Source organism: Schistocerca nitens, chromosome 3 (assembly GCF_023898315.1).
Source record: "Schistocerca nitens isolate TAMUIC-IGC-003100 chromosome 3, iqSchNite1.1, whole genome shotgun sequence".
Classification (NCBI taxonomy): domain Eukaryota; kingdom Metazoa; phylum Arthropoda; class Insecta; order Orthoptera; family Acrididae; genus Schistocerca; species Schistocerca nitens.
The window spans coordinates 696396744-697550176 of NC_064616.1; the positions used below are offsets into that span (position 1 = coordinate 696396744).

At 43.1% G+C, this 1153433-nt stretch overlaps 1 protein-coding gene and 1 pseudogene across 1 annotated transcript; one reads left to right on the forward strand and one right to left on the reverse strand.

Moving 5' to 3' along the window:
- The first annotated feature begins 19026 nt into the window (after positions 1–19026).
- On the forward strand, positions 19027–858785 carry LOC126249395 (potassium voltage-gated channel protein Shal). The gene is made up of 4 exons (XM_049951047.1): positions 19027–20156; positions 449097–449259; positions 625288–625476; positions 858567–858785. The coding sequence occupies exons 1-4, from the start codon at positions 19042–19044 to the stop codon at positions 858783–858785; spliced, it is 1686 nt and encodes a 561-aa protein (XP_049807004.1). The 5' UTR covers positions 19027–19041.
- Positions 300399–300516, reverse strand: LOC126250570 (5S ribosomal RNA; annotated as a pseudogene).
- Positions 858786–1153433: the final 294648 nt, after the last annotated feature.

A 1153433-nucleotide genomic window follows, 5' to 3' on the forward strand; every position in this document is an offset into this window, starting at 1 on the left:
TTCAACTATTATCCTGGGTGGATTATGTGTTTCCACTTCTCGCCATATGAAGATATATCCAGAATCACTACTCAGACAATCTTCTCTCATCGGACAGAAGCACGCGGCCCATTCATCGTTGGTTCAGTTAGTATCCTCATGGCACCATGGCAAACGGTAATGTGCTAGTGTCAACGGAAGACAACATATTGGTCGCCGGGTAGAGAGACTACCCACACGCAGTCGCCGTGCTACTGTGGAGCGTGAGATTGCATGCTTTGAAATTCTGTTAAATGTGGTTGCACCCGCTGTTTGACGTGGGTCCGTTCTTACCAGCTGCACCATGTAGCGGCAATCTGCTGCACTAGTTGACTTTTGTTGATTACCTCCTTACGTTCGGGCAGCAATGCCAGTGGTTCGAAAGGCTCCTTTGCACGTGAAACAATGCTGTGAGCAATACCAAACTCCTGGGCTACGATTGACACGCATCGTCCTTCTTTCACAAGGGGAGGCCACGACGTTTGGAAAGCGGATTTACTGAAAACTTCGTACCATCGTAGTACTCCATGAGGACAACAAAATGTGTAAGCAGTAGCGGGTACTTCTCGAGCATTATTGAGAAAATCGTAAGGTAATTTCGGTCGTCAAATATATACCTGTGCGCGGCCGTTTTTACCATGAAGCGGTGGCAGCCGAGTGGTTAGCGTTCAAGCCCCCTAATCACTGGATCGATGGATCGAGTCCCTCTCGTTAGTTTTTTTTAAATTTCTAACACAGTAATTTTCTTTACTATTTACATTACAATTGATATAATGGGAAAAATACGTGTTATCGGATGAACTTTTATTAAATTTACAGTGTTATTTGGCAGCCTACAAATTTTTATTACCACAAGTAATGTAATATTCGTAACTGTCGACCAGTAAACCACCAAACGCATAAAGTGATACTGAAAATGTATGCTTGTCCGTGATTTGAGAAATCCCTTATACCTGGAAGGAGCCCTAAACGACTTGTTACCTCCAAGTTACCTGACGCAGTTGTTAGATCGGTTACTGCTGCTACAATGGCAGGTTACCAAGATTTAAGTGAGTTTGAACATGGTGTTAGAGTCGACGGGACACAGCATCGCAGGGGTAGCGATGAACTGGGGATTTTGCAGTACCACCATTTCACGAGTGTACCGTGAATATCAGGAATCCGATAAAATATCAAATGTCCGACATCGCTGCGGCCGGAAAAAGATCGTGCAAGAACGGAACCAACGACGACTGAAGAGAATCGTTCAACCTGACAGAAGGGAAACTCTTCCGCAAATTGCTACAGATTTCAATGCTGGGCCATCAACAAGTGGCAGCATGCGAACCATTCCACGAAATATCATCGACATGGGCTTTCGGAGCCGAAGGCCCACTCGTGTACTCTTGACGACTGCACAACACAAAGCTTTACTCCTTGCCTGGGCGCGTCAACACCGACATTGGACTGTTGATGACTGGAAACGTGTTGCCTGGTCGGACAACCTCATGAATCCATGGATCCTGAATGTCAGCAGGGGACTGTTATAGCTGCTGGAGGCTCGGTAATGGTGTGGGGCGTGTCAGTTGGAGGGATACGTCTTGATGGGACTGTGACATGTGTCACGTACGTAATCATCCTGTCTGATCACCTGCATTCATTGTGCATTCCGACGGACTTGGGCAATTCCATCAGGACAATGCGACATCCCACACGTCATTAATTGCTACAGAGTGGCTCCAGGAACATTTTTCTGAGTTTAAACACTTCCTCTGGCCAGCAAACTCCCCAGACATGAACATTATTGAGCATATCTGGGATGCCTTCCAACGTGCTGTTCAGAAGAGATCTCCACCCCCTCGTACTTGGATTTATGGGCAGCCCTGCAGGATTCATGATGTCAGTTGCCTCCACACTACTTCAGACATTAGTCGAGTCTACGTCGTGTTGCGGCACTTCTGCGTGCTCGTGGGGGCCCTACACGATATTAGGCAGGTGTACCAGTTTCTTTGGCTCTTCAGTGTGTATATGTATATATATATGATATTCAGAATTAATTGCCTGGCAGAGGGTTAGTGGAAATATCTTTAAGCTATTTCTCTACCGTTCGACTCTTGGACAGCGCGAGTGGAAAACGAACACTTCAATTTTTCCGTTAACGCTCTTTTTTCTCTTATTTTATCATGATGGTCATTTCTTCCTGTGTAGATGAGCGCCAGCTAAATATTTTTACACTGTGAGGAAAAAGTTGATGAATGAAATTGCATGAGAATATCCTGTCACAAGGGAAACCACGTTGTTCAACTAGGGTATCATACCCGTGGCATTCTCTCGCCTATTTCGCGATAATGCAAAACCAGTTGCTCTTCTTTGAACTTTTTCGATGTCGTCCGTCAGTCCTATCAGAGGAGGGTCCCACACCACACAGCAATACTCCAGGACAAGGGGGACAAGCGTAGTCTGAGCAGTCTCTTTAGCAGATCTGTGAATTTTCTGCTAATAAATCGCAGTCTTTGGTTTGGTTCCTGGGTAACGTTATCTGTGTGATGGTTCCAATTTAAGTTATTCATAACTGTAGTCCCTAAGTATGTAGTTGAATTTACAGCTTTGAGATTTGTGTGATTTATCGTGTAACCGAAAGTTTCCTTATTTAGACTCAACTGCTACTTTCAACATTTTGCAATTGGTTTTGATCGTCTGATGATTTTACAAGACGGTAAATGCCAATATCGCCTGAAAACAATGTAAGAGGGCTGTTCAGGTTGTTACTAAATCGTTTATATAGAGCAGGAACGGCAGACGGCCTGTAACATCTCCTTGAGCAAAGACAAATATTACTTGTGTTTTACTCGATGACTTCCCGTCAGTTATTACGAATTTTGACCATTCTGGCAGGAAATTACGAATCCAGTCTCAAAACTGAGAAGGTAGTCCACAGTTAGAAGTCGCTTGTGGGGAATGGTATCAAAAGCCTTCTGGAAATCTAAAAATATGGAATCAATTTATACTACTTTTATTATCTCATTTCCAAGTCTAATTCCCTCAGCATCACCTGATTTAATTCAACTAAATTCCATTACCCTTGTTTTGCTTTTGTTAAAGTCCATCTTATATGCTCGTTTCAAGACGTTGTCCATTCCATTCAGCTGCTCTTCCAAGTTCTTTACAGTTTATGACAGAAGTACATTGTCATCGGCAGACCTGGAAGTTTTTATTTCTTCTCCCTGAACTTTAACTGCTTCCCCAAATTTTTCTTTGGTTTCTTTTACTGCTTGTTCAACGCACAACTTAAATAACATCGGGGATAGGCTACAACCCTGTCTTACTTGCTTCTCAACCGCTGCTTCCCTTTCATACCCCTTGCCCCTTATAACTGCTGTCTGGTTTCTGTAGTAGTAACTTCTCGCTCCCTGTATTTTATCCATGTTACCTTAAGACTTTCAAAGAGTATATTCCATTCTACAATGTGAGAAGAGTCTACAAATGCTAAGAACGTAGGTTTGCCTTTCCTTAATCTATCTTCTTAGGTAAGTCGTAGGCTCAGTATTGCCTCAAGTGTTCCTACATATCTCTGGAATCCAGACTGAACTCCCCCGACGTAGGCATCCATCAGTTTTTCCATTCTTCTGTATTTTCCAACCATGACTTATTAAACTGATAATTCGGTAATATTCACACCAGTCACCACCTACTTTCTTTTGAATTGGAATTATTACATTCTTCTTCAATTATGAGGATATTTCGCTTGTCTAAAACATCTTACACACCAGATGGAACAGTTTTGTCATGTACTTCTTATACGTTTCAGCTTTCTCTTCTTTGCTTCGAAAAAATTTCCCATCTCAGCTCCTGATAAAACTGCTTCTATTTTCTCCAAAGGCTTCTTTAATTTTTCTATAGGCGGTATCTATCGCTCCAATACGGTTATGTATGCTACTAAATCTCTACATTTGCCCTCTAGCCATTCCTGCTTAACCATTTTGCACTTTTTGTCAATCTCATTTTCAGAAGTTTATATTCCCTTTTACCTGTTTCATTTACTGCATTTTTATATTTTCTCTTTCCATCAGTTAACTTCTGTTGTATTTTTATCTATTTGATACTCTGCTGCCTTCACTATTTCATGCCTAAAAGCCACTCATTCGTCTTCTACTGTATTTCTTTCCCCTGATCCTGTCGGTCGTTCCCTAATGCTCGCCCTGAAGCTCTCAACAATCTCTGTTTTTTGTGTCAACTTGTGCAGGTCTCATCTCCTTAATTTATCGCATGTTTGTAATTTCTTCAATTTTAGTCTACCGTTCATAACCAAGAAATTGTGGTCAGCGTCCAGATCTGCCCCTGGAAATGTCTTACAGTTTAACATCTGGTTTCGAAATCTCTGTCTAACCATTATTTAATCAGTCGGAAATCCTCCGGTGACTCCACATACACAATGTTCTTTCACGATTCTTAAACGAAGTGTTAGCGATGATTAAACTATGCTCTGTCAAATATTCTACAGGGTGGCTTCTTGTTTCATTCCCCCCCTCCCTTCCAGTCCATATTCATTTACTATTTTTTTTCTTCTCTTCCTTTTCCTACTATCGAATTCCAGTCTCCCATCACAATTAATTTTTCTTCTCACTTAACTATCTAAATAATTTGTTTTATCTCATCAAACGTTTTTCAGCTTCTTCATCACCTTCGGATCTAGCTGGTATATAGACTTTTACCACTGTGGTGGGTGCTGGTTTCGTGTCTATCTTGGCTATGATAATGCATTCACTGTCATTTTCATAGTTGCTTACACGCATTCCTATTTTCTTATTCATTATTAGATCTACTCCGGCTTTACTCCCATCCGATTTTGTATTTATAATCTTGTACTCACCTGACCAGAGGTACTGTTCCCGGTGCCACCGAACATTAATACCCATTGCATCTAACTTCAAACTATCCATTGCCGTTTTTAAATTTTCTAACTTACTTGCCCGGTTAAGAGATCTCTAACATTTCACTCTCCGAGACGCAGAATGCAAGTTTTGTTTTTCCTGATGACGGTATCCTCCTAAGTAATCCCCCCCTCGGGGATTCGAATGGGGGATTGTTTTACCTCCGGAAAGAGAATGCCGTCATCATTTAATCATGCAGTAGAGTTGAATGTCCTCGGGAAAAATTACGGCTATAGCTTCCCCTTGCTTTCAGCCGTTCGCTGGACCAGCACAGCAAGGGTATGTTGGTTGATGTTACAAGGATAGGTCAGCCATTCATCGAGATTGTTGCCCCTGCAACTACTGAAAAGGCTACTGCCCCTCTTCAGGAACCACAACTTTGTCTGTCCTTTCAAAAGACACCCCTCCGGTGCGGTTGCACCCACGGTGTGGCTATATGTATCGTTGAGGACGCTAGCCACCTCACTGTGGCAAAGTCGATGGTCCATGGAGGCGGGGATGTCTTCTATCGTTAATGCAATTACAGGTCTAAAGCGTGGGTATGTGATCAGAATTGAACTGCATTAACTATGCCTGCTATTGTTGATGAAATTCACTTATGAACGCGTTCACATGATTTAGGATCGTAAGGCGTGTTTTTACTACGACAGTACGCAACGGATAACAGAGGAATGTGAACATGAATGGGAAACTTGATGTTACAGATAATGGCACAGATCTTATGCAAGGGGATTTTTTGCTGCAACATCGTTCTCGGATATTATTTACAGCTTTCCCTGAGGAGGTATTAGTAACAAGAGGGCATCGTTCACTAGGGGTAGGAACGGACATTTTAACGCATTGAAACTCAGAGGAAGTGTGCTAAATTTTAACCTCAATTTTCTTAACACAGTTTTGAAAATGGCTGGATTACATTGCATTCATACTCTAGATGCAAGTTGGCTCTTACGCGTTTTGATTATCAATATTCACGGGCCATCCACACACGAAACAAGAAATAAAACACTGATTTAATTAGACGTCCGTGATTTTGGACAGCGCCCTTGACGTATAAGAGACGGTAGAATATTCGAAGAAATAAGGGAACATTAAAATAAAATTAGTAAATGTGCAGCTATCGTAAATCCATCAGAGAGAATATGTTCCCATTTCATGGGTTGCCATGAAGAGTTTTTAAACAAATGAAGGCAAAATATATAGGGTTGTGAGTATACATACAGCGTGAAGTGTCGCGTACTATTCACTTAATTAATAGTTTTAACTGCTTATTGAAGGAATAGGAAAACGTGCATCTCTCTTCACAAAATTTTTACATCTACGAGAGCAGTGCAAATATTTATAATTAAGTTTGGTTAACGGTGTTTCCATTTAGGAGAGGGTAAATACTTAGTGATTCAGCTTTAGAAGAAAATGAGAGTTATGGATTCATGATCCCACTTTGTGTCCACGAAGAAGAAAAATTATCTTTTGCGTTCAGAAGATTCACAATATAAATCTTAAAAATTGACCGAACGTGTTATTAAATAATACTGAAGGCACACGCTATTGAAATTTACTGGGAAGTCAGTTCGGATCCCACTAATACCACGAGGAAAATCGTTGAACGAAGAAACAAGTTTTTAACATTGTATAATTCAAACAAAATGAGCCTGAGATAAGAACTAATATTTTGAACGATTGTGATAAAAATTAATATTATCGATTGCATAGAACTTGAGAAAACGGGACCTAACTGAAATACACAAGCCCCATGCGACTTCCAAACACAAAAACGTCTGCTTCTACTGATCAGATAGTTCACACAATAATTTAACGTTCAAAAATGTTCAAATGTGTGTGAAATCTTATGAGACTTAACTGCTAAGATCATCAGTACCTAAGCTTACACACTACTTAACCTAAATTATCATAAGGACAGACACGCACACCCATGCCCGAGGGAGGACTCGAGCCGCCGCTGGGACCCAAGAATTTAACACTGGAATAAAGCATATGTATGAACTATAGAAACCTATGTATAAACTACGAATGTAGATTGGGAATACTTTTAAACAGACATGGAAAAACCGTTCTACTAGCTATCCTACCGATAGTTCAAATCAGAACGAAATGCCCTCACGGAAATCTCTTTGCGAAAGACTGAAAAATACGCAGTAAATTCTCGCTAACATTATACACCTGAAAGAAAAACATCAAACGTCATGATACCTTCAGATTCTGATACCTTCATGCGGAAACTACACAGAACGGTCTTAAAAACACAACTGCGCACACTCGCAACCGTAGCAAACTGCACAGTGAGTCAAGACGTGAGCGCCCGCCAAGTCACTAGGGGACGTTAGTGGTGGGGCAGCAAACACATTCCTAAAGGGGCGCGCCCACGAGCATCGGATAGCAGCGATCCGTCACATCCGATATCGCCTGCAATCGGTGGCTCGCCTCGACATCCCACACAAGACCGATTTGCCAAGCAATTTCAATCGCTATTACGGACGCCACAATGTCGCGAAGTTCTGCTATGGAAAACGAACTTCTCTGTTTAACAGCAGTTGTAGTTTATCTCGGAATCCCTACGAATACTTGAAAAAAAGGGGGTTAAATAAATGAAAATAACATTTTATTAAACTTGTTTTGAAACGCTTTAGTTGAGAACTGTAGGTTATCTTACAAAATATACCATATTTTTCACGGACGCCTAGTGTACTAACACACTTCAGCCCTCAATTTCTTTTTTATTAATTAGTCCTATAGTTTAACTGCAATTAATTCCACAATTTATTTGCAATGTAGATATGTCTGTGCAAATGTTGTCAATAGTAGCACTACTGATTATCGTAACTCACGTTATATTCTGAAACGCTAAAGAAAATGGTACAGGCTGCGCATTCAAATACAGAGATATGTAAACAGGCAGATTACGGCGCTGCGGTCGGCAACGTCTATATAAGACAACAAGTGTCTGACGCAGTTGTTAGATCGGTTACTGCTGCTACAGTGGCAAGTTATCATGATTTAAGTGAGTTTGAAAGTGGTGTTATAGTCGGTGCACGAGCGATGGGACACAGCATCTCTGAGGTAGTGATGAAGTGGGGATTTTCCCGTACGACTATATCACGAGTGTTACGTGAATATCAGGAATCCGGTAAAACATCAAATCTCTGACATCGCTGCGGCCGGAGAAAGATCCTGCAAGAACGGAACCAACGACGACTGAAGAGAATCGATCAACGTGACGGAAGTGCGACCCTTCCGCAAATTGCTGCAGATTTCAATGCTGGGCCATCAACAAGTGGCAGCATGCGAACCATTCAACGAAACATCATCGATATGAGCTTTCGGAGCCGAAGGCCCACTTGTGTACCTTGATGACTGCACGACACAAAGCTTTACGCCTCGCCTGGGCCCGACAACACTGACAATATACTGTTGATGTCCGGAAACATGTTGCCTAATAGGACGAGTCTCGTTTAGAATTGAATCTAGCGGGCGGGTATGGAGACAGCCTCATGAATCTATGTACACTGTGTGTCAGTAGGGGACTGTTCAAGCTGGTGTTGGGCGTGTGCAGTTGGAGTGATATGGGACCCCTGATACGTCCAGATACGACTGTGACGGGTGACACTTACGTAAGCATCGCGTCTGATCACCTGCATCCATTTATGTCCATTGTGCATTCCGACGGACTTGCGAAATTCCTGCAGGACAATGCTACAGAGTGGTTCCAGGAACACTCTTATGCGTTTAAACACTTCCGCAGGCTACCAAACTCCTCAGACATGAACATTATTGAGCATATCTGGGATGCCTTGCAACGTAATGTTCAGAAGAGATCTCCACCCCCTCGTACTCTTACGGATTTATGGTGTCAGTTCCCTCCAGCACTACTTCAGACAGTAGTCGAGTCCATGCCACGTCGTGTTGCGACACTTCTGCTTGCGCGCGGGGCCCTACAAGATATTAGGCAGGTGTACCAGTTTTTTTGGCTCTGCAGTGTAAATCGCATGAGGGGAATATATATTACGTATATGAAATGACAAGGCTGTGTAACAGATCCGCCCTGAACATTTAAATTAAAATGCCCTCTTAATATTACAAAAGTAAGTATGTCATTCTGTTTAGAATTTAAAAACTATAATAATGCTTGTAATCATTTCAAGTCAAAATTATCAGATGGTGCTCACTGCATCGCGATTACTACTATGAACATCGATTCTATTTCTATAGTACAAGCGACAAAACGCTAATCCCTGCAAAATCAGAGGGTGTATTTTATATTGTCTGTAATATAAATGGCCTCTTCACTTCTTAGAGAAGTCTGCGGTCAACGACTAACTATAAATCGTAACCTAAAGTCGCGTGGACAAAGCGAAACGAAACAAAACTGTAAAACTACGCTTAATAAATCGAGATATGTCACACATCGCTGCTCACCAGCCAGGCAGCCATACTGCCCGTGTGTGGGGCCCGTAACATTCTACGGCCAACATGACAGCCTAAACACAAAAACTCTCCTTAGCGTTACCAATGTACGCAGAAGACCCTCTTACCGAGCGAGGTGGCACATTGGATTCTCATTCGGGAAGACGACGGTTGAAACCCGCGGCCACCCAGATTTAGGTTGTCCGTGATTTTCCTAAATCGCTCCAGGCGCTCGGCCGCTTTCCTTCCCTATCCTTGACACAATCCGACCTTGCGCTCTGTCTCTAATGACCTCGATGTCGACGGGATGTTGAACCCACTCTTCCTTCCTTCCACGAACCTTTCTGTTTTACCTCATGACCATCTCAATTTGGCAGAACTATTATACTGTACTACATGTATAGTTGCCCGTGAAAATTTCAAAACAATATTCAACCACTCAATCCTGTATCATTACTGCCACATACAGGAGGGGTACAACCACTAAAATAGTATCATTTTAGATAGGCAGGAATGCTCCTCTCTCTTAGAAAGGCACGTTCCTTTCAAGAAGATAAGAGTTGTGGCCTCAACTGCAGACAATGTCTACAGTGAGAACTCTATTTTATGAAATGGTTTCCGGCCGTGGTGGCCGAGCGGTTCTAGGCGCTTCAGTCCAGAACCGCGCGACTGCTACGGTCGCAGGTTCGAATCCTGCCTCGGGAATGGATGTGTGTGATGTCCTTAGGTTAGGTAGGTTTAAGTAGTTCTAAGTCTAGGGGACTGATGACCTCAAATGTTAAGTCCCATACTGCTCAGAGCCATTTGAACCATTTTTATGAAACGGTTCTAACGGAGCCATTTCAGTATCCACTGATTTGAGGCCTTATATCTTCTGTTGTGTACTCAACCTCTAATAGAATGCGAGACCAAAAAACTTCATTGACTTTTAAAATTTTAGAATAGGGTCCCGCAGTTTTAGAACGAAGTTTTAAAATTTATTCATTCTTTCCATTCAACCAGTCACCTAATTTGTAACTGATACGTAGTCATACTGAAGCTTGAGAAGGGATGGAATATGGTCAGTTCATACACAAACAACGAACAGCAGACAATAGTCTTGAATCCGGCTGTAATACTACAGATTGCTGTAGTAAACATACAGTGATGAGCCATAATATTATGATCATCTGCTTATAGCCCGTTGCCCATCATCTTTGGAATGCAGTATAGCAATTATTTTGCGTGGCATGGACTCGACAAGTACTTGGTACGTACTCGGAGTTGTTTGGTCCAGATGTCTACGCATGCGTCACACAATTCCCATAAATTACGGGCCGATGGTATGTGGGCGTGGAGACCGTCACCAGTAGTGTCTCACATGTGTTCCGTCGCGTTCTGATCGTGCGCTTTTGGTGGCCAGGACATCAGTGTAAGTTCAGTATCATGCTCCTCGAACCACTCTAGCACGGTTCTAACCTTGTGACACAGAAAGTTATCCTGATGATAGATACCATCGTAGTTGGGGAAGATCTCAAGAATGGGGCGATGCAGGTGGTCCGCATTAACGTTCAAGTAGTCTTCTGGGGTGATGGTGCCTAACATTACTACCACAGGTACTATGGAAGCCCAGGTGAATGTTCTTCATGAGCGCTACCGGCCCGCGTCCGCGGCACGGTGTATGTTTCGAGCAGACGTTCACCTGGATGACGGCGCATCGAGGCACAGCCATCGTCCTGGTGTAGTAATAAATTAGATTCATCTGACCATGCGACACGTTTCCATTGATCGACTAAGCAATCTCGATGATCCCATGTCCCATGCAATCGTAACTGACGGAAAAGTTGGTCTCCCGCCGTGGAGCCTCTAGTTCAACAATGTGCGTTGAACTTTGTACTCCGGAACACCCGTGTATGGGCCAGCATTCTACTCTCTATGCAGATCTGTGACAGATCGTCATCTACCCTGTTTAACAGAGCGGCCAAGCCTCTGTGATGAGGCGTGGATGTCCAACACTTTGTCCCCCGCTCGTGTTATCACCGTCCTTCAGCTACTTTCCCTAGATGCTCCCGACAGCAACACGTGAAAAGCCGACCAACTGCACCATTTCCCAGATCCTCGTTCCCAGACTACAGGTCATAACAATCTACTCCATTTACACACTGTCCTTACAGCGTCACGTAAGGTGGCATTCAGTCTCGCGATAGACAGATGCTTGCGGTCATTAGTGGAGTCACACTTAAAACAGGCTCCTGAGGAGAATCATTCTCTTTTCAGATTCACTTTGACAGCATATCAGCAATACTATATCTTAGAAACCATCAAGACAACGAGGGCAGTATGAAGACACGTAGATTCCCATAGAAACACTTTTAGTGCTACTGATCGACGATACTGTGCTTTCAAATGGAGTAACAGACATTTTCGAGATCGAAAAATTACATGTAAAGTGTTATCTTCGCCGCAGGGAGTGGCGTCGTGGTTTGAGGCGCCATATCACGGATTGCGCGGCCCCTCCCGCCAGAGGTTCGAGTTCTCCCTCGGGCATGGGTGTGTGTGCTGTTCTTAGCATAAGTTAGTTTAAATAAGTTCAAATAGTGTGTAAGTCTAGGGACCGATGCCCTCAGCAGTTTGGTCCATTAGGAAGTCACACACATTTGAACATATGGTTGCCTTCGTTAGAGCAATAGTATTAATGGACGCTGTAGAGTGTTGATCGATATCTGCTGACCCCCACTGGAAGTCATTAACGAGATTTCTGTATTGCTGGATTCAGGTCATATGGTAGTGGACTCTAAATACTATCCAGCGTAGTGAGGGGAATTTATAGCAAATATTGGCCAATGCATGAGTCGTTCCTGTCCAAAGAAGGGAAACAGCGTTGCCTCCTTTCACGCGCCTGGAAGACCTCTACTCAGCTGTGTATTGCCAGAAACAGCTAGGAAATTTCTTTTGCCATCATTATGAAGCTACATAACATGTTACACTATATCGATCTTTACCTGACGAAATCTTAATGGCTTTAGACAACACAGATTAGAAGGAACTTTAATCCTCTCCATTATTTGTATATGGAGCCAGAATGCTAGATCCAGATTTTCAATGGCAATGATCGAAGTGAAATGGTCGCCATGCTCGAGATGGTTCCTCCAGATGTTGTCTGGAGAGACACTTGCTTCGGTATAGCAGGTATGGTTGCAGATTCCTCCTACATATAACCCACAAACTTATAGTGGTGGTGGAACATTTAATCGAGTACAGAAGCCCTTCTACATCTACATCTACATCCATACTCCGCAAGCCACCTGACGGTGTGTGGCGGAGGGTACCCTGAGTACCTCTATCGGTTCTCCCTTCTATTCCAGTCTCGTATCGTTCGTGGAAAGAAGGATTGTCGGTATGCTTCTGTGTGGGCTCTAATATCTCTGATTTTATCCTCATGGTCTCTTCGCGAGATATACGCAGAAGGGAGCAATATACTGCTTGACTCTTCGGTGAAGGTATGTTCTCGAAACTTTAACAAAAGCCCGTACCGAGCTACTGAGCGTCTCTCCCGCAGAGTCTTCCACTGGAGTTTATCTTTCATCTCCGTAACGCTTTCGCGGTTACTAAATGATCCTGTAACGAAGCTCGCTGCTCTCCGTTGGATCTTCTCTATCTCTTCTATCGACCCTATCTGGTACGGATCCCACATTGCTGAGCAGTATTCAAGCGTACTGTAACCTACTTCCTTTGTTTTCGGATTGCATTTCCTTAGGATTCTTCCAATGAATCTCAGTCTGGTATCTGCTTTACCGACGATCAACTTTATATGACCATTCCATTTTAAATCACTCCTAATGCGTACTCCCAGATAATTTATGGAATTAACTGCTTCCAGTTGCTGACCTGCTATTTTGTAGCTAAATGATAAGGGATCTTTCTTTCTATGTATTCGCAGCACATTACACTTGTCTACATTGAGATTCAATTGCCATTCCCTGCACCATGCGTCAATTCGCTGCAGATCCTCCTGCATTTCAGTACAATTTTCCATTGGTACAACCTCTCGATACACCACAGCATCATCTGCAAAAAGCCTCAGTGAACTTCCGATGTCATCCACAAGGTCATTTATGTATATTGTGACGTATCCTCTTCTTGCTCTCATTCTTGTTGCCTTAGTCCTTGAGCCGAAGGCCGGCCGGTGTGGCCGAGCGGTTCTAGGCGCTTCAGTCTGGAGCCGCGCGACCGCCACGGTCGCAGGTTCGGATCCTGCCTCGGGCATGGATGTGTGTGATGTCCTTAGGTTAGTTAGGTTTAAGTAGTTGTAAGTTCTAGGCGACTTATGACTTTAGATGTTAAGTCTCATAGTGCTCAGAGCCTTGAGCCGGAGAGAACACGATGTTCTCAACAGACGGTTAACTTTTGAATCATCGCAGAATCTCACGGAATATATCAATTACTGAACTACACCCGTCATTCCATCGACTGGACGCGCTGCATTTGAAGTCGACCTCAAGATTTTAGAATACGTGTATCAGTTACATGGTTGATCAATTTTGTGACATGGTCGCTATTCCGAAACTACTAGTTAGTTGTAGACAGTATAATTTGCTCTGTGGAGCATTCATAGCGGTGCGTACCTTTCCCGGACGGCTCTATCTGAGATATGGACAAAGATGATAAAGTTGTCACTTGAGTGAAAGTCATCGATGAATTCTCACACAACAACTTCTACAAGAATAGGAGAGCATATTGTGTGGTCGTTACTTGATAAATGCAAGGAAGGATGATTAGACTATAGCGTCCCTCCGATAACGCTGTCATTAGAGACAGAACGCAAGCTCGGACTACGAAAGGATGTGAAAGAAAATCGTCTGTGACCTTTTCAAAGGAACCGACCCGGCGTTTTTCTGAAGCGATTTGAGGAAATAATGGAAAATCTAAATCTGGATGGGTGGACGGATATATGAAAAGTCTGCCTCGAAGAAAGTATATTTCGGAGATACAGCTTCTGTGAAGTTGGGCAGGTAGAAGATGAGGTACTGGCGGACATGCAGCTGTGAGGAGGGGTCGTGAGTCGTGCTGGCTCCTCAGTTTGTCAGTTTGTAGAGAACCTGCCCGAGAGATACAAAGGTCCCGAGTTCGAGTCTCGGTTCGGCACACAGTTTTGATCTGTCAGGAAGTTTCAGTTCAGTTCATCGCCAGCACGGGAGCGCAGCGTTTATCGACTAATAAAGTCATCAGAAAATCAAAACAAACTGCAAAACGATTTAGAAAAAATATCTGAATGGTGCGAAAAGTGGCAGTTGACCCTAAATAACGAAAAGTGTGAGGTCATCCACATGAGTACTAAAAGGAACTCGTTAAACTTCGGTTACACGATAAATTAGTCTAATCTAAAAGTCGTAAATTCAACTAAATACCTAGGTATTACAATTACGAACAACTTAAATTGGAAATAACATACAGAAAATGTTGTGGGGAAGGCTAACCGAAGGCTGCGTTTTATTGGCAGGACACTTAGAAAATGTAATAGACCTACTAAGGAGACTGCCTACACTACGCTTGTCCGTCCTCTTTTAGAATACTGCTGCACGGTGTGGGATCCTTACCAGGTAGGACTAACGGAGTACATCGAAAAAGTTCAAAGAAAGACAGCATGTTTTGTATTATCGCGAAATATGGGAGAGAGTGTCACAGAAATGATACAGGATTTGGGCTGGAAATCATTAAAAGAAAGGCGTTTTTCGTTGCGACGGAATCTTCTCACGAAATTCCAATCACCAACTTTCTCCTCCGAATGTGAAAATATTTTGTTGACACCGACCTACATAGGGCGGAACGATCAACACGATAAAATAATGCCCGCATCTCGTGGTCGTGCGGTAGCGTCCTCGCTTCCCACACCCGGGTTCCCTGGTTCGATTCCCGGCGGGGTCAGGGATTTTCTCTGCCTCGTGATGGCTGGGTGTTGTGTGATGTCCTTAGGTTAGTTAGGTTTAAGTAGTTCTAAGTTCTAGGGGACTGATGACCATAGATGTTAAGTCCCATAGTGCTCAGAGCCATTTGATAAAATAATGGAAATCAGAGCTCGTACGGAAAGATATAGGTGTTCATTCTTTCCGCGCGCTATCCGAGATTGGAATAATAGAGAACTGTGAAGGTGGTTCGATGAACCCTCTGCCAGGCACTTAAATGTGATTTTCAGAGTATCCATGTAGATGTAGATGTAGATGTAGATGTAGATATCAGGTCAGAGGGCTGGCTGCCATATGTAATAAAAATACTGAGTGAAGTATTCCACGATGAACTTGCAGGGGTGTCATGTGACGTCAGCCCAGACCAAATGGCGAGAACATTGACGGAAAAAAAGCTTTATATAGCAGTGGTCCATGAAAGGCAAAGATCCCGAGTTCGAGCCTTGGTCCGGCGTACAGATTTAATGTGCCAGGATGTTTCGAAGCCGGCCGGGGTGGCCGAGCGGTTCTAGGCGCTACAGTCTGGAACCGCGCGACCGCTACGGTCGCAAGTTCGAATCCCGCCTCGGGCATGGATGTGTGTGATGTCATTAGGTTTGTTAGGTTTCAGTAGTTCTAGTGGACTGATGACCTCAGCAGTTAAGTCCCATAGTGCTCAGAGCCATCTGAAGTTTCGAATATTATACTATTACACTGAATATGTATTTTCACAGCACTTTTTGAATAAGTATTATGACTGAGACATGGGTGGGTTTGTGGGTGTCATTCTTATAGACTCTTACTACATCTGTAGTACCGCCTCCATTCAGGTCATACCTCCAGCGCAGGCATTAATCTGTCAGTAAGTTTTTTTAAAATGTGTCTCAAGTAGACACAAGACAAGGGTCTCCCTTCTGCTAATAGTTTCCGCTCATATACATGTGTATTTGAGCCATTTATCAGTAATCATCCCGCTCTACAATGAAAGGTTCTCTCAAGCAGACCTCAACGTGCCTCACTCAGTTGTCATCGACTGAGGTGGCAAAAGTTTAATACTCCGCATGTTGTTATTCTGCTTTCCTGTCATTCCGTCGATACTATTCCGCTTTCTCTTTTCTTTCGATGGTGATAATTTACGTATAGCCACAATCTTTTTGGTTGTCTTGGTGTGAGATATATTGAATCTACACTGAGCACAGGAGCTGTTTTGGAATTTACTACCGTCTAATTTATGACCTTACTTCTGCAGTTCCCCTTGCATGAGTATTTGTATGTATTTGCAGCCACGGCCCATGTGTGCAATGGTCCACTTTTCTGCACAATGCTTCTCTTGAGTGCAACATTGTAAAGCGTTGCTAATTATAGAGGGTGAGGGTGTGAGCAAGAAATCTCTTCTCTTCCAGGAAGACATTATTACCCGAGCTCTTCACACTGAAGTCAGGGGCAGAGAGTTTCATTTCATCTTTATGAGTGCCCATTCCGCGTTCTCGCATACCGACTGTTCATTTCTTCCGATAGTGGTGTGCAAAATTACTGGCACTTCTAGATGTACATGATTGCTTTGCAGTTCACAGTCATTTAGTAGTCGGTTTATAGACATTTCAGATTGTATCTCTATCGCACCACTTTAAAATAGCACGTGGGAAAATCAACGCCTGAATCATTTCGTTCCGAGCTGTGATTTCTCTTTCTTTTACCTATGTAGGTAGATCACAATACTTTGGCCTTCGGAGGAGGAAGCTGATGATTTTATGTGATGCCTCGTGTAAGGAGGAGAAATGCGTACCATCACGTTTCCGACTTTGATAAAGGTCGGATTGTAGCCTATCGCGATTGCGGTTTATCATATCACGACATTGCTGCTTGCGTTGGTCGAGGTCCAATGACTGTTAGCAGAATATGGAATCGGTGGGTTTAGGAGGGTAATACGGAACGCCGTGCTGGATCCCAACGGCCTCGTATCACTAGCAGTCGAGATGACGGGCATCTTATCCGCAAGGCTGTAATGGATCGTGCAGCCACGTCTCGATCCCTGAGTCAACAGATGGGGACGTTTGCAAGACAACAACCATCTGCACGAACAGTTCGACAACGTTTACAGCAGCATGGACTATCAGCTCGGAGACCATGGCTGCGGTTAGCCTTTGACGCTGCATCACAGACAGGAGCGCCTGCGATGGTGTACTCAACGTAGTTTTTTCGGATGAATCCAGGTTCTGTTCACAGCATCATGATGGTCGCATCCGTGTTTGGCGACATCACGGTGAACGCACGTTGGAAGCGTGTATTCGTCATCGCCATACTGGCGTATCACCCGGCGTGATGGTATGGGGTGCCATTGGTTACTCGTCTCGATCACCTCTTGTTCACACTGACGGCACTTTGAACAGTGGACGTTACATTTCAGATGTGTTACGGCACGTGGCTCTATCCTGCATTCGATCCCTGCGAAACCCTACATTTCAGCAGGATAATGCACGACCTCATGTTGCAGGCCCTGTACGGGCCTTTCTGGATGCAGAAAATGTTCGACTGCTGCCCTGGCCAGCACATTCTCCAGATCTCTCACCAATTGAAAACGTCTGGTCAATGGTGGCCGAGCAACTGGCTCGTCACAATATGCCAGTCACTACTCTTGATGAACTGTGGTATCGTGTTGAAGCTGCATGGGCAGCTGTACCCGTACACCCCATCCAAGCTCTGTTTGACTCAATGCCCAGGCGTATCAAGGCTGTTATTACGGCCAGAGGTGGTTGTTCTGGGTACTGGTTACTGAGGATCTATGCACCCAAATAGCGTGAAAATGTAATCACATGTCAGTTCTAGTATAATATATTTGTCCAATGAATACCCGTTTATCATCTGCAATTCTTGTAGGTGTAGCAATTTTAATGGCCAGTAGTCTATTAACGACGAATGCCTTTGTTTTAATGATCATCAGCCCATCTCGGTTATTATATCCGTGGCGCGCTGTGTCTCATTTTACGTTACTATAGGAAGACCTGCCAGTCTCTCAACTTTTCGATATCCTCCGCCAATACTATCTGGTAAGGATCCCATGCACCACAACAATTTTCGACACATCGCTCGGAGTCTGGTATAATTGTGGGTACTAAATACACGTAAATACATATTTTATATAGTCTGTCAAAAGCTATGACTCGAATATCGGAAAAACTGCTGTGCATATTTTTTTTAGGTACTGTTTAGTCGTCTGTCACTCCTTCGTCCAACAATGCTTTTCGATTGATTGAGTTTTCACTTTTTTCTTTGTTTTCGATCGCTCGGCACTGTTCTTAAAGTACTTTTCACGAATGCTATTATAAATAATTAGCAGTTGTTACGCGAACGAAATGCGTCCACCCATTAACAAACGCGATGCCAGTAGTTCTATGGCGGGGCGAGACTTTTCTCCCAGGAGTTCTCGGTGGTAAATTCAAAATAGAAGGAAAATAAGGAGAAGGGGGTTAAAGGTGCCGGGAAGCAGCGTCGGAGAGCTCGAGAAGGATACGAAACTGGATCGGAAAAATGAGGATATCGCATTTGGCGTGCGAACGATCCGTAGGTCGGGCACGAAGTGAAAGGCGGCGCGGGCTAAAGATCTGGCGGCGCCGTCGCGGTGGGCGGCGCGTGCGCAGCTGCGTCGCATCGACCGCGCGCCGGCGTGGCGGCAAAGCCGGAGCGCGAGTCTCGGCAGCGGGTAGTGCAGGGCCTGGCTGGGGCGACGCCAGCATGCGGGCCGCGCGCGGGCTGTAGACATAGCGCCGCACAGCATGGCCTCGGTGGCCGCGTGGCTGCCGTTCGCGCGCGCCGCGGCCATCGGCTGGGTGCCGATCGCCACCCACCCGCTGCCGCCGCCGCCCGTGCCCAAGGACCGCCGCAAGGCCGACGACGAGAAGCTGCTCATCAACGTGAGCGGCCGTCGCTTCGAGACTTGGCGCAACACGCTCGAGAAGTATCCCGACACGCTGCTCGGCTCCAATGAGCGCGAGTTCTTCTACGACGAAGAGACCAAGGAATACTTCTTCGACCGAGACCCAGACATTTTCCGGCACATCCTCAACTACTACCGCACGGGAAAGCTTCACTACCCCAAGCACGAGTGCCTCACAAGCTACGACGAAGAGCTGGCCTTCTTCGGCATCCTTCCCGACGTCATCGGCGACTGCTGCTACGAGGACTACCGGGACCGCAAGCGCGAGAATGCCGAGCGGCTTATGGACGACAAGCTGTCGGAGAACGGCGACCAGAACCTGCAGCAGCTCACCAACATCCGGCAGAAGATGTGGCGCGCCTTCGAGAACCCGCACACGTCGACGGCGGCGCTCGTCTTCTACTACGTCACCGGCTTCTTCATCGCCGTGTCGGTGATGGCCAACGTCGTGGAGACGGTACCTTGCGGTCTCCGGCCTGGGCGCGCGGGCACGCTGCCCTGCGGAGAGCGCTACAAAATCGTCTTCTTCTGCTTGGACACGGCGTGCGTCATGATCTTCACGGCCGAGTACCTGCTGCGCTTGTTCGCCGCCCCGGACCGCTGCAAATTCGTTCGCTCTGTGATGAGCATCATCGACGTGGTGGCTATCCTGCCCTACTACATCGGACTGGGCATTACTGACAACGACGACGTGTCGGGCGCCTTCGTGACGCTGCGCGTCTTCCGCGTCTTCCGTATATTCAAGTTCTCCCGGCACTCTCAGGGACTGCGCATCCTCGGCTACACGCTCAAGTCCTGCGCCTCCGAGTTAGGCTTCCTCGTCTTCTCGCTCGCCATGGCCATCATCATCTTCGCCACCGTCATGTTCTACGCGGAGAAGAACGTCGACGACACCAATTTCACTTCGATTCCCGCTGCGTTCTGGTACACCATCGTCACGATGACGACACTTGGGTTAGTATATTTCTGTTTTTTCTTCTCTTTTCTTTTTCTTCTTACCTACTACGTGCCTTGTAGACAAGTTGTGGCCAATCCTCTGCTGTACAGAAAGTTCCAGGGGCTCACCGAAGTGCTTAAGTCTAGCTATATCTGTAAAGAATTTCAAAGTTAAACTTGTATTTCCACCGAATTTGCTTTGCACCTACTTAAAAATTCGTACTTGCACATAGACCTCTTTTGCCGCCAAGTGTCACGACATAGAATCTCGATCCTCTTTCTTATGGAGTTCCTTCTCGGCACGTCAAACAGTTCGCACGCAGATTGCACGTGGAAGGAGAGCTTACATTCCCCGGTACTTGATATTGAAACTCAACTGCGTAGTCTTTGAACGCTTAATTTCCTTTGACAGTGAAGTGCTTAATTAGTCGACTACGTTTCTTTGTGTTCACAATACGCGAACATTAGAAGAACAGAGTGAATAGAATCTAAGGAAATTAAAAATTAGATCCAGTCCAGCTTAGAGCGTCGAATTATAGTCAAAATCAGTTAAAATGTCAATATCCTCTCATACTGATTATCGTCTTTCCTGTGTCATTGAAAAAAATGGTTGTTACCTGTGAGTCCTTTTTTTTCATGATTTGGAGATTTGAACTTTCTTCTGCATTTTACTTCCTGCTTCCATAACTTTTACATCGCAGAACCAAGAATGTGTCGTTAACAACATATTCCTGTAGTCACTGTACGTCGGATACTTCGAGTTAATGAAGGAAATCAATCTCGGCACTATTTAATGAGTTTATTCTTCTGGGATACTACATAATATCTTAATTTTGCACGAGAATCTGGCGTATCAATAAGCTTGTCGACAAATGTTGGCAATTCTTCAGATTACACACGATTATTACAGTAATGCGAACCACCACTTTGGCTTTGGCGATCATCGTGCAATTTGGTAGGACTTATGACGGCTTCGAAGCGTGGAGAGACTTACGTCGCTGTGGAGTGTCACGTTTTCAAGGATTCATTAATGTTGAACATCGGCAGCTGTTTAACTGTGAGAGAGAGCGCCGTTGTTGTACATGAGCGTTTGGTACAACTCCGTAGTTGCGGTGTGGGCGCTGAGCACTGCTACCGGCAGTATAACGACCCCCACACTCACGGTCTAAAATTGCAGCCAGTCTCAATGCATATATATGAGTATTTTCACAGTCTTTTCAAGAAACACCAGTTTCTCGACACTTCAGCGATTGCGTTAACAATAGTTATTCGCATTGTATTGTTCACATTAGTTGGAAATGATCTTTTCAAGGGTGGTAATTGTCAGCTGAAAGTTTACTACTAAAACAGTAACTTAATTCGAGATTTTGAACCAGCAATAGTTTAATGAGTCATTAACTCAACACCCCGCTTAAAATCGTTTTAATCAACTCCATAAAAACTGAAAAATACAATTAATTATAGGAATTCCTTAGGTTGCCACTTGCCGTTTTTTATCACCGTATTCTTGATAATGTAAGTAACCCCTGCACGAAATATAACACCATACTTCTCTAAAAGTTTTCAGTTCATTCATATATCAATCATTGATGCAGAACACCGTTTTGATGATGGGAGAGATTTATAGTACACATAGTGCACCGCTTTTTCACCCTAAATTACATGAAGCTTACGTCCCTTACTCGACAGGGTATTGCAGCTTTGGGACATTGACCTGAAAATCATTTCACGGAAATTTCCAGTGTGAAATTTGCTGCGCCGTTGTTATATAAGTACTGGTCACAAGCCAGATGATTAGTAATTCTACAGTAAAATTCTTATCCCATAGCCAAATTTCACGCAATGTAGCGAACCGAAAGATATGCCCAGCCCCTTTGCGTTACCTGAGAGATGCCGATCGTAGGGCCAATAATATGGAATTTCATTGATTTGACAGGCTGAGAGTGCAAGTGTTCTGCGGATGCGTGATAAGAAATAGACAAATCTTAAATGCTTCCATCAAAACATACATATTAATCAAATCATCAGTGAGATTTTATAAATGGAGGTCTGTATTTAGACATAAAATATTAGGGTTGTCCATAAGCACATAATCATTAGTCTGTAAAAGTAAAATTTCTCGCGATTCGTAGAAGCAGTTCATATTTCGTTACAATAACATGAGACGGGAGACAAACGCTCGTCAAACCTTAAAGGAGAGTTAACACTTGTGAGTAGCTTTATCACGAGGGAATGATTTTTCAACAGAGTAATCGAATTGGATATACTTCGAATTGGATGTACTTTTGTGTCGTTCTACATGCTAGTTTTCTCAAAAATTTTTGAACACGAACTGAACTATGAAAATGAAGATAGGTTAACAAAAATGGGATATAGAAGGAAAACATGATGTATATTGTTCGAGTGTTATATAAAAAAAATACTTTGTTTCTGATCTTATGTGTGAGTTTTACTCACGCAGGCTCTCCCAGTCCACGTTATCGTTTCAGAAACCAATACTAAAATATGCGGTTAACCTCAGTGATCCAAACTATTAAATGATTTCGGAAATCTACTCCCACGCCACTAAGGTAGAAACGTGATTAAAGGGAACAAAATGACGTACTTTTGCACCCCTACGGTCTATCAAACTTTTTCATTGGTTGCATGGAGGAAATTAGTCACCAGATAAATTCTGAACTTCTTTTTCCTCATTTTTCCTCCACTAAAATTACGGTATTACTGCACACAATCTAAGCGTAAAGAAACAAAATCTCAACCACCATAGTTTTCTTGCTCGTATTTCTAAACCGAAAATCTGATACTGCATATGATTTTTAAATAAAATATTAACTGCAGATCTATCTGGCAAAATTTATCCTATTTCATTTGACTTGTGTGTACCTCTGCATGATTCTCTATTCGTTTTCTTTAATTATTCCAATTACATTCACACTTATTGTCGGTAACCTTTATGAAATTGGTCACGTAGGGTTACTTTAATTAGAAAGTATTGACGAAGTTCATGATGTAACTAAAGGTTTTCCAAACGGGTTAAGATTACAGACATGTGTTGTCGCTACATTCATTTTACAAGTTACAGAAATATATGGCAAATACACTACCTCCTTCTTATTAGACACAAGATATGACAGAGTAAAAGTCTTCGATTACAAATATTGTAGCTCAGGAATAAGAATGTAAAGGAGAGTAGTTGACACAACTGGATGGTTCAGTTCTGTGTCGATTGGTAAATATGCTTAAACACAGCTGAACAAAGAGCGATTCACAAAGTATAGTTCTTACGAAGGGCGAACAAATTGTATGTTTGCCTTGCAATATACTCGTTCTACTTTGTCTAACTATTAAAAATTTAACAGAAACTGTGGAGATCAATGGAACTTTCGTACTATCATTGTTTAAATTGAAACGGGCTTCTGTATATTATTTACCCATTTCCACAGGTGAGGTCATTAAATAACGGAAATGAAATGCAGGAACTATAATTACCCCGTTCAAAACCTGATGGTGGGAGCAATTTGCGTCTTCCGATAGAGGAAGAAAGGTAGCAGCACAATCTCTAATTACAAAAGGTAGCAGCACAATCTCTAATTACAAAAGGGTACTCCATTATGTTCAGTTACGTTCCGAAATTATCTGCTGCATCTTACGAATCGACAACAAAAGACTGTTAATGATGTGCAATGAGAACGGTTAACTACATGACACTTTTTTTGTCAAAGTTATGTGGAAAAGCTAGATTTAGTCTTTCTCTTCCATTCCTTTAATAGTCCATTGTAAATATATCGAATACAAACTTGTGCTGGATCAGAAACCTTGATACTGAATTTAACGTTTAACGTTCCAACATCTATGCCGATGCCCTCAGGTCATATAAAACATGATATTAAAATCTGTGAAAATGATTCATAAATTGCGTTCCTTGCCCATCATTGCATCATCTACCGATAGTAATGCGGATCTGGCAAATCACTTCCATTAACGTCCTACTATCAATACGTAACTACGCATTTCCCGTCTATATAGTTACCATTATACACGCGAGAAAAGGCAGGATAACTACCAAAGTTCAGTAATAGTTAAGCCGCTGTCTTTTTTTCAAACTAAGTCAAACTTAATTGAATCATCTCTAGAAAATTATTTTATAATCGTGGGACTTACAATGTAGTTCAAATACGGGTGTGAGTTGTAAACTACGACCTCTGGAAAAGGGCAAATCAACAACAGGTCCTGAATTAATGTTCCATCAACCAAGCCGATGCCGTCATATTCGATAAAACATGATATTACAGTCAGTGGTAGCTGGTCCATAACTTGTGTTCCTTGCCCATCCTTTAAATGTTGAAACAGGTACCTCCTCATTGCATGACCCTTCTTTATGAGGGGTGGTAGGGATATTGTAGGAATGTTCACTGTATGTGTGATGTTTTTACAGACGTACACGATTTTCTGAATGTCAGTTTGTTTAGTATGTATCTAACCAAATTATCTGTTGTATAACGGAGACTGGGATGTGAGTGGGAAAGACACATTTTGTCTGTTGTTTCAGACTTTGCTTGAATTTAGAGCTCACTCCACTCAACACGACACAGCTAGTATCTTTCTTCCTAACTTCTTATGATTCTTCCTCACGATCATGGATGTCGAGCTGTGGAAGAACCAACTTTTTGTACGAGTTCATGCTGACGTAGAAACTGATGTCGTTCAATAGCTTAAATTCGTGACCACGTAGTATAAAAGAATGTGATAAATGTCCATAGAGATTCCATGTATAGTGCCAAAGTTCATTTGGTGGACACCTGAGGCGGCAAAGTCTTCCAACAGTTCCGGGAACACACTAGCTACGAATAAATGGAATCTAAATGTAGCCACAATGTACAGTATGATATATGTATTTTATCTGAGGGTCAGTCAGTTTCAATAAATGTGTTCGAACGTGGCATCCAATATTCATAATTCGTTAGATTCGATTGGACCTACAGGAGCCAATATCGAGTATCAGCAATGCAATTGCCAACTGAAATGTCAAGTATGCACCAAACTAAAGACGTAAGGATTTCTCTAATAGGGACTAACGAATCATTTATTGTGTGGACTAATTATCAGTCACTGTTCTTGTTAACTCTTGCACACAGTGTATGTGCTATTGTTGGTGACAGAAAGGTCTTTCGAGAGGCGGTAGAATTCGGTTGGAATAGTCGCGCTGGTACCCAGAAAACACAGTTTACCTTCAGTCTTAGTGAACTTAGACGAAGTTCTGTCTCGAACATTAAGCACTGCTGTATTTGCGAAAAACGTCCTACATACAGTTAGTCAATTGGAAATTAACAATAGTACGTATTCAGAAAATATTTTAAACATTGTATGGTGAAAAATAGGCTGCTAGCTTGGCGTATTTTCAAATGTAAAACCCATGGCCAAACAGAATTTACAATATCTGTCTTCTACAAGTGCCAGTAATGACGGCAAGGTCATCCAGCGCCCCCTATCTATCGCTCTCGTAGGGACAACGAATGGAAATTGCCGTCTGCCACACACTCGCAGTGATTTGAAGAGTATAAATGTAGATGTAGATAAAGCCTGAAGTTTTAATTTGACCTGGATACGTCAGTTACACAGAATTCTCATGGTGATGTACCAATTTCGTGCAAAGTATTTCGTTTGTACATTGAGGTCAGTGATATGTGAAGCATTGTGAATCAAACCATTTCTCTCGTATGTAACTAATAGCTATGCAGAACTAATATTTCATAGTCTTGTCACTGCTTCTGCACAAGTCTTGGCACATCTCTGTTATTTTTTGTTTACATATGTACTTAGTTTTTAACCAAGTTGTGTAATTTCATTAACATTTCTTTCTTTTTATGTTTATTTTTCATGTTATTTAATCCTCGGTTGTGTAATTTCAATAACATTTCTTTTGTTTTATGATCATTTTTGAAAGTTACTTAATCCTCGTTATTTACTTATTGTACTTCAGGAGCTGGCTCTGATCCAATATTTTCTCGTGTTGTCACTCCGTATTGCTTACAGCTACTAGCAAATTTTATTTCACATGTTTGTATTCTGCTCCTAACATTCGATCATACTATGCTTATTCTAATATTTCACCATTCCAGCGCTATGGAGACAGATTCGGAGAATGCCGGAAATATTGTCTGTGAGGCAGATAGTTCTGCTTTCGGCTGCTGCGGCTCCAAGGGTCGCAGCAAACGCGTCACAAAAGGATGGTGGGCGGTCCGCTACAGGAAATAAATACCATACCCGGTCGGTGGGTCGGCATACGCTACGCAAATTCACGACTACAAATGTTACCTCACTTTCCTGGCACTGGCTTTGATTTGGATCCCTGTTGACCCGTGTGTAGCTTCAACGGTACTGATGTGAGCTCACGTTACTCGTTCGCTCGCTACTGCATTTTCAACCATGCCTCGTCCCCGGAAGCGCCTAAATTTTTTTTCCGGGCTACGACAAAAATCTTGTTTCCTGTGTAAAATATTGTATAGAGGCACCGAATTTTGATAAAGTCAAATACTACACGACTACAAATGTTACCTCACTTTTCTGGCACTGGCTTTGATTTGGATCCCTGTTGACCCGTGTGTAGCTTCAACGGTACTGATGTGAGCTCACGTTACTCGTTCGCTCGTTACTGCATTTTCAACCATGCCTCGTCTTTGGTTTCCACGCGTGGTCCCCGGAAGCGTCTAAATTTTTTTTCCGGGCTACGACAAAAATCTTGTTTCCTGTGTAAAATATTGTATAGAGGCACCGAATTTTGATAAAGTCAAATACTACACGTTCTCGCTGTCACTCTATTTTAGGTATGAGATAATTTTGAAAAGAACAGGTATGTTTGACGTGTTTAGCGAAGGGCACGTACGTCACTGCTTTATATTTTCAAACCTCAGGTATCAAATTAGGAGCGTCGCCTGACCACCGCGCTTATGTACATCGAGAAAAGGGGCTTCTGTTTCTAAGCTCGGAGTCGTACCAGCTTATATCTGGATAATTTGCTTCAGTGTGCGGAGATTACATTATTTCTTTGTGAGTCTGTTATTTATACCTGTCGGAAAAAGAATGGAATAAAATATTTGGTTTGTAAATAAATATGATCACGGTATAGTTACGAAAACCTTTGTTTTTATGTTGCTTATGCCTGCGAGAAACTATTCTAACCGACGTAAATACGAATAAATTTAGCTGTGATGAAAAGGTAAGGGGCGATCAAAAAGTTTACGTTTGAAGGCAGAGCAGTCCAGAACCAGTATGCCAATCAGATGGAATCACCCTCAGCACTGAGGCAATCATCCCACCGACGCATCAAATTGAAGATACACGTTTGTTGAAACACCGTGTCCTGCTGCGTGAAGAAGTTCGTAACTCCCTGCTGCACATCATCGCCCGACAGGAATCATCAACCCCTCAACGCCTTTTTTAAGGGAACGAAGGGGTGATAATCGCATGGGGAGAGATTAGGGCTGTAGGGTGGGCGCTCGAGTGTCTCCCCCTTGAGCTGGTGTAACTTCTGAGATATATGGGGACGTGTGTTATCATGAAGCACGTCCACAACTGTGGCTTTGGACAGACGTTCTGCCCCATACGCATTCTTCATTAAGCAGCCAAGAAAAGAATAACAGCACGTTTGTCCTATTTGGACGCATTTGGTAATAACGTCGCCATAGTTCACGTTTCTTCATTTACCGCTCGCGCGTCAGAAAAACACAAATGCCACATTAATCCTTTGACTACATGTCGGTGCTTACACACCGGAATCGGAGACGCTCTAAGTTGCGATTGCGCTGCAGCAACGCCCTGAAACGGAAACCTTTTGGTCGCCACTTCTAAGTTGTGGGCTGTTTGTAATCGATATGGCTGGCAAACATTTAACTTATTTCCTACACTCTGTCTAATCAATAAGGAAAGACTGGCGATAGAAGCAGAAGTTCTAGCAACGAACTGAGAAGAAATTCCAAATGCATTTATTTGCTCTGGGGACAGGGCGTCGGTTCGGAAGTTCGGAATCGTACTCGAGTACCAGCTTCTCGCTGTACAATTTGCATCAATAAGAGAGGATTACTTTCTTCCCTTTCGAATTTGTTCTTTACACCTGTCTGACAAAGTTTTGCTTTGTAAATAAATGTAAATAAAATTCATCCTGATGTTGCATCTGCCTGCAAAGAAGTATTGAACACGACACATGTACGAGTACATTTAGCTGTGATAAAAATATGTTGTGAGCTATTTGTAATCGCTATGGCTGGTAAATTTCTAGCCCATTTTCTACACACTGTCTCAATACTAAGCCACGACTGGCCATATAAGCAGAAGTTCTAGGAACGAGATGAGAAGAAATGCGTAACGCGGAGGCAGGCTTTGATGTTTGGAAGGCACGGTTGAGCTGGCTTGTGGTTTATAACTGTCCGCGTGCTGACTGTGGCAGAGACTTTGATCGGTGGCACGAGGACGCCACCAGCCGCCGGCGTCGCCTTTCAAGGCCCGCTTTTTGTCACAGCCTTTGGTGTTCCATGTACTTCTTCTGAAAGAGCTACAGTTAGATCGATTCTGACATTTCTTCTCCTTCTATAGAAAGAAAATTTTTCAAGTCACCAACGCGATCTCTTTCTCTGCGAAATCTGATGACTGATACTATAAAAGAAGCATCCTCCCGCATCATTTCTGTTACTAGGCTCTCAGTATACAGAATATAAATTACATGGATTTCCAAACTACTGACAATGAGATATTAAACTACGTACTATTAATAATCATCTTAAAAACAACGAGGCTAATAGTGATAACTGTTGCAGTATTAACAGTATTATAATACTCATTATTTTTCAGGTAAAATTTATTAAGATATTAAAAACTAAAAAAGTAACAAAGTTTACCTGTGACTGAATTTGGACTTTTCTGTAAGTCTTGGCAGGAACGTAAATTGAGTAAATAAGTCGACATAAGAGCAAGGGCTGAGCGATAACACGGTCAGATGAAGAGAAGGAAGAAAAGCAAGATGAGCGGAGTAAGTAACAACGAAAGAAACGAGACGAGGAGGAAAACAGCTATTGCGTTATAAAAGAGTTTTTGTTCAGCTTCTTATAGTTTAATACTATAAATTTATTCGCTGTTGCGAATATGGACAATCATCAATCGTATAATGGAACGACGACAATGAAAATTTGTGCCGGACCGAGACTCGAACCACACTGCTTGCAATAAGCGGGAAATCTGGGTTCGAGTCCCGGTCCGGCACAAATTTTCATTGTCTTCATTTCATTATACATCTGATGGTTGTCCGTGCTCGCAACTGGGAATACATTTCACGTATTTCACAATGTCTGTAGTCGCTACAGTGTCTCTCCGTTCGGACATGCATGCATGTCCGAAGGAACTTTGCATCGTAATTCAGACTAACACAGGCACAGCAATATCATATCAAAAAATGTTCAAATGTGTGTGAAATCTTATTGGACTTAACTGATAAGGTCATCAGTCCCTAAACTTACACACTACTTAACTTAAATTATCCTAAGGACAAACACACACACCCATGCCCGAGGGAGGGCTCGAACCTCCACCGGGACCAGCCGCACAGTCCACGACTGCAACGCCCTAGACCGCTCGGCTAATCCCGCGTGGCGATATCGTATCGTCGTGGAGCATATGTCGCTTGAAAGGAACGTTTAATATTAAAATCCCTTACCAGATGATATACACCTTACAGCAATACTGCTATAACAACATATACGTCTATACTCCGAAAGCCACTTTACGGTATGTGACGGAGGGTATGTACGACTGTCACTTTTCACTTTCGTGCTCCAATCACAAGAAACGACTGTAGCTAAGCCAATGTAAGAGCTCTGATATCTCTAATTTTACTTTCGTGGTGGCTTAGCGGGGGATACGGGAAATCAAAGCCTTGGTCGACACTTTTACGAACGTACGCTCTAAGAATTTTAACAGTAAACCACACCGTAATGTACAACGCCATTCTTGTAAAGTCTGCCACTTGAGTTGAGTCCTGTCTAATGTCAGTACTGCATTTTAGAAATTGTACCTGTCGACTTGTATGTATACGAGTGCAGAAGGAAATTCGGTTGCCATTGAAACAATTTCTGAAATTCAGTATATACAGAATATTAATTAAAAGCAATATTTAGAAAGAAATCTTGTTCCAATCTTGCAGGACGACCAAAATTCAACAGTATTGTCGTAAGTTCACCTCGAAATATAACTCAGCAGGTTCGTTTGATTTAATTCTGCTGTCATGCAAGGATAACTATACAATACCTCTCTCGCAGCAGCAGCGATCTTCGTCAGATTATTGTCTCGACACGTTAGCAAATAGAGATCAGTTCGACAATGGATTACGGCAGTGAAGTAGAAATAATAATAAATTGTAAATCGAGAAGAGTTTATTTTATAAATACCTTTATATCTCTTTTTATTTATAATTGTAGCGTTGTGTTTTGAGTAAATATAGATATACACAAAGCTCAAGACCTGAGTCAAAAACTTAAAAAAATACTGAGTCGACAATCCAATCGTTTCTTCGCACAATAAAAGCAATCATAGGAGAATCAAGAATTCGTACCGCCGTCTATCTCACCCCAACCGTAAGAGGAATGACAAATGATAGAATAACTCCTAAAGCAAGCTCTGGGACATGGAAACGCATCAGCGATATAATTTTTTAGTCGCAATGACCAGAAATCATATGCAGAGATATAAAAATCAGTTAACAAAGAAAGAAATAATTTATCAATAAAAAATTCGATAAATTAAAGCAAAATTGAAATACCACATTGACAATGAAAGTGAGATGAAAGGTTGTGAAATGTCCGAGCTATACAGAGGATGTTGCAGTGTTTCCCAACCAAATCGCTGAAATATAGCCTTCGTCGGATCGGCAGCGTGGGGGTGGTCGTTATAGTACAACAGGATTATTCCGTCTGACAGCATTCCGACAGCCCAACGGCAAACGGCAAAGCCAACAATATAAACATTCCATATCTCCCCCACCACGGAAATCCAAAGCAGTTCACACAAGTTATGGTAAGGGCATCATGACGTTTTTCTTCGACTGCAGAGGCTCTCTGCTCCTCGAGCGTGGAACCACAATCAATGCGCAGCGCTATGAAGACACTTTGCAGAAACTGCAAAGCAAGTCAAAACCCTCAGAAATGCTCTCGGACGGTATCATGCTATTGTACGATAACGCCTGTCCCCACGCTGTTTCAACGATTTGGTTGGGAAACACTGCAGCATCCTCCGTACAGCCTGGATTTTCGCATCTTTGGCGACATGAAGAAAGACATAATTGGACGTCGGTTTCTGTCGGACGAACAAAGTGAAAGAGTGGATGGGGTTGTGGATCCGTCAGCGGCCGACTGCGTTCTGCGAAACAGGCATTGATCGTCTCGTCTCCCAGTGGGATAAACGCCTTAACGCATGTGGTGATTATTTTTGAATGGAACTATTCCATGGTTCCGTGTGGGGGTGTTCGGTTAGCGTTTGACTGCCCCTTATAATATGTGGTCCCATCTTCCTCAATGATGTTAGTGTTTCTGCCAGTACAGTGGTTTGTAATCCCTTCGTACCAACGACTGAGAAGTTAGAATAAAATGCAACAACGGGTCGGTGCTCGATATCACTATCTCGCCAAATATTGTGCCCAGTTGCGCGGAGGTGAAACTCTAAGTTCTACCAAGTGTATGAAAAAATATCCAACAGCGCGATAGCCTTAAAAGATATACGATTGCAGATGGATGCTTGCATACGAGGCGGTCACCGTTGGGAGAACAACAATGAATTATTGATCACTGGAAGTATACTATTTGTGGGCCATAGATGATACCTGATGGCTGTAACAGCACAGTTCTTGGCAGCCAATGAGAGTGCTATTTGGATTTTACCCCAACAAAAAAACGTTTTTAATGCCTGTAGCTTATTTTCTTGCCATCACAGAGTATAAACAGGCTCGCATGTTGATTATAGTCTCGGTATTATCTGAATTGTCCGCCCCTGGTAGCTGAGTGGTCAGCGCGACGGAATGTCATACCTCACGGCCCGGGTTCGGTTCCCGGCTTGGTCGGAGATTTTCTCCGCTCAGGGACTGGGTGTTGTGTTGTCCTTATCATCATTTCTTCCTCATTGGCACTCAAGTCGCCGCAGTGGCGTCAACTCGAAAGGCTTGCACCAGGCGAACGGTCTACCCGCCGGGAGGCCCTAGCCACACGGCACTTCCATTATCTGAATTCATCGCTCAAGAACAGCACGGATCGATGCCATTGTATTAACTTTTATCAAGATATTGCCTAGACGAGACAGCGTTATGATTATTACAAATCGCAAATAATTTCATTGTTTTTGGCTCGTTATAGTCAACTTGTAATGTGGTTCTTTGTGAATATACAGTCAAAAATTTTGTGATTTTGCCATACATTGCACAACAGATTGCTAGTACGTCGTGACGTCTAAGATGTTTCATTCCACAAAGTGAACTTGCCTCGTGATCAACGCATCGACATTTTATACATGCTGATTATGGATAAGCAGGGGTGGGGTGGTGGTAGGGTGTTTGAAGTGTGGGCGTTGGGTGGAGGTCTGTATTGCCACACGACTGCCAGTGCCCTCTGTTTAAGTTTTTTCACATAGTATGGCCACTCCGAATAATCCATATTACCAGCTTAATAGAGTTATGCAATTTAACCATTCCTACAAATTAAAATTACACTACACAGGGGCTCGTCCTGTCCCGGTTTATTGAGAGGATAGAGTCTCTCAACATTTCAATAGAATTCTCCGTCTTCCATCATTTCAATTTGAAGCGAAAAAATGGTTCAAATGGCTCTGAGCACTATGCGACTTAACTTCTGAGGCCATCAGTCGCCTAGAACTTCGAACTAATTAAACCTAACTAACCTAAGGACATCACACACATCCATGCCCGAGGCAGGATTCGAACCTGCGATTGCAGCGGTCGCTCGGCTCCAGACTGTAGCGCCTAGAACCGCACTGCCACTCCGGCCGGCTCAATTTGAAGCGATGGGACATTATACACATATGTGGCTCGAGTTGACTGCCTTCTTTGTTTCAGCCACACGTTTTTGAAACATTTGCATATAACTAGCTCCATGTGTGTGTGTGTGTGTGTGTGTGTGTGTGTGTGTGTGTGTGTTTGTTCGCTCCAGTGAATTATAAATGTGAAGAAGAGTATAAGGGCTCCAAATCAGATGTTATGTCTTTTGAACCCGTGGGAAAGGGGCCTCTAAACTCATAATATAGGGTACATTAACAAAGTGGCCAGGTGTTTAGGTCGGAGGCATTCTTATTATGTAATCTAGGAGGATGAAACGTGTATTGGATGGAAAGATGTTTATTTTAAATCAATACGAATACAATTTATTTAGGTGTAGGGGCCAGGAATAATGTGGTCCGATTTTAGGCAGTAAAAAAAACGTGAAGAACAATCCTATACATATTTTCGCCTTGTAATAACATTTTTATTATGTTCCCAATTAGTCTCAGTTCCTGTGTTCCCGGATGTATCGAGCTACGCCTGCTCGGAATAACTTAACAAGGTCTTTTTTCAATTGTTTGAGCAGGGAAGAGTGTGTAAAGACACTAAAGTACCACATGACAAATTCTTTTAGACCATTGATACGATTTTAATTTACTGGATATCCAATCGACTATGTCTTAAAAGCGCAAGTTGATTTTCAACGTCCTGATTACAAAGAATTTTTAGCGTCGGTGGCTGTTTATGTATCTGTCTCTCTGTGACTTCTTTCTCTGGCAATTAATTTTGTAAACCTATGCTCAAACCAGATGTTAGCTACTCCGACTAGGCAACGTTTTCATCCTGGTTCTTCAGAAGGAATTTTATTTCAGATTCTACTATAATATCATGATCAGGGGAACGGAAGGTAAATTATTGAATTTGCTTAAGGAAAGCAAATAATATTTAAACTGGAGGTGTTTCATAGAGACGAAGATACACTCCTGGAAATGGAAAAAAGAACACATTGACACCGGTGTGTCAGACCCACCATACTTGCTCCGGACACTGCGAGAGGGCTGTACAAGCAATGATCACACGCACGGCACAGCGGACACACCAGGAACCGCGGTGTTGGCCGTCGAATGGCGCTAGCTGCGCAGCATTTGTGCACCGCCGCCGTCAGTGTCAGCCAGTTTGCCGTGGCATACGGAGCTCCATCGCAGTCTTTAACACTGGTAGCATGCCGCGACAGCGTGGACGTGAACCGTATGTGCAGTTGACGGACTTTGAGCGAGGGCGTATAGTGGGCATGCGGGAGACCGGGTGGACGTACCGCCGAATTGCTCAACACGTGGGGCGTGAGGTCTCCACAGTACATCGATGTTGTCGCCAGTGGTCGGCGGAAGGTGCACGTGCCCGTCGACCTGGGACCGGACCGCAGCGACGCACGGATGCACGCCAAGACCGTAGGATCCTACGCAGTGCCGTAGGGGACCGCACCGCCACTTCCCAGCAAATTAGGGACACTGTTGCTCCTGGGGTATCGGCGAGGACCATTCGCAACCGTCTCCATGAAGCTGGGCTACGGTCCCGCACACCGTTAGGCCGTCTTCCGCTCACGCCCCAACATCGTGCAGCCCGCCTCCAGTGGTGTCGCGACAGGCGTGAATGGAGGGACGAATGGAGACGTGTCGTCTTCAGCGATGAGAGTCGCTTCTGCCTTGGTGCCAATGATGGTCGTATGCGTGTTTGGCGCCGTGCAGGTGAGCGCCACAATCAGGACTGCATACGACCGAGGCACACAGGGCCAACACCCGGCATCATGGTATGGGGAGCGATCTCCTACACTGGCCGTACACCACTGGTGATCGTCGAGGGGACACTGAATAGTGCACGGTACATCCAAACCGTCATCGAACCCATCGTTCTACCATTCCTAGACCGGCAAGGGAACTTGCTGTTCCAACAGGACAATGCACGTCCGCATGTATCCCGTGCCACCCAACGTGCTCTAGAAGGTGTAAGTCAACTACCCTGGCCAACAAGATCTCCGGATCTGTCCCCCATTGAGCATGTTTGGGACTGGATGAAGCGTCGTCTCACGCGGTCTGCACGTCCAGCACGAACGCTGGTCCAACTGAGGCGCCAGGTGGAAATGGCATGGCAAGCCGTTCCACAGGACTACATCCAGCATCTCTACGATCGTCTCCATGGGAGAATAGCAGCCTGCATTGCTGCGAAAGGTGGATATACACTGTACTAGTGCCGACATTGTGCATGCTCTGTTGCCTGTGTCTATGTGCCTGTGGTTCTGTCAGTGTGATCATGTGATGTATCTGACCCCAGGAATGTGTCAATAAAGTTTCCCCTTCCTGGGACAATGAATTCACGGTGTTCTTATTTCAATTTCCAGGAATGTATTTATTAACAAACTCGTCACTAAAAGACAAATTTAATCTATTAATTTTGTTGGCCAACTTGTTGTTTAAACATGCAAGTTTTAAAGAGAGTTCGCGAACTAACAGAATTAGTTGTGTGAAAATTAAGTACTTTGTAACACTGTGTCTAAAGGAATACTGACGGAAGCCATTTCTTATAGAAGTGTAAACTTTTCTGCTGAAATGAAATTAACGTCGTTAGTTAAATAGAGAGTTACCCAAATAGTGTTGTACGCTTTTAAACGTACACGTATATAGACCTGCCGAAAATAGTGGAGCATTTGCTAAATTCATTTGTGCAGGAACGGATTCATCTTCCAACTCTACTAAACTTAAAAGTGTGCCCAGTCTACTGTTCTACCTTTCTGACATATTTTGTACTAATCGTAATCTTTATTTACATGCGGCATTGTGCAAATTCTACTATTTCTCGTTTACAATAGTCCGCTGACTGAAACAATTTTAAAATGTTAACTGTAGCTGTGGTGACGTTTCACGAGCTATAACGATAAAACAGAAAAGTTCTTTTTTGGAAGGATAGTAACTACACCAGCTCAGTATTTCAATATTACGGTCAACCTAAATTGGCATGAGATAAATAAATAAATAAATAATAGATTCGGCTGCAGACGATTTCCTATTCACCAATGACAAAACGATCGCTGCAAACATGTGCGATCCGTGTATATAAATAAATAAACAAATGAATTACCTGCAACACCTGGTGAATCTAACACACATGGTACATACCATGTGGCACATAGCCGACAACAGCAATTAGTCCGCCTTAATTATACCAATTCTTCATTATTTCTTTCATCTCAAGTCCTTTATTCTGTGCGATGTGGTTTTCGTTAAAAGCATTATACAAGACACATTAAAGCGGGTATTCTTCCCTTAGCGTAATGAGCTGTTAGTGAGATACGAATCTTGCGTCTTTAAAGACTTCTCCATTATTTCTTTCACTTTATGTACTTTATTTTGTGTCATGTGGTTTTCTTTCAAACTATTATTCGTGACGTAAAATCGTAAACATTCTTTCTTTTGCGTAATGTCCCTTCGCTGAGACCGGTATCTCATTTATTTGAAGACCATGTGTCAGTGGTGAATGTATTATCGTTTTGATGAGAGAAAATTTGCGAGTACTGCATGCTTTTACTTTGGTGTATTTCTTCTGAAACATATTCTATAAAAAACTCTTCATTACTTGATAATCCTGATTTTTTTAAAAAAGCAAAGTCCTTCGCTATCATTTATAACAAAAACATAGTTTTGTTTAATTTAAAGTGTTTCAATTCAAATAGTTTGTTTAGTTTTAAATAGTAAAGCTTTTGAAATGTGTTGTCTGTAATTAACTTACGTTTGTAATAGTATGCTCCCTACAGGGTGACAGTTATTGAAATATGTGAAAAAAACGTAAATTAGTTACAAACTACTTCGTGCACACGGTTTATTTAACATTTAAACGTCACTACATATATTCAGATTTAGGTTATGACATGTTCGATATGCCTGCCATGATTGGCAATGATTTGGTGCAGACGAATAGCAAAATTTTGCATGACCCGCTGAAGTGTTGGAACATTGATGCTGTCGATGGCCTCCTGCATGGCCGTTTTCAGTTCAGCAATGGTTTTGGGGTTATTGTTGTACACCTTGTGTTTAATACAGCCCGACAAGAAGGAGTCGCATGTGTTCAGATCCGGAAAATATGGTGGCCAATCGAGACCGATGTCCGTGGCCTCAGGGTACCCCAGAGCAAGAATGCGGTCCCCAAGTGCTCCTCCAGGACACCAAACACTCTCCTGCTTCGATGGGGTCGAGCATGAACTACATCCTGTCGAAATCAGGGTCACTTTGGATAATGGGGATGAAATCATCTTCCAAAGTCTTCACGTACGGTTCAGTAGTCAGTGTACCATCAAAGAACATCGCATTATTCCGTAACTGGACATCGCACACAACTCAGTCACCCGTTGAGGGTGAAATGACTTCTACATCGCGAAATGCGGATTCTCAGTCCCCCAGATGAGCTAATTTTGATTACTGATGAGCCCATCCAAATAAAAGTGGGCTTCGTCGCTAAATCAAACAATACAGCGCGTACTAATTTCCATCATGACCTGCGGCCAACCGTGCAATTTGAACGTCCTAACGAAAACCGTTGAGAAGTTATGATTTTATTTCATATAGTTCAATAACTGTCAGCCTGTAGATAGGGCATAGCGAGTATTCAGCACCTCGGCAAAGTTTTGCAATGAATCATCCTGTGTTTTGACGAAAGGTTGCGTGGTGAAATAACTAAGTTCGTCAAGGTGTCATGTATTCTTCCATTTTTAGCATTGTCCTTATTGATTAAACTATATTTCCAATTCATTGGTAAAATTTTTCTACAGAAAAGTTGCCTGGTAATAGGAAACACCTTCGCCGTGTCAGTAACATAAAATTTCGTAAAGTAGATGGCAAACCAATTTTGCGAAGAAGATACAAAAATCCAAGAGAAAGCTATATATTTAGGCTGTATATTAGCGAAGCTATATGGGTGACCTAGTATGATTAAACAAAGTTTATGAATCTAAAATTAGCAATATTCCAGAAAATGAGCTCAAAATAATATTTATTCTAATACTTGGAAAAGAAATTAGTTCCGACTTTTTAGATTGAACACTGACGACCGTAAATGGGAATTATGAAGGCTCAGACTTCAGTAAGGCTACATATACCGTCGTCACGATAAATGAACCATCGTCCCATCGACACAACTACAAATGTGCTTACTTCCACTCAGACATGCATGCATGTCTGAAGGACATTGCATAGTACACCATGAAACACAAAAATTATAAAACAGTATTACCGTACATGCCTAGATAGGCCGCGACAATAGTAAATAAATTCCTCCCTAAGCAGGAATCATAGCAACCGCGAGAGTTAGGACATGGACACAAGGTGAGACTGATCTATGGGTCAGTCCGCGACGAATGCCTGGATAGCCGAAAGGGTGAGTGTGCCTTCGGCATTGTAGCGGCATGGTCGCCTACGTTTACGTTTTTATGTTTGCTTTTAGGGTTGTTTCCGTGCTTCAGTTGTGTTCGCTCACTATATTTCCTTTACAAGAAGAATGGTCAACACTTGTAGTAAATCCAACCGAAGATCAATTTTTCAAGTGAATATGCATGTCCAAAAGCACATGACATCAAACAATTTCTCAGAGATGATGTGAAGTTCGACTATAGTGATCTTATTGGCATACACCTACTCATAGTGGGCAGTGTGGTGTATGTCAAGTTCATTAATGATGCAGCATGTGACAAGATTCTAAATGACACTAGGAAGGTCTCAAGTTCCATTATTTGGATGGCATGTCTATAGACCATGCGGTACTTGGACTGCGGACGATACGTGTTTTTAACTCCCGTTTGAGGTACCTTCAGAGATAATTATTTCTGCGCTTCATCCATACAGGAATGTGGCAAACCACATGGCTGAAAAGTTCAGCATGTTCACCATGTTCACAGCCCTCAATGGAATAAGGCAGGTGCGCATTCAACTGGCTAATCACGTGCCATCCTATTTATACACTGTCGGGTGCCGAGTCATCGTAATAAGTGATGGACAGTCGAAAATCTGCTTTGGCTGTGACCGAGGAGAACATGTTCGTTCGGAATGCATGCAGCAGAGGATCACGCAAATGCCTCCCGGGGATGCTCTTTTTTCGACTACACCACCTGTGTTTCCACTGACGTATGTCGAAGTTCTCCAGAATGACCCCAGCCCACTGTCAGCGCCGCCTCCCACTAATCAACCTTTGCCGACCGTGGCTGTACATCTGGGAGATGAAGAGGGAACGTCTTCTAGACCTGTGCCCTCTACTGCTCCGCCTATGCTGACAGGTGCTGTGGAAGTTCCAGCGGGAAGAATGGATGTCGACTCCATGGTTATGCCTTCATGCCTGCCCATCAGGAACTGCTGCCATCCTCGGATACTGAAGCACACATGCATAAACAACCATCGCCGAAGAGGCGAAAGAGGCTTCAGCTCACCCTGTCAGACAGATGCTGGCAACAACAGATGGGTGATACTGATCCTCTCTGCCTAGACCTTCTCCCACTGAGTGCTCCCATGGCAGAACATCATGCCCATTGCCGTTGGATACATAAAAATCCGCACACCCACCTAGCAACATGCCTACCCTCGACAGACAGCAATCGGGACATCGACATTCTTCCTCCGACGCCACACTGACGCCCTCGGGTGCTACAGAGTCTCTCCTGGACGCTCTGCGCCCATGCACTACTGCTTGGTCTCATGGTGTTGAAGGCGTACCAACGAACGTTGAAATACCTGCGACTGCTACTGGAGCAACCAAAGACCGTTAATGAACTGGGGGTTTGGACAGAATCACAATGTCTGTTGAAGTGACATGGACTCTGCTGGTTTTCTTGTTCAATGAGCGTCCCCCTCACTATGGCACCACAGCAGACTTATAGGACTGGCTTCATAAATGTCAACACAAACGGGACGCAGGTAAAACTTCACTTGCTCTACAAAATGTTGCTGGAGTCAGACATTGATATTGCCCTCGTACAGGAACTTCGTCTCGACAAGTTTCTGGCTTTTTATGGACACGATGTCTACGCTAAACAATGCACTGACACATGGGAATAAGTGCACGGTAACTGAAGTGGATACACGTATGCTACGAGCCATTCTGCGAGTCGCCACGATTGTGTCTATGTATCCCTAGATCTCACGACTGTGAGTATTGACGCTGAGTTGTGGCCTACGACCTTCTTTGCCCATATCGCGTACATGTGCAGTGTCTCTATCCAATGGAAGAGAGTGTAGTGCGGTTGAGACACATGGAAGCTGAATATTTTACACCTCCAGAATCAGGAGTGCAGGCAGTTAATAGAGGAGACGTGGACCACCTACGAAAGATGCCTTCCAACGTATGCTTCAGTGGCGGCCCGAATTTGCTAAGCCTGCTTTATATCACACAACGATAGAATATGCTCATGACAAGATGTATTAGCATCGAAATACGTTGAAATTTTATTTCGCTCTGCTCCAGGAGCTCTCTGCATCATCCTTTGATTGCGCCATCCCTCGACAGACAGGTTGACATGCACAGGGTAAAGGTGCAGATTATCTCGCTTACACCTCGAAGTCTTGAGGGGGCAATGATATGATGTCAAGATCAGGACCCTGGGAACCCCCGTCAATGCAGCACGTTGTTAGAAAGCAGCAACTGTGCTAGACAGGACTACGCGAAAGTGGACCAGGATGTTGTGGCTATGGATGAAGTCCTCTAGCCTTTTTTGATGTTCTTGATGGGCCTGCTGTGGAGATCCTTACAGCTGCAGTTACAAATGACGATTTCCACAATGCTCTCCATAAGGGAGCCCTCAATTAGGGCATTCCACGACATTATGGCCCCTCTTTGGATTGCTGTGTACCAGGAACTGATGTCCTCTCTCATTCCAATCCCTCTTACCTTTGTGGAAGGATTGATTCTGGTCCCAAATCAGTCCAGAGGACAGGGATTGAGCATTACTGGCGACTTTCTTTCTTTCGCTTACGCCATAGCCCCTCAGCGATTGCAGGGTCGGCGTGGTTACAACGGATTTGGCAATGTTAATTTTAGGGATGGCCGGATGCCCTTCCTGCCACCACCCTGTACCCCCCAGAACGGAATCAGTGTACCCCAACTGTCTGCGTCTAGTGGAAATCGTGAAATAATGCGTACATGTTTCAAATGTCTGCGACGTGTGTAACTGAGGCGGAACGTGGGGACCAGCCCGGTATTCACCTAGCAGGATGTGGAAAACCGCCTAAAAACCACATCCAGGCTGTCTGGTACACCGGCCCTTCTCGTTAATCCGCCTGGCGGATTCGATCCGGGGCCGGCGAGCCTACCCGAGTCCAGGAAGGCAGCGCGTTAGCGCTCTCGCCTACCCTGGCAGTGAGCATTACCGGCCACTGATCATGCTTAAATGTGATTTTAAGATTTGCACGGAGCTCGTCTCAAAGCGCCTCAAGCACGTCCTGCCTCAATTTATGTCTCAAACGTGTCTTGGCGGGAACAGTACCATACAGAGAGCACACAGTGAATATCATTATGTTATCGCCGTACTTCCGACCTGTCACTTTTGAGGTACCTTGATGTTGGTGGACTTCGACCATGCCTTTGATAGGGTGAGACATAGCTATCTTGTGGAAGCGATAAGACGAATCGTCTTCTCGTGTGACATCATATGTATCATCATGCGACTACTCCGAGGTGTCTCGTCATGGATACTGATCAGTGAAGTACTGCAGGCCTCATTATTATTTCGCAATCGGTCCAGCAGGGTTGTCCATTGACGATGACCCTTTTTGCCATTGCTCTTAAGCCACTATTATATGAATTGCTGAGCCAGTTAACTGAGCTCGCAATGAGAGGACATACGCTTATCTGGCAGGTGTACGTGGATGCCCTGGTCTTTTTTGATTGTTGTAGAGATGGGGTTTGAGTGGTGCTGGAATGGATCACTCGGTTTGGTACTGCTGCGGTCAGTCGTATGAATTTTATGAAATCTGGCGCTTTGAATATAAGCAGGGGTTGCCTGGCATGGAGTTTGGCTCTGTTGCGATCGATGGTCACGTAAAAATGTTTGGGAATTACCTTCAGGAGTGACATACGTAGAATGGCGGGAGCTGACTATAAACGCCTCCTTCAAGTGATCCGCACGAGCGTCCGTAGTAATCTGCTGCAAGCTCTGGACGTGGTACAGCGAATTGAATTTGTCCACACTCATCTGGCGTGAAGAACACAGAATTTGGTCCTATACCAGTGGTGAAAGCGGTGACGAACAGGTTGCTAACAGGATTTGACTATTTCGTGTGTGTGTCTTATCTTCACTGTTCATTCTGACACACTTACTCTACTCCCCCCCGCCGGGAGGAGGCCTTTGTCTGACTAGCACCCAGGTTAGAGCGGCTGCCCTCTATGTGTGCACGAAGGGTAAGTTGTGGATCCGCCATCAGACCGATTTGTCGGAAGCTCTGATTGATGAACTGGCGAGACATATTACAGTAGTTGATATTTCTACTTCCCTCTTGCAACTCAAGAACTTTTTCGTCGAATACAGTTATGTGCAAGCAGACTTTCCTCGTACTAGGACTCCTACGGCATGTGAGGTTTATCGCCCAATGATGAGAGGCCACACTCGGAACATGATGATGAGCCAGCATCCAGAGATCGCCTGGCCGTAATGTGGCGTTTCGTGCACCATATTTCCTCGCCATGGAAGCTCGTCTCACCTGGTATCTGGTTGTCAATGAGAAACACATCACGTAGCTCCAGCTGCAGCCCATTGATATGGCCGCTGATACGGAAAATATTTGCTTTACTTCTTTGTGCAGATCCACACATTGTGCCACAGTCGCTTCTGTTCTCGGATGAGACCTGTTTCCCCGCACAAAGACAAATGCAGTGAACTGGATAAAAGGACTGCCGGTTTAATATTGGTTTCACGGTAGCAGCAAGAGCGTCCTTGAATTTTGGGCGTTTATCCAAGGTCGTCATACGGCTTTAATGCACCATTCGAGATATCAGAAAGGAAGGAAGGAAGTTTAGGTTTAACGTCCCCGTCGACATCGAGGTCATTAGAGACGGAGCACAAGCTCGGACTGTGTAGAGGATGGGGAAGGAAATCGGCCGTGCCCTTTCAAAGGTACAATCCTGGTATTAGCCTGGAACGACTTAAGGAAATCACGGAAAACCTAAATCTAGATGGTCGGACGTGGGGTTGAACCGCCGTCTTCCCTAATGCGTGTCATTCGAGATATTGTCAATACTGTGCCAATTTTTTTGGAAGTGTTTTCATGCATTCTCCCGGAGATGAGAAGGTGAAGTCTTGTATGGTGTTGTTCCGGAACTTGAACCTTGTGACAGGACTATGGAATATTTATCGACGCAGTGTGCCAGAATCACGCCTGTTAGGACTCTGGGTCAACGTGAACCTACTCATCTCTCCTTGATGTGAGGTCACTGTCTTGTTTTTTTCGGCAGAAGGGCGTTCATATCTCAGTTATTGACTGTTTGTCAGTTTGTTAATGTTCCCAGTTCTTGAATGAACCTGTTGTGTTGATACCTTGATAACAGCTAACACTAAAACAAAAGAAAAAAAGAAGGAATTTATACCAATAATGCCACTGGAATAAATTCAGCAGTCTCAGTCATCTGTAGCGTGTTATTGTTTAAATATTAGAAAATGATATTTACTTTTTGTAAATCAAGTTATTAAGAATAAGCGGTTAACAAAAAAAAAAAAAGAAAAACAGCGGTTGAAGCTGGAATACCGGGTTCGGTTCGCAGTCCGGCACAAATTTTCATGTATCAGTAATAAATTGTGCGGCTTAAGCCTAATTGTATTCGCAATTGCAAATACCTTTCTTCTATTTAATACAGCTGTAGATAGTAAGAGTGACTGTTTCTTCAGACACTGCATAGTACATTGTGAAACACATACACTACAAAATATCAATACAAAATACATTTCGAAGAATGAACGTGTACCCGAAATAATACTCGTAAGACCACTTTTAGGATGCATACAGCGACACAATATTATACTGTTACGTACATATAATGTAACTTAAACATTTGTCGAACACCCAAAAGAAAGTGAAAAGTTATATTAATAGAAAACGGGATCGAGTGGACGCCGAATGACCAGTGCGAATTTTACTACAATGAGTACATAAATATGTCCAGTGAGGTACTACTTGAAAAATGCTGGTGAGCTGTGTATAAATTTGTGGTCGTAGGTGACAAGTCGAGAGCAAATGTGTGGCTTGTGCATATATTCACGCAGTTGACCGTGGACTGCTGTACATGATATGTTCGATGGCACGCCGCTCTCGCGAATGGTTCGCCTTGCAACACATCTGTTGGTGTGGAGGTTGCCAATAGGCTGCATAGTGGTACACCACTTTAAGTTATTCATTGTACCTTTTATTGTGTATTTATCTGTAATATTACTTTTATAATCTAGCAAGTTCTTAATTAAACATGCAACATTTGATATAGAACTACCAATAACTGTTTACAACGAGAGTAGCCTCAATTCTCATACTATACATGTAATAGTAAAAACTGGACGCAGGTCAGATTTGAGCTTCCCATCAGGTTGCACAGAGCCAGTCACATTACAGACTATACAATACTGCTTTTAAACTTAAATAACAAGCGTAACTGTGTCAGTGATGGGCTTATACGTTCTTGACACTCGGCACGAAGGATGTTGTAAGAGTCACAGGAAAGTACAGTACAATACCATCTGATGCTTAGGACTATATACCTTGAAATGGTACTTCATATTGGAATGTTGATGCCGTTACAGTAAAATCATTGAAGATCATTATGTTAGTCGATATCCTAGACTCAGAATTGCAGCGCCAGCCGTTCTTCTGAGTCCCACACTAGAATTTTTTTTTTGTTCAAAAATGGTTCAAATGGCTCTGAGCACTGTGGGACTTAGCATCTGAGGTAATCAGTCCCCTAGAACTTAGAACTACTTAAACCTAACTAAGCTAAGGACATCACACACATCCATGCCCGAGGCAGGATTCGAACTTGCGACCGTAGCGGTCGCGCGGTTTCAGAATGAAGCGCCTAGAACCGCTCGGCCACATCGGCCGGCTTTTTTTTGTGTAAGTATACAGCATGTGAGGAAATACGAAATTAATAGAATGAAGAGATCGTAGTTATTACTTACATGTTTTCGCTCAGCATAGTATATGATTTGACAAATTGGCTGTTGGCTTCTACCTCGGTGTCTTCGGCGGATGTTTGCTTCATGATTGTCCTGACATTTCGTCAGCACGAGTGTCTGGCATTGTCTAAGCTCACCCTCCACTGCAGTCGATCTTGCGACCGCAGATTATATGTACCTGGTGCTCCAACGACCAAGGACTTTTACGTGGGCATTCCCGCTGCGGTTCTCTCTTTGCTACCTGCAGGGGTCATTCTCTGCAGTACACCAATCCAGGCTTGAGGCTTTGTTCATTTTAATTGACGCTGTTCTCATATTTGTGTTTCTATACCTTTCCTCAACAAGCGGGTGCAATAGCTCTTCTCTACAGTAAGAACTTCCGTGCCGTCGAATTTCACTGTACGGTCGGTCTCACACAGCACGTGCTCCACCACGGCCAATTTCTCCACCTATCCCAACCTACAATGTCACTTATGTTCGGCGTAAAGACTGTTTATGAACTGACAAAAAAGATCAAAGGTGTGTCTCAGATCGGCAAAGGAGGAAAGGGACACACTTTCGATGTCGGGAATATACCGTATACCATGTGGAAAAAGTATGCGTTGGAATGACTCGATGATCAATCAACACCAGGATCACGGAAGATAAGCGGCATTGAAGATCGGGCAGGTAGAGAAATCGGTCGTGAGACAGTGCGTGCTTCGAGAGACCGACCACATAGTGCAACTCGCCGACACGGAAGTTCTTGCTCTAGAGGAGAGCTATTATACCCGCTTGTTTAGGGGAGCCATAGAAATACGCAAACATGACACTAGTGCCAACAAAAAATAAGAAAGCTTCAAGGTGAATGGATCTTGGATTCTCATGCGCAGCTGCTTCTAGTGAGGATTCATGTAGTTTACGAGTATGAAAAGGGACCGGTAACTGCAGTGCCCTGATTTTTAAGGTCTAAAATACCTGGAAATTTATTTCTAAAACGACCAGAAATGTGTAAAGTGAGTTGTGAAATTAACTATGATAATGATAAATTTTTTGGATATACGAAATTTGTTGCAACACCATCTTAGGGTTATCGCATGTATTACAGTCAGCAAGCAGAGGTTGTCGAAAGTGAGAGAATATCTGCTGTTGAACAACACGTGCTTGTAGTTAGAAAATCTTTCAACATTTGCTGAAACTTAATCGGGCACTTTGATATTTTCATTTACTTTCAAAAGTGAAACTAAAAAATTAGCACACATATATCGACATTTCACAAATGGACATTGCATTTGGTATAATATCGTAAAGAAATATTTGTATTTTCGTTTCAGTACCCACACCTGATACAAGTTAGCAACAGTAAGTGTTATGACATTGACAACAAGCAGATGAAAAGTTTATTTTTAACATGAGCGAATACAGCCCTGAGTAACACTGCTGCGTTTTGCCTAGAGGAACTTCCACTGTTCGTTCTATCCAACATTGCCGGCCGGAGTGGCCGTGCGGTTCTAGGCGCTACAGTCTGGAGCCGAGCGACCGCTACGGTCGCAGGTTTGAATCCTGCCGCGGGCATGGATGTGTGTGATGTCCTTAGGTTAGTTAGGTTTAATTAGTTCGAAGTTCTAGGCGACTGATGACCTCAGAAGTTAAGTCGCATAGTGCTCAGAGCCATTATCCAGTAGTAAAGTAATGAACTGTGTCATAAGTGGACGTTAAACATAAACTTGAAAAAAATTGAGTAAAATCTTAAAAAGACGCCATAAAAAATTACATACCGTACGATATCCATATGACGAAAAATGATAAATTAAATTCGCCAGAATATTAGAGATTTTAGTACTTGTGAAACATGCATAGCTCGTAAGTAACGAAAGACTGTATGCCAACAAACTTCGGGAATTACTAACAAGCTTTAGTAAAATGAAATGAAGTTGCTGATCGGCTCAGTGACGAAATTACTACATGTGCGCGCGGTTTATCGACGGCGGGAGCTCTGTGTCGGAAATGTTGCCTCCCTAGGGGACGAAAACGTCATACTCCCAGTTCCCATGTCACTAAGTGCGCACACTTCATAAACCTCAAGTTGCTATTGATGTAACAAACCAGTAGTACTACAAAACACATTCAACAAAAGCTTATTCCTTCAGAAATCAAATAATGGTCAACAACTCTCAGGCGATGATTTAAAATAGCATACTATCTTAATATTTTTTTCATTTGCTGAAGGGGTGTTCATTTGCACTGTGTGGCCGCTGATCGGTACTTGTCGGTGGAAGTAGAAAGTCGTCATCATTGGAACTACTGCCTACCTATGTGATTTAACAGAGGGTGGCTCTTATTAAGTAAGTGTTGTACAACAGCCTTCATTTAATTAATTTCGTCATCACTACCTGAAATTATTATCGCATTTGAGCATAAAATAATACACTGCCACGAATCTCCGTTGACCGGGGCTCGATGAACTTCCGATCGTGCCGTTTCCGACCCTGTTTTTTTTAGGGGCCCCAGGTACTGAGACACTTGCCACCAGGCAGTTTTACGCAGTAGCATTTCCGACCACAGCCATCCGCACTATTGAGACTTCCTTTGACGCGGCAACAGAGAGCTGTATCGTGATTACTGTTCGTTTCATTCGCAACAATTAAACTGTACTTTTTGGTTTCTGCCTAACCAAACCCTCTGAAATCGCGACATATTCGGGAAAAACAGCTAAATATTTGTGATAAGCAAGAATAAAAATGTCACAGCTGCGAGTGAAACGAGCAGTAGCTTCATATTTCGTTTTCTAAATCGGACTAACAATAAGAGAATAAAAAAAGACAGCTAAACATACCTATGTACTATGTGTATAGCCATTACTAAGCCTAGATAAACTGTGAAGGTATGTTCTTATTACAAAATGGTCGGAAAAGCCACGGCTAACACCAGCCAGTACTGCACCGTGGTCTTTCCGACCGTAGCTTCCCCACTCTTGCGGCTTCCTTTAACGGTTGGAAAAGCCACGGCTAAAATGTTCGTGGTAGGAAACACCACGTTGGTGACACGGATCGTAAAGTCTACGATCGGATAGTCTACGGGCTACGACATCGTTGATCGGTATGGTGCGAGAGTGCTGTCGGCGGGGAATGAAATCATCTCTCTGTATTTCGATAGTCAACAATGGTGCACGAATGTAGTTTACTTAGAATTTTTTGCATTGTAAGGTGTAAAATCATAGTGACTATACTGAAAAATGACCGATAATTGTAAGTTTTTAGTTGCTCATTAAGGAATGAAACGAAAAATGATATTCGGGAATTGGAAAAATATACTACTTGCGATGAAGTATCAAAAGAAAAGAGTGAGTCAAGCTCTATTATATTTATTGAAATTCCCAGTCGTTGTAATGCTGGGGAAAATACAGTCCTAGCCAGTAACTCCGCTGGCTTCACTTGTCGATGAAAACGTCAGTAGTCTTCTGCTCATTATTTCCAATGTCGTAAAAACAACGTCGAAAAAACGTAGACTGGTGATCCCGTAAAGTATAAAATTTCATTTAATCCATTGAAACCTGACAAAATTTGTAATTCAAGAACGATGTAGATGACATAAACAGAACATTTTTTTAATAAAATCTTTATTTGCAAATATTAATTATTATACGATTTTAACCCACTACCTTATATGATTAGTGGGTCCAGATGATGATACAATGATTACAATTGCAGCTAAATCCTAAGTTATATTTAAGTAATTAATTAGTAATGTGAGCTGCAGGATAATTGCAATGGGCAAAGCTGGTTGATTTTGATTTTATATGAATTACTTAATAAACCTAACTATTGACTAGTTACTAATGCCTACAGCGTTACATATTTGTCAGTCAAAATATAAACCTACTTATAGAGCCTTGCTCATTGAGCTAAACCCAGTGACCGTGACCCTGACACTGGGCAGGTCAAGACGTTAGTCGCTGCAGGTTTCTAGAAATAAGTACCTAAATCTGCGTCCTACAATTAATTCTATCCTAAAGTCAAGTTCGGTGCTTGTCCTTCATCGGTAGTGTTGCACCCCACTCCCCCTAGTCCCGAACGCGGCGGATTTCCAGACTGTAGAAGTCGGCCTGTCCACGCTCAGGCGGTATGGGAATAGGGTACCAGACTCAGTAGGTGTTAAATATTTCTCTAATTCTTGCTAATTCAGGTCTCGCAGATATTTCTTTGAAACTTTTTGTGATACCACGTTTGCCAATTTGTTGATGGTCTGAAAAGTGTCGTGTTGTCTAAGTAAGCTGTATGTGTTATGGTGTGCCAGTTGGACACGTAACATTGAAGCTACATCATTGAAAAGGGGGCACTCGTAAACAACATGGTCAGGAGTACCCTCCGGAACACCACCGTCACACGCGGATGTAGCCTTCTTCCCGAATCGACATAAATATGTCGGATAGGGTCCATGACCAGTGAGAAAGTGGAATAGTTCCCGGGTTCGCTCGAAGTATTTCATTCCCATCCGTTCCCTAATATCCGGAAGAAGATCAAAAGTTCTACGTCCGGCTTCTTCAGCTTCCCAGGATTCTTGCCATAACTGCTCTCCTCTTAATCTGATCTCAACCCTGTTCCCAGCCCTGATGCCTAAAATCTCTTCTGTTTTCTCTGTTCCCTTTCTTGGCCCAGTACTATGCGGCCTGTTCCCGAATTACAACATTTCATGTCCATGGTTGTTTCATTCTAAAGGAGTTAAAGGTGCGCTTTGTAAGTTGTGTGTGCTTTTCTGGCCATCAATAACGCACGGCAGTCATCACGGCCCATTTATAAGCCATCCATTCACCAATTTCAAAATGTTTCACGAATCTGCAAAAATGCCTGCGAATTCTAAATGAGCTAGCTTGCAGACGGGAAGGTGAGTCAGCCGTGGATCGACTCCATGGATTAACGGCCACGGCTGGTGCACCGGACAGCATGACTTTTAGGCGGTTTTCCAGGCGAGTTTACGCAGATGTTGGCCTGGTCCCATATCTCCTCATCAGAAAATATGACACACACATAATTAAATTCGATGGCACACGGAACATATTTTACTCAATCTGTAGACAAACGGCGCACGGAAAGGCATCTGGCAACAAAGTTAAATAAAATAAATTTGTCAAATCCTGAGTATCGCGGATCACATACTGAACGAGATTAATACTAAGAAGCAGGAGAAAAAGTTATAAAAAGGAAACTAAGATTGTAGAATAACCTGTCAATAAGAATCTTTCGAAATTAGTACTAGCTACTTGTGCTAAGTTGAAATCTTAGACGAGCGGTCTAAGGCGCTGCAGTCACGGACTGTGCGGATGGTCCCGGCGGAGGTTCGAGTCTCCCTCGGGCATGGGTGTGTGTGTTCGTCCTTAGGATAATTTAGGTTAAGTAGTGTGTGAGCTTAGGGACTGATGACCTTAGCAGTTAAGTCCCATAAGATTTCACAAACATCTGAACATTTTTGAAAACAGATGTTTCTTGCGTACTGTTTTGCGCATTACATGATTTACGTATAAGAGGAAAAAAGTTGAGACGCCATTTTTGATTTTTTTATTGCAGTTTAGGCTACAGTCAGGTGACGAAACATCGCGGGAAGATTTTTAAAGTACCTCTATAAATGCTACCTATATTTGTCACTGATCACAAAGTAATACACATTCTGAAACAAATTGTACGGTTTTATGTTAGACATTATTTTACAGGTTGTGCATGAGCAGGAACATGATGCACACTGAAGTGACAAAAGTCATGAGATACCTCCTAACATCGTGTTGGACCTCCTACTGTCCGGCGTAGTTCAGCAACTCGACGTGGCATGGACTCAACAAGTCTTTGGAAGTACTGTGCAGACATATCGAACCATACTGCCTCTATAGCCATCCATTATTGCGAAAGTGTTGCCGGTCCAGGATCTTGTGCACGAACTGACCTCTCGATTATGTCCCATGGGATTCGATGGGATTTATGTCCATATGGTCCATAAAAATTACTTCATTATTTGGGAACATGTCGTCCATGAATTGTTGCAAATTGTCTCCAAGTAGCCAAATATCCAGAAGACTCAGTTCATTCCATGTAAACACAGCCACCCCATTATGGAGCCACCATCAGCTTGCACAGTGTTTGTTTACAACTTGGTTTCAAGGCTTCGTGGGGTCTGTGATACACTCGAACCCTATCATCAGCTCTTACCAACCGAAATCAGGACTCTTCTGACCAGGCCATTATTTTCCAGTCGCCTATGGTCTACCAATATGGTCACTAGTCCAAGAGAGGCGCTGTAGGCGATGTCGTGCTGTTAGCAAAGGCACTCGCGTCGATGGTCTGCTGCCGCAGACCATTAACGCCAAGTTTCACCGCGGTGTCCTAACGGATACGTTCGTAGTAGGTTCCACATTGATTCCTGCGGTTATTCACGCAATGTTGTTTGTCTGTTAGCACGGATAACTGCACGTAAACGCCGCTGCTCTCGGTGGTTAAGTGAAGGCCGTCGGCCAGTGCGTTGTCCATGGTGAGAGATAATGCCTGAAATTTGGTATTTTCGGCACAGTCTTGACATTGTGGATCTCGGAATATCGAATTCCCTATAGGTTTCCGAAATGAAATGTTCAGTGCGTGTAGCTTCAACTTTTATTCCGTGTTCAGAGTCTGTTAGTTCCTGTTATGCGGCCATAAGCACATCGGAAACCTTTTCACATGAATCACATGAGTAAAAATGACAGCTCCGCCAGTGTACGGACCTTTTATTTTGTGTACGCGATATCACTGCATATCGCTGCCCCATGACTTCGTCACCTCAGTGTAGTTTCCATATAAACCGACCTGAAAGTTGATGTTGAAGTTTGTGATAGTGGCTCAAAAGCCAAAATGAGAGGAAATGTTATCTATACGAAATCTTTAATTGTAGGAAAATAATTAATTGGAAGAATAGGGCTTGCGACGGGACTAACACAAAATAATGTAAATGGCGGGAATATGCAAAATCTGGGATTTTAAAAGGAGGTTTTACTATAATTATACTGTTAGCTTATTTACATTTATAACACTGGCCAGGTACTAGAAGTACACTTTAGATACCAATACGACATAAAGTCCTCAGAATATCTAAATCACATGTTGAGAACTATTTTTTTCCCTCGCTGACATGAAAACCTTCGAGTGCCGCTAAATACTCCGAATCCTCACCTCTTCCAAGTGTAGAATAGTTGAGTTCGCTGGAATACGCGCATACGTTTGTGGTAAGGAGAACAAACAGGAACCCTGTCTCATCTCGACTGGCCCGCAAAATCAGCCGATGTTAATCTCATAGAAAGTGACTATTAAGAACAGGGGGTGAAGCGTAGGATTCAACAGTCCAACAATTTGGTAAATCTGTGGAATCTAATCATTTATGATCGGGTCCATCTGGGTAATGTATAACTGAAGAAATTTGTGCATCCTGTTCCTTGCCGAATTGACGAAAATTTGAAGGCGAGACGCAGAGTTACATTCTATTAGCGCACGTCGCCTGCGGACGTCCGGTGTGCTCAGTTATGACACTCGTGGCACATGAAGAGCGTAAATACTCTGGATAGCATCAGGCGGATCATCTACCTTCTAAACGAATCCAAGATCAAGATTGAACAGTAAACGAATGTGAAAACACACTTGACTTCTTAGCAACAAATAATTCTGAGCTAATAACGAGCATCAAAACGAATACAGGGGTTAGTGAACACAGGGTTGTAGCGATATTGCATACCCAAACACCCAAATCCACTAAAAATAAACTGAAAATATATCTATTCAAAAAAGCAGATAAAAATTCACTTGACGCCTTCCTGAAAGAGAATCTCCACTCTTTCCCAATTGACTTTGTAACTGAAGACCAGGTGTGGCTTGAATTAAAAAAAAAATATTATCAACAGCAAATGGGAGATTTATATCAAATACATTAAGAAACGACGGAGCTGATCCCCCATGGCACACAGAGCGGGTCAGAGCACTGTTGTAGAAACAACGAAAAAAGCATGCCAAATTTAAACGAAAGCAAGACATCCAAGATTGTCGATCTTTTACAGGAGCTACTGTATAAATTTAGTGCGGACTTCAGTGCGGGATGCTTATAATAGTTTCCACAACGAAACTTTGTCTCGAAACCTGGCAGCAAATCCAAAGAGATTCTGGTCGTATGTAACGTATGCTATCGACAAGAGACAGTCAATGCCTTCTCTGCACGATAGCAACGGGAATATTATCGATGACAATGCTGCTAAAGCAGAGCTACTTAACACACAGCCTTCCGAAGTTCATTCACCAAAGAAAAAGAAGTAAATATTCCAGAATTCTAATCAAGAACAGCCGCCAGCATAAGTAACTTAGACGTAGATATCCTTGAGGTAGTGAAGCAACTTAAATCACTTAGTCCAGATTGTATAGCAATTTTGTTCCTTTCAAAGTAGGCTGCATACTTAACAATCATATACAATCGCTCGCTCGACAAAAGATCCGTACCCAAAGACTGGAAAGTTGCATAGCTTATTCAAGAAAGACAGTAGGAGTAATCCACTAAATTACAGGCCCAGACCATTAACGTCGATAAGCAGCAGGATTCTGGAACATGTATTGTGTTCGAACATTATGACTTTCCTCGAATAGAACGGGATAGTGACATTTGGCCAACACGAATTTAGAAAACATCGTTCTTGTGTAACACAACTATCTCTTTACTCACACGAAGTGTTGGGTGCTGTCGACAAGGGATTTCAAATTAATTTTATATTTCTAGATTTTTCAGAAGGCTTTTGACACCGTACCTCACAAGCGGCATGTAATCAAATCGCGTGCGAATGGAATATCGTCTCAGTTATGCGACTGCATTCGTGATTTCCTACAGAGAGGTTACAGTTCGTAGTAACTGACGAAAAGCCATCGAGTAAAACAGAAGTGATTTCTAGATTTCCCCAAGGTAGTGTTTAGGCCCTTTACTGTTCCTGATCTATACACACGATTCGTCTTAGGTTGTTTGCAGATTATACTGTCATTTATAGTCTAGTAAATTCATCATAAGATCAAAACCAATTGCAAAATAATTTAGATAATATATCTGTATGGTGCGAAAATTGGCAATTGACTCTAAATAATGAAAAGTGTGAGGTCATCCACATGAGTGCTAAAAGAAATTCTTTAAATTTCGATTACACGATAAATCAATCAAATCTAAAGGTCGTAAATTTAGCTAAATACCTAGAAATTACAATTACCAACACCTTAGATTAAATATTGCGGGGTAGGCGAACCAGAGACTGCGTTTTGTTGGCAGAACAGTTAGAAGATGCATCAGGTCTACTAAAGAGACTGCCAACACTTCGCTTGTCCATTCTCTTTTGCAGTACTGCTGCGGGGTGTGGGGTCTTTACCAGATAGGATTAACGGAGTACGTCGAGAAAGTTCAAAGAAGAACGGCATGTTTTGTATTACCGAGAAATAGGGGAGAGAGTGTCACGGACATGATACAGGGTTTCTGGTGGAAATCTTTAACACAAAGACGTTTTTCGTTCGAGTGGGAGATCACTTTACGAAATTTCAATCACGAACTTTCTCCTCCGAATGCCAAAATGTTTTGTTTACACCTACCTATATAGGGAGAAACGATCATCATAATAAAATTATGGACACCAGAGCTCGTCCGGAAAGATTTAAGTGTTCGTTTTATCCGTGCGCTGTTCGACAGTGGATCAATAGAAAATTAGTGTGTAGGTGGTCCGATGAATCTTGTGCCAGGAATTTAAGTGTGATGAGTAACCATGTAGATGTAGATGTAGAAGCATATGAAGAACATCAGGCCCTTACTGCGATAGTCCCAGACACTAGGTGTTTATGAGGTGCACTAGCGAATTTATCTTGGATAGTTACGGGCAAATTGCAACCTCTGTCTCCCTAAGGAATAGTGGAGATAGTGCCACAGACATGATACGTGAATTGGAGTGGGAATCATTAGAACAAAGGCGTTTCTCGTTGCGACGGGATCTTTTCATAAAATGTCAATCACCAGTTTTCTCCTCCGATTGCGAAAACATTCTGTTAGCACCCACCTACACAGGGATAAATGTTTATCGCGATAAAATAAGAGAAATCAGGGCCCGTACAGAAAAATTTATGTGCTCATTTTTCCCGCGCGCCGTTCGAGAGTGGAACGGTAGAGACACAGCTTGAAGGTGGTTCATTGAACCCTCTGCCAGACACTTAATTGTGAATAGCAGAGTAATCACGTAGATGAAGAAATTTACGGAAGAAAAATCACGAATTATTACGATTGACACTGTCGTCAAAAATGGTATTCGGGAGAATCATCGTGAAATCTTTCCCTACAGATGAGCTTTTGTTTTGTAGGCCGCCCTCCCGAATCGTATACATTCACCGACAAGAAAGGGAAAAGCAAGGTACGGGCTTTACGTCCGTTTAAAGACAAGCACATGAGAGACAGAGCACAAGCTCGGATAGGACAAAGCTAGGGAAGTAGATCGGTTGTGTCTTTTCTGTTCTCGGTTGAGGGACGACAGAAAACTGAAATGTGGATGGCCGAGCGGGGATTTGAAACGTGCTCCATCCTCCCTCCCCCCTCCCCCCTTCCCCCCTCCCCCCAAAAAAACCGAGCCCAGAGCCGTAACAAGTGCACCAGCTCGCTCATTAATAAACTCACCTGCGAAAGGTGGAATCGTCTTTCAGCAGCACTAGGCTTAGCGATAGATTTTAAGAAAAATGTGTTCACTAGGTTATTATTCTAAACCGATTGAGCAGCATGCCAGAATCAATATCTATTGCATTCTCCAGTTTCTCGGATTTTTTTTCACCATTGTACCGTAAAGAGAGCCTTGAAGTCAGCGATTTCCTGCTACCAATTACACTAGATACTGTTCCTCACATTCAGTTATGCAGAAACCTCATTGTGCTGTAGGGTTTAAGAAGCAGAGCTTGTCAGCTTACTATACATGGGTCTACAAAGTGAACTAACAGGTTTTATTAATTTTCTAACTGCTTATTACTTCTACATACCTAATCATTTACGTATGCTAAGCTCAATGTAAGAAATGAAGAAAAAAATACAATGAATGTTTAGTACAAGTTCGATTTTCCAGCAGTCATCAACATTTCGGAAAATATTATACGTTATTAGGTTCTTAGTATCTCAACACAAATATAAATGTATTCAAGACACAGTAAAGGTTTATAAAGAGTTCCAGTATGGAGATGTTTGTTAATACATGCAACGAGAGTGTCCGTAGTATTTTAGACAATGAACTAAACGCTAAAGGAATTTTCTGTGACTTGTCAAAGGTGTTTCATTGTGTGACTCACAATATCCTCTTAAGCATATCATAGTGGATACAATGAAATGATGCAAATCATATGTTTCTAATATGAAAAAAGGGTGTCAATATCAAAGACCCATCATTTAAGTTTAAATCATTGTTAAATTTTAACTAATTTTGTTTGATGTCTCATAAGGTTATATCCTAGAGACATTTCCTATTCTTATGTACTTGGATGAGCTTTCACAAGTTCAGTTGTCAGATGCCAATTTTGTTTTGTTTTCAGAAGACATATATTTCGTGAAAAATAACAAGTGAGGTGAAGTTTTACAAATGGCTGCTACTGAAATTCTAACAAACGTTAATGAATGGTATGTAGTCAGTACATTGTCATGTAACTTTGAAAGGAATGGGTATATGCAGTTCATAGTTTATAAGAGATTTTCACTCAGTATGTACAGAAAATACGAGGACGTGGAAATAGAAGAGGTTGACAGCGTGAAACTCAGACAATCAGAACTTCATTGCGTATTCAGTTTGGAGGAACACACCACAACCTTGCTGAAATGCCTAAAAAGTCGAAATTTCAAAAATATACGAAATGAAAAAAAACCTGGTAAATCTTACGTATTTTCGTTCCATTGTATCAAATAGACTCATATTTTCAAATGACTCCTCGCGCCATCGAGGATTTAAGAATCCAAAAGTATGTAATACGAATTATTTTTAGTGTGAATTCACGAACATCTTTTGGAAATCATTTCAAAGAACTGCATATTTTATGCCCCATTTCTCATTATATTTCTCGATTAAAAATATTTTAAACAGTATAATATTTTTCTCAACCAATATAGTTCACAAATACAATATTATCTATAAGATAAATCTGCTTGAAGCTTATAGCCAATACGAATGAAAAAAGTACGTCCCTATTCAGGAACACATATTCTCAAAACGTTGTCGGCAAATATGAAACGTTTAGCTACAAATGCAGTACCAACAGCAGCTTGAAGACATTACCGGATGCCAGCACATTCTAGGACACGGAAGAATTTCTTAGCAACACTGATAGTAATTATAATATGAATGCTATATAATAATCGACTTGTGCACATTGAAGCTGTAGTGACATGATCAACAGTGAAATAATATGATGAAAAAGTTTTAATTTTTTTTACTTTCTCCATGTCTGTGAGCACCACGTCATTAGATGTATATTGTATGAATATGAAATAGTTTTGCTAAGTATGTATTTATTATTACTATTATATCTTACTTGACCCACATCTGTGAAGATCTACAGTGATATGTAGAACAAACTACATATATAACTTATTTTTTTTATCATTTGTTGCCCTCTTTCACTTTTGATATTTGAAAAAAGTGTAGAAGCTAACAGATACATAAAGAAAATAACAACATCAATCATGGAACATATAGAGCTGTACTGAAGAAAATGAGACTAATGTAATGGTACCGATGAATTTTTATAACGAATTTAAACAGAATGGTAAACTATATTAAAATAAATTGAAGATATAATTAATTAATACAGTGGAAGAAAAGGATATACTAAGACATACTGAACACATACCACACATATTGAAAACGTGGTAACATATTTTAAAAACAAATGAAAACTCTTATATAGAGAACAAACAAAGATTATCACTACAAATATTTTTTAGAGTCAAAACTTTTCTTCCACTGGTGGTGACATAAAAAAACGAAAAAAACCCTAACTTAATTTATGAACTGACATATAATAGGAAAATAAATATGAACTCGAACTTCTGGTTAGTTCTTTCGAATCTCACTGTCAATATCACTATACACACTTTCTCCTTACGGTGAATCTGACTGCAGCTGGATGAGTGAGAATTGGTAAACGGCGTGTAAGTTCAGCCGGACTTTACGTTGCTCGATTTGTGGATAGTAGGATGGGTCAATGTGGAGAGAAAACGTATCGTAGGAAAGCTATTTAATGAGATACCCACAAAAAAATTTGTATGTTCTGCTCGGTATTTCTTGAAAATTATGCCCTTCAAATAACTTCCGGGAATTCAGCCAGGTAACACTTTGAGCGACCGCCGACCAATGATTATGCTGATCGCGTGAGGAACCAAATGATTACTTCGCGTTTCTGAAACAGGAAGAGGAAAAGACACGTATGTTAAGCATAATATTCACGTTCCAACTACTGCAGTAGTTTATGCAACTGATACATACTCAACGCAGTGACATTTTCAGTTTTTTTATTAAACGGAGAATGAATTTCCATCACGTGCGTAGACGAAACACCAAGTTAACAGTTTTAGCATTGTTCCTTATACATGCGACTTTTTTTCTGAGAGAGATGAAGCTGTTGATATAATCTTTATGCAATCTAGACATACGACTACTCCATAATTCTGACGCGCGACAGCTGCGCGCAAGGTTTTCCGCTGTGTGTTTTACGTACCACACAATTTGCTTTTTGTAAATCAGAGTGTGCAACTTCAGCTGGTTAGATTGACATAGGACTTTGCCAAGCTTGCTTATAAAACAGACAGGTCGTTAAAACCTACGTGTGCTTGTAACCGAGCTAATTAATACAGCAAAAAGAAGTAAGATCCGTATTCACCTGAATGATGTTTGAGCTCCATTCGGGTACCTCTCATGTAGGTATTTAATTTTCCTTTAGTAACAGGCATTTCATATATTCACACTTAGGCGTTATGGATGACAAGTACTAACCAAATCATAAGACGTAATACCCATTTATACATACACTACTGGCCATTAAAATTGCTACACCAGGAGGAAATGCTGATGATAAACGGGTATTCATTGGACAAATATATTATACTAGAACTGACATGTGATTACATTTTCAAGCAATTTGGGTGCATAGATCCTGAGAAATCAGTACCCAGAACAACCACCTCTGGCCGTAAAAACGGCCTTGATCCGCCTGGGCATTGAGTCAAACAGAGCTTGGGTGGCGTGCACAGGTACAGCTGCCCATGCAGTTCATCAAGAGTAGTGACTGGCGTATTGTGACGAGCCAGTTGCTCGGCCACCATTGACCAGGATACGTGTTGGCGTAAAGATGTACACTACTGGCCATTAAAATTGCTACACCACGAAGATATGCTACAGACGCGAAATTTAACCGACAGGAAGAAGATGCTGTGATATTCAAATGATTAGCTTTCCAGAGCATTCACACAAGGTTGGCGCCGGTGGCGACACGTACAACGTGCTGACATGAGGAAAGTTTCCAACCGATTTCACTTACACAAACATCAGTTGACCGGCGTTGCCTGGTGAAACGTTGTTGTGATGCCTCGTGTAAGGAGGAGAAATGGGTACCATCACGTTCCCGACTTTGATAAACGTCGGATTGTAGCCTATTGTGATTACGGTTTATCGTATCGCGACATTGCTGCTCGCGTTGGTCGAGATCCAATGACTGTTAGCAGAATATGGAATCGTTGGGTTCAGGAGGGTAATATGGAATGCCATCCTGGATCCCAACGGCCTCGTATCACTAGCAGTTGAGGTGACAGGCATCTTATCCGCTTCTCTGCATCATGATGACTGAGTGTTGTGTGATGTCCTTAGGTTAGTTAGATTTAAGTAGTTCTAAGTTCTAGGGGACTGATGACCATAGATGTTAAATCCAATAGTGCTCAGAGCCATTTGAAGCCCATCTTATCCGCATGGCTGTAACGGATCGTGCAGCCACGTCTCGATTCCTGACTCAACAGATGGGGGCGATTGCAAGACAACAACCATCTGCACGAAAAGTTCGACGACGTTTGTAGCAGCATGGACTATCAGCTCGGAGACTGTGGCTGCGGTTAGCCATGACGCTGCATCACAGACAGGAGCGCCTGTGATGGTGTACTCAGCGACGAACCTTGGTGCACGAATGACTAAACGTCATTTTTTCGGATGAATCCAGGTTCTGTTTACAGCATCATGATGGTCGCATCCGTGTTTGGCGACATCGTGGTGAACGCACATTGGAAGCGTGTATTCGTCATCGCCATACTGGCGTATCACCCCCCGTGATGGTATGGGGTGCCATTGGTTACCCGTCTCGGTCACCTCTTGTTCGCATTGACGACACTTAGAACAGTGGACGTTATATTTCAGATGTGTTACGACCCGTGGCTCTACCCTTCATTCGATCCCTACAAATCCCTACATTTCAGCAGGATAATGCACGACCGCATGTTGCAGGTCCTGTACGCGCCTTTCTGGATACAGAAAATGTTCGAAGGCTGCCCTGGCCAGCACATTCTCCAGATCTCTCAACAATTGAAAACGTCTGGTCAATGGTGGCCGAGCAACTGGCTCGTCACAATACGCCAGTCACTATTCTTGATGAACTGTGGTATCGTGTTGAAGCTGCATGGGCAGCTGTGCATGTACACGCCATGCAAGCTCTATTTGACTCAATGCCCAGGCGTATGAAGGCCGTTACTACGGCCAGAGGTGGTTGTTCTGGGTACTGATTTCTCAGGATCTTTGCACCCAAATTGCGAGAAAATGTAATCACATGTCAGTTCTGGTATAATATATTTGTTCAATGAATACCCGTTTATCAGCTGTATTTCTTCTTGGTGTAGCAATTTCAATGGCCAGTAGTGTAGTAAACCGCACAGTGGTGCACAACACTTCCCTTTGTAGAACTTTCCAATAGAGTTGGTTGAGCATCTCCGTGACTGTTTCGGACTTACTAAACGAATACGTGACGAAACACTGCTCTTCTTTGGTTTTCTCCATTCCCTCTATCAGTCCTATCTTGTAAGGGTTCTAGGTTGGAGAGCAGTACTCGATCGGATGTCAATTTGAAAGTTAGCTTTTCGTTGGTGTACTACACATACTGAGTATTTTCCAATAAGCACTATCTGAAATCTGCCTTTTCTACGATTTGTTTGGTGTGGTAGTTCATCTTTAAAGCGCTACACACGCATACTCCCAGATAATTGATGGATGTGAGTGTTATCAGTGATTGTTCGGCAGTCTTGTAATCCATCAGTAACCGGTCTTTCAGCAGTTTTGCGTGCAATATGTTACATGCTTTTTTGAATTAGCATTAATTACAATGTAAATTGTTAATAAGTACATTGTACCCTGGCTTTTGCTCTCTGTCCAAAAAGTGGAGAGTCATCAGTGTAAGCCAGTACCATTATACAATATTCGTAAAGAATGTATTACCAATGGGAAACGCTTCATGTACATCATTTAGATTGTTTTCCGCAGAGTTGTTTCTAATTTCTACTAAATTTTTCGTTTTAGATTAGTTTACTGCTTGTTCTGTGGATCACGTTCACAATAATTCATTAAGGGGTGGAACGTGTCGATGTCTCATAGAGTTATGGTTTCAATCCGACACTGGACTCATTAGCTGAGCCCAGTGAGAAAGCGCGTTTCGTAGCATTGGCTGACGACTAAACCGAGAAATTACAACTCCGACCTGTGTTCCGATTTAATTCACACAGCACAGGTTTCTGCTCTGTGCGCCATAAATGAACTAAATCCGTGAAACCAGCATCGCTGCGGAATCACGTAAGCCCTGTCGTTGTCCCCATAATTCTAGTATTACAACACTGAGCTTCATACCCAGCAGATTTGGAACGATGTTTCAGAAAATGCATGTACTGTAACAAATTGTTATCAAAGTTGTATTTCATGTTCATTATGACATTAATGCTTTTCTGCGGTGGGTAGCTGTGTAAGATATGTAGATGATATCAGAGCACATTCCTTTCCAATGACAAATCCGAGATTATAAGTCCATCCACCCTGCGACATGAAGAAAATAATCGCAATATGTAATTTGAAGTGGGAATTATGGACTCGTTAGTATTGATTACTGATGATAAATCTGCTAATGTATGACGATAGTATAGTAGATGCATGTACAAATTAATTCTGCCTTCTTGTGTCACCGAAATGCTTTCGACATCGCCATACGACTGACTAGAGGAGTTTTTAACTGATAAATGTCAGTACGATACACTTGACGACAAATGCTCAGCAGCAAAAGTAACATTGAGTCCTCCACTAGATAATGGTAGAGCCGCTAACGTTTACAATAAACGTAAACAAATTATCGGATAGCTCAACAGCACTCTTTAATGGTCACTTATTAAGCGTTTTCCTGTAGAAAATCACTGTCGTTCGATGTCTGTAAGGTAGTGCAGAACACACTGAGTAGTATTTCCACTTGGCGTACCTAAACTCAGCTCTATTTAAATGTGGGTAAATACTCAACACGAAGAGAAAGACGTGGTGGTATTCGAACACATATTAGTACTAAATTCACAACGTCTGTCACATCGTTTGAATATACAGGGTACTATTACGAAGTGATTTGAAGAGGGGTGAATAAGTGAAATCAGTTTTAGAGGAATGAATGGAAAGACTTAGATTTGTTGGAAGAATTCTTGGAAAGTGCGCTGCATTTCTAAGGGAAACCGTATACAAGACGTGTTTTAGAATTTCGTGCAAGCACTTTGATTCCTGCCTACCTGCAAACATTGATTGAACACATAGACAAGCTGCTGTGATGGTAAAACATAGTGATGGGAATTACTCTACTTCGAGAGTCTCGAGAAAAACAGCAAAATTCTACTAAATCTCGTAAAGCGTCTCGACAAATACTAAACTGTGTTGCCCTCTTTTGATCGCGTATGCAAATTAAAATACTATTAGCGTAAGAATTATTCCTTAGGGGTGCAGCTGTCGGCTTAAGCTGCGTAGCGACTAGCTGCAGCTGTTACCATTCAAGCACAGTTGTTACGCGCCGTAATGAACAGTGTAGATGTTATTAAAAAAAATCAACGCCTTTTTTTGTTTTCCTTTGAATAAGCTGTATTTTCTCTTCCTTTTAGATAGTCTAGGCCTGTCTTTCCTATAAACACTGTATTCGAAATCTTAAAATACTAAATCAAGAATGGAAAAAATGAACAGAACAGCTTTTGCTATATGGCCGGTTAAAATGAAATAAAATAAATAATAAAAGAGCATTATATAATTTTTCTATATAAAAGAATTTATTTAGTTTGCTGTTTTCTCATATTTCCGTCTCCGAAGCTGAGTGGTCGGGCCAGATATTTGACATGCGGAGGACCGAGTTTGATACTCGGTACGGCCAAGAATTTTCCCTCGGTAGGACGAGTGGTACGGGGTTCACTCAGCGTCGTAATGCTTCAAATGGTTCAAATGGCTCTGAGCACTATGGGACTTAACATCTATGGTCATCAGTCCCCTAGAACTTAGAACTACTTAAACCTAACTAACCTAGGGACATCACACAACACCCAGCCATCACGAGGCAGAGAAAATCCCTGACCCCGCCGGGAATCGAACCCGGGAACCCGGGCGTGGGAAGCGAGAACGCTACCGCACGACCACGAGATGCGGGCGTCGTAATGCTAACTCAGGAGTTACTTGAATCAGAAATAGCGGCTCCACGGTCTTGAAAGTCTGAAAAACGGCTGGGAGAGCCGTATACTGAACACATGGCCCTCCATACCGCTTCCGCTCGACGCTAATTGGCCGAGGATGACAGGGCAACCGGTCGAAATCCTTTGGGCCTTCAAGGCCCGGACGGGGAGTTCGTTTACTCTTATAGCTTTAATTTACCATGTAGCACATAAAGAACTGGATCCCAAACACAACGGTAATTGTAACTATTAAGTACACAGGTGAATCAGAGCATTTATGGAGGTGCGTAATAAAGTGGACTGAAATTTGAAACCGTCATACCACTGAAGGAATAATGGTCAACATGTCACATTGGTACACTGACACCAAACGTGCGCAAGAGAGGAAAAAATGATCCTGGTCCGAATTACAAATAGCGGTACATACACCACTGGCCATTAAAATTGCTACACCAAGAAGAAATGCAGATGATAAACTGGTATTCATTTGACAAATATATTATACTAGAACTGACATGTGATTACATTTTCACGCAGTTTGGATGCATAGATCCTGAGAAACCAGTACCCAGAACAACCACCTCTGGCCATAATAACGGCCTTGATACGCCTGGGCATTGAGTCAAACAGAGCTTGAATGGCGTGTACAGGTACAGTGGCCCATGCAACTTCAACACGATACTACAGTTCATTGAGAGTAGTGACTCGCGTATTGTGACGATCCAGTTGCTCGGCCACCATTGACCAGACGTTTTCAATTGGTGAGAGATCTGGAGAATGTGCTGGTCAGGGCAGCCGTCGAACATTTTCTGTATCCTGGAAGGCCCGTACAGGACCTGCAACATGCGGTCGTGCATTATCCTACTGAAATGTAGGGTTTCGCAGGGATCGAATGAAGGGTAGAGCCACGGGTCGTAACACATCTGAAACGTAACGTACACTGTTTAAAGTTCCGTCAATGCGAACAAGAGGTGACCGAGACGTGTAACCAATGGCACCCCATACCATCACGGGGGGTGATACGCCAGTATGGCGATGACGAATACACGCTTCCAATGTGCGTTCACCGCGATGTCGCCAAACACGGATGCGACCATCATGACGTTGTAAACAGAACCTGGATTCATCCGAAAAAGTGACGTTTTGCCATTCGTGCACCCAGGTTTGTCGTTGAGTACACCATCACAGGCGCTCCTGTCTGTGATGCAGCTTCAAGGCTAACCGCAGCCACAGTCTCCGAGCTGATAGTCCGTGCTGCTGCAAACGTCGAACTTTTCGTGCAGATGGTTGTTGTCTTGCTAACGTCCCCATCTGTTGAGTCAGGAATCGAGACGTGGCTGCACGATCCGTTACAGCAATACGGATAAGATGCCTGTCATCTCGACTGGTATTGATACGAGGTCGTTGCCATCCAGCACGGCGTTCCGTATTACCCTCCTGAACCCACCGATTGCACGTTCTGCTAACAGTCATTGGATCTCGACCAACGCGAGCAGCAACGTCGCGATACGATAATCCGCAAACGCGATAGGCTACAATCCGACCTTTATCGAAGTCAGAAACGTGATGGTACGCATTTATCCTCCTTACACGAAGCATCACAGCAACGTTTCACCAGGCAACGCCGGTCAACTGCTGTTGGTGTATGAGAAATCGGTTGGAAACTTTCCTCATGTCAGCAGGTTGTAGGTGTCGCAACCGGCGCCAACCTCGTGTGAATGCTCTGAAAAGCTAATCATTTTCATATCACAGCATCTTCTTCCTGTCGGTTAAATTTCGCGTCTGTAGCACGTCACCTTCGTGGTGCAGCAATTTTAATGGCCAGTATTGTATAAATCGCCTCCGTCGCACTGGGAGGTGCTTTACTGATCCTAAATACATGTGAAAACAATTTCGTCATCCAGTAGGACTGTGGTACTAAGAATACGGCCACAAATACTACACTGTGTTTTCTGTACGGCATTCTGAAGACTGAGTTAAAATATTTTGGGATAAATTAGATTCGTACACTACAATAAATCATACTGCAAATAAAAGCTAAGACGATGCCACTTCTTGAAGCCTGGGGCAAAATATCGCCAGTGAAGGGCTGAAACTGATAGGATAAATTAATTAATGCAACGAAAAGTACCTATTCAGAATAAACAAGCCGTCTGTTAACATTGACGCTTAGTGTAACACAGACTAGATTACATGTTTTTTTTAATTTTTATGTGCCTGTATTTGTGAGTCACAGTTTCGAATTTTTCAGTCTTTTATGCGTGATTGTACCCAACTCACGCCTAACGTCAAATTACCTTCGCACCAGAACAGTTGTTTTCAACTGACCATCAGTATCCGGACATCCTATGTAATGCGGAATTGACGACTACATGTCAGTAAAGGCGGACCCGCCAGTATGGAAGGAGGCGGGGAAAATCGTCTTGTCAGCAGAGAGACAGTAACAGCAGAATGAGTCGGTCAGCAGAGCTCAGTGGCTTTGAACGTGACAATTTACTGGATGGCACCTGAGTAACAAATAGATCGGGGATATTTTTCTTTCCTTTTAAGCCTGCCCAAGTCGACTGTCTGTGATGTTAGTGTGAAGTGGAAACGTGAGGGCACAACCACAGCTAAGTCATGACCAAACAGACCTCATGTACTGACGCACAAGCACCGTCGAACACTGTAGAGGGTCGTTGTAAAAATTCGCATGAAATCAGCGGAAGGAATTACTCTTAAGTTCCAAAGTACTACCTGTTGTTCAGATATCAGAATTACTGTGAGTAGGGGCTCAAAAGGAATAGGGTACAATGCTCGAGCAGCTCCCCATAAAACACATACCTCAACAATCAATATTAAGCGACGCTTGAGGTGACGTAAAGAACGACGACACTGAGCACTGAATGACTGGAAAGCAGCGATTTAGAGCGATGAATCACGCTATCCTCTGAGGCGGGTTTTGACAATGCCTGGACAACGTTAGCTGGCGTCATACCGAGCGAGGTGGCGCAGTGGTTAGCACACTGGACTCGCATTCGGAAGGACGACGCTTTAATCGCGTATCCGGCCGTCCTGATTTAAGTTTTCCGTGATTTTCCTAGATCACTTCAGGCAAATGCCGGGATGGCTTCTTTCAAAAGGCACAACCAATTTCCTTTCCCATCCTTCCCTAATCCGAGCTTGTGCGTCTCTAATGACCTCGCTGTCGACGGGACGTTAAACACTAATGTCCTCCTCCTCCACCTGCCGCCATGTGTAGTGCCAACAGTGAAGTATGGAGGAAGTGGTCTCTGATTTTAATGCATGACCTTGGTTAGGATTTAGTACTCTTACTTCGCTTGAGACAACGGTAAATGCGTAAGGATTTGAACACACATTACAGGAATATATACTCCATATAGTAAAGGAACATTGCGGAGGCTTCTTCTGTGAGGCAATGATGTGTGGATAAATGGTTCAGATGGATCTGAGCACTATGGGACTTAACGTCTGAGGTCATCAGTCCCCTAGAACTTAGAACTACTTAAACCTAACTAACCTAAGGACATCACACTCATCCATGCCCGAGGCAGGATTCGAACCTGCGACCGTGGCGGTCGCGCGGTTCCAGACTATAGCGCCTAGAACCGCTCGGCCACCACGGGCGGCCGATGTGTGGATAATAACAATCCTAAAATGAACTGTCCTGCCTGGAGTAACGACCTAAACCGAATGGAGCATATTTTGAATGAATTAATATGTTGACTTCGCTCCAGACCTCAGGTTCGAACATTACTAAATTCTCCGGTTTCGGCTCTTGAGGAAGAATGGGCTGCCACTCCTCCAAAGACATTCATACATCTCACTGAATGTGTTCCCAGCAGAGATGAAGCCGTCATAAGGGCGATGGGTGAACATACCCCACATTAATGTCTACTCTTAGGTCCAGGGATGATTTTGACCAGATAGTTTTAGAACTTCACATAATGAACTATTAAAAGAAAGGAAAGAAAACCCCACGCATCGAAATAATTTTTTGCTGCCGCGCTGAGTGGCCGCACGGTTTAAGGCGCCATGTCACGGGTTGCGCGGCCCCTCCCGCCGGAGGTTCGAGTTCACCTTCGGGCATGGGTGTGTGTGTGTGTTTGTTTTTCTTAGCGGAAGTTAGTTTACGTAGTTTGTGCGTAAACTAACTTACGTAGTTTGTACTCAGCAGTTGGTCGCTTAGGGATTTACACACTATTGAACATTTGAACTTTTTCGCGCTTCTAAAATAGACTACTGCTTAGTTTCATTATTAGTTAACATCCTTCACCTGGCAGGTAGTTGAAAATAAACTTTTTGCCAGCAAGCAGATTTGTTGAGTGAACGATGTATGGATAACAGTTACCTCCGTGTTTAAATATTGGAAATTTGTGGTAATTTCCTATGGGACCAAACTGCTGAGGTCATCGGTCCCTAGGCTTACACACTACTTAATCTAAATGATTCAAATGGCTCTAAGCACTATGTGACTTAACATCTGAGGTCATCAGTCCCATAGACCTAGAACTACTAAAACCTAACTAACCTAAGGAAATCACACACATCCATGCCCGAGGCAGGATTGGAACCTGCGACCGTAGCAGCAGCGCGGTTCTGGACTGAAGCGTCTAGAACCGCTCGCCACATCGGCCGGCTGTACTTAATCTAACTTAGACTAACTTACGCGAAGTACAACACACACACCCATGTCCGAGCGAGGACTCGAATCTCCGACGGAAGAAGCCACCGGAACCGTGCAAGGCGCCCTAGACCGCACGTCTATCCAACGCGACGTTTCAATAGTGAACAGTACTACAAAGCCACGATAGAGGGTTCCAATAAAGTTATTGCTGTGTGATATCAGCCAGTGCAGAACGATACATTTTCTTGTAGTCGGTATTCCATTTTCAGTAACTATCAACGTATACTCATAATTTGATTAACACTTACATGAGTCTAAAATCATAAAAATATTACATGTTGCACGCCAAGATATATCTCAACGTTATTCCTTGAAAAAATTAATGAAACTATATTTCATTTCCGGGTTAGTAAAAACAATACAAAAAATTTAAATAACAATTGTTACGAAGTAGAAAACTGAAAATCGCTGTGCTATTGTTGTATGGATTGCTCCGCACAGCGAACCACTGCTTGGTCCTCTGATTAAGGTGTCATCACATGATAGAACTGGAGGGTTAGCGCACTGCTTTCCCGGCTGCTAAAAAAGACTTTCGATATTTGAGCCTCTTGCAGTTCAGATGTAATATTTCGTCCTGGTCCACCCAGAGAAGAAAATTCTAGGAAGCGCCGGAGATAGAAGCGTGGTCCTCCATGTGACAGTCACACAAAACCAATGTGGTCAATGTAACAATGAAAAGTAACCCGAATGTTATCAGCATATATTAGATGTTTTATGTGGCTAGGCACGACGTATGGGTACGGTGGGTGACATGGATTAGCAAAGGCCTCTGATTTCAATACGTAACATCTGAATATTGAGACATGCATACATTGTGATCAAACTCTTTCTGGGAATTCGTTCTGCAACAATGATATGTGTCAAACTTTTTCTTTTGACTTCTTCACGTAGAAAGCACCTGATTTATTCAGCTTGATTTTCGAGAAACTAATTCAGCGTTGACAAAGTCATATATAAACGATGGTGATATGTCACGGATAGTTCCTGTATCTTATTTATCTCCGGTAACAACTTCTATCAGAGCCAGATATCCTACGAAGTTTTTCATAAATCCCTTAGCATATCAGGTAGTATAGATCCCATAGCATATCAAGTAGTATTTTCAATCTTTATGGTACTGAGAAGCAGCCGAAGCAGTGCGACGTACTGATAAAAAATGGCTCTGTTTACACTGTATGACAGCGCTGGACGTTTACCTCCACTCGCTACCGTCAAGGCTGTTGAGCATCTCAAATCCGAGTCGATGCCACTTGTGTCTGTCGTAAGTAATATACCGGCATACAGTACTGAACACGAGTTCGCATGTGTTTGAGACATAATGTGCCACGTCTAGCAGAGATACAACAGAGGCTGCAACGTGAGTCAACGTGGATAAGTCGCTTGTAATCACTTGCCTTTATATGCAGAGTCGACGCGGATGAGCAGCACCCACGTAGAACTACTGATGTTCCAAGCAATAAGAGAAAAAAAGGAAATGGTCTCAAGTGTACCAGAGACATGTGGTACAAAAAGTTCGACTTGGCCTTATTTAGAATAATTGCAGGGAAACCGATTCTCCTCTACAAATAACTGTTTTACATATAGTCGAATGCTCACTGATTAACGGCATTTCATTACATTGTGCCTCAGGATTTTGTTCTTAAATGTTTCTGTTATCAGACGCAATTTCTGGAAATTTTTACGTAAACCGTGGATTCTGTAAACGTTTCGAGACTGTTTCTACTAATTTGTTTAGTCCTCCAGGTATTTCGATTTTGTATGGTCTTTCGTGAAAAGGTCCAGGGCGATTTGAACTGATTGTGATGCTGTGTTATTTGGCACACAAAGACAAGTCTCTTTCAATAAAAAATGTGGAAAATTCTAGAATAAATGGGACGAAAGTTATTCAGCTGCAAAAATTATTAACTTACACCCAATCTGCGAAGAAACGTCACAGATGAAACGCCGGAACCACGAATATTTTGAGTATGCATAGCAATTTAGACCCAGATACCGAGTTTATTTTCTCTGAAAATAGCTAAATAAGTCTTTCCTTCCGTGACATCGTTGTGAAAGAATAGTTCATTCTAAATGGCGTTGGTTGCCGAGCGGTTCTAGGCGCTTCAGTCTGGAACAGCGCGACCGCTACGGTCGCAGGTTCGAATCCTCCCTCGGGCATGGATGTGTGTGATGTCCTTAGGTTACTTAGGTTTAAGTAGTTCTAAGTTATAGGGAACTGATGACCTGAGATGTTAAGTCGCATAGTGCTCAGGGCCATTTGAACAAATCACCATTTTTGCATTTCACGATGAAGCTCACCTCAATAAATGCATTCGTTGCAGTAAATAGCAAGAAAGTGCGGAAAGCAGAGAATAATGTGTTGAAGGTCTTTACAGCCCAGCGATGCGGGAGTAAGGGGACTGATGTGGAATTCCTAACAGGCACACCGACCGAATTTTCGTCCCGCGGCACTCTGCGTTCACGTTTCTTGGTGCCCTGCAATTATTGCTTCTTTTCGGATTTAAAATGAGACTGCATGTTGATCTATTGCTTCGCAGGTGATAAAACGAAGCGTTTTGTGACGTAGTGGATCTAGAATATTCCGTCACAGTTTTGTCTGTATACGTAACTGTTCTATATCGAACCAATAATTTATTTATCATCATGCTCCGCCAACGAGTCTTGTGACCGCTGCTGCGGAAAGGTGACATTAGATTATACCACCTGCTACGATCTTACTAGCGTTATCTATCCACCTTACATAAGGTCATCTCTGTCTTTTCTTATTTCATGCAATCCAGTAAAGAACTTCATTGGTCTTAGTATCATTCTCGTCTATATGTCCACTTCATTTTCATGAAGTCCACTGTCCACTGTCATTTTCATGACAGCCGTAAGTATATATTTCACTTCAATTTGTACCTCCATCAATTGGTTTGCTTTTCTGTCGCTCCTAGGAATTTCCATCCTTTATCTCTAAATTTATCGCTGGTGAAACCTCGGTTATTGAAAGGTTTTAATATTAAAAGTTCACATTATGATGGTTGACTATCATTGCCAGTTGCATTGGAGGTGATCTCACGTCAGAATCTCTTCTTGTCCGACATGGGGGCCCCACGGCAACCAAATTTTTTGAAATTTTTTATGTTTATAGTACGTGAAGTTCAGAACTCAGGTATTAATCTCATAAAATAGTTCCATGCTAATCTCAAAAATTCTCGAGAAAATCGACGTTGAACTTTTCCGACCGTCATTTACCTCCTAAAGCAAGGTCGTTTTTTCTCGATAGGCTGCGTGGCGGTGTAGTAGAACACATACCTTCCACCTGTGGGTTTTTGTTCGATTTCCTGCTGACACAAATTTTTACACATTGGTGCATGTTCCACTAGCAATTCCGTGGAGTTTACACTACACAAAGACGGAAAAAATCAGTTACACTTGATATTGGAAAATGCTAGTTTGAGTCTCGTTTCGGGCATTATTTTTTTCGTTTCTTTCCCGATCCTTTCGAATATATACGTCATTTAAATGTAGCATTCACCAAATATATAATAATTACCCGGTATCTAATTGCTGTTTTTGTGAAAAATGCACGTCTTCTTACTTATGATAACATATTGCACACATAAATCGAGTTTTCATTGGAAATATGTAATTCGCACTAAGTAGTGGTCTGTGTCTCCATCTGCCCCTCTGCAGCTGCTAACTTCCCTAATATCTGATGCAAGCCTTTTGTCTATAAGTACGTGATCTATTTGGTTTCTTGTGCTTCCATCTGGTGATACCCATTTACATTTCTTAATATCTTTCATAAAACATTGTGGTAATTAAAAGAAAAAAAGATTCCAAAAACATCCTTTTTCGTCCTTATGTATTTTACACATCGTAGAAATGTTTATGAAACATGCATCTGTTCTTCAAAATTTTTGTCGATTTGAGAATGTTGCACACACATGGTAAGCCAACATTCTGCCACACAGCCACACGAGCTGTCAAGAAAAACTGACCTTGCTGTAGAATATTAAAGACAGCTGGAAAACTTCAAAGTCGATATTCTCAAGAGTTTTTGAGACTTTCATAGAAATATTCTGAGGAATTAAAATTTGAGTTCCGAACTTCCCTTACCATAAATATAAAAAATTTCGAAAGTCCGATTACCATGTGGTTCCCTAGTAAGTATCTTCTCGGTTCAAAATTTCTCACTATTACGGTGATTTACAAGGGAAGCTGTAGCACTGACACGTATATTCTTCGGTGTACTAGCATATGTTAAATTAGTGCCCTCTTTCGTAATCGATGTTAGCATAGATTTTATGATTATATACAATTCTAAAGTCAGCTTCTTTCCATTTCTTCCCTTTTTCCTGTCGTTTATGTTTTCGTATGGAGTCCATTGCTTCCGTCATTTGGCAAAACTTGTATCTATTATTCAACTTTATGCCCCAATGCTCTTCATTTCGCCACAGTCGTCAATTAACTTAAAGGAGGAAAGTCGTGTGTGCCATCTGTCGTGTAAACTTCGTTATGTGTATTGTCGTATTTTAACTCCTCGTGTATCATATTTTCTACAATTACATCTACATATATACTCTGCTAGCCACCAAGCGGTGTGTGGCGGAGGGCACAATTCGCGTCAAAGTCATATTTCCCCCCCCCCCCCCCCCCCCCTCTGTTCCACTCGCGGATCGCGCGAGGGAAAAACGACTGTCTGAACGTCTCAGTACGAGCTCTTCTTTCCCTTATCTTTGAATGGTAATCATTGCGCGATTTGAAAGTCGGTGCTCTACATCCTCGGTGAAGATCGGATTTCGGAATTTAGTGAACAGCCCCTTCCGTTTAGTGCGTCGTTTATCTGCAAGTGTGTCCCACTTTAAACTTTCTACGAGATCTGTAACGCTCTCGTGATGGCTAAATGTACCAGTCACGAATCTTGCCGCTCTTCTTTGGACCTTCTCAATCTCTTGAATCAGTCCCAACTGCTAAGGGTCCCATACAGACGAACAATACTCCAAGACTGGACGAACTAACGTATTGTAAGCAAGTTCCTTTGTTGAAGGACTGCGTCGCTTCAGGATTCTACCAATAAACCGCAATCTAGAGTTCGCCTTGCCCGTTACTTGCGTAATCTGATCATTCCATTTGAGATCATTTCGAATAGTCACACCCAGATACTTGACGGACGTTACCGCTTCCAAAGAATGGGTATTTATTTTGTACACGTACATTAATGGGGATTTTCGCCTTGTTATACGCAGTAGGTTACACTTACTAATATTGAGAGGCAACTGCCAGTCATTACACCATGCATTTATTTTCTGCAAATCCTCATTGATTTGTTCACAATTTTCGTGTGATACTACTTTCTGTAGACTACAGCATCATCGGCAAACAGTCTAAGGCCGCTGTCAATGCCATCAACCAGATCGTTTCTGAGGCGGGGGTCCACGACCAGTCTTGAATTTGTCTAAACGACCGTTGAAATCCTCCTAAAAAGAGCTGCCAGTCTGTCCTATGTACCAGACCTATTGTCGTCAACCCATTAGGAGGGCTCAATCTGTGTCTCGCCCACTTCCCTGTCAAGTTTTTAAAGTCAGTTTTTTCGTTTGTCTAACTGAAATCATTTTTTTTCTACGCTATTATTGACAGTTTTAGTGAATATTCTGTACTTTACGAACAGGAGGCAGGTAAATCTATAGAATATATGTTTTTTATGTCTCCTTTCATGTAGTCTAAAGGGCCACTTTGTGAACTTCATGCAGACGTCTGAACACTGCAAACCAGTTGGTTTTATTAAAACACTGAAAAAATTTCGTGTTAATCGCAAACGCATAACATAAAGAAGAGCAGAATATCACAAAATCAGGTGATGTATACAGGTGTGTACATTTGTCACATGTTACTTTCATCAGTTTCCAACACTGGAGGAAACATAAACAATATATGATGAACTTCCACATGTATGTACTGCGATCTGACATTGTAATGAATAATGGTCCAAACCGTGAGGATAGATTCAGTTTTAACAAAGCTCATGTGCCGCTTTTGTGACTGTCCTTGGCTCTATAGGGGCTTACGTTGCAAATATTGTATGACGTATACACTGTATTCTATTTCTACAAGCAGATAATCTCCATGTCAGCTTATTTGTAGGCGCGACCCACATTCAGAAGCAGCGCTCTGACGGAATGTATTTCTCCTCACTCGACGGTTTCCTATATGCGTCAGAAGATGACAACTTGTTCTTGGAGCCCACTGTACTCTCTGTGTATAATAAAAACTCTGGAGGTGGCGATAGCTTTTCAGCGCACAGACGAAACAAACTTTTGTCCACATCCCGCAATGCTGCCGGAAACGATCCGTGTTTACAGATAAGTTGGCGACAGAGCACGTACAAATGCCGTATTGCTAATGCGCCTTTCTGCTATTTTATCACGCAGTTGACGATTACGTCCGCTGATGGGAATTTCGTCGTGCTAGTCTTAAAATATATACGAGACTACCCACTTCTTTACTCTTGTAAAGATAAAACCTCTGTTCTACGAAAACGTAACAACTGCTTTCCTCTTGAAAGCATTTCATACCCAATGATTAGCGCATGACATACTGAGTTGCCGCAAAGTAATATTTTAATTTACGGTAATGGAATTTCAAAAGGAGATTAAGGAAGATTTGAGTTAAAAGTTCTGTCGACGCCTAGGTCATTAGAGATGGATTGCAGTGTCGGATTATGGAAGGATGGAGAAGGAAATCGGCTGTGTCTATTCCAAAAGAACGTTTTTGTTTCTGTGAGATACTTGGGGAAGTCAGAGAAAATTTAATCTGGATAACTGGACGAGGATTTTAGTCATCGTCGTCCCAAATGCGAGTCCACTGTTTTACCGCTGAGCGCCATCGCTCAGTGAAATTTCAAACAACGAATACTCGCCAGGAATATATGTGTAATAATTAAAACAGGTACCATTTTATGATATACCCGTCTCTTGATGAGATAAAAACACTTTAATACCAGTGATAGAAACTGAATCTTATGGACTGAATACACTCAGTAATGGCCTCTTGAAATTTGGTTCATTGGTGAACCCAAAGCCTGAAATAGTGGTTGGCTCTTAAAATTATAAACTATTACCACAGGAGCAAGTTCCCTATACTGTTCCTCTTTTGACAGAAAATTACGACTGACCGTGCTCATGTACGCTAATGGAGATCGAAATGCAATTCGTCTTCTGATGGGTTACGATTCGAAGTAACAGTTTTTCTCATTGAAATCGCTCCAGTGATATTATAATTGGAAAATAAAGCTGTGACCATGCAAATCAAAGACGGTCGCCAGCATAATTAGTTTTATTAATTTCAGGTAAATGTACATAACCAAAGTGAAATAGTCTCTCAATTAAACTTAACTTTACTTAGAAATCTGTTTAGTAAATTGCACACGAAGATCAGAGCATTCCCTAGCTTGTATGAGGACAATGACTAGCCATGATCAATATAGATAAATGTTTAAATATATTGGCAACAAACTACTTCACGCTAATGTGCATGGTCTGCTTCATAGTGTAAAACATGACGTTCATCACAATGTACCACTCAACAGATGCAAAATAGAAATAAATTGGGCATGAGGTGGCTCTAATACTTCACTACTAATAGACTGTAATTTTGATATAATTACCAAGATATTAAACTAAGTAACGTGGTCATTATTTGTTTTCATGTAATGCATAAAAATCTTTGCGTTGTACAGACCATGAGTAGTGTGTGGGGACCCTGAGTATGTTATGGCTTTAGTTTATAATTTTAAGAGCACAAAATTTTCCTAGAATAATTAATGGGCCTTTATAAACTCTTTCACTGTAGGCTTATTAAACTATAGACTCGACACAGAGGGATCTCAGGCTAGTACTACTAACAAGTCACAGCAACAACATACGCATAACCACAAATATAGAAATAAAAGCACTGTTGCAAACCTGTAATGTAGATTAGAAAGATTTGGGCCTTTGAAATATTATGTCCTTTACTTGGTTTTTGTAGCCAACTATTTTACGTTGCAAGATTTAAGTACTGTGCAATTATTTGAGTAATGGTTGAAATTTATCACTTCAGTTTAGCATTCTCAAACACTTATTCTTTTGATATACTTCAACGTACATATTTTAATAAGCACATGGAGCACTTCAGAGAAAAAACCAACAACAAAATTATTACTCCATTAAATTTCGCTAAGCTTTTAATGGTTCAAATGGCTCTGAGCACTATGGGACTTAACATCTCAGGTCATCAGTCCCCTAGGACTTAGAACTGCTTAAACCTAACTAACCTAAGGACATCACACACATCCATGCCCGAGGCAGGATTCGAACCTGCGACCGTAGCAGCCGCGCGGTAGCAAAGCTTTTAAACAATATTGTTTCTATAGTTCATCAGCTCTGAGAAATCTTGGAATATCTCAGTAACAGAAAAAGAACTCTATCAAGGTAAATGGTTAGGGTTAAACCAGTGTTCACGACAGCAAGTTAAAACTGGCTTATTGTTTGTAAGTCTGCAAAACTTCTGGTCCATGCATGGAAACGTAAAGTTAATGCCTACTTTGAATGAAGAGGGTGGCAGTGACACTCTTCTGTGACATCAGAACGAACCGTATTATGCAGTCTTGGCTTTTGATGTAATATGCTCCGTGAGATCGTTTTGGCGTTGGAATTTCCCGTTTCAGAGCAAACCATGATATAACAGCAAATAATAATCCACATTCGAGGCACATTTTTTCAACTTCTGCGGCAATCCTTGTCTCAGTCAGGATATGTCGTTGGATGTTGCCCACAGATTATCCCTGTCACAAAGACCTCTCAGGGTATTTCACGCCAAACCTCCTTTTACACTGCCACCTAAGCCTTTTCGTTGCGGAGGGACTTCCTTCCAGCTTTTATATTTCTTACAATCCCATAGTACCTAAGAATGAACCAGCCAGACGTACAATAGTATAGCACATTTATACTATGCAAGAACATAGATTTAAAAATCACATTTACAAAATTACAGGATAAGAATATTTATTTCCACGTCTTTGAAGTCAAAGAACATACACAGTATCCATAGGAAACAGAGAAGTTACGTGAAAGTGTTATAATCGATAACAGACGTAAGTATTACAGGCCATCTATTAGCGAGAGTTTAAGTGTGTCTCATGAATGCGGAAGTGTCACATAATGTAACCTCACGAGTCTTAAAATATGTATTTTTGTTGCCTACAAAGGTTTTGGGTTGTCGTGAATCACTAAAACCTATTTTATTTTCTCTACACTGGAGTATCTATTTCATAATTTTGTAACATAATTAAAACACAATTTCACAATACTCTCCCGTCTTCATTTTTTCATGAACTATTAAAAATTAATGGTTTGTAATACCAGAAGCACGCAATGAAAATTCACAGTTTTGTTACTCACGGATCCTTCATTGAACTACGCGAGGTTCTACAATGCATCGAGCAATGCTGGTTTACTTACGCCCATGTCAGTCCCCAAGCCCTGCAACACGTACTGAGGAGGGGTAAACGTGTGAGCTGGTGGTTTCTGGTCCCATATTGAAGAATTGGCTCCGGATGGCATGATTCGTCACCGGTTTTTGTTGTCCAGAATTGAACTGGCGTGAGATTTGCTACATCGTTGACTTCTTGACCATGTATCCACTGGTACAATCGATGACAGTCGGCAGAAACTCCTGTTAACAACATTTTGTTGTGTATGACAAATGTCTCTTGAGCCGTTTGTTGTGTATGACAAATGTCTCTTGAGCCGTTTGTTTCACCCGAATCGAAGTTACAGTGCAGTCGCATCAAGGGGCACGTGAAAATCCCAGTGACGGCGCTTCATCGGAGATACAGAGATGGACTGTCTCATTCATCTATCACTTCTGTTTTGTCCACGATAAAATGTGCTGATATCTCACATCGTGGCCATCGTTAGATTGTCACGCCGATAGTCAACTGAATGTATAACGATATGCCACTTTAGTGACCACGTCGAACTATTCCTTCCGCTATACCTATACGAGCACTCTTTCATCTACGTCACTCCGTCTGTGTCCCTTCATTTCGACCCGTAAAATGTAGGTGAACGTAGTTTTACTGGAGAGCAAGTGTGGGATTGGGAGGGTCATTCGTTATCTCAGAAGCCCTACAACTTTGAGGGTGATCGGCCTGCCTTGCCTCTCACTGAGATAAGAGTCTTCCTGCTTCAAAGTTAGACTGGATACAATAGTTTTTCGAATAACATTTTTAGTGTCTGAGCCAGATTCATTTTCTTCCGCTAGACAGACATGTCTCCGTAGGTAACGATAAAGAACTGTGTTGTTACGCAAAAATATGCGCTGTACCCTCACGTATAAAACGATAAGAAGTAGATATTGGCAGATCTTAAGATTTAGGAACAACCTCTGCGAGCTTGAGAGAAAAATCAATGGACGCGAAAAGCGAGCAGTGCGGACGGCTGGATATTTCTGTTCCTAATGTTTACGTTATTTTTACGTCAAGAAGTGCACCTACTTACGTTACGAGCAGAATTTCAACAGCTTGTTTTGTCGGTGTCAAAACATTTCGCGTCAAGCGTCTTTAGAAATTTCCATCAGGCTTTCAGCGGCTTCAGGATGTACGCCGAATGGCGGCGAAAGAGAAGTGGATGTGTTTCATATGAAGAAAACTTTGAAAAGATCGGTGAGAAACATTACGGAACTCGTATCCCGCACACTAAATATGAAACTGAAAAACGTCACTGACTGTGAAAACGAAAAACAATTTAATTTCTAATTTGTTGTTAGACGCTCAGTAAGTCGCTAGACAATTAGTGTGGGACAAAACCAAGAATACTTTTGGGAAGAAGATAGCTGCAGTTCGCAGTACTTGTTAGAAAGTGGCAGTATTGTTCCTCCAAGTAAATAATACGGATCTGGAATTTACGCAGTGACGTATCTACGAACGGAGAGTTTGAGTTGAACCACCCTACACCATGTTTTACTTTATATTTTTCATAATCGCTCATTTAGCCGGCCGGAATGGCCAAGCGGTTCTAGGCGTTTCAGTCTGGAACCGCGCGACCGCTACGGTCGCAGGTTCGAATCCTGCCTCGGGCATGGATGTGTGTGATGTCCTTAGGTTAGTTAGGTTTAAGTAGTTCTAAGTTCTAGGGGACTGATGACCTCAGAAGTTAAGTCCCATAGAGCTCAGAGCCATTTGGACAATTTTTTAATCGCTCATTTAAGCAAGTAAAGCGTTGAGAGTATCAATGAGGTACAGTGACACATTTGAAACGCATACACTGCACTTAAACATGGCTTCCATCAAAAATGGTCTGAAATCAGCCTTCTCCTAACTGTGTATATGACATGCTTGAAACATACAACTTAGTCTTCGTACTGCGATAAAGACATAAGTGAAGATGGATAAAGGTAAATCTTAGCAGCTATTAATTGTCGATTTCTGTGGGTGGAGCACCGAAATTAAAGCCCTATCCGAGGTGCAGATCACCTGCGATAGCAGTCTAAATCCAACCGTTAAAGAACAACATAAAAACCATTTGGAATTTAATAGAGTCTGCTGGAATAAAATCTGGTGATCACGTATTTTGCGCCACCTTTTTCTCTTTCTTCGTTCACGTAGGTATCAGTGAGAAAATTTTCATAATCACCCTGTGTCAAATCAGGTCTACCACCAGAGCATAGCAGCCATTTCATTCAGTGCGTTAGATTACCGATAAAGGTAACATTCCCTGAGTACAGCGACCACTATCACTCTCCAGTTGCTTGTTTATTCTCTCAGAGGTCATTCAATTATGGGTGAAACAGTTTTCACGATTTCTTGTTTAACTTAGATACCAAATATCACAATTTCATTTCCTTTAAAAGAACTGTAAATAATCGTTAAATTGTAACTTTTACTATCTTCATAGTGTTGGTTGAGTTTTCTTCACGGTATCTTCCGTGTTAGGAACTTGTGTGCTGCTGTGTTATGGTGAAATAATGCAGGAACTGGAGGGTGATTACAGGAAAAATATGACAACATGAAAATTATCGTAAAATGATATAAACAGGTTTACTAAAGTTTGGAAATATGCCGAGAAAAAACACTAATTCGAGAAAACGCAACGAAGCTGACACGAAACCTGTTGCTAACCATCGATGCTGTGATCCACTTGTATCATGTGTACATAGCAGGTATGGACATGCTTGAGAGCAGGAAGAAATATGTGCGAAGGTGGAATTGACAGTTGAGCTAACCACCTTGGACAAGTAGCACTGAGGCATCGTTCACCATACGAAATGAGGTGGAAGGCCTTTGTTACATGGAACACAGACATTTTTAAATATGTGTACATCTGTTGTTTCATGACTATGGTCACAATCTGTAACAATCCAGAACGTTGAGACAAATTACTGCCATTTCCCCGGAACTGATATTTTTCGTCACACACTTTGAACTTTACGATCTACTTTTGCTCTTTCACTTCGTTGGTGCGTGGGCGAAGCGACTATTCACGTCACAAGAAGAAGTGAGAGTCATGGGCACACCATACGTCCTGCAGAATCGACTTTAGGCCAACGGAAGACAAACTTTTTATATGAGTCTCGGTTCAGCTTGCAGCGGGACAGCTGACGTCTTCTCATTTGGCGAGGTGCCAGAGTCCCATCAAAAAACTATGAATGGAATGCCTGTAGACGGTGCAGTGTATGTGTGTGGCGGTATATCTTTAGACTGACGCGTCGTTTCACGTGGAACTGACTGTACAGGTGTGAAGAGACGAAGTTCTTTTCCAGTACAAGCCTCTGTGACCGAGCCCGAAAGAATTGAAAGCACCAACATTTTCGCTTCTGTTACAAGACAGGATGGAGGGGGCGGAACGGAGGTGACCTCGGTCGAGTAAGTATTCTTCGAAATGTTTGAGTTCAATTTTCTTGATTAACATCGATGATTGCGATGGAATCTGTGGGCATAATATTGCGCATATTACTTATGCTTCGGTGGAAGCCTGAACCCTTCAGCGCTTCCTGTTCCTCGAGGGTGTGTTTCACTACGAATGATGACAGCTTTGTCTGACCAACGTGGGAATGTCGCATAAATGCTATAAATCAATAAAAAAGTGGAATGACAGACTCTTCAAGATAAAAGCCAACTAACCCGCGAAATCCTATTTGCAAAGATTCAAAAATATGTATTAAGTGAGGCATGGAGGCATATACCACAGACTCCTTCGTACCACTACCGTACGGACTGAGAAGTCAAGATCAGACTCATTACTGAGAATACAGAGGTCTTTAAGCAGTCATTTGTCCCCCGCTGCATACGCGAACCGCACGGGAAGAGAGGCCAGCACATAGTATAATGGGAACTACCTTCTGCCATGCATTTGACAATTGTTTGCTGAGTATGGATGTAGGCCACAAACAAAACAATTTTCAGCATTATTTAATTATTTTTAGCACACTGAAGACATGATAAAATTTATATTTGGTACAAACTGACAGCATACGAACAGCTCGCATAAAATTTTGCAAATTTTAGTCATACGAGTTGCTACTAAAGTAGTTTCACCATCGAAAAAAGCCTTTCACACACATACATATTAATCGAAACATTGTATCGTGTGTGCACACTCATTATGGAGAAGTGGAAACTCTTTACGAGGAAAACAATCTAGAACACCTGGACAGTTTTCTCCTAAAAGAATTCCTTTTTTTAAACAGGACTTGCGTTGCAGATCGATCAGTTCCATCTGCACATGTTCAGGGGCACTTTCCACTGAAACGGCAAACAGTCTCGACAACAGATCGAAAATATAAGTATGATTGGCAGTGTCCTCTGATCGTTTAGAAAACGACCTCTGTAATCCTTTCAGCGGCAGAATGGATTCTTAGAACTTCGCGGTTTCCTTAAAGCCAGTGAGCTCGGGGAAATGGATGGTGCTTCTGACAGATGTTGCCCCTTTCAAAACAATATTTTCTTTTTTCATGGATCCCCTTCAAATCAGGAATACGATATTGTAGTGCCTGTGTTATTCCGAATTACGGCGCAATATTCCTTCCGACATGCACGCATGTCCGAACGAACAGGCACTGCGGCGACTACAGTCATTACGAAATACGCGAAATATATTCCCAGTTACGAATATGGGCAACCATCAGCTGTATAGAGGAATGATCTCAATGAAAATGTGTGCCGGTCCGGGACTCGAACCCGGATTTATCGCTTACTGCGAGCGGTCGCCTTGCCATTTGGTTATCCGAGAACGATTCATGGCCAGATTCAAACTTTCATATGTCGTCGTCCCTGCGTCAACAACCTGTAGTCGTACATCCGTTACGTATATTCCCGTACGAAGGAGACGTTTTACCTGAAGGTCGCTTGCCTTGTGTCGGCAGATAAATATGATATTGCATCGTAATTCCGAATAACACAGGTACTGCACTGTCTTATTTGTTTGCCGTCGCCCACTTATTGTATCAACCTCCCAAAAGCAAAGCACAGTCACGTGATATATGATACACACCCACGTGACGAAAGTCATGGGATAGCCATATGAACATATACAGATAGCGATAGCAGCGCGTACACAAGGTATAAAAGGACAGTTCACTGGCGGAGCCGTCATTTGTATACTCAGGTGATCCATGTGAAAAGGTTTCCGAAGTGATTATGGTAACATGATCGGAATTTTAACAGACTCTGAGCGCGGAATGATAGTCGGAGCTAGACGCATGGGACCTTTCATTTCGGAAATCGTTAGGGAACTTGATATCTGGCGTTAATGGGATATGGCAACAGACGACGGACGTGAGTGCCTTTGCTAAGATCATGACATCGCCTGCAGCGTCTCTCCTGGGCTCGTGACCAAATCGGTTGGACCCTAATCGACTGAAAAACCGTTGCCGTTGCCAGATGAATCTCGATTTCAGCTGGTAAGAAATGATGGTAGGGTTCGAGTGTGGCTCAGACCCCACGAAGCCATGGAACCAAGTTGTCAACAACGCACTGTGCTAGCTGGTGGAGGCTCCATAATGGTGTGGGCTGTTTTTACCTGACATGGAACCGATCATTGACTGGAAATGGTTATGTTCGGCTACTTGGACTTCATAACAATGGAATTCTTATGGGTGACAATGCGTCATATCACCAGTGTACAGATGTTGCCTATTAGTCTGAAGAATATTCTAGACAGTTCGAGTGAATTATTTGGCCTCCAGATCGCTCGACGCAATTCCATTCGAACATTTATGGGATGTAATCGAGAGGTCAGTTCGTCCACAAAATCCTGCACCGGCAAAACTTTTGCAGTTATGGACGGCAATAGAGGCTTCATGGCTCACTATTTCTGCTGGCGACTTCCAACGACTTGAGTCCATGCCACGTTTAGTTACTGCACTTCCCCAAGCAAAAGGAGGGTCGATACGATATTAGGAGGTATCTCATGACCTTTGTCACCGCAGTGTACGCTGCCTGCTCTGTACATGGGTGCATTTAGAAGACCATCACTCCAAGGATGGGCCGACACAATGTAAAAGGTGTATGGGATTTGAAGACACAGCGAACTATTGCCCTATGCCACCTTGGTGCGTCAAATGTGTAGGCAACCACTTGTCGGAGGACTGTGGTCCACCCGTCCCAGGAAAAACAAAGTGCGCCAACTACGATAAGGACCAATGTGCTTCATGGAGTGGATGTGAAAGGTATCAAGCGCTTCTAAAGAAATATAAGATCCTGGCTACAAAACAGAATCCATCGTGACCATAGTCCGAGCTGAATCCACTCCGACCAACACGACCAAATTGATCGCCCGAGCTGAATCTACTCCACTGGAAAGACAGGCTCCTACACCGACCACTGCCAGCGAACCTGTACCAGCACCAAGGACCGCCTGACGACGGATACCGATACCGAGAACTGCGACAGACGCCTTACGATGTACCCTTCAACGCTTCAGTTCAAGCTACGGGGGAGCTATCTGACCAGGCACCTTCTCTTGCTCGACAGATTCAAATTCAGAGGGTAAAGGTGAAGATTATTTCGATTACACAAGATGTCAGCAACCGTCTGTGGGAAACACCGGTCACTGCAGCACAATGTCAGCGAGAAACAGGGGTGTTAGTCAGTACTGTTGCATGCTCTTGACGCACCTCATGGTCGCCGATTGACCTCCCCCCCTCCCCCCTCCCCCTCTCCCCACCCCCCTAAAAAAATATTGCGACCGCGTTTGTGGACCGCAATCAACGGTTCTATACGGAAATGGGTCGGTACGCTACAGCAATGGATGAAGTCCTCCAGTCTTTGCCTGGACAGGGCTACTGTGGAGATCATTATGGCTGGGGCTATGACTGACGACTTCAGCGATGTTCTCTGTAAGGGAGCAATGAACAAAGCTCTGGGTCCAGATGGTTTCAGACTGGAGATTTATTGCGCCTTGAACTGTATTATGGCTCCTCGTTCGACTGCTGTGTGCCAAGAACTGACGTCCCACGACGCTCCACTCTCTCTCTCCTTTGGGAAAACACTAGTTATTCTGGTCCCCAAGCTATCTGGGGTCGGGGGGCTGAGCATCACCACCATTGGCCATGTTTCATTGTGATTCAAAGATTTTCACCCGGCTCCTTGTAGGACATCTCAGGTGTGCCTTGCCTAAAGTTATATCTCTGGATCAAACATGTCTAGGTGGGGACAGCAACATACAGAGAGCGTACAGTGATTGTAAGTACGTTATCGGCCTTGCAGTGGTCTGTCGCTCACCTTGACCATGCCTTTCATAGGATGAGCCATAGCTATCTTGTGGAAGTGATGTGACGGAGGGTTTCCCGCTGTGACATCATATATATCATCACACGACTTCTTCGAGGTGCCTCGTTGTGGATACTGATCAATGGACATGCAGCAGATGCTGTTATTATTTCATGATTGGTGCAGCAGAGATGTCCGTTCTTGACGATCCTTTTCGACACTGCTACTGAGCCACTATTATGTTGATTATGGAGCGGTTGAAATGGGCTCATGATGAAGGGACATACAATTATCTCTTGGGAGTACGTGGATGACATGGTCTTTTAGGCTGTGTCAAGGGATGAGGTGCATGTGATGCTGAGGCTCATCGCTAGATATTGAACTGCTGCGGGCATTCATATGAATTTGACCAAGTCTGGTGCTTTGAACATTGGAAAGGGGCTTCTGGAAGGGAGTGTGGCTCCGTTGCGTTAGATGTACAGGAACAAGTTTTTGGTAATTATCTTTATCTGCGACATAGGGAGAGAGTGGCCGCAGCTAATTATAAACGTCTCCTTCAAGTTATCCGCATTAGTGTCCGTGGTAATCTACAACGAGGATTGGTCATGGTACAACGGATTTATTTTTGTCAACACTCATCTGGCTTCCCGTATACAGCATTCGGACCACATCTTACAAGTGGCGAAGACGGTGGTGAACAGGTGCTGGCAAGATCTGGCTGTTTCGTGAGTGCGTGTCTCATCTTCAGGGTTCGTTATGACACACTTACTCTTCCCCTTTGGGAAGGAAGCCTTGGTCTGATCGGCGTCCTTGTTAGAGTGGCAGCACTCTAAATGTGCACGAGGATGAAAATGTGGACTCACCATCAGACCATTTTATCGGCGCCGGTCGATGTGGCCGAGCGGTTCTAGGCGTTACAGTCTGGAACCGCGCGACCGCTACGGTCGTAGGTTCGAATCCAGCCTCGGGCATGGGTGTGTGTGATGTCCTTAGGTTAGTTAGGTTTAAGTAGTTCTAAGTTCTCAGGGACTGATGACCTCAGAAGTTAAGTTCCATAGTGCTCAGAGCCATTTGAACCATTTTATCGGCAGCCCTGATTGATGAATTAGCTCTTGCTTCCAGAGTGTCAGTCGTTATAGCAGCGCATGTTTCTACTTCCCTCTCGCACCTCAAGAACTTTTTCATCGAATACATGCAGACTTGTCTTGTACCAGGTCTCGTACGGCACGTGGCGTTTATCTCCTACTGATGAGGGGGTCACACCCAGAACATGGTGGACAGCCGGCATCCTGAGATCACATGGCCTGTAGTGTGGCGTCTCACGCACCATGTTCTCCATGCCACGGAGGCTCGTGTGACCTGATGTATGGTTGTCGATGAGAAACACTTGGCGTGACTGCGGCTTCATGCAGTTACTATGGCAGATTCTCCTCTTTGCTCTCCGTGTCACACGCTTGACACGGATGAACATCGAATGGTATGTGGACCTTCTGCAGAGATGTGGCTGTTGATATGGAAAATACTTGATTTTCTTCTACGTGCTGCCCCACACGCTGTTTCACCTCAGGCGCATTTGTTGCGTGATGAGATCTTTATCCCCCACCCGAAGACAAATGCAGTGCACTGGATCAAAGGACTTTCAGTTAAATATTTGTTTCAAGACAGCAGCAAGAGCATTCTTGATTTTTGGTCGTTTCTCCAAGATCGTCATACTGGTTTAATGCGCCATTTGAGATATCGTCCGTGTTACGCCAATTTTTTGGGGAGTGTTTTCATGGATCCTACTGGATATGAGAAGGTGAATTCTTGTTTTGTGTTTACTTCGGAACTTGGCCCATACGATAGGACTATGAAATAGTTTTCGAGAAGACGCGCCCGAATCATGTCTGCTGTTACTTAGGGACCACTCTGAACCTTTTCATCTCTTGTTGGTATGCGGCCGCCATTTTGTTTTGATTCGCCAGAAATCTTACAAATAATGGCTCTGAGCACTATGGGACTTAACTTCTGAGGTCATCAGTCCCCCAGAACTTCTTAAACCTAACTAACCTAAGGACATCACACACATCCATGCCCGGGGCAAGATTCGAACCTGCGACTGTAGCCGTCGCGCGGTTCCAGACGGTAGCGCCTAGAGCCGCTCGGCTTGATCTTACACTTTTGCAACCAGGCATTCTACACTATTTGTCATCAATAACAACCTATGGCATGTGTAATGCACCTGTCTTCCTTTCTGGTTGCCTTCTAAGTGCCATTCTAATTTTTCTTTTTTGGAGGGCTGGATATTGTCTTTACATCTTCTTTGCTGTACTCTCTCTTGTGTTTTCGTGTGCTCCTTTTCTAGCATCTCATCTTGCGCCCCAAGGAAAAGCTTTACTTATTTTTCTTTCAATCAGATCGTCATTCCTTTATTATTACTATCATCTCTATTTGTTGTTTTTACTACAGTTACTTCATTTACTATCACTCAATAATAGCAACATGTGCCAATACTGATTGAAAATTACTGCTTAATATTCGCACAGTAACAAAGGTTTTTACGAGTTACAAATACATTGTGTCGTATACATCACACACGTGAAACTCGTGCTATAAAACAGTGGAAATTGCTATCTTAGCGTTACAAGGGGCTAATATTTCATTAATACTCTGTTGACAATAAAAATGGGGTCAGTTAAAGTGGGACATGCCGTGAATAAACGAATGAAAATTCATACTTACAGAACCTCTACATCGTTTTACTGTTCTTCAACTGCAGACATTGGAGGAACAATGACTGGCTTCAAAATTGACGACACAGAACGCTAAAACTTGCTGCGATAGGTAGTAAGACCTCGAGAAATCGAGCAAAGTATTGGTGCATGTATCTTTGGCGTTACTACGGCTCTGTACGCTGATGACAGTTACCAGTTCTATGCACCGACTACGCGACGCGCAAGCGAGCGGTTTGGAGCGCGCGCGCGGCTGTGGCAGCAGCCTCGGCCGCGCAGGGGTCGCCTGATCGCCGTCCAGGGGGGAGGGGCTGGCTCCGGCCGCGGGCCCCATCGGCCGCCCCATCTCCATGGAGCAGTTATAAGAGTCGAGGGACATGAAAGGGAAGCAGTGGTTGGGAAGGGAGTGAGACAGGGTTGTAGCTTCTCCCCGATGCTATTCAATCTGTATATTGAGCAAACAGTAAAGGAAAAAAAAAGAAAAGTTCGGAATAGGTATTAAAATCCGTGGAGAAGAAATAAAAACTTTGAAGTTCGCTTATGTAATTCTGTCAGAGACAGCAAAGGACTTGGAAGAGCAGTTGAACGGAATGGACAGTGTCTTGAAAGGAGGGTATAAGATGAACATCAACAAAAGCAAAATGAGGATAATGGAATGTAGTCGAATTAAATCCGGTGATGCCGAGGGAATTAGATTAGGAAATGAGACACTTAAAGTAGTAAAGGAGTTTTGCTATTTGGGGAGCAAAATAGCTGATGATGGTCGAAGTAGAGAGGATATAAAATGTAGACTGCCAATGGCACAGAAAGCGTTTCTGAAGAAGAGAAATTTGTTAACATCGAGTATTGATTTAAGTGTCAGGAAGTCGTTTCTGAAAGTATTTGTATGGAGTGTAGCCATGTATGGAAGTGGAACATGGACGATAAATAGTTTAGACAAGAAGAGAATAGAAGCTTTCGAAATGTGGTGCTACAGAAGAAAAGAATGCTGAAGATTAGATGGGTAGATCACATAACTAATGAGGAGGTATTGAATAAAATTGGGGAGAAGAGGAGTTTGTGACACAACTTGACTAGAAGAAGGGATCGGTTGGTAGGACATGTTCTGAGGCATCAAGGGATCACCAATTTGGTACTGGAGGGCAGCGTGGAGGGTAAAAATCGTAGAGGCAGACCAAGAGATAAATACACTAAGCAGATTCAGAAGGATGTAGGTTGCAGTAGGTACTGGGAGATGAAGAAGCTTGCACAGGATAGAGTAACATGGAGAGCTGCATCAAACCAGTCTCAGGACTGAAGACCACAACAACAACAACATCTCCATGGAGGACAGACATCGGACGACGACGACTCAGGCTACGGTCACGGCACGTTCTGGTACGACGCAAACGGACAAGGCCCGGGCACTGGTCGCGGCCCGTCAGCCCACGTCCTCCTAGACCGAGCTCCATATCGGGAACTAGTCAACATATCGCAGATTTAGAGCCTTCCAGCCCACTACGCGCCACCATTCAACGTCTGCACATAACCGAAGATGACGACTGGAGGCGCGACCAACGAGTGAAGAACCTCTCCGCCAGGCACGGCCTGACAACACTAGAAGTGGATAACACTGACTCATCGGAAGATGACAGCAGGCGCGGTCCGCACCCAGCGTTGGAAACCGACTCCGCACAGTTATCTGACAACGAAGGCGACGAGCAACTATTTCAAACGGTTCGCCGCAAATGGGCGTGCAAAAAGAGGAAAAATTCACAGTAACTTCATAATCCCAACAAGTGTCGACACTCTATTCCTACAGCAACACAATTTGATCCGCTTTCAGTAGAGCAGATGGAAGTGACGATGTAAACAGTTGCAGAGGAGCCTACAGTCGCTGCCCACTCTGTTCAACCACAGCCGCCGAAAGTGCCATCAGCAAAAGTAACATCAATAACGATTCAGTACTCGAACAAATAACTTTCCTTCAACGCAGAGGTCACGGAAGGACATATATAAGGGGGTAAACGATTAAATACCATTTTGAGACAATGGAGGTCAACGCAAGGCGCTCCGCCTCTCCCAACATGTGAAAATCCCTTTTTTCACTAACCAGAAGCCCACGGAAAAATCCCTAAAAGTGGTGTTCACCAGCGGAGATTGCAGCCAAAGAAATGGAAAAAGAACTACTAGCCAAAGTCTTGCCCCAAGTCTCAGTTCTCCAACTCAAGTATAGAGATAAGAAAACTACTCAGTTGAGGGCTCAGTACGTTTATTGTTTCTCCCTGATCGTGGGTCCAACAAGTGACTCGATCTATGACCCTCGCCATATAATGTATACTCGAATCAAGGTGGAAACATAACAAGCATGTGACGGACCCCACAATGCAAGCACTGCCTCAAATATTTTCGTATGGCTAATTACTGTGCGCTGCTTGCCAGATGCGTTTGGTGAGGTAGCAATCACTAATCACAGTCCTGTTCCAAGTTATGCACTCTGAAGTCAAAGCGCGCAAATTGTGACGGCGATCATCCGGCTACCTACCGAGCCTGTCCTATGTTTTAACAAACCCTCTGTACGAATTTAGCCCAGTGGCAGGCTATCTGGGCAAAGTTACAGCAAGGCACAGGAACTCCAGCACCACCAACAGTTGTCGACATTCAGACATTTCCTTCATTGCCAAAACAACATCCCCCTTCTTGGACGCCGGCCGGTGTGGCCAAGAGGTTACAGGCGCCTCAGCCTGGAACCGTGCGACCGCTACGGTCGCAGATTCGAATCCTGCCTCGGGCATGGCTGTGTGTGATGTCCTTAGGTTAATTAGGTTTAAGTAGTTCTAAGTTCTAGGGGACTGATAACCTCAGATGTTGAGTCCCATAGTGCTCAGAGCCATTTGAACCATTTGAGCCAGATGTGTCTCAGGAGACTGATCAAATTCCAGTTGATGGTACTGATCTCTCAGCACTTATCACGAGTGTCAAAGATTTCATTGCTTCTTTGCTGCAATGAGATATCTTCACGACCATAAAGGATACTGTACAAGAATTTAAGCATGCGCCAAACACCCTCATGAAACTCTTGGTCCTCTTCAAAGGAGCCTTGTCGCTGTTTACCTCTAGTAATGGCCTGTACTGTCGTTCGAACCAGAGTTCTCTCACTATGCGTTTTTAATGCGAATGGAAGTTTTCGTCAAAAATTCGAACGGGAAGAATTTAAACATCGGCATGGGATCGACATTTTCCAGGTAACTGAAATACATTTCCTTCCCACTCAGACGTTTCAACTAAGAAACATGGCAGGCTGAAGGACAGATCAGGGAAACGGCCGTTGGGGCAGGACAGATATTTTTATCAAAAATTGCCCATACACAAACCACTCTCTTACCGTTGGCGCCTCTGGAGGCCACTGAAATTACGGCTTCCACATCCTATGGCATCATTACCTTCTTCGCAGCTTATCTGAGTCCTCAGAGGTTCTTTGAATAGCATGGTCTGCAACTCATTATCAACCGATTCCCCATGGTATTGTTATGCGACGATTTGAACGCCAAACACTTCACTTGGCATTCTCGACGTATCAACCCATGTGGGATACGTCTTTACAACATGGACGAGCGTGTGGCTTCTGTAACCTTCGGATCAGAAGGCCCTTCGCACGTTCCAGCAAATCCTACCCAGAGCCTGTATGTCTTGGATATCGTAATGCTCAAGAACCTGCGACTAGACCTTGAATTACATCTGACCATCTTCATGTGCTCAGCGTACTGTCTGAGGCCCTGGCCTCCTTGCCAACACCACATTCTAACACTACATATTGGGACCAATTTGTGCGGATACTCATTAATAATGTTCACTCCACCGACGACGTGGCAACTACTGATAACATTGATGATGTCATCTAAAATTCTTTCCACCAGGCTACTTTTACAATGGTCCGTCGTCTCTCCCACCACACACACGATTTCACCGTGGTTGCAAGAACTGGAATACTTCAAGAACAGGAAACGACGGCGTTGGCAACGGTATAGGAATCCAGATGACCACAGGGACATGAAGAGTCTCACCAGAGAACTCCACCGTCGAGCAGCAGAACGTCGCGAGGAGGCGTGGGAAGATAAAATGGCCTCCAGAGGGGTGATCAATGGAGTCTGGTCATATGCCTTCGCTAACCACGGTCGGCGAACGTAAGCGCGCGCGCGCGCGCACACACACACACACACACACACACACACACACAAACAGACACACACACACGCACAGCAAATCGTGAATCGTATTCGACACTCAGAAAGCGAAGAGGCAAATGGAGAGAAAACTTTTTGATGGAGCCAATGAAAAGTTTCAGCTACCACATTATGTCATAGTCTGGATAAATTTGATCTCATCACTCAAAAATAAAGTTCTCATCGTGGAAAAACTAAGAAAATTCTCGCGGAGGGAAACTTGAATGGAACTATCGTTGTGAAAGAAAATAATTAAAGTAATAAGTTAACTGTAACTGTAACTGCAACAGACTCTAAAATTGTTACAGACACAAAAAAATGTAGGGAATAACAATTGGTCTTTCAAAATTGTACCGTTGAGTAACAGCTGAACCTACCAAAATCATGTTTTTCACCGTCATGTCTCAGGACTTGTCAATGTCGAGAATTTTACTGTCCAGGGAACGTGCGATATCGAAGCAAAGAATTTGCTTTCTCGTTTTGTATGAAGAGAAATTCTAGTTCGTATTGTTTTACTCCTTGGGTTCCATAACTTTCACACCCTGCAATATTCTACCCGTTTGGTATCCACTTCGGCTTTACACGTAGACGCTATCCCTGCTAGACACTCAAACGTATGACATACACTCCTGGAAATTGAAATAAGAACACCGTAAATTCATTGTCCCAGGAAGGGGAAACTTTACTGACACATTCCTGGGGTCAGATACATCACATGATCACACTGACAGAACCACAGGCACATAGACACAGGCAACAGAGCATGCACAATGTCGGCACTAGTACAGTGTATATCCACCTTTCGCAGCAATGCAGGCTGCTATTCTCCCATGGAGACGATCGTAGAGATGCTGGATGTAGTCCTGTGGAATGGCTTGCCATGCCATTTCCACCTGGCGCCTCAGTTGGACCAGCGTTCGTGCTGGACGTGCAGACCGCGTGAGACGACGCTTCATCCAGTCCCAAACATGCTCAATGGGGGACAGATCCGGAGATCTTGCTGGCCAGGGTAGTTGACTTACACCTTCTAGAGCACGTTGGGTGGCACGGGATACATGCGGACGTGCATTGTCCTGTTGGAACAGCAAGTTCCCTTGCCGGTCTAGGAATGGTAGAACGATGGGTTCGATGAGGATTTGGATGTACCGTGCACTATTCAGTGTCCCCTCGACGATCACCAGTGGTGTACGGCCAGTGTAGGAGATCGCTCCCCACACCATGATGCCGGGTGTTGGCCCTGTGTGCCTCGGTCGCATGCAGTCCCGATTGTGGCGCTCACCTGCACGGCGCCAAACACGCATACGACCATCATTGGCACCAAGGCAGAAGCGACTCTCATCGCTGAAGACGACACGTCTCCATTCGTCCCTCCATTCACGCCTGTCGCGACACCACTGGAGGCGGGCTGCACGATGTTGGGGCGTGAGCGGAAGACGGCCTAACGGTGTGCGGGACCGTAGCCCAGCTTCATGGAGACGGTTGCGAATGGTCCTCGCCGATACCCCAGGAGCAACAGTGTCCCTAATTTGCTGGGAAGTGGCGGTGCGGTCCCCTACGGCACTGCGTAGGATCCTACGGTCTTGGCGTGCATCCGTGCGTCGCTGCGGTCCGGTCCCAGGTTGACGGGCACGTGCACCTTCCGCCGACCACTGGCGACAACATCGATGTACTGTGGAGACCTCACGCCCCACGTGTTGAGCAATTCGGCGGTACGTCCGCCCGGCCTCCCGCATGCCCACTATACGCCCTCGCTCAAAGTCCGTCAACTGCACATACGGTTCACGTCCACGCTGTCGCGGCATGCTACCAGTGTTAAAGACTGCGATGGAGCTCCGTATGCCACGGCAAACTGGCTGACACTGACGGCGGCGGTGCACAAATGCTGCGCAGCTAGCGCCATTCGACGGCCAACACCGCGGTTCCTGGTGTGTCCGCTGTGCCGTGCGTGTGATCATTGCTTGTACAGCCCTCTCGCAGTGTCCGGAGCAAGTATGGTGGGTCTGACACACCGGTGTCAATGTGTTCTTTTTTCCATTTCCAGGAGTGTAGTTCCACTTTAATAAGAACTGCGACATTGCGAGTACGAGCAACGTACGCTATCTGATTAAAAATATCTCCACACCTATTAGTGGAGATTGATATGGGGTATATACACCCTTAGCCTTTATGACGGCTTGAACTCTGCTTGGGACACTTTCAAACAGTGTCTGAATGTCTGTAGAGGAATGGCAGCCCATTTGTTGTCGACGTTTTAAGTCTTCGCGAGCGTGTTCCATTGAGTTCAGGTCGGGACTATCGGCAGGCCAGTCCGCTGCTGAACTATTGTTGTCCACAAACCATTGCCTCACAAATCACATCTAACCACGATAAACGCACCCACACTGTAAGACCACCTCCCTTGCATTTCTGTGTTGCCACTACACATGATAGCAGGTAACACTCTCCAGATATTCACAAAACCCAAACCAAAACTCTTCAATCAGATTTCGACAGGGTACTGTGTGATTAATTACTACATATCAATAGTTTCCAGTCATCCAATGTACAGTGGTGACGCTCTTTACACAAACTCCAGCTTCGCTTAGTCTTGACTACATAACGGTGTTGCTAATGGGGAGTTGCCGACCATTGTACACTACTGGCCATTAAAATTGCTACGCCGGCTGGAGTGGCCGTGCGGTTCTAGGCGCTACAGTCTGCAACCGAGCGACCGCTACGGTCGCAGGCTCGAATCCTGCCCCGGGCATGGATGTGTGTGATGTCCGTAGGTTAGTTAGGTTTACTTACTTCTAAGTTCTAGGCGACTGATGACCTCAGAAGTTAAGTCGCATAGTGCTCAGAGCCATTTGAACCAAAAAATTGCTACACCAAGAAGAAATGCAGATGATAGACGGGTATTCATTGGACAGATATATTATACTAGAACTGACATGTGATTACATTTTCTCGCAATTTGGGTGCATAGATCCTGAGAAATCAGTATCAAGAACAACCACCTCTGGCTGTAATAACGGCCTTGATACGCCTGGGCATTGAGTCAAACAGAGCTTGGATGGCGTTTACAGGTACAGCTACCCATGCAGCTTCAACACGATACCACAGATCATCAAGAGTAGTGACTGGTGTATTGTGACGAGCCACTTGCTCGGCCACCATTGACCAGACGTTTTCAATTGGTGAGAGACTGGAGAATGTGCGGGCCAGGGCAGCAGTCGAACATTTTCTGTATCCAGAAAGGCGCGTACAGGACTTGCAACATGCGGTCGTGCATTATCCTGCTGAAATGTAGGGTTGCGCAGGGATCGAATGAAAGGTAGAGCCGTTGGTCGTAACACATCTGAAATGTAACGTCCACTTTTCAAAATGCCGTCAATGCCAACAAGAGGTGACCGAGACGTGTAACTAGTGGCACCCTATACCATCACACCGTGTGATACGCCAGTATGGCGATAACGAATACACGCTTCCGATGTGCGTTCACCGCGATGTCGCCATAAACGGATGCGATCGTCATGATACTGTAAACAGAACCTGGATTCATCCGAAAAAATAACGTTTTGCCATTAGTGCACCCAGGTTCGTCGTTGAGTACACCATCCCAGGCGCTCCTGTCTGTGATGCAGCGTCAACGGTAACCGCAGCCACGGTCTCCTAGCTGATAGTCCATGCTGCTGCAAACGTCGTCGAACTGTTCGTACAGATGGTTGTTGTCTTGCAAACGTCCCCATCTGTTGACTCAGGGATCGAGACGTGGCTGCACGATTCGTTACAGTCATGCGGATAAGATGCCTGTCATCTCGACTGCTAGTGATACGAGGCCGTTGGGATCCGGCACGGCGTTCCATATTACCCCTCTGATTCTATATTCTGCTAACAGTCATTGGATCCTGACCAACGCGAGCAGCAATGTCGCGATTCGATAAACCGCAATCGCGATAGGCTACAATCCGACCTTTGTCAAAGTCGGAAACGTGATGGTACACATTTTTCCTCCTTACACGAGGCATCACAACAACGTTTCACCAGGCAACGCTGGTCAACTGCTGTTTGTGTATGAGAAATAAGTTGGAAACTTTCCTCATGTCAGCACGTTGTAGGTGTCGCCACCGGCGCCAGCCTTGTGTGAATGCTCTGAAAAGCTAATCATTTGCATATCACAGCATCTTCTTCCTGTCGGTTAAATTTCGCGTCTGTAGCACATCATTTTCGTGGTGTAGCAATTTTAATGGCCAGTAGTGTACATACTTCTAATTCAGTCACTCTGTCGGAGGATACATTTGTGTGGATTTATAAACCAACTCCTCTGATAGAAGTTTCACTTACTAGACAAATTAAATTTAACTTTTAAGCTGGACAGAACTTTTATGTATAAGTAATGTTTCTGCGTTCCCTTTACAGAACTGGTTTATTGCACTCTGATTAAGGCCTTTTGATGCGTATTGTCGCACTGTTTTCGCCATTGTGTTGTATGTTAATAACCGAATGATTGATCTACTGTTGTCCACTTCATTTCTTTTGATGCCTGGTAACTCACTTAACTTTAAGAGGTATGTTTCGTTTAAATGTAATAGATGTTGAACAAAACATGAAATATGTGGCTACTGAATAGTTGTGGAGAAACAAGTAACGAGTTCAGTAATTATGGCTGACACGTTTTTCAGACGCGTCGAGTTAAGCTGTGTGACAGATAATCTCTACGAAGTGGGATCCGGAAGTTATAAACTGTTAGGAAATCGGAGCATGTCTCAACAAGAGACACATAACTCGTAGGCTACAGTTTATAATCATTATATATGAAACAGACGGTGGGAAAAGAAAGGGGCAGGATGGGTGGGAAACTTCTGACTTCCAGCCGCACAGAGCATTGTGGTAATCAATGGCGAAAATTGAAAATTTTTTCCGGAGGGGGACTCGAAGCCAGATTTACCTCTTCTCATGATCAGTTCCTTTAACTGCTTCGGTTGCCCGCTAACGGTCCCTAATCGACTCAAATTTCCAACTTACCGCATCGCGTCTCTCGTCCACTAACCCTCTAGTCACACATTATTGATGACGATAAATGTGCACCCACACTTAAACAACGTCAAAGAGCCGCCGCGCTCTTACAGAAATAATCAGAGTGTTGTCTGTTCTGTCTGATATGTCTGACTAACAGACACCGCTTAGAAATATACGGTTTATAATCGGTTACCAAGTCCAGTTCTCATAACCGGATTGTTGAACAATGGGCGTTTCTTCTTTCAAAATATTTGTGATATTATGACGACGATGATTTTAGTATGAATTGTAGCACATTCGCACTAGTGGATTACTGTGTATGTTTGTAAGCTCTGTTTATGTTTATACGTCCACGAATCATCGGTTACAAGTGTTTAGCGCTAAGAATATTCATTACCGCACTGATCGAGAGTCTGCTGTGGTGGAGACACTATACTTTGCTCAGAGGAAGGTTTCATATCCTCGTTCTGGGAATCCTTTCCCAGGCTTTCCTTTCATTCGTGCAAGAGACTGCCAGGAAGATCCTTCCAACAAGCCAATTGTACTCCTGCTGAGAAAATTACCTAGATGTCTATAAAATTTTCAACTCCAATCGTCCTTCTTATCCACTAAAGAATTTTGTACGTTGGAACTGGGAAATTGTAGAGGATACCATAGGCTCAGTAGCTACTATTTTAACGATTGGTGAGATGGTAGACGAACCGCCTATTTCTGTCTTTAGTCTGTAATTAGCACTCTTCTATTGGGAGCAGAGTAAATCATGAGAATATAAATTATTTGTGATCGTATTTCATTTTAAAAATTCAAATATTTTAACAGGCATTATTGCTGTATGGCAGAATCAATATTCAGCTCTAAGAAAAAAAAAATCAGATGCTAGTTGTACATTTCTTACGCGTCTGCTGCTCATGTAGTCAACAGGAAAGTTTATTTCCAATATCTAAGTATAAACCATGGACTTGATTACACCGGAAAAATCATTTAATATGTATCTACCCTTGTCCGTTTAGCGTAATCCTCCTGACTGTACACTTACATGTTCACAATTTTACAAACAAAATTTGATTTTCTAAATCTTTCATTACTGGCATTGATGTGTTGGTGAATGTGCCAACACCTTGTAGATAGAGGAGGCCGAAATGCACGCTATCTAACGCAGACGGGCGTGAATTCTGGAACAGGATAAGTAGTGAATTCTAATAAGAAAAGTATGCAGCTCCTCTAATACTTAACTTTTATTTATCCTTGTTGTGAATACAGCATTCTTGATGAGACATTTCATACGATAACTATCAAACTATGTAAGTCTAATGGCGCCTTGCTAAGTCGTAGCCATTAACGTAGCTGAAGGCTATTCTGTCTCTCGGCAAATGAGAGCAAAGGCTTCGTCCGTATAGGCGCTAGCAACGTCGTCGTACAACTGGGGCGAGTTCTCGTACGTCTCTCGAGACCTGCCGTGTGGTGGCGCTCGGTCTGCGATCACACAGTGGCGACACGCGGGTCCGACATGTACTAATGGACCGCGGCCGATTTAAGCTACCACCTAGCAAGTGTGGTGTCTGGCTGTGACACCACATTCCTCCCCCGCAAATCGGCGAACGGTCGTGTTATAAGGCTTCCGCCCGCCGTGGGGAGGACCCCATGTTGACGTATGCGATGAGGCGGGGAGCCTAACAACAGGCGAGGCTGTGCCACCCGCACCCGGCCATTTGGTCCGAGGGGAGCTAGGAAACGCCTGAAAACCTAGTCCAGGGTGCACGTCAACATGCGGTGTATGCGCCCGTAGAGAGACAGGAGGGGCCGAAGGGTCGACCTCCATGTGGTCGGGGCACCCGACGGGCGAAGACGACATCTGGTCCGGAGCGGGCAAGAGTTCCATGGTGGAGGACATCTGGTCACGGGAAGCGATCGGCGGCGCGTGACCCAGGGAGGCGCCAGGCAGTTGCAGCGACGCGTCCACTGCGGGCGGCGCCGGCGGGAGAACAGGCGGCGGCGGCGGCGCGTCGCCATGAGGCAAAATGGAAGGCAGCGTCGGTAACACCTGGGGATGAGGCGAGCCAGTAGATGGATCCCCAGAGCGCTGACCGGACGGCACCGTCGCTGAAAGCAGACGGGGAGCGGCAGAACCCAGGCGACGACAGAGGCGCAGCTGATTGAGATGCCGACGCACCTCACCAGAGGCCCCCAAAACCAAATACATCGCGCGGCCGAGGCAGCGAAGAATGCGCCCTGCAAGCCAACGCCGTGAACCGCGATAGTTGCGATAGAAAACAACGTCGCCAGGAGCAAAAGCAGTAGTCTGCCGCTGCACTGGAACCTGATGCGGCGGATGCAGCAAAGACATCAAGGTTCGATGAGGACGACCGTGGAGCAACTCAGCCAGCGAGCGACCATCACGGGGCTGAGAGCGATACGAAGACAAAAAGAGCAACAATGCGTCCTCCCTAGAATGCGACTCTTTCAACTTCAACATCTGTGACTTGAAAATCCGGACCAACCGTTCAGCGGCACCGTTTGACTGAGGCGAAAACGGCGCGGATGTCAGATGTTGTATACCATTGGCCTTGCAGAATGACTGAAATTCCGCGGACATGAATTGTGGGCCATTGTCGGAAACAATAGTCTGGGGAAGACCCTCAATGCAAAAAATAGCGGACAACGCTTGGATGGTGGCAGATGACGTCGTGGAAGACATCCGGACAACAAAAGGAAAATTACTGAATGAATCGACAACAACCAACCATCGAGCATTCCAGAATGGACCAGCAAAATCGATATGTAAGCGTTGCCAAGGGGAAGTGGCTTTCGGCCATGCAAAGAATTTCCGCGGCGGGGCGGATTGTTGTTCGGCACACGCCACGCAAGAAGAGCACATATTCGTAATCGCAGCATCGATTCCGAACCAAGTACAGTGCTGACGAGCAAGTTGTTTCGTTCGCACTATACCCCAATGTCCTTGGTGAAGAAGCCGTAAGACAGAGGACTGTAACGAACGTGGGACCACGACTCTGGATTGATCATTATCCGAACGCAACAACAAAACACCACGACCTACAAAAAGTCTCTCCCTGTGAGCAAAAAATCGGCGAACCAACGGATCCTTGATCCGTGACTTTGACAAGGGCCATTGCGTAGCAACAAAACGCAAAACAGTAGCAAGGACAGGGTCAGTAGCTGTGGCTGTAGCGACACGACGAAAATCAATCGGAAACGATTCAACCACGCCATCGGTTTCCGAATCAATGAACATACAAGCTGGTGATTCGAAATCGTTTAATGTTCTGGCGACCTCATCACGCAATGCGTGGGGAACATTGCGCGCTCTGAAAAATTTCGGTGGCGCGTTTTCTTTCAGTTCCAAATGTGCTTCATAGTTCTTAGCGCAACCAAGGCCCGGTGCAAAAATGTCTGCAAATTCCTCACATAGACTAGAAACACTGGCGGAAGGCACAGTCTGGTTCACTGATAGGACCTGATTTACGATAGACATGTTAAACAACTGAAATAAATCTAATCCAAACAAGTTCACTGCCGTAGAAGAACGAAGAACATAAAATGACACAAGTTTTGTTTGTCCCTTGTATGTGGCAAGAAGGCTGCACTGTCCTAACACAGGTATCTGCTGTCCTAAATAACTATTGAGCTGAACATTTGCGGCACGCAACGGAGGTTTGCCCAGGTGTTTGTACGTGTCTTTATTGAGCAATGAAACTGCAGCTCCAGTATCGAGCTGGAATGGTATCACTTTGCCTCCAAAGTCTAAGTCTACAAAAAGTTTATTGGCCTGCTGACGACAAGAGCGACTTTCACGTGCAATTTGAACTGATACAGGTACAGAAGCACTTGCGACTTTACGGGAGTTCCGGCGACGTCGACGCACACGTTTTGTGGGACGAACACAGTCACTGTTAGATAAAGTGGCACTGGACGGGGTGGAATTAACGACATGAATGTCCATGGGCGAAGGTCCACGAGCCTGATTGTCCCTGGTTCGATTCCGGCGTGAAGCAAAGGGCCTGGAATTGTTGTGATTGTCTGATCTTAGCTTTTTCTGGCAAACACTTTGAACATGTCCTTTCTTATGACAGTAAAAGCAAATAGCGTGGCGTGACGGGCAATTGTCACGCGAATGTCTAGGTGCACACCGCGGGCATGATTTGAGAACTGCATTGGCATGCTTACGCGGCACACGTGTTTGCGAGCTAGGCTGCAGCTGCGCTGCCATGCGCGAGGGCCGCTTAGCGTCCCGTGCAGCGCGCCCAGCGGGCCGGTCAATGCGACACACTGCTGGCGAAGTTTCAAATGATTCCTGAGCAAAGTCAAGTGTGTCTTGCCTATCCAATATGTCTATCACTTGTTGAAGGGAGGGATTAACGAGTTTCAAAATCTGTTCCCGTATGCGAACATCAGAAACGTTCTGTGCAATTGCATCACGCACCATAGTATCTGAATACGGAAGTCCACATTCACATTGAAAATCACAATCCCTAGTAAGTCCTTGCAAAGTTGCAACCCACTCCCTATTAGTGTGACCGGCCGTACGTTTGGTACGAAAGAACGTATACCTTTTTGCAACTACATTAACTGTTTCTTTGAAATAGGCATCTAAAGCAATTCCGTAGGCGGCTAGATGGAAGCCAAACTGTCGAGACCATTCTTGCCAGGTCTCGTGGGTTGAATCAAAATTACGGAAGGACAGCGCAACGGCGTGTTGTGGCTGCGGTAGCGATGAAGCGGCGGCGGCCGCATCGGTTTGCAGCGCACGTTGACCCTGGACGAGCTGTCCCAGGGCATCCAATAACGCCTGCGTCTGCTGATTCTGCAAGCGATAAAATTCGGACAGTACATCTGGCGAAGCCATGACACAAGTAAATGTAAGCAATCAGAAATAACACTTTTCCCTCGTCGCCAATGATGTGTTGGTGAATGTGCCAACACCTTGTAGATAGAGGAGGCCGAAATGCACGCTATCTAACGCAGACGGGCGTGAATTCTGGAACAGGATAAGTAGTGAATTCTAATAAGAAAAGTATGCAGCTCCTCTAATACTTAATTTTTATTTATCCTTGTTGTGAATACAGTATTCTTGATGAGACATTTCATACGATAACTATCAAACTATGTAAGGCTAATGGCGCCTTGCTAAGTCGTAGCCATTAACGTAGCTGAAGGCTATTCTGTCTCTCCGCAAATGAGAGCAAAGGCTTCGTCCGTATAGGCGCTAGCAACGTCGTCGTACAACTGGGGCGAGTTCTCGTACGTCTCTCGAGACCTGCCGTGTGGTGGCGCTCGGTCTGCGATCACACAGTGGCGACACGCGGGTCCGACATGTACTAATGGACCGCGGCCGATTTAAGCTACCACCTAGCAAGTGTGGTGTCTGGCTGTGACACCACAGGCATGATCACTGATTATGCTACGCACAATCTTAATCACAGTGTAAGTGAGTTTTTTGCTGCTTTTGTTAGTGACATCACTGTAAGTGTTTTGTATAATTTCTTTCACGGCTTGGTGTTCGATATCTTTTGAAAGGATTAGGCAATTCACTGAAAAACATCACAATATACACCTAATTGGATATTTTGATATATTGTCCCTTCTCCAGAAATGTATTAATCCTTACAGAATATATCATTTCGAATATTTAAGGTGTCTATGGACAGTCGAATTTCAGTAGCTGACTGGTACTGGTATAGACACATTCTTTACGTCATTAAGAATATTATTTCTATCCTCTTGAGCTTCCCGGCCGACATAAATAGTCTTTATGTAAGTAACTTCTTCAGACACACTCAAATATGCTTGGAAATTTCATTCTTCGATATCTTTCTTTGACGAGTGCACTCAACGTTCCACCTTCGATACTATTTCCACACAGATTTAAGAATTCACAGTGAGTAATTTGTTACTGTTCACGTGCTCAATTCTAAAAATCGGCCTTTCAAGATTCAATTGAACCAATTCCTTCTTTTTCCCTGACTGATTGCACGTTTCACTGCTGACGCTGTGAAATTCGTCGCCGAAAGGAAGGTGCGTGTAAAATGCCGTGCGGCGACACAGCCACAGCCACAGCCACAGGAAGAGACGGCGCATCCGAGCGGAAGGGCGCGTTCCCGTGGGGCGGAGGCGCCTCGCCTGCAGGCCACGCGGAAAAAATATATCGGCATCCTGCTCGCTAGCAAGATGAGAAATTCAATACATTATAATGTCACTTGAATAAAGTGGTTTCCCGCTCTATCGAGCACGTAATAAACGAGAGCGAGTGGACGCTTTCCTGCTTACCCGGATGGAAGGGAGAGGGTGGAGGTCGTGCGATCAAGTGAAAACAGAAACCGCTGCAACAGTGTAGGCTCTGACCTCGAATCCGTTGCATTCTCTAGGAAATGGTTAAATGGCCCATGATAATAATCCCGTCATAGATCATGCAGAGTAAGAAGAAAAGATGGGAGGTTAGAATTCAGCCTCTCGTCGGTTTCGAGATTACTAGATATGTATGTTTTTGGATAGGGTCCGCCTTTAGCAAAACACATTTTTTATTTTTTAACCCAAACATGTTTCACTGCAGTTGCAGCATCTTCAGTGGGCTTTTATTTTCCATCTGTTAAAGATAAAGAGTGTTTAAAACAAATGCTTAGAGAAGAGGAATGGAAATGAACAAATGAACAAATATCTGGAAAGATACATCATTAAAAAAAGAAAAAAAATCAGACGTTGTGAAAGTTTCACGACTATCGTAGCTGATAATATTGTTTTTGTGTGATTCCACAAACTTGATATATTTCGTAAATGAAAGCATTGTCTGTTGCAGACTACAATTTTATCTTTTATTTTTTTTGTGCTGTTGGCCTACTTCGACTAAGGCATCATTAGCGAACACCTACGAAGTACGTTACTTGTATAAGTATCTCAAAAACAAAATAAATGACGAAGTCGTAATTTCGCCATAAGAAAATCAGTTTCTCAGTCCACATACGGAGATAAACTTCAGTGTTTGCATGCTCTGTATCGAATGTGATGGAAAATACAGTAGAATGTGTGGGAGATCCACGTACAGTATAACTTGAGGGCCAAGTTAACAAACATGGCTTCAAATGGCTCTGAGCACTATGGGACTTAACATCTGAAGTCATCAGTCCCCTAGAACTTAGAACTACTTAAACCTAACTAGCCTAAGGACATCACACACACCCATAGCCGAGGCAGGATTCGAACCTGCGACCGTAGCGGTCGCGCGGCTCCAGACTGAAGCGCCTAGAGCCTCTCGGCCACACCGGCCGGCGATAAAGAGCGTTCTTTGCTATTTGTATACATGTAGCAATTAGTTTTTAAATCGTGATTACAGATATTTGAAAAAACACATAAATTATGAATTCATACCTTTTTACCACATGGTGTGGTTTTTCTGATACGTTATGTTTCTACAATGACCTTTTTTTTTTTGCACAGTTTGTCATCTGCAAAATCATACATATTATTAAAGAAAACACCGAAGGATAGAGCTTCATCCCCAAGAGATGACTAGATTTGGATCACTAGCATGGTTTGCACAAGAATGGAGAAATAAGACGTTGTTGCTACCTGTTTAAAAAATCAAAACTTGCTTCGAAACCAGGGATGTAGAGATATCGTGGGAAATGTAAATGAGGACAGCCGGAGGAGCTTTTGTCACAAGCAGGAATTCATTGTTCTGACAACTCCTCCGCCACGGTCGGTTTGCAGCATAAAATATGTGGTTGGCACTTTTGAAGTAAACTCGCAACTAACGCAATCAGAAATAAAATACCCTTTTGAGGTTATCTTCCCAACACGTCAAAGGCAGTAACAGAGGCCCACTAAGCTCTTATATTACTACTCTGTAAATAGCTCGCCCAATTGACGATCTGTAAACAGTAATAAAAATGACATTCCCAGATTATTTTTACCGATGTCGATGAATCATAATACTGAGTGAGCCACTTTGGATGAAATTCTTATCACATTGCATACTTTCACGAATGTAGAAAAACTCTTGTGGTATTTTAGGAGTCAATACACTAAAAGCTGTAACTTCTCAGGTAAATCGTCGTACATTGCGCTGGCTCGATGAGATGATGTGTCACCGTGGAACACAAAACCTCTGACGTGTTCAAATAACCCTTGCATCGTAGAGGTAACTTCAGTGGCAACATCCGGGAAAATACAGTAAAATCGTGTAAGTTTCCTACTTCTCGTTTAAACTCGGATTACATCAAATTATCATCCTGAAACATTTTCTGAATGAAGTAATATTTTCTGTATATACTTTAGACGCTGTCTAACAACACTCCTTTAAAAGAATAGAACAAGAGAAGGATGGGAGTAGTTTACCTTGTACAACGTAATAATAATCGGTATAAATAGACACTCGGCTTAATTCTATGAACGTAAAGTACTAAGTTGTGATAAGCACATGGCCTAACGTTAATAACGCGTAAGAAACTAAGATTGTAGGAATGAGCAAAGCTACGTGCAGTGAGCATACTTGGCCCAATCTGTTAACCTAGCATTCCTATCTATAAACCTGAAATTCTGACAAAGCAATGACATCATACATAAAGTGATGAAATGCCAGCTTTCTCTGCAATTCCACCCAATGACATACCTTCTGGTCTGTAAAAGCATGCGAAGGAATAGGCAAAGCTTTCTCCGAGCGTGTTAAAAAACTTAAAGGCTGACTGTAATAATGGTTCAGGGAAACTGGTATCATTGCTGGGGGCAGAAAGTCTACGGCATCATGTGAGGTAACTTAATGTTGACAGCAAAGTGTACATACAGCCGTAAAGATATTAGAATTTTAAATTAGTGCCAAAGAATCACGACTATCCATCAAAATCTTTCATTAAGAAAATGTAATTCCATTTGAAGCTTAATAACGGGCACCATGATAAAATCTTCTTGGGTTGACAACCGAGTCAATGCGTTGTTCTCCAGCAACGTTTCAGCACGTTTCTTATTTGACATCTTTTGGCGAAGTGTCGGGTTCACGTCTCGTCCGCATCTTTACAGCCGCTGGACCACGGGCTTCTCTGCACCCCCGGCGCCGGTCAGGCCAATCAGGCGCGAGCGGAATCGGCGCGGCGGCGCATGGGGGGTGGGGGGTGGGAGGGGGAGGGGTGGCGGAGGGGGGGGGGGGAGCCGCGGCCGCCGCTCCTGGCGTCTCGTATCGGTGCGGCCTGTTTATTCTATCCGCCGCCACCGACCTGCCTCCATCGGTGCGCTCTCGTCTTATTCTTGATAAGGTTGTGTTCCACGCGGTGCTGAGTTGGAAGCCACTATCCCGGTTGACCAGATTATCACTGACACGTATCTCCACTGCCTCTTTAATAATAGAGTCCCAGAAACCTTTCGCTGTACACAGTCTCTTGGTTTCTTCAAATTGAAACGTGTGTTCTTCACTGAGGCTGTGCTCCCTACCGCGGATTTTTCTTAATGTCCGAGGCAAACGCTTCTCACATGTTCAGAGATGCGTTATGTTATGCAACGCTGCGTCTGACCAATATATTGTTTGCCACTTTCACAGGAAGTGAAGGAAAATCCGGTATAGCTTTGCACAGATATGTTGGGCAGTGTCTCTAGTATGCCCGTCGATCGCGTCGCGTCGCTCTTTTCAGTTTTGAGTGAACAGTGAGAACGTAAAGATGCGTAGGGAATAGCGTCTTCCGCCAAGTATGAGGGCGTGGTTAGAGATTTTGCCTGTGTCATGCAACCCACATAACACAACTGTCGAGCAGTTCCTTCTTCATACCAATTCTCAGCCGCACACTGCAGGGGCAATGAAGACGCTCCTACAGCGTTTCCGATGAGAAGTGTTTTATAACTCACAATACAGTCCGTAATTGGCTCCCACTGAGTCTCATTTCTGCTCACAAGAACCGCTGGCTATGAAGACAAAATTTTTCCACATACAACGAGCTGCAGACCAGTGCAGATAACTGTTCGAAAACAGGCGGCTGCTTTCTATGACGAGGATATTGGAAAGTTGATATAACGCTACAACAACACTCGAAGGTGGAGCGGCGACTATGTAGAGAAGTAGGTAGAAGTTGTACCTAACTGTGTCAAATAAAACGTTTCGGATTTTCACTGTCGTTTCCATTTCGCGACCGATCGGAAATTACTTTCTTGACAACCCTCGTACTATCAGAAGATATGAGCAAAAAGAATCCCATACGATTAATAATGTATTGAAAAAACATTACTAAGAGAGGATATGATGAATTCAACTGCCCCAATATTGGGAAGGACTAATGTAAACGCGATTCTGTACCGTGCTTTGAAAATTACCAAACTCATCAAACAACAAGCGAGCAGTTTCAACGTAGATTAGTGCTCGTTGAAGATCTAGAATTTCTGTAAATACCATTACATCAAGTCTTTTAATACGGACTAGAAAATAGGAAAGCATTTATAGAACGAGATCTGTGAATGAAGTCAACGAACAACAGAAACTGACTTCAATTCTACTTACTATTTTACTCAACCAAAGTGTCGTTTGAACACAGCAACCCATGTCGACAGACAGCGTCCAACTAACAACCTCTTTGTGCGTCCAGAACTAAATGTTCTCTATAAACCACACGGCGTATGTGATGACAGAGAGTTATCAGAAGTAATTTGCACGAATGCCCAGTCTGATTTCAATGTCTTGCTCATTTAACATTATTTGCATGTTTTCTTCATAGAGTCTGGTTAGATCTGAGCCTCCAGCGGTAAAATACATTTTGTATTTTCGATTCCTTTCATACTAGTGACGTAACCCATCATTCGACTGAGTTGAGATATCTTAACTACTATCTTCTTCAAACATGTTCAAGGTTTAAAATCATTCGAGAGGTGTCAATAAAAGTTGAGCAGTGATAACATAGAGTCTGTACTTGTCATATTATATTAGATTTTCGCGTGTTTCAGCAAATAATGCCAGGCGATATTTCACCCTTCATTCTCTACTTCCCGAAGAGGAGAACCGCATTATTACGTCATTTCTGACCGCGAATGCAAATAACGCTACTTTTCTGGTGCGAATCATTCGTTACTGAACTGAGTGTAACAGTGGTTAAGACAAAGGAATCGTATTATTAAAGAACTGACATCAAATACTCATGCGAACAAACGTGACTTGGTTCTTCCACTGTTTCCTAAGTTTTTTCAGCACGTATTTAATCAATTTCTCAAACTCATTCCAGGAAGATGATGGCTAATTGCTTTGTCGATTCCGGTCATATAAGAAAGGATTACTTTTCTTATACCTTTATTCTAAATTTTAACCTTCGTTTCTTGAAGTGAATGGTTCTTGATTAATATGTTCCTTGAGTCACGATAGTAATTGATTCTCCTGTCACTCCAGCATAAGATGGTTACATATCAGAAACATCTAGTCACGCGATGGTTCGGATTTCATATTGAATTCTGCTTTTGCTGCTCCCGCCTGGGCGGACGCTGGATAAGTTACTTCACTGCTTGCAAGATCACACGTCTGCATCTCCTCCAGTAGTACTTGGGCTATAGTATTCAAATCACTGATGTGAAGGCTGCTTTGCTTAAGCAATACAAAGCGCTCAGTAATTAAATATGCAAATTGTGGAACTGCTATCTACTACCTGGGATGAGCGAATTACGTCTAGTTGATGGTTAATTCGTACGATGGGCTTAATGATGGTTGAAATGTAGTTAGTAAGCGTAGCGAAAATTCCAGCCACAGAAACACATGAAATCTCTCAATTGCAAGTCTATGGCCAGCGCTTTGCCGTAAGTCCAAGGTAAAAGCAGTTATATCTGAGCATGGGCTGTGATTAAACCAGGAATCCATTGCTGGACACCTGTAAACAGCCATCGTCACTTTCAGCCGAGAGATTGTTTAATGTATTTGTCCAGGTTAACAGTGGTTGACGAAGTACACAGCAAGTTCCAGCTTATGCAAACATATTTGTTTTAATTATATTCTCACAATAAATATATATTGCAGTAAATAAATAGTAACTATATTATACAGGATGAGTCTTTAATTATTGCTCCCTAGAACAACTCCGAAAATATGATAGGAGCTGAAAAGTTTGTGGGACAAAAAATTCATGGGACAACGGGGACCATAATATGACGTTGGCTTTTTATTGTTACGTGGGGTCGCGTCAGAGATATGAAGGTCAATTTTTTTTATTGATGGGATGCTTTAGTTTGGTACTTATTTTCTAATAGCGGCTATCGAGACGAATCCAATGATGTGTAACAGCAAGGTCTTTGAAGGTCAACGAACGTCACATAGGTGGCATAAACGTCCATTTACAGAAGGTGTTCGAAGTGGTGACCATGGGTACCAATGTAGTGCTGCAATCTCCTTATCATGGATTGAGTGGTATTCCTTATCACATCGGCACTTATCGAAGCACATACTCTGACAATTCTCTCTCGCATATCTTCAGGTGTAGTTGGAACGTCTTTGTAAACAATGATTTTTACGAATCCCCATAAGAAAAAAATCCAGAGGCATCAAGTCTGGCGAACGAGCCGGACACGATACATCTCCTCCGCGTCCAATCCAACGATTTGGGAATTGTCACTGCAACTCATTTCTAACCATCAGTGAAAAAAGTGCTGGACAGCCATCGTGATGATACCACATTCTGTTCCTTGTTCCTAAAGGTATTTCTTCCAATAACAGACATAATGTTTCTTGTAGGAATGTGATGTATTTCCTACCATTAAGATTTCCTTCGATGAAATAGGGGCCTATAATTCTGTCCTCCAGAATCCCACGTCATTCATTCACCGACCACGGCTTTTGGTGTGCAACTTGCAGCAGCCAACATGTATTTTCAGTTGCCCAATAATGCATGTTATGCAAATTAACATTTCCATGGTTCCTGAATGTAGCCTCGTCTGTAAATAAAATTAAATTAATAATGTGTCATCCCTCTGAATCTAAAGTTGAGCCCATCGGCAGAATTAAATGCGACGCATACAATCCAGTTAATTCTTTGTGGAGACTGATACGGTAAGGATGTTATTTATGGCGATGCAGAGCGCGAACAACACTACTCTGGCTGATGCCAGATTCCCTTGCGATTTGACGTGAACTAACACAAGGATCACGAACCACAGTGGCAAGAGCACCAGTTTCCGTTTCCTCGTTCGTAACTTTCCTTTGCCGGATATGTTTCCGATGCATTCAAGATCCAGTTCAAAAAAATGTTCAAATGTGTGTGAAATCTTATGGGACTTAACTGCTAAGGTCATCAGTCCCTAATCTTACACACAACTTAACCTAAATTATCCTAAGGACAAACGCACACACACCCATGCCCGAGGGAGGACTCGAACCTACGCCAGGACCAGCCGCACAGTCCATGACTGCAGCGCCAAGACCGCTCGGCTAATCCCGCGCGGCTAAAGATCCAGTTGTTCTCAGTTTATCACACACACATTTAAATGTACGATGTGTAGGGTGAGTACGTTGAGGATATCTTTCAGGTGCTCTCCTGCAGGAGAGCTTCTGTGAAATTTGGAAAGTAGGAGACGAGGTACTGGCGGAAGTAAAGCTGTGAGGACGGGGCGTGAGTCGTGCTTGGGTAGCTCAGATGGTAGAGCACTTGCCCGCGAAAGGCAAAGATCCCGAGTTTGAGTCTCGGTCCGGCACACAGTTTTAATCTGCCAGGAAGTTTCATATCAGTGCACACTCCGCTGCAGAGTGAAAATCTCATTCTGGAATCATGGAAGTGTGGGGTGTCGCATTGTCCTGCTGGAATTGCCAAACTCCGTCGGAATGCATAATGGACATGAATGCATTCAGGTGATCAGACGGGATGCTTACTTACGTATCACCTGTCAGAGTCGTATCAAGACGTATCAGGGGTCTTATATCACTCCAACTGCGCACGCCCCATACCATTACAAAGCCTCCACCAGCTTGAACAGTCGCCTGCTGACATGCGGGCTTCATGGATTCATGAGATTGTATCCATACCCGTACATGTCCATCCGCTCGATACAATGCTGAACGAGACTTGTCCGACCAGGCAACATGTTTCCAGTCATCAACAGTCCAATGTGGGTGTTGACGGGCCCAGGCAAGCGTAAAGCATCAAGGGTACACGAGTGGCTCCGAAAGCCCATATCGGTGATATTTCGTTGATTGGTTCACACGCTGACACTTGTTGATGGTCCAGCATTGAAATCTGCAGAAATCTGCGGGAGGGTTGCACTTTTGACACGTTTCACGATTCTCTTCGGTCGTCGTTGGTGTCGTTCTTGCAGGATCTTTTTCTGGGAGCAGTGATGTCGGATATTTGATGTTATACAGGATTCCTGATATTCACGGTACAGTCGTGAAATGGTCGTACGGGAAAATTCCCACTTCATCGCTACCTCAGAGATGCTGTGCCCCATCGCTCGTGCGTCGACTAGAACATCACGTTCAAACTCTCTTAAATCTTGATAACTTGCCATTGTAGCAGCAGTAACTGATCCAACAACTGCGCCAGACTCTTGTTGTCTTATATAGACGTTTCCGACCGCAGCACCGTATCCTGCCTATTTATATATCTCTGTATTTGAACACGCGTGCCTATACCGGTTTCTTTGCATATAAGTGTATATAAGTATAGTATATCAATTGGAAGGGGAAATTCCGTAGAGTATGAGCAATGAAAAAAAAAACAGAAAATTTCAAGATTTCAACTTCTCTGGAGGCCCTTAATAACGTTTCGGGTGATATGGGGTAGAGCGTAAAGTGTCATGGCAGTATCTTGCATGGGATACCTCGCTCGGCAGGTAAGATGCACTCGCTGCTGCGTGCTATTGAAAGCACTGCAGATTTATTCACTTTCATCGAGCTGCCTACCATTGTGCCGTACGTCACGATTGCGTCAATGGTCTGTTGTGTTTCCATCCCGAGCGAACCAATAGCAGCAGATCGTGGGCGTATATTCGACAATGGCTGGTGTGTTGTCGTAGAATGATTCCCATGAGCATAAATTTGAGTCCCAATGAGGGTTTCGAGCGCGGAGGCTTATAGCAGGATCGACAGCGGCATGGCTTTGTCGGATAGATAGCCGTATCGGAACTGGACTCGTTAAGCGACCATTGAAATGTATGTGGGAGCTGGCGCTGTCATATATGCCATCTATGACGTTGAGAAGGGGGGTGGGAGGTGGGGCATTAGATTCCCATCCGATCTACCACAGAGAATGGGAAACCGTGACGTACTTTATCATATGTGCTATCGAAGTCGATTGTGACCATATGTTCCCGACACGTTGCGGACAGTCATATCACATCGCAACATTCACCGGCTGCTGTGTGCATAGCCACCTGACCACCGGGGGTCGTCTGTTCCAGTGAAAAGGTGCTGGGAAGACGGGAACGACGGTGTGCCACCAAAATGCGGGTAAAGATTTTGTAGTCCTCACTAAGAAGGTTTAGCGGACGGTAATCATTGATCACCGCACCATGACGTAGCTTATGTATAGGAATGATGATAACTGAGACAAAGCTAGCAGGGAGAACATGGCCCAGCGTGAAAAGTTCTTTAAATGTACTGGTCCATCCTGGGGCCATTAACGTCCTGAAGGTACGATAGAACCCTAGGATTTGTTAATACCACCGTTGTCGATGGCAGCTTCCAACTCGTCCCGGGTGATCAGTTCTGTCAAATGGTTCAGATGGCTCTAAGCACTATGGGACTTAACATCTGAGGTCATCAGTTCCCTATACTTAGAACTACTTAAACCTAACTAACCTAAAGACATCACATACATCCATGCCCGAGGCAGGGTTTGAACCTGCACCGTAGCAACAGCACGGTTCCGGACTGTAGCGCCTGGAACCACTCGGCCACAGCGACAGGCTCCGTTCTGTCAATTGGGCATACTCTCCATCGGAGATGGTGTGAGTGATGTAAGACGAGACTTGACTAGTTGCTGTAGCGTCGGCAATCCCACCGCTCTGTATGTTCCGGTACTGCTCGTCGAAAGTGGTGACTATTTCAGATTGTTGGGTGACGGTATGTGCCTGCAACGTGACGAGATTGATTATGAGCCGTCGTCGTCCTCGTCGGTTGCGATATGATGCATGATAGATATCTTGTGGTCCTCTGAGTTCTGTAGACGCATTCTCACGGGGACTCCCTCTAGACGACGTCGGGCCGTCATTACCATACGTGCGTAATTCGATGACGCTCCCTCTGGATGGTCGGGAAGGTTCTGGTCCTTGAGTGTTTAGGTCTCGGAGGATGGCGTGTTAGTAGTTAGTTGTGTATCGGCGCCATGGCACCGTGTCCTTCCCGTATCCCACCGGGGTTTGCACTAAGGAGGGCTTGGCTCACCCTAACCGCACTCTGAAGTCGTTATGTAAGTGGAGAGTATGCCAGAATTCTTGCAGATGTATGCACAATGGTCAGAGAAAGCCAGCGGCCACAGTTCAGCATCTTGGAAATCAGATGCTAGTTCCTATCAAGTCGATTTTCCGAATTGCTTGTTTGATATGTGAAGCTACAGGCATTGAAAACCTTCTCTTTCCACGTGTCGCTCAGTCTGAGGTCTTGGACGATCATGTGGAGTTTTTGACAGATATTAAAGTGAGGCGTCTGATCTTTATGTTGCAAGACACAGTTAAAGTCGCCTCCAAATATGCAACTAGCATAACGCCATAAGAAGAACGGGTCAATGTCCTCAGAGTAGAATGTGGCTGTCTCCAGGCGGCGGATAAAACCGGATGGGGCGTAGATATTGATGATTTGCCTATCCCTAGTGAGGAAGGCACACCTCTCACGCCTCGCACCGTTGGGAGAATGGTGAGGAGATCTGTAATGGACATTCCTTCATGAACATATGCAGCCACGGCAGACTTGCAAGGTATATATTCCGCACCGTGAGGTAGAGCAGTCAGTTGTGTTTCCTGTAGGAGTCCAATGTCAACATCAGATGCAAATATAATATCTCGTAATAGAAATAACTTCGGGGGCGAACTGATGTGGTCGGTATTGATTGTTGAAATCTTATATGATTGGCGGCGCGGTAATGGGAGGCTCTATAACACTTTAGGTAGTCGAGGGCGATCAAGACGGACATAGGCCGTGTGGTCCAGCCCACGAGGTTGCAGCCTACGTATGGTTAGGTTATGGTCACTGACGCCGCTGCTATCGACCGGGTGTCAGGGTCAATTTCTACGTCGTCGTTCCACGCAGAAGTGTGGAGGCCTGGCGAGTCATCCGTTCGCTCCGACGGTATAGGGCGCGTGGCTGACGAAGAAACGTCCACAGGGACGGCGGTGTCCTCCGGTTCGACAATCCTTTGACTTGCTGTCGGGGCTAGTTGTGGCTGTCTTTTCATGCGAGTCGAGGTTACATTGATGTAGTCGACTTCAGTCGACACGTGGTCGTCGTCCAAGGGAACTGCAAGCGTGACGTCATTGGCAGGTTAGGCAACCCCTCTGCGACTGTGGCTTCAAAAATGGCTCTGAGCACTATGGGATTTAAGTTCTGAGGTCATCAGTCCCCTAGAACTTAGAACTACTTAAACTTAACTAGCCTAAGGACAACACACACATCCATGCCCGAGGCAGGATTCGAACCTGCGACCGTAGCAGTCGCGCGGTTCCAGACTGTAGCGCCTAGAACCGCTCGGCCACACCGGCCGGCGAGACTGTGCGACGTCTGCATTTACAGTGCCTGTATCGCGTCGTTCTGGCAGAAGGGCTGTCACCGCTACTATAGTTGATGTGAACTCCATCTTGTCGTGTGAGGGATGATCGGCTTTTTTTTTTTTGTGGGGTTTAAGGGCGCTCAAGATGATCGGCTTTCACTGGCGGTAGTACGGTTGGCGTCGACACGGCTGTTTGCTACTATGGAGGCTGTATATCGGTTGTACAGTTGGCGTCTGGTAAAGACGTCGATGTAGGATCTAGGCGGGTGGTGAGAAATTGCAAGGGCAACGAGAGCTGTTGCGTAGGGGACAGAAGGGACGTCGGTTGTGATGCAGGTGTCACGCCAGAGGTCGGCACTTGTGTGATCGAGCGTAAATGATGACCACGGGGCAGCCGCATATCTGGAGGTAGGATGGCACATGGCTAAGGAGGTCTATGTTTATCTGGCAGACGCCACTGAGGACCGGATATGTTCGAAATTGTTCCTACCGTTGAGGTACATTGCCGTGAAGAGTGCCAGATGGACGGAAGGCGTCCATGACGTCTGCTGTCTGGACTTTGAACGGCAGTTCAAAGAGTTGAATTGTCCACAAGCCTAATTCTGCGTGGTCAACCGTCACCGGTCCGATGTTAACGTCGGCATGGCAGAAACGGAGTCCTTACTGTATGTAAGGAGGATTTTACCTCACGTCGCGTCTTTGGTGTCTTTGACATACAGTACAGATAAGTGGATGACCACTATGTCGTTCCTCGAGATTTTGGCTACTTCACGAAGAAAGCGCGGAGCCTCGAGCGCCTTTTGGCTTGCGTAGTCACTGCAGAGTGTGAAACGGAGTGTAGATTAACGGAATCTGTTCGCCATCGATCTGAAGTACAAGACGGCGCGCAAGTAACGGCTGCAGAAGGTAAACAAAACCAGCACGCGCGCTCCGCAGGCGGAAATATGGGATGACCGCACAGCTCGGCTGCTAAAGCCAGAACTGCCTCGGATATCCGAGCACGCCATTCGTCCAGCCCAAATTCCCATATGCCGCATGTGGTGTGTCCACCGTCCATTATCCCATACATATCCGAAAGAACAGACACCACACACACCAATATTAAACTGGAAAACTGTGCAAGCAAACTTGCGCTCATTTTTCACTTGGTCTTATTTTTGACTGTGCTTTGTGAGAAACTACATTTCAGAACGAAATTGTGTTAAAAGTGGTTAGAGCACTGGTGCATACAATATCTGTCTTTCTAACTGGGTTGATATTTGGAAGTGAGTTGCTAAGCTGAAAATTTCCGTGTTTTCAAGAATTTCCAGTATTGCACGTGCGCGACTTGCTGGTCTCTATTGAAGATATTTACAGTGAGCCGAAGTTCGGCTAACTGAATAGTTGCTGATGATTTATTTGGCTCATGAAAGTGATGGGCTTCAAGGCTTACATTAAATCTCAGTTTGAAATTGCTGTCCTATGACTAATATAGTGAACATGAGAACGTTTTGACTACGCGATTCAAAACCTGGACAGAATAGAAAAGCAAAAGGTGCGCGTTCCGGCTTAAGCCCCGAGATATCTTGTGCAAATAACACTGGTGCATACTCAGCCAATGCTGCTGTGGAGCTCCAGTCACGAGTCGATATGATACGTGCCGTGACAGTTGCCAGTACTCAGCGAATCGTACAACGACACTTTTTTCAGATATTGTTTGTGTGGTCTGTTTAATATATGACAGCGATCATGCCCAGTTGTTATGATAAAAGAAGACGGGTAGCACTCCAGAAGGTATGTTTATGATATTTTTAATAAGTGTAACGAGGCATATCAGCTTTAAACTACTACCAATGTTATCCGAAATCGTTACGTGCAAAATTTCTTTCCGTTGCATCACTTTTATAGATGGCATTCTTATTACCTTAATAATATAGTTGACGTGACCAAATGTATTTCCATGCGCATATTTGCGCGTTTTTAGTGGACAGCCGTTTCTTTACTGTGCGGCCGTGCTACACTGTAGACAATTATTGTGCACTAACAGACAATATTCTGCAACAATGCCTGATGCTGACGTTAGTCCACATAGTTTTGATGCACATATATGCCATAATCGAAGCTGCTCCGTTGCCGATTGATCGCCTATCTCAAGCTGCGCAAGAAGCCCTGAATAAAGATATCCGGCGTCACAGAGATTGCATAACGTTTTCCATCGACTTCTGGCGTCTTCGAAAATAAATAGATGCCGCCTCAGGGAAAAGATATGCTTTTCGAAACTTCTTCCAGTAGAGAACCAAACAGAGACCCTTCTGATAGCGATAATGAAATTTTGGAAATTTATGGTAAGTTCTTATGGGACCAAACTGCTGAGGTCATCGGTTCGTAGGCTAACACACAACTTAATCTAACTTAAACTAACTTACGCTAAGAACAATACAAACAACCATGCCCGAGGGAGGATTCGAACCCCCGGCGCAGGGAGCTGCGCGCACCGTGGCAAGACGCCTAGACCGCGCGGCTACTCCGCGCGGCAGCGATAATGACACAAAGGATGGATGGGACTACAGTTTCGATTGAAAAATGTAAAATATAGAATAAAACATTTTACTGTGGCAATGTCGACTTCTGATTCGTTATCCATAACCTTAAAATATTTTATGTCCGAAGTTATTCTCGAATCTGCTAAATTTATGATTTTTGATTCGCCAAACTAGATCCACCATTTTGAAATTTGTAATTCCGACTTCGGATTCGTAATCAGCGACACCAAAAATCTAAAAAGAACATACTTTCGTAGGATTTTACATCCATTTTCCGATTATGTCCAGGTTTTGGAACGAGTTAGCGCAATGTGTGACGTGCGGGTCAAATGAACTTTATCGGTCAATGCACAGAATGTACTCGAAATTTTAGGAAGCATCTTAGTTCCAAACACTGGGACGGCAGAGTATGCTCCTGGAAATGTCGTGGACATCCTGAGTTTCGACGAGGTTAGCAGCTCATCAAGATTTTATTGCAGTAACAGGAATGTTTCATTACTCTTAAGCAGTTCCAGAATTGTTCATTGAAAGGAAAACGACATTTTTTTGCCAAACCATATTGGTTAAAATTAGAAAATCAGTATTATAGGTCGGATGTGTAATATTTTAAATTCCCTTGTCGTCTATAATCAGTAGGAGTCATAGGTCGTAATTCAATCCTAAACTCCGTCCGAACACTCATCGGAAGGTAAGGAGGTACCGACCGACCGCCCAGTCACCCACAGCTGACTGGCATCATCGGATGCGGATATGGGGTGGCGTGGAGTCAGCAACACGCTTTCCCGGCCGTTGTCAGTTTTGGTGTCCGCAGCTCGTGGTTGTGCTGTAGCGTTCTCGCTTCCCGCGCCCGGGTTCCCGGGTTCGATTCCCGGCGGGGTCAGGTATTTTATCTGCCTCGTGATGACTGGGTGTTGTGTGATGTCTTTAGGTTAGTTACGTTTAAGTAGTTCTAAGTTCTAGGGGACTGATGACCACAGATGTTAAATCCCATAGTGCTCAGAGCCATTTGAACCATTTTTTTCAGTTTTGGTGACGCGGAGCCGCTACTACACTGCCAAGCAGTTTCTCAGTTGGCATCATGAGGCTGAGTGCACTCCGGTGGGTCAACAGCGTATGGCGACCCAGATAGTCACCCATTCAAATGCCATCGCCTCCGACAGTACTTAACTTCGGTGACTGAGGGGAACCGGTGTATCCGCAATGCAAAGGCGTTGACGTCGTGTTAATAAAGTGAGAGATATTCATGCACGCGCACAAGCTTGCTTGCAATCATTTCATACAAATAAAATAGCAGAGCTGGTGGCTTGTATTAGTACGAAGTATCTTCTGTCAGTCTCTAAACAGTGACTCCTCGACTATAAGTATTAACGTAAAAAGATTAGTATGCGGGTTAATCTGATGTTTCGTGAATGATATGAATACAGAGTGTACTTGGAGAAATTGTCAGTATTCGGGATATGACAGGAACCATCATTAGAAGCAAACGTTTAGTAAACGTGCTCTAAAATGCATACCTTGAGAGTTATAAGCACTTGTTCGTCTTCGCTACTGTGGAACACATCTCTTCTATTGAATAAGGCCTGATAGCTTTCACGGTATGCAGTTTAGAACCTATGTTTACTAGACGTATTTTGCTTCGAACGAACGTTCTTATCCTATTCCTGAATAGCTACAATTCCTCCTGGGACAGTCTTTGTGTAAGTGAAATGATTTTTCGATTCTTTTTCAAATGGCTCTGAGCACTATGGGACTTAACATCTGTGGTCACCAGTCCCCTAGAACTTAGAACTACTTAAACCTAACTAACCTAAGGACATCACACACATCCATGCCCGAGGCAGGATTCGAACCTGCGACCGTAGCGGTCACGCGGTTCCAAACTGAAGCGCCTAGAACCACACGGCCACACCGGCCGGCAATTCTTTTTCATTTTCTCTTTAATTGCAATTCTATTTGACCCATTCAAAAAATAAAATTGTTCACACGCAACTAAATAAAAACTCTAACAAATATTGACATATTTGTTTTATTTATTTATTTATTATTTTTATTATTTATTTATTGCTGTTCAAGTTATATTATATTGTTGTTGTTGTGGCTGGCAAATGGCTCTGAGCACTATGGGACTTAACACCTATGGTCATCAGTCCCCTAGAACTTAGAACTACTTAAACCTAACTAACCTAAGGACATCACACAACACCCAGTCATCACGTGTTGTTGTGGTCTTCAGCCCAGAGGCTGGTTTGATGCATGCTACTCTATCCTGTGCAAGCTTCTTCATCTCTCCGTACTTACTGCAACATACATCCTTCTGAATCTGTTTAGTGTATTCATCTCTTGGTCTCCCTCTACGACTTTTTACCCTCCGCGCTGCCCTCCAGTGCTAAATTGGTGATCCCTTGATGCCTCAGAATATGTCCTACCAACCGATCCGTTCTTCTAATCAAGTTGTGAGATAAATTTCTCTTCTCCCCAATTCTATTCAATACCTCCTCATTAGTTATGTGATCTACCCATCTAATCTTCAGCATTCTTCTGTAGCACCACATTTCGAAAGCTTATATTCTCTTTTTGTCTAAACTATTTATCGTCCACGTTTCGCTTCCATACATGGCTACACTCCATAGAAATATTTTGAAAAGACTTCCTGACACTTAAATCTATACTCGATGTTAAAAAATTTCTCTTCTTCAGAAACGCTTTCCTTGCCATTGCCAGTCTACATTTTATATTCTCTCTACTTCGACCATCATCAGTTATTTTGCTCCCCAAATAGCAAAACTCAGTTACTACTTTAAGCATCTCATTTCCTAATGTAATACCCTCAGCATCACCCGATTTAATTCGACTACATTCCATTATCCTCGTTTTGCTTTTGTTGATGTTCATCTTATATCCTCCTTTCAAGACACTGTCCATCCCGTTCAGTTGCTCTTCCAGGTCCTTTGCTGCTTCTGAGAGAATTACAATGTCTTCGGCGAACCTCAAAGTTTTAATTTCTTCACCATGGATTTTAATTCCTACTCCGAATTTTAGTTTTGTTTCCTTTACTGCTTGCTCAATATACAGATTGAATAACATCGGGGATAGGCTACAACCCTGTCTCACTCCCTTCCCAACCACTGCTTCCCTTTCATGCCGCTCGACTCTTATAACTGCCATCTGGTTTCTGTACAAATTGTAAATAGTCTTTCGCTCCCTGTATTTTACCCCTGCCACCTTCAGAATTTGAAAGAGAGTATTCCAGTCAACATTGTCAAAAGCTTTCTCTAAGTCTACAAATGCTAGAAACGCAGGTTTTACTTTCCTTAATCTATTTTCTAAGATAAGTCTTAGGGTCAGTACTGCCTCACGTGTTCCAACATTTCTACTGAATCCAAACTGATCTTCCCCGAGGTCGGCTTCTACCAGTTTTTCCATTCGTCTGTAAAGAATTCGTATTAGTATTTTGCAGCCGTGGCTTATTAAACTGATAGTTCGGTAATTTTCACATCTGTCAACACCTGCTTTCTTTGGGATTGGAATTATTATATTCTTCTTGAAGTCTGAGGGTATTTCACCTGTCTCATACATATTGCTCACCAGATGGTAGAGTTAGTTTATAAAGTATCAAAATTTGATTTTCATTGTGACGGCGAAAATAATTATTTTCCTATGTATGTAGATCTTTACGATAATACCAAGAGATATGCTTCTATTTGTATTTATGGGACCTAAGGTTTACGAAGACGGGCGTCTTGTAGATTACGACTTTAGCTCCACAATACAATCAAGATTTACCCAGAGACTTTTGCCGATAGGTCGAGTTGCCACCAACTCGTGATACTGTGTTCTAACTACATGGAGAACTACCCACGAGATTAGGTGAAGTCGTACGTTATTTAATTTACCAACGCATAGTTCCTGGAAATTTGAGAAGGAGGAAAGAATGAGGTACAACATTCTCTCGACGAAGATGTCATCATGCTCTGACTACGGAACGATATGGAACAAAACTGATTGTTTTATTTTCAAAGCAACTACACCAACATTTCATTTAAGCTATGTGGGGGAATTGTGGCAAACGTAAATCTTAATTGCTGGGGGTGTATCTGAACCACTGTCCTTCTGAATACAAGTCTAGTGTGTTACCACTGTGCCGCATCTCTCGTTGGCAATACTGGAGTAGAGCTATCCATAATATGGGCTAACAATCTCAGATGTGATGGTATACGTTTTCAATTTCAACCATTGACGTCAGGAATGTCATAGCGAGCAATGTGGTCGCAGTGTTGAAGGTGTACGAGCCATAATGAGCGGGAGTGAGTTCAGAAATCGTGATTCAAGCGAGTGGCGAAGAAATTTCTTCAAGAATGTCACGATATTTTTCTTGCAGTCTTCTTCAGCTAGGGTAGTATTCATTCGAAAAACAGATTATTAAACTCCAGCTTTTTTCGCATCCAGAGAAATCAATCGTAACACGCCTCCACACACTCGGTAAGGTCACGCACATAAGCGCGTCACATTTGGACTAATTTAATTACTCGTATAAGGCCGGTCAATAACTCGCAGGAGGGATACATGTGACGCTCGACCTCGTTTTGTATCGGTGAACGTAGTGGAGAGAGTACGGAGGCGTGCGTTACGCTGCGTGCGTGAAGAGCGTTGAGCGTTGATCGTTGAGCGCTGAGCGGCGGGCAACGGTGGAGGGGGCGTGACGTCATCTGGCGCACTGTCGATCGCGCGGCGCCGCCTCGCATAATGGCATCTCGCTGCCGCAGTCCGCGGGCTCTGCCCCGCAAACAAGCCATCGCCGTCCAAATGACTCATTCTTCCCTGCGTGTCTGATTCAGAATCTGCTGAGAGTCGTAGAAAGGTGAGGGAAACGAGGATCGGTAAACATTTTTACGATACTTCGTCATATGTGGCAGGTGAATGAACCTCAAATGGTTTCATGTATTCTTCCGATTATGTTAGATGAACTTTTCCTTCTGTAGACCCATATTGAGGGGATTATCATGGATGCAGAACACGTCATAAAACTAGAATCATTATATATATTTAAAAAAAGTGTTAATTTCCATCCCAAGAAAAATAGTCCTGATGGATATTGAAGTCAAAAAGCTGAAATACACTTTCATTTATGTGGTAATAACAAAGTTGTTATAAAAAATTTAAATGTCCAGTGCTCTCTAAGTTACGTACGATAACTAACTGTTAGATTACTGTAGCCAAGCATAAAACACAGCCGGCCGGTGTGGCCGTGCGGTTCTAGGAGCTTCAGTCTGGAACCGCGTGACCGCTACGGTCGCAGGTTCGAATCCTGCCTCGGGCATGTGTGTGATGTCCTTAGGTTAGTTAGGTTTAAGTAGTTCTAAGTTCTAGGGGACTGATGACCACAGATGTTAAGTCCCATAGTGCTCAGAGCCATTTGAACCATTTTTTGAACCATAAAACACAATATCAGTTTACAACACGTACTGACATTGATCGCATTACTGCACTGTAGATGTGCAGAAGTCGGATTTTGCTTAGCATTCGTTTTATTTTATGTTAGTAATAATACATACATGAACTGGTTTTACTAATAAATTTGTCAGTAGAGTAGAAGGAGTCGACCACCAATAAATCCTGGAGGTTCCTCTTAAACTGAACAGTATTAGCACCTAAAATGCGTTTCCTTCACTAAACTACAGCTTTCTGGGCCAAAGTAAATCTTAATATACATTATGCGTATTTCTCGTGATTCCATGAACTGAGGTGTAGGTTTGAGCAAGAGATATAGTGCTTTCGAAAAATTTCATTGAAGAACAGATATACTGGAAAACAGTAGTTAATATCTCCAGTTTCATGAATAAATCTTGAAACGTTCCCTTAGCAAAATTAATGAATTACTGTGCTGATAAACCTCTTACGTTATTTGATTTTCAAACAGCTGAGCAAAACTGAACGTACTCAGACATTACTCTCTTTACTTATTCTGATCAACACTTAACTGACACACAATGTTTTTAGCGCAAAGCAATCTGACATATCCCTACAAAAGAATGGCCCCGACAAACAATAACCTATACCTTTAGTGAATCACTTACCTAACAAAAATCTTCGTTACTCGAACTACTGCAATGCAGCGAGCGCCAATACTGCCAGCTAAATAAAAGATTCTAACTACTGAAGGCACTAACTACTGATAGGCATAGTTAGCAAATGAAAGATTTCTATAGAGAACAAACAATGTATTTACCTTAATAGTGTTCAAAAGTCGTAATATATATATATATATATATATATATATATATATATATATATATCAGTTCATGACATCCAGTCTTACAAATTTACGCTCTCAAAACTCCGCCATCTCACTCCCCACATCCACCACTACCACTGCTGGCGGCTCACCTCAAACTGCGCAACGCTACGCGCTGTTCACATCCAACTGCCCAACACTACAATAGCAAATATTCCAACAATTCCAATCAGCCACAGACTGCACAAAGCACAGCCAGTGATTTTCATACAGAGCGCTACGTGGCGTTACCAATATAAAAACCTAAATAGCCTACTTACAACCTCTGCAGGACGCTCTTGAGAACCTATTACACGTTTTTGGACTCGGAAAATTTTAGCTTGGATCCATAAACCATCCCAACAAATGATCCCTACTGATATTATGCAACGATAGTAAAGCTAGCAATTTTATTTTTATATCTCACATGTCTTGCAAAATTCGCATTGCAACTAAAGATTTATTTGAGGCGCATCGGTAGGTCTCTTATATGCTCCTCCCAATTGAATTTATCAAGTTGTAATCCCAAGAATTTAACACTGTCACCCGGTTATATCTACATCTACATCTAAATCTACATCCATACTCCGCAAGCCACCTGACGGTGTGTGGCGGAGGGTACATTGAGTACCTCTATCGGTTCTCCCTTCTATTCCAGTCTCGTATTGTTCGTGGAAAGGAGGATTGTCGGTATACCTCTGTGTGGGCTCTAATCTCTCTGATTTTATCAACATGGTCTCTCGCGAGATATACGTAGGAGGGAGCAATATACTGCTTGACTCGTCGGTGAAGGTATGTTCTCGAAACTTCAACAAAAGCCCGTACCTAGCTACTGAGCGTCTCTCCTGCAGAGTCTTCCACTGGAGTTTATCTGTCTTCTCCGTAACGCTTTCGTGATTACTAAATAATCCTGTGACGAAGCGCGCTGCTCTCCGTTGGATCTTCTCTATCTCTTCTATCAACCCTATCTGGTACGGATCCCTCGCGGTTCTAGGCGCGCAGTCCGGAACCGTGGGACTGCTACGGTCGCAGGCTCGAATCCTGCCTCGGGCATGGATGTGTGTGATGTCCTTAGGTTAGTTAGGTTTAAGTAGTTCTAAGTTCTAGGGGACTGATAACCACAGCAGTTGAGTCCCATAGTGCTCAGAGCCATTTTTTGGTACGGATCCCACACTGCTATGCAGTATTCAAGCAGTGGGCGAAAAAGCGTACTGTAACCCACTTCCTTTGTTTTCGGATTGCATTTCCTTAGGATTCTTCCAATGAATCTCAGTCTGGCATCTGCTTTACTGACAATCAACTTTTTATGATCATTCCATTTTAAATCACTCCTAATTTATGGAATTAGCTGCTTCCAGTTGCTGACCTGCTATTTTGTAGCTAAATGATAAGGGATCTTCCTTCTATGTATTCGCAGCACATTACACTTGTCTACATTGAGATTCAATTGCCATTCCCTGCACCATGCGTCAATTCGCTGCAGACCATCCTGCATTTCAGTACAATTTTCCATTGTTACAACCTCTCGATATACCACATCATCATCCGCAAAGAGCCTCAGTAAACTTCCGATGTCATCCACAAGGTCATTTATGTATATTGTGAATAGCAACGGTCCTACGACACTCCCCTGTGGGACACCTGAAATCACTCTTACTCCGGAAGACTTCTCTCCATTGAGAATGACATGCTTCGTTCTGTTATCTAAGAACTCTTCAATCCCATCACATAATTGGTCTGATAGTCCATATGCTCTTACTTTGTTCATGAAACGACTGTGGGGAACTGTATCGAATGCCTTGCGGGGTCAAGAAACACGGCATCTACCTCGGAACCCGTGTCTATGGCCCTCTGAGTCTCGTGGACGAATAGCGCGAGCTGAGTTTCACACGATCGCCTTTTTCTAAACCCATGCTGATTCCTACAGAGTATATTTCTAGTCTCCATAAAAGTCATAATACGTGTTCCAAAATTCTACAACTGATCGACGTTAGAGATATAGGTCTATAGTTCTGCACATCTGTTCGACGTCCCTTCATGAAAACGGGGATGACCTGTGCCCTTTTCAAATCCTTTGGAACGCTACGCTCGTCTAGAGACCTACGGTACACCGCTGCAAAAAGGGGGGCAAGTTCCTTCGCGTACTCTGTGTAAAATCGAACTGGTATCCCATCAGGTCCAGCAGCCTTTCCTCTTTTGAGCGATTTTAATTGTTTCTCTATCCCTCTGTTGTCTATTTCGATATCTACCATTTTGTCATCTGTGCGACAATATAGAGAAGGAAGTGCAGTCTTCCTCTGTGAAACAGCTTTGGAAAAAGACATTTCGTATTTCGGCCTTTAGTTTGTCATCCTCTGTTTCAGTACCATTTTGGTCACAGAGTGTCTGGAGATTTTGTTTTGATCCACCTACCGCTTTGACATAAGACCAAAATTTCTTAGGATTTTCTGCCAAGTTAGTACATAGAACTTTACGTTCGAATTCATTGAACGCCTCTCGCATAGCCCTCCTCACACTACATTTCGCTTCGCGTAATTTTTGTTGTCTGCAAGGCTTTGGCTATGTTTCTGTTTGTGAAGTTCCCTTTGCTTCCACAGCAGTTTTCTAACTCGGTTGTTGTACCACGGTGGCTCTTTTCCATCTCTTACGATCTTGCTTGGCACATACTCATCTAACGCATATTCTACGATGGTTTTGAACTTTGTCCACTGATCCTCAACACTGTCTGTACTTGAGACAAATATATATGCTTGTCGTCCTATTTCGGGAGTATATTGGGGGGCGGGGGGGGGGGGGGGGGGACGACATCTCATATAAGTTCTGAACTGCATGTAGACTGTCTAATTCATCCTACATCTTATCCGACACTCTCTCTCTCTGTTTCTCTTATAAAAAATTCAGAGAGACTCGATGCCAATGTCGCGATAGTAATGTCTCAGGAGAAGGATATACTGCTACTACTATTACTACTACTATTAATGAGCTCCTTGAAGGCCTCTGGGATATTAGTTAGCCGGTGTGTCATCCTTTGCTATGCGTCGTCATGCGGATCCTGTACTGAGGGGCATGTTGCCAGCACACCGCTTTCCCTGCCTTTTCGCTGACTTCCCGACCCTCGGGACGCTACTTCGCAATCAAGTCGTTTCAGGACCAGGGTCCTTTACCTCAACACCAGGAATCGAAACCTGGCCCTACATATGGCAGCCATCTACGCTGATCAGTGAGCTATGGAAGCAGACACTTCTACTACTAACGCTAGTACTACTACTACTGCTAATAATAATAATAATAAGTTTTCGTTAAGTTTTTTCATCCCATCAACATTTTGGTGAAAAGAGACGAAATATGAAATGACGCTAAATCGTTAGAAACAAAACGTTTCGAACATAATTTGAATCTTCTTCTTTAGAATAAGAGTCCGCTTACTCGATGCATAAAGCTCCCTTTGAGAACACAAGTCCATTTACTCGGCATAAAAAGCAAGCTGATCCACTGTTGATAGAAACGTACTAATATCCGTCCTTAAAATACAAATATGCAGGTGCACTCCAACTTATTAACATTCATAGTACAGGAAGCAATCAGCAATTAACATCTATTTTTGACGCTTCTCATTTGCTTAAAATTGTTTTCTGGGTGGAGTCTTCGGACTACAACCTTGCCTATCTTGTGCAGCACTCTAACTGACTAACTTACCGGGCACAACTCACGAGCCGCTATCACAGCTACGATGGTATGTTGATAAGTACTGCCTCCGAATTTGTATGTAAAAAAGTTTGAAGATTTTTAAATAAAACAAACGTTATTAACATTCTACATCTTTATTTTTCGTACTGCACATTTATTTTTCAACATAGACACCCTAGTGACGAAGACCAGTTCCTTGATACTGTCACTGTAGGACGTTTGGCTTCGTTGATGGAGCCATGACGTCATCTCTGCTTGCACCGCTTCATCACTATCACAGTAAAGTCATCGAAGGCATTCCGTAAATCTTGGGAATATATGAAAATCGGTTGGGGCCAAGTTGGAATTGTATGAAGGTTGATCGATGACGGTGAACCCAAGGCGTTGGATAGTTGCAGATGTCTCGCAGCGCTCGTGTGTGGTCACTAGAGGCGGGCGAGGCCAATTCAGGATTTATTATTGTCCGTAAAACATAACTTTGCAGATTCTGCTTTATAATATTGTGCTCTATCGTGCTGATACAGCTATCATAGGGCATAGGGTGATTCATCACTCTATATCATTCGTTTTCAGTCATCCAAAGACCACTGCCGTCGCTCTTTACGCCACCTCAAGCGTCGCTTAGCACCGATCACAATGAAGTGTGGCTTATGAGGAACTGCTCGATCATTGTACCTCATTCTTTTTAACTCACTACGCACAGTCATTATGCTGGTTGCAACGGTGGTAGCACTTTGGAACTCGCGACTCATTCCTTCCGCCGATTTCATGCGATTTTTTACAGCCTCCCTCCGCAGTGCTCGAAGGTCCCTGTTCTTCAGTACATACGGTATACCTGGTCTTAGTTTACCTGTGGTTATTCTTTAGGGTTTTCGTTTTACAGTCACGTCCCCAATAGTGGACCTCGGCAGCTTTAGAAGAGTTGAAATATCCCTGATAGATTAGTTACTCAGGTGACACCCAATGACTAGTCCAAGTTCGAAGACATTGAACTCTCCTGACCGACCTATTCTGCTGTTACTGCTTGTCTACAGACAACACAATGTCTCGGTGCCTGATTTTATATGATGGAAGCATCACTGGGCTATACCCATCTTATTTCCATCAAGGCTTAATGATTAATGAAAGCCGGCCGCGGTGGTCTCGCGGTTCTAGGCGCGCAGTCCGGAACCGTGCGACTGCTACGGTCGCAGGTTCGAATCCTGCCTCGGACATGGATGTGTGTGATGTCCTTAGGTTAGTTAGGTTTAAGTAGTTCTAAGTTCTAGGGGACTAATGACCACAGCAGTTGAGTCCCATAGTGCTCAGAGCCATTTGAACCATTTGATTAATGAAAATGGCAGGTTTTATGTATTGGAATGACTATTTGCACCTATTATTGTTGTCCACAATCTGTTACAGCCTAAAGCGTCTGTTGACATAGGTCTTTTATTTGTAGAGTTGGGGTAAAGTGTACCGTTGACGCGCAAGTCGCCGAAGTGGCGTCAAATCGAAAGACTTGCACCCGGCGAATGGTCTACCCGACGGGAGGCCCTAGTCAAACGACATTTATTTACGTGTACCTAACTGACTGAATGAAATGGAGGGGCGAAGTCGAATCTTTTTCATAGTAGCTTTCAGACTCCTTTACGCATGTGAAGATTCTTGGTACGTCTAACATGGCCCTAATATGTGTGTTTGGCGTATATCTGTCGGCGCCTACAATGGTGGGAAGGATATTATTTTGTAATGACAGTGGTTTGCTTAGGTGTGTGCTCACTGCTGTAGACTATATCTCTGATCCATACAGGATCGTTAGCTCAATGATACTTCTGCACGACCTTAACATGGTTCCTGTCGATAGCACCCACCAGGTAGGAGTGGAAATGTAATGCTGAATCGTCCACTAGATGTCACGAGAGGTGGACTTGCCATTATAAAAGAAGGAAAGAACTATTGTGTTGCAAGTAGAGGAGCAATAACAGCGGAACTGGTCGGGAGAACCGAGTGACAAATCCATCAGGAACATTTCAGGCCCCCAAACGCTGCCCAGATCGACTATTCGCGATGTTTTTGTTAAGGGGAAACACTACTGAACAACTGCAGCTTTACCAAGACAAGGCAGCACTGACGGACAGGGACTGTCCAGCATTGTGGAGAGAAGTTGTAAAACAACCGCGTGAAATCAGCAGAAAGAATCACTCACGAGTTCCAAAGTGCTACAGGCAGTCCAGCTAGAGTAACGACTGTGCTCTGAGAGTTAAGAAGAATGGGGGTACAGTGGTTAAGAAGCTACTCATAAGCCACACATTTCTCTAGTCAATGCTAAGCGACGCTGTAGGTGGTGCAACGCCACTGGATAGTGGATTACTGGAAATGAGTTATTTGGAGTGATGAATCACGCGACACTCTGCGGCAATCAATGGAGGGTTTGGGTTTGTCGAATGCATAAATAACGTTACCTGCCATTATGTATAGTACCAAAAGTGAGGTACGGAGGAGTTGTGTTACGGTATGGGGGTGTGTGCCATGATTAGGGCGTGGTACCCCCATGGTGCTTAATGAAACGCTAAATGCGGAAGGATATGGACACATTTTACTGCATTGTGTACTGCGTACAGTAGAGGAACAGTGCCAGTTCGGAACGGTGTTTGTACCAGCATGACAATGGACCTTGTCATGAAGCAGCATCTGTGAAGCAATGCTTTACGAAGACTAACATCTGTGAAATGGCCTGGCCTGCCCAGGGTTCTGTCCTGAGCCCAATGGAAAACCTTTGGGCTGAGTTATCATCAGACCCAAACGCCCAGTAGCACAATCTTCTTTTGCTTCGGCTCTTCTTCATTTACAACTACATCTATATCTATGCTCTACAAACCACTGTGATATTCATGGCAGAGGTTTACGTCCCATTGTACCAGTTATTAAACTTTCTCCCGTTCCTTTCACGTACAGAACACGGGAAGAATGACTGTTCAAATGCCTCAGTGTGTGATGTAATTAACGTAATTTTGTCCTCACTATCCCTGAGAGAGCGATAGGCAGCGGGTTGTCGTATATTCCTTGGTCCAACATTTGAAGCCGGTTCTTACAACTTTGTAGGTAGTGGTTGTAAGTTTCAACGGGACCAAACTGCTGATGTTATCGTTCTCTAGGCTTACACACTACTTAATATAACTTCAACTAACTTACGCTACGGACAACACACACACACTCATGCCGGAGGGAGAACTCGAACGGGGACCCGAGCGAACCGTGGCAAGGCGTCCGAGACCGCGTGGCTATCCCGCGCGACAGAACTTTGTAAGTAGCCTTTCTCTAGAGGGGTTGCGTCTAACTTCAAGAATCTGCCAGTTCATTTTCTTCAGCTTCTCTGACACTCTTCCATGGGTGAAACAAACCTGTGACCATTCGTGCTGCCCTTCTCGTGATACGTTCAATATCCTCTGGTAGTTCTATCAGGTGAGGGTCCCACAAACTTGAGCAGTATTCTAGGATGGGCCGCATGAATGCTTTTTAAGCAATCTCCTTTGTAGAATGATTTGATTCCCCCAGTATTCTACCAATAAACCGAAGTCTGCCACTTGCTTTATCCGCGACTGAACCTATGTGAGCGTTCAATTTCGCGTCCCTACTAAGTGTTACACACAGGCATTTGTAGCTATGAACTGACTGATTGCAACTGTGACTCTTTGATATTATAGTCACAGGATACTACATTTTTTCGTATTGACAAATGCACATTTAAAGCAAGTTGACAATCTTTGCACCATTTTGAAGTCTTGTCAAAATCTGACTTAATATTTATGCAAATGAAGCTTGTTTCAGGTCGTACTTCATAACAGATAAAAACTGCATCATATGAGAAAAGTCAGAAGTTACTGTTAATATGGTCTGCAAGGTCATTAATAACAACAAGGGTACCAACACACACCATATCTGTCGATGACTCTCCTTCCAAGATAGCTTCCTGCGTCCCCCATACCAAAACATCCTCAGACCAGTAACAAAATTCGCTTGATAACCCATAGTACTGAGTCAAGTGCTTTTCGAAAATATGGAAATACTGTATCTGTTTGACTGCTTTAATCGAAAACTTTTAGTATGTAATGTGTGAAAAGTGCGAGTTCAGTTTTTACATGATAATGTTTTGGGAATCCATGCTGGTCATTCTGTTCGAGATACATGATTATGTTTGAGCACATACGCTACGGACAACACACACACACCCATGCCGGAGGGAGAACTCGAACGGGGACCCGAGCGAACCGTGGCAAGGCGTCCCAGACCGCGTGGCTATCCCGCGCGGCAGAACTTTGTAAGTAGCCTTTCTCTACAACAAATCGATGTCAAGTATATTCGTCGGTAGTTTTGGGGATCACTTTTAGTACCCTTCTTGTAGACAGGTGTGACTTGTGCTTTCATCCAACTTGTTGGGACGTTGTTTTGGTTGAGGGAGCTACGATAGATCATATTTTTACCGTGGAGCCATGTTCAGTTTAACGATTTCAGCCATTTCTCAACGCCACTGACACTGATACTTATTTTACTCATCTTTCCAGTGGTACGAGGATTTAATTGGAGCAATTCTCCTGGGTTTTTCTTTGTGAACAAACATTTTAAACAAAGTTAAGCATATCTGATTTTGCTTTGCTAGACTCATGAGGATGAATGGGTTGCTATTCCTTCACAGACATTGAGGAAGCTCATTGAAAGTGTTCCCAGGATAGTTCGAGCAGTCATAAAGACAAATGGTGGACACAGTCCATATTAATGTCCACTAATAGATGCGGGGATAGTGTAGATTACGGCACAAACTGATGCGCTGTGGAACGAACACGTAAAAATTTGACAAATGCAGTTCGTTACTGAAGAGTGTTAGAATAACTGGTATTTGAATTAAGAGATATCTTGCTAAACTTTTGGCTGATGTATACTGTCAGTACCAGAATCTCATGAAGAGTCGTCGTGATGGTAGGTCGGTAGGTGGGGCGCACTAGAAGAGGAGTGGCATTTCACTTCTAGAGCTTTGGGAATCGATATTTCAACAAACGTTTTAAACGAATCTCATGCTCCCAACATTCCTCCACGTAAGGAAACTATTTACAAGATAAGAAGGATGAGGATACTAGCAAAGGCATCCTCCCTCAGTTATGTTGAGACTGGGCAGTGACTCCAACAGAGACGAAGGAAACGGCTGCATGAATGTCACCATGAAGCACCGCTTCTTCCGTCTGGACTTGGGTTGATCGTTGTGGCAGTGAATGAGATCGAGCAGCAGACCACTAGTAAGTCATCTCTGAATGAACTAGTGGTCACCGGTGTAGTGGAGGTCGTTGCCCTGGGATGACGTGGTTAGCCACAGAGGTTCAGCGAGCCGCTGTCAGCAGGACCGCCTGGGCAGGGCCGCGCATAGGTAGCGTCACTTATTGATGTCGGCAGGACGGCAGTAGCTGGCAGGGAATGACAGCCACATCCAGGCTGCGTGCCCGCCTCTGGGCATGTAGTGGGAAAGACAGTGCTCAAATCGTAGCCCCCCCCCCCCCCCTAGCGTGATCGACCTCGAAGGCGCGAGGTGGTCCACAAGGACTGGTCCACAAGGACTGGAGTGCAGCGACAGTGTAGCAAGGCATCTACCAGTCTCGACTCGAATACTTGTTCCACCAGATAGACACTCTCAGTACGTGACTCTGAACTCTGGAGACCCCAATTAGTCTTCATACAATCCTGTGCTCAGGTGGATGCCTGTAGCTCTTGAAGTCTAAGTCCAGAGTGGGTGACTTGCTGCATGATCGTGTACTGCAGATAGTATTCTTTTTGAAGTTAGAGGCTGATGCTTGTGGGATATCTCGGCATCATATACACACCTGGACACTGTCTAAGAACATATGAGCGCACACACACACACACACAGAGAGAGAGAGAGAGAGAGAGGGGGGGGGGAGAGGGAGAGGGACAGAGAGAGTCTGATTCGAACAGTATTTGTGCTAACCACGCCAGTTAGCATTCCCCTATCGCCACCACTTTAGTCCAGAAAACAAAACAAGTTAGCTCGTTTGCTTGCCACCGTGAACCTATACTGACTTACCTTGGCCTATTGTTTATCGCCCGGTCAGCTTTCTTTGACACTCTGTGGTAGCTAAAAGGTGTCCCAACTTCGTTTTTCAAAAGCAATGGTGGGCGTATTTTGCAGCAGCGGCGTTCGGAATAAGTAGTCTCGCACTCTGGACATGTCCTTACTTCGTAGTGGAAGGTCGCCGTAATGACGGAATCTTGCCCCCTATGACGCAGTTTGGCTGTATCAGCAACATAGAGTTCACTGCTCTGTACTACGATGTGGCGCAGCAGTACATTCAGTATCGTCATACGGAAGAGGCAGGAGAATACCTGACAATGGTACTCCCGGCCATGTACTGAAGAGCAGTTTGCTGAGTATGATTAGAACTGCCATTGTAGATGGAGCGAAGCTCTGATAGGGCAAGGCTGGGAAACAGAGCAAGGTAGCGCATTGGTTAGCACACTGGATTCGCATTCGAGAGGACGACGGTTCATATTACCGTCCAGCCATACTGATTTAGGTTTTCCCTGATTTCCCTAAACCGCTCTACGCAGAGGTCGGGATGGTTCCTTTGAAGAGGCATGGCCGATTTTCTTCTCTCTCCTTGGAGTATTCCGAGCTTGTGCTACGTCTGAGCCGGCCGTAGTGGCCGAACGGTTCTAGGCGCTACAGTCTGGAACCGCACGACCGCTACGGTCGCAGGTTCGAATCCTGCCTCGGGCATGGATGTGTGTGATGTCGTTAGGTTAGTTAGGTTTAAGTTGTTCTAAGTTCTAGGGGACTGATGACCTCAGGAGTTCAGTCCCATAGTGCTCAGAGCCATTTGAACCATTTTGATATGTCTGAAGGACCTCGAAGTCGGCAGCACTTTAAACCCTAATCTTCCTTGTTTCGTTGAGGATGGGGAAGGAAATCGGTCGTTTTCCATTCAGAAGAACCATTTTAAATTAGGGAAACCAATGTTAACCTATATTGGCAATGTCGGAATTCTTGAAACGAAATCCAGTATTATAACAACAGCACCACCCTGCACGATAAAAAAAAATAGTGAAATAAAACTAAAAATAATGTTGGAAGCTACAGAGATTTCATTTGCAGGTATGGTCTAAATCAGTCTCTGTATTACAGGGGGCGAAAGTTGGTGTCACGCAGTCTACCCACGCTGGCTCTCACATTTTTGCTGTGGTGGTTTGATGTTACACAGTATCAGCACAAATAATATTCAATTGTACGTAATTCAAGGATAGGAATCGTAAATTTATTTCGTACTGACACACAAAAGTTCGACATACACTACGTTCATTCGAAAGGAAGAAATCATTCATTTTTTCCGGATTTCAAGCATCTTCCTTAACAAACTCTTTCTGCTGGTGCTACTCGTTGCAAAAGAGTTGCTGATATTCACATTTCAACAGTTATTGGGTAGCAGACGTCTTTCTACTGGATTATTCCTCATTCCATTCAAACACGGTCTCTCAGAGACAATTTCATCCGCTGCAAACACTTCACTTCAGTGCGTCGTGTTTGCTTTTACTGGTGTGCCAGATCCATATGGCACTTCAGTTTATAACCTGTCATCCTACTCATTAGACAATTTTTTAGTAACTTCAAGGGAATGTTCAATCTGATTCATAAACTTTACCTTCCAACAGCAGTAAAACTCAATTATCTACACACTGGGAGAGCTATTCTTCTAATAAGCGAACTTTGTTTCACAAATAAGCAGATGTAGAAGGCAGCAGAGGTCTTTGAAAGGCAGCAGTTCCGTGTAAACGTTTGTTTGACAACTGAAATAACTCGGCTGACACATCTCTTTGATGGTAAGCAGTGGGAGCTCCACTGTTTGTTGGCGTAAAAATGGCGAGACTTAAATTGTAGGGTAAATATTAGGTTTGCAGTAAATGTCAATTCTGGTGTGACAACCTAGCCGTGTTGACTTTAAGTGTCATCACACCCGGTGTCTGACTTACTCCGCCCCAACTGAACATTGTGTGGCATATTTTCAACACGTTCACTGGTATAAATTTCTTAGATGCCTGTCAACAGCAGCAGTACTGTAGAGCAACTGCCTATCAATACAGTGGTCAACCCAACATACCTGTGAGAAGTCTGGACAATGTTCCGAGCTACTCATACAGGCGACCATTATTGTTCTATCCCTCATGTGTCTGTACAAACGACATAGGACAAAAGCGTCCCAGTTTAGCTCGCACGCGCGCGTATGTGTGTGTTTGGCGTCACTCACAAAACGTCTAAGGATCGATCCATTGTGGGCGTAATTGAATGGTGTTAGACATGACCTCCTCGAAGGCACGTTGACTCCTAAAATTCTCTTTCTTATTATTTTCGTAAAGCACACTTCTATGGCGGCACTTAACAAAGAGGTAACTGTTTTGATGAGGGGTGGCGTAAGGAAAGTTCCACTGTGCCAGTATCAGGTCAACTTATGCAGGAGTGGCGGTGGTGATCCTGATAATTTGAGATAATTTTAATCTCCTAGATTATATCGCAAATGTTTCACCAATGTCTCATGGAGTGGCAGAATGTGACACTGTTGATGGTGGAGCGTTAAGTGGAAAGTGACACTAAGCTTGGGCGCCACCCTAGTGCTGCTCTAGAAGAATAGGCTACGTGCATGCACATATTTTCTTTTTTCTCTCTTGTCATCGTCAACAGCATAATCACTTTAACTATAAAGTGTACCTGACTGTAATAAGTGCGAGTAAACATCTGGTACGTCGGAAACGCAATCCGTCATAAAGATATCCTGTTCCAAGACTTGTAACAAGCAACAACTGCGTGGGAAAGCAAGAACACTCGAGCAAGGGATGATAGAAGCGGTGTGCTGTAATATTCTTTGGACGTGAAATGGAAGGGTTTATTCATGTACTTGCGCCACATGATCAATTAATTACGATTTACAACTGTATAGTGGGCTTACAGGGAAAAGTTAATATGTCAAAAATGCGAAAAATTAATTATTACTAGTAATAATTACAATGAAGTATGTTGTACCTATTGGGAAGATGAACTAAGTCTTAGCTTTTGTAGTTCAGTCACCATGAAACCATTACAAAACATTAAGTTAATTTCGCACATCTTGTTGTTAGTAAAAGAGAAATAAGCGCATTTAATACTTTTTGCCTGTACACATTAATGCACAGTTTTTTAGATATTTAAATTTGCTAAATAATTTTAGTCCGTAAGTGATTATATGGATGATCATTATAGGAGTTATCTGGAAATCAACGAACTGTTTACCCTTGGATAGTACACTTAGCATTAAAAAATGGATCGTATGTACGGAGATATATGTGAAAACGAACAAATCACGTACAGAAGGATTTTTGCCAAATATCAAAATTCCTCGTAATATGAGGATTTATTACTTCACTATCAACGCGATGCTCATCAGAAACGAAAAGAAGATTGAAATGCAGCCAAAACTGCTCAGAAGCAAGAAGATGCAAGAGGCAGTGGTATTACGTCTGTTACTTTCGAAAATACCATCTTTCGATGTGAGTTCTTGTTACTACTGCGGAAATAACTTTACTTACAATTTCACAGTCGGTAAGTCAACTATGCCAAATTGTGGTAATAATTATGCATGTAGTGAATTAAACAGCACGAAAGGTAGTTCAGAAATTCGTACTAGTTTGTTGAAATACCTCTCTTCTCTCCCTGAACATGTTACAGAGGTCTTTCTGGTTTCAGATACATGAAGGGGTCAAAACAGGGACCATCATATTCCAGTTTATCTATACTCTATACTCTTCGGATTGTAAAAGCAAGTCTTAAAAAAGTGACCGCACAGACATTGAGATGAATTCAGTGTACAGTGGAATTGAAAGTTCCAAGAATTTCGTCCCTTTGTATAGCATATAAGTTTTGCTGGCAATACTTCGAATTGCCCGATCAAAGTGGCTTCGAAATAAGTAAAACGATCCTTACACAGTGCAGGAATTGAACTATTCAATCTTCAGACTGGCGGCGATTAGTTTGTCCAATCCAATTTCTGCCAGCATACTCAAGCCTGTTGGGAATGAGCACAGCAGAGAAGAATAAGCTCCTAAAACTTTGTCGAGTCGTTATTGTTCCTGATGAACTATATGACTGGTACAACGAGCTGCCATCATCTGATTATTCAGTCAAGAAGATCCCAGAACGTCCTGTGGCGGACAGTGCAAGTGATGTTTCTGAAGATGACTGCTAGAAACCTAGTGGTGATATTTTTGATTTTTACGTGTATTCTCTAGTAAAAATCTTGGAATGAGTATAACTACTAAACAAGGTTTTCCATAAACGTGAACTTAAAATTTATTTATCTCAAAACTACTTGTTTTAGAGTTAATATATTTCACTTGTAAGCCCATGATATGTAGTAAGTGTAACATTCCTCTCCTGTTAAGAAAAAGGTAAGTATAAAGTGACATACTGCATGACAAATTAGTTGCACAATTCCCTGCCGTTGTACCCGGCACAGACGTGACACCTGGTGGCAGATAAGGACGTCAATGTCAAACTGCTTCACCAGGAATATACCCAGAACAGGACTGGTCCCTAGCACACTGCTTACGTACGAAAACAGGCATGAATTTGAATGAGTCCGGTGAAATTCCAATTTTTTTTCCCCAAATACAAGTAGAACAGCCCACTAAATTATCATGTTCGAGTATATAATGAACAGGAGTTGTTCTCTGAATACAACGTAGCCCTTCATCACTTAGCGTGGCCACAAATCTCACCAAAACGCTATCTTATTGAAAACTTGTGCGACTTCATCGCATGCCACATCCGGGCACATTTTGGGCCCATGTTTCCCGCCTCCATATCGACTTTACATCGAACGTTGTTCGTGATGTCAGAAGTGTGCTTTCTTCGTATTTTGACAAAGCTTCCCAGGATTGCTGTCATAGAACAATTAGACCAACATGGTACCTAGATGGTCGTCGTGATTCTGCAACTAAAAAGCATAGGCGTTTTCTGTACCAGAGCAGAAAGTACGTTTGATAGTGTTGCAAATTGATCTTACTGTTAATGTGCACCGCTGTCTTGCGACAATACACAACACTCTTCTGAAGCTCTTTATACATGAAATTTATGATTTCCTTCTATATGACTTGAGGGCTTGGAGTGGGAATCAGATATTTATCACTTTAAGGTTATTCGCATGTGCAGAAACGTACGGTTTTAGTGAAACAGGAAGTAGCACATGAAGCGGAATATTATCCATTCTTGTGTCGGTTGTGTGACAGGAAGGCGTCTGCTACCCAATAACTGTTGACATATGAATATCAGTAACTCTTTTGCAACGGGTAGCACCAGCAGAAAGAGTTTGTCAAGGAAGACACTTGAAATGCGGAAAAAATATTGTGTGATAGAAGGATAATAATTTACTATGATTCTGCTAGTCATGTTCGTAACTTATTGACTAATGGAAACTCCATAGCACCGTCACGGTTCACGGTACACGTTGATTCACGGTGCAGGTTGTACACGCCAATGGTAAGGTACAAGTACATCGAAAACCAGCACGTGTTGTTTCAACGAGACAATAAACGATCGAATCGGTCTTGAATAGTGTCATAAAGGCTTAATGCTCTCGCATTGTTGGGGTGCTAGTGTGCAATATTATTGTAGGTCATGAGATCTCATTTCTTTTGGTCCCATTAGGGACATTATCGACCGAAACGTATGCGCTTTGGACACAGAACTAAGCAGTCTTGGTGGTATTTGAGTGACGACGTAACGTTCGTAGGGTGGGATGGTTCCCAAACTTTTCGGTGTTCGGTGGAGTACATGGCAAGAGTCGCCTGATTGCGCCGCCTCCCACCTTTTGGTAGGTATTTCTAATCGGATTGATCACGAGTGTACGTCAGCACCATTCCTTGTACTTCACAAATTCCCTCTCTGTTTTTTGTGAACCCACTATAACAACTGAATAAAAAGTTCTCGGGTTTCCAGCCGCGGCAAGTGACTAAAATTACACGAGCTTTTGACTAAGCACTCCATGGCCATTGTCAAGTTGGCTGCTGGTACACCCCTTGCATACTCTAGCTGCTGGCTGTGACGTCACTGGTGCCCGAGCATCGTTATGTATGTTTACTCGTACGTTGTGTCGACGAGTAAGCTTCAGCTGCGCTATCACTGGATCCCACGCCGTGCTAAGCTTCAGGCCACCGTCTCTATTTAGGATGTTATCCGTGATTTTTATTTCAGTGGCTTCTTTAATTACACCATCCCAGAAGCCGTTAGTGCGAGCCACGACGGAGATTTCGTCAAATTTTATCCGGAGTTCGTTTTCTAAAGCATGCTCAGCTAAAGCAGATTTATCGGGGTTAGCGTAGGTGATAAAACTTCTCATGCCCCTTCCTGCGTTGTTCCACAGTGCGTACTTTGTCGGACGTAAGACTGGCCACACTCACATGGTATCTTGTAGACTCAAGGTACCCTGAAACATGCTGTGTCTTTAACTGGTCTCAGTAATTAACGGAGTTTTTCGGAGCCCTGAAGATCGATTTGATCTTGTGTCGTTTCAGCAGGCGGCTAATCTTGCCAACACGGAGCCACAGAACGGCAAAAATTCAAGTTTCTTTTACTGCTCCTCGTCGGTGGTCTTATTGTGAGTCTTGCTTGAGATCACTTAATTTATTTGCTGGACGTTATAGCCGCTGCTCCTGAAGACTTTGCTTAGGTGACTCAGTGGACCATTGATACAAATGCATGCGCGCAGCTGGACGAAGATACTTATCGGGAACTCCCACGCGAGCCAACATCTAGAATACTAAGAAAGACTTTTAAATTTCTCAGGCGCTCTTCCGTGGAAGACAATAAGGTGAAGAATCTTCTCTCATAGGCATCTAGACCATCAACTGCTTACGCTTTACCAAAGATCCACAGCGATGGGACGCCATTCCGTCTTATCGTATCCACCATTGGTTCACCAACATACAGGCTGACGAAGTGCTTGGCCAATCTTCTTGCTCTACACGTGGGACACTGAGAACATCGCATTAAAACCAGCAGATTTTTTAGTCGAATTACCCATCTTCGTCTTAGTGAGGGTGACATTATGGTCAGTTTTGATTAGGTGGTGTTCTTTACGAATTTGCCTGTCAATGACTGTTTGGAACTGGCATCCCAGTTCTTTGCAAGTGACATGGTCGAGCTAGGCAACACTCATACATCTTCTATTTTCTTTACAAGAGCCAGTATTACGATCGAATGGATGTCGTTGCAATGGGTAGCCCGTTAATATCGTATCATAGTCCGCTGAGGCGCCTCTATGAGATCTTCAGGAACAACGGCTATAGCGTCCATCAAATAAATTAAGTGATCTCAAACAAGACTCACAATAAGACCACCGCCGAGGAGCACGAAAAGAAACTTTCTTTCTTGCTGTACTGCACCTTCGTGTCGGGCAAGATGAGCCGCCTGCTGAAACGACACATGATCAAATCGTTCTTCAGGCCTCCGACGAAAATCCTTCAATTAGTAAGACCAGTTACAGATGCAAGAGGTCTCAGAACACCTTGGGTCTACAAGATACATTGCGAGTGTGGCCAGTCTCACGTCGGACAAAGTACGCACTGTAGAACAACGCAGGAAGGAGCATAAGAAGTCTTATCGCCTACGCTACTCCGAGAAAGCTGCTAAAATTTGGCGAAATATCCATCGTGGCTCACACTAACGGCTTCTGGGTTTGTGTAATTAAAGAAGCCACTGAAATAAAAATCACCCATAACACCGTAAATAGAGGTGGCCTGCAGCTCAGCACGGCGTGGGAACCAGCGATAGCGTGGTTGAAGCTGACACATCGAACGCCAAGTCAACATATTGCTGTATATAGCGATGCCCGGGCACCTGTGACGTCACAGCCGGCAGCTAGTGTATAGAAGGGGTGTACGAGCAGCCCACTGGCAGTCATACCAGTTGACAATGGCCAAAGAGTGTTTGGCCGAAAGCTCGTGTAATTTTATTCACGTGACGCCGCTGGAAACTCGAGTACTTTGTATTCAATGTTACCGCCGCAGCAGACTGCATTCTCACATCACTGTAATACCTGCTGTGATCCTAGATTTCCCAGGACCATACTTTATACGGTTTATGAAAATTATATTTCTTACTAGTTTATCCAGACGTATACTGAATTTAGAGGTGATATTAGCTCATCGTCGAAGTTTACAACAATCATTTAAACTCTCCCTGCACTGTGCAGTTGTTTTGTCATCAGTGTCTTATTATTTTGTTATTGTATCTGAGCAGTCTATTCAGAAAATTTATATGTTATACTCAACTGAATCGATCATTTCCAGAAGGCCCTTTCCCACATAAATTGGTAAGTGGTTCAAATGGCTCTAAGCACTATGGGACTTAACATTTGAGGTCATCAGTCCCCTAGAACTTAGACCTACTTAAACCTAACTAACCTAAGGACATCACACACATCCATGCCCGAGGCATGATTCGAACCTGCGACCGTAGCAGCAGCGCGCTTCGGTACTGAAGTGCCTAGAACCGCTCGGCCACTCTGGTAAGTGTTTTATCGTTGTTGTCCAGGCGTAGAAGAATTGTACTGTTATAATTGTACTAAAGAATTGTACTATGTTTTGGTGTACATAAGAAGACAACGATATTTTCACTCATTTGAAAAAGGCACGTTCTCCTGAAGAACAGTCACTTTAAAAGTCATTGTAAACTAAGATGAGGACAACAAATTTACATTCCACGCTGTAAATATGGAGTAAATTTTAGATTTCAACAGGTGGTGGTCGAATTTGTGCATGAAATGTGGACTCTTCTCGAGGACTAGTAGTGCAGCTTCAAAGGTAGCATTCAGCGGAGAGGGTGCAAAGACAAGGACATATCATCATATCTCTGTAACACGCGAAGGATTTTCTACTAAAACTGACACACCTATCACTTTGAGACCTGGAAACATTTACTGAGATACCCCTATCACCGATATGTCTACGGGTTTGGTGTGAAAAATCGTGACGTAAAAGCATAACGCAGAACGACTCGAGCATTTTCAGCCAAATTTAGTATATATGTGACTCATTATTTGCATAAAATTCTGTTGGAGTAAGAAACCACGCTACTACTAAGGAAGAGGGTGACGATTAGAAAGGTTAATACGTAGCAACGTCCGAAAACGAATTGTTGATACTTGTTTCCTGTAGTTAGATGACTCAGAGTGCTTTAAAATCATGAAGGACGACGTGTCTGTCATTTGCATTGTTCAGTGCATCAATAACATCGTATTTCGGACCAAAAGCTCGTGCCACACTGTTCAGTACCGCATATAAGTTTGACGTCCGCTCTAGAGCCACATGATGAAAAACAGCTGAGGGTCGGACAGTTGCCAGCCACAGTCTTTTTTCTAAAAACATCGATAAGTTATTGGCAGAATTCCCTGTTTCCTCAGAATTCAAATGAAACTGCAGGGCGAAATTCGCTAGAGATACGAATGGAATATGTGTATAAACATGTGTGTAATATGTTAAATGTATGTGATGTCTCTTTCTTTCTCTCTCTCTCTCCCTCCCTCCCTCTTTCTCTCTCTCTATGTGTGTGTTTTTGTGTGTGTGTGTGTGTTGTGTGTGTCACATGCCTACGAGTAGGACCATGGGACACCTTAAAAATTTATTTGTTTTTGGAGAAGATGGAAAGACCAAAAATACTATAATGCACTTTCATAAGTTGTTAAAACTTAATTTAATGCTAAAAAAAATCAATACATTTCAGTTATTTTGCACAAGAGAATATGTATGTAATTTCGTATGCTTCCGCGGACGGTGTCATTTTCAAAACAATCATTTTGGTACTGGGTCGCGTCATTATATATACTAAAGCAACTAAATTGCTAACGTATCGGTCGACTTCTTGTGGTCCACTTCAGGACGGTTAATTGACCATAAGAGAACCGCAGCAAATCGGTCGAAATGTTGGCAATTTAGCTGCTTCAGTGGTTATAATAACGTGGCCCAATATCCAAAATTATTTTATCCAAAATGAATATGTGTGATTTGCATATGTGTACCTATTTAGAAACAACTTTGAAAAAAAGGAGGTATCGCAACGCATATCAGGCACAGCCCGTTTTTGATAAAACGAAATTATTGCCCAGCATTCGAACCTTGCAGATTTCTTTGCATTTACTGTAAGAAAACTGATTTTGATGTAGAATATGTTGTCTGATGTCTACAGATGAAGTAAAAAGTTAGTTGTTCTGGACCAACAGTTTGACATTAGAAGAATTTTTGTATTTCTGTGGAAACGAGCCTATGTGGATATGGGACCTTTTATAAATAATCGATTCAATCACACATTATATTCTGCTAATCTACTTCTCATGTGATAGTCATATGATTGATTAACTTCAGCTTGTCATACGAATACATTACGTATTTGAGTGCTGCCGAGGGATAGGGGTATAGAGGTTTACGATTAACACTAAGCCATTTGTGCGTATCACAATTCTTTTTCTTGCTAGACTTCTTTTAGGAATTTGCATTGAAATCCCAGAAAATTGAATCTCTTATAATTTTGTCTTACAGAGAACGAATGAAATTTTGTGATGAAAATTTTGCCCGCTCTCCGATGGAAACTGTACATTGCATTAATAAGCAGCATTAACTTACAATCGCATGATTCTGTAAGCTTATTTGTAGAGACATAATTGATTACTTGACACTCTAAAATCATTTTGGGTTTTGAGAATTACAACATTACGCATATTGGACCTATAGGCGACAGAAGAATTTTCGAGGATTGGTGTTTGCCAATGTCTTCAGGTTTGTCAGCATCACTTCACCAGTCACAAACACTGCCAAAGGAATCACCGCTGTAAGACGTGAAGGAGCAAATAACGATTCATCGTCCTCATTGGCGAAAGTGCATTTTGCGAACGACATGTTGATCGTCAAATGAGATTCCTGGGGCAAACAGTGACGGCCGGCGTTGATTGTACAAACGACTGCCGCGCTTTAAGAAGTCGTCAAGGTTCTAGACTCAATACTCGCTGCTTTTATTTCACTACCGCAAAATTATTTACCCTCATGTAGCGCATGGTCAGACACAAAATTTAAATTCAATGGATGATCCTATTGTGTATGCAAATGGATGGTTAGTCCCACAGAAAGTAAAATATTAGGTAGGGATTTTGCACAGTTTTCGATTACAGTATTCATATTTCTGATTTTGAATTATTCATATTTCTCAGATGTTACGAAAAAAAAATCAAGGATGAAAAATCGACTGTCCAATTATGTTCAACATGATGTGAAGCATGTGATGAACAATGCTAGGTTTTTCTTTTAGGAGCTTCTTTCAGCAATTGTAATGAGTATTCTTGTATTTGAGTGTCTTGTCAGGTCATAACTTAAATTTTTCTTCAAGTCTGCAGTTGCGATTCATCATGTGCTTGCTGGCTTTGCAACCTTCTAAATGGGTTTGAGCAATATTAATAGAGGAAGCGTGTCTGCTGAATCGTCCACCTCCTAATATGTATCCTGTACGAGATTTATGACTAACAGGTTGATAATTTATATATTTTATTTATTTATTATACATTTATCAAAATCAAATTAGAGCATTAATGCCCTATCTTACATCAGAACAGGAACAACACGTACAATAAACTGTTATATTAACATTCTAAATATCAATGTACATTTGAGAAATTGTTATGAAAGTCATTATAATCAGCAACACATGAATAATAATAATAATAATAATAATAATACATCAATGCAATACAGCTACACCCAAACTTATATATACAACTACAGAAATCCGTAATTATTGATACATGTTCAATTACCCGAAAGTTCCTAAATGCAATATAACATATACCGTACAGTTAAAAGGTAGTCACGCTTGATCAAGGTCCGCGTCACTTTCCATTTTTGACCAGACATAACGTCTGAGAAAAGAAAGAAATAATAATAATAATACAGGGAATTAAGAATAACAATAATATCGATTAGTTTAGCACATTTGAAGCCGTGTTTAGCAACATCAGAAACAGAAGATATAATGAAAAAGTAGAAGATAATGAAAATAGCTGTTAAGAAGGAACAAACTTTCAATAGAGGGCTCTGTGCGAAGGAGAAGGGAAAATGGTGGGGAGGGGATGTTGACAAGGGTGAGTTGTACATAAGAATAGCAGTTGTGCTAGAAGACGGTTCTCTTGTGAAGATTGGAAGAAATTTAATTTCTCTTATATTTTGAGGAAGGTAATTCCTAGTTAGGATTCACGACATAGAAAATAGTTTTCAGAAATTGGTATGTTAAGTAGTGGTATACAGAGATTTTTACTGAGATCTGCTGTACTGATCAGATTGTATTGTGAGGATTGAAGATAAATATGAGTGAATGCAGTGATTGAGAAGACGAATAGAGGAAACACAGGGTATGATAGTCGCAACGGTTACCAGCACGTAGCCATGATAATCGTTCGTAGGCAGGAGTGGCACGGTCGAAATAACGAACGTCACAAACTTATTGCACACTAACATTCACCGTCAGTTCCAGCCCGCATGATTTCTGATACGAGAGTCCTTGAAGAATGGGTTGTATTAGTGATTCTATGAGGTTCTTCTTACGCTCAAGAGGAAATGCTCTTTTATATTTCTACAGTGAATGAAGTGCTGCGGAAAACTTCTTACTAACTGCAGTTGTGTGTTCATTCCAGTCTCAAATGGTTCTTACACGCGCAGTGTTGTTGGCTCAATAATATTGTGTCAATATATTGCACGGAACTGCGACTTAGAGAAGGCACAGTAATATAGCACAATGTGTGTGTTCATGAAGCGTTAGTTAGAACCTTGTCTTCATAGCGAGTGTGTTGACAGTCGACGAAGAGGAACTCGCATATACTGCAACTAAGTTGCTTGCCTTGCAAAACACAAGCAAAAATTATGCTGAACGGGCGAAACGAGTTAGCAAATCTTCCAGTGAATATTTTAGTGGACCATGGGCTCATTCACGGCTGCATAGATTCTTAATCCCCAACAACAACAAATTACAAGTTAAACAAGTGAACCGTGTAATTTATCATGAACATGTGCTGCTTTATATCTATCTATCTACTGTAGTAAAAGCTGCAAACGACATAAAACAATTACTTAATGTTTATAAGTTTACATAATCTTATATCCGAGCTGTGTTGAAAGGTAAATAAACAAGTCTGCTCATTGGACAGCTGATCTAATCTCATTTATCAATGCTGAGAACTATTTCAAGTGAATTAAACATTTTTGCTTACTGTCATGACACCACGAGCTTCACTTTCTTCCGCTATTCTGGACAACTATGTATCTGGCGAATCCTGATCAATCAGGAATTTAATTTCTCAAAGTACCGCTTGTTACTTTCAGATACATATTCCAGCCTACTACCTGTTCTTTTGTTATTAATTTTTTTCTGTTCTTTGCCAAAATTCATTCGGAGTGAATAGAATGTCTTTTGGTCTCGACAGAAACTGCCATGTATTGAACATTATCACTCTTACCCGGTACGATATGTTGCTCAATATACTGAGCGGGCGGCAATATTTTTAAAGCTCAACTGTCTTTCTCAGTATAGGAGGGTTGGAACTTTAACAGTGCCAACTATTTATTTACAGCTCTACAAAATAGATACATGTTTCAATGTTTTACTGGCCTTCAAAGTAGTCATCGGCATTGTGTATAACCCGTTGCCAGCGATGTGGAAGTCGTAAGATACACTTAACAGTGCCAGTTGTGTTGACAGTTCGAGCGGCGCGGTCCATTGCCCGACGAATTTGTAACAGTTCTGAAGCGAATGCCGTGAAGTGTTTCCTTCAGTTTAGAAATCGAATTGAACTCACGAGGGCTTAAGTCAGGGGAGTGCAGTAGGTGGTATAGCACTTAACACCCCCATCAGTCAGACAAATCAGTAACAGCTTGCACTGTACGTGCTTGAACATTGTCCTGCAAAATGATGGTCAGGTCCTGCAGAAAGTGTCATCACTTCTGTCTCTATGCTGTTCATTTTTGGAACACAGCCTACGACCAGTTTAGAGACAGAAGTAATGACACTTTCTGCATGACCTGACAATTATTTTGCAGGACAATACTCAAGCACGTACAGTGCAAGCTGTTACTGATTTTATAATTAAATGTTTCCCTGAGACATTTAAGCCTCTTTTTATTATCTACGATAATGATCGAAGCAGACGAAATGAATTAAAACTTGTGCTGCGGCCGGGATTAATTTCGTCTGCTTCGACCATTATCGTAGGTAATAAAAAGAGACTTAAAAGTCGCAGGGAAACATTTAATTATAAGATCATCAATGGTACAAGGACGTCCCATTACGTCCAATGCTGGGGTGCTTGCCAATATCGGAAAGCCCTGGCAGTAATGACAATATGTAAGGGAAAAATGAATTGAAGTGTGTGTTGGGGAGGGCATTCAGCTTAGATAGTTTGTGCAGCACTATTGCCCATCGTACTGCGGTGGTGTAATGGGTAGCATTCTTGCCTAGCAAGCAAGAAGACCTGGGTTCGAGTCCCGCCAGCAGCACAAATTTTAATTCATTTCGTCTGCTTCCATCATTGTTACTGATTTGTTTGACTGGTGGGGCTGCTAAGTGCTATACCGCCTACTGCACTCCCTGACTTAAGCCGTCGCGAGTTCAACTCGATTTCTAAACTGAAGGAAACACTTCACGGCATTCGCTTCAGAACTGCTACAAATTGGTCGGGCAATTTGTACCTCTCTATCTACATTATTCCGTGATTTATCCAGTTTTCAAATTTATACTGACTTTTTGATCACCCGGTATTTTGTACGAGCTGTTGCCACTATTAACGTTCCAACCCTCGTATAACGCAAACCATCAACACCGACCTGACGACCCGCCTTCACTGCTCTACTTCCTCAAGTTCCAGGTTTCGATTCCTGGCCTGACACACAGTTTACATCTCGTAGGAAGTTTTACAGCAGCATACACTACGCTACAGAATGAATGGTTAATTGTGGAGACAATACCCGAGGCTGCGGCGAAGCCATTTCACCGCAGTATACTTTCTTCTAGGAGTTCTAGTTGCGCAAGTTATGTAGGATAACTTCTGAGAAGTTTAGCAGGTAGGAGAGGGGTCTGGTAGAAGGAGCCTTAGGGGGGCGGCTCGTGACTCACGCGTGAGTAGTTCATTCGGTAACAACACTGTCTGCTAAAAGCAAGGGTCCAGGTTTAGATCACGTTCCAGTATAAATTTTTATTATGCCAAGAAGTTTCTCTTACAATGATCTATCAGATTTGATAACACGCAGGTTATACCTGTGAAATTCCTACCTGGCGACGACTGCCATTCCGAAGCAGTGGAGTTCAAATTCATGTCCTGTCATCCAGATTGAAGCTTTACGCGGTTTTCCTAAATCGATTAAAGTAATAGCCTGGATTGTGCCTTGTAAAAGGACACAACTCCTTTTCTTCCTCACCCCTGTCCTATCCGAGTTTGTGCTTCGCCTCTAATGACATCGTCGTCGACGTACCGCTAAACACCTATCTTTCTTCCTTGTTCCAAGCAAAGCCACCTGGTTAACTGCTTAAAGGAATCCGCGGCAGCCTCATGACAGAAGAACATATATCAGCACCTCGTAAGTGGGAAGTGACATACCTCTTCTCTTGTGAAACAATTACAGCGTTGCTGCGGGGTACAGAGTCTCTCTTTCCTCTCGACACAAAGAGAAATGCGGTAATGTAATTTATTAACGAGTTCATAACGGCATGCCGTTGAAATTAGCGATCAACATTTAACATAGTTTATTCTTCAGAGAGAGAAAGAGAGAAAGAGAGAGAGAGAGAGAGAGAGAGAGAGAACACTGTTGCTAAACGACCCGCTACGATAGCCAAGTGTGCTAAGTGCTTGGCGCTTCGAATGGAGTGGTGAGCCAGACGAGGCTATTGGTATTTACAACGGCAATGCCGGGTAGCCAGTTGCCTCCCCCTCCCCCCCACCCCCTCCACCCTGCCCTGCCCCCTATTCCCTAGAAGTTAGTACACATTTTTCTACACACGTTCCAGTGAATACTACTTTACGTCCCGTTTCTCATCTGAAATACTTTAATTGAAAAATATTTGTCCGGGAAAAATTGCTTTGATAACAAGAAAGAAAGTAGACCGATTATTCGTTTTTTTTATTGATTCACATTCCAATACGCCTGTGCAATAGAATCTAACCAAGCGATGCGGCTCGCTCATCCCGATTTATTTTTCCATATTTTCCCTCAACTCACTACAGGCGCAAGCTATGGCGTTTACTCAAGCAGGCCACGGTCGCTCAGCATCAGAGCTTCTAATCGACATTTTTGTCTTTACTGCCGGCAATTTCCTGTCCTATCCTATAAAATGAGTGACTTAAATGAATCTATTGTGGCTGGGTAACTGTTTTTCTTGCTAAGGTGATATTACGTAACGTGACCAGCTATGTAAATCCCCAACAGCAAATAAAATAGTATTTGTTGTAGGGCATCTCGCAGCAAGAATGGACGATCCTATCGCGGAAAGTAGTTGACAGTGGGCACAAAAACGTAAAATATTGAAATCCAATTAGAGTGGATGCAACAGCGGCAAAAAAAAAAAAAAAAAAAAAAAAAAAAAAAAAAAAAATGTAATTTCCATTCCTGTGTACAAGAATGCGTTTATTTGTCTGTTCTGGCGTATTTGAAGAGACTGCTGATGTCTGATTTATACTGAGGTGATAAAAAGTCATAGGACAGCGATATATGCATCTACAGATGGTTGTAGAGTTGGGTACAAAAAGGGCAGTGAATTGGCGTCGCTCTCATTTGCACTCCGGTGACTCATGTGAAAATGTGTCGGACACGATTATGTCTGCCCGAGGAATTGACAGACTGAATACGAATAACTCAGTGAGCGACGGCCTTCACTTAACGACTGAGAGCAGCGAAGTTTACGTGCAGTTGTTAGTGCTAACGGAAATAACCACAGAAATCACTGTGCGACGTACGGCGAACGAATCAGTTAGGACAGAGCGGTGAAATTTGGCGTTAATGGGATATGGCAGCACTCGAACGACGATGATGCGTTTGCTAAGAGCACGACATCGCCTGCAGCACCTCTGCTGGGCTCCTAACCATATCGATTGGATCGCAGACGACTGGAAAACTGTTGCCTGGTCAGATGAGTTCCGATTTCAGTCGGTAAGAGCTGATGGAAGCGTTCGAGTGTGGCGAAGATCCAACGAAGCCATGGGCCCAGGTAGTCAACAATGCACTGTGCTAGCTGGTGGCTGCGTTCACACGCAGTAACATTTCTCTCGACACAGTTCCACAAATTCGACGAAATGGTTCAATGAAGACATTTTTGGCTGTAGGCTGCAAATTTATAAGGTTATAAGTTAAAACAGCAACTGTTCTATACTTTCACCAGACATAAAAAATAGAATGTGAACTCTACTGAAAAATATTTACGCTTTGAGCCCTATCAATTAGTTACAACGTTTTTTTTTTTTTTTTTTTTTTTTTTTTTTTTTTTTTTTTGACATCTTAACATGCTAACGAAATTTTTCGCTGTTACTGTAACTACTAACTTTGATTTCACAAAATTAAAATTAATTTCATCCTATAATGCTGTATATCCAACTACGTTGACTGTTATAGGCACTTAACACATAAATAAAATTTATTTTCTGAAAATATCTAGTACTCAAGAAACACACATGTGCAAGATCGTTTCGTCAGCATAAGCTGGTTATGACAACAGTGACTCCTAAAATTGCAGATAATACTCTATGTCAGATCTTACGTCGATCACTATCATCGATCCAGACTCCATTGCATCCCTGTCTACATCATCTATATGGGTAACATTTTAGAATTTACCTTTGCAACCAGTTTCTCGCCAACTGGAACTTCTAAGTTACCATAATTATAGAATATTATAGATTTTATTCTGTATAGGAGTAATGATATTTTCAGAGGCAGAAGTAGGCGATCGCTAAGTAGGTTTTAGAGCAGGAGCAACAGTAGCGCTGGCAAGTAACGTGTACTTGAGGCAGGCAACAGAGGCCACCAGAATAGCCAGGCCGCAGCTTTATGGTCGGGTCACGGCCGTGGATCGAATCCTTGTCACGCCATATTCTAGAAGCCAGTGCGACCTTTTACCTACCTCACGCACCTATTTATACTTACAGTTACCTCGTTTACCGATTCCCACCAAATATCCATTTCAGGATTTAACATTGTTGTAGTACTATTGCATGTCCAATGCATGCTAAGATTATTTACTGCTCTCTCATTAAATTACGCATTTCACAATGTTGCGCTTTTCGCTTGCATCAAATTGGGGATGAATCCACTACGACGAAAACGTGTATCGGAACTATTTATTTCCATAAAAAACGTATTTCATAGTGTATCTGAAGAACTAACACGCTTTTTCACCATTACAGAGCAAGACTGTAGGCACTTCTGAACCAAATTTCAAACTTCCATGTCGCAATTACGGGGTTTATTGTGTTGTGCATATTGAGGAGCGGCTATCGAGCGACATGGCGTAGTGGTAAGATCCTGGAGTCCTCTCCGAGAGGGCAGTGGTTCCGATCTGCATCGGATCACCCAATTTGGGTTTTTCATAATTTCCTTTAATCGTTTAGGATAAATGCAGGATGGTTCCTTTCAAAAGCACACTGCCGATATTCTTTCTATCCTTTCGCAAGTCGAGATTGTGCTCCATCTCGAATGACGTAGATGTAGACTGGACGGTAAATCCAAATCTTCATTCCCCTTTTTTTTGTAGAACAATATTTTATATTGGTAGTAGAGTCTAGAATTGGATTAAATTATGTTGACATGGTGGAATATAGTAAATTTCAAAACAGTTCGTAAATGAGTTCGAGAAAATAATCGTTTCAGTGTTATTTGTGCTGAAGAACAGATGATTAAAATCTATTTTTCTACAAAAATGTCTTGTAGGACTTGATAAACGGAAGAAGTTAGTCTAAAAACATAATATTCTGTCTAAGGATACTCGGTTTCTCTGTCTCAGCACACATACACACACACAAAACGTATTGTTTCACTGCGATGACAAAGTGCGTATGAATGAGGGTTTCACGTCTTTTTTGCCTAAAGATTTCGTGTTTGGTCATGTCACACTTTCATTACCGTATCTCATTTCTGTGAAACAGACGTTTCAGGTGTAAGTCAAAGAAGGGTGCAGAGCTCGTAATACTGGTTCTGAGATTAAGTAGTCTTGGTAAACTGCCTACGGCTGAAGGACATACCTTTAACTGTAATGATGGCGCAATAGAAAAAATAGTTTCTGGTTGCATATTTGATACTACGTACATGGAAGAAGATTTAAAGCATGTGGAACTGAACTTTCTAATATTTAAATATTAGCTGGATACTGCTCTCCCACTGTGTCAATAAAGAAGCGTTGTGACGTGTGCAGCGAATCTCATACCTTAGACAAGAAAATGTGTAGGAAGACTTAGCGAAATTTCAGTCCAATAAAAAATTTTAATTTTGGGTGTTCATCTTTTCCCTCAGCTTTATATTGTTAGTTCTTTAGTTTACAATAATTTTTCAGTACAAAAATTAGAATCTGCATCTAATGAAACGAGTTTATGTCAGGCAACAGTCAAAGAGAACTTGTTCTAAATCTAACGATTAAAAATATTCAAAGTAAGATTCCTCTTAGCGGACTACGCTTGTATTAATGGTCATTAAGGTGAAATTATTGCTCAAAGCCTGGAACAATAAATTACAAAAAAGTTACAAGAAGTAAAGGCCATATCGTCACTGCTTCTTCCAAGAAACGAAATCTTAGCACATTTTGATGTATATAAAACTTAAATAGGTCCACTGTGTGTCATATTGTTGAGTTTAGTTTCATTAATACGAACCGAGAACATTTGTCTGGAGTGGGTTTTTCCTCCTGTCTTACAAATTTTAACATATTTAGTTAAGAATAAAATTTTATTTGTTTTAGTGGAAGGAGAGCGAGGGGAGATAATCCTTATTAATTCAGAACTGTACAGGAGACGTACATTAATAGTTGCTTGCTCCATGAAGTCCGTAGTATTTACATCATTTTTTTACAGCTGTAGGACATTTTGCCCTGTGGTCTGTAAGAGCTTTTCACGAAGTGTGTGTGTTTGTATAGGAGTCAAATACGTGGAAATAAATAATTGTTTTCCACGTTTAGTGTTATATTGTTTCTAAATTAATGAAATCTATTCGCAGTTCTTGAGCTTTAATAATATTGAGGACTATGGTATTTTTATGGCACATTAATTCATCTATTAGAGTGATCTGAACATACTATTCGAAAGTATCTCAAATGGAACGATCACATTACACAAGTAACGGGTAAGGCGAACTCTAGATTGCGGTCTATTGGTTGAATCCTGAAGCGATGCAGTCCTTCGACAATGGAAATGGCTTACACTTTAGTTCATCCAGTCTTATTGTTCGTCTGTATGGGACACTTATCAGTTGGGTCTGATTCAAGAGATTGAGAAGTGCGGCAAGATTCGTGACTGGTACATTTAGCCTTCGCGAGAGCGTTACAAATCTCATAGAAGAATGTTTGAGGTGGGACATACTTGCAGATAGACGACGCGCTAAACGGAAGGGGCTGCTCACTAAGTTCCAAAATCCGATCTTCGCCGAGAATGTAGAGCATATATTATTACCACCAACTGTCAAATCGCGCAATGATCACCATTCAAAGATACGGGAAATTAGAGCTCGTACTGAGGCGTTCAGACAGTCGTTTCTCCCTCGCGTGATTCGCGAGTGGAACAGGAGGGGGGGGGGGGGAGGGGGGGTATGACTTTGGCGAGAATAGTGACCTCCGCCACACACCGCTTGGTCGCTAGCGGAGTACATATGTAGATGTAGATGTACTGTACGCAGTGAGTTTAGGTTACAAGTTTATAACGATCTTATGCAGCCTTGCAAGATGTAAAAACTATGGCAGTGAATGAGCGACCTGATGGCGCTCAGAGTACGATGTTCACTCGGTTTTCCTTAGCCTCCTGTTCATGACATCACACACGAACCGCGTGGATCTCCCTGTAGAAGTAGGAGTTGGTGGTGTAGTGGCCCTATCTTCATTCCTATTTCCTGTCGTTATTTCCACTTAGGCAAAGTGCACCAATCATGTTGGTACTCTTATCGTACATTTAGGGTTAATTTGAGGCTGATGCACTTCCAGTCCCTCAGCGTCACTTCGACACACGCTTATTGGTAGAGTGGAGGTGTGTGAGGGAGATAGAGATGAAATTGTGTATGCCGTTAATCTGCGCTTCACGTTATCTACAAAATATGTTTCCGCGCTTCATCTGTTTATGGTTGCTGAAGGAGGAAACTAGCGTAAGAGTGGTTAACATAACTATGCCTGTCAGTGTATTATTAGAAAGATGCACCAGAATAGCTGCTTATAATAATTAATGTCAGACTGTTTCGGCATTTATCTCCATTGTCAAGTACTTGTAAATACATTTTTGGTGAGACAGTGTAAAAACGTGAATGTCATTCATACTAAAGTGACTATATTGAAATCACATCTAGGATGATGTGACGTCTGTATTACGTCGCTAGTAAACTGTCTTATTACTGTCAGTGGTTTAATTAGATGGTAACTGACGTAAATATATTGAAAATAACACGTTAATTACGGTTAGACAGTAGTTTGGCAGCTCTAATCTTGCGGTGTTATATGTTTGTTAAGATTATGCAGATGAACAACGATATTATTTTACTAACTAAATTTTGTCACGATTATCTTTGGTAGTTGCATGTGTTATTTTTGACTCATTTTTTTTTTTTTTGTGTTCTAAAAGTGGGAGTAACATATGCTACAATCACAGGTAATTGTGACAAAATTTTGGTGAATAATGTAGTGTTACTGTTCATCCATATAATATTTTCAAACTTATAATTTCGTAAAAGTAGAACCTACAAACTACTGTCAAACTATAATTAACGTACAATTTTCTATATATTTACGTCAGTTACCATCTAATCAAAACATGGTTGTATGGCAGTTCACTAGCGACGTAATATGGACGTCACGTCATCCTAGACGTCAGTACACACGGTCTCACCAAAATTGTATTCGCAGGTACTTCATAATGCCGATAAGTACCACAAGTGTCTTTTGTTAATAAAGATTAATTATTATAAACATCAATTTTAGTGAATCTTTCTTATTGATTATCTGACATATATTATGCTGCTGGCCTTACAGACGAAAAGTTTTGCCAACGTAGTACAATTTCAATCGCCATTGGTTCAGTGAAGACCATTGCAATTATCCCCCTGCAATGGTATCAGGAATGCGGACAGCCGGCCGTAGTGGCCGAGCGGTTCTAGACGCTTCAGTCTGGAAGCGCACGACCGCTACGGTCGCAGGTTCGAACCCTGCCTCGGCCATGGATGTGTGTGATGTCTTTAGGTTAGTTAGGTTTAAGTAGTTCTAAGTACTAGGGGACTGATGACTTCAGATGTTAAGTCCCATAGTGGTCAGAGCCATTTAAACCATTTGCGTCTGAATGCGGACACCAATATTAACCAGGAAGGCAGCTTCTACCCATAATGGCAGGTGCAGGAACTGTGAGTTGCGTTCTACCAGTATCACGACGAGTGTGCAGTCAGGAGAGCTGATTCAGTATAGACATTCATCATTCAGCATGATTTCCGTACAAGAGGTTGTGGTCGTCATCTCGGTGACGTGTGTGCTCATCCAGGCAGTGGCGTACGACCGCGGCAAACTTCTGGCGGCGTGCTAGGCTCCATGACAGCGGATGTGAACGTTAAGCAGCGGGGTGCTGCCTCCGCGGAAGAGTAACGACCGGCGAGGCGGCCGCTCTGACGCAAGGAAGGCTGCAGGCAGCGCCGAACAACAGCTGACGCCCTGCGCTGAACACTGGATCCTTGGAGTCATCTGGAATGCTGGGCGGAGACCTCAGAGGGTCTCACGGCTCGAGACCCGGAATGATGTGGTCCAGCGAAGGCTAGGAGACCAAGAGGTAGCTGACGATGCTGATTGACGAGGTTGAGGCTGCTTGTATTCAGCCCGGATCGACGGATGCAAGAGCGACTTTCTCGGTGTCAGTTGTGGTCGGAAATCCATGAACCACTTCAAGTGTGAGTCCAAGTGCTGCAAATGACTGGGCAACGAGTATTTATATTCGATCTGACAAGCTATGTTGTGACAGGGGCTCGCCACGTGGGTGGCTATGGAAGTACAGTGCTGTGCTACGACATGTGGAAATCCAGTCCATCGCTATGGCACACATCTGTATTACAAAAAGCTACGTCAGTAGTATCCTGGCGTCTAATGACAGGATTTTGTAGGCAGTACACCTTTCAACGGGCTGGGAAGTCAGATCTGCGATTTTTGCTGCAGCACGCGCTGCTGAACGCAATGACATACACAGGAGGGGTCCCTTTTCTTTGCACAGAGCCATTATCTGCCGCCTTTATGGAAATTAGTATCTCAGATATAACTCCCTGTGTCGACACTGGAATTTTCTCGGGCAAGAATAGCTTGAAGCAGGCCCACTCATAATTCGCTAGGCAAATGAGAAGCACTTTACATTGTTACGCAACTAAATTAACATGAAAACTACCGTCGTGGTGTCATATCAGGACTTTCAATAGACTAGGAGCCATAAAACATTTATTTTTATTGACGTGTGTAGCAAGATTGTCTGAGTGATTTGATAGAGTATTAACGACTTTTACGGAAATGAAAGAAACATAGGTGGGAGAAAGTCCGTTGGAGCAAATCGTCGAGAGAAGTATCGCCACCTGGCGATAAGATCACCATCAACAGTCTAACTTACTTAAATTTATCATGCGGAAAGGAGTCTAAGATCTTAACATGGGGAGGGACTCGAGTGTATTGCAAATCGGTGGAAAAAGTAACTACCACAAATTACCTAGAAGGAACCATCCCGATTGGCCTAAAGTGGACTGACCACATAAACCAAGAAACAGGAAAAACATCTGCCACGCTTACACTCTCTGGGAGATTCTTAAGGAAATGTTACTCAACCACGAAAAAAGTGGTTTACAAAGCAATCGTTCGAACGATTCTCGAGAATTATTCACAAGTTTTGGGCCCTTATCATGTTGGACTAATAGAAGAGAGAGAGAATATCCAACGAAGGGCGGCGCGTATAGCCACGGAATCATTTAATCTGTTTTAAAGTGTTACGGAGGTGCTCATTTAACTGTAGTGGCAGATGCTGCAAGAAACGCTTGTGTGACATGGATAGGTTTACTGTCGAAATTTCGAGAGCGTACGTTCCAAGACGAATCGAGCAACTATTACTTACACATCCTACTTCCACGTAAATACTCCTCAAGCCATTGTACGGTGCATGGTAGACGATACATCGTACCAATATTATCAGGTTTCATTCCTGTTCCACTTGCATGCTGAGCGAGAAAAAAAAGTCTATTTTCATCTGTACGTGACCAAATTTCTCTAATATTTTGCTCATTATCCCTACATTACAGATACGTCGACGACATTATACTGAGATGTCAAAAGTCATGGGACATCTCCTAATATCGCGTCGGGCCTCCTTTTGCCCTGCGTAGTGCAGCAACTCGACGTGGCATGGACTCAACAAGTCGTTGGGAGTCTCCTGCAGAAGTATTGAGGCATGCTGCGTCTATAGCCGTCCGTAACTCCGAAAGTGTTACTGTTGCAGAATATTATGCACGACTGACCTCTCGTTTATGTCCCATAAATGTTCGATAGTATTCATATCGGGCGATCTGAGTGGAGTGGCCATATCTTTCTTTCGAATTGTCCAGAATGTTCTTCAAACCAATCGCAAACAATTGTGGTCCTGTCACATGACATAGTTGTTTGGTAACTTGGCTGCCAATGTTCTCCAAGTAGCCGAACATAACAATTTCCAGTCAATGTCGTTTCAGTTGAACTATAGGACCCAGTCCATTCCATGTATACACAGCCTATACGACTATGGAGCCACTACCAGCTTGCACAGTGCCTTGGTGAGACTTGGGTCCATGGCTTTGTGGAGTCTGCGCCACACTCGATCCCTACCATCAGCTCTTACCAACTAAAGTGTAGACTCATATGACCAGGCCACGGCTTTCCATTCGTCTACGGTCCAATCGATATGGTCACGAGCTCAGGGGAGGCACTGCAGACGATGTCGTGCTCTAACCAAAGGCACTCGCGTAGCTCGTGTGCTGCCGTAGCCCATTAACACCACACTTGGCTGCACTGTCCTAACGGATGCGTTAGTCGCACGTCCCCCATTGATTTCCGCGTTTGTTTCACGCAGTGTTGCTTGTCTGTGAGCACTGACATCTCTACGCAAACGCCGCTTCTCTCGATCGTTAAGTGAAGGCGTCGGCCAGTGCGATGTCCGCGGTGACAGGCAATGCCTGAAATTTGCTGCTCTCAGCACACTCTTGACACGGCGGTTCTCGAAATACTGAATTCCCTAGCGAATGTCCCAAGCGTCTAGCACCAACTACCATTCCGCGTCCAGAGTCTGCTAATTCCCGTTGTGGGGCCATAATCAGGTCGTAAACCTTTCCACGTGAATCACCCGAGTACAAATGACAGCTCCGCTAATGCGCTGCCTTTTTATAACTCGTGTACGTGATACTACCGCCATCTGTATATGTATGTATCGCTTTCTCGTGACTTTGTCACCTCAGTGTGTAATGGTCACATAATGTTATTTGAAATTAGATTCTCTAAATTTACCCATCACATCGTCTTCCTTCCAAGACTTTCCATTCAAGTTCTCCAAGCGTTTCTGCCATACTTCCGTATGGGATGTACACACTTGTTACGAAACTTGGTAGCACGAACATAAATTCGTTCGATGTTTTTTGTTGTGTTTACTTGTTGAGAACTGAAAAAACTAAAAAAAAAATCTACAATTGGTTGCAGAGTTTTGTACGCAAGTTCTTTAGAAGTACACAATTCTTTCCGAGAACACACCGAATAAATCTAAGTCTTTCATTTGGCTTCCCTAACGCTGATTTTAAGTGACCGTCCACTCTGATATCGATTCTCGGTATTATCCTGTGTATTTGTACGATGTGACGAGATCTAGACGTTACCACTAGTCATGTTATCAAATAGTGTATGGCTCTTTCTCTTTATTAGAGGTATTATCTTACATTTTTTGAAGCTAATCTTCATGGGGCTAGATGGAACTTTTTTCCAACTCAGTCTGAGTTTCCTTATGATTGCCCAGTGACGATACTTCCCTGTAGACAACTGCATCATCTGCGAAGAATCTTATAGCAATGCTAATCGTACCTGGTAAATAGCTTGTGTATTTTGAGAACTTTAAAGACCCTGTTACACTTCCTTGGGAAACTCCTGTTGCAAAACTTACGAAAATACAGGAACGCAGAATATACTTTCTCACCGTTACTTATTGTTCGCAAGATGTTTATGTACAAAGTAAGCCGTATCTTGTGAAATGATCACAACACGATAATCAGGGAAGTTAGATCTCATACGCAATTTTGTCGACAATCGTTCTTGCCACGTAGCGTTCCCGAACGGAACACTCAAGAGAGAGGAGACTCATAGTCCGGGATTCAGCGTACGGGAGCAGAGGCAGGAATGTAGTGTCACAGTTCTAGGCAAGGTCTAGTGGACGTGTTTTGCCATTGTCTTCCTCCAGCTTGGCCGGCCGGTGTGGCCCTGCGGTTCTAGGCGCTTCAGTCTGGAACCGCGTGACCGCTACGGTCGCAGGTTCAAATCCTGCCTCGGGCATGGATGTGTGTGCTGTCCTTAGGTTAGTTAGGTTTAATTACTTCTAAGTTCTAGGCGACTGATGACCTCAGAAGTTAAGTCGCATAGTGCTCAGAGCCATTTGAACCATTTGAACCTTCATCCAGCTTGTTATGAAGAGTCAAGTGTATATCTGCATCGTGTGGATGACTGATAAACGCTTGTACAGTGTAGCTCTGTGTATGTTTTGTCGTAGATGTAGGGAAGGGAGAGAGTGAAAGTCAGTGCTGGCACATAGCCTGCTCCTCTCGAATAGCAGCCAGGGCGCCGCCGAGCTTAACTTCCACATCCGACAGATGGACCACCATCACAACTGTCACAATCTCTCATTTCACGAGCGCTGTGGAGAGGTTTGGAATTGGATACAGGGCGTTAGCGCGAAGACTGGTGATCAGAAACATTATGTCACCACGTCTCTTCTCCTTGCTGGCCAAATACTGGCGGAAAAAGTTTCCATCACCAGGAGTCGAACCCGCTTACCTTCCAGTCGGGTGCCACCACACAGGTGTGCGAGAGCGACCTCGGCTACGGGAGCGGGTTCAAAGAACAGGCAAATGGAAAAACTAGTGATAACGGAAATACCCTACACCACACACCGCAAGGTGACTTGCGAAGTATGAAAGTCGGCATTTAGATGTGGATCATTGTTCAGGTCGAATGCTACAGCACCAATACAAATTAGCGACCCCAGCTACGAGGTTGTTGGTGGCTCGATGTGACGTTTACGCCTGACGTGCAGTTGCTCTGTTGTGTAGTGTGTTCGCAAGGCTAATGAGAAATAGAGCTGTGTTGTGGCAAAGCGAGATGCTGAGCGCAGTGCGTTGGCGGCAGCATCGGCCATTGATCCCCGGCCGCCGCCGACGCCGCGGCCGCCGCGCTGTCTAGCCGACTCGCTCTATGCCTCTCTCCAGCCTTGCCTAATGTCTGCCGTACCGAACGGGGTCGCGCATTCGCTAACACACCGGACTCGTACTCGGGAGGAGCGGGTTTCAGGTCTACGTCCGCACATCCTGATTTATATTTTCCGCGGTATCTCTATACAGACTGGAGTGAATGCCGCGGTGGTTGGTCCGATATCGAAACGGCTGGCGGGGCCATTGCTAGGTGTTTTGCCGCGGTAGGCGAGAACTAAAAAACAGCGTCCCCTTTTTTACTACCACCGGTCTCCACGCTATCCCGCCCCCCTCACCACTAACAACAACGATCGGAATAACAAAGCAAATCTCCTATCATACTTTTAATCATTAAACTAATGTGACAAGACGTCCTCGTTTTCTGGAGACTGTCTCCAGTCTTCACGCTTTGCCCTCAGTTCTGTTAAAACTGATTGAGGACAACAAATATCCTTAAGATCCTAGTTTTCGTTCTCAGTTTTTGAAATTTCCCAAAATAATTTAAATAGGAATTATGTACTGAACATTTTAACTATAATTCAACTAAATATACCAGTGAAACCCAATTTGGCATGAATTACTTATTTTATTTAATTGCGAGGAAATTAACTAAAGCCGGCCGAAGTGGCCGTGCGGTTAAAGGCGCTGCAGTCTGGAACCGCAAGGCCGCTACGGTCGCAGGTTCGAATCCTGCCTCGGGCATGGATGTTTGTGATGTCTTAGGTTAGTTAGGTTTAACTAGTTCTAAGTTCTAGGGGACTAATGACCTCATCAGTTGAGTCCCATAGTGCTCAGAGCCATTTTTGAATTAACTAAAAAAGGCGTGGAATTATTTTCTGATGCGAATCAATTTTTCTTTAATTTCAAATGTTCAAATGTGTGTGAAATCTTATGGGACTTAACTGGTAAGGTCATCAGTCCCTAAGCTTACACACTACTTAACCTAAATTATCCTAAGGACAAACACACACACACACACACACACACCCATGCCCGAGGGAGGACTCGAACCTCCGCCGGGACCAGCCGCACAGTCCATGACTGCAGCGCCAAGACCGCTCGGCTAATCCCGCGCGGCTTTCTTTGATTTAGAAATTATGCAATACTGATGGGAGGCATGCCTAAGCATCAAACTTCGTCATCTGGATAATGTGATGTTATTTCGTTTCTGTTTCAAGTGACATCTTCATAGAATGAATAAATCTCATCTTTTACGGCATCCATTTTCTTGCAATTAAATAAATAAATGACGCCTTGTTTGCGTTTTGTATTGAGAGTTCTACAACTTTTATTTGCCGCCTCGGTAACGCAATGGTCTAAGCGATTACCGTTTGGTACTCAGCATCGCCTGCTTTAGTTCTGAGGTAGATAGAAGTAACACTTGTAGTCTCGTTAGAGTAAGTAAAGACTTCAATAGTAACTGTTTCATATGCTTTTGAAAACAGTTCGGTGTTTTATTTTCCTTCTTTTACAATTTTTCTCCTTATTTGCTCAGTTTTTTCCCTGTTTTATTGAAATTATTTTTCCATCCTTTTCCGCCTCTAGAATTTTGCCGCTATAGGTGGCCGCTTAATGTTGCCTAATAGTAGAATCGACCCTGACGGCCGGTAACCTCCCTCATCCTTGTCCAATCTCACCTTGTACTTCGTCTCTAAAACCCAGACGTAATGTGAAACCCTACTCTTCTTCCTTTAGTTTCATCCATGGCGCTGTCCAGTACCTATATGTACGCACGAGAAAGCATACCACAGAACTGCTAAACCCCCTACGATGATGAGGTCCCATACTCCGAGGAGCGTAGGGGACGATGCACCGCACCGCCGTACTAGGCAAGGTCCTAGTGGAGGTGGTTTGCCATTGCCTTCCTCCGACCGTGATGGGGATGAATGATGATGATGCAGACGACACAACAACACCCAGTCATCTCGAGGCAGGAAAAATGCGTGACCCCGCCAGGAATCGAACCCCTAAACAAACCTTTATTTGTAATGCGGATATCGTCATTCATAGCCAGTATAAAACTATAAAAGCTAGCATACTTTATTTACTTTCAATTTACAGTGTCATACAGTGTCATTTTTTTGGGGTATCTCATAAATCCAAGTGGAAGGATTCCGAATCAAAAAGCGTATATTACGAATTGTTCTAGTTGTGAACTCAAGAACATCCTGCAGAAGTCTGGTGAAGGATCTGAGAATACTAACTACTGCTTTCCAATATATTTATTCGATCATTAATTAGGGTAAATATTGTTAAATAAGATAAACTTACATAAAAATTTAGTCATTTACTTTGATACAGAAAGGTGTCGATTATTCGGGGACACACATTTTCAAAAACTTGCCAGAGTCCATTGGTGAATTTATTAGTAGAAATAAATGATGTATGTAGTATTAATAATATCTAATAACTTTGTGCTACACAAAACCTGACTTCCGCATATCAGGCTTAAACATTTCTAGGTCTTCAAGAATATCAAGTTTATAACCTGTCTTTTCTTTATGGAGGTTAGTAACTCCATCGACTCCTTTCGGTTTGTGGTCTATAATAAGCAAATGACCCACAAAGGACAAATTACGCAGATTTAGTCCTAATAAATGTTCTTTATATCTGACACAGATGGCTCTTCCGGTCTGCCCTGTGTAACAAGCTGTACAAGTGACAAAACTTATTTTATAGACCCCTGAATTACGCAAAGGAGTAACTGAAGATTTCAAGTTGTGAGTTAGAGTTTTCTGCAAACAGTTATTAGTGGAAAAAGCGACTTTGCATCCATATCTTTTTTTTCTAAAACACGACGAATTCTACAGGAAATTGTTCTTAAGTACCGTAATAAGAAAAACGGTTTGCTTTCGTCACTGTCATTATCAGCAATATTGCCTAAGTTGTAACTCTGCAGTTGGTTTTTGCATTGAAAATATTATCGACCAAGGAATTTAATAAAAACTATAACAATTAATACTGGTTATGAAACTTCCTCTGTCGTGTAAAACCGACTATCTGAGTTACTATGTTGGTGAAAGGTCCGCTGGTTGGTTTGAAAAGAGTGTAGTGTCACCACCATTGTGAGTGTGTGATAACTGCAAGAAGTGTAATCACACGAATGAAGAAAGCTATCCTGTCCAAAAATCAGTTGTGGGTGCTCATCGAGAAATCTGTATAAACCACCTGTGAAACCGGTATCTAGACAAAATGGCGAAGGCCGGCCACGGTGGCCGAGCGGTTCTAGGCGCTTCAGTCCGGAACCGCGCGACTGCTACGGTCGCAGGTTCGAATCCTGCCTCGAGCATGGATGTGTGTGACGTCCTTAGGTTAGTTAGGTTTAAGTAGTTCTAAGTTCTAGGGGACTGATGACCTCAGATGTTAAGTCCCATAGTGCTCATAGCCATTTGAACCAAATGGCGAATGTCCCCTTATTCCTACAAAAGACGCACGAGATATTGCCGCAGTAGAAGTTACACGCCATAGCGCAGGTTCCGACTGTATTCCGAAAAGTATTCTTAAGTCTTCCACCCACCACTCTGTTAAACTGCAGTGGTGTACTGCACAGCTGTATTTTATTTTATTTGCATACTTGACCGTAAGAGACACTGTGTCATGGATATGACGGGGTATCTAGCAGAATACTGAAGTATTGTTCTATGTATGTTAGCCCAGTACTTAGCCATATCTGTAACTTTTCCTTTAGGAGTGGTCGGTTTCCTGACCGATTAAAGTACTCGGTAGTGAAGCCACTTTATAAAAAGGGAGATATTGATAATGTTGACAATTTTAGACCTATTTCTATGCCATCGGTGTTTGCTAAAGTTATCGAGAAGGTTGTATATACAAGGTTACTGGAGCATTTAAATTAACATAATTTGCTGTCAAATGTTCAGTTTGGTTTTAGAAATGGTTTAACAACTGAAAATGCTATATTCTCTTTTCTCTGTGGGGTTTTGGACGGATTAAATAAAAGGTTGCGAATGCTAGGTGTTTTCTTTGATTTAACGAAGGCTTTTGACTGTGTTGACCACAAAATATTACTGCAGAAGTTGGACCATTATGGAGTAAGGGGAGTAGCTTACGATTGGTTCGCCTCTTACTTTAAGAACAGAAAGCAGAAGGTAATTCTCCGCAATATTGAGAGTGGTAGTGATGTTCAGTCCCAATGGGGCACTGTTAAGTGGGGCGTTCCCCAAGGGTCGGTGCTGGGGCCACTGCTGTTTCTTATTTATGTAAATGATATGCCTTCTAGTATTACAGGTGATTCAAAAATATTTCTGTTTGCTGATGACACCAGCTTGATAGTGAAGGATCTTGTGTGTAATATTGAAACAGTAACAAATAATGTAGTTAATGAAATAAGTTCGTGGCTTGTGGAAAATAATTTGATGCTAAATCACAGTAAGACTCAGTTTTTACAGTTTCTAACTCACAATTCAACAAGAACCGATATTTTGATCAGACAGAATGGGAATATTATAAGCGAGACAGAACAGTTCAAGTTCCTAGGCTTTCGGATAGATAGTAAGCTGTTGTGGAAAGTCCATGTCCAGGATCTTGTTCATAAACTAAATGCTGCTTTATTTACCATTAGAACAGTATCTGAAATAAGTGACACTTCAACACGAAAAGTAGTCTACTTCGCATATTTTCATACGCTTATGTCGTATGGTATTATTTTTTGGGGTAATTCTTCTGATTCAAAGAGGGTATTTTTGGCTCAAAAACGGGCTGTTCGAGCTATATGTGGTGTAAGTTCGAGAACCTCTTGTCGACCCCTATTCAATAGTCTGGGAATTCTGACATTGCCCTCACAGTATATATTTTCTTTAATGTCGTTTGTTGTTAGCAATATTAGCCTATTCCCATGAGTTAGCAGCTTTCACTCAGTTAATACTAGGCAGAAATCAAATCTGCATGTGGAATGCACTTCCTTGACTCTTGTGCAGAAAGGAGTGCAGTATTCTGCTGCATCCATTTTCAATAAGCTACCACAAGAACTCAAAAGTCTTAGCAGTAGCCCAAACTCTTTTAAGTCTAAACTGAAGAGTTTCCTCATGGCTCACTCCTTCTATTCTGTCGAGGAGCTCCTGGAAGAGTTAAAAAATTAAGCAAATTCCAGTGTTACATTGTTGATTTTCTTTATTTAAACTTACGACTTGTCACCTGAATATGTTTTTTTATATTTCATTTTATCCGTTTCTAATATCGTGTTATAATTTCATGTATTGACTCGTTCCATGACCATGGAGACTTCTCCTTAATTTGGTCCCACGGAACAATAAATAAATAAATAAATAAATAAATAAATAAATAAAGAGATACGACAAGCCAAATGTAAGAGGTTCCTGAGGTGATCGTTTTCATCCAACTCATACTCCCCTGTTCGTGGAATTATTGCATGAATCCATAATGAGGATGACCCTCCTTGATTCTGTGTAACTCTGATGTATCCTGTAGTCAAGGTCACAATTTTCAACCTTTTCTCGAGTGTGGGTATGGACATTAAATTTATCATTCATCTGTGTCTCAGCTAAACATGAACGTAATTCACAACACAAAGTGAAAACGAATTTACTGCAGCTGGGGCTATGAAGGTGAGTACAGTGTGCATAGATTCGCTTTTTAAAGCAGTTTACGTAGGGGAGTCAACTACCTACGTATCAGTCGAACTCGGCTCGTCCCGGCCTAGGTTCGAGTCCTCCCTCGGGCATGGGTGTGTGTGTTTGTCCTTAGGATAACTTAGGTTAAGTAGTGTGTAAGCTTAGGGACTGATGATCTTAGTAGTTAAGTCCCATAAGATTTCACACACATTTAAACATTTTTTTCAGTCGCACTGAGTGTGTCTCTCACTTTTTTAATCTTTGTGTTCTGCCTTACGTCAGGTCTTGTCATGGGGGAGCCTCGTCAGAGAGGTCCACCGCATGAGCGTCTAGGGAAGTGATTCCAGTGGTGGTTTGCCGTTGTCTTCCACTGGCGATGATGAAATGATAATGGGGACAACACAACACCCAGCCCCTGAGCGAAGAAAATCTCCGACCCAGCTGGGAATCGAACCTGGGCCCCTTGGCGTGACAGACCGCCGCGCTGACCTCTCAGCTATCGAAGCGGACTGTCTCCCACAGTAGGAGATAAAACGTTACGCACAAATATCTGCCTTAGACGACTGCCGGACTCCAAGAAAATCGATGTTACCAAAAATCATGTCCGTCATTTCACGTAAGATTACAAGCACGCCTGTAGGAATTATTGTTTGACATATTTAAACGATGAAAGCCTGTAGAGTCTTGCATACTCTTACACCTTAAGATACTCAGTTAACAGCCTTATTAAAATATCAATCGAATTTATAGTGTAGAAAACAGTACACGTTTAGACCAAAATAAAGTTTGTTATTTTTCTTTAGAGAGTAACAGAGATTCGGGCCTACAATATTTCGTTTTGCTGTGGGATGTATCGGTCTTGAAATCGCGGCAAAAAAAAAAAAAAATGCGTTACAGTGAAGCATTCCATTCTGAGATTACGGTATGAGAAAGATGTAATGATATTCGTGACGCCAGCTGGCCGTACGCGTTATGCACACATTTTATGGCACCACGGATACGGTAAAGCCTTTTGGATGCTTGTAGTAAGCCCGATGATAGCTTTGGCAGTCACACGAGCGTCAGCTGTTGGTGTTTTGGCAAGGCTCCCGTAACAACATGTCCCTTAGCATGGCAACTGAAGCAACAAAAATACAACAGCTGGAGCTCAGAGCTACATAAAAAAAAGATGCGAAAAACTGCACACTATGTGGGGGGCGATTCTTACTGTATGTGTTGTAACGCGAGTCTTTGATATGAGCAGGGAAGAGTATTGTATCTGATCCATAGTGTACCCAGGAATACACGAGGTTTTTAGTTGGTACTAGCGTCTAGTGACTGGTCTTAGCGTAGTAGGAAGGAAAGCGCACTAGAGACCACCAAAAGCAGTTTCCACCATTTTCTACAGATTTTGTTGTTGTTACACATGAGGTTGTGTTTTGCACCGCGTTTATAAATATTTCGCGTTCTACGCATTTAATTGCTATGTAATACATTAACGATATATCGAATATATTGTTATTTCTTCAGGTACACAGATTTAGAAATATATACATAACGTGTGGACAGTTAAACTGTACTTTGTCGGTCGTTCACCATCTTGTATCTTGCAACAGAAGGTCTTTTATCACAAAACATGTGATATTTCCGAATGAACTGAGTTTCTTTAATGTCTTAACAATTTTTCCTGCCTTGAAAATGGTAATCCGTGTTAGTTTTTAATAGCTTCTGATTTAAAATGTGTTTTTGATTCGATTTGATAATACTTCTGCTTAATTTGATTTCACTTACTGATTCTTGGCGTATAGTAGAGTAATAATGACACAGATAGACTATGAGATATAGTAATGACAAAATTTTCTAGACTGCAACGCTCTTAAATTTCAGCGTAATATTTGTTCCTAGGTACTTGACTATGTCACCAAATTTGGGAAAGCTTTAATTTTCTCGGAGTAATTTTTGAAATTTCAGAAAAATAGTGCCGAACATAAAATGTAAGAGCCATCATTCAAAAATGGAATAAGAAAATGTAGGAAGCTTCTATCACATGACTGTCTAGGGGTCAAAGTCTGAAAATTGCACCAAGTTACAGTACTCTCCCCAAGTCTCAAAATCGTAGTACGGATGTTGTACGGTGTGCAGCGAAACTTTTCTGCGACTCATCGAAATTTTGCTTTCCTGAGATTAGCGAAACAACATAGCAGAACAAACTGCAGATTCAGTAAGGGCCAAGCCTTATTAGAAGAGAAAAGCGAAGCCAATCAACAATCAGTGCTTATGTGCCGTTAACAGTTTCTCTTTTACAGTTGAACACAGTAAAACTTCTTGATAGATTAAACTTTGTGCTGGACCAGGGCTACAACCCGGACGCTTGGCATACACGAGCACGGTCTCACCGGCTACATGTTATCGGCATGCCTCAGGCTCTGAAGCAAAGTTTCTGTTTACCTGTATTTATCTCCTACATTTTTTCAAAGTTCAAAAAAATTCTGCTTCGTTTGCTACTGATCTAGCAACTGTTAGCGCTCAAATAAAGCGTTCAAGTCAAGCACTAACCAGATATTTATCGTTTACTTTGACTGATATTCACAAGTTCACCTTACCATCCTGATGCAGTGTTTTGAGCGTCGTAATGAATGTTATTTTACGGAGAGTAAGTTTGAATTAAACTTCCTGAGAGATTATAATTGTTAGGAGAATTAATTAAAGCACACAATAGGTGGCGGTGTGAAAGATTCGTTCTTGAAACAATCCACCGGCTGTTTGTTGTTAACTCATTCTCTGCCATAAACCTTCTCCCGAAGTTACTAGTCTAAAAACGTTTGCAGCAGAGATTCTGTGGAGTTGTAAAGTTAGACGAATGGTGACATTTTGAGGCTTTGGACCGGCTCCCATAGCATTTTCGGAAAAAAGCGTGATTCTTCGAAATATTTTCAAGTCGTGGTATCATACAGAGATTTACTATCTCAACATGTATAATTACAGTGGACTCTCTATTGTATAGTGAAAATACATACTGATAAAATAATAGGTCGTTAAAATCACAATGACGTGCAAACGAATATTACACAAACAATTTGAAAAATATAGATCACATCTCTGAGTCGGGCACCCTGTACTATTAGAGGTAAGTAGTGTGCAAATTACGATAAGTAGTGTACAACTCAATTTAAGTCAAATTTATATCATTTGTATACATAGAAAGTTAGGTATTTTGAAAGTTTTAGGGGTAAATGCAACATGCGGTACGTAATCGCCACTGTTCAGATGCATGTTCTGGTGTCAGAATGCCAGTTTAAGTGAGGTGTTCAAACGAGTGCGTCTTCTGAAGTACCTAAGCATTGAGGAGGATTTTCGCTCCGTGACACCACCAACTTTATATCACGTCCGTACGTCGTCTTGATTTGTACGCGCTTGGTTAAAAAACATTAACTACATGACAGAAAAAACTGTGTTCTATTTAAAAAATTATAACTCATTATTGCAACTCTTCGGAAAACAACTAAATTAACTGTGACTATGTAGACTTTCCCGGCGTATTAACGGATCAAATTCTTGTCGGGTTCTTCATCTCCACGCAATATTTTCGCGGTCAGCCTGGCCGCCAGCATTAGATGAGAAAAGCTAAGCTACTTTCGCCGATAACTGATTCAACCCGTGAACGAAGAAGTATTAATTTTTAACGATATATCGTTAATAACAGTATTCACCACTAGAGGCGCTACAACTGTTCTTGTGCCAGGGAACAGAGCCAACGTTTGTACCTTTGAGCATTACCTCTGCGCATTCGCTTTTGTATTTTTGCTGCATGTAAAGGTTCCACCGCTCACGGTTTGAATCAGTTATCATCGAGAGCGTCTTAGCTTTTTTCGCCTGATCTTGGCGGCCAGGTGGACCGCGAAAATATTGTGTACAGATGACAGTTTGATTCGGGTGAAGACCCGACAAGAATTTCATCAACTAAATGAACTACGTTCATAACCATGCAGAAAGAGTAACGCATTTTATATTTATCTATTTAAATAAATATTCCTTTCACTTATTATTCCGTAACTGACACAACAAGAAGAAAAAAATATTTATTTTGAGAGGTAAACGTGAGAAACGTTACTCTATCTGCGCAGTTTATTCAGTTATTTTGCACATATCTATGTTATTATACAGGGTGAGTTACCTAACATTACCACTGGAAACACCTTCCAAACCACAACAAACACTGAATAACCAATTCCACAGACCGAAAGTGAGGCGAGGGGCTGGTGAAAATGGTTAATACAAACTATTGAGAAATGTACGGAAGTATGATTTTCAACACATACTTACGTTTTTTTTAATAGAAACCTGTTATTATTTTTAGCACAACTGAAGGTAGAAACAAATACTTAATCAATGTCATTTGCTACATCGTAAAATGTTAAGTACATCCGGAGTAATTTGTAACGTAAAGTTGACGCTTGAAACCTCAGACGTTCAATCGTGTGTTGTAACAAACAAGATCTTCAGGGGTATGTTTACGAAGATTACGATGTTCACCAGTTTGGCTGTCTCAGTGCCTGCATGTAGCGCTTGCTGATTATTCCTTGTACTAATTGTAGTACGCTGTGTTACCGGACGTCTATGATAGTGTACTGTACACAATTAAGAACCGAAGTACGCACAGTAGGAACGTGAGAAGGTCACAAGTACAACAATGTGTACAGTGTTGTAAGAACTGTGAAAATGGTTTATTCCAACTCTGAAAAGGCAGAGATGATACTCATCTATGGCGAGTGTAGACAAAATACAGCTACAGCCTGCAGGTTGCATGGAGAAAGGTACCCGGACAGAGATCATCCAACGCGTCGCACATTTGAAAACATCTATAAACAATTGTGTGCAGCAGCTGTGGTTGTAACACGCAAACGCGTCCGTAACAAACCCATCACGAGAGAAGCAGGTGTAGTTGGTGTGTTAGCTGCTGTTGCCGTGAACCCACACATGAGTTCACGTGACATCGCTGGAGGCAGTGCAATGAGTCAAAGTAGTGTAATGCTCATACTTCACCGTGTCGCTGCATCAGCAATTACATAGAGATGACTTTAATAATGGAGTGAATTTCTGTAAATAGACATTAACAGAGAATGCGTTGCAGTTCTACCTGTTTACCGATGAAGCAGGTTCCACAAACCACGGTGTAGTGAATTTACGAATTATGCATTACTGGTCCGTGGACAATCCTTGCTGGCTTCGACAGGTAGAGCGACAGCGGCCGTGGAATGTAAATGTATGGTGCCGAGTAATTGGCAACCATCTCATTCGTCCTCACTTCATTGAAGGCGTCCAAACAGCTGCATAATACATCGAGTTTCTAGAAAATGATCTGCCAACATTGCTAGAAAATGTCCCGCTGGAAACGCGTAGACATATATGGTATCAACATGATGATGCTCCTGCACATTCTGCAATGAACTTTAGGCTGTCCCTTGACAGAATGTTCGACGGGAGTTTCATAGGACGTGGCGAACGCATAAATTGGCCAGCCCGTTCTCCTCATCTTACACGTTTAGACTTCTTTCTGTGGGGTACATTAAAGGAGAACGTGTACCGTGATGTGCCTACTAACCCAGAGGATATGAAACATCGTATTGAGGCAGCCTGTGGCAACATTACAACCGATGTACTGCGTCGTGTGACATTCATTACGCGGTAGATTGCAGATGTGTGGAGGAAACGATGGGCACCACTTTGAACATTTATTGACCTGAAATGTCAAGACACACTCTTTTAAATTCTGTAATTGAAAACAAAACAAAAATTTGTAAGTTTAACTATATTCTCATGCAAGTGTGCATTTTCTTCTAACAAATCAGTGCCGTACAGTATTGTTCAGAGTAAAAGACTAATAAAAATGTTGGCATGTGGACGTAGAATGCTGTTCATGTCTCTTCTGTACTTACGTTACATCGCTGTTCTTTCTGTATTCATAATTAATTCTGTTCTCTCCGATACACACGATTTAACTGCTGAGGAGTTACTCAAGCGACAGATTTACGTTACAAATTACTCCGCATGTAATTACCATTTTACTATGTAAGAAACGATATTGATTAACTATTTTTTTCTATTTTCAGCTGTGCTAAAAATAATAACAGATTTCCATTTAAAAAAACATAAGTATGTGTTGAAATGATCGTATGGCATTGTTGACCGGGAGGCCCCATGCGGGGAAGTTCGGCCGCCGTATTGCAAGTCCTTTTTAGTTGACGCCACTTCGGCGACTTGCGAGTCAATGATGATGAAATGATGATGAAGAGTGTTGAAAATCATATTTCCATGCATTTCTCAGTGGTTTGTATTAACCAAATACACCGGCCCCTCTCCTCACTTTCGATCTGCAGATTTGATTATTCAGTGTTTGTTGTGGTTTGGGAGGTGTTTCCAGTGGTATTGTTAGGTGACTCACCGTGTGTATGGCAAGATGTTGTTTAACGTGGTTAACAAAATTCTCGAAAACTTCTTGACCGGTTTACTTCTGATTTTTACACGACCAATTTACTACAAATTCTTACACGATACTCTAATAAACTTTCAGGCGGACATAGGCTGTATATTTTTTTAAACAAAAATGTACAGGTTTTCTGTTAAAACCGAAAAAATAAATGGTGTACAGTAAAAATATCCGCTCAATTTTCTTTCTCGCAGTCAGTTTTACCAAAGACATCAGGGAATTTGAACCAAGAGAAATTATTTCTATCATTTATGTTCTTCCTCCTAACATATTATTTTAAACAAAAAATGTATGCACAACAACGAGCTCTGTTTTTTCCTCCCTTGACAGAAAATAGGAAAGCTGTATCTACGGCTTATTAAGTTATGATTGAAATATTACTACGAAGTCTGAGTCGACGGAAACTTTGTAATACAGATTAAAATATGCAGGATACTGTCGCTGAAGCTACCATTCTCAAAGATTCAGTAGGTGCAGAGGCCTCTCTCATATCCCCTATACGAATGACCGTAATTGATTTACCCAAATTGTTCAAATGGCTCTGAGCACTATGGGACTTAACTTCTGAGGTCATCAGTCCCCTAGAACTTAGAACTACTTAAACCTAACTAACCTAATGTCATCACACACATCTGTGCCCAAGGCAGGATTCGAACCTGCAGCCGTAGCAGTCGCGCGGTTCCGCACTGAAGCACCTAGAACCGCTCGGCCACACCGGCCGGCTTGATTTATCCATTCATTTTAAGCGACTTCAATTCCCAATCAAGATTTTGTTTGCAATGGCATTAAACAAGGTGAACGGTCGAAAAGATGGGGGAAAAGGAGATGGATGGAGAGGGAGTGGGGGACAGAAGGGGATAGAATGAGAGAGGGGGGAAATGACATGGTGGGAGAGAGGGGGGAGGAGGTGATTGGCAGAGAGAGGCGGAAGGAGGAGGAGATGGACAAGGAGAGGGGAGAAGAGGAGGATGTACACAGATAAAGGGAAAAGGAAATTAGGACATATATTCAGTTACCATACGTACATTGCAATTGCGAAGCATTGCCGGGTTTGCTAGTCACAAATAATAGCAAAATTGACGTAGATTACAGTGACAGAAGCTGAAACGTTCCAGTAAAAACAGATTCACAAAATAAACTTTTGCAAGATAGTTCCCAATGTGTGGTTACAAGCTGGGACAGTCTTCGGTATGTAATACTGGACTAGTTAGTGTAAATATGTTTTGTTAAATGTGCCCACGTAATTAGGACAAAACTTCACCCAAAAATGTTATTTCACGTTACAATTTACTGTACACTTGTACCTGTTCCACGTATCGTACCCGCTTCTGGATGCAGTACTGCACTCCTGTCTGCAGTGAGTCACAATTCTTTCAAACACGTCACTGTTATGTGGTAAGGTTTGATAAGACTATACAATTTTCTCTCCAGATGTTCAACCGCGTCAACGGGGAAGCTACACACTTCTTTTGATATGACCGCACGTAGAAAATCCAGAGGAATGAGTCAATGATCTCGCAGGCCAACCTAGAGGCCCTGCCCGATCTGTCCGTCTTGCATCATACTGACGCGACAGACGTCGTCTTACATTATCAGACAAATGTGACAATGCCCCCACATGCATCTACCACATTCCTCATGGGTGACATTTGAGCCCAATTAAATACAGAATGAATCCAAAGGCTTATGTTTCACATACATTCCTGTTAACTAGAACAATATTCTTTACTGAAGTCAGCGGTGGCTCGTAATTATCTTGTAAACGGCTCGTTTCAGTCCATGATTATTTTAGAGTTATTTCTCAGAGCACATGACAGACCATAAGCAGAGGGAGAGCTCTCACCCTATTCAACCAAGGATATAAATAATATTCTAAAGTTGCTTGGTTGCGTGAAAGCAATGCAAATGTTGATCTGAAATCCGTATTGGCTACAGGCTTTATTTCTAACACTTGTGATGACATTCGTGTCAAGTAAAATGTTCGTTGTAGTCAGTGCATTAATGCTGATTTCATACTGAACTGAAATTATCAGTAATAGGCTGGATATACTGATTCAGGGAGGTCATCACTCATCTCAAATATCAACATAGTGACCGTATACTCCTATTGAGTGCTTTACCTTAACGCACAACATTCACAGGTCTGGACAAAACATTTAGCAGCAGTTCTTGTGTGGTCTTGCATCCCGACATGAGGAATGTGCTTAACTCATCTGCAGTACTTGTAACTGTAAATTTTCCTACCTCGTTTTATTTCATTTAACAGTAGCATGTCAGATTACGAGGCATGCGCGTCGCATTGGCGCTGTGGGCAGATTAATTGTTTCCTCTGGCCGGGAGACCATTAGCGGACGTCACCCAACGGGCCAACTCTTCTGTAATTGCAGTCCGGTGCTCCAGCCGCAGTGTGTTACGGCTGCGAAAATACTTGCGGCATTTATTGCAATTCTCCCCTCTTTGTCGGCTCCCGTACTGTAATGGTCGATTGTACAAAAATTCAGTAATTCCGCTCGTCAAATGAATGTCCTTGAAAGATTTGCAGCTGTAAACCGTTGTTTCCATATCTACTACATTTAACAACGCTCGAAAATGAAGATACCCGTTGCACTTACAGAAATGGTTTGCACGTTGATTGACATATGTGGATCTGCAATAGAAGGCCCATCTCCTCAGGCTCCGATATGCATGCATGTACGAACATCATACGGCAGTCAATTTCAGCATATATTTCCGTGGAATAGCGTGAAGCTGTTGTGGCTAGCACAGAACCACGACGGGAAATTAACTCCATGCCGCTCATCTGCATTTCGTAAACGGGCTCCACTGGGTCGGTATCCTACTATTGGAAATTGTGTTAATGAAAACTATTCACTGCTGTCTGCCACAGAGAAGCTCTGCATCACTACCGCCTCAGATGTGCTTGTTCAGTGTGATTTAGATAAAAATTACATGTTTTTCATTGTACTGCAATGCCTTTATACTTGACAGTGGACGTCACCGTTTTTTCGCTTTAGCAAAATTTCTAAGGAGTTGATCTCCTATGCTGTTACACCCTACCTTCAAAACATTGCTAAACAAAAATAAGTGTCTAGGTAGCCACCAACTAGACTGGCGTTACTTCTTCTCTTTATTTTGCGAAAATTATACGTTTTTTGCTCGCGTATCATGTCATTTATGGAAGCCCAGAATCTACTCTGTAGGAAACAACATGGATTCCGGAAACAGCGATCGTGTGAGATCCAACTCGCTTTATTTGTTCATGAGACCCAGAAAACATTAGATACAGGCTCCCAGGTAGATGCCATTTTCCTTGACTTCCGGACGGCGTTCGATACAGTTCCGCACTGTCGCCTGATAAACAAAGAGCCTACGGAATATCAGACCAGCTGTGTGGATGGATTGAAGAGTTTTTAGCAAACAGAACACAGCATGTTATTATCAATGGAGAGACGTCTACAGACGTTAAAGTAACCTCTGGTGTGCCACAGGGGAGTGTTATGGGATCATTGCTTTTCACAATATATATAAATGACCTAGTAGATAGTGTCGGAAGTTCCATGCGATTTTCGCGGATGATGCTGTAGTATACAGAGAAGTTGTAGCATTAGAAAATTGCAGCGAAATGCAGGAAGATCTGCAGCGGATAGGCACTTGGTGCAGGGAGTAGCAACTGACCCTTAACATAGACAAATGTAATGTATTGCGAATACATAGAAAGAAGGACCCTTTATTGTATGATTATATGATAGAGGAACAAACACTGGTAGCAATTACTTCTGTAAAATATCTGGGAGTATGCGTACGGAACGATTTGAAGAGGAATGATCATATAAAATTAATTGTTGGTATGGCGGGTGCCAGGTTGAGATTCATTGGGAGAGCCCTTAGAAAATGTAGTCCATCAACAAAGGAGGTGGCTTACAAAACACTCGTTCGACCTATACTTGAGTATTGCTCATCAGTGTGGGATCCGTACCAGGTTGGGTTGACAGAGGAGATAGAGGAGATCCAAAGAAGAGCGGCGCGTTTCGGCACAGGGTTATTTGGTAAGCGTGAAAGCCTTACGGAGGTGCTTAGCAAACTCAAGTGGCAGACTTTGCAAGAGAGGCGCTCTGCATCGCGGTGTAGCTTGCTCGCCAGGTTTCGAGAGGGTGCGTTTCTGGATGAGGTATCGAATATATTGCTTCCCACTACTTATACCTCCCGAGGAGATCACGAATGTAAAATTAGAGAGATTCGAGCGCGCACGGAGCCTTTCCGGTAGTCGTTCTTCCCGCGAACCATACGCGACTGGAAGAGGAAAGGGAGGTAAATGACAGTGGCACGTAAATTGCCCTCCGCCACACACCGTTGGGTGGCTTGCGGAGTATAAATGTAGATGTAAATGTAGGTAGAATGATTATTTTAAAATCTGCTATTCTCTTTGGTATCAGGTTTCAGACATACAGGGTGATTCAGCTGCCCATAACGATGGGTTTTATGGGATCCACAGCGCTTTTCAAAACTACGCGTGAGAGTTTCATAATCTCTCGCTCGTTATGCGCAAACTATTAATCCTACAGAAATAATGAACAGGACGTTTTTGTTGGAAATTTAATGTAGTTAAATTTTATACTAGAATACTTTTTCCTTCGCTGGAGTCCATGGTTTTCTAGTTATTCAAGAAAAACGCGTTTGATAGGCAGTTTAGGCAGTTCTGTAGGTTTTTTTTTTTTTTTTAAACTATGGCCTCTAACGTAAGGCAACGAAAACTTATGCCAGAAAAATTTTAACTACATTAAATTTCCAAGAAAGAGATCCTGTTCATGTTTTCATGTTTTATGTAGGAGGAATAGTTTGCGCGTAGTTAGCCAGAGAATATGAAAATCTTGCGCGTGGTATTTGAAGGTATTGCGGGTTCCATAAAACCTATCTTAGGCGCAGCTGAATTACCCTGCACATGTTATAAGCAGTACCGCATTTATAGAGCTCTAGCCAATTGTTCTGGATGACTTATGTTCGCCGGTTTACATATTCCATATTCTGTTGGGACCGAGCAGTGGTGTCACGAGTTTGATTCTTAGGTCGATAATTTCTTTATGTTGACTGCAAAAGGCATAGATTAAAACAAAGGAGAACAATTTGAATAAGGGAGCGAATAAAGTGAGAACGACTGAGGAAAAAGTTGATGTTTCGGAAATTGTTCGTGGATAATTAATCCAGACGTGTTGGCTTGTCTCTCAAATTCCTGCCATCGCCAGGAAGTTCGTCACGCAGTCTGTTAAGAACACCCGTCCCCGCAGCCTATTGACAGCTCCGCACGTGACGTCATCTGAGCTCGGAAGTAGGAGGGGTCGGTATATATAGCCTCACGTGCGTAGCTTCTCGGTTGCGTCACATATAGGCATGTAACTTGGAGGCAAAGTGCACAAATGTCGCATTATCTTCCTTCTAGAGCCAACCTTAGTCTGCGTTATGCTAGCTGCATGCTACTGCAGTGATCTAAAGGCACGTAATTTTTCCGTGGTGAATGCCACGATGCCTGTAGGTACAAGTACCAATCCTTACCCACCTCTTGTAAAATCTGAACTGGAGCTATTTGTCTAATGACTTTGCTAAAACTGCAACAAAATGAGACAGAAAATGCTTTACAAATAAAGAGCAGTGAGTTGAGGAGCTGGTAAATATTTATACGTTCCGCAACAGCATTTTACAGTGTATGAGTACTGCTGTACGAGACTATTCCTAAGCCCTGAAAGCGAGAGAGAGGAGTGGGAGCCTGTCTTCCCAAAGAAAGCATAAATGTTTCACTTTAACACACACAAGCTGGGCAGCCAAGTAGGTAGTTGGTATTTTCTTGTTATGTTTACAGTCACGTCAAAAACATCATCAGAATCAGATTAGGACTAAAAAAATGGGATTCAGCGGTACTGCTGTACGAGACTATTCCTAAGCCCTGAATGCGAGAGAGGGGTGGGAGCCTGTCTTCCCAAAGAAAACATAAATGTTCCACTTTAACACACACAAGCTGGGCAGCCAAGTAGGTAGTTGGTATTTTCTTGTTATGTTTTCAGTCACGTCAAAAACATCATCAGAATCAGATTAGGACTAAAGAAATGGGATTCAGCGATAATCTTACTCAAGACTAGAATTAATGCAGATTGATTTCTGGTTTGAGACTGACTTCAGTTCTTTCAAAGAACAATAAATAAATATAAAAGGAGTGAAGAGGAAGAACATTGACACTTATTCTTAACGGGACGAAATCTATAGATATAATTTCTGGTGTACCACATTAGAGTTTTATATGGCCATTTCTGTTTACAATATGCATAAATGATTATAAATGAAAAGCATTATATTGCTTCTGTTCTACAGGATTAATTTATTGCATTAAACGGTTTTAGGCTTACAAGGCCGTCGTCGGGCTTTAACTGACTGTTGTCGCCAAAGAAGTTAGAATGCAAACAACTTTGGAAAATATGTTACACCTACAGACCAAGGCATAAACACGCAGTAAATGACATCTTTGACAGTATAACGATAATGTAATTTAAAAGGTTAAAAGGTGAACAATAAATAAATATAAAAGGAGCGAAGAGGAAGAACATTAACACTAAACTGGAAAACCCTGTTTACATTTATAGACAAACCCAATGAAATAAAATGAAATTAGTACTTCGCAACGCTACTGCAAGAGTTATTTCACGTGGAAATAGCCTTAACAAGTTCTAATTTAAAGTTATTTTGTTGGGTATTTTTATAAATGTAAACTAGTATATAGCACGGTTTTCCAGTTTAGTGTTAATGTTTTTACTGTTAGCTCCATTTATAGTTATTTACTGTTCATCTTTTACTTTTTAAATTGCACTACCACGAAAGATGTAATTTACTGTGTGTTTGTGCATCAATCTATGGTGTAACAGCCGGCCGAAGTGGCCGTGCGGTTAAAGGCGCTGCAGTCTGGAACCGCAAGACCGCTACGGTCGCAGGTTCGAATCCTGCCTCGGGCATGGATGTTTGTGATGTCCTTAGGTTAGTTAGGTTTAACTAGTTCTAAGTTCTAGGGGACTAATGACCTCAGCAGTTGAGTCCCATAGTGCTCAGAGCCATGGTGTAACATATCTTCCAATGTTGTTTACAAACATTGCAACTTCTTTGGCGGCAACAGTTTAAGTCTGACGATGGCCTTGTAAGCCGAAAACTGGTTAACGCAGTAAGCCGAAAACCGGTTAACGCAGTAAATTAATCATGTAGAACATATTCAATATAGTACTTATCATTTATTATAATGTTATTCCACCAAAAACTGGCGGAAGGATAAGTAAATATGTGTAAATGATCTAGTGGGTAACGCCGAAAGCACCATGAGGCATTTTACAAAAGATTCTGTTGCCTGTAGGAAGGTTGCAGCGTCAGAAGACTGTAGGAAAATGTAAAACGACATGCAGAGGACAGATGTTTGATGCAGGTACTGGCAATTGAGCGCAAACGTAAGTAAACGTAAAATATCGGGGTGAATAGGTCGGTTGGTTCGTTACTATGCGATTGCGCGGTTGGTGTAAAATCACTGGAAAGAGTAAGAACCTTAAAATACCTGGGAATAATCGCCCTGAGTGACCTTAAGTGGAGCGATCACATAAAAAAAGATTGTAGCGAATGTGGCTACCAAACTGAGATTCATTGGAAGAATCTTAAGGAAATGTAATTCATCCACGAAAGAAGTGACTTACAAGACTCTTTATCCGATTTTTGAATGTTGTTCGTCAGTCTGGGCTCCATATCAAGCAGTATTAACGGAAGAGATAGAGAAGATCCGACGAAGAGCGGCACGTTTCTCCACTGGATCGAACTTGTATAGTATGCACGGGAGCTTTACGGAGATGCACAACTCTAATGGTAGTCGCTACAAGACAGGCATTATTTACCACGGATAAGGTTACTGCTGAAATTTCTAGAGTGTGCTCTCAAAGAAGAGTTGGGTAACATAGTACTTCCTCCCACATAGTCTCGCAAGACGGCTACGACGGAAAAAGTCAAGGAAGTTAGGGCTCGTACGGCAGCTTAACGTCATTCTTTCCGTGCACCATTCGCGAATAAAACGGAGAAGGGGAAAATGTTAGCGGTGCAAGAGATACGCTAAGCAGCACATCGTAAGGTGGCTTGTGGAGTATAAATGCACATGTAGATGGAAGAATTTCAATTTCATTTACATCTTATACCTATTATTACTATATATAGTACTGCAAATAGTGACATTTCAGAAAATGAACGTAGCAAATAAATTTACATAGAATGTTGTGAGCTGTATGCCTCAGAGTAACAGTGTCAATATCTGTTATTAACAGTTTTCACTTCATTTTACCTTATTTAAAGTCCTATTACGGTATTAAAATACTAACTTAAACAAACAGTACTTTACCATCTTATAACAGACAACAAAAATACAAGAAAAAGCAACGGCTAAGCTATTGTGGCGGTGATGTTGTAAGCGTCTCGCACTGTTTCGGTACTTTTTGGTTTTGTTTTTATTGTGATTTTTTTACCGCTTTACCAATATCTGCACATGGTGCATTTCGAAAAAAAGTTCCGTGGTGCATTTGTATGTTCAATGACGTCTAACCAGCGCGCGACACACTTTATATCAGTCACTCACCTTTCAACGTAACATTGGCTAAAACTGTTCACTGTCCACACTGCAACAGATCCTACCTGAGTTCAAAAATAACGTACCACAACTCTCTAAAATGTACCGGCGTACTACCTGAAAATCCTTAAATGAAAATAATGAGATGTACTTTGCATTTGATAACTATTAACCCTCCGTGTGTGGCCAGAAGTACTTTCTGGTTTTTCATTGTTTTCCACAGATTGTCGATTGGATTTAAATACAGAGAGTCTGACGGCCAGAGGAGAACGGTTAACTGATCCTAGTGCTCTTTGAACTATACACGTACGCTGCAAACTGTGTGACACGTTGCATTGCTCTGCTAGTATATGACATCGTGCCAGGGAAAAGCAAACCGCATCTAGGGGTGCAATTGATTACCAAGGATATATGCATACTTGTGCTGACCCATTGTCCTTTCCAGAACGACGAGATTACTCAGATAATGCCATGAAAACTTTCCCCTTCCGATAACTGTTGCGGGATATTTTCTTTTATACTTAAGCTTTCAGTCGCCTTACACACCAACCGCCATCTAGCCGGTGGAGCATGAAACGTGATTCAGCTGAAAAGGCCACCTCTCACCTTTCAGTGGACATCCAGTTGTGGTACTGTGTGGAGGAAAAAAAAGTCTTCTTCGCCTATGAACAAGAGTCGGCATGGGTGTATGAACCAGTCACGTGCTGTTGAGGCCCATATACAGCAACGTTTGCTGAACGGTCGTTGAGGAGACACTGTTGGTAGCCCTCTGGTTCATCTAGGCAATCAGCTATTCAACAGTTGCTCACATATTCACCCGCACACATCCCCGCAGTCGTCGTTGACCGCTGTCATCTATGGCCAGTGGTGCATCACAGTTGCCTCTGTGCCAGTTTTGAATAGCACTCTTTTACAGTGCACGGTATTCTCTAACCACTGCAGCACGCGAACATTTGACAAACTTAGCCGTTTCGGAAATTCTTCCAATCTTGTCCTGAAAGCTAATGATCATGCCCCCCCCCCCCCCCCCCCCCGGACGTCACATAAATCGCTCCGTTTCTGCATTACAACGACAGCACTGTTTTCTGTGTATCCCGGACACGCTTTATAAACCTTCCACTGCTAGTGCTGCCACCTGCCGTCTGTGAGTCGTTATTGCACGTTGACGTCGAACATACGCTGTGGTCACATTAAAAATGGCTCTGAGCACTGTGGGACTTAACATCTGAGGTCATCAGTCCCCTAGAACTTGGAACTACTTAAACCTAACTAACCTAAGGACAACACACACATTCATGGCCGAGGCAGGATTCGAACCTGCGACCGTAGCGGTCTGAAGAGCCTAGATCCGCTCGGCCACTCCGGCCGGCAGGTCACATTAATGTGACTGGGCTGTAATATCCTCATTCATCGTCAGTTGATCGTTTATAAACCTACTGACGGTGTATGTAAGAATGCTGGACAAAATTTCTTCATAATTACGAACACAAAGGTAGTGTATAGCTATACATTATTTATTATTCAGGTATCACACCAAATTTCGAGGCGAATCTGTGATATCTTTTTAGTGCAATATCAAGTGATGACAGTAGAGTTTATATACGATGTCTCTCATTAATATTCACGGAGTAGCATGCCGAAACAGTACATTTAAACAGATTTATTACTTCTAATAATAAGATCAGGCGTTCCGTAACAAAAAATACTACATACATGTTCATCTTAAAACAATTCTATTCGTGACAGTATTTTAACAACATTGTAACCAGCCACTTCCACAAAGGTGACATATCTCTCTCTCTCTCTGTCTTGCTCTCTTTTCAGAGCCTTATTTGCGTAACATGCTGCAGCGTTTTGCATGCCATGTGGTCGTCACTCACTCAAGACAATGCCACACACACACACACACACATATATATATATATATATATATATATATATATATATATATATATATATATATATATACATATATTGTTAACTGTGTTGATGGAGAAGTTGGAGACAAAGTATATTAATTCAAAACAAGACTCTATAACGTTCAACGCCAACAAAAGAAAAGTGACATAAAATTCCATAAAAATGTCACCTCTCGGTTTAAAAGTGCAAGTCACACATTCTCTCCTGTACGCTAACAGTAACTTGTGTAGAGAAAAAAAAAAGTGATTTCTCTCAAAAAGCCCCAATATGATTATGCACACAGAAGACTAGCAGATGCTTGCACAACCATAAATGTTAAACAAAAAACGATCACATCCTTACTATCAAAATAAATAAATTAATAATTTTAGGAAGTCTACATTTTATTTTAGTGCCCAACATGTTTCCCTGTAACAGAAATCCATTTGATAGTAGATATTTTGTAATTTTTAATGTCGTATTTAATTTAATTTTGCTACTAAAGTCAAAAATTAAATACTGTTTCGAAATTTACGTTTTAAAGCCAGCAGTGGGGTATATTTTTCTGGGTATATAGCGTGTATGACATGTGAATAGTTCAAATGGCTCTAAGCACTATGGGACTTACCATCTGAAGTCATCAGTCCCCTAGATTTAGAACTACTTAAACCTAACTAACCTAAGGATATCACACACATCCATGCCCGAAGCAGGATACGAACCTGCGACCGTAGCAGCAGCGCGCTTCCAGACTGAAGTGCCTAGAACCGCTCGTCCACAACGGCCGGCTTATAAAATGTGAATTTGTCACAATAAATACTTCTCGGCTGTGAGGATGGTCCATGATTGAAACCGATGGTGAATAAATACATTGTAAGACATAACAGTGTGTACCATGCATTTCTTCAGGCATTAGATAGGATAACTATTAAGAAAAAAATATGTTCAAATGTGTGTGAAGTCTTATGGGACTTAACTGCTAAGATCATCACGCCCTAAGATCACACACTACTTAACCTAAATTATCCTAAGGACAAACACACACACCCATGCCCGAGGGAGGACTCGAACTTCCGCCGGGACCAGCCGCACAGTCCATGACTGCAGCGCCTTAGATCGCTTTTTTTATTTGCTTTGCATTTTGTTCGGTATTGTTCGTTGCGTTTGGTCAGGACGGACGTTACAAGACATCCGTTCAAGTTGATCATTGATTCCTTTACTCAGTTTTTTTATTACAGAGGGCGAGCAGCCCTTTGACCGAACACGCTGAGCTACCGTGACGGCAAGATATGAAAATAACTGGAACTTAAATTTAATTTCCTAACCAAGTTTTCGAATGTGGAACAACACAGGAACTGAACGAAAGGATAGCACGTCGTTAGAGTCTCGTACACATTTGGTAGTAAAACTTATCTTTCCTAGTATCATATATATTATTTCTCTAGTCAAAATCCTCTTTTCCCAACACATACAAATAGCACAGGGATGAATGAGGCATCGTTAGAATGGTTTACGAATAAGAGACTCCCTTTTCATATTATCGTATTGCAGATACCGTTTTATTTGTTTTAAGTTTATTATTAACTGGATAATTTGTAAATTGTTTCATGGATAATAGCCGGTATCACTGCGGTAGTCATTATCTCTGCCGGTCGTGCAAAGTTGACTTCTAAGCGAATATACTTTCCGAAACGATAAACGTATTTGTTATTGTCGCCTTTACTTATGATTTATCTATTGCTACTACGGCTTAACGTGCTTATTGTAATCGAAAATGTTTGTCAGATCAAGGTTATAGGTTATGTGGCCCTACAGACAGCACCTGATCTCTGCCTTTCGTACAAGCCGGGACAAACGTTCCGAATGCAAAATACATTTTTGAACACATGAAAATGTATATAAAAGGACGTATCATAAGTTCATTATTATTATCTCACGTCGTTCGGTTCATTTTTGAAGATATTTTGTCTTCATTGGCACAAGTACTTTTACCCAACGATCCAACGATCAAACTTATTCCACATACTGTCATTATTTAAAACTATAAAAGTGCGAAAGTTTTACACGGGTACTCTGGTTATTTCATAATTTCGAAAAACATTCTCACTTGTAAAGTTAACAATTATATCCTCAAAAAAAGTATTATACGACGATGTGGTGAGAGGACTGAGGTTCCTTCGCACGAGTGGAGGAATTCGTTTGAGTAAGTTATCACCAATTTGATACTCTCAGAAACCCCTCTGCTTTCGTGCCGTATCGAAATCTAAGTGTGAACCGGTTTGTTTCTGCGCAAGTAATGATCGATTTTTGGGGCCCTAAACAGGCCGTGTTTTATTTGAGTCGAAAGAGGCTGGTTTAGACCGTGGAGGCCCGTACCAATGATGAACTCTGAATCTCCGATTCAGTATTATGTTCTAATATACAGGGTGGTTCCGGTATGACGTTAATCACTTTCAAGGATGGTGGATAAGGGTAAATGTATCAATGTGAGGTAAGGCATGCTGGTCCGGAAAGGACCGAGTCCAAAGTTATAAGCAAAAGTCGTTCTGATACATCTGAGAGTGGAACTCTTCTACTGCAGGCTCTTTGCGGAAGCGGCGCTTCAGCACGCGTGGCTATCCGGGCGGGACGTGTCCAGATTGTAAAATTGGAAATATGTGGTAAGGACGATGGGACAAAACTGCTGAGGTCATCGGTCCCTAGGCTTACGCACTATTTAATCTAACTTTAACTTACGCTAAGGACAACACATACACACCTATGTCCGAGGGAGGACTACGTCATTTGTTGTAACAAATAATTCTTAGTCGAGCTTTGTTAATAATGTAAAGGAAACTGTTTCTGTCAACAATATTTATCGCACGTCCATAGTAACGTACAACAGACCAAAGTGGAACAGAACATAAAAATTAAGCTCTCTTATCAGTTTATGATATGTAAAATGTGGTTTAATTTAGTAGAATTACGATGACTTTATTTTTCAAGCGTTCGAAAATGCATACAGTGTTATGTCAGTGATTTGTTATTTCCAGTAACTCACAATGATATCCACGTAACCATTAACGCCATTATGATTTTCTTTTCAAACTTCCTAAATGCTAACTGTGCTACGAACCTCCGAAAAACTGGGCAGTGTGGCTGCGGCCGAGCGCGGCGCTACATGCGGTATATGGTTAAAGCGCCTCCGCTCCCGAGGGGCGACAGCGCGAGGCCAGATCGAAAGGTCACGTGTGTAATTTCAGACGCTGCTGGCAGCCTCTTCGAGGTCAAGGCCGAGACGACGGCTACATGAGATCACCGGGTGACCGACACCCGGGGCACGCAGAACTCGATGGTGGTAGGCGACCCGACCGCCCTCGCATGCCACCGCGTGGTGATCTGCTGCGCCAAGAGCCGATAAAGAAATACACGAATAACCAAACCACACGAAACGACGATAACTGTTGTTTATATTTCGTAGCCAGCTCTCTGATAACTGAAACTGTAAATTAGAAAAGTACTAAACAAATGACATTTTTGAGCAATATGGCGAGAAATAAAGAATTAATCTTGAGACTGACGTTATTTTTTCAAATTGCATTAGTCTTTTTTTGGGAAAATGAGGAATACGAACAATTGCTCAATATTTAGATAGGTTCATGTTTGTGATTTATCAGCCTCCACTTGCTTTACGTAGGAAAGATAATAAGAAAATTATGTGATTACTAGCTGTTCCCCGAGAGGGTTGCAGTGCAGCCTGGTTAAATGGAAAAGAAAGAAACGAGAAAGCACACGTTTATAGCATGTACTGGAACTGAATCTTTTTCTCCTCTTCTCTGTCTGCTCCTTCTTTTCCATCTCTCCGTTCATCACCTTCTCCTCACCCCCATATCTCTCTCTATCTTCTCCTCCCACCTCTCTATCCAACTTTTCTGTCCACCCCCTCTCTCTCTCCCTCTCTCTCTCTCTCTCTCTCTCTCTCTCTCCCTCTCTCTGTCCATCACCTCATCCGCCCTTTTTATGTCTTCTTCTCCTGCCCCATCTCTCTGTCACCTCCTGTTCCTTCTCTCTGTGCATCTCCTCCTTTCCGCATTCTACGTTAATTTCCTCCCACCCTCTCTCCTTCTCCTCCTCCCCCTCTCTCTGACTCTCAGCCTTGTTTATTGTTATTGTAAATTTAGATTCGGTAGTAGTATTCTAAATATAAACCGATAAGCTATAAATACAACTTTTCTAACAGCGTAAAAATTGTTCCCCTTTAGCAGAGCGATTGAACTTGAATTCATAATTTCATCTCCAGACGTTTTTCTTCTTTGCTTCCCAAAAACTCTTCATCCTCTCAGCATGCTCCTTCTTCTGTCCATTTTTTACCAGGCTGGCGCAGTGTTCCTTCCTGCACTCAGTGCAGTCTTTGAGATTTTTTATGTTGATCTTGTGCAGATCCGTCTCGACTTCTTTCAGCCATTCTTTGCCGCATTTACTCTTTGTTATAATACTGAAAATTTTCCTTGATGTTCTGAAGTTTTTTTTATTTTTTTTTATTTTTTTTAGCACGTTTCATTCCTTCTCCTGAGGGGAGAGGCGGGCTGTTTTAAGGCTTATCTCAGTGCCCTTCATCAGCCAGAGGTTTACATCTTTATTTTATTTATTGTACATAAGTTATATTTTTGAATACATGCTATAGATAATATTGTTTTTTTGGTTCATTAACATATAAATAAGTGATTGATAACGTTATAAATTAAAATAATTGAAATATAAGTAAAAATAGATAAGTGATGTATCATTTAGTAATGGTTTACATTGTTTTTTGTTTTCTTCCCTGCTATCTTGTGCAGGACTGTTATGTGTTGTGGTGTTCGTACTTCTGTGTTGTCGCTTAGTTCTACGTTACAGGTTCTCCTTTCCTGTTACTACAGTACTCGGAGTTGGGTATTACAATATTTTCCTTAGTCTATGATTGTTTTGTTCTCTTTTGTCGTGTTTTGTGTGTGTTGATGTTGTGTTTTTCTGTGTGATACTTGTGTGTTTTGTGCAGTGTGGAGACGTTGCGGTGTTTTGTATATGGGTTTTGGTGCGTTATACTTTATGTCGTGAGCTTTTGTTATGGTCTTTCGTCTAGGTGAGGTGGGGTTGTTTCAGGATGAGTCAGTTGTGTCATTGTTGGTGACAGGTCGGGGAATATTTTGGAGGTGTTTTGAGCTACTGTACGCGCTGGATAGATGTATTTAAATTTTGGTCGTCGTGTCGTTGGTGGTTTGTTTGTCAGCATGTCTTCCATGTCTGGTCTTTTGTGGAGGATATGGGATCCATATCTTGCTCTGAGTTTTGCGCGCCTTGTCTGGAGTGGTGTCATGTCTGTGACCTGGTATACTTCGTTGCTTGGGGTGCGAGGTGGTAGTTTTGCGATGCTGCGCAATAGTCGTCGCTCTGTTGCGTATAGTTTTTTTGCTATAGTCTTCGGTATACCGCCTAGTGGCGCTGAGGCGTATTCGTAAATAGGTCTGATGTATATTTGTACGTGTGTATGGCTGTCCTGGTGGAACATCCATAGAGTCGGCCTTGGACTTGTCTGATGAGGTTTTGTCTTCGTCTTGTTTTCTTTAGTAGGTGCTGAAGATGAGTCTTATAGTTAAGATGTTTGTCAAGGAATACCCCGAGATATCTTGCGGAGTCTGTGAGTTGTAGGGGTTGGTTCCAGAGTCTGAGGGTGATGTCGGTGCGTTTTTGTTGTCATTTCGAGTCAGGTTTCGGTGCTAAAAAGCACTGTTTGTGTTTTTGTGGGGTTTGGTCTTATCCTCCATTTTGTCATCCAGTCTTCGAGTTTGGTCAAGTATCTTGTGGCTTTTCGTTGTATGGTGTCCGTCCGGAGGCCTGTGCACCAGTAGGCGGTGTCGTCCGCATATAGCGTCAACTTTTCGTTACCATCTCTTGAGGTCGGTACGTCATGCGTGTACAGCGTGTACAGTAGCGGAGATAGTATAGCTCCTTGTGGGACGCCTGCCTCTGGGGTGAATGGTTCTGATGCTGCGTCGTTTACATGGACCCTAGAGATCCTTCCGGCGATCTGGATGCGTATGAGGCGCACTAGTTTGGGTGGGTTGCCTAGTTTAATTAGCTTGTAAAGCAGTTCATTGTGCCATAATCGATCGAAGGCCTGGAGTCTTCCATTCTATATATAATTTGAGATAAATCGGTCGAGTACTTTTTGAGTTTGTTGTTGCCTATGTTACCCTTTATATATTACATACATATTATATGTTTTAAAATATGTAGCCTCCGTCTGTCCGTATGTTCATTGGAGTAGTTTGGTAATAATGTTTGCTATTTATCTTTTACGTCTTTATTTATATATTACATAGATGTGAGAAATAGGTAGATAAAAACACCTATGTATTCGAATGCAACGTTGTGTCGAAATTTCAAAGCAGTACGTGAAGAAATTCTGGAGGTATAGGATTTTGAACGAAAGAGCAATTATGTTTTTATTTACATAGTATTGACATGTTTAGTGTGTTACTAGTATGGCAAATTCCTGTATATAAGCTTTAAACAGAAAAGCGAATAAACGAGACCCACCAGGATAGCCGCGCACGTTAGCTCGCAACTTTCGAGTTTCAGGATGACGCGTCGGACCCGAATCGAATTATTCCGGTGGATGAATGACGAGGCCTGTGTGCCGGCGAGCCGGGACGCGGTTTTCAGGCAGTTCCCATCTCCCACTAGATGAATACCGAGCTGGTACCCATGTCCCGTCTCTGTTACACGATTCGTCAATATTTCGAAGACGTTTGCACTCTTTAACATGGGATAACAGTAGACGCAAACTGTCGGGGCATAAAAATTCCGTCCCAAAGGGGAAAAGGGGTGGCGACAGGAAGGTTGTCAGGCCATCCTCTACCATTAATTCCGACCCCGTGAAAATACGGGATAAATGCCAAGAAAAAGTAGAGGTGAGGCAAAATTTGTTGAAGTACTACTGAAGTACTACTGAATCACCAGTCAAGATAATTGGAGGGAGAGAGAGAGAGAAAAGGGGGGGGGGCAGCTGGGAGACTTACAAAAGATGAAATGAAGGCATGATGGTGGATATACTGTTTTGAGATTCAATACCAATGACTAGCGGTTGCTTTGTTTGTTTTAGGCACTTATGACGGCATTTACACAGCACCGGCGACAGAGTGGTGAAAAAAAAGGTGAGATAACACCTTTGAGTGAGTATCAACTTTCAGCAACGTTGTATGACAAGACTATGTGCATACCACAACTCCGTTGACAGAAGAAATCACAGAATTCTCCGTTATAAAACAGACTACTGTATGATGTAGCTCTGTGTTTACACTAAGTACCTATAGAATTTCTGTACATTTGATTGATCAGGACAGCCTATTAAGTGAAGGTTTCTGCAAAGTTAGATGTGTTTTTGCATTTAGCACAGTTGCGTGGTGGTCGATGCGCGATGACAATATAATTCAGTGGGTGTCCTGGCACGAGGAGTTACTTCTTTCACATACACTGATGGCCATTAGAATTAAACGACGAAGAGGACAGAAAACAATGGATTTCTTTTTATTTTGCGTATGTAGTACAGTAAGAAGAAAGCAGCATTAAATTAATAGGTAATTCGAGGGTGTACAGGCTTCCAAATACTGTTCTTACATCTGTCACCGCTGGCAGCAACAATGGCGGTGAAGGGAAGGATACGCCTGTTTCGTCAGATTCTTCATTTGTGTGGTCATATTGTTCGTAATTGCTTTACAGTTCCTGAGATTATTTTTATTCCGCCGTTACAACTGTAAGAAAATGCGTGTTTTCCTCACCAGACGCATTTCGCTTTATTGAGGTAAAGCATCATCAGTGTTTCTTGTAGTTGTGACGATGGAATGAAAATACTCTCAGGAATCTGTCGTCCTATTTCTGCTCTTCGTTTTTCTACATATTCCTGGTATTGTCAGCATTTCTTCATTTTTCTTATTTATCATTTAACTGATAGTGCGTCTGTCATTTGTATGTCAGTCTGTACGTTTTGATGTATGTTATTGCCGGCCGGAGTGGCCGTGCGGTTCTAGGCGCTACAGTCTGGAGCCGAGCGACCGCTCCGGCAGCAGGTTCGAATCCTGCCTCGGGCATGGATGTGTGTGATGTCCTTAGGTTAGTTAGGTTTAATTAGTTCTAAGTTCTAGGCGACTGATGACCTCAGAAGTTAAGTCGCAAGTGCTCCGAGACATTTGGACCATGTATGTTATTACAGTCTGATTCCAAAATCGATGCTCATATTTGAACACTATTCACTACGGCTATTAAATTTTAAACATTTTGCCAAACTACACTGTAACGTCGTAAAGGGTAGCAAATAATGACATATTACTTTCTTAGAAACTCAAGGCCTACATGATTAAACTTTTAGCGAGATGATACCACGTCCTTGGCAGAACTAGCAATGCTGCCTGCGCCCCCTCCCTTCAGAAGAAACTACCTTTCTGAAATTTTTCTACACATGTTTAGGAAATTTTGTAATTTGTAAGTAGGTTTAATAAAACTGAAGCGTTTTTGGAAAACTATTACTTACGTGATGTATAATTGTGGGAAATGAATTATAAATTGTATGAAATTTTTATGAAAACTGAAATAAAAATGAAATCTATGTCTTGTTGTTTAGGGCATCCACTGTATTTTACTCTCATATACACTCCTGGAAATTGAAATAAGAACACCGTGAATTCATTGTCCCAGGAAGGGGAAACTTTATTGACACATTCCTGGGGTCAGATACATCACATGATCACACTGACAGAACCACAGGCACATAGACACAGGCAACAGAGCATGCACAATGTCGGCACTAGTACAGTGTATATCCACCTTTCGCAGCAATGCAGGCTGCTATTCTCCCATGGAGACGATCGTAGAGATGCTGGCTGTAGTCCTGTGGAACGGCTTGCCATGCCATTTCCACCTGGCGCCTCAGTTGGACCAGCGTTCGTGCTGGACGTGCAGACCGCGTGAGACGACGCTTCATCCAGTCCCAAACATGCTCAATGGGGGACAGATCCGGAGATCTTGCTGGCCTGGGTAGTTGACTTACACCTTCTAGAGCACGTTGGGTGGCACGGGATACATGCGGACGTGCATTGTCCTGTTGGAACAGCAAGTTCTCTTGCCGGTCTAGGAATGGTAGAACGATGGGTTCGATGACGGTTTGGATGTACCGTGCACTATTCAGTGTCCCCTCGACGATCACCAGTGGTGTACGGCCAGTGTAGGAGATCGCTCCCCACACCATGATGCCGGGTGTTGGCCCTGTGTGCCTCGGTCGTATGCAGTCCTGATTGTGGCGCTCACCTGCACGGCGCCAAACACGCATACGACCATCATTGGCACCAAGGCAGAAGCGACTCTCATCGCCGAAGACGACACGTCTCCATTCGTCCCTCCATTCACGCCTGTCGCGACACCACTGGAGGCGGGCTGCACGATGTTGGGGCGTGAGCGGAAGACGGCCTAACGGTGTGCGGGACCGTAGCCCAGCTTCATGGAGACGGTTGCGAATGGTCCTCGCCGATACCCCAGGAGCAACAGTGTCCCTAATTTGCTGGGAAGTGGCGGTGCGGTCCCCTACGGCACTGCGTAGGATCCTACGGTCTTGGCGTGCATCCGTGCGTCGCTGCGGTCCGGTCCCAGGTCGACGGGCACGTGCACCTTCCGCCGACCACTGGCGACAACATCGATGTACTGTGGAGACCTCACGCCCCACGTGTTGAGCAATTCGGCGGTACGTCCACCCGGCCTCCCGCATGCCCACTATACGCCCTCGCTCAAAGTCCGTCAACTGCACATACGGTTCACGTCCACGCTGTCGCGGCATGCTACCAGTGTTAAAGACTGCGATGGAGCTCCGTATGCCACGGCAAACTGGCTGACACTGACGGCGGCGGTGCACAAATGCTGCGCAGCTAGCGCCATTCGACGGCCAACACCGCGGTTCCTGGTGTGTCCGCTGTGCCGTGCGTGTGATCATTGCTTGTACAGCCCTCTCGCAGTGTCCGGAGCAAGTATGGTGGGTCTGACACACCGGTGTCAATGTGTTCTTTTTTCCATTTCCAGGAGTGTATTTATAATAAAGAACAGATTTTATTTTCTCCTCATATTATATCAATGTGCATAAATCATTGATACAAACGAAAATACTTAGTGCTGAGAAAGTATTCCTTTCCAGAGATTGAATTTTTAATATAAATTTACTTTCCATTGCCTTTGAGCGAAGCATACTATCACTGAAGTAAAATTTAGAAGCCGTGTAGTATTTTGTTGACTAGATAATTGAATTTGATATTCTTCTTCACCAATACTCGGCCTTACATACTTATTTATTACATATAATATGCTGAAATTGCGTTGTCAGTATGCTGCAGTCACTGGAATTGTCATAAACATCCTTAAAGTTATTTCGATATTAAAAATCCCCAAAATATCCAAATGGGAATCTCTCTCATCGCTCTTTATCATCTATTTCTATTGGTTTAAAAGTCACTATTTCGTTAGATGGCCCATCTGAATCGATATTTCTGCTATATCTTGCACCAAAATCTGTGGTATATTTTTCGAAATAAGATCTGAGCTTCAAAGGCGTCTTTAAGAGGCACGTGGAGGGGGGAAGCAGGCAAGACGTGGCACTTCCCCCTCCTGAAATCTAGGTACAGGATTTTTATTCATTGCAGAGTTATCCTGAATATCTAATATTCATTGTCAGCTACGTCACTAAACGGCAGATTTAACGCCGCTGACCAGTGCAACTCTAACAGCTATAGAAGCTATAGCAAACACTACATACGAAGTATCTAGGGTTAGCTTAGTTGTAACTCTTTTCACGGGAAATTATGCCGACTCCTTGATGTACCTGTGGTTTTAGCAGGCAAGGTAGATGTGAACCTATACAGAACAGTGTCAAAATAACGTCTTCAATCCTTTTCTGTCTTTTCCTCGTTCAGACCTCACCGTGCTGTGAAGGGAGCCGGTTCACTTCCCGGGCTCACGGGTTCCGATACGTGACCAATCAGCTTTGCCATGGAAGTAGAGATAGATGGAGCATTGCCCTTCCTTCAAGTCCTCGTTCACCGAAAAACCAACGGGCACCTAAGTCACAGTACCTATAGAAAGCCCACACACATGGATCGGTATCTGCAGGCTGTCAGCCACCATCATCTGGCACAAAAACGTGGCGTTCTGAACACCCTCATACATCGTACTAAAATCGTCTCAGCTACCGGAAATCTGCCGCTAAAATTAACCCACCTCCGAAGAGTCTTACGAGAAAACGGCTGCAATCACCCACAGCTACCACAGGTCATTTCTGGTGAGATACACAGGAAAAATTCCACCGCAGAAGAGAGCAAGAAACTTGTGCTTTTACCATTCTGTGACACAGTGTAGGGAAATAACAGGCGGCTCCTGAAGAGACACTATATTTCATCACTGTTCAGGCCCCCGGCAAAAATACGACAGTTCATGGGGCCTGTGAAGGACGATCTAGGGCTTTCAACGCCTGGAGTATACAAGACACCATATCACTGTGGCTGCTGCTAGATCGGGTTAACAGTACGCACTGTGGAGCAACGCTGGACGGACCACGAGAGGTGCTTACGCCTACGCTACATGGATAAATCGGACGTGGCAGACCACGCTTTAGAAAATCGGCACCGGGTTATCTTTGACGTAATACACTACTGGCCATTAAAATTGCTACACCAAGAAGAAATGCAGATGATAAACGGGTATTCATTGGACAAATATATTATACTAGAACTGACATGTGATTACATTTTCACGCAATTTGGGTGCATAGATCCTGAGAAATCAGTACCCAGAACAACCACCTCTGGCCGTAATAACGGCCTTGATACGCCTGGGCATTGAGTGAAACAGAAATTGGATGGCGTGTACATGTACAGCAGCCCATGCAGCTTCAACACGATACCACAGCTCATCAAGAGTAGTGACTGGCGTATTGTGACAAGTCAGTTGCTCGGCCACCATTGACCAGACGTTTTCAATTGGTGAGAGATCTGGAGAATGTGCTGCCCAGGGCAGCAGTCGAACATTTTCTGTATCCAGAAAGGCCCGTACAGGATCTGCAACATGCGGTCGTGCATTATCATGCTGAAATGTAGGGTTTCGCAGGAATCGAATGAATGGTAGAGCCACGGGTCGTAACACACCTGAAATGTAACGTCCACTGTTCAAAGTGCTGTCAATGCGGACAAGAGATGACCGATACGTGTAACCAATGGCACCCCATACCATCACGCTGGGTGATACGCCAGTATGGCGATGACGAATACTCGCTTCCAATGTGCGTTCACCGCGATGTCGCCAAACACGGATGCGACCATCATGATGCTGTAAACAGAACCTGGATTCATCCGAAAAAATTACGTTTTGCCATTCGTGCACCCGGGTTCGTCGTTGAGTACACCATCGCAGGCGCTCTTGTCTGTGATGCAGTGTCAAGGGTAACCGCAGCCATGGTCTCCGAGATGATAGTCCATGGTGCTGCAAACGTCATCGAACTGTTCGTGCAGATTTTTGTTGTCTTGCAAACGTCCCCATCTGTTAACTCAGGGATTGAGACGTGGCTGCACGATCCGTAACAGCCATGCGGATAAGATGCCTGTCATCTCGACTACTAGTGATACGAGGCCGTTGGGATATAGCACAGCGTTCCGTATTACCCTCCTGAAGCCACCGATTCCATATTCTGCTAACAGTCATTGGACCTCGACCAACGCGAGCAGCAATGTCGCGATACGATAAACCGCAATCGTGATAAGCTACAATCCGACCTTTATCAAAATCGGAAACGTGATGGTACGCATTTCTCCTCCTTACACGAGGCATCACAACAACGTTTCACCAGGCAACGCCGGTCAACTGCTATTTGTGTACGAGAAATCGGTAGGAAACTTTCCTCATGTCAGCACGTTGTAGGTGTCGCCACCGGCGCCAACCTTGTGTGAATGCTGTGAAAAGCTAATCATTTCCATATCACAGTATCTTCTTCCTGTCGGCTAAATTTCGCGTCTGTAGCACGTCATCTTCGTGGTGTAGCAATTTTAATGGCCAGTAGTGTATCTATCATGTGAGGACGAACGAATTTTGAGACAGAGTTATAAAAGAAGATGTACAAACAAAAATATCTGAAAACACCTAAATAAAAACGGCAATTTGCAGTTCAGCGCAACCAGGTACCCGGCCATTGCGGGGTTGAAGCGGACGTGCCTGACGCGGGGAAACATTACCATACTAGTCGAGTACCTGGCGTTGCCTGGGTATGTATTTATTCAAATTCTATTAGTCCATATCCTTCCCTCTCTTTCGGTCCGTTTCCCAGCTTTCCTCCCTGTTCATCGCATTCTCTCTCTCTCTCTCTTTCTCCTCCTCCATTCACTCTCCGTCCATCTGCTACTCCCATCTGTCGGTCCATCTGCTACTCCCTCCTCTATGTCCATCTGTTCCTCCCCGCCCTCTGTTCATTTCCTCCTTCCCCCTGTCTCTGTCCATCTCCTCCTCACCTCTCTCTCTTCTATCTCTTCTTCCCTGTCTCTGTACATTTCAACTGCCCATTTTCTCAACCGTCTATAATGACCTCGTCGTCGACAGGACGTTCAACTGTATCTTCCTTCCGTCCCATCTGTCTGTCCGTCTCCTCCTCCCTAGTCTCACAGCCCACCTCCTCCTCCTTCGTTCCTCAGTGCATCTCCTTCCCCCCCTCTCCCTGTCCATCTCCTCCTCTTCCCTTTCAGTCTCCATTTCCCCTCTCCATCTAACCTCCTCCTACGCTAAATCTGTGACGATGTTCTCCTTCCCCCTCTGTGTCTGTCCATCTCTTCCTGCCCCCTTCTCTCTCCACGTTATCACCTCCTCTCCTATCTGTGGATATTGGTCCTTAGCCCCACAGTATTTCTTTCCATTTAGTGAGTATATATGTGTAGTCCGCCAAGTTTGATTGAAATAAATCCAGGGGTTAGGAGTACCGTTTTACCTGCGCCTTTGCCTGCATGCGCACATGTCATATACACTGTCCAGTCACATGAATGTGGTCCCCACTTTTGCCGCACGGAGATATGCGCGACGTGCAGGATGAGAGTCAACGAAATTCTGGAAGTTACCGATAAGGATTCCGAACCATACCGACTCCAGTCAGGGTCGTGGCCAGCTGCGCTAGGTTCCGAAGTTGTGGATCCATAGCGCGAATAGACCGATTGAGAGTCCCACAGATTCTTGACTAGGTTTAAATCCGGGGAGTTTGATGGCCAGAGGAGTAGGCAAACTCATCTTGGGGCTCTTCGAACCACCCACTTTCGCTGCGAGCTGTGTGACACGTTGCATTGTCCTGCTGGTGCCGAGGAAAAACAAACTGCATGTAAAGGTGGGCATGGTCCCCAAGGATAGATGCATACTTGTGTTGATCCGTTGTGCCTTCTGGAATGACGTGATTACCCAGGGAATGCCAAGAAAGCATTCTCCCTTAGACAACGTTTGCAGCGTGTTTACTTTCAGATGTTTGCTTTCAAACGATGCACACACCAATGGACATCTCTCCGATGGAGCAAAATACGCAATTCATCTGAAAACGCCACCTGTCACTACTCAGTGGGCGTCCGGTTGCGGTACTGGCGTGCAAATTTCAGCCTTCGTCGTCGATGAATAGCAGTCAGCACAGATGCATGAACCAGCCACCTACTGTGGAGGCCCATACACAGTAAAGCTCGCTGAACGGTTATTGAGGTGACATTGTTGGTAGCACCGCGAGCCATTGCTTGGTCAGTTGCCCAACAGTTGCAAGTCCATTCGCACGTATACATATCCGCATCCGTCGTTCATCCCTGTTATCTATAGTTTGCGGTGCACCACAGTTGCCTCGAAGCCGGTTTTGGATGCGCCATTTTGCCACGCAAGGTATACTTCAAGCACGGGGACACGCGAACAGTTAACAAACTTAGCGCTTTCGGAAATTCTTCCACCCTTGGCCTGGAAGCCAATTACCATACCCTTTCGGACGTCAGATTAATAGCTCCGTTTTCTCACTGCTACAACGATTGCACTGTTTTTCCGCGTCCCACGACACTTCATATGCCCTCCACTGATAGTGCTTCCACCTGCCGTCTGTAGATGGTTACTGCACGCTGACGTCGAACACAGGCGGTGGTTACATTAATGTGACTGGGCCATGTATATTTCACATTTATTTTTTATGTTTCACACATATTTTTGCATAAATTTCTCCTCAATCTCTAGCGAAGTTCGCTCTGTAGTTTCATTTTCACGCAGCTCCGTGTTTATGACATCATATCTCGGTATGTGTCGTACAGTGATATAATTTTGTAGGCACATGCAGCTCTACATGTGGATAATGTATGCCAAATGTGTTGCGAATAGAGTTAGTATCAAAGTAGCAATAAATTTAAACTTCTTTCATGATGCGGCAGTTTTATACATGAACAGTGAAAATGTAGTAAGCGATAAACTTTTCTCCTTCAATCGTTTTGTGGGGGGCTGTCAGCAAGAACACGTCTCGTAAAGGTTTGAATTTATGTCTAAAGTTTGTTGCAAGTCACCATGTGCTCTCATTCCTAAATCCTGTATGAATAAAATCTGTGTATTCACGCTTAGTAAGCAACACTTTTTTTTCATACCCAACCTCGACTATTTGATAGAGGTGTGGTTCTTAGCCTCCACAACGATTCTTTCTAGACTGTAAGTTATATGTGTACCAAGTTTAGGAGGAGATGTGAAACGTAAATACATACTTACCATGTGGTTATTATTAAACTGACGGTGCCGAGTACTGCAGTGTGGGCTGTATACATCGCAATGTGCTGAGACATCGTAGGTATGTTCATTAATTGGTGCGCTCGCGGAGTATGGAAATTTTGGAAATTTGTGGTAAGGCCTATGGGATCAAACTGCTGAGGTCATCGGTCTCTACCCTTACACACTACTTAATCTAACTTAACCTAACTTACGCTGCCGGCCGGGGTAGCCGAGTGGTTCTAGGCGCTACAGTCTGGAACCGCGCGACCGCTCCGGCCGCAGGTTCGAATCCTGCCTCGGGCATGGATGTGTGTGATGTCCTTAGGTTAGTTAGGTTTAAGTAGTTCTAAGTTCTAGGGGACTGATGACCTCAGAAGTTAAGTCCCATAGTGCTCAGAGCCATTTGAACCATTTTTTAACTTACGCTAAGGACATCACACACACACACCCATGCCCGAGGGAAGCCTCGAACCTCTGACGGGGGGAACCGCGCGGACCGTGACAAGGCGCCTCAGACCGTGCGGCTACCCCGCGCGGCGCGGAGTATGCTAAAATAGGTAATAGTTCGATTTTCTGCCACCAGGTGAATATACGGTGCTGTAAGCAGTCAGAATTTGAAATTTTTCCTGTTTTGACGTCAGTATGCTGTTTGTCGCTTGGCGAGGCATGTTGATTTCTTTTGTGACGTGACTGTTGATTTAATGGGTTGGACGTTTTCCGTTCGAAATGCAATGGCTATTGAGAATAAATACAGACATACATATAAATATACATCAATGTTTATAATATATATGGATTCGGCTAGGAAGCGAGCACCAGTGACGTCACAGCCAGCAGAGCTACTATATACCGGCGAGGCCACGGCCTCACGGCAGTTATTTACCACTTGACGATGTCCGGGCAGAGCTCGGTCCGAAGCTCGTCGGATTTTTAACTGCCTGATGCAGCTGGAAGCCCCAGAAGATTTTAGTAAAACTACTGGCATTTGAACTACCATTAAATCTGAGAAAAAGTCTAATGAGCATACTGATTCCTACCACAAAAGGCACATTAGAACAGAATTCAACCAAGTGAAAGGACATGGCTACAGTTACAGGTAACGATAATGCCAACTTACTTTTCGTCTGCTTGATGCAGCACCTCTCGATGCTGTAACGTCAGGCTGTGTCATTCGTGTTCTTGTGCTCTTATCTTCTTACCCCCCCCCCCACCCCCCTCACCACCCCGGTTCCACAAGAAAGTATTCATGTTTAGAGTTAGGGAAAAGTCGACAGTTCAAGACAGTAATTCCGAACACTATATTCTCCATTAATTGGTAAAATAGTTCCGAACCTGTGTGCGATACTGTTACTGGCTTCTGTTTGTTGCTGTCCCAGCAAGTTAATGAAGTTATTGGGCTTTCAACCATGACTGGAAGATATGTTGCAATAAACTGGTGACAGCTTAATGAATCGGACTTCTCCCTGTACTGCCTGTATGCTATAAGCCAACTTCTCTCGCGATTTTTGCCGGAGTTTCCAAATGTGGCATCTGACGATTTTCCGATGGTGGTGGTCGATGGTGGCATGCTGGACGCAGTTTTCAGGTGTCGAGATGAAAATTGGTGGCCCTCTGAATTCTCCGCCGCCGCGCTAGGTCGCTCGCCGCGTTACGGGCTGCTGTCACTGTCAATAGTCCGTCTGCGTCTCCCCAGCGATCCTGTCATTATCGACGTGTCCTCCATACCTTATTTCAGCGAGGGCGCTCTCATTTATTAGTTTTTGCTGTCTCCTGTTTATTTCATATATTTAACCTTCGCGTTGTTCAGAAAATCATTTACTTCCTGTATTTACAATTTTAGATTAGCATCAGTCCTTCTCCTCATATTTTGGAATGATACTGTCGCCATTTGAGTGTAATAATTTTTATTTTTTTGCTATAGAATAGGGTATGGCAAATGGCTCTGAGCACTATGGGACTCAACTGCTGTGGTCATCAGTCCCCTAGAACTTAGAACTACTTAAACCTAACTAACCTAAGGACATCACACACATCCATGCCCGAGGCAGGATTCGAACCTGCGACCGTAGCAGTCGCACGGCTCCGGACTGCGCGCCTAGAACCGCGAGACCAGCGCGGCCGGCTAGAATAGGGTATTTTACTGTTTTCTGGAAATTGTCTTAAATGATCAATTATGTTATTTTATGCTCCTAACATGCTTTTTTTCGTCTTGAATTTCAGTTTAATTCTACAAAAACGGAAACGAAATTCAAATAATTTGAAAGCTCGTTAAAACGCTCCTTTCGAGTCATGTGATGCCTGTGACGTCACTGGATAGCTTGCTGCTCCTACTGTCATAATGCTAATTCACAGTGATGTTTTTTTTTTTTTTTTAATTTACTTTTCGGAAAACTGGTTACAGATGGTGAGTAGTACCATACTATACAAATACGTCTATAGAAACTCCTGAAAAGTTCTTTCTGAGTGTTCCAGAGAATGAGAAGGTGCATAAAATGAGGTTGCACTGTACTGACAATTCGCTACCACGTCGACGCACAAGTTGACTGACTTAATTAAAAATGTGTTGCACTGTGAAGTTCTCGTTAACTTACGTACGAGATATGATATCTCGCTGTTCCAAAGAAGGAGAGCGTCATTCAATCAAACTAAATACCTGGTGAAAATGCTCTTCCAAGTTTCCACAAATTCGAATTTTTTAAATAAACGAGGCTGCGCCATTGTTCCATCATTAATTCTTAATTCTCGACTGACAGCACTGACCTTGTCCGTCCACGAATTTAGCTGCACTATAACATCGGAGATCTAGTAACGTATAGTTGCAAATAATGTAATTGAGGTCAGTGCCTTATTGCTTGTAATAAATCTGACGTTGATAACATCAACACAAGAAAAGCCATATACCAATCCTAAGTAAAATCGTAGTCATCTTCTTCAGATCTTAAGACAAGGAGGAAGCACAACGAAACGAACAAACAACACAAATGAAGAATACATTCCCTACTACTATTAAATGTAATGCTCTGCCCATCATGATTAATAAAGCTGTCAACTTACTTTTCGTAACACCTCGAAAATCTGGAAAATCAGAATTGAAATAAATATATACATAAAATGGAAACGGCTTTACTCAATCATATCCTGTTACTCATACATTAAAGTGTTTTAAAGTGTTCCTTTTAGTTTTACTACTAAATGTGCTGTTTTTAATATTATTTTGATAACTGGGAGTATATTCAAGAAAGATAGGAAGTCCAAGGATATTTGCCGTCTGTCATTAGCGATAAAGTATAAAGCCTGATTGGTCAGTGGGGAAGGGAGAAAGGTTGAAGTTTAACGTCTCATAGACGATGACGAAGTGGCGCCTCGGTTTGGCAAGAACAAGAGAACAAATGGAACAAATCGGCCGTGGGCTCCTTGGAAAACCTTCCCGACATTTGCGTAAAGTGATTAATTTCTCCTGACTGGCTTGATGCGGCCCGCCACGGATTCCTCTGCTGTGCCAACCTCTTCATCTCAGAGTAGCATTTTCAACCTATGTTCTCAATTTTTTGCTGGATGTATTCTAATCTCTGTCTTCCTCTACAGTTTTTGCTCTCTACAGCTCCCTGTAGTACCATGGAAGTCATTCCCTGATGTCTTAAAAGATGTCCTAAATGTGGTGTCACCGCCAGACACCACACTTGCTAGGTGGTAGCTTAAATCGGCCGCGGTCCATTAGTACATGTCGGACCCGCGTGTCGCCACTGTCAGGATCGCAGACCGAGCGCCACCACAAGGCAGGTCTCGAGAGACGGACTAGCACTCGCCCCAGTTGTACGGACGACATTGCTAGCGACTACACGTACGAAGCCTTTCTCTCAATTGCCGAGAGACAGTTAGAATAGCCTTCAGCTAAGTCCATGGCTACGACCTAGCAAGGCGCAGTTAACCATATCTGGAGAGAGTCTCACTTGTATTATCAAGAGCAATGTACAACAAGAAATTAAAGTTAAGTATACGAGAAGCTCCGTTCTTTTCTTTATAGCTTTCATCACGTATCCTGTTTCAGACTTAACGCAAGACGGCGAGAGTTGACGCGTGCCCTTCCGGCTACTTCTCAGTGTGGCGTGGCTAGCTTGTTACGCCACAACACTAATATCATGTCCCTTCTTCTTGTCAATGTTTTCCACATATCCCTTTCCTCTCTGATTCTGCACAGAACCTCCATTCCTTACGTGATCAATCCACGTAATTTTCAACATTCGTCTGTAGCACCACATCTCAAATGCTTCTATTGTCTCCTGCTCCGGTTTTCCCACAACCCATGTTTCACTACCATACAATGTTGTTCATTCTCAGAAATTTCTTCCTAAAATTAAGACATATGTTTGATACTAGTAGACTTCTCATGGCCAGGGATGCCATTTTTGCAAGTGCTAGTCTGCATTTGATGTCCTCCTCGCTCCTTCCGTCATGTGTTATTTTGCTATCTAGATAGCAGAACTCCGTAACTTCATGTATTTCGTGAACATCGATCCCGATGTTAAGTTTCTCGCTATTCTCATTTCTGCTACTTCTCATACTTTCGTCTTTCCTCAATTTACTCTCAACCCATATCGTGTACTCGTTAGACTGTTCATTCCATTCAGCAGATCTTTCACCTTGAATTTTAATCCCACTCTTGAACCTTTCTTTTATTTCCATCATAGCTTCTTCGATGTACAGATTGAACAGTAGGGGTGAAAGACTACATCCCTGTCTTCCACCCTTTTTAATCCTAATACTTCATTCTTGGTCGTCGACTTGTATTATTCCCTCTTGACGCTTGTACACATTGCACATAACCCGTCTCTCCCTATAGCTTACCCTTATTTTTCTCAGACTTTCGAACATCTTGCACCATTTTACATTCAAATGTTCAAATGTGTGTGAATTCCTAAGGGACCAACCTGCTGAACTCATCGATCCCTAGACTTACACACTACTTAAACTAACTTACGCTAAGAACAACACACACACCCATACCAGAGGAGGACTCGAGCCTCGCGGGAGGGGCCGCGCAATCCATGACATGGCGCCTCTAACAGCGTTGCCATTCCGCGCGGCCATTTTACATTGTCCAATGCTTTTCCCAGGTCGACAAATTCTATGAACGTTTCTTGATTTTTTTAAAAAATTTTGCTTCCATTATCAACTTCAAGGGCAGAAATGCCTCTCTGGTGCCTTTACCTTTCCCAAAGTCAAACTGATCGTCATCTAACATATCTTTAATTTCCTTTTACATTCTTCTGGATACTATTCTCGTCAACAATTTGGATGCAATAGCTGTTAAGCAGGTTGCGCGATAATTCTCGCACTTGTGAGCTCTGGAAATCTTCGGAGTTGTGTGGATGATATTTTTCCGAAAGTCAATGGTATGTCGCCAGACTCATACAGTCTACAAACCAACGAAAAATAGTCGTTTTGTAGCCACTTCCTCTAATGATATGAGAAATTCTGATGGAATGTTATGTATCCCTTCTACCTTATTTGATCGTAAGTCCTCCAAAACTCTTTTAAATTCTGATTGTAATACTGGATCCCCGATCTCTTCTAAATCGACTCCTGTTTCTTCTTGTATCACATCAGACAAATCTTTCTCTTCATAGAGGCCTTCAATGTACTCTTTCCATCCATCCGCTTTCACTTCTGCATTTAACAGTGGAATTTCCGGTGTACGCCTAATGTTACCACCCTTGCTTGTAACTTCATCGAAGGTCGTTTTGATTTTCTTATATGCTGTGTCAGTCCTTCCGACAATCATTTCTTTTTCGGTTTCTTCACATTTTTCATGAAGCCATTTCGTCTTAGTTTCCCCGCACTTCCTATTTATTTCATTCCTCAGTGTCTTATTATTTATGTATTCCTGAATTTCCCTGAACATTATTGTATTTCCTTCTTTCATCGATCAACTGAAGTATTTCTTCTGTTACCCATGGTTTCTTCGCAGTTACGTTCTTTGTACTTATGTTTCTTTACAACTTCTGTGATTGCCCTTTTTAGAGATGTCCATCGCTCTTGAACTGTAATGCCTATTGAGCTATTCCTTATTGCTGTTTCTATAGCGTTAGAGAACTTCAAGCGCATATCGCCATTCCTTAGTACTTTTGTACCCCACTTCTTTGCGTATTGATTCTTCCTGACTAATCTCTTGAACTTCAGTCTACTCTTCATCACTACTACATTGTGATCTGAGTCTATATCTACTCCTAGGTGCGCCTTAGAATCCAGTATCTCATTTCGGAATCTCTGTCTGACCATGATGTATCTAACTAAAATCTTCCCGTATTACCCGGCCTTTTCCAAGTATATCTCCTCCTTTTGGGATTCCTCAACAGAGCATTCGCTACCAGCAGCCGAAATTTATTACAGAACGCAATTAGTTTTTCTCCTCTCCCATTTCTTGTCCCAAGCCCATATTCTCCTGTAACCATTTCCTCTACTCATTCCCTGCCAAGGCATTCCAGTCCCCCATGACTATTAGATTTTCATATCCATTCTCGTACTGTATTACCCTTTCAATATCCTCTTACACTTTCTCTATCTCTTCATCTTCATCTTGTGACTTCGGCATGTAAAGCTGAACTATCGTTGTCGGTGTTGGTTTTCTGTCGATTCCGATAAGAACAACTCTATCACTGAACTGTTCACAGTAGCACACTCTCTGCCCTACCTTCCTATTCACAACGAATCCTACTCCCGTTATACCATTTTCTGCTGCTGTTGATTTTACGTTATACTCATCTGACCAGAAATCCTTGTCTCCCTTCCATTTCACTTCACTGACCCCTACTACATCTGGATTGACCCGTAGCACTTCCCTTTTCAGATTTTCTATTTTTCCTACCACGTTCAAGCTACTGCATCCACATCCCAACTCGTAGAACGTTATCCTTTCGTTGGTTATTCAATCTTTTTCTCATGGTCACCTCGCCCGTGGCAGTACCCTTCTGGAGATCCGAATGGGCGCCTATTCCGAATTTTTTTCCCAATGGAGAGATCATCATGACACTTTCTTAATTACAGGCCAAATATTCTGTGGATACACGTTATGTGTCTTTAATGCAGTGGTTTCCATTGCTTTCTGCATCCTCATGCCGTTGATCGTTGCTGATTCTTCCGCTTTTGGGGACAGTTTCCCACCACAATGAAACGAGAGTGCCCTGAACCTCTGTCCGCTCCTCTGCCCTCTTTGACAAGGCCGTGGGCAGAATGTTGGTGACTTTTTATGCCGGAAGTTCTCAGCCGCCAACGCTGATTATTAATCAAAATTTAAGTGGTGGCAGGTTTCGAATGCGGATCCGAGGATGATTTGATTACTTATTAAAGGCGCTACCCCCTTTTTTAACTTTGATCTCATTTTGTTTGTTATACTGTATTTCGTTGCCTTTGTTCGGGGGCGGACGTCCCATGACACCTGTTCAGGTTCATCGTTGACCCGTTCACTCAGTTTCTTTATTACAGAAAGCTGATAACTCTCTGACCGAACACGCTGAGCTATCGTTCCAGGCGCCCCTAGATCACGAGATTAAGCATAAGCACAGAAAATCTAAATCAGTATGAGCAAGAAGGGATTTGAGACATTCTCCTTCAGCACCCGTGTCCAACCTCTCGTCATTGACGTATACTGTAGTAACGGGTGTCAGTGACCTTCGAACGAATATACACTGATGAGCCCAACCATTGTGGCCACTGCCCACTGCGAGATTATATACTGCATCGTGGCGTTGCGAGCTTGTGGCGTCATAAGGGAAGTACACACATCAAAAAAACGTTTTGTATCAAAAAATGGTTCGGTCGCAGGTTCGAATCCCGCCTCTTGCATGGATGTGTGTGATGTCCTTAGGTTAGTTAGGTTTAAGTAGTTCCAAGTTCTAGGGGACCATCGACCTCAGAAGTTAAGTCCCATAGTGCTCAGAGCCAAAAAATAGTTCAAATGGCTCTGAGCACTATGAGACTTAACTTCTGAGGTCATCAGTCCCCTATAACTTAGAGCTACTTAAACCTAACTAACCTAAGGACATCACACATATCCATGTCCGAAGCAGGATTCGAACCTGCGACCGTACAGTCGCTCGGTTCCGGACTGAAGCGCCTAGAACCGCGTTTTGTATCACCTAGGTTGCGAGAGTTCCGGAGCCTGTACAGAAAGTTGGAACAGAGATCAACATAAACATCATTTCCGCTCTTTTGATTGCTCATGGAAACGACGCACTGCATGTTGTACCACCATACACTGAGACCTTCAGAGGTGGTGGTCCAGATTGCTGTACACACTGGTACCTCCAATACCCAGTAGCAAGTCATATTGCATTGATGCATGCCTGTATTCGTCATGACATAGTATTCAAAAGTTCATCAAGGCACTGTTGGTCCAGATTGTTCCACTCCTCAAAGGCGATTTGGCGTAGATCCCTCACAGTAATTGGTGGGTCAAGTGGTCCATAAAGAGCCCTTTTCAATCTATCCCAGGCACGTTTGATAGGGTTCATATCTGGAGAACATGCTGGCCACTCTAGTCGATTGATGTCGTTATCCTGAAGGAAGTCATTCACAAGATGTGCCCGATGGTGGCGCGAATTGTCGCCCATGAAAACGAATGCCTCGCCAATATGCTGCCGATATGGTTGCGTTATCAGTCGGAGAATGGCATTCATTCATGTATCGTATAGCCGTTACGGCGCCTTCTATGACCACCAGCGGCGTATGTCGGCCTCACATAATGCCACCCCAAAACGGCAGCGAACCTCCACCTTAGTGCACTTGCTGGACAGTGTGTCTAAGGCATTCAGCGTGGCCTCCAAACGCGTCTCCGACGATTGTCTGGTTGAAGGCATAAGCGACACTCATTGGTGTAGAGAACGTGATGTCAATCCCGAGCGGTCCATTCGGCATGTTGCTGGGTCCATCTGTACCGCGCTGCACGGTGTCGTGGTTGCATGGACCTCGTCATGGACGTCCGGAATGAAGTTGCGTATCATGCTGCCTAATGCACACAGTGTGAGTCGTAATACGACGTCCTGTGGCTGTATGAAAAGCATTATTCAACATGGTGGCGTTGATGTCAGGGTTCCTCCGAGGTAGCGATCATCCACTGCAGTAGTAGCCCTTGGGCGGCCTGAGCGAGGTATGTCATCGACAGTTTCTATATCTGTCTGTATCTCCTCCATTTCCGAACCACATCGCTTTGGTTCGCTCCGAGACTCCTGTACACTTCCCTTGTTGAGAGCCCTTCCTGGCAGAAAGTAACACTGCGGACGCGGTCGAACAACGGTATTGACCGTCTAGGTATGGTTGAACTACAGACAACACGAGGCATGTACCTTCTTCCTGGTGAAATGACTAGAACTGATTGGCCGTCGGACCCCCTCTATCCAATAGGCGCTGCTCATGCATGATTGTTTACATCTTTGGGCGGGTTTGCTGATATCTCTGAACAGCGAAAGGGACTGTGTCTGTATACAATATCCACAGTCAACGTATATCTTCAGGAGTTCCGGGAACCGTGTTGAAGCAAAACTTCTTTTGATGTGTGTATAGAAGTAGATTAGAGGCGAATGGGACATCATTCAAGTGACGATAAGATAATAGAGAACTCCAATCATTTAAGCGACTTTGACAGAGGGGACATTGTTATGTTCTGGCAACCAGCATTTCTGAGACAGCGAATTAGGTTGGTTCTTCGCATGCTAGTGCTGTGAGGATCTTCAAAAAGTGGTTGAACGGCTGTGAAACCACTAGTGGCGACAAGGTGTTCGACGTCGATACCTCATCACAGAGCAAAGATGTCACAAACTTCTCAGCATTGTAGGAGAGCGCAGGTATATATGCTGCGATCTATGGCAGTTGATAAAGGACAATACTGGTGCGGTCACAAGCGCAAATTTATTGAATACGGCGTTCCACATCAGACGATTTCACGTGTTCCCATGTTGACTCAACGACACTGTCAATTAAAATTGCGGTGGGCACAGGACCATAGAGAATGGACCATGGATCAGTGGAAACGTGTCGCTTGGTCCGATGAAATACGCTTCCTCTTACATCATGTCGATGATTGTGTCTGGATACGCCATCATCCAGGCGAGCCGGTGCTCGAAACAGCACCACGATAACTGCGGCCTCTGTGGACGTTATTGCGGGTCACGTGCATCCTTCATGCTTGATTTCATTCCGTATGGCGATGGCAGCTTCCAGCAGAATAACTGTCCGTGCACAACATCAGAATCATGCAACAGTGATTTGAGGAGCATGATAGTGAATTCACGTTGATGTCTTGGCCACGAAATTTGCCTGATCTGAATCAGATGAAACACATCTGAGACGCTACCAGGCGCCAGCTCAGTGCCCACAAAGTACGGGCTCGTAATTTACGAGAATTGAGAGATCTCTGCGTAGACACCTGGTGACATACACTTCGTGTCCATGTCATGGAAAACTCTGCTGTTCCAAAGGTGGACCAATACGTTGTTAAGCAGGTGGTCATAGTGCATTTGCTCATCATTGCATATTATACATCATCTGATCTGTGTCCTTCCTTCGCCGTTATGACGGCTCGAAACTCTGCTGGCGATACTTCTAATGACGTGTCTGAATGTCTGTGATGGAATGGGAGCCGCTTCTTCATCGAGAGCCGAAGCCAGGGAAGGCAGTGGTGTTGGGCGCTGGGGTTGGAGCGAGGTCGACGTTCTAACACGTCCCAAAGGTGTAAAAATTGGTTCAGGTCTAGATTCTGACCATGTTAGCCCGCGTTAGGAATGTTATTGTCTGCAGACTACTATCTCACGGCTGCTGCTTTATGACAGGGCGCACTGTCATGCTAATACAAATGTTGGAGACCGAGGATAGGTGTGGGAAAACCCAAGGTAAACATGAGCAATTCTTGCTTGTGACGATGGGTTCGAGTCTTCCTGTGGACAGCCGCGAGGGATTAGCCGAGCGGTCTACGGCGCTGCAGTCATGGACTGTGCGGCTGGTCCCGGCGTAGGTTCGAGAACTCCCTTGGGGATGGGTGTGTGTGTTTGTCCTTAGGATAATTTAGGTTAAGTAGTGTGAAATCATAGGGACTGATGACCTTAGCAGTTAAGTCCCATAAGATTTCACACACATTTTAACATTTTTGAACTTCCTGTGGACATGGTAAGGTCTGCAGATGGTTTAGGAGACAGGTGTGGGTGTGGGGAAACAGCTGACAACCTAACCGTGGACGTTCTAACAATACCACCACTTGCAAAGTAGGATAGAAATCAGATTAATAACGTTCACGCAGCATATGTTCGCTTTATCGGGCAACAACAAAGTTATTGACTGTGGATGGCATCGTCAGAAAGGAAATAATGAAGTCACTGTAAAAAAGTCATTAATTCTGGCACTTATCTTGAATGGATTCCCACATAGATTTCGTCGAAGTTGTTATGGCTCATCTTGTTGATTCTGCAAAGTGAAACAAAGACTGCTCTGTGCAGTTACAAATAAGTCAAAGATTATGACAGTCTCACAGAAATGAATACACACAAGAACCATACCACTGTAATATATCGATACATCGGAGTACCTATACATTAATAAAACCATATGTGCATATTGTCACAAACATATGTCTGTTACTTCGCAGAAAAGTAGTACGATATTACTGATATCGAGAACTGGGGCTGGAGTGCCGTAATGGTCACGTAAATAAAGAACCATTACAACGTATACCCAGTCCTTTATTCAGTCATTAAAGTTGATTTCTCCACGAATATAAACAAGTCTTTAACTATTCCATCCGGCTAGTACAGTCATTGAAGTGCATTTCCAACTTCATGTATTCGTATTCTGCGCTGAGCGGCAGACGTAGTCTTTATTTTTTAAAATTTTTTTCTCGTACTGGCTTTCGGGACGTGTCCATACAGCCATCTCAAATTGGAATGTCAGTTATGACGGTATGACCGTGAGGACAACACGACGTCCAGTCCCCGAGTGGAGAAAATCCCCCACCCGGCAGGGGATCGATCCCGTGCCCCTTCGGTTAGCAGTCCGCCGCGCTGACCACGCAACTACCGAGTCGCACAGGTGTCGTCACGGCGAGTGACGCGCATGCGCTGCCCGGCAGAAACAGCGCTGCGGTGTGCGATGCGAGCTGAGCCGGCAGCGTGCGGCCGCGCCGCGGCCACGGCCGGCCGCCAACACACAACTACTACGGAAGGTCGCGTCGTCACGGCGATACGGCTGAATTCACGGAAGGAGTGCGTTTCTGCGCCTTTGCGAACCATCTGGAACAGGACAATGGCCGGTTTCTGGTGTAATCGGGTGCGAGCGTCAACGCTGCGGAAGTCAGTCGAGCCGCAGTGGCTTCTCGAAGGATGATCACAGGACACCGACACCCGGAACGTTGTCACGGATGTCTTTCTGCTGCTGAGAGGTGCTGATCGAGCACGGGCGACGGCTGACTGCGTCCTATGTCGGTGGCTTGTGGTCTGATTTCGGCGCTCGTCGCCTGAAAACACAGGAGATGATCCCACATTGCATAGACGAGCACCTGGTGTGTAGCTTTGGCGTCTTTGCAGTTCTGGGCTCTGACTTCTGCTACAAGTTCTCCCGTAGTATTGCCCTCTTTTGTTCTTTCTGCGAAGAAAATTTGCCCTCGAATTCCACTGGTTTACTTACAATTATTACAATTCGTATTTCCACTTTTACTCACGGTATTACATTATTTGTTCGACTTCACTAGCACTTCGCTACACTTTGCTCAACCGCTGAATCCATATATTCTCGTTTCAACATTTTCTACTTCCGGTTACTTACAGTCCTATTAGCAGCTACATCATCTCACATCATGGGAAAGGAGAACGGTCCAGGAGAGCTGTCTTGTGTGCGTAAACCTGTTTGCCTTTCTGCTTAATCTTTACAGGCTAAAACTCTCATCTCGCACATTCTCATGTCATATACATCGTAAAAATTCTCATATATCACGTTAATATACGTTCTGCATTTACAAAAGGATGTTACACTCTTTCCGCCGCTGTCACCAGAAAGAAAGCAGACAGTCCTTTATGTTAATCTAGCTCTTTACTATCTTGTTCTCTTATGATCATGATCTACGTCAGTAACGAAAACTTTCTATAAAGTAAAGCGGTCAGTGGTAGCATTTCCGTTGCCGCCTTCCTATTCGTATTAACCGCACAGAAATCAGTAACAAACACAATTCTCAATCTTCATCCTCACAGTGCATCAATAAACGTACTTAGTACTGGATCATACAGTCCAAAGTTCTCTCTGCAATACTTCACAGTAAATATCAGTATCTCCACAAACAGATACATCTCGCTCCGTTAGAAAACATCTTGTCCAGTGACCCTGCTTCTCTGAGCTCTCCGAGACAACGGACGTACTTCCTGTATCACAGTCGTTTTCCAGCTACCATTCTGTGCCCAGAATACATTTTACCTCTCACTCTGAGAAGCTACTGCCGGGGTATTTTCCTATCCGAAATACACATCTGAAAAACTTATACAACTTTCCTGTCACGTTCTCTCGTAATAACGAATTTTTTACGGACATCTTTGGAGGACTTCCTAGTATTACGGGCACTGTGTCTAGGCAAACCTGGAGTAGTTTAATTGACGACGTCAGGTCCAGTGATTTGTCCCGCATCCGAGTGATGCCTCAGCATACTGCTGCTTTGGGTCAATCACGCATAATGTAAAGACAGAACACGTGAATAATCCGATTCTGCTGCGACTCTCAAACCGTGCCGTACTTGGTCAGCGCCCATCTGCCACTGGTTACCTCCACCTTATTATTAAGCTTGCTAGATTCCAACTATACACATATTACACGCAACCTGAGTCTAATCTAAAAGCTTCTCTGACCTGTTACTTAAACTTTAACTGTTTGCAGTTCTCATTCTACTTCACAAAACCAAAACTTCGGACTATTCGTAAGCCTTCTCGGCACCCACAGTTTCCCACATGTAAGCCAAGTCCACTTCCGGCACTGGCTTACGTAATGTCCTTTCCGATGGCAAACCCAGCATACTATGGGATGTGACTCAGTCAATGGGACGGAATTCGCAGGTAAATTGCAATGGGTGCATATTACTGGAGTTAATGGTTGGACCCTCGATCCCTTACAGAACACTGCGGTAGTATCTAACCCCGACATAATAGAGAAAAGTAAATAAATTTTAACCAAAGGATGTAGTTAATCACACGAGTGAAAATATAAAAGTCTGTGCTGCTACTTATACAGGGTGTTACAAAAAGGTACGACCAAACTTTCAGGAAACATTCCTCACACACAAATAAAGAAAAGATGTTGTGTGGACATGTGTCCGGAAACGCTTAATTGCCATGTTAGAGCTTATTTTAGTTTCGTCAGTATGTACTATACTTCCTCTATTCACCGCGAGTTGGCCCAATTGAAGGAAGATAATGTTGACTTCGGGCCGGCCGAAGTGGCCGTGCGGTTAAAGGCGCTGCAGTCTGGAACCGCAAGACCGCTACGGTCGCAGGTTCGAATCCTGCCTCGGGCATGGATGTTTGTGATGTCCTTAGGTTAGTTAGGTTTAACTAGTTCTAAGTTCTAGGGGACTAATGACCTCAGCAGTTGAGTCCCATAGTGCTCAGAGCCATTTTTTTTTTGTTGACTTCGGTGCTTGTTTTGATATGCGACTCATTGCTCTACAGTGCTAGCATCAAGCACATCAGTACGTAGCATCAACAGGTTAGTGTTCATCACGAACGTGGTTTTCTAGTCAGTCTAATGTTTACAAATGCGGAGTTGGCAGATGCCCATTTGATGTATGGATTAGCACGGGGCAATAGCCGTGTTGCGGTACGTTTGTATCGAGACAGATTTCCAGAACGAAGGTGTCCCGACAGGAAGACGTTCGAAGCAATTGATCGGTGTCTTAGGGAGCACGGAACATTCCAGCCTATGACTCGCGACTGGGGAAGACCTAGAACGACGAGGCAACCTGCAATGGACGAGACAATTCTTCGTGCAGTTGACGATAACCCTAATGTCAGCGTCAGAGAAGTTGCTGCTGTACAAGGTAACGTTGACCACGTCACTGTATGGAGAGTGCTACGGGAGAACCAGTTGTTTCCGTACCATGTACAGCGTGTGCAGGCACTATCAGCAGGTGACTGGCCTCCACGGGTACACTTCTGCGAATGGTTCATCCAACAATGTGTCAATCCTCATTTCAGTGCAAATGTTCTCTTTACGGATGAGGCTTCATTCCAACGCGATCAAATTGTAAATTTTCACAATCAACATGTGTGGGCTGACGAGAATCCGCACGCCCTTGTGCCATCACGTCATCAACACAGATTTTCTGTGAACGTTTGGGCAGGCATTGTTGGTGATGTCTTGATTGGGCCCCATGTTCTTCCACCTACGCTCAATGGAGCACGTTATCATGATTTCATACGGGATACTCTACCTGTGCTGCTAGAACATGTGCCTTTACAAGTACGACACAACATGTGGTTCATGCACGATGGAGCTCCTGCACATTTCAGTCGAAGTGTTCGTACGCTTCTCAGCAATAGATTCGGTGACCGATGGATTGGTAGAGGCGGACCAATTCCATGGCCTCCACGCTCTCCTGCCCTCAACCCTCTTGACTTTCATTTATGGGGGCATTTGAAAGCTCTTGTCTACGCAACCCCGGTACCAAATGTAGAGACTCTTCGTGCTCGTATTGTGGACGGCTGTGATACAATACGCCATTCTCCAGGGCTGTATCAGCGCATCACGGATTCCATGCGACGGAGGGTGGATGCATGTATCCTCGCTAACGGAGGACATTTTGAACATTTCCTGTAACAAAGTGTTTGAAGTCACGCTGGTACGTTCTGTTGCTGTGTGTTTCCATTCCATAATTAATGTGATTTGAAGAGAAGTAATAAAATGAGCTCTAACATGGAAAGTAAGCGTTTCCGGACACATGTCCACATAACATATTTTCTTTCTTTGTGTGTGAGGAATGTTTCCTGAAAGTTTGGCCTACCTTTTTGTAACACCCTGTATGTTCGATGTCACTGTTGAATTCATGCTTGTAGTCCTCTGACATCTGAATTTTTTGTTTCTTCTTGATCATCATTGATGCGTAGTTCTTTAAATCATCCCGATTCTGACACCAAATATAACAGGCGCATCCAGAATCGTCCCTGTTTCGGCGCAAAAATGTAGCAGACCGAGGATATCTGGGAAAACCAAAGGTAAACATGAGCAGTTCTTGCTTGTCAGGACGGATTCGAGACTTCTTGTGTGCATGCTGAGGTCCTTAGATTGTATGGGAGACAAGTGTGGCGTGCGTGGATACGGCAGATAAGGCAGCGATGGACATATAAACAGACCCTTATTCAGTCATTCAATTTGATTCCTCCACGAACATGAACAAGTCTTTCATTATTCCATCCGGCTAGTACACTCATTCACTTGCATTTCTTTCTTCGCGTAATATTCCGCGCTGAGCGGCAGGTGTAGTCCTGGCCAGTGGCGCGCCTGCCCTTCTTGGAGGCAGCGCTGTGCTGGCGCCCCGGTATGTCGAGCGAGCTGAGACGGCAGGATGCGGCTGCGCCGCGGGCACGGGCGTCCACCACGTCTTCTGTGCTGCGGAATGTCGCGTTGTCCCAGCCGCACGGCGATGGCTTGCCTGCAGTCAACGTCTAGATCGACACTGAAGAGCAGGGCCTGGCGGCTGGCTCGGTGTTGGCTGCCTTGGCGGCAGAGTTTATTTTATTTTACATGTGTAATTCCGCAGTACCAAATTGAGGAGCAAATCTCCATAGTCATGTAACGCGCCAGTACACGAAATTACAACCGAAAACTATAATAGATACAGTAAAATGTTCATGAATACTAACAAGACGACATGTTTATATAAACGCAGTCAATAATGTAACTTAGGAATTAGCTTAATTTTTGAAGGAACTCCTCAACAGAATAATGGGCGTGATATATGAGGAAACTCTTCAGTTTAGATTGGAATGCATGTGGATTCTGCTCAGTTTTTTGCATTCTTGTGGAAGCGTATTGAAAATGGATGCAGCAGAATACTGCACGCCTTTCTGCACAGAGTCAAGGAGGTGCGATCGATATGCAGATTGGATTTCTCCCTAGTATTAACTGAGTGAAAGCTGCTAATTCTTGGGAACAAGCTGATACTTCAAATGGCTCTAAGCTCTATGGGACTAAACATCTGAGGTCATCAGTCCCCTAGACTTAGAACTACTTAAACCTAACTAACCTAAGGACATCACACACATCCATGCCCGAAGCAGGATTCGAACTTGCGACCGTAGAAATTGATACTGTTAACAAGAAACGACATTAAAGAATGAATAAATTGTGAGTCCAGTGTCAGAATACCCAGACTAATGAACAGGGGTCGAAAAGAGGTTCGCTAACTTATACCACTTTTTGCCCGAACCACTCGTTTCTGAGCCAAAAATACTCTTTGCGAATGGGAAGAGTTAACCCAAAATACAGCGCCATAAGTCATAAGAAAATGAAAATAAGCGAAATAGACTACTTTTCGTGTCGAAATATGACTTACTACAGATAGCAAAAACGGCAGCATTAAGTCTTTGAACAAGACCCTGAAAATGGGCTTTCCACGACAGTTGACTATCTATCTGAACACCTATAAATCTGAAATGTTCAGTCTCACTAAACATACGACCAATCTGTGAGACTAAAACGTTAGCTGCACTAGAGTTTAATGCTGGTTCTCAGCGCTGAATTCGCGGATGAACTGCGTTTGTGGTCCACTGCGAACCGCCCGGAACAGGGCAATGGCCGGGATCTGACGTAATCGGCAGCGCACCTCGGCGACGCGGAAGTCAGTCACGACGGAGTGGCTTCTCGTAGGCTGGTCCCAGCACACTGTCATCCGGAACGCTGTGCCGGAAGCGTCACTGCTGCTGAGGGTTGCTGGACGACCGCCGGCTGTGACCGATGTCCCTGCATTTTGGCCTCATTTCTCAGCTCGTTGTCCGACGACACTGGAGCTGATCACGCAGTTCAGTGACGCACACCTGCTGCCTGGCTGTGGCCTCGTCGATTGTTGAGGATGTGAAAGTGAAGCGGAAGCGTGAAAGAATAACCACAGCTAAACCAAGACAAGAATGATCCCCAGATACAGAAGGAAGGGGTCCGTCTAGAACTGCGGAAGTGCTACCGGCAGCCCAGCTAGCATAAGGAGTTAAATATATTAAGGTAAAATAGTCGAGCAGCTCCTTACAAGCCACAAAGATCTCTAATCGGTGCTAAATGTCACTTGAATTAATGTAAAGAGCGACGCCACTGGAGAGTGGTTGTCTGGAAACGGGTGATTTGGAGTGATTCTTCGCGTTATACCCTCTGGCAATCCGATGGACAGTTATGGGTTTGGTGGCCAGCACACTATTACGTGCCATCTTGCGTAGTCGACATGCGTACATGTCGGAAGGAAAGATGCATCGCTCTTCTTAACAACACAAGCACTGCAGTATCGTATCTATCCACCGATACCAGGCAGTGACGTTCAATTACACTACTGTCCATTAAAATTGCTACACCACGAAGATGACGTGCTACAGACGCGAAATTTAACCGACAGGAAGAAGATGCTGTGATGTGCAAATGATTAGCTTTTCAGAGCATTCACACGACGTTGGCGCCGGTGGCGGCACCTACCACGTGCTTACATGAGGAAAGTTTCCAACAGATTTATCGTACACAAACAGCAGTTGACCGGCGTTGCCTGGTGAAACGTTGTTGTGATGCCTCGTGTGAGGAGGAGAAATGCGTACCATTACGTTTCCGACTTTGATAAAGGTCGCATTGTAGCCTATCGCGATTGCGGTTTATCGTATCGCGACACTGCTGCTCGCGTTGGTCGAGATCCAATGACTTAGCAGAATATGGAATCGGTGGGTTCAGGAGGGTAATGCGGAACGCCGTGCTGGATTCCAACGGCCTCGTATCACTAGCAATCGCGATGACAGGCATCTTATCCGCATGGCTGTAATGGATCGTGCAGCCACGTCTCGATCTCTGAGTCAACAGATGGGGACGTTTGGTATACAACAACCATCTGCACGAACAGTTCGACGACGTATGCAGCAGCATGCACTTCCAGCCCTGAGACCATGGCTGCGGTTACCCTTGACGCTGCATCACAGACAGGAGCGCATGCGATGGTGTACTCAACGACGAACCTGGGTGCACGAATGGCGAAACGTCATTTTTTCGTTTGAATCGATGTTCTGTTTACAGTCATGATGGTCGCATCCGTGTTTGGCGACATCGTGGTGAACGCACATTGGAAGCGTGTATTCGTCATCGCCATACTGGCGTATCACCTGCGAGATGGTATGGGGTGCCATTGGTTACACGTCTCGGTCACCTCTTGTTCGCACTGACGGCACATTGAACAGTGGACGTTACATTTCAGATGTGTTACGACCCGTGGTTCTACCCTTCATTCGATCCCTGTGAAACCCTACATTTCAGCAGGATAGCGCACGACCGCATGTTGCAGGTCCTGTACGGGCCTTTCCGGATACGGAAAATGTTCGACTGCTGCCCTGGCCAGCACATTCTCCGGATCTATCACCAATTGAAAACGTCTGGTCAATGGTGGCCGAGAAACTGGTTCGTCACAATACGCCAGTTACTACTCTTGATGAACTGTGGTATCGTGTTGAAGCTGCATGGGCAGCAGTACCTGTAGACGCCATCCAAGCTCTGTTTGACTCAATGCCCAGGCGTATTACGGCAAGATGTGGTTGTTCTGGGTACTGATTTCTCAAGATCTATGCACCCAAATTGCGTGAAAATGTGATCACATGTCAGTACTAGTATAATATATTTGTCCAATGAATGCCTGTTTATCATCTGCATTTCTTCTTCGTGTAACATTTTTAATGGCCAGTAGCGTATATATCTACGCCCGTTAGCAGCTGAAGGTATTAATATAATTCTAATTTAGTTACGGGTTTGGTGAATGCCAGCGCAATATTACGTGCCATCTTGCGTAGTCGACATTCGTGCATGTCGGTAGGAAAAAAATGCATCGTTCTTGTTAACAACACAAGCACTGCAATATTGTATTTATCCGCCAGTACCAGGCAGTGACATTCAATTACAATTTCGTCCCCTAAATGGGAACTACGTAATGTGTGTACGCATACAGGTTGTGAAGCAGAAACGACGGTATATGGAAGCTTAGGTCTGGCCGCCAGTCGTGCACGGATAACCAAAGCGGTTAAGACGTCCGCTTGCGTAAAGCGGGAAATCCGGGTTCGAGTCCCGGTCTGGCACAAATTTTCGCTGTAGTCATTCCCTTATGCAGCTGCTCTTTTTTTCTTCATTCGCTACTGCGAATACATTTCACGTATTTCATTACGGCTGTAGCCGCTGCAGTGCTGTTCGCTGCAGTGCATGTCCGAACGAACATTACAGTGCTCATTTTAACAACACAGGCGCTATAATACAGTAAAAAGACGAAGCACACTGCAAAACACAGTTAAAGGAGTCACATTTTAGAAAACATGTAATCCTCTTCCACTGCGACGCAGGAGATTTCAATTTTGGTTCGAAGGTGTTTACAACCATCCTCCGTAATTGTAGAAATGCGTGGCGCCTTGCGTCACCCTTGGTTTCGACCACGCTTCTAACAGCAAGTTGTCGCCACATGTGAGAAAAAGGATAGAGCTCGCAAGTTCATGTAAGATGTAAGGTGAATTAATGGTGTCACATTAGCAACAAATGTCACCAAAGTTCTGCCCAAAGCTGCCGTGGACGTGTCACTCTTGTAAAAAGTCATCACACCCCCTCTAACCCAAATTTCACATCTTCTTTTAACGCCTCTGCGATTGAGATTGGAACCGCTGTGCCTAGCGTTGAAAGCACACGATCTTCGTATGAGTGGCCGACGAAACCGTCTCAGATATACCGTTGCTCAGGTATGACAGGAAAAGAACCCAGCGGGTGGCATGAATGGCATAAATGAAATCACCCCTTCCGTCGGGCGTTGATTCCCTAACACTTCGCGGGGGAAACGACAATTCGCAGCACGCTGAGCAACAGAAAGGGCATTCGTTACAACATTTGACACTGCTGACACCCTCCAGACGCTTCAATCCTTCTTTAAGGACATTGTGAGCCAAAACACAACTGAACGTGATCGCACCCTTTGGAATACAGCGCGACCGCCATATTTGGTGTAGTACACGGGGTGGAGGCACGAGGGACCCTTCAGAAGTATTCCACGAAATCTGAACGTGATCCGAAGCAGCGAATACAGTTTATGCTTTCTCAGTCTCCCTGTTTCGCGCCCTCCTTTGACGTGATCACGGGGGGTGGGGTGGGATGTGCGACATTGACAAATGCGTGAATAAAAAGGCAAAGGGTTCCTGTAAGTACCCTCAGTACAACAACATCCTCGATGCCACCGGCGCACCTTTGTAGAGCTCTTTAAAAATGTAACTGTACAGAGAAAGCCAGTCACTGATTACTAAGCTCTGGCGTGACACGCACCGTTTTCGACACCCCTTACATTTCGCACACGGCTGGCAGGCGCTTGCTCAGTAACATAACTTATATCATCGTTATAAATATGCGTTCAGATCTGATTATGTCAGTTTCTCTTAGTTACTTTGCTCCACCACTGTGTTAAACACGAAGATATTTTTGAAAGAGTCAGGCTTCTAAACAGATGCTTACAGCGTGTAGCATCGTATTTTCGCCTAGATTTGCTAGTAGTCTGTTAATTGAAATACTGAAAACTCTTTTAATTGAGGGAGTCACTTAGACTCGTATCAGTTGAGTCTGTATTGTCATTTACTTAGCTACCTGGACATCTGTGGGTAGCTAAAGCACAAAAAGATTTTTGGAAGTTCTAGTTTATGACTCATTTCAAAAGAAATTGAAAGCAACCAGTCACAGACACTGGAGAATTTCATTTTTGACTAAGTTTCGATACTGATGCAGCAGCCGTATCAGAAAATCAATGATGAACGGCTAATGGAAAGGATTCTCTCCGTGGAGAACGCAGGGAATTCATTGTTAACGAAACATAGAAGATAACTTACGGTTCATTAATTCCACTTGTACAACCCAACGATTTTAGGAAAATTACATGAAACTGCGAAGAGAATTGAAAAACGGTATGCGGCTTGATATTTTATTTTAGTATATAAGCTTATTTCGGCTTTATGGCCTTCATCAGTACATTCCTGACGTTGTAGACGGGCATATGTCAACCTTAAGTAAACCATTACTGCAGTCTGTAATTGTTGGCTGCAATATTATTTTCAGCAACGTTTAAAGTTGTTCGATAATCTGAGGTTGCACTTATGTTACAATACGTTTTTTACTATCAAACAGTTGCAGAAATTCAAGGTTGACGACTAGTTGTTACTCAAAGATTGAGTATACAAATAGCTGTACAACCTGAATTTCGACATCTGTTAGGTATTAAAAAACGTATTATAATATACGTGCAACATTAAATTATCGAACAACTTTAAAACGTTGCTAAAAATAATATCACAGCCATCAACTACAGACACCATTAATAGTTTCCTCAAAGTTGACTTCTGTTCATCTATAGCGTCGGATATGTACTGATGAAGGCAATAAAACCGAAATAAGCGTATATACGAGGGCTATTCGGAAAGTAAGGTCCGATGGGGTGCGAAATGGAAAATCCGATGAAGCTCTGCACAGATATGTTGGGCAGTGTCTCTAGTATGCCTGTCGATCGCGTCATGTCGCCCTTTTCAGTTCTGTGCGCACAGTGAGCACGTATAGATGCTTAAAACAATAGTGTCTCCAGCAAAGTACGAGGGACTGGTGTGAGATTTCGCCTGTTGTCATGCAGCCCACATTACATAATTGTCAAGCGTTTCCTTCTGCACGACAACTATCGGCCGCACTCTCAAGGGACAAGGAAGATGCTCCTGCAGCGTCTTCGATGGGAAGTGTACGATCACCCACAATAGAGCCCATAATTGACTTTCCCTGAGTTTCATCTCTGCTTACATGAACATATATCTATGAAGACAACGTTCTGGCATAGACAACGAGCTGAAGATCAGCGTAGAGAATTTATCAGGAAGCACAGGCGGCTTGCTTCTATGACGGGGGTGTTGGAAAGTTGGTACAATGCTACGACAAATGTCTGAATCGGAGCGGCGGCTATGTAGGAAAGTATCTGTAAGGTGTAGCTAACTTTTGCAAATAAAACATTTTTGATTTTCACAGTGTTTTCCATTTTGCGACCGATCGGATCTTACTTTCCTAATAAAAAGCACTCCGTCTTCAGGCCACGAGTGACCTACCGGGACCATCCGACCGCCGTGTCACTCTCAGTCGAGCATGCGGATAGGAGGGGCATGGGGTCAGCACACCGCTCTCCCGGTCGTTATGATGTTATTCTTGACCGAAGCCGCTACTATTCTGTCGAGTAGCTCCTCAATTGGCATCACGAGGCTGAGTGCACCCCGAAAAATGGCAACAGCGCATGGCGGCCTGGATGGTCACCCATCCAAGTGCCGACCACGCTCGACGGCGATTAACTTCGGTGATCTCACGGGAACCGGTGTATCCACTGTGGCAAGGCCGTTGCCTACTTTCCTAATAGGCCTCGTACAAAATTAAAATATCAAGCTGCATATTCTTTTTCCAGTTCTCTGCACAGTGTTCTACTGAGATATAATATATGCCTCAGATCCCACAATAATGGAAAAAAAGTAAAGACTTAAGTAAGAGTTGCAGAAATCCTATTAGCGTTTGGGAATATACGGTAAAGAGGAGAGAAACAGGATTGGTACTACGTGTAAAAGAGACAGTGAAGCACCTTCAGTTGTGCTGGGAAGTAGATACTGATACGTACAGTCCTTTACAACAATAAGTTCTCTAGTAAACTGTAATATCTACATCCATACTCCGCAAGCCACCTGACGGTGTGTGGCGGAGGGTACCTTGAGTACCTCTATCGGTTCTCCCTTCTATTCCAGTCTCGTATTGTTCGTGGAAAGAAAGATTGTCGGTATGCCTGTGTGTGGGCTCTAATCTCTCTGATTTTATCCTCATGGTTTCTTCGCGAGATACACGTTGTTGTTGTTGTGGTCTTCAGTCCTGAGACTGGTTTGATGCAGCTCTCCATGCTACTCTATCCTGTGCTAGCTTCTTCGTCTCCCAGTACCTACTGCAACCTACATCCTTCTGAATCTTCTTGGTGTATTCATCTCTTGGTCTCCCTCTACGATTTTTACCCTCCACGCTGCCCTACAATGCTAAATTGGTGATCCTTTGATCCCTCAGAACATGTCCTACCAATCGATCCTTCTTCTAGTCAAGTTGTGCCACACACTACTCCTCTCCCCAATCCTATTCAATACCTCCTCATTAGTTACGTGATCTACCCATCTAATCTTCAGCATTCTTCTGTAGCACCACATTTCGAAAGCTTCCATTCCCTTCCTTTCCAAACCATTTATCGTCCATGTTTCACTTCCATACATGGCTACACTGCATACAAATACTTTCAGAAATGACTTCCTGACATTTAAATCTATACTCTAAGTTAACAGATTTCTCTTCTTCAGAAACGCTTTCCTTGCCATTGCCAGTCTACATTTTATATCCTCTCTACTTCGACCATCATCAGTTATTTTGCTCCCCAAATAGCAAAACTCCTTTACTACTTTAAGTGTCTCATTTCCTAATCAAATACCCTCAGCATCTCCCGACTTAATTTGACTACATTCCATTATCCTCGTTTTACTTTTGTTGATGTTCATCTTATATCCTCCTTTCAAGACGCTATCCATTCCGTTCAACTGCTCTTCCAAGTCCTTTGCTGTCTCTGACAGAATTACAATGTCATCGGCGAACCTCAAAGTTTTTATTTCTTCTCCATGCACTTTAATACCTACTCCGAATTTTTCTTTTGTTTCCTTCACTGCTTGCTCAATATACAGATTGAATAACATCGGGGAGAGGCTACAACCCTGTCTCACTCCAATCCCAACCATTGCTTCCCTTTCATGCTCCTCAACTCTTATAACTGCCATTTGGTTTCTGTACAAATTGTAAATAGCCCTTCGTTTCCTGTATTTTACCCCTGCCACGCCCGGGTTCCCGGGTTCGATTCCCGGCGGGGTCAGGGATTTTCTCTGCCTCGTGATGGCTGGGTGTTGTGTGCTGTCCTTAGGTTAGTTAGGTTTAAGTAGTTCTAAGTTCTAGGGGACTCATGACCATAGATGTTAAGTCCCATAGTGCTCAGAGCCACCCCTGCCACCTTCAGAATCTGAAAGAGAGTATTCCAGTCAACATTGTCAAAAGCTTTCTCTAAGTCTACAAATGCTAGAAACGTAGGTTTGCCTTTCCTTAATCTAGCTTCCAAGATAAGTTCAAATGGTTCAAATGGCTCTGAGCACTATGGGACTCAACTGCTGAGGTCATTAGTCCCCTAGAACTTAGAACTAGTTAAACCTAACTAACCTAAGGACATCGCAAACATCCATGCCCGAGGCAGGATTCGAACCTGCGACCGTAGCGGTCTTGCGGTTCCAGACTGCAGCGCCTTTAACCGCACGGCCACTTCGGCCGGCTTCCAAGATAAGTCGTAGGATCAGTATTGCCTCACGTGTTCCAATGTTTCTACGGAATCCAAACTTATCTTCCCCGAGGTCGGCTTCTACTAATTTTTCCATTCGTCTGTAAAGAATTCGCGTTATTATTTTGCAGCCGTGACTTATTAAACTGATAGTTCGGTAATTTTCACATCTGTCAACACCTGATTTCTTTGGGATTGGAATTATTATATTATTCTTGAAGTCTGAGGGTATTTCGCCTGTCTCATACATCTTCCTCACCAGATGGTAGAGTTTTGTCAGGACTGGCTCTCCCAAGGCTGTCAGTAGTTCTAATGGAATGTTATCTACTCCCGGGGCCTTGTTTCGACTCAGGTCTTTCAGTGCTCTGTCAAACTCTTCACGCAGTATCTCCCATTCCATCTTCCTCTACATCCTCTTCCATTTCCATAATATTGTCCTCAAATACATCGTCCTTGTATAGACCCTCTATATACTCCCTCCACCTTTCTGCTTTCCCCTCTTTGCTTAGAACTGGGTTTCCATCTGAGCTCTTGATATTCATACAAGTGGCTCTCCTTTCTCCAAAGGTCTCTTTAATTTTCCTGTAGGCAGTATCTATCTTACCACTAGTGAGATAAGCCTCTACATTCTTACATCCGTCCTCTAGCCATCCCTGCTTAGCCATTTTGCACTTCCTGTCGATCTCATTTTTGAGACATTTGTATTCCTTTTTGCCTGCTTCATTTACTGCATTTTTATATTTTCCCCTTCCATCAATTAAATTCAATATTTCTCCTGTTACCCAAGGATTTCTACTAGTCCTCGACTTTTTACCTACCTGATCCTCTGCTGCCTTCACTACTTCATCCCTCAAAGCTACCCATTCTTCTTCTACTGTATTTCTTTCCCCCATTCCTGTCAATTGTTCCCTTATGCTCTCCCTGAAACACTGTACAACCTCTGGTTCTTTCAGTTTATCCAGATCCCATCTCCTTAAATTCCCACCTTTTTGCAGTTTCTTCAGTTTTAATCTACAGTTCATAACCAATAGATTGTGGTCAGAGTCCACATCTGCCCCTGGAAGTGTCTTACAATTTAAAACCTGGTTCCTAAATCTCTGTCTTACCATTATATAATCTATCTGATACCTTCTAGTATCTCCTGGATTTTTCTACGTATACAACCTTCTTTTATGATTCTTGAACCAAGTGTTCGCTATGATTAAGTTGTTCTCTGTGCAAAATTCTACCAGGCGGCTTCCTCTTTCATTTCTTACCCCCAATCCATAATCACCTACTATGTTTCCTTCTATCCCTTTTCCTACTAACGAATTCCAGTCACCCATGACTATTAAATTTTTGTCTCCCTTCACTATCTGAATAATTTCTTTTATTTCATCATACATTTCTTCAATTTCTTCGTCATCTGCAAAGCTAGTTGGCATATAAACTTGTGCTACTGTAGTAGGCGTGGGCTTCGTGTCTGTCTTGGCCACAATAATGCGTTCACTATGCTGTTTGTAGTAGCTTGCCCGTATTCCTATTTTTTTATTCATTATTAAACCTACTCCTGCATTATCCCTATTTGACTTTGTATTTATAACACTGTAATCGTCTGACCAAAAGTCTTGTTCCTCCTGCCACCGAACTTCACTAATTCCCACTATATATAACTTTAACCTATCCATTTCCCTTTTTAAACTTTCTAACTTACCTGCCCGATTAAGGGATCTGACATTCCTCTTGAGTAGTCCCCGCCCGGAGATCCGAATGGGGGACTATTTTACCTCCGGAATATTTTACCCAAGAGGACGCCATCATCATTAACCATATTGTAGAGCTGCATGCCCTCGGGAAAAATAACGGCTGTAGTTTCCCCTTGCTTTCAACCGTTCGCAATACCAGCACAGCAAGGCCGTTTTGGTTAGTGTTACAAGGCCAGATCAGTCAATCATCCAGACTGTTGCACCTGCAACTACTGAAAAGGCTACTGCCCCTCTTCAGGAACCACACGTTTGTCTGGCCTCTCAACAGATACCCCTCCATTGTGGTTGCACCTACGGTACGGCTATCTGTATCGCTGAGGTACGCAAGCCTCCCCACCAACGGCAAGGTCCATGGTTCATGGGGGGGGGGGAGGGAGCAATATACTGCTTGAGTCCTCGGTGAAGGTATGTTCTCGAAACTTCAGCAAAAGCCCGTACCGAGCTGCTGAGCTTCTCTCCTGCAAAGTCTTCCACTGGAGTTTATCTATCATCTCCGGAACGCTTTCGCGATTACTAAATGATCCTCTAACGAAGCGCGCTGCTCTCCGTTGGATCTTCTCTATCTCTTCTATCAACCCTATCTGGTATGGATCCCACACTGGTGAGCAATATTCAAGCAGTGGGCGAACAAGTGTACTGTAACCTGCTTCCTTTGTTTTCGGATTGAACTTCCTCAGGATTCTTCCAATGAATCTCAGTCTGGCATCTGCTTTACCGACGATCAACTGTATATGATCATTCTATTTTAAATCACTACTAATGCCTACTCCCAGATAATTTATTGAATTAACTGATTCCAGTTGCTGACCTGCTATCTGTAACTAAATGATAAAGGATCTTCCTTTCTGTGTATTCGCAGCACATTACACTTGTCTACATTGAGATTCAGTAGCCATTCCCTGCACCATGCGTCAATTAGTCGCAGATCCTCCTGCATTTCAGCACAATTTTCCATTGTCACAACCTCTCGATATACCACAGCATCATGCGCAAAAAGCTTCAGTGAACATCCGATGCTATCCACAAGGTCATTTATGTATATTGTGCATAGTACCTGTCCTACGACACTCCACTGCGGCACACCTGAAATCACTCTTACTTCGAAGACTTCTGTTCATTGTTCATGGGGAGCTAATGTACTTTCTGTTTTATCTTCGATAAATGTGACAGAATATACGAAGCGTTTCAGAAGCGACATGTTTCTAGTAAAACGAAAATTGTTCGTTGGTCTGTTTTCGGTGGATACTAAAATGGCTATTACGTTATTTGTGTATTAGAGGATTTGCATGTAATTTGACAGATGTCAATAAAGAATCGAGATTTGAGACTTTGTCCTGTATGCATAACTGTTCTTTGAAGTTCATCACAGCATTGACTATCTGTTGCTGCTGATAATCGAGCTTCCTATTTCCAAGACCACAGTGACGTGTAATCACGTTGGGTGCCGCATGACTTGTTCCGCAGCCACTGCCTTTTGATCTTTACAGGCAATGTGATTACACAACACTGCCAAGGGAGAAGCAAATATTGTCTCCTGTCTCCTCGCCTGGCACCAGATAATCCCGCAGGAACGACGAAAGCTATGTTGCGGTTGCAGCGAAGTTTGTGGGAAGCGTTTACACCGAGGTGATTGCATTTTCATGCTTGCTAACGACCGTGTGTACTCTGCCGTGAGCAAACGGCACATCACATATTGACAAGCGGGGCGCCGAGCCACGCGGCACGGTGAGGCGACACTCATATTTTTGGACGCTCACACGCGTCGCTACGCCCTTTTGGCTTCTGGGGCGCCACTGCAACACACGCTCTCAAGTCCGGTGCCATTCGCTTATTTAAATCGCTCGCAGTGTAGCGTACACCTCATCCTTTTACGAGCTAATATGTTATTACGAGCATGAAAATTTCATTACACTGCGCTCCTGTTTATAACTATTTTTAACGGTCACGTGAATTAATTTTAGACTTGGCTGCAAGCTCTGCTTCCTATCTCTTTCCGATCGTTACCGACCAACAAATGCGTGGTTCTCAATGCAGTGTCTTTGTCCCCCGGTTTCGCTGTAGACCTATTGTTAGTTAATTCTAGGGGTATAGTAATCCTTACAGTAAATAATTAAAGTAATTTCTCACAATGATTTTTTACTCTACACAGGAGTGTGTGTTGATTTGCAACTTTCTGGGAAATTAAAACTGCGTACAGAAATGGGACTTGAATCTGAGACCTTTGCCATTTGCGGGCAAGTCTTCTACTGCAATTTCGTCATATGATGACATGAAGGAGACCGTGGCTGTTGTTTGAAGACAAATGTTGATGGTGTTAGGACAGCAACCAGCCACAAATTTACTTTCAGTTCCTTTATTCAAAGGGTACCGTTCCCCGTTTCGAATCATTGTGATTCATCCTCAGACGGTTTACGTGCTTTCTTTATGACATGTGGTGTGTATTTTTAAAGATTAATTGTCGTGAAATGATGGTTTCGAGTGTTTGTTTTCATCGAAACATGTGGTGTGTGGTAGAAATCGGCTCAGTGACAACTCTTAAGTGTTCAGTGAGAACAATTTACGTGTGCAACAATAAGAATGCAGTGGGAATGCATTTACATCTGTTGGACGAATTTTACGAAAACAAACACTCGAAACCGACGTTTCACGACAATGAATCTGTAAAAAAAAACACACCACATGTCATAAAGAAAGCATCTAAACCGTCTGAGGATGAATCACAACGATTCGAAACCGGTAACGGTACCCTTTGAATAAAGGAACTGAAAGTAAATTTGTGGCTTGTTGCTGTCCTAACACCATCAACATAAGTCTTCATCTGACTGATATATATAGGGCGTCCAAAAGTTACCTTTACAATTTAAGATTTTAATACCTTTAAAACTATGCTGGATATTAACAAATGGTTTTAACAAGTGATTAGATAACTCGAAGATTTGTGCTTCCCCAAGGAAGTGTTACAGGCCCTCTATTGTTCCTGATCTATATTAACGACGTAGGAGACAATCTGGGTAGCCGTCTTAAATTGTTTGTAGATGATGCTATCATTTACCATCTTGTAAAGTCATCAAATAATCAAAACGACTTGTAAAATGATTTAGATAAGATATCTGTATGGTGCGAAAAGTGGCAATTGATCCTGAATAAAGAAAAGTGCGAAGTTATTCACATGAGTACTAAAAGAAATCAGCTAAATTTCGATTACGCGATATGTCACACAAATCTGAGGGCTGTAAATTCAATCAAATACTTAGGGATTACAATTACAAATAACCTAAATTGGAACGATCACATAGATAATATTGTGGGTAGAGCAAACAAAAGACTGCGATTCATTGGCAGAACACTTAGAAGGTGCAAGAGGTCTACCAGACTGCTTACACTACGCTTGTCCGCCCTATTCTGGAGTATTGCCGTCCGGTGTGGTATCCGCATCAGGTGGGACTGACGGATGACATCGAAAAAGTACAAAGAAGGGCAGCTCGTTTTGTATTATCGCGAAATAGGGGAGACAGTGTCACAGACATGATACGTGAATTCGAGTGGCAATCATTAAAACAAAGGCGTTTTTCGTTGCGACGGGATCTTCTCATGAAATTTCAATCACCAGTTTTCTCCTCCGATTGCGAAAACATTCTGTTGGCACCCACCTACATAGGGAGAAATGATCATCACGATAAAATAAGAGAAATCAGGGCTCGCACGGAAAAATTTGAGTGCTCGTTTTTCCCGCGTGCCGTTCGAGAGTGGAACGGTAGAGTGACAGCATGAAGGTGGTTCATTGAAACGTCTGCCAGGCACTTTATTGTGAATAGCAGAGCAATCACGTAGATGTAGATGATATTCATACACATCAATGTGTGCACCCTTAGGGGCACCGATAATATCTAGTCGGAATTGCATTTCTCTTCACGTACTATACGAGATCTCCAGGGTGACATGTTCAACTGCATTGCGAATGCGTCCTTCAAGCCCTGTGGATCTGTGACCTTGGTTCGGTACACCAGATCATTTACAAAACCCCACAAGAAGAAGTGTAGTGGTGTGAGATGAAGGGATCGTGGCGGCCACCGAATCGGATTATCTCGTCCAGTCCACCTATCCGGAAACTTTTCATGTAGAAATAGACGGACATTAAGATATCAGTGGAGCGGTGCCTCATACTGCTGGAATATGACATCAGGTTGCAGGTATTCCAATTACGGTACAGCAAACTGTTCTAACATGTCCACGTAAACACCACCTTCGATAGCAGTCTCGATTAAAAAAGGTGGACCAGTGATGCAATGGTGTCTCAGTCCACACCAGACTTTGACTATTTGACTGTCTCTTTGGTTTGGGACTGTCTCCTTCCATTGCACATGTAACATGAGGATGCTGTGAACGATATGACGTTTTACTTTGTCGGATACATGAAACGTTGCCTTATCGAAGAAACAAATCTTTTTCAGAAAGTCACTGTTTGCGACAGTCTTCGCTAGCATATCCATTGTAAACTGCTCGCGCTGAGGCTTTTCCGTAGGCTTTATTGCCTGAAGTAGCCGCGCCTTTAATACAGCCGTAACTTGTTATGCAAGATACTGTGCACTGTTGATCGTCTCATTTCCAACGATCTGGCAGCCGTACGCACCGATTTTGTCCGACTCAAATGGTTCAAATGGCTCTGAGCACTATGGGACTTAACTTCTGAGGTCATCTGTCCCCTAGAACTTAGAACTACTTAAACCTAACTAACCTAGGGAGGTCACACACATCCATGCCCGAGGCAAGATTCGAACCTGCGACCGTAGCGGTCGCGCGGTTCCAGACTGTAGCGCATAGAACCGTTCGGCTACTCCGTCCGGCTTGTCCGACTCCTTGCAAACGCCTGCCATACCTTGTCCACGTTAGAGTCTGAAACAGATGGGTAATCTGCCCCCTTTTCATGGATAACACTACTTAGTTCCACAAATGAGGTATGCCAAGCCCGAATTGTTGGTCGGAACGGTAGTTGCCCCCCATACCTCGTTCGAAAGTTTCATTGCACTTGAGTAACGGACGTCGTCACTATGAACCGGGCCACATGCTGTGCTTTCTCCTGTGGCGTCAGATTTTATCAGGTTTTCAAGTTCAATTTTGCGTCAAAATTGCGTCACGGGGAAAGTAAAAAAAAGTTATCTTATCACATTCTGAAAACTATTTGTTAATATGTAGTATAGTTTTAAAGAATGAATGATGAAAAAGTTTCCGTTCGAAGACTGCACAGTCCGAAATCGGTATGCCAATCAGGCAAAATCGTCATGAGCATTGAGGCAATCATCCCACCGACGCACTAGGTTGAAGCTACCCGTTTTGTAAAACATCGTGTCCTACTGCGTGAAGAAGCCCGTAAATGCCTGCAGTACATCCTCGTCCGACCCTTGAAGGCCTTTTTTGAGGGACCGAAGCCATGATAATCACATGGTGAGAGATCGGGGCTGTAGGAGGGATACTCTAACGTCTTCCACTTCTGCGTTGCGACATTTGAGATACGGGGACATCTTGTGTCAAGTCTCGACCAGCTCGGAACTTGACACACGATTTCACCGCAGTGATTTTCGAACTCTGCGTTATCCTCTCTTCCAGGAGTGCTAACCCTTCAAGGTAAGCAGGAGAACATCTGGAAAGTTTATAGGGGAGGAGGAAGGTGTTAGTGAAAATTGAATTGTACAGCTCCGTCGGTAGAGCACTTACCCACAAAGGCAGAGCTCGCAGGTTCGAGTCTCTGTCCAGCACACAGTTTTAATCTGTTAGGAAGACTCCCTTAAAATCTGCCATATTTAATAACACACAGATTGTATTATGTGAAACTGAGCCCATGTGAATTTTCCTTCCATTTGTTGCCTTCTTGTCTGAACCGTGCCCAGTCACCGCCATTGGCGATTACTATAATTGATGATTAGTGATATTAAGCAGACAGCGTTGTTCTACGTTTTTGGTGCTAGTCAAGTCTAATATATTTGCAAAGCACGATATTTTCTATGCTTAATCTTCTTCGATCTCCAACGTCAACTCGAAAATAATGTGTAAAATTCTGTATTAGTAGATCCGCAAAGTATTCACAGACACGCAATCTCCCTGTATTTGATGGTAGTAAGATACGTTTATAAATTTTCGTACATCATTTTCCTCGCTATACGTGGGATTGTCAGCATTCTTCTGTGAAACTGTAGTTCCAGAGCATAGAGTGTCTGTACATTGGCCTCACTTAATGTTTAAATTAAGAATTCATGAAGCAGAGAAAACAGTGTCTAACATTTCACCAAACATTGATTAGAGTTTTATATTTAAAATCATCACAAAGCAATTTTCTCATTCTACTGAATATCGTTCTAATTGATTCTATTCCGCTCTTTTTACTGTTTCTGGATTGGAGTAACCAGTAAGTAAAATGTATGTCACATTTATTCGCATGAAAAGCTACATATACTTACAGAATACATCGGTCGTTATTTGTCTGCAGGGAATTCAAGGTGATATTTATTACGTTATTGTAATTTTCAAGAGATTGTAAAATTTTAGTTTGTTAATCACATACACTGATCAGCTAGAACATTTGACTACTGACCTATTATCGATAAAAACCTATCCAGGCGATAGCAGCACCACCTGGCAAGGAATGACTGTTAGTCAGACACAAAGGCTACATTAGTATCTGGGGGCGTGTTGCCCGTGTGTAGAATGGGGAAGGCGTGCGATCTGAGGTTGACCGAGGGGAGATCGTGATGGCCCGGACGCTCCGCACGAGCGTTTCGGACACTGCACAACTTCTCGGGTGTTCGACGTCGTGGGGTTGGTCAGACTTTAATGCTGGGCAAAATGCAAGTGTGTATGAACACATAGTGCACCGAACAGTCCTAACTATGGGCCTCCGCAGGCGATGACCCATGGTTCAAATGGCTCTGAGCACTATGGGACTTAGCCGGCCGAAGTGGCAGTGCGGTTCTAGGCGCTGCAGTCTGGAACCGCGAGACCACTACGGTCGCAGGTTCGAATCCTGCCTCGGGCATGGATGTGTGTGATGTCCTTAGGTTAGTTAGGTTTAAGTAGTTCTAAGTTCTAGGGGACTGATGACCTCAGAAGTTGAGTCCCATAGTGCTCAGAGCCATTTGAACTATGGGACTTAACTTCTGAGGTCATCAGTCCCCTAGAACTTAGAACTACTTAAACCTAACTAACCTAAGGACCACACACATGCATGCCCGAGGCAGGATTCGAACCTGTGACCGTAGCGGTCGCGCCGTTCCAGACTGTAGCGCCCAGAACCGCTCGGCCAGATAACCCATGCATGTGCCAATATTAACACCACAACCTCAGCATCTACAACTGAAATGGGCACGTGATCATCGGCACTGGACTGAGTGGCAGAGCGTTGCATGGTCTGATGAATCCCGGTACCTTCTTCATCATGTCGATGGAAGGGCACGAATCCGTCGTCGTCCAGGCGAACAGCTCCTTGACACCCGTAGCGCTGGACGGAGACAAGCTAGCGGCGGCTCCATTTTGCTCACGAGATCATTCTCGTGGGCATACATGGGTCCAGTGGAGTTCATGCAAGGGAAAATGATGGCCAAGAAATATCGTAAACTGGTTGCAGACCATGTAACCCCTTCATGATATCATGTTTCTCGACAGCAGTGGTCTTTTTAAACGAGTTAGCGGGCCATGTCATAAGGCCTGAATGTGATGGAGTGGTTCCAGGAACACAGTGGCGAGTTCCAATTGTTGTGCTTGCCCCCCAACTCGCCCGATCTGAACCCGATCGAACACAACTGGGATGTGATTGAACGTGACATCAAACCTCATATCCCCCTCCTCGGAACGTACGGGAATTAGGTGACTTGCGAGTGCAGATGTGGTGCCAACTCCCTCCACTGACCTACCAAAACCTCATTGCTTCCAGGTCACAAGGCGTCGCCGCTGTTATCCGTTGCAAAAGCGGATATAAATGGTTCAAATGGCTCTGAGCACTATGGGACTTAACATCTGTGGTCATCAGTCCAAAGTGGATATACCGGGTATTATTAGAAAGGTGGTCATAATGATCTGGCTGAAGAGTGTACTTAATTATTAGCTTGTACGGATGATCTGTTACTTCTTTCAAGCAATTCAAGCAATGTATAAAGGTAGGCGATTTGAATTCAGTGTTTCGTCGACGTTGACGATGTTACAGATGGACACATCAGTAACACAAGAATGTCATAGGAGAATGACCGTGCTCATAGTTTTCTGTATACTTAAAACCATCCCGACATTCATCTGAAATGAACTGATTTTAGCAAACCACTGAAAATTAGGTGAGGATGGCCGAACAGAAATTTTAACGACACCACTCGTGTCCTACACCAGTACAGTATCTCGAAATGTACAGCTACAGCATTATCACTCTGTCGACATCTAAGACAAAGTTATCGCAATCAGGAGCAAGAAAGTACCACAGAGAAGCAAAGTAAGGGGGGTGGGGTGGAATGTTAGTAACGTGCTATTATTCTGACGAACTACAAGGCTAGGTGTAGAAACTTCAACCGTAACTTTTTCTTGTGAGGTGGGATAATCATCATATTCAGCAAGGTATGTAGTACATCTTAGGTGGAAGTGAGACTGTTGCAGCTATCGATCTTTGTCACTGTCCAAGGAGATGCTTCGGCGAACCTGTCTGCCAGTATCTGCACAGAGGTTGGCTGAAGCACCACAGCAGACAGTGACAAAGATCGATGGCGAGCGTGTTGAGACTGCAGCGTCTAAGATGAAGATATTTGGGTTACGTTTCGACTGCTGCACTGCGAATGTACAATCTCTGGTGGCAATGTACGCTCCCTGAAATTGTTATAAATGCAATTTTAGCATCACATAAAAAAGTGAATTGCTGTTACAATTGCTTCTTATGAAGCATGTCACAACGAAATTAAAGGCAAACTTTGAATAACCGTACAAAATGATGATAATACTTTTATGATTTAAAGTACAACACCGAACATATTGTCGATACGTTTATAAGGAATAATTCAGCTAAGTTGTTCACCTCAAATATCTCCCGAACAGTTTAAGATATCGTAATTCTGTTATGATTGATCTGTTTTGAACATGAAACTGCCTGATATAGACCTTCGTGTAGTTATATAGAACTGTTGCGCCAGGCAACACCAGATTCACTGCTCCGCTTATCTATGTTATCGCCCATCAGCTTTGCATAATTCGGAGTAAGATGCTATTTAGTAAAGTTTTTTGTTTAACCTAATGTTGCCGACAGTTTTAAATAATTTCCGATTAAGGTTTTATGTTTATAAACAAACCTTTTAAGCTCGCTTGGCATAAGCAATCTAATATTGTCCGTCTTAAGGACAGAATGGCCCAGTTTTTAAAGTAAGACGAGGAATTAATGTCCAAATAACTTTATTAGCTTCTAATTTTTGACTTTGTGAGCTTTTTAAGTGTATGTTTACGTAGGGTTAGTTCAGACAGCCAGATGAAGGGAGCTTGACTTCCGAAACGCGTTGCCGAGTATTATGTTCCTAACGTTAGTGGCTGTATGCTATAGTACTTATAACGATTACCTTCACAATTGCTACTTCCAGTCCTTAGGGTGGAAAATATTACAATTAACGTCATAAACAAATTTTCTTGTGTAGTAGATGAATATGGAAGATGTAACACATCTCTCAGACAAAAGACTAGAGTCTGCCTAAGATAGCCTATATTATCAGTCTGTAAGTCATACATGCTCTGTCTTTGATTTTGACATTTTTCTTGAAACGGTGTGAGACAAAACTCACATAAGACGTAAAGTTGCTTGGGGAACTTATGTGAGTTGGAAAGATACTAGGCCGGTAAGAAAAAAGAAGTTACGCCACCAAGAAACATGCTAAAGCATAAAAGTCTGCAAAAGTCTGCAAATAAACAGCAGAAGTATACACCGAAGAAAAGGTTGAGTTCGGTATATTTATTAAGGATTCTTTAGCTAGTGTTGTATTAACGCGTCCCTGTTTATCTAAGAGATTGAGCAAAAAGGAAGACAAATACTTATTTAACTCCATACATACTGAATTTTGTCTCCTAACATTCGTTATTGACGCAACGATTTTTCTCTATATACTTGCATACCGTGGCTATTTCTAATTCTGCCTCATTAATATTGCGGTAAAAGGCCGCTACCTGTTTACATTTAGTAATATGAAGCTCTCCTCGGATATGATTTCTACGTAAAGATCCATATTATTTGTAGGAAACTCTGGCGATACGAATAAAAACATCTTCTAAAGCCCTCTAATAAAATACGCTGGCATGTTAGGTCCTTGTTTTCGATGTATATATTTCGCTACTGCAAGATACTTTTGCTACCACAAATTGCTTCATAATTGTTCCCAATTTTCTGTGACTATGCTCTGTTGCTTTCGCCGTTCTGATACTTTGCAGAGTTAGATCATAATCGCTCTTTGTGACATCAACTGTTACTACGTTTTATTTGTTTTTTCTAGCCACACATCAGTTCACAAGCGTTAAATCCGTCTTACCCCGTTAATCTTGTAATGGAAGGTGCCTGCATTACAGGCATTGTTTATTATTTTCAGATGATTTTCGTAGATAGTAATCTCCAAATCCAAGCCTCTTGCATTTGTTTCCGATTTTAAATCCGTAGTAAATATAGGCACTGTTATCTCGCTGATTTCGGAGGTGATTAAAAGTTTTTCAAGATGCGACTTTAGACTGGATTTCCATTCTGAGTGTATAACTCTTTCATAGTTGTTGTGTTTTAGCTTTGCTACTATTTTATCTTCTACCCGTAATAATTGCCACGCAGAGTTCACCCACCATTATCACTTGTACCGATTGTGAGATATGAGAAATTTTATCATTTTTTGCGTATGATCTCGCAGGCACAGAATACCGATATCATTAGTATAATTGTCATAACACTTCTCACGCCATTTATTTGTTCTACGATTAATTTTATGCTGATCTGTCCTCCTGAAGAACAGTAGTAAATCTTTGACTCTTCGGTAAAAGGCGGATATTATGGCAAACGCCAAGGCGCAACATGTTTCATTTTAGACGTAGTCAGTGTACCTCTGCAACATCTCACAGGTTGTAAACATCTGTCGCCGTTCCTACTTGGCTCACAACTAAATGCGAATGGAAGCAAACAACCTTCTCTCTGTGACTACGGAAAAAGCGACAGCTGTGCCGCACTTTTACTGGAAATCATTAACGAAAATTACATTCCAATATCACATCAAACTGCTGTCCTCTGGCGATTTTTTACCAACAAAAAGTAATTGAAACGGGATAAATTCTGACGGGAGAAGATGTGGGGTACGAAGGAGAGATTGTATATTGGTGAGGCTCGAGAAAAATCATGTTGCACGAAAAAAAAGTTTTGAAACTGACCAGAGACTTTAATCGGATGCCACAAAGCAATAAGCTGTTATTAAAACAAGGCTAAAGTCAAACTTCCGCAACAAAGTTGAAAAATCACAATCTTTAGTTTAAGAAAACACTGCGACGGAGTGGAGATACCTGGACAAATTATAACGAATACTGAAATCTTGCGACCTAAAGATAAAAGTGAATCGATTAAACTGCGTACTTTTACAGTTCTGAAAAACTTTCAGCGGCGTCTCCTCTGCCGAATCAAGCACACGTACGTTCGCGCAGATGTAGTGTTTTTACGTGTCTGTCGGTACGTAATAAGTTAGCGTCGACAGCGCAGCGCGGCTTGTCCAGAACAGCAAGTTGCTGAGGGAGTTTGTTTCCTAGGAGATCTCATGTCCACAACGACTCAGCGAGAATGGCTATATTTTTCAAATTATTCTCTATAGTTTCAGTTTATGTTTTACTTTCTCCTTTTTTATTTAAAAATAAGTGTTTATTATCAACTGTACAACGTAAGGAAAGCAAATATAATAAGGTAAATGTGTATACATTAGCAGCTTATAAATTTACAGCCTCAACTACACACCGCAAACCTGTTCGCCTGGACAGCCGTGCGCGTTAAATAGCCGCTTCCGCGTTGGGGAAATGCGCCGGCCCCCGGATTAAATCCGCCCGTCGATTTAACGACGAAGGTCGGTGTGCCGGCCAACTGGATATGGTTTCCAGGCTGTTTCACAGATCCGACGAGGTGAATACCGGGCTGGTATCCGAGTCCCACCTCAGTTACACGATTCGCAGACAATTAGAAAACTGTCGCCCACTTTCACACGAATAACACAACGCGCAGAGAGTTGGGGTGCTCACATTCTGTCCCGGGAACGTAATGGGGGTCGCGATAGGAAGGACATCCGGTTATCCCTTAAATTAATCGTGCCAAAATCGTTATTAACCGTGCCGACCTAGCACAGCAGCGGGACAAAGGCACAAGAAAAAAAAAAAGGAAAACTGTATTCCGCAAACCACCTTACGGCACAGGGCAGAGGATATTGCTATCATTTCTCCCTTTGAAGTTCTTTTCGCGAATGCTGCAAGTGAAAAGGGAATGATGGTAAGCGTCCGTACGGGCCCATACTTCTCTGACCGACGTGGCCATTCCGCGAAGTATGTCTTGGAGAAAGTATTATATTGCTTGTCTCTTGAATTTTAACAGGTAACTCCTCCATAATGCACGACGTCTCTCTGGCAGCATTTGGCACTAGAGCTGGATCACCATCTCCGTGACGCTATCGAGCTTCTTTGGATCTCCTCCATTAACTTAACTCAGTCCACTTGAACAAATACAATAATCTCAAAATATACTTCAACGTTATCAGTACTAAGCAAATCTTTCTATTCATAATTTTTACTATTAACCATTCAATGTGATATTATAAGAATAAACTAAGCATCACAAGCCTAAAATCGTTCAGTAAAAATAGGAAGAAATTTGAAAATAAACCCTCGTGGACATATTCTTGAATAGCATTTCAGTCTTAAAATCTATCTGGGAAGGAATTAATGTGGATGCTACGACGTAGCGAGTTCCCTGCAGTCTAGAAAAGCATGGTATGAAAGAAAAGCCGGCCGGGGTGGCCATGCGGTTCTAGGCGCTACAGTCTGGAACCGCGTGACCGCTACGGTCGCAGGTTCGAATCCTGCCTCGGGCATGGATGTGTGTGATGTCCTTAGGTTAGTTAGGTTTAAGTAGGTCTAAGTTCTAGGGGACTGATGACCTTAGAAGTTAAGTCCCATAGTGCTCAGAGCCATTTGAACTTTTTATGAAAGAGAATGTAAATTTCGAAAAAATAAGCCAGTATCAGACGACAGGACAGACATAGGCATAAAGGCCGTATTTACACTTATTCTATAGCACGTGCTTAACAGTGGGCATGTAATGAAGGATTCTTAATGTAGAATTCCACAATGGAAGCGTTGTCCTACAATAACTTCGTTGGAAAGTCGATAAGAACAAAATACTTGAGTTAATAGTAGCTAAATGAGCAAAGACAACGAAAAAATGCAGGTGATGAACATAAGTGGTGGAAGCGTTTTCCTACAATAACTTCGTTGGATAGTCGATAAGAACAAAATAATTGAGTTAATAGTAGCTAAATGAGCAAAGACAACGAAAAAATGCAGGTGATGAACATAAGTGAAGACAAATAAGAAACGAAAGAATCAGCTTCTACAGTTTTGACGCATACTCGTGGGCTACTCCCGAAGGAGTGCATAGTCCTGAGTGGCTTCAGATCATTACCAACAATTTCTAATGATTGAATCGAGTCACTCCGCGATAAACAATTCAGATTTTTTGTGTTCAAGTCCAGCATCAGTTTTCCGCAAATTATTCAGATGCCTTTGTGTGAACTGGCTATTTATACGGGGCCGTTACAAATATGGAACATTTAACTCGTGAAGAGGATCATTTCCCCAAAATACTGTTCTGGACGTAATCTTCGTAACTGCTACGTAGTGGATAGCGCTGTACGCACGGCACGGTCACGGACTACGAAGTGGCGCGGAGACTGCAGTTGCGAGGGAATTTCGCCCCAGTTGTAGCTCGTCCGCCGGCCGTGGGCCGTGCAGCACCGCAGCACGCCCGTGCGCTCAATCAATACTGGCGTGACGTCAGCCGATCCTTGCTCGTTTGCACAACACTTCCCATTGTGCTACTGGCACGTCCTGGGTATTGAAATACGCAGAAACATTCTTTAATCTGAAGGCTATAACTTATTATTTAGATATGCCAAAATTTGTTTCACACGAGCGTTGTATAAGTCCACTGTTCTTCTCGAAATTCCCATCATGATTTTTACCACATAAATTATCATAATCATCATCATCTGAAATTACTGCTATTGATCCATGTCTACAGTTTTAGAAAATTTTCCTACCATTTACTCCATTCGTGTACAATTCAGCATCGTTACATCTCTATTCACATTATCTCTCCTAATATAATAATAACTATCTCAATATCACAAGCCGGCCGAAGTGGCCGCGCGGTTCTGGCGCTGCAGTCTGGAACCGCGAGACCACTACGGTCGCAGGTTCGAATCCTGCCTCGGGCATGGATGTATGTGATGTCCTTAGGTTAGTTAGGTTTAACTAGTTCTAAGTTCTAGGGGACTAATGACCTCAGCAGTTGAGTCCCATAGTGCTCAGAGCCATTTGAACCATTTTTTTAATATCACAATATCTATTCTAATATACAAAACCTCTCTGGTTGACTTCAGTTACAAATGTGCTGTGGCCTTGTTACCTGACTGCTAGGTCAATACCCTGCCATGTTCGCTACCAACGCCTCCGGCGTGTGGTAATAGGCGCCAGACGGCCGTCACATGGAACTCGCTGCACGCGTGGAGCCGGAGATGAAGCCGACTGCCGGGCCATTGCAGCACATTTCGACTCGTGCTGTGCTGAAGTCTCTACCACGGTTACAATTTACTTTCGTGACCTGGCTGTTTACTGAATTTCAGCTGAACTACGTCTTGTATTGATGTTCTACAGCTTTGCCGGATACTAGATTATCCGAATTATTCTCTTGGTGTTTTCTACAATTTAAGACGACTCGACCAAGGCTGGAATTGTGAAATATCGAGTGATTACTGTGTATCCGTATTATCTGCATAACAAAGACTGAGAAGCACCATAGAGGATGTAATGTTGGAGACGACGATTCGAACTTAGCGTCTGTGTGAGAACAACAGAATGAATTCAGTGATGATGGATCCGGAAAGAGTGAAATTTTGGCAGTTATAGCTGCAGATTCAAAGGCAACAGGCACAACAAAAGGAACAACTAAAGCAACAACTACAACATCAAATACAACTACAAAAACAAAATATGGAGCAACAGCAGCAGCAATGACTTACACTAAAGCAGCTCATCATGCCAGAACAGCATCCCCTCCACCATTCACGCCACTTCACCTGAAAGACAAAGACTGGGTCTCATACTACAGACGTCTGTAACTCCACTTCCAAGCGCTTAGCATAACCGACTTTGCTAAACAGAGTGCGTTTCTGTTACCTAAAAACCCCCAAATACTGTGTCTTCTTCAAAAATGACGCCATCTTGATAAACTTGAATGTTTGGATTTGTCGGAAATTCATAGTCTGCTCTATAAGTTTTGCGAGCAGCGAATAGATGTTGTACCAGCTAGGCTCACAGTTTTTCGCTGTCGTAAGAGCAGTCATATGCTGCAAGGGCAGTCGATCTCAAAGGGCTCTCCTGTCAGTGCCGATTGTTGTGTGAAAAACGAAACTGTAAGCAATCCTAAACCTGAGCGATTCTAGGCGTTTCAGTCTGGAACCGCGCGACCGCTACGGTTGCAGGTTCGAATCCTGCCTCGGGAATGGATGTGTGTGATGTCCTTAGATTAATTAGGTTTAAGTAGTTCTACGTTCTAGGAGACTGATGACCTCAGATGTTACGTCCCATAGTGCTCAGAGCCATTTGGTTTGAATCCTAAACTGAATCGCTAGTGCGTGGTATAATAATTATTTATGCACCCGACAAAGACGTTTGTGCATTGGCACTGAAATTAACATAACCTACTCTCGAAGTCATGTTAACAACACCAAAATCTTTTGAAATACCAGATGCAGCTCTGCACTATTTTGAGGAATGCAGTTAATGTTATGTAAAACTGCAAAAATATCGAATGTAGGATAGCAAAATTTTGATGAAAGTGAGATTCATTCCATAAACGACTTTACCATTCACGCTGAAATAAGCGGAACACCTACTGTTCATCTTTGTCATACGACTCGGTATTCAAGCCCGACATCCATTCCGGGACGAAGGCCAAACAACAAATCAGCAGTGGCACATATTTACTCACAGTTTTCACGTAGCCACTGTACCACCTAACCTCACTATAACAATAGCAGAAAGCGGTATACAGCGTGCCCAGACTGTTTTGCTAAACATACGCCCACACAGTGCCTATACAGGGAAACTCGCTGTGCGCACCGTGGTAAACAAGGACATGTGGCGGAAGTTTGCAAAAGCGACTCCGCGTTGCACCGACGACGCAGTAGCAGCATGAACACATTACAACCACAGTTGAACCCTTTCACAGAGCACCCGAAAAACTTCTCTCTCCCACTAACGACCAACAACAATTAATAACATTTCTTGGATACCAATTCACCAGTATCTGTTATAAATGAGGAACTCTGTACTCTGATTGGTCTTCCTGCTCTTCAGCGTGTCATCAGAAAGGTTACAGTCCTACAGGAAGCACTGCATAGGTCCCAGTTTCGAGTCCCGGTACGACACACAGTTTTAATCTTCCAGGAAGTTTCAAATCAGCACACATTCCGCTGCAGAGTTAAAATTAATTCTGAAAGTCCTGTATACTTTTGTATGATAAATGCATTGTAACAACGTTGTACAAAGAGGCCAACCGTCCGATTCTTTCCTAGTAGCGCCATCACGACAGGCACAAAACTTTTTTGAGATCGACGCTTTTTTATCTTATGGTTTTAAAGTAGTAGATGTCATAAACATCGTGTCGGCCGTTGTACCATTCTATATCTCGATTCACTATGCGCCGAAATTGCGGACCTGTTTTTACCAGGTAGACTATGTAGCTCACATTCAGTCAAAATCGTCTGTACTAACTAGCTACTTTAGAGCAACACCGCTGCCAGTAACACTATGAGATGACCTCAAGTCCGAATTAGATAGTATGGTGCAACGAGCCATTCTCACACTCGTAACATCCAGTCAATGGGCCACACCACTGGTAGTGTTAATAAACCGAGTGACTCCCTACATGATTATGGTGACTTTAAATCAACTTGAAACCCACAATCAGGGATGGACGTCTATCCTACTTCAAGGCCAGGAGAGCTCATGCCAAGACTATTAAGTGGACAATACTTCTCTAAATCTGATCAATTCGAAGCTTGCTTAGTGTCGCTGCTATACAGACAGTCCCGTCAAAACACGGTTATTAACACTCCCTTTGGATTCTATAGGTACAGCAGGTTACCTTTTGGAATTGCTAGCGTACCAATAATTTTTCGATGTTTTTTGGAGTACCTGATTCAAAACTTCCGAACACATACAATTATCTGGAAGATATATTATTAAGTGGAACTACAAGAGAGCTATATCTGGTGAACTTAGTCTGCTAGTCCAGACACTGCAACAAAATGGACTGAAATGCAACCTACAAATGTGCAAATTCATTCAAGAGCGATTGGTGTACTTGGGGCACATACCGAGCCTTAAACGACTTCACCTGGCTCAGCAGCATGTGGAAGCAATAGAAAAAAAGTCCAAAGACTATGAACGAGCTACAGTATGAACGGGTCTCATGACTGGCCACTTCCGTCTGCTTGTCATTTTGAACTTCCTTTCAACAACACTAAGTCCATGACGAATGAGCCACAGTAAAACATGAAAGTAAAACATGAAACTATGTTACAATATGCAATGGTACGGTTGGAAAAGGTAATTTAACAGGGTAATTTTTATGCAAATAGAATTCCTGTCGTACTAATCCTGCATAACATAGCCGCGAAATGAAACCAGTGATTGCGTGGTCATGCCGGAAACAGTAAATGAGTTTACATGCAACTGTGTCTGCATGCCTGGTTGTAAAAAGCCAGCATGAATTTTACTGAAACGGTAGCAGACATTTAACGCTGTTCCGCCCAAACCGGCCAATGCTGCTACGTATTCCGACCATTATATGTGGTGAACGCATAGACCTGTTGCGAGGTGACCCTGCGGTCCTGGCAGAACTGCCGAAGCTGCGCCCTCGTTCCCTTCCCGCCGCCCCTCCCCCTCAGGAAAATTTTATACGGACATTTCCGTTAGTTTGTAAGGCAGGTGCAATAAAATGAAGCATTACTGGATAATATTACTTACGTTACTTATATAGGTAAAAATATTGCTCACAGCAAATTAAATGTATCGTTGTAGTAAACAGTCTTTCATAGCAACCACCAACAACAGACGTTAGAAAGACCAATTGATAAAATATATGGCACGAAAGTGTATAAAGCCACCACTGGCGTCCACAATGTCTCGTTTGGAATAGTGTGATGAAATCTACATAGGCCCGAATCAGTGCGCAAACTTGGGTGTTTACAGCCCCTTGTTGCCTAATGAGCGGCTTCACGCGTTAACGAGACGCTGAGCCGTGTAGGATTTCCTGATACAGTATCCTTTGCAAGCTAATACTTGCCTGAGGCGTCCTGAGAAGTTTAAACTGTGTGCCGGCCGCCGGCCATTGTGGCCGAGCGGTTCTAGGCGCTTCAGTCTGGAACCGCGCGATCGCTACGGTCGCAGGTTCGAATCCTGTCTCGGGCATGGATGTGTGTGACGTCCTTAGGTTAGTTAGTCTAGGGGACTGATGACCTCAGATGTTAAGCCCCATAGTGCTCAGAGCCATTTGAACCATTTTTGTGTGCCGGCCGGGGTCGTAGTCGTACCTGGATAGATCAATTAGTAAAGAGCATTGCCTGTCAAAGTTAAGGGTCTAGGTTCGATTCTGGTACACAGCTGTAATCAGTCAAGAAGTTTTGAAACGTTCCTAATGGTCCTCTCTGAGGAGCTTTCGTAGCCGCAGTCAGAGCCAACGAACTCTTAGCGCCATTCGGTGAGCGCGACAAATCACACGTAGACTTCCGTTTTTCAGCGGATCAGGATTATATCTGTGCACTGCAACACCTTTGCTATCATGATAAATAAAGGTCGCCAGTCTCGCTTTGACACACAAGACAAAGTTAAAATAGTCATGTCTTCTATAACACTAATGCCCTGTAAAAATCCATCTACTTTTGAAAGACCTTAACACCCACCGCTGGATTGAAAACCGAACACCACAAACAATCACTACACGGTATACAACTGGTTTATTCTAGTCCTCAACAAAGCAAACTGGACAACAGTATAGAGTTAAAAGGGAGAAGGAGTCACACAAAAACACTAAAGGTTTTCACTGGAACAAAGGCAACTCATTGACTTCTACAGCGTCCAGTCACAATAATGTGACCACCTGTCAAGAACCTGAATAACCACCTTTTTCAGCGCGGACCACTGCCAGAAATGCAAGGAGAGAGTCAGTGAGGTTCTGGAAGGCACCGTCAGAGATGTGGAGCCACGCCGACTCCAGTGCTGTGGCCGGCTGCACCAGGTTTCTCGGCTGAGGATCTGTGGTGGTACGAACAGCCCGATCGAAGTGGTCCCACAGATTGTAGATTTGGTTTAAATCCGGGGAGTTTGGTGGCCAGCGGTGTACGGTTAATTCATCCTGGTGCTCTGTAAACCACGCACGTACACTGCGAGCTGTGTGACGCGGCGTATTATCCTGTTGATAGATGCCATCGTGTTGAGGAAAACTACGTTAGGAGGGTACATGGTCCCCAGTGATAGATGCCTACTTGTGTTGATCCACTGTGCCTTCCAGAAGGACGAAATCAGCCAGAGAATTCCGCAGAAACATTCCCCAGGCCGTAACGCTCCCTCCTTGTCTGAAGAAGCCAGCTGTCGCCACTCATTGGACTTTCAATTGCGATACTGGCGTGCAAATTATAGTCTTCGTCGACTATGAACAGCAGTCGTCGTGGGTGCATGAACCAGGCGGGTGCGGCAGAGGTTCATACGTAGCAACGTTCGCTAAACACTCGTTGAGGAGACATTGTTGGTAGCCCCTTGGTTCATCTGGGCGGCCAGTAGCTCAATAGTTGCATGTCTATTACCCCGTACACATATCCACAGCTGTCATTCATCCCTCTTATCTATGGTCCGTGGCGCACCACAGTGATCTTTGCGCTGGCTTTGGATAGCGCCATGCGTGATATACTTTAACCACGGCGGTACACGAACAGTTTACAAAGGCTAGGACGTTTCGGAAATGCTTCGACCGTTGGCCCGAAAGTCAGTGATCATACTCTTTTGGATGTCAGATAAATTTCTCCGTCTCCACATTGATGCTGTAGTATACAGAGAAGTTCAGCATTAGAAAATTGCAGCGAAATGCAGGAAGATCTGCAGCGGATAAGCACTTGGTGCAGGGAGTGGCAACTGACCCTTAACATAGACAAATGTAATGTATTGCGAATACATAGAAAGAAGGATCCTTTATTGTATGATTATATGATAGCGGAACAAACACTGGTAGCAGTTACTTCTGTAAAATATCTGGGAGTTTGCGTGCGGAACGATTTGAAGTGGAATGATCATATAAAATTAATTGTTAGTAAAGCGGGTACGAGGTTGAGATTCATTGGGAGAGTCCTTAGAAAATGTAGTCCATCAACAAAGGAAGTGGCTTACAAAACACTCGTTCGACCTATACTTGAGTATTGCTCATCAGTGTGGGATCCGTACCAGGTCGGGTTGACGGAGCAGATAGAGAAGATCCAAAGAAGAGAGGCGCGTTTCGTCACAGGGTTATTTGGTAAGCGTGATAGCGTTACGGAGATGTTTAGCAAACTCAAGTGGCAGATTCTGCAAGAGAGGCGCTCTGAATCGCGGTGTAGCTTGCTGTCCAGGTCTCGAGAGGGCGCGTTTCTGGATGAGGTATCGAATATATTGCTTCCCCCTACTTATACCTCCCGCGGAGATCACGAATGTAAAATTAGAGAGATTCGAGCGCGCACGGAGGCTTTCCGGCAGTCGTTCTTCCCGTGAACCATACGCGACTGGAACAGGAAAGGGAGGTAATGACAGTGGCAGGTAAAGTGCCCTCCGCCACACACCGTTGGGTGGCTTGCGGAGTATAGATGTACATGTAGATTATGACAACGATTACACTGTTTTCCACGTCCCCCCAGGCGCGCTTTATACACTCCTGGAAATGGAAAAAAGAACACATTGACACCGGTGTGTCAGACCCACCATACTTGCTCCAGACACTGCGAGAGGGCTGTACAAGCAATGATCACACGCACGGCACAGCGGACACACCAGGAACCGCGGTGTTGGCCGTCGAGTGGCGCTAGCTGCGCAGCATTTGTGCACCGCCGCCGTCAGTGTCAGCCAGTTTGCCGTGGCATACGGAGCTCCATATCTGTCTTTAACACTGGTAGCATGCCGCGACAGCGTGGACGTGAACCGTATGTGCAGTTGACGGACTTTGAGCGAGGGCGTATAGTGAGCATGCGGGAGGCCGGGTGGACGTACCGCCGAATTGCTCAACACTTGGGGCGTGAGGTCTCCACAGTACATCGATGTTGTCGCCAGTGGTCGGCGGAAGGTGCACGTGCCCGTCGACCTGGGACCGGACCGCAGCGACGCACGGATGCACGCCAAGACCGTAGGATCCTACGCAGTGCCGTAGGGGACCGCACCGCCACTTCCCAGCAAATTAGGGACACTGTTGCTCCTGGGGTATCGGCGAGGACCATTCGCAACCGTCTCCATGAAGCTGGGCTACGGTCCCGCACACCGTTAGGCCGTCTTCCGCTCACGCCCCAACATCGTGCAGCCCGCCTCCAGTGGTGTCGCGACAGGCGTGAATGGAGGGACGAATGGAGACGTGTCGTCTTCAGCGATGAGAGTCGCTTCTGCCTTGGTGCCAATGATGGTCGTATGCGTGTTTGGCGCCATGCAGGTGAGCGCCACAATCAGGACTGCATACGACCGAGGCACACAGGGCCAACACCCGGCATCATGGTGTGGGGAGCGATCTCCTACACTGGCCGTACACCACTGGTGATCGTCGAGGGGACACTGAATAGTGCACGGTACATCCAAACCGTCATCGAACTCATCGTTCTACCATTCCTAGACCGGCAAGGGAACTTGCTGTTCCAACAGGACAATGCACGTCCGCATGTATCCCGTGCCACCCAACGTGCTCTAGAAGGTGTAAGTCAACTACCCTGGCCAGCAAGATCTCCGGATCTGTCCCCCATTGAGCATGTTTGGGACTGGATGAAGCGTCGTCTCACGCGGTCTGCACGTCCAGCACGAACGCTGGTCCAACTGAGGCGCCAGGTGGAAATGGCATGGCAAGCCGTTCCACAGGACTACATCCAGCATCTCTACGATCGTCCCCATGGGAGAATAGCAGCCTGCATTGCTGCGAAAGGTGGATATACACTGTACTAGTGCCGACATTGTGCATGCTCTGTTGCCTGTGTCTATGTGCCTGTGGTTCTGTCAGTGTGATCATGTGATGTATCTGACCCCAGGAATGTGTCAATAAAGTTTCCCCTTCCTGGGACAATGAATTCACGGTGTTCTTATTTCAATTTCCAGGAGTGTATATCCTAGACCTCTAGTGCCTCCACTAGCCGTCTGTGCGTGGTTATTGCAAGTTGACTCGAGCATGGGCGGTGGTCACATCTACGTAACTGAGCCGTGTACATCACCTCCTATCTGATGTCTTCACGTGCTAATATGAGACCTCCGTCCAGCTTTCAAATAATCACTCATTACATCACTTCCTTTTTCACAAATAAAACGGATTTATTTATTTGGCGTGCGGCTATTATCATATCACACAAGAAAACTTTTTCTTTAACAATACAAGTACACTACTGGCCATTAAAATTGCTACACCACGAAGATGACGTGCTACAGACGCGAAATTTAACCGACAGGAAGATGCTGTGATATGCGAATGATAAGCTTTTAAGAGCATTCACACAAGGTTGGCGCCGGTGGCGACACCTTCAACGTGCTGACATGAGGAAAGTTTCCAACCGATTTCTCATACACAAACAGCAGTTGACCGGCGTTGCCTGGTGAAACGTTGTTGTGATGCGACATGTAAGGAGGAGAAATGCGTACCATCACGTTTCCGACTTTGATAAAGGTCGGATTGTAGCCTATTGTGATTGCGGTTTATCGTATCGTGACATTGCTGCTCGCGTTGGTCGAGATCCAATGACTGTTTGCAGAATATTGAATCGGTGGGTTCAGGAGGGTAATACGGAACGCCGTGCTGGCTCCCAACGGTCTCGTATCTCTAGTAGTCGAGATGACAGGCATCTTATCCGTATTGCTGTAACGGATCGTGCAGCCACGTCTCGATCCCTGAGTCAACAGATGGGGACGTTTGTAAGACAACAACCATCTGCATGAACAGTTCGACGACGTTTGCAGCAGCATGCATTATCAGCTCGGAAACCATGGCTGCGGTTACCCTTGACGGTGCATCACAGACAGGAGCGCCTGCGATGGTGTATTCAACGACAAACCTGGGTGCACGAATGGCAAAACGTCATTTTTTCGGATGAATCCAGGTTCTGTTTACAGCATCATGATGGTCGCATCCGTGTTGTCGAGCAACTGGATCGTCACAATACAACAGTCACTACTCTTGATGAACTGTGGTATCGTGTTGAAGCTGCATGGGCAGCTGTACCTGTACACGCCATCCATGCTCTCTTTGACTCAATGCCCAGGCGTATCAAGGCCGTTATTACGGCCAGAGGTGGTTGTTCTGGGTACTGACTTCTCAGGATCTATGCTACTCCCAAATTGCGTGAAAATGTAATCACATGTCAGTTCTAGTATAATATATTTGTCCAATGAATACCCGTTTATCATCTGCATTTCTTCTAGGTGTAGCAATTTTAATGGCCAGTAGTGTACTTACATTTAACGTACAGAGAAATTTCTCAATTATAAGATGATTAAATTTACAGTATTACCAATACAGTGTAGGTCAAGATACAGTTAAAATCAACTACTGATTGAGATGATATCTTTCGTACCATCTGGAATTCCATCAGATCTGCCGGAAGTGATCGTTTTGGTCACGCACGTATGTTATGCTGAACAGTTTGTCGTTCTGCACACCACTCACAACTGGGTGATGTTGTTAATACCAATTTGTTAACTGTGTCACCACACCTTCCACTATTTGTCCTTGTTCTGTTGAGCGGAGATCAGATCGTGTGGTGCTCTTCAAAACTTTGTGTCATGGAAGAGCCGCAGGGCATCTTAAACTGTTATGAGGTAGCATTGTTCTGCCATATTTCTGTCAACCGGTTTGTTTTTGTTACTGCGTGCCAACCATACATTTTACACTTTGTATTGGTGGATGACGGGTGCGAAGTTCGCTTGTATTCAGAGCAGGATTGTACTCGTGTACAGGAAGACAATGAACACCTGCTATTTTTGCAATCTCACCGCAAAAATTGGGTAGCTATATGGTTGAGAATAGTCAGCCAGAAAGTTGGAGCGTTTCAAGTTGTCTCTATGATGATGTTCATTGTCTGGTTGAGGTGTGTATCGACGATTTGGTGCATGGCCTGTTGATCCAGATTTCAGAGCAATATGCTGCCACAGGGTATTCCAGTCCAAAAGCAGTAGGTGTTGGCGCTGATGAACACCTTGTCGTGCCATAAACTTTCTGTAAGACGTCATCTGCTGTCTTCATTTTAGCAGCAGTTATCAGCAAGTGTTCTGTGAGCTTTGCGTTCTTTCAAGATTAAGAACTGTACTGATTACCGAGAAGCATTCACTCCCGACTTGATACACGCAACACTTGACACCTCAGCCGTCCCCAAAGGCCCACATCTCACAAGACTTCCGTCCTCACCTCACGAGCGTTGCCGGGAGACTCGATTTCGCGGGCTACTAAACCGCTTCATTAAATTATTTTAACGTGCAGACCTTTCGCGCAGTCAGCCTCCAGTGCAGAATGCAGGCCCCTCAACTGACCACTTCCATCTAACAGTTACAGCATCTGCTGTAATCTGCTGCTTCCTAACAACTTTACAATTTTTTCCAAAAGGTGTCAGGAAATGCCGGCTATCCTGTGAAATTCATTCGCCTTTGAAAACAGCATGGTTGTTTCAGACCAACACCCACTTAGCCAATATAGGGAAGAGCGGCCTATTATCTCGAGGCTGGAGAATAGCCGCCGTTCTCGCAAACCGGAAAGCCAACGCTTGCGTTCACAGCAGTAGCCAATGTGTGCGGCCCGGAAATGATATGATACAGGTTCACAACATCCGCACACTCGACCGCGTAACGTGCGTTAATAGCCTCGTATACGAAAGTGGATACCGTGAGGGTAAGATGATCGTCACTGATTATTCGATTACAGCTCCATGACCTGATGTAATCCGTTTAAGGGTATACGGCATGCCCTATGCCTACAAAGTTAAATTGAGCCAAAGTTAGAAACATTTTCTCATGAGTCATTCGGACTATACTGTTGATTTTGTCACAGAACGCGAGCATATGTTCTGCTTTTGTACTGAATTAATCATTTTGAAAAAAGAAAGTTTAGTTTATGAGATGTTTTATTTTTCTAAATGTTAAAAAGTTATACATTTTAACAAGTGTTTTAAAACACAAATCCCTTAATACAAAATAATTTCACAAATCTTTTAATTCAGATGTATTAGAAGGGATTAAGCAACAACTCCTGAAATTTTCATCCTTCTACTATAAATAGCCTTTGAATAAATCTATTCAAAAACTAAAATTATGGGAAATTAGCTTCAAAGTTTTTATTACAATGCATGCCTGCTCCATAGCTAGTATCATCAGAATTGTCCAACTGCTTCCTCTTGCTGGCTCTTCTATGCTGTCTACTCATTTTTTAATATATTTTTACTGCATTATCTGAAGACCTGAGCCATTTCTTGCCTGAACAAAGCATCGCTACTGCAGTTAGAAATCCTATACACAGCCTCATGTTCTGCAAAACTTCGCACTTTCTTATTTTGCCCTGATTAAATGATGAAACAGCATCATAAACGCCAAAGTGAAGAGTGCTTATACCCAAAAAACAGGTTTACGTAGTCTGTTCCATATCACTTGGTACACTCACTCATAAAGGTCTCGAGTCCAGCCGTGAAGACATTTCCTTAGTACAATTATCTCTCCGAGGTCCCAAAATATTAGTTTAATTTCTCCTTTATGGCAGGTGGGAAATGAGAGTGATTGTTTTGTTGTTTAGTTACCTTGCCTCTATTATACTTGAACCAACTACCTTCTCCTTTTGGACATAGCTATGTTGAGGATTCTCATTGCTTGAAGCAGTGCGAAAAAACAGAGCCTAAACTGCTCTTCTCATTGATTCTGCATCCGCCGTCTTATGTCTAATTGCTAGACCATAGCACTTGTGAATATGATCTGTAGCAGCATCTGTCAGTATGTTTTCTCCATCTAAAGCATTTTCCGTCCCTCAATTTATTGTCTTGAGCCTTCGAAGCCCTCATTCCATCTTTTACTGAACGTGGCCAGCACACTCTAGTTTGCAAATGTTCGCATTGTTCCCCTACGAACTCAGTTCCTCAATTTCTTTACAGAAGAATGGAAAAACTGGTAGAAGTCGACCACGGGGAAGATCAGTTTGGATTCCGGAGAAATGTAGGAACACACGAGGCAATACTAACCATACGACTTATCTTATAAGATGCGTTGAGGAAAGGCAAATCTACATTCATACATTTGTAGACCTGGAGAATACTCTTGAAAATATTGAATGGACTACTCTCTTTGAAGTTCTGTAGGTAACAGGGGTAAAACACGGGGACCAAAAGGCTATTTACAACTTGTACAGAGACCAGAAGGCAGTTATAATATTCGAGAGGCATGAAAGGGAAGCAGTAGTGAAGAAGGGAGTGAGACAGGATTGTAGCCTATTCCCGATTTTACTCAATCTGTACACTGAGCAAGCAGTAAAGGAAACCAAAGGAAAATTTGGAGTAGGAATTAAAGTTCAGGGAGGAGAAATAACAACTTTGAGGTTTGCCGATTACATTTGATTCTGTCAGAGACAACAAAGGACTTGGAAGACCAGCTGAACAGAATGGACAGTGTCTTGAAAGGAGAACATACGATGAACTTCAACAAAAGCAAAACTAGCATGTTGGAATGCAGTCGAATTACATCAGGCGATGCTGAGGGAATTACATTAGGAAATGAGATACTTGAAGTATTATAGAAGTTTTGCTATTTGGGCAGCAAAATAACTAATCATGGCAGAAGCAGACAGGATATAAAATGGAGACTGTTAATGGCAAGAAAAGCGTTTCTGAAGAAGAGAAATTTGTTAACATCGAGTATAGCTCTAAGTGTTAGTAGGTCTTTTCTGAAGTATTTGTACGGAGTGTAGCTATGTATGGAAGTGAAACATGCATAATAAACCGTTTCGACAAGAAGAGAATAGAAGCTTTTGAAGTGTGGCGCTATAGAAGAAGGTTAGACAAGTAGGTCACAAAACCAATGAGGAGGTAATCAGCATAATTGTGGAGAAAAGAAATTTGTCGCACAACCTGACCTGAAGAAGGGCTCGGTTGATAGGACACACTCTGAGACATCAAGGAATCATCAGTTTAGTACTGGAGGGATATGTTGCGGGTAAAAATCGTAGAAGGAGACAAAGAAATGAATACAGTAAGAAGATTCAGAACGATATAAGTTGCAGTAGTTGTTCGGAGATGAAGAGGCTTGCACAGGATAATGTAGTATGGAGGGTTGCAACCAGTCTTCGAACTGAAGACCACAACCACCACCACCGCCACCACCAGCACCACCACCATAAAAACAACAACAACAACATAGTGATTGCAATAATTGCACATCTACTCTATTTGACGAGCAAGTCCTACGTGTTTGTTTCTTTTCGCTGTAACACCACATTTTCCACATTTTTTGGAACACAAATTGTTCGTCAAAACAACTCACAATAAAGACTCATTAATTATGTCATATTTTGTGGACCCAGCATTTAGTTTCTTGTATTGTTATCCAATTCCAACTAGTTTTCTTTTTGAAGCACTTTCAGGTGTAGTGACAGCAGTATCACTCAACGTTTCTCTATGAGCACAGAGGTTAGAAGCGACTGGGACGTCAAATATCAATATAAATGATGAATCAGATGAATTCATACTACCCTTTACTTTCTTGTATGTATATGCTTTTTAAGTACCTTCAGACTAGGTCTTGACATGTTGAAGGAGAGAATACTCAGCGACATCACCAAACATAACTTTCACAGCAAGCACAAAGATTGACTCAAAAAGGAAACAATACAAATGACGCAAAACCGATTTTCACCTGTCTTGCGGTGTAGCCAACAGAAAGGCGAAGCTCGTTCAAGGTCACCCGGCTTTCGTAGCTGCAGCGGCTAAGTGAAGACAGCCATGCAGGAATACCCACCCACCTCCCCAGGGGTCGGAACCCCTGCAACCCATAGAAGATATAGATGCTTCAGTAGCTGAATTAGAGTTTTAAGATTAAAAAAAAAATCTCACGAGATAGAACGAACTGATCTCAACTAAACACAGTACACAGAGTAGATGCAGAGATTGACAGTGCACCCAGAGAATACCAGAGCACCCAGAGAATCACAGAGTAACCAAGAGAAAATCCCAGAGTGACCCAGAGAATCCCAGAGCACCCAGAGTACCCAAGAGAGCATCCGAAAGTGACCCAGGGAACTACAACACTAAGAAGAATCGCTTCTCGGCTTTTGGCAAGATCAATGTGTAGTTCTCTTATAAGAATATAAATTAAAATAAATATTAAAAGATCTATACATCAACCTATATCAGGGATGTTTCATGCCTCATAAACACGGTGCGGAACATCGTGTGCCGCAATATAAAAAAATAGATTTAAAATGCTTCTGAGCACGTCATCTACATATTTTATACACAATTTTAAACGGGAGACTCTAAATATCTCGAAAATTCATTTTCCCAAAAATCGATTTCCTCATAGAAAAACTCATTCCGTAACAATAGCTTCACGTTTATAGCTTACGAGTTTCTGCAGCTAATGTATATATTGCTGAGGTCGACAACTTTGGGTCATATAGTGACAGAAGTTTGATTTCTCTGACTTCAACACACAGCAAGAAACCAAGAGTTCACAGAAATTCGCAGGAACGATGGTACGGTGCTTGAACACGTGATAGAGGAGTTTAGTGACGGGCAGTGACTGCGGACACTGCAATTTGGGAAGCGATGCACACGTCATTTGGTGTGTGATGGGTTTTCGGGTAGAATTAGCGGGCGTTGGCGCTGGCAGATTGCCCATTCTGCCCAAGGCTCCGCTCAGCCGCGCCGCTTCAGATTTAGCAGCGGCTGAGCGCGTGCAACGCCTCCTGATGAATGTGCGGTCTCCACAATGACTTCTGCTGCCGTGCCGATACTCATCGCATCTTCGATTTCTCTGTCGCACTCCTCGCATAAAGACACAACGTAGAAAACTACCTGTGACAGCAGCCTTCAGTTCGTAAATATGAAGACAAACCAGAGAGCGATCGCAATATTTTTCTCCTTACGCTTAAAAGACATTTAGAATAATGTACTTCATTCAGTACGAACAACTGAGGAATTTCACTGTAAGGCTACGCCTCATCTGCTTCAAATCCCTTGAGGTACGATGTAGCCATCCGTTGAAGACTGCTAATTTGTTGAGGAAATGAATCTTACGTAAACATTCTAGGAATACAAGAGACCTACGGAATTTCTCCGTTTATACAGTCAGTATACATTATAATATAATTTGGAATTATTGCTCAGGATGTTGTACAGTTCAGTGTCATATTTCCCGAAGCTTTTTTCTCCGTCAGCCTGCTCATCTGAGCGGTCGTGGAATTTCTCTCATACAAGCTTCCATAGCGAAGACCTTTCACTACCTTCTGGGTCTGACATATTTAAAGACATATGAAGAAACTACCTTACAAAACAGGGTCCAGATAGCATCTTTATAAATTCATCGAAGAGCTCTCAAATGTTCAAATGTTCTTATGTGTGTGAATACCGAAGGTACTAAACTGCTTAGGTCATCGTTCCCTAGAATTACACTCTACTCGTACTTAAACTAACTTATGCTAAGAACAACACACACACCCATGCCCGAGGGAGGAGGGAAGAGCTCTACTCACAACGAAACTGCATACATCACTGATATACACTGAAGAGCCAAAGAAACTGGTACACCTGCCTAAAATCGTGTAGGGCCCTCGCGAGCACGCGGAAGTGCCACAACACGACGTGACATGGACTCGACTAATGTCTGAAGAAATGATGGAGGGAACTGACACCATGAATCCTGCAGGGCTGTCCAGAAATCCGTAAGAGTACGAGGCTCTTCTGAACGGCACGTTGCGAGGCATCCCAGTTATGGTCAATATTGTTCATGTCTGGAGAGTGTGGTGACCAGCGGAAGTGTTTAAAATCAGAAGAGTGTTTCTGGAGTCACTCTGTAGCAATTCTGGACGTGTGGGGTGTCGCATTGTACTGCTTGAGTTGCTCAAGTCCATCGGAATGTACAATGGACATGAATGGATGCACGTGATCAGACTGGATGCTTACGTATGTTTCACTTGTCAGAGTCGTATCTAGACGTATCAGGGGTCCCATATCACTCCAACTGCACACGCTCCAGACCATTACAGAGCCTCCACCAGCTTGAACAGCCCCCTGCTGGCATGCAGGGTCCATGGATTTATGAGGTTGTCTCCATACCCGTACACGTTCATCCGCTAGATACAATTTGAAACGAGACTCGTCCGGCCAAGGCAACATGTTTTCCAGTCATTAACAGTCCAATGTCGGTGTTGACGGGTCCACGTGAGGCGTAGAACTTTGTGTGGTGCAGTCATCGAGGGTACACGAGTGGGCCTTCGGCTCAGAAAGCCCATATCATTAATGTTTCGTTGAATGGTTCGCACGCTGAAACTTGGTGATGGCCCAGCATTGAAATCTGCAGAAATTTGCAGAAGGGTTGCACTTCTGCCAAGCTGAACGATTTCTCTTCAGTAACCGTTGGTCCCGTTCTTGCAGGGTATTTTCCGGCCGCAGCGATGTCGCAGATCTGATGTTTTACCAGATTCCTGATATTCACGGTACAGTGGTGAAATGGTCGTACGGGAAAATCCCCACTTCATCGGTACCTCGGAGATGCTGTGTCCCATCGCTCGTGCACCGACTATAGCACCACGTTCAGACTCACTTAAATCTTTATAACCTTGCATTGTAGCCGCATTAACCGATCTAACAACTGCGTCAGACACTTGCTGTCGTATATAGGCGTTGCTGACCGCAGTGTCGTATTCCGTCTGTTTACATATCTCTATATTTGAATACGCATGTATATACCAGTTTCTTTGGCGCTTCGTTGTAAGTGGTTTAATGCATTCCTTTTCGTTGTCATCTAAGCGTATGCCCGTTCGAATAATTCCTTTCCTATTCAGGAAGCGGTTTTACTTTTTGTTGGCGGCAGATGTGTTATAATTAATTTTGGTACAAACTCAGCAGCAGACGAAAGTTTTAGTTACGTACCGTTCATTATTAAGTTGCATGTTAACGTCCCTTATTTTCTAAAAACACATCGTACTTAGAGTTGTACGACTAACATAACAATATCAGTAACAAAAATAACTCATAAGAAAGAGTCAGTGTATAGGGAAATATTTTATAAATATTTGTGTTAAATGTTAATGAATATTTGAACTGGAAATGTCGCATTATTTATTTTCTCTGATATCTAAGGTCAGCTACTTTCGCTTATCGAATCATTGCTATTCTCCTAAACAGATCAAGGTGTTAGTGTATTTTGAATATGTCTACTCAGTGTTTTAAGGCGTTATATTGCGGAATAGCTCATCATTTAGAAAGAAAATTTTTATTTCACAAAAGCAAGCAGTGAAAAATAATTCGCAATCATCTTTAAGCGTAACTTGGGTGAGTGTTAAACAAGCCATCGGAATCTGAATAATTAAACATCTAATATTAGAACTCTTTCTCAACGCGCACTTTTCATATTTATGGGATAAGAGCATTACCGAAAGCTCTTGATCTGCAAGACATTTCTGAGGTTAATTAAGTCAGATGCGATTTCGCAGAATAAAGGCGACATTTTCCCTCTTATGAGGTAATACTTATTAAGACTTCTTCTTAGATACATGGTTCTAAAAACCAATTTAATGCAGAAACCAGGAAACCCTTTAAAAACTCAGTATTCTCCTCACATAAAGAAATAACAGAATGAGTGAATACGGACCCCAGGGTCCCAGCGTTGAGTGCATAGCCAAAGATTCATAAAAGGATGTGCTAATTCGTCCTATCTTTAATATTATTGAGAGCTAACTATATTTGTGCAAACAACTTAACTATCTATGCATCTCATTCTGTATGTACCAGGATAAGTACAAAATAAAAATTTGACTGACGCGAAATCTTAATAAATATTAGAACTTAAGCCGAAATTTACTTAATTAGTAGGATATAACGCCATTAATTTCGCCGGCCGCTGGTGGCCGAGCGGTTCTGGCGCTACAGTCTGGAACCGCGCGACCGCTACGGTCGCAGGTTCGAATCCTGTCTCGGGCATGGATGTGTGTGTTGTCCTTAGGTTAGTTAGGTTTAAGTATTTCTAAGTTCTGGGAGACTTATGACCTCAGCGGTTGAGTCCCATAGTGCTCAGAGCCATTTTGAACCATTAATTTCTTCTGGCTGTTCGAGAGCAGTTGCTGTAGATGGATAGAAAACGAGTTTGTTGATGATCAAGCCAGGTAATGTAGTGATCAAGAAGCGGAGTTTAAAACTCTGTATGAGCATCATAATTCACGCAAGTACTGATATAGCACCTCGAACAAGACCATCATTGAAACTTCCTGGCAGATTAAAACTGTGTGCCCGACCGAGACTCGAACTCGGGACCTTTGCCTTTCGCGGGCAAGCGCTCTACCATCTGAGCTACCGAAGCACGACTCACGCCCGGTCCTCACAGCTTTACTTCTGCCAGTATCTCGTCTCCTACCTTCCAAACTTTACAGGAGCTCTCCTCGAACCTCAGATGGTAGAGCAGTTGCCCTCGAAAGGCAAAGGTCCCGAGTTCGAGCCTCGGTCGGGCGCACAGTTTTAATCTGCCAGGAAGTTTCATACCAGCGCACACTCCGCTGCAGAGTGAAAATCTCATTCCAAGACCATCATTATATACATTGATCAGCCAGACATTATGCCCACCTACTTTATAGCCAGTATGTCCACGTGAGGCACGGATAACAGCGGCGACGCGTCGTGGCATGGAAGCATTGTGGCCTTAGTAGGTCGCTAGAGGGAGTTGGCACCACATCTGCACACACAAGTCACCCAATTCCCGTAAATTCCGGCGAGGGAGTGATGAGATCTGACGCCACGTTCAATCACATCCCAAATTTCTTCGATCGGATTCAGATCGGGCGAGTTGAGGGGGTCAGCACATCGATTGGAATTTGCCGCTATGTTCCTCGAATCACTCCATCACACTTCTGGCCTTCTGGCATGGCGCTTAATCTTGTTGAAAAATGCCACTACCGTCGGGAAACACGATAGTCGTGAAGGGGTGTACGTGGTCTGCAACTGGTGTACGATATCCTTGGTTGTCATGGTGCCTTGAATGAGCTCCACATAACCAACGGATGCCAACGTGAATGTTCCCCAGAGCATAATGGGGCCGCCGCCAGCATGTGTCCGTCCCGTAGTAGAGGTGTCAAGTAGCTGTTTCCCTGGAAGACGACGGACTCGCGACCGCCCATTGGCATGATGAAGAAGGTGTCGGGATTCATTATACCATGCAACGCTCTGCCATTGCGCCAACGTCCAGTGCCCATTTCAGTCGTAGTTGCCGATGTCGCGGTGTTAACATTGGCACATGCTTGGATCATCGGCTGCCGAAGTCCATCGTTAGGAGTGTTCGGTGCACTGTGTGTTCAGACACACTTGTACTCTGTCCAGCATTAAAGTTTGATGTTAGTTCCGCGACAGTTCGTCGCCTGTCCTGTTTTACCAGTCTACCCAGCCTACGACGTTCGACATCTACAGGGTGTTACAAAAAGGTACGGCCAAATTTTCTGGAAACATTCCTCACATACAAATAAAGAAAACATGTTATGTGGACATGTGTCCGGAAACGCTTAATTTCCATGTTAGACCTCATTTTAGTTTCGTCAGTATGTTCTTCCACCTACGCTCAATGGAGCACGTTATCATGATTTCATACGGGATACTCTACCTGTGCTGCTAGAAGATGTGCCTTTACAAGTACGACACAACATGTGGTTCATGCACGATGGAGCTCCTGCGCATTTCAGTCGAAGTGTTCGTACGCGTCTCAACAACAGATTCGGTGACCGATGGATTGGTAGAGGCGGACCAATTCCATGGCCTCCACGCTCTCCTGCCCTCAACCCTCTTGACTTTCATTTATGGGGGCATTTGAAAGCTCTTGTCTACGCAACGCTGGTACCAAATGTAGAGACTCTTCGTGCTCGTATTGCGGACGGCTGTGATACAATACGCCATTCTCCAGCGCTGCATCAACGCATCAGGGATTCCATGCGACGGAGGGTGGATGCATGTATCCTCGCTAACGGAGGACATTTTGAACATTTCCTGTAACAAAGTGTTTGAAGTCACGCTGTTACGTTCTGTTGCTGTGTGTTTCCATTCCATGATTAATGTGATTTGAAGAGAAGTAATAAAATGAGCTCTAACATGGAAAGTAAGCGTTTCCGGACACATGTCCACATAACATATTTTCTTTCTTTGTGTGTGAGGAATGTTTCCTGAAAGTTTGGCCGTACCTTTTTGTAACACCCTGCATAACGAGGAGTGGCCGCAGAACCTCACAATGTCTGGACTTGGTTTCACCGTCTTTCCGCAACGTGTTGAAGACACTCATCACAACATTCCTTGAACACCCGACACATCGTGCAGTTTCCGAAATGCTCGTCTCGAGCCTCCGGGCCATCACTGTCTGTTCCCGATCAAACTCAAATAGTTCGCGCCCCCTCTACACACGGACAGCTCGCTCACTGATACTAGATGCGCCGTAAGTTTGTCTGACTAGCACTCATTCCTCGCCAGGTGATGCTGCTATCGCCTGGACGGGTTTATATCGATAGTAGGTCGATATTATAATAATCTGGGTGATAAATGTCTTTTCTTTTTTTTTTTCTTTTTGCCTTTACTCCGTATCGACATGGGGTCGGCATGTTGTGTTTCGGATTTGACACTGTTAATGTTAAAAGGTGGTCAGATGCCCTTCCTGCCGTCACCGTCATCATGTAAGTATATGTATTCTTATTAAGCAAATTTCGATAATCTACTGCTTTGTCGATGATGCCTTAAACGTTAAGAGTGCTGTTCATACTTTCGTTTTCAGCCTTGTCTTTTTCTGCTTGTTGTTGATTTTCTTGTAAGTGATTACCTCGGCTAAAGATGGTGCATTGAGCTGGTTTTCCAGGAATACATTTGACGACTTACGCATATGTGGCTCAACACACTTACGTGGAACGTTCCGTTGCAATGATTATTGCCAGTACTTGTATTTCTTCAGTCAGTTTCTATCTGTGACTGACTCATGGATTCCATGATTCTGGTTCAAAATGGTTCAAATTACTCTAAGAACTCCATAGTGCTTTTAGTTTTCAGTAGTGCTCAGCAGTAGTGCTCAGATTTAACATCTGAAGTCATCAGCCCCGTAGACTTAGAACTACTTAAACCTAAGGACATCACACACATCCATGCCCGATGCAGGATTCGAACCTGCGGCCGTAGCAGCAGCGCGCTTCCCGACTGATACGCCTAGAACCGCTCGGTCACAGCGGCCGGCCCATGATTTTGGTAAATTAAGTTTTGATGACCACCTGAATTAGAAACTCAGAGGAAGATGAGCCCTACAGTGGAGGGCAGCGTCAGTCCCAGATGAATTCTCATGATCGTGACTTTAGGCTGAGATGGTTTACAGTGAGGGTGTTAGGGTTAATACGATCGAAGTTTCTCCGAATCATTGACAGATCTGGGGAGGAATCGACTTTTAAGAAGTGAGTAATGCTCTCTTTGCCCGGAGTTCTTCAACTGATTTTAAGGCCACTATTTCATTAATTAATTTAGAGAGATTTGTCTAAATTAATTATCTCTCTAAATTAATTGTAATGCCTCTCAGTTGCGGATGCCCTACGAACCAAATCTTGCATAGTTTTACTGATAGCGAACGATCTTCGTCTAAACATGAGAGACATAGCTCTTGAAAACCAAAAAATTTTTCAGTCATATTATAGCAAAAAACAATAGACTTATTAAATCGATTCAGTTTCGTTTCTATCTTGTTAAGAATGCCTACTATCTGGCCGGTTCGTCCAAGTGCCTGTGACCCGAAATGTGAAACCTTAGCGTAGCCTTCTGTCAAATGCAATACTGATAGTTCACTTACCTTCAAAGGGTCTTTATATGGGGCTCCAGAATTAGCCAAAACTTTATACTGGTGCTAAGGATTACGAGCGGCATTGACGAGAGCAACTACGAGGGGAGTACAATAAGAAACGCAACACAAATTTTTTGAGGAAATCAGGTTGGTTTTATTCAGGATTTCAATACAACATACTACGGCCTACCGTAGGTCTCTAGAAGAGCGTAGCGTTCCAAAGGATTGGAAAAAGGGCACAGGTCATCCCCGTTTTCAAGAAGGGACGTCGAACAGATATGCAGAACTATAGACCTATATCTCTAACGTCGATCAGTTGTAGAATTTTGGAACACGTATTATGTTCGAGTATGATGACTCTTCTGGAGACTAGAAATCTACTCTGTAGGAATCAGCATGGGATTCGAAAAAGACGATCGTGTGAAACCCAGCTCGCGCTATTCGTCCACGAGACTCAGAGGGCCATAGACACGGGTTCCCAGGTAGATTCCGTGTTTCTTGACTTCCGCAAGGCGTTCGATACAGTTCCCCACAGTCGTTTAATGAACAAAGTAAGAGCATATGGACTATCAGACCAATTCTGTGATTGGATTGAAGAGTTCCTAGATAACAGAACGTAGCAAAATGGTTCAAATGGCTCTGAGCACTATGGGACTCAACTGCTGAGGTCATTAGTCCCTTAGAACTTAGAACTAGTTAAACCTAACTAACCTAAGGACATCACAAACATCCATGCCCGAGGCAGGATTCGAACCTGCGACCGTAGCGGTCTTGCGGTTCCAGACTGCAGCGCCTTTAACCGCACGGCCACTTCGGCCGGCAGAACGTAGCATGTCATTCTCAATGGAGAGAAGTCTTCCGAAGTTAGAGTGATTTCAGGTGTGCCGCAGTGGAGTGTCGTAGGACAGTTACTATGCACAATATACATAAATGACCTTGTGGATAGCATCGGATGTTCACTGAAGCTTTTTGCGCATGATGCTGTGGTATATCGAGAGGTTGTGACAATGGAAAATTGTGCTGAAATGCAGGAGGATCTGCGACTAATTGACGCATGGTGCAGGGAATGGCTACTGAATCTCAATGTAGACAAGTGTAATATGCTGCGAATACACAGAAAGGAAGATCCTTTATCATTTAGCTACAGATAGCAGGTCAGCAACTGGAATCAGTTAATTCAATAAATTATCTGGGAGTACGCATTAGGAGTGATTTAAAATGGAATGATCATATAAAGTTGATCGTCGGTAAAGCAGATGCCAGACTGAGATTCATTGGAAGAATCCTAAGGAAATGCAATCCGAAAAGAAAGGAAGTAGGTTACAGTACACTTGTTCGCCCACTGCTTGAATATTGCTCACCAGTGTGGGATCCGTATCAGATGGGGTTGATAGAAGAGATAGAGAAGATCCAACGGAGAGGAGGGCGCTTCGTTACAGGATCATTTAGTAATCGCGAAAGCGTTACGGAGATGATAGATAAACTCCAGTGGAAGACTTTGCAGGAGAGACGCTCAGTAGCTCGGTACGGGCTTTTGCTGAAGTTTCGAGAACATACCTTCACCGAGGAGTCAAGCAGTATATTGCTCCCTCCTACGTATATCCCGCGAAGAGGCCATGAGGATAAAATCAGAGAGATTAGAGCCCACACAGAGGCATGCCGACAATCTTTCTTTCCACGAACAATACGAGACTGGAATAGAAGGGAGATCCAATAGAGGTACTCAAAGTACCCTCCGCCACACACCGTCGGGTGGCTTGCGGAGTAGATTATTTCCCACTCCTTTGGCGACAAAATCCTGTTTTTCAACATAATCTTCTTTCAATGCAAAGGCCTTACGCCACCTTGCAGGTGCTATGAGACGCGGAGGAGGGGGGGGGGGGGGGAGGTGCCCCACATACCACCGCTATACTGGTCGACGTCGGTAGTCAGTATCCACGTACTGTCTCCCGCGCAGTGCCTCCTTCATTGGGCCAGACCGATGGAATTCGGAAGGTGCCAAATTCTAGCTGTTGAGTGGATGAGGAATAAAAAAAATTCCGATGAGCTCCTTTCGGGTCGAAGGGTTGTGTTAGTCCTTGACTGTCATGAAGAAGGAGAATTTCTTGGCCGGCCGCGGTGGCCGTGCGGTTCTAGGCACTTCAGTCCGGAACCGCGTGACTGCTACGGTCGCAGGTTCGAATCCTGTCTCGGGCATGGATGTGTGTGATGTCCTTAGGTTAGTTAGGTTTAAGTAGTTCTAAGTTCTAGGGGACTGATGACCTCAGATGTTGAGTCCCATAGTGCTCAGAGCCATTTGAACCATTTTTTGAGAATTTCTTTTGCATTTTTGCGGCAACGAACACGATTAAGTCGCTGCTTCAGTTTCCTGCGGGTAGTACAATACACTTCAGAGTCTGTCGTTACACGACGAGGGAGGACATCCAACAGAACAATCCCTTCAGAATCCCTGTATAGTTATGCAGCGTGAGGGCCCGCTAAGTTCCAGCATTGCAGAAGTCACAGTTGTGTGCGGCCGGCCAGCACGCGAGAGATCGGAGGGTTTGCGCGACCTTAGTGGAATGATGACAGATGCCTCGCCCAATGATTCGTCGAGCTTCTGTTCACTGCCAGGTCTCCGCTGACATTCTGCAAGCGCCTATGAATATCTGCGATGCTGTTATTTTCCGCCAAAAGAAACTCAGTAACAGCTGTCTGTTTGGAGAGCAACTCTGTTACATACGGCATTTGGAAGGCTACGTATAGCGACGCCAGCTATCGGTACGTCGTAAAACTATAGGGGCCGAAGCAGGATTATGCCACGATGCCCCAGAACAAATTCCGCATTTTTTAATAGAAATTGGCCGATAGAAAAGTGCGTTGCATTACTTGTTGGATACCCCTCGCAATTGAGAAGAGGGAATTTGTGCATCATCTGTGCAGTAATTTCTTTCCGTCAGCTTCTCAATACCCACCCACAAAACAGGGGGAAATTGGAAATGTGGAAGTGGGTACATATAAACTAACATTGGAATGTTTATGTATGGTACTTAACCCTGCCGCATTGTCACCGAAATATGGAATTTATACGGGTATTTTGTTCTCATAGAGTATCTCAGTAAAACGTTATGTATGGGGAGCTCAGAAAATGAGTCACCTTTAGGAAAGCGAGGCATCCACGAGAGTTTCAGTGCCAAGCTCTTTGTCAACTCCGGCGTGACACAACACAAGTTACGGCGCTCTGCCGCAGCTGCAACAGCGGCGTCATGCCTAAAAGCATTCTTGACGGCGCCTTTCAGCTCTACACTCAGCATTTATGTTGTGCATCTCTACGCCAAAATATGCAAATACAAAGTCGCTGTCTTCTCGCATGCACATCAGCTTCAGAAGAAATTTTTTTCTGTTTGGGTGCACGTGGAGAAGAAGAAAGCTGAACACGGTCGTGTTGATGCGCGAAGTTTTAGGCCGCATCCAGAGGTTGCTTGAATCAATGTGGTAGCTAAGATATTCTTTTGCAAATGTGAACGGAATCGTGCATGTTACGAAAAGGTAATAATTATGACTAAACGTTCTCGTAAATCACAAGTGAGATCGTTTCGCAATTCAGAGCGGGGGAGGGGGGAGAGGTGCATGGTGTAGTAATTAAGCAGAATATGCAATGGTTCACCTTCCCACTCTCAGATAACGGACTAAACGTTGATATTTTTACAACTGTAGTGTCTGTAATATTTTATCAGGTGTTATGCAAAAGAACATGTTACGCACATGTAGCGATTTTTCTTAAGGCAAGTCACTGAAAAATTTCATATTTCTGCCACAAGGAACGTTAACTTCAGTAGGTTACCAGTGCCGGTTCGAAGACAGAACTGGTTATTAACGGTTTTTTTATCTCAAGGTCAGGAGGGAAGTGGGGGGGGGGGCTGACTTTGTACAGTTGACCCTGTCTACACACCTGAAACAACAGTGTAAGCTGTATTCAAGGTTACCCCTAGGCCAAGAAGATCCAACTTTCCCCTCCTCGAGCCATGTAACTTGAGCCAATGAATGGGCGACGTCATTCTCAAACTGTATGCCACAGGGGGAGTATCAGTATTGTTGTAGGGTCCAAGTGTGGGTATTTGGTATAAATTAATTTTATTTTTATTCCTGTTGTGCTAGTTTCATCCCGCTGCTTTGAATTTCATTCTGTTATAAACACACACGTCTCAGCTATGCTATTTTGTGTGTAAATTTCTCATGGGAGCCCCGCTGCTACTCCCCCAGACTGACTGTGGGTAGATCAACTTCAGGACACTACCACAGATTTAAGACTAGCGGATCCATCTTCGGACGCTATTCCCGCTATACCACAGGTGAACCCACCCTGAATGATGTCCCAGGCATTATGTTGGTGGGTCCACCTTCGGACACTGCCTCTGACTTAGCGCGAGTGGTTCCACCTTCGGATGACTTTCAAAACTTATCCCGAGCTTACTCCATACAGTGGGAACCCTCCTGAGAAACTGACAAGAAAATATTTTAACTGAACCATGTGTGAGTTTATAACAGTAAAAAGTCCCTCCACAGCAATCCGTGTGTGTGTGTGTTCTAGTGCATACATAAGAGTTTGGTTTAGTAGTCAGTGTCGTGTAGGCTGATTTTGGAAGTACAGTTTGAAGATACACTAGCTGGGTTGGGAATATGTATCACAATTGAATGGTAAATGTAGTAATGCACACCAGGAAGGTAAGTAATAAGAGCATATATGTATTTGTACATTTACATACCGGGTACGGAAAATATGGGAAAATATGCAAAAATGGGAAAAAACTGGAAAATACGTAGAGAAAATCGGAGAAGTGGGAAAATTTGGAAAATACGGAAAAATCTGGATAAGAAATAGTAACACAGGATATTTGTATTTATACAAAACTGCTCCAAAGATAACTGAGAGATCTACGTCAAAGTTTGGAAGAGTTCACAGACCACTTTAAAAAAGTTGAGTTCGTTATTTATACACATGTAGCAGACGAAATTTGTGGCATAAGCGTTATATATAGAGGAGAGACTTCACATCGAACACAGAGTTAAAATAGAAAAAAAATATGCAGACAAAGTAATCAGAATATGTGGTAGAGAGGAACGACAGGTCTTTAACGTAACAAGATATAGGAGAGGGGACGACGTCACATTTGTATGTACACTATTGGCCATTAAAATTGCTACACCAAGAAGAAATGCAGATGATAAACGGGTATTCATTGGACAAATCTATTATGCTAGAACTGACGTGTGATTACATTTTCACGCAATTTGGGTGCATAGATCCTGGGAAATCTGCACCCAGAACAACCACCTCTGGCCGTAATAACGGCCTTGATAAGCCTGGGCATTGCGTCAAACAGAGCTTGGATGGCGTGTACAGGTACTGCTGCCCATGCAGCTTCAACACGATACCACAGCTCATCAAGAGTAGTGACTGGCGCATTGTGACGAGCCAGTTGCTCGGCCACCATTTACCAGACGTTTTCAATTGGTGAGAGATCTGGAGAATGTGCTGGCCAGGGCAGCAGTCGAACATTTTCTGTATCCAGACAGGCCCGTACAGGACCTGCAACATGCGGTCATGCATTATCCTGTTGAAATGTAGGGTTTCGCAGGGATCGAATGAAGGGTAGAGCCACGGGTCGTAACATATCTGAAATGTAACGTCCACTGTTCAAAGTGCCGTCAATGCGAACAAGAGGTGACCGAGACGTGTAACCAATGGCACCCCATACCATCACGCCGGGTGATACGCCAGTATGGCGATGACGAATTCACGCTTCTAATGTGCATTCACCGCGATATCGCCAAACACGGATGCGACCATCATGATGCTGTAAACAGAACCTGGCGTCATCCGACAAAATGACGTTTTGCCATTCGTGGGCCAGGTTCGTCGTTGAGTACACCATCGCAGGCTCTCCTGTCTGTGATGCAGCGTCAAGGGTAACTGCAGCCATGGTCTCCGAACTGTTCGTGCAGATGGTTGTTGTCTTGCAAACGTCCCCATCTGTTGACACAGGGATCGAGACGTGGCTGCACGATCCGTTACAGCCATGCGGATAAGATGCCCGTCATCTCGACTGCTAGTGATACGAGGCCGTTGGGATCCAACACGGCGTTCCGTATTACCCTCCTGAACCCACCGATTCAATATTCTGCTAACAGTCATTGGATCTCGACCAACGCGAGCAGCAATGTCGCGATACGATAAACCGCAATCGCGATAGGCTACAATCCGATCTTTATCAAAGTCGGAAACGTGATGTTACGCATTTCTCCCCCTTACACGAGGCATCGCAACAACGTTTTACCAGGCAACGCCGGTCAACTGCTGTTTGTGTATGAGAAATCGGTTGGAAACTTTCCTCATGTCAGCACGTTGTAGGTGTCGCCACCGGCGGTAACCTTGTGTGACTGCTCTAAAAAGCTAATCATTTGCATATCACAGCATGTTCTTCCTGTTGGTTAAATTTCGCTTCTGTAGCACGTCATCTTCGTGGCGTAGCAATTTTAATGGCCAGTAGTGTATATGTACAAACGTATACATAGCCAACTTGTAAAGTAGTCCGAGTTGCTTGCAGGCAAGCAACTGGAATTGCAGGGGTGTCAAGTGGTGGCCTACCTACAGGCTGTGTCACCGAGGTTTTTTACGAACTGGGGATCTCCTAGAGGAATGCTTTGTCGTTCCATTCACGCATGTGCCAATATCGCACCCCTCCATGATCACGCCTCAGGAGAACGTGAAATTGGAGCACTGGAAAAGCGTAAGCATACTTTGCTGCTTCGGATCACGTTCAACTTTAGTCGAATAGACGAAATTGGTTCCACGCTGTGCATGAATGTACAATGTCGTTAGAGATGGGTTGAAACATCCGAGGGTGTCAGCAGTGTCAAAAGGTGAAGAACGTCTTACTGCTTTTCATTGCACTCCGAACTGTCGTTTTCGAGCACGAAAGGTGCTGGAATCAACGCCCAAGGAAAATTGGTAGTTCCACTGACGACCTTTATCACCCTCTAAGGCTTTTTTGTTTCGACGCTGAGCGGCCGTGTGTCTGGAATGCTTGCTTCGGTCACTCGTAAGAAAACTGAGTGATATCAAAGATGAGATCGAGGTTCTGGCCCTCATCACAGAGCGAGGGGTAAAATGTGCGTAAGAGGGGCTGTTACGACTTCCCTTCGTAAGACAGCTTCACATTGGTGATGGGCAGATTTGTGTGAAATTTGGTGCCAATGTGACATCATTAACTCTCCTTAAAGGTCACATGAACTTCTGAGCTGTGGCCTTTCTTTTCCATGAGTCGACATCTTGCTGCCTAGAGCGTCTCACGTCGTAGAGCGCCACGGTTTTCACCATTACAGAGGAAGGTTGTAGACATCTTTGAGCCAAATTTAAATTTACGTATCGCAATGGGAGATAATTACGGGGTTTAGAAAAGAGTGATCCTTTAATCCTGTTCTGTAGAATATACAGTATATGCTGTTTGATTTTATTAACATTTAAAAAACCCCGAAGTTACGTAGATCACGCTGAGACCAGTAATATAAGAGACATGGGGTCGCAAATGTCGGGAAATACGATAAGAGTGGATGACAAATGTTGAACGTGGGACGTCATCACATGACGTACCTCGTCGCATACGCAGCGGTCGCATCTGATCACCCCAACCCATGTCAATTATGGACGTCGGTGTGGCTCCGTGCCTAATTCGCCACTTAAGCGCGTAGGGTCAGAGTTCAAGTCTTGAGTGTGTCATACAGTATTATATTTTTCATTGCATTAGACAATTATGTGCTTACATTGAGGTAAGATTTACTATTTAATTTAACGGTCTCTAGGTCTCCACTGTAAACAGCCTCGGATGCAGTAATAAGTTACTCGGGATACGCGTATCCATGAAATCGTTTTCGAGTGAAGTGTTAATTTTGGGATGACGTTAATGATCTATCTTTAGTTTGCGTATGTCGTATTTTCACGTGCCGCCGCAGGACAGACATTCTACCATTATTAGCGTGGCGTTTGATGAACATTATCATCAAATTATGGCGAGCATTCACTTAAACAATTAATTTGAACAGTTATAGTTGCATCAGCGCATTAGACTCTGAACTGCTCTGGTAGTTGGATTGTGTGGATACTTTTTGGTCTGTGACTTTCAGAATATAGTGAACATTTTAGAGAGAATGGTTTTTGATTATGAATTCCAGACAATCTCCTAATTCCTCAGAGCTATAAGCTGTAGCTATAAATGTAATTCTCAGATGAAGTGGGCACTAGGAATTCTAATTACAGGATTCACATTTTGCTAATCACTTTCTGGTTGCCAATATTGTAGTTCGAGAGCCAGTGTTGAGAACGGCAAACAACAGCATTAAATAAATAATAGGAACATTAACAGTTATTCCACCCGCCGCCCCACAACTGGTACAATACAACAAATACCTAACGTATTGCGTCACAAGTAGATGAGTATAACATTTCGAACTGTGCCGCTACCAATAAATGACCAACGTTTTCTTTACTATCGAAGGTCCGAAAAAAAAGACAAAAGGAAAGAAAAACAAAATAATAACAGCTAACAGCTTTAGCTTGGTTGCAGAGAGAACAATAATTTTGTAGCTTCTACGTTTACAGCAGATCACATTTACAGGTGTTCGACAAAAGAGGAACGTAGCGGAGCTATATGCAGCACTGCCCTCTACCGGCGAGGTCAGGATCGACAAGCCCAACCGCTGCACTTGTGGCGAGGTGCGGCATCTGGTGATGTCACATGTTCACCGTTTGTCATCAACTTTCAGGGAGATCCTCGAAATTTGCGGTACAATGTGTATTATATTAAATTACTTGTCTCAGCATCATGCACGTCGCTTCTTGGTTATTTAAACGTTAATAATAATCACCCTGTAAATATAATATACATACGGGGTGTTTCAAAAATGACCGGTATATTTGAAACGGCAATAAAAACTAAACGAGCAGCGATAGAAATACACCGTTTGTTGCAATATGCTTGGGACAACAGTACATTTTCAGGCGGACAAACTTTCGAAATTACAGTAGTTACAATTTTCAACAACAGATGGCGCTGCAAGTGATGTGAAAGATATAGAAGACAACGCAGTCTGTGGGTGCGCCATTCTGTACGTCGTCTTTCTGCTGTAAGCGTGTGCTGTTCACAACGTGCAAGTGTGCTGTGGACAACATGGTTTATTCCTTAGAACAGAGGATTTTTCTGGTGTTGGAATTCCACCTCCTAGAACACAGTGTTGTTGCAACAAGACGAAGTTTTCAACGGAGGTTTAATGTAACCAAAGGACCGAAAGGCGATACAATAAAGGATCTGTTTGAAAAATTTCAACGGACTGGGAACGTGACGGATGAACGTGCTGGAAAGGTAGGGCGACCGCGTACGGCAACCACAGAGGGCAACGCGCAGCTAGTGCAGCAGGTGATCCAACAGCGGCCTCGGGTTTCCGTTCGCCGTGTTGCAGCTGCGGTCCAAATGACGCCAACGTCCACGTATCGTCTCATGCGCCAGAGTTTACACCTCTATCCATACAAAATTCAAACGCGGCAACCCCTCAGCGCCGCTACCATTGCTGCACGAGAGACATTCGCTAACGATATAGTGCACAGGATTGATGACGGCGATATGCATGTGGGCAGCATTTGGTTTACTGACGAAGCTTATTTTTACCTGGACGGCTTCGTCAATAAACAGAACTGGCGCATATGGGGAACCGAAAAGCCCCATGTTGCAGTCCCATCGTCCCTGCATCCTCAAAAAGTACTGGTCTGGGCCGCCATTTCTTCCAAAGGAATCATTGGCCCATTTTTCAGATCCGAAACGATTACTGCATCACGCTATCTGGACATTCTTCGTGAATTTGTGGCGGTACAAACTGCCTTAGACGACACTGCGAACACCTCGTGGTTTATGCAAGATGGTGCCCGGCCACATCGCACGGCCGACGTCTTTAATTTCCTGAATGAATATTTCGATGATCGTGTGATTGCTTTGGGCTATCCGAAACATACAGGAGGCGGCGTGGATTGGCCTCCCTATTCGCCAGACATGAACCCCTGTGACTTCTTTCTGTGGGGACACTTGAAAGACCAGGTGTACCGCCAGAATCCAGAAACAATTGAACAGCTGAAGCAGTACATCTCATCTGCATGTGAAGCCATTCCGCCAGACACGTTGTCAAAGGTTTCGGGTAATTTCATTCAGAGACTACGCCATATTATTGCTACGCATGGTGGATATGTGGAAAATATCGTACTAAAGTGTTTCCCAGACCGCAGCGCCATCTGTTGTTGAAAATTGTAACTACTGTAATTTCGAAAGTTTGTCTGCCTGAAAATGTACTGTTGTCCCAAGCATATTGCAACAAACGGTGTATTTCTATCGCTGCTCGTTTAGTTTGTATTGCCGTTTCAAATATACCGGTCATTTTTGAAACACCCTGTATATACACTGTGATCTTAACACTTCCATCGACAAACGGGTCAAAATTAAGAAGTTTTGAGTTTATCAGTAAAATGCAGAACTGGCAGACAATACCAGCGTTTATTGAAACGAGTGTTATTCTGCACGCTTAAAAGGAGGTCATGTTATTACTCGTACTCTATATACAGATACACACTTTGTCGGAGACATCTGATGCTGCTGTCTACCGTCCAAGTTGCATAGCTGTGTGGTAGGTCATGGAATTCTTCACGCAGCATCGTTATCTATTCTGCAGTTACCAGGTGTCTCCCTGTCTACACCTTATGGTTTAATAGTTAACATTTACTGTCATTCATTACTGTTCAAAAAAATATTCAAATGTGTGTGAAATCTTATGGGACTTAACTGCTAAGGTCATCAGTCCCTAAGCTTACACACTACTTAACCTAAATTATCCTAAGGACAAACACACACACCCATACCCTAGGGAGGACTCGAACCTCCGCCGGGCTCAGCCGCACAGTTCATGACTGCAGCGCCTAAGACAGCTCGGCTAATCCCGCGCAGCATCCATTACTTTTATTGTTTTAAATAAACAAAATAAAACTCTTACTACATCGTGGAATTGGTCGATGTTGAAATGAGTGTTCTAATGGAATATTGCAACAGTTTTATGTAGATGATACATGGATTATCCATAAACGACATATTCTGTAAAAGAAAAAGCTGTAGAAGCACATCTTAGGTTCTATCTACACTACACCACAGTAAAATAGGATTGACAGACGTATTGTAAAAATGCAGAAAAATCCATGTTGCGTCCACATCTGACTCGACAGCTCTGCTGGGTGACTGCCTATTCTTCTTAAGCAACAACAGGATGGGTGTGTAAAATTTCGAAATTTGTGGTAAGGTCTTATGGGACCAAACTGCTGAGGTCTTCGGTCCCTAAGCTTACGCACTACTTAATCCAACTTCAACTAACTTACGCTAAGGACAACACACACACCCATGCCCGAGGGAGGACTCGCAGCTTACGCACTACTTAATCCAACTTCAACTAACTTACGCTAAGGACAACACACACACCCATGCCCGAGGGAGGACTCGAACCTCCGAGGGGGAGAGCCGCCCGTACCGTGACAAGACCCGCGCGGCCGGTGCGTGTATAACGTGGTATTAACGGAACGTTTGGTAATGGCAAGAGGTAGTGCCAAAGTAGCTATAATCACAGTCATATTGCCTACAGTCCCCGAGTGGAATTCTATGTTATGCATCCGATTCCATTGCTCTGCTGGAAGACTAACTGGCGGACCATCTGCGACTTCAGGTAATCCAACAACCATTAATCACATGGATTGAGGTCTGGGTACCTGGGACGTGGCAGCTCAGCACGCTATCCTCACCAAACGATGTGCTCAAAACAACTTTCACATGTGTGGCAATATGGAATGGAGCGCCATCCTGCATAAAAAAGTAACTTCCAGCAAGTGTTTGTCAGCCAGGCTAGGTATGATCTCACTCCATCTCCCATACACCTTATTTTATACACAATTCCCATGCGGCGTCGCTGACGCGTTGCTGTCCAGCGTTATCTGTTGGCCATTTTGTGCACTCGTTTCTGGTTTCAATAAAACCCCATATCACTTCAGGCAAGTGTGTCAATTTTTACCTTTCTCCCTACTTTATTCCGTGAATTAGTGCATTTTCGAACGTTAACAGACTTTTGGATCGCCCTATATATATTCGAGGTTTATTTGTCATGATGGACAATCCAGTTTCACTGTAGGTAAAATCACTAAGATCTGATTCTCATTATAAAGAAGAGCCTCTATCCCCGTCCCCGCCCCCTGCCACGCTTTCACTGTTGAGTCCCCCCTATCCTCCATCTCTACACCGTTCATCTCTTTTCCCAAGGTGGCTTCCATCAACTCCCCCTCCCGGATGATGCCCTCTCTCCCTCCATCTATCCCTCCTATCAACTCTGATCCTCACCCCCCCCTTCCTTTCCTCCGTCCCTTCCCTGGGCTCCCTCTTCCCCCCCCCCTCCGCTTCCATCCTGTTTTCTCCCCACCAAATCTCTCCCTAGCTCCCTTCTGCCCCCCCCCCCCGAGTCCTTTTGTATTCCCCTCCTCTGCCTTCCCCACTCCCTGTCGCGTCTGCCCAGCACCACCCACCCCTCTTATGGGTCCTCATCCTCCATTGGCTCCTTTCCCCCCTCCCCCGTTTCGCTTTTTCTCTCCTTCCCCCCTTTTATATTTTCTCTTCATCTGTCCAGTTTCCCCCAACCTGCTATCGGCTGTGGTATGTCATATTCGCCAACCTTTTAGTGCAGAGTTCCAGTGAATATTCAGTGTTGTTTCGTCTTTCCAAGTGTTGCAAACAGAAACCATGCTGTCGCTGGGTGTGGATTTTATGTCTTTTGCGAACAGAAACCAGACTGTCGCCATGTTTTTTAATTGTCTGCCTATTATTTTACCTGTCTGCTTCATATGTATTTTATTAGCATCATCATCCCTTTGTTCTATGTTTTAAGTTCCACGATTTTTTCGCCATATTACCATTTCAGTCTCCGATTTTATCGCCTGTTTTTTTTTTATATATTTCTCTTCAGCTTTTTAAAATAAAGTCTGTAGGCTGAAGAGCGGCATACTAAGCTGCTGTCAGCCCGCCCCCTTCGGGGGGAATCGAAATTCAATAATGAAGAAAAAAAAAGCCACTACCGGATAACTATGCATCACGATGTTTTATATGCAGAAGTACTAGATAGAGACGTTGAGAGAGTCGTTCCTATTGGTGTGAACAACCTCAATGTGTACGAAAGATGGATTTTGTTAGTGCTAGATACGTCAATTATGAATCGTAGCCACAAGAAAATCGTATGTATACATCTCGCAACGGGAACATTCTGGAAATTAGCGTTTTACCGACAGTCACTCTTTACGTTTGTTATAAAGATTTTTTTAAAGAAAATGGCTTTTGGAATAATTATATCTAATGTGTGTTTGTTTTATTGGAGTGGTAAACCAGGTGAAAATCGATTCGTCAGAAACTTACCAGGGTTTGATATTTGTTATGTTGCTCATAGAACCAATACTGAGTAAGATGATGATACTAGGAAACGTGTTATTATTTGTGAATATGCATTCATAGCTATGGCAGGCAAAAGCTCCATTTTCCCAAAGTTTTTTGCTCTCTCGTGTGGACAATCTTCATCAAGCACCTTCCCATATCGAACCTACCACAGATATCTGTGCTGTTGTGGTTAATAGTCATGTATCACTCTACTCTTTACCAGTCATTGCGTACACACATTTCTCAGAATAATTTTAGGTATGGTTTCTCCTCTTGTGGCGTGGTACAGCATATATGACTCTTTCAATTGGAAATAGAGACCGACAGTACTGTTTCAAACATTGTGACAGACTCCAGAGGCAAAACAGAAGTTAAATCCATATCACTTACTCAGGAAGTGCCTGAGATTGCACAGAGGTACAGCTTCCATCAGATGTTTCGGATGAACGCAAAACTTTCTTGCATATAAACGAAGCTCCCGATCCCTGCGGCACTAAGTTACGTAACAGGAGGGAGGTGAGTGCCGAAAAAAAGATGTGTCTCCTACTCGAAGAGAAGACAAACTGAAAAGGAGGATGTGTCCGCAGAACTGAAAATAACATATGTAGAAGTACTTGCGAAGAAAGATGATGTAAACACAGTTACCCTGGCGACGAACGTATTTATCCCAATGCGAGACCAGTTTGTTGATACCATCACTGTAGAAGGTCTGGTTTTGTTGACGAAGTCACACACTGACCTCTGCTTGCACCTCTTCATCAGTATCGTAGTGAAGTCCTTGAAGGGGTTAATTTTTTTAAATGTATCTAAATCGGATCGGGTCAAATCGAGACTGTATGGAGGACGATGGATGACATGAACCCAAGGCGTCGGATAGTTGCAAATGTCGCAGCGCACGTGTGTGGTCTAGCATTGTCATACTGAAGGACAGGGTGCTCCATGCGTGAACGAACTCTTCGAATTCGAAACTCGATTACAGCACGCTGTTTCTTACGCACCGACGTAGTCACGTAACACACCGCCATTTCACGTGCTACAATTCGGAACCCGCTAGAGGCGAAGGGGTGAAATAAGTAGACATGAATAATAAATATGTAGAATGTTAGTGCATTTGTTCTATTTGAAAAGCTTCACGAGTTCTCAAATAAAAAATTCTGAGGCATTATATTTCAATATGTCCTCGTACAGCTCAAAAATTAATACTTTAAGAATATGCCAGAACAGACATTTGACCCTGGGGATCTCAGGAGCATCATGTATTTCTTTTTAATATAAAATTAAGGTGTTGTTTAGTTTTTATTTTGTGAGTTTCTTAAAAACAGCTGGTCATTTCAATTAATACTGCTTTTACTAAATTCTTTTCTTCTTCGTTGCTATAAATGTGTTGATGGTAAGAGAGTAAGGACTTATCACAGTGATTCTGTATTACGCAGAAGTTATTACCGAAATAATATGCAAGACTATCAATGAACATCTATCTTCCAAAAGTTTCACTGTCTTCACCTTAAAGGAGAACTGTAGCGCCTAGATCCGCTCGGCCACACCGGCCCTCACTTAGCGCTCCATGACGTGTAAAAGTGTTACGAGTTGTTAAACCATTACAACCGTGACAAAGAGAAAAAAAAATATTTCGAATTATTTTAGCTAAAAATTTGTGGAATAGAGAAGAAAGCGTTACTGTGAGTTTCCGCTGCACTGATGGGTTTCTTGTACTGATTGCACTTTTTTATGTAAGTTGAAAAACATACGCAAACTGGCTGATATTTAACATAAAATAAAGACAATTTTTATCGCTATTTAGAAGGTGCTCGTTAATCATAATGGTATAACAAACTTTGCTGTCATGTGCTGCAGAAATACTATTAATCTTCTTCTTCCTTCTGTTGAGGAGCCACAATACCACGCTGTTTCACTCTCCTCTTCTTGTAGTAAAATATCTAACAAGGACCCTCTTGAGTGCGGGGTCGCAAAAGGCCAAAGGTGTTTGCGACATTCAACGTCCCACATACTGTCTACCATGCACCCACAATATTGGCTGCTAATGGCAGCAAGGGGCGGAGCTGGAGGTATGTAATGGTGAGCACGGCATGAGGCTTTGGAGCCTAGTTTAGATGTTTAGTCAACGAGCTCCTCACAGTATTGCTACGCTGCTAGTCGTTTTGGTACAAAGCGAAGCAAACATTGCATTATATCTACAACAACAGTTGGCGATGTTGACACTTCTTCAGAAAGGAATCCAAGGAATTTCGCAGAGTGAGAAAGAAGTGGCGAATGAAATGTTAGCGTTTCTGCAAGGTGAGTTAGTGGAATGTGTGGCGCTGTATATGCCCGACTGTGCGGACAATGTACGTTAGATGTACAATGATGATGATACGTGCTTAATAAGTGAAAGTGATACTGAAACAGGTGTCGATCCACATAGTTCTTCATCCTTGTCTGACAAAGAGTCACAAATCCTGTATCCAGTGAAAAGTAGTAAAGAACAAACGTCCAAGGAGCGGGTAGTAAACGCAATTACGTTCATGGATGATTATCCGCAGCATAGTCAGAAAAAGAAAAAGCTTTGTGTTCTGCCTTACGGCAGGTCTTGTCATGGGGGAAGCCTCGTCAGAGAGGTCCACCACATGAGCGTCTAGAGAAGTGATTCCAGTGGTGGTTTCCCGTTGACCTCCACCGATGATGATGAAATGATAATGAGGACAACACAACACCCAGCCCCTGAGCGGGGAAAATCTCCGACACAGCCGGGAATCGAGCCCGAGCCCCTTGGCGTAACAGACCACCTCTCATTTTGTCATTTTGTTCGTAATTGTTCGTTGTGTATCGTTGTGTATGTTCGGGGCGGACGTCCCATGACACCTGTTACAGTTCATAGTTTATCCGTTCACTCAGTTTATTATTATTACAGAGGGCAGCTAACCCTCTGACCGAGCATGCTGAGCTACCGTGCCGGCTAACATTTGAAAAACTACAGATATTCAAGGTAGGACTAGGGGCTGTTTTTACAAGAACTGGTGTTTGGGCGTTTCAAGGATGCCCGATACAGCTTACAGCATGTGCGTGATAGTGGCCTACTGCGTTTTGCCTATGAGACAGCGTGCAACATAAATTACAGTGATTTCAAGGGAAGTTGCATAACTTCAAATAGTGCTACAGAACAGAAAGACGTAAGAAACGAAATTTCAAACAAAGCGTCACCTTGACGATGCTCAACTAACTGAGGAATCGGCCCGAAAATTTTTAGCTGAGATAATCTTATTCCATCTCTTAGTCAGGAATTTGTTTTCAACTTCGACCAACCGGGATTTGAAGAGCAAATACGTATGAAAGGGACCCTGGAAAGGTACCGAGAGAGTTGCATCAAGATCAACTAACATCAATACGTTAACGCATTGCTATTAAATTATACCGACTGTTAGTCTAGATGATAAATTGTCTGGAAAGCTATTTATTGCACTCCGAAAAGTTGGAGGTGCTATGCCCTATCATGATTCGTCCTCGTGTCCGTGATCTTGCAAGAGGAGTACGGAATATTTACGTCATAGCACGCAATAGTGGAAAAATAGGCGTAAGAGAACTACAACTATGGCATGAGCACTGCTTTTGGCCAACAGCTGCTCAAAATAACTTGCCTTTACTTGCTTCCCGGTCCACTTGCAAAAATCATACTACTTTAGAGCAAAATATCCCTCCTGAAAAGTGTGACATTGTAACTAATACAACCTCGAACCACTGGACAAATTCAGCCTCTGGATGTTAGTTTTTCCGTGTCTATAAAACATTGCACTATCTACAGCTACGCCTTAAAGCATCCGTTGTCCGCAGATATCCAGGGGGTTCGCCAAAACTCTTTCCCATAATGTCAGAATTCGCTGTTAGACGTATTACTATTTCATTACTTTCTACTGCACTGACATTACGTTATTATTATTATTTTAAAATAAAATTAATGCTATAACGCCCCTTGTTACATGTGTAACATCGGGAATTTATCACATTATTTACATAATAAATATTTACCAGGAATGTCATGTTTACCGTTATGTAACAATGTTAGGAATGCATTTGATTTTGCTACAATAGAAATTCAGTACGCCAGCTTCTTTGTGTTCTACTGATACTAACAACAGTACCATGACCTCACCAAGGAACGGTTACATGGCGGTCAGGCCTTCGTTTTTCAACAATAGCCTGCTTCGCCGCCGGGGTGGCCGAGGGGTTCTAGGCGCTACAGTCTGGAACCGAGCGACCGCTACGGTCGCAGGTTCGAATCCTGCCTCGGGCATGGATGTGTGTGATGTCCTTAGGTTAGTTAGGTTTAAGTAGTTCTAAGTTCTAGGGGACTGATGACCTCAGAAGTTAAGTCCCATAGTGCTCAGAGCCATTTGAACCTTTGAATAGCCTACTTATTCCTTCCCTGTGGCAAATGCAGTAAGTTGTCAGTTGTGTATCAGAATCGTTTCCGTTCACATTGGAATGGATGAATGGTTGAAAAGTGGAAGTTTGAAAGGGAAACACGGTTTAACAAAATCAGAAGTCAGTTTTGTGTAAACAGGTCATTCAGCTTCTAGTTGTTTCGGCTACTATCGGAGTGAGCACCAACACAAACGTCGAAGAAGAGAAGCTGCAATAGCCGGTGGCAGGAATTCAAAATGATCTGCACATAACGATTGCAGAGTAATGGAAAACTTTTTTTTGTAAAAAAGAAAGAAACATAACTTAATGTTTCATGAGATGGCTTGATGTTCTTCCGGTGCCTACGACGCGCAATTTCTTTTGCACACTATTATTATTCGCAGATCTGTGGCTAAGTATCGTCTTCGTGGGGACGCTGAACTCTGTCTCCCTGGAGGTGTCGCGCTGCCCGCTCTTTCCATTGGCGCGCGAGTCTGGGCCTTCTTGATACCGTTTGCTCTTTAAGACTGCACAATACTCCCCCTCCCCCTGCCCCAAAATGTCGCACCGTATTGGTGTAGGGAGGCATCTTACGACATGGGGGGGGGAGGGGGGGAGGAAGCTGGGTGGCGTGAGAGGAGCCGAACGTCAGTCGGATAACCCCCGAAAAGGCGCGTACCCTCTTCCTGAGCCGGTCCGACGGAAAACGGAGAGGGCTGCAATGACATCGACGGCGGCAACGACGACGACGGTTGTGGGGGCGGCGGCACCGGCTGTACGGCGGGCGCGGGGACGAGCGTCGGGAAGGTGAGCTGCTGCGGCGGCGAAGGCGATGGCTCCAGCTCCACCGGTTCCATAGTCAATACCGAACAAGCACCTCGGAGGAGGCCTCGCCAGCAGCAAGATTCCGGTAGAATGCGAAGCTGGGAATAGAAAGTCTGTGGAACAATCTTGCAATCGACAAGCACGAATCTGGTTCTGTTGGCGGCGCACCAACCCAGCTGGACCTGTAATTAAATATATGCAAGGGTCCAAATTTTGAAGAATCTTTCCTCTCCCAGCGCCTGGTGCGAACAAAAACACTGAAAAAATGTAATCATTAGGTACAAAGAGATACTTGAGGAGCGTTGGAGCAGCAGCTTGCTACGCTGGTTCTTGTTCAATAATTTGGAAGCAAAAGCAATCGGCCTGTCGTGTGGACAAAGTCTATGCGAGAGCACGGCTCCGACTCCGTACGAAGGAAGCGTCCACTGACAAAACCACAAGCTTATCGGGAACGAAATGAACAAGGCATCTGTCACTCGAGGCATTTTTAAGTTTCTGGAATGCATCCTGACACTCTTTGGTCCCGGCAAATGGTACATTCTTGCAGCGCATTCTGTGCAACGGAGCCGCGATCTCGGCTGCACTGGGTATAAACCGGATATAATACATCTTCCCGAGAACTGATTGCAATTCCGTCAAGTATCGCGGAGCAGGGAGGTCCCAGATGGCCAGTAAATGTGATTCCTATTAAGATCATGGCCTAAGTACTGAATTTCAGTCTGAATAAAAGGCTCATTTGTCCAGGTGAGCCGGCCGCGGTGGCCGCGTGGTTCTAGGTGCTTCAGTCCGGAACCGCATGACTGCTACGGCAGCAGGTTCGAGTCCTGCATCGGGCATGGATGTGTGTGATGTCCTTAGGTTAGTTAGGTTTAAGTAGTTCTAAGTTCTAGGAAAACTTCGAACCTGCATCTGAAAGCAGTTGAAGAAGCGTACGGATGTTACTGATATGTTCCTCAGGTGTATGCCCTGACACCACAATATCGTCCAAGTAATTTTAACATAATGGAACTTTTGGAGTAAGCTGTTCCAAGTAGCGTTGGAATCTGGCAGGCGCAAGAGCGCTGCCAAAGGATAAGCGCAAAAATTTGAACAACCCTAAATGTGTGCTGACCGCAAACACTTTCTGAGAATCTAACGGACTTTGCAAATACGCATCACGTAAGGAAATTTTTGAAAACTAATAGCTTAATTCCTCAGGGTGAGGCAACGGATAAGTATCAGTTATTGTTTGTGGATTCACAGTGGATTTAAAGTCAAAACAAAAACGATGTCTTCCAGAAGGCTTTTGTAAGATTACTAAGTGAGAAGCCTATTTACTAGCCTAGACAGCAGCAATAACACCATTGTCTTGCCATTCCTTAAGTTCACTTGCAACCTTGTATCTAAGTGCATGAGGGACGGGAGGAGCCCGAAAAAATTTAGATTGCGTATCGTCCTTCATTGTCACGTGCGCCATAAAATTATTTGCTCTGCCAAGTCGTTCAGAAAATAAATCAGGAAACTCCACAACCAAATGAGTAACACTGTCTTTTAGGTTGAAAGCAGAAACAAAATACATTGTCGTGAATACGAAGACCAAACAAATCGAATGCATCTAAACCAAAATTATTTTCACAGTCTTGCGAGACAAAATTATAAATGCCACTGTTCTGGTGTGAGACTGGAATGTCACAGGCAAACCACATGTACCAACTACTGGAATGTCCTGACCTTCATACGCAGTAAGTTGCGTGCAAGATTTTGCCAACTGTACCGAGTCGAATTGTTCGTAAGTGGCACGGTTAAGCAATGTAACGGACGCAGCAGTGTCTAGCTGATGCCGCACACAGCGCCCGACAATGGCTAAGCTCACAAACAGTTTGTTTGACTGTCGTTCCACAGCACTTAGGCGGTGTGAAGGCACATTGTAATTTCAACTCTCCTTCCTAATTCCATCTATTGTTCGCTTTAGTGTTTTATGAAGATTTGAGACGAGGGAAGATTACCATTAACTTTCTAGTTTACTTAGCTTTTCGTGCAGAGTTGTGTCCAGTTCTTCTTGTATAGGGGTCTGATTCTTGAAGCTGAAAATGTCACATTTTAGGTCCTCACGGTTGGATTGATCTAAATAAATTTGGAGATTATTATTACCGAATTTTGTTTTTACGTAAATCTATTTTCTCACATTTTGGTATATCACACAGTCATTTGATTTTTCACTTTAACAAAGCTGAAATAACATTGTTCGCACAAAATACAAAAATACGTCCGATCACATCAGAGGCATGCTTACGTCTTTCACACTCTGCGAAAACAACCATATTCCAGGTGTTTACAATTTTTTTTAAAAAATGAATTTCTACCAGTTTTTGTTACATTAATACTTTCGATTATTATTTTATAAATGAATCGAGAAATAAACGTAATAAGCAGTACAGTATGCATAATTAATAACATAAATTTTAAGTGTACCAATAGTTCGTAATTTCCAATGTTTCTTAGAAAAATAATTTTAACTGTGGATTCAAAACTAGTACTCATCGATTATAACATCGATACTAAAATATTTTATAAAGCAATTCATTTTCATAAATTTTAGCTTGAAATATAACATACTGTGTACAAAATTATATGAAAGTTTTCAGAAAAGCAACTGAGATAATACTGACCTGTCCACAATTCGAAAAACAATACTGGTATCGACAACTACTGTTGCGGAAAAGTAATGCTAGAGGAGTATGTCCCGTTAGAACATCCTGAGTTTTGCGGTTACTAACACTAGTAGCTGGTTTAGAAAAAAACTACATTCAGTGAGTGAGGAGGTGCTTCGCGTTCACGAGAGCCAACGTGGCTGGAGTTCTTTTTCTGTTGCAAGCACACAGACTGCACATGACCAGGCTTTCCACAAGCAAAGCAAGTCGCATTCGCGAACGTCAATTTTCTCTTTTTTGCGTGGAAAATGAGCGGTGTAGTGATTTCACAACAGACACACGCGGTGACACTTTTTTTACTTTGTACACGGTGCGGTGGCCTGTTTGAGCGTGGTGGTCGGTCGCAAGGCAACATCTGTTAGTCACTTTGCATTACACAGCAAATGGGAGCTACCTCAAAGATTTCCACGCCGCTATATCAAGAATGCTGAAGTTCTTTAATACTTATTTCAAAATAGTATCAGAATGTTCGAGAATTTGTTCACGAATCCGACTATCTGGCACATTGTGAATGCATCACAAATAATTGCGTCACTATAGTGCTGTCCACAGCTACATTGAAAACGACATTGTCGTAGTAGACCCTGAAGTTCAGTGACCCACTGACGGTATGTCTGTTCTGGTTTCTTCCGCTATCGAAAGAACATGTAACGAGCTGCAGAAACCTGTACCTGATCCTCGTAATACTTAGTGAGGGCGGATATTAAATCTTCAAAAACTAGCAACTCCAGCCTACTAGTGGGGAATAACTTCTGAGCGAGGCGGTAAACTCCTGTGTCGACCATTGACAAGAAATAAGAAAGTTTCAGAGTAACTTGCACTTGATGTGTAGCGCAATAAGTGTCGAACTAAGCGTACCACTCGTTCCACTCCCCTTGTTCTTCATTGAAAGCCCGGAACGGTGCAATGCACGGAGGCACTGCCATGGATGTGGATGGATACTGTGGTGGAGTTGATGCAACAGTGGCTCGTGTGTTAATGAGATGCTTGGCTGTCTTCATCAACTACAGTTTTTGGTGGTTCTGAAACCTGATAAACTGCATTAGCTCAAAGTCAGCAGCAACCGGAGGCATAGGCTCAGGTGTTGTAGGAGGTGGATTAGAGGCTATTTTAATCAGAGGAGCGCCGCAACAATTTAATTATAAGCAATGCAAATACACAAGTAGCGGAAGCGTTGCGTTTGGTCTGCAAGGAGGAACGTAATTAGTAGCAATGCTCCTCTGAAAGAAAAGAGGAATATTAGTGACGCGCTGTGACGGAGAGGTTAAAAGCGAAGGCAGGGTTGGTTTTGTAATCCTCGTCGCCAGATGTGTCGCCTACTGTGGGAGTCACCACCTACACAAACAACGAAGGAGAGAAACCCAAAACGATCTGCACATAACATTTGCAGATTAATATAACACTTTATTTCTAGAAAGGAAAGAAACATAACTTCTCGTTATGAGATGGCTTGATGTGCTTCCTGTGCCTCCTACATGCAATTTCTTTTACACACTATCACCACTCGCAAAACGCAGGCTAAGTATCGTCTTCCTTTTACTCAGTACTGATGCTCTCGAAGTCTACGACTTTACTGGGGTCGACCAGCGATCGGCGACTGGTCGAGTCATCGTTGAAAGGGGGCGCTGAACTCTGTCTTCCTGGAGGTATGGCGCTACCCGCTCTATCCATTGACCCGCAGGTCAGCGCCTTCTTGATTCCGTTTCGCGGCGCTGCGCTGGTCGGTGTGCAGTTGATGCTATAGGACTGCATACTGGTTATGAATGTCAGTCCCACAAAAAGAACCCTGTCTAAAGAAAAGCAAATATGATGATAATTACAGTTGGTTTGCATTTTCGTATATACAGGGTGTCCCAGCTATCTTGTCCACCAAAAATATCGCTGGAACAATAACAGCTATTGGAAAACGACTTTCACCGGTATCAATGTAGGGCTGGGGCCCATGAATGTACATATTTGGAAATATTCTAAAACGAAAGCATATCTGTTTTTTAACACAAACTTATGTTTTTTTTTTAAATGGACCTCCTATATCTTTTCTTCAACAATCCATAGCATGACAAAACACATACACAATGGCGTTGATTGCATCGCAATATTCCCATTACATCCCGAGATATTAAGACGCGAAGTTGACGCTTGAAACACCCGACATGCGCTGCTAGCGCACGTCCTGAGGCTCAGGCGTGAACCCCATGCTGCCCGTAATCGCGATGTGATTGACATGCGTAATCACACTTCCATACTTATCAAGAGGTCCGAAACGAATAATACGGTCTGATGCGCGATTACGGGCAGCATGGGGTTCACGCCTGAGCCTCAGGACGTGCGCTAGCAGCGCATGTCGGGTGTTTCAAGCGTCAACTTCGCGTCTCAATATCTCGGGATGTAATGGGAATCTTGGGATGCAATCAACGCCATTGTGTATGTGCTTTGTCATGCTATGGAGTGCTGAAGAAAAAATATAGGAGGTCCATTTAAAAAAAACATAAGTTTGTGTTAAAAAGCACATATGCTTTCGTTTTAGAATGTTTCCAAATATGTACATTCATGGGACCCAGCCCTACATTGATACCGGTGAAAGTCGTTTTCCAATAGCTTTTATTGTTCCAGAGATATTTTGGGTGGACAAGATAGCTGGGATATAGTTGGTTTGCATTTTCGTATATATATATATATATATATATATATATATATATATATATATATATATATATATATATATATATACGAAGGACTGTCCTAGACCACAGTGTGTTGTTTGTGACCACATTCTTGATAACAGTAGTCTGAAATGTTCTATACTTAAACGCCATTTAGAAACTAAACACCCCACTCACAAACAAATCTGCTGCCTTTTTTACAAGAAATCTAACGAGTGGAAAAATGATTTAACTGCCTTTGTGTCCGCTGCAAACAATGACAATGAGAATGCCCTTGAAGCGTCTTGTCGCGTTAGCTTCAGAATTCCTAAAACTGCAAAACCTAATTCAACAGCTGAAGATTTAATGTGGCCATGTATAAATGATGTACACTCCTGGAAATTGAAATAAGAACACCGTGAATTCATTGTCCCAGGAAGGGGAAACTTTATTGACACATTCCTGGGGTCAGATACATCACATGATCACACTGACAGAACCACAGGCACATAGACACAGGCAACAGAGCATGCACAATGTCGGCACTAGTACAGTGTATATCCACCTTTCGCAGCAATGCAGGCTGCTATTCTCCCATGGAGACGATCGTAGAGATGCTGGATGTAGTCCTGTGGAATGGCTTGCCATGCCATTTCCACCTGGCGCCTCAGTTGGACCAGCGTTCGTGCTGGACGTGCATACCGCGTGAGACGACGCTTCATCCAGTCCCAAACATGCTCAATGGGGGACAGATCCGGAGATCTTGCTGGCCAGGGTAGTTGACTTAACCTTCTAGAGCACGTTGGGTGGCACGGGATACATGCGGACGTGCATTGTCCTGTTGGAACAGCAAGTTCCCTTGCCGGTCTAGGAATTGTAGAACGATGGGTTCGATGACGGTTTGGATGTACCGTGCACTATTCAGTGTCCCCTCGACGATCACCAGTGGTGTACGGCCAGTGTAGGAGATCGCTCCCCACACCATGATGCCGGGTGTTGGCCCTGTGTGCCTCGGTCGTATGCAGTCCTGATTGTGGCGCTCACCTGCACGGCGCCAAACACGCATACGACCATCATTGGCACCAAGGCAGAAGCGACTCTCATCGCTGAAGACGACACGTCTCCATTCGTCCCTCCATTCACGCCTGTCGCGACACCACTGGAGGCGGGCTGCACGATGTTGGGGCGTGAGCGGAAGACGGCCTAACGGTGTGCGGGACCGTAGCTCAGCATCATGGAGACGGTTGCGAATGGTCCTCGCCGATACCCCAGGAGCAACAGTGTCCCTAATTTTCTGGGAAGTGGCGGTGCGGTCCCCTACGGCACTGCGTAGGATCCTACGGTCTTGGCGTGCATCCGTGCGTCGCTGCGGTCCGGTCCCAGGTCGACGGGCACGTGCACCTTCCGCCGACCACTGGCGACAACATCGATGTACTGTGGAGACCTCACGCCCCACGTGTTGAGCAATTCGGCAGTACATCCACCCGGCCTCCCGCATGCCCACTATACGCCCTCGCTCAAAGTCCGTCAACTGCACATACGGTTCACGTCCACGCTGTCGCGGCATGCTACCAGTGTTAAAGACTGCGATGGAGCTCCGTATGCCACGGCAAACTGGCTGACACTGACGGCGGCGGTGCACAAATGCTGCGCAGCTAGCACCATTCGACGGCCAACACCGCGGTTCCTGGTGTGTCCGCTGTGCCGTGCGTGTGATCATTGCTTGTACAGCCCTCTCGCAGTGTCCGGAGCAAGTATGGTGGGTCTGACACACCGGTGTCAATGTGTTCTTTTTTCCATTTCCAGGAGTGTATTTCAGTTCATGCTTGGGGAATCTTCCACAAAAGAAGTCAGTTCAAATGGTTCAAATGGCTCTGAGCACTATGGGACTCAACTTCTGAGGTCATTAGTCCCCTAGAACTTAGAACTAGTTAAACCTAACTAACCTAAGGACATCACACACATCCATGTCCGAGGCAGGATTCGAACCTGCGACCGTAGCGGTCACGCGGTTCCAGACTGCAGCGCCTAGAACCGCACGGCCACTTCGGCCGGCAAAAAAAAGAAGTCAGTATGTACCACTGTCTGCCAATACGATCAACCGCTGGTTGTCAAATTATGTCAAAAACGAAATTTTGGAAAGAGCTCTTGCCACATATATCTTTTCTTTTACGATTCAGTTTGACGAAACTACTGATAATGCCAGCTTTGCCATTTTGTTACTTTTCGTCCGTTATATTATTGGGGAGACCGTAGAAGTGGAGCTACTATTCTGCAGACCCTTAAAAGAGAGAGATACCGGAGGAGATAGGGTTAAGTTAACCAACGAATACTTTCGTGAAAATTCAGTAGACTGGACTGGCTGTGTACGCATTTGTTCGGTTGGTGCGAAATCTATGACAGGGTGCTATGCTAGGTTTGTTGCCAAAATAAAATCGGTAGCGCCGAACGCTTCTTGGACACATTCTCTAGTTTCTAAAAAGATATCCGTTGCATTGAAATCTGTGCTGGACCATGCAGTGAAAATAATTAATTTTATTAAGGCTCTTCCTACAAATTCCCGCTTTGTGAGGAAATGGGAAGCATTTTTAAGTGTTTATTGTCTCACATTGAAGTTAGGTGGCTTTCTGGGGTAAAACTATTGCCAGACTGTATGAGCTTAAAGACAAAGTTCACGTTTTTCTCACTAGATATGCCTTTCACAAACCAAAGTGCATGGAAGATGAAATCTCTTTCAGACTTTAGCTTATTTGGCAAACATTTTCTCAATAATTAACAGTAACCATTAAGGGTTAAGGTAATTTAAGCTTATTAAACATTTTGCTTGGAATTAAGTTTCATGCATGTCTATTGTATCTGTATTTAAAAATTAGTGGTTCACCCAGCTCAGATCATTGTAGGGGTTGCCGAGTCGGAAAAGGTTAGTGTGGTGTCACTGCTAGACACCACACTTGGTAGGTGGTAACTTAAATCGGCCGCGGTCCTGTAGTACATGTCAGACCCGCGTGTCGCCACTGTGTATTCGCAAACGTAGCGCCACCACAGGGCAGGTCACAAGACACGGACATGACCTCGCCCCAGTTGTACGGACGACATAGCTTGCGACTAGACCTACCAAGTATTCCTCTCATTTGCCGAGAGACAGATTAAATAGCCTTCAGCTAGTCCATCGCTACTACCTAGCAAGGCGCCAGGTGTATCATTGCTAATTGCTTACTACTATGCAAGAGATGTATTTCAACAAGAACAAGACTACATTAAAGTTAAGTATATTAAAATCTCTATTCTTTTCTTTATAGTTTTTCATCCAGTCTCCTGTTTCAGAATTTACGCCCGTCTGCGTTAGTTTCGCGTGCACCTAGCCACTCATTGTGTCGAGACCTTAGGGAATCGACACAACAGTTAGGAACCTCTGACGTTGCGGATAGACAGTTTCACATTAAGCCCCATAACAGACTGTTTCGCATTTGGTTGCATCTCATCACATTCCATCAGTTCTCATCAGCCCGTTGCAGCAATATGATTCTATATGCATTACTTAAGAGTGGGTACCTAGCTGAACTTCATGCACGGTTTGTAGCTCCCGAGGTGTTGGTCTGCGATGTTGATGGTGCGAAGGTTTGTGATCACTGTGGCGTGCCATTTTTCATTCGGTGTTCATGGTGCAAGTTAATGGTTTGTTGTGAACCTTTCTTGAATGTCGACGATGTCCATTTTGTGAAGTGCAATACGTACGTCCCATAGAAGGTTCATCTGTGCTCCACCCAGACACTCGTGTTCTGTCGCCCTTATGATGCACATGGTGAGTCATTAGCAGCTCTCATACACTACTGGCCATTAAAACTGCTACACCAAGAAGAAATGCAGATGATAAAAGGGTATTCATTGGACAAATATATTATACTAGAATTGACATGTGATTACATTTTCACGCAATATGGGTGCATAGCTCCTGAGAAATCAGTACCCAGAACAACGCACCTTTGGGGGTCGTCCACTGCAGTAGTAGCCCTTGGGCGGCCTCAGCGACGCATGTCATCGGCAGTTCCTGTCTCTCTGTATCTCCTCCATGTCCGAACAACATCGCCTGGCACAAAGTAACAATGCGGACGCGATCGAACGGCGGTGTTGACCACCTAGGCACGGTTGAACTTCAGACAACATGAGCTGTGTACCTTCTTCCTGGTGGAATGACTGGAAGTGATCGGCTGTCAGACCCCCAACGTCTAATAGGCGCTGCACATGAACAGTTGTTTACATCTTTGGACTGGTTTAGTGACATCTGGGTCTGTGATACAATAGCCACAGTCAACGTTTATCTTCAGGAGTTGTGGGAACCGGGGTGATGCAAAACTTATTTTGATGTGTGTATTTTCCGTGGTCATCATGTACACCATTTCATTTCAGGGCATAAGTCATAGATACTGCTCCTAACCGATTTGCACAATTTGTAGGTATTGACAACATATGATGTTTATTTTTATTTTGCTGGACGTTGCCTCATATGGCGAATGGTGGGAACACGTAATTCACCCAGTAACATTGCGGAACATGAACGCTTTTGTGATCCGAGTGCTATGCTGTGGTTAGGCATAGTGTTGCATGGCCGCACGGACCTCCATATCTTTAAACACGGTATATTTGTCGGTCAACGTTATTGCAACTCTGTATTCCTTCCCCGAGAGCGTCATCTCAGGAGTGCCTTCGGTCCTGATTACATTTTTATGGATGACAATGCGCGACCCTATCGGACAACGCTGGTGGATTAGCTCTTGCAATAAGAGGGTATTCTGTGAACTGAGTGGCTTGCCCGTACCCTCGACTTAAACCCTATCAAGATCGTGAAGGATGCGTTGGGGAGACGTATTGTAGCACGTCCAAATGCACCAACAACCATGCAGCAGTTGTGAACTGTGCCCATGTAGGAATGCAGCGCCCTACTACAAGAACTCTTCACCAACCTTGTGACCTGCACGGGATCACATTGTAGAGCAAGCATTATCATCCGCTGTGATCACACAACCTACTAAGGACCATGCCTCACCGTTAGTGTTGTCCAGGGGACATCGCGAACCGCGGTGTCTTCAGTGTAACAGTTGTCTTTGTATTAAAGTGTCATTTACTGTCGTCTCGTCGTGTATTTCATTCAGTTACCTTCTGCACTGTGATGTAGCAGCTCTTTCTATATATGATCCAAGTTTCATCAGCCTGTGATATCTGGCAGTGACATATCATGCTAAAGTTACTTTCGTCCATAAGTTCAGCACAGCATTGTATTTCTTAACTAAGCTCCCACGTACACTCACTTCGCGATGTGCTGGCACAGTTTGTGCCCCGGCCTGTAGCGCTGGATCTACATGTCACGAGATTTCACTATTGTTTTCATCTAAAGCATTTGCGTTCATTATACATGAACTTATAGATCAGTTAGTTGAAGAGGGAGAAGAAAATTGGTTGCAAACAATTCGATGAATCGTCGTGGGTTTTAACTGAGGTGCTTTAAAAAAAAAACAGAGAAAAACTAAATATGCGTGGGTGGATGGTAACTGGAATCCCTCTCCCTCCAAATGCGTGCTTGGAATTTTAACAATAGACTTCCCCGCTTGGTCTCATAGAAAAGTGATTCGGAACTAACTAAAAGCAATTTAAATCACTGTTTTGCAACATCGTAGGTTAATGGTGTGAAGAAACAGGAAACTCTTGAGATAAATTAATTCAAAGTCGAAAGACTCGCAAAAGTTTTAACAACTGACTGATGTTTAAAGTTCCATAGGGCACTAATAATATAGCGCTGCTGTTTGATTTGACGACATTTGCATTTTACACCTGCTTATGATTGTTTACTTTAAGAAAATGAATATACCGAAACTCTCACCTGTAGCTATCATTATGCTTTACGCTGCGCCCATCAGCAAGTTTATTGTTCAGTATTACTTTCCAGAAAATTGTATTTGTAACTTTCTGTTTTTAACTGATGTGAAACACTCGAATTGCATGTCGGAGGCTAATACAAGTTACGATTGGTAAATTGCATTAGCAGGTGGCAGTAGACCGACAAGACTAAGGACCCAGGTAGATACAAGGACCAGCAGATCTCTTCGGCACATTCCGTAAATATTTGATTCCATTCATACTTTTCAAATGCGATGATTTTTCGAGGATTCTGAAAATTCTCATTAATAACAATAGCCGGCCAGATTGGCCGAGCGGTTCTAGGCGCTACAGTCTGGAACCACAAGACCGCTACGGTCGCAGGTTCGAATCCTGCCTTAGGCATGGATGTGTGTGATGTCCTTAGGTTAGTTAGGTTTAAGTAGTTCTAAGATCTAGTGGACTGATGACCTCAGAAGTTAAGTCCCATAGTGCTCAGAGCCATTTAAAAAAAAAAAAAAATACGGACATTATGTGGCGTATGTGTGGGTGCAATTTTCTGCCAGAGCATCCCGTTGTTTGAGAGCACGTGAAATGCTCCAAGAGTTTATGATCCTGGAGTTTTTTTAGGCAGCATTTCCTCGGTGTTATAAGCTGCGTCATGTCAGAGTTGAAACTCGAGTTCTAGAGCTTACAATTTGCATCAAAATGGTGACGGCTTATAGTGTACACCAGAACATCGCATGTGGCGAATAGTAGACAGGGACATTTTACACGACCTTGAGAATTGCCATGAAGAAGGAAGTGCGTGGCAGTTGTGTTAGGTGGCCAGCATTCATTAAGGCGAAGCCTCTCAGCGGGCCCTCCTACTTGGCGGGAGACATTGTAGCTCTAGGCACCTTTACTCGCTCACAGTGCTCTCACAAATGAAAAGAGCGTCTTGATACAATCAACGGGCGTACTAGAGACACTGCCCGAAACGTCTGTGGAAAGCCTCGTCGGATTTTCATAGTGGTTTCCATTTCGCGACCGATCGTTCCTCACATTCCGAAAAGCCCTCGTATATCATTTATATCAGTTTGTAGAAACCCTCCCCCTCCCTGTACAAATTTTGTCTACGAGGATACGTTTCGCTAGCAGTTATACACAATGAGGTTAATCAGGGTCCAATTTAAGACCTCTGGTTACAATAATGCTGTAGGGCACTTACTCGGATTAGTTGGTGTTTAATCTTTGCCGCATTTCCAGATACTCATAGTAGAAAACAAACTGGTTCGTGACACACATGCTTAATGTGTGGAATGGGAAACTTTGAAAATCGAGGACTAAAATTTATTGAAGATGTTGCACACGACTGTTTCCATCCATAAACTATGAGTGTGACTCCTGCAGTCACCCGCGACAGCCTGCCACGCTAGCAGTAAATGAGCAAAGCGGAGGCAGTGGCCAATACGCTCCGCAGCTCAGAAGATGAATCTGTAACACAGGCGATGCGAAATTCACGTCTGCGTCCTGTCTCACTCATCACAGCATCTCATGTTGGATCGAGAGCGGCTGTCTCGGTTCGTTAGTTAAGGGAGGTGCTTTCGCGAGTTGCCATAAATTAGTCTCACGGCCACATTTGTCAGTGTTTCAAATGGTTCAAATGGTTCTGAGCACTTAGGGACTTAACATCTGTGGTCATCAGTCCCCTAGAACTTAGAACTAATTAAACCTAACTAACCTAAGGACATCACACACATCCATGCCCGAGGCAGGATTCGAACCTGCAACCGTAGCAGTCGCGCGGTTCCGGACTGCGCGCCTAGAACCGCTAGACCACCGCGGCCGGCTTGTCAGTGTTTATTCCGCTTCACATAGCTTAGCAGTGCTGGTGTACTTGTCGTAGGTCGCGCATCTCTAACGTGGATTTTCGTTTCGGGATTTGACTACAGCTGGTCGTTAAAGAAATGACGAGTTGCATCTGACGACTGACACACTGGTGTGCCGTGATACAGGCCTACGTTGCTACCTGGCAGTACACAAAATGTGACAATGCTTCGCTGTACATAAATCTTGGTTTTATTACGTAAATCAGTGGCTCTTCCAGGACTCGACAGTATCTATCGCTAAAGAAAATGGCCTTATGTTTTTTAGAAATCAACCAGTCTGGTGAGAAATTGCAGACCATTATTTTGAGACGGGGGCCTTCGTGTGGTGCCAGACGTCACTGCACACTGCTGATGCTATTTGTACTCAGGAACTTCCACTAGACAAATTTTTGTCTACAAGATCCCGATTCCGCACCTATTTTTCGTAAGCAATAACAATGAGTAATAAATCACTAACGCTAGGGGAGACGCCTCAAAGAAATTTGCACACCAGAAAAGAGATTTGTTAATAGCGAGGTTCGCAGACTATGTCCTCCGTTTAAAGCCTGAGCAGCATTATCATCATGAGCTAACATATTCGTACGAGTCCATATACATAGATACAGGCATAGCAGTTGCAGAGGAATTCTGCATACTCAGTGTGAGCATTAAGTACATTATGGCGCATGGACTCAATGTAAGCTTTCAGCTAACCAGTAAAACGAAGATCGTTTCTTTGATAGATGATACATTGTTGCTTCTCGGGAATATTGCAAATAAAAACCTAACAAGCATTCAAAAATTGTAATCTAAACCATAATTTACAAATGACTTTTATTTTTAGAATACTTCGTGTACACAAACTGAATCGTGGCAGGGGAAATTTTGAATTAATCATTTCGAAGAGGATGCCGATAAACACTTCAGTACGAGTTTCTCCTTGGTGGTGTATCATGTAATTCCATTGTCAAGCAGCGCATTTGCTGACAATATGATATTTGAGGTGTTCTACCATTACTATCTGAAAGGAGTAGAGCTGCAACTGCAAATACAGTCAAGAGGCATTCTTGGTCTTCTGCAAACGTAGAAAGTGAACTTACCCAGTAGTCGCCCAGTTTATCTCTAAATAGCTTTGGAAATGTTCACGGGTGTGCACTCGCGCAAATGAATATGCTTCCGAAATAAGCAAATAAAAAGCTTTATCTTCGCGGAAGTTGCATTTTGTACGGATTCATACGCGAGGAGAAAAATATTCTACGGAAGTTGTAGACTTACGAGAACAGATTTTTCTCGACATTATTCCCGGCGGTGGTCAAATATCGTATGCCTCGAACGTTGTTCAACCTACTAAGTAACGAAACGTTATCTCTTCTATGGGAACACTGTATCTGAATGAGAAGGCGCCAGGCCTCTTTGATGACAATATGTCATCTTCTAAAACTTTTCTTTTGAGGAGTTGTTTACAGCTACAAGATGATGTAGATTTAATGCACTTTTGTACGTGACGTTTTGACTAATTCACAACTTTCGCGTGACATATTTTTTAGGAACATAAGGACCTTTATTGCATAAACAAGAAACAGACTGAAATATAGTCTCATTTCACTATAGCTGGAAGAGGTAACTGTAAACTAAAGAGAAATACTCGCGTAGTTATCTTTTGTTCCGTTCACTCCATTTCCACAGAATACTCCTCACACGCGTTGTTACCACAGTTCCACCCGTATTACCAGTAGGGACTAATTATGGCGCACAAACAGCCTGAAACTCGGCTGAGGGGACTGAATACACAGAAACGGAGACGCCGATGAATGTCCGACCGAGGGGGTGGCCGGCACCCACTGTAATCGAGCCTCTGGCGCTTGTCGTCACAGGGACTAATCACTAGTTTAGCACGGCGGAAATGTGGCCGCCTGCTCGACTGTCCGAGGTGGAAGCCGGTGTTGACTTAACCAAGCCACACTGACCAGGCCACCTAATTGGGTTTGGGTGCGTTTCTTTAGTCTAGGTAAACTTCGATTAGAGCGATAAATCGACGTTAAGTGCAGACGCCACGAACGTCGTGATTGTAATTAACTGTTCTCACAGGAATACTAAATTTGCTTACATTCTACAAAAGTGCCTTTAGTCCTAGCGATAAATGATATTGTTAAACGAAAAGTCGTCGTTACGGCCATATACACTACTGACCATTAAAATTGATACACCACGAAGATGACGTGCTACAGACGCGAAATTTAACCGACAGGAAGAAGATACTGTGATATGGAAATGATTAGCTTTTCAGAGCATTCATACAAGGCTGGCGCCGGTGGCGACACCTACAGCTTGCTGACACGAAGAAAGTTTCCAACCGATTTCTCATACACAAACAGCAGTTGACCGGCGTTGCCTGGTGAAACGTTGTTGTGATGCCTCGTGTAAGGCGGAGAAATACGTAACATTACGTTTCCGACATCGATAACGGTCGGATTGTAGCCTATCACGATTGTGGTTTATCGTATCGCGACATTGCTGCTCGGGTTGGTCGAGATTCAATGACTGTTAGCAGAATATGGAATCGGTGGATTCAGGAGGATAATACGGAACGCCGTGCTGGATCCCAACGGCCTCGTATCTCTAGCAGTCGAGATGACAGGCATCTTATCCGCATGGCTGTAACGAATCGTGCAGCCACGTCTCGATCCCTGAGTCAACAGATGGGGACGTTTGCAAGACAACAACCATCTGCACGAACAGTTCGACGACGTTTGCAGCAGCATGGACTATCAGCTCGGAGACCGCGGCTGCGGTTACCCATGACGCTGCATCACAGACAGGAGCGCCTGCGACGGTGTACTCGACGACGAACCTGGGTGCACGAATGGCAAAACGTCATTTTTTCGGATGAATCCAGATTCTGTTTACAGCATCGTGATGGTCGCATCCGTGTTTGGCGATATCGCGGTGAACGCACATTGGAACCTTGTATTCGTCATAGCCATACTGGCGTATCATCCGGCGTGATAGTATGGGGTGCCATTGGTTATACGTCTCAGTCACCTCTTGTTCGCACCTACGGCACTTTGAACTGTGGACTCTACATTTCGGATGTGTTACGAGCCGTGGATCTACCCTTCATTCGATCCCTGCGAAACCCTACATTTCAGCAGGATAATGCACGACCGCATGTTGCAGGTCCTGTATGGGCCTTTCTGGATACAGAAAATGTTCGACTGCTGCCCTGGCCAGCACATTCTCCAGATCTCTCACCAATTGAAAACGTCTGATCAATGGTGGCCGAGCAACTGGCTCGTCACAATCCGCCAGTCACTACTCTTGCTGAACTGTGGTATCGTGTTGAAGCTGCGTGGGCAGCTGTTCTTGTACACGCCATCCAAGCTCTGGTTGACTCAATGCCCAGATGTATCAAGGCCGTTATTACGGCCAAAAGTGGTTGTTCTGGGTATTGATTTCTCAGGATCTATGCACCCAAACTACGCGAAAATGTAATCACATGTCTGTTCTAGTATAATACCTGTTTATCATCTGCATTTCTTCTTGGTGTAGCAATTTTAATGGCCAGTCGTGTAGATAAGCGCTTCAAAAAAATGGTTCAAATGGCTCTGAGCACTATGGGACTCAACTGCTGTGGTCATTAGTCCCCTAGAACTTAGAACTACTTAAACCTAACTAACCTAAGGACATCACACACATCCATGCCCGAGGCAGGATTCGAACCTGCGACCGTAGCAGTCGCACGGTTCCGGACTGCTCGCCTAGAACCGCGAGACCACCGCGGCCGGCATAAGCGCTTCTCTGAAGTTGATTTTACGCTGGAAGGTTTATTGCAGTTCTATAAAAATTTGATCATATTCTCCTAATTTTAAATGTCTAACACATAGAAGAGCTAAGTTTAAAGACAATGAAGACTTTTTCTTGTTTAGAACTCTGTTTAAGGTAATTCTGGGAGATCTGGATGACAGGGTGAGACGGAAGAGTGGCGTATTACACACGCGCTGCTAGAGAGCAATTCCCGCTACTTGCGATGAATCTCTTTTGTGAACAAACGTGGTGCAAAAGTGTTGAAACCATTTTCGAGTTGGTTCTGGAGAAAAATTAAATTTTATATTCTGGTAAGCAGTAAAGTTCTATCGTGTAGTTACATCATTTTAGTGTTAAGGCCTAGTGTGCACAATTTTGATGCAATTTTTCTTTTACTACGAGCTCAAATAACGTGTACACATGAAACTAGCCTAAAATGACCAGCGAGTTCGCTACGTGCAGATAGAAGTCGGGGTGCTACATCTCATTCAGACAATCGGGAGAGATGGACCAGAGTTATTTGGGAGAGATGGATCACTGGTTTAAAGTGAGAGATATGGGGCACAGTTAAATTTAGCTTCAAGGGATGTGGAATAATCCCACTGAAGATGGCCGGATGTTCAGTACATGCCTGTTTGTCGAAATATGTGTCTGTGCCAACAAATGGAAGAGCACATTCTCACAAACGGGTCAACCAACCATTTCAAAGCACATCAAAAGACCTACCGGTTCCAAGCACATCAAAAGAGCAGTGTTATCAGCACAAGTCACACTCCTTCAATGACACAACTTCGGACTGCACTCCTACTAAACCTGAAACTTCCAACATTACGACCTCAAAACTGACTACTCCTCAGTCAACACAGACAAATCTTTTGGAATAAATATAACATGTTCCTTCTACTGATAAAACGATGAATTTTAAGAGGAAGGCAGCTACTGCATCCAGATAGCTAAACTCTGCTGAAAGTATTGAAAGTGTAAAGAAAAAGAGTGGTAAGAAAAGAAAAAAAGAAGCACTCCGTCTTCAGGCCACGAGTGGCCTACCGGGACCATCCGACCGCCGTGTCATCCTTCGTGGAGGATGCGGATAGGAGGGGCCTGGGGTCAGCACACCACTCTCCCGGTCGTTATGATGGTATTCTAGACCGAAGTCGCTACTAATCGGTCGAGTAGCTCCTCAATTGGCATCACGAGGCTGAGTGTACCACGAAAAATGGCAACAGCGCATGGCGGCCTGGATGGTCACCCATCCAAGTGCCGACCACACCCGACAGCGCTTAACTTCGGTGGTCTCACGGGAACCGGTGTAACCACTGCGGCAAGGCCGTTGCCTAAGAAAAGAGAGGAACGAGAAAAAAGGCACAAAAAGATCGCCAAAGGGAAGTACTAGTGAAGAGAAACAGATTGAAAAAGCTAAAAAACAAACATACCCCAAATAGCTCACAGTATCTACCAGATACAGACATTGTAGAAGATTACGTGAATAACAGTAATGAATGGGATGAAGATGAATATGGTAGGTGTGGTGAAATCTACTACGAAACTAACAAAATGAAGATTCAGTTCAGTGTGTTTCCTGTTCACGATGTTCACATGAATGTTGTCCAATAGTTGGTAAAATGTGTAACTGCTGTGGCAAGAAGAAGATCGGCAAACGCTTAAGCAAAACGAACAACTGATGAGAAACCCAACGTTCAATCCAGATTTATAATAAACTGACAAACTGTTTTGAACTAAAATATTTAATAGTATAATTCTTTATTCATTACAGCATATTCCAAGTAATTGTCTTTTTTCTTCAGGTATAGCCATTTTTATACGGTCCATCTCTCCCAGTGCACTGGTCGATTTCACTCATATACCTATGAATGAGGTGGATAACTCATGTATATTTTCATTTTATCATATCTCCCGTATTTTAAGTGGCAGTGCCTCAACAACATACTATACTAAAGTTTATATGGCACTCTATACGAACATGCTGCCAGAAGTCAATAAATGTTGAGAAACACCGAAATTTTATGATGTAGGAAGACAAGTTGCCTCACTCTCACGAACTTAACCTATTCCATAAGCCAGCTTTTAGCTTGGAACATGTAGTATGAAAGATATGGAAAAAAAGTTACAGACTAGTTCTGAAATATCCTTTTATTAAAAAACAGCGCTGTTTATGCATTTTTATTTGAAAGTAATCTTCCTGAATTATGATCACATTTCCATTCCCTTTCTCCAACCGTCGAAACACTCGCACCACTATCCTTTTTCTACTTCTTAATGTTCTCTTGAAATGGGACACTTTCTGATTTCCTTTAATTTTTGGAGGCAAAAAAGTCCCAAGGAACATATCGTGTGAATAGGGCACCGTAATGGCCGCTCGGGGCAAAAAGTAATTGCCAATTATGGTGTTGAGAGTGGATGCATTGCCACGATGAAGAATCAGCGATTGTCATGCCACAAATAGGACCTCTCTTTCCCCCAAAAGTTTCATCACATGAAGGCACAATCGACTTTATAACCTCCAGGTATATATTATTAAAGCATGGTTTCACGGAAGTGAAAAAAGAGCATTATCATTGTCTTGATGTTTGATTTTCATATTTTGTCCGTGGCTCATCTTTGTGTCTTCGCCTAATGGTTGCTCTTCGTCTCAGAATCGCCCACATGTATTCAGGTTCCTGGTGACCGCGTCTAAAAATTGTGTCCGCGCTCTTCAACCAGTCACGGGAAATGTACAAGAATTTTTTCTTGTGTTCGGCAGACAAGTTTTCGGGAACGGTCTTGACAAAACTTGGAAATCCTCTTGTATGGGAATGTGGCGCGCGGTCCTACCATTGACTATGGTGACTTCAGTAAATTCTCTGAGCCACGCGGGGTGGCCGCGTGGTCTTGGGCACGTTGCCACGGTCCGTGCGGCTTCCCCCGTCGGAGGTTCGAGTCCTCCCTCGGGCATGGGTGTGTGTGTCGTCCATAGCGTAAGTTAAAGTTAGGTTAAGTAGTGTGTAGGCTTAGGGAACGATGACTTAAGTAGTTTGGTCCCATAAGACCTTACCACAAATAAAATTCTCTGACAATAAGGCAGTGATCCTAGTTGTTAGCTTGTTCAGCCTGCGGCAGAGGCGAGATGATGTCGTTGCGTGTAGTAACGGGATGTAGTACCCTATCATCGTCCTCTACTGAGCTTCGCTCCGCTCTGCACTTCCTAAAACGACGATCTCTGCAGAAGTTGCCCCACACTACAATAACGAAACAAATACACAAAGAATTGAACTACATCCAATATGATGTTCAGTAGAGAACAGGGAACGGTCTCTTGGGCAACGAAGAAGCGCTGAGTTGCCGTTAAAAATCTTCCAGCGTTGTCATAGCGCTTAAAATACAGAGTGTCTACGTCGAAGTGCCCTATTTTCTGAGGCGGTTGAAAACTAGTAAATCTTTGTTTGTTTCAGGTCTGACTTGCCCGTAGAGGCCAGCAGACCCTAAAGTTGCGTAATTTTTGTTAACATCTGGATCGTTTTCTCTGTTGCATTGTTATCTATACAAGCGAAAACGGCCTTAGTTCAGGAGAAGGCACAAATTGTGCTTTGGTACACAGAGTTTAAATCCATTGTTATCGTGCAAAGGCAGTTTCGGTTTGTTTACAAGAAAGATGCACCAGCAGGGCACAAATAGTTTCTCGACATTGGCACCATTCTGATGCGGCATGCAAGGGGTCGCCGTGTCTCTGAAGAACCAGTTGGGAACGTCCGCTAAGCGTTCCAACGTGGTCAACGCTTCACGGCCAAGTGCAACTATTCATAATGCTCTCAAAAAGCTGTTGCGTCTGTATTCACGCAACGTGCAAATTTTACAAGCCATAGAGCCCGATGTCAAGCAAAGACAATATGGATTTACATGTGAAATGCTTAACCGAATAAACCGGAATACTACTTTCTTCGCCGGCCGCGGTGGTCTAGCGGTTCTAGGCGCGCAGTCCGGAACCGCGCGACTGCTACGGTCGCAGGTTCGAATCCTGCCTCGGGCATGGGTGTGTGTGATGTCCTTAGGTTAGTTAGGTTTAAGTAGTTCTAAGTTCTAGGGGACTGATGACCACAGATGTTAAGTCCCATAGTGCTCAGAGCCATTTGAACCATTTTTTGAACTACTTTCTTCTCAAGTGTAATGTTTTCTGACGAGGCCACATTCCATGCCTCTGTAACTGTGAATAAGCATAAAGTTCGCATCTGGGGCCATATTATCCACACAGTATCAGGAAATGGTGCGAGATAGCCCTAGAGTGAACGTTTGGTGTAGCGTCATGTGCGACAAGATAACGGGTGGATTCTTGTTTGCTGAGGAGGATGTAACAGGAACGACGTACACAGACATGAATACAGATGTTTGCCTTCCCCAAGCTAGAACTTGCAATCAAACCTTTGGTTTCAAGAGGATGGTGTTCCACCTCACTATTTATTGGATGTTTGGACAAGTCTGAAACGAACATTTCCAGGACGAGACGGACCCGTGAATTAGCCTCTACATTCTTCTGGCGCCATACCATTGGATTTCTTTCTCTGGGGCTACGTGAAGAACAGGGTATTCTCCATTGCAATGCGGGACATTCAAGACCTCCGTACTCGTCTTGTGTTGAGTCATCGGAATGCTGAATAGGGAGACCTTGTGAGCCGGAAAAAGAAGACATTTGAAGATCTTCATATCAGAGGTGATAAATGGTGTCAGATATAAGAACAACAAGAGAAGCTGAAGAATGGTCATATGAACTTTCACTGTATTCGCTCCAGAGCCAAAATGATGATGAATAAACTGATCTATATGAGTAGAGTTTTCATTTGTGTATAGAAATGTATAATGGAGCGTAAAACAACTCATTTAAAATTTCGTGCAAGTTAGCTAGGGCCTTGTCCCGTTGAATAGACCAGTTCTCGCCAGATCAGATCAGAAGTGAAGCAACGTCGGGCGTGGCCAATATTTGGGTGGGTAACCGTCTTCTTTACTCACGTGCTGTTGGCTGCTTTCCCTTTGCCTGGGGTGATGAGGTAAAGTTCCTGGGAATTACAAAAAGCGGGACATTATTCTTAATAAGGTTTGTGATTACCACAAACGGCAGTACATGCTGTGTAACGGGCTATCACGCTGGCCAGAAGGTTGGCAAGGAGTCGTTGTGTTAGGGCACTCTATTCCTCCACTAGCGCCGATGATAACTGCTGGATGGTAGGTTGGTGCATGTGGACTTGCTGCAGTACGCCTCACCAACGCACCCCTCACGTTCTCGCTGGGATTTAAGTTGAGGGAACGGCAGGCCACTCCATTCGCCGAACATTCTCTCGTTCCAAGAGCTCCTCCATTATGCTGTTCGATGCCGTGGCACATTGCCACGGATAAACATGAAGTCAGGGTCGAATGCACCCTTCAAAAGACGCACATGGGGAACGAGTAAAATGTCCTTATAATATTGTCACGTATAAGAAGGTATAATTAGATGAATGACGAACACTAACTTCACTGAACCAAGGTTTATTCAGTACTTGCACATACAAGAGGGCGGAGCGAACTGCCTCCAGCCAGAACACATACGGTATATATACAGTTACAGAACATTCCAGTACAACGATTCTTGACATTTGTGGTAACTTCTAGAATGTACTCGAGCCGAATATAGAAATTAAAATTTTACAGTTCAGGTAAGTTTTGAACTCACGACCTCGCCATGCAACACTATAGTATCATAACCACTACACCACGGTGACTGTGCTACTGAGCTTCTTCTGCGACAATATTCACTGGTGTACGTACCGTGTTCAAAGACTTGTAGATCAGTACACCCATGCAACTTTATGCTTCGCTACACCAGAACAGTGCGGGACCACCAAATGGATCAGGTTCGATAATGTTCCTGGGTTTGTTACGCCAAATGAGGGTACGCCTAGCAATGTCGAACATGATGCTTCTAGCATAGCAGCACGTTGTAGAGCACGCTGCCAGTAACCACCACACACCCACCCCTCCGCTCCGGAGCATGCAATGCCTTCCGTGGTAATCATAAACTCTGTTAATAACCACGACCGGTCTTTTTTAATGCCCAGGAGACCATCAGTGTAAGTATTGTCTCTGAATGAAAGTGTCATTTCTGTTCGTCTCATCGCGTATTTCTTTCAGTTACCTTCCGCACAATAGTGTAGAAGTGTTCCTATGTATGGTCCAAGTTTCATATTTCTTGGCAGTGACACTTCATGTGAAAGTCACTTTCCTCTTAAATTATGCACACTGTTACTGCGTAAAGTCAAGCGTCGGCACTCTTGTCGGGAACGACAAAGCAGAGAAGGCTGTGAGAAGGGGTCAGCCAATCGCACGCTGACCGACCTTCGTTCCAGGACGACAACGCTACAGCAGCGGCCCCTAGGTGAAGAGGACATAAGCACCGCCCCCGACTGGTGGCGGCCGACTTGTGTAGCAGCGTCTACGATAGCCACTTCGAGAGCAGTTCAGGAAAGACTTTTGTCAATTAGAGATCAGCAGTCACTGCAAAGACATTATTTCGTATGTCGCCCTTTGCTTGCGACACATATGTGTAGTTGCCAAAGTTAAGTATAGTAATTGTTCTTATTGCAATAAAATTCATTAAAACGAGTTGTTTGATTGTTTGTCTAGCGAACCGAGTAGCCATGATTCCTAGACACAACACACATAAGTGTATTTTCAAAATGGTTCAAATGGCTCTGAGCACTATGGGACTCAACTGCTGAGGTCATTAGTCCCCTAGAACTTAGAACTAGTTAAACCTAACTAACCTAAGGACATCACAAACATCCATGCCCGAGGCAGGATTCGAACCTGCAACCGTAGCGGTCTTGCGGTTCCAGACTGCAGCGCCTTTAACCGCACGGCCACTTCGGCCGGCTAAGTGTATTTTCGACAACATATCGAAGGTTTATTGTAGTCGTCATCATCTATAGGTGTATGAATCGGGTATATATTCGAAGTGAGAGTCTAATTGTCCTCTAATCTTTCAGATACTACATTATCTGCATCGGGCCAGTTATTCATTTATTCAAGTTGTTATGTATAACCCCTACCCATATCAACTCGCAGCAACTATCAATAGGTATTTTAATTTCACTAAAATATAAATTAATTCTCACAGAAACAAACACGTCAGCGTCATTTGTGAACACTGTGAGGTCTTTAGCAGAAACTGCGGCTGAAATTATCACCGCCTTTAGCCAGTTTTCAGTATCTATACCGATCTCGGCTTTAGTGCATTCTGTTACCGCTTGGAGCTCTGGTTCTTACTCAACACAGTTACAATAATTTACTGCATAAAACGCATATCTGAACCATCAGCTACTTTTATTTTGAACGCAAATATGTACCGGGTTCGCGGATAGACCGAAACCGGTAGATAGATGGGTTTAAAATAAAAGCAGCTGGCGGTGCAAATATGGATTTTATACATTACTTAACGGCTGTTGACAGTAATCTTCCAAAAATGTTTAAAACAATAATTTATAAATGCAATATCGATGATTTCCAGATTTATCCTTATCCTGTGTTTGACCTGCACCCCTCGAGATTCAACCTCAGTTTGTACTCTTCCGATATCCTCTAACTTAAAAAACCGACCAGTCCGCTCCAGACAGCTCTCACTGCCCGTGTGGTCACCTGCAGTGTGTAATGAACCTCTAAGTGCCCTGTCCGTAACATTGCGTTGCCTTTAATGTTTGAAAGAATGCAATGCCCGTAATATTACGGGCACACCATCTTATTGAAGACTGCCACAATCGTAAAACTGCGGCTACGGTACTCCAAATTAAGATGTTGAGTCCGAAATATTACGGGAGCGGCGCTCTTTCTGACACTGAAGACAGAATATTATTACGGGAATAGCACTCAGAGTGTTAACTGGATCCCCAGACCTCGCCATCCTATCGTTCAAGTCAAGGAATCTACAGCCTACACGTTTGCAGAACCGTCTGAGACACTCGGCCCTGTATCAAGAGTCCACAGTCTGTCGTATCAACGATTCTACAGATGGTGAGCTCCGCCTTCATCTTACGGGCAAAACTGGCTGTCTTTACTGCTAAAGATAGCAACTGGAAGCCAGAGACAATCTCTTCCCATCCAAAACGGTACACCTCGTTAGTACCGATATGACCCACCACCCACCACCTGTAGCAGGCTGTACCCAGTGATCTTCATGACATCTTTGATGACTCCGCCCCCCCCCCCCACCCAAGTATGCACACAGAGGGAACACTAGACTTCTCCTCATTGGCAGTCATATCCCTAAATCCCTAAGCAGCTCCATTACGTGGTCCAAGTCTCGTGTTGCTTGGCAGTGACACATAACGCAAAAGTTACTTTCGCTCTTAAGCTTTACACACAAGTGTACATCTTTAAATCCTGTAGTGGGTATAAAAAACATCGGAAGCTGAACTAAATGCTTGCTACGAAAATTATTTCGAAGTTAGTTCAGGATTTTCAGGATCCTACATGAAGTATAAAAGTTTGTGATAACGTACTATATTTCTGCACCAACAGAGTGTGTCGGGACGAATGCAGTGATTAGGTTCCAGAAGTTCATTGTGGCAAGACTGAATACCGTAACATCTAAATCCACCAAAACATAAACGTAAAATTTTTCTATTGAAAAAGTAGATAAAATTTTGCTTGACGCCGTCCTAAGAGACAATCTCCATTCCTTCCACACTTACCTTGCAAGTGTCGACCAAATGTAGCTTCAGTTCAAGGAAATTGTGTTGACGGCAATCGAGAGGTTTATACTAAACAAAGTAATAGCAGACGGAACAGATCCACGTAGAGCACCAATCACGTTAGAGCACTGTTGCAGTAGCAACTAAAAACAACTCAAGGTTTATAACAATGAAAGATCTCCGTGAGTGGCTAAGTTTCACAGAAGTTCGAAATTTAGTGCGGATTTCAATGCCAGATTCTTTCAGTAGTTTACACAATGAAACTCTGGTAGGAAATCCAAAGAGATTCTGGTCATACGCAAAGTACACTAATGGCAAGACATAGTCAACTCCTTCACTGCCCCCGAGCGGTGGTAATGTTACCGATGATAATGCCACTAAAGCGGTTTATTGAACAGTGTTTTCTGATATTCTTTCACCAGTTAGTAACTGACAAGAAGTCACCGAGTGAAACAGAAGTGATATATGGCGTTCCCCATGAAGTGTTACAGGCCCTCTGCCGTTCCTAATCACTGTAAACGATTTAGGAGATAATCTCAGTAGTCCTTTTACACCGATGATGCTGCTTTTTTCGTCTTGTGAAATCATCAGAAAGTCAAATCAAATTACAAAATTGTCACCCATACAAGTGTTACCCAAAGCTGACAGCGCATAACCTTTGGTGATCCGACGGGAACTGATTTACCACTGCGGAAAGACCGTTGGCTTTTATCGGTAGTATACATACTATATTCAACAAATCTGCTAAAGAGACCGTCTAAACTACATTTACATGTTTTCTTCTAGATTGATGCCGCGCAGTGTGAGATCCTTACCATCTACAACTGACGGAGAACATTAAGAAAGTTCAAAGAACGGCAGCTCCTTTTGTATTATCGTGAAAGAGAGTGGGATACATCACGGATATGATGCGCGAGTTGAGGTGGCAATCATAAAGCCAAAGACTTCTTCCGCTGCGGCAAGATTTGTTTACTAAATTTCAATCACCATATTTCTCCTCACAGTACGAAAATCTATAGCTGAGTCCGACCCACATGGGGAGAAATGATCAAATGTAATAAAATAAGAGAAACCAAAGCTAGCACGGTAATACTTGCGCAATTGTTTTCTCAAGTGCTATTGGAGAGTGGAACGGTCAAGAAATAGTCCGAATGTAACCTTTTGCTAAGCACTGCAGAGTAGTCATGTAGATAAAAAGTAGTGCTTTCGGACGAGTTCGTCTTCAACCTGTTCTGCAACGATGGCTCCATACGTGCAACACTTAGCTGTGGAGACAGTACTCTAGTAGCCTACATTGTGGAGAGACATTCCAGGCAAATGTTGAGAATGGTAGTGAAAATGGTGTATAACATACTAGCTCCACTCACACATATTGTTGGCAATTTGAAGAGCAACAGATACATCAGAGCCCAACACAGTGCCCTTCCTCCATGAAATCCATATGTACACTACTGGCCATTAAAATTGCTACACCACGAAGATGACGTGCTCCAGACGCGAAATTTAACCGACAGGAAGATGCTGTGATATGCAAATGATTAGCTTTTCAGAGCATTCACACAAGGTTGGCGCCGGTGGTGACACCTACAACGTGCTGACATAAGGAAAGTTTCCAACTGATTTCTCATACACGAACAGCAATTGACCGGCGTTGCCTGGTGAAACGTTGTTGTGATTCCTCGTGTAAGGAGGAGAAATGCGTACCATCACGTTTCCGACTTTGATAAAGATCGGATTGTAGCCTATCGCGATTGCGTTTTATCGTATCCCGACATAGCTGCTCGCGTTGGTCGAGATCCAATGACTGTTAGCAGAATATGGAATCGGTGGGTTCAGGAGGGTAATACGGAACGCCGTGATGGATCCCAACGGCCTCGTATCACTAGCAGTCGAGATGACAGGCATCTTATCCGCATGGCTGTAACGGATCGTGCAGCCACGTCTCGATCCCTGAGTCAACAGATGGGAACGTTTGCAAGACAACGACCATCTGCACGAACAGTTCGACGACGTTTGCAGCACCATGGACTATCAGCTCGAAGACCATGGTTGCGGTTACCCTTGACGCTGCATCGCAGACAGGAGCGCCTGCGATGGTGTACTCAACGACGATCCTGGGTGCAGGAATGGCAAAACGTCATTTTTTCGGATAAATCCAGGTTCTGTTTACAGCATCGTGATGGTCGCATCCGTGTTTGACGACATCGCTATGAACGCACATTGGAAGGGTGTATTCGTCATCGCCATACTGGCTATCACCCGGCGCGATAGTATGGGGTGCTGTTGGTTACACGTCTAGGTCACCTCTTGTTCGCATTGACGGCACTTTGAACAGTGGACGTTACATTTCAGATGTGTTACGACCCATGGCTCTACCCTTCATTCGATCCCTGCGAAACCCTACATTTCAGCAGGATAATGCACGACCGCATGTTGCAGGTCCTGTACGGGCCTTTCTGGATACAGAAAATGTTCGACTGCTGCCCTGGCCCGCACATTCTCCAGATCTCTCACCAACTGAAAACGTCTGGTCAATGGTGGCCGAGCACCTGGCTAGTCACAATCCGCCAGTCACTACTCTTGATGAACTGTGGTATCGTGTTGAAGCTGCATGGGCAGCTGTACGTGTACACGCCTTCCAAGCTCTGTTCGACTCAATGCCCAGGCGTATCAAGGCCGTTATTACGGCCATAGGTGGTTGTTCTGGCTACTGATTTCTCAGGATCTATGCACCCAAACTGCGTGAAAATGTAATCACATGTCAGTTCTAGTATAATATATTTCTCCAATGAAAACCCGTTTATCATCTGCATTTCTTCTTGGTGTAGCAATTTTAATGGCCAGAAGTGTAGTACTTCAGAAAGACAGCTTCTGTTCATGTCCGAGCGTTAAATAAACAGGACATGCCTTACTCCAGTTTAACTTCAAGTAAGAGTAAAACAGGCAATGTATCATATATACGTATGTACGATAGCCTGAGGGAAGCATAGTGTACTGGTGTTACGTAGACAAGAAAAACCTCAGCATAAATGAGCCGAAGTATGTTCATCTCCTAAAAGCTGAATCTCTTGACAGCTTCTCATCTACTGGTAAGCACACGAAAATTTTCTCGTGCCAACTCTGTGAGCGTAAGGACGACTCCATTTACGTTAAAAATAAGAACCGGGAAATTAGTTTCTCCTCAGAAGGTTAAAGGTCGATCGAGCCATCCTCCCTCTCCCCTATTACTTTTAGCTATTCCCAGCAGGCGAGCAAGATAAGGATCACCCTCTATCTAACACAAGCGCCTACGAGCCTTGTTGCTTCTGGAACTTGTAATTAGATGTTACTGACGAAGTATTGTAGTTAGAAAGCAAAGAACTTTGGAATAAAACTTTGAGACTGTAATTTATATTACGAGACCCCTCTCTTCTAGCAGTTCCTTTTTCTTATTGGTTTAAATCTCCGTCGTAATTGATGCCTCTAGCAAGGAAGCCCTTTCGAACAATTTCGAAATACACAACTGCCTTAGAAGATATATATTTGTGACACTTGTGCTCAAGAAACTAACTAAACAGAAAGCTGAATTTTCACATAAGGTAAAATGAGATCTCTGTAAATGCGATATGTTTCCTGTTTGGATCATCCTAGTGCTTTGAAGCACTACTTTACAGTAGTGTTTTATATATATTTAAGATAGATCAGCCTCCTGAAGCACTTAGTAACATTTCCCTGTAACAGTTTTCATACGAAGTACATTTACAATTGTGCTTTATGTACTTTTTTCACATGATACAGGTGCATTTCTTTAATGGTCAGATTAATGGTAAATACGATGTTAACATAAAGATACGTTCGCGATCCATCACCGTACTAATTCTGACAAACCAAGAGTCATAAAAGCACTGAATTGTTGTCAACAATATAGCACACTATAGGACATAGTATTATTAGAACTTGTTTGCTCGTTCCGACTAGTAAACTGGATCGCCTACCGAGCATGGGAGCATAGTTTGTTGTGGAATCGGAACCACGGCTGAGGTTGCCGTGTTTCTCTAATGTAAAGCATTCCTAGAGGTAGAAATCAACCTACCTCTGCTTTTATAATCCTTCGTACAACGTTTCGTTGTAGTCTGCAGTCCTAAAACTGATTTGATGTTGCTCCACGCGCTAGCATGTTCTGTGCAAGTCTGTTTATGTCTTAGGAACTACTGCACCCTATATTTATTTGAACCTTCTAACTGTAGTCAGGCCTTGGTCTCACTCTACCATTTCTATCCCCGACACTTTCTTTCAGCACCAAATTAACGATTTATTGAGGCCTCAGGTATTGTCCTACCAGTGCTCATCTGTAAAAACATATTTTCGAAACTTTATTTCTCGTCCTGTCATAAATGTTTCTCGACTACGTTTCTGTTCCGTATAAGGCTGCGCTCCAGACAAATACTTTTAGAAAATACTTCTTAACATTTAAATTTATATTCTGTGTCAACAAATTTCTCGTTTTCAGTATGCACTTTATATCCTCTCTACTTGGATTATCGTCGATTATTTTGTTGGTCAAATAGGAAAACTCAACATCTACTATTAATATCTCATGGTGTCATCTAACTCCCTCAGCGTAACCTGATTTAACTCGACTACAGTCCATTACCCTTGTGTCAATTTTGTTAACATTCATCTAGCAACCTGATTTTACACAGTGTTCAAGCTTCTCTTCATTTCTCCTGATAACGTGGCTAGACGAGACGACCTTTCTTTGGCTAACACGGTATAACAAAGTTATCGAATCTGCAGCTGTTACAGGAACAAAGATTTTTTCACGTCGTGATATTTGTAACACTGTACTCAAGCAACAGATCCAAAAGATATCCATTTTTCGCACCCACGAGACAATAACGACAGCTTTTGATAAAATAAAAAACTGCCCGTTGTAGGCATTAAATTTTTCTTTTATTTGTTGTGATACTGGCCAATTTCGAACAAGGCGTCATTATTAAGTTCCTATAAAAAAATAATCTACAGAACATGTTTAACAGTCAAAGGGTCGTGAAGTACGATAAAGCACAAAGTAGTAATTTCTGAAAAAGGTTCAGTCTATTACTTACGTATGCAGTAACATTGTGTACCATTGTCTTTGACATAAATCAAAACAGCTAATTATGACTTCAATCTGTACGTCTGTATGTATGGCAAAAAGGCATTTCTGAAGAAGAGAAATCTGGTAACATCGAATATAGATTTAAGTGTTAGGAAGTCTTTTCTGAAGGTATTTGGAGTGTAGGCATGTATGGAAGTGAAACATGGACGACAAACAGTTTAGATAAAAAGGGATTAAAAGCTTTCGAAATGTGGTGCAACGGAAGAATTCTGATGATTATATGGGTTGATCACGTAACTAATGAGGAAGTACAGAATAGAATTGGGGAGACAAGAGATTTGTGGCACAGCTTGACCAAAAGAAGGGATCGGTTGATAGAACACATTGTGAGACATCAAGGGATCACCAATTTAATACTTGAGGGATGTGTCGGGGGTAAAAATCCTAGAGGGGGACCAAGAAATGAATACAGTAAGCAGATTCAGAAAAATGTAGGTTGCAGTAGTTACTCGTAGGTGAAGAGGCGCACACAGTATATAGTAGCATGAAGAGATGCATCAATCCAGTCTTCGGATAGAAGACCACAACAACAATAACAACTCATATGTTGATATAATTGTGTGTTATTTGAAGTTCGCGCATGATACAATGTGGTTCTTTAGCATGATTGTTAAATTCGCCCTCAAGTTATACCGTACGTGGATTTTCCACACATTCTGCTATATTTTCCATCACATTCGATACAGAGCACGCAAACACTGAAGTTTGGCTGCGCATGTGGACTGAGAAATTTATTTGCTTGTTACATCTTATGCAAAATGATGCATAATTTTGCTGCATATGTAAGTAATGGACGTTACTTTATGGTGAAATTACGACTTCGTCATTTATTTGGTTTTTGATATACTTACACAAGTAACGTACTTCATTCTCCTGTAGTTGATAGTTTTATAGGTGCGCGCTAATGATGCCTTAGTCGAAATAGGCCAACAGCACAAGAAATAAAAGATGAAATTGTAGTCTACAACAGACAATGCTTTCATTTATGAAATATATCAAGCTTGTGGAATCACACAAAACTAATATTATCAGCAACGATAGTGGTAAAACTTTCACAACGTGTGATTTTGTTTCTTTTTTTAATGGTGTATCTTTCCAGATCTTTGTTAATTTGTTTATTGCCATTCCTCGAAGGGAGATCCTCTTCTCTAAGCATTTGTTAATGAATGTAACCACACATAGACATCGTAAAGTCGCAAATATTCTCAAATATCTTATGAACTTAATTTCATTTTCTTCGATAAATTATCGAGATATTTTACCGTTTCTGATCCTGGCGTGGTGCAAGTTTTTCGCGTGGTACAAATTCCAAGTACCAGCTAAGATACCTCGGCAATAACTTGCTCCAAATTTATCAAAGGTAATTAAATCGCTATTCGTTCACACACGACACCAGGGGCGATCATTTCCTCTCATCGGCATAACCTTAGTTTATGTTTGCGATTTTTGACCAATAAATTCAATATGGTATCTCTGCATGTATGTAAAAACTAAAGGCAGACTGCAGGTTCATGTGACTGCAGCTGGCATGCTCGGGTAAGCTGACTGGCAGAGATCCAGGTTTGAGACCTATCCCGATACCCAGCTGTAACCTGTCACAAGCATTCAAAAGCTGAAAATCGCATCGGTCGTTTTCGATTATATTTTTAAAAATCAAATTCGTGTAAAGTTTTTTCAGTGTTCTGTGAGCCACTTCCACGTTCCAGTGATTTATCTCCACTGGCTACTTATCCAGTGTTTGTATTATATTTTTCTGGTATTCAGACGGTCTAGAAGGGGATCCAGTTAACCTAATGACACCAATGAAATTAGCAGTGAAACCGACATGCTAGCCGTTAAAGAAGTGTCCATGAAAATGCTTACACCAGAATGGGATTGACAAAATAGTTATTTATTTAATGGTGGTCTCCAAATGGAAAGTTTGTACTAAATATTTGTGATTTTTACAGCTATTTCGTATATTATGCCATTACTAGAGGAAACGAGGAGAGTATTCACACTTACACATTACTCAGATGTTACTTACAATCTCTTTATCGTAACGATACCATAACTGAAAAAAAAAATGATGTTACACGCTGTGTACTTCTGTTGATGCATCTTTATAGCATGTAATATTGTTACAGGATTAAAAACTAGCTAACATTTTGACCAGGCTCAGGAAAGTGCGTTGGCGATGGGTCACCCGTTGGGCCACTGCTTTAAAGCGGCATTGAATGGCGACATGTGACTGGGCGCGGTAATTACAACTTTCTCTCGCTCATCTGTCTCAACCTTTGCAATCGGAGTTACTACTTGTTCTCCATGAAACTTCTTGGGGTCTTCCTGAGGCTGAGTACACCACCTGTCAGAACTCCCATCAAGCCATCATGAAAAAAATAATGAAAAGCATGTGGGAACTAACCGGCGGTTTGTGAGTGTGTGTGTGTATTTTTTTTTTATTTATTGGCCTTTGGCTTAAACCATTTAACCAGAGGAGTGAGTAACTGCAGATTTGGCGTACAGTATCATTTATACAGCACAGGCATTAGAAATTACATTAATTCCACGTAAGCTTCGTGATGCACTGTGTAGATTCACACATTCAGCACAGTAATACTGACACGGTCCATTTTGGTCAGGTGCGTCACAGATGTAGGTTGAGGAATTCCTGCTCTGATCAAGGTCTTAAGAAACTTGCGATGTTGTCTGTCATAGCGTGAACGTTCTACTATCACATGGTTGAGATCTACAATCTCAGTTCAGTGGACTTCGCAGTATGTAGATGGTTGAATTTTCATCCTATTAAGATTTGAAGGATAACAGCCGTAACTCAGCTGGATGCGTGTTATATTAGTGGTATGACGTCTATGTAGCTTGGTGTGGGACAACAGGGTTTTTCGCGGAATACTCGGCTGTATTGCGGCGTAATGTCTTCCTCTGGACTGTTGTGGGATCTCCCACGTCTGTGATCATTCTTGAGGAACCTTTTCCTTTAAGCCAGCAACAAAATATGTGTGTGTAAGGCAAATGTAGTAATTTAGCCATCAGTCACTTTGTTTCGCCAGGTGGTCTGCCATCTCGTTACATGAGATACCAGACTCCCTTGAGCCGCAATAACTGTGTTGGTTCCATCTAGCTCACCAATTATTTACAGAGGGACTATGATATACCATCTTAAATAACTGTGGAAGTGGTGGGCTATATTAAATAGATAATTGAACATACCAACAAATAATAGAGGATAAGTGTTACTTTGAGTTCCAAGATAAGCTATAATTCTTATACTACAATATTGAGGATGTGCTTGTTGTTACCTCCATTAAATTCTGCAATATATGATAAGGCAACTTGGGTTTTTACTCTCTCAAGCAAACAATATTTAAAGACAGTATCGGACAACACTCATTTCATCAACGGGTGTAGATAAATATCCCGTATGACTGTCTGCGATCAAATTTAATTTCTGAGTTAACAGTCTCTTTCCACTATTACCTTACCTTCATATTCCCATGTTTATCAGCTTTTTTGTTCCACCGAGGGATAAGACATTCTGTTAACTGGCATTTGCTTTCCTCTTGGCCTGTGGTAGTGACTGATACGACAAAAAGCATCACCCTTTACGGTATCGAAATTTCCGTCTGTTACTTCCAGTCTGGTGCGAATAAAATAGGAAGCGCCGTCTGCGAGAACGGCAGGTGCTGACGAACCGCGACTGGCATTAATTTCCGGCAGCGCGAGTGGGCGGCCGTCCTTCCCACGCTGGCAAAAATAGGCAGCCGCAGGCCGCGCGCGTCTTCTTGCGACACACGCCGTCACCGCCAGTGGCTGCAGGACTGCTTTGCGATGCGAGCAACGCCATAATCGTGGAAGCTTCGGCCACTGCGTCGACATGGGCGTTTTCTGTGTCATAGGAGCGACCAACTTTGTGTCTGTGTGTATGTGTGTGATACAGAGTTATCCACAATACCTCCGGAGCTTCAGAAGACGACTGCGCGACAACTAGAAGACATGCAAGTATATGATGCGCATCAGCCGATAGAGGCCCTATCCAAGTCTTGATTCGTAATACGCGTTCTGGAGTAGTTCATCTAGGGCAGTGGCTCTCAACCTCCGGCTGATTATCCGACCGACGGGTTATATGACATATTTTGAGGGATGAAAAGGGAAGAGCTCGATTGTGTTTCTGTCACGAAATTAAATGAAGATAACTAAACTACGATTACATAAGTTACTAATAATGGAAATAACAACTCTGCTGAACACTCGGAATATTGTTATTAATTACATTTTTATTTCATATACTATTGCTAATATGTGACATAGTATGGTGGAGGTTACAGCTTATGAAACTAATGTATCAACAACATCTTTCTCAGATACAAATGAAATGATCGTCTGGCACTGATGGCCGGGAGTCTCCACCTGGGGAAGTTCGCCCGCCGAATGACAGGTTCTTTCAGTTGGGTGACTTGCGTGACGATAATGATGAAATGATTGTGAGGACAACATAACACCCAATAACCGAGCGGAGTATCTCCGACCCGACGGAGAACCGAACCCGGGCCCATATCACGGCATTTAGTCGCTTTAACCACTCGGCTAAGTGGCCGGACTTCGTCACGTAGTCCACCCACCATACAAATACATTTTACCTAATACCACGCATCTGAAGACTTGTTTTATGCTGCTCTCCATGTTACTTTATCTTCTCCCAGCTTTTTCATCTCCGAATAACTACCACAACCTACATACTTTCAAATCTGCTTACTGTATTCATCTCTTGGTCTCGCTCTACGATTTTTGTGTGTTCCTAGAACCACTCTGTAGCAATTCGGGACTTGTGGGCTGTCGCATTGTCCTGTTGGAATGGTCCAAGTCCGTCGGAATTCGGAATGGGCATGAATGGATGCCTACGTATGTTTCACCTGTCAGAGTCGTATCTAGACGAATCAGAGGTCCCATATCACTCCAGCTACACACGCCTCACACCATTACACAGCCTCCAACAGCTTGAACAGTCCCCTGTTGACCTGCACGGTCCACGGATTCATGAGGCTGTCTCCATACCCGTACACGTTCATCCGCTCGATACAATTTAAAACGAGATTCGTCTGACCAGGCAACATGTTTCCAGTCATCAACAGTTCAATATCGCAGTTGACGGGCCCAGGCGAGGCGTAAAGCTTTTCGTCGTGCAGTCATCAAGGGTACAAGAGTGGGCCTTCGGCTCCGAAAGCCCATATCGATGATGCTTCGTTGAATGGTACGCACGCTGACACTTGTTGATGGTCCAGCATTTGCTTCAGTGGTGCACTTCTGTCACGTTGAACGATTCTCTTCAGTCGTCGTTGGCCCCGTTCTTGCAGGATCTTTTTTCAGCCGCAGCAATGTCGGAGATGTTATGTTTTACCGGATTCCTGATGTACACGGTACAGTCGTGAAATGGTCGTACAGGAAAATCCCCACTTCATCGCTACCTCGAAGATTATGTGTCCCATCGCTCGTGCGCCGACTGCAACACCATGTTTAAACTCACTTAAATCTTGATAACCTGCCATTGTAGCAGCAGTAACCGATCTAACAACTACGTCACACACTTGTTACCTTATACAGGCGTTGCCGACGGCAACACCGTATTCTGCCTGAATACGCATGCCAATAGCAGTTTCTTTGGCGCTTCAGTGTAATTGACAGCACATCACAACTTTAAGTACTTTGCCGTAGGGCCTAAACAGTATTATTATTGTTAGTGGCAGCGATCATACAGAAAGCATTGGCAACCTAGTCTTCCAATTTCTGCTACTTCGGAAGTAAGGAGTGCAGTAGTTAAAATATTTACGAACAGTATGTACGGTACACACATTTTAAATTTGTTGATTTTAAATGGAGGTACAGAATTTGAGCGAAGTAAGTGTTGCTAAGGATAGGAGTGGTGTAGAGGAAGCATTATTTGTAACAAGTATCTACCATCAATGTAGATAGTTAGCTTTCTAATCTGAGAAGGAATTTTGGATAGCACTAGCGAACAACTGAGAAGAGCTTCATTATTTCAGAAAAGAAAGGTCGTTAGAAATAATCAGTATTAATTGTCTAATTTCCTCGTTAGTTTTTGATTTAATATAATATCTGTAAAAACTGAATGTCATCTATCTTTCGTCATACTAGCTAATATCTGATAGCACTTTGAAGCAATGGCCCCAGCAAGGTTACGAAGCACGGCAATATAGATAGGTGTTTGAGAACACGCAGTCACACCATCGGTTCCGCAACGTGACATGGAATTAGTTCGCGCCTGCTGATAAGCAACACAATTAATAGATTTCTAAAATGGGCTGCCGTAGCTCATTTCCAGGCAAATCGCGTTAGCGACTTCAATTAATGGCATGCACGTATTGATACGTTTTCCATGTAATAAACGGCGCATATATTGAAAACCTGTACTGTGAGCTAAAACTCGCAGAGATGCTTTGCTATGTGTGTTTATTTTCTGTATGTCTTGTAGTTTTCTAGCAGTCAGCCACAGATATACTTCAGAATAACAATACACGTCAAGGTAGAAAAAGGACAAAACGAAGAAATTATTCTAATGGGACGGAAATCGGTAGGTGTGATGTAAATGTAGACACAAACAAATGATTAAAACTTCAGAAAAACTAGACGATTTATTCAAGAGAAGACGTTTCACAATTTCAGCAAGTCAATAGCGTGCCGGCCGTTGTGGCCGAGCGGTTCCAGGCGCTTCAGTCCGGAACCGCGCTGCTGCTGCTGTCGCAGGTTCGAATCCTGCCTCGGGCATGGATGTGTGTGATGTCCTCAGGTTAGTTAGGTTTAAGTAGTTCTAAGTCTAGGGGACTGATGACCTCAGATGTTAAGTCCCATAGTGCTTAGAGCCATTTGAATTTTCAATAGCGAGTTCGTCCACTTCTGGCCCTTACGCAAGCAGTTATTCGGTTTTGCATTGTTTGGTAGAGTTGTTGGACGTCCTCCTGAGGGATCTCGTGCAGAATTCTCTCAAATTTGGGCGTTATATCACCAAAATCCCGGGATGGTTGGAGGGCCCTGTCCAAAATGCTCCAAACGTTCTCACTTGGGGAGAGGTTCGGCGATCTTGTTGTACAAGGTAGTATTTGACAAGCATGAAGACAAATAGTAGAAACTCTCGCCGTGTGTGGGCGGCCATTATCGTGAAGAGATATAAGTCCTGGGTGGCTTGTCATGAAGGGCAACAGAACGGGACGTAGAATATCGTCGACGTACCGCTGTGCTGTGTGGATGCCGGGCACGACATCCAAGGGGGATATGCTATGAAAAGAAATGGCACCTCAGACCATCACTCGTAATTGTCAGGCCGTATGATGGGCCATAGTCAGATTGGTATCCCACCACTGTCCAAAGCATCTCCAGACACGTTATGATGGTGATCGGGGCTCACGTCGCAGTGGGACTAATCTGTGAAGACAATCCTATTCCAGTCAATGAGATTCCAGGCCGAAGATGCGTCTGGAGACGCCCCTCCAAGCAGGCGCTGGAACAGCAGTGTGGCGGCACTCACCTGTTGGGTGTCGAAGGAGTTGCTGGCCCACAGGCAGCCATGACTCCGTCAAGGGTTGTCTCTCTACAGAAACGTTTTTAAAGTGCTCAAGAAAGGTGTGCTGGCATCACCAACTGTGATGCTGAACTTGGTGGTGTTAGAGGGACACTCTGCCTTTTATACTTGAATGTGTCAATATCGCACCTCCCCACGATCACACCTCAGGAGGGCGCGAAATTGGAGAGCTTAAAAAGGGATAAACACCCTTTCGTGCTTCACATCACGTTCAAATCTCGACGAATTGATTTTAGACTTCCCTGGTAGTTCTACTCTGTATACCAAAGCAAAAATTGTGGTCGCGCCACACTTCAAAGGTATCAAACCAATGCAATGGTGTTGGAGCACCACGACGTCTTTAAAGGAAAGGTGAATCGTCCTTTTGATGTCCGCCATCTCAAAGGACGTCAAGAATGCTGTTCTGTTGGACATCGCACTGAAAACTGTCATGTTCGACCGCGAAATGTGTGTGAGTAAATACTTAAAAAGGAAGGGGTAGTTTCAGTGACGCCCGTTATGCCACGTCCAATGGCCTTTTGTGTCGATTTTGAGCGGGGATTTGTCTGGAACGTTTTCCTCGGCAACTGAAAAGGGAATCGCGGTATTTCTGCGCTGGGTGTCGTGGATCTGTCTTCCATTGCAGAGGCGTCAAGAGAAGGGGTGAGATGTGGGTAATTTTTGCAGGGAATTGTAGTCAAATTTGGTGCCAGTGTGATATCATTAATTCACCTTACACCACACCTGAATATCTAAGCTCTGGTCCCCCCCTCCCCTATTTTTTTTTAATGTGTTGACATCTTGCTGTTTGATTGTCGCCGATTCAGAGGGTGATGTTACAGGGCGCCTTGCTTTTGCATGAACACAGAGGAAGGTTGTTGGCATCTTTGACTGAAATTTCAAACTTCAGCGTAGCTACGGGCAAAAACGGCGAGGTTTCAAAAAGTCACTTTTCAATTGATTTGCGCAGTTTGTTTGTGTGTGTGTTTTTGTAAGTGAGTGAGTGGAAGAGAGAGAGAGAGAGAGAGAGAGAGAGAGAGAGGGACTGGGAAAGACAAAGAAAGGTTTTCATCCACACAGCACTTCCGATCAACAGAGGACCGTTCTCTTCACATATGTATCACAGATCAGATGGTTCAAATGGCTCTAAGCACTATGGGACAACATCTGAGGTCATCAGTCCCCTAGACGTAGAACTGCTTAAACCTAACTAACCTAGGGACATCACACACATCCATGCCCGAAGCAGGATTCGAACCTGCGACCGTAGCAGCAGCGCGGTTTCGGACTGAAGCGGCTAGAACCGCTCGGCCTATCACAGATCAGCTTCCATGCCAACCGCAGGTGCATTTTGTTAGAAAGAGAAGCCCTGATACTTTATCATGTGTTAAACTCATGAGGAATGCCTTGAGACGAAGGAGTGTCTGTGTGATTTTTACATTCAGGTGGCCATCCAAGTGGATTTACGACTGGACACATATACAGAGATGCTATCTTAAATACATAAGTACACTCCTATGATGGTGCATCAGGTGAAGATATACCACTTGAAAATGGTTCAAATGGTTCAAATGGCTTTGAGCACTATGGGACTTAACATCTATGGTCATCAGTCTCCTAGAACTTAGAACTACTTAAACCTAACTAACCTAAGGACATCACACAACACCCAGTCATCACGAGGCAGAGAAAATCCCTGACCCCGCCGGGAATCGAACCCGGGCGTGGGAAGCGAGAACGCTGCCGCACGACCACGAGCTGCGGACCCACTTGAAAATACCTCTCGGCTTCTCAAGCCTCGCCTCGTGGAAGGATATCTTTAACAACAGTCAGGTCCATAGATAGACAAGCTTCATCACCTGACCTATTTCCTTAAATGATTTTCGGTAAGTGCAGGGAGAATTCCTTAAACATGCCGCGGTGGCTTCTTTCCCCAATTCTTACGCAATAAAACAAGTGACTTGCCACTAGTGACGTCGCTGTAGACGAGACGACTTCCTTGCTACGGCAGACATGTAACCGCGCGCACTCCTCGTCTGCTGCACTGAAAGAACAACAGCTACCACCTCCTCTGAAGCTTTGAAGTTCGCTAACACAATCGTTATTAGTATTAAACATCGTCTTTGGAATAACTATACTCCAAATTTGTATTATTTACGCCATACCAAACTGAAACATTCATTTGGTACATTTCAAAAGTGTTTTACATTATTGCTTAACCTTGGTGTTTGGGCCAAGCTTTCATGTTTTATTTGTTGTGTGGCCCATTTCATGTGTTCCATATTTCGAAGTTCATCATATTTAGGGTTACGGTGATTTTGGTGTTTTTCCTTGGTTCCTAGTAACCACTGGGTAATACGTATTTAAGACTTATCTACTTGTACTTTAGAACGCTCTTAGATAATACAGTTCAACTTAACAATTGTACGCAACCTGAAACTTCATACATTTGAAATATAAGCACCCACTATAGGAAATGTCTTAAAATAAATGTTTGTTATCCCAAATCAAAGCAATGAACACTTGCGCATTTTCAAAATAGTTTTTACAATGTGAATTGCTTCACTAGGACAAAGTGATGAACCTGTTGCAGTAATTAAAATAGTTACACTTTGGTTTTTAATCTAGATCATGTGTAAATATACACGTAAATCCTTTAGTGAAAGTTTCAAGATGATACTGTACTTATTGTATTTATCCAAACAATGTTACCAGAAAATGATTCAAAGCACAGAACAACAAAAAAAATGTTACATGAAAAAGCACTTGAAGCCTCATTATTCCTCTTTAAGAAGCTCTATATGCCGTGCCTCTGAATGAGTCCCGGTGGAAAGGAATTGTAAGAGAGCTCGTAGCAGGGGCAGAAGTTTAGCTACATGAACTACGGGAAGGGAACTGCTACCGAAAAGCTGACAGACGAAATTCCAGTCATGATTAGTGAACGGCATTCCAAATACATGAGCACATCACGAAGAAATATGAGGGTTGCCCAGAAAGTTATGCACCGGATTTTTTTTCTGAACAGAAAACAATGCTACGGGTGTGAAACGTTACGTATGTATTATTTGAAGTCTCCTGAGTGAGCGCGCCAAGTCTCCGTCACTTCCGACAGAAAGCGTAGCTGCAGGACAGTTTCAAAATGGCGTCTGTAGGTGATGTACGTTAGAAGCAACGTGCCGTCATTGAATTTCTCTCTTCAGATAAAGAAATTGTGGGGAATATTCACAAACGTATGCGCACATTCTATGGAGCATCTACTGTCGAGAGAAGTACAGTTAGTCGCTGGGCACGGAGGGTGAGGTCATCAGAAGCGGTTCGGCGGAGCTCCACAAGATTTGCAGCGGTCGGGTAGCCCATCCACAAGTGTCACACCTGACATGCTGCAGCGAGCTGATGTCATTTGCGGGGACAGATGCATTACCGCTTGGCAGTTGGCGCTGCAACTGTCAATCAGCAAAGGAATATTCAAAAGTGTGTGGAGATGGGTCCCGCGGTGTCTAACGGTGGATCATAAATCACACAGAAAAAACATTTGTCTTGATTTGTTGCAGTGCTTTGAAGCTGAGGGAGAGGCCTTCTTGTTCCAGATTGTGACAGGTGATGAAACCTGGGTTCACCATTTTGAGCCCGAAAGAAAACAACAGTCGATGGAATGACGCCATACCCTTTCCCCACGGAAGAAAAAATTCAAAGCAACTGCTTCCGCCGGTAAGGTCATGATCACCTTGTTCTGAGACTGTGAAGGTGTGATTCTCATTGATGTGACGCCAGGAGGTGGTACCATTAATTCAGAAGCATATGTCAACACATTAACAAGACTCAAGACGCGATTCTGGCGACTTCGGCGCCACAGCAATCCAGGAGATGTTTTGGTGGAACACTAACTCTCGGCACCACACAAGACTAAAGGCCTGCTGAACACTTCGCAAAACAGGGATGTACAGTGTTCCATCCACCCAACAGCCCTGATCTAGCCCTCTCGGATTTCCACTTGTTTGGGCCACTAAAGGATGCCATTCGTGGAAGACATGTTGAGGATGATGAGGAGGTGATTCATGCAGTGAAGCACTGGCTGTGCCACCAGGACAAGGATTGGCACCGACAGGGCATACAAGCCATTGCTTCGCACTGGAGGAAGGCCATAGAAGGGTATTGCGATTATGTGGAAAAGTGGGGTGTGTAGATAAAAGGTGCTGTTACATCCCAGTCCGCACATACACATTTAGGTTTCCTGTGGTTTCCTGAAATCACTTCACCTGAATACGAGTCCATTGTCTGAAACACTGCGCTAGTTCGATATAGGATAGGAAACTAAATTTCGATCTCACTATGAATTATTTTAAGTGTTAATGTAGTAAGTTTAGTCTCTTACAGTGGTTTTTTAATCTTTCACGTTCCAGGTAAAGTCTGTTTCTCCACTTTTTGTTACATTAACAATTATTAATCTACGTTTGTTTCGATATGGGTGCATCTCAAGCAGACAAGATGCGATTGGCTGCTCTTAAATGTTGACAAAAATAAGAATGCAATAGCTAAGGTGCTCGTCGTAACACTAAAATTCGATATAAACATAGAAGAAAATAAAGATACTTAATTTTATCCATCGTGTACATATCGACTATGATGTTCATGGCTTTATCTATAAGCCGTCTAGGTTGTTAATGAACCACATCCACGAGACTGAACGAACTACGCCTGAGTGAGAGTATGTTTAAATCTGCAAACGGTTCCGAACGGAATCTTGAGCTGACATGCCGTTCTACATACCAACCTAAAACCTGTAGCACTGGGTGTGTGTGTGTGTGTGAGAGAGAGAGAGAGAGAGAGAGAGAGAAATAGAGAGAGAGAGAGAGAAACAGAGACAGAGAAAGAGAAAGACATAAGACAGCTATCGGACATCTTCAGCGGCTACGAGAAGAAGAAAAGTACACCAGAGTAACAGCAAACTGAAAAACTTTTGGATGCCTGCCTGCTATTAAACAACTTAATGTGAAAAACTGGATGAACTTGGAAGTATTTATACTGTTGGCAGCACGACCTCGGCACATTCGGCGCGTTACTCTTTTATGAGATTTTTAAGGTACTGATAGTTGTGCTAGAAGTATAAAATGATGGCTTTTTGGTATCTTAGTGACAAGAAGAAACAGGAAACAAATACTGTAAGTTTTATGGGTGTAAAATTTTTACCGCTGCAAAGGTAATAGCAACTCTGTCTAACCACTGTTTATTTTAATTTTGTGTTCGTGTTTCTAAATTAATAAAATTGTGGGTACCTATAGTGTTGTGGCTGTCATTGCTACGATTGCTGCCTTATTTCATCTTAACCTTACACAGAAGATGTAAATGAGAAACCATCCACGTCCCTGCATATGATTACTAGAAAATCTTTGTAGGTGGAACTTCATATCGAAATGAATAATTTTAAGGTGAAAGAAATCAATATCTGGTTTGGAGGAAGAGAGTTGTTGTTTGATGCGGACCGCCAAGTGCTCGTTAGCAGCGTTGCAGACAGCGACGGGGACGGCAGATGCGCTTCCAGGGAGAATGCTTTAATTAATACGGCCGCTTCTACTTCCCTTCTTCACGCGCCAGTTCACGCACTCGCATACCGCTAACAGAAACGCCACCACTTCGCCGATTCATATTTCCCGCGCGTATACAGACAACAGCTACACCACCTCCTCGTTCTGCTGCAATTGTGTGGTATGCAGCGGAAAACATGCCGGGTGATGCTTTATCTACCAATGATTGTGGCTTCTCTACTCTTCTTTTTAATAATGATACAAACAGGTAGGAACACTGCAATTAACAAGTTTTGTACAGCGACTGTAGATACAAAATCTTTCAAAGGTGTGTGTTACAGCTCCAAATTTGGAGGTAGAGTCATTGAGGAAATGTGTGAGTAATTTATTAGCATTACGCTAATATGGCTCGCATAATATTCAGAAACATTAATCCTTTTATTTACGGTACATCGATAAAAATTTTGTTGGTCATTGATTGCTCATATGAACCTCGGAGCTTTGGTCAGTATTCCAACTGTCTTCCCTTATCGCTTATATTTTGTTCCCAATTGCAGTTTTCAATTGTCTGCAAGAATCGCCTCAAGAGAAACTACTATGATTACGATGAATGTTTCGCATGCTTCTGAAACGGACTATTCGTAGGTACAAGTCCCATCTGTATAAGCGATTCTGTCCTTTGGTTAGAATCAAGCATATTTCATTTAATTTTTCACCAATCATATGTTAACTCACAAGACTTTACAGTTAAATACGAGAGTATCAACTTCCTATACTATAGGAAGAATGCAGTAATTACGTCACAAACAGAGTCTTGTGTAAGAATACGTGGCTTTATAAGCACAGTACAAGTCCACAGTACAAACAGCTTACATTATGTTTGCTAAGGGTACGGGAGTAAGGCACTAAGATGAGGGTTGAACGTCTCGTTCACGAAGTAATTGGAGGTGCTGCACAATCTCGGATAAGACAAGGTTGTTCTAGGAAACCGGCCGAGTACTTTTCAAAGAAACTGTCCTGATATATGACCTGATTGATTTAGAGAAATCACGATGAACAGACGGATAATCGAATCCCTCTCCTACCGCATGTGAATCCAAGGCCTTCACCGCTACACCACCTCGCTCCGTGGTTACGGACACAGTGTAAAAGGTCATGGGAAAACGGCTTCCGGTTTAGGCACACAACGAATCTCTACGAGTTAGACGAGAAGTAGGAATAACCTAGAGTATAGCTCTAAAATATTTTGTAGTTGAACTAGTAGGTTGGTAGACGTGGTCCGCAGCTCGTGGTCGTGCGGTAGCGTTCTCGCTTCCCACGCCCGGGTTCCCGGGTTCGATTCCCGGCGGGGTCAGGGATTTTCTCTGCCTCGTGATGACTGGGTGTTGTGTGCTGTCCTTAGGTTAGTTAGGTTTAAGTAGTTCTAAGTTCTAGGGGACTGATGACCATAGATGTTAAGTCCCATAGTGCTCAGAGCCATTTGAACCATTTTTTTTTGGTAGACGTGTTTATCTATATGCGAAATCAAAACAAACCAGTTGTTCTGTCAGAAGTTTGCTTGACCTCGTCGCGGTTACATGTGTTGACTCATGAGTGCAAGTAAGCACGAACTTTAGCCGTAAACAGTGTTTCTACGGGTTTCGTAGGTATTCTGTAGAATGGGAAGATGGCAACAAACCTAACTACCCAAAGTAAATCTAATTCTAATATTTTTATTTACTTACAGCAACGAGTAAAATGAAAGAATATACAATAGATTTCAGACAAGATGTCTTAGCAGTACCGAGCCAAGGCCAAACACAGTCCCTCGTTCCAAAGGTGTTTTGCATCTCACAACAGCAAAAGAGATACGATAGAGAACAGTGCACGAGGTGGTCGGCCACGAAACACCACCCAAGAAGAAGATAGGATGATCCGGAGATAATCGATGGCTGATCCAAAAAGAAAAAAAAAATCTGCGAGGACAACAAGTGGTGATATACAGGTAAAATACGGAGCGAAGGTCCGTCTCGACAGTTACAAGTTGCTTACGAGCTATAGATCTGAATGGCAGGTGACTTCCTCAAAAATCTATGATAAGTCTGAAAAATAGGGAGGTCAGACTACAGTTTTCTGGAGGATTAAAACTGTGTGCCGGACCAGGACTCGAATCCAGGATCTTTTTAAGGAAGTTTCACTTTAGCACATACTCCGCTGCGGAGTGAAAAATTCATTCCAGATCAGATTTCATACAGCCGCAGCAGACGGTGTCGTGCTGGCGTCGTTGACCCTGGGTGGAGGAGCTCACTTAAAAAACATGTAGCAGTGTGTGGGGGTGCTCTTGTGCTGTAACCATTTCCCAGTGGCGCTGCATCTGGTGCTGACGCAGTATGGCCAGCCAAGCACATGAAGCACTAGCCAGCAGTACAGACTGTGAACCAAGGGCAACTCAGAGACGCCCAGAAGTCGGCTGATGTCAGGCTGCGAGAGGCACCAGCCGGTAGGCGCCAGTTCAAGTCCCAGTAACATCACTTCTAAGAAGCGCCCCATACACCAGCGGCTAGTGGTGGCGGCGGCTAGTTGAAGTCCAGATAGGATGACCCACATCAGGCCGACGGCTGGCGTGGAGTAGTTCTCAGTGTAGGCAGCAGGCGACGATAGACATAGCTAGGTCTGTATGGTTCGTATTTATATTTGCTCGACTTCGTTTCATTATGAAAAGACGCCACTTCCGGTCAAGTAGAGAGGCCGAAGCAGTGTGGCATGAGGTAACCCAGTGTTCCACTGCTTGGGCTGGTGGCTTGCATCATGTCATCTAGGTAGTACTGTGGCCCTGCCAGCGGAATTTCGGCCACAGCATGGTGGCTCGACAGGTTAAAGGTACTTTTTTATATTTTGACCTTTGGGTACAGCAATACAGACAGTCCAAACTTACCATGCTGTCTATACTTTGAACATCATTCTATCGCTGCTAAAACTTCTGAGATATTTAAAACAAAGTTCAGGGACATGGAGAATAGCACACAACTAAATACATTGGTCTCCTAAGTCAACAGAGAAATTTCTAATACAGTGAAATAAACGCCTATAGTACAGGGAGATTCAGCTGCCACTACCTACGGGTTTTATGAAACCCCCAGCGCCTTCAAATACCACACGGAAGATTATTCTCTCTCTCACTACATGCAAACTGTTAGTCCTACAGAAAAAATAAACCGAACCTTTTCGTAGGAAATTTAATGTAATTAAATTTTGCCGTGGGATGCCTTTTCACTAGAGGCCGTAGTTATAGAATTATTCAAGCCAGCCAAAATGTAGCCCAGTACAAAATTTAATTATATTAAATTTTCTACATAAAAAGTCATGTTCTTTTTTTCTGTAAGACAAACAGTTTGCATGTAGCAAGAGACGGAATACGAAAATCTCAATGGGATTTTTGAAGAAATTGTGGGTTGCATAAAACTCAGAGGCAGGGACAGCCAAATCACCCTGTATAGATGCACGCACGCACACACACACACACACACACACACACACAAACCCGAACTTAAGAGCTACAATTTAATCCCAGCTCTGAAAACAGATTCCACAAGCAATTTACAAATAAATATCTGTATTCATTTTAGTTAAGAGTATTAGCACATTAGCACATTATTCATGTGGAGCAGTTCCTTAAATAGCCAGTTTGATTCCATTCTCTATCAAGGGCAGCTAAAGAAGGTGCGGTTGATATTCTGGATCTCCATAGAGTCGAAATAAGACGCTGGTAAGATGTTGTGTCTGGTCTTGATATTCTAGATGGCAGAACCGTAATTCATGATTAAAAAGTTACTTTCGTGCACCACATAAAGCAAAAGTGCGCCCACCTGGTCCGTTCTACCGCTTCCCCATGCTGTACTTTGGCCATCTCTTATGATAACTGCCCAGTAGGTGATTTTATCCGCTAATAAAGAAGACATGTCAGCTGCTATCAGTTCGTGGGGCTCAGTCTACTATTCCAATGGACATCTCAGTTTCTTTTTTTAATGTGGTAATAGCAAGTACCTCGGAGTGAGTCCCATTATCTATAAGTAGCTGGTTAAAATCCATCCCCAATTTTGATTACAACAGCTACTGCCCCAAAAACCGTCATCTCCGTCTTTCCGAACCGTGTTATATCGTGGCATATAGAAGTTCTCTTCCTTACATAGCGAAGGTTTTGCCAGTTCCATAATATGACTTTTATATTCCTTCAAGAAACAGCACAGGCTTTACTTGTTAGAACAGACTGACTGTATGTTTCAAAACAGAAATCTTTCCAAGTTGTTATTATTCATTAGTCCGTATTGGATTTATGGCATGTGCCTCGATCTCTCTCACAAAACGATTTTTTAAATCTTACGTGACTGCCCCCTACTGAGCCATACTGATGATGGACATACAAATTCCTCATAAATCGTCATTAAGATCTGCAGTAAAAAATGACAACACTGGTCGGAAAGAGTTCGCACACCCAGTGTTGTAGGGATCAGTACATCGTAGTTTAAGTTCAAATGGCTCTTGAGCACTATGGGACTTAACATCTGAGGTCATCAGTCCCCTAGAACTTAGAACTACTTAAACCTAATTAACCTAAGGACATCACACACATCCATGTCCCAGGCAGGATTCGAACCTGCGACCGTAGCAACCGCGCGGTTCGGGACTGAAGCGCCTAGAACCGCTCGCCCACCGCGGCCGGCATAGTGTAAGTCTCTGGGCTTTCGCACCTCTGCGTCCACTGGTTCAGACTTACTTGCAATTCCTCCGGGACTTTATGCGTCCGACGTTGGCTGCTGTTGGGCAGGACGAACCGCGGTGCCTGCCGAGTCTGTGGTGGCTGCGTTGCAGGCTCTGGCGCAAGAGCAGGTGCACAGGCCAGCTGAGGCGGAGCATGTGGAACTGGGCGGGAATAACACACCGGCAGCGCCATCCAGCAAGTAGCAGGCGGGGTGCTTGGCAGCGGCTCCAATTAAACAACACTGCAGCGGCAAAAAATCGGAAGCACAAGAATTGAAGGAGAGGTAGCAGCACGTCTTGTGTACGAGGCACCGTTTCCCAACGGCGATACCTTTTCCATGGTAATATTATAATACGCCATATTATCGTTAATACGCTCCAGCTTAAGAAATTCAGTGCAAGTTTTCCCGTGGCCAGGTAGGGGCTCCAAGAGTAGACACGTTAAGGAGCACCCTCGGAACTGCCTTCAGTCATGTTGTGCAGCCCGGTTCATCGTACAACCGTGGCAATATCTAAGGCACTGCACGACGTTCTCAGTGATATATAGTGCACCTCGTATTCATAATTTCGACCACTGTCAGATGATGATGATGTTTGGTTTGTGGAGCGCTTAACTGCGCGGTTATCAGCACCCGTACAAATTCCCAGCAATCCCAACCTTTGCACAGTCCAATCTCCTCACTTTCATGAATGATGATGAAATAATGAGGACAACACAAACACCCAGTCATCTCGAGGCAGGTGAAAATCCATGACCTCCGGGAATCGAACCCGGGACCCCGTGCTCTGGAAGCGAGAACGCAACCGTGAGACCACGAGCGGCGACCCCTCTGTCAGAAGTTCATAACCAGCGAAAGTAATTTTAACTGACGGAAACGGGATATGCAGCGTGGTTAGAAATAGTCTGTAAAGCTTGTAAAGATGTTGCGGGGTAGGTTGTGCTGCGAAATGACTATTACGAAAATAAATCGATACGTTGCGCCGATCCCGAGTTAATTAACACTGAAGTTAATGAATCAGGCTGCTGCCATAGAAAACTCAGGCTACCCGCCAGAGATGGTGTCGCCAAAAGTGTTCTTCATTTGGTTTCCTTCAACCGAACGCGAGAACGATTTTAAAATTGGATATGGGATGGTACTAAGGATACACTAGTTGTATGTGGCAGGCCGCTTGAATTTGCGCACGGCCGGCCGAAGTGGCCGTGCGGTTCTAGGCGCTGCAGTCTGGAACCACGAGACCGCTACGGTCGCAGGTTCGAATCCTGCCTCGGGCATGGATGTGTGTGATGTCCTTAGGTTAGTTAGGTTTAACTAGTTCTAAGTTCTAGGGGACTAATGACCTCAGACGTTGAGTCCCATAGTGCTCAGAGCCATTTTTGAATTTGCACACGCAACCACCTAGTTGGCTAACATCAAAGCTAATTAACTCAGAAAGTTATTTCTCAGCACAGCCTACCTTCCACACCCTTACGAGCTTTTCGGATTGTTTCTGACCCTCCTCTACTTAACTTCTCTGTGTCTCGGATCCTTCCAATATATGTTAACATCAAGAATTTTCACCTCTGAAGCCAGTTGCTCTGCAAGTTCTTCGTCGGTGATGTTAATATCTAAGTCTCGTATCAAACCCCCCTTGATGACAAAGAAACGGAGTACATAAAATTTCATTGACTGTGGCTTGCAACAGCTGCAAGCTGTTCGCCCACTGAGTCGATTTGAACTCAGTCTGCACGCGGTTTTTACACTTCTTAGATCTATTTACAGTGGCATCCTCCGCGAGCATAGCCTCACGGATTAGTTTGCCTACTGACATTGGGTGTAGTTGACCAACGTTACGCTCAGAATCGTTCAGAGTCTGACACATGTCTTTGGCGTATATAAGAAATGGACCACAGTCGTCCAGTCCGTACTAGATGCTGCGGTGTCGACCACTGTCTCAATCATTTTGTCTGTTCACCCGGTATGCTGCTTTGTTGTCTCGTGAGTACTATCTGGAGTAGCTACACTGACGTCTACATCGATTCCCATCTCGTCCTGTTGGGTTGCCCTTCACATTCTACGGCAATCGGCGCTCCATTTTGTGTACGTTATGATCGGACTTACTGTTGACCGTGACACATTTCCCTTTATTAATAGCTTTAAATGCCTTCTTTTATTTCTTTATTTTGGCTTTGGGTTACAAGGACAATACAGCCAACAACGGTTAAAAAGTACCAAAGAAACATAATCTCAAAAAAGCAGAATATCACCAAACGAAGTTAGCATAGAAACACACTCTCAAAATAAAATGAAAGCGCAATTAGACAAACACCAGAGAGCCGATGGCAGTGATGACAATGACATGTGAGTAGAATTACAAATAGCACCATACAGCAACATTATGATAAAAATACGCATGCTCTCACAGAAAAGATAAAACATTAAAGGGCAAACACCGTACACCATATAATAAGTACAACAATAGCTGAAGAATAGTACTGGAAAAAACCCCTATAACTATGTGAGAAATATAACATACAGGTAGACATATTTAAAATAAAATAAAAACCCAAAAAGACAAACACAATACAACCAACGATATGTACAATAGTGCCAGTAGAACAGCGAGACAAGATACACAATAGAACAACAATAAAAATGTAATGTAGAAATAGAGGTCCATACGCAAATTAAAGCACAATATTTCGGGCTGATGCCATTTGAAAATGAAGACCTCGCCAACTCATAAATTAAATTTGGATACCGGTGGCTTTAAAATAGTCTGTGAGCAAGTTATATTTATCAAAACGGTGGAGTGAAACTGGAACACTGGTAGGGAGGAGATAACCTCTCGCTACCAATTTCTTATACAAATCTGATTGTGCAGTCGTGTACCTAGAACATGCCAATATGTTGTTATGATCCGCTACTGCCGTTGTATCCTTGCTGCAGTGTCCAGACGCGACAATCTTCAACCGATACAGGTGCGCGGTGTAACACTCAGGTCCCAGCCTCATGCGAATGATAGAAGTCACATGACGTATACGAAGCTGCACCGAGGCGAACCATGGTCGAGAAGAGATGGTCGGTATTATGGTCGCTAAGTGGTCGCCCTTAGAGTACCGAGAGACATGCCGCTAACAGTTCCAAGAGTGATAAGCAGCCTTCCGTATCGTCGATGTGAGATCCGTACAAGGGATCGGCGTTGGGCGTAACACGCCGTCTGTTATAGTCCTCTTGGCAAGGCGGTCAACAGATTCATTATGAAGAATATCATGATGTCCTTCAATCCATAGTAATTGAACGGCAATGGACGAGGTCTGCGCGTCTCTGATGGCCGCCAAGACGTCCAGAACACCCCTTTTGGTCTGTTTACCAAACGCAGGATATTGCAATATCTTCAGCATATTTCGAGAGTCCGTAAGTATCACGATGAACTTCAACATCTGGGTACCATAATGAATAGATTTCGTGATGGGTAGTAGCAGAAGCTCATCCGTGTAGATAGAAGATTCAGGGGAAGCGCAAACATTTTGTAGGCGCCGCTAGAAGGGCAAAACAAGGCGTTACCCACACCTGCCTCAGATTTACAACCGTCCGTACAGATGTGAGCGAACTGCAGCCATTGTATGCTGAGAAAATGCTCCAGGTAGTGAGTGATGTTGGTCTCCGTTCGGAAAACGGACGGCATGTAGGCCACTGAGGCTGGAGAGAAGAATAGAAGAAATGAAAAACGAAAACAGGGGAGTTTTGTGTCTGTAGAACGAGTGGAAACAGATTGCACCATTTCTCGTAGCTGCGAACTACACTACTGGCCTTTAAAATTGCTACACCAAAAAGAAATGCAGATGATAAACGGGAATTCATTGGACAAATATATTATACTAGAACTGACATGTGATTACATTTACACAGAATTTGGGTGCAAAGATCCTGAGAAATCAGTACCCAAAACAACCACCTCTGGCCGTAATAACGGCCTTGATAAGCCTGGGCATTGAGTCAAACAGAGCTTGGATGGCGTGTACAGGTACAGCTGCCCATGCAGCTTCAACACGATACCACACTTCATCAAGAGTAGTGACTGGCGTATTGTGACGAGCCACTTGCTCGGCAACCATTGATCAGACGTTTTCAATTGGTGAGAGATCTGGAGAATGTGCTGGCCGGGGCAGCAGTCGAACATTTTCTGTATCCAGAAAGGCCCGTACAGGACCTGCAACATGCGGTCGTGCATTATCCTGCTGAAATGTAGGGTTTCGAAGGGATCGAATGAAGGGGAGAGCAACGGGTCGTAACACATCTGAAATGTAACGTCCACTGTTCAAAGTGCCGTCAATGCGAACAAGAGGTGACCGACACGTGTAACCAATTGCACCCCATACCATCACGCCGGGTGAGACGCCAGTATGGCGATGACGAATACACGCTTCCAACGTGCGTTCACCGCGATGTCACGAAAAACGGATGCGACCATCATGATGCTGTAAACAGAACCTGGATTCATCCGAAAAAATGACGTTTTGCCATTCGTGCACCCAGGTTTGTCGTTGAGTACACCATCGCAGGCGCTCCTGTCTGTGATGCAGCGTCAAGGGTAACCGCAGCCATGGTCTCCGAGCTGATAGTCCATGGTGCTGCAAACGTCGTCGAACTGTTCGTGCATATGGTTGTTGTCTTGCAAACGTCCCTATCTGTTGACTCAGGGATCGAGACGTGGCTGCACGATCCGTTACAGCCATGCGGATAAGATGCCTGTCATCTCGACTGTTAGTGATACGAGGCCGTTGGGATCCATCACGGCGTTCCGTATTACCCTCCTGAAGCCACCGATTCCATATTCTGCTAACAGTCATTGGATCTCGACCAACGCGAGCAGCAATGTCACGATACGATAAACCGCAATCGCGATAGGCTACAGTCCGACCTTTATCAAAGTCGGAAAAGTGATGATACGAATTTCTCCTCCTTACACGAGGCATCACAACAACGTTTCACCAGGCAACTCCGCTCAACTGCTGTTTGTGTATGAGAAATCGGTTGGAAACATTCCTCATGTCAGCACGTTGTAGGTGTCGCCACCGGCGCCAACCTTGTGTGAATGCTCTGAAAAAGCGAATCATTCGCATATCATAGCATCTTATTCGTGTCGGTTAAATTTCGCGTCTGTAGCACGTCATCTTCGTGGTGTAGCAATTTTAATGTCCAGTAGTGTAGTAAAGGAGTTCTGGGCAGTCGTCGTCCATGAGGTGTAAATGCCCTTTTAAATGGGCTGTGTGAACACACCTTTCTTTTATCCACTTTCAGGTCTACTCGTTTCTTCGGTATTGCACTCGAATGGTTCTCCGCAATTCCGCTGTCTTTATTATTTACATCTGCGCCTGCACTGACATCTTCCATCCCTGTATTGCCCTGATTGGCACAAAAAACAGTCAGAGCGTTAGATATAATGGTTCCCGTCGCTGGTGACACATTGTCCTGTGCAAGTTCGTTTGTTACCTGTCCTCTGTGACAGTTTATCTGAAATGAGTAGCTCTAAGGCGTAAAAACCCGTCACACGTTTACACTATTTCCTCAGTGTATTAAAATGACATTGCGTTTCCACCGTTTTAGTTTATACATATATTCGCAAATTATGAGTACGATTATACATCGGCTGTACCATTTACTAGAAACGAATGAAACTTTGTTCCGGCCTTGGGACTCGCACCAGGGTTTCCTGCCTATTGAGAGCGGTCGCTGTAATGACTTCGGCTATCCGAAGATGCCGCCAGGACCGATCCAAACTTCCATATGTTTTTGGGTCGGCCACTGAGGCGTGATAGGATAGCCGACGTGATTAAGACGACTGCTAGCGATAAGCGGGAAATACGGGTTCCAGTCCTGGTCAGGCACAAAGTTTCATATGTTTCTAGTTGATGTATAATACTGTTCGCAAATTGCAAATACGTTTCGTGTACTCGTATTTAATACGGCTGTAGATCGTCAGCAGTGTCTGTTCCTTCAAACCTGCGTGCATGGCTGACGAACGTTTGCATCGAACTACACGGCCACTGTAAAATAGACATTTCGATAACTGCTGACATAGTTTATTCCATCCCCCTAGTGATGCCCCCTGAAAACCACAAAAACAACCACTTGTAGTCAGCCGGAGCGCTACCTCTGCTACGATGTTTACGTGACGGAGCGTAGGCATAGATTGTGATTACAGGTTGTGAGGTCTGCAAGCGAAGGTGACACTGGATATCCGCCATCGCGCCTCCCTGTGTCTACTAAGTTTGTTCACTACCCCACTAGCAAACTGAAGGACCTACAACCCAATTAGAGTAGTGCTGTAGGCTGCAAGCAAATCATGTTCTATAAATAATTTAACTGAAAATGCAGCCGACAACCATGAAAACTCAAACCTTGAGCATCAGTGATATAGAAAAATAAGTTAGTGTAGTTATTGGTTCCTCTGTTCCACTATCTCGTAACGTGACAAAGGAAGGAAAAGGCTGTCGACAAAGAAATAGGCCATCCGTTAATGGGAGCAAAGATTGCACAACGAATGATTAAAAAAGTTCAATGAAATCCGATGACATTTCTTAGCGTTTACTAAAATCGCTAATAGATATAGGTCCTAGAAGGTCGTTACATAGATTTCCTGAAACGCTTTTTGATCACTAAGACTATAGAATATATGGGAAAACTAAAAAGGAGACACGAAGTGGTTTATCATCGGTTTGACGCTGGAGTACTTAGAGACAGAGCAATAGCTGGATGGGGTAAGGATTCAGAATTGTTGTACTGAAGTCATGCTGGAACAGCTTGCTTGACATTGAAGTAGTTATTCAGGAGAAAATTTTAAGATGCAAACGTAAGATTGTATGAAATAGAGTACTGAGAACGGCTGTTGTCATGAATATGAAGTTGGAAAGCTTAACACAAGTGAAGGAGAGATGTACAGTGACATAAGGCAAATTGAAGACTGATAACTACACTCCTGGAAATGGAAAAAAGAACACATTGACACCGGTGTGTCAGACCCACCATACTTGCTCCGGACACTGCGAGAGGGCTGTACAAGCAATGATCACACGCACGGCACAGCGGACACACCAGGAACCGCGGTGTTGGCCATCGAATGGCGCTAGCTGCGCAGCATTTGTGCACCGCCGCCGTCAGTATCAGCCAGTTTGCCGTGGCATACAGAGCTCCATCGCAGTCTTTAACACTGGTAGCATGCCGCGACAGCGTGGACGTGAACCGTATGTGCAGTTGACGGACTTTGAGCGAGGGCGTATAGTGGGCATGCGGGAGGCCGGGTGGACGTACCGCCGAATTGCTCAACACGTGGGGCGTGAGGTCTCCACAGTACATCGATGTTGTCGCCAGTGGTCGGCGGAAGGTGCACGTGCCCGTCGACCTGGGACCGGACCGCAGCGACGCACGGATGCACGCCAAGACCGTAGGATCCTACGCAGTGCCGTAGGGGACCGCACCGCCACTTCCCAGCAAATTAGGGACACTGTTGCTCCTGGGGTATCGGCGAGGACCATTCGCAACCGTCTCCATGAAGCTGGGCTACGGTCCCGCACACCGTTAGGCCGTCTTCCGCTCACGCCCCAACATCGTGCAGCCCGCCTCCAGTGGTGTCGCGACAGGCGTGAATGGAGGGACGAATGGAGACGTGTCGTTTTCAGCGATGAGAGTCGCTTCTGCCTTGGTGCCAATGATGGTCGTATGCGTGTTTGGCGCCGTGCAGGTGAGCGCCACAATCAGGACTGCATACGACCGAGGCACACAGGGCCAACACCCGGCATCATGGTGTGGGGAGCGATCTCCTACACTGGCCGTACACCACTGGTGATCGTCGAGGGGACACTGAATAGTGCACGGTACATCCAAACCGTCATCGAACCCATCGTTCTACCATTCCTAGACCGGCAAGGGAACTTGCTGTTCCAACAGGACAATGCACGTCCGCATGTATCCCGTGCCACCCAACGTGCTCTAGAAGGTGTAAGTCAACTACCCTGGCCAGCAAGATCTCCGGATCTGTCCCCCACTGAGCATGTTTGGGACTGGATGAAGCGTCGTCTCACGCGGTCTGCACGTCCAGCACGAACGCTGGTCCAACTGAGGCGCCAGGTGGAAATGGCATGGCAAGCCGTTCCACAGGACTACATCCAGCATCTCTACGATCGTCTCCATGGGAGAATAGCAGCCTGCATTGCTGCGAAAGGTGGATATACACTGTACTAGTGCCGACATTGTGCATGCTCTGTTGCCTGTGTCTATGTGCCTGTGGTTCTGTCAGTGTGATCATGTGATGTATCTGACCCCAGGAATGTGTCAATAAAGTTTCCCCTTCCTGGGACAATGAATTCACGGTGTTCTTATTTCAATTTCCAGGAGTGTATCAAAAGAAAGAAGGAAAACGAGATCAAACGAATCGGTTTCATCAGTAATCCTTGAACACTAAAGGGAAAATTGTTATATTGTTACTAAACTATGGTAAATTTTAGTACTCCATATTTTCTACAAAGGAAGTCATAATTTACTATTTATTCTCTAGTAAATGAAATGAAATGATCGTATGGTCTTCACTGGCCACGATATCCCCTTCGGACCGTTGTTTTGCAAATATTTTTAGTTGATGCCACTTCGGCGACTTGCGTGTCAATTATGATGAAGGACACACAACACCTTGTCCCCTACCGGGAATCCAACCCGGGCCCCCTTGGATGGTAGGCGGTAACGCTACCGCTGCGCTACGGAGGCGGACTATACACTACTTAATAACAATTATAACGTCTCCAGTGGTATGTACAAAATGTCCTATTTTACGCCATTTACTGGCAATATAAGACTGGCGGGAACCGCGAATTGGTACCAATTCCAATCGTAAATTTTACGAGGGTTTATTAAACTAGGATTAAGGCGAAGAGAATAAAATAACGGGTCAAGTAATTCAAACTATTCTACTCTTTTAACTTCTGCGTTGTTGATTGAATTTACAGGTCGATGGTTTAATGTTTTGTCTTGTGTTTTGCAGCAGGGCCAGCAGTGTCTGGTCGGATGTAAAGAGATAACGCATTCGTTTACTTCTCTAATAAATAGTGTTTTTTTTAGAATTAAAAAAAGAAAAAGATTACTTAGATAAACTATTTTGACTTTCACATGTACATATCTTGGCAAAATATGATTACGGAAAGTTTGTTCAGCACTATAGACGAATCATTTGCACGATGTTTGCACGTTCAAAATTTCAGCCACGTTCAGCCACGCTTGTGTACAGCGTGTGTTTCAGTCGACTAATGGCGGTAATTTATATAACTACAGTAAACACGAAACAAAAATATGCCTTCCGCTACGTCGCTTTCGAGGAAAGTGCTTGAAGAAATTTATGACATCCTCCATCCGAGGCAAATAGTAACTGAGTAAACGTCTACAAACGGTGGCTCGTAATAAGGAGCCTGGCGAAAGTTCAGCATAAGCTGGACAACAAACACAGAAGGCGCTTTGAAGCTGTGTACTTAGATGTGTTTCTGCGTACAAAACAGACACTAGAAAAGCGATATTTATAGTGACTAGGAGAGCTGCCGAGAGCAGCGAATACTTATCACATCTCTGAAGGACGAAATCCATGTTTTCGGACTGAAAATACACGGAAATACCGGAGATGTGCGACATTTGACACATAACGGACGTCGGCCACTGGTCAAAAGCAGGCAGCCATAAGTAAGACAAGAAACTGGTATTGTGAGAACTTGGCGTAATATTGAAGTAGACTACTGTGAGAGTCTGTTAAGTTATGATTCTCCTGTTACGGTTGTCAAATGCCTGGGGAAGAAAAGCTGCTGTCTGTCAAAGTTACAAAGAAATGTTTAGAAGTAGTTTAGAGGATAATCGTTATATAGTTTTGAAGCTGTACCAGCACCCGTCTTTGTCGACTAAATTGTGGGAATGCAGATCCGCCAATTATGCAAACAACTGTTCTTTTTAAATGCCCAAAATATCTTTGTGTCGTCATTAATGGGTGCTTGTATTCGGTTCCATAAAATCAAAACACGTTTGAATTAATAATTATTTTAAAGAAATTAGGCTTAAAATATTTTGTCTCTTGTGGTTATCAAGTTACTTCGTATCATGATTGTGTCTGTAGGGCCCTCTTCACATTATTGTATGGCGTTAGCTTGCCATCTGAAACTAAATGATGTTACTTTGAATTAGGTAGACGAGATAAAAAAAAATTACTAAATCAGTTAATTTAATGTTATTGCGCTTAAATATTTCGCGAGTATATTTTGCTATTGCTTGCTGTAAGTAACTTTTTCAGTCTTATAATGTTCAAATATTTATCACTATTCCATGAATAAGTGGTATTTACTAATAGTCCGACGGAATGTTTTAAAAAGTAAATAACTCTCTTAACTCAAATTTGATAGGCAACTCCTTACGCTATTTCGGTGCCGTGTTAATTGTTTCTGATCGTTTGTGTGATTATTCCCACATCCTTTTCATAGTTACGTTTAGCAACCAGGGTCTAGCATAGTTACGTGAAAAGTAGCTTTGTATCTGTCCACTTCAGGTAACAACAATCTTGATACTACTCCATACAGACATAAAACCTCAAATGATGATCAATGGAAACACTGAAATGCCTTTCATACCATGAAACAAGTCTGTCTGAAATCGAAGATTTATTCTTTACTGATATTTCTACTATTTCAGTGCTATTATAAGATCATTTTCCAGAAAAAGAGCCATTCATGAAAGAGTTACTCTCACCGATTGACAGTGATGATGTGCTGAAGTGTAAAGAAGCACGAAATTTTAGCTGAGAAACACAATGAGGCGATTGGCAAGATACCCCTTGTCCCCCTCATATTTACTTGCAACTCATTTTTTTCTGAGTGAAATGTACCCTGTTAAACTTCATCGTCTCTCGGAAGCTCGTACGCGCTTGCCCAGATGGTTTTATTTATTTATCGTATGGCTACATCACAAAAAATAATATTTGAATTGCCGGCCGCGGTGGCCGAGTGGTTCTAGGCGCTCAGCCTGGAACCGCGCGACTGCTACGGTTGCAGGTTCGAATCCTGCCTCGGGCATGGATGTGTGTGATGTCCTTAGGTTAGTTAGGTTTAAGTAGTTCTAAGCTCTAGGGGACTGATGACCACAGCTGTTAAGTCCCATAGTGCTCCGAGCCATTTGAACCAATATTTGAATTACCTCCAACTGCAAACTAATATCAGTGCCACGAATGTAATTTATTAACGCCTCCATTATCACAAGGAACTCTGTTGGATCGCCAGGGAAGCTCGTAGAGGACATTCTTGAATAACATGGTGAACAGTTTCCTCTTCAGTATCACAGTCAGAACTTCGGGAAGTTGTTTTATTCCACTTGTACGCGTTTAAGGACCGACAAGTTGATCCACGAAAATTTAAAGCCAGATGGCTTGGTCGATATGTACGGCATCTAAATTTGTTGCATTATAGCATTAATCTGCCATATGTCTCGACCAGTCATCAAATGGTTCAAATGGCTCTGAGCACTATGGGACTTAACATCGATGGTCATCAGTCCCCTAGAACTTAGAACTACTTAAACCTAACTAACCTAAGGACATCACACACATCCATGCCCGAGGCAGGATTCGAACCTGCGAACGTAGCGGCCGCGCGGTTCGAGACTGACGCGCCTAGAACCGCTCGGCCACACCGGCCGGCTGACCAGTCATCAGTATTAAAGCTGTCGCCAAGTAACATTCTTGCGGTTTCCATGGCTTGGTGACGACAGCGATGCCTTCCTTTGCTGGTACTTGGAATATCTGCATGAACAGGGAGCTGAAAATTTTTCTGTAGTTGTTTTTGCACTCCCTCGCAAATACACTTTACCGCTGCAAAGGCTGAGGTGCTATGTGACTAACAAGGAAACATTTCAACTTCTAAATAAACGATCTTGATAGAACTTGGTGACTATGTAGAGGGGTCAAAATACTGCAATACGTATTTTTTCGCTTTGGTCCAGTTTCACTTTTAAGGAGTAAAACACACCCCGAAATATAATTTGGCATATTACGTTCATAAGAAATATCTTCGAAACAATGATATATAAAAACTGTTTTTCACATAAATGCTGAAATATGACTAACGTTCTTGATAACTGTATAAACAGCTTTTGCAATAACTTGAAATTTTGCAAAGTACCCACCTATTAATTTTGAAAAATGAAAATTTCTATTACAACATCGACTAAAGACGCTTTCACGTCACATCTAGCCATGTGTAATAAAGCTGGTTTCTGAAACACCATTTTTGGAAAATAAGCTGTACACAATGGGCTGTCGGAATGTTTTGAACATACCTCATTAAAATAGCTAAACTTTCATTATCAATCTAATTATTTATTTTATGTACTGTTTTGTTTTAAATTGTTATTTAACGTTTTAAATTCATGTTTTTGTTGTTAATTTACCATTTCACATTTGCGAATTTTGTTAGCTGAAGATAATAAATAACTCATTATTTTGGTACAAAATAAACTAATCAACAAAAAAGATGAATTTGCAACGAAAAATAACAATTTAATACATAAAACAAAAATACATGAAACAAATAACTAGAATAATAATGAAAGTTTAGATATTTTTCTTAGATATGTCGGAAATACTCTGAAAGCCCATTGCATACAGCTTATTTTACAAAAATGGTATTTCAGAAACACGTTTTATTACAGATGGCTGGACGTGACGTGAAAGCTTCTTTAGATTATGTTGTAACGAAAGTTTCCATTTTTCGAAATTAATTAAAGGCGATGCTGTATTTTACAAAATTTCGATTATTGCAAAATTTGATAATAAAGTTTTCTAGACATTTAATTACATTTCAGTTTACATGTGAAACATTTTTTATATATATCATGATTTCGAAGATATTCCTTCTAAACTTAGCATGCCAAATTAGCTTTCTAGTTGTGTTTCACCCCTTAAAAGTGAAACTGGCAAAAACGAAAAAATACGTATTGCATTATTTTGAGCACTCTACATAGTCGCCAGGTTTCATAGGTATTTTTGATTTACATCTGGGAATGTTCCCTTGTAAGTATGGGTAGCTAGGGAGTAGGTATGGGTCTGATTCTACCAGTTATAAGACACATGGTATGTCGACAAGTTTTTTTGTAAAGTACTATTCATCCAAACATGGGGGCAAGGGTGAACCAAACCCAGAGATGAAGTACAGAGTGTCGATGCAAAGGATCCCCATGACGTGCCACAGAGTTTTGGAGGATGCTATATCGTGTTTGATTTTGGCAGGTGTTCTTAATAGTTGTTGTTTGTAACTGACCGTTTTGTGAAGCGTGACCCCTAGATATTTCGGCTTCCTGTTATGTCTGAGTAACCTTTCTTTAAATTAGACCCGCGCGTGGTAGCCGCGCGGTCTTAGGCGTCTTGTCACGGTCCGCGCGGCTCCTCCCCTCGGAGGTTCGAGTCCTCCCTCGGGCATGGGTGTATGTGTTGTCCTTAGCGTATGTTAGTTTAAGTTAGATTAAGTAGTGCGTAAGCTTAGAGACTGATGACCTCAGCAGTTTGGTACCATAAGACCGTACCACAAATTTCCAAATATTTTTCAGATTAGACCCCAGCCGGAAATCGAACCCGTGCCCCCGTGCCTGGCATTACAACGCGCTGACCGTTCAGCTAATGGAGCGGACTGCCAGCAGTTACAAGATCAATCCGATCGGAATCAGCAAGCGTGCGCTCCACTCAGCGCCATGAAGTCTCTCTCCACCCATGGCAGAATCACAAATGTTCTTCGAAACCTAATTTCCCACTTTTTAGAAAAGTCCTCGTGGAATGGATAACTCAATGTCACTGCCATCGCGATCCCCGAAATCTTGCTTTATTTATGTGACTACAGTAGAATACTGCAGAATTTTCCCATTCTTGGCTTACAGATCGCATCTTAACATGGAAGAGGTTGGCACCGGCGGCTAGAGACGTTACACTGATTATCGATCCTTTCACTTCGAGGCACTGTGGTGGGTAGACTCTTTTAATTGGATAACAAAATCTGGAGAGTAAGGCTACGAATTTTCTCACGATGGCTGAGCAGTGCCGCTGTGGGTCGAACTCAAATCTGCGTAGAGGGGATTGAATTCCTCATGCTCAATGATACACTAGAGACATGCAGTGGCTTAGCAGCAGGCTGCCTTCAGAGGAGAAAACTGGATTTACCAACAACGCACGGAGTACGGACTTGAGTAACCAACTTTCGCAAACTACAGTGCCCCGGAAATACAAGTCCCTTCTCTAGAGCCTGTGTGCCTGATCTCCTATGGTAACGTCAGACCACAGGACAAAGATCGAGGCTCACTCTTTGCTAACAAGATATTGTGAAGCCTTCTTCCTGAGTAAACATGCCATTCACTCTCCTCAAAAACAGCCAAGAAATAAACAGAAAAATAATCAAACGTCACACAGTGATATGTGATTATAACGTTACACCACAGCATTATCCGTCTTTTTGAAAAGAATAAAACTCATGTTATAGTAATACTCGCTTGACACTTGGTTTTTTGCATTAACAAATTAACAACTCAAAAAAGCTCTGGAACCCAAAAATACGAAGCTCTTAGCAGTCTTTCAGCAAAATACCAATCAATATTGCAAAGTGGTATTGCCTGTTTGATTAAAATGACGACATAATGTGACGATAACGACTGTAACTGCAAATTAGTACATATATAATGTGTTAGCAAACTTTAAATATAAAATGGGGAATCTCAGTCCCATTTGGGGCAAATAAAATGATTACAGAGCTGTCTCATACCCTGGGTTAAGACTGCAGGCTTACTTTTCGGAGCATGTTTTTAGCTTAATCATATAAATAAAATTCTATATAATATTTTAACAAATATGCAGCTACGAAAGGTGAGCAATTTTCTTAAAAATGAAATTTTAACTTAGAAACGAATGTTCTTTTTAGAAAAAGATCAAATATTGAAATAATTATGTTCCTCAGTGGGACGCCATAGAATAGAACGCTGATCTTGAGTTGTGTCAGATGCTCAGAACGAAATGGTTGAGTGTACCAATCAGTCAGTATTACTACTTCTAAAGTATACCACTTTGATCTTATACTTGAGAAATGATTCAATAATTAAAAGAGCAAGCACAGAAATATTTAATATGTTACTTCCTTATTTGGCCAGACACATATGTTAATGAATCCTTAATATGTAAATTGTAATGACTGTGAGCAATAATTTCTTCAGCAGAAACGAATGCATGTGCGTGGTATTTACGTATAAAATTAATTCAGTGTACAGTATTATTCAGTTTTTTGTGGTGGTCAAGAAGACTGAAAACCGATCAGTTATGATGTGTGCGCAAATGAGTTTTTGTGGATTAACAAAGTACAATCTTTCTGAGACAAAATCTCGTCTCATTGAGAATTCCCTTCACTGAAGGAGCGAGAGTTGGTGTGGGTCTGTTTGTTGGCTGACAGTACCGGCAGTAGTTAGGGAGGCATTCACGTCGAGCCACAAAAGGTACATGCATGCGGTATCCTTTAGAGGATTAGCACGTGCAGCTTTCGGCCAGCTTCAGTGAAAAGGAGACTCCTACCTTGCCTGCTTGCGGCCAGAACCGCTTGTCACATTTGCCTAAAGACACAGCTGTCGCTCTATCATACGCATGCTCCAGTTAGCAAATACAGTATTTGTACGTATCATAACAGCCCCACATGTAGACTGTAACATACTAATTGCTCTATGATTATTTAATACATTGCATTTGAATGTAGAACCGTGTCAAGTATAAAGAAACAATGTATCATGTACTGTTAAATCACATATAGATCAAACCATGGCACAGTAAGAAAAATGACCCCCACGACAAATATCTAGTACAAAGAAACTAATAGATTACATTAAAAGAAACCAAAACTCGTTCACCAAAGATTCTTATATTTAAAACATATCAGGTGCACTCACTTATAAGTTTGTCCACGTGATCAATTTAGTGGGATGCATTGTCTTGACTCCCAGCGGAGGTTGAGTTCTCCCTCGGGCATGGGTGTGTATGTTGTTCTTAGCATAAGTTCGTTTAATTTAGTTTAAGTAGTGTGTAAGTCTAGGGACCGATGACCTATGCAGTTTGGTCCCTTAGGAATTCACACACATTTGAACATTTTGAACATTGTCTTGACTACAAGCTCGGCATGAGTGAGGTAATCCAAGATGCACAGCACTCACTAACAAATTCGGCTGTAGGATCCAGAGAGGTGATATACACAAAAATAAAATTTCCAACACAAATATCGTCAAGCTCGCTCAGTGCCCCATTGGCTAAAGATGGTGACTGACAAATTATTGTATCACATCGAAAATTACCCCGGCGCGTTATTCCCAGCTGGCAGCGCGCCAATTCTCTCAAAATTATCGGAAGAGTGTACCACAACCAGGCAGAACATAAGATGCAAATTGTTTCCCACAAAGAAAAATCTGCTATATCGCAAACATACTATACATCACGTACGAACCAGACGACAATGAAAAGATGAGCCACAGTAAGTAACAATAAAACATTATTTCCTTTGAGCAATGATATATTACTCTATGATTACCTTACGCAGACCTTGACGCCACTGTAAGAGAACAACAAAAGTACATTCTGTCGACCCTTGCCAATGGTTCTCGGTGACTGTAGCTGCAAATATTCATCTAGAACATTCGTATAACACGTATTACGTCCATGCAAATTAAGGATTCATAGCCGATGTGAGCGTGAACTTAAATGCTGTGTGGCCTCGGCCACACTCAACCAAAACATTGCGATGTGAATCTATTTCCAGTGCCCTACGGACGTATACTATTAAATTTAACCTTATCAACCACCAAAAAGAAACACTAATGTACAAAACACTAATGGCCACAACATACTAAACATGAAAAAGTGACACCAAAAAATTACAAGAAAACATATAGGCCAAACACAAATAAAAATTAAAACAATCCTGCTGTACAAAACTGCTCATTTTTGTGACGCATATTGATTGCCGTGTGGAGCTGGATTTATCTATTCTATTATCTCCACCGCTCCGTTTTCTCGTTCTCTTGGCTGCCCTCGCAGACCAGTCGCCCATCGATCTCTCTCCTCATAAAGTCTGGGCCTCGGATTATGCCAATTTGTTTGCAGATTCTGAAACTGCCTTCCATTGCTGCTCTCTTCTACATTTCCATTCGGGCGTACATATTCCTATGAGTTTCCGCGTTGGTCCCTATCTGATGTAACACCCACACTCTTTTCACACATACTCATAAAGATCAATTAAAATTGAGTTGAGAGCCTGCAGATAATTCTTCTCAATGCAAATAAAGGATCTCTTATGCTCTGACGGCATTGTGTTTATGAATCAGTTCACCACTTCTGTGTGGCTAATCAGGGTGTTGATTCTATTTTAAAATCTCGTCGAATTATGTTGCGCGCGATTGAAATCGTGTTGCTATCAGTTTCGGAGATCTTATGATGCTATGGCACACCCTATTTTGCTCTGCATCAGACCAATAGAATTTCTTAGTTTCTTATGGAAATTCATTGAATGTGGCGCAGTTTTTATCACTGGCAATACCTTTGTAACTGCTTCATCATTCATGTGGCTACTAATGAAATGTAATTTTCTGTAGATGGGCTAGGATTTTGATAGGCTATCCTTAAATGATGCTATCCCCGTTTCGATATGTAAATCTCCGCTTTTCAGCAAGGAGAAGTGTTTATCATCAACGTTACATTTACTTGTATGTCTCAAAGAACTGACACTATTGACGATCCACAGCTGTACGGCCGGCCGAAGTGGCCGTGCGGTTAAAGGCGCTGCAGTCTGGAACCGCAAGACCGCTACGGTCGCAGGTTCGAATCCTGCCTCGGGCATGGATGTTTGTGATGTCCTTAGGTTAGTTAGGTTTAACTAGTTCTAAGTTCTAGGGGACTAATGACCTCAGCAGTTGAGTCCCATAGTGCTCAGAGCCATTTGAGCCACAGCTGTACGAAGTAATTCGAAAATTATTCGCTGACTGCGAATTCTTTGACATGAGCAGTCGCATTAAACATTCCAGCTATCTGTGCACGCACCTCGGACCAACTGAAACCTCCATATGCCACATTGTCTACATTCTCACACCATAGTCCACTATACTTATCACACAATGCTCTCCAACAATATTAATTGGATTCCCGCAAAGGGAGAATGGAACTACATGGACTCCAAACCACTATTGTTACGGTCATACACCCACGATCAGATGATGAATATAATGGACTATAGCATAAGAATGCAGAAAAGTGACATGTTGAGATTTGGCTCAATCGGGGAGCGTGCAAGGATAGTCGAAGTAGTTTAGGTGATCTCTTTTTATAATCAGGAAATGCGGACTCGAATCCCGGTCCGGCACAAATTTTCAGACGTAAGTAATAGGTATTATGTCAATACCTAATACATCTGATGTCAAAGAATTCACACTCACCTAATAAATTTCGAATTATTTCGAACTAGTCAATAATGTCTGTTGCTCTAAACATGCAAGTAAAATGTTACAAGCGTAGACAGGCAAATGAAGATAACAAGAACGGCCTCGATTTATCGTAGTCTCATTTTCCCTGTTCAGGAATCCAATTAATAATTTTGGCGAGAATTAGATGATGAATATAGTGCACTACGGCATAATAATATCGACAATGTAGCATATGGAGGTTTTGTTTGGTCCGGGGAGTGTGCCTGGATAGGCAAAGTGCTTAAGGCGACCGCTCGTGATGAGAGTAAAACCCGGGTTTGAGTTCAGGTCCGGCGCAAATTTTCAGATGGCAGTAAAAGGTGGTACATCTATACTTAATTCAGCTGATGTCGAAGTATTTGCAGTCAGCGAATAAATTTCGAAATAGCTCTTACAGACGAAGCCACGCCACAAGACTACGAACTCTCACAAATGTTCTACTCGTTATTTTCCCTCATTCTGATGTTCGCTAACGACATTAATGGCTCCATGACTCAGAGTCGCTCGGTATCTTTCTTTAACCTACCTACATTGGGTTTCAGTGAGACCTACTCTTCCGTTTGTGCAAATTGTACCGGTTCTGTCACATCTGATACTGTTTGCTTCTCCAGTGTTTGCATTTTTTGATATAATGATGTATTAATTAATTTCTTCTAGCGTCTGCACTCTTTGTGATGTGAAATGTTAGTTTTCTGGACCTTTTCTAATCTAGTTTCTGCCTGTACCAGCCTGACCACGCCGTTTTCCACAGTCTTTGAGATTTCTAACATCCCCCCGGCAATTGATTTCAACAGGTAACCAAATTTTCTGTCCATCTCTGTCATTTTTGTCCAAAATTGTTTTCTTTCATCCTTTGATTCTTTGCTGTGTGCTTCGCCTTCTTTCTTGTTTGATTCCGCTTTCAGTCTATCACGTTCTTCTTCTTCATCTCTCTCCTGTGCTCCTTTCCTGTCGTTTTCTGCTTTCCTATACCTCTCCTGTGCTTCTCTCCTGTCTGCTTTGGCTTTCCTATTTCACTTTTGTGCTTTTCCTTGTTTCTTTCTTGTGCGCTTCTGCCTTTTCAACAGTTATTCGAGCCAGAATGACATGTACACAAGAATTCTTAAACATGATCTACTTTGATTTGCGTTTGACTCCGTTTCGCTAGAACGTTACTTCTATCCTGTTCAGTTATGGGTGCGTTGTCCTAGGTTTTAGACAAAGTAGTTGTTGCTGCCGTCTTCCCCTCACAAAGTTCTGACACGATTTCCTCTGATTCTATTGAATCCTCATATCTGGTGATTTTTATAGCCTGTCTATAACTTGCTCGACTAGTCCTATCCATACTTTTTAGGAAATGGATAACCAGACGAACACTAACATACATTAATCACAAGTAAACAACGTGAAACACACAGGAAAGCAGCTCAGTCGCAACTAAGAAAAATCTTTACCCGCAGTCTGACTGAATCCTCCATAATACAGTCACATACCAGAACAAAAAACTTGTAAACAACCTACACTACGCAATCAGCGACAATTCGTGACGGTATCATATACCTTCCTGAAGTTAAGGAATGCGGCATCAACCTGACCACCGATGTCTGCAGAGTACGCCCGAAAAATTTCATTGATTTTTATAAATCGATAGGGCCGATCTTGCTTTCGAATTCAGTGAACGCTTCTTGTGTAACGATCCTTATACTACTTAATTTGACTTTTCTCAGCTTCTTTTTAATCTACTACACAGCTCATATTGCTTTCGCCAATGGTTTCTAGTTACTCTGTTACAGAATAGGTGCTTCCTGATGAGTGTGCACACCTGACCTTTTAGAGAGATGGCCGTAGGTGGTCGGTGGCTGGGGATAGATGGGTGGGAGGTGGGGGGGGGGGGGACAGGGGGCCAACTCTGCGGTAGATAGCACAGGATACTAAATCTGCTCTCCATATTGTCAGAGAATCGATAGTGCTTCTGGTATAAGGCTACCACACGGCTCCAAACTAGATGTCAGTGGAGCTGACGCGAGCTAAATCAACAATATTATTTGTAGAATTTCTTGTGAAAAGAGATGACCTACATGAGAACTTACTGTAAGAGAGATAACTGCCATTAGGAAATTGGCAGGGAAAGTTCGAACGTGTAAAGTTGAAGATGCTACTGTGTTGAGAAATCTCCAATGCGGGATAAAATGGCTGATGGTGACAGTGAGAGAAGAATGTTGTCAGATGGTTAGTAAAGTTCGTAATTTTCAGTTTTCTGCTCATTGCAAGACACACATCTGTGTTTCAGTAAAACGGTTTCATTCAAATATCAACTTCGGGTAACATTAACATTCTACCACCTTCCGTCTGAGTAACAGGCATGCTGGTCGTAAACTGCTAACTGCATTTAGAAATCAATTCCTGTCATATAACCCATTCTCCAAATATCTTTGTGTGACCCTGGATAGGTCGCTAACATACTGAAAATACCTAACTGAAACTGCTTCAAAAATGAAAACCAGAAATAATGCATTACACAAACTCTCTGGAACAAGCTGGAGAGCTACGGCAACAGCTCTGAAAACTACTGTCCTCTCACTTGTGTATTCGGTTGGTGAATATTGGTACCCAGTATGGATTAATAGTGCCCATACAGATATGATTGATACACAGATGAATGTGGGCATGGTAACTGCATCTGGTGCAATAAAATCCTCACCCACAGAATGGCTAACTGTTTTGTCTAACATCGAATCATCGTACACAAGACATCAAGCTGCATTCAAAAGGGAATGGGCGAAATGTTCCAGAAATCCTGATCTGTCACTACACCAGGATTGTGACGCCACTCAAAGGCAACGAGTTAAGTCTAGGAAACCCTCCTGGAGACTTCGTAAAAGGCTAACTTCTGAAGGATTCCAGCCAGAAACAACAAGACGGGATGAATGGTTCGCAGCCAGTTCTGCCCTGAAGCTCTCATTGTCGATCATACACGATCCCCTCCTGAATTCCAGGAGATTGTGGACAACTTTAAGTCGCATAAGAACCAAGCACAATAGATGCTATGACTTGAAGCACAAGTGGGGAATCGCTGAAGGTGCCAAGTGTGACCACTGACACCAGTGAAAAAAAATACACTACATAGACACGGAACAAGCTCTACGGAAATATGCTGGAACTCTGTCCAGCTCACGTGAGGTCTCTGAGGCTGCAGTCTCCTGGATGCAAACTGTAGATATCCACCCGTAAGCAACTGCTTGCAAATATTTAAAGAACTTAACTGTCTTTTACAATCTTAAACTTAGAATATCTAAGTGTTGATAAATATTACCTTTTCTCTTCTTTTCTGTGTAATTCATCCAAGTGTTTTTTAAAATTTATTCTAGAATGAGATTTTCACTCTGCAGCGGAGTGTGCGCTGATATGAAACTTCCTGGCAGATTAAAACTGTGTGCCGGACCGAGACTCGAACTCGGGACCTTTGCCTCCACTGCAGAGTGAAAATCTCATTCTGGAAATATCCCCCAGTCTGTGGCTAAGCCATGTCTCCGCAATATCCTTTCTTTCAGGAGTGCTAGTTCTTCAAGGTTCGCAGGAGAGCTTCTGTAAAGTTTGGAAGGTAGGAGACGAGGTGCTGGCAGACGTAAAGCTGTGAGGACGGGGCGTGAGTCGTGCCTGGGTAGCTCAGTTGGTAGAGCACTTGCCCGCGAAAGGCAAAGGTGCCGAGTTGGAGTCTCGGTCCGGCACACAGTTTTAATCTGCCAGGAAGTTTCAAAATTTATTCTATTCACATGGATAAAAATGTCTTATCGACTTAATCAAAGACTTTCTTAATCAGAAATTAATAAAATTTAGTTTATCTGCACTTTATGTTTATTGTACTACCATTAGCACCATTGCTGTTCAATTTAAGTAATGTATTCTTGATGCCATACGCAACAAAAGAAAAACAGGTACTGGACTTCATATGCCTCAAAGTACGTTGTGGAATGCTACGCCTGAACGCTTGCAATGATTCCACTTACCTTAATTACCGAAGTGACTCACATCAATGTAAAAGCCCGTCTTTCAGTGCAGTGGATTAAGGAGGGTTGTGCCACAACGGAAGTTAGAAAGACAGTGACAGCGGAGCGATGGTGGTGGCGTGGCGTTAACGGGCGAAGCGAGTAATTTGCGCCGATAGAACAAAAGCGGCGCGAACCTGAGGCGAGTGGTGTCCGCTATTTTTAGGCGCCGCCAGCCTCGCTCGTGACCCCGTGCGTTGTGGCCCACAAACAAAGCGCTCCAGCCGCACCACGCTCCACGCCCCACCTGGCGCTCCCTTCTTCCTGGCACACGCCCTTCCCACACACCACCTGCGTTTCCTGCATTTTCTAGCGTTTGTTAATCTTGACAATCGGGTAGCATACAGGAATCATGGGCCGCAAAACGTCAGTGTGACTTCCTCGTTCGACTCTGACACAGTTCAGCGAACCGAATTAAATCCTCCACGGCGACAACACGAGGGGCACTACGATGCGATAGCAATAGATGTATATACCAGTTATGAGCCCATAAAATTATCGAGTTATCTCAGTTGTTTGCGTACACCCACTGCAGACAGAAACGACTGCTCGTAGCAAAATGTTTAAAACTATAGACACTGGAGTGAGCGTGGTAAATGTAGCCCATGGGATGGAACAGTCAAATTCCTATCTCTTCTTCTTAGTTAACGGATCTCTATGTGTGCGTGAAACGAAGGAATATTAGAATTTATCGTCCAGTCGTCCCGGGATAATAATACACGAAGAAATGGTATAGTGACGTTACAGAGAAGAAGGAACGTTATCTGTCGATAATGCCGTCATCAAAGAAAGAGCACTGTGTCAGGCCTGGGAGAAGAGATTTTGAGGTGCCGTGTTTCTTGACTTCCGCAAGGCGTTCGATACAGTTCGCCACAGTCGGTTAATGAACAAAGTAAGAGCGTATGGACTATCGGACCAATTGTGTGATTGGATTGAAGAGTTCCTAGATAACAGAACGCAGCATGTCATTCTCAATGGAGAGAAGTCTTCCGAAGTAAGAGTGATTTCAGGTGTGCCGCAGGGGAGTGTCGTAGGACCGTTGCTATTCACAATATACATAAATGACCTTGTTGATGACATCAGTAGTTCACTGAGGCTTTTTGCGGATTATGCTGTAGTATAACGAAAGGTTGTAACAATGGAAAATTGTACTGAAATGCAGGAGGATCTGCAGCGAATTGACACATGGTGCAGGGAATGGCAATTGAATCTCAATGTAGACAAATGTAATGTGCTGCGAATACATAGAAAGAAAGATCCCATATCATTTAGCTACAATATAGCAGGTCAGTAACTGGAAGCAGTTAATTCCATAAATTATCTGTGAGTACGCATTAGGAGTGATTTAAAATGGAATGATCATATAAAGTTGATCGTCGGTAAAGCAGATGCCAGACTGAGATTCATTGGAAGAATCCTAAGGAAATGCTATCCGAAAACAAAGGAAGTAGGTTACAGTACGCTTGTTCGCCCACTGCTTGAATACTGCTCAGCAGTGTGGGATCCGTACCAGATAGGGTTGATAGAAGAGATAGAGAAGATCCAACGGAGAGCAGCGCGCTTCGTTACAGGATCATTTAGTAATCGCGAAAGCGTTACGGAGATGATAGATAAACTGCAGTGGAAGACTGTGCAGGAGAGACGCTCAGTAGCTCGGTACGGGCTTTTGTTGAAGTTTCGAGAACATACCTTCACCGAGAAGTCAAGCAGTATATTGCTCCCTCCTACGTATATCTCGCGAAGAGACCATGAGGATAAAATCAGAGAGATTAGAGCCCACACAGAGGCATACCGACAATCCTTCTTTCCACGAACAATATGAGACTGGAATAGAAGGGAGAACCGATAGAGGTACTCATGGTACCCTCCGCCACACACCGTCAGGTGGCTTGCAGAGTATGGATGTAGATGTATATGTAGATCTATATCAGGAAAAAACCACAAAAAACTTAAATATGGACGGTCGGACAGGAATTTTAACCACACCCTTACTACATGCGAATTCAGGTTCTTAAACAATGCGTTATCTTCCTCAATGCATGTGTGTCGGGAATACCACACTAGAGACATACCCATCCACCGCATTGTTGTTGTTGTTGTGGTCTTCAGTCCGAAGACTATTTTGATGCCGCTCTCCACATCAGTCTATCGTGTGCAAGCCTCTTCATCCCTGCGTAACTATTACAACCTGCTTACTGTAGTGAAGTCTTGATCTACGTGTAAAATTGTCTGACCTCCCCTCCACATCTCATGCCATCACCAAATTAGCGATAGCTTGATGTCTCAGGATATGTACTATTAACCGATCCATTATTTTAACCAAGTGGGCCTACAAATTCCTTTTATCCGCAGTTACATTCAATACGTCCTCATTAGTTACACCACGATCCACGATTAACCTACTCGTATGTAGGCGAACAATAACATTTACATAAACCTCTTGTACTAATCTAAACTACAGTACGCGATGTTCGTGCGAATGCGGAAGTGCAACCATCGAGAGATTTCTACATACCGCGTGTTAAGTATACACATTTGCAGCAGCTTCTATAAATCATGATACTGAGGTACATATAATATATAAACAATAGCTAAATTTATAATTAATGGGATTGTTCAGTCATCTGATGCGCTACTGAACTGGCTGCGCCCAAGCACCGTTTCAGGATTCCATAAATGAACTTCAACAATTGTTCACCTTCATCCAGTTATTCAACTAGAGCATTATTAAGTATTTGTTGCCTAATTCGGAGAAGAGGATCCAGTGGTCATTTTATGTTACACGTTATTAGAACCAAAATTGGAAGTAGCTGGGGCTGCTGTATTAAACAATCCCGCTAAAAGCGGCAAATGTAAGTAAAATGATTCACATTTCTTTTCATTATTTCTATAACTGTCAGTAGACGAAGTAATGGACGCTACGAAACCCAGCTGCTTCTTGCCAGATACTGTCAGCTTATGTGTCTTCCGCACTCGGTATTAGAGTGATGATGGTAACAACAACAACACAATTATCTTCATTTCCATTAACTCTGGTTACTGCGCCGTATTTACCCTACTCCTATCATATGGTTTTGCACGCTTTGTGAATAGAATTTTTGTCTTTTAACAGGCACCAGAGATCGTTCAGTCGAGTTTATAATTTGCATTGTAAACGCATAAATACTGTTACCTTGTATATCTTTAAGCTGAAGGTGATACTTGGTTTATATTCTTGCTAGATTGTATGTTCGGTAATGCTTATGTAGTATCTGGCATCATTTAGATCAGAAGACTGTACGCTTTCTTCGTATTATTCAGACTACAGTCTCGTCCATCTACGCTATTTTTTGGCGGGAGAACTCAATAACGGATTTTTCCAAATGGCCGCTCCAATATACACTCCTGGAAATGGAAAAAAGAACACATTGACACCGGTGTGTCAGACCCACCACACTTGCTCCGGACACTGCGAGAGGGCTGTACAAGCAATGATCACACGCACGGCACAGCGGACACACCAGGAACCGCGGTGTTGGCCGTCGAATGGCGCTAGCTGCGCAGCATTTGTGCACCGCCGCCGTCAGTGTCAGCCAGTTTGCCGTGGCATACGGAGCTCCATCGCGGTCATTAACACTGGTAGCATGCCGCGACAGCGTGGACGTGAACCGTATGTGCAGTTGACGGACTTTGAGCGAGGGCGTATAGTGGGCATGCGGGAGGCCGGGTGGACGTACCGCCGAATTGCTCCACACGTGGGGCGTGAGGTCTCCACAGTACATCGATGTTGTCGCCAGTGGTCGGCGGAAGGTGCACGTGCCCGTCGACCTGGGACCGGACCGCAGCGACGCACGGATGCACGCCAAGACCGTAGGATCCTACGCAGTGCCGTAGGGGACCGCACCGCCACTTCCCAGCAAATTAGGGACACTGTTGCTCCTGGGGTATCGGCGAGGACCATTCGCAACCGTCTCCATGAAGCTGGGCTACGGTCCCGCACACCGTTAGGCCGTCTTCCGCTCACGCCCCAACATCGTGCAGCCCGCCTCCAGTGGTGTCGCGACAGGCGTGAATGGAGGGACGAATGGAGACGTGTCGTCTTCAGCGATGAGAGTCGCTTCTGCCTTGGTGCCAATGATGGTCGTATGCGTGTTTGGCGCCGTGCAGGTGAGCGCCACAATCAGGACTGCATACGACCGAGGCACACAGGGCCAACACCCGGCATCATGGTGTGGGGAGCGATCTCCTACACTGGCTATACACCACTGGTGATCGTCGAGGGGACACTGAATAGTGCACGGTACATCCAAACCGTCATCGAACCCTTCGTTCTACCATTCCTAGACCGGCAAGGGAACTTGCTGTTCCAACAGGACAATGCACGTCCACATGTATCCCGTGCCACCCAACGTGCTCTAGAAGGTGTAAGTCAACTACCCTGGCCAGCAAGATCTCCGGATCTGTCCCCCATTGAGCATGTTTGGGACTGGATGAAGCGTCGTCTCGCGCGGTCTGCACGTCCAGCACGAACGCTGGTCCAACTGAGGCGCCAGGTGGAAATGGCATGGCAAGCCGTTCCACAGGACTACATCCAGCATCTCTACGATCGTCTCCATGGGAGAATAGCAGCCTGCATTGCTGCGAAAGGTGGATATACACTGTACTAGTGCCGACATTGTGCATGCTCTGTTGCCTGTGTCTATGTGCCTGTGGTTCTGTCATTGTGATCATGTGATGTATCTGACCCCAGGAATGTGTCAATAAAGTTTCCCCTTCCTGGGACAATGAATTCACGGTGTTCTTATTTCAATTTCCAGGAGTGTATGTGAAGTAGCGGACTTAGACATTTAAAACGGAAGCAGCATTGTTTCGTGAAGCTACTACGATATTAACACCAAATTTCTGGGGCATACAGAAGAATAGGCAAGGCAACATTTTTGAACACGCAGCATTTCGTATAGAAATGCAAATCATTAGAGAAACAGACATGCTGACTCAACTTACCAAACATAGCAAGTTTTGCTCATGTGCGGCAGTTAGTTTCAGCAGTATCCAGTTTCCTAATGTCTTAATGCTACACAATTTACAAGTTTCCAGAGTACAGGGACATTAACTTCGTGCTCTGACTCCCCGTCACCAGTGCAAATATCTGCAACTTCACTACTTACAGGAGGAATTTCACAGATAGTTATTTGATTAATACTTTAGCAACTTGAGTGACACTTAAATAAGGTAACTTCGTGATGACCCATTCTAATCAAAAGCGAAATTCCCTAACAAAAATTCTAACACAGAAAATTTGTTAATGCAGTTTTTTTCTTGTAGAGTTCCATAGTTTTTGTCGAGTTTGTATCTTAAGATCAAACAAGGTTAAATGATATACATTCCGCAAGCGTATCGAAGGGTATAATGTGTAAGTAGGATAAATGTAAAGGACATGTACTTTATACGCGAAAAAAAATAGTTTGAAATATCATAGTCTCCAAGACTAAATTTACAGTTTTAATTTCATGCTCATGCTGTGGTAAAGTTGATGCTCATGTGAGAGTTAAATATCGTTTGAAACTGAGAAAATTTAGTCCTTCAGAAATATTCACAGTCACACGATATTGATGTTCAATGGCTCAAATTAGCGTCAACAGTTCATCAGGAAGAAAATTAGTTTTCATCAAGAAAATATAGGTGCAAAATTTGCTGTGCCAAACGGGATTACTGAGAGCCCGTCAGAACAACACGTTAGTATTTGCGCAGGCACCAGCGGGCCGGCACATTCAATTACTAGCGCCGCCCGGTCAAGTTATTACCACAGGTAATCAAATATTTCAGCCTGTTTGGATTTATCGATAGCATTACCGGCTATTGAAATCAGTTTCAGTGCCAGAGGCAGATGGGCGACGTGAGCGAAAAAGGTAGTTCCGCGCTCAGCTACAGCCGAGTGATGTGACAAAGGTCAAATCTACAATGCATTTTTCATTTCATTGGATGTTTAAGAAAAGTTGAATGCAGTAACGCAACCGACTGCGTAACGATATTAATTGAAGACACGTATTTCAACTCTTCGACATGAAAAATATTTTATTTGAAATATGAAGAATTTTCTTGATGGTCTCGGATTAATTCGGAAACTATGATATATTTAAGTATTATTTGTTTATTTATGTTATTCCACCCTTAAATAACCTCATTCCAACCACAAACTGAATCATACGTGAAGGTTTAACATCTCGCTGTAGCACAACAAAAAGCGATAAAATGTAGAAGAGGCTGAACTTTTTAGGTATGTAGCGGAAAATCTGAATAATAAATTACTTTAATTATTTAGTGAACTTATAGCTGAAAATCGTTCTTTGGGTGCTGTCAACAATTAAGATACTATTCTGCTCCCTTGTAGGCTTGTGACACGCTTTTTATTTGCAGGCGTGAATCAGTAACAAAAATAAAACAGCCCTAATTCTAGGGCTATATTTTATTTTTGACACATGGATCTATGCCGACAATTGTAAAAACGGCGATGGGACATTAGTCCTTACTAATGTAAAATTGTAAGTACCAGTCGTCAGTATCATACTTCTGTAATGCAAGAGTTCTCTAATTTGTGTTAAAATTTATTCTTGGCTTATAAGTTTCATACTTTTCTAACGTAAGATATGATGTTCATTGTCCTTAGGCTACCTTCTGAAGAAGACAAATTTATATTTGTCGAAACCTAGTTACAGAATTTCTTTATCAATTGCAACTGGTCGGCTGTTTATAATTTTATTACGTGAAACCGTTGCTGTTGTGCAGCTATGTTTAAAAGATTTACAGCATTAAAATGTAACAGAGCTGTAGTAGCACACGTGACTGTTCTGCATATGGACTCAATCAAATACGTAATCGTGGTTCGGAGCTAGTGTTGTAGCTAGGTTATTGTAGATGTAGATTATGGATGTTGATTTGAAGGCCTTGATTCACTGAAGGGTTTCTGGGAAAAATGCAGAGCGTCTATAATGGAGATCGCATACGAGTTGCTGGTGCGACCAATTGCAGGGTATTGCCTAGTTCGATTGGTCAAATAGTTCTGGCGTCCAGTATAACAGGTAGAAGGAAGTGAACCCCAAACCACAGGGAATTAGTTGCAGTATTTAGGTGGCGTGCTTGCACGCATGAAACAAGTCTCGTAACAGACCGAATACTATTATAACAAATAAGCAATGCGACAAATAATGAATCATTAATAAGCAGTTATTAAAATAAGCACAAGATAAAGACTGAAATTGAAATGATGGCACTGTAGCAAAGGTTCTGACCACGGGTCTAACCTAAGTCAGTGAAAATTGTCAAACTAATCTAATAGCTGATCAGTCTGAACTTCTGTAACACGGTTTATAGTTCAGGCACCGATAATGATAAACACTTTGACACACGGCGTTGACTGTCCGATTATCATTCTTTGACGGCTACTGGGCTATAAATGCTTAAACTGTAGATGAGTGTTATGCATATGGAACACACCGGCAACTGCTCATCTGTGACAGCTGGTCATCTGTTAAAACTGGCTGAGTGAAGGCGTGCAATCCCGAACGGCAGAAAGATGTGTATCTGCGATCATTTTGGCGGATGCGAGGAGTAGTTCCTAAAACCAGTGCCCTCTGTGTCGGCAGATTCGACTACCGGCAGATGGAGCGGGCTATTTACAGTGAGCTCAATACTAAACTGGAGAGACTATTCCATGAAGCTACCGAACGAGGTGATGCAGTGATTACCACACTGGACTCGCATTGCGGAGGACGACGATTCAAATCCCCGTTCGACCATCCAGATTTAGGTGTTCCATGATTTCCCTAAATCGCTTAAAGCGAACGCCGGGATGTTTCCTTTGAAGAGGGTACTAACGCTTTCCTTCCCCATCCTTCCCTCCGAGATTTGTGCTTCGTCTGTAATGACCTAGCTGTCGACGGGACGTTTAATCTCTGTATGTCCGTCTTTATATAGATGATTGCGGAACCTCGGCTGTTCAATATAAAATGTCGAATCAAAACACCTTCAGCCGCCAAATTTCAAGTTGTTATTTTATTTGAGCAACTTATTTCAGCTCTACATTACACCACAGTCAGGCCCCCTGACAGACATGTAGAGATAATCGCACCTCTGGTGCAGTCAATTGTGTATCCTTTCGTTTGTTGCTTCCTGTGCCTTGTGCGCTTTGTTTGTTCTGAACGGAGATTTACTATACCAGTCACTAAATACTTGTCCCTGTTTTGACTGGACTGAGGTGGGATTCTTCCTGCTCGTCTGTCAGGGGACCTGAAGATGGCGTAATGTAGCGCTGAAACTGGTTGTTCAAATAAAATAACAACTCGAAATTTAGACAGCTGAAGGTGTTTTGACTGGACATTTTAAATACTAATCTTCCTTCTTCCTTCCACGAAGCTAAGCCCTGACGCAATACGTTACAGCACCATCATAAGTCGCGGCAGATTGTCAGATCGTTTTATTAAGCTAGAGAAAAAATGGTTCAAATGGCTCTGAGCACTATGGGACTTCAATTCTTTGGTCATCAGTCCCCTATAACTTAGAACTACTTAAACCTAACTAACCTAAGAACATCACGCACATCCATGCCCGAGGCAGGATTCGAACCTGCGACCGTAGCGGTCGCATGGTTCCAGACTGTAGCGCCTAGAACCGCATGGTCACTGCGGCCGGCTATTAAGCAAGAGAGATGAAATTACTGTTTCCTAATACTACGTGACGCTTCCTACATTTAGTCTGTAGTTCAAAGAAAGACTAGGTCGAAAGTCGCAAGCAGAAGCAATAATAACAATCCCGAGTGTTCCTTGCCAATATGGCTACCCGCCAAACACCGTCACGGTTTTCTAAGCAAAGACGCCTGTGAGTTCTGTCTCCAGTTTAGTACTGAGCTCGTTGACTATTTGAGAGTTTGTGGCGCATGTTTAATGTTTTTCCTGCAATGTGCGCCATATATGTGGCCCTCTGTAGATATAGTTGTCTACCGGGACAGGCTGTTCACAGAGCAGTTTTAGCGTTTAGAGCATAGACTGTCAATGAGAGAGCCGCGCTCCCGAAGCCACGTGCATGAGCAGAGCCGAGAGGCCGAGAGCAGCTGACGTCTATCTAATAGTTTGTGCTGCAAAGACTAGACGGCGATATGCGGAGTCAAGGCGCAAACATAGCCACTGCAATGTACCTGGCTAGGTATATTGTGTTATGGTACAGTGCGCTGTGTAGTTGAAATGGATAGTCATAGCAATGCGGTAAAGCGGTGTTCTATTTTACAGTTCAACTCTAGTTAGGATTACTTGTTCATCGAAAGCGAAGGAGGAGCACAATGTTTGGTATGTGGTAAAATAAAAAAAAAAACTGAAACTAAACTCCTCCCGAACAGGCCATGAATGCCCAACGGTACCGACCGGCCGCCGTGTCATCCTAGCCCACAGGCGTCACAGGATGCGGATATGGAGGGGCATGTGGTCAGCACACCGTTCTCCCGGCCGTATGTCAGTTTCCGAGACCGGAGCCGCTACTTCTCAATCAAGTAGCTCCTCAGTTTGTCTCACAAGGGCTGAGTGCATCCCGCTTGGCAACAGCGCTCGGCAGACCGGATGGTCACCCATCCAAGGGCTAGCCGAATCCGACAGCGCTTAACTTCTGACGGGACCCGGTGTTACCACTGCGGCAAGGCCGTTGGCTATGTGGTAAAATATTAGGCATAAAAAGTAAAACTTAGAACCTCACTTCAGACCACATCACTTCAAGCAGTATGGAAGCATAGGGGGTGAAATACGAATTAATCTTGTTAATAATCTACGCGAGGAACGAACTAAAGTAGAGGTATGTATTATAATGTTGTCCCTGCATACGATATAACTTAATTACATTGCCAAATAAGCCAAATCTTCCTTCGAAATGACAGATCAATTTATTTCTTATACAGGAATGTGATGCCTCCTCTCCCGATGCACCTGTTCATGTTAGTTACAGAATAGCTTCGTTAATCGCCCGTTCTTTCCGACCATTTTGTGACGACGAATTTGTGAAGTAGAGTTTTGAAGTCGTAACAGATGAGCTGTGTCCACAATGACCATGTTCTTTCGCAAGTTCGCGTCTGTCGCGGCGCACTGTAACTCGTCGTAGTATCGAACGTTTGTCAGGTGATATTGTGGAACAATTAATGGATGTCATTTCGAACGTCTTGGTGTTTTTTATTGCGTTAGATGAGAGAACTGACTAATCGGACATAGCCCAGCCGGCAATATTTACTAGCGGTGTTTATACAAGCTTGGCAGTAAGGGAAGAACTTCTTGATTTATGTCCTCTCAAAGACGCCACGACAAATGATGACATACTGCAGTGCGTGGAAGACGTATTTATCAAGTTTAGTCTACCGTGGGAAAAGTTCGTTTCAGTTGCCACTGATGGAGCATCCTGCATAGTCGGATGTAGAGCAGGGCTTATAGGTCGTCTCAGAAGCAACCTACTGCAACACGAAGTGAGGTTCATACCTGTGCGTTGTTTGATTCATCAACAAAACCTGTGTGCAGAAACGTCACAATGGCAAATGTGATGACCGTACTGGTGAGAACAGTTACTTTTATTAAGAGTCATGAGCTGAACCATAGACAGTTTAATGCTCTACTGCAGGATATTGAGTGTGAATTTGGTGATATTGCGTACTTTTGTGAAGTTCGTTGGCTCAGTAGGGGTAATATGTTGAATCGCTTTCTTGATTTGTTGGAAGAAATAATTTTGTTCGTAGAAAGAGGGAGCGTCCCGTCCATGAATTTCATTGATTCTAAATGGATTAATGAGTTAGCATTTCTCACCGGCATCACAATCCACATGAATATACTTAATCTTAAATTGCAGGAAGCAACATATTTATCACTCATTTTGTAGACAGTACTACTACTTTCAAGAAAATGTTGGAGATTTGGTTGCGTCAGATGTTTGAATGTGAGTTAGCCCATTTTCCAAAATTGTCAATGCGGAAATCTAGTTCAACTCATGATCAGTTGCACACATTTTGAGGTACTCTTTCGAGTCTTGTGAAGGGATTTTCCACCCGATTTCGAGCACTGGACGTTTTATCGATGGATATGAAAGAGCTTCCTGCGCCCTTTCCAACTACTATAATAATTGATGACGTTCCGTCTGCTCTACAGTGCAACTACTCTCAGTTCAATGTGATAGTGAACGGAAGGCACAATATGAATCACGAACAAGCGTCTCACATTTTTATGAACATTCCTCGCAAACTGATTTCCCAAATATGCACAAAATGGCTGCCAAACTGCTATCAATGTTCGGCTCAACATATATGTGTGAAAAACTATTCTCACTAATGAAGATAAATAAATCTCCACGAAGAGCCACCCTAATTGACGCCAATCTCACTGCAGTTCTGCGAATTGCAAGTGAGAAATCGATCGCACCAAATATAAATCGTCTTCTTCAGCGAAAAGAGACGCACACCTCCACTTCACTTGCTGAATGACATTTCAGATATCTAAGAACACATAAGCCTATGTTTTGTTGATCGTGAATTATTTACTTATTCATTTCTGTGCCTAACCTAGAGTTAGTATGTCGTTCACTGTTTATGCTGTATTCTAAAAATGCTTATATGTTGGCCTACTGTATTTCCATGACTATAGTATTAGTCAAAGTTGTATTTAGTTATCAGATGTCACAGTCAACTTTTGTTTCTCACGCATAATCTAATGAAAGGGATATAATTAAACGTATTTATTTAGTACTGTAACCTCCCCCTCACTTATCGACCTTAATGACAGTGAAAAATTAAACCGCGTGTACCTAATGGAAATTTGGGAAAGCAATCGTCACCGAAGTTAATCTGTCGGTAAAGAGGGAGGAAAGGGTTACATCTAAATGAAAGGAAAAATGCAAATGAAACTGGTGGAAATTAATTTTGAAAAGGGGTAAAGTTAATAAAGAAAGTAAATGTGCGGCCGTTACGTTAACAATTAACTAGCGGTAATTAGATATTTGAGATTTGGGGGGAATCACGGTCGCCAGTCCTAAGGACAATTACTATAGTAACTGAAAAAGAAAGGTTATTACACATATAATTAGCACTAGAAGCGTGGCAACTGAAGGTTGACACGTGTAGTGTGAAAACTGAAAGTTTGTCAGAAGTAATAAATTTCGCTACACTCTGACTTAATTTAGCAAAAGAATTAATAAAACCGGAAAATCGAAAGTTAATTTAGTGACTGAAGTTAATAGTGAGCTTTCTTTCTGAAGCACATCGAAATCCAGTAAAATACGGTTAGTCTTGGACTACCCCAACAATCATTTCAAAAGCAACTTGACTCTACGCAATTTAGAAACAAGAGATTTAACTTTGAACTTGAATTAAATGATTCTGAACAATTAACAATAGTAAAATTTAGTACGTACCAAGCTGAGCTGCAGTCACAGGTAAGCTAAAATATGCTAACAAAACTCGCACTCTTAATTTGTGCTCGTGTAATCTAAATATTGTAGCCAGCTATGAATACTTTAACTGAACTTTGAAATTAAAGCAGTGAAATCTAATTATATTATTTTAATGCTGGCGTTTGAATTTCAACGACACTCGGGTTCATTTCGGAAAAGGAAGGGACCCTGCTTGGCAATGCAATTGGGACAATGAGCAACAAAGGTTCATGCTAAGTTGCTGTAATTTTGCGAGGTAAATGGAACAATTTGAAAGGCTGAGGTCTGCCATACAGTTCTGAAACTTTACGTGCTTTTAGTCTTCCTTGTTGGTTGATTGAAGGTTTGAAGCCGTCGATCGAGGAGGTGGCGACAGTCACTCATTGTCGGCCGCCGCTGTTGCAGAAGCTATATGTTGGCGCGCCTTCTTCTCAACACGGTCACCAGACGAAACGAGCTCTTGATGTGCGCCAGCTAATGCTTCCCGTCCGCGACACCATGTCAGAAACTATCATCGCAAGTCGAGCGCAATTACATGCTGCCAAACCCCGAAAGCGCGGCAACTCGCGGGAGCTACACACAACACACCTACTCCACTCGCTACTCCAGCCAGACTCTTCCTCTGCCCGGGCTCCACGCGGCAGAGTTCACACTCCCAAAGATCCTACACACTTTGATATATATATATATATATATATACAAATAGTAAAACAATTACAATATATAAAGGCACAGAAATGTCATATATTCAGGTAACAAAATAAGGAAAAAATATTACAGGACAATAGATGGAAATAGGAGGATATGCATTTCCGGCGTTACAGTACCATAATCTGATTCGCTGAATAGAATGAGACATTAGTCACCACAACAATGTTACAAGTTTACAACTGGTTTGATAAGTGTCCTTTCTCCAGTTGTTACGGCAAGCTGAGGAAGCAGCTACGAGGATAACTTCCGCTAGAGCGCAAACTCTGCTCTTTTTCCTGCCTGAGCTGGAGTGCTGCACATTGAGCCGATTTGTGCCCGTCTTTATTTTAGGGTCTCAGTCACGTAGGGGTGACAACTGATATCGAGCAAATCCCTGCTAGAATCGTAACAGGTCGCTACAGCCCATACGAAAGTATAACGAGAGATGGTTGGGAAACATAAATCTGAATCTTCCTAAGAAGGACGTAGTTTTCTTGAAAGCTATTTGGGTAGACTTAGGGAACCTGTGTTCGACGGAGATTGTGCAACCAATCTCCTGCGACCATGCTATATCTCGCGTAGGCATCGCAAGAATAAGATAAGTGAGAGTAGGAGGGGCACGGAGACATATATATTACGTGAAATGAAATAGGACAGAAAATTGCTAAATTTGGTAAGAAGTAGTCTCCACTAGCTACTGCACAGTGGTTTTCGGAGTATGTATGTAGATGTTGTACAAGGACGGCTACGCGCGTGTAATACGATACCGTGGTAACGGCAATATTACAGCCTCTGCTGTAATGCGGCGTATTGGACAAATTCCAAGCGTGTTTTTTTATGGCAGCACTGGGTACAGCGTACAATCCGAAGCACCATATATTGATGGCAACTTGAAAAGTAAACTCTGCATGAGGACGTCTACTGAGTGGTCCTGCTTCTGGATCTCCACGCGTTTAACTCAGCATCATGTCCTGTCACAGGTCGCATAGCGACAGATGCCACTGCTTTCCTGGCTTCGTCGTCCTCTTGAAATGTTGATACTTAGTGGATTCGTCTTCACACCGCGTTGACGTAGCCTCCTCAGAAGATACTCAGGTCCTTTTGATTCCAAGACACGGCAGTTGAAGGATTCGATATCAGTACGTGAGGGTTTCACGCCGCAGTGGATTCTCAAAGTCAAAGTTCCCGTACGTTTTTGTGTATTGTTATGTACGTAATTTGTGGTATGAAGTTCGTGTCCGTCACTTGTATTTTCTTACGCACTCCAGTTTCCGAAAACGTTGGTTCACTTGCCCCGGTAGCCATACGAAGCTAATGACATGGAGATAAATATTACCTGCTATCTTGCTATCTACATCTACATCCATACTCCGCAAACCAACTGACGGTGTGTGGTGGAGGGTACTTGAGTACCTCTATCGGTTCTCCCTTCTATTTCAGTCTCGTATTGTTCGTGGAAAGAAAGATTGTCGGTATGCCTCTGTGTGGGCTGTAATCTCTCTAATTTTATCCTCAAGGTCTCTTCGCGAGATATACGTAGGAGGGAGCAATATACTGCTTGACTCCTCGGTGAAGGTATGTTCTCGAAACTTCAACAAAAGCCCGTACCGAGCTACTGAGCGTCTCTCCTGCAGAGTCTTCCACTGGAGTTAATCTATCATCTCCGTAACGCTTTCGCGATTACTAAATGATCCTGTAACGAAGAGCGCTGCTCTCCGTTGGATCTTCTCTATCTCTTCTATCAACCCTGTCTGGTACGGGTCCCACACTGGTGAGCAATATTGAAGCAGTGGGCGAACAAGTGTATGTATCTGTAGTATCGAAAAAAGGTCATCCTTGCCTGTGTTTTGCAAACGGTAATGTGACCTTAGAATCTTGTGTGAATACGAGTTTTATAATCTAAAATTTTGCCCACAGATCTATAACTTCATTTCTGTGTCTTTCCGGCCATAGTTTACTGAGTATAGCACCATGTTAAATTATTTCTTTCATAGATGTTCTTTGCCTCAAATTAATCTGATGACTCAACATGTCGCAGACAGAATGCTTTGGACGGACGTAACATTGCACCAAATGTACATTGCTTACGGTGTACTTACGCAAACTGCTTTATATTTTTTGCGTACGTTTAGTCTCAGCGTCTAGTTTCCATATTAGCAAACGCCTTCCAAATCCGTATATTCACAAGTCTTCCTTTGCTAGGGTTCTCTTCATAAAGAGCAGCATAGCCTGCGAGCAGTGCAACTGAGTACTTTTAATTTTTAATGATTGGGTTACATGCATTCATGCGCCACCTACTTCTACATTTCTTCTTCAACATACCACCAATCAAGGAAACTAACAAAAATTTGGAAATGTTACACTTTCGGACTACATTCTTAGTTAGTATTTTTTGAGCTTGTTAAATGGATGAAGCTGAATAAACAGGAATGCTGCAGAAAATCTAACCCTGTCTTGTGGACAGTGCTGGTCCCAATTTCGTCTGTCTCTTTCGAGGCGCCTCGTTTGAGAGTAAAACTGTGCTCTGCTTCGTTGGTTATAAAAGAAAGGCTGGTTGCTGCCCCCACAGTTGTTTCTTCAGAGGGCGCCTGGAGTGAACCAGATTAAACAAACGTGAAGTTTGTGGCGCGTAAAACTCGGACGGAAACGAAACAGGAAGCGGCTTAGCGTGCCCCGTGACAGATGTGGGGCAGGCCGGCAGGCAACATGCAACCGCTAGCCGGTCTATCGCACGCGCTTTCGCCTGATAAACACCTCCTTTTCTCCGAACAGCCAGCAGAAATTCGTTCCGTGAAATTGGACGGTCGACAACTCAGAATTCATTAAGAGAAGCAGAGAAAGTTCAAATACGAATAAACTGGCATTTCCTGAGCGGCCCTGTAAATGCGACAGGTTTCGGAGTTGGTTAAAAGAACTTACATTTACTGAAAATAAGGAGCTTGGATGAAAAATAAACTAAAGATTATGATCCGATAATAAAGTACAGCCAGCGACGATGACGACGGCGACGACGACGGCGGCGACTTTTACGACGACAATAATACTGAAAAAGTCCAAGAAATAACGCAACAAAAATCTCGAAGGTAAAAGAAAATATGCGGGAGACTCAAAATATTGTTGATAAGATATGCTAACTTCGGAACTGCCCTTCGTCAGATTAATGTGCTCTCTATGTTTATACAGCTAAACACACAAAATACGTGTGGCAGGCCTATATCTTCGATGATTCTGTGAACTTTATGTGAAACTTTGTTATTGCGCAATATAATAATAAACCAAGTAAAAAATATAGTGTATCATCACGAAAGTGAGTCCTTTTCTTCATAGCACAAGCACAAAGTTCGCAAAACAATCACGACACGTAATGCCATGTAAATCGCTTATACGAGAGCTATTCGGAAAGTAAGGAACGATAGGTCGCGAATGGAAACCACAGTGAAAATCAAAACTGTTTTATTTGTAACAATTAGCTACAACTTCCAGCTACTTATCTCCATAGTCGCTGGTCCGATTTAGACGTTTGTCGTAGCGTTGTACCAACTTTTCAATACCCTCGTTGTAGAAGACAGCCGCCAGTGCTTTCCGACAATTCTCTACGCTGGCCTACAGCTCATTGTCTGTGCCAAAATGTTGTCTTCATATCCAGCGGTTCATGTGAGCAGAGATGAAACTCAGAGGGGGATAATTACTGGCTGTATTGTGGGTAATCAAACATTTCCAATTGGAAACGATGCAGGAGCATCTTCATTTCCCCTGCAGAATGCGGCTGAGAATTGTAATGTTGGTTGCATAGCTTCAGGCGAAATTTCTCACCAGGCCCTCGTACTTGGTGGGAGACACTATTGTTCTAGGTATCTTTATGTGCTCCCTGTGTGCTCAGAACTAAAAAGAACGACATAACGCGATCGACGGGGATACTAGAGATACTGCTGTGCAAAACGTCATCGAATTTTCATTGTGGTTTCCATTTTGCGACCGATCGTTCCTTACTTTCCGAATAACCTTCGTACTTATTAGCACGAATGTTGAACTGCAGCAAAACAGTGCAAAAGATGGCTGGTCCCTTAAGATCTTATGCGAAAAACACCAAGTACGGCAATCCGCTCAACTTTTTTCGGAAAACGTCATGGCCGTCTTTGGCTTTAAAGTCTATCTTTTTTTTTTTAATCCAATATTTTAATTTCTGCTTTTTGTCCATTTTCAATACAGTGCTGCGAAACTTTTATCCTTAAAAACACGTCATAATCTGAAAAAAGTATTCGCGTCATCACATCCAGAGAATATTTTAAAAAATTAATCAGATCACGCAACCTTTTGCTTCGTGCAAACAACATTCATTAGTACCGTACAGACATTTGCTCAATGAGTTTGGAAAACTTCCACTTTACATTCTCATATTTTTAAGGTTTTCTGATATGTGCTAATCTATCCGGATTATTTAATCGATGAACACGAAAGTAAACAGAATTATCGACGTAAGACAACTGAGAAAAATCTGACATAGATTTTCTGTATACCGGAATACATACGGTCATCAAAACAGTTGTATCAGTCATTTATACGTGCAGCCGAAATTTGAACTCAGAAATATACAGCATTTATTCAATTAGGTTATCGACCACTATCGAAGTGACACAAAATACCTTTATCCGGTATGGAACAAGAAGACTATGTTCATAGACTTAGTAGTATCAAGAGAGAACTGAGTACTCCACGTGCGAGAACCGACAAAATATAAATGGGCGAGATGGCTCAGCGGTTAGTCCGCGTGGTAGCTCGGAGCGTTTGATCAGGGGGTTTACCACCATCTGTAATAAAAAATTGAGTGAAGGTTTCATTGACAGACATTAACAAGACGTTACGCGACATCCGCACACAATCGATCTCCCAGAAGAAGAAAGACGAGTAAGAAACAGAAGCAGAGGAAAAAAGTGGTTAAGACACTGCGTTAGTATTCGGGAAGAGTGTGGTCCAAATCTCCGTCCGGCGCGCCCGATTTATATTTTACTCGTTTCCTCTACACCGCGCGATGTGAATGCCACAACCTTCAAAACGGCCGCTGCTTAAACCCGGGATCCTCGTTGTCCATATCTAGATGGTGCTCCGTCTCTAACGACCTCGTCTCCTTCGCATTTGAAGTAAATCTACTGACAGTGAAAGCAAGCGGCGAATAAGCGTTGGTATAGTACGAGGGGCGTTCAGAAAGTAAGCTCCGATCGGTCGCGAAATGGAAACGACTACGAAAATCCGATAAATCTTTGCACAGATGTGTTGGGTAGTGTCTCTAGTATAACCCCAGTTAGCATCACGTCGCTCTTCTCATTTCTGAGCTCGCAGTGAGTGCGTAAAGATGTCTAGAAAATAGTGTCTGCCGCCAAGTACGAGGGCCTGGTGAGAAATTTCGCCTGAAGCTATGCAGCTAACATTACATAACTGTCGTGCTGTTTCTTCTTCAAGACAATTCTCAGCCGCATTCTGCAGGGGCAATGAAGATGCTCCTGCATCGTTTTCAAATGGAAATGTGAGATTACCCACAATACAGTCCGCAATTGTCTCCCCCTGAGTTTCATCTCTGGTCACATGAACCGCTGTCTTTGAAGACAACATTTTGACACAGACAACGAGGTGTAGGCCAGCGTGGAGAATTGGCGGAAAGCACTGGCGGCTGCCTTCTATGATGAGGCTATTGAAAAGTTGGTACAACGCTATGACAAAAGTCTAAGTCAGAACGGCGACTACGTAGAGAAGTAGCTGAAAGGTGTAGCTAATTGTTACAAGTAAAACATTTCTGATGTTCACTGTGGTTTCAATTTGGCAATCAATCGGAGCTTACTTTCTGAACAGGCCTCGTATATCCATTGTTCTGTGTACCTGAAACTATGCAGTGAACGTGTGGTATGGTTCTTTGAATGTTATTAAAAATGGGATACTATTTTGTAGCAAAAAAATGGCTCAAATGGCTCTAAGCACTATGGGACTTAACATCTGAGGTCATCAGTCCCCTAGACTTAGAACTACTTAAACCTAACTAACCTAAGGACATCACACACATCCATGCCCGAGGCAGGATTCGAACCTGCGACCGTAGCAGCAGCGCGGTTCCGGACTGAAGCGCCTAGAACCGCTCGGTCACATCGGGCGGCTACTATTTTATAGCATACGTACCAAAATATCGGATGATTAGATACAGTTTTCAAATTTAAAATAAAAAACTGATAATTTTAAAAAGAAATATGAAAATCAAAATTATATAGGATTAGAGGTCTTGCGCCTAACTTTAAACCTGTAATTGGGTTTGGGAGCTAGGTCATGTTTTTGTAACATAAAAAAATAAAAACTTGGTGTTTCTGTTCATCTCGCAGAGAGGCGTGAATAGAGACAGCAGTGTTACTCTCATAATTCTTCTATTTTTGATATTTGGGGTGAATAGGAACATGTCAGAATCTGTTTTGCATCTAGAACAATAAGAAACAAAATTTACATGGGTCAAAAAAGTTTTATTCAACACAAAAACTAAAAACATTGCTTGAATTGCGTTTCTTACTCTGTTCACCAAGTAAAAATTGTTATATCTGTAATTGTTGTACTGTAACATTAATTTGACGAACTTCGTTTGTCACTGACATAATGTTAAAAAATGATGTCTTTGAATCTACAAGTCGTACCCCGAGGAAAAACGAAGAGCTTTTGAACAACATCTCCTTGATTATGAAAGGACTCTTCATCTATTAAAATAAATGTGTTTATTCCCACTTGTTTTTCAAAAGAAAAAATCAACTTAACCACTGCCTTCTAAATAACAAACTTCACATGCTAACGATCTAAATAATTGCTTGCTTTTCGATATACTTTAACCACAGCGTAATCTTCTAGGTTGAGGTCAATTCCAGGTTGTTCTTTATTTCCGGCAAATTGTTGGTCTTCGTGGTCGAGTGGTTCTAGGCGCTACAGTCTGGAACCGCGCGACCGCTACGGTCGCAGGTTCGAGTCCTGCCTCGGGCATGGATGTGTGTGCTGTCCTTAGGTTAGTTAGGTTTAAGTAGTTCTAAGTTCTAGGGGACTGATGACCTCAGCCATTAAGTTCCACAGTGCTCAGAGCCGTTTGAACTATTTTTTTGTTGGTCTTCTTCTGAAGAAACGGAGATGGTTGCTGTTTCCATTCATCCACAAATTTCGGAAACATAGCCCTACATTTTCAATTAGCCAAAACACAAGTCGGATTAAAGTATTCTGTACAAGTGAACTTAATGAAATGGGATTGTAAACTTTCTTACCATGTGCTTAAACTTCTTCTTCTTTTGCTAGTGCCTTTGTCCCGCAATTTGAACAGTGTCGGCAGGGTTAAGGTCGGATTTGGCATGGTTAATTTTAAGGGGTGGCCGGATGCCCTTCCTGCTGCCACGCCATACCCCCCGAGACAGGAGTAGTGTATCCCAGATGTATGCATCTAATGTAAACGATGATATAGTGCGAACGTTTTTCAAATGTCTTCGAAAGCCCGGTATTCGGCTAGTAGGATGTGGAAAACCGCCTAAAAACCATATCCAGGCTGGCCGGCACACCGGCCCTCGTCGTTAATCCGCCGGAGGGACTCGACCCAGGGTCGGCGCTCCTACCCGAGTCCAGGAAGCAGCGCATTAGCGCTCTCGACTAACCGGGCGGGTGCTGCCGGGTACTTAAACTAAAGCAAGACAATTTAGGTTGGTACTTAAAAATAAAGTTTGAAGTAAGCAAGTTCAGCACCTCATCCGATATTTGTTATAGAATGAACAAAACATTCTCTGATAATGTCACCAAATTTGGAATTCGTAATTTTTTGTTTGAGTGATTCACTAACAATACAGACAAACAATTCTTTGAATGATATACCGATTTGTCTTCCGGCATGATAGCATAAAACTTTTTTTGGAAGTTTCATTTCTGTTCACCCATTGGTTCTATTAATCCTATTTTACAGTACTACGTGTCAGGATGTTTTGGGCTGTGTCGCTATACTACCTTGCCATGTTTAAATATTCATCCTCCATGTTTTCTATCTCTGTGGACGATTATCCATTTATTTGCATTTGCAGCACTGTGTGCTGTGTACAGTATAGGAACAGTTCGGAGAAGACTATCGCTTTATCAGCATGACAATGCACTCTCTCATAAAACAGCATCTGTGAAGCAGTAGATTGACGTGCACACAAACATTAGACACCTCACTGGAACTGTCCCCAGCAGAGTTCAAGCCGTTATAAATGTGAATGGCGGACACACCGCATATTAGTGTCCACAAGTAGGTGTCGGGATTCTTTTTATCGGATAATGTATGTCCCGCGGTTTTCCTAATTATTTTGTTGCAAATATCGGGATACTTTCTTCATAACGGTCGCTGTCTATTATTTGCCTCATCTCGTTGTAGATGGGACATTACACTTAATCCTTATCTTACTTCTATCAGTCGAGAGCATTAATTTTTCGCACTGCACGTTGGTGGACATATTTTACGTATCGTTATTTTTTCCGCATAATGTAATATATTTTTTAATTTTTATAGTAAAATTCCTGTACTAGTTTTTTGAGGTAATAACACTCGTAAAACCCCATTTAGCATGTTGTGCTGTCTCATCGATTAATAATCTTTGTTCGTAGTCAGCCTGAACATACCATAAAGTATGTATTGACGCTGAATTAATGTTTTCAGATACATAGCTCTAGAGAAACCTTTTCTGTTTTAGAGGCCTCGCAATTACATCTAGAATACATTCTGTCAAAATCATGGTGCGGAATCATCGAAACTGCCTGCAGCACCTAATAGAGGCAAAATGTGACATCTAACAAAAATTCCTTTATCCAATATAATTTATATGTGACCATCGAAGATACTTTTACCGACCATATTTTTACATCAGTATGTAATTGCTGAATCTTGTTATAAATCTGTGCAAGGCCCCTTACATAATGACACCACTAGTAAATGAAAGAAAGTTATACTTGCCTTATTGTGGTAGCGTAGCCCAAAAGTGATTATCTAATCCTATGTGAATATTCTGAAAGTAATTTACTAATACAAGTACTATCTTTGCACTGCTATAGCTGTAAACGTTGCATGTGGAAGTCTGTTTTTGTTAATTAGGTTCTAATGGGTTGGGCAAATACTCACTGCTCCTATATTACACTCGTAAGATGGAATAAATTTCGATATTTCTTTATTGCCAGCAAGTTCATGGTAAGGGTCTGCGCTAGCGTTCTCGCTTCCCGAGCCCGGGGTCCCGGATTCGATTCCCGGCGCGGTCAGGGATTTTCACCTGCCTCGAGATGACTGGGTGTTGTTGTGTCGCCTTCATCATCCTTATTCATCCCCATTACTGTCGGAGGAAGGCAATGGCAAACCATCTCCACTAGGACCTTGCCTAGTACGGGGTTGCGGGTCTCCCGCATCGCTCCCCTACGCTCTGTCGAGTATGGGACTTCTTCATCATCATCATGGTAAGGATATAATCTTCTGTTCGATTATAATACGGGATGGCCCAACTATCGCTTCCACAACGTTTCTAACCCACAATGATATAGCCAGATGTAGCTCCTGTATTACCTCTTTGACGGAAATGCAGAACGTTCATCCACTACCATCATAGTCCGATCCCATTTAATGTTCTCCACTCACTCATTAACACTGGACCTAAATATCCCCAGATGCATAGCCTTACATAAAAGAGAACGCATTCAGTGTGTTATCCGGAGAGTGTCAGTATATTTTCCTCTTCGAAAGCAGAGACATAAATTAACTAAATCGTCAAACAACCGAACTTGTTCGTATAGTATCAGCAATTTAATATCAACTGCTAGATAAAGGTAACGTGTAGACTTGTCAATGCGTTATAGCCTTCAGCCATACGCACTGTGTTACTCTAGCCTCATCTATCCACCTTAGATTAGGCCGTCGTCTCGGTCTCTTCTTATCTCAAGGACTCCAGCAATGAACATCTTGTTCCACCTACCAATCATTCGCCTGTTTTTATTTTATTTTATTATAGCACTTTCTCCTGTCAATGACTAACACATATCTTTTTATTTTTCTATGAGGAACCTGAGTTTATGATGGTTTTGGTATTAAACATCCTTGTCTCACGGCCTTACGTCAAAATTGATAACAAACGCTTTCTATATGGTTTTCTTTTCAGAGACACCGGATATGTATTACGGGAACCCTACTTCGTTTACCAAACACTCCATGACAATTTAACTTTTGCTGTAATTTGATAGCCATGTCCTTACAAAACTGTGCATTCTTCAGCAAACTGCAAATATTACAATTTTAATAAAGCAACAGTCCCTAGTGCTCTCCAGTCACAAGTAGTCAATCGAAGGCATAAAAGCAAATGTTTAATTCGGAATGAAATTCAGTCGTCAGTTTCAAATATGAATAAAATAGCAAATGTTTATTTTTGATTAACAATTCCAATTCCTCTCTCATTGTAAATTAATTTGTAGCCATATTTCTATAAAATTTGTGGGTATTCTATAGTCCTGCAGTTTTCCAGTTTTGCAGTAACTTTGCTTCTCACTTAGGTTCCTATATAGATCTGATACCTCTATTTTTTTATAGACGCTACAGTTCTGTTCATACACCATCTTTGTGATTCCCTGTGATTGTAGAGATATACTGTTATAGGCTCACTTTTAGATATTATTTAATAAAAATAGTCGTATTATCTACGGAAAAGATTGGCTTTGTTAAGACTGGCTTCGTTGCTCCAGCACTGGTCTGTTCCATGAGTGGGACATTAACAACGTGCTAGGACAAATAATTTGTGTGACGTGTGCATTCATGTTCTGAAGGACAATAAGAGTCAAATCAACGGATAGGTGTCAATTCACTCCCGACCAAGAATGTACCCAGTTTTCACCGTTTTCACATTTTTTGTTTCGTGTGATTAAGTTAATAAGAACATCGATTTTATGCAAATGGAAATTTGAAACAGCACTTAAGATATTTCACTATTTTCGGCAGAAAACAATCATGATATTGTATAACGGTAATATCTTTATCTTTAAGTTTTAAGAAAGCATTTAAAATCATGCAGTTTATTAGTACCGAATACTGAGACGGATTTTACTCATTAAAGCAACGGACTGCCAATCCCTACGCATATGTCCGAATCACTTTGTTACGCTAGCTTTAATTTCAAATAGTCGCTGATAAGTTATAACAGTGCCACTTAAATAACTTTTCATTTTTTGCTCGAACAGTCCACGGGTGTACTGCAGGTCCATAGTGTCCAACGGGCTCAATATTTCGGCGATCAGACATGTCGCCATCGTCAGGTGCGCTGACGAACTGAGCTCCTGAGGGCGGGCGGCCGTCTTAAATCCCCTCCCCTCGCGAGGCGTTCTCTCCGCGGTCCGGGCTCGCGCATCAGCGGTCGCTGAGACGCGGGCGTCGGGGTCTGTGGTGGCGTCGGTGTAATTGCCTCGTCTGCCCGAGTCGCCCGTTCGTTTCCTTTGCTGAGCGTCTTTTTAATTAGACTTAATGCTGGTTCCCATGCCCTGCTGACGTTGTAGCCGCAATCTCGGTTGATGAGTCCATCCCTGGTACGAATTTCGATAGCCTCTATAACGACGCTGTCCCAGTATTTAGATGTCTGTGCCGAGACCCTGGCATGTTAGTAGTCCATTTCGTGATTTTAGGACAAACAGTGCTCTGCGACCGCCGACTTGTTGGGGTTCCCAAGTCGAGTGTGCCTCTGGTGTTCTCGGCAACGATCTTCGATAGTGCGCACTGTCTGTCCAATATGTCTTCTCACATTGACACGGAATCTGGTATATGCCGACCTTCCACAAACCGAGATCGTCCTTGACACTTTCCAATAATGCTCGTGTTTTATTTGGTGGGCAAAAGACAGTTCCTACTCGGTGTTTCCTCAATATTCGTCCTATTTTCCCCGATAGTGCCCCAGTATATGGTATATAGGCAGTGGCTATCTCTTTCTCCGTGACTTCTTTCTCCACACGCTGTACTACAGTACTCTACAGAGATGGAGCGGAGAGCGCGTCTGATATGCCATTCCGAGTACCCGTTTTTCCGGAATACAGTTTTGAGGTGTTCCAGCTCTTGGAGCAAACTCTCTGCGTCAGAGATGGTGCGCGCCCTGTGCACCAGCGTTTTTAGCGCCCCATTCCTCTGCGCAGGGTGGTGGCAGCTATCCGCATACAAATACAGGTCGGTGTGCTATCCGCATACAAATACAGGTCGGTGTGCGTTTTCTTCCTGTATACCCCGTGGCCCAGAGTGCCATCCGCTCTTCTTTTGACCATGACGTCCAAGAATGGTAATCTTCCTTCCGCTTCGGTCTCCATAGTGAATTTGATGTTCGGATGTATGAAGTTCAGGTGTGTACAGATGTCTAGGAGCTTGTCCCTTCCAGGGGGCCAGATCGCGAACGTGTCCTTCACGTAACGTAGAAAACAAGTAGGTTTCCATTTGGATGACGCCAAAGCTTCCTCCTCGAAGTACTCCATATAGAAATTCGCGACCACAGCCGAGAGAGGGCTCTCCATTGCGACTCCTTCTGTTTGTTCATAGTATTCTCCATTAAAGAGAAAATACGTGGAGGTCAGAACGTGCTTGAAAAGGTTGGTCGTCTTCTCGTCAATTTTGTGTGCAATTTGCTCAACTGACTCTCTAAGAGGCACCCTGGTGAATAATGAAACAACGTCAAAACTCACCAGGATATCTGAGTCTTTCAGCTTGAAGTTGTGGAGACGTTTTACGAAATCCACAGAATTATGAACGTGATGAGTGCATTTACCCACATAAGGGCTTAGTAATTCTGCCAGGTATTTGGCCAGTAAATATATAGGTTCCCTAATATTGGTGACAATTGGGCGTAACGACACCCCTTCTTTGTGGACTGTAGGGAGTCCATAAAGCCTTGGCGGTACAGGTACTTGAGGTGTCAATTTCTTGGCGACACCCTCTGCTAAATCTGCGTTCTTGAGAAGAGCTCTGGTCTTGCTCTCCGCCTTCTTTGTGGGGTCAACGTTGATCTTCCTGTAACATTCGTCATTTAGCAAGCTCTGCATCTTCTCAATGTGGTCCTTATGGGAAAGAACAGCCGTAGCATTGCCTTTGTCAGCCGGTAAGACAACAGTCTCAGGGCTCTGTCTCAGTTCTCGAATGGCTGCCCTCTCCCTGCTGGTAATATTCGACTTGATCGGTTTAGTTGTCGTCAGAGCACGGCAGGTTTTCCGGCGTACTTCTTCAGCTGCTTCAGGTAGTAGTCGCGCAGCAACCTCTTCAACTGCACTGACAATGCCCGCTACCGGCGTCAACCTAAATGTGGGAACAAAATTAAGTATCTTCTCCAGAACAGAAACTGCATCCCCAGTCAGCTCAATGTCCGTGAGATTGATGTCCGTCTTGCGTGGGGCCTCCAGCGATGGTTTGTCAGAGAGATGAGAGATCAAAATGGTTCAAATGGCTCTGAGCACTATGTGACTTAACATCTTAGGTCACCAATCCCCTAGAACTTAGAAATACGTAAACCTAACTAACCTAAGGACCTCACACACATCCATGCCCGAGGCAGGATTCGAACCTGCGACCGTAGCAGTCCCACGTTTCCGGACTGCAGCGCCTAGAACCGCAAGACCACCGCGGCCGGCGGAGATGAGAGAATTTAGATATCTGACACTTCGAGGTCTTCTTATGTGCAGAATCGCCGGTCACCCAGATAACAGCATCAATCTAATCACAGGTCCCGGAATTAAAATGATTGGCTAGTTGTAGATGTAGTTTAAGTAGTTACTGGGAGTTGTACTCAAGGCTGCGTCGGGTAAAGTGTACCCTCTCACGAACGAAAGCGAGGATAACACGCTTCATAATTCTTTTAGCTGCTGCAGAATCGATGTGATGCGTGACCTTAGCAAGGTTTGGCACAACCTGATCGGCACATCTCTTCAGAAAAGCAAGAGCACTCAGCAAACGGCTCCTTCGGTGGCGCAGCTTGTCGAATTTTTTCATGCTGCGATACATCTCCTCCCCGTAGAGGTATATGATGTGATTCCTCAGTTTCGTACCAGAGATGGACTCATCAACCGAGATTGCGGCTACAACCTCAGCAGGGCATGGGAACCAGCATTAAGTCTAATGAAAAAGACGCTTAGCAAAGGAAACGAACGGACGACTAGGGCAGACGAGGCAATTACACCGACGCCACCACATACGCCGACGCCCGCGTCTCAGCGATCGCTGACGCGCGGGCGCGGACCGCGGAGAGAACGCCTCGCGAGGGGAGGGGATTTAATACGGCCGCCCGCCCTCAGGAGCTCAGTTCGTCAGCGCACCTGACGATGGCGACATGTCTGATCGCGGAAATATTGTGTTCGTTGGACACTATGGACCGACAGTACACCCGTGGACTGTTCGAGCAAGAAATACGCCGGGAGAAAATGAAGAATCACAGCTTCATTTTTTGTTTGTGATACGTTTCGTGTCAGACTTTAATATCTGTGAGTGTTACGGGCTAATAGTGTTAGTGACTGCGTATCCTAAGCTGGTAATTTATTGTTCACATTTGAATAAAAATACATCTGCAGCAGTGGAAGCAATTTTGTTAAAAGAGCTCTTTGATACGTAATGTTGCGCTGTATATTAAATTGACCTACTACAACTCATTATTAGATAAAACACTAATTTATGAAGCTATTCTGCAGTATATGAATGTTCACCATGCAGTATTCAACAGAAAAGGAAACCTGAGCACAAGTAATTCAAGAAATTTGTATCAGAAACACACACACACACTCACGTGGATTTGTGTAGTAGCAAATAAAATATGCATAGCTATGCACTCGAACATTAATCAATAGTTAAGTATTCATCAAATAACCCAGTGCGGTGAGGATGTTTCCTCGTGAATGTAATTATGAAACTTAGTTCAAAAATGGCTCTGAGCACTATGGGACTTAACATCTGTGGTCATCAGTCCCCTAGAACTTAGAACTATTTAAATCTAACTAACCTAAGGACATCACACACATCCATTCCCGAGGCAGGATTCGAACCTGTGACAGTAGCGGTCACGCGGTTCCAGACTGAAGCGCCTAGAACCGCACGGCCACACCGGCCGGCATGAAACTTAGTCTCGAGAAGATTTATTACTGAGATACTTCATCGAACCAAAAGAATCACAACAAAGTTCAAAGATAAAATCTGAACATGCTATTGAAAATGTGGGAAAGCATCACCGTCATGTGTTACTCAAATCGTTCCTGCATGAATGTACACAGCAACCAACAATCCGGATACAGTTTCCAAACTTACCTTCATACATTTGAAAATTACTCACGCAAAGATCAAGATATTCACTATTATGAAGTGGAAAAGATGTGTACTATTTAAGTATTCTATCGTCGTGCACGTAATAATCATGGAAGAGAAAGAAAGAGATAATAGCAAGAGGTGACGACAAAATGGTTTCACAAGAAACATGCATCCATTTTATGTTCAATAATAAGTGAATGACTTAGAGTGAACAAATACTATTAGTAAGAATACTGAATATAGTTACAAAATTTTCTCAAATTGTGCATAGATCATCGGTAGACATGACATGAAACAAAGTTTTAGTAGAAGCCATGAAAATATCTAGTCCCCCTACAAGTCTATGGTACAAATGGCTCTGAGCACTATGGGACTTAACATCTATGGTCATCAGTCCCCTAGAACTTAGAACTACTTAAACCTAACTAACCTAAGGACATCACACAACACCCACCCTACAAGTCTTCTAGTACAGCAATAAACTGATGTGAATCCAGGAGAGGATGATAAGATGGAATGCAAAAGTATTGAATGGAATAAATACGACTTGATTCCGTAATCAGTTTCCAGGTTAGGAACAAGAAGCGCTCTATAATCCTTAGTAATACCACACAACTGGTTAAATCACGCTACAGTTCATTAAGCTCTGCACACGGAGCGATTGCAAAATAACTGTGCAAATATTTGCGTCACACGATTGAAATGATCTAAGCATCGCCTACCAACAACGGTGGCAAAATAACTAAAGTGACTCTCACCAAAACATCCAACATTGCAAACGTCGAGTACGACCTGCGTCGCTTCGAATTCCGGAACACAGCGTCCTCTTCAAATACACATGGCGTCATGGCGCAGACAACCTCATTGGCTGAAGATCCAAGTAGCACGAGCCCGCATCTCGTGGTCGTGCGGTAGCGTTCTCGCTTCCCACGACCGGGTTCCCGGGTTCGATTCCCGGCGGGGTCGGGGATTTTCTCTGCCTCGTGATGGCTGGGTGCTGTGTGCTGTCCTTAGGTTAGTTAGGTTTAAGTAGTTCTAAGTTCTAGGGGACTGATGACCATAGATGTTAAGTCCCATAGTGCTCAGAGCCAGCCAAGTAGCACGCCAAAGAGGAAAACTCGCTTCTGCGGTGCCACAGAGGGACAAAACTTTTGCACGACTGATGGAACACGTTCAATAGATATCTTTACTGAATAGTGCAGTATTATGTCGCGATATTACGAAAATCAGAAGTTCTGCGTAAAAACAAAATTTCAATGTAACATGCAAGCGTCAGATGTTATTGACAACCCAACTTTCTAAATACGGACATCACCAGAATGAGATTTTCACTCTGCAGCGGAGTGTGCGCTGATATGAAACTTCCTGGCACATTAAAACTGTGTGCTGGACCGAGACTCGAACTCGGGACCTTTGCCTTTTGCGGGCAAGTGCTCTACCAACCGAACTACCAAGCACGACTCACGCCCCGTCCTCACAGCTCTACTTCTGCCAGTACCTCGTCTCCTACCTTCCAAACTTTACAGAAGCTCTCCTGCGAACCTTGCAGAACTAGCACTTGCCCGCGAAAGGCAAAGGTCCCGAGTTCGAGTCTCGGTCCGGCACACAGTTTTAATCTTCCAGGAAGTTTCATATCAGCGCACACTCCGCTGCAGAGTGAAAATCTCATTCTGGAAACATCCCCCAGTCTGTGGCTAAGCCATGTCTCCGCAATACCCTTTCTTTCAGGAGTGCTAGTTCTGCAAGGTTCGCAGGAGAGCTTCTGTAAAGTTTGGAAGGTAGGAGACGAGGTACTGGCAGAAGTAGAGCTGTGAGGACGGGGCGTGAGTCGTGCTTGGGTAGCTGAGTTGGTAGAGCACTTGCCTGCGAAAGGCAAAGGTCCCGATTTCGAGTCTCGGTCCGGCACACAGTTTTAATCTGCCAGGAAGTTTCACGGACATCACCCTTATCTGCAATATTACTCATCCTCTCTAATGACTTCGTTGTTGACGGGACGTTAGTGTCTAACCTCCTCCTCCAATATGATTCACACAAAGGATAGATATACGGCAAGTCGACGGATTGTTGTATTAGGTTGCAGACAATAAAAAGTCGCAATTCTGGATGAAAATTGTGACTCCTTGCATGTGTTGTACCGAAAATTCAATACACAATTTCCGGGAAGGAGCTCGTGTTTTACTCATTTGCTATCATCTCTTCGTGTGAGTATTTTTAAGCTATTCTGTAAATTTTTAGGTAATCAAGTAAAACATATCTGCTAGTGTACAGAAGTTATATAGTGTTTAGTTATCATGCTGGTCTACCGTTACGTGATTCTGAAGTCCTTCACTATAGAAGACAGTGAATTCTGGATTAATATATTGTGCGACAGTGGTATCCGGGTTAATATACACTCCTGGAAATGGAAAAAAGAACACATTGACACCGGTGTGTCAGACCCACCATACTTGCTCCGGACACTGCGAGAGGGCTGTACAAGCAATGATCACACGCACGGCACAGCGGACACACCAGGAACCGCGGTGTTGGCCGTCGAATGGCGCTAGCTGCGCAGCATTTGTGCACCGCCGCCGTCAGTGTCAGCCAGTTTGCCGTGGCATACGGAGCTCCATCGCAGTCTTTAACACTGGTAGCATGCCGCGACAGCGTGGACGTGAACCGTATGTGCAGTTGACGGACTTTGAGCGAGGGCGTATAGTGGGCATGCGGGAGGCCGGGTGGACGTACCGCCGAAGTGCTCAACACGTGGGGCGTGAGGTCTCCACAGTACATCGATGTTGTCGCCAGTGGTCGGCGGAAGGTGCACGTGCCCGTCGACCTGGGACCGGACCGCAGCGACGCACGGATGCACGCCAAGACCGTAGGATCCTACGCAGTGCCGTAGGGGACCGCACCGCCACTTCCCAGCAAATTAGGGACACTGTTGCTCCTGGGGTATCGGCGAGGACCATTCGCAACCGTCTCCATGAAGCTGGGCTACGGTCCCGCACACCGTTAGGCCGTCTTCCGCTCACGCCCCAACATCGTGCAGCCCGCCTCCAGTGGTGTCGCGACAGGCGTGAATGGAGGGACGAATGGAGACGTGTCGTCTTCAGCGATGAGAGTCGCTTCTGCCTTGGTGCCAATGATGGTCGTATGCGTGTTTGGCGCCGTGCAGGTGAGCGCCACAATCAGGACTGCATACGACCGAGGCACACAGGGCCAACACCCGGCATCATGGTGTGGGGAGCGATCTCCTACACTGGCCGTACACCACCGGTGATCGTCGAGGGGACACTGAATAGTGCACGGTACATCCAAACCGTCATCGAACCCATCGTTCTACCATTCCTAGACCGGCAAGGGAACTTGCTGTTTCAACAGGACAATGCACGTCCGTATGTATCCCGTGCCACCCAACGTGCTCTAGAAGGTGTAAGTCAACTACCGTGGCCAGCAAGATCTCCGGATCTGTCCGCCATTGAGCATGTTTGGGACTGGATGAAGCGTCGTCTCACGCGGTCTGCACGTCCAGCACGAACGCTGGTCCAACTGAGGCGCCAGGTGGAAATGGCATGGCAAGCCGTTCCACAGGACTACATCCAGCATCTCTACGATCGTCTCCATGGGAGAATAGCAGCCTGCATTGCTGCGAAAGGTGGATATACACTGTACTAGTGCCGACATTGTGCATGCTCTGTTTCCTGTGTCTATGTGCCTGTGGTTCTGTCAGTGTGATCATGTGATGTATCTGACCCCAGGAATGTGTCAATAAAGTTTCCCCTTCCTGGGACAATGAATTCACGGTGTTCTTATTTCAATTTCCAGGAGTGTATTATGTGGAGAGTAAGTCACACTCGAGAAAAGAAACGTAAGATATATGGTTCTAACGTAGTACGCTCCTCACATTAGTTAGGAAGCAGGAACGTTGAGAAAACTTCAAGAAAGATGGAAAATAATGACACTGAAATTGTACCCGGACACCAGTATTATACCTCTGTCCTACTTTCCGATGCTGAAGATTGCTAAAAATCTCCTTGCCTACTGGGTATTTACTTTTATTCAAAGACATCAGGCACCAGGCAACAAATGGAGCAAAGTCAATACCGTTAGTATTATTTTCATTTCTCCTCGCGTTTGAAAATTTACTCTCGTATTTTGGTGTAAGCGCCCCATTACATCACATATGTGTAAGTAGTGAAACTTGAAACCTGGCGAAAATGGTTTTCATCTTGTTGAAACTCCAATAACTGTTCAGCTTTAAGGGCAGTATGGAAATATTATTAAATGTGACTTGAAATACGAGTGACACGAAACGCTTAACACCGTCTGTGCCTCTTTGCTCTATAATCGTATTTAGGAATTTAGACGACAGTAACGGACTCCACAGCTGCAATAATGACAAGAATGTGCGACGGGCAACAGCAGCGGGTCCTTCCAGAGGTATGTGGCGTGTCTGCGCAGAAGGCGGGGCGTGCGACTATATCGCGCCAGGTGTGCCAGCGCCGCTCGGACATTTGCCAGTTTACTTTTAAACCTAACATTACATGAATCTAAGACTTAATCTGATTATGAGTTCTTCTCAGTCACATTCTAATAACTGCTTACAAACGAAAACGTCGTAATTTTTGAGCATTGGTCAATAAGCATATTAGTAATGAATTAACGACGTCTGTGTGTGTGAGTGTGTGTTTGTTATATTTTGTGTTGTCCGGTAGCTCGTTTAGAGTGCTGAAGTTATCAGTGTCCGTTTGGTCATTGATAACTTTGATGATCAAACAGTTCTATGTAACAAAACACTCTTCGACACATTAAACGAGCTGTCGGACAATACAAAACAAAGTACACAATCATATTGAGAACAAACGGAACCGATTCAAAGTTCGCGGACGTCAAAACAGTAAACAAACGACCGTCGGATGGGCATCAGAAATGTAAATTTCTGCAGTGCAACGTGTGTTCAAGTCACAATAACATAACAAGACGCAGTATTCACAAATGAGAGGGAGCAAACGCAAGTGAACACTGTCAAGATATTAAACATAATCTTTGATTAACAAATTACACGAAATATTTCTCCATACCTAAGCCTTACAAATTCTTATCGATGTCCAAAGGTCAAACCAACTGCACAAAAACACGTTTGGCACAGAAAAACAGACTTTTCACAGCTCATGACTGGCCGAATACGCCAATGGTAAGCTCAAGAATGGGCATATGCTAACATCCCTGTTGTTTGCAGATGACACAGTGTACTAATTCAGATCTGTGGCTGATTTCGGTTGGCAGCCGCAGCGCACCCGCAATCTGAGATAAAAGGTGAAGTGACATATATAGTCGGCCGGTGTGGCAGTGCGGTTCTAGGCGCTTTAGTCTGGAACCGCGTGACCGCTACGGTCGCAGGTTCGAATCCTGCCTGGGGCATGGATGTGTGTGATATCCTTAGGTTAGTTAGGTTTAAGTAGTTCTAAGTTCTAGGGGGACTGATGACCACAGATGTTAAGTCCCATAGTGCTCAGAGCCATTTGAACCATTTCACGTATATACTGAATAACAACAAAATTACATGTAACATATTTCGTAAGCTAAGCACTATCTATATTTATGTAGTTCAGGAAAATGAAAGAGAGAGAGAGTGTGTGTGTGTGTATGTGTTTGAACGAAATCACATCCTAAAGGAAAAACAAAAACCCAGTTTCAGTTTTATTTTGCTACGCGGTCAGATATTTATTGGTTTCGGTACGTTTTTCTTTGTCTTTCCATCGCCGAACAAAATGAGCAAAAGGACAGTATGGCGTCCCTCATTCGGAAGGATCACGATTGTGTTTCCATTCAAGTTATTCTGATGCAGGACAGAGGATGTTGCTGGCGAGTTAAATACTTGAGAGCTTCCAAGGTGTCCCGCTAAACAAAATCTTAGAAATCATTTCTGCATCATACCATGTTACTATCATTCGGCGAGTTTCGTTGTACATGAATTGCCCGAAGGACAAACACCTAGCGTAGACAGCTTCTGGTTATTAGAAACGTATGTACTGTAAGCGACGGAAACAGCGTTTCTGATGGTTATACAGAGAATGTGAACGAAAAATTCTGATGCAGTCGACTGAACTCAGTTTGACAGGCTGCACGGGAACTTCAGACGACTAAAACGATCATGTCGCACAGAAAAGCTGATGCTGTATGCAAACAAAGTGAAGATGCTGAAGAAGGTGTTAATAACAGAGAAGTCACCGTGATAGGTCTACACACTCACTGTGATGTTTTGAACCACAGTGGAGGAAATACTTGACTTTTTCAAAACGTTTTGTTCTTCTGTCATTCGGGCTATTATTCTTCGCACAGACGAGTATCGTGGTTTCTATTTACCTAGACATGTTAGCCGATTGCGTCTATGCACAGCAATTTAACATCTGAGTTCAGTAGGGTGGTAATCACCGATTACTCTACGTTCTTGTTGAGCTCTTACAAGGCAGTGGATGATACGAGGTGGACCACTATCGTAACCATCGTATTCTCCACATATCACAGTCGACTAGTCTTCTTCTGGGAATGCATCAAGATTACGTTACTAAAGTGTTCGATTTTCGAGGCCCAATTTATTCTCGACATCAACACCATAACTCCAGAGACATTAGAACAGATTTCGGAGACCGGCAAGAGTGGCCGTGCGGTTCTAGGCGCTACAGTCTGGAACCGCGAGACCGCTACGGTCGCAGGTTCGAATCCTGCCTCGGGCATGGATGTGTGTGATGTCCTTAGGTTAGTTAGGTTCTAGGGGACTGATGACCTCAGAAGTTAAGTCCCATAGTGCTCAGAGCCATTTGAACCATTTTTTGAAGATTTCGGAGTCTGACGCAAGTCTTCGCATAATTGAAAGAGATCATGTTGGAGTACTACGGTAACTGTTGGAAAGAAGACTTCAGGTTATCGTAGATTGTGTTTGAGATGCACTGATGGAAAAAAATCGCAACACCAAGAAAGAATTGTGCGACATAAACGAAAGTTGGTGAGCGTATTTCTACATCTGAAATATGACGTCTTTTAAAATTACGAGGCTTTCGCATAATACTGGCGCTAATAGAACCACTATCAAATCAGGTTTTCTTTAAATACAGGCTGTACATCTACATCTACATGATTACTCTGCAATTCACATTTAAGTGCTTGGCAGAGGGTCCATCGAACCACAATCATACTATCTCTCTACCATTCCACTCCAGAACAGCGCCCGGGAAAAACGAACACCTAAACCTCTCTATTCGAGCTCTGATTTCTCTTATTTTATTTTGATGATCATTCCTACCTATGTAGGTTGGGCTCAACAAAATAATTTCGCATTCGGAAGAGAAAGTTGGTGACTGAAATTTCGTAAATAGATCTCGCCGCGACGAAAAACGTCTTTGCTTTAATGACTTCCATCCCAACTCGCGTATCATATCTGCCACACTCTCTCCCCTATTACGTGATAATACAAAACGAGCTGCCCTTTTTTGCACCCTTTCGATGTCCTCCATCAATCCCACCTGGTAAGGATCCCACACCGCGCAGCAATATTCTAACAGAGGACGAATGAGTGTAGTGTAAGTTGTCTCTTTAGTGGACTTGTTGCATCTGCTAAGTGTCCTGCCAATGAAACGCAACTTTTGGCTCGCCTTCCCCTTAATATTATCTATGTGGTCTTTCCAATTGAAGTTGTTCGTAATTTTTACACGCAGGTACTTAGTTGAATTGACAGCCTTGAGAATAGTACTATTTATCGAGTAATTGAATTCCAACGGATTTCTTTTGGAACTCATGTGGATCATCTCACACTTTTCGTTATTTAGCGTCGACTGCCACCTGCCACACCACACAGCAATCTTTTCTAAATCGCTTTGCAACTGATACTGGTCTTCGGATGACCTTACTAGACGGTAAATTACAGCATCATCTGCGAACAACCTAAGAGAACTGCTCAATTTGTCACTCAGGTCATTTATATAGATCAGGAACAGCAGAGATCCCAGGACGCTTCCCTGGGGAACACCTGATATCACTTCAGTTTTACTCGATGATTTGCCGTCTATTACTACGAACTGCGACCTTCCTGACAGGAAATCACGAATCCAGTCGGACAACTGAGACGATACCCCATAGGCCCGCAGCTTGATTAGAAGTCGCTTGTGAGGAACGGTGTCAAAAGCTTTCCGTAAATCTAGAAATACGGAATCAACTTGAGATCCCCTGTCGATAGCGGCCATGACCGTTAGTTACGTTTGAGATTGGACGTGGTGAGATGATATTAGTCAAGAATGCCTTTAAGGCGACAAAGACGCCATTATCAACACCTTACTGAGTTTGAACGAGGTCGTGAAATAGGGCTTCGAGAAGCTGGATGGTTCTTTCTAGCACTGTACATGATTGCTCGCAACGGTGGTCACGATAATGTACTGTCGCAAAAGACCGGGTTCCGGATAGTCACGCGGCACTACCGAGAGGGCAAACCATCGTGTTCGGTGTATGGCTCTGACACATCGTACTGCTTCTGCAGCAGAAATTTGATCAGCAGTTGGCACCACAGTGATACAACGAGCTGTTACAAGTCGGTTACATCAAGGACAAATCCGAGCCAGACGCCCTTTAGCATGCATTCAACTAACCGTCCTTTGCGACTTCAGTGGTGTCAAGCGAGAGCTCATTGGACAGCATAGTGGAGCTCTGTTGTGTTTTCTGATGAAAGCTGGATCTGCCTCGGTGGCAGTGACGACCGTGTGTTGGTAGGGACACCAGTTGAGGGCCTCCAACCAACATGTCTGTGTGCTAAACACGCTGGACCTACACTTGGAGTTACGGTCGGGGATACCACTTCGTATAACAGCAGGAGCACTCTCGTTGTCTCACGCACCCTGGCTTCAAATTTGTACGTTATTTTGGTGAATCGACCTGCTGTCCCGCCATTCATGAACCGCATTCCAGTGGGTGTTTTCCAACATGGTAACGCTGTTGTAGCCCAACGCGCTTTACAGAGTGTCTATATGTTGCCTTGGCCTCCTCGATCACCAGATCTGTCTCCAATCGAGTATGTATGGACATCAACGGATGACAGTTCCATCGTCATCCATTACCAGCATTAACGGTCCCTGTATTGACCGACCAAATGGAACAGACATGGTCGTCCAGCCCACAAACTGACATCCAGCACCTGTACAACACAATATATGTACGTATGCATGCTTTCATTCAACAATCTGGCGGCTACACCGATTATTAATGTACCTGCATTTCACATATGCTACCAATCGGTTATCTCGTGCTTACATTAACCTGTGATCTTGCAGTATTAATCACTTAAATATGTTACATAGACAAATATCTTCCGAAAATTTCACTACTCTACATTAATTATTTTTGGTGTTCCAGTTTTTTCCGTCAGTGTATTAGACTGTATTATGAAACGCAGTTAAGTTAGGGCTTTACGAGCAGGAGATCCTGTATTTGCTTTACGCGAACCTCAGTGTGATACAGCTGTACGAGAGTGTTAACGTTACCTGAGACCTACTGAGACTGCAGCAACAGGCGAAGTGGCCTATAACTGGAAATAAAAGGTGATCTAGTTGTCAACATCTGGTGAGAGCGTCTATATTTGGCCCAGCGAGGATTCTGTGGTATGAGGAAGGCGAAGATATATGACCCCGCTGGCATGCCGCTCACTTTAGTGCTTCAGGTCACGTGATGATAGCAGAACAATCTATGCCTGCAGTATAAGGTGATTTGTATACTACGAGCTGATGGACACCTGAGTACCACTCTGCTGTTATGTTGTAGAATTTAATGTTTTCCCTAAATTACAATAGAAACGGAAAGTAAAAGATCGTACACACCAGAAAAAAAGCAAAAAAATGTCAGGGAAAGTAACAAGGTGGTCTGGAACTGGAATAGCACCATGGACAATTTGCAAGTGGTGAATAAAATTAGAGAACGCTTTGCGATAACTCACACATCACCAGAGCATTTTTTCTTACACCGCATACGAGTATTAGGACTTCGATGGATGGAGCGTGCTAAGTATTACATCTTGGACGCGTCTCTACGAACTGTTTTTAGCCTAATTTCGTTTTTATCATCTTTACGGGATCGATACTTAGAAGGATGAAGAATAATCATAGTTTCTTACCTGAAACCCGGTTTACAAGGTTCTCGAAGGTGAATCACCCGAAATATAAACCGTCTTTCTTCAATTGTTCCGCAGTTCAGATTTTTAAAATTTCTATTAACCTCTCCCGATAGGAAAAATAGCTTGCAATCATTCACAGCAGCCTTCTTTGTATATACTATCGGCATTCTGTGTAATCCAGGTATTATATAGAATGCCTAGGTAATGTACGTAATGCCTGATGTTTTTAGGCAAACTATGAAATATAAGTTTCTTGTGAAAATATTACATACTCTTCCTATGTATTCTATATTATTCTTAGGCACTATACAGAATGACCAACACCATTTAAGCAACATGTGAAAAGGGCACAAGATGAGAAGCTTTTATTAATTGATACACAATGAGAGCAGAACTGAGACTGAAGTACTTATTACGGTAAGCATTCACGTCTCTTCTTCACAAAAAAAGAAACACGTTACATTTCGGTAATTTGAGCTCGTACATACATTTTACGACTTAAAGACGAGTGCGAACAGAATAAAACACAAAGCAGAATTGGCATGACCTACTTGTTGCGGTAGGGAAGACTAGGGTGACATTTTGGATTGCACTTGATTTCCTTTTTGACACAAAACACCTCATATTTTGGCATTTCGTGTTGCACATTCACCTGACGAATCCTTGGCCGCTTCTTGTGGACTGAGAAGTAGCCACAGATCGGAGAGATATTTCGTGGTCAGGAAAGTATTCAATTCTCATTAAGTTCTTTGGACATACCGTGAATTCTGATCTTGCGTAGAGGTGCTTCAAGATTCCTTCTGTAGTTCCAAGTCGGTATAGGCCATCTTCCGTCACGTTCCCCCCGCCCTTTGTCGACGTCGGGAATCGTAACTCGCACAGTGGCACCAAAAGGCACATGGGGAATTATTTTGTCAGAATCCCTTTTCATTTATTTTTTTTTTTTGGCTTGAATCTCAAGGTCCAATTTCGATTACGTTTTACTTTGGATTTCTGTCTCAAGACTGAATCAAACACTGCACAAAATGCTAACCCCGTAAGCTTCTACTTCGTCGTAATATGTGAATGTCCACAGATGGCATCAACGTTTCGGCTACATCTCCGACATGTACTAGCATCGCTGATTTCTTTTACGCAGACACAATGGATATCAGAAAAAGAAGGATTTACGGGAACACAGAAATGGCTTCATCACTGTTTTAGTTTCCTCAGCCATGGATTGCATTCTCATCTATGTATTTTGCAGGGAGCTGAGCCACTTGCATTGATTCATCTCGTCTTTATTTCTGCTGTCGAATATTCCTTTATGCTGTTTTCACATAGTTTGCAAATTCCCTGCCGTTATCGGACTGTAGATTCATTGGAACACCAAACAACGTAAATATGTCAATGAAGTTGAAGGTTACTTCTTTCATTCTCTTTGATTTCAGAGCCCTGAGAACTACAAACTTAGCAACATTATGTTGATAGACCATTATAAACCTGTTAGGATGGGGCTAGAAATTGATGGTATCGACCTGACAACGGGAACTGAATTCCGAAAGAAAACACTGCCTTGACCACAAAACCTCTTTTAACATCTTTTTGCTTCGTCTGGCAGGACTCACAAAGGTGAATGTACAGCTCAATATCATGACGGGTAGTGTTCTTACGCTTGGGTGAAAGTTCTTTCAACATCCTGTCCCGTCCTCCATGACCAATAGCTAAATGGGTCTTGTGGAGTGTATCAAATAACTCTGAGTCCGCGACGTCAGGATTAATACAGTTTCTCACGTTCTTTAACAACACAGGTCAACTTAGTCTTATTCTCGACCATCATCACGTCATAGTGTTTCAGCAGCCAATAATCCCGTGGTTCCTTCTTCATGGTCGTCTTCGCCTTTTTGACATTACTGAATAACTTTTGGTAACTGATTTCGGTTATGAAAACACAGTTTTTAGCAGCATTGGCTCTTACTTGAGATAATTAATCGCAGAACAGTAATTGCATGTCAGCATGGTGTAATTCCTGTCTTGGTACTACACTCCCTTCCGACATGGTGACACAAGAACAACGGGAAAGGATGAAGGGAGAGCATCTGTGGAACTTCAGCCGGATACTGTACACTGGAGACCTATTATGGCGAAATCCGTGGCGTGATATTTGAAAGTTGTACAACAATACGCTGTCTTAGCAACCATTAAACAAAAACCCAAAAAGTCACCGAAAACAGAGGCGGTGGGAAAAAATGGCGGAATTAGGCGTATTATATACTTTTCCAGCAGGCAATGCAGCAAAGTATACAATTCCCAGGAAATATATAACATATCAATCTTTTCATACTTTGAAGTTCGATTTTAGGCATCTGTACATTACCTAGGCATTCTATAGAATTCCGGATTCCACTAACATATATACTCGATTTCACTTGATATAGCAGATTGGTCGTTTAAGTTGGTAGCGTTTAACGTCTATAGTAAGCGTACGGCAGCTTCCAAGAACCATATCAGTGAATCGAATCCTGTCATCTGATGAACCGAATCCTTTTTTTTTTTTTTTTTTTTTTTTTTTTTTTTTTTTTTTTCATCAGTCTACTGACTGGTTTGATGCGGCCCGCCACGAATTCCTTTCCTGTGCTAACCTCTTCATCTCAGAGTAGCACTTGCAACCTACGTCCTCAATTATTTGCTTGACGTATTCCAATCTCTGTCTTCCTCTACAGTTTTTGCCCTCTACAGCTCCCTCTAGTACCATGGAAGTCATTCCCTCATGTCTTAGCAGATGTCCTATCATCCTGTCCCTTCTCCTTATCAGTGTTTTCCACATATTCCTTTCCTCTCCGATTCTGCATAGAACCTCCTCATTCCTTACCTTATCAGTCCACCTAATTTTCAACATTCGTCTATAGCACCACATCTCAAATGCTTCGATTCTCTTCTGTTCCGGTTTTCCCACAGTCCATGTTTCACTACCATACAATGCTGTACTCCAGACGTACATCCTCAGAAATTTCTTCCTCAAATTAAGGCCGGTATTTGATGTTAGTAGACTTCTCTTGGCCAGAAATGCCTTTTTTGCCATAGCGAGTCTGTTTTTGATGTCCTCCTTGCTCCGTCCGTTATTGGTTATTTTACTGCCTAGGTAGCAGAATAACTTAACTTCATTGACTTCGTGACCATCAATCCTGATGTTAATTTTCTCGCTGTTCTCATTTCTACTACTTCTCATTACCTTCGTCTTTCTCCGATTTACTCTCAAACCATACTGTGTACTCATTACACTGTTCATTCCGTTCAGCAGATCATTTAATTCTTCTTCACTTTCACTCAGGATAGCAATGTCATCAGCGAATCGTATCATTGATATCCTTTCCCCTTGTATTTTAATTCCACTCCTGAACCTTTCTTTTATTTCCATCATTGCTTCATCGATGTACAGATTGAAGAGTAGGGGCGAAAGGCTACAGCCTTGTCTTACACACTTCTTAATACGAGCACTTCGTTCTTGATCGTCCACTCTTATTATTCCCTCTTGGTTGTTGTACATATTGTATATGACTCGTCTCTCCCTATAGCTAACCCCTACTTTTTTCAGAATCTCTAACAGCTTGCACCATTTTATATTGTCGAACGCTTTTTCCAGGTCGACAAATCCTATGAAAGTGTCTTGATTTTTCTTTAGCCTTGCTTCCATTATTAGCCGTAACGTCAGAATTGCCTCTCTCGTCCCTTTACTTTTCCTAAGGCCAAACTGATCGTCACCTAAAGCATTCTCAATTTTCTTTTCCATTCTTCTGTATATTATTCTTGTAAGCAGCTTCGATGCATGAGCTGTTAAGCTGATTGTGCGATAATTCTCGCACTTGTCAGCTCTTGCCGTCTTCGGAATTGTGTGGATGATGCTTTTCCGAAAGTCAGATGGTATGTCGCCAGACTCATATATTCTACACACCAACGTGAATAGTCGTTTTGTTGCCACTTCCCCCAATGATTTTAGAAATTCTGATGGAATGTTATCTATCCCTTCTGCCTTATTTGACCGTAAGTCCTCCAAAGCTCTTTTAAATTCCGATTCTAATACTGGATCCCCTATCTCTTCTAAATCGACTCCTGTTTCTTCTTCTATCACATCAGACAAATCTTCACCCTCATAGAGGTTTTCAATGTATTCTTTCCACCTATCTGCTCTCTCCTCTGCATTTAACAGTGGAATTCCCGTTGCACGCTTAATGTTACCACCGTTGCTTTTAATGTCACCAAAGGTTGTATTGACTTTCCTGTATGCTGAGTTTGTCCTTCCGACAATCATATCTTTTTCGATGTCTTCACAATTTTTCCTGCAGCCGTTTGGTCTTAGCTTCCCTGCAATTCCTATTTATTTCATTACTCAGCGACTTGTATTTCTGTATTCCTGATTTTCCCGGAACATGTTTGTACTTCCTCCTTTCATCAATTAACTGAAGTATTTCTTCTGTTACCCATGGTTTCTTCGCAGCTATCTTCTTTGTACCTATGTTTTCCTTCCCAACTTCTGTGATGGCCCTTTTTAGAGATGTCCATTCCTCTTCAACTGTACTGCCTACTGCGCTATTCCTTATTGCTGTATCTATAGCGTTAGAGAACTTCAAACGTATCTCGTCATTCCTTAGTACTTCCGTGTCCCACTTCTTTGCGTATTGATTCTTCCTGACTAATGTCTTGAACTTCAGCCTACTCTTCATCACTACTATATTGTGATCTGAGTCTATATCTACTCCTGGGTACGCCTTACAGTCCAGTATCTGATTTCGGAATCTCTGTCTGACCATGATGTAATCTAATTGAAATCTTCCCGTATCTCCCGGCCTTTTCCAAGTATACCTCCTCCTCTTGTGATTCTTGAACAGGGTATTCGCTATTACTAGCTGAAACTTGTTACAGAACTCAATTAGTCTTTCTCCTCTTTATTTCCTTGTCCCAAGCCCATATTCTCCTGTAACCTTTTCTTCTACTCCTTCCCCTACAACTGCATTCCAGTCGCCCATTACTATTAGATTTTCGTCGCCCTTTACATACTGCATTACCCTTTCAATATCCTCATACACTTTCTCTATATGCTCGTCTTCAGCTTGCGATGTCGGCATGTATACCTGAACTATCGTTGTCGGTGTTGGTCTGCTGTCGATTCTGATTAGAACAACCCGGTTACTGAACTGTTCACAGTAACACACCCTCTGCCCTATCTTCCTATTCATAACGAATCCTACACCTGTTATACCATTTTCTGCTGTTGTTGATATTACCCGATACTCATCTGACCAGAAATCCTTGTCTTCCTTCCACTTCACTTCACTGACCCCTACTATATCTAGATTGAGCCTTTGTATTTCCTTTTTCAGATTTTCTAGTTTCCCTTCCACGTTCAAGCTTCTGACATTCCACGCCCCGACTCGTAGAACGTTATCCTTTCGTTGATTATTCAATATTTTTCTCATGGTAACCTCCCCCTTGGCAGTCCCCTCCCGAATCCTAGCATCTGATTTATCCACAGTGAGCCTACGCGATCGTTCCAGTCCATATCTCTCCTCGACATTGATGACCAAGCATCTGTACGACATACCAGAATCTAGTTGTGGCTCATATTTACTGCAGTGAAAATCTATAACAAGCTTGGATGAAAAGACGAAAGAAAGGGGGGAATATATGGGTTTGACGTTCTGTCGACTACGAGGTAATTAGAGACCCAACACTACTCCGGATTGAGACAGAAGGGAAAGGGAAACTGCGGGAGAATATGGACCGTGTTCTTTTCAAAGGAACCATACTGGTATTGTCTTAGACGGTGTACAGAAATCGGGGAAAACATAAAATGTAGGTGCCGCTGCGGGATCTATGCAGAGGTTCTCCAGAATGCGAGTCCAGCGTTTGTTTACTATGCCAGTACGCTCGGTCACGCACGTGGGAAGGAAGGTTAGGGTTTAACGTCCCGTCGAAATCTACGTCATTAGAGACGGCACACGCTTGGAATCCATTGGGGTACAGAATGTTTTAAGTGTGTGTATAGAGCAGAGTAGAACAAATTGCAAAAGAAATAGTTTTCAATGCTTTCTTTATTTATCTTGTGATATTTCTTCAGCGTTATTCCCTCCAAGATGAAGACTGCTTGTAGAGACGGGAATAGAACCTAGCCGCAGAATCACCTACCTGAACGGTTGAAAGTCGTGTACACCAACTGTCTTTTAAATGGTGAATATTTCTTCTGTGTGTCTGTACGTATCTCTCTATTCGATAAAGCGTATTTATGAGGCGGAGATGGGGAAACAATCCGGTATTTGCCAAGGCTAGTGAGGAAAGCCACTTCAAAATCCAAGCTGCTCTCTACTTTTACTGAATTTTTTAAAAACCTATTCTCTGCAACATAATTCGCAATCAGCAATTTACTACAAACTTGGCTTAAAACGCTAACAGTCTTCGTGTCAATTTTCGGAATACAGCTCGCTATTGTGTTCCCAGGACTCTTCTCAGAATTACTTAATCAGGAGATGTATTTTGGTTGGTTAGTTGAAAGATTGGAGGAGCTTAAGAAAAATAGGTGGCTTACGTTTAGGATGATTGAGGAAATACAGAAGATGAAGTGTCTGGCCAATCCCAGCGTAATCAACTGAGATGAGACCCTGAAGGCATTTCCAAATAGTAGTTCCAATCAAATCTCATTCAGCTTGACGTCTAGTAATTATTTTTGAGACTGAGGTTTTTGTCTTAGCTTTCCCCTTCTAATGAAGTTTCTACTATCTATGCTATCCAGCTAGCTCAGGAGCCCACCATTATGAATGACAGAGATTTACGAAACACTACAGAATTTACAGTAAGAATGCAGCGGATATAACCCGCCCGTAAGTCGGAAATCCACGAATACAAACGTAACTGGTTGTGCTCTTTGAAGTGCTTACCATTTGTCGCCATTTGAGGGCACAAGTGCCTAACGGAACACCCAGCGAGGTGGTGCAGCGTGAAGACACTCGTCGCGAATTTCTGAACGAGCTAATTCAAATACCCCTCAGGTCATCCAGATTTAGTTTTTCTATAATTTCCCCACATCACTTAAGACGAATACTGAGATGGTTATTTTTAAGAACATGGACGTTTTCTTTCTCTGTCTTTCAAAAATTCGAGTTTTTGCTCCTCCCCTAATGATCTCGTCGTAGACGGGACGCTAAGCCCTGATATTCCCTCCTTACTAGCCAAATTTGTCTGTTATCAACCACTCCCACCCTAATTAGTTAACAATATATGATTTTGGTGCATTAATTAGATATATTTTAGATTATGGTTTTTAACGTTACGATCTCGTTGATAGTGGGAACCTTATGCAGCAGTTATTTAAATTCGAATTTTCCTCGCCTGTGTTAAACGCTAATCTACTAATTTGAGGGATTAATACACTACGTAATCAAAAGTATCAGGATACCCCCCAAAACATACATCTTTAATATTATGTTTCTGTAAGTGTAGAACAATATCTACCGATAAATTATAAACTGCACACTCATCAAGATTTTTTAAAATACTGCTGACAGCATTCAACAGCGCAACGTATTTAAATGAAAGATGCAACAGTGATTGCATCTCGCAGATAGTATATTTTACGTCTAACAGGGTGATATTTAGGATTAACAGATGTAAATTTAGAATGTCTCCGTTGGCTTACACGTTCTGTAATTGTTCGCATAAAAAATTGTAATGTTTTATTTATACGCACTCACTGGGTGCCTTTTCTTTGTGAGGAGTAATGTAACTTCGGTGTTATAGTTCCGCTTAGGTGACTGCTGCGGGTACGGTTTAGTGTCACATTTGTATCGTAGATGACAATGACAGAGAACTGAGAGATTGAAACACGTATCTCAATGCGCTCGAATAGCTGCAGATCAGCAGTCTTCATCCGGAGGACGTTTCATCTGTCACAGTATCTCACCTCTTCACTGCTTGGAATATGGCGGAGTGGTTTGGGATTTGACTCAAAACATTGAAGCTTAGTAGAATGATTAGAAACTTCACGTAATCACCTGTCCTCCCTTTCGCATCCTTCTGAAGCTAAAATATTTCTATCGTCTGCTCAGGATACTTACTCTGAAATGATATATTCTGCAGCGTGTGGACGTGTTTACTGAAATATCTGAACACACTACTTGTTGTATGTATTTCCATAACACGTCCCAGAAAATACTAACCTTTTTTTTTTAAAATGTAAGCATCGAATGAGTGTTATAACAAAAAGCTGATAATCTACGAACTTTTTTGAAACGTGGCTTCACAAAATCACACACTGAGTCCCTACAGTTAATGTCAACTATTGTGGAAGAAAGCACCACTTACTTGGTAAAGAAAAGAAACACTGCCTAGCCGTGCACATCGTGGAGAGCCCGTAATCGCTTGGTCTTGCTAGATGACAGTTATTCGATGTGGCGTTATGTATACAGCAGCACCCGTACAAAACACACGGTAAAGTCTCCTTCTTAACACAGAAACCTTACAATACCAGAGCAAAACCGAAACGCCGACTGCTGTAAAACAGCAAACTCTGCCCACTGTCCGAACGACGAGCAATGATAGACGTGTTTTCAATCCGTAAATACAATCGTCACTTACCGAAAAGATATTATATCAAACTGACATTTCTTCTTAAGGTTCCACAGGTAGCCTGTTATTGTGCTGTACTGACAACGATTGAAAAATCGAGATCCAGCCGTGAAGACTCTTATTTGAAAACTGCAATATTGTGACCTTAAACAAAAACAGAGTTAATATGCTGTCGTTTCATTTTAATATCTTGATAAATAATGATGTCATCGCTTCTACCGAAATTTGCGTTAAATGAACATAAGGAAGGCAAATTGGAGACGAGGTCTTATATACGAATATGAACTAGAATAAAGAAGGTAGCCTACCACACTGGTATTCATGTTAGTGGTAGAAAAACATTACGAAATTTTAATCTGACTGGCTGAACAAGGATATCAACCGCGGTTTTCCCAGTCAAGAGTCCGGTGTCTCAATCACTGCTCCAACTTACTCCGTAAATGAATAGGTTTCTGTTGAGTTTCTTAAGCGGAGATGGGAGCTAGTCTGACGTTTGCCTTGGCGAGTGTGGGAAACAGCCTAAAGACTCTGGAAGCAGATCTATCAAACCATATATCGAAAGCACGAAGTGCGGATTCGATCTTACAGATTGTCATGCGACGTGTAAGGCTACAGAGCTGACAAAAAATCAGTGCCAATTACTCACATCGGTTTCTTGTATCACCAATGATCCTTGGCTTCAGCAATAAAGCGCACATTTATGAGAACACGTGTCTGTCTGCCTGTCTGTTTGCTGACACTGCCAGAAGCATACAGCACCAGTGATAAGGTGATGAAAGACATTGAAATTAACAGAGTGTGACATCAAAGAAATTTTTCTTCGCCAAATTCCATAAGAAGAGATCACAGAACTTCATATCCTTGCACCGTGGAGGGCAACGCCTTCTGTGCACGGCTTTTTTTTTTTTTTTTTTTTTTAAAAAAAGAAGTTCGGTGGTGTAGACCCTCTTACTGTTGCAGTTCATTGACACGAATTACCTTCGCTATTGTGGAACATTACCGTTGCAAAAAGACAACGGCTGTGGTTTATGCACGGTGGGGCACCCCATTATTTTCTACGGATCGTGCAATAGTACTTCACTGCAGCGTTTTATGGACGTTGGATTGGTCGAGGAGGCCCGGCAGCATGGCTTCGCTTAACGGACATTAATCCGTTGTATTTCTGGCAGTGGGGACACTGAAAGTCACTGGTGTTCGCCCAACCCATAGACAATTTGCAGACGTTTCAGGAACGTGTGAATAACGCATGTGACGCAATACAAATGGTGCCAGATGTATCTGAGAGAGCGTGATTCACTGCGAAGAAAAACGGAGAGCTGTGTCACGATTTATGGTAACCATACGCAGCAGTGCCTGTAGTGTCTAGTTCTACGTAATAGACAGATGGGAATGAAACACCACAGTTGAACAGGTATTGGTTTGCGGAGATATCATTAAAAGAACTTCCTAGTTTTGAGTAATTCTACCTCCTGTACGAATATGTGACACTGTAGTTTTAAACACTCCGGTCACGAAAACTGAGAACGATCGGTAGAACGGAGTGCTGCCCACATACCCCTCGATTCTCGCATTCTGTGATGCCTATGGGCTGACGATCACACTTCAAGGCCTGTTCGGATGGAGGTTCTTTTTTTACACGCAGTCTATGCATCCTGTTCATGATTGTGGCGAATACATACAGACATACAATGCCTATCTAACGTAGGATTTTTTTTAAAAATCACGTTGATAACAGCCAAAAGTCTCACTGCTACTTGTCAAAATGATTCATTCTTGATATTTGTAAAACTGCTGCAAGCTAATTTAATTTGATGTTTGTAGTTTCTAGATTTCTCTGGGTGTACCATTTACGTTATTTTATTTCTCTGAACTCGCTCATTTGTGAGATGCAGACGTACTTATAACTGACGTATTTTCTGGGTTAAATTTGTCATGCAGTGGATGTTAATAAATAAATAAATGCCGTGTGGTACAACGGGCTAGTGCACGTTTTTCAATTGGACGCCACTGCGGTGACTTCCGTTCCTGAACACCATCGGCACCCGGTATTCCCCGAGCGGTCACCCATCTAAGAATTAGCCGAATGCTGCTTAACTTCGGTGATCGGTGTGGGGGAGAGCCGGTGTTACTAACGTGGCAAGGCCGTCGGCATGGATATTAATGATACAGTCCGTTTACTGTTTCTGCAGTAGCTTATTTTCTCAGCCAATGTACATTTATAAATACAGTTTATCTTCATCTGGCCTTTTAAGGATAAGCGTTGCTTTGCAAGTACGACTGCAACGTGTATCTCTGTTGTCTCTGTTGGTAATAGTATATTTTTATATAGAAGTATATAACGAGAACTCAAGGAGATTTTTTAAAACCGTGTCACTTATCTGAGAATGTTGTTTCTATCTTGCATATGTTGTTGTACTGTGTGTCTTCCTCATTTGGTGTAGCAGAAACCTTCTCAGGTACATGAAATTGTTTTATGCCATGTGTTCTAATGTATGTTTCACGTTTTTCTTCAAGCACTTAAAATGCACCGTAATCGCCGCAAATAAGCGCTTCTGTCGTGTAGACATCACAGTGATGGCCCTCCAATAGCCTTCTCTAGCTCTGAGGATGAATCTGTGGCTCGAAATGTACAGGTTGGTCATAAACATTCCGAAAAACTTGTAAGAGTCTTGTAGGATAAGTTGTGCCGAGAAATAATAGTTAAGAAAAAATTCAATATATCGCGCAGTTTCCGATTCAATTAGCATTGAAGTTAGGCAATCAGGCTGTCGCGTAAGAGATCGGAATGGGCACCGATTGTGATGAGGGAGTCACGTCAGAGGCCATGCTGCATGTCCGGGGATAGCAGTCGTAAAAGACGACCACGCATTAGCCGCATATCTGAAGTAAGTTGGCACATGAGGACCGAGATCTATGGTTACCTGGTGGACGCTACTGACGACCGGGTATGTTCGGAATTGTTCCCTCTGTTCAGTTACATGGCCGTGAACGGTGCCATATGGACGGAAGGTGTCCATAACGTCGGCCACCGGGAGTTCGAACAGCAGTTCAAAGACCCGAAATTTCCGGATGCCTAATCCTGCGTGGGCGACCGCCACAGACACGACGTTACCGTCTGCGTGGCACAAACGGAGCATCTGCTGCGTGTTCCGATGGATTCTATCGCAAGTCACGTCATCGGTGACATCATCATACACAGCGGTGTTCGCCGTGATTTTGGCTACATCACGAAGAAAGCGCTTTACCTCGAGCGCCTTTGGCCTCGTGTAGCGATTGCAGAACGTGAAACGGAGTGTTGATTTACGGAATCTGTTCGCAATTGATCAGGAGTACAGGACGGCGTGGAAGTAACGGCCGTAGAAGGTAAATGAAATTAGCACCCACGCTCCGCAAGCGGAAGTACGCGATGTCCACACTGCGACTCAGCTACGGAGGCAGGAAACAGCAGAGTAAACTAAAATTGTGACAACTATACTGACCTTATCCGATATGCGTTAATGTATACTGACAACACGAATGGCCCTACTGTGTTTGCTTGGGACACAATCGATGTTAGTGTTCTTTCTATTAAATATTCGTCTTCCAATGAACCGCACCGATTTCTATTAGTCAAAAGTTCTTCGAGGAAATCACATATTTGTGAAGAGGATTTTTTGTGGTTATACATCGGTTAACTATCAACAATGTGGTAGAATAACGGAACTATTACGCTCTCTATTGCTTTCTCTAACATTTACTACACCGTTGTTATTACTGCATCTAATATTAATACTAATAAATACCGAAGATAGCTAATCACTAGTGACTGTTGACAGATAATTTGTTGTGACGGAGATGTCTGCACAAATAGCCATCGTTATTCTTGCCTTTGTCGTATCCTGCTATTTCGTCTTACACATTTTTGAGCAAACAATGGCTGAAACTGGATCACTAAAGCGAAATCCTTCTTACAATACGTTAGTTTCTTATTATTTCCATGCGTCTTCATAGTGAAGCATATTTCATAGAATCGGAATACCTTTCGTTTTCGGCACAAACCGCGTTTTGGAGGCAGCCACAGCATACGTAAAAGGAAATATGTCAACGAATTAGAAAAACACTTGACTAAGTACATCAACGACTCCATTCAAAAGAAATTTTCCCGTTACCAGCCAGAAGCTACGTTTTACTGCCAATGTAGGTTAGGTTAGGTTAGTGTTGTTTAACGTCCCGTCGACAACGAGGTCATTAGAGACGGAGCGCAAGCTCGGGTTAGGGAAGGATGGGGAAGGAAATCGGCCGTGTCCTTTCAAAGGAACCATCCCGGCATTTGCCTGAAACGATTTAGGGAAATCACGGAGAACCTAAATCAGGATGGCTGGAGACGGGATTGAACCGTCGTCCTCCCGAATGCGAGTCCAGTGTGCTAACCACTGCGCCACCTCGCTCGGTTACTGCCAATGTAAAGATAAACACTGGGAGAAAGTGAAGTTGGTAGTACAAGATAATTAACCCAGTTCTCGGGGACGAAAACCAGATCTGAAAATTGCTCAGAGTCTGTCAAAAACTAAATAGCGACTTCGTTCACAGGCGAAATTCCATACTCTTCTGCATCAGTGTTATCCTCGTCTCTGTTACCGAAACAACTGGTGCTCCATCAGACAACTCCAGCGCAGTTCCTCTGCGTCGCCTTCTATTTCTCGTATAAGACTCTCGAAATTAGTCTGTTGGGGAGCACGCTATAAAATGATGAAGGATGGTTTTAATTTACCGCACTTTTGACGTCAGTGGAGACGAATCGTTATCACGGCTGGAGAGGAATGAATAATAAGCGTTATCACGGCTGGAGAGGAATGAATAATGAAATAGTCTGTGGATTTGATGATGAACTGCGAGTGTGCTACAGAAACTAAAGTAGCATGCGTCCCAAGAAAGCGCAATAGTACCTGTAATGCTGTCGTTGGACGATCGTAAGAAACTACAGAAAGACATGAACCAAATTTCCACTTGGTTCCGACACTGGAAGCTCTGTATAAATCTTAACGCTAAGATAATAGGTGTAACAAAGAGAAAGATCTCGATAGTATGTGATTATATCATTAGTGGTGAACATCTTGAGCACGCATCGTCGTATAAGCATTTAGTGGTAACGCTAAGAAGCGATAGGAAACGGGAAGATCACGTGAAATCACTATTAGTGAAGACGAATTGAAACTTAGATTCCTTGGAAGGGTTCTGGGAAAATGTAATGCATCTCTAAAGGCAATGGCATGTAAGACTCTTGAGCAAGTAGTTCAGTGTTTGGAGTCCTTATAAACAGGTATGACGACAGACCTCGAATGGACGTCGATAGGATCGTAAACTAGCCGGAAAAGCCCATGAGAAAGTGTGACACAAAAGTTGGGTGAAATTAAATGGGAATCCCAGGAAGAAAGACGACATATTTCTCGCGAAATCCTGTGTTCGAAGAGGGCAGATAATTAAGCCACCACCGTTGTGTATCTCACTTACGGATGAGGAGAGTAAGATAAGAGAGAGGTAGGGCACGTTGTACTTTCCTCGGTCAGTACCGAAATGGAATAGGAACTAAAACTGATAAAGTTGTTACTTCGTACCCTCCGCTATTTAGTGTACAGCGGAATATACATATATACGTAATGTTACATAGCATACAAGGAAAACTACGAGAAACTTGAATCACGATGGTCGAGAGGGATACGGAACTCTATCCTTTCGATTACTAATCAAGTGCGTTAATCATTCACAAACAGCGGTGTGAAATCCCCATTTCAGTTGAGTTTTCCCTTGGTCACACTAACTCATTGTATAAAGACGTAGAGTGGTAGTCTCTTCCAACTTTGTTTAATGCACTAATTGAAATGTACCTATATTCCAGTCTCTTGTTAGTAAAAGGATCGACCCAAAGACAAATTCGAAATCCACAATTTCAGTGGATATGCTTATCTTGTGATCGTTGTTTCACCGAAGATTGTAGATCCATCCCTCCATGTTATATTTCACTTGATTTTATATTTATAAATAATCAAAAAAATGTGCGTGGTGTTTATTTATTGTCATTCAGTACACTATTCCAATATGGTGTTGCCCTCAGTGTTGCCACCATACCATTTACACTTTCTGATTAAATGTATCCGGACACCCCTACGTAATGCGGAATTAACCATTAGGTGTAACTAGACGTGGACCCGCCAGTATCAAAGGAGACAGGAACTACTGTGTTGTTAGTGGATAATCAGTAACAGCAGAATGAGTCGGCTAGGAGATCTCAGTGACTTCGAACGTAGACTAGTCATTGGATGATACCTGAGTGACAAATCCATCAGGGACGTTTCGACCCTTCTAAAGCTGCCCAAATCGATTGTTCGGTGATGTGACTGTATAGTGGAAGGTGAAGTAATATGCACAGGTAACCCAAGACCAGGCAGACATCATGTAGAGCATTGCGGAGGATGGTTGTATAAAACCGTATGAAAAGAAGGAATCACTCGAGAGTTCCAGAGTGCTACCAGCAGCCCAGCTCGCGCACTGACAGCACCTAGGGGGTTAAGAAGAATGGGGCACAGCGGACAAGCAGCTTCTTGTAAATCACACATTTCTGTAGTCAGTGCTAAGCAACGATAGAGGTAGTATAAGGAGTGACGCCACTGGATAGTGGATGACCAAAAACGAGCGAGTAGAAGAGATGAATCATGTTACAGTCTGTGGCAATGCGATGGAATGGTTTGGATTAGGCAAATACCTGGAGAACGTTCATGGCACCACGTGCTGTGCCTACATAAAGTACAGAGGATGTGGTGTTAAGGTATTTCGTGGATAGGGATGCGGTTAAGAAAATGCAATGCAGGAAGATATGAAAACGTTTTACCGCATTATGTATTGGATATGTTAGAGGAATAGTTCAGAGAGAATGACTGTTCGTATCAGCTTGACAATGAACGTTGTCATAAGGCAGAATCTGTGAGGCAACGGCTTCTGGACAGTAACATTCCTGAGCTGGACTGGTCTACCCAGAGTCCCGAACTGCATTGGAAAGTCGACACCGCTCCAGATTCTAGTGTCCAATGTTAAGACCTTCTCTGGCTTCGGCTCTTGAGGGGGAATGGGCCACCATTCCTCCACGGTCGCTCAAGCATCTCAGGGAACGTGTCCCTAGCAGAATTCCAGCCGCCATGAAGGTGTATGGTGGAGACACCATACTGCTAATAAGTTCTCGAATATCTTTCTCAGATAGTCGTTTAGAATCGAATCATCTGAAACTCTTGCTCTCATCACTCTGCTAGTCACTAACCTAACTCACCAAAAATTCTCGAGAACTGACTACAATTGCCCACCTTCTGCTGAGGTGGCATCTTTGGTTAGCGTGAATTGTGTCGTCATTCTTATGATGTCAAACAAGCCCTGTGACGAAATTATTAGGTGTCTTACGAGTAAAATTTCGTTTTGCACATTTGTCGATGATACTGAAAGCTAATTTTCAGTATGATTCAGTGGATCCAAATAGAATTCTGGGACCCTCACAGATCGCCACTTACGTGTACGTGCAAATCACGTTTATAACGAATTAATTGAACAGTGCTGACGTAGGAATAGAAGGGCTAAAAGCATTCTTCTTCTTCTTTGGTTTTCGCCTTTTCCCGCATTTTCCGCAAGGTCGGCGTGGTTACAGTCGGATTTGGCAAGGTTACTTTAAAGGAGTGGCCAGATGCTCTTCCTGCCGCCACCCTGTACCCCCCTGGCACGGAATCAGTGTATCGCAGCATATTTATAAATAATCAAAAAACTGTGCGTGGTGTTTATTTATTGTCATTCAGTACACTATTCCAATATGGTGTTGCCCTCAGTGTTGCCACCATACCATTTACACTTTCTGATTAAATGTATCCGGACACCCCTACGTAATACGGAATTAACCATTAGGTGTTCCATGTGTTTCAAATGTCTGCGAGTCGTTAATTGAGGCGGGACGTGGGGACCAGCCCGGTATTCACCTATTGGTATGTGGAAAACCGCCTAAAAACCACATCCAGGCTGCCCACCACACTGGCCCTCGTCGTTAATCCGCCTGTCGGATTCGATCCGGGGCCAGCGCGCCTACCCGAATCTAGGAAGTAGCGCATTAGCGCTCTCGGCTAACCTGGCGGGTCAGAAGGGCTAAAAGCACACAAAACGCAAATTATTACAAAAATTTCAAAATCAAAACCAAACAGAAGGTGGTTTATATGTACCAAAAGACTGCACTGTAATCATACGAATGTTTAAAAACTTTTAATGAATTAATGTTAATGAAAACATCGTCTTTTGTATGAAAGAAATTACATGTTTAAAAGTATTTAACCCTCCTCCATTGACCGTCATTCTTCAGAAAGGTTAGCAAATAACGGGTCGAAAAATAGGGTATGGAATGCTCTCATGTCGTGCTTTGCGAATCACCCCACAACCCGTTACGTCGTTCGGAAGAAAACGTGTTTCTGGCTCCCAAAAAATGTCAGTAATTCTAAAGACAGTTTCTGAAAGAGGAACCAAATACGAAAATCTTAATCACACTAAAGAAGCTGCTAACGTAAATACGAGATCGGATAATTTCAAACAGTTTCATGTAGTAGGCGAAAGTGCCTGTTATTATTACATCGGAAACAAATTTTATTACGTGAAAAACAGGTGAAGTAACGATGGAATTTCATTCTGAAGCAATCGATAACTAGATCGAGTTCTCGCAATACATCTTTGATTTAAAAAACGAGTGGAGAATTCAATAGAGTTATATTATATACTATTCTGGTGCTAATGATGAGAATGTCACTGGGACGCTAGAATAACCTTCCTATCAACTTCCCAGTGGCTGGCAGCTCCCGCAAAATATTTGGTATTTGGGTTAAGACGAGCAGAGGGCCTTCACCCTGAAGCAATCGATTGGGAAGAGCTTGACCTCCCGCAATCTTTGATTTATGAAACGAATATTGAAATCAATAGAATTAAATCACGCAGAGTTCTGATTCTAATGATGGGAACGTCGCCGGGACATTAAAGTAACCTTGCTTTCGGCTGTACCCGCCAGGTCCCGCAAGAAATAATCAGCGACCTTGGGAGAAGGGATGGCGTGCCCGCGGCTGGCGCCGGGCGGCCGCTGCATCGACCGCCAGCTTCTACCCTCTACCCTCTACTGCCTACCCTCTACCCTCGACGACTACTCTCTACCATGGCCCAAAAGCGGCCGCCCGCTCACCGTTTCCACTTTCGCGGATACCCGGCTACGCTACGCGCAGTTTGTTGGCTGCCGCAGCTTTACAACTGACGTAACTGAAAGAAAGTTTACTCCTGGGAGTGGCTTTCGATTTCAGGGGCCGCCGAGAAAGTATTTCAGGCGGCCTTGTTAGAAATATTTCTTCCCTTGTGACTTTTCGATTACGAGGAAGCGGCAAGAGCAAATTTACCTGAGGGATTCCACCGAGATATTCCGCCGGAGAGCGGAACGCGTACGATGTGTCTGCGCAACACAAACATAGTTTACAGGGTGTATTGTAATTAACAGCGACAACCGATGCGAGTGAAAGTATACAGTAATAGAAGCAAAAAGGTTCAGATAAACGCGGATTCGTAAACGAGGCGTTTGATAGATAATTGCCAATGTATCATTGCGAGCTGCCATTAACACCAGTGCGAAATATTCTCTTAGTTAATGGAAATGGTTAATTTTATCCATCGCTGTCAGTGTTTCTTTCGTGACCATTACTTTCCTAAAATAAAAACAATCGCCTTCAGTCACAATCGTGATTATATTTCAATGCACGATGCCTTTAGGACCCTTGGAGCTAATCTTCAGGTGCGTTGACGGCCTACATCAATTTGTTTCCAAATTTAGGTTAATTCTGGTCCTGATTAAATTTACACTGGTATATTACAATCGATCTACTAGAGGAGTTAGAAATAACTTACCACAAAGAAAAATCTTCTGAAAACGTGTTGAATGAAAAAAGACGAGTTTAGCAGACAGAGTGTTTCCAGTAAATTTAAAAGTTTATTCCTTCCTAAATAAACAAATATTTAATAGTGCAACCATTTGTTAACACAGAGCCAAAATGATGTCTATGTATAATTAATAATGTATCGCCAGCCTGTGTGGCTGAGCGGTTCTAGGTGCTTCAGTCTGGAACCGCGCGACCGCTACGGTCGCAGGTTCGAATCCTGCCTCGGACATGGATGTGTGTGATGTCCTTAGGTCAGTTAGGTTTAAGTAGTTCTAAGTTCTAGGGGACTGATGACCTCAGATGTTAAGTCCCATAGTACTCAGAGCCGTTTCAATAATGTAACAGCTTTGCAGTTTCTTTGAAATAATAAAACCCATGTATTTGTAAAAATGTAGCATCTTTAAATTTGAAAATCTCTGACTTGTGTTGACTTGTGTTTACAAATGTGCTGTATAATGGAAAGTGTGTATATGTACATAAACAAGTCTCCTTATACTGTACGTCAAAACCATGTATCCACTACTGGAACCGAGCGAGGTGGCGCAGTGGTTAGACACTGGACTCGCATTCGGGAGGACGACGGTTCAATCCCGCGTCCGGCCGTCCTGATTTAGGTTTTCCGTGATTTCCCTAAATCAGTCCAGGCAAATGCCGGGATGGTTCCTCTGAAAGGGCACGGCCGACTTCCTTCCCCATCCTTCCCTAATCCGATGAGACCGATGACCACGCAGTCTGGTCTCCTTCCCCAAACCAACCAACCAACCACTACTGGAAACAGTAAGCTATATTTCGACTAGTCTTAGATTTGTAAAGTTACTATATTCACAATGTGCTACTTTGTAATATAGCAGTCTTACCAAGACGATAATTAATCTAAATTTGGAAAAATAAAATGATGTAGACTGTCAAATCACCTGAAGATGAGTCCCCAGGGCTCGAAACGCTTTGTGTATTGAAATAAAATCACTATTGCGACTGAAGGTGGTTGTTCATTAATTTACGACAGTACAAGTGTATTTGAAATCTAACTTTTTCGATTAAGTTCCCGGTTAATCGGGCTAAAATTTCACAACATGCAACGCTCAAACAACGTGCAAGTTGAATTGGTCGAGCAGACCCTCCACCATGGCTCCCAAGATAACCTGGCCTCAATCCTCTTCATTTTTCTGCTTGAAGACATGTAAGAAGTAAAGCGTACAGCACTCTCGTCGACACAGCTGAAGAACTAGAGCAACCAATTGTAGAGTCTTGCCAAGATTAATGACATGATCAGGTGTTGTTTGAAAGCATTCCTATCCCGCTGCAAAGCCGAGTGCAGTACTGCATCCAAATGCGAGGACTCCGCATGGATCACTCTCATTAACAGGAACTAGTGTAGGGGAGATTATTGTACCCTGGTACACTTTCACCTCTAGCCAGCTGTGTAATGGATTTTTAGTACTTTTCTCATTCGCTTTCTTTTTATGTGCTGCAGTCTCTTCCTGATTTACGAAAATTATTCCAGAAAATTACGGTTAATGTCTAATGTGGAAACATCCTAGGAGAATATGGCGGCAACCTGGGAAGGGGGCCCATTCATCCAATATTTTGGAGAGGAAGAGCGGGATTACTCTTGGTGCCATGGTGTGGGGAGCCACCGGATATGACTTTAGGTCACGTCCAGTAATGAATGAGGGGCCTCTGATGGTATGTCACGGAAATCCTGTCTCCTTATGTGTTACTTCTTATGTGACAGTATCGTGGTGCCATTTTTCTTTAGTGCAACGATAGTCCATACTTGGCACGTGTCGCTATAAACTGTCTGTGTAATGTTGACGTACTCTCGTGGCCAGTAAGACCACCAGATCTGTACCAGATAGAATATGTGTGGGACGAGTTCGAACTTCAGCTCCGTCCTAGTGCCGGTCGCCAGGATATCAATGACCATTTTTGTGAGTTGTGGACCAGCTTGCCTCAGGAGAGCATACAACGGCTTCATGACGTGCTTAGCAGCCGAATCACTGCATATATGTGGACCAGAGGGGCTGTAGCGTCATGGTATGCTCATATTGCCATATATAAGAAAATATATAAGAAACTATCAGCCTCGATTGCGGTACTGAAACCAACCTTTACCTAGGTTTCAGCCCAAGTAATTGAGCCTTCTTCAGGAGATATACCTGATTCTATAATATGCCTACGAGGGCATGGTCTAAAAATAAAATTAAAACAGCCTGAATAGGCGTAGTCATATTTCAAAAATGTGGTACATAAGTACTAAACTGAAAGTACTCACACTGCCATTTTTTTGTAATTTAGACTTGGTTTTTTAATCACTGAAATAACAGCTTATACACTCTCGACCTTCAAGTTCCACTTTATTTCCTCCTCTCCTTCAGAGAGTTTCACAATTCTTGTCATGTGGTTTACATTGTTCGTACCGTGTATCTGTGCCTCGCATAAATGTCTTTCTCGTCGGTATCATGTAACATTCATAAGTAGTTGAATTAAAGTCACATCGCAAGAAAAGTTGCACCACTCCGTTTCACTGGGAAGGCGGCAGTGGCCGGTCTGGCACGGATTAAACGAGACCCCGAAATGGCTTTCTAACCATTCTAAGCATTATTACTCAACAACCAAACACAGTTCACCGAAATTGGTCACAGTTGGTTCCGTAGAGCAGTCCATACTCAGTTACGTATAGGTGGACAGGACGTACATCGAATGTTCGCGGTACCCACGTCGGACTACCTATGCAAGAATGTCATTCTGCAGAACTCAACGTGGGACCGCCCACAAGGTTCAGGTTGTTTCGAGTACTCTGCAGAATTTCGTTGGGAAGCCCTTACAAATCCTCTACGGTCCCGATCTTTCCTCGTGCGATTCCATATATTCGGAGCCCTGAAGAAAGGTTGATTTGCTTGAGGCGCACGGTGCATGGTTCCATAGCCAACTGTAAACATTTTTACACGAAGATATTTGCCGCCTTGTCTCGCAGTGGGATAAATGTACTGTATTAACAATTACGGCGACTACTTTTGAAATAGGTCGGCCGGGGTGGCCAAGCGGTTCTAGGCGCTACAGTCTGGAACCGCGCGACCGCTACGGTCGCAGGTTCGAATCCTGCCTTGGGCATGGATGTGTGTGATGTCCTTACGTTAGTTAGGTTTAAGTAGTTATACGTTCTAGAGGACTGGTGACCTCAGAAGTTAAGTCCCATAGTGCTCAGAGCCATTTGAGCCATTTTGAAATAATAAACAGTTTTCTTACTTTTTGTCCATGTGTTTCGTTTTCATTTGGACTGTCCTTGTATGTTTATGGATGCGTAATAGAATTCATAACGGATCAGAAATTTCTGTTCCACTCTGATCTTGTGCAGATAAAACACATTCATCTTGCGTTAACACAATAACATGCAACTGATCGTTTCTAATTTTTCCACATCTCCTGTACTGAAAAAGAGATCTTATATGGCATAACAAAGATCTTATTACTTAACTAATTTACATTACAAATAGGCCTGTGGAAGACAGCAGCATTTTTATTAGAGCTCCAACCATTATCAAAATATTTGGAGCAGAAAGGCAAAATCTAACTCAAATGCTATTACACTGGAAAATACGCATCACATAATTAATCAATGAAATTTGCTCTCCCTAGCTAAGTTTTAATGATATAAAGAGTCTTGAGTCAGCCTGTCGAGGGTACTGCGACCGCATAGAGTCTTAGCTCGTTCTGTTGTTCCTCCTTTATCAATAAGCATATACTGAATGGGAGCGGTTGTACACACATTATTTTATTTTCTGCTGTTATTATTGTATCCACAAAAACTGAGCATGCAGCCAGGAGATTAACGCACAATTCCATTTCGACTTCGAAGCCGCATATTCAAATGTCTGATATATTTATAGTACCTTCAGTCTTGAATTATTACCTTCCGTCATGTGAAGATTACTCAAAACGAATAAGTAGCTGCACTAATTTACACAGAATTATACTATATCATCAAAAGTACCCGGACACCTGGCTGAAAATGACTTACAAGTTCGTGGCGCCCACCATCGGCAATGCTGGAATTCAATATGGAGTAGGCCAACCCTTAGCCTGGATGACAGCTTCCACTCTCGCTGCGAAACGTTCAGTCAGGTGTTGAGGGGTTTCTTGGGGAATGGCAGCCTAATCTTCCCGGAATCCTACACTGGGAAGAGGTATCGATGCGGGTCAGTGAGGCCTGGCACGAAGTCGGCGTTGCAAAACATCCAACGGTGTTTAATAGGATTCAGATCCGGACTCTGTGCAGGCTAGTCCATTACAGGGATGTAACTGTCGTGTAACCACTCTGCCACAGGCCGTGGATTATGAACAGGTGTTCGATCGTGTTGAAAGATGCAATCGCCATCCCCGAATTGCTCTTCGACAGTGGAAAGCAAGAAGTTGCTTAAAACATCAACTTAGGCCTTTGCTGTGATAGTGCCACGCAAAACAGCAAGGGGTGCAAGCCGCCTCCGTGAAAAGCACTACAACACCACCGCCTCCGCATTTTACTGTTGGCACTACACACTCTGGCAGATAACGTTCACCGGGCAGACGCCATTCCAACACCCTGTCATCGGATCGCTACATTTTGCACCGTGATTCGTCACTCCACACAACGTTTATCCACTGTTCAATCGTCCAGTGTTAAAGCTCCTGACACCAAGCGAGGCGTCGTTTGGCATTTACCGGCGTGATATGTGGCTTATGAGCAGCCGCTCGACCATGAACTCCAAGTTTTCTCCCCTCCCGCCTAACTGTCGTAGTACTTACAGTGGACCCTGATGCAGTATGGAATTCCTGTGTGATGGTCTGAATAGATGTCTCCCTATTATACATCACGACCCTCTTCAACTGTCGGTGGTCTCTGTCAGTCAACAGACGAGGTCGGCCTGTACGCTTTTGTGGTGTACATATCCCTTCACGTTTCCACTTCACTACCACATCGGAAAAAGTGGACTTAGGAATGCTTAGGAGTGTGGAAATCTCGCGTTCAAACGTATGACACAATCGACACTCAATCACCTGACCACGTTCGAAGTCCGTGAGTTCCGGGGAGCGCCCCGTTCCGCTCTCTAAGAGGTCTCATGACTACTGAGGTCGCTGATATGGAGTATTTGGCAGTAAGTGGCGGCACAATGCACCTAATATGAAAAACGTATGGTTTTTGTGGATGTCCTGATACTTCTTATCACATAGTGTACGTTTGCTCGTTTAGCATGTATTCAAATATTTTGAATTACATTTATTTTGCAGAATCATGATAAATATGTACCACTGTATTAAACGCTGTGAGGGTAGAGTAAGTTCTTAAAATTACTACAGTAGCTACAGCTAGTGAAATTTATTTACTCATTGGCCATATGTTCAGTTCTTTACAGTTTATATTTATTTTGAAAAAATTAAACTGAGTGTGGAGCTATGGTATACGGTGTTGAGAATATCAGTGGCAAAAGCACCCACACACATTACATTAAACCGAAGGATCGACCCACAATGTCCGAAACGCGTAGCATAATCGAATAAAGCAGACACAAAGCAGTATTTACTATATCATGTATTCAACATAGCTGTGTCTTCAGGTGTTAACTATCGATAAAAATAGCTACCGAATAATAGTTCAAATGATATTCAACTATACATATCCATGAACGTACGGTGTTCGCCGTTTATTAAAATTCACACTAATTTTTCTGTTTCGCGTGTTTATTGCTTAGTTAAGAGTACGTCCACACGTAATTTGTTTGTTGTGTGTCGCCCTACAGTGACGGCGTGACACACTCACGTTGCGAGCTACGCTACGCTCCGCCTCCTCCACAAGTTGCATCCCAGTTTGGTGCACGCGCGCGGCTTCTGCGGGCTCTTCCTGTAGTTACTTCCTCGCTGCTGACCCTCATCTCGTTACACATTTAGCGGTAGTCGTAGGAAGCGACGTGCCTCTGCCATTATAGCAAGACCCTCTGTGTTTTTCAACAGTCTTCTACCTCAAAGGAAATAGTACGGTAACCTCCAGGACAGAGCAAGGTGCCGCGGTTTTACACAGCGGCCGCTAGTTCTGGAGGACGAGGGTACAAATATACGTACAGTCACAATGACTTATACTTCCAGCGGTCTCTCTGAAAACCTTTTATGGTTTATGAGGTGTTGTCGCAATTAAGACACTGAATTCGAATTATGAAGAACATGATTTAAATACCCGTGAGGCCGTTCACATTTTGATTTTCTGTTGTTCTCTAAATCGATGTAAACGAATATCAACCACTGTTAGTTTACATTCACTCCGCTGTTACGTATAATTTTATAATCTATGTCTAACGATCTCTGTATCGAGTTGACGTTACTTTAACCTACTAACTTACATGGTTTCGGGTTGCTTGTAATATCCAAAGTACACTACGTTGCCTCGTGTGCTCTGAGAGAAAGGTGTATAACATCAGATTTTTGGATAAGAAACCGACAGTGACTACCCACAGGTACGAAGAAACATTATTATAATGGACTCTATTATCGTTCCGATTTCGAAAACATTCAGTGTTGACGGCAAAAAAGTAATACATATTACGAGGCTGCGGTACACATTCAAACTAGATTTTTCTTGTTAACCTCATTTCATTTGAAAGGATTGTTCACGAACTCAGTGAATTTTTTTCAAAGTATATCAAATAAGAGCAAGTGGGCGTTACCAGCAATGTAAAAGTGTGGATCCAATTTGATGCAAAAAACCTTTATTGTTTATATTCAATGAAGAGCCAAAGAAACTGGTACACCTGCCTAATATCGTGTAGCGCCCCCGTGAGCACGCAGAAGTGCCGTAACACGATGTGGCATGGACTCTACTAATGTCTGAAGTAGTTCTGGGAGAACTGACGCCATGAATTCTGCATGGCTGTCCATAAATCAGTAAGAATACGAGGGGGTGGAGACTCTTCTGAACTACACGTTGCAAGGCATCCCAGAAATTCTCAATAATATTCATGTCTGGGCAGTTAGGTGGCCAGCAAAACTGTTTATATTCAGAAGAGTGTTCCTGGAGCCACTCTGTAACAATACAGGACGTGTTTAGTATCGAACTGTCCTGCTGGAATTGTCCAAGTCTGTCGGAATGCACAATGAACATGAACGGATGCAGGTGATCAGATAGGATGCTTACGTACGCGTCACCCGTCATAGTCGCTTCCAGACGTATCAGGGGTCCCATACCACTCCAGCTGCACACGCCCCACACCATTACAGAGCCTCCACCAGCCTTAACATCTCCTGTTGACATGTGGGGACCATGGATTAATGAGATTGTCTCCATACCCGTACACGTCCATCCGCTCGATACAATTTGAAACGAGACTCGTCCGATCAAGTAACATGTTTCCAGTCATCAACAGTCCATTGTCGGAGTTTACGGACCCAGGTGAGGCGTAAAACTTTGTGTCGTGCAGTCATCAAGAATACACGTGTGGGCCTTCCGCTCCGAAAGCCCATATCGATGATGTTTCGTTGAATTGTTCGCATGCTGACATTTGTTGATGGCCCTGCATTGAAATCGGCAGCAATTTGTGGAAGGGTTGCACTTCTATCACGATGAAAGATTCTCTTCAGTCTTTGTTGGTCTTTTTCCGGCCACAGCGAAGTTGGAGATTTGATGTTTTACCGGATTCCTGATATTCGCGGTAGACTCGCGAAATGGTTGTACTGGAAAATTCCCACTTCATCGCTACCTCGGAGATGCTCTGTCCCATCGCTCGTGCGTAAACTATAGCACCACGTTCAAACTCACTTAAATCTTGATAACCTGCCATTGTAGCGGCAGTAACCGATCTAACAACTGCACCAGACACTTGTTATTTTATAAAGGCGTTGCCAACCGCAGCGCCACATTCTGTCTGTTTACATATTGCTGTATTTGAGTAGTCATGCCTATAACAGTTTTTTTGGCGCTTCAGTGTATTTTATTGTCTTTCCCAAACTAATTTTGGAAACAATAGCGCCACCATTAGTGGGTTTTTTCTTTATTCCAATTCATGCAAATATACCATCGTTAGAAACATTATAAAACATTAAAACATTCCAGAATGAGATTTTCACTCTGCAGCGGAGTGTTCGCTGATATAAAACTTCCTGGCAGATTAAAACTGTGTGCCCGACCGAGATTCGAACTCGTGACCTTTGCCTGTCGCGTGCAAGTGCTCTACCAACTTTTTTTTTTTTTTTTTTTTTTTTTTTTCGCTGCGGACGTCACAGTGACATCCGTTCAAGTTCGTTTTTGTTGATCCGTCCACTCAGTTTTTTTATTACAGAGGCCAACTGGCTCTCTGACCGAACACGCTGAGCTACCGTGCCGGCTTCCAACTGAGCTACCGGAGCACGACTCACGCCCGGTACTCACAGCTTTACTTCCACCAGTACCTCGTCTCCTACCTTCCAAACTTTACAGTAGCTCTCCTGCGAACCTTGCAGAACTAGCACTCCTGAAAGAAAGGATATTGCCAGGAAGTTTCATATCAGCGCACACTCCGCTGCAGAGTGAAAATCTCATTCTGGAAACATCCCCCAGGCTGTGGCTAAGCCATGTCTCCGCAATATCCTTTCTTTCAGGAGTGCTAGTTCTGCAAGGTTCGCAGAGAGCTTCTGTAAAGTTTGGAAGGTAGGAGACGATGTACTGGCGGAAGTAAAGCTGTGAGTACCGGGCGTGAGACGTGCTTCGGTAGCTCAGATGGTAGAACACTTGCCCGCGAAAGGCAAAGGTCCCGAGTTCGTATCTCGGTCGGGCACACAGTTTTAATCTGCCAGGAAGTTTCATTATAAAACATTATTTCGTGTGTGTTGTTTGGTTCCAAATATTATATTCTGTGAATAGTTGCATAATACCTTATTTATTTTAAGTCACAGTTGTCTTTCTTTACTTTTGTTGGTGTTATTTTCGGCATCATTCTGTGCTTTTTGTTGGCATTTGTTCGTAATAGTGCATGTCATCTGAAACTGTATGTGTGCCTGTTACTGAAAAATATGAAAAAGTGAACTTATATACGTCAGCGTTACACTATTGGGTATTGCGGTAGTGTTGTGAATACAGTTTTGGTGTACACTATATTGTTACGTAATTAGTCATACACTAACATTTGTTGGTCGGCTTTTAGTTGCTTTTAAATATAGAAAAATAGATTTTACACCTTTCTCACAATTCAGAACATTACGACATCTTGCTGTTCGAGTGTGTCGCGAGATTGTATCGCATATTCCGAGAAAGTTTTGAAAATCGCAGCGAGAGCTCTGACGGGTTCTGTCCCTTATTTATGTCTCCGTGTGTGATGGGGAGTGATTGTGTGTGTGTGTGTGTGTGTGTGTGTGTGTGTGTGTGTGTGTGTGTGTGTGTGTGTTGTTCCTGTTCTCTGTCAGTTCTCTTAGAGCTGTAAGGAGTGTGTTGTTACGAAGTGTTGTGTTTTCCCTTCCGTTACAGCCGTATGTATGTAATAATTTCCTTTTGTTGTTGGTTCTTGGTGCAAAATTTGTCTGTGTTTCTGGATGTGTAGATCAGTTTCGCTATTAATGGGGGTGTTATCAAATATTCTTTCACAACGACAGACGACACTGCAGAAGTAAAGAAGTGAACAGTTCTCCGAATATGAAGTATGAAATTTCTTATTTATTTTTGTTGTAGAGTTTGACAGTCTTTCAGCGTTGTTAAAGTCCTATGCCTAAGACCATTTACCATAAGGAAACTTTTCAGGCCATAGCTTATGTCAGTTTTTTCATGATATACTGTAACTTTTTCGAAGGATAGATAGCGTAGACTTTTGTTCACTAACTCTCCAATAATAAATTATGAAGATTGTAAAGATACGCGGGACACGTTTGCGGGAATAGCATTCTCTTATGCGAACGGAAAGCATACTGGTGCGTAATGAAGGAAGGAAAGTTAGAGTTTAACGTCCCGTCGACATCGAGGCCAATAGAGACTGAGCACAAGCTCGGATTTTTTCAAGGATGGGAAAGAAAATCGACCGTGCCGTTTCAAACGAGCCATCACCCCGTCATTTGCCTGGAGTGATTTAGTGAAATAACGGAAAACCGCCGGCCGATGTGGCCGTGCGGTTAAAGGCGCTTCAGTCTGGAACCGCGTGACCACTACGGTCGCAGGTTCGAATCCTACATCGGGCATGGATGTGTGTGATGTCCTTAGGTTAGTTAGGTTTAATTAATTCTAAGTTCTAGGCGACTAATGACCTCAGAAGTTAAGTCGCATAGTGCTCAGAGCCATTTGAACCATTTGAACGGAAAACCTAAATTTGGTTGACCGGACGCATATTTTCTTCCGAGTGCTAACCATTGCACCACTTCGTTCGGTGCTACGTGAACCTCAGTGAATCAACAGTTTTCAAACCAAGCGTAAACGTTGAATCAAAGACCAGTCGACCTCAAAGGCCGTAATTCGAACCCGTGGGCAAGCCTTTAGGGTACATTCACCAGTCACCGAGAAATATATTTATCATACCGTGACATTCTGGCCAATATTCTGAACCATGATTTATGTTCGAGGATCTGAAGACGGAAAACCTCATCTGTAGGAGTCAACATGGATTCCTATGAATCCCAGGTCGACCACGAGACTCAGGGGGTGTTCCTTGACAGTTCTGCACTGTCGATTACTGAAGAAAATACGAGCATATGGAATATCAGATCTCCTCTGCGATTAGACGAAGAGCTCGCAGCAAATAGAAATCAACATGACTTTGTTAACGGAGAGACGTTTTCAACTGCGAACTTTGAATAGGACTTAACACAAGGTAGTGTCATAGGATCATTAATGTCCACAATACATATAGAAGACCTAATGAATAACGGCGTGGACTTCTTGAAGCTGTTCGCCTACAATGGTGTTGAGAAGTCGGAGCGCTAGAAACTTGTAAAGATATGCAGGAACATCAGTAGAGGAGAGAGGCTTGATGCAAGAATTTGTAGTTGACCATGAGGATAAACAAATGTAATGTATTCCATGTAAGCAGCTGGATATTTCGGTTATTGTTCCTTTAAATGATTGCGTACCAAACTATTCAAATATACAGCTGACTGTACCCCCATTGGAAGAACCTTCAAGTGTAATCCACCACAAAGAGAGCAACTTATAAAATCTCGTTCGATCCATTCTTCAGTATTATTTCACAGTCTGGGAGCCTTAAAAGGTAGATCTGATAGAGGAAATAGAAAAGATCTAATTACAGAGCGGCACGTTTCGTTACGGTCTCATTTAGTAAACGCAAATGATAATTTCAGTGGCAGACGTTACAAGAGAGACATTGCGTACCACGGTAAAGTTCAGTCCGAAATTCTGCGATGGTACATTTCTAGAAGAGTCAATAAACCCATTGTTTCTTCCTACATCACTCCTCCTCTATCTCTTGGAAAAACAGGTAAAAGGTAAAATCAGAGAGATTCAGTTTCATACAGAGGCCGAACAACAGTTGTTGTTTACGCGCAGCATACGTGACTGGAGCACGAAATGTCGAGAAGCAACAGTGTTTCATGAAGTACACTGTGCCAATCGACGTAAGGTGATATGTGGGATGTACATAAAAATGTTCAAATGTATGTGAATGCCCAAGGGAGCACACTGCTAAGGCCATCGGTCCCTAGACACTACTTAAATTATCTTATGCTAAGAACAACACACGCACCCATGCCCGAGGGAGGACTCGAACCTCCGGCTGGAGGGGCCGCGCAGTCCGTGACATAGCGCCTCAAACCACGTGGTCACTCTGCGCGGCGGATGCAGGTGAAGACGTGCGGAGCCTGACAGTGATGTGTGCGTGTAACCAACCGACAGAGAAGCTTCTAACGAAGAAACGCGCGAGTAATGGACCGCAGCAGGAGAATACTGCCGTAACAGATTGTACAGCTTATACCAGAAAATTTCCACTGCCGAACACTGCAATTGTCTATATTGTTCACCACCGTCTACCGAGGACGGGAGTTAACATTCACTACACTTGCATCTTCTTCTGTTGTCTACGTATCACACATGGTCGCAGTAAAAAGGTCATGCAAACATCATTCTGGCGTATTCTGGTGTCGAAATATTGTTTTCAGATGCGTCGCGCTTTAAACTGTTCTGCAGAGGTGGCCACACACGAGAAGTAATCATACAGATTTAATTATCACCCACAAATAATGAAGCTACGGAATTAGCATTTTTGTTGATTTGCAGTTACACTTCTACAGTTTTGGTACACACTGGAAATCCCAGCATCACAGTACCGTAGCTCGCCATTATATGATCCGCGGCCCATTGATAATGTGGAGATCGGATGAGCAACACCTGCAAACAAACAAAAATTTAATTAGACAACTTTATTTTTTCGACGTGATAATTATAACTTGATAATTAATTGCCTCTCGTACGTGTTAGGTACAATGGAGGTGACCTCAATGTGGCTGCAGGCATTGCTCAGTGGTGCAGCGCACATAAACCACATGTGACTGTTCTGGTTGACCATTGGACACTGAATGCAATCCTGAATCCTATTATTGAGGACAACTGCAACAGCAGTCAGTACAGGGGGTGGGAAAAAATTGGGAAACGCCAAAATCACAGCACATTACCGTGTCTAATACGGTGTAGGAAAATCGTTGGCATTCAAACCAGATGCAGGTCGTCTCGGAATGGATAGTTTTCAAGGGCATCTTATACTGCGAGTATTATTCCTGCAAAACAGTGGTAAGTCCAGGTAACGATGATGGAGGTGGATTGCGATTGCGATCACACACACTTCTCTGCAAAGTAGACAACAAATAGTCAATAATATTATGATATGCCGACTGTTGTGGCCAGGGGAAATACGAAAATTCATCCTCATGCCAACAAAGCCATTTCTTGACGATGCGAGCTGACTGAACTGGGGCCCTGTCTTCTTGGAACACAGCACCACCATTGAGCAAAAAACATTGTATCATGTGATGGATATGATCAGCAAAATGGTCACTTATCCCTTGCCTGCAATGCGACCTTGCAGAGTAGCCATATCGCCTGTGGAATACCACGAAATGGCTGCCCAAATCATCACCGGACCCCCGCCCTGTGTCACTCTTGGGACTTAAAGCCATCCAGAACTTGGAAACAACGTGGAACAAGATTCATCCGACTAAACGGCTTTCGTCCGTTGCTCCATAGAATTGGTCTTATGGATTCAGTACCACATTTTCCTGTTACGAGCATTTGCGTCGCGATGAGTGGTTTTGGAATTCCAGCTTGCTGTGCAGTTCCGTGTCTCTGGAGCCTTCTTCGCGTTGTTCTAATATTGACAAGGTTCGCGAGTGCGATATTCAGTTCTGCAGTGAATTCTATAGCTATCTTCCTCTTATTTTTTGTCACAGTCCTCTTCAATCACCGTCCGTCATGATCACTGAACACAAACTTTCGTCGTCGTTGTGATTTCGTGAATGATGTTTTCGCTTGCCCTGTGTGCGGTATAAAACTTCTACATCGTGCTTCTTGAAACACCGAACACTTCCGGTACCTTTATTACGGAAGTACCCATCGTATGAGCGTTAACAATTTGCCCACGTTTGACTTCACTTAGCTCCGACATAATGCACTCACAACTACACGAAACACTCTTCTGGCCAAGAATAACACTTGCAACAAGTTGAGGACGTTGTGCAGGTGCCGTTCATGGTCAAATGCAACAGCACAACCTGGCGCTTGGTTAGCATCTTTATTTAGTTCAAGAATGCATTTTTCGCAGTGTTTCCATATTTTTGTCCAACGCTAGTATTAGTGCCTGAGGCACCAGTATATGTTTAGTCGATTTCCGATGTTATGAGTAAGCAGTGCAATACTAAGCTACAACTGGCAAGAGGCTGACTTCTGCTCGCTGATTTGTTGCTTACCGAAGATGTGTGAATGTAGTTAGTCATCACCGATACACTGGTAATGTTGGTACTTTGTAGACTTACACATAAGCATAGTAGGGAACGATACCTCAGAAATATATCTGAGCCTCTTATTGTTCCATGCCACAACTTTTAGTGACTCTAACTATATCACATCCGAATTTACAGAATGAAGTAAATTTCAAAGGTACAGATAATGCCAAATTCTGTAACAAAAATCATTTGTGCAACCTCAATTCCAGTCACATTTATCCTCCTAGATATTGCAATTTTCGCAAAAATTACCGAAAACAATGAAGGATCATAAATTATAACAAAACATTATCGAGGTAAATATGAAGTTTTTAGAGTATTTACTGGGAATTCAGCTGTCAAGTTCCTACTTAATGATTTCATTATCACTGTTGGAAAACCACTGCGTACAGTGTTGCCATGGACATGTCGCTATTGATTTATACGTAACTCCTTCGTAACTAGCCCATAAGGTCAAAGCATGTTGTCATGGATTAAGAATAATGCTCTGTGAAGTGTAGTATTCGCAAAGTTTGTATATGAAGACTATTAGAGAATATCCAAAAAAGGAAACATTAGGATTGGAACCTTCGTGTAATCATTCATCTTAATAAATTGAGTGCCACACAAAATTATGCGGTTAGCTATTTCAAAATGCAATTTTTCTGATTAAACAGACGAAACATTTTACAGAATGAATGTTATATTATCGCTCGCGATTATGTGTTGCAGTATGCTAAAAACACACAAAGAATAGCAGGCGTATGATTACTATGTAAACAAAACACAAGACACTGTCACAATTCTCATCCTTATGTGATTGCAGATTCATTTTGGTAATATAGAGAAATTGGATCCTGGAAGCATCAAGGAGAGTTTATAGTGATAAGCCAACGATTGTTCTGTTGACTCTGGATAGCAGCCACGCGCGAAATGCGAAAACCGGATCAAATTCATTTCAGCAAGTATGTAAGGGTACAGACAGGAACTATATTGTTAGTGAAGCAAAAGTAGCACATATTAGATTAAGCCAATCAGATGTTTTAAGGGTCAAAGTTTTGATCAGCAGAAGATTGCAAATATATTCTAGTTATTACAGAACAATATGTAACTTGTATATAGTTTAGAAAATTTTTTAAGCACCGCTGGTTTTACTGTAAGAGTTCTGCATTCTCTAAAAATTCTAGTAATTTATAAATGAATTCGAATAACAGATTTTCACTAACTTTCCTTTCTTTTATTTTGTATGAGCTTCTCTCTACTGTATCCAGTTTTTTCTTTATATTTAACGTCAAAATCAAACGTTCCGGAATTTTCAAGTTGACTCATTTAGTTTACGTTAGCCTACACAACTATTGAAACCAAGATAACCAGAATATGTAGCAACTCAAATACTAAGATGGTGTGTGGATTCTTGTACATCAAAACTAGACAATTATTTATTACATGCCCTTATTTTACATAAGGTGTATTGTGTTTTTAATTTATGGTACGCCACACAAGAAATAAATACGAGAATGTACAAAATTAAGCTTTTCTCCGGTTTTGGTCCTCGATCCATTTCCGAATGAACCTAAAGTCTAAAACATTTAACTGTCGGAATGCTTTCTACAGTCACTGTGTAAATATTTCTGAAACAAATATGGAAAGTTATATTCATTACCCTACAGGAAAGAAATGAAAACGTGAACGAAGAACTGCAATATGTGGTGCTTGCACGCCCGCGTCTGGAAGGCGCCACTCGACCCAATGTAAAGAGAGAATATGACGGTTCCATTACGAGCTACTGAAAGCTCTGCGTCTAACTCACCCGCGCTTGTCTGAAAACGTTCATTTGATGCGATACTCAGAGACTTACTTCAGGAAACTGAATGTGATTAATGAAAGTTCGAATAAAATGTCGCATAGCGCCATGTTTGCACTTTTCTCTTCTAGCCGATATTTGTAGGAAATTATGGTGACTTCCCTTATACTACAGTCGAAAATATTTACAGACGCATTGGAATAATTTAATGAGACGAGGCAGAATCGCGCTACAGTGCCATATGAAAGCGTGGCATCAGCAAAGGGACAGCTAAAGGAAGATCACAGTGTAGCGTCCCATCATTAGAGATGGGGCTCCAACTCTCTCGGAAAATGAATGAGAAGGAAGCGGGTCACGGGTTTATTGATCGTACAGTTAGAAATTTTATGATGTAGTGAAACCTTAGAAAAATCAAGTTTGCCACAAGGCGATTCCAAATTAATTCCCGCTGAAATCAATGTGGGCGTTTGCTGGGTGATTTTTGTTAAAATCCTGGTTAACTTCTAATATTTTGGGTTCCCAGTTGTGTGTAGAATTTCTTAAAGAAATTCACATAAAAGGATGAATATGACGTCTTTTATTTTCTATTATGTCAACTAATGCAGATGAGGGTCTTACACAGAATTTCCCTTCCATTTCTTTCATGTTCTTATGAATGCTGAAGTTGTCATATTTACTTTGTAAAGTTTCCATCTCTGATCAGTTTTGTTCGACGTGTTGTCTCTTCTTTTGCATCTCTAAATATCCCTTTGACAATCTTGTACACTATTCTATATTCATCTGGGTTGACCTGCCAGTTTACTCTTTGATACATATTAATATTTCGTCGGTTGTCCATGACTGTCTCTTCTTTGTTTCAGCCTGCAATTTTTTCGACTCTTTTAAATAAATTAGTACTCATTCTTCTACCTTTGCAACATCAGATGGTGTTCTGAGATTTTCGTTCAGTTTGACCTTCACCTCACTATCTACCGATGGTTCTTTCAATTTTCTTATATTTCACTGCCACTTACTAAATTCTGTAAATACTTAACTGATATAACTAAGACGTCGTCCAGTCGATTTCCAATACGTTAGTCTGATTAAAGTCGAGATATGGCATATCCAGCAGGCTTGCATAGTACTAGGTATAATTATTGTGCTTATTCATCACTCAAACGTAGTAAACTTAAAAAAAGTATACAGGGTAGAATTTGGAAGGCTTCCGAATAGCTGCACATAAATATTGATATCGAGGAGTCGGCATGCGATTTTGCCGTGAATACGCAAAGACATTGGTCTCTGCAATCACAGTCTGAACACGTGTAATAACGTGACAGTAATATTTCAGCGCGCATTAACACATCATCATGGGAAAATCTCTGGAATTCTCCAAACCATGGAACGAATTTGCATAGAATGAGAAAAGAATGGATTCTCCAATAAATAAACATTTTTAGCAGCAGTAGTAGTCTTCCGTTAAAAACATCGTAGCCGCGCTGTTTTTAAGTTGTAGTCTCCAAGCTCTTAACATCTGTAAGTACATACAAGGACAATACGTCTCAACCAACGAACGATCTCTGTTTTTAAGTGTATTCATCTTGCATTCTCAGGTCAGCATACCGACAAACCAAGTCAGCATGAACGTAGATTCTCAGTCTGTAGGTGTCCTATATGTTTCTTTCTCTGTACATATTACCTGTGGTAGCACACACACACACACATACACACACACACACACACACACACACACACACACACACACACACACACAAAACAACAACAGCAAACATACAAAAACATATTTACAAGATAAGACTGTTGTTTCGTTCAGGAAATCGAATTATGTTCTATTATTTTCACTGTTTATTCACTGAAACTACCACTGCTCTGTTCCTTTTCACAGCTGGTACAGTAGCTTGCAATACTTTATTTCTTTTCACAGATGATTCGGACAATAAAAGTACCTTCATTCTTTCTTATTACGACCATGGGAAATGGCAAATGACGAAACATCGTGCTTGACGTTTCCTATGATTAAAATGTTATACAAAAACAATTGTATAAATTTAAATGTAATGTTAAGCAAAATACGAAGATAATCACTATAAATCCGAAAAGTAGTACAACTGTCTGGTCCCCATTCTATAACATTAGAAAAATTTAGTTTATTTTCCTCTAACAGATGGTGGCGAAAACTTGCACATGGTGCAATTTTAATACGAGCTTAGACGACATTATTATTATCCGAAAGTAAAAGAGAGACATACGTGTACATGTAAAACACATAAATCTAAAAAGAAAGGGATTGCCAAACAAAAATTAAAGTTAAAGCCCTAGGACAATACTCCGGATGACTGCATAGTTAATCAAAGAAAACAGAATCGGAGGAATTATTTGTTATTATTTGTTATTTAATTTCCACACCAGCCACCTAGGATCCATGAAGGTCTTGTTTTCACATAGCTACAGAAAGTTGTATACAACTATTATTAACATTTACTTCAAGAATTGTGGAAGGGGTGATGAAAAAGTAAATTTTGTAATGCAGAAGTTACGTCAAATCAAGTGAGACACACTCAACCACCCACCTTATGGTACTTACACTTACATTTACCTATGCAATGGCCAGGCCTTCGTTCCTAAGAAAAAGGCCATGAAGGGTAGACGATTCCCGTCCGACGAGGATATGCGGCAGGCAGTAACGTACTTCTTCACACAGCACGACACGCTGTCTTACCAAACGGTTATCTTCGAACTGGGGCGTCGCTTGGACAATTGCATCAATGCTCATGGTGATTCTGTCTGATTGGCATACAGATTCTTGACTGTACGGCCTTCGATATGTAGCTAAGGGATTAATGTAGCAATCGTGTCTTTCCGACGTGCATGTGGCTCATGTGGAAACGTAAACTATAGCGACGTTATTACCAAATGCGTCGAGACAGGACGAAAGAGTTGTTATTCTGTTCTTTGCTGCCGAAGGACAAACATCTGCAGACATCTTTCGGAGAATGAAGAATGTGTATTGGACAACATGTTTGTCGAAAACCACCGTTTTGGAATGGTTCGCCATATTCCGTGCTGGGTGTTACGATATGGAGACTGCGCTATGAAGCAATTGAGTATTCAAAGAAATGTGACTGACGCCCAAAGAACAGGGACTTACATGCATCGAGAATAGAAAATATTGCATTGAGAATGGCTAGAGACTAGCCGAAATCTGGATCTGCGTAATAAAATCTAGAAAAGGACGACTGGTTGCTGCACCCTACAATTTATAAGTTAAGAAATAGATAGCAGAAGGGAACCCCAATTAGGCACGCATTAAAAATGTTCCGCGTCACATTCTGCTGCTCGTTAACATAATATTATCCCCATAGATCTTCCATGCCTTCGTTAGTCTTCATCCTGGTACGCTCATTTTGATTTTCCCGCCACTGTAATGTACGCCCCCAATTTCAAAATCGCGCGGTAGGGGGCTCCTACTTACTGTGCCTGCAATCATCTGTTTGCTCTTCCTGTGCTGTTTGCAGGATTACCATTTTAGCGACTTTTCAGTCTTTCTTTAAGTAATCAGCTTCACCACAGTGAGCTAAAACTTGCTTTTCTGCTTTGTAAAATTTGGTTAAGCGGTCCTAATCATAGCTTAGATATTTTCATATTGCAAAGTATTCCTTAACTGTCAGTGCTCTGTAGCCATGGTACAACCTATTCATGGTTAATGAGAGTTTTCTAAGTCTGGGACTGACCTACGCCATGCTGGGGCATCTCTTGAATTTTAACTTAATTTCACTTTAAAACTGCTGTCATTGCATATATTCGTCAAGATTTAGCTCATGTATTGAGTCTAAAGGTCTCTTTCGTATTTTTTAGTGGGTAGATCACTTATGGTAGTAAGTGGGAGCCTCTTTCTCGGAAGTTCGCATGTTAGCATCTCCACATTTTGTGGTTTCTCAGTTATACTCTAAGGTAAAGAAAAAGACCAAAAGAAAACGACACACAACAAAGGAATTATCCGAATGGGACGGAAATCGGCAGATGTATATGTACAGTCAAACAAATTGCTGCAAGTGAAAAAAAAAAAGATTGATGATTTATTCAAGAGAAAGAGCTTCAGAAATTGAGTAAGTCAGTAACGCGTTGGTTCACCTCTGAACCTTATGCAAGCAGTTATTTGACTTGGCACTGATAGAGTTGCTGGATGCCCTCCTGAGGGATATCGTACCAAAGTTGTCCAATTGGAGAGTTAGATCGTCAAATTTACGAGTTGGTTGAAGGACGCTGTCCATAATGCTCCAAAAGTTCTTCATAGCGCAAAGATCCGGCGACCTTGTTGGCCGAAGCAGGGTTTGGTAAGACCGAAGCAAAGGGGTCCTGCTATGAAAATAAATGGCACCCCAGACCATCACTCATGGTGGTCGGGCCGTATGGCGGGCAACACTCAGGTTGGAATCCGACTGCTGTCTGATACGTCTCCAGACAAGTCTTAGGTATGAGATTTCTTTGACTGGAATAGAACTGTCTTCAGTAATGAGTCCCACTTGGAAGTGAGCGCCGATGACCAGCGAAGAAGTAAGTATCTGGGGATACCACAGACAGAGGTCGAGTAGAAACCTGAATTTTGCAGGTCATACGCCCCTACATTCAGGAGCGGTGGTCTGGGGTGCCATTCCTTTTCATACTAGGACACCTTTGTCATCCACGGCAAACTTACAGCATGGGGATACGTCGACCATATTCTACACCCCGTTTTGTTGCCGCTCATTGTCAAGCCAGCCTGGGCTTACATTTTAGCAAGATAATGCCCCACCCACACACGGCGAGACTTTACACTGCTTGTCTTCGTGACTGCGGAACCCTATCTTTACCAGCAAGGTCGCCGGATCTTTAGGAGGATTAGGGGCAGGGCACTCCAACCAGCTCGTGATTTTGACGATCTAACGCGCCAATTGAACAGACTCAGTCAATCATTGTCAAGCCGAATAACTGCTTACATAAGGGCCAGAGTTAGATCAGCGCGTTATTCTCTTGCACAGTTTGTGAAACACTTTCTGTTGAATAAACCATCGAAATTGTATCTTGTCTCGGAGTGTATTTTCCGAGAGTCTTCGCTATAATCTGCTCCTGGTATTACTGCGGTGTTTGCAGTGAGAATGTTTTTAATTTTCACACGGTCTGCATGAGAAGTTATTAAGTCTGTGCAAAGTTTTTTGGTGACACTGGCACAATCATCATCTATCGATGTCGATGTCGTTGGCAGCTGTCAACTTTGATTTGGCTGAGGGAGCTGCCAGAACCGTTGCAAATGTGAGACCAGAAGCTGTTGTTTCTTTCACCTTTCCTGTCTAAGACGCTATAATTTCTTCCAGTTCCGCTATCCTGCGCGTTAACTAGGACTGGTACATAATCCAGTGTGATAATATCCTTTTTGGTTTATTAGCATTCAGTGTTGTAAGTTTTCTGTTGACACGTATTACATCATCTATGCACTGCACCATATCATTAAAGTATGAGATGAACCTTTTGTTCCTTTCCATCTGTCCCTCTGAGACACAGCTTTCCCCACTGGTACTCATATCTTTAGAATGTGTTTTCCAAACATTTGGAAAGAAGGTAAGCAAGACAGGCACTTACAGCTTTGTCTTCCCGGTAGTAGGTCGCGTCCTACCCTAGACGATGGAGGTTCACGTAGAGTGAGCCTGCTTCCGTCCGAAAGCGAAGTGCAACTTCATAACGTGATGCGCCGGCCGGGGGAATGGCTGCGCGTGCTGCTCTCAGGCGTCAAGCAACTGTCCGGAATGGGGTCGCAGCACCAGCTCCCTGAAGAGCCGTCCAGGCGATGCAGCTCTCGCGTCGGATGACGCAGGAAGGCACCTTCAGCTCGCTATGCACTCACGTGGTCGGTGGGTACATCACACCACCACTGGTGTCACTTCTGTCGCTTCGCCGCCTCGATCCGCCAGAGACAACGTGGGGGCATCAGTGCCGACTTGGTATCTTCCGTCGGAGCGATGTAGAGCTTCGTTCCTGCCGCTGCGGATCGTAAAACAATAGCGGCCTTTAGTGACAATATTCCGTTTAAATCATAGCAGTATTACTTCTTGAACACTAGCAGAGGAATGCATGTTGTTGTTGTTGTTGTTGTGGTCTTCAGCCCAAAGACTGGTTTTATGCAGCTCTCCAGGCTACTCTATCCTCTGCAAGCGTCTTCACCTCCGAGTGATTACTGCAACCTACATCCTTCTGTATCTGCTTATTGTATTCATATCTTAATCTTCCTCTACGATTTTTACCCCCACACTTCCCTGCAGTACTAAATTGGTGATCCCTTGATGCCTCAGAATGTGTCCTACCAACCGATCCCTTCCTCTAGTTCGGTTGTACCACAAATTTCTCTTCTCCCAATTATATTCAGCACCTCCTCATTAGTTATGTGCTCTACCAATCTAATCTTCGGCATTCTTCTGTAGCACCACTTTTCAAAAGCTTCTATTCTCTTACTATCTAAACTGTTTATCGTCCATGTTTCACTTCCATACATGGCTACACTCCGCACAAATACTTTCAGAAAGGACTTTCTGACACTTAAATCTATACTCGATGTTAAAACATTTCTCTTCTTCAGAAAGGCTTTTCTTGCCATTGCGTCTACATTTTATATCTTCTCTACTTCGATCATCATCAGTTATCTTGCTTACCGTATAACAAAGCTCGTCTACTTCTTTAAGTGTGTCATTTCCTAATCTAATTCCCTCAACATCACGTGATTTAATTCGGTTATATTCCATTATCCTCTTTTTTCTTTTGTTGAAGACCATATTATAACCTCCTTTCAAGACACTATCTATTTCGTTGAACTGCTCTTTCTAGTCCTTTACCGTCTCTGACAGAATTACAAACAAAGTTATTATTTCTTCTCGCTGGACTTAAATTCCTATTCCAAATTTTTCTTTTGTTTTCTTTATGCTTGCTCAGTACACCGATGGAATAACATGGGAGATAGGGTACAACCCTATCTCACTCCCTTCTCCACCACTGCTTTCCTTTCGTGACCCTCGACTCTTATAAGTGTCATCTCGTTTCAGTAAATTAATAAGAAGTTCGGCTCTGAAGCTGGGATGAATCAGTTGAAAACACTTTTTCAGAGACTCGACTCAAAGCTTGGAAGCGGTCAGTCTCCGATTCTTCTACTGCTCCATTTCTCCATAGAAACATACAGTATTAGACCTCAATACTCTGCGTATCCTATATTCTCAAGTCTGTTCTAGAAACTAATTTCCTTCTATGAAAGGAACTGCAACGAGATATGTTACCGATAGTATTGTGTGGGACGGTCCTATCTAAAAATCCGCTCTTTAGTAGGATGAGAGTACGTAAATAATTACTGCCACACCTTCTTGTCTGCTCCATCAAAGCCGTATGCACCCATCGCTTGTCGGACGACGACTTCTCACAATCGCTATGTTGTTTGGTTTACGGCGAAGCAGTCATACAACCAGCTAAATTCTTTTTTTTTTAAGTTTACCAGTTTCGATGTTCGAGTCTGTTGTTTATGTCTACAAGATAGTGGCTCAAGGCGAACGGAGAAGAGCGCGTCTTTAATGTAGGGTCGTTTAAACAGCTGTGGGAGCTTTTGTGATTACCAAAAAAAGAAACCAACTCAGCGATACACTTATTCAAGACACAGAAGCACTCCAGTACGAGGATTACTACGCTGTTGCTACTCTGAAAAATGACAACTGCTAATTTTATGAATTATTCATAGGAAGATGAGAGGCGCAAAAGAAACGGAGGCATATCTTCAAGAAACAGCAACTCGTAATTTAAAAGTTTATCTTTCAAAGAAAATTTGCTCTCAGTTCTAACTGAGGAAACTGAAAGCGTAACGAAAACGAAGCCTACAATGAGAAGATGACAAGAATTCCAAGCAAAAAGTGAGATATCGAAGAACAAATGTGAATGTCCTAGTAACATGTACTTAACATATAAAGACGGGTGAGTGGAATGTTAGAAGGAGATCGGGAAGGTCACCATCGAAGTGGAAGGTCGATCTGAAACGGAATCGCAGCTGTGCAACAGTAGAGTGATGTACGGTGCAGGTTTCAGCCCGCGCCTCCCAGAATGCTCCGTGCGGTACACACAGCCCAGTGCGCAGCGGGGCCGAAGAGATATACAGGCCCTGCAAACGAACTTATGCCGTCACGCTAGTCGGCTTGTCCGCCACATTTCGCGAACGCTCGGCTCCCTGCAGGGCCCACGGGAAATCAATATTTAATTGAAAACGTACCCATTAAAGATCTTAATTATATCGTGTGCTATCGAGAACTTGCTTGCATTTAAACACAAATTCAAGCCTTATTAAACTCGTGAAAGAGTTACTCGCTCCTCGTCGAAGACGCACTAGTAAAACCTGCAGTGTCGCGTGTCCTGACTCTCGGGCTACGGACTGTGTTTCTCGTTTGGCCTTGATGCGCAGCCAGCCCTGATATGCAGCTGAGTGCAAATCGCTGTGCCAGCAGGCTGACTTTCGCATGTGAAGTTGCTACCAACTCTGCTGCGTCTGTCTGCAAAGTCCTGTGTTTTTCCACCTTTAAGCTGGGTTTTCCTAGGAGCAGAAATTCTGCACCGCGTAATACGTAACGCGCTCGGCGTAATGCTTTGTCCCCTCACCAGTGACAAAACAGTGAAGGTGCTTTTCGACAGAGCGCAATGCATAGTGTGCCAGTGCTTTACGTCAGGCATGGCAAGCCGAAGTCCACGAGAAAGACAAGCAGTGGCGCGTACGTCGCAGCACTTGAAAGTGCAGGTCTTACGAGTGCCAGCAGTCGTCTCCAGCGGGGAGAGAGTAACTGTTTGAGACGAGTTTATTAATTTTTGACTTCGTGTTTAAATGCATGCAAGTTCTCGATAGCACACGACAGCATTGAGACCTTTAGTGGGTACGTTTTCAATTACGTATTTATTTCCCGTAGGCCCTGAACGGAGCCGAGCGCTCGCGAAATGTGGCGGATAAGCCGTCTATTGTGACGTCACGTGTTCGTTGCACGCGGCCGACCAAAGATAATGGCCTGGGCGCGCTTTGATGACTTCAGCTTTGTAGTGCTACGGCCGAAACATAGCCATCTAGTGACCCAGCTCCGCATGCACTGACTCTCGCGCATTTGCCGTTTCTCTTTCGCAAAATTACAAAAAATGTTCAAATGTGAGTGAAATCTTACGGGACGTAACTGCTAAGGTCATCAGTCCCTAAGCTTACACACTACTTAACCTAAATTATCCTAAGGACAAACACACACACCCATGCCCGAGGGAGGACTCGAACCTCCGCCGGGACTAGCCGCACAGTCCATGACTGCAGCGCCTGACCGCTCAGCTAATCCCGCGCGGCACAAAATTACAAATGATGTTACTGTTCAATGATTATTTTCTCTTGATCCTAAAAGAACACTACTCTCAGTAATACTATTATCTTTAAATTACTTTAAACCGACCAATTAGGATACTGTCTGCTGTTTCCAAAGCACTTGAATGTATTGTTCATGATCAAATCACTGAACATACGCACGAATTCAACCTATATGACAAATTTCAATCCGGGTTCCGTAAACACCACAGCACAAGCACTGCTCTAATTAAAGTAATGATGACCTGAAATATGCCATCGACAGCCGAAAAGAAACAATATTGACGCCAGTAAACCTCTGCAAAGCTTTTGACGCTGTTAACCTTGACATACTGCTCAGAAAAATGCGACAGCTTAATTTCTCAGACAGTGCTACGAGGTGGTTTGAAAGCTACTTAAAAGACAGACAGCAATGTTTTGTCTGTGTAAATGAAAAATCTTCCTGGAAACATGTCGCCTCAGGAGTGCCACAAGGATCAGTCTTAAGGCCACTTTTGTTTTCTTTATATGCCAATGATATTTCGTCGGTTCTATCCTGTAAATATCATTTCTATGCCGACGACCTCCAGCTTTACCTAAGGGTCAGACCTGAAGATATAAACATTGCAATCGCTCAAATTAATGATAATCTGTCTTCAGTTAGTGACATGGGCGATGAACCGGGGCTTAAACTAAATGCAAAGAAGAAACAAGTAATATTAATAGCTCATCAGAAATTAATAAGTTCAGATTTCCGAGAACGGCTGCCTCTTACTCTACTCGACGGTATTCCAATACCATACCAGAAAACAGTTAAGAACTTGGGGTGTAACTTTGAATGAGCATCTCAACGGCCGAAAATACAGTTGCGGTGTGCCAGAAGACGTCCGCTTTTCTCTATGCTCTCAAAAAGTTTAGGAATGTATTTTCACAGGTCGTGAAACTCCAACTAGTGCAAGCACTCTTTCTGCCGAACCTCCACTATTGTGATGTAATTAAACAAGGCATGAGTAGTGAAAAGAAAAGACGATTAGAACTAACCATGAATGCCTGTGTGCGTTACACCTGCAACATTCGCCGACATGATCATGTTAGTGCCTCGTACTACCAGTTAGGGTGGCTGCGGCCGGACAAATTGCGTGACTACCACGCTCTGTGTCAACTTCACAGGCTCCTCGTCGCTCAAGCACCCCAGCACCTTGCTTCAGAGATTAAACACATTTCATGCCATCATAATCGAAACACGAGGTCACTGTTATTTGGTATCCTAACTGTGCCCACTCACAAAACAAAATTATTTGCAAACTCCTTCTCTGTTGCCGCTATCCACCTCTGAAAGAAACTGCCCTTACCTTGTAAAAAATTCAACCCCTGCTGCTTTTAAGAAGAAGTTGAAACATTTCCTACTATCATCCTCATAACGTTTTCGACAAAATTAATGTACAAGGCCAATCCTCCCCTCTGTCCAATAGCAAAAGTAGTGTCTCCTATCTTGCTCCTTTCTCTTCTTCCTCTTCATCTGTCTCCATTACCCACGCAATCTTCTTTTCCTTAACTGTGTTCCATCATATCCCTATTCTTTTCCTCCCTTCACCATCAGTCTCCCTCATACCCCCTGCTGCTAGCACTCCTATCTAAAATCTCTATCATAATGTCTAATTATAGCAATACTTATCATCTACGAATATAAACTTTGTGTGTATGTCTTCTTCCAAGTGTACCTTTGTAATTGTTTATTTCACTTTTTTTACTAAGTGTAGTTTAACATTTCTACTAAAACATATGAGAGCAAAATAAGTAGAATGCCTGGTTAGATGTAAGAGAGGGCCTTGCCAGGTTAAATAAATAAATAAAAAGAGTTTGATTAGTACAGTTTACCAACACATTGCACTGTTTCAACTTTTAATAAAAAGAAAAGGCGTGACACTCACTGAAAATGATAATTGTTTTCTGCTTCATTATTGCATTTTGCTTATCAAATAGGGTCGTTCAGTCTCGCCATTAAATTTCTTTACACACGCACATAGTCTCAAACAACGTTTTGCACTTTACTAAAGAATATTTTCATTTACTCATTGTACTTCAAGTTTAGTCTCTCTCTCTCTCGCTCTTTCTCTCCCTCCGTCTCCCTCTCCCTCCCTCTCTCTCTCTCTCTGTCTCTCTCTCTCTCTCTCTCTCTCTCTCTCTCACACACACACACACACACACACAAAGAGAGAGAGAGAGAGAGAGAGAGACTTATGGAAGGGTAATAAGGAAAGAGAGAGAGAGAGGGAGAGAGAGAGAGAGAGAGAGAGAGAGAGAGAGAGAGAGAGTGAGAGAGGTTGATAAAAGAATAACAGTGTACAAAAACTGTCATACATGTTCATAAATTTTTTGTTTTATATCTCACTATAGCTTATTTAATTTGAAACATTGTACATCACATTCTGTCTTCACTAAATTTCACTCATACACTGAGGAACTGGAGCGTTCAGCTCCTAAAGGACAGGGGGAAATGAATCATTTTTTTAAAGAAATGTATTTAGTATTTACATAGTAATTTATTGAAAAACTACACATTCCATGACATTTACATCTCATGATTTTTAAGGTAGTATAGTACATTACTTATACCTGTCATTCACATTTTCCACTTTGTGTTTTCAGCATTACCTCGCTAGCTATAAAATTCAGTTTGTGCTGGAAAGTATAGTGACTGTGTTAGAAAACTGTATATATTTTTCCACATATTAATTAACAGTGCACTCTTCTCCACTGATACTGTGAGTCAACAAATTAAAAAAAAAATGTACACAAAAATATTCCCTGTTGTCCTTAGTTTCTTTAACTACCTACAGAATCATTAACATTTTTAGGAAGATTATTTATAATTACTTTACAGGACTGGATGTTAATATTTTGCAGGTATGTCCTTCAAAGATCTCTGACATTTGCAAACATCGCTTAAGTCAGCCTCAGTAAGATCACAGCTCTCCAGCTTTAAGCAACATATTTTGCGCAAGACAGAAAGTTGATGTGAATCACCAATGAGACTACCTGAATACAAATCTAATATTGCTTTCAGCATGAACCAACCAAGGCTAGACATCTTAAAAGCAGTTTCAGTGGGAACTGCAAATTTTCCACAGTCACATTTTGTTATGAAATAATTTGGGACGGATATTTCAACTTCCTTATCAAATAGCACCCAAGAGGTGCTAATCTCACAACTTTTAAGAAAACGCTCCTTTAATTTCTGGTGTCTGTGACACTTCAAAATTCTCCAATAACACTGGAGAATATTTGTCAACATTCACACATTTATCGAATATTCCACAGCAAGGAAGCAATGTCCACAGAGGAATATTTTTATTCAAATAATTTAGTAGTACCATATCTCTGAATCTTAGTTTCTTTTCACTCTGAAATATATTAATGTAACTTACATAATAATTTGTCCCACTCATTTGACAGTAAGTACTAAATCTACCTTTCAGATTGTCATTCTGCAGCTTACTAAGTAATATATAGTTCGGCTTACAATGTTTAACTACATACAGAATCAGTAGTAAAAACCCATCAAGAATATTGATCAGTGCCTGAAAAGTTTGAGAGCTCGAAGTAGGGGAATTATGTACACTCTGCCTCCAATTTTTTAACCGTAAAAACATTTTTCTTAAAAACCCTAACTGCAAAAAGCTGTATACCCTAATAGGCTGCCTATATTGATCATTAAACCTTTCACCTTCAGATGCATCTTTCACATTAACAATGTGCCACCAGTCACAAATTATGTATTTGTATGAAAGTTGAAGTATGTTCAGAGCCTGTAAAATTTGTCTCTCTTCAACATAACGCCTTTAAAGCAGCAAATTTCTATCATCAAAAATCCTAAATGTAAGATTAACATTTTGTTTCTGAATATTGGAAGGAAATAAGGACTTAAACGACAATAAATGAGTGTATTTCAGCAACGAACTTTTTTCCTTCTTGTACATCAATTCTAAATACTTAAAATCTGCAGTAATTACAACTTCAAAATTGTCAAAATTTGGAAACTTCAAGAGTCTGTCAGGTTTAGTAATCGAGCTATCATGGATACATTTCAATATATGTTTTGTGTCAAAAATTAGGAACAACTTTCTAGTACTGTCATTACGATGTTGAATACAAGGCTGCAAAATACCACTAAGGGGAAGTAGCCTAACTCACTTTTGGATTTACTGCATTGTTATCTGAGATTGAAGACAACTACAGTAAACTTCAGTTATTATATGTAATAACGTAGCTTTTAGCTGTTGAGCAGTCAAATTTTGAAAATACACTTGATATCATGAAAATCTGAGCTGTTTTCCCAAGATCATTGCTATCAGTGTTAATGGCACCGTAAATTGTATCTCCTTTAAACATCATACGAGGCTCGATGCAAATTTCATCGAGGAGCATATTTATCACTAGTTCATGATCTTTCAAAGATGTTTTCTTAATTTCCAAATACTCTACACTGCCATCTACATTTATACTATTTAAACTAAATTTACCTATCAGCTTTCTGACAGTGCATGGGCGTAGCAATTATAGATAACGACTATTGTGCACAGCTGTGTATGTTGACGGTTAATGGACAAACAGAGACGTTGCCAGTAATAATATATTCCTCCAATATCTACGACAGTTATCATTATTTGTTAGGAATAGGATTTGTTCAATTATCAGCTACAGCTGTGAACATGTCTCACCGTAATATTTATCTTCTGGTACTTTCACTATATTTTCAACCATCAAACACTTGTTTAAATTGTCTCCTTCAGACATTATTGATTCAATATATTTCATTATTCTATCAAATACTTGCTATGTATTTACTGACCTATTTTCTGTGGGCACATTATGCTGGGGAATTTTGTATTTGTTTATGGAAAGTAGGACATTTAAATCAGTATTAATAGTGACAGAACCTAAAATAGTTGGTAACCCATTAGTGACATCAATAAAACACAGCACTATCTTCTGTTCATATTCGATACAGCTCCACTGTTTCTTGATGATACGGGTTGCACTTGAAAGGTAATTGCATATGTCCCCCAAATTTTTAATAGCGATTTTTCTTCGTATTGCCTGTAATCTTCCAACCTTCTTGCCACTGCTTTCTCAAGATTGTCACATTCTACATCACATAATCTTCTACATGAGGATCCAGCTGTGGCCAAGTTTTCTGCTAAATTTAGAAAAGATGAAGGCACTGTATTTGGTTTCAGCTTGGGATATCTTCTTTCAAATGTCTTTATTTATCCATCAACTACAAGCTTTTATGCCTTGATTATACACTCTGCAGTAAAATGTTTTATGAAAATTACTGGTTCTTTTGCTTTGAGAGATCGGTAGGGATTTTCCTTACCCACTTTTTCTTTAGTTCCTCATCGCTTGGCAAAGAAAATGTGCTGACAGCTTCATTTTGAGATCTGTAATTACCTTTACAGCCAGCCACACTACAGCACTTCGGCATTTCTAGTACCAGTATCTGAAAACAGAAATTCAGTTTAGCTTTTGCAATGGAGATATACATTTCAAAACGTATTTGTAGACATTTAGTTAGTTTACAATGCAGCTTTCGGCATAACCTCTCAGTCAAATCCAAGTGTTCTCTGTTTATTGAGCAGTCGCAAAACGCAATTGTATTAGCATTTATGGGGTACTTACTGTTCAAAGAACTACAGTTATCTACATTGTCTATATCACAAGCAAGATGGCTTCCAGTTCCAGGGGCGGTATCTTTAGTCGGCCGTGTTCGCTGCAGGGCCCGTATATCTCGCTGGCCCCGTGACAAGTCAGCTAGTTCTGGTGGAAGAGTCTACAGCCATCAGCAGACAACGTTGAGCGTGCCGAATTCAACGTGCTGCTGGATGCTCAGAAACGATGCGACTTGTGACTAAGCGATCGCAGCGTGCTCCAACGGCACTTGTCTGCTGTATCTAGCTCGCAAATCACAATGTTTACGAAATGGGTGGGCATTAAGTTCCTATGGCACCTCTATTAAAACGTACGTTCTTTTCCTTGTCCATACACAAGTCATGTTGTTCTGTCTGTAGTATGCCGGCCGGAGTGGCAGAGCGGTTCTAGGCGCTACAGTCTGGAACCGCGTGACCGCTATGGTCGCAGGCTCGAATCCTGCCTCGGACATGGATGTGTGTGATGTCCTTAGGTTAGTTAGGTTTAAGTATTTCTAAGTTCTAGGGGACTGATGACCTCAGAAGTTAAGTCCCATAGTGCTCAGAGCCATTTGAACCATTTGATTTGGCTGTAGAATACATAAAAAAACTGCAGTACCCATGAACATGTTAAAAGGCAAAAAGGAAAGAACCATGTCCAGTCAGTAAGGACATCAGCTTATAAAAGTTCCGTTACAAATAGTGCATAATAAATTTACAACAGTTTTCCACATAAGATAAAATTTATTTCATCATTCTCACTTTTTAGTAAAACCGTAAGGTCATTCCTACATATTCATTATTCAGCAGCAGAATCTGTACAACATGTGAAATACAAGACTTGAAACAAGAAAGTGCAAAGTATGTTACTGCAAATAGTACAAGCAATCTAGCACGTAAAGCCAACTGAACAAACTCACTCCTCGGATAGCGCGCACCTACACTTACATAACCTCGAACATAATAGAAAATAATTTTATTAAATTCATAATAAAGTATCAGAACCCATTATGAAACGCGGACGTTAGTAAAAAAAAACAAACAAAAAAAAATTGATCCACTGCGACGCGAACCAGCAGCACATCATCTCTTACGATACTACTCCGCATTGCTACTCAATAAACTACATCGTCTTTGAATGATGTACGACCATACTTTGCTTCTTACCATCTCCAGATAACTTTAACCTTACATATGTTATTAACTGAAATTTAATTATAACAAACTGTACCAAGAGCAATGCGTTTCTGACGAATCCTCAATGTACCGTTGCCTTGAAACGTCATACTTTCATAACACGCTAAGTACAATAATTCTTTAATCACGAATTTGACTTTTCTAGCCATTTTGTTACAACAAATCGTACAATTGACGACGGATTTTCGAGAGATTCTGGATTTGCTGGTGCTTAGTGACGGTATATATACATAAACTTCACCTGAAAGCCAATACGACGTCTCGCGACTCTGTACTGAAGATAGATGGCGTCATGTGACGTAGGTGGTGTTCTTCCAGCTCATTGGTCTGCGTTCAAACGCAGGTTCAGAATATCTCACATGCTAAATATTGTTCTGCATGTTCCGAAAGACTCCCCAACGTGCTTTTTCCACGTTATAACGTCAGAAACTCGGCAGGCTCAACGTTAACGTTCGAATGCACGGTCCATGTGCCAACGGCTTAACGCGTTGTACTCTGCATCATAGTGAATCAATTGCTGGAAGCCAGGTACAGTTCGCGTGCAAAATAGTCAAAAAGAGTGCTACAAGTGCTTTTCAGTGCCGAGGACGATGAGCTATTATTTGACACAGTGTCAGAAATATATATTGTTCATTGTTTTCTTAGCTTCTCGTAAATCTGGAGCAAATTATCCTGTCCTTCACCGAGTTTTATATGTTTAGTTATTAGCAAACCCAGAAGTTCCCCTTTTATGTTCTCCCACGCAATGCATTAGTATTTTACAGTGTATTAACACACTGGTTAACGTAACAATCATTTGTTTGAAAACTCTTCAGAGACAGCACGAATGGAATGAACAGGTAATGTGCTCGCGTCCCTCCCACCGCAAAACGTCCTATCCTGTCCGCGCGGCGCAGAACTCGTGATCCTAGGTAAACCCGGCTTTATTTAGATTACCTATGCTTCAGCACAAAGGCAACCGATTCACTGTAACTTAAAGCTCGCAACTTTCACTGTTGTGTTATTTGACTGCAGCCGTTTATAGAATTCACATGAGTATATTTTATGATTAGAAAAGATATCTGGCGGTAATAAGAATAGAAAAATATCTTCACACTAGATAGACTCTTCTAATTACTCAGGAAGACGACATTGTATCGCCGGAAGAATACAGTGATACTGTCTTGTAATGAAACTGACAAATCACAGTCTACAACGCGTATTTTTTTACAGCTGGTTTCGGCCGAATTAGGGCACCCTCAGACCTAAAATGTGAGAGGATGGCAGCTGTCGCTGGCATCAGCTGCGGATCGTCGCCAAAACATCTAATTATACTATGACGTGCTGAAAAGTAATGCTCCAGACTTTTTATGTGAAATATCTCAAAGCTTATTAGATAAAACAACCATTGTTAACATTCTACAGCTTTATTCTTCATGTCTACATATTTGCAGCCCTCTGCCATTAGAGGGCTCAGAAGTGTGGCGTGTAACGTACCGGTGTGTAGTTTAACTACATCGCTGCGTTAGAAACAGTCTACTGTAATCTGAATGCGAATTCGAAGAACTCGTCCACACATGGCGCCCTTCTGCATGACAATGCCAGACGACGCACTGGTCCGACATCTTCAACAATCTAACGCTTTGGATTCGCTGCAGTCGATCATCCCCTATAAAGTTTCGCCTTGATCCCGTCCGATTTTTGTCTGATTCCGGAACTTAAAGAACACCTCCGAAGACTTCACTTTGATAGCGACGAAGCGGTGCAAGCAGAAATGATATTGTGGCTCCTTAACATAGTCAAACATTTTACGTTGACGGTATCGACAAACTGGTCTCTCGCTCGGAGAAATCCGTTCTTCGCCAGAATGACAATGTTGAGAAATAAAGACGTTGACATGAAGAATAAAGAAGTGGACTGTTAATAAAGTTTGTTTTATTGAAAAAGCTCTAGGAGTTTTCACATAGGAAATTCTGAGGCATTACTTTTCAGCATGTCCTCGTACTTCTTAATTTCTGAGCAACGAAAATTTAATAAAATTAAAGGATATACGTTGCTGTAGAGCGTAATCATTGATGATCACGGTATACTACTCCACTGACGACGTGTAGTACAAATTACAGGGCACATGAAGTCTAAGAATCTGAAACCTAACCCAAAGAAGTCACAGATTATCCTTATATAACACCGAAAGCTGATCAGTGAACAGTTTCGTAAAACATCATTATCATATCTACCTTATTCCGTAGCCCAGAAAGCGAAGCTTCTCCACACAATCCGAGAGGCTGCATTTAAGTTTGTAACCAGTTTCATTCGTTCAGAAGCTGACTCGGTGGGCCTATCGCTCCTGCAGATGTGTGTGCTGGCGTTATCTCCTTCAGCCTTTAGAGTCCCCACTCCGCCACAAAGCTGTGATTTCCTTTTCATTTAATCCTTAGAAAGGCGGGTCGCCTTATCTGCCAGCTATGCCTTACCAAAGTCTCCTTTTCCGCCGTTGTTGCTATTAAGGTCTCCACGCGTAACCCTGGGCATGGGTTCCGTGTTATATCCCACGAGATAGCGTGCCTGCCTGAACTCAGCCACCCTAACATTCCGGCCATGTGGACGCGCCAGACAGGAATTACTAAAGTACCGGTGTAGAGAAGGTGGCCCTGTCTCCCTTGAACTAGGTTAATGTTTGTGTGTGATACCACAAACAAATAACTCTTTTACACCCCGTGGAGAAATATGAATACCTTCTGAAAGAACAGTAAAAGATTTACGCATAATTTAGTATGAGCATCTGAATTAAAAAGAAAAAACTATCACAGCATGTAGGAAATCTCTCTCTTCTCTACATGCATCCAAAAACTTAGAAAATATTTTTGGCCGAAATAAAACTGAAACTCGTCGAATTTTTAGTCTTGCCGAATATTTACTACTGTAATGTAGTTCAACTCAGCACAGATGGTGAAAACTCGAGGCGATTGGATCGTGCCATGGGTACTTGTGTAACATATGTATGTGTGTAATATTAGGTTATTTGATCACGTCAGTCCTTCATATGCCCAGATGGAGTAGATATCGTCTTTATTGGTTTCTTAGTTTCAAGTGTCCTCAGTTCACTCCTCGCATATCAGATATCATTCATCACTTCGTAAGAGCAGTACAAAATCTGATATATCCTAAATATTGGCTCTAGTTATGCATAACACAAAACCTTTCTCCATCTCTTTATCCATTTCAGCCATACTGATCAAGAACAAACTAACTTATGAACTGCTTCTTATGATAAACTCCTCTGCGTTCAAGATGAGATTGAAGACTTACCTATTATCATCGACATAGCCTCTTCGTCAGAATATCTCAGCTGTCTTCCCTCTGCACAACAGTGGACCAGAAAACTGTCACATAAAAAAACTATCGACGCTTTCCTCATTCCTACCTATCTCCGTTTTCTTTCCTCCACCTCATCTCCTAACTTTATGTTATCATTCCTGGCTGTTTTCGGAGGCCAGTCAACTTCTCAACATTTGATTCCTTTTATACCATAGCCACAAATTTCTGTTATATATAATTTCAAACAAAAGGAGAAGTGACTTGACGCAGAGTTAAGTATATTGCCATTTTTGGAAACATAAAAAAAGTCGTGTTACCAAAAAAGATTAATGTGCAGTAATGAAATCTCGGGAATACGGTACATTCGTCTAAGTAACACAATTAAGTGATTAACATTCTAAGGTCACAGGTAAGTTCGAGACAAGCCTTTGTAATTGTGAAATGTTGGTGCACTCATAACTAGTGTAACTGCCAAGATTTTGAATGCTAGCATGCAAAATTGCATGCATTGTGTTGTACAGGTGCTGGCGTAGAGTTCCATGCCTGTCAGTAAATACAGGGACGGCTAATCTGTTTGCGTATGACGCTGGAGTTGTCGTTCGGTGATGTCCTATACGTACTTGATTCGAGATAGATATGGTGATCGAGCAGGCCAAGGTAACATGTCCATACTCCTTAGAGCATATTAGGTTACAACAGCGGTATGTGGGCGAGCGTTTTCTTGTTTGAAAACACTTACTGGAATGCTGTTCATGAATGGCAGTACAACTGATCGAATCACCAGACTGACGTACAGTTTTGCAGTCAGGTTGTGTGGGACAACCACGAGAGTGCTTCTGCTATCATACGAAATCGTATCCCATACCACAAGTCCAATTGTAGGTTCAATAAGTCTAGCCTGTCGACACGTTGGTTGCAGGCCCTCATTTAGCCTCCTTCTAACCAACACACGACCATCACTGGCACCGAGGCAGAACCAGCTTTTGTCACAAAACACAACAGAGCTCCACACTGCCCTTTAATGAGCTCTCGCTTGACACTAATGAAATCGCAGATGGCGGTGGTTTGAGGTCAGTAGAATGCACACCACATGGAGTCTGGCTCGGAGCTGTCTTTGATTTACCCGATTTGTAGCAGTTCGTTATGTCACTGTGGTGCCAACTGCAGCTCAGATTGCTGCTGCAGATGCAATACGATGCACCAGAGCCATACGCGGAACACAATGGTCTTCCCCCTCAGTAGTGCCACCTGGGCGTCCAGGGTCCCTGTCTGCTTGCAACCGTACATTCTTGTGACCACCGCTTCCAGCAATCATGTAGAGTGGCTACATTCCTGCCACGTTTTTCTTGCGTATCACAGAGGGAACATCCAACTTCTCGTAGCGATATTAAACGACCTCATTCAAGCTCAGTGTGTTGTTACTAATGGCTTCTTTGTCTTCTTAAGGGCCTTCTTGACTAACATCATCTCACCACGTCCAGTTTCAAAGATAACTGACGGTCACGACCGTTACTGGGTGTATTTAAAGCAAACCTGATTTTGGCCCCGGCGGAGGTTCGAGTCCTCCCCCGGGCATGGGTGTGTGTGTTTGTCCTTAGGATAATTTAGGTTAAGTAGTGTGTACGCTTAGGGACTGATGACCTTAGCAGTTAAGTCCCACAAGATTTCACACACATTTGAACATTTTGAACAAACCTGATTTGCATCCTCGTAGTGGAGCTACTAGCGCCTTTCTTATGCGACTGTCGCGAAATTTGGGTAGACACCATCTTTCATGTGTAGAAACACGCCTACCAACTTTCGTTTGTGTCGCACAACGCCATGGTGTTGCAATTTTTCCGTCAAAACGTATTTGTTACTATATGTTACCGTTATTATGTATTGATCAAGTACTATGTACACCTCGATGAATACTGCATCCATTATCATTCTTCTTCTTCATCTTCTTCTTCTCCTTTAACGTATGAACTAAATTCACATCAACTATTTCTTCTTTCTTTTCTTCCACGTGTTCTCGTCATTTCCTTTCATTTTTCTGCCGATATTGCCCCAGCCTCCGTCTTGGAGTTTTCATGGAAGCCTTCGGAATCTCGTAGTTGCTTTCTGAGTAGCAATCAATCCTCAACATCTTGTAGAGTAATTCGGCGTTCCCAGAAATTCCTTCCAATTTCTTTGTACCATGTATTATCACTTTTTGATTTACCTTAATAAGTGAAGTCTTTTGTGACAGTCTGTTGGGATTTATCCTTTGGATATGGCTTCAGAAAACTATTATTATTATTTTTATTATTATTGCTATTCCTATGTACTGCACATACTGTATTGTTAACTCACTAAAAATGGTTGGTTACATGTAAAAGAGGGCCTGGAGGCCTTGTAAAATAACTAAATAAATAAATGTAGTAAAAGTAGATTTGAAGCAAGCAGGTCCGCAGCTCGTGGTCGTGCGGTAGCGTTCTAGCTTCCCACGCCCGGGTTCCCGGGTTCGATTCCCGGCGGGGTCAGGGATTTTCTCTGCCTCGTGATGACTGGGTGTTGTGTGCTGTCCTTAGGTTAGTTAGGTTTAAGTAGTTCTAAGTTCTAGGGGACTGATGACCATAGATGTTAAGTCCCATAGTGCTCGGAGCCATTTGAACCGTTTTTTGAAGCAAGAAAGGAATAACATAACTTGATATAAAAGACAAAGACTTTGGGGCATACAATTCATGACTACACAGAAAGCCTGACATAAAAACCACGAAGACCGGAACGACGTAGTCTGACGAAAAGGGCACTTGCTGAGAGAATAAAAGAACTACGGGTACAAAGAATATCTACACAAAACTCTGAAAATTCCTTCTTTTGTACTTTTCATGGTCCAGTCGGGACCAAACATTGGTAAAAACACAATAAACATTATTTCCCATACGTTTTAAGACATAAGCAAGGCGCGCCACGGTGCAATAGACGGGGTGTAGCGGAGGATACCTCCAACACAGCGGGCTGGAAAGGCGACAGGACGGCGGGCTGGACTGTACAATCGCTACTCTGACATTACTTAAGGGAAAAAACCCTCAGAAGCCTGTTGGTACGAATGGTTAAATTAGATGATGCTTCACATGGGTATTAAAACCTATGAGTCATCATTTCAGGTGTCTGTACAAACGTAAGGTGCATGTAGACGGTTACGAGTAAGGTAATGTTTAAGAATGTACCAGTTTTGATTTGGCAGATACGTAATTACACTTTAGTGTAAGCATTAAAATTGAATTGTGGCCACAGTAGTCGCACTCCTTTAGATTAGCATGCAGTTTTATCAAACTAATGTCTCTAATGTGTTACAGGTACGGTGACATGGTTCCCAAGACGATTGCTGGCAAGATCGTTGGAGGAGTGTGCTCCCTCAGTGGTGTGCTAGTGATCGCTTTGCCGGTTCCTGTTATCGTATCTAACTTCAGTCGCATCTATCACCAGAACCAGCGGGCAGACAAGAGGAAGGCACAGAGGGTAAGCTCATCCAACTTAGTATGAATGACAAAGCAAATACTTTTACCGTACAAATAACGTTCTTTGATTGTAATTAGACAGTAGTAAGCATTCGTTTCAGATGCTAAAGGAAAATTAAGGAAATTGTGTAAACTATAGCATGAACTGAGTAACTTAATGTTGATTATTTACCTAGTTAAGAAGTGGTGTTCGATTTGACTGTCATTAATATTTGTTGTTAATTCTGTGGGTAACTCCGCGAAAATGTTTTATGGTTAGCGACTGAGGAGATAAGAGTCGATACATGCACAAATATTGGTAAATTGGAGAGCTAGGACAAATGAAATGGTTTAACTGTCCCCATGTAAGAGGAAGTACTACTTTCATGACCCCATCTAAAAAATTAGAGACTTGTTTTCAGTAAAGTAATATTAGCAGTTGGTTGTATGTTGCTAATTATAAATGATAAAATGAGCAAAAAGTATAGTGCTGACTTCTGCTACGATGGGAACAAAAGAGGCTGTTAGCGTGAAAACGACGATAACCGAAGTTTCGTTTCGTTTACCTGATGTATTAGGGTCTCTGTAAGCTCCATGGCAACAGTAATATTTTACAGCCGCCACTACAGAATACTTTCAAAGTTGATTTAAATTTCCGCCATGTTTCAAGGCTGTATTTGTGTTATTCAACAATAATCTTAGTAATTGAAATAAAAATTCAAGTCTGAAAATTACTGCGTAATACACTGCAGGGCTCGCCACGAATCCATCTAGGAGATTACTTACACTGTACGGCTTTGACGGATGATAGCGTCGCGTACCCTCCTGTCACACGTAATGTATGGGAAGACATCAATAACAGCTCCTCATCCGTGCTTCTTCTCAAAACTAACATAAATCAGTAGTGTCTGGCTCCGTACCTTAAATACCTTTGAAGCCCTAATCGCCTTTTTTCGTGTTTTCGATGCATCGTATTTTTTCCTGCCCTTAACAGTGTTAAGGTATTTTTTCCGCAACGGAATACAAAGACTCAAGACTTCGTAGATATACCTTATAAGAACGAGACGCTGTATTTAATCATTAAGTCAGTAAAAAAACTATCTCTACACGCAGTATGTACTATGCTAGCTAGACTCTTGAGTTTTCCTGACTCAGTTTCGGTTCTTTTTCGTTGCTTAAGTTTTGATTTATTTTATACAGATGAAAAACTTAAGCTTTCCGATCTAGATTTAAAACAGAGATGTAAATTTTAATTTTTTCTCATTACAGAATTTCGAATGACAAGTTTTATGGTTGTAGCTTGCACTGCAAAACAAGTGCGAGTGCCGGCCGGTGTGGCCAAGCGGTTCTAGGCGCTACAGTTTGGAACCGCGCGACCGCTACGGTCGCAGGTTCGAATCCTGCCTCGGGCATGGATGTGTGTGATGTCCTTAGGTTGGTTAGGTTAAAGTAGTTGTAAGTTCTAGGGGACTGATGACCTCAGCTGTTGAGTCCCATAGTGCTCAGAGCCATTTGAACAAGTGCGAGACATGTGAGTTTAAAAGTTCATGTTAGTGTCAAATGGATTTTCAGTACCAAAAATCACTACATTCGCCTCCAATAGGATTAGGTTGTCAAGTGTTGAGTGATGTTTCCTTATACACTCCTGGAAATGGAAAAAAGAACACATTGACACCGGTGTGTCAGACCCACCATACTTGCTCAGGACATTGCGAGAGGGCTGTACAAGCAATGATCACACGCACGGCACAGCGGACACACCAGGAACCGTGGTGTTGGCCGTCGAATGGCGCTAGCTGCGCAGCATTTGTGCACCGCCGCCGTCAGTGTCAGCCAGTTTGCCGTGGCATACGGAGCTCCATCGCAGTCTTTAACACTGGTAGCATGCCGCGACAGCGTGGACGTGAACCTTATGTGCAGTTGACGGACTTTGAGCGAGGGCGTATAGTGGGCATGCGGGAGGCCGGGTGGACGTACCGCCGAATTGCTCAACACGTGGGGCGTGAGGTCTCCACAGTACATCGATGTTGTCGCCAGTGGTCGGCGGAAGGTGCACGTGCCCGTCGACCTGGGACCGGACCGCAGCGACGCACGGATGCACGCCAAGATTGGTTCAAATGGCTCTGAGCACTATGCGACTCAACTTCTGAGGTCATCAGTCGCCTAGAACTTAGAACTAATTAAACCTAAATAACCTAAGGACATCACACACATCCATGCCTGAGGCAGGATTCGAACCTGCGACCGTAGCGGTCACGCGGTTCCAGACTGAAGCGCCTTTAACCGCACGCCAAGACCGTAGGATCCTACGCAGTGCCGTAGGGGACCGCACCGCCACTTCCCAGCAAATTAGGGACACTGTTGCTCCTGGGGTATCGGCGAGGACCATTCGCAACCGTCTCCATGAAGCTGGGCTACGGTCCCGCACACCGTTAGGCCGTCTTCCGCTCACGCCCCAACATCGTGCAGCCCGCCTCCAGTGGTGTCGCGACAGGCGTGAATGGAGGGACGAATGGAGACGTGTCGTCTTCAGCGATGAGAGTCGCTTCTGCCTTGGTGCCAATGATGGTCGTATGCGTGTTTGGCGCCGTGCAGGTGAGCGCCACAATCAGGACTGCATACGACCGAGGCACACAGGGCCAACACCCGGCATCATGGTGTGGGGAGCGATCTCCTACACTGGCCGTACACCACTGGTGATCGTCGAGGGGACACTGAATAGTGCACGGTACATCCAAACCGTCATCGACCCCATCGTTCTACCATTCCTAGACCGGCAAGGGAACTTGCTGTTCCAACAGGACAATGCACGTCCGCATGTATCCCGTGCCACCCAACGTGCTCTAGAAGTGTAAGTCAACTACCCTGGCCAGCAAGATCTCCGGATCTGTCCCCCATTGAGCATGTTTGGGACTGGATGAAGCGTCGTCTCACGCGGTCTGCACGTCCAGCACGAACGCTGGTCCAACTGAGGCGCCAGGTGGAAATGGCATGGCAAGCCGTTCCACAGGACTACATCCAGCATCTCTACGATCGTCTCCATGGGAGAATAGCAGCCTGCATTGCTGCGAAAGGTGGATATACACTGTACTAGTGCCGACATTGTGCATGCTCTGTTGCCTGTGTCTATGTGCCTGTGGTTCTGTCAGTGTGATCATGTGCTGTATCTGACCCCAGGAATGTGTCAATAAAGTTTCCCCTTCCTGGGACAATGAATTCACGGTGTTCTTATTTCAATTTCCAGGAGTGTATTTAACAGGCATCATTTTCTTATTTGAAATTATGGTATGTTTGGTGCAGTTACGTGTTGGACGTTGCATACTTCAGTCCTATGAAAGTTGTTTAAGCGTTATAAAATAGAGTCGCATGTGGAAAAATGTCCAACACTTGCGACATGCTCTTCGCTTTGGGTTAAATGGAGGGGTGCAGACAGCGATAGCTGCTCGAGCACATATATATTGTGTCTCGGGCTGTGCTACCGGACAAATTACGTCAGAAAAGGATTTCCTTGTGTCAAGATAGATCGTTCTGGTCGACTGATTTTCCTCACTGCCGGCCGCGGTGGTGTAGCGGTTCTAGGCGCGCAGTCGGGAACCGCGCGACTGCTACGGTCGCAGGTTCGAATCCTGCCTCGGGCATGGATGTGTGTGATGTCCTTAGGTTAGTTAGGTTTAAGTAGTTCTAAGTTCTATGGGACTGATGACCACAGATGTTAAGTCCCATAGTGCTCAGAACCATTTGAACCATTTTTTGAATTTTCCTCACTCGAGAAAACTCGACAACTACAAGTGACATGTGTGATGAGCTGCAACATGTGCTTTCAATAGGATAAGTGGAGAAGTTGTGCGTAGGTGCACTGTATGCTCAAATTCCAAGCAACATTTTTGCTCGAATCTCATGAGCTCTCGCACTGAACATTCTTATGCAATATTGTTACTGGTGATTAGTTATGATGCCTTTATGTTCACTTCTTAAGAAGGAATTAATGACTGAGTCTTGACAAAAGGCATCTCCTCGTGCAATGAGCAGTGAGAACAGATAATATTTTTTAGCCAGTGGCACAAAATGAGTGCCGTGCACTACTAACGCCTGCCCAGAGGTGTTTCCATCGTAGCTGACATTTTTGCCAACAACTGAGACTCGTTGCAGTCGCAGCATAAGAAAACGACCAACAAAACTCAATCAGCTGTTGCTACTACATGATAATGCACTTTGCTTATTTCACATACAAAATTATCCAGGAGTTTGTTTTAAAAGTCATTTCTCGCGCACTTATTCACCTAATCTTCCACACTCAGATGTTTCCTTTTTCCATTCCTTATCGAGCAACCACCAAGAAAATTCCTTTCCAATACGAAAATGTACTTCAGACCTGGCTTGACGATATCTTTCAACTTCCAACGGGTAGGTTTCCGCAGGCGTGAAATCGGTAAACTATCTGAGCATTGTCGGACTGTTCCACAGCTACATCTATACTCCGCAAGCCATTTTACTTTGTGTGACGGAGGGTAGTTTGTGTACCAGTGTCACGTTCCCCTTTTTCTGTTCCTATTGCGTATGGTTCACGGGAATAAGAATTGCTGGTAAGCCTCTGTGTGGGCCTGAATCTCTCTAATTTTATCTTTATGGTCTTCGAGATATTGTCAGGAGGAAGAAATATATTGGTTTACTGTTCTAGGAATGTGTGCTCTTTGGATTTTGACAGCAGACCATACCTTAATACTCTCTTGTAACATCTGCCATTGGAGTTGCCTCAGCATCCCTGTGACGCTGTCGCACTTAGGAAATGAACCTGTAAAGAAACGTGCTACTTTTCTTTGGATCTTCTCTATTTTCCCTACCAATCCTGTCTGGTACGGATCAGAGACTGACGAGCTATATACAAGATAATGTGTAGAAGTTTTAGAGAATACATTGTTGACGATTTATTTCTCTCTTATTTTTACCTTTGTGTTCAACAATCCAATAGAAAAACGCTAGTAAAATATGCACTGCAGGTACTAATAAAAATGAATTACAGCTTACCACGATTGTCTTGCGACTAATGTCAAGTATCGGTAACACTAGCGTGGCTAAATCGGCAAGAACTAATAAAATATAATGCATTGTGGAGTTCGAAATAGTCTGTGTTTACTGCCTTTCCTGTGTAACACTCAACTGGAGATTTGAAAGGTGGAGTCAATGCACAAAGTAGTCCATTTGAGAAATTATTCAGTGACATATACTGATTAGTTGAAACATTGTAGCTACTTCCCTCACTGCGAGGTTGGAAGCCGACTGGTGGCATTGTGGGCACGTGACACGTTGTGAAAAGTATGTTAAACTCAGCAGAGACGGATGGGGATCACTGTAGCGATGATATGGGCTACAAATGGGGAAATCCACTGAGATTCGTAACTTTGATAAAGGACACGTTATTATTAGGCAAAGTCAGTGAACGAGTATCTTGAAAACGGCGAAGCTGGTGGAATGTTCACGTGATGCTGTCGTGACCATCTACGGAAAGAGGTAGAAGTACAGTGAAGCTACCACTAGGCGCAAAATGTCTTTACGTCCGCGACTCTTCACAGAACAAGGGGTTCGGAGGCCTGTCTGCTCTGTAAAGTAGGGTAGGCGTTGATCTGTGGCATCTCTGCCGCCTGAGCACAATGCTAGTGCACGCACAAGTGTTTCGGAGCACACTGTTCATCGTACATTGTCGAACATGGAGCTCCGCAGCAGACCACCCATACGAGTTCCTTGCAGTGGGCACGGGTCCATCGGGATTGGACCGTCGATCAATGGAAAAACAAACTCCTTCATCGAGGTGAACGGCGGTTCGAAACGTGCAGCGCGCCACGGGGGCAGTCTGGTGGCAGGGGTATTATGCTAATGCAGACATTTTTTGCGCTTGCATGGAACCTGTGGCAGTATTAGAAGGCACGCTGACAGCTGTGAACCACCTGTATCCCTTCATGCTTGATGTCTTTGCCGACGAAGATGTCATCTTTCAGCAGTATAATTGTCCGTGTCTCGGAGCCAGAACTGTGCTACAGTGATTTGAGGAGCATTACAGTGAACTCATGTAGTAGTCTCGGCGACCAAATCTGCCCGATGTAAATCCTATTGAACCCATCTGCGTCGCTATCGGTCACCACCATCGCTTACGAAGATCAGCGGTCCGTTATTTGAGCGAATTATATGATCTGAGCGTACACGTGTAATGCCACATACCTCCACAAACCTATTAAGAAACTGTCGGATCACTGATGCACAGAGTCAGTGATGTATTTCGTTTCAAACACGGACAAACAAGCTATGAAGCAGGTGGTCGTAATGTTATGGCTCATCAGTTAGTTTCATAAACAAAATTGTATATTCACAAAAACAAAAAATGATGCCAACAGAAACAGGAAAAGGCGTTATGACGCGTGCAGTAACATAAGCCAGTCGCCCGTAGAAAGTGGAGTACTTAAGAAAGGCGAGATGACTTCGAATGCAGAAGTTTTCTTAAGATTTCCAAATCTGGCTGTAGTTCTCAGAAGAACCAGATGCAAACTAAATATTATACATCAATAATTTTCATATATTTCTTTTATTTTTCTCACTATATATAATTCACATTTGTGGAGCACCTTCAGTGGTTATACTGTAGATATTATCAGCAGGCAACATATCTTTTGATCGTTACAGAAATAAAAAATAGATTTCCTAAGATTGCTGTCAGTGGCACTATCTCCAAAACAGAGGAATACAAATGCAACTACAACACAGTATTGACTGTAATATGTGAATATTCACCTTAAGGCTTTGTAAGCCATGAATAGCATTGGGTTACACGTCAAGAATGAATGAAAAAACGGAATCAGAAAGACGTGGTCAATATGACACGACCGAATGTATGCTGTACAAGTTCGATTCCAGCGTCTATTAACCTGAAAAAACCTATTGCCATCATAAGGTGGAATAAGGAGCACACTGTGGTGACAGTAATGTCTACAATAGTCGTCCTTCAGCAAAATTATCCTTCAGTCTACAAATAGTGAAAGAAGAACAAGCATATTCTACTCCTAATGATTATAATATGGCTGTTACTGACGCTTTATCAATAAAAGCGAAGAGCCTGTATGTTCAAGAATTTTTCAAATTGCAGTACATTTAATGCATAGAGAATCCAAAATAACAATAGGTTCAACAAGCTGAGAGTGGTGCAAATTTTCTGTGTGGTGATTCATAGTCAGTGCAGAGTGCTATTAATTTAGTCCCTGATAGTTTCATATGAATGACCATTGAGGTATAGTGTGATGATACAAATGGGCAACGATTCTGGTAGTTGCAGAGACTATCTATACGCCACTGATTCATGATGCCATAATACCACTACGTTGAATTATAAACAAAACTTTATTTCTGCCTGTGTAAAAACTGCATAGCAGTGGGTGAATCGCATCACACCCCAGCATCCCATACAAAGGTACAGGTGTGCAGGAGACTATCCATACGCTGTTGATTCATGACATCAAACTGCTACTGCGTCAGATTATAAATGAGACTTAATTTCTGCCTGTGAAAGAATTGCTCAGAAGTGGATGAATAGTTGGGAAGAGAGATGGCGACCTTGCTGGCCGAGGTAGGGTTTGCCAAGCGACCCACTAACAACATAGACCTGTTATACGCCAATTAGTAGCGGAAAAACGCCCTAAACTTACAACTGTCTGCCAAAGACTTCATTTCTTTTCATGTATGACTGTCATTTCATTTTGTTAGTAGACAAACAAGTGTTACTCTATATCACACCATCGTTCATTCCCATTTCCTTCCACGACCCCCCACACTCACTGTGGATTCTCATAAATTATGACACTAGATGCAGATTGATATCTACGCCACACCCTGCCTGTTGTCAGCTTTTCTGACTGGGCATTCTGCTGGTCCTCGTAAGATGAATACTTAAGTACACAGTCGGACAAAAACAATGACGCACGACGAAGGTGTAATGTGAATGGGATTGAAATCGGTATATATGATGTACATGTACAGACAAACCAACCATTACATTTTCAGATCAACTGGATGATTTATTCAAGAGGAAAAACTTCACATATTCAGCTAGCCAATAACGCATTGGTCCTCCTCTGGCCCCCATGCAAACAGTAATTTGGCTTGGCATTGATCGATAGAGCTTCTCGATGTCTTCTTGGGCGATAACGTGCCAATTATGTCCAGCTGGCCTATAAGATCGTCAGAATCCCTGCCCATAATGCTCCAAACGCTCTCAGTTGGAGAGAGAGTTGGCGACCTTGCTGGCCAAGGCAGGGTTTGGCAAGCACGTAGACAAGCATTAGAAACTCTTGCCGTGAGGAGTCGGAAATTATCTTGCTGAAATGTAAGTCTAGCTTAGCTTTCCATTAAGAACAACAAAAAGGGGCATGGAATATCGTCGACGTACCGCTGTGCTGAGAGGCTGCTACGGATAACAACCAAAGGAGTCTCGCTATGAAACGAAATGGAACCCCAGACTATCACTCCTGGTTGTCAGGCAGTGTGGCGGGCGACAGTCAGAAAGGCATCCCACTACTCTCCAGAGCTTCTCCACACATTTCTTCGGTCTTGAATGTCATTGACTGGAACACAGTTGTCTTCGGTAATAAGCCCCGCTTTAAAATGACCAGCGAAGACGTGTCTGCAGATGCCCCAGGCAGCTGTGGGATACTGACTGTCGCTCGTCACACGACCTGACAACGGGGAGTGATGGTCTGTAATAGCATTTCCTTTCATAGCAGGAATCCTTCCAAGCCTCTGGTTTTCATATACATACAGAGTGACAACAATAGTCTGAAAAGCTTGTCAGGGTGTTGCAGGGGAGGTTGCGCTGAGAAATATTTGTTAAGAAAAAAATTCAGTACGTTGTGCCGTTTACTAATTATTTAACACTGAAATTAGCTAACCAGGTCGTCGCGTGCGCAAATTCAAGCAGCCTGCCAGAGGTGGTGTAGCCAAAGTTGTTCGTCGTTTGCTTTCCTTAAAATGAACAAACTTCAGGGGGGTAGGACGTCAGACGGGCCGACTTGGAGCAGGAGAGGCATCACAGGATATTTTAATTTCCAGTGTCCATACTTTTACAAATAAATTCATAAAACTTTGCCAGCATCATCAGGAAGGATTCATAATTCACACTCACAGCAGTGGAAGTTCGAAAACATAACAAAATAAATTTTTTTACGTCTGAAATTTCATCATTTTTTCACTTACTAATGGCTGCATTTGTTGCTATAGGTTCACTTTTCTTCATAAGTTAGAGAGATTCTTCGATGAATTTTGCACAGCATACATACCATACTTACAGGTGTATGAAACTCTAGAATTGATTTAATTTATGAAAAAACGAATGATCTGTTATATTTTAAACTTCATGTTTAGAAAAAACACAAATTTTGTAGTTAATTACCTCAATTCTTACCACAGTTTTTAATAGATTTGGAAAATTCTAGAGTTGCATACACCTTTAAGTATGGTTTGTATGCTGTGCAAAATTCATCGAATCATCTCTCTTACTTATGAAGAAAAGTGTACCTAGCAACAAATGCTGCCATTAGTAAGTGAAAAAAATGATGAAATTTCACATGTAAAAAAAAAAATTACTTCGTTATCTTTTCGAACTTCCACTGCTATGAGTGTGAATTCTGAATCCTTCCTGGTCTTGCTGACAAAGTTTTATGAATTTATTTGTAAAAGTATGGACAGTGGAAATTAAAATGTCCTGTGGTGCTTCTTCTGCTCCAAGTCGGCGCGTTTGACGTCCTACCCCCCTTAACTTTTGTTTAGCTAGGCTAGATTTATCACTTCCGACAAAGACACATTTTAAATTGTATTCAACATTTCAACAAATCGTAGTTTACGAACTCACTTATTTCTGTTCTTTATCGCATTTTATCGCCTGCAAGTGGTTGAATTTGGGCGTGCAGCGACCTGATTGGCTAATTTCAATGTTAAATAATTACGAAACGGCCGAATTTATCTAATTTTTTTTTCTTAACAACTCTTTCCTTGCGCAACCTCTCCTGGAACACCCTTACAAGCTTTCCAGTCTGATGCTGACGAAGAGACTGTAAGGGTGTTCCAGGAGAGGTTGCGCTTGGACACACACACACACACACACACACACACATATATATATATATATATATATATATATATATATATATATATATATATATATAAGGTGTTCCATTGATAGTGACTGGGAAAAATATCTCACGGAAAAACCATCAAACGAAAAAACTACAAAGAACGAAACTCGTCTAGCTTGAGGGGGGAAACCAGATGGCGCTATGGTTGGCCCGCTAGTTGGCGCTGCTATAGGTCAAACGGGTATCAACTGCGTTTTTTTTAAAATAGGAACCCCCTTTTCTTATTACATATTCGTGTAATACGTAAAGAAATATGAATGTTTTAGTTGGACCACTTTTTTCGCTTTGTGATAGATGGCGCTGTAACAGTCACAAACGTATAAGTACGTGGTGTCACGTAACATTCCGCCAGTGCGGACGGTATTTGCTTCGTGATACATTACCCGTGTTAAAATAGACCGTTTACCAATTGCGGAAAAGGACGATATCGTGTTCATGTATCGCTATTGTCATCAAAATGCCCAACGGGCGTGTGCTATGTATGCTGCTCGGTATCCTGGACGACATCATCCAAGTGTCCGGACCGTTCCGGGATAGTTACGTTATTTAAGGAAACAGGAAGTGTGCAGCCACATGTGAAACGTCAACCACGACCTGCAACAAATGATGATGCCCAAGTAGGTGTTTCAGCTGCTGTCGCGGCTAATCCGCACATCAGTAGCAGACAAATTGCGCGAGAATCGGGAATCTCTAAAACATCGGTGTTGAGAATGCTACATCAACATCGACTGCATCCGTACCAGATTTCTATGCACCAGGAATTGCATGGCGACGACTTTGAACGTCGTGCACAGTTCTGACACTAGGCCCCAGAGAAATTACGGGAAGATGACAGATTTTTTGCACGCGTTCTATTTAGCGACGAAGCGTGATTCACCAGCAGACGTAAAGTAAACCGACATAATATGCACTACTGGGCAACGGAAAATTTACGATGGCTGCGACAAGTGGAACATCAGCGACCTTGGCGGGTTAATGTATGGTGCGGCATTATGGGAGGAAGGATAATTGGCCCCCATTTTATCGATGGCAATTTAAATGGTGCAATGTAAGCTGATTTCCTACGTAATGTTCTACCGATGTTATTACAAGATGTTTCACTGCATGACAGTATGGCGATGTACTTCCAACATGATGGATGTGCGGCACATTGTTCACGTGCGGTTGAAGCGGTATTGAATTGCATATTTCATGACAGGTAGATTGGTCATCGACGCACCATACCATGGCCCGCACGTTCACCGGATCTGACGTCCCCGGATTTCTTTCTGTGGGAAAAGTTGAAGGATATTTGCTATCGTGATCCACCGACAACGCCTGACGAAATGCGTCAGCGCATTGTAAATGCATGTGCCAACATTACGGAAGGCGAACTACTCGCTGTTGAGAGGAATGTCGTTACACGTATTGCCAAATGCGTTGAGGTTGACGGACATTATTTTGAGCATTTATTGCATTAATGTGGTATTTACAGGTAATCACGCTGTAACAGCATGCGTTCTCAGAAGTGAAAAGTTCACAAAGGTACGTGTATCACATTGGAACAACCGAAATAAAATATTCAACGTACCTAGGTTCTGTATTTTAATTTAAAAAACTTACCTGTTACCAACTGTTCGTCTAAAATTGTGAGCCATATGTTTGTGCCTATTACAGCGCCATCTATCACAAAGCGAAAAAAGTGGTCCAACTGAAACATTCATATTTCTTTACGTACTACACGAATATGTAACAAAAATGGGGGTTCCTATTAAGAAAAAAACGCAGTTGATATCCGTTTGACCTATGGCAGCGCCATCTAGCGGGCCAACCATAGTGCCATCTGGTTTCCCCCTTCAAGCTATACAACAGCTAGTCTAGTACATTATTCGTTTTATCGATATATAGTAACAGGAACATCAAAACACGCAGTCTAGTAAGTGCTCCAGCAGTGACTAAGCAGCGCTTCTGCATGGCGGTAGCAGGCAGCGCAGGTCAGGGCGCTGCTGTCGCGCTGAAGTGCTGGTTACTATTTGTGTTTAAATGTCACTGTTAATACAGATCATTGAAACGAGTATCGTACTACACTAATTTGGGACCGCTCTGGCGGATGGGGACGAAAAATTCCACTTTCAAAATCATTTTGTTTGTAACGGGAAACAAACTGACGCTTTCATCGGCGCTGGGCGTCGCATGAAAGACGTGATGAGCAGTATTTGTCTGAGCTGACTCTAGCTACACGCTGCAAAGACGCAATAGCATTTATTCCGAAGCAAGAGTGAAAATGCTCATGACGACTCTTTGGAGACACACTTTTACATGTGCGAGGGGCACCGCAGACATTCATAGGAGCTTGCAGAATGTCTACGGAGACCTGGCAGTGCACAAAAACACTGTGAGTCGTTCAGCGTGGCGTCTGTCATCATCGCAACAAGGTCGCGCAAACTTTTCCGATCTCCCGCGTGCCGGCCTGTCGCACAAAGCTCTGACTTCTGCAATGTTGTAACGACTTCAGCGTGGTCGTCGTCATATAAGTGCAAACGAACGTTTCCATCAACATGACAAGGCAAGGCCTCATATTAGTCGGCTAACCCAAGAGGAGCTCACAAAACTTGATTCGACTGTTCTTCCTCGTCCACTTTACTGCCCAGATCTCCCATCTTCCAACTGTTTGGCCCAGTGAAGGATGCACTCTGCCGGAAGCAGTACGCAGAAGATGGGCAAAACGTTAGATATCTGGCGTCGACCAGTAGACTGGTATCATGAGGACCCTAGCAGTAAGGTGGCGTAAGTCCGTTGCATTGAACAGAGTTTATGTTGAGAAAGAGATATATAACACTCTTTCTCAACACAATCTCTGTTCATATATATACACTACTGGCCATTAAAATTGCTACACCAAGAAGAAATGCAGATGATAAACGGGTATTAATTAGACAAATATATTATACTAGAACTGACATGTGATTATATTTTCACGCAATTTGGATGCATAGATCCTGAGAAATAAGTACCCAGAACACCCAACTCTGGCCGTAATAACGGCCTTGATACGCCTGGGCATTGAGTCAAACAGAGCTTGGATGGCGTGTACAGGTACAGCTGCCCATGTAGCTTCAACAAGATGCCACAGTTCATCAATAGTAGTGACTGGCGTATTGTGACGAGCCAGTTGCTCGGCCACCATTGACCAGACGTTTTCAATTGTTGAGAGATCTGGAGAATGTGCTGGCCAGGGCAGCAGTCGAACATTTTCTGTATCCAGAAAGGCCCGTACAGGACCTTCCACATACGGTCGTGCATTATCCTGCTGAAATGTAGGGTTTCTCAGGGATCGAATGAAGGGTAGGGCCACGGGTCGTAACACATCTGAAATATAACGTCCAATGTTCAAAGTGCCGTCAGTGCGAACAAGTGGTGACCGAGACGTGTAACCAATGGCACCCCATACCATCACGCCGGGAAATACACCAGTATGGCGATGACGAATACACGCTTCCAATATGCGTTCACCGCGATGTCGCCAAACACTGATCCGACCATCATGATGCTGTAAACAGAACCTGGATTCATCCGAATAAATGACGCTTTGCCATTCGTGCACCCAGGTTCATCGTTGAGTACACCATCAAATGGTTCAAATGGCTCTGAGCACTATGGGACTCAACTGCTGTGGTCATAAGTCCCCTAGAACTTAGAACTACTTAAACCTAACTAACCTAAGGACAGCACACAACACCCAGCCATCACGAGGCAGAGAAAAACCCTGACCCCGCCGGGAATCGAACCCGGGAACCCGGGCGTGGGAAGCGAGAACGCTACCGCACGACCACGAGATGCGGGCAGTACACCATCGCAGGCGCTCCTGTCTGTGATGCAGCGTCAACGGTAACCGCAGCCATTGTCTCCGATCTGATAGTCCATGTTGTTGCAAACGTCGTCGAACTGTTCGTGCAGATGGTTGTTGTCTTGCAAACGTCCCTATCCGTTGACTCAGGGATCGAGACGTGGCTGCGCGATCCGTTACAGCCATGCGGATAAGATGCCTGTCATCTCGACTGCTAGTGATACGAAGCCGTTGGGATCCAGCACGGCGTTCCGTATTACCCTCCTGAAGCCACCGATTCCATATTCTGCTAATAGTCATTGGATCTCGACCAACGCGAGCAGCAGTGTCGCGATACGATAAACCGCAATCGCGATAGGCTACAGTCCGACATTTATCAAAGTCGGAAACGTGATGGTACGCATTTGTCCTCCTTACACGAGGCATCAGAACAACGTTTCACCAGGCAACGCCGGTCAACTGCTGTTTGTGTATGAGAAATCGGTTGGAAATTTTCCTCTTGTCAGCACGTTGTAGGTGTTGCCACCGGCACCAACCTTGTGTGAATGCTCTGAAAAGCTAATCATTTGCATATCACAGCATATTATTCCTGTCGATTAAATTTTGCGTCTGTAGCACGTCATCTTCGTGATATAGCAATTTTAATGGCAAGCAGTGTGTATATTTGAAAGCATGTTGGTGTTATTCTGAATTCCAATACAGCATATTAATCCCAATTTTTTGACAACGTAACCTTGTTTCTCAACGTAATATCTGTTCAATGTAACGAACTATTAATTGTTTTTGAGGTTTACTCACCGTTCTGTGATGGCGCCAAGCCACATGACAGAACCAAAAACATGTGAATAAGAGTGCAGCCCGTATTCGGAACAGTGGAAATAAGAATGCAGCAAGCTGATTATTTAACTGCAACATGTAGAAACTGTCTAGATGCTATCATTTCAGTTGCTTAGCAGATGGTAATCTTTGTTATTCAATTTTCTGCAGAATTAATGTCATTACAACAATGAACTGTGTTATCATTATTGTACCATTAACAGCTCGTGAATAGAGGACTATGTTCGTTAAGTCATATTATTCAGATAGATGCCAAACACAAGAGACTTTTCAGTATAAACGTTGTATTGACAGTAGCAAATTAATCATTAAATGGCAATGATAAGAAGTCGTTAACGTTAGAGGTGACTGTAGCCGTAAATCGACATCACATTGCACTCAGTCCTGCGCCACCACTAACGTTATTCAGAGCAGTGTAACACCACCTCATTCAGTGAACGCCCTTACCATACAGTTATTAGTATCGTCTACTCTCAGTGATTACAATATAACTGCTGCTGATGCTGTGCCAACAAGTCAAGAGCGCAAAGTGCCTTATGTACAATATTTTCTACTTGCAGCGCAATGTAGACAGAGAGAATCCAAATTAAAATTAAGAGATTAACTAAACTAAGTGAAGGAAAGAGCCGTTATCACTTACCTCGAGTTCTTGCAGTTTTATGTAAATTTAGTCCCTGCTAATTTCACACTAACGAGTATTTAAGCTGGAAGAACGTTCATATGGGAATTATTCAGGTACGCTTACTACCAGGTGAACAGCTACCTTTAGTAACACTCCGTTTTGCATTGAACACGTCTCAGAATGCAACGTCACTCTGACTTCCAGCCCATCTCCTGACAACTTACTGAATTATTTCTGAATTGCTCCAACTGTTGGGTTTTCTGCCTCATGAATTCTGTGATGTGTTGTGGCAGCTGGCAGTCAGTGCTGAATGCAGACATGCACGAAGATTTTCACGGTTTAGGAGATAACTCCTCTCTGCTGCATGTTCCCCATGTAGTAATTGGTGAAATAACGAATGACTCATTCTGTTGCAATACTCCTTCAGAAAGTCCTTGAAAAAAGAATCTGCGAGCGGTACGAATACGTGAATGGAAGCACACTGTTGGTTGGAAACTTGGAGAGCTCCCTGGTTTTTCCAACATTTCCGATGGTGAAACACAATGACGCAAACTGCTGTGTCTTAATCTACGAGAAATTGCAAATAAAACTTCCTTGACACATTTACAGTGGAGTACTGGTAGCAAATGATGTTAAAAATTTTCCTTTGTAGTTTCAACACCTATTTATACAGTAGTTTACTCAAAAGCATACTGACAGATAGTAGTTGCAATTTTTCATGAAATAAGTAATTTATCTAAATAATACTACCCATTAAGGTTGCTTCACATTTTATCTCGCTTGTTATAGTACAATTTTTGCACGTTTAATACTTGTCAATGCACCTCCTTTCGTAAATAATATTTTTAAGTATTGTTTGACGAGATAAAACATGTTCACAATGCAGTTAAATCATGCACCACCGTTTGTAAACAAATCTCATAATCTATTTCAAAATGACGTCTCTTGAATTTGGCGTCAATTTGAAAACCTGACTTAACGAACATAGGCCTCAAGTTATGAGCCGCTAATGGTACAAAAATGACAACAAAGTTCATTGTTGTAATTACATTAGTTCTGATGATAACTGTGTAACAAATATTACCGTCTGCTTTGCAGCTAAAGTGATAGTAACTACATATATGTTACAACTAGCTAAATATTCAACTCGCTGCATTCCCATTTCTGTTTTTCTGTAGTATACTACCGATTAATTGAGTGAATGAATGACTGCAGTACTCTGATTCACATGTATCTCACATGCCTAGACGCCGTCATAGAATTTGTAAGGAAAGTATTCCACTGTAGTCCTGTTATATACATAGTAAGATAAATATTTGGAAAAAAGTATGTAAACTGTTTATTAATTCAAAGTCATCACCATCACTGTTAATACATTTATCTCACTGTGAGACAAGATGGTCGATGCCTTCATCGAAAGATGTCTGCGGTTTTCTACGGAACCGTGATTGTACCCAGGCGTGCACCCGTTCATTCGAAACAAACCGACAGTCACGAATATCTTTCTTGAGGGCTAAAGAATCTGGAAATCGCATGTGGAGACATCGCGCTGTTTGGAGGATGTGTAACGGCTTCCCAGAGAAACATAACCAATGTATACGGCCCATATGTTGCCAATTTTATTTCGACTACACTGGGAAGCTCTTACACATCATTAAGGGTCTCGACCTCTCTCCATGCAATTTTCATATTCATCACATATCATCTCAGTGATGGTCGACTTCCTGAACTGGTGCTGAATTGTCCTTCTGAGTTTACTAGAAATTTACTTAAAACTGAGGGTGTTTCGGTTACTTACTTGAATGTAATAATTTGCTTACATCACTTAAAATCTTCGTGAGGCACAATTACAATTAAAAGGACGTTGTCTCACATCTTGTTTCGGTTGTCGGGCATCACCACCCCAAGGAAGTTTCGTCAGGTGGGGAAACAAAACACGAAATGTAATGTAAAACGTGAAATAGCCGTCTGAAGGTGAAGCTATCGGTTCGAAACCGGTAACGGCGCTGTTTAATATTAATAAGTAGCATTGTAAAAAGTGGATGGTCGCTGTAATCTTCTGGTAAGAGTCAACCTATATTTTGTACTCAGCCACGGGTTCAATATGTCAGTTTTTGAGGAAATAGCACTCACAGCAACCTACGTATCTTGTGTAACTGCGCGGCATTCACTCGGCTTTCCAAAGTTGTCTCAAGTGGGAAATCAAATTATAATCAGAAATAATCTGATGCTAGCAATGTGGAAGCAGAAACGTGCCGGAGCGTGCTGCTTGCGGTCATCTGGTGGGATGGAAGGTGACGTCGAGGCGCCCCGTGGTGGGTGTCCGATGGTCGCTGTAGGACGAGGGAACTCTACAGCATTGACTGTGCTACAACTTTCAGTGCCATAGGGTCTACAGCTCCGATGAATTTTTAGAATGATTTCTTGCTGTCTTCATCTGCCATTCGCTTTATTTCATATACGATTGTACAATTTCGGCCTTACATCATGTTCTAGTATTTTATGGATGACTTTTTAGTAGTATATCATTGCTCCTATGACTCCACAAGAAGGAAAAGCAGAAAGGTGGAAGGAGTATATAGAGGATCTGTACAAGGGCGATGTACTTGAGGACAATATTATGGAAATGGAAGAGGATGTTGATGAAGATGAAATGGGAGATATGATACTGCGTGAAGAGTTTGACAGAGCACTGAAAGATCTAAGTCGAAACAAGGCTCCCGGAGTAGACAACATTCCATTAGAACTACTGACAGCCTTGGGAGAGCCAGTCCTGACAAAACTCTACCATTTGGGGAGCAAGATGTATGAGACAGGCGAAATACCCTCAGACTTCAAGAAGAATATAATAATTCCAATCCCAAGGAAAGCAGGTGTTGACAGATGTGAAAATTACCGAACAATCAGTTTAATAAGTCACAGCTGCAAAATACTAACACGAATTCTTTACAGACGAATGGAAAAACTGGTAGAAGCGGACCTCGGGGAAGATCAGTTTGGATTCCGTAGAAATGTTGGGACACGTGAGGCAATACTGACCTTACGACTTATCTTAGAAGAAAGATTAAGGAAAGGCAAACCTACGTTTCTAGCATTTGTAGACATATAGAAAGCTTTTGACAATGTTGATTGGAATACTGTCTTTCAAATTCTGAAGGGGGCAGGGGTCAAATACAGGGAGCGAAAGGCTATTTACAATTTGTACAGAAACCAGATGGCAGTTATGAGTCGAGGGGTATGAAAGGGAAGCAGTGGTTGGGAAGGGAGTGAGACAGGGTTGTAGCCTATCCACGATGTTATTCAATCTGTATATTGAGCAAGCAGTAAAGGAAACAAAAGAAAAGTTCGGAGTAGGTATTAAAATCCAAGGAGAAGAAATAGAAACTTTGAGGTTCGCCGATGACATTGTAATTCTGTCAGAGACAGCAAAGGACTTGGAAGAGCAGTTGAACGGAATGGATAGTGTCTTGAAAGGAGGGTATAAGATGCACATCAACAAAATCAAAACGAGGATAACGGAATGTAGTGGAATTAAGTCGGGTGATGCTGAGGGAATTAGATTAGAAAATGAGACACCTAAAGTAGTAAAGGAGTTTTGCTATTTGGGGAGCAAAATAACTAATGATGGTCGAAGTAGAGAGGATATAAAATGTAGACTGGCAATGGCAAGGAAAGCGTTTCTGAAGAAGAAAAATTTGTTAACATCGAGTATAGATTTAAGTGTCAGGAAGTCGTTTCTGAAAGTATTTGTATGGAGTGTAGCCATGTATGGAGGTGAAACGTGGACGATAAATACACTCCTGGAAATTGAAATAAGAACACCGTGAATTCATTGTCCCAGGAAGGGGAAACTTTATTGACACATTCCTGGGGTCAGATACAGCACATGATCACACTGACAGAACCACAGGCACATAGACACAGGCAACAGAGCATGCACAATGTCGGCACTAGTACAGTGTATATCCACCTTTCGCAGCAATGCAGGCTGCTATTCTCCCATGGAGACGATCGTAGAGATGCTGGATGTAGTCCTGTGGAACGGCTTGCCATGCCATTTCCACCTGGCGCCTCAGTTGGACCAGCGTTCGTGCTGGACGTGCAGACCGCGTGAGACGACGCTTCATCCAGTCCCAAACATGCTCAATGGGGGACAGATCCGGAGATCTTGCTGGCCAGGGTAGTTGACTTACACTTCTAGAGCACGTTGGGTGGCACGGGATACATGCGGACGTGCATTGTCCTGTTGGAACAGCAAGTTCCCTTGCCGGTCTAGGAATGGTAGAACGATGGGGTCGATGACGGTTTGGATGTACCGTGCACTATTCAGTGTCCCCTCGACGATCACCAGTGGTGTACGGCCAGTGTAGGAGATCGCTCCCCACACCATGATGCCGGGTGTTGGCCCTGTGTGCCTCGGTCGTATGCAGTCCTGATTGTGGCGCTCACCTGCACGGCGCCAAACACGCATACGACCATCATTGGCACCAAGGCAGAAGCGACTCTCACTGCTGAAGACGACACGTCTCCATTCGTCCCTCCATTCACGCCTGTCGCGACACCACTGGAGGCGGGCTGCACGATGTTGGGGCGTGAGCGGAAGACGGCCTAACGGTGTGCGGGACCGTAGCCCAGCTTCATGGAGACGGTTGCGAATGGTTCTCGCCGATACCCCAGGAGCAACAGTGTCCCTAATTTGCTGGGAAGTGGCGGTGCGGTCCCCTACGGCACTGCGTAGGATCCTACGGTCTTGGCGTGCATCCGTGCGTCGCTGCGGTCCGGTACCAGGTCGACGGGCACGTGCACCTTCCGCCGACCACTGGCGACAACATCGATGTACTGTGGAGACCTCACGCCCCACGTGTTGAGCACTTCGGCGGTACGTCCACCCGGCCTCCCGCATGCCCACTATACGCCCTCGCTCAAAGTCCGTCAACTGCACATACGGTTCACGTCCACGCTGTCGCGGCATGCTACCAGTGTTAAAGACTGCGATGGAGCTCCGTATGCCACGGCAAACTGGCTGACACTGACGGCGGCGGTGCACAAATGCTGCGCAGCTAGCGCCATTCGACGGCCAACACCGCGGTTCCTGGTGTGTCCGCTGTGCCGTGCGTGTGATCATTGCTTGTACAGCCCTCTCGCAGTGTCCGGAGCAAGTATGGTGGGTCTGACACACCGGTGTCAATGTGTTCTTTTTTCCATTTCCAGGAGTGTAGTTTAAATAGAATAGAAGCTTTCGAAATGTGGTACTACAGAAGAATGCTGCAGATTAGATGGGTAGATCACATAACTAATGAGGAGGTATTGAATAGAATTGGGGAGAAGAGGAGCTTGTGGCACAACTTGACTAGAAGAAGGGATCGGTTGGTAGGACATGTTCTGAGACATCGAGGGATCAGCAATTTAGTATTGGAGGCAGCGTGGAGGGTAAAAACCGTAGAGGAAGGCCAAGAGATGAATACACTAAGCAGATTCAGAAGGATGTAGGCTGCAGTAGGTACTGGGAGATGAAGAAGCTTGCACAGGCTAAATGGTTCAAATGGCTCTGAGCACTATGCGACTTAACGTCTGAGGTCATCAGTCGCCTAGAACTTAGAACTAATTAAACCTAACTAATCTAAGGACATCACACACATCCATGCCCGAGGAAGGATTCGAACCTGCGACCGTAGCAAGCTTGCACAGGATAGAGTAGCATGGAGAGCTGCATCAAGCCAGTCTCAGGACTGAAGACCACAACAACAACAACAACAACATCAATAAAAATTGTGTCAGTTTACTTGATTTTGGCCCCATTTGTTGTTTTGTTATAGATTTACGGCACATTCTGTATTCTGTAATATTATTATCTCTCCGGTACATGACCGAAGTTAGCTTTCACTGTTTGAGTTCTTAGAGGTCTTAGAAATGCCGATAACGGTTATAATATCAAAATGTTGACCTCCGTTGGTGCGAGCACTGCACTCGAGTCGCTTACGTTACGACTACACGGCATCTCTTACCATGATTTCAAATTTGCTGTGCACTTGCCACGGGCCTGATGGGTGTGTATGCAGCACTGGTGCTTAGCAACCTTTACTCAGCGGACACAATGTGCATTCACACACGGCTGCCAGTGTACGGACTATATATATCCCCTTTGCTTGTTCGTTTGAGTGTTTGAATGACCGCCTATCAAAGTTTATGCGAATCTATGTTTGGCACGCCCTTAAGCCCGGACCTTGGCAGGTTTTGGAATGCGGGTTATTGGATGTTGGATTGTAAAATAGTTTATATTTTGATTTTATCTACTGTGGTTCCGCTCTTATAATTTGAGTACCTATCTATGCCTTTGAGGTTTTCTGGCAGGCCTAGTGATTTAGAGGGACTCTTCTTTTATGCCATGTACCAAGGTTGCAATTTTATTAACCTAATTTAACCTCTGTTTTCGACTTTCATGGCCACGCATTTTATGTATATACATGGTTTTTTAAAGAATTTTATTGTATAAGTTCTGTTTAGCTTTTCTAATGTTAACAATTTGGATAGGTGTCATTATTTATTTATAACTTTCACATGCATCTGAAAGTAGTAAGCTTGTCTTGGAACCGAGTTGTGATTTCCTTTTAAGAAATAAAAGATTTTATTTCTGTACGAATCTTATCATTGACGACAAACATCTGCCTGTATTCCGAGCTGATGTGGCGCTTGCCAGTTGAGATACGTACTGTGCAGGAGAAAGCTGCTAATAACGTTGGACCGCGCGACGTCTTGCGGTGCGCTCCGAGCGATACCGATGCTGAATAACATGTGGTCAGTCGGCGCTGGTCGATGCCTCCGGTCCGGCGCGCGAATCTGTTCAGCGTGCCGTGAGTGGGAGTTGATGGGAGTTAATGCCTGCGACATGACCTCGGTTCGGCACGTTGCGGTGTTTAAATAAAGATGCAAGTGAATACCTCCCCTATTCATTTCCCCACTGCACACAACACTGACTAGTGACTGAGAACGAACAGGTTGCGTCAGTGAGTTATAAAGTTAAAAGTTAGGGCACGTGCCCTACAGTTGTGGCACCCGGTGGTGTTCACATCAAGTGCTGCCCCATAGTTTCGATAATCAGTGGGCTTTAGATCATAATTTCAAACTTAGGATGAGTAGAATCGGAATTTCTAGCTATTTTAAATGTAGAACAAGTGAATTTTGTGAATTTCTTGTTATTTGAAACTTAGAGGAAGTGAGCTGTTGGGTACGAAACTTATGGTCGCTAGTGGAGGGGGAGGTTAAATTGTCTAAACCGTAATGTCAGAGAGTTGAGGGTGGAAGCTGTTTAAGCTTTAATGTCAAAGCGTTATTGCTTAAACATAGTCTAGTGGGCTAAAGGTAGGGTGGTACACATGTTATTAACAAGCACACAATTTTAAAGTTAGCTTCTACGTAACTTGTTTAAACTGTAGCTTCAGAAGGGTAGTTGTTAAAACTCAGGACAAAAGTGGGCTTACGATTTTTGAATTGAAATAACATGATGCTGTATGACATATAGCTAATTTCCTACAAAACCTAATCATTGGGTGACAACAGAGACAAGAATCCTGTAATTATGTCAGTGACCTGATTGCTATAGATGCCCACGCACGTCAGAGTGAACAATAGCTTGCGAAGAAATGTTAAGTAAGTCACCAGACCCCAGAATGAGATTTTCACACTCCGCTGCGGAGTGAAACTCTCGTTCTGGAAACATCCCCCCCGGCTGTGGCTAAGCCATGTGTACGCAACAGCCCTCTTTCAGGAGTGCTAGTCCTGCAAGATTCGCAGGAGAGATTCTGTAAAGTTTGGAAGGTAAGAGACGAGATACTGGGGGAAGTAAAGCTGTGAGGACGGGGCGTGAGTCGTGATTGGGTAGCTCAGTTGGTAGAACACTTGCCTGCGAAAGGCAAAGTTTCCGAGTTCGAGTCTCGGTCCGGCACACAGTTTAAATCTGCCAGGAAATTTCAAGTCACCAGACTGGTTACTTCCCTTTGCCTTAACATTTTGTAATATGATGCCATGTTTTTTTCTATGTTGTCATTTTGCACCTCATACAAGTTGGGCTGGCAGCGGCAACTTTACTCCGCTCTTCAGCCACAAGCAGTACAATAAGAGAAAAAACTAATGAAGACACAAAAGTAACATAATGGTGGTTAAAAAACAGTAGACACAGTAATTAAAAAACATGAAGCCGTTCACACTTGACGAAAAACAAGAAAACTGTCGGCACTGTGCACAAACATTGATGATTTAGACGACACACGTGAACGAAGGAGCGTGAGCGGCGAAAAACACTGAATCACAAACACGACGGCACACACACGAAAAACTGATGGCGATGATCTCCGGCGCGCTAATGTTCACTTAAAGTGTGCGAGTCCGGGGACCTGCTGTGATGCCATAGAGCTGCACCAGCATTTCAGGGCAGCCGTCTTGAATTCTGTACCGAGCACAAATGGCCTACTTCCACTAGTAGATACCCCCTTTGATTTTTGAATTCCCTCCTACTTCCACAGTGATGGAATGGGGAAAACCATGTAGCACAGTTGCGCTAGTTTGTATTTCTCACAATTATTTGAACCCCCCGCCATTTAATACAGAGGGCAATTGCCCTTTGTCAGAGGGGTTAGGAGGGAGAGGGGTAGGGAAATCTCATGACTCACCAATGATGCCATAGGTGACCTTCTCTGCACCAGAACACCCCCAAGCCTACTTACTCTGATGTCACGTTTTTCAGAGAATTCTGTTACTGTGTGTAGTCCGATTAAGACTTGGAAGTCCTGTGGTGAAAGCTACGAATGCGATCTGAACCAGACTCATTCGTCAGTGGACATTTCACTACAACACGAGCTGTAATTACACTGGGGTGACTGAAGGTCTGGGAGGGGATATACACATATACAAATGGGGGTAGTATCGCATATACACGGTATAAAAGGTCAGTGCGTTTTCGGAGCTGTCATTTGTAGTTAGGTGATCCTTCTGGAAGGGCTTCCGATGTGATTTTGGCCACACGACGGGAATCAACAGGCTTTGAACGAGGCATGGTAAGTGGAGCTAGACACATGGGGCATTTTATTTCGAAAACTGGTAGGGAATTCTATATTCCGACATCCACAATGTCAAGAGTGTGCCGAGAATATCACATTTCAATCATTTCCATAGAAGCGTTGGAACACGCGAGGCTATACTGACCCTACGACTTAACTTACAAGATAGATTAAGAAAAGGCAAACCTACGTTTTTAGGATTTGTAGACTTAGAGAAAGCTTTCAACAATGTTGGCTGTAATACTCTCTGTCAATTTCTGAAGGGGCACGGGTCAAACATAGGGAGTGAAAGACTATTTACAATTTCTCCACAAACCAGATGACAGTTGTAAGAGTCGAGGGGCATGAAAGGGGAAACAGTGGCTGGGAAGGGAGTGAGACAGGATGATATTCAATCTGTATATTGAGCAAGCAGTAACGGAAACAAAAGAAAAATTTGGAGTAGGAATTAAAATCTATGGTGAAGAAATAAAAACTTTGAGGTTTGCCGATGACATTGTAATTCTGTCAGAGACAGCAAAGGACCTGGAAGAGCAATTGAACGGAATGGACAGTGTCTTGAAAGGAGGGTACAAGATGAACATCAACAAAAGTAAAACGAGGATAATGGAATGCAGTCGAATTAAAGTAGATGATGCTGAAGGAATTAGATTAGGAAATGAGACACTTAAAGTGGTAAATGATCTTTGCTATTTGTGGAACAAAATAGCTGATGATGGTCGAAGTAGAGAGAATAAAAAATGTAGGCTGTCTATGGCAAGGAAAACGTTTCTGAATAAGAGAAAATTGTTAAGATCGAGTATAGATTTAAGAGTCAGGAAGTCTTTTCTGAAAGTATATATACGGAGTGTAGCCATTTATGGTAGTGAAACATGGACGATAAATAATGTAGACAAGAAGAGAATAGAAGCTTTCGAAATGTGGTGCTACAGAAGAATGCTGAGGATTAGATGGGTGGATCACGTAACTAATGAGGAGGTACAGAACAGAAATGAGGAGAAGAGGAATTTGTGGCACAACTTGATTAGAAGAAGGGATCGGTTGGTAGGACACTTCTGAGGCATCAAGGGATCACAACTTAGTATTGCAGGGAAACGTGGAGGGAAAAAATCTTAGAGGGAGAAAAAATTGTTCGAATGGCTCTAAGCACTATGGAACTTAACATCTGACGTCATCGGTCCTCTAGACTTAGAATTACTTAAACCTAACTAACCTAAGGACATCACACACATCCTTGACCGAAGCAGGATTCGAACCTGGGACCGTAGCAGCTGCGCTGTTTTGGACTGAAGCGCCTAGAATCGCTCGGCCACAGCGGCCGGCGTAGAGGGAGACCAAGGAATGAATACACTAAGCAAATTCAGAAGAATGTATGTTGCAGTAGTTACTCGGAGATGAAGAAGCTTGCACAGGATAGATTAGCATGAAGAGTTGCATCAAAACAGTCTCTGGACTGAGAACCACAACAACAACCACAACCTCTTACCATGGACATCGCAGAATCTGACGGCCTTCACCTAACGACCGAATGCAGTGGCGTTGGCGTAGAGTTGTCTGTGCTAACATATAGCTAACATACGAGCAACATTGCGTGAAATAACTGCGGAAATAAATGTGGGACGTACGACGAACGTATCCGTTAGGACAGTGTGGTGACATTTGGCGTTCATGGCCTATAGCAGCAGACGACCGAGACGAGCGCCTTTGCTAACGGCACGACGTCTCTCCTGGGCTCGTGACCATATCGGTTGGACCCTAGACGACTAGAGAACCGTGCCTGAGTACCGATTTCAGTTCGTTAGAGCTGATGGTAGGGTTCGAGAGTGGTGCAGATCCCACGAAGCTATGGACCCAAGTTGTTCAAATGGCTCTGAGCACTATGGGACTTAACATCTGAGGTCATCAGTCCCCTAGAACTTGAAACTACTTAAACCTAACTAACCTAAGGACATCACACACATCCATGCCCGAGGCAGGATTCGAACCTGCGAACGTAGCGGTCGCACGGTTCCAGACTGAAGCGCCTAGAACCGCTTGGCCACACTGGCCGGCGACCCAAGTTGGTGGTGGCTCCATAATGGTGTGGACTATGTTTGCATGGAATAGACTGGGTCGTCCGGTCGAATTAAACTACTCGGAGACCATTTTCAGCCATTCATGGACTTCATATTCGTAAACAACATTGGAATTTTTATGGATTACGATACGCCATATCACCTGGCCATAACTATTGTCGATCGATTTGAAGAATATTCTGGACAGTTCGAGCGACTGATTTGCCACCCAGGTCGCCCGGCATGAATTCCATCACACCTACACGGGATGTAATCGAGAGGTCAGTTCGGGCACAAAATTCTGCACCTGCAACCTTTTCACAAGTATGGACGGCTATAGAGGGAGCATGGTTCCAAATTCCTGCCGAGGACTTGTTGAATCCATGCCACATCGAGTTGTGGCACTACACCGGGCAAAAGGAGGTCCAACACGATATCAGGAAGTGTTTCGTGACTTTCGTCACCTCTGTGTACTTGCACGTAAGAAAACTGGTATTCTAATTGTGCAAATGGCACAAAGAAATTATCCATTCATATAATATGACTTTTCGTACGGATCTGCCCAGTTGTAAGAATCGCCGTTTATCTGCCTGTCTTTGATCACATTGTTATCAATAACAGGGTCATTGCAAGGTGACTGTATCAACTGATCATATACCGTATAAACTGTGGATGCATTGGCTCTGAGCACTATGGGAGTTAACATCTGAGGTCATCAGTCCTCTAGAACTTAGAACTACTTAAACCTAACTAACCTAAGACATCACACACATCCATTCCCGAGGCAGGATTCGAACCTGCGACCGTAGCGGTCGCACGGTTCAAGACTGAAGCGCCTAGAACCGCTCGGCCACTGTGGATGCATTCTCCGACTGTTATTGCTAGTAATGATTTTCTCTCGCATTAACTATTTGAAGACCCCGTCCAATGTACCAACAATATTTCTTTTCATTTCCTTTTAATTGTGCTCTTTGTATCCCACTCCACTCTTATATGAATGCGTGGTGTCCTTTCGGACATGTCGGAACAGTCCGGCTTTCGCAGTCGTGCAGTGCGGCCTTGCAGTGTGTTTCCGCCTGCCGAGTGCACGCTCTCGCTGTTGTTTACTTTCAGCGACCGTCCCGTGCGTGTTGCTTACCTGTGCTAGCACCACGGCCAACCGTTTTCGAAAATCCACACTACGGTTCACCTTCTGCAACGAATACACCCAACCAAAGGCCTTGGAAGTGGAGCGCTTCCTATGCGACGGAGCTAAGAACCCAGCTTCCGACATTTTGGGCAACCATTTGTCCATTTTATGCAGCACCGTATACGTGAAAGTAATCAATGATGCGGTGTGCGAACGAATGCTTCGTGACACCAGATATGGACTGCGCTTTTAAAACGCCTACGGCAATGTCACCGCGGTCACTGTCGATCACGTGCGCACCATTCAAGTTCTCGAACTACCATTCGAGCTTCCGGCAGAAGACGTTGTCGCGGCTTTTCACCCCTGTGGCACTGTAAGTGGTCACACTGCCGAACGCTGGCCGCAGTTCCAAACGTACCCCTTCCTTAAGGATGTACGACAGACACCATTGATCTTAGCTGCTACGTGCCGTCTTATCTACAAATCACCGGGTGCCGCGCGTTCGTTACATACGACGGCCTACCCAAGACCCGTTCCAGGTGCGGCAAAGAAAGCCACATAAGGTCTGAGTGTCTTCAACAGCGCATCATCCAACTACCGGCCACAACCGTGGCGCCTCTGACTACGGCAGCTATTTTACCGAACGCTTACGTATCGGCGCTCTCTTTTTCTCTTTCCTTCGACCGTCGCCAGTCGGACCACGTACCAGTGTCCCTTCGACCAGCCATGGATAGCACAGGGATGGACGCGTCACGCTCACATCCTGACGCGACTCTGCCGCCACTATTAACAGCGCTGACCGCCGATCCCCTCCCGGCCGATGATATGGACGTCGCGTTGCTTAGCGCCCCCGCGACGGCTTTCTTCCCGGACCGCCGCGACTTCCTCCCGTCTTCCGATAAACAGTGACGGAAAAACAAAGGACTTTCACCTAAACGGCTTAAGAGCAAAGGTCGTAAGGTCTCGGAACGAAATAACTCACCTCCCCTGATGCTTCAGTGCCGTACGGCCCGACGAGGCCTCGTAGGGCCTGCACGATTACAAGAATGAATCTGGCTGCGCCGGTACCCACTCAGCCGACTCGCACAAATGCACCTATACCAATGGACTCCACCATTACGACTTCCGCCTAGACGTCCTCCGCTCCTACGTACGAGATGGAACATATGAACGCCAAAACGACAGCGCCTTCGATGGCGTGGAGTGACGACGTCGACAATGACCCGAATAACTCGTTGGGAACGGAGTTACTCCAGAAGGAGACCTAGTTATGTAGACGTCAGCGGTGGCGTACACGGCACGCCTCTGCCTCGCACCTCCTCATCTCCTCACTGATGGAGTTTCTCCTCCACAGCGGGGCTCGACTCCAAATGTACCTAACAGCAACGATCAACACTAACAATATTAGCCCCCGAGTGAAAATTTAACTGCTGCGAGAGATGAAATTGGCATGGGACGTCGACGTCGCGCTATTATAGGAAGTACACTCGGCCACACTACCAGAAGTCGCGCACTTTACTACTTATCTCTCCCCTGGTCATCAACCTAGACATTCCAGTAGCTGGCGTCACATACCTTCCATCCACCAGCGGCATGGCGATCACTGTCATGGGGACGCGTATCGTCAACATTTACAGCCCGTCAGGCTCCACCCGAAGACACGAGAGAGCACGCTTCTACTCAGAAGAAATCGCCCCTTCATTTCTTGGGCGCTGCGATCATTTCTTGTTTGGGAGTGATTTAATTATGTCCTACACCTAAGGATCAGATGCCCCACCACCACACCTGTCAAGAACTGCGCCTTGTCGTCCGTGACCTGCTGCTCCGCGACACATGGGAACTTTCGCACGACGACGCACCTGAACGTACTTACGAGACAGATCACTCCACTGGCCGCCTTGACAGGATTTACGTCTCTCGGTAACTCACACCTGCACTCAAAGGTGGAGAACTTTGGCCCTTGGCCTTTTCGGAACGCTGTGCCTATATTTGTAAGTTCTTCTCCCGCTTCAAGTGGTCTGGCGCAGTCGTGCTTCGTGGAAGTTAAACCCTCCCACGTCCACAGCCCCGAATGTCTTCAGCGCGTTACCGAGATGTGGACCGCCTGTGAACGTCGCTTGCCTAAGTTCTTCCCAACTTTGACTTGGTGGCTGGAATATACCAAATCTGCCATTTGACGTACATGGTGCCTGCACACTCTCGACTATTTTTACGCCATGCTGCACGACCTAGACGCCAAGCCAGAGGGAACGGAGGAAAATTAAGGCACAAATCGTGATACCGACACGCCATAGACTGCAGCGAGCGGTGGTGAGGACAAGATGTCAAGATTCGGTGGAGCAGGAACACCCCACGATGCACCATATAAACTCCGATGGGAAACAGCGACGACAACGACCCATCACCAAGATCTACACCTATCACGCACAGCACTTTACTTGTCACGCCGAAAGCGTCAATTACTTTGTAGACCCTTACCGTGCAACGTACCAGGAGCAACTTACCAGCCCCCATACTCAAGAGGTTGTGTTACCACACGTCACACGCGCCCTCGCTGGCGACGAGGCGGACTAGGTAATAGAGCCGGTTACGTGTGACGGGGTCCACGATGCAATCAACGAAGGCGCTTCGAATAAGTTGCCTGGCGTTGACGGCGTCGCGGTGGACGAGAGTGTTTCAGGAATTTTTGACGACGGACAATCTCATACCGCCAGAATTTATAGAGAGAATCATTATACCCATCAACAAACCGACACCGCGAGCGACAACCGCCCATTACCGCCCCCTAACTCTGCTTAACGCAGACTATAAAATTTTTGCACGAATCCCGGCGACGCGTTGCCGCAAGATACTCCCTTGGATTCTATATTCGGAACACACAACTCCATGTTTCCCAGTTAACACACAGACGGCCACAGGGGAATGTCGCGATTCAATCGCACAGGCAGCGGAGTGCAGACTCCGCGCCGTGGTTTCCGATAATTTTGACAGCGCAGGTGACAAGCTGCGGCGTCGATTTCTGTTCTCCGATGCGTCGAATGGGGTTTCCAGCTCCCCTTTATTGCTATCATTCGGCGCCTGTATGACAGTACTGATTCCCTGATTCAGGTCAATGGCCGTGTGGCTAGACCAGTGACCATACGTCGCTCCGTAGGGTAAGGTTGCACACTTTCGATACTACTCTATGCCATAACTCCGGAAACACTCATTGCGAGTCTGACGACCCACTTTTCTTGCGTCACGTTGCGACAGCACACTTTTCGTTTCATGCATATGCGAACGAACTCTTCTTAGTCCACTAGTGGACCAAAACGCAGATGGTACTCGATTGATATCAACCTACAGAACTGCAGCGAGAAGTACCATGAATGTGGCTAAATACTCGGCGATGCCCATTGGACGCTACCTCTCACGCAACGACTTAGCAATCCTTCCTTGCGTACAGAAACTACGATACCTAGGTATGATTTTCGCCTCCACCGTGCGCCTCTCAGATGCCAACAATTTTCGGCGTATTCTGCAACTTATCCGCATGATAGTGCGACAAAATCTCCTCCGCCGACTCGATTCTGTACAGCTTGTCGAATACCTCAATCATCATGTGGCGTCCAAACTTGTCGACATCGCACTGGCACTTCCACTGCCATCAAATATTGGACGCAGCCTCCAAGCCGAGTTCGGATACTTTCATACAGCCTGTACGCTCTGTAAGATCCGTTACGAAACGTTCACCCTCTCTCCTCAAGCGAGGGCCTCTTCCTCGTCAGTGTGCGACTTCGAACGGCATCTTTGTACATGACCACCATGCACAAGCAGTGTAACGGGGACGCCTCCCTTACGTGCTTTAGGATAGGGCCCCTCCACGCCCACACCACCATGGTGAACAAACCAAAAGTTCTACTGTCACCTCCGTATAACATGTTAGTTTCCGAATCGTGAGTCACAGGATGCGGGCTGTTATGTTATCCATGCGTCTGGGTAGGATTACTCATTGACATGGGCCATCAGGAGACAGAAAGTGGACGAAAGCGATCGAAGGGTAGCGGTTTGTAAGGGCAGAGGGAAAAAAGTGCCAAGGGAAAAAAAACCTCTGCGACAGTAGGACGGGTAGTAAGAGCAGTAGCGGCTTGCTAACTGCGACAGCGCATGCAAGGTGTGGTTATGTTAGTGCGAGATATCGTGCATCGTTACCTTTGTCGTTGCGGAAGCTCGTTGTAGGGCTTGCTGCAGCTACTGCATCCCTGTAACGATTCAAGGTCGTCATACATTAGTGGGTGATCTGTCATAGATCATCTCATAGTGTAGGGGGTGTGTGTGGCTGGTTTCCGTGCTGTGTACAGTATAGCTTCCCTGCGATTGCCTGTTTTTCGGCGGGTCGAGCATCTGGGCTTGCCAGTAGTAGCTGTGTTGCAGGGACTCGCCAGTATTGTCGTGTTAGCGTGCTGTGGACCATAGTTTCTTGCTAATAGTGTCTTTGGTCTATTATGTTTCCATCTACGGTTGTGGTCGTAGTTACCCAGAGGAAGGATAAACGGGTTACACGAGTGTCTCGTTTTATGTAAAGTCGTGTGGAGATGGTATCTAACCGACATTATCGGTGAAGATCCGCGGTGAGTGTGTAGCGCGGAGCGTTGCTTATGATTCTGAGTACTTTGTTCTGTATGAGCTGCAGAGGGCGCAGGCGTGTGGGCGCAGCGTATCCCCAGACAGGGGCTACGTACGTCATCAGGGGGCGAATAAGTGTCATGTACATGTACCTGGACACCCTTCTATTCAGTGTGCTACGCCTGTTAAGCATAGGATAGAGTTGTTTGAGCCTCGCGTATGCTTTGTTGGTCACGTGTTGAATGCGGTCCCCCCAGAGTAGTTTCCGGTCCAGCCAGACACCGAGGTATTTGACCTTCTCGCGGAAACGTATTGGGCGTGCATGTAGTGTTATTGGGTTGCAGTGCTGATATTTGCGCAGTAGTTTCAGTCTTCTAGTGAAAAGAACGGCTTCGCACTTGTCGACGTTTACTCTAACACTTCATTTCACCAGCCAAGGCTCTGCCGCTCTGAGTGCAGTCTGTAGTCACGAGTTAATGTTAGACGGCTTCCAATCTTGCGCAAGGATGGCAGTGTCATCCGCGTAGATTGCCACCGTCGTGTTGTGTTTAGCTGGGAGGTCGTCAATGTAGAGGTTAAACAGTAAGGGCCCTAGGATGCTTCCTTGGGGTACTCCTGCCTGGATAACATATCGTGTCGATTGTTTGGCCTGCTCGTCAGTGTTGAAACTCGTGGCCGTGGGATATCAGTGTATGAGATGTACTAGTCCGTCGGGGAACCCTGCGTCGCTGAGTTTTCGTATGAGGCCGTTGTGCCATAGACGATCGAAGGCCTTTTCGATGTCTAGGAACACCGCCACAGTTGCTTTGTTTGTGTTGTATCCGTGTGTTATGTATTCAACGACGCGGAGAAGTTGTTGTGTTGTCGAGTGGTGATTCTGAAACCGAATTGCTCCGGTCTCAGGGTGTCCTTTGTGATGCAGTACCTAGTGAGTCGTTTTAGTATTACCTTCTCAACGATTTTGCTGAGCGCGCACAGCAGACTGCTGGGTCTGTCCTAAAGGCGAGGAAGTGCTGGTGTTACGTGCAGCTTGCTGGACATTCTTATGCCCACATCCGTATCACCACGGCTACCGGAAGGCCACACATCACGCTCCATCTCGCACACATTTCTGATTTCATCGTCAGCTTCAGTTACGCTCACACTCCCTCACCGAGCACGCGCCTTCCTCGAATAACCCGCTACTTCGTTGCGTATCCTGCAACAACGTCGAACTCAAACACCCATCGACGCGGTGGCGCGGGGTTTGGCGACACGTTCACCAGCCGTTCCTTCCCTCCAACGTCCAGGCAACATCTTACCACATCGCACACGGAAAATTCGTCACAAATCAACTTCTTCATTCAGTCGCATTGTCGGACACTCCGCTCTGTACAATTTGCCACCTCGTGGACAACAATGCCACCACTTTACTTGTGCTGCGACCAGTGACTTCTGGAAACTGGGTCGGCTGTTCGTTGCCTGCTACCCCCATGTTCTGTCGGACTCGACTGACCCATAGACTTTTATACATCCTGAAGACACTCTTTTCGCCACCACCAAAGATCGTGCTGTTGTATGGGTCAAGCAATGAACGATCACTTGCTCGTATACCGATGACGATAAATCACGCATTGGTTTCTGACAGAAGTTGCAAACCACCGACAACGAAATCGAGCACTGTCCGCGCTATCGCAACTTCTTCGCCAATTACACTACTGACCATTAAAATTGCTACACCAAGAAGAAATGCAGATGATAAACGGGAATTCATTGGACAAATATATTATACTAGAAGTGACATGTGATTACATTTTCACGCAATTTGGTTGCATAGATCCTGAGAAATCACTACCCAGAACAACCACCTCTGGCCGTAATAAGGCCTTGATACGCCTGAGCATTGAGTCAGACAGAGATTGGATGGCGTGTACGGATTCAGCTGCCCATGCAGCTTCAACACGATACCACAGTTCATCAAGAATAGTGACTGGCGTATTGTGACGAGCCAGTTGCTCGGCCACCATTGACCACACGTTTTCAATTGGTGAGAGATCTGGATAATGTGCTGGCCAGGGCAGCAGTCGAACATTTTCTGTATCCAGAAAGGCCCGTACAGGACCTTCAACATGCGGTCGTGCATTATCCTGCTGAAATATAGGGTTTCTCAGGGATCGAATGAAGGGTAGAGCCACGGGTCGTAACACATCCGAAATGTAGCGTCCATTGTTCAAAGTGCCGTCAATGCGAACAAGAGGTGACCAAGACGTGTAACTAATGGCACCCCATACCATCACGCCGGGTGATATGCCAGTATGGCGATGACGAATACACGCTTCCAATGTGCATTCACCGCGATGTAGCCAAACACCGATGTGACCATCATGATGCTGCAAAGAGAACCTGCATTCGTCCGAAAAAATGACGTTTTGCCGTTCGTGCACCCAGGTTCGTAGTTGAGTACACCATCGCAGGCGCTCCTGTCTGTGATGCAGCGTCAAGGGTAACCGCAGCCTTGGTCTCCGAGCTGATAGTCCATGCTGCTGCAAAAACGTCGTCGAACTGTTCGTGCAGGTGGTTGTTGTCTTGCAAACGCCCCCCTCTGTTCACTCAGGGATCGAGACGTGGCTGCACGATCCGTTACAGCCATGCGGATAAGATGCCTGTCATCTCGCCTGCTAGTGATACGAGGCCGTTGGGATCCAGCACGGCGTTCCGTGTTACCCTCCTGAACCCACCGATTCCATATTCTGCTAACAGCCATTGGATCTCGACCAACGCGAGCAGCAGTGTCGCGATACGATAAACCGCAATCGCGGTAGGCTACAATCCGACATTTATCAAAGTCGGAAACGTGATGGTACGCATTTCTCCTCCTTACACGAGGCATCACAACAACGTTTCACCAGGCAACGTTCGTCAACTGCTGTTTGTGTATGAGAAATCGGTTGGAAACTTTCCTCATGTCAGCACGTTGTAGGTGTCGCCACCGGCGCCAACCTTGTGTGAATGCTCTGAAAAGCTGATCATTTGCATATCACAGCATCTTCTTCCTGTCGGTTAAATTTCACGTCTCTAGCACGTCATCTTCGTTTTGTAGCAATTTTAATGGCCAGAAGTGTACTTTCTGGCGATCTTTACGTCTCCCCCTCTCGGCTAGACTGTGCCGCACAGGGTCGGTACTCCCGCTCCCCCCCCCCCCCCCCGTGCTGACGTCTGACAGTCGTCACGCCCACATTTCTACCCCACAGCGGTGTAGGCGGATGAAACGCCGCCCCTTTCTTTTATACGCTGTACCAGGCCAAGCCGCCCTGCTCCTCGGATTCCGCCCTCCTTTCGTGCGCTTCTGCTCGTTTTTGGTGTCTTGGACACTGTGGCCAGGCCTCGCATGTTGACCCGTGCCCGTCCTGTACCCCACGCCCCATCAGAAGGGTGCCTTACCATGCCCTCTCCCCTTCTTCCCTCTTTGTCTGCGGCGTCATACCTACAGCTGAATTTCAGTGTTTTCATAGCCCACACCACTCGTCAATAAAGACTTTTGCACGCATTGTTCGAGTGTAGTGTCCAACGTTGCTTACGCCCGAAGGACGGTCTTTACGTTGTTTTTATTCTTGTACGAATGGAGATGTTTTGTTTAACTTGCTTCCTGTGCCCTCCCCCCCCCCACCCCCCTCAAAAAAAAGAAATCGGAGTGGTCATCCTGAGTTTGAGTCTCTGTCCGGCAAGTATTTTCACTTGTCGCCGCTATTTCCGCTTGAAGTCTCGATGCAGCTGATATCATTAGTTCCTTCCCTTTCGTTTCCTTTCTCCCCCTACACCTTCAGTTTACATAACAGATTTCATTATCTTTACCGTTACTTCCCTCAAGTGGATACCGTTCCTGGGAAAAAGATATGGAGAACCCTTCAATAAACTTTTTGACATGAAAGTAGTCCACCCTTTTTTGCTTGTGTCTAGTATGAAATAAAATAAAATATTATAGCAATGCAAAAGACCTCGATTTACGTGCAGCTCCTGGACGAAGACACATCTTCGCTACGCAGCTGTCCTATGTGTCACAAACACTACACGTGAAAGCGTTCGTGATCTACCGTTCGCTTACATACGTCGCGCTGTAAACACGTTCCTGCTGCACGTTTTTGGACTAGATTTTTGTGGGTCTAGATTTGCGTGTTGATACAATCAAGCGTAAAAGCATTGTCCTTGCCGTGCCGGGGTAGCGTAAATTGCATAAAAATCGATGTGGCCACGTTAATGAAGTATGCAATGCTTCGTTGCCCATCGTGCCTCGTGTTTGGGGGCTTACGGTAATGGTCCTTTTTTATATAACTTAAGGGCACATTTAAACCGAGATCGCTTTAATGGCTCCCTGAATTTGTTCTCGCAGCTAAATTGCTGTCACAATAAGATTTCTGCACTATATTTCCGCTTTATACAGATTTTTGAATATTCTGTTGCGATATCAAATCCTTTTCTCTGTTTACCACTAATTTTGTAACCACACAAACACAAAATCAGCAGAATCATCAGTGTAATCATTTTAACATTTAGATTACCTTAGCCTATGACATGGCAGTCAAGTTTTAATAATGTATGAACTATCATGAACGCTATGGAAAGAAAGGAAACTTGATTAAGTAGTAATGTTAATACAACACACATGGCTGAGAACTGGAGCAATCATAGTATTTTCCACTGATGAAGAGAAAGCAGTGTGGGCATAGCTAAGGCCACTACCGTAGTATGGCAGGCTTGAATGTAACAGCAGCCAGTGGGCCGGGACAAAACAAAAAAGTGTTAACGAACCGAGTTGGGGCGTTTCGACACTGCTCGAGAAACTCCTGAAGATTCTGGATAGTTTTCGATCATTTAATAGACCTTCATCAGTAGCCAGGGAAAACAATGCTGCTAGAGAAACTCATGCAGATGTCCCTGAGAAAGCAGTATACAGGGTGGTCCATTGATAATGACCGGGCCAAATATCTCACGAAATAAACGTCAAACGAAAAGAACGAAACTTATCTGGCTTGAAGGGGGAAACCAGATGGCGCTATGATTGGCCCGCTAAATGGCGCTCCCATAGGTCAAACGGATTTCAACTGGTTTTTTTAAATAGGAACCCCCATTTTTTATTACATATTCGTGTAGTACGTAAAGAAATATGAATGTTTTAGTTGGACCACTGTTTTCGCTTTGTGATAGATGGCGCTGTAATAGTCACAAACGTATACGTACGTGGTATCACGTAACATGCCGCCAGTGCGGACGGTATTTGGTTCGTGATACATTACCCGTGTTAAAATGGACCGTTTATCAATTGCGGAAAAGGTCGATATCGTGTTGATGTTTGGCTATAGTGATCAAAATGCCCAACGGGCGTGTGCTATGTATGCTGCTCGATATCTTGGACGACATCATCCAAGTGTCCGGAACGTTCCCGGATAGTTACGTTATTTAAGGAAACAGGAAGTGTGTAGCCACATGTGAAACTTCAACCACTACCTGCAACAAATGATGATGCCCAAGTAGGTGTTTTAGCTGCTGTCGCGGCTAATCTGCACATCAGTAGCAGACAAATTGCGCGAGAATCGGGAATCTCTAAAACGTCGGTGTTGAGAATGCTACATCAGCATCGATTGCACCCGTACCAGATTTCTATGCATCAGGAATTGCATGGCGACGACTTTGAACGTCGTGTACAGTTCTGCCACTGGGCACAAGAGAAGTTACGGGACGATGACAGATTTTTTGCACGCGTTCTGTTTAGCGACGAAGCGTCATTCACCAACGGCATATTATGCACTATTGGGCAACGGAAAATTCACGATGGCTGCGACAAGTGGACCATCAGCGACCTTGGCGGGTTAATGTATGGTGTGGCATTATGGGAGGAAGGATAATTGGCCCCCATTTTATCGATGGCAATCTAAATGTTCTACCGATGTTATTACAAGATGTTTCACTGCATGACAGAATGGCGATGTACTTCCAACATGATGGACGTCCGGCACATAGCTCGCGTGCAGTTGAAACGATATTGAATAGCATATTTCATGACGGGTGGATTGGTCGTCGAAGCACCATACCATGGCCCGCACGTTCACCGGATCTGACGTCCCCGGATTTCTTTCTGTGGGGAAAGTTGAAGGATATTTGCTATCGTGATCCACCGACAACGCCTGACAACATGCGTCAGTGCATTGTCAATGCATGTGCGAATATTAAGGAAGGCGAACTACTCGCTGTTGAGAGGAATGTCGTTACACGTATTGCCAAATGCATTGAGGTTGAAGGACATCATTTTGAGCATTTATTGCATTAATGTGGAATTTACAAGTAATCACGCTGTAACAGCATGCCTCCTCAGAAATGATAAGTTCACAAAGGTACATGTATGACATTGGAACAACCGAAATAAAATGTTAAACGTACCTACGTTCTGTATTTTAATTTAAAAACCCTACCTTTTACCAACTGTTCGTCTAAAATTGTGAGCCATATGTTTGTGACTATTACAGCGCCATCTATCACAAAGCGAAAAAAGTGGTCCAACTAAAACATTCATATATCTTTACGTACTACACGAATATGTAATAAATAATGGGGGTTTGTATTTTTTTAAAAAAACGCAGTTGATATGCGTTTGACCTATGGGAGCACAATCTAGCGGGCCGACTATAGCGCCATTTGGTTTCCCCCTTCAAGCTAGACAAATTTCGTTCTTTGTAGTTTTTTCGTTTGACGCTTATTTCATGAGATATTTGGCTTGGTCACGATCAATGGACCTCTCTATATAAACGATGGTGTACAGCACCACATCAGTCGCAGTAGCAACCAAAACTGAAGGCACAGTAATTACTGGGGAGCAGTCGAGTCATAGAGAACAGTACTACAGCCAAGCCTTGGATTGACTATAAAGTGACTCTTCGATGCTCGTCTGGAACCGCGCGATCGCTACGGTCGCAGGTTCGAATCCTGCCTCGGGCATGGATGTGTTTGATGTCCTTCGGTTAGTTAGGTTTAAGTAGTTCTAAGTTCTAGGGGACTGATGACCTCAGCAGTTAAGTCCCATAGTGCTCAGAGCCATTTTTTTCTTCGATGCTGCTGTGATAAAAGCTATGAAATACTGTACGCATTCGAGGGAAGACAACTGACTTTCCGATAAGTATGCAGTAACAGTTACTACCTTGCGTTTTCTGTCTGTTAGTATAGAACATGCTCTGTTAAATTTGTCTCTAGTTGTGGCAGAGAATAGTAGTTAATTCAAGTGGCGCCGGCCGCGGTGGTCTCGCGGTTCTAGGCGCGCAGTCCGGAACCGTGGGACTGCTACGGTCGCAGGTTCGAATCCTGCCTCGGGCATGGATGTGTGTGATGTCCTTAGGTTAGTTAGGTTTAAGTAGTTCTAAGTTCTAGGGGACTGATAACCACAGCAGTTGAGTCCCATAGTGCTCAGAGCCAATTCAAGTGGCGATCAAAAAGTTCCAATTCAAAGGCTGTGGCCGGCCGTTGTGGCCGAACGGTTCTTGGCGCTTCAGCCCGGAACAACGCGGCTGCTACGGTCGCAGGTTCGAATGCTGCCTTGGGCAAGGATTTGTGTGATGACCTCACGTTAGTTAGGTTTAAGTAGTTCTAAGTCTACGGTACTGATGACCTCAGATGTTAAATCGCATAGTGCTTAGAGCCATTTGAACCATTTTTTATCGAAGGCTGTACTGTCCAGAATCAGTATGCCAATCACGCAAAATTGCTGTGAGCATCGAGGCAATCATCCATTCAACGCACCATGATGAAGATACCCGTTTGACAAAACACCATGTCCTGTTGTGTGAAGAAGTCCATAACTGCCTGTTGCCCGACAGGAATCATCGGACCCTTCAAGGCCTTTTTTAATGGACGGTAGGGGAGAGATGAGGTCTATAGGGCTGCTGTTCGAGTGTCTCCCAAGTGAGTTGGCGTAACTTCTGTGTTAAGACATTTGCAATATAGGGATGTGCGTTATCATAAAGGAACAGCACCCGGCACAGAACTTGGCGCACCATTCCACAACAGTAGTTTTCGAAAGACACACTGCTCCGTACACATTCTTCATTCTCTGATGGCTGTCTACTGACGTTTGTCGTTCGGAAGCCAGGGGAAGAATAGCATCACGTTGGTCCTGTCTGGACGCATTTGTTAATGTCGACGCCATAGTTAATGTTTCTGCATTTACCGCATACACGTCGGAAATACACGAATGCCACACTAATCCGATGCCTACATGTCGTTGCTTATATACGTGCATTGGAGTCGCTCTAGTCCGAAGCTCGTGGTCGTGCGGTAGCGTTCTCGCTTCGCACGCCCGGGTTCCCGGGTTCGATTCCCGGCGGGGTCAGGGATTTTCTCGGCCTCGAGATGACTGGGTGTTGTGTGGTGTCCTTAGGTTAGTTACGTTTAAGTAGTTCTAAGTTCTAGGGGACTGATGACCACAGATGTTAAGTCCCATAGTGCTCAGAGCCATTTGAACCATTTTTGAGTCGCTCTACGTTGCATATACGCTGCAGCAACGCCCTCATACTGAAACTTTTTGATCGTCCCGTATATTTTCCGTGTGACAGAATATACAAAAGAACAGGTGCTGTCTTACAATTGTCTCGTATCGTGAATAAGGTGACTGGTTGCGTGAGTCGCAAATAGTGACTATCAATATTTTCTGTGTGTAATGATATAGGACAGAACGACCGCTGCCCAGCAGTCGTCTCCTGTCTTTGTTCGAGTATTTGATTGTGTATTGTCGGAACGAGTTGCAAGCACTCACCCCTGTTAGTGACAGACAGAACTCCCGAACTGGTAGTTACTGGAAAAGGGCTAACATACAGAGTGGCAGAGCGTAATCGTTGCTGTGTAAATGTAAAAGACACTGTAAGACATCTTTCCTGATAATGTTGTACCATTAAGAAATAAAGTGTTCTTAAATTGTATCCAAAAGTGTCTGCACCCCTACTCACTTCCTACGAAAATAACAAACTTCTCACCGTACCGACATCACCACTGCTAAGTATCCTAGGAGACTTTGTTCCTATCACTCCATTAAAGATATGTTAGCAGACCTCAGCCCACAGTTTGGTCAGCGCCCTGATTGCACCAAACAGACCACACGTTCATCCAAAGCTGGTGGTAGGACTTGCACCGGGACGCGACACCTATGCTACAACGCTCTTATTAACCAATTTCTTCCTCACGTACTTTACATTTCCCGTCACATCCTTTTGATTCGTGGAGTGAGTGTTTGATTTAGTTTCTTAATGGCATGTACCGCTACCCTCTCCAACCACAAGAGGCAATTTCTGCTTTCGTTAACTCTTTTTATTCATTCTTGTACTGGATATCTTACTTTTCTCAGCTTGATAATATGGTTAAATAAATCACAATGTGACCAAGACCCTGATTATACAGCGTTGTCAGAAACATTGTGAAGAACTTGAAAGGATATTGCAGGAAACGTTGTGCTGAGAAATAATTGTTTAGAAAGAAATTCAATGCATTGCGCCATTTCCGGGTTAATTAGCATTGACATTAGCCAGTCTGGTAGTTGTACCGCAAATTCAAGCGGCGTATTAGGTACAATTAGTATCAGTTATTCTCGTAACGTCGATGATAGCGCATGAGACCGCTCAGCCATTGGCTCGGATTCAATCCTACTACCGTCCCTTCTCCCATTTTTGTATCACTATCTTGTTCGGTTTCAGGAAACCAAACGAAGAAAACGTTTCGTGACACTGTCTCTGGTGGGTCGCTTGAATTTTTGCGCGTGCAGTGGCTTGATTGGCTAATTTCAGTGCTAATTAACTTGGAAACGGCACAACGTATCGAGTTTCTTTCTTAACAAATAATTCTCAGTAAAACCTCCGCTGCAACATCCTTACAATCTTTTCAGGCTGCTTCTGATAATTCTGTGTACTAGTGGCACACTGTTCAGAAGTAGATAAGGTTTGCTGAAATCTATCTTTCTAATAAGAGAAAACAACTGAGCATAGAAGGTATATTCCCAAAGACGTGAAAATGAATGGAGCAACTAGAAGGTATTATTATTTCCTTTTTTTTTTTTTTTTGACACAATCACTTTTTTATAATATAACCGCAACTGGTTTCGGCCTTCAAAGATTATGTTCATATGCTACGGGCGGCATTTATTCAACAAGTGTTCATTTGTTGTCAAGCTGCATGAACAACGCATGAACCATTGTTCATCAGATACCGCCCATAGCATCTGAAGATGGCCCTTGAAGGTCGAAGCCGGTTATGATTGTACCATAAAAAAGTGATTTTGTCAAAAATAAATAAAAATAATACCTTCCAATAAGTCAATCGCTGTCTCCGCAAACAGAATGTCGTTTTTTTTTCCTGTATGGCGCAATGTTGGGCACAAAAAACAACCACTGCATATCAGAGTGTACAAGGTACAGGTATTGTTCCAACCCTAGTGATTTGGTAAAGACATTATACTTCTCGTATCTTCACAGACGGCTGACAACGCCAGTAGTATTTACCAGAACATTTTTATTATTTCTTAACTACGTTGAAAAATTCCTGGAGGTGGTTCTGAAAGAACTGGACAATCAAGGTCCCAATAGATTTCCGTGAAGACATGTAGTTATGAAAGAACTGAACTAGATTTGGCGGGTAGACCTGATGCATCTAAGAGAGTATTCGAGAGAGAACCGCAGTTTTAATGATGTGCACATGGCAACAGATGCTTTAGTGGCTGTACTTCTCTCGGCGTGTGAAAAGCGCAAAATTATGTAATGTCCCTCCGATCCTACCAGAAACTTTAGTAAATCCAGAGTGGCAGACTACTGATAGAAGACCAACAACAGATAGACTTATAGAGTTGTGAAGATATAATATGAAGGAAAAGCGGCTAACTCAATCCATATACATTAAAACAAACATTTGAATGATTAATTTGTAAATGCAGCTAAACAAGAAAATTATATATTTGCCCAATACATTGCGGGGCCACTTGGCCAGGATACAACCGTGGTTCCATAAAATTATTGTCAACTAAAGCTATAAGCACCTCCATACAAAGAAAGTCTGCTACATATTTTTGTTTAACAACTGGAAGAGTATCAGCTACTAACTGTGAGGAACTAAAATGTTTGAAAGAACTGTAACAGCTTCCGGTATTGACGGAATATCTCAGGTCCGACCAAGACGTCAAACGGAAGAAAACTGGGAACCGAGAAGGTACATGATGAGGGGACACTGAATGACTGTGCAACTGTAGACATATCTGCTTTTGTCATACATCGTTGATCTGCAGATTCATCGCCCAGTCATCTGCGATTGTAGTGATACGAATATTTTGAATCGTTACCTCACAGCTGGACTTGTGATACTAGGACCATGTTATGCGTTTATGGACATATTTTTTTTTAATGGAAGTCCGTGACGTAAGTTGCGGGGGGGGGGGGGAGAGGAGGGGGAATAATAAGAGACGAACATCTGGCGACACATGGCTCTTGGTCGCGTGTTGAGAGAAATGTTTTTCAGTGGCTGCTTCTTCGGACAGGAGGTGAGAGTGAGTCCGTTTCAATCAGAAGCGATGGAGAAGTCAAAGATAGTGTGTAGAATCGACCACTTACTAAGAAACAAAACACAGAAAATTCTTTTGTCGTTCTTGTGGGACGATGTTCCATACTGGAACAACTGAGTTGGCAATTTGGAAGAAGCCAGTACAGGAAATTCGCCGAAGCCAGCTGCTGAAGAAATGCCAATGGTTTTAGTGGTGGAACAAGGGCTAACTTCTAGATAGACAGTGTGAATGAGGAGATCCCCTGAAGGACAAGCCGTTGTTTATGACGCCGGGTGTATGCGCCACTGAGATGCCGCAACAAACAACATTGTAGTACGCAAGTAAACCCCCCGTGCGTAGCAAAGCCCTGGTGCCGTTTTTCCTCTGATTTCTTCCACACTCAACGGATATCGGTGCGTTGTTTTCATTTATGCTTCTGAGTTGAAATTCGTTAAGACTACAGCACATCAATTGTTGCTTGTTGAGCCCTGAATGCGGCTGCATGATATATTGCAAACTAGCTGAGCACCCAGAGTTTCACAGGTCTGTCTTTATACTGATCTTCTATTACTTAAACTCCTCCTTCCCCCTCTGTCCATCTTCTCCTTTCCCCACACTCTGTCGATCTCCTCCTGCGCTTCTCTCTGTCCATCTGCTCCTCCCCCTCTCTCCATCCATCTGCTCCTAACCCTCGCTCTCTCTATCACCCGCTTTCCCACTAGGTCCATCTTCTCTTCCTCCCTCTAAGTACATCTCCTCACCCTCCCTAAGTCAATCTCCTTCCCTACCCTCTCTTGATCCATCTACACCTCCCAACTCTCCCTGTCCATCTCCTCCTTTACACTATCTTGTGTGTCTCCTCCTCCTCTCTGTCCATCACATCCTCCTCCATTTCTCTGTCCATTTCCTTCTCCCCCTCTTCCTGACCACCTCCTCCTCCACTCTACCTGTGTCCGTCACCTCCTTCCTTCTCTCTACCCATCTCCTCGTCCCCACCATCTCTCTCCATCACCAAGTTATTACCCTCACCCCAATAGAAGGATGGTTGTTCTTACCCTCGCTGTATTTCGTTCCAGATAGTGAATAATGTGTGTACCAAGTTTGGCTGAAATCGATTCAAGGGTTTAGAAGACTCGTTTTACCTCCAGCTGTGCCAGAGTTCGCACATGTCATTCATATTTCACACGTATTTGTACACATATTTCACCTGTATCTGCAGCGAATTACGCTGTGCAATTTAGGTTTCACACAGTTCAATCTTTATGATACTACATCTCCTGAAAAAAGAGTGGTATAATGTTATAACTATTAAAGTACTTTCGATGGTATATTTTCATACTGTCTGCGAAATGTGTTGCGAATAGATTTAGTAGTAAGGACGTAAAAAATTAAAAGATCATGTATGATACGGCAGTTGAACACGCATTTCATTGTTTAAGACGTCATTTCTCGTGAAATATGTGTCGCAGAATCATATAGTTTTGTAGGTACATTCAACGTAATATGCGGATAGGATACTGTCTGCTAAATTTGTTGTGAATAGAGTCAGTAGCAAAGAACGTCATAATGATGCAGCAGTTTATTACTCATTTCAGTGTTCATGATATATTTCCTGAACTAAGTGTCGTTGAATGACATAATTTTGCTGATACATGGTGAATACTGTCTGCAAAATGTGACACAAATGCAATTAGTAGTAAAGACGTAATAAATTAAAGCGTCATACCTGATGCTACAGTTTCACTGAATCAACAGCGGAAACATAGTAAGCGATAATTTTTTTCCTTTCCTCATTTTGTGGAGTTGTATATGTCTACCAAGTTCGGCTGAAATCGATCCAGTGGTATGCCGGCCGCGGTGGTATAGCGGTTCTAGGCGCTCAGTCCGGAACCGCGCGACTGCTACGGTCGCAGGTTCGAATCCTGCCTCGTGCATGGATGTGTGTGATGTCCTTAGGTTAGTTAGGTTTAAGTAGTTCTAAGTTCTAGGGGACTGATGACCACAGATGTTAAGTCCCATAGTGCTCAGAACCATTTGATCCAGTGGTTTAGGAGGAAATGTGGAACATACATATATACGTATAAATACATTTTTTTAAAAAATATATGTGGATGTCTGTTCAGCAGCTGAGGAAAGATCCGTGTCGTGAGAAGTTGGTGTTGGTTGTCGGCCAGGCCATACTGGGTCACACGTGCTGGGCTGGAGTGCGGCTAGCCGCCTCTCCACTTCGCCAAAGCCATAAATGTATTAGGCGGGGCCAAGGCCACCTCCGTCTCCAGGCGCCAGCGAGGGCCGGTAGTCCGCGAAAATTGAATCAGGCGCCTTGCGGTCTCTGCCGGACCTTGCTGAGGTCAGTTAATGGCACCGACTGTGCAAGTGTGGCTAGCTGAAATACTCGAATAAAATTCGCTATCAGATTAGTGTTACTCAATGATTCCTCAGAAAGAGTAAGGGTGCACATGCATCGAGAATAGAAATGCTCTAGATCAAAGTGCATCGCTTCGATCCTACTTGCATGATTGGACAGCACTGTTCTCACCGTGCATCGATTCCAGAGCTGAGAGATAGGTGGGGACAATCTACACTACTGGCCGTTAAAATTGCTACACCATGAAGATGACGTGCTACATACGCGAAATTCAACCTACAGGAAGAAGATGCTGTGATATGAAAATGATTCGCTTTTCAGAGCATTCACACTAGGTTGGTGCCGGTGGCGACACCTACAACGTGCTGACATGAGGAAAGTTTCCAGCCGATTTCTCATACACAAACAGCAGTTGACGAACGTTGCCTGGTGAAACGTTGCTTTGACGCCTCGTGTAAGGAGGAGGAATGGGTACCATCACGTTTCCGACTTTGATAAGGGTCGGATTGTAGCCTATCGCGATTGCGGTTTATCGTATCGCGACACTGCTGCTCGCGTTGGTCGAGATCCAATGACTGTTAGCAGAAAATGGAATCGGTAGGTTCAGGAGGGTAATACGGAACGCCGTGCTGGATCCCAACGGCCTCGTATTATTAGCAGTCGAGATGACAGGCATCTTATCCGCATGGCTGTAACGGATCGTGCACCCATGTCTCGATCCCTGAGTCAACAGATGGGGACGTTTGCAAGACAACAGCCATCTGCACGAACAGTTCGACGACGTTTGCAGCAGAATGGACTGTCAGTTCGGAGACCATGGCTGCTGTTACCCTTGACGCTGCATCACAGACAGGAGCACCTGCGATGGTGTACTCAACGACGAACCTGGGTGCACGAATGGCAAAACATCATTTATTCGGATGAATCCAGGTTCTGTTTACAGCATCATAACTATCGCATTGGTGTTTGGCGACATCGCGGTGAACGCACATTGGAAGCGTGCATTCGTCATCACCATACTGGCGTATCACCCGGCGTGATGGTATGGGGTGTCATTGGTTACACGTCTCGGTCACCTCTTGTTCGCATTGACGGCACTTTGAACAGTGGACGTTACATTTCAGATGTGTGACGACCCGTGGCTCTACCCTTCATTCGATCCCTGCAAAACCCTACATTTCAGCAGGATAATGCACGACCGCATGTTGCAGGTCCTGTACCGGCCTTCCTGGATACAGAAAATGCTCGATTGCTGCTCTGGCCAGCACATTCCCGAGATCTCTCACCAATTGAAAACGTCTGGTGAATGGTGGCCGAGCAACTGGCTTGTCACAATGCGCCAGTCACTAATCTTGATGAACTGTGGTATCGTGTTGAAGCTGCATGGGCAGCTGTATCTGTACACGCCATCCAAACTGTGTTTGACTCAATGCCCAGGCGTATCAAGGCCGTTATTACAGCCAGAGGGGGTTGTTCTGGGTACTGATTTCTCAGGATTTTTGCACTCAAATTGCGTGAAAATCTAATCACAAAAAATGGTTCAAATGGCTCTGAGCACTATGGGACTCAACTGCTGAGGTCATAAGTCCCCTAGAACTTAGAACTACTTAAACCTAACTAACCTAAGGACAACACACACATCCATGCCCGAGGCAGGATTCGAACCTGCGACCGTAGCGGTCGCGCGGTTCCAGACTGTAGCGCCAGAACCGCTCGGCCACCAGCGGCCGGCATATCTAATCACATGTCAGTTCTAGTATAATATACTTGTCCAATGAATACCCGTTTATCAACTGCATTTCTTCTTGGTGTAGCAATTTTAATGGGCAGTAGTGTAATTTATAAACACAAAACTTCTGGTACAATAACAAATAATCGCAGTGAATTTTGACGACCATTTTAAAATGAGAAAAACATACGATGCAACTGACATCGACGTCGACGGCAAAATTAAAACCAGCCATACGACAGACCGCTTCCGCGTCATATAAGTCATGATGGTTAACGTCATTTGCTTTCTCAGCGCTTTCCAGGCGCAGTTGTCGGGTGTGTCTGGCTCACAAATCAGTTTGTTCAAGAAAATGAACGCATATAAAATTCTTACTTTAGCACTACTAAAACACACATTTCCTCTCAAGTCTGTATGCTAGTCATACTGCTGTGTCTGTACCATACAGAACAATGCCTTCAACGCGTGAACATCCTTTAAAGCGAAAAGGAAGTTCCATGTCCAATCAGAACGGACATCAGCTTATAATAGTTCCATTACAAATACTGCGATACTAATTTACAATAGTCTCCCACTTAACATAGAATTTATTTCATCATTCGCACTTTTTAGTGAAACCTTAATATCTTTCTTACTTGATCACTCTTTCTATTCAGAGACAGAATTCGAACGTCTGAGACACAGCTGTCTGGTGCAATTGTTAGATCTGTTGCTGCTGCTACAATGGCAGGTTATCAATATTTAAGTGAGTCTGAACGCACGAGCGATGGGATACAGCATCTCCGAGGTAGCGATGAAGTGGGGATTTTCCCTTGAGACCGTTTCACATGTGTACCGTGAATATCAGGAATCCGGTAAAACATCAAAACACCGACATCTCTGTGGTCGGAAAAAGATACTGCAAGAACGGCACCAACGACGATTGAAGAGAATCGTTCAACGTTATAGAAGTGCAACCCTTCCGCAAGCTGCTGCAGATTTCAGTACTGGGCTATCAACAAGCGTCAGCATGCGACCATTCAACAAACCATCATCGATATGGGCTTTCGGAGCCGAAGGCCCACTCGTGTACCCTTGATGACTGCACGACATAAAGCTTGACGCTTCCCCTGGGCCCGTCAATACCGACAATGGACTGTTGATAACTGGAAACATGTTGCCTGGTCGGATGAGTCTTGTTTCAAATTGTGTCGAGTGGATGGACGTGTACGGGTATGTTGACAACCTCATCAATCCATGGACCCTGTATGTGAGCAGAGGACTGTTGGGGCTGGTGGAGGCTCTGTAATTGTGTGGGGCGTGTGCAGATGGAGTGATGTGGGACGATGCTGACACGTGACACACACGTAAGCATCCTGTCTGATCACCTGCATCCATTCATGTCCATTGTGCATTCTGACGGACTTGGGCAATTCTAGCAGGACAATGCGACACCCCACAGGTCCAGAATTGCTCCAGGATCACTCTTTTGATTTTAAACTTTCCACTGGCCTCCAAACACCCCAGACATGAAAATTATTGAGCATATCTGGAATGCCTTGCAACGTGCTGTTCAGAAGAGATGTACACCCCCTTGTACTCTTACGGATTTGTGGACAGCCCTGCAGGATGCATGGTGTCAGTTTTTAGCACTACTTCAGACATTAGTCGAGTCCATGTCACATCGTGTGGCGGCACCTCTGCGTGCTCGTGGGGGCCCTGCACGATATTAGGCAGGTGTACCAGTTTCTTTGGCTCTTCAGTGTAGATTGCTATAGCATAAATTTCTTTTAAATTTCAAACAAGTATTGTTGGCAGTAAATTCCATTACATTTTTCGTGCACATTGGGACACTTCGCACGTATTTTTCATTGACATAAGCAAAAGACGCCGTTTTTCGGCTTGTGTCACTTTTGTTGACGGGGTGCGATATATTTCCACAATTATACATTTCAAACATATTTAACATATTTTACACATATTTGTACATATATTTCATCCGTATCGCAAGCGAATTTCGTCCGGCACTTTCATCTGATTTCTGAGAAAAGTTGTAATTCTGCTAGTAACTGATCGCCGTTCCGAGAAAAAGTACTGTCGCTCGCAACTGTCTGATTCTCCGCTGTTTTACACCATGCGAAATCAGAGAGATCCTGAAATGAATATGGCATGACCATGTATGATATGTGGTTCCGAAACATTATGTGGCTGACGCACTGAACAGCGGAAATAACGAATTGCGCTTCATATTTTTGAAGTATTCCATGTCAACCAATTACAGGAAAGAAGTACCAAAAGATCGTATTGGACATTTCTGCATGTCACCCTTTCACCCCGTCACACTCACCCGTAGCAGTAGTGGTGGCATATTACACCCATAGTATTTTAGGCAGATAATGAGTCTTCCATATACCAGATTTGCTTGAAATTACTCCAACCTTCCTAAGTTGTGTCTAACGTCAGCCACACCGATGCTAGGGGTGTCTTCTTGGCGCAGTAAATTTTTCTTGGCGGAAAGTGATACGAATGTCAATTTTTGTATAAATTCCTTCAGGTTTTACAGAAATATGCTGACTTGTCACTGTTTTTGCACCCACAGAAACGTTTGCAGGTGTGGGCACAACTCACCATCGTTTCATCGTAATCGGATGAATAGTGTAGGACCTCATAGAAGACGAACAAGCAAATATTCCATTCTATATACTGGATTATGTATCCTAAAATTGAGAAAGACTTTGGGAGAGTAAATAAATACCGATTTGCGATCGAATCGGGCATTGACACAAAAAGAAATTTTGCTGTTCGTTGGCCCACGTACCTCGGCATGTTCATAAAATCGAACAAACTCAACCGAGCGAGGTGGCGCAGTGGTTAGTACACTGGACTCGCATTCGGGAGGACGACGGTTAAATCCCGCGTCCGGCCATCCTGATTTAGGTTTTCCGTGATTTCCCTAGATCACTCCAGGCAAATACCGGGATGGTTCCTTTGAAAGGGCACGGCCGACTTCCTTCCTCATCCTTCCCTAATCCGAACTTGTGCTCCGTCTCTAATGACCTCGTTGTCGACGGGACGTTAAACACCAATATCCTCCTCCTCCTCCTCTCGAACAAACTCGCTCCTGTGAGAGACGTCGAATATTGCAGAACATAGTTCCATTAAGTTAATGATAAAGTCCAAGTACTACACATTACATCTATTAAATTAATAAAAAATCGAAGTACTACACAGTACTTCATAACTCCGTAACTGTATCCGTTACACTGTTCTGAACTTCTGTAATATACGACCATTTCTTTTATGTTCCTATTTCCTGAAGACTTTAGGAGCTGATGTTTATTAACTGACATTTAATTATTACAAATCGTTATCAAGATCAACGCTTTTTTGGTGAATCTTCAATCTGCCGTGCCTTGAAACGGCGTACTTTCAGAATAGGCTAGTTATAATACGAAAATGCCTAAATACGAAAGTTCTTTAACCACTTATATAATGTTTCCTGTCATTTTGTTATAACAAAGCTTGGCAGCACGACCATTTTCTAGAGATCCGCAATGTGTGGCATTCTGAAACGGCATATATTCATAGGACGTTATAATATAAACCAGAACAGATATGGGGGTCAACTGAAAACGACGAAATCCAGTATGGCTTCTTTCATGTTCTGTTCTTTCTTTTTATTGGTGAGACGTTCCGTTGCACGTTGCCGAAATATCGCAGAAGTTATTTCGTGTTTCATGCGCGGCAATGATTCCTCAACGTGAAACAGCAGGAACTGACGTCACAAAACTCGTACAGCTCCACGTAAACTTTTACGGCCCTTGTGGAGGACGTTTTACTGGCACACGGCGCTGGCACGGGAAGCAGCGGCTTGTCCTTCACGGAGATCTCCTCTCCCACACTGTCTTTCTGGAAGTGAGCCCTCGTTTCACAACTAAAACCATTGTCCTTTCATTGGCGGTTGGTTTCAGAGAATTTTCTGCACTGACTTTTTCAAAGTTGGCTATGCAGTTGGTCTTATCGGCAATATCCCTCCACGAGAATGACAGAACAACTTTTCTTCTGTTACGTTTCTTGGTAAGGGGTCGATTCTGCACGAGACCTGTGTTGACGCTATTTTGTTTTCCCTTCCGAGCATGAACTCGACGGCCTGTCGCAAAATGCGGCCATTAAAATAAATTCTCAAATTCTCCCCCCCCCCCCCCCCCCCACTCACCGACACCGACTTGCGACCAAAACCATGTGTCGCCAAATGTGGGCCATGTTGTTCTTCTATACTTACATCTATAGCTATATTCCGCAAGCTACCGTACGGTGCGTGGCGGAGGGTACCCTGTAGCACTACTGGTCATTTCCCTTCATGTTCCACTCGCAAATACAGCGAGGGAATAAAGATTGTCTATATGCCTCAGTACGAGCCCTAATCTCTCTAATGTTATCTTCACGGTCCTTACGCGAAATGTGCGTTGGCGGCAATAGGATCGTTCTGCAGACAGGCTCAAATGCCGGTTCTCTAAATTTTCTGCCGCGTGGGGTAGCCGCGCGGTCTAGAGCGCCTTGTCACGGTCCGTGCGGCTCCCCCCGTTGGAGGTTCGAGTCCTCCCTCGGGCTTGGGTGTATGTGTTGTCCATAGTGCAAGTTAGTTTAATTTACGCTAAGTAGTGTGTAAGCTTAGGGACCGATGACCTCAGCAGTTTGGTACCATAAGACCTTACCACAAATTTCCAAAATTTCCACATTTCTAAATTTTTTCGATAGCGTTCTTCGGAAAGAAAGTCGCCTTCCCTCCAAGGATTTTCCTCGGAAAGAAAGTCGCCTTCCCTCCAAAGATTCTCATTTAAGTTCCCGAAGCATATCTGTAGTACTTGCGTCTTGTTCGAGTCTAGCAGCTCACCTTGGAATTGCTGCGATATTTTCCTTCACTGCGATCTGGTGTGGATCTTAAGCACTCGAGAAGTACTCAAGAATGGGCCGCACTACTATCGTACATGCAATCTCATTCACAGATGACCCACGCTTTCCTAAAATTCTCCCAAAAAACCGAAGTCGACCATCCTCATATTCTTGTTCCTAGTCATATCGCTTTGCAACGTTACGACCAGGTATTTAATCGACATGACTGTGTCAAGCTGCAGATTACTACTGCTGTGTTCGAACGTTAAGGGTTTATTTTTCCTATTCATATGCTTTAACTTCATTTTTCTGAATTTAGAACTAGCTGCCACGCATCACACCAAGTTGTCTTGGTCCTCCTACAGTCACTCAACGACGATACTTTCCTGTACAACACAGCATCATCAGCAAACAGCCGTAGATTGCTCCTCATCCGGTACGCCAGATCATTTATGAATATACAAAATAACAGCGGTCATATCCAACACACTGTCGTCGTAATAGTCTTCATAGTCTTCTACATGCAGTGCATAATTCCATTCAAAGAACTGTTTCACATACATTTGAAAGGTATTTGTGTGTGTGTGTTTTTAGAAACGCATCCCAGAAGTAATTAATTTGAGGTAGATGATCGTATATTCATATTTACCCAGCTGATCAACAGAAATATCCTCAGAATAGCAGTTCTATCCCTGCAGTCCGTGTACTTAGATGCAGCACAGCAAATATTATGTCAGATGGCTTTTGCACTGATTAATTCAAGAGAGCATTAGAACTAGTTGTACTCATCGTTGAATGATTCTTGAAGCATGAGATCAAGAAAATACTCAGTTGGTGGCTAGAGTTTCAAACTTCGTAACCATCTGACAAGCTATGTAGTTATCATCGAATACCAGAAACACAGGCAGTATCACAGTAGCATGTGCTATAATAAATGTTTTTCTGGAAGTGGTTCTGTAAACAAGTTAATCAATAATGTCCTTGTAAATTGTATCCGAGGGTGTAATTCTTTGGCAGAACATCTGATATATGATGCCTGAGGAATAAATTCTTTAGTCAGATGCTGTAATCAGCATGGCATTGTTTACGCATCCACAATGACGATTGCTACACTGCATGCTGCACATTATCTATAAATGGGAAGACTATCCATGAAATCAAAGATGCAGAAATCGGGAAACGTTTTTCTATATTTGTTGTAGACAAGGCTATTAGGCTACGTACGCTAATTTCATTCAATGGAGAGTATGACTGCTGCAGAAGGGCTTATACTGTGTAACTTCAACCTTAGCAGGATGTACTGCCCTAAACCCACTTGCAGGGGGAGTTGCACGATCGTGAAAAGTAAAATCTAAAAAGTATGATGAGGAACCGATCAAGGAAGAAAAACGGCAAAATCACGCTTGGAAGATGCAGCAGATGTCAGAGGCTTTTACAAGGTGGTCAGAAACAATCTTAGAAGTTTGTAAGTGTGTTGCAGGGGAGCTTGTGGTGGGAAATATGTGGTGTCACTGCCAGACACCACACTTGCTAGGTGGTAGCTTAAATCGGCCGCGGTCCATTAGTACATGTCGGACCCGCGTGTCGCCACTGTGTGATCGCAGACCGAGCGCCACCACACGGCAGGTCTCGAGAGACGTACGAGAACTCGCCCCAGTTGTACGACGACGTTGCTAGCGACTATACGGACGAAGCCATTTCTCTCATTTGCCGAGAGACAGTTAGAATAGCCTTCAGCTAAGTTAATGGCTACGACTTAGCAAGGCGCCATTAGCCTTAAATAGCTTGTATATAAAGAGTCACTTGTATCGCCACAATCTCCAGATGTCTCATCAAGAACGATGTATACAAGGATGTATTAAAAGTTAAGTATATTCCAAAGATACGTATTTTCTTTATCACATTCATTAAGTCTCCTGTTTCAGACCTCACTCCATCCTTCGTAAGTTAGCGCGTGCATCTTGGCCGCCTCTTTCAATTAGTGTGCGTAGTGTTGGCAAGTCTGCCGACACTACAAAATACGAGGGCTATTCGGAAAGTAAGGAACGATAGGTCGCGAAATGGAAACCACAGTGAAAATCAAAAGTGTTTTATTTGCAACGGTTAGACACACCTCCCAGTTACTTCTGTAGACAGTCGCCGCTCAGACTTAGACATCTGTTGTAGCAGTGTACCAACTTTTCAATTCCCTCGTAATAGAAGACAGCCGCTAGTGCTTTTCGACAGTTTTCTACTCTGGATTGCAGCTCGTTCTATGTCAAAATATTGTCTTCATAGCCAGTGGTTCATCTGAACAGAGATGAACCTCAGGGGTAGGCAACTACGGACTGTATTGTGGGTGATCAAACATTTCCCATCGAAAACGCCGCAGGAGCATCTTCATTACCCCTGCAGAGTGCGGCCGAGAATTGTCGTGTAGAACGAACTGCATGGCAGTTATGATATGTGGATTGCGTAGCTTCGGGCGAAATCTTTCGCCAGGCCCTCATACTTGGCGGGAGATGCTAATTTCTAGCCATCTTTACGTTCTCACTGTGAGCTGAGAACTGAAAAGAGCGACATGATGCGATCGACGGGCGTACTAGACACAGTGCCCAACGCATCTGTGCAAAGCTTCATCAGATTTTCACTGTATTTTCCATTTCGCGACCGATCGTTCCATACTTCCCGAATAACCCTCGTAATAGTGAAGAAAAAAATCGTTACGTTGCTCCATTTCCGAGTTATTTAGCGTTGAACTTAGCGAATGAGATTTTTGTGTGTGCAAATACAAACACTTGCAAGTGCTAAAATGCGGTAACGCACAGACATCTGCGCGTCCGTGAGCTACCACGTGTTCAAACACTCACTAACAGTTAAAACGTGCATTCCCCGGAGGCGATAAACTTACGCTATGTGCGCAAATACTACGTTTGTTCGGTTTTAGGAAAGCAAACGAAGAATAAGTTTGGCGACACTGTCTCTGGCAGGCTGCTTGAATTTGAGTGCTCGACGACCTTATTGGATAAGTTCAGTGCTAAATAACTAAAAAACGACGCAACGTATCGAAATTTTTTCTCGACAGTAATTTCTCAGCATAGCCTCCCCTTCAACACTCTTACAAGATTTCGGACTGTTTCCAGATCTGCATCTACATCTACATACATTGTGCACAAGCCACCGTACATTGTGTGGCGGAAGGTACCCCGTACCACTACTAGTCGTTTCCTTTCCTGTTCCATTCGCAGATAGAGCGAGGGAAAAACGACTATCTATATGCCTCCGTATCAGCTCTAATTTCTTGTATCTTATCTTCGTGGTCCCAACGCGAAATGTACGTTGATGACAGCAGGATCGTTCTGCAGTCAGCTTTAAATGTTGGTTCTCTAAACTTTCTCAGGAGTGTTCTTCGAAATGAGTGTCTTCTTCCTTCCAGTGATTCATACTTGAGATCCCGAAGCATATCCGTAACACTTGCATGCTGATCGAACCCACCGGTAACAAATCTTGCAGCACCCCTCTGAATTCTTCAGTGTCTTCTTTCAATACCACCTGGTGTGGATCCCAAACACCCGAACAGTACTCAAGAATAGGTCACACTAGCGTCTGTGTGTGGTCTCATTTACTGATGAACCATACTTTCCTAAAATTCTCCCAATAAACCGAAGTCGACCATTCGCATTCCCTACCGCAATCCTCACATGCTCGTTCCATTTCAAATCTCTTCGTAACGTTACGCGTAGATATTTAAATGACGTAACTGTGTCAAGCAGGACTCTACTATTGCTGTATCCGAAGTTTACGGGTTTGTTTTTCCTACTCATCTACATTAACCGACCACACTGTATAGGGGACAGTCAAATGAAAACTAGACAGATAGAGAAAAGTAAATAAACTGTTTATTCCTTCAAAAGCAAATGCCATAACTCTTAATACACTTATCCCACTGCCTTCAACGAAAAGTTTGCCGTTGCCTACGAAACCATGATTGTGCCCAGCGTGTACCTCTTCGATTACAGCAAATCGACGGGTACGAATGTTTTTCTTCAGGGCTCCAAAAATATGGAAATCGCATGCGGAGGAATGACTGCATGGGTAAGAGATTCCAGTGAAACTTCTGTTGTAGAAATAACCATGTGCAACATTAGGGCGGGCTTCTTGTTGCCAAGGTTGTTTCGAGTCCGATAGTTTATTATTGACCGATGATTGCTGTAAATGTTTATAGGATTTCAGAAATACAAAATCTGTTGGTTACCTTCGTTACAAATAGTTTAACGCACAGATGAGTGGGCTGATGAAGCTCACTTATTGGAGAATGCATGAATCACTGACGACCAAACAGTGTCGTTCTCAGCAGGCCTACGTGCTGCTCTTGTTGCCGCGACTGCAATGTTGCGCAAGCGGGCAAGTTCAAAAATGGTTCAAATGGCTCTAAGTACTATGGGACTTAATATCTGGTCATCAGTCCCCTAGACTTAGAACTACTTAAACCTAACTTAACCTAAGGACATCACACACATCCATGCCCGAGGCAGGTTTCGAACCTGTGACCGTAGCAGTAGCGCGGTTCCGGACTGAGGCGCCTAGAGCCGCTCGGCCTCAGCGGCAAGTTCAGAAACAATGTGAGACAAGTTATTATTATGAGTTAAGATCCCCGTACCCCAATTCCAGGTAGACTGGCGTGGCTCACGAAAACTAAGTTGTACAAGGGCCCTCCCTCTTTTTTTTTTTTTCGTGGACGAAATGAAAGATGTGGAAAAAAATAAAGTAAAATATTACGAGGACGAACGGTGAGGGGCGTGGGGCCATCAGATCAACAGAGTGGGCTGCGTCTGTTTACCCCTTGAAAGATCAATGTTAGAATGTTCAATAACCGTGGACTCAGAATCACCACAAATGCGAAACGACCCGTTCGGGTTTTTAATGCCCAGCAAACGTGTTGCTTATTGTCTGGTGGAAACCAGCATGATAACTCCTGTGCAAGTTTCACCTGAACAGCCTCTCGAACCGCAAGCGGAAGAGGGCGAGCTGATAAAAATTAGGCACTGCCTAAGATTTCAAAGAAATGTGAACCGTAAAGTTACGTGTATGACCCATCGTCGGTTCAAAAATTTCTTTCTACGATGTGCACAGGGCGTCAAGATTGGAAAAAGGCACCGGTCCTTTATTGCGAACCCGGAACTGGTAAAGGCATCTATGCCTTTAAATGTTAGTAGTAAAGTTGTAAAACCATCGTAGGCTACGGTAGACTCCGGTAGTTTCCCTAGTAGACTTGGTCACTTAAGATGTACATTAGGTGTGTTGCATACCTATCAGGCGTTACCTCATTTCGGTCTCTCTGTTGGTTTATGTGATCAGTATCTTACTAGAGTCCCCTAGAATGTGGAAGCAGTGAAAAGTCTAGAAACTGAGTGAGGATATATAAAGAGTCACGTAACCTAAAGAATATTTTTGTTCTACATAGTTATCCTCCTATCTGTTACTTAAACATAAACAGTATTTACAGCAAAATTGAATTTTTCGGTGTTTTAATTCAGATGTTATTCGAAAATTGTTGATCTGAAATGTGAAAGAGGGGGATGTTGTAGCAAAAATAAAAAGCAATACACATTTATCATGTAGTGCTAGAAAACGCAACCTCTTTAAAAAATATGTTTCTGTTATTCATTAACAACTTTCGCTCTTATCAGTATTAATAGAAAGCTGTTGCCTCTGATCATGATGAAGAACGTTTTGAGTACAAAATAAAACATTAATTTTACAGATTCTTTTATGTTTGTGCATGTAAACTGTACTTGCGTCAGAGGTAACTGCTGTGATTACATAAAAGCGCAGAAGTTATGCGCTCGATTAATTTTCATTACTTATAAAATGCCATTTTTATTTTGTAATGATGTAAAATGCATTATGGACTAACAGTGAATGAAGTGCGGTTCTAATTATGTGAAAAAAAGAAACAGAAAGCAAAGAGAAGTCGTCGGCTGCGAGTTTCTTTTTCACACATTCATTTATGTTTCTTTCCCTACGAATACTATCGCTAATCCTACAATTTACTACATCATTTATGTAGACTACTACACCAAAACTACCAAACCATAGTTCTGGTAAAGTACAACTATAGTTAGTAACAGTAGAGGAGCGCACGCCCGAGAAAGTTAGTACACATTCAACTATTTTGTACTTCACTGCCAGTGACAGTTTCCGAGGGGACATGTGACCTGCGGCGGTCCCTTCGCTGAGGAGGTGGATTGAGCCGGCGTTGTGTGTCCTCATTGATTAAAGACACAGTCGTGCAATATCGAGTTGGTCTCCAGTGACAACGTCAAAGCCAAGGAGAGCTTCCTTGGCGGCAAGCAAACCGCAGGCTCTGCAGCCGTGAATGTACAGCCCTCTGCGGATATCCTCTTGTTGCCGCTGAGCATCCGCCGGCGAGCCGCTTGACAGATGACAGCCTGCAATTTTCTGCACGACGCGCAGGTCGGCTCTGTTATTATCGCTACCGCTTTCCGGACAGTACTAAACGTTCTTCGACGTGCGTGGCGTACGTCTCAGCGCTGAGGAGGGAGAGCGTGTCTGCCCCTCCCGAACATTAGAAACAAAAGGTCATTCGACTGTGAGGAGAGAGCAGAGTCATCAATATAAGCTTACCAGACAAAAAAATTAGTCACTCCAATGCGCACGCACAGATAAATCGTTAAGTTTATTCAGACGGTGCATGATCGAGCCATGTGCTCAAGTGCATGCGCACTGCCTCCACGTGAACATAAGGAAATAGTGATCAGTGAGACACTGTACGTAAACACGGCTAAATGTAAGGACGTGACAAAGTGGCAAAAAGTGGCATCGCGTTTGGCCGTGCCTATGGCCATATATTGGTGAAAGATGGTGAGGGTCTATCCACTTCCACCGACTGATGTGTTTAGTGCTGCTGAGACACGAGCTACGGAAGTGCAGCTTGCCGCCTTGTGTGCCGTTGCTCTTGAGTCGCAAACTATTCCTCTTGTAGTAGCTACCGCTGCTGCCGCTGCGAAGTTCACAAACTTGGGGTCCGTAACTCAGGAACTTGATAGGTGAGAACTCAGCAGGGTCGATATCAGAATATAGCCAGGCGAGATGTAACAGAGCTCATGCAGCATAACACGACTGGCTCACGGTTGCTTACTAAAGGCCGAGCTGCTATCGCTCTCTGCAATCACGCGTCTGCTGGGGCCTGACAGCCGCTAGCTGTAGTGCCTCACATCCTTAATCGATATCCTTTGCTGGTGGGAATATTAAAAGAGCAACAGTCGAAATCCTCTATATGGATATAAGCTGGACCCGCATTCAGGAGTACAACGATACAAATCCGTGTCCAGCAATCCATATTTAGATTTCCGTGGTTTTCCTAAATCGTCTAAGACAAACGGCGAGATGGTTCTTTTGAAAGGACACGGCGGATTTCCTCCCCCTCCTTACTTTTTCTCACCTTGTACTCTGTCTCTGCTGAGCTCGTTGCAGATCGGACTTAAAGCCCTAATTATCCTTCTTCCTTTTTGTGCCGAGGGATGTCTGGACAGCATGGGAAACGTGTTGTACGTCAGGTTGTTGAAAGACGCCGTCACAGAATCCTCGATGGTATCGCACAGCTATCAACCTTAATATGTCATAAATGTGACGGCTGATGTCCTGATTACCAGCTGTGATAATCTGCGGTGATTGTATTACATACTAAATGGCACCCCGTACTATCACACTTGGTGCTCGGCTCCTGTGACGAAGACGAAAGCAGTCTGGTAACATCCGATCTCCTCTGAGCCTCCATCCACAGACACCTTGCCCCCCTTCTAACAGCCGCATACCGCAAGTCTCTAGAGGAACGGAAGGTTCCAAATGATTGGAAAAGAGCACAGCTAACCCAGTCTTCAAGAAGGGTCGTCGAGAAGATGCGCAAAACTATAGGCCTATATCTCTGACGTCGATCTCTTGTAGAATTTTAGAACATGTATTTTGCTCGCGTATCATGTCATTTCTGGAAACCCAGAATCTACTCTGTAGGAATCAACATGGATTCCGGAAACAGCGATCGTGTGAGACCCAACTCGCTTTATTTGCTCATGAGACCCATAAAATATTAGATACATGCTCCCAGGTAGATGCCATTTTCCTTGACTTCCGGAAGGCGTTCGATACAGTTCCGCACTGTCGCCTGATAAACAAAGTAAGAGCCTACGGAATATCAGACCAGCTGTGTGGCTGGATAGAAGAGTTTTTAGCAAACAGAACACAGCATGTTGTTCTCAATGGAGAGACGTCTACAGACGTTAAAGTAACCTCTGGCGTGCCACAGGGGAGTGTTATGGGACCATTACTTTTCACAATATATATAAATGACCTAGTAGATAGTGTCGGAAGTTCCACGCGGCTTTTCACGGATGATGCTGTAGTATACAGAAAAGTTGCAGCATTAGAAAATTGTAGCGAAATGCAGGAAGATCTGCAACGGATAGGCACTTGGTGCAGGGAGTGGCAACTGACCCTTAACATAGACAAATGTAATGTATTGCGAATACATAGAAAGAAGGATCCTTTATTGTATGATTATATGATAGCGGTACAAACACTGGTAGCAGTTACTTCTGTAAAATATCTGGGAGTATGGTTACGGAACGATTTGAAGTGGAATGATCATATAATATTAATTGTTGGTAAGGCGGGTGCCAGGTTGAGATTCATTGGGAGAGTCCTTAGAAAATGTAGTCCATCAACGAAGGAGGTGGCTTACAAAACACTCGTTCGACCTATACTTGAGTATTGCTCATCAGTGTGGGATCCGTACCAGGTCGGGTTGACAGAAGAGATAGAGAAGTTCCAAAGAAGAGCGGCGCGTTTCGTCACAGAGTTATTTGGCAAGCGCGATAGCGTTACGGAGATGTTTAGCAAACTCCAGTGGCAGACTCCGCAAGAGAGGCGCTCTGCATCGCGGTGTAGCTTGCTGTCCAGGTTTCGAGAGGGTGCGTTTCTGGATGAGGTATCGAACATATTGCTTCCCCCTACTTATACCTCCCGAGGAGATCACGAATGTAAAATTAGAGAGATTCGAGCGCGCACGGAGGCTTTCCGGCAGTCGTTCTTCCCGCGAACCATACGCGACTGGAACAAATGGTTCAAATGACTCTGAGCACTATGCGACTTAACTTCTGAGGTCATTAGTCGCCTAGAACTTAGAACTAATTAAACCTAACTAACCTAAGGACATCACACACATCCATGCCCGAGGCAGGATTCGAACCTGCGACTGGAGCGGTCGCTCGGCTCCAGACTGTAGCGCCTAGAAGCGCACGGCCACTCCGGTCGGCGACTGGAACAGGAAAGGGAGGTAATGACAGTGGCACGTAAAGTGCCCTTCGCCACACACCGTTGGGTGGCTTGCGGAGTATAAATGTAGATGCAGATGTAGGTGATACTGTATGTAGAAGCGGCAATCGTCTGAAAAGACGACATAATACTATTTCTGTGTCCAGTGTTGTCACCCGGCGCACCTCTCCTGCTGCCATATCAATCGAAGCCACAATAACGGCCATACTGACATTCGGTGGTACTTTAAACGTCACTGCACGCTAATTTCATCTTGGAACTCTCCCATCCGGACCGTGTTTGCATACAAAAACAGCAATACGGGAACTATGAGTCCACCTTGATGCAAAACGTTTTTGTAATTTATTTATTTATTTATTTATTCCCCAAACTAGTTTCAGCGACAAAATATCGCTACCATCAGTTGATACTTTAAATCTAAAACTTGCAGACAATAACGTAGTTACAATACACTCTAAAACATTATTACATGTGTACTGTCTGGTTTTTCGATATTGTTTTCTTTGAGTACTTTTATAATACCTTATTTATTATACAGTATAGCATGCTTTTAAGATTGTTGTCGCTACAACAATCTTAAAACCATGCTGAAATGTATAATAAGTTTCCGCCCCACTCGTTATTTTGTCTTAGAGTACATTTTGTCTTTTATCTTTCGCAAATTCCGGTGTGAAGTAAATGGCCTGAAACTGATCTAATTTATAATGTGTGGATGACTTGTATATAGGGAACATACCTTTCTTGTTCGAAATCTGAGTTGACCTTCCTGCAAATCTCGAGAAGAAAAAGAGATTCAAAACCTGCAGCACCACACTATCCTGAAACTTGTTCGACACATCTGCTATTCTCAGGTATTAAACGCGCTTTGCGACGAAAAAGAAGCAGATCTCGATTAACCTGGTTACTTACTCGGATACCCGCAATGAATAACCGTAATTCGCGGAAAATTACGGCAGGGTTGGTGGATAATTTTTTCACAGGGGGTCTGCTACGGATGATATCTCGGGCCTGTCGTAGAACAAATCTACACGCACTAAATAGCCGAGAGTGTTAAATACTTGGCTACCACCACCAGAAGGTGTGCCAAGCTTGCCTCGTATCAAGCGGCCCGGTTAACGACTGACAGCTCACGATCTGGCTAACGTGGACGTGGCTGACGGGACGGTATTTCAAATTCGTAGTCCAGTCGCCTCAAGTACTTACTGCACAGACATCTTGGGTGTCAAAAATGTACTTGTGACTCTCAAAAATAATTGCCATTCTTTAACCCTTAAGAATTTTTATCGTGCTCTATTAACCTCATTATACAAGGTAGCTGCTGAAAGTAATTTGGCACAAACGTTCGCAGGTCTTTCCGTCATTATGCCATGTAAATAGCCGCGATATAATGGTACAACATTTAGCCACATATAAGGCATGGTTTGCAGTCATATATATGTAACAAATGCATTTGCATGAGGAGGACGTCATTTCTATTTACTAGGAGTAAGCAGATCAGCAGTTTCAGCGTGTCTACAAAAGCAACATAATATGGCTAATTATGTATTATACGGCTATACACATTGTAATTTCAATGTGGATCCCATATTTAGCTTCATATTGAAATGAAATGATCGTATGGCATTGATGGCCGGGAGTCCCCACCTGGGAAAATTCGGTTGCCGAGTTACAAGTCTTTTTAAGTGACGCCACAATGGGCGACTTGAGTGTCGATAATGATGATGAGGTGGACAACACAACACAGTCCCCGAGTGGAGAAAATCTCCGATCCGGCCGAGAATCAAACCTGGGCCTGCTGCATTTCAATCAGACGCACTGACCTCTCAACTAAGGGGGTGGACAGGCACATTCGTAATAGTAGGCAATGCGACCTGCCTCACATACGAAATTTATAATAATATCATTGAACAAAATTATCAATAAGATCATCTTAAGGAACGATAGTGTATAAAAATAATCCTTGTGTTGTCAACTTCGCATCAGGAAATCTTATCTAAATAAGCTCACCGGAAAAAAATCTGTTATCTTCATGCTAATAGCGTGTAACGTTTACACTAGCTTCGAAAACATCTGCGATTGTGATCAGAAAGAGCTAGACGAGATTCTATACATGTGAGAGAACAATGGTAAACCACTCCTGACAATAAAATCCACACAGGTCGGCCGAATTGTGTGAGCTGCATCATCTTGTTCGACATGTTGATACAAGTTATCCTAGGGATTTTCCGCAGTATCGAATCCCTGGGAATTTCTGGATCAAATCAGACTGCGTTTGGTCCTGAATGTTCCTCAGTACAAAATGTCAAAATTTTAACTCAGTGGATGCAAGGAGCCTCGTTGTCGAATATAGGTGTGGTAATGTCATGGTTTTTGATAACACGACGAGTAAACAACTAAACGTGTCCAAGAACACAATGTAGTCTTACTGATTGAAGAGGCTTACAATCTTCACTAAGGTAACCATTCCTACGTCTTTAAAACTTCCGGAAAACATAACAGGTACTCCACTTTGCAGAATCTCCTGTACAATGTCAACCCATTAGACTACTTTGTTGGCTATGTCTGTTGGTATTAGGGAGAAAGGAGAAACAAATCAGGTAATCTCCATCTGAAAGTCAAAGACATTCATTATTTCCGTGAGAGTCAAAGACATTCACTATTTTCATTATAAAAATGATGTCATGTTATATTATCTATGTACACATACACATCTCTGAGGTAACATTAAAGTGGTATCAATGTCAAAGTTATGCATTATTTACCTACACATACATAACTGTGGAGCAGTATTAGAATGACTCAAAGGTCAAAGGTATACATCATATATGCACACGCGCGCACACACTCACTTTTCTGTATCTAGTATGTCAAATCCTGTGATAATTATCTCTCTCTCCCTTTCTGCTCTCTCTCCCTCCTCCCCCCCCCCCCCTCTGTCTCCTTTTCTTTCTTTCTCTCTCTCTCTGCCTCTCCCTCCCTCCTTGTCTCTCTCCCTCCCCGCCCCCTTCTCTCTGTCTCTATCTCTCTTTCTCTACACAAACACACACACACACACACACACACACACACGCACACACGCACTCTCACACACACACACGAACCAGTGCGCGGTCGAGAGGGAGCGCATGGCACTCAGGTTCTTAACATTAATTTTACACTGAAGAATGTTCTAAAATGTAAGCCGATATACTAAATGTATGTGGATCGCTGATCACTTAAAATGAACTGGATTAACCAGTCACTGAGCGAAATGGTAAAATCTCTTGTGGAAGAATATGATAAGAAAACGCGCCCTAACACAAAGCATTAAAATACATGTCACACTTTCAAGCCGAGAGGGCAGACAATCTTATCTTACAGTTAGAGATTTTCTCTTGCCTGCGAACAAAAACTATTATGTTAAAATGTGCTGAAATGAGCCCAACACAACGCAGTCGTAGCATTCTTATAGATCTCGTCATGCTAGAAACCTGCTATATAGAATGAGCCTGCTACTCAATAACAGATGGACATAAGTATTTGTCAAGGCTATGTGCCTGGAAGAAGGCAAAAAATAGCCATGTTGATACTTCAGTAGGTCATTCGTCATTTTTATTTTCCTTCCAACCGTTGCTCGTCTCTCTGACACTCCTCATTTTGCCTTGGCTGTGACAATGACATGTTGGGGGAGTGTATCCTCTGTCACTGTGTTTTCATGACAAGCTTCCTTCGCCACTGCTTCATATTTTTCACTAAGCAAGATTTTATATATTACAGTGCGTGTCAACGGTATGTATCAGTTCCTTGCGTTTGTTCTAGCTGAAGAGTTTCCTTGGTGTTATGAATAGTTTTATTCTGCATTACTTATATGTTGATGGAGTTGTAGTACAGTGAGAGAATCGGCGTAGATGAGGAAGTTTACGTTACGCTAGCGTCGCAAATGACATTGCACAAAGTTTTCATGTAGCTCTACATCAAAAAGCAAGTAACGCATTAAGAAGGCGAGTTCTGTAGACACATCCAAGGAAATAATTGAGCAGACAGTCGAATTTCCGCTGCTGTTCTCATCGTCATATGTAAAATTACAATGCTGATGTAAATGCATACAGTGAGACGTGAATTGACGTCTGGACTTAACATATGTCAGAAGTTCTTAAATGAACCCTTGTCTTTTTATGAGTCCTGGAGGAAAGGATTTTTGCATCTGACGCTGCTAAATCTGTGAGGTATTCCTTGGCCCTCATCCCTAACAATAACCGAGGTTCGGGTGCACAACAGCAGTGAGGACTGTGCACTGTCAGTCGAATCAGCTGGTTGCAATCATTGCATCAGGCGCCGAACTGTGTGGCAGGCGGCGTATCGGATTCAACCGAGAACGTCAGAAACTTCGTATCATCAAAAAGCGCGTGATACTGTTTTACAAGCATTAGTGGTGTGTGTTGTCGATTTGTTAACAAAAATGGTTCAAATGGATCTGAGCACTATGGTACTTAACATCTGAGGTCATCAGTCCCCTAGAACTTTGAACTACTTAAACCTAACTAACCTAAGGACATCACACACATCAATGCTCGAGGCAGGTTTGGAACCTGTGACCATAGCGGTCTCGCGGTTCCAGACTGAAGTGCCTAGAACCGCTCGGCCACAGTGGCCGACTGTTGATTTGTTCTTCGCACGATTATCGTTAGTGATTTCTTTAGTGGTTGGCTCTCTCAAAACAGTTTGCAGTATATTGCTCACATAACTATGAGAAGTTATGGTATCTTGGAAAAAGATTGGTCCAACAGACACTAATGCCCTATCTGCATATCACACTCCTGATATGACACAGTACAGAGGCTCTGAGGTAGCTGCGTATGCTGGCTGTATGAGGAGAAGTGGCAGTAGTTTTGTAATCTTTGCCACAGAGTACACTTGTGGAGGACATCTCTTTTGGCTACCAGAATTGTTATTACAAGTAGATGATTTTATTCTCTGGCTGTCTTGCTTCCGGCTGGACGCACGCCTTCTTTGACTTAACGGAGATTGACTCTCCTGTTCTACCTTCTCCTTCTACACAAAATGGATTGGACATGGTTTATCGAAAAACGTTTAATGTTACTTCACGGTAAATTCATCTATAACATATAGCAAAATCTTGAGAAAGAGACTACGAATATTGAGCAAATATTGTCTATCAGCATTAGGGAAGCAGTCAACTATGTCAACCTTATTATGTATTATCTTAAGTAGACCAAGATATTGTCTGCGCACACAATAACACACCCATACATCATCCATACAATCACTAAAAGACTGCATCAGAGTTTATGAATTCTGAGAAGACAGAAATTTTAGACAGCTCTTTTAATGCTCTTGCTTAAAAATTTACTCTTCACATTTCAACCACACAGATGAATCATTCACCACTCTTTTAATCCTCTTCCTTAAGTATTCACTCTTTATAGTTCAGCCATACAGATGCACCATTCGCCTTCAATCCAATCTCTGCACCACCAAAATTAAATACAACCTAATGCTTATTCAGAAAATTTACTCCGAGAATTGCATTTGTAGTAAGCAATGGAACTATTAAAAAAGTCGCCGAAAACTTGTGCCCCTGACACACAAAATCTAACCGACTTAAATTCTGAGCTTCAAACTGATAAAGCCATTCAGAATTCCAGTACAGATTGCTCTCTGAATTCAATCATGCCCCTGATAAGTGCAGCCATGTTTCATAAAAAAATCAGTTCAGGGATAATCTCTCCATCAGACTCCAACAGCCAGCTACAGCAATCACGTTTGCAAACAGTATTTGAACTGCTCATGCGATATACTACCATAACTCTGCAAGGTTTCAGTTTGAGTTCGTGCACAGCTCTGTGAGCAGATGCTACTGACACACCAGTCTGACTGAAGTGATAAATGGCTCAAAACTTTCCATGAACTTCTTTCCAAGGCCACTCCTGGCTTGTCTAGTTTGTTCTTAGCTAAAACCGATGTAGAGACCAGTTCGTTTCAGGTATGTTATTGCCCACCGACTATTGTGACACAGATGCTGCCTCATGACAAGTTTCATTGCCACGCTGATAAAAAACTCTTTCTAAGCGACAGGCCAGACAGTCATGCAGTGACGTCAGTCTGCCTTTGCGTCTGCCCAATCTAAGAGTGGTTCCCGCATAACGTCAGAGAGAACTCCTGCATCATACGCCAAATACCCTGCATTTAACGGAATAATTGCAGCCATTTCCGGTGAGGTTCAGGTTTTAAATCTCTCCGCCATGGTGAGGAACCAGTGGCACAAACCTGGTGAGAATGTTATTATCGCTTGGAACGAGACTTATGGCCACTGACAAATGTTAATTATACAAGTTCTCCAGAAGGTAATTTCTCGATAATCTTTTGGACCTAGTTTTGACATCAAACATATGGTAGTATGCACTATACAATCAAAAGTATGCAGACACTTATTAATGGATGTTAATATTGGGTGTGTCTACCCTTTGTCTTTATGATAGCTTTAGCTCTGTTGGGAACCCTTTCAATGATGTACCTCAATATCGGTGGAGGAATGGCAGCTCATTCTTCTTCAAGAGCCGAAACCAGGGATGATAGTGATGATGAACGCTGGGGTCTAGAGCGAAATCGACGTTCCACGTCATCCCAAAAGTGTTCCATTGGGTTCATGAAGAGACTCTGGACAGGCCAGTTCATTTCAAGAACGTTATTGCCCACAGACTATTGCGTCTCAGATGCTGCTTTATGGCAGGTTTCATTGCCATGCTGATGCAAACTATGTTCGTTTCCGAGCTGTTCCTTTACTGTGCGCAATACACTAGATGGTAGAATGTGTTCTTATCTTCCACATTTAGAGACATCAAGTATCGCTTAGCACTGGCTACAAAAATGTATGGCTTATGAGGAATCGATCGACCACTAATCTAATTCTTTTGAGCTCCCAGCACAAAATCATTGTGTCAGCTGGACTGCTGGTAGCTTTTTGGAACTCACGAGTGACTGATTCCGCTGTTTTAACGCGATTTTTTACAACCACACTGCGCAAAGCTCGACTGTGCCTGTTCATCAGTACCTTCGATCTGCCTGATCTTGGTTTAGCTGTGATTGTTCCTTCGCGTTTCCACTTCCACGTCACCAAGAGTCGAACTTAGAAGCGCTGAAATGTCCTTAATTGATTTGCTGCTCAGGTGATATCCATCGACTAGTACTCTATGTGATCAAAAATATCAGGACACCTGGCTGAAAATGACTTACAAGTTAGTAGCGCCCTCCATCGGTAATACTGGAAGTCAGTATGGTGTTGGCCCACCCTTAGCCTCGATCACAGCTTCCACTCTCGCAGACATACGTTCAATCAGATGCCGGAAGGTTTTTTGGGGAATGGCAACCCATTCTTCACGTAGTGCTGCACTGATGAAGGTATCGATGTCGGTCGTTGAGGCCTGGCACGAACTCGGCGTTGCAAAACATCTTAAGGGTGTTCTATAGGATTCAGGTCAGGACTCTGTGCAGGCCAGTCCATTACAGGGATGTTATTGTCGTGTAAACACTCCGCCACAGGCAGTGCATTATGAACAGGTATTCTATCGTGTTGAAAGATGCAATCGCCATCCCCGAATTGCTCTTCAACAGTGGTAAGCAAGAAGGTGCTTAAAACATCAATGTAGGCCTGTGCTGTGATAGTACCACGCAAAACAACAAGGGTTGCAAGCCCCCTCCATGAAAAACACAACTACACCATAACACCAGCGTCTCCTAATTTTGCTGTTGTCACTACCCACGCTGGCAGATGACGTTCACCGGGCATTCGCGATAACCACAGCCTGCCATCGGATCGCCACATTGTGTACCGTGATTCATCACTCCAGACAACGGTTTTCCACTGTTCAATCGTCCAATGTCTATCCTCCTTACACAAAGCGAGGCGTCGTTTGGCATTTACCGGTGTGATGTGTGGCTTATGAGCAGCTGCTCGACCATAAAATCCAAGTTTTCTTACCTCCCGTCTAACTGTCATAGTACTTGCAGTGGATCCTGATGCAGTTAGGAGTTCCTGTGTGATGGCCTGCATAGATATCTGCCTGTTACATAGATATCTGCCTATTACACATTGGTCTCTGTCAGTCAGCAGACGAGGTCGGCCTGTAGGCTTTTGTGCTGTAAGTGTCCCTTCACGTTTCCACTTCACTATCACATCGGAAACAGTGGACCTAGGGATGTTTAGGAGCGTGGAAATCTCGCGTACAGACGTGTGACACAAGTGACACCCAGTCACCTGACGACGTTCAAAGTCCGTGAGTTCCGCAGAGCGCCCAATTCTGCTCTCTCACGACGTCTAATGACTACTGACGTCGCTGATATGAAGTACCTGCCAATAGGTGGCAGCACGATCCACCTAATATGAAAAACGTATGTTTTTGGTGGTATCCGGATACTTTTGATCACATAGTGTACACGTTCCAGGACACTGAGTTCTCCTGACACACTTGTTCTGCAGCTACTGTTTCTCTGACGCTGACGTTCCATTGGCGAGCTTTTCTTTGCCCATCCTGTTCAGCGGTGTAAGGGTAAATATGCTGTTCTTGTGGGGAAGAAAGAAAACAAAATCTTTCATACACTAATCGGTATTTTTTGATGTGGCGGTTATTTCTTGTGTCTGGCACGAGAAAAAATATTCTCGCAGCAGGTCATTCCAACGCGTGGTTGGTCTGAGCTTCTCCACTGACAACACATCCTTTTATACTGGCGCTCCCACCTCTCTTGACATCTAGTGGTCAGTTCTGCATTACACAGTAGTGTCCAGATGCATTTAGTCAGGTAGTGTATCGTAGTCGTGGTCGTCATAACCATTTCTGATAATTTTCCTTACAATCAATAAAAATCGATAAGAAATATTGGCTAGAACTAAACATTACAAGTAATAGATGTTTGTTAAGCGGTCGAGGTATAGTTCCCGCTCGGCAATAGAAGACTGCAATTTAACGAGTCTTGGGAGAATTCCAAATCTGCAGTGGAACAGAAGAAAGAGTTAAAATGGATTTTGAATCACAGTAAATATCAACAGAGATCTAGAGCAGGTACGGAGAGCGCCTATGGTCAATGAGAAAATTAGCGTGAGCGAGCGACTGAAGTTTACCACAACAACGTTTACAGGCGGCCGCAAGGTCGCCCGTACTGGACTGCAGAGAGTGAGACCCTAAGAAGCGTATAGGGATGGCTAACGACAGACATAGCAATCACTTTAATAAGCTGAAATGGGGCCAGCGAGACTGGTACAGTAAATGCAAGAGCATTGAGTCAATCAATGGAATGAGATATATCGTATAAAAAATACCAGCTGCAATCATAGAAACATTTACAATCAAACCATTCACTCTAACACAAATGTTTACACTTACTGAGTGATACATTGGAAATTTAGAAAATTTTGGTAAGTTCCGGAACATCAGTTGAGAAGGTGAGATCCTAATCTTCTGCTATCTGAGAATACGGCAGAGTGGCGTGATTTTATTTATGTACGTTTCAGACCGCATACCGCATCTTGGTTATGGGCATCTAAGAATGCGGGTGAAGTCATCGGCTGTTGACATATTTCAATAACAAACTTTTTTACGTACAAAACTTTTTGTAGCACCACCGTTCAACAGGAGCTTGGACCTTACTGAGAAAACCATCTATTCCTAGAAGTTAAATCTGCAACGTTGGCTATGTTCATTGCAAATATATGTTTCCCTATTTGTTTATGTTCATTAATTAATTATTCTCATAGCTTGTCTACACTTACTTATTCGACCGCAGGATCACCTTTTAGTAAACTATTTTCCTAATACTACAACACGTCGCAAAGCAGACGGTGTACGGCTCGTCCTTGGGACTTTTACGAGCCAGACTTTATTCGGAGCCGCACATTTGCCGCTCTGTCACCTTGTTGAACTGTAACGCCGCAGCACTACAGTAGAACAGCTTTTTATAGTATATTGCTCTGACGCTTATAACAGTGGACGCACTCATAATGATATAAAAAAGTTACATGTACTATTACTAAAGGAATATTTGAAAATATAGAGGAAAAGCGCCGCAATTGCATTCAACTAACACTTGTTCAACATACCTCGAAGGTAGCAAGCGTCTCATTCCACCAGAAAGTGAGCTGCACTCTCGGCCAACGGTGAAAAGTGGTAAGTTCCTATGGGACCAAACTGTTGAGGTTATCGGTCCCTAGGCTTACAAACTACTTAATTTAACTGAAACTAACTTACACTAAGGACGACACACACACCCATGCCCGAGGGAGGACTCGAGCCTCTGACGGGGGCAGCCGCACGAACCGTGGCAAGGCGCTTCAGACAGCACGGCTACCCCGCGCGGCTAATGCTTTTGTGTAACAGAATTAATTTTCAGCAAAACTGACATGTTTCACGAGCAACTGCTAGAGAACACTATCTGCTTCTGCTAGATGAAGTTGCTTTAATACATCTTTAATGGCTTCTTTGTTGATGGGACGTTAAGAGAAACGCGCCCCCTAAAAATAAGTGTGTATACTGCGTCTGCTTCTTTTTTCGGTTCCTTATTTATTCTTCAGAAAACTAGCGACCAACTGTGACAAATGTAGAGAGAATTTCTCTCTTCAACCGTTCTGAAACGATCACTCACTGTCTGAAAGTACGTTCTTTGTTGCCCAGTGACACACCGCTATGCTGGTTCAGTATGACAGTACTTGTCTCCTCATTAGGCGCAGAGATGGAAACAGTTCACAGGAACCAGAAACGTGTTTTAGCAAGCAGCTGTATGTTCCTAAAATGAAAATACTTTTATTCATGAAACGGGTAAGATGGAGATGTGTTAATGTTCTTGTTAGTTTGTCATAATTAATTAACACTATATTGGTTCAGTAGTCTACGATCAGTTTTTGAGAGCAGCACCTGTTGTAAAAATAAAAGTATTTTCAAGCTGTTAACAAACTGTCAGAGTAAGATGCAGAATATATATAGCAGAAGATGTTAATTATTTGTTCATACTTATCATATCATGGTCAGGGAAGATGCACTGCACTACGTCTACGTTTCTAAAGCCTGAAGTCGACTTAATGAGGGTCTTAGATACGTTATTCGTGATCCCACTTTGTAAATTATTATATACGTACTTAAGTTCTTTTCTGAAAGGCTATTTGTATGCCTAGATTTAGCAATTCAAACTAAAGCCACTAGTTCACGATTTTGTACTCCTCAAAAAGGTATCTAGAATCTGCATCTACTTGTCACATGTTTGCAATTATCCAAGTACTCCTCAAATCCAAATGAATATATAGAATCCATACATCCATACACATAATATTTATTTAGATTTCAATCTACTCGGTAGACATATCACTTACTGCCTGGAAGAAATCACTGTAGTGGTAAGAACCACTTACTTATTGAAGGGATGGGAGTAGGGATGAAAAAGAAGTGTAGCCCACGATGTGTGAGTACCCAGCGTTCATTCATCCAATATTTGAGAATTAGAGTATTTAGTGACTTGCGACAAACTTTACACATAATTTAAAGCCTTTCGATATAAAAGGCTATTCATTGAAACGACTGATTTATTGCAATACAAACGTGCGTGTTATATGATGTGTAAAGGGAATAACAGAGAAAAACAGGTCCAACAAAACGTGTTTAAGTCACAATTATGTCAATATTACTGGCTGGTTGACAGATTGCGTGATGGGCTGGAAATCTCTATGCGACACCTCCCTCTTTGTGTATCAACGATAAGGTTATCTGACTGACTATCTTATGTGAGAGTGATTGTGAATCACTGAACTGAATTAATTAATTGAACAAATGCTGCCGCAAGTCGAGAAAACGTGTCACTGATCGTATAAAGCAGCACCGAAAATTTCCTATGTTCTGAGCTGCGAAGATGTTCACCATAGATGACTGCCCTGTGCCGAGCGCTGCGAAAAGTCTGCAAGTACGTGATAAGGGCGCCCGTGCTCAGGCTCGTGGCTTGTGGCACACTGATTTGTGCGGGAAACGTATTTACAGAGAGAACTACAGGAGACTATCACACTAACTGGTTTTGTGACCTCAGATCGCGATCCTCCTTTTCCTATTTCCTATACCACAGATGTTAGAGTGCAGTCATTCCCTCTGAATTTCTTTTTCAACTTGATCTTCCAGCTATTCTACTTGACCCCTCGTTTGTTTAGTGTCGTTAGGTATTTCTGCGTACTGCATATCTATTTTGTCTATTCTCTTCATACTCTCCGATATTTCTTTCTGAGTTTAGTCTACTGTCTTTTGACCCTCTGTCTGTAGTGTGGTCAGTGCTTTCTTATTTCGACTATCTACATTCTTTGCTAAATTTACTCCTTTCTGGGGCTACTAGCGCCACGTTCTTGCTCTGATCGCCTATATCCTGGATACTCCCGCATTTTTCTTAGCTTCAGTCGCTACTTGCTTCGACTCAGCTGACATCAACCATACGTGGTACAGAATCCACCAAACAAACACATGAAAAATAAAACAATGAGCTTAAGAGGAAAGACATGGATAAGTAAATACAAGCACCAGCAACTATGACTATTGCGGATTTAAGTGTTCACAATCCTTTACACAAGATAAATGGTTGTGAATCACATTTAAGCTTACTAATTGCCTGTGAGACTTTCCTACTAAAGCCTGATGTTGCACAGAGGACTATGCACCAAAATCTTCCTACAAAGTCCAAATCCATGGCAGTCTCGCCAATTTACAGAAGATGTCCCTGTGTAATGGTAATGTGGGAATTACCTGTGATTAATTTCTCTACCAGAATGAATACTGACACAGATTTTCCCTAAAGGTAACCTACTGAAATCAGTACACAAATAATATCTGAACGCTTATTAATATTATCTGGCCCTAACAGTAGCTTCTAAGTTGATAACTTGTGATAAAACAGTAAATAACATGAAATATCCTACAAAAAATCGAAATTAGTAAATGAACAAGTTATATTCTCTATTGAAATAAGAAATGCTATTTACCGAAACAACCGTCTTATTACAATAGACACGTGGATGGAATGTGATGTGCAAAGTACATTAAACAGCTACACTTGAGCAAAGAGAGAGAATTCTCTGCGCGACGCCTCGCTCTTTGTGTATGAACGATAACGCAAGCTGATTATCTTATGTGAGAGTGATTGTGAACCACTTAACTGAAGTGCTGTGCAACATGCGTTAGTTGAATAACTGCTGCCGCAAGTCGAAAGGAGGCGCTTCTGCGGATGTAAAGCAACACCGAAAATTCCCTATGTGTTGGTACCTACAGATATTGAAAAAGTTTCTTATCTTTCAGGGAACAATTTCGAGGGCATCGGCCTGTCATGCGAGAAGGCCTGAAAGTCGTAAAAACCACTCCGGCTAAAATTGTCGATTCCCCGTGGTGTTTTTCCGGCCCTTGTGCAAACTTCTTCCATGGCTTGAAAGTGGCGACCAGCCCCCACATTCTGTTTGACATTCTGCCTGTGGACTGCCAGTTCCATCTTCCCAGAATTCTGCTCATTAAGGCGGCACACCAGCACTCCGAGCAGCGCGTCTCTTTCCACATAACGGCAGCACAGACAGATCGTAAAATCTTAGTCAACAAAACGGAAAGAACCGTCACGTCTAAATGCCCAGTGCAATTAGATGCCGAGGCACGCAGTACGCAGTCACTGTCAACCCACCTCATTAAACGTCATAACATTATTAAAAATGAAAGTGAGGTGAACCCTCAGGACTTGCTGTCTTTCAACTATATCTTTGCTGTTCGCGTAGTAAAACTGTCACATCAGCCGTTACAGACAGGACTCACATATACCAATGAATGTACTTACAAAATTATATCACGTGCGACCCGTAGTTCAGGAGACGTGACGCTATAAACATTCAGTTACGTGAAAACCAAAGTGCAGGGAGAAATTCGCTAGAGATACAGGTGAGACATGTATACAAATATGTGTGAAATATGTTCAGTATATGTGAAATATATGTGACATGTGCGTATGTGGGCAAAGTTGTCGATAAAAGACTCCTCCAAAATTCCTGGCTCGATTTCAACCAAACTTGGTACACATATGACTTACTATGTGGAGGGAAATAACGTGGGGTAAGAATTAGCAACTTTCTATTGTGGTGGGGGTGATAACGTGGACAAAGACGTAAGTGGGAGTAGATGGAGAGACCAAGATGTGGAAAGACGAGATGGATGAATATAAGGGGGAGGAGGAGAGGGACAGAGAGAGGGGGAGGGGGAAATGGATATTGTTGTGTACATAGTTCCGCGTAGTCAGCGCGTACACAACTTTCCCACTAGGGCGCGCCCCACTAAGCACAACAGCGCAGGCGCAGCGCTCGTCCGTCTCCGCACTACGACGGACCAAACTCTGCTTCCGCCGATCCACGTACTAATATGTAACGCAGCCAATGAGATTGCTGCTAACGTAGAACCTTTTCTCCTCGCGGATCACACTCGCGCAGTGATACCTGAACGTGCGAGGTATTATAACGAGTGTACAGACCACCGATTAGTCAGTCTGCATTTGTCTGCACCACTCTGTACCAGTCTACATTAGTCTGTACCAGTCTATAGTCAAGTTTCAGTCTGCGCCTAATAAGATTATCATATTCCTGAACATAGCCATGAAGATAAATGTATAGACACTTTATCAAGTATCAGAGATATGTGAGAATAAGATTAACGTACCAAGACCAAAGGAACTTCAGATTGTCAATTGTAAATAGCATCCAGAATCAAGTTACGGAAGGTTTATGCTTTTTATTATTTTAATAAATGTGTGTGAAAATTAATCAAGTTCTGTTTAAAGTTGATCACCGGCAATCTGCTACTCTAAGCGTGCAAGTGGCATTTCTATCGTCTGACCTAACGGCAGAAGATAAACACGCCACGATAAGACCACGAGACATATTGCTGACACTTGCCTACTTCGTTAGAGCCACAAGTCAAATAATCTGATGTTGTGTGTACCGAAGGTCTTACAGTACGCACACCACAGATAGCGAAAGGGAAGAGCATGGGTTGGATAGATAGAGGGTGAAGGTGGAGGTCGACTGAGAGGAGGAGGAGGAGATGGGCATAGAAAGGGAACAGGAGATGAACAGAGAGAGAGAGAGAGAGAGATAAAAAGAGAGAGAGAGAAAGAGAGGTGGGAGATAAGCAGAGAGAGGGGAGGTGGAGGTAGAAGGGGCAAGGAGGAGATGGAAGAGGTTGAATGAAATGGATTCAGAGGGGGAGGAAGAGACGGGTGGAGGGATTAGGAGCAGATGGAAAGAGAGAGGGCAGGAGGAGGTGGAACAGAGAGTGGTGGGTTGAGGATGAGATCAGAGACGAGCACAGGAGGAGATCGATAGAGAGAGCGTCGGGGGGGGGGGGGGGGGAGCGGTGAAAAAGACAGGCGGACAGAGTGCGGGAAGGATAAGATGGACTACCTGGTCAAAAGCGGGTACTCAGCTAGTTACAGATAAATAAGCCGTGACATTATCGATGGAATCGTCGAGAAATTCACTTAAACCACAATGTACTATTTAAACGAAGGCAGGATGGAATGTGGATACTGCACTTCCAGTGTGAATCCAACATCTTAATCTTAACCGACGTTCAAGTGGTTGATAAATTGGACAAAAAGTGAAGGAAATGTATAAACATACGTTTCAACAGCAACCAACTGACGCAGGTTGCACATATGATAAATTGTGGGATGCAAAAGAGATGAAGCCTACCTCAGAACACCCATTAACACCTATGAGTATGAATCATACTGGCCGTGAATGGAAAAGTCCATTAATATAAGTAACTATGACAATGGGCAGATTGTAACAGAGTAGATCACTGTTTGCATGTTGCTGTCGTGAGCATCTGTGGAAAACCGTTAAAGAATGGTGAAACCACTAGTAGGTGATGCGTTGATTGACGTCCAAGCCTCACCACAGAATGTGGAGTTAGGAGGCCTGCCCGTCTGCAAAGCAGGACAGGCAGCGATCTGTGGCTGACATGAAAACAGAGTACAGTGCTGGTGCAGATAGAAATGTTTCGGAGCACACCGTTGTTTAACGTGGTGCTCCACAGCAGAAGACCCCCAAGTGTTCCCCATATTCACTCAATGACGTTCTCAATAACGATCAATGGAAAACTGTTGCCTGTTCGGATGAAACAAGTTTCTTTTTACACCAGATCGATCGTCGTGTCCGGATACGCCATCATTCAGACGGACGGCCGATCGAAATATGCACTAAACCACTGATGCAGGCTAGTGAAGGCACTACTACGCTTCAAGAGATATTTACATGGACTTACGTGGGACCCGTTGTAATAATCGAAGGGACAATGACGGATGAGGGCAATGTGAACGTTAATGCAGACTACCTGCATCTTGATGCTTGGCCACCAAATTCACCTGATATGAGTCCGATTTAACACGTCTGGGACGCTAACGGGCGCCAGCTCCGTGGCCGAAATCAGCCGACAATTAATTTATGGGATTTGCGTGACTCATGCGTAGACTTGTATTACTGCATACCCCCAGAAACCTATCAACTATTTGTCGAATCCATTTCATTCAAAATTTCTCGTTCACTGCGTACCAGACGTGGATCTAATTGCTGTTAAGCAAGTGGGGATGGTATTTCTGTCCGCCTCCACAGCCGAACGGTCAGCTCGTATGATGCCATGCGGCGCATCTGGGTTCGATTCCCGGTACTGCCAGGGACTTTCCCTTTGTAGGAAGACAGGGTGCACATAACCTCGTGAGACCAATTGAGGAGCTACTCGACCGACTAGTACCAAAGTCAAAAAACCCTAGAACAACAGGGCGAGAGGTGTGATGAGCATATAACCCTCCATACCGCATCCAATGACGCGGCGGTCAGTCAGGCCCGACTGGCTCGCCCAGAGCCAGAACACAGATCTTCACTTTGTACAGGATATTTTGGCTCAATACCATATCTTCATCGAGGGTGACGTATTAGGTTCTAACTAGAGGAAAAGTCCCAAACCATGAGATTAACAAATAAAATGTTTTACTACAGTATATTTCGTTCTCAAAGTAACTGTGGGGAAAAGTCAAGTTGTCTGGAGCCACATGAAGCCTTGCAGATCAAGTGAACGAAAAGGGCGAGCAGAAGAATCTATGTTTGTTCAAAATACATCTATCGCAAGTTAAAATTAAATTTCTTCTACAGGTATAAAATAAATTGACGTCCGGAAGGTAAGTACGAAAGCGGTAAACTATAATTCTTTACAACGTACCACAGCAGTGCTTTGGGAGTCGATAGACACAAATTAAGATTAGACGCTTACGATCTATCAAGCTGGGAAACACCATCAAATTGGCCTAAAAAGGACACTGAAACATGGGGGGGGGGGGGTTGTTCTTAGCATAAGTTAGTTTAAGTAGTGTTTAAGTTTAGTGACAGATGACCTCAGCAGTTTGGTCCCTTACGAATTTGCACACATTTGAACATTTTTGATTGCAAAGGATGTCTTAAAGCCATTGTATCCTCTCGCAAGGCTATCTGACGTAAAACTGTTGTAGCTCTTTCTTAATATCCTGCATACTGTCACTAGAACGGAACTTATGTCCGAGCTGGTCCCACACGTGTTCTATCGGGGACAGATCTGCGAATCTTGCTCGCCATGGGAGTTTCTCAACGTCACGAAGAAAGTTCATAGAGGTACGTGTCACGTTAGACGAGCATTGTTTTGTTGAAAAATCACGCCACAACATTAAAAGATGAGACTGTAGGATGTCCGTGGCGTACAGTTATGGCGTCACAGTTCCTTCAGTCACTTCCAGCCTTGACCTGAAGTCATACCCAGTTGATCCCAGCACCGTGACGCCACGAGTGACACCATTGTGGCTATCCGAAACATTGGAAGAATGGGATCTCTCCCCAGGTCGCCGCCATTTTCGCCTTCGATGGTCGTCTGGTGTAGTGCAGAAAAGCGATTCGTAGCTAAAGACAATGCAACGACATTCATCAGCAGTCCATACTTCCCGGTCACGACGTTAGTTCAACCGCAGCCCTTTGTCTTGTGCTGTTAACGCAGCCCAGGCATAGGACGGTAATCCCGCAGTTCGGCTGCTGCTGGTCTGTGCAGGATGACACTGAATGTCGCAGGGAGTTCACTACCTGTTCCCGGATGGCAGGCGCAGATATGAAGGGATTACGAATTGCTTGGTGATCAATAGAAGCTTGACAATCATATGTCTGCTCTCGGGTTCCCTTGTAGTCCAAAATAGGGCTACTGTCACATCCGAATGCCTCACAAATCTGGATACTGCGCGATTCGACCTGTCGGACAAATGGAGACCAACAACGAGTCTCTTTCTAAGCTCTTACCTGCTAATAACGATGTCTCACACGCGTACACGGCATCTCCGTATGCTTTACTATTTTCACTCAACAACTGACGTTTTTCACTTTACGTTACAAGGTCTGGTAACAGAAATACACAGAAATAACGCTAACACACTTTGGTCACAGTTCTACCTGTCGCAGAGAATTGCCGGTCTAATCATTTGCTCGTACATACCCGCCGATGGTGTGTACGTGTACAAAGTTACATTGACATCCGGAAATGTGTTTTGGGTGCTGCTCTTTTCTTTCACGTCTAAAGGTTTCCTTGCTGTAAAGTGATTTCTGGAAGACGATACTGCCAAATAAGATGATGGAGACAATTTATCACCAGTGTCTCTAAAACTATGGAAATTATTTTGGAACATAGCACAAAGCCTATAATTTTGGTTACAGTTAAGTGTTTGACTTTTTTGTTGGCCTCCAGGAATCACCGAGACCCCTTCCTGTGTAAAAGAATAACATACATGGCTGCTGTTGGCAACATCAATTAGTTGTTCTCATCCCCGAAAAGTCTCAGTCAAGAAAAGACAGCCAAATGAAATGCAGTCATTGCGAAGTTCAAAAGCTGTTAACCATTCGACAACGGCAACACCACAGGACGTGACGTAAATCCGCGATTTTACGTAAAGGAACCGCTACCATCCATTTATAGAGACTATTGCTTGTATACCACGTGACTGGAAAAAGGCATAAAACGTATCAATCATTAAGGAAGATCGCAGGACAAATGCAGAAAACGATACAAAGATCTAAACAATAGCTATTTACAACTTACTACAGTGCTGTAGCGTACATAGAGATGAACAATTATATACAAGACACTTGTGGTCTAACAAGCTAGTAACCACCCACAAATCAGCCAATAAAAGCCACCCGGGCTAGAGCGCACGCACGCCTCGCTCGTTGTGAAATATTATCTCGCCGTCTTACGTCACCGGCTCAGTCGTGCACTTACAAATTATAAAATTAATGTTTGTCTAAATTTTATCTCACAATTTTGTGAATTTTGAGCCGGCCGGTGTGGCCGAGCGGTTCTAGGCGCTTCAGTCTGGAACCGCGTGACCGCTACGGTCGCAGGTTCGAATCCTGCCTCGGGCATGGATGTGTGTGATGTCCTTAGGTTAGTTAGGTTTAATTAGTTCTAAGTTCTATGCGACTGATGACCTCAGAAGTTAAGTCGCATAGTGCTCAGAGCCATTTGAACCATTTTGTGAATTTTTACAGCGTAAAACTGACAATCAAATCGTTTTGTTTCTCTAGCCTTTATACTATGAGGCTTCTGCGCTTGTAAGTGTTTAACTTTCTTTAGCCCGAGACTCTTACATCCACAAATCAGCATGGTTTTAAAAAGCATCGCTCGTGCGAAACGCAGCTTGCCCTTTTCTCACATGGTACACTATTGATGAAAGGCAACAAGAAGATTCCACATTTCTAGATTTCCGGAAAGCGTCTGACACGCTGCGTTTATGTAATAGGTAAGCAAAAAATGGCTCTGAGCACTATGGGACTCAACTGCTGTGGTTATCAGTCCCCTAGAACTTAGAACTACTTAAACCTAACTAACCTAAGGACATCACACACATCCATGCCCGAGGCAGGATTCGAACCTGCGACCGTAGCAGTCGCACGGTTCCGGACTGCGCGCCTAGAACCGCGAGACCACCGCGGCCGGCAATAGGTAAGCAGATATGGTTAGTGCCTCGAGGGCTTCTTAAGTTGTAGAACCCAATATGTTGTTCTCGACACCGGGTGTTCATCAGAGGAAAGGGTACCGTCAGGAGTGCCCCGGGTAGGTGCGATAGGACCGCTGTTGTTCTCTATATACATAAATGATTTGTCGGACAGTGTGGCAGCAATTTGCGATTTTTTGCTGATGATGCTGTGGTGTACGGTAAGGTGTTGAAATTCAGAGACTGTAGGAGGATACAAGATGAGCTAGACAAAATTTTTAGCTGGTGTGATGAATGGTAGCTAGCTCAAGATATAGAAAAATATAAGTTAATGCGAATGAGTAGGAAGAACAAACTCGTAACGTTCGGACACAGCATTAGTAGTGTCCTGTTTGACATAGTCACATCGTTTAAATATCAGGGCGTAACGGTGCAAAGCGACATGAAATGTAACGAGCATGTGAGGATTGTTGTAGGGAAGGCGAATGGTCGGCTAATTGGAAGAATCCTAAGAAAGTGTGTTTCATGTATAAAGGAGACCCCATGTAGGACGCTAGTGCGACCTATTCTTGCGTTCTGCTCTAGTATTTAGGACCCGTACCAGATAGGATTAAACGAAGACATCGAATCATATCAGACGCGTGCTACTAGATTTGTCACTGGTAGGTTCGAACAACAAGCAAGTGTTACGGAAATGTTTCGGGAAATCAAATGGAAAGCTCTGAAAGGGAGCGACATTATTTTCGAGGAACACTATTGAAAAAATTTAGAGGATCGGCATTTGAAGCTGACAGCAGAACTACTCTACTGCTTCCAACACACGTTGCGTGTAAGGACCACGAAGATAAGACACGAGAGATAGGGCTCGTACGGAGGCATATAGATAGTCGTTTTGCCCTCACTCTATTTTAGACTGGAACAGGAAAGAAAATGACTAATAGTGGTACGAGGTACCTGCCGCCACACACCGTGCGGTGGACTGTGGAGTATCTGTGTAGATGTAGATGTAAGTTTAGATCGAACTGGATATATAATTAAATTTTGCATAACGTGTTCAAATGTTTTTTGTCTTTCATTATCCTCATTTACTAATGTTAACGAAAGCCAATGACGTAAGAGGAAGGGGCCGCGCAGTCTTTGGCATGGCGCCTCAAACCGAGCGGCCACTCCGCGCGGCCCCTTCGCAATCGAATCCGTGCAAGCATCCAGCCCAGACGGGGTACAACGTCATTCTTGGTTCAAATGGTTCAAATGGCTCTGAGCACTATGGGACTCAACTGCTGAGGTCATTAGTCCCCTAGAACTTAGAACTACTTAAACCTAACTAACCTAAGGACATCACAAACATCCATGCCTGAGGCAGGATTCGAACCTGCGACCGTAGCGGTCTTGCGGTTCCAGACTGCAGCGCCTTTAACCGCACGGCCACTTCGGCCGGCCAACGTCATTCTTGTAAGTGGGGTTATGCTGCCAAGCTCTTTATAAATTTGACTCGATTTCTTAATACCCCCACATCCCACAGAGTTTCCTTTATTTTCCTCCTCCTCTGCTAGGTGCTTCACTTGTTTTCCCTGGCTGTGTATACAGGACTGCGGGGGGTGGGGGATGGTGGGTGGGGGGATAGGGTGGGACGCAAATAGAGACTACGAGTAAATGAGTGATGGCCTTGCAGCTGCCGTATAGAGACGAGAAATGGCTTCGGAGAATGTAGCACCAAGCCTTAAAACGTAACGTCGCTGCTTTTGATTAAGCCACACATTTTTCATACATTTCTGATTTGGCCTTCGTGGGCAAGAACGTAAACATTATCCATACTGTTATATCCCCCCCCCCCTCCTCTCTTTCACGATTCCAGTTATTGCCCACAATAAGCAAAATTATTTATGAAAAATTTGAGAGGAGCAGAGATTGCAGTAAACTTTCTAGTTTACTTAGCTTTTCGTGTAGAGTTCGCTCCAGTTCTTCTTGCATAGGGGTCTGATTCCTGAAGCTGAAATTCTCACAATTTGCAGAACTTTTGTTGTTAGGTTAATATATTTTGTCACACTTTGGTATATCATACAGCATTTTGAGTTTTCACGTTAACAAAACCGAAATTATATTGTTCGCCCAAAATAAAAAAATACGTCAGATCATATCAGAGGCATACCTACTACTACTTCACTCTGCGGTAGTAACCATATTTCTCATGACAAATGAATTTCTATTAACTTCGATTATTATTTTATAAATGAGACCAGAGATAAACATAGTAAACTATACTAGATTGTGTAATTAATACTAAAAATTATAAGTAAGCCAAATAATTCGTAATTTCAAATGTTTTTAAGAAAATAATTTTAACTGTATATTCAGAGCTAGTAATTATCGATTGTAACATCGAGAATAAAGTAATTCCTTTTAATAAATTCCTTTTCATAAACAACTGTTGAAGAAAGTAATGCTAGAGGAGGATGTCTCGTTACAATACGGAAATTTCAAGTGATCGGAACGAATGCCTGCCAGAGGCTTGATCGAACAACCTTCACAATAATTCTCTATTATTCCAATATCGAACAGAGAGCGGAGTAAACGATCATCTGTATTTTCCATGCGAGCTCTGATTTCCCTTATTTGACTATGATGATCGTTTCTCCATTTTTAGGTCTGCGTCAACAAAATATTTTCGCCTTCAGAGGAGAAAGGTGGCGATTGAAATTTCGTGAGAACATTCCACCGCAACGAAAAATGCCCTTGTTTTAACGATGTCCGCCCCCAATCCTATATCATGTCAGTACACTATCTCTCCTGTTTCGCGATAATACAAAACGTGCTGCTCTTCTTTGAACTTTCTCGATGTACTCTGTTAATCCTGTCTGGTAAGGATCCCAGATCGCGCGGCAGTACTCCAAAAAAGGACGGACAAGCATAGTGTACGCAGTCTCTTTAGTAATCTGCTAAATTTTCTACGTGTTCTGTCTTTGGTTTCCATTCCCCACAACATTACTATGTGATCATTCCAATTTAAGTTTTTCGTAATTGTAATTCATAGGTATTTAGTTGAATTTGCGGTCTTTAGATATGTCTTATTTATCGTGTAGTTGCAGTTTAACAGCTTCCTTTTAGCACTCATGTGGGTTACTTCACACATTTCCTTATTTTGGGTCTACTGCCAATTTAGCACCATACAGATACCTTTTCCAAATCGTTTTGCAATTTGTTTTGATCTTCTGAAGACATTAATAGACGATAAACAACAACATCATCCGCGAACAACCTAAGACGGCTGCGCAGATTGTCTCCCAAATGGTTCACAGAGATGAGGAACAGCAGTGGGCCTATAGCACTACATTGGGGAACGCCATAAATCACTTCCGTTTTACTCTATGACTTTTCGTCAATTACTAAGACCGCCAGTCGCATCACTGAGACGATATTCCGTGAGCGCTCAATTTCACTACAAGCCGCGTGTGTTGTACAATGTCAATAAGCCTTCTGGAAATCCAGAAACACGGAATCAACCAGAAATCCGTTGTCAATAGCACTCGACACTTCGAGCGAGTAAAGGGCTAGTTGTGTTGCACAGCAACGATGTTTTCTAAATCCGTGTTGACTGTGTGTCAATAGACTTTTCTCTTCGAGTAATTCATAATGTTCGAACACAATATATGTTCCAAAATCCTGCTGCATATCGTAGTTAATGATATGGGCCTGTAATTTACTTGATTACTGCTACTACCTTCGTTGAATATTGATGTGACTTGTGCAGCTTTCCAGTCTTTGGGTACGGATCTTTCGTCGTGCGAGAGGTTATATGACTGTTAAGTATGGAAGTATTGCAGCAGCATACGCTGAAAGGAATCTAACTGGTATGCAGTCTGGATGAGAAAACTTGCTTTTATTAAGAGATTTAAGTTGCTTCACTATTCCGAGGATACTTATTTCTAAGTTACTCGTGTTGACAGCTGTTCTTGATTCTAATTCTTCACAATAATTCTCTATTATTCCAATCTCGAAGAGAGTGCGCAAGAAACGAACATGTGTACTGTCCATGCGAGCTCTGATATCCGTCACTTTATTATGCTGATCGTTTCTCCCTATGTAGGTCGGCGCCAACAAAATATTTTCGCATTCAGAGGAGAAAGTTGGTGACAGAAATTTTGTGAGAAGATTCCGCCGCATGTTTTGGCTCGTTTTGTATACCAACAGAGATCAGCTCCGTCGTTCGTTACTTTATTCGATACAAATCTTTCAATGGCTGTCGATACTATTTCTTAGTATTCAAGCCTCATCTGGTCTACATTTACATTGTTAATTTCGAAGGAATAAAGATTGTCTCTCAGCAGTGTAGGTGTCTCCTGCTTGTAGTGGGCTCCTGACTTATTCAGCGGAACCCAAAACCCCACAACCCTATGGCGCAAGTCCGGGAATCAGCACCCTGCACAGTCGCAGAACCGTCTGAGCCTCTGATTCAGAGACCTTCCTTATCGCTCTGTACCAGAAGTCCGCAATCCAGAGAGAATCTCTTCCGATCCAAAGTGATACACATCATTGGTACCGTTGTGAGCTACCACCTGTGCTGGCTGCACCCTGTGCTCTTCATGGCATCCGGAAGGACCCGTTACATATCTGTAATGACTCCAACTGGTATGCACACAGAGTGCACATTTGCTTTCCTCCGCTCCTTGGCAGCCATGTCCCAAAGGGGCCCCATAAGGCGCCTAACATTGAAACTCCCAACTACCAATAATCCCACCCTTTGTGACTGCTGAGACCTTGTAGGCTGAGAGGTTTCCTCTGAAACAGGAAAAACGACTGCATCTGGCTTAGGGAGAGTGTCAGCCATAGACGGCACCTGGAACCTGTTTGTCAAAGTAACCAGTGAGGCCTTACGTGCGGTCGTGTGAGAAGTCTTTCACCACCTTCCACTCCCCAAGGCGACCTCCCACTTGGCCGCGGGTGAGGGGTCAACTTCAATCTGAACAGTAACTGGACTGGTGATCGGTGCGGTGCACTCAGACGTTCTGGACATCCATTGGATACGCACAGCCGGCCCACAACAGTGATGCCCATCCTCTGCAGCTTCAGCCGTGTAACAGAAGCCATCACATCCTGGAGCTGAGAGCAAAAGTCACCAACTCAGCTCGTATCCACCCGCAGCTGTAGCACTGTCTATCCGTACTAAAGGTGGTGGAAAACTAGGCTACACAGACAAACAAAGAACAATCGACGCGCGCTATGGAACTCTGCTGTAGAAACGGAGGAAAACGCAAGAACTGCGTTTAACAGATTAGATTAATACGCAGAGATTCAGAAACTCAACTACCAAATTACTAAGATGAGATTAAATAGTTCACTCCTGTTTATGAACTTATAATACGTCACAAAATCAGTTTACCTTCTGACACAATCGGAATCGCGAGAATTGTGTCTATTAAATATGAAATTAACATGCAGAAACTCAAGGAACCTAGTTAGGAACTCGTAAAATGTCACAAAATCGGTCACTTCAGGGTTTCTGCTTGTTTCTCGACCAGCTGCTGCTGCCTGACTGTGCAATATTCATGACTCGTCCGCAGTAGCGATACATATCGAACGTCATTACCATGCTAAATGTGGCTTGATAAACACAGCAGTGCATGCTCATTCAGTGTTTTTGTGACCCAGTGTTAGCGGAGTCCCGACCAAATGGACATACAATTTTTTTTAATATCAGCCTTCTCCACACAACTTCATACTAACATGACTGGGGAATTTTTTAAAAATTTGTAGGTATAGTTTTCATAGTTAATTGTCGGTTTCCATTTACCTTGTATTTCACAGCAGGCAGCACTTCACCTGTCACCAAAACTAATCACTCACTGCGTTCTAGCCGGCCGCGGTGGTCTCGCGGTTCTAGGCGCGCAGTCCGGAACCGCGCGACTGCAATGGTCGCAGGTTCGAATCCTGCCTCGGGCATGGATGTGTGTGATGTCCTTAGGTTAGTTAGGTTTAAGTAGTTCTAAGTTCTAGGGGACTGATGACCACAGCTGTTAAGTCCCATAGTGCTCAGAGCCATTTGAAGCATTTGAACTGTGTTCTACTTTAGATTGAGTTTTCCGCCTTTCGTCCAGTTGTCGGGCCTGTCTTCCGACTACTGACGCACCATCGTAATCTGTTTATCATACAAATCACAAATTTCACTGTAATGTCTGTGCCTGACAGATTTCACGCATTTAGAAACTGTATGATTGAGCACGTGTCGCATACGGCGGAAGGGTGGGGTATCGATATTTCCGAACATTACGACTACCAAATTTTTCCATCTGTGTTTTCTGTAATAATTACGTCTGTGCCCTGTGGATGAGTCCCACCAGCCTGCACAACTCTGCACTAACAGCAGAACAGTGAAAGCGTCAGTTGCAAATGGAATTTACACTGGATAACCTTTGTCTGCACCCTGTTTCACAATTAATAGCGAGGATTGACATGAGTGAAAGTACAAATAATATAATCAAAAACGCTGCAGCTGCACTCCAAACCGACGCAGCTCGAAGTAGCTATGCAAACCGGTCACAAATTGATATTCATAAAGGTATTGACGGAAAATGCAAAATTGTAAGCTTTGGCGGCTCATGATTGAATGTGTGACGCTGCAGCGCAATTTGACCGCGCAGTCGACAAAGATAGTAAACACAAGACATGTCGATACCAGGGCATAACGTCATTTCGAGTTTCATTCCGTGTACTAAGTTGGACAGTAACTATATCTCACAGACGGGCGCTTGAACAGTATTCGCAGATGTAAGCATTTGAGAGAGGACGTGTAATTGGTCTCAGACAAGCCGCTGACGTAATCGGAGAATCACTAGACATTTGAATAGAAGCGATGCCACTATTTGACGATGTTGGCAAAGTGTGTGAACTATGGCCGTACACAGGATCAAGAAGGAAGCGGTCGACCTATAGAGATGAACGGAACGTGGGAACCGAGCAGTTGTCAGAGAGGTACTCGCAGCACCGGATTCGTCATTATCATCGATCCGACGTGCAACTGGTACTTCAGTGACCACAATGAACCATTAATAGGTGACTCACCGAAAGGGGACTGAGCTTACGGCGCAGGGGTTAGGGTTTGGGGTGCCATTTCCTTTCCTAGCAGTACCCCATTGGCTGTCATCCGAGACACCCCTACAGCACGGCGGTACGTAGACGATATTCTACACCCCGTTTTTAGCTCTTCATGGCAAACCATTCTGGGCTTACAGTTCAGCAAGATCATGGCCGCTTGCGCATGGTCAAAGTTCCTGCTGTTTCTCTTTGTGCCAGCATGGTCGCCGGGTCTCTCCCCAACTGCGAACGTTTGGAGCATTATGGGCAGGGCCTTCCAACAGTTATGAGGTTTTGATGATCTAACGCCCCAGGTGGACAGAATATGGCACGATATCCCTCAGGAGGTTCTCCAACAACCCTATCGGTCAATAAAAAGCCGAATAACTGCTTGCATAACGACCAGATATGGACCAACGCGTTATTGACCAGCTCAATTTGTGAAGCTCTTTCTGTTAAATAAATAACACAATTCTTCTGAAATATTAATCATTTTTCTGACTTTACATGTGCGTCACATCTACTGATTTCCGTCCCAAACGAGCTGACTGCGAGATAACTGCGAATGTGTTGCTAAGAGCCGCCACTGACTTCAGTAGCTAGTACTGTCCTAGTTATTACAAATCTACGAGGGCAGTTCAATAAGTAATGCAACACATTTTTATTCTCGGCCAATTTTGGTTGAAAAAAACGGAAATTTCTTGTGGAATATTTACAAACATTCCCGCTTCGTCTCGTATAGTTTCATTGACTTCCGACAGGTGGCAGCGCTGTACGGAGCTGTTAAAATGGCGTCTGTAACGGATGTGCGTTGCAAACAATGGGCAGTGATCGAGTTTCTTTGGCGGAAAACCAGGGCATCTCAGATATTCATAGGCGCTTGCAGAATGTCTACGGTGATCTGGCAGTGGACAAAAGCACGGTGAGTCGTTGGGCAAAGCGTGTGTCATCATCGCCGCAAGGTCAAGCAAGACTGTCTGATCTCCCGCGTGCGGGCCGGCCGTGCACAGCTGTGACTCCTGCAATGGCGGAGCGTGCGAACACACTCGTTCGAGATGATCGACGGATCACCATCAAACAACTCAGTGCTCAACTTGACATCTCTGTTGGTAGTGCTGTCACAATTGTTCACCAGTTGGGATATTCAAAGGTTTGTTCCCGCTGGGTCCCTCGTTGTCTAACCGAACACCATAAAGAGCAAAGAAGAACCATCTGTGCGGAATTGCTTGCTCGTCATGTGGCTGAGGGTGACAATTTCTTGTCAAAGATTGTTACAGGCGATGAAACATGGGTTCATCACTTCGAACCTGAAACAAAACGGCAATCAATGGAGTGGCGCCAAACCCACTCCCCTACCAAGAAAAAGTTTAAAGCCATACCGTCAGCCGGTAAAGTCATGGTTACAGTCTTCTGGGACGCTGAAGGGGTTATTCTGTTCGATGTCCTTCCCCATGGTCAAACGATCAACTCTGAAGTGTATTGTGCTACTCTTCAGAAATTGAAGAAACGACTTCAGCGTGTTCGTAGGCACAAAAATCAGAACGAACTTCTCCTTCTTCATGACAACGCAAGACCTCACACAAGTCTTCGCACCCGAGAGGAGCTCACAAAACTTCAGTGGACTGTTCTTCCTCATTAACCCTACAGCCCCGATCTCGCACCGTCGGATTTCCGTATGTTTGGCCCAATGAAGGACGCAATCCGTGGGACGCACTACGCGGATGATGAAGAAGTTATTGATGCAGTACGACGTTGGCTACGACATCGACCAGTGGAATGGTACCGTGCAGGCATACAGGCCCTCATTTCAAGGTGGCGTAAGGCCGTAGCATTGAATGGAGATTACATTGAAAAATAGTGTTGTGTAGCTAAAAGATTTGGGAATAACCTGGTGTATTTCAATGCTGAATAAAACAACCCCTGTTTCAGAAAAACATTACTTATTGAACTGCCCTCGTATTTCATGTTTACTCTTTTTAATGGAGTCCACATCTAATTCAGCTCAAATTTCTCCCATGGCCTATTTTAACTATATACAGGGTGGCCCACTGATAGTGACTGGGCCAAATATCTCACGAAATAAGCATCAAACGAAAAAACTACAAAGAACGAAACTCGTCTAGCTTGAAGGGGGAAACTAGATGGCGCTATGGTTGGCCCGCTAGATGGCGCTGCCATAGGTCAAACGGATATCAACTGCGTTTTTTTAAAATAGAAACCCCCATTTTTATTACATATTCGTGTAGTACGTAAAGAAATATGAATATTTTAGTTGGACCACTTTTTTCGCTTTGTGATAGATGGCGCTGTAATAGTCACAAACGTATAAGTATGTGGTATCACGTAACATTCCGCCACTGCGGACGGTATTTTCTTCGTAATACATTACCCGTGTTAAAATGGACCGTCTACCAATTGCGGATAAGACCGATATCGTGTTGATGTATGGCTCAAAAATGGCTCTGAGCACTATGCGACTTAACTTCTGAGGTCATCAGTCGACTAGAACTTAGAACTACTTAAACCTAACTAACCCTAAGGACTTCACACACATCCATGCCCGAGGCAGGATTCGAACCTGCGACCGTAGCGGTCGCGCGGTTCCAGACTGAAGCGCCAAGAACCGCTCGACCACTCCGGCCGGCGATGTGTGGCTATTGTGATCAATATGTCCAACGGGCGTGTGCTATGTATGCTGCTCGGTATCCCGGACGACATCATCCAACTGTCCAGACCGTTCGCCGGACAGTTACGTTATTTAAGGAAACAGGAAGTGTTCAGCCACATGTGAAACGTCAACCACGACCTGCAACAAATGATGATGCCCAAGTAGGTGTTTTAGCTGCTGTCGCTGCTAATCCGCACATCAGTAGCAGACAAACTGCGCGAGAATCGCGAATCTCAAAAACGTCGATGTTGAGAATACTACATCAACATCGATTGCACTCGTACCATATTTCTATGCGCCAGGAATTGCATGGCGACGACTTTGAACGTCGTGTACAGTTCTGCCAATGGACACAAGAGAAATTACGGGACGATGACAGATTTTTTGCACGCGTTCTGTTTAGCGACGAAGCGTTATTCACCAACAGCGGTAACGTAAACCGGCATAATATGCACTATTGGGCAACGGAAAATCCACGGTGGCTTCGACAAGTGGAACATCAGCGACCTTGGCGGGTTAATGTATGGTGCGGAATTATGGGAGGAAGGATAATTTGCCCCCATTTTATCGATGGCAATCTAAATGGTGCAATGTATGCTGATTTCCTACGTAATGTTCTACTGCAAGATTTGATAAGTGCGAGAATTATCTCACAATCAGCTTAACAGTTCATACATGACAGTTGATAACAAGAATGATATACAGAAGAATGGAAAAGAAAATTGAGGATGTGCTAGATGACGATCAGCCTAGCTGTAGGAAAGACAAAGGCACCAGAGAGTCAATTCTGACTTTGCGATTGATAAGGGAAGCCTAACTACAGGAATATCAATACATGTCCATAGGATTTGTCGACCTTGAAAAAGCGTTCGACAATGTAAAATGGTGCAAGATGATCGAACCTCTGAGAAAAATAGGGGTAAGCTATAGGGAGAGACGGATAATATAAAATATGTACAAGAGTGTAGAGGGAATAATAACAGTGGACGACCAAGAGCGAAGTGCTTGGATTAAAAAATGTGTAAGACAGGGATGCAGTCTTTCGCTCCTACTGTTCAGTCTGTACATCGTAGAAGCAGTGACGAAAATAAAAGAAAGGTTCAGGAGTGGGATTAAAATTCAAAAATGGCTCTGAGCACTTTGCGACTTAACTTCTGAGGTCACCAGTCGCCTAGAACTTAGAACTACTTAAACCTAACTAACCTAAGGACATCACACACATCCATGCCCGAGGCAGGATTCGAACCTGCGACCGCAGCGGTCGCTCGGCTCCAGACTGTAGCGCCTAGAAGCGCAAGGCCACTTCGGCCGGCTGGGATTAAAATTCAAGGTGAAATGACATCAATGATACGATTCGCCGATGCCATTGTTATCCTGAGTGGAAGTGAAGAAGAATTACATGATCTGCTGAATGGAATGAACAGTCTAGTGGGTACAGAATATGGACTGAGAGTAAATCGAAGAAAGACGAAAGCAATGAGAAGTAGCGGAAATGAGAACAGAGGGAAACTTAACATCAGGATTAATGATCACGAAGTAGATGAAGTTAAGGAATTCTGCTACCTAGGCAGCATTATAACCAATGAAGGACGGGGCAAGGACATCAAAAGCAGACTAGCACGGGCAAAAGGGCATCCCTGGACAAGAGAAGTGTACTAGTATCAAATATAGTCCTTAATTTGAGGAAGAAATTTCTGACACTGTACGTTTGGAACACAGCATTGTATGGTAATGAAATATGGACTGTGGTAAAACCGGAAAAGAAGAGAATCGAAGCACTGAGATGTGGTGCTACAAACGAGTGTTGAAAATTAGATGGACTGATAAAGTAAGGAATGAGAAGCTTCTGCGCAGAATCGGAGAGGAAAGGAATATGTGGAAAACGCTGACAAGGAGAAAGGACAGGATGATAGAACATCTTTTAAGACATCAGGAAAGTCTTCCACGGTACTAGAAGGAGCTGTAGAGCGCATAAACTGTAGGGAAGATAAAGATTGGAATATATCCAGCAAATAACTGAGGTCGTAAATTGCAAATGCTACTCTGAGATGAAGAGGTTGGCGCAGGAGAGGAATTCGTGGCGGGCCCTCATCAAACGTCCGCATCTCGTGGTCGTGCGGTAGCGTTCTCGCTTCCCACGCCCGGGTTCCCGGGTTCGATTCCCGGCGGGGTCAGGGATTTTCTCTGCCTCGTGATGACTGGGTGTTGTGTGCTGTCCTTAGGTTAGTTAGGTTTAAGTAGTTCTAAGTTCTAGGGACTGATGTCCATAGATGTTAAGTCCCATAGTGCTCAGAGCCATTTGAACCCTCATCAAACCAGTCAGAAGAAAGATGAATAAAAAAAAAGGTCGTCTTACATTAAATACAAAATATGCTAGTGCTCCAACATTCATGCACGACGTTCCCCAACCATGAGCCATGGGTGAAATTGGAGCCCAGTTTGTTGGGGGCTTCATAGAGATGTTTACACCTATAAGTGTACTAACAATAAAACTGTAAAACCGACGTGTATCTCTGTTTGAACACCCTCATCTCCAAAACGTCTTGACGAATATTCACGAGGTTTTCACAGGTGACATGAGTGCAGCTTGGGGTAACATATAATTTTTATTTCATCAAAATCAGAGGAATAGGTTGCTGCGGTTCCTGGTCAGAAAGGTGCTAACATCAGCATCAGACCATTCTTAAGTGCTATGTCATGCTGCAACTAACACAGTTGTGGGTGCTATACTCCGCTGATATCAGCATCAGCACGTTCTTATCGTTAGGGCGATTCCAGGATACATGACATCCGCATCACTGTATTCAGCTACGTGCCAAGGCCTTGGAGGGGAGAGCCCGCAGCTGCCCGCGTGCGCACGCCACACGCAGCCCCCCGCCACCGCGACCGCGCTCTGTGTCCCATGGCTTGCAATTTTTTTTATTTGCATGTTTAGTGTCATGTACTGTCCAGCATTAAGCGCCCACCACGCCCCGCCGCCCTTCCCACGTCCGCGCTCTTCTCTAATGCCCAGCAATCAGTCACTGAAATGTTTCTGATATCAAGGCCATGAACGTTCTGCGCAAGTTTTTCGAGCTCAGAGAGCAACCACCTCGCTGAATATATTCGATACATGATTCAAATTTGTTGCGACTACTCGTCAGAAACCGGGAAGAAGAGATATCGTAACTTGAAGTTTTATCAACACTGAAGAGCCAAAGAAACTGGTAGACCTGCCTAATATCGTGTAGGGCACCTGTGAGCACGCAGAAGTGCCGCAACACGACGTGGCATGGATTCGACTAACATCTGAAGTGTGCTGGAGGGAACTGACACCATGAATCCTCCAAGGCTGTCCATAAATTTGTAGGAGTACAAGGGGGTGGAGATCTCTTCTGAACAGCACATTGCAAGGCATCCCAGATATGCTCAATAATGTTCATGTTTGAGCAGTCTGGTAGCCAGCGGAAGTATTTAAACTTAGAAGAGTGTTCCTAAAGCCACTCTGCAGCAATTCTGGACATGAGGGGTGTCGCATTATCCTGCTGGAATGCACAGTGGACATGAATGGATGCAGGTGATCAGACAGGATGCTTACGTACGCGTCACCTGTCAGAGTCGTTTCCAGACGTATCAGTGGTCCCATATCACTCCAACTGCACACGCCCCACACCATTACAGAGTCTCCACAGCTTGAACAGTCCCCTGCTAACATTCAGGGTCCATGGACTCATTCCCGGGTTCGATTCCCGGCGGGGTTAGGGATTTTCTCTGCCTCGTGATGGCTGGGTGTTGTGTGCTGTCCTTAGGTTAGTTAGGTTTAAGTAGTTCTAAGTTCTAGGGGACTGATGACCATAGATGTTAAGTCCCATAGTGCTCAGAGCCATTTTCCATGGACTCATGAGGTTGTCTCCACGCGTACACGTCCATCCGCTCGATACAATTTGAAAGGAGACTTATCCGACCAGGTACCATGTTTCCAGTCATCAACAGTCCAGTGTCGGTGTTGACGGGCCCCAGCGATGCGTGAAGCTTTGTGTCGTGCTGTCATCAAGAGTACACGAGTGGACCTTCGGCTCCGAAAGCCCATATCGGTGATGTTTCGTTGAATTGTTCGCACTTGTTCATGTCCCAGCATTGAAATCTGCAGCAATTTGCGGACGGGGTGCCCTTCTGTGACGCTGAACTATTCTCTTCAGTTGTCGTTGGTCCCGTTCTTGCAGAATCTTTTTCCGGCCGAGGCGAATTCGGAGATTTGATGTTTTACCGGATTCCTGATATTCACGGTACACTCGTGGAATGGTCGTACGGGAAAATCCCCACTTCATCGTTACCTCGGTGATCTGTGTCCCATCGCTCGTGCGCCGACTATAACCACTTTCAAACTCACTTACATTTTGATAACCTGCATTGTAGCAGTAGTAACTGACCTAACAACTGCGCCAGACACTTGCTGTCTTATGCAGGCGTTGCCGACCGCAGCGCCATATTCTGTCTGTTTACATATCTCTGTATTTGAATACACATGACTATACCAGTTTCTTTGTCGCTTCAGTGTAAAATCGTCTGATCAGCTTAGTACTTCAGAGTTTAATCAACACAGCACAGTACAGCAAAGAACCAATAGATGGCACTGTTTGTTTTTTTAGTCACTGAGAAATGTATTGTCGAAAGTTTACGTCATTGACAAAATTAAGCGCCGAAATCTTATCTTTACGAATAAAAACTAACAGCGAATATATTTGGGTTGGGTATACGGATCATCTAATTTAACTTTATGTATTAAATGCTTTACAACATGGCTTTCTTCTTTCGATAAGCCTTTTTTTTATACTTCTTGTTAGACAGAAAGAATTTATTAAGTTTCCTTTGTGATTGTGGTGCCCACTCATTTTATTCTGATTTCGACATTCCTAAAAAACGGTCGAGTAATTTTAAATACACGAGAATGGCTAAAAGACTGAGAACTATGCGGTCTCAAGAATCCAGTGAATAGCCTGAGTCGAGACTTGCTGCAGTGCGAGAACATTAGGCTTGAACTCGCTCTCCGGAAACTGTTTCCAAAAGTGAGGTTTGTCCTAGCTCTGATCAAGAGTGTCATGCGTTATCTCGCTCCTCATAACGTTTTACTCACAGAGGCTTAAAGTTACTTCTCTCCAATGTAAAGTTGGAGAAACGGAAATTATGACGCGATGTGGCACAGACGACCAAGTTACTAAACTCTAATCCCGCCTTTTACTAAGAATTTACCGTTTCGCTTTAAACGTACACTATTTCCGCTGAGCTTCTGTTATACCATTCCCATAAACAAAGCACAAGACCAGACGCTGTTGTAGCGTGCGTGGACCTTAGTGTCAGTTGCTTTTCTCATGGCCAGCCCTACGTGGCTCTCTCTTATGTTAGTGAAGCAAACAAGCTCTCCGTTCATGTCCCCACTCATTCGACTTCAGACGCTGTATGCAAAGAAGCTTTATAAGTCAAAAATAAATTCCGCACATATGAAGTCTCGGAAACAGCAATAAATACTTTTAAATACACTGATAGAAAAAAGTCGCAACATCAAAAAGTAATTAATGTAGAGTAATGAAATTTCGGGAATGCATTTGTCTACGTAACACATTTAAGTGCTTAAGATTGCAAGGTCACAGGTCAATGTAAGCGCGACGTAAGCCATTGTAAATGTGAAATGCTGGTATGTTAATAAACGGTGTAACCGCCAGAACGTTGAACGCAAGCATGCAAACGTGCATGCATTATGTTGGTCAAATTCCGCACATCAGTTAGTGGGATGGAGTTCTACGCCTGTTCCACTTGGTCGGTTAATACAAGGACGGTAATGCTGTTTGTGGACGACTTTGGAGTTGTCGTGCGATGATGTCACATATGTGCTCGGTTGGAGACTGATCTGGTGATCGAGCAGGCCAAGGCAGCATATCGACAATTTGAAGAGCATGTTGGGTTACAATGGTATGTGGGCGAGGGTTACCATCTTGGAAAACACCTCCTGAAATTATGTTCATGAATGACAGCACAACATGTCGAATAACCGGACTGACGTCCGCTACGGGTAGCTGAGCAGTCCGCGCTACAGAATGTCAATCCTAAGGGCCCGGGTTCGTTTCCCGGCTAGGTCGGAGATTTCCTCCGCTCAGGGACTGGGTGTTGTGTTGTCCTAATCATCATCATTTCATCCCCATGACGCGAAAGTCGCCGAAGTGGTGTCAGATCGAAAGACTTGCACCCGGCGAACGGTCTACCCGACGGGATGCCCTAGTGACACAACATTTACATTTACCAGACTGAAGAACAATTTTGCAGTCAGGGTGCGTGGAATAACCACGAGAGTGCTAGTGCTGTCATGCGAAATCGCATCCCAGGCCACAACTCCAGGTTTAGATCAATAGTGCTTAGCACGCAGACGGGTTCGGTGCACGTCCTCAATTGGCCTCCTCAAATGGTTCAAATGGCTCTGAGCACTATGGGACTCAACTGCTGAGGTCATTAGTCCCCTAGAACTTAGAACTAGTTAAACCTAACTAACCTAAGGACATCACAAACATCCATGCCCGAGGCAGGATTCGAACCTGCGACCGTAGCTGTCTCGCGGTTCCAGACTGCAGCGCCTTTAACCGCACGGCCACTTCGGCCGTTGGCCTCCTCCTAACCAACACACGGCCATCACTGGCAGCGAGGCAGAACCAGCTATCATCATTAAACACAACATCAATCCATTTTGCCCTCGAATGAGCTCTCTCTTGACACCACTGAAATAGTAAATGGTAGTGGTTTGGGGTGAGTGGAATGTACGCTTCAAGGTTCTTGTCTCGGAGCTGTCCTTTTAGTAACCGATTTGTACCAGTTCTTTGTGTCACTGTGGTGCCAACTGCTGCTCACGTTGTTGCTGCAGATGTAGTACGATATTCCAGAGAAATATGCCGAAGACGATGGTCATTCCTCTCGGTAGTGAGCCGTGGCCGTCTGGATCTCGGTCTTCTTGTGACCGTACATTCTCGTGACCTCCGCTGCCAGCAATCATGTACAGTGACTAGATTCTTGCCAAGTCTTCCTACAATATCGCTGAATTAACATCGAGCTTCTCGTAGCTCTATTACATGTCCTCGTTCAAATTCAATGGCGTCTTTGTCGCCTTAATGGCATTCTTGTCTAACATTAGCTCATCACGTCCAGCCCCAAATGTAACTGACGCTCACAGCCGTTACAGTATGTATTTAAAGCAAACCTGATTTGTATCCTCATACTGGCGTGTAACTCTTTCTTTGTGTTGCCACTTTTTTTTTGTCAGTGAGTATTTGTACTATGGCAATATTTGCATACTGACGTCAGTGGAGGCTCGTTAAAACTCATTCACAATTATCCCGCGAACTGTTCGCTTGCAGACCCTTTGTACTGGAATGTGTTTCCTTCTATTATCGTGTACCTTCACTTGTATCATTTTTAGCTTAGTTATGACTAGTGGTCTGCCCTGGGTTCGCAGGGGTGGTACTAAGCATCTACTGTTGGACGACTTTTCTGGCGTAATGGTAATACCCGTAAATCACACACACAAACCTTCTTCATGAGTCAGTGTATCCATTAGTGCAAACCCTACGGTAACTCCTCAGGTTAACCCTCACATACAGTCGGAAAAACGCGGCAGAGAACTTTAATTTAGCAATATGTATAGATACATCCAGTACAGTGTTTGTAGCATAACATTCTTCCACAACAGTACCCACGAAACTCAACTTTCATCTATCATTTAATCATAATGACAGAGAGGCGAACTTTACTTGGAGCTTTTATTCATCATTTTCAACAGTTTCTGAGGGTTGCTGTTTTGCCAGTAACATTAAAACTTTTGTACGCATCACAAAGCCCTAATTTAGAGACTGCGTAAAAGTTCAGCTTGTCAGTCTTCCACTTGCCTGAGACAGAAGGCTTACGCAGAGTCGAAGCCGGAAGTATCTACCTTTATTGTAAGTTACGATGTACTTTTATTACGCGTTATAGCACGCTCATTTACTGGGTTAAAATTATATTGTCATTTCGCTTCCGGAAACCACGTTCTATACAGCGATCCCCAAATTGGGAGTTCAATTGCGGCGAGCGGACTCTACAAAAGTCAACAGGGAAAATTAAATTTAGCGCTCCAATTTCCAGAGGAGCTCAGACGGCATGCAGCGCGTGGCCACGGTCCCGGGCGCGTGCTACCGTCACGAACGCCTCCAAAGGTCACCCGGTCGATAGTCCTCCGGCCGACACAATTTGCGCATCTGCTGCTCTTCCCATAGCATGACGGCGCGCAGATCATTACCAATCACCGCAGTCTGACACTCCATCACGAACTCTACGTCCGCGGAACATGTAGTTGACAGCAGAGCTCAGGCGAGGTGTAGCCGGTAGCAGGTCACTGCCACTCATTTACGCGGCTGGCTCTTTTGAATGTCCTTTCAGAAACATGTGCAATATAAATTACACTCCAATACAATGTTTGGAAACAGTCGCTATGAGTTATTAAAATAAATTACCTAACAAAAAATAAAATAAAATAAAAAATAAATGAATAAAATTAAATGAAAAATAAAAGCTCCCAGAAATGGAGGACCACACGAAATGGAAACTCACGATTTGAGAGGGTATGTGATGTCATTTCAGTGATGACAAAACCGAGTCAGATCTATAAAGAGGTTGGTCGTATGTGCCATTTTATCAGCTTGACGTTGCAACCCACTTGGCCTGCATGCATGTACTGATTCGATTGTAAAAGGTGTCAGAAAGTCGTTATGTCCTCTCCTGAGACACACTGGCCCACAGCTGTTGTAACCGATCCTTCATATCATAGATACTGGCTCTGGGATGGAACAGACTTCCGAGCTGTTTCCATAAATTTTCTTTTGGGGGACAGATCCGAGGATCTTGTTGGCCTTAGGAGTACCTCATCATCACGCAGAAAGTTCGTAGAGACACGAATGATGTGTGGAGAAGCATTGTCCTGTCGAAATACGGCTCCACGATGCTGTCGCTTGAGCGGTAACACGCGAGGACTCTGGATGTCCGTCATGTACCGTTCTGAAGTCAGAGGTCCCTCAATCAATACCAGCTGTGATGTGAAGGCATAACCAATGGCTTCTCTCCCATGAAGCCAGAAGTGACACCACTGTGCCGCTCCAAAGCACGGGTTGGACGGGACCTCTGCCATACTCGCCAACGATGACTACTCACAGTAGTGCAGAAACGCAATTCGTAGCCGAACACAATGCAAAGTCATTCATCAGCAGTCCACTCTTCCCGGTCTCGGAATCATTGCAAACGCAGCCGTTTGCGCTGTGGTTCTAACGGCTGCCTAGACATGAGACGGTAATCCCATGAACTGGCTGCCGACCCATGGTGTGCGATAACACAAAGTGCTGTAGGCAGTCCATCAACCCACACTTCCCCTCACCCATTTGGAAATTGATGGGAAAAAAGCTCAGTCTGTGCTGAGCTGCTGGAGTGGAAGGATGTAAGGCAGTCACTCTCTTTTTTTTTTTATTTTGGCGTCATCCTGTGTGCTCATCATCCAGTGTCCCTACTTTTTCCAACCCACCTGCCGCCGCCACCACTTTGGCGGAAAATTCAAATTTACATTGTAATTTCGGATTCCAACAGTAAATTCAAATGCTAGTTACGTTGAATTACAGAGGACATAATAATAATAATAATTAATAATAATATAATCAACATCATCATTATTTATAAAAATTCAATTTGCATATCGCTGGCGTGAAAGGATGTAAGGCGCTCTCGCTCTCGCTCTCGCTCTCTATATTTCATCATCTTTGGAACACTGGCGCAGTCTAGTTATGACGTAACAATTGAAGGTGGCCGACCCAGAATGCCGTGGCGATAAATTCAAAAAACGCTGGGAAAATTCATATTTTTTCCTCTGACTGTGAAGTATGGGATGAGTAGTTGCTATTGATCAAGCACTAGAGAGTAGCTCTAGCCAGTCTCATCAATAGCTGCTGTATGTAGACAGAATGTTATTGCTGTTAGTCTAGCACTAGAGAGTTGCTCCAGCCAAGAGACCTTTATGGAAAGGGTGGGTAATAATAATAGTGCTGCTATCAATGATGCACAGGGGTGTAGACTTCTTCCGATCTACAAATGAATAGCTTCTGAGAAGAACATAAGGATGTGTAATAATATTAGAACAGCGATCTACTTTCCCAGTGCTGCTATTTTTTTCTTTATTGATATTTCACTTTCCAAAATGGGGCGGGCTGGTAGCAGCACAATACGCCACTCTTCAGACAAGAGAGTTACAAAAAAAATACAGTCAAATGAGAAAAGAACACTTAACATAGAATGGTATAAAGTGATGAATAAACAAGAACAAAAACAGATGAGTATAAATGCTAGATTTAAAAACAACATAGACGGGAGCCACACACACACATGTGTAAAATGAACACTGTGAGTCGACACGAAAACAAAGGAACACCACAGTGGGAACACAAATGAATGATAATGGCGACACTGCTGGTGCTGGTGGTACGTAGCATTGCACACGACACTGCAGTATCACTGACACCAAAACAAAAACGTTAAAAATCACTGGGACCTACCACTGGGATGAAGGGAAGAGGGGGGGAAGAAAAGGGAGTAATGGCAGTAGGAGGAAACCAGGAGGGGGTAGGAGGGGGGCAGTGGAGGGGAGAAGGAAAGGAGCTGGAGCCCGGGGGGTTGGGGGGGGGGGGGTTGAAAAGGAAAAAGAAGGTGTTCGGCAGGAGAAAGGCGGTAGAAGGGAGGGGGGTGAGGCAGGGATGGAGGGATGTGCTGCTATACATCCATGCACCCATGCACCCTATACACAGGATCACGGATCTACAATACTGGGGAGTAGAACACACTTATACCTATTTACGAGTCACAAGTCGCATCCTAGCCAACAGAAACATGAGAAATACATCATTCAATACTTTTTATTAATATAGTGCTCATTATCCTAACTGAATACGGATCTCAAGACGAAAACAATTGCTAGTCACCTCCAGTCTAGTCGAGCGCCATCTACCAAGAGTATTGTGTAGCTGGCGAGTCGACTGCGCCGGTCGGTGTGGCCGTGCGGTTCTAGGCTCTTCAGTTTGGAACCGCGTGTCCCCTACGGTCGCAGGTTCGAATCCTGCCTCGGGCATGGATGTGTGTGATGTCCTTAGGTTAGTTAGGTTTAAGTAGTTCTAAGTTCTAGGGGACTGATGACCTCAGAAGTTAAGTCATATAGTGCTCAGAGCCATTTTTTTGTAGCTTCCGGTCGACTGAGCCCTCGTGACTATGCCTGCCGCTGGCCATGGAGTGGGGTCACTAACTCTCAGCATACTGCGGGACAAGCAGGTGCGGGTTGAATATACAGTTCCAACGGCAATTTCGCCCCTGACATAGACTCCCCAGTTTAAAAAATTCACTTTACCCAATCCGAGACATGGATGTTGTTGCCCATACATCTTGAATTTCTCACGCGAGATGTACATTCCCCCCTTTTATGCTCGTTATTTTTGAAGACAGAAGAAACTAGAGGGTACACGAGTTTTCACAAAGTTAAAGTGTCGTTACTTGTTGATTCTTAATTTGAAAATCCTGTAAAACAGTATGGCATAGTCTATATTTCTCCGAAGTATACCCTCAGCTGGTAAAAAAATTTGTTCCTATCACGATAATATCTGTTACGTCCTGCAGAACACGACTAGAATATTAAGCTCATTTGTGGCTCACGACGGAGTACTAAGAGCATGCTCTACATCCGTCACACGATGCCTCCTCAGTTTTGAACTCTCTTAAGATAGTCACATGTCTCGTCAACTATGAAGTCTCTTAAAGCAGCCAAACAGCAGGCCATGGGAGTTGTAAATATCAGGTTAATTCTGTGCATCTATTTATAAATTCGGGAATATAGGTAACTTATTATGTAGGTAGATTGAAATTTCGTTAACAATCGCACCACAACGAGAAAATGCCAGATTACTGCTCCAAGTCGCGAATCATGCCCGTTGCACTCTCGCCCTCACTTACATCCGTCTGGCGGCACGGCATTGCTGTCAAACTGATTAACTAATTAATTAAATTGATCATGAGGGTCCCTTTGCACAGTGAGTAATTTTTTAAATTTTTGAGAGTGTACAGCAACCTGAAACTTTTTGTGTAGTCGGATTGAATTTGCCAGATTACCATTACAGACGCTTCTGTGACGTCTCTGGGGGTTTCCCAACGGCTAGGTAGTCACTTCCTCCGATACCAGAACGGGTGGTAACAGTCGTCAGATATCTGAAGATATCCAACACTAATTACGTTCTGTCTGTAGGTTGCTTTGTCATGCTGGTGAATGTAAGTCACTTCCATCCTTCTCTACTGATCCTGAACTAATCCTTCTGAGACCTCTAGGCCTGTGGGGGCCAGCAGGATGTTTCAGTCTCTTCTCTGTCCCACTAACACCTCCATCCCCATCCCTGCTGCTGCCACCGCCGCCACCGAGTCGCGAACTTCCGCCCGCATGTCAGGGCTGTGCCTCTCCCGGCTGACAAACCACCGCTCGCCGGGCCGAACAGTTGTTAATGATTCCAGACTCGCAAAAGCTGCCCTGTCCTTCTCACAAGAGAAACTCCACATTGCACCCCTTTCGCATTTTGTGGGAAGATGGCCCAGTAGATAGTCCGTCAAAAACTGAACACAGATCAACCATGGAAGCAGGAAGAAGATGTACTGAACTGCGAAAAAAGAAGCAAAGTAGAAACAGTGAACCGTCCAAACTCAGGATGTACCACATCGAGCGAGTTGCACGAATAATGACGTTGTGGTTGTGTGGTCATCATTTGGACTGTGGAGGGCGAGATCTGTGTTCAGTTCTCCCTCATGATCCATTTTTTTTTCACAAAGTTATTAACTGTCCGTCTGGTCATTGAAGTATCTGTTTTCTGTACTCAAATTTGTGTCTGTGTCGTGGTGTAACGCCTGTTTGCAACAGCGAGGTATAAGGAATGGACCTCCAGACATACGTACCTCCTATTTGTCCTACAGAAACGCCACATGTTATTACTCTTTCGTCCCATTTTGTAAGTTCTGACTCTTGAATTCCCGTGTTGCAACATACACTCCTGGAAATGGAAAAAAGAACACATTGACACCGGTGTGTCAGACCCACCATACTTGCTCCGGACACTGCGAGAGGGCTGTACAAGCAATGATCACACGCACGGCACAGCGGACACACCAGGAACCGCGGTGTTGGCCGTCGAATGGCGCTAGCTGCGCAGCATTTGTGCACCGCCGCCGTCAGTGTCAGCCAGTTTGCCGTGGCATACGGAGCTCCATCGCAGTCTTTAACACTGGTAGCATGCCGCGACAGCGTGGACGTGAACCGTATGTGCAGTTGACGGACTTTGAGCGAGGGCGTATAGTGTGCATGCGGGAGGCCGGGTGGACGTACCGCCGAATTGCTCAACACGTGGGGCGTGAGGTCTCCACAGTACATCGATGTTGTCGCCAGTGGTCGGCAGAAGGTGCACGTGCCCGTCGACCTGGGACCGGACCGCAGCGACGCACGGATGCACGCCAAGACCGTAGGATCCTACGCAGTGCCGTAGGGGACCGCACCGCCACTTCCCAGCAAATTAGGGACACTGTTGCTCCTGGGGTATCGGCGAGGACCATTCGCAACCGTCTCCATGAAGCTGGGCTACGGTCCCGCACACCGTTAGGCCGTCTTCCGCTCACGCCCCAACATCGTGCAGCCCGCCTCCAGTGGTGTCGCGACAGGCGTGAATGGAGGGACGAATGGAGACGTGTCGTCTTCAGCGATGAGAGTCGCTTCTGCCTTGGTGCCAATGATGGTCGTATGCGTGTTTGGCGCCGTGCAGGTGAGCGCCACAATCAGGACTGCATACGACCGAGGCACACAGGGCCAACACCCGGCATCATGGTGTGGGGAGCGATCTCCTACACTGGCCGTACACCACTGGTGATCGTCGAGGGGACACTGAATAGTGCACGGTACATCCAAACCGTCATCGAACCCATCGTTCTACCATTCCTAGACCGGCAAGGGAACTTGCTGTTCCAACAGGACAATGCACGTCCGCATGTATCCCGTGCCACCCAACGTGCTCTAGAAGGTGTAAGTCAACTACCCTGGCCAGCAAGATCTCCGGATCTGTCCCCCATTGAGCATGTTTGGGACTGGATGAAGCGTCGTCTCACGCGGTCTGCACGTCCAGCACGAACGCTGGTCCAACTGAGGCGCCAGGTGGAAATGGCATGGCAAGCCGTTCCACAGGACTACATCCAGCATCTCTACGATCGTCTCCATGGGAGAATAGCAGCCTGCATTGCTGCGAAAGGTGGATATACACTGTACTAGTGCCGACATTGTGCATGCTCTGTTGCCTGTGTCTATGTGCCTGTGGTTCTGTCAGTGTGATCATGTGATGTATCTGACCCCAGGAATGTGTCAATAAAGTTTCCCCTTCCTGGGACAATGAATTCACGGTGTTCTTATTTCAATTTCCAGGAGTGTAGTTCATACTTGTTTATTTGTTGTTTTCATTTCTGTGAGAGGTCTTGCGGCATCTCGCCTGCTCTCATTATGCGTAACATTTACATGCGATGGCAAATATATTCTTACCACATGACTCATATAGTATGACCAGCGTATAGTACGACGATTGCCCAGATTACAGGAGAACAGACACGTCAATGAATTGACAAAAATTTCATAATTTTGTGAAAAAAATTAGAGCCAAGGGAGATTTGAACATGGTAATCCCGTTTCCAGCCCAACACCGTGACGACACAACCACGACGCCATGGTTCTTGCAACTTGCTCGATCTTGCAAATCTTGAGTTTGGATCGTTGACTGTTTCTGATTTGCTTCTTTTTTCATAGTTCAGTACATCTTCTTTCTGCTTTCATACTTGATCTGGGTTCAATTTTTGACGGGCTATCCACTGTCCGCTGGGTCAAAAAAAAAGTTCAAATGTGTGTGAAATCTTATGCGACTTAACTGCTAAGGTCATCAGTCCCTAAGCTTACACAATACTCAACCTAAATTATTCTAAGTACAAACACACACACCCATGCCCGAGGGAGGACTCGAACCTCCGCCGGGACCAGCCGCACAGTCCATGACTGCAGCGCCTCAGACCGCTCGGCTAATGATGGGGAGTTTCCCTTGTAAGAAGGACTGAGTGCTTAAAGGTCGCTGGGGCAAATATCAGGATGTTGGACAATATCCTTCCTCTCCTCCCACCTGCAAACCGAAATGTTCTGAAAAGTATTTCCGAGTTATGCCGGAAAGGCTGATCCAGTGAACAATAGCGAAATACGTGTCTGCTGACCACCCCACCCCAAACGTGTATGACCCTCCAAAGCTCGGTTTCCCTCAGAATACAGTCATGTAGAAGCGTTACTATTGGCCCCTGCCAAATTAGTGAGCATATGCTTCAAGAGCTCAAATGGCAATCGCTGGAGGGAATGAGACGTTCTTTTCGAGGAACACTATTCAGAAAACTTAGAGAACCGACATTTAAAGCTGACTGCAGAAGGATTCTACAGCCGCCAACGTACATTTCACGGAAGGACCACGAAGATAAGATACAAGAAATTAGCGCTCATATAGAGGCATATAGATAGTCTTTTTTTCCCTCGCTCTATTTGGGAGTGGAATAAGAAGGTTAATGTCAGTATGCTACAGGGTACCCTCCGTCACGCACCATACAATGGCTAGCGAAATAGGCATATGAATGTAGATGTAAATTTGGTCCCCCTATTAAGATGTCAGTTCATCCATTTACAGGCACACAAAATTCACGAAAGAATGTTGTCTCTTATTTATCGAGAAAACAAAAGGCGGAACTTCTGCTGCTAATTGTCTCTCATTAAAAACCTTATCAGCCCCCAATTTTCTCATTGCAATCACTTCGCGAGACTTTTGGGAGAGGCTGTAATATATTTACCCACACACTTAGAGGAAGCGGAACACAGTTCACCTCTCCACTCCTCTTTTGCCAGAGTATCGCTTACCCGCCATATACTACCGAATCATGCAGTCTTTGACATATAGCGTTTGAACCCTCCTGATTCTGACAAGTAAGAGATGTCCCCCGCCAAGTCACCAATCCCTGCTAATTCTCTCGAAATCCTGTGACATTCTAACAGCTCTATTCCGTAGGGTAGAAGGCTGTCTAGTTATCCACCCGAACCTGACTGGATAAAGAGCTGTCACCGTGAGAAAAATAGCACACTAACGTGTAATACGAAATTCACAACCATGAAGATTATATGAGAACTGCACAAAGAAATTCAGAAGCATAAAACCTACAATTCATCGATATCGAATGGTTATCTATAAATATCCCCCTGTTTGTGTCCTAATCTCCTTTATCGTCTTCTTATGATTACTATGCTATAAATGTGACAGTGATGGTGCCAGAGCCTTCGTTGACAGCATAGTGTATCGAGAGAAATACATCACCTTTTTTTTTTTCAAATAGAGGATACCTGCATAATACGAATCTAACAGTATCACAGAGCTTCCAAAACACTATCCATTAAATCATTTACATTGGTGCAACAGCCTCACACCTACGAGCATAGTGCAGAGCTACTGCAAGAGTAGAGCGAGCATCATTCCTCATTGTTACCACCACATGCTATTCGATAGTGGACCGACCATGATTCTGTATTCCGTCTACAGCACAGTATATCCACATGGGTAGTACGCATGTGCGTAGTGGTAGTTATTTATTTAGAAGCAAACCCAGTACTTACACGCTTATCCAATTATCATACATAAAGAGCCAAAAAATGGCTCTGAGCACTATCGGACTTAACTATTGAGGTCATCAGTCCCCTAGAACTTAGAACTACTTAAACCTAACCAACCTAAGGACACCACACACATCCATGCCCGTAGCAGGATTCGAACCTGTGACAGTAGCGGTCGCGCGGTTCCAGACTGTAGTGCCTAGAACCGCTCGGCCAATCCGGCCGGCCATAAAGAGCCAATTAACCAACAAATACAAGCCATACCAAATCAGTGTCAATGTTCTGCAGCAACAGCAGTCATCTTAGTACCTCTTACACGTCGATATGAATTGTTGTGCCACAGTCCCTAGGTGACATATCGACGGGATTTGCGGTCACTCGACTCCGATAGTGTTACTTCTAAGTGGGTGCAACAGAGCCTCCATGGAAATCCATGGAAAGGAATTTGAGCCTGACATATTTAGCGCACCGACTTGTCTGTTGTTAGTGCTTGGGTTGCTTTCCTTAAGATTCCCGCAAATGAATCCGCACCCGGCATATGCACTCTTCTTCAGCTTGGTCCAGATCCTCACTGCTATGTATTATACTGCATTTAACGCCTCCAACGACAGTGGATTGGATTTACAGTACTATTAATGTGTAATAGACTTCGTTGCGTTCAGGTCAACTACTACTCCCACCATAGATACTCTCACATTCTTGTGGACAACTCAGTCACCTGCGAACATTCTGCATATAAAACAAATACGCCGCAAGTCACTGTCCAATGTGAGGGTACATCCCACCAGTATTATCGATTACCCTTCTATCCCAATCTCACGATCTGATAGAGTAAAAAGATGATTGTCTATATACTTCCATACATACCCTAATCCAGGCGCATGTTTCCCTCAGAAATAAATTATCTTTCCCAGACATTTTTTCTCGTTGCATAGTCGAATGGAAGGGAGCGGTCTGTACGATCCTAGCAGCATCCAAATGATACTATTGCTTCTCGGATCAGTCACATAACATGATCAGATGTGGGCTCACATTATTAGTGAACAGCGATTATGTAGTGTTGAGCTGTCGAATCGATGTTACTATTCACCGATACCTATCATTTAACGACAAACGGGACTATGCATGTTAATTTGGGATATCAGCTGAAAATGGCCTCATGTTGGTATGAAAATAGGGTCGCTACGCTTTCGGCTACCTAGTTTCGACTATTTTCAAGATCATCCAACTACACATTCCTCCCACCCAAAATACAAGCATGTACATCATGGTAAATAGTAAATGTATTAGGATTTTTGGTAGTTTAGCGAATAAGACAAGCAAATAATCTAGTCCAAAATTTTATTAATTTCTGCATGAACATTTACACACAGAAAACAACAGTTTCTTTATGTTTGTTGGGTGGAGTTGTAGTAATATCTAGCTTAATTTTTAACTTAAGACATAAATTCACATCTAAATCAGATATTTCTTTCTCTAGCCAGTGATTTGGTAGGTGCAAAGAAGTATGTTCTCGAATTCTAATAGACATCTATTTTTGTTCCTTTAAACTGTCTCCTTTAAGGTTTCAGCAATCAGTTCTGTTCCTTATTGCAGTTCTTCTAGATGAGAGCATTCAGGGATTTTTGTTTTACCTCTTATTTTCCCCCATGACAATATTTTTAATGCATTCATCATCTCTTACACATTCTTGCGGAATGTCTGTACAGAACTTAAAGTTTGCATCTTTTGCAAACGAGTGTCCTTTAAATGTAGACTTTCCATCGACATATAATTTAACCATTTTCTTTGAGCCGGTACAAATGGGAATTTTTGTGTTTCCTTTAATGTAGTAAACATTCTCGATTTCATTGATTTCGGCCAGCACTCCAACATCTGACCAATTTCCAGTGCTGTTTACCATAAGTGCACGTATTTTATATTCCCCAGTCTTAGTCAGGTTCCTCCATACATTGTGTTTAAATCCATATGTTAACCTTGGTTGCACATCTGCAGTATCTAATTCTTTTTCCAGTTGCAGTTTACATTCTTTGTTTATGGTGGTTGTCTGCGTCATATACTCCAGTTTTCGTTTCTTGACTTCGATGTCCTCCATTTCCAGTTTTCTTTTCCTTGCGCATAACACGTTAACTGTACTTAGGGGAGTGATTTCGTCAAAAGCAAATGGTTTAAATCTGTTCGACACATTGATTCTTTTCCTTAACACTTGTGGAATAACGTTGTTTGTGGGAAGCAGACCCAATTTGGCAATATCTGTATCTGATGATGTTGTGGAGAACAATGTCCCAGCCGGCCGGGATGGCCGAGCGGTTCTAAGCGCTACAGTCTGGAACCACGCGACCGCTACGGTCGCAGGTTCGAATCCTGCCTCGGGCATGGATGTGTGTGATGTCCTTAGGTTAGTTAGGTTTAAATAGTTCTAAGTTCTAGGGGACTGATGACCTCAGAAGTTAAGTCCCATAGTGCTCAGAGCCATTTGAACCATTTTGAACAATGTCCTATATTGTGAAAAACATGTTTCACCTGCTTTAATATAACACTTCTGTATAACACGGTCATTATCTTTGTTGGAGTCAGTGTTAAGACTCTGTATGCCGACAGGACATAACATATAAGCTTTCATCGCTCTTGAGAGTCTGGCAGACTTACTTGTAGACCATCCAGTTTATAGATATTCTTATTACCCCAGCAGACAAACTGTAGAACTTTGTTAAGCATCACACAGCAGCTGTTCTGTAAGTTATTAGTTAGCTGACACCACATGGATTACATTGGCACAGAGTACGGTAATTTCATGCTCCTTAATCTAGGAAGACGTAAAATTTTCTCGTAGTCGCCTGTCTGGCCACTTTATAAAGTCTATAATGTGGTTACCGGTGACTTTGTTTACTCCTGGACTTGTGATTTGACATATAAATTTACTGTATATTTTTACTGTACAGTTAGAGGTCATCCACGTTAAGCACTTTATTCCAACCGTCTTATCGTTGCCCACAATGACAATGCTATTTCCCAGGTGGTCTCCTTCGATGCAGAAGGTGCGATATTATATTAAGTAGTCGCTCATCTCTATTTTATTAAAATTTCCAGCAATGTCTTCCGTTATTTTCAAATCCAAATGGTTACAGTCGTCTATACGCAGCTGCTGCAATATTCCCGGCAGCTCTTCTATTAGAACATCCACTTTAAACGTCGTCTAATTCCACTTTGTATGGGATAGCCACAAGACGTTTATATTTCCTCGAAACGGCTTCCAGTGCTTCCTTGCCGATTTTCTCCAGTATTCCTCTGGTCGTTCTCGTGTAGCAGAAGAGGTAGTTCGCATTGGATTTATGTCTCGCAGTGACGAACGTGGACAATTTACTATACAGATATTAGTTAAATTATCCACATATCTGCTTCCTTAACATTACAGGCCGACCCTTATCAAACTGTTCCTGACAGTTCACTTGACCACAGATTTTAACAACCATAACGTTATCGCAAAACGGTTCTGTAAGGGGTGTAGACACACCAAAATTCTCCTTACCAAGTAGTTCCAACCACTTAGACGAATCGTACTATTTCTGGCCTACATCCACCCCTGTGTCGCTATCCCTGAAAACTGCAATAGTTATATTTTGTGGAACAATTTCTCACAGCTTCTTCCAACATATCACCATTATCATGTCTCTTCCTGTGACACTCCTACTGATATGGGAAGAGTCTGTATCGCAGTTACTAACAGGAAGGTAGATTTCCGAAGACATGGTGAATATATTTTTAAAATTTTAAGCAAATAAGCATAAGCTATAGCAAAAAGAACTATAAGAACTGGCAGCTACTGCGATATTCCAGACAGCTGGCCCCTCAGAACAGCAGTTCTTAACGTCAGCCATTTCCAACTTATATTGTTTGTCCTTAGGTCTTTAGATGCTTTCTTGCTCTTTTTACCTAGTATTCCCATTGCGATCACATTGTCATCTCCATGTAGAAGACATGGTTTCTCAGCCTTGACAGAGACGAACTTGATAAAGCTATCTTGTAGATAGCTGTTAAAGCTGAGATGACGAATCACGGACATCTATATGTATCGAACAAATGAGCCACACACAAGTAGTGCCTGTGGCAGGAAGGGAGGGAGGGATTGCCCCTCTTGAGCCTCACCCTTACGTATGGGTTGTCTAGAGCACTAAGCGGATGGAATATGTAACTTTTCACAAAGCATTTAAATGTCTAGTACACTGAGGTGCATATAATAATTCTTAGGCTATTGTACACAAGCTTCACCAAATGTAAAAATAATTTTACAACACTTACTTACAAAGGTCACATTACTACACTAAATTTGTACAGAAGTCAGTTTCTGTGCAGTAACACGTTATTTGATATTATATGTAACTATATGTATCAGTGGGTTCTGCTGAGAAAATCATCAACTTAGAAGATGGAGTTAACCATCAATAAACCCCTTACGCCACTTTTTAAATGAGCTTCAAGAGTAGTAAAACTGTATGTGACAGCCAGAAATTTATTGGAAATGTGTTTCTGAAGAATGGACACCCTTGTGGACCAAAGTAAATGACCTTAAATCTTCGTTAAGATTAGTCTTATTTCGAATACTGATTCCATGAACTGAGCTGTTGATTTGAAAAAGATATTTTAACGACAAATTTCATTAAGGAATAAATATTTTGGGAAGCCGTAGTTAGTATCCTAGTTCCCTAAACAGGTCTCTGCAGAAATTTCTTGAGTTCACACATAAATAATTCTTATTACACTTTTCTGGGCTCAGAAAACTGTAACGTAGCTTGATGGGCTATAACGACGAACTACAATCCCGTGTGCTAGTTTTTTTCTTTAATTTTTACATCACTTACGTCTGACAACATTCGCATAACAAATAGAGATTCATTTAGTCTCATCAGTACTTCTGTGGTGTGCTCCTCTGATTTGAAATAATATATTTTTGGCTTACCTATAACCTCTTGAACTCAGAATTAGTAGATTTTACATCCTGTTTAGTATTATCATTTAACAAAATAATCTGCATTAGACGGGCTGGGAGGCCATTGAGTAATGGTCTTGTAACATAATTTTCTTGGCTGGGCTTTTCTAGTAAGACTTTAAAGATAATGTCAGTGGCTGTTTTTGAGCAAGTAGCTACCATATTATGGAAGATTTCAAAATGGATGAATTAAGTTGAATGATAGCGTTACTTGGTGTATGTAATAAATTCTTTCTGCTAGAGTTTTCCATAAAATCTACATTAAAATCATCAGAACCCACTATATATTTGTTTATTGTTGTTAAGTAGGCGGATAGACCCTTAAGGTTATTTACAAACAGATAAGAATTACCGGCATTCTCGGTATACACTTACTAATATGAATGATTTGTTACGAAATTCTGCTTATGTCACACATGCTTCCTAATACTACACCATGCAACATTTATTAATGGCTATGTCTTTATATTTATGACAGATCCTGACGAATGTGGAAACTTCTCCTTTCTCCATTTCAGTTCTACAACAGTGAGATGCTAACCTAAATCCTGTAACACTTTACAGCACTATACCGGTGGTCACATAATGTTCAGAAAGTTAGACTACGTCAACTGGTTTTGATGAATAAGTCATCACTGCAGATAAGTTGTTCAGAAATTTACTTCCAAGTCTTCGAATATGCCATAAAGAGACACTGGCGAGCTAAACCTGAGTGGAAATAAAATTTACTGTTAATTGCTGCAAATTTTAAACCAACAGCTACTTGTTCCGATGCAATACGCCAGAATAATTTTATTAAGTTTATTTCTCAAACTGAAGGTTTTCTCCAGGCCTGATCTATCTTAAACCTTTATTTCTTTCTATCCTTTCTATCCTAAACATGAACTGCTCTGGCACTTGTAACCACTGGTGTTTTATTGCTCAGGTCAGTGCCAGATCGTTGTATGAGTTGACCGATTCTAATTGTGACTCTTTGATATTTTAAGCATATGATATTGCATTTTCTCGTATTGTGAAGAGCGCAGTTTTAAATTTCTGAATATTTAACGCAAGTTGTCCATATTTTCACTACTTTGAAGTCTTATCAATTTCCGACTGAATACTTGTGCAGATTTTATCAGACAGAACTTCATTATAGATAACTGCATCATCTGCGAAAAGTCTGAGGTTACTATTAATATTGTCTTCAAGGTCATTAACAGGCAATGTGAGCAACAAGGGTCCCGAAATACTTTCTGGGGCTCACCCGTATGTTACTTCCACATCAGTCAATGTCTCTTCATCCAAGATAATGTGTTCAGTCCTTCCTACCATAAAATCCCATTTCGATTGATACACCAGACGATAGTTCTTTTGGTAAGAGGCGTCGATGGGGTACAAAGTCAAATCCTTTTCGGGAATCAAGAAATACAGCGTCTACCTAGTTGCTTTGATCCGTGGGTTTCATGATGTCATATGAGAAAAGAACGAGTTGGGTTTCACAAGATCGATGTTTTCGTAATCTACGCTCGTTAACATGGAGGTCATTATGCTCAAGATACTTCATTACGTTTGAGCTCAGAATATGTTCTAAGATTCTACAATAAGTTGTTGTGAAGGATATTGGACGGTAGTTCGGTAAATCACTTCCGCTACCGTTCTTGTAGACGAATATGTCTTGTGCTTTGTTCCAACTACTGGGCACGGTATTTCGTTAGAGAGATCTAAGGTAGATTAATGTTGAAAGAGGAGCTAACTCGGCTGCAAATTCGGCATAGAATGTTATAGGGATTCCATCGCGCGTTGGAGCTGTGTCCAATTTTTAGCGACTGCAGCTATTTCTCAGCACCACTGACACCAATATCTATATCACTCATCTTTTCAGTGGAGAGGGAATTAAATTAAGGCGATACTCCTGAATTTTCGTTTTGAAATAAATATTTGAAATCGAAGTTAAACGTTTCTGCATTTGCTTTGCTACCCTCAATCTCAGTTCCAATCTTGTCCATGAGTGCCTGAACATTAACTTTGGTAGCACTCACAGGCTCACTCTTGATCAGAATTTCTTTGAGTTTCGTGCCCACAAGGTACTCTGCTGTCAGTCATTCCCTCCTTGTTCAAAAGATTTGTTTCTTACCCTCCTGTTTTAAATACTACAAATTTTACGCTCGTCGATTTTTCTCGACAGCACACGGTCTTTTAATTCCCTATTCTTGTCTAGCATTATCCAAGCGAACATCCAGGAAGGAAGCTGAACACAGTACTTCACAGTTTGATGTGAATGAAGGTGGTGCCTAAAGTACTCTGCACTGCCCTTCTTACGGCAAATGAATGTAGCGTGTCAGGAGGCAGAGTGAGAAGTTGTTCCTATCGCTGTTATGGTCACTTCAGTCTATTCCTTCTTCACTACATTACAAAAAGTTTATTCCTTCAGCACATTAGAACAATCAACACATTACTGTATATCTCATCTTATCCGAAGTGGGATTATTACAAAACACTTAGCTCTCTGTCTTCTGTTGTTGTATAGCCCTTTCCAGCATGAAACACTAACAAAGAGCGTATGAACTATCTCACGTTACTGTAGTGCTGCTGTGGTATCCAGTCAATCATTTAAGTTATTCCATTGTTCCTGATCTTTATAAAAACTATTAATCGCGTTTTAGCATTGTCGTAACTCATAGTGCGAAGGCAACCTTATCAAAATACGACTAAAACAACATTCTAAGTGAGCTTCAGAGGTTCCAATTACTATTTTTCAGAAAATATAGCCTTTAACAGGAGCCGCGGAATAATTCGACATTCATGGCGACATGACTGATATGTAGACTCCAGAAACATGACTTATAAATCCAGGACAGGAAAGAAACGATAGTAAAATCTTGAGAAACTTTTATTCTGTTATGTGAGAGATGTATGGAAAGGAGCTCTAGAAACCAGCGAACAAACTGCGAAGTTCCAGTACGAAGTCAGTTTGCTGGGTAACCTGGGACGTTACGGATAAGGTAATGGCGCATGAATACGGGTTATCAATCACGAGAGCTTTCAGAATCGGATGCTGTTTTTTTCCTCTTCGTGCTTCTTTCTGGCTTCAGTTTCCAGCAACTTCATCAACTTTCAGTGGACACGACATTTTTCCTTCCCCAATTCGGCGATGGTACTCTTCCGGCATCAGGATCTTCTGCGCGACCACAAAGCGTTTATTAGTAGACGTTTCATTAGCTATAGTTTCACAAGACAATGCACGACAGACAAAAAAATGACCATTTGCGTGATACAACAACATCTCGTTTACTGTTCTTCGATTCACATACGTTCCTGTGATTTATGGGAAACTTTCTTTCTTTAGAAAATTACTCGCCTCCTTTAAGACCTCATTTGCCACTTAGAATCTTTTACGGTCATTCAGCTTTTAGCTTGAATTGCAGCTTAGAGGAAATATGTGTGTAGCACTGTGGACAGTCTGCTACTGCTTGGTGACTCAGTGGTTAACACACTGACCTCTTATAGGTTAGTATTGGGACTCAAATGCCTGTTGTACTATCCCGATTTATACAGGGTGATCTTTTACACCGCACACAGACTCTAGGGATTGATCGATGAGAGGATACGGAACAAGAATGGTCTGATGAGCTCATTTCCGGAAACGCATTTTTTCAGTGCTAGACACCATTTGATCAATAATATTTTGTTACAAATAAAGCGGTCTAATACGCGCGCGCTGTACCATGCAGCCACACTTGCGGTATGCAAAAAAAAAAAAAAAAAAAAAAAAAAAAAAGTTCAAATGTGTCTGAAATCTTATCGGACTTAACTGCTAAGGTCATCAGTCCCTAAGCTTACACACTACTTAACCTGAATTATCCTAAGGACACACACCTATGCCCGAGGGAGGACTCGAACCTCCGCCGGGACCAGCCGCACAGTCCATGACTGTAGCGCCTTAGACCGCTTTGTTTTTTGCGTTTTGATCGTCATTGATCGTTGTGTTTGGTCGTTGCGGACGTCGCAAGACATCCTGTTCAAGTTCGGTGGTTGATTCCTCCACTCAGTTTTTTATTACAGAGGCCAACCGGCTCTCTGACCGAACACGCTGAGCTACCGTGACGGCACCGCTCGGCTAATCCCATGCGGCTGCACGGTTTCTTCCTAGAGGTGGCACTGTTCATCATACGTCATGCCCTAGCGTCCTCTCCTGCCGTAGTAATTGGTAATGTTGTGTCTGATTCACTTCTCTTACTGGCACACCTTCTAGTGAATGTGACACAGCGTTGTACACAATGGTTCAGTATTCAAATTGAGAGCTTGCCGACATGGTGTTTACTTACGGAAAGGAAAGTGGTAACGAGCGGTGGGCAGCAAGGTTGTATCGGGAGACCAATCCCCACCCACAAAAACCACATCATTCAATGTTTGCAACAGTGTTTCGCGGTTTGTCTGAGACAGGGTCGTTTCAGGAAGCAGGGAATCATGAAGGACGTACCCGAAATGTTCGAAAACCAGACTTGGAGGACAATGTGATTAACACCGTGGAAGGCGACCGCCGTGTCAGTACCAGGCAGTTGACCAGCCAGTACAGGGTAAACCAGACGACCGTGTGGAACGTTCTTCTTGACAATTGTTACTACCCTTATCACAGCGTTTGGGGTTTACTAGCGTCGATGGATCGGACGAGGTGGTCCACTTGTATGGCCTGCTCGTTCAGTGGATCTCAACCCATGCGTTTTCTGGCTATGGGGTCATCTCAAAAGTATTATGTATGCAGCAACCATTCCAGATGTGGAGACTCTGGAGCAGCGTATTTATGCTGGCCTTTGACACTGTACGGATGCAGCCTGGCCGATGTGAACGTGTGAGACACAACATGCTACAGAGCGTACACGCATGAATTGAGGCACGCGGAAACCATTTTCAACACTTACTGTGTCTATGACTGCACGGTAAAGCTCGTATTAGACCGCAGTCTCTGTAACAATGTATGACTGAATAAATGGTATCTAGCATGGAAATCATGCATTTTCGGACATAAGTTCATTAGAATTTCTTGTTTCGTATCCCCTCATCAATCAATCCCTATAGTTTGTACACGATGGAAAAAATCACCCTCTACATTCATCAGTTTCCATAAACAGCTTCAGGTCAATACCCAGAAGGTTTGTTCAAACAAGCAGTTGCCAATTTTCTATTACATCGTTATCTTTGATGATATGAACATCGTCGTGATGTTAAACGCTAAAAAATTCTTTGAACTTTGTTGTCTTTATTGAAGGCGGGTGCGATGTGTAATGCCTCTTCAGTCTGAGGTATATATTAAAATTTTTACTCACAATCTCTCTGGTAACAAGATATGTATGTCTTCCTGGATTTCAGAAGTAGATAGGAAACCCACAAGACCTTGAAATACGTAGTTTATATCCACCATAACGGGTTGTAACCATCTTGTTTAGCGTTTAATGAGGCTATATGCAGGGAAATTCATAGTTAGGTTCCAAATTGCGTTACCACTCAAATGAGACGAATGTGTACACAATCTGTTCAAACGTAATCGAACATCTGTTGTGGACATCAGTGTCGAATGCGGATACACTTCTCCAAATGGCGGCTTGAACTCCGCTGCGAACGCTTTCAGTGAGGTGTCTGAATGGTTGTGGAGTACTTGCAGACCATTCTTCCCCGAGAGCCGAAATCAGAGAAGGTAGTGATGTTGGACGCTGATGCCTGAAGAGAAGTCGACGTTCTAAGTCATCCCAAAGGTGATCCATTGGGTTCAGGTCGAGACTGTGGTGAAGCCAATCCATTTCAGGAGTGTTAATGTACATAGGTCATTGCCTCACAGCTACTGCTTTATGAAATGCATAATTCAAGTTATTATTAACATACATACACTATAAGACAAAACAAACAACGCACCACGAAAGGAATTTTCCGAATGCGAAAGAAATCGATAGATGTAATGTACATGTACAGAGAAACAAATGATTACAGTTTTAGAAAAATTGGATGACCGATTCAGCAGAAAGAGCTTCACAAATTGAGCTAGTCAATAACACTTTGGTCCACCTCTGGTCCTTGTGGAAGCAGTTATTCGGCTCAGAACTGATTGATAGAGCCGTTATATGTCCTCCTGGGGGATTTCATGCCAAATTCTATCCAGTTGGCGTGTCAGATCCTTCAACTCCCGAGCTGGTTGGAGAACCCTGCCCATAATACTCCAACATTTCGCAATTGAGAAGGTATCCGGTGGGGGTGGAAATTATCTTGCTGTAATGTAAGCCCAAGGTGGTTGCCATGAGCTCAACAAGACAGGGATTATGACATCATCTACGTGCCGCTGTGCTGTAAGGCTGCAGCGGATGGCAACAAAACGGATCCTGCTATGAAAAGAAATAGCACCCCAGACCATCACTCCTGGTTGTTAGACAGTATGGTGGGTGACAGTCAGTTTGGTATCCCACCGTTGTCCAGGGCGTCTCCAGATTGAATAGACTGGAATTGTCTTTAGTGATGAAACCAGCTTCCAATTGATCCCCGATGACCAGCGAAGACGTGTCTTGAGACACTCCAGACGGAAGTGGGATACCACCCTGACTGCCGATGGGTCCCGCTAGGAACTGAGCAACGATTACCATCAAAAACACTTCCAGGAATGCAGTGGGATACCAACCTGACTCTCCCGCCATGGGGCCCGATAACAGGGCTGGTGGTCTGGGGTGACATTTCATTTCATAGGAGGGATCCTTTGGTCGTCATCCTCAGCACCCTTACAGCGCAACGGAATGGCGACGATATTCCGCACCCCGTTTTGTTGCCCTTCATGGCAAGCCATCCTCGGCTTACATTTCAGCAAGATAATGGCCGCCTGCACACGGCGAGAGGTTCTGCTGCTTGTTGTCGGGCTTGTCAAACCCTACTTTGGCCAGAAAGGTTGCCGGACCTCTATCCAGTTGAGAACATTTGAAGCATTATGGGCAGGGCCCTCCAACCAACTGGGAATTTTGACGATATAACACGCGAATTGGACTGAATTTGTTACGATATCCCTGAGGAGGACATTCAACAACGCTACCAATCAACGCCAATCCGAATAACTGCTCGCGTAAAGGCTAGAAGTGGACCAGTGCGTTATTGACTTGCTCAATTTGTGATGCTCTTTCTCTTGAATGGGTCATCCAATGTCTCTGTAATTGTAAAAAAAAAATTTTTTTGTACATGTCTACCTATTTCTGTCCCATTCTGACAATTCATTTCGCTATTGTTTCGGCAGATATTTGCAATTTCGTTTTTGCAATTTGTATCTGGAGTCACCCCAAATAAATAGCGTTCATCGCGTCTTAAGACGGCTAGCGTCAGGGGAAGCCGCCGTTTCTTTCCCGTTACACACTAAATGAAATGTGTAGACGGAGTCAACCCACACAAATATTGCTTATTACATCTTTCTTGCGACATCCATAGTCGAGGAAAAGCGCCAATTTCTTTCCCGTTAGTGTCAAAATCACTTTTAAATCGTAATTTAACTGGCCCATTCGATAGAGCGGTCCAAAATTAGTCTTGTTTGGTATTTGTTTTATCGATATGTATTAACAGGGACAGTAAAACACGAAGGACAACGAGTACTCTAGCAGTGACGGAGCAGCGCTGATGTATGGCCATAGCAGTCTGCGAGTGCAAGGGAGGTGCTGTCGCTGCTGAGGTCCTGGTTCCTCTTCGTGTGTTAGTGACCACGCAAAATTTCGTTTTAAAAATATTTTTGCTGTAATGGTAAACAAATAGGCGCTTTCCATCCACACTAGGGGCCACAAGAAAGATATATTTGTTTGGGCTGACTCCAGCTACACATTGCAAAAACTAAATTGCTATTATCTGCGAAACATCAGGTAAAATGCGCCTGACGACTCTTACGAGGGACACCAAGCATGAATCAGATAAACTTTCAAAAGTTATTCGGGGATAGCATCTGAGTATTTCGGTACAAGGGACCCACGGTTTCCGGCAACTCGTTACGGAGTTATTGATTTCGTTTGATTTGTAGCCCCAATTAGCATTTTATCTGTATTGCACTGAAAATGGTGCTCAGTGGTGTAACTGTCGCGGTATAAGTTGTGTGTCATGTTTCTATTCGCACACAGTGCCGGCTGTTGACAACAGCAGTACTCATTTTATTCTCCTACTTCAAGGTTGGGTTCATTAGGTTTATTGTTCAGTTCTCTCTTGGATTTGTTTTTTCAGTAGTGTTAACTGTACGTTAACAGTGATACACAGTTGTATAGGTAGGTTTACTGACGAAGACATTTGCAGATAACACTGTCGTTTATCGACTAATAAAGTAATCAGAACATCAAAACAAATTGCAAAACGATTTAGAAAAGATATCTGAATGGTGCGAAAATTGGCAGTTGGCACTAAATGACGAAAAGTGTGAGGTCATCCACATGGGTGCTGAAAGGAATTCGTTAAACTTCGGTTACAAGATAAATCAGTCAAGTCTAAAGGCCGTAAATTCCACGAAATATCTAGGAATTACAATTACGAACAACTTAAATTGGAAGGAACACATAGAAAACGTTGTGGGGAAGACTAACCAAAGACTGAGTTTCATTGGCAGGACACTTAGAAAATGTAAGAGGTCTACTAAGGAGACTGTCTACACTACGCTTGTCTGTCCTCTTTTAGAATACTGATGTGCGGTGTGGGATCCTTACCAGACAGCACTGACGGAGTACATTGTAAAAGTTCAAAGAAGCGCAGCACGTTTTCTATTATCGTGAAATGTGGGAGAGAGTGTCACTGAAATGATACAGGATTTGGGCTGGACCTCGTTAAAAGAAAGGCGTATTTCGTTGCGACGGAATCTTCTCACGAAATTACAATCACCAATTTTCTGCTCTGAATGCGAAAACATTTTGTTGACACCGACCAACATAGGGAGAAACGATCACCACGATAAAATAAGGGAAATCAGAGCTCGTACGGAAAGATATATGTGTTCGTTTTTTCCGCGCGCTACACGAGGTTGGAATAATGGAAAATTGTGAAGGTGGTTCAATGAACCCTCTGCCCGGCACTTAAATTTGATTTACAGAGTATCCATGAGTATGTAGCTGTAGATGTAGAAGAGTTGGCCGATATGCGCACTGTGTACGGATTGACTGAAAGCGACGGAAGAGCAGCACACCGACGCTATGCTGAACCGTTCCCTAAGCGATGGCAACAGCATCACAGTTTCGCCTAAGGGTTGTTGCAATATTCGTCTTGCGTGCTGTGTGGTGTAAGTTTTCGTTATGGCTTATTAAAGGGCTCTTCAGTAGTGTGAAGATGTTTCCACAGAAACAAGGGAGACAGCTGTGACGAACCGGAGAAATCATTATTACTATTACTGTCTGACGAGCTGCCGAAGGCTGTATCGTTATACCAAACTACTCCGAAGGTACTCTGAACAGATTCTGAAAGTTTCTCAGAGGTGCTCTGATATATATTCGCTTAAAAAGAAAGGAGCCGGAGGCTGTAAAATAAAAACTGCTGAAGCGATCCTAATGCCATTGCCTTCGGAAGAAGGTGTGGTCCCTGTAAGAAGGCTGAGGCCGCAAATTTGCCGATAGACGGTCATGGGCGCGCACCCACAAGACAACAGAGAGAGCACGTGCACACATCGACCGTCCATTGCACTCAGCCCTGCTGAAAACGGAGGAAAGACTTTAAAACAAGAGCAGTTAGGTGTAGTGTGTTTCCTGAGCGCGGAATGAGTGCGAGGAACTGAGATTCATCAAAGAATGGGACAAGTGTACGGAGAGCACTGCATGTTCGTTGCAAGGGTCAAGTGGTTCAAGGGGGGACGGTTGTCGCTGGCCGATGATGCACCATCTGGAACACCACACCGCATTATAGGTACCACTTCACTACCACTGTCAAGCAAGTGGCTGCTCTCGTTATTGATGATCGGCGAGTTACGGTGGCAGCCATTGCCACAGAGGTCGAACTGAGCTTCGGAACTGCAATGGACATTCAGTGCTCTCCGTACATTTGTTCCAATTTTTGATGAATTTCCGGTCCCCGCACTCCTTCCGCTGTAAGGGAACGCACTACACTACTCGGCTCTTCTTTTGAGTCCTCAGTTACTCCGTTTCTTGCAGTGCTGAGTGCAGGAGACCGTCGACGTATGCGCAGGCTTTGTCGTCACGTGTGTGTACGCCCATGTCTTTCTACGGGCGTATTTGGGACACTAATTTCGGGGAAAGGTTTCGTACCGACCAAAAGCTCACAAGTTCTTTTCTAGACCTTTGTATTATGTACGTTTAAAATAGATTGACATTTCACGAGTAATACTTATCGAGGTTGCAAAATGGTAACATATTGGACTCATATTCCGGAAGAACTGTGATCAATTCCCCGTCGGTTATCCACATTTAGAGCCGGCCGCGGTGGCCGTGCGGTTCTGGCGCTGCAGTCCGGAACCGCGAGGCTGCTACGGTCGCAGGTTCGAATCCTGCCTCGGGCATGGGTGTGTGTGATGTCCTTAGGTTAGTTAGGTTTATGTAGTTCTAAGTTCTAGGGGACTTATGACGTAAGATGTTGAGTCCCATAGTGCTCAGAGCCATTTGATTTTCCACATTTAGCTTTCCGAGGTTTCCCTCAATTGCTAAGCCAAACGCTGTGATAGTTTCCTTGAAGAGGACACGGCCGATTTCCTTCCCTATCCTTCCCGAATTCTGCTCCATCCGTAATAATCCTGTTGTCGATGGGAAATGAAACGCTAATCTGCCTTCACTCTTTTATTTCACAAAGACAGACGCTTATTCAATCCAATACTTTAAGGCTACCTTGATACCGGCTGTCAAAAAAACTGAAGTATCCAGAAGGGATAGAGGAAGCGAAATAAAATTTCACGGGTTGAGATGGTATGTGACGTAATTTCAGTGATTGCCAAATGCAGTCAGATTTACAAAGAACTCGCCAGTACGAGCCCACTTATCAGTATGACGCTGTATACCCGCTGGCCTTGATACACGCACTGATTCGGTTGGGAAGGGGGTCTAAAGCCCTTTTATCCTCCACTGAGGCAAGTTGGCCTGCTGTTGTTGTAACTGGTTCTTGATACCCTGGATGCTTGCACTGGGAAGGTGTTGACGCCCGAGCTGTTCCTGCACATCAATGGTTCAAATGGCTCTGAGCACTATGGGACTTAACATCTATGATCATCAGTCCCCTAGAACTTAGAACTACTTAAACCTAACTAACCTAAGGACAGCACACAACACCGAGTCATCACGAGGCAGAGAAAATCCCTGACCCCGCCGGGAATCGAACCCGGGAACCCGGGCGTGGGAAGCGAGAACGCTACCGAAGACCACGAGATGCGGACTCCTGCTCATATTCTACTGGGTATAGATCTGGGAATCTTGCTGGTCACGGGAGTACCCCAACATGACGCAGACAGTTCACAGAGATACAAGGATTTACAAGCGTCGTCCGCTTAAAAATTGGCACCACGGTACTGTCGCTTCAGACGGAACATATGAGGACGCAGGTTGCCCGTGACGTACCTTTTTGCCGCCAGAGCTCCCTCAATCACTACCAGCTGTAACCTGAAGACATACTCGACTGCTCTCCACACAGTGGCGCTAGGAGTAACGCCGTTATGCCTCTCCAAAGCATTATATGGATGGGACCTCTCTCCAGGTTGTTCACCGACGATGGTCATCCCCACGACTCATCGCTGAACAAAATGCGATGCCGTTCACCAGTAGTCCCTGTTTCCCAGTCACGGCGCAACTCCAAACGCAGCCATTTTGGTGTTAACAGCAGCCTATACATGGGACTATAATTCCATACTCTGGCTGCTGCTAATCTCTGACAAATGGTGTAGTGTTACACAGAATGTTGCAGGGAACCCATTATTTGCTCTCGGATGGCAGGCACATATGCAAAGAAGGGGTTATGATGGGCTTGGTGCACAACACGGCCATTCACTCTTTTGGTGGTCAGACATGATCGATCGGAACTTTGATGACGGCTGTGCCTGCTCTCACAGTCCTATTCACACCCAATTGGGTGATTATCACATTCAAATGCCCCAAAAATCAGGGTTTTGTAATATTCGATCACTCAATACGTCACCCAATATCTGATGCCTATCACGCCCCTTACAACTGTTCAACGCTAAACCCCAAAGACACTAATATATGTCGGGTCGCACGAGTTGTACCACGTATCTGCGGCTGGACGATTTGACTTCCTCATGAATCAGCCTGTATGGGGAAAACGGTGTCAACATCCCTTCAGACGTTTCCGAGATTAACCTTCGTGTACAGACAGAAAAAGGTGGGAGGGGATTGCATTTTGCTGTCTGTGGGTCGGTCGATATGTAATCAAAATAAAATATTTCAACGTGTGAAATCTTTATCAGTTTGAATTTATAAATAATTTTCGTTGAATCTTTCAGTGGAATATAATGGAGTTCTGATACAACAGTACACCATATTTATTTGATGCCACTCACCCACACATTCACACACACACACACACACACACACACAGTAACAGTTGCCGTCACTGCACGGCAGTATCAGAGGGCTCTCCTGTCAGCTCACGGCTCTACAGTCAGCTAACGCTTCTTTTGAAAGTAAAGCCGCTAACTGCCCGACAACTAGGCCATAAATTGTATGCGTATCTTAGTGGACTTGTTTGGGTCCTTCATCAGAATTGATGGCCATTGTAGACGAAAAACTATTAACCGTATAGGTACCGAACATTATTGGAATAATGTTCAGACTTTGTGCTGCAGGATATGTGTTCATACTAGTGGTATTGTCGTGACATGCCGTTAGACGCGGATACCAGTACGGTGACGTAGTGTTGAAACAGAAGCACCAGTGCGCATTAGAGTTGCAGACAGTCAGGATAGGTCTGGACAAGGTGAGCAGGGCTTTACTCATCAAGCTGTTTTATCAAAGCAACAGCAGTAGTGCTGCTGATGTTAGCGAGTATTACCCCATTAAAAGAATACGGAGGTCCTCTTGCCGCACAGGTGTTGAAGAAGATGATTCGGAACTTTGAATTAACTGTCGATTTGAGAAATACTCCTGCGAGAAGCTGACAGCCAACTAAACCACAAATACAGTAGTTGAAGAGCTCCTTCAAGGCCACGGTGATGTTACCTTTCAACAAGATAACGCAAGACCACGTGCTTTTGCAAGTGCTTTTCTGACCTTCCTCAGTACAAACGGTGTTTGAGTCTTGATCTGACCAGCACGTTCTCCATACTCCCCCCCCCCTCCACTCCACCCCTTTAAAAACATACGGCTTATGAACTCTAGCATAGAGCTCTAGCAGTATGAAATTATGTGAAGATATCTCTCATTCAAGTTGAGGTCGACTGATGGGCAGCCGTGTTAGTCATTGTTGATGGCAACGGTGGCAGTTTTGTGTATTAAATTTCGTATCCTGTCTACCACCAAATCACAAACAAGTTTAATCATGTATTCTCATTATTATTATTATGTATACGCACAATATGTAAAATTTTGTTATTTGCTATCCTTCCTGATGTTCCAATTTTAATTGCCAGTAACGTAGGTCCAGCATAACATTTCAAGAAACTTGTGAGTAGTTTAGGTTCACATTTCCATAAACAAATGCGAGTGGTTGCAGCTCACTTAAGTTTTCAAAAAATGGCTCTGAGCACTATGGGACTCAACTGCTGAGGTCATTAGTCCCCTAGAACTTAGAACTAGTTAAACCTAACTAACCTAAGGACATCACACACATCCATGCCCGAGGCAGGATTCGAACCTGCGACCGTAGCGGTCTCGCGGTTCCAGACTGCAGCGCCAGAACCGCGCGGCCACTTCGGCCGGCTACTTAAGTTTTAATTAGACTCAAAAGCGACCTAACCGGTCGCACAGCACAGGGACAGCGGACATCAGTGGCGTCAGTCACAAGTGTTCATTTTCGTACTCACTTATTCACGATGTTGTATTTCAAACACCCGTGTCATCGAAATCCGCCATGATGATTTAGAATGAAGGGGTCCATCATTAAAAGATCCTCTTAAAGTAGCTTAGGCTTTGAAGGAAAGAAGGAAGATTAGTGTTGAGCGTCTCGCCGACAAAGAGGTGATTAGAGACGGATAATCTGAGATTAGGGAAGGACGAGAAAGTAAATCGTCCGAGCCATTTCATAGGAACCATTCCAGCATTTGTATTATACGATTTAGGAAAATCACGGGAAACCGAAGTTTAATTTTCCCACAGGGATTTGAACCGTCGATCTCCCGAATGCTAATTCAGTGTGCTAACGTCAGGATCCGAGTTGACCATGAGATCCGGTAATAAATTATAACAACAGAATGAAACTGCGTCGTTGAACCCAGTACATTCTCGCCAAAGGCAGTCGGTACCCAGTTCTCCGCCAAAGAGCCCACATTGACAATGACATATGTTCGCAACCAACGACAGTTGCCACAATTGCCTGTCATTATTGCAGGACGAAAACAGGTAGGCCTGTCGTGGCTTCGTGGCGCCGACATGCGGGCCCTGACACAGGCCACTCTCCTGTTTATGTGAACATGACAGGCGGGACTGCCCTTTCATTACAGCTCCCCATATCGCCTGCTATAATCGGCGTCACATTCGACATATCTGTTTCAGCAAACTGTCTACATCTTAATCAGTCTAGCTTTCATCATGGAAGGATAAAAATGAATTAATCCCCGTTAATACCAAACAATCTTCGGCATAATCCAGAAACACGTATGACACCAAGTTAAAACGGAAACAGCTACGCCGCTGATTAGTGTAAATATGCTCCGTAAGTTTGATTCTTTATCGACATTGTCAATGGTCAAGCATTGGTTGTTTTCGTTTAGCAAACAAATAAGCCCCAAAAAATATATAGCGGTGTGGCACTGTGGTAAGTGGACTCGCATTCCAGAGCTTTTTTTTTTTTTGCTTGTTTGTTCTTTACGCGACCGATTTCCCTCTCCATCATTCACTCATCCGAGCTTGTGCTCCGTGTTTTACGACCTCATCGTCGATGTGACGTTAAACCTTAACCTTCATTCAAGTCAAGGCAGTCGCGGCTGTCTGACATAGCCCACGGAGAGTGGGACGCAGCATCCCACCAGTCCGTGGCAAATGACAGGCACTGACGTTCAGGGAGCGCTTCCTGGACCGGCGGCTGGCTGACGGCTACAGCCGCTGGAGAGCGCCGCAGTGACTTTATGGCTAGTAGGACTTCAGTTCGATCCTCGGCCCATCAAGCGGAGGCTAGAACCTCTTTGTAATGGTTCAAATGGCTCTAAGCACTATGGGACTTAAATCTGAGGTCATTAGTCCTCTAGACTTAGAACTACTTAAACCTAACTAACCTAAGGGCATCACACACATCCATTCCCTAGGCAGGATTCGAACCTGCGACCGTAGCAGCCGCGTGGTTCCGGACTGAAGCGCCTAGAACCACTCGACCACAGCGGCCGGCGAGCCTCTTTGCAGGCGGGACTGTCACAATAACGGCAAAGTGGTGGGGATCTCACTGTGGACGCTCCCAATTTGGTGGTTGACTACTAGATGACTCGCTGCTTTGGCCTATGTCCAGGATGACCGGATAGCTAATATTTACACGTGACAAAACGGGTTTTTCTGGTGTTGTGGCTGCAGAAATCACGTATGGCGCGTGCCAAAATATCGCTGGTTACAGTAACCGACCGGGCACTAACCGGCAGGCGAACGGCGACGCCCGATGAGCGCCGAAGCGCAATGCTTGGTCAGCGTATAGCCGTAAGTGGCATATTTTATGGCATACGGACCATGTGCCTGGGCTCGTGTCGTTCCACTCTTCCGCTCTTCGAAGAATTCGCCTTAGTAAATTCTCTCTGTTCCTGCATCTAGTTAATTCTCCAGAGTACACTGCGCATACATCTGCTTGATCTTTGGCTCACATCTAAAAGAGTCCATCCGTGACACTTAGACAACTGAAACAAATACCCGAACACATTTTAAACCACTCCAGAGTTTACATGACTCCAATCCCTGTCTGTCTTTAAAAACTAGCACTAATCCAGAGAACAAATGCCAGAGATGGGTAATTAAACGTGCGCCACACAGGCTTAAGTTCCTTTTCGTTGTTCACTCACTACTTGCTGCGGCACTCTAGAAGCTACATCACTCAGTAGTACATGTCTGCCAGTCGTTTCAACATATGTGTCAAATGATCTCGTAGGAATAGGGGTATGGGAATTAGGGAGACGTCCTGCAACTGTCAACCTTCCTCCTCGTATTATCCTCCTTGAGTCAACACCTAGCCTTAAGAATGTTCCATTCATCTTTATCCCATGATTTACGTGACAAGCTATCGTAATGCCACATTACGCCTTATAACTACGCCATGAAAAATAAGCACACAAGGTCGACAACACGAGCTTAGCATGAACCATTAACAAACAGAAATCCGTGATAAAGTCACTACATTCACATTTCTTATCATAATGTCCCGAGAAATATCACTTTCATCCCGGAGAGACGAAAGGAAGGAAGTAAGATGTGTGTTTAATGGCACGTCGACATCGGGGTCCTTAGACACAGAGTACAGGCTCGGATGGGTTCAATGATGGGGGAGGAAATCGACCATGCCCTTTCAAGGAAACCAACCCAGCATTTGCCTGCAGCGATTTGGAGAAATCACGGAACACCTAAATCAAAATGGTGGAACATGATTTTGAACCGTTGTCTTCCCAAATGCGAATCTTGCGTCCTAACCACTGCGCCACCCCGCTCGATACCCAAAGAGAACCATCCATCGTACCTTACTTCATGAGCTCTGTGATACCACTGACATGTTTATTCAACCATAGATTCTTTATGAGCTACAACTTTTACCCCTTAATACAACTGACTAGTAGTGATATCAAATTGATATGCAAATCAGTTAAATCGATCAGTTAATTATCACAACACCAGCTCACCTCCACATGACGTCATGTGTTTTCCGCAGCCGGCACATAGTCCTCCCCTCTCCCCTTCCCCCTCCCCACCTCTCATCCTCCTCCTCCCCCTCCCTCTCCCCCTCCCCCACTTACCCTGTTGGCGGGAATTTCGAATTTTGTCGGAAACGATTCGTTTGCACATCCCAGAGATGCTTCAGAATGTGGTAAATTGACTCAATGAATTTTAGAACTGCTACAGTTGGATATGAAATCATTTTTAAGTGAGGAATTTTGGTTTATTTTAATTGGTTTGGAGGTGTGTAAAATCTCGATGATGTGGTGGTACTTCTCTAATTTCAACTCAAACACGATAATATTTGCAGAGCGCCACAGTAAATCCTTAACGGCCATCAGGCACATCTAACGTAATAATTTTGGTAATTTCAGTCAGTAATAGTAAGAAAATAAACGTACACCATCAAACTGATCTTATACCCATTATCCATATTTAAATGACTTGTTTCACGTTTCTGCTGGAGGCTATATTCATTCAGGTGCCCCTTAAGCCCAGTGTGTAAAGTTTTATGTTGCCTGTTCTCTTAATTTGAATGACAACTGGTGCAGTAGCTGTTGAGTGTGATAAATATTTTGCTAGACACCAGTCACTGCATAGTTTATACAACCCCCTGCATACCTCTATTAGACTTTGCATTACTAACACATGCGATAGTATATTCATGCAACGCAGTAGTCAAGATGATCAGTGTGTATTTTGGCATACCAGTTGTGAATGCGATGTTGTTTTCTGATACGAAATCACATGTAATAAAACCTTCCCGCTACCTTATAATGTGAAACAATTTTATTATATCCGTAGGAGGCCAAAAGTAATCCCAACTAGAAATCCGTACTGATAATTTATATCACTAGGAAGTGTAAATACGCCTAATACAGTTATTTCTAATGGTGTAATAAAAGAATTTTGTGCGGCTAAAGAATCAAGTGTTGCTATTGCAATGGTAGAATATTCTCCCCCTACCCCCCCCCCTTCGCAGTAAACGCGTAAGTTTTCAGTAATCAGTAATAGCTGAGACAAGTGAATAAATTAACAGGTTCAAGAAACCTAAATCGTAGTAATAATGAGACATACAAATGGGTACTTTAGTCCGATTAAAATTACTGGGTAGTTGACACTTCACGCATTGTAGCTGCTTTCCTCCAGTCAGAGCGCTCAGCGTCACGCCAGAATCGTTCGCCGTTGCAAAACTATCGCAGTAAGTCAGTTTACTTCCAATTCAATGTCCGGCTTTCTTTCTTGATGTGTCTGGATTCCGAACCCTGCATCTGGCCCTTTTATTTCGTATTTAATCATACGTGATAACCACACCAAAAACAACTCACACACACACACACACACACACACACACACACACACACACAAACATACCGGATGCTAACGAAATACACTCATTTCATACACAGTACTAACCGAACACCACTGGATCATTTGGCACAAGACGTGATTCAAAGTCAAATATGCAACTATGATAATCACCAAGGTCGGCTTACTTTAGACAAAGTTTGTGCGACATTGCATTAAGCCCAGTATTTTGAGGCTGCAGTTCATCTTTGCAATTGGGTCAGCAGGGCCTTAAATATAAAAACCTAACAGACTATATTGGTGTAGCGAAGTGGTTGGGGCATAAACGTCACTTATGGAAGGTGATAGGTTCCAGTCTCGTCAGACACAGCGAAATTTTATTTTATTTCTAAATTTAATTAAAAGACATTTATTATTATTTACATTCAATTTATTTACATAGCTTACGCTCACATTGGAGCACTAACATGAAGTATTGTACAACAGGGACTACTACATTGAAGAGCCAAGAAAACTGGCACACCTGCCTAATATCGTGAAGGGCGAGTATGCAGAAGTCCCGCAATACGACGTGGCGTGGACTTGACTAATCTCTGAAATGATTGGTTGGTTTTGGGGAAGGAGACCAGACAGCGTGGTCATCGGTCTCATCGGATTAGGGAAGGAAGTCGGCCGTGCCCTTTCAGAGGAACCATCCCGGCATTTGCCTGGAGTGATTTAGGGAAATCACGGAAAACCTAAATCAGGATGGCCGGACGCGGGATTGAACAGTCGTCCTCCCGAATGCGAGTCCAGTGTCTAACCACTGCACCACCTCGCTCGGTTCTGAAATGGTGCTGAAGGGAACTGACAACATGAATCCATCAGAGTTGTCCATAAATCCATGAGAGTACTAGGCGGTGGAGATCTCTTCTGAACAGCACGTTGCAAGGCATCCCAGATATTATCTTGGGAGTATAGTGGCCATCGGAAGTGTTAAACTCAGAAGAGTGTTTCTGGAGCCACTCTGAAGCAATTCTGGACGTGTGGGGTGTCGCATTGTCCTGCTGGAATTGCCCAAGTCCGTCGGAATGCACAATGGACATGAATGGATGTAGGTGATCAGACATGACGCTTACGTGCGGGTCACACGTCAGAGTCGTATCTAGACATATCAAGGGTCCCATATCACTCCAACTGTACACGACAAACACCATTAAAGAGCCTTCACCAGCTTGAAGAGTCCCCTACTGACATGCAGGGTCCATGGATTCATGAGGTTGTACACTTCCATCCGCTCGATAAGATTTTAAAGGAGACTCGTCCGACTACGCAACATGTATCCAGACATCAACAGTTCAATGTCAGTGTTGACTGACCCAGGCGGGCCGTCAAGCTTTGTGTCGTGCAGTCATCAAGGACACACGAGCGGGACTTCGGCTCCGAAAGCCCATGTCGATGAGGTTTCGTTGAATGCTTCGCACGCTGACACTTGTTGATGGCCCAGCATTGAAATATGCAGCAATTTGCGGAAGGGTTGCACTTGTGTCATGTTGAACGATTCTCTTCAGTCGTCGTAGGTTCCGTTCTTGCAGGATCTTTTTCCAGCTGCAGCGATTTCGGGGATTTGATATTCACGGGACACTCGTGAAATGGTCTTACAGGAAAATCCCCACTTCATCGCTACCTCGGAGATTCTGTGTCCCATCGCTCTTGCGCTGACTATAACATCACGTTCAAACTCACTTAAATCTTGATAACCTGCCACTGTAGCAGAAATAACCGTTCTAACAACTGTGCTAGACAATAGTTGTCTTATATGGGCTTTGCCGACCGCAGCGCCGTATTCCGCCTGTTTACATATCTCTGTATTTAAATATGCTTGCCTATACCAATTTCTTTGGCGCTTTAGTGCATGAATAAGTTTTGATTTTAGCATTCAACAGTTTGTTCCTTTCCCAAAACTTCTGCATTCAGAGTTATTCGGCGGCTTGTTCTTCTGCAAGTATGACGTACCTTTAGCTAACAACGCCAAATCATCTGCAAATGCAAGGCAGTTAAGTCGAATCATTCTTCCAATTTTAACAGATGGTAACTTGTCCCATTCACTTTTCTCTAGCAGGCAAGGCAATAGTAATGGAAACAATCCATCACTTGTCTAAAGTCAGTTCGAATCCAAAAAGGTTCAGAGAATTCATCTCTGAACTTACTCTAGATTTACTAATCTGAAAGGTGACCTCAATGAGGTTGACAAGTTACTGATCAAATTTATTCAGTTAATTCATTTTAAATGTATTTTTTTAATTTATAATATGTGGCGGCTTCATTATCATCATCGTATTGAGGTTTTTATGCTTTTATTTTTCTGTCTATCCCTTTTTTCGTTTGAAATATGCTACTGTCGCCTTAATCTGCAGCCAAATTCCAACCAGGAGTGCTCATTTTTAGTAACGTGGCAACTTACATAGTTGGTGTGAGGACAGTTTCAGGTAACCAATGATAGCGAGAAATTAGTTTGCTTTTAGTGCTGAAGGTGAAATTTTTGTGCCATGATTTTGCTCGTAGAGGCTAGCTTTAGTCGCCGTGGTCAAAGCGGTCGTCATTCTGGTTCTGCCCCAAATTGTTAACCGCTCTTTCCACTGATACATTACACATCACGTGGTTGTGATTAGGTTAGGACGCGAGCTTAAATGCAGAGCTACCAAACGCATCGTCTGCCGCAGTTCATTTATTAGTCATTTAAAATCAGCTGTGAACAGAGCACACCGAATTCCAGCCACACCTCCCGCAGGGCGCTTCCAAAGTTGCTTCGCGTTACACATTAACAACAATAGTGAAGTGATCCTCCGTGTTTGTGTATCGCCTATAGTCGAGCCACAGCTGTCAGCCGACGTGGAAACAATGCAGTAGCATGTGACACGTCAACTGTCGAGTAATTTTAATCAGACTATAGCCTGAATTTGAACGTTTAATGGAACCTCATTGAGTAGTGATACATTTCATAACTAGTAGCAACGACGGTGATAAAGATTTCATATTTGAGTTCAACTTCCCACCAATAATTCCTTCGTCCCACTAACAAAACAGTTAAGAACCAACTCTCAATTTGCCGGCCGCGGTGGTCTTGCGGTTCTAGGCGCTCAGTCCGGAACCGCGCGACTGCTACGGTCGCAGGTTCGAATCCTGCCTCGGGCATGGATGTGTGTGATGTCCTTAGGTTAGTTAGGTTTAAGTAGTTCTAAGTTCTAGGGGACTGATGACCTTAGAAGTTGAGTCCCATATGCTCAGAGCCATTTGAACCATTTGAACCAACTCTCAATTTAACATCAGATTTATGTGGAAATGTAAATACCTAAACATGTCATGGCAAACGGTGCATACCTAAGAACAACATCTAAACAAGCATAACTAACTGCTCACATTCATGCTCCACTCTTTGAATTCCAGTTAAATTTAACCAAGTATTGGTGCAAATGGTTCAAATGGCTCTGAGCACTATGGGACTCAACTGCTGTGGTCATAAGTCCCCTAGAACTTAGAACTACTTAAACCTAACTAACCTAAGGACATCACACACATCCATGCCCGAGGCAGGATTCGAACCTGCGACCGTAGCAGTCGCACGGTTCCGGACTGCGCGCCTAGAACCGCGAGACCACCGCGGCCGGCCCAAGTATTGGTGACTGCTAGTTAAAATAGCAGCGTGCACATTATAACAGCTACTTTGGAAGTAACTGATATCTTTTTCGCGAATGACATTCAAATATTTTAAGCAGGTGAATCATTACTCATAGCCTGATACTATTTTCGGTGTTTTCCTTAATTCATCCATTCGATTACAAATATAGTGACCTTCTCATACGATTAGCTAATTTTCATTTTTCTGCTAATTTTTAAATTATTGTATAACAGTAAAGTAAATTCAAATAAAAACGAAAAAACAAATGAAATTCCTGGGCTAATTTCCTTGCACTCTGAACACCGCAGATGGTAAACACAGTGCATCACAATATGAGCCCCTGTTACGGTTTCACAAACAATGCTAGTGGGAGAAGTGTTGTAAACAAACTCAGCCGTTACTAAGAGCTGTCTTCTATACAACTGAGTAAAAACACACTTTTCAATTGAACGTAGTTCTAAGTGTGGTCTGAAACATACAGTTATGCATGAAGCCTTACTTTTTGTAATTTTAACTTCTTACTCCATATTTGGGTATTGAAACCAGATTTATTGTCAGGCACATTCTCATTTCTCTTAGTGCTGTATGGTTATGACTGTATCTTTTCCTATGTACTTTCTTATTGCAGTCACCCGTTTCTGTTATCTTCTGCTCCGTCACTGTTGCACAAACAAAAGCTTTTGAGTTCGTTTCTCTGCAGAATTTGGTCTGTGTTACGAATGGTTCAAATGGCTCTGAGCACTATGGGACTTAACTTCTGAGGTCATCAGTCACCTAGAGCTTAGAACTACTTAAACCTAACTAACCTAAGGACGTCACACACATCCATGCCCGAGGCAGGATTCGAACCTGCGACCGTAGCGGTCGCGCGGTTCCAGACTGTAGCGTTTAGAACCGCTCAGCCACTCTAGCTGGCTCTGTGTTTCGATTATATAAACATTTAACCGCGATACAGATGAACAAATGCAAGGTATATCGCAGTTAATGATAAAAATATACTGTGGTGTCACCGCCAGACACCACACTTGCTAGGTGGTAGCCTTTAAATCGGCCGCGGTCCGGTAGTATACATCGGACCCGCGTGTAGCCACTGTCAGTGATCGCGGACCGAGCGCCGCCACTCGGCAGGTCTAGAGAGACTTACTAGCACTCGCCCCAGTTGTACAGCCGACGTTCATTACAGTGGTTGACTGACAATCACGCTCTCATTTGCCGAGACGATAGTTAGCATAGCCTTCAGCTACGTCATTTGCTACGACCTAGCAAGGCGCCGTATTCAATAGATATATAACTTGTGATGCCTGTACCGTCAGACCGATGTACACACTTCTGGATTAAAGTTAAGTATTCTACCAGTTACCTCCTGTTTTGCTAGTCTTATTTCTCTGACCTTGTTCCAGACCTCACGCCAATCTACGTGAGCTTAAAAGCGTGCATTTCGGCCTCCTCTAGCAACACGGTGTTGGCTCTTCTGCCAACAATACACATACATGGTTGAAAATATACTATAACAGAAGAAAAAGTTCTCCAGAAAACATGAGTCCGCAAACAAAACGTTTGTGAGATAATTTCCAAATATGAGGCTACTAACCGTCACTTCAATATGAAATATTGTCCTAGATAGTTAGAATGTGTTTTAATGTAAGCTTCTTGATTAAATCCACGACTGATTGAACTCAAATTTTATCCATGGCATACCTTAACAGGAAATACATTACTGCTTCAGCACTTCACACGTTACAACTTACTATCTGCATCTACATCTACATACATAGTCCGTAAACCACGGTACGATGAGGGTACCCTGTAGCAGTACTAGTCATTCTCTTCCTGTTCCAATCGAACACAGAGAGAGGGAAAAACGGCTGTTTATATGCCTCCGTACGAGCCCTAATTTTTCTCATCTCATCTTCGTTGTCTTTATGCTAAATGTACGTTGGAAGCAGTAGAATCGTTCTGCAGTCACCTTCAAATGCCAGTTCTCTCAATTTTCTCAATGGTGTTCCTTGAAAAGAACGTCACCTTTCCTCTAGGGATTCCCATTTGATTAACCGAAGCATCTCCGTCATATTTGTGTGTTATTCGAACATACCTTAACGAATGTAGCAGCCCGCCTCTGAATTGTTTCAATGTCTTTCTTTAATTCGACCTGGTGTATACCCCAAACATTCGAGTAGTACTCAAGAATAGGTCACACTGATGTCCTACATGAACCACACTTTCCTTTAATTCCTCCAGTGAACCGAAGTCAACCCATTCGCTTTCCCTACCGCAATCCCCACATGTTGGTTCCTTTACACATCGCTTTGCAAAGTTACACCCAGATATTTGTACCACGTAATTATTTCAATTAGGACGCTACTAATGTTGTACGGAAACATTACAGGTTCGTTTTCCTATTCATCTGCTTTAACTCGAATTTTTCTACATTAAGAGGTAACTTCTCGTTCATCATAACAACTAGAAATTTTGTCTAAACCATCTTGTATCCTTCTACAGTCACTCAACTTTGACATCTTTCCGTACACCACAGCATCATAAACAAACAAGCGCCAGATCATTGATGTATGAGTAGCAGTCAATTGAGAACCTAACACCAGCCACAACGAGACAATGGAATGGTTCCATTCTGAAATAATGCAACATCCTCAGTACACCCCGGATCTTTCATCATGTGATTCGATTTCCACATCTTTGACGACCTGAACAAAGACATGCGTGGAAGTGCAAGAGTGGGTGAGGTTTCTGGCTCCGTCAGCTGCCGACCGCGTTCTACGAAACAGGAATTGATCGTCTCGTTTCCCAGCGGGATAAATGCCTTAACGCGTGTGGAGATTACTTTTGAATGGAGCATTTCATAGTCCCGTTGCGGCGGGAGTTCGGTTTCCATTTGACTGCCCCTTATACACAGGAAAAAATAACGGTCCTATTACACCTCCCTGGAGCACTCCTGACGATACGTATGTCGCCGTCGAGGACAGCATGCTAGGTTCTATTATTTACGAAGTCTTCGAGCAACTCAAATATCTGGGAATTTATTCGAAATGCTCGAATCTTCGTTAATACTCTGCAGTGGGGCACCGTATCAAATGCTTTTCGGAAGTCTGAAAATATGTAATCTGCCTGTTGCCCTTCGTCCATAGTTAGCAGTATGTCATGTGAGAAAAGGGCAAGCTGAGTTTTGCACGAGCGATGCTTTCTACAACGGAGTTTATTCGTGGTCATAAACTTCTCGGCCTCTAGGAAATTTATTGTATTCTAACTCAGATTATGTTGTAGAATTCTGCAGCAAGCCGATAGTTCTCGAATTTTGTAGCAAACCGATGTTAAAGATTTTGGTCAGTAATTTTGCAGGTACGTTGTTTTACTCACCTTTAATACATGAGTCACTTGCACTTTTTCCAGTCGCTTCGGACTTTGCGTTGGGCGAGAAGTTTCACGATAAATGTAAGCTAAGTAAGAAGCCAATGTCATAGAGTACTCTTTGTAAAATCGAATTTGGATTCCTCCGGACCTGGCGACTTATTTGTATTCAACACTTTCAGTTGTCTCTCTACCCCAGGGATGTTTATTACTTTACACACTTACGTGTGGAGCTGTGTCACGCAACGTCCTCGCAATAGGTGCAGTGCTGCACTCATGACTGCAATGCGTTCCCGATTCTTTTCAAATATCCCTGGCTCATCTCCTAAACGTTGACAAGGCTGTACAATTCGTTGCCCTAGTTCTTCACGGTATCAACGAGAGTGCTGTACACTTCATTTCTGAGATGACTCCTGACTGAAAAATCCGGAAGATTATGCAAAGATGATCTTGGAGTGTAAGGAAAAAGAATTTCATGGTTTCACACATCATGATGCACGCTCCTGTATGTTGGTCGTGTGCGCATAATCTACAATGTTCACCATTAAGTACATCTGAATCTGAAATTACTGTATTACGACTTATCCATCTTGGATCATATTGACGCGTTAAATATCGTCTTAGATTAGATGCAAAACGTGCCGGTGCCCCATCATGAATCTACAACATTCCAGAGGATGGAATATAAGCCCAATTAGATGCAGATTTAACCGAAAAGCTTTCATTTTACACCGGGGGTCTGTGGTTCGATTGCTGGTACTGCCAGGTACTTTTCCTTGCTGGGAGGACTCGAATGGAGTCCACTCAGCCTCGTGATGCCACCTGGGGAACTACTTGAAGGAGAAGTAGCGGGGCCAAGTCTGCTAACCTGACAGCGGCCGGGAGAGCGATTTGCTAATCACCCGCCACCCCACACCGGATCTCGACAACACCATTGTCTGAGGATGACAAGACAGTCAGTCGGGCCTGATTGACTCGACTGTGGCCAGAATAGCGGTGTTTTGCTTTCTTATTTACTGCGAACTTGCATCCGGTACTACATTCACTAGAGGTGTTGAGAGTGGCGTACTCCCCACTTGTATAAAAGCGTGAATTCGTCTGACGCAGTTCGCAGTAGGGCTTACCAGTTAAAATGACTCCGTTGTGGATCGAACAATGACAGACACAGCGAGATTTCTTGCCAGAAGATCCTCGTCAGTCTCGATAGGTGTCTCGTGCGTAGGACGTTTTCCATGAGAAAAGTGATTATTCGAGAAATAATTATCCTGGCTGTATTTCGGTGTGCTTTTTTGTGTTTCAGCAGACCTCCGTAGGCACTAATACGGCATTATCCTCTATGTGATTTTTAGAAGGCGTTCTGAACAATACGGGAGCTGGGATACTCTCTATGAGAGACTGGGTCAGTTTTCTCGAATCCAAATACAGCGTGAAACTCGAGAATACTTTCCGAATGTTATTCAGAGTACTTCTCGTGATATCGGACGAATGTTTTTTTGTCACTAGTTTCCTAAATTTCACTTGAGTGTGATGTTGTTAACGGTACAAGGGGCTGAAGCGATGACAGTACACGTCAGCGAGAAACAAGTCACGTGCTCTTTAGTTCAAGCGCTAAAATGCAAATGTCGTGTAACCAGGGCCTCCCGTCGGGTAGACCGTCCGCCGTGTGCAAGTCTTTCGATTTGACGCCACTTCGGCGACTTACGCGTCGATGGGTACGAAATGATGATCATTAGGAAAACACAACACCCAGTCCCTGAGCGGAAAAAATCTCTGACCCAGCCGGGAATCGAACCCGGGCCCTGAGGATTGACATCCCGTCGCGCAGACAATTTTTTTTTTAATCTAATTTTGTTCGTTTTCGTTCGTTGCATCTGCTCGTGGCAGACGTCGCAAGACACCCGTTTCAGTTCGTCTTTGATCCATTAACTCAGTTTTTTTTTTATTACAGAGGGCAGCTAACCCTCTGACCGAACACGCTGAGCTACCGTGCCGGCTACCATTCAGCTACCGGGAGCGGACAGTTCAAGCGCTGATTAAATGAGAAGCCTAAATACTTAACGAACATTTGGAGTATCTCTGAATACACGAAACCGAAGGTAGGTTACGAATTTTCGTTGGTGGAATGAGTCAGGTCCAGTGGGACATGGGTGCTGAGTATTGATAGCAGTTAACGACTTTCGCAGATACAGTGCCATTTTAGCGCAAGTGGGGGTAGTATTGCGGCAGCAGCACACCTCATGACGCTCTCGCTTGTCTGTTGGTCAAGTGTGCTATTCTAAAATGTTCGCCACTAAGTACGTTTCAAATAATAAGTAGTTCTAGCGGCAAGACACTGGACTCACTTTCAGAAGTATCAGGGTTCGAATATCCGTCGGGGCAGACAAATTTAGGGTTTCAGCGTTTTCCCTAAATCACGAAAGGCAAATGCTGTGATGGTTCAATTGCAAGGGACACGGTAAGTTTCAGTTCTCATCCTTTTTCAATTAGAGATTGTGCTTCGTTTAAAATGATCTCGTCATAGACGAGATGTTGAACCCAGAGTCACCTTCCATCCCCTTGCAGTACTCCAGCATCAGTGCAACAATGTGGAGGAGGCTCAATAATCCACTACATCCACAATTCACGAGATAGTAATCGCACCTTTTTCTGGTCACATTACGTGCTCCATTATTCGTCCTTCTATCCTTTAGGTCTTTACGGAAAGCACTGGACACGGTGCCCCACTGAATAATGTTGCGGAACGTCCGAGTTTACAGATTAGGTTCTCAGATACGTAACTCGAAGAGATTTTAAGTGATAGAACCAAGTACGTTGTCTTCGACGGCGACGGTTCATAAGAGACAAGGGCATTTTCAGGAGTGCCCGAGCAAAGTGTTGTAGGACCACTCCTACTCTCTATGTACATAAATGACCTGACTGCTGGATTGAAAAGCAATTCAAGGCTGTTTTCTGATGACGTTGTGTTATGCGGGAAAGTGTCGTCGTTGAGTGCCCGTAGGAGGATATAAAATGATGAATGGTAACTTGCTCTAAATGTGGAAAAATGTAAGTTAATACTGATGAGTAGGAGAAAAAATCCTGTAACGTTTGAATACAGCATTAGTCGTGTGCAGCTTGACACAGTCACATCGATTAAATACCTAGGCGCAACGTCGCAAAGCGATATGAAATGGAATCAGCACGTCAGGTTCGTAATAGGGAAGGCGAATACTCGACTTCGTTTAATTGGGAGAATTTTGGAAAACTGTAGCTCATCTGTAAAGGAGACGGGCTGTAGAACGCTAGTAAGACCTACTCTTGAGATACTGCTCCAGGGTTCGGTGTACAGAGGTCGGATTTAAGGAAGGTATCGAACCAACTTAGCCGCGTGCTGTTAGATTTATTGCTGACAGATTCAATCAGCTCGCAAGTATTACGGAGTCGCTTCATGAACTCAGATGGGAATCCCTGGACGAAAGGCGACGCTCTTTACGCAAGGCACCAATGAGGAAATTTAGGGACCTGATATTTAAAACCAACTACACATCGAGTCTACTGTCGCCAATGTACAATTTGGCGTGAGGGCCACGAAGATAAGATGAGATAAATCAGGTCTCGTGTGGAGGCTTATTGACAGTCGTTTTACCCTTTCTCTGTTTTAGAGAGGAGGAGGAGGAAGTTACTGTTTAACGTCCCGTCGACAACGAGGTCATTAGAGACGGAGCGCAAGCTCGGGTTAGGGAAGGATGGGGAAGGAAATCAGCAGTGCCCTTTCAAAGGAACCATCCCGGCATTTGCCTGAAACGAGTTAGGGAAATCACGGAAAACCTAAATCAGGATGACTGGAGACGGGATTGAACCGTCGTCCTCCCGAATGCGAGTCCAGTGTTGTTTGCGAGAGGAACGGGAAAGGTAATGACTAGTAGTGGTACATGGTACCTCCACCGTGCATCGTACGGTAGCTTGCGGGGAATGTATGTAAATTTAGATGTCAATCCTCATTTAATTTTTCCGTGGTTTTCCAAGAAAAGCAAGTACACTTCCTTCACTATGCTTGTCCCATCCGTTGTTTGTGTTCCGTCGCTAATGATCTTAATCTTACTTCAGCATAAAGTACAACTTTTTTTTATCGTAGAGACTACCTTGATAACCCAATAGGCTAGACCTTCAATCTACACACAAAATTTCCAACGTTGTTCAGGGATATTTCCTGAGTATTTTGGTATCACGGACCTATGGTCTCCTGTGGCTTGTTAAGCTGTTATTGCATTTCATTTGGTTTCTTACACCCATTTACCGTTGCATCTATTCTGCATTGAAAGTAAATGGACAACAGTGCAGATATCGACGGTATGTGCCGGGTTTCTTGTTTGAAAGCAAACTTGGTCTACTCTCTAACCGTACTTGCTGTTGATAACAGTAATATCCATTTTATTCTTCGCTCTCTGCGTGGCATTCAGTGTCCTCGGCTTGCTTCTCCAGCGGTGTTAGTGTACATTAACAGTGATACACAGCAGTACGGACAGGTCCACTGATGAAGAGTTGGCTAATACGCACCTCGTGAATGTCATGGCAGAGAGGTACAAGGACACTATGTCGGGCTATTTCCGCTGCGACAACAGCCACGTGACAATTTATTTGCCTTTGTTCGAGGGTTTCTACAGTGTTCTGTTTCACATTCAATTGATTGTGTATTACAGGCTTTTTCGCTAATGTGAAGATACATTTACAGAAACAAAAGAAATGGACAAAACACTCTCCAGATCGCTTTTCTTTATTTCCCGAGGAAGAGAAGATTTTTGGAATTTTGTGAAGTTTCTTTTGATGTTTCTAATGATTTGAAACCCCTCTTCTAAGTTTCATATGTTATAATTAGGAACATATTTATGTATGCATTATTTGAGGCCATAGGAAGCTCTTTTGAGCACTACAGGCTCGACGAGCACCAAATGGAATGAGGAGAAGATAGTTTTGGAATGTTTTAAAATTTTTAGTAAGAATTTACTCATCTATGCTCATATGTTTCATTTGGGAAAATATTTTATATATTCTGTCAGTCCATAAAGGGCACTTTTGAATTCTAAAAACTTTGCACCAGTTTAGATCGCTAAATTTTTTATTTTTTAAATTTTTGTGAATGTTTCACAAAGCTTTTTAAAAATATTTCAATGCTATTAGATGCCACATCATTGTCTTATACTATACTTAGCAGAATTTCTTATGACTTATGTCAGTTCATTCTCTACAGATACATGGAACTTATCAGCGCTGAAAGTGTTGCACCGATCAGATTAGTCCGCAGCTCGTGGTCTAGTGGCTAGCGTTGCTGCCAATGGATCACGGGGTCCCGGGTTCGATTCCCAGCCTGGATTGGGATTTTCTCTGCCCGGGGACTGGGTGTTTGCGTTATCCTCATCATTTCATCATCATCATAATTCGTGACAGTGACTAAACTAGACCGTGTAAAAAAAATGGACTGTGAAAAAAAATTGGGGCTTTGTACGGGCGCTGATGACCGCGCAGTTGAGCGCCCCACAAACCAAACATCATCATCATCACCGATCAGATTTGCTAAAAACAATTTTCAGAAGCCCGCAGCGGCTTGCTATGACAGTGAGCTTTCAGTTCTGTATTCGACAGGCTAGTCTATAACTGTGACAAGTGTCATGTTGCTCAACTGTCGTATTGCAACTGATTTCTTGAGGATTCTGAAGTTTTCTAAACATAAAACTTCAGCCATTTCTAAACTGAACCAACAGAAATTTAATTTTTTTTGGTAATAGTTCTGAATATGGGCAAATGGCTCGAAAACGTTCGTTTGGAAATAAATAAAAACGATCTCGTGACTGAATCTGGGTAGTTTTGTGTAAGCAAGATCGTGGATAATCCCTGGTGATTTTTGATAAAAAAAAGTAATCGGGGTAACAAACCGAATAAATAAATGTTACATTATTATTTCACAGCAGCCACAGGAGACCATAGGTTCCTTTTACCAAAATACTCGGAAAATATTCATGAACAAGTTCAAAAGTGGTGTCTGTATACTTCAAGTTCAACCTGTTTTCTCTTCTTTTCCCTCCCCTCTTGACGCGGTCGACATGTTAATTTGGTCTTGGTAGACTTACTGGTAGAGGGTGGTCGGGTGACCTTCACGTCACTACCCCTCCCCATCGTTCCCCCCGCCTGCCCCACTACAAGGAATCGAACATTCTGCACCCCATCTGTTTGCGTCTAGTGATACATGTTTGAAAATAGAGAACGTTTCCGAAATGTTTGCGAATCGTGTAACTGAGGCAGGACGTGGTAGCAGTCTGGTATTCACCTAGTCAGATGTGGGAACCGCCTAAAAACCACATTCAGGCTGGCCAGCACACCGGCCCTCGCCGTTAATCCGCCGGGCGTGTTCGATCCGGGGTTGGTGCACCTCCCTGAATCCCGGAAGCGGTTTGCTAACGTGCGCCGCTATGCGGGCGGGTCTTTCGGTTTAACGTGTATATATTTCAATATTTTCATTTCTAGACATCGCAACATTTACACTACGCTGCAAACAGTCATCATCAGATCATTAAGCACGATGTGCTGTAATATAAAAACACAAGTATGTTTCCTTCTTTCCTTCCTTCCTTGTACTTTCGACTGATTTCACAATGTTTCATCGTCGATGCTGCATGCATCTCACGCGCCAAAATATCACGGTAGAACGAAACCATTTGCATGACACTGAATATTCTGCCCTGTTCGACCTCACTCACACGATGAAATGCCCACCATTGACACTGAAGAGATCGAATGGCTTTTGCTCTCACGTTTCCCCTGCGTTTGATTGCTGTTCTCTGAATTTGACGCTACACTGACCTTTGCAGTTACGCAGCGGGCTTACATTTACTGCCTCGCTGCAACCTTAACCATCTGATGCTGGTATCGCGTTCTATGCATCCTCTGAAGTTGGATTCATTCAGGCGAATTTTCCTGGGTGTTGCTGCAGTCAAAAGCTATAATGTGCCTTTGTACATCAAAGCTTCTGACTGCAGTTTTTGTTGTCAAGTAAGGATAGGTAACAGAAAATATTCCATCGAAAATATTTATTTCATTATCTCGGAAAGAAGTGCCACGAGGACACGAAAAAAGGAAATTCTAAACCACAATGCAAAACAAAATCTTTACGGTTAACGGAAGATCTTCAATGATATCTCAGCTTATACATTCCAACTGTACAGATAATCATAAAAATTATACGTTTATCTCTTATATCGTATTCGTGCTGCTGTTCTTTGTATAGGTTCAATGGCTCTGAGCACTATGGGACTCAACTGCTGAGGTCATTAGTCCCCTAGAACTTAGAACTAGTTAAACCTAACTAACCTAAGGACATCACAAACATCCATGCCCGAGGCAGGATTCGAACCAGCGACCGTAGCGGTCTCTTTGTATAGGTGCTGCATTACAGGTACCGGAGCAATATTATGGAACATGTGGGACAGCATTTGTAAGCAACCCCTCTGGGTGTTTTTAAGACTGCAAACGAAAATTTTGTATAACTGGACTGAATGCAATGTTTAGTATTCTACATAAAATACACGCGGTCTAGTCACATTTATGTGTCCACCGACTACTTTCGAAGTCAACGAGCAACAACCACTCACCGACTGCTGGTGCCAGCACCTTTTGTGGAGGGTATATACCACGGGTCGGGGGAATGCAGAAAACAGTGCAGTCGTTGTCGTAATGCGGAACGGAGCGATTTATCTGAGGTGAGCAAGGGTATGATCATTGGCTTTCGGGCCAAGGCTCTAAGCATTTCCGAAACTACTAACTCAGCAAACTGTTCTGGTGCCGCCGTGGTTAAAGCATACCTTGAATGGCAAAATGCCGCTATCGAAAACCGGCGCCGCGCCATAAGTGACAGCGATGAACGACGACAGCGGAGATGTGAACGGGCGAATGGATGTGGAACTGTCGAGCAACTGACCTCTCAGGTGAACAAAGGGACTACAAACAGTATCTCCTCAACGACCAGTGAGTGAAAGTTGCTGGGTATGGGCTACGGCAGCAGGCACCTGGTTCATGCACCCATGTTGGCTGCTTCTCATAGGCGACGAAGGCTGGAATTTGGAGGTCAGTATCGCAACTGGACGTTCACTGTGTGACGACAGATGGCCTTTCTGGAATGATGCTCCATCGGTCACATGGCCGTTGGCGTGTAGGGCGTGAAATGTCTGAAAGCAAACAGCCTGCAACAGTTACGGCCTGGAGAATGTTTTCGTGGCATTCCCTGGGTGATCTCGTCATTCCGGAAGGCACACTCTATCAACACGAGTACGCATCTATCGTTGGTGACCATGTCCACTCTTACATGCAGATTGTTTCTCCTCGGCACGATCGCATATACCAGCAGGGCAATGCAACCTGTCACACAGCTCACAGTGGACGTGAGTGGTTCGAAGAGCACCAGAATGAGCTTATCGTACTTCCCCGACCACAAAACTCTTCACATTTAAACCCAGTCGGAAAGCTGTGGGACCACGTCGATCGAGCTGTTCGCGCCGTGGATCCTCAACGGAGAAACCTAGCGCAGCTGGCCACAGCATTGGAGTCGGCATGGCTCCACATCCCTGTCGTTACCTTCCAGAACCTCATTGACTCTCTTCCTGCTCGTTTCGCAGCGGTCGGAGCTGCAAAAGGTGGTTATTCAGCCTTTTGACAGGTGCTCACATTAATATGTGTGCACAGTGTATCATGGTTACGTCAATAACGTAAGGGATCATCTATATCCACGAGACACTGAGAGAATACAGTAATATATTCACTAGAAGATGCCTTAGTAACGTTGCTACACGTGACACACTCACACGGATACTAGGCACTAGGAAAACTGCCCATAAGGTGAGACTAGCACGTGCACGGTTGCTGAAGAGGTCGAACTGCCCACACAGGAGATAGAACAGTTCCCCCCCTCCCAGCTGTGCATCGTGCTGGTGGAAAAGTGATCCACTTCAACATCAATATTCCGCAAACCACCTTATGATGCATGGCAGAGGATACTTTTACCACTACTAGCCATTTCCTTAAGTCTAATTTCAATCTGGGGAAGGAGATGATTAATCTAGGCGCGTAATCCCATGTTTCAGGTATTCATCTTCTGGCGCATACCAGTGTGGACTTTTATTATCATCCACCAGTTGCAATCCAGGTTCATATAAAGTACGGAAAGGAGGCAATTATGTCATCCCTACATAATACAGCCTTCAGACGTAAAATAACCGCAGAAATCAATGTGAGGCGTACGACGAACGTATGAGTTAAGACAGGACGGCGAAATTTGGCGTTAACTGGTTATGACAGCAGACGACCGACGCGAGTGCCTTTCATAACATCACATCATCACCGCAGTGTCTCTCCTGAGCTCGTGACCATATCGGTTGGACCCTAGACGGCTGAAAAACCGTGAACTGCTCAGATTAGTACCGATATCAGTTGATAAGAGGTGGTGAGAGGGTTCGAGTGGGGCGCAGACCCCACGAAGCCATGGGCCCAAGTTGTCAACAAGACAATGTGTACGGTGGTGCTGATTCCATAATGGTGTGGACTGTGTTTACATGGCATAGTCTAACTGAACCGATCATTGACTGGGAATACAATACTGGCCATTAAAATTGCTACACCAAGAAGAAATGCAAATGATAAACACGTATTCATTGGACAAATGTATTATACTAGAACTGATACGTGATGATTACATTTTCACGTAATTTGGGTGCATAGATCCTGAGAAATCAGTACCCAGAACAACCACCTCTGGCCGTAATAACGGCTTTGATACGCCTAGGCATTGAGTCAAGCAGAGCTTGGATGACGTATTCAGGTACAGCTGCCCATGCAGCTTCATCACGATACCACGGTTCATCAAGAATAGTGACTGCCGTATTGTGACGAGCCAGTTGTTCGGCCACCTTTGGCCACACGTTTTCGATTGGTGAGAGATCTGGAGAATGTGCTGGCCAAGGCAGCAGTCGAACATTTTCTGTATCCAGAAAGGCCCGTATAGGACCTGCAACATGCGGTCGTGCATTATCCTGCTGAAATGTAGGGTTTCGCAGGGATCGAATGAAGGGTAGAGCCACGGGTCGTAACACATCTGACATGTAACGTCCACTGTTAAAATTGCCGTCAATGGGAACAAGAGGTGACCGAGACGTGTAACCAATGGCACCCCATACCATCACGCCGGCTGATGCGCCAGTATGGCGATGAGGAATACACGCGTTCACCGCGATGTCGCCAAACACGGATGCAACCATCATGATGCTGTAAACAGAACCTGGATTCATCCGAAAAAATGCCATTCGTGCACCCAGGTTTGTCTTTGAGTATACCATCGCAGGCGCTCCTGTCTGTGATGCAGCGTCAAGGGTAACCGCAGCCATGGTCTCCAAGCTGATAGTCCATGCTGTTGCAAACGTCATCGAACTGTTCGTGCAGATGGTTATCTTGCAAACGTTCCCATCTGTTGACTCAGGGATCGAGACGTGACTGCACGATCCGTTACAGCCATGCGGATAAGATGCCTGCCATCTCGACTGCTAGTGATACGAGGCCGTTGGGATCGAACACGGCGTTCCGTATTACCCTCCTGAACCCACCGATTCCATATTCTGCTAACAGTCATTGGATCTCGACCAACGCGAGCAGCAACGTCGCGGTACGATAAACCGCAATCGCGAAAGGCTACAATCCGATCTTTATCAAAGTCGGAAACGTGATGGTACGCATTTCTCCTCCTTACACGAGGCATCACAACAACGTTTCACCAGGCAACGCCGGTCAACTGCTGTTTGTGTATGAGAAATCGGTTGGAAACTTTCCTCATGTCAGCACGTTGTAGGTGTCGCCACCGGTGCCAACCTTGTGTGAATGCTCTGAAAAACTAATCATTTGCATATCACAGCATCTTCTTCCTGTCGGTTAAATTTCGCGTCTGCAGCACGTCATCTTCGTGGTGTAGCAATTTTAATGGCCAGTAGTGTAGTTATGTTCAGCTACCTGGTGACCATTTGCAGGCATTCGTGTACTTCATGTTCGCGATTGGTTTGAAGAACATTCTGGACAATTCTAGCAAATGATTTGGCCACTCTGATTGACCGATGTAGATGTCATCGAACATTTACGGGACGAACTACACAATAACCCTAGGTTCCTTTGTGGGGCGGTTTCGGGTGAGTGGACTGCTGTAGCCTGTTGTGGGGTTGTTTACCACTGCGGGCTGTAGCCGGGACGAAGCCTCTCCGTCGTTTCTAGGTCCCCAGTTCCATACAATACAATACATTACAAAGATAATTAGAATAGACTTGCTATCAGAGAGTTCTAAGCTACTTTCGGTAAATCACTCACGCGGAAGTGTGAGAGCTGTTTTCATTTTCAGATGACAGGACTGAAGGCTATTGTCCTTGGAATATATGCATACGTCGTCTGCGTATTGTAATATTTGGATATTACTAGGAAAGAGGTCAGGAAAATCTGCAGTGTAGAGACAGTATAATAAGTGACCAAGACTGATGCCTGCGAGAGTCCTCTGCTAATATTTTGGGGTCCCAGCGTAGTTTCGTGTTGATTGTCCCCCTATTGCTCAGGAAGCTTTCTGTGTTACGCACGAGTGGTTTTGGAATCTGAAGTTTCTCCAGTTTTTTTCTCTAAGACCGAGAAGACTATAATGTCGTATGCTTTAGTCAAGTCTATGAATGCAACTATCATACAATTATACCAAGAGAAGCTTAGGTGTGTCAGTAACTAACCGTAGAAGGATTTCAGTTGCCCCTTTTCTTTTCAAAGCCCAAGTTATTTCTCCGGTAATATCTCCTTATTTTCACACCACCATTTTAAGCGCCGGTTAATAAACCCTTCCATTACCTTTGCCGAAGACAGGAGTAAGGTGGTAGGCTTACAAGACTTGAGTTTACCGCATCTTTTTCCTGATGTGTGGATAGGTACGACACTACATGTTTTCAGCGAGTCGATTTTCATGTTTAGAGTCCATTGTAAATTTTGAGCAGCAAAAGTTCCCCTCTGTTTGGAATGTGTCTTAGCAATGGGTAGTCAATATAATCATGGTCAGGTGCAGTATCCTATCCTTGGGAGAGCGCAATCGGGAGTTCTTCCAGTTAAAATGCTTGTGTAAGTACACTGTTATCCTCTTGATATTCCGCCTCTTCTTCCTTAGCCATTCCATCAGATGGAGCTGTCATACACAAGAACGATTGTAGAGATGTAGAGATGTGTGCATGCCTATTGTCAGACCGTTGTTTATTTTGCATTATATTCCAAATGCTGGTTAATTGTATTTCTCTGCAGACAGAAATGCAGAAATTTTGCCATTTTGCTTCATTTCATTTTATTTTTTTACTTGAATATTTTCTTGGCTGGCGCTTGTGTGTTCTTAAGAGAAATAAAGTTTGTATCATTAAGAAGAGTTCGGTATGTCTTTAATGCTTCCCTTCGTTCCTTGAAGACTGCGTCACGTTCAGAATCCCATTAACAGGATGATGGCCTATGAGTAACCCACTTACGTCCTTTCTGATGTATTGAGATTTCTGCTGCTTCACGGATAAGCGGTCAAGACCCCAAAATCTCTTTCGGGGTCCCCAGTTTCGATGATGGATTCCCGTTTTCCATCCGGTGGTGATACATATAGGTTACAATTGGCTTTGTTTGTGTTACGTTCGCGGATAATTGCGTGTTTGACAATTTCCCCGGGTTGTGAGTTTATCATGATTTGAATTGGTAAGTGACGCGAACTAAAGTATTTGATATCACTGACAATGATTTTGTGGTAGACAGTGCAGAGGATACCATGCTCAAGTCTACTGTCGTCGGGGCTTCATATGGCCAGACTATTCTCGCTGATGAGACATCATTTAGTACTAAACGGTTTTCCAAGTCTAGTACATCCCCTGGTATATGTCCCCACGACGTACGGTGGCCATTAAAGTCAACTAGTATCAGAAGAGATTTCTCGATGGGGTCAATTATTGTTGTTAACTGTTGTTTGATAAGTCTGTCGCTATGTGCTTTGTATGCTGAGGCGAAAATCAGACAGAGGTCCTTGATCCGCAGGTGGATACTCACAATTTGCAATGTATCGTGCTGAGTGCCATTATTGACAACGGAAAAGTGGATACATTGTTTGGCAACAACGCTGCACTGCCCTAGCCATCATCTCTATCTTCTCTAATGACAGAATAGCCTGGGAGTGTGAATGGATCGTTCGGTTTTAATCATGTTACAGTGGTGGCACAAATATCTACTTTAGTTTCGAACAGAAAATGTCGATACCTGTCTTTGTTTGCCTAGAGCGATCCTGTGTTTGAATGATTTTATAGACCTTTTGGGATGTAAGGAATGGGGTCAACATGTTATGGATTGAAATTCGGATCGAATCTGTTTGAATTACTAGCGTGGGCCCATTAACAGCCTGCTGGTACGATATATCATTCAACACAGCCATAATTACACTTAAAATGTTATTAACGTAGTAGTTACCGAAATCACTCTGTTGTCTCAGTCTGTGATAGAGTGGTGTGTATGGTTGCGACTCACTAGAGCAAGAGGAAGGCAGAGTTCTGATTGGTACAATTGGTCCCAGGGAACCATACTTTGGTGAGGTCCTCTGTGTTCCATAGAATTCACACGTTTCTGGTGGTGTAGTTGGGCATGATGTGTTATTAATAAGTTTGCCTAGCGGCATAGAATGGAGCCAGCCTACGTTTCTGTCTCTTACTGCGACAAATAAGATGAAAGGCATATTGTCAGTAACTGTGTATAAGTTTCCAGTGCCGCTTACATGTTGGTGGGTGATCGCTCCTTCTTAGGTTGCGTCGACGTGTAAATTTTCTCCATTTTGTCTCGTTGGTCGTCGTGTCCCTCCTTCTCTGTGCGGTCCCGTTGACGTTCCCAAATGGTTCAAATGGCTCTGAGCACTATGGGACTTAACTTCTGAGGTCATCAGACCCTAGAACTTAGAACTACTTAAACCCAACTAACCTAAGGACATCACACACATCCATGCCCGAGGCAGGATTCGAACCTGCGACCGTAGCGGTCACGCGGTTCCAGACTGAAGCGCCTAGAACCCTCGGCCACAACGGCCGGCTTGGCGTTCCCACGAGGGCTGCAGGTCTCTTGTTGTAGTTGCATTGACAGGAGGAATATGTCGGTCTACGTTTGCGTTGTTGGAGGCGATGATTGAGTTACTAACCACTTCACTGATGGACGCATAAACTGCATCAGTATTCACTGCTGTTAATAATTAAGAGTAAGTTAGAAATCTGAAGTTCAGTGGCACTCTTTGAAGCGAGCACTTTTGCCGCCGACGGTGAACCTCGAGAAGTGCTCACTTTTGCCAAACGGGGAAACATAAATCCTTATGATTGCTTCTAGTGCCACAAACAGTTTTCATCCTAAAATTAATTCACCTTCTCACATTTCATAAATACATGAAATTTTACGAATCTGTTACGGCTTCACATTCAATGTACATTACTCACTTATTCAATGAACGCGACATGTGGTAACGAGTAGGATAAGTGACTCAGTTATCGAAATTAGGAAATGTCAAGACCATCAGCTCGAGTAAATTATTTTTCTTGCTAATCTATATGCCCCTCACTAAAGAAGTACACCGAATGAAATTTCTCTTAGTACTTAAATGACTTTGATTACAAAGATTTTCAACTGCGTTCGATATAGATTTTAAATTACAATGATTCATGAAATATGGAATATTTATAACTAAATCACTTAACAAAGCCAAATAAACCGGTCTTCATTTGTGTTTTTAGCTTTCTTGTTGTTTCATTTATTTCTATTTTGGTGTTGACTGAGCGTGAGGGGAAAGTAACTCAGTGTCGTAGAACAGCAAAAGAATTCCTACAAAAGTGGCCCAGTGTGTAAGAATATCACCAGTTAAGCCGCATTCAGAATACGAAATTTCACAGCGTTCCTCTTTCCGTGAAACGCCGCGCAGCCGTGGCACGCTTAGTGCTTTCTCGGTGTCGTTTGCTGCAAGGGGAGTGGGGTGGGGGGAGGAGATGGGGGGAAGCTGTGGAGATGGAGGTGGAGGCGTCCGTTGAGATACAGCAAGGAGACGGCCATCAGCAGCAAGAGCACCAAGTTGGCAGGAAGCTCCGCGGACAGGATAACGCAGTGAGCTGACACTCCTCTCTCCCGGCCCTTGTGTTTACATTTCCATCCCTTCTCTACGATAAATGCATCCCAGATCCTAGGTTTACCAAACGTAGCTCTACTAAGTTCACCGCCGTAAAGCATAATGTGCGCAGTCCGCGCACATTTCTTAGCCAGTTTTAGATAAAAAGTGCGAAGAGGAAGTTAAACAAGCTTCACTCCGCGCTTAGAATGTTGTGAAGAGTGGACTAATGTGTTTGATGTGTTTAGAGTAAACTGTGTCTCTCTATTGCAGTGATACTAAAAAGAGGAATGACGAACAAAGAAAAATCTGCTTGAATGTACCCTATAATCCAAGGTGAAAAGGCTGTATAGACTAGATGAAATAAAACGCTACCTCAGAAATAGTAAGACTGATCACGGACAATTCGTGTCCTGAAATGCTACGTAATTTTAAAGATTGGCAGTTGGTGATTAACGTACGCTATTTGCTAGAAGTCTTGAGCGACGAACAAATTACTTATCTTCGCCTGTGACTCTAGTTCAAAAATGGCTCTGAGCACTATGGGACTTAACTTCTGAGGTCATCAGCCCCCTAGAACTTAGAACTACTTTAACCTAACTAACCTAAGAACAACACACACATCCATGCCCGAGGCAGGATTCGAACCTGCGACCGTATCGGTCGTGCGGTTCCAGACTGTAGCGCCTAGAACCGCTCGGCCACCACGGCCGGCTGTGACGTTAGTGATCTTATAACAGTTCAATCATAATCATAACAATAATAATCATTATAATAATAGTAGCAATAATAATAATAAAAATAATCAAGACGTTGTTGGAGTCTTCTGGTACATGGCGTGAAACTGAAGTCCAGTCCAATTTCCGTAGTCCCGAGAACTTGAAATCGGAGCTTTACATGAATTGCCGGCCGGAGTGGCCATGCGGTTCTAGGCGCTACAGTCTGGAGCCGAGTGACCGCTCCGATCGCAGGTTCGAATCCTGCCTCGGGCATGGATGTGTGTGATGTCCTTAGGTTAGTTAGGTTTAATTAGTTCTAAGTTCTAGGCGACTGATAACCTCAGAAGTTAAGTCGCATAGTGCTCAGAGCCATTTGAACCATTTTTACATGAATTCTGCATTACGAGCAATGGAAGAATCACAAATTGTAATTTTCTCTGCAATTCCTAAAACGGCTGTATAATTTCCTGTTGTACTTAGTGCTCCTGCGGCATTCGTACAAACTGGTACTATTAACAGTCTTGTAAGGGACAGCAGACCGTGTTAGTGCAATTTCTGTAATGTACGAAATCAGGTCGATCAGTGGTTAAGGAATTTGAATTATAGAGTAATTGGGGCTTCAACCCCGTCCTCATACCCTGATTTTCTTTTCTGTGGCTTTCTGAAAAATTTGAGGCGAACGATAAGCACGTTCCTTTGACTAGGTTGCGACCGATACCCTTGTCTAACAGAACTATTCGTTTCTCTGTAATCATTCCTTTGTCGACTGCATGTAAGATCCTGACATCCTTTTTTTCATTTTTAAACACAATCATATCCATTGTTTACTCAGAAATCTTAGCCGGCTTATCGATCCTTTTGAGAGAACTGCTCTGCCTAAATAGAACTTGTTTACATTTCCGCCACGTTACCACAGTTTTCAGTGTGTTTCAAACGAGAGATAATGTCAACAGAGTATTTAATTTTTTTCATTTTACCCCACATACACAGATCAATAGTATTAGACGTAGAAGTAAATGACACAGAACGTGTGTAGGTAAGCTTTTAATTAGCTATTTCCTCTTACATAACACTTTACACGAGCATATGGAGTAGAAACACTAGAATAATTCATATATGAACGATTTATGGCACGAGGATAATTTTTGCAGCCTGAAGTGTAGCTTAGAAACAAGAAAACCGTCCGTAATATACAGACTAATGTCTGAAGTAGCGCTGGAGGGAATTGACACCATGATTCCTGCAGACCTGTCAATAAATAATTAAGAGTACGAGCGGGTGGTGACCTCTTCTGTACAGCACGTTGCAAGGCATCCAAGATATGCTCATTAATGTCCATATCTCTGGAGTTTGGTGGCCAGCGAAAGTGTTTAAACGCAGAAGGGTTTTCCTAGAGCCACTCTGTAACAATTCTTGGCGTGTGGGGTGGCGCATTGTCCTGCTGGAATTGCCCAAGTCAGTCGGAATGCACAATGGACATTAATGGATGCAAGTGATTAGACAGGATGCTTATTGTACGTGTCACCTGTGAAGAGTCGTATTTAGAGGTTTCAGGGGTCCCATATCAATCCAACTGCACACGCCCCACACCATTCCAGAGCCTCCACTGGCTTGAACACTCCCCTGTTGACATGCAGGGTCCATGGATTCATGAGGTTGTCTCCATACCTGTACACGACCATCCGCTAGATTCAATTTGAAACGAGACTCGTCCGACCAGACAACATGATTCCAGTCATCAAAAGTCCAATATCGGTGTTGACGATACCCAGGCGACGAGTAAAGCTTTGTGTCGTGCTGTCATCAAGGGGACACGAGTGGGCCTTCGGCTCCGAAAGCCCATATCGATGATGTCTCGTTGAATGGTTCGCACACTGACACTTGTTGATGGCTCAGCATTGAAATCTGCAGTAATTTGCGGAAGGGTTGCACCTCTGTCACGTTGAACGATTCTCTTCAATCGTCGTTGATTCCGTTCTTGCAGGATCTTTTTCCGGCAGCAGCGATGTCGTAGCTTTGATGTTTTACCGGATTCCTGATATTCATGATACACTGGTGAAATGGTCGTACGGGAAATGCCCAGCTCAACACTACCTCGGAGATGCTGTGTCCTATCTCTGGTGCGCCGACTATAACACCACGTTCATACTCACTTAAAGCTTGATAACTTGCAGCAGTAACCGATTTAACAAGTGCGCCAGATACTTGTTGTCTTATATAGGCGTTGCCGACCGCAGCGCCATATTCTGCCTGTCTACGTATCTCTGTATTTGAATACGCATGCCTGTACCAGTTTCTTTTGCGCTTCAGTGTATTTGGCTCTAAATACAGAGATAGGCATTTTTCATCTTCACGTAAACGACTGCGGACGGTTTGGCGTAATATTCTGCTTCCTATTACAAAATTAATGTCACGCTGAATCTGACCTATATGCTGTCTTGCCTTCAGGCTGGCTATGGAAGAAAGGTAATGATCATCAGTGGGTATAATCGCTCGAGACCTTTTTGATCTATCGTGTGGTTTACTCAACGTTAAAATTATCCAGCTATTATCCTACCAGCGGCCCACTCTGCTACCTGTTTTAGCAAATTACGGTGCTAAGATATTGCTTCTCCTTACAAGTTGCGAAATGACAACTGGATTTAGTCACTGACGATTCATATAACCCTGCTGTGTCATTAACGAACATCAATAGCAGTCACACGTCCAGGTAACGGGTATAGTGTTTACCATCTTCGTGCAACGGATAATGATGTATTTTTATACTGGCTGTCGTAAGTCGTTTGAGTGAAGGCCGGCCGGAGTGGCTGAGCGATTCTAGGCGCTACAGTCTGGAACCACGCGACCACTACGGTCGCAGGTTCGAATCCTGTCTCGGGAATGGATGTTTGTGATGTCCTTAGGTTAGTTAGGTTTAAGTAGTTCTAAGTTCTAGGGGACTGATGACCTCAGAAGTTAAGTCCCATAGTGCTCAGAGCCATTTTTTTTTTTTTGAGTGAAAATTATACAGATGGTAAGGGACGCTAAAGTGAGAAATTTGGGGTAAAGAACTAACGATTTCCGATGACCATTTAGTTTTTTATTGAACAAAGTAACTTTCACCTTCCAGCAATAATCTAAGCTCGTAGCAGTTGCTCAGGTAACACCGTCAGTTTTATGTATAACAATGCCGCATGCAATTTTGACACTTTGTCAAAGATATCCCTAATGTCTGTGGTACAACGACTCAGGTAGCCATGACGCTACGAATCAGATACTATTTTTTGTATCCAGCCTGGAAGGCGGCGCGCGGCTAGGAGCAGGAGCAGGAAAAATACGTCGGTACTGCAATGAGTAAAAATGGTTTACTGGTGCAAGAAAGAATACATAACTTTATACAGATGCGAAGTCTTAGACCCGTCGTATTTAGAGCAAAGCTGTAGCGAATTTTCCTGGCTGGCTGCACCTGATGAAATGGGCTGAAGCAGTCGCGGAGATCGTAGAACTGGACAGCACCGGCTAGAGGGCGCTGTCGTCTGTGTCTCGTGGTAGCGCCAACCTTTGAAACTATGCGTTGCTATCGATACCACACTATTCACTTTTACTGAGTTTTCGTAGGCTAATGACTTCAATTAACCCCACCGAAAAAATTCGTAGGACTGAGTTACTGCAAGCACACTAGCGATAGGTCAGAACCTGCCATTCCAATCCGACGATGAGAATACCAGTTCTTCAGGTACTCACTGTAATTAATATAATAGAAGGTTGGTGTACGGTAGTACTAAAAGCACATGCTCTCTACGAGAGGTAAAGTATTCAATAACAGAGGCAACACATCTGGAATGAACATTAGAAACAGTACGCTACTCGAAAGGACTGTCAGAAAATAAGATCTTAGTAGTTGGTCTCGTACAGTTCCAACCCACACGTTGCTGGTGATATGAGACGATAGGGCGTATTGGCTTTTATTACTCTAAACAAGCCTATTGAGGTATTTGGAAGCAACATCATGGATGGTAAAAGCGTCATTCGTCAGCAGTAGAAACTGTAGACAATGCCGCACTGAACTACTGTGGCGGATAATTTATTAACAGGAGTGAATACCTGGCTCACGAGGACTGCAGTTTAGATTATCGTCTGGGCATCCAGATTTATATTCTCCACGATTTCCCTTAATAGTTTAAGGCGAATGCTAGGAAGATTTTGAAAGAGCAAGGCCGAGTTACTTCTCCGCCCTTTTCCAATCAACGCGTGTGCTCCATCTCTGATGACCTCTTCGTTGGCAGGACGCTAAAAACTTTATCTTCCTTTGAAAAATTACATAAAATTATTAATCTCCATTGCTTGCACACGTCGATTATGAAAGGGAAGTAACTGGACTTCCACCAGTCCACACTTTAGTCTTGCTAGCGTGCAGATAGTAAGAACGTTAACGTGTAACTGATTAATGTTCGCCGGCAAGTGTGGCCGAGCGGTTCTGGGCGCTTCAGTCTGGAACCGCGCGACCACTACGGTCGCAGATTCGAATCCTGCCTCGGGCATGGATATGTGTGATGTCCTTAGGTTAGTTAGGTTTAATTAGTTCTAAGTACTAGGGGACTGATGACCTTAGATGTTAAGTCCCATAGTGCTCAGAGCCATTTGAACCATTTTTGATTAATGTTCTTGCACATGACTCAGTACTTTCTCGTCAAGTTATAAAGTACAAATAATATTTTGGCGCGATCTCTGATACTTGAATGACCCAGTTTCTCGTAATTATCAGCCCACTCTGAATAAGTACTTTAATTAGAATTACAATTTTCTCTCTAAATTAATTCAGTTCAAATGTGTGTGAAATCTTATGGGACTTAACTGCTAAGGTCACCAGTCCCTAAGCTTACACACTACTTAACCTAAGTTATCCTAAGGACAAACACACACACCCATGCCCGACGGAGGACTCGATCCTCACAGTCCATGACTGCACCGCCTAGACCGCTCAGCTAATCCCGCGCGGCTAAATTAATTCAGTCTAGCAGCCACTACATCCTCATACATCATTACATTAAATGTGCATCTACAAGTTACAGTAATAAGTAACGTTTCATCTTCAATAAGCAGTCATGAAATGTAAACATGTTAATCCGTGGACACAGCACAGCCGCTTGGGTATTGTTTTACAAGATAGTGTTACCAACGCCGATGCGGCATTGCATAGCTGTTACGAAACATGAGCAATATGCAAAAACGTGCCTCACATACATTGCTCATTCAAGGACTCTTACCTCCTGGATTGTTCATTCCTCTTCCTTAACAATGGGTCAAATGGCTCTGAGCACTATGGGACTAAACATCTGAGGTCATCAGTCCACTAGAACTTAGAACTACTTAAACCTAACTAACCTAAGGACATCACACACATCCATGCCCGAGGCAGGTTTCGAACCTGCGAACTTAGCGGTCGCGCGGTTCCAGACTGAAGCGCCTAGAACCACCCGGCCGCACCGGCCGGCTCCTCTTTCTTAAGACCGACTCACTGAGGAGACGGAAATTGTTTGCTAAGGTGCTTCATTTCAGCACACAGTCAGTAGTACTAATCGCTGAAAGGAACAGCATAAATTTTGTGTGTGAATACATATGCCTCCACACATTAGGTAGCCAGTCAGGACATGGAGAAAAGCCGGATTTTCCTAGAAGCAGCAATTTTGCGCCATGTGAACAGGTCATGGCGTTTAGTGTCCACAGTGACGCAAAACTTAAACGTGCTGCGGACTTTAAAAAAAATTCTGGACGTAAATAGGTAGATGTGATGTATATGTACTGATAAACAAATGATTAGAATCTCAGAACAATTGGGTAATTTATTCAAGAGAAAGAGCTTTACAAATTATGCAAGTCAGTAGCCAGTAACTCTTTGGTCCACCTCTGACCCTCATGCAAGCAGTTATTGGGCTTGTGGAACCTAGAAATCATAGTGTTTTTTTCCCAACTTGTGAGTAGATTGCGTGATACATTCTGTGATGATCAAAGTGCTCAAGAAACTAGAACACAAGAGTCTGCTGTATGATAGAAACTTTACATACATGTCGGAAAAGAGAGCTATGGAGCAAAAATGTCAGATGTAAGCACGCAGTCGGTTATTGGGCTTGTGGAACCTAGAAATCATAGTGTTTTTTTCCCAACTTGTGAGTAGATTGCGTGATACATTCTGTGATGATCAAAGTGCTCAAGAAACTAGAACACAAGAGTCTGCTGTATGATAGAAACTTTACATACATGTCGGAAAAGAGAGCTATGGAGCAAAAATGTCAGATGTAAGCACGCAGTCGGTTATTGGTTTCGATGTAGTGGAAGAGAGAAACGCGGTAAAATCTTATAGGAGGTTCTATTTCAAGACAGGCTCTCACAATTGTTTTCGTGAACGCGGGTGTCATAGAGCATTGCATTGGTAAGACGGAACTTGCTATAGTGTACAAAACAGCAAGGTCCTCTTGAATTATAGCTTGCTGTTCTCGAACGTAAACTGATTGTGTTTTTTCCAATATGTGAGGTAATGGCGTAAAAGACTGTATTATCTAATGTTATTTCACATGTGTGAAATGTTTGTAATACACACGTGCATGACAGTTTATTTATAGACACAGATTTGAATGCGAGAGACGCTCTCAAGTCGTGTATTCATTACCATCAAGGTGAAAGGAATTCCTTAATACAGATGATTCTTCTTTTTCTTCGGAGTTTAAATTCTCGATTTTTCTTTACTCTGACGACGATTTCGAAATAACTTCTGAATTTTGGTCATATGTAACCGGTCGTGGCGTACTTAGCTGGATGTTGCAAAATAATGAGATGCGAATTGTGCAGTCTAATGTAAAAACTATACCGATTTTGCACATAAAACTAAAAGAAAATGGTTTGCGCCCATTTCCGTGGAAAGAGGGCATTTATTATCGTCGCGATTGTGTTCTCCTTTTTAATAGATGCTGGATTATCAGAGATGCATTGACGTTAAATACATTTGTCACAGGGAACTGTTTTCACGGCGGTCACTTATGGTGGTGGTGTGGGGACGGTTCAGTTGTGTGAGATCACTGATGCAGCTGTGCCTGACCAGGCGGCCGGCATGTAGGGTGGGGTGGTACCACTTTATTTCTCTTTTGCGTTAGCGAAGAACCGCCGAACTGAGCATCCAGCCATGTGCACCGCCCTGGGGCCACAACTGGGGAAGACTCTGCTCACAGATACGGCAGGGTCTGTGGCCGGTGGAGGCGGCGGAGGCAGTCTGCCTGTTCTCCAGTCATCGGACGTTTGAAAAAGCGATCTGGGGAGTTCTCTGGAATTTCGTTGTTGTTCCAAGTTGGTCCAGTCTTTTGAAGAAATACGTTTAAGAGAGTGCAGGAAGCTACCTCTTCTTGCCTTTTGCTATCTGTGACTGATTTCAACACACTGGAGACAGTATATCAATGCTACCAGAAGGAACTCTTTGTAGACGACCAGTGGCAAGATAGAACAGGGCTATATCCCTACTTACAGTGACGAAAGGAATGGAGGGATGGAGCGGCAAGGGGAGGGGGTTGAGACTGCCTCCAAGATGGTTAGTTTGTGAGCGCCCATCGTGGGGTACACAGCTGCAACTGCTACCCCTCTGCAATCTTCTGGGGTCGGTTTTTGCCGTAGTTGGGTTATTACGATGATTTTTTCCCAACCCCCAGTACATGTGTTGCGTTATGATGCGTTCATTACGAGTACTGGTTTCTTTCACTACAATTTCAATGTGTAATTAGAACAGTGATTCATATTCCATCAATTGTGGTAGCTTCGATTACCTCAGCTGCAGGGTGATTGTCAAGCAGGCTTCTGTAGGGAACTCTGACATCAAACCGCGATAGATACAGTCTTCAGCTTTATGTTTACAAGTAATACACTTATTATACTCCCCTCTGTCCAACACCAGCATCTCGCCAGTTGAATATATTTCCTGCCAAAAAAAAAGGATAGTACCTTACACCTCAGCCTTTTTTCTGCCAGCTAGTAGGTGTAGGGTAGAGTTTGAGTGCATCTGCCACTAGTTGTGAGTCGTATTGTGAAATTTTTCCCAGCAGGATAACACCAGTTGTATGGCATCGTCAATTTTTGTGCTGTATTGCGATTTTAGCCAATCCTTTTGTAGCTCTATGCATATAGTTGTGTAATTAGGCCTGATCTTTATGACTAATGACATAATTAGGACCAATCTTTACTTCAGTTTCCCAACCAAAATAAATAAAGTACACTAACCTAACCTCCCTCTCCTGCATCTGGACATTTTCCACGTGTTGGGGGGGGGGGTGCACTTTGGCTTCCTGTCCAGGAGGACCAGGGTTCGAATTCCGAAAAGGGCACTGCCATTTTTAATTTCCTGCCAGTTCCCGGGTGGGTGATGGGGTGGGACGTCAGCACAGCCCTGGGACAAAGAAATTCCCTCCAAAATTCTAAATTCACCAGTCAGTTTTACGTGATTAACAATTTTTCTCTATTCTTGCAGCATTATGGAAAGCACCTGAACATCACACTCTCAGTGTTGGGGTTCTTACAGTTAGTCCAGCACACTGATTCGGAAGTATTTAAGTACTCGTAAGATCTGTCCACATTACAAGACAGAACGGAGACATTACAAAATTGTACTCTTGTTACAGTACGCTTCTAATACATCTAAACAATTGCACCCTACTACCTCTTCTCCAGGTCGTCCATCCATCACCCCCTTCGTCTTATAACGCTTAAGCTGGGTTTTACTACGAGCAGGAATTTTGCTCCGTATAGTAGGTAACGTGTCTGACGTAGTACGTCGTCCCCTCGACAATGATAAAATAGTGAAGGCGATACGATGCTGCAGCGCCTCTGTTGTTCAAAAGTACGATATAATGTTCCTTCGGAAATCCCTGCACGTCCAAAGGAAGAGGCACTGCAGCGACTGCAGCCGTTATGAAGTACATGAAATGTATTCGCTATTCTGAATATGGACAAACATCATGTCTGTGATGGAATGACGACAGTGAAAAATAACCGAGCGAGGTGGCGCAGTGGTTAGCACACTGGACTCGCATTCGGGAGGACGAAGGTTCAATCCCGCATCCGGCCATCCTGATTTAGGTTTTCCGTGACTTCCCTAAATATCTCCAGGCAAATGCCGGGATGGTTCATCTGAAAGGGCACGGCCGACTTCCTTTCCCGTCCTTCCCTAATTCGATGAGACCGATGACCTCGCTGTTTGGTCTCTTCCCCCAAACATCCCAATCCCAACAGTGAAAATTTGTGCCGAACCGGGTCTCGAACTGTAGAGTAAATTAGCAGTTTAGTTAAACTACGCTCTACGACACAAAAATGAAAAATGACGCACCACGAAGAAATTATCCGAGTCGGATGGAAAATTGTAGATGTGATGTACATGTGTAGACCAACAAATGTGTAGTATTTTAGAACAATTCGATGATTTATTCAAGAGAAATAGCTTTGCAAAGTGAGCAGTCAGTAACACTTTGGTCCACTGTAACTCTTGTGCATACATATATTCGGCTGGGTACTGACATAAGGTTTGTGGAAGTCGTCCCGACGGATATCGTATCAAATTATGTCCCATTGGAGCTTTACATTGTCAAATTCCCGTGACGGTTGGACGGCCCTGCCCATACTGCTCCAAACCTTCTCACTTGGGGAGAAATCCGGCGACCTTTCTGGCAAAGGTAGGGTTTCGCTAGCACGAAGATTGGTTCAAATGGCTCTGAGCACTATGCGACTTAAATTCTGAGGTCATCAGTCGCCTAGAACTTAGAACTACTTAAACCTAATTAACCTAAGGACATCACACACATCCATGCCCAATGCAGGATTCGAACCTGCGGCAGTATCGGTCGCGCGGTTCCAGACTGAAGCGCCTAGAACCGCTCAGCCACACCGGCCGGCCTTTTGATATCAAGTTGCTGTCAAATTCATATGCAGATTAATTAAATTAAACAATTAATTACCCCCACTGTCACCCCCACCCCCCGGATGATGTCATGTGTTTTCCTCAGCTGGCATGGGGTCGTCGCCCCCTCCCCTAGATCCCTACCCCTCCCCCAACGTTAAGGTCACGTTGTAGCAAGAGGAACGCATGCAATAACAGAAAAGTTCAGAAAGAAATCACAATTAACGAAAGCTCAGCTAGATAACTCCAATAAAACTACCAACCACAACTGGTGGGAGTCCCCAAAATCTACTGTTGATATGTCTATCTCGGTGTTACATTTTAACCATCGGAGTAAGTTAATAACCTAACCTCGGTTTCCAAATGGAAAGAGCGACTTGCGATCACATCGCCAACCCACTGGCTACTACCAAACTTACATCAGTGAGATAAATATAGCATACTGAATGAAAAGTTCTATAAACGCTTGCTGTCGGAAGTATAGCCACTCAGTACGTTAACACAATACGTAGGTATCATGAGCAGTATATGTCATAAATAAAAAGAAGAATAAATGGAAAATATATATTACGAAAATTTGAACCATTCTCAAAAGAGTTGTGTCCTTTTCTCATAAGTACTGCAGTTTCATTTAGTTGATGGCTAGAAGGGTAAAGTTTTATTTTCTTGTTTCGGGCTGTAACTTGGATGTTACACACCGGAAGGTCTAAGGAACTAAAAAAACTACATATTCGAGATATACTGCCACCTAGATCACTTTGCGTTTCTTGGACAGTGTTCAGCATCATTTGATTCTAGAGGAAATTATTGTCATCAATTTTCTGGTCAGCAATTCGTAACAAAAGAGTTTTTCATGTTGATCAACAGCAGAGTGATGTGCGAAAAGCAAATCGCCTAAGAAAATTTTCTCCAGCGAAAAACTGAAAATGAATTCAACAGGCCGGACAATTACTATCGGACTAGTAATAAGAATACGACGCTCATAGACACCTCAGATGCATCCTAGAGCCAAAACTCGTGGGTGCTCTGTTGCTGAAGACACATAGAATGTAAGGAATAGAAATTTTTTTACAGAGCCGGGTTGTCGCTTACATTGTTGTTTAGTTTTACCTAACCTATAAAAGTCTTAGAAGAATTACTCATATAAAAATGTATGTGACTGATCATTTCAAGCCGGCCGGGGTGGCCGAGCGGTTCTATGCGCTACAGTCTGGAACCGCGCGACCGCTACGGTCGCAGGCTCGAATCCTGCCTCGGGCATGTTAGTTAGATTTAAGTAGTTCTACGTTCTAGAGGACTGAATACCTCAGCAGTTAAGTCCCATAGTGCTCAGAGCCATTTGAACCATTTGATCTTTTCAAACACAGAAACAGTGTATACATTGTCGTCATTGTCGAGTGCACACTGGAGTGTTACATAAGATTTTCTAGAAATGTTTCAAAATAAAGTGCATTGTCTTTGTAGCACTTCAGAACAATGTAAAAAAAAATATCTGAAAGAAATGTTTGGATTTTCAAAGACGGCAAACACAAAAAGCAATAATTACAAATTTGAGACATTGTCTTGGTGCTAGATTTTCAGTATTTTAAACGAATGTTCCGTTATCTAAGAATGAGAGTAAGCAGTCAGTGTTATTCCATAAACTTTCGCGACTGCAGCCGGATACCGTTGACTTCTTGCAACGATATTTCAGCTGACAAACATTCAGCTATATTCAGGGGAGTGTTTTGTACTAGGGTTGCTCGTTTTTCCTTTAGTGTTATTTCATCCCCAAAGCCTCATATTGGCCATGGGTGGGCTGGAAACGGTAGAATACTCCGCTCTTCAGTCATTGGTCATAAAATGTTTTCTTTCTCAAGAAATTAAACGCATCAGCGAGTCCCAAGCCATATCCAGCTGAAAGCTGCCATTACGATAAATAAGACCTTCGGCTAAACGTATTTCCACCGATTCCTTAATAACTGGATCCCAGAAGGATCTAGTCGAGGTCAAGATGTCCGTGACAAAGTAATCCATGGAATGTCCTGTGGAGATACTGGGCTGCGAAAAGAGAGTGTTGCGAACATGTTCAACGCATCTTTCATGCACTGCGCGCGTTGTCTGGCCACAGAATCCTTGCCACACTGGCAAGGTATTCTGTAGATCCCAGCCTTCCGCAATCCTAGATCTTCCTTCGCCGAACCGAGAAGAGGAAACGTCTTTGTAGGTGGACAGAAAATTACTTTGACGTGTTTTCTTAAAATTCTGGCTAATTACGACGAAATAAAGCTTACTTACTGGAGGAACGCCCAGGACTTGAACCGCTCCTCCTCCTCTTGATGTTGTGAGTGGCCACGTTTCTGCTTTCTTAAAGCTGTACTAATCTGAGGTGAAGAATATCCATCATCTTTCAATACCATTTGTCGGTGTTGCTCCTTTGCAAGGTTGTCTCCATCAGACACAACATGTGTCTGGTGCACCAATGTTCGAAGAACAACAAAAGTTTGCAATATGTGGTGGCAGCTAGAAGCCCGAAAATACAAATCTGCATGTGTGGGCAAGACGTCCAGAAATGGCAGACAGCCGCCCTTCTCCACTGTTGTTGTTGTTGTGGTCTTCAGTCCTCAGACTGGATTGATGCAGCTCTCCATGCTACTCTATCCTGTGCAAGCTTCTTCATCTCCCAGTACTTGCTGCAACCTACGTCCTTCTGAATTTGCTTAGTGTATTCATCTCTTGGTCGCCCTCTATGACTTTTACCCTCCACGCTGCCCTCCAATGCTAAATTTGTGATCCCTTGATGCCTCAGAATATGTCCTACCAACCGGTCCCTTCTTCTTGTCAAGTTGTGCCACAAACTCCTCTTCTCCCCAATTCTATTCAATACCTCCTCATTAGTTACGTGATCTACCCATCTAATCTTCAGCATTCTTCTGTAGCACCACATTTCGAAAGCTTCTATTCTCTTCTTGTCTAAACTATTTATCGTCCATGTTTCACTTCCATACATGGCTACACTCCATACAAATACTTTCAGAAACGACTTCCTGACACTTAAATCTATACTCGATGTTAACAAATTTCTCTTCTTCAGAAACGCTTTCCTTGCCATTGCCAGTCTACCTTTTATATCCTCTCTACTTCGAGCATCATCAGTTATTTTGCTCCCCAAATATCAAAACTCCTTTACTACTTTAAGTGTCTCATTTCCTAATCTAATTCCCTCAGCATCACCAGACTTAATTCGACTACATTCCATTATCCTCGTTTTGCTTTTGTTGATGTTCATCTTATATCCTCCTTTCAAGACGCTATCCATTCCGTTCAACTGCTCTTCCAATTCCTTTGCTGTCTCTGACAGAATTACAATGTCATCGGCGAACCTCAAAGTTTTTATTTCTTCTCCATGGATTTTAATACCTACTCCGAATTTTTCTTTTGTTTCCTTCACTGCTTGCTCAATATACAGATTGAATAACATCGGGGAGAGGCTACAACCCTGTCTCACTGCCTTCCCAACCGCTGCTTCCCTTTCATGTCCCTCGACTCTTATAACTGCCATCTGCTTTCTGTACAAAATAGCCTTTCGCTCCCTGTATTTTACCCCTGCCACCTTTAGAATTTGAAAGAGAGTATTCCAGTCAACATTGTCAAAAGCTTTCTCTAAGTCTACAAATGCTAGAAACGTAGGTTTGATTTTCCTTATTCTTTCTTCTAAGATAATTCTTAAGGTCAGTATTGCCTCACGTGTTCCAATATTTCTACGAAATTCAAACTGATCTTCCCCAAGGTTGGCTTCTACCAGTTTTTCCATTCGTCTGTAAAGAATTCGCGTTAGTATTTTGCATCTGTGGCTTATTAAACTGATTGTTCGGTAATTTTCACATCTATCAACACCTGCTTTCTTTGGGATTGCAATTATTATATTCTTCTTGAAGTCTGAGGGTATTTCGCCTGTCTCCTACATCTTGCTCACCAGATGGTAGAGTTTTGTCAGGACTGGCTCTCGCAAGGCTGTCGGTAGTTCTAATGGAATGTTGTCTACTCCCGGGGCCTTGTTTCGACTCAGGTCTTTCAGTGCTCTGTCAAACTCTTCACACAGTATTATATCTCCCATTTCGTCTTCATCTACATTCTCCTCCATTTCCAGAATATTGTCCTCACGTACGTTGCCCTTGTATAGACCCTCTATGTACTCCTTCCACCTTTCTGCTTTCCCTTCTTTGCTTGGAACTGGGTTTCCATCTGAGCTCTTGATATTCATACAAGTGGTTCTCCGTTCTCCAAAGGTCTCTTTAATTTTCCTGTAGGCAGTATCTATCCTACCCCTAGTGAGATAAGCCTCTACATCCTTACATTTGTCCTCTTGCCATCCCTGCTTAGCCATTTTGCACTTCCTGTCGATCTCATTTTTGAGATGTTTGTTTTCCTTTTTGCCTGCTTCATTTACTGCATTTTTATATTTTCTCCTTTCATCAAATAAATTCAATATTTCTTCGGTTACCCAAGGATTTCTACTAGCCCTCGTCTTTTTACCTACTTGATCCTCTGCTGCCTTCACTACTTCAGCCCTTAGAGCTACCCATTCTTCTTCTACTGTATTTCTTTCCCCCATTTGTGACACTTGTTCCCTTATGCTCTCCATGAAACTCTGTACAACCTCTGGTTCTTTCAGTTTATCCAGATCCCACCTCCTTAAACTCCCACCTTTTTGCAGTTTCTGCAGTTTTAGTCTACAACTCATAACCCATAGATTGTGGTCAGAGTCCACATCTGCCCCTGGAAATGTCTTACAATTTAATACCTCGTTCCTAAATCTCTGTCTTACCATTATATAATCTATCTGATACCTTCTAGTATTTCCAGGATCCTTCCATGTGTACAACCTTCTGTTATGATTCTCGAACCAAGTGTTAGCTATGATTAAGTTGTGCTCTGTGCAAAATTCTACAAGGCGGCTTCCTCTTTCATTTCTTTCCCCCAATCCATATTCACTTACTATGTTTCCTTCTCTCCCTTTTCCTACTCTCGCATTCCAGTCACCCATGACTATTAAATTTTTGTCTCCCTTCACTACCCGAATAATTTCTTTTATCTCATCATACATTTCATCAATTTGTTCATCATCTGCAGAGCTAGTTGGCATATAAACCTGTACTATTGTAGTAGATGTGGGCTTCGTGTCTATCTTGGCCACAATAATGCGTTCACTATGCCGTTTGTAGTTGCCTATCCGCACTCTTATTTTCCTATTCATTATTAAAGCTACTCCTGCATTACCCCTATTTGATTTTGTATTTATAACCCTGTATTCACCTGACCAAAAGTCTTGTTCCTCCTGCCACCGAACTTCACTAATTCCCACTATATCTAACTTTAACCTATCCATTTCCCTTTTTAAGTTTTCTAACCTACCTTCCCGATTAAGGGATCTGACGTTCCACGCTCCGATCCGCAGAACGCCAGTTTTCTTTCTCCTGATAATGACGTCCTCTTGAGTAGTCCCCGCCCGGAGATCCGAATGGGGGACTATTTTACCTCCGGAATATTTTACTCAAGAGGACGCCATCATCATTTAACCATACAGTAAAGCTGCATGCCCTCGGGAAAAATTACGGCTGTAGTTTCCCCTTGCTTTCAGCCGTTCGCAGTACCAGCACAGCAAGGCCGTTTTGGTTAATGTTACAAGGCCAGATCAGACAATCATCCAGACTGTTGCCCCTGCAACTACTGAAAAGGCTGCTGCCCCTCTTCAGGAACCACACGTTTGTCTGGCCTCTCAACAGATACCCCTCCGTTGTGGTTGCACCTACGGTACGGCCGTCTGTATCGCTGAGGCACGCAAGCCTCCCCACCAACGGCAAGGTCCATGGTTCATGGGGGGGGGGGGGGGGGGGCCTTCTCCACTACCACAGTAAATTTTATATTCTCGTGGACAGAATTCACATGCTACTACTATTATAGACGAGGAGCTACCGTCTATGACTTCTGTTGAGGACTTTAAATTATTCTGGGAACCGTAAAAATATTTGTTCAGTTTGGTGAAGCCAACCGAGAAGTTTCTTCAATATACAAGCAGAGTCACTGACATGGAAAACACAACAGCGACATAACGTCGAAAGTTACTCACTATTATAGGCATAACCGCCATACGGCATCTTATTTACTGTAAACAGACACAGATTTACGTCTTGAAATCAAAAATTTTCAAATGTGTGTCAAATCTTATGGGACGTAACTCCTAACGTCATCAGTCCCTAAGCTTACACACTAGGTAACCTAAACTATCCTAAGGACAAACACACACACACATGCCCGAGGGAGGACTCGAACCTCCGCCGGGACCAGCCGCACAGTCCATGACTGCATTGCCCTAGACCACTCGGCTAATCCCACGCTACGTCTTGAAGAACATCATCTTCATGACGGATGATTACTGATAACGGCTGATAGTGGCGATCACAGCGTCAAAGGCTGACTTTAAGTAATTGGATACTATTTTTTTGGCCGTTGCTATAACCGTTTCACTGTCAAGTCACATTAATATGATCACTTGTGAAAAGCCTGATGTGGATTGGCAGGAGCCAACCCACGGAGTTTGGAGGAAGCCGATAGGCACGAAGGCTGGCGTGAGGTCTGGAACAGGACAAGGAATGTAGACTAGAAAAAAAGGATGTAGCTGGTGGAATACTTAACTTTAATCCATTAATGTTGAACGTAGCTCTTGTCTGTACATTATTTACAATAGCAATAGCAACTGAACATGGCGCCTTGCTAGGTCGTAGCAAATGACGTAGCTGAAGGCTATGCTAACTATCGTCTCGGCAAATGAGCGTATTTTGTCAGTGAACCATCGCTAGCAAAGTCGGTTGTACAACTGGGGCGAGTGCTAGGAAATCTCTCTAGACCTGCCGTGCGGCGGCGCTCGGTCTGCAATCACTGATAGTGGCGACACGCGGGTCCGACGTATACTACCGGACCGCGGCCGATTTAAAGGCTACCACCTAGCAAGTGTGGTGTCTGGCGGTGACACCACACCTGAATAACCACCTTTTGCATCGCACACCGCTACAAGACGCGCACGAAGAGAATCAGTGAGGTTCTGGAAGATACCAACAGGGATGTGGAGTCATGCCGACTCGAGGGCGCCGCGCGGGGTTAGCCGAGCGGTCTGAAGCGCTGCAGTAATGGTCTGTGCGGCTGGTCCCGGCGGAGGTTCGAGTCCTCCATAGTGCATGGTGTGTGTGTTTGTCCTCAGGATAATTTAGGTTAAGTAGTGTGTAAGCTTAGGGACTGGTGACCTTAGCATTCAAGTCCCATAAGATTTGACACACATTTGAACATTTTTGAATCCAGTGCCACGGACAGCTGCCATATGTTTCTCGGCTGAGGGCCCATGGCGACCGATGGATGTAATCCCACAGATTCCTGATTGGGTTTGAATCCGGAGAGTCTGCTGGCCAGGGGCGTACGGTAAAGTCATCCTGGTGCTCTTCGAACCACTTTGTCACATGGTGCATTGTCCTGCTGGTAGATGCCATCGTGACCAGGAAACGCATGCTGCACGTGACTGTGGACATGGTCACAAAAGACAGACACATACTTGTGTTGACCCATTGTGCCTACCAGAATGACGAGATCTCCCAGGAGTTCCACGAAAACATTCCTCAAACCATCAAGGTCCCTCCTACGGCTAGTATCCTTCCGACGGTTGTTGTAGGGTGTTTGCTGTCAATCTGATGATTCATCTGAAAAGAGCACCCATCGCCACTCAGTAGGCGACCTGTTACGGTATTAGACTGCAAATTCGAGCCTTCGTAGACGATGAACAGCAGTGAGCATGGTTTCATGAGCCAGGCGCCTGCTGCGGACGGCCAAGCTTTGCAACGTTCGGTGTATGGTAGTTGTGGAGACCCTGACGGTACCCCTTGGTTCACCTGGACGGTCAGTTGCTCAACAGTTGCACGTCTATAAGCCAATACACAAGCCGGCCGGTGTGGCCGAGCGGTTCTAGGCGTTTCAGTCTGGAACCGTGCGACCGCTACGGTTGCAGGTTCGATTCCTGCCTCGCGCATGGATGCGTGTTATGTACTTAGGTTAGTTAGATTTAAGCAGTTCTAAGTTCTAGGGGACTGATGACCTCAGATGTTAAGTCCCATAGTGCTCAGAGCCATTTGAACCATTTGAACCAATCGACATTTCCGCAGCCGTTGTTCACCCCTGCCATCTATGGCCCATAGAGCACCACAGTTTCCTCAGCACCGGTGTTAGATAGCGTCATTTTATCATGCACGATATACTTCAAGCACAATGGCACGCCAAGAGTTTACAAACATAGCCGTTTCGGAAATGCTCCCACCAGTGGTCATGTCCTTTTGGACGTCAGATAAATCGCTCCGTTTCCACATTACATCGACTGCACTGTTTTCTGCGTCCTCCGACACGCTTTATTACCCTCCACCGCTAGTGGTGCCACCTGAGGCAGAACATAGACGGTGGTCACATTAAGGAGGAACGTTGATGAAAAACACACACTGTTTCAAACATGCACCAAATCCAAAGTTCTGGAGGTACGGCAATAAATTTTGTACCACGCTTTACGTGAAAGTAACACATTTACGTAAAAAATCCTTTCATTATATATATTCAACTTTTTTTTTAATGAAATATTAAGTTTTATTTTTTTAAAAAAGTGTGTTCCTTTTTCTCAGAAAGTATTCAAGAGATTTCTACAAAGATCTCTTTATATGCAGTAAGCTTCTCTCATGAGTTTATTGGAAAAGGTCAAATAGAAGAATTCTCATAATTTTTTTATTATAATTCCACAAGTACAATTTTAAATACGTGTAAAATTCCAAGCACTTTGCCCCATATCTCAGCTTTCAATCAGAATTTCAAAATTTGCTCTTGAGACAACGTTTATTAGGTTTACAGAAATTTGTGTACAAAATTTCATAGTTCTAGCATTCATAGAATCTGAGGAAAAGGTACAGAAACTTTAAAAAACGAACTTTTCAGAAAACGCAATTTAAAGTTCAACCTAGCTTTTTTCCTTGTGTCACTTCTTCAGAAGGCACCACATTTGTACTCTGGGTCGTCTTTCGCTTCAACGCTTCTCTTCTGGTTTCTTGTTGTCTGTCTTCTTTCCTTTACCAGGTCTTCAACTGACTTTTCAGCTGCAAAGACGCGATGTAAATCTATTTTTCTCAGGATGTCTTGAGTAAAATTTCCTATCTTGAAGCCCATTCTTTCTAATACCTTCATCCTCCCGACGTTCCCATAATTAAATACAATAACTGCGTCATAAGTTGCAATTCTGACAACTGTAGCAGATGCAAATGTGTTTTAGGGCATCGTTTCCATATGAGTGAATATAGAGACTCATTTGACTTTTAGGTTTTGCCATGAACTCACTTTTTGAGAATTGCAGGATCGGCCAAAGAAAATCTATGAAACCAAAGAGTATGTATCACGGCCTTCTAGATGTATCCCACACACGTTTGGTTGAAAGTAATACACAGAATCGTTGTTCACTGAGCTGGTATTGAAGTGCTGCTTCAAAACGTGGGCGTGGCAGGGAAGCCGCGTCACACTTTCAATTAATTTTCAGGCACTTCGGATGCGATTTCGACATTGAAACTTTGGGAACATATTGTCCATGAGTTGTACTAACAAATAAAAAATAAATCGAAAAATGACATTTTTGGTCAATTTCATCAACGTCCCCCCTTAATGTGACTGGACTGTGCGTAATCGTACTCGGCAGACAACACTATACGTTTTCAAACTGTTACTATGCAGCTTTTGTGTTGTCCGCCCATTGAAGACGTGCAGTTTTATAAGCTGCGGTGGGCAATGGCCTTTTTCGAGATATCCGACTCTAAATGTCCATTGTCCGCAGTTCGCTTCGCAATTTCCGCCCGGAAATTGGTTGAGATGGATCTACATTCACAGACAACAGCAATTCCCCCCGGGTTTGAAACCTATTTTCATTGACAAATCGTAACAGCCGTCTGTGGTCTCTGAAGGTTGGAATCTTTTTACACCCAATATTTTTATACCATGTGGTACCAGTGGTACACCACTGTTTTTGGCTACAGCTGTCTGTCCGCGTTGATACACAAAGAAACGGGGTAGTATCATTTATGGTGTGGCGACGGGCATGTCTATGCCATTCTTTCATGTCTCCGCATTGATCCTTGTTTCTAAACTAGTTCCATACAACCGACTGGAACCCACACAACACTTTACCGCCATGACTTACGCCAGCGGTGGAGGGTCACATGATCACCTGGTATCAGATGTACACCTAAAACGATTCAAAGCGACCGGTGTATCCTTTCAAGGAGGTGACTCATATTTTGTCCAATGAAATTATTCCCAGTTATTTACGATTTTTTTCGAGAATTCCCAACCTTCTACGCTCTCTCATCGGTGTTAAGGGATGTCGTTTCGAATCGTTATTTGCTGCAACCTAACATAATTCGTTACATTCAGAACTGTGTGAATTCTCTTGGTCTGTTTTGTTATGGTTACCGTTTGTACATATTTACGCTTTTGTGTGTTATGTTACGGGCTGTAAACTTTTCGTTTGTTTCAAACTGTATTACTCTATTAGCTGCAGCAAGGCAACATGAACTGTTTCGTCTGAAGGAGCAAAACATTGCTATTTAAAATCGCATTAAATTACACGTGATAAAAACATAATGCTTTATCTGTGACAGTTCGAGCACACTTGGAAATTTAGGTATTGGAAGATGTGGGGAACGGTACAGCCTGTCATTCTTACGTCCGACTAGGTGCAGTGTTCTATTTACCACATGCTAATAACAGAACATGGGTGTAAAGACTTCTTAGTACCGTGCGCGGCAAATCCCTTATGTGACAACTTACAGGCCGCAAGCTCAAAAACATCGTGGCTTGAGATAATTTGTTATTCTTAATTGGCATCTCCCTGCCACAATACTTTCAAGACTAGGCGCAAAATATCTTAGTTCGACAAGGGCCCTCCATTTCGAGAGAAAATGAAAGATGAGGAAAAAAAAAAAAACTATTACAAGAGCGGCCGGTGAGGAGATCAATAGCGGGCATAATGTCGTCATGCATCGCTGCAGTAGAAGTACACACAGATTCGTTCACATTCATAGCCATCTTCGTTTCCTATTGTGCGTTGTGATGAGAGTTTCGAGGTCAATTTTTCAGATGAGAGACTACGCTCCCATCTGCTCTAGGCATAGTACATTTTCACGTATTGTTCCCAAAACAAGATTCTTCCTCTACTCACGTGAATTAATGTGTTCTCTGTTACAGAAAGCCAGGCTGGCAAGGATTAGAATAGCGAAGGCGTCGTCGGGAGCAGCGTTTGTGAGCAAAAAGAAGGCGGCGGAGGCACGGCTGGCCGCCCAGGAGTCAGGCCTCGAGATGGACGACTCGTACCACCAAGAGGACATCTTTGAACTACAGCATCACCATCTCCTGCGCTGCCTCGAGAAAACGACTGTGAGTACCATTTTAACTGTTCGCAGTAGCGTAAACACTCAGCACACAGCTAAGAGTTTTGATAACCTGATAGTAAACGACAGCAATCTCACTCAACGCTATATTTTGTTTTATGGCAAAAAGAGGCGTAAATTTTTCATGGCTCATCGAGAATGCGGGAGAAATTAGCATCTCTGTAACAAGGAATATCACCAAACTGACCTCATATACTACTGGCCATCAAAATTGCTACACCAAGAAGAAATGCAAGTGGTAAACGGGTACTCATTAGACAAATATATTATACTAGAACTGACATGTGATTACATTTCCACGAAATTTAGCTGCATAGATCCTGAGAAATCAGTACCCAAACAACCACCTCTGGCCGTAATAACGGCCTTCATACGCCTGGGCATTGAGTTAAACAGAGCTTGGATGGCGTGCACAGGTACAGCTTCAACACGATACCACAGTTCATCAAGGGGAGTGACTGGCGTATTGTGACGAGCCAGTTGCTCGGCCACCATTGACCGACATTTTCAATTGGTGAGAGATCTGGAGAATGTGCTGGCCAGGGCAGCAGTCGAACATTTTCTGTATCCAGAAAGGCCCGTACAAGACCTGCAACATGCGGTCGTGCATTATCCTCCTGAAATGTAGGGTTTTGCAGGGATCGAATGAAGGGTAGAGCCACGGGTCGTAACACATCTGAAATGTAACGTCCACTGTTCAAAGTGCCATCAACGCGAACAAGAGGCGACCGACACGTGTAACCGATGGCACCCCATACCATCACGCCGGGTGATACGCCAGTATGGTGGTGACGAATGCATCCTTCCAATGTGTGTTCACCGTGATGTCGCCAAACACGGATGCGACCATCATGATGCTGTAAACAGAACCTGGATTCATCCGACAAAATGACGTTTTGCCATTCGTGCACCCAGGTTCGTCGTTGAGTACACCATCGCAGGCGCTCCTGTCTGTGATGCAGCGTCAAGGGTAACCGCAGCCATGGTCTCCGAGCTGATAGTCCATGCTGCTGCAAACGTCGTCGAATTGTTCGTGCAGATGCTTGTTGTCTTTCAAACGTCCCCACCTGTTGACTCAGGTATCGAGACGTAGTTACACGTTCCGTTATAGCCATGCGGATAACATGCCTGTCATCTCACCTGCTAGTGATACGAGGCCGTTGGTATCCAGCACGGCGTTCCGTATTACCCTCCTGAACCCACCGATTCTATATTCTGCTAACAGTCATTGGACCTCGACCAATTCGAGCAGCAATGTCGCGATACGATAAACCGCAATCGCGATAGGCTACAATCCGATCTGTATCAAAGTCGGAAACGTGATGGTACGCGTTTCTCCTCCTTACACGAGGCATAGCAACAACGTTTCACCAGGCAACGCCGGTCAACTGCTGTTTGTGTATGAGAAATCGATTGGAAACGTTCCTCATGTCAGCACGTTGTAGGTGTCGCCACCGGCGCCAACCTAGTGTGAACGCTCTGAAAAGCTAATCATTTGCTCGCGTCTGTAGCACGTCATCTTCGTGGTGTAGCAATTTTAATGGCCAGTAGTTTAAAAAATCATTCAAGCGAGGTACCAGCCCCAGCAACCTACCTGGCACAAACATTTGAGCCATAATTCTGGTGCCGGCCGCGGTGGTCTAGCGGTTCTAGGCGCGCAGTCCGGAACCGCGCGACTGCTACGGTCGCAGGTTCGAATCCTGCCTTGGGAATGGATGTGTGTGATGTCGTTAGGTTAGTTAGGTTTAAGTAGTTCTAAGTTCTAGGGGACTGATGACCACAGATGTTAAGTCCCATAGTGCTCAGAACCATTTGAACCATAATTCTGGTAGTATGCAATTATGACCTGAAAGCACAGCTCTTTAAAATTCGTGTGCACAGGTTGTTTATCAAACGCTCCGCCCCACTGCTGTCACCTAATGACCGAGTAAAAAGTATTGTACAGTGGACTAACAACCAACCGGAGCCCTACTACTTGCGGGATGTTGAAGGCGAGAGAAGACAAGGGCGAGGCCGACATATCTGCCCAACATGTTTTAAGATCTTGTTCGAGAACACACATTATTGTACGCTTAAAATAAGTACGCTTAAAATAAGTACGTAACACCACTGTCACGCACATATACATTTAATGTTTTAACAGTTTTCTCGTACTCATATTCTGCAGCTTTATAGGGTGGTTCTTATTAAGGTTTAGAAACTCCCGGAGAGACGTAGATGACGCTGAAACGAGTAATTTAATAAAAGCCACACGGGTCCGCAAAAGTCGGGAAACACTCCAGATGTGCATGGCAGATGTTGAATATGTGACGTCACAAGATGACGTTCCTCGCTGCAAGTGCAGCGGTTGAGCATATCGATCGGTCACACCTTATCATCCCAACCCACGTTTAGTACTCAAGTCGGTGTGGCTCCCGGCCTACGTGCACGACTTTAGTGCGTGGGGCTCAGGATTCGAGCCCTGCGTATAACACGCAGTATTTTTTGGCACTGGGTAGGATAGTTTGGTGTTTCTCTCTCTCTCTCTCTATTCGTTTAGTCGATTCCGACTCTTCGTGACCCCATGAACGAAATCACGCCACTTTTTCCTGTCTTGCACTTTCTCTCGCAGACCTTCCAGGTTGGAACACATTGCTTCTGTGATGCCATCGATCCATCTCATCCTCTGACGTCCTCTTCTTCTAGTTCCTTCAATCTTCCCCAGCATTAATGTTTTTTCCAGCGAGGCATGCCTTCGCATTGTGTGTCCAAAGTAGGTCAGCTTTTGTTTTAACATTAGACCTTCCAGGGAGAAATCTGGTTTTATTTGCTCCAATATTGATCTGTTGGTTCTCTTTGCAGTCCATGGAACATACATCTCAACTGGAAAGACCATATCCCTCACAATACGGATCTTTGTTGCTAGTGTTATATCTCTGGACCTTATAACCTTGTCAAGGTTTGACATCGCCTGTCTACCGAGCAACAGGCGTCTCCGGATTTCATGGCTGCAGTCGCCATCAGCAGAGATCTGGGAACCAAGATAACTGAATGTGGTCACTATCACCATGGTTTCTCCTGCTATACCCCACGAATTGGTAGGTGTAGTTTCCATAATTTTCGTTTTCTTCACATTCAGCCTAAGACCGGCCTTTTCATTTTCGTCTTTCACCTTCAGCAAGAGTGTTCTCAATTCTTCTTCACTTTCTGCCAACAGGATCGTATCATCCGCGTACCTGAGGTTCTTTACATTTATTCCCGCTATTTTAATTCCTGTTTCTCCTTCATCTAGCCTCGCATTCCTAATAACATGTTCTGCATACAGATTGAATAAGTACGGTGACAGTATGCAGCCTTGCCGGACCCCTTTCTGAATCTTTATCCATTTCGTTGTTCCATACATAGTTCTCACCGTGGCTTCTTGGTCAAGGTATAAACTCCGTATCAGATGAATGAGGTGATCTGGTACACCCATGTTTTTCAGTACGTCCCATAATTTGTTGTGATCGACGCAGTCAAAGGCTTTGGCGTAGTCAATAAAGCAGAGGCACATATCTCTCTGGAATTCTCTTGCTTTTTCCATAATCCACCGAATGTTAGCAGTTTGATCTCTAGTTCCTCTTCCTTTCCTAAATACAGCCTGTTCTTCTGGTAGCTCTCGATCTAGATCTTGGCGAAGTCTATTTTGTAAGATTTTCAACATGACTTTGCTAGCATGTGAGATAAGTGCGACTGTTCGATAATCTGAGGATTCTTTAGAACTTCTCTTCTTTGGAATGGGGATGAATACTGATCTTTTCCAGTCTTCTGGCCACTGCTGCGTGATGCGTATTTTTTTAAATATTGAGTGCAGCACTTCCACTACATCCTTTCCACTGACTTTAAGCAATTCTACTGGTATTTCATCATGTCCACTAGTTTTGTTATCAGCCATATTTTAAAGGGCCCACTGGATTTCCCTCTCCAAAATATCTGGCTCTAGTGTTTACATTCAGGTAAAATTTATTACCTTAGTTACCGGTCTCGCGGTCTTTGCTGGTTTATTGCGAAGTTCAGTACAGCAAAAACCTACCGTATGGCGTCCCAAATAAATGAGTATAAGCTTCCAGAATGCGTCGCTACCTGTAAATGATCTATGTTTTCTTTATTAAATCAAGTCTGTAAACAAAAACAGAAGGGATAAAAGTAAAGAACCACATAATAAGAACAGCATGTACTTAGATATTGCGGGGACAAAAATGTTTTGGCTTCTAGATTTACAACACATCACATTTTCAAAAAGAGTTCGAAACTTGCACCGTTTTCATGAATGCAGGTAATACATGACTCAGTTGTCCCATCAGGACGAGCATACGTAATCAGGTACGTCACATGCTCAATACTTGTCATCCACTTTTCGATATTTCCCGACATTTTCAGCCCAATGTGTCTCATATTACATCACTTACTTCAGTGTCATTTACGTCGCTAGAGGAATTTTTAAACGTTAATAAGAATCACCCTGTATATATGACTCAGAATCAAAATGAATAAAACTAATGCAATCGAACAATTATTATGAAATTAGTTTAACGATTTTTGATTTACAATTTAATGATGCTAATCACTCTGAAGAGCAGCGTGTCTGCTGCAAATTTTCTTCACGGTCTCAGTTCCAACTTTGAAATCCAATAAGCCATAACAGCGATGTTAATCATTAATTAGCCGTATGATACTTCTTTAATGACACACTCATTCATTTACACTGCATTTGTGAATCGCAAAATAAAAATGTTCAAAGCAAATCAATATCTGGCGCCAGCTACAGGTTAGAAACCTCGCATTCGACAAAATGAACAAAGCATGTCACCTGTGTCAAAATAGGATTTTACAATAATCTTACTCGCTCCACTTTACAATACTTCGCGCCAAGGTATTAAGTGACTATAGTGGGCCAGAGCGAGTGACAGACAATCGGTGCGCGAAAAACTTTAAAAGCTGTACTTTCAGTAGATCATAACTATGTGCTGTCAGAATTATGGCCCAGATTTTCGTGCGGACTCGCCTGCTGGGGCTGATACTTTGCTACTATGCTTTTTCTCCTTTAGATATGAGGTCGAGTCGTGATGTTTCCTCGCAAGTTTGTGAAAGCAGGTCTTCAGCAATGTGCATAACTAAAAGCTCTACTGTTAGAATTTCCCACTAACATTTACGCACTATCATAAATAATGAAGTGAAATGAACATTATTATTACTGAAATTGAAAATTCGCAACCTTCCACGTCTGAATTAACGTACGTTTATGTTGCTCATAATGAAAACCTTTATAGAAGGTTTAAAATGTTCACGCGACATTTACATAAATGAACGAGCTAAAGCTTCTACAGTTCCCTTCCGCTAGCAGCAATATTAATTTATAACCAAATCTACGCACAACCGACGCTTAGGGCGTACGTGACGTGAGAGAATTTGCATAAAGTGCAGCAGTGGCGAAATCAGAGCGAATGTTGCGCCGTTTGCAGTGTGTGGCTGCGTAGCGTCGCTGGCGTACATATCTGCGGCTGCGGTCACGAGGCATCCGGGTCTAATTGCACAGTTCTGCTCCAAATTGCGATATAAATTATAGTTAAACGATTCACGCGCGAATAATTGCGCTTTGAGAGTAGCAGTGTTATGAGGCATAACGGTCCTCATGATTTCTGTGCACAAGATGTGATACCTGTCCCACTTTGAGTCAGCTGCAATCTAAGATTAACTGTTACAATAATGGTTTCATGGGACTCAGACCCGTTGACTAATTTTCCACGTCCAGAACTATGCCAACCAAAATATAACTTTGTGTTTTAATAAGTCAAAATAAACGACGATATTATTTTTTGTTGTCCTTCCGTAAGGCATTACAGTATACACTATCTGATTAAAACTATCCGGACACCTCCTGGTGGGCATTAATGCGCAGTGTGTCCACCTGTCGCCTTTATAATGGCTTGAATTCTGCTGGGGACACTTTCAAAGCCGTGTGTGAATGTCTGTGGAGGAGTGGCAGCCCATTCTTCCTCAAGATCCGAAAACAGAGGACGTATCGATGTTGAACGCTGGGATCAGGAGCGAATTGGACGTTCTGACTTACCCCAGAGGTGTTCCATTGGGTTCAGGTAGCGGTTCTGGGCATACCAGTCCATTTCAAGAACATTATTATCCACAAACCCTTACCTAACGTATGCTCCTTTATGAAAACTTGTACACTGTCATGCACATACAATAATGATCTCTCAGCTGTTCCTCAACTGTACGCAGCACACGACGCTGTAAACTGTGTTGTTCATGACCTTCCGCATTTACCGTTTTCTTAAGCGCAATAGCCGGCCGGTGTGGCCGTGCGGTTCTAAGCGCTTCACTTTGGAACCGCGTGACCGCTACGGTCGCAGGTTCGAATCCTGCCTCGCGCATGGATGTGTGTGATGTCCTTAGGTTAGTTAGGTTTAAGTAATTCTAAGTTATACGGGACTGATGACCACAGATGTTAAGTCCCATAGTGCTCAGAGCCATTTGAACCATTTTTTCTTAAGCGCAATAAGGGGACCACAACCTATCAACGAAAAAGCCTCCATACCCTGACATCGTAGACAAGATTCCATTAGAACTACCGATTGCCTTGGGAGAGCCAGCCCTGACAAAACTCTACCATCTGGTGAGCAAGATGTATGATACAGGCGAAATATCCTTAGACTTCAAGAAGAATATAATAATTCCAATCCCAAAGAAAGCAGGGGTTGACAGATGTGAAAATTACCAAACTATCAGTTTAATAAGCCACGGCTGCAAAATACTAACACGATTTTTTTACAGACGAATGGAAAAACTTGTACAGGCCGACCTCGGGGAAGATCAGTTTGGATTACGTAGAAATGTTGGAACACGTGAGGCAATACTGATCCTACGTCTTATCTTAGAAAATAGATTAAAGAAAGGCAAACATACGTTTCTATCATTTGTAGACTTAGAGAAAGCTTATGACAATGTTGACTGGAATACCCTGTTTCAAATTCTGAAGGTGGCAGGGGTAAAATACAGGGAGCGAAAGGCTATTTACAATTCGTACAGAAACCAGATAGCAGTTATAAGAGTCGAGGGGCATGAAAGGGAAGCAGTGGTTGGGAAGGGAGTGAGACAGGGCTGTAGCCTATCCCCGATGTTATTCAATCTGTATATTGAGCAAGCAGTAAAGGAAACAAAAGAAAAGTTCGGAGTAGGTATTAAAATCCAAGGAGAAGAAATAGAAACTCTGAGGTTCGCCGATGACGTAATTCTGTCAGAGACAGCAAAGGACTTGGAAGAGCAGTTGAACGGAATGGACAGTGTCTTGAAAGGAGGGTATAAGATGAACATCAACAAAAGCAAAACGAGGATAATGTAGTGTAGTCAAAAATGGTTCAAATGGCTCTGAGCACTATGGGACTCAACTGCTGAGGTCATAAGTCCCCTAGAACTTAGAACTACTTAAACCTAACTAACCTAAGGACAACACACACATCCATGCCCGAGGCAGGATTCGAACCTGCGACCGTAGCGGTCGCGCGGTTCAAGACTGTAGTGTAGTCGAATTAAATCGGGTGATGCTGAGGGAATTAGATTAGGAAATGAGACGCTTAAAGTAGTAAATGAGTTTTGCTATTTCGGGAGCAAAATAACGGATGATGGTCGAAGTAGAGAGGATATAAAATGTAGACTGGCAATGGCAAGGAAAGCGTTTCTGAAGAAGAGAAATTTGTTAACATCGAGTATAGATTTAAGTGTCAGGAAGTCTTTTCTGAAAGTATTTGCATGGAGTGTAGCCATGTATGGAAGTGAAACGTGGACGATAAATAGTTTAGACAAAAAGAGAATAGAAGCTTTCGAAATGTGTTGCTACAGAAGGATGCTGAAGATTAGATGGGTATATCACATAAGTAATGAGGAGGCATCGAATAGAATTAGGGAGAAGAGAAATTTGTGGCACAGCTTGACTAGAAGAAGGAATCGTTTGGTAGGACATATTCTGAGGCATCAAGGGATCACCAATTTAGTATTGGAGGGGAGCTCGGAGGGTAAAAATTGTAGAGGGAGACCAAGAGATGAATACACTAAACAGATTCAGAAGTATGTAGGTTGCGGTACGTACTGGGAGATGAAGAAACTTGCACAGGATAGAGTAGCATGGAGAGCTGCATCAAACCAGTCTCTGGACTTGAGGACCACAACAACAACAAACAACCCTGACATCACCTCCACTGTACTTCACTGTTGGCACTAAACATGGCGCCAGGCAACGTTCTCCAGGCGAAACCTTCCATCGGATTGCCACAGGGTATAGTGTGATTTATTACTCAAAATCACTCGTTTCATGTTACCCACTGTCCAGTGGCGTCGCGTTTTACACCACCTCAAGCGTGGCTTAGTACTGAGTTCAGAAATGTGTGGCTTATGGGCAGCTGCTCGACCAGTGGCTCCATTCCTTTGAATTCTTTACGCACAGCCAGTTTGCTAGCTAGATTGTTGGTAGCACTTTGGATCTCACGAGTGATTCCTTCCGGTTGATTTCATCCGACTTTTTGCAACCACCCTCCAAAATGCTTGGCGGATCCTGTCCGTCAGTTCTCGAGGTTTGCCAGATATTGATTCAGGTGTGGCTGTTACTTCTCGTTTCCACTTCACAATCACATCACCAGCGGTTGACTTAGGAAACTCTGGAAGGGTTGAAATGCCCTGGATGGATTCGTTCCTCAGGTGGCATTCAGTGACTAGTTGATGTTCGAAACCACTGAACTCTCGCATGTGGTGACGGGAACTGGTTCAAAAAATGACTCTGAGCACTATGGGACTTAACATATGAGGTCATCAGTTCCCTAGGACTTAGAACTGCTTAAACCTAACTAACTTAAGGACATCACACACATCCATACCCGAGGCCGGATTCGAACCTGCGACCGTAGCGGTCGCGCGGTTCCGGACTGAAGCGCCTAGAACCGCTCGGCCACCGCGGCCGGCTCGGAAACTGGTGGGTAGCTAACTGTCGTTTATAAATTCCCCTCTCAATAATCAGTTGGCAGATAAGATGAAACTTGGTGAGTCTCGCAATATAAAGCCACACTCCTTGTAAGAAAAAAAAATCATTTTGTAAATTTCACGAAGTAATGTTTTAAATGGTTTACATACATTGTGCAGTAACACACTCTGAAAATAATAACGACGCACCACGAAGGAAATTTGTAAATTGGTAATAAACTGATATTCATACAGGTATCGATGGAAAGTGTAAAATTGTAACCTTTGGCGGCCAGTGGTTGACTGTGTGACGCTGCAGCACCATTTCACCGCACAGCTGGCAACGATAGTAAACAGGCGACTTGTCGGTACCAGGGCATAGAATCATTTCAAACTTCATTCTGTGTACTCAGTTGGACAGTAACTATGAGTCGCAGACAGACGTAGGAACAACAAACTCAGATCTTCACTTAAAACTTCCTGGCTGATTGGCTGTGGTCGATGTACAAAACTCTCCCCTGACGTTTCGTCTCCCACTGCGGGAGACATCCTCCGAGGTAAAGCGGCGTTCTGCAAAGAGAACTCGACAAAGCGCTGATTACACAGGCAGTGCAGAGAGTGCCGCTGTCCATCACGTGGCGTCGGCTATGAGACTGTCTCTGGTAATGCCAACATTAGCGATTGAAAGTAATCGAGCGTCACGATTCCGGTGCAACACTGACACCCATATTTTATCCAGTTTAACATCTTCCTCTTTCCTGTTAAAATTATTACGGTGTTTATCAATCTCGATAGCTTCTCTGTACACGCGCGCATAATAATGCGAGGTTTGAGATATGACGCTCGTCTCGCTGAATTTTATTTCATAGTTACCTATCTGGTAAACATGTTCTGCTACGGCCGATTTATCCGTGTGACCCAGGCGGTAATTCCTCTTATGTTCAACAAGACGGGTGTTAACACTTCTCGTTATGGTACCGATATAAACCTGTCCACAACTACAAGGAATTTTATGTACCCCCGGTGTACCCAAAGGATGTCATGCATTTTTGGCGATGTTAAATAACTTTTTATTTTCCTGGTGGGTCTGAAAATAGTTTCCACCCCATACTTGCTTAACACTTTCCCAATGCGATCTCTGACCTTACTAATGAACGGAAGAGAAACCTTCCCGTTGGGCGGCTGTTGTTCGTCGTTGCTCCTGATTCTCTTCCTAGAGAGAAGTGCTCGATCTGTCCCCTTACTAGAATAGCCATTCTTCACGAAAGTCGTCCGTAGATGTTCAGTCTCATCTTTTAAATAAACAGGTTCACAAATTTTGTACGCCCTGTCTACCAAGGTTTTTGTTACACTTCATTCTTGTCTAGGGTGGTGGTTTGAATCTTTATGCAGATAACGATCAGTAAGAACGTAAAATCCCAGCTGTTTCCATCTTAATTACATCAGCGGACTGCTGTGGAAGCTGACAAATGCCTACCTCACTATTTGCTATAATATCCTCCGTGGGTACGTTTCGGGGCGTCACAGCAAAATTGCCTCCTTTGGCTAGTATAGAAATTTCAACTTCTGACAAATCTTTGTCAGACAGTTTAATAACAGTTCGAGAATTGTCCTCAACTGAACCTCCTGAAATGTTCTTTTGAAGGTTAGTGAACTTGTTCTGTCTATTTACTGATATTTCTGCACTAAATTCCATAGTTTTAAATGTTAGACCGTCAGTCTTATTCCAGCCACCACGCTGCGTAGTATTACTAATAACCAAGTGCAGATGAAAAAGCTTACTGCTGGTTTCCGCCAGTGTTCACCACGTTTGATGAATCCTCTCCTGTAACATTGCAGATTCCCTACGGTTGTAAATACTATGAGCCTGAGCCGAGCGAAACATCCTATTCACCTTCAGAGGCAGTATACTCTAATTGATTGTGATGTGTGTTTAAATACACTGAAAGGAGACCAAAATTTCTTTACAGTACATGGATTTAAAAAAACACATCTAAAACTACGTTAATCAATGTAAATACGCGTGTGTGGACTCGGAATGTGGTGTTATTTGGACCTAACTGCCGTTCAGAGCGTAATTTATCGAATGAATGCGGGACACTGTAAATTATGCATCTGAAGAATTGGAGATGAGTAATACATAATGTAATAAGCAGAATAATTTAACAGAAAACTGATGAAGAGACACGAAAAACCTTTCTACAAGAGAAATGTCTGTTACACGATACCTATGATCAATTCCTAAATAATGTGATTTTACAATATGTATGGTACACTCATATTCAGAAAAAAAAACAGAACACCTTGAACGACTAGAGACAGGACATTCATATTCACAGGGCATGTACATTCGTATGTTCTGCAGAAATGAATAGCATTTCGCCGGCCGATGTGGCCGAGCGGTTCTAGGCGCTTCAGTATGGAACCGCGCGACCGCTACGGTCGCAGGTTCGAAACCTGCCTCATGCATGGGTGTGTGTGATGTCCTTAGCTTAGTTAGGTTTAAGTAGTTCTAAGTTCCAGGGGACTGATGACCCATAGTGCTCAGAGCCATTTGAACCAACTAGCATTTCATTTCAACTATTTTCATCATGTGTACTACTGCCTAGTAGGTACGGGGTCCGCCATGGGCCCTGATAATCTGTTCCATGCATGACAGCGTCGACGCGTATACGGCGCAAATGGCCTCCATGCTGCATTCACCTGCTTTCGAAGTTCATCTGTGATGGTGAGCACTGGATCACAGCTCTGTACCCGGCGTTTCACCATATCCCACACATTTTCGATTGGCGACAAGTGTGGGCATCTTGCGGGCCAGGGCAAAAAGCTGACATTCTGCGAGAACAAGAACGCACTTGTTCACGCAGCAACATGTGGTCGTGCATTGTCTTGCTGAAAAATTGCGTCTGGGAAGTTGTGCAGAAGGGGTGTGGCTGCGGATCGCAGGATGTCATTCACGTATGTTACATTTGTCACAGTTCCCTGGACATGCACCAGCTGTGATTTGTGGTTGTAAACAGCACCCGACCCCATAAGGCCTTGCGTCAGCGCTGTATGTCTTGTGCGAATGCCGTCACTGTAATGCGGCTCTCCCTGTCTGCAGCGAACCAAAATGTGGCCATTATTTTCAAAGAAGCAGAACATGGATTCGTCCGTAATCACTAAACGATTCCATTCCTATCTCCAGTGACGTCGTTCCATTCACCATTGCCGTCCATCTTGTTTATACACATTCGTCAAAGGGAGGCGGAGAAGTGGGCAACGCTTGCACGTAATTCATGCCGTAATAAACGGCGACTGACTGGCACCCCTGATTGTGTACTATGTGTTACACTGTTCCACTGTTACACCAGAGCCGAGAAGGACGCAGATCTGTCCTGGAATTCCATTCGGCTGAGGAGCCGATCTTCCCGGGGGGTGGTCTGGGTGGTGCGACCTGGTCCATCTCGTCGTGTTCCACGGCCTTCCGCGAACCATTCTGCACACTGCCGTTGCATTGCCGAAATACTTCGTCTCACACGAGCAGCAGTTTCCCAGATGGATGCCTCACATTCTCTCATGCCAATAATGCGCCTTCTTACAAACTCACTCATTTGATGGTATGATTCTCGCATGCGGCTACGAGGCATATTGCACTTCCCTTCAGGTCACACTGCTCCATTATGTTCGGTTTATAGCGACAACGAGAGTCGCAGGCACATTTGACCGGTAAATGGTGTGGCGCCGCGATATCGATGTTGACCTTGAATCTGGGGGCCGACATGGCTCAAATGCTAATCATTGCTGCAGAACATACTAAGGTAAGTGTCCTGTGAAAATGAACGTTCTATCTCTAGTCGTTCAAGCAGCTCTGTCTTTTTTTTCTGAACGTGAATGTACTTAGCCACCTCTACAGTGATATTAACGTATTATCATTGCGGAGAGGAGGTGGTCAAGATCTGACATACTTACAGTGAAAAAGAAATCAAGGAAGCGAGTTTTAGAAGAATAAAAATGAAATGGAGAAGAAATTACAAGAAACTGTTCATACCATACGAAGAAATGTTTGAGGAATGACAATAAAACTGAAAATTTTTTCTGATATCGTCTAGTTTTCTACATATTTCACGTGCATGAAATATAACTAAATACTTTGAAAAGTGTCAATGCACACTTAATTATGAAAATTATTGGAAGCCCTTTCTATCTTCTGAAAACTTTGTTTCTTTATTTTTCTTTCATTCACCTAGGGGGCTGATAGTTAATTGTTAACGGGTAAAATCCCACTCTTCAATCTAATGTACTTAAATACATAAAATCGGCACAGTATAACTGAGAAGTTGAAACATATACATGTGCTTTTAGAAGAATAATTAAAGGATTATTTTCATGGAAGGTATTAAAAATGGAACTGTTAGCTTTTCCTCATTTTTAAATTAAATGAAAGAAAATAAGTTGTGGAGGACTTGGGCTTCAAACGGATGGGGTAGGAGAAATAAGGTTAGAGGCTAAAAATGGCTCTGAGCACTATGGGACTCAACTTCTGAGGTCATCAGTCCCCTAGAACTTAGAACTACTTAAACCTAACTAACCTAAGGACATCACACACATCCATGCCCGAGGCAGGATTCGAACCTGCGACCGTAGCGGTCTTGCGGTTCCAGACTGTAGCGCCTAGAACCGCACGGCCACTCCGGCCGGCATTAAGGTTAGAGGTTCCGTACAGTCGTTGCTCGTGGCTATAAACAAAGAGATCAGGGGAATTGTAACATGTTGTTGAGCGGAATGAAATAGAGACCAGGAATGGGCCTGGCTATAGTGTGAAAGGCCGGCCTGTGTGGCCGTGCGGTTCTAGGCGCTTCAGTTTGGAACCGCGTGTCCGCTACGGTCGCAGGTTCGAATCCTGCCTCGGGCATGGATGTGTGTGATGTCCTTAGGTCAGTTAGGTTTAAGTAGTTGTAAGTTCTAGTGCTCAGAGCCATTTTATAGTGTGTAACGAAACGAAAAATCACTTGAGACGTAAGCGTCGGCACTGAAGTGGGTCCTAGCAAGCCTAGATTTACTTCTGGAAGAGTTCGAGCAGATACTACAAAGCAAACAGATTATTAGATTACTTTATTATAGTTTGGACAATGTAAAATAATTAACTTGGAAGCAATCCTTGTCCACAGGAACGTTTATGTATTTGTTACTGTCGCTAGATTCTATAACCTATCACCTCCTACAATACAGAATGACAGTCTCATCTCGATGTATAATATCCTATAATCTTCGATATACATTTCTGGCTTTTAATACTACTCGCATCTGAAGCAACACGATCCTGTCGTCGTAGGCGATGATTGAAGAGCCGGGGTGAGTGGCGCTGCGCTCGGACGTACGTAATCTTCCAGCAGTGGTGGCGGATGGGACCTCTTGAGACTGTGCTTTCGCCGACGTCTCTCATTCGTCACTGCGAACGACATCGACTGTCCTTGCTTGTGTTTCCGTCGTGAAGTACCAACTGTGACATGGGACCTCGTTCTTCGGACGACTCCACACAGGGTATGAGGGAAAAAAATGGGTAAATATGATAAGAGAGGAGGGAGACGTGATGTTGAGTGGGATGGGGAGGGAAGAGATAGAGCTAACGCAACAGATAAATAATGATGTGTATTCCATTGTCTGGGAGTGGGAGTAAGTGGGAGAGGGTACATGGGGAGTGTAGGTGTAGGGGTGGCGAGAAATTTCACTGTAGACGAGGCAGAAGAGAGGGGATACAATGGAGTTTTAAGAATCGAGTTTACAGGTAGTGTAAAATACACAGAGATGTTTATTGACGTCAAAGATGGGTGAAAATTTGATGATATTGTAAAGGATCCATGTGGGGTTAGGTAAACGAATGCAGGAGGCAAGGCCGAATACATTGCATTAAAGGATTTGAAGAGAAGATAGAAACTTCATGGCGCAAGTATCCAGGTCACATTGATGTGTGAGAGAATAGGTTTGATTAAGATTATGTAGGTGTGAAGCACAATAAATGGTTGCAAACTTCATTGTAAGTTATTGGTTTTAGACTAGTATGGCATGTTTGATGGCTAGTAGGTGGTCGAATATTAATCCAAGGTATTTTAGTGTGTTACTTAATTTGATAGGATCTTCATACTGGTTTTGGCTACAGAAGCTGCAGGTGGTTTGTTTGTTGGCTGGGATTCGTAAGGGGTTATCTCGATGAGAAATTGGTTAACCTGAGAGGAACTTGTTAAGATGAAGTTGGAGGGACAAAAAAAAATGGCTCTAAGCACTATGAGACTTAACTTCTGAGTTCATCAGTCCCCTAGACTTGTGCTGTTGAAAAAAATGGTTCAAATGGCTCTGAGCACTATGCGACTTAACTTCTCAGGTCATCAGTCGCCTAGAACTTAGAACTAATTAAACCTAACTAACCTAAGGACATCACACACATCCATGCCCGAGGCAGGATTCGAACCTGCGACCGTAGCGGTCGCTCGGTTCCAGACTGTAGCGCCTAGAACCGCACGGCCACTCCGGCCGGCACCTTGTGCTGTTGTTGTGGTCTTCAGTCCCGACACTGGTTTGATGCAGCTCTCCATGCTAATCTATCCTGTGCAACCTCCTTCATCTCCCAGTACCTACTGCAACCTACATCCTTCTGAATCTGCTTAGTGTATTCATCTCTTGGTCTCCCTCTATGATTTTTACCCTCCACGCTGCTCTCCAATGCTAAATCTATGATCTCTTGATGCCTCAGGATATGTCCTACCAACCGATCCCTTCTTCTAGTCAAGTTGTGCCACAAACTTCTCTTCTCCCCAATCCTATTCAATACCTCCTCATTAGTTACGTGATCTACCCATCTAATCTTGAACATTCTTCTGTAGCACCACATTTCGAAAGCTTCTATTCTCTTCTTGTCTACACTATTTATTGTCCATGTTTCACTTCCATACATGGCTACACTCCATACAAATACTTTCAGAAACGACTTCCTGACACTTAAATCTATACTCGATGTTAACAAATTTCTCTTCTTCAGAAACGCTTTCCTTGCCATTGCCAGTCTACATTTTATATCCTCTCTACTTCGACCATCATCAGTTATTTTGCTCCCCAAATAGCGAAACTCCGTTACTTCTTTAAGCGTCTCATTTCCTAATCTAATTCCCTCAGCATCACCCGACTTAATTCGACTACACTCCATTATCCTCGTTTTGCTTTTGTTGATGTTCATCTTATACCCTCCTTTCAAGACACTGTCCATTCCGTTCAACTGCTCTTCCAAGTCCTTTGCTGTCTCTGACAGAATTACAATGTCATCGGCGAACCTCAAAGTTTCTATTTCTTCTCCTTGGATTTTAATACCTACTCCGAACTTTTCTTTTGTTTCCTTTACTGCTTGCTCAATATACAGATTGAATAACATCGGGGAGAGGCTACAACCCTGTCTTACTCCCTTCCCAACCACTGCTTCCCTTTCATGTCCCTCGACTCTTATAACTGCCATCTGGTTTCTGTACAAATTGTAAATAGCCTTTCGCTCCCTGTATTTTACCCCTGCCACCTTCAGAATTTGAAAGAGAGTATTCCAGTCAAAGGTTTGCCTTTCCTTAATCTTTCTTCTAACTGATCTTCCCCGAGGTCGGCTTTTACCAGTTTTTCCATTCGTCTGTAAATAATTTGCGTTAGTATTTTGCAGCTGTGACTTATTAAACTGATAGTTCGGTAATTTTCACATCTGTCAACCCCTGCTTTCTTTGGGATTGGAATTATTATATTCTTCTTGAAGTCTGAGGGTATTTCGCCTGTCTCATACATCTTGCTCACCAGATGGTAGAGTTTTGTCAGGACTGGCTCTCCCAAGGCCGTCAGTAGTTCTAATGGAATGTTGTCTACTCCCGGGGCCTTGTTTCGACTCAGGTATTTCAGTGCTCTGTCTAACTCTTCACGCAGTATCGTATCTCCCATTTCATCTTGATCTACATCCTCTTCCATTTCCATAATATTGTCCTCAAGTACATCGCCCTTGTATAGGCCCTCTATATACTCCTTCCACCTTTCTGCTTTCCCCTCTTTGCTAGAACTGGGTTTCCATCTGAGCTCTTGATATTCATACAAGTGGCTCTCTTTTCTCCGAATCTCTGTCTAATTTTCCTGTAGGCTGTATCTATCTTACCCCTAGCCCCTAAGCCTCTACATTCTTACATTTGTCCTCTAGCCATGCCTGCTTAGCCATTTTGCACTTCCTGTCGATCTCATTTTCGAGACGTTTGTATTCCTTTTTGCCTGCTTCATTTACTGCATTTTTATATTTTCTCCTTTCATCAATTAAATTCAATATTTCTTCTGTTACCCAAGGATTTCTACTAGCCCTCGTCTTTTTACCTACTTGATCCTCTGCTGCCTTCACTACTTCATCCCTCAGAGCTACCCATTCGTCTTCTACTGTATTTCTTTCCCCCATTCCTGTCAATTGTTCCCTTATGCTGTCCCTGAAACTCTATACAACCTCTGGTTTACTCACTTTATCCAGGTCCCATCTCCTTAAATTCCCACCTTTTTGCAATTTCTTCAGTTTTAATCTATCCGTCTATCTATCTATCTATCTACATCCATACTCCGCAAGCCACCTGACGGTGTGTGGCGGAGGGTACCCTGAGTACCTCTATCGGTTCTCCCTTCTATTCCAGTCTCGTATTGTTCGTGGAAAGAAGGATTGTCTGTATGCTTCTGTGTGGGCTCTAATCTCTCTGAATTTATCCTCATGGTCTCTTCGCGAGATATACGTAGGAGGGAGCAATATACTGCTGGACTCTCCGGTGAAGGTATGTTCTCGAAACTTTAACAAAAGCCCGTACCGAGCTATTGAGCGTCTCTCCTGCAGAGTCTTCCACTGGAGCTTATCTATCATCTCCGTAACGCTTTCGCGATTACTAAATGATGCTGTAACGAAGCGCGCTGCTCTCCGTTGGATCTTCTCTATCTCTTCTATCAACCCTATCTGGTACGGATCCCACACCGCTGAGCAGTATTCAAGCAGTGGGCGAACAAGCGTACTGTAACCTACTTCCTTTGTTTTCGGATTGCATTTCCTTAGGATTCTTCCAATGAATCTCAGTCTGGCATCTGCTTTATTGACGATCAACTTTATATGATCATTCCTTTTTAAATCACTCCTAATACGTACTCCCTAATTTATGGAATTAACTGCTTCCAGTTACTGACCTGCTATTTTGTAGCTAAATGATAAGGGATCTATCTTTCTATGTATTCGCAGCACATTACACTTATCTACATTGAGATTCAATTGCCATTCCCTTCACCATACGTCAATTCGCTGCAGATCCTCCTGCATTTCAGTACAATTTTCCATTGTTACAACCTCTCGATACACCACAGCACCATCTGCAAAAAGCCTCAGTGAACTTCCGATGTCATCCACCAGGTCATTTATGTATATTGCGAACAGCAACGGTCCCATGACACTCCCCTGTGGCACACCTGAAATCACTCTTACTTCGGAAGACTTCTCTCCGTTGAGAATGGCATGCTGCGTTTTTTTGGGAACTCCTCAATCCAATCACACAGTTGGTCTGATAGTCCATATGCTCTTACTTTGTTCATTAAACGACTGTGGGGAACTGCATCGAACGCCTTGCGGAAGTCAAGAAACACGGCATCTACCTGTGAACCCGTGTCTACGGCCCTCTGAATCTCGTGGACGAATAGCGCGAGCTGGGTTTCACACGACCGCCTTATTCGAAACCCATGCTGATTCCTACAGAGTAGATTTCTAGTCTCCAGGAAAGTCATTATACTCGAACATAATACGTGTTCCAAAATTCTACAACTGATCGATGTTAGAGATATAGGTATATAGTTCTGCACATCTGTTCGACGTCCCTTCTTGAAAACGGGGATGCCCTGTGCCCTTTTCCAATCCTCTGGAACGCTACGCTCTTCTACAGACCTACGGTACACCGCTGCAAGAAGGGGGGAAAGTTCCTTCGCGTACTCTGTGTAAAATCGAATTGGTATCCCATAAGGTCCAGCGGCCTTTCCTCTTTTGAGCGATTTTAATTGTTTCTCTATCCCTCTGTCGTCTATTTCGATATGTACCATTTTGTCATCTGTGCGACAATCTAGAGAAGGAACGACAGTGCAGTCTTCCTCTGTGAAACAGCTTTAGAAAAAGACATTTAGTATTTCGGCCTTTAGTCTGTCAACCCCTTTTTCAGTACCATTTTGGTCACAGAGTGTCTGGACATTTTGTTTTGATCCACCTACCGCTTTGACATAAGACCAGCATTTCTTAGGATTTTCTACAGTTCATAACCAACAGATTGTGGTCAGAGTCCACATCTGCCCCTGGAAATGTCATACAATTTAAAACCTGGTTCCTAAATCTCTGTCTTACCATTATATACTCTATCTGATACCTTCTAGTATCTCCAGGATTCTTCCATGTATACAACCTTCTTTTATGATTCTTGAACCAAGTCCCCTAGACTTAGAACTACTTAAACCTAACTAACCTAAGGACACCACACACAGCCATGCCCGAGGCATGCGGCCGTAGCAGCAGCGCTGTTCCGCACTGAAGCGCCAAGAAACGCTCGGCCACAGCGGCCGGCTTGGAGGGACAGTTAGGACTTCTGTAGGGTACGTTAGACGGCTTAAAAAGCGGTGGCACAGCATGCTCAAGGAAATGTACAGGAGAAGGCAGCACAGGCGTATTGACAAAAAAAATTTCGACATTTGTGGTAAGGTCTTACGGGACCAAACTGTTGAGGTCATCGGCCCCTAAGCTTACACACTACTTAGTCTAACTTAACTAACTTACGATAAGGAAAACATACACCCATACCCGAGGGAGGACTCAAATCTCCGACGGGGAGAGCCGCTCGAACCGTGACAAGACGCCCGAGACCGCTCGGCTACCCCGCGCTTCGTATTGGCAATGTAGAAGATATACAAGAGAGTAAAAAGAACAGAGCCTTGGGACACATCTGCAGGAGCAAGAAATATACAAGAAATGGTGTTGTTAATAGTGACTAAGGCTGAGCGATTAGGCAGAAAGGATTCAGTCTGCTGGAGAACCTAATCCGGAGTGCTGACTGAGCTTAAAGTTTCGACTGGAATGCCGTATGCAGTCACAGGCTTTCTTGACGCCAAGAAACGTACAAATTAATGATTTTCTGTTACGGTGCTGAGAAAGGAGATGGATGAGATACAGGAGTTAATAATCACAGCAGCAGTTGGGACAGAAGACACTATAGTTAATAGGAAGGTCTGGGGTGCTGGTTCATGTGTTCATGGATGCCTTGAGAGAAGAGTGGATTCAGATTCTCGCTAAACAACATGACGAGACTCATGGGGCGACAGAAGCAACTAGCGCTAGAGAGTGTTGGCAGTTTGAGGAAAATAAAATTTTTGAAGTGTGATTTTATGCTTTTCCAGTGAATCAAATGTTTGCACTATTGTCGGGTATCCAGGCAGGCACAGTCGTTTTCGTAACACGATGTTTCGACAGTGTACCCTGCCACCACTTTCAGGTGTTACTTGTAGAAGGAGCGTCCTGCTACGTACTGCGTCCTTCATTCTCTTATCGTTCCCCACCCTTTCTGCACAGCCTGCCGCAAGCCCGACGGGTACAGTGGTGGTGAGGGGGAGGGGGGGGGGATGGCGCCGCCGAAAGCTGGGCACGCACTATGGTCCCTCAGTACTACTGTGGCCCGCGTCTGGTGCGGAAGTCGCTTTCGGCCGATTCTGTGATTTTAGTGGGCTGCGAGCTGGGTCCCAAGCTGTACTGAGAGTCAATCCAGTGTCTCTGTTGACCAGCCACTCATGCATTAATAACCTCCTACAAAACACAATTCCGAAAGGACGAGGTCTGTCTTAGCACTTCCGTGTCTTCATACTTCATGGAGTCCTCTACAGCCATACAGTGATCTGCAACAGCAGATCCTGTTGTTTGCTAACTTTCGGTGTGTCTTCTGTGGTCCTTGCATCTTCCTTCAATTGTCCGTACAATCTCCCCGATATACGTTTGACCACATTTACATGGAATACGGTAAATACCTGGTTTACTGACCCCCAAGTAATCTTTCACCGTACCTAATAGGGCATGCGTTCTTGGAGGGGACGGAAAACGCATTTATTTTTACGTCGAACCAGGATTACGCCGATTTTGTTCGATTCTTTACCGGTGTCCGGCAAATACGTCATTGTCTTTTCCTCCTCGTCGTTTTCTATCTACTGGATTTGTACTCTCTGCCTGAAAGCACATCGGATTTGTCTCTCGTCGTGTCCGTTCTTCTTCGAAACGTGCTTAAGGTTGTGTAGATCCCTTGGTAGGCTTTCTTCGTCCAATTTTGCTCGGGCCCTGTGTACCTGCGTATGCAGCACGCCCTCACGCTGTGAAAGATGGTGGCAACTGCCAACCTGGAAAGACAAATCAGTGTGGATGACTTTTCTGTGCAAACTGTGTCCTATAGTGCCGTTCGTTTGGCGCTTGACTAAGACGTCCAAATAGAGGAATTCACCATTCTCTTCCACCTCCATCGTGAATTTGATACTGGAGTGCAGAGAGTTCAGATGTTGGAGGACCTCCCGAAGTGGCCACACCACAAACGTGTCATCAACATATCTGAAAAAGAGTGCAGGCATCAGTGCAGTTGTTTACAGAGCTTTCTTTTTGAAGTCCTCCGTAAACAAGTTTGCCGCAACTGGTGATATAGGGTACATCGTGGCGACGCCATCTGTTCGTTCATAATAGCAGCCAGTAAAGAGCAAGAATGTTGGTGTGAAGACAAATGCGAAGAGACTAGTCATTGTCGATTTGCGTTCCTCCCTGATCAACTTGAGGTAATCGGCAAGAGGCACTCTGATGAAGCTCAATAATCTTCTTCACTCTGTTGCTCGGGTCTTCCGTCAATTTTCTGTATGCTGGATCCTCGAGTAGGTCATACACTTTGCTATTGTACTGTTAAAGTGTTACTACTACCGGCATTGGTGGAAGGGGTCGCTTTCAAAACTTCAGATTATTACAAAAGTTGATTATAGAGTTTCGAACGACGTCAGTTACTTTTCAACTTTTATATGAAACACACTTTTTATATATCATGGTTTCGAAGATATTCCCTCTAAACCTAATATGCCAAATTACCTTTCGTGGTGTGTTTTACCGCTTAAAAGTGAAATTAGGCAAGAACGAAAAAAATACGTATTGTGTTATATTGACCTCTCTGGATACCCGTCAAGTTTAATTAAGAGCGTTTATTTACACCTGGGAACGTTCCCTTGTTAGTGTTTATGGTGTCATATCTTCTGAACTATATGTCGTACAATGATATATCTTTGGAAGTGCATTCAGTGGTATATGTGAATTGTTGTTGTTGTTGTGGTCTTCAGTCCTGAGACTGGTTTGATGCAGCTCTCCATGCTACTCTATCCTGTGCAAGCTTCTTCATCTCCCAGTACCTACTGCAACCTACATCCTTCTGAATCTGCTTACTGTATTGATCTCTTGGTCTCCCTCTACGATTTTTACCCTCTACGCTGCCCTCCAATGCTAAATTTGTGATCCCTTGATGCCTCAAAACATGTCCTACCAACCGATCCCTTCTTCTAGTCAAGTTGTGCCACAAACTTCTCTTCTCTCCAATCCTATTCAATACCTCCTCATTAGTTACGTGATCTACCCACCTTATCTTCAGCATTCTTCTGTAGCACCACATTTCGAAAGCTTCTATTCTCTTCTTGTCCAAACTAGTTATCGTCCATGTCTCACTTCCATACATGGCTACACTCCATACAAATACTTCCAGAAACGACTTCCTGACACCTAAATCTATACTCGATGTTAACAAATTTCTCTTCTTGAGAAACGCTTTCCTTGCCATTGCCAGTCTACATTTTATATCCTCTCTACTTCGACCATCATCGGTTATTTTACTCCCTAAATAGCAAAACTCTTTTACTACTTTAAGTGTCTCATTTCCTAGTCTAATTCCCTCAGCATCACCCGACTTAATTTGACTACATTCCATTATCCTCGTTTTGCTTTTGTTGATGTTCATCTTATATCCTCCTTTCAAGACACTGTCCATTCCGTTCAACTGCTCTTCCAAGTCTTTTGCTGTCTCTGACAGAATTACAATGTCATCGGCGAACCTCAAAGTTTTTACTTCTTCTCCATGAATTTTAATACCTACTCCGAATTTTTCTTTTGTTTCCTTTACTGCTTGCTCAATATACAGATTGAATAACATCGGGGAGAGGCTACAACCCTGTCTCACTCCTTTCCCAACCACTGCTTCCCTTTCATGCCCCTCGACTCTTACAACTGCCATCTGGTTTCTGTACAAATTGTAAATAGCCTTTCGCTCCCTGTATTTTACCCCTGCCACCTTCAGAATTTGAAAGAGAGTATTCCAGTCAACATTGTCAAAAGCTTTCTCTAAGTCTACAAATGCTAGAAATGTAGGTTTGCCTTTTCTTAATCTTTCTTCCAAGATAAGTCGTAAGGTCAGTATTGCCTCACGTGTTCCCACATTCCTACGGAATCCAAACTGATCTTCCCCGAGGTCAGCTTCTACCAGTTTTTCCATTCGTCTGTAAAGAATTCGCGTTAGTATTTTGCAGCTGTGACTTATTAAACTGATAGTTCGGTAATTTTCACATCTGTCAACACCTGCTTTCTTTGGGATTGGAATTATTATATTCTTCTTGAAGTCTGAGGGTATTTCGCCTGACTCATACATCGTGCTCACCAGATGGTAGAGTTTTGTCATGACTGGCTCTCCCGAAGCCATCAGTAGTTCTAGTGGAATGTTGTCTACTCCCGGGGCCTTGTTTCGACTCAGGTCTTTCAGTGCTCTGTCAAACTCTTCACGCAGTATCTTATCTCCCATTTCGTCTTCATCTACATCCTCTTCCATTTCCATAATATTGTCCTCAAGTACATCTCCCTTGTATAAACCCTCTATATACTCCTTCCACCTTTCTACCTTCCCTTCTTTGCTTAGAACTGGGTTTCCATCTGAGCTCTTGATATTCATACAAGTGGTTCTCTTCTCTCCAAAGGTCTCTTTAATTTTCCTGTAGGCAGTATCTATCTTACCCCTAGTGAGACAAGCCTCTACATCCTTACATTTGTCCTCTAGCCATCCCTGCTTAGCCATTTTGCACTTCCTGTCGATCTCATTTTCGAGACGTTTGTATTCCTTTTTGCCTGCTTCATTTACTGCATTTTTATATTTTCTCCTTTCATCAATTAAATTCAATATTTCTTCTGTTACCCAAGGATTTCTATTAGCCCTCGTCTTTTTACCTACTTGATCGTCTGCTGCCTTCACCACTTCATCCCTCAGAGCTACCCATTCTTCTTCTACTGTATTTCTTTCCCCCATTCCTGTCAATTGTTCCCTTATGCTCTCCCTGAAACTCTCTACAACCTCTGGTTCTTTCAGTTTATCCAGGTCCCATCTCCTTAAATTCCCACCTTTTTGCAGTTTCTTCAGTTTCAATCTGCAGTTCATAACCAATAGATTGTGGTCAGAATCCACATCTGCCCCAGGAAATGTCTTACAATTTAAAACCTGGTTCCTAAATCTCTGTCTTACCATTATATAATCTATCTGAAACCTGTCAGTATCTCCTGGCTTCTTCCATGTATACAGCCTCCTTTCATGATTCTTGAACCAAGTGTTAGCTATGATTAAGTTATGCTCTGTGCAAAATTCTACAAGGCGGCTTCCTCTTTCATTCCTTCCCCCCAATCCATATTCACCTACTATGTTTCCTTCTCTCCCTTTTCCTACTGACGAATTCCAGTCACCCATGACTATTAAATTTTCGTCTCCCCTCACTACCTGAATAATTTCTTTTATCTCGTCATACATTTCATCTATTTCTTCATCATCTGCAGAGCTAGTTGGCATATAAACTTGTACTACTGTAGTAGGCATGGGCTTTGTGTCTATCTTGGCCACAATAATGCGTTCACTATGCTGTTTGTAGTAGCTAACCCGCACTCCTATTTTTTTATTCATTATTAAACCTACTCCTGCATTACCCCTATTTGATTTTGTATTTATAACCCTGTAATCACCTGACCAAAAGTCTTGTTCCTCCTGCCACCGAACTTCACTAATTCCCACTATATCTAACTTTAACCTATCCATTTCCCTTTTTAAATTTTCTAACCTACCTGCCCGATTAAGTGATCTGACATTCCACGCTCCGATCCGTAGAACGCCAGTTTTCTTTCTCCTGATAACGACGTCCTCTTGAGTAGTCCCCGCCCGGAGATCCGAATGGGGGACTATTTTACCTCCGGAATATTTTACCCAAGAGGACGCCATCATCATTTAATCATACAGTAGAGCTGCATGTCCTCGGGAAAAATTACGGCTGTAGTTTCCCCTTGCTTTCAGCCGTTCGCAGTACCAGCACAGCAAGGCCGTTTTGGTTAATGTTACAAGGCCAGATCAGTCAATCATCCAGACTGTTGCCCCTGCAACTACTGAAAAGGCTGCTGCCCCTCTTCAGGAACCACATGTTTGTCTGGCCTCTCAACAGATACCCCTCCGTTGTGGTTGCACCTACGGTACGGCCATCTGTATCGCTGAGGCACGCAAGCCTCCCCACCAACGGCAAGGTCCATGGTTCATGGGGGGGTATATGTGAATACTGTTTATTTATTATTTTATATATATATATGTGAATACTGTCCCAAAATGAGTTGCAAATACTGTTAGTTATAAGGAAGTAATAAATTAAAACGTCATACCTGATGCAGTAGTTTTACTACACGAACAGAGCAAATGTAATACGCGATAAACAATTTTATTTTCATTATTTCGTAGAAGGAGCCAGCGAGAAAAAGTTTTCGTAAACATTCGAAATTATGGGTAAACTTTGTTGCAAGCAATTACGTGCTCTTATTCTCAAATATTATATGAATATAGTCTGGCTGTTTGCGCGTAGTGAGCTACGATTTTTCACTCCACCGCCACTCCTTTGAGGCGTAGATGGTTCTTACCCCCACAGCGGTTCTTTCCATGCAGTAAGTGATATGTGTAACAAGTTTGGTTGAAATAGATTCAGTGGTGTAGGAGGGATGTGGAATATGTACACAGCTGCTTTTATAATATGTATGGATTCAATGCGTCTTAGTTATTTCAATGAGAAGTCCTTATCGGTATACACCAGAAAGGGACGTATGTCTGCCAGCAAATCTCGCTTCGAGTGGCCAGGGAATAAAATAACAACAAAGAAAGAAGGGAGAAGGAAGGCCTGTGGTCCCTTGCCATACAGCAAACTGTTCAGTGCCACTCTCCGAAGCTTCTGTATAGCGAAACAAGTGTGCCCTGCGGCCCTGTCGTGATCGCCGAAGGGATGATTGCCGCCGACGTGCCTCGACTGCCACAGTACACGCTGGACAGCTTGTGGGCCTCAGGAAGTTATCGCCGCCGTCGCTGTCGCCTTCGCCGTCGCCGCCGCCGCCGCCACCGCAGCCGCCTCTGGGCATCACTCGGGCCGTTGTCGTCCAGGGAGCTATCAACGCCGCCTTCGACCAGCAGTCGTCGCCTCGCAGGCCCTGTAGGAGGGGACGCCCGCCTCGCCGTAGCTGCTGTCGCCCAATCCGATGCGATCCACACGGTTCGTCTTCGGCCCATCGTTGCTTATACCTACTTGGTGCAGTCCGCTGTGGAACAACTCTTACCGCATGCCACTAGAAAAACTTTCAAACTTTATAGTAAATATATAAATAAGTAAGTATACAGGGTGTTACAAAAAGGTATGGCCAAACTTTCAGGAAATATTCCTCACACACAAATAAAGAAAAGATGTTATGTGGACATGTGTCCGGAAATGCTTAATTTCCATGTTAGAGCACATTTTAGTTTCGTCAGTATGTACTGTACTTCCTCGATTCACCGCCAGTTTCCCCAATTGAAGGAAGGTAATGTTGACTTCGGTGCTTGTGTTGACATGCGACTCATTGATCTACAGTACTAGCATCAAGCACAGCAGTACGTAGCATCAACAGGTTAGTGTTCATCACGAACGTGGTTTTGCTGTCAGTGCAATGTTTACAAATGCGGAGTTGGCAGATGCCCATTTTATGTATGGATTAGCACGGGGCAATAGCCGTGACGCGGTACGTTTGTATCGAGACAAATTTCCAGAACGAAGGTGTCCCGACAGGAAGACGTTCGAAGCAATTGATCGGCGTCTTAGGGAGCACGGAACATTCCAGCCTATGACTCGCGACTCGGGAAGACCTAGAACGACGAGGACACCTGCAGTGGACGAGGCAACTCTTCGTGCAGTTGACGATAACCCTAATGTCAGCGTCAGAGAAGTTGCTGCTGTACAAGGTAACGTTGAGCACGTCACTGTATGGAGAGTGCTACGGGAGAACTAGTTGTTTCCGTACCATGTACAGCGTGTGCAGGCACTATCAGCAGCTGATTGGCCTCCACGCGTACACTTCTGCGAATGGTTCATCCAACGATGTGTCAATCCTCATTTCAGTGCAAATGTTCTCCTTACGGATGAGGCTTCATTCCAACGTGATCAAATTGTAAATTTTCACAATCAACATGTGTGGGCTGACGAGAATCCACACGCAATTGTGGAATCACATCATCAAGACAGATTTTCTGTGAACGTTTGGGCAGGAACTGTTGGTGATGTCTTGATTGGGCCCCATGTTCTTCCACCTACGCTCAATAGAGCACGTTATCATGATTTCATACGGGATACTCTACCTGTGCTGCTAGAACATGTGCCTTTACAAGTACGACACAACATGTGGCTCATGCACGATGGAGCTCCTGCACATTTCACTCGAAGTGTTCGTACGCTTCTCAACAACAGATTCGGTGACCGATGGATTGGCGGACCAATTCCATGGCCTCCTTGCTCTCCTGACCTCAACCCTCTTGACTTTCATTTATGGGGGCATTTGAAAGCTCTTGTCTACGCAACCCCGGTACCAAATGTAGAGACTCTTCGTGCTCGTATTGTGGACGGCTGTGATACAATACGCCATTCTCCAGGGCTGCATCAGCGCATCAGGGATTCCATGCGACGGGGGGTGGATGCATTTATCCTCGCTAACGGAGGACATTTTGAACATTTCCTGTAACAAAGTGTTTGAAGTCACGCTGGTACGTTCTGTTGCTGTGTGTTTCCATTCCATGATTAATGTGATTTGAAGAGAAGTAATAAAATGAGCTCTAACATGGAAAGTAAGCGTTTCCGGACACATGTCCACATACCATATTTTCTTTCTTTGTGTGTGAGGAATGTTTCCTGAAAGTTTGGCCTTACCTCTTTGTAACACCCTGTATAACGAAATACTCACACACCCATCAACCTGACTGCCAAAATACCTCAAGCGAAATATTGCAACGTGGATGTAAAACCCTCTCAGACCCCATCAACTGTCCCACAAGATTCCTTTTACACTCCAACCAACCATACCACTTACACTTTCCTTTTATCTAGGCTAGAAAAATTCGGAATCCTAAAGACACCTTCCTAAAAAAATTGCAAAAATCCCAACCACCCTGTTTTCCAAATAATCCCCAGGAGAGGCAGCAAGGGGTCGACGTCGAAATCACTCTGAATGAGGCCGTGTGGAAAATCAATACCAATTCCAACCCATAGATCTGTACTTCAGTCGACATACGTAATAAATAAAGCTCTAATTCCCTAATTTATCTGTTCACAGAAGCTTATCCATAGCACAGCCTTCATTAACTTGTAATGGCACACGGTAGAACCATCTGGATCGCTTCCTCTAGCCATTTTATAACTCATTTGCCCACAATATAACTGCTCGAGGTGGCAGCAGGAAGGGCATCCGGCCACCCTCTGCAATTAACACTGCCAAATCAGTCATAACAAAGCCGACCCCGCGTTGAAACGGGACAAATGCCCGAGAAAGAAAGAAACAAAGAATTTACGTAAATAACACAGCAGAATGTAACTGACGAAATATCAATATCAAATGCCTATTCGGCCTACCACTAGCAAAAAGTTTTATCTCAGGAAATAGTTTCACATTTCATTCCTACACTCCAGTTTCCCAAGCATGAGATTGAAAAGTAGTAGTACACCATTTTTATATAAATCTGGAATCGTCATATTCTTCCATATAATTTGTGTGATGTACCCGTTTCTTCTCGTACCTGGTTCTAACAAACAATCTTGACACCAATAACTCTGTAACTATTGCTGCCATTGTCGAAACTTATTCTCCAGTTCACTAACCCTGTTAGAATGACCGGTTCTGATACCCCGCGTTTATTCTCCGCTAAGGCGTCATTACATGCTCGTACAAGTCGTTTTCCGTACTTTTGCGAGAATAGAACTTAAGTGACTGCTAACTGGGGACTGTACAACTGATCCTTAGTAGTGTAACGTTCCGCAAAATTTCATTTTCTTCGATACACCGAGAAGATAATATGCAATATTTCTTACCTGTTATTCCTGTTAGTCGTTTATTTCCAAACAAGTAGTGTGAATCTACGGATTTCGCTAGTAATTATAACAACGCTGATCATTCTCACACCTAACCAACCACATAAGTAAACAGCGATTGGTATTCATCCGTTCGGGTTTATTTGGCTCAGCTCTCATCTTTATCTGCGGGAAAGTTTGTTATTTCTGCACGTGATGGGAATTCTCCTGGCAGAGATATTACGTACACTGTGCACACACTCAAAAATCGCCTTACGATTCGCTCACAAGGGAACCTCCCCATCGCACCCCCCTCAGATTTAGTTATAAGTTGGCACAGTGGATAGGCCTTGAAAAACCGAACACAGATCAATTGAGAAAACAGGAAGAAGTTGTGTGGAACTGTGAAAAAATAAGCAAAATATACAAACTGAGTAGTTCATGGGAAGATATGCAATATCAAGGACACAGAGACCACAGGAGCGCCGTGGTCTCGTGGTAACGTGAGCAGTTGCGGAGCGTAAGGCCCTTGGTTTAAATCTTACATCGAGTGAAAACTTTAATTTTTTATTTTCAGTTTATGTGACAAACGCTTATGTTTTCATCACTTTTGTGGGAGTGATTATCACATCCACAATAAAACCTAAATCGGGCAAGGTAGAAGAATCTTTTTACCCATTCGCCATGTGTACAAGTTAGGTGGGTCGACAACATATTCCTATCATGTGACGCACATGCCGTCACCAGTGTCGTATAGAATATATCAGATGTGTTTTCCTGTGGAGGAATCGGGTGACCCATGACCTTGCGATCAAATGTTTTCGGTTCCGATTGGAGAGGCACGTCCTTTCGTCTACTAATCGCACGGTTTTGCGATGCGGTCGCAAAACACAGACACTAAACTTATTACAGTGAACAGAGACGTCAATGAACGAACGGACAGATAATAACTATGCAAAAATAAAGAAAGTAAAATTTTCACTCGTGGGAAGACTTGAACCAAAGACCTCTCGTTCTGCAGCTGCTCACGCTACCACGGGACCACGGCACTGCTGAGCTCACATCCTCCGTGATGTTGCCTATGTGTCCCATGGATTACTCAGTTTGTATATTTTGCTTATTTTTTCACAGTTCCACACAACTTCTTCCTGTTTTCTCAATTGATCTGTGTTCAGTTTATCAAGGCCTATCCACTGTGCCAAGTTATAACTAAATCTGAGGGGGGTGCGATGGGGAGGTTCCCTTGTCAGAAATCAACTGAGAATGTGTTCAATAATGGTCAAAAACCAACTAGGTTGCGTTTCAAAATCATATGAATAATCGATAGGCCAACGTGCACTGGAAGCTAGGTGCTTCCTGAAACAAGGTTTTCTTCTGCAAGAATATGAATTTGGCGCCCCCTGAAATTGCCGCCCGAGGCAGATACCCCAGTTTGCTCCCCCCCCCCTCCCCCTCCCTCCCAGATCCGGGCCTGATAACCGTAAACGGTTACAAGCTAAAATCATTTGGTCCTACAGTTTTATTAACTGACTTTCTGGTAATAAAACCGCTATTCCACGTAACCAATCCTCACAAAAACTCCAATCTTAATCTCAAAATAGTATGCACACGCGATTTTGTTGTAAGCATCCAGAAGTCCCACATACGACTGGAAGCGGCTACGACTTGTAGTACTGTCAATCCTAATCTATTCTCCCTACCAATGAGCCCTGTTTCCCAATACCATGACTGCTGAAATATCTGCCCAAGGCATATCCGTAAGTAGGTCAGAAACCATTCTGCAACCCCCCAAAAATCCAGGACTTATCTCTATCCCCCTCCAGAACAAAATATAGACTGAAACTGGTATTACTCAACTATTCACAAGTCCTCCGTCCCTATCGACCTCCTGTCCTCTCACGATCTTTTGAAATGCTTTGAGAACAACGCTGGCTATACCGCTTATTCCTCCACATACTTGGCTGGCATACATGAACACGCCACCACTAGTTACGATGACACATCCTCAATTTACTGTATGAAAAATGTCTCCAGGACTGGCAACAATAGAACATCAGTTATAAACTCCATGGAAACCCAGACATCTTCTGTCTTTCGCACTCTTTGTCTCCAGTACCTAAACACGACAACACAAACGAAATTAAATACACCATACAGCACTCAACATAACGGCCACTATTGCAAATAATCACAACACAACCCCTACCGTCGTACTATCTGATACTGCCACCTTATAGAAAATCCTGTTTCCTGCTTAGAAACCCTAATAAGTCTATGTAACACTATACTCTACCAAAAGGCGTGAAAGACCTTAAAAAAGACCCGAAAAACTTCTTAATGAAACCTCTGTCAGCAAACCAGTCAGCTTTACCTCAGTCTTCAGTAAGGCCATTGTATCCATTCTCTTCAAATGCATCCACACACATCTTGAACAACGCCTCCCTCTTTCAGTTAGTATGGTTTCCATTCCAACTTTTCTGCAGGTGATCGGTTTTTATACATAGTCTACCTTTAGTACTATCAACACGAACATTGATTCTCCCCTCCCTATCTTTAAACATTGAGGAAGCTTATGGCCTTTCATGACACCCTGGTCTTCTGTTCAAACTCTGTTGGTACGCTCCTCCAGCCAATTACTTCAGCGTAATTTCATCCTTCGTGACCAACCATCAATCTTAAGTAACAATAAATAACACCCAGTCATAGAATTTGTACCCATCTGCAAGCGTGACTCTAGGATCTGTCCTGTCATCGTTCCTTTATCTCCAATATTCATCCGTTTAAGCCCTCACCATGGGAATGCTGAACCTGCCAATACCACGCGTCTACTTTGTCCCACGGTTTCATTTAAAAGGCGATCATGAACACTTATCAAAATCAAAAATTTGTAAAATTTGTACTATCAAAATAATTTTAGTTGTCTCATGACATCACATACGTCAGCTTCGCCAACCAAACAGCCATATTTCAATCTAAACTAGATCTTACGGTAGCTACAAGTCAATATGTCAGCACAACAAAGATGTTGTTTTTACTTTCGTTGGCTTTGTTAACTCCCAATCAAACTTTAGCTAGCAACCTAGCCTAGAGCTCTTGCTACGCTACAGACCAGTCATTTACCAACACTTACTTCAAAAAAGCTACCATAGATGCAATGAAAATAGTGTCTGTGTTCCATTTTATCTCTGTTTGTGCACGTTTGACGTTACACACCACAACATTATTAATCACCAGTCAAAGTTAACGTTCAATATCAGTACGTTCAAGCCACTCTCTCTCACTCAAATATATGCTGACAATCTGCCTTCTTTGCTGTCCATCCTGTCCCAAAAGTCCCTCCAGTTCCTCCTCAGTAATTTCATTTCCTGGTAAAGCCCGAGGTACCTATCCATCACTTTCAAAAACACAAGTTAGTGTAGGAAAAAATCACCCTACCTTTCTGTCCTTGGGATGTCTACCTCACAGTCCAAGCTTAACAGCATTCACTTGCTAACCATGCAAAATAAAGACCACAATAGACTAAAACTACTAATCGGTCGAACAGGGGGACTAAACACTCACAAGTTTTACCACTCCATATTACTGAATGCCAAGCATTCCACCATCTTTTCTGCATAAATTTCCTGTGCCCTATGCATAATCTGAATTAGCTGATAAAGTTCACATATCCCATCAAAGACCTAGAACACCTTCACTAGTCCCATGTCTTCCACAAAACATACACTCCTGGAAATGGAAAAAAGAACACATTGACACCGATGTGTCAGACCCACCATACTTGCTCCGGACACTGCGAGAGGGCTGTACAAGCAATGATCACACGCACGGCACAGCGGACACACCAGGAACCGCGGTGTTGGCCGTCGAATGGCGCTAGCTGCGCAGCATTTGTGCACCGCCGCCGTCAGTGTCAGTCAGTTTGCCGTGGCATACGGAGCTCCATCGCAGTCTTTAACACTGGTAGCATGCCGCGACAGCGTGGACGTGAACCGTATGTGCAGTTGACGGACTTTGAGCGAGGGCGTATAGTGGGCATGCGGGAGGCCGGGTGGACGTACCGCCGAATTGCTCAACACGTGGGGCGTGAGGTCTCCACAGTACATCGATGTTGTCGCCAGTGGTCGGCGGAAGGTGCACGTGCCCGTCGACCTGGGACCGGACCGCAGCGACGCACGGATGCACGCCAAGACCGTAGGATCCTACGCAGTGCCGTAGGGGACCGCACCGCCACTTCCCAGCAAATTAGGGACACTGTTGCTCCTGGGGTATCGGCGAGGACCATTCGCAACCGTCTCCATGAAGCTGGGCTACGGTCCCGCACACCGTTAGGCCGTCTTCCGCTCACGCCCCAACATCGTGCAGCCCGCCTCCAGTGGTGTCGCGACAGGCGTGAATGGAGGGACGAATGGAGACGTGTCGTCTTCAGCGATGAGAGTCGCTTCTGCCTTGGTGCCAATGATGGTCGTATGCGTGTTTGGCATGTGCAGGTGAGCGCCACAATCAGGACTGCATACGACCGATGCACACAGGGCCAACACCCGGCATCATGTTGTGGGGAGCGATCTCCTACACTGGCCGAACACCACTGGTGATCGTCGAGGGGACACTGAATAGTGCACGGTACATCCAAACCGTCATCGAATCCATCGTTCTACCATTCCTAGACCGGCAAGGGAACTTGCTGTTCCAACAGGACAATGCACGTCCGCATGTATCCCGTGCCACCCAACGTGCTCTAGAAGGTGTAAGTCAACTACCCTGGCCAGAAAGATCTCCGGATCTGTCCCCCATTGAGCATGTTTGGGACTGGATGAAGCGTCGTCTCACGCGGTCTGCACGTCCAGCACGAACGCTGGTCCAACTGAGGCGCCAGGTGGAAATGGCATGGCAAGCCGTTCCACAGGACTACATCCAGCATCTCTACGATCGTCTCCATGGGAGAATAGCAGCCTGCATTGCTGCGAAAGGTGGATATACACTGTACTAGTGCCGACATTGTGCATGCTCTGTTGCCTGTGTCTATGTGCCTGTGGTTCTGTCAGTGTGATCATGTGATGTATCTGACCCCAGGAATGTGTCAATAAAGTTTCCCCTTCCTGGGACAATGAATTCACGGTGTTCTTATTTCAATTTCCAGGAGTGTAGTTCTGTCATCCCACTCATCCCCATCCTTGGCAAGCTTGGACTGTAGCTGCAGGTCTATACTGCGTTACACTTTTCTTACATTTACACACACACACACACACACACACACACACAAACATGTCCTTTCCCAGGGTAAGTTCCCCTTTCAGAAAGTGACATATTACCTGAAACCAGACCATGATTTTAAGTATCACTATCCTTTTTATTCCAAATCAAGGATCCAAACCGTCCATCCCATACATCACTGAAATCCTAGCAGACTCCTACCATCTACATCCTGTGACTCTTCTGAATACGATCAATACTGCTTCTCATCGTTCTTCCCATCTGAAATCAAACCCTGTGCCTAGAAAATGTTTCCAGGAGTCCACAGTATCATCATCCTCACAGGATTCACGACTACACTAGTCACAAGCATCTCATCAGGCTTTGTTGGATGGCCTTGTTTTTGTTTTATTTATAATGGCTTAAGAGTGCCTACACGTCTACTAAACCCCGCCTTCCACTGGATGAATGTGGATAACCAATTACATGAAATAAAATATAAACGTATACAACATTTGTGTGTCCATTTGCTCACCCCAATGCAATGCAGCATGCACTGCTGGACGTACCTAAAGATGTCATCTTATCGCACTAATTCATGCCTGCTATACTCTAATTAGATGCTGTTCTGTGGTGCTGCATACAGAACTGTTTATTTCTGTTCACAGACTTGTGTATTACTGTTGCTGGAGTAATCAGGCAGAATATGATCAGCATTCTAGGGAAACTAAACTCTAAACTCCGTCCGAATAGGCCTTGGAAGGCCCATCGGTACCGACCTGCCGTCGTGTCATTCTCAGTCCACAGGCGTCACGGGATGTGGATTTGGAGGGGCATGTGGTCAGCACACCGCTCTCCTGGCCGTATGTCAGTTTACGAAACCGGAGCCGCTACTTTTCAATCAAGTAGCTCCTCAGTTTACCCCACAAGGGCTGAGTACACCCCGCTTGCCAACAGCGCTCGGCAGACCGGGTGGTCACCTATCCAAGTGTTAGTCCAGCCCGACAGCGTTTAACTTCGGCCGTCCGACAGGAACCGGTGTTACCACTGTGGCAACGCCGTTGGCACTCTAGGAAAAGGACATGCCTTATTGCTATCCGGTGGCAGGTAGGGGTGCCGTAAACGATGATCTTCATGTTGAAGTTACATCAAGCAAAATATTTCGTGATGGAGAGCTGGTTCCTCGAGTTGCGTTGTCTTACGAAACTACCACAGTTCAGTTATGCCGAAAGTGATATCAACATGGGGAACAAACAATCCAACTTTACGATTCTGGAAGCATGTGGCAGGTTTTCAATCGAAATAAATGTGTAGTTTGACAGCTTCCCGCGCCTATATACAAAGAATTAGGAGCAAATTACAACCCGCTGCAACACTAATCAGAAAAATAATACATCCCTATGTAAATACGGTGCTTCACGCAAGTAGCCCAAATTAATCAACTGTATGCTGGTCAAAGTTTCCATCCCACGCCAGACAAAATATGTTATTTCAATGAACCAACTGCGGACCCTTGCAGGCAATGCCAGTGTGTCGACATCTTGTAGGTACTAGCGAGATCTTAATGGTGCATTCAATTTGTTGGGAAGTTTTGGTGCTACAGTAAAAATAAACTAAATAAAGTATCAAAGTTTATTGGATATACAGCTGCATCATCGGTGTTCCACTGACCACAACTAGGTGTGAAGACCGTATGCGATGCATCGGATTTCTCGAAATCATCTGTTGTGACAATGTAATCGAGATCACTCACAGAGTGGTGTTTTATTGTTTCTTGCTTACTTCCTTAATTTTTCGATTTCTGCATTATGGCACATTGCGAGCTCTACGACTTCACTTCAGACTGTAAACTACGGCCACCTATTCGAATGTTCCTCGACTGTTTGAGCCGGTCATCCGGGTTTCTGGGAAGCTCTTCTACGAATGCTCATTTTTGCAAAGGAATATGATTCTAGTTTGTCGTTGCCGACGTGATTTCCCGTTCGAATGTGGTTCACAAGTGCCTCAGAGTTCATTTTGCTTTTGATAGCAACCTTACGAAATGGAAAAATATGCTAAGTTGTTATTTCATGCTGCTAGATCAAGCTACATGTGTCGCAGTTGTTCTCAAAAGGGCGGCCACGTAGGCGGGGGAGGAGATGGTGCGTGGGTAGCGGTTGCAGCTCGGTATGCGGGAGCTTGCAGGTCGCAGTCAGGGTATCGAACGCACGGCGGCAGTGCAGTCTCTGGCTAGGGCCATGTGCTTCCCTAGCCTACTCCACCTGCCTCAGTACCTACACCTCCACGACTAACAACAAACGTGATGGTAAAAGGAAGACGACGACTTGTCGCTTCCACACCAAGACCATTAGAGACGGTGCACTTGCTCGAGTTGAGAAGGAAATCGACTGTGGCTTGTATACAGGGTGTTACAAAAAGGTACGGCCAAACTTTCAGGAAACATTCCTCACACACGAATAAAGAAAAGATGTTATGTGGACATGTCTCCGGAAACGCTTAATTTCCATGTTGGAGCTCATTTTAGTTTCGTCAGTATGTACTGTACTTCCTCGATTCACCGCCATGATTTCATATGGGATACTCTACCTGTGCTGCTGGAACATGTGCCTTTACAAGTGCGACACAACATGTGGTTCATGCACGATGGAGCACCGGCACATTTCACTCGAAGTGTTCGTACGCTTCTCAACAACAGATTCGGTGACCGACGGATTGGTAGAGGCGGACCAATTCCATGGCCTCCACGCTATCCTGACCTCAACCCTCTCGACTTTCATTTATGGGGGCATTTGAAAGCTCTTGTCTACGCAACGCCGGTACCAGATGTAGAGACTCTTCGTGCTTGTATTGTGGACGGCTGTGATACAATACGCCATTCTCCAGGGCTGCATCAGCGCATCAAGGATTCCATGCGACGGAGGGTGGATGCATGTATCCTCACTAACGGAGGACATTTTGAACATTTCCTGTAACAAAGTGTTTGAAGTCACGCTGGTACGTTCTGTTTCTGTGTGTTTCCATTCCATGATTGTGATTTGAAGAGAAGTAATAAAATGAGCTCTAACATGGAAAGTAAACATTTCCGGACACATGTCCACATAACATATTTTCTTTCTTTGTGTGTGAGGAGTGTTTCCTGAAAGTTTGGCCGTGCCTTTTTGTAACACCCTGTATATAACCAACACGCAGCAGTTACGTCGACTCCCGTAGCAAAAAATGAAAGAATCATACTCATATGATTTCTTTTCTTATAATAGGCTACTATCAGATCCGAGTATTTTTAGCATTTGTCCTACAAGACAACAATATACCTGAATACAACTATCAGCATGAGCTAACGTCTTTGGGAAACAAGGCATTCTTTTCATTCTCACTGACAAACAGTACAGAAGGCAACCAAACAACAATGTCTGTCACAGAACTCGATTGTCCATATTACGTTCAGATCGACGCTGACGGCTGCAAGATACCAGAACTTACTCTACGGGGAGGCATGTTACACCTCATCAAATTTCCAGTTACATCCCTGAAATGTTAGCAATTCAGGAGGCAGTTACCTATTGGAGTGAGATACAGATTTTAAAGAAAGGGTCGTAATCGTAACAGACACGAAAAATACTCCACACAGAATAGAAATACCATATAGGAATGCGACTACCCTTGATTACATATTACGTATAACGTGTTCGATTCATACCGTAAGAAAGTTAACAATTACGCAAATTTAGTGTGGATCAAAGGAAACTGAGTCGTCACAGGAAAGAAAACAGCCGACGGAAAAGATAAAGAAGGCAAATTTCTGGGAATCAGACTCGGATACAGGAAACACGTGCAGGAAGCACAAGAAGAAAGGAGCAGGAAGTGAACAATAGCCTAAAGAAACAAAAGATGTTATGCCTGCATTCAGCCGGATATACCGAGCAATGTGTGGTTTGACGGTTCTAGAATGAGAAAGTACCACCAGAGCTCCATAACACGAATGCTGTTAGGACATGGTTGTTCCCTAGGCACCTATATACAATTATTGTTTTACACTTCTCAATTTGCTGTCACGTTAGTGAAAAAAGCCAGTTTATTTCACGTAATATTAATGTGTACTAAGTACCAAAGACAGCAAAGTAAATTATACCCGAAGTTGAAGCAGCTGAAGGTTCCGTTACCTACATCCACTATTGTCATTTTAAGTACGAATGATATAAGGGTCTATCACACCATAGGTATGTACCTACACTCAGAAAACAGCATTTAATTTTATTTCGTTCTGGGATAAGTATATTTTTATGTATCATGTTTGTATTTCGGAAGTTGCTCCAATAATCATAAAATAACAGCGGTTCCCTCTGTGTTCCAATAATAACCACAGAACGACAGAGGGGATAGAGTGCTCATCTCCAACATACACCAAGAGTCGTGGATGGAAATAAACAAAAGGATTTAATATTACTAGAATTTTGGAAAAAGTTTAGGTTCAGTACCTCACGCCATCTGTTGGTGTATAGAGAAATTTAGACTGTGCCGCCCTCTGCAACGTGTGTATAATTGTAACAGGAATATTGTAATTGCTGATGTAAATAAATATGTGTGCTACAGTTACTGTGTTGAACTCTTTTAAATACAACTAAGTAGCAACATAGCACTTACGGATGTGTTTGGAGTAGTGCCGTAACCGGAAAGACTGGACTGCTAACGAATGGCGTCGCATTCTGTTCAGCGATAAATCACGATTCTGCAATGTCACGGGTGATCATCGTAGTCGAATATGGTGGCAACCTGGGGAGAGGTCCAATTCTTCCAATGCTTTGGAGAGATGCAGTGGGGTTATTCTTGGTGTTATGGTGTGGGAAGCCATCGGATATGCCTCCAAGTCACAGGTGGTAGTGATTGAGAGAACCCTGATGGCACTACGGTACGTCACCGACATGATGAGCCTTCATGTGTTACCTCTCATGCGATAGTATCACGGTGCAATTTTACATCACAGAAATGCTCGGATAGCCATGCAACGTTTATCTATGAACTGCCTGTGAGCTTATGTACTCCCATGGGGAGCAAGACCTCAGATCTGTCCCAGGTAGATCATGCGTTGGGCCACCTGTGATGTCAACTCCATCCCAATCACAGCAACAAGGAGATCAAGGACCAGTTACAACAGTTATGTGGCCACTTGCTTCAGCAGAGGATACAGCAGCTTTATAACAACCTTCCCAACCGAAAAAGTGTGCGCTTTAGGCCAGAAGGGGTGCAACATCAAATTGAGAAGTGGACTCTCATTGCCAAGTTCTTTTTTCAATGCGTGAACTTTCATTTCGTTTCCTCCTCCCGTTCTTGGAGCTTCACATTTTTGTTTACAGGCAGTGATCTTAATTAAGTTATTTGTCTGATCACTGATCCTAAAAACAGAGTTCATTAGTGTATTGTCTTAACGTTTTAGCACGTTTTAATCTACGGAATCTATTTGAGGCCGATGACCTCGGTGTTCGGTCCCCTCCACCAAATCAACCAACCAACCATGATCTGGAGCACCCGATTCACCAGTCACAGCTGGTCGTTGTTCTTTTGCCAGTTCTGTTTAGATCTGTAGGATACAAGCCATGCCATAGAAGTAGTGAAGCCGCTTCATACTTGGTTCGAAATTTCTTAGCTGAAGCCTCTCGTATACACGAGGAGGCAGTTGAAAAACTTCCCTTCTAGTGCGTAAGGCAGCTACTTCTGCTGCCATTCAGCAAATATCAAATTCTTTATTCTTGCTGAAGTCATTCGTGGGTGTCGAAGAATGTCTATCGCGTTTCCGTACTGTTTTTTTTTTCTTAAACCAACCGATGGCAGACCATTTTATAATGTATAATTTCAAGGAAACATACTCTCATTAGTAGAGACTGTACGCCTGTGAAGGCGGTGCTAAAAGCTCCACTACTGCGTACATCACTTAGCCCATAGTCTTAACACAGCAGCGAGTTTCGCCAGCCGTAACCTGTGTTGTGGAATGTGGTCGAATTGAATCAAACGATGCCGAGAGAAAGAGAACAGGAACTGAGACACTGAAAACAGTAGATGAGTTTTGCTATTTGGGCCGCCAAATAACTAATGATGACCAAAGTAGAGATGACATATGTAAATAGGCTGTATAGGTTTTTTTTTTATTGGTAACGCCACGTAGCGCTCTGTATGAGAATCACTGGCTGTGCTGTGTGCAATCTGTGGCTGGTTTGCATTGTTGTTGGCCATTGTAGTGTTGGGCTGTTGGCTGAGGTGGCTGTTAACAGCGCGTAGCGTTGCGCAATTGGAGGTGAGCCGCCAGCAGTGGTGGATGTGGGTACAGAGATGGCGGAGTTTTGAGAGCGGACGATCTGGACGTGTGTCCATTAGAATGAGTAAATTTGTATATATATATATATATATATATATATATATATATATATATATATATATATATATATATATATATATATATATACTTTTGAACACTATTAAGGTAAATACATTGTTTGTTCTGTATCAAAATCTTTCTTTTGCTAACTATGCCTATCAGTAGTTAGTGCCTTCAGTAGTTTGAATCTTTTATTTAGCTGGCAGTAGTGGCGCTCGCTGTATTGAGTAGTTCGAGTAACGAAGATTTTTGTGAGGTAAGTGATTTGTGAAATGTATAGATCAATTTAGTCAGGCCATTCTCTTGTAGGGATTATTGAAAGTCAGATTGCGTTGCGCTAAAAATATTGTGTGTCAGGTTAGTGTTGATCAGAATAAGTAAAGAGAGTAATGTCTGAGTACGTTCAGTTTTGCTCAGCTGTTTGAAAAGCAAATAATGTAAGAGGTTTATCAGCACAGTAATTCATTAATTTTTCTAAGGGGACGTTTCACATAACATGTTGACCCAGACTGGCAATATCACGAAATTACTTTTCTGAACAAGAGAAATTTGTGAACCCTGAATATAAATTTATGCGTTAGGAAGTCTTTTTTTGAATGTATTAGTCTGAAGTGTAACCTTGCATGAAAGTGAAACGTGGACGATTAACAGTTTGGACAAGAGGAAAATACAATATTCTCAAATATGGTACTATCGAAGAATGCTGAAGATTAAATGGGTAGTTTTGTATTCCGCCTGGTAGGCGGCGCGTGGGTCTGCTCCTGTAATCTGAAGGGTAGGCCGAATGTAGGAAGCTAGGAGGAACAGGTGAGGTAGAACACTTGGTACTGCGTTTAAAAGTGGTTTTACTATGTACTTAACTTTGTCTGAGATGAGCACATAGGTGTGAAGCTGTACATCAAATTACAAAGTTACAAGTAGTGGCTCGCCCAGTATGAAATAGGAACAATGTTGCTTGGTCGTCTGCTCGGCATCAAATGGGCTGAATCTGGAGCGGCGCTCGTAAAGCTGCACAGCGCCGGCTAGAGGACGCTGTCGTCGGTGTCTGTCGTAGTGTCAACCTAAGAACTTGCACCTACGCCGTGGCATCGTAGCTATCGATACCACAGGTAGATCGAGTAAGTAACAAAGGGTAACTGAGCCGAACTGGGGAGAAATAAATTTATGGGAAGCTTGACTAGAAGAAAGGACCAGTTGATAGTACACTCTTGAGGTATCAAATAATTGTCAGTCTGATAATGGTAGGAAGTGTGTGTGTGTGTGTGTGTGTGTGTGTGTGTGTGTGTGTGTGTGTGAGTGTGTGTGTGTGGCGGGGGGAGGGGGAGGGGGGAGCTCTAGAATTGTAGAGACCAGGGGATGAATACAATAAGCACGTTCAAATGAATGTTGGTTGCACTAGTTATTCGGAAGTGAAGAGGCTTGCACGGGATAGAGTAGCGTGGAGAGCTGCATCAAACCAGTATTAGGACTGAAGAAAACAACACGTCTTCTGTGCGCAAACACTGGCTCTGTAACCAACGGTTTAACTTAATGTGAACTCATGGTGTAGCCTAATTACATCAAGCGGCAAACGAAACCTTCTATGTGACTTTTAATAATTTAATTCGTGATTAAATAGTCGTATCTTGCTACACATTCTATTTGGGCTAAATACTTATGTCTTCTTTATTTTTCGTTGGCCCATTTTAATAGATGGGGTCCTTTATCAGTCATCATATTGGAAACATATATTTTTGTGTTTGTAACTTCAGTTGCACCTCCGCGAAACATGCATGTAATGTTTTATGGAGTTTGCCCTAATAATTAGGCATGCACTACGAGAAAAAATTCTCTCGTGAACGTTGCGGTTCCTAATAGCTCTTGCGTACGTTATAATCTCTCGAGTAGTGACCGTAAGTTAATATCCCAGAATGCGGGTTGGCACAAGCAATTCTGGGGACTTCACTTCGTAATTATTTAGCAGTAGCTGTTGAACTGACACCTTTCCGTAGCAGTCTTTACTAGTATCCAATTGTCAGCCCGCTTTCTACCGTCTTCTAAAGAATGACGACCATGATGAGTTGCCAAAAGCCCCGGATATGTCTATCGTTGTTCCTATTACATATTTCACGCCCACCGCGTTCGCTATTTGTTTTCTACAAGTGAAATACATCCTCAACATATTTCTCTTTCCAGAAGCTAAACCAAGGATTACTTAATTCTCTCAAAATTAGTTTGTAGTTAAACTATTGATTAATACTATTTCTGGAATTTTCTTCACTACATTTGTTAGACACATAGAACGGTACGATTTAGTGAATCGGAGCCCTTTGCCCTTTCATTGTCTTTATCATGAAAGTTCCTACTGTTTCCCAGAATTTTGGAAAATGTTTCTGGACTACGCATTAATTTATGAATCTGGACATGCGAATAATCATATTATCACTCCCTCTGGCATGCCGTCGGAACTGGCAGCTCTGTAATTTTTCGTTCCGCATATGACTTTAACAACTACTATACCGACAAATGAGTATATCGCTGCTTTATTGCCGTAAGAGTTTTGAAGATTTTGTATTACGTGTTACAGAAATACATTTCACGTTCCTTGACGTCATCTGGAAGAAGAACCTGAAGTAATTCATTGCACTTCTTCCAGTTTGTTGTCATTCAGCCTTCCACCTGGAGCGTAGACAGACAGTAGGATTAGTTTTCAGGAGAGAATACATTTTCGTTATTTATAACTTGAATGTTCATATTTTTGCTTTCTTCTGCTTTTCATCACCGTTTTAATATTGTCGTGAAACTTGTGCACTATCCTGCGATTGTCACCTTTATTTTCTGCCATAGATATTACCATGTACAACTCATCTTAATATATACTTTTGTTTAAAGTTGCCTGTCAGTTTTTGATAAAGTAGGTGGCTTTAGTTCGTCACTATCACGTACCTGTGGCTGTATCTTTTCTGAAAATACTGAAGCTGTGCCTGTTGCTGGATTATGAGGTCAAGGTAGTGTATTGTTTCTTCTCTTTCCATCGCAGCAGTGAAATAAATGTTGTGGTGTACCTTATTTATCAGCATTTTGAAATTCAATATTTTTTTTTTCTGTTGTAGCTGTATAACTTTCATATCATCCGTATACCTGTCCCTATATGAGCATATTTATTTCCATTATTTCTGCAAAAATTCGGTTAGCGTTGTAGTTCAATTAAATTGTTAACCATTCTGTATCAAATTTGGCTTCCCACTGAGAGGTCTGCCCTTTTTTTTAGGTAGACTGAACTGTAAAACTGACCATAGTATTTTTCCGTGATTATTTTGATAACTTGCATTAATTCTTCTGTGGTGGTGGACGGACTGTTTCGATATCCTTTCAGTTGGTCCTATATGCTTGCTACAGTGTCCCTGAATGAGACTGAAATGTACAAGTCTTTTACATCAAAGGATATCAATTTTGCTGTTGATAATGGGTGTGCATCATTATTTTTTTTTGTTTGAATTTAAGCAATACGATATACATCTATCGTCCTCTAGTTCCTAAAGTAACATAAACGATAGTGAACACTGAGTGAATTTCATTACATCTCTTATGGGGATATTGTTTTTACATATTTTGGACTGGCTACCTAGAGCTGATGCTGATGGATTCTTTTGTGTTATGGTAAGTGTAGTTTCTGTGTTCTTGAGAGCAGATTTTTTGACATTTTAGTATTTGTGACCTATGAGTTGAATCACTTTTTAGTTCTTCAAATTATTTTACCGTAATATGTCTTTTGTTATAGTTTTGTATACTTGTTTATCTGTGACCTCGATAGTATTCATCTCACATAATAAAAATCGAGACAGAATGTTTTGCAGGGATATTTCTTCTGATAATGTGATACACCGGTACCTGAAAAGGCAATTTCTGTCAGGTGTGCATCGGCGAATACCGTTGATGATGAGGAAGCATTTCACGACAGGCCATTCATAAGTCAGTCATCTTTATAGTGTGGCATACTCAGTCATATTAATGGCTGTAGAAGACTGGCGCTTTTACGACGATTACTCCGCACTTCAGTTGATTGATAACCATGACATGACATCAATGTTACGTCCACAGTCTGGCTGTAAACTACACCCGTGCCATCAATATGAACCGTCCACACCTGCGCAGCTAAGCTTTAATGGTACGTTTACCCTAAAACAATAGCAAAATGGTTCAAATGACTCTGAGCACTATGGGACTCAACTGCTGAGGTCATCAGTCCCCTAGAACTTAGAACTACTTAAACCTAACTAACCTAAGGACATCACACACATCCATGCCCGAGGCAGGATTCGAACCTGCGACCGCAGCAGTCAAACAATAGCAAATAGATGGTGTAGAATGTATTCATTAGGAGTGTTTCACTGTGCAGGGGAGCACTAGTTCGATGTCTCAAATCAGTGTGACTGGCAACTCTATGTAACCTCATATCTGATGAACCTCCATAAAGTAATATGAGAGAAGTCAGGAAGTCTGTTTTAAACTGTGTATTTGCTGTATAACAAGCAGTCGTAGCATTAACTCAAGAAAAGTGCTGTTGATGGCGGCAGCAGAATACTTTGCTTATAAACTGCTATCCAAAAATAATCTGAATAAATTTTTACATCATACAAAAAAGCAAAAGTATTTTTAAGGAGTACCTGGTACAACAAAACATACTGCGTGATGATTTGGTTCATGTGTCTAACATTTTCTTTCCGAGGCACAGCGCGTTGTAGAAAATTTTGTACGTGAGTGGCGGAATGAATCAAAATCGGAGCCGATTTACTAATTCATGACTAATGACTTTGATTCCGATAGGACATTAATCTACAAAAAAAATGTGGAGTTTCGATGCATCTGTTTTCTCGACTCGCTCCACTATACAGATTTTGCACTTTGTTTAAACCAGTTCGGCTCCATTAGGATTAACTACCTCAAATCAAACTCAGTCTATTTCAGACTAAAGTACAGTAGGAAGATAAAGGGATTATGAGCGCACTTTTGATATAAAACTGATATAAAATTAATGAATAATTAATGAAACTGATCAATTAATTATTCCTCTCACTCTAAGAAATCTACATGTGTTAAGGAAAAGAACAATGCGTCGAACAGACTTTAACCATTCCCTATTAAGAAAATCACTTCCCTAAATGCAGTTAATGTGCTACGTGCACGGAAAAGGAAATTGTAAATGAAGGAATCGAAGTGAAGAAACGAAACCTGGAGTATATAGGGAAGACAACCGCCATAAAGGAAGAATACAAGCTATTTCGCCGGCCGCGGTGGTCTCGCGGTTCTAGGCGCTCAGTCCGGAACCGCGCGACTGCTACGGTCGCAGGTTCGAATCCTGCCTCGGGCATGGATGTGTGTGATGTCCTTAGGTTGGTTAGGTTTAAGTAGTTCTAAGTTCTAGGGGACTGATGACCACAGATGTTAAGTCCCATAGTGCTCAGAGCCATTTGAACCATTTGAACCAAGCTATTTCAGATGTACGCGGAAGGTTTACATATAGCTTTAGCCACAGTGTTTGGGGAAATCTGGCTACGACTGTTGAATGTAAAACATCTGCAATTACAGTAAACAGCACTGGAAAGTGGTCACGAGTTGGAGTGCTGGCTGAAATCAATGGAATCGAGAATATTTACTACATTAAAAGATACACGAAAATGTGTTATAAACCTCCATTATCATTTGAACCAGCCGCAACACGACGTGGCATAGACTCGACTAATGTCTGAAGTAGCGCAGGAGAAACTGACCCCATGAATCCTGCAGGGCTGTCCATAAATCAGTAAGATTACATTGGGGTGGAGATCTCTTCTGAACAGCACGTTGCAAGGCATCCTAGATACGCTCAATATTGTTCATGTCTGGCGAGTTTGGTTACCAGCGGAAGTGTTTAAACTCAGAAGAGTGTTTCTAGAGACGCTCTGGAGCAATTATAGACCTGTGAGGTGTCGCATTTTCCTGCTGGAAATGCCTAAGTCCGTCGAAATGCACAATGGACATAAATAAATGCGGGTGATCAGACAGGATGCTTACTTACGTGTCACCTGTCAGAGTCGTATCTAGACGTATCAGGAGTTCCATATCACTCCAAACACACACGCCCCATACCATTACAGAGTCTCCACTGGCTTGAACAGTCCCTGATGACATGCAGGATCCATGATTCATGAGGTTGTCTCCATACTCGAACACGTCCATCCATTCGATACAATCTGAAACGAGACTCATCCGACCAGGCAACATGTTTCCAGGCGCCTACAGTCCAATGTTGGTGTTGACGGGCCCAGGCGAAGCGTAAAGCTTTGTGTCGTGCAGTTCAAAATGGCTCTGAGCACTATGGGACTCAACATCTTAGGTCATAAGTCCCCTAGAACTTAGAACTACTTAAACCTAACTAACCTAAGGACATCACACACACCCTTGCCCGAGGCAGGATTCGAACCTGCGACCGTAGCAGTCCCGCGGTTCCGGACTGCAGCGCCAGAACCGCTAGACCACCGCGGCCGGCTGTCGTGCAGTCATCAAGGCTACACGAGCGGACCTTCGACTCCGAAAACCCATATCGATGATGTTTCGTTGAATGGTTCGCACGTTTACGCTTGAGGATGGCCCATCATTCAAATATGCAGCAACTTGCGGAAGGATCGCGCTTCTGTCACGTTGAACGATTCTCTTCAGTCGTCATTGGTCCCGTTCTTGCAGGATCTTCTCCGGCCGCAGCGATGTCAGAGATTTGATGTTTTACCGGATTCCTGACATTCACGGTACACTCGTGAAATGGTCGTAGGGGAATATGCCTACTCCACCGCTACCTTGGAGATGTTGTGTCCCATCGTTCGTGCGGCGACTATAACATCAGGTCCAAACTCACTTAAATCTTGATAACTTGCTGCAGTAACCGATATAACGTCCGCAGCTCGTGGTCGTGGGGTGGCGTTCTCGCTTCCCGCGGCCGGGTTCCCGGGTTCGATTCCCGGCGGGGTCAGGGATTTTCTCTGCCTCGTGATGACTGGGTGTTGTGTGATGTCCTTAGGTTAGTTAGGTTTAAGTAGTTCTAAGTTCTAGGGGACTGATGACCATAGCTGTTAAGTCCCATAGTGCTCAGAGCCATTTGAACCGATATAACAAGTGCGCCAGACACTTGTTGTCTTATATAGGCGTTGCCGACCGCAGCGCCGTATTGTGCCTGTTTACACATCTGTGTGTTTGAAAACGCATGCCTGTACCAGTTTGTTTGGCGATTCAGTGTATATCTAAATTGGCGAACTGGATGTTGGGCACCAGCAGCCGAACAGCCATTTTCGGAGCTTAAAAGCGATGCGACTTCTACATTTAATGGTCACTTGTTTGCAGAATATGTAAACTTTAAGTTCTATAAGGAAATTTCTCAAGAATATGTATGTCAGGAGCTGTTGGCGTACATACAAGAAGATGTGAAGTGGTTTAACAATAGTGTTGTGGAGGAAATAAGAGGTAACATTAAAATCTCCGAGAGCTCTTTTGTAGAAAAGCTGCAAGAAGGAACAGAGCTAATTGTTAAAGCCATAAAGGAGATAGTTAACAGGAACAAAAATGGATAAGTAAGAGAATTCGAGAACATACCTTGTTTTTACCTGACAAATTACTGGCTGGAGAAAGAAATGTCAGATTCAGATGTGGATTTAAGTTAAGTTAAAAATTGAGCTAGATATTTAAACTACACCCAACAAACATAAAGAAGGGGTTGTTTTCTGTGTGTAAATGTATATGCAGAAATTAATAAAAAATTTATACGAGAACATTTGTTTGTCTTATTCGCTAACCTGCCAAAAATCCTAGGACATTTCCTAAAAAATGTTCAAATGTGTGTGAATTCCTAAGGGGCCAAACTACTGAGGTCATCGGTCCCTAGACTACACACTACGTAAACTAACTTAAGCTAAGAATAACACACACACCCATGCCCGAGGGAGGACTCGAACATCCGGCGGGAGAGGCCACGCAATCCGTGACATGGCGCCTCAAACCGCGCGGCCACTCCGCGCTGCACATTTCCTATTTACAATGATTTACGTGTACGTGTTTCGGTTGGGATGGGCGTGTAGTTGGATGACCTTGAAAAGCAGCTGAAACTAGGTAGGTGAAGGCCCAGCGACCCCCTTTTCATCAACAGCTGCTATCGCTACATTGATATGCATAGATACGTTTGTGGTTAAATGACATGCATCAGTAAACTGTAAGATCGATTAGACCGCTAAAAACTACATAGCTGCTGTCATCAATCACGTGAGCACACATCTGTTCGTGTTACATGGCTGACCTGTGATGCAAAAGTATCATGTGGATTGTGCTAGGATTGTAAACGTTGGCATTCTCCATTCGAATATGTAACGGGAAAAAAATCTCTGGGAAAGACGACTCATTTGTCCCGGAAACATACGGCTGGATTAGGGTATGTATGAAAGTACACAGCGCTTTTTTCACTCTACCAGTGCGTGAGATTGGGATGGAAGGCTAATCGATAATACTGGTACGATGTACCCTCCACCAAGCACCCCGTATTTGTTTTATGCGTAGAATGTTCGCATGCGATAGAGATGCCTGCAAGCAGGAGGGAAGATGTATGGTGGTGTTGGTGGCTGACCTGGGCGTAATTAAATCTATTGCAAAGTAATAGGAATAGAAATACAATACCCTATCATCGCAAGCGTTAACTACAGTAAAATACCAAGCAATAAGTACCTGGAGCGAGCTGAAGAAGAACGCGTATGTCGGGTCGGATTTATTTGCTGCAATCGTAAGGGAAGTATAACCCAAGCACTAAGAACTGACGAGTTGATGAGCTAAAGCAGAGGAATACGTCAGGCTCAAATTCATTTGCATGGACTTCTAAGGAGCGTGTAATCCGCCCACTAAGAAGTGACTGTGTAGGATGCGAGTGACCACAAACCCCGTCGATATATTACTGTTTCTACGCAGTTCATATCGAGGTATAAGGGGTACTGTGACGACTGCTGTTGCTGGAGAAAGCATTGGCATTGATTTGGTGTGGCTTGTACTTGTTGGTTAATTGGCTCTCGATGCCCGATAGTTGGGTAAGCATGTAATTACTGGGTTTGCTCCTAAATAAATAACTACCACTATGCATATGCGTACTACCAATGTGGCTATACCCTGCTTTAGGCGGAACACAGTATCATGGTCAGTCCGTTTCCGAATAGCATGTGGGGGTAAAAATGAGCAATGCTCCCCAATCTTCCCCTATTCTTACAGTAACTCTTAATTACGCGTGAAGGTGTGAGGCTGTCGCACCAATATAAGCGATTCGATAGATAGTGTATTGGAAGTTCTGTGATACTGTCAGATTCGTGTTATGGATGTATGCTCTATTTGGAAAAGAAGGTGATGTATTTCTCACGAAACACTGTGCTGTCAGCGAAGACTGTGACACCATTACACTGTCGTATTTCTAGCATAGTACTCATAGGAATACTATAAAGGAGATTAGGACACATACAGGGGGATATTTACAGACAATTATTCTATATCGACGAACTGTAGGTGTTATGCTTCAGAATTCCTTTTTGCAGTTCCTGTATACGCTGCATAGTGCTGAGTTTCTTCCTGTACGTTAGTGTACCATATTTCTCGTTGTGATGGCCCGTTACCTAGTCAGTGATGGGTGGGGGACTAGACAGCCTTTTAACTATTGTAACAGTGTCGTACGAACGTGATGGGATTTCGAAAGAATTAGCAGGGGTCTGTGACTCGCCAGGGGACATCTCTTACTCGTCAAAATCAAGTGGATCCAAAAGCTGTTTATAAAAGAATGGAAGATTAGTTAGAATATGGCAGGTAAGCGACACTCTGCCAAAAGGTGAGAGCTCTATACGACTTCTTCTAGGTGTTGTGGGCAAACATATTACAGCTCTCACATACGTCTCGCGAAGTGACTGCAGTAAGGAAATTAAAGGCTAATACGAAGGTTTTTACTGAAATAATCAGCAGTATAAGTTTCGTCTTTTGTTTTCCCGATTAATAGCAGACAACATTCTTCCGTGAATTTTATGTGAGTATAATCTTAATTGGTAGACTAAATTTACGTCTACATCTATGTGCATAGTTGGCATGCCACCGTACAGTGCGTGGAGGAGGTAGCCTGTACCACTACTATAATTTTCTTTTCTATTCCACTCCTAAATAGAGCGAGGGAAAAAGACTATCTACATCGCTCCGTATGTGCGCTAAATTCTCCTATCTTATGTTCATGGTTCTAATGCGAAATGTGTGTTGGCGGCACTAGAATCCGTCTGCAGTCAGCTTCAAATGACAGTTCTCTAAATTTTCTCAAACGTTGTAATACAATCACCTATTTTACGAATTTATAAAGTGATATGTAGTATTAACCTGATATTTACTACTCCTCTTCGCTGTTATCTGGCTACCTTAAGAGACTTCGTAAGTGACCTTACGACAGTTAGAAAGTGACGAGGCATCTTGTGACAGGGAGAGCTGCTCTTAGCGCTCCGTCATCAGCCTTTTGTGCAATCAGTACTCACTACTTTCTTTCTGAGTCATGATTTACCACAGAAAATTATTCCATAAGACGTTAATGAGTGCAAATATGCAAAATATGTCAGGATATTCATTCTTTTATTTTCAATACTAGCAATTACATGAACAGCAAAAGCGCCAGACCTGAAGTGTTTTACAAGCTCAGTAATATACTTCTTCCAACTGAACTTTTCATAAATAAATACACCCAAAATTTTGGAGCATTCTACTCTGTATTGTGACCTCTGTTCATGTGCTACATCAGTTGTTCGTATGACTCTGTCTGTTGCACAGGTCTGAATATAGTGTGTTTTCTCACAATTTAGCAGGAGTCCATTTTCAGAGAACCACTTAATAAGATTTTGCAAAATGTAATTAACAATCTCTTCTGTTGCTTTCTCTACAATCGAATTTATTATAATACTAGTATCGTCTGCCAAAAGTACCAATTTTTCTTACTGAATGTTAAGTGGAAGGTCGTTCATATACATAAGGAATAAGAGTGGACCCAAAACTGAACCATCTGGGAATCCCTTTGTGGTTTCTCTCCAGTCACTAAAATACTCTATCCTTCGAACATTTTCTGATTATTCAGTACAACTTTTTGCATTCTTTTCTTTAACTATGGCTGAAACCATTTGTGTATATTGCCATAAATTCCATAAACCTTACGTTTTTCTAAAATTGTAACATGATCAACACAATCAAACGCCTTGGGAAGCGCACATAAATATCAGCAGGCGATATTGTATTGTTTAAGTTATGTAATATTTTGTGACTGAAAGTGTAAATAGAATTCTCAGTTGAGCAACCCTTGTGGAATCCAAACTGTGATACATTCAATAAGTTGTTTCTTCTTAGTTGTGAGACTACTCTTGAGTACTTTTCTTTTGCGAATATTTTGGAAAAAGTTGTCAGTAAGGAAACTTGTTGATTATTATTTAATTCTTTCCTGTTATCTTTCTCATAAAGATGTCTAATAAGTGTATATTTTAATCTGTTTGTAAACATTCCCTTTACCAGTGACCTATTACATATTTCACTATGGGCATTACAAATGGTTCAAATGGCTCTGAGCACTATGTGACTTAACTTCTGAGGTCATCAGTCGCCTAGAACTTAGAACTAATTAAACTTAACTAACCTAAGGACATCACACATATCCATGCCCGAGGCAGGATTCGAACCTGCGACCGTAGCGGACGCTCGGTTGCAGACTGTAGCGCCTAGAACCGCACGGCCACTCCGGCCGGTATGGGCACTACATATTAAGTTAAAACAACTTTTCAGAATTCTGTTTGACATTCTATCAGCTCCATAGGAGATTTTATATTGTGGAGTTTTTATAATTCTATTAATTTCACTGAAGGATGTTGGTGCTACTTTTGCCGTTTTAAGTTTTGTGGGGTGATATTTTTCATAGACTCCCTTGCTTCTTTAACTCAACCATTTAATCATATTATTGCTCCTAAATTTACAAAGCGATTGTTAAAAATATCTGGAGCTATTGAATTGTCTGACACAAAAAAAAAATGGCTCTGAGCATATGGGACTCAACTTCTAAGGTCATCAGTCCCCTAGAACTTAGAACTACTTAAACCTAACTAACCTAAGGACATCACGCACATCCATGCCCGAGGCGGGATTCGAACCTGCGACCGTAGCGGTCGCGCGGTTCCAGACTGTAGCGCCTAGAACCGCTCGGCCACCCTGGCCGGCTGTCTGACACAGCATTGTTACTTAGTTTAACTGTTACGGTATCTTATACACTGACTGGTCATCCTTTCTACTGTCAACAATATCTCATATAGTTTAATCTTACTTACTACATTATTTATTCCTCTCATTACATTTTAATGGCTTTACTTAAAATATAATTTCAGGTTTTTTTTATATAGAACGTCAGATCTTTACTTATTCTTGTCGTTTTGTAAATTTCCCTCTTCCTCTCGTATGAGGCTTTAGTTATCTATGGTTTACCTTTTTTTATTGGACTTTCTGGATGACTTCTAAATAAATCGAATTTCACTTTAACATTTCTTTCTATGTACAAACCATCCCATACCGCGTCTCTTAATGTCCTCTTAAAATACTGTACCTTTTTCTCATTAATAAGCCTCTCTGCTTTGTATGAACCTGCCTCAGAAGTGGTGTTTCGTTGTTTCTCTCCGTTAATTGTGCATCAAGATCAGACATTCCATTAACAATTGGGTACACGTTCATTGTCTCAGACTGAGCACTGTCTACAAAAATGTTATCAGTCAGCTTCCTGATGTCTTTATTCTCACGAGTTGGAAAATTAACGGATGGAATCAGATTTAAATGCCCAAATAATGATTCCAGTTAACTTTTCTTATCTTTTAAGAAATATACATTGACTCTCCACAAACTACTTCCTGTTTCCTTTGTGTCTGACACGTAGCTGAATAATGCATCTAGATTTCTCATAAAAAGATAAATATTTACAAGAATGAAACTGTAGAAGATTACAACTACAGGATAAGCATTCTGCGGTAACGGTTCACAAACACATGCTTCTAGGTCCTGTCCTACACAAAAACTATTTCAGTATATTTGACTTTGTATCCAACTTTTTCATATGTTGCAACTCATCCTTTTTTCCACGTTACTCATGCATTAATGGATGTTTCTGCATATTTATGCGCAATATGTTACATACGTTAATGTCGAGCCCCAAACGACAATTGTGCATCATGTATGAACGCCAGCAGATATTATTCCATTTCACTACAGCTTTCTAATGTTGTGACTTCTTTGTATATAGTAGCATCTGTTCATTAATACCGTTCTCCCATAATTTAACAGTTTGGTGGGTGGTTATCGAAAGTATAACGTGCTGTTGAGGTTGTGGTCACAGAGTACTTGTTCTCACAGAGCACTCATTGTGGTGTCACTGCCAGACACCACACTTGCTAGGTGGTAGCTTAAATCGGCCGCGGTCCATTAGTACATGTCGGACCCGCGTGTCGCCACTTTGTGATCGCAGACCGAGCGCCACCACACGGCAGGTCTCGAGAGACGTACGAGAACTCGCCCCAGTTGTACGACGACGTTGCTAGCGACTACACGGACGAAGCCTTTGCTCTCATTTGCCGAGAGACAGTTAGAATAGCCTTCAGCTAAGTTAATGGCTACGACTTAGCAAGGCGCCAATTGTATCAGTGCATGTATCTTACGAGTCTCATTTGTATAGTCAAGAGAGATGTACCAAAGGAAGCATTAAAAGTTAAGTATATTCCAAAGCTACGTATTTTCTTTATAGCAGTCATAACGTATCCTGTTCCAGACTTGACGCCAGTCGGCGTGTGTGTACGCGTGCCTTTCGGCTTCCTCCTCAGTGTGGCGTGACTAGCTTGTTACGCCACAATACTCATTCCATTAAAGTAGAGATAGGCCAAGATTTTCTGTGAGGATCTATCTCAGCATTAGGCTGCAATGAGTTGGAGGAAAGACGAGAAATCTAATCAAGGATGGCAGGATTCTAACTCCACTCCTCGGCGATAGTAGGCTAATAATGCACATTTCAACGATCGTGTCATACTTCTAGTAGTCTAATTTCTCCAATTTTTGTTTGTATTTCACCGTGTGACTCATCTGACTTTGTTTTCTGATTTTGTTTGTCAGAGTTACCTGTCTACAGCATTCTTTATTTCCCATGTCACTGTCACCCTTTGATTGTGAGCAGAGTGGACAACTTGGATTAACATATCAATGATTACGAATCTAAAAGTGCATACCAGGTGTGCTAAATAGGAATAATGGTCCAGGTAAGTAACCTCATGGCTGACGAAACTCTGGAGTACTAGCGCAATGTTTTTTTTTTTTCCTGAAAGCACAGGTCTCCAGTGGTGAACTGTAAGAGATGTGCTAAAAACTCCCTAAAACGTTCACACGACTCTTTTCAGGGATTTCATTTCATTTCACATACCGAATGAGATGGTAGAGTGGTAAAAATTGGACTCGAATTCCGGAGAACGGTGGATCAAAGTGCTATCCGACAATAAAGAGTTAGATTTTCCGCTATTTCCCTAAATCTTGCAAGGCAAATGCCGTGACGGTATTTTTGAAAGGGCACCGCTGATTTCCTTTCCTTCCAGATCCCGAGCTTGTGTTCCGTCTCTAGTGACCTCTACGTCGATGATATGATAAACCCTAACCGTCCGTCCCTCCTACCTTCATCTCACCTAATAATTCTCCACAAGAGACTATCATCTCCAGCCTGGACTCAAACGTACTACAAAGGAAGATCCATCGCCTATTCAGAATATAAAATATCACATGAATTATACACTCTAAGACATAAAAAGACGCATTACGAAGAAATTATTCGAATGAGACAAAAATCGGTAGATGTGATAAACATGTACAAACAAAAAACTATTAAAATTTCATAAAAAATTGACGATTTACTTAAGAGAATGAGCATCAGAAATTGAGCAATTCAGTAACGCGTTGGTCCACATCTGGCCTATATGCAAGCTGTTATTCGGCTTGACATTGATTGATAGACTTGTTGGACCTAATCCTGAGAAATTGTGTTCCAAATTCTGTCCAACTGGCACGTTAGATCGTTAAAATCCCGAGCTGGTACCAGGGCCCTACCCATAATGCTCTAACCGTTCTCCATAGGTGAAAGATTCGGATACCTTGCTGGCCAAGGTAAGACTAGCAGTAGAAACTCTCACGGTGTGCTGGTGGGCATTATCTTGCTAAAATGTAAGCCGTGGATAGATTGCATGAAGGGCAACTATCCGGGGCGTAGAACATCGTCGTCGTTCCGTTGTCCTGTAAGGGTGTCACGAATGACAACCAAAGGGATTCTGCTATAAAAATAAATTGCACCCTAGGCCATCACTCCTGGCTGTCGTGCCGTAGGGGAGGCAGTAACTAGGTTGGTAACACATTGCCCTTCGGGGCATCTGCAGCATGTCTTCGGCCTGGAATCTTATTGATTGGACTAGAACTGTCTTCAGTGATGAGTCCCGTTTCGAATTGAGCCCCGATGACCAGAGAGGACGCATCTTGAAACGCCCTGGACACTGGTGGGATACCAACATAACTGTCACCATGCATAAGCACTATCCGCCAAACAATTTCTGCTCTGTCACAATTTCTGCTCTTAGCCGCGCGGAACTAAGAAACTAAATGCCAGGATGGTTTTGGATCCGTTGACAGTAGGACACACGACCTTTTCTAAGACAAAAAATAATGTGAACCATCATTCGCGACCTGGTGAGCGTCAGCAACGCTCTATTGTCAACACTGAGATAGTATACAATCAGATAACTATCGTCATCCAACTTAAACAATAATAGTTTGAATTCTGGTGCAGTACGCGACATGAGTTTTGTACACTGAAGTCACTTCGTCTGAGACTGCAAAATACACTCATCAACAAATATACTTTAACAACACCAGTAAATGCACTTTCCACACGACTGTACTTAATCAGACACTGTCAGCTTAAAATGAACAATGACAAAGATTGTTACGAAATTAAGACGGAGCTGCCATTTGACACCTTGGTCACCAACCGACTGGTTCTCCCCAAATTATCTTGACCAACAGTGACGACAAACAATCCACTTTATTCATATTTTCCCTTTTCCTAAATGTGAAGTTCTACATCATTTCCTGGAGTGGAGACACTCATCTAAAAATAATTTTCCATTCAGGTTAGTTCTTACCTAAAAATTTTGTGAGGGACTATTTTTCCTTCCCTGAATTGCACAGCCTGTAATGGATCCACCTGCATGTCACCAAGGGCTGTCTTCCCCTGCAAACTGAGTCGAGCCTTTAATTCTTGATCTTTTGGTATCCTTATGGCAGCCTTCCAGACTTCCCGACGCCGTAATGCCTTGACGTTTTCGGGTGCTCCGCCACTCCGCCATGCGACAACGGCTGCTTGTGGCCGTCGCTCATTACCGTCCATTCTGACTATAGGGCTCAATCGAAATTCAAATATCTCGCGATCCCATACTCGGATCACGATGTGGTTTGTACCACTCTCTCTTAAATAAAAATCCGCATCCACACAGCTTATGCTTCTAACTGATTTACTATTTTAATGAACTATTGTACTTCAGAACTTTGGAACTTTGAAATGAGAGATGTTAGTGAGAGGACATATCATTGCCACTTCTCAAGCCCACGTACCAGTGAGAGGCTTCATCCAATCTGGTTTGGACCCATGCGCTGTTTTAGGGGTTGGGGGGGGGCGGTGGGGGGAGGGAGGGTGTCATAAAGACACTGTATCATATCCTGAGGCAAGCAGGCCCACAATTGTTGTAACATCTACATCTACATCTACATCCATACTCCGCAAGCCACCTGACGGTATGTGGCGGAGGGTACCTTGAGGACCTCTATCGGTTCTCCCCTCTATTCCAGTCTCGTATTGTTCGTGGAGAGAAGGATTGTCGGTATGCTTCTGTGTGGGCTCTAATCTCTCTGATTTTATCCTCATGGTCTCTTTGCGAGATATACGTAGGAGGGAGCAATATACTGCTTGACTCTTCGGTGAAGGTATAATCTCGAAACTTTAACAAAAGCCAGTACCGAGCTACTGAGCGTCTCTCCTGCAGAGTCTTCCACTGGAGTTTATCTATCATCTCCGTAACGCTTTCGCGATTACTAAATGATCCTGTAACGAAGCGAGCTGCTCTCCGTTGGATCTTCCATATCTCTTCTATCAACCCTATCTGGTACGGATCCCACACTGCTGAGCAGTATTCAAGCAGTGGGTGAACAATCGTACTGTAACCTGTTTTCGGATTGCATTTCCTTAGGATTCATCCAATGAATCTCAGTCTGGCATCTGCTTTACCGACGATCAACTTTATATGATCATTCCATTTTAAATCACTCTTAATGCGTACTCCCAGATCATTTATGGAATTAACTGCTGCCAGTTGTTGACCTGCCATATTGTAGCTAAATGATAAGGCATCTATCTTTCTATGTATTATGTATTCGCAGAACATTACACTTGTCTACATTGAGATTCAATTGCCATTCCCTGCACCATGCGTCAATTCGCCGCAGATCCTCCTGCATTTCAGTTCAATTTTCCAATGTTACAACCTCTCGATATACCACAGCATCATCCGCAAAAAGCCTCAGTGAACTTCCGATGTCATCCACAAGGACATTTATGTACATTGTGAATAGCAACGGTCCTACGACACTCCCCTGCGGCACACCTGAAATCACTCTTACTTCGGAAGACTTCTCTCCATTGAGAATGACATGCTGCGTTGTGTTATCTAGGAACTCTTCAATACAATCACACAATTAGTCTGATAGTCCATATGCTCTTACTTTGTTCATTAAACGACCATGGGCAACTGTATCGAACGCCTTGCGGAAGTCAAGAAACACGGCATCTACCTGTGAACCCGTGTCTATGGCCCTCTGAGTCTCGTGGACGAATAGCGCGAGGTGGGTTTCACACGACCGTCTTTTTCGAAACCCATGCTGATTCCTACAGAGTAGATTTCTAGTCTCCAGAAAAGTCATTATACTCGAACATAATATGTGTTCCAAAATTCTACAACTGATCGACGTTAGAGATATAGGTCTATAGTTCTGCACATCTGTTCGACGCCCCTTCTTGAAAACGGGGATGACCTGTGCCCTTTTCCAATCCTTTGGAACGCTTCGCTGTTCTAGAGACCTACGGTACACCGCTGCAAGAAGGGGAGCAAGTTCCTTCGCGTACTCTGTGTAAAATCTAACTGGTATCCCATCAGGTCCAGCGGCCTTTCCTCCTTTAAGCGATTTTAATTGTTTCTCTATCCCTCTGTCGTCTATTTCGATATGTACCATTTTGCCATCTGTGCGACAATCTAGAGAAGGAACTACAGTGCAGTCTTCCTCTGTGAAACAGCTTTGGAAAAAGACATTTAGTATTTTGGCCTTTAGTCTTTCATCGTCTGTTTCTGTACCATTTTGGTCACAGAGTGTCTGGACATTTTGTTTGGATCCACCTAACTTGATATCCTGGATGCTGATAGTTGAACAGAGTTGACGCCTGAACTGGTCCCACACATATTCTATCGAGGACAGATCTGGGGATCTTGCTGACCGCTGGAGTACCTCAAAATCATGTAGGCAGCTCATAGAGACATGTATCATTTGAGGACGAGCATTGTGCCGTCAGATATCCCTAAATCCCTAGCAGTAACCTAAAGTGATACCTGATGGATCCCCACGCCATTACGCCAGGAGTAACACCACTATCCCTCTACAGAACATTGGAAGAATTGAACCTATCTCCAGGTCGCCGTCAAACTCGTTAACGATAGCTATCTAGAGTAGTTCATTCATTGCTATACACACTGCGACGCCACTCATTATCAGTCCATGTTTCCTGGCCACAGTACCATACCTGACACATCCGTTTGCGTTGCGGTGTTAACAACAGCCCACACATATAGACTATTTAGGTAATTCCCTAGTCCGTCTGATACTGGTCTCCGACCAACGATGTGGGATGATAGAGAATATTGTTATCAGATGGCAGACATATCTGAAGGGGTTACGAAGCGCTTGATGAATAGTATGGTGATCCTCCCTCGTCACGGTAAGACGTGATCGACAGGAACCTTCTTGACGAGTGTGCCTGTCCCCAGGTTCCCATGCAGTCAGGTACTGGATCACTGTCACATACGAATACCCCATGAATCTGGATAGTGAACGATTCGACCAACTGGCCAAATGGAGATACAAAATGAATCCTTTTTTAGACTCTGTAGAATCTTATAATGGTGCCTCACATAAGTACGCATCCTCTCCGAATGGTTCAAATGGCTCTGAGCACTATGGGACTCAACTGCTGAGGTCATTAGTCCCCTAGAACTTAGAACTACTTAAACCTAACTAACCTAAGGACATCACACTCATCCATGCCCCAGGCACGATTCGAACCTGCGACCGTAGCGGTCGCGCGGATCCAGACTGTAGCGCCTAGAACCGCTCGGCCTCTCCGGTCGGCCATCCTCTCCGAGTCCTCCACAGTGGTTGCTCTACATCTGACACTGAACATGGCACTCCCCTTGTATAGCATTCCAGACGTGGTAACGACGCTTAACAGTAACAACACAAATGCATTCTGGTGGCACAGAGAATTGCAGTTATAGCCATTAACATACCCACTGGTGATGCGTACGTGTATATTGACATCCAACTTTGTCTTCTGGATTCGTCACTTTTTTTTCTCAGGCAGTAAATTTCATGTTTGTATCATTCTGTTCACGTGGTTCAAATGGCTCTGAGGACTATGGGACTTAACTTCTGAGGTCATCAGTCCCCTAGAACTTAGAACTACTTAAACCTAACTAACCTAAGGACATCACACTCATCCATGCCCCAGGCAGGATTCGAACCTGCGACCGTAGCGGTCACGCGGTTCCAGACTGTAGAGCCTAGAACCGCTTGGCCACTCCGGCCGGCTATCATTCTGTATTGTTGCACTTAGAGAATATGTAAATCTTTTTACTTCTTTCCACATTCCAGAGCTTGTCCGCGTGAGATACATATAATATGATGCATTTAATGTAATGTAAATAATTTTTATGGAAAAGGAAGAAGAGCGTTTTATTATGCAAAAATCTGTTGAGATGTATATATTTTTTCTTCTGTGATATTTGGTTCTGTTCTTAAACTGCCACAAATCAGAAAAGAGAAGTAAGAGCAGCATACACTCATTGCATGATGAGTATGACTGATACAGTCCATCCAGACAGGTATCTATTGCAAGTCTGTTGCAGGCTGGGCGCTGCTGATAACGTCCGAGTAACTGCTCCACTACGGTATTTTCGTATAGCTTCCTTAAGTACAAAATTGTAGCGCCTACTCTCGGAAATTATTTGATCAGAGCCTTATTCGACCAACTCATGAATTTGTCGCGTGTTCGACCAGACTCGTCGTCGCAACTCGGAGATACAGCAGCAGTGTGGAAATAAATACATAGTGACCGTAATGGACGTCCTGTAACCAATAAAGTAAGGCCAAGAGAATGGCCGTCCTGATCTGCTGGAGAGAGAATGACAGATGAAGCCCCGGCGGGAGAGCGGACGGTCACTAACCTACCGCGGATGTATAAATAGCCCCACCGGCTGGAATAAAACGAGCAGATAGCGCCGGCTGGCGTATTTACGAGCTGGCGTAGTCGTGTCCCCGGTGTAAACTTCCGTGGCAACCAGGTCACGCGGCCCGCCGTGCTCGGAAATGACTCTCTGCGGATCGATCGCTCTCCCACTGGCTTTACTGCTTTTCTCTTCGACGAATAACAGATTAATCCCACCGCCAGATCGATAGTGCTGGCTGAAACAGAGAAAAAAATAGCGTAACTTAGAAATAACATTTCGTTACTAGGGAAGACGGATAACGGAGGTGAGCTGTGTGTTGATCTTTTGTCATCCGCGACGTCTAGAATAATGTGATGCTGAGAGGAGCGAAATGATCGATTGATATGTCGTAGTAGGGAATCCGCTTGACTCATTTTCAGGAGTAAGAAGTTTCATATAAAATCGTCACCCTTCCTTTCTCGCGGAACATCACTCAGTTTATCTTGCATTACATTAAATTCGTATGTTCTTGTATCTCACAGACATGCGTACCTGCAGTGTGAAATGCTGTCTAAGAACTACATATGCAACGGTACAAAATGTTTCAAATCACGAAATACTGATATAAACTGTTTGCAAAACAGGAGGGCCAAAGTAACTTCTAGAAGAACTTGCACCATACATGGAAAGAACGTCTACAGTATACTGAGGTGTCAAAAGTCATGGGAGACCTCCTAATCTCGTGCCGGACCTCCTACTGTCTTGCACCGTGCAGCAACTCTACATGGGATACATTCAACAAGTCTTTGGAAACCTTCTGCAGAAATATTGAGCCATGTTGCCTCTACAGCCGTCCAGAATTACGACAGTGTTGTGAGTGCAGGATTTTGAGCACGAACTGACCTCTCGATAATGTCTCACTAAGCTTCGATGGGATTCATGTCGAGATGGCCGGTGTGGCCGAGCGGTTCTAGGCGCTTCAGTCTGGAACCGCGTGACCGCTACGGTCGCAGGTTAGAATCCTGCCTCGGGCAAGGATGTGGATGATGTCCTTAGGTTAGTTAGGTTTAAGTGGTTCTAAGTTCTAGGGGGCTGATGACCACAGATGTTAAGTCCCATAGTGCTCAGAGCCATTTTTTTTCATGTCGAGCAATCTGTGGGACTAATCATTCGCTGGAATTGTCCAGAATGTTCTTCAAACCAATTGCGAATACAGTACTGGCCATTGAAGCTGCTACACCAAGAAGAAATGCAGATGATAAACGGGTATTCATTGGACAAATATATTATACTGGAACTGACATGTGATTACATTTCCACGCAGTTTGGGTGCATAGATCCTGAGAAATCAGTACCCAGAACAACCACCTTTGGCCGTAATAACGGCCTTGATACGCCTGGGCATTGAGTCAAACAGAGCTTGGATAGCGTGTACAGGTACAGCTGCCCATGCAGCTTCAACACATACCACAGTTCATCAAGAGTAGTGACTGGCGTATTGTGACGAGCCAGTTGCTCGGCCACCATTGACCAGACGTTTTCAGTTGGTGACAGATCTGGAGAATCTGCTGGCCAGGGCAACAGTCGAACATTTTCTGTATCCAGAAAGGCCCGTACAGGACCTGCAACATGCGGTCGTGCATTATCCTGCAGAAATGTAGGGTTTCGCAGGGATCGAATGAAGGGTAGAGCCACAGGTGGTAACACATCTGAAATGTAACGTCCACTGTTCAAAGTGCCGTCAATGCGAACAAGAGGTGACCGAGACGTGTAACCAATGGCACCCCATACCATCACGCCGGGTGAAACGCCAGTATGGCGATGACGAATACACGCTGCCAATGTGCGTTCACCGCGACGTCGCCAAACACGGATGCGACCATCATGATGCCGTAAATAGAATCTGGATTCATCCAAAAAAATGACGTTTTGCCATTCGTGCACCCAGGTTCGTCGTTGAGCACACCATCGCAGGCGCTCCTGTCTGTGATGCAGCGTCAAGGGTAACCGCAGCCATGGTCTCCGAGCTGATAGTCCATGTTGCTGCAAACGTCGTCGAACTGTTCGTGCACATGGTTGTTGCCTTGCAAACGTCCCCATCTGTTGACTAAGGGATCGAGACGTGGCTGCACGATCCGTTACAGCCATGCGGTAAGAGACCTGTCATCTCGATTGCTAGTGATACGAGGCCGTTGGGACCCAGCACGGCGTTCCGTATTGCCCTCCTGAAGCCACCGATTCCATATTCTGCTAACAGTCATTGGATCTCGACCAACGCGAGCACCAATGTCGCGATACGATAAACAGCAATCGCGATAGGCTACAATCCGACCTTTATCAAAGTCGGAAACGTGATGGTACGCATTTCTCCTCCTTACACGAGGCATCAAAACAGCGTTTCACCAGGCAACGCCGGTCAACTGCTGTTTGTGTATGAGAAATCGGTTGGAAATTTTCCTCATGTCAGCACGTTGTAGGTGTCGCCACCGCCACCAACCTTGTGTGAATGCTCTGAAAAGCTAATCATTTGCATATCACAGCATCTTCTTCCTATTGGTTAAATTTCGCGTCTGTAGCACGTCATCTTCTCGGTGTAGCAATTTTAATGGCCAATAGCGTAATTGTGGCCTGCTGACATGGCGCTTTGTCATCCATAAAAATTGCGTTATTGTTTGGGAACATGAAGTTCATGAATGGCTGCAGTTGATCTCTTAGTAGTCGAACATAGATAGCCATTTCCAGTAAATGATGGGTTTAATTGAACCAGAGGATCCAGTCAGTTCCATGTAAACTCAGCCCAGACCAGTACTGAGTCACCACCAGATTGCACAGTGCCTTATTGACGACTTGGGTCCATGGATTCGTGGGGTGTGCGTCACACTCGAACCCTACCATCAGTTCTTACCAAGTATAATCGGGACTCATTTGACTAGACAACGGTTTTCCAGTCGTCTAGGGTCCAACCGATGTGGTCGCGGACCCAGGAGAGGCGCTGCAGGTGATGTCGTGCTGTCAGCAAAGGCACTCGCATCGATCATCTGTTGTCACAACCCATTGACGCCAAATTTCGCTGCACTTTCCTAGTGAATACGTTCGTGGTACGTTCCACATTGATTTCCGAGGTTATTTCACGCAGCGTTGCTTGTCTGTTAGCACTTACAACGGTACGCAGACTCCGCTGTTCTCGGTCGTTAAGAGAAGCCCGTCGGACACTGCGTTGTCCGTGGTGCGACGTAATGCCTAAAATTTGTTATTCTCGGCACACTCTTGACTCTGTCGACGGCTGAATATTGAATTCCCTAACGATTTACGAAATGGAATATCCCACGCAATTAGCTCCAACTACCATTCAGCGTACCTTGCGTACGTGATACTACCACCATCTGCATATGTGCGTATTGCTTTTGAATGACTTCTTTTTCACCTCATTGTACAGTAAAGAGGGTAAATGTAAGAAATATGCAATGAGGCGAAGAGAAATGACGCTTTTATTGAAACGTTATAACTACACTGAAGTCATCGCGATTCATGATTACAAAATGTGGTACATGGCTCTTAATAGAGTGTGTGATCACCATGGACAGCAGTGCACGTTCTGCAAGGGCGTTCTATTGCTCCATCAGCGCGTTTTACAGCAACTGGATGGTCACTGGTGCATGTGGACGTGCTGCAGTTACGACCTTCCAGTTTCATCCCAAATGTGTTCAATGTGATTTAAGTCGGAAAAAACTGGCAGGCCAGTGCATTCGCCGAAGCCGGCCGAAGTGGCCGTGCGGTTCTAGGTGCTGCAGTCTGGAACCGCGAGACCGCTACGGTCGCAGGTTCGAATCCTGCCTCGGGCATGGATGTGTGTGATGTCCTTAGGTTAGTTAGGTTTAACTAGTTCTAAGTTCTAGGGGACTAATGACCTCAGAAGTTGAGTCCCATAGTGCTCAGAGCCATTTGAACCATTTTTTTTCCATTCGCCGAATATTCTCTCGTTCCAAGACCTCCTCCTCCTACGCTGTTCGGTACGGTGGCGAATTTTCATCCATAAAGATGAAGACCGAATACGCCCCTGAAAAGACCTACATGGGGAAGCAGTACAGTTTCACGATAACGGTGACTGGCGACCGTACTGTATTCAAAGATATGAAGGCCAGTAAGCTCGTACAAAATTACGAGGTGTGTTTTTTAAGTAAGTAACGTTTTGAAATTAAAAAAAAGACGTGCTAAGATATCTCAATAATTTTATTTTTATATGAAAGCCTGTACCTTAATCTACTTTTATACATAATTTCCGTCAATATTGAGGCACTTGTCTTAACGTTGTACCAGTTTTTGAATACCCGCCTCATAGAAGTCTGCCGCCTGACTTGTTAACCACTGCATCACCACTGTTTTGACTTCGTCATCGTCTTGAAGACGCTGACCGCCCGGGTGTTTCTTCAAGTAGAGGAACAGATGGTAGTCACTGGGCGCAAGATCGGGGCTGTACGGAGGGTGATCTAGAGTTTCCCATCGAAAAGATGTGATGAGATCTTTGGTCTGATTCGCCACATGCGGACGGGCATTGTCTTGCAGCAAAACGATGCCCTTGCTCAACTTCCATGGACTGTTGCTTTGATTCTGGTGTGACGTAGGCCACCCATGTTGCATCGCCCGTAACAATTTCGCTTAAGAGATTATCACCGTCTTTGTGGTACCGCTCAAGGAAAGTCAATGCACTGTCTAAACGTTTGGTTTTGTGCACATCCGTCAACATTTTCGGTACGCAACGTGCGCACAATTTTCGGGAATTCAAGTGTTCGGTCATAATGACATACAAAACACTACGAGAAACATTAGGAAAGTCATCCCGCAAGGAGGAAATCGTAAAGCGTCTGTTTTCTCTCACCTTATTGTCCACTTCCTGCACCAAACTTTCATTAACGACCGAAGGACGCCCACTCCGTTGTTCATCATGCACATTTAAACGGCCACCTTTAAATGCTCTCACCCACTTTCTTACCATTCCATAACTCATAATGTTTTCTCCGTAAACTGCCCAGATCTCACGATGAATATCGATCGCTTTTAGGCCTTTAGCACTAAGGAATCTAATAACAGCCCGTACTTCACAGTCGGAAGGACTCACGATTATCGGAGCCGTCTTAAACACTCAGTACACAACGTAAACAAGGAAGAATTAGACTGTAATGGCGTCAGTGCGTAGATTAAGGTACAGGATTTCATGCAAAAATAAATTTTTTTACATATCTTAGCACGTCTTTTTTTAATTTCAAAACGGTACTTACTTAAAAAACACGCTTCTATGTCTCGCCACACCGTAACACCAGGACCATCAAAACAATCAGTTTCGACCATTTTCATTGGTGCATTACGTGCCCCAACACTCGACATATGAGGGTACGTCCAGAATCACTACTCAAACTGAATCTGCTGTTATGCGAGCACGCGACGACACTCTTCGTTGCTTTAGTCCATATATTCTTTGCAGCATCGGAAATCTTACCGCCGATGTAGATGTCAATGGAACTCGACGTACTGTTTGTCGGACATAGAGACATCCAACTTTCAGTGCACGACTGGGAGACCTCTGACCGAATGTTCCCGCACTTTGATTCATTTCCACCGAGTAGATAATATGTTGTATTATTTTAACTGTTTCACACTTAATGTTTCCAGAGCAGTGAGTAATAGTGTAAATGTGAGTTGAATTGTAACTAACTATATTAGTCTGATGAATCTAAATGAAGATATTCACCAGTGGAGTAAAAGTGTCGCAAACGAACGCACTGAAATTTCCTTAAAACTTCATTGATTACCCAAACGATATTTAATACGGTTTTAAATTCGGAGATATATTTATCTTGAAAATAAGGTATAACTTTTCCTAGTTATCACATTTCAGATACCCACAGGACCTAATGATTTTCATTTTACGTGGCTTTCCTAAATTAATTTAGGCCAGTACTCTGATAGTTCTGTTATTTTGATCGAATTCAGTTTGGGAATTAGGTCATTTTGGTTGTATATCATTTTTTAACGTTATTGATTGTCTCTATATCGGCAGACATATGGTTGAGAGCCTCTGGCATTCTCTTGAATCAGAGGGAAAAAAGTAACAAGAACCGCAGCCAGTACTTGTGCGGTATGCCTCTTTCCTCTCTGTAAATTTAGTTTCATTTATGTTATCTTCATTCTTGCCGGAGTTTTGCTGCTCCATGCTTTTGGTTTCTGCCAGTACTTTCCTTGCACAAGATACTCTAAGATAGATTGTAGCAACTTCGTTTGAATATATGAATTGATGACTTACCAGACTGTCCCTTTTATTGTAGATTTAGTCAATCTGTCCGTTTGCAGTATGTGTATTCCAAATATAGAGAGACGATACTGTATTTGTAAAACATATTCATTTGTCGCACGTGAGCGAATTCGTTGCAGTATTGGAAGATCGCTACTTTTAAGATCGGCGATTCCGTCCGATTAGCTGAATATGGTGGCCCAACTAAATGATCCCAGCTTCATAACTCGAGAAACAAAGCACCCATACACATAAATTGCAGTTAAAGTTCCGCTGAACCTTCCTGTAATTATTTAAAGGGGTTGCTTTCTTAGTGGTGCTTTTTTTATCGTCTCAATTGTGCGGGAGCGCCAGGACAATGGAGTGACCAAAATGATGTCTCGCTCTCTTGGTGTAGCCGTTTGTTATTCAGTTTGATCCCACTACCGGAGTGCAGTGTGTTCTATTCCTAGACTGCGTGTCGAAGGGCCTCGACGTCAATTAAACATTGAACTCCATCAATATTTCTGATTCCGAATTTCATGAAATAATCCACGTTCCATCTCTGCACGGAAGAGGAGCGGTGTCCCGCAGAAGGCGTTCGATACAGTAATGCACTGCCGTGTAGCGAACGAAATACGGTCGCATGAAATTTCAGACCAACTCTGTAAGTGGATTTAAGAGTTTGTAACAACTACCGTGACATTCTCAATGGTGAGAAAACTTCAGACTTAAACCTAATTCAAGGAGAGCTCGCATTGGTCGATATCCAATGACTGTTAGCAGAATATGGAATCGGTGGGTTCAGGAGGGTAATACGGAACGCCGTGCTGGATCCCAACGGCCTCGTATCACTAGCAGTCGAGATGACAGGCATCTTATCCACATGACTGTAACGGATCGTGCAGCCACGTCTCGATCCCTGAGTCAAAAGATGGGGACGTTTGCAAGGCAACAACCATGTTCACGAACAGTTCGACGACGTTTGCAGCAGCATGGACTGTCAGCTCGGAGACCATGGCTGCGGTTACCCTTGGCGCTGCCTCACAGACAGGAGCGCTTGCGATGGTGTACTCAACGACGAACCTGGGTGCACGAATGGCATTTTTTCGGATGAATCCAGGTTCTGTTTACAGCATCATGATGGTCGCATCCGTGTTTGGCGACATCGTGGTGAAGCACATTGGAAGCGTGTATTCGTCATCGCCATACTGGCGTATCACCCGCCGTGATGGTATGAGGTGCCATTGGTTACACGTCTCGGTCACTTCTTGTTCGCATTGACGGCACTTTGAACAGTGGACGTTACATTTCAGATGTGTTACGACCCGTGGCTCTACCCTTCATTCGATCCCTGCGAGACCCTACATTTCCGCAGGATAATGCACGACCGCATGTTGCAGGTCCTGTACGGGCCTTTCTGAATACAGAAAATGTTCGACTGCTGCCCTGGCCAGCACATTCTCTTGGTCTGTCAACAATTGAAAATGTCTGGTCAATGTTGGCCGAGCAACTGGCTCGTCACAATACGCCAGTCACTACTCTTGATGAACACCCGTCACACCCGTTAAGCATCTGGGAGCTTGCGTAAGGAACGAATTAGACTGAGTCGACTTCCTAAAACTAATCATATGAAACGTACAAGTTGCGATCATAAAGCTACGGTTCGAATTTCGTACAGTCCAGTATCGGTATGTAATCGGTCAAAATCGTCGTGAGCATTTAGGCTTTTCATCCCACCGACGCTTCGAGTACAAAATACCTATTTGGTAAAACACAGCATGAACAGTATTAACACAAAAGTAGCCCACCGTGTTCGTTGTCATCTGCATCCCCCGCAGGCGCCACGGTAATACGTACCACCCTATTGCCGCGGAAATATTCCTCTGTCGGTTGTCTATAGAGACGTCGCCTAGCTGACCAGAGCCAGTTCGCATTGGTAGTCGCTCCAGTCCAAGGTCCGACCGCACTCACCGTTCCCTCATGCGGAGCTCTCTTCGTCCCAGTGCAGTCCTTCTATCAGTGTCGTGTCCGAGACATCATTCGTGTCTCATCCGAATTCTCGAAACCGGCCACCAACGCCTTCACTCTGAGCCGCGTCCCGATATTTCACTCTGCATCTCGTTACATTCTCCACAATGGACCTGCAGTAGGCCGCACCCGGAGCTCGCCTGTGTGTATCTCACCATCAGGCCCAGATCCGACGGAGTCCGTCTCTTTACATCGTCCGCAGCACGCTACCTCCAACAGGCTACGAGCTTCCCGGGACCTCTTTCCTCATGTCCTGCCGCTTCCACAGGTATGGCCGCACTGACTCTCCTGTCAAGTCTCTCTCATGACGATGTCAGTGAGTATCGGTAGACTGGAACCGTGTCGTGTCAATTCAAGTCAGAATGACTGTTTCGTTGTATTCGTCAATTGGCGTGGCTTTCTCAGCCGCGACGCAGAATATTCACTCACTCTGTTTCCTTGTCGTTCTTTACAGTGTAGCCTCGGGCCGGGACTTGATCGTCTAAACCGATAACTTGTTGAATTATGGAGACACTGCGAGAAAACCAAGCTTGGAATCCAGATGCTAGCCAAACCTGCAGGTTGCGCTGTAGCATTTGAGCGCGAACGCCGCCAGTGCAATGTCTGCATCACGGTGCAAGTGTCAGTTGAGTAACTGTAAGTTCAGTATGTCGCAGATGAACGACTTCGAACCTAGGCACGTCGTTGATGCTCTTATGGTGGTTGCTGCCGTAACCAAGGCAGCCGAAGTGTATGGTGTTTCAAGAGACACCAAATCGAAGATCTGTGCCACATACAAGGAAAGTGGTCGAACACCATCCGCCAAGTCACAACGCGGACGAAAGTGTGTGTTAAGAGGTCCTTACGGAAGGTCATTGAAGACGATTCTGACGAAAAATAATCGGACGAGAGTTCCAAAAGCCACTGCAGTTGAATGACGCACTCGCGAACCAAGTCAGTAGCAAAACAACACGAAGAGAGTTCCATAAGCAGGTAATTAGAAGGCGATCTGGAATTCCAAAACCACTCATCTGTGATGAAAATGACAGTAACAGGAAAACGTGGTGCTGACACCCTAAAACCTGGACTATGGAGCAATGGAAGATAATAATGTGGCCGGATGAGTCATGCTTCACACTGTTTCCGATGTCTGGCCAAGTTTACGACCCAATAGTGAAACAAGGTGGGAGTTCGGTGATGATTTAGGCAGCCACATCGTAGTATTCTGTGATTCTATGGTTACTATGTAAGATCGCATTACTGCCAAGGATTATGTGGCAATTTTGCCTGATCAGGTGCATCCCATTGTACAGTATTTGCTCCCCAGTTACGTTGTTGTGTTCAAAGATGACTGAACCCCGGTCCACACAGCTCGCATCATCCCAGACTGTTTTTTGTGATCATCTCCCCTGGCCACTACAGTCACCAGATCTGAATATTATTGAGCCTTTGTGGTCTACTTTCGAAAGAAGTGTACTTCATCGCTATCCACCTACATCAACGTTACCACTATTTTGCAAGAAGGATCTAGAGTTATACATTCCGAAACGACTGGAAGCTGTTTTCAACATCAACGGTTTTCTTACACCGCATTAGACATGGTAATGTGTTGTGATTGTCGTGTCTCTCTATTTTAGTCCACCTCTTGGACGTCTAATTTATAAATGGCTTTTTGAAGGGTGTCCTCACTGTCTGTCATAAGAAGTTAATCATCAGCTATTTGTCATTAGGCAGTTTCGTTGGTTAATGTTATTGACGTAAAATTCTACTTCTTTTAGCCCATACCTCAACATCTCACCATCAAATGGTGTGGTATGTCTGTCCTGTCTAACATCTCCCACATCATTCTATTGTCTATGTTGTCAAAGGCCTACACGTAGTCAAGAAACGAGAGATGTTGTTCTCTATTAAATTTTAGTCTACGAATCAAAACGGGAGCTAGTCAGTATTGTATACCTTTTTCAAGGATGTATGGAGAGATTTCTGTGTAGGCATTAATTCTAGTCGTGGCACAGTTTAGGGGTGCTCGTAGACCCACTGAAGCAGTGATGAAGGGTTCCTCGTTTCTTCCAGTGTAGTATACACAGTAAGTACTTGTGGCGCACTTATGGCTTTCGTAAGAACCCTTAGAATACAGCGAAGTTGTTTTGTTATTGATGAGAATGCAAATAAAACAACGGTGAATATGAAACCCTTTCAAGCACGTAACTTACTTCTCCAGACAAAACATCGTGGCTGATGCAAAGCGTAGCACTTGTATCCGATGGGTGGATTAGCATCCACAGATTCTCAGACTCTCACTACATGACACGTTACAGAGAAAGAAACGAGTGTTAGAGTTTAACGAACTGTCGAAAACAAGATCATTAGAAACGGAGCACGAATTCAGTGGGAATGGAAATCAGCCGTGTCATTTTCAAATTATGTATCTCAGACTATGCCTTAATCGATTTGGCAAACCACCGTAAACTTAAATCTACACTGCTGGCCACCGTAAATGCAACACCAGGAAAGACAAGAGGTAGCACAACACAATTTATTTTGTAGATAACATGTTGACCAAGTATCAAATGATTACGTTTACAGACGTCTGTGACATGTGGTTCCTGCCAGAATCAGTAGCCAGAGTAGCCGCCATTGTTGGAGATCACCGCTGCCATACGTCTCGGCATTGAGTCAAAGAGACGTTGGATGTGTTCCTGGGGTACAGCAGCCCAAGCAGCTTCCACACGTTGCCAAAGATCATCTGGTGTGGCAGCTGGGGATGTAATCTGGGTCACTCGTTGAGCAACCATGGACCATATGTTTTCTATCGGCGAAAGATCCGGAGAGCGAGCCGGCCAGGGAAGCAATTCAATCTGGTTATTTACGAAGAACCTTTGGACAATGCGTGCCACGTGTGGTCGCGCATTATCCTGTTGAAATATGGCTGTGGCCGAGCCCTGAAGGTAAGGAAGGACAACTGGCTCCAGCACCTCGGATATGTAGCGCCGGCTATTTAAAGTACCGGCAATGCGTACTAGAGGCGTGCGAGAGTAATATCCAATACCGCCCCATACCATAATACCCGGTGCAAGACCAGTGTGGCGGTGCATAACGCAGCTGTCCAGTATCCTCTCTCCACGGTGTCTCCACACTCGAATCTGACCATCGTGGTGCTGCAGACAGAAGCGTGCCTCGTCAGTAAAGACAACGTTATTCCATTCTGCCGTCCACATCCGTCTGTCATCACACCATTGGCGACGGAGACGTCTGTGGTTCTGCGTCAATGATAGACGAAGCAATGGACGTCTTGCGGACAGACCACTCTGCTGTAAACGGCGTCGAATGGTACGCGCAGACACTGGATGATGCGTTACAGACGCAATGTGCTGTGCTATGGTTCGGGATGTCACTGATCGATCCGTCACTGCCATGCGCACAATTTGCCTATCAGCACGTGCAGTGGTGCACGGAGGTGAATGCGATCGACCACGTCGGTCCGTCGTACCCTCCTGCATCCAACAGTCACATATCCGCATTACAGTTGTTTGGTTTCGTCCAACACGACTAGCGATTTCTCTGTATGATAATCCACAATCTCGGTAAGCCACTATCCTTCCTCTGTCGAACTCGGATACTTGATCAAAAGATGTTTGCTGTTGTCTACGAGGCATAACTGATCGTCTTGTGAAACAACCACAAGGTAAACACACGTGCCGAACGTACACTCGTCGAAATCGCCAAGCCTTAAATGGCGCTATGAGGTGGCGCCTCAGGCGCGCGTGATGTGCGTCTGCGCTGAAATTCTAATCAGTTGTGTGGTGTCACCGCTAGACACCACACTTGCTAGGTGGTAACTTAAATCGGCCGCGGTCCTGTAGTACATGTCGGACCCGCGTGTCGCCACTGGGGGATCGCAAACCTAGCGCCACCACAAGGCAGGTCTCGAGAGACTGAGGAGACCTCGTCCCCAGTTGTACGGACAACATAGCTAGCGATTGGACGTGCTAAGCCTTGCTCTCATTTGCCGAGAGATAGACAGTAGAATAGCCCTCTGCTAAGTTAAATGGCGACCACCTAGCAAGGCGCCATTTGTATCAGTGCCAATAGCTTACGAGTATGCAGGAGAGATGTATTCCAACAAGAGAATAAAGTTAAGTATTAAAAAGGCTACGTATTTTTCTTTAGTGCATTTATAAGTCTCATGTTCCAGACTTCACGCCCGTCTGCGTTAGCCTTGCGTGCCCTATCGGCTACAGCATTGTGTCTGGGCTGTATGGTCTAGACACAACAAGTTGCATATCTCATCGCTGCAAACTCATGGTGTAAATTTCACTTGATTCGGATGCTTCCTTCAGGGTGTTGCATTTACGGTGGCCAGCATTGTAGCTGGCCAGTGTTAGTTTAGAATCCTGCTTCTCTCAAATGTGAAACCAGTCTCTTAACCAACGCACCTACCCGCTTGGTGACGCTAGTGAGAGGTTGAAAATAAGATCTGTAAGCCACTATATACCTTCCCTCGTCACTCAAAGACCGATGAGAAAATATTTTTCTAGAACAAAAAGCTAAATGACTGCATTCGCGTTGAGCGCCGCCGCTCTAGCTGGTGTTAGAGGTCTCCATTGTCCACTGAAGTAACTTCTGTGAAGTATTTTTGCATCTGTTTCACTCGTTACAGCTTCTTGCTGTCAAATGTAATTTTATTATTCAAGCTTCTTGATCTCGTGACGTACTGAACCTTCACCCAAGTTGATTAATTATAGCAGCGTAATTAACCATGAAGGAACGCCGATAGCTGCTAAGATGAATTAATTTATTTATGTGCCAGCTTCGATGACAAACGATCGTCCTCAGGCACAGGAACCATCCACTTAGCATCCCTTTGCGTACACTATCATGACTTCAGAAACGAATATTCGAGATTAGCACTTGTATTCAAACAAAAATTGAGATAATTTCATTGGATTCATTAACTGCAGCTCCATTGTAAAAACAAAAACGGCACACGGATCATCCCTTTCGTCGACAAGTATCAATTTTCGTCGAAAACGAAGATGAAAGCATGAAAACAGCATCATTATTCGAATAGCATTTCGTTCAAATATATAGTAAAGTGCAATACACTCAGACAGAATTAAAATATCACGAACTGAAATCAATGTAATTCGTCGTCGATACAGTGAGTTTAGTAAACGGTGGCACAAAATGTCTCTGGTATCGTAAATTATTCCTTTGTGGTGGTAATAAACATCGGTACAGCTCCATAAATTACGAAATACTTGAGTCGTATAGTCAGGCCGGAAAATTTTATTTGAAAGAAACTAACGTTTCTTATGTTTCTTAATTAACTCTGGGCGAAACCTGGACAGTTTGTTAACTTGAGTCGCTTCTCATTTGCGGCATTTACTCCCACAACTGTTAGTAGATGCACACCGTCTTCGGTGAAAGTGTCGTGAAGGTTCGTTAAATGTGAAACAAAACAAACAGATTGTAGGGCTTCATTTCTCCTCACTGCCTCCCAGTGTCCAGTCTTGACGAAACATCAACACAGACTTCTTAGATTCCTTGACTGGCAGTAAATTTTCTAGATATTAATAGTACCCCATTTCTCAGTAACAAGCCATCAACTCTGAATACCGATAAAATTTGTGCTCGTATACGAATAAGGCTGTACCAACTGTCGAATAGCAACAGCAGCACTCTCCAACGTTTATATCACTTTCGTTATATACAAATCGTAGCCTCTTGTTATGGTCATCAGTTCGAAGACTGGTTTGATGCAGCTCTCCACATTACTACATCCTGTGTAAGCAAAAAAAAAAAAAAAAATTTCAAATGGCTCTGAGCACTATGGGATGGGACTTAACATCTGAGGTCATCAGTCGCCTAGAACTTAGAACTACTTAAACCTAACTAACCTAAGAATATCACACACATCCATGCCCGAGGCAGGATTCGAACCTGCGACCGTAGCGGTCGCGCGGTTCCAGACCGTAGCGCCTAGAACCGCTCGGCCACCCCAGCCGGCTCTGTGTAAGCCTCTTCATCTCCAAGTAACTACTACAGCCCACATCCATTTGAACCTGCTTCATGTACTCAGCTCATGGTCTCCCTGTGCAATTTTTACCGCCAAGACTCCCCTCCAATACTAAACTGACGATTTCCCTGATGTCTCAGAATGTGTCCTACCAACGGATCCCTTCTTTTACTCAAGTTATGACACACATTTCTTTTCTCCTCAGTTATATTTAGTAACTCGTTGGTTACGCGATCTACTTTAAAATTTCATAACGTAATGCACTTGACTGTAAGTATAGCGCAGAGAAGCTGCCTTAAAATACAACAGAGCTACACAGATTCGGAGCAGCAATTCAGCCCTCTGGAAGATGAAATAGTACAGGAGACACACACATGACGCTCAGTTCTTCAGTGGGACATTATTAACAGAATCTTGTAAAATACAGATTAGTACATAGACGATGAGCGATGAAGCAGATTAATGTATAACGTCCCGTCGACGTCGTGGTCAGTAGTAAGTATGGAGCGCTGGCTCAGTTTAACATAGAGAGTGAAATCTTGTTGAACGACACGTCAGACATTTGCCTGAAGTAATTTAGGAAAAATATACAAAATGTATTTCTCTATTACTGACTGATCATTTGGAACGCTCTCTTGCCAAGTAGCGGATGTTATGGTTTAGGTGTAGCTACCAACAGAGGTCCAGTGTGGGCTGTCATTACCCAGCGAAATTTGGTAGATAAAGTAATCCACTAATGTGGAACCGATTTATGCTGGAAAAAAATTAGTTCCAATTTTCGCCTCCAGGCGCAAATCTAGCGCTATGAATGTAATAAATACGTATAGAAATGTTTCAGTATGTAATGTATTAGGAACAGGATGTGGGCAGAAAAGGGCAAAAAAGCGAGAAAGATATAAAGTTGATATTATTAACCGTCGCTTACTCAATTTGTTCAGTATGAGCACCAGAGACGTCGACGATATGTTGTACAGCGCTAGATTTGCACGTGGTGGCCAAAATCGAAACTAACTTTTTCCGGCGTAGATCGGTTCTACAGCAACGCATTATAATATCTACCAAGTTTCGTCTCAGTACGATAATTACAGCCCAACTGGTCCTCTGTGAGTAGCTGCACTTTAATTACAACAACACGATACGGATCTAACGTATTAACTACGGCGCTGTTTCGTTTGATTACATGCAATGATTCTACGGGATATTATTTCGTACATCACGATTCGTAGAAATAGATAATTATGGGCACTCATGAATCCGCTATTATTTACTACAGCAGGAACATACCACTGCGTGATTAAATTGAAAGAACATGCTGCTGTAATAACCGTTCGGCAAAATGTGCCACATCTGGGTCATTTCCCCGTTAAATGCAGTAGACTGACAGACAGAAAGACTCGTGAATAAACTCACGTAATACAAACACACTTCTGTAGTTTCATTTGCTGTGTTGCTCGAATTTTCCATGACTGTCTCTGGTTGTAGTAGAGGAAAGTAATATCCTAACAATTACCACATATTAACACACTTGGGCAGACTTGAATTAAATACACGTACGTATTAGCGTGCAGCGCCTCTTTTCGCCCAAATTACTGTGGCAACGCGTCGTGGCAAGGACTTTACAAAACTTTTGTGTATCTAACCTGATCCATAACCAGTCTCCGCCTGCAATCCATGGAGATTGGTCGGAGCTGCTATTAAGCCGCCTATATCCCATTCGATGGTGTCCCAGGTATCCTCAGTTGACTTGAAAACATTTGACCTTTAGCGGTAGACACGCACTGACATGTCTGCGGGGTGTTTCCCAAATCTTTCTGACACAGTTCGGGAATTACAGGATAGAGCTTCTTCTTGCTGGAGATACAGGGTTGGTTGGTTTAAAAGAGGGGGGGGGGGGGGGGGGGGGAACTGCTAGGTCATCGGTCCCTCGTTCCGATTACAATAATTCCACAAGGGTGGGAGTAAAATAATCGGGACATACAAAACACCGCTGGAAGCGAGAAGAAAACCACGACAGAAGGGCAACAAACACTAAATGGACAAAATCGGACAAGAAAACCACAGAGAGAGACGCAAGAAACATGTAGAAGAGATCAAAACAAGAGAGCAGATTACCATGGCTGGCTGACCATGAGAATAAAAAGGAAGAAGCCAGCCACTCTGCAACACATTAAAACCTCCACCCTAAAAGCACTATGGGGGAGAACACAGAGGGACAAAGGACACTCGATAAAACTTAGATCAAACGATAACACCCACCCTCATGAATAAAACGTATAACTAAAGCTGGTGTTGAGACATTGTCGCCCAACACCGAAGGTAGGGTGCTGGGAAAGTTAAAACTCCGCCGCACAACGGCTAAAAGTGGGCAGTCCAGCAAGAGGTGGACGACCTTCATTTGTGAACCACAGTGACACCGAGATGGGTCATAGCGACGGAGGAGGTAACCATGCGTTAGCCACGCATGTCAAATGCAGAGCCAGCAGAGGACAACCGATTCCCTGTGAGAGGACCGCGTGGAAGAAAATGGTTCAAATGGCTCTGAGCACTATGGGACTCAACTGCTGAGGTCATTAGTCCCCTAGAACTTAGAACTAGTTAAACCTAACTAACCTAAGGACATCACAAACATCCATGCCCGAGGCAGGATTCGAACCTGCGACCGTAGCGGTCTTGCGGTTCCAGACTGCAGCGCCTTTAACCGCACGGCCACTTCGGCCGGCCCCGCGTGGAAGACTTCCACGCATTTGTAGTCTCCTTAACGACACGAAGTTTGTTGTACGTACTGTTATGCCATTCCGTCTCCCAAAGCAGAAAAACCCTGCGGCGTAAGGCAGATGCCCATCTCCAGAAGAGGCTCCCGCGTAGCCTGTTTGGCCAGTCTGTTGGCAAATTCGTTGCCTGGGATTCCGGCATGTCCTGGGGTCCACAGAAACACCACTGAACGATGGGACCGTTCCAGGGCATAGACTGACTCCTGAAAGGGCGCTACCAAAGGATGGCAAGGATAGCACTGCATGATAGCTTGTAGGTTGTTCAAGGAGCGGATGTGCTCAAGAGCACGACATATGGCCACCAGCTCTGCAGTGAAAACAAAAAAGTGGTTCAAATGGCTCTGAGCACTATGGGACTTAACATCTATGGTCATCAGTCCCCTAGAACTTAGAACTACTAAACCTAACTAACCTAAGGACATCACACAACACCCAGTCATCACGAGGCAGAGAAAATCCCTGACCCCGCCGAGAATCGAACCCGGGAACCCGGGCGTGGGAAGCGAGAACGCTACCGCACGACCACGAGCTGCGGACGCAGTGAAAACACTGCAGCCATCTGGCAAGGAGTGCTGCTGAGTATGTCCTCCATGAACATACGCATATCCTACGTGCCCATCAGCCATCGAGCCGTCGGTGTACGCCCCTGGCCCCGGGACATGTCGAGAATCGAGAGGAAGTGACAGTGGAGAGCCGCAGTGTCAACGGAGTTGTTAGAGCCTTGCGAGTGGTCCAGAAGAATCTGCGGCCTTGGTGTACACAATGGAGGTGTACGTAAATGGACCTCGAGGAGAGGTGGTAACGGGAAGGACTCCAGTTCTGACAGAAGGGACTGCACTCGAACCGCAGGCGTAAGCCTTGACCTGGGCCGCCGATGCTGGAGATGAACGGCCATGGTTGGGAAAAGGAGACGGTAATTCGGATGCGCAGGAGAACTACGAACGTGTGCAACGTATCTGGCGAGCAGTTGTGCACGCCTAACCTTCAATGGAGGGACTCCGGCCTCCACCAGGACACTGGTCACCAGACTCGTTCCCAAAGCTCCCATTGCTTGGTGAACGCCACAGTGGTGCACTGTGTCGAGTAAACGCAACGCTGAGGGCGCCGCTGAACCGTAAACCAGACTATGGGATTGTAAAAGGGAAGTGGTCACTACCACATAGGTCGTCATATGCTCTCCAGTGGATAGATGGGAGAAGGCCAGGACTGCAAACCGAGAGATCAGTGGCCGAATATGTGCCATGTGCCACACTGAAATGTGTGGGGGCACCTGTATTTAAGAGACAGAGGTCGAGTTGTGACAGTAAATTTTCGACCTCCCTACCTCGGCCAGTAAGCATGGCGCCACCACACGAGGGGTTATGTGCATTAAAATCTTCCAAAAGTAGGAAACATTTAGGGAGTTGATTAATCAGTGCAGCCAATATGTTCAATGGTACTGCACCATCTGGAGGAAGATATACAATGCAGACTGTTATTTCCTGCATCGTCCTTATACTGACAGCCACAGCTTCAAGAGGTGTTTGAAGGGCACAGGTTCATTACATACTGAGTTCAGGACATAGACACAAACTCCACCTGACACTCTATTGTAGTCGCTACTGTTCCTGTAATATAGCCACAGAGGGCAGGAGTCCGCATTGCCAGGAACCAGGTTTCCTGGAGGGCAATGCAGAAACCAGGTGTAAAGCTTAACAGTTGCCGTAGCTCAGCCAGGTGGTGGAGAATCGTGAGAGTGGGAAGGCTTAAAAAACTCAATGAGGCAGCCTACGACTCAGGGTCACCTGCTGCCACCAGATTAGTACCTGTGAGATCGACATCCATTGTGCATGAGGGCCCAGCGAGATCTAGGCCCAGCCGGCGCCAGAATCTCCACCTCACCCTCAGACACAGAGCTTGTACGTAGTGGTGGTGTGGGTGCCACCGCAGTGCCTTGGTTCTGGGGGGTCTTTTTCTTTTTAGGTTTCTCTTGCTGCTCCTTAGGTTTGTCCAGCTGGTTGCTTCAGCCACTGGCGGGTGTCAGCTTTGCCACTAGTAGGAACATGGGAAGGGAGTGACCCAAGGGATCCCTCCCTGTGGAGAGGAGCTGGAAGACGACTTACGCTTCTCCGGCTGAGAAGTGGGGACTGACGTCCCTGATGGTTGGGGGGGGGGGGTGTGTGGAGAGAGGGGTGTTGCTCCTGAAGTAGGTTGTGCAGGAGCAACAGGGAGGGAAGTGCCCCCCACCATCAAGGGGCAGGTGGAGTCTGACGGCTCTGAGAGCCAACTGTACGCAGCAGAACGGAAGATGGTAGAACCGTTGTCGTAGCGGCGGCGTAGGTTTACGTCATATGCACAGGATGCAGCCTCTCATATTTTCTCTTAGCCTCAGTGTAGGTCAGTTGGTCCAGGGTCTTGTATTCCAATACTTTCTTTCTTTCTGGAGAATCCTACAGTCTGGCGAGCAAGGTGAATGGTGCTCTCCGCAGTTGGCATAGATGGGAGGCAGGGCATAGGGAGTATTGGGATGTGAAGGACGTCCACAATTCCAACAGGTGACGCTGGAAGTGGGGCGAGAAGACATATCGCCGAATTTTCAGCACTTAAAGCGCCGCATTGGGGAAGGGATATATGGCTTTACATCACAGTGGCAGACAATCACCTTGACTTTCTCGGGTAATGTGTCACCCTCGAAGGCCAAGATGAAGGCACTGGTGGCAACCTGATTATCCGTCGGACCTCCGTGGACGCGCTGGGTGAAATGGACACCTCGCTGCTCTAAAATGGCGCGCAGCTCATCGTCAGACTGCAAAAGAAGGTCCCTGTGAAATTTGATAACCTGAACCATATTTAAGCTCTTATGGGGCGTGATAGAAACAGAAACATCCCCCAGCTTGTCACAGGCGATTAGTGCCCCTGACTGGTCATAGGATGCTGTTTTGATCAAGACTGACCCTGACCACATTTTGGACAAGACGTCCACCTCCCCAAACTTGTCTTCTAAATGCTCCACAGAAAACTGAGGCTTCACTGACAAGAAAGATTCCCCATCAACTCTCGTACATACGAGGTACCTTAGCCTGGCGTTCCTCCCGTGACGTGTGTGTGTGTGGGGGGGGGGGGGGGCGATTTGGCGTCGTATTTCTTATCATTGAAGTTAGACCTTCACCGCTTAGACTGCTAGTGTTTGACCACCAGCAAGAGATGACGTTCCATGCTTCATGGCGTGTCATCCACCCTGATGCCACCCACTCCGATCAGGGGCCTCCCGACGGGCGCCACCTAGCCACAGCAAGGGCCTACTGGCAAGATGACCATTGCTGGGAGTCGCAATGCCCTAGGGTGGTGGGCGCCTACTCCTTGGCATACGTCCCTGAGTTAACGGCGCAGGCATCAGCAGAGTGATCCCTGTGTGGTCAGGGGGCTACAACCAACAGGGTACATGGCGGCCCCACCACAACGGACTGGCTACTGTGCTGGATATCAGGCACAAACGAGCTAAGAAGTCTATTACCATCGACAGCGTAGAAAGCGACACTGCACAGAAGATGGAGGAAAACGCACCCAGGAGGGTGACCTCGCCCAACAGCTGGAGAATGAGCGGAAGTGCAGATCCACGTCGACGAAGATTACGAGAGGTCTCAGTGCATGATGGATACTATGCACCATCTAAGACGCTCTTCGAAACTTGGCTCGCTCTTCAGGAAAATTTTGAAAACTGGAGGTCAAATCCTACAGGGTACCTCACATAAAGGCGAAACGTGCGAGACTCTTCTAGTCGCCTCTTACGACAGAGAGGAATACCTCAGTCCTATTCTAACCCCTGGACCAGCAGGTGGAAGAGATGCAGGGCGCAATTGGTTTGCAGCAGGCTTAAAACTTGATCCAAATATGCCTCTATAGTCCTCCTAATGGACACATTCTTCGTTACGTTCCACATTGTTTTCTGCGGCTGTTTCACGCAGAGTTGCTTGTCTGTTAACATAGATGACGCTGCTCTCGGTTGTTAAGTGAAGGCCGTCGGCTTCTGCGTTGACCACGATGAGAGGTAATGCCTGAAATTTGGTATTCACGTCACATTCTTGACACTGTGGAGCTCGGAAAATTGAATCCCTAACGTTTTTTGAAATGGAACGTCCCATGTGTCTAAGTCCAACTTCTATTCCGAGTTAAAGGTCTGTTAATTCCCGTCTTGCGGCCATAATCACGTCGTACACCTTTTCACAAAATCACCTGAATACAAATGACGGCCGTGCCAATGCACTGCCCTTTTATACCTTGTGCATGCGATACTGCCGCCATCTGTATTTATTTATTTATTTATTTATTTATTTATTTATTTACACGTAAAGTTCCGTAGGACCAAATTGAGTAGCAAATCTCCACGGTCATGGAACGTGTCAGTACATGAACTTACAACATAAAAGTAATAACAGATAAAAATAAATGTTCATGAACCTGAAAAAAGTCAGTCCATAAGTTTAAGTAAACGACATCAGCAATACAATAAGAATAAGATTAATTTTTCAAGGAACTCTTCGACGGAATAGAAGGAGCGACCCATCAGGAAACTCTTCAGTTTCGATTTGAAAGCTCGTGGATTACTGCTAAGATTTTTGAATTCGAGTGGCAGCTTATTGAAAAGGGATGCAGCAGTATACTGCACACCTTTTTGCACAAGAGTTAAGTAAGTCCGATCCAAATGGAGGTTTGATTTCTGCCGAGTATTAACTGAGTGAAAGCTGCTTATTCTTGGAAATAAACTAATATTCGTAACAAGAAACGGCAATAAGGAATATACATATTGAGATGCAAATGTCAAAATACCCAGACTCGTGAACAGAGGTCGACAAGAGGTTCGTGAACTCACACCACTTATTGTCCGAACCGCCCGTTTCTGAGCCAAAATATCCTTCTAGAATGGGAAGAGTTACCCCAAAACATAATACCAAACGACATAAGTGAATGAAAGTAAGCAAAGTAGACTAATTTACGTGTCGAAATACCACTCATTTTTGATACCGTTCGAATAGTGAAAATGGCAGTATTAAGTCTTTGAACAAGATCCTGAACGTGAGCTTTCCACGACAGCTTACTATCTATCTGAACACCTAGAAATTTGAACTGTTCAGTTTCACTAATCATATGCCCATTCTGTGAGATTAAAACGTCAGGTTTTGTTGAATTGTGTGTTAGAAACTGTAAAAACTGAGTCTTACTGTGATTTAACGTTAGTTTATTTTCTACAAGCCATGAACTGAGGTCATGTACTGCACTACTTGAAACCGAGTCAATGTTGCACACAACATCTTTTACTACCAAGCTAGTGTCATCAGCAAACAGAAATATTTTAGAGCTACCTATAACACTAGAGGGCATATCATTTATATAACTAAGGAACAGGAGCGCCCCCAACACTGATCCCTGGGGCACCCCCTACTTGACAGTGCCCCAATCAGATCCCACATCACAGCCGTTATCAACATTGTGAATAATGACCTTTTGCTGCCTGTTGCTAAAGTAAGAGGTGAACCAATTGTGAGCTACTCCCCTTATTCCGTAATGGTCCAACTTCTGGAGCAATATTGTGAGATCAACACAGTAAAATGCCTTTGTTAAATCAAAAAATACGCCAAGCGTTCGAAACTTTTTGTTTAGCCCATCCAGTACCTCATAGAGAAAAGAGAATATAGCATTTTCAGTTGTCAAACGACTTCTAAAGCCGAACTGTACATTTGATAGCAAATCATGTGATATAAAATGATCAATTAACCTTACATACACAGCCTTTGCGATAACTTTTGCAAACACTGATGGCATAGAAATAGGTCTAAAATTATCTATATTATCCCTTTCTCCCTTTTTATGAAGCGGCTTTATTACTGAGTACTTTAATCGCTCAGGGAACTGACCATTCCTAAAGGAAAAGTTACAGATATGGCTAAATACAGGGATAACGAGTGCAGAACAGTACTTTAATATTCTGCTAGACACTCCATCATAACCATGAGAGTCCTTAGTCTTCAGTGATTTAATTATTGACTCAATCTCCCTCTTGTCTGTATCACAGAGGAGTATTTCAGGCGTCAATCTCGGAAAGGCTTTTGCTAAGAAATTTATATGATTTCCTGTAGAAACTAAATTCTTATTTAATTCACCAGAAATGCTCAGAAAATGATTCTTAAATACTGTACATATATCTGATTTATCAGTAACAGAAATATTATTCCTGCAAACTGACTTTATATCATCGACTTTGTGCTGCTGACCAGACACTTCCTTCACAACTGACCATATGGCTTTAATTTTATCCCGTGAATTAGCTATTCTATTTGCTTACCACATACTTTTTGCCTTGCTAATAACATTTTTCAGCATCTTACAATATTGTTTGTAATGGGCTACTGTAGCTTGATTCGGACTACTTCTAACATTTTGATATAATTCCCGCTTTGTTCTACACGATATCCTTATCCCACTAGTCAGCCAACCGGGCTGTCCATTACTGCTAGTACCCCGTTTAGAATGTTCTAATGGAAAGGAACACTCAAAGAGCATGAGAAATGTGTTATGGAAAGAATTGTATTTGTCATCTATATTATCGGCACTATAAACATCTTGCCAATCTTGTTCCTTGACAAGTTTTAAAAAACTCTCTATTGCTGTTGGATTAACTTTCCTACGTAGTTTGTAATTTAATGTGACATTGGTTTGAGTACAAAAAACTTTTAGTGTTAAAAATTTGTGCATCATGGTGTGAAAGGCAATTCACCCTTTTACTAACAGAATGCCCATCAGTTTGCAACAGATCCTATGAATTTAGGAGATATACCAACATCCTTTTTCTTGCACAATCATATACAAAATTAATATTGAAGTCTCCGCATATAACTACTTTCTGGTACTTCCTACAAAGTGAATCAAGAACCCTCTCTAGCTTAAGCAAAAATGCTCTGACGTCGGAGTTAGGTGACCTATAAACAACAGCAATTAGAAGTTTAGTTTCACTAAATTCAGTTAATGCTGCACAACTTTCAAATATCTGTTCAGTGCAGTGTCGAGATATTTCTATGGACTCAAATGAAATACTGTTTTTTACGTACAGAGCCACTCCCCCACCCCACAAGCCACTCCTTGAGGAACAGCCAGCTAATCTGTAGCCTGGTAAAGGAAGCCTCTGAATTATCAAATTATTTAAGTGGTGCTCTGATATACCAATAATTTCAGAGTTAACATCTATTAGCAGTTCACTAACTTTATCTCTAATACCTCTTATATTTCGATGAAATATGCTAATTCCTTCTCTACTTGGAAACATTACATCCTCTGGAGGTGAGCCCTTAGTTAGAGGCACTTCCTTTAAGCAGGTATACCTATCAGCTGACTTCAGTCAAAAAAAGGTGCAGCTCTAACACCAAGTACTACAGGAAATTTTCCATGAGTGACACCATTACCACCACCACCACCCACTACACTGTCACCTATAAGCCTAGCCAGCCTCCCCTTCCCATACCTATTTAGGTGCAGGCCATGCCTAGTGAAACACCATCTACTGATAGACCCAACTGGCACCACTGAGATGTGATCCATGCCCTCCCGTTCTCGCTTCCCACGCCCGGGGTCCCGGGTTCGATTCCCGGCGGGGTCAGGGATTTTCTCTGCCTCGTGATGACTGGGTGTTGTGTGATGTCCGTAGGTTAGTTAGGTTTAAGTAGTTCTAAGTTCTACGGGACTGATGACCATAGATGTTAAGTCCCATAGTGCTCAGAGCCATTTGAACCATGCCCTCCGCCATCAGTGCCCTCCGCAGCCCCACATTAACGCGCCTAACAGCCGCATTAAGGTGAGGCCGATCATGACGCTTTTAATGAAATTCCTTAAAATTGAATCTGGCCCCACGCTGGGCGCCATTTTAATGATATTCTCTTAAAATTGTATCGAGCTTCACGCTGGGTGCCATTTTAACGAAATTCCTGGAATGAATGATTTGAAATTTCGTAGAAATAAAAAAGGGAAATAATAATTTTATTTCTTGCTTAAAAGTTAATTTGCCTTAGTGCGAACTTTGTTGTAGAACCACTCTCTTCATTACGTGTGGTAATAAAAAAAACAAATTTTACTTTCTTAAGGATTACGTACATTTAAAGGAAATTATTACATGCACTCATATTAATTGGATAGTACTATCTGGATAAGAACTGAGTCTCTTAAATCATTCGGCCTTGGCATACACTTTCCAGAATGCAGTGGGTTTTTCTTTTTGTGAAATATTTTTACTGACTTTTATCCCGGCACTAGCCATAGAACACAAGAATATTTTAATTAACAGAAAATGTCTTAATTATTGCCAAGCCGACATTTATCACTGATCAAACCTACTACATTACGCATGTGATTTATAGATGACGTGGGCATGCTCATTTACATAAATAATTCACACTTTTAATGAATACTAATATATTTAGCCCAAACAACAAGTCAACTCACATTAATTCGTACGCTTTGATTACAGGCGGCAAAGTCCCGACAGATACAAAAGAAGTACATCTTAACTCTGCTGGATAACCACGATGCATACACAACCTTTAGTGCCCACAATGCGGGTTAATGAATCAGGCGCGTCTAATGGGCGCGAGCATAGCTGCACATCGCGTCTGCTAGAGCGATCAAGGATTAACACTTCCTCACTTCTTCCTCACTTCATCTGCTCTGTCCACAACTGACCCTTCCTCACTCTAGCGGCTCTGTCCACAACGACTCTTCCACACACTAGCTGCTCTGTCCACACCTGACCCTTCCTCACTCTAGCGGCTCTGTCTACACAACTACTCTTCCACACACTGACTGCTCTGTCCATACAACTACAGAGAGTCTCCACATGCCAAAGATAAACAACGGCACGTCTATTACGATTATTAACATTTCTTTGTAAATCGATTTCCAGCAAATATCGCTGATACCGCAAATACTGACACTTTTACATTCACATAATAAATATAGAAATTTCCTATCCTAAATACAGAGAAATGTTACAAAAAAATATAATAAAAATAACAAACATATTTCATACCACATTCAGTAATATTAAGATATATATATATATATATATATATATATATATATATATATATATAACTTGCCCAGATCGGCGTATATGTTACAAATAAATTGTGAAAATGCCAGGGAACGTTACATTGCCCCCTGGCAGCATTTGGCAAAGAGGTTTTACACTTTGACACAATGGTGCCAGTAACGTTCTTTACACCTCTGTATGTTTTATGGAATGGCTCTTGTAATTAGCCCCAGGATTATATAAGTACATGGCTCCCCCATTTGGGCGTAGGCAATCAGGAAACCTGGGCAAAACTGTGCCGGAGCCCAGCCATCCCAGTTGGTTTATAGTCCATATTAACAGTTTTTCATTTGAAGTATTTTTGCAGTTTGTCACAAACGGGTTTACACAATTACACAATATCACTATTTTTCTTGTGATACACTACAAGGTCACTTGTCCTAGGATATATCAATTACGGACGTACATAGTACATGTTCAATGTTTATCAAAATGAAGTCATTAATATGTTATTCAGTTTATGTAAACATTTCAAAAGCCAATAATGTATTTGATGAGCGGTGGGGTGCGGCGCTCGGCGCGGCGCGCTGACTTCGTGTAGGTCACCGCCCCATCGTTGACAGCTACGGCGCGTACGGGCGTGGCTGTCTGGTCTGCTACGGGCTGCTGTGGCCGCTGCATAGCTGCTATAGCCGAACGCGTTGGATACCAGCTCGCCCGTGCGACGTCTTCTTGCGGTGCTCCAGGAAACATGCAACAAGTTCACAAACAGTATACTATCCGTATTTCCTGCTGTGGGAAAGAACGCACACAATTAGTGGTAGTTATTACTCAGTAGGCCTTCACTAGTCTGGTTCCTAATCAGACTTTCTTCAATCACTACTTTGGAATGACATTTATTTATTCCGCTTACATCGGTTGCCTGTCCTGTCTTGCAGTCACAATTGTGTACTGCTGTATTTATATGCCTATCATTGTTGGACTTGGCTGGCGTGACATACGCCAGCACATCGTCTTGCCGCAAACTTAGCTCCATTTCGGCAAGACGGCGGTCCACACTCCGCTGCCACAGCGGAATGTCCTTTTGCACTATCTTTTTAAGATCTTGCACATCCGCAGTAGAATCCATCTCTCTGGCCTCAATTGCGGCGTGCACTTTCTCATCTAATTCCTTTATGAAGTTACGTTCTACTTTGTGCACATGTTCGATCACTTTGTTCTCAATTACGTGGGTTGTGTTAAGTTCTAGTTGTTCGACCCTATTAGTCAGGACACTGACTTCCTCTACGATATTGGCATTAGCCATTTGAATACTATTTAGTCCTTCGCTTAATGCTTGCACCGTTTTGGGCATGGTTTCATATTTTTGTTTCAAGTTAACAATGTCACTTTGCATAACTTCTAAAGCTTGCATCAACTGCAAGTCCCTCTCATGCATGCGTCGGTCACGCTCTGCTTGTTTGGCATCACGTTCTTTATCACGCTCTGCTTGTTTACATGCAAATTCAGCTACCAATCTCTGGTCACGTTTTGCTTGTTCGGCATCACGTTCTTTATCACGTTCTGCTTGCATTTGTACAAATTCAGCTTGGAAAGTGATCATGCGCTCAAACATATCTTTTAATGATTGCACTTCTGACATCACACCACTCTCTGGTCCGTGCCCAGTGCTTGCGGATGGCTCACTATTTACGCTATCAACTGAATCACTGGGTGGCAGTGGCAACATTTCTTGCCCTTCTGCCCCCAGATTCTCACATTGTACTTCCTGAGCTACGTCACTAACATTACTTTGTGTCCCATTTTCTAACTCGGTATCACTATTAACTAACTGTTGCTCATTATCCATGTTGATATCTTTCTGACTACGCAATCTAACCATAGTAAACAAAAGAAATAAAATCTGAACTAAGTATCCTAACACTTCAGGTTTCACTCACATAAGCACACAAGAAATGGACATTACCCAATACATACGTACTATATACTACAATGACTAACTACTTAGATGTCCTGTTATTTTAAAACAAAGTACTAACAACAAGCACACCACTAATGATCCGAGGACACTGCACGGAGGCTACTTTACTACCTACAGGACAACTACACTGTAGCTTTACCTTTTGGTGATCTATCTTGGGTGCTGCTGCCCCCTGATATTGTGGAAGGTTATTAATTTTTCAAAATAATGAGCTCTCTGCTTCAGCTCCGGATACATAGTGTTCTCATGCAAAAAATCATACACAGGTATTACCACACAATATTGGTTAAGCAATACATACAGTACATGACAAAATTATTAAATGTCCTGCAACAAAGTTCGACTATATTAATTCCCTAGGTATCTCAAGGGTATTTCGTGGCCACTGCATATTCGAGCCCCACGCTGGGCGCCATTTTAATGAAATTCCTTAAAATTGAATCTGGCCCCACGCTGGGCGCCATTTTAATGATATTCTCTTAAAATTGTATCGAGCTTCACGCTGGGTGCCATTTTAACGAAATTCCTGGAATGAATGATTTGAAATTTCGTAGAAATAAAAAAGGGAAATAATAATTTTATTTCTTGCTTAAAAGTTAATTTGCCTTAGTGCGAACTTTGTTGTAGAACCACTCTCTTCATTACGTGTGGTAATAAAAAAAACAAATTTTACTTTCTTAAGGATTACGTACATTTAAAGGAAATTATTACATGCACTCATATTAATTGGATAGTACTATCTGGATAAGAACTGAGTCTCTTAAATCATTCGGCCTTGGCATACACTTTCCAGAATGCAGTGGGTTTTTCTTTTTGTGAAATATTTTTACTGACTTTTATCCCGGCACTAGCCATAGAACACAAGAATATTTTAATTAACAGAAAATGTCTTAATTATTGCCAAGCCGACATTTATCACTGATCAAACCTACTACATTACGCATGTGATTTATAGATGACGTGGGCATGCTCATTTACATAAATAATTCACACTTTTAATGAATACTAATATATTTAGCCCAAACAACAAGTCAACTCACATTAATTCGTACGCTTTGATTACAGGCGGCAAAGTCCCGACAGATACAAAAGAAGTACATCTTAACTCTGCTGGATAACCACGATGCATACACAACCTTTAGTGCCCACAATGCGGGTTAATGAATCAGGCGCGTCTAATGGGCGCGAGCATAGCTGCACATCGCGTCTGCTAGAGCGATCAAGGATTAACACTTCCTCACTTCTTCCTCACTTCATCTGCTCTGTCCACAACTGACCCTTCCTCACTCTAGCGGCTCTGTCCACAACGACTCTTCCACACACTAGCTGCTCTGTCCACACCTGACCCTTCCTCACTCTAGCGGCTCTGTCTACACAACTACTCTTCCACACACTGACTGCTCTGTCCATACAACTACAGAGAGTCTCCACATGCCAAAGATAAACAACGGCACGTCTATTACGATTATTAACATTTCTTTGTAAATCGATTTCCAGCAAATATCGCTGATACCGCAAATACTGACACTTTTACATTCACATAATAAATATAGAAATTTCCTATCCTAAATACAGAGAAATGTTACAAAAAAATATAATAAAAATAACAAACATATTTCATACCACATTCAGTAATATTAAGATATATATATATATATATATATATATATATATATATATATATATATATATATATATATATATATATATATAACTTGCCCAGATCGGCGTATATGTTACAAATAAATTGTGAAAATGCCAGGGAACGTTACACGCTGAAACAGTAGCACGAAATGCACATTAGTGCCACCAGTTTGAGTAGCTATCTTAACCAAGTCACCATTGACATCATATTCCCCGTCCCTTTCGAGACTGTTCCCTGCTCCATCCACTATCACTACCCGATCCTCCTTCGTAAAACTCTCACATAACTCCCCTATGCTTTCAGTCACCTGAGCCAACCTTGCACTAGGCTTCACAATGCTGTTGACCTGGTACTCACTCCCCAACACTTCCTGCAACTGCTGGCCCACACCTCTACCGTGGGAACTACCTAGCAGCAGAACCTTTTTTCTGCTAGACTTTGCAACTAACCTAGGCCTCCTAATTGCTGAGGACTGCTGCAAGTTACCTACATCTACAGCTACACGAGGCTCCTCTCCACTGAACTCTGACAATTGGTCGTATCCCTTGCATGTATGCAAAGTAAAACTGTCTGAATACTTCCTCTTCCTAGCTACCTTCTTGCCAACTGCCAGTTCCCATTCTCCACCACCCTTCACTCTCCTCAACCTATCTAGTTCCTCCTTTGCGCATTGTAAGTGCACCTGAAGGGCACAGAGCTTACGCTCCTGCTCCTCTATTAACTTGTTTCTACTACAGAGTCTACATTCCTAGGAGAGGATCCCCCTAAAATGACCACTGGCTTCCCCACTGCATTCCCCACAATGAAAATACTTTGAACAAATCCCACACCTTAATCCACTACTCACAAACCTACGATAGAGCCCACACTTTTCACTCATGGTAAAATTTTACAGTTACTGAAAAAAAAACTATACGTCTACGTTACCAAAGTTCAGTTACACCAGTAGAACTATTTAAGAACTAACAACAATGGTCTCGAAATTATCTGCCTACTAAGAAAGCAGCTACTTGTATTAATACTACCACAACACAGCCGATACCAATACCCGCAAAACTTCACAAAATTATTAGCTAAAACCAAAACATTAAAACGACCACTGTAACACTAAGCAAAGTTAAAACACTGAATGAAAAGTTTACTGAAATATTTCACTAGAAAGAATAATAAACGTCAGTTGAAAACTAAAGCACGAAATTTACTAAACGACTTCAACACACTGAAAACTGTGTGTGCATACTGCTATCCCAGTACTTCTGTCACCGCAGTGTAAGATAGGATCATTAAGAATACGAGGTGTAGCTAATGACTGTTTCAAATTATACCTAACAGGTAGCGAATACAGGATGGATATAATATGAATCTCAAATAACACTAACTTTTCAGTGAAACACTTATGAGAACTAAAATACCATAGCAGAGGAATTCCTCAGGTTAGCCTTTTAGGACCTATACTTTTCCTGATCTACATCAATGACTTTCACAATAATATTGACGAAGAGAAAAAAATTCTCTTTTCTTGCGACAAAAATATTGTAGACACATATAAAACGAGACAACTCTTTGCAGAGAAAGCAAATTAAACCTTCAATTGAGCTCACAATGTGTCCAAATGTCATGAATTCCCTTTCAAAGAGAGAAAAAGAAGATATTAAATTACATGTAGATGGTAACTCCGTAGACTTTATAACAAACATAAAATCCCTAGAAATAAATGTTGCTTCTCAGTTAAAGTTGTATGAACTCACAAAGATACTTGCAAACAGAATATCATCAGCATCTTATGCTCTTGGAATCCTCTTATCAGTGTTTTATAGCCAGTGTCTCTTAATTACATACTACTCATATGTGTACTGAATTCTTAGCTTTGGAATTCTTTTCTGGGAACGAATGCACAAAATATGAACACACTATTGATACTACAGAAAAGGGCCACTAGAGCAATGACCAAAATTAGTAATCTGGCTCATTATAAAGACTCGATCAAAACATTGGGGTTCTAAGTAAACAATGTTAGTACATTTCTCTAGCAGTTACGCGCATAAAAAGTTTGATAATTGCCCGCATCTCGTGGTCGTGCGGTAGCGTTCTCGCTTCCCACGCCCGGGTTCCCGGGTTCGATTCCCGGCGGGGTCAGGGATTTTCTCTGCCTCGTGATGGCTGGGTGTTGTGTGCTATCCTTAGGTTAGTCAGGTTTAAGTAGTTCTAAGTTCTAGGGGACTTATGACCACAGCAGTTGAGTCCCATAGTGCTCAGAGCCATTTGAACCAGTTTGATAATTACTACACAAACAGCGGCATTCATGTTCATCGAACAAGATATAGACTGGACTTACATGAACCAAGAAACAATAAACATAAAACTTTAAGTAGCATTTTCTGGCAAGGAATAAATAGTGAAATAACCTGGCCAAGGAGACCGTTACAGCTACATTATTTAAAAAGATCGTAGGAAAGTACTTTTCAAGCAACATATTATACACAGTAAAAGATTAAATAGATATCACAGAGAAGCATTTAGTAAATAAAATGTAACAAAAGTAAATAATAATAATAGTAATAAATATTTATCATTTCACACAATACTTTTGAATTATAGAGGATGTGTCACAACTCATGTTACACCCTTGTAGAAGTCCTACGACCTTTGTATATCAAGTTTTACATAGAAACCCATGTCCGGGAACGTCATCCGAAGACGTTACAGGGCGTTAAAGTTCTAGGCGCCGGCGCCTGTTATTGTACGTAACGGTTGTTGCAGTTAAAAGCAGTCCGCCTTCCCTTTTAATGTGAATGGAATTTCGAATCCTCAAATGGAGTAAACAGCTACAACAATGAGCAGTCTTATGCAGTAATTGATTGTTATCATTTTTCTGTCAGCATTTCAGCTTGTTTCATCAGTGAAATCATATTCACCAAAGAATTATTCAGAGCCCAAAGAAGTCTACATGTAAATTGGCGTAACATCTGCCAGTAAGTGGGAGGGGTTTCGAAAGATATCGAAAAGTCTTAATTTGAAGCCATATCACGTAATGGTTATGCAGCAGTTTGGTAGGATGACAGACAGAAGCAAGTAGATTACTGCACATGGCTTCTGATTAACATCTAAGATGGTTTGTTAGACGCTTTCCATTACATCATGAGTGATGAATCACGGTTTCAATTTTCCTGCCACGTAAATTCACAAAACAGGAGGTACTGGGCAACAGAGAATCCTAACATTGTGTGTCAGCAACCACTATATGACAAAAAAATCGGTATCTGGTGCAGTGTAACAAGAAAGCGCATCATTGACACAATTTTTTTCAAACTACCCTCAACACGGTTGCGTATAAGGAAATTTTTGATACGTTTTGTGCTCAATCTCTGAATATGAAAGACAATACTGCTTCTTCCAGCAAGACGGAACAACATACCACACGTCTAAGATATCACTGGAACTAATCCGTGATGTCTTCACTGAGGAAGGAACTTGCAGGAAACATTTGTGGCCGTGACGTTCGCCGGATGTAACAACGTGTTAGTTTTCCATGTGGGGACGCTTGAAGAGCAATGTCTATGAAACGAATCCACACACAATACGGGAACTGAGAGACAACATGAGCCGTGATGTTGCCACCATCGGTAACTAAACTTTACGCCGCGTGTATCTGAACATGCCTAGACGTGTGTATTAATGTGGCAAGAGATGTCGTCTATCGTCTACAAATGTATAATTCACTGTATTTTTCACTATAAATAAATGGTAACTCCGTTTCAGCTCTTCATTTCCGTAATTTCACTGAATTTCCTTTATACTCACGCGGGCTACCTTTATATGCGCCACCGTTTATATACAGGCTAATAGCGTAATGATGTTACAAACTTTCAGGGATGATGGAAAACGATAAATGTGCCAATCTGAGGTAAGAATCCCTGTACTGGAAACGAACGAGCCGAAAATTATATGCGAAAACCGTTCTGATATCTTTGACAGTGGAATACTTGTATTGGTACAGTTGTTGCTAAGACTGTAGTGCAGGCAATTTTCAGAGATGGTAGTATGTACCAGAACGGGAAAAAATGTGCGGGCTCTAAAATGCATACCTGAGGAGCTATGAGCACTTGAGCGTCTATAACTTTGACGCTCTGTAGTGTCATTGGATGACGTTTCTGCACATGCGTTCCTATGTAAAACTTGGTCTACTAAGTCCCCGCTGCAACCTCTAGAAGTGTATAACATGGATTGTGAAACACTCTGTGTGTTAACAATTTATCCTATTTTTTCGCTTCAACTATCCAAGTACGCTCTCTGCCCAGCCCAAATTCTCCACTTGTCACTCACTACACATGTAGCAGCCTCTGTCCATTAACCTCATTCCTCACAGCTTCACCTAATTCCCTCAGGAGTTGAGACGTAGTGTGCATCCACACTGAAGATATCATTATCCACCATCTAGGAATACATATTATTTATACGTGTGATGTCTGTTCTTTTGTATATGTCCGAAATGAGTAATGAGGACAATGGACGGCAGACGCTACATGTGTAGTGTGCGACCAGTTGAGAATTTGGGTTGGACAGAGAGTGTGCGTGGATAGCCAAATCAGTTAAGGCAACCTCTAGCGTAATGTGGGAAATCTAGGCTCGAGTCTGAGCCGGCACAGATGTTCACTTGTCGCCATTGTATTCATTTCAGTGCCCAATTTCAGCTGAGATACCTCGTATACCTACATCTTTAGCAGTGTCTTAAACAAGTGAGCTTAGCGCAGCAGCCGAAGATAGCGACTACCACGCTCACGGTGCGGATTCATATCCTGCTTGGGGACTCTTTTCAATTTCGTTGTACTTTTAATCTGATTAAATGGTACATGCCGTGAAAATTATTAATTAATAATCATTTTCGTAGTAGTAATTTCATTAATAAAACTATCATTACAACAAATTTTCTACAAATGTGTAACATTATTCCGTTTGTCACAGACTAAATAACAGAATTACCTTACTCGCTATCACTTGCGCCGCTTGCTGCGCTAGAACAGAATTCCGGATAGAAGCAACCGAAACACAAATTCGCAGAGCGCAACGCACATTTAATGAAAACTGCTGCTTTAAATTCAAAAAGACAGTTTTTTATATCCACTTCCATGCGAAACACGCACTTTGATCATTCTTCAGAAAGCAAGAGCACTAAGCTGATGCAAAATTAAAGAACGTAATTTTATGAGACCTTCCCTCGAAGTGATTTCTCTATTAGTCTTTAATAAGTTGGGAGGATTTTGAATTATTTTTTCACGAAAATTTTAATCTGCCTGTAAAAATAAACGTCTCTGGGATCCCAAAGTGGAATGCATTTGGGTGAGAAAATCTTTATAGTTCAGGTGCTTGCTTTTCTGTGCACTACAAAGATTTGATCGTAAAGTGTCTAATCAGTATGCTCTCACCACAAATAAAGAAAACGTTACCCATATATTTGTTATTTTTAACTAAGAATCACAAACGGAATATTCATTTTAAGAAAGTTTGCCGTAGTGATTGGTATATAAATGAAATTTCTACATAAAAAAATACTATTTCTGAATAATTTTGCATTACATACACTATTGAATGGTAATCTTTACGCCACAATAGAAAGAAAGTACATGGGCTGGATCTGGACCTGCACCATCAGCGTGAAAGCCAAAAACCTTAACCGTTGCGCTACTTTCGCTTGGTCGTAAAATGTCTATCGTTACAATTATAGATGATACGCATAAACCTTCACCATCAGTTTTCTTGGAAACTATGGGGCGTCGCACGAAAAGCCGCTAACGAGATACTCAGGACGTACCTACGACTAACCAAAATCTGTGATTAAAAGGTGTGTTGGTCCCCTTGTCAGATACATGCTACGCAACCGTGCAGAACACTTTCTGATATTTGCACACAGAATTTACTCAATACGCAGACAGATTGGGTACACTGTTTGTGTCCCGGGTGATGAATAGAAAAGGGTGACTGATGACCTTAGCAGTCTCGTCTCCTTAAACACTTACTCAGCATCAGTCTCAAATTGAAAGTTGCGCTCACGACTCGTAGAAGTTCTCTGATGTTGCGCTAGCCGGTTAGCGGGTTTCCTCCTCCCTGGCAACCGCTATTGTTGCTGTCCTGTGTTGACTTCTGAATAAACGACCGTAAGTAAGCGTAGACTACATTAGCTTCCCCAGTAGCTTTGGTCCGTTAATGTCGCACCCACGTTAGCTGTACGTTGGGTGTGTTGTGTACCTGTCGGGCGTTACCTCATAACGATTACTTTCTTTACGTATGCGATCAGGGCAATAGTAGATTTCCTTAAAAACCGGAAACGGTGAACGGTCTAGAAACTGAGAGAGGTTACATATAGGGCCAGGTAATCTAAGGAACATTTTTGGTCTACGTAGTTATACTCCAGCCTGTCACTTAAGAATGAACAGTATTTATAGCAAAACTGAAATTTCCAATATTTAATTCAGATTTTATCCGAAGATTGTTGATTTGTAATGTGAAACACAGGGATGTTGTAGTAAAAATAAAGAAAACAGTCCAGATTTATTATACAGCGCTAGGAAACGCAGTTTTCTCGACATAAAGGTAAAATAAAAGAACTGCTGAACAGAAATATACACTCCTGGAAATGGAAAAAAGAACACATTGACACCGGTGTGTCAGACCCACCATACTTGCTCCGGACACTGCGAGAGGGCTGTACAAGCAATGATCACACGCACGGCACAGCGGACACACCAGGAACCGCGGTGTTGGCCGTCGAATGGCGCTAGCTGCGCAGCATTTGTGCACCGCCGCCGTCAGTGTCAGCCAATTTGCCGTGGCATACGGAGCTCCATCGCAGTCTTTAACACTGGTAGCATGCCGCGACAGCGTGGACGTGAACCGTATGTGCAGTTGACGGACTTTGAGCGAGGGCGTATAGTGGGCATGCGGGAGGCCGGGTGGACGTACCGCCGAATTGCTCAACACGTGGGGCGTGAGGTCTCCACAGTACATCGATGTTGTCGCCAGTGGTCGGCGGAAGGTGCACGTGCCCGTCGACCTGGGACCGGACCGCAGCGACGCACGGATGCACGCCAAGACCGTAGGATCCTACGCAGTGCCGTAGGGGACCGCACCGCCACTTCCCAGCAAATTAGGGACACTGTTGCTCCTGGGGTATCGGCGAGGACCATTCGCAACCGTCTCCATGAAGCTGGGCTACGGTCCCGCACACCGTTAGGCCGTCTTCCGCTCACGCCCCAACATCGTGCAGCCCGCCTCCAGTGGTGTCGCGACAGGCGTGAATGGAGGGACGAATGGAGACGTGTCGTCTTCAGCGATGAGAGTCGCTTCTGCCTTGGTGCCAATGATGGTCGTATGCGTGTTTGGCGCCGTGCAGGTGAGCGCCACAATCAGGACTGCATACGACCGAGGCACACAGGGCCAACACCCGGCATCATGGTGTGGGGAGCGATCTCCTACACTGGCCGTACACCACTGGTGATCGTCGAGGGGACACTGAATAGTGCACGGTACATCCAAACCGTCATCGAACCCATCGTTCTACCATTCCTAGACCGGCAAGGGAACTTGCTGTTCCAACAGGACAATGCACGTCCGCATGTATCCCGTGCCACCCAACGTGCTCTAGAAGGTGTAAGTCAACTACCTGGCCAGCAAGATCTCCGGATCTGTCCCCCATTGAGCATGTTTGGGACTGGATGAAGCGTCGTCTCACGCGGTCTGCACGTCCAGCACGAACGCTGGTCCAACTGAGGCGCCAGGTGGAAATGGCATGGCAAGCCGTTCCACAGGACTACATCCAGCATCTCTACGATCGTCTCCATGGGAGAATAGCAGCCTGCATTGCTGCGAAAGGTGGATATACACTGTACTAGTGCCGACATTGTGCATGCTCTGTTGCCTGTGTCTATGTGCCTGTGGTTCTGTCAGTGTGATCATGTGATGTATCTGACCCCAGGAATGTGTCAATAAAGTTTCCCCTTCCTGGGACAATGAATTCACGGTGTTCTTATTTCAATTTCCAGGAGTGTATTAAACATCACTTCAATACTTCATTTAAATTATGCAATACATGTTTCTGTTATTCATAAACAACTTTCGCATTTATCAATTAAAACAAGAAACTTGTGCCTTTCATCATAATGAAGAACGTTCTCCTGATTACGAAATAATAACAATAATTGTACATAGGGAGACAATTACTGAAATATATGAAAAAAACGTAAATTAGTTACAAACTACGGCGTGTACACACTTTATTCAACATGTAAACGTGACTATAGATTTTCGGTTTTAGGTTGCCATCATTGGCGATGATGTGGCGCAGACGAATAGTGAAATTCTGCATGACCCGCTGAAGTCTCGGAACATCGGTGCTGCCGATGACCTCCTGCATGTCTGTTTTCAGATCAGCAATGGTCTTGAGGTTATTATTGTACACCTTACACAGCCCTCCCCCCCCCCCCTCACACACACACACAAAAAAAGGAGTCGCATGTGTTCAGATCCTGAGAATACGGCGGCCAATCGAGGCCCATGGCAATTGCCTCTGGGTACCCGAGAACCGGAATGCTGTTCTCATAGGGCTCCTGCAGGTCATTAAACACTCTCCTTCTTCGATAGCCACCATGCCATCAAGGAATATCGCACCTATTATTCCGTGACTGGATATTTTACACCACACAGTCATCCTTTGAGGGTGAAGAGACTTCTTGATCGTGAAATGCGGATTCTCAGTCCCCCAAATGCGCCAATTTTGCTTATTGACGAACCCATCGAAATGAAAATGGCCGACAACAACAACCCATGTGCGCAACGCATACTAATTCCCATCACGCCCCTCGTCTAACCGTGAAGTTTGAATGTCCTAACGCAAACCGTTCAGAAGTTATGACGATTTAATTTCATATAGCTCAGTAATTGTCACCCAGTATATTCTTTATGTTTGTGCAGGTGTGGGGCGGCGGGTGGAATTATTTGGATAATACATTAAATACATTTTTACATACACAAATTCAAAGAAAATAACAGTTATTCATGATACATAAACAGATAATTATATCTTAGCAGTCTTTTCTAAACCTGAAAGAAAATTTCACAAATCATGACAATTTCATTTTTACACACCTGGTTGTAGCCGCTTTGGCTGGCGTTCTACACTTCCATTCACAAGGATATAGGAGGGGAAGTTGTTATGGAGTGCGTCCTTCACGTTCACTCTAAATTACATGGGGAAAGGGGAGGGATCACTGTGAGTTGTGTCCAAGTCACTCCACGCTTTCACGGAGCTACCAGGCTACCATTATCTGGTTTGTCCTGTAGAACAAACAAAAAGAGTGCCTCAGACTCTGTTCACTTAATATCTAAGGGTGGGTCACAATGAAATGGGGATATATACATTTTATCTTTCAATATGTTGCTGGAACAAAGTTAACAGAACTTTTTCAATTTTACTCTCGCAGTTACTTAACTGTCATAAAATCGGTAAACAAATGGCTCAAAACGCCGTTAGTCACGTACTAGAGAAAATTTATGCTCAAGGCACACAATCATGAATCCTATTTAATCTCGATTTATTATTTCTGGGCCAGAATACTGAACCAATGCTCGGTACATTCTTGACAAATCTGTATTTTATTTACTTAGCTGACTCATCTTCGATTACCTTATTCTTAGAGATAGTATGAGTATATTTGATTAGTAGTTGTCTTCTCAGCGTACATGTGAGTCACTTGTGGTAATAGTACAGTTCTGAGTGTTCAAAACACACTACGTTTAGTTGACTACTAAATCCACTTATTGGTCCTCTGCTGCTGTGTCAGTTCCACATCTGCAATTATGTATTTACTTCATCGAAGTGTATTTATGATGAGCTATAAGTTTCACGTCTGCCATTATGTTACTCAATTATGTTGCTAGTGTATGTACTTATTTAACACTAACTCTATTAACATTTAAAGCATAGGATAGCACATTTATTTCATATCTATAGTGTATTGCAGCTGATCAGTTTGCTCACGTGGCAATCCATTTCCACTCGGTCGGACGCTGAAACCACGGGTAGTCTCTCTCGACCTACCACTAAAATGCATTAAGTAATTATGACCAAGTGTAATGCTAAATTCCTTAAACCTATAGGACACCATGAGCTGCTCTGTCTCATCTAACATAAGGGTACCTATGGTCGCATTCACGCCTCCAACTCATAACCTCAATACGTGTAGGTGTGTCCTGTCACACACTACACCAAATAACAGCCAGCTCCAACCTTATAAATATTTCAAGGACATGTCCTTCACGTCTCAACCACAAACACTACTCAATTCTATTACACTGCCATTCCTTGCTACACAAGGTGAGTTCATTTTTACAACTTATCTGTCAATTTTTCATAACACTAAGCACTTTCTCTTACTATTTATTAGTTATCTCTAATGCATACACTAGGTCTCATTGCCACTTCAGATCCTGCTTATAAACGAACTTGTATATCTTTTTAAATTACTGTTGGTGAACCATTTCCAATAAAACAACAACTTTGTACTATAATATTACCAGGGTTCCATACATACTTGTTACTCAAATGCCTTTGTATCTTAATTACGAAATACTTCTCTGTTGTTTATGTCACTGTTAGGTTTGTCACATTAGGTATTTTCTTCACTAATCGGTGGATAGAATGGTTGCAGAACTCATGGCTTGATAGCCATGACGGAAAATTTTTGTATTGCAAAGAAGGAGTCGAAATTTACGAGTGGATAGAAAAGATGAAGAGTGAGTGAGATCTGAAAAGGAAAGAAGATCTCACACAGCTGGGACTGCACAGCTGCCACACTGTGTAGAGGTTACAGAACAACCTCCTCCCTACAGAATTCATTAGTTTATTATTGGCTTGATAACCATAACGGAAAATTTAACGTGTTGGAAAGAAGAGGTCGAAATTTTAGGTGGATAGAAAAGATGAAGAGAGAGTGAAATCTGAAATGGGAAAGAAGATCTCACACAGCTGCCACACTGTGTAGAGGTTACAGAACAACCTCCTCCCTACAGACTTGATAGTCATACCGGAAGATTTTAGTATTTGAGACTAAGAGCCGAAATTTTGGTGGATAGGAAAGATGAAGAATGAGTGAGACCTGAAAGGAAAGAAGATCTCACACAGATGGGACTGCACAGCTGCCACACTGTGTAGAGGTTATAGAACAACCTCCTCCCTACAGCATTCATTCACTACCTATGAACTTCTTAAGGTCGATCACGTTCCTGAGACCTAATAGCTTTTTACTCTTAGGTTACTCTAGCCTATATGAATTGGCATGTGGTTTTCCTATGATCCTGAAAGGTCCTTGGTATACGAACATGAATTTCTTTGTTTCTGCATTTATTTTCCTTGATTTTTCCTTGGTTTTGACGAGGACTAGCTGACCTATTTCAAAACTAGTGGGTACAGCTTTTGTGTCATGACGCTTCTTCCTTTTCAATGTTCTTTTTCTTATATTTGCCCTAGCCTTTAACTTCTTCTCGTCTGTGGTTAGCTTACTTTTACTAAGATTAACACCTCCGTACCAATATCTCCTATTTTTCAGAACTCGTATAGGCAGCTCCCAACTTTCGTCATTAGTTACTACATGTTTATCAATAAAAGGTACCGTAATTACTCCGGTTATCGGCAAGACCAGTTTTCACTGGCTTCTTTCAAAGTCAACAACACTCTGATATTTTGACAAGAAATCTATGCCAATTAAAACGTCAGTACTGAGATTATTTACAATTAAGCATGGATGATCAATTAAATTGGCTGGTGGTTCAAATGGCTCTGAGCACTATGGGACTTAACATCTGTGGTCATCAGTCCCCTAGAACTTAGAACTACTTAAACCTAACCAACCTAAGGACACCACACACATCCATGCCCGAGGCAGGATTGGAACCTGCGACCGTAGCAGTCGCGCGGTTCCGGACTGAGCGCCTAGAATCAATTAAATTACCATTAATGTTAAAGGGCAGCAAAGCTTCTTGTTTGACCGTTTTTGACACCTTGTCAGTAGCACCAATTATTCTTAGTCCTGATACCCTCATTACTGTAAGCTTGTCTTTACCAGGTAATGCATCAAAGAAGGACTGAGACATCGCACTCACCTCACTTCCACTGTCTAAGAGACAACGTACATTGATACCCAACGTATTCACTATTATTATAGGGTGGCTTATTCTAGTTTGTACAGGTGGTTCCTCAAACTCAACCAATAGTTCCTTTTGGATTTTTCTCCAACTAAAGTGATCGACATCTGTCTTCATTACATTTAGGTCAAAGTGTGTAGGGGTTTCCTGAACTACATTTTCAGCTGCCTTTACCAGTCGGTCTATTAATTTCAAATCGAAACACCGCACGACTTCATTACATTTAGTTTGCTGAACATGACCCAAATTACTGTAGTCTGAGCGATTCTGCGACTCCAGAGCGGGCATAACACTAGTTACAGCTAAACCACTTTCACTATTATCGTCGGGTTGTTTCTCAAGTGACAACTGGTCACAGCTACTGGGTTCATCGACCCCCAACAGGCTATCCTCTACATTCTCACTTATCTCCTGTCCTAAATCTATTAGTACAGTATCAACATCCTGCACAGGCACTTTAGATAAGAGCACATCATCCTCATCGTAAATATAAGCATGAATTTCTTCTGCTTCTTCACCTGACAATTCAGTATTTTGTAGCTCTTCCCTACCGTTACACTGCTGCGCCTTCTCTCTCTCTTCCCACTTAGAAAGCGTCTCTAACATGGTATCTATAAAATACTGTGAGTGATCTAATAATTCTGCTGTATCCTTAGATGCTACCGACCCCTCATCCACATGTTCAGTCTGAGTATTCTGATCTGTCTTACCAATTACTGTAATTACTGGCTTAGGAACAATAGCCGCCTGGTGAGCGCCAGTGTCCTCATAGACGGGAACTAGTTTTCCCGCCTCGGCCTACTACTGTTTCCTTTATTTCCATTATAGTTAACTGGCACAGCATTGCTTTCCGCACTGTTGTTTGCCTGCATAATTTTGTTCGGAACAAAATTACTATCATTTGGATGCCATTTTTGGTTCTGATAATTATTTCTCCAATTCCTACCTCTCTTAGGATGGTGAACACCTACTGTTCTGATGTTTACATTGCCATTCTGCTCGTTCTTAAAATTACTACTAGTGTTATTAGCATTTCTGTTATTACGCGCTTGCTCCTCATTGGCAGCCACACGCTCTACACGTTCCAAATATTCAATGAAACGATCCAGATTGTCTGTAGGAGCAGATATAATTCTAGTTTGCAAATACCATGGCAGTTTGGCTTCAAGACCTAGTATTATCATTTCAGGTTTTAGCTTCTCGGCCAAATGTGACAAACGTGAGATCCATGACCTGGCAAACTCTTTAATACACTCCTGGAAATTTAAATAAGAACACCGTGAATTCATTGTCCCAGGAAAGGGAAACTTTATTGACACATTCCTGGGGTCAGATACATCACATGATCACACTGACAGAACCACAGGCACATAGACACAGGCAACAGAGCATGCACAATGTCGGCACTAGTACAGTGTATATCCACCTTTCGCAGCAATGCAGGCTGCTATTCTCCCATGGAGACGATCGTAGAGATGCTGGATGTAGTCCTGTGGAACGGCTTGCCATGCCATTTCCACCTGGCGCCTCAGTTGGACCAGCGTTCGTGCTGGACGTGCAGACCGCGTGAGACGACGCTTCATCCAGTCCCAAACATGCTCAATGGGGGACAGATCCGGAGATCTTGCTGGCCAGGGTAGTTGACTTACACCTTCTAGAGCACGTTGGGTGGCACGGGATACATGCGGACGTGCATTGTCCTGTTGGAACAGCAAGTTCCCTTGCCGGTCTAGGAATGGTAGAACGATGGGTTCGATGACGGTTTGGATGTACCGTGCACTATTCAGTGTCCCCTCGACGATCACCAGTGGTGTACGGCCAGTGTAGGAGATCGCTCCCCACACCATGATGCCGGGTGTTGGCCCTGTGTGCCTCGGTCGTATGCAGTCCTGATTGTGGCGCTCACCTGCACGGCGCCAAACACGCATACGACCATCATTGGCACCAAGGCAGAAGCGACTCTCATCGCTGAAGACGACACGTCTCCATTCGTCCCTCCATTCACGCCTGTCGCGACACCACTGGAGGCGGGCTGCACGATGTTGGGGCGTGAGCGGAAGACGGCCTAACGGTGTGCGGGACCGTAGCCCAGCTTCATGGAGACGGTTGCGAATGGTCCTCGCCGATACCCCAGGAGCAACAGTGTCCCTAATTTGCTGGGAAGTGGCGGTGCGGTCCCCCACGGCACTGCGTAGGATCCTACGGTCTTGGCGTGCATCCGTGCGTCGCTGCGGTCCGGTCCCAGGTCGACGGGCACGTGCACCTTCCGCCGACCACTGGCGACAACATCGATGTACTGTGGAGACCTCACGCCCCACGTGTTGAGCAATTCGGCGGTACGTCCACCCGGCCTCCCGCATGCCCACTATACGCCCTCGCTCAAAGTCCGTCAACTGCACATACGGTTCACGTCCACGCTGTCGCGGCATGCTACCAGTGTTAAAGACTGCGATGGAGCTCCGTATGCCACGGCAAACTGGCTGACACTGACGGCGGCGGTGCACAAATGCTGCGCAGCTAGCGCCATTCGACGGCCAACACCGCGGTTCCTGATGTGTCCGCTGTGCCGTGCGTGTGATCATTGCTTGTACAGCCCTCTCGCAGTGTCCGGAGCAAGTATGGTGGGTCTGACACACCGGTGTCAATGTGTTCTTTTTTCCATTTCCAGGAGTGTAGATTCCTTGCCTGCATTGAAGCGTTTTTCACTCCAAAATTCTCTCAACACTTCATTTTGCTTATTGCTAGACCAATACTCATTAATGAAAGTTGTTTTAAATTCCGCTAATGTTTTACACTTCAACATAACATCAGCTGACCAACGCATGGCGTCACCTGCTAAATGGCTTCTAATAAATGAGATTTTCTCTCGTTCAGACCAAGTTAGTGGAATCACATCTTCAAAATCGTTCCAGAAATCTAGCGGGTGGATATTTTTATCTGGATCGAACCGCAAGAACTGCCGACACCCGATAAAAGCAGCGTTTGCAGCTACAACTTGTTGCATTCTACCATTACCAGAAGTTACTGAAGCTACTTTACTCTCAGTGTTAGCGACGTTAGTACTAATATTTTCTACTCTCATTTCAACATTATCTACTCTTGGCACAATATGAGTAGTACCAGTTTTGATTGCATCTACTTCTGCTTGACATATATTTACTTTTATATTAACATCTTTAAATCTATCTGAGCACAGTTTAGATTCCGCCTCGATCTTTTCTGATAACTTGTGCTCCAGCTTCGCATCTTCCATTTGGAAATCTCTGCGAACCTCAGCAACTTCGGATTTTACTGTTTTATACATTTCAGAAAATTGTTGAGCAACCTGTTTCTTAATATCCTCATGATTGTAATCAATTTTATAATTCAAACTGTCCAGATCATCTTCCAACTTATTGCAACCAGCCTTGAAGGTATTGTCCATTACCTCCAATCGTTTATTAAAATTAGTTTGGCTGGCCACAATTTCATACTTTAATTCAGCTGTCATTTTAGCATTACTGGCTAACGTTTTTGCATTATTGCTTTTGACCTCAGTTATTTCAGACTTTAATTCAGCTTTACTGGTAGCTATTGCTTGTAATATAACATTTAAATCAATAGCCCCAGTATCTTTGGGTTGCTCACTAGCTGGCTTTTTATCACACTCAGGTGACGAAAAACTAGCTCCAACACCAGAATCATCAAAAGTAAATGAAACTTCTAATTGATCAGTCATATCTAACTTCTCCTTCTTAAACTCTACCATCTCTGATGACTGATTCATTTTTAATTCATCAGAGAAACTATCATTCAATAAATTAACAATTTCTGATTTCTGCTTTACTACAGGGGTCTCTATTATTGAATCATTTCCCCTTTTCACACTACTGTCGGGAGACAATACTTCATATTTCACTTTAACATTACTGTTTTCATGCATATTTACACCTGAAGCGTTGTCTGGATTTACAGTTCCCTCCACAGATATAGGTTCTGATTTAAATTTAACCTCAGTTTCTTCTGGCGGTTCCATCACTGACAGTCTTTTAGTGCAGGTTAGTAAAATTTTTAACAGCTTTTCACTTAACTTCTGCACGACGTATGGCGTTGCCGGCGCGGCGTACCAGGATTACTGATGCGATGCAGCGCGTTGAACTGCAGACGGCACTTCAACGGCTGCTGTGTGGCCCGCAACTGCAGGCGCGGCTCCGGTTGCTCCGGCGGACGACTGCGGTGAGGCGAAACTGGCTTCTCGCGATGCCGGCAGCGCCGCTAGACTCAGTGCCAGCTCCGTCAATCCAGATGCTTTGTTAATCCAATTGCGTCGTCCACATGCACACGTAACACTATCACTGTTCTATTACTCAGCTGTGTGTCACATATCACTCCCGAATCCGAATATTTAAAAATCACTTTCATTTAGTTTCTTTCCCGGCCGATGCATCATATGTGGGGCGGCGGGTGGAATTATTCGGATAAATGTTTTGTTTTTCCCAGCCGATGCACCATATGTGGGGTGGCGCGTGGTATAATTGGTATAAATGTTCCTATTATTTATTTATGCTGTTGTTTGCTATTCTCAACACTGGCTCTCTAACTACAATATTGGCAACCAGAAAGTGATTAGCAAAACGTGAATGCCTGTAATTAGAATTCCTAGTGCCCACTTCATCTGAGAAATATATTTATAGCTAAAGCTTATAGCTCTGAGGAATTAGGAGATTGTCTGGGATTCATAATCAAAAACGATTCTCTCTAAAATGTTCACTATATTCTGAAAGTCACAGACCCAAAAAGAATCCACACAATCCAACTACCAGAGCAGTTGAGAGTCTAATGCACTGATGCAACTATAACTGTTCAAATTAAATGTTTAAGTGAATGTTCGCCATAATTTGATGATAATGTTCATCAAACGCCATGCTAAATAATGGTAGAATGTCTGTCCCGCGACGGCACGTGAAAATACGACATACGCAAACTGAAGATAGATCGTTAAAGTCATCCCAGAATTAACACTTCACTCGAAAACGATTTCATGGTTACGCGTATCCCGAGTAACTTATTACGGCATCCGAGGCTGTTTATAGCAATGATACCAATGCGACGCGACTCCCGGTACAGGTGGTGCGCTAATCAGCGTCTGGAGAGAACTGGGGCCTTCTTCTCTCTCGCAGCATTCTTATATATATAAAGCCGCGGTGCGGACGGCTAAGGGAACGCCTGATCAAATCCGCTCTCCCGACTAGCCGCTGGGCTAGTAATGCACCACTTTAAGTTATCGAATAAATCATTGCTTCTTTTGCTGATGGCCGATGAAGCTCTCAATTTAAATGTGCAATCAGCACACAGGTAAGTAATCATAATAAAAGTCTGACGTGGCTAAGTCAAATATTTTGGGCGAGAGAATTAATTTAATGACACTACACGCAGTAGACGAGCTCTGAACTTGCTCTTTGGAGATACGCTATCGCTATAGTTTTATAGTTATTCAGTTGAAACTTCTCACATCTTTATGATTATAGCGGATCTCCCTTCTACTTAAATTTAAACATCCTAGCTTTATTTATTCGCCTACTTACTCTATCTTGCTTCCTTAATTTTTAAGACAAAAACCAGAAAATCACGAATTACAACTAAAATTTTAATTTGTAAGATCCACAATACTGTTTCTACTACATTATTATGCAAAAGGAATCTAAATATAAATTTTTAAGTTTCTAGCCCTTTTCTGTTGCGCCAATGATTTTTACAGAAAAATGTCCAAATTTCGAAAATGGTTAAAGTTATTGAACTGATATTCAACACATATCTATTTAGTATTACTCCTGACATGCTAGAAACGTTTCAGGTTATTTACTTGATTTTTAAAGTATTGCGCAACATTTATGACGTCAGAGCTAGTTACAGCGGACTGGCTCGCACACAATGGAAAGACTGATGTGAATTTTATAAGGCGTGAGTAGGCTGCTTCCCTACACAGGTTAACTCTACTTGCACAAGACGTTATTGCTTTGATTATTAAAAAAAACACAGAATTTAAGCAATCAACAAAATTTTATTACTTATTAAATCTAATTTATATTCTGTAAGGATTTAAAATACAGAATGAACTAACACAGAATGATGTGCGGTTCTGAGTATGAGCAAGACAACCAATCAAACAATCAAAAAACAAAGAGAAATCTTCAGTGCCCAGTTTCTCTCTTACACATTCATTTATGTGTTTTTCCCCACCAGTGTTACCATTGCTGCCGGCATTCCTACCATTTACCACGTCATTTATGTAGCGTACCAAAACTACCGAACCGTAGTCTTGGTAGAGCGCCACTCTACTTTTGAACTTCTCTTGTCGTGTTGTCGTTTTGTCGCTCACAATAGTGACTAAACGTAAATGCGTCGTTCCTCGTGCTTTCAATAAAATAATAGCAATAAAAGTTTTCAGGAATCACTGCAACAAGCTGTGTTTTACGATTATTCAAAAATGGTTCAAATGGCTCTGAGCACTACGGGACTTAACTTCTGAGGTCACCAGTCTCCTAGAACTTAGAACTACGTAAACCTAACTAACCTAAGGACATCACACACATCCATGCCCGAGGCAGGATTCGAACCTGCGATCGTAGCGGTAGCGCGGTTCCAGACTGTAGCGCCTAGTACCGGTCGGCCACCCCGACCGGCTGCGGTGATTCGATTTCTATTTACCATGACCGGTTTCGAATAGCCAAGCGACTCATCATCAGATGGTACACACTTTTAATGAATGTTTGGAGCATTGTAGGGGTCTTGAAAACTAACAGACTTGTTGAAGGAACCTGCGTGTGGATCAAGCTCAGCTCCTAAGTACGAGTCATGGGATACCTTCTAATACGGTGTCGGACCACCTGTTTCCCAGCAGAGTGCAGTAACTCGACATGGCATGGACTCAGCAAGTCGTTGGATGTTTCCTGCAGAAATATTGAGCCGTGCTTCCTCTATATCCATCCATAATTGCGAAAGTCTAAATGTTCGATAGGCGGCCAAATCATTCGCTCGAATTGTCCAGAAAGTTCTTCACACGAATCGCGACCAACTGTGTCCCGGTGACATGGCGCATTGTCATTCATAAAAATTCCATTTTTGTTTGGGAACATCAGGTTCATGCACGGCTGCAAAAAGTCTCCTAGTAGCCGATCAAAACCATTCCCAGTCAATGATCGGTTTAGTCCATTCCATGCGAACACAGCCCACACCATTAGCTTGCACAGTGCCTCGTTGAAAACTTTGGCCCATGGGCTAGTGGAGTCTGCGTCACACTCGAGCCCTACCGTCAGTTCTTACCAACTAAAAGCGGGACTCATTTGATCAATTCATGGTTTTCCGGTCGTCTAGGGTCCAACCGATATGGTCACGAGCCCAGGAGAAGCACTGCAGGTGATTTCGTGTTGTTAGCAAAGGCACTTGCGTCGGTCGTTTGCAGCCATAGCACATAAACGCAAAATTTCGGGGCACTGTCCAAACGGATACGTTCGTCGTACGTCCCACATTAACTTACGCAGTGTTACCTATCCGTCAGCACCACTGCGTTGTCCTTGGTGAGAACTGATGCCTGAGATCTGGTATTCTTGGCGCACTCTAGACGCTGTGGATCTTGGAAATTTCGTAACGATCTCTGAAATGGAACGTCCATGTGTCTAGCTCCCACTATCATTTCGCGTTGAATCTGTTAATTCCGACGTGCGGCCATAATGGCGTCGGAATCCTTCTCACATACGCACTGCCCTGTTATACCTTGTGTACGTGATACTACCACCATTTGTATATGTTCATTTCGCTATCCAATGACACCTCAGTCTGCAAGGATTATGGATTACAAACGGATATAATAATTTAATACATAGATATTCATTTACATGAACTGGAAAGAATGTAAAGGAAAGTTCAAATTTTTTTAGATATTTTGTATAAATTGTGTGGTTCCTATTGGTCACGCGGACAACATCTCAGAGGAAATCCATTTCATGCCATAAAACCTGAAGCATATGCAGAGTAAGGACCACGAAAGCATTAGAAATGGGCGGTATGAGATATGGAACTATTTTCAGAAAAGGAAGCCTTTCACATAATCCTGTAAAAAAACCATGGATGTCAGTCCCAGATATCTAGGTCACCGAAAGTAGAACACAGCATCGTCATATCTAGTAAGACCACGCAACGGTTTGGAAGATGTCGATTTAAAAATGTGGGCACCTACATACCTCAATGGGGATGTATATGTGGTTTTCGCTCCATTTTAATAAAACAGCCACTACACAAATGAATTACAGACATTGATTCAAAATCAATGAGGAAAGTTGAAAATTTGTTCCCGACAGGGGTTCGATCACAGCTCTATTGCTTACATGGCAGATGCGCTGACCACTACGCCATCCTGACACAGTGATCAGCGCGGCTGCACCGATTATCAAAGCACGCCTCCCGTCAGACCCAAATTCTCAACTTATCCACACACTACTAATGTAGTGCCCATTGTCCATTATTCTCATTACTCGCGGCATTTCGCCGATTCCCGTAGAAGTTCGGGCCTGGTGTGGATCTACACTGAAGAGACCATCAGCCGTCCTCGCCCTAATTATACACCACGAAGATGACGTTCTACAGACGCGAAATTTAACCGACAGGAAGAAGATGCTGTGATTGCGAATGATTAGCTTTTCAGATTATTAACACAAGGTTGGTGGCGGTGGCGACACCTACAATGTGCTGACATGAGGAACGTTTCCAACCGATTTCTCATACACAAACAGCAGTTGACCGACGTTGCCTCGTGAAACGTTGTTGTGATGCCTCGTGTAAGGAGGAGAAATGCGTACCATCACGTTTCCGACTTTGATAACGGTCGAATTGTAGCCTATCGCGATTACGGTTTATCGTATCGCGACACTGCTGCTCGCCTTGGTCGAGATCCAATGACTGTTAGCAGAATATGGAATCGGTGGGTTCAGGAGGGTAATACGGAACGCCGTGCTGGATCCCAACGGCCTCGTGTCACTAGCAGTCGAGATGACAGGCATCTTATCCGCATGGCTGTAACGGATCGTGCAGCCACGTCTCGATCCCTGAGTCAACAAATGGGGACGTTTGCAAGACAACAACCATCTACACGAACAGTTCGACGACGTTTGCAGCAGCATGGACTATCACCTCGGAGACCATGGCTGCGCTTACCCTTGACGCTGCATCACAGACAGGAACGCCTGCGATGGTGTACTCAACGACGAACCTGGGTGCACGAATGGCAAAACATCATTTTCTCGGATGAATCCAGGTTCTGTTTACAGCATCATGACTATGGCATCCGTGTTTGGCGACATCGCGGTGAACTCACATTGGAATGGTGTATTTGTCATCGCCATACTGGCGTATCACCCGGCGTGATGGTATGGGGTGCCATCTGTTACACGTCTCGGTCACCTCTTGTTCGCATTGACGGCACTTTGAACAGTGGACGTTACATTTCAGATGTGTTACGACCCGTGGCTCTACCCTTCATTCGATCCCTGCGAAACCCTAGATTTCTGCAGGATAATGCACGACCGCATGTTGCAGGTCCTGTACGGGCCTTTCTGGATACAGAAAATGTTCGACTGCTGTCCTGGCCAGCACATTCCTCAGTTCTCTCAGCAATTGAAAACGTCTGGTCAATGGTGGCTGAGCAACTGGCTCGTCACAATACGCCAGTCACTACTCTTGATGCCGGCCGCGGTGGTCTCGCGGTTCTAGGCGCGCAGTCCGCAACCGTGCGACTGCTACGGTCGCAGGTTCGAATCCTGCCTCGGGCATGGATGTGTGTGATGTCCTTAGGTTAGTTAGGTTTAACTAGTTCTAAGTTCTAGGGGACTGATGACCTAAGATGTTAAGTCCCATAGTGCTCAGAGCCATTTGAACCATTTGAACTACTCTTGATGAACTGTGGTATCGTGTTGAAGCTGCATGGGCAGCTGTACCAGTACACGCCATCCATGCTCTGTTTGACTCGATGCCCAGGCGTGTCAAGGCCGTTATTATGGCCAGAGGTGGTTGTTCTGGGTACTGATTTCTAAGGATCTATGCACCCAAATTACATGAAGATGTAATCACATGGCCGGCCGGTGTGGCCGTGCGGTTAAAGGCGCTTCAGTCTGGAACCGCGTGACCGCTACGGTCGCAGGTTCGAATCCTGCCTCGGGCATGGATGTGTGTGATGTCCTTAGGTTAGTTAGGTTTAATTAGTTCTAAGTTCTAGGCGACTGATGACCTCAGAAGTTGAGTCGCATAGTTCGCAGAGCCATTTTTTTGTAATCACATGTCAGTTCTAGTATAATATATTTGTCCAATGAATACCTGTTTATCATCTGCATTTCTTCTTGGTGTAGCAATTTTAATGGCCAGTAGTGTATATATTTATCGGAATGCATTTAATAGTTACAGCCACCTGTATTCGCTATATTCATTTTGAATTGCCACGCATATGTACATTTTTGTGTTTAATTCACTGTTTCCTTATTTTATGTTGCTATGTGCACCGGTGAAATATCTTCTACAAATGTTTTTATAATCGACGAGCTACTGCAATCGGATCTTGCGTCATGCTTACAACGGTGTACGTTTTCATAATGGTCGCAGTCGACGGAAAGAATAGGAAAGACGGGTGGCGTCTGGCGGCAGTAATGAGGTGGCTCCGAGGTACCTGGGCTCGCCTTGAACGACGCTGGTGCCTGTGCCAAGGCCAGCCAGCACTGCCGCTAGACGCGATCAATGAGCTTCGCCGGCGCGAGTCGGTCCCGCAGCCGCTCATCTCCCGCAACGCTTGCCTCGGCCCTCAGGCTGGCCTCTGGTCACCTCGAGACAGTGTTGCGAGTACAAGTGACCGTGTATGTTAATGATTGGAGACATTATCAGTTGTCGTATCAAACTGCGTAGAGGTGATGCAGTTACCTACAGGGCGGTGAGAAAATGCCTAGTAAGGATGTTGCACGGTATGCTGTGATGATAAATAGTTGTTAATAAAAAAATCCGATGTGTAGCGCCGCTCCGACTTAATTAGCATTGAAGTTAGCCAATCAGGCAGCTGCGCGTGCAAATTCAAGCGGTCCACCCGATATAATTAGTGTCAGTTTTTCGCATAGCGTAAGTGATAGTGCACGAGACTACTCAGCCTTTGCTCCGGTTCGATCGTTACTACCGTTTCACGTCCAGTTTTTGTATCGTTCTCTTGTTCCGTTTCAGAAAGCGAATCGAAGACCGGGTTCGTTGACACCGTCTCTGGCGGCACACAACGGCCTGATTGGTTACTTCGATGCTAATTAACTCTGAACTCGCTCAATGTATCGAATTTTTTCTTAACAGTTATTTCTCTGCACAACCATGTAAGACCCTTACAAGCTTTTCAGACTGTTTCTGACCACCATGTATAATCAAGGGCAATTCGATAAAAAGTATTTGTCTTACATAAAATCTTGACAAAATCAGCCTTCCAACTAACTGCTAACGCAGAGATATGCAAATAAGGGTGCTTCATTAAATTTAAAAACGTAATTGTATTGAAAACGCGATTGGTGCAACCAAAAAAGATGGTCACGTTAAAAAAATACGGGAAAGGAATAAATAACGTGTCGATATATTAATCCTAGAAATACCAAGGCATTTTCTATAATACGTACTACCAAGAGCGGAGAGGGAAGAGGTACTTTATGCCCATCACGAAAAAATTAAAATCCATATTTCCTTAATTACTGTTAACTTTTATTAACAACATCAATTCTAAATGTGTACTGCTGTATAAATAGGGTCCAGAACATGAAAATATTTTGTAGCACAATCTTAGCAATACCAACGTATTTTCCGTAATGCATGCACACAGAGAAGGAGTAGCTTATGACAACTACAAAAAAATTAAAGGACACTGATTTTGTTAAATGTCATTGACTTTTATCCACAGCATACGTTTTAAAAGCATATACACGTGTATGAAGGGTGCTGAACTTCCGTAAACTCACATTCACTACTAAGACATAAATTTAAAACAGTTACAGAATCAGGTGAACTAAATTATTAAAAATAATTAGTAATTTTTTACACATTTGAAAATACAAAGTACAGGACTAGATTCCAATATTTTCAAAAGGTCGGTATAAAGAACCCCCCACCACCCGCCCTTTGGTATGGCGCGGATTAAGAAGAACGTTACCATATTCTTCTGTGAATGAAGGAAATTGTAGGCTTACAAGGGGACCGCGCCTACTCATGATCACCGATTTCGTTTACATTTATAATATACTCGTATGAAGGGCTTGGCAAGAAATGAAAGTGACAGAAGTGAGAGATTCCCATGGCGAAGCGTTTAGAGAAAATAGTATTTTTTGCGGGTCAGGTGAGGCATGAGCTATTTATGTAGGGTCGAGCTCCAATATGGGAGGTTTCTTATTTTCAGTTTTTACGTTACTTACACTGCTAAAAAAGGAAATACGAATAAAGTTACCCCCCGTATTTAGCGCAATATGCTGTACCGCATCTGGAGAATTATTGCCCACAGAATACGCATGCCTCCAAGAGAGTACTCGCTCTCTTGGAGCGTGGAATCAAAACCGGTGGATGAGTACACTCCAGAATATAGCGATGCCATCATCACTTCGCCAAAATCTGGGAAACTTACAACAGCCTTATACAACAATTTTTGAAATGATGTGACGGATCCCTACGGTCAGAAGACCCAATTTCTTCCGTTAAATGACTAGGCGGGAAGGCAAATCCACAATTCTACGACGAGATTTTTCAAGATGAAGTATTTCCATCACGCTGTGTTAAAGCGATTCCCCCTTCCCCCCAAATACACCCAGCCAGTGCAACTCTTCGACGTCTGGTATATCGTCAAGTACAGAATTTGATCAAGAAGCTTCAAAACTACTTTATCTCATCTAGAGGAAAAAAGAAATCACATCCCGAGAGGACTGAATCGAAATACATTCCAACGTTCATCAGCAGCTATCCTCGGTAATATTTGGGGATATGACGCGTTGCCATACAGTTCGATCACAGCGAACCTTTTATGAATGTAAACAAGGTTCGCTTTTCTATACAAACTTCATTAACTGTAAAAATTCGGCGTTTATAAAGGGTGCAAGTTGTCGAAAAATTACTGTTTCTTCTATTTTGACAATGAATATCACCGTAGCAGGTGTAAATCATCAACTGTAAAATAATAAAAGTATCTAATTTTACGTGCGAAAATCCCACGTACGTCTCACAATCATCTTCTGCAAATATGCTTTGAGTCCTATATTTTCCTTCGCCTCATCTTTTCATGCCTTTACGAAAATACCAATAAATACAGTATACTGAAAATTATTTCGGTTTATTTGCAGTGTAAGTAACGTTAGATCGAAAGTAAAGAAGTTTCCGTATAGAGACTCGAACCCAGACGACCCTCTAACCTTCCCTACTCTTCTCGCTGCGCCAACCGCCCACTGGAAACAACGCTAACATAAATGGTGTGATGCCTCGTACGATCCACGCCAAAAACGCTATTTTTCTCGAAACGCTTGCCCATCTGAAGCTCTCTCTTCTGTCACTTTCACTTCTGCTCAAAACCTGCATATGTCATCAATTTGTACGAAATCGGTGATGGCGAGTTAATGCGGTTTCCTTGTTAAATTCATTCACAGAATGTTACGGAACGGCATTATACACTGAAGAGACAAAGAATCTGGTACACCTATCTAATATCGTGTAGGGCCCCTGCGAGCACGCAGAGTGCCGCAATACGACGTGGCATGGACTAGACTAATGTCTGAAGTAGTGATGGAGGGCTGCCCACAAATCCGTAAGAGTACGAGGGGGAGACCTCTTCTGAACAGCACGTTGTAAGGCATCCCACATATGCTCAATAATGTTCATGTCTGGAGCGTTTGGTGACCAGCGGAAGTGTTTAAACTCAGAAAAGTGTACCTGGAGCCACTCTGTAGCAAATCTGGGAGTGTTGGATGTCGCATTGTCCTGCTGGAATTGCCCAAGTCTGTCGGAATGCACAATGGACATGAAAGGATGCAGGTGATCAGACAGGATGCTTACGTACGTGTCACGTGTCAGAGTCGTATCTAGACGTATCAGGGGTTCCAGATCACTCCCACCGCAACGCCCCACAGCATTACAGAGCCTCCACCAGCTTGAACAGTTCCCTGCTCACATGCAGGGGCTACGGATTCATGAGGTTGTCTCCATAGCTGTACACGTCCATTCACTCGACATAATTTGAAACAAGTCTCGTCCGACCAGGCATCATGTTTCCAGTCATCAACAGTCCAATGTCGGTGTTGACGGTCCCATGTGAAGCGTAAAGCTTTGTGTCGTGCAGTCATCAAGGGTACACGACAGGCCTTCGGCTCCGAAAGCCCATATCTATGATGTTTCGTTGAATGGTTTGCACGTTGACGCTTGAGGATGGCCCAGCATTGAAATCTGCAGCAATTTGCGCAAGAGTTGCACTTCTGTCACTTTGAATGATTCTTTACAGTCGTCGAATGCCCTGTTCTCGCAGGATCTTTTTCCTACCAGAGCGATGTCGGAGTTTGATGTTTTTAGCGGATTCCTGATAATCTAGGTACAATCGTGAAATGGTCGTTCAGGAAAATCCCCACTCCATCGGTACATCGGAGACTGTGTGTTCCATCGCTCGTGCGCCGACTATAACGCCGCGTTCAAACTCACTAAAATCTTGATAACCTGCCATTGTGGGAGCAGTAACCGTTCTAACAACTGCGCCAGACACTTTTCTTATATAGGCGTTGCCGTCCGCAGCGCCGTATTCTGCCTGTTCACATATCTCTGTATTTGAATACGCGTGCCTATATCAGTTTCATTGGCGCTTCAGTGTATCTACGAAAGAGACGGCTTACAAAATAACTGCAAGATATCCGATTACTATCCATGTAAGCTGAGCCCAGCAGGTGTCGTTGAACGCATACTCACAAAGAAGGGCTGAATAACAGTCACATGATTATTTGGCTAATTGGAGGGCATAAAACAACTACCGGTGAAATCAAATAGAATGTAGCTGAGAAAAGATATCTAATGTCTCGCAAAAACCTACCTACTGAATTAAAAAAATCATGCTTTCTGAATTGAACCTATAAAGGGCAATCAAAAAGATTCCATCTGAGTGCGTTGCTGTGGTGTATATGCAACGTAGCCCGATTCCAATGCGGGTATATAAGCTCCCTCATGTAGGTAAGGGATTAGTGTTGCATTCGTGTGTTTTCGATGTGCGTGCGGTAGAGGAAGAAACGTGAACTATGGGGACGATATTTCCAAATGTTTTCAAACGGGTCCAAAGTGCTGTTATTCTTTTCTTTGCTAACAAAGGTCAGACACCAGTAACATCCATAGGAAAATGAATAATGTGTATGGGGCAGCAAGTCCAATCGGAAACCACAACTGTGGAATAGTATGCCAAGTTCCATGCTGGTCGCGATTGGCTACAAGATGTCGGTCGATGTGGGAGCCCTGCTTCACCTGGGAGTCCCAAGTGAGAGACACGAGCAGCCGGCCTGTAGTCCTGATCTCTACCGATGCGAATATCACGCCTTGTAGGGTCGACGATTCCTCTCGGATCAGGATGTGCAGATGGTAGTTACGGACCTCTTCACGCAGCAGAACGAAGTGTTTTACCAAACGAGTACCTTCAACCTGCGCTTCGGTTGGACGACTGCCTCAATACTCACGGCCATTTTGCGTGATTGACATACCGATTCTGAACAGTGCGGTCTTCGAACGCAAACTTTCTGATCTCCTGTTGTATAAATACGCTACACACCCTTCACACCAGTGCACACTGTGAATACAGAATAAGATTAGTTGCAGCTCTCATGAAGACATGCAAGCAATTTTATACCTGCACTCTGTCCATGAAGAGTGTGGAAAAAAACCATTAATGGTTTCTTTATTACTGTGGTCTTCAGTCCGTTGAGTGGTTTGATGCAACTCTCTAAAACAATTTGACCTCTGCAAGCCTCTTCATCGCTGCATAACTGCCTCAACCTGCATCCACTTTAACTTTCATACTGCAGTCAAGTTTTGGTATCTACCTAGAATTTTTACCCCCTACCCATTATGAAAATTCGCATTCCTTGATTCTTTAGTTTCTATCCTACAGATTGATCCCTTTCTTTAGTCAAGTTGCGACATAAATTTCTGTTCGTCCCAATTAGATTCAGTATCTCCTTATCAGTTATGGTATCTACCTACCTGAATCAATTTTAATCTTTTTTTTTTTTTTTAGTTTACACGTCTAGTTCTGTAGGACCAGATTGAATAGCAAATATTCTTGCTCATGGAACGAGTCAGTACATAAGACTAACATAAATAAAATAAAACCTATACGAATCCTGTACAGATGACAAGCTGCCAGTACATTACCATAATCGGCAATATAACACAAGAATTACGTTAACTTTTCCAGGAATTCCAAGACAGAACATAAGGACTTATTTATGAGGGACGTTCAGACTTGAATATGCGAGGATTACTACTGAGATTATTTAATTCCTTCGGCATTCTTCTGTAGTGCGAAATAACAAAAGCTTCTATTTTTTTATTGTATGAACTGTTTATTATCCGTGTTTAATTTCTGTACTAAGATACATTCCAGGGAAATACTTTCAAAAAAGACTTAGTAACACTTAAATACATATTCGATGTCAATAGTTTTTTTTTTTTCAGAAATGCTCTTAGTAGCATCTTTATGGGCATTCTGGACCACTTTCCACATGATTAGCACCAAGAAGAGGCGTGCTCCGCTCTTGGACTTCACAATTTAATATGTCAGAATCGAAAAGAGAAGTGCTGGGAAATTCAAAATTTCAAGGTGGTGGAATCCGAGATTCCAGTAATGGGAAATCAAATACTGCAAGGTAGAGGAACTAGCACTCTTGTTCTAGTGGGACATTAAAAAACCAATCCAAGATGGTGTAACTAGTTTAGTTATGCTTTGCAACACCTCTGACATCACAATCCGAGTTGGCGAAATGTTCAGAAGTATCCAATCGATCTGCGTTGTGTGGATTGGCACCATATTCGAAAGTATACGAAAGGTTAGAATTATTGTTAAAAAATACGTTAGGAATTCGTCATTTTTGTGGTCATACTGTCCATAGTTGATTCACAGTTCTTCAGGGTATTTTATTTTCACTTTTGCAACTATAAGTAAGTGCTGATCCTCTTCTGCTTGTGGCCACTTTCGCCGACTTATAGCGCCAATGGCCAAGCGCGAGAGGAAAGTCGGACGCGACATATCAGGTAGCAGCGATGCACTCTGTAAAACCGCAACGTGCAGATAACTGAGGGACCTCTGCAGACACTGGCATGGGGCGTAGACACAAAGCGCCAACAATACTCACAGGGAGACGTGTGAAACTAAAGAACAGTGGAAGAAGTCAGCCTCCTTACACAAATGTTTGCTGGACAACAAAGATATTCTTAGACGAAGCAGAAACGTGAGACTGTCCAGGACTCACACAGAGAGAGCCGTTACAGAGAAGTGTTGTGCGGCAGCTTTCACAGCACCTCGTCCGCATCCCGTGGTCGTGCGGTAGCGTTCTCGCTTCCCACGCCCGGGTTCCCGGGTTCGATTCCCGGCGGGGTCAGGGATTTTCTCTGCCTCGTGATGACTGGGTGTTGTGTGACGTCCTTAGGTTAGTTAGGTTTAAGTAGTTCTAAGTTCTAGGGGAGTGATGACCATAGATGTTAAGTCCCATAGTGCTCAGAGCCATTTGAACCACAGCACCTAAGGAAAGCAGAAAGACATCGTAACAATATGCGACCAATACTGGCAGCAGCCTTGACAGTGAAAACGTGAGAAAGACACCAGTTCCCGTGTCACACAACAGCCCACGCAAGACCGAAAACTTGTACCCTGCATTGGGAGGTGTGGTTACGAAACGGCTGTCAGTCACTGGGTGGCGTTGCAGATTTAGTCTGCCAATGCCAATGACAATGTCGAGGTCAGCCAAATTTTGAGGAGTAATTAAGCTTAGATATGGGGTAGAAGGGAAGATGACAGTCGGTGGGACACTGTAGAAGCAAGAGGACATGGGGACTATATCGTCTATCTCTTGTGTCTGACTCCTGACACAGTGATATCACAGAGTGGACCACGCATCCTCATTTTCTCTCTGCAACCACCTCCCCTACCCCCAAATGATGAAAGTTTTTCACTTATTACTTTTGCGTTCTTCATGCATCAGGTATAATGTTTTAATTCATTACTTCTTTACCACTAACCATATTCGCAACACATTTTGCAGACAGCATTCATATACAGCGCTAAATGTACTAACAAAATTGTCACTGTAAGACAAATAGTTCAGGAGACATGACACCATAAACACTGAAAAACTTCCGCATCAGGCATGACGTTTTACTTTATTACTTCTTTACTGCACACTCCATTCGCAATTCATTTCGCCGGAAGTATCCCGTTACACCTCTGAGTGGAGCTGAAATATTATATTATTGTATGAGACATAGTTCAGGAGATATGCCGTCATAAGCACTGAGCTGCGAGAAAATTAAACTGCACGGCGAATTTCGATACAGACACACGTGAGATGTGTACAAAACGCGTGAAACATGTTAAATATATGGAATATATGCGACATGTGAATATTTGGCAAAGCTTGGGTACAAAGCTCCTCCTAAACACCTGGATCGAATTCAGCCAAATTTGATACACATATTACTTACCAAATGGAAAGAAATTCTGTGGGATTAAGAGCCAGAAACTTCGTACTGGGGTGGAAGGGCGGGAGGGGGGGGGGTGATAAATTGGAGAGAGAAGAGGGGTGGAGGAGATGGGCAGAGAGGGGGGAGGAGGAAACGGACAGAGATAGAGGAGGGAATGAACACAGAGAGGGAAATGGGGAAATGGACAGAGAAAGGGATGAGGAGGAAACAAACTGAGAAAATAAAGGAGAAGATAAACGGAGAGAGAAGGGAGGATGAGATAAACAGGGGGAAGTGGGGAGAGGGGATGGACTGTAAGAGGGGAGAATGAGGTGGACAGAGAGAGGAGATGGACAGAGAGAGACACGAGGAGGAGATGGACAGGAAAAGACAGGAGGAGGAAATGGGTAAATAGATGAGGGGATCAAGTTATAGGGGCGAAGGAGAGATCCACAGGAGGTGGGGCAGATGGACAGAGGGATAGGAGCAGATGGACAGAGAGTGGTGGGAGGAGCAGACAGACAGAAAGTCGCAGCAGGAGATGGGCAGAGTGAGGGGCAAGAGGCGATGGACAGTGTGTGCGGATCGGAGGAGGTTGACAGAGAGAAGGGTTGGAGGAGATGGTCATAGGCAGGGCAGCAGTGGACAGAGTCACGTAGAAGATATGGACATAAAGATGGTGAGGAAGAGATGGAGAAAGAGAGAGGGGAGGAGGATATGGACTTAGAGGAGGGGAGGAGGACATGGACAGGGTGTTGGATGATGATGATGATGATGATGATGATGATGATGATGTTAGTTTGTGTGGTGCTCAACATCGTGTCCATCAGAGCCCTTAAACGTTCCCAATCTTTCCAGTTATAATCTCGCCACTTCCCGAATGACGATGAGATGATGACGGCAACACAAACAATCAGTCCAAGGGTGGAGAAAATCCCCGACCCGGCCGGGAATTGAACCACGGACCCCGTGATCCAGAGGTTGCAATGCTAGCCAGTAGACCATGAGCTGTTGACTGTGAGTTGGAGACGAAGGAAGTAGACAGAAAGAGGGGGTGTTGGTGATTGACAGGGAGGTGGTGGGTGGTGGGAAGGGAGATATGGGGAAAGAGAGGGGAAGCTGAAGATGGGCTAAAACGAGATTGGAATAAATACATACCCGGGCAACACTGGATACTCACAAGGGAACCTCCCCATCGCACCCCCCTCAGATTTAGTTATAACTTGGCACAGTGGATAGGCCTTGAAAAACTGAATACAGATCAATCGAGAAAACAGGAAGAAGTTGTGTGGAACTATGAAGAAAATAAGCAAAATATACAAACCGAGTAGTCCATGCGCAAGATAGGCAACAAATAGGATAATGTGCGCTCAGGAGCGCCGTGGTCCCGTGGTTAGCGTGAGCAGCTGCGGAACCAGAGGTCCTTTCTTTATTTTCGCAAAGTTATGATCTGTCCGTTCCTTCAGTGACGTCTCTGTTCACTGTAATAAGTTTAGTGTCTGTGTTTTGCGACCGCACCGCAAAACCGTGCGATTAGTAGACGAAAGGACGTGCCTCTCCAATCGGAACCGAAAACATTTGATCGCAAGGTCATAGGTCAACCGATTCCTTCACAGGAAAACACGTCTGAGATATTCTATACGACACTGGTGACGGCATGTGCGTCACGCGACAGTAATATGTTGTCGACCCACCTAACTTGTACACTTGGCGAATGGGTAAAATGATTCTTTTACCTTGCCCGATTTAGGTTTTCTTGTGGATGTGATAATCACTCCCAAAAAAGTGATGAAAACATAAGAGTTTGTCACATAAACTGCAACATATGAATGCAACAGTTTCACAGTCGGCGCAGTTACCTCGCATCGGACGGACAGATAATAATTGTCTGAAAACAAAAAAATAAACTTTTCACTCGACGGAAGACTTGAGCGAAGGACCTCTCGTTCCGCAGCTGCTCACACTAACCACGGGACCACGGCGCTCCTGAGTTCACACTATCCTTGATATTGCTTATCTTGCGCATGGACTACTCAGTTTGTATATTTTGCTTGTTTTCTTCATAGTTCCACACAACTTCTTCCTGTTTTCTCGATTGATCTGTGTTCAGTTTTTAAGGCCTATCTGAGGTGGGTGCGATGGGGAGGTTCCCTTGTCAGCAAGTAGAGAATAAGAGCAGTTCTGCCACATTTCCCTGGGGCACTGCTGACGATCACTTCCCTCTGATGAACACTCGTCGTCGAGGACAAAGTACTGGGTTCTATTACTTAAAAAGTCTTACAGCCACTCACATATCTAGGTACCTAATCCGTACGATTGGACCTTCGTCAACAGTCTGCAGTGAGGCACCTTGTCAAATGCTGTACGGAAACCCAGCAATATGGAATCTACCTGTTGTCCTTCATCCACATAGTTCGCGGGATATCATGTGAGAAGAGAGCAAGTTGAGCTTCACACCAGCGATGGTTTCTGAAACCGTGCTGTTCTGAGAGTAGAAACTTTTCAGTCTCAAGAAACTTTATCTTTTTGGCCAAGAATTCTGTAGCAAACAAATGTTAAGGATATTTACCTGTAATTTTTCGGATCCATTCTTTCACCCTTCTTATGAACAGAAGTGACTTGCGCTTTTTTCCAGTCACTTGAGACTTTGTGCCGGGAAAGAGATTTGTGACAAATGCAAGCTAGGTAAGGGGTCAACGCCATACACCTGGAAAATTATTTGTTTTCATCTCTTTCAATTACTTCTTTACGCCAGAGGTGCCTATTTCTATGTCCTGCATGAGGGAGTCCGTAAGACAGTCAAACGACGGTATGTTTGTATGATCCTTGTCCACAAACCATTGCCTTGCACATACTGTTTTCTGACAGGGTGCATTGCCATGCTGATACAAGCGTTGTCTCCGGAGCAGTACACACTGCTGTAAGATGTGTTCATTTCGTTCTGTATTTAGCGTTTTTTATGCACTGAAAGGAACCACACCTTAACCACAGTAAACACTGCTATACCGTAACACCATCTCCTCTATATTTCACTACTGACAGTTCTAATGTCGGAAGGCACCGTTCTCCAGGCGTTCACCAACACAAAACTTTTGCATCGGATTGCCACAGGAGAGAGCGTTACTCATCATCTAAAATCAATCGTTTGCATTCATCCATTGGCCAGTAGCATCGCTCTTTATAGTACTTAAAGGGTAACTTAACATTGGCTACAGAAATGTATGGCTTATGAGGAGCTGCTTAACCATCGTACGCCATTCTTTTTAACTCTTTAAACAAGTAATTGTGCTATCTGGACTGCTGTAGGACTTTGGAATTCACGAGTTATTATTCGAATTTTGGTAACTACTCTCCGCGAAGTTCGACGGTCCCTGTCCGTTAGTACATGTGGTGTGCCTGGTCTTGGTTTAGCTGAGGTTGTCTCTTCTCGTTTCCAGTTCACAATCACGTCAGCAACAGTTGGTTTGGGCAGCTTTAGAAGGGTTGAAGTGCCTGATGGATTTGTTTGTCAGTCGACACCCAATGACTAGTCCACGTTTCAAGTCACTGAGCTTTTCTGTCCCATCCATTTTGCTTTTATTCCTTCTCTACTGTCATCAGAAGACTCTCCGCCTCTTTTTATACTGGCTTATGGGCATATCGTCACAGCTAGTGGTCTATTACGCATTACAAGGGGATGTCAGGACACATTTTTTCAGACAGTGTGACGCCATAGGCCACAAGGCGGAGGGTACATGGTGTAAGAAAATAATTCTACTTATTCCCTCTTCCTTTGGCTGTTGAGGAGCCGGAACACCCCTGCATACTACCGAATTTCTCTAATTTTTCTCTCTTTCTCATTATGTGAAATACAATTAATTGGAAGTAACACGTTTTTTGCCTCGCGCTGTCACGTTGGCTCTCGGTATGTTCCGATTTAGGATCTCCACACCATTCTTGTTGCATCTTCCACCGGAGTTGGCTGAGCACGCTTCCGCCCCGACGTAGCAAACCTGTGATAGTTTGCTCAGCTATACTCTGAATATTCTGTATCTCTCCTATTAAGTGAGCTAGGTGAGCTTCCCAGACTAACCAATGAATTTGTTATACCAGGGTGTTGGAACCGACTTCTTTCGTGGGTAAATTACACTTGCTTATAATTCTTCCAGTAAATCTAAGTAAAAACTTGTATTCATCACGGATAATTTATTTGGTTCTTCCATCTTAAACAGCACCGGACAGGTAATCTTACATAAGAGATAGTTGTTACTGATTCCAGCATTTGGCCACCTCCCGCATACTAAAATTTTATTGGTTCTTTACGTCTAGTTCAGTGCGCACGCAACACTGACGTGGTCTGGAGTCCACGCCAAACTACAGGTCCCCTTATGGCTGCCTGGGTGAGTTCACAAATCGGGACGGAGAGAGTCTCCCCAGAAGTCGCTTCCACTGCAGTTTTTGGCTAAACTAATGGAATACTGGAGCTTCTACGACCATGATGCGTCACAGTACAATCCGTGGTTGTCATCGCGGTCAGCAGCTTGCAATTTGAAGAAACAGTTGTGCACATTCGGGAGGAAGACGGCTCAAATCCCTGTCTGGCCACCCAGATTTACGTTTTCCGTAATTTACATGAATCGCTCTGGGAAATGTCTTTTCTTTGAAAAGGACACGGTCGATTTCCTTCCCCATCCTTCCGTAAGCCGAGCTTGAGACCTATCTCTAATGCCCTTGCTATTGACGGGATGTTAAACTTTAATCTTCCTTCAAGTTGGAGGATGGCAATTGCATACCACCTCCAATGCGACCTTAGCTATTTTAAAGCACTAAGATGCTAATATTATCCTTTGGGTGGAGCAAATCTTCACTTCTATACTCCATTTGTCTGTGTTAAGGTTCTACCCCACATTTCCTATGTTAAGGTTTAGTCTTTGCGCCTAGCGCTATTCATTTTCAAAGTTTCTTTTATCTCGTGACAATTTTCAGTTCACAGGACCTTTCTTTGTATAAGTGTGTCGTTTATGAACAACCTCAGAAAAACAAAAAGTTGTTTGCCTGGTGGTTTGTAAAACCGTGAACTGTTGCGCGAGGTACACAGATTCGGCAGCGTGTAACCATTAAGAACAGCATATTGAATTCTGTTTGCTAGGATATATTCAGTTCCAACTCTCATTTCTTTCGTTGCAGTATTTTAACGAGGTGACAAGCCAGCGATACACCGTCAGTTCTGCACTCGAATACTTCCGTACATTTTTCCTTCTACTCATGCCCATTATGTTCCTTTTATCTGTATGTGAGAGGAGCTGCTATACATTACATCAAGTAATTACTTTTCTAATATTTTTATGTTTTGCAGCACACTAACCAATGAGAATAAATAACTTTACACGACTGTGCTGCAAGTAAATCAGAGTATACGACTCACATTGTGTGACATGTCATTTACACACCAGTGTAGCTTTTAGAATATTGTATCGAAAGAGCACGAATTAGGTTTCATATAATTGATGTTTTCCACTTCCATATTGGTTGCACTGGATACGGTTATTTTGTTTCATGTAAGGCGCCCTTCATACCTAACAATGGTGCAATCAGTCTGCGACAGTTAGAACTTATTTGACTTGCTTTTTTCTCTTTTATTGTTTAAGCTGCAAGCAGTATGAACAATGAGAAAAAGGCAAGAAAATGTACCTCCAATTCCTGTAGCTTCTTTTAATGTATTCTGTCTGGGTAGACCACTAGCTACGAACATCATCTTTATTGTCTGGCAGGGGTTCTCCAGTTATGCTCCGGAAGTACCTCTGGCGCTCATAATGTTAGGAAGCACATAAGCAGTGCTATTTTCAGTTTAATAGCCGGCCAGCCTCTTGTTTACCCATACGTCTCTGAGTTGTAAACTAGCGATATAATCACTCCTGTGATTCATAACCGTCTCTTCACGGTCCGTTACTTCCTGTATATCTTACTCATTTCAGATTTTGTGCGTGGGCTTCCAACTCTGCAATAAAAAATGAAAATATTCCGAGTGATATGGCCAAAGGATATTCATGATGTCACAAATGGCACGAAAAAAGTCGTCGTTTTGTAGAACGCACCTGCAGGAACAATTTCAGGGTTGGATCTCTTGTCTGAAATCTTTATACATTGATGATACCGAGCAAACAGTGCGTAAGGCATCTTTACCCAACTTTATGGAAGTCACTCATGTTCCAGAAATATCAATATAATAGAATTATGCGATCTTTTTAACATAAAGGACAACAAAACATAAAATAAATGGAACCTACTCCAGTAGTGAGAGAATCGAAACGACTTTGAAAAAGTAGGATCTGTTTTAGAAACCAATTTGAAATGGAGGTAAACACTACTGGATGCCATACGTATCCTGGCCACACCAAATAACTTTTTGTCTACAAGCAAAATAAACATTTATGTACAGACGGAGGAGACGAATGAAAATTTGTTCCAAAGCCACGATCAGAATCCGTGTCTCCAGTTAACCTGGTAGATGTGCTAACCACTGCTCCACCCCGCCACAGTGCTTTGCACAACTGCACAAACTATCCTAATACGCCTGCTTCCTCAAACAAAAGTCTCATTCATCCCTCAACCCACTTGGCATTTTCCCTAAACTAAAACAGCATTGCAAAGGCCGAACAGCTGTATTGGAATAACACCTCAGAATCGAATGAAATGGCGGATGCTGAGGTGCTATTCCAATACAGTTGGAGAGCCTCTGCAGCGCTGTTTGAGTTTAGGGAGAATATCAAAAAGACATGGGTTCGAGACCTGGCGCTGTTACAAACATTCCTTCGTTGCTTCAGTCTAAAGATATACATCATAGATGTTTGAGCCTTGAAGAGGTCTCTGGAACCATAGAGTTTCAATTGATATCAATGTGTGAGGGGGTGTATTAAGTAGCATGACTGCCTTTAATGCAACTTCGTTCGTTACTTAAATAGCACCCACCATTTTCTATTCTATAATCCGTTTTCTCTTCTGAAGATATGTTCAAAAACTTATCACAATTTACAATTTAAGTAAATATGACATTGTTAAAACCGTAACACAAAACTGACTGTCTCTCCTGTACCGGCATGGCAAGCCGTTCTACAGGACTACATCCAGCATCTCTACGATCGTCTCCATGGGAATAGCAGCCTGCATTGCTGCGAAAGGTGGATATACACTGTACTAGTGCCGACATTGTGCATGCTCTGTTGCCTGTGTCTATGTGCCTGTGGTTCTGTCAGTGTGATCATGTGATGTATCTGACCCCAGGAATGTGTCAATAAAGTTTCCCCTTCCTGGGACAATGAATTCACGGTGTTCTTATTTCAATTTCCAGGAGTGTATATGCATAAGCACTTTCAGGCAATAATGTGTAAAATATTACGTCAAACATTTGATGAAGCAATGTGATTCATGTCTTAATTGCATTAAAATTTTTGCTATGACAGCCTTCACCAAACTGTTTCCTTACGATTCTGTATGAATGAATTTACGTTTACTACGACTAAGACTAGTTTACTATGGCTGACTAGGACTACTGAATTTGCTGTCAACATTGATAAATGTTTGCGAAATGTGTACGAAAACTAAACACAGTGCTTCCCATTTTGTTTTTAAATCAACACTATACCTGCTTCGTGGGCACGTTTGTTTTAAAATTAATTACAAAAGCATTTGCTAACTTTGTTTCGATAGACGCTACAGGATCCATACAATACGAAATTTTCAACACACATTTCCATCGTGGAATGTCCGTATCTTTCCATCAACTTTGATGCCCAGCCGCTTTTATAAGGGAAGTGGAACAGTGACTGATGTTGTTTGAACTGCTGAAGACGAAGTCCAGCTCATGCAGTAAAGTAAGACATCCTCTCGTCCTGCATCCTCTCAAGATCACGACTGTCCTTGCCGTCGAAATGGAAGCTCTCGCTACAAATTCCGCTCATATATTCTGCTTCACAGACCTGACGGTATTTTCCGAAGTAATTTAGGAAAACCACAAAAATGTAAAATAAAAAGGGAACATAGCTTTGTTTTAAGAATTTGCTTCTTGTAGTTGAAATTAACTATTTTTAAAAATTTCTAAAATGGATTTTGGCTCAAACGCATCAGTCAAAATTTCTCGTACATCTTTGTAAAGTTATTTCAAGCCTTGCCAGAACACGGCTATTCAGGTGTAAAACAAACCTCAAACAAATTTAGTGAGCTAAACACAACACAGAGTCCAGTCCATGGGGCAGTAAAAGAGACACTTACACTATTTCGAACGAAATGGAGAGAAATACTGTTAAACACCTTACACGTTGAAGTACTGATCTACAAACAGAGGTTGTCTAAGAAGCAAGCAAAGTCCATCTAATCGTTCTAAACTCGAAAGACGTCCAAATCAAAAACTTAATGAACACAACGGTCTATGTCAGACTTCTAAGATGATGACAGGTACACGAGTAGTTGTATGCTCCATTTTTGTTTGTTATTTACATTTCTTTTTTTTTTTCAATTTGTCATGTATATTCCCCCTTTACAGGGGGCGAGCTGGTTCTCTACAGTTTTTGCTAGAAATAATAAACTCTAAATATAAATTATCGTGGGATGAAATAGAAATAAGGTCATAGCTTGATGATGATGATGATGATGATATGTATTCGTAGTGGGGTTGTTTTGGGAAGGAGACCAGAGAGCGAGGTCATCGGTCTCATCGGATTAGGGAAGGAAGTCGGCCGTGCCCTTTCAAAGGAACCATCCCGGCATTTGCCTGAAGCGATTTAGGGAAATCACGGAAAACCTAAATTAGGATGGCCGGACGCAGGATTGAACCGTCGTCCTCCCGAATTATTCGCAGTGTTCTGTGGAGATGATATCGGTAGCTGCTGAATAAAGTTGTAAGACTAAAGTGGGTATTAAAGGAAATATGTAGTAAGTGATGTTAAAAATGTGCATTGGTCTAGTTCTATTGAGCTTATGATGATAGGGACTTATGGTATCGTTGCCGAACCAAAGATAAAATATGCGGAAAATGAAATAAGTTGGGAAATAAATATCTTAGTGCGCAATTAGTGAGGTTGCTTGTGGTTCATATGAAGAGTAAGTCTTCGTAATAATTTCACTGTCTGGGAGGAGGACACGATTGCAGAGACCATGATTAGTATATGTAGTGTTCTGAGATGTATAGAAGATGAAACAAGTTTCGAGTCATTTGGCTGATTCGTAATCTGTCTAAGATCTCTTGACCATACAATCACCTTCCATGTACATATTTACTGCACTTACAGACTAAGAACAACATGGTTAATTAAGGTACTGACCTGGTCGTGTTATAGCAATGACAAAGTCTTACTATGCTAAATGAATAATTACTACAAACCCATTACATGGCACCACAAACACCGTAATAATATTTTTTTCATTCATTTAATTTAATGTGTTTTTCATGTTGTTCTTATTGCGAACATGCACATTAATTACTTTTGTTGAGATATTTTGTCACTAAGTTATAAATAACAACTGTTCTTTTTCCCAAGAGTGTGATACTGGGCACTGCCAGAGGTACATTTTCCTTTATTAGATTGTTCATTAGGTGTCCTTAATCCGAGGGCGACCAAACAGAAAGTAATGAACAAAACTAACTGTTTCTTTCCGTGCTCGTATCAGGGTACCTCGAAAAATCCAAGACGGTACCAATGACTGACAGTTCCTGTGTTTTTCCTTCATCCTTATTCAGCTGGAGATACTCCCTGTGCTGTAGTGGGTTTTGTTGATCCTACGTTTTGATGGTATCTTGATATGAACTTCTGGGTAGTTACTGCGCATTACGTTTTTGGTCACTAGTCAATGAGTTAATGCTCACATACAGTCTTGCACTTCTTATATTGTGATGCCGTCTAAAAACCACCACAGCAAGAAACGTATAGTGACGTGCTTGTTGTGTGCGGACAGGTGAATTGGCCTTCTTCTGGAAATAGCCGGAAGCTGCATTGGCCACGATCGATAGAATTCATATATGAAGATATTAACTGTTCTCGACAGAACAGATACCATTGACGACCGTGCAGCTTCTCCAGAATAAATGATAATTAACTGAAACCCTCAGCTGCCGACAGGTGTTGTAAGTATCGATGAGGACAGCTGAAAACGTGTGCCCCAACCGGGACTCGAACCCGGGATCTCCTGCTTACATGGCAGACGCTCTATCCATCTGAGCCACCGAGGACACAGATGAATAGCGCAACTGGAGTGACTTATCCCTTGCACCCTTCCCGTGAGACCCACATTCCCAACTGTCCACAATCTACATACGTAATGTACCTAATACACTCCTGGAAATTGAAATAAGAACACCGTGAATTCATTGTCCCAGGAAGGGGAAACTTTATTGACACATTCCTGGGGTCAGATACATCACATGATCACACTGACAGAACCACAGGCACATAGACACAGGCAACAGAGCATGCACAATGTCGGCACTAGTACAGTGTATATCCACCTTTCGCAGCAATGCAGGCTGCTATTCTCCCATGGAGACGATCGTAGAGATGCTGGATGTAGTCCTGTGGAACGGCTTGCCATGCCATTTCCACCTGGCGCCTCAGTTGGACCAGCGTTCGAGCTGGACGTGCAGACCGCGTGAGACGACGCTTCATCCAGTCCCAAACATGCTCAATGGGGGACAGATCCGGAGATCTAGAGCACGTTGGGTGGCACGGGATACATGCGGACGTGCATTGTCCTGTTGGAACAGCAAGTTCCCTTGCCGGTCTAGGAATGGTAGAACGATGGGTTCGATGACTGTTTGGATGTACCGTGCACTATTCAGTGTCCCCTCGACGATCACCAGTGGTGTACGGCCAGTGTAGGAGATCGCTCCCCACACCGTGATGCCGGGTGTTGGCCCTGTGTGCCTCGGTCGTATGCAGTCCTGATTGTGGCGCTCACCTGCACGGCGCCAAACACGCATACGACCATCATTGGCACCAAGGCAGAAGCGACTCTCATCGCTGAAGACGACACGTCTCCATTCGTCCCTCCATTCACGCCTGTCGCGACACCACTGGAGGCGGGCTGCACGATGTTGGGGCGTGAGCGGAAGACGGCCTAACGGTGTGCGGGACCGTAGCCCAGCTTCATGGAGACGGTTGCGAATGGTCCTCGCCGATACCCCAGGAGCAACAGTGTCCCTAATTTGCTGGGAAGTGGCGGTGCGGTCCCCTACGGCACTGCGTAGGATCCTACGGTCTTGGCGTGCATCCGTGCGTCGCTGCGGTCCGGTCCCAGGTCGACGGGCACGTGCACCTTCCGCCGACCACTGGCGACAACATCGATGTACTGTGGAGACCTCACGCCCCACGTGTTGAGCAATTCGGCGGTACGTCCACCCGGCCTCCCGCATGCCCACTATACGCCCTCGCTCAAAGTCCGTCAACTGCACATACGGTTCACGTCCACGCTGTCGCGGCATGCTACCAGTGTTAAAGACTGCGATGGAGCTCCGTATGCCACGGTAAACTGGCTGACACTGACGGCGGCGGTGCACAAATGCTGCGCAGCTAGCGCCATTCGACGGCCAACACCGCGGTTCCTGGTGTGTCCGCTGTGCCGTGCGTGTGATCATTGCTTGTACAGCCCTCTCGCAGTGTCCGGAGCAAGTATGGTGGGTCTGACACACCGGTGTCAATGTGTTCTTTTTTCCATTTCCAGGAGTGTAGATACTTGCCCATCCACTCATTACTCGTGCACACTAAGGTGACGATTCCCGTAAGAGTTCGGGCAATCTGTGTGCATTCGCACAGACGAAGGTCAATGACTGGGTAGTCTTTAACTGTATATATGAAGATAGTAACTGTTCTCGAAAGAACAGATACCACCGATGACCGTGCAGCTTCTCTAGAATAAATGATAATTAACTGAAACACTCAGCTGCCGACAGATGTTGTTGATATACATCGATGGGGACAGCTGAAAATGTGTGCCCCAACCGGGACAGGAACCCGAGATCTCCTGCTTACATGCCACGTTTTTGCACCATTACATAGAAATATTGTAGGCACCTTCGAATCTAATTTAGAAATTCTGCCTTGCAATGGAATCTAATGACGGGATTTCGATTTTGTTGCGCAGTGTATATTAGTTTCCCTTATTCCGTTACATGGAATTCACTGATACATCATTTTGATGATATAGTTCTTCAAAGATATTGTCCATTTTTTTTGTCACTGATGTTAATACAGACATATACCATATACTCAGTGACTGTCTGAACTTTTATTTGGACATATGTCTATAGCGTACCTCTACGTTTCAGGCATGGCGACTGATTCTGCAATAGAGACTACTGTATCTTATGATATTTTCTGTTCTTTCATGGCGTCTTTCAAGGTCCTCTTCGTGATGTAAGCTCTTCCTGCGGTAGTATATAAAAATGTCAGCTCTAAAGTGTTAGTATTTTCGTTGATGCAGAAAAACAGTTTCAAGATCTAGTGTATAAGACGTTGAGTAATCTTTTACTAACTTCAGACCAATGACTTTATATTTAAATCTAATATCCTTCTTTCTGTTGTGAAACTGCAGAACCTTTGTGAAGGCTTTTTTGGTACGCCAAGCCTTTCCAGTTTTTGAGACAAAGAAAGGTGCGTGTGAAATGTTCTGTGAATGGTCTCAGAATATATAGAAAACAAGAGTTACAAACAAAATAATTTTATTGGCATTGAAATTAATCACAATTAAATACAACACATTTCTGACATCTGTTGTAAAGCTGTTGGAAACCGTCACCAAACGCTTCTTGTGGAATCCTTGGAAGTAAAAACATTGTAAGCACGGTAGTACACGAATATTCACAGACGTTGCGGATATCCAATAACGGGCCATCACAGTGCTTCGAGCTATTCCACGAAAAGGTTTCCAATAGCTTTAGAACCGATGTCAGATGTTTGTTGTAGCTCTTGTTTCCTTTATTTTCCGAGACTGTTCATCGTACTGTATTTGTGAATATGGATTATAAATATCCAAAAATGTATCAGTTAATGTTTTTAGTCCGAATTACTCTGTGCTGTACAAGAGCTTATTAAACATATCCTTTAACTTGCTGTGCCACAGGTTGGGCTGCCTCAATTCAGTGCTCATATGGTAATGTCTTTTGATATACTATTTGGTTTCTACATAATGGCTGTGACACAGTTTGGAGTTTCCCAACTCTTTAAGAAGGCGAACTGTGTATTATTAGCAATTCTGAGAGATGTTTTATTCCATAATGTTGCAAATTTTTCTTTGATCGTTGTGACAAACTGCTTTGGCATACGACTTACTTCTTAAGTTATTTTCTGGCCCTTTACAGGGTAAATTGGTTCGCGTAGTAAGCCGTTATATTTTCAGGACGTGAATGTATTCAGTACATGAGTGGCCTTTAGCTAACTTGACGGGAACGCTAACAAGTCGCAGAGTGCGCTTTCTACTGAGCTAACGGGAAGTCTCCGCCGCATTTCCTGCAGCGCGGCTGTCCCCGGCTCTGTGTGCCTATGTTACCGAGAAAGTAAGGAAGGTAAGGGTTTAAAGCCAAGTACAACACAAATCGTAGGCAAGTACAACACATTTTCACTGATGGAATAGGACGGTCTACCACACATCTGAACGTTATGTTGAAGAGAGCGACTGTCCTTTCATTATTTTGGAGGCACGTTTTTGCTTAATATTGTCCCATTTCCGAATTAAAAGGGTAACTGTATTTACGCTAACATCTCCTTCCAATGACATATCCTGACACAAAACTCTTTAGAAAACCCCTTCTAAGTACCAAGTAATAGGCAATGAACGATTGATGAGGGGCGTACTGAAAAATAATGCCTCAGAATTTTTTATGTGAAACCCCATGAAGCTGTTAAAATAAAACAAACGTCATTAACATTCTACATTTTTCTTCTTCATGTCTACATATTTGCACCCCTTTGCCGATAGAAGAATCCGAATAGTAGGTGCATGAGAAACAGTGTGTTTTAATCGAGTTCCGAATCTGAAGAGTTCGTCCACGCATGAACCCCCTACTTCAGCATGACAATGCCAAACCACACACGAGCGCTGCGACATCTGATGCAATCCGACGCCTTTGGTTCACTACAGCTACTTTTCAGCCTTTCAATACTTAGCTCACTCTGGAAACGAAATAAAGTTCGAGTTCCCTTTCCATGAACATGGTCATCCTAATTCCTGTCAAAGGGGTAGCATTTTAGGATGGAATTCCTAGTTTTACTATCCCCTATTGTGCTATAATCACATTTAGACTTAAAAATGAAATTCCAACTACCTGCTTACGATTTTTTTTACCACATGTGTTTTGTAACAAACTATTTATGGACGGTAGTATTGGGGCACTTAATTTGAATGTTCATAGTCACGTTTTGGTCATCAATTTTTAAACACACAGTGGTGACAAATGTCTTGGGATAGCGATATGCACATATGCAGCTGGTGGCAGTATGGCGTGCTCAAGGTGTAAAAGGGTAGTGTGGTGGCGGAGCTGTCAATTTTAGTCACGTGGTTGATGTGAGAAGGTTTGCAACGTGATTATGGCCGCACAACAGGAACTGACAGACTTTCAACACGGAATGGTCGTTGGCGCTGGAAGCATGGGACATTCGATTTCGAAAACCCTTAGGGAATTCAATACTTTGAGACACACAGTATCATGAGTGATGAGTGTAACTACAATACCAAAGTTCAGGTATTACATCTCACCATGGACAATGCAGTGGCCGACAGTCTTCACTTAACGACCGAGAGTAGCAGCGTTTGCGTACGGTTGTCGTTGCTAACAGACAAGCAACACATCAATGTGGGATGCATCCATTAGGCCAGTGCGGCGAAATTTGGCGTTAATGGGCTATGGCAGCAGACGACCGATCCGAGTGCCTTTGCTAACAGTACGACATCGCCTGCAGCGCCTCTCCTGAGCTCGTCACCACATCGGTTGGACCCTAGACGACTGGAATACCGTGGGCTGGTCAGTTGAATCCCAGCCGTGATGAGTGGCCGCGCGGTTACAGGCGTCATGTCACTGATTGCGCGGCCTCTCCCGCCGGAGGTTCGAGTCCTCCCTCGGGCATGGTTGTGTGTTTGTGTTGTTCTCAGCGTAAGTTAGTTTAAGGGGCTCCGGAACGCCCTATACTTGCAATGTTAAAATAACGCTTATAAATTACATCTTTCCTCACAAAGTATTTGAGGTAGGAAGTTGAACTTTTTACAGATTATTTATTGGAATTTGGGCTTAAACTTAACACAGGGATTTTACAAAATTTTAGTTCAGTTATTAAAGATGATTTTTTTTTCAATTGTAATGAAAATTCACAACATTTTTTTGCAATTTTTTATTTATATATTCAAAAATATAAAGTTTTTTGGAAAAAGGCTGTGTTAAATTATGCAGAAGGTACTGTGTAACATTTACTGAAAGTTTGAAACAAATATGTTCGGAAGATCCTTAGAAAACATGTAATTAGTATCGGAAAATAAAAGTTTTGGGAATCGAGCGACAAAGATTGGATTAACTTTTTAGTGCATTCCAGGTCCATAGGATGGATTATCTTCATCCTCTGCAAACTCCTCCTCCAGCTTCCTCTTGTTCCTCCTCCTGTTTACTCTTGCTTGTATTTCTAGACTCTTTACAGTCCTGTCTGCAGCCCGAAGGCGTTCCTTGTCTAAAGCAAGCATCGCTCGTACCATGTTAGAACCTATCTTCATTCCCATATTTCTAAATACCTTCGGCTTTCCAACATTTCTCCTTTTCTTAAAAGCCTTCAGAGGATGTCTAATAACTTTACTTTTACTCATTATTATACTTCAACAAAACAGAGACTCAAGAAACAGAATTAATTACGAATTTTTTCGAGGTAACGACAGAGTAAATAAACAGGAAACAATCGACAATCACACCAGCGATATATATTGAACCATCACAGGTTAGCCACAACACATACTTTATCTCACATCACTAAAATGTACCTGATGAACACGGACGTTAATAATAACACCATTTGACAGCAGTTTAACAGCGCCACAGTGGGTCACGCCCATGTAGAACACATTTCAAAAAAAATTTAAAAATAGTTGTAGTCTTCGGAATTGAATAAATTATATATCTATTAAAAGGTAATAGTCTGCAGATTCAGAAAACGCAAAAAAGTAAAAATTGAACTTTTCATGATTTTGAGCCTTTCCGGAGCCCCTTAAGTAGTGTGTAAGTCTAGGGACCGATGACCTCAGCAGTTTGGTCCCTTAGGAATTCACGCACATCTGAACATTTTGAAGATGAGTCCCGATTTCAGTTGTTAAGAGGTGATGGTAGGGTTGGAGTGTGGCGCAGATCCCACGGAACCATGGACCCAAGTTGCTACAAGGCGCTGCGCAAGCAGATGGTGGCTCCATAATGTTGTGGGCTGTGTTTACAAGGAAGGGACTGCGCCCTCTGATCCAACTAAACCGATCATTGCCGGGGAATGGTTATCTTCATTTACTTGGAACCATTTGAAGCCATTCATAAACTTTGTATTCCCAAAAAATGGTGGAATTTTTGTGGATGAGAATGCGCCACGTCACTGGACCACAATTGTTCGTGATTGGTTTGAAGAACACTCTGGACAGTACGAAGAAATGATCTGGCCATCCAGATCGCTCGACATCAATCTCATGACTTGTGGGACTTAATCGAGAGATCAGTCCGTGTACAAAATCGTGCACCCGCAACACTTCCGCAATTATGGACGGCCTTAGTATTTCTACACGGGACTTCCAACGTCTTATTGAGTCCATGCCACGTTGAGCTGATGCACTACGCGGGGCAAAAGGAGGTCCGACACGACATCTCGATGTATCTCATGACATTTGTCACTTCAGTGTATTTTTTAGGGACCTTGTTTGAGACCCTTCTTGTGTCTGGGTGACGGATCGTGCCGTGGATCAGGCCGGTCAGTAATGGACACTAATGATACAACATTAGCGGAACAAGAATTTATTACACTAAAGTTTACATTCATGTGCTGCTCTCCTTGTCGACGCCCACGGCGGTGGCAGTGCAGCGCAGCGCACGGCCTCAGAACTTGCCGACGCTGTCTCAATTATCTTGGCTGATATCAAACTGTGGCGTCTAGTTCACTTAACCAAGGTGTTGGATGGCGGTAGGCTGCGTTGAATATCGGTGTAGCCCGTACAATAGGCCTTGCTGCCCAGGTTAGAGACAGCGGTTTTACCAGAACACTCTCCTAGACATCGAAGGTATGTGCTCGGGTAACCTCTTGGGATCTCTCCAAGGTGTGAAGATTGGAGATGAGCAACAGCATAGCCCTTCCACCAAGGAAGGCAGGGTAGGTCGACGACAACTTACAGGTTCTCGTTAGAGGCCTCAGCGGTAACTACAGCTCCTGGATACCGTGGCGGGTGGGGCAGTGTGCTAAACACCTTCAGTTGCCTCAGTGGTTGCGAGGTCGGCCGCTCACAACGACCAAGTGCGTCAGACCAAACAGGTAGCAGTGTCGAAGGCGGAAGGCATCCTGGTGAACGGCAGCAGCACATCACACGTTCGGACTCCTATATGGTACACTGCAACATAAAGATGAAGCCCTAGGTTTTGAAACGTGAGTATTTATTACTGCTTGACTGAGGCAATAATGTTATGTCTGCCCGGCGATGACCGAATATGACCCGCTTTTCTGGGCTGAACAGTGGTCTTCACTCCGTCCATCTCCTAAGAATGGCTTTTTAGGACTCCAACTTGTTGCCTTTGTGCCATATCAACAGACCGATAGGTGTTCTTGTGAAACTTTTACTCTCTCTTATGAAATCAAGCTGTGCTGTTAGAATGAGGTTATGTCTTTTCCTCGCTGAGGTCATGTTGCTGAATTTGTAAGTCCAACCACTAGTTCGTGCGTGGTGTGACAATATCGTCATGGTTTATTCTGCTTTCTGTAATGTTGGCGTTCTGCCTATTTGTAGTTTCGATTGTGACACAGGTCGTTGGACTGGCTTGTCTAGGCTTGGTGCTGGCTGGAGAGGAATTTGAGAAAATTTTACATTTGCCCATAACATTGTGTAACATTTCACTGTTCTTTAATAAATTCGTCCCGTATTTTTCCTTAGTTTGGCTGTGGTACGATCTCATGGCATATGTTACATGGATAATTACACACTATATTATTTTCTGTTGTTAAAATGTTTGTAACAGCTTATTCACAAATTTTGTTTTGTTTCTTAATCCTATTTGGTCTCCGTCGAATACGTATGCCCTAAAACGAGTTTTTAGGAAACAAAAGAAAAATTCGGAGTAGGTATTAAAATCCATGGAGAAGAAATAAAAACTTTGAGGTTCGTCGATGACATTGTAATTCTGTCAGAGACAGCAAAGGACTTGGAAAAGCAGTTGAACGGAATGGGCAGTGTCTTGAAAGGAGAATGAACATCAACAAAAGCAAAACGAGGATAATGGAATGCAGTCGAATTAAGTCGGGTGATGCTGAAGGAATTAGAATAGGAAATGAGACACTTAAAGTAGTAAAAGTGTTTTGCTATTTGGGGAGAAAAATAACTGATGATGTTCAAAGTAAGAGGATATAAAATGTAGACTGGCAATAGCAAGGAAACCGTTTCTGAAGAAGAGAAATTTGTTAACATCGAGTATAGATTTAAGTGTCACGAAGTCGTTTCTGAAAGTATTTGTATGGACAGGTGGAAGTGAAACATGGACGATAAATAGTTTGGACGAGAAGAGAATAGAAGCTTTCGAAATGTGGTGCTACAGAAGAATGTTGAAGATTAGATGGGTAGATCACATAACTAATGAGGAGGTATTGAAGAGAATTGGGGAGAAGAAGAGTTCGTGGCACAACTTGACTAGAAGAAGGGATCGGTTGGTAGGACATGTTCTGAGGCATCAAGGGATCACCAATTTAGTATTGGAGGGCAGCGTGGAGGGTAAAAATCGTAGAGGGATACCAAGGGATGAATACACTAAACAGATTCAGAAGGATGTAGGCTGCAATAGGTAATGGGAGATGAAGAAGCTTGCACAGGGCCCGCATCTCGTGGTCGTGCGGTAGCGTTCTCGCTTCCCACGCCCGGGTTCCCGGGTTCGATTCCCGGCGGGGTCAGGGATTTTCTCTGCCTCGTGATGGCTGGGTGTTGTGTGATGTCCTTAGGTTAGTTAGGTTTAAGTAGTTCTAAGTTCTAGGGGACTGATGACCATAGCTGTTAAGTCCCATAGTGCTCAGAGCCATTTGAACCATTTTTTGCTTGCACAGGATAGAGTAGCAGGGAGAGCTGCATCAAACCAGTCTCAGGACTGAAGACCACAACAACAACAAATACAAGTTTACAGTCTCTTTTGTTCCTTATTAATAATGTCTATTTCTCATGTTGGTCAAGGGCAGATGCCAATCATGTGTGTGTGTGTGTTTTTTTTTTTTTTAATCTGCTTTTTCACTGAACAAAAGTTTCACCTGCGTTTTCTGAAAATACGCAGCCTTAAAACTATGATTACACAACCCTACTACCACACACAATGTACTGGTCGGTAGATCCAATTAGATCTCTTATTTTGCAGTTACTTATAGACTGCATGTGCCTTACAGTCTCGAGTTCTCTTATACCTTTCCTTTTCACACCAACTTCCACGTGATATTTGGCGCATTGTGTGCATTAATTCTTAGTGACATTGTACGCAATTTAGATGGTTCTCTGGTAATAGATCGATGAGAGAATGTAAAATTTTCAACTGTCCCCTTCAGCTGAAATAATGTCTTCTTCATCCACTACAGTTAATTGACGATCATCGAGCAATTTGTCACACTGATCTCCTTCATGTCAAAATTATCTTGGGTAACAGGAAACCGAAACTCTCCGTTAACAGTGTTAATATATGCCACGCTTCTGCGCACAATACAGTGTTTTTATCTAAGAAAAATGGCTCTGAGCACTATGGGACTCAACTGCTGAGGTTATTAGTCCCCTAGAACTTAGAACTAGTTAAACCTAACTAACCTAAGGACATCACAAACATCCATGCCCGAGGCAGGATTCGAACCTGCGACCGTAGCGGTCTTGCGGTTCCAGACTGCAGCGCCTTTAACCGCACGGCCACTTCGGCCGGCTTTTATCTAACACTTCGTTGTAGTATTTCTATCACACATACCACTTCTTCGGGTTCGTTGGCATCTACAGGAATCCAAAACAGCTTTCCAGTACCTGGTGGTACCTTATCATGTGAAACAATCTTTACCGTATGTGTTGGCAGTTCAATTGGTAACACTTTCATGACTGGTGTACGTTGCGACATTACCTCACTTGCAATTATTGTCCTTTGCCAAAACAAAGTTTCATTTATTTCAGTTGTATACTACGGAAGACCAATTTTGGCATGATGTGCCTCCAGAAAGTCTAGCCCGAGAATCGCAGAATAACCTTCACCAACCTTAGGCTACACTTCCATATATTCTCGAAAACTTAGCTGCAGTGCTAAAGTCGAGAAGTGTATTCTCTAGTGACTTTAAGTCGTTATCACCTACTCCACGTAACCTGTATCGTGAAGAACTAAGTCTGTTCATGCCTAAAAGGTACAGACTAGCCATTGACACGTGCGTCCCTGTGTCTTCTGAAAACGTATGTGACTTGCGTTATAGTATGCCTAAAAAGCAGCATTCCGTCTCTGCATATGTATCTGCAGTGTTCCATCTTACCGGAAATGCCTTACAATGGCGATCCATTCCCTTTTATGCTTAATGGACGCTTTTTCCCATGACGTTCCTTATTCCTGCACTCTTGTTCCATGTGAGCGACATGACCACATTCATGACAATATGGTTGGCGACACTGCTTCTGCAGATGACCCTTAAATCCACATCTGTAACACCTAACCTCAACAGCAAAGACCTGACGGTCATCGATATCTATTTGCTCTAACTGTGAGGCGATCCTAATAGCTTTGGCCAGGTCGAATGGCTTCCCCATTCTGACTCGGCGTATCGAATGTCCTAATTTCAGCTTCACGCAGTGTAATCGCATCAGGTTCTGATCCCACGTTAGTTGCTGTATTTGTGCATTAATCTCCTGCATTCTATCTGAAAATGATTCCACTGACTCATTGGTCTTCTGCTGTAAACTATTCAGTTTCTCTGTAAAGGAAAAAAAAAAAGCTGGAACGTCCCTACCTTGCTGAGTATCTCACGATACATTTCATATGTTTTAGATTCGCTCATTAACCGTAAGTCAGCCACACGCAGACATGTTTCATTCATCGAGTTGTACAATTCAGCGGCGGCTAATGCATCTCTGATGAACACAGTAACATCCTCCGTTTTTCTTCGGAAAAAAGGCGTTATTAAGCAGACGGATCTAGATAGAGGAGGGGAGGGTGCACATGACATGATCTTAATTTCTCCTTACCCTGAGTGTAACTTCTATAGCACAGCTTGTAAGGTTTCAATTTGCTTGCTCAGCTCTTCGTTTACCTGCTCACACGTTTCAATCGCCCTGTTGAGGCTGTGACGGTTTTACCTTCAGCAGCGGCAGGTGTTTCCAGCACTTTGCGGATTCTACTACTGCCGGGAGAAAAGAAAGACATTTGAAAAATGCAATCATTCAACACACAACAATACTACAAATTAACCGAGCGAGGAGTGTTTAGCATATTGGACTCGGATTCGGGAGGGCGAGGAGTCAAACCCACGTTCGGCCATCCTGATTTAGGTTTTCCATTTTCTCCATAAATCTTTTCAGTCAAACGACAGTATGGTTCCTTTGTTAAAGAGCACAGCCTATTTCCTTCCCCATTCTTCTTCTTTTCTATTCCGAGCTTGTGCTTCGTCTGTAATTACCTTGTCGTTGACGGGACGTTAAACACGAATATCCTCCTTCTCCTCCTACAACATCAAATTCATTACTGCGACGGATCATAACCTAACGCGACTCTGAACAGGCCTCCACCAACTGTCAAAACCGTCTACAAAGGTTACACGTAATTGGTACTGACTTAGTGCATAACAACACATGGCCTGATAAACTTTAAAATTTGCATCTCACTCTCGTTAAATACAATTCCCTGCTATAATTGAAATGTATTCCCAGTTGAGAACACTAACAATCGTCAGCTGAGTAATGAAATGACGACAACGAAAATTTGTGCCGGACAAGAACTCGAACTTGGATTTCTCACTTTATCCGAGGATTCAACCTAACCGCTTTGGCTATCTGTGCACTGCTCATGGCCACCACCATACTTCCACACGTCGTCGTTGCTGCGTCAAAACCTGTATTCGTACACATTATGTGATGCCCCAATAGAGAAGGACATTTTAATTGAAAGTTGGTGCCTGGTAAATACAGTATTGCAGTGCATGTGCTATTAAGAAGAACTGTGCGATGTTCCATTGGACATGCATGGTGGACTACAACGAAAAAGTGGAGATGCTCCTCCCAAATAGGAGTGCCGCATCTGAACTTTGTACCATCACGTTCATAAATGAATGAGAAATGCCCCAACCAAACACACTGTTGGCGGCGATGATTTTTATTATTCCATCATTAAATATCGTTACAAATGAATCTCATGGTTTCTGTCGCCAAACAGAAAACCGTAACAAGTCAGCTTTGATTTCATTAAATTCATAAGATCTGGATATGAAGTGAAACAGCTATTACCATTCATAGCTTCTGATCTATACAGTTATTAAAGGTATGATGGCGGCAGTGTAGAAATACGACGGTGATTTTCCAAACTAGTGGCAATATACAGTATGTCCAATATCAAGCTGTAGAATGGCAGTCCTTGTGCCCCAGCAGCTTTTACCATCCAGGCATTGAAGAACGACAGTTATTGCTTACTGTTGGAATGTGATGAAATAATATTTTCTCCATCTATGTATTCCAATATCGCGAGAGAGCGGTAGAATTGTGGCAGTGCCCCCTGACATTGCTTTACGCTTCGTATGATGGTGCATCTCGTATCAGACTTTATATACATCCGGGGACGCAGTACGTCGCCTTCCATCATTTACTGTACATTTTAGAAACAAAACCGTTTACAGGGGTGTAATTTAACTGACTCATGGGGGAACTGCTATGAAAACTAAATTTCGAGAAAATCCGCATAACTTGCAACGTTGAATACAATAATACGGAGACATAGTGTAAATCCTTTGCAATCATATACTCGATAAAATCTCCGCAACACGCCTTTCCGGAATGATAAAACTGATGTACGATCTGAACCGGAATTCTTATAGGTAAAGGAAGAAAATGATTCACTTCAGCTTACCTCACTATAACGCATATTTTATATCACAGATGACAACATCGGTATTTGCGGGAAAAGTAGGACCACAAATATCATTCGAAGAAACGCAATATATGACATGCAACAAACAAGCACCGAAGTTTTTGAACAAGAAATATGGAAAAATGAAAAGGGTTTCCCAGTTTAAATACTTGAGGGAAATCATACAAGAAAACTGTCTGGAAAAAGCTGCAAACGAAGTTCGCTGTCAAAAAATGGCAGTTGCATTCATGCTAACACAAAATATTTATAATAAAAACTTCACTTTCTAAATTCAGTAAACTTAGGCATTACAACACTGTAATCAACGCTGGATGTCTTTATGGGGCAGAAACTTTAATTTTAAATAGAAAGAGGGATATTGAAGAAATTCGAAAGAGAGAGAGAAAGAAATATTAGTAGGAAAATATTAGGCCCCAACATTACTGACGGAGAAACGTATCAGCTGAGTAGTAATCAGAAAATATAAGAACACACAGAGATACACGGTGACATGAGAAAACGAAGACTTAAATTTTATGGACACATTAAAAGAATGGCACTCACTAGGTTGACAAAACAAATAGTAGAACTCTACGAAAGCAGAAGTAAGGCAAAACCTGAGCCAATTAAATGGATCGCTACGATTAAGGAGGATCTTAAAGCAGCCGGTATAGCTCAGACAGACGTCACAGTTAGTAAAACATTCATACAAAAGGTATTTGAGAGGAAAGTTGGTCAAAGGGAAATTAGAAAACGCGGTAGTCTGATGAAAGAAAGATTCCTCATTTTTAAAGGATGATACAAATTTAGACACAAAGGAAGGCCAACCATCAAAAGCGACATTGATTTATTGTACCTCGCGTGGTCTTACTGGGCCCATACGTAAATAATAATTACATTTAGGAAATAGAATAAATTTACCGAGAACGTTATCCCTACAAATATGTCATTAAAATGAGTGATCTCTTCCAGTCATTATGGGGTCCTTAATGTGAGAGAGCACATCAATGTAAGTGAATAAAATGGTATGTGATCACGTAAAGTTAGCGTGTTGTGACTCGGTGAAGACTATTTACACAGCACTGGCCGCAACGTCAGTAAGATTTCTTGGTAAACATGATGAACGCTAAGAAAATCGAAACCGCTACTATCTGTATCACCTGCTACATGTGCGGGACTACTGCAAGCGGATTTTCCACTCTGAGAAAGGCTGTCACCACAAGCACCAGTATTGTGGACATTCTGTCGTAGCTAGCTTTGTCATAAATGACGTGAAGAGCAGTCATCTATGGGCTACCTCTGCTGATTTATTAGTGACTGTCTTCTACATCCAAGACACTGTAACGGTCAAATATACATGCGGTCCTTGCAGAACGGATTGCATTTTTACAGGTGTGCAGATATGACACCGGTAGTACGAACAATAATGGGGATATGGCTCAAATGGCTCTGAGCACTATGGGACTCAACTGCTGAGGTCATTAGTCCCCTAGAACTTAGAACTAGTTAAACCTAACTAACCTAAGGACATCACAAACATCCATGCCCGAGGCAGGATTCGAACCTGCGACCGTAGCGGTCTTGCGGTTCCAGACTGCAGCGCCTTTAACCGCACGGCCACTTCGGCCGGCAGTAATGGGGATAATTTACCATCGCAAGTCAGCCCAGTTTCGCATTATCCTTGACCAATATCGACAACATGTCGGCAATATAGATAAGGTGGGGAGGTCCAGTGATAGGAGCGTATGTGTATGGCGCGGTGAAGGGAGACCTATTAATCTCGTGTATGCAGAGGTATATCCATGATATACCTACTCTTGAACATTGCGTCTGCAACGGCGCGGCTATTTGTGTTTCGTCCAACAGAAAACAGTTCCACACAGCTTGCGGTGATTTCTTCTTCTGCAGTCCAGTCCACACGCCATCTCTGTTAGAAAAATACGTAATGTTCGTCGGCCAGAAAAAGCTGTAGGGGAAACTAGCCGCACTGCACTGCTCTACAGGTCACATCAAAATGTTTTTCAGTAGCCAGTTAGCTGAGCGATGACTTAAAAGGTAGTTTACGAGTATAAGTTTGAATATATTGTGACATGTCTGATACAAAACACTGCCAAGTCCGTTCTAATCTTAAGTTACAGTTTCGTCATTCACACGTAATCACACTTATGGTAGCTGACCAAACTCGTTACCAAAAGAATTAACAAACTGGTTGTCTGTGACAGATTGCTCGCTCAAATATTACACCATTTGACCGTTTCGAATGTTCAGTTTGCGGTCGCGCCCTGTATAACACGCCATGCGGATTTTAGTTACCCAAAAGTCACAATTCAAATATTAAAATCGGAATTTCACGTGTTCGCCTTTTTCACAAGTTCACGTCCACTTTACGGCACTTCAGTGTCAGATTTTAACCATTATTACATAAAATTTTCACACCTACTCAGATCTCCTTATAGCCACGTCCGAACGTAATTTTAGCTGAGATCCGAACTTCTTAGGTTTCACAAAGCAATTCTCTTAGCGCACAAAATACTCGCAAACGTACTGTCCTCTGACTGGCTGATATACATTGTAACCAATTCAACATTACAAAATTTACAAAATCCATGTATATCAAAATAACTTCCTCTTTAAATATCAAAATTATCGAAAAATGTATCTTGATTTCTCAGACCCATAAACTGGATAGTTGCCCTTTACAATTTCCCGTGAGTATGATTCACTCTGTAAGTAAACAGTTCTCATGCTAATGTATACTCAGTTAATAGACATAACAAGATTCATTTATTTACTACTTCACATTCACACCATCATTTACTTAATAAACGAATTATCAATAATTAATGATAGTTGTAATAATCACGATAACTACAGTTTTGTTTCCAACATATGTTTTAACTATTTAACAGTTGCATAGTAAGTAAGATGCTGATACCTTCCGACCACAGTCGAAACTACTTACAGCTAGCTAATGGATCCAAGCGCATCTATCATGATAGACATGACTCTCGTATGAAGCTGTCTGCTTGCTACTGTCTCTTACCCAGGCGGGATGCTAGGCGCTACGCCTCAAGTCCTTATGCTGCTATTCGAACACAAGCAAGAATTTTCGCATTCTGTAGTGAGAGGTAATGTCGTTTGCAGTACATCATATGGGGACATCTCAAATGTTTTTTTTTCTTTGTAAATTTTTTAGCATTGGAGTGGTTATGGCACACAATGTTGTTTACCAATACTTCATTATAGACCTTACGTTCATTTTCAGTCATATGCTGTTGCGATGTATCAAGTTCCATCCTCTGTAAAGAACAGCTTCCTACAGTTTGTGCCTATGATCCGTGCTATGTTATGTATTCCTAGTGTTTGTAAATCTCCATTAATCAATGTGTGAGCTTGCAGTGGGGATCGAGTAGATATTCCTGCCTACAGAAGCAAGTGGCGAGGAATGTGCCGGTTCCTTGCTGCAGGAACAAACATTTAGGAAATCTACTTCGCTGCGTGAAAGAGTGATAGTAATTTACAGTAACTCACAAAGGGAGGCCACGACGTTGGCAGCACGGATTTACTTCAAACTTTCAAAATCAAATTGCTCTGAGCACCATAGGACTTAACATCTGAGGTCATCGGTCCCCTAGAATTTAGAACTACTTAAACCTAACTAACCTAAGGACATCACACACATCCATGCCTGAGACATACTTCAAACTTTGTACACCCTTTAGCAGGCCATTAAAACAAGATAATGTGCTAGTAGTAAGGAGCATTACACTGGCAGTTCCTAGAAAATCACAAGAGAAGTTTTACGCGTCTATTATGTAACTGATGTATCTATGCGTAGACGTTAGAGTTCATGGTGGTCAAGCGGTGTCCGCCCCTAGTAGCACGACGGATTCTATTCCCGGCTGGGTCGGAGATTTTCTCCGCTCAGGGACTGGGTGTTGTGTTGTCCTTATCATCATCCCCATCGACACGCAAGTTGCTGAAGTGGCGTCAACTCGAAAGACTTGCACCAGACGAACGGTCTACCCGACGAGAGGTCCTAGTCACACGGCATTTCCATTCCTGTATGGATTATCTAAACACTGATTCCTTAAAACGTGTCGCCTTGCGCGTCGAGCGAGCAGATCGTAGTTAACTTCCACCTGTGCCGCAGCGCCGCTTGTGTCGAAGCTACTCAGTCTTGGTGTATCAGCCGGAGTCACATCGTAGTTGCGTAGCGGCGTTTGTTGTCGTTTTTCTCTTGCCGGCGGTGTTTTCTGCCCGCGCTATGGTGTCTGTCGAGTATCCGAAGTCTGTTCCTCGTCGAGCTATTGTTCGTTTCAGCTTTGACAAGAGCACGCGTCTTGTTCAACCTGGCTCTTTAGAAATTCCCGATTGGTTGGCTGATGTTATCCGTGTTACACCTGATTAGGTAGGTACTGCTTACCTTGATTCTGATTTGTATGCATTCTTTGTGAAGTTTTATGATCCCGTTGAAATAGAACGTCTCCTCCCTCGGGTTGTTTCTGAAGTGTAGTTTAGACTTCGCGATAGTTCCGTTATTCAAGACTCCTTGAAAATGCGTCACTCGAGTATACTCCGATTAGAGTTTATAACCTCTTCCTGAAGTGGACGATTCATTTCTTAAAACCGCGTTACTTCCGTATGGATTAATACGGCTTATCCGATGGGAACGCTGGTCAGCACAACATCGCTTCCAGTGTTATAATGGTATCCGGACTGTGGACATGTGCGTTAAAAAGAATATTCCTTCCCACTTAACTCTTTGTGATTACCGGATCCACGTTGCGTACGCAGGGCAAGAAGGAACATGTTTTCTCTGTAACGAAAGCAGTCATCTCAGATCCGATTGTCCGTGCCGTACTACTGTTCTGACGTCGTCTTAACAAAAACGTCTTCCTTTAACATTAGCAGACATAGTGTATCGCAGTCTGCTGTCAGTCAGTCTTCAGCTTTAAGCGATGTAGTGGCAACATTACCCCCTACTCCTCACGAATTTCCACCGTTACCGGCGCGTCCCAGTGCGGCCTCTGTCCATGAGGGAACGGCGGCTCCTGCAGCGCAAGTCAAACGCCGGCGGACTGAGGACGGTACAGATTTCGAGGACGCCCCACTCCAGTCTCGTTCTTCTGATACGGCGTTGACAGAGGGTGCACATTCTGGCGGTAATGAGTTGTCCACTGACGTTAATTGTGATTCCAGTATAACCAGAGACAATGTATCTGCTTCTTTTGATGTTCAAATGTGTGTTGAATCTGCGTCCCCCACTTCATGCGTAGACGCGACGGTTCCCGTGAGTTCAGATGTTCCCGCAGAGATGTTGCCTGCTGGCCAGTCTTCACAGCGTTACACTGAAATACCAGCCATCCTTCACGCTGAGGCGGTCGATCAGCAGGATTCTACGGGTTCTCTTCCTGATGATCAGGTGATGCCATCCGACACCTGCACTGCATTACCTGTCTCTTCTGTAAATGATGTTGCTGTTAGTCGTTCTGAGTTGTGCTCCCCGATTTCCGATGAGTGCAGTAGCAATGGCTCCTCTATCAAATCGGAGCTTGACATGCTCCCAACACTTCCACATCAAGAGTGTATGTTTTCACGGAGTGGCGTGAAACAGCATTTTCAACCTGCACGTGCAGTGGTGCGTCGTAAAAATAAAAACGAAGATTCCTCGGCTTCCGGTGGGGAGGATTAAAATTATACTTTCTTTCCACCGCCTCCGGACGTTGAGGAGAGAAGGACGTGATGAGTGCATTTTCCTTAGTGTTGTTTCATTGACCTTACATGTGATAACGGATGCAGGCGTATACATTTCTAACCCTCAGTGTTAATAGGATATGTTCCCAATTACGGCTTGCTGCGTTACGCCACTTTATTTACGATTCCCAAGCTGATATCGTGTGTTTACAAGAGGTATTATTTGATGTGTTTTGTCTTCCTGGATACTCTCTGTTTTTCAATGTCGCGCCTGAAATTTCTTCCAGTGGGGTTTTGCTTTATCGAGGTGGAATCGCGCTGACGGATTTCGAAACGCTAGATGATGGTCGCAGTATAGGATGTAGTTTTTATGACCTCATCTTAATTTTTCTTTACGCTCCGTCTGGATCCGGTCGTACATCCGATCGGCGCGTTTTTATAAGGAAGAAGTTGTTTATTTACTCCGGCGGAATACGCACAAGGTTTTGTTGGGAGGCGATTTTAACTGCGTCTTACGTCGTGTAGATCAGACCCCCAATTATACATATTGTCGTGAACTTAATGCTATGGTGACGTCCTTGAATCTCCGAGATGCTTCTTTTCCAGATATCCTACATTGGTGCGGTTTACGTTTTTTACAGCTGCTTCAAGTAGCCGGTTGGACCGCGTTTATTTATCTGCCTCCATATGTAGTCAGCTTCTATCGATTGATGTAATTCCTGCCAGTTTCACTGATCGTTGTGCTGTTTCAATTACTTTTAACAACATCCCGTAGCGGGCCCATCTTTCGCACCCTTTATGGAAGCTAAACACTCTACATCTCACGGACCCCTCTCTGGAAGGCATCATCGCAGACGTATGGCGGCGGACAACCCAGTCCCAGGCGCGTTATCCATCACTTCTAGAATGGTGGGTTACCTTTGCTAAACCCCGGATTCGAGATACACTCAAACATTTTAGCTCTGCAAAAGCGGCGGAAATAAGGCGAAATAGGGAATTTTATTATGCTGTCCTTCGCGATCTTTACGATAATGCTCGTGTTGCCCCCTAGAGAGTTGTCGACGTCCACCGTGTGAAGGCAAAACTTCTACAACTCAAACGGAGGCAAATGGATCGTGTCCGATTGTGTTCCCAGCCTCGTTCAATTGTACAGGATGAGTTGACCACACTCTATCATCTTCTTCGGCTTCACAAGCGATCTCAAAGTAGTGTCTTACTACCATTCGTTCTCTAGATGGTCGTGAGCGGTCCTCCCAGTCTGATATCATGCGTGAACTTTACCAGTACTTTTCCGAACTTTATACTGAAGTGGATTCAGATGGTCCACCGTCTGTTGATTTTACCTCCCTTCTTGATAGTATTGTCACGCCAGGTCTCCAGGAAGAGTTTTTCTCTGTATTCCATCGCGATGATATACTTGATATTGTGGCTCGTTCTCCTTCCCACAAATCACTGGTGACTGAAGTATTCCACGGAAGTCTTCTCCCGCCCAGCTTTAAGGTTGCTAAAATTGTCCTGACCCCCAAAAAGACGGGACGTTTGCGTGTGGATGAGGTCCGCCCTATAACCCTCTTCAACTATGATTATAAAATAGTGGCGCGAGCGGAAAATAGCCTACTGTCGGTATTGTTGGCTACTATCATCGCGAGCCATCAAAGTTGTCTTCCGGGTCGTACTCTCCTGACTGCCGTTGCTGAATGTCGTGATTTAATTTCGATTGCTTCCACTATTACCGTGCCAAGCGCTTTGCTTTTAATTGGTTTTAACCAAGCGTTTGACCGCGTACATCATAGATTCCTTACGCGAGTATTGACGACTGTTGGTCTTAACGATGCTGCACGACGGCTGTTTAGGTCTCTAATTACTGGAATTCGGGCGTCCATTGGCGTAACTGGCCGTCTTACTTCCCCCATCGCGGTGTCAGGGCATCCTTCACGGGATTCCATTATCTATGTCGCTCTACGTGCTGTTTCTGGAACCCTTATTGCGATCTATAGCTGCTCGTTTGGGTGGCTGGTCGCTGTTGGGAGAAAGGTTTGTCGTTCGTGCATATGCTGATGACGTTATTGTTCTTCTCCGTACCCATGATGATATACCAATGCTGAAGGAAATTTTGGATGTCTTTTGTCGTCTTACGGGAGCGCGGGTTAATGACCAGAAATGCCGCTTACTCTGTTTGCGATGATTTGACGCTGTTAAAATTCCATGGGCTTTGAAGGTCACCAAATATCGATCGTTAGGTGTTATAATTGACAGTTGTCCGCTAAAGATGGCTACGATAAACTGAAAGTCTGCCACGGATAAGATTCAGGGAGAAATCATTTAACACGAGCCTCTCTCCCTCTCACTTCTTCATAAGGTCCGGGCCACGGAAACGTATGTGTTAAGTAAGGCTTATTTTATTGCACAAATCTTTCCACTTCCTGCGATGATGTACCGCAAGTTGCAAAGTTTAACTGGCAGGTTTATCTGGTGCAACTCTATATTTCGCGTGCGTTATGGGGTAATGGCGCGCCACCGTCTGCTGGGAGGTTTGGGCCTCCCTGACATTCGGGTTAAGGCTTCTGCCTTATTTATGCATCGCTCCGTTTTAACATGTCTACGCCCCCCCCCCCCCCCCAGTCACTTACAGCTCGCCTTCATGAATGTATCCGACCGGCGAGTATAACACCTCCAGTAGATATGGGTAGGATGAGTTATAAACTACGGCACGTTAAGGAATTTTTTCTTGAAGTCAGTTATTTAGGAGTAAATATCCTTTCCCAAGCGAATCTCTCCCTAAAAATGTTGTTATGCCGCAGGCCAATTGCTCATAGTATTCAGTCTGTGGAAGCCCTGTCACCAGAAACGAATTGGATGATTGTTTGGTCTAACGTCAGCCTCCCGATTTTCCCGATGGAAGTGGCGTCCTCGTGGTACCATTTTGTTCATGATATTGTACCTATCAACGTGCGACTTTTTCGTATTGGCCTCAATGTGACGGATCGCTGAAATCGTTGCCATGAAAGTGATACATTATCTCATTGATTGATCTCGTGCGGTCATGGTCATTGGAGATGGCTTCGCCGACAGCTGGCTTTTCTCCTCAGGACCTCGGAGGCGGCTATCTCTGGGGAGATTCTCGTGATCCCGATTCAACCTTCTTTCCCCGATCGAAGTACAATACCATCATGTGGCTTGTTGGACATTACGTCCACTACATGATGGCGAGTAGATATGACGCAGATACGTGTGCCTTTTCCCAATATATGGCCACAGCCCATTGGACGAGCCTCAGGATCCCACGTTATCGTGATCTTTTTTCTAACATGCTGTATCTTGTTTTTCATCGACAAGGAGTTGGATGAATTGAAATCCCCCCATTTTTTTGTGGACACTCTTGTGTGGATTTAAATATGACACGATGTACAATTGACGGAGGAAAGATGGTGTGGGCACGTTAAAATTAAGGCCATATTCCTTCATATACGTTTTTCTAATTCAACCCTTTTGTTTTTGCTTCTTTTGTTTTATTTTAATTGATTGCCTTAAATAAGTGCTTTGAAAAAAAAAAAGCATACGCAATCTGCAAGTGGGTCGTGGACGAGGCGGCGTTTTTGATCCCGCTTACACATTTTTTTAAATTTTGTTTGTTTTTCTTTTTCGTCAGTGGGCGCATTGTTTATTTTGTATGACATTTGAAAAAAAAGTGATTAGCGTTCGAGCTTCGTAAGATGAACGTGTATAAGGTGATGTTCGACTCCCGCTCAAACTTAATTATTTGTGTATTTTTTTATCACTGGTCTTATTATTTGATTTATGTGACGTTTCAGTGGTGGTATTATGGAAAAAAAAAACAAGAGACTTTGCATGAAGTTTCAGTTTACGTTTTCCACGTCTGTATACAAATACCATCTTACAATGTGGTGTCCAGAGGACATCCGACAAATAATTGTGCATTATTCTTGTGGTCTGGCATATTAAAAAAAAGTTATCAGAACTATTGTAATTAACAAAAAGCGGTTAACGTTTGAGCTACGTAAGGTGTACACGTATGAGGCGACGGTTCGATTCCTGCTCAAACCTACATTTTTGTAGTAGAAGTGTAAATTCTATAATACTCAAATATTCTAAGTGCTGTGATCCGCGTTTTCGTGCGGTTCATTGCTTGCTGACTGGCAGGTGAGTGCGGCATTGTGGAACAATCATGCAGAATGCGGTAATAAAAATCTAATGAATGCCACCTCCAGGCGGCGATTTCTCTTCCGTGACAAATCAGCGTCTTCCTGAGAGCCAGCTTGGCGAATAGCGGCCACCACGAGAGTGCGCTCGGGTAAACCTCTCGCCGGCGGGCGCATGACGACCACGTTGCCTCCACGAGCTGTCGGCGCTCGGGCGAATGTAGGTGTGACACGCTCAATTTCCAGGAGCCTCGTCCATGCCACACCATCTGGCGGCGCAAGCTGATTGTGCATATATGGGCCGCACGTTCGGAAAAAGCAACGGGCCATATTTCAGCGGCCCGTGTATCCCGAAAAATGGTGCGCAAGAGATAGACACGGTCTTTCCGGCTGGAGGAGTAGCTGGTATAGTGTGTGAAACCCGCACTATCGCCATGTACGTACTCCCACGAGTCGAAGGTTGGTTATGATGACGGAGAGCGTGGGACATGGAACGTAGTGTGGCAGTTGGTCCTTCGGCGCCTGAGTGGAGTTAAAATCTCCACCGAAAATTAGGGCATCATCGCGTCCCATAAAGAGGGGCGCGACAGCATCTGTGAAGAAAGCGCACCGTTCAAGGCCTCGGCCCAATCGGAGGGCGCACTGATATTAACGATTATGACGTCATGCAGAGTGAGCGCAGTGCCTCTCGCGACACCTTCGGCAATTAGGCCATCACGAAGAAGGACTGCCACGCCACTGCCAGTGGCAGGCGCGTGTGAGACGTGAGCAGTGTATCCGAAAGGGCCGACATAGACCTCATTGAGGAGCAGAATGTCTACATACGCCGCAAAAAACGGCTTTGAGCACTATGGGACATAACAAAAATGGTTCAAATGGCTCTGAGCACTAAATGACTTAACTTCTGAGGTCATTAGTCCCCTAGAACTTAGAATTACTTAAACCTAACTAACCTAAGGACATCACACATATCCATGCCCGAGGCAGGATTCGAATCTGCGACCGTAGCGATCGCGCAGTTCCAGACTGAAGCGCCTAGAACCGCAAGGCCACAGCGGCCGGCGCATCCACCGCATTCAGCGTATCTTGTAACATCGTCAGTTTATGGCGCGCACGGATATTATCGATGTTGAGAGACCCCAGTCGGTATTGTTGGATCGCCACGTCCGTCGGGAAGGTGGCGTCCGCTCCGGTGGCGGCTGTCAAGGGGCGGACCAGCCGCAGCATTCATCGCGTTTTCAATCGCTGCTGTCCCGACACCTCCATGCGACATGCCCTTCCACGGCACCAGGCAGTAGCGCAGCGTCACCCTCGACGTCATCAGCTCGTCAGTACAGATGTAGTGTCCCGCGACGGGTCGTATGCTGTGCATGCAGTTGGAGCTGGCACAGCAGGAGGGACGTCACCCAGTACTGGGGCTGTCCGTCATGCATAATGATGCTCCTGTATCCTCCTAGAACCAAGTAAGACGGCACATGCACCACCAATTCAGTTTTCACTTGACGGACGCCGGTGAGTACAGGATAGACCTGAAAAATTTCCATTTTTCGGCCAGGTGACTGAGTACGTTGCCACACGGCTTAAAAGCTGTCACAACGATATCCGGCGTGACCTCCAGAGGAAGTTCGGAAATCCTGATCGTACGCAGGCCGAAACCCGCGTGGTCAATCATTACATTACCTACGTATCAGTCAGAGTGCTTAAACTTGAGGTTTCGCGTGTGGCGGCTCACAATTTCGGTACACAGTTCTTTGGTAGGCATCTTGACATATACGACGCTCCCAGTGATGCAAAAGTGAATGACAATAACATCCTGCGGATCCAGGTAAAGATCACCCCGTATAAAGTCCACAATTTCGTAAGGTCTTGGTAGAGCATATTCTGCTTGGAATGCGGCTCTGATCGTTGTCCGGCGGTAAGAGTGTGCCATAGCTCTCTGGTAAGACGGACTTAATACACGAAATCGCGGCGAGAAGTAAACAACGAGCGCTCGAGCTCCACAACAGGCGGGGCGCAGCGGACGTCCACGCCTCGTGGCTCCGCGAGCCGAACTGCCATCATGAACTGTAATGCATTTACTCGGAACTGCCAGAGTAGTGCACATTATGTTGTTTTAATGACCGACGAAAGCTATTCAAAGTTTGAAGTAAATCTGTGACCCCAACGTCGTGGCCTCCACTTATCAGTTAATTATTAGTGCTAAGGAGGAAATCAAATATACAGTCTTCTCACGTCACATTACGCACTAGTCGTCCCTTTCCACACAAATGGTCTGCATCCTATTCCACTACTGCAACAGCGGCTTGAATTACGCATTGTCACTACATTAGGCAACTAGCAACAACTGACACAGTAATCACATTCATGGTGGTTCATTACCTTCTTTCAGTCAGCAAATACGGGAAAGAGGAATTATGTTACGATACATAGTTGCACCTGAATCAATGAAGTAGTACTTTCTTGGACATGGTGCCTACTCAAAATTATACCGTTTCTCTCTCAGCCTCCAAGCCGTCACATTATAACTGGAACTTTGGAACATTCCGTATAAAGAATACGTATTTACTCTGAATGACATTATGAACATGTGCGCAGCTGCAAAACACTCTAATCGCTATTCTTAACTAACTGGAAGATGTTAGCACCAAACTGTATTTTTTCCAAGATAGACTATGTAGCTGCTGAGAATGATCAAACTAATTTTCTTGTAATTGTCCTCATATCATATGAACGATATCTATGTCTAAACATGTCATCCACTGTATGAGGGTCTTTAAAAATAGAAAAAACTGTGAATCTTACTGTCTCCTTGATTTTTACGTAAGTCATCGGACGTATGAACAATGGGGGATATTTAAAACTGTTACAGACTGTAAGTAGAAATGGGAGAAACTGCAGTAACATCAATGAGCACCGATTGCTCGCACAATCTAAATTCCATCATGTAGGAAAACTACTGTGATCTCAAGACGTTGACAGAAAGACACTATTCAACTGGTAGGAAAAACATGGCAAGCTATGAGTACACACTGTTTAGATTAATAGAACGTATTGCATAATATTAAATACAGCAACGAGCTATTTCTCTTCTCTCTTTCTCTCTCTCTCTCTCTCTCTCTCTCTCTCTCTCTCTCTCTCTCTCGAGATCCCATTCTCACCCTTTCCTTTTCTCCACACGTCCGCTACTATAACTACCCCATCCGTCAGTTTAAAGATTATATACATAAGACTGAAGTATGTGTACAAAATGCCATTAAAGAAACTACGCTTCTAAAAGTCGAAAAAGAAACCAGTAAATGTGCAGTGCAGATTTTCCTTTTCAACCTCTGCTGTCAAAGGATAGAAAAATATAGTGTTACATAATTTGGAAAAGTACCGTAAACTCTGAACGTAACTTTTAGACATATGCCACTGTATTAATCTCTACTGTAATCCCAATAGTAAAACATATAATGTAGTCAAAATGTTTGAAATATCACAACGTAGTATGCTGTGAAAATAAAGAGCGGTAAAAGGTTTTTGAACGTAGAATACGCTTAAGAAGAAAAAAATGTGAAATGGTACACGAGAACAACTTCATTCATCACTATTCATGGCACGATTTGGTTAGAGTGAATGTATTTGCGTAGTGTATGCGCATGTATATGAGTGTGTACATCTGCCTTGTACATTGTGATTGATGGTTGGTGTGTGTGTGTGTGTGTGTGTGTGTGTGTGTGTATGCGTGTGTGTGTGTGTGTGTGTTTGCCTTTGTTGTGGGGAGGGAGAAGGTCTGTGTTGGAGAATAGATACACAGATGAAATTGGATGGTAATTAGGCACAGACAAACGACTCAGGATATGACCATCGTGAAAGTGATCAACAAACATCAGCGGTGTGAAAAATAAAACTGTCAAATGATACATGTATATTTGAGTTTTTTGATGAAGAGGAAGCGCCTAGTTATTATTATTATTGTGGGTGCATAAGTCACGTTGATATTTAAGCAAGTGACTGTTCACTCTGCCCTGTTGAACAAACCTTTTGAGAATTACTCGTACTTATAAACAACTAGAGAATTGGATACGTCTCTGTAGTTTTTGACATCTTGCTAGTCACCCTTCTTATGCAGTTGGTGAACTAATGCTAATTCCTATTTCTCTGGGATGTTTTCTATTTTCAGTACGACTGCTTGAGTTCCTTAATAGGTATACGAGAGCTCAGAGGAGGTTGAACAACTTGTTCAGACCTGCAGAATAAGATGAAATGCAATTTGTTGACAGCTGCTTGGAGAGGTCACGTGCCCACCAACATTTGAACGCCATCGTAACTTAACACTATTGGATCCATTTTTATGTAGGACACTTGGTGTATCCAAATTTCCCCCTATTTTACCATCATGAAATTTTGTGATTTCGTATGTCTTCAACATAATTAAATTTCCCGACATTTTTACATTGCATACATCGACTAAATTACCATCTTCCGTTTATTCCAGCTTTCTAACTTAGGAATAGAGTGTTATTTCCGCCAAACTCTATTTTTTAATTGATATCTGGCAGCGCTTCGTAGAGGTAAGAGGAGTAGTTAGTGACACTAAAACTGATATCAGACTGGACTGGGACTGTCCCAATACGTACTTATACTGAAGAAGTTTGCAGCTCCAGATACTGCAAGCCTCATCTTCATGGCGTACAGAGCATGACAACTAATGTAAAATGTACAACATTCCGCTTGTTGTTCTTATATGTCTATTACTGTAGTAAACTGCCGCACTGCAATATCACATAACCAGAATTTAAAATTCTGTATAAATATAGATCTATAACGTCAAGCTTGTAAGACGTAGATAAGGAAAGAGGCGTTCTTTCTTCTTTTTGAGTAACATGACTGGTAGCAATCAATTTAAGCCTTCCTACATTCATGAAATGGATTATGACTATCGCCAATTCCACTAGCACTGAATACCGTTTCTTTCCGATTTATTCCTGGATGAAGGCAACCGTTTTTCCCCTTTTCCATTGGGCGTTGATGCCGTTGGTGCTGGGCGTCTCAGCAACAAATTTCTCATCACTGCTGACTATACATTTTTATACATTGTCGTCCCAGCATGTTTTGGACCCTTCGAGGATTTTTGTAGCTCCGATATTATCGTTGGGTTTTACCTTCTTAGTGTGTTCCTCTGTTTTTCGCACTTTCTTTAGCTGGCCTCTTAAAACAAATTATTATTCAGATGTACACTATTGATCTTTTATCTGTCAGTGTCTCATTAAGCGTGAGATTTATTCGTTCCTTTAAAGTTCGGTTGCCTTTTAATCCTTGTTAGGTTATAATTTCAATCAATGTCTGAATCGTGGTATTGCTTTCGCTCTCAGTTTCGCTTAATAGCTCTCTTTGTAGGATAGTGAAGATTAGCTGTAGCTTTTTGTGTTTGTAATCTAGAGAATCACGAACCAAACATTTTTGCGCCATGCAAGAAACCTTTTGCCCTATGCAAGAACCCATCACTGATGTGTAAATCCAAAACTGTCCTGAAAAACGTGGTATTCTTTTTTGTTGCGCATATATAAGCCATTTCCATCTTCGTTTGCGCGAGGAACAAATAGGATTTAACGCCACCCTGAGCCTCTGCTCCCTCCTGCGCATTCTTACTCGTACACTAAGACTACTAGCAAAATGTCACTCTTAGCACGAGATTACATTAATGAGGTAAGGAAGGAACGAGGGCGTGCTGAAAAGTAATGCCTCCGAATTTTTATGTGGAAACTCTTAAAACATTTAAAAAAACATGATTAACATTTTACATATTTATTCGTCATCTTTACGTCTGCAGCCCACTGCCACTAGAGGGCTCGGAATTGTAGCGTCTAAAACGGCGGTGAGCGAAGTAACTATAAGTATGTTGGTGCTTGAGAAACAGCGAGCTGTAATCGACTTTCGAATTGAAGAGTTCGTCCACGTATGGGATGCCCTCTCCATGAGAATGAAACCCAATGCTTTGGGTTCACTGCCATCGATCATTCTCCATATAGTCGTCGTCTTGACTCCATCCGATTTTCATCTGTTTCCAATACTTAAAGAGCATCTTCGCGGATTTCATTCTTCTAGTGATGATGCGCTACAAGCAGAGGTGAAGCTGTAGCTCCGTCGGAATCAAACATTCTACTGTAACGGTAAGAAGCAACTGGTCTCTTTTTGGGAGAAATGTATTCGTCGCCAGAGTGACTAGGTTGAGAAATAAATACTTACATACGAAGAATAAAGATTTACAGTGTTAATAATGTTTATTTTATTTAAAAAGCTTTAAGGGTTTCGTATAAAAAATTTTAAGGCATTACGTTTCAGCAAGTACTCGTACGTAAACGGAGCAGAAACTTACAGGTAAATCATACTAGCGACTATACAGGTGGCAAATGAGGAAATACCCTGACATGAACGACTTTGACTAAAGACGGATTATTATGACCTTGCACTTGAGAACGAAGATATCGAAAACGGCGAGGCCAGTCAGCTGCCTGCGTGATACTGTCGTGAGCATCTATGGAAATTGGTTGAAGGGTTGTGTAACCACCAGTAGGCGCAAGGCGTAGGACGTCCACGCGTCATCACAGGACGTGAAGATTGGACGCTTGCCCGCTGTGTAAAGCTGGACAGGGAGCGATCTGTGACACATCTGACATCACCATACAACACTGTTGCAGACACAAGTATTTTGGAGCCCACCGTTCAGCTCACAAACGGTTCAAATGGCTCTGAGCACTATGGGACTTAACATCTATGGTCATCAGTCCCCTAGAACTTAGAACTACTTAAACCTAACTAACCTAAGGACATCACACAACACCCAGTCATCACGAGGCAGAGAAAATCCCTGACCCCGCCGGGAATCGAACCCGTGAACTTCAGCTCACATTGTAGGAAATGGCGGTCCACAGCAGACGACATCTACGTCCTTTTAGGTTGACCCAACGACATCGTCAATAACAATTGCATAGGCATGGGATCATCGAAATTGGCCCGTGGAACAACAGAAATGTGTAGTCTGTTTGGAATAATCAAGTTTCTTGCTCCACCAGTACGTTGGTCGTTACCGGATACGCCGTCATTGCTGCTTGTAACATACCCTGTGCCATGGACGCTGGTCTGCGGTGACAGTATTATGCTTGGGGAACACTCACCCGAGTTTCCATGGAACCTGTGATAGTAATTCAAGGCACCATGCCAGCTGTCAATTAGGTGAATATTATTTCAGACCACCAGCAGCCCTTAATGCTTGATGTCTCCCCCAACGGCGATGGCACCTAGCAGCATTCTACCCGTCCGTGTCACAGAACTAGAATGGTGCTACCGTGGTCTGAAAACATGATGGTGAACTCGCGCAGATGGTTTGGCCACCAAATTCGTCTTATCCAAGTTGGGTGCAACACATCAGGTACGCTATATGGTACCAGCTCAATGCCCATAACCCACAGGCCTGTAACTTAGTGGAATTGCGTCACATATGCAGAGACATATCGTGCCACATTTCTCCGGAACCCTACCAAGGACATGTCGAACCCATGCCAAACCGAATCACTGTGTACTGCATTCCAAAGTCAGATCTACAAGCTGTTAAACAGATGTTAATAATGTTTTGGAAAATCAGAAGACGTTCCGGAGAACGTATTCCCAGGTATACAGACTCTAATGGCTTACCAGAGTCAAATTTCCTATTGTATATGACGCCTGAGGATTATATTGTTCACTGGTTCTGTCGGTGGGATAAAGAGGCACTGCGCAAAAGAGTGGGGCTTATCTGCGCTGGATATAAAAACGGCCTTGCGTGCCGGTGCGTGTATACGTGTGTGTGTGTGTTTTGTCATAGCAAAACAAAAGCTGTGAGGGGCAAAAGGTTTATACTAACAAGGACGTGGAGACTAATTACGCGTATTTGTCTTCGCGTATTTATGTTTACGTTCGTCATAATACGTGCCTCCGTTTACCTGTAATTAGGCACTGTATGCGTTATGTCTTCTCACTACCTATCAATTACTAATGTGTTTTGTTACAGCACTGTTTCCGCATTCAGTTTGCTATTGTTTCTTTGTTCAGTTATTGTTCATACTCTACTAGGATACATGAAGAGAGGCTTTTCAATAGAATAGCTGTACTGCAGTATGTACATCCACGTCACTAAGACCCGACACGCATGTTGTATTGTTTGCCTAACTTAATTAATTTCGCGTCTGGGGTACGCGGATTCATTCTGTTTAGCCAAAAATGAAATAAGGCAAGGAATAAGCATCATCTGCAACCAACCACTGTGCTCACGTACGTGGTGCGTTTCAAAGGAGTGAATTGGCTAGGAAAATCCGCCACAGATGCAGGTTAGGAATTCAGCTTGAGAACCATCATCATTCACGCTCTGCTCAGCTTCTTACATGTTCATAATTATTCAATAGTCACGATTGGTATAGCACAACAAGATTTTTGTAATATTCTGCACATCTATTTGAGCCATTCCATAACTGAAGCTTTCAACACTTGACTATTTCTTGGTGACAGTTGTAGAATTACTTTCAGGCGTGACCCAGGGAACTATGTTCGGACGCTTGCTGTTGATGTTGTATGTTAGTGAACTAAGAGATATTATTAACCGTAATCTCAGAGCTTTTGCTGATACTGATGTCATCTCTCAAACAAATTTCCTGACGTGTCCAGATCAGTGCTTTACAAAATTTTTCTGGACACCTAAAGTTGGGTCCCAGAACTTCTAACAGAGGACCAGAAAAACCAAAGATTTGAGTGTGCGATGGAGTTCTTGACTCGTCATCACGAAGAAGGTACGGCTTCTTGAGTCAGATTGTTACTCGAGACGAAACATGGGTTTCGCATATCACGCCCGAATCGAAGCATCAGAGCATGGAATGGAGACACAAACACTCGCCTGTAAAGGTGAAGACCAAACAGACTCTGTCCCAGCGCAATTTCATGGCGTCGGTGTTTTGGGATAGGCATGGTGTTTTGTTGGTCGACTTCATGCAACGAGGAACCACTAACAATGCAGAAGCATACTGCCGAACCCTGAGAAAGCTACGTAGAGCGATTTAAAAAAAAGATGCGGCATGCTGACGAAGGGAATTGTCCTTCTCCTTGAGTGTGCAAGACCTCACACTGCAGGTCAGACCCGCGATTTATTGGACAGTTTTGGCTGGGAAGTTTTAGACCACCCACCCTAGAGTCCTGATCTTGCGCCGAGCGATTACCGTCTGTTCCTCCACCTCAAACAACACCTCAGAGGCAACCGTTACAATGATGACGACGACGTGAAAACGACAGTGAACTCTTGGTTATCGGAGCAGGAGTCAAGTTTTTATGAAGAGGGTATTTTAAAATTGGTTGAGAGGTATGATACGTGTTTGAACAAACTTGGCAACTATGTCGAAAAATAGAGTGAAGTATGTACTTTCTGAAAATCAATTTACTTTTTTGAAATAACCTTTCGTTGTGTACATATGTTCAGACGGACCTTACTTAAAAAACACGCCTCGTATAATTAAGTACTTTCTGAAAAATGCTGCACCAGCCAGATTTTGATAAGACTTTTCAAAGTGGTGGAAGGATTGGCAGCTTGCACTTCATTAAACCTAAAGTCGTAGTATCCTACGACCAAAATATCCGCGAGTCACAACTGGAATCGGTAAACTTATATAAATGCATGGGTGTACCAATTTGGAAGGAGAGGAAATGAAACGATCTCATAGGCTGAGTCGTAGGTAAAGTAGGTGGCAGACTTCGGTTCGTTAGTAGGACACTAGCAAAACGCAGTCAGTCTTCTTAAAAAAAATTTATCAAGCTCATGGGAGTCGTACCAAGTAGGACGCACTAACGATATTGAAAGTATAGAGATAAGAGCAGTAGAATTGTCTCAGGAATCTTTGATTTATGGCAAAAATTGTAGATGTGCAGAAAAACTGAATACGAACTCGCTTGAATGCATATGCAAATTGTACTGTGAAAGCCTAATTACAAAGTTTTAAGAACCAGGTCAGTATGGGAAATCTAGGAATATATTTCAGTCCCATACGTTTCGCTTCCGAAGTAATCTCGAAGACAAGATTAGACTAATTCCAACGTGCACAAAGGCGTTTGAGCAACCAGTCTTGCCGCAGAGTATAGATGTAGATAGAGGTAGAAAAACGTGGTATTCTATGACTACAATGTCGATGAGTCATTACAACTATAACCAAACTACTCATACAAATAATTGGATCAAAAATTTGATGCGATATGAGCAGGAATCATTACATAGTCACCGTCGAAAATAAATGACGTGGTAGACTGTGATTCATTGGTAGCAAAATGCAGTGAGGCTAAAACAGGAGACTGCTTACAAAACACCTTTGCACACCATCCAAAAAAATTGCTCAAGTTTTCTGATAGGGGAGACATCAATTTGTCAGCTATAGAAAGGGAAAGATAAGCAACCAAAAGTCGAAGAGGCTGTAGCACGTGTGATATTATTATGAATGTCCTGACCAAAAACTACTCTGAACAGATGTTTAGAGAACCAAGTCGTGAGCGTTGCGCCTTAGAACTTCTAACAACTAACAGATCTGAATTTTTCGAATCTGTTAACACAGAAGACTGCATCAGTAATCATTAGGCTCTGATATTATCGATGACTACAGGTGTTACAAGTAATGTTAAGATCGGTAGGAAAATATTTTTTCTTAGCAGCAGCGTCAGGATACAAACTTATTTGAGTAGGCAACCTTTAGCATTCAGTTCTGATGGCGAGGATGAGGGACACAAATGGATAAAATCAAACGAATCATTCAGTGCTCTCTGAGCAAGGTTCTAAGGGATGGAACAGACGCAAAAATGGTTCAAATGGCTCTAAGCACTATGGGATTTAACATCTGAAGTCATCAGTCCCCTAGACGTAGAACTACTTAAATCTGACCAACGTAAGGACGTCACACATATCCATGCCCAAGGCAGGATTCGAAACTGCGACCGTAGCAGCAGCGCGGTTCCGGACTAAAGCGCCTAGAACCGCTCGGTCACAACGACCGGCGGAAAAAACGCAAGGAGGTTTAATAGTTTCATTACGAATTTGACCGAAGTAAAAACGTAGCTGACAAACAAAAGCTGAACGAAGCGAAAATGGTTGCGAGAAGAGCAATGTGACAAGCGTCCAATGAACATCGAAGTAAAATATTGTCAATCTATGAGATTAAAAACCTTAAGAACTTTTGGTCTCATGTAAAGTGAGCAAACAGATCAGAATTATCTACTCAGTCGCTCAGTGGCCGTGCCGGCACCGAAACGGAAGATGACAGACACAAGGCTGTAATACTTAATTCGGTCGTCATGAACATTTTCATCACCGAAGACCCTAATACAGTCCCTCCTTTGAATTATTGCACGAATGCCGAAAACCAGATTTTGAGAGACGTGATCGCTTATTAGAAAAGTTAACTAAATTCTCTCAACACACTGGCGGAAAATAATCGCTACACCATGAAGGAGCTGTGCGACATAAACTAAAGTTGGTAGGCGCGTTTCCATATCTGAGAGACTATCTGTATATAAATTTCGCGCCAGTCGCATAAGAGTAGCGCTAGTAGCCTCACTCTCTCTTTCCTTGTGCCTGTGTCCCGCACTCTGCAGGGTCGGCATGGCTAGCGTCTGATTTGGCAAGGTTTATTGAAAGGGTGGCCGGATGCCCCTCCTGTCACCGCCCCGGTGGATGAGAAGATGATGAAGACAACATAACACCCAGCCCCTGAGCGCAGAAGAATCCTCGACGCAGCCGGGAATTCTTTTTCTTTTTTTTTTAATCTCATTTTGTTCGTTTTCGTTCGTTGTATCTGCTCGGGGCGGAAGTCGCAAGACACCTGTTTCAGTTCGTCGTTGATCTATTAACTCAGTTTTTTTTTACTACAGAGGGCAGCTAACCCCCTGACCGAACACGCTGAGTTACCGTGCCGGCGTCCAGTCAGCTATCGGGCCGGACGCTAGTAGCCTCACTATGAGGGTGCAAATCAGGTTTGCTTTAAATACACGCTGACACGGTCGTAAGCGTCAGTTTCCTTTCTGATTGGCCGTAGAGAGTTGATGTTAGCAATTTATTTAAGGCGACAAAGACGACGACAAGCTGGATGTTACTCCTATCCGATTCAAACTCTTTTTATTGTTGCCATTTCGGCACCATCATGTCAGACGTATTAAAATAACTGACAAGTTAGGTGCTTTCGATGAGTTCGCGTAGCCGGCCAGAGTGGCCGAGCGGTTCTAGGCGCTACAGTCCACGCAACCGCTACGGTTGCAGGTTCGAATCCTGCCTCGGGCATGGATGTGTGTGATGCCCTTAGGTTAGTTAGGTTTTAAGTAGTTCTAAGTTATAGGGGACTGATGACCTCAGATGCTAAGTCCCATAGTGCTCAGAGTCATTTGAACCATTTGAGTTCGCGTGAAATATAGTACTGAATATGTGTTGTTGATGTTGATGTCGATGAAAGAAAATGTTAGCAGTTGTTCTAATGGTTGACCATCAATAGGGGCGGCAGCATCGATTATGTATCGTGTGACAGGTTTCTGCAGCTGCTTAGCACTGGAAAATTGTTATCACATTATTTATTTGGTTACAAGTGTATTACCTGCCAAAGTTACGTTGAAGCAATGTTACATTGAAGCATTTTAATTCTTTCATCCAGCAGACGAAGGAGAATGGATTACACCATTTCCCATGATTGAACACGTAGCATGAAAACAGTATCTTGCCGACGTGAATTTGTGTTTATAATGACACCTACACAATTTAGAGACACACTGTAAATAATGTGAGAGTAAATAAACGTAGAAGCAAACGCGTGGCTTCTATCTATTACAATAAGTATGTAATGTACGACACACGTTTAGCGGTAAACAGTTAATTTAGGGCTTTCGAGCCGTTCAGTGTTGATAGTAAGATTGTCTTCAACAACACACCTTCATTTATTCACACAATAGAATCTCTAATACTGCAGAATCCTGTAATACTTGGTAGTATCTATTAAGAACCATGACATCTAAACGTAGAATAAGGCTACATCGTCATTCATCTCTCCAGATCAGACCACTATCCCTTTCGGCGACGTTCTGTGCTAACTGATCTCTTTGCTTCTTTGAACACGGCATTCGACGTCTCCCATTGGAGATGAAAAGTGGCAATTGACCCTGAATAAAGAAAAGTGCGAAGTTATTCACATGAGTACTAAAAGAAATCAGCTAAATTTCGATTACGCGGTAAGTCACACAAATCTGAGGGCTGTAAATTCAATTAAATACTTAGGGATTACAATTACAAATAACCTAAATTGGAACGATCACATAAATAATATTGTGGGTAGAGCAAACCAAAGACTGCGATTCATTGGCAGAACACTTAGAAGCTGCAACAGGTCTACCAAAGAGACTGCTTATACTACACTTGTCCGCCATATTCTGGAGTACTGCTCTGCGGTGTGGGATCCGCATCAGGTGGGACTGACGGATGACATCGGAAAATTACAAAGAAGGGTAGCTCGTTTTGCATTATCGCAAAATAGGGGAGATAGTGTCACAGACATGATACGTGAATTGGAGTGGCAATCATTAAAACAAAGGCGTTTTTCGTGGCGGCGGGATCTTCTCATGAAATTTCAATCACCAGTTTTCTCCTCCGATTGCGAAAACATTCTGTTGGCACCCACCTACATAGAGAGAAATGATCATCACGATAAAATGAGGGATATCAGGGCTCGCACGGAAAAATTTAAGTGCTCATTTCTCCCGCGTGACGTTCGAGAGTGGAACGGTTGAGAGACAGCATGAAGGTGGTTCTTTGAATCCTCTGTCAGGCGCTTTATTGTGAATAGCAGAGTAATCACGTAGATGTAGATGTAGACGTAATCTTCGTCACGAGTAGGTGCCGATGACTCGTATGTGATGCACGATAAGCATATTCCCTCCCGTCCGTTAGGACACTTCATTATCATGTATGTGGCGATATTTGTTTTGGGTGGATACTCCCTGTTGGCCGAACTGCCACATTTATACATCTGAATATGCCAGACTATTCTGTGAAGTAGTCCATGAAAGACAGGGTTCACTGCCTTTAAACGTTTGCATGCCACCGCGTCGCCCCACCCCCTCCGCCAACGCCGCCCCTTCCCCTCCCCCTCGCGCGCGCACACACACACACACACACACACACACACACATGCACACCCCTCGCCCACACACACCGTCACCGAGGGTATATCGATCCACGTGTAAGGTACAGAGCGGGTACGTTCTCATAAGCAGGGTTTCAGGCTAATGTCAAAGGGGCACGGTGTCGCTAGAGCCCTTACCCTGCGATCTTGCAGTACAATTTAGTCAGGTGATCAATTCAGGGGCGTATCATGTCACAGCGCCTCTGCGATGTCTATGCCGCGCTCAAGCGTTACTGCAAGCCACACCACGACACAGCTAGGGCGCTTCATAGCCGCTCGCTTTCTTAGACCATCATTGCTACCGTACTATGTCATTTCAGATATGCGTTTAGCAGTTGAGGCATGGATTAAAACACAGACGTTTAAAAATGTATTAATAATGAGAAAAAGAATTCTTGAAGGTTTGAGGCTTTCCTGCTGAAAAGTTCCGTTGCTGGTGTATTCTTTAATTACAGTTTCAATATCTTGTTCTTCTTCTTTCGTTTCGCTCTCTTTGCGGTACGCTGCGTTGTTCCTTTCTCAGGGCCCAGTATTTCTTCATTCTTTCTGATCTTCTTTTCCTCTCTTCTTCCGAGATGAACGGTTTGGACTTTTGTGTAGATTTGTCTTGGAACCTCATGTTTTCATCATTAGTAATTAATTTAGCTGTTCGATCGATAAGTGAATTTTCTGAAATCTTTAATTCTACGAGGTCTTTCTCAGTTTCTTTAAACCAGTGGGGTTTCGTTTTGCGGCTACGGAAAAAGTCAAAGATTTGGTTGCTTAAGATGTTGGAATTCATTCTGAGAAGATGACCATAAAAATTTTCCTCCTTTTTCGCATAGTATCTGAAAGTTTTTCAATTTTCTTTTAGAGAGTTTCATTTTATATGTATATAATCTTATTGTCTTGAAGTTTTAGTCCTATGATTTTTCTTAAAATTTTTCTTTTCTTCAGCTCAAGTTTGTCCATTTGGCCTTTGAAATTCATGTTTAGTGTTTCTGCTGCATACAGTGCTTCTGGCTTAATCACTGTTTTGTAATGTGTAATTTTGGACCCCCATGAAAGGTAGTTTTTGTTCTATGTATTTTTTGTTAGTTGGAAGGCTAATTCAAGTTTATTTTTTTCTGGATCCCATTGCTTTGCTTTTTCCAGCATTTCAACTAATCTATCCTCCGAGATATTTCAATTCTTTTACTATTTCAGTCTTTTGTTCTTGGACTTTGAGGTATTTACATGAGTGCTTGATGTTCGTCAATATCTTAGTTTTTTCAAAGGAGATGTGAAGACCTATTTTAGCTGCTTGTTTCTTTAGTTCAAGTATTTGCTCCCGTGCTTCTTCCATTGTTTCAGCAAACAGGGCCATATCAACTGCAAAATCAATGCAATTTACTTTAAGGTTCTTCTTTTTGCAACCCAGTCTTATACCACTCTTAATATTTGTGTTCCATTCTCTGACTACTTTCTCAAGCGCACAATTGAACAGCAACGGTGAGAGCCCAACCCCCTGTCGCACTCTCGTTTTCATTTCAAAGGGTTCCGATAATTCGCCCATAAATTTAACTTTCGAAAATGTATTTGTAAGGATCGCTTTTATAATATTACTTGTCTACTTATCCAAACCCATTTCTTCCAGGACTGATAATAGAGATTCTCTATCAATTGAATCGTATGCTTTGTTGAAATCAATTAAGGAGATTACGTATGTCTTTGCCCTTTATGTGATGTTTTTTAGGTTTAGTATTCGTTCCGAACATGATCTACCCTTTCTAAAACCTCCCTGGTATTCCCCGATTTGCGGGTCCAATTGCGACTTTGTCCTGTTCAAAAGGACTTTAAAAAAATCTTGTATATTATATACAGCAGTGATATTTCTTTGTAATAGTTGGGAGCCTGTCTTCAAACCTTTCTTGTGGATAGGGTAGATGAGAGCTGTTCTCCGTTCTGTGGGGATCTCTTCTTCTTTCCAGATTTTGTAGAAAACACACTGAAGTGATGTAATTGCATTTTTGTCAGCTTTTTCCATAGTTCGGCCACTATTTAATTCTACGGACGCTTTATTGTTTTTAAGTTCTGAAATGATCTTCTGTAGTTCTTCAATCGTCGGCGGTTCTGAATCCGGCTTCTCACGGTTATTTGGGATGTATTCAAATTTTTCAAGGATGGGTTAACAATTAAAGAGTTTCTCAAAGTAGACTGCTAGTATTTTGAAATTTTCCGCGTTATTGTGAGCGATGGTACCATTTACATCTCGAAATCGGAGGGTAGGTGCTTTGTACATTATTTAAAAGGTAGAAGTATTTTTTGAATAAAGCTTTTACTGTCTCATTATAAATACATTAGGACTTCTTAAAAATCTCAGACTAACAGCCGGCATTCCCACTGAAGGTGGAGTGAGTCCCACTAGTATGATGCGCCTTTAGCTGAGTGATCTATGGCATAAGACAGTTATAGATCTGTACGTACATACAAAGGTCACTGATTGATTTAACATCATCATCTCCAAATTTTCTAACCACTGTAGTGACAGTACATCTGAGAAACCAGTTGGTGACCAACTGGGGAAACGACGGAGAGGCTTCGTCCCCGCCGTAGCCTCAGTGGTACACAACCCCAGGCTACAGCAGTCCACTTACCCCTCCGCCGCCCCACACCGAACCCAGGGTTATTGTGCCGTTCGGCCCCCAGTAGACCCCCCCGGGAACATCTCACCCCAGACGAGTGTAACCCCCAGTGTTAGCGTAGTAGAGTAATTATGGTATACGCTTACGCGGAGAAAGTGTTTGCGCAGCAATCGCCGACATAGTGTAACTGAGGCGGAATAAGGGGAACCAGCCCGCATTCGCCGAGGCAGATGGAAAACCGCCTTAAAAACCATCCACAGACTGGCCGGCACACCGGACCTCTACACTTACCCGCCGGGCGGATTCGTGCCGGGGACCGGCACTCTTTTCCGCCCGGAAAGCAGTGCGTTAGACCTCACGGTTGACCGGGCGGGCCTGACCAACAGGAACTCACAAAAACGAACATCCTTATGAACGTCCAGTACCGATGGTCGGTCGAAGAGCACTGACCGGCGGAATAAGGAAGCCTTATAGACACTGCAGCTACGAGGCAACTGTTCCTATGGCAGCCACCACAACTGCGTCAGTGAACAAACGTACGGGCGTCCTTTTTGAACTCCAAGTTAACTGCCCTAAGGTTGGAGCGTAATAGTCTTCCTAACTTATCGTCCGAATTGTCGTTACAGTTGCCGTCACATTTTCTGTCTACTACAGAAGATCGTGCGCATGGAGATAGTAACTGAAGAGTAACATTGCGGTAAATATCCCGTTATTATACAGGAAACAGCGACCTTGCAATGATCTTTGAGAAAACCTGGTGCTATGTCTGTCTGCTGTGACTTTTGCGTTACCTTCATTTCGCACCATTACGTTACGGTTCAAATTACTTTTAGTCGTCATAGAGAATCGTAAATCTTTCATTTTAACAATTAGTAAATCAAAATCGTCAGTGTCGAAGGGTATACTTGAATCGATAAGGAATCAATATACTAGTCTGTTGACGATCCAATGCCGACACTCTCCGTGATACCGGCACACGTGGTTCAAATGGCTCTGAGCACTATGGGACTTAACTTCTGAGGTCATCAGTCCCCTAGAACTTAGAACTTTCTTAACCTAACTAACCTAACGGCATCACACACATCCATGCCCGAGGCAGGATTCGAATCTGCGACCGTAGCGGTCGCACGGCCCCAGACTGTAGCGCCTAGAACCGCTCGGCCACTTCGGCCGGCCCGGCACACGTGGCAGTGTGATGTTTCCGAAAGCCTCCCTGATGAGCGTCAGGTATTTAATTTGCTCGTAAGTACGTATGTTCAGCAATGCTGAAAGAATGGGTATTGACCATTAATCTTAAGCGTAATTTAGTGTACCTTTCGTCGGCAGGAGTTTTATTAGGGTAAACATAACAATAGACGGGAATGTACACTTCGTAAGGTAATTATTAATTATTTTTGGTAATCGTACGTTCTTTCATAATGATCGAATGCAGCTGTTGATGGTATGGAGAAGTAGTCTTTAGCTTTACAATAGAAATTCTTTTTAACCTTATGGGTAAAAATGTTTGTTTTTGAAAGGTAGGTACAGTTTTTCCCGAAAACTGAGAGTATTTGATTGTTAAAGATTTTAGAACGAACAAGCTTGACCCCGAAATTCCACACTGTCTGATTAACGCGACAGTTTGAATGTTTATTATAAGTCTGATTTTCTTCTCTTCTTTTTATGTGTACCATTCCTCATATTCCTTTGGCTCCATATGTCGTCATTTAGCTAGTGGCAGGTGTGATATTGAATCCAAGAGGTCTCTCTGTGACTTTCTATTTTTTCCGTCTTTATCAAAATATTTTGCTAAAATCATGAAGAAAATTGAAGTTTAATGCCTAGTCCACAACGTGGTCATTAAGGAAGCAGCACAATCTCGGGCTGAGGAAAGAATACGGGAGGGAAACAACCAGTTCCTTTTTAATGTAACCATCCCAGCGTATGTCGGCTGGGGTTGTCGAGCGGTTCTAGGGGCTACAGCTTGGAACCGCGAGACCGCTAAGGTCACAGGTTCGAGTCCTGCCTCGGGCATGGATGTGTGTCATGTCCTTAAGTTAGTTAGGTTTAAGTCGTTCTAAGTTCTAGGGGACTGATGTCCTCAGAAGTTAAGCCCCATAGTGGTCAGAGCCATTTTAACCTCAAGACATTTCGGGAAACCGCGAAAAACCTGAATCTAAAAGGTCTAGAGCGTATTTAAACTACGAGCATTATTTTTTTATTGAGTTCCGATCGGCCACTAATTGGAAACCACATGAATCTTTGCAGAGATGTGTTGGGAAGTGTCTCTAAGATGCCAGTCGAACGTGTCACTTCGCTTTTTTCAGGTCTGAGCGCACACTGAGCACGAAAAGATGCCTAGAAAATAGTGTCTCCTGCATAGTATGAGAGCCTGCTGCGAGATTTCGCCCGATTTCATGCAGTCCACATAACGTAACTGTCATGTATTTCCTTTTTCAAGACAACTCTCGGCCGCACAGAACAGAGGCAATGAAGACGCTTCTACATATACATCTACATGATTACTCTGCAATTCACATTTCAGTGCTTGGCAGAGGATTCATCGAACCACAATCATACTATCTCCTTACCATTCCACTCCCGAACAGCGCGCGGGAGAAACGAACACCTAAACCTTTCTGTTCGAGATCTGATTTCTCTTATTTTATTTTGATGATGATTCCTACCTATATAGGTTGGGCTCAACAAAATATTTTCGCATTCAGAAGATAAAGTTGGTGACTGAAATTTCGTAAATAGATCTCGCCGCGACGAAAAACGTCTTTGCTTTAATGACTTCCATCCCAACTCGCGTATCATATCTGCCACACTCTCTCCCCTATTACGTGATAATACAAAACGAGCTGCCATTTTTTGCACCCTTTCGATGTCCTCCGTCAATCCCACCTGGTAAGGATCCCACACCGCGCAACAATATTCTAACAGAGGACGTACGAGTGTAGTGTAAGCAGTCTCTTTAGTGGACTTGTTGCATCTTCTTAAGCAGTCTCTTTAGTGGACTTGTTGCATCTTCTAAGTGTCCTGCCAATGAAACGCAACCTTTGGCTCACCTTCCCCACAATATTATCTATGTGGTCTTTCCAACTGAAGTTGTTCGTAATTTTAACACCCAGGTTCTTAGTTGAATTGATAGCCTTGAGAATTGTACTATTTATCGAGTAATCGAATTCCAACGGATTTCTTTTGGAACTCATGTGGATCACCTCACACTTTTCGTTATTTAGCGTCAACTGCCACCTGCCACACCATACAGCAATCTTTTCTAAATCGCTTTGCAACTGATACTGGTCTTCGGATGACCTTACTAGACGGTAAATTACAGCATCATCTGCAAACAACCTAAGAGAACTGCTCAGATTGTCACCCAGGTCATTTATATAGATCTATAGCGTTTTCGATGGGAAGTGTTTGATCACCCACCGTACAGTCCGGACGTGGCTCCCTCTGAGTTTCATCTCTTCTCACGTGAAGTGCTGTCTGTGAACACAACATTTTGGCACACGCAGTGAGCTGCAGACCAACACACAGAACTAGCGAAAAGAACAGGTGGCTGCCTTCTATAACGAGGCTATTCAAAAGTTGGTACAACGCTACGACAGAAGTATGAGTCGAAGTGGTGACTAAGTGGAAGGTGTAGTTAGCTGTTGCAAATAAAACGTTTTGATTTTCACTTTGGTTTTCCATTTCGCAACCGACTGAACCTTAATGGCCCTCGTACCATCATGGTGAATGTGAGTCCAGTGTATGAGCACGCTGCCACCTCGTTTGGCAACACGTTCCATGTCGAGCCGACTAGGTCCGACCAATTCCATTTCCGTGATATCCTTTCGCCATGTAGTATCCTGCCCACTCGTCTAATATAGGATGCCTAGAAAGCTGCTTTCTCGGATCGCAACCCAAAAGTTCAAGCACATTGTGATATCGATAGCTACGATGCCACGGCGTAGGTAGAAGTTCTTAGGTTGGCTCTACGAGAGCGAACGATCCACACCGACGACAGCGCCCTCTAGCCAGCGCTGTGCAGCTCTACGAGCGCCGCTCCAGATTGAGCCCATTTGATCAATGTATTTCTACCTCAGCTGCTCCCCCTAGCTTCCTACATCCGGCCTACCCTCCAAATTATAGGAGCAGACCCACGCGCCGCCTTCCGGGCGGGATACAAAACACATCATATTAATGGAGTTTATTACAGTAAGTTAAATTGACAGTATTCACAAAAGTGTGTCGCAAGCAAATGGCGACATGCAAATAATCAATTCCTTATACTCGTACAATTTCGATGCAAGCCAAACAAAACAGTTCATAAGTCACTGCTGCTCCTCTTCCACCTCGGTTGCGGCTAAGCGGCGCGGCGCTTATTTTCTCTTCGTATAGATGCCGCTCCAGTCGTGGTGTCGTCCTAGTCAGCGTACTATTGGCTGACTTCGTGTCACAGCCCTCTCTCCTGTAACGTTCCAGGCCGACGTGCCGGCGTTTGATGTTACGCCGCAACACGTGAGTCGGTCGTGTTCTGCCGAGTAGATCGTGTGCAATATTCGGCTGCCGATGCCTTTTCCCGTCTTAGATTTCGTCGACTGCAATCGGCTGACCAATTAGTCGGATAAATATGGCTCCATCGGCTCTCCCGGCCCACAAACCTGTTCGTGCTAGTGCCGGTCATTTGAATTCAAAACAGTTGTGTGACATGTGCGACTTAATAATTTGCCGAATTATAACGGTTTTTATATTGTTCATACACTGCTCTCGTTGAGCTATAGCTCGTAAACTACGCGTCTCGCATTCTGCATCTACTGGCTGTTGTTTGTTTTCCTTTGGCAGTGGATTTCTCTCCCAGCATTTCCAAACTTTTCACACAATGCACAAGAAGGTTTTACTTGTGCATCCGCATACGTAGAGCAGAAAAGACGACCATAACCAAACGACAACACTCATTTTTGCTCCTCTGCTGGATGTATTTTTTCCCTAATTCTCTGGCCGAGCGGTTCTAGGCGCTTCAGTCTGGAACTGTGTGACCGCTACGGTCGCAGGTTTGAATCCTGCCTCGGGCATGGATGTGTGTGATGTCCTTAGGTTAGTTAAGTTTAAGTAGTTCTAAGTTCTAGGGGACTGATGACCTTGGATGTTAAGTCCCATAGTGCTTAGAGTCATTTTCCCTAATTCTGGTAAGATTTTCAGGTAAAATACAACAACAAATATGGAAGTTAAAAAAATCTATAATACTGCTTCCTAAAAAGTAACGAAATATCTTAAATATTCCATTGTTCCACTTTCCGCCAAACGTTCTCCATCTGTCTGATGTTTGATACAGTACTACATTAAATCATACTGGCAGAAATGTCGCTAGTACTATACAGGGTGAGGCGGCTAGAGCAACCAACAGTAATGCAACCTGTTATGAACTGCTGAGGCATAATATTATCATCACTGACTTTCGCGAGCTTAAATACCGCCTTGTGTCACTGCTGGCACGTGACGCCGTAAGGAACGTATACAGGACGAATGAGAAATCCGCCGACAAATATTCAGAGGTATTCAGGGACACCTTCTGAGTATTTTTGTACAAGTGTTATGCGGTCTCTGGCTTGCTCGTTACGGAGTTACTGCATTTCGTTTGGTTTCTTGTACAAGTTATCTTTGCATCTTCATTGGACTGAAAATAGTGCACAACATTGCAAATGTCGACGTTGTGTGCTGTGATACTGTTTCGAAACTAACGTATGACATTCACTCATAATATTTGCTACTGACAAGCAGTAATGCCCACTTTAACTTCCGCCTTGAAGTACTGCTGCGGTACTACTGGGGTCCTTTCTTGTGTTGATTTTTCCGGTAATGTTAGTCGTGCGTTAATAGTGATCTACAGCAGTGTGTTTGCTAATCAAGATTTGCCCGATATGCATCTCGTGTATAAGTTCACTGAATGCAATGCAAAAGCGGCACAATTGCAGTATGACGAGATGTTGACGCAGTGACGGCAACCACATCACAGCACCTTTTTCATGTCTGAGAACTGTCGTGTTAGTCTGTGTTGTGTGTTTTACGTTTCTGGCTACTGTATATTGTAGGCTTCTTCACTGCTAACAAGGATGACTGCGGTAACTGAATAAATGATAACTACGAGGGTAACCCCAAAAGTAAGGTCTCTTATTTTTTTATAAGTACATACACCTGTTTAATTCGACAATGGTTTACATCAGTTTACGGCTTGAACATTTAGCTATTTTTCGACATAATCACCATTTCTGTCGATGCATTTTTGTAGACGCTGTGGCAGTTTTTGTATGCCCATGTCATACCAGCTCGCCGCCATCCTGTTCAGAAGGTTATGAATCTCGCCTTTCACCTCGTCGTCGGAGCTGCATCGCTTTCCATCCAAATGTTCTTTTAACTTAGGGGACAGGTGATAGTCACTGGGCGCAAAGTCAGGACTATAGGGTGGGTGGGTGATTATATTCCACTGAAACTGTTGCAGGAGAGCAACGGTTTGCCGAGCGATGTGTGGACGAGCGTTGTCATGAAGAATGTGTACGCCCTTGCTCAACATTCTTCTTCTCCGGTTTTGAATTGCCCGTTTGAATTTTTTCCAGTCTCACAGTACCTGTCAGCGTTAATTGTGGTCCCAGCGCTCAACCTTCAACATTGTCTCCTCAGAAACTGACGGTCTCCCGCGCCTTTTTTAGTCGTGAATTTCGGTCAGACCAGCTGCAAACTCTCTACACCACATACGAACATTTTTGGCATCCGTGCACGACTCACCACACGCTACCGTCAATTGGCGATGGATTTCAATCGGTGCAGTGCCCTTTGCTTTAAAAAACCGAATAACTGCGCGCAATTCGCACTTAGCGGTAACATCCAACGGAAGCTGCATTCTCAACGGCTGCCAAGCCAAGACTGAGCGCCTCAGTGCTGCGTGCGCATGTCTATACACAGCGAGTGAAGCACTCTTCATAACAGTGTGACCAACTGCCACACAGACAGAGTCCTATACTTATAAAAAAGTAGGAGACCTAACTTTTGGGATTACCCTCGTACATTATTACTCTGTAACGGGCCGTCGGAGACCGTAGGTCCCTTATAGCAGAATAATCAAGTGCTCCTAAACAACCTCTGAAAGTTTCTCGGTGGAGCTCTAGTTCACTCTACATCAGGGCCGCAGAGTCGAGTGCGGAATCATTATAGCGGCGACACAGGCCGCTAGTGTGGAAATTCACTGACATAAGCGTCACTGACAAAATGCAGATTCTTATAGTCCGACGCCTGGGAACGAGCATCTTGGAAACGACTAAACTGGTCGGCTGCTCACGTGCTACTGTCGTGAGATTCTATCGGAAGCGGTTGAAGGACGCTGAAACCACGGGTAGGTGACAAGGTGTTGGACGTCCTTGCCTCGTCACATAATGTGGGGTCGGAAGCTTGCCCGTTCTGTAGCAGCTGATGCCATCAGTTTGTAATCAGCTGTTGTAGTGATCAACACGATGCTCGTCAAACCAAGTTTCACAATGTGTACGACAGTCGAAAAAGTGGGTATGGTTTTCGTATATGGCGAAAGTCGTCAGACAGATTAGGGGTGCGGTTGTATGCTGGCAGTTACCATGCTCGTGCAGAGATCTCACCACCTGTCTTTGCAAATATTAAAAAAATTTCAAGCAACTGGAAGAGTTAAGAATAAAATTCGCCAACGAAAGATCAGCAACCGATGAGAAGAATACAATTAACAGTTTAGTGGCGGTATCACGCAATCCACATGTCATTAAGAGGCATCTTTACTGAGCAAATTGGATCAGAGAAAGGAGTGTTCTGCGAAGACCACCTTCCACTACATATCGGCCTTTCGACATTTCAATCCATCCGCACCTTCATGGCAGTGACTTTGATAATCGGTTACAGTTTTCCGAATGGTGTGACGTGGCGTTTCTATGCAAAGTTTTGTTTACGGATGAAAAATCGTTTGCAAATATGCACTACAGGTTATCCGAAAATCCACATTGTCTAAGAGGAGTAGATAAACAACAACCTTGATTTGCAATTTCTGGAGCAAGCATTTCAAGAATTTTTTTTCTTTTTTATTTAATCGTATGGCTAGAGCCCCCCGTCGGGAAGACCGTTCGCCGGGTGCTTTCAATTTGACGCCACTTCGGCGACCTGCAGTCGATGAGGATGACAGGATGATGATGAGGACAGCACAACACCCAGTCCCTGGGCGGAGAAAATTCTCAGACCCAGCAGGGAATCGAACCCGAGCCCAGAGGAATGACAATCCGTCACGCTGACCATTCAGCTACCGGGGGCGGACAATTCAAGAATGGCATCCTTAATCCCTGTTGAATTGACGGAACTGTAAGGAGCTACAGGCCTCTGCCGTTTTTAACAGAGATGCTTCCGCAGTTATTGCAAGTTTTCCCATTCACATAAGGCAGCCCATGCTTTACCGACATGACGTAAGCTCCATACACCCAGCACAGATAATTACTTGACTTTTATCGTTGGAGAAAATTAAAACAAGAAACCTACTAGGAGCCACCGAGAACATGAAATGCCGTATAACGCGCAGAAGGAGTCATACGTGCAGTATTATCCGCCCGGAATCGCCCGATAGTGTGAATTTACACCTAAGATCATCACTTTGAGTACTTGATAAGACAATTATAGTAATAAACACATGATCCGTACCTGAATTATGTGTTTACTTAATTTGACAAACTATGGCAGACGTTTGAGGCGCCTATTTCTCTTGACGGCATGACAATGGTTTGCGGTGCAATTATGAAGTTACTACTTCAAAAGTTCCACTAATGTTATGTCACTGAAGTTAATTTCGACAGTTCTGCCAATGACTCAGAAAAAGTATATATTCCAATTAGAAAAAAGAAATTGGCGCCACTATTCAGCATCTATAAATGTAAAAAATTACTACCGTACGTTACAAAATTTGCCATATTGTGCGTTACTACTTAACGAAAACCACACCTTGATATATCTACTCGTTCTGGATGTAATTTTGGGTGGTCTTTTCCTAGCTCCCTCCCCTTATGTAGTGCTTAAAAATGGTTCAAATGGCTCTGAGCACTACGGGACTTAACATCTGAGGTCATCAGTCCCCTAGAACGTAGAACTACTTAAACCTAACTAACCTAAGGACATCACACACATCCATGCCCGAGGCAGAATTCGAACCTGCGACCGTAGCGGTCGCGCGGTTCCAGACTATAGTGCCTAGAACCGCTCGGCCACCCCAGCCGGCGTGTAGTGTTTATTTCGCCCTTCGTCGTGCATTGTGGTTTTTATCTTATCCATTATCAAATAATAATATTAATGAAAAAGATTGTATTGTATGTGTTTCTTCTTTTTCTTCTGGAAAACCTTGCTCCCAAATGCATAATACCACCTCCTTACCTCGTGTCTGAGCTCAGCATCTCCCTCATTATAGAAAGATACCGACTAAGTTTTCAGATCAGCAAATGAGAAGTCGTGGCACACAATGGAAACAAACCATCGTCACTATGATCTTCATGTCAGCTGTTGGTGTGTGTAATGTTAAATAATGAAATAATGTGTGTCTTGTTTGTTTAGTGTGTGCAGGGACTGGTAGTGAGAAGTGAATGAACAATATAGCACTAGTCTTTTACTTTATTAAATAATTTTCTTGTAAAACAGTATTGTAAGTTATAGCTAATCCCAATGAAGTAGCACTGTATTAAAAAGAGTAGCGTTGTACTCGGGAGGATGGAGGTTCCAATCTTCATCCGGCCATTCTGATTTACGTTCCCCATGGTTTCAATAAATTACGTACTTCAGGAAAATGTTTCCTGCTATACAGCTACGCCTGGCTCTCTGTCAATCCTACTGAAACCAGACCTGCAGTTCATGTTCCTAAATTTTTATTGCACAATATGCCCAATATCCTTGTAAAAGTGATCCACAGATGACTACAATTAGAGCTACTTCTACTATTGTACTATGCTAGTGCTATTACTCTTTCTACAAAATACTCCAGCCCGAAAAGGCTTAGCAAATGTGGCACAAACATGTCTCTTCTACACATACTATTTTTCCTCCAATTCTGTATAATGTATCCTATTCGTGTATCTTACTAATTTAATTTGTAACATTACCTATTGGAGGCCATGCTACGTAGTTTGTAATTTGTGTTCGAAATTGTATCTAAATGTCCACAAGCCACTATAAACGGCACAACGGATTGTAAATCTTAGTAACATTGTTGTCCTTTTGCCCTGTTTCATTTTAATGTAATTATTATTAAAAGTCCCATGCTACTTGACAGAGCGTAGGGGAACGATGCTGGATACTCGCATCGCCGTACTAGGCAAGGTCCTAATGCAGTTGGTTTGCCGTTGCCTTCTTCCGACCGTAATGGGGAGGAATGATGATAATGAAAACGACACCACAACACCCAGTCATCTCGGGGCAGGCGAAAATCCCTGGCGCGTCGGGAATCGAACACGTGACGCCGTGCTCGGAAAGCGAGAACGCTGCCGCGAGACCACGTGCTGCGTAAATGTAAGGCAAGAAAAAAATGACCCATCACATCACTAAGGGGAGAATGTTGAACTGTTACAGAAATTTCCCCAAACAGAATTTCTCTAAATTTAACCAATAAGGTTTCAAGACAACGTCAACTTTCTTCAAAAGATGTTGATTCATTTCCTCTGCGCACTTCTATTCTACCAACGTCTCCTACCATGATTACTTGATGACGAAGTCAAAATCATGGATAGTTAATAAGAACTGGTCGTTCCAGAATCTTGTACCAGTTTTATTGCATTTGATATCGCTACGTAGTATTTCTCTCAGATATTTAAAAGACATGATAGACTTGAGAAGGTCACCACTGGTCCATAAGCGAATGCTCCTTATCATGAGCATTATCTTGGATACCCTACCACTCCGAAAAGTTTCGAGACTAGTTTAACAAAAATAGGAAATTTGAAGAAGGTGGTTTTAATGCTCCAGAGGTCCTCAACAGTCTCTCCCCTACTTGAGTACAACGTACAGAACTTAGTCCCGCGGCGGTAACATAGAATAAAACGCTCTCACGCTTCTAGCCGCGTCAAGTGGTTAAGACTCCACGAGCTTTCGACCAAGCACTTACAGGACATTGTCAAATGTATGACTGCAAATGGGCTGCTGTTACGCCCTTGTATACACTAGCTGCCAGTCGTGTCCGTACTGGTGCCCGCCGCATCGCCGTATATGAGCATCAAACTCGTACGTTGACTCGGCGTTCGATGTGCCCGCCCTAACCTGGCGATCGCTGGATCCCACGCCGCGCTGAAATGCAGACCGCCGTCTCCATTAAGGGTGTTATCGGTGATTTTTATTCCAATGGCTTCCTTAATTACACAGCCTCAGAAGCAATTGGAACGAGTCACAACAGACGTTTCGTCAAACTTGATCCGGTGACCGTTTTCCAAAGCATGCTCAGCTAATGAGGATCTCTCGTGTAATCGGGCGTAGTGTATGCGATAGAACCTCTGATGATTGTACCTGCGTTGTCGTTCAGTGCGTGCTGATGAGCCGACGCAAGACTGGCCACATTCGCAAGGTATCTTGTAGACCATAGGTGTTCTGAGACCTATTTCATCTTTAGCCAGTCTCAGTAATTGCTGGATTTCTGTCAGAAGCCTGAAGATTGATTTGCTCCTGTGTCTTTTCAGCAGTCTGCTTATCTTACCAGAGACTGAGCCACAGAATGGCAAAAAAGGCAAGTTTCTTTTCCCGATCCTCGTCGGTGGTCCTGTTGTGATTCTTGCCTGAGATCACATGATTCATTCGGTGAGACGCTAGGAGCTCGAGAACTTTTCATTCAACGTATGTAACGTTCAAACAACCATATGATGTTGTCAGCAAAGTCCTCCTTAGGGATGTTTTTCAACTCGCGCTCCACGTTGGTTTGAATGTCGGTTATGCCGCGAAACTGTTAACCAGTCATGTGGATTTCTGTACTTTGTGGCTTTGTGGTAGGTTCGTATAAATAACACTAAGTCTCGTCACCGATGATGATTTTTCCCAGGAAGAAATGTCCACGGTTTGCATTTCAATCAGACGTCCACGCCTCGTTGTTTTTGATCGTGAGTGAAGGTCTCTGGAACAAACTTTGCACACTCTTTTCCCTTCTTCAAAACATTCTGGAGAATATCTGGAACACTTCTTTTAGAGACATTGCTCCATTGCTGTTTGTGACAACGACGTCGGCGCGCTACAGCCGCATGCCCGCTTCGTAACACTGCATGTTTACAACCGACTAGTCAAATGGCTTCAAATGGCTCTGAGCACTATGGGACTAAACATCTGTGGTCATAAGTCCCCTAGAACTTAGAACTACTTAAACCTAACTAACCTAAGGACATCACACACATCCATGCCCGAGGCAGGATTCGAACCTGCGACCGTAGCGGTCGCGCGGTTCCTGACTGAGTGCCTAGAACCGCTAGACCACCGCGGCCGGCAAAACCGACTATTCGAAAGCTCATTTGTTGCTTACAGTTGTCAGTTCAAGGTGCCACTGTAGGTGCTGCAATGACTTCGCTTATTCACAAGGAGCCGCGCTGGGTAGCCGCACTGTCTGGGGCGCCTTGCCACGGTTCGTGAGGCTCCCCCCGTCGGAGGTACCAGTCCTTCCTCGGGCATGGGCATGTGTGTTGTCCTTAACGTCAGTTAGTTTAAGTTATATTAAGTATTGTGTAAGCCTAGGGACCAATGACCTCAGCAGTTTGGTCCCATAGGAACTCACCACCACCACCTATACACAAGGAATAAAATCAGTCTCGGAATTTTTTGGACGGAGGTGTATAAATATTTAAAGAGAGTTGTTACTCAGTGCAGCATGTGGGAAGACTGTCCACGTTGTTTTGCGGCAGTAATTTCACGTACACAATAGTGCCACCAGCGATCAATATGACTGCACTGTTAAATATGTGATCAGCAGTTCGTGTGTAGGGAGAATATTACCCGCCGTTTTGCACTTCTTTGTCAGTCGCCCGGCGTTACTTTCGATTATATTTAACATTTTCCGTCCTGTGTGTGTACTGGGTTCTATTGCTAAAAATGCATTTCTTTATGAAGGTGGACTGTATATAGGTTATCAGAAGACAATGTGGTACAGTATGGAATGCCTTTTGAGAATCTAGGGATACGGAATCTGTTGTTTAATCCGCTGCATTACACTGGTATGTGCTAATATGAATAAGTTTTTATCTTTCTTTACACAAAATGGAGTGACCTGCATTGTTTTTAGTCAGGCGTAACTAATCCCTGTGTGAAAGATTATTGATAATGTGAGCCAGAGGAGTGGCTAACGGCGCCTTTGGGTAGTTTTCCGCACATTTTGGGTGGAAGAGCTGAATCGTTACGGACTCTGTGTGCATCTGCATCTACGAACTTTCGGCACATTGAAGGAAATACCCTACTCTGACAGTCTTCGGCCACCTGAGCGAGACGAGCCTAAAAGTGTGAAGTAAGGAAGTTGTTCAGAGAAAGAGCTACGTTTGGGAAGAGCAAATTACAAATTCGTTGATGTGTTTTATATTCACCCTAATTTTTTTTAACAAAACTAAAGAGGATGCCAGGAAAGTTTCTTTCATATGGCCACTAAAGACTATTTTCTCTAATATTCTTCATTAGAGCTAATGTTCTATCTCTAACCATTTCTCTGAAAACCAGCTATTAAAACACTAAGTTCTTATTTTCATTGCATCAGGCAGTGTTCAACTTGATGTCTGTACCTTATCATACTAGCGAGCCTAGTGTGGTGTCACCGCCAGACACCACACTTGCTAGGTGGTAGCCTTTAAATCGGCCGCGGTCCGTTAGTATACGTCGGACCCGCGTGTCGCCACTATCAGTGATTGCAGACCGAGCGCCGCCAGGCGGCAGATCTAGAGAGACTTCCTAGCACTCGGCCCAGTTGTACAACCGACTTTGCTAGCGATGGTTCACTGACGAATTACGTTCTCCTTTGCAAAGACGATAGTTAGCATAGCCTTCAGCTACGTCATTTGCTACGACCTAGCAAGGCGCCATTACCAGTCACTATTGATGCTGTAAAACATGTACCGTCAAGAGCGATGTTCACCAATTATGGATTAAAGTTAAGTATTCCAGCAGCTACGTACGTTTTTGGCTATTCTCATTTCCGTGTCCTGTTCCAGACCTCATGCCAGCCTGCGTGAGCTTAAACGCGTGCCTTTCGGCTTCCTCCTAGTGGATTGGCTGTCTTGCCAATCCACACCACATAGCATTTTTGAGGTACGCATTATTTGGACGTATTAAAGCTCTAATAGATGTATTACTGGAGAGAACAAGTTCTTTACAACAGTAGTTGTTATCATGAGGTACAAAGTATTCGTCCCTGCGCCACAAAATTTTTCCTCTAAATGAAGGATTAATAGTCTTACCGTCACAAATTATGTGATAACCAGTTGTAGCATGGTTTTTGATATTTAATATGTAAATTACGTATTGTATGAATTTTACGTAAGTTCGAAAGAGGCTGGAACACAAAGGGCAGTCCAGTACGTAACACAAAATATCTAAATCACATACCGAAAATTAATCCCATTAGAATTGCATTACATGAGTTTTGAGTTCTTCATAATTGCACTGCATTTGTTCCGCAAAATTCTTCTTCCCAGTACTGAAGGAATATTGGCTCCTGTCAGTAACAGTACTCGACGCCGTCATATCATTAAAATGAAAAATTATACTGTCAGTTGCATGTAGATAACGCGCTGTCCGTTTCACTTTGCTCATTTAGCTGAGAACTTTGCCAATAGAGAGAACTCATTACGAATCTTGGCTGCAAAATTTGTTCTGGTATTTACAGACCTCTAAATGATCGACACTGTACCAGTACAACGTATTATAGTAAACGACAATATTAACAAATAGCAAAAATTCATGTTTCAGTTAACCGTGCAGGATTAGCCGAGCGGTCATAGGCGCTGCAGTCATGGACTGTGCGGCTGGTCCCGGCGGAGGTTCGAGTCCTCCCTCGGGCATGGGTGTGTGTGTTTGTCCTTAGGACAATTTAGGTTAAGTAGTGTGTAAGCTTAGGGACTGATGACCTTAGCAGTTAAGTCCCATAAGATTTCACACACACACACACACACACACACACACACACACGTTTCAGTTATGAAGCTTATAATATTAACAAATTTCCAATTTTGTTGCGGAATAAATTACGGAACACATTAAACTAATCAAGTGTTCATATGCTCAAAGTATTCCCTTTATCTACTGTGGAGGAACAACTGCTTCTTTCGCAATATAGATTCTTAATATATTTGCGTGATGCTGGAAGAAAAGATTCTTGTTTATATTTCGGCAAAATGATCAAATTTTTGTTCGAGTATTTTTTCTGATAATGCAGTTCCATACCTAAATTGTTCTATAAAATTACATACGGCGTGTTAGCTAAAATAAGCGCCAGTTATTGGAAGACTGCATTTACTGTGTAACTAACACTTGATGCCCAAAATATGAGTGATACCTTTCAAATTAAGTGCCTTAATGCTATTTCCACGTCTAAATTGTTCTGTTGTGTTCTTCATTCCAAAGACTCGTTGACGCAGCTCTCCATGCCGCTCTCTCCTGTGCAAGCCCCTTCATCTCCGAACAACTACTCCACTCTACATCCAATTTAACCTTCTTACTGTATTCACCTCTTGGTCTTCCTCTACAATTTTTATTCCCACACTTAAGAGGAACACCAAAGTAACGTTTCCTTGATGTCTCAGAATGTGTCCCATCAACCGATTCGTTCTTCTACTCAGGTTGTGCCACAAATTTTCTTTTCTCCCCAATTTGATTCAGTATCTCCTCATTACCCATCTAATCTTCAGCATTCTTCTGTAGTACCACATTTCAAAAGCTTCTATTCAATTGTCATATGAACTGTTTATCGTCAACGTCTCACTTGTGTACGAAGCTACACTCCAGACAGGTACCTTCATAAAGGACTTCCTAACACTGAAATTTATGGTAATGACGTAGGCCAATACAATTCAGTGCTTTGGCTTACGTCATTATTACAGATACAGGTGAGACTCAATATATCTCAGGAATACCAACTATATATACTGAAGCGCCAAAGACACTGGACAGAGACGTGAAGTGGAATTTGTATCGGTGAGGGAGATATACTACGGTAATCAGTGCGCTGTGGTATTTGTAATGCCACTATGGCGTAACACATAGAGTACCTGCCTAGTAAGCAGAAGAGCCAGGTTTGCATGCCAGTGCTGGTACAAATTTTAATTCATTACTTTGGTCTACAGTTATCCGATATAAAGGTGAGAGCCAAGATGTCTCAGGAATACCAATTATACATGACTTAAATTTATATTCGATGTTAACAAACTGCTGTTCTTCAGAAACGCTTTTATTCCCATTGTCAGTCGACATTTTACATCCTGTATTCTTCAGCCACTGTCAGTTCTATTTCTACAGAAATAGAAAAACTCGTAAACTACTCCTAGTGTCTCATTTCCTAGTCGAATTCCCTCATCGACTGGTTTAATTCGATTGCATTTCATTACACTAGCATTTCTTTTGTTGATGCTTATTTTTATTCTCCTTTCAAGACATTGTCCATTTCGTTCAACTGCTCTTCCAAGACAGAATTAAAGTGTCATCAGGAACCACGAAGTTTTTATGTATTCTCCCTGAACATTAATTCCTTCCCCAAAATTTTCTTTGGTTTAATTTACTACTTGCTCAATGTACAGACTGCATAACATTGGGACCGAGCGAGGTGGCGCAGTGGTTAGCACACTGGACTCGCATTCGGGAGGACGACGGTTCAATCCCGTCTCCGGCCATCCTGATTTAGGTTTTCCGTGATTTCCCTAAATCGCTTCAGGCAAATGCCGGGATGGTTCCTTTGAAAGGGCACGGCCGATTTCCTTCCCCATCCTTCCCTCACCCGAGCTTGCGCTCCATCTCTAATGACCTCGTTGTCAACGGGACGTTAAACACTAATCACCTCCTCCTCCATAACATTGGGTATAGGCTACAAAGCTGTCTCACTTCCTTCACAACTTCTCAACGACTGCTTCACTTTCCTCCACTTCGACTTTTATAACTGCTGTCTGATTTCCGTACAAGTTGTAAATAACCTTTCTGTCCCTCTACGTTGCCTTGGATGTTACCAGAACTCCACAGAGTTTCTTAAAAACCATCCGTAGATCCACAAATGCTATAAATGTAGGTTTGATTTTCCGTAACCTCCCTACTAAGACATGTCAAAGGGTCAGGACTGCCTCATGTGTCTTATATTTCTCCGCAACCCAAAATAATCTTCCCTAAGGTTGGCTTCTACCAATTTTTCCGCTCTTCTTTAATAATTCGTGGTAGCATTTTGCAGCCGTGACATGCATTTCTCTTACTCACGTGTTTCCTCTTCCCTTTCTATAATCTTGCCTTTCATTTCATTTCTCTTGTATAGCTCCTCTATATAGCCCTTCCATCTTTCACCTTCCCCTTCTTTGTTGTAGTGACAGTACTGATTTTACAACTGAGCTCTTGATGTTCGTACAGCTGCTTCCCTTTCCTTCGAGGGCTATTTAATTTTTCTTTAGGCGGCATATATTTTTCCCGTAGCTATACATGCTCTACAGCCTTACATTTGTCCTCTACCAATCCTGTTTAGCGATTTTTCACTTTCTGTAGAATTCTATATTCGATGTCGTCTAATTCATATGCTGCATTGTTATGTTGTTGTGTGTAGGCAGACAAAAGTATTATCTCTAACATTAGCATAAAGAAAACGTCCCGAGTCTTATTTTGTTCGATTTTCCGATTGCAATATAACCTCAAGAACAAAACTACAGTGCAAGAGAGGCAGAAAATAAAAAATGCAAATGTGACAGAAAAATCATGTAAGCAAATTCACCTGAAAATGAGAATAAATTCTCCAGACGTGTTGAGGTAAGCATGAAGAAATATGTAACTGCTCCAGTTTTTCATTCTACACTCCTGGAAATTGAAATAAGAACACCGTGAATTCATTGTCCCAGGAAGGGGAAACTTTATTGACACATTCCTGGGGTCAGATACATCACATGATCACACTGACAGAACCACAGGCGCATAGACACAGGCAACAGAGCATGCACAATGTCGGCACTAGTACAGTGTATATCCACCTTTCGCAGCAATGCAGGCTGCTATTCTCCCATGGAGACGATCGTAGAGATGCTGGATGTAGTCCTGTGGAACGGCTTGCCATGCCATTTCCACCTGGCGCCTCAGTTGGACCAGCGTGAGACGACGCTTCATCCAGTCCCAAACATGCTCAATGGGGGACAGATCCGGAGATCTTGCTGGCCAGGGTAGTTGACTTACACCTTCTAGAGCACGTTGGGTGGCACGGGATACATGCGGACGTGCATTGTCCTGTTGGAACAGCAAGTTCCCTTGCCGGTCTAGGAATGGTAGAACGATGGGTTCGATGACGGTTTGGATGTACCGTGCACTATTCAGTGTCCCCTCGACGATCACCAGTGGTGTACGGCCAGTGTAGGAGATCGCTCCCCACACCATGATGCCGGGTGTTGGCCCTGTGTGCCTCGGTCGTATGCAGTCCTGATTGTGGCGCTCACCTGCACGGCGCCAAACACGCATACGACCATCGTTGGCACCAAGGCAGAAGCGACTCTCATCGCTGAAGACGACACGTCTCCATTCGTCCCTCCATTCACGCCTGTCGCGACACCACTGGAGGCGGGCTGCACGATGTTGGGGCGTGAGCGGAAGACGGCCTAACGGTGTGCGGGACCGTAGCCCAGCTTCATGGAGACGGTTGCGAATGGTCCTCGCCGATACCCCAGGAGCAACAGTCTCCCTAATTTGCTGGGAAGTGGCGGTGCGGTCCCCTACGGCACTGCGTAGGATCCTACGGTCTTGGCGTGCATCCGTGCGTCGCTGCGGTCCGGTCCCAGGTCGACGGGCACGTGCACCTTCCGCCGACCACTGGCGACAACATCGATGTACTGTGGAGACCTCACGCCCCACGTGTTGAGCAATTCGGCGGTACGTCCACCCGGCCTCCCGCATGCCCACTATACGCCCTCGCTCTAAGTCCGTCAACTGCACATACGGTTCACGTCCACGCTGTCGCGGCATGCTACCAGTGTTAAAGACTGCGATGGAGCTCCGTATGCCACGGCAAACTGGCTGACACTGACGGCGGCGGTGCACAAATGCTGCGCAGCTAGCGCCATTCGACGGCCAACACCGCGGTTCCTGGTGTGTCCGCTGTGCCGTGCGTGTGATCATTGCTTGTACAGCCCTCTCGCAGTGTCCGGAGCAAGTATGGTGGGTCTGACACACCGGTGTCAATGTGTTCTTTTTTCCATTTCCAGGAGTGTATTTCTCTGAGTAAATGTGAAATACTCTAATTATTCAGTTCTTAGTTAAATATATGCACTTTCAATTAAATGAACAAACGTAGATATGCTCTTCAGCTGCATAAACGGAATACGATTACGTCATAATGAATTTTATCTTTCATCAGTCATTGGCCTAAAGTTTGGACCTCAGCCAAATTAAACGTTGATTAAACGTCCTGTAAAGCCATAATACCGCTTACAGTCCTTTGAGAATGTTGAGAATATTTGTCCACAGGTCAAGGGGCTAGCGTTGCTGCCTCTGGATCACGGGGTCCCGGGTTCATTCGCGGCCGCGTTGCGGAATTTCTCTGCCTCGGGACTGAGTGTTTGTGTTGTCATCATCATTTCAATATTCTTGTCATCATTTGTCAGAGTGAGTAGGTGGGACTGTGAGAAAAGAAAATGGACTATGTAAAAATTGGGACTTTGTACAGGCGCTGATGACCGCGCAGTTGAGCGTCCCACAAACCGATCATCATCACGCCTGAAAATATTTAAAAAGTTAAAGACTTTCTCATAATACGTTATTATTTGATAAAATATTTGGCCATTATTGTTATGACATGGCTGATTTTCCTAGATACTGAATATTTCTGGCTATTAGAGAAACAAAGAATATTCGGTGCAAGGTTACTATTGACGTGCGTTAGTGCATCTGATTACCACGCGATTGCCAGCCGCAGTGGCCATGCGGTTCTAGGCGCTTCAGTCTGGAACAGCGCGACCGCTACGGTCGTAGGTTCGAATCCTGCCTCGGGTATGGATGTGTGTGATGTCCTTAGGTTAGTTAGATTTAATTAGTTCTAAGTTCTAGGGGACTGATGACCTCAGATGTTAAGTCCTATAGTGCACAGAGCCATTTTGAACCACGCGATTGAGCGAAATACGCTGCTTCGTAGTTGCTGCGTCAGCGTCCGAAACACGGAAGCCGAATGCGGTTACAGCGGCTTCTGCAAATAGGTTTCGTGTGTCCGTTTGGGTGCCTCACAACACCAAAAACGACGACTCATATCGTCCTTAACAGCTGTGTCTCACAGCCATCCCCTGAGCACTTACAACCAAAGTCGTTAACTACATCTGAAGTAGAGATTAGATTAGATTAGATTTACTTTCATTCCAATTGATCCGTAGTGAGGAGGTCCTCCAGGATGTGGAACATGTCAGAAAGACAACAATACATGACAAATATTTACAACTAAAACAAATAAGCTAATGTACCATTCCACAGGTCCCAAGTGGAATGATCGTCATTTTTTAATGAACACTAAGAGTCATTATACAAATACTAATGCACTGAATTTAAAATAAAAAAGTTTTTTATTTATTTATAAGGTAATACAACTACTGTAATACTTATTTACAATGAACACATTACTGCACTGAAATGGTGCAGAAGTTAGATTATACTAACACACACACACACACACACACACACACACACACACATAGACACACAAATTTTCAATGAACACATTACTGCATTGAAATTGTGCAGAAGTTATGTTGTACCTACACTCCTGGAAATGGAAAAAAGAACACATTGACACCGGTGTGTCAGACCCACCATACTTGCTCCGGACACTGCGAGAGGGCTGTACAAGCAATGATCACACGCACGGCACAGCGGACACACCAGGAACCGCGGTGTTGGCCGTCGAATGGCGCTAGCTGCGCAGCATTTGTGCACCGCCGCCGTCAGTGTCAGCCAGTTTGCCGTGGCATACGGAGCTCCATCGCAGTCTTTAAGACTGGTAGCATGCCGTGACAGCGTGGACGTGAACCGTATGTGCAGTTGACGGACTTTGAGCGAGGGCGTATAGTGGGCATGCGGGAGGCCGGGTGGACGTACCGCCGAATTGCTCAACACGTGGGGCGTGAGGTCTCCACAGTACATCGATGTTGTTGCCAGTGGTCGGCGGAAGGTGCACGTGCCCGTCGACCTGGGACCGGACCGCAGCGACGCACGGATGCACGCCAAGACCGTAGGATCCTACGCAGTGCCGTAGGGGACCGCACCGCCACTTCCCAGCAAATTAGCGACACTGTTGCTCCTGGGGTATCGGCGAGGACCATTCGCAACCGTCTCCATGAAGCTGGGCTACGGTCCCGCACACCGTTAGGCCGTCTTCCGCTCACGCCCCAACATCGTGCAGCCCGCCTCCAGTGGTGTCGCGACAGGCGTGAATGGAGGGACGAATGGAGACGTGTCGTCTTCAGCGATGAGAGTCGCTTCTGCCTTGGTGCCAATGATGGTCGTATGCGTGTTTGGCGCCGTGCAGGTGAGCGCCACAATCAGGACTGCATACGACCGAGGCACACAGGGCCAACACCCGGCATCATGGTGTGGGGAGCGATCTCCTACACTGGCCGTACACCACTGGTGATCGTCGAGGGGACACTGAATAGTGCACGGTACATCCAAAACGTCATCGAACCCATCGTTCTACCATTCCTAGACCGGCAAGGGAACTTGCTGTTCCAACAGGACAATGCACGTCCGCATGTATCCCGTGCCACCCAACGTGCTCTAGAAGGTGTAAGTCAACTACCCTGGCCAGCAAGATCTCCGGATCTGTCCCCCATTGAGCATGTTTGGGACTGGATGAAGCGTCGTCTCACGCGGTCTGCACGTCCAGCACGAACGCTGGTCCAACTGAGGCGCCAGGTGGAAATGGCATGGCAAGCCGTTCCACAGGACTACATCCAGCATCTCTACGATCGTCTCCATGGGAGAATAGCAGCCTGCATTGCTGCGAAAGGTGGATATACACTGTACTAGTGCCGACATTGTGCATGCTCTGTTGCCTGTGTCTATGTGCCTGTGGTTCTGTCAGTGTGATCATGTGATGTATCTGACCCCAGGAATGTGTCAATAAAGTTTCCCCTTCCTGGGACAATGAATTCACGGTGTTCTTATTTCAATTTCCAGGAGTGTATATACAAATCAGTTGGTTTTACTAAGAAATTCATCAATGGAGTAGAAGGAGTTGGCCACCAATAAATCCTTTAGGCTTCTCTTAAACTGAATTTCATTGGTTGTTAAGCTTTTTATGGCTGCTGGCAAGTTATTGAAAATGTGTGTTCCTGAATAATGCACACCTTTTCGTTCAAGACTAAGTGACTTTAAATCCTTGTGAAGATTATTCTTATTTCTAGTATTGATTCCATGAATTGAGCTGTTGGTTTGAAAAAGTGATATATTTTTAATGACAAATTTCATTGAGGAATAAATATATTGGGAAGCAGTAGTTAGTATCCCTAGTTCCCTAAACAGGCTTCTGCAGGATGTTCTTGAGTTCACACCACATATAACTCTCACTGCACGTTTTTGTGCCTGGAAAACTTTAGCTTGGCCTGATGAATTACCCCAAAAAATAATCCCATATATGACATTATGGAATGAAAGTAAGCATAGTATGGCAGCTTTTTCATTTTTATATCCACTATGTCTGACAAAATTCGCATTGCAAACAGAGATTTGTGAAGACGCTTCAGCAGTTCTGTGGTGTGCTCCTCCCAGTTGAATTTATTATCAAGCTGTAATCCCAAGAATTTAACACTGTCCACTTCTTCTATCTTCTTGTCATCGTATGTTAGACATATACTCTTGGGACACCCCTTACAAGTTCTGAACTGCATGTAGTGTGTTTTTTCAAAGTTTAGTGACAAAGAATTGGCTAGGAACCAGTGATTAATGTCCACAAATATTTTATTGGCTGATCTTTCTAAGACTACACTTGATTTGCTATTTATTGCAATGTTTGTATCATCGGCAAACAAAACAAACCTGGCATCTGGTAATGTTACTGATGAAAGGTCATTGATATACACAAGAAAAAGTAAGGGCCCCAAAATGGAACCTTGTGGGACCCCACATGTAATTAGTTCCCAGTTGGATGATGCATGATAGCTTGATACATGTCTCTTTCCTAATAACACCCTTTGTTTCCTGCCAGAGATATAAGATTTGAACCATTTTGCAGCATTTCCTGTTATACTATAATATTCTAGTTTACTTAAAAGGATATTGTGATTTACACAGTCAAATGCCTTTGACAGATCACAAAACATACCAGTTGCCTGCAATTTTTTGTCTAATGAATTAAGCACATTTTCACTGTAGGTGTAGGTAGCCTTCTCAATATCAGAACCTTTCAGAAATCCAAACTGTGACTTTGACAGTATGTTATTTGAGATAAGATGTAAATTACTTTTTCGAAAATTTTTGAGAATGCTGGCAACAGTGAAATTGGACGGAAATTTGATGCTATTTCTTTATCTCCCTTCTTAAACAGTGGCTTAACTTCAGCATATTTCAGCCATTCAGGAAATATTCCACTAATAAACGACTGGTTACACAGATAGCTTAATATGTTACTTAGCTCAGAATCACATTCTTTAATTAACTTTGTTGATATTTCATCATACCCACTAGATGTTTTTGATTTTAAAGATTTTATGATGGACATTATTTCTGTTGGGGTAGTGAGGGTTAAATTCATATTATGGAAGTTACTTGAAATGTCTGGTCTAAGGTAATCCATAGCAGCATCTACCGAACCTGACAACCCCATCTTTTCAGTAACAGTTATAAAATGTTTGTTAAAAAGTTCTGCAACACTATACACATCTGTCGACAATGTATCATTTACTCTTAATGCTATTTGTTCCTCTTCATGTCTGGTTCTACCGGTCTCCTCCTTCACTATATCCCATATTGTCTTTATTTTGTTATCTGATATGACTATCTTTTCCTTGTAATATATTTCCTTTGACATCCGTATTACAGTCTTTAATATTTTGCAGTATTTCTTATAATGTGCTATAGCATCAACATTGGAAATGTTTCGGATTGACAGATACAGTTTTCTTTTTGTTTTACAAGATACCCCTATTCCTCGAGTAATCCATGGCTTCTTTGTAGACTTTGCTCTAACCTTGGTAAGTTTTGGGGGAAAGCAGTGTTCGAATAAGGTAAGCACTTTATTAGCAAAAATGTTATATTTTTCATTCATGCTTCTTCAACATAAATTTTCTGGACCTCAGAGCTTATTTGTGTGTAGTCTCATGGCCGCAGAATGTCGTCGATAGTAGCTGACCACAATGTACGGAAATTAAGTTAATTATTTAGTCCTCAATAAGCAATACAGTCCGCATAAGAACTGAAAGTAGCAATATTCCTTATTGTTACATCATCCACTACCCAAATGCGTTGATATAACTTTCTATCAGCTGCTAAACTCGAGGGATAACAACAAACAAATGATCGTGGCAGCAAATAATAAAATAGCTAAAATCAAGATAATACAACACACAATGACATGGGGGGAGGGGCTTGGCATCGACACCGGTAGCCACCCATATCTATGAAATTGTCTTTCTATACGTTTTCTGTCGTTCCTTAGCTGCATTCTTCAATATGTGGTTCATCTAATGCAACTAAATCAAAAGCGTTTCACTCCCTTTTATTTGTGAAACATCTTCAGTGGTACGTATTACCTGTTTGTTTTATTATGTAATAACGGCGTTATAAAATAGTTACAGATATGTTGCTACATGACATTTTTTTGTTATTCTCTTATTGTTAGGTGAGTAGCAAAATTTGCACCGAAACGTCCATGAGGTTAAATTATTATTTGATTCTAGTTCCGTTACTGATCTTATTAGTCCATACGCGCCGTCCTGGAGTTGTACTTAATTGGTCTGTGTACATAAATAAACGCAAAAATATTAGACTACGTACTGACGACACAACACAAACAAAAGACTAACAAGAAACACAGCGACAGTTGCCGATACTACATGCAGTAAGCACACAAAACGAAAACACAGTGAAAGTGAGATATTCAGTTGAAATATGTCCGAAAAACCCTAAAATTAGACAGCCTGGTCTGTACAAACCAAGAACAACCTCAGAATGACACATAAGGATCAATAAGATCACAGATCGTAAGTAGAACGAAATAGTAATATAATTTATGCTGCAAATTATTTTCTCTCTTAAAAACAAGATAATAACAAACACCAGTAATTTAGTAACATATTTGTAATTATTTTATTACTCAGTTATCATGTACATACAACAAACATGTATTACACGCCATTGAAGGTGTTTCACGAATAAAAAAGTGAATCGCGTATGGCACATTACAAACACCTTCTTCATTTAGTAGCATTAGACGAACCACATTCCCAAGAATGCGTAAAATGCTCGAGAAGCCCATCGTGGTATATATTGTGCAGACACGGTCTGTCGTAAACACCAGCTCTTCGAATCATGTCAGCAGGCAGACACATGCTGCGGACTGCAGGAACGCACCATTACGAGCGAACAGCATTTCTACACACAGCGCTGAACGTCGAACCTATCCCAGACTGATTAAGCAGGCTGAGAAATAAGGAATAAATAGATCAATAAACAATTAAATGAAATGATAGCTAATCTTGTAACGGAATCTCCACATCCACTGCCAATACCTATAGTCACATATCTGCAACTACCACATTTCATTTCGACAGGAGTTAATGACATGACAGGAAAACATGAACAATTCATGCAAATAGCCAAATCCATAAACATGTCAGCACACTTACATCAGCAACAGCAACAGCAAAAGGAATAGCACAAAGAATAAAATACAAAAGGGAACAAATAAGAAGACAAAACACCCAACCCCAGATAAGGTTTTAGAGGGGTCTCCCTGTGCTGTTCGGCGAACGACAGGGCTGTGGATTTGCTCTCACGGCGAAAGCAGTAATAAACCAAACAAGGTAACTAACTGAAGAAACAGAATATTTCAGAACAGCAGTAAGCTAAATAAACTAAGGCTGAAAAGAACATTAGGTCCTCTATGAGCCCGCCACCTTCCCTCTGATGATAGAATGACAGATTGAAAATAGAGACTTCTGAATTTTGAAAATTAAGAAAAAGATGAGTATGTAATAATCTCTTTTCGGTGACCAAAACAACCCAAGCTAAGCTTCCAACTATAGACTCAAACATATCACAACAGAAAAAACGACTTTGTCTTTAGAGAAAAGGGATCGACATGTATTATGCAGCTAGCTTGTTAGATATCCTATTTCGCGTCTCACATCATTGAGGTTCTGCCTTGCGTTCTCACGTTTAGGTCCGGCACCTGTGATTCGTCCCCTCTACCTTCCCTTCAACTGTCGTTTTAACAAACGTCTCGCGTCGTAGTTTGTGCCCAACTGTTCTACCTCTTTGTTTCATTATGTTTTTCGTTTGATAATTTTTCTCATTGCCTCGTCTTCCTTCCTTACTCCAACTGAACAACTGTAACTTTGCACTTCAAAGAGCTCTAATCATTTCATTTCTATCTTCCCAACTGTCCGTTTCGCGCAGATACAGAAATGTGCTTGAAAATAGTTTTTCATTCACATTTTTCTATTTAAGGTTTATATTTTTGTGTGTTAGTTGTGAAATATTTGCTTTTATGTCTTTCTTCCATCTTCCTTCTTTATCCCTTCTACTTGCGAGAGAGCAAAATTAATTCATCTCTTTAAAAGTCGCTTGTATTACTTTAACATTTACCTACGTAATGCTCACATGTTGTGCGTACCATTACCTTAGTTTACTTTTTGTTTACGTGCACGTTACAGTTATCAGCTAGCACACGTCCCATATCATCGAGCACCCTAGTCACTTTCTGTTCACTTACAGTAACAACTGCTCTGCCACAAGTGACCGTATCATGCTGATTTTATGTTTCTGAATATACCACATCGAGATACACTCCTTGTCTCTTTTACATAAGTAGTGACTTTGGGCAGCTATTCCCGATTTTGGCTTCTTGTATCAGTCCGTTAGTGATGACTACTCGACTCTACTTAACATAAAGATAATGGATTACCTTTCTGTCCTTCCAATTGGTACCACACTGCCTAACAACGGAAAAGACGTATCCCATTCTACATTATCGAAACCCTTTTCTAAGTTTATAAATCCAATGTATGTTTCCTTATTTTTCTCTAAATCTGCCCTCTGTTATTAAGTGAAGTGCCAAAATTTTATCTCGAATGCCCTTGTTTCTCCTAAAACCTAGCTGGCCGTCTCTTAACTGACTTCCAAGTTTCCCTTCAATTTTTTGCGGAAGTGCTTTCGTGAGTAATCATGATGCGCATTATACTAGATTAACTGCACAGCGATTTTCTCGTGCATCAGCTCCTGACTTTTACAAGAGTCGAATAACTATATTCTTTTCAAAATGTCGTGGAACTTTCCCATTTACTTAAGTTTCATACTTATCCGCCTCTTGACGTGAAGCATGCAAGAGTACCGCTGGTATTTTGTCTATTCCTGAATATCTACTTCTTCCAGGTTAATGTAAAACTTTTTTAAATTTAGAAAAGAGTAGTGTTTGCCCAGCATCATCATCTTGCACCGCGTCCTCATTTCCAAGCGGACTCACAACTACTGGCTCCTTTAAAGCTTTGACAAGCATTTTTTATATCTTCTCGCTTCATTTTACTCGATTACCGTTTTCATCTTCAATCACTGTGCTCCACATTTTGTTCTGCCTGATGTGTTTATTATGCTGTGTGCATAATCTACGTTACCCTTTTTGAGTTCTGTATCTGTCTCATGATATCTTTTCTCCATACCTACTTCTCTAGCTTTTATAAAATATCACATAATTTGATTCCTAAATGACCTATATCCTTGCTGTTCATTTTCAACGATTTCCTGTTTTCCCTGTTTCTCTACTAAATCCAATGTCTCATCTGTTATCCACTACTACTGTCCTACGGTTTTCAATTTTAGTGCATTTCCAGCTACATTTACGCCTGTTTTAGGACTATTTTGTTGGTTCTCCGCACCAGTATCTTCCTGAAGTACCGTTATTTTGCCACATGTTCTTCCCAAATAGACTTTATTTGTGATTCTTTCAACTACGCTGCGTTCCGAAGTTTCAGTTTCTTTCACTTTACCTTTTTGAATTTCAACTTGCAGATGTAAGTACTGGGATACTGCCACCGTCAACGCCAGTCCCTGGATAACTCATGCAGTCCTTAACTTCACTCTTAAATCGTTATCTTATCAAAATAGTCATTCTAAACAACTTCTTTGATCCTATGAGGTCTGCCATGTTCACTTCTTTCTCAAGGGGTTCTCGAAATATGTGTTCGCAATTAACAACTCGTACCCCAGACAGAATATTTCTCCCCTCTCGTTTCGGTTACCGAGACCAAACCCACCCGTTATTTTTTTGTTCTCTATCTTCCCCTCCCAACACATTCCAGTCTCCCATTATGATTAAGTTCTCATCATCTTTGACATATTTCACGAGTTCATTCACATGATCAAATACTTTCTTTTTTAAATTTCACTGTCATCCACATCTGTAGTTGGCGCGTAACTTGTATGATTACAATTACTATTAGATATCCATTCAATTTAACCATTAATGCTCTTTGTGTTTGCTACAGACAGTCCTTTACTCTGCTGGCAGTTTCCCAATACGTTATTACTCCTGCATCAGCCCTACCATTATCTGACACTTTATGAATAGTCCTATGATACCCACCTATAAAATTACTCTCTTCTCTATGATTTGTAAAATATCTGTCTGCACACTTTCCATTTCTACCTTTTTCTAGTTTCCCGCCCTACCTTAGCACTCATGGGCCCACCCTTGTTAGATAGCTCCACCCGAGTGGTCCAACCCCCACCCCCTCCTCCTTCCTGGAGATTCGAATGAGAGGAGGAAGTCAGCACGTCATTTCTAGAAGATAATTACATGTTCTAGGGAAACATCGCAGTATCCCATCCGCTGAAGTCGTCCCAGAAACGACTGCAGGTTACGTCACTGTTCGCGTAACAGTCTCCTCGATTTCCGTCAACTGTGATTACTGGAAGAACTGCTGCCTTCCTCCAGGTTGTGTAATGCCGCCACCAGAGACGACTGCTTTTTCCGCTCTGTGAGCCGTGTTAATGATCACGTTGTTCCATCCACCTCACAGATTGCTGCAGGCTCCACCGTAACTCAGGAAAGAGGCCCTTATGATGTTCTACAACCCAGGCCGGTGATTGCAAGGACGTTTAGCGGAAGTATTACTCGTGCATCACTCCCCCTCCATTCTATCTTGTGACAGACAGAGCCTTGCCTCCTAGAGGAGAGTTCAGGGTGGAAGGCATATACGTTCATACAATTCTCTTTATTTCTTCCAGACGTAACTGCAAACACGCTTTTTATCGTTAGCAGTTTCGGACATATACTGGCAATCTTCTAAATTTCGATACAAAAAGACTAAAAAGCTCAACATTTTAATCTGAAACTGTTCAACATTGTGGCAGTTCTACTTGCAATAAAACTAAAAATATGTTCTATTCATACCTATACGCCCCAGGTAGCATGTGATGAACACTGTACATGCAGTGTGTAAACATAATACGCAAGGAAAGTGTGTAGGCAAACCAAGTGGTGCCTCACCTTCCCTGCTCCTTTCCCTAAATGACATTTACACATCACAAATAATTTCTGGTATTTCCCAAGGTAGTGTTATAGGCCCTTTGCTGTTCCTTGTCTATATAATCGATTTAATAGACAATCTGAGCAGCCGTCTTGGGTTGTTTGCAGGTCATGCTGTCGTTTATCGTCTAGTAAAGGCATTAGAAAATCAAAACCAGTTGCAAAACGATTCAGACAAGATATTTGTATGGTGCGAAAATTGGCAATTGACACTAAATAATGAAATTTCTGAGGACGCATGCTGTTACAGCTTGATTACCTGTAAATACCACATTAATGCAGTAAGTGCTCAAAATGATGTCCGTCAACCTCAACGCTCTTACTAGTCTCTCTTACGTCATTGTTTGTTAACTGCGTATCATTGCAGAATCTACACTCCTGGAAATTGAAATAAGAACACCGTGAATTCATTGTCCCAGGAAGGGGAAACTTTATTGACACATTCCTGGGGTCAGATACATCACATGATCACACTGACAGAACCACAGGCACATAGACACAGGCAACAGAGCATGCACAATGTCGGCACTAGTAAGTGTATATCCACCTCTCGCAGCAATGCAGGCTGCTATTCTCCCATGGAGACGATCGTAGAGATGCTGGATGTAGTCCTGTGGAACGGCTTGCCATGCCATTTCCACCTGGCGCCTCAGTTGGACCAGCGTTCGTGCCGGACGTGCAGACCGCGTGAGACGACGCTTCGTCCAGTCCCAAACATGCTCAATGGGGGACAGATCCGGAGATCTTGCTGGCCAGGGTAGTTGACTTACACCTTCTAGAGCACGTTGGGTGGCACGGGATACATGCGGACGTGCATTGTCCTGTTGGAACAGCAAGTTCCCTTGCCGGTCTAGGAATGGTAGAACGATGGGTTCGATGACGGTTTGGATGTACCGTGCACTATTCAGTGTCCCCTCGACGATCACCAGTGGTGTACGGCCAGTGTAGGAGATCGCTCCCCACACCATGATGCCGGGTTTTGGCCCTGTGTGCCTCGGTCGTATGCAGTCCTGATTGTGGCGCTCACCTGCACGGCGCCAAATACGCATACGACCATCATTGGCACCAAGGCAGAAGCGACTCTCATCGCTGAAGACGACACGTCTCCATTCGTCCCTCCATTCACGCCTGTCGCGACACCACTGGAGGCGGGCTGCACGATGTTGGGGCGTGAGCGGAAGACGGCCTAACGGTGTGCGGGACCGTAGCCCAGCTTCATGGAGACGGTTGCGAATGGTCCTCGCCGATACCCCAGGAGCAACAGTGTCCCTAATTTGCTGGGAAGTCGCGGTGCGGTCCCCTACGGCACTGCGTAGGATCCTACGGTCTTGGCGTGCATCCGTGCGTCGCTGCGGTCCGGTCCCAGGTCGACGGGCACGTGCACCTTCCGCCGACCACTGGCGACAACATCGATGTACTGTGGAGACCTCACGCCCCACGTGTAGAGCAATTCGGTGGTACGTCCACCCGGCCTCCCGCATGCCCACTATACGCCCTCGCTCAAAGTCCGTCAACTGCACATACGGTTCACGTCCACGCTGTCGCGGCATGCTACCAGTGTTAAAGACTGCGATGGAGCTCCGTATGCCACGGCAAACTGGCTGACACTGACGGCGGCGGTGCACAAATGCTGCGCAGCTAGCGCCATTCGACGGCCAACACCGCGGTTCCTGGTGTGTCCGCTGTGCCGTGCGTGTGATCATTGCTTGTACAGCCCTCTCGCAGTGTCCGGAGCAAGTATGGTGGGTCTGACACACCGATGTCAATGTGTTCTTTTTTCCATTTCCAGGAGTGTATAACGGTGCTATGAAAGTAGAACAAACCAGCTATATATGGAATTTGCAATTAACCATAAGTTATCGCGAAGAGTAGTCTAGCGAGAGCATTCAAATACCATTTGTTCGAGAAAAAAGAAAATATTTGGCGGAATGGACATTTTTATGCTTGATAGTGAATGGAAAAAGCCTTTTAGCATAACAGTTGAGTTAATCTGATAATGCTATAAAAAATTAATTTTTACATATGTATGTCGCTCACTTCCAAGGTGATGCGTCTGTATCGCTGATCTCGTAGTTCTGTTGATAGCTGTAGCAAAGGGACTGCAGTTACGAACGTGCGTTTGTTCTGTGGAAGTGCTGGACATGAGGCGGTGGCCCCCAACATTCTGCCGTAATTTACCAAGTACATTCCACCCATCCACATTACTAAAGTTTCTTATTCAAATTTAAATTACTTAAATGAAATATGAGAATTTGCGAATCACATTATGAGGTCCCGGCATACGTAATTTGGTACTTTAGGAATAGCGAGATGAACATCCACAAACGTCATGCCATATTCTCAGCTTCTCCAAAAGTAAGAAAGATAAACAGCCGATTCATGTCATTGCAACCATCTACCAGTATTATGTGTAACAGCCATATGCAATATGCACAGCTCCTTGTAACAATACTGTGGCTTACTTGAACAATTAGTCATCAGTGCGTCGGACTGGAGCCAGAGTATCTATTCTGTCTCAGTCAAATCCATGAATAACACTAACCTCATAAAAATTTAAACCTGTAGCGTTGGTTCTGACATTAAAATAACTCAGATAGTAAATATAGAGGGAAATAAGACAGAGTTTGTCTGTTCAGAACAAAAATTATGCACTACGCTAACTGCAGTTCAATAGAAATCATTAATAAACAACTATCGCCGGCCGGTGTGGCCGTGCGGTTCTAAGAACGTCAGTTTGGAATCGCGTGACCGCTACGGTCGCAGGTTCGAATCCTGCCTCGGGCATGGATGTGTGTGATGTCCTTAGGTTAGTTAGGTTTAAGTAGTTCTAAGTTCTAGGGGACTGATTACCTCAGTAGTTAAGTCCCACAGTGCTCAGAGCCATTTGAACCATTTTTGAAACAACTAGCAAATTTTGTGCGGCGTCTACAATCACAAATCTTGCATGCAGTTCATGTATAGCTACTGGTTACCAGTCGTGGAAATGTCACATAATATCGTTAGTACTTTAACTTTAGACAACCATATATGAAACAAATATATATAATATATATATATGCTATTGGTTCTCATAGAACCGTTTCTGACACATTTGAAAACAAGGAAAAAAGTCTTACATATAATCCGTAATCTCAGAACATTCGAGTCATGAGCAAGAAGTACAACACTAAACATTCAATACGTACCTTCACTAATTATCTGTGTAAATTCGTTGAATCTCCAATATATTCGGAAAATTCTCACAGCTAAATTTCAAAAACTACTCTCAGCTTGAAAAGTTTTTATGTTCAGAATGACAGCTAGGGCCCCGTGCAGTGCCAGCCTATGGAATGTTAGATACCTGGCGTGCAGGATTTCTGCTTTGGTGCTCAAATACCGTTAACCTCCAATTAGTGACAGGAAACCCGCCGCTAGCCAGGCGCTGTCCTAGATGTTCTTCTAGGAGGAGGTAGCAATTCCTTTGCACTGCAAGGGGCAACCGTTGGGAGGAAGGAAGCAGAGATGGATCTGTGTCAGGAGGCACCCTCCCAGTTCGCTCCTTGCCAGTTTTCCTTGGTAGGATGATGGTGACTTATTGCGGTTGGCAGATTCGGGATTAGTTATTTTCGTAAGTCACAATCAGTGTCTCGACTCAGTGCTGACGTCGGCTGTCGATGCCTGCCGAGCATTCTCATCATAAGCGGCCTTCAGCCCGCTCTAGGTAGCTGACGCTTCTTTCTCCGTTCCTAGCCGGCTGCTGCTATGGCCGTTTGCCGGCAGCCGCGGCTCTGGCGTTGGCCGCACCGCATTGCCGCGGCAGTGAGTGTAGGCGTCGTGTTTGCTGGATGTACACACAACTATGTGGGAGGTGCTCTGTCCCTTCCCGCTCACCGCCGTTCTTCTTCATCCGTTTAACTGCTATGACGGCTGCTGTCTGGTCGTGTGGTACGACGATTTTGGCCTGCCGTTCAGGTAGACCCAGGTCAGTCCTCCGAAGTATCAGGAACACTGGTGTCCTGACGGTACGGAGGACTCCTGGGTCCACCCATCTGCGACAGTGGTAGGCTGTGGTGTTGAACTCCGTGACTGACGATTGTGGCAAGGTAGCTCTCTCTCCCAGCAACAGTTGTAGTTGCTCAGTAACGTGCAGGAAATCTCCAACTGATTTGTGCAAAAGTCAATTTACCGTAATCAAGGAAAAGAGTGCGAATGTCATGTGCGCCATCGATCCGTCTTATCAACTGCCTTAAAACCTAAAGTCCTGGGGTATTTATGGAGCGAAGTATGGGCTAATACACTACTGGCCATTAAAATTGCTATACCAAGAAGAAAGGCAGATGATAAATGGGTATTCATTGGACAAATATATTATACTAGAACTGACATGTGATTACATTTTCACGCAATTTGGGTGCATACATCCTGCGAATTCAGTACCCAGAACAACCAACTCTTGCCGTAATAACGGCCTTGATACGCCCGGGCATTGAGTCAAACAGAGCTTGGTTGGCGTGTACAGGTACAGCTGCCCACGCAACTTCAACACGATACCACAGTTCATCAAGAGTAGTGACTGGCGTATTGTGACGAGCCAGTTGCTCGGCCACCATTGACCAGACGTCTTCAGTTGCTGAGATAACTGAAAAATGTGCTGGCCAGGTTAGCAGTCGAACATATTCTGTGTCCAGAAAGGCCTGTACAGGACTTGCAACATGCGGTCGTGCATTATCCTGCTGAAATGTAGGGTTTCGCAGGGATCGAATGAAGGTTAGATCCACGGGTCGTAACACATCTGAAATGTAACGTCCACTGTTCAAAGTGCCGTCAATGCAAACAAGAGGTGACAGAGACGTGTAACCAATGGCACCCCATACCATCACGCCGCGTGATACGCCAGTATGGCGATGACGAATACACATTTCCAATGTGCGTTCACCGCGATGTCGCCAAACACGGATGCGACCATCATGATGCTGTAAGCAGAACCTGGATCCATCCGAAAAAATGACGTTTTGCCATTCGTGCACCCAGGTTCGTCGTTGAGCACACCATCGCAGGCGCTCCTGTCTGTGATGCAGCGTCAAGGGTAACCGCAGCCACGGTCTCCGAGCTGATAGTCCATGCTGCTGAAAACGTCGTCGAACTGTTCGTGCAGATGGTTGTTGTCTGGCAAACGTCCCCATCTGTTGATTCAGGGATCGAGACGTGGCTGCACGATCCGTAACAGCCAAGCTGATAAGGTGCCTGTCATCTCGACTGCTAGAGATACGAAGCCGTTGGATCCAGCACGGCGTTCCGTATTACCCTCTTGAACCCACCGATTCCATATTCTGCTAACAGTTATCGGATCTCGACCAACGCGAGCAGCAATGTCGCGTTACGATAAACCGCAATCGCGATAGGCTACAATCCTACCTTTATCAAAGTCGGAAACGTGATGGTACGCATTTCTACTCCTTACACGAGGCATCACAACAACGTTTCACCAGGCAACGCCGGTCAACTGCTGTTTGTGTATAAGAAATCGGTTGGAAGCTTTCGTCATGGCAGCACGCTGTAGGTGTCGCCACCGGCGCCAACCTTGTGTGAATGCTCTGAAAAGCTAATCATTTGCATATCACAGCATCTTCTTCCTGTCGGTTAAATTTCGCGTCTGTAGCACGTCATATTCGTGGTGAAGCAATTTTAATGGCCAGTAATGTATTTACCTGATGTCAAGACACAGGTCTTGCTATTATGGAAGCATCAGTGATTCTCACTCTGCTATGATTAACGAGTTTGTTATATAGTAGTATAGGACGGCTTCGTAGAAGCTTCTGGTACGCGTTGTTGCATTAGCAAAAGCATTTCTTTCATCACGTAACGAAGGTGACGTTATCCTGTCCAGATGCTTCGTCCCACTACATTTCTGCTGAGGTTTGTTCTTGTGGCTCGAGAGAAGCGCCGATTTTGAGTTTCCCCCTGACGCACTCTCGGTGGTGAAATGTTGTTATTCGCGCTCGCCTCGTGTCGACACCGCCATATAAAGGAGATAGCTTCGCTCTCGAACTTACAAAATTTTAACCGTTTGCTGCATTGTTGTGGTTGGCATGCAATAGCACTGACCGGTACAGTAGGAGCACCGGGATTTACTGTATCCTGTATGAAAATTATCAGTTCTCTTCCCCTGAGTGCTTCGAATGCTCGCAAGACTGGCAAACATAATTCAACTAAATTTCTCTTAATTCTTTCTTTCATATAGGGTGATATCATGATGTATCTTTAGATAAAAAAAACGCATTTACTCCTCAACTTATAATATCTTTGCCTTCCCGTAAGCATATATTCCTTGAAGACGCTATGAAAGATCATCTTAGTTTGTTCTGCTGTTGCTACTCTTACTGCCCGGGCTTTCACATCTGTGTTTAGCCGTGTGAAGCAGTGAAAGAATATATTTTCAAACATTTGAACACTCTATGAACCCGACAGAAACACCTGCGTCGTTATCACAAAAAGGTCCATAATTTTTTCTGCAACTTCTTTTACGGGTAAATCCGAACTCCATTGAGAATCTAGGACGTTGGTGGTCAGGAATATTTCCTCAGTATTTTTGCGTAATTCGGTTATGCGACAAATAACAAAAATTTTGAAGGTTATATATTCACCTAAATACCAAGGGATTACAAATCCTCTTCAATGACCGTCTGTCAGGATTACGTAACACACACGTTTACCTGCATTGTGACTTACTGGATGATGTTTTTCCACTTTCCTTGTATACGGAATAAGTTTTTGATGTGGTGCATCCTTTCCGAGTGTGTACAGATTAGGCGAAAGCACTAGGCCGCTAGAGCAAGCACTACGGGCTGTTGGAGGATGATGGAGAGGGGGAAGTAATAGTTGATGCATTACAAATGTAGATGTAGATTGTGAATTTGTTCAGAGGAACTATGAAAGCTAAAATCAGGATCCTTTAGAACTTGAATCCAGTGTTCCAACTCACTGTTTCACTGATTGTAGCACGATCTTCGGTTATAATCATGGACTATTTACCTTCATTTAACAGAATTTCGTGTTTAATATGGCACTGCTTTCCTACACTCTTATAGAAATGCTTCGTTGAGGGCCCATTTATTTGAAAAGCGCTGTATCTTCATGATAACTTCTAAGGTATTCTGTAAATTCTCAAACAGGTTTAAGCCCTGAGTTGTTCGAAGTGTCTTCAGCTGTCTGGCTGCAGTGATATTTCAAGGATGTATTGCTTATAATTATGTGGTTAGCAAAAAAACTAATAGCCAATGAAACTTTATTGTCACTAAGGACAAGACTGCTTCAAAAATTACAGTATAAATGTTTATATTTATTGCTTCATCAACCAACTGTAGATTTCTGATTTCGGCTATATTATTGCATCGTTGAACAAGTATGAAACTAATACCATGCAGTGCTGTCGCAACTAGAAGCTTAACTTCAACCCTCGCGGCTGTTCTGTATGTGCTTGTGAGACTCCCGCCAGATCCAAATCTTTAAATTTGCTTACGCGGTTAAAATCATTCCATTTCAACCAGAGACATGGCGCGGCTTTTAGGCTACGCTTCGTTGATGTGGATAACATACAGTTCGTCGGTGGCACTAAATGAAGATTCACATCATCGTCCTGACTCATATGTGCCTGTTACCTAGCGAAAAGCAATTGTAAGAGTGGCACTGAGATATTAGGTAGTTTCATGGCGAAACTAACTCTTGCACGATAGCAAACACATGCCTTATCCACAGAAGGCACGCAGAACATAACTGTAGAGTGCCTAGGTAACAGATTTCGCCCTTTCGCTTATTGTTTTCTTAAAAATTTGGATACAGTTTAGTACAAGGGTGGGCAGTTTTTCTCGGCTCGGGGGCCACATTGTGGAAGAGGACGTTAGCGAGGGATGACTTTTTAAAATGATTGATATCATTAGTTAACGTTACATTTCAAAAAAGGTATCAATTTTCCATAAGAATCAATAAGGATAAACTAAATAAAATAGTAACAGTTTCAATCAATTTACTTTTTGTGTTAATTTCATATCATCCATAGCTGCAAGCACATTTAAGTTTAAAATAAATTTAATTAGACTAATGTATCCTGTTACCCTTTTCTAAATTTTTTAAAATCAACAGTGAGATTGCTTGAACATTTTTTCCAGCAAATTTCATCATCGACAGAAATTTCCAGCAGATACGTAAAAGTCAGCTAATGTCACAGCATTAAATATCTCTTCCAATGTGATCTGATTGCATGTCAGTAAGTAAATGGAATATGTCTTTATGGTCGTTCACAACAACCATCGCACCGAATGTCATCTTTGTTAGTATCTACGCTGATCAATGCGCATGCGTATTGACGTGACCATCCTAGTTGAAATCCTCGGTCGTGCACGGTAAGGAAATCTCGGTTCAATGGTTTTTCTGACTCTCTTGGCGGGCCACACAAAAACCCTTAGCGGGTCGCATGTGACCCGCGGGTCGCTACTTGCAAACCGCTGGTTTAGTGCAAAAGATGAATAATTACTGGCGGTTTTTACACCCAAATGACGCTGTGTATTTAGTTGTGCATATTTTAAGAAATTAATGTTACTATACATGAATTGTATTTATAAGTTTTCTGTATATTAACTCTTCACTAAATAATCTCGAGAGCCAAAATTGTACATGTCATTCCACTCTTCGTAAATGTTCGAACATATTTAGTAGCTTGAACTTCCGCAGACCGACGAACTCACGATCACAAGTCTTCTTGGACTTTACGTTTATGTTTTGTAATCTGGAATGTTCGGCTTCCTTTTCAAACAACGTCGACGTGAAGCATCAACTCCTGCGCTTCTGAGGCGCGCTTTCCAGGCTTGTCTCTTTTTTTCCTACGCAAGCCACCTCCGTGTAAACCTCGGTGTATTCTGCTGCGCTTCTCATCCCCTTCATCTTTGTGCGTAAATACAAATGGCTGAGCCTGCCGCAAAAGCTGTTGCTGTATTTGTGCCTATTCTACAGCCGCGCCATCTCCGAGCAGTGCCGCAGCCGCCAGTGTATGCGTATTAAGCCGCGTGGCGCGCAACGGTAGCTCGCCCCTGGTGTATAGCGACAACGGAGCTTCACAGGCGTCACGTACAATTTTTAGGTGCAGCTTTTAACAAACTTACAGCGACGTTTTCGGTGTGCAATGAACACTGCGCTGCTATCAAATTCTAGTCTACCACATAGTGCGTGAGAATGCGCCCCCCCTCACCCCCCCCCCTAATCCCACGCAAACAAAAAAAAATAAATTATAGCAGTTTGGAAAAAGGTATTTCAGCCATTCACTTACCAAATGGACCGCTGTGGTGAAATTTTTAAAGCACGTCTTCTGGTGTTTATTGGAGTCACTTTCCTACTCTATGCATAAGAGACAGATCGATTCTAAAGCTTGCTACGATCGCATTAGCATGCTGCCGTGTTACCCATGGAATCTCACCAGGTAGTGGAGACAACGATCACGATAGGTACCCGGGAGACAATTTACTTGTCAACCTTGATGGAAGCAGAGAACTTTCCACCTCATCTATCCAACCACATTTTTTTTGTATCCTTGCCGTCGGAAAGCCATCCGAAAAGTAGAAATTCTGTGGAGAAGTAAGCTGTAGCTGAAGGTCTGCAATAAAACTGCCTGAACCTGAATAGCATCTACACTACTGGCCATTAAAATTGCTACACCACGAAGATGACGTGCTACAGACGTGAAATTTAACCGACAGGAAGAAGATGCTGTGATATGCAAATCATTAGCTTTTCAGAGCATCCACACAAGGTTGGCGCCGGTGGCGACACCTACAGCGTGCTGCCATGACGAAAGCTTCCAACCGATTTCTCATACACAAACAGCAGTTGACCGGCGTTGCCTGGTGAAACGTTGTTGTGATACCTCGTGTAAGGAGTAGAAATGCGTACCATCACGTTTCCGACTTTGATAAAGGTAGGATTGTAGCCTATCGCGATTGCGGTTTATCGTAACGCGACATTGCTGCTCGCGTTGGTCGAGATCCGATGACTGTTAGCAGAATATGGAATCGGTGGGTTCAAGAGGGTAATACGGAACGCCGTGCTGGATCCCAACGGCCTCGTATCACTAGCAGTCGAGATGACAGGCATCTTATCTGCATGGCTGTAACGGATCGTGCAGCCACGTCTCGATCCCTGAGTCAACAGATGGGGACGTTTGCCAGACAACAACCATCTGCACGAACAGTTCGACGACGTTTTCAGCAGCATGGACTATCAGCTCGGAGACCATGTCTGCGGTTACCCTTGACGCTGCATCACAGACAGGAGCGCCTGCGATGGTGTACTCAACGACGAACCTGGGTGCACGAATGGCAAAATGTCATTTTTTCGGATGAATCCAGGTTCTGTTTACAGCATCATGATGGTCGCATCCGTGTTTGGCGACATCGCGGTGAACGCACATTGGAAGTGTGTATTCGTCATCGCCATACTGGCGTATCACCCGGCGTGATGGTATGGGGTGTCATTCGTTACACGTCTCGGTCACCTCTTGTTCGCATTGACGGCACTTTGAACAGTGGACGTTACATTTCAGATGTGTTGAGACCAGTGGCTGTACCCTTCATTCGATCCCTGCGAAACTCTACATATCAGCAGGATAATGCACGACCGCATGTTGCAGGTCCTGTACGGGCCTTTCTGGATACAGGAAATGTGCGACTGCTGCCCTGGCCAGCACATTCTCCAGATCTCTCACCAATTGAAAACGTCTGGTCAATGGTGGCCGAGCAACTGGCTCGTCACAATACGCCAGTCACTACTCTTGATGAACTGTGGTATCGCATTGAAGCTGCATGGGCAGCTGTACCTGTACACGCCATCCAAGCTCTGTTTGATCCAATGCCCAGGCGTATCAACGCCGTCATTACGGCTAGAGGTGGTTGTTCTGGGTACTGATTTCTGAGGAGCTATGCACCCAAACTGCGTGGAAATGTAATCACATGTCAGTTCTAGTATAATACATTTTTCCAATGAATACCTCTTTATCGTCTGCATTTCTTCTTGGTGTAACAATGATAATGGCCAGTAGTGTATTTTAGGAGCTCATGTCGCCATGCGCTGGACTGGAAACAATCACAGGACTGAACTACACTGAAGTCATAATATTTTATAAATACTTCTGAAACATTAAGCCGACATTGTTCCACCCTGTTGTACACGTCTAGAAACATCTGAGAACCGTATCTGCTGCACTTCAAGTACATAGCATATTTTTCTAGTCACATGTGTCTGTTACCTTACGTTATGCTCTATGGTCCTTCCGTGGCTTGCGGGTGAGTCTTCGTTATTGATTCTCTACATCAGTGACATTTCTACTGATACACTCCTGGAAATGGAAAAAAGAACACATTGACACCGGTGTGTCAGACCCACCATACTTGCTCCGGACACTGCGAGAGGGCTGTACAAGCAATGATCACACGCACGGCACAGCGGACACACCAGGAACCGCGGTGTTGGCCGTCGAATGGCGCTAGCTGCGCAGCATTTGTGCACCGCCGCCGTCAGTGTCAGCCAGTTTGCCGTGGCATACGGAGCTCCATCGCAGTCTTTAACACTGGTAGCATGCCGCGACAGCGTGGACGTGAACCGTATGTGCAGTTGACGGACTTTGAGCGAGGGCGTATAGTGGGCATGCGGGAGGCCGGGTGGACGTACCGCCGAATTGCTCAACACGTGGGGCGTGAGGTCTCCACAGTACATCGATGTTGTCGCCAGTGGTCGGCGGAAGGTGCACGTGCCCGTCGACCTGGGACCGGACCGCAGCGACGCACGGATGCACGCCAAGGCCGTAGGATCCTACGCAGTGCCGTAGGGGACCGCACCGCCACTTCCCAGCAAATTAGGGACACTGTTGCTCCTGGGGTATCGGCGAGGACCATTCGCAACCGTCTCCATGAAGCTGGGCTACGGTCCCGCACACCGTTAGGCCGTCTTCCGCTCACGCCCCAACATCGTGCAGCCCGCCTCCAGTGGTGTCGCGACAGGCGTGAATGGAGGGACGAATGGAGACGTGTCGTCTTCAGCGATGAGAGTCGCTTCTGCCTTGGTGCCAATGATGGTCGTATGCGTGTTTGGCGCCGTGCAGGTGAGCGTCACAATCAGGACTGCATACGACCGAGGCACACAGGGCCAACACCCGGCATCATGGTGTGGGGAGCGATCTCCTACACTGGCCGTACACCACTGGTGATCGTCGAGGGGACACTGAATAGTGCACGGTACATCCAAACCGTCATCGAACCCATCGTTCTACCATTCCTAGACCGGCAAGGGAACTTGCTGTTCCAACAGGACAATGCACGTCCGCATGTATCCCGTGCCACCCAACGTGCTCTAGAAGGTGTAAGTCAACTACCCTGGCCAGAAAGATCTCCGGATCTGTCCCCCATTGAGCATGTTTGGGACTGGATGAAGCGTCGTCTCACGCGGTCTGCACGTCCAGCATGATCGCTGGTCCAACTGAGGCGCCAGGTGGAAGTGGCATGGCAAGCCGTTCCACAGGACTACATCCAGCATCTCTACGATCGTCTCCATGGGAGAATAGCAGCCTGCATTGCTGCGAAAGGTGGATATACACTGTACTAGTGCCGACATTGTGCATGCTCTGTTGCCTGTGTCTATGTGCCTGTGGTTCTGTCAGTGTAATCATGTGATGTATCTGACCCCAGGACTGTGTCAATAAAGTTTCCCCTTCCTGGGACAATGAATTCACGGTGTTCTTATTTCAATTTCCAGGAGTGTACATGGTGAATGAAATAAAATTTGCCCGTGTTTCCACCATTTGTTGACAACGTAATGTAAACAGAAAAAACATCTCTAGGAAACTATCTGAATCGAATTCGAGCATCAGAAGAAATCGTTCAAGCGAAAGACAGCCTGCAGAAAATCTCCACAAAATTGTATTGCTCATAAGTGAAAAATGAAAGACCGTCCCGTTGGTTAAAGCTTCCAGGTCAAGCTGCGAGATTCCATGGTTCTGCATGAAGGGGACATCGGGACCTCTGGATCGACAGTTCTTTATTTCTTCAGTTGTGTCTAGATTCAGTTTATCTGAGTAATTGAACTCACAGAACTTTCGGAATTATACGATAGAAAATCTTCATCCGCCCCTTCTTCTTCTCCTGCTTCTACCACTACTACTATTACTGCTCTTAATAATAATAATAATAATAATAATAACAGCCCGCCCGGTTGGCCGTGCGGTCTAACGCACCAAGGCTTTCCGGGCGGGAAGGAGCGCTGGTTCCCGGCACGAAACCGCCCGGCGGATTTGTGTCGAGGTCCGGTGAACCGGCCCGTCTGTGGATGGTTTTTAGGCGGTTTTCAATATGCCTCGGCAAATGCGGGCTGGTTCTCCTTATTCCGCCTCAGCTACACTATGTCGGCGATTGCTGCGCAAACAAGTTCTCCACGTACACGTACACCACCATTACTCTACCACGCAAACATAGGGGTTACACTCGTCTGGTGTGAGACGTTCCCTGGGGGGTCCACCGGGGGCCGAACCTCACAATAACCCTGGGTTCGGTGTGGGGTGGAAGGGGGGGGGGGATTGCGGACCACTGCGGCTGCGGCGGGGACGGAGCCTCTCCGTCGTTTTTAGGTCCCCGGTTAACATAACATAACATAATAATAATAACAGTAATAAACAATAAATTCAGAGTGATCACGCACTCAGGAAATGAGGACAGGGGAGCAGATACAAGAAACCTGCATTGCCGTTCTAGGCAAGGTCCTAATAGAGGCGGTTTGCCGGTTGCCTTTCTTCTGTCTCACATGAATGACTGTGGTAAGAGCGTGTGCAGTGTAGTTGGGTTTGTGTTGTTATGAATGAAGGGAAGCGAGATGGTGATACCGGTTCCGGCACATAGCCTACTCGTTTCGAATAGCACCAAGGGCGCCGCTGGGCTTAACTCTCCCATCCGATCACTATCAACTTTGTCACATATCCTAACTTCATGAAACACTGTAAGGAGATTTGGAAGTTAATACGGCACATCGGCGAAAAACCTGGTGTTCATGAACATTACACCACCAACTCCCCCTCATCATGTCAGTCAATTACTCGAAGTTAGTTTTCCGCCGTCTTTCATTCTCTATATCTAACGGACAGGGTAAAGAGCAATATGCGTCTCTTTGGTGATTACGCTATGGTTTACTGGAAGGTGTCGTCGTTGTGTGACTGTAGTAGGGAAGAAGACAACTTAGACAAAGTCTCTAGTTGGTAGGATGAGTGACAGCTTTATCTAAATGTAGAAAAACGTAAGTTAATGCAGATGAGTAGGGAAATCAATCCGGTGATGTTTATAAGCAGCACTAGTAGTGTACTGATTGTCACAGTCACATCGAATAAAGATATAGGTAGCCGCGCGGTCTTGGGCGTCTTGTCACGGTTCGCGCGGCTTCCCACGTCGGAGGTTCGAGTCCTCCCTCGGGCATGGATGTGTGTGTTGTCCATAGCGTAAGTTAGTTTAAGTTAGATTAAGTAGTGTGTAGGCTTAGGTACCAATGACCACAGCAGTTTGGTCCCATAAGACCTTACCACAAATTTCCAATTTCCAAAGAAATAGGAGTAAAGCTGACTGCGGAATGAATCTACTGCCACCAACGTACATTTAGCGTCAGGATCACGAAGATAACAGGGCTCGTGAGCAGGCACATAGACAGTCCCTCGCTTGCGGGTGGAATAGGAAAGGAAATGACTGCAAGTGGTTTAAATACTCTCTAGGGCCTCGCCCCATACGATGGCTTGCGGAGTGCGTATCTAGATGTATATTCGAACCGGTGTGCGATAGCGAACTCGACTAAGAAAGCGGGTGATATAATAATAATAATAATAATAATAATATCAAGCTAAAACTAAACAAAGGTCGCTACACTACGCATACATTGATTACCAAAAAGCTTTTGATAGTGTACCCCACTCATGGTTACTACAAATATTGGAAATATACAAAGTAGATCCTAAATTGATTCAGTTCCTAAACATAGTAATGAAAAATTGGAAAACCACACTTAATATCCAAACAAATTCAAATAATATCACATCACAGCCAATACAGATTAAGCTTGGAATATACCAAGGAGACTCATTAAGTCCTTTCTGGTTCTGCCTTGCTCTGAACCCACTATCCAACATGCTAAATAATACAAATTATGTATACAATATTACTGGAACATACCCACACAGAATCACACATCTGCTATACATGGATGATCTAAAACTACTGGCAGCAACAAATCAACAACTCAACTAATTACTAAAGATAACAGAAGTATTCAGCAATGATATAAATATGGCTTTCGGAACAGACAAATGTAAGAAAAATAGCATAGTCAAGGGAAAACACACTAAACAAGAAGATTACATATTGGATAACCACAGCGACTGCATAGAAGCGATGGAAAAAACAGATGCCTATAAATATCTAGGATACAGACACAAAATAGGAATAGATAATACAAATATTAAAGAAGAACTAAAAGAAAAATATAGACAAAGACTAACAAAAATACTGAAAACAGAATTGACAGCAAGAAACAAGACAAAAGCTGTAAATACTTATGCTATACCAATATTGACCTACTCATTTGGAGTAGTGAAATGGAGTAACACAGACCTAGAAGCACTCAATACACTTACGCGATCACAATGCCACAAATATAGAATACATCACATACATTCAGCAACTGAAAGATTCACATTAAGCAGAAAGGAAGCAGGAAGGGGATTTATCGACATAAAAAACCTACATTATGGACAGGTAGATAATTTAAGAAAATTCTTTATAGAACGAGCAGAAACTAGCAAAATACACAAAGTAATCACTCATATAAATACATCGGCTACACCACTGCAATTTCATAACCACTTCTACAACCCTTTAGATCACATAACATCAACAGATACGAAGAAAGTAAATTGGAAAAAGAAAACACTACATGGCAAGCACCCGTATCATCTAACACAGCCACACATCGATCAAGACGCATCCAACACATGGCTAAGAAAAGGCAATATATACAGTGAGACGGAAAGATTCATGCTTGCAATACAGGATCAAACAATAAACACCAGATATTACAGCAAGCATATTATTAAAGATCCCAATACCACAACAGATAAATGCAGACTTTGCAAACAACAAATAGAAACAGTAGATCACATCACAAGTGGATGTACAATACTAGCAAATACAGAATACCCCAGAAGACACGACAATGTAGCAAAAATAATACATCAACAGCTTGCCTTACAACATAAACTTATAAAACAACATGTTCCCACATACAAGTATGCACCACAAAATGTACTGGAGAACGATGAATAAAAATTATACTGGAACAGAACCATTATAACAGATAAAACAACACCACATAATAAACCTGACATCATAGTCACCAATAAAAAGAAGAAATTAACACAACTAATCGAAATATCCATACCCAATACAACAAATATACAAAAGAAAACAGGAGAAAAAATTGAAAAATACATCCAACTGGCTGAGGAAGTCAAGGACATGTGGCATCAGGATAAAGTTCACATTATACCAATTATACTATCAACTACAGGAGTCATACCACACAATATCCACCAGTACATCAATGCAATACAGCTACATCCAAACTTATATATACAACTACAGAAATCTGTAATTATTGACACTTGTTCAATTACCCGAAAGTTCCTAAATGCAATGTAACATATATCGTACAGTTAAAAGGAAGTCACGCTTGATCAAGGTCCGCGTCACCTTCCATTTTTAACCAGACGTAACGTCTGAGACAAGAAAGAAATAATAATAATAATAATAATAATAATAATAATAATAAAAAACGAAAAAGGTTAGGTAAAATCTCACAACAAGAAGCAATAGAGCAATTAGATGAAAAGAAGCAAAAATTACAAGCTTTGGCGAAACGACTTAGAAGATACAAAAAAAGTGAAAATAGAAGGAAACAAAACCAAACATTCAACACAAACCAAAAGAAATTTTACCAAACAATAGATAACACACACATAAAAATAGACAATCCACCAAACATAAGAGACATGGAACACTTCTGGAGCAGCATATGGTCAAACCCGGTACAACATAACAGGCATGCACGGTGGATACAAGCAGAAACAGATACATACAAGATGATACCACAAATGCCTGAAGTGATAATTTTGCAACATGAAGTCACCCGAGCAATTAATTCTACGCACAATTGGAAAGCCCCTGGAAATGATAAAATAGCAAATTTCTGGCTAAAGAAGTTCACCTCAACACATTCACATCTAACTAAATTATTTAACAGTTACATTGCAGACCCATACATATTCCCTGATACACTTACACATGGAATAACTTATCTGAAACCTAAAGATCAAGCAGACACAGCAAACCCAGCTAAATATCGCTCCATAACATGCCTACCAACAATCTACAAAATATTAACTTCAGTCATTACACAGAAATTAATGACACATACAACACAGAACAAAATTATAAATGAAGAACAAAAAGGCTGCTGCAAAGGAGCACGAGGATGTAAAGAGCAACTGATAATAGATGCAGAGGTGACATATCAAGCTAAAACTAAACAAAGGTCTCTACACTACGCATACATTGATTACCAAAAAGCTTTTGATAGTGTACCCCACTCATGGTTACTACAAATATTGGAAATATACAAAGTAGATCCTAAATTGATACAGTTCCTAAACATAGTAATGAAAAACTGGAAAACCACACTTAATATCCAAACAAATTCAGATAATATCACATCACAGCCAATACAGATTAAGCGTGGAATATACCAAGGAGACTCATTAAGTCCTTTCTGGTTCTGCCTTGCTCTGAACCCACTATCCAGCATGCTAAATAATACAAATTATGGATACAATATTACTGGAACATACCCACACAAAATCACACATTTGCTATACATGGATGATCTAAAACTACTGGCAGCAACAAATCAACAACTCAACCAATTACTAAAGATAACGGAAGTATTCAGCAATGATATAAGTATGGCGTTTGGAACAGACAAATGTAAGAAAAATAGCATAGTCAAGGGAAAACACACTAAACAAGAAGATTACATATTGGTTAACCACAGCGACTGCATAGAAGCGATGGAAAAAACAGATGTCTATAAATATCTAGGATACAGACAAAAAATAGGAATAGATAATACAAAGATTAAAGAAGAACTAAAAGAAAAATATAGACAAAGACTAACAAAAATACTGAAAACAGAATTGACAGCAAGAAACAAGACAAAAGCTATAAATACTTATGCCATACCAATATTGACCTACTCATTTGGAGTAGTGAAATGGAGTAACACAGACCTAGAAGCACTCAATACACTTACACGATCACAATGCCACAAATATAGAATACATCACATACATTCAGCAACAGAAAGATTCACATAAAGCAGAAAGGAAGGAGGAAGGGGATTTATCGACATAAAAAACCTACACTATGGACAGGTAGACAATTTAAGAAAATTCTTTCTAGAACGAGCAGAAACTAGCAAAATACACAAGGCAATCACTCATATAAATACATCGGCTACACCACTGCAACTTCATAACCACTTCTACAACCCTTTAGATCACATAACATCAACAAATACGAAGAAAGTAAATTGGAAAAAGAAAACACTACATGGCAAGCACCCGTATCATCTAACACAGCCACACATCGATCAAGACGCATCCAACACATGGCTAAGAAAAGGCAATATATACAGTGAGACAGAAGGATTCATGATTGCAATACAGGATCAAACAATAAACACCAGGTATTACAGCAAGCATATTATTAAAGATCCCAATACCACAACAGATAAATGCAGACTTTGTAAACAACAAATAGAAACAGTAGATCACATCACAAGCGGATGTACAATACTAGCAAATACAGAATACCCCAGAAGACATGACAATGTCGCAAAAATAATACATCAACAGCTTGCCTTACAACATAAACTTATAAAACAACACGTTCCTACATACAAGTATGCACCACAAAATGTACTGGAGAATGATGAATACAAATTATACTGGAACAGAACCATTATAACAGATAAAACAACGCCACATAACAAACCTGACATCATACTCACCAATAAAAAGAAGAAATTAACACAATTAATCGAAATATCCATACCCAATACAACAAATATACAAAAGAAAACAGGAGAAAAAATTGAAAAATACATCCAACTGGCTGAGGAAGTCAAAGACATGTGGCATCAGGATAAAGTTGACATCATACCAATTATACTATCAACTACAGGAGTCATACCACACAATATCCACCAATACATCAATGCAATACAGCTACATCCAAACATATATATACAATTACAGAAATCCGTAATTATTGATACATGTTCAATTACCCGAAAGTTCCTAAATGCAATATAACATGTACCGTACAGCAAAAAGGAAGTGACGCTTGATGAAGGTCCGCGTCACTCCATTCTTAACCAGACTTCTAAAAAGTCTGAGAAAGTAAAGAAATAATAATAATAATAATAATAATAAATCAGGACTTATGAAGGAAGAACTATGAACAAGTAATAACAAATATAGCTTATGACTGTTGTGATATACTCGTGAACGACTATTTACGTGAAATCAGGCTGCTCAATAACCCATACCAAAAGATGCACAGTGGAAGTGTTCATAACTTCACTGGCAGATACACAGAGCCGTTAAGATACCAGATACCTGCAGCCCCAACAAAAAATGCAGCCATGCGTCTAACAAATGAAATTACATTCTAATATTCTCTCGGTCAACAAACGTACGTACTGTCGTGTCCTGCCATAGGTGGGAGAGGCAGAAAAGGGGTTACTGGTCAGTCTGCGCTCCCGAGCGGTACAGAGCAGAAGGTAGAAGGACAATTGACAGTTAAGGCACTTGATTGTTTTCTTCTATCTGAGCCAACACTGGTACAGGCATTTACTAAAAATGCAGGGGGTGAGACTTGTTAGGGAACTCGTTGTGGAGACTCTTGGACAAACAGGGTTTTGAAATAGTTGTTTATTCCAGACGGGACTAACTAATACACTGGAAGCTCGTTTTAGGATTAGAAAAAAAGCATGAATAACACTGTTACAACAGGAGCCAGTGCAGAAGTCCCAGGAGTGGATGCTAACCACAGCAGCAAAAACTAGCAGCATCTTAAGGCAACAAATTAGTTGCAGTACAAAACATACTGAATGTGACACTGTTCACTGAGGCACTCCAAGTGAGAGAGCAGACTTACGCGGAACTGGACCGAGGCTGGAGTCGACGGACGCGGATTCGGCGCCCATATCGTCTGACTGAGAACTCCGCCAAAATGTGTAATCTAGGGGTTTTAAGGAGTTGCGTGGGGGCACTGTTTTTCCCAATTAAAGCCACCCAGCCAGTCCCGCAGGTCTCTTGCAGGCGCCTGCCAACCACCGTTTAGTTAGGTCCCCTCTCTGCTCCTAAGGCAGGGATGTTAATGCAGATGCAGTAAGTCCGTATTTGGTATCAACATTGTTCAGCTGAAAGCTAAACGTAACTGCTCTGCCAAATAAGGTTTGCAGTATTATTGTTAGTCAACAGTTTTTTGGCGATTTCGCTCTCTTTCTAACCCTTGTGAGCCTACTGACGTTGCTGTTCTCAGGGCTGGTATCAAGCTGGCTTTATACGCTAGTACGTGCCTGTTTATTACGAAGTTCTATGGTGGCAACCTACCACAGCGTCTAGACGACATATCAAGTTACATGTTAAGTCCTTGCAGAGAAACTAGCGCCCTGGGGCCGCGTCTGGGGGCGTCTGCATTTTCGCAAGGCTCTCCCCTAACGGTGTACTTCATGTAACAATATCTCTCCTAGTTTCGTCTGCCCTCAGCATCGTCTCTGCTTCCGCGCCTTGGAGCGCCTGTCCTCCTTTCTCACAGCTTCAAGATAACACTACAGTAGCAAGGAATAATCAATATATTACAGTATGCATACACAAAAAATTGCTCTGAGCACTGAGACTCAACTTCTGAGGTCATTAGTCCCCTAGAACTTAGAACTAGTTAAACTTAACTAACCTAAGGACATCACACACGTCCGTGCCCGAGGCAGGATTCGAACCTGCGACCGTAGCGGTCTCGCGGTTCCAGACTACAGCGCCTGCAACCGCACGGCCACTTCGGCCGGCATGCATACACAAATGTTGCAGTTAACGAGCCTATTACCGTGTCCTTGCAGTAAGGAAAGGGATTGTGGCGCTTAGTTGAGATTGCAATCCCATGAAATGTAGACATTAGTGACAAATCTGCTCAGAATATGCCTAAATACGGAATTGAGCCGTATGTAGCAGCTGAAAACTGAAATCACACTTGTCAGAATTTGTGCTATGGAGTCAATATCACACATTCACAAGGGAGCTCTGTCACAAATTGCTGGATGCAGTAAAAATACAGAGATACAGGACAGTATTTGTAGAACTGTTCACACCTGGTGAAAAGTGTGAAATCACATAAAAGAAAATGGAGCTATTGATTACGAAACTGGAAAAACCATGGAGTGTACCTCAAACCCCCAAACTAAAATCATTCGTTGTGAAAATAAAGAAAATTCTTCTACCATAACAGCAATAATAACTGATACTTCTACTACTACTACTACTACTACTACTACAATACCAGTAATAACAGTAATAATAATAGCAAGTTGTTGCATTTGTTGTGAATTGGTGAGGCGTAGACTCGAATATTACACTTTATGGATGCAATCTTTCCCGCCCTGAACTTATAGAGTGAAAATGCTATTAGATGAGTGTGTTACTAGTGAAGATAGCAAACTTAACATTCTTACTGAATAAGTTCCTACTGTGCAAACGCCGAAAGCCATTACACACAGTCGTTCCTGGCGATATTAGCCTGCCCTGAATTTTTTTACGCCACAGATACGGAAATAGACGAATTCCTCTACCAGTGTATGAAGAAACGTCAAATCTCACAAAGATTGATTGTAGTTATACAGTTGTTTACGGAGACATGGTCTACTGATTGCGGCCGGACCATCGAACTTACGTGGAAGTAACTAGTGAGGCCCTTAATGCACAGAGCTCTTCCAAAACTCCTGCGCCAAATGTCTAGAATGAGCAACTGAACGCCCGCATCTCGTGGTCGTGCGGTGGCGTTTTCGCTTCCCACGCCCGGGTTCCCGGGTTCGATTCCCGACGGGGTCAGGAATTTTCTCTGCCTCGTGATGGCTGGGTGTTCTGTGCTGTCCTTAGGTTAGTTAGGTTTAAGTAGTTCTAAGTTCTAGGGGACTGATGACCATAGATGTTAAGTCCCATAGTGCTCAGAGCCATTTGAACCATTTTTGAGCAACTGAACAGCGGTAAGAAGGCCATCAACAGTGTGACAGTAATAGTCGACCTAAATGTACAGAGCTTTTCCAGAACTCCACCGCCCAAGTTCTACAATGAACAGCTGAATCACGGTGAAAATGCCGTTAACAGTGCAACAGCCGTAGTCTGCTACCTTTGGTTGAGAGGGTCACCGTGGCCTAGTAAGAAATTAAATATTCAATACGTGTGTGGCGGCAAAGTAAAATATTTGACAAATAAATTCTGGACAACAGCACTTGAGTACTCTCAACATAATACCTTTCGTGCACGATACAGGAACCACCATGCAAGACAAGTCCCGTGGCGCTAGACGTGAAAGTATTCTCTCATTTTAATTACGGATAGCTAATAAAAGATTACTAGTCAAGTGACGGATAATGGTAATGTTTTCTATTAGAGGTAAATGAAGGAATTCTTTACTTACCGTGGTAGTATAGGTCGGTAGCAGATCAGCGTCTTCTCGTGTTGTGGATACGCATTTGGTGAGTGAATCTCTTTTCTGATTGAAAACTCGCAAGCCTCTCGCATCATTTCTTCACGCCTACTTGGGTGACAGTGACATCTCCAAACGACAGATCTGCTTGTCCACAACTGACTTCCTCGCTTCTCGATGGCTTCACGACGACTACTCGCCCTCTGTGATCTCTAGGTTGACAACCCTTCGCTTTTTTTGTCCTGCTATATGGCTTCGTGAATGATTCTCCCTCAACTCGGTATCCCATCACCAGTATTTGTCATTCCTTGAATTCTGTCACACGTGTTAACGGAACGCGATACCCTTCTGCATGCAGATGTTAATCATAACACAGCTGTTCGCAGTTCTTAGGATTTACGGACGGCCGCGCGGGATCAGCCGAGCGGTCTCAGGCGCTGCAGTCATGTCGAGTCCTCCATCGGGCATGGGTGTGTGTGTTTGTCCTTAGGATAATTTAGGCTAAGTAGTGTGTAAGCTTAAGGACTGATGACCTTAGCAGTTAAGTCCCATAAGATTTCACACACAACTGAACATTTACGGAGACGGACCAGTTTTTATCTATTTCCATATGGCTTAGTGCTGTCTTCCAATCGTTCACTGCGTGTTCGGTCACGTGAAGCATCGGTTGATCATTGGTGTAAGATCAGGGACTTAGAGCCCAGTCTTACGTTGTACCAGACAATTTACATTATAAAAAGAAGATAAACGTAGTATTGCGTAACGATTTTGGCAATATGTAAGAGTATGTAATCGATTTACAAGTTCCAACAGAAAAATGCAAAAGACAAGATACAACATTTTTCTGGCCACGCTTTAGTTATTGTCGTCTTATCGTTTCTTTTGTAAAGAACAGTTGACGAACTTAGTTTATTTTAAAATGCTGTTAGGAATACTGAAAGCGTCTGTATTTAAATGATTCTCTTCAAGATTGTGTTAACTAAGGTCTGTGACACAACAGTCACGGTGCTTTGGAAATCTTTGTTTGCCATTTAAACTTTAAAGAATTATAATATTGTGTGTTACGTGTTAGTTGTGATTTGTTATGTAATTGTTTTGAAAACATTTCAATGGGTATAAGCACCGCCATACAGTCCTATACAATTGCGTGTTATTATTACTGCTGCCTTAGTGACCATTTATTTGCAAGTCAGGCCAGTTTGTTATGCTTCGGTGAAACTATGCGTGAAAATAAGAATACGTTTATTTAGCCTACTCACGTCTCGTGGCAGTCTTTCTCTTCCAGAGAATGTCTCTGTTAAACACTGTTTCACTGGAGGCCACACAAGATGTTTACAAACATTCAACCGTCGCACAATCTTGTTTATGTTATGTGTGCCACGAGCACTTGAATGCAAGGGCGGGATTCTGGTGAACTGCGTTGTTACAAGTTGATCGGTGAGAGGGGAGGGTAACAGTGAGAGAGACGTGTTTTTGATGTGCTTATACACATTGCTGTGTGCTCATTTTTAACGTTCTTGCTTTCAGCTAGCGTCTTTTCTACGTAAGAATGTCATTCTGTTGCGTATTTTCGGCTTAGGTTTTTGCGTTGTTTCAGAATGCGTACATCTGTTTCCGTAAAGCTCTCGTACATTATGTGTTCCTTATGCTTAAGTGCGTACAATTTCGTCCTGTTTAGTGAAATTGGCCAGTCTTCCTGTTGAGTTGGTATATTCCTACATCGCTAAATACACAAATCAAAAAAGTTTTGAATCGCCCCGGTTCCCAGAACTCCTGAACATAGACGCTGACTGTGGATATTGTATGACAGAGACAGTCCGTTTGACTAAAACCGCCAAAAGACCTAAACAATCATGCCTGAGCAGCGCCTATTTGACGGAGGGGGTCCGACAGCCGATCAGTTCCAGCCATTCCACCAGGAAGGAGGTACATGGCTCGTGTTGTCTGTAGTTCAACCATGCCTAGACGGTCAATACCGCAGTGTGATCGCGTCTGCATTGTTACTTTGTGCTAGGAAGGGCTCTCAACAAGGGAAGTGTCCAGGCGTCTCAGAGTGAACCAAAGCGATGTTGTTCGCACATGGAGGAGCTACTACTGCAGTGGATGACCGTTACCTACGGATTATGGCTCGGAGGAACCCTGACACCAACGACACCGTGTTGAATAATGCTTTTCGTGCAGCGACAGGACGTAGTGTTACGACTCAAACTCTGCGCAATAGGCTGCATGATGCGCAACTTCACTTCCGACGTCTATGGCGAGGTCCATCTTTGCAACCACGACACCATGCAGCGTGGTACAGATGGACCCAACAACATGCCGAGTGGACCGCTCAGGACTGGCATCACGTTCTCCTCACCGATGAGTGTCGCATATGCCTTCAACCAGACAGTCGTTGGAGACGTGTTTCGAGGCAACCCGGTCAGGCTGAAAGCTTTAGACACACTGTCCAGAGAGTGCAGCAAGGTGGAGGTTCCCTGCTGTACGATACGTGAATGCCATCCTCCGACCGATAGTGCAACCATATAGGCAGAATACTGGCGAAGCATTCGTCTTCGTGGACGACAATTCACGCTCCCATCGTGCACATCTTGTGAATGACTTCCTTCAGGATAACGACATCAAAAAATGGTTCAAATGGCTCTGAGGACTATGATTCAAATGGTTCAAATGGCTCTGAGCACTATGGGACTTAACGTCTCTGGTCATCAGTCCCCTAGAACTTAGAACTACTTAAACCTAACTAACCGAAGGACATCACACACATCCATGCCCGAGGCAGGATTCGAACCTGCGACCGTAGCGGTAGCGCGGTTCCAGACTGTAGCGCCTAGAACCGCTCGGCCACCCCAGCCAGCGATAACGACATCGCTCGACTAGAGTGTCCAGCATCTTCTCCAGACATGAACCCTATCGAACAGGCCTGGGATCGATTGAAAAGAGCTGTTTATGGACGGCGTGACCCACCAACCATTCTGAGGGATCTACTCCAAATCGCCGTTGAGGAGAGGGACAATACGGACCAACAGTGCCTTGATGAACTTATGGATAGTATACCACGACGAATACGGGCATGTATCAATGCAAGAGGACGTGCTAATGGGTATTAGAGGTACCGGAGTGTACAGCAATCTGGACCACCTCGTTTGAAGGTGTCGCTGTGTGGTGGTACAACATGCAATGTGAGGTTTCCATGAGCAATAAAAATGGCGGAAATTATGTTTATGTTGATCTTTATTCCAATTTGCTGTTCAGGTTCCGAAACTCTCGGAACCGAGCTGATGCAAAACTTTTTCTGATGTGTGTATATCTAAGGTTATTCCGCTTATTCTTAGTATTTTCTTTGCTGTGTTCTGTTGTCTGTTCTACAGGCTGTTGGGATTCTTTGTTTATTCATTATGTTTCCCATTCTACTTTATTATTATGTGGTAGTGAGTACCCTTATTTCTGCTTCTCTGATGTCATGTGATCTATTGAGTTATTTGTATGCTACTTCTATAAATTTTCTTGTTCTGTATCTGGATGATTGCGTGATAACTTTTATTTTTATTTTGAGGTTTAGCTTGTTGATGGTATCTGTTTATATCCATTCAAAATAGCAATTTTTTAAATTATCTTGAGTTCCAGTGTGTAATTTTGAGGTTTGTGTGGTGTTCTGTTTATCCCATGAAGCGTGTGTATGAGTCAGGAATATTATGTACCAGTATACCCCAGATTCTTTAAGGAATCTAGATCATTTTATAAAACAGCTTCCAACATGTGATTACTTTAGAAACGAGTTAATTTATTTCATATTCGATATTAAGCATATAAGCGAGAAAAAGTTAAGAAAAGCTTTGAAATTATGCTTCAAATTTTTTGGAACTCGCGAAGTTCTCCCATTATGAAATACTGAATGAATATAGTCAAGATACATTGCGCTCCATTTTAAGCAAAAGCATGTTTTTCACGCATCTTAATGTTTATGATGTCATATCTCCAGAATTATGTGTCATACATTCATTGACGTATGTGAATGTTGTCTGTAGACTGCATGGAATAAACTCGGTAACAAAGTAATAATAAATTGAAACATCATGTCTTATGTTGAAGTTTTACTGTTTGAACAGCAAAAATGTAGTAAGCTATTTAATCATTTTGTGGGAGGTGACGGCGAGAAACTTTTTTTGAAAATGTTTAAAATTATGTGTAAAGCTTGTTGAAAGTCGCTAAGTTCCCTCCATCTGAAATACTGGATGAACAATGTGTGTGTATTTGCGCGCCGTCAGTTACACTGCTTCATAGCAAACACACAGTTCCTAACTGTAATACTTATGTTATTGTGTCAGACGGAAGATTATACTTCTTAATAAGTAGCTTATGGCAGCATTTAAAATTTTAAAATCCGGTCAATAATAACGCAAAATACTGAAGTTGAAATTTTCGTTGCCTCTCGAAGGTTTATGCTGTGGATGACAGCTAGTGGTAGTACTTTTTCTGTATATGGAGAACTCATGTTGATCATTGTTTCTCATTACTGTGAGAACAAGAAAAACTGAGATTATTTTTTCTTCTGTTTCCTTGGTAAAGTGTATATGGGGAATGAACTGTGTTGATATTGTTGTATATCTGTTCTGTCTGGCTCTGTATTTCACCTACGAGACAAATTATGTTATCTACATTTCGATACCAGCATACTGATTTATATGCCTTTTATCGCACAATGACATGGTCCAGGGAAAGTTGACCTCTGTCTCACTGATTGGAGATCTCTCCAGATGCAAATAAAATATTCAGCTGAAAGTGAAGTAAATTTTTTTCTGTGTTTAACCTTAGGATAGTTTCGGTATCAAATATTTGCATATCTGAGGCCCTCTTGTGTTGTTTCAGTTTCTTTTCTACGATATTTATGGATTTTCCTGTGGATATACGAGAGTAAATTGATGTGACGTCGAAAGACAGAAGTGTTGCTGTTGTAGCGGTATAAATAACTTTGATTTTCTTCATTAGGTCTCCTGTGTTTGTAAAGCTTTTGTTTGTTAGTATTTGATAATCCATGAAAATTGTTTGTGATTTAATGGTGTTGCATATAAATCATATTTCGTTAGACTGTTGGGAAACAGCTTGGAGCTGTCCGTTCATAAATATTATAATTAGCTTCAAGGTTTTGCGGTCTGGCACTGAGACATAGTTGAGGGTTGCCTCCATAGAGTTGGTAATTACATTAAGTGTGTCATATATCCTTCATTGCCTACCTAGTTAGTTCAGTACTCTAAGACATGAAGGTATTTGCGAGGTCCTCACACACACATGGATACTGGTAGGAACGGTGTGCTTGTTTTGTTCTCTGCGACTTGGTAAAGTCCGTTCAACAAGTTATCTCCTTTCCCTTCCCGGAGTAAACGGATGCTTCATGCTACTAGCTACTACCGGCACGATTCAGATTCACCCCTCGTAAGTGGTTTTACTTATAAGCAATACTATGACCACTTTACGTATGTTTCATGTTATTTCTGTTTCAGTGTCTACTGTGTTTACAGCAAATATTGAACTTGTAATTTTTTTAACGTTCCTTATTACGATGATAATAACGTGTTTCGCTCATTAGGCAGGTCCGTCACAGTTCAACATACTGCAGGCCTCCCAGTTTCCCGCCATACCATATAGCTGCATACGATACATTTATCCTGATGACGTCAGTTAACATTTTTTCTTCGTCTTCCTTCTCTGGTTCTCTTCCTAGTCACCATTCCCTTAGCCTATATTTCATTATATTGTCTCATCTCATCCAGTGCACTAACAAGTTCCTTTTCCTCCTCTTAACTGTTTGCTGTGTTTATCGTTCATCCTCTGTAATGCAAACGTAATCCTTATTTTATTTCCATATTTCACACCTTCAGTTCTTTTCTATATCCGCAGGTCAAATGTCTCTAAGCATTTCCATGCAGTGTCCATGTTTTGGCAACATACAGGGCAATACTTCATACAAAACTCTCGTCTAATCTTTTTCTTAACTGATCTGATGGAACTGAATTTTCTTTGAGGCATATGAGTCTGTTTCATTTTCGATAATGACAGAATGTGAAGAAATGTATCAAACTTCGTGCTGCAGCCAGTAATCGAACTGAGGTCGCCTGCTTACTAGGCAGATATGCTAGCCATTACACCACCAGAGCAGTATAACAAACACATGTGCACAGACTACCCTAGTCCAATGCCCTCCATAGCACAAACTTCATTTCACTCCCTCAGCCTATTTTTCGTTCTTAAAGAGGCAATATTGACTATTTAAGAAGGGGAAAATGTTCTGAAGGAGTGAATTGAAGTTCAAGCCCAGGCCATGGCACAAATTTTTATTCATTTCTTCAGCTTCTATCATTATCGAAAATTTTTCTTAATTGTTTATTTAATCGACCACAGATAATAGTACGCCCAATAATAACATCTGAAGTTATCAACTTCTTCCACTAACTAATAACAAATTTCCACTTTTACCTTTCTTGGCCGCCTTCTGAAAATCATTGCCTAAGTCCTCTTGACATTTATCTTCATTCCATATTCCTCAGATCTGGTGTTCAGTCCTTTCAACATATCTTTAATGTTAACTAGCTTTTCATTTTCACTCTGTATTTAAATGCCATCAGCAAATCTTATATATCTAATTATCCTTCTTCTTATTCTCATTCCAGTCTCTTGTTAGAAACAGTTTTATATAAATCATCTAAATAGACTAGGTGAATGACAACAGCCTTGTCTAACCCCTGTCCCAGTTTTAGTTGCTTCTGACAGCTCATATCCTGTTATTACTTTTACTTTTTGTATGATAACTAAGTTGTTCATTAGCCTCCTTTCCTTTAAGTTAATTCCATCTATATCGATATTATTTACTAGAGTTACAAAGTTACCATAGGCTACCGTAGACTATCCTAAGTAAGCGTAGGCTATGGTGCTTTTCCTAGTAGCTTTGCTCAGTTAAGACCGTTGCGTGTACGTCAGGTGCGTTGCGTACGTATTGGACGTTACCTCATTTCGATCGCTTTGTTTGCGTATAGCGACCAGTTTCTTACTAGATTCCCCTAGAAACAGTAAGGGGTGAGCCGCGTAGAAATAGTGTGGATATAAAAAGGGCCACGTAACTTACAGAACATATTGGTTCTACTTAGTTACCCTTCTGTCTGTTACTTAAAAATACACTATAGTTAGCTAAACTGAAATTTTGGATGTTTAATTCAGGTTTTATTGAAAAATTGTTGATTTTTATCGTGAAATAGAGAGATGGCGTATTGAAAATAAAAAAAAATTATATATTTATCTTATAGCGCTGGAAAAAGCAATTTCTTCAAATAAAAGGTAATTTTTTTTTAAATTTCAAAAGAAAAACATATCAAACATCGCTTCAATATTACGTCGACTTATATAAAACATGTTTGTTATTCATAAACGACTTTCGCTGTTATCAATAATAATAGGAAACTCTCGCCTTTGATCATTATGGAGAACGTTCTATTGACAATAACACTAAGTATATAGACTTTTTTTTTATTTGTGCGTGTAAACTGGACTTGTTTCAAAAGTAATTGCTGTGGTTACATGAAAGTGTAGAATCAACTAATTTTTATTACTTATAATGGGCTATTTATATTCAGTAAAGATATAAAATACACAATGGACTAACAATGAACAATATGTGGTTTTAATTATATTGAAAACAAACATACAAATAAACAAAGAGAAGTCGGTGGCTCAGTTTCCCTCTCACACATTCATTTATGTTTCTTTCGCTAACGATGCTGCCAATACCACCATAATCAAATGGTTCAAATGGCTCTGAGCACTATGGGACTTAACTTCTAATGTCGTCAGTCCCCTAGAACTTAGAACTACTTAAACCTAACTAACCTAAGGACATTACACACACCTTTGCCTGAGGCAGGATCCGAACCTGCGACCGTAGCGGTCGCGCGGTTCCAGGCTGTAGCGCCCAGAACCACGCGGCCACCCCGGCCGGCACTACCATAATCCAACCATTTATTACGTTATTTATGTACTGTACCGAACTACCGAATCGTAGTTTTGGCAGAGCGCAGCCGCATTATATGATGGCTTTGTGTTTCAGGACCGAGAGTTCGTGGAGATGGAGGTGCCGTACAACGGGCAGCCGAAGCGGCCGGGGTCGCCGTCGCCGCTGGCGAGCCCGGCGCACTCCGCCGCCAGCCACCCCGGGCTGCTGCACGCGTGCTGCGGCCGCTGCTGCGGCCAGCGGTATCAGGTAGCAAACTTTCCCCCGCGCTCCCTTCCCCGCTTGCAGGTACAGCTACTACCTCCAAAAGACTAGGAGCGAGTGCTTTCTCAGATAAACGATGCAGTCATTGTCCCAGACGGCAAGAAGTGCAGGAAACTTCCCAGTCTAGCGTCGGAATGGAAGTGGAGTAATTCGGGTGGTTCGTGGTGTGTTAGCTACAACTGCGAGGGAACTCTACCGTGGCTGGTAACTGAGTTAGCTGTTGGACATCACACATCTCATGTCGGGCGGGGAGATGACTCAGGAAGAACTGCGTGAAATTCCGCCTTTATCCAGTCTGTAGGCCGTGTTTCGTGAGTGATGGAAGTATTGTGCAGAATGAAGCGGCCCCTCGTGAGGCATTACCCCGAACTGCAAACATGTAATAAATTTACGTCAGAAATCCGTGTTAGGAAATGGAAATAAATTTTAAATTTTTTGTGGGGGTCCATAGCCTCAACTTATTTTGAGAATGAAAATATGGTCCAGGTAGGCTGTATTCTTTTTATTATCTATGTGACTAGCCATTTTCAACCTTTGATCATTTAAAGCACGTATCTTAAGCTTCCAACTTAATTTTATATTATAATACTAGGGTTGGATAAAAAGTTGTGGCAACACTGCCGTAACATAAAGGATGTGTATCCAATGGCATACGCATTGTCTGCAGCTGATAGCAGGTAAGTGCAATGACCGGCAACGGCTGTGTCTGAGTCACCTGCAGAGAGTACTGTCTGAATGTGCGGGAGGCCAATCCAAGCGCCCTAACAGTATGTTTAGGAAACACGAACAACACACACGGATAAAGATTGAAGTAGAACGCAGTCGGAGCGCATATATAGGGAAAAAATCCTGTACTGTACAGCTACACTATTGACGACAAACAGCTGGAGACAGCGTCTGCCGTAAAATATCTAGGCGTAACTATCCAGAGGGACATTAAGTGGAATGACCACACAAAAAAGCATATACCAGACTCAGATTCATCGGAAGAATCTTAAGGAAATTTAATTTATCCACGAAAGAAGTAGCCTATGAGGCGCTTGTTCGCCCGCTCCTTGAATATTGTTCATCTATCTGGGATCCCTATCAGGTAGGACTGATAAGAGGAGATCGAGAAGATCCAACGAAGAGCGACGTGTCTTGTCAGGGGATCGTTTATCTGGCGAAACAGCGTTACGGAGATGCTAAACAAACTCCATTGGCAGACGTTACAAGAGAGGCGTTGTGCATCACGGAAAGATTTCCTACTGAAATTTCGGGACAGCACTTTTCAGGACGAGTCGGACAATATATTACTTCCCCCACACATACAACTCGCATATTGACCACGAGGAGAAAATTTAGAAATTAGTCAATACTGAGTCATTCTTCCCACGCACTATTCGCGAGTGGAACAGTTTTGGAGGGATCAGATAGTGGTACCGAAATTACCCTCCGCCACACACTATTGGCTGACTACCGGAGTATGATGTAGATGTAGATATAGATACCATCTGTGTAGAGGAAGGTGATCGAGATGCCGGATGATTGTGCTGAGAGCATGTAATATGGTGAACGACTGTCTATTAAGTCTGGTTCGAATTATAACAAGGTTTCCACTACTTTTTATCCAGCCTATGTACTCGCTGGTACAAGTGGACAGGAAAGCATCTTACTTCTGTGCAGCAGAAATAAGATATTATCCTGTTCACACGTACCAGCGATATATTATAATGTAAAATGAAGCTGGAAGCTTAAGATACGTGGTTGAAAACGACGAAGGTTAACATTGGCCAATCGCATAGATGTTAAAAAGAATAAAGCCTACTTGAACCAAGTTTTCATTCTCAAAATGGAAATAAACAATTGTAGTACGTTTGACTACGAATACACTTTTGAAACATGCATATTTTCATAAACTAGTTTTCGAGCCTGTTCAGGCTTATCTTCAGACTGTGCGTGCACAAGTTATATGATTACTTTCGTAGCGTAATGGTGTATACTGACTTTGTGAGGAGAAGATAGGACGAACTTCCATTTAACTCCGTAAAAGACAGTCAAATGGCACGCTGTGTAGAAAATAAATTTCTGTAATGTAGATATTTAACTATAGTACTACTAATACTGCAGCAATAACTACAGGACTTCGTTTTCTGACACAGCTTACCATATAACTATCACTCATGGCGATAAATTAAAGTATGTCGTATCGTCTTGTCAGAGAGCCAGTACCCAACACCTCGCTATGAAAATACCTGTGTAATAAAGATGCCCCATTTGAAAATGAGCCTGAGAAGGCTCTAAGCTGTTTCAAAAGTGTCTGATGATAGTTATCTGTAGTTATACAGGGTGTTCGGAAATTCTCATTACAAACAGCTAGGACTTGTGGAGGGGAGTGGGTATGTATTATTTTGAATTGGAACCCATCTCCGGAAACGTGTCAATTCCGTGCTACAACCATTTGAAAATATGTTGGTAACGCGACTATTTTTATAAGTAATTGATTAGGTGTGACCCAGCAAATTACTTGTTATACGATTTCACTTGGGTAATTGTGGCTAAAAGGGTATGCAATGGACTCAAAAGTTGTGGAGAACGATTTTGATAAAGACGAAGAGTAGCCCATCCATTACGTGAGTTTCGCCATTCAGAAGGATCATGTAAATGTACTCTGCAAACGTATATTCAACCATGTTACTATAACATTCATAGACACGCGAATGAGGCTCCAATCAGGTCAGAGAGGTACGCAGACGTCAACTGACATCAGCCGAACAGACGTAACCACCGCCCACCATGACTACCCTGTTCCCTGTTGCATTTCTACCTAGAAAAGATGTTTTCACCGGCTGTAACACAGAAACGGTACGTTTCCGGATATGGGTTCGTATTCAAAATATTATGTACTCCCCCCCTTCTACTAGTCCCAGAAGTTTGTAACGGGAATTTCCGAGCACCTTGTATTTAATTAACGCAGACTGGCGTGTTCCACAACATGAATATCGGATAAACTTCACTGAAAACATGTTACAGTGTTTCCAGTTATGTTTTGACAGAACATTTTGACAACAATTTAATGAATAAGCGAAAAGTTGTGAAAGTTTTCTAAGTTTACTTCATGGTTCTACTTACAAGAGAAGTGCTTGACTTCGAACGCTCAGAACCGCACGAAAATATGCTCAGAATATAAGTAACTCATCCCAAAAAAAACAGTCGCATGTGCCATTAGCATGCAACACTGCGCGTATTACCATATGAGACATTTGAATCATCGTCTATTCATGGCCTAAGAAAGGAACTTGGTGACGCGAAGAAATAATGCATTGGTATAATAGGACAAAAACTCACATATTTCAGTATTGTGACTTATTCCTACATTTCCCTCTGCTTGTAAAAATTACACTGTCTGAACAACGAACCTTTTCTCTTGACCTGGCAATGCTGCACAGCTATTCCATCTTCAAAGTACTGGTGCGGAATTTCAATGAAGTGGTCAAACCAAAATGTAACGGAACAATATTCACATCTGACAGAAGCTACATTTTCACATTCAACATCAATTCTGCATTCAAGCAGTGCAATAACAAACGTCACACCAATTTCATTTCAAAGGATGATATTATTATACCAATGCCATAAGCTCCCGTTTGCCTAACATATTATAACATGTGCTGGTACTTTGGTGCAGAAAATTGGTTGCATAGCACAGAGTGAAGTCTAGTGATATTTTGAGTTAGGTTGTAACGTAGCTTGTCAAGACTGATAAAACTCTCAGATGACTCACTTCAAAGTGGTTTTTCATATTTTAATCATCAATCATACTTCTCATGTAGAGCTTATATTGCTTAAACAAGTGCACGTCAAGAGAAGTGCACTATACTGTTGTCTTCCACGTGTTTTTGGTCCTATTATACCGATTTATGTTTCTTCGTGTTACGAAAGTTCCTCTCTTACGCCTTGAGAAGGTGATAATTCAAATGATCCTCGTGGGAAGACGCGCAGATTTGCATGCGAATCGTTCGTACCACTCTTTTAGGGAAGAGTGATTTATACTCTAAGTACACTTTCGTGCGGTTGTGAGCATTAGAGATTACGCACTTTCCTTGTTAGCTTAAACAGTAAGTGAGGAAGTAAGGCTTGTTTAGCATGTTTTCTCTTAGTGAGTTTTCATTTGATTTTCAGCAACACGCTGTTTTTGTTGACATTATACATGATTTACTTCATCTTTTATACATAATATAATTTCATCATTGAGATTCAAAGGCAGAAACAATGCTCCATTTGTACTAGTGGTAACAGTGCGAAGTTTCATACTGTAGTTCCGTTGTTGTATTATACCCTACCGACATACAGTTATTAAAAATTACCATTTTGTGTGAAGTCAAATGAATTGGAGGCACATCCAAGGCCTTCTTCAGGAGATAATACCTAAAACAAGCTCGTTATCAACCTATTCAAAGATATGCATGTTAAGTCGTTTGTAGTTAGAGAAACCATTGGTCGCATGTTTTAGTGTTTGCCGTTATTTGATTATGAACGTAGGAGTCTTGTCATTATTAGAAATTTGAGCAGAGTTTTATAGAGATACTTTGGCTGTAGGGAGTAAAACATAATAGTAACGTACTATAATTTTCTTCTAAAATGAACTTGTTCTGGATGTTTTTGTTTTTTAAGTGGCTTTAAGCAGCTATCAGCAACCAATTATCGTGTTGTGTTGCGAACATTAAGTATCAATTTAAGTTTTATTTAGAGTATATTATTATCAAAGCAGGTTTTAAACACACAGCTTTCAGAAGTGACCTTACTTAAAATTACTAAACTATAACAGATAGGTTTAACGAAAACTTGGTCACAACACAGAAGAATAATTGTAAAATATTTATACAGCGAGAGAAGGGCAACAGCACAGTTCAGTTATTAAATTTGAAATAAACTGGACGAACTGAAAGTAATTTCATTCACATGTGTTGTCATAGGTTCGTTAGTTCATATTAATTGATGTTCGCTGAATCTTTACAGTCTCTTCTTACTGTTCGCTTCATTACTAACAATTTGGTTTTATAATGTTCTCCATTTTTTTCACATTCATTCTAATGGTGAGTATTTTAGTGTTCATTGGTAATAGTTACAATAATGACATACCTGTTGAAATAGTATTTACCTCACTGATAGTCATTATAATTTTAATATTTATTTGTGTGCTTATTTTACATCCAACGTTATTTTTCCTTTGTTTTCCGCATTTATTAATGCAAGGCAGTTACTCCTAAAATCTATCTTTCAACTATCATTATTACATTAAGGAATGTGACCCACCTCTGTAGTTACTTTATTGCACTGTTTGTACCTAAAGTGTCACTCTTAGCCAAATATTCAGTCACTCAAAGTGGTCCATGAATTTCTCCAAGAAATCCATTAGACCACGGCATAATAGCCCAGATAATTTTTTAAATACGACATTCCCCTTCCTGAGAGTTATGTTCTACAATTGAAGTGTTATTTCTTTGTCTTTCATTCATTATTTCTCATTTGCGTGCAATAACTACTTTCCCGGTGATGGACCTACAGATGTTTTATGGTCTTCGTGTAATTTCATCTGTTTCTAAATTCTGTCACTGTGCCCCAGTTCTTCGCGCATATCACATGACCTCACATAAAGGTGTAAGCTGACGCTACTGCGATCAACTCCTTCTTCCCTATGCCTGAAACAATCAGGTACCTCCCGTTCCTTGGAATGCGTTATTCTGGAAACGGCATCTCGGTAGCTCCACCCTTATCTTCGTAAACGACCTTCTTAGGCAGATTACGACAGCAGAACACTCAGCACTCACCACAGCATACGCAAATGTCCAATCTCTCACTTTTCATCCAACGTCTTCTTATCAACGTTTGGAAATCTAAATTTCCACCGCATACTGCTGTCTGGAAGTTGGATCAAGCCGACTATACCGTTTCAGTCGGTAAACACTGATGGGTGTGACCTGTTACTACAGATTAAACAGACCAAGAGTAGCACACTCCAACTTAATACTGCGCTCTTAGTTCATAACGCTTGTGACAACCTACATGAGAATGTATTCATAGACATTAAGCCTCCCCGTACAGTTGCCTACTTTGTATTATGTGACCAGTGCGGCGAATATAAAACTGTATTGTTAACATTGGAACCCAAATACGAACATGTTTCGATAAATGTGGCATGAATATAATCGACTGTAATAATCGGCTATTTTCAGGAAACCTTAACTGGAAGTCTCGTCACTGGAAATGTATTACTACTTACACTCGCACCACAGCACAACACACCAAACCGGAACTCAACTATTTCTTGTTCTGCGGCAAAGATGAAGAGACCGGAATCGGCGCCAGATATCAGCATCAACGCAGAACTTTAATAAGCTAATTTTGCTAATGGAAGCCTTTAGCATTTCTTGGCAAATTATGTCGACAAGCTCTTATCGGATGAGTTGTCGCAGTAGTTAGCACACAGGCCTCATATGCTGGAGAACGGCGTTTAAATTCCTGTCCCAGCTATCCATATTTACATTTTCCGTTGTTTCCCTAATCTCTTCATTGCATTTGAAACATAGAATAGAAAATATAACAGCGGCTGTAAGTAGAATCATCGAAACTTTCTAAAAACGTTTCAAAATGGTCAACAAAATAAGACTTTAGCAGAACCCTACTCTATCGCACACAATCCACACAGCATATCAAAGACTCATTAATTCATATCTGCAGTTATTAAACTTCATCTGTTTACGGGGAGGCATATGTCATATCATAGATTACAAAAACAAAAAAGGTCTTTTTTCACGGTGATCAAAACAAGAATGGATCTGGGCATGCTATCATTCATCATCGATTATTCTGACGTCCCACGTCTAGATCCACAAGTGAAAGATTGATTACGCGTTCAAGTCACGTGTGTGATAAACTACCGCCATATCCCATGAAAATTATGTTACCCTCCCCCACAAGGACACGTACACTGCAGAGGTTTCATTACCACTGATTTAATTTGCTTTATCGAATTTTTCTTAAACACAACCCCAAGATATGCCCTCAACTAAAGCATTTGCACGTTAAAGCATTCACGAGACACCAGATCCTTACATTATAAATTGCTGCTAATCCTACCAAAGGTGCTTGTGCCAAATCTTTCTGTGTTGCAAGCAATCACCTACAGAATGAGTTACATCCCAACAGTGGGGGAGCTACACAATTCCCGGTTTCTAAAATGAACTAATGGCTGACCTCATGCAATAATAGTAGCTCCCCCTTTGCATCACAGTGAGTCCACACGCGCTAGACATGTAGCCACGGCACTGCACCCAAGGTCTAGCGCACGGGTGAATTCTTTCCTCCTCTACTTTTTTTTATGTTTCTCTACGCCAATTTTCGCTTTTAATCATAGCTCGTGTAACATGAGATTGTTATTACAATAAAAAGAATTATTATGCTTTGATTTATTTTAATTATTTTTCGCTGCAGAAATGTAAAACGTCTGATCAGCTCAAGACAGAGACTGAATGCCTAGCCTGGCTAGGAGAAACAAACTATTAAAGTTATAAGTATCGCGGAGCACGATTAACGCAAATGAAGCGCTGTTTCTGCATTTTAAGTGATATGATGAAATTAAATTATGAATGACAGTTCGGGAAGGGTATGCACAACCTGAGTAAAACAAACATCTGGTACAGCTTATTTACACTCATGTTCAGGAAAAACCGAACACATTGAACAACTAGAGATAGGACGTTCGTACTCACGGGACATGTACATTAGTATGTTCTGTAGAAATGATTAGCATTTCAATCACCTCTGTTCAGCATGTGTCCTGTTGCTTAGTAGGCACAAGGTCCACCATGAACCATGATAACTTGTCCCTGCGTGATGGCACTGACGCGTATAAGGCGCGAATGCCGTCCTTTGGTATAGCTATCCATGCTGCATTCACCTGCTCCCACATGTGGTGGGTTGCACTGGGTCACAGCGCTCCACCGGACGTTTCGCCATACCCCACACATTTTCGATTAGCAACAAGTCTGGTGATCTGGCGGGCCAAGGCAGAAGACTAACATCCGGTGACACCCAGAAGGCACGTGATCGTGCAGCAGTATGTGCTTGTGCATTGTCTTGCTGAAAACTGGCGTTTGGGGTGTTGTTCACAAAGGGTATGGCTACGGGTCGCAGCATATCATTCACGTAGGGCACATAGGCCACAGTGCCCTGGAGATGCACCAGTTGTGGTTTGTGATTGTGCTCAATAGCACCCCACACCAGAAGGCCTTGAGCTGGCACTGTATGTCTTGTCCGATTACATTCACTGTTGTGCCAATCCCCCTGTCTGCACCGAACCAGAATGCGGCCATCATTTTCAAACAATTAGAATCTGGACTCGTCGGAAAAGACTATCTGGTGCTATTCTTGCCCCCAGTGACGACGTTCCATACACCACTGCCGTCTAGCATGTTTCTGCAGATTCGTCAAAGGTAGTCGGAGAAGTGGACTGTGCGCTCGTAACCCATGTCGTAATAAACGGAGACGGACTGTCACCCCTGATAGTGTACGATGTGTTACACTGTTCCACTGTCGCGCCAGAGCTTAGGAGGACGCAGATCTGTCCTGCAAGCCATTCGGATGAGGTGTCGACCTTCTCGGGGGGTGCTCTGTGTGGTGCGACCTGACCCATCTCGCCGTGTTCTACGGCCTTCCATGAACAATTCTACACACATCCGTTGCACTGCCGAAACACTTCATCCCACACTAGCAGCAATTTCTCAGATGGATGCATCACTTTCTCGCATGCCAATAATGCACCCTCCTTCAAACTCACTAATTTGGCGGTACGGTTCGCACATACGTATGCTCACTGATCCATTATCTTCGGTTTCTAGCGACAACGAGAGCCGCAGGCACATTTTACCGATAGGTCATATTCTGCCTCGATATCGATGTTGACCTTGAACCTGTGGGCCGACATGGTTCAAATGCTAATCATTTCTGCAGAACATAGTGATGTACATGTCCGATGAATATGAACTTCCTATCTCTAGTTGTTCAAGGTGTTCTGTATTTTCTGAACATGAATGTATATTGAAAGCTCACATAGACATTAAGAACAGTTTGTACGGGCCTTAATTTAGCTTAATATGCCGCAGCAGTCCTGCGTTTCTCGTCCCAAAGTGTCCACTGAAATGGCGACCGATAAAGAGTGAGAGAGACGATCGGCATAACCTTTTCCTGATATTTTCGTGCAGTGAAATACCGAACATTAATTTTAACAGGGAACACTACCGAAAATACTAAAATATTTTCTGACATAAACATGCTCATCTTAACCGAAATGTAGACGCTTACACCACGTCAGTCAATAGTATTTGTCTATGCATATAACACGACGTCCAGTAGTCACTAGGAAATACTTATTCAGTTCGAATGCCACATTATTAGTGCTGAGAGATAAACACGTTTGACCAGGAGTTAATCATCCAATAAGGAACATGCTACAGAGATATACAGTGGAATAATGTCGACAGCCTCTTAATATCGGCACTGACAGAACTGCACGAACGATTTCGCTAATTTACTACTGCCAGGATTCACTTTACGCCCAAATCTTAGTAAACTCACTGTGTGTGACACTCGGTACATGAGTACCAGCACAGCACAGCACAGCAGTGCTGTAGAGCTGTTTCGTGTTAGAAACAGCCAGTCGAGACAATTACGTGAATTAGAAGGGACCAATAAATTCGAGAATTTCGTGGAAAAATCTTCGTAGGAGTTGCATGAGCCCAACGTAGATAGCTTCACTACTGTGAACGTGAAACATCACGAAAGCTCGAAACCCATTCATCACTCTGCTAAGCTTAAGAAATTAATTGGAAAAATTGCCAAAATCTGTATCGTCTTCTATAAATAAACAGACAGACATGGTTGTCAAGTATTGGAGAGGGTTTCCATTGCATGTCAGATCCAGAGAAGAGCGAGAGATGATGTGCTGGCAGGTGATAGGACTTCGTTTTCACGGATGTGCTGCTTCCGAGAAAACGCGAGTGACGAGAACAAAAGCTCGGTTTATATGTGAATACCCTTATCTTTTTTCCATTATGTGTAAGCAGATATTTCGTGTTATTACGTGACTGGTCGTTTATTACCTGTTTGGTCTCTGCAATGGTTTTCTGGATATGGTAGGTTTGCTGTATTAGGGCAAGGTTTTTGTAGTTATTATTTACTCTGATTGATAAAAATACTGGCTAAGGTTATTAATTATAAAATCATGTATTTTAAAAGATATACTCTGATGCAAGATTTAAAAACATATCTTGGCACAGATATGTGGATGATGTTGTTTGCCTGATAGATGAGCCAACTGAAATAATAAATGAACTTCACTAAGATATCAACAAGGTACATTCATATCACATATTTCACACTTGAGAAAGAAGAGCAAATAAATTTTCCTGGCAGAACAATGATAAAGGAAAATGGTAAACATTCTTCCAACATCTACAGAAAACCAACAGCCACAGGCACACTAATACATACCACATCGAATCGTCCCCACAACCAGAAGTTAGCTGCATGAAGGCACATGTTATAAATCACAAACACGGTTCCACTCAGCAAGTGAAATTATGAAAGAGAAATACATACAAACATATAAATAGCTAGAAATAATGGGATTGGTGCACATATAGTACACAGATCCAGTGAATAAATTAAAAAAGAATACAAAACAAATACAACTCTTCCACCATATCCTGACTACAAGAAAACTCAAACCCCAAACACACAAAATACACATACAAAATGACAAAACTATATAGAAGCAAAGCACGTGTTACATTAACCTACACACATAAATTAATATGCGTAGTAGCAAACATACTACAAAAACAGAACCTACATACAGCAAATGGCATGTGCTAACTCTTCAAACAAACTTAAGCCTACCAGTAATCACGAAGGAAAAATTCCAGAGGTCAGGAATAAAGAAATTTGAATGTCAAAGTTGTGATGCAGTACATATAGGGATATGACAAAATATTGAAAACATGCTCCAAAGAATACATTAGGTGTAGGAAGTATCAAACAAACCATTCCACATTTGCAGAGCACTTATCACTCTAAGCACCATTCTGACAACCTGAAAAGGCATGAAAATCGTCACGGTAAGTAGCCACAACAAAAGCCACATCCTAATTCAGGAAAACAACCATATCGAGAAAGCCAGCGCAGAGAACAAACAGGTGATAAACGACCAGATACATACTAACACAAACTCTCTGCTAAACCCAACAAACGAAATATTAAGGAAAAAAAATACTCAATGTAGTACAGGTTCACACACACACACACACACACACACACACACACACACACACACAATAAAAAATTAAAACGGTTAGCACACACACCAGTGTAAACTCAAAGATGTAGATATTTGAGGCCAATGAAAATGCCTTTCAAATAATAAAGGCGAAACGCGTATGGAACGAAAAATTTGTTTCAACCAGTTGCAATTATTAACACACGCAACTGAAGTCGACAGTATAACAAAACTAAAACCAGTATTATTCGCCGCTCGAATGCTGTGGCAACCACGGAAAACAATCAACGCGCCTTTTCTGCGTGATCTAAAGTTTCCGTAGCGCATAATGAAACCGTCTGGCCTTTTCCAGTCCGACGACCGATGCTACGGTAGTAAAACTCTTCCACGTAACGACTGATCATTCGTCCCCGCTAAAACTCTCTCGTTTAGCTCTGCGGCGTCATTGAATGTCAAGGAATCACTGTGGTCCACAGCAGAAAGCTTATAGCTTGCTGGCGGCAATTCAGTATCCCACGAAGAACTATGCGTTCACGTGTCTCGCAATTCATTCCCGACGCCCTGCCTAGACGTCGCATGCTTCAATCTAAAGCATGATTGCAACCTAGTTTAAATGGGCTCCATGTGATTTACATTTGATTCAGGATCTTTCAGTGTACTGCTGGAGCTCATATGGAGTAGTGGGATCTTTCACTATACTGCTGGAGCTCGTATGGAGTAGTGGGGAGCGAGGAGGGGAACATTAATAAAGTTTCCTTGATAAGTATGGCATAAGACGAATTTATACTTCCCTCTTTACTATTTATGAGCAAGGTTTTAAACGTAAAGCTCGACTACGTACATAACAGCAGACATTTCATACACTCCAGTCTCCTCCCTCAATCTATCAACTGCAACATACTGACGTCACTACTTTCTTTTCGAACATCCAGTCGTCTTTGTTAAGACCCTTTCTACCTTACGTTGATAATTTTCAATTCCTAGTATAGACATTTGGCACCTAAAAATATCACCAAACCCCAGGTAATAGTCATAGGTGGAGCATCACGCGGTTTCCTCCTGCCCGACTTTTCACCTTATCACTTACAACTTCGGAGAGTGAGGTAGTGTAAGTGTTAAAGTCGCGGGCTATCAGTCTTGTCTGCGTATTTCTTTCTGTAAAAGCATTGCTCGTGAAATGCAAGTTTCCGGGTTCCGTTTCCGGCCGGCGCATGCTTTTAATCTGCCAGGAAGTATCAATCCATTAACTTGATAACACTATACTGTCAGGGACTAAGTTTCTATCATACACTGACCCGGAACCCCCCAGTCACTAACTGTCGAACAGCAAACCTAGAATAAGCTAAAAGTAACACAGTAGACAGAGTCATCATTCTAATATTAATTATGTTTACAGGCCCTTATCGGGGCTATCCGTACATTGCCAGTATTGGTCTGACAACAAAAGTGAAGCTCCCAGAAGGGAAGGAGGAAACGAAATGAAACTTCACAGGTTGAGAGGGTATGTGACGTTATACCGCTGATTACAAAATCGAGTCCAATTCAAAGACCCCTGGCACCAAGCAATATTATGTTGCACCCTCTCTGTACGCACAGATTCGGTTGGGAAGCATGTCACAAAGCGGTTGTGTCGTCTCCTGCGGCAAGCTGGCCCACATCTTTTGTACCTGTTCTTGGTATCCTGAATACTGGCACTGGGAAATAAATAACGTCCGATCTGGTCCCATACAAGTTCCATCATGGACAAATCTGAGTAACGTGCTGGCCACGGTAGTACCTCAACATCACACAGACTGTTCAAAGAGACAGGTGCCATATGTGGACGAGCAATGTCCTTTTGAAAATGGCACCATGATCCTGTCGCATGAGAGGTAACACACTAGGACGAGTGATGTACATGTACTGTTGTGCCTTCATAGTTCCCTCAGAACACTATCAGTCGTCACCTAAGTCATAGCAAATGACACCACACATAATGACCTCAGTCCACCTTCAAAAGTTCTTCCAGTGAAGTGCAGCACCGCGAGTCATCGCTGAACTCAATTAGACGCCGTTCATCAGCAGTCCATCCTCTCGGATACATCACCACTCCCAACGCAGTCATTTACTTTGTGTTAACGGTGTTCCCTATTCCGGCTGCTGTTAGTATGCAACCAATGATGCGGGATGACGCAGAATGTTGTTCTAAGCTGGCATGAGCAGATCAAAAGAGGCTACGAGGTGCTTCGTGCTCAATCGGTGATCCTCCTTTGTGGTTATAACTCGTGGTCGATCGGAACCTTGACGACAAGTATGCTTATCCTCACTAACCCATGCAGTCGAAAATCCTTCCCCTGTCACATATGAATGCTCTATGAATCTGAATCTTGCACGATTCGTCCAGCGATCAAAATGGAGACCCACAATGAGTCCCACTTCAAACGCTGTCAGAGGTTGATAACGCTATCTCAAAGTGATAACTCAATATCTGACGCTGTTCACGCCCCTTGTATCCCCACCAGACCTGGTGAAAACACTAAAAACGAACAATATTAATATACATGTCATACGGAATTCGTCCTGCAACCATTTACGTACCCGCCGATGCGTGTGCGTGTACCAAGTAACACTGACATCAGATCACGTCTTCTGGTTGCATCACTATATATGTCAGTGTCTTTCCCTTCTTCCTATATTTTGTAGTGCCATGCAAGTCCTTGAACGTCGTGCACTGTACTTTGCCTTGCGCATTCACCCACCCTGTCTGGTACGCTTCACATTCTTTCCATTAAATTTACTCTCCAGTTCTACTCAAACTCTCAGGACACTTCTGCAAAATATTATCGATACCCCGAAGTTGAGGAACGGAATCCCATTATGTTCCCATTCCTCGGCGACCTCGAGCTGCCGCCGTGCCTCTACAAACATCATATCTCCTTTCCTTTACTTCCAAGCACGCCAGGTGTTATCGCAAACTGTAACTTTAATCTATCCCCCCCCCCCTCTCACGATCCCGGAATACGTGCGTGAATTTATCCTTCCTACCAACCCGCAGAATTCGCCTTCCTTATCGCCTCGATAAATCACGGTTGCGTTTCTCCCACCTTCACCTCCCATTTTGTGATATTCAACCACCAAAAAACTAAAATTATAATCCATTTACAATCCTCCGACCATTAGTTAATTTCACCCCACTGTGCGTTATCAAGCACCCTCACACAAATATTACTTTATGTGCTTTCATTTTTCAACATATCATAATAACAGTGTGGAATATGATAAAGTGTGTTTCAGTGAAAACAACCTGATGTTAAAAGAATGACTATTTTTAAGAAATGTAATGTGGTTATGGACTCAAGCGTAAAAAGAACTATTGAACCCTGAGTAAAACTCTTGAAGCGCCCGAATTCGCATCACTTTCCTTCGCTATTAACCATCCATCCCTGTAACGACTTTCGCTAGGAGTAGCTCACTACTCATCTGCATTATGCTGCTGCGTCACGGTCTGTATCAGGCAATGTCACACATTTTAATCCATTGTTTCAACCTCTTTTATTTATTGTACATAATCTGAAGAACATCGCCATGGTTGATGTCAGCTTGCCCTCGATGCGGTGGTATAAAATGGCCAATAAGAAAACTAGAGGTCAAAATCTTTCAGTCGATGTATTGTTGAGGACCCACTGTTGGTAGCTATAGTTCAACGATGCCAAGTAGGGTTCCGGAGAAGCAATTATGGCGCTAGAATAAAGGTGACGGATCGTAATGAGGCTAATTTACTATAACAGAGACGTAAAATAATATTGTGATCAACGTTGAGCGGTTACATTCGATTTTAGCAACTTGATGAGTGGGAGATGACGGCAGCGTAAAAGAATCCTGCACAATAACAGGCACGGATTGCGAAAGCGGTACCCCTGTGCGTAAAGAATGAGTTTTTTATAAGAGGTTGCTCCGAATTCTTGTCTACTAAAGTTGACGATAATGCTAACTGCATTCTCGGCATACAAAACCAAATCTAGTAGCCTCCCTCTGAATTCCTTCGATGCCCTCCTTTAATCTGACCTGATTCGGATCCCAAACACTCGAGCAGTACTGAAGAATAGGTCGCACTACGTTCTATATGTGGTCTCCTTTACATATGTCTTTTACATATGTACCGCACTTTCCCAATCTTCTCGCAATACACCGAGGTTGACCATTCGCTTTCCTTACCATGTCCCTCACATACTCGTTCCATTCCATATCGCTTTGCAACGTTACACCCAGATATTTAAGCGACGTGACTGTGTCAGGCAGTACCAATGCTGTATCCGAATATTACAGTTTAATTTTTCCTACACATCCGCTTTAACTTACATTTTTCTACATTTAGATTTACATTTAATTCATCTACTTATTATTCCCCATACACAGTTCATCTCATTGCTCATTCGGATAATGTGGCACTTTTTTTTATAACAAAGTGCAGGCATTGTACTATATCAGCAATTGCATATCTGAATCTGAGAATAATCCACTACCCACTAGTACATAAGTCAAAGGAAATCAATAAATACTAAATAAAAAATGTAAAAAGGTGTGATGGAAACGGAATAAGAGGATAAAGGAGAGGTGACATAATTATCAAGACATGTAGTGTGATAGCTTTCATTCATTATAAAGTCAGTTCCTAACTCTTCACTGTAGCGGCGGCACTCTACGTTCGGTGTACTATTCTTAATATCTTCCGATAACTCACAGACCCGAAGCTCAGTCGATGTTTGCTCGAGTTTCTTCTGGATTCAACATTGCTGGATTACGTACTCTAGGTCAATCAAGATTTCAGTCTGGGACTCTGATCCCACGAAGAGTCGACGGTTTAATGGAGCTTTTTCAGTACATTACATAAATTCTTAGTTAAAAACTTAGTATGAAGTCATTCCCTTCTTCAATAGCACACCCTATATCTATGGCACGCACTACCTTATCAGAACGTTCTCTTTTAGCTCGTTTCTGAGAAAGTTGCGGCTATTGGGTTCACGAAGCTAAATTTCGTATCATCGCTTAATATTTCGTTGACAGGAGCTGCTGTCTCTCTTCTGCCATCAAAGGTTCATACACTGAACGTTTCAGTAGGATGTGACAAAAGCGCCTCATCTCTCTAGCTAAACATCGATAACATTCTCTCTGATGGAGTTGTGACTGCCTACTTGAGACCGAAGTAGTGATTAGTGTGGTCTGCCTTCTGTAACCAATAGATAGCTGCTGCTTCTCTAACACTGAGCTCGAGAGGCAAGACACTAAACACTATCTGCAATAAGACAATTGATGATGTCCCAAACGAAACTAAGCAACGAAGCAGTAGGGGCGCTTGTATCGCCCCACGAGAAACATATACATACTTGTTAGTGACCGGCTAAGCTTTGTTTTCAAATTTCATTAATTTTCTTCATAACTGTCAACCCTGCGTCTATGTAGCTATAGAAGCTTGCTGTCTCATCCCTGAGTCATGGGTTAGGTTGTTTGGGGGAAGAGACCAAACTGCCAGGCCATCGGTCTCATGGGATTTGGGAAGGAAGGGCCGTGCCCTTTCAAAGGAACCATTCCGGCATTTGCCTGGAGCGATTTAGGGAAATCACGGAGAACCTAAATCAGGATGGCCGGAGGCGAGATTGAACCGTCGTCCCCCCGAATGCGAGTCCAGTGTGCTAACCATTGCACCACCTCGCTCGGTCCTGAGTCATAATACGTCTAACCACGAGCAGTATATTGATAACAAGGTTGAATCCACCTCTGCCTTTTAATTTTATGCAGATACTCTTTTGACTTGTAATGGAATTTCCTTTAAACTGCAGTGTTCCTCAACTTTCACGCCAGTTTCTAGTTGTAGCCCACTATTAACTTTGGCTAGATGCAAGATATCATTAACATACATAATTTTTTCTTAGGATTCAACTCTCCGTTATTCTCTTATTCGATTTCCATTATGATTCAAGTTTTCCTTGAAGGCCAAACACACAACGTGCGATATACGCGTCCCACAGCATAGTCGAAAGAACTGATTCCCGTGGGCAACTTGTGATGTTTTATCAAATCGATGTTTGGCACATACGAAGGACGTTCGATAGATAATGCAACACAATTTTTTTCCTCGACAAAGTCCGGTTGAAAAAATATGGAATTTGTTGTGGGAGTCACGGAATATTCCCTCTTCAGCCCCCGTAGTTTCATGATGTTCCGGTAGGCGGCGGCGCTGTACGTAGGCTTAAAAAATTGCGTCAGTGACGGAAGTGCGTTCCAAGAAGAGAGCTTCCATTGATTTCGTTTGGCGGATAACCAGGACATCGCAGACAATCATAGGCACTTGCAGAATGTCTATGAACACCTGGCAGTGAACAGAAGGACGGTGACTAGTTGGGAGAGGCGTCTGTCAGCATCGCAACAAAGCTGTGCAACCTGTCCTATCTCCCGCGTACCGGCTCCATCAATGTTGGAACGTGCAGACACACTCTTCGAGGTGATCGAAGGATCACAGTCGAACACCTCGCTGCACACCTGGACGTCTGTGTTGGCAGTGCTGACACAATCGTCCACCAGTTGGGATACGCAAAGTTGTGCGGAGGCTGGGTTCCTCGCCGCGTAACAGGAGACCATGAAGAGCAACAAAGGACCATCCGTGCAGGATTGCCTGTGCGTTGCGATACTGATAATTCTTTGTCGAATACTGTCATAGACGAGGAAACATGGTTTCATCAATTCGAATAGGAAACAAAACGGCAATCCATTGAATAGCGACACACCACTTCTCCTCCTAAGAAAAAGATCAAAGCCGCACTCTTAGCCGGTAAAGTCATGGCGACGATCTGCGACTCTGAAGGGGTTATTCTCTTTTATGTCCTCCCTCATGGTGCAATGATCCACTCTGAAGTGTATTGTGCTTTCTCCAGGATATTGAAGAAATGTCTTCAGCGTGTTCGTCGCCACAAAAATACAGACGAACTACTTTTCCATGACAAAGCAAGGCCTCACGCAAGTCTGTGTACCCGAAAGGATCTCACAAAACTACACTGGAGTCTTCTTCCCCGTCCACACTACAGCCCTGATCTCGCACCTTACGACTTCCATCTGGTTTGGCTCAATGAAGGATGCACTCCACGGGGAGCAGTACGTGGATGATGGGGAGGTTATTGATGCAGCAAAGCGTTGGCTCCGACGTCGACCAGTAGAGTGGTCCCATGTGGGCAAACAGACCTTCCAACTAAAATGGCTTTAAGGCCGTCACACTGAGCAGTGATTATGTAGAAAAATAGGATTTTTTAGCCAAAAGAGTGGGGAATAATATGGTGTATTGGAATCCTGAGTAAAACCAACCTCATTTCACAAACATGTATTACATTACTTATTGAACACCCCTAGCACAGAGCAACCACTCTATGAATTAGTGATGTAAACTATAGACATAAAAATTTTCTAGACTGTCAATTTGCTGCAGATGAGCAAATAATGAGGCTCTCCATGCAATAGCAACGGATCTGTGAATCATAAGAGACGATATATGATGCATCTGATTTCTGTAACAGCCCAGCACCATCGTTGATAGCATCCTCAGAAGATGTCTTCTCTAATGCCAAAATGAGATTTAGTCATAAGATTTTCGTTCCTGGGAACTCTAGACAGCTGTGTCGTGGGTTTTTATACCTACCACCAGTAATGGTTCCCTCTTTTTCAGAATTAGTACCTCTCCTGATTTTCAGATGTACAGAAATTTTCGGCGATCGAGGAACTAATTAACAGCGTCCTTCATGTGCAGACAATGGCTTGTTCTAAATACATTAACACTAATGTTATATTCAATGCAATCAACTTACCTGTCGTCAAGACAGAAATACCCTCGATAGCAGTTCAAGTGATTCCTGCCATTGTTGGTCATTTTCTACCAGGGATGATGGAATTAATGGTATTATGATGTTACGGGTGGCGTCTATTCACAGAACGTACTCCATGGATTTATCTACGGCTGATCACTAATAAACGGCTGTTACCTAATATTTTATACTGTCCTGCTTCATAGAAATATACAGGGTGGTTGTAATTAAACTTTCGCTAAATAAGGGCCCCCATGAAAAAAAGAGTGATCGTAGGGCAATGAATCTTTGTGACAACGTTTCTAAGGACATGCGGTTGAAAAGTAACGAATAAAAAATTGAAAGAAATACGTTTTAATTTCCCCATGAGAGGATAGCATTTCTTAATTTCGCACCATGTTGACGTTCCAGTTTACAAAGGTTGCTCACCGTTCTGACCAGCTGCATCCACGACAGCCTGGAACCGCACTAGGGATACCACTTCATAATTGTTCCCAGCACTTTTCGAACAGTGGACCATGGAACGTTCAGATGTCGTGACGCAGTTCGTCCACTGCTCGGAGATGGCATATTGCGTCCAGCATTCTCAGCCATGCCAATAGTAACTTCAACTATTTGTGACGCAGTTGGCTGTGGACCCCCCTCACAGGAGCAATTCCGATATCACCAGTTAATTCGAAGATCCGAACCATGTTCTTCAACCCCTGTGCGGAAAGACGACCTCTCCGTGCTCCTTTAATGCGTTGATATTCGCAAAGAGCAGCAGCACTGCGTCTCTTGTTTTGATAAAACAGCTTCACGAGTAAAGCGCTGCTCACCTTTTCCAGACCTATCTTGACTGCCTGCAAGTGTAATGCGCACTGATGCTTATGTTTCAACCCTACGTCACTGCAGCAGTACCGGCGCCTAGCGGCAGGTCACTACACTAACACTAGTAAAGTCAAAAATACACTCCTGGAAATGGAAAAAAGAACACATTGACACCGGTGCGTCAGACCCACCATACTTGCTCCGGACACTGCGAGAGGGCTGTACAAGCAATGATCACACGCACGGCACAGCGGACACACCAGGAACCGCGGTGTTGGCCGTCGAATGGCGCCAGCTGCGCAGCATTTGTGCACCGCCGCCGTCAGTGTCAGCCAGTTTGCCGTGGCATACGGAGCTCCATCGCAGTCTTTAACACTGGTAGCATGCCGCGACAGCGTGGACGTGAACCGTGTGTGCAGTTGACGGACTTTGAGCGAGGGCGTATAGTGGGCATGCGGGAGGCCGGGTGGACGTACCGCCGAATTGCTCAACACGTGGGGCGTGAGGTCTCCACAGTACATCGATGTTGTCGCCAGTGGTCGGCGGAAGGTGCACGTGCCCGTCGACCTGGGACCGGACCGCAGCGACGCACGGATGCACGCCAAGACCGTAGGATCCTACGCAGTGCCGTAGGGGACCGCACCGCGACTTCCCAGCAAATTAGGGACACTGTTGCTCCTGGGGTATCGGCGAGGACCATTCGCAACCGTCTCCATGAAGCTGGGCTACGGTCCCGCACACCGTTAGGCCGTCTTCCGCTCACGCCCCAACATCGTGCAGCCCGCCTCCAGTGGTGTCGCGACAGGCGTGAATGGAGGGACGAATGGAGACGTGTCGTCTTCAGCGATGAGAGTCGCTTCTGCCTTGGTGCCAATGATGGTCGTATGCGTGTTTGGCGCCGTGCAGGTGAGCGCCACAATCAGGACTGCATACGACCGAGGCACACAGGGCCAACACCCGGCATCATGGTGTGGGGAGCGATCTCCTACACTGGCCGTACACCACTGGTGATCGTCGAGGGGACACTGAATAGTGCACGGTACATCCAAACCGTCATCGAACCCATCGTTCTACCATTCCTAGACCGGCAAGGGAACTTGCTGTTCCAACAGGACAATGCACGTCCGCATGTATCCCGTGCCACCCAACGTGCTCTAGAAGGTGTAAGTCAACTACCCTGGCCAGCAAGATCTCCGGATCTGTCCCCCATTGAGCATGTTTGGGACTGGATGAAGCGTCGTCTCACGCGGTCTGCACGTCCAGCACGAACGCTGGTCCAACTGAGGCGCCAGGTGGAAATGGCATGGCAAGCCGTTCCACAGGACTACATCCAGCATCTCTACGATCGTCTCCATGGGAGAATAGCAGCCTGCATTGCTGCGAAAGGTGGATATACACTGTACTAGTGCCGACATTGTGCATGCTCTGTTGCTTGTGTCTATGTGCCTGTGGTTCTGTCAGTGTGATCATGTGATGTATCTGACCCCAGGAATGTGTCAATAAAGTTTCCCCTTCCTGGGACAATGAATTCACGGTGTTCTTATTTCAATTTCCAGGAGTGTATTCTCTAAGCCTTTCTTCAAACTACACTGCCGGAAAAAAAATTTGTACACCCACAGAGTTTTACAATTCAATTAAGATTTATTGTTGTAACAGTTCCAACGTCCCCTTAGAAAAATTTATTAGTTACTGTGCTGATAAACCCCTTTCGTTATTTGATTTTCAAACAGCTCAGCAAAACTGAACGTACTCAGGCATTTCTCTCTTTACTTATTCTGATCAACACTAAACTGACACACAATATATTTAGCGCAACGCAATCTAACTTTCAATAATCCCTACAAAAGAATGGCCCTGACTGACAATTCCTATACCTTTCATGAATCACTGACCTCACAAAAATCTTCGTTACTCGAATTACTGCAAACAGTGACCGCCAATACTGCCAGCTAAATGAAAGATTCTAACTACTGAAGGCACTAACTACTGATAAGCATAGTTAGCAAATGAAAGATTTTGATAGAGAACAAACAATGTATTTACCTTAATAGCGTTCAAAAGTCATAATATATATATTAGTTCATGACATCCAGTCTTACAAATTTACTCTCTCTGGTGGATACACGTCCAGATCATCCGCTCTCAAAACTCCGCCATGTCACTCCCCACATCCACCACTTTTGGCGGCTCACCTCCAACTGCGCAACGCTACGCGCTGTTCACATGCAACTGCCCAACACTACAATAGCGACTATTCCAACAATGCCAACCAGCCACAGACTTCACACAGCACAGTCAGTGATTTTCATATAGAGCGCTACGTGTCGTTACCAACATAAAAACCTAAACAACCTACTTACACAGTGAGTGTGGATTACATGAAATGATTATATTTACAGATCAATAGCGCAAAAAGTTCTGAGATAGCAGATATCGACACATGCTGAAACACCCGTATTAGTACGTGGTGTAGCGTCCATGGGTGACAATGCAGGCGCTGACTCTGGTATCCAGTCGATTGCACAGACGGTGATACTGTCCTGCGATACGTTAAGCCACGTCTTATCAATTAGTTCACGTAGTTCTGTAAGATTTTTGGTTTATGAGTTCCACGAGTCACATCTCGTCCCATCATATCCCACACGCGCTCGATTGGAAACAACTTCGGGGTTTGTGTTGGCCAGGGAAGTTGCTGAACGTGTTGCAGTGCAGATTGAATTTCACTGGCAGTTTGTGGGCGAGCATTATCCTGTTGGGACAACACATCACCTTCTTGTTGCAAGAGCGACAAAAAAACTGGTCCAACAACATTCTGCACGTACTGAAAGCTGGTTAGCGTTAATTCCAGAAACATTAAAGGTGCACGAGAGTTGTAGAGTGCAGGCAGAATCTGATTTCATCGCTGAAGACCACGGTGCTTCATTCCATGTTCCAAGTGATCCTCTGACGACGACAGTCGAGCCATGCTCGTCGATGGCGTGGCATGAGTGGAAGACGGGCTAGAGGTATGCGTATCAGTAGTCCCACTGCCAATAACCGGTTCACAACAGTTCGTGTTGACACGACTTGGCTCACAAGCCACCGTAGCAGTACGATCTGGCACTGCTGTCTTTACAATACGACGATCCTGGCTGGCGTCTGTGCTGCGTGTACGTTCAGAACCTCGTCGACAGGTGTGAGAATGTTTAGGTGACACTGAAACCAGCACCTCCAACTTGTGTACCAATTCTCCGAAAAGATCATCCGGCCACTCGGAAGGCCCCAATTTCACCTCTCTCAAACTCGCTCAGTTGGCTGTAGGAAGCAGAAGTGCGTCTCCGTGGCATGTTTGCCTGCTCGGTTCACAAATCTGAAATACACTAACCCTTCTGGCTGTGAGTAGTACCTATTAAAGGGGAGACACAGATGGCACTCTCGTAGCTATGTCACTACGCTATCTGTTGACGGACGACGTTGAAACCGCTATCAGTATATCACTACCCCACAGGTGGCACATGCTGTCATCGGATGAAAGTCAATATCGTTTTCCCAGGTGCACTAATATTTTTTCCGGCAGTAGAGGTTATTTAAAATTTCGTTATCTTCGTTTAAAACTTCCATTGGTATGATAACGCATTGCGTTTCATGGCTTGTTTTGCAATATGTGGCCTGTACCGTCTGACTTACATGCCGATAGAACGCTGTTCTCTAATAAGAAGAATCGTTTGGGTTCATTTAAATAAGTACTTTGACGCGAGTAGTAAAGAAAATTGCATGAACTACTGTAATGAAAAACTGCAAGCTATAGTTTATCAGGGCTATTTTTGTTTTCAATTTCCGATCTTTCGCGGAATTTAAAACATGGTGCAATTCAAAAATGTTTTTTTTTTCTTGCAACATTTAGCTATCTCTTTCATATACTTATCTACTTCTCATTGCTCCGACTAGAGATTTGTCATAGCGTGGTAACAATTACACTCTTGTCATAGAAGACAGCCATCTGTGATTTCCACCAATTCCCTACGCTGATCTGCAGGTCGTTGTCTTTGCCAAAATACTGTCCTCATAGCCAATGGTTCGTTGTGGGCGAAGAGATGAAAATCAGGGGACTCCAGTTTAGGCCGTACGGAGATTGATTTAGCACTTCCGTTTGAAACCCTGCAGGATCGTCTTTATTGCACCTGCAGTAATGCGGCCGAGAATTGTCGAGAAGAAGTACATGCGTAAAAGCTATGTTGTGTGGGCTACAGTGCATGAAATCAAGAGAAAGCAGGCCCTCACACATTGCGGGAAATACAATTTTGTAGGCACCTGTGGCCACTGTGCGCCAGAACTGAAAACAGCGATGTGACGCGATAGACGGACGTACCAGAGAGACTGCGCAACTCATATGCGCAAAGCTTCACCGAGTTTTTCACTTTGATTTTAATTTCGTGACCGACTGGAGGCTGAAAACAAAACAGTCTCCTCATTTCGAGAGACGTCGTTTCCTTTAGTTAACCGAGCACATAACACTCCTGAAGTGTTGCTACGTTTTGTGCCTTTCTCACCACCAGCTGCTGTAAAAGATTTCTTTGCGTGAACGTGTTCTCTATCTTACTCAAAAATATCCAAACGACCTGAATTACATTCTGCCTGACGTGTGTGCAGCCCACATAACGTAACTGTTTCGCTGGTTCTCTAGTCTCTTTTCATGTGAGTCATTTAGCTATGCGAAATGCTTACCACTGTTGACCACTTTATGGCAATAAATACAGATCTAAATTAATACGACGATACTACAAATGTCAGGGAACACCTTATTAGAGATCAGAAAGTCCTTAGCGCTTTTATACTCAAATTTATTACAATAAGTGACATTTCTAAAATGCTTTCATTCTCATTAGTACTTGAGACAACTAATGACCGTAACTTAACCATATAAATCATTTCGTAATATTTTTCCTAAAACTAGATTTTTTGCGAGTAAGAGATTCTTCAAGAGTATGTAGACTCCCAAAGTTCAGTGATAATTCGAAATGCTCTTGCACTCTCAAAGGTTTCCAAACACCTATTAGCTGTTGATTGCATGAACTAGTTAATTAGCTAACTAGTTGCGACATTCTTATTAACAGCGTCAAACGATCAATGGAAACCTTACCATCGACAATGTATCACCATCAGTTTAACTGAATTCATGATGGCATGTGAAACTAGGTGCAGTTCGAAAGTCAACTATCGCTCTTGTTATCCAACACAAAGTGACACTAAAAATAATGAGCAATTAGTTGTGCATATGTTTGAACGTCAGAAAACTTGACCAGCGCTCTTGTTCTGGAAATGAATTCACACCCAGTATCTATAGGCAGTGCAAAGTAAGCAAAGCTTTCGTGCCTGACGGGCTCGAACAAAGGCCTGATTTACATTTTTGCCTAGGAGTAAAGATACATGACATACTTCCCTTTAACTAGTATCAGTTCGTAAATCTGAACTTAAAATTTAATGGCAAAAGTCTTCCTACTGGAACGGGCCTCCTGTCCAGCACTATTGTCCCAGTTAACTAACCACGAAATCTAAATATCGTTTTATTCACAAGTAAAAAACGTAAAATAACATGACGTAAAGTTTTGTGTTGACTGGGTATTCGAACCCGGCACGTAAGCCGATTGTAAACTAGGCACATCAAACGTCAGACATCGAATTATTCCACCGATAGCGAGTCGTTTGAACCTGAAGCGACAACATGAATAAATAATTTTTGCCTTACTGGATTCAAACCCGGCACCTATCGCCGTTGTGTTCTAGTGAAAGTGAAAGTGAAATATAGGTTTCTTTTACCAGTATTGAGAACTTCGCATATTTGAACTAGAAATAACGTGACTAAGAGTTAAGTGCTGACTGCCAATCGAGCTCCGCACAGGTCGTCGTTGATTACACACGAAGAGACATTAACTATGGAATTCCTTTTCACCAGTAACTATCAGTTTATGAAAACGTGAGAAGATACGTAAAAATCAATCCTATTTTCCACCAGAAGTTAGGTGTGCTCCTGCTAACAATTGAAAAGACATGATGAACGTTTTTGTGCTGAGCGAGGATTCTAAATCAGATACGCGCCGTATGTGGAGACATTGAGGCGTTTGGAATCATGAGCAGACAAAGAATTGAAGGAACTATATGATCATGAAGAGATCAAATCCAGGGGAAGGGGAGATCCGAGTTCAAGTCCCAGACCAGAACCAATATACTCAACATCTCCACCTCAAAAAAAAAAGGATGGAATAAGTGTCCTGTGACACTAAATGGCGTTTGGTTTATTAAGTAAAATAAAATTACAAGTGTATGAAAGGTTACGGGCGAGAGCGCTTCTACTTGCTGACACTTCTGCCTGTGTTGTTACCCAATCTAGCCTCTAGTCCAGGGCCTCTCAAGATGACTGCACCAGCGCATCGCATAGTGTAGAGTGCAGAAGACGGCTTCGCTATGTTGACACAGTACAAATCCCCACTCCTCGACTTTGCGCAATAGCACGCGCTCTCTGTTTTCTTGGGCTTCTGTCGCTCGCTCGCCCTTTCTCGACCTTTTCCAAAACTTTACCGCTGTTCCCTTTGTCATTGCTAAATGTTTATTTGCAGTGGGCGGAGAGCTTAGTTTGGTGGGACAAGATTATCAGTGCAAAAGAGATTTAAATAACAATAATAATTATTGTTATTATTATTATTATTATTATTATTATTATTATTTTAAATTTTGTTCCAAAAGCAAATTGTCTCGTCTACTTTCTCGCTAAAAGGTATGTGCTGACACTAATTTTAGAGCATTCTTTTTTCTTTTAATTACAATCAGAAATACTTGCACGCGATCTAGTTTTCGTTCAAGGAAAAACAGAAAAAACTGTCACATACATATGTGGAACCAAATACAGAAACGATATTCGTTGCTTCTCTGTGCAGCTTGGGCAATTCTTCCATCGACAAATTCTGGTAGAAATAGAGACTAACTGTGCCACTATAATATAAATCCTTCCTTTGATCATCTATTTGTAAACCTGTTAGTCTGAAATGTATATCGGGAGACGCACTTTCAGTTGCTGTCGAAAAGAGCTTTAAAAACACATCGAGTATTTGCTGCAGGTTATTAATTTCCAGTAACAAAAACAAAACCATACGCTAATAAACGGAATTAATTTGTAAAGTTGCTTTGAAGTACTGAAAGTCGATATGCTTTAATAAACATTTAACGAAATTGACTTTATTTTGCTGTTAGTGGTATATCGGCACATTACCTGTAATTGGTCTCATACCTCATTTTCGAGAGATTGTAGCACTTCGACGTATTTTTCAAAGTGCGCTTCTTCACTTACGTTTCTTCTTAAACGTAAAAGTTATATATCGCTTACGTAGCTCAGGAGGCTCTTTTTCGGAAGCTGGAGTTTACGTTGGAAAGCTGTTATTTGCCGGCCGGGGTGGCCGAGCGGTTCTGGGCGCTACAGTCTGGAACCGCGCGACCGCTACGGTCACACGTTCGAAGCCTGCCTCGGGCATGGATGTGTGTGATGTCCTTAGGTTAGTTAGGTTAAAGTAGTTCTAAGTTCTAGGGGACTGATAACCTCAGAAGTTAAGTCCCATAGTGCTCAGAGCCATTTGAAAGCTGTTATTTTGCCTACTATAACGTTTAAGAGAGTATTTTCTTTTGGATTTTGAGACTTAAATCATTTAGGAGGGCCATAGTGTCTGCTAAATATCCTAAATCATCTACCCACTCAGGGTCATGCAAAAATGGCTCTAACCGTCATTTGGCCTCCAAAAATTGAGTCACGGCGTGGCGTAGACGAAAAACCCGGTAATTCTCTTTTCCTTGGCTCAACCAGCGCACCTCAGCATGGTAGGGGTATCATGGTAGGGGTATCTAGATACTTCTCTTCAAATGAAATCAAAATTTCTTTGAACGGCTGATGAATAAGCTTGTGAGAACGAATACAGTCCACGATAAGCACTACAACGTTCATCACGTTTTGAAGACCGATAACTTTTGTAAAAAGAGCCTCTTGGTGTCTAAACCAGGGAATGAAAGGTGAATTCGGCATGTTAGGCTTTTTCTCCTGAAGGCCAACAAAACCTTTTGCTTCTCCGTGCATTGCTGGCACCCCGTCTGTGGTTACGGAGAACGGCTTTTCCCAAGTGAGTCCTATTCCTTTAGCTGCCTTCTCTACCGTTTCTAAAATATCCGCCCCTGAAGAAGTATCCGTCATCGAAATCCACGAGCTCTTCCGTTACATGCCAGTCGTCGCCTAGCCCACGGAAAAGAATGGCTAACTGAGCCGTGTCGTTAATACTCGTGGTCTCATCAAGTGAGATGGCTGCAAATTGTTGATGTTAAATCCCGACAATGTCACTGATTCACTGAGACATTGTCGTACTGGAAAGTGGTATTCTGCTGTATGCGAGAGCTAATGTGGGATTCATCGTCTCTACTACCAACAACAAAATATTCTTTATTAATGGTTCTTCCATAAACGGCCTCCCAGCTCTTGCTAAACGTAGAGCAACTTTATAAGTAGCAACATCCTTCATCTTCTTCATCCTAAATTAGAGGAAAATAATTGTATTAGGAATAATACAAACGAAAAGGAATACACATTTCAGAGGAATGTAAACAAATTTCGGTTCGTTTCGCAGGACTTCTAACCAAAATAAACATGCTAAATTACTGTTACAAACCTCATTTGTGGTTACAGAATTGTCTCCTGCAGAAGTTTCCAACTACCTTAATTCTTCTCCTCTGGCGTCCCCTTTGATTTCACTATACTTTTCTGAATGCAATTTGCTGTAATGTCTTCCAGTAGGCTATTTTCTTATTCACGTGATTACTGTGTCTCAGATTAGATATTTGGCTTTCTCGTCATGATTAAAAAATATAAGGAAGTTCCCACTTCGGTTTAAATTAACATTCGGAAACCTTTGCTTTTTCCTGAACAGGTTGTTCCACTGTTCTAGTAACCGTCTTGCGGTCATCTGCTTCAGTGTTGAATAGTCGTCCATCAAAGCACTCGGCAGCGAAAAGTTTGTGAACAGCATTACCACCTTTGTATGCCGCACAGGACACAACCTCATCACAGCAATGCTACTCATGCTTACGTGCCCGCATCTCGTGGTCGTGCGGTAGCGTTCTCGCTTCCCACGCCCGGGTTCCCGGGTTCGATTCCCGGCGGGGTCAGGGATTTTCTCTGCCTCGTGATGGCTGGGTGTTGTGTGCTGTCCTTAGGTTAGTTAGGTTTAAGTAGTTCTAATTTCTAGGGGACTTATGACCACAGCAGTTGAGTCCCATAGTGCTCAGAGCCATTTGAACCATCATGCTTACGTTGTTATGTAACGATTTAATTTCCTCGTAGCAGACAGTCACCTCACATAGGAAGCGATAAAGAAGACTAACAGACTACCCATCATCGTACACCTATAAACCCCCATTGCTACACCCATCCCCAACTTCCACATTGGATTTCTCATAAGTTATAATCCCACACAGTGAAACATAACTTGAAGTTTTGTTGTCTTTCCACACTAGAAATACGCTTGGCAATTCCGTATGGACCTCAAACGTCTGTCTCATGAAATTGGTATATTACCGAAAATAATTAACATGCCTTTCGCCCCTTGTGGGATTCGAACACGGATCTTCCCTTTCGCAGGATTAGATCCTCTCATAACGATACAGTTCTATCAATTTTTTTTTAACACTCAAGATTCCTAGCATCTCAGTGTCTCCATGTAAGGGGCGTGTCTGGGTTAGAATCCTAGTCCAGCTCAAAATTTTCATCATGTCTTTTCAAGGCATAATATGAGCACTCCAAACTGCTGGTGGAAATTTTGATGTTTAACGTCTCTTCATTCACTGTCAGCAATACCGACATGGGATTGTTTCGACTCCCAGGAAGCCACAGAACTTTTATGCACATCATTTCAGAATCACACATGCCGCTCCTAACTACTGCTGAAAAAGAATTCGATAGGTAACGTCTCTTCGTGTGTGGTCAACGACGACATGTGCGGAGTTCGATTTTCAGTCAGCATTTAAATCTTACAAGGGAACCTCCCCATCGCACCCCCCTCAGATTTAGTTATAAGTTGGCACAGTGGATAGGCCTTGAAAAACTGAACACAGGTCAATCGAGAACACAGGAAGAAGTTATGTGGAACTATGGAAAAAATTTGTAAAATATACGAACCGAGTAGTCCATGTGCAAGATAAGCAACGTCATGCATAGTGTCAGTTCAGGAGCGCCGTGGTCCCGTGGTTAGCGTGAACAACTGCCGAATGAGAGGTCCTTGGTTCAAGTCTTCCCTCAGGTGAAAATTTTACTTCATTTATTTTCGCAAAGTTATGATCTGTCAGTTTGTTCATTGACGTCTCTGTTCACTGTTCACTGTAACAAGTTCAGTGTCTGTGTTTTGCGACCGCACCGCAAAACCGTGCGATTAGTAGACGAAAGTACGTGCCTCTCCAATGAGAACCGAAAACATTTGATCGCAAGGTCATAGGTCAACCGATTCCTCCACAGCAAAACACGTCTGATATATTCTATACGACACTGGTGACGGCATGTGCGTCACATGACAGGAATATGTTGTCGACCCACTTAACTTGTACACTTGGCGAATGGGTAAAAAGATTCTTCTACCTTGCCCGATTTAGGTTTTCTTGTGGATGTGATAATAACTCGCAAAAAAGTGATGAAAACATAAGAGTTTGTCACATAAACTGCAACAAATGAATGCAACAGTTTCACAGTCACACAGTTTTCCCTGTGCTCTGTCAAAACATATGTTTTTAACGTTTTCCAATTTTTTCCGTGTGTAGACCGTCAAATCCTGCATATGTCCAAGCAAATCTGAACATGTCCTGGAATTTTCGAGAGCGAAGTTGATTGTGTGAGTGCCTGAACTTTGATAATTGACACACGTCAATTGCTAGAAAATAAAAAAGTTAAAATTTTTACTCGAGGGAAGACTTGAACCAAGGTCATCTCGTCCCGCAGTTGCTTATGATAACCACAAGACCACGGCGCTCTTCATATCATCGTATCCATGATGTTGCTTATGTTACACATCGACTACTCAATTTGTATATTTTGCTTATTTTTTTCATAGTTCGACAAAACTTCTTCCTGTTTTCTCGATTGATCTGTGTTCAGTTTTTCAAGGCCTATCCACTGTGCCAACTTATAACTAAATCTGAGGGGGGTGCGATGGGAGGTTCCCTTGTTAGTCACGTTATTTCTAGTTGAAATTTGCGCACATCTCGCTACAGGTGAAAGAAACGTATATTTAACGTCCAATTTTTGCTGTAAATAACGGTTTTCGAATTCTGGGAAGGCAGAAATTATTCATTCATATCGTCGCTTCAGGTCCTAACATCTCGCTACTGCTGACAAAATTTCGGTATCTGACAATTGACTGTGTTTACGGAACAATCCGATTGGGTCTTTGGTTCGAAACCCCGTTCAACACAAAACTTTGTTACGTTATTTCAAGTTTGTTACTTGTGAATCAAACCATATTTTACATCTTTGGTGGTTAGTTAACTGCAACTGCAACTGGACAGGAGCCGCGTTCCAATAGGAAGATTTTCGCCATGTAATTTCTGGTTCAGGTTTGCTAAGTGATACTAGTTAAAAATTAGGTATATCACATCTCTTCACGTGTAGTCAGCAATGAAGATCAATCCCGTGTTCGAGTCTCTGTCAGATACGAAAGTTTTGCTTAGTTTGCATTGCTCATAGATATTGGGTTTGAATCCATATCCAGAACAAAACAGTTGGTCATGTCTTTTAAACTTCAAACATATGCACAACTAACTATTCATGATTATTATATCTCTTTGTGTTTGATAAAAATGGGGATAGATGACTTTCGAGTTACACGGCCATCATGAATACAGTGAAATTACTCGTGATACATTGTTGTTGGTGAGGTTTCCTTAGAGCATTTGACGTTGTTAATAGCGGTTAAACAGTTTACGCTAACGGCGATTAATAGATGATTGACAGACCTTTTAGAAAGCGAGAGTACTTCGAATTATCATCGAACTTTGGGAGACCAGATATTCTTGAAAAATCTCTTATTCACAAAAAAATTTAGTTTTGAACGAATATTACGGAATGAGTTACGTGACTGAGTTAAGGGCATCAACTGTCGCACATACTAATGGGAGTGGTAACGTTTTAGATATGTCGCTAACTGTAATAAATTCGATTTTGCAAGTGCTACGAACTGTTCCGTGATATTTGTAGTATCGTGGTATTAATTTACATCTGGAGCTATTGCCATAAAGAACATAGTAGTCACGTGGTCAACTGTGGTAACCAGTTTGCAAATTCAAACGACTGTACCGAAAAGAGGTAGGAGCTCCAGAAAAACAGTTATGCTATGTGGGCTGCATGAAGATCAGGCGGATCGCAGTTAAGGTTGTTCGTTAACTTCTGAGCGTGATAGTGCCTGCAGTAATGACTCACGTACATTTTATATACTCCGCATAACTGAGTCAGTTTCTTGCTATGCAAAAATAATTATCTTTTACGCATTTAGTTAATTTTTTCATATTGTAAAAGTTATATTTATGAGAGAGAACTGAACAGCTTATCGGAAGTGCATAAATTGTTTCTTATACAGCTGAATTAGCGAAAGCAGTACGTCGCTCGGAAAGAGGAAAAATCGCTCGAAATGACTGCATAGTAAGAGAAATGATGAAAGAAGAACTAAGGTGGTAAAAGGAAGTTATTCACAAACATTTTGCTTAAGATAACAGTACCCTGCAGCTGGAATGATATTGTGATTGTTGTATTCAACAAGAAAGTGAGCAGGTAGGGTAGGAATAACTAGACCAATTAATAATTTGTTTACGGTATACAATATTTTTGCAACAATCCTTACTAATCGTCTAGAAGAAACTTACGATTATGTCCAGGGAGAAGAGCAAGCTGGCTTTAAAAATATGTGTAGCACAATGGGCCACCTACAAGTCTGAGGAATTTATAGAAAGAATCAACTAATAACAATTACCATTCGGTGTGGATTTTATGGACCATGATGAAGCGTTCATTCTGTCACAATAAAATTTGTGTTGTTTGGACTTCAGAATCAATAAATAGCATCTACCTAGGTATGTTTGTTAAATATCTGTAACAAGGCTACAGCATTCATTCGATAACATCAAAAAAGTGAAAAATTCTGAATTGAGAAATCAGGTGGACAAAGTGTCGTCATTTCGCATAAACTATCTTCTGCATATCGGGAAGAGGAATCAAAATCGTTAAACTGATAAAAGGCGGAATTTGCATAGAAAAAACCTCTCCTGAACCACCTTCAGTTTGCGGATGGCATTGTTTTGTTTCCCTTGGATCCCGAGGAACTTGAGCAGAGGATGGAACAACTGAACAGTGAACGTATAACAGCTGGTCTGAGGATTAATTACAATAAGACCAAAATAATTTTAAATCATTTGGCGACTGCAAGACAGGGATGATTACTGTTGAAGATATGGGATCAGTTGATCAGTTTGTATATGTAGGACAACTGTTAACAACAACCAGACGGACATGGCTAGCTATGGTTTGGAATCCATTTGAGAAACTGAATGCATTATTCAGAACTTAAGTGCCAATGTGGATTAAACGGGAAATCTGTAGCCAGGGTATACCGCCAGTACTTAAACAGTCTGGCCATATTGTGTGACAAAGTGGCGGAATATCGCAAGGGAGGTTATGTGTCGAATTCATCGTGATAAGAAAAGACCTAGACGATGAACTAACGGAATATGGGTTGGCGCCATAAATGAAAAGCTGGAGAAACTTGTACGCGCAAAACTGAAGTCAGTACTGAATGGAGAAGTCTGAAAGGGACCTTCATCCAGTAGTGGATGATACATGGTTGATAACGCAAGACCGAAACAGAATTCAGTCGGTCAAGAGTTGCACGAGACAGAGAAACCACAAATCCTAGAAACTTTTCTAACAGCCCTTATCTCAGAAAGTGATTTCAAAAAACGAAATTGTCATTGCGATCATCACAACGATAAGTCTAGATAGGTTTTCAGAGGTAGTATTTTAGTTATTCACTTACATATTCATTTTATCTGCCCTGATATTCAAACAATTCTCCTTAGTGATTCTATTTACATAAAATGCACCCCATTGTAAGAATAATCCATCAAAATGCTTATTTTATATTTTATTTGTCAGCATTGGTTTCGAACGATTCCTAAACGCTATGTTTTTTCGAACCGGTAATGGCAAATAAAACATAAAATAAGCAGCTCTAGTGGATCATTCTTGCGATCGCAAGAATTTCACACAATTTTCTGAAGCCACAGAACAGCATACACAGGCAACATTCCATTCTATTTACAGTTTATACAGAAATATACATCTTAAATGAGTTATGTGGTGTAATAATAATAATAATAGTTGCTACTTTAATGAAAACTCTTATTACAGTTAAGTCATTCCTAATAATGTTGTGATATTTACTCATCACAATTTTCTTAGAAACGACTTTATTGTAATTACTGCTTCACTAACGCAGCTGCTGTTATTATTATAATTATTATTGTTTTACTGTTATTACAAGTAATTCGTTTCGAATGCAGATTTCAGTATGAACAGTAAATAGAATATTTCTCATCTCATAGAAGATACACTGATGAGCCACAACATTTGGACCACTGCTCAGCAATGGATTGAATCCATCTGGCCGGATGCAGTGGCCGAGCGGTTCTAGGCGCTTCAGTCTGGAACCGCGTGACCGCTACGGTCGCAGGTTCGAATCCTGCCTCGGGCATGGATGTGTGTGATGTCCTTAGGTTAGTTACGTTTAAGTAGTTCTAAGCTCTGACTGATGACCTCAGATGTTAATTCCCAGAGTGTTCAGAGCCATTTTTTAATCCATCTGATGGAGGAAAGTGTATAAGCAGGCAAAGAGAAATGGAAACTAATTATTGCAACGACAAGGGCTCCAAATTACAAGATCAACCGACGTAAGTGACTTTGCAAACCGCCGACTCTTATGGCCCGGTGCCAAGATATGAGCATTTCCCAAACTACGAAGCTGGTTGGCTGTTCGTGTGCTACTTTTGTGAGCATTGGTGAAGGACGGTGAAACCACGAGTCGACAACAATATTTTGGGCGTACAGGCCTCATCACCGAACATGGAGATCGGGGCTTGCCTGTTCAGTGAAGCAGAATGGGCGGCGATCAATGACAAATCTGCCGACAAAGTACGGTGGTGATGCGAGCACTGGTGTCTCGGAACATACCGTTCAGTGCACATTGTTGACGTTGGGGCTGCGCAGAAGACGACTCCTACGTGTTCCCATGTTTTCGCAACGACGTCGTCAGTTACAGTTGCATTGAGAACAGGATCATCGTGATTTGACCGCAGATCAATGGAAAAGTGTCACTTGGTCTGATGAATGACATTTCTTGTTACACCGGCTCGAAGGTTGTGTGTGGATACGCTATCATCCAGGTATATGGCTGCTCGAAATATGCCACCGGGCGGGAGCAATATTATGCTAGGGAGTGGAAGGGGGGCGATTGACCTGGGCTTTCTGGGGACCTGTGTTAGTAATCGAAAGCACCGTGACCACTAGCTGAACATTATTCCGGACCGCCTAAATCCGATCATGAGTAATGTCATCCATGACGGCGATGGCATGTTCTAAAAGGATAATTGTCCGTGCCACAAGGCCATAATCGTGATGCAGCTATTTGAAGAACTGGGTAGTGAAATGACAGTGGTGTCTTGGCCACCAAAATAGCTTGATTTGAACGCGATGGAACACTTCCCGGACGCTATCTGGCGCCAACTCCACGCCCACCAACCACCAGCCCGTGAATCACAGGAAATTTGTAACTTGTGCGTAGAAATTAGTTGCTACATACGTACGGAAACCAAGCAAGGACTTGTAGAATCCATGCCACGCAGTATCGCTGCTGTACTGCGTTCCAAAGGTTGACCAATACGCTGTTAAGGAGGTATTCATAATGTTTCGGCTCATAAAGATAACCTATACTTAATGATACAGTAACAGAGTGGCATTGTAGTACTATGACAAGAATCAAATTTGGAAGAGAAGGTCATCGCTCCATGAAACAGCGGTAAACAATAGCGAGAAAATGTTCAAATGTGTGAAATCTTATGGGACTTAACTGCTAAGGTCATCAGTCCCTAAGCTTACACACTACTTAACCTAAATTATCCTAAGGACAAACACACACACCCATGCCCGAAGGAGGACTCGAACCTCCGCCGGGACCAGCCGCACAGTCCATGACCAATAGGGAGAACTTAGCACATGGTACAGTGAAAGTAAAGAACTTTGGATTTGAGCTTGCCGCAGTGGACTATTGCCCAAAAGTAGCCATCATGTAGGAAGGTTCTATCTTAATAGTCATTGGATAAATATGTCTGAACTGAGAAAGTGACTAGCAAGCAAGGCCATATTAGATATAGCAAACTAAAATTATGGATGTAATAAATTTTCTTACATGATACAGTCAGAAATGTAAAAAATTTAAATATTACTTCTAAGCGGTGTCAGTTTTCGAGGAAAAACTGTGAAAGTGAAAAATGTATAACATTGTTGAAGTAGGACTGCATTTTTCTGCTTGTTAAAAATATGACTGCATGAAATTCGGTACGAAAATTACATTCACTATTTACAAAGAGAGCCAACCAAGTATAAAACACTGCGTATGAAATGGCCATTTACCACTCTCACGTACAGCCTTCCAAGTTTGGCTCGAACACATTTCAAAAGGTGTTGAATTTGCTGAATGAATGGAATATTTTCACGAGGAAGCCAATGTCCCTTCAGCGAGTATCAACGCAACTACCTAAATGAAAGCTACGTTACAGCAAACATTATTACGCCACCTCACAGCGTCTTTTTCCTCCTGTCACAACGTACAGAAACTTGTATTATCGTTGTCAATGAACCGCAAACACTATTGTCGTCGCTATTGTCAAATTAGTCTAACAATAAGTTCCTCGATGTGGTAATCTGGCTGGACCTACCTGCATATTATCTGACATTTCTCGAAGACACGAGTCTTCAAATTAAAATTCCATCTCAGCAGTAAAATGGTTTCCCGTCGTTCAAAGTTAATTTTTGTTAACCGACTCTCACTGATGCCACGGATACTTCCTTCTCTGCCCAGGGCAAATACTCACATCCCCAGCTTCTCCCAAGACGAAGACGGGTGGGCTGCACAAGTCAAATACTGATATGATCATCACGTTCCGCAGTCTTTTCTTTTTGCGTAAGTAGCCAGCCAGCTGAGTACCCGGAAGATAAGACGTCTCTATTCAGCCGCCTGCCTCTTCATAAGGTTCACGAGAGGCCGCCACAGCCTCAGGCTTCCCTGTCATCCCTTGAACAGAGTTTCTCCGTGGAGGGTGTTGACACAGCACTGATCAGCTAATAACCGCATTAATGATAAGAAGAGATAGGGACTTGTGATATCGCCTTAACCTCTGAAAATTTTATAAATACACAACTCACAGAATTGAGAAGAAAAGCTGGTGCTATATGGCTTCAAATTACAGAGCGTAAAGTAAGTGCATTGCTTGGCGAGTTCCAACAATGCAGTGACGATGCAATTTGCTGTTATTGGCAACCTTGTGTGGAAATCTAAATAATAACACGATAATTGGTGTTATTCCATCAGAAATGTAATGAGCAAGGCTCAGAGTTAATTACGTTTAGCCGCGAAGGGTGAACAATATTTTTATCAGGATCTCATTCAGACTCTGTAAATATCTTTTGTAAGTACATTATATACGATAACGGAACGCAGAAACGTGTTACAGAACATTCAAAGTAATTTATTTCAAAAAAGTGGTGACTTTGAGCGACAGTAGAGAACTGCATTATAGTAAAGAAAAATTATAATTATCTCCTAATTATATCGCAGAATACAGAATACTTCCATAAAACATAATTCAGTAATAATGGAACATAGCAAAAATATGTACAGTTAGAAGTTGAACATAAAACATGGCGAATGTCGTGAAAGGTCATCGGAGAACTTGCATTAAACAGAATGATATTGTTATATTGTTTTTAACCTATTATGAATAGTCAATATTTAGATTTCCATTAACAACAATAACAATAATTATGTCAATCAGCGATGTTACCTGACTGAGGAGCAACGATTTGTAGCAAGGCTGCAGCGTATCTTGTCAAAACTCTTTATCCACGATTGCATTGAAGACCACAATAAGAACACTTATTAGCGATGTATTAACGTGTTGAGAAAAAGTTTCTGTAAGCTTGTGTAACTATTATTGTTCAGAAACAGCTCTTTCTATGATCGGATATAAAGAAAAAAATGGCAGATCGGCCCCATGACTTGAATCAAGTATGTGGCAATAATAATCCACGTAATAATAGTCCACTAAAGAACTGTATCAGCGTAGGATAGAGTTTCATTACAGTCTTCATCCTGTCACTTTAATTCCACTGTGAACACAAACACTTTCACATCAGACCAACACACTGCTTGTACCTCTCGTATTTGTGTGAGACCTGTAAGTTCCTACAAGTTATAAACAAATTTTAAAGGAAGAAACAGAGATACAAAGAAGTAATATACAGTCACAGTAATCATAAAATTTTAAACTTGGTTGGAGATAAAATTAAAAATAGGAAAGGCAAATGCCATACAGATTTATTTGAAGAATCCTCAGGAAGTGTAGTCCAACGATGGAAGAGGTAACTCACAAAACCCCCGTGCCAACGATATTTTAGTAAAGCTTCTTAGTCTGGAACCCTTACTTGATAGGACTGATGGAAGAAATATGGAAAGAAGCACAGTATTTTTCGACACTGCTTCGTTCAGAAAGTGCGAATACGTTAGTGAGATACTCATCCAACACCAGTGGCGGGTGCAACAAGAGAGGCTTTGTGCATCAAGTTATATTTCACTATTAAAATTCCGAGAGTCGGCGTTCCTAGAATCGTAAGTCAGTGTATTGGTTTCTCGTATATACACTGCCTGCTCACTCGCATTCTGTCTGTGACAAATATGGGGCTCATGGTGGCTACAGTAGTACGTCACCATCATGCAGTTCATAGCGAAACGTGCCATGTGTGCACGAGCATTGTCGCGTTGAAAAACGGCGCCACGACACTGTCGCAAGACGGAACACATCAACATGCAAAATGTTTGTGACCATCATAGCTCTCTGAATCATTACCACTAGAGATGGGCAAAACTGTTCTTTTCAGAGATCGGATCAGAACTGTTCACTCCCTGAAATGAATTAGCTCTTTTTCATGACTCACCACTCATTCACAACAGAAAATAAATGGAAGGCACATTGCCCTTTAAACTTGGTTTATTCCAGTACTATACCTGTATTTTGATCTTATTTGATCCAATTTTGAAGTAACACAGATAATGAGTAAGAATTTTGTATTGTTTATTGAAATTTCCACGATATGACAAAGTTTTTGATTATTGATTTATTTTGCACTATCGTGGTTTTTTGGGTGATCGGAAAATGTTGTAACTTGAGATTTACATTAACAATGTATTTGGCTATAATGTATTAAAATTTCATTAACCTCGTACAAATACATCGCAAGCCATATATTTTTAAAGTGAACATTTCCTTCCAAAGACGCCTAAAATCGCAAAATCCGTACTACAATAAGAAAAAAATATATAAATTTGACTGTAAGACCAAAGTGCCGCATATAGCCTTCCGCAGAATAAAACAAGGAAAAATTGGTGTATCACTTTTGCTATACGTTTATTGGTTCGCTCGTAATTAAAGTGTAAATTCGAGTGACCATAATAAAAAACCCTATAGTAAGAGGAGCCATCAGGAACCTAATCTGATCAGTTGAAACAAATAAAAATGAAATAAAAACAAATGATGTATACATAACATAATAACGTAATATACATAGCGGTATTACTACGAAGAACAATATCCAGTAGAGACGAACTCCGATGCAGAGGCGCTGAGTCAAGCAGGTCGAGCTGCGAGCTGTATTACTGCGTGAGCTAAGAGCGCAGAGACCAGAGTGACACCGGAGTTGCTTTGCTCAACGCTCTGGCTAGAGTCGAGAAGGGTGGGGTGAGCGTTGAGCGGGCGAGTTCCGAGGGTGGGGGGAGCGGTGAACAGCCACCACTCACCCGCTCGGAGACAAATCGTCCGCTCTCTTGCGAGCAGGTTGTTGCAAGTAGTTCTTATGTTCTCCGCTAGGAGGCTCTCTGTCTTGTTGCTCGCATCAACCGCCCAGAGGGCAGGACGTGCGACTGAAACGATCGCTGACGGAGTTCAGGTGCGCCAGACACTGCACGCGGCAGAGGAAGCACAGGGACGGCACGGCATGTGTGAAACACAAAATCCAATGGGGCACTGCACAATGCAGGCAGCCAAGGCAGAAGCAGGGCAGAGGCCGGCGCTGGCTGTGGTGTGTGGCGTGCGGTGTGCTCTGACCAGCAGAGGCGCCGCTGATATACTCCGACTCTCTCTCTCTCTCTCTCTCTCTCTCTCTCTCTCTCTCTCTGCTGTGGGAAACGTTTGGAGCTACCGTTCTTTTTTTCTGAATCACTGATTGTTCACTCCTTTGAAAGATTCAACTCTATGAATTAGTTCAGGAGCGGATCCCCCATCTCTAATTACCAGCCGTCATACCCAATGGCTCCCCACACCACGATGCGAAGCGTGACGTCACTGGGCCCCTCCAGAAGTTCCTACTGGACAGTGCAGCATCGCGATTTATCGCTCAAAACAGTGCGCCGCTGTTCATGAGTAATTCAAGCTTCTGGTCACGGCACCACTCTAAACGCAGCCGTTCGTGTTGCGATGTTAACGGTAGCCTACGCATGGCACGGTAATTCCGTAGTCCGGCTACTGCTAGTGTCACCCACTGGTGCGGGGGATGACACACAATGTCGCAAGGAGTCCACTACTCGTTCTCAGATAGCAGGCGCAGACGTGGAGGGCTTACTGTGTGGATGGTGCACAAGACGGTGAGCCTCCTTTATGGTTGTCAGGCGTGGTTGACCCGAACCTTGACGACGAGTATTTCTGCCATCACGTTCCTATGAAGTTCAGCATCCGGCGACTGTCACAACTGAATGACCACAAATCTGCAAACTGCTCAATTCGGCCAGACGACAAAACTGAGGCCTACAATGATACAGCGAAAGTAAAGAACCTTGGATTTGAGCCTGCCGCAGTGGAATATTGCCCAAAAGTAGCCCCCATGCAGCAAGTTTCTATCTTAATAGTCATTGGATAAATACTTCTGAACTGATAAAGTGACTAGCAAGCAAAGCTTTTAGATACAGCAAACGAAAATTATGGATTTAATAAATTTTCTCACATGATGCTGTAACAAATGTAAAAAATTTCAATACTAGTTCGAAACGGTGTCAGTTGTCAAGGAAAAAACTGAGAAAGTGAAAAATATGTAACATCGTTGAAGGGGAACTGCATTTCTCTGCTGGTTAAAAATATGACAGCATGAAATTCAATACGAAAATTACATTCACTATTTACAGAGAAAGTCGACCAGGTATAAAACGTCGCGTATGGAATGGACATTTACCACTCTCACGTACAGCCTTCCAGGTTTGGCTCAGACACGTTTCAGAAAATGTTGAATTTGTCAGGTGCTGATATCGCTGACTACACGTGTACCTCGCACCTCCATGTCCTTCAAATGGTTCAAATGGCTCTGAGCACTATGGGACTCAACTGCTGTGGTCATCAGTCCCCTAGAACTTAGAACTACTTAAACGTAACTAACCTAAGAACATCACACCCATCCATGGCCGAGGCAGGATTCGAACCTGCGACCGTAGCAGTCGCACGGTTCCGGACTGCGCGCCTAGAACCGCGAGACCACCGCGACCGGCCCATGTCCTTCAGTGGTCACTCAACTTCTGCTGGTGTTCTCACTACGAGGCGTGGTGACGACACTAAACATTAATGCACTCTGGTGGCCGTTCTACTCATCACAGAGAATTGCAAATACCAATCACTTACAGCCGCCCGGAGTGGCCGAGCGGTTGTAGGCGCTACAACCTGGAACCGCGCGACCGCTACGGTCGCAGGTTCGAATCCTGCCTCGGGCATGGATGTGTGTGATGTCCTTAGGTTAGTTAGGTTTAAGTAGTTCTAAGTCCAAGGGGACTGATGACCTCAGAAGTTAAGTCCCATAGTACTCAGAGCCAATCATTTACACACCAACCGATCTCGTGTACGTGCACGAACTTACATTGACATCCAGCCATGCCTTCTGGGTGCTTCACTTTTTTGTCAGGCAGTGTATATCTCGTGAAACGCTCATGACGGAATAATTTGTGCGATTCGAGTTCACATGGAGATTTAGCAACAGTCGTTCGTCCCGCGCACCGTTCCCAACTGGAAACCTATAATGGTGCAAGAGGTACTCACCACCACATACTGTAAGGTGGATTTTGGAGTAAAGATGTGGATAAAAAGAGTTTTGGCGAGCTGAGAAGCAAGAAAATCATAGTTGTAGAACATTATAAAGCACTGAAGTAAAGTGACTTGATCAGTCATAGTGTTTCATAGTTTAGGCTTGAAATGAATGACAGGAGTGGTTTACATACCGATTATCACTATAACTGTCGATTTCCTTCAACGTTTAAACTTTAAATGAATCACGGAGATCATCAGATATACCAGTTATCACTGAAATATGTGTTCGTTATAGAAACTCTGAACTGACGCTACAGAATTTTTGGGAAACATAGTGATCCACTTTTTCATGTAGCGGAGAAGCAGGTTGACGTGACGACTATCACACGATAAATTTTCCACCTCAAGCAATAAAACAATTTGTCGCGTAATCATGCAAGAGAAGGAAAAATTGAGCACATTGCTAGGTGACAATCAGTTTGTCGTATGGATAATGAAGGTACTGGTACAGAAATTTTATACCTGAATTCAGTACTAGACGAACGTGGTGTTTTTAACTGGTAGAAAGCCTCAGTTTTTGGCAGTACGAGACTACGTGCATGCTGCACAATCGAAACAAAAGTAAAACTGAAAAACAGAGACAGTCTAGTCATTAACTCATGACAAATATAAATGTAGTCCTTCGCATAACTAAGAATTTTGTGAATACATGTGTTTCGAGCATTAATATAACGTCAATAACGTGAGTTTCAAAGAATTTTTTTTCTAAACATATGGGCAAAGAAAGGAGACTTGGGACCTGAAAAATGATAGTTAGCTGACAAAGAAATAAAATATAAAACGAAGCATATCTGTTTAGTATTTCAGAGGTAAGAGTTCTTTGAAAGAAACAGTAAATAAAAATAAAATCAGAATGCTGATAAATGAACATCCGCATTAGAGTTCGTAAATATTTGCTGTAAAGCGCTTGATAGGTCAGGGATCCATTACACGCAGCAAGCGGCTAAACGAGTAGCGGTGGCTGTGTGGACTGGACTAGGCGGTTTATTAAGTTAGCGGTTCGCGCGGAAGTACAAAGAGGGCTTTAGTGACAAAGAGTGCAGAGCACACACAGGACGAGAGTAGACCTACGGACCACCGATATTGTAGTTGTTAATTATCGTAGCTGTTTTCGAAAAGAACAAGAGTTCAAAGCGCTAATAGAAAGCACTGACGCTCAACTCGTTATAGGTGATGAAAACTGGCTAAAGCCGGAAATAAATTCGGTAGAAATTTTTACAAAGGACCTTACGGTTTTCAGAAAGGACGGATTAAATGGAGTTGGTAGTGGCACGTTTGTTGCTATTAGAAGTTGTTTATCTAGCAGTGAAATTAAATCCTGTGAGTTAGTATTGGAATAAATTAGTGGTTGGTTCCTTTTACCGATCCCCGAGTCAAATGATACGGATGCTGAGAGGTTCACACAAAACTTCAGTCTCATTTCATATAGCTAAAATACTCAGACTACTTGGTGACTTCAATCTACTCGCAATATTCTGGTGAAAATACATATTTAAAATCGGTAATAACTGCTTTCTCTGAAAATAATTTTGAGCAATTAGTTCAGGAGCCCACTCGAAGTGGAAATGGTTGCAAAAGCGTACTTGGCCTCTTAACAGCAAATAATCCGGTGCAAAAAAAGGAGAGAGCGTCATGACGAACACAGGGATTAGTGTCCAGAAGGTTGTTGTTGCGAGACTGAGTACGGTAACATCCAAGTCCACCAAAAATAATTACAGAATATATATATATATATATATATATATATATATATATATATATATATATATATATATATATATATATATATATAAATAAATGCAAATAAAAATTCGCTTGATGCTTTCTTAAGAGACAGTCTCCATTTCTTCCAAACTAGCTATGTAAGCTTATACCAGATGTGGACTAGATTAAAAGAAATTGTATTGACGGGAATTGAAAGATTTCTATGAAATATATTAATAAGAGACAGAACTAATCCCTAACGGTAGAGAAATCAGGTCAGAACACTGTTGCAGAAATAACGAGGAAAGTATGCCAAACTGAAAAAACGCAAAATCTCCCGGATTAGCTATGTTTTACGAAAACTCAAAATTCATTGTGAGAGGCTTTTAATAGTTTCCACAGCGAAATCCGGCAGAAAACTCGAAGATATTCTGGTCATACGTAACGTACACTGGTGGCAAGACACAATCAATACTTTTAACTGAGCGATTCCAGTAGTGAAGTTACTGATGACTGCGCCCCTAAAGCGGAGATGCTAAACACGCTTTCCTGAAATTCCTTCACCAAAGTAGGTTAACTAAATATTCCAGTATTCAAATCAAGACCAGCTGCCAACGTGAGTAGCATGGATGTATCTATCCTCGAAGTAACGAAGCAACTTAAATCACGTAATAAAGGCAAGTCTTCCGGTCCATTTTGCAGACCAATTAGCCTCCATCCACAGGACGATGATATAGTAGCTCCGTACTGATTAATCATAAACAATCGCTCTTTTAACGAAAGATGTGCACCTAAAGACTGGATAGCTGCATAGGTCACAGAATACACAAGCAAGAAAATAGGACAAATCCGCTGAATTACAGACCCATGTCAGGGACGTCGATTTGCAGTAAGATTCTGGAACATATACTGTGTTCTAACATTAAGAATTATCTCGAAGAAAACGATTTATTGACAAATAGACGTCACTATTCAGAAAATATCGTTCATATGCACACAGCTGGCCCTTTATTCTCATGAACTAATCAGTGCCATAGATGGGGGACCTCAAATTGATTCCATATTTCTGCAATTCCAGAAGGCATTTGATACCGTTCCTCATAAGCAGCTTATCATATTGAGTGCCTATATAGAATCGTCTTAGTTATGCGACTGGTTCCATGAATTCCTGTCCAAAAGGTCACAGTTTGTAGCAATTGACGGAAAGTCACAGAGTAAAACAAGTGATACCTGGTGTTCCTCAAGTAAGTGTTATGGCCCTCTGCTGTTCCTAATCTACATAATTGATTTACGAGACATTCTAAGCAGCCATCTCAAATTGTTTGGAAATGATGCTATCATTTACCGTGTAGTGAAGTCATGAGAGGATCAGAACTAATTGCAAAGTGAACTATATAAAATATCTGTATGGTGTGCAAAGTGTGAGGTCATCGACATACGTCCTAAAAGAAACCCGTTAAATTTCGGTTACACGAGATATCACACAAATCTAAAGGCTGTCACTTCAGCTAGATACCTAGGGGCTACAATTACGAACAACTTAAACTGAAACCATCACACAGAAAATGGACTGGGGAAGGAGACCCAAAGTCTGCGTTTTATTGACAGAAGAATTCGGAGAAGCAACAAATGCACTAAAGAGACTGTCTTTCCCACGCCTGTCCGTCGCCATCGAAATATTGGTGAGCAGTATGGGATCCTCTGCAAATAAAATTGACAGATGACAACGAGAAAGTTCACAGAAGTATAGCTCATTCTGTATTAACATGAAATAGGCGAGGGTCTTTCCACGAATTTTCAATAACTAACTTTCTCCTCTGTATGCGAAAATATTTTGTCAACGCAGACTTACAAACGGAAAACTGATCATCGTAATAAAATAAGGAAAATCACAGCTCATACATGAAGATTCAAATGATTGTTTTTCCCATGTAGTATTCGAGAGTGAAATGGTAGAGAAATATTTTGAAGATAGTTTGATGAAACCTCTGCAAAGCATTAAGAGAATATTTAAAGATTTGAAGGAATTGGTACACCATATAAAACTCCAATGACTGAAGCTTATAAAATACAGATTATAGAAATTCGGTTACTATAATCTTAGTTACACCAAAATCTTCTGGAAGGGTGTAAGGGACCTGTGACTAGCCTCGCAGAGACAGTTTAACATTTTACCTCACACTGCAAATGAAGCTTATTTCTGTTCATTTTTGCAAGTGGAACCACTTGGATGTCGTTATCTTTTTCTTTAAGGTTTAAGGCCCTTTCAGTAGTGAGGCCATTGGCACCATGGTACTTAAGCAGTTTTGTCACTAAAGGCTGGGGCTGGTTGCACGAAGTCAGAAACGTAAATATGGATCAAACTTGATTCAAGGATGGCACGACCGCAGAGACGGCCAATAATTGTGCACACGAGCTGAGCACCTGTACATGGGCGGAGCACTGATGACGTCACACACTCTCCCCTCCCCCACTGCCACCTACAACATCGTGCTGTCTGATTGCGAAGAGGAGAAGAGAGGGGGAAACTGGAAAACGCTCTGCATGGTTCTTGCATGTGCCTTAGTTTCATATTTCATGTCTCTCATCAACACACATCACAAACAAAACATATTTTCATTATTATTTAATTTTTTGGCGTGCTGAAGACATACTGAAAGTTTGTACCAGATATAAGTATTTATTATACGTACAGACGCAGATAATTTCGGAAATTTTCGTCGCTCGGATTACCATATAATCGTGACTTATTTACTTTCATGATCGATAAAAGCGTTTCACGCACATATGTTGACTGAAACATTGTATCACGTTTGCAACCTCATTATGGAGATGCAGGAACTCTTCCCAAAGAAAACAACTTGAAACTGCTTTTCAGTTTAAACATAAAAGAATTAGCCTTTTAAACGGGAATTACACTGTAGATTGATCAGCTCCATCTCCACGTGCATAAGGGTGCTCTCAGCTGAATGGGCAAATGGTCTTGAAACCAGCTCAAAAACAGATGTGAGATTGGCAGTGTCTTCAAAACAACTCTTGTTTTCAACGCTACAACTAATGCCTCAGAATCACGTTTCTATAACGCCAATGACCTCAGCAAAGTGGGCGGTGTTTTTTTCTCAGACGTCGCCCCTCTCACAACACAGTTTTCTTTTTAGATACATCCGCATAAGCCCAGTAATAAGTCTTTCCTCAGCTTGCAGCTTCTTACTCTGGGCACTGTGCAGTAAAGTCCGCTTCAGATTCGAGGTCAGTAGTCCATTCGAGACTTTCTAATTTCCTTTCCTACTTTCCTTTTTCCTCTATAAATTCTACAATAGAGTATCTTAATTCGAAAAACCCTTACAGACATGCCTGTAGAATCAATCAATATACTTCGCAGTAATATATAACACCTCCATGCTCTTCATTCAATTCCATCAAAAACTACAGCAGACGACTGCATAAAAACGCGTGCGACTTCAGAAAATTTATTTTTCTAACAGTAATTTTCATCATGTACTCCATGCTTGCAAATTTATCGCAAAGTGCTTCTTGATTTACAAAGAAATGAATCCCATAAAAGTCATGTACCAATCGTTGTAATTTTTTACTCCTTCATCATCAGCGAAGCGTTTAACTTCTTTCTACGTGGTGTTGTATCGTCACTCCATGCAAAAATTTGCGGTACCCCTCGGTTATACGAAAACATAATAGATTTTGACAACTCATACCCTTCTCATCTGTAATGCCGATTAATTTTTAAAAGGGTGTGATGAAAGACCGCTGGGTTACCTCTTTTTGTGAAAACAGCCACTGAAATTCCTTCGTACCAAGAACATATGGCGAAGGACAAACACAGCTGACACACGATTCTGTCGTACTGAAGGAGATCATGCCAACCAAAAAAATGTAGCACCAAATGCCAGAAGAAACAGCGTCGCGGCGCATCGCACGGCTACATTAAATAAACTCTACCGAGAAGGACCGAGCAATGCCCTGACACAGCGGGTAATAATGACAAGGGGAGGCCGCCAATTGTGAAATTCAGATCCGATTCATACTGCGCATAATAAAAGCTCATGGCCAGAGGTGTAATGTGGCAAAGCACCAAGATGCACTTCTCAGCCGTTTTCGAGAAAATCGACAGTTAAAAGAAACGGTTGCGGTGAAATACTCTCAACGACTAACAGCTTTCTACAGCATCGTGGCGCAGCGGTAAGCGCTCGGGTTCGTAATCCGAAGGTCGCCGGATCGAATCTCGCGCCATTCAATTTTTTTTAGTATTTGTTTTTTGTAATTCAAATGTGTGTGTATATACACACACACACACATTATATATATATATATATATATATATATATATATATATATATATATAAATTGCCGGCAATCTGTTGCAACAATTATGCATATAATAAGTTGTTGAAAGTCGTTTGTCTTGGAAAAACTGGCAACTTCGAACATCATTGTTTTCCGCAAACAAAGTTGTATTTCACAAATGTTATTGTCTTCATAATGTTAACCATGTATAGTTAACGGAAGACGTAGAAACGATATTCCGAAACGAATAAGTATAGCGTAAGTCAAACGTTCGAATTAGAATAGAGACCCCACGAACACAAATTGGCTGTGGCAGATATGAAATATAAACTTCGTTACTCGCTCGTTACACTTGAAGGGCAGATGCTGAATGGACCGAAACGAGCTGCCGCATAACTAGCGTAGTTGCCTGCTAACTTCGAAAGAAGGTAGATGCGGCCCCTAGCGCAACTTATAACATCGTCGAAAATCAGTGCGGACGTGAGAGCTTTACGGAAAAATGGAGGCGGTACAATTGGAGAGCGACCCGCTTTCACCAACATGCATAAGCAATTCATTAATAGTTTATATATATATATATATATATATATATATATATATATATATATATATTTGAATTACAAGAAAACTAATAATAAAAAAAATTGCATGGCGCGAGATTCGATCCGGCAACCTTCGGATTACGAACCCGAGCGCTTATCGCTGCGCCAGGACGCTGTAGAAAATTTTTAATCGTAGAGAGTATTTCACCGCAACGGTTTCATTTAACTGTCGATTTTCTCGACAACGGCTGAGAAGTGCATCTTGGTGCTTTGCCACATTACATCTCTGGCCATGAGTTTTTATTATGCGCAGTATGAATCGAATCTGATTTTCACGATTGGCGGCCTCCCCTTGTGAGACTGGAAGTGCGTCGGCCCACATGTGTACAGCACATGTGCAGTTTTGCGTCCTGTGGGCTACCTTGTTATAATAGCTGATCCAACCAAATAAAAAATTAGGTTCGAACACACAAAGATTTATAATTTTCTATCAAAGAACATAGAAAGGTCCTTGAGTTAAGTGTTGACAATATGCATTACTTAGCACATATTTTCTCCGACTATCACCTAAACGATAGCTAATTTATAGATAAAGTGCAAGTGTTTTGTGATGCAACCTTATTGATGGACTGAATGAACTAGACTATACTCTTATGTTCTTTCGCTGACGAGCTTGGTTCCTACTTACAAGGGGATCTCGCCTACTCGTCATCATCGATTTCATCTCAAATTGTGGCATATGGAAGTGACAGAAGAGTGAGCTGCAGATGGCCAAGGGCTCAGAGAAAACTGAATTTTTGACGCAGAATGTGTAACACATGATCCATGTATGTTAGCATAGTTTCAAGGCAGCGGCTGGTGCAATAGGGGTACAGAATGCTAATCTAAGTGTCGTGTGGTCGAGTTTATGCACAAACATTTCTTTAAATTACAATTTTTACATTATTTACACTCACTTAAATCGAAGCAATGCTCATTATAACGCATATATAATTATTTTCATAAAATGTATGAAAAGGAAATCCAAAGAAAGATTTGGAATTACAGATATATTCCCAAGAACTTGTATCGCCAGGTGAAATATTGACAGAGCACTGAAAGACCTAAGTCGAAACAAGGCCCCGGGAGTAGACAACATTCCCTTAGAACTACTGACAGCCTTGGGAGAGGCAGTCATGACAAAACTCTACTATCTGGTGAGCAAGATATGAGACAGGCGAAATTCCCTCAGACTTCAAGAAGAATATAATTCCAATCCCAAAGAAAGCAGGTGTTGACAGATGTGAAAATTACCGAACTGTCAGTTTAATAAGTCACAGCTGCAAAATACTAACGCGTATTCTTTACAGACGAATGGAAAAACTGGTGGAAGCCGACCTCGGGGAATATCAGTTTGGATTCCCTAGAAATGTTGGAACACGTGAGGCAATACTGACCCTACGACTTATCTTAGAAGAAAGATTAAGGAAAGGCAAACCTACGTTTCTAGCATTTGTAGACTTAGAGACAGCTTTTGGCAATGTTGACTGGAGTACTCTCTTTCAAATTATGAAGGCGGCAGGGGTAAAATACAGGGAGCGAAAGGCTATTTACAATTCGTACAGAAATCAAATGGCAGTTATAAGAGTCGAGGGGCATGAAAGGGAAGCAGTGGTAGGGAAGGGAGTAAGACAGGGTTGTAGCCTCTCCCCGATGCTATTCAATCTGTATATTGAGCAAGCAGTAAAGGAAACAAAAGAACAGTTCGCCGATGACATTGTAATTCTGTCAGAGACAGAAAAGGACCTGGAAGATCAGTTGAACGGAATGGACAGTGTCTTGAAAGGAGGATATAAGATGAACATCAACAAAAGCAAAAAAAGGATAATGGAATGTAGTCGAATTAAGTCGGGTGATGCTGAGGGAATTAGACTAGGAAATGACACTTAAAGGAGTAAAGGAGTTTTGCTATTTGGAGAGCAAAAAATAACTGATGATGTAGAGAGGATATAAAATGTAGACTGGCAATGGCAAGGAAAGCGTTTCTGAAGAAGAGAAATTTGTTAACATCCAGTATAGATTTAAGTGTTAGGAAGTCGTTTCTGAAAGTATTTGTATGGAGTGTAGCCATGTATGGAAGTGAAACATGGACGATAAATAGTTTAGACAAGAAGAGAATTGAAGCTTTCGAAATGTGGTGCTACAGAAGAATGCTGAAGATTAGATGGGTAGATCACATAACTAATGAAGAGGTATTGAATAGAATTGGGGAGAAGAGGAGTTTGTGGCACAACTTGACCAGAAGAAGGGATCGGTGGGTAGGACATGTTCTGAGGCATCAAGAAATCACCAATTTAGTACTGGGGAGCAGCGTGGAGGGTAAAAATCGTAGATTGAGACCAAGAGATGAATACACTAAGCAGATTCAGAAGGATGTAGGCTGCAATAGGTACTGGGAGATGAAGAAGCTTGCACAGGATAGAGTAGCATGGGGAGCTGCATCAAACCAGTCTCAGGACTGAAGATCACAACAACAGGTGAAATATTTAATCAAATACCTCAAACCTTCCTTACCTCATCGAGAGAGAAAAAGAAATCGCATACCGATAAGATTGCATGACAATACATTCCATTGTGCATAATCATCAATCCTCGCCAATATTTGGCGAAATGACGCAATATGCGTGCTTTGCTTCCAAACTGTCCTATGAGAGAGAACCTTCTAAGATATAAATCAAATCTGTTTTTCTATAGAAAGTTTAAAACAACCTCGTAGTTATACAAAGGAAATGAAATGATCATATGTCATCGATAGCCGGGAGCCACCATCTGCGGAAGTTCGGCTGCCGAATAGCTAGTCTTTTCAGAAGGCGCCGCATTGGACGATTTGCGTGTTCATAATTAAATGATAATGAGGACAACACAATATCCACTTCCCCATCATCATATCCCCATAAACCGTGGGGACCGCTGTGTCAACTCAGCTAAGGGTTCGGACGTAATTTTACAAATACACTGACTATGACGTGTGCAAGACGTTGAGATATTTACTGAATCTTCTTCTTTTATGATGAATATCACCCCAGGACGTGTAAGCCATCAACGGCAAAGTAATAACGTTATCAAACTTTACATACGATGTTCTCTTGCATGTCTTTCAACACCTTCCTGGAAATTTATTTTCAATCCAAAATTGTTCTTTGGCTTTTCGTTTCATGCTTTCTGAAAATATTAATAAAAACAATATATTGATCATTATTTCCGTTTATTTATGGTGTATGTAACATAAAAATTGAATTGAAATAAAATTAAAAAATTCCGCAGAGGGACTCGATCCCACGATCCTACAACTCCCACTGTACTCATTATGCTGTGCCAGCTACTCCCTGGAGATTACGCTGACGTAAACGGCTCATGACTCGCGTGACCCGCGCCAAACATGTTATTCCTTCTAAACGGTTGGCCATTAGGAGCTCACGCTTCTGACACTTTTCGTTGTGGCAAAGCCCTCCAATATACACTCAATGTCAACAAAATCGGTGATGATTAGTAGGCCTGGTCCCTTGTTAGCTATGCTCGCTAACCCTCTTTGATGGTCAGATTTACGAAAAAAGCTAGTGACCGCAGAAAATTCTGAAATACTGTCCTGGCTGAAAGTGAAGAAGATCTTGTAGTCCTACTGAATAGAATGGATAAAGTTATGGGTGAAGAATATAATATGAGAATTAATAAAGCAAAAACAAAAGTAATGGCATGCGACAAAGAAGATCAAGTGAAAGTCCAAGTTCATGTAGGCAATGAACTGCTTGAACAAGTTGATAAATTTACTTATTTGGGCAGTAATATTACCAGGGATGGAAGGAGAAAGGCAGAAGTGAGAAGTAGAATAGCTCAAGTAAAGGCTGCTTTTAACAAGAAGAAAAACAAATTAACATCTAAGAGCATCAGCCTTGAAATCGGGAAAAGATTTTTGAAATCACATGTGTGGAGTGTGGCATGCTATGGGTGTGAAACATGGACTCTCGGGACAGAGGAATACCAGAAGCTAAATTCTTTTGAAATGTGGTGCTATAGACGCATGCTCAAAATAAAATGTATCGACAAGGTCACAAACGAAGTGGTTCTGGAAAGAGCAGGTGAGAAGAGAAGCTTCTGGAGTTTCATTGTTAAAAGAAGAGTGCAATTTACAGGCCATCTATTAAGACATAAAGGACTCCTGAACACAATCATAGAGGGATATTTCGAGGGAAAAAGACCAAGAGGAAGACGACGACTGAGGTACATGGATCAAATCGTGAAAGATGTGGGATGTAACACCTATAAAGAAATAAAGAGAAAAGCTGAAAGACGCACAGAATGGAGACAAGCTGCCATTGTAGCTGTTGCAAACCAATCCTTGGATTGACCACTACAGAAGAAGAAGTTAAGCACAGTCTGTGGTAATTCGAGTATGCGTTTTTTTGACTCTTATTCGTCTTTTTCAGTACGCTGGCTGGTCCATTGTTGCCGTTCGTCCGATTTGTTTTTGACTTCTGGTTATGTACATTTCACATTATTCAAACCTCGAGTTATGTTTCATGCCAACAGCATTATTCGTACTATTTTTCTGTGCTGCGTGGACACACACACACACACACACACACACACACACACACATTCTAAAATGCTGTTAACCTTTTTGACTGCATAACATCATGCGTAATATTACTGTCCTATATCATTCTTCCCACTCGTCATTACTTCAGAATCAAATTTCTGTCTACAGAGAACAGCGAAAATGGGGCGATTTTGCCGTTTACAGTCGCAGCTATCGTAAGTCGCAGAATATGCCGCGAGACCGAACGAGATAATGTGACTCTACGGGATGCGAATTGCTTTTAGACTAAGGTGTTTGTCACAGTACCCCGTGTCGAAACTTCTGCGGATAAATCATCAGAACAAAGACCCAAAAAGAAAGCAGCTTGCAATACACATTTGAACTATTCTGCATCCGAACAGCTTACAATTAAAATAAGTGAAAATCATCCTGAATGTAATTTTCACGTGACACATATGAATGTCATGATTTTATACATCTAAATCTTCACAAACAGGGACGACTGCAATGATTCATAATCACCGATGCATTCATTAACATGCAAAGAAAAAGAAGTATAAAAGCTAGTTTTGCAAAAATTTCACCATTCCACAAGATTCAACATTTGTCACAAATTTCTCCCAAATTCCGCATTTTTACTTTAATATCATTAAGTTTATCATTTCTGCTACTTTTTCGGTAATTCTCGTCCGTTCTGAGTACGGTGATGAGTTCTAACACGTAATCAGTTGTAAATACTATGCTTAAACAATGTAATTAAGCTCGCCTAAGAAATGATATTGTAAGGCAGCTCTATGGCAGCAGAACAAAAGGAAATTCGATAGAAATTAACAAACATCACCACAATACGTTGTTACACCTGCTCTGTTGCCTCTAATTGTACTAGCATTCTATTGTGCCGGTCGAGATAACACTCGTTGGTACAGTTGTAAGCTCTTAAATCACTTCTGGAGGAGGCCGAGTGGATACTACACTGAGATGACAAAAGTCATGGAATAGCAATATGCAGACATTCATATGGCGGTAGTATCGCGTACGAAAAGGATAGAAGGGCAGCGCATTGACGGAGCGGTCAGTTGTACTCAGGTGAGAAGGTTTTCCGACGCGATTGTGGCCGCACGACAGGAATTAAGACTTAGAACGCGGAATGGTAGTTGGAGCTAGGCGCATGGGACATTCCATTTCCGAAACTATTAGAGAATTCAATATTCCGAGATCCATAGTGTCAAGAGTGTTCCGAGAATATCAAATTTCAGGCATTACCTGTCACTACGGACAACGCTGTAGCCGACGGCGTTCACCTAACGACCGAGAGCAGCGGCATTTTCTTAGAGTTGTCAGTGCTAATAGACAGCAACATAGCATAAAATAACCGAAGAAATCAGTGTGGGATGTACGACGAACGTATCAGTTAAGACAGTGCGGCGAAATTTTGCGTTAATGGGCTATGGCAGCAGACGACCGACACGAGCGCCTTTGCTAGCAGCACGACATCGCCTGCAGTGCCTCTCCTGGGCTCGTGACCACATCGGTTGGAGCCTAGACGAATGTAAACCTGTGGCCTGGTCAGATGAGTCGCGATTTCAGTGGTAAGAGCGGATGATAGGGTTCGGGTGTGGCACAGACCCCACGAAGCTAAGAACAAAGTTTGTCTACAAGGCACTGTGCAAGCTGTTGGTGCTCCACAATGGTATGGGCTGTGTTTACGTGGAATTTACTGGGTCCTCTGGATATCCAACTACCTTGTGATCATTTTCAGCCATTTATGGACGTCACGTTCCCAAAGAACGATAGACGTTTTGTGGATAACCATGCGCCATGTCACAATTGTTCGCAAATGGTTTTAAGAATATTCTGGACAATTTAAGCGAGTGGTTTGGCCACCCAGATCACCCACCGTGAGTCCCATCGAACAATTATGGAACGTAATTGAGATGCTTTTTCGTGCACAAAATCCTCCATCGGTAAATTGTGGAAATTTGTGGTAAGGTCTTATGGGACCAAACTGCTGAGTTCATCGTTCCCTAAGCTTACACACTATTTAATCTAACTTAAACTAACTTACGCTATGGACATCACACACCCCCTTGCCCTAGGGAGCACTCGAACCTCCGACGGGGGGATCCCGCGTCGGTAACACTTCCGCAATTATGGGCGGCTATAGAGGCGCCATGGCCCAGTATTTCTGCAGGAGACTTCCATCGACTTGTTGAGTCCAAGCCACGTCGAGTTGTTGCTCTACACTGGGCAGAAGGAGGTCCTACACGGTATGAGGAGGTATCCCATGACTTCTGTCACTTCAGTGTATAAAACATGCAAAATATACAAAATATTAGATCACTTTATTACAACTTGAACAAGATGAAATACTTAATTTTGAAACAATCCATTTTCATCGGACTGTCAAGTGTATTTGTCACTATCTCTGAACACTTTCGTATTACTTGACAAAATACAAGATTCTAGTCTCTTCTCTAAGAGTCCAATCCACTATAAACTTTGCTGCGGTTCTGTCTAATACAACTCTCGCCCTGCTGGGTGTAGTGAAACGATGTTGTTGTTTTCGGTGGTGGTTGCAGAATAGCCTGAGTGGCACTCCGCTCTGGAAATTGGAAATTGGTGATAAGGACTATGGGACCAAACTGCTGAGGTCATCGGACCCTAGGCTTACACACTAATTAAACAAACTTACGCTAAGGACCACAAACCCATGCCCGAGGGAGGACTCGAACCTCCGTTGGAAAAAGGGGGGGTGGAGGGGGGGTGGAGGGGGGGGGGGCGGAGCTGCTCCGCTCTGTCTTAAGTAACCTTCTCCAGCGGTAGCGTATGGAAACTCTTGAGGATGTGTCCACGCCGAAGTCTCCCATTCGTCGTTGCGTCTGCCAGCGACTGTGCTTACTTCAGGTTTCGTCGCAAAGTACCAACCTCGCCTTGGGACCTTGTTCTTCGGACTATACCACATACTCTTCTGTATTCTCAGAGGCCAGGAATATCGTTAACGGTGTTCATCACAATACGGGAAACGAAACTACTTCAACTTGCTAACATATGAAGGAAACAAATACGAAACAGCCTGATACACATAATATTCTATCTAAACACCTGTAAAACCGATCATCATCGTATTTTAAATGTTAATGCCTTGTCGATGCAACCACTTCCTTCTACCACTGGCTGTTCGTAATTGTCGCATCCTATCCTCTTCTCGATGACTTCCAAACGCTTCCTTTCTTTCCTAGCACTTTTCCTTCAAGGATATTAATGATAAAGGGATTTGGCTGATGATATGTCCAATAAATTTTAGTTCTCTCTTCTCCATTTCCTTTAATAATCTTTTCTCTTCGTTGACTTCCCTCAAGACGTCCAGGTTGATTTTTCTTTTCATATATCTCGTTCTTGTCACTTTCTGGCATATCCATGTTTCAGTACCTTCAAGTCGATTTCTTTCCTATTTAGTTACAGTCCAACTTATACTTCCATAGAGCAGTGTCCTTGACGTAAATGATTTAGCAAAGGAAATTCTGTCATCTGTATTCATATGTTTTCTGGTTAAAATGTTTTTCTTAATCATAAAAGCTGGATTCGTGAATGCCATTCTTTTCTTCATTTCATGTAAACATCTGTTGTCCTCTGATTATGCTACCGAAATAACAAAATCGTTTCACCTGATAATTCTAACGTCATCGATTTTAATATTAGTTTTGTATTGGTTTGTTATGGTGTCACGATGTCATCAGAAAATCTAATACAATGTATCCTTGGCTTTTATTCCCTTTGTCTTCCCCTTCTTGATCTGAAAAGTTTCCTCACTGAATATATTAAATAAATATGAGGATAGGGGACATCCTTGTTTAACTACTTTTCTAATGCTGGACTCTGCCTCACTGCTGTTTTATTTGTGCTTTAATTCTGATACAGTTGATTAATCGTTCTCCTATCCTTCCAGGTAAGTCAGATTTTTTTTTTCATAGTTCTAAAGAGCAAGTCCCAGATTCACACTGTCAAAAGTATTTTATAAATCAATGAAGGTAGGATACGTTTTTCTGTTCACTTCCCTCCTTCTCTTGAATAGCATACACACGGACAAAATTGTTTCTCTTGTTCCTCTGCCTTCTCTAAATCCAATTTGATCTTCTCAATTATACCGGGTGATTATAAGTTAAGTGCAGCTACTCACGGAGATCCAGCATGGGCTGTAATTATTATACAACAACTAAACTTGGTAGATATGCTAATCCTCTAATGCGGAACCGGTTTACGCTGAAAAAACTTAATTCCAATTTTTACCCCCGATGCAAATATGACACCTTATAGCATGTCGTTGACGTTTCTAATGTTCATATTGAACAGATTGTGTAAGCAGCCGTTAATAATAAAATCAATATTATGCCCTTCTTACTTGTTTAACCTATTCTGCCGACGTTCCGTTCCGTTAGATACGAAAACATTTCTACACGGTTTTCTTGCAGTCACAGCGTCACGTTTGCACATGGTGGCCAAAAAAGCAGCTGCCTTTCTTTCAGCTTAAATCGGTTCCGCATTAATGTTCAAAGAATGGCGGCTAGTTTTGTATTACCACGAAATAGGGGAGACAGCGCCACAAACATGATACGTGAAGTGGAGGGGCATTCATTAAAACAAAGGCGTTTTTCGTTGCGACGGGATCTTCTCATGAAATTTCAATCAGCAGTTTTCGCCTCCGATTGCGAAAACATTCTGTTGGCACCCACCTACATAGGAAGAAATGATCATCACGATAAAATAAGAGAATTCAGGGCTCGCACAGCAAAATTTAAGTGCTCGTTTTTCCCGCGCGCCGTTCGAGAGTGGAACGGTAGAGAGACAGCTTGAAGGTGGTTCATTGAACCCTCTGCCAGGCACTTTATTGTGAATAGCAGAGTAATTACGTAGATGTAGATGTAGAATGTGTCAGAATATCTACCTAGTTTCTCTACTGCCCCCCTTGGACCTCTGTGAGTGGCTGCACTTTAATTATAAACACCCGGAATTTATCTACTCTTCCTTTTATCCTGCTTTTAACTATATTAATTAGTATTTTGGATGCATGTGATCACAATGATAGTGTTCTGTAATATTGGTGCAGACAACTGTCTTTCCTATTTTAGGTGTGGTAACGGTTCTGCATTATGTCAAGTTTTCTGGCATGATTTCTCTATCGCAGCAGTCATTTATTACTATGAATTACTAGTCTTCGCCGGCCGGAGTGGCCGAGCGGTTCTAGGCGCTATAGTGTGGAACCGCGCGACCGCTACGGTCGCAGGTTCTAATCCTGCCTCGGGCATGGATGTGTATGATGTCCTTAGGTTAGTTAGGTTTAACTAGTTCTAAGTTCGAGGAGACTGATGACCTCAGAAGTTAAGTCCCGTAGTGCTCAGAGCCATTTGAAGCCATTACTGGTCTTCATGCTTTTACCTAAACTATTCAGCAATTCTGCAGGAATATCATGAACATCTGTTGTTTTCCCTTCTTTGAGACACCGAAGGGCATGTTCAAATCCATGTCTCATTATCGAAAGGACTTGCACTTCTTTCAGACTCACTGATCTGTTCAATTAAATTACTTTTGTTCAAAAATGGCTCTGAGCACTATGGGACTTAACATCTGAGGTCATCATTATCCTAGAACTTAGGGCTACTTAAACCTAAGGACATCACACACATCCAAACTCCAGGCAGGATTCGAACCTGCGACCGTTGCGGTTGCGTGGTTCCAGACTGAAGCACCTAGAGCCGTTCGGTCACAACGGCCGGCAAATTACTTTCATTCTTGAAGTCCTTGTCATCGTACAGTTCTTCTATGCAACCTTTCAAACACTACCTGCAGTTGTTTATCAGTAATGTCGCCTCTTTATTGTTAACTACAACAGATCTTGTTCTAGGTTTGTACTAAAGAGCTCCAATTTTCTTATAAATTTTGGTCCAGTTTTCCCTTTTTCTGATCTTCTTCTACCTCTTCAGAAATGCTATTGGTCCTTTGATAATTCTAGGCAGGATTTTCGCATAATATACACTTTTTTTGCCTTTGAGAAGTCTGTCACTTTCATACACAATCCTTGGCCGTTTGCTTCTTTAACGCTTAATGAAAGTCGGTGTATGGCAGTACAAAACAGATGGAAGGTCAGACTTCAGTCACACAAGTTTTGTTCTACGGCTACTCTAACTCATTGTTCTGCAATATATCAAACGGATTTCGCCACCATCGGGAGATCGGAAGTGTTGGAATATGCTGCTGCCCGAAACCACACGTCAGTAACCGAAGCAACTGACCTCATGTTTTGCAACGATCAATGAGTTCCTTTAACGGACGTCGATCATGTTAGTTTGTAACTTCATTATTCTCAGCAAGGAAGCGAAATACATTTGTAACGGTTTGAAATAGATTCGCGACACTTCAAATCCATCTCAGACAGTCCACAGTGCATTCCCAGTAGTTCTAACTACTTTTTTTGCAGTTCACAAATGGCTGTTTCAACTTTCTGCTCAGATGTTTTACACAAGACAATAGCCACATTCCACAGCGCACAGCAATCAACAAAAAGGTTAGCTGAGTGATCAGCGTGGCGGAATGCCACGCCAAAGAGCCGGGGTTCGATTACCAGCTGGGACGGGAGGTTTTCTCCGCTCAGGGACTGGGTTTTGCGTTGTTCTCATCATAATTTCATCCCCATCTCCGACGCGCAAGTTGTCCAGTGTGGCGTCGAATGCAATAAGTACTTGCCTTCGGCGGCTGAACTTCCCCGAATGGGGGACTCCCGGCCCACAATGCCGTACGCTCACTTCTATTTTATGGGATACAGTGTCAAGATAGTACAACAAACATCTAAGTGCCACTATCACGCACATCGACGAAAACGTTCCAATAATGATACAGGTTGTAGAAAACAGTCTGTAGTCTCCTAAGACACAATGTGCTTTATGTAATTAGAAAACTCAACACATGCCATCGCACTGATCTTTCCCTTATTTGCCACCTAGTTGCTCTCTCATTCAGTCACAATTTCGCGTTCTGTATTGGAAAGATAGTCACACTTTTTGAGTTCAGATCTTGCAGTTAGAAACGGAACGCCACAGCAAACCCATTCTGAAGCAGTAAAATGAATTGATGAGACATAACGGAACATTGCCTCTTTGGATCTTAAGTAAAGTGTAAAAACGCATGATAAAGAGATTCACAAACGAACCAATCAGGTAAGAACAAGAACAGTCAACATCAACTCGTTACGTGTTCGTTATCTGAAACTCCGTTCCTGAACGCTATCATGTCGCTTAAATACAGCAGTCTCGCTCCACAACGTCCGGTTTTCATTGACAATTACACACTGTGGCGAGTTTCTGTCGGGAATTGTAATACAGATGCATCCTGATTACGGAATGATCGCTGAAGTGTAGTTGAGCATATAGAAAGACCTATGGCAGAGAACGTCCCTGTAGCAGTGCTGCAGTGTGTGTACAGCCCTATGTTAAGAAGACATACAATTTTTTGTCAACAAGAGTCGCTCAGCGCTCTGACCCGTTCTGTTAGCCGTGCGTTCTAAGTCGCCGCTTCCGTAACGGAGAAGTGTGCCGGCTTCCGGATCGAATACGCCCGCCGGCGGGCTATCAACGTGGGTCGGTGCGCCAGCCTGCCTGGATGTCACTTTTTAGGCGATTTTTCTTAAATCCCACTAGGTCAATACCGTGCTGGTGTCGAAGTCCCACCTGTTACGCGATTTTGAAACATTTAAAAAACTTTCACTCACTTTCAAAAGAGTAACACTATTCCCGTACAGATGGCGTAATGGTGTGGCTACAGGAAGAGCACCCCGCCACCCCTTAGACTATCCGTGCCAAATTTGTTAATAACCATCCCAGCTCTGCTTCAACACGGGACAAAGGCACAGGAGGAAGAGACTCTCAACGTTCTACCATAATTGCAGGAGGTGGTTGAGCCTAACTGCACACTGCGTAAGTTGAAATCCCCATGTATGAGGGATGGTACAGAGAGAGCTAGATGACGAGGCTGGTGAGACAATCCTGATTACAGGTTGATGTAATGGCAAATAGAGGCAACATATCGTGATCCTATGACCCACATACACTCTGTCAGTGTTGACGAGCTGAGGCGTGCGGTGGTATGTATCATCTATAAAGATGGCCACTCCAATTTGAGTCGTTTCCCGATCGAAGCAGTCCTTTCTGGGGAGGGTATGTTCTTTTAGCACAAGCGCGTAGAATCCTTAAAATATAGCCCTTACAGACACGATCAAAAATTGCCTTCTGTGCGTTAAAATTTTCAGTTTGTCTATATGTGTCCTACACGTCTTGATGTTCCTTTGTTGTGTAGTAGTCATTTTAAGGATAAGGTTTATCTTTCCCCATGTCTCGTAGAAATTGTTGCAAGATTTACTTATTGCGTTGGATGTTGATTCTTACCAGCGATAGATCCATCAACTTGGGAGCTAGAGAAAAGGTTCAAGGGACACTTTTTAGTCTCCCGAGATACTGGGAAATTATCAGTAGGCTCAAGCAGACCTCCATTCATACACTACTGGCCATTAAAATTGCTAAACCAAGAAGAAATGCATACGATAACTGGGTATTCATTGGAGAAATATATTATACTAGAACTGACATGTGATTACATTTTCACGCAATTTGGGTGCATAGATCCTGAGAAATCAGTACCCAGAACAACCACATCTGGCCGTAATAAGGGCCTTGATACGCCTGGGCATTGAGTCAAACAGAGCTTGGATGGCGTTACAGGTACAGCTGCCCATGCAGCTTCAACACGATACCACAGTTCATCAAGAGTAGTGACTGGCATATTGTGACGAGCCAGTTGCTCGGCCACCATTGACCACACGTTTTCAAATGGTGACAGATCTGGAGAATGTGCTGGCCAGGGCAGCAGTCGAACATTTTTGTATCCAGAAAGGCCCATACAAGACCTGCAACATGCGGTCTTGCATTATCCTGCTGAAATGTAGGGTTTCGCAGGGATCGAACGAAGGATAGAGCCACGGGTGGTAACACATCTGAAATGTAACGTCAACTGTTCAAAGTGCCGTCAATGCGAACAAGAGGTGACCGAGACGTGTAACCAATGGCGCCCCATACCATCACGTCGGGTGATACGGCAGTATGGCGATGACGAATACACGCTTCCAATGTGCGTTCACCGCGATGTCGCCAAACACGGATGTGACAATCCTGATGCTGTAAATAGAACCTGGATTCATCCGAAAAAATGACGTTTTGCCATTCGTGCACCCAGGTTCGTCGTTGAGTACACCATCGCAGGCGCTCCTGTCTGTGATGCAGCGTCAAGGGTAAGCGCAGCCATTGTCTCAGTGCTGATAGTCCATGCAGCTGCAAACGTCGTCGAACTGTTCGTGCAGATGGTTGTTGTCTTGCAAACGTCCCCATCTGCTGACTCAGGGATCGAGACGGGGCTGCACGATCCTTTACAGCCATGCGCATAAAATGCCTGTCATCTCGACTGCTAGTGATACGAGGCCGTTGGGATCCAGCACGGCGTTCCGTATTAACCTCCTGAACCCACCGATTCCATATTCTGCTAACAGTCATTGGATCTCGACCAACGCGGGCAGCAATGTCGCGATACGATAAACAGCAATCGCGATAGGCTACAATCCGACCTTTATCGAAGTCGGAAACGTGATGGTACGCATTTCTCCTCCTTACACGAGGCATCAGAACAACGTTTCACCAGACAACGCCGGTCAACTGCTGTTTGTGTATGAGAAATCGGTTGGAAACTTTCTTCATGTCAGCATGCTGTAGGTGTCGCCACCGGCGCCACCCTTGTGTAAATGCTCTGAAAAGCTAATCATTTGCATATCAAAGCATCTTCTTCCTGTCGGTTAAATTTCGCGTCTTTAGCACGTCATCTTCGTGGTGTAGTAATTTTAATGGCCAGTAGTGTATAAGCAAGCCTTATACAACTGTGTTGCGGCGGGTGACTTGTTAACATCTGCTTGGCGACAACAGCCATCAACATCTCGTCATCATATAATACACCTTGATGATGAGTATTTTGTTTTAAAGTGGACTGTACTACTTCGAAATCCAAGTGTTTAAGCCAAGATCTCCATTCTCTGTGAGAAACAACGATCCATCATCGTGTCCCACGGCTGTTGCTCAGGCAAGTCCAGAATTAAAGGTAAAGAAGGATTGATGGACATTGACTTCAGTCCGGCTGAGGAGCCTCAGGTTCACCACATCCGTAGCTACGCAAACACGACCGAGGTCAAAATGTATGTGAATTCCTAAGGGACCAAACTGCTGAGGTCATCGGTCCCTAGACTTACACACTACTTACACTAACTTATGCTACGAACAACACACACACCCATGCCCGAGGGAGGACTCGAACCTCCGGCGGGAGAGGTGCGTCATTCGTGACATGACGCCTCAAAGCGTGTTCTACATCTCAATATATACTCTGCAAGCCACCGTATGCCTTATGGCGGAGGCACCTTGCACCATTTTATAAAATAGTTCAAATGGCTCTGAGCACTATGGGACTTAACTTCTGAGGTCATCAGTCCCCTAGAACTTAGAACTACTTAAGCCTAACTAACGTAAGGACATCACACACATCCACGCCCGAGGCAGGATTCGAACCTGCGACCGTAGCGGTCGCGCGGTTCCACACTATAGCGCCTAGAACCGCTCGGCCACCCCGGCCGGCTTTTAGGTATACAAAGAATTAGGGTGGCCCTACCACACTTCCCCAGAGCACTCCTATCCTGATGACACCCTTGACTCTGATGCTCTGATTAACATCCGCCATCACTAAGAAAGTAGTGTATTTTTTTATTTTTTATTTTACGTAAAAAGTCTTCGAGCCACTTGCATGTCTGGAAACCTAATACGTATGGACGGGCGTTCATAAACGGTAACAATGGGGAGCCGTGTCAAACGCGTTCCCGATATCTAGGGATATGGAATCCGTCTGTTGCACGTCGTTGCATGCTAGTATAGGATTGCTGCGTACCACGACTGCAGTGCACTGTAAATGAGTTCAGTCGACTGAGACTGCACCATGTGCTATTTATGCAGAGGGAAAATTGGCTTAATCCTCCCTCTCTGTTTTTCTCATCAATTTTACGTCTTGTATTTGGCTTATTTAAGTTTTTCGCCAATTCTTTTTGATCCGTTTGACTTATTTTCAGAGTTTCCTATTGAGATCTGATTTCTCTACCACGTAGCAGGGATTTAATGCCGAATAATCCCAGCCTCTCCATGATAAGGCCACCTTTCTTAATATGAGCCACCAAACTCAATGAAATTACAACATGATCCTAATTAGAAACTGTGTAGTTTCTCACACTGATATAATCGTTCTTCTCGGTCTGCGTTAAATATTAAAGGTAGAACGAGGTCTGTGGTGGGAAAAAACCATACAAAAATATACCATTTATTGAATAAGGGCACAACCCTACATTTTTAGGTAACTATCCTATCAGGAAGTAGCACTTATAAAATTGGGCTAAGATCCGAAAGCAAAAGTGGCAAGCTAATAATGCCGACACCTTTTTTCATGAGATTTCCTGCGGTCTTGGGATTTAACAGATAGATTTCACTCATGCTAGGTTTCATGACTGGCCATGGTAAGTTCAGGAAACACTACATACGATTGTTACACAGAGAAAACCGAACCACAGGCACAAAATATTTGGGTCATTAATTACTGAAGAGATGGTGTCTAAAAAAGACCTAGTAAAGGTCTACTCTTCAAGTATAAAGGCTAGTTATACTAGAATGATAAGAAGAGAAACTGCATACTAAACTTAGTTTCGATGAGGACAACACATGGCTAAGACCACTGTTGTTTTGTATCCCTGATCAAATCAAATCAAAGTAATCATCCGAGAATTCAGATGGCTAATAACAGAAAACATAAACAGGACATGCACGATAATCATCTCGACTACAAGTCTGACATGTGACAAAATACAATAAGTATAAAATAACAGAAAAAATTGAACAAATAGCTTCAAAATACAATTGCACATTTGAGTGTGAGAAGCAAAAGTCTTTTCAGCTCGCGATAGTAGCTTATTACATTTGAAAAATATACCCGGCTGAATAAATATTTAGAAATTAGTCTGTCGCTGTTGTGGTCACTCGCAAAGAAAGGATGGAAGAATGAGTCTTAAGGTCTCCTCGACGACTATGTCATGTCGATACGAACGCGTCCGTGCTCTTTTAATTCAAACTTTCTCGTTGTTCACCTTTAATAGATCACGGAATCCATGGCCAGACCGAACCTGAACCCTCCCCCCTCTAACGCGAAACCACTGTCACATCTACTGTACCACATTACTCGGCTATAGTAAGTCGCCTTTCCTTAAAGGAATAGTTTGTGCGTTGGACAATTTATCGATCTGATTTGGCCGCAACTAGAAACGACGTAGGTCGTTATGATTTTAAATAATTTAAATCCGTGGTGCTGCAAACCGTGGTGTCTTCGCTGACAGCAGTCTGTGGGCGAAACGGCACCATCAGCTGGCCGCATGTAATTTCGTGCTCACTTCCCACGGCTTCAAGGACGCTATTTCCGTGGCCAACGCGCCGTGGAAATTTGTCTTCATTGGGCCGAGTACATCGATTGGCTGCTAGCGGTAGCGGCGGAGCAAGAAGACGGATATCGACGGCCGAAGAAGGCACTTCCCAGTATTTTGCGTGAAGTAACACAAGTATTTCATAACTTTGCGTATTCCTTACGGCCGTTGTCCTTCGCTCCTCCGAATTTTCTCCTTTTTCTTTCTGATTCAAAAAAGAGACTGTTAGACTTCTTTTCACTAAGCTTAGATAATGGAAAAATGATTAACCGGTAATTTTAACCATCTACCATTTGCGACGAGTGGTATGTAATGCTAAAGGCGCTGGTCTCGCATTTGGGTGGAGCAGGATTCAGACCCCGTTCACCTATACAGATTCAGATTGAGGAGATGTCGTAATAGTCTCTTTCAAAGCGACACGGGCGAGTTCATTCCTGCCGTCCGGTGTGGCCGAGCGGTTCTAGGCGCTTCAGTCTGGAACCGCGCGACCGCTACGGTCGCAGGTTCGATTCCTGCCTCGGGCATAGATGTATGTGATGTCCTTAGGTTAGTTAGGTTTAAGTAGTTCTAGGGGACTGATGACCTCAGAAGTTAAGTCCCATAGTGCTCAGAGCCATTTGAACCATTTCGAGTTCATTCCTCATCCCTGTTTATAAGAGATTTGCTCCGTCTATTGCGAACTTGGCATCGAAGATACCTCAAACCCTAATATTCTTTATTCTTATCTTTATTTCTGATTAGAAATACTTAACTGTTTAAGTTAGAGACTTATTAAAGAGATCACCTTCTTCTGACAGAGAAATTCGAATCTTAGTGCGAACACTGATGAGTCAAAGCATTTTGACCACCAGCTTAACAGCTTGCTGTTCCACCACTGAAGCCCAATGCAGCAGCGATTTTGTGACTTATAGGTTCGAAAAGTATTGAGTAGGTTTCTGGAGGTATATGGAGCAAGAAATTTACGCATAGGGCACGGAATTCACGCAAATTACAGGCCTTTGGATTGTGATCACAGAGCTGATGCCAGAAAGCGTCCCAGATGTGTTCCATCGGGCTCATATTAGGTGCATGTGACGGTCAAGACTTCAACATGCGCTCACTGTCATGTTCCTCAAACCACTGTATTACAATTCTCACCTTCTGAAGCAGACAGTTTTCGTGATGGAAGATGCCATCATCGTCAGGGAAGACATCAGATATGACGGGATGCAAGTAGCCTACAATAAAGTTCACATAGCCTATAGCGGTGACGCTGCCCACGATTTCTACCACAGGTCCCATGGAAGCCTAGGTAAATGTACGACATAACATAAAAGTGTGCTCACCAACCTGTGTCTATGTCGCGGTGCACCCTTGCGCTTGGTTGACGGCGTATCCTGACGCGTTCATTCACCCGTTTTAACAGGAAACTTATTCATCCGAACAGGCGAAACTTTTCCATAGATCCTAATTAGCGATGTCTTTGTGTCAGTATGAAATCAATCAGATGTCGTCTACTGTGTTCAATAGTGTGCTCGGAAACGCTTGCGCCTGCACTAGCACAATACTCACAGGTGACGTCCGCGGGGGGGAGGGTGGGGGGTGGGGGGGGGAGTGATGCGTAGGTAAGAGGGGGCACTTGGCTCCCTCCCCACTTGAATCTGGAGTACAGAGTTTTCATTCATTGTAGAATTCTCATACTCTTTAAAAGCAATTTTCGTGATTCCACAAAACCTCTCACTATGTGGCTGATCAGTTTGATAACACTGGATGTTTATAATAAAAGTGCAGCTACTCACGGAGGTCCATTGTGGGCTGTAATTATCGTATGGAATCGAAACTTGGTAGATATGTTATGTAGATATGTTATGTAACTGGCTTACGCTGAAAAAAAATAGTTCCAAATTTGGCCACCTGGTGCAAATCTGGCGCTGTGCAGCATCACGTCGATGTCTCCGGTGCTCATATTGAACAAGTTGTAAAAGCGGCGGTTAGTAATAAAAATCAACTTTGTGCCTTTCTCACTTGTTTGACCTTATCTACCCTCGTCCTGTTCCTAATCCACTACAGATGTATACGTTTCGATACGTTTATCCAGCATTCACATCTCCGGACCTACACCCGAAGGCCAAAATTGGAACTAATTCTTTTTTTCAGCGAAGTCGGTTTTGCATTAACGCATTAGAATATCTGCCAAGTTTCGCTGCCATACCTTAATTACATCACATACTGTACCTCTGTGAGTACCTGCACTTTAGTTATAACCGGCCGGTACTACTGCAGTTACCGTCTTCCCTTCCAACACCCTACGCTCGATTATGTAGCTTAGGCTTCATTCGCTTGTACGTCACTCTACCTTCCATAACAATGAGCACGCTCCTGAATAGTGGATCAAAAGAAGACGGAAAAAGCTGAATTTCTATGTCGTGCCTACTTCATCTAATACGTGCTTCGAACTATTATTGTCAAGTTGACAAGGCATTTCCCAGCTGTTATGCAATCAAATTCTCCGTCACATTCTTCTGAACGTAATCAACAACAGCTGGAGCATTGTTTGGTTTCACAGAGTGCCAAGTGCGTTATCGTGTGCGCTCCGCTTTGTCTTAAAATTTGTTCTTTACGTTATCACTTTCGAGAAAGATTAGTCAATGGCTGTTCATGACTCGTTATTTTTGTTTATAACCAACAGTATTCTCATTTATGATGATTTCCTAGTTGAGACTTTTTGCATTCAGTATCAATTTAACATTTTTGGTATACGAATAAAAATATCTTCTCTAGATATTTTACTGCTTTATTTCCTAAATTATTGATCATTTTCTTGGATGCAAGTCAAATTCAACCGTAAAAGAATATAATTTTACATCGTACGTTCACAGTGATTTTAACAATACAAGATGCTTTAATTTTAAGATTATCATGAATCAGTGAGCAAAGTAATCTACCTATAACAGATATAAATAGTGAGTGGATAACCATCAATTCCCTGGGATATAATAATGTCTTCTGTCACATGCATAGTTCATGTCCATAGTCACCTTCATAGTTCTTGTGACATGACACGTCTGAAAACTGATCAGATAATGTTCAATCAAAAGTTGCCATTTTAGAGCCTTACTCCCAGTCCCGGAAAAATTTCTGCGGACTCCCATGATTGCGCTCTGTCATAGCTCTGTCGAAGATCGCCACCTATCCTGCTTACACCTTCTCACCTACCCGTGGTTTATCGACCTTCAATAACTTTCCATAGACGCTCTTGATTGTAGCACACGGACAGGAGACCATTTACGCCGTTTCCGCGATGCTCGTGCGGGCTGTAACAATCTGCTCTTTGTCAAATTCCCATATGTCAATGGGTTTCTCCATTGTGGCCATATCGTCAATAGAATGATTTCTCATTCCCCTCTGCTCCACTAACATACTTTCTTACCGCATTTCGTGCCGGCAACGCCATCACGCTGCACTTAGTTCCGCTATGGTCAGTGTTCATAATGTTTTGGCTTGTCAGTGCAAGCGTCTGTAACCGCACTAAATGAGGAGAGCAACTGTAACAACCAGAAACAATAGCGCAAATGATTACAACCAGGGTGGATGACTAGGACACTATAAAAACCGCATGCAATTACATTAGAGAGAGCTTATGTACATATAGGCCCAAGAATATACTGTGTTACGTGACTAGGAAGGTCATTGTTGCTCCATTTGAAGATCCAACTAGGGACTAGGAATCGTGTACTCAAGTGGCGATCTGCCTCACCGATATCAAAGAGCCCAACATCAGCATGTGAGTTCGATCCATTCAGAACGCTAGGTCTCCAGGTATTCGCGTTTTCATAATGCGATATTTCGGTTCTTAACAGCGACAGTTATGTGAATTTAAAACATCACATCACATGTCCAGCGGTCACAAGCCTTGTAGACCACGTGCTGCTTTCCCAAACTGTCTGCATTCCTTACTGTTTTGTGCTCGGTCCCTCCAGGTGTCTTCAGTTTCCAAGGCTGCTAGGTCCTTCGGCACGTCGTCCTATCGGCCGTCTGGTGTTTGGTTTCCCCTCAAATGCTTTCTTTGCCTGTCTTCTTTCTGGAAAGCGAGCTACATGGCCTGCCCACGTGATTCTTTTGCTCTTCGGATTCTGTTGTATTGTTGGTTGTTGCACCAGGAGGTGGATTTCCTCATTCCTCCTCCATTTCCTTTATCTGAGAGTGGTCCCCATATCTTCCTCAATACTTTTTCTTCAAATAGTAATAGTTTTTCCTTTTCGCGTTTGGTCATGCTTCACTTTTATGAGCCGTATATGACTTCTGTCCATATCACTGTGTCATAGATTCTCATCTTAGTATACGATGATACAGATTTTGAGCTGAGCGTCTCCTTGAGGGAATACATGTATTTCATTCCCATTGCTATTCTTTCCTTGATGTCCATTTCTATGTTGTTGTTGCTACTAAACCAAGATCTCAAGTATTTGAACTGGTGAACTCTCTTGAACCTCATGCCATCCTTAGGATAGTTAGGTTTAAGTAGTTCTAAGTTCTAGGGAACTGATGCCCTCAGAAGTTAAGTCCCATAGAGGTCAGATCCATTTGGAAAACGTTTGTGGCTCCTTATGGAACCATGATTGCAGCCAAGCGTCCACCTACTCATCCGAAGCAAATCGACAGCGACGAATGCCTTTCTTCACAGCTCCAAAAACATGAAAACCATGTAAGGATAGCTGGGTTCTGTATGGAGGACGTGCAAGGGCTTCCCAGCGAAACTTCTGCAGCCTACTGCAAACAACCTTGGCAATACGTGGGCGACATTTTAGTGTTTTCGGCTGCAAAGACAGCCATTAAGCATATACAGAGTCTGGTCCAAATATACGAAACACCATAAAACAATACATTATCATGCCTAATACGGCGTAAGAAAACCTTTGGCATTCAAAACAATTTCCATTCTTCTCGGAACGGATAAATAGAGGTCCTGTATTTACACAATTTCTCCTGCATTACAGTGTTACATTCTGTTAACGATGAAATATGGCTCAGACAATGATGTACCTGTTATCACGTGGCGTGTCCTATTAGATGGTACAAGTGTACATGCACTATACAAGACTTACCCCTTCTATTCTATATAGTAATATCTCACTTTCATCGTCCAATATCCGTTATACATCAGACTAGCACTAACAGTAACCTGGAAATATTTTACGAAGTGATGTATCAGTGAAGTACAAAGCTTCATTTCATTTAAAAGATTAAACGTTTGTCTGCCATTGGTATGAAATAATAAAAGAGGAAGGAACTTATGGTTACAGTAATAAATTAAAAACTTAACAGTTCATTCCTGGTTCACGGTAAAAGTAGAAAGTAGCTGAATTTATGCCTCTGTCTACTTAATATGCATTTATCTGCTTGTAGCCATTAAAAACTGACAAATTAAAACGAAAAATAGAATTCCGCAACATCAATTTTCACCATTTAGCACTGACTATTCCCAATGCTCAAACAGTGGTATGATCCCCGATTACGTCTCGAGGAGAGTTTCAAGAACTTAGAATCAGTAGGAAAATATTGGTGATCTTTTCAGGAAAAGCAGCGAACGATGGACGAAGTAACTTTTCTTTTATCTACGTACTTAATATTTTGCTTCTGTTGTAGTTGCGGTCCTCAGTCCAGAGACTGGCTGTTGTAGTTGTGGTCCTCAGTCCAGAGACTGGTTTGATACAGCTCTCCATGCTTCTTTATCCTGTGCAAGCTTCTTCATCTCTAAGCACCTACTGCAACCTACAGCCTTAGTATATTCATCTCTTGGTCTCTCTCTACGATTTTTACCCTCCACGCTGCCCTCCAATACTAAATTGGTGATCCCTTGAGGCCTCAGAACATGTCCTATCAACCTATCCCTTCTTCTAGGCAGGTTTTGCCACAAATTTCTCATCTCCCCATTTCTATTCAGTACCCCCTCATTAGTTACGTGATCTACCCATCTAATCTTCAGCACTATTCTGTAGCACCACATTTCGAAAGCGTCTATTCTCTTCTTGTCTGAACTATTTATCGTCCATGTTTCACTGTCATACAGGGCTGCACTCGATACAAATACTTTCAGAAAAGAGTCCCTGACACTTAAATCTACACTCGACGTTAACACATTTCTCTTCTTCAGAAACACTTTCCTTGCCATTGCCAGTCTACATTTTATATCCTCTCTACTTTGACCATCATCAGTTACTTTGCTCCTCAAATATCAAATCTCAAATACACTCCTGGAAATGGAAAAAAGAACACATTGACACCGGTGTGTCAGACCCACCATACTTTCTCCGGACACTGCGAGAGGGCTGTACAAGCAATGATCACACGCACGGCACAGCGGACACACCAGGAACCACGGTGTTGGCCGTCGAATGGCGCTAGCTGCGCAGCATTTGTGCACCGCCGCCGTCAGTGTCAGCCAGTTTGCCGTGGCATACGGAGCTCCATCGCAGTCTTTAACACTGGTAGCATGCCGCGACAGCGTGGACGTGAACCGTATGTGCAGTTGACGGACTTTGAGCGAGGGCGTATAGTGGGCATGCGGGAGGCCGGGTGGACGTACCGCCGAATTGCTCAACACGTGGGGCGTGAGGTCTCCACAGTACATCGATGTTGTCGCCAGTGGTCGGCGGAAGGTGCACGTGCCCGTCGACCTGGGACCGGACCGCAGCGACGCACGGATGCACGCCAATACCGTAGGATCCTACGCAGTGCCGTAGGGGACCGCACCGCCACTTCCCAGCAAATTAGGGACACTGTTGCTCCTGGGGTATCGGCGAGGACCATTCGCAACCGTCTCCATGAAGCTGGGCTACGGTCCCGCACACCGTTAGGCCGTCTTCCGCTCACGCCCCAACATCGTGCAGCCCGCCTCCAGTGGTGTCGCGACAGGCGTGAATGGAGGGACGAATGGAGACGTGTCGTCTTCAGCGATGAGAGTCGCTTCTGCCTTGGTGCCAATGATGGTCGTATGCGTGTTTGGCGCCGTGCAGGTGAGCGCCACAATCAGGACTGCATACGACCGAGGCACACAGGGCCAACACCCGGCATCATGGTGTGGGGAGCGATCTCCTACACTGGCCGTACACCACTGGTGATCGTCGAGGGGACACTGAATAGTGCACGGTACATCCAAACCGTCATCGAACCCATCGTTCTACCATTCCTAGACCGGCAAGGGAACTTGCTGTTCCAACAGGACAATGCACGTCCGTATGTATCCCGTGCCACCCAACGTGCTCTAGAAGGTGTAAGTCAACTACCCTGGCCAGCACGATCTCCGGATCTGTCCCTCATTGAGCATGTTTGGCACTGGATGAAGCGTCGTCTCACGCGGTCTGCACGTCCAGCACGAACGCTGGTCCAACTGAGGCGCCAGGTGGAAATGGCATGGCAAGCCGTTCCACAGGACTACATCCAGCATCTCTACGATCGTCTCCATGGGAGAATAGCAGCCTGCATTGCTGCGAAAGGTGGATATACACTGTACTAGTGCCGACATTGTGCATGCTCTGTTGCCTGTGTCTATGTGCCTGTGGTTCTGTCAGTGTGATCATGTGATGTATCTGACCCCAGGAATGTGTCAATAAAGTTTCCCCTTCCTGGGACAATGAATTCACGGTGTTCTTATTTCAATTTCCAGGAGTGTACCACTTTAAGTATCTCATTTCCTAATATAATTCCCACAGCATCACCTGATCTAATTCGACTACATTCCACTATCCTTGTTTTGCTTTTGTTGATGTTCATCTTATATCCTCCTTTCAAGACACTGTCCATTCCGTTCAACCGATCTTCCAGTTCCTGTGCTGTCTCTGACAGAATTTGAATGTCATCGGCAAACCTCAAAGTTTTTATATCTTCTCCATGGATTTTAATTCCTACTCCAAATTTTTCTTTTGTTTCCTTTACTGCTTGCTCAATATACAGATTGAATAACATCTGGGATAGGCTACAACCCTGTATAACTCCCTTCCCAACCACTGCTTCTCTTTCATGCCCCTCGACTCGTATAACTGCCACCTGGTTTCTGTACAAATTGTAAATAGCCTTTCGCTCCCTGTATTTCACCCCTGCCGCCTTCATAATTTGAAAGAGGGTATTTCAGTCAACATTGTCAAAAGCTTTCTCTAAGTCTACAAATGCTAGAAACGTAGGTTTGTCTTTCCTTAATCTATCTTCTAAGATAAGTCGTAGGGTCAGTATAGCCTCACGTGTTCCAAAATTTCTACGGAATCCAAACTGATCTTCCCCGAGGTCGGCTTCTACAAGTTTCTCCATTCGTCTGTAAAGAATTCGTGTTAGTATTTTGTCGCCGTGACTTATTAATCTGGTTATTATCTAATTTTCACACCTGTCAACACCTGCTTTCTTTGGGATTGGAATTATTATATTCTTCTTGAAGTCAGAAGGTATTTCCCCTGTCTCATACATCTTGCTCACTAAATGGAAGAGTTTTGTCATGGCTGGCTCTCCAAAGGCTATCAGTAGCTGTAACGGACTGTTGTCTGCTCCCGGGGCCTTGTTTCGAGTTAGGTCTTTCAGTGCTCTTTCAAATTCTTCACGCAGTATCATATCTCCCATTTCATCTTCATCTACGTCCTCTTCCATTCCCATAATATTCCCCTCAAGTACATCGCCCTTGTATAGACCCTCTATATACTCCATCCACCTATCTGCTTTCCCTTCTTTGCTTAGAGCTGGTTTTCCATCTGAGCTTTTGATATTCATACATGTGGTTCTCTTTTCTCCAACGGTCTTTTTAATTTTTCTGTCGGCAGTATCTATCTTACCCCTAGTGATATATGCCTCTACATCCTTACATTTGTCCTCTTTCCACCCCCCCCCCCTTAGTCATTTTGTACTTCCTGTCGATCTCGTTTTTGAGACGTTTGTACTCCTTTTTACCTGTTTCATTTACTGCATTTTTACGTTTTCTCCTTTCATCAATTAAAGTCAATATCTCTTCTGTTACCCAAGAATTTCTAGTAGCCCTCGTCTTTTTACCTATTTGATCCTCTGCTGCCTTCACTATTTCATCTCTCAAAGCTACCCATTCTTCTTCTACTGTATTTCTTTCCCTCGTATTTTTCAATTGTTCCCTAATGCTCTCTCTGAAACTCTCTACGACCTCTGCTTCTTTCAGTTTATCCAGGTCCCACCTCCTTAAATTCCCACCTTTTTGCAGTTTCTTCAGTTTTAATCAACAGCTCATAACCAACAGATTGTGGTCACAGTCCACATTTGCCCCTGGAAATGTCCCACAATTTCTGGTTCCTAAATCTCTGTGTTACCACTATGTAATCTATCTGAAACTTTCCAGTGTCTCCAGGCCGCTCCCACGTATGCTTCTAGATATCTTGAAACGGAGGGAATAAAAAAATTTCAATGTTTGTTCCATTTCTACATTTATTACATGAAATAATAGGAATAAAAAATCTAAAATTCGTTTTTTCATAAACCGGATATTTTTAACGGTTTTAACAGTCAGTTTCAACTGGGTTAAAAAAACTATATAAAAGAAAATCGGTTGTTTCAACGATAAACACCATCCCTAATGGGTGCCAGGCTGAACACTAGTTTTACTAATTAAACTCTTGCTAGTCAGGTAGCATTAGAACAATTATGTGGCAACACAGTAAGAAATAAACAATAACTTTTATTAAAAGTTATTATAAAACTTCAAATTTGGTAATAGTTTGAAGTTTGGCACTTGATAACCTATATCTAATGCAGTGATACACATAATACTACGCAGACACTTGACAGTCAGTGGAATAGTCGCTATGACTGAAAGTAATTACGTAGACACTCGCATTAGACTATCTTGCTCCGTAAATACCATCTGCTAAGTCGGAAACTAGTCTTCAGAACGAAACTCGTGGATCTGTGTTCCGTAGCGTAATTGCAGGAACTGTACTGAGCTGGCTGCAGGCACTGAACTGTGTTGTCTAACTGCAGGATCTCAATTGAGCGAGTGTCTGCAGCTCACCGTCTGTTCTGCCTGTCTGCGGAACGATTCCCATCTCCGGCAGCACCAGGCAGACACAATGTAGTCCCTGGTTGACAGCGCTCTCTTTGAAGGCTGGCAAGACTATCGGCGGACGATTATGACACACTGATGGACGTGGCGCGGAACCAGAAAAGGGTCCCTATTTGTGAGCGCCATCTGGAGACTGCTATTCGGGGCTGAGAGGCGCCTGTGTGCTGGCTGCCTCTCATGCTATTTTTAGTGTACCTGGTTGACAGCAACTCAACAAATACTTTCGTCCGCGTTGGAACTTCGCGGATGATGTTTTTGTGCTTTCCTTGTAGGCAGTATAAATCTTCGATACGGTGCCTCTTGAAACGGCACTCACTCCAGCTACCTATTTTAAGGAAGCACGCACCATACGACCATTAAAAACTTGTCCACATTGGAATTTACCTGGCTCCGATATAATGCACTCACAACTACACAGTACAGTGTTCTCCCTACTGTTGACTCTATTGAGGGCATTGCACAGGCGCTTAAATACAACAGAGCAACCTGCAGGCTTGACTAGCATCTGTGTTTATGTTCACCTATGCATTTCTCCTAGTGTTGCCATGTTTTCGACCAACCTTTGTACATAGCGAATGTCATAGAATTCTGTGACAGTATTACAGAACATGGCTACAAATGATTCAGTATTAGTTTTTACGGAGGCGTTTCTGAGTTTCTTAAATGTTTGCAGTGTTTTCATAAATAACTCGAAATAAGAAAAGAGAACATTTAAGGTTATCAAGGCTTTTTAACCCTTTCCGTCACGAATTTTTTTTTCCTGAAAAAAGAAATCATGGCTTTGCCATCCAGTTCTTCGAATTAAATTACGATTTTTCAGATGTATAAAATATTCCGAGGTGCCCCCTAGGGGGGTTACAACACGTCCCCAAATGAGGACATTGTGTTCAAGTGGGTGCACTATGCATCGAAGACTCGAAGTATTTTATTCGATTTTATTTCATCAAAATACATAAATTAAACAAACCTAATGGTTTTACCCATGTGAAGAATTATAATGAAAGAAACAATTTTTTTCTATCCAGACATAAGTGAATGTTACATTTTACGCAATAAAATTTGGTTTTGCATTTGCAAGCCTTTTTCTTGCACCTGTCAAATGATTTTTTGTCACTGACCACTGGAAGATGCCCAACGTTGTGCAAACGAACATCAGCTTCTGGACGAACTTCCACATTGATTCGTTTTGAAGTACTTGGAGACGACATTAGATTCTCACTGGTGGGACACCCCCTTTTCCTGGCAGCTGGCTTATCTATTTTTGTCAGTAATTTAACCACACTTGCCCTAAAGTGAAGCAAATCAAGTGTCTTATTTTTAGGAACATCTAAATCTGATGCGTTTTTCTTGTACTCCGTCCAGGCATTTACGCATGCAACATCAATTGCATGAACAAACATGGCTGTCGAAAACCGTGTTCGTTTTCAAAAGCAGCTAATTGCATGTTGTCTTCAGGTGCAAAGCCCGCCAAATGCCCAATAGGCGTGCTGTCGCCATGCCATGTCCGGACACAAAGCACGTAAACTGACATCAGACTTAACACTCTAGACATTCAAAGCTACCTTTCAGTCTATTACGATTAGAATGGGTATTTTTCTTATTCAGCTTTAGACTGGCTGCGCTGTAACAAATTCGTACCCAGCAATACCATTCTCGCTGTCAATGAATTGTCGTTTGGATGGGAAGTGTGTTTCGTGATTATCTCAGTGTCACTTATCATGCAGTTAGCGGGCCTTGCGTCTAGGCTACTCAGCTTACAGTATACTGTATGGTATAAAACGTGTAACAGTTCTTCCACCATTGTCCTCTTGTCCAAAAGTATCGCCAGGATTATCGGATAGATTGTCAATTTCAGATGAATTAAGGAGCTCTATAACTTCTTCTTGTGTAAGTGACCTTCGTCTATCTTAGACTCGGGGCATTGTGAAATCACCGTAAGACAACTAAAAAGACAGCGAAATAATGTGCTAACTATGCTACTACAACCTTTCGATCACGATGTCCTCATTTGTAGACACGTATAAAGTTACAAATATGTCACTTACCTTTCATTCTGAAAGACACCTTTAGTTTTCGCCTTCAAGAATGCACCCTTTTACGCACAACTAATTGTTTTTACCTAAACTCCGGAGATATTAACCGGCTGATGGAAGATACAAAAATTACTGGGAAGCGTCCATGTGACTGTGCGCAATCAGTTTTGTTTTGTGGTACCACAAATTGACAGGAGGCGTCGACACCGTTCTCAAATAAATCTGCTTGTGACAATATGAGGACAACAATCACAAATGGTAAAATTTAACGAATTTTAATATACTAAGCATTTATTTAGTATGTCCTTATATGAGGACGCCATGACCGAAAGGGTTAAATGAATGACCAGTTAGAGACATTAATGTGTGCATAACATTTTCACAAAAATTAAGTAGCTATAGCAAAACATGATATAATCCGAAAATACACAGAAAGATATTTCCCGTTCCATGAGCCTCTGATTATTCACATTTTGTGCTGCATGCTGTAATTGGGAGGAAAGTTATCCTTTTGCTAGTGGACTATACTACAACATTCATTTCATCAACTAAAGAATCTACTGTAGTATTCACTTATTCAGGATCGTGATTACATCATAATGCGTAACGCTATTTTACAGAGAACTCCGTGGTAACGTTTACAAAAAAAATGGCTCTGAGCACTATGGGACTTAACTTCTGAGGGCATCACCCCTAGAACTTAGAACTACTTAAACCTAACTAACCTAAGGACATCACACACACCCTTTCCCGAGGCAGGATTCGAACCTGCGACCGTAGCGGTCGCGCGGTTCCAGACTGTAGCGCCTAGGACCGCTCGGCCACCCCGGCCGGCGTAACGTTTACACCTCACCGATGTAAGTCCTGGGACTGACTGAGTGTGAACAATAATGTTTGGTATTGAAACAACTTCTTGAAGATAATAAAGGGTAAATCCATCGATTAGTAGCCCAACTTCCAGCCGCTAATATTGATCAATCCGCTATATCAGCGTGTTACCCCCATGCTGTAGCATCCAACGATGCCTAAATCATTATTAGCGTGATTTTGTTGCCCTAATCCGGATTGAAACTAATCATTACTGTTAGGGATCTATGGTGAACCGTGTTATTTATTTTAGAGAGGACTAATATTTACTTCGCAAGTTACTAGATACCAATCTGCAATATCCCCGTCTGTCCTTACTGAAAATCAGGAAAATTCTGCACAGTTCCTTTAACAGCCTATAACCAAATCCATGCACCATAACTTCTGAGGCAACGCTCTGTCTCTAACGACACCCATGTTGTCCAAGTTTTTAAATCTAACTTTCCTTTTTTTGTTAGTATAGGCATTTTCAAACTGAGTTCCGGTTCCTACGAGCGTCGCGAGTTTACTGTTGAGGCGTCGCTGTGGTTTTATAAAAATAATAATTTCTGTGTAAACGAGCAACGTGTGCGGTAGTAGTGATATCTAACTGTCCGGTAATAAGCGTTGTTTCTATGGCATCGTTGTAGTTTGAAGTTTGGTTTTGTTGAACACATATCGTAATGAACTGTTGTTATTCTTCTCTTACTGTGGTTTCTTCATCAACTTAGACAATTTTTTAAAAATATGTACGAAACGTGGTATTTCAAACATATCATACAGTCCTAAAGTTTTAGTTAGTTTTATAGACCTCAGAGTGAAATACGGATCTGTGATCTATCGTTCGTTATGATAAAAACGATGGAGCTTACCGTTAATTGTGAAAGGTTCCTTCGCATGATGGCCTTTAAGAAATTTGGCGTGTGTGTAAGTGAGGTCTCCTAGGAAAGGTAAAGAGAAATAGATGGGCTCAGAAGTACTAGTCTGGGGTCCAGGGAGGTGCTATTTTTAGAGAACTTTTGTTGCCTATTCGGTCTAGCAGACTAGTGTGATGTCTGTTGATTCTAGCAATGTATCTCAAGTTTTTAAGCTATTGTTCAACAGTTTCTGAATCTAAGGGGAGGCACATAAACCGTTGACCATAGAAGAAAAAAAATTTCTTTTGTTACAGGAAAGGTGACAGGATGTTGAGTGGATGACGACGTCACTGGTTGTGGGCTTTTAATAATTCCCAAACTTGATATAATTATTGGATGAAGTGAATGTTAGGTCCAAATAGTTGATGGAGCACTCAGTTAACATGAGTTCGTGAGTGAAAACCGTTTTTAGATGAAGATGTCAAAATTCGTCTGCGAGGAGGTGCACGTCATCCGTGGATGTATTCATTATGATAAAAATATCGTCCACGTAACTGCAATAAAAAAGGATGTTCTTGCAAAGGGCGGCAGCTTGCGTAAAAAAGCGGTTTTCAAGGGCGTCGGCAAAACATGTCTGCTAAACATCCTGCGAGGCAGTTTCCCATTGCAAGGCCGTCTCTGTTTATTGGAGGCTGTTATTAACAGAAAAACAATTATATTACGTAATGAGGCGGAGGAGAGAGATAAGTTAGTCGACTTCATCTGGATTTAATTTGTCATTTCTTGACAATTTTGCAAAAATTATATCTATCCTTTCTTGAACGGGAAGATTAGCGTATAGATTTTTTATGTCGAGAGAAGTCAAAAAATCTATATACTAATGTTCCCATTCAAGAAACAACCCAGACAACACAAGCTTGTGGATGTTATAAATTACCTGAGAAAATGTCTATTGTGATTGTAGAGCTAATAGTCATTTTACAAACACATAAGTACGTAGGAAAGTGCATTGAGAGTAAAATTATGATCTTAACGGACTACCGAGCAGCAGTCATGAGCTTGGAAAACTATTGTACACAGCGACGTAACAGCCCACCCGCTTATAAAATTATACAGGAATTTGACAGGCTAAAACAAATTACATAGATAATAATTACAACTGAAAGCTACTGCTGATGTGTTCAAACTATGGTTGGTTGTATGTTCACGAAGCCAAAAGCCAGAATAAGTAAATAAATAAAATATAAACACAATAGATACGTGTTTTGACAACCTATCCATAATGACAAATTAAATTCAGATGAATTCCTCCCCTTAGTACCTCATGTAATTTTTTCTATGTTTAATAACAGCCATTGAAAACAGCTGATTTACATAAGCTTTCGCTCTTTGCAAAAAAATTCTTTTGCATTGCAGATACGAGAACGTTATTTTATTATAATGGTTCAAATGGCTCTGAGCACTATGGGACTCAACTGCTGTGGTCATTAGTCCCCTAGAACTTAGAACTACTTAAACCTAACTAACCTAAGGACATCACAAACATCCATGCCCGAGGCAGGATTCGAACCTGCGACCGTAGCAGTCGCACGGTTCCGGACTGCGCACCTAGGAACCGCGAGACCACCGCGGCCGGCTTATTATAATGAATGTACCCAGTAATGACATATATTTCTCTGACGAATTTTGCGATCTTCATCCAAAAATGGTTTTCACTCACCAACTCATGTCAACTGAATGCACCGTCAACTATCTGGACCTAATACTCACTTTATCCAATAATTATATCAAATTTGGGAATTACTGAAAGCCCACAAACAACCAGTGACGCTGTCATCCAATTGACATTCTGCCACCTTTACAGTAACAAAAAAAGCTTTTTGCTTCTATGGTCGACCGTTTATGTGGCCTCCACTTAGATATAGACACCGTTGAGGAAAGAGCTTGCAATCTTGAGACACATGCTCGAACCAACGGATAACATACTAGTCTGTTAGATCGAATATACAGCAAAAACTCTCAAAAAATAGCACCTCCCTGTATCCCAGGACCAGTGCTTCTGAGGCCATCTATTCCTCTTTTCCTTTTCTAGAAGACCTCTCGTACAGACTCGCCAACTTTCTTAAAGGGTATAACGTGTAATTAGCTTTCACAACTAACGATAAGATCCAACATCTTTTTTATCATAATGAACGATCATTGAAAGACCCGTATTTCGCTTCGGGGTCTACAAAATCATATGCTTACAGCGTCCCTCTTCATATATTGCTCAAACTGGTCGAACCCTCAAGACTAGATTTCAAGAACACCTTCTAAGAAGGGTGCCATCAAAAACAACTCGACCTTTTCCAATCTCCTCAAGAGAAGCAAACTGCAAATCCTCAACTTTGTCCCCAAGCGAAAATAGTTTTGACTTTTGGAGAACAAAGGTTTTCGACGCATACGCAGAATAGTTACAGCGCGCTATATATTGCGGAAGGGAGGACGTTTTCGCCAGTCTGCGACGGCTCACCTGAAGATGACTGACAGGTGCCCAGTTGAAATATCGTGTGAGGTATTGAACGACGACTGGCTGCAAGCCCGAAATTTGCTTGAACAGTTTTTTTATTATATTCCACAACGATGAGTAAACTATTCGTTCTACTGAAGACAAAGAATAGCTGCGCCGTTTTTGATTTTTTCGAAACAGTAATATGAACACTGTAATAATAAAGGATAACATCCATAGCGTCGAGGAAAAATAAAGCTTTGGTATGAAGCAGAGATGCGACGAAGCTCTAAAGTAAACTACAGAAGTCATAACGGTTTAACTGTTTTCAGAGAAAACAAATTTTTAACGCCAAAACTTCTAGCTCAAAAGGTAGGGTATAAGAGACAGTCAAGTAAAAATCAGAAAGAAAATGTGACCTCACACTTGTATTCGGAACGAAATGTTTCATAAAAGCTAACATCTGATGCGAAGAGCTCTGGTGCTGTGTGAGAGCATTGCGAATGATGCTGACTCAACTTTTACTGTTGAAGGAGAAGACATTGATCGACTTTCTTAGAAGGTAGACTGGAGTTGAAATTGCTTTAAATATCGGGGTATTCAGACATAGATCACTAGCTCAACGGGACAAGAATATTCCGTCGACCTGCTGAATCCCTTCATTCCCAGAAACCACACAACGAAAAAATCACTATGGTCTCCTAGGAACAAGAACCCCGTTCCTCCCGAATATGACTACAGTGTCTCAGTCATTGCACCATTTCAATAGCTACTTTCTTATGAGAATACGACATCATGTAGATGACATTTGGAGCACTATGGAGCCGTTACAGGTGTTATACAACAGAACAGAAACTTTTAAACCACCATAATGATATGATTTCACGAGGAATGAAAGACTGATATTTGTGAATTCTGTACAAATGAAGTTTGTGCCGTTAAACACGCAGTTTAGCGTTTACGTTCGGAAAGAATATTAGGGAAGCGGTAATGTACCGGAATCTGAACTTTAATACAAACGGCAAATGCTCCATAATTTTGAGGTTGAGCGATAGGCATGAGTAGCAAAGTTATTAGCATTTCCTCCACCTGTTCCTTAAATTAAGCCGCAGCTTAGGCTTTTGTATGGACTATTGTCTTATAAGACGTCACGATTCTTAATAAACGTGGTCTGTGGGGTAGAATAGTATTATAATGCCCGGAAGCCACAGTAAGAGTTATGTGTTTTTATGTGTAGTCTACACATTTTGTTAGTAGTATCAATAGCAGTTCGTACTCTAATGCTCGACACACTGGGGAATATGTGTCGTAGAAATGCTGACATCACGATAAGGAACTGTCAGCAAGATTTTAAGATAAACCTTCTGTCATCTTCGTCTAGCCCAGAAAAATGAATAATACACTCCTGGAAATTGAAATAAGAACACCGTGAATTCACTGTCCCAGGAAGGGGAAACTTTATTGACACATTCCTGGGGTCAGATACATCACATGATCACACTGACAGAACCACAGGCACATAGACACAGGCAACAGAGCATGCACAATGTCGGCACTAGTACAGTGTACATCCACCTTTCGCAGCAATGCAGGCTGCTATTCTCCCATGGAGACGATCGTAGAGATGCTGGATGTAGTCCTGTGGAACGGCTTGCCATGCCATTTCCACCTGGCGCCTCAGTTGGACCAGCGTTCGTGCTGGACGTGCAGACCGCGTGAGACGACGCTTCATCCAGTCCCAAACATGCTCAATGGGGGACAGATCCGGAGATCTTGCTGGCCAGGGTAGTTGACTTACACCTTCTAGAGCACGTTGGGTGGCACGGGATACATGCGGACGTGCATTGTCCTGTTGGAACAGCAAGTTCCCTTGCCGGTCTAGGAATGGTAGAACGATGGGTTCGATGACGGTTTGGATGTACCGTGCACTATTCAGTGTCCCCTCGACGATCACCAGTGGTGTACGGCCAGTGTAGGAGATCGCTCCCCACACCATGATGCCGGGTGTTGGCCCTGTGTGCCTCGGTCGTATGCAGTCCTGATTGTGGCGCTCACCTGCACGGCGCCAAACACGCATACGACCATCATTGGCACCAAGGCAGAAGCGACTCTCATCGCTGAAGACGACACGTCTCCATTCGTCCCTCCATTCACGCCTATCGCGACACCACTGGAGGCGGGCTGCACGATGTTGGGGCGTGAGCGGAAGACGGCCTAACGGTGTGCGGGACCGTAGCCCAGCTTCATGGAGACGGTTGCGAATGGTCCTCGCCGATACCCCAGGAGCAACAGTGTCCCTAATTTGCTGGGAAGTGGCGGTGCGGTCCCCTACGGCACTGCGTAGGATCCTACGGTCTTGGCGTGCATCCGTGCGTCGCTGCGGTCCGGTCCCAGGTCGACGGGCACGTGCACCTTCCGCCGACCACTGGCGACAACATCGATGTACTGTGGAGACCTCACGCCCCACGTGTTGAGCAATTCGGCGGTACGTCCACCCGGCCTCCCGCATGCCCACTATACGCCCTCGCTCAAAGTCCGTCAACTGCACATACGGTTCACGTCCACGCTGTCGCGGCATGCTACCAGTGTTAAAGACTGCGATGGAGCTCCGTATGCCACGGCAAACTGGCTGACACTGACGGCGGCGGTGCACAAATGCTGCGCAGCTAGCGCCATTCGACGGCCAACACCGCGGTTCCTGGTGTGTCCGCTGTGCCGTGCGTGTGATCATTGCTTGTACAGCCCTCTCGCAGTGTCCGGAGCAAGTATGGTGGGTCTGACACACCGGTGTCAATGTGTTCCATTTTCCATTTCCAGGAGTGTACAAAAGAAGCGCTCACCTACATAGCTACTGACTAATATTAAACCGGATTTATCTTCCCATAACTTAATTACGTTAAAAAATTGAATCAACGGAATGCAACCATGTTTTTTTACAACAATAGCGTTCTGTCAAACTCGAATGAAAAAAGAGCTATTTTTGTTTTCTTTGTGAATGATAACCACCACACTATTTGGCGTAAACATCGTCGTTTATCGTAATAAAGTTTAATACTGTCGGATAAGGGGTAGATTCTTTTCATCTTTTCTTGTCAGCTACAGTCTAATTAACTTCTTAATTTAGCGTACCCCGTAAAATTTGCTGTATCACAAAACAACTTCAGTTCGTTCTGATTAAAATATTAAAATGCTTTCGCCTGTCAAACACAAATATTAAGAGCAGAAAATATAAGGCAGCTTCTTATTTAACTGCCTGTAGGTTAACACCTATCTCTTGAAGAGGCGTTCTTCCGGCTATTCTTATTCCTGCATGGTTTCATCATTCAAGAAAGAAAGTTATTACTTTTATGCTTATCTTCAACTGAAGCTATTAATGTGGTTTAATTAACTTGCTCATTACCTCATTATTTTGTAAACTTCTTTTATTTTCCTTGTTTCCCGAATGCACACAGGTGATGGGAATCTTTAAATACTCCGTGAACAATGTTCATAAAGTACACAAGGAAATACAAGTCAGAGTTCATGAATGGAGGTCATAGAAAAGTTTAACATTTATTTCAGAAGAGATTAGGGGAAAAGACAAATACCTACAACAGCAAAACTTCCATTAAATAACATATAATAATAATTATATTTAAATATTTTGTGTAATTACTGCAGTTAAAGTATTTTTGTGTTGTCACTAAGTACTCACTGTGGATATAAAGCCTACATCGACTCGTAATAATGCTAGTAAGATTAATAATATGTGTGCTAGCAGCACCAGTAGCGGTAGTGTTAGACATAGTGGTAGAAATAGCCTTAGTTGATATAACGACATTACTCAAAGTTGTGTAAACAGTCGATTAAATATTAGCCATATTAAATGTAACAGTAATTTTCAGTATCGCTGCTATAAACAGATACAAGACAGCACGCCAGTATTTAAGGCCATATAAATCTTGTTTTAAAATGTTTTTGATGCTATTAAACTTGTGAGTCTGTAAACAATACTAATTTATTCTAACATAATAACGGTACATCACGTAATTAAAGTTAATCATCTGTACCTGTCATTAAACTGGAAGCCTAAGAACGTAAACAACTTTTGACTTAACCTTGTATCATCAGTTGCTCTATACTTTAACGTTTCAGCAATCTACACAGGTTACTATGTCATTTTTGATAGCTTTTCATATGTAATGGCGATCTATACATCAGCATAAAATGAAGCTGCTAATTAATCTTATAATACACTTAGTTTCACTTATATTCACCCTCTTTGGTTAACTACACGGAGGATTATGAAAAAGAAGAGAGCTAACGTCTCATATTTTTGTAAATTTTTAATCCTTTTCCATTCAATCGATGTGGTTCGTTTATCTTCCAGTAACTTTGCTATCTTAAACACAAACAGGAGAAACAGAAATCAACATTTTTCGCAGGTGCATTGCAGTACTGATTTATTGACAAGAAGCTGTAGCCACATACTTGTTAATTTAGTGTTGTGATTTCCGTGTGGAACTCACCGCTTTATGCGTGGTTTTCACAGGTAAGGACATAGTTCTCAAGAAAATTTTCCATGCTGGATCGCTGCAGAATTCATGAACTTGGACATCACACTGCGGCCGTAAAGAAAATATATATCTGTTTATGACAGCCAAAATAATATAAAAAAATAAACAATGTGGGTGGCTTACAAAATGGTATCCTATCATGTAAATTTCAGTTTTCGTTAAATCATGTACTTCAAAGACTAATCTGGACTGATGCGGTATAGTGATCTGATATTTATAGCACGTGGACGAAAATTTTAGGCATTTATCGGATATACAGAGTGAACACTAGTAAAACCGACAAACTGCAGGGGCACATTGCCGACTAATAATGGAGCAAAGAAGGACCTACAAACGTGTGTCCGGAAAGGGACGGTGTGCTTGCAAAGACAACAAATCGTCCCGGAACACAGTACAGAGCTTCATCACATCCACGTCACAACAGACGTTGAAAGTGGCCCCCATGGGATTCCAGGTGATAGGGATAGTAGAGGTTGTCTTGCAAGATACACATAATAGTACTTTGGTTTACGTCATGTTGGTGGGCTACTTGTGTCTCAACATCCTGCACTAACCGGTCCTCCAAATCTGCCGTCTCCCTGCACGTTCGTCTGTCTGAAAGGACTCATGATCACACCGACGCCCAAAAAAGGCTTGAAATGTAGCGTTATATGTTTGGTGCCTGTGAGGGTACTTGTTTTCGTACAGCCGTGCTGCCCCTCGACCGTTTCCATCTGTTTGTCCGTACACAAACACCCTCTCGACTTGATCCCGACATACATACCGGATCATTCTGCTGCTTACAGTACGCTGCGTCAATCCCACAGCCTGCAACACACAAGGAATACACGGCACGTGGTCCGAGGAACTGTCATTCGTCAGCACCATCTACGGTGGCAACGATGCATTTCCGGACACATGTTCATAGAACTTTTTTTCCTCCATTTCTAATCATGAATCCGTCCCTGCAGCTTGTTGGCTTTGTTAATGTTCACGCTTTATATTCTACTATTCATATATCGGGAGTATTAATCTTTAAAATTAAATTTTCCTTTCTTCGTCATAGCCTTCTAAACTGTTTCTGTCTGGAAGTGGTAGTTCCACGTCTCGTCCATAATATCAAACTGGTACAGAAAACTGGTTGGGTTACTTTTACAATATTCCAAAATATTCTGTGAAATTAGTATCTCCATTTCCAGTTGCAGCACTCATGAAATAAGACGTCCAACTTGCACAATGCTTACTCATAGTTAATTCTTCGTCCAAAATGTACTGCAGTCTAACCTATGATTTGTCTATGAAATCAGCTGTTTCATACACAATCGCCGATCGTCTAAAATGGTATTGCGAATTTTCTTAATGATTTCTTCTTACCCTTCGGGGACGTCCTTCAAGTTCAAATGTTCAAATTTGTGTGATTTTCTAAGGGACCAAACTGCTGAGGTCATCGGTCCCTAGACTTACACACTACTTATGCTAAGAACAACACACACACACCCATGCCCGAAGGACGACTCGAACCTCCGACGGAAGGGGCGTCCTTCAAGTGGATCTGCTTCAAGAGTATAGTCACATTTGAAATCTTAACTCGTCAAACTACAGAAGCAAACTCACTATAAACTTTCAAGCGGTTTGGATGAGCCTATAAACCGAAGTTTTTTTTTTTTTTTTTTTTTTTTTTACATCTGATGTTGTAGATTATCAATTTAAGCTTTACGCTACTAACACGAACACATTCAAGATACGTAATCCGCAGTCAAACTGACAGGTTACTTCCGTTGTTGCACGACATGCACCATGCATAGTTCATATCCAGCGGTCACCGGCCCTGCAGACCACGCGCTAATTCTACAAACTGCCTCCATTCTAACATGCACCAGCATAGTAAATATAAACCATCTGGATGACAGACCGACAAAAATTTTTCTTCGTCCTCGGATATCAAAAATTCATTGATATTATGACTGGCGGATCATCCTTTAGTAATTATAGGCCAATCATTTCAGTAAGTAATTCCTATTCTGTCATCAGAATCGTATTACTCTACTGGTCTCTATCTGTGTTCCATGTAAATATGATACTTCGATGTTAGATCTTTAAACGGTATTAACTTTTAATCTTTCCCTGTGGTAACCACAGGTAAAACGTCAATCGTCATATCAAAATAGAACTGAGGGACAACGTTTCACAGACACAGCATTTGGTACTCTCACTTTATGTCCTTCTCCTCGTCTCGATCTTAGACAGTCATTAAACGTAATTGCGTCCAGCAACATTTCAAAGAAGAATAGATACTAGACAATTTACCTATAATTACAATAATTAAACTTTGGTTTTGTTTTACATAATTATACCTAGCGATAAAATGGTTTTTTCCCCTTCATATGACAGTATCTCAGAAGAGTCCCCTCCATGTAAATTTCAATTAGCAGTAAGCACTCGTCTGTGAGCTGTGTGAGGGTATACTTCACATTACGTTCTATAGTGGTAGAAATATCTCCACTCGTTTATTTAGTATCTCACAATTTACAAAATTTTGCTAGTACTTCTAACACAACCAAACTTTTATCACTGGTTTCTGGTTAAGTGCTAAGAAATTTCCAAGTATGGATTTATATTTACTACTTTTCACCTTTTGTATTACCGACGGCATAAGTTGAACAACCATCGCTGTATTGGTGATACTCATTTCCAGATCATAACAATACGCTCTTCGTCAATGTGTTTTCCATGAGGAACATTTCTTAATTCCGTAGCAGTCGACAGGATGGGTTTTCCTGCATCGCTGACAGCTCATGTACATATTACATTTCGTACCGCGTCACAAGTCCTCCGGCTGACATATTAGTACTCATTCCTATGACAGAGTATTAATCATAATGTTCTGACTAATTATCCAACACAGAGCGAGGGCGTGAACAGTTATGAGAAATTCGGAAGGAGAGGGACTCAAATTCCCGTCGGGTCACCCCAAATTTCTGCAATAGTTTCTCTAACTCATTTGAGGCAAATGGTCTCGTCATTCGTTAAACCAGGCCAGGACTGATCTTCTTCTTGACCCTGGTCCAATCTGGATTCTATATTCGTCTCAAAAGCCCTCGACATCGGCAGACATTCAACTTGTATGTTCTATTGATCAGCTTATTTTGTTTTGAAAATGAATAACTTACCCATTTCCTCCGATGTTCTCGTACTCACTGTAGACAAATTACCAACGAGAACCTGAGAATTAACGACGAAAACTATCAGCACAAAGAGGTCACTTTTGCTTGACGGCAAATGAACCAACACAGATGACTTTCGTGGAAGAATTCGGACAAAATGTTTGTTTTATTGCAGTAATTCGTCAAGTATATCTTTGCCCTCTATAGTTAGTGTACGTGCAGTTTCACATGAACGTACATTTCCTTGTCTTTAACAAGTGTGATCAGTTAGGCAAATAAAATTCGCCCAGTATACGTAAATGTAATACATCTTAAGTAAAATTTTGCGTGCGAATATACAGGGTGTTATAAAACGATACCGACAAACATAGAGAGGTTGTAGAGGGCGTCGTGAAGAACAAATTGAGGATAGAAATCTGTGTCCGGGCACGTCATCCAACGACGCTACAGGGCGTCGAAGTTAACGTGACGCTAGGCCATCCCTATGCCAGCAAACGAGACTTTGTACTCTGTTGGATCATTGGCGGAACGTGTCGCAGTGTTGTTTATTATTCAGTTATCCAGACTGACTGCCTCGATTGTCAGTGGAGAAGGTGGAGCTAGCTAATGCCTAGACAGGCCTTGTCTCCTATGAATGCGATGCTCTGTTGCCTCGGTGGATGACACCTTCTAACCACACCAAATTTTTTTCTTGTATAACGAAAAACATTGAGGATTTAGAGGGTTCCAGGAGAAAAATAAACTGTCGATGGGAACTTGTGTCCGAAACCGCCATCCACTAAGGCAACAGAGCATCGCATTCATGGAGGAGACAAGACGTGTCTACGCAGCAGCTACCTCCATCGTCACCAATGGCGATTGTGGCCACCAGTCGCAAGAACTGAATAACAAATAACAATGCGAGGAGTTCGGCATACAGTCCGCCAATGCACAAAGTCACGTTTGCTGCCGAAGGGTGGCCTAGCAGCAAGCGCTGTCGCTTATAACTTCGACGTTCTGCGGCGTCGTTGGATGACGTTTCCTTACACGACTTGCTGTCCTCAATTTCTTCCTCACGACAAGCTCTACAGTCCCTCGCAATATGTCGACATCGTTGCGTAGTAGTCTGTATATCGACTGATACATACTGATGACAGCTGTTTGTACAGCTCTTACTGCCTAGCCCCGGAATCGGCGGACACGCAGACGTAGCCGTGACAAGAGGGCGTAGCGGCCCATAGCACCACGTCCAAAGTGCACACTCGTGAATTTTAAGCGCTTAAACCATACAAAAAAGTCTCACTTAATAATTCTTTCGAATTACTTGCAGATCATAACAACAACTAAACTGCTGCAGATGTAATTATTACATAAGTGTTTAGCAGAGGAAATAAAATCAAGGTAGTGCATTATGTAACATACAATCAGAACCTTAATTTTTTGACATTAAATATTTAATAACAGTTCCTGTGGCCCAGTTCTTACGATAATTTTTGAATAACATATACTTTGCTAACAATGAAACAGTTCCTTTCTTATTCGCTGTAGTCGTCACAAAAATCCGGAGTGTCAATTGTATGATTAAAACGAACATTATCCTTATACCAGGCACATCCGATAAAAGAAAAATTAATGCATGCAGGCACTTCACAGTAATTACTAGTTTTTTTAGACACAAATGGAATTGAGTAAGAAATGTGCTCGGCCGTTGTTGTGCATATCGTGCTGTGTACCAGGCATACCTGATAAAATTCGTAAAATGTGGTGTTGCAAACTGACAATGCAGAAATGACTGAAGTTTAACAATGCTGTTCCACTAATAAACCGAAAATAACAAAGAGATATCGGATAATATGTTATCTGAAAAACGTTTTACACTGTAGAATTTTTTCTTTATTGAGAAGCTGAATCACACTATTAGTTTTGGGTGAAATTCTAATTATATTAAGTCTTTTCGTCTTCCTCCTAAAAGTGTCGCCATGACTAAGCCAACAAATGAAATGAATTATTTTCTGCGGATGGTAAGAAGACGTTTCGCCTGTAACGCTAAAAATGATTCTCTCCAGTTTTTCCATATTTTGCTTTGTAGATTGCAAGATTTCTGCAAGTAAACAGTCGTTTTTTTTTAAAGACCTTTGTCCTAATTTGCCTTGGTATTTCTGAAGGCAGCTGCAGAAACGGTAATCCACTGATACTTAGCACTGGCACCGTTGTATACGAATGTGTCATAGCATTCATCGACTGTACAAGTGGCTCGCTCTTTTCTTCGCTCAGAACGATAAAGTGCGGTTTGCACCAAACCTGATTGACTGGTTATACATGTAGCTTTTGTGGGTTAGTAAAAAGCTTCATCTTCACCTTATCTACGAATTTCTTTATAATTTTACCTATTAATGACATCTCCTTTACACGTTTACTCGAGGCAAACTTCGTTATTACGCTACTTCCTTATCTGTATAATTTCCTGGATCTGTTTAATCAGGTCAAAGAAGACTGGAAGTCATTTCACTTTTAGTTCAGAGCCCCCAGGTTCGTAGATCTCCCTCGGTAATTGTACACTGACTCTCATGAACAGTTCTAGATCTTTTGAGTAGTTTTTCTTTCACACTTTTGAGATTTTTATTTGACGCTTATTTCATACTCTGTGTAAATCTCTCTTATATTTATGCAATTCATGTTCATACTTTACGAAACGAAACTGTCTTTGCACACTGCTTAAGTTCAAGCGTTTTCTCCCTTCTTCGTTCAACCAAAAAATTTACAGCCTTTTCTTTGTCGCTGAGAACTATTTCTGTAAAGGTTTTATTTGGGCTAGGAAGATTATTTTTGCCCTGGACTTTCATTATTATAACAATCATCGTTCGAACGACAATCCACGGAACTGTCCGAGTCATTTCCTGTTTCTTCTAACGTTACCACAATTTCTAACACAATGTCGACCTAACTGGAATGAATGTCCAAGAAATTAACTAATAAATAACACATATATTGAGTTTTGGGAGAAAAACATGATTTCGATTGCATACCACGTTCTTCATAATTTATCTCTGCAAGGCTGAAAACATTGATTGGATTCCACATTACTGTGAAACTCGGGAACCTGCACAAAGACTGCTGCTATTAGCAAGCATATACGAAGAAGATTCCAGTAAGAAAATTCACTTTTATCTCTATTGTTAACACCTAGCGATACCGGAAAGGGAACTGCTGATTATCATAGATATAAAATGAGTTGCAGATTCAAGCGAATAGTAACAGTAAACACCTGCGTCAAGGAAATTATCAACGGAAACTTAAATTCACCGTATAAATTACTAAAGTGTTGTGCCGTGTTATTTGTTTACCGATGTGCCGTCAATCAAGTATATGAGTCCACCACGTTGCACACGCGCTGTCTGGTACAGCTATGGCGCGAGTGTATATGTCTCCAGCTGCCTGATGAGCTAGGAATTTGGAAAATTTTAACATTTTTTAAAAACTTGCAGTGTGTCTTAGCAGCTAAAATTTCGACAGTGTGTTTCTTTCGGTGCATTCTTCATGTATAAAAAAATTTAGGACAGGTTTCGACATGTCGGATTGGACAGTTCCCTTGTAAGTTCACAGTTCTTCCTCTCCAATATTTCTATATCAGAACGAAGACGTTCACATTTGGAGTTCCATGATACTTCGTTTCTCAAATTCAGCAACTGCATTTGAAAGTGGCCAATGTCAGTATTAAAGGGAGAAAAATTTAATTCTCTCACAGAAGCATTAAGAGGTATTCTAACAAAGGCTGACGTCGCTTTGCTGTTTCTGAATCCCTGAAACCTATAGAGAAAAGCTTCCCTCATATTTAAAAGTATTGTTTTCAGATAGCAAATGTTAGTATAAGAAATATTTTCTCTGACGATATTGCAACAAGTTTCGAAAGCAAATCAAATTTTCTCTTTCAAAATCTTGAGCAAAAACGGATAATTTGTTTTCTAATGAACAATTTTTTCTAACATCTAGAAAATTATATTTCCTTTCGCCTGTACATTAAAATTAAGCTGCTTTAAAAAATGAGACGCAACATCTACCGTGAAATAACATTGTTACATCCCGTTATCGTTAGTTAGTTCTGGACAGTGAACACCCTTCTCATGGAGAAATGCTTTTATTTCCGTTAATAAGGAAGCGAAACGTTTAGGAACAGATTCTGTTGATAACCAACATACCTCCTGATGCAGCACAATATCTGCGTATTTACTCTCCATTTTAATTAAGAATTCTTCATTCTGCCCATGATTACAGCTTTATCGGTAACGGAATTTATAATCTTAATCAACAATTCCATAAATTTTCAAATTTCTTCTGGAAATGCCTGCACACAAAGTGCTTCTTGATGAGTGACGCAACGTTATTTAAGTATCTCGTGATTAATTTTTCTCTTCAGAATACCAACAAACCAGTTTCTTACATCGGTCTTACTTTTCGCCCTTTCATTTGAAACTGAGACAATTTCATTGAGTGAAATGTAATGTTCTTCAAAGCACTGAATTACAATATTTGCTCTATCTTCTTCACGTATTTGACCTTTGAGTTGCAATAAAATCCTGAAATTTCTTCTTTAGAATCAATGGTTGAAATAAATAGTACAAAAAATAAAACTTGCGCTCTGTCACTTATTTGACAAGGCTCATCTTCGACCTTCTGGTTGTGTATATTCGAAGATACTTCGACTGTTCTATATTTGTCTGTTTTGGCAGACAACTGTATATTTTTAATCTTTTAGAATATCTGCTTAGTTTTTTTTTAATCCTGTGACAGTTCTTAGGATGGGTCTCTAAAACTTTTTATGACTTTGCCGTCTGTATATGGTTTTCCACTCTAAGCACGCTCTTCATTAACTGCAAAACTCGGAACATTAACAGTGTTGTAAGACTGCATGCAGTAATTAGAACTTGATTTTCTTGGCTCTTCTGAAGTTCCTCGACTGCTTTCTTCGTTGTGCATATGCAGGATGTTTAATACTAAATGAGACTTATTTAGTAGTAAAGCGTCTCTCCATATCTCATTTCTTAATGTGAGCCAATTTTTCCAGACGAAGTAAGACATGTCGGAAGGCCATTTAAATTCCACATAAATTCGAAAGTCTGTGTCGATTAACTTTAAATTCTTGGTATTCGTCTTCCGCTTTGCTTTTCTTCTTCTGTGTAGAAAAACATTTCAGTATCTAACAATGAAGCCACCAACAAAAATTAATTACCTGTAGAATTCGTAGCTGATTTGAAAAACACAGGTAACTAAATGCTCTCAATATGCAGAACTGCTGGTGAAGGGGAAAGTGTTGCTGTTGGGGGAACTTTGAACAAAGGCAAGAGGAAATGCCTACCGCATTGGTACGAATTTTAACAACTCTAGTCTATCGTGCATTTGTCACGAAGTGTCAGTTGCATTATTTTGTGGAAGAGCCACACCCAAGGTGCCGCATGTGTAGACTACTGCTATGGATTACCTGACCAGGTTGTCTACTGGATCGAAAGTCTCTGGGAGGTATGACTTGAGTAACAAGCGTATTCACTGAGCTGTTTATTTAGCAACGTTGTCTCAAAAAGCATGGTCTAAAGCTGTGATGGAGGAAAAAAACCGAAATATGAAGCTATGACAGACCGAGACTCGGGCCACGGCAAGCCAGAAAACAACTCAGATGGGCGTTTCAGGAAGACGGACGAACAGCGCACGAGATCAACGGAGATCATGACAGCTTACACTCTCCGCAATGCCTCCTGAAGTATGAGCATGTTCATGGTGATCCGTCCTTCGGATGGGGGCTTTAGGTTCAGCAGTTTCCTTGGTGCTGTTTGTGAAGAGTAGGCTATACCATCTCCCTTCACTCATCGTCATCATATACCACAAACAGAAACTATACTACACACGCATCCATTACATTCACCTACGCTCTACAAATACACATACGACACGACTCTTACATAACCGCAAGGTAAGTGACCAATCTGCGAGGACGAAGAAGAATCTTTCTTGCAGACGGCTGAACCCACCTCATGGGATATTCCAGTCAACAGTGCCATACTAGATTTACATTTAGAAAGAAGCTTGTTAAGGCAACGCGAGTTCTTCACACCTATGATCGCCGGTGAGATGTTAATTGCAGCGTATAACCATGGAGATTTCTGCTTCATGTTTAAGTTAGATGGAATAATGATAGTTACTCGTATGGAGTTTGGACTTAAAAACATATAGACACAACAGAAAATTGTTCATTGGTTAAAACACTAGACAGATTTTTCGACATGATTATGTTTCGTGTTACGGTCTGGACAACTAATCTAAGTTGTATTTATTTTCCCTAAATCACTTTGGTTGAATTTTAAAATGGTTTCTTTGTCAGTAGCAATCTCACCATCGTTCAACTGAGCTATTATCAATAAATAATATTCATTATTACGTAAAATTATACCAGGGTGCTCTTCACTCTACAGTAAAATACAATAATGCCATTTTTTGTTACTCTACGTGACGGCATAAAAACAGTAAACATTTGGAAGAGGAAACACGACTGTCTCAAGAGAAACGTCGAGTACAGTGCTCGCTCATCGTGTAAAAAGTAATAAAATTATATCAGAATTAAGGAACCTAAATCGTAATACTCTGCAGACGCTGTAGTAGTGTACGAGATCATCAGGAAAACAACTACGACTATTTATTTTGTTCATTTCCTCAAATTGAATGCTTCTCTGGCTATTCTGCTTTCGACTGAGTGGGAAATAATATGTAAACTTAAGATAAAAGGTGAACAATTTACTTTGATGTATGCTGTTCTGCAAGTTGCGGTCAAGTACGTACGGGGAAGCGCGTTCCGCGTGGGATGTGCACGCTGCGTTGTCAGCGAAACCACAGGCCGCGCGGCACGCAGCCCCAGCTGCTTTCTATCGATTTTAGCCGCGGACGTCCGCGGGAGCTTCGTCCGAGAGCCACCCTCGGAAACCGTACAAAAATTTATCGGATCCCACCAGGCGGAAAGGAAAATAAATCACATCTCACAGCAAAATGCGAGCCCCGCCGCCGACCGGAATCAGTTTCAGGAAATAGCTATATTCGCAGGAGATGTCTGCCAAACGCATTTTCCTTTTCTTTCCCCGAGGAAAGTATTTATACAGTTCTTTCACAGATAGCTGTATTTTTGTAGAGGATGTCTCTAAATTCTCCTTAAAGATTTCCTGGAGATGCAGACGGCGTCGAGCGCGTGTTACAGACCTACTTACGTGGCGCAGTCGTTAGCACACTGGACTCGCGTTCGGGAAGACGACGGCTCAAATCCCTATCCAGATTTTAGTTCTACGTGACTTCTCTAAATCGCAGCAGGCAAACGATGTCATGGTTCCTCTGACAAATATATGGCTGATTTCCTTTCCCATCGTTCCGTAATTCGAGATTGCGCTCCGTTCCTAATGACCGCGCTGTCAAGGGGACGCTGAACATTTGACCTTCCTTCATGCTACATGAAGAAACGTAAAATAATTTGTTACCTTTCGCTGTGATTCCTAGTCACAAGGAACACACTAAACTTTGTGTATTCAGTTCCCCGTTGCACACTGTGTTTCCTATTCCACTTATCGTTCAAATGGTTCAGATGGCTCCAAGCTCTACGGGACTTCTGAGGTCATCAGTCCCCTAGACTTAGAACTATTTAAACCTAAATAACGTAAGAACATCACACACATCTATGCCCGAGGCAGGATTCGAACCTGCGACCGTAGCAGCAGCGCAGTTCCGGACTGAAGCGCCTAGAACCACTCGGTCACAAAGGCCGGCTACTGAACGTTCCCAATCAATTTTATTACTACAACATGCGTTAGCATAGGCCTTCTTTTTCTTATACCTCCGCCCCACATCGGAGCTGGGTCTGCATGGTTATAAATGGATTTTTCATGGTCAGTTTAAGGGGTGATCGGTGCCCTCTCTGTCTCCTCACCGTTACCCCACCGGACGGAATACGTGTACCCCTCCGTCTGCGCGTACACTATGTGATCGAAAGTATCCGGACACCAGGCTGAAAATGACTTACTGGCTGAAAATGACTTACAAGTTCGTGGCACCTTCCATAGGTAATGCTGGAATTCAATATGGTGTTGGTCCACCCTTAGCCTTGCTGACAGCTACCACTCTCGCACGCATACATTCAATCAGATGCTGGAAGGTTTCTTGGGGAATGGCAGCCTATTCTTCACGGAGTCCTCCACTGAAGAGAGGAACCGATGTCGGTCGGTGAGGCCTGGCACGAAGTTGGCGTTCCAAAACTCCTCAAGGATTTTCTATAGGATTCAGGTCATGACTCTGTGCAGGCTAGTCGATTACAGGGATGTTATTGTCGTGTAACCACTCCGCCACAGGCCGTGTATTATGAACAATAGGTGCTCGATCGTGGTGAAAGATGCAGTCGTCATCTCCGAATTGCTCTTCAACAGTGGGAAGCAAGAAGGTGCTTAAAACATCAATGTAGGCCCGTGCTGTGATAGTGCCTCACAAAACAACAAGGGGTGCAAGCTCCCTCCATGAAAAACACGAACACACCATAACACCATCGCCTCCGAATTTTACTGTTGGCACTACACACGCTAGCAGATTAGGTTCACCGGGCATTCGACATACCCACACCCTGCCGTCGGATCGCCACATTATGTCCCGTGATTCGTCACTCCACACAACTGTTTTCCACTGTTCAATCGTTCAATGTTTATGCTACTTACACCAAGCGAGGCGTCGTTTGGCATTTACCGACGTGATGTGTGGCTGATGAGCAGCCGCTCGACCACGAAACCCGGGTTTTCTCACCTCCCACCTACTGTCATAGTACTTGCAGTGGATCCTGATGCAGTTTGGGATTCCTGTGTGATGGTCTGGATAGATGTCTGCATATTACACATTATGACCCCTCTTCAACTGTCGGCGGTCACTGTTAGTCAACAGACGAGGCCGGTCTGTACGCTTTTGTGCTGTACGCGTCCCTTCACGTTTCCACTTCGCTATCACATCGGAAACAGGGGACCTAGGGGTGTTACGGAGTGTGGAAATCTCGCGTACAGACGTATGACAAGTGACACCCAATCACCTGACCACGTTCGAAGTCCGCGAGTTCTGCGGAGCGCCCCATTCTGCTCTCTCACGAAGTCTAATGACTACTCCGGTCGGTGATATGGAGTACCTAGTAGCAGGTGGCAGCACAGCGCACCTAATATGAAAAACTATGTTTTTGGGGGTGTCCGGATACCTTTGATCACATAGTGTAGATCACTTTATATGGCACCAAAACACAAACTAAATTGATTCTAAAAGTCTTTCTAAATCTGGAAAATTTGTTACATTGGTATATAATATATAAATGCCTAAAGGTACACTAATTTATCGATTTTCGGAACATGTATTTCTTATAATGCTCTAACTTCTGATTTTTGCAATTCATTAGAAAAGGAAGAAGAAAAGAACATAATGGTTCAACATATCGTCGATGACGAGTCATTATAGGACTTGACGTAAGTTCGAATTACCTAAGGATGAGGAATTATCCTAGGAACCATTTGTCTCAAATGATTTCACTGAAAACTTCAGAAAACTGAATGTGTATATTTGGCAAGAAATCTGAAACCTGTTGCTTCAGCGATTACTTTAGGATTGTTTAAAGTTACGGTCTTGTTACACAAGATCTCGTTATTTTAGGATCTTTTGAGCTTTATATGTATCGATACTTTGGAGGTTTCCGTTGCAGTAGCGTACACCACACAATATATAATTAACCTTCGTTGATAAGACGTTAATAACACCAGTGAACAAATACATGTAACATAAAAGTTTCATCTACCTCATCACCATACTGATTTACTGCGTAAGGTCCTTTTAAAGGAAATAGTTCCTTATCGTCCTGCTTCCAATGAACAGACTTTACAGCCAGTGAGAGAGGAACTTACTTTAACACGAAATCCGAATCTCGGTGAAACTCGACATTTCTCATTTACGTAAGGGATTGCCAGAAAAGAAATTAAAGTTCCAGAACAATATTAAAACTGAAGCCAATCTGACAACGAACTTCAAGATTTGTAGTCAGATAAGTACATGCCATTCCGTCTACTCTTCCGTTTTAACTTTTGACGTTTTTCAAACCGAAAATCGGTATTCATTCGGAACGAAGATCAGAATTACATACGAAGCAGGGATCAAGACAGTGCCACAAAGCAACTTTACATTTTCTTGGAAAAACACAATTTCTGTCTGCATTAAGTTTTATTATCCACAGATGATAAGTTGCGAAACCATGTCAAACGTAACTAGGTAGAATTAATAAAAAGACACACACACACACACACACACACACATATATATATATATATATATATATATATATATATATATATATATATATATATATATATATAAGGATCAGTTGGTCTCCAGTAGATGAGACATGTCCGTGCGTTAGAAGCTGTAACAATTAATAGACGAGAATTTTACTTCGAAAGGGAAATAGAGAACTTCAGTCTACCCTCAGATCTTCCGCCACCACTGACACAAAACATTGTTCACATACTGCCGAGTACTGAGGTATCTTTCCACGTCGTCTACACAAATAAAACAAAAGGTTCTTGATTACAGAGATCGAAGTATACATACAATAGCTCTATAGTAAAATCACCCACTGGACGCTGAGTATGATGTAGATGTAGATTGTGCAGCATTTGTATGAGGACGTGCGCAAAAGTAATGCCTCCGAAATTTTTATATGATAACTCTTAAGGTTTTTTTCTACATCTTCATTCTTCATGTCTACGTGTTTATTTCTCCACATGATTACCCTGGCGACAAACACATTACTTCCAACGAGAGACCAGTTGGTTGATAAGACACTGCGAAATGATTGACCTCGTTGACGGAGTCACCACCTCACCTCTGCTTGCATCCCTTCATAGCTATCAAATAAATTCTTCGAAGGTGTTCTTTAAGTTTTGGGATGAGATGAAAATCGGATGGGGCCAAGTCTGGACTGTATGGAGGATGATCGATGACAGTGAACCCAAGGTGTCAGACTATTGTAGATGTCGCTTCGCTCGTGGGTAGTCTGGCACTATCATGCTGAAGCAGAGGTTGCTCCATGTATGGACTCCCCCTGTGGGTCTGGGGTAAGAATAGGCCCGAGGTATTCCTGCCTGTCGTAAGAGGCGACTAAAAGGAGTTTCAACCGTTTCGGCCTTCCATGTGATGGTCCCCCTTGGGGTTTGACCTCCATTTTTCAAAATTCTACAGAAGTACGAGCCTTTTGGGGAAGGACGCCTTACGTGGTGTATCACTGGTCCTCCGTGCACTAAGACCTTGGCACTCAGCATTGTAACGGCGTTGTAACCATACCCACTATTCCTCAAATTGGGCCTAAACGCCTGATGGGTTGTACAAGTTACGCCCATAGTGCGTCCCCATCTGCACCTAGGATTATGGACTTTCCATGGCACCTGAAATCCAGCACGGTAGCCAGCCCGTTGTGGTGGGGTTGTCATGTACCCTCTAGGTTGTAGCCCCCTGACAACACAGTGATCATACTGCCGATACCTGAGTTGCACCCTCCCCACGTTGGCCAAGGAGTAGATGCCCATCTCCTTGGGGCATCAGGACTCCCAGCAACGGTCATCCTGCCAGGTGGCCCTTGCTGAGGCTGGGTGTCGCCCATGGGGAGAGCCCCTGGTCGGAGTGGGTGGTATCGGGGCGGACGTTTCGCAGATGAAACGTCAACATGTATCAGGTCGCTCTGCGGCCGAGTCTTTTAAAAAGAAAGGTACTGTCTCTGGTTCTGGTTCTCCTGCCCTTTCCCCCTTGGCCACTCCTTGGGAGGAAGGACAGGCCCACCGGCTTGGGGCGAAGTACTTCCCCCGCTATTTGGTCTGTTCTCGGACCGATGGGGGGACGTTCGCCACCTCCAAGCCCATGTTCTTTGTTCAGCACATCGAGGACATCTTTGGGGAAATCGAGGCTCTCAGTAAAATGCGTTCGTGATCCGTTCTTATAAAGACCACCTCCACCACACAGTCGGCGTGCGACCGACTAGGGGACATCCCAGTGTCCATTGTCCCGCATCTGGCACTAAATAGGACGCAGGGGGTTATTTTTCATCGAGACCTCCTGCTGCAATCTGATGAGGAGCTCAGGGCCAACCTGGAGCGCCGAGGCGTGCATTTCGTCCGGCGAGTCCAACGCGGCCCCAAAGACCGTAGCATCGACACCGGGGCCTTTGTTCTCGCCTTCGAGGGGGACGTTCTCCCGGAGAAGGTAAAGGTGATGTGCTACCGGCGCGACGTGCGACCTTACGTCCCGCCTCCTATGCGCTGCTTTCGGTGTTTGCGCTTTGGGCACATGTCGTCACGGTGTGAGGCTGAGCCCCTTTGTGGCGATTGCGGACGTCCTCTTCGTGAGGAACATAGATGCACCCCACCACCTCGGTGCGTTAATTGTCCTGGCATCCACTCGCCTAGATCTTTAGACTGCCCCGCGTATCGGAAGGAGAAGAAGATTCAAGAACTCAAAACTTTGGATCGTCTCTCTTATTCTGAGGCCAGGAAGAAGTATGACCGCCTCCATCCCGTGACGTTGACAACTTCGTTTGCCTCAGTCGTGTCCACTCCTTCCACAGTATCCTCACCCCTATCCTGTCCCCCCTCCACTTCCTCCCCCCATCTGGGGTCTATGCCTCCACCTCCCAAATCCCTCCCTTCCAAATCCTCCTCCCCCGCGGCCACCGCCCCCTCTGCCCCAGGGGCCTCCCTTCCTCCTCCTCCCCCCCCCCCCCCGCCGCCTGAGAAGCGATCCTATTCTCAGGCGTCCATCGGGGAAACGTTCCGGACCCCGGCTTCCGAGGTCCGGCGTTCCAAAACGGACCCCGCGCGTGAGGAGCTTCTTCGGGTCCAGCCTACCATCCCTGTGCCTCCTCGGACTTCCAAGAAGGCCTCCAAGAAGAAGTCTCTATCCCCCTCTCCACCCCGGCGCGTTTCGTCTGACGCTCCATCCGTGAGTCACTGCTCCCGGCCGTCCTCAGTTTCGCCAGGGCGCTCTGCTGCCAGGCGCTCAGCTGGCCTCTCGTCGGCAAATGATGCTGCCCCTCCTACGCAACCCGGGACAGCGGCTGCAGCTGGCGACGACTCGATGGAACAGGATCCGCCTCCCGCCGGTTGTAGCGTTGTTCCCTCGAAACCTGGCCCTCCGCAGCCGTCGAGGTGACCAGCTCTTCCCCCGTCTCGTTCCCCCCTTTTTTCTGACTAGCGATGGCCTTGTTACATTGTAACACAAGAGGTATTCGATCTAATCGGGAGGAATTACAACTGCTCCTCCGCCTGCACGGTCCGCTCGTCCTTGGTCTCCAGGAAACCAAGTTGCGCCCAACTGACCGTATTGCCTTTACCCACTATACCTCGGAGCGGTATGACCTCACCCCTGTGGACGGTATTCCAGCTCATGGTGGGGTCATGTTGCTCGTTCGGGACGATGTCTATTACCATCCCATCCCATCCCATTGACCACCCCACTCCAAGCAATAGCTGTCCGTATTACTCTTTCTGCCTTTACTTTTTCTGTTTGTACCGTCTACACTCCATCGTCATCCGCAGTTAGTCGGGCTGACATGATGCACCTGATTGTTCAGCTTCCTCCACCGATTTTATTGTTTGGCGACTTCAATGCCCATCATCCCCTTTGGGGCTCTCCTGCATCCTGTCAGAGAGGCTCCCTCTTGGCGGATGTCTTCAACCATCTCAATCTTGTGTGCCTCAATACTGGCGCCCCGACTTTCCTCTCGGACTACTCATACCTACTCCCACTTGGACCTTTCGATCTGTTCTACCACTCTTGCCCGTCGGTTCGAGTGGAGGGTTCAAATGGCTCTGAGCGCTATGGGACTGAACATCTATGGTCATCAGTCCCCTAGAACTTAGAACTACTTTAAACCTAACTAACCTAAGGACAGCACACAACACCCAGCCATCACGAGGCAGAGAAAATCCCTGACCCCGCCGGGAATCGAACCCGGGAACCCGGGCGTGGGAAGCGAGAACGCTACCGCACGACCACGAGATGCGGGCAACGTCGGTTCGAGTGGTATGTCCTTTCTGACACCTATTCGAGCGACCACTTCCCCTGTGTCGTTCGTCTCCTGCACCACACCCCATCCCCACGTCCTTCGAGCTGGAACATACCGAAAGCTGACTGGGGACTTTACTCCTCCCTGGCGACCTTTCCGGACCACGATTTTCACAGTTGTGACAGTCAGGTCGAATACCTCACGGCTGTTATCATCAATGCTGCCGAACGTTCCATTCCTCGTACTGCCTCTTCTTCACGTCGCGTTTCCGTCCCCTGGTGGAATGAGGCTTGTCGAGACGCTATCCGTGCTCGACGACGTGCTTTACGCACCTTTCACCGCCATCCTACGTTGGCGAATTGTATTGGATACAAACGACTCCGAGCGCAATGCCGTAGAGTCATCAAAGACAGCAAAAAAGCTTGTTGGGCCTCTTTAACCAGCTCTTTTAACAGTTTTACTCCCTCTTCTGTCGTCTGGGGTGGCCTGCGCCGGCTGTCGGGCATTAAGGCCCACTCCTCGGTACCTGGCCTGACCTCAGGTAATGAGGTCCTTGTTGATCCTGTGGCTGTCTCCAACGCCTTCGGCCGCTTTTTCGCGGAGGTTTCAAGCTCCGCCCATTACCACCCTGCCTTCCTTCCCAGGAAAGAGGCAGAAGAGGTTCGGCGACCTTCCTTCCACTCGCTGAATCTGGAAACTTATAATGCCCCCTTTACTATGCGGGAACTCGAACGTGCGCATGCACTGTCCCGGTCCTCTGCTCCAGGGCCAGATGCCATTCACGTTCAGATGCTGGCACACCTTTCTCCGGCGGGCAAAAGCTTCCTTCTTCGTACCTACAATCGCGTCTGGACCGAAGGTCGGGTCCCCATGCGTTGGCGTGACGCCGTCGTTGTTCCTATACCCAAACCTGGGAAGGATAGACACCTTCCTTCTAGTTACCGCCCCATTTCTCTTACAAGCTGTGTCTGTACGGTGATGGAGCACATGGTTAACGCTCGGTTAGTCTGGATTCTTGAATCTCGACGCCTACTTACCAATGTTCTATGCGGCTTTCGTCGCCGCCGCTCCGCTGTTGACCACCTTGTGACCTTGTCGACATTCATCATGAACAACTTTTTGCGAAAGCGCCAAACGGTAGCCGTGTTCTTCGATTTGGAGAAGGCTTATGATACCTGTTGGAGAGGAGGTATCCTCCGCACTATGCACAGGTGGGGTCTACGCGGTCGCCTGCCCCTTTTTATTGATTCCTTTTTAACAGATCGAAAGTTTAGGGTACGTGTGGGTTCCGTATTGTCCGACGTCTTCCTCCAGGAGAACGGAGTGCCTCAGGGCTCCGTCTTGAACGTAGCCGTTTTTGCCATCGCGATCAATCCAATGATGGATTGCATTCCACCTAATGTCTCAGGCTCTCTCTTTGTCGATGACTTCGCGATCTACTGCAGTGCTCAGAGAACATGCCTCCTGGAGCGCTGCCTTCAGCGTTGTCTAGACAGCCTATACTCATGGAGCGTGGCAAATGGCTTCCTGTTCTCTGCAGAGAAGACGGTTTGTATCAACTTTTGGCGATATAAAGCGTTCCTTCCGCCATTCTTACATCTCGGTCCCGTTGTTCTCCCATTCGTGGAAACAACTAAGTTTCTAGGGCTCACATTGGACAGGAAACTTTGTTGGTCTCCGCACGTCTCTTATTTGGCGGCCCGTTGTACACGTTCCCTTAATATCCTCAGAGTTCTTAGTGGTTCATCTTGGGGAGCGGATCGCACTGTCCTGCTTCGCTTGTATCGGTCCATAGTCCGATCGAAGCTGGATTATGGGAGCTTCGTCTACTCGTATGCTCGGCCATCCCTCTTACGCCGTCTCAACTCCATCCACCATCGGGGGTTACGTCTTGCGACCGGAGCCTTCTACACTAGTCCCGCCGAGAGTCTTTATGCTGAAGCTGCCGACGTACTGCTGTGTCGGTATGCCTGCCGGCTGTTGTCAATGCCCGACCACCCCTCTTATCAGTCCTTCTTCGCCGATTCTCTCGATCGTCAGTACGGGTTGTATGTGTCTGCCCTGCTGCCCCCTGGAGTCCGCTTCCGTCGCCTGCTTCGACAATTGGATTTTGCCCTCCCTACCACCTTCAGAGAGGGTGAGAGCCCGACACCACCTTGGCTCCAGGCTCCGGTTCATATTTATCTCGACCTCAGCTCGCTCCCGAAGGAGGGTACTCCGGCTGCAGTGTATTGCTCACGGTTTGTCGAACTTCGTGTGCGACTTGCCAGCCACACCTTTATTTACACCGATGGCTCCAAAACTGACGGTGGTGTCGGCTGTGCCTTTGTCGTCGGGGCCGTCACCTTTAAATACCGGCTCCTCGACCAATGTTCCAGCTTTACGGCCGAGCTTTTTGCAATCCATCAGGCCGTTCAGTATGCTCGCCGCCACCGCCATTCATCGTATGTACTCTGCTCTGATTCACTCAGTGCTCTTCAGAGCCTTGGAGCTCCCTATCCGGTCCATCCCTTGGTGCAACGGATCCAGCAGTCCCTCCATTCTTTCGCTGAGGGTGGCTCTCCTGTCAGCTTTCTGTGGGTTCCCGGACATGTAGGAGTGCCTGGGAATGAGGCTGCTGAGGCTGCAGCCAAGGCTGCAGTCCTCCTGCCTCGGCCAGCCTCCCATTGTGTCCCGTCATCTGACGTTAGTGGGGTTGTTTGTAAGAGGCTTGTGTCGTTGTGGTGGGATACTTGGTCATCCCTTCAAGGAAACAAGCTCCGGGCAGTAAAACCGTTCCCAACTGCTTGGACAACCTCCTCCCGACCATCTCGGCGAGAAGAGGTCCTTCTGACCAGGTTGCGGATTGGGCATTGCCGGTTTAGCCACCGCTACCTGCTCTCCGGTGACCCAGCCCCGCAGTGCCCTTGTGGTCAAGCATTAACAGTGCGCCATGTTTTATTGTCGTGTCCCCGTTTTAGTCAATCTCGTGTTGTCCTGTCCCTGCCATCTACTTTACCGGATATTTTAGCTGATGACGCTCGAGCAGCTGCTCGTGTTCTTCGTTTTATAACTTTGACTGGCTTGTCCAAAGACATCTAACTCTTTTAGTTATTTTATCTGCATCTTTGTAAGGACTTTCTGGTGTCCCCCCCCCCCCCCCCCGTCCCCTTCAGTTTTACTAGATTCTATGTGCTCTAACAATTGTGACTGGGCGCTAATGACCTCAGTAGTTGAGCGCCCTTAAACCCCAACAAAAAAAAAATCCATGTGTGGACGGACTCTCGCTGTTTCTCAAGCACCGACATAGTTACATTACACACCACCATGTTACATGCTACAGTTCGGAGCCCTCTAACGACGGAGATTTGTAAATATGTAGACATGAAGAATAAAGATGTTTGTTTTATTTAAAAAGCTTTAAGAATTTTTATATAAACTTCGGAGGCATTGCATTTCAGCACGCCCTAGTGTTCGGAATTGAATAATAAATAATTAAATCACTTTCTACAAATGCAATATATTTACATAATCCCCTAGCACTAAAACTTCATGTTAATCATACACGAGAATATACCATGAAATGTAAAGTTCTTTGTATAACCGCTTCCCAGGCAGGTGGACGACATCAGAGAGAGCCAGAGACTTCGTAAAGTATCGTGTTGATAATGAAAGCAGACACACACTAGAATGTCAGGCTCTAAAGTCGGAATGATATTACGGTACTGCCTGATTTGTTCAACGTGTAACGATGACCTCAGTAATGCAATTTTATGGCTTATTACACTTCTACATCTACATCTACATTTATACTCCGCAAGCCACCCAACGGTGTGTGGAGGAGGGCACTTTACGTGCCACTGTCATTACCTCCCTTTCCTGTTCCCGTCGTGTATGGTTCGCGGTAAGAACGACTGCCGGAAAGCCTGCGTGCGCGCTCGAATCTCTCTAATTTTACATTCGTGATCTCCTCGGGAGGTATAAGAAGGGGGAAGCAATATATTCGATACTTCATCCAGAAACGCACCCTCTCGAAACCTGGACAGCACGCTACACCGCGATGCAGAGCGCCTCTCTTGCGGAGTCTGCCACTTGAGTTTGCTAAACATCTCCGTAACGCTATCACGCTTACCAAATAACCCTGTGACGAAACGCGCCGCTCTTCTTTGGATCTTCTCTATCTCCTCTGTCAACCCGGCCTGGTACGGATCCCACACTGATGAGCAAGTATAGGTCGAACGAGTGTTTTGTAAGCCACCTCACCCTGAACCCAGAGCGATCGATACTCAGAATCATTGCAAAACAAATAAAAGTCTCGACATAGAGAATTAGGAATTACATTATTAAATAGAATAAGAAATAATTGCTACACGAAGATAGTATGTACTCGAAATAACAAAAGCTGACTGATGTGCGCACCAAAAATTATTGTTTACGTAATTGACACAGAGCCAAGTAAACCTAAGAAGTCTACATAGCATTCCTCAAGTGACGATAAGAAAATGATATCATACAGAGGAACTGATAAAAGTTAGAAGATAAAGGATTCAGGATTCAGTCAACCGTAAAAAACAGTATTATTTACGTAAGAGAGAAGTATAAAATGGAAAAAATGATAAATGAGGTAACATAGACAAGACTTATGTCTACAAAATTAAATGAAAAGTATTTAACAACGTCAACAAACGTGTTTTCTACGTCATGTCATGTCATTGGCAACCGAACAGACACCACTTACATAAATACAATTCTGTGTGATCGCGACGGCTCCTTGGCGTTTATGTTAGTGCGGATTGATTAGTATTCTTCGAACTCCTATGGAATCAATAATCTGGGGGTAAGAGGTTAATGGACGGGGGACGCTGCATTGCAGCGTGGGATAGGTAGAGAATTTGAGCTGAACAGGTATCGTGTTCGAATGGCTGAGGCAGTAAAGGCAACTATTACAGAGAAGCGGCGCAGCAGGATTTGAGGATCGGTCCAGCACAAAATTTCAACTTTCGCCATTGCATTACCACAATGTCTCGTGCAGCTGCAAGTCATGAGTTTCACATCCATCCTTTCCCTTTCCTTCGCCATCTTCTATTTCATATAAATGTCTGCACTAGCCGCGTTATCACGAATGGCGTCTGTCCTGTTGGACTTGTCCGTCAGTCTTGCAATTGGAATGTCACTGTTCTACATCAAAGTGCAAGTAAACAAACAATTGAATGGAAATTAATTTGCACTTACTGGACCGTCTGCATACGTGCCCGCCTAAGAGGTGGTATGCTGGCTAATCTAGGTTGGTAGAGAGTGGAGGGACTACGGTTGTTAACGAATCCTGTAAGCCATTAATGTCCCTGTGCGCATTTAAAACATTTATGTGTTCCATCTCCCTTCAACCACTAAATATGGCCCATAAATTCCTCCACGACTTGCAGCAGCAACCCAAGAGACGGTACCATAACTAGCCTGAAAGTACGATCAAAATAATATCATCGCATTAGTATCCCACACAAGCTGCATTTAACGGACAATTTCACGTGAAACATGAATTTAAGTTACACATTTACGCTGATAGCGTGACTGATGTTAATACATTCCAATTAAGAATTCATAAGCTTGATATAGCATATGCGAAGCGTGACCTGCTAACCTAAAAAGTTGGTAACGATTTATGCAAATGGCTTTTGCCACTTAGCATATCGTCAGGAAACGAATCCATCACATCCACGTGTCTGGTAGCAGAAAATACGTAACGTAATAACATCAACAATCTCACCATTCTCCAGTAGGTCGTTTAAATGTTTGTTAGTAGGGCTATCAAAAAGTTTTTAAGTTGTTGTACATGATACCTAGATACACTTATTGCGTACGACAGAAGGAATTGAGCTGGTATGCGTCAGTACTAAGTTAAGATACACCAGAAACGACTAATGCATTAGTAGGTATGGATAAGGGAGGCTGAGGGTGTCTATTGGTCTGATTATAGAGGACACGAGTGGAACTACGCACGGTCATATTACCGTTGTCATATAAAAGAGAGTTAGATCATTGACTATGACTTTCGCTGATAGGTTTCCCTGCTAATGCGAAGGCTGAGTAATTCAAGAAATTCAGGCAGTGTTTACAGAAAAAGCAGATTATAGAAAATGGCACTGAGCACTATGGGACTTAACATCTATGGCCATCAGTCCCCTAGAACTTAGAACTACTTAAATCTAACTAACCTAAGGACATCACACAACACCCAGCCATCACGAGGCAGAGAAAATCCCTGACCCCGCCGGGAATCGAACCCGGGAACCCGGGCGTGGGAAGCGAGAACGCTACCGCACGACCACGAGATGCGGGCGCAGATTATAGAGCACTGCAGTTATCACATAAAAACAATAGGAGGCTGCAGGGAAAAGTTAATTAATAGAAAAAGATAGTGATTGTAGCGCATGGCGTTGCTGTGGACGTCATCTCCGAAGAGAAAAGATGGAGAGGCAGGAATATACATCAGCCAGTTTCTTCCCCGAAAACTCTTTGCTATTGGAGAAATTCTTTTTCACGCCATAGGGAACGTTCCATTCAGGCAGATAAGTGTTTCAGTTTTTTGTAGCCATAAACTGTTAACATTCTGTGCAGCATTGATTGAATTTCCCAGAGTCAAATTTTCAGAGGCGGTGGTTTAAAAATTGTCCATTTCTGACTTAAATATTTCTGACGCTAGTATAATGTCATGTGGGGTACACTTCAGTAAAATTGGATATTCCTCTCTGCATTCAATTTAATTTCAGCTCTGACTTTTCCAACGAGAATATATGTATCACTAGTGATTTGGTTGGTTGGGAACGGCGTTCCCAGAAATACTCGTATTTATCGTAGACAATGTCTTTTTGAATTTTATTGCAATCAACAATCATGAAAATCGTTGAGTGCAAGGAAGCGCGTTTTCCCACGGCTACAGTCTGTAGCTATACTAGAGCGACACTAGCGACACAAGTGTGAACTCCATTTTCGTTTGAGGGCCTATAGATTGCATAGACAGATGACAAAGAATCTAGTTCAGACAGCATAGAGGGCTGCGAGAAAAAATGTAACTGATTGACTCGTGATTCGTATGTTGGTAGTAGTACCCGGTAGGAAACGGAATTAGCACCTGCATTTGCGAATTTGGTCCATATGCTGATTAAAGAATATGTAACTTTACTTTTATATCACGTTCTTATTTTACCTTTATGAGTTTGTTGAATTGACTCAAGGAAAGACTAACCACAGGAAAGTCAGGTGAAACTATGAGTAAAAAGTAGTATGCTGATAACTTAACCAGCGCACACGTTATTGTGATGATGAAAGTGATATAAATATGGTGACTTGTGAAACTTCAGATTTTGCTGATTATTGGAACGAAGAACACTATAAGTATTTCACTTTTGAAAATTAATGGCTTAAAGTGGAAAAACAAATTTCTAGGATGTCGTGTTTGACGTGAAATCAGTGCAGTTTGTATGGGAACACAAAGCGGAGCACGAATTAAATTTTCAGAGGAGTGACTCTAATGAAAAATTAATAGCAGTGGTGACAATAAAATGAAAAAAGAACGTATACACAAGACTTTGGCCTCCCATAGAGCCTGTGAGTCTATACAAACTGAAGGTAACAAAAATCTTGGAAACACTGCAGAAAACATTAACGCTAAACATTTAGAAACTACAGTTAGAATATTTCGCACTGCATATAAAACTGCCGAGCAGGACAGACCATTTACCGACTTTCCTTTAGATGTCCAACTACAATAACTGAAGGGTTTAAATGTATATAGGTTATTGCATTCTACCTTCAGTTGCACTAATATTCTCGACCACATTACAAAAGAAATTTGGGAGAAAGTTGCTTAAAATATAGTACAGAATAACACTAAAATAAGCTGTATCATTGATGAATTTACGACAGTGAGTCGAGATCAGTGTTAGTTATATGTTTAAGGAGCACGAAGATGAAGAGGCCACACCTGTTTTCTTTTCTTTATTTACTAAGTTTAGTTTCATGAGACGACAGCAAAGTTACAAAGAGTACCTTTTTAAATAATCATGGTATTAATGACGAATTCTTGAGGGAGTGCTTAATTTCAGTAGCTTCCTTTGCTGTAGCCGTCATGCTGGAAGAAAGGCAGGAGTTGCAGCTGAACTGGAAAAACAGTTCCCAAATTAGATAATATGGCATTGCTGTAATCATCAGTTAGAATTAGGAGGTAGTGACACAAGACAGGAGATGCAATGTGTCAGTCACTTTCAAACATTTTTGGAAAAAATATATTCCTTCTACAGTCTCTCGTCAAAAACCAAAGAGAACTAATGAAATGCTTAACTACATTACACAAGGAAATTAAAACAACTGAGAATAATATTCACTGTAAGGTGTGTTACATCTAGCCTAAGGGCTGTTGAGGCTTTATAGGGTAATTACTCAGCATTGGCCACTCGTTATGCAAGAGGTTCAAAGGAAAGGCAAAGTGTGAAGGATTATTCAGGTTTTTACATCATTTCAGTTAGTAATGAAGCTGGGTATCATGTGTGATGCACTAACAGAAGTAAGTGAAATTTCTCTGCACCTGCAGAAACGGGATATGACATTATCCGATACTAACAATGCCATGTGATAAAAGATAAGAATGTTAGACGCTAAGTGCGGGTACCAGGAGAATATTCGAAAGGCGCATCACAAGCTATCAGTCAATGAAAATTTTAAAGTTTGCTGTAAAAACCACGCTAACATTTCGGTGATAAGCTGACAACAGTTCAGCAGAAGTCTTGCAACGAATTTCAACAGATCATGGCATGAAACAATGAAGATGTCAATCACGAAAATAAAGCTCTCATGCATGATATAAAAGTGTAATTTAAAAAAAAAAGTTGAACAACATATGTACACGTCAGATATGGTAAAGGAAACATTAGAAGCCTGTGTGAGTTGTTTCATTCTAAAGAAAAAAGTTACATAAATGCCTATCGAGAATACGGTCACACAAGCAAATCACCCAGAGAGTTGACTCCTCTTCTCAAGCTGTTTAGACTCAACCCATTTCAACTTCTGGATCTTAAAGTACTTTTAGCACACTGAATATCATCATGACTGACAGACAAATTCCTTGCTTATCGAACGAGCTAGTACTCTTATATTTCTGAGCTATGTGAGCCCACCTCTAAATGAGTTTAATTCTGAGCCATATGTGAGAGCTTGGCTGCGGGCAGGAAGGAGATTAGCGGAAGAAACAACTTACAAGAAGCAAGATGCTAAAGCAGAGGTTCCTGAATATCGTATTCTATGAAAACTACTGCATTAAAGGTGAGTTTTCAGAAATATTTTATTCCAACTAAAGCACTGGATATCCCAGAACACAAAAATTGATATTTGCACTTACGTCTCTTTCAGAGATGCGTTCAGTGTGGAAACTATTACGAATGGGTTTTTCAGAGTTTAACAACTGATTTTAATGTTAGATGTTATTAACACAGAAATGAGAAGTTCACTAAGGCGTAGGAAATTTAGAGTTACTAAGTCACTTTGCTGATGAACGCCTAAAGAACAATCTGTGGCGTGAGGTCTATAGTATACACAACTTAAATAGCACTAACTGACATTTATTACATTGTAAGAAAGCTAAATTACACTTAGTTATGTAAAAACAAGCACAATAGTTACATGCAGCCACTTTGAGTAGTACAAGTTATGAGAAATTTACTAACAGAAAACTAGAATTGTGTAAAAGCTTACCGAACAGTCAAGAATCATCTACAACAGTTCATTGCATAAAATACTGAATAATCATTTGTAATGTTGCTAGAGAGGCTGAGATCACGTTCTTCGCTAATAGGATAGATAAGTCTCAGACCAAAATGGAACTTACCTGAAATATGGCGAGTATAGTGTTAAGTGAGCAACAGAAAAGTTTAGTTAACAGTTCAGTTAAATGAGAGATAAAAGACCTTACTGGCATCCTTTCTTGTTTGCTGTGGATTTTTTCCAGGCAGACTGAAATATTCATAGATGACACTTGATCATGAGAGAAGCAAAAAGTTTTTATTACTACATGTCAGCACCACTGTTGCACGTGTTTTCGATGTGAATAGGTAATGTTCTTTTATGTTCCTTGGAATACAAGTAGAAGGCACATCGATGCCTATTAGGAATTCTACTCTTTACAGCTGCGTGACAGCGTAACAAGTGGTTTCGAGGGTTCTTCTGTGGGTTGAAGATCGTAACTGAGGTACTGCTGCTGAGCCGTTGTCAACGAGACTCACTGGATATAGTTATATAATCGTTTTAATAAATGCAAACCAACGCACAATGCTTAAGCTACACGCAAGGTCTACTGTCTGGAAAGTGTTGCATAGATCTGTGCTGGACGACTCCAGTATCTCTATTTACAAAGGGATAGCCGTTCGGCCTGTCTGGTCTCGACGCCTCGTTGCGGGTTTTAGTCTAATCTTGGGCTTGGATATGGAATGTAAATGTGCAGTTAGTACGGACTAGACTAACAAAACTGATATGTGTGGGAATTTTAGACGTAAGAACAGAAGAAACTAAACTGGAACTGTTAAGATGAACGTGCACTTTTAAAATATACCGAGCTTTGTTTTAACTAGTTATTTGCCTTTGTGGACAAATGACAATTAAAGCAAATACCGATGGCTCACTTTACTTTAAGTCTTTGATACGTTTGAAGGGAGCAACAAAAGTACCATCACAACAGCAAGAAACTCATGCAACAGTTGTTACACCATCCTTGGGTAACAGGGACGGGGAGGATTCTATGTGATGAAATCTCTCTCCACCGTTAAAGCAACTACAAAGAGAGAACTGGGAAAAGTAAAGAAAAGTTCCTACATGGCGCAACTTTCTATTCTTCAACAGTGCTAAACTACTGATGAAAGTATGGTATAATTATTTATAGCGTTATCTTACTGAGTATTACTCCTCCGTATTACGAGATATTACTTTATGACGGTTAAAACGTTCCTTCTTGACCAATCTTCAGGTTAAAAAAAGAGTTGTCTAACGCTTCTGTAACGAGGACGTTATAGATGGAGTACTTCTTCTAACAACCGTGATGCGCGAAATCGAACCTGCACTGCTGAAGGAACTATCCCTGCATTCACCTGAGCTGATGTGGGTGACCTACAGGCAACCCAAATCAGGGTGGTCGGAAAGTGGTATTAACCCTACTCCATCAAAACGTGAGGCCATTTCCTTTACAACGCACCACCTGTCGATTGGATTCTGCCATTAAGAACTTCGCGGCAATCCAAAAATGCCGGAATAGAAGGGTCAGAGTAACGGTGACCATTTAATTAGGGAAGTCTGCATGGAAACGTAGCTCTGGCTGACTAGCACCGGCGTTCATGTATTAGTGGGCTGGAACCACATCTTTCGCGGTTCTCAGTCACATGGAAATTTCGTTCCTTTATCGCGGGGTTGACGCAAGTTGTGTCAGGAAGCAATTCTCCATGTGTTACATGATACAGGTTCTTCACTTATGCACTATATCTTTTTTTAGTCATGTTGTGCACTTCACCCTCAGATTATGAAGACTGGTTGAAAAAGATTGCAGTACCCGAAGAGAGATGACTTTCCATTCGTAGAGTACAAGGCTGCTTGAGCTCAAACTTCTTCAGTTAAGATACGCGTCATTACGGGAGAAAAGGCAAGCAATGAAACAGGGATGAGGCAGAGCTTACAGTCAACTGTATAAATATACATGTTTATCATGCGCGGCAAAGAGGGCCTGAGACCCTGAGGTTACGTAAACACTATTAGTTGTTCCACATTATCTAACTCCTTCCTGAAAGCATTATTTCCTTGGCACTTCCGGAGTAAGCTCTGCCGTGGTAATCAACGGATTTTTTATGGAGTCTGGCCCTGAACCTCCTTGAGAATTTGTGAGATATTTGTGTCTTCTAAAAAGCCCAGTGAGGAGCCACTCAGCTCTTTTTTATATCTTAGACACACGTTCTGTGAATAATTTTAGAACCATTAACTATAAGTTGGACCTGAGTTTTAGAATCGAGATCCTCCGTTGATGAATTAAGTGTTTTCAGTAGGGCAGAATCCGTTTGTTTGGCCACCAACAGACCAAAATTTTCAGCTATTACTTAGATTGCTTAATTATCCTTATGCTTCGAGAATGTGTCATTAACATATTATGTACACTCTTGGAAGATTCAGAGGATTTCCTACTTGCGGTATGGAAGCTGAATCCCATCAAACCTATTGTGTGCGTTACAGATGTCCGTGAGCTCCGTCATCCTCTATTCCGGAGGCGAAATGCGATTTACATGGTATGCCTAACGGGATTCCTGAGGCTCTCTGGTGAACGTGCCCCTGCATACGAAATGACACACAGATTCTCTGGCGTCATCTGCTATCTGTGATTTCAGTAAAGCTAACAGCAAACGTTGATGGCCCAATCCCAGTCTTACATCTAAAACGCAGTATAATCGTTTTTCTTTACTTAGTGAATTCCGAGTTTCCCAATCTAGATGCTGTGTGATGTTAAATAACAGAGTGTATGTCCGATCAGGCTTAGGATATTGGGATTGATAAGCAGTACAGAATGTAGTCAAACTGAATATGACCTTCAGTGAAAAAAAAAATTCAAGAATCATATTACACACCACGTTGTGTGAAGTGACTTCGTGGGTACTGTGAATCGATTCTTCATCCTATAAAATTATAGTAACGACACCATTAATACTTTGTCCGCTATTCATGAACGTTTTGGTTTTTACGTTCACGGAAAAGCTGGGTTCATATTTCCATAAGAATGTCAATAGTTACATCTGAACAAAGTTAAAATAGTGGCACGTATTTTTATTCCAGTGTATCCTATTAGATTGTATACCCATCTATCACTGTTCTTAATTCCCTGTATTTGGTTGTTCCATGGACCTAGGTTTTTTGGCCAGGTGAACGAACACTGAGAATAGTAGTACACTAGCGGACCAAGACCACAGGCGCGGCTTGCTGCTTCTGCGTCCGCACATTACTAAAAGGAGTTTGGTTAAATAAACATTAACATGAACATTCCATGAGGTTTCGGGCATGCAGCTGGGTGACGTCCACAACTTACCATGATATTACGGTTGACAAAAAAAATCTGAAAATATTATAACGTAAATTGAAGGATTCTTAGAAAAAAGAAAAACCATACACATTATTTATGTCTATGCACCACGGTGTTCCAGTTCTAATAAGTATGTGAAGAGTCACATATTCCGATAAATTACGATAAGTCCTCCAAGAACAAATTAATGGCAGATTTTATTGTTACGTAACAGAAAACTAAAGTATGATTCTTCGGTGGGAAAACTCTGCAGTGGAGTGGACCACGATCTTTTTGAAGGAGCTCTTCACCTCAGCTGTTTTATGTAAATTAATCTAACCTTTCTATTGTATGGAACTGGGGACCTAGAAACGACGGAAAGGCTTCGTCCCCGCCGTAGACCTCAGTGGTTCACAACCCCACAACAGGCTACAGCAGTCCACTCACCCCGCCGCCGCCCAACAACTACCTGAAGTCGTACCCGATGGCACCTGACCTCATGACGCCAACATGTACCTCATCAAAACATTGGAAGAATGGGACCACTCCTCAGGTCGCCCACATACCCGCCTACGATGCTGGCCCGAGTTAGTGCAGAAAGGCGGTAAATGCGATGCAATGCCATTCATCAACAGCCCGTGCACTCCGAACACATCACTCCAAACGCAGCCGAGTCCCTTGTGTTGGTAATGGCAGCCCACGCATGGAACGGTAATTTCCTTGTCATGCTGCTACTCTCCGAACAATGGTTCGGAATCGCACAGAATGTTGTTGGGAGTTCGTCACTTTTTCTCTGGTGGCAGGTATAAGTCTGAAGGGGTAGCGTTGTGCTTGGTGCACAGTGCGGTGGTCCTTCCTTGTAATGGTCAGACGTAGTCAGCCAGAACGAGTATGCCTGCCCTCACGTTCCCATTCAGTCCAACATAGGGCTGATATCACAGCGGAATGCCCATACAGCATGATTTGAGAAGCTGGCCGAATGGAGACCGTCAACGAAGCCAATTTCAGACTCTATCAAGTGCTGATAGCGCTATTTCACACGAGTACACATCTCCGTTTCCTTCACAGTGATCACACTGATGCTGTTCATGCCCCTTATATACCTTACCAAGCTTGGTAACAACACTAAACACGAAAAACACTCACGTACTCCGATAGGCGTATGAAGTTACACTGACATCCAACCATGCCTTCCTGGTGCTTCACATTTTTGTCGGAAAGTGTATCATATTGTCAGTGCAGCGGCAAGTTCTGTCTGGAACATAACTCTTCACTTCATACCTACAGCTTCTATTGATATGTATCGAAATCATTCCTTTCCAACAGGTGCTCCTTTTTGGTTATTGGTTTGGACTACTAAAGACCACATGAAATAACTGTGTCTTCTTTCTTATTTCCTTTCTAGCCAATAGTTTTCATTCTTTTCCTATGTTTTTCTCTTCTTCCTTCTGTCCATACTGCACCTATCATTTTCTTTGCTTTCTCATGAAAGGTCCTGAAACTATTTACTTTTGCTATGAATTTTTCTCTTTGTTCTATTTCTTCCTCCATTATTTCTATTTCTCTCAGGTTTGCTTCAACTTGTTTGATTCCTGTCATTTTTTTCTTTCTACCAAAAAAATCGAAAATTCTTTTTGCTTTTCCTATTTCACCTAACCTTTTCAGCTGTGCATAGAGTAGAAATCTTCACTTCCTCATTCTGTAATTTGTTCTAGAAGTTTTGATCTTTGTTCCTCGTAATTTAACAACGTTTTAAAATAGCTAGCTAGTATTTCACAGTTTTCTTGGTTGTTTAGTGCTAAGTTTCCATCTTAATTTTTTAAGCACACATTGCATGTTTAGTAATTTTTGGAGGATTTGTTTAAAAATTTTGTAGGAGTTCCTGGTACTGGTTTTTTAGAACTCTTCATCAATAAGCGATAGCTGTTTTCTTTCATACATCCTTTTGACTAACCTTATCCTTTTTATGTTTGACACCTTTTTTGTTTAAAGTTGATTAAGTCGTCACTTTTCTTGGTGGACTACCGTTTCTGACAGGTTCGTTTTCTAAGCTGTAATACTTTTTTGCACTCTTCATTTCATCATCTGTGCTTTTTTGTGTCTTTTGACTGGTGATATTTCAAGGATCGTTTTAATAAATTTTGTTTTAATCACCTCCCAGTCTTCCGAGTCTATATTTAGCAGTTCCTGAAATTCTTTTTCTTTGTTTTTAAGACTTCAGTATCAATTTTATTAATCCTATGCTATTGTCTGGGAATTCTTTTTCGAGGAATACATTTCATTTTCATTATGATTAGGCAGTGATCCGTTTCTATATTTGCACCCTCTCTGACTTTTACGTTCTTGATGATTTATTTTTGATTGTATAATGATGTAGCTAAATGGTAGATCTGAAATTTTCCTAGATTAGTCTTAGGTGATTTCCACGTTTCCTGTTTCCAGGACAGTTTCTTAAAATTTGTGGACATTAATTTGAGGTTGAAGGCTCTGTATAGTTCTATTTGTCTTTCACCGTTTTTATTTGTTCTTTTGTGTGCTGGATACTCTGCAACAGTTTTCCTGAACTTTCTTTCTTTTCCAGTCTGCGCACTGAAGTCCCCTGACAAAATTTTAACGTTCTGCAATGGAATCTTTGATAGTTCATATTCAAGTATATCCCAGAAGCTTTAAATTTTTTTCTGGATTCCATTAACTGTCTTTATTTTTTGGAGCATGACGTTTTATTAAGATGTAAAACGTATTAACACATCACAGAGTAAAAATTGAGAGCCTTCGACTTTGGGAATAAAACTCTATGACCGAGTTCAATATTGTTCTGCTTATAACAAATCCTGTTCCTGGATTTGGTTCGCCTTTACCCATTGGATTGCAGTCTTTCATTCTTTTGAGAATCCTACACCCTTCTGATTTTATATTGTCTTCATGAATGTGCCTAGTTTCTTGAAGATCCAAGACTTGTATTTGGTATTCGTCTAATATTTTAATTAGTACTTTTAGTATCCCTGTTTTCAACACAGAATATGTGATAAGCTTGACGAAGACGTATTTACTTTTTGTTCTTTAATGTACATGTAGGGCTTCCAGAACGTTGCGAGTTCTTCACTTTGCACGTTTTTCCCAGCTCCCGGGTATGCGATTAGTCGGTTCCGCCGCTTTCTGTGACGGAGGATTTCCTTTTCAAGTCACCTCCGACTGTAGTTCCATTTGGAGAAATTTCCATAATGCATATTCTGTTTCATATTCTTATTGGGAAACTGGTGTTCCCATTTACAACTGAGATTATAAGTTCCAGACAGTTATTTCAGCCTCCCTTTATATGGGATACAGATACTGACACTGACACTGACCAAAATATACCCGATACGGGAACAGACACATTTGGATTGTAGCCTGTAGTTTTTATGTTGTCCTTAAAAACAGGGTTGCCTCTTCCACCAGTTCCGCATTACGGATGACCTTAATCTCCGTTTTAACGACCGTTGAGGTCTTTGCCGGCCGGTGTGGCCGTGCGGTTCTAGGCGCTTCAGTCTGGAACCGCGTGACCACTACGGTCGCAGGTTCGAAGATTAAGGACTCCGTACTGTTCATTGGTGAAGCTAGTTTTACACTTCATGGGACAAACAACGCCCCTAACTCATACTAGCTGCACTTCTAAAAAGTGGTTCAAATGGCTCTGAGCACTATGGGACTTAACTTCTAAGGTCATCAGTCCCCTAGAACTTAGAACTACTTAAACCGTACTAACCTAAGGACATCACACACATCCATGCAGGATTCGGACCTCGGTCGCGCGGTTCCAGACTGTAGCACCTAGAACCGCTCGGCCACCCTGGCCGACGCACTTTTAAAAGTCATGCATTGTAGTGAAGGAAAATTTGCTACATTATTTATCTGCAAATATGGGGTGCAATGCAAACGATATTCTGTTCATAATCCCTGTTGTCTTACTAACTCGTCACACACAGCTCACTTGGAGACCTCCTGAAGAATGATCGTCACACTTTCTGGAATAGGATCCTTTACCTACAAATAGTTAACATTAAGTTGTATTTTAACATATTACCTGTAAGGTAGCAGCCGGCCCATGCTGGCCGAGCGGTTCTAGGCGCTTCAGTCTGGAACCGTGCAACCGCTACGGTCGCAGTTTCGAATCCTGCCTCGGGCATGGATGTGTGTGATGTCCTTAGGTTAGTTAGGTTTAAGTAGTTCTAAGTTCTAGGAGACTGATGACCACAGATGTTAAGTCCCATAGTGCTCAGAGCCATTTGAACCATTTTGTTGAGGTCTTTACGATTACCTTGGCAAGCAGCTCTCACAAGATGCTCATCCTTTCTCAACCGGGTTTGGGACCGGTTTGGAGGAGTTACTGGTACTCTTTATTATATTATTCATCTTTTCATAGTGTGGTCAATAACTGGCGGCCTATCTATGTGTTGGAACATTTGGAAACAAACGGATAGTCTTCCATTTCCTGTCATCGATTCATTCCTGAATGACATCAACGTTCCTCACCTGATGTAATAATATCCCTAAATTGTGGCTAAGATTCCTACAGATCTTTGGTGAGTCTTGAGATGAAATTCCGTTGTTGTAATCACATAATAAAACAAGCTCTACGTTTTTCATCTGTATTTGTAAGTTTCGCTCTACATTTACTGTCTAACTGCAGAAATTTCTTAATAATTTCACCGACATTTCAGCTGCTAAATCTGATTCACTATCTGATTCACTATTCACCTGAACGTAAACCTCATATCTTCTTCAAATTTTTGCTAAAATAAAAAAAGAAATGGTTCAAATGGCTCTGAGCACTATGGGACTTAACATCTGAGGTCATCAGTCCCCTAAAACTTAGAACTACTTAAACCTAACTAACCTAAGGACATCACACACATCCATGCCCGAGGCAGGATTCGAACCTGCGACCGTAGCGGCCGCGCGGTTCCAGACGGAAGCGCCTAAAATCAAAAGTTTTCCGCTAGAGTTTCAGAATATTTTGCGACGTTCTGTATGTCCATTTGCATTAACATCTAAATTTTTCCACCTATTTAAAAAAAGACTTGAGACCTAGCGATCACGGGTGCTGTAAAGGCGTCTTGACCATTGTCGCCAGTCTCGGTTTGACCATTCTCCATTACATTTCCAACTGATTCAATGCTCTTCCATTTTAAGCGAGTCTCTGAAATAAAAAACATACTAAATTTTGCAATTATTATCACAACAAAAACGGAATTTTCCTGTTTACCAAACTACATCTTCGTGGTCTGTTACTCTGCGCTAAGGGCGCTCTCCAGTTGTAACCGCAAGAATACGAGGCATGCGTTACGTTACCTATGCTTGTGACCAGAAGGTGAGCATGACGAAAATATGAGAGCATAGTACCTAAAATAGATGTCAGATAGGATAAAGAACAATTTAACCATGATCGTAAGAAATTTGGCTTGTAAAAGCGTCCAAAACAAGCAATCATAAATATTTTGAAAGAGAAAGTACACAATTTTAAAAAAGTAACAAAACTAAAATAACAAAACAGTTAATGGGGATTCGGTTACTTCTGTCCGTCATACATTCTCCGTAGAAGAAAATTTACAAGCCATGTTGCTCGTCCACTGCGTCCGTGAAAGAGCTGTATGAAGAGTCCTTGTTGGCGTCTCCCCATTGTTTCTCTGACACTACGTAGGATTCAGGTGCAGAGCGGTCGCTGGCCAAACCATGGCTTTTCTACCTTTCCTTGCAAGAATTTAATGCTCCGGAACTGCTCGATGGGTACAGAATTTGTTGACCATGAAAAGGAAACTTCTCCTCCTACTTCACAGTATCTCATGCTCGTACCTATGGTTCTTAACATGAATGGATATTTGAAGTTCCGTCAGAGCTCACACCGTATCACACCACCAAAATTGCAACATTCTACTATATTACAGTGGTTATTTTCTGGCTACTGCTCTCTGTACAGGCGAATATGCAGCGAGATTCGCTCTGAAAACGGAACTGGTAGTCACCTCTGAAGAACAGAATCCTTCATTTATCCGTGGTATTTTCTCGCTATTACCAACATTGAAATAAAAGATTCCGTCTCTGTACTAGCGTGAATAGCACTGCATTGTCGGACGTCCGACATACACACCAATTACTTTTAGTCTCTGACACACAAGTTACCAGGAAACTGGAACTTCTGAAGCGGCTGTAAGCTCTGAAGGCAATTGCCTTGTAAACAGCACTGAATATCTTCCGACATTTGTCCTTTTTGTGTGGTGGCTACTGTTGATTTTTATTGTACTGGCCTTGGACGAGCTTTTCCCATGTCTAGGAACCGTCGCTGGAGCCTTGGAATGATTTTTTACTCGAAACTGTGGTCTTTGTTCCATCCTGCTAAGAGGGAAATCATTGTGACCATTTACTAAACCTTTTTCTTCCCTTTCTTTCTTTTCTCAATTATGCTTAAATTGTGGACTTTTCTGTCTGAAATTGTTATTAATTCGCCACATTGGTCTGCTGTTACATGTTACTTAAAAGCATTTGAAACTGTCGTCGGTACTCTGATGTTAGTAACTAATTTTATGTTTCTGTTTGTTAACTGGCTATCGTCTTGTATCGAAATGGTTCCTTACTTTGTTTAAGCCCATTAGCTATTCCACTATTCGCAGTCTACAAGTGGGGAGACTATTTGTACCGTGCAAATCATCATTCGGTGGCTACAGGGGGCAACATAGTGTATCAAACTCATTTTTCCAGCTTATTTTTTCATTCTCGGTTGGTAGAGAGAAAAAATATTTTCGGGAACTCTCCGTACTAAGCCCGAATTCCTCTAATCTCACCACTGTGTTTAATGCACGAGACATACTTGAGGGAAATAGTACGGTCGGGGTTATATTAATATGTCGGTGCATGGAAATTTGAGAGTAAAGCTTTCCTAGAGGCAGAAGACTTCTGTTGTAGGACATCTTATTGTAGTTCGTTCAGGACTTCAGCGTTCTAGCACTCGCTCAACAAAGACGTGGTGAATGGTACAGCTACTCGTATACTCTTCTGCATCTCATCCCTTAGTCCATTTTGCCACGGACCTAATACTCCTGAACAGTATTCCAGACTCTGTCAGACTACGGCTTCTTAAGAAATCTCCATCATGAGTAAGATAAGCTTCATTTATAATACTCCCATAAAGCGCAATCGAGTATTTCTCTTCAAAAGGTTAGATGTATGTGTGTGTTCCCCCTCAAACCGCCCGGAATGGATGCACCTAGGTTTTAGATGTCTGTGACTGAGTTCTGTGATTGCTCGACTACGTAAAGTCTGGTCGCTAATTTGTTGAAACATATGTTTGACAGAATAAAACGCTCAGAAACATCTAAACACTAATGGTACGAAAATAAATGTTACTTACATAGCAGTTTTTAAAAAACAATCAAATGAAAATGAGACAGATGAAAGAAAAATGAGTAAACTGTTTATCAGTTCAAAAGTAATCGCCATAACTGTTATTACATTTATCCAAATGTGAGGCAAGACGGTCAATGCCTTCTTGGAAAAATGTTTGCGGTTGCCTATTCCAAACAAGCCTGTCCAGCCGTGTAACTAAACTATTGCTGAATAACTGCCGTAATAAAAGAACATCACAATTCTGCCTGTGCACATAAGACATACAATCGATAAAATAAATTACGTTAACCCTGTACGATGTGGAAGTGAATAGTCGAAAAGTTAGGATTCCTGTGGTTGTTGTTGGTGTTGCTGTTCGTTGCCCTGAAATGAAACGGGATATGATTTTACAGACAGGGTGCCTGGATTCTGAAACTGTTTAAGAACAATATGTTCATCTTCTTCTTCGACTCAATAGCCGGTCGTAATTCTATCATCCAACAAAATCGACAATAATGCAGTTCTATCGTGTTCTCAAAATAATGTGATCAAGTACAAATGAAATTCCTTCAGGATGAAACACCAATTGAAATCACCATAGTATACATTTTTTCACTATTGACTAAGTACATAGCAATTTTTCACATTTCTTCGTAGAACGACAGTATATTTCACTTGGGTACAATGCAGACAAATTACATTTCTTCCTCCACAGCTCTTCAGCAACTGTCCCCAGAAGGAGTGACATAAATCATACAAAAGACTTACATCAACAGATCGTAGAGTCCCATTCATATCGATATTTGTTCACGGATGACACAGTAGAAGAGTTTACATCGAATAATAATTGCATTTTTGCTAATTTTGAATAGTCAATTACTTTTAGAAACAATAAATTGTATTGGGTTTTTAACAGTGTTATATGTTGATAAGCTCAAAATCTCGGCTGATAACTGACAAGTGGAAACATAGTCACATATGATTATCAGTCTTTCACCTTGGGAACTCGAAAATTTAAAGACATGGGCCTTCGGAAATGAAGGAAGATAAATAAACATGACATAATAAATATGGGTCCTAAACATCGAAATAAATCAATAAATTCACACTGAGAAAATTTGCTTTGCCAGCGTTCCAAAGCATTATAAGAACAGGAGGTGTATCGTGTTGAACATTAATTACAGCCGTATCGCCATCCAGCATACTCCAGAATTACACAGATGTGGGGTCGTTATACAGTGAAACCGTGATTGTACCCAGGTGTGCATCTCTTCGTCCGAAGCAAATCGACGGACACGAATGTCTATATATTAAGAGCTCCAAAAATATGGAAATCGTATGGAGAGAGATCGGGACTGGCTTCAGTAAGGACTTCCCAGCAAAACTTCCTCAGCGTAGACCTTGGGCAACATGTGGTCCCTTCCATGTGTTGCCAAGGTTTTTTTCGATTACGCTGCAGGAGTTTCGTAGGGAAGCCGTCAAACATCCTCCATTCAGCCCCGAATCTCCCTACGCGATTTCCGTATTTTTGGCGCTCTGAAGAAGGCCAGTGTAGCCGTCGACTTCCTTCTGACGAAGAGATGCACCTCTGGGTGCAATCATGGTTTCCTAGGCAGCCACGAACATTTTCCATGAAGGCACTGAGCATCTTGTCTCACGGTGGGATAACTGCATTAACAGTTACGATGATTACTTTTGAAATTATTAAAGTTTACTTACTTTTTTCCATTATGGTTCATTTCAGTTTGACTGCCTTTTGTAGGCTAGATCTTACGTGTGCGACTAAAAATTAGTCCCAAGTTGTCTTGCAGAAAAGAAAGAAAGAGAAAGACAGGAAAAGAGAGAGAAATAGTTCTTATGTTAAAACTTCATAATATCCCTAATGATAACAGTGCAAGAAACACTGTATATGAAGGCTGGCAGGGAACAACCATTCCACTAAGAGGTAAAGTATCTGACATTCTATCTAATCTCAAGACGTTTTTTCTACTTCTAGCGTAATCCGAGAGTCCGCCTATGCGATTCGGTTGTCAAAGTTAGTGTTGATATTACATGCCACCGACAGGTGGCGAAAGAGACTGCCGTCGCGTCATAGTTAGCATCAGAGTAATGTGTTCAATTAGCTCTCCAATGGTGCGGTCTAAAACACTGTGTAAACAAATATCAGTGTTTCAAATAGCGTTCATTTAAACAATCACTTGTCGGTTCACTTCTACAAGGCAGATTACAATGAATTTACTGGCTAAGCCATTGAATACCTGTTCCGTTTGTCTCTTTCACAGGGGTCATGTTCGGCCATGGGATATTTGTGATGATATTTCTGTGGTTGCTGTTACAGGGCACTATTGTTTTCATGAAACAACGCTAGTACGCCAGTAGGACAAAGCAAGCTATTACACACCGCTTGCGGATGGTGACGGCTGCACCTCCTTTCATGCGGCTTGTTCAAGCGTTCAGCCCAAGCGCCCTATTCATCGGCGAGTTCCGCCTCTGTTGTTCACAAAGTGGTCAGACTCTGACATTCAACACAGAAACTGTTTCACTTTTCCGGTATACAGAACCTGTATAAAGTTCGAATGAGCATTTCCGTAAGCTGCTGATTTCTTTTCATTCTTTTGTAAGAATTTTTCACTTTCCACCATATGAGAAAATACGTCATATAGTACTTTTCCATATTCTAGTAGCCATATATTACGTCTTATATTTTGATCGCCTAACAGTTTTTAAATTTTAGTGGTTTCTCCATTGATATTGGGATAGCACGAGGACGAAGAAAGGATAGATATTTCGATCCTGTCTCTACTCTTTTATTCTCTCCCCGAAGCAAAATTGACTTCAAAGTGGAAGGACTAAAATGAATTATTGTATGGTTTCTTCCAACACCAGAGTAACCACACGTTTGCCATACATTAGACGATTGAAACCATTTGCAAAACAATTTAGATAATCTATCTGTATGGCCCGAAAGTTGGCAGTTGACCCTAAATAATGAAAAGTGTGAGGTCATCCACATGACTGCTAAAAAGAATTCGTTAAATTTTGGTTACAAGGTTACACGATAAAGCAATCAAATCTTAAGATCATAAATTCAACTAAATACGTTGTTGTTGTTGTTGTTGTTGTTGTTGTTGTTGTCTTCAGTCCTGAGACTGGTTTGATGCAGCTCTCCATGCTACTATATACTGTGCAAGCTTCTTCATCTCCCAATACCTACTGCAGCCTACATCCTTCTGAATCTGCTTAATTCCCACTATATCCAACTTTAACCTATCCATTTCTCTTTTTACATTTTCTAACCTACCTGCCCGATTAAAGGATCTGACATTCCAAGCTCCGATCCGTAGAACGCCAGTTTCCTTTCTCTTGATAACGACGTCCTCTTGAGTAGTACCCGCCCGGAGATCCGAATGGGGGACTATTTTACCTCCGGAATATTTTACCCAAGAGGACGCCATCATCATTTAATCATACAGTAAAGCTGCATGCCCTCGGGAAAAATTACGGCTGTAGTTTCCCCTTGCTTTCAGCCGTTCGCAGTACCACAACAGCAAATACGTAGGAATGACAATTATGATCAACTTAAATTAGAAAGAACACACAGAACATGTCGTGGGAAAGGCGGACCAAAGACTACAGTTTATTGGCAAAACACTTAGAAGATGCAACAAGTCTACTAAAGAGACTGCCTACACTATGCTAGTTCATCTCCTTTTGGAGTACTGCTGCTCTGTGTGCGATCCTTAACAGATAACGAAATATATCGAGAAAGGTCAAAGAAAGGCAGCACTTTTTATATTATCGAGAAATAGGGGAGAGAGTGTCACGGACATGATACAGGATTTGGGGTGGAGAGCATTAAAGCAAAGGTTTTTCTCATTGCGGCGGGATCTTCTCACGAAATTTCAATCACGAACACTCTGCTCCAAATGCGGAAATACGTTGGTGACACGGACCTAAACAGGAGGAAACGATCATCATATTACAATACGGGAAATCAGAGCTCGCACGGAAAGATACATGTGTTCGTTTTTCCGGTGATCTGTTGGAGAATGGATTAATAGAGAATTATTATAAAGGTGCTTCGATGAACCCTCTGTGAGGCACTAACGTGTGATTTGCAGAGTATCCATGTAGATGAAGATATAGATACATCGTATCATCAATGCTTTTCCAGTACCTTTGAGTTATGTCCGTCAGTTCCCACAGGTAGAGTAGGTGGTGATACGCCAGCTTATAGGAAAATTCAAAGCTCAGGCATCTAACGGTACAACAACGATTAGGATTTTATAACTCTAGACCATCACCGATTTTGGGAATACAGTGTGATGTAAAGCCACACATGCTGCAATCAGTGTGTCTAAACATCGAGACATGAAATCAGACTGGAACTGGATACGTTCCTGACGAAACTCTCTACACACTGGTGGAGTGCGAATCCATAGTGCATCGACAATAGTTGCTAGAGGACCATGTCGAATAATTTATCAGCAACCCGAATCACGAACATACATTAACGGAAAGGAAAGTGTTACACGATGATTCACCAGTCCAATATTCATCAAACCTTTTGGCGATGTTCAGCACAGTCGGAACTGACGCCCGCCATCTTCACATCAGTATGAGGTATTACCAACATTGGCACAAATTTACTTTTGTATTCCTTGTGGCATGGAAGCAAACGGCCTCTGAATGTCATCTTAAGGAGTTCCTTGCCATGCTTCAAACGCACTATGTGGCACTTCATGAAGATTGTTGCTTGGAGGCTAGTAAGAAAATATACGACTTCCTGTCGTATCCCAGACATCCTCTATGGGTAACGAAGTCACGGAACTAGGCAAAGCAGTCAAGGATCCGTACATTCCTCAAGACGTTTGTAATGTGAACTGTACGCTCAGTTCTTGCATTATCCTGCTGGAATACGCCATTTGGTACCCTGGTCATGAAGGATTTGCCATTAGTGCTAAATACTGGCAAACAATCGTCCACCCTTCAACAATCATCAAATAAGTCGTATTGTCATATCCAATAGCTCCCCACAGCACGTTTCCAGCAATTTCGGACATTGTTTCATATTCCATACATGATTTGCACGATAGATATTGCTGATGAGGAACGAGTCATTCACATCGTAAATTTATTTGTAAATATAGCTACATGCTGAACAATTATAAGTCGTTAGACCCCAAATCTTACTTTGCTGCCTCTCAGACATTTTATGTGACTGCGTAAGTTATGAAATTTTTTTGCAGTATTATGCACCACTTTTTGTTCTAAAGACAACCTTGATGTGGGGTAATGAATGTCATTTTTCTTCTGGTATTGGAATAGTGTATGTTTTGAAATGCAGTGGGTTATTTATAACTATATGACGGAATAAATGTCCTGTGAAGCAGTAGTCAGAATACCAAATCCTTGAGCAGAAGTCTATAAGATGATCGTGGTGAGCACCACATTTTATTCTTACAGCACGTTTTTCAGCAATGAAGACTTTCTCTCTTAATTGTGTGTTACCCCAGAACACTATTACATATGATATTATTGAATAAAAATGCAAAATATGACAGCTCACTGAGCTCCTAAAGATTTATAATGTTTCTAAGTGCAAAAGGGGCTTAACTAAGTCGTTTCAGGGGTTATAAAATCTGATTTTTAAAGTTGAGCCTTGGGGAACCCAATACGTGATTTCTCCCTTGTCCCTAGATTGTACTGCTTGAAGTACTAAGTACAACTTTCTGAATTCTTTCCGTTGCATATGACATTATCCATTAGTTGATCGTATCATCAGTCCCATAAAACTTCAATTTATCTAGGAGAATAGTGTGATTCACACAGTCAAATGCCTTAGACATGTCGCAGAAAACACCAACCGGCGCTATTGGTCTTAAATTCGCTGAGTCCCGTGACCTTCCTCCAAGTCGTCAACGGCAACGTTGGCGTCTATCTGAAAACCACAAATCGAAGCAAGACTTATGATTGGTCACCAGAATATTACACAATGTCCCAGATTACTTTCGCTCTAAGTCTTTGTTGTCTGTGGTATGGTGTCACTAGTAAAAGACGCATGACAAATACAGATCTCACCACATATTCCAGTAGTCTGCTCCTGACACTCTTCCTGTAACATCTGCCCACATTTCAGCTGATGAAAAATCTGTCTATTCTTCAGAGCCTGTCAAACCATCTTGTGATCTTCTCGTGGTGCAGTCCTTCTGGAAGAACCAATACTTACTTTTCTTAGCATACCGTTGTCCTGAAATCATCTCGCCATCACCCGTTCGGAAGTCACTGCATCACAGTCAACTTCCTGTGCGATCGGTCGGTATGATGTTACCATGTCTTTCGTAACAATGATTCAAACTTTCTACAAGTCCAAAAGATGGCGTAGTCTACACGTGCACGTTCTCTGGACATTCTATGTTGCAATCTCCATCTCTAAAGTGCCGTTAATGTCAGACACATCCAATAGTCATAATTAGCTCATATGGAGAAATGTTGTTTTATGTATTGAAAATAACTTAGAAAAAGGATGAAATTTTAATCAGTATACCCTACAGGCATGTAAACACTAGAATATCAATTTCAAAATTTTAACAGCGGACTGAATGTTCAAACAAATTTCGGGCTTGCAGCCGGTCGTCATTTAATTAACCGACAACCGGCTGCAAGCCCGAAAATTGTTTGGACACTAGAATATCAGCTTGTTAACGTTTCTGAAAAGGTATTCATGGTTAACACTTCTCATTTCCGTCAGTGTATCTGATGAGAGACAGTCAGGCGAACGTGTATTTCAAGAAAGCGGTAGTACTTGTCGTCCATCGAAGAAGACTTGCGCATTCTCGCCATACATGGTGGGTTATTACCCTGACATGTAGAGCTGCAAGAAAAGGGGGTACGCTTCTGAAGCCTTCTTGATATAACAATAATGGTTCACACTGCTTTCAATACTTACGACTTAGAGATTGCGTGTTGCCGTTTCAAATCGTGACACTGAAATTTTTGCGAGCAATGCCGCTCGACAGTGCAGGCTGCCAGATCGTGACTACCACCATCGTGTCTAACACGTACACGGCGTCGCTGTAGGGCTGGTTGAAACTCATCTTTCAAGTCACTCAAAAGAGGATTCTGCTAGATGTACATATATACAACATCCCTGCGGTCTTAATACCTTATAGTCGATACTCTGTGCTTCACGTCCTCAAAGTTTAGATGGATTGCGACATTTTTTTCTGAATCGTGAAATTTCATAAACATTATTGTCTTCCAGCAATTACACAAGCCGCTGCGAGAAACCGAATTCTTCAGAAAACAAGTTATAGGCTGCAGAAAGACGGTCGGTTTTGAAATCGGGCTTCGGGGCACAAAAAAGGATAACGGTGTGAATGACCCTTCTACAGAAATCTGCTTCGATATTTTACACAATAGCAACAACGTTGAAGGGTATTCAACTCCTCTGCCTATTGTCCTGAGAAATAAATTCAGGTGAATTCCAGGCTGTTGCTTTTAACAAGGTCACAACAGATTTCTTCTCTCATCCTTGTTCAATCAGAGCCGTTGCTCCATCTCTAATGGCCCTTGATATCAACGTTAAACGCTAACCTCAATTCATTTCTGCATTATTGCTTTGCTGGAAATAGCGGGAAACATTTTAATCAGACATGGGCAGTTACAAGAATCTAATAAATTCTTTTTAAAAACAACAGTCTCATGAACCCTGGGAAGTCCTCACATTGGACGTTTGACATTGTAAGTGGTTTATGAGTGAAGAAGTGACTCACACCCATAAGAAATTTATTTTTGAAATAAACTATTTGTTCAGAATTCTTCTTACCGTTCGAATATTTCAAGAGCGTATGAAAGAAGTTACCCATTTTTGAAGTAGCGTGAGGAACTACAAGAGATGCTTTCGTTCAAGCTTCAGTTGGTCAATTACAACAATACCTGCCCTTACATGCTAACGAACTAGAACAATAATTGCGAAAATAAGCAAAACAGGATCTATATTCACACATATATTACTGGTTTTCTTGTTCCCTTCAACTAGTTTGAGACGTGGATCCCAATTATTAAGATCATCCCTGTGTGTCACAGAGCAACGAAACATTCGTCATATGTGACAAGACCAGCAACGATTTTACATATTCCATGAGCTGTCAGAAAAACTGTACACTTGCCAGTCAAATCAGCGCGTAAATAAGAGGACTGCTTCAGTATTATACATCGTCCGGTCCCGGTGCTTTTACGCTGATGGCAACCTAAAAAAAAATCTCATCAAGAAAGATAAATTGTTCCCGATAATCACATGCCAAATCTAAATATCGGCATTACACTCAGTTAGATTGACGGATATTGCTGAAAACCCAAATCATAACGGGCGAAAATATTTTCGTTAATATTTTATTTTCATTTGACACAATCACAAAACGCTTCAAAACGTTAACTGGTATCGGCTTACACTGCCCATCGTCAGGACCGTAAAATGAATCCAACAAATGATCACAACGATCCGTCATGCCTCATTTCTGTCAGATAATCTTTTCCTCCTGTGTTTATTATTCATGTGACATAAAAGCTAAAAAGTGTTTCTGTAGATTTTTTTTCTTTTGTAAGAAATGTCCTTGACTGGTTAAGTTCGAAACGTATCCCAGTTTAATTTGCATCTTTGATTTAACGTTCTTACCAGTTCCTATCCTCTATTCGGAGTAGCGTTCTACGCATAACTAACGTACGTAAGATACATGGGTTTGAATGTATCTATCTAAGACGTAAAAGACTCCGTGAAATCACGTTTAATAAAAGCTTGAATTTTTATAGCCTGTTTTTGCCACTATTACATATATGATAGATGATATGGCGTTATTAACTGCAGACAAGAAGATAATTAGTTGAGGTTCACAGGTATTCAAGGGTGGCTGTAAATAATACTGGATTCAATTAAAAAACGATAAGATAAATCAGAAACTTTTAAGAGAAATGTTGAAGCAGTCTGAAGTCTAGGATGTAGAGAAAGCTGCGATATGACATTGGAAGACGCAGTAATAAAAAGGAATAGTGATCAAATGAGAATCTTTCTACATGAAAAGAAATTTTCCTGAATCTCTGTTTATCAGTCGGTAGGAAAGAGGATGCTTAGGTGTCCTGTGAGGAGCATAGGGCTGAAACATGCAGCCTACGCTGACTCGAATGGCTGCGTTTGGATAGAAACAGGAGGACTTGAAGTAAGGAATGAAGATACGTTTAAAAGGGTAAATGAGGAAAGGTAGTTCCTAAGGACAATCAAGAATAAGAAAGTAGTTTTCTGGCAACTTAAATGATAACAGACACTTATTTAGTTATTTATTTGTTCACTCAGGCCCAGTTTCTCGGTAACCGCTATGGACCATCACGGCTGAAATTTAGATTTATATAAATCACACAATCTATTTTAAATAATGTCAATATTGCCTTTCACTTGCAACACGACTACTGCTACTCCTAGTACTATTACTACTACTGCTACCACCATCACTGTTACTATTTCAGCAGCAACAAGTACTACCATAAATATTAGTAAGGCCCATTTGCTACTACCATCACGCTGATTATGGATCAGCAACTACTGTTACTAAAACTTATGCTACTGATACTAAGAAGATATGTTTAAAAGGTTGAATGAGGAAAGGCAGTTTCTAAGGACAGTCAAGAGTAGGAAAGTAGTTTTCTGGCAAATTAACTGGTAACAGACGCCAGTACTGTACTCCTATTAAGATTATCGTTGTTAATACTAGGGACGATGACGCTCAAGTACACTACATTTTCTTGTATCACTACACTCGATTCCTCTTTCCTGCAGTCTGAGGAAAATTAATAAATAAATATATATTTTTTCTACCACTCTTAGATTGTATCTAGTTCCTCTAATTTTTCTATACGTTATGTAACTGATACGCCATAATGTCGGGAACAACAATAACTGGCTGCCTCTAGATCGCATGGAGACGGATCAGAAAGGATCGCTTACCTTTGCACAGAGGCCGACTGGTTCTTCTCAGACACTAATGTGCTCCTCACCTCATCTTCACTGTTCCGTTACTGACCCAAGCGACAGTAGAGTTCCAGGGCTTATTTCTCTTCCCCTGAGCTCATCTAATGGCCTTCCACGCCCGTTGACTATACCTTCGCCTTCCTTTTACATCGGATAGAAGATTTACAGCTTCAGTGTCCTATTTTACTATAGTTATACTGTACACATTTTTGCCTCTGAAAGCCTCTCTAGCTTTCTGTGCTTTCGTCTGGGAGACATCCGAATAGGACATGATCTGGTGTTCCCTTTCGCCACAGCTACAGCTGGTCATTACCATCCTACCAATTCCATTCAGATATGTAGGATATGTTCCATGTTCGGAAATGTAGAGTACTAGTCAAAAATGGTTCAAATGGCTCTGAGCACTATGGGACTTAACATCTATGGTCATCAGTCCCCTAGAACTAAGAACTACTTAAACCTAACTAACCTAAGGACATTACACAACAGCCGGCCGCGGTGGTCTCGCGGTTCTAGGCGCGCAGTCCGGAACCGTGGGACTGCTACGGTCGCAGGTTCGAATCCTGCCTCGGGCATGGATGTGTGTGATGTCCTTAGGTTAGTTAGGTCTAAGTAGTTCTAAGTTGTAGGGGACTGATAACCACAGCAGTTGAGTCCCATAGTGCTCAGCGCCATTTGAGCCATTACACAACACCCAGTCATCACGAGACAGAGAAAATCCCTGACCCCGCCGGGAATCGAAACCGGGAGAGTACTAGTCCACTACTTGAGTCAAAATGTATTAGCTGCAGACTTTCATACACATCAGGAAGAAACGAAAGCTGTTTCTTCCCGTGTTTGAGGAATTCCACCTCCAGTACTTTCCAGCAAATATTAAATTCTTTATTTCTAACAGATCTTTCATGAGTTCCCTAAGTACAGTATGTAGATAAAAGATGCCTTGGAAGATTCTGTGAATAAGTGAAAGGTCAATATAAGTTTTTTTCTTTTTAAATAAAGCAGCTAAAAATGTCATCAGGCTGAGTACGTCACACTACAAAATCAAATATAAATGGTGGAGAAAGGATGGAATTCAGAAACTTGCACACGTAATGAAAGGCCTGTCCCTAGAACAGAGCACGAAAGGATGAAATGAATATGTATTGGTGTCCCAGGAAGAAATTCAGGTATATGGCAGGAATGCTCATTTGAAGCAAAAAGCTTCCTATGAACATTTGCCCTATTCCGAAAGGTTCCATAAATAGAACACATTTAATGTGCATTTGTTTTTGGGCTAGTGGCGCCCAGGTGTGTCTTACCCACTCTACCTCTCTGTCACTTTATTGTAGCCCAACCTAACTTGTTGCTTTCGCCCTCTTGACTCGAGATGTCATTCTGCCATTAAACCAGCCCGTTGAATGAGCACTTGTCCATTGTGTGCCGTGAGTGAAGCAGTGCGAAGGACTGAGTGTGTATCAGAGAGAAGCATCGGTTAACTGTTTTTGTACACGCACTGGCTAAAATACCGCACATCTGCTCCAATGAAAAATGTGGAGATATGGTGCATGTTTACGGCCTCTGCGATGGTACTGAATACGTCAGAAAATACATAACAATTTACATTAAATGTGTTCCATCTTGGAAACCATTCCGAACAGAGTATATGTCCATACTAGGTTTTTTGCTTCAAATGATCGTTCCTGTCTTATCCCTGAATATTGACCATTCCTCCCGTGAGAGCCTGTAAGAGTAAGAAAATGAGGAAAAGCATCTGCTCAGAGCACGAGGCAGATTATTTTAGCAGTATAAACTAGCTCTTGTGTACAAAGATGAGGGAAGAAATCAGCGAGGACTCTTTCAATTAATCCTTTTAGAGCATTCTACTGAAACTGTTTAGATGAACCTGGACTAGGATTTTTGGATATGAGTCTTTAGAATTCACCGTTGACCGTCCATTCCAAGGTACGATCGGTGTACCGTCTACGATCATAAAGTGTATCTAGAATCCTGTCACGTTTCACAGCCCATCACTTCGTACCTGAGGAAGTCCAGCACTTAATAGATTCTGTAAGTCAACAAAGTGCATCCATTCTTGTTCTTCCGACTACTAGTAGTAACGAAATGATCAAGAAACAGAGAATGTTTGGATTAATAAGTATGGTGATGTTTCTCATAGAGTGAAGGATAAATAAAAGTTACAGTGAAGTAAGTTCATGACGAATGGGGTGATGGTAGTGTGAATTTGACAGTCTCAGAAGTTTTAAGCCAAGGACTAAATAAGTCCACTAATGCAAGACATTAATCTAGGAAATAAATAACCATAAAACTCCTGGAACAACAACGCCTGTACTGTTAAGAGAAGAGAATTTTTAAGAAGACTAAACACTACTGTCGCAGAAAAGTTTGGGTTACGTTTGACAAAACAGAGCTACAAAAGTAATGAAAAACAACATAAAAAGGTTAACAATATGCTATGCATCGAATCTGGGAATGACGCTCCTGATGGAAACGAAAGAGATTTGAAAAATGAACGTGCATACATGAAGAGAGTTTATTTCGGGAAATCACATCTGTCAGCGTCAACCATTGTGCTCGACGAACAAATCTCTGCACCTGTCATTCTGCTTTCGGCAATTAATGAATGTGACAGAGCATGGAAATAGAACGACCAAAGTATTAAAGACGCTATATTGCAGTTGTATGTCTCAAGAATGAGAAAGACAAAATATGAAATGAAACGGTGTAATGAAAGAACGAGGAACAATTCTGCGCAGAAACCACACCACAAGAAGAGATAGGTTGAAAGCCTGAAATATACAGTATGGAAATGGAAAGTAAGAGCTGTAGCTAAGGAGTAGAGTCCAATACAACGATTATGTTACTGAACATAGACTACTGAAAATGGTGGTAATAGATGTAAGAGAATTAAAAGAATTACAAAAGACAACCCAAATAAATAAAAGAATTTCAGTTACTCTTATTTCTATGTGAGCTATGTCATTTTCTTTATCATAAGATTTCTCTTTTCATACATACTAGCAAAGATTATTTCAAGAAAACTAAATTGATTCTCATAACACATTCATAACATATTCAGTTCGATATATATAGAGAACTATAACTGCTTCAGTCCTGCAATTACGATTCAAAACTTCGAATGAACGCTATAAAAGAAGACGTTAATACGACCAGCCTTTTTTTTTATAGAGTGTCTATCAAAATCTGAACTGCTTGAGTCTCTTGAAATCCCAGTATCTGCTTACTGATACATTATAGGTATGCCGTCTGTATCCAAACAGACGCACAAAATTACTGATAGTGAGTGTCAGTTAGACCGTCAGCGAGAGCGCATCGCTAGCTCCTGCTACTACTAAGGCGAGTACACCGTTTGCTTCTTACATATTTTACAAACAGCAGCGACTTATTTTCAGTTATCTGTGTAATTACTAGTTTATTTTTGTAATTTCTTGCGTGTTCAAGTGCTTACTAGGTAGAACCTTTTATTTCAATAACAGTGTTTTTGTACTTATTTGCTGCGCTTAGCTTTTAAATAGTTTTTCTGGGAAAACCTAGCGTAGTTTTCGCGTCTCGTATTTCAGTGAGTGTTTCTTGATTATCAGAGTAGCTCATCAGAAGATTATCTTGGGAATTTGTCACCGTATAGAGTAGGGTAAACATAGTCATGTGTAGGGACTGTGGTTGTTGTGAGCGGACGCAAGGAGAATTGGCCACTCTTCGGGGACAGGTGGAGGCTTTGTCTGTTAGGCTCATCGAGCTCGAGGCGCAGGCGTCGGCTCGTAGTGGCGTTGGGGCAACTGTGGTGAGACCTATGCCTACTTCGGTGGCCTTGGAATCACATGGAACCCCTGATGTCGCTGCGTCTTCCGGCAGTGAGCATCTTACCGGTCAGCCATCACTCCAGGGTGAATGGCGGACAGTGGTGGGCTCGCGCGTGCCTGGCCGAAAGGCGAAGGTGGGATCTGGCCGCGTGGCGGCTGCCTTACCCCTTTCCAACAGGTACGGGGTGCTTCCTAGTGGTGATGACATCGTTTCCGAGCCACCACAGGATGCCTCGCCTGTTGGGCCAGTGGCCGATTCTCCGGCAAGGTCCCGACAGTCACAGAGGGCGGGCCTATTAGTTATAGGGAGCTCCAACGTTAGGCGGGTTATGGAGCCCCTCAGGAAAATAGCGGGTAGGTCGGGGAAGAATGCCAGTGTGCACTCGGTGTGCTTGCCGGGGGGTCTCGTCCGTAATGTGGAGGAGGCCCTTCCGGCAGCTATTGAACGCACTGGGTGTGACCGGCTGCAGATAGTAGCACATGTCGGAACGAATGACGCCTGCCGCTTGGGTTCTGAGGCCATCCTTGGTTCCTTCCGGCGGCTGGCTGATTTGGTGAAGACAACCAGCATCGCACGCGGAGTGCAAGCTGAGCTTAATATCTGCAGCATAGTGCCCAGAGTCGATCGCGGTCCTCTGGTTTGGAGCCGTGTGGAGGGTCTAAACCAGAGGCTCAGACGACTCTGCGACTATAATGGTTGCAAATTCATCGACCTCCGTTATTGGGTGGAGAACTGTAGGGCCCCCCTAGACAGGTCAGGCGTGCACTACACACCGGAAGCAGCTACTAGGGTAGCAGAGTACGTGTGGCGTGCACACGGGGGTTTTTTAGGTTAGAGGGACCCCCCCTTGGGCGAAACGATAAAATACCTGACGGCTTACCAGAGAGAACATTATCATCGTTGATAAAGAACGTCCGTCCTCAGAGACCAAAAACAGGAAAAGTTAACGTAATATTGGTAAACTGCAGGAGTATCCAGGGCAAGGTTCCTGAATTAGTATCTCTTATTGAAGGAAATAGTGCGCATATAGTATTAGGAACGGAAAGTTGGTTAAAACCGGAAGTGAACAGTAACGAAATCCTAGACACAGAATGGAATATATACCGCAAGGATAGGATAAACGCCAATGGTGGAGGAGTATTTATAGCAGTAAAGAATTCAATAATATCCAGTGAAGTTATTAGCGAATGCGAATGTGAAATAATCTGGGTTAAGTTAAGTATCAAAGGTGGGTCAGATATGATAGTCGGATGCTTCTATAGGCCACCTGCATCAGCAACCGTAGTAGTTGAGCGCCTCAGAGAGAACCTGCAGAACGTCGTGAAGAAGTTTCGTGATCATACTATTGTAATAGGGGGAGACTTCAATCTACCAGGTATAGAATGGGATAGTCACACAATCAGAACTGGAGCCAGGGACAGAGACTCTTGTGACATTATCCTGACTGCCTTGTCCGAGAATTACTTCGAGCAGATAGTTAGAGAACCAACTCGTGAAGCTAACGTTTTAGACCTCATAGCAACAAATAGACCGGAACTTTTCGACTCCGTGAATGTAGAAGAGGGTATCAGTGATCATAAGTCAGTGGTTGCATCAATGACTACAAGTGTAATAAGAAATGCCAAGAAAGGAAGGAAAATCTATTTGCTTAACAAGAGTGATAGGGCACAAATCGCAGAATATCTGAGTGACCACCATCAAACGTTCATTTCTGAGGAAGAGGATGTGGAACAAAAATGGAAAAAATTCAGAAACATCGTCCAGTACGCCTTAGATAAGTTCGTACCGACTAAGGTCCAAAGCGAGGGGAAAGATCCACCGTGGTATAACAATCATGTACGAAAGGTACTACGGAAACAAAGAAAGCTTCACCATAGGTTTAAGAGTAGTCGAATCATAGCTGATAAGGAAAAGCTGAACGAAGCGAAAAAGAGCGTAAAGAGAGCAACGAGAGAAGCATTCAACGAATTCGAACATAAAACATTGGCAAACAATCTAAACAAGAACCCTAAAAAGTTTTGGTCATATGTAAAATCGGTAAGCGGATCTAAATCCCCTATTCAGTCACTCGTTGACCACGATGGCACCGAAACAGAGGACGACCGAAGAAAGGCAGAAATACTGAATTCAGTGTTCCGAAACTGTTTCACTGCGGAAAATCGTAACACGGTCCCTGACTTCAGCCGTCGCACGGACGCCAAAATGGAAAATATTGAAATAAACGATATCGGAATTGAAAAACAACTGCTATCACTTAGTAGCGGAAAAGCATCCGGACCAGACGAGATACCCTTAAGATTCTACAGTGATTATGCTAAAGAACTTGCCCCCTTTCTATCAGCAATTTATCGTAGATCTCTGGAAGAACGTAAAGTACCTAGCGACTGGAAGAAAGCACAGGTCGTTCCCATTTTCAAGAAGGGTCATAAATCAGATGCGAATAATTATAGGCCTATTTCACTTACGTCAATCTGTTGTAGAATAATGGAACATGTTTTGTGTTCTCGTATTATGACGTTCTTAGATAATACAAATCTCCTTCATCATAACCAACATGGATTCCGCAAACAGAGATCATGTGAAACCCAGCTCGCCCTATTTGCCCAAGAAATTCACAGTGCCGTAGACACTGGCGAGCAGATTGATGCCGTATTCCTGGACTTCAGGAAGGCATTTGATACGGTTCCGCACTTACGTTTAGTGAAAAAAATACGTGCTTACGGAATATCGGACCAGGTTTGTGATTGGATTCAGGATTTCCTAGAAGAAAGAACACAACATGTCATTCTTAACGGTTCAAAATCTGCAGATGTAGAGGTAATTTCGGGAGTACCGCAAGGAAGCGTGATAGGACCTTTATTGTTTACAATATACATAAATGACTTAGTTGACAACATCGGTAGCTCCGTGAGGCTATTTGCAGATGACACGGTTGTCTACAAGAAAGTAGCAACATCAGAAGACTCGTACGTACTCCAGGAAGACCTGCAGAGGATTAATGAATGGTGCGACAGCTGGCAGCTTTCCCTAAACGTAGATAAATGTAATATAATGCGCATACATAGGGGCAGAAATCCATTCCAGTACGATTATGCCATAGGTGGTAAATCATTGGAAGCGGTAACGACCGTAAAATACTTAGGAGTTACTATCCGGAGCGATCTGAAGTGGAATGATCACATAAAACAAATAGTGGGAAAAGCAGGCGCCAGGTTGAGATTCATAGGAAGAATTCTAAGAAAATGTGACTCATCGACGAAAGAAGTAGCTTACAAAACGCTTGTTCGTCCGATTCTTGAGTATTGCTCATCAGTATGGGACCCTTACCAGGTTGGATTAATAGAAGAGATAGACATGATCCAGCGAAAAGCAGCGCGATTCGTCATGGGGACATTTAGTCAGCGCGAGAGCGTTACGGAGATGCTGAACAAGCTCCAGTGGCGGACACTTCAAGAAAGGCGTTACGCAATACGGAGAGGTTTATTATCGAAATTACGAGAGAGCACATTCCGGGAAGAGATGGGCAACATATTACTACCGCCCACATATATCTCGCGTAATGATCACAACGAAAAGATCCGAGAAATTAGAGCAAATACGGAGACTTACAAGCAGTCGTTCTTCCCACGCACAATTCGTGAATGGAACAGGGAAGGGGGGATCAGATAGTGGTACAATAAGTACCCTCCGCCACACACCGTAAGGTGGCTCGCGGAGTATAGATGTAGATGTAAACTAATTTTTTGAGCAATTATCTACACGCTTCTCATTACGTAATATACTTGTTAGTACAAATTTCGTCAGGTGTACACACGAGAAGAAATCAGAAAGCTAACATATAATTAGCAAGACTATCTTTACTATGTCACTCAGCAATTCTCCTCGTTATAACGATGAAACAAAAGTTCGTCCCTGTATGCTAACCACCTAACTTGCGAAACGGTGAGACATATTTATGAAAATAACAAAAATTAATGTTATGCTGTTCAGATGTGACATCATACACGTATGCCACAACAATTTCATCCCCTTCGCCCAAAACGGCGTTTACCTGGTTTTTCTCTGCAGCTTCGGACGTATTCCGGGAAATTCCACCACGGACGCCACGATCGGTGCCTTCACGATGTTTGTGGGAAGTACGAGCGAAAATAACCTTCCGCTGCAGCTGGAGCTACGACTGGCTTTCTGGGCGAGGATGAGTCAAACCCGGCTTTAGGGCCGTCACTCAAAATGGGTGTGGGAAAGCGTCAAGTCTCATTCCAACTAAACGATACGTTGTTTACTTTAGATTTTCTTGAGAGTTATATTGCATGATCTGAACACACACTTACCCTTAAAGAAGTAAGATACAAGATCACAGAGAGACAACACATAGTGTGATGAATTGTGAAATATGACGTGCAGTACAATATCTACTTTAATAAACCTCATGATCTGATACAGTTCGGTAGTGTTAAAGCATAACTGGCTCCCATCTCGTATAGTACTGCAACATCATTCCTCCGAAATCAGTTGAGTACATCATTCGTAGCCTGCACTGCCGATATTTATGATGATGTGAGTTTATGAAGTACCTATGAAACATGCAGAGTTACATATTTACCTCATGTTTTTACATCAATATACGAGGGTTGGAACTTTAATAGTGGCAACTATTTATTTACAGCTCGTACAAAATAGATACGTGTTTCAGAGTCTTACTGACCTTCAAAGTAGTCACCAGCATTGTGTATAACCCGTTGCCAGGGATGTGGAAGTCGTAGGATACTCTTAGTAGTGCCAGTTGTGTTGACAGTTCTATTGTCCGAGGAATTTGTAACAGTTCTGAAGCGAATGCCGTGAAGTGTTTCCTTCAGTTAAGAAATCAAGTTGAACTTACGAGTGCTTAAGTCAGGCAGTGCAGTAGGTGGTGTAGCACTTAGCAGCCCCATCAGTCAAACAAATCAGTAACAGCTTGCACTGTACGAGCTTGAGCATTGTACTGCAAAATGATGGTCAGGTCCTACAGAAAGTGTCATCACTTCTGTCTCTATGATGTACATTTTTGGAACACAACTAGCTGCACACCCCTGACTTAAACCCACGTGAGTTAAATTTGATTTCTTAACGGAAGGAAACACTTCAAGGCATTCGCTTCAGAACTGCTACAAATTCGTCGGCCAATAGACAGCGCCGCTCGAACTGTTAACACAACTGACACTACTAAGCGTATCCTACGACTTCCACATCGCTGGCAACGGGTTATACACAATGCTGGTGACTACTTTGAAGGTCAGTAAAACTTTGAAAGACATATCTTTTTTGTACGAGCTGTAAATGAATAGTTGCCACTATTTAAGTTCCAACCCTCGTAGTAAACGTATTTCGTGTCCTTCGGGATGTGACTCGGAGACATACAATTTCTGTAACATCAGTCATTTATACATTACATTAAGAAACTTGTTTCCAATTCTATCAGTTTCACGGCTAGAATTCTTTATCAAGTGACAACGAAGTTTGTTTGTGTTTCCGCTGGTTGCGTGAAGCCGTTTACGAAACGAAGTGGCGAAGTGGTTAAGGCTGAGGATTCGTATTCAGGAAGATCTAAGCTCCAGTACTCATCCGACGATAGTAATTTAGGTTTCCTATAGTTTCTCTTATACATCTGCGGTGAATTTTTGGAAACGCTTTTATTTAATATTATAGCAGTCTAGAAGCATGAAGTTTTATTCTGTGTCAACGTACTCACACTGGTCTCTGGAACTTACGACACAGGATTTTTCAATACTAAAAATAATTTCTATCTTAGGCCTTCAAATTCATCTATATCAGTGTTCTCATAACCCCCTCATTTAGTTCAAAGGCATAGTCACACCAACAGCTCAAATTTTTATTGCTAGTGAAAGGGAAAGTTCGCTGACATCCGTACCTTGTTAGAACAAATTGCAAGAAGAAGACGTCTATGGTAAAATGTTATGCCACAACTTTATGTACGAAGAAAGGACAAACCGAAGCAGTGCTGTTATGTACTCGCATAAATCCGAGTTCTAGCTCTTTTTACCTTATTGTCTGCAGAAAAGACATGCTTGAGGTCGAAAATGTCGTATGGGAGCTAATGCAGATCTATCTACAACACTGTCCTGAAGTACACTACTGGCCATTAAAATTGCTACACCAAGAAGAAATGCAGATGATAAACGCGTATTCATTCGACAAATACATTATATTAGAACTGACATGTGATTACATTTTCACGCAATTTGTGTGCATAGATACTGAGAAATCAGTACCCAGAACAACCACCTCTCGCCGTAATAACGGTCTTGATACGCCTGGGCATTGAGTCAAACAGAGCTTGGATGGCGTGTACAGGTACAGCTGCCCATGCAGCTTCAACACGATACCACAGTTCACCAAGAGTAGTGACTGGCATATTGCGACGAGCCAGTTGCTCGGCCACCATTGACCAAATTGGTGAGAGATCTGGACAGTTTGTTGGTCAGGGCAGCAGTCGAACATTTTCTGTATCCAGAAAGGCCCATACAGGACCTGCAACATGCGGTCGTGCATTATCCTGCTGAAATGTAGGGTTTCGCAGTGATCGAATGAAGGGTACAGCCACGGGTCGTAACACATCTGAAATGTAACGTCCACTGTTCAAAGCGCCGTCAGTGCGAACAAGAGGTGACCGAGAAGTGTAACCAATGGCACCCCATACCATCACGCTTGGTGATACGAGAGTATGGCGATGACGAATACACGCTTCCAATGTGCGTTCACCGCGATGTCACCAAACACGGACGCGACCATCATGATGCTGTAAACAGAACCTGGATTCATTCGAAAGAATGACGTTTTGCCATTCATGCACCCAGGTTCGTCGTTGAGTACACCATCGCAGGCGTTCCTGTCCTGTGATGCAGCATCAAGGGTAACCGCAGCCATGGTCTCCGAGCTGACAGTCCATGGTGCTGCAAACGTCGTCGAACTGTTCGTGCAGATGGTTGTTGTCTTGCAAACGTCCCCATCTCTTGACTCAGGTATCGAGACGTGGCTGCACGATCCGTTACAGCCATGCGGATAGGATGCCTGTCATCTCGACTGCTAGTGATACGAGGCCGTTGGGATCCAGCACGGCGTTCCGTATTACCCTCCTGAACCCACCGATTCCATATTCTGCTAACAGTCATTGGCTCTCGACCAACGCGAGCAGCAATGTCACGATACTATAAACCGCAATCGCGATATGCTACAATCCGACCTTTATCAAAGTCGGAAACGTGATGGTACGCATTTCTCCTCCTTACACGAGGCATCACAATAACGTTTCACCAGTCAACGCCGGTCAACTGCTGTTTGTGTATGAGAAATCGGTTGGAAACTTTCCTCATGTCAGTACGTTGTAGGTGTCGCCACCGGCGGCCACCTCGTGTGAATGCTCTGAAAAGCTAATCATTTGCATATCACAGCATGTTCTGCCTGTCGGTTAAATTTCACGTCTGTAGCACGTCATCTGCGTGGTGTATCAATTTTAATGGCCAGTAGTGTACATGTCATTTATAACTTGCAGCCGACAGAAGAAGAAATATAATTATAACTACTTTCATAAAGGTAATAGCATGTTCGTCCAAGATGTAAACTGCTAGACGGTTTTTATCTGTCAACAGTGCTTCACATTTAAGAGATACAATATTTGGTGTCGTTCACAAAGTATATGTGTGATACCTGTTTAAGTCTTCCTTGAACAAACTCCTACTGAAGATTTGATGTTGGATTCCACTGGATTTATAAACTCGCCCAAAAGACGTAAATCGTCAAAACTACACCTGAGTTTGTACTCTTTCCATACTGTTCCACGACTTAGCATACGATGTTTAGAAACAGTGTTTCTTATTATCGTAGCAGTAGTAGTCTAATAAATGATAGTAAGTAGAGAAGAGCAATTAAATTCTACAGTGTGCAACAGAATTAAAGGATCATTTTTTCGAAACCCTACAATTGTCCTCCATTCCAGCGCATAAGTTTGAAATTCCTCTGCAATCTTGTAAAAACATAGTGTCCTGCGATGTCTCTCTCCAGCTAGACAACGCTTCAAACAGCAAGGTGTCGACACAAAAATAAAAAAGACCAGAGCTTCGAAGTCCACGTGACGTGCAAAAGTGAGTTAATAATCTCACATTGGCAACAAATTTCACCATAATTCTGCCTAACGTCACCGAGGACGTGTCATACGATGGGAAGGTCGTCAAAGACCCTTCACCCACATTTCTCCCCTTCTTTTGACGTCTTTGTGGTGGAGGCCAGAACCGCGACTCCCAGCGTTGAAGGCACGTGGTTTTCTAATGGGTGACCGAAGAAAACGTTCCAGATACACCGCCACTCCGAATCATAACGAAAAGGCCTCAGGGGATGGCGTAATGAGCGGCAATGAAACCACCCCTTTCCTTGGGTCGTTAATTCCCACACATTTTGTGGTCGAAAACTATAGTTCGCTGTGTAGTGAGCGACAGAAAGACGTTCTTGACAACCTTGACACGGATGACACTCTTGGCCGTTTTAACCCTTTTCTATGGACGCTGTGTGGCTGCATCCCCACTGAATGTCATCGTATTCTATGGAGTGCAGTGCGATCGCAATTTTTGCCCTCATGTTGTTGTTGTTGTGGTCTTCAGTCCTGAGACTGGTTTGATGCAGCTCTCCATGCTACTCTATCCTGTGCAAGCTTCTTCATCTCCCAGTACCTACTGCAACCTACATCCTTCTGAATCTGCTTAGTGTATTGATCTCTTGGTCTCCCTCTACGATTTTTACCCTCCACGCTGCCCTCCAATGCTAAATTTGTGATCCCTTGATGCCTCAAAACATGTCCTACCAACCGATCCCTTCTTCTAGTCAAGTTGTGCCACAAACTTCTCTTCTCCCCAATCCTATTCAATACCTCTTCATTAGTTACGTGATCTACCCACCTTATCTTCTGCATTCTTCTGTAGCACCACATTTCGAAAGCTTCTATTCTCTTCTTGTCCAAACTGGTTATCGTCCATGTTTCACTTCCATACATGGCTACACTCCATACAAATATTTTCAGAAACGACTTCCTGACACTTAAATCTATACTTGATGCTAACAAATTTTCTTCTTCAGGACCATCATCAGTTATTTTACTCCCTAAATAGCAAAACTCCTTTACTACTTTAAGTGTCTCATTTCCTAATCTAATCCCCTCAGCATCACCCGATGTAATTTGACTACATTCCATTATCCTCGTTTTGCTTTTGTTGATGTTCATCTTATATCCTCCCTTCAAGACACTGTCCATTCCGTTCAACTGCTCTTCCAAGTCCTTTGCTGTCTCTGACAGAATTACAATGTCATCGGCGAACCTCAAAGTTTTTACTTCTTCTCTATGAATTTTAATACCTACTCCGAATTTTTCTTTTGTTTCCTTTAGTGCTTGCTCAATATACAGATTGAATAACATCGGGGAAAGGCTACAACCCTGTCTCACTCCTTTCCCAACCACTGCTTCCCTTTCATGCCCCTCGACTCTTATAACTGCCATCTGGTTTCTGTACAAATTGTAAATAGCCTTGCGCTCCCTGTATTTTACCCCTGCCACCTTCAGAATTTGAAAGAGAGTATTCCAGTTAACGTTGTCAAAAGCTTTCTCTAAGTCTACAAATGATAGAAACGTAGGTTTGCCTTTTCTTAATCTTTCTTCTAAGATAAGTCGTAAGGTTAGTATTGCCTCACATGTTCCAACATTTCTACGGAATCCAAACTGATCTTCCCCGAGGTCCGCTTCTACCAGTTTTTCCATTCGTCTGTAAAGAATTCACGTTAGTATTTTGCAGCTGTGACTTATTAAACTGATAGTTCGGTAATTTTCACATCTGTCAACACCTGCTTTCTTTGGGATTGGAATTATTATATTCTTCCTGAGGTCTGAGGGCATTTCACCTGTCTCATATATCTTGCTCACCAGATGGTAGTTTTTTGTCAGGGCTGGCTCTCCTAAGGCTATCAGTAGTTCTAATGGAATGTTGTCCTCTCCCGGGGCCTTGTTTCGACTTAGGTCTTTCAGTGCTCTGTGAAACTCTTCACGCAGTATCATATCTCCTATTTCATCTACATCTACATTCTCTTCCATTTCTACAATATTGTCGTCAAGAACATTGCCCTTGTATAGACCCTCTATATACTCCTTCCACCTTTCTGCTTTCCCTTCTTTGCTTAGAACTGGGTTTCCATCTGAGCTCTTGATATTCATGCAAGTGCTTCTCTTTTCGCCAAAGGCCTCTTTAATTTTCCTGTAGGCAGTATCTATCTTACTCCTAGTGATATGCACCTCTACATCCTTACATTTGTCCTCCAGCCATCCCTGCTAAGCCATTTTGCCCTTCCTGTCGATCTCATTTTTTAGACGTTTGTATTCCTTTTTGCCTGCTTCATTTACTGCATTTTTATATTTTCTCCTTTCATCAATTAAATTCAATATCTCTTCTGTTACCCAAGGATTTCTATTAGCCCTCGTCCTTTTACCTACTTGATCCTCTGCTACCTTCACTGTTTCGTCTCTCAAAGCTACCCATTCTTCTTCTACTGTATTTCTTTCCCCCATTCCTGTCAATTGTTCCTTTATGCTCTCCCTGAAACTCTCTACAACCTCTGGTTCTTTCAGTTTATCCAGGTCCCATCTCCTTAAATTCCCACCTTTTTGCAATTTCTTCAGTTTCAATCTGCAGTTCATAACCAATAGATTGTGGTCAGAATCCACATCTGCCCCTGGAAATGTCTTACAATTTAAAATCTGGTTCCTAAATCTCTGTCTTACCATTATATAATCTATCTGATACCTTTTAGTATCTCCAGGATTCTTCCAGGTATACAACCTTCTTTTATGATTCTTGAACCAAGTGTTAGCTATGATTAAGTTATGCTCTGTGCAAAATTCTACAAGGCGGCTTCCTATTTCATTTCTTCCCCCAAATCCATATTCACCTACTATGTTTCCTTCTCTCCCTTTTCCTACTGACGAATTCCAGTCACCCATGACTATTAAATTTTCATCTCCCTTCACTACCTGAATAATTTCTTTTATCTCGTCATACATTTCATCAATTTCTTCATCATCTGCAGAGCTAGTTTTCATATAAACTTGTACTACTGTAGTAGGCATGGGCTTTGTGTCTATCTTGGCCACAATAATGCGTTCACTATGCTGTTTGTAGTAGCTAACCCGCACTCCTATTTTTTTATTCATTATTAAACCTACTCCTGCATTACCCCTATTTGATTTTGTATTTATAACCCTGTAATCACCTGACCAAAAGTCTTGTTCCTCCTGCCACCGAACTTCACTAATTCCCACTATATCTAACTTTAACCTATCCATTTCCCTTTTTAAATTTTCTAACCTACCTGCCCGATTAAGGGATCTGACATTCCACGCTCCGATCCGTAGAATGCCAGTTTTCTTTCTCCTGATAAGGACGTCCTCTTGAGTAGTCCCCGCCCGGAGATCCGAATGGGAGACTATTTTACCTCCGGAATATTTTACCCAAGAGGACGCCATCATCATTTAATCACACAGTAAAGCTGCATGTCCTCGGGAAAAATTACGGCTGTAGTTTCCCCTTACTTTCAGCCGTTCGCAGTACCAGCACAGCAAGGCCGTTTTGGTTAGTTTTACAAGACCAGATCAGTCAATCATCCAGACTGTTACCCCTGCAACTACTGAAAAGGCTGCTGCCCCTCTTCACGAACCACACGTTTGTCTGGCCTCTCAACAGATACCCCTCCATTGTGGTTGCACCTACGGTACGGCCATCTGTATCGCTGAGGCACGCAAGCCTCCCCACCAACGGCAAGGTCCATGGTTCATGGGGATGTACAGGATGGAAACACTAGAGACCATTCAGAACCATACGGCGAAATTTGAGAGTGATCTGAAGCAGCAAAGCGTCTTTATTATTTTTCAGTGCTCCTGTTTCACACCTTCCTGTGGCGTAATCACAAATGGATGTGGTATTGACACATGCGCGAATAAAACGGCAAAGGGTCCCCTACAAACCCCCAGTTCTGCAAAACCCATGGTGGCACCTGCTGATATATATTGAGTATTACAAATATGTACCTTTACAGAGAAAACTTGCAAATAACTCCTAGGTGCCTATAGGCAGGCAACTGGCCTCGAAGGTGTGTCAAGTGGTTACCAACCTGCAGGCATCATGTGCTTCTTTGCAGGTTTCCTCTGTAAAGGTACAGTTTTAAAATACACAGTATATGTGGGCAGTGCCACCAACTGTTTTGGCGAAGTACAGGGTTTTAGAGAGACCCTTTCCGTTTTTATTATCGCACGTTTCAGTGTCACACCCATCGGTGATCACGCCACATGAGGGCTTATAGCGCCGCCACCTATTGAAACTTCATGGCACTGTTAGGGCTGGAGCTCGAATGTTCCACGACATTCCATAGCAAATTCCACATTTTTTCAACCGAAATAAGCCGAGAAAAAAAGTGTTGCATTATTTATTGTGCACCCATCGTAAATATTTTGTAGATCTGATAAGAAATAACGGATTAAAGATACATTAAATATAGGGATTTAGTGATGTGGTGTGCACATATCAAACCGAAAAGATCGAGTGAGTAAGGATAACAGTCACGTAAGAATTAGGCCGGGAGTAAATGCTACTGCGATTCCCCCACCCCCCCCCCTCCCTCCCTCCTTTCTCTCCACCCAGAGAGTTGTCTGTTCCATATCTGTGTACTGACTCAAGTGGTTCCTCGTTCTTCCCATAGGTAGAGCGTCTATGTGTTTGACATATTGTTTTTGATATGTGCTGAGGCCGTGAGACAGTGAACAGTCCCACTAGTAGTAAAAGCGTGTCGACATTGTGAAAGCTCGCTTTTGTCATGAGTGTGAGAGGGAACATTACAGTACAGAAAAATCCGCTTCTGCGCAACCCATTAAGAAACCGACAGCAACATACTGGAGAGTATCTTCGGATAGCGCCAAAATACGATGTAAAAGGAGAACATATGTGATGATGATGAGGTACCATACTCCGAGGAGCGTAGGGAACGATGCGGGAGACATGCACCGCCGACTAGGCAAGGTCGTAGCGGAGGTGGTCTGCCATTGACGGTAATGGGGATGAATGATGATGATGATGACCACAACACAGCAACACCCAGTCATCTCGAGGCAGGGAAAATCCCTGACCCCGCCGGGAATCGAACCCGGGACACCGTGAGCGGGAAGCGAGAACGCTATCGCAAGACCACGAGCTGCGGACAGAACATATGTAACGTACCAAAAATTATATTCACAAAAATACATCAAAATTAAGGCAGAAATCATATTTTAATGAATGACAGCAATCTTCCTTTCCCCCCCCCTCCCCCCCACCTCCCACACACAAACACCAATGTGCCAATGTGCGCGCCTGCTAGCGTGTGGAGATAGCATATGTGTAGGCTTGAACTATCTGTAAATTAGGATATTTAGTATGGCACCTCAATCTGAGAAACAACTGTTACGAATACAACGTATAAGAGTAGACTCTTCTACGCCTGAGAAAGAAAGACTCCATTAACTCTGTTGTTGCCGAAACACCATTTTAATGCTTTTACCTCTTTTTCCATTAAATCGTCGTGAATTTCTTTCCAATAATTCCTCACTTGTGCCGTGGTGCAGACCGGGACAAAGAGGGCACCAAACACTGAACTACATAATGAATTCCGTTTACGTACCTACTTGTAACAACCCCAGAAAGACTCCACTGGAGCCTAAACTAGTTTATTTTTGAAATTATGTTTCTTGCACAATATGGGGTTGCCTGCTTATTAAGTAATGTTTTTTTAGTAAAGAAACAGTATTATTTAAACCGCTAATTGCCTTTGCTGGTGCAATCACCTATCCTCATTTCTTATTATTGGGTTTGAGGCAATAATATTGCGAATATCATGCCGAATTTATTAATAGTTCTTAACAATCGAAATAGTTGCACTTCAGACTGACACTCATCAGCGGGAAAACCCTGTTTTTTTGTTGTTCCTGCAAGATTCTTATTCAATTACATTTCACCAAAATATGTTTGTATATAATGTGAGACTGCCACCAAATGGCATATTTCAACCGAGGAATTCCTTTTGCGTCGATATCAGTGGTTGTCAAACGCTGCTTGTTACCATATGACATTAGCCCCCTTTTACATCAACGTAATCACATGAAGATGCGTTAAACTTCATTCTCTGTAGTGGTTCCGCTCCATGAGAAAATTAGAAAATCGTTTTAGTTGTCCTATTTCTCATTCCATTTACGAACGTAATCTGAGAAGAACCATTGATTATACGCCTGATAATGTTCCCTAAATTCTCACTATTGTAGACAAACGCTTCACATACACAGTGATGCCTTTTCAGTAGTGCGTTAAATATAAAATTTCGGGGCATTCATATAACCTGGATGAACAAGTCCTCCACGAGAACAAAACTATTCGCTATACCTTATGAATGTTCGTAGTCATCTGGACTGTTCATAAAGGTGTATACACACAAAGAAATCCTAAAAATGGGTAAATAATTGTCTTATAAAACTACACTTTCTCAACATTCCTCAAGAGTATCGCAGTCCGTTATATAGGATTTTTCGAAAGTTCCATAGCACATTTTGAGTGCTCTAGTGGGGATCGTATAGGTATCACTCCGAGTGACAACTCGTCCCCTAAAACTACCGTTTCTGCATTATAGGAATGCAAATAACGTAATTTCACCATCGCACGTGTTACAAACGAAATAACGGTAGAAATTTACTGTGGGACTAGTAACTATTGATTTTATTTTAGAGAAATTTCAAGTCCGACCAGTCGTTTACGAACTTCAGCTTAGTTTGAAGTGCAGTCTAGCGGCGACGAGACGTCCCCTTGCTTTTCAAATCCGTCACCAAGTTTCTTATGCTGTCGCTGTAAAATTCTCAGCCCAATAATTTATCCATCAGTTTTACTTTATTGTGGTTTATTAAATATTTCCCACAATTTAAGAAGCACAAGTAGTTTTAGTGTTATTCATTGCTAATATGTAATAAATACTGAGAATCTGTATTCAGAATCCATTTATCAGTAGTCTGACTTTCTACTACGTAGGACGTATTACACTCCTATGCAGTGTAGTCACGCTGCGTCTCTTGATGCTGCTGTCCATGAAAGTATGTGTCTGCAGCTATACGTATATGAAGTTTAAAACAGTAAATTTCGTGTTGCTCTGTTTTTACGAGGAAACGTTCAGCTTATTGCGTTGTGTTATATCTAAAAGAAAGAGAAATTCGGATGTGATATTCCTGTGGAAAAATTCGGAATTTTAGTATTTAAATACTATACAAATGACTTTGGAGCAGAGAGAAATCGAAGGGAGTATTATTACAATGTCTCTATAGCAGCTAAGGAATATACGCTTAGATACAGACATTAACTTCGAATCAGCTCACTTACGTTAAATAAGACATCATGATGGTATTAAAAAAAAGATTGACAAAAAGTAACAAAATAACGTCCCACTCACTTCACACAATGGTTTTGATTTTTTAATGTTTGTAGCTGTTTGTTATTTACTGCTATAGCTGATAATAATATACCGTACTGCAAAGTGAGGATCATTGTAATTAAACAATTCGGTTCTTGTAATTAATTCAGATGTTTAATATTTTCCTTCACAAGCAGTGAGGACATACAACTCATCGACGTTCGTCTGTAATCTTCTGAAGACACTTTGCTAAACAGCACCATTTTGAAACCTAAACTCTTAAAGTTGTCTGATAACAATTGTTACATGTGTCCAGTATTGTATTTAAAAAAAAGATTCATATCCATTTCTGCCGCAAATATTCGGAGACATTCACTTGCAATTTCATTAACGGTTCGAAGTTCCCACTTTCGTGGTAGTAATCAAGTAGCACTAATCCTAAACATACGTTGATAAATTTATCACCCCCATTCTTCGGCATCATCTTAGACTATGTTTGATTAAATAATAATTTTCTTTATCGTCACTTAAATTTCTGTTTCTGCTCTTGACGTAAGTTCCCACGGTGGTATACATAAATGTACTAAGACGCAAATAAACTAGAATGGAATCTAAATACTTTTCCGCACAACCTGGGAATATGTACGTATCTTGACTCCACCCGGTAATGTGCTCACAGACTATGGCAACAACGACAGAGGGGAGCGTTAAGACCGCTTGTGTAAATTCCATTAGACGTGGCCTTAACACGCGACGGACTTGAAGTGCTTCAATACTAACTCTGTTATGCGGTGCGGGGCGTGGCTTTGCTGCTAGTTTCACACAATTAACTTGCAGATTCCTTGCGGCTCTGGCAACATCAAAAGCGGTATTTTCTGTGGTAACTTGGCAACAATAGCTTTTACAGTCTGCATAACATTCTCAAGTCCTCTCCTACTGACTGAGTAGTATGCATACTAATTCCAATGAATATTTAACTGAATGCTTCGCTACTTATTACTCTAACAGAAAAGTCTTCTCTTTTTTTTTCAAAGATTATGCGTTTCTTTATCTAAAAATTCATCATTCTAAAAGAACTCATAATGCCACATCATCGTTGTCAGTAAGGTTATTGGTGTTAGACTCTGTCTGCCTTGGGACGCGAATAAACCGATGTCAATATAAATTGGCCACTTTAGAACTACTGACGTTTGTAGCCATCACGACTCAGAAGTTAATCAGAAAACAGCTTAACTCAGACAAAATTTGGGCCGAATTCTTTCGAATAATTCACAGCAGGATACTAAAAAGTAATGTACTTACTAGATAGCTGTGTTAATTTTGCCACTTACACATAAGAAATGTATGCAATATTCAAAGACTCCAAGGTTTCGATACAGACTTGAATGTTTATTTGGCAGTAACTGTGCGTAAATGAAGTTCACCAGAACAGTAATAAGCTACTGTCACTTGGTATAAGGCTGAATTCTTGAACTGCCCTCATCTATCACTAATATGAAAATCATGAAAACTGTAAAACTAATACGCTGTGCAGTGATGTGACGGACGTAGTTTCTTAAGACGAAGGATAGCAGTATTTTACGGGAAAGGCAACTCCATTAGTGTAAACGGTGGAATATGGTAATATGATACTCCAACACTGAATGGAATATCCGGCAGACTGGAGAATTTTTAAGTGCACAAGGAGAAAAGCTTTCCTGTTTCAATGTTACCGAGCCACTCTGGTGTATCTGACAGCGAATGAATATGTAAAGACTGCAAAATAGGTGCCTACACACAAACATCCAAACAGTGACTGCTTTCAGAACATCTCTGGAGTTCATGACTACTGATACAAAAAAGCATGAATGCTTGTAAAGTATCTGGCACCTGTATATATGGACAAAAGGTCCGGACATGAAAGACTGAATGGAATCAATCTGACTTCTTGTAGAAGAGGCCGTACGGGGGACTGCTGCACTAGGATTAACTTTTTTTTTCCATGGCAGGTAAAGGAGGAAAGCTGCTTGAACTGAAGCCTGTTTCCCAATATATTTATAGTATTTTTTATATATTACTTCATGTATTATTGCATCAAAGAAATAACAATTTGTAACACTTTATGTCATGACTACTGGATACTATAAGTTAATACTAGATAGTCAGCTCGAGGAATACTGGCGGCTGCTGCAGAAACAACTGTCATTCAAAAGTTAAAACGCAGGTTTGCTGCAGCATGATTTGAAGATTTCGCTTCCATTACTGATAATCAAAAGCTACTTTTATGTCGTAGCGTTGCTGCAGCAGACGCTGTTCATTAACATACCCGTCCTTTGTCAAAGCACACTGACAAGCATATTTCTGGGAGTGAAAGAATTTGAAGTTGCTCAGTGCTTCCCAGAAACATGACTGTGATGATAAGTAGATACCACTTTTTAGTGTATAAAACCTGTTATTCATCGCACCGATATTTCTTTGGTGCGCCGAATAGCGTTTCTCGACTACTGAGATTCCGGTACAGGACCATTGTCAGTTTTATTAGAACTGCCGCTGGTGATTCTTTACCACACAGTGAAACCAAGATTTCTCGAAATAATAAAAGACGAAAATCATTTTTAAATGACTTCACGCTTCTCTAAGCCGGTTTTAAAAAGACTGGCCACGGGAAACCAATAAATTGCAGTTAAACTGAAGTAGAAGTAAATAGAGTTTTCTGTCATATATGGCTTTCAGTCGACGTAATTAATGGTAAAATGTAGCCAGTCACTATTTGTGCAATTAAAACAAAATAATGAAACGCTTTTAAAGTATTTAGGCAGTCTCTTGCACATAACCACTCTAAGTTTTGCGCTAGCTTTGTGTTTGTTAGAGACTTCCTTCACCTGAACCTGTGTAGAACTAGTCTCCTAGTCATTATAATGAAACACCAATGCTTGGAAACGTTTTCTACGCTAGTATAGTAAGATATATGACGCTAGTTTCCTGAAAGTATAAAATAATGCTCAGTAGGAATATTCGGGCCACTAAAGTTAACGTACATGTATCAGTTTTATTTCGTATCTTGGACAGACATAGCATGTAACCCTAGAACACTAAATGGGGGAAAATGTTACATTGCTACTAAACCATCGTAGCGTGTACTAGTCCATATTTTACTCAAAGGGAGACATAATGTACAGGTTATGCAATAGTTAATTACCCTGCTGCATTGGTAACGTTTACTAGGGTTTAGTAATCTATGGTTAATAAACTGATAAAATTGTCAAAACAAGTTTTTCTGCGTTCGAAACTGCACAAATAAGTTAGTATTTTTCTGTAAAGCTAGCACATGTTATTTCTCAAGCCACTTAAATAGCGAATCACTTACTTTTTGCCGTCAATAGAATACAGTAATGCCTTCAACGGCACGAGAAGAAAGGAGTGGAGAAAGTATAACTAAAATTTAATGTCTGCTGGTGAATAGAGTTAGAGAAAAAAATCCGTACAGCGATCAAGATTTATAGGGAACCTGTTGTAATTGTAAGAATGTGTGCATTAAATATGATGCCAAAACTTGTTGACATCGCGCCTTTTCCTCCAGTTATACATTGTTTACATGGAAATGGAGATGGAACCGCTGTTTACTGGCCCTCGTGATCTTCACAAATAGCTCATCTTCAAGTTAAAACCAAATATGGAAAGTCCAGGTTGGAATATCAACAATTACGAAAAGGATAGATTACTACTTACCAAAACAATGACACACTGAGTTGCATGCAGACAGGCACAATGAAAAGACTGTTATACACTTAGCTCTAGGCCAAAGCCTTCTACAGAAAAGAAAGGAAAACACACACAAGCAGGCACACCTCAGGCACACATAACCACTATCTCCGGCCAAAGTGTGTTTTCCTTCCTTCTCTGAAGAGGGCTTTGGCCGAAAGCTAAATGTATCTCTTCGTTGTATCTTTCTGCGACTTAACGTGTCTGTCTTACGGTGAGTAGGAATCTATACTTTTGATAATTGTTCATCTTCCAGTTAATTTTATAAAACATATCATTACTAACATTAATATGTGCTCCTTATTTCTAGAGCTAACGACTGCTACTAAAAAGCACATCTTTTCAGTTAAAAATATAATTTTACACTGTCTCAGTATACTTAAAATAATTACGAGTGTTAACTACTTCAACGATAGCGGGCCCTCTGCTTGCTAGCACTTGTCGGAAACCTCGAAATTAAGGGCTGTCGTTCTTACATAAGACACGAAGTTTCACTATGGGGCGTGTTACAGTAGGAACTACATCAATAATTTGTTCGAGCGTTAATTTTTTTCTGTTATTACGTACATTATTCTGTAACATAGTTTGGGCAACCAGGTACACCTCTTTTATGTTGTCAAGAAAATTTTTGTCACTCGAGTCGACACACGAAAGCGCACATCAGAACAGCGCTCTGATGGATGTATTTAAGTGCGTAACACAGAATGACTGGTTACCATTTATCATTAATTATCTCGAATCATTATGGCACGGTCAACTATTGGCAGTGGTCATAATGGGTACGAGAAAGTTACCTCCCTGAGTCCGCGACAACTGGCGGTAGCTGGTACTTGAGGGGAAACAAACCAGTACCGATGAGCTCTAAGTAATTTCGAGAAGCGTGAGCAGAAATATTTGGTGTTGGTTGTCTGCTGGTGGTGACATTGGTGCGTGTGCTGGTTTGCAGGTTAGATGAGAGGTGGTATAGTTTGTTGCGGGCGGCCGCGGGCAGCAGCCAGTATGTCCCCGACGGCAGTTGTGTTATGAGGCCTCGTTCTGATTTGCCCCACTGTTGTTGTCTTCCCCGTGCTGGCGCTGCGTGCATGCTGCATGGCCCTCCATCCCGTGCATGCACTGCGAGCAGAGCATCCCATTCCTGGCCACCAGCCCGGGCAAGGATCGGGTAGTCCTTGTCTATAGCGACAAGATCGAAGTGCGGACCAAGGTAATTCTACTCACTTCTCATTCTTCTTGACTCAGTTTCATTGCATGACTATATAACTTCTTCACTACATATAATGTCTGCTGCAACTTAGACTCAATACTTCAAAGACAGCAGTTTCATTAACTGCCTTCTAGCATACTTGTAGAGAACACTCATAATACTATGTTGTTAGCAGTTTCGTTGAAATTTCTATTGTAAATATTTTAGTAGTTCTCAGTGTTCGCGGAGAAATAGGAGAGATCGAATGCATCCAGTATCGTTACATCACACTTCTTTTGTGTGTTATTAAAATTGCCAGTTTCTTTTCGATACTCTTATAGTGAAGGCATCAGTCAGAGAGCAGTGATTGGTGGAAGATCAATGACACGAGCTGCCGACTGTAATGTAAATCCTTGGCTTTACAGTAGTGCAACAAATGAGTTCAAAACCTCTAAATTATTCCAGAAGATGTTGTACAAATGGAATTATGCCTGTGAATCGACTGGTACTAAACTTTCTGTATATAACTCTTGATCTGATGCTTAGCTTTTGTGTAATTACAGCTTTCGGATGTAAAGAATGTGACTAATGACATGCTGTAACACTTGCCTGAGAAGCACGCACTACTTACAGGTCCCCGTATTTCATTTTTCACCACTTTCAAACGGAATATTAAAATCTTCTCTTGCTTGATCTTTCACCTTTCTACTCTAAACCTTCTTCGAACACTTAATACATATGACATATCTCATGTTTAGTATTAGATATTACAACATAAGCATTTGTAGGTGCATTGTGTTTGTTTCATGGTGAAGAATATAAATATTGCTTTAATACCTGGCTGTGATTTCTTTGTACTTAATGATTCAGATGGTTGATTTTCGATTTTCAGCTACTTACATTTGCCACATAGTGGCATACCACATCACACCCCATGTCAGATATCATAATGCACTCACTGTTTTCATGTATTGTTAAAATTGCTTCATTATTCTTGCCTTCAGCTATAATATGGAGAAAAAGCAAAGAAAAAATCGTAATGTTACGACAGCCTGTAATCCTGAGAGGTGTAAGTTTTCTTATACTGAAAGAAAAGAATCCTACACATTCCAGTAACAGAAAGAAATTGGTGGTAGCTGCATTTATTGCTTGAAAAATGGAACGGTATGTTCCCATAACAGGTCAGTATTGAAGATTTTATGATATCAGAGCTCAAAAGAACATTTTAAGAGACTGGAAAATAATATTTCCGCAGACTATTCTACAGCAATGTTTGATACAATTTGGCATTTAAAATTTGGGATAATAGTCATCCGTTCAAAATCTGTTCTAGTTGAAATACAAATTTATACTCTTGTCGTGTTTGAAATTGTTACTGTGCATAAAAACTTTGTGTTAAGGTCTGATAGTCGTCGGTAAGCGAGTCTTTCAAAAGTGGACCGTGAAGCCAAAAATATCACAACCGACAATAGCATGACGTCAGCTAGGCAGACGCGCACAACGGCGCTAGGAATTCGTGCACACGGCAGTGCGTTTCACGTACACACTTTAGAGATCAGAATCGCATGATGATGCTTGGAATGTACGTTCGATACGGATTCGAAACAAATCACGGAGATAAAATAATTTATTAACAACTATTTCCTAGAAATATGTTTAATGTGAATGAAGCAGTTATGACAGGAGTAAGCACATTACTGTAACGATATTTACAAAAGTATTTTCTCTAAAAGTGAACAAGTATGATCATCTATAAAAAAACATTAAAATAGAAATAAACTGACGGAAAAAATCGCAACACCAAAAAATAATTAATGCAGACTAAGTAAATTCTGGGAATGCATTTGTCAAGGCACCAAATTTAAGTGATTAATATAGCAAGATCACAGGTTAATTTAAGCGCGAGGTAAGTTGTAGCAGACGTGAAATACTGGTACATTAGTAACCGATGTAACCGCCAGAATGTTGAACGCAAACGTGCATACATTGAGTTGTGCTAGAGCTGGCTGTCAGTTTGTGGGATGGAGTTCCATGCCTGTTGCACTTGGTCGGTCAATGCTGTTTGTGGATGACGCTGGAATTATCGTCGGATGATGTCCCATATGTGCTCGAATGGAGACAGATCTGGTGATCGAGCAGGCCAAGGCATATATCGAGCGTGTTGTGTTTCAACAGCGGTAGCTGGGCGAACGTTATCCTGTTGGAAAACCCCCTGGAATGCTGTTCACGAATGGCAGCAAGACAGGTCGAATCACCAGACTGACGTACAAATTTGCAGTCAGGGTGCGTGGGACAGCCACGAAGTGCTTCTGCGGTCATACAAAATGACACAGCAGACTATAACTCCAGGTACCGGTCCAGTGTGTCTAGCACGTAGACGGGTTGGTTGCAGGCATTCAACTGACCTCCTTCTAACAAGCTCACAGCCATCACTGGCACCGAGGCAGAACCAGCCTTCATCAGAAAACACAACAGATCTCCTCCTATCCTTCGATGAGCTCTCAGTTGGCACCACTGAAGTCGCAAATCGCGGTGGTTTGAGGTCAGTGAAATGCACGCTACAGGGCGTCTGGCTCGGAGCTGCCGTTGTAGTAACCGAGTTTTAGCAGTTCTGACTGTGGTGCGAAATGCAGTTCAGATTGCTGCTGCATATGCCGTACGATGCGCCAGAGAGATACGCCGAACATGATCACCTTCCCTCTCGGCAGTACCACGTGACCGTCCGGAGTCCGGTCGTCTTGCGACTCTGCCAGTAATCACGTACAGTAACTGAATTACTGCGAAGTCTTTATGCAGTATCGCAGAAGGAACATCCATTTTCTCGTAGCTCTATTACAAGGCCTCATTCAAACTCAGTGAGGTGTTGATAAAGGCGTCTTTGTCGCCTTAAAACTAAAGTAAACTCACCACACCCAAACTCAAAGGTAACTAAATCCCACAACCGTTATAACGTGTATTTAAAGCAAACTTCATTTGCATCTTCATAGTAGCGCTGCTAGCGACACTTATGTAAATTGTGCGAAATCTGAATCGACATCATCTTTCACATATAGGAACGGGCCTACCAACTTTCGTCATTGTCGCAAAACTTCTTTTTGGTGTTGCGATTATTTTCCGTCAGTGTAAAATGATTAGTCACTACGTATTCCGGAGGAAATATCTTCATAAAATAAAACTTCTAATTTGATTTCCACATTAAATATAAATCAAAGATTTTCCAGGGGAATGCAAGAGTGAAGACATGGGGCAGCCTTTGAGCGTGCAACACGTTCTTGCAAACTGTCATAAGGAAACATTATTACTGAGAATTTCAGCCTTCCTTGTGCCCCTTCCATGCTTAGTAATCTGGTCAAATTCACTTCTAGGCAAGAGTCTTTCTATACTACGAGGAGACTTATTTCTTCAACCTGTATTCTGGTACCACATTTCCGCCATCCTTCCTCTACATTCTGATTAAACTGTATCCCATCTATTTCGGATCTCAGTGTGAGAGATTCCGAAGATTTATTTTGCGGATAAGCTTTTCTTACAGAATCATTTGGCTGACTGCTAAGACATAGTGACGTGGCACAGTGGTTAAAGCACTGGACTCTCACGCGTGAGGAGCCGGTTTCCAGCCACTCTCTGGCCATCCAGAACTGGTTTCCTGTGGTGCCACTAAATCGATTATGGTGAATGCTGGGACGTTTATTCGGAAAAGGGCATGACAGTTTCCCTACGCTAGCCTTTACGTATTCCAGCTAGTCTTCCGTCTCTAATGACCTCGCCATCAATTAAATAAAGCACTCCTTTCAATTACGTACACTGCCGGTTAAGAAGGGAAAAAATAAATCCTCGGTTGCTACCACTTTCTCAAGTACGAAGGTAATAAGGTAGTGTAGTCGCGTCTGTCATTTTGATCAACAGAGTGCTTTCAACTATAGTCGACATAATCGTCTGAAGAAAATTCAGCAACTGTATACGAGTAGATATTTAAGACAATTCTCATCTATTGTTCCGTCTCAGTTGCAAACTTTTATTTTAGTTCCATTGCCTGTTCCGATGACTCTGGATCATCTTCAGATCTATGTAATTGCATCAGTAAACCGTTTTGTCTACTCAGAACAACAATTAAGAGTACTAGCTCTGGGTAGAGAAGATGGGTTGCTGACGCAATTACTTAGATCTGAAGATGAATTAGAGTGATAGAAACATGTAATCAAATTAGAAAATTGTGAAACTGAGACGGAACAATAAATGAGAATTATCTCAAGTATCTAGAGTGCTTCTGATCTGTGTTATACTATGTGAAACACTTATTTCCATCAACACTAATAGGCTTTCGTAATTTATCAGGCATTGATATTCTATTTTTTTTCCAACAACCTGTAGAGCAATCTGGTAATGTTCCACAGTCTCTGTTTCATCCAGAATATACATGACAACTGTCAATATTCGTCAGTGAACTTTCATAATGGAAGAGACGCCAGTAACATTAAAGAATCTCAGTTTAAAGAAATCTGTGGAATTTCTTTCTCAAAGACGGGAAAGACTACCCTTCGTAATTACCTTAAGTACCTCAACAATTTAACTCATGTGCCGTTAGCAAGATAATAACGGAATCTGCAACGGTACTGCCCTCTGCATTTTTCTTCACATAAATTTTGACAAAAGTTCCTTCAAGCTTTCATCCGGTGTAACAGAAAATGGCCCCTATAAAGAAATACATCCGCTTCTCCTTTTATTGCTGACTCGTAAAAGTCGGCATCACGAAACACGAACATTAAAATGCTTGCTGCTCTCCTTCAACGACGCTGCATTCCGAGCCTGCATTCAGCAACTCCTCTGTTTTGCGAACTCACTGATTTCGTACTCTTATTACGAAATGTATGTGAATCTTTTTCTGTGCATTTTGGCTCGTTATGAAGAACAGCGTACGTCCAAGGTTGCGTAGCTGTTGTCGGAATAGGAATTGGCAAGTATAGCGGCTTTCGCAACTTTAGTCACAAGACTCTACTCCCATATATTAGTAATTGTCCGATTAAATATACACAAATACTCTCTAAACGTTTCTGGAGATTACTGCTGACAGAATTTATTTCTAAAAAGTGTACTTTGGACAGGAAAATCTTTTTCCATTAAATAAATGAGAAGTCATCAAAATCAAAGAACTTCCACTTCAAATTTTAGCATAAAATTTGCATGCACCCTAAAACACGGTGAAATCATTTTTCATCCTTATGAATTGTTGCCTTTCTGGACTTTCACCATATACACTAGCTTCTACTAGTGCTTCGCACCACAAAATGTTCTGATTTTCTTTCTTCTTCTTCTATCGAAGTGACTTGACGTCGGTCAATGTCCAGCTGTACATAACAACATCATGAGGCTTTGTATCAGTGGATTTAAATTCTCAGCAAACATAGCAAATGGTCCTGTCGATGTTAGTATGCATCATGCACTGTTCTAGTGATAAAGTATATCAGCAAATTTATTCGTGAAGGAACGCTGCAAACTAGAAAGCATTGCCTCTTTCTGGTCCTTCTCTGTGCTGCTCCAAAACAAGTAGTGTGGGTTAAAGAAAACATTCCATTTTCGACATACGCTGCTACGAGTTTCTAATGTATAGGGGTTGAATCTGTGATGAACCAGGTAAATTTTCGGCATTATTCTAAGATATGTGTACAAAAAAATAGCCCAAATGTTTTTCTTGTGCTTTACTGTGAATAAAGCAAAGACTTTTTTTTTCCAATATGGATGTTTACTTCTATTAAATTACACCGTAGGAAATACTGCAACCAAACACAAGTTTTATTTAAATGACTTTATTATACCAGTACTAGTTCCGGGCCTGAGCCCATCGTCAGATGTTAGTGTTGACTTCTTTGCAAGTTTTACACTTGTGTCCTAAAATGTGACAAAAATTTTGTGATCAATAGTTTACGAGAGATTTTACATTTGAGTCCTTAAATTTAATAAGACTTTTGTACTTACTTAGTTTTTCACTTATATGTATAGAGGACGCAAATGTAAAATTTTTGGAAACTATGCATCACATAAATTTTGTTACATTTTAGGATACATATGTAAAACTTGGAAAGGAATCAACGCTACCATCTGACGAAGGGCTCAGGCCCAAAACTAGTAATGGTATAATAAAATCAGTTCAAGAAAGCTTGTGGCTGGTTACAGTATTTCCTACAGTGTAATTTACGAAAACTGCTTCGACGTTCTCCAACCAAAATTGATAAAATAATTTTTACTTCTGCGTTGAGCCTGGCGTAGAATTTGAGGTGCGGGACCCAACGAAGGAACAAAGAGTACGAAATTGTTATTAATTTCATTGTTCTCGTACACAGTGATAGCCTCGTTGCTCATAATACAGATACACAAACTCAAAGCATGTGCGGTATGTACTGAAGAGGAAAGAAGCTATATAGACAAGATGGAACAACAGAAGAGATGAATATAATTCAACCGTTTAACCTACAGGTTACTTCGGCAGGGAGAAAGGCGGTGGCCTTTATAGAACAGGAAGGTATAATGATAGCTATTGACCAGTAGGTATCCATTTCGAACCCTCTTGGTTGAAGAAATGTTTATCATCAAGGGAAGGGGCGGTTATGGATAGCTATAGAATTCTATATCAGCAGACTATACAAAGCATCATTCTTTGAGTGCTAGACGTCCGCAGTGTCATATGGAGTGGTGACGTTTCACCATAAAGCCCGCTTTCTATCCACACTCATCTACTAGAACATAAGAGCAATACTGAATTGTACACGTACTCTCGGTCACTCACATGACGTATACACACTCTTAAAACTTAATAACATATCGCAGGAGAGCAGCGGAAAAACACTTCCACTAAGATCATAAACAGGTCAGCAAAACGGGATCCTGCTTATAGGGCACAGCGACCACTGATGAATGTCGGAATGACTTTTACTTCATGATGTGACGTATCTCTTTTGACGGCATCGCACTTCGTCAAAAGAGCGCAGAACGTCTGTATTGTTGCCTTGTCGACACAGCACTATGAATCCTATTCTGAAATGTTTAACTGATGTTTTATACATGAAGGAAAACATCACAACCATTCCTCAGACTTTTTACGTGTGCTAACGGTCCCAGTCTGACCTTCACATTATGGTTATGCCTAAGTGTTACTACTTTTCACACACTCCGTTAAAACACATTATATTTTAGTATCGATTTTCCTTTAATCAGAAGAATAAACATGAGCTCCTCATGTATGCAGTATTGTTGAGAAGGAACACCGATGACTGGTGTGCAGTTGGACAAGATTCTTCAGATGACTAGGGTCACAGATTACTAACAGCTGAAGAATATGAATGCAATGTTATTTAGGATGGAGTTTACGGGTTTTTTATGTACGGGAGTGTCAAATGGCTCTGAGCACTATGGGACTCAACTGCTGAGGTTATTAGTCCCCTAGAACTTAGAACTAGTTAAACCTAACTAACCTAAGGACATCACAAACATCCATGCCCGAGGCAGGATTCGAACCTGCGACCGTAGCGGTCTTGCGGTTCCAGACTGCAGCGCCTTTAACCGCACGGCCACTTCGGCCGGCGGGAGTGTCAATTATCAAATACTCGAATGTTTTCCTCGTTCGGGGAATGTTATCAAAAGTATCCGGACACCCCCAAAAACATACGTTTTTCTTATTAGGTGCATGTGCTGCCACCTACTGCCAGGTACTCCATATCAGCAACCTCAGTAGTCATTAGACATCGTGAGAGAGCAGAATGGGGCGCTCCGCGGATCTCACGGACTCAGAAAGTCGTCAGGTGATTGGTTGTCACTTGTGTCATACGTCCGTACGCGAGATCATCCCAAGGCCCACTGTTTCCGATGTAATAATGAAGTGGAAACATGAAGGAACATATACAGGCCAACCCCATCTGTTGACTGACAGAGACCGGCGACAGTTGAAGAGGGTCGTAATGTGTAATAGGCAGAGATCTATTCAGACCATCACACAGGAATTCCAAACTGCATCAGGATCCACTGCAAGTACTATGACAGTTAGGCGGGAGGGGAGAAAACTTGGATTTCATGCTCATAAGCCACACATCACGTCAGTAAATGCCAAACGAAGCCTCGCTTGGTGTAAGGAACGTAAACATTGGATGACTGAACAGTGGGAAAACGTTGTGTGGAGTGACGAATCACGGGACATAATGTGGGGATCCAATGGCAGGGTGTGGGTATGGCGAATGCCCGGTGAACGTCGTCTGACAGCGTGTGTAGTGCCAAGCGTAAAATTCGGACGCGGTGTTGTTATGGTGTGGTCGTGTTTTTCATGGAGGGAGCTTGCACCCCTTTTTGTTTTGTGTGGCACTATCACAGCACAGGCCTATATTGATGTTTTAAGCATCTTCTTGCTTCCCACAGCTGAAGAGCAATTCGGGGATGGCGATTGCATCTTTCAACATGATCGAACACCTCTTCATAATGCACGGCCTGTTGCGGAGTGGTTACACGACAATAGCATCCCTGTAATGGACTGGCCTGCACACAGTCCCAGCCTGAGTCCTATAGAGCACCTTTGGGATGTTTTGGAACGCCTACTTCGTGCCAGGCCTCACCGACCGACATCGATACCTCCCCTCAGTGCAGCACTCCGTGAAGAATGAGCTGCCATTCCACAAGAAAATTTCCAGCACCTGATTGAAAGTATGCTTGCGAGAGTGGAAGCTGTCATCAACGCTCAGGGTGGGCCTCTGCCATACTGAATTCCATCATTACCATTGGAGAACGCCGCGACCTTGTAAGTCATTTTCAGCCAGGTGTCCTATACTTTTGATCACATAGCGCACTTCGATCCACTAATCGGAAATGTAACGCAGCTACGTACAATGAAGCCATACGTCTGGATGACATTAAGGATATTGCGAGCAACCGACATAGAATACTCTGTATACAATAAGTGTGACCTTCCTATAGAAGCAAATCTTAGCAAATTGTCTGGATGGAGAACGACTGAAACTGCCATATTAATTTATTCGAATGTTTATGAGGTGCAAAAATTCATATTGGTGTCGTGTAGAAACAGTGAATAATGTATAAATGAGTCAGACATTAAAATGAGGCTTAAATAGAATTCTTCAAAAATAATTTCTAGATGTGTACAGTGTTTCCATAAATCAAGGAAAAATTGCAAAAAAAGATTTATAACATGGTATACTGAGTATGAAAAATGATTAATTGTAAATGTGAAACGCAGTACATTGCATATAGAGATGGCGAGAAAAGCAGTTCCGGACAAAGAATTAATTTCCTCAGTTAGAATATCCTTTAAAAGTATTCGTGTTTAATTACCTTATCTACCACGGGGCGTAAAAACCTAATCTTGATTCCTATGTAACATATGTATGTGTTAGCTTTGATATGGCACAAGAAATCAGAATTTTGCTTTCAGCTCAACCAGTGATGCATGGCGACGTTACTGACGATGTCTGACATCAGCAGGAGGTACATCCTATTCTTCTTGTTGAACTGCTCTCAGGGCGTCAAGAGTCTGGAGAGGAGCTCTTCCGTCCCAGAACATGAGTTATCTGTTCTACAGAATTCAGATTGTGACATCATGATAGCGCAATATTTGCTGTTAGATGAGCTGAGCAATGTGCAGTCTGACGCTGTAATCCTATGGATGAAATCATAGCCAGTTGCGCAAGAATCTCAGCTCTTCAGAACGAAGCAATCACTGATTCGTATTAGTAGACTCGGATCTTTGTGCTAATCTGGAGACACATCATCCGATACTCCGACGTTCGCTTTTGCGCAGACATTCCTTCCGCTAATTTGTAAAGGATGACAGCAGGTTGCGGATTTCGCCTAATTAATTCCATTAACTCTACTTGTCCGCCATGTATGAACTTCAAGTGACCAACTGAATTTCTAATAAAATCATCCATTCATATCGAGGAAAGGTGATGTAATAACAGAACTGTCCGCCTCCATAGCTGAGTGTGGGTCCATAGCTGAGTGTGGGTCCGAAATTTTCTCCGCTTGGGGACTGGGTGTAATGTTGTCCTCATCATCATACCATCCTCATCGGCACGCAGGTCGTCGAAGCGGCGTCAACTTAAAAGACCTGCACCAGGCGACCGGTCTATCCGGCGGGAGACCTTAGCCACACACGAAATTTCATTTCATCACAGAATTTTCTCACACAGTACAGCAGCACACAACATGTCGATACGACTTACTTTGCCAAGTACTACATAACAGGTGAATGTAGTCGTCTTATGATGGGCATACTTGTCCAAAACAGACCGTGGCTTGAATGCAAAAGAGACTTTTTTCAACTGGCAACTGACAGCGCTTCATTTAATTGATCAAACTATAACTCTTGTCGCTTAACTAAGCCGGCCGCGGTGGTCTCGCGGTTCTAGGCGCGCAGTCCGGAACCGTGCGACTGCTACGGTCGCAGGTTCGAATCCTGCCTCGGGCATGGATGTGTGTCATGTCCTTAGGTTAGTTAGGTTTAAGTAGTTCTAAGTTCTAGGGGACTAATGACCACAGCAGTTGAGTCCCATAGTGCTCAGAGCCATTTGAACCATTTTTCGCTTAACTAAGCTACGACTCATAATCTCTTCTGTGACAGAAGGTGTGTAGGTCACACTCGTCTGTTGGTTTCAAAATGTTTAAATGTGTGTGAAATCTTATGCGATTAACTGCTAAGGTCATCAGTCCCTAAGCTTACACACTACTGAACCTAAATTATCCTAAGGACAAACACAAACACACACACCCATGACCGAGGGAGGACTCGAACCTCCGCCGGGACCAGCCGCACAGTCCATGACTGCAGCGCCTTTAGACCGCTCGGCTAATCCCGCGCGGCTCTGTTGGTTTCAAACACAGGAAATTTCGTAATTTTTTTCTTCGGAGAATACTCCTTGAGATCATCATTCTGGTTGCAGCAGCAAGGCAAGGTCATTTTTGGGGCTGAGGCTGCAGTCCAGAATCATATAGTTCATAACACAAAATGTCACCGTGTTCCGTGCTTCACCTTCGTAGAGCAGTGATCGTGTGTTCGGCTACCACTTCGGCCACGAGTGCCGATTTTATTTCTGCCATTAGTGTCTGCGTGCTGTAGGCACGATGAGTCAAACTGTAGAAATGTGTGTACATGTATACTGAATAGGTAATCTTGAAAATATATCCTTCGAATGCTTTAGGTTTTAGATTGTGAAATACGTTGGATATCAACATCATGTCTTGCAGTCCAGATGAATAATGTGCATAGATGAAATTAAAAACAGCTCAAAAATCATTATTTTTTTTGGCACAGCTTAGACCTTGCCTGTACTTCGCCCAATGCCGAACAGTCTATGACAATACGTCAAACATTTAACCACCTAACCATTTCTATTTTAGTATGACATGTGTAACGACGGGCTGTCCATTGCATTTCGTCTGATAAATGATGCTACGACTTCATTTCACCAAGAGAGCTAATCTAATTCTCTTTTCACTCTAGTAACACCATCTGACACCCAGCTGTTAAATGTAATCAACTGTTATCTACAAATACTCATGTACAACTGTTACAACTTTAATACTGGCAACATTGTCGTAAAGACGTAACGCAACGACATCAAATAAACGTGCTTATACCACTCATCGCAAATAGGATCTCCCTTTCCACGTCATGCGCATGCGCTGCTGCGAGAACAACAGTTTCGTGTAGACTAATGTGGTGCTCTCTCGAAGTTATTGGAACAAGAAAAACTGTTGGATAAAGTTGAATGTGGTAGAGGACGTACACCACAACAATGTCATCAAGGTATTTTAGGCGTATGCGGGGAAGTGCATTGCCTTATGGTAGAATGGCATGGTGAGTAAAATATTTCAACGAAGGATGTCAAAACGTAGGAGGATTCGTCGACCATGTCGTTCCCATGTCAGTGAAGAAGTAGTTCTGTTCTTACCGCGTTACTGTACGGTGACAGATGTCAAACGATTCATGGACTGACTCTATAGGCAGGATTTGTGTGTACGACTGTTTTCCACATTCTGAAAGATCGCCTGAGAATAGCAAAACTCGTACGCACATGGAATGCTGTGAACGTGAAGGAGAGGCTTTGTTACACGGTATCATCACTTTGAATGAAACCGTTACGAGCCACACCTGAAATCCCTGTCAAACGACTGACGTCCTTATAGGTCACCACGACAATTTAATGATCGTCACGACCCCAAGAACGTGACATTTGCAATGATTCTCGTGTATGACAGTGATGGTGCTATCCTAACGTATCAACGTTCTGTAACGGCAGATCGTCAATTCGCTGTATTGCTTTTCAGTTCTGGATCATGACCGCCAACCAGCCTTGAGAAATAAGCGTCAACACTTTCTCCACAACCGACCCATTGCTTTATAGAGCAATCCTCTGTCGTATACAGCACAAGCTGTGACTAATTTGTTCTATCGCAGGGGCTGAGAAGTACTATACCGTCCACTATTCTCTCTAGACATATTGTCTTCTGACTTGGACTTGATTCGTAAATGAAGGAGGCACGACTTCTACATCGCCTAGTAGTTGAGATCGCTAACGTCTGTGCGGTGACGCTCGACTCGGGTGTACACCAGTTCGCCTCCTGGAGGTGGATGAAGGGCAAGGGGAGGAGAGCTGGTGGCGTAAAGTACCGGATCACCAGTCTTTGTGTGTGACACTGCTGAAGGTCGACCGTCCTTCAGAGGGGACCTTAAGCTCGACGGCCCCTTTGGTGCTATTCGAGAGGAATGGGCCATGTGCCGGCACCGGGTTTCATCCTCTTCCTTTGTTTCATCATCATAATCATCGTCATCATCATCATCACATAATACTCATCCATAACACTCACGTATACTCTACACATACACATAAGATACAACGCCAATGTGCGAGGTGGAACTTCTACCTTTCCAGCAAGCAGCTGGACACACCTTGCGGGATACCGCAGCCAAAACCTCCATATGGCGTTTACGATGGGCGTCCAGTAAGTAATGCAACACATTTTTCACTCGGACAATTTCGGCTGAAAAATGAGGAATTTGTTGTGAGACGTTTTGGAATATTTCCGCTTGACTCACTATAGTTTCATGAAGCTCTGATTGGTGGCGGCGCAATACGTAGCCTTCAAAATGGCATCTGTAACTGAAGTGCGTTGAAAGAAGAGAGATGGCATTGAATTTCTTTTCGCGGAAATCCAGAGCGTCGGAGAAATTCATAGATGCTTGCAGAATGTCTAGGGGGATCAGGTAGTGAACTAAAGCGCGGTGAGCCGTTGGGCGAGGTGTGTGTCATGATCACAACAAGATCGTGCAAATCTGTACGATCTCCTGCGTGCCGGCCGGCCGCACACAGTTGTGACTCCTGCAATGTTGGAACGTGCGGATACTCTCATTCAAAGTGATCGCCGTATCACCATCAAACAAAAAAAATGGCTCTCAGCACTATGGGACTCAACAGCTGTGGTCATTAGTCCCCTAGAACTTAGAACTACTTAAACCTAACTAACCTAAGGACATCACACACATCCATGCCCGAGGCAGGATTCGAACCTGCGACCGTACACCATCAAACACCTCGCTTCCTATTTGGACATATTTTTTTGGGAGTACTGACACACTCGTTCAGCAGTAGACGTACTGCTGAGTTCCTCGCCGCCAAAGAGAAGAGTACAAAAAACAACGAAGGACCATCTGTGCGTAATTGCTACCGCGTTACAAGCAGTACGTTGATAATGAGGAGCTTGTTGATGCAGCAGGATGTTGGCTCCGATGTCGACCAGTAGAGTGGTACCATGCAGGCACACACGCCCTCCCAGTAAGGTGGCGTCAGGTCGTGTCATTCAACGGGGATTATGTTGGTAAAACAGGGTTTAATAGCAAAAAGAGTGGGGAATAATATGGTGTATTGGAATCCTGAATAACACAAACTCGATTTCAGAAAAAAAAGTGTTCATCACTTATTGAAAGGCCCTTGTACGTTTCAAGGTCAGTACATTTTTAAGACATTCATCTATTTTGGTTCTAAAGAAGCAGTTGCAATTATTTAAGTTCTAACCCTCGAAGACTGCTGCCCAGCTACTTGGGGTGTAACGTTTTGTGCCACTCTGGTGGGATTTAAAGTTCCCCCTGATTTACGGAAACCAGTGTGTGCCACTGCCTGACATTGTGCTGGAATGTCCAGCGTACTGTATCCCTCCAGGCCAGTTCACACGCAACGACCTGTGAAAAAAATTATCATTCTCGCAGTGCCATGATTCCTGAATATGTGGCGGCTTTATCCTGGGTTTTCCGCGGATTGCTCTCAAGATAGGCTCAGCATATAAAGCAGAGTAGCGGATCTGGGCGCAGGCAGGACCGCGGGATCGATGCGGGTGCAGCCCGGCTGCACGCGTTCGCTCCGCACCGCACCGCGCAAACAGCCCCACAAGCCAGTTATAAGCTGCTGCCGCTGCTACTCAAAGGGGCTGCGGTCTTCGGCAGCGCTGCTAGATATTTCATGATGTGCTTCTGTGGACGATTACACTGGAAAACTTAACACAAACTCGAGTCCAGTTTTCAGCGGACGTGCAAGATACAGATGATAGAACTTGATGTGTACAATTTTGAAGATCGTGTACTAGTCTTATAAAGAAACGAATGACACACCTCACTTTGAAACCTCAACCCAACAGGCTACAACTTCAATCTGACTCCCTGGTAATAACAAGTATAAAGTAGTTTCAAATATATCAGCACGAGCTCAGATTGTGTACTAGTTTCAATTGGAAATGGTCTCGCCGCTTGCGAAGAAAGCCGGTCGCTGTGGCCGACCGGTGCTAGGCGCTTCAGTCCGGAACCGCGCTGCTGCTACGGTCGCAGGTTCGAATCCTGCTTCGGGCATAGATGTGTGTGATGTCCTTAGGCTAGTTAGGTTTAAGTAGTTCTAAGTTCTAGGGGAATTGATGACCTCAGATGGTAAGCCCCATAGTGCTTAGAGCCATTTGAACCATTTTCTTGCGAACAATCGCATAGGCGTAATACAGAATACTGGATTAAAAACTGTTCACTCCAGTGCACATTGTACGACCGGTACGGTTTTTATAGTGCAGACAGTCTTATGACAGTGTACACAAAAAACAATTAGGATGAAATGAAAGTCATTATACAGAAAGTAGAAGGTAACTCTGTGGAAAGTACATGATTGATTTCAACGCATCTTGTCGTTCCACAAAGAAATGGAGCGCGAACATTATGTAAATGTGGCGAGTATTATTACCAGCGGATACAATACTCTCACAACCACTTGAATTTTGACGACAGGGAGTTGTTGACAGAAGATTAAGGACTCCGTACTGTTCATTGGTGAAGCTAGTTTTACACTTCATGGGACAAACAACGCCCCTAACTCATACTAGCTGCACTTCTAAAAAGTGGTTCAAATGGCTCTGAGTACTATGGGACTTAACTTCTAAGGTCATCAGTCCCCTAGAACTTAGAACTACTTAAACCGAACTAACCTAAGGACATCACACACATCCATGCAGGATTCGGACCTCGGTCGCGCGGTTCCAGACTGTAGCACCTAGAACCGCTCGGCCACCCTGGCCGGCGCACTTTTAAAAGTCATGCATTGTAGTGAAGGAAAATTTCCTACATTATTTATCTGCAAATATCGGGTGCAATGCAAACGATATTCTGTTCATAATCCCTGTTGTCTTACCAACTCGTCACACACAGCTCACTTGGAGACCTGAAAAATGATCGTCACACTTTCTGGAATAGGATCCTTTACCTACAAATAGTTAACATTAAGTTGTATTTTAACATATTACCTGTAAGGTAGCAGCCGGCCCTTGCTGGCCGAGCGGTTCTAGGCGCTTCAGTCTGGAACCGCGCGACCGCTACGGTCGCAGGTTCGAATCCTGCCTCGGGCATGGATGTGTGTGATGTCCTTAGGTTAGTTAGGTTTAAGTAGTTCTAGGTTCTACGGGACTGATGACCTCAGATGTTAAGTCCCATAGTGCTCAGAGCCATTTGAGCCATTTGTAAGGTAGCACATCCTATAAATGTGACAGACGAAATGGTCGCACATTCACTGACCATCAAAATCTCTGATTATTACTACCGTAGAGTGGTTGAAAGAGACCTGCAGTGAAACAGTAGATTAATTGCTTACGAGCAGTGTGAACATAGTCAGTCGCATGACAGTGTCCTCAGAAGAGACACATGTGGTGTCGCGTGGGGAGTTACAAATAGTAAGGAAGTCGTCTGGTCCGCAGCTCGTGGTCGTGCGGTAGCGTTCTCGCTTCCCACGCCCGGGTTCCCGGGTTCGATTCCCGGCGGGGTCAGGGATTTTCTCTGCCTCGTGATGACTAGGTGTTGTGTGATGTACTTAGTTTAGTTAGGTTAAAGTAGTTCTAAGTTCTAGAGGACTGATGACCATAGGTGTTAAGTCCCAAAGTGCTCAGAGCCATTTGAACCATTTGACGTCGTCTGGGAGATTTTCGAAAATTTGTTTGAAAGAGTGATAAACTATTCCAATGGTTTTCGTAAGACCTGTTACGTAGGACATCCGCAACTGAGAGGCATGATAATTAATTTTGAGATCCACTTCAGTTGTATTAATATTTTTTTAAAACACTACCTGTATCGAGATTTTAAGATCCCATTTTCAGGTGTATAAAATTATAGTGTTTTGTAATACATAACATGAGGTCGGGCTAGCCAGTGCGTGAGTTCTAATCACAGCATGTTGGCGGAAACTGTCGGCCGCTGAGTAGCCACGCGGCACGGTACGCCAACCACTACTGTCAATAGCGCGGCCGCCCAGAGGCGTACAGTTCCCACCAACATGCACTATCTGGGACTGCCCCGACAGCAAGCTATGTGTTGCCAAATACTTTAATTTTATACACCTTAAGATGGGATTTTAAGCTCCCGAAACCAGTCGTGGTTTAAACAAATATCAGTACATCTGAAGCGGATCTCTATAAATTAAGTATAGTGTGGTTTTCGTCGGAAACCTGATACAGTAAGTAATTTGTATGGTCTTCGTCATTTTTAGGTTACATTTACACATAACAATTCAACATTGTAGCTCTGCACTCATAGAAACTGATCTTATATTTACATATTTCACAATTGTTCTTCTGCCATCTTAAATATATACCACCCCTCCAAAGTATCCATTCCTTCGTAAACCACATCACTCACTATTATCTGCTGTGAGCTGCACCTCTCGGAATTTGTCTACTTTTTTTCAAACAGTTTTGATGATGGTGCCAAATACTTCACTTATACACTAGAGTAAGTTACGCGAGTCTTGTACACCATTTCTTTTGTTAATGCGCTGCACCTTTCCGATATTATCTCAATAAATAGATTTCTTCCAATCGTGGCCCTTAGAAGCAGTTCCTTTTTTTGTTTTTTAATTTACTGTATCCTTCGACATTATCCACTCAGCCAGACACATTTATCACACACACACACACACACACACACACACACACACACACACACACACACACACACACAACTCACATAGAATATTTACATTGGTTACATTCAAGGACAAAAAGTGATATATATGTCTATACAATGTTACATCATATTCTGCAAGTAGCGTCTTCACACTGGTAGGAAGCTGTTGTCCACTAAGCGTCAAGCACTGCAGCATTTTTTTTTAAAGTCTTATGGGACTGAACTGCTAAGGTCATCAGTCCCTAAGCTTACACACTACTTAACCTAAATTATTATCCTAAGGACAAACACACCCACCCATGCCCGAGGGAGGACTTGAACCTCCACCGGGACCAGCCGCACAGTCCATGACTGCAGCGCCTTACACCGCTCGGCTAATTCCGCGCGGCAGCAATTCGTTTGTCGCGTGGTATAGCAGCGGGCAGCCGGTAATGATGTGATCGATGTCCTCCTCCGTGCCGCAATCAGATAGAGGAGAATAAATCAGTTGTAGCCTGCAGAAGTGCAATCAGAACTGTCCATAGTTAATTGGGAGGTGGAACATAGTAACCTAAAACTTTATGTGTTCGTACGATAGGCTCCACCCACTGTTCCACAAGGCTCCGATCTACTGCCGCACGTCTTGGAAAATTTTGAAATTTGTGGTACGTTCCTATGGGACGAAACTGCTGAGGTCATCGGTCTCTAGGCTTAAACTTAATCTAACTTAAACTAACTTACGCTAAGGACAACACACGCACCCACGCCCGAGGGAGGATTCGAACCTCCGACGGGGGAGAGCCGCTCCGCACGTCTTGCATTAGGTCTGTGCGGGAAACATACTCCTACGCCTTTGTCCTTTTCTTATAGGATGGGGCCCCTCCACGCCAACAACGACATGGTGACCAAACCAAAAGTTCTACTGTCACCTTCGTATAACATGTTAGTTTTCGAATCAGGAGTCACAGGATTCGGGCTGTGATGTTGTCCATGCGTCTGGGTAGGATTACTCATTGACATGGTCCATCAGGAGACAGCAAGTGGACGAAAGCGATCGAAGGGTAGCGGTTTGTAAGGGCAGAGGGGAAAAAACCTCTGCGGCAGTAGGACGGGTAGTAAGGGCAGTAGTGGCTTGCTAGCTGCGACAGTGCATACAAGGTGAGGTTATGTTAGTGCGAGGTATCGTGCATCGTTACCTTTGTCTCTGCGGGTGCTCGTTGTAGATGGGTCAGTCCGGGCGCTGCAGCTGTTCTCCTGTGAATTCTCCTGGGCCTGCTGCAGTGGCTTCGTCCCTGTAACAGTCCGAGGTCGTCATACATTAGTGGTAATTGGCCATAGATCAGCTCACAGTGTAGGGGGTGTGAGGCTGTTGTGCACAGTACGGCTTCCCTGCGATTTCCTGTTTTTCGGCGGGTCGAGCATTTGGGGTTGCCAGTAGTAGCTGTGTTGCTGGGGCTCGCCAGTACTGTTGTGTTAGTATGCTATGGACCATAGATCCTTGCTAACAGTGTCTTTGGTCCATTATGTTTCCAACTATGGTTGTGGTCGTAGTTCCCCAGAGAAAGAATAAACAGGTTATGCGTGTGTCTCGTGTTTCTGTACAGTCGTGTGGAGAGATTTTGGAATACCTGCAAGAGGGTATCTAGCCGATATTCCCGGTGAAGATCCGCGGTGCGTGTGTAACGCGGAGCATCGTTGTCCTGTGGTGGATGGTACGCTTAGCGAGAGTGCCGACAGTTTCATTGCCCTTTATCTTGGCGGTACTTTATACCATTACTTTTCATCCTTTTCCTCAGCGAAAACACCTTTCTGAAGACGAATCTCTCGTCACTGAACAACCTAAGAGTTACAGAATGGCAGGTCTTTGAGAACTACTTTCCTTCACTCGTTCTCACCAAGGTCACGTGATCTCTACAGTATCCATTCCAAGCTTTCAGCTGTTTCCCTAAAATTTTACGCCAGCAGAAGACGCATACGGTTGAATAAGTGAAAGCGCTAACTTCAGGACAAAACCAATATGGAGTATACGTCTCTATGACACCATATCGTGTGAATCCATAAAACCATAGGCGAGATGGTTAATGCATGCTATTGTTGTTGCACACGACCTGAAGGTCGCTGTTTCGATTCACGTGCTGGATAAATTTCACTTTCTCCACCAAGTGTAGAACAGATGGTATTGTAAAATTCCTGCTGAGCAATATGTACTCTCAAGGTCTTTCGTTAAAACACAATGTCTTATTTAACAACTTGGCGCGACACTGTTGATACTGATCCGTCTTCGAATGAGAGGCTGATCCCATCTATGAGTAATACGTCATGCTGAGGTTAATGTTTTCTCCTCCTTTCATTTTATACTGTTCCACGACAACGTAATCATAAAATTTCTCTCATCATAATTAGCCGTAAGATATAGTTACATACTTCACATTTATAATTATTCGCACGAAGGCAACGGCAACCATTCCAAATACGACCATTCAGAGGACAGTAAAGCAGGATTCCTGTATTATTCCTTACCTTCAGTGACGAGTAGGGGATCAACTTTGGCTTTGGCTAGTAAGATAATATAGTATTTATTTAATGACTATACCTACAGTTGCGCAATTACAAAACTGAATAATTTTCAAGTAAGCTGTTAATAAAATATGTAAACGGCATTGTATCTTTTCTAAATATTTTCATACGGAATCAATGACTCGAAGGTTTCGTATTAATATAGAAACCACTGTCACGTATGATTGAACTAGTATACGAGAGGAATGGTTTCAAATCCATGTGTTAGCATTTAGTTTTACATGTTTACGTTTCGTTGCTTTGCTGAAATCAGCAAGGCGAAAGCCGAGATGGCTTCTTAATGAATGAGGAGGCTGCATACCTTCACTGTCCTTCTGCTACTGCAGTAGTGAGCGTTAAACCATAATGTTCCTTCCTTCCCTCAAATAAAATTATGTTCATTTTGCAAAACGATTATTTTGATAGAAGAATTGATTGTTTTTCTGCAGTTTCTGATGACAGTTTGCTAACACAAAATAAAGATACAATCTATGAATTTTAAGTTACCAAGACCTTAAGAGGTTGAGAAATCAGCCAACCAGTTGTAAACAAAGGTTTCTTAGCCCTCGACCCAGGTTTCGATATTTGTAAAAATATCTTCTTCAGAAATAGTGGGTCTTGTTACATCACATGGTGGTACATTAGATTAGATGAAGCTGAGAGGCTCTTGTCGTACACAAAATTGACAAGACAAGAATTATCCCAAGGCATGGCTTTAGATAGGCCTTAGTCTCTGGCATGATGTACACGTAACTTACGCAAAAAAATTTCCCGTGACGCCTATTACAGTTTCATGTTGACAAGGTTTTACTAAGACCTGTTTTTCTTCTTGAATCTAATTACTTTTCACAAGATTAACAGAAGAGCAGAACTTTCCAGACTGTTATGTCACAACGGATGACTAATAGTGAATGAAGAATAAAAAGCATCTAGACTTGTTGTGGAAAAATTGGAAATTTGTGGTAAGTTCTATGGGACCAAACTGCTGAGGTCATCGGTCCCTAGGCTTACACACTACTTAATCTAACTTAACCTAACTTACGCTAATGACAACACACATACCCATACCCAAGAAAGGACTCGAACCTCCGAAGGGGGGAGCCGCGCGAACCGTGGCAAGGCGCCACGCACCGCACGGATACCCCGTTCGGCTGTTGTGGAAATATTTTAGTTCGAATAAGCAAATGTTCCGTTATTTCATGTTTGTCTAGACAAACAGCGCCACAAACTTAAGCACAAACGATTGCATTCAATTTCTAAATACATCACTGCTGATTGGATAGCAGTGAAACGAAGGCAGCATTAGTACACTTATTTTTCCTACAGTTTTTCATAAATAATGTCTGTTACAGAAATATAAAAGCAATAGTTTTCGAAAATCTGTAAAAATTAAATTAATCTCCGGAACGATTAAAATCCAAATTCTAAAATAACTTTTAGTGTTTTGAAGAACCCGTAAATTGCATATAGATTGATGTGTAGTAAATTATAATTTCTAGAGAGTAGAATTAATGTACTTAGAGTTGTGTGTGTATTTGTAGCTAACATTCAGACAGTTATGAAGCTAACAGATTTCATTGTAATTGTAATTTTAGTATCAGTAGCGATAGCGAATGAGTTAATGGTGTTTGCAGTTTTTTTCTTTAGTTTTATTCTTATTGTCGTAAGGGCTACAGCTACAAGCTTTCCATGACGTATGATAGACATCTTTAGATTAGAGAATCTTGTTGAAGGACTTCTGCTTCATTGGATTGTTGAGGTCAATGTAATTAGGTATATTGTTCTAACTACAGAAAACATCAGTTAATACGGAATCCTATGGCTTAAAGAAGTACTTTCTTTCCAGTCAGTTTTAGGGAAGTTGGGTTGATGGCAAAGCCGGATAAGACAGGATGGACAAATGAAACCATCTCCTTCAGTTACCTATCAATGGTTCTCGTAGCCACTTACAGTAAAAACTAAATGTGATGGAAATGCAGCATGCTATAACCTGATACAGATTTCCTACATGTTGTGGTGCTATTCTAGATGTGTTTCAGTCTCGCAACATACTAATAAAAGCATAATTCCAACATTGCACCGGCAGAAGGACTAGAAACTTTACTTGAATTGATTAGTTCTTTATTTTTATGTCTTGGATGCTTTTACCTAATGTAAGTAAGAAACAAAAATACAGGAGTAATAAGAACGTATAAAAATAGATAATGATGGTTGTGGACGATACAGAAATGGCTTCAGCCTCTACACATTATAAGGCAGGAAAAATCTCAAGTCAAGTAAATTGAAAAATCCTATATTTCGAACAATAATTCAACATTAAGTTGCTGACAAAAATTGGATCTGCGATCGTTTTTATTTGATTCGAATCTCCCAACTAAAAAATGTACCAATTCACAGTTCTTTGCAAATACAGTGAATATATTTATTCATTTCATAAGTAATCAGATAACATGTTTTTCACGAGTCATAAATAAACGGTACCTATTTTCGAAGAATGAACCACACAGAAAGCAAAACAGTTTCACTCATATGTTGTGTACATTGTCGTAGAACGGTAAAACGTTAATTTTCAGGCATGTTACTGTTGCTACCTCAATAATACAATAACCAATCAGCAAGTCCATTCCTTCATTATTTCTTGGAGTTATTATTGTCATTGCTGGAAGTGTACTTGTGCCTTTACTCATTTTAGATTTTATATTTGCTTCTCTTTGTGATATCATAGTGTGAATCGCATAAACTGAGGTTTATGTGTTTTGTGTAGTAATTTTGAGGCAGGTGTGAGGAGTCAAAACGACATTCACATACATGTGCCTAGAGGACAGTGTAACTTGTCGTCCCTGGGTTTCCAGTGAAGAACATCTACAAATGGCATACAATATGAGTATTCGAGCCGACGTTCATAGCCTGTAATTTAAGATACCGGTAGCTGTTTAGAGACTACATCGTTTCCATAATGCTTCCTTCCAGTGCCTCCAGTCTTTCAAGCTATGCGGCACTTTACATATATATCAAACAAACAAAAAATCCCAGAGGTGAGAAATAGCTCACTTGGAATATGTACATGAAAAGGCGCTCCACTGAAATTTTTCGGTAATGTAGGTAAATATGTCAGTGTATCGAATTAAAATGGCGGGAGATACTACTAACTCATTGGCCTGCGTAACATATGGAAGGTATTCAAAATAAGTGAACAGTGCTAAATTGAAATGGCACTGCAGTTCAAGTGAACATGTATCCTCAGCTTCCTCCATTCAGACTCGGTTTATACTTAGCTCACACTAATCTGATTTGAACATGCCATACAAGGTTACTTAAGTTTCCAGTTTATTTCAATTTGTTTTGCAAACACCACCTAGTATCTTGCTGGATTGTACGTACCCTAACCAGCAGCCATCTTATTTCTTCGTCAATTGTCCAGTGTGAATGCCATTGCACACCAGTGGCAAGTTCTGGTTAACGACGATACAAAAATAGGGAATCTGTGTTGTCCACATTTGTAATTTCAGCCATGCGACTGTTCTATGAAGATAGCGGTGATGCTGAATGATGGTGCTATTACCTATTATGATCACACTGGACTCGCATTCGGGAGGACGACGGTTCAATCCCGTCTCCAGCCATCCTGATTTAGGTTTTCCGTGATTTCCCTAAATCGTTTCAGGCAAATGCCGGGATGGTTCCTTTGAAAGGGCACGGCCGATTTCCTTCCCCATCCTTCCCTAACCCGAGCTTGCGCTCCGTCTCTAATGACCTCGTTGTCGACGAGACGTTAAAACAACACTAACCTAACCTATTATGATAATAGACAGTCAAACAATATGCGCATCAGATAGCGACACAACAATCAAAATTTAACACATCAAGATACTATACAGGCTCTGATATTTTAGAACCTGAGGACGAAAGCTACGTCATTCATCATGTGTTGAATCAAAGAAACGAGTGCCAGCCTTATGCGTGCATATTCTATGGGATCTTGTGGAGATATCATAGCAAGTGGCTTAACAACCAATGAACACATTTGTGGCTCACAATTCTGGCGTTCTGTTCATACGACAAAATATGTGGGCTCTCATGAACTGCCTCAATTTAGCTACAAGCTATGCCGATATATAAATAAGCTTTTTCGTACATAATAAAGGTTTATAGAAAGTAATAAACTGTGATTTTATTCCCTTTTCTCCATGAAACTAGCACCATTTTAATTTATCCATAGAGTTTTGACATCATGATAAAGTGTTTGAAACAACTTCTACACATCACGTTTACGGTGAGTAACTGGAAGTGAGGTAATGTATCAGTTGTGAAAAACTTATTTCATGAGATTTGACGGGGTTGATCCCTCAAATTATTGTAAAACTAATGTGGTTACAACAGTGCTTATGCACCCTGATGGATTATTGTTTGAATATATGTATGTACTCCAAAAGAAATTATTCTAACAAAAAATATTACTGCAGCATAAATAGTATAGTTCATCAAATAATGCATTCCACATTATTGTTTAGTACTATAGTAACTACATTTGCCGCACCTCTATCAAACCTAGGAATGACATACGGAAAACACTGAAACTATTATGTGTTATTCACATAGTGCGAGACCGGTCCTTTAATTGAACTTAGGTACACTGACTGGCCAATATGAGCACCTCATCATAGAACCATCATCACAGCCTTTTAAGAAAGAAAGAGAAATCCACTAATGGTGAATATCTGTCAAAGCGTGAGGATAGTCAGAATGAATGAGGTCATATGCCTCAGATTACGAAGTCAAAGCGTTGACGTGTTACGTATTGGAAATGGAGTATATGAAAATAACTAGAGTAGTTAAAACGTGACTCCCGCGGTAAGAAACCTCCAATTTAGTGCCTAGACATTTGAAAATATACGGTGAAATCGCAGAAACCACAAATATTCGTTGAACATCAATCAGTAAGTTGATAAATACTAATAGTAAAATGCCTTTAAGATTGCTACAAAAGTGTAGAGAAGCAATACTAGACATGTTACAGACGCTGAAGCATACTGTACTACATTGTTAACCGCGCCAAGTGGGAAACATGCTTCGTTATGCCCCACGATTTCCACTATTTTGAGTGGGATCAGCTGAGACCGCAGTGTTCATCTTCAGCATGCTAAAGAAGAAGGGACGGTTTGAGCTCAAAATACGTCCCAAAACACTCCAACACATAGACGTCTCTCGAATAGGATGATCTCCTCCATACCGACCACCACAAGTTCCGAAAATATCATTCATAAGAAACCCAAGTCGCACTTTTCTCAAACAGCATCCTGTATCGATGGATCAAGCCATTTAGGCAGATGCAGTATTTATTGAACTCCGAAAAGCATTTAAATCAAAAAGGGACCGCGCATACTCGTCATAGACCGATTTAGTCGAAATTTGTGTTATATGCAGGGCTTGGCCATAAATGAAAGTAACAGAAGTGGGAACTTCAGATGGCTGGTCGATTAGAACGGAATAACAATTTTTGATCCGGATCGGGCGAGGTATGAGCCATTTATGTCAGATAGTCGATGGAGTAGCGGAAAGAGTACAGAACGGTTATCTGAAGGTCATGGGATCGTGTTCCTATGTGGAGACGTCTTTAATTATGAATTTTTCCGTTACTTTCACTGAAAATAAATTGAAACAATGGTTATTATACGGTATTTATCAATATTCTTATAAAAGGAATGGAAAAGAAAGGAAAAGGAAAAGTTGGAATTGCAAATAAATTTCAAGAAATGATAATACTTCTAGCGTCCACGAGACAGCTGGAAGTAACTTTCCAAGAAGGGATTGTAGTTAAAGCGTACAGGACCTGGTTACTCAGCTATCGGTAGCTGCTCGCGAACAATAGGTTTCCGGTGTATGTAAGATACGCCAATCGAGAGACAAAACGAAATCATATTCTGACAAGACTGCACGAAAATACATTCCATTATACTTCACCAGCTATCCTTGCCAATATTTGACGAAATGATGCGTTACGCGAATGGAACTCCATCCCACAAATTTACATCCGGCACCTGTGCAACACTGTGCATAAATGTTCGCATGCTTTCATTCGACATTCTGGAGGTTATACCAGTTATTAATGTACCAGCATTCCACATTTTCCATGGCTTTGCTCCTGCTTACATTAGTCTGTGAACTTGCAACGTTAATTACTTAAATATGTTACTTAGACAAATGTATCTCCAAAATTTCATAAGTCTACATTAACTATCTGTTGGTGCTGAAATTTTTCCCGTCAGTGTAGTTGAAGGCTTGAACAGATCTGCAAGTATTCTCATCTCGGAGAGATTTAATTTCTGCAGTTCATATACATGGATTGACATTCTGCCATAGATGGCAGCTGAGTGTAGAAACGAACATCAAAAGATTAAAATGCAACTTATCGATTTTTGGTTTAACACTCCGCTGTGAACTATGTTGTTGTTGTGGTCTTCAGTCCTGAGACTGGTATGATGCAGCTCTCCATGCTACTGTATCCTGTGCAAGCTTCTTCATCTCCCAGTACTTACTGCAACCTACATCCTTCTGAATCTGCTTAGTGCACTCATCTCTTGGTCTCCCTCTACGATTTTTACCCTCCACGCTGCCCTCTAATGCTAAATTTGTGATCCCTTGATGCCTCAGAACATGCCCTACCAATCGGTCCCTTCTTCTTGTCAAGTTGTGCCACAGACTCCTCTTCTCCCCTATTGTATTTAATACCTCCTCATTAGTTACGTGATCTACCTATCTAATCTTCAGCATTCTTCTGTAGCACCACATTTCAAAAACTTCTATTCTCTTCTTGTCCAAACTATTTATCGTCCATGTTTCACTTCCATACATGGCTACACTCCATACAAATACTTTCAGAAACGACTTCCTGACACTTAACTCTATACTCAATGTTAACAAATTTCTCTTCTTCAGAAACGCTTTCCTTGCCATTGCCAGTCTACATTTTATATCCTCTCTACTTCGACCATCATCAGTTATTTTGCTCCACAAATAGCAAAACCATGTACAGTCGTATTAAAACGTTCCATCCGCGTAAACTGCTATTGAAGGTACACGATCTCATACATATACCAGCATTGAGACAGCATTTGACAAGTAACAGATAACATAGGAAATGTTGCGTCAGCTGACTTTCACTACCGATAACTGACAAATTACCGTATTTCTTGTCAAACAAGCATTGTGAAACAACAATACCTGATCTATTGCGCATTCCCCGCACTGTTATGAAGTTTCGAAAGATACGTCTGTATGTGTAGGATGCCGAAAACACTTCAGTACTACGGGGGTATGCTGAAAAGTAATGCCTCCGAATTTTTTATGTGAAAACTCTTAAATATTTTTAAATAACGCGAATGCTGTAACAGTCGACATCTTTATTCCTCGTGTATATATATTTGTATACATACATGTACATTATATAATCTGCTGCTAGAGGTCTCTGTAGTGTAGCGTGTAACTTTTCGGTATGTAATGTAACTACAGGGTGACAATTATTGAACTATATGAAATAAAATCGTCATAGCTTTTGAATGGTTTGCGGTAGGACGTTCGAACTGCACGGTTGGCCGCGGGACTAGATGGGAATTAGTATGCGCATGCGCACGCGACTTGTTGTTTTCGGCCCACTTTCATTTTGATGGATTCCTCAATAAGCAAAATTTGTGCATTTGGGGGACAGAGAAGCCGCATTTCGCGATCCAGAAGTCCCTTCACCCTCAACGGGTGTGCAATGTCCAGTCATGGAATAATCGGTGCGATATTCCTTGATGGTGTACGTGAAGATTTTAGAAGATGATTTCATCCCCATTATCCAAAGTGATGATGATTTCGACAAGATGTGGTTCATGCCATACGGAGCTCGACCGCATCGAAGCAGGAGATTGATTGATGTCCTGGAGGAGCACTCTGGGGCATTCTGGGGTACCCAAGAGCCACTGGCATGGCCATCGATTGCCCGCCATATTCTCCGGATCTGAACACATACGACTCCTTTTTGTGGGGCTATATTGGAGACAAGAGGTACATCAATAATCCCAAAACAGTTGCTGAGCTGATAATAGCTATTCAGGAGGTCATCGACAGCATCGATGTTCCGACAGTTCAGAGGGTCATGCACAGTTACACCATTCGTCTGCCACACATCATCGCCAATGATGGCAGGCATATCGGACATGTCATAACCTAAATCCGAATATCTGTAGTGACGTTCACACGTTGAATAAAGTGTGTGCACGCCGTAGTTTGTAACTAATTTACGTTTTTTTTTCATATAGTTCAATAACTGTCACCACATATGTCAGTGCGTGAAGAACTGCGGGCTGTGATCGAGTTTCGAATTCTAAGAGTGCGTCCACACATGGAGCACCGTTTCCTTCAGCGTAACAACGCCATACCACACACGAGCGCTGCTACATCTGCAACAATCCGAATCTCCCCAGTCCCTACTTGGCCCCACACGATTTTCGTCTGTTTCCAAAACTTAAAAAACACCTTCGACGACTTCTCTTTGATTGTGACGAAGCTCACAGAGCAGAGGTGAGGTTGTGACACCGTCAACATAGTCTGCAATCATGTTACCAACAAACTAGTTCAAAAATCGTTCAAATGGCTCTAAGCACTATGGGATTTAACATCTGAGGTCATCAGTCCCTTAGACTTAGAACTATTTAAACCCAACTAACCTAAGGACATCACACACATCCATGCCCGAGGCAGGATTCAAACCTGCGACCGTAGCAGCAGCGCGGTTCCAGACCGAAGTGCCTTAAACTGCTCGGTCACAACGGCCGGCCAACAAACTAGTCTCTCGTTGGGAGAAATGTGTTCGTTGCCAGGGTGACTATGTTGAGAAATAAATACGTAGACATAAATAATAAATATGTAGAACGTTAATAACGTTTGTTTTATTTAAAAAGGTTTAAGAGCTTTCACATAAAAAAATTTGGAGGCATTACTTTTCAGCATTCCCTCGTAGAAAAGTATGTTTGATATTAAACACGCCATTGCTGGTAACAAACTTCTTAACGTAATCAACCTGTGTCGTTAAACATCTAGGGTAAAATTATTGCACTCATGGAATTTAATTATGGAAACTAATAGCAGAGGAGGCCTGGAAACAGTATTTTTAATGAAGCTTGTTAAACAACACGGCATTGAATACGCATCCGGCTAGACTGTTATCGAATGCCACGCTGAAGACTTTGTATTTGCCAATAAAGTGAATATTATCTATAAAAGTAAAGATTTAAGAATCAGGCGAATATCACTATATTTGGAATCAATGAGTCTCTGTGCAAAACTCACGAGGTGTGCAGAAGCGTGGCGTACTCCAACGCTAAAGCAGTAAACCAACAAGCTGTTGAAGGAGCTAGAAGAAAACTGCACAGTGATTTGTACAACTCTCTGACAAGAAGAGAGCTAATATTATTATAGGTGGGATAGCCATAGTTCTGTTTTCCATCTTAGTTGGTTGAGCGTCTTAGGAATTGAAGCAATCACAGTAACAATACAATTTACAATTTACGAGGTGCGTCAGGGAAAAAAATGAAACATAAGCAATTAACAAATTGACACATCATCACGATGTAACTTTCAACAGCTAACAGCAGAGGTCTGCGTTTGAAATCATACCAGCTTAATCTGAGATTATTTCTCAGTCAAGGCAAAAAAGAAACTTCTACATCTGGATCTTGCTCAAATGTCCTTTCACAAATCTGGAAATGCTTTAATGAGACAGCTCAACATTAAAAAATGTATTATCATGTGTAAATTATTACCTACCATGGTATCGAGGAGAGTGGAGAAAGCCACTGTGATTGCTAACTCACGGGAAAGACGTGGCACCACTGGTGTACATACTATATATAATTTTCAAGTATATATCCTCACACATTTGCTCGTTTTAGACCCCATACCGCTTGAAATACTTGTTTAAGATCATTATTTACGATATCACCATATCAAGTTTACGATGCTCTAACGTCTATATAATTTTGGCACGGAAAATTTCAGATATCCTATATATACACTGCAAATTGGAATTACATTAGCAGTATGAAGGCTGCGTGTGTGAGCATGCCCCTGGCGCAGTAGTTAAACGCGCCAGCGCGTGCGATCAAGAGGAAAGCTTCAAACATGGCCAACCGATCCTGGTTGTGTTAACCAGGTCGCTTGTGTACCACCTAAAAAAAGGGCTACCACGCCCTTCCCCTACCGTCCCCAGTTTTTGAGAAAAACCACCTTTACAGTTCATGGCGCACAATCGACTCAAAATTGACGGTATCGATAAATAATTAAAAATTGACCATTTTCGATCTTCATATACTGGGTGGCAAGAAAGAGTCTGAAAAGCTTGCAAGGGTGTTGCAGGAAGGTCGTGCTGAGAAATAATTTTTAAGAAAAAATTCAATATTCTGGCCGTTTCCGAATTAATTAGCACTGAAATTAGCCAATCAGGCCGTTGCGCTCACAAAGTCAAGCGACCCGCCAGAGACGGTGTCGTGAAACGTATCCTTCGTTGGGTTGGTAAAACCGAACAAGAGAGTGACACAAAAATTTTACATATGACGGTACAAAGCATCGAACACGAGCCAAAGGCTGAGCGGTCTCGTGCGCTATCATCTACCCTATAAGAAAAACTGACATTAAGGGTCGATTGTATAAAGCATTTGACCTTAGATTAATACAGATATGACCTCAGATAAAGCTCAACTCGAAAATATGCGTTGTATGAATGTTAATCCAAGGTTATATCTCGGTGAAGTAGGATCGACTTTGAGTAGCGAAAATTTGCGGATCAAAGTGAGGATGAAATAGTCAGTTTACCATGTAGTGACATTACAAAACAGCGCTTTTGTTTTGCGCAAATGAAACTGAAATGATAAAGAAGTTGTTATTAATACATAAATAAGTAACTACGCCACTCCCACACTGCTGAAGCTCCGAATATTTTTTTTTCGATCTACAGTATAAGGTTAGGTTAAAGGGCATGCCAGCTATGTACGTAATGAGTGCAGATGGTAACTGATCTAATAACAACTCTTGGAGACGTATCGCAATTTGTGTGATTAATTTCGAGGCATTTTACAGACACTCAGCAGCAGAATAAGAAAGGAAAATTCGGAATATTTGCCGTGAACAATTACGTATGTTGATACGGACAGTAGCCAGTAATGATTAAATGTTTCTTGTAAATGTGCTCTTTTGGTTATAGTAAGAGTGACTATACGACATGAATTAGTTTTTTCACTATCGAACACATGCCTAAACTGCCATGGAAACTGCATGCTCACTGATGAATAAAGGAAAAATAAGCAAGTGTACATAAGTTGTTCAGCAAGTTGTTATTTATCAGGCATTATTCACACTACCGTTTCGGTAGGTCATGCATTCTGGCCCCTCATGTACAGGGACTGAGAATAAAATTCAGCTCAGTTCTAGGGTTTTTTCCAGTTGATACTACTTCTGTACTGTTTGCCCATAAAGATAATTACGAAAACGCTACATTTTGAAACCACATCACGCTTTCCGTTTTTGGTTATAGTAAGAGTGACTATACGACATGAATTAGTTTTTTCACTATCGAACACATGCCTAAACTGCCATGGAAACTGCATGCTCACTGATGAATAAAGGAAAAATAAGCAAGTGTACATAAGTTGTTCAGCAAGTTGTTATTTATCAGGCATTATTCACACTACCGTTTCGGTAGGTCATGCATTCTGGCCCCTCATGTACAGGGACTGAGAATAAAATTCAGCTCAGTTCTAGGGTTTTTTCCAGTTGATACTACTTCTGTACTGTTTGCCCATAAAGATAATTACGAAAACGCTACATTTTGAAACCACATCACGCTTTCCGTTTTCCGAGCGTTCTGGGCCACTGTGGTGGGCAGCATTGTGTGTGCAAGAAGCTCATGCGATGTGAATTATATTGTTTCCTTTCGTTAGTTTACACATATCTGAATATGCCGATACGTCTGCTGAGAACGAAACTGGGCGAACTCGTTTTCGAAATTAAAATGATAAATCATTTAAGCGGAGGTTTCGCTTGGGAGAAAATATTGTGCAGCTGTTAGAACTAAGACTGAGGGAATACGAATCTGCTGGAACTACAAACAGAAACCAGCCACTAACTCCCCTGAATGCTACTTTTAACATTATAATTTTATCCTACAGGAAGCTTTGAGATGATGGTTGACGGTTTGTTCAGACAGATGTAGCAACAACTTGCAGAGCTGTTGACAAGGTATCGGCTTGCATTGCCTTACTGAAGAAAGAATTCAGAAAAATGCCTACGGAAGAAAATAATATGAGGAAAATCCAGTTTGATTTTTATCAAAAATCACATTTTCATGGTATTTTAGGAGCTGTGGACTATACCCATATCCCCTTCATATCTCCTGGTGATAAAAGTGCAGAGCTATTTATGAATCGTCATTGATGGTTTTCGTTAAATGTACAAGCAATTTCAGATGCTAAGCTTAATCAGAGCGTATTAAAATGTATACAAAGTATCGTATGTAACTCTGAAATAAAAGTCTTCCTACGAAGAAATTCCAGAACCAACAGAAAATTAAGCTAACAGGAGTGCGGAATTTATTAACAACGTATTTACAAAAAAGCTAGTTACGCCTTTTCCTTGTTGGCCGTAGTAACTTTATCCGTTTTTTTTGCGCTCTAATGTGTTATTATGTCGGCTCAATACGATTTCCAGCAAGAAATTTTTTTGTATGGGGTGTTGTTCGAAAATAGGTCCCTTTTCTGTTTTGCGTACCTACATTCTTATAGCACGACACCTTCGAAAATAAATACTGTGCATCTACCTTTACGATTAATGTCTACGTTCGAAGTGTGGTAATCGTGTCGACTGCAGATTTCTGCGTTGTTGACAAGTATTTTTCTTGCTAACTTTGATCAACACTGAACGTCCTTTGGTGGATCCAAATTTAGTGTTATACAACAGAGCAAAGTCCTCAACAGTGTTCAGTTTCTGAACTAACATCAAAGTTGACCTGCTGTTAGCGATGGTTACACAATCGGCCCTAATGATATCGGGAAGGGCGCTTCACTTTGTCCGCGCAACGGCCTGTTTGGCTAATTTCAGTGCTAATCAACTCGGAAACGACGCACGCATCGAATTTTTTCTTAACATTTATTTCTCAGCACAACCACCCAGCAACACCTTTGTAAGCCGTCCATACTGTTTCTGGTCATCCTGTATGTGGGGTCCGTAAAGGCATAATTTCGGAGAAAAAGAACATTTTACGACTGCTGTCTGCATACGGTTAACACCCTTCAACGAAAGCGTCGTTGGCCGGGCGATCGAGACACTTGGCTGGGGAGCGGAGGACTCATATTCAATTCCTACTTGCATCCTGCAGTTTCTTGTTTTTCTTTTCATATGTAATACTCTCTGTATCGAAACAGATGGGAATATGAGGTTTAATAAAGGGAAATACATCAGTAAGGAATAGTTACAAGATAAGTAAATAAATTTCTCAAACAACTTGGATCAGTAAAAAATTAAAATTTTAATCCTCGTTGTACGGAAACGACTCCTAGAAGACTGTCCTGATCTTGTCATGGGGTATCACGGATAGCAGACTACGCCATGCTTTCTTTATACCGAGGCGTAGGATGCACGCAGGTGCAGGAATCATTACTCTGTCGCGAACCTCGAGCGACTTTGCAGTGAATCTTTATCCAACATACTCGGAATAAAATAACTTGTTTTGTGAAATAATACACTGACCATCCGTAAGTAATACACTCCTGGAAATTGAAATAAGAACACCGTGAATTCATTGTCCCAGGAAGGGGAAACTTTATTGACACATTCCTGGGGTCAGATACATCACATGATCACACTGACAGAACCACAGGCACATAGACACAGGCAACAGAGCATGCACAATGTCGGCACTAGTACAGTGTATATCCACCTTTCGCAGCAATGCAGGCTGCTATTCTCCCATGGAGACGATCGTAGAGATGCTGGATGTAGTCCTGTGGAACGGCTTGCCATGCCATTTCCACCTGGCGCCTCAGTTGGACCAGCGTTCGTGCTGGACGTGCAGACCGCGTGAGACGACGCTTCATCCAGTCCCAAACATGCTCAATGGGGGACAGATCCGGAGATCTTGCTGGCCAGGGTAGTTGACTTACACCTTCTAGAGCACGTTGGGTGGCACGGGATACATGCGGACGTACATTGTCCTGTTGGAACAGCAAGTTCCCTTGCCGGTCTAGGAATGGTGGAACGATGGGTTCGATGACGGTTTGGATGTACCGTGCACTATTCAGTGTCCCCTCGACGATCACCAGTGGTGTACGGCCAGTGTAGGAGATCGCTCCCCACACCATGATGCCGGGTGTTGGCCCTGTGTGCCTCGGTCGTATGCAGTCCTCATTGTGGCGCTCACCTGCACGGCGCCAAACACGCATACGACCACCATTGGCACCAAGGCAGAAGCGACTCTCATCGCTGAAGACGACACGTTTCCATTCGTCCCTCCATTCACGCCTGTCGCGACACCACTGGAGGCGGGCTGCACGATGTTGGGGCGTGAGCGGAAGACGGCCTAACGGTGTGCGGGACCGTAGCCCAGCTTCATGGAGACGGTTGCGAATGGTCCTCGCCGATACCCCAGGAGCAACAGTGTCCCTAATTTGCTGGGAAGTGGCGGTGCGGTCCCCTACGGCACTGCGTAGGATCCTACGGTCTTGGCGTGCATCCGTGCGTCGCTGCGGTCCGGTCCCAGGTCGACGGGCACGTGCACCTTCCGCCGACCACTGGCGACAACATCGATGTACTGTGGAGACCTCACGCCCCACGTGCTGAGCAATTCGGCGGTACGTCCACCCGGCCTCCCGCATGCCCACTATACGCCCTCGCTCAAAGTCCGTCAACTGCACATACGGTTCACGTCCACGCTGTCGCGGCATGCTACCAGTGTTAAAGACTGCGATGGAGCTCCGTATGCCACGGCAAACTGGCTGACACTGACGGCGGCGGTGCACAAATGCTGCGCAGCTAGCGCCATTCGACGGCCAACACCGCGGTTCCTGGTGTGTCCACTGTGCCGTGCGTGTGATCATTGCTTGTACAGCCCTCTCGCAGTGTCCGGAGCAAGTATGGTGGGTCTGACACACCGGTGTCAATGTGTTCTTTTTTCCATTTCCAGGAGTGTAAATGCCTTACGTAGTATGTAATTTGTAGTAAATCCCATTTTTATTTATCTAGTAAAATCTGACTGTTTACTATTACTTTTCAACTGCATGATTCCAGTAATGAAAGGCACACAATCTTCTACCAGCGCTGAAATAAGTATTTGTGAATCTGTCACAGAACAAGTGAAGCTGGAAGTAAACGACACTGTGTATTAGTTCGCGCAAGAAGTTAAGACACAAGTATTATCAATGGATTATCTGAAGTAGGCAGTTCTACGTATTTCTGCAAGTGAAGAACGAAATGACCATTGTTGACGTTGAAGAACAGTATCACACCGAATTCCGCCCGGATAGCCTTGCTTATTAAAGCACCGTCCGCGAGAGGCGCCAGCACGGTAGCCAACTGTGTTCAGGCACAGGGCTGGCTGTCCTCTGTAATAAAATAACTATTCAACGATGTCATTTGACGTCTGCCCAGACCAATTGATGAGAACAATGGCGAACAAAATGAAAAAAAGAATGTTGTGCTCCGACCCCGGATCAAATCCGCTCGGCTGATTAACCCTAGCATTACCAAGGTAATTTTTGTAACATGTAGTACCAACGGCGGGGGAGTGAGGGCTCAGAGGCTCATAAACAAAGCGGCAATTTAATTCGTCATAACTCAAAATTATTTACTTGTGATACCGCTGAGAACATTTAAAACGGCTTAGACATTATTTTTGTAAACTGGATAATAAAAAATTAAATTATAATAGGAACAAAATCAACAAATCATAGAACTCACTTTGTATTATCTTTTCCAGTAGCGTTCATAACTGTGTTTTTTTATAGTAAAGAAAACAGCTATTAAATTTCAGTCCACTACATGAAGTAAACAGAATTTACTGTCTCATTCTGAAACACATTTTTCACACAACAGTATCTTCTTCGTGTCTTTTCCACAGACGTGTTTGCGGCACTGTGAGCAAGTAACAATTGATGTTCCCAACTTGTTGTACTTCATCTTTCTAGATGCAGCTTCTAGTCAGTTCGAAAAATCGTGTCGGACTCATTCCTCCATAGTATGATTGTCGGTCCTGAAGCATATACCAAAAATCCCGGACAGTTTTCTTATTGCTCGAACAGTCCACGGTGTACTGCCGGTCCTTAGTGTTCAATGGGTGCAACACTTCGGCGATCAGTCATATCGCCATCTTCAGGTGCGCTGACGAATTGAGCTCTTGAGGACGGGCTGGAACACCTCAAAACTGTATTCCGGAAAAACGGGTACTCGGAATGGCAGATCAGACGCGCTCTCCACCCCACCTCAACAGTACAGCGTGTGGAGATGGAAGAAGTCACGGAGGGAGAGAGAGCCACTGCCTATATACCGTATACTGGCGCACTATCGGGGAAAATAGGACGAATATTGAGGAAACACTGAGTAATGGCTCTGAGCACTATGGGACTTAGCATCTATGGTCATCAGTCCCCTAGAACTTAGAACTACTTAAACCTAACTAACCTAAGGACAGCACACAACACCCAGTCATCACGAGGCAGAGAAAATCCCTGACCCCGCCGGGAATCGAACCCGGGAACCCGGACGCGGGAAGCGAGAACGCTACCGCACGACCACGAGCTGCGGACAAACACTGAGTAGGAACTGTCTTTTGCCCACCCAATAAAACACGAGCATTGTTGGGAATTGTCAAAGACGATCTCAGTTTGCGGAAGGCCGGCATATACCAGCTCCTGTGTCAGTGTGGGAAGACTTACAGTGGACAGACAGTGCGCATCATCACAGATCATTGCCGAGAACATCAGAGGCACACTCGACTTAGATATCCCAACAACTCGGCGGTCGCAGAGCACTGTTTGTCCGGACTACCAACATACCAGGGTCTTGGCACAGACGTCTAAATATCTAAATACTGGGACAGCGTCGTTAGAGAGGCTATCGAAATTCGTACCAGGGACGGACTCATCAACCGAGATTGCGGCTGTAACCTCAACAAGGCATGGGAACCAGCACTGAGTCTAATTAAAAAGACGATCAGCAAAGAAAACGAACGGGCGTCCAGGGCGGATGACGCAATCACACCGACGCAGGGGGAGGGGATTTAAGACGACCGGTCGCACTCAGGAACTCAGTTCGTCAGCGCACCAGACGATGGCGACATGTCTGATCGCCGAATTATTGTACCTGTTGAACACTATGGACCGGCAGTAGACCCGTAGACTGTTCGAGCAAGAAATACGCCGGGAGAAACTGAAGAATCACAGGTATCTTATTCTCACGCTTTGAACCAATGATTAGTAAGAGGCCCATATAACAAAATAGCTCATCTTCATCGGTGTGTTGACTACGTAGTCGAGAAGCCTTTTCATTTGAGAGTAGTTTTATTAGATTCATAATATGAGGTGTAAAAGAGAGCTCTGTAGCCTCTTTCAGAGTCTCAATTTATCCTCGTTGTCTTAGTCCCGTTCTTTCCCGCTCTGCATTTTGAATAGAACGCACTCGCGTCCACTTTCGGCAATGAATTTATCACAGTTGGTATCACCATAGTCTGGCGAGTTGAGCTGAACCTGATCTTCATTCTCAGACGGTGAATCAGTTCCAATTTCTTCCACATCGCCATTCATTTCACCTTTATCTAAATATGATTCGTTCGAGAGTTCTTCAGTCACTCTTTCAAATAGAAGTATCACGTAAACGTTGTTTATTGATGTTACTAATGTTACTTGTTCAACAGCAGTAGAAACAATGAAAATAAGAACGGTCGTTTTCATAAAAATACGTTTGAAGACAACAATGCACACTTTCGTTTCGTTTTAAATATTTAAAACCGAAGTCTCAACCACCTGAAATCTTTCTTTGGTATTAACGACCGGGGACGGCGCGGGGGCGCTAGCTTCTAAGGGCCATGAAGATAAAATCAAATAAATTAATTTTAATTAAAAATTCTATAATCACTCAATTGTAAATTTAGTAATGAACAATTAGTTTTGATTTCAAATTCATATATCAGATGATGTGGATGCAATATATAAATATTCAGTCAGTGGGCCTACGAAGGCCCTCCGTTGGTAATGTTAGAGTTAGCGACGCGGGAAGGTGGGCCGGCTAGCCTGGATATTGTTTTTTCGCTGTTCCCCGCATCCGACTAGGTGAATACTGGACTGGTACCAAAGTACCGTCTCAGTTACACATTTCAAAAACATTTAGAAAACGTCCGCACTGTTTCGCATAGACAACATTGCAAGCAGACACTTGGGGACACGGATTCCCACTCGCTGGGTACTGGGGTGTCGGCAAGGAAGACATCCGGCTACCCCTTAAATTAATCATGCAGAACTTGTAGTAACGATGACGGCCCTCTCTAGATGTGGGACAAAGGTAAAGAAAAAGAAGAAGAACTGTATCACAAAGACGAAGCAGGAGGTGATGAAGTGGAAGGGGTCTATCAGAATCAGTCTCTACTTCATCAGTTACGGACCCAATAACCAATCAATCGAACTACGGACCAATATCGCTGGAATTTAAAACAAAAGCGGTAACGTTGGCCGAGGAGCATCCAAACTCACAAACATCGCAAACGAAATAGCAACAGTGGCTCAGAAAAGGAAGGAGAATTTAACATTGTGGGAAAGAGACATCGTTAAAAAAGGACAAGGTAAGACCAACATCTGTCGATTTGTCGAATATCCCAGTAACGAGAATGTGATAAAGGGAATACTCCTGCGGGGGCCCGTGGACTCCTTCTTGACACCAAGTACCGGGAGACGGCACCAGCCTCAGTTCAGTTCTCCTAAGAACTGGATAGGTGGCGCTCCAGCCAAACTGACAGAAGCTAGTGGAACTGTTTGTCGGCAGTCGTTCGCCAGAAGTCCTTGCCACAGACAGGCTCAAGTTTTCTACTCTCCAATCAAAAGGTAACTATTTCCAACTCATTCAAAGTCTTTCTTTACATTCAGATGCAGAATTTGTCCCACAAGTTTTCTACTCTTCAATCAGAAGCTAACCATATCAGATCACTCAAAGACTTTCTTTACAGTTAGACGCAGAATTTGTCCCACTGCCTCGTCGATTTCCAACCGTTAGCAACTTGGGAACCGTCTAACAATCACAGTGCAAGCCTAACGCCTCTACATAACTGTGACTCTGAAAAGGTACGTCCACTGTTTCTTCATCAACCATAATAACTTGTTTGCTTGCTTCTATTCTGGCTGCTGATGTATCTGCAGACTAAAATGTAAGTACACTGTCCAGTCACGTTAATGTGACCACCTGGCAAGAGACTGAATAACCAACTTTTACTGCCCTGACCGCTGCAAGACGTGCTTCAAGAATCAGTGAATTTCTGAGAGGTGTGTCTCGAGCTATGTCGACTCCACTGCCATGGCCAGCTGATCAAGGTTATGGTTCAAATGGCTCTAAGCACTATTGGACTTAACATCTGAGGTCATCAGTCCCCTCCTGCACATCCATGCCCGAGGCAGGATTCGAACCTGCGACCGAGGCAGCAGCGCGGTTCCGTACAGAAGTGCCTAGAGCCACTCGGCCACAGCGGCCTGCGCTGATCAACGCTTCTCGGCTGAGGATCCATGGCGCGAACAGCCCGATCAAGGTGGGCCAACAGATTCTCAACTGGCTTTAAATCTGGGGAGTTTGGTGGCCATGGGCGTATGCTAAACTTATCTTGGTGCTCTTCGAACCACGCACGTACACTGCGAGCTGTGTGACGTTGCATTGTACCGCTGGTAGATGCCATCGTGCCAAGGAAAAACAAACTGCATATAGCCGTGGACATGATCCTCAAGGATAGATACATACTTGTGTTGGTCCATTGTGCCTTCCAGAGTGAAGAGATAACGCAGCGAATGCCACGAAAACATCCCCAGACCACGACGCCTCCTTCTCCGGCCTAGACCCTACCGAGGATTTTTGCAGGGCCGTACACGCCGAAGACCATCTGTTCGATGGAGCATAAAATTTGATTCGTCCGAAAAGGCCACCTGTCGCCATTCATTGGGCGTCCCTTAGGTTGTTCGCAGATGATGCTGTAATTTACAGTCTAATAAGGTCATCCGAAGACCAGTATCAGTTGCAAAGCGATTTAGAAAAGATTGCTGTATGGTGTGGCAGGTGGCAGTTGACGCTAAATAACGAAAAGTGTGAGGTGATCCACATGAGTTCCAAAAGAAATCCGTTGGAATTCGATTACTCGATAAATAGTAAAATTCTCAAGGCTGTCAATTCAACTAAGTACCTGGGTGTTAAAATTACGAACAACTTCAGTTGGAAAGACCACATAGATAATATTATGGGGAAGGCGAGCCAAAGGTTGCGTTTCATTGGCAGGACAATTAGAAGATGCAACAAGTCCACTAAAGAGTCAGCTTACACTACACTCGTTCGTCCTCTGTTAGAATATTGCTGCGCGGTGTGGGATCCTTACCAGGTGGGATTGACGGAGGACATCGAAAGGGTGCAAAAAAGGGCAGCTCGTTTTGTATTATCACGTAATAGGGGAGAGAGTGTGGCAGATATGATACTCGAGTTGGGATGGAAGTCACTAAAGCAAAGACGTTTTTCGTCGCGGATGGATCTATTTACGAAATTTCAGTCACCAACCTTCTCTACCGAATGCGAAAATATTTTGTTGAGCCCAACCTACATAGGTAGGAATGATCATCAAAATAAAATAAGAGAAATCAGAGCTCGAACAGAAAGGTTTAGGTGTTCGTTTTTCCCGCGCGCTGTTCAGGAGTGGAATGGTAGAGAGATAGTATGATTGTGGTTCGATGAACCCTCTGCCAAGCACTTAAATGTGAATTGCAGAGTAATCATGTAGATGTAGATGTAGATTCGGTATTGGCATGCAAATTCCAGCCTTCGTCACCGATGAGCAGCAGTCAGTATGGATGCGTGAACCACACGCCTGCTGCGGAGGCCCAGACGCAGCAACGTTCGCTGAACGGTCGTTGAGCAGACATTTTTTGTAGCACCTTGGTTCATCTGGGAGGTTAGTCGCTCAATAGCTGCACGTCTATTCGTCCGTACACATATGTGATGTCGTCGTTCGCTTCTGTCATCTGTGTCCAGCGGTGCATCACAGTTGCCTCGGTGCCAGTTTGGATAGGGCCATTTTGCAATGCACGATATGCAGTGACCACGGCGACGCGCCAACAATTTTCAGACATAGCCATTTAAATGCTTCCTTCCTTGGCCCGACAGCCAGTGATCATGCCATGTGGACGTCAGAAAAATCGCTGCGTCTCCTCATTACGACATAGACGACACATTTGTTCACGCCTCCTGGACACGCTTTATATAACTTCCAATGCTACTGCTGCCGCCTACTGACTGAATGGTTATTACACGTTGAGGTCAAACATAGGCGATGGTCACATTAATGCGACTGGATCGTGTATATTTCCAGTTACTGTTTTCTATCTATATAGAACGTTAAAGTTTTTATTCGCACGTACATATTTACAAATATTATTTTTCGTTCACAGGCAATGATGTTGAGTGTTCGCCACTCATGGCCGCACATGGAACTAAGGGTCCTGATGGATCAAGTTTCTTTCATTTACATGTCAGGTATGCTGGAATTCTGCCACAACCTCATGTGTGAGTGCTGTGGAAACATTCGATGAGATCTAGGAGCCGGCGTTTTGGGTGAGTAATTATTCTTTTTCGGCGTGTACGTGTTTGTTTGTCTCAAAATTTGTTGTACAGCTTTGGTCAAATAATTAAAAGAACCTTTTTTCACAGGTGATGAATGTGATATAGTTATCATTGGTATACTTGCAACAACGCCCACTCTATTGCCAACCGTATGTAGTGGTGTACTCAGTGACACGAAATGTTAGCAGTAGGTTTATAGGCAAAAGTGGATGATATGGTAAGCACGAAAACAAAATAATTCTGTAAACATTCTTAACCAGTATACTTACATATGTCTCTTTCTTGTTTTTCAGTTATTTTAGCCGCGCCATCGACATCGATTGTCAGCAAAGTCTTTAATTACATGAAGGTAGAGGGGAAAGACTTTGGATGAGAAAAAAGATCGTAACTACAGTAATGAAACTGCTGTGAATATTTTAACTCATAACTTGTCAGCCAGCAGTCAATAGCAGTCAAAGCCTAAATCAAGATCAAAAACTTTATTCCATGCCTGAGTATTGTCAGTTGTACGCAGCCTGTGCTGAAGAGATTTCCAGAAAGTCTGTACAGTACAATCAAAGTCGAAACTAATGCAAGGAACGCATCTCATGAGGACCCAAACAGGTAGCAGTAAACATAACGAAGAATGTCTTATACAACAGTAATTCTCTGGCATCTGGAAATATATGGTCGTTTCACGTTTGGCCAAAGGATCTTTGATGTTCGTATTAAGAATCTAGTGCTTGAGAATGGGACATTTCCAAATCCCTTGTAGGATATCATCCTGCAGTAAGATTTATGTCATTGCTATGTTGCGACTATTATCTGGATATGATGTGACCAAACCTTTGCGTTTGTGGGATTACTCTGAGCATTTTTCTGACTATATGGTACGAAAATATTGCAAGTGACGAAATTCTAAAGCGCTTCTAAGAGGTTCATGGACGAATCTCTAAAAATGCTTTGGAGAAGGTCTTGTGGTTCGATATTGAAAAGTATATCTTTGATGCAAGAAACTGAGGTCTATCTTACATTCCGCCTCAAGCCACTATAAACGTAAAGAACACTGTCACTACATTTTCCTTGATCACTTCTGGCTTATAACAGAAAATTTAACCAAGGTAGTGGCATATGGGCTGTTATCTTGTAGATAATATTTTCAGTTATTATGAACTTGACTGGAATAAGACGCTCATTAAACTTCAAGACTCTCTTCATTTCAGAGCCAATTTGTCGCTCGAAAAAGAAATCTGTCAGAAGTAATTACGTTACTGTCTGTTCCTCTAGAAGGATTAGCATAAACAATAAATCTAACACAATAGCGGTCAAAGCCTAAATCAAGATCAAAACCCTTATTCCATGCCTGATTGTCAGTTGTACGGAGCCTGTGCTGAAGAGATTTCCAGAAAGTCTGTACAGTATAATCAAAGTCGACATTAGTGCAAGGAACACATCTCATGAGGGCCCAAACAGGTACCAGTAAACATAGCGAAGAATTCCAGTTTATCAGAACATGGCAGGGGAAAAATCGTTGTGATTCAACACCAGACGACGAACGGCCTGAGCTAACAGGTCATCCACTATATGTTGATCTGCCAGCTAAAACGACCCATAGAGAAGGCTACTATAATGCTTCATCATGGGTACTTTTTGTTGGTTGAAGTGCAACCATTGTAGATATCGGCGGTGAAAAATATGAGATATGTTAATATATATTGCGACGCTTATTTCTGTACGGCCACCCCCCCCCCCCCCCTCAAACATGATGGACGAAATCAACCTAACAGGAACCGTAGTCGTTTACGAGGGGATATGAATTTTTTCACTTACGTTTTCTGCATTCTGGCGGTTCATATAAGCTATTTCTTCGGTGCTGTCATTTTTACTGAGGTGACAGAAGTCATGGGATAGCGATATGCTCATAGACAGGTGGCACCAGTATCGCAAGCGAAATATATAAAGCGGCAGTGCACTGGTGAAGAAGTCATTTGTAATCAGGTGATTCATTTGAAAAGGTTTCCGACGTGATTATGGCCCCAAGAGGGGAAAACAGACTTTGAATGCGGAATGCTAGTTGGAGTTAGAAGCATTTCGGAAATCACTAGGGAATTCAGTACTGCGAGATCCACAGTGTCAAGAGCATGCCGAGAATATCACATTTCAAGCATTACCTCTCACCAAAGAAAACGCAGTGGCCGACGGCCTTCACTTAACGACCGACAGCAGCAGCGTTTGCGTAGAGTTGTCGTTGCTAACAGACAAGCAACACTCCGTGAAATAACCGTGGAAATCACTATGAGACGTACGACAAAAGTATCCATTAGGACAGTGCGGCGAACTTTGGCGTTAATGGGCTATAGCAGCAGACGGCAGACGCGAGTGCCCTTGCTAACGGCACGATATCGCCTGCAGTGCCTCTCGTGGGCTCGTGGCCATATCAGTTGGACCCAGACGACTGACAAACCGTGGCCTAGTCAGATGAGTCCCGATTTCAGTTGTTAAGAGCTGATGGTAGAGTTCGGGTGTGGCGCATACCCCACGAACGCATGGACCCAAGTTGTCAATAAGGCACTGTGCAAGCTGGTGGGTTCCATAATGGTGTGCGTTGTGTTTACATGTCATTCGTGTATCTCATGTTCCTAACAACGATGGACATTTTATGGATCACAATGCGAGACGTCACCAGGCCACAATTGTTCACGATTGCTTTGAAAAACATTCTGGAGAATTCGAGCGAATGATATTGTTATCCAGACTGGCCGACATGAACCCCATCAAAAATTTATGGGACATAAGCAAGAGGTCCGTTTGTACACAAAATCCTGCCACGACAACCATTTCACAATCATGTATTGCTATCGAGGTAACATGGCGCAATTTTCGTGCAGGAGACTTCCAATGACTTGAGTCCATGCCACGTCGAGTTGCTGCATTACACCGTAAGAAAGGAGGTACGATGTGATATTAGGAGATATCCCTTGAATTTTATCACTTCAGCGTAAGACTCTTCTGTTTCCGCAGCTTATTTTGTTCCTTATTCGATTATGTGGGTTTCCAATTTTGTAGCAGTTGGCATGGACGGGTCTTCTACATAAAGAGTGTAGTGGGCTTGAGTGGGTGCTCATGGCTGTCATCCTACGCTCTCTTCTTGCTGGAGTGAAATGATGGCGGCTGTTGCTGTTGCCCCAATGTTACTGTTGCTAAAGTTATTGTAGATGGAGTCGTTCCTGATATTGTGTCCACTGATTGTATCATTTTTGTTGTTGTTAGTGTGTTAGGAGTTGATGTTTATTATGGTTATGGAAGTAATGTCGTTATTTGTTGGTGGTCCCATTGTAGCAGCAATTGTCCTCCCTGTTATTGATCTTGTTCTCCTTATCTAATGTTAATTCTGTTGCTGTGAGTATATCTGAAGCTGGTATTTTATGAAAATGTTCGATTCTGATGTTTGTTTGTATGTCTCGCTGAGTTGGTATCCAGTCGCTGTTGGTGGCACCAGATCATGTCTTTCTTTCTGAATCAGCCATTGTACGTCACGCTAGTATATTGAGTTGCTTGGTGCTGGGGTGCTAGTTGGGTGATGCGATGCCAACAGGTTAGGAATGCTCCGGAATTGTTTATAGAGCAGGTGCTGAGTTTTCCTGACTCACTGGGGCGCTTTTTTAAACAACTAGAAAAAAGGTAACCGTACTTAGGATTCTGAGATACAGAAAAAAAATCAAAACATCTTTTTGACCCTGTAGAGAGCGCCTATTATCCATTTAATAATGACTGACCATTGACTTTGAGCTCATATTCTGGCTACATCGCATGACGCACTTCGACGTGTCTTGGAAATGTCTACTTACAGTTGGTGAATGGATATTACATTTTACGTGAATAGACGGCGACATAAGCGGTAATATTCGTGTCTAAGAAAAAGCGTGCTTTTTCGAACATTTTAACTTTGAGCATTCACAGAAGCCACACTGTTATTACTTTAAGAATACCCTATGCACAGTTTAAAGATGCAACCAAACTCTACATCTGCCATCTATGCTCCGCAAGCCACCTTATGGAGTGTGGAAGAGGGTACTTTGTTTGCCACTGTCATTTCCCCTTTCCCTGTTCCAGTCGCATACCGTTCGTGGGAACAAAATTGCTGGTAAGCTTCCGTGTGTTCTCGAATCTCTTTAATTTTATCTTCACGGTCTTTTCGCGAGATATACGTTGGAGGAATCAATATATTTGTTGACTCTTCTAGGAACGTACACTGGCTCAAATGGCTCTGAGCACTATGGGACTCAACATCTGAGGTCATAAGTCCCCTAGAACGTAGAACTACTTAAACCTAACTAACCTGAGGACATCACACACATCCATGCCCGAGGCAGGATTCGAACCTGCGACCGTAGTAGTCACGCGGTTCCGGACTGAAGTGCTTAGAACCGCACGGCCACCGCGGCCGGCGAACGTACACTCTCGGAATATTAACAGTAGACAATTCCGTGAAGTAGAACGCCTCTCTTGTAGCGTCTGCAATTGTAGGTGACTGAGCATCTCCGTGATCCTTTCACGATTGCTAAATGTACCTGTAATGAAACGTGCTGCTATTCTTTGGATCATCTGTACTTCCTCTGTCAATCTTATCTGTTAGTCAGCTCAGATTGACGATCAGTATGCAAGTATTGGTCGGAGGAGGATTTTTTATGCTGCTTCCTTTGCCGAAGGAATACATTTCCTGAGGATTCTCCCAGTGAATCTCAGACTGGCATCTGCCTTATCAGCTATTAATTTTTGTTCGACTTCAAATCACTCTGTACGCATACATCTAGATATTTTATGGAAGTAACTGCTTCTAGTGATTGTTCCGCAGTTGTGTAATAATAATGAAAAGGGTCTTTATGAATTCGCAATATGTTACCTTCCTTTATGCTGAGGGTCAGTTGCCACTCCCAGCACCAAGTATCGATCTTCTGCAGGTCGTCCTGGATTTCGTTACAGTTTTCTAGCGATTCAACTTCCCTGTATACAATAGTATAATCCGCGAAAGGCTTCATGGAATTTCCGACGTTATGTATTCTGTGAAAAGTAATGATCCCATAACACTCCCCTTGGGCACACCCGAAATTAATCTTACGTCTCCAGACTTCTCTCCGATCACAATGATATGATCTGTTCTGTTTGCTAGAAACCCTTCAGTCCAATCTCGCAGTAGGCCTGACATTCTGTACGTTCGTATTTTGTTCACTAGGCGGCAGAGCGGAACTGAATCGAGTGCTTTCCGGAAGCCAACGAACACGGCATCTATCTGGTTGCCTGTATCTACCTTTTTCTAGGTATCGTAGACGAATAGAGCGACCTGGGTTTCACACGATCGCTACTTTCGGAACCCATGGTGGTTTCTACAGAGATTTTAGGTCTTCTTAATACGCGAGCATAAATCATATCCCAAAATTATACAACAGACTGAAATCAGAATTATAGGCCTATAGTTTTTTGCGTCTGTTCGACACCCCTTCTTGAAAGCAGAATGACCCGTGCTTTTTTCCAATCATTAGGAGCGCTTCGCTCCTCTGGAAACCTACGGTAAATTGTTGCTCGAAGAGGGGCAAGTCCTTTCGCATATTCTGTGTAGCATCTCATTAGTATCCCGTCATGTTCAGTGCATTTTCTTCTGTTGAGCGATATCGGTTGCTTTTCTGTCCCTTGGTCACTTACTTCGAAGGCTTTCATTTTGTCGCTCGTGCGAAGATTTATAGGAGGACCTGCAGTGCGATCTTCCTCCTTGAAACAGTATTGGAAGAAGATGTTTGATATTTTGGAATTTTCTGTTTCATCCTCTGTTTCAATGCCATTCTGGTCACAGAGTGTCTGGATAGAGGGCATCGAACCGTTTATTGGTTTAGCACATGACCAAAACTTCTTAGGATTTTCTGTCAAGTAGGTAGATAGAATTTTACTTTCGAATTCGTTGAACGCTTCACGCACAGCCTTCCTTGCCCTAATTTGGGTTTCGAGTGGTTTTCGTTTGTCTGTGAGGTTTCGGCTATATTCAGATTTAAAGTTAAGCTCTCTTTGCTTTCGTAGCAGCTTTCCAACACACTTGGCGGACCATGGTGGGTCGTTCCCATCTTTCATAAGTTTTCTCGGCTTATACCGGTCTAAAGTGTGTAATACGATGGTTTTGAACTTTATCCATTGATGCTCAGCATTGTAACTACTTGAGATGAAATTTTCGTGTTGAACTGTCAGATAGTGTGAAATCTCTCTCTTGTCGCTCCTGTTAAACAGAAAGATCTTCTTATCTTTCTCTGTATTCCTATTCGTAGCCGTATTCAGTGATGCTGTAACAGCGTTATGATCACTGAGCCCCTGTTCTACGCTTAAGAAGTTGAAAGTTCGAGTCTGTTTGCCACCAGCATGTCTAATATTACTTTCACGCCGGCCGGAGTGGCAGAGCAGTTCTAGGCGCTACAGTCTGAAACCGCGCGAATACTACGGTCGCAGGTTCGAATCCTGCCTCGGGCATGGATGTGTGTGATGTCCTTAGGATAGTTAGGTTTAAGTAGTTCTAAGTTCTAGGGGACTGATGACCTCAGAAGTTAAGTCCCATAGTGCTCAGAGCCATTTTTTTGTTTTGTTTTGTTACTTTCACGGATCGGTTCTCTGATTGACAGCTCAAGGTAATTTTCGGATAAAGCGCTAAGAACAATTTCACTCGATTCTCTGTCCCTGCTGCCCTTTCTAATCACTTGAGCCTCCCCGTCTATAGCTGGTAAGTTAAAATTGTCGCCTAGAATTATAACATGACCAGAAAATTTACGCGAAATATTTCATGTTTCCCCGCAGATGTTTTGCCACTACTGGTGCTGAGGCAGGGGTCTATAAAAGTATCTGATGACCACGTTCAATCCACCTTTAACTCTTGTATTCAACCAAATTACTTCGCATTCTGAATCTGTAATAATCTCACTAGATATTATCGGACACGCCTCCACAACCAGAGTTCAACCTACCTTTTCTATGTCCGTTCCAGTCGAAGTTTAGAATTTCATTGTTATTAACATCTGGTCTCAGCCAACTTTCTGTCCCTAGTACTATGTGGTCATTGTTATCCTTTATAAGCGAATTCCTGGACCTTTCTATAGACGCTTCTGCAGTTAACCAATATTATATTAACATTTTCTTTCTCTGATCTGCTACCCTGTTAGAACTTAGAACACGCCTTTTCGGGCCTGTGAAGAGAGTTCTCTACTCTAAGAAACTCACACGTCCACGCCACACGCGGTCCACCGTCTTGGTAGCCGTTTCTCGCGTGTAGTGCATGCCTGACCTATTAAGGCGGGTCCTACATTTTTCCACCTGATAGCGGAGATCAAGAAATCCCCATCACGATCTTCATGGAATTGTCTCAAACGCTGGTTCAAGCATTCCACTCGGCTCCAAACCAGAGGACCGTGATCGGTTCTGGAAACGATGCTACTAAACGATAGCTCTGCTTCCAACCCGCGAACGAGGCTACATGTCTTTATCAAATCAGCCAGCCGTAGGTAAGAATCGAGGATGGTGTTTGAACCCAGACGGCTGGCGTCATTCCTGCCTACATGAGCCACGATTTGCAGCCCCGTACACCCAATCGCTGCCGGGAGAGCCTCCTCCACATCTCGGACGAGACTCCAGGGGGACAGAGGGAGGACAGAGGGTTCAAATGGTTCAAATGGCTCTCAGCACTATGGGACTTAACATCTGAGGTCATCAGTCCATTAGAACTTAGAACTACTTAAACCTAACTAACCTAAGGACATCACACACATCCATGCCCGAGGCAGGATTCGAACCTGCGACCGTAGCGGTCGCGCGGTTCCAGACTGAAGCGCCTAGAACCGCTCGGCCACACTGGCCGGCGAGGACAGAGGGGGGACAGAGGGGACACTGGCCTTCTTTCCATGAGGGGCTCCATCTCCCGCCTATCGGAGCCCTCAATGACAAGCAATCACACCCTCTACACTTTTACACGTCTCTCAGAAAGATCGGCCACGGACCCAACAGGCGAGGCATCAAATCCCGTTCTGGCTATGATGTACTTTCAGCTGTGGGCAGTACATCAGCTCTGTTTCTGAGGCGAAGGGGCTAGTAGTGCGGCCGGTAACTTCTTTCGCCTTTCGTTCACAGATTAGCGACCCAGGCACTATTCGCCAATCATGCTCAGGCAACTGTCAACGAATATGAGCGTGTGAATCGAAAGCTGCAGTGACGAAAGGTATCCCAGGCGCCACTATAGACTCAAAAGATGCCGACGTATTCGTCTCAGGTGCCTCAACGCCACCGCAGCCCAGGGCAGAAGCTGGAACCTGTCGACAGTGTCCAAGATAGCTTCCAGCTGTTTACGGACATTGGCCAATCCCTCTCGCAGCCTTATACGACATTCGCAGTCTATCCATATTTAATATTTAACCTGCTTTTGTCTTTATCAAAAGTAACGTAACACCAAACCAAGGGTGACTGGACGCAATCGAAGTTTTGCAGCTACGCTACCTCTAGTCTATGCTACACTAGAAATGGCGGCGCACAAAAGGACGATACACTAAAATTTACGCAAAAAACTTCGAGAAAGCCAGGGAAACCTAGCACACACATTAAAATACGCAGGTACAATTCACTTCTTGCCAAAAGTAAGTGAACAATAGAAACTAAACTGAACTATTATGTATTACACAAACTGCTAGAGCTACAGGCGCGCCTTCTCAGCTACCCGATTGCCGCTACGCTCTATTCACAGGTGGGTTTTCATTGCATTCCGATTAGTCGTTTTGTCGTAATAATGGCGTATGTAAACACTAATATCACGTGTTTGATTTATTTCCTTTTGCGTCCTTGTGCGCCTCGCGCTCGCGTATTGCCGAATACCTGAACAGTTTTTCAATTTCGTTGTTCTTTGTAGCAGTGTTTGCATCAGGGTCTCCCGTCGTACTGCCATTCGTTGATATGTGCTCGTGAAAGAAAATTTTCATGATATAATTAGTTGCGTTGTACTTGTATGAAACAATGCATCTTTTACGGAGTAGTGAAAATATCCATGGTGACCAGTGCGTGTGTTTTGACGCCGAAAAAGAATAGGGTACGAGCCGATCCGTATCGTAGCCACTAAAGAGAACTTCGGAATGGGTCGGCAGCAGTGAAAGTATTGTGAAGCGGATTTAGAGAGAAAATAGACAAACTTCATTTCCTGTCTCAGAAAAAGTGTTATGACAGGTGACAGAAGTTTGGATTAGATGTGCTTACCCAGTAGATCATAAGAACGAAAATGCACGACATCTGACTTCTATATGGAAAAGCAGTTTCCAAAAGTAGCAACCATATTAGAAAAGTTGAAAACTGATGTGGAAGACTTTCCTGATATGAGCGATACAACATTTTGGCTTCAGATAATAAATAAATAAATACATAAAGCTGTATCCTGAAAGAGAACAACCGAGCAGCTGGAAATAGATATGAGCTATTGCGAGAAAGAAGACATTTGCGAAACACTGAATGGACTATTTATTACACAGACGAGAGATGGTGTGAATATAATTTCAGAAAGTTTGGATGGCCGGAACGGAAAATGCCTAACGCACCAGAAAATGTGTTCGTGTATCGTAGAAGAGTGGAATGGCTGGAAAGGAAGAATCCAAACACAGGCCAGTTCTGCAAAAACGATTACAATCTACCTCACTGGGAACGAACATGGGTTCGTGCAAAATACTGGTTTATATTTTGCTGGTCAAAAAGGAGGTGCAGATTATCTTTCTGAGATGATTGCCAGCCACTAAGAAGAATAAAGTTGCCAAACAGATCTGCAATTGCTATAGATGAAGCCCCATAGCATAAGATGATAAATTCAGTGTCACGAAACCCGACTATAAAATGGAGAAAGAGACGACATTTCGTTTGCAGAGACCGTGATTGGCTTATTGCTTTTTGTTTTTGACACAGTCACTTTTTGAGATTGTGTCATAAAAAATGATTGTGTCTCAAATAAAAAATAAAACATTACAAAATGGAGGAAGGTTTCTATTACTGAATGGATGGAAAGCAATAACGCAGATCCACATCATACGAGGAACTAAATAAAGCAGGCCTACTAGAACACACGCGATCGCATTTCAAATCACATGAATATCTTCTGGAAACTCCATTGCGCTCAGTGGACAAGGAAATTAAAGTTCTGTGCTTGCCTGTGGCGCACTGCGAATTAAACACTATTGAACCTGTTTGAGTTTTTGTCAAGAAGAAGGTAGCAAAGGAGAACAAAACATTTAAGATAAGTGCTGCCCTCTACACTGGGGAAATTCAGTGAGTAATGGGCACAAAACTGAAAACAGATACGCACAAAGAGACCACTATCTTGACTATCTAGACATATAGCTATTCCAAGCAGACTGCTGCAATAGCAGCAGCGAATCCTCAGCGAGCACCAAAAGCGATTGAGGTAGGTGTCATTTCAATAGTAATCCTTTTCTCAAAGTTTATTCGAGCTAATTGAATTTCCATTTAGTGTTGAAGTTTGCAATACATTTCATTGCTCAATTACTAAGGGGTGCTTGACTATCAAGTGTGCACTTGCAGCTTCCCATTTTATTGCCCTCTACTGACAACAAGAACTAAACGCAGCAGTGCTGTGTTGGAATGCGGCTATGAAGTTGCCATTAGTCGCTGGTGACTGGGCGATTATCGCGAATTACAGCAGTGACGAGGAACTGGTATGACATCCACGCTCCACCACATCCTTGCATACACTGCAGCTACTAAATAAATTGTTTTACAGATTAAATGACGTACACGGGGAGTATTCATTAGTAACGACATAATATTACTTCCGTTCTTTCTACGTTGCAATAGCGTCAGCGGTAAGCTCAATTGTAGCGTCTCGCATTTGACATTATATCGTTGAAACGACTAACCAGAAAATAAATCCAGTCCACCTGTAAGTAGAGAATGGACATATCTTTAAAGTGGCCGAAGGAAATTCTTCTTCTAGCCACGGTCTGGAGTCTAAAGCTCCTCAAAGTTAACACTCGTGAAAAAATGCTCGGAAACGTACTGTTTCTGCTAAACACGACAGCGTATGTCGCCCAATTTTCAACTAAAATGTAATATCCATACACTAAATAAAAGTAGAATTTCCAAAGCAGCATATGAGCTGTTACTAAGGGATCATTTATTATGAAATGGGTTTCAGCCAACGACCGTGCTCATATCCGCAACCAAATGACTCTCAGCCCCTTCTATGGGCTCATATCTCAGTTTTCCAGGCACACGATTTTTACTTGTTTTTCTTGTCTTGGTGTGTACTATCATTTCTCAAGATATTCGACATTTTTCTAATACTCTGTACGGCTTATTCTGATTCGATATCATCTACTTGTTACTGTTATGACGTTCTGAGGGTCAGTGTGCGCTGACTCATCTGCTGCGGGAAAATATGCGCTTGATTAAAGTTGAAATTCGCCATCTTTCCACTTACCTCTGGCTAAAATTTCATGGAACAGGACGACTGTTAAATTAAAATCTATCTAGTCAAAAATATATGGACACACCTATGTAAAACGGAGAGGATCACTAGATGTCACAAGAGCGTAAAAGGAAGCGGTGAGTATTGTACAGAAGAAATAACAAAGGAATCGGTCGGCCAGCAGAGACCAGTGCCTTCGAACGTGGACTAGTCATTGTATGTCACCTGAGTAACAAATCCATCACGGACATCTCCACTCTTCTTAACCTACTGAAGTCGACTGTGGGTGATAAGGTTGTGATGAGGAAACGCGTAGGAACAACCACAGATATACAAAGACGAGACAGATCTCAAAAAAAAAAATAAAAAAGAGATCATGAAATCAGCGAAAAGAATCACTCATGTGTTCCAAAGTATTACCAGCAATCCGGCTAGCACAGTGACTGCACACAGGGAGTTACAAGTAATGGGTTACTAAGGTCGGGTAGCTTCTCATAAGCCACACATTTGTGTAATCAATGTTAAGCGACGTTTGAGGTGGTAAAGAGCGACGCCACTGTAGGTGGTTTGCGAGTGATGTCTCACGATATCCTGTGTGGCAGTCCTGACGAAGGGTGAATGCCTTGAGAACGTAACCTGCCATCATATGTAGTGCCAACAGTATAAGTACGAAGGAGGTGGTGCTACAGTATTAGGATTCCTTTTGTGGTTATGTTGTGGTCCCCTTACAGCGCTTGAGAAAACACTAAATGCGGAAAGACATGAAGACGTTTTAAAGTATTGTGTACTGCGTACAGTAGAGAAACAATTCGAAGACGATGATTGTTTGAATCACCCTGTCATAAAGGAGCTTCTGTGAGGCAATGGTTTGTGAACAATAACGTTCTTGAAATGGACTGGCCTGTCCAGAATCCTTACCTGAACCAAATGGAACAACTTTGGTTTGAGTTAGGAACGTCAGCTTCATTCCAGACACCAGAGTCCAACATCACTACCTTTTCAGGTTTCGGTTCTTGAGGAAGAATGAGCTGCCATTCCTCCGCAAACGTACAGACAACTCATTAAAAGTGTCCCCAACAAAGTTCAAGCCGTCATAAAGACGAATGGCGGAACACACTAAAGGAATGTCAACTAATAGGCATGCAAATATTTTTGATTAGATGGCATATGCCGTCGAATTTTACAGTTGTACAGATCTGTTTGCTAACAGTCTCACCATCTATCTCTTCATAATGATAAAGTGTTCATTTTCCACAACTGTATCAGAATCCTTCCAGGGTCTTGCATTCACTGCATGCAAAGACGGTAATAGTGTGTATTTTGTTTCTGTCACCTGTAGCTTGTTTCACCTCTTGCAATGATTTATTAATTTGAAAGAAGGTAAGTTGTACCATCGCTCAGAGGCCACGTGACACCATCTCCAAATAACTGGCTGGGTTGGTCTATTTTAAGGTCGTAGGAAGACAAAGGCAGCCCAACTTCAGATGTACCATCCAAAGTAAGTCACTACACTGGTCGAACCATCAGATGGGTTGATAACAGCCTTACATTGTTGCATACGTCCGAAATATGGCGAATAGTAAAACCCATTTATCATATAATGTAGAAAGTAGGACATAAATTTTGACGTCGTCTGAAGATTTGAAAACTTGAATTACAATTTTAGCATCTGTATGGAAAAAAAAGAAAGGGTCGTTAGTGAAAAAGATGTTTTTGATAATTTTTTATTATTGGATTGATCGGCTTGTTACTGTTTTGTATAATTTTAACTGTCTGCAGTTGCTATTGTGTAAATACTATTGCAGAGCGAATATGTATTCAATGTATTCAATGATTGAATAAAATAATACGAAACCCCATTTCTGTGTTTTTATTTTAGAACCTTTCCCTGAATTCCCAACCCTCTTACCTTGTACAATTATTAAGAGTCAAACGAGAAATTTCATCCATTTAATGACAAAACAAATTGTGGAAATTATAGCTGTTATGATGAGGTGTCATTCATCTAGGAAGAAGTTATTACGATTCCAAATTCTTGCACGCATTTCACTAATTCAATATATACGCTACATGTCATCAATTATCTTACCAATTAAGTTATAATTCCCAGAAATTATGGGAAGCTTATTGAGAGCGGCTAATATGATATCGACAGCCAATCATAGATTTAGAGCAAAAGGCCAGACATGACCTTGAAGAATATACTCAAAATTGCGGTGTATGGTTTGCCGGTGAAAAAGCGAGTTGAAATATATTTAAGGCTGGAAGTGACCATGGAGAGCTCAAACAAACTGCACAGTGTGCACATATTGAGATATGCTTGTACATGATATATGATCGGAGAACACCCACACATCACGACTGCAGTGCCATTTTAATTTACACAATCGGTGTATTCCATAAAATAAGGTGAATACCTTTTTAACAGGTCTGGTGATATGTTTCTAGCATTTTTACTTTTCCTTCTTTTTAAATTTCCAGAAGTGGGCTATTTGAGTTTGTCTACTAATTGACACATTTCCTGATTACCGTCAAGATTTGTATTACCCAACAGTTTTAAGCAGGAAAGGTACACTACTTTAACCACCTCACCTTTTCCTCGTCATTTTAATTCATTTCAAATGGATTGTTACTGACGCCAGCTTCTACGTCAGAAATCCGTTAAGACGGCAGATCTTGCAATAGTGCAGTGTGTGACATAATCGACCCTACACAAGTGGTGATCAAACTGCATGCATTTCTCATTATTATACACTTACATAAGTAGCTTCTATTGCATTTATTAGCTTCAAGCCAGTTGCAAGAAGTATTATCTTCATTATGAAGCAAAACTAAAATAGTACCTGACCATGGAAAAATGCTCCTTACAATTACTGCTAAGTTATGCACTGGAGAGAGAAGACGCTTAAACCACAATAGTTTTAAGTAAACTCGGAATGTTTTGGGTCAGTGGTCCTGAGTGGACTGAGTAGCTTCGGCTGGAGCGCTGAATATTATTATGGTGCTGTATAAATTGAGTAAAATATAAATTACTTGTTAGAGGAGTTCTTTAAGAAATGATACGAACTGAGGTGTATTCCTCAATAAATTAGTTACAGAAACCCTCTTATATATCTGCCCAAAGGGTTAGTGTATCCCGCCATTTTAAGGGTGAGTCAAATAGATTATGTTTATAACAGATTCTAAAACAGTTGCATCCTGCGTGACTAGGACGCTCTTTAAGCAGACCTGTATTCATACGATAGGGGATACAGGAGAAGAACTCCGTCTACTAACAACACTGTACTTGCAATCGGAAGACGGCGGTTCAAATCCCCGTCTGGTCATACAAATGTAGAATGTCCGTGGTTTCGTTAACTCGCTTCAGACAAAAATGTCATCAGTCTGAACTTGCGCTCCGTCTCTAATGGCCTCGTCGTCGACGAGATATTGAACTCTAGTAATCCTTCTCTCCTTCGTCTAACGGTCAGCCCCGGTTGTGTAACGACTGCGACAATAATTTGGTAGAGCAGTGTGTTGTACCTTGCTACACTTTTCTCTCTAACCAGCCCTATAACAGAATTAATATAATCCATTCCATCTTTGTGGCTGATACAGCAACCAGTGTGAGATTTGAGGTAAAAACACATTCTTGGTTGCGGACGTTTTTATTTTCAAGTTTCAATGCCGCGTTTCGCCTGTGGTAGGCACCTTCGGGCAATAGAAACTGGTCACTGCCCACGCCGTCCATAAAAATGATTACGCAATGCGAATATATCGCCGTAATGCAAACCTCGGTAAGTGTGACCGTATTTTCATCTCAACAATAAATATATTTTCTTATCCCATGTTTAAATTATGGATTTCATCTTTTGTGTTCCGGAGTCGTCGTCTTCTGAAATTACAAAAAGTACTTCGTAAAATTAACGTTTCTTCAAATGTGAAAACATGTTCCAAGGTACAACAAGTCCATGTACCTAAGAAAAAATAATCGACTGAAATTCAAAAGCGTTGCAATCAAAAGAACCTACTTAATACTGTATTTAACAGTTTATCTGTTGCGTTATTATTCCACTACACGCAGCCCCTCCCATCGGAGGTTCGAGTCCTCCTTCGGGCATGGGTGTATGTTTTGTTCTTAGCATAAGTTAGTCTAAGTTAGTTTAAGTAGTGTGTAAGTCTAGGGACCGATGACCTCAGCAGTTTGGTCCCTTAGGAATTCACACAAATTTGAATATTTATTCCACTACACACCAACAATTAGAAAGTGAAATCAGATCAAGCAGAAGTATTATCAAAAACCAGCTACAAGTTAAATACATTTTGAATCTGAAGTTATTGAAAATTAACCCTTCACTGCGTTGCTTTGCAGATGTGCAAAGCAAAGTTTCAACTCTCTTTTCGCCATTGTTCTTGAAGTTTAACGCTTGAAACTGCTTTGCTGATGTGCTATGTTGTATTATGACGGTAACTGATAAGATTCTGCCACTAGCATGCCCTACTGAGAATATGACGCGACAATGTGTGTTGCCGTGAGTAGCATTGTAAGTCAGACTGACATTGCTCTCTTTCGGCGGTGATTGTTAGTAGTTGAATGGAAGAACACGTGAATGCAAAAAATTTGTAGTGCTTCTACAACCATTGGAGACTATTCTGCTCCGTTCATCTTGTATTTCTGCTAATAAATATGTGAGTAGTATACAAATAAAAATAGTTTTTTCTGAATTAAAAACATCTTATTTTTTTCAACATTTTTCCTGGCATCATTGAACAATTTGAAATACAAAAAAAATTTAACTTCTAAAAAAAAGTGTGTAATGAAGGGTTAACACACATCTGCAATTTCAACCGAGATAAAACTTCAAGCTACTAAAGAAAGTCAGTAGTAGTAGTAATATGTATCATGTGTTTTATGGTAGCAGCTTCAAGATACAAGATGGTGCACGACCGACGAAGTATGGCTTAACAATTCACGTCTAATACAGAGTTTTTGGGGAGGAAAGGTCAATATTTTAAACAGTGATAGCATAAGTAATTCTGATGCTTCGTTAGGGAGGTATGGGTATTGAAAGGAACTTTAATTCTGCAAAATTGATATGCACAACGTGAACGTATAAGCGATACAACTGGACCGTAACGTGATTTTCTGGCGAACAATGCACGGGTAGATGCCATGTTTACGCTGTGCAACCTACCACGTATTATGCTCATGTGGCGTACGTAGTACGTTGTACAATCACCGGTTGTTTGCGCACTTATGCCGTGTAAGCCGCAAGGTGTAGTATACCGGCGACGGATCGGTTAGCTGTTTAGTGTATGTTGTTAACTGTGTTCGTAGAAGCGCTACTAACAATGCCACACGTCTACAGTAATGAGGAATACGCAGATATGGTGTACGTTTATGGCTTCTGCGACGGTAGTGCTACCCCTGCAAGAGAAGAATACCACAGGCACTTTCCGACTCGGCGGTTACCTGATCGCAACGTGTTTACCAAAGTGTTTATCACTTTGCGTGCAACAGGCTCTCTTCCAAGTAGACATTTTTCGTCTGAGTGTGCGCCTGAACAAACTTTGCAAGAACAGGAATAAAGTATCGCAAGTGTTGAGCGAAGTTCCAGAACGAGCATACAAAGAATGTTCGTGCGTATGAACGTCACACAGACACGTGTATGGGAAACATTACATGCGGAAAACCTGTATCCATTTCACATACTGCGTGTCCAAAATCCCCACGTTGGCGACAATGCCCAACGACTTCAATTCTATCGCCGGCCCGTTGTGGCCGAGCGGTTCTAGGCGCTTCAGTCTGGAACCGCGCGACCGCTACGGTCGCAGGTTCGAATCCTGCTTCGGGCATGGATGTGTGTGATGTCCTTAGGTTAGTTAGGTTTAAGTAGTTCTAAGTTCTAGGGGACTGATGACCTCAGATGTTAAGTCCCATAGTGCTCAGAGCCATTTGAACCATTTTTTCAATTCTATCACTGGGTAATTGAGAATAATCATTTGCTTCCATACATACTATTCACTGACGAAGCCCAGTTTTCACGACGTGGAATAAACAACATACTCAATAATCATCGATGGTCACGGGAAAATACGCACGCTTCAGTGGATATTAATTTCCAAGTTCGTTTTGCTATAAATTTTTGGTGCGGTATGATATGTAACCTTTTGATAGGTCCATTTATTATCAATCAGCGACTGACGGGAGAGATGTATCTGCATTCTTTGGAAAATTTATTTTTGGAACTATTGGAAGACATTCATTTAGCCAAGCGAACTGGAATGTACTTTCAACATGACGGTGCCCCTCCACAAGTTACCTTACGTGTGAGGGACCATCTCAACCGTATCTACCTTAATAACTGTATTGGCCGTGGCGGTGCTATTAACTGGTCTCCAAGATCACATGACCTTACACCTTTAATTTCTGTTTACGGGGTTGGATGAAATCTGAGGTGCTCAAAGTGAAGGTAAATACACGAGATGAACTGCTTCGTCGCATCATGGACGCTGCTGAATTGATTAGGAACCAACTACAAGCAACTGAACAATCAACACATGTTATCGTTAGAATGCAAAAGTGCATTGACGTTCATGGTGGGATATTCGAACCTGTTCTGTGAACTGTACAACATCTGTGCGATAAGTGTTAAAGCCGTTTGTAAAAGACGTGGTACGTCTTTTTCAGCTGAATACATGTTACATGCATGTTGTAATGTATTATGTACTAAACGCAAAGTAATTTAAACGTTATGTAAAAATGTGTAATATACCTGTACTTCTCTGTAGCATTGTTTTCAAGAAAATCACGTTACAGTCCAGTTGCATTGCGTATACGTTCACGTTGTGCACATCAATTTTGCAGAATTAATGTTCCTTTCAATACCCATACCTCCCTAACGAAGCATTTGCGGACCTATGTTCAAATGGTTCAAATGGCTCTAAGCACTATGGGACCTAACTAACCTAAGGACATCACACATATCCATGCCCGAGGCAGGATTCGAACCTGCGACCGTAGCAGCAGCGCGGATCCGGAATGAAGCGCCTAGAACCGCTCGGCCACAGCGGCCGGCGGACCTATGTTCATATAACATTTTTTGTTCAGAATTAATTATACTGTCACTGTGCAAAATATTGACCTTTCCTCCCGAAACACCCTGTATAAATAATTCTAAAAACATATAGGATTTTACACACCACTGGATTCTGTAACTGAAAAATTAGCAATATGTTCCAAATACCTTTAATACAATTGTGTAAATGTGTGAAACGTGAAATATTTACAAACGCAGTTCCAAACACAAGCTCACGTCTATCAACGACAAAAACTGTAGAAACTGGTGGAAACTACTTATGGCAGTCTCTACTGCGTAATCTAAAATCAGTCACTAGAGTGAACTACTAACCTAATAACATTATGTGTCCCTTGGTACGCTATCTCTAGGTACAACATTATCGCCTACTACTAATCTCAATTCCGAAATAAATGCAACAAAATGATAAGCAAAAGGTTGTTAAAGACCCTGTACTTATTTTGACATTGACATGTAAATATGCACATGTTATGGATAAGCAGGGGTGTCTCCCTGAAATTAAACTCTTTTAATTCCTCATACGTACCCTAAATTACTTCACCTAAATTTCGTCACGCAAATCCCAGGAATTATCCTGTAACATGACCATGGCCTTTGCTGTCTTTGCCCCTACGTAATGAGATCAGTGTCGATGAGAAGTTAAGTTATAATTTGTCTCTCCGCCTCAATGCAACCTCTGTAGGAATTCGATTCACGCGGTACCTTTCATGTAACTACGGCGAAACACGCTGAGCAGACAGAGAGCGATTCACACGACAGAGAAAAGGAACAGGTCACGCAAGTTCCTCACAGCCGCTATTGACATGCTTTATACAAGTTGCAAAACAAATACTTTTACAAACTTTTAGTGCGTTTTGAGGTAAAATCCAACCATAAAAATTTAACCAGTAACCAAAATTCCTTTAGTTGGATACTCGAATGACATTATCGAGAAAAGAAACATTCGTGATTTACTCGTTGTACTCTTGATGGCGATGTGTTGCTGCTGAGACGTGTTCACATTTGATAGTTGGTACATTTGAATTTATTCTCTCTTGGACGTCTCACTTGCGTAATAGTAATTGACTTACAAACCTTTCATCTAACCACGTCATTATATTCATTTCATGAGTGAACAGATATGATTTTTGTGTGTGTGTGTGTGTGTCTAGGACCTGTTGGCATGGTACGGGATGCGAAGCTACAGGGCCGTGTCAAAAAGCGTTTCCAGAGCAAAGAAAGCCGTGTACTCAGACCTTCCCAGCAGCTTATCGTCATCTTGTTGTAAGAGGATTGGTAGTAACACAAATGATGGATCAAAGTAGTCAAAAATTCCGTCATACTGGTGACAAGGAAGAACACATTCTGCGCACGACATGTAGCCGTAGCAGTAGATATATTTCTCTTACGCGTGAGGAGTACTCCACTAGCAGTTCATTAATCCGTATCATCGTTGCTGCGAGCAGAGTCTTTTGCCTACGACCGGCTACCATGATACAACTTCACCACGTGTCTGTTTCACAAATTGTCAATCCCCTAGTTCTGTCTTCAGTCTTGTTGATAGCTGATACAACATTTATAAAAGATGGACAAACTACTTTTCACAATTAACAATTGTGCGAGGATGTAAATCTTCAAGGTAAAATCTTTGCTAGACATGATCAGCAGAACGAGATTAGTAGGTGGGCTGCAATTTTAGGTGACTGTATAGTAGGTCAAACTGTATGCACAGTGTGAGTGAACTAATAGATCAAAATGTGTTGCCAGCGCGTCTAAAAATGAGCATTCAGAACACTAATTTAGGCACAACGGGATAAACCCCATCAAATCCTGTAGTTTATGCAGTATGGTCACATACTTCGAGAAGTTATAAACGGTATCTACCATGAGAAATGAATAGGTAAGGGATATTCAATTCCGTGGCTTGTATACTCTTTTGGATTATTTTTCATGTGGTCACCTAAAACGATTGATTTAGGGAGCAGATATTTCCCATGTCACTTCAGGCGAACACTGGGATGACAACTGATACATGGTCAGACTTAAGTTGTCCCGCGTTTGAAATGTCCTCTACGAGCTACACGCAACAGATTCTTCTTTCGTTCAATGCTACGTCTATTTCGCTGTACCGTCGTCAGTCTGGAACGTTGAATTAAATCCTGTCTTTGGCGGCAAATCAGGCTTTCTATTTAGAAGAGAGACCACCACATCAAGTTAAAGTATCTCAGCTGAGAATGATAGACACTATGTACCTTTACAGCAGCACATTTCCCCGGCAACTTCTCCACGGTATACCGATCCTCTGTTATTATCTCGCCGGCCGCTGGTGGCCGAGCGGTTCTGGCTCTACGGTCTGGAACCGCGCGACCGCTACGGTCGCAGGTTCGAATTCTGTCTCGGGCATGGATGTGTGTGTTGTCCTTAGGTTAGTTAGGTTTAAGTAGTTCTAAGTTCTAGGGGACTTATAACCACAGCAGTTGAGTCCCATAGTGCTCAGAGCCATTTGAACCATTTTTTTGTTTGTTATTCTCTCGTGTCATCGTTTTTAAAGATTTCGACGATAGTTATCGCAATTTTGACATAGTTAGAATTCTATCTTAAAGAAGAATTGTTAATTTTTCCTATTTTTTGATTATGCAACCGCCTGCAGCACAATAACGTTCGCCACCATAAACTTCGTGGCCTATCAAATGGAACTGCTCTCTTTATTTCCCACCAAATCGCCGTTTTGGACAAAATGTGCATTAGCATCCATCTTAGTAAAAGAGATTCTGATCAAAAACTTAGTTGCCAGAAACGGTGGAAAGCATTCTTGCAGAATACGTATGATATGTCTATAATTTCATTCCTCATCTCACCTGAGTAATTATATGAGCACAAGGTAGCAAATAACGTTCCAAAAATTAACTGCATTTGTTTATTTACTTATCGTACGTCATCTGGAGATTTTGTAATGTAGTGTTGTTGGGTTCGGTTGTTTTGGAGGAGACCAGACAGCTAGGTCATCGGTCTCATCGGATTAGGGAAGGATGGGGAAGGAAGTCGGCCGTGCCCTTTCAAAGGAACCATCCCGACGTGTGTGTGTGTGTGTATTTTGAAAGAGTAAATATAGTATTACAATGGTTCTAATTCCTTTAATAAAGAGAAACACTGAAACGCGAGTATTAACGTGTAGACCATTAAGGTATTATTTCTCAGATCTGCCTCAAATTGTTTGAAGGCCCAGAATTTAGGATATTTCTTCTCCCTGCTTAAAATTTCAAGGATTTTCAGTACCAGGATTGGCTTTGTGCTTTCCAAAATACTGTGGGAGGCACTTTTTCTGCAGAGTTGTAGAGATCGGGAGTGTTTTCATTACACACTCTGACGTCTGTTCAATGTTACAAAATGATGAGCCCATATTTCATTTCAAGTGATCAGTCATTTAAAAAGTGTCTCGCCTTCATTATAATGACACTCCAGTAGCCTCCGACAGCTTCTGATATGAATGTTTTCATTGATCTTCACTGAGTTCTACAGACTTTACGAAAGTTGAACCTATTATAAATCGTGCTATACGCAGCACTATGGCTAGCAAGCATTTGCTGGCCACTTCATTAATAGTCAAGCGTTAATTATTGAAAATCGGGTTACGATCTCACTCCGAGTTGGCATCAGTAGTCTGTGTTGAGTGGGTGTCCTTGTCTTTGCTTGTCTTTTAAGCTTGTTGGATCGCTTCTGACTCTCCAGTCTACTGGGAAATATCATGTCGTGGTAAAATATTGTTTTCAAGGTAAATTCCACATCCATGAAGATGGTTTTAAAAAGCTCATGATAGCCCACGCAGAATATGTAGAGATCTCAAAATTTTTTCAGGACTTTAGACGTAAGTAACCAGAAAATAAACAAAAGAATTAGTATCTTCTGCAGAAGAAACGTGTCTGCCCTCCCCTCCCCAACGCTCAATCTCTAGAGTAGATTGTAGATCTTTACAAAAATGTGCCATTTGCACTATATCACGACCACCAACACATTAAAATAATGTACTCCGTGCCGTTGAAGATGATCTAAGCCGCTCAAAACTGAGAGTATATTGCATACAGTATCAGTGTGGCACGTCGTATACGGGTAGACTGCTAGGGAAGTCGCGGAGCACCAGCGACACTCACGAATGAAGCAGCCTGGAAAATCAGCTATCACCGAGCTCTGGCTGCTGAATAATCATGAACTGAGTTACGCCAAGACCATTATAGCCGCGGAACAGCGTACCGGTAATTGACGAGACCGTCGGAAGCGCGTAATGCGAATCCTCATAGACAGGGTTGGATACAGCAGTTTCAGAAAGATCTACTATTGAATTTATTAAGAGCTTCAATGTATACGACGCGTTAAACCACGAGACACGCTGGATCCTGATCTTAGACAGCTGCTTCAGCTGAACACACCTCACTGATCCACACAAAACTTATTTAAGATATTAACTGTCGCGTCACTGGATAGCTGGAAAAAAAATGTAGGCGTCAGATGTATTAGGGAACACCGCTCCCGAGAAAGAAAACTAATACGCAAATACAATGTGGCCCATGAATCGTAGGTATCTGTAATTTTTTTTCAGAAAAATTTTAATTTCTTCGATGATATGAAGGTGAGGATAATAACTATGCTTATGATTATGGTTTTAAAGAGATTAACCATCTAAGGTCATCAGTCTCTTACTCTCATCCAAGGATGGAATGAATCTGTGTACCCAATCTAACTGTGTCTGGAGTAAGCCGCATGTGCAACTGTGAAAATGTTTTCTAAGTGTTTGCGTAGCGTATATCTGAGGCGAGACGTGGTCATGAACCCGGTATTTACGTAACGTATGTTGCAAATCCCCTCCTATAAACCATGGACCTTGCCGTTGGTGGGGAGGCTTGCGTGCCTCAGCGATACAGATAGCCGTACCGTAGGTGCAACCACAACGGAGAGGTGTCTGTTGAGAGGCCAGACAAACGTGTGGTTCCTGAAGAGGGGCAGCAGTCTTTTCATTAGTTGCAGGAGCAACGGTCTGGATGATTGACTGATCTGGCCTTGTAACACTAACCAAAACGGCCTTGCTGTGCTGGTACTGCACACGGCTGAAAGCAAGGGGAAACTACAGCCGTAATTTTTCCCAAGGGCATGCAGCGTTACTGTATGGTTAAATGATGATGGCGCCCTCTTTAGTAAAATATTCCGGAGGTAAAATAGTCCCCCATTCGGATCACCGGGCGGGGATTACTCAGGAGGACGTTGTTATCATGAGAAAGAAAAATGGCGTTCTACGGATCGGAGCGTGGAATGTCAGGTCCCTTAATCGGGCAGGTAGGTTAGAAAATTTAAAAAGGGAAATGGATAGGTTAAAGTTAGATATAGTAGGAATTAGTGGAGTTCGGTGGCAGGAGGAACAAGACTTCTGGTCTGGTGACTACAGGGCTATAAATACAAAATAAAATAGGGGTAATGCAGCAGTAGGTTTATTAATGAATAAAAAATAGGAGTGCGGGTAAGATACTACAAACAGCATAGTGAACGCATCATTGTGGGCAAGATAGACATGAAGCCCACGCCTACTACAGTAGTACAAGTTTATATGAAAACTAGCTCTGCAGATGTAGAGATTGATGAAATGTATGGTGAGATAAAAGAAATTATTCAGATAGTGAAGGGAGACGAAAATTTAATAGTCATGGGTGACTAGAATTCGATAGTAGGAAAAGGGAGAGAAGGAAACGTAGTAGGAGAATATGGATTGGGGGGGAAAAATGGAAGAGGAAGCCGCCTGGTAGAATTTTGCACAGAGCGTAGCTTAATAATAGCTAACCCTTAGTTCAAGAATCATGAAAGAAGGCTGTATACATGGAAGAAGCCTGGAGATACTCGAAGGTATAAGATAGATTATATAATGGTAAGACAGAGATTTAGGGACCAGGTTTTAAATTGTAAGACATTTCCAGGGGCAGATATGGACCCTGACCACAATCTCTTGGTTATGAACTGTAGATTAAAACTGAAGAAACTGCAAAAAGGTGGGAATTTGAGAAGATGGGACCTGGATAAACTAAAAGAACCAGAGGTTGTAGAGAGCATCAGGGAGAGCATTAGGGAATGACTGACAAAAATGGGGGAAAGAAATACAGTAGAAGAAGAATGGGTAGCTTTGAGAGACGAAACAGTGAAGGTAGCAGAGGATCAAGTAGGTAAAAGGACGAGGGCTAATAGAAATCCATGGGTAACAGAAGAGATATTGAATTTAATTGATGAAAGGAGAAAATATAAAAATGCAGTAAATGAAGCAGGCAAAAAGGAATACAAACGTCTAAAAAATGAGATCGACAGGAAGGGCAAAATGGCTTAGCAGGGATGGCTGGAGGACAAATGTAAGGATGTAGAGGTGCATATCACTAGGAGTAAGATAGATACTGCCTACAGGAAAATTAAAGAGGCCTTTGGAGAAAAGAGAAGCACTTGCATGAATATCAAGAGCTCAGATGGAAACCCAGTTCTAAGCAAAGAAGGGAAAGCAGAAAGGTGGAAGGAGTATATAGAGGGTCTATACAAGGGCAATGTTCTTGACGACAATATTGTAGAAATGGAAGAGAATGTAGATGTAGATGAAATAGGAAATATGATACTGCGTGAAGAGTTTGACAGAGCACTGAAAGACCTAAGTCGAACCAAGGCCCCGGGAGAGGACAACATTCCATTAGAACTACTGATAGCCTTAGGAGAGCCAGCCCTGACAAAAAACTACCATCTGGTGAGCAAGACGTATGAGACAGGTGAAATGCCCTCAGACTTCAAGAAGAATATAATAATTCCAATCCCAAATAAATCAGGTGTTGACAGATGTGAAAATTTCCGAACCATCAGTTTAATAAGCCACGGCCGCAAAATACTAACACGAATAATTTACAGATGAATGGAAATACTGGTAGAAACCGACCTCAGGGAAGATCAGTTTGGATTCCGTAGAAATGTTGGAACACGTGAGGCAATACTGATCCTACGACTTATCTTAGAAAACAGATTAATGAAAGGCAAACCTACGTTTCTAGAATTTGTAGACTTAGAGAAAGCTTTTCACAATGTTAACTTGAATATTGTCTTAGAAATTCTGAAGGTGGGAGGGGTAAAATACAGGGATCGAAAGGCTATTTATAATCTGTACAGAAACCATATGGTAGTTATAAAAGTCGAGGGGCATGAATGGGAGACAGTGGTTGGGAAGGGAGTGAGACAGGGTTGTAGCCTATCCCCGGTGTTATTCAATCTGTATATTGAGCAAGCAGTAAAGGAAACAAAAGAAAAATTCGGAGCAGAAATTAAAATCCATGGAGAAGATGGCCCTGAGCACTATGGGAATTAACATCTGAGGTCAGCAGTCCCATAGAACTTAGAACTACTTAAACCTAACTAACCTAAGGACATCACACACATCCATGCCCGAGGCAGGATTTGAACCTGCGACCGTAGCAGTCGCGCGGTTCCAGACTGAAGCGCCTAGAGCCCCTCGGCTACTGCGGCCGGCCCATGGAGGAGAAACAAAAACTTTGCGGTTCACCCATGACATTGTAATTCTGTCAGAGACAGCAAAGGACCTGGAAGAACAGCTGAACGGAATGGACAGTGTCTTGAAAGAAGCATATAAGATTAACACCAACAAAAGCAAAACGAGGATAATTGAATGTAGTCGAATTAAATCGGGTGATGCTGTGGGAATTAGATCAGGAAACGAGACACTTAAAGTAGTAGATGAGTTTTGCTATTTGGGTAGCAAAATAACTCATGATTGTCAAAGTAGAGAGGATATAAAATGTAGACTGGCAATGGCAAGGAAAGAGTTTCTGAAGAAGAGAAATTTGTTAACATCGAGTATAGATTAGTGTCAGGAAGTCGTTTCTGAAAGCATTTGTATGGAGTGTAGCCATGTATAGAAGTGAAACGTGGACGATAAATAGTTTAGACAAGAAGAGAATAGAAACTTTCGAAATATGGTGCTACAGAAGAATGCTGAAGATTAGATGGATAGATCACATAACTAATGAGGAGATATTGAATAGAACTGGAGAGAAGAGAAATTTGTGGAACAACTTGACTAGAAGAAGGGATCGGTTGGTAGGGCATATTCTGAGGCATCAAGGGATCACCAATTTAGCATTGGAGGGCAGCGTGGAGGGTAAAAATCGTAGAGGGAGACCAAGAGATGAATACACTAAACATGTTTAGAAGGATGTAGGTTGCAGTAGGTACTGGGAGATGAAGAACCTTACACAGGATAGAGTAGCATGGAGAGATGCATCAAACCAGTCTCTGGACCGAAGACCACAACAACAACAACATGTTGCAAACCACCAAAACACCACATCCTGGACTGCAATCGTAATTGACCATGTGGCATCAACGATGGTTCACATAGCCGGCCGCGGTGGTCTCGCGGTTCTAGGCGCGCAGTCCGGAACCGTGGGACTGCTACGGTCGCAGGTTCGAATCCTGCCTCGGGCATGGATGTGTGTGATGTCCTTAGGTTAGTTAGGTTTAAGTAGTTCTAAGTTCTAGGGGACTGATAACCACAGCAGTTGAGTCCCATAGTGCTCAGAGCCATTTGAACCATTGATGGTTCACATAGGGTTCGTCTGCTGCAGAGCTCCGTGTTAAACAACATCGGCCTAACGGTGTGCTCCAAGATATTTGTGGCTGCACCAACATTGTGCTCTGTCGTCAGACATGATACACATCGCCGCCCATACTCTAATTGATCAAAAGTATCCGGATTCCCCCAAAAACATACGTTTTTCATATTAGTTGCATTATGCTGCCACCTACTGCCAGATATTCCATATCAGCGACCTCAGTAGTCATTAGACATCGTGAGAGAGCAGAATGGGGCGCTTCGCGGAACTCACGGACTTCGAACGTCGTCAGGTGATTGGATGTGAATGTGTCATACGTCTGTGAACGAGATTTTCACACTCCTAAACATCCCTAGGTCAACTGTTTCCGATGTGATAGTGAAGTGGAAATGTGAAGGGACATGTACAGCACAAAATCGTGCAGGCCGACCTCGTCTGTTGATTGACAGAGACCGCCGACTGTTGAAGAGGGTCGTAATGTGTAATAGGCAAACATCTAGCCAGACCATCACACAGGAATTCCAAACTGCATCAGGATCCACTGCAAGTACTATGACAGTTTCGCGGGAGGTGAGAAAACTTGGATTTAATGGTTGAGCGGCTGCTCATAAGCCACACATCATGCCGATACATGCCGAACGACGCTTTGCTTGGTGTAAGGGGCATAAACATTGGACGACTGAACAGTGGAAAAACGTTGTGTGGAGTGACGAATCACGGTACACAATGTGGCGATCCGACGGCAGGGTGTGGGTATGTCGAATGCCCGGTGAACCTAATCTGCTAGCGTGTGTAGTGCCAACAGTAAAATTCGGAGGCGATGGTGTTATGGTGTGTTCGTGTTTTTCATGGAGGGAGCTTGCACCCCTTGTTGTTTCGCGTGGCACTATCACAGCACAAAACATTGACGTTTGAAGCACCTTCTTGCTTCCCACTGTTGAAGCGCAATTCGAGGATTTCGATTGCATCTTTCAACACGATCGAGCACCTGTTCATAATGCACGGCCTGTGGCGGAGTGGTTACACGACAATAACATCCTTTTAAGGGACTGGCCTGAACAGAGCCCTGACCTGAATCCTGTAGAAAACCTTTGGGATTTTTGGAACGCCGAGTTCGTGCCAAGCCTCACGGCCTACATCGATACCTCTCCTCAGTGCAGCACTCCGTGAAGAATGGGCTGCCATTCCCCAAGAAACCTTTCAGCAACTCATTGAACGTATGCCTGCGAGAGTGGAAGCTGTCATCAAGGCTAAGCGTGGGCCAACACCATGCTGAATTCCAGCATTACCGATGGAGGGCGCCACGAACTTGTAAGTCATTATCAGCCAGGTGTCCGGATACTTTTGATCACATAGTGTATGTCGGGCTATCCCTCGACCCGCATCTCCTGTGATGAGGCGTGGAGGTCCAACAACCTGTCGTGTGCTCGTCGTTCCACCGTGACTGATGCTCCCGCCATCAGCACGCAAACAGCGGACCAGATCGGTCGTTTCCGAGGTGCTCGTTCTCAGGGGTCGTGTCATAACAATCCCCTCGTCGTCAAATTCGTTTATGTCAGTGGATATCTCCATTTGTGACTTATATCGTCGCTAGAATGATTCCCCATTCGTCCCTGCTCCTCTCATACAATTCCCTTGCCGTTTCAAGTGCCCGCAATGCCATCAGGCGAGATTCCATCTCGCTGTCATCAGTGGTATAACGTTTTGGCTCGTCAGTGTAAATAGGAGAAGATATCAATTGCTATTCACTTACGCTATTAGTGATAAATCTCCGCTGAAAGCAACAAATAGAAACTACCCCGGCACCCCTGGGGGGGGGGGGGGGGAGTAAAGTATAAATAGTTGCAGGACATCAGTTGCCACGTTGAGATTCATTGAAAGAATCTTAAAGAAATGTAAGTCTTTCACGAAATAATTGGCTTACAAAACATTCGTTCAGCCGTTGATCTATAAGCTGTACATAGAAAAACGGAAATAAAGATCTGTTGGCGGTGTGCGTCAGTGACAGGAAGCAGAGTAATGTTGCTGCAGCCGTCGGGGGGCCTTAATCTACAATGGACAATCTCCGCGCTCTGTTGTGCAATTTCTTGAGCGTACCTGTTAGAATCTTCTCGATAATGATCTAAATCGCGCAACAGCGCGTTAAGTGTTCCTTTCCCTGTTAAAAGTACATGTGGCATTATTTGTACGTCCTGAGATATAGAGGAAAAACCTGAAATTCTGATCAGTTCAAATTGTTCAAATGGCTCTGAGCCCTATGGGACTTAACTTCTGAGGTCATCAGTCCCCTAGAACTTAGAACTACTTAAACCTAACTAACTTAAGGACATCACACACACCCATGCCCGATGCAGGATTCAAACCTACAACGGTAGCGGTCGCGCGGTTCAGGACTGTAGCTCCTAGAACCGCTCGGCCATGTCGGCCGGCAAGGATGGTTGATTAAAAGATGCTTACTGCCAGTTTCCTGTCACATACTAACTAGTGCTCCAGTTATAACGGGTACGACGAAGCGGGACATTAAATTCTAACTTCCCATCAGGAAACTCTGCAATGATTTATAGGATAGCTTCTGTAAACTTAGTCTTCGTTAGTTGGTACAGCAATGGTTTCTACGAAAATGTATGTTATGCTACGCTGCACAGTGCTTACCAACACTCATAAATGTCGGCTTGCTCTCGTAACCCTTGATCTGCTGCGCTGCCTCCGTCTTATTAGGACTGCAGTATCTTTTAGAGTGAGTGTCACAACACTGAGTGCCACCTATGGTGCAGACGTGGGTTTTAAAAATTCCGTTACTGGGTGCGTTCTACATTGACGGAGATGGTTGCCTGTAGTGAAGTTGCGCGTGTACCAGGAACTGCAGTGGTTGATGAAAAAAAGTGCTTGTGTGTACGCTATACCCGGGCCTGCTAGCGAATTTAATCGGTACTTAGCTGCTTACAGACACGCAGAGGCCATGGAGACCAGTATTTAAGAAACCTGTCTCGCAACAACACACGAATTAAAAAAAAAATAGGATGAGCAGAGTTTCACGTACCGTCGATATCGAGTTCATTAGAGACGGAGCACGAGCTCGGAATGTTTCATGGACTGGGAATAAAATCGATCGAGCACTTTCAAAGGAATCATCCCGGCATTTTTCTGGAGAAATTGAGTTAAATTACGAAATATCTAAATCTGGGTGGCCGGACGCGGATCTGAACCTCCTGAATCAGTCCAGTTAGAAACTATTGCGCCACCTCGGGCGGCAAACACACGAACAGTCTCCTCAGCTCTACTTGTTGACACTTCAGCTACAAAAGTTACCTCTTGGAATCGTTCGTAGAACATAGAAACAAATGTTGGAATGACTGGATTCGGACCACTTAGCTCCTGCATGACGCGTGATCATTTTACCTCTGCATATTTGCTTGTATTCTAAAATAGGGGACCGAGCGGGGTGGCGCAGTGGTTAGCACACTGGACTCACATTCGGTAGGACGACTGTTCAATCCCAAGTCCATCCATCCTGATTTAGGTTTTCCGTTATTTCTCTAAATCGCTCCAGGCAAATGACGGGATGGTTCCTCTGAAAGCACACGGCCGACTTCCTTCCCCGTCCTTCCCTAATCCTGTGAGACCGATGATCTCGCTGTTTGGTCTCTTCCCTCAAAACAACCCAAAACAACCCTCTAAAACAGGGTGACAAACGTCAGTCTTGAGTCCAAGGTGGAGGAAAATCTCGTTTCTTTCGCCGCTGTAATGCAGCACAAAATAATTACTTTGAGATCTTAGGTTTTGATCCGTTCACGAGATACCTAAGTTGATATTGAAATTCTTACATGGAATTGAAGGTTGAACTTGATCTAAATACCTGTTCAAGTAGTTCCAGCTACCCGGACGAGAATGATCTCCGTAACGTTTGCTGTGTTATAATAAAGGAAAAGAAAAACGAATATTAAGATTTAACATCCCGTTGATTGCATTTACAGCAGACGAAACTACAGACGATGTATATCCTGCATGCGCGATGTTGACTGTTAGTGTCTACAACAGGCGGAACTAAATGGTTCAAATTTTTCTTAGCGCTATCGGACTTAACATCTGAGGTCATCAGTCCCCTAGAACTTAGAACTACTTAAACCTAACTGACCTAAGGACATCACACACATCCATGCCAGAGGTAGGATTCGAACCTGCGACCGTAGCAGCGGGAATTGCTGCACGAACGACGAACATCACTGCTATGATGCATTGATATAACATCACGCTTGCCGTTGGTTTGGGTGACAAACTGTCTGGAAAATGTATCGTTTCACCGCGATATGTCGGCAGCTTCTTGGCGCCTGCAGTTCTCTCCTGCATTGAGGATCAAGCATGAGTAATTCGACATGACATATTTCGGCAAGCAAGAAAGGTACAAACACTTTCTTGGACCGCTATGTGGACAATAACAATAACAATGCAATGTAGCAACAATTACATGACTTTTTCACGTAGAAATCGTAGTGCGGTGGCACATTGCACTCATCCTCTACTAGTTTATTTCTCTCATACCGACAATTTACATATATCACTCCATACGTAGAGATGTGTTCAAGAATTGCTCAAAAAATGGCTCTGAGCACTATGGGACTCAACTGCTGTGGTCATAAGTCCCCTAGAACTTAGAACTACTTAAACCTAACTAACCTAAGGACAGCACACAACACCCAGCCATCACGAGGCAGAGAAAATCCCTGACCCCGCCGGGAATCGAACCCAAGAATTGCTACCTAAAGGATAAACTGCATCACATTTCATAGCAGTTAGCAAAGTTTCATCAGTTTTTATAACCGTGATAGTTTTTGAAGTCTCAAGAAACTTGCCTGTGATATTCCTGGAGCAAACTTTTGTGTTTGCTGACCAAAACTTTTCCACTCGGTGTCCTCGGTGCTAGTTAAATGCTAGTTTTTAGCTTTTTTTCAATGTCTATTTTGTGGAATATGTCGTTACGTTCCGTCATGACATACAGCTGCATTCCCATCTGTCTCTTTTGTATAAGACAGATCACAGTAGTAAATGCCTAGCTAATTTCGTTATTCGTGCTGACGCATTCTAATGGTCCTCAGTACACACTCCATTTGTAACCTAATAGTCAGTTAGATGTCTCGAATGGTAGAACGCACATAGTAGTACATACTACAGAATATACTCATAGGCTTCAATTTATGTGCTTCCGTAAGTTACACAGTCGGGTACGCTGTCGACATTTCCACACTAAGCATCGGCCATAGCGCTAAATTTTAAATTTACCATTTTATCACTGTTTTTACTGACGATTAAAGTAACTGTTTTCATTGTGACGCTGTTTATCGCGATTCTAATGGCCATGACACTGGTATGCAATAATACGTCTCAATGTACACTACTGGCCATTAAGATTGCTACACCAAGAAGAAGAAAGTCAGATGATAAACGGGTATTCATTGGACAAATATATTATACTAGAACTGACATGTCATTACATTTTTACGCAATTTCGGTGCATAGATCCTGAGAAATCAGTACCCAGAACAACCACCTCTGACCGTAATAACGGCCTTGATACGCCTGGGCATTGAGTCAAACAGAGATCGGATTGCGTGTACAGGTACAGCTGCCCATGCAGCTTCAACGCGATACCACAGTTCTTCAAGAGTAGCGATTGGCGTATTGTGATGAGCCAGTTGCTCGGCCACCATTGACCAGACGTTTTCAATTGGTGAGAGATCTGGAGAATGTGCCGGCCAGGGCAGCAGTCGAACATTTTCTGTATCCAGAAAGGCCCGTACAGGACCTGCAACATGCGGGCGTGCATTATCCTGCTGAAATGTAGGGTTTCGCAGGGATCGAATGAAGGGTAGAGCTACGTGTAGTAACACATCTGAAATGTAACGTCCACTGTTCAAAGTGCCGTCAATGCGAACAAGAGGTGACAGAGACGTGTAACCAATGTCACCCCATACCATCACGCTGGGTGATACGAGAGTATGGCGATGACGAATACACGTTTCCAATGTGCGTTCACCGCGATGTCGCTAAAGACTGATGCGACCATCCTGATGCTGTAAATAGAACCTGGATTCCACCGAAAAAATGACGTTTTGCCATTCGTGCACCCAGGTTCGTCGTTGAGTACACCATTGCAGGCGCTCCTGTCTGTGATGCAGCGTCAAGGGTAACCGCAGCCACGGTCTCCGAGCTGATAGTCCATGCTGCTGCAAACGTCGTCGAACTGTTCGTGCAGATGGTTGTTGTCTTGCAAACGTCCCCATCTGTTGACTCAGGGATCGAAACGTGGCTGCACGATCCGTTACAGCCATTCGGATAAGATGCCTGTCATCTCGACTGCTAGTGATACAAGGCCGTTGGGATCCAGCACGGCATTCCGTATTACCCTCCTGAAGTATCATGGTGAAGAACACACATGTCCTCTGAAACACATTACACTGACGGAAAAAAACTTCAACATCAAAAGGGAGTTGTGCGACATAATTAACAGTGGTAGGCGTGATGTCGACTCTCACGCCAGTCGCATAAGAGTGGTATCAGTATCGCCACTATGAGGATCCAAATCAGGTTTGCTTTAAATACACGCTGGAACGGTCGTGCGCTTTAGCTACCCTCCAGAGTGGACGAAGTGAGTTGATGTTAGTCATCAATGCCTTTAAGGCGACAAAGGCGCCATTATCAACATCTCGGTGAGTTTGAACGATGTCGGGTAATGGGTCTACGATGGATGTTCCTTCTGTGATATTACAGAAAAACTTGGAGGGAATGTTACCACTGTACATAACTGCTGGCAGCAATGTACGGTCGCAAGAAGACTGGGCTCCGGGCGACCACGTAGTACGACGGAGAGGGAAGACCATCGAGCTCGGCGTATGACTCTGGTGCATCGTATTGAAGCTAAAGTAGCAATCGGAGCAGCAGTTGGCACCACAGTGACACAATAAACTGTTAAAAATCGATTATTTCAAGGACAGCTCCGAGCTAGAAGCCATGTATCGTGCATTTCACTGACCCCTAACCACCGCCATCTGCGATTTCATTGGTGTCAGTGATGACCTTGTGTTGGTTACAAGGAAGCCAGTTGAGGGTCTGCTACCAGTGCTCGACACACTGGACCTACACCTGGAGTTATGGTCAAGAATGCGATTTCGTATGACATCAGGAGCACCCTCGTCGTTATCCCACGCACCTTGACTACAAATCTGTACGTCTGTTTGGTGATTCGACCTGTTGTGTTTTCATTTACCTAGGGGGTGTTTTCCAACAGTGTAACGCTCACCCAGATACCGCTGTTGTAATCCACTACAGAGCGTCGTCATGTTGCCTTGGCCTGCCAGATCACCAGATCTGTCTCCAGCCGAGCACGTATGGGACATCATTGGACTCCACCGTCAACCACAAACAGCGTCCCTTTATTGACCCACCAAGTGCAACAGGCATGAAACCCCATCCCACACACTGACATCTGCCACCTGTACAACACATTGCAAGCACGTTTGCATGTCTGCATTCATCATTCTGGCGATTATACCGGTTATTAACGAGCCAGCATTTCACATTTGTAAAGGTTTATCTCGCACTTACATTAACTTGTGATTTTGCGATGCTGATCGCTTAAATATGTTGCCTAGACAAATGCGTTCCCGAAATTTTATTACTCTACATTTTTTTTTTTTTTTGGTGTTGTTATTTCTTTTCGTCAGTGTGTTATCGAAGCATACGACTCTCTGTACATAATCGCGAACGATTCTTTGCACCAGACGACCCGTAGATTTTTTATTAATGACTCCACAACATTGTCAGTTACGGCTGCACAAAACATCGTACTAGGGCAATAGAACAATGGAAATAGGTCGCCATGTCATGAAGCCGTCTTCCAGGTGAATATACCGGGTGATCAAAAAGCCAGTATAAATTTGAAAACTGAATAAATCACGGAATAATGTAGATAGAGAGGTACAAATTGACACACGTGCTTGGAATGACATGGGGTTTTATTAGAACCAAAAAAATGCAAACATTCAAGAAATGTCCGACAGATGGCGCTTCATCTCATCAGAATAGTAATAATTAGCATAACAAAGTAAGACAAAGCAAAGATGATGTTCTTTACAGGAAATGCTCAGTATGTCCACCATCATTCCTCAACAATAGCTGTAGTCGAGGAATAGCCTAATGTTGTGAACAGCACTGTAAAGCATGTCCGGAGTTATGGTGAGGCATTGGCGTCGGATGTTGTCTTTCACCATCCCTAGAGATGTCGGTCGATCACAATACACTTGCGACTTCAGGTAACCCCAAAGCCAATAATCGCACGGACTGAGGTCTGGGGACCTGGGAGGCCAAGCATGACGAAAGTGGCGGTTGAGCACACGATCAACACCAAACGACTAGCGCAAGAGATCTTTCACGCGTCTAGCAATACGGGGCGTTTTTTTCGTTCTAATAAAACCCCATGTCATTCAAGGCATGTGTGTCAATTTTTACCTCTCTATCTACATTATTCCGTGGTTTATTAAGTTTTCAAATTTATACTGACTTTTTGATCACCCGGTACATATGTTTTATGGTGTACACAGCAAGATCGTAGCGCCAACGAACTATGATGGACATTCCCTGGCTCTTCCCGTTAGCTGTGGTCCTAAATAAATCACGATGAAACCCTACTTTCATCCGCTCATGCCTGTTGTCTTCATCGCAGGACATAGTGTTTTCCAGAAAGGCTTCCGTAAGTTACCCAATCGGGTACACTGCCGATTTTCACACACTAAGAATCAGCTAGTGTTGTTCACACAACACGGGCAACATCATCAGTTTACTGACGGTCATGATGATGCATTTTATTTCATTTCTCGGTCATGAATTCTGTCGAAAATCATCATACTGAAAGTTTTTAGCAGGTCACAAAGCGCCAGTTCAGAACTCACTCATCAACTCCTCGTAATTTATAAGATTTGCTTGACATATGCGTGATCATCCAGTGTTATCAACATACACAGTATTTGTGCTTTTCTACACAATAAACCCGCATTATCTGGTTGATATGGGACTGGTCATTATGTTGCTGATGACCAGAGTAGGTCGTCATTTGGAAGTCCTTCGCTGCCAATAACTGAAATTTCTGCATTTATAGGAAGGTGTAGTCTTTTCAATGTAAAGCAATAATTTCTTCCAGAAATGTTTCTGCAGTGTGTTATTTGAAGGACTGTGAAGGCACAGTCAGTCCCCCATTGCTGCAAACAAAGACGATAGGGTTGTGATTGTTAGTGGCGTGCGCTTATAAAATCACCTGATTTTGTCTACCCCACTCAAGCTGTTACGGCAGCCGTGTACTTGGAAAAACTGGTACTATAATGGGCAGGTTGCACCCGCTTCCTATCCTGGACATGGAAGCGGGTAGCCCACACTGGACAGTCAAACTCTTCCTAGATATTTCTCCTAGCAAGACGGTAGTTAATCAGAGCGGGACGCTCTGTTCTTCCCTATCGGAGAAGACAAATGGGATTCCAGTGTTGAAATATACACGCGTGAAAATAAAAACACTCTTTTGTATTCAACTTCAGACTGAATACAATATTTCAACTCCGTTTCAAACTAATGACCATAACCACTTACGCTTTAGAGTAGTGAAGATTTCCATCCGTATATTGGGATGTGAAAGATAACCACTAAAATTTCGAAGACTACGCTAAAGTTTAAAGTGTGGTTTTACATGTAACTGTATATTTCCCCTACCGCTGTAATTAATGGTTACTGTACATCTCTTAATCTTCTTAAAGTCTAACACAGTTAACAGTAACCTATTTGGGGACCCCTGTAAATACTAGTTCGGTCTACCTGTAACCTCATTTGGCCTAAGACAGTGTATTTGTACATAAGCGTTTATTTTACTCTCCAACAGTTACTGATCTGAACTTATATTTCTCTATGCGTTCTGGTGCAAATGAGCAGATGCAGTGTCCATATGCGCCTGCACTGAGCTGAGTAATGGTCTCGTACTCGTGAGAACTGCAGTTCAAATCTCCTTCTGGCCACCCAGATTTGGGTTCTCCGTAATTTTCCTAAACCGCGTAAAGCAAATGACGGGAATGTTTCTTTGACTATATGATACGGCCGTTTTTCCTCCACCATCTGAGCTTGTGCTCTGTCTCTGATGACGTCATCGTCGACTGGATGCTAAAAGTTAATACTACTTCTATACTTGTGGCGTCAGTCTGGCGTACCTCATCAGTAATAACGGCTGCTTTTCAGCTCGTACCACTAAAGTGAAAAACTGGCGGATTCAGGTGGGCTTTGAGAAGCTCCCTAGTTTCTTAATATTAGGACCATATTTTCTCTTTTGACTACACATATACGTCGCACACGATTCCCTTGAGTTATGGATTAAAGTTTCTATCTGAAGAATACGTTTTGGCGGGAGAACGGAAGTACCACAGAATCTGAAGAAACCAACTTAGCCTTCAAATGCGATAGCATTGCCGTAAGTTAACCTTTGAGTCTTCACGTGTATGCAAATTTAAAATCTCTATTTTAAGTACTGACATATTATTAAAAACGTCGCACACGATTCCCTTGAGTTATGGATTAGTGTTTCTATTTGAAGAATACGTTTTGACGAGGGAATGGAAGTACCACAGAGTCTGAAGAAACCAACTTATCCCTCAATTGCGTTAGCATTGCTGTAAGTTAACCTTTGAGTCTTCACGTGTATACAAATTTAAAATTTGTATTTTAAATACTGACATATTGTTTACACGAGTAGAATTTTGATCTAAACTTTTCAATATTCCGTATAACAAAAATGCTTTTGAATTAATGCTACTTATATTGCTTCTTAGAATTAAAGTCGATGGTCTCCCCTTCCCTACTACTGGGAAAACTCAAAAAATAGTTCTGAGTTATTTAAACTTGAAACATGTACCAGTTTTGCTCAGTAAACAACAATGTAATCTGTTTTACCTTTTTAACTGAAACAGGAAGTTACAGAACAAGTATTTGGCAAAGAAGAAACGTATAAATTAATTATTAGATTAAGCAACTCACAATTTCTGCTCTAGTATGCATATAAGTGTAATTTAGTAGGTACTGCCTAATAAATACTTTTGCAGAATCCAGTGAGAGGATCGATCCACGTCATACATTTAAATAATTGTTGGATATACATTATTAAAGTCTCTATATATTTTCACATTACACGGCAATTTAACCATTTTAATGCATGTCCAGTTCTCGTTTCTCAATACGACAAATATTATAACGAACATACAACTGCAAATGTAGATTCTATTAATAATCCCTCAATGTGGTTGTACTTCACTATAAAACCACGCTTAGCATATGATGCAGATTCTATAAATTCCCCTTTAAATGCCACCGCCCCTCAATAACACACTGTAGATATTTGTACATACGGACGGTTCAGGCCCCCGTCCGGCCATCCTAATTTAGGTTTTCCTTGATTTCCTTAAATCGCTTCAGACAAACCCGAATGGTTCCTTTGAAAGGGCACGGCCGATTTCCTTCCCCATTCTTCCCTAATCAGATCTTACGCTCCGCCAGCCGGAGTGGCCGTGCGGTTCTAGGCGCTACAGTCTGGAGCCGAGCGACCGCTACGGTCGCAGGTTCGAATCCTGCCTCGGGCATGGATGTGTGTCATGTCCTTAGGTTAGTTAGGTTTAATTAGTTCTAAGTTCTAGGCGACTGATGACCTCAGAAGTTAAGTCGCATAGAGCTCAGAGCCATTTGAGCCATCTTATGCTCCTTCTCTAATGACCAAGTTGTCGACAGGATGTCAAACACCAGTCTTCTCCTCCTCCACAACGATAATAATTTACATATCCAGAAGAGATCAGAAATGTGGTGTCACCGCCAGACACCACACTTGCTAAATGGTAGCTTTAAATCGGCCGCGGTCCATTAGTACATGTCGGACCCGCGTGTCGCCACTGTCAGTGATCGCAGACCGAGCGCCACCACACGGCAGGTCTCGAGAGACGGACTAGTACTCGCCCCAGTTGTACGGACGACTTAGCTAGCAATGCACACTGACGAAGCCTCGCTCATTTGCAGAGCAGATAGTTAGAATAGCCTTCAGCTAAGTCAATGGCTACGACCTAGCAAGGCACCATAGCAATTGATAGTTATCGTATGAAGCATGTCTCATCAAGAACGATATATACAAATGATGGATTAAAGTTAAGTATTCCAGAAGCTACGTACTTTTCTTTATAGCATTCATTACGTATCCTGTTTCAGACCTCACGCCATCCTGCGTGAGCTTATAGCGTGCATTTCGGCCTTCTCTAGCAATATAACAAGAAGTGTTCAAAGTCTTAACACAGAAGGGCTGCAGGTTGTATCCTAAACTGTCGAATACACTGCCTCACTTAAGCGTAAATAAAGACTCTGCATACACACCTTGGTTATACCTTTAAATTTATATTCATATGGGTCACTATCTAATGCAATTAATTACTGCAGTGTCATTATTCGGCACATTTTGTTTATTTGCTACATGTTGGCTACTCTGTGAAAAAGAAGTATACGTACAGTATGAATTGTACTTTGCCTGCAGCAGCATTTAATGACGAAAAAAAAATCTGTACCCAAAAAAGGTATTTAGTGAAATTTGTACCGACATATTCTCCAGTTAATATATGCCAGAACAGTCCCTAGCATTATCACGCCGCTTTCGGGATTTAGGGAGATGCGCCGGTCCCGGAACGCATCCCCCGGCGGATTAAAGACGAATGCCGCTGTGTCAGCCAACCTGGATGTGGTTTCTAGGCGGGTAGGTACACTATGTGATCAAAAGTATCCGGACACTCCCAAAAACATACATTTCTCATATTAGTTGCATTGTGCTGCCACCTACTGCCAGGTACTCTATGTCAGCGACCTCAGTAGTCATCAAACAACGTGAAAGAGCGGAATGGGGCGCTCCGCGAACCTCAAGGACTTCGAACTTGGTTAGGTGATTGAGTGTCACTTGTGTCATACGTCTGTACGTGAGATTTCCACACTCCTAAACACCCCTAGGTCAACTGTTTCCGATGTGATAGTGAAGTGGAAATGGGAAGGGACACGTACAGCACAAAATCGTGCAGGCCGACCTCGATTGTTAACTGACAAAGACCGCCGACAGTTCAAGAGGGTCATAATGTATAATAGACAGACATCTATCCAGACCATCACACAGGAATTTCAAACTGCATCAGGATCCACTTCAAGTACTATGACAGTTAGGCGGGAGGTGAGAAAACTTGGACTTCATTATCGAGCGGCTGCTCATAAGCCGGTAAATGCCAAACGACGTCTCGCTTGGTGTAAGGATCGTAAACATTGGATGATTGAACAGTGGAAAAAAGTTGTGTGAAGTGACGAAGCACGGTACATAATGTGGCGATCCGATGGCAGAGTCTCGGTAGAATTTGGAGGCGGTGGAATTATGGTGTGTTAGTATTTTTCATGAAGGGGACTTGTACCCATTGGTTTACGTGGCACTATCACAGCACAGGCCTACATTGACGTTTTAAGCACCTTCTTGCTTCCCACTGTTGAAGAGCAATTCGGGGATGGTGATTGCCTCTTTCAACACGATCGAGCACCTGTTCATAATGCACGGCCTGTGGCGGAGTGGTTACACGACAATAACATCCCTGTAATGGACTGGCCTGCACAGAGTTCTGACCTGAATCCTACAGAACACCTTTGAGATGTTTTGGAACGCCGATTTCGTGCCAGGCCTCACCGACCGACATCGATACCTCTCCTCAGTGCAGCACTCCATGAACAATGAGCTGCCATTCCCCAAGAAACCTTCCAGCACCTGATTGAACGTATGCCTGCGAGAGTGGAAGCTAACATCAAGGCTCAGGGTGGGCCATCACCATACTGAATTCCAGCATTCGCGATGGAGGGCGCCACGAACTCGGAAGTCATTTTCAGCCAGGTGTCCGGATACGTTTGATGACATAGTGTAACTGCCGGGCTGGTACCCACGTTCCGCCTCGGCTACAAGATTCATATACATCACGAACACATTCTCACACTTTTACGCGGCTAACGCTAGGTGCAAATTGATGGGGTACACAATTTCAATTACGGTGGCAATGGATGGTGGGGGGCTGTAGGAAAGGGGGGGGGGGCAATGGGTAGCGATGGAGGGGATCCTGCCACCCTGTATCATTAATATGCCAAATCAATGTTTAATACCGGTGTAGGTACGGGATAAAGGTCGAAGAAGAAGATACTCTCCAGTTAATGTATGCCATACTCCTAAGAGAAATAATGTTTTAATATAGACACCGTAAATTTACAATAAATGAACACCTAGCATACAGGGTGAAGAAAAATTCACGCACTCAGTCTTCACAGCGCGAGTCCTCATATACTAGCAACACGAAAATGTATCTCACAAAATTTCTTCTCGCACATATTTCCGGCAGTAAATGGGCCTTAAAGATTGGCAATCTGGAACCACTGAAATCACATATATGGTAACTACCTGTGTTAGCAAACGGCAGCACTTCCGTGCACTTGGTGCAATGGATAGCGTTTAGGGTTAGCATGCAGGAGGTCAGGGGATCGATTCTACGTCGTAGTATGTTTGTTTTTATTTGCTAAATGGACTCTGCGTGGTATCTGGCGTCACAATTGTTATACAGTGATTACAGTGGGTCTTCTACAAAATATTTGCGCTTACGTATTACGAACACAGAAATGGAACCAGAATGAGATTTTCACTCTGCAGCGGAGTGTGCGCTGATATCAAACTTCCTGGCAGATTAAAACTGTGTGTCCGACCGAGACTCGAACTACCTTTGCCTTTCGCTCAGATGGTAGAGCACTTGTCCGCGAAAGGCAAAGGTCCCGAGTTCGAGTCTCGGTCGGGCACACAGTTTTAATCTGCCAGGAAGTTTCACAGAAATGGAAGTACAATCGTTCTCCATAGTATCCCCATGCGTTATTATTATTATCGATGGAAATGTGGAAACGTCACGCCCATTACTGTTAGGGAAACAGTGCACGGATACGTGTGGCTTATGAAACGGTGTCTATTACAGTATTGTATGATAGAATGAAACTGGCAAATAAAAATAAATACGCCTCGGCTCAAAATCGAACCCTCAACTTCCTGCATGCTAACCCAAAACACTATCCAGCGCACCAACTGCACAGGAGTACAGGCGTATCCTGACAGAAGCAGTTACTGTACATGTGATTACAGTGTTGCTAGATTGCCAATCTTTAACGTCCATTTACTGCCGGAAATATCCGCAGGATGAAATTTTGTGACAGGCATTTTTGTATTGCTAGTATGTGACGAATCGCACTGCAAAGATCGATTGCGCGAATTTGTCTTCACCCTGCATAATTCTTGCTAAACAATCTGGGAAACGGCACCCTTCTTACAGAGACTAACTAATCTCAGACTTTAATCCTTAAATTTACAGATATTATGGTCCTTTTGTTACCACTGTTCACATTTGAGAAGTTTTAAATGGAGAAGTCAAGAGTAGCTGCGTTTAACTGTTGGTATGCATTAGTTTTATTTTCCTCATCTTTAAACGCATTATGTTTCAGGCAGCCTGTTATTAGCTAGACGCAAATATATCTAGGACAATGCTGTGATTGCCTTCTCAATTACATGCTCTGTTAACAGCAGTTTCGGTGAGTGAGGTGGCGCAATGGTTACCATTCGTGGGAAGTTTGGTTCAAATCCTTCTACAGCCATACTTTATTTAGGTATTCCGTAATTTCCATAAATCGATTAAGGTGGTTACCGATATGGTCGCTTTAAAAAAGTGCACTGCCGATTTCCTTAACCATTCTTGTCCAATCCGGTTGTTTACTCAGAATGTAACGACTTCACTGATAAACATTAACGTTCAAGTTTCTTTCACTGAAGTCGTTTCGTTGTGTCGGCTATTCTTCCGGCTAAGCCATCCAGATAGGAGGAATGTTCTGGGCAGCCACGTCCTGTTGACTATAACAAGGTCGCCAGCGTGCGTGTAAGAGAAGCACGCCCTCATTGACGTCAGAGGCAAGTCTCTCCTAAGGTGCGGCTAATCTGACTTGCTGGAAAGATATAAATTGCGCCATCACCATTAGATCTCCTCTAGTTAATTTCACAGCGGTAATCCACCTCAGAAGGATTAAATGTGCTATTCCCACTGGTACGGCTGTCGTCTCACCTTCACATCGCTGTTGCTGCGTCGTATCCTTACTGCTGGCAGTTTTTTGGTCAGTACAGTCTTCTCCTCACAATATCTACTTCTACACTCAGGTACAAATGTTCGGATACCAATTTTGATGTGTTAGGATGACAGAAAGCAGACTCTTCTTCAGTATACCGGTAGACACTGCTCCTTTAGTAATACTGCAGCAAACCTTTGAGGACTTGAAGTGTAGCTGTCTGACTGGTTAAGCTGCTTAGGTTATGTTGAGGGACGAGCGGCAGTATGATAGATTTATCACAACCACATTATTAAGATGCAGCACACAGTCTGGAGATACCAATAGTTTCTTTCCTCGTTTCTTTGTCTAGTTAGAAGTTTGACCACACTTCCTTGTACCCTACTAGTATATAAACACAGTTCTTAAGGTTTGAAGTTCCACTAGCGGTGGGCAATGACAATCGTAGCTACAGTAGTGCTTGTTCCCAAAACAACTAATTGTTAATAGATTTTGGGCAGTCTTCGACAAACAGTGTCGATCCTGGCAGCCTTCGACCATCAATGTCGATCCTCGAACAAGCCCACGATATTTATTTTCACTCCTACTGTCTTTCGTTTTCACTTTTATTGTCCCTCTGGTACCAGTATCCAGTATTCAGAAAGACTTATTCTTCATCACCGACCAGGTTCAAAAAAATGTTCGGATGTGTGTGAAATCTTATGGGACTTAACTGCTAAGGCCATCAGTCCCTTACACACTACTTAACCTAAATTATCCTATGGACAAACACACACACCCATGCCCGAGGGAGGACTCGAACCTCCGCCGGAACCAGCCGCACAGTCCATGACTGCAGCACCAAAGACCGCTCGGCTAATCCCGCGGAGCGTCACGTCCAGGTTCACTCGCATCTGAGGCTATACAATGTACATAGACACTGTGAATCACTCAGTCTTCAAAAGGTTTCCTAAATCCTCTAATCACTTCATCCCTTGTATTATTTACATCATGGGCGTCATTTCTCACAAGGGAACCTCCCCATCGCACCCCCCTCAGATTTGGTTATAAGTTGGCACAGGGATAGGCCTTGAAAAACTGAACACAGATCAATCGAGAAAACAGGAAGAAGTTGTGTGGAACTATGAAAAAAATAAGCAAAATATACAAACTGAGTAGTCCATGCGCAAGGTAGGCAACATCAAGGAGAACGTTGGCTTACGAGCGCCGTGGTCCCGTGGTTAGCGTGAGCAGCTGTGGAACGACGTCTTTGGTTCAAATCTTCTCTCGGGTGAAAATTTTAATTTTTTATTTTCAGATAATTATCAAAGTTCAGGCACTCACACATAATCAACTTCGCTCTCCAAAATTCCAGGACATGTTCAGATTTGCTTGGACATATACAGAATTTGACGGTCTACGCACGGAAACATTTGAAAACGTAAAAAACATATGTTTTGACAGAGCACAGGGAAAACTGTGCGACTCTGAAACTGTTGCATTCATTTGATGCAGTTTATGTGACAAACTCTTATGTTTTCATCACATTTTTTGGAGTGATTATCACATCCACAAGAAAACCTAAATCGGGCAAGGTAGAAGAATCTTTTTACCCATTCGCCAAGTGTGCAAGTTAGGTGGGTCGACAACATATTCCTGTCATGTGACGCACATGCCGTCACCAGTGTCGTAAAGAATATATCAGACGTGTTTTCCTGTGGAGGAATCGGTTGACCTATGACCTTGCGATCAAATGTTTTCGGTTCCTATTGGAGAGGAACGTCCTTTCGTCTACTAATCGCACGGTTTTGCGGTGCGGTCGCAAAACACAGACACTAAACTTATTACAGTGAACAGAGACGTCAATGAATGAACGGACAGATCGTAACTTTGCGAAAATAAAGAAAGTAAAATTTTCACTCGATCGAGGACTCGAACCAAGGACCTTACGTTCCGCAGTTGCTCACTCTAACCACGAGACCATGGCGCTCATCGGCTAATGTTCTCCTTTATGTTGCCTATCTTGCACATGGACTACTCAGTTTGTATATTTTGCTTATTTTTTCATAGTTCCACACAACTTCTTCCTGTTTTCTCGATTGATCTGTGTTCAGTTTTTCAAGGCCTATCCACTGTGTCCATTTATAACTAAATCTGAGGGGGGTGCGATGGGGAGGTTCCCTTGTCAGCAAGACATAAAGGGTAACCCTCAACATGTACGTTATGTAGTGATTTCTTTGAAACATCGTTACTACTTCGTATTTATGAATCTTTTCAGAAGCATTGTATTACATACCCACATACAGTATAAGGGCAGACAGATGGAAAAAAGTAAGTAAAGTGTTCATTATTTCTAAAGTAATCGCCGTAAATGTTAATACATCCTACTGTGAGACAAGACGGTCAGCGCCTTTGTCAAAAATTTTTCGCGGGTGCATTCAGAGCCACGACTGTACCCAGGCTTGCACCTCTTCATCGGAAGCAAGTTGACGGCCAGGAATATCTTTCTACAGGGATCCAAAATTATGAAATTTTCATGAGGAGAGATTGGTACTATATGGAGTATGTGTAACGGTTTTCCATTTGGGCCTGCCCACATGTGGCCAAGGTTATCTAGAGCACGTTGCTGAAGTTTCGCTGCGAAGCCCTTACACATCCTCCATACTGTCCCCACCTCTCCCCATTAGACTTCCATATTTTTGGAGCCCCGAAGAAAGACATTCGTGCCCGTCGATTTACTTCAGACGAAGAGGTGCACACCTGGGAACATTCATGGTCCGTAAGCAACTGCAAACATGTTTCCATCAAGGCAATGACCGTCATGTCTCACAGTCGGATAAGTACACTGAAGCGCCAAGGAAACTGGAATAGGCATGCGTATTCAAATACAGAAAAATGGAAACAAGCAGAACACTGCGCTACGGTCGGAAACGCCTATATAAGACAAGTTCAAATGGTTCAAATGTCTCTGAGCACTATGGGACTTAACATCTGAGGTCATCAGTCCCCTAGAACTTAGAACTACTTAAACCTAACTAACCTAAGGACATCACGCACATCCATGCCCGAGGCAGGATTCGAACCTGCGACCGTAGCGCAAGACAACAAGTGTCTGGCGCAGATGCTAGATCGGTTAAGTCTGATACAGTGGCAGGTTATCAAGATTTAAGTGAGTTTGGTATTATAGTCGGCGTACAAGCCATGGGGCACAGCGTCTCCGAGGTAGTGATGAAGTGGGAATTTTCCCGTACGACTATTTCGCGAGAGTACCGTGAATATCAGAAATCGGGTAAAACATCAAATCTCCGTCATCGCTGTGCCCAGAAAAAGATCCGGCAAGACAGGGACCAACGACGACGGAAGAGAATCGTTCAACGTGACAGAAGCGCAACCCTTCCGCAAATTGCTACAGATTTCAATTCTGAGCCATCGACAAGTGTCAGCGTGCGAACCAATCAACGAAACATCATCGATATGGGCTTTCGGAGCCGAAGGCCCACTCGCGTACCCCTGATGACTGCACTGCACAAGGCCTTACGCCTTGCCTGAGCCCGTCAACACCGACGTTGGGCTGTTGATGATTGGAAATATGTTGTCTGGTCGGACGAGTCTCGTTTCAAATCGTATCGAGCGGATGAACGTGTACGGGTATGGAGACAACCACATGAATCCGTGGACTCTGCATGTCAGCAGGGGGCTGTTCAAGCTGATGGAGGCTCTCTAATGGTGAGGGGCGTGTGTAGTTGCAGTGGTATGGGAGCCCTGATACGACTCTGACAGGTGACACGAACGTAAGCATCCTGTCTGATGACGTGCATCCATTCATGTCCATTGTGCATTCCAACGGACTTGGGCAATTCCAATAGGACAATGTGACACCGTACACGTCCAGAACTGCTACAGAGTGGCTCCAGGAACACTCTTCTGAGTTTAAACACTTCCTCTGGCCACTAGACTTGAACATTATTGAGCGTATCTGGGATGCCTTTCAATGTGCTGTTCAGAAGAGGTCTCTTCGTACACTTACAGATTTATGGGTAGCCCTGCAGAATTCATGGTGTCAATTCCCTCCAGCACTACTTCAGACGTTAGTCGAGTCCATGCCACGTCGTGTTACGCACTTTTGAGGGCTCGCGTGGGCCGTACACGATATTTGGCAGATGTACCAATTTCTTTGGCTCTTCATTGTATATTAACGGTTATGGCGATTACTTTTTAAATAATTACATTTTTTCCATGTGTCTCGTTTTAATTTGCTTACCACTTACACGTCTTCTCGACGTTCAACATGGAATTTCCACTATATTCTGATGTGTGAGCCGTTTCACCTGGAAGTTCCCTCATTCCAGAAGCAGGACGTAGCAAAATCTTTATTTGCTTGGGACGACTATATGTTAGTCTCCACTAGTATAACATGTCATACAGCTTACTTGATTAGCTTTGCCTTTTGGCCATGCCTGGCTCTATGGATTTTGGCTTTGTCCAATAACACTTGTTTCCTAATTTCGTCCAGCCTACGGATTCCTCCTACGAAAAAAGCAACCAATTCTTTTATCAAATCCTCCGACTTTATCCAGTTAATACACCGCAAGGCGATCGCACAGCTATTGCAAAGCGAAGTTCATTCAGTATACTCGTGACGTTTTTGGACTTTTCCCCCAAACATTTATGCAATCTGTGACGGAATATCAATCCCAACCTTCTTAATCCCTTTTTTTTAAATTTATTCATCCTGGGAAGGTTTCCATGATGGATTACAGAAATTTCATTTCTTGCCCTTAAAACCTTATTCCTCCACTCTTTAGCTGGAAACTGTGAACCGCTTACCGTTAATGTTTTATTCTTTACTCCTACTTCTCGAACGAATTTATTTTCCGGGGTTATTGAAGTGGTCTGTCCTATGCTCTTTTTGAGGGGATCGAATATGACATGCTATGAAAAACGTCCATTACCATCAACATAAACTTAACCACTCCATGTCTTAGACGAAGAAGTGAACGGCTTCTAGCTCTCGTACTTGTTAAAGAATTACCAGTTTTGAAGCTTAGATAAGACATCTAGCTTGCTCTAAATTACCACGTGACTGAGAGACTAACCGCACATTCTTCTCCGTATTATCCAAAAGCCAAAATTGCCCCAGTGTTCCTGTGATTATCTGAGGCCAAGATAGCCAAACTTTTATTGTACCTATTGAATGGTTCAAATGGGTCTGAGCACTATGGGATTCAACTTCTTAGGTCATCAGTCCCCTAGAACTTAGAACTACTTAAACCTAACTAACCTAAGGACATCACACACATCCATGCCCGAGGCAGGATTCGAACCTGCGATCGTAGCGGTCGCGCGGTTCCAGACTGTAGCGCCTAGAACCGCATGGCCATTCCGGCCGGCTATTGAATGGTTACTTTCCATTAATTGGTCTTGCAGGAACAACTAATGGTCTCCTAAACAAAGGTCAGTCCGCGTAAAAATTGCTTGGCCTTTTAGTAGACAAAAGTTATGATGCTTCATCTCTGCTTTTCCTTCGAAATTCTCTAGCTCATCTTAGGCACGGGGTTTGGTTTTGCTTCCTTCGAATATTTTCAAGGGCCCTTTGCAAATAACTCTGTTGAACCGCCTTGGGGAAATCTGTTCTATCACTGATTCTGTCTTCTGACGGATATTCTGAAGAATAAGTGCATTACAACGTTATCTTCACGTAGTCCATATTATCTTTCATACTGGTGTTACAAAATGACTTAACGCTTATTTCGTCGCACCCGTAGGAATTAATCAACCTTCTTACAAAAACTTTATTACGTTACGGCCTGTGTAAATTACTGTCTTCGTGCGTATCAAGAAGTACAGAAATGCTAAAATGCCCCGATTGTGGCATGGGCATCATTTTCCAAAAAAAGAGTATCATTTCTGTTCTTTGGTCAGAGCTCTACGCGAGATTATTATTGTAGAATGTTTAATGCATATGCTGAGTTCTCTTTGGTTATGCAGAACTTCACAGAACGAACAGTAAGAAGAAGTTCGACATTTCTCCAGTCATTATCCTTAACATTATTAAAATCCTCCTTTTCGTTTGATGTCAAAACCTGCAAATTCGTTTCTTAGTCAGTTTTATTGATACTAGCGCATTGTATGCCTGCCCTGATTCAAATCGGCGATAAAACCCTTGCTGTCCTAGGAATGACTTTATTTGCCTTTTGTCCTTAGGATAGGAAAAGATGCTGCTGCTTTTAGCTTTGGCGGGACCAAACAAGTAACTCTCTCACATATCAGATGCCCTAAAAATTTTATTTCCGTTTATCAAAGTTTAGCTTTATTTATGTTGGCTGGAACATTTAAGAATGCCTTCCCGTATGTTACTGCACTCATCCCTGTTTCTGGATGGTATTTCCGTATCATACAAATGCTGAGTTACTTTAGATCACATTTCCTCCCCTAAATTTTCGTCCTACATCCGAATTAAAATAACTAATGAAACATATAGTCAGAAAAGAGATAAACTACACATGCATCTGATAGTTCTTCTTCCACTGCAAGTTGCCAATAATCCACTCTTGGCTCGAGATTCTGAACTTCAGCAACAGTTTTCTTTATTGCTATTTAGTCAGTTAGTTACGTTGTTAAGTGATTTTATCGACGTTATGTGTAGCAAATCGGTTCACACGATACATACTCCTACAGGGTGTCCCAGGATGAATGCTCGATACCCAGGAATGTGACAGAAACGATCATTTGAAACAAAAGAACTTCCTGTGAATATATGTCCTATTCCGAATGGTTTCCGACTTAGAACACATTTAATCTACGTCGTTAATTATTTCCTGTATTATTCAATACATTGATAGGTTTACACATGTACACTAGTTAATAAACGTTACAACATGCGTTTTACAAAGTGAGCATTGAAAAATACGTATTTCTAACGCATTCACCTCTAAGCATTATCGTTCATCTCACATGACAGCTGTTATACAGTTCACAATAAATGAAGGCAGCAGCGTCCATGACGTGACCTAGCAGCTCATCTCACGTATTCTTCTTTCGTTTGTACACATCAGACTTCATCAGACATCTAATGGCGTAAGGTCAATTAGTCTTGGTGGCCAGTTAATTGTACTACCATCACCAATCCAGTAATTAGGGTGAGCCACATATGTGCGCAGGCACTAGCCCAACAATAAATGTACATTAAATGTGTTCTGTCTGGGGAATCAGTCGGAATAAGGCATTTGTCCAGACGAAGTTTTTTTGCTTCACATCAGCTTTGACCATTCGCCGTTGAAAATCTTCTACACATAATTTGTTTGTGAGTATGGCATTATACTGACCATTTAAAGCTGACTAAACAGCAGGCTCACTTAAATTTAATAAGAAGGAACATTTTAGTCTTTGATGTTAGTCATGTAACTAGTGATATTGCTAAGGTTAGATTTTTACATCAGTTTTAATTAAAAATTCATCTGTTGAATAGAAGAAGTCGTTCAGAATAATGATTTTAGAACAGATTGATAAATTAAGATAGGTACTTCATGTTCTTCGGCAAATTACCAAAGAATTTTTTGGTTGCTTGTCGAACGTCTCTGTGAGCCACTACTAGTTTTAATAATGAACAATGAAGGTCATTTTTTCTTCTTTTGCTGTAGTTCGACGTCACTATTCGTCTCAGACTGTGATCGACTATTGATGACAATCGAACTTGGTCCATACATAAGAAAGAACTGCGGAAGGTAATTCAACGAAATATGCAACGAGACGAAAAAAAGTGACACTTTTATTCAAAGATAAGAATCACATTGTTGTCATCGCGATTTATAACGGTCCCCTAGACATTACAGAAGGCATTCTTATTCGCTTTGTTGATCTCCACTGAGACTGCAGTTTACTTTTAATTTCATTACACGGTGATTTCCTGGACAACAAGGGAAAAAAATAAACAGACTGTACAAGTTATGAGGGTGATGCAAAACTTTTTTGGAACATTTTAAATTGTAGTTGTACTGAGGTCTCAAAGTCGCGACATGTTTAATTCTTCGTTATTGTTTTGAAATATTATACCGGTTGCCTAATAAAATATATAATAAAGATCGGATAAACGAATTTGTATGATTTCAATAAATTAATATTGGTCGGGCTGCATTACCAACATATCACCAGGTTCTGCCTACCAGAATTGGCTTGCCTAATTATGTTGCCAAAAATCAGTCTGTGACTTCATTAACATGTACCCTATTGTGGGTATAACTAGTGTGCTTGACATGTCAAAATAAAACTAATTTATTGGGAAAAACTGTTCTTTTATTGTTGAGTCTCCTACCACGACGCCAGAAAGAGAAACTATACTGTCACTCTTTGAATGAGTTCTCACCATTTTCTGAGCTCTTAAATTAGCACCTACACTACTGACAATTAAAATTGCTACATCAAGAAGATAACGTGTTACAGACGCGAAATTTAACCGACAGGAAGGAGATGCTGTGATATGCAAATGATTAGCTTTTCAGAGTATTCATGCAAGATTGCGCCGGTGGCGACACCTACAACGTGCTGACATGAGGAAAGTTTCCAACCGATTTCTCATACACAAACAGCAGTTGACCGGCGTTGCCTGGTGAAACGTTGTTGTGATGCCTTGTGTAAAGAGGAGAAGTGCGTACCATCACGTTTCCGACTTTGATAAAGGTCGGATATGAGCCTATCACGATTGAGGTTTATCGTATCGCGACATTGCTGCTCGCGTTGGTCGAGATCCAATGACTGTTAGCAGAATATGGAATCGGTGGGTTCAGGAGGGTAATACGGAACGCCGTGCTGGATCCCAACGGCCTCGTATCACTAGCAGTCGAGATGACAGGCATCTTATCCGCATGGCTGTAACGGATCGTGCAGCCACGTCTCGATCCCTGAGTCAACAGATGGGGACGTTTGCAAGACAACAGCCATCTGCACGAACAGTTCAACGACGTTTTCAGCAGCATGGACTATCAGCTCGGAGACCATGGCTGTGGTTACCCTTGACGCTGCATCACAGACAGGAGAGCCTGCGAAGGTGTACTCAACGACGAACCTCGGTGCACTAATGGTAAAGCGTAATTTTTTCTGATGAATCCAGGTTCTGTTTATAGCATCATGATGGTCGCATCCGTGTTTGGCGACATCGCGGTGAACGCACATTGGAAGCGTGTATTCGTCATCGCCACACTGGCGTATCACCCGGCGTGATGGTATGGGGTGCCATTGGTTACATGTCTCGGTCACCTCTTGTTGAACAGTGGACGTTACATTTCAGATGTTTTACGACCCGTGGCTCTAACCCTTCATTCGATCCCTGCGAAACCCTACATTTCAGTAGGATAATGCACGACCGCATGTTGCAGGTCCTGTACGGGCCTTTCTGGATACAGAAAATGTTCGACTGCTGTCCTGGCCAGCACATTCTCCAGATCTCTCACCAATTGAAAACGTCTGGTCAATGATGGCCGAGCAACTGGCTCGTCACAATACGCCAGTCACTACTCTTGATGAACTGTGCTATCGTGTTGAAGCTGCATGGGCAGCTGTACCTGTACACGCCACCCAAACTCTGCTTGACTCAATGCCCAGGCGTATGAAGACAGTTATTACGGCCAGAGGTGGTTGTTCTGGGTACTGATTTCTCAGGATCTATGCACCGAAATTGCGTGAAAATGTAATCACATGTCAGTTCTAGTATAATATATTTGTCCAATGAATACCCGTTTATCATCTGCAATTCTTCATGGTGTAGCAATTTTAATGGCCAGTAGCGTACTTCAGGTTATTTAACGCAAGTCTGTATATTTTCTAGGTCCAGGGGTGAAATACAAAGAAACTGCAAAATTCTGGTTTTCTCTGCGCCTTCATGGAATAATGGCCAATTTCCAAGGACGCGAGAAAAATTGACTGATGTCCTTCAAGGTTCTTCTTTGCGTGGGCAGCTGGCACCATAGTGAAGTGGAAAGGAGAAATCCGAAACCAGTCGCTCTTTGGGCCTCAGCTAGGCCAAAGTTCTGGCGAGCAGGGATGCATTAATCCATCTTGTCTCTTAGAAACAAAACAGCCGCAAGATATTTACAGCCTTCATGCGCTGATGTGCAGAGAAACAAAAGGGAGCAAGACATATTTGGCACACAATTTCCGCTAGTTATATACCATTTCTCTTCTACGCTTATAATAATTCAGCTGCGAACGTTCGGTAGTCAGTACCTTTCTAGCTTTTCTTGAGCTCAGCACATTTGTTAGCATATTAACCTTCTGCTTTTAAGAATTCTTCAGACTGACTAAACTGAGTATACCTCTCTGCTTGATATATACTGAGAAACCAGTTATGTTCATTACGTACATTGTGTGAGATAACAGTAATCGACACCGTAGACCAAAAATTGCTGACGCAATAACTGGAACCTCAAAAATTTTGAAGGAATATAACAGTTGGTGTCATTGCTAGTTGTGTAACAGATGGCAGAATGTTGCCTTAACTCCTGTGCCCTTTCTTAGACCATTTAAGGAAGAAAGACAGGTGAGGATATGATTTTCTTCAGTGACAACACATTCCGTACATAATACACAAACAAAAGATTATAACTGTATCGTGTAAACTGTAGTTCTCATAACTGTTAATGTGATCGCTACCCCATTGTGTGTTACTTTCTTCTAGTACATGACAAATATTAACCACCATTGTGAGTACACAATATAATTTAATTAACGTCACAGAATATTATTACCTATATGAGAAATGATAATGAACGAGTTTATGAAACCAAATTAATGTTTCACAGTTATCAGAATTATATTGAAAGAGAGATAGAGATGTGGGGCCACATTTTCAGTATCTGTATCTCGTTTGGAGGACAATCTCAGAATGTACTTGTACTTAATTAAGAAGGTCGCGGCATTGCTTATTCACCCGCCCGTGTAGCGTGAGTGTTAAAAACGCCGCTTCCGGGACGGGGAGGAGCCGGCCCCGGATCGAATCCGTCCTGCTATGTGGTTTTTAGGCGGTTTCCCACATCGCACTGGGTGTGTACCCGGTTGGTACCCAATTTCCGCTTCAATTACACGATTCACAAACATTTAGAAAAACTTTCGCTCACTTTCATATAAATAACACTACACGCTGACTCTTGGGGGGCACACGCATTCCGTCCCGCAGAGTAACAAGCAGGCGATAGGAAGGGATTCGGTCACTCCTTAAATTAACCATCCCACGCCTGTTAACAACAATGCCGACCTTGCGCCGATGCGGGAGAAAGGCACGAGAAAAAGAAAGGCATTGCTTATTCGGACCTGCCCCAGTAGACTGGCATGTAGCTCTCTGGTCGACGAGATGCGAGAGAGTCAGCGTTCTGCTTTAACGGTGACTGATGACTAGTCTGGTGTACAAGTTGAGGCTCAATATTCACGCAAACACTGGCGCGGTTGCCACTCTACACATCAGAAACACAAAAGAGTTAAAAAACAGAAACCTTTGTATCAAGACGAGCTTGGCATATTTAACTGAAATGAACTTAATACTACAATTGCATTTGGTCCATATACCGCCAGAATTTCACGGTGAATTTGTGTGTCATTTAGACTTTTTGCCCACAAGAATTATACTGCTCCGCGTACTTCGCCTTTGGCTTTCGCTTCCTATTGCCGCACCAATTATTCGCACACACTGTGATGTACCTGTTATCCGTACGGCAAAAGAACTGTGTCTGCAAGAAACTCGGACAGCGTGACACTCCTGCTGAGCAATAGTTACAGCGTGGGACGGCAAGTGTACCTCACTTTCTGAAGTCCTTACGTACCTACCCATAGCAGCTGTAAGCCCCGTTAGGTACATCAATGAGAGGTCTGTCTGGTGAAAAAATAGCTCCGTTGATGCAGGGCTGGATTAAGCCAACACGAGGCCTGTAGCAAGTGCAAAGAAGAAATCCTTGATCAAAGTTTACGATATAAAGTAAAACAACACTTTACTTTGGTCCCAAAACTATATGTATATTTCTTGGATGGGTATCGTCATACAAAAGTCTAAAATATAAATTCTTTTCGCAACCTGAGAAAATATAAACGCTACATTACTGCATTCACATTTTTTATAAAAATTCACTTCTTTCCAAATAATAAAGCTAATATAATGATTGAAATGAGGCATTCAAGGACCAGAAATTAAATTTAAGAAAATAATCATGTTTAAAACCGAATCAAATAAATAAAAATAAACGGCACAATCGTTTTGATACAGATTTTAAAAAAATACTGTGCTGATAAGTATTGGACAAGGAAGTTTTAGTTGAGTAGCCTAGAGCCTTAGCCATTATGCTACGAAGTTACTATGTAACCCCATTTTATTTTCAATGTTTTAGTGCCTTTTAACAAAGGAGAGTACACCAGAGACGATGGCTGCACGATGCGAAACCTAGCACTCAGCCCTATATTAATGTGTGGGTGGTTCCAAAAAGTCAGTCCCACCCAGGTGTCTCTGTGTTAAATAAATCTTTACTCGATTTGGAAGTAAACTAATTATAATGGTAACATTTTATTATCAAATCAAATACCGGTCATGGTACTTACATTGTTATATATGCTGCATTTTGTGTTAGCAGAAGAGACAACACCGTGTTACTAGTGGAGGCCGAAATGCACGCGTTTTAGCTCACGCAGGCTGGCGTGAAGAGGGAAGAACTATACTGACGTGAGGTCTGGAACATGACAAGGAATGAGAATTCAGAAAGCGGACGTAATTAGTTTGATACTTAGCTTTAATCCATTAATGATGAACGTCGCTCTTGACGGTACATGATTCGCAATATTATCTGTTCAGAATACATTCTTGAGATAGTAATTATAGTAACTGAATATGGCGCCTTGCTAGGTCGTAGCAAATGACGTAGCTGAAGGCTATGCTAAACTGTCGTCTCTGCAAATGAGAGCGTATGTATTCAGTGAATCATCGCTAGCAAAGTCGGCTGTACAACTGGCGCGAGTGCTAGGGAGTCTCTCTAGACTAGACCTGCCGTGTGGCGGCGCTCGGTCTGCAATCACTGATAGTGGCGACACGCGGGTCCGACGTACACTAACGGACCGCGGCCGATTTAAAGGCTACCACCGAGCAAGTGTGGTGTCTGGCGGTGACGCCACACTGCACATACAACCTACTTCTTTTTTTAACTTGGTAGCGTATATAAACAAATCAATAAGCTTACCTTATTCTTCAGTGCTTCTCGTTTTCCTGTCGGCAGATTTCTCAATCACTAGACGAAATTTTAGCCTATTTCACTCCCTTATGAAACAGTATACCACTTCCTACTAGCTCACAGTGACCGGTAAGGAAACAACAACACGAAAGAACGCAGGAACCGCGAAACTACAACATGTTATATAACATTAGTCCACCAGCAAGAAAGCAACGTTCGCTGTAGACGGTTCATATGAAAAGTGCTGGAAAAAAAGTAAATACATTGTAGAAGAAATGAATGATTTTAATAGCAGACTCACAAAAAAATAATTACTCCTCTCTCCTCCGTCCGAACAGGCCTCGAAAGGCCCAACGGTACCTACAGACCGTAGTGTCATCCTCTGCCGACAGACGTCGCTGGATGCCGACATGGAGAGGCATGTGGTCAGCATACAGCTCTCCCGGCCGTTGTAATTTTTCGTGACCAGAGCCGCTACTTCCCAGTCAAATAACTCGTCAGTTGACCTCACAACGGCTGAGTGCACCCCACTTGCCAACAGCGCTCGGGAAACCCGTATGGCCACCCATCAAAGTACTAGGCAAGCCTGACAGCGCTTAACTTTGGTGATCTGATGGGAACAGTTGTTTCCACTGCTGCAAGGCCGTTGGCAGAACAAACACGGTTTCCAATAATTACTTTCTTATTGGTAATCGGTAGAATCCTATTTTAATTGATTGAGTTATTACGACTAGATCGGGCAAATTAAAGGGAGTCCCTTGTAAGTTTTTACAATATGTCAAATTAAGACACAACAAGTGCGGTGTGGTTAGCCCTCACTTTTAGAAATGAACTGAAATTGTTACTTTTCGTGGTAGATTTGGACACCACCGCCTTTCCATTGGAAAATGGTAAAATTGGTAAAATACATTCCATGTCTAACTTGATAGGATTTTTTACAGCCATGCGCGGGGATCCCTAATGCGCAGGGACCGTAGCATTTGGTAACTTCTGCTACTTGGCTATCCTGGCACTGCACTGATAGTAGGAGTCTAAATATAACGAATATCATAAATAAATCTAGATATAGATATTTGTGGGGCATAAACAGGACGTGGACACAAAATACTATGCAGTTAGTCAATACAATATCCAGGGATCTTATTGCTCAATTTTATGAAAGTGTCCGAAGGCCAAAAAGAACAGTTTAGTGTGGGTAAGAGAGTAAGCAGGTTGTAAACGTGTAATAAAGCTTTCAATATGGCTACGAAGTCTTTCGCGACGTATTTCTTGAGTAAAAATCTCTCGGTGTACATGCCGCGTCAATTCAGGATAAAACTCCAAGCTTTCGACCACTACCTCGCTAGTTCACGACAGTCAGTTTTAGCCCTGACGACGACCATGGAGGTAGTGGTCGAAAGCTTGGAGTTTTATCCTGAATTGACGCGGCGTGTACACCGAGAGATTTTTACTCAAAGCTTTCAATAGTTTGGGCTACACCGGTTGTCAGAAATACACAAGTGCAATAGAAGGTACCACTGACAGCAGAATTATGTAACTTTAAAAGAAATGGAATTTCGCATACGTTACAGAATGTGCTAGTGACAGAGAGAGAGAGAAGAAAGATTTAGAATTTAAGGGAAAAATGAGAGGAGTAAAAGGGAGAAATAACTAACGTACGCAATGATTGGTGGATAAAATTTCAACTAAGACAAAATTCCCCTTAGATTAACTAACAGCAAAATAAGAGCAACTACGCTATTGTCAACACTGAAAACATAATATGGTGGTCAAACAAACACTGAGAAAAGTAGACTAATTCGATTGTGTATGCGCTGCTACCAGTTGATACACTGCGTGGAAAGGATGAAAATCGGCAAAGATGGCTTGAAGACGTGGACGAGGATTATGACATGCACGTTTCAGCATCGATTATCTCACAAGAAAACTGTACCACAGTTAAAGAAATGAAAGCCATAAGACTGCACAAACTTATGGAGGAAAAGTTAAGAGATCTAATTCACGAATGTTAATTGCAAGACCATGAAAACTGCCATAGTTGGTTCATTGTACAACAGTAGGAGGCACCCTCGTGGTGATCCTTGGGATATGGACCAATAACTATATTTTAAGATATAAAGGAGCAGTGTAGTTGCTTCAGAGCTGACACAGAGATAAAATCCTCGGTACTGTGGGTGATTATACTGATATCAAAGTAGAAGAAAAAGATAAGATAATGAGAGAGTGATTGGATTTAAGAGATAGCAATGACAATGAGGGACATCTTTACAAAAAAAATTCTAGCATCTAGGAACGATTACTGATAGTTAAAATTTACCTATTTCGAAGAAACGTTGACTTTATATTTGGTTACGAACCATATCCACAATACCTGAAGGGTATAAAGGATCGAAACGGTAATGTATGTGATTGTGGACAATTTGAGTTATCAACTTTAGGCGCCAGTAAAACCGGCCACCCCACAGAATTCTAAGTCCATCCATCTGCACGATCTGGCAATACCATAGGATGCGAAGGTGACTGTATGAAGTGTCGTCTCCCGTTCAGGCTGTTGTAGTGTTCGTGGTAGTGCCTGGGGTACATGTCGTGCAATGCAGACGTAAAGTCGAGTTCGAGTTCGGTCATGCCTTTATCTTTTTCAACTACATTTCGGCTCTCTGCTCACGATATCAGTCTGATGTAACCGCAAATTTGCTTCACTTTCTAACCCCCAGAAACAGCTCCGGCTCCGTCAATATCAGAACGGTCTACGAAAGTGCCCGAAGGCCAAGAAGAACAGTTAGGGTAGGTAAGAGAGCAAGCAGGTTGTAAACGTGCAATAAAGCTTTCAATAGTTTTGGATACACCGGTTGTTGAGTTTGCTGAATTACTCTAATTATTACTATATTATTATTTGGTAGTTCATTGGCACATTTTTGTCGCTTATTTTCACTATCTTTTGAATGGTGAAGCTGGAAAGATGGAAACACTGGATGTTCATCACACAGAATATTCCTCTTCAGAGCAACTGCAGAATACCCAGTCAGGAAAGCTGACAACAAAAAACGATACAGTAGATATCAGTCTTCGTCCACTGTCATCATTTTTTGAAACATCCACAATGGGTTTGGTGGATGCGGGGAGGTAGTGGGCATGAACAATCGTCTGGTAGACCGTAAAATTTGATCAGCATCTCCAAATTGAAATGACAGTTTACTACAAAAGAAATTAAGTTGTTGCCAGAAAGATCCCAGCTTGGCCAATTTTGCTCTGATTAATTGGCATATAATGGTTCCGTGTTATGTCCAGGGTGCTGGGATGCTGATGCTATTTATCCACTTAGAGCAATTCATTCACTGGCAGAAATTAAGTGTGAAATATAATCTGATGTAGTGGTAGTTTGGCATTATGAATCGGCAGTGTATCGATAGTCTCTGCTAATACTAGAACTGTTGATTCAGATTCTTTCTGTCTTAAGCATAGTGCAAGTTAAAAAGCTCTTCAACATGGGAGTTCTTCGCTTTTATTGACGAAGCATGAGCAGCCGTTATATTATAATCTGTACCGGTAGATTATACTTGTCGTTCTTTCGATATTTACAGACTGAATGAGAGTTCTGCTTAGCAGAGGCTGCACACATCAGTAGTGTCATTTCCTAGTCATGCCAGTTAAACTGAGCCTGCTTTTTTGGTCGTTCATGATTTAGAACATTATGTTATTTGTAGTTTACAGACTATGCTGTGTTGTGTTTTCATTTGTGTTCCTCTCACTTGCGGATGGCGCCAACGACAACTTTCTTAAGAAAAAACTTTTTCTATGTCTGTAACGATCAGAAGACGTCTTATCTACTTATAATGTTTACAGTATAACTGCTGCAGAAACTCCGAAAGTGTGAATCGCATCTGGTGAATTAGCTTTCCAGTTTACAGTATACTTAAGATGGGAAAACAAAAATAATTGTAACAGTTATGACTTATGATATTTAGTTTGCAGTCAGTGCATCTGATTACTATTAATAACTATGTTCTAGTTCCTAAATCTAGTTACAGAAACTGTAATAAAACTCATTGACATATACTTTTAATATTCCAGCCCTCGAAAGGTACGTAATACATACACAAGCACTTCACCCGCTCAAGGATCACATCGACTAGTGAAACGAATTCTTCCTTCTGGGGGTGTAACTAAAACTAGGTAAAAACATAAAACGTGTGTGGCATCTATGTGACCGGCAAGTTACTTCCTGGATAGCAAGACAATACCCTTCAGAATACAGCTGATATTTCTTGTCATTTTCGCTTAATAATCTAAACGAGTTACACTTATCGTTTGACTACAGGTTTTCAGTTGGTGGTTTTGAGTCCAGGAATGTAGCTCCATACAGAAATTGCTACTAATCCCATCTTGTCGTCTTTCAATTTATCTGTCCTAGTGACCACTGGGACAATATGGAAAACACGAATGCAGCAGCCTTCACTAGCTCTGAGGTAATGAGGTCGCGCTCTAAAGCAAATGCTGTTTGGTCTCAGCTGCAATCTCGATGGAGCCCAGATTTTTATATATTCTGTGACAGAGCTTCCATCAGCCAGATCGAAAATCAATAAGTAAAGCTTAAGAAAACTCCTGCATCATAAGTCCTCTCCACTACTTCCAGTAATCCACATTTTAAGGGCAAAAATCGTATGAAAAATCTTATGAAAAAAATCCAAATATCAAAAAATAATTAATGTACAGTAATGAAATTTCTGGAATACATTATTCTAGGTTACATATTTAAGTAATCAAAATTGCAAGATCAAAGGTTAATGTAACCGCGAGATAAGTCACTGCAAATGTAAAATGCCTAGTACATTAATAACAGTTGTAACCACCAGAATGTTGAACGCAGTCATGCAAACGTGCATGCACTGCGTTGCACAGGTGCCTGATGTCAGTTTGTGGGATGGAGTTCCATGCCTATTGCACTTGGTCGGTCAATACAGGGACGGTTATTGCCGTTTGTGGATGACGCTGGAGTTGTCCGATAAAGTCCCATATGTGCTCGATTCGAGACAGATCTGGTGATTAGGGCAAAGCAACATCTCGACTCTCCGTAGAGCATGTTGGGTTACAACAGCGATATGTGGGCGAGCGTTATCCTGTTGGAACTCCCACCACTCCATCTTGAAATGCTGTTCATGAATGGCAGCACCAGGTCGAATCACCAGACTGAAGGATACTTTGGAGTCAGGGTGCGTGGGATAACCCGGGAGTGCTCCTGCTGTCATACGAAATCGCACCCCAGACCATAACTCCAGGTGTAGGTCCAGTGTCTCTAGCACCCAAATAGGTTGGTCGCAGGCCCTCAATTACCTTCCTTTTACTCAACATACAGCCATCACTGGCTCAGATGTAGAACCTGCTTTCATGAGAAAACACAAGCGGCCTCCTCCTTGCCCTCCAATGAGCTCTCGCTTGACACTACTGAAGTCGCAAATGGATGTGGTTTGGGGGTGAGTAGAAAGCACGCAACAGGGCGTCTGGCTCGGAGCTGTCCTTGAAGTAACAGACTGGAAAGAGTTCGTTGTGCCACTGTGGTGCCAATTGCTGGTCAGATTGCTGCTACAGATGCAGTACGCTGCGCCAGAACCATAAGCCAAACCGATAGTCTTCCCTCTCGGTACGTCACTTGGTCGTCCGGAGCCTGCTCTTCGTACATTCTCGTGGCGACCGCTGCCAGCAATTACGTACAGTGGCTACATTCCCGCGAAGTCTTTCTGCAATATCGCAGAACGAACATCTAGCTTCTCATAGTCTTGTTATACGACATCGTTCAAACTCAATGAGGTGCTGACAATGGTGTGTTTGTCGCCTTAAAGGCATTCTTCATTAACATCAACTCTCCACGTCCTATCTCAAACGTAACTAACGCTCACGACCAATACGGCGTGTTTTTAAAGCAAACCTGATTTGCATCCTCATAGTGGCGCTACTAGCACCACACCTAAGTCTATATCGTACAACTCCTTCTTGGTGTTGCGATTTCTTTTACCATTAAGAATATATGCATTAAAAGAAAGCAGATAAATTTCAATTTATGCTGTGATTTGATGTTTATTCCATTTTTAACATGAAAGAAACAGCTTGGTTTTGAAGAGAGGAACTTTCGGACAACTTATTTGCCTTCCCAGCGTCGTCTGCTTTCTAAATGGCCTAAATTTAGTACTTAATTAGAGGGATGCCTATTCGACAGTTAAATAACACGGAAGTCAAACTTTTTTATGAGAAAAATAGATAGGCTTTGAACTACAGTTAAATAGCAAGCAGCTGCTGTTCGCGAAATATTTAATTTTTCCCTTGTTATTTGAATATAAAAATTCGGAAAAAATTTATTGTCTGTTTTTCCCTCACATAACTAATTTTTTCTTAATTACTCTGATTGCTTCCAAGGAATCAAACTGATCCTTGCAGATCTAGATCTCATGCTGGTCAGTATTGTCAGTTTTTGTCCATTTCTCATTCTTCGTTTGGCTATGAAAATTCAGACAAAAATCCATTATGTAATTTCTAGGAAGTCTTATTTTTGCTCCTCTCAAACATTTGATCACGAAAGGGAAAGTACGTACATTGGTACGATCGTGGTTCTCTATGTTTGAGAAACCAACTGAGCTAACCGCCGCTGCAATCAAGAACTGTCCGTCAGTGTGACAATTAGACCACTAATTGGCTATTAAGACAAATGAAAGATGATTTATTATTGTAAGATTTTAGTGGGCACAGCTTTTCTGAGAAGTAAAATGTTTCTGGAGCTGGATAACGTCTCCGATATCTCTAAGATTTAATCTATCTTCGAAACACTGGCTAATTCGTGTACCCATCATGTAACGATCTTATCCTTGTGTTACTTTTGCTCTTGGATGGGACTCTGAAGAGAGAAATAATTCCAAAATGCCCCACTTTATGATCAATAAAGTCATTCTCCACCTGTTGTACGACATTTATGCTACCTAGTCAGCTTAACGGCAGACCTACGCCTAATAAACATATATTCCTCTATTATAATTAATAAGTTTCGTACCACACCAGTTTTGTGCCCCCCCCTCCTCAACCCCTCCTCTCCGTCAGTAGAACTCAGCTGCATAAAAAACAAGTGAACAAAAGTTTTTTTGTTATTTTGTAAACTGTTCTTCGGCAAAATGTTGTCAAAACTTTAACAGCCATTCCGATTTCGTGGACGGAATAAGAGTCCCGTCTTAGGCTGCACAAACTAATGACATATTTACGCCATGCATCTTTCATATAAGGCTTTAAATGCCAGAACCACTTCCTTCTTCACATTCTCTGTAAGTTTACTATAGATATGGGTGGAATTCAGGAAGATAACGAGGTACTAGGGTTCCTTATTGCAAACCAAAGCATAGACATATGGTAATACATGTGCCTTATATTTTCAGAAAATAAGTATCTTTCATCAGATGCAAAATTATACTTTAAACAATTCATAAAAGAGGAAACGTAGCGTTGATACAGTATTACCAACAGCAGTCTTTATCATTCTTTTATACCATAGCAACTGCAGACTCCAACATTTAGACAATACTAGTGTCTGGCGAGGATTCACAGGGGTAGCATTAAGTATCTCTGCCTGGACGATTTTTTTTATAATATGTAATGATGTACACAAACCTTCCTCGTGAATCATTCTGTCTATTAATGAAATCAGTATCAAAATCCGTACAGTGGCTCCTGAGAGTAGCCTTCACATACAGACAGAAAAAGAGTGTAGGCTGACTTTAATTTCTAATACGTATAGATACAAACAATCCTTCCTCGCAGTTCTGCTGATCTATTAGTGAAAACAGTATCAAAATACACTCCTGGAAATGGAAAAAAGAACACATTGACACCGGTGTGTCAGACCCACCATACTTGCTCCGGACACTGCGAGAGGGCTGTACAAGCAATGATCACACGCACGGCACAGCGGACACACCAGGAACCGCGGTGTTGGCCGTCGAATGGCGCTAGCTGCGCAGCATTTGTGCACCGCCGCCGTCAGTGTCAGCCAGTCTGCCGTGGCATACGGAGCTCCATCGCAGTCTTTAACACTGGTAGCATGCCGCGACAGCGTGGACGTGAACCGTATGTGCAGTTGACGGACTTTGAGCGAGGGCGTATAGTGGGCATGCGGGAGGCCGGGTGGACGTACCGCCGAATTGCTCAACACGTGGGGCGTGAGGTCTCCACAGTACATCGATGTTGTCGCCAGTGGTCGGCGGAAGGTGCACGTGCCCGTCGACCTGGGACCGGACCGCAGCGACGCACGGATGCACGCCAAGACCGTAGGATCCTACGCAGTGCCGTAGGGGACCGCACCGCCACTTCCCAGCAAATTAGGGACACTGTTGCTCCTGGGGTATCAGCGAGGACCATTCGCAACCGTCTCCATGAAGCTCGGCTACGGTCCCGCACACCGTTAGGCCGTCTTCCGCTCACGCCCCAACATCGTGCAGCCCGCCTCCAGTGGTGTCGCGACAGGCGTGAATGGAGGGACGAATGGAGACGTGTCGTCTTCAGCGATGAGAGTCGCTTCTGCCTTGGTGCCAATGATGGTCGTATGCGTGTTTGGCGCCGTGCAGGTGAGCGCCACAATCAGGACTGCATACGACCGAGGCACACAGGGCCAACACCCGGCATCATGGTGTGGGGAGCGATCTCCTACACTGGCCGTACACCACTGGTGATCGTCGAGGGGACACTGAATAGTGCACGGTACATCCAAACCGTCATCGAACCCATCGTTCTACCATTCCTAGACCGGCAAGGGAACTTGCTGTTCCAACAGGACAATGCACGTCCGCATGTATCCCGTGCCACCCAACGTGCTCTAGAAGGTGAAGTCAACTACCCTGGCCAGCAAGATCTCCGGATCTGTCCCCCATTGAGCATGTTTGGGACTGGATGAAGCGTCGTCTCACGCGGTCTGCACGTCCAGCACGAACGCTGGTCCAACTGAGGCGCCAGGTGGAAATGGCATGGCAAGCCGTTCCACAGGACTACATCCAGCATCTCTACGATCGTCTCCATGGGAGAATAGCAGCCTGCATTGCTGCGAAAGGTGGATATACACTGTACTAGTGCCGACATTGTGCATGCTCTGTTGCCTGTGTCTATGTGCCTGTGGTTCTGTCAGTGTGGTCATGTGATGTATCTAACCCCAGGAATGTGTCAATAAAGTTTCCCCTTCCTGGGACAATGAATTCACGGTGTTCTTATTTCAATTTCCAGGAGTGTCTGTAATACACCTTTGCTGCTTACCTAAGTATACTTTTTCCTGCCAGAGAGATCCATTTCCCACAACAGAGGCTTAGGTCTGGAGTCACAGTGGCAGTTCATAAGCTGTGTCTTTGCTCTGAACTCTTAACTCACCCCATTGTTGCCCCTTGTCAGGGAGCAATGGCGTATGCCCCCATGTATCCTGTCCACAGATCTGTCTCGACCCATCCTTCAGTCTGAATAATTCTATTGACCCCATGGTGTTTCACTGCTTGTTTCTGGCTGTCCTTTATGCATTTTCAGACTTGTATGTGGAATGTACAGATGGCTCTATGGTTGACAGACGAACCAGTTTTGCCGAGGCACATGTAAGGTGCAGTGTTGGCCACTGCTCGTGTTCTCAGTCGCGTTCGTTCCTGCACCGGCGAGACGTTCTTAATCGGCAGTGACTCCGTAAGTAGTCTTCAGGATATCGACAAGCGCAGTCCTCGACACTCATTGGTCATGACTACCCAGATTTCCTTTCTCACGTCCGTCTAGTTAGATGGTCGATCATCTTTGGCTGGGCCCCAGGTCATATTGGGATCCCCAGAAACTAAAAGACCGACCGGTTGGCAAAGTTGGCTACCAGGATGCCGACTTTAGAGATGTGGTTACCGGAATCAGACGTTCAGCTAATTCTACACCATGAATTGTTGGAGGCTTGGAACGTGGGTTGGTATGCCCTGGCTTCCCCAAACAAACTGTGAGCAATGAAGGGGAGTACAACCATGTGGTAGTCTTCCCTTCATGCTTCTCGCAGGGAATCTACTGATCTCTATCGGCTTCGCATTGGACACACTTGGCTGACCCATGGCCGCATCCAACAGCGTGAGTAGTGAGTATGCACCTGACCATTGGTGTGATGCCTGTCTGATGGTGCCTCACATCCTGCTGGACTGATCTGATTTCCAACTTACGGCGAAACGGTGAACTTCCTGACACGCTGCCTCTGGTGCTAGCTGGTTTTACCCATGACAATGGTTTCTACTCTTCTTTTTTAGGTAGGCCCAGATTGGCCTCGTTGGCTGCCCCGTCCCCTATCCCGAGCCAGTGGGCTCAATGCTGTCCTTGCTCAGTGATCTGGCCTAGCTCCTTTCCTTCCCACTTCCTTAATCCTTCTTATTCTTTTACATCTGTCGTTGATTTACTGTCTCGTCGTCGTTGTTCTCTTTCCTGCCATTTTATCAACATGCCTTTATCGCTAGTTCTTCTTGTGGTAATGAAGGGTGACAACACATCTCTCGGAAGCAGAGGGTGCGTCTCCCATCACGTAACATGTCGCAGGGGCCTCCAGCTGCTTCCTGATCTACCTTCACCCTCTACCCCCTCTCTCATTTCTGCTTGCATCTCTCTCTTGCCTTTATCCATTCTCAGTTACAATCAGGTTCCTCAGGATTTGTCTTCTTTGTCTCTCCTTTATGAGCACTCTTTCCTGCTTGGTACATATAGGATGGAGGGATTGATGACCTCGTAGTCTTGTTCCCTTTAACCCCCTTGACTCCAAAAGAGGAAAAAACTTTTACCACTCGATCGTTTGTCAACGAACGGCGACACTCAAATGCCCCCTTAGCTTCTCTCCTGTCTGTCCTATAACTTATTTTCCCAGTTGTGTACAAGGCAACTCAATTCGAATATAGCGATTACAAAGGGCTAGAACTATTTAATGTATAGCGATATATCGAAAAGAATTATAGAGAATCCTACACAAAGTCCATTTCTTACATACTTCATAGATGAACACTTCCCTTGGTCATACGGATAACGTCTACATCTACATCTTCATCTACATATACACTTAGCAGGTCTCCGCATGTTGGGTGGCGCAAGGTACTCTGTATCGCTACTAGTCATTTCTTTTCCTGTTCCACTCGCAAACAGAGCGAGGGAAAAATGACTGTCTATCTGCCTCTATACGAGCCCTAATCTCTCTAATCTCATCTCTGTGGTCGTTACGCCAAATATATGTTGGCGGCAGTAGAATAGTTCTGCAGTCAGCCTCAAGTGAACGTCGCATTTCCTCCAGTAATTCCGAGTTGAGCTCCCAAAGCATCTCTGTAGTACTTGCGTGTTGTTCGAACCTACCGGTAAATAATCTGGCAGCCCGCCTCTGGATTGCTTTGATGTGTTCCTTTAATCCGGCCTGGTGCGGATGCCAAACACTCCAGCAGCATTCAAGAATAGGTCACACTAGTGTCCTATAAGTGGTCTCCTTTACAGATGAATCACACTTCCCTGAAATTCTCGCAGTAAACCGAAGTCGACCATTCTTCTTCCCTACCATAATCCTTACATGCTCATTCCATTTCATGTTGCTTTGCAGATTACGCCTAGATATTTAATCGACGTGACTGTGTCAAGCAGCACACTACTAACGCTGTACTAGAATACTATGGGTTTGTTTTTCCTACTCACTCTACCCTCCTACAGTCACTCAACAACGACACCTTTCCATACACTGCAGCAGCATCAGGAAATAGCCGAAGACTGCTGCTTACCCTGTCCACCAGACATTATTTTTGTATATGGAAAACAACAGCTCTCCTTTTTCCTGGGACACACCTGACGATGCTCTTGTCTCTGAGGGGCACTCGCAGACGATGACAACATACTGGGTTCTGTTACTTGAGAAGTCATCGAGCTACTCACATATCTGAGAACCTATACCGTATCCTTGCATCTTCGCTAACATTCGACAGTATGGCACCGTTTCAAATGCTTTGCGGAAGTCTGGGTATATGGAATCCGCCAGTTGCCCTCCACCCATAGGTCGCAGGATATCATGAGACAAAAGGGCATACTGAATTTCCCACGAACGATGGTTTCTAAAATCATGCTAATTCTGGACAGAAGATTTTCGATCTCAAATAAATTTATTATATTCGAACTAAGACTATATTAAAGGATTCAGCAGGAAACCGCTGTTAAAGATATTGGTGTGTAATTTGAGAGTCCGTCCTTTTCCCTTCTTATACAGGGTTTTACAAAAAGGTACGGCCAAACTTTCAGGAAACATTCCTCACACACAAATAAAGAAAAGATATTATGTGGACATGTGTCCGGAAACGCTTAATTTCCATGTTAGAGCTCAATTTAGTTTCGTCAGTATGTACTGTACTTCCTCGATTCACCGCCAGTTGGCCCAATTGAAAGAAGGTAATGTTGACTTCGGTGCTTGACATGCGACTCATTGCTCTACAGTACTAGCATCAAGCATATCAGTACGTAGCATCAACAGGTTAGTGTTCATCACGAACGTGGTTTTGCAGTCAGTGCAATGTTTACAAATGCGGAGTTGGCAGATGCCCATTTGATGTATGGATTAGCACCGGGCAATAGCTGTGGCGCGGTACGTTTGTATCGAGACCGATTTCCAGAACGAAGGTGTCCCGACAGGAAGACGTTCCAAGCAATTGATCGGCGTCTTAGGGAGCACGGAACATTCCAGCCTATGACTCGCGACTGGGGAAGACAGAACGACGAGGACACCTGCAACGGACGAGGCAATTCTTCGTGCAGTTGACGATAACCCTAATGTCAGCGTCAGAGAAGTTGCTGCTGTACAAGGTAACGTTGAGCACGTCACTGTATGGAGAGTGCTACGGGAGAACCAGTTGTTTCCGTACCATGTACACCGTGTGCAAGCACTATCAGCAGCTGATTGGCCTCCACGGGTACACTTCTGCGAATGGTTCATCCAACAATGTGTCAATCCTCATTTCAGTGCAAATGTTCTCTTTGCGGATGAGGCTTCATTGCAACGTGATCAAATTGTAAATTTTCACAATCAACATGTGTGGGCTGACGAGAATCCGCACGCAATTGTGCAATCAGGTCATCAAGACAGATTTTCTGTGAACGTTTGGGCAGGCATTGTTGGTGATGTCTTGATTGGGCCCCATGTTCTTCCACCTACGCTCAATGGAGCATGTTATCATGATTTCATACGGGATACTCTACCTGTGCTGCTAGAACATGTGCCTTTACAAGTACGACACAACATGTGGTTCATGCACGATGTAGCTCCTGCACATTTCAGTCGAAGTGTTCGTACACTTCTCGACAACAGATTCGGTGACCGATGGATTGGTAGAGGCGGACCAATTCCATGGCCTCCACGCTCTCCTGACCTCAACCCTCTTGACTTTCATTTATGGGGGCATTTGAAAGCTCTTGTCTAGAGACTCTTGTCTAGAGACTCTTCGTGCTCGTATTGTGGACGGCTGTGATAAAATACGCCATTCTCCATGGCTGCATCAGCGCATCAGGGATTCCATGCGACGGAGGGTGGATGCATGTATCCTCGCTAACGGAGGACATTTTGAACATTTCCTGTAACAAAGTGTTTGAAGTCACGCTGGTACGTTCTGTTGCTGTGTGTTTCCATTCCATGATTAATGTAATTTGAAGAGAAGTAATAAAATGAGCTCTAACATGGAAAGTAAGCGTTTCCGGACACATATCCACATAACATATTTTCTTTCTTTGTGTGTGAGGAATGTTTCCTGAAAGTTTGGCCGTACCTTTTTGTAACACCCTATATACAGGAGTGACATGTGCTTTTTCTCAGTAGCTTGGGAGTTTGCGCTGGGCGAGAGATTCGCAATAAATACAAGCTAAGTAAGGGCCAAATGCTTTAGAGTACTCTTTCTAAAAGAGAGCTGGGATTTCGTCGGGACCTGGCGACTTACTTGCTTTCAACTCTTTAGTTGTTTTTCTACACCAGAGATGCGTATTGCTATGTCGCTCATACGGGAATCTGTCCAATGGTCAGATGACGATATGTCTGTCCGACTCTCACGCGTGAACGATTTATTAAATGTGAAATATAAAATTTAGGGTTTATTTTTGCTGTTTTCGACTACCACACCAGACTGATCAACGAGAGATTGGATAGAAGCCTTCGACCCATTTAGTGATTTTACGTTGGACCAGAATTTTCTCAGGTTCTCGGCAAGATCCTATGCTAAGGTATAACGGTGGTAGTTGTTGTGAGCTTTGCACATCGATCTTTATACAGATGCACGAATTTCTGTTAACTTTTGCCTGTCGTTATTTGTGCATTCTCTTTCGGATCGAAAGTGCAACAGCTTTTGCTTCCTCTTCATTTTTCGAATTTCGTTGTTAAAACACGGTAGGTCTTTAGCGTCCTTAATCTACTTACTTGGCACATACTTCTCCAGAGTATGATTTATAATCTGCTTAAACTTTGCCCATAGCTCCTCTAAGCACATCGTATTGGAACTGGGTGATGTCAATTCATTGCCTAGGTGGGATGCTAACAACTGCTCTTTCTATCAGAAATACGTTCCTGACCTTCTTGATTGATGTATTAACATTCATAACCTAATTCGCTATGACATCTTGGATGCTAAACTCAGTCTCTATAATGACGCTATCGATTAGGCCCGGCCTTTTTGTAGCTGCAATGTCTTAGATATTTCCATTGTATGTAGGGTGCCGAACTAGCTGCTCAAGACAGTTTTCTGACAACTTGTTGCCGGCCGCTGTGGCCGAGCGTTTATAGGCGCTTCAGTCGAGAACCGCGCTGCTGCTACGGTCGCAGGTTCGAAACCTGCCTCGGGCATGGATGTGTATGATGTCCTTAGGTTGGTTAGGTTTAAGTAGTTCTAAGTTCTAGGGGACTGATGACCTCAGATGTTAAGTCCCATAGTGCTTAAAGCCATTTGAACCATGTTTTTGAAAACTTGTTCAAAAGAACTTCGCAAGACTGTTTTGCCTGTAACCCAGTCTATACTCAGTAGGTTAAAGTCGCCTCCAACTGATATTGCATGGTTTGAGTATTTCCGCGCTACTGACCGTAGACTCTTTCAACGACTCTAAAACCGTCACAGCGAAACCGGGTGGCCGGTAAAAACATCCGACATCTCAGTTCACGCAATATGTTCCAATGCATTTTTACGTGAGAGCATTAAAACTGCATATTTTGAGTTTAAGAATTGTTTACGGCAAAGGATGCACACACACAAGACCTTCCACACAACACCATTAAAAGAAATCCATCGATGGCAAGAGCGAAGATGTAGGTGGCACGAGCAGAGCACAGAGTCGTCATTTCCACTACGATCGATCCAGCATTGTGGAAGGTGTTGATTTAACAGTGTGCAAACCTCCGTACCCCATCGTCGGTGTGTTTCATTTCACTGAAAGATGTAATCCGTAGAACACGTATCAAGCTGTACCCTCAGGCATTGCTCAAGTATGTACAGGCAAATGTTCGTAGAAACAGTTAGTTCTTTGAGGAGAAATGGATCGCACAATTTTTGTGCTGACTTAGCACTAAACACAGTATTTTCGATGAGTCTTGCTGATATCCACTCGCACGGAAAGACTTTTCTCCTGTGCCTCATATTCGGATGTTGTGCAGTTAATCAGGTCATATCTAGCCAGTTCTTCCATCTAAATGGAAAAAAAGGAGGAATGACGAAAAGCATTTCTACCGTAGGAGCCGCTTCGTCCAATTACTTCCCTAAGTGATTGTTCTTCCTAACGATAACAATGGGGACTGTTTCCGAAAGACAAACATCTTATAAAGTTATAACGAATTTCACGGCTTGTAAAACAAAAGTATTTATTTGCGAAAAAAGAAGAAAAGGAAGATAGAGCGCAACGTCCTGTCGACGATGAAGTTATTAGGGATGGGGCCCATACTGGAATTGAGCAGGGATGAGGGAGAACATCGATTGTATACTTTTCCATTGAACCGTCCCAGTTTTCACATTAATGTATTTAGGGAATCTGCTGAAAAGCTAAATGAGGATGGGCAGACGAGTCATTCCAAACACGTGTCCATTATTTTGAGCATTGTGCCATCTTACAGTGCTTACATCGGATGCCGCGAAAAACTTTATACATATGTCTCTGTTTCTGACACAAGTATATCAGAATTATTTTGAGAAACTTCTTCTCATTTCTGGACTTTAGTTTCCACTAGCCGATTACCAACATTTCCTAACCTTTGACACCATGTCACTCTGTGCACAATCATCTGGAGGGACTGACCCACTCTTCTGAAAGCCACAGCCTTCATCGTCCTTGCAGATCAGGCAATTATTAGGTAAACATGTTTAAGAACCATAATTCTACCTTGAACAACACAAATTTGTTCTTTTGCATTCATACATATTTCGTTGAAGTATCACAATCCTTAGTAGGTTCATTTTATATCGCCTAAGAAAAAAAAGTGAAGCACCCAGAAAGAGAGAAGGAAATGACATGAAATTTCACTGTCTGGTAGGATATGTGATTTTATTTCAGGGATTGAAAAATCGAATCAGATTTACAAATAACTTGACAGTTTGAGTCGACTTATCAGTTTGACGTTATAGCTCCCATGGCATGGATGCATGCAGTGGCTTGTTTGGAAAGGGTATCATAAAACTGCTGTATCCTCTTCTGAGACAAGCTCGCCCACAACTGTTATCCTGGATACTTTCACTGGAACGTAGTTGACTTTTCAGCTGGTCAGAATCATGTTCCATCGGGGGCGGATCAGGGCATTTTTCTGGCCACTGCACTTCAACAACAACACGCAGGCAGTTTATACAGATAGGTGTCACGTGTGGACGAGCATTGGCCTGTTGAAATATGGCACCACGATATTGTCGCATGAGGGGTAACACACGAGGACGCACGATGTCTGTGACGTACCATTGTCCCGTCCGAATTCCCTCAATTACTGCCGGCTGGAACTGAAGTTATACCTGATGGCTCCCCAGACCAAGACGTCAGGATTACCAGAGCTGGGCCTCTCCAAAACATTGGATGAAAGCGACCTCTCTCCACGTCGCCATCATGTTCCTGGATAATGGTCATTCGGAGCGGTGCAGAACAATGATTCATCGCTGAAGACAATACGAAGCCATTGATCAGCATTCTGTGCTTCCCAGTCACGGAATCATTCCTAACTCAGCTGTTTGTGCTGTGATGTTAACAGTAGACTTCTCCTGGGACTGTAGTTGGCGAGTCCGACTGTTGCTAGTCTCCAACCAATTGTAGAGGGTGTCATAGAATGATGCATGAAGTCCACAAATTATTCTCGGATAGCAGGAGCAGATGTTGCAGTATAACGATGTGTTTGGTGCATAACATGGCAATCCTCTCTTGTGCTGTTCTGATGTGGTTGATTGATACCCTGGCGATTATGCCTACCCTCACGTTCCTATACAATCGAGCATTGGGCTATACCCGAATACTCCATAAATCTGGATAATGCACCATCAATCAACTGGTCAAATAGAGACCCACGATGAAGCCCCTGTCAAATTCACATGCGTACGCCACATCTCCATGTTCTTCAGAGTGATCCAAAATCTGCCGCTGTTCACCCCTCTTTTATGCTCTACCAAGCTTGGTAATATGAACATTAGTGCACTCTGTTGGCCGTTCTACCTATCTCAGAGAAACGCAACTCTTATCATTTACATAGCTGGCAATTATGTGTTCTTTTACGATGTTAAATTGACATCCGCCCTTGTCTTCTGGGTGCTTCACATTTTTGTCAGGCAGTGTATTTTCAACCGAATAACAAAAAAATTGCATGTGCAGATACACAGTGCTGGGATTTTGGTCATTATATTCATAATATGTTAACAAAATATTTATCTTAATAAAGCAGGTATTGATACTTGTGTAGCTCCTCCACCTGTCTCCGTCCATCCTTCCTCCTGCTTCCACTCTCTATTCATCTCTTCCTCCTCCTTCTCCTCCTCCCCCTCCTCTCTCTCCATCTTCACCTCCCCCTATCTCTTTCAATCTCCCCATCCCTCTTCTCTGTCTAGCTGTCTTCTTTTCCCCCCTCTCACTATCCATCTCCTTCTCCTCCTCCTCATCTCTATGTCCATCTCATCCTCCCCCTCTCTCTGTCCATATCCCCCTCCCTCCTCTCTGCCTGACTAGTTCCTTCTCCTCCCCCCTATCCTTCTCCCTCTCCCTCTCGCTCTCTCTCTCTCTCTCTCTCTCTCTCTCTCTCTCTCTTTCTCTCTCTCTCTCTCTCTCTCCCTCTCTCTCTGTCCATTTCCTACTCCCGCCTCTATTTGTCCCTCTCCTCCTTTCTTTTCTCACTAATCTCCTCCTCCTTCTGTTTCTATCTGCTTATCCACGTCCATTTGCACACATACCCCGTGGAGCACAATACGATAGGGGAAATCTGGGTGAAGTGGTCACCCCAAGGAAAATTTTGTTCCTCTCTGACCTTATATCATGCATAAGTTTATGAAATATACCCAAATTCTGTATCTATAAAGCAATTGTATTATTATTAAAATCCTGATTTTGCACTAGAAAAGTGAACTTAAGTGAAAGTCTGCAAAATGGCCACTTTGCCTGGTAGGTTGGGCAAAGTGGTCAGGAATAGAGAAGACTCAGATGAAGATTTTGGGATGCTGTAAATATCAAAAGATTGTGTAATGAAGAATATACACAGCTACAGAATACAATATATTGAAATCTGTGGAAAACTATTTTAACATATCAATAACTTACCATATTATGAAAAATGTTAACAGATTTTCGGTTTCAGAATGACACAGTAGCAAATTTCATATGTTCAAAGTAAAATTAGGTTCAAACGTCAAGTAGTAATACAATATCCACACATAAACATGTCGTCTTCCTTGTCACAAGCAGCGCGTTCTTCACGAGTTCACTGCTCGCAGTTGGATCATTTAATCCAATTTTAGAGAAAGTTTCGATACAATACATTCAGTGTTATTGGCTTCACTGTATTCTCAAAAAAGCAGCTTTTTGCACTTCACTGGATCCTTTCCTTGTTGCCTCCCTGCTTTCTTATTTTTAATTTTACCAGATTTGTACCTTGTAGTCTTTTCTTCGATTTCTGTTGGCTTCCGTCTTCTGTCATTGATCTGCTTATCTCTCTTCAACATATGTTCAAACTATTCAGTATTGTATGGGTCCGACATTATTACTGTCGCCTTCCCCTTTCCATGACTTTTCTTCTTTTTTGTTATTGGCGTAATTTTAATTTTGGCAAAGGTGTGATGTCTCTTGGACTTATTACAAAACATGATGGCTGTGTCGCTATTTCATTTACATCAGTGGCGAATGGGCCTACATTACTGTCTTTGCCACTCACTTCTCCTTTATGCATAATCCATTTTCATCACCTGCACATACGTGAAAAAATAGACGGAACTGGTATGCACAGGTTTCATGAACAATATAGATTCTATGAGCAAGGTGAAAGGGTTTCTCTTGCATTTCTTCCAGAATGATGAAAAACTTCTGCATATTAGCTTTATTAAAGCCCTGTGCTCTGGCCATTGAAGTGGAATCTGGTTATCAAAGGCTCATGTTTGGATGTTTCTTCCTAAACTGCATCACTTAATTCTTGCCTACTAATTTTTTTCTCTTCGTTGAATGTGTGTTGTAGATTACTCCGCTCAGCAAGCTGAAATGTCACGTGGCGTAAATCAGTTACTTAAATAGCTTTACATCTTCGTTCCATATCAAAAATATGGTTAAGGAGTTCTTCCCCTCGCTCTTGGTTGAATACACTTTAGGTGTCCCCGTGTGGCTTCTTGTCTTCAGTAGCATCACGTTTCTTTCTCCTTTTTTTAAGAACTCCGATATTAAGTGCGTTTCTTCGCCACGGAATATTTTGGCTGCTTTAGCAAACAATATCCTTTCTTTCCTAACAGCATCCAGTGCTGATTGCATAACTTGGAAATCCCATGATTTCTATAGTGTTTTTTTAAATAATTTTGTGACACCTTAACATACACCTTGAATAAGAGAACATAGCTTTTTACCAAGTTGTTAATATACAAATGCCTCAATAAACATATTTTGTGAAATACTCTTTTCCTACTATCAGTTCCGTTGTGTTGAAACAAGATAAATACATTACGAACTATATTTTCGGACAAAGTGCCCACAATATCCGACTTTACGCCATTGCGCTAAATGTTGTCTAAATACGAAATTACCTAACTCAGGTAATTCATAAACAAATGGTTGCGAACGCTAAAATACAACGTTTTACCAGCATTGTAGCAGTTAACCGTCACAATACATGTATTTTTTGATACTTGCAAATGAATGGCACTTACCCCACATCACACTCAGAGGAAACAAAATATTTCACTGCAAACAAATACTCCCTTGAAAAACCAAATAAGTCTCATTGACTACACTTCAGAAAAAAATGCAGCATCATCAAGGATAAGGTCAATTTATTGACAAATAATGTGACAAGTATGTCATCATTGTAGGAGGACACGATAACAAATCCAGACCTAATGAAACATACATTTCACAGGAAATGGTGCCAAATAGTCGTATCATTACACAGTGTACTCTCCTCTGGCGACTACATAGACGTGTGTTCTCGCATGCAAACGATTATGAAGGTGAAGAATAGCATGCTGCGATAGATTGTTCCAAGCATCTTGCGCCTTTGTCTGCAGTTCGGTAAAGGTTCTTGCAGGCCCTGGAGAACGAGTACGTTCCCGCTCATGTACTATACAGAGTCAACCGCGAGAGAGATCTGGTGATCTACCTACCCAGAGCAGTTATTGTGTACCACAAAGAGCACATTGCGTCGCTGCAGCCGTATGTGGACAAACATTGTCCTGCTCAAAAAGCACCTCAGCTTCCTGTCGAACAAATGACAGTAGCAAAGGGTAATAGTCTGTGCAATGTAACAAGCGCCGGTTACTTTACCCTGCAGAAACACAAAATGTGAAACCCCCTCCCCCACTCCCGCCATGAAGCCTGGAAGGGGACCTATTTGTTGTGGGCAAACGCGCTCGGGAATAGACAACTCACCAGGTCTACACCATACAGGTGTCGCTTACAGACAGAACCTACTCTCGTCACTGAAGGGAACAGAGCACCATTCCACTCTCCAGTCAGTTCTTTCACAACATCAAAGTAGTCACTATTGATGGTGTCGAGGCGTCAGTGGTAGATTGAACAGAGGCACACGTGTCCCTAATCCTGCTGCAAGCAGACGGTTCCCAATGGTCCTTGATGACACAGCAAGTGCAATATGTAACCAGATCTGTTCCCTGGATGATGGTCTGTCGGCAGCCGCTGCTTTCACAGTGCTTCGTCCTTGACGTGGGTCTGTACTATGTGGACGTTCTGATCCTGTTCTACAGTTGTGGGAATGTTCGACAGACCATTCTTGAAAGTAGCGACACACCGCTGATACATAGTACCAAGCGTCTGTAGTAGTTAACCAATACATCCCATCCAGCACCTCGCAGGTCTATAATACGACCACATTCAAATGAATGAAGTGTTTAATGGGAATATGTACCCATCGATAGGGCATGGTTGTACCCTACAATGAGTATTGCAAGCACTGTTCACTTCTAAATCCAGTACAGTTACGGTTTGCAGAGTCAAAACAGAGGGTTCACAGACAGGCCTTCTGAGCACCATCTGATCGCTGATGACTGTGACACATGAATCAGTAACACTACAACCCCCCAGTATGCACATATTATACCCTGGTGTCACTGAGCACCATTTTTAAGGGTGTCACATTTTGTCCTGGCAGTATAGTTTTAAATGCTCTGCATACACTGCAGCACCTATAAGAGAATAAAACACAGTGGTGACTTTACCCGCCCTGTCCACTAGAGCTATCCTTACCCTTCTACCAACATAACATGTTTGTCGTGCAGGGCGCCCTAGATATCAGGAGTTACCAACCCTTTTCACCCTCAGCCTGACCCCAATGAGCGCTAGACGATTCTTACCAGTGCAGTGCTTCTTCCCAGATAATAAGTAGTGTGTGTACCAAGCTTGATTCAAATCGATGAAGCAGTTTAGGAGGAGATGCGCACACACACACACACACACACACACACACACAAACAAACAAACAAACTACATACAACAGTTTTTATACATGTATGTGATTTAAACCTAAAAAATTAGCAAAGTATAAAAAAAATAAAAACATCATAAATGATACTGACACTTCAAGAATATATGTGTGGGTCGAAAAGAACAAAATTTCGTTTGTTCAAAGCAGAATCCTATTTCCTAAACATACTAATTTGAAGGTGAACATGTACCAAAAAGCTCAAAATAAATATTAATAATGTGCTCCCATACTTCCACACTCACACGTATAAGCACAAAGAAAGAACACAAATGATGCATTCATATATTGTAATTATTATTATTATTATTATTATTATTATTATTATTATTGTCATCGTCCATCGTCATCATCATGATTAATATATTGTTAGTGGTAGCAATAGTATTAGCAGTAGTAGTAGTAATAGAAGTAGTAGTAGTGGTGGTGGTGATGGTGGTGGTGGTGGCAGTAGTAGTAGTAATAGTCGTAGTTGTATATGTAGTATAAGTATTAGTATCACTCCACCATCGTTCACTAAGCTCACCTCATTTGTCTTTTACATCTGTGAGGGTTCACTTTGCTACCTATTCGAATGTGATGTTAAATTGGCTTCATTCTTGGACAGCTATTATGCAGACTCACTGCTGTTTGCAGAAGCACCAGCGCGGGGCGACGCCGGAGTCAGCGGCGCACGAAGAGGAGCTGAACGACATCCAGATTCGCATGCAGCCCAACCGGTCGCCGCCGAGCGAGCCGACGCCGGACCGGCTGTCGTCGCGCGCCAGCCTCAACCAGGGCGGCTGCGCTGCCGGCGCGGCCGCCTCACTCGTGTCGGCCAGCAAGCCCAACTCGACCACCTCGTCGACGATGACGGCTTCGGTGGTGGTGAACCTGCCAGCCTCATACCCGGGTTCGGAAGTGGGAGGCACCGCCTCGCCCAGTGCCTCCCCCGCCACGTCCCCCACCAGCCAGCAGCCGGAAGTCCGCATCTCCAGCCTGTGAGCGTCTCACTCACTGACGGCCTAGAGTTCGACAACACCAAATATCGCTTCATAATTTCTGTCTTACTTCGTGCGTAACAAATGGATATAGGAAACGTAGTCGTATTAGGTCTGTCAGACTGGAACACCAATATTTTACGCGAACTTCTGATTCCAGTTTGTCAGAGCTTAGGAAATCGTACTGACACTACTTTCATTCGTTGTCGAGAAAAGTGGACGGCAGTCTGCAGAAGTTCTTTTCCGATCTGAATAGTAGGTCCAGTGAGGCAATTTAAACGTAAGAGCAGCAGTTATATTTAAAGACGTTATCTTTCAAGTCTTTTTTTCCCGCATTTATTAGACAGTTTCATTCACAATAAAGTTATTGAGTGAACTCTGGATAAAGTTGATGTTTGTTATTATTCAATTATATTTAAGTAGCTGGTATCTGCCAGAAAAACATTTATAGAATTAATTTTTAAGTGACGAGAGTGGAAGGTATGTATTTTCTGCAGGGCTGTGTCTTTCTAGGGACACAGCGATCTTTCAGAGATATTCCAGGATCAGATAAATGTGTGCACCTCGGTTTTGTAGTTCTGAATAATTGGTACTACGGTAATGAAACGTGTTGTTTGTTGTTGCAGGGGTTCCACTTCTTAATATGACCTGGCTCTCAATGAAAATCCCTAAAACTCGATATAAACTACTAACCAGCTAAAACATTTGTATAGACTGCCTTTATCCACAGTTTACATTATTAGATGATGGAATAATTCGCAGATCCAATATGCACTTACATTTAACAGTAGTGTTCACATGACCAGTGCAAAAGCTAGGTTATTATTGAAAGTTAAAAAGCCAATGAGCAGTTCCTCTGAGTTCAGTATTTACAAGGAAAGCCATATAAAACACAACCATATTTGCATTTTTAGGTCTTAAAGAAATACCAAGTGTTCATAGAGCTTCCACTATGGATAGAACTGTCATTGTGCCAGCAAATAAAGTAGCGAAAAAACAGTAAGTAATAACAGACTGACTGTATTCATTATTTTGAAAACAAAAATTTGGACATATTAAGAGATCACATTAACACTTTTAGAATTGTGAACTCTCCATATGAATAAACAGAGAATACTGTGAAATAATATATAAAGTGAATGTTATTTCATAAACATATTCTAAATTGTTACCTTCATATACACTTATATTACCTACTTTCCAACAACTTTTAAAATTGGGCTTTCAATATCTATTAGTTTTTGACTGTTGTACTGAGTGAATGTTACAGAAAATTCTTAGGGAATGTGTGGTTTCTCTGCGTCTCAAAATGAATGAGAGTGCTGTGAATACTCAGAAAATCTAAAATAATATTTGATACTAAATGGATGAGTTTATAACACAGACATTATAAGAAAGCAAATAATAGTATGTTGATTCAATGTCGATAACGCAGAATTACTTGGGAGTAAATACTGCAATCAGATCAAAGGCAATTCATTCTTGGTTGTCAAAAAACCAGCATGCAGATGTCCTTGCAGAAATGCATTGTGCAAAATCCAAATTTCAATGTTTAAAACAAAAGTTCCATAACATTTGTTTTCATTTAAGTTCATTTATTTTACGTTGTTACAGGAAATTGAAATGTATGTACAAAAGAAAAGAAAATACAACACTAATTCCTATACTCTTATTATCTGGAAGACCAAAAGCACTTACTAAGAAAAGGAAGTCTCTCTCTCTCTCTCTCTCTCTCTCCCACTCACACACAAACACACACACACACACACACACACACACACACACACACAAAAGCCTAAATGACAACAAATGTTACTATACTACATTACTTTATGTGTATTTATCAAATATGCTGTTGGAGGGATACATGGTTTACATCACTTATGCCAGTTACTGTACCTACATTATCTAATTGTATTTTTTATCTTTGTGTTTTGAATAAACAATTTCCAAAAGGCAAAATCTTTATTTTCAACAATTTATGTTTGCCAAGTATTGCAAAGAAATTATCAGTGTGAATTTAAAAGATTCTTCTTTGCCCTACATTCAGCATGCTGGTTTCATTTAAGAAGTCCTAGACATGAATTAGCCTTTTTTCACAGTTTTAGCTCTATAAAGTACGATACTCCCACAAGCATAATCAATGTACATGTACTAACTAGGAGTTTTAGATAAGGCTCAGAGTTTGATGATTGTAAAAAAATTACTGTTGTGATAATTCTCTCATGTTATTGCTGAGAGTAATTTTATGGAGTTATCTGTGTTTGTAAAAAATTATTCTTCAATAAGATTCAGTCATTTATCATTTCATCAGAAAAAATAGATAATAAATTTTAAATGCCATTATTTATATTAGTCACCTTTCCATCACTTAGTTGAAAATCATTGCAATTGAAGACTGACACTAAATAGACAAAGGTATTAGTATTTTTGAATTTTAAATTGAATACTCATAATGTCAGTGCTTCATAAGTCATAAGGATCAGCCAAAAATGTTTTATCTGAAGTAACATATTCTGCATGTTTCTATATAGTTTTAAAAATTAATTCACATGTAATATGCACGTAATCTATCTCATGTTTCTTCCACAAATTGGTTGTAGAATTTCATTCTTGCACGAAATACTATGAAACAATATGCAGCCTGTACGGTTTAATTCATGCGCTTCACACACATTAGAGAATGGTCTCATGTCCACATTTAATCAATATTGGAAAGTGATATAATCACCTGATAAATGAGTAGAACCTTTCAAAGTTACATGCAGAAAAATAGACATTTGTGGCATAAATGCTATATTTAAACTTTAGAATACTTTTAGAGTATAATTCGTTTAATTCAGTTTTCACTCTCTTGGTTTTTCACCATTTCCTGCATTAAAGGGCAGAATTTCAATATTAGTTTCTTATATATTTCCTTCCTGCAGTATATTAAGATCAAGATGTACCAGTATCTTGGTAATCAGCAATAAACATTTTGCTGATACAATGACGTGCTTTTCCATTAGAGACCAAGCAATTTTTCCTTTGTTATACTTCCTGACAATTTTATGTGTCTTGTCTTAGATTCTTCTTCAAGATTTGCCTCTTACAGGCACCTTTTGTCTTCAGTCCTTTGTAATTAACATCATTCAGACACTTTGACATACCTTTACTTCAGAATCTGTATCACATAAAAGAGCTGACAATTTCCCCTTCAGAAGCTAGTACTTCCTAGGGTCTCAGTTAAGAGCTTCTTAATACACTGAAACACAATATATCCCATGCAGTTTTCATGCAGAATATAACAATTTATGTTAGTGAATGTAAGTTTTGGTTCTGTACCAGTGGATATCCTTATAACAAAAGTTTTAGTAGTTTGACACAGTAGGATCCGTACTTCAGACCATGTCTAAACAACGACAAACTTCCGTGTGGATAACACAGAGCACTACACAATATGTAAGAGAACTTCTTAAATTATATTTAATACTGAAGTACCAAAATAAACGCCAAATGCACTTTGTTCCTGATAAATGTGTTTTTAATCAACTGTTGATCTTAATTAGCTGTCACACCACTTGAGCAGTATACAGATTTATTTTACATGGAATATCACAATCCAAGCAATGGAGACATTCCTCGGGTTGTTTCCCCTATATATGTAAACTACCAGAACTAACTTTATTTCTTGTGACATTGTTTTTTTCCGAGACCATATGTTGTTATCGTCCAGGCCAGTAAAACCTGGTTCAAGTATTTCTATTATCATGGTGACTACAGCATTCTGATCTACAATGGGTTTTACAACACAAAAATTTTACTATGTTGGAGAAACTATGTTAGTTAGTTAGTAACACTTCCATTTGCTTCAAAAATAGATTTCTTTATTATGTTCTATCGATTTATCACACTCACATTCCTCTTACCAGATACCTTTTTTGCTGCAGAACACAGTTAAAATTACTAGATCTGCTAAATCTTGATATTGTTTTAGCGCTCTGTGATTTCCTTAAACGATTTTGTATTTACAATTTTTATCAGTCACAGTAACACTGTGGCTTTCACTATTTTATATGCCTTTCTCCTACCTACTGATAATTTATAGTCAGTTAAGCAGAAAATAAGGAATCATTCATTTCTGGAATTTTGAAATTCCGGTTTTTTCCTAATACATTATTGTACAAAACGAGGCCAGAAAGTCACTATTGTCACAACAAGCTACCTTCCGCAATAATCTTACTAACCTATAATGTAACATAAACACAAATCAAATAGTGCCTCAGAACGGAAAGTCAATATCTTTAAAGATATTACGCTATCTTCACTAAAATCTCGTTTTTAAAGCAGAAAAACTGTGAGAACATTGTTAACAACGTATAATTTACTGATGCATAGAGAAATATTCATAGTTATAGCCTTTAATCATATTTAATAAGAATATCATTGAGTCCACTGAAATTTGTCACATGTACACTATTTTTATTGGTTCTATTTGTGTGATAAACACACTTTATGAGGCTGGAAAGTGTGAATTTTTACTTCTGATATCTTACTATGCTCTAAACACTTGTGTTGGAATTGTTAGCATCACAAATGAGTCACTGAATAAATTTAACTGTATGAACTATTCTGCGATTTCATTTGAGATGAGAGATGTAGTGACTGATGAGTAGCTAGTTATGTTCAGTCTACATTCCTAATAATTAAATATATATTGAAGAATATACATATAGTATTCTATGAAGCTGTTGACATAATGTTAAAGTGAATTATAAACTGTGTTAGTCTCTAGAAGGGTTAAGAAGAAAAAGGTTAGTTAAGTGACATTTCTTTTTGTATTCAGCTAGTGCCATAGGTAAAGATGAGTGGTAGGAAGAGCAGACAGAAGGTATAAGATGGTCATCAACAGCTAACATGTGAACTGAACATAATTTCCTGAAGTACATGCATTTGCTGTGCATAAAACGTGGCTTAGTTCAATTAGTATCAAATTATAACACTTATGACAAACCTGTTTAAAATGTATGACCTATAAATGAACCACCAGTTGCTGGTGGAGCATTCTATACAAAGCATACCCAAAAAATTATTACAGACATATATGTTTCAAGAATCAAGTGCTCTCTTGTGATACATCACAAAGTCAGCAAAGCAACAGCATACATGTTATATAAGTGCCCATGACTGTTAAACTCTGAGACCTAAAGTGCTCAAAATATTGACACACTTCAGCATTTCAAGTTTTCATATTTTCAGATCACAGTTCAGTTTTTCTTCTTGTTATAGACAACACTACTTTCACATTATTGTTATTGTTACACTTTGTGTTTTGTCTTCTCTTGCTTTGCCATTTCAGTTAATAAAAATTTTGTCACTAGTACATTCTTCATTATAGTAAAACACAATTTCTATATTCAACAAATAATATAACAATATTAGATTTGAGACACAATGTCCCTGTCATTTTTCTCTTTTGTCATATTCTGTACAATATTTCTGAACATTTACTGCTATTGTACTTACGTTAGCCATACTTGTTAATTCGGTTAGAAATATACTCTGATCACATATTCCATTTGTATCTTGGTCACAGTCCACATAACATGTATCTCTTCGACTTTCTTTATTCTCTTTATATATAAAATGTGAAATATGGACATCCTATTTTGTCATGTACTGCGCCTTTCAGTAAAATAACTACCTTGAGCGCCATTAGGTGGTACATCTTAAATAAACAGCTTACTCAAAAGTTACTTTCTCAGGTAAAGTGGAAAGGAGATTTACAGTTTTGAATTGTAAGATTAGATTCAGTAATATTAGACTTTTTTTCTGGACATGTGGTATGTAAATAATGACATTGTGTTTAGTTTCTCTTCTGTGGAAACTAGCAATGCAACCGATACGCAGGCACACAATAGAACTGCATTCCTTGCTACTTTTATATTTCAAATAATGATATGTTTTCTCTCTCTTGTCAATTTGTGCTTTGTTAGTAAGTCAGGGAATAACTCAAAAATATATGATATTACCTCTGTGGTCTTGACAGCCTGTACTCATTTTTGACAGAATAAATGCTCTGTGAGTTTTAAGATAATTTTTCATAATGTTAAATACTGTGTAGCTTCTTGTATCACTTTGGAGTTTCCCTTCTCCTAAATATTCCTATTTGATTTTACTGGTATTTTACCATATAATAAACATATGTAGACTTTTTAGTAACTTGTATAATTTTCGAATACCTTCTAAAACTAGCTATATCTGAGTGTATGAGGCAGCTGTCATTCTTAATTGTAATGCTACATCTATACTTTTAAATTTTTTGTGTACTATTTCTAGCCTCAACTCATTACTTGTTTCCAGACCTGGAAATACTTTTGCATTAATTAAGAATCTGTCACTGTTAACTGAAAGACAGTATTTTCATAGAAATTATTTACTTAATATTTTCTCACATTATCATAACCTTCAATTCTTTAGCATTTTTTATATCTATCACTTTGATTTATGGTATGTTTCCTTTGTTATTTGTAATACTACTATGCCACTTAGTATGCACTGAAATTCTCAAACAGTTTACTAATATGGAGTAATTATCAGACGATTATCAATGCTTTTCACATCAACTATTAGTTCTCCTAAATGGTTTTAGATACTTCACAGCGAGAAAAGATCATTTATCACATTCATAAAACAAATTAAAACACACAGTACATGTTCATAATTTTTTGCTAAAATGTAAATAATATTCACAAAATATTACAGACTCTATTCACATTTTTAAGATAAAGGTATTAAAATTAGGAAAAATGCTGTAAATAAACCCCACTAAGGTTTTGTAGACTGTGCAAAGAAAGGAAGCATGTTTCTCTGATTAATGCTGTTAAGCGCTTCATTTTAGACTGTAGCGTTTAACTTAGTGTCTATTACATGTAATGTACATACAGCACCTATTGCAGCATCATAAAAGCACAGTATATGGTTAAAATTTGTAGACTGTATCCGATGATGACAAGCTATTATCAAGCACAGAAACACATCTGTTCACTATGGCCTTAGCTGTGAAAGAAATTAAAGTGTGTTGGACAAAATGTTGTCTGTATAAATTCATTTCAATAACAGTATAAAACGGCAGGCCTCATGTGTGAGACATAGTTCAGTGAGACAAAATTACTCTGAAAGGTACAGTAACAAATTCTACACAAGAAATATCATTTCCCTTTAAGTTCTTACCAAAGTGTACTGTAAGACTGGAGTCTCCACACACTGGTAAAAGATTGAATTATAATTGTCTCAAAGGCATTATTCAGCATGAATAAAAGTTATACACAAAATGAATTAGTAGAATATGACTGCATGGCATGTTTGCTGCAGTAATACTTTTGTACAATGGCAGTAAGTAATAGCTGCAGCAAGAAATATCACATTTCTTATATATTAGCAAGGGAAATATGATAGTGGTTAAGTGAAAGTGCATGACATAAATTTTCTAGCATATACAGAACACTATTTTGCATGCAGAAAACACTAATATTAATGATCAAAGGCATCAAAGCATGACAAAGTAGCAAGTGCAAAGAGAGCTATGGCACAACCCGAAAAGATTATGGAAAATAACAACACAAAATACTGAACAAAGAAAATCTTATGACAAGTCTCCCTGTCCAGATACATTCACAATATTACACTTCACTAAATATTGCAACATACAGCAAACTGAGTACTGGCCACTAAGTGTGTAATATATGTAACACATACATTTTGGTGTACACACTTTGGTGTAAATCATATACCTGTCTACTAAAAATGTTAAAAACAATCTTTTTCAAAAAGTTTATATATGCCATCGAAATCTCCAATTATAAACGAGACAGCGGACAGAAATCATTTTTAACAGTTTTATATTCAAGAAAGTATACAGTGTCGACAATTTACATACCCCAAAACAAGACACAATGATCAGTTGAGAACTACATCAGAAAACACCCTGCAAAAACAAAATGATCATTTGAAACACAACAAATCAAAGGTCTAGCACATGCTGACAGTAAATTGCAAGAAGAAAAGAGTGCTAATCTTTCACATAAGATCATTGGCATGCTTCATTACTGCTAGCTTCGTTGTTAGAGTGATGATACTGGGTTTCAGGGAAATAGAAGTCAGGTTAGGAAGGGAGTCCAGTATACACTCAGTACATTTGAAGGACATGTGGAAGAGTTTTTCTTTTGACAGCTGTTCAACACACAGCGGTCTAGTTCATGATATGTTCCAGGTACTGTAAACTATCTGAGGTAATTGGAGGTAACCAGGACTACATCCTCCTATGTTTGTGCCAACAATGCATCTAGCATCTCATGTGGACAGCCAAGTGCTCCCAGCTCTGGCAAAGGATGAGTGTAATTCTCCTCAGAAACGTCATTGTCCTCTGTACACTCTGTATAAGTTAAGTCACCTGTGACCTCAGCAAACAGCTAATCAGCCAACCCATGCCTTGTGCAGTAGCTTCTCAGCCTCAGACCTGCCACATGCAATTCACCCCATGAACTGATACATGAAAATTTACAAGGAAAATCAGTTTATCAGCCTCATTTAGCATGTGTGTGTGTGTGTGTGTGTGTGTGTGTGTGTGTTATGCCCTTTAACTGTTCGCCCAGTGTTCCTTCATCCTCTTGCTGTGTTCTTGTCGTCTCTGTTCGGTCCACTGCGTTTGTTTGTTGCACGGTGTCTCTTGTAGTTTGTTTCTTGTAAACAGGTTCCTAAGGAGTGTTTCGTTTTGAATTGTTTCCTGTGTGATGTTGTGTTGTTCCATGTCATTTCTTACTTCACTCATCCATTGGTTGTTTTTCCTTGTGCTATCCCAGTCCAATATCTGTCTCGTTATACTATGTGGTGCCACTCTGATGAGGTGTCCGTAGAACTGTAGTCTACGTTTCATGATTTGGTCTGTTATTTTCTCTGTATATTCGTATAGTTCTTCAGCTGGCCTCTTTATCCATATCCCATCTTATTGCGTCGCCCCAGATATTTTCCTGAATATCTTTCGTTCCGTCTTCTCTACCTGTTTGATTCGTGTCTGTCCTGTACTACTGTGGTATCGGCTGCGTGTAGTGCTTCTGGTAGCACCACCGTCTCATAGTGTCGTATCTTGGCCTTTCGTGAGATAGCTTTCTTATTGTAGTGATTCCAAGTCAGTTTGTAAGCCTTCTCTAGTTTCCCTCTTCTCTCTTCATTAGACACCTTATTTCTTCCTGTAATCTGTATTGTTTCTCCTAGGTACTTGAAATTTTCTGTTCAGCGTATTGTCCCATATTTTGTGTGTAGTGATGGATGTTTTTAGGTGCTCATGAACTGTCTGTTCTCGTATGATATCTGTAGTCCGGTCTTCGCTGCGATTTCGTGTAGTTCCTCTATGGCTCTTATTGTTTCTGTTTCTCGTACTGTTACGATGGCTAAATCGTCTGAGAACGCTGGGCACTTGACTCTTACTTTTCCTAACAGGACTCCTTTCTGTGTCGTTTCTCATTCCTTCACTATTTTGTCCAGTACTATGTCGAACAGCGATGACGAGAGGCCGTCACCCTGCCTGGCTCCTGTTCTAACTTCGAATTGCTCTGAGAGCTCTCCACAGAACTTCACTTTAGATGTCGTATTTGTTAGTGTTTGCTGAATTTTGGTTCGTGTCTTCCTGTCGACTCTGTATTATTTCATTATTTTAAAGAGGGTTTCTCTGTCTATTGAATCGTACGCCTTCTTGAATTCGATGAAGGTGATGGTTATGTTCTGTTTGTGTTGCAATATCATCTTAAGGTTCCATATCTGTCCGGCGCACGATCTGTGTTTACGCAACCCAGCCTGGTATTCGCCAGTCAGGTGGTCTGTTTGCTTCTCTAATCTATTTAGCAGTGCTTTCGAAAGTATCTTATATGTGACAGGTAACAGTGAAATGCCCCTATAGTTGTTTGGGTCCGACTTATCCCCTTTCTTGTGTAGAGGGTGTATCAGAGGTGTGTGCCAGTCTTTCGGTAACTCTTCTGTTCCCCATACCTATTTCATGATGTTGTGTATATGTTCTGTGAGATACGGGTCTTGCAGCTTTCATAATTCCACGATGACTCCATCCTCTCCTGGTGCTCTATTGTTCTTGAGGTTCTTGTCGATTTTTCTTACTTCTTCTATCAAAGGCTGTTCGCTATCTGGCTTTGGTGCGGGTTACTCAGTGTCCAGTTTGCTGTTGGTGATTCTGCGTTTAGGAATCTCTCGAAGTACTTAGCTAGGAGGTTATAGTCGTTCTTGGTGTTCGTCTCTAGTGTGCCGTCCGGCCTCCTAAAGCAGAGGTTCGGTGCTTATTATTTCATCATGTTTTCTCTGAACGTCCCGTAGAAATTCCTCGTGTTTTTCCTTGTGAAGTCTGCGTCTATCTCTTCTAGTTTCTGTTTGTTGTAGTTTCGTTTTACTTTACGGATAATGTTACTTGTCAGTTTCTGTGTTTTGAGAAATTCTTGCAAGTTTTGTGGTATCTTGTTGCTATTGAACTTCTTCCATGTGTTGATTCGTCTTTCGATTCCTAGGTCACATGTGTGGTTCCACCAGCGGTGTTTCCTGGTTCGCCGGCCGATGTGGCCGAGCGGTTCTAGGCGCTTCAGTTCGGAACCGCACTGCTGCTAAGGTCGCAGGTTCGAATCCTGCCTCGGGCATGGTTGTGTGTGATGTCCTTAGGTTAGTTAGGTTTAAGTAGTTCTAAGTCTAGGCGACTGATGACCTCAGATGTTCAGTTCTATAGTGCTTAGAGCCATTTTGTTTCCTGGCTCTCGGTGCTACTGCTAGTTTCATGGCTTCCTGAAGCTTTCCTGATAGCTGTTCGTAGTTTTGCGTTGATCCTATATTAATTTCCTCCAATATTTTCTCTTGCTTGAGTGTTAGATATTTACAGTGCGGCTGGTTCCGGCGGAGGTTCGAGTCCTCACACGGGTGTGTGTGTTTGCCCTTAGGATAATTTAGGTTAAGTAGTGTGTAGGCTTAGGGACTGATGACCTTAGCAGTTAAGTCCAATAAGATTTCACACACATTTGAACATTTTTTGTTAGATATTCTGGGTCTGGTCTAATGATCTTAGTTTTCTGTTTTTTCCTCTTAGGGATTAGGCATGTCCTTATCTGTGGTAGGTGGTGGTCCGAGTCAAATAAGCCCTTTCGTGTGTTGATGTTCTGGATTTCCCTCTGTGTTTCTCTTTGTCGATCTGTAATTCTATCTCGCCATTTGGGACTTTCCATGTGGTTAATTTTTGTATGGGTTTCTTGAAGTTCGTTTACATGACTTTGAGGTCATGGGTCTCGCAGAATTCTACTAGGTGTCTCCCGTTCAGGTTTGTGTCACGGTGTGGTGCGTATCTTCCTGTAATGTATCTGTATTTTTGTTCTTTTTCTAGTTTTGCGTTAAAGTCTCCTAGAATAATTTTAGTTCGGTGTGTAGGTATTTTCTTGATTGTCTCCTCCATTACTATCCAAAAGTCCTCAGTGGCGTCTGGGTCCTTCCTGTTGTGGTAATTTGTTGGTGCGTGTGCGTTTATGATCATGTAAGCCCTGTTTGTCGACTTAATTGTCAGTATCCTGTTCTTTCTTTAGGTGATGTGAAGTCCATTACTCCGTCTGTGATGACCCTGTTTACTGCGAATCCTGTGCCATAGAGCCTGAGGTTCTTCCTGTGTACCGATGGTTTTTCCCTTGTATATTCTGTAGTTCCCTGTGTTGAAATATATATATTTAATTCTATACTTCACCATTGAGTTTCCTCTTCATACCAGTTTGCTTTGTGTTACTTCAAGACTTTCTCCATTCATCTTCATGTCCTTCAGTCTTATTTCCATGCTTTAGATTTCTACAAGTCCCTCTCAATTTCCTTATTCAATCATAATGATAAGATAACCATTTATCTGCCTAGTTTCATTAACCTGCAAATAACACAACACAGTAGATGCAATTAATAACACAACAAATGTAATCTAAAACTCTCATGTAATGTATCATTTTCTACAGCTTTACTCCTTGAATCTCTTGATGTTGCATACGTCATGAGTTCCACGAGACCTCGTACTCCGAAGAGTCTCGATTTCAGTTGTGACTGTAGGCACTACATATTTCATCCTATATGATCGTAAACACACTGGAAAGAGCTTATATATGAATTGCTAAATCGTTTATGCAACTTTGTAAGCATCTTCTCCCTTATTTTGAACGACTTCATTCACATCTTTCTTTTATCATTTGTCCTGCACCTCTTGGCAGCCTTCATGATGTTTTCAGTCACTAATCTTAGTACATCACGAAGTGTCAGCCTAACAGAATCTGATAACACCACTTTCTCGTGTATCTTATTCAGTGAAAACTGTTTTTTTATACAGTTTAAACCAGCAGTAAAGATGTCAAATCGTTAGGCACCTCATTTACAATTTCTTCAAGAAAACGTTTTGTATGAGTCCCATGATTTATGGGACCATTGGCAAAAACCCTCTGATGCCCTATGTGATATGTATGTCACATTGGGTTCGGAGTGCTGCATAGATCAGAATTCGCTTTCTTTCTGTTTAATGCCTCAAATGACACATGATAGCATTAGTAGCTCTTTTTCTGCTGAAAATGATGCTGAAGGTGGTTTAGCTGATGAAGCTGAAGAGTCCATACAGCGAAATGAGAATGTTACAGGAAAGTTTAATCAGCTACAATGGAAGAAAGGAGATTTCGTTCCAGTCAATGAGTTATTTGTTCCTGTTCCTGTATTAGTTCCTACTTGACTAATGGTCCTCTGGAACATTTCAGAAGTCTGATGATAGATGATATGGTTCACATTTTGGTGCGCCAATGACATCAGTGCACCATACATATCACTGAACACAAGCAAGTCAGAACTGGAACAAATGTTAGACATGTACAGGTACTATTAGTTCAGGTCTTTAAACCCAAAGAATTTGGCGATATGTCATTCCATTCAGAGGATCCTAACCCGTGATTGATAATACACGATTTACCGACAAATCGTTGCTTCTGGGAGACGCAGATGGCCCGCCCACTGGTCTGTAATGTTGTGGCACGAAATAGATTTGAAAAATTGTTGAGCCCCCTCCACTTCGAAAATAATTTTGAGCAACTGATGAAGCTAAAACTAATTATAAGCTCTGGAAAATTTGGCCATGGCTGAATCAGTTTAGAAAAAGTTTTGAAAGAAGTTCCAGAGCATCACAGTGTCGATGAAGTAATGATTGCTTTTAAAGACAGAAGCACACTGAAAAAAATTTATGAAAAACAAATCTGTAAGGTGGGTATTCAGAAAGTGGAGTATGGCAGGAGCTTGTGGTCACTTATATGACTTTCACATTTATCAGGATGCAGCAGGAGAAATGTAAAGACGAAGAGAGATGCAGGAAATGGGCTCGCATATGAAGTAATCGTAAAATTAATAGACACGTTGCCAGAAAACCATAATTTCAAGACATGTGCCCACAATCTTATTACAAGCAGTATACTTGTTCAGTATCTCTTGAAATGAGGTATCGGTCTCATTGGAACAGTAAGAGCAAATCGACTTAATGACAGTGGCTTGCCCAATGACAAAGACATGAAGGCCAAAGAGCTAGGAGCAATAGCAAGTCTAGTAGACTGCTCACCGCGATTCATTGTAGTCAGACTGAACGATAGCAAACCTTACATTCTGCTGTTATTTTCTTTGGTGTTGAGACCAAGGGTAAGGCAAACAAATGGCACAAGCCACAAAGACGCTATGTGGAAGTCCCAAGACCAGCTGTTTTCCCAGGGCATAATTTTTGTATGAGTGGCACTGATCTGATAGACATGCTGTCATCACTATACAACACCACATAAAATAAAGGTGATGGTATTTATGCATCTTCTGGAACACAGGTATAGTTATGGTAGCAAATAATTCGCTCAAGTACTGTGAGGGCTGCAAGCTTCTTCAAGAATGGCACATTCCACTGCACAGATTCCAAGCAGAAATTGCGGATGGACTAGTATTGGCAGGAAAAGACAAAATAAAGTGAGAATGCCAAGTAAGGATGACATGTCAAAAAAGAAGAGGGCTATCACAACAGTCCTGTCAGTTGTACAATGCCAGAAGGACAAGTATGATCATTGGGTTATATGGAATGAAACATGAGGACGATGCATGATGTGTATTAAGATGGTACCATATGTGTGTTGTGAAAAATGTGATGTTTTTTTGTGCTCAAATAAAGATAGAAATTGTATGAGAAGATCTCACAAATAAAAATAGAAAAACAGAGTTGGCTAATGATTTC

What these genes read in the sequence shown, in the direction of transcription:
- LOC126249395 (XM_049951047.1), top strand. Translation starts at nt 19,042, where the DNA reads ATGGCCTCGGTGGCCGCGTGGCTGCCGTTCGCGCGCGCCGCGGCCATC. An exon ending in GTCACGATGACGACACTTGG is followed by an intron (nt 20,157 to 449,096) that starts GTTAGTATATTT and finishes AATGTGTTACAG; the next exon opens with GTACGGTGACATGGTTCCCA. An exon ending in ACAAGAGGAAGGCACAGAGG is followed by an intron (nt 449,260 to 625,287) that starts GTAAGCTCATCC and finishes TCTCTGTTACAG; the next exon opens with AAAGCCAGGCTGGCAAGGAT.